This window comes from Kogia breviceps, chromosome 3, assembly GCF_026419965.1.
Source record: "Kogia breviceps isolate mKogBre1 chromosome 3, mKogBre1 haplotype 1, whole genome shotgun sequence".
In the NCBI taxonomy this organism is placed as follows: domain Eukaryota; kingdom Metazoa; phylum Chordata; class Mammalia; order Artiodactyla; family Physeteridae; genus Kogia; species Kogia breviceps.
This window is the reverse complement of record NC_081312.1, coordinates 34,565,063-35,718,495: the sequence shown is the minus strand read 5'-3', so window position 1 is coordinate 35,718,495 and position 1,153,433 is coordinate 34,565,063. Positions and strand designations below refer to the sequence as shown.

The following is a 1,153,433-nucleotide window of genomic DNA, read 5'->3' as shown; positions in this document are numbered from 1 at the left end:
GATGGCAACTCTATTTTTCCAGTGGCCCCACCCAAAATCCTTGAATTCATTATCGACTCCAGTGTTTTTTTTATACTCTCCACATATAATATTTCTGGAAATCCTATATTTCGAAGTATATCTGGAATCTGACCACTCCTTACTACCTCCACTGCTACCACAGTTCTGAACTGACATCCCCTCTCTCCTTAAAGACTGTAACAATGCCTTAACAGCCCTCCTTGCTTCCACCTTGCTTCCAATCTATTTTCAACATAATAGAGTAATCCTTTTTTTTTTAAGAAAGAAAATAAGAGTGGTCCTTTTTTAAAAGGGAGAAACTGGTTTAATATTTGAAATTCCACCAGTGTAATTCATTGGTTTAACAGAATAATGAGAAAAACCACATAACCTTTTCAATAAATGCCAAAAAATCATTTTATAAAATTCAAAACCAATTCTTGATTAAAAAAAAATTCCCACTAAACCAGGGGTAGAAAGGAGTGTTCTTAAAATATCTACAAGACAAAGAGTATCTTCAAAAACAAACAAACAAACAAAACCCTGCAACTTTATACTCAGTGGTGATACATTGAAATATTTCTCCCCCAGGGCCAGGAATAAGATAAGGATGTCCATCAACACTATTTCTTTTCAACATAGTACTGAAGATCCTAGCCAGTGCAGTGAGGCAAGAATAAGAAACACAAGGCTTAAAGACTGGAAAGGAATAAGTAAAACTCTCCTATTCACAGATCACACAATAGTATATATTGAAATTCTTAAAGAATATTCAAATTATTAGAATTAATAAGTGAACTGAACAAGGTCACTACATATAAAATGAACATATCAAAAAAATTAACTGTGTTTCTATATACTGGCAAAAAAACAGTTGGAAAGCTAAATGAAAAATACCATTTACAATGGCATCCAAAATAATCAAATACCTAACAAAAATCTAACAAAAGATGTGTAAAACCTCTATACTAAAACCTACAAAATATTGAGAGAAATTAAAGAAGATCCAAATAAGGGGATAAATATTACATGTGTATTAAATGGAAGATTCAATATTAAGATGCCAATTTTTGCCAAATCGATCTATAGGTTCGGTTCATTCCCAATCAAAATCACAGCAAGATCATTTAAATTGACAAGGTGATTCTAAAATTTATGAAAATGCAAAGAACATAGAGTAACCAATACAATGTTGAAGAAGAGTAACCAAGTTGGAAGACTGCACACTATCAGATTTCAAGACTTATAAAGCTATAGCAGTCATGGCAGTGTGGTATGGGTGTAATGTAGATAAATAAATCAATGGAAAGAATAGAGAGATCAACACATGTGTGATCACTTGATTTACAAAAGCCACTGTAATTCAGCGGAGAAAGAACTGTCTTTCCAAAAAATTGATGGTGAAGTAACCGGAAAGCCTATGAAAAAAATTAACCTTGACTTCTATCCCACACTATACACATATAATAATTCAAGGTAGATTATATGCGTAAATGTAAAACCTAGACCATAAGCATAAAAGAAAAAACATAATAAATTATATTTTACTAAAATTAAGAATGTCTGTTGGTCAAATCACATAATTAAGAAAGTTAATTGGCAAGCTACAGACTGGAAGGAGATATTGACAATACAAATATCTGACAAAGATCTTATATCCAAAATATATAAAGAACTTCTACAAAATAATGAGAAAATAAACAAACCATTTTTTTAAATGAGCAAAATGCTCAAACAGGCACCTTACAAAAAATGAACTCAAATGGCCAATAAGCATATGAAAAGGGGCTCAGTAATATTATTCACTGGGAAAGTGCATATTCCCATACCCACCAGAATGGTTAAAATTTTAAAACTGACAATACAAGTTTTGCTGAAGATGTGGAGAAATTGGAACTCTCATACGTTACAGGAAGGAGTGAAATCAGGTCAACCATACTGGAGATATCTATTAATGTTAAATATACCTGCCTATTCCATGCCTTAGTGATTACATTCCTGGATGAAATACTCCTGGGTATATATCCAAGAGAAATTAGTGTGTTATGCCCACTCAAAACATGCACAAGAATGTTCACAGTAGCCAAAAATTGGAAACAACTCAAATGTCAACAGGAGAATTGAGTGCTTCCCTGGTGGTGCAGTGGTTAAGAATCTGCCTGCCAATGCAGGGGACGTGGGTTCAAGCCCTGGTCCGGGAAGATCCCACATGCTGCAGAGCAACTAAGCCCATGCACCACAACTACTGAGCCTGCACTCTAGAGCCCATGAGCCACAAGTATTGAGCCTGCATGCCACAACTACTGAAGTCCGCACACCTAGAGCCCATGCTCCACAACAAGACAAGCCCCTGCAATGAGGAGCCCACACACTGCAACAAAGACCCAACACAGCCAAAAATAAATAAATAAAAATTTAAAATTATATATAAAAAAACAGGAGAATTGATAAATTGTGGTGTATCCAAACAATGAAATACTTTACATTAATTAAGGAATTTTGCAAACAAAATGGTGAGCTAAAATAGCCAAACATGAAAGACTACATTTTGTGTGATTTCTCCTATAAAAAATTCAAGAACAGGCAAAATAAATCTGTGATGATAGAAGTCAGAATAGTGGTTACCATGGTTGGTGGTAGGGTTATGGATTAGAAATTGACAAGGGAATCTGGAGTGCTGGAAATAATTTATATATTCATCTGGATGGTGGACACAACGGTATATATATATATATATATATATATATATATATATATATATATACTCGTGAAGCTGTACTTTACTATAAATTATACCTCAAAAAGACATTATATAACTGAAATGTCTACTGGTTAAAGGATATTATATTATATCTGGAATTCAGAGAGAAGGAAAAGTGAATGGGGGTATAGATATAAAAGATTGACAACAAGTCAGTAATTGTAATTGTATTCTATCCGCTTTTGTTTGTTTAAAATTTCCATAATAAAAAGTTTAAAACAAACCAAAGATTAATTTAAAAATAAGTCAGATCATGTCATTCCTGGTCTTACATTCTTGCCTTGCTTTCCATCTTATTCAGAGTAAAATGCTAAGTCTATACAATGGCTACAAGGCTCCACATGTGGTGTTCTTATGGCCTGTTACTGCTCTCTGTGCTCACTCACACATTCCAGTGACACTGGCATTCCCTCTCCTTACAGTCTTTCCTTAGACTCTTCTCTCTTCCTAGAATGCTCTTCCACTTACCTACACCTCCTTCAATCTTTGCTGGAATGTCATCTTCTCAATTGAACCATACTGACCACCATATTTAAAGCTTAGTCCATTTCCCTGGTGTTCCAGATCCCCTTTACCCTGACATATTTCCCCCTTTTCCACCATGGAACTAATAACTTTCTAATGTACTACATAATTCATTTACTTATTATGTTTATTGCTTATTATCTGTGTTCCTCTTACTTCTGCCCTAAAATGCAAGCTCCTCAAAAACAAGTATCTTTGTTTTGTTTACCAAAGTATCCAAAGCAAATAAAACAGTACCAAATTCCCCAAAAAAGTTCCTGGAACATAATATGTGCTCAATAAATCAACAAATGAACAATAATGCAATAGAAAGACGATCCTGACTTGACCTCCCAAGCATCTTGACTATGGGAAGAGAATGTGCTGGTTATGCTACCATAACTGCTTCTGGTCCATATAAGAGTCATTTTTTTGTTGTTGTTAATATGGCATATGAAAATCTTGGATGGTATAACAAACATGTTAGGCAATGTGCCTGTTATTCTCACCTTCCTGTATATCTTAATGGAGAAGACCTTCAGAGACCTGAAAGGGGGAGATCTAGGAGCTTGTCTTAGTTCATGCTGCTATAACAAAATACCACAGGCTGGGTGGCTTATAAACAATTTATTTTTCATAGTTCTGGAGGCTGAAAATCCAAGATCGGGGTAGCAGCATGGCTGGTGAGGGCCCTCTTCTGGGTCGCAGCCTTCTTGTTGTGTCCTCACATGGTGGAAGAAGCCAGGGAGCTCTCTTGAGTCTCTTTTATGAGGGCACTAATCCCATTTATGAGGGCTCCACCCTCATGACCTAATCACCTCCCAAAGCCCCACCTCCTAATACCATCTCCTTGGGGGTAAGATTTCAACATATGGATTTGGGGGGACATATTCTGACCAGAAGAGAGACTGACCGATCTGGCTTCCTCAGTTACACTCAGTTTGATGGAGAGTAAACCCAGGACACAGGCCAGTGACAAATCTGACCAATCACCTTTCATTCTCAAGAATTTAGAACATGAAACACAGAAACCAGTCAGTGTGGTTCATGCTGTACCTGAATAGGTTGGGTCCTGCACAAGCAGGGAGTGAAGTACATGTAGCAGTCAGGCAAGAAGTGAAGGAGGAGGGCCTTGGCCTTTGAGGAACAAGAGGGTGACCTCTGTCCTGACTCTATTCCCACTTACAATCCCCGTCCCAAGATGGCCCAGCAGGACTCTTTCTTCTGGCCTTGGATGCCCTGTTGAATCCTTAAAATAAACGCTCTTTACTGAAGCTTCAGTGACTCTGTGTTCATTGAAAAGGCATCCTCATATTGGGGCACACAAGCCCTAATATGCCTGAACCTTGGGGAATTTCAACGGAGGCAGATCCAGTCAGCACATCAGTGCACATCAGTGCTTCACAGAACACTGGTCCAAACTGATCAGTACACACCCTTGGGCTGAATTCTCAGAAATATAGATTTACGTGGAAATAGTAGGAGATAGCGCCTGAGAATATGTGTTTTTAACATCTCCCTAGAATATTCTAATTTGCAAATCAGTTTGGGAAATCACTATAGGCTACTATTTCCAGATACAGACTCTTAACTAGTTCCTACTGTGTAAATGCAGCTCTTTCTATAATTTGGGACAGAATTTGCCTTGCAAATACAATAAGTCACATGTTATGATACATACCTATACCATCTCCCACCCCCACTTAAGTGATATACTAAAGGTGCAAAAACCAACCTCTGTAACCCTTAGCCTTCCCTGAGAAAGGAACTCTCTTTTCTGGCAGCATTACCTTGGTTTGTATATGCAAGTTCACGGAAATGAAAAAGAACAAAGCTCCTTACTTTGTAAGCAGGCAGCCCTGTTTCTGTTCCCTGGAGGTCACCGAGTCCTACAGCTGGGTCACACTGACTAGGGGTGGACAGGGTGGGACTCAGTAATTTTATGAGCTGTTGTAACAGTCCAAGTGATGCAGCGGAGATAAAAGTGCTAATCAAATTTCATGCTTCAAGGTATGAGCTGATTACTGCTGGGCTGAGGGTGGATTTATTTTTGGTGGTTCAGACAGGGACAGGGGGCCAGGTGCTCTCTATGCAGCTTCACACACTATTGACCACTTCCAAAAAGGAGGATCCATGAGTCAGCTCCCTGACACCCACTGGCTGGGCTTCTGTGGTTTCTCAGATAAGACAAAGAGGGATGCCATAAGAGAAGGTTCACAGGCAAAAGATTTGCAGAGAAAGAATGACAGGGGCTATGTGGAGTGTACGTGGAGAAGCCCTAGAGAACTTGTATGCCAGGTTCTGGTCCAGTCAAGAGAGGAAGGAGTATCCTGATAACCTCTGTTTCTTTCTCTTTGGTGTCTTAACTTGTGTAAGAATCAGTTTCACAATCTGTGAAATTGAGATAATAACAGTACCTGCTTCTTGAGGTGGTTGTGAAGATAAAAGTGGGCAAGATTGGATTATGGGCTAGGATTACAGGTAGTGCCCCCCAAACAACCTGGGAGACATCAGAGCACAGGCCTTGGCTGCAAGGCAGCAATTCTTATGCTTAATATCTTTGTATAGCTAAGGTCTCTGGCTCTGGATCAGAGGCATAGAGGTAGACCAAAAGTCTAAAATGTTTTTAAGGTAACTATAAAGCCAAAGAAACTGTAAACCTAGCAATTATTCAAACCCTAAGGCAATTCTCAGGTCCCAGAACTTGCACCAACAGGAAATGGGCTACCAACACTGACAGCAAAAACTTTGCTTTCCCAGTGCTCACCTGGAGTATGGCCACGGAGAACAACAAACTAGAAAGATCCTTCCAGAAGCAGACCTGGGCATTGCGTAGTAACCCAACCATGGGGATAAGAGTCATAAATCTATCCTACCTCCAGAACTTCTCCAGCCTTGGGGAGCCTCTCGGTTAGAATTCAGGTGAAACTAAGCTGTACCTCCAAGTGCACCAGGATGCTGGAGTTCAAGCCAGGCCCCCTGCAGGTAGGCTGGTCCCTCTTTCCTCTTTCTAACTCATCCTACTCATTCTTTAGATCTTAGATAAAAATCGGTCCACCTCTATCCAAATTCTCTAACCATTCCAAGCCACAGTACACTTTCCTTCCTCAGAATTCCTTGTAACTCTTTTTACTAATTATCAATATTGTACATGGCTATAATCTCTATCCTGATTAAAATCAACAAATATAAAGGAAATATAGTTCAGAGGAAAGAGCTCTGGCTTTGAGACAGGCCCTGGCACCACCACTTGTTAATTGAGTGAACTATGGAAAGTTCTGTACCTCCTCTAAGACAGGGTTCTCATCTGTTAAATGCAAATAATAAAAATTTTTAGGATAATTTTGAAAGGTAAAATAAAACATGTAAATCACCTGGCACACAGTAGGCATTTAATACATTGAAGTTATTAATACTTGCATCATTTAATTTTTCATACGCTCTGGTTTTATATATCTAACTAAAGTTTAAGCTATTTAAGAATAGAATTGAGCCTTGTATATTTTCACATTCTTCATAGGTTAATGCCCACAATTAGTGTCAAGAAATATTTGTAACTAAGGACTAAAGTAACATTTGGGGTAAGGCCATTTTTCTTCCCTTTGGTACTTCCAAAATACTAGCCGGAGGAGAGATCAAGCCTAAGTTTGTGTCCATGCAGTGTCCTTTTCCTAATAGTTCTGGAAGAAGATGATCAGTAAAAATGAGAAGAGAGTGGGCAAAAGATCCCAAAAAGGAACAAGGACAATATGTTCAATAATCAGAGACCAGTGGTAAGAAAGAGTTTATAACAGAATCAGGTCTTCTGACTCAGGCTCCATTTTTATGTGGTAGCTGTAGAGACAGGCATCAATTCTGGTCTGCTCCCCAGGTGAAGCAGGAACGTGGAGGCACTTGACTGAAGAGTATGTCCAAAGATCACCTCAGGCAGATACTGACATATGTTCTCTCTTAAAAACTAAATAAGAGAAAAAAAACCCTTCAAGGCATATAATCTGATTTATTTTCAGTCTTCTCCAAGAGCAGCCATGTTCTCTTTCTATATTTCTAAAAAAAGGCAGAGAAAAGTATTGAGCTTCCAAAACATAAACATAGAAGGAAGGGGCAACTGCTGTTGGGTGGTATCTAGAAATCCAGTCAACTCGGTCATTCCACATTTGCATCCCAGAAAAAAAATACAACTATCATCCATTCATCCATCAACTTCCAAGTGATCCTTGGGCCATTCCCCTCTTGCTCTCAGTGGTTTAATGATATTCCTTGAAAGACTTCTGTGTGTACCAGGGGAAAACATGCCTTCCCAGGCCAAGCCCTGCTCTCCTATGTCTGGGGTGGTCTCCCAGATTTACCACTAGAGTGCCTCACATTTCCCTACCTCGACTTCCTCTTCTGCCATCGGGCATTGCATCACCATCAGCCTTAGAAAAGCCTCATAACTCAGGATGACAATATTGAGACCATTAAGCCTACATACATCAGCAAAACTGCCTCACTGATGTCTCCATTCCAGGTTATAAAGATATGTCACAGGGCACAAAGGCCCCTCAAGCCCTGGATTTGACGGGTTGTACTCAGAAGGCCACTTCTAAGACCAAAGTCATTTTTCACTCAAGAACTCTGTCAATGGGGGCCTCAAAATACTGAACAGTAATGCTGATGGTGATAGCCATGGGGTACCACCCAGGCATAGCCCATAGCTCAGATGTCAAAACTGGTGATCAGATATAGTTTGGCATACTTCAAAACACATACTCATTCATACATGTACACTGAAACATGAATATCAATTTTTCCTTACTCATGACTGGGGAAAATGCACAGTCTACAGTATAAGAATTCACTCTCTTGGCTTATGGATAAACTGATAAGAGGGTATAAAGTCAAGATCCCCAAATCAAGTCTAATAATCCTCCAAATGCCCATATAACAAGAAAAATGTCTGGAGCCTGTGGGGAAGACTTTTTTCCTGGAGCCCATAAAATTTGATCTCTATTTAAACTACCAAATTTTAATGGCTCTTGGCCTACAGGCTGCCTTCTGTGCCCCCTCAGCTTCCTCTCGTCAGCCCCGCATCCCAACTTCCACCTCCAGCCAGCTTAGCAAAAGCTGATGGATGACAGCGTCAAAAACACATCGATGATTTGGCTTCCCTGGTGGCGCAGTGGTTGGGAGTCCGCCTGCCGATGCAGGGGACGCGGGTTCGTGCCCCGGTTTGGGAAGATCCCACGTGCCGCGGAGCGGCTGGGCGTGTGAGCCATGGCCGCTGAGCTTGCGCATCCGGAGCCTGTGCTCCGCAGTGGGAGAGGCCACAACAGTGAGAGGCCCGCGTACCGCAAAAAAAAAAAACACAGCGATGATTTAAAAGCAAGTGACAAAGTCGATAGTATACACATCAAAACCTGCAAATGTACATGACATTTGCCTAGAAATCTGTCCATTTTCAGTGTCACTGTATCCAAAGGCTACACGAGGATACAATTTCATCTCTTGTCCCTCTTTAGGGCCTGATGATGACATCTTAATTGTGAAATGTTGTGTAGCCTGTACAAACAAAACTTCAAGCTTATAGTTTAATATACACTGGCATTTATTTTGAATTAGGGCTCTTCTTCACTTTCATATCTTATCCCTACCAGTTTAAACTTCCATGGCAATGTCCTTCCAAATTATCATTGTCCAGTACAACTTTTGCAGTGATGGAAATGTTTTGTCCAATAAAGAAGCCATTTAAAATGGAGCTAGTGCAACGGAGGAACTAAATTTTATTTACTTTTAATGAATTTAAATTTAGCCACATGAGAGTAGTAACTATTATATTGGACAGCACAAATTCTAAATGCTCATGACATGGGACTATGTTCGCTTCCTCAGCATTTAGCAAGCCCTAGAATGATAACCCAGTCTAAATTGGTGACACATGGATGAAGAAGAGGAATTTAAATAGAACTCAGACATATCAAATACCAAAATGAATCTGGGACTGCCTCCCCAGATTCAGAGTTTTTACAAAGGAAATGATTAATTGAACTGGTTCTATGATTTTTGCACCCCCTCAGCAAGATGAAGCCTATAAAAAGGAATCAAAGTATGAAGAGGGGCGAGGGTGTGATGAACAGAGTCTTTGGAGAAATTCGCTCTGACTGCTACCTTGTGATCTGCCTGAAATCCTTTCAGTTTGGTAGGACAAAATATGATAAGGATTACCTATAGACACAGGAAAGAGCTGGACTAGAGCTGATTAAATCCTACTCAAGAAGACTGCCTGGGAGATAGTAAGGGAACTCCAATAGCAGGGGCCTGGGTTAGATGGACCCAGTGGTGTGCTGATAAATGTTTAAGATCCAACTCTCTAGGGAAAAAAAACAATAAGCTCTGATTTTTTTTTTTTTTTTTTTTTTTTTGTATTTTGTCAGTTTCCTAAGTGTAAATCCTCCCATCATGACCAATTTCCAACTACCAGTCTGAAGTTCCTGAATGTACAGTTGGGAATGGATGTGCACAATCAGCTTTCATGAGGCCGTGTAAGCCAGCTCCAGCACTCCCCTGCGTGGACCACAAGTGAGCCAGGGCCTACCAGGAAGCATCTTGCAGAGGGAATGGGCATCCGTGCAGTGCAAGACTTGCACGTGAGAGGTTCCCAGTGATGAGTGTGTCTGCAGAACCCAGGAGAAAGAATGAGTTTGATTACCTTCCAGGCAGAGAGCATAAGTCACTGAGTTGAGTCAGAGCTTTCCTTTCCCCTTATCTGTTCCCTCCTCTCTGCCCCTTCATCCCTTGTAGGATATAAAATAGCAGTTTGGGAATCTGTGAGAAGGTGAGTGGGAGAAAGGGCAGAAGCCAATCACAGTCCCTTCCTTAAAATCAGGCAGCTGCCAAGGAAAGATGAGGGGATGTCTTACCTCTGAATGAAGATGATGGAGGCACTGATTAATATCACAGACTGAATTTATTCTAGTTACTGAATTGAGAGGGTGTTGGGAGTCAAAATGACCATAGGACCATCTATTATCTGCCAGTTTTTTTCTTCTGGGAGCAGGGGGTGAATTCAGAGGGACAATGGGAGCCCAAACTTAATAATGATAAGTTTAAGCTTCTATTACATCTTAAGTTATACATGTACAGCATTAAAAAACAGAACAGGGGACTTCCCTGGTGGCACAGTGGTTAAGAATCTGTCTGCCAGTGCAGGGGACATGGGTTTGAACCCTGGTCCAGGAAGATCCCATATGCCATGGAGCAACTAAGCCTGTGCGCCACAACTACTGAGCCTGTGTGCCACAACTACTGAAGCCGGCACACCTAGAGCCTGTGCTCTGCAGCAAGAGAAGCCATCTCAATGAGAAGTCCATGCACAGCAACAAAGAGTAGCCCGGCTCTCTGCAACTAGAGAAAGCCTGCTTGCAGCAGCAAAGACCCAATGCAGCCAAAAATAAATAATTAATTAATGAAAAAAAATAGAACCAGGTCTGAGTGTCCCTTCTTCCCATATTTTCATCCTCACAGAATAAGAAATCAACACTACCAAGGATAATCTGAATTATGTTTTTTATTGAGAGACAAGGTCTACTATTTGGAGCAGGATAGCAGCAAACAGGCCACAGAGTCTAAAGTCCCTGACCTTAACAATGTGTGCATTTGGATGGCGGGGTAGAATTTAAATAAAACAACCAAGATGGGAATGTGCATGACTCCCTGATACATAGGACAGTTAACCCATGAAATCTTCAGCTAGTTATGCCTGATAGTTTTATTTTTCTTTTAAAAATAACTTTTAAAAAGTATTAGTGGAAAAGAAAATAGCAGTTATTTCATGAAGTATTCCAAAGCTCTCAAAATCAAAGGAGTGTTTGTTCTCTTTCAATCTCAGAGTAAGCACCCACCTCCCTACACTTCAGGGGGCAAAGGTGAATCAGGTGGTGACCTCATAGGTGGTGGTAGACAGTCACGGTGGACTGGTCATGGGAGCTGAAGTCCCTGGCCAGCTGCTGGGCTCCACTCTGGCTGCCACACCAGCAAACCACAGATTCTCAGACAACACAAAAGGACGAGCCTGTAGGTTGCAAAGGACCCTATAGTTAGGCTAGAGCTACAGGAGCTTGTTCTGTAGGGACCATTTTTCTATTTACGGCTTAAATTTAAAGCTGAATGATATCTGTTGGCCCTAAAGTGACTGTTTCATTGCTATCAAAATCCAGCCTGTTGACCAGGGGAGAGTTTCATAACTCTCATATCAAAGTCAACAACTGTCCAGCTGGTAAACCTCTTCCTAAAATTCAATGTCTTTGCATGAAGCTTTTCCTTCCAGATCTCCTATGGTGAAACAACTAAGGGAAAGAAGAATGTAGGCATTTCCTGCTATGACACAAGATAAACATAAATACATATCCATTCTTTTCATCTGGTCCCAGTTGCTTATTCTGGACATTCTTCTTTGTCTGCTGGCTAGGTACTTTTAGGGCACGGATGTTGTCTAAATTCCTGGAGAAGCCAAGAATCAAGCTGAGGGCTCAGGAAAAATAGTAAGACTCGCTAATGTTTGGTAACCACCCAAAGGTGTCAATCTGGAGAGAATGGCAGAGTTTGGTCTGAAAAGAACAGCCTTTCTCTCCCTACCTGAGGGGCAGAGATGACGGGCAATGTCACACAAAATGCTGCTGCTTCCTCTTCTACTCATGGCAAGTACTACCCCTAGACCCTCCATCTTCTCCTTCTAGCTTTCTGATTTTAAGCAGAAATTCAAATGATTCTTAACCCTTTCTGGGTCTTGGAATTGGGAACTGCCAAAAGTGCTGAGATCCCCAGAATAATATATATATGCCCATATTCAGATGTTTCCCAAATCCTGCATATAATTTTAAGGGAGGTTCACAGACAACACTCACCTCTACCCAGAGTCTGTGGACCCAGATTCTGGGGAATCAAGATTCAGAAGCCCTGTTTCAAGGCAGGTGCTCTGGTGCTAATGCCCTCTGAGAGGACTATCCTGGAAGATTACCCACCCTCCCCAACTCCTTCCCACATTCTCCAGCTGGCTAGGTTTCAGCACAAGATTGCTTGCCAGTTGAACTGGTACCATGGACCACTCAGTCGTTGTTTCCTGGTTATAGGGGAAACAGCCAAATTCCTTTAAGCAAAACATGTCTTAGTTATTGATTTTTTCCACTCAAAGTTTTGAGAATCCCTGATTAAATCATAAATTGCTGCATCAGTCATCTATCTGCTGCTTCAGTCTCTTGAATGAAACTTCAGTCTCTTTGGGGCACTTCAATTCGAATGCAGCAACATCTGGATCTACATACGTCAATCTTTCACTCATTTCAGCACTAACATTTATTGAGCATCTATTAAGTGCCAGGCACTATTCTGAGCATCAAGGATATAGCAATGAGCAAAACAGACCTCATCTTAATTTATTCTCTTCCAAAATAGCAATTCTAACTATTGTTGCTTTTTTAGAAATGATAGTAATTATTATAATAACTACATAAGTTACAGGCTCTGTTTTAAATATTTTATTTGCATTATCTTATTATTTCTCAGAAGACTTAGTGAGGTAGGTATTATTATCATCCCCACTTTACAAATGTAAAAACTGAACCAAAAAAAATCTACTTAAGTAATTTACCTAAGCTGCGGAGGAGCTAAGACCAAATGTAATATCAGGCAGTTTGACTAAACACCTTCCGATTCAATACCCCAGGATGTAGTTACAAAGCAAAGTTGGAAAATGCAGCACCACTGAAGTGTGGACAGATGTCCCACAAAAAATTAGTCTGGCAATGTGCACATACTTAGGTAGGCCCAGGGATTACCCATGGTTCCCAAGAGGCTCATAGTCAGCATGAATATAATCAGGAAGCACTGACAACTTTGTTAACCAGAGATGGTTTGGTGATCCTGGAAAAAAGTACGATGTGCATGGCTGGGAATGTATGGCTAAGGATTACTGGAGTTGAACTGGCAGTCAAAGGACAGATAAGTCAAAAGTTATTTAAATATATGTTTTAAAATTATATGTATTTAAAAAACCATGATGGATAGAAGAGGTGATTATAATCTTAAGGCAATAACTGGAGAAAGCACAGAGTAGGTATTAAAACGATGGACCAGTTGTAGGACCTTAACTATACTTACACCCCTACCCCCCTGGGCAGAAACCGTTCCGAGCAAACAACAAAGGCCTGGAAAACAGGACATGTCTGAGACATGCCCTAACCGCGAGCAAACAACTACGGCGGGGGGATAAGAATGATTAAGCCAAAGAGTTTAAAGGTCGCCCCAGCCAACCATAACTCATGTGACTCAACCCCCCACCACAAAAACACGAAAATGTAAAGTAGGCATCCGATAGCTAACCAATCAAGGAACTAGAGCCAAGACCCCCCCCCCCACTCCGGTAAATGTAAAGTAGGCATCCGACAGCCAACCAATCAAGGAACTAGAGCCAAGTCCCCACTCCGGTCCGGAACAAACAAACCAATGAGAAAAAAACCCTTGATATATCCACACTTTGCATAATGAAAAATGAAAGCTATAAAATGTATGTGATTCCGCTTGGGGGGGGGGGGGTTCCTCTTCGGCCTCCTGCGTGAGGACCAAGGAACCCCGGTGCACCGGCTCCTAATAAACCTCTTGCGTGTTGCAGCGACTCTCGACTCTTGGCGGTTCTTGGGCGAGCTGGGATCCCTCGGAGACCGTTCAGGTCTAACACAGTCTGAAGAAAATATTTTAAAATAGCAGTTTCCTATATCCATGGCTTCCAAAGATCCCAGTTAGTTCTAACAGACACTCAGATGAAATCTGGGGCTGGGATAACTGAAAGTGATAGCTCTTAGCAGGGGTGAGTCCATATTTTGCAGGCTCTGAAGGTTATACAATTTGGGTGTCCCTCCATAAAAAAATTTTGCTCATACCAAATTAGGTCCAGGGCTTTGGAAGGGGCCCTGAAGCTTCAGCTACATTAGCCTCACAGCAAATCCATCTCTGCCCAAGTGGATATCAGACCCAGAGGGGAGGTTGCTAAGAAACACACACCTCCTTAGCATTAGAATCACAGTGGCTGAGATAAGACTGAAAGCCCAATTTGGAAAACTTTGTGATCCAGAGAACAATTATTTGAAGGCACTCTGATAAGAAGATGTGAACAAATAGTGGGGGTGGTTTGAAAGGAGCCTTTTGGAAATCCAAACCACTGAAAGAGACATTTAATGTAAATTCAAATAAGATATCAATTTATCAATTTAAAAAATCATACTGTTTTAGTCAGCCCCCACCTAGCACACACAGCACCTATGTAGGATTTACAAAAAGACACCTATGTAGGCAGACAAGGTGAAAAGACAAATCCCCTCTGAGCAGGTAGAGCCTCTGTAGGTAAATTGTAGAGCAATCAGGTGGAGCTTTGGGGCAAGGTAAAAAGCATTTCTTTCTCTCTGTGTGGTCCCCCACTTGCAGGGTGTAAGGCTGGGCAAGGGAAATGCAGACTGGATTTCAGCCCCAACTCATCCTCTCATCTAGGCACCTTTGTGCAGTATTCAAACTGCACAGCCAAACATGGCGGTCCTGTATCTACAGGCATAGTGATTTTAATAGCACACCTAAAGGGACTTTAAAATGTTCAGTTCTCTGGCCCAGAAAATTCTGTTCTTGTAATCTATCTTAAGAAAATTATCAGTAAACGGACAAAGATTTTTGTAAAGTAAAGCACACAGAGGTAGTATTTATATAGTGAAAAACTGAAAACAACCAGTATGTCCAATAATAGAAAACTGTTTAATTAACTTGTGACTCAGCCTTACAATAGAATAGTAACCAACCACCATCCATTAAAAGACTTTTCAATGACAGGAGGAAGTGTTCATGACATGTTTCTAAATTAAAAAGCAAGAAAGGAAATTTTGCAGAATTTAAAAATGTGTATGTCTGTTAACAGACTAGAATATTTCCAAAACATTAAAAGTAGTTATGTATGGGTAGAGGGGTTAAAGGTGATTTATATTTTTTCTTCACACTTTTCCATATTAAAATTTTTTTGTTTTTACTTTGTAAATGTCATACTAATATCCTCACTGCAAATAAACTTTTTTTTTTTTGCGGTACGCGGGCCTCTCACTGCTGTGGCCTCTCCCGTTGCGGAGCACAGGCTCCAGATGCGCAGGCTCAGCGGCCATGGCTCACGGGCCCAGCCGCTCCACGGCATGTGGGATCTTCCCAGTCCGGGGCACGAACCCGCATCCCCTGCATCAGCAGGTGGACTCTCAACCACTGTGCCACCAGGGAAGCCCAAATAAACATTTTTAAATGATATCAAGACTGCAGGGCAGAGACAAAGTGGGAGCAGAGAGCAAACGTTCCCTTGACCTCACAGGCATATTGTTTGCACCTCATTGATTTCCACTTCTCATCGAGCCCCCAGCCTCTGTTTGCCTGGCTGCACTTTGCTTCATTGCTCTCTCTGACCTAAGTGATGGATGGTTATTAAAGGAACATGACATCTCCCTATGATTGTCACTACCTTTCAAAGCCCTAGGAGGTCTCTGTGTGCTTGAGCATTCTGACAAGACAGCTTCAGGTCACTAAAGACACTCACCCAGGAGCCACCATAGAAGGTGAAGGTAATGTGAGCCAGGCTGGAGCAGCTAATTGACTTAGCTACTTACTTCCAGATTTATAGGACACCACTGCTGAGTAAATTTACTGAGCTATTTCCACAAGACATTAACTTTACGTAATCCTTACTGAACATAAATTGAGAGCTGGGTTTGGGTTTTGTTTTGCTGTTTTTTCATTTTGGAATCAGTAATTAAAGATTATTCAGTTATGATAATGTGTTTCATTTAGGACTGGTCTTTGTAGCTGAAGCCTGATGAACACTAGGCAGCTTGGGTGATAATAAGGATTTTAGAAACTGTCCTGTAAAATTCCAACTGGAGGAGACGTGCTCTCTCATTTTTCTATGGCTAGTTGTTCCCCAAACTTCATTCCAGAACCATCTTTAATTTAGGGCAGATTTTCTCCCCAGGGTTAGAGATGGACAGAGTCAGGCAGCAGTGTTTGTCTTGAAGCCCAGTTATACCTATGGCCCCTGGGGAATCGCCCTTGGTACATTGTGGGTGTTAATGGAAAAGGGCTTCAGGTTTAATAATCATGGTTAAATGGTGGCATTAAATGGTCAGAGAGAATAGCCCAGGATCCCAGGCCCACAAATCCCCAAGGGATGAAGGAAGAGGGCCTGCTTGGGCCACCCTGGTAGGTAGGGCTACGCAGCCTGGACTGGCCTCTTCTCTCCGAAACTGCTCTTGCCTCAGGCTTCCCCAGCAAATATTCATTGACTGCTAGATGCTGATGCCCATAACACCCCTGGTGAGCATGTTATCAGCACTCCTTCTGGTGAGCACTTAGCGGCCACTGGAGCAGAAGGCAAATCCAGGTACAAACAACTGACAGCAAAATTACAGGAACCAGATCTCTCGGGGATCAGGGTTGCTGTATCACACAGCAGAGGGAACACAGGCTTCTAAATAAGGCTAGGTTTTAAGTCTTCCTATCTTGGGCAAGTTTGTTTTGATAAACCTCAGTTTTGTCATCTGTAAAGTGGGGATGATACTATGGAACTCCTGGAGAATAGTGTGAAGTCAGCAAGGTACCAGATGTAAGTGTGTAGCACAGTTACTGATACATAGTATCTGTTCCCTTCCACAGCTCCCAGGCAGTTCCCAGGCTCCTCCATTCATTCAGTCTTTGATACCAGCGGCTACACTTTAGAATCACCTGGGAAACTTGTAAAAAATACAGCTTCGGGGCTTCCCTGGTGGCGCAGTGGTTGAGAGTCCGCCTGCAGATGCAGGGGACGCAGGTTCGTGCCCCGGTCCGGGAGGATCCCGCGTGCCGCGGAGCGGCTGGGCCCGTGAGCCATGGCCGCTGAGCCTGAGCGACCGGAGCCTGTGCCCCGCAACAGGAGAGGCCACAGTAGTGAGAGGCCCGCGTACCACCAAAAAAAAAAAAAAATACAGCTTCTTCAGCCCTCTATTACTTATCTATTGCTGTGTAATATCATGCCCCAGCTCAGTGGCTTAAAAGACATACATTTATTATCTCACAGTTTTCTTGGGCCAGGAATCTAGAAACAGCTTAGCCAGATGGTTCTGATTTAGAGTTTCTCATGATGCTGCAATCAAGGGGTAAGCTGGGGCTGCAGTCACCTGAAGCTTGCCTTGGGTGGGAAGATATACCTCCAAGCTCACTCACATGGCTATCAGCCAGAGTTCCTCATCACGTGGGCCTTTCCATGAGGTTGCTGATGACATGACGTTTGGCCTTCCCCAAAGCAAGTGACCTGAGAGAGTCAAGCAATGCCACAACGCTTTTATGTCCTTATCTACAAGTCACATACTTTCACTTCCACCTTATTCTATTCATTAGAAGCAAGAAGTCCTGACCATACTCAATGGGAGGGAATTATAAAAGGGTGTGAATACCCAGGGGAAGGATCACTGGCGGCCACCCTGGAGGGTCGCCTCCACAGGCCCCATCCCAACTATTTCAATTTAACTGAATTGGAGCTCAAGCATTTTTTTCCTTAGCTTTCTAGGTAACTCCAATGGGCCACCAATGTCAAAGACCACACTCTATTCAGTTTCTCCTAAGTTGCCTTCTCTTCAGCCCAGTGTTGTCAATTTAATCCCTTCCCTCAGCATGTCTTTAACTGGCTCATCATCTCTTGGCTCCTAAGCAGTCAGTTCAGAAGCAGGGACAGCAGGTCGCAAGGGAGTAGGACCCTTCAGAGTGCAGGGATAGGAGTGACAGTGTGGGGGGCTGAAGGCCAGATATGCACCCAGCATCTGAACTCAAGATGATATAAACACTGGAAGGCCCTGGAGCTCCTGGGGCATGTGGTTAGGCAAAGGCCAGGCAAACTCAAGACAATGGCAATGCCGGAGGGGCTGCCCACGCGTGGCCAGCAGGCCCGGAAACAGTGACACGTGACCAACAGTAAGGAGTACTCAGTGCGGAGGCAGTCTGCTGGCTCAGCCCCAGCTGCCTACTGCTCTTTACCCTCGTGAGATGCATTGTAAAACACCTCCTTAAAGTGCTGCAGGTGATGCCAGCCAAAAACAGCCTGAAATGTGAATTCAGAGAAGGAGGACAGCCCCCCAGCTTCCTGGCAGAGGCAGTTCCCCTAACACAAGCTGCCCTTAAGCCTTCTTCCAGTAAGCAAGCTTTCCTGGCTCATTATAATGTTGGCATTGCCATCTACAAGATGAAAGTTGCCTACCACAAAAATAAACATGAAATGATTATGATATACACATTACTCGGGAGTGAGGTGTCTATCATCACAGATGGCTTATTCATCTTTGTATAATGAAAGCCAAACTGTAATTGTATGTAGTTCCACCCTGTTGTCTCTCTCTGCTCACTAAAGAGGTGTCTGGCTTTGTCTATCTGATCAATTGCTGCCTGTACTGGCCCTCTGGTTCTTTGGCCTTTTGTAGCACAGAATCTAGAGAAGAGGGAGGAATAGAAGGACCAGAGCAAGGGCTCAGAGAGGGCTAAGCAGGGGTGACTCTGAAGAGAGGTGGGGAACATTTATAGTATGTGAGAAAACTGGATGGAAGATAAAGGGTTGTAAAAAGAGGAATGTTTCATAGGACCACGAGTCCCTTTAAAATGTTCAAGAATGCAATTTTTTTAAAACTTAGATATTTGGAAATTTCTTTTTAGTTGATGGACTATGTTTCTTGATCATGATCATGTAATGAGACTGGATCACGGGGGCCCCCGCTTTACTGAGGTTACATCAGTATCCATATTGGTGTCCACATAGAGGCTTAAACCTTACAGAGAGTTCACGGCACTCCAAACAGGCACCATGAGTGAATTGGTCCTTAGACAGGAAGCCACATCATAAACATTTATGCCTTTGAATTGTATCCTGTCAACAGTGGGGAGCCAGTGAAGAATTTCAAACAAAGGAGTCACAGGATTCAATCTGGGAGCTGGGGTGATGGGAAGTTAGAACTGGAGGCCGGGAAACCACTTAGTCGGTGTTAGTCCTGGTGAGAGATGGTAAGGACTGTGCTAAGGCAGTAGCGGGTGGAATCAAAGAAAGGAACTAGGTATGAGGAACATTTAGGTGATAAAATCAATAGGACTTAGTGATTTACTAAATCTTTGATGGGATAGGGGCCAGAGGTACTCTGAAGAAGAGGGAGGAGTGGAGGCTGACTCTAGGGGTCCAGCTTTGGTGTCTGGGGTAGTAGGTCATGACCGACTTCATGGATATAAGGGATTCAGATGGGGAGAAAGTACTGAACTCTGGTTATAGGCAAGATCGATTCGAAAGCACACTTGATCACACGCAATGATGATGCATGGTCCTTATGATTCTCATTACCATCATATTTCAGCATTTACAACAGCTTTCTCCGAGCTTTATGAAGATGCAGTATTTGTCTAGCAATGTTTTTTCAACAATGACTAGGTTCTGCCATTCTAGACACTGTGAATACCCACATCACCCACAGCTCCCAGATTGAGTCCTGTGACTCCTTTGTTTGCAATTCTTCACTGGCTCCCCACTGTTGACAGGATAGAGTACAAAGGCATAAAATGTTTACAATGTGGTTTCCTGTCTAACCACCAGTTCACTCATGGTGCCTATCTGGAGTGCCGTAAACTCTCTGTACTTTTGCACCTCTGTGCCTTTCCTCAGGCTCTTCCCCTCACTGCACTGCCTTTCCAGCACCACTGCCAGCACCTCAGACCCCTACCTAGAAGGGAACCTACTGTGTGTGTACTGCACCAGTGCAATTTTCACCCATCCTAGATACAATTAATTCCCTCTTTATTTTCCCCACTGCACCCCCATAGATAATTCTACCCCTGTATTTATAACCATGCTGCACCTATTATTTTGAATCTGTCTAACCCCATGAGGTTGAAACCTTCTTAAGGGCAGGACCTTATCATGAGAGTATATAATAATTATAGTTTTATTGTTATGAACACTGTTCATGGCCATTTGTTGGACACCTAGTTTGTGGAAGAGCAGACGATCTTTCCAAAACCATGCTGCCTTTTTCCTTTTTGCCTTTTTTATTCCCTATGCCTAGCAGAGTCTGACATATAGCAGGAGCTCAATAAGCATTTTTAAACAAAAGCGTAGGTATCTGTTTGTTGAGAAACAGTAATAGGGAGTTTGAATTTAACTCTTGTTACTTCTCTTCTCTGGTAGACATGAGGCCTATAAATGCATATACTACTTCTGACCCCCAAAAGTGGGTTTTTAGGAATAAATAAAGCAAATGTAATAAAATCTTTTTGTATATATATATATATATATATATATATATATATATATATATATATATATATATGTTTGTTTTTATATGAAACTTTCTGGAACAATAACAGATGATTGGGGAATACTTTTAACTGTATTTCAATGAAAGGAAGGAAATACAAATGTGAAAATGAACTTTCAGTTAAGTGTAATCCATAGTATAAGACATACAACCTAGTAATTATGTTTTCATTTTTTGTGATTTGATCCCTGAGGTTTGGGGTATTATTGTTAAGTTTTTCCTGGTGCAATACCTTAATAATTGTTGAATTTGACTTATGGGTATATGAAGCTTTATTTTACTATTTTCTCTACTTTTGAGTGTATTTGAAAGTTATCATAAAGAGATGAGAACTTTTTAATGCATCATTGTGTAAGGATCTCTCCTTAGAGTAGACTCGACGGTAACTGCCTAGTGGTTCCCTGACACCTCTCCCAAGCCCTTCCTTTTTTCTAATGAGCAACCAGACCACTTTCAGTGAGGTCGCTCTGGTGAGTGCTAGATCAACTGTGACACTTTATGTATTTTATCTGGTGAAATCACTCTTCAGCATGTGCAATGAATTCATTCTTGGCTTGATCTGATTTGCCTGGGTGATGTATGCAGCAGTGACCCAGGCCTAAGCCGTCACCTGGAGAGGCAATCCTTCTTCAGGGCACAGCCCTGGGTAATATGAGATGTGGTCGGCGACAGGCATGATGATAGCAAGATTTATCTGCCAGATGGGGACATGGTTAGTGATCTTTTTAGCTATAGGACAGGCCCCAGACTCAGCAGCAAAGCCGCTCAAGGTCTGCAGCCTGAAACAAAGAAAATTTTCCTTAGTATCTGAAAACCCTCAGCCAGACCTCAGAGACCAAGAGAGTTGCAGCTTGAAGCCCAGCAAGGCATTAACCACTCCTGGGGGCAGACGCTGTAATGAGAGGAACAGATGTACACATAAATTTGATAAATCATCAAACTTTACAAATTCTGGAGGGGGAAAATTGGGTTCAGATTATTTTGCTGAGCTTTAGAGCAAAGGTAGAAAACCAACATGGAAAGAAAAGTTTTAGAATCAGTCAGATATAGTCTGATACCAGAAAAGCCACTACCAATTTGTGACCTTGGACACTAGTTTAGTAGCCCGAGTCTCCACTGTCTCAGGTTAAAGATGGTGATAACCTTTTAGAAATAATACATATAAAGAACCAGCACAATGCCTGGAACACAGTAAGTTCTCAATGAATGATAGGTGTACTGTTCTAGAAGATTTTGACAGAGTTTGCGTTGTTCCAAGAGGCACACCAGAGAGAATAAATGTTGGCTTTTTAGAGTAGACAGAACACGTGAGGAGGGCAGGGAAATCATCAATTATGTAAAGATAGGTGAAAAAGAGATCAGAGAAATTAACAGGTGCCAACAAGAAGAGAGGAAAATATGGACAGTTAAGTTTCACTTACGTAGATTTCAGTTTTTCAGGACTTGTTCCTGGTTTTACAAGACGTTAAATTATTAAAGCCAAAGTCTTTTGAACATTCAAAATCTCATGCATGTGTCTGAAAGTTTTTAGCACTGACATGTGTAAGCCCTACAGAGATGTACAAGTGCTGGGAACAGTATTTGCCTGAATGTTGACCTCAACACCCATTGTACATAAAAAGAAGCAGAACGGACAGTAGCTTAAGAGTTGCTAAACCAAGCCATTTTCCTAAGTTATACTTCTTCCATTTCCCACATCTCTGTAAAAACTTTACAGTTCATTAATTTTGTTGGATTTTGGGATCCCGAGTCTGTATTCTTGGTTAGTGCTGTCCCATATGCTCTGGCAGGGAAGACAAGCATAAACAGTTCCCAGCCACACATCAGTGCCAGCCCAGAGACTCTGGGCTCAGAGATGCAGCTTTAACTAGAATGTTTAACATCTGCCTGATTTATGACCTCCCTGATTTATTAGGAGAGCTGGTAAAAGCTGTTGGGGAGCATTTTGATGACACTTGTGCTCATTTTCATCAATAAATTGTAATGGTGTTGCAAAAGCAAATGTATCAGATAGTCAGAGTCTATTATGGTGTAAGGCCAGTAGCATCCTGGGAAAATCACAATATATATGGGATGCGAAAAGCTACCTTCAAGTATCACTTAGGGCATATTTTCAAATACACGGGAAGTTAGGAATATAGATATTAAGGTTCCCATAGCCACACTAATCGGGCCACAAGATTATCTAACCATCAGGTTGTGTATGGCAGCGAGTGGGGCGAATGACTGTCACAATTAGACCGTAAAGTCAATCAACCATCTGCAGTGTGGAATTGTCAGCGCTAATGATCTGATTACACTTTGTATTTGTGTATGACATTTTACATGGCTTATGCATTAGCTCCCAACTTGTTAAATAGCGTCATAGTCACATATCTCCTTTCCCTAGTTCCTCTCTGGTTCAGGAACCCTCATTGCTTTTTACCCCAAAGCTTCACACAGTTCTCCCTGGCACCAGTCAATCCCCCAATCAATCTCTCTTACAACTGAAAGCCAAATTAATCTTTCTAAAGTAGTTCTCTATTCACATCAACCACTGCTCAAAAACCACCAACAAACTTTTGCATCTCTTAAAACACAGTCACAACACATTTAATGCCTAATCTTCTGTATAGACCTGGTCTTCTGGGAGACCTTCCCCAGCCCCCTACTGTAGTCAATTTTTGTGTCTTTCACATTTGACATTAAACTCTCCAATAGCAGAGATGGTGCCTGCATATAATAGGTGCTCATTAAATATTTGCTGAATGACTAAATGAATGAACCTGCTCATATACAGTGGCTGGCAATATAAAGTATTAAAAATTCTTCTGGAAAGCAATTTTCAAATATCAATATTCATTAAAATATTCATAATCTTTGACCTTAAAATAATATTTCTGAGAATATATTCTAATGCAATCATTCAATGGGGAAATGATGTTTATAAAGTATTGGCTATAATAATGAAATGTTAGAATGAATTTAAAGCAATAATAAGAGAATGGCTAAGTAAATTAAGGTAAATCCACTCAAATAATGATAAAGTCAATAATTATAAAAACCTGTTAGTTACAGGGAACATTCTTGTGACCTATTTCTTTTTAAAAAGTATTGAAAATTAAAACTATATCTTGTTTTATCCACTTTGCTAGCAGGATGGGTAAAAAATACTTAAAAGTAAAAATGGTAGTATTTTAGAAAAATTTTCCTTTTATTTGGATTTCTGTTAGTATTATAGTGCAAGTGAAAAGATCACCTTTCTACCTAACAAATGAGCACTTCACTGGCTCCCTATCCTATGGAATAAAATCCAGATCCAGCCTAGCATTCCAGACACTGAACAATTACTTCTAAACCTGTATGTCTAGGCTTATTTCTTTTTCCATTATAGCTGTGAACAATAATATATATAGGAAGCACAGAAATCAAAACTGTGTGGCTCAATGATTTCCCCCAAAGTGAAGTCTATGTGACTGCCACCTAAACTAAGAGAAACTTCAGAATCCCCTCCCAGTCCCTTTCCCTTCCCTCCACAAAGGAAACCACCATCTTGACTTTTTGTAATAATTCCTTTTGTTTATTTATAGTTTTTTCACAAAAACATTATCCCTGAATATCACAGTTACAGTTTGCTTTGAGCTAACTTAGATGGAAACATATACAATCGTCCAAGGGTATACCATGAGGGATTGGTTCCAGGAGCCCCTGCAGATAACAAAACCCGTGGATGCTCAAGTCCCTTATAGAAAATGGTGGGGTACATATATTATTGAAAAAAATCTGCATATAAATCGACCTGCCTAGTTCAAACCCATATTGTTCAAGGGTCAACTGTATTGACTTTTTTTGACTCAACATTATATTGTTTCCATTCATCCATGTTGGTGTGTGTGTGTCTATATTTCATTCATTTTCTTGATTGTTTAGCATTCTATCACATGAATATACATTATTTATTTATCCATTCTACTGTTGATGGATAATAGGGTTCTTGCTGATTTGAGTTTATCATAAATAATGCTGCTCTGAACACTCTTGTACACATTTTCTTGGTGCTCAGGTGTATGTAATTCTGTTGGATATATAGCTAGGAGTGAAATTGCTGGATCATATGGTATGTGTACTTTTAACCTTAGTAGATAATGTCTAATTATTTTCTCAAGTGTTTGTGCTAATTGCCATTCCCACCAGCAATGTATGAGAATTCGGATTGCTCCATATCCTTGTCAAAACTTGGTATTATCAGTCTCAGGTTTTAGCCTGTTCTAGTGAATATGAGGCTTTATCTCATTGTGGTTTTAATTTGTACTTCTTATGACTTATTAAACTTTTATATGTTTATTGCTTATTTTAATATTCTCTTTTCTGAAGTACCTATTCATATCTCTTGCCCATTTTTCCATGGTGTTGTCTCTTATTTTCTTAATCGTTTATAGAAGTCATTTATATATTCTGGATGCACGGGGTTTTTTTGTTATATGTTGCAAATATCTTCTCTCACTGTATTGCCTGCCTTTTAGCTCTCTTAACGACCTCTCTTGATGAACAGTTTTTAATTTTAATGAAGTACAATTTGTTACTTTTCCTTTGATTACATTTTTACTGTCCTGTTTTAAAAGCCTTTTCCTATCCAGTGGTCCTATATTATCTTGTAGAAGTTTTATTTTTTGCTATTGACATTTAGATCTACAACCTATAGCCTAGAATTTATTTGGGGACTGGGTGTGTTGGGGCTGTTTCTTTTTTTCTTTTTTCCTTTTTTGCCCCATAATGCTCTTCTCCCCCCTTTCAGTTCCCTACATGGAGCCTTTTCTTTCATTCTGCACACTTGTGTTCACACCTTCCTCCCCAACTTTGCCTGCCTTTCCTATCGCCTGCTCTTTAGGCTCTATCCATCCATCAATATCTAGCTTATATGCAATCCCAACCCCAGTGCCCAGTCCCCAGAATTAATTTCTATGCTCACCTCCCCTCTCCACCATATACTCCAAAAGCATAGTTTCCAGTATGTCTCATTTATCATTTAACACACTTGTATGCTGAAGACATGTAAAAATTATTAATATTAATACATCTAATCAAACTTACTAAACAATAAGTTCCCTGTGGAAAGTATTGAAACTGAGCAGGACCCTGTGGAGCTCCTGACCATGGAAGCCTTTTTGTGTCCCCCATTTCTTGTTTTTGGGAACAGACTCCAGCCTCCATGACCTTCCCTGAGTTCCAAAGGGCAGATTCTAATAGTTGCTAATCAAGGAAGGGAGGGGATGCAGAAACAAGGGAGGAGCAGCCAAGAAACAACAGTGCAGACTTGGGACAGGGTTCTGGTTCTGCCTCAAGGGATACACATAACAATATCTTTAAGCTCTTTATAGAACTAAAATCCTCAACAAATGGAAGATGTCAGCATTCTTCATTCCAGAGAAGACCACTTGAGGCCAGATTAAAGGAACGAGAGAAGCTCATCAAGAAATTACCTGTGATTAGATTAAAGAAGTACAGGCCCTGCACACACCCTAATCTTATCAGCAACCCCACCCTTGAACTATTGCTATAAAACTCCTCACCAAGTCCTCCCAGGTTGGGACAAACAGTTTGTCCGGGACAGGAGCCCGCTGTGTCCCCCTTTGCCTGGCAAAGCAATAAAGCTATTCTTTTCTACTTCACCCAAAACTCTGTCTCTGAGATTCAATTCAGCACTGATGCACAGAGGCCGAGTTTCTGGCATCAGTGTCTGTTTCATTTTTGAATTATCTGTAAACAATAAAGACATGATATTTCCTACCAGCTAGGAACATGAAGTCTCAAAACAGATTGAAGTTGATCAGGGAAAATAAAGGAATGTGACATTTCATCAGAGTTGTGGGGTTAGAGCCACACTCCCTTATCTGTCTAATTTTATCCTTAAAACGTTTCAAGGGTCCACCAAAGACCGAAAGTTCCTCAAACACAAGATTCAGCATAGCCCAGGGGATGCCCAGAACAGGGTGGGGTTTATAAAAGGTGTTCAGATACCTGCTGACTGATAACCAATAAACTTCTAGAAAGGTATTTTTAAGACACAGAGAACTAGTTAGTTACTTAAGATAGCCAATCTGGATTGTTGAGGAGGAGAAGTATCATTCATTAATTTACATTTATTCAACAAGTATTCATTGAGCACCTACTGTGTTCTAGTCACAATTCTAGGTGTTGTATGTATGGCAGTAAATAAAACAGATAAAGTCCCACTCAGCATACAGCTGACAATCTCATAAAGAGAAACAGATAATAAACTAACCAAATACAGGCATCCATAAGTGCTATGAGGAAAACTGAGCAGGGAGAGGAAGGAGAGAGTGAGGGCAGAATGGGGTGGTGAGGCACAGATTGGGGAGCCAGATACTTAGGTGACATTGACTGGATGGCTGAAGTGAGAGAGCAGGTGTGGTGGGCAGAAATTTGGTCCCTGTTAGCTCCATTTCCTGGTGTCACTGTTATGAATACGTTACTATGTTGCACTACATGACAACGGGTACAAATTAAGGTTGCTAATCAGTTGACCTTAAAATAGGAATATTATCCAGGAATACGGACTCATCACATGAATCCTTCAAAGCAGAAAGCTGGAGCAGAAGGAAGTGTGAGGACTCGACATACACTGTTGCTGGCTTGGAGATGGAGGGGTCACATGAGGACTGTGGGCTGCCTCTAGGAACTAAGAGGCAAAGAAAAGGGAACCTCAGTCCCACAACCACAAGCAACTGAATTCTGCCATCAACCCAAATGAGCATGGAAGCAGATTCTTTCCCAGAGCCTCCTAATAAGATCCTGGCAGCTGACACCTTGATTTCAACTTTGGGAGACCCTGAATAGAGAACCCAGCCACACCACACCAGACTTCTGACCTATAGAACTGAGATAATGAGCAAAGGCTGTTCTAGGCTGCTAAATCTATAGTAATTTGTTACTGCTGCAGCAATAGAGAACTATTACAATGGGCCATCTTCTCTCTGGGAGAAGGGGGTCCAGCACAGAGAACAGGAATGTAACAGTCCTGAGCTGGAAGCACACTCAGAATATTCTAAGAACAGCAAGTTGGCCAGTGGGGTAGGAGCAGGGTGATGGAGATGGAGAGTGGTTGGAGATGAGGTCAAAGATGCAGTTAGAGGTCTACTGTGTTGGACCTTAAAATTCAACAGGAAGTTAATGGAGAGTTTTGAGCAGGAAAATGATGTAATAAGTTTTAAGCTTTAAAAGGATTATAAAAGGGTACCTCTTGCTGTCACACAGTAATTCACTACAAGGATGCAAGTGTAGATGCAGGAACAGTTAGGAATCTGCTGCAGTAGACAAGGAGAGAGATCATTAAGGCTGGGACCAGTTGGTAAAGGCAGGTGAGGAAAAGTTGAATATTGAATATATTTTGAAGATACAACCAACAGGATTTGCTGATGGAGTGGATGAGGAGTAAGAGAAGGTGAGATGCAGAGATTTGAGTAGGTGGTTAGATGCACAAGTTTGGAAACTTATACAAGGAACTGACGGCAGATAGATGCTATTTAAAGATGCAAGACTGGAGATTTCCTGGGGAGTGAATGTAATCAGAAACAAGGACTTCACTCTGCAGCATCTTATATCCCAACCTGGGACACATTTGGTTTCCAGATGTGGGGGCCAGAGCGTCAGTGTTTCCTGAATCCTTCTGTGCGGCCCTTGCCTCCGCCCTGCCCCAGTCTGCCCCAGTGTTGTCCATTTTCACCCTCAGGGGAGTCAAGCCCAGTTCAAAGGGATGGACGAGGAGCAGACACTGCACCATTTCCACCACTTCTCCCTCTTCCTTTTCGCATCTGGCTCCCAAGCCAAACCTCTCCTTTCTCTCCATTGAAATCAAGGTTGCCAACAACTGGGGAAGAAGTTGAGGTGCTCTGCGTGACAAAAATGTCCGTGCCCCAGAGCAGCCACAAATGGCTTAGTCCATCCTCTCCCAGCTATCCAAGGGTGGATTGGCTGCAGGTACCTGATAGGGGTGAGAAAATGAAAAGAAGAAAATGGGAAAAGACGATAGTTGGTGAAGAACATCTCACCACCCTCTTTAAGCTCTGTGAGGAGTCAGGGTCTCCCTGGGTCTGTTTGCTTAGAGCTAGTGAGCAAAGGAAAACAGCCCCCGACTGGGTTCTCTGAACCTTACAAGGGAGAAGATGCTGACACTGACTTCCTTTTAGTCTGTAAGCTCCTAAGGGCAAGGACCGTGTTTTGGCTTGACCTAAGCAGACAGAGGTGAACACTCCACTAAACCATATGCGACTTGAGGGCAAAGGATCTGTCTGATACTTTTCTTGTTATTTCCACGGGGTCGGAAGGGGTTCATATTAAAGGCTTATCATATGCCTAGTTGTCATTGGGAAGCAGCTGGGATATCAGGCCAAGAGCACAGGAGTGTGAAATGGAGGAGGTGGCTTCCAGTCCCAGCTCTGCTCTGTGACCATGAGCAAGTCCCTCCACCTCTCTGAGCCCCGTTTTCACATTTGTAAATAAGGACACCACCACTCCCCAGGGCTGTGTGAGGTCAGATGAAACAATGTGCATGAAATTTCTGGATACAGTAAACTTGAAGCACTGGACAAAGGAAAGGTATTTCTACTCTGCCTTTCCCTCTCTCCCACCACAGGGCACAAAAGGCATATTTTAGAAAACGTTGGAATTGGTGAGGCAGCACCTTGCAACCAGAGGGTTTAGGCCTACAATTTCAAGGCTGTTAGCACGATCACAAAGAGAAACACAGAAAGAGGAAGCTACATCCATGTACTCTTGAAGACAGACAGGAGGGCACTAAAGAGAAACCCAGGATCCCAGACAGAAAACTTATCCCCAAGTCTAGGTAACTCAGTTGCTTCTGCAGAGGCCCTGAGTCAGAATTAAGTGGGTAGCAAGTTAGGGCAACAAGAGGCTTTAAGGAGACACTGGCAGTTTTTACTTTTCCTGCAACCAGATATGTTAGAAATAAAGCCTCATCTGGGGTCTCCCTAAAGTTAATGAGACTGAGCTGACAGTTCATTGACTTGCTTTGCAGAATTTATCTTATGTGTCTCGAATCCACATGGCTCCTCTTCACTTTGGGACTCAACCAAGGGAAACTCCCCAAATCCCACTGGCTTATTTACACTTACCACATCGCCTCAGACACAGTGTGTGCTCAATCAACATATTATTCCATTCTGAGAGAAAAAAACACTATTTTAGAGATGACTTTAATCCACATGAGCATACACATGCATGTATGCAATACACATTTGTGTGTGTGTGTGTCTGAATGCTCAAGTTACAGTTATAAATTTCCTACAGGTACTGGGCTTCCTGTTCAGTCTGTCATCTAGATGAATTTTATAGGGGAAGGCTATCCCCAATTACAAATCAAAGATTTTCCCACTGGCCAAGAAGAGGAAGAGAAAGACCTTCGACCTCTGCTCTTTTCTAAGACAATGTCTCCGGGCAAGGGCCAGACCTCAGAGGGGACATCTTTCTGCATGCCACACTCAGGAAAAGAGGCCCTGGTCCTGGCCTTCCAGCCACAGTGAAGATTCTGATGCCCCAGCATGCTGTGAGAGGTGGAGAAGATGGGACTAAAGGGACCATGGAGATCTCAGAATTGGCTGATTATGTCCAGAGATGACCAGTGCCATCCTTGACACTCTACCCCACTTGGGACAGAGAGCTTCAAGAATTACAGGTTAAACTTCCTCCCAGCTCAGTTAAATGGGAACTCAGGATCAAAGTAGGTAAGTTAGAGATTATAAAAGTAAGATTTAAGCACTCTGAGTTTATGGATAAGATTCATATTTATTCCAATGGAAAAATGATTTATTACCAAATGAATACAGTTGCTTTGCTAAATTAAATCTTTTCAAAATTCAGTGTCCATGGAGAAAACTCAAAGTGGTTGGGGTATGGGGGTTTCTTGGTGGTGAAGACATTGAAAATCAAGTCTCTGCCATAATCCTCAAGCACATGGCACTTTCTCCTCACTGCCCTTCCCTGCCAGTTCCTGCACCCCCATGAAAGAACCAACCATGATGCTTTGCTCTTAGGCTTTAGAGGGCAATGCTGACTTGCTTTGCTTCAGGCCATCTTTTCACTGTCTCAGTTACTTCATCACTCCCCCCCTCGGAAAACTATCTCAAAAGAGCGTGTCCAACTAGTAAGGCAGTATAAATGGGTTGGCATGTTTAGCCAGGATCTTTGGGCTGCAAGAACAGAGACCCATTCAGATTAGTTCACATTATGGGAGTCTGTCATAAGGATATGCATGAAAACAATGAGTGCCATAAAGCCCAGAAACAGCTGCATACCAGCTGGAGGGAATACAGAAGCCTAGTTCAGTCATTTTCTTTCCTGAAGAATTTCATCAGTCTTCACTCAGAACTCCACCATTAACACTGATGCAGGTCCTCTCCATCTCTGTTTCTACTTCTCCATGAACCAAGTCAGGCTCTACTCTAGTGACTCTTAGCTACCTCCGAACTTGCATGCTCATGGTTATTACACGTTTATTATCCCGGACTCTTCTATAGCATGATATCTGTATCCTACCTTCTCTCAGTGTGCTATCCCATTTCTGTTCCTCCTACAAACTAATCAACCCCTTCTAATTCTAGTTCAAATTTCTAAGGAAGACACATGATGTCCTTGCTTAGAAGAGCTTTCATGCCATGTGACATCATAGGCTGCCATTTGCCAGCCTACGGATTTCCTAATCTATACATCAGATACTTGCTACCAGTCTAATCGGTTCAAGCTGTGGCAGTGAGGTTCCCCTATATAGAGAACTTAGTCACTACTTCCATAATTAGAAAGCAGTGCATGGGAATCCCTCCGCATGAGGCTGTGGTCATTGCAGACTTTTAGCCTATTTGGAACAATCAGGAAGTGAGAGATCATTTGTCAATTAGCTGAGCATACTTTTGCATATCTCTTGCATTGTGTTTAATAAATAATTTTTAATTTCCCCTATTTTACAAGGGCTAATCCTCTCCATTTTAAGAAAGAAGATAACCAAAGATATTTGATCCAATTTCCACTTTAAAATGGAAGATATCACTGAGCAGAAAAGTGGCCTTAGATGCTTGACAAGAGTCCCAGTTTAAGAAGACTCCTACAGTGAGTTTCTCAACGTCAGCAGGAGGGCACAGCAATCCTCCTGAGTGGGGAAATACCTTTTTCTCCATAACCAAAGGCTCGTGTTTCTAGGACAGTTCAGAAGGAAACCTGCCTAAGAAGGACCATCCTTGCCACTCATTTAGTTCCACTGTCTCCTCAGTCAGCAAACAGAGCACTGACCTGGGTCTGAAGCTGTCGCGTGCCATGTACAAGACCTGTGCCCCAAGCAAACATCCTCTGGCATCGGAATCTAAGGTGATGGCCCAGCAGAGAAAGTCAGTTTGGTCACCAGAGGCCTACACGGTGCCTCTGTGGCCTCCTGGGGTCTGGGGATGGGAGCTGATGACTCTAACCCTCTGTCCCCACCAAGTGCCACTTGAGTTGAGCACGGAGAGGTTGCTGCAATCAAACGGGCTGGCAGAATGAGTGCACTTGTGCTCAGTGGTGCATCTGGAAATTGGCCTTCTTTGGCTTTTAACAGGACATTTCTCCAGCAGTTCTATGATTACCAAAGACAATCAGGGCAGTTGGAAACCTGGAATATTTGTACCCTTTCCTCTGTTTGGGCCTCAAGCACCAAAAACATTAAGTCAGTGCTCTAGAGGGTCCCTCCCCTTTAGAGAAAATGTTTAGTAATTAAAAGACACTGTATTTCTGTACTCATTAATTTAAAAATATTCCCCAGTCAATATTCTTAGCAATTAACATGATTATTTACTGCTTAGTGATAAGCTGAAGCTATAACAACAGTCTTTCTTCTACCACCTTCTGTTTTCTATCAGGAATAAATAATAGCACTCAACTATTCACAATATCTATTGTAGCCAGTGTGATTTTAAATTATAGATATAAACATCTTTTTTTTTTGTTCCATCAATTTTCGGTAGTATTTCTTGACAACCACCTATCACTATAAGGTGAGGAATAGTAAGGACTACTCCTAACTTACTGTCCCTATCTGTCTTCTATTCTTATCCATATTTCTGTTGTATATTTTCTTTTACATAATTAATGATAATAACATTTAAATACTATTCCATAACCTTAATTATGTCTTCCAACCTTTGTTTATAGGTTGAGTCTAAAAACTAACAAGCCAGTAAATACCTTTTTTGTTATAATTACTATGCAAATATTATTCACCACAGAGGCAAATGGTATCATATAATTACTTTTCCTTCTCTACAGGTAAAATATCATAACCCCTGGGACATCTGAAGAAGAACATCATTAGTGTCAAGGTCAAATAGATTATCTGTCCTGACACTCAACCAATGCTCCAATCATCTCACAATATATTAAACTTTCTATGTGACCCATGACTTTGTTATAAAATGATTTGGTTTTCCCCAAGATTTCTAATTGGGTTTTTTCCACTCAGTTGTAGGAGGGCATGGAATCCCCATTTTACCAAGGGACACCTTCAAGGAACTTCCCTCCTGGTGGACCAATCATTCTCCAGGCCTGATGCACCACTTGCTATGCTGGGACTTTCCTTCACCACACTACTGGGTTAGAACCACTCTTTCCTTAATCATGGCTTTCTTTCCCCCTGTTTTTGCTAGAATAACTCTCTTATTTTGCCAAGTAAATATTCTGAATTCCTGTAATGTCTAAAAATGTATTTTACCCTCCCACTTGATTGACAGCTTGGCAGGATACAGAATTCTAGATCAAACTAAATCCAGTTCAAAGTAATTTTCCCTAAGAACTTTGTGGCACTGCTCCATGACTTCTATCATCCAGTGTTGCTGATGCCAGCTGATTTTTGTTACGATGCAGGCTACTTGATTTGCCAGTTTGTTTTACTCTGAAAGCTTTCAGGGTCTTCTCTTTATTCTGATCTTTCTAAGTATGATAAGATGACTCTTATCTGTGGATCTTTTAATTTTTTCATACTGCTCTACACTTGAAGAGCTGTCAAATTGAAGACTTGTACCTTTCATCAACTCTTGTAAATTTACTCACAATTTAAAAAATCAACCCTATATTATATAGTCTAAATTCTGGAACTACCATTAGTCATATGCTGAACCTGGATTGATCATTCTTTCATGTTCTTTTTTTCTCATGTTTTCTATCTATATTTTGCATTATAGCTAGGAAGATGTCTTTGACTTTACTATCAAAATTTGCTATTGATTTAAATTTTTTTAACAATTTTATTTTTTACAAAAGTTAATTCTTTGACTCTTTGTTTATTATATCATTCTGTTCTTGTCTTGAATACAATGTCTTCTCAATTTTCTGTGAGGACATATTCAGCTTTTTAAAGTTATCTTTTGTTTCCTGAAATAGCTTCTCCAGGATCAATTATATTTGTTTTGCTCCTTCTTTTACATACTGCTCTTCTTCCTCATATATTGTTCATTCGTATTCAAGAGAAATGGACAAGGCTGATTATTCCAGGTAGATACTTTACCTAGAAGATTCCCTTCTGCTACTTTATAGGACTGTATGATTATTTCCCTAACAGACCTCTGCCCTAAATTGTAAGACTGACTGTAACTTTTGCATATCTGGATGGGATATATTTAATGGCAAGCTTTGTTTTAGGGTGATCATTGAGAAACAAACTGCTCAAATTTCAGAAGAAAAAAATGCTTTATTCTGGGACAGCAATACTCACTAAGAGTCTCAGCTCTCTACAGATTGCTTGTTCTGTTTCTAGAGAACATTTTTCAGTTTGGGTTTGTTTTTCTTTTTGTTTTTGGCTTTACTTATTTGTTTTTTAGTCTTAGAGTAAATTCAAGCTACTAATTGTTTTACAAAGGGAGGCCAAGGAGAAGGGGAGTATGGGGCTGACTTCTGCAGCTCTTATCTTCAATCAATCCTTTTCTTTTCAGTTGCCTCTCACTACTACTCTCTACACCTATTGACTCAGAGTCCAAAACCTCTTAACGGTTTCACAGGTAAGATCAGCTTCCACCTCTCCTGAAAGCCCCACTTGCTCTGTGGCTTCCTCTGCTTTGCTCACTAATCAACACATTTTCATTTTCCCTCTTCTGAAAATTTCCTGAAATCACTTACTCACCAGTGATCTCTCTTTCTAAACTTTTTGCCATTACATGCTTATTCCGTTTTGTGTTTCTCTAAGTCCTGAAATTTCAACTGGGTTTCAGGTGGTAAAGGGAATCGATGAGTGAACAGGTTTTGAATCTTGAATTAGCAGCCCCCCAACACGTTTTGGGGTGTTTAGACAAGAGGAGAGCAGTATTTCCCCTCCCCCAGGGCCAGAGAGAGGATATCAATGGTGGTGGCCTGTGGAGGACAGTTGTGCCCAGCAGGATGGCTGCCTCATAAGAGTCACAAGCCACAAAGGCTATGTGGCAGCAGAGCAAAGAAGCTCAAGTAGAAGACCTTGAGAAACGATTGTGAGTCAATTGTATGAGTCAGTCATTTGTCTGCAGAGCTCTCAGAAGTAACTGGGGCCACTTTAAAGAGGGTAGAAAAGAGGGAGTTGATTTCTAAAAGTAGGCAAGCAAAAGCTCATTTCAACATACACTGGGATAAGAAAAGAAGTGTAATCTTATATCATATTCTTTTTGTCCTTTAAAAATATTCTTCCATAGAAGTGTTAGTCCAGTTCAAGTGAAGATCAACCTTTAAAACATAGAAGGCCACCTCCACGGATGAACTTTTGTTTGGTACAAGACATCTTGCCTGTTATGTAATGCCTAACTCAAGGTGAGGGAAGGAGGGTGTGGAGGAAACCCATACTTACTACGATTCTACTACATGTTAGGAATTTGAGATATCTTATTTTGATTCATCCTCACAAGAACTCCATGAGATTTATTCATTAATTCTACCAACCCACTAAATTTAATGAATATCCTATGTATACCTGGAACTGTGCTAGGCATGGGGAGAACAATGGTGTATGAAAACAAACACTCATTGTGTTTACAAACTAGTGTAGGAAAACAGACAAATGATCACATGAATGAGTGTAAAGTTAAAATTACAAGTTCTACAATGTGCTATATGATGCCATAAGAATGCAAAAATGAGGAAATCTGAGCTAGTATAAGGGGAGGGTGAAGGAAGGCAAGAAAATGACATTTGATCTGAGATCTAAAGAAATAATGAGAGTTAACCAGCTGAAAAGGAAGGGGAGGAGTATTCCAAGTAAAAGACATATCTGTGCAAAGGCCCTGGGTAGAGAAAGCACTATAGTTTTAAAATATTTATTTATTTATTTGGTTGCACCAGGTCTTAGTTGTGGCACACAGGATCTTCGTTGCCACGTGAGGGCTCTTAGTTGTGGTATGCAGGATCTAGTTCCCTGACCAGGGATTGAACCCAGGGCCCCTGCATTGGGAGTGTGCAGTCTTAACTACTGGGCCCCCAGGGAAGCCCCAGCACTACAGTTTTAAATATGTGAATTTGGCAACCACCATAGTATAATTATTTTAGGCAAGAATCATCAATGAATTCTAATATTTGAAGATGAAAGTTTGATAAGGAACAAGACTCTAGATAGTCTCAGAGTATTTCCCCACAAGATATTTTTTAATTATAAAGGGAAGTATCACAATGGCTAAACCTGACAGACATCACTTTAACTAAGTGATCAAAGTTAACATCATATCAACAGTAATGGGATAGTTGATATCATGTTCCTCCTGCTATGATGCACTAAGAAGAACACAAAATTGTTTCCATGATATTCCTGCCCAAAATGTATAACCTGTATCTAATCATGACAAAACATCAGACAACCCAAAATGAGAGATATTCCACAAAATAACTGGCAGGATTCTTCAACAATGTCAGTGTCATAAAAGACAAAGAAACACTGAGGGACTATTCGAGATTAGGGAGTTGAAAGAGACATGGAAGCTAAGTGGAATGTGTGGTCTTGGATCCTGAAGCAGAAAACATTTTTTTGTCTTTTGCTATATAAAAGACATTAATGGGATAATTAGTGAAATTTGAGAAAGGTTCATAAATTAGAAAACAGTACTACTTTCATATTAATTTCTTTATTTTGATGCTCTCAAAAAATTCAGAAAAATATAGTGAATGATACATGCAGTAAAATTTAACATTTGAGGAATATGAGTGAAGTGTAGACAAGAATTCTTTGTACTATTTTTGCAATCTTTGTATAAGTCTAAAATTATTTCAAGATAAAAGGTTAAAACAACAAAAATACGTGAAAGATGACTCCTATGAGTGGAAATCCATAAACAAAGGAAAGAGGGAGGCAGGACGAAGCTGAACTCGTAGAGAAAGCCCAAACCATGCTGTCCTTGAAAATCATGGTGAGATGTTGGTCTTTATCCTAAAGCAATGGGAAGCCACTGAAAGGCATGGACAGGAAATGACATAACCAGATAAGCATTTTGAAAAGCTCACTCTGGTTGCAGGACAGAAGAGAGACTGTAGAGGATCCAGAATAACTAGACAGGAAGCTGTCATGGAAAGTGCAGCAGAGTGGTTGGTGGCAGTCGGCCTGGATAGCAGTGGATGGATTTAAGAGCCACTCGGGTGTTAATATTTACAGTGCTTGGAATAGAGTGGAAAAATGGGAGAGGAGGGTGACGAGTGGGAATGGGAGGAATCACACTGGACTCCCAGGTTTCTGGTTTGCACAACTGGGTAGATAATGAGACCTTCTGTCAGATAAGGAAGACAGAAAGAAGACCAAGTTGGGGGGAATCAAGAGTTTGATTTTGGATGTGTTGTGTTTAAGTTCCATTTGAGACATCTAGCGAGAGCTGTCAAGTAGGCAGCTGCATCTGAACAGTGGTGGGGACGTGGCCTAGCTCATCCAGAGAGCAGGGCCTAGGAGAGAGCCTCAAAGAACTCTGGTCTGTCTGTGTATCTCTGTTTTTACCCTCATTTCATAGATGAAAACAGAAGGTAATAAGTGACAGAGCAGAAATTGAAATGGAGGTCCTCCTGACTTCAAACCTCTGCCTTTCCCAGTAAGGTCTCAAAAAAGTACACAATGCTTTTGGTCCTTTTCCAATTTTATGCAAAATCAGCCTGAAGGAATCAAAATGGATTAAGAAAGAAGTGACATGGTACAAGAGGTTTTTAGGTCTTCCTTTCTCTAGATGCCCAGTTAACAAGATTTTTAGGAAAACCAAAAAGCCACACTTTTCTTTTATAGGTTTCAAAATTTCCTTGCAGTTTATCTCCAGAAGCATATTGGAAAGACACTTATCTTTTTAATATAAACAAATCCTTTGGTAATGGTGTGGAGAGTCAGAAAAATCTGTCCCTGCTTTGGGTATAAATTTCCATGGTCAGGCTTTGCTGAGTTGGTTCTTCCCTGAACTTTAACATTCATCTCCTGTTAACATGTAAGAAATGAGAGAATTGGAGCTTGCAGTGACCATTTTAGCAGAGACTCCAACATAAAATTGCAGTAATACTGCTTCCCCCACTACCTCCTCATCTCAGGTTATGGCTGTATATGTGGAGTGAAGAATTTCATGTGTTATTTAGGGATTTCACCTGTTACCTAGAAATTTCATGTCTGTGATTCCATTAACCTTTTCTGAGTTAAGAGAAACAAACTCACAGTTATCCTTTGCACGTCTCATAAAGAAGCTTGTAATAACTCCTGGCTTATGAGGTTGGCTGCTGGCAAATCCCTAGGGCACTACAGTGGAATATGAGAGGCCAGCCACAGAACCCAGCTAACAGAAGTGCTGAGAGTGACGAGCTAAAAATGAGAGGTTCAAAGATGTGAGGCTCCGGGATAACTCAGAGGCCCACCTGTTTTCTTAGACAGTCTTTAACCTTTGTAAGAACATTCACACATTTATTTGATCTCCTACTGTGCTTTGCCAACACCAAATACCCCACATCCATATGCTAGTGTAGCTCTGACCCCAGCTCTAGGGTATCTTCCCTAAACTCACAGTTATCTTTTGAATAAGCAGTGTATTTTTCAGACAAGCAAATAAATACAGGAGCGTCCAGCCCTGTGCCCAAACTATGTTAATTTGAGTTAACATTCAGCTGTAGTCTTGAGCCCTTTGGCTATGGTGCTGACCATCCTTTGAGCAGGCTTAGACCAAAAGTCTCGAGCAGAAATAGCATCTCTTATTCTCATTGTAACACCAAGACACCTCTACTCAAAGAAGCATCCCCCAAGCACTATTACTAACCTTAGTCTGACCCAGGACAGAACCCTCATCAAATCTCTCAGGTTCAATGGGTTAACCTGGAGTGGTAGTGGGGCTGGTTATGTTGTACCCAAACTCCTCTTTATGACATCTGTCTTCTATTTCCTGTCCATGTCACAAAAACACAACTAAATGACAATCTGAAAACATGTCAGAACATAAGCACAATGAAAATAATAATAGCTAATATTTACTGAGTACTTACTGAGTGCCAGGCACCACGTTGAGCCCTTCACACACACTATTTTATTGGTTCTTCCCAACAACTCTATAAGGCAATTACTATTGTCCCCATCTTGCTGGTAAGGAAATAAGACTTGGCAAGACTAAGTAACAGCAGTCAGTGGTGCTTGGCCAAGGGGACAGAGTAAAACACAACTCTAAGTAAGCCACTAAATCTCAAGATGGAAACCCCCGAAACATAATTTCATCCAGTTTCAAGACAGTTTCATGACCAACAATCAGCCGGGAAAACATTGGACATAGTCTCATAAAATGAAATTTAGCTTGTAAGCCCACTTCACAGGGGTGTCAGCAATGTGATCCTATGCCAGAGCAAGCATTGTTTCATAAATGATTGCAAGTATTTATAACAAAACAAGTTACATCCTTGTAATAATTATTCTTTGTGCAAGAATTCTTATTGAGGACTTCCCTGGTGGCACAGTGGTTAAGAATCTGCCTGCCAATGCAGGGGACACGGGTTTGAGCCCTAGTCCGGGAAGATCCACATGCTGCAGAGCAACTAAGCCCGTGTGCTGCAACTACCGAGCCTGAGCTCTAGAGTCCATGAACCACAACTACTGAGCCCACGTGCCACAACTACTGAAGCCTGTGTGCCTAGAGCCCGTGCTCCACAACAAGAGAAGCCACTGCAACGAGAAGCCCATGCACCGCAACAGAGTAGCCCCTGCTCGCCGCAACTAGAGAAAGCCCGCGCACAGCAACGAAGACCGAATGCAGCCAAAAATAAATAAATAAATAATAAATAAATGTATTTTTTTAAAAAAGAATTCTCATTGAATTTTTTCAACGTTTTTGTGCACATTCACACAGAAAGTGAACAAAACCTAACTGTACAACTCTATGTATATGCATAAAGCAAACACACATCTCACAACCATCACTGATCAGGAAACTGAATATTATTAACACACAAATATCCCCCTTCCCCCCCAATATATCAAACAGTAAATTATTCTCCTAAGTTCTATCACCATAGATAGTTTTGCTTGTTTTTTAACTTCATATAAATGGAGTCATACATTAGACATTCTTTTGTGTCCAGCATCATTTTTCAACACTGTGAGATTCATTGTGCATGGTTGTAGTTCATTCATTTTCACTGACTCATGGCATTTCATTGTATGAATATACCATGATATATCTATACTTACCCAGTCTACTCTTGATAGACATTAAATTGTTTCTAATTTTTGATTATTATAAATAATGTTGTTGTGATGATTCTCATACATGTATTTTGGTACCCAAATTATGCATTTCTGTTGAATATATATCTAAGAACAGAAACAGTGGGTCACAGAATATGTACAGCTTCTATTTTAATGGATGGTGCCAAGTTGTTTTCCAAAATAGTTATACCAATTTGTACACCCACCAGCAGAATCTGCAGGATATGAACATTCTCATTGTTCCATATTCTTATAAATACTTGGTATTTTCAATCATTTTTATTCTAGCCATTCTGGAAGTTGTAGAATCTTGTTATGATTTTTATTTGTATTCTAATGAGGTTAGCATTGTTTTAAATGTAACTGAGAGTTGGTTTAATCAGGTAAGATACATAAACAAGAAATGAGAGTCATGAAAAAAGAAGTTTCTATACTCACAGCTCCCTAGAAACGGCAGGCATGGCATGGCATGCCACCTAGGGAGGCCACACAGGGAGGCACCAGGGTTGCTCAGGTGGCAGAGGGAACTGGGGAGAACATAAGCAAGAGCCTCTATGGTGGTTTTGTCAGTTGTTCCCAGGCCCTGGGATGGTTAGGGCACAGGTATGGTGACCTCGAATGTGAGACACTGATAATGGTGGCTGGGAGTGTGGACTCTGGATTGGTTTGTTTGTTTACTATTTCTAGGAATTAGCTAACCTTTAGAAGGGCAGATCCTCCAGAGTCAGCAAGGCCACAGATGTCAAAACACTAGAATACAGAAAATAAAAAGACATGGTTACTGCAAGTACTTTTTCATATGATTAATAAGCATTTGGAGATACTCTTTTGTAGCCATTCAAATCTTTTGCCCATTTTTCTACTGAATTGTCTGTCTTTCTCTTATTTTTTCTTGCTTTTTATTTTATTTTTAAATTTTTATTGGAGCATAGTTGATTTACAATACTGTATTGGTTGTCTTTCTCTTATTGATTTACAGGAATTCTTCCTATATTCTGGATGTGAGAACTTGGTCAGCTATGTGTATTACAAATATCTTTTCCTATTCTATTTCCTTTTCACTATCTTAGTGCTGTCTTGTGATGAATAGAAGTTCTTAATTTTTATGTAGTTCAATTTATCAATCTTTTTCTTCATGGTTAATACTTTTGCTTAAAAAATATTTGCCTACTCCAAGGTCATGAAGATATTATCCTCCATTATCTTCCAGAAGCCTTGTTGTTTTACTTTACCTATTGAAAACTACAATCCATCTGGAATTTATCTGTATGGTGTTGATATGGGGAAAAAAATTTTTTTTCCACATAAATATCCAATTTGACCAGTATCACTTATTGAAAAGCAATCCATTCCCCACTATTTTCAGTAACAATTTGTTATAAATTAGGTGAACATTTATGTGTGTGGGTTTTTTTTTAAGACTTACTATTAAGTTCAATTGGCCACTTGTTTAGAAGATTTTGCCAGCAACATACTATCTTAGTTACTGATAGTATAAGAACTCTAGCTTTGTTCTTCTTTTTCAGGAATGTCTTGACAATTTGGGGACCTTTGAATTTTTATATGAATTCTAGAAGAATTTGTCAACTTCCACAAAAAACAGTAACCACTGGGACGTCTCAAATCTATAGATCAGTGATGCCAAGTTGATATCATTACAATATTGAACCTTCCAATCTATGAACATTGTATGTCCTTCCATTTATTTAAGTCTTCTCTAATTTCTTTCAGTTTTGTTGTATAGTTTTCTTTGTACAGGTCTTACACATCTTTCATTATATTTATTCCTAGTTATATGATGTGTTTTAATGCCCGTGGCAGTCATTGAGCTATACTGCTTGGGTCTCCCTTTAAAAAAGAACTTGCTATTGAACTGCAAGAAGTTCTGATAGCTGACAGTCTCCAGCTGTTAGTACCTTTAGGATATGCTTCATCTTTAGATGTTAAGAACAGGTTATTCCTGAGAAATCCCCAGACAATGACTGAATACAGTAAGGATACTTGGCTCTGGCCATATCTGCCCAATATGGGACCCCTTTAACAGACAATTTTTGCTTCAGTGCTCTGCATTGTGCTGGTCAAGACTTTGTGAGATCAATATCATGGTCTGAGGCTATCCTTTCCCAATTGTGCTTCCTCCCTCTTTTATCTTTCATGGATGTGACCCCACAACAAACATCTTGCACTCCTCAGTCTGTCTCACTGTCTACTTCCCAGAGGATCCAACTGATAATGCTATTATTAAGGGCGCTTTAAAAAAAATAGTACATTGTAGGGCTTCCCTGGTGGCGCAGTGGTTGAGAGTCCGCCTGCTGATGCAGGGGACACGGGTTCATGCCCCGGTCCGGGAAGATCCCACGTGCTGCGGAGCGGCTGGGCCCGTGAGCCATGGCCGCTGAGCCTGCGCGTCCAGAGCCTGTGCTCTGCAACGGGAGATGCCACAACAGTGAGAGGCCCGCGTACTGCAAAAAAAAAAAAAAAAAAAAAAATAGTACATTGTTCCATATGTGGTACTTTTTATTTTAAATAGTTATTTATTTTGGCTGTGCCGTGTCTTAGTTGCAGCACGCGGGCTTCTTAGTTGCAGCATGCAGACTCTCAGTTGTGTACGCAGACTCTTAGCTGCAGCATGCCAACTCAGTTGCAGCATGCATGCCGGATCTAGTTCCCTGACCAGGGATCAAACCTGGGCCCCTTGTATTGGGAGTGCAGAGTCTTACCCACTGGACCACCAGGGAAATCCCAAGGGTATTGTTTATTAAACTTCAATTTCTACTTGTTTGTTACTGGTACATGAAAACACAATTGATTTTTACATGTGACTTTGTATCAGCAACATTACTAAATTCATTATTAATCATGATTCTGCTGCATTTTCTAGTACAAACTACAGAATCCTTATACCTTTAATTTTTTCTCCTGCTTTGTTGCACTAAGACCTATTATAGAATATCATAAATATCATAAGACAATGTTATTATTTTTTCTTTAAATAGTTCTTTGTATTTTTAAATAAAAATCATCTTCTATATTTACCTAAATACTAAGTATTCCAAATGTTCTTCATTTCTTTCTAAAGATCCAAGTTTCCACATGGTATAATTTACTTTCAATATGAAGAAATTCCTACAGCATTTGTAGTGCAAGTTTTCTAACAGTAAATTCTCTTAGTTTTCTTTTATCAGAAAATGTTCTTATTTCACCTTTGTTCCTTTATAAAAATGTTTTTTTTATAATTTATTTTTTATATTAATTAATTTATGGCTGCGTTGGGTCTCTGTTGCTGTGCACGGGCTTTCTCTAGTTGCTGCGAGCAGGGGCTACTCTTTGTTGCAGTGCGTGGGCTTCTCATTGTGGTGGCTTCTCTCGTGGAGCACAGGCTCTAGGCACAAGGGCTTCAGTAGTTGTGGCACATGGGATCAGTAGTTATGGCTCACGGGAATCTAGAGTTCAGGCTCTGTAGTTGTGGTGCTCCAACTTAGTTGCCCCATGGCATGTGGGATGGTCCCGGACCAGGGCTCGAGCCCATGTCCCCTGCATTGGCAGGTGGATTCTTAACCACTGTGCCACCAAGGAAGTCCCCTAAAAATGGTTTTATTGATATATAATCCATATACTACATAATTCACAGTTCATTAAAAGTGTATAACTTAATGGTTTTTAATATATTCGCAGAGTTGTGCAACCACTGTCACAATCAATTTTAGAACATTTTCACCACTCTCCCACAACAAACCTCAAAGGAGCAGTCACTCCTCCTCTCACCTCCACTATCTTCTTCCAGCTCTGGGAAACCACTAATCTACTTTCTTTCTCTATGTATTTGCTTATTTTGTAAAAATGGAATTACATAATATATGGTCTTTAGTGACTGATTTCTTTCACCAAGCACAATGTTTTCAAGGTTTATCCATGTTATAGCATGCAGCAGTATTTTATTTCGTTTTATGGCCAAATAATATTCCATTGTATGAATGTGCCATATCTTATTTATCCATTCACCAGATGATGGATATTCAACCGTTTTCACTTTGGGATATTATGAGGAACGCTGTTATAAACACTTGTGTACATGTTTTTGTGTGGACATAGGTTTTCATTTCTCTTGAGTATATACCTAGAAGAGGAATTTCTGGGTCTTCTGGTTATTCTATGTTTAACTTTTTGAGAAACTTCTAGACTGTTTTTCAAAGCATCTATTTACATCATTTTACATTCCTACCAACAATGTATGAGGCTTCCAAATTCTCCACAGTCTTGTCAACATTTGTTATTAGCTGTCTTTTTTTTAACCATAGCTATCTTAGTGGGTATATAGTGAACATCCTTTGCCCTTTTTTTTTTTTTTTTTTAATTGCGGTACACGGGCCTCTCACTGTTGTGGCCTCTTCCATTGCAAAGCACAGCCTCCGGACGCGCAGGCCCAGCGGCCATGGCTCATGGGTCTAGCCACTCCACAGCATGCAGGATCCTCCTGGACTGGGGCACGAACCCGTGTCCCCTGCATCGGCAGGCAGACTCTCAACCACTGTGCCACCAGGGAAGCCTCTTTGCCCATTTTTAATTGGTTATCTTTTTATTATTGGGTAGTATACCTTTGTTCTTATATTTTCACTGGGTATAAAATTCTTGTCAAAAGATTTGTTTGTTTGTTTGTTTGTTTGTTTAAGCACTTAAAGATATTATTCCAGAAATCACCATTAGGCAAAAACCACAGTAAAAATTTTCACAGACAAGATCCATAGACAGATACTAGTGAAAGACTGAAGTGAAACAGGATAGCTGCATGGTCTCAAAACACTTCTTACAAGACATTTTTAATTACAAAGGGAAAAATAATAACTTTCCAGTGAAGAAACGTGACGTTACTCAACTGATCAAAATTAACATCACCAGGAATGAGACATTTGCCATTATGAACTCCCTGATATGATGCACTGAGAAGAATACAACATCAATTCTGTGATATCCTTACCCAAAATACTAATTCTAATCACCAGAAAGTTTCAGACAACCCCAAACTAAGAGACATTTCACAAAATATCTGACAAATAACCTTCAAAAGTATTCAGGTAATAAAAGACAAGGAGAGACCAAAGAATTGTCACAGATGTTGGAGAGGAAACATACAAATAAATACAATGTGGGATTCTCAGTTGGATCCTGCAACAGAAAAAAAAAAAGGACATTAGTAGAAAAACTGGTGAAATTTTAGTAAGGTCTGTAATTTGGTTAATAGAATTGTACCAATGTTAATTTCTAGGCTTTGATAATTATCAATGCTTATGTACACTGATAACATTAGGGGAAGCTGGGTGAAAGGTGGACAGAAATTCTCTGTACTATTTTTGTGACTTTTCTGTATTTTCTAAAGTTACTTTAAAATAAAAAGCTTTTAAATAGATATTATTCCACTATCTTTTGGCCTCTAACATTTCTGATGAGAAGTGAACGATAATTCAAATCATTTTTCTTCTGATGTAATATGTCATTTTTCTCTGGCTGCTTTCAATATTTTCTCTTTAGCTTTGGTGTCAGAGATTTGCCTTTGATGCACATAGGCAAAGCTTTTTGGTGTCTATTTTGTGTGGTGTTCACTGAGATTCTTGAGTCTCTCAATTTATGTCTTTCAATAAATTTGGGAAATATTCAGCCATTCTATCTTTAAATACTTTTTATGCCAAAGTCTCTCTTCTCTCTTTGGGATTCTACTCATTTAGATGTTACCATTTTTGTTATTGTCCCTTAGTTGTCTGTGATTCTGTTTATATTTTTCAAACTTTTTTCTCTCTCTTCATATTGAATAACTTCTATTGATATATCCTCACATTCAATGACTCTTTTCTCTCTCATTTCCATATTTTCAGTGAAGCCCATTCAGTGAATTTTTAACTTCAGATACTGTATTTTTCAATTCTAGAATTTTGTAGTTAATTTTCTATAGTATTTCTCTGTTGAGATTCCTCTCTTTTAATTTATTACAAGCTTATTTTCCTTCACTGAGCATACTCATAATGTCTATCTTTAAATCTTGTGAGCTAATACCATGGGTTGATCCTAAATTTCTGAGTGTTGGTCTAAGTTTACTGTCTTTTCTCTTAAGACTGGGGCACATTTTCTTGGTTTTCATATGTCAAGTTGAATTGAATCATGGATCTTGTCAATGCTGTGTTGTAGAGACCAGATTTATTTACATCCCTCCAAAGAATGGTGATGCTTTGTTTTAGTGGTCAGTTAATTTGACTTGCTCAAATTGTAAACTCTGTCTCTTGCACAACAGATCAAATCTCACTTCTGATCTTCTGGCCTTCCTTGAGGTACTTGGAGTATGTCCCAGGCATGTATGGTTCAGGGGTCAGCCAGAAACTTGGGCAGAGTTTATACAGAGAATTTGGGGCTCTGACTCTCTCCTTTCCAGGATTATAATTTCACTTTCCAGTCACTGTAGTAATCTGTCCTCTGATTCTTTAGGACAGAAAGACAGGTCCTAAAGGTCTTTTACCAGAGTTTTTGTCACCTCAGATAGTACCAAACTTTGGCCTGCCCTCAGACTAAGTCATAAAAATGGGGACCTCCCCCTTATTGGTCCCTTCTTGCAGGTTTTATCTCCCCTCCAGACTTGCCCTCCTAAAAGATTGTTGTTATCTGTGGGATGGTGAGGTCCAGTTGGAGCCCATTTAGTCTTGCCCTTGGCTGCTGTTTCCTGATTTGCTTCTTTCTGGGCCAGTGCCACTTACTACTTTGCAAACACATCAAAGAGAAGCAACTCAGACTGTTAGGCTCATGTCTCTGCACTTCCCTTTGCAGTAGCACCTTCAAGTCCAAGCTTACTCGGTAGTCTTGAAGGACAATTATCATCTCCTAAGCACCATAGCACTGCTGAAAACTCTGCTCAGTTTCTTTCCTTCTTAGCAGGTGTCTTCTCTCTTACTTTCTGCCCCTCTTCCCAGGCCACTTATAAATTGGAAAATGTCTCATTTGGAAAACAGCACAGCTTGTCGGGCTTTCCTCAAAGAGTTTCCCTTCTCTCCAGGATTGTGGCCCTCCTGTCCTAGATGCTTTGAAGCTCTCCAATCCTTCTGAAACCAAGTTTTGTTTTGTTTTTAATCCATGTTTTCTGTGCCACAAGCTAGTTTGCCACCACTGGAAGTTGAACATTATCATCTAAGTTTTAAAAATTAATTTAGGAGATTCAATTAAGCATATAAAAACAAGAAGGCAATTTTGATTAAATATTTATGTAAGATGAAAATAAGTTATAAAAATCAGAGTTTTAAAGGTTTAATTCAAGTCAGTGAACTCCCTGCATCATAGTGGATAATAGAATTCACTTTCGAGTAGCCAGACCTGACCTCGAATACTACTCTGCTGTCTCTTAGGCAAATAACTTCGGGCAAATCACTTCAGTTTTCTCACCTGTAAAAGGGAGATGATAGTATCTACAACCTCAAGTTATTATGAGAGAACTAAATAAATTATTATTTGTAAAGGCCTAAGTATAAATATACCTAAGGTATAGGTAACACACACACATATATATATGCCTTCACCACAATCAGCTAAGGACTTGAGGCCTCTTCCTTCATATGGTAAATACATTGCGCATGGTAACCTAACCATTGTAACCATGTATCCCAAAATCAGAGTGGATTAACACAATAAATGCTATTTCTCCCTCATGTCACAGTCCAATGCAGGTTGGCAGGAAGTATGGGGGAGTCCTATGTTTCACACAGTCATTCAGGGATCCAGGCACTTTCCATCTTGAGGATCCATACTCCTCTGGCTCTGTGGCATTCTCTCTATTCATATGATAAATGCAGAAAGAGAGAGAAGGCTCGCACATGGGAGGGTTTCATCGACCAGACCTAGAAGTGGCATATGTCACATCTGCTCACATCTGACTAGTCAAACTCCAGTCACTTGGCCACATCTAATTACCAGAGAGTCTGAGAAAAGAGTTGCCAGGAAAAAAATAAAAATACTTGCTGAACAAGTAGCCAGCAACAAATATCATATTAAGTTGTAAAATATAATATGTAACAAAGCATATCGTATGATGATATTGATGACACAAAAATTGTATATCATCTATATTCTTAGCTAGATTTTGACATATTTTAGGACAAGGATTTTGTATCATTTTTTCTAGAACAGTATCTAACACTTACAGTAGTTGCCCAATAAATGTTTGAAGAATGGGTTGTACAATATTGAAGCTAAAAGAGTCCTTGGAGATGTTTTAATCTAAATCCTTCATTTTAAATGTGAAGAATCAGAAATCTAGAGATGCTAAGCCCTTTGCCCATGTTTACTGGCAAGGCTGGGACCCATTTATGTCATATTCCAAATCAAATGAGACAATCTTTTTTTTCTTTTTTGAGACACTCTTTTTAAACCAACTTATCACGCTTCCCAGACCAAATGAGATTCTCCTTTTAACCAACTTACCAGAACTCGCACATAACAAGAATTATTTGTTCCAAAGAAGTCTTCTTGAAGTTTCTATACTAGTCAGATACTACTGCTATTTTTAAAATTCATGGAGCTTCATTTTAGGAATTGTTTTCATAGCTGATGGCATTTTTCTTTAGAATTCCATTAATAGCGGCTGATAAATATTCATCCCCTTTATGGATTTGATTTTGAGAAACAGAAGTTGTTTGGAATCCGATTTGATAGATAAAGGTGAGTGGAGGTGACCTAGCTATGCAATACTGGTTTTGATTTTTTTAAAAAAAGGTGAGACTGTGTGTTCTATGATTTGCCAGCCTGTTTGGGGGACAATTCCAGAAAAGGGGATGTGTGGACATTTTGAGCAATGGCATCACTGTTGCAATAAGTTTGTGGAGTCCTAAAGTTACTGGTTTGAAGAAAAATAAGTAACAGTCATCTGAAATGTATACATTCTAGTTTAACCCACGTCAGAAATGCCAGTGTTGTCAAATGCCCATGTCAAGTTCTAATGCCTAAGATTCTAGTAAGAAACTTAGATGATTTTTAGGCCCATACTAGCTCCTTTTTCAAAGCAGCCACAGGATGAGATAAAGAACTGCTATTAGAAGAATGGGGGAAATGTTTCTGGATAAAATAGCAGAAAGTTGGTAACCCTATCCACCCTTTTCTTGGGAATACTTAGGAAAATACACGAACAAAAAAACTGCAAAATTTAGTTAGGAAACTTTGTACCCCAACTAACCCTTCAGTTCAGGAGCTGAGAGGATTCTAAAAGCAACCACAGACACCGAGAGAAGATGGCGGAAGAGTAAGATGCAGAGATCACCTTCCTCCCCACAGATACATCAGAAATATTTCTACACGTGAAACTGCTCCTATAGAACACCCACTGAACGCTGGCAGAAGACCTCAGACCTTCCAAAAGGCAAGAAACTCCCCCACGTACCTGGGTAGGGCAAAAGAAACAAGAATAAACAGAGACAAAAGAATAGGGACGGGATTTGCACCAGTGGGAGGGAGCTGTGAAGGAGGAAAGATTCCCACACACTAGAAGCCCCTTCGCGGGCGGAGACTGCGGGTGGCGGAGGTGGGGAGCTTCGAAGCCGCGGAGGAGAGCGCAGCAACAGGGTGCGGAGGGCAAAGCGGAGAGATTCCCGCACAGAGGATCGGTGCCGACCAGCACTCACCAGCCCAAGAGGCTTGTCTGCTCACCCGCAGGGGCAGGCGGGGGCTGGGAGCTGAGGCTCGGGCATGGGTTGGATCGAGGGAGAGGACTGGGGTTGGCTGCGTGAACACAGCCTGAAGTGGGCTAGTGCACCATGGCTAGCCGGGAGTCCGGGAAAAAGTCTGGAGCTGCCGAAGAGACAAGACACTTTTTCTTGCCTCTTTGTTTCCTGGTGCAAGAGGAGAGGGGATTAAGCGCACCGCGTAAAGGAGCTCCAGAAACGGGCACGAGCTGCGGCTATCAGCGCGCACCCCAGAGACGGGCATGAGACGCTAAGGCTGCTGCTGCCGCCACCAAGAAGCCTGTGTGTGAGCACAGGTCACTCTCCACACCTCCCCTCCCGGGAGCTGTGCAGCCCACCACTGCCAGGGTTCCGAGATCCAGGGACAGCTTTCCCCGGGAGAACGCACAGTGCGCCTCAGGCTGGTGCAACGTCATGCTGGCCTCTGCCGCCGCAGGCTCACCCTGCATCGGTACCCCTCCCTCCCCGCAGCCTGAGTGAGCCAGAGCCCCCGAATCAGCTGCTCCTTTAACCCCGTCCTTTCTGAGCGAAGAACAGACGCCCTCGGGCGACCTACGCGCAGAGGCGGGGCCAAGTCCAAAGCTGAACACCAGGAGCTGTGCGAACAAAGAGGAGAGGGGGAGGTCTCTCCCAGCAGCCTCAGAAGCAGCGGATTAAATCTCCACAATCAATCTGAAGTGCCCTGCATCTTTAGAATACCTGAATAGACAGCAAATATCCCAAGTTGAGGAGTGGGACTTTGGGAGCAAGATATATTATTATTTTCCCCTTTTTCTCTTTTTGTGAGTGTGTATGTGTGTGCTGCTGTGTGCAATTTTCTCTGTATAGCTTTGCTTTCACCATTTGTCCTAGCGTTCTGACCGTCCCGTTTTTGTTGTCTGTTTTACTTTTTAAAATTTTTCTTCTTAATAATTATTTTTTTATTTTAATTACTTTATTTTATGCTACTTTATTTTATCTTCTTTCTTCCTTCCTTCCTCCCTTCCTTCCTTCCTTTCTCCCTTTCTTCCTCCCTTCCTTCCGGCCTCCCTTCCTCCCTCCCTTCCTCCCTCCCTTCCTCCTTTCCTTCCTTCCTTTCTTTCGTCCTTCCTTTCTTTCTTGCCTTCCTATTTTTTCTCCCTTTTATTCTGAGCCGTGTGGATTAAAGACTCTTGGTGCTCCAGCCAGGCGTCAGGGCTGTGTCTCTGAGGTGGAAGAACCAACTTCAGGACACTGGTCCACAAGAGACCTCCCAGCTCCACGTAATATCAAACAGCGAAAATCTCCCAGAGATCTCCATCTCAACACCAAGACCCAGCTTCACTCAATGACCAGCAACGAACAGTGCTGGACACCCTATGCCCAACAACTAGCAAGACAGGAACACAGCCCCATCCATTAGCAGAGAGGCTGCCTAAAATCATAATAAGGCTACAGACACCTGAAAACACACCACCAGACATGGATCTGCCCACCAGAAAGACAAGATCCAGCCTTATACACCAGAACACAGGCACGAGTCCCCTCAACCAGGAAACCTACTCTACCCACTGAACCAACCTTAGCCACTGCGGACAGACACCAAAAACAATGGGAACTACGAACCTGCAGCCTGCAAAAAGGAGACCCCAAACACAGTAAGATAAGCAAAATGAGAAGACAGAAAAACACACAGCAGATGAAGGAGCAAGGTAAAAACCCACCAGACATAACAAATGAAGAGGAAATAGGCAGTCTACCTGAAAAAGAATTCAGAATAATGATACTAAAGATGATCCAAAATCTCGGAAATAGAATAGACAAAATGCAAGAAACATTTAACAAGGACCTAGAAGAACTAAAGAGGAAGCAAGCAATGATGAACAACACAATAAATGAAATTAAAAATACTCTAGATGGGATCAATAGCAGAATAACTGAGGCAGAAGAATGGATAAGTGAACTGGAAGATAAAAGAGTGGAAATAACTACTGCAGAGCAGAATAAAGAAAAAAGAATGAAAAGAACTGAGGACAGTCTCAGCAACCTCTGGGACAACGTTAAACACACCAACATTCGAATTATAGGGGTCCCAGAAGAAGAGAAAAAGAAAGGGACTGAGAAAATATTTGAAGAGATTATAGTTGAAAACTTCCCTAATATGGGAAAGGAAAAAGTTAATCAAGTCCAGGAAACACAGAGAGTCCCATACAGGATAAATCCAAGGAGGAACATGCCAAGACACATATTAATCAAACTATTGAAAATTAAATACAAAGAAAACATATTAAAAGCAGCAAGGGAAAAACAACAAATAACACACAACGGAATCCCCATAAGGTCAACAGCTGATCTTTCAGCAGAAACTCTACAAGCCAGAAGGGAGTGGCAGGACATATTTAAAGTGATGAAGGAGAAAAACCTACAACCAAGATTACTCTACCCAGCAAGGATCTCATTCAGATTTGATGGAGAAATTAAAACCTTTACAGACAAGCAAAAGCTGAGAGAGTTCAGCACAACCAAACCAACTCTACAACAAATGCTAAAGGAACTTCTCTAGGCAAGAAACACAAGAGAAGGAAAAGACCTACAAGAACAACCCGAAGCAATTAAGTAAATGGTAATAGGAACATACATATCGATAATTACCTTAAATGTAAATGGATTAAATGCTCCCACCAAAAGACACAGACTGGCTGAATGGATACAAAAACAAGACCCATATATATGCTGTCTACAAGAGACCCACTTCACACCTAGGGTCACAGACAGAGGGGATGGAAAAAGATATTCCATGCAAATGGAAATTAGAAGAAAGCTGGAGTAGAAATTCTCATATCAGACAAAATAGACTTTAAAATACATACTATTATAAGAGACAAAGAAGGACACTACATAATGACCAAGGGATCGATTCATGAAGAAGATATAACAATTGTAAATATTTATGCACCCAACATAGGAGCACCTCAATACATAAGGCAAATACTAACAGCCATAAAAGGGGAAATCAACAGTAACACAATCATAGTAGGGGACGTTAACACCCCACTTTCACCAATGGACAGATCATCCCAAATGAAAATAAATAAGGAAACACAAGTTTTAAATGATACATTAAACAAGATGGACTTAATTGATATTTATAGGACATTCCATCCAAAAACAACAAAATACACATTCTACTCAAGTGCTCATGGAACATTCTCCAGGATAGATCATATCTTGGGTCACAAATCTAGCCTTGGTAGACTTAAGAAAATTGAAATCATATCAACTATCTTTTCTGACCACAATGCTATGAGACTAGATAGCAATTACAGGAAAATATCTCTAAAAAATACAAACACATGGAGGCTAAACAATACACTACTTAATAACGAAGTGATCACTGAAGAAATCAAAGAGGAAATTTAAAAATGCTTAGAAATAAATGACAATGGAGACACAATGACCCAAAACCTATGGGATGCAGCAAAAGCTATTCTAAGAGGGAAGTTTATAGCAATACAATCCTACCTTAAGAAACAGGAAACATCTCGAATAAACAACCTAACCTTGCACCTAAAGCAATAAGAGAAAGAAGAACAAAAAAACCCCAAATTTAGCAGAAGGACAGAAATCATAAAGAGCAGATCAGAAATAAATGAAAAATAAATGAAGGAAACGATAGCAAAGATCAATAAAACTAAAAGCTGGTTCTTCGAGAAGATAAACAAAATTGATAAACCATTAGCTAGACTCATCAAGAAAAAAAGGGAGAAGACTAAAATCAGTAGAATTAAAAATGAAAAAGGAGAAGTAACAACGGACACTGCAGAAATACAAAAGATTATTAGAGATTACTACAAGCAACTAACTGTATGGCAATAAAATGGACAACCTGGAAGAAATGGACAAATTCTTAGAAATGCACAACCTGCTGAGACTGAATCAGGAATAAATAGAAAATATGAACAGACCAATCACAAGCAATGAAATTGAAACTGTGATTAAAAATCTTCCAACAAACAAAAGCCCAGGACCAGATGGCTTCACAGGTGAATTCTATCAAACATTTAGAGAAGAGCTAACACCTATCCTTCTCAAACTCTTCCAAAAGATAGCAGAGGGAGGAACACTCCCAAACTCATTCTATGAGGCCACCATCACCCTGATACCAAATCCAGACAAAGACGTCATAAAGAAAGAAAACTACAGGCCAATATCACTGATGAACATAGATGCAAAAATCCTCAACAAAATACTAGCAAACAGAATCCAACAGCACATTAAAAGGATCATGCACCATGATCAAGTGGGGTTTATTCCAGGAACGCAAGGATTCTTCATTATACGCAAATCAATCAGTGTGATACACCGTATCAACAAACTGAAGGAGAAAAACCATATGATCATCTCAATAGATGCAGAAAAAGCTTTTGACAAAATTCAACACCCATTCATGATAAAAACCCTGCAGAAACTAGGCACAGAGGGAACTTTCCTCAACATAATAAAGGCCATGTATGACAAACCCACAGCCAACATCATCCTCAATGGTGAAAAACTGAAGCCATTTCCACTAAGATCAGGAACAAGACAAGGTTGCCTGCTCTCACCACTCTTATTCAACCTAGTTTTGGAAGTTCTAGCCACAGCAATCAGAGAAGAAATAGAAATAAAAGGAATCCAAATTGGAAAAGAAGAAGTAAAGCTGTCACTGTTTGCAGATGACATGATACTATACATAGAGAATCCTAAGGATGCTACCAGAAAACTACTAGAGCTAATCAATGAATTTGGTAAAGTAGCAGGATACAAAATTAATGCACAGAAATCTCTGGCATTCTTATACACTAATGATGAAAAATCTGACAGTGAAATTAAGAAAACACTCCCATTTACAACTGCAACAAAAAGAATAAAATATCTAAGAATAAACCTATCTAAGGAGACAAAGACTTATATGCAGAAAACTATAAGACACTGATGAAAGAAATTAAAGATGATACAAATAGATGCAGAGATATACCATGTTCTTGGATTGAAGAATCAACATTGTGAAAATGACTCTACTACCCAAAGCAATCTACAGATTCAATGCAATCCCTATCAAACTACCACTGGCATTTTTTACAGAACTAGAACAAAACATTTCACAATTTGTATGGAAACACAAAAGATCCCGAATAGCCAAAGCAATCTTGAGAATGAAAAACGGAGCTGGAGGAATCAGGCTCCCTGTCTTCAGACTATACTACAAAGCTACAGTAATCAAGACACAAAAACAGAAATATAGATCAATGGAACAGGTTAGAAAGCCCAGAGATAAACCCACACACATATGGTCACCTTATATTTGATAAAGGAGGGAAGGATATACAGTGGAGAAAAGACAGCCTCTTCAATAAGTGGTTCTGGGAAAACTGGACAGCTACATGTAAAAGTATGAAATTAGAACACTCCCTAACACCATACACAAAAATAAACTCGAAATGGGTTAAAAACCTAAATGTAAGGCCAGACACTATCAAACTCTTAGAGGAAAACATAGGCAGAACACTCTACGACATAAATCACAGCAAGATCCTTTTTGACCCACCACCTAGAGAAATGGAAATAAAAACAAAAATAAACAAATGGGACCTAATGAAACTTAAAAGCTTTTGCACAGCAAAGTATACCATAAACAAGACCAAAGACAACCCTCAGAATGGGAGAAAATAGTTGCAAATGAAGCAACTGACAAAGGATTAATCTCCAAAATTTATAAGCAACTCATACAGCTCAATAATAAAAAAACAAACAACCCAATCCAAAAATGGGCAGAAGACCTAAATAGACATTTCTCCAAAGAAGATATACAGATTGCCAGCAAACACATGAAAGAATGCTCAACATCATTAATCATTAGAATAACGCAAATTAAAACTACAATGAGATATCATCTCACACCGGTCAGAATGGCCATCATCAAAAAATCTAGAAACAATAAATGCTGGAGAGGGTGTGGAGAAAAGGGAACACTCTTGCACTGCTGGTGGGAATGTAAATTGATACAGCCACTATGGAGAACAGTATGGAGGTTCCTTAAAAAACTACAAATAGAACTACCATATGACCCAGCAATCCCACTACTGGGCATATACCCTGAGAAAACCATAACTCAAAAAGAGTCATGTACCAAAATGTTCATTGCAGTTCTATTTACAATAGCCAGGACATGGATGCAACCTAAGTGTGCATCAACAGATGAATGGATAAAGAAGATGTGGCACACATATACAATGGAATATTACTCAGCCATAAAAAGAAATGAAACTGAGTTCTATGTAGTGAGGTGGATGGACCTGGAGTCTGTCATACAGAGTGAAGTAAGTCAGAAGGAGAAAAACAGATACCATATGCTAACACATATATATGGAATCTAAGAAAAAAAAATGTCATGAAGAAACTAGGGGTAGGATGGGAATAAAACACAGACCTACTAGAGCATGGACTTGAGGATATGGGGAGGGGGAAGGGTAAGCTGTGAGGAAGTGAAAGAGTAGCATGGACATATATACACTACCAAATGTAAAATAGATAGCTAGTGGGAAGCAGCCGCATGGCACAGGGAGATCAGCTCCGTGCTTTGTGACCACCTAGAGGGGTGGGATAGGGAGGGTGGGAGGGAGGGAGACCCAAGAGGGAAGAGATATGGGAACATATGTATATGTATAACTGATTCACTTTGTTGTAAAGGAGAAACTAACACACCATTGTAAAGCAATTATACTCCAATAAAGATGTTAAAAAATAAAAATATAAAAAATAAAATAAAATAAAAAGCAACCACATGCTCAGTGAGAGTATCCAGGAAGAAAACTTCTGTCCTCTCCATCAACAAGCCTCAGACGAGGAGAGATCTCTTCTTCTTGGATGATAAACAAATAAACAAGAAGCAGTGGGGACCCTTGATGAGAGTCTGCCACACAGAACAGAAAGAACACTGCTCTAGCAACAGGTGTCCAGGGTTCTGCCTTAATTACCCTAAATTAACCTGGGGAAGATGGAAGTCAGAGTTCAGAATCTTGCTTTTGTTTTGTACACCTTTATAGAAATGTAAACATCAGTCTCATTAACTTACACTCACACCTGGTCTGTTTTGAAATGCTCCATGGCATTTCCCTGACAGTTGCATTTAAAGACTTTTCAATTGCATAATTACACTCCTTTTGTAAATTACCATCTTGAGCAAAGATCCATGTGGAAAGGAAAGGACTGTTGGGCAAGTGTTTCCTGGGAAAGTGCTGTTGTACTGTAATAGGAATCTTTTTGGAAGTAAACATTTATTTTAGAAAATAGAAACATGTGAACATGTGGCCACAAAATAATTACCCAAGAATTCAACAAAGACCCCAGCCTAGAAAGCCTTTAGCTGGCCTACTCTGCCCTCACAGCTACACATAAGGAAAACAATTCATTCCACCGTTCCTAAGCCACCCTTTTCTCAGGCTGAGCTCTAATGCCTCTTGAATGTGGCATTTCCAAGAAAGTGGGAGATATGCAAATACACAGGTGGGTGAATTGTCCAACCTCAACAAGCCAGTCATCTGCCTCACCTCAACAGCTGAGCTTCTTAAATCTCTTTCCCTGGGGCTTTTAGATCACACTTAACTGAGGAAGTGCTGAACCCTGATGTGTACTCCTGAAAGGGCAGTTATTCACAGAAACCAACATCAGGGGGTTTCAAATTTCATCTCCACGCAATTGCCTCCAGATTAAATTGTCCTCAGTTAACAGTCAAAAGCTGCCTCTATCTGCCAGTCCTAAATGCTCCACCTGGGATGAGGGACCCAGCTGTGCTCTTTTCTGCCTCTCACATCTTCAAAAGTAATAAAGCCTCAGCAATTGGAATTTAGCTGTCAATTTTGCTGATGAGGCAGCAGGAAAATTAGAAACCATTTCCTAGCCTATAGCGGTGCTGGACCCAACAAATGCTAACCAGAGCAAAAAGTTGTGGCTGCACACTTAAGTCAGCAGCCAGGAAGGGCAAGGCTTGGAGAACCTTGACTGAGAAAGGGGCATTTAAAAATAGTTATCTTGCTTCCTAGAATTCCTATTTTAAAGGGGGCATCTCTGTTAATTGAAGGTTGTTTAAAATCTGATCTTCTCTGTTAAAAACAAAACAAACAACTTAGAAATGCATCAAGCAAATTCCCTAGAGAGCAACATAACCCAGAAAATGTAATAACTGCAAAGCCTAAGCAGCTGAGTTTTTATTTGTGCCTAGCTTCAGAAAGTCAAACCCCTAAGGGGCCTGAACCTAGGATTCATTTATTCTTTTTTTTTTTTTTTTTTTTTTTTTTTTTGCAGTACACGGGCCTCTCACTGTTGTGGCCTCTCCCATTGCGGAGCACAGGCTCCGGACGCGCAGGCTCAGTGGCCACGGCTCACGGGCCCAGCCGCTCCGCGGCATGTGGGATCTTCCCGGACCGGGGCACGAACCCGTGTCCACTGCATCGGCAGGTGGACTCTCAACCACTGCACCACCAGGGAAGCCCCATTTATTCTTAATAAGCTCAGTTCCAGGAGTGCTTTCAGCCTCCAGCTAATGACAACACCGCCAGCAGCTGGGGTAGCTGGATTGCAAAGAAGAGTGAGGATCTGAGATAAGAAATATAAGTGCTGATTCATGGCAGCATTTAATGTCCAGACCCCACGTCTTATGTTTCTAACAGTTCATTCAGTATGGATTCTCTAATCCCCCTAAAAGAGAGCACTTCTTGGTGCTAATCAAAATGGCACTGGAGACAGAGGCAGTAATAGGCACTCCCATGCAGCTTCCCCTTCACCAACCACAGATCCAGTGTTACAGCCACTCAAATGAGCTGGTCCTGGCCCACAGGATACACAGGGGGACTGCCCAATGTCACACTACAAAATGGCTGTCTCCTGGTCACGAGAGACAACAACCCAGATGATAAGTCATGAACTCATATTTTACTCTCTTCCCAGAGATGTGGTTTCCTCCCTGAGGAATCCAAGGCTACCACCCATGTGAAGTAAAGGATCTGGGTCAGCAACCTAGCTGCAAATCTGGTCAGCTTGGTCTTGTAATGCAGCCACCCTATCACAGGCCTTGCTCAAATCACCTTCCCTGGGCTCCCAGACTGAGTAATTCAGGTGGTCCTCCCTATTCTCTTGGTCAGCCCCATCTACAGCAAAAGTGAAGCATTTCCAAAATGATGTGAGCAGTGGAGATGATGATAAAGGAACAGAGTGAAGTTAATGGCCCAAGGGATTGGTTCTCTCTAGATGGCCCTGGGTTGCTTCCCTAACAGAACATGAAGAGGGGTTTTCTGGCTAAGGGTACATCAAAAGCAAACAAGGGGACACTCTTGGTAGAAATAGCAGGGTAGACACACTATGTGTAGGAGGCTTTTCTGATTTCTGGGTCCTGTCTGTCTCCAGTCTAGGCTAAGTATAGAGAGAGCCTTATGCTCTAGGAAGTACTGGGGTCTCACTTTCCACTAAACCCAGAATTCTGTAGCCTGACTCACAGAATCAAATCTCCAGTTTGGACCTCTCCTTGGTCTTGAATCTGCAGAACCATTGTCTACTCAACACCTCCACTTAAACATTTCAAATGATTATTGAATTCAACCCATCAAAAATGAAACTTATGATATTCTTTCCAAACCTGGTTCTCTTCCTATGAAATCTCCATGGACGTGCCGGTCACTTTAGCCAGAAACTAGGAGTTGTCTTTGACATATTACTCTCCCTCACCCCTGATATCCAATTGATCATGGGATCCTGTAGATGTTATCTCCCAAATGTCTTTCAAATATACCCTCCTCGCCATCTCTACAGACACTCTCTAGTCCGTGCAGTCGTTATCTGGATCCCAAGCTACTACCATTGACTCCTCTTTGGTCTTCCTATTTTCACTCTAGCTTCTCTGCTTTCAATTCTCCACAGAGTAGCTAGAGTGACCTCTCTGTAGTACAGATCTGATAGATCACTCCCATATTGATGCCCTTCAATTGCTTCCCATGGCTCTCAGGACAAAAGCCAAATCCTTGGCTTGGTTTATAAGGCGGTCCATAGACTGGCTCCTACCTACCTCTCCAGGTCCGCCTGCTCCTCTCCAGACACATAAACTTTCCTAGGCTCCTCACAGGCGCTGTGCTTAGCTCCCACCACAGGAATTTTACATACCCGTGTTCCCTCTCCCTGAAGTGCTCTCCTCTCTCTGCTTCACAGGCACTACTTCAGGGGCTCCTCTCTGACCTCCTGACCAGGCAAGTTGCCCTGTTACATGCTCTCATAAAGATCATGTGTCTCCCTTTCAGAGTCCTTACCACAGTTAGTTTCTGTTTGTTTGTATTATTATTTGATTAGTGTCTCTCTCTTCCAGTTTGCTCTAAGCTCCATGAAGTCCATTTTTGCTCATTAAAGTGTCTCCTGTACAATGATGCATAGTTGGCATTCAAAAATTTTTGAAGAAATTTATTGAATTAAGTGCTAGAGGCAATAAAACAATGTCTACAGAATCTTGAAGGAAAAATGTTATGATCCAAGAGATTGCTTTAAGTTTTAATTTTACTTGGAATGCTTCACACCCTCCTTGCTTAGAAAAATTAAAATCCTACAGTTGACATTAACAGTCTTTGACCACTACCCACCCCCAACACCACACACACATATACACACACACACAAACACACGCGAACAAGCACACACGGATGCATGCGCACACACTCAAAATACCTATTCCTTACATAAGAGATAACTACTGTTGAAAATGTGGTATGTAGTCTTTTAGAATTTTCTCTATACTTTTACATATATACACATGTACCCAGAAAAATACTTAATACTAGTTTATGAGAATGAGGGTAAGGTCCTCAAGAATTTTCAACTTGGATAGGATGTCTTTTACTTGGAAAGACAACAAAAAGACATTTCCAGATACACAAGCACTAAAAAAATATACCACCCATGTATCCTTTAAAAAAAACTTTTGAAAAATTATTTCATCCAAGGGAAGATAAAAAGTGTGATAACAAAGGATTCATCTCCACACAGTTTAGACTAAAGAGTTGAACTGTATGTTTTCAGATGAGGTCTATGGTCAGAGGATGGCTTTCTTTACCACATTTCTCATTATTTTTCCCTTTTTGTTTCCACACCTTCTAGTTTCAGAAAATTGGGTATTGAGCCATATCCCTTACTCCCCAGTGATTGCTAATTTTGTCTAATAACATCATAAAATAATAATAATGCTGTTTCAGTCCTTGCTAATAATGCTCAAACTCCATGTGGATAGGAGGCTGCCCCAGGAGAATTGCTAGAAAAATCTCTTTTCTCTTTTCTCCACAAAAGCTTAGCTATAGGAAGAACATATTGTTCATTTCATTACCAAGGAAATTGAGATAAGATTAGCTGCTTTAAAACTCATACAGCTTTTTTAAGTGGTAAAGAATAACAAGCCAGATGCTGTCTGTCATTACACTTTTTCTTTTATCATTTAGTATCTATGAAGGTATCTGTGTAATTAACACTTAAAACCAATATACAAGTGAATTATATTTTAAATACATACATATATATATATACCCCAAAATGTTAACAATAACTATATGTCAATTTAATTTTTCATTTAAACAAATACTATTATATGAGAAGAATGGAGCAATGGGTAAGACAGGAAAGAAAGGGTGGTAGAATTTTGGCTGCTTTATTTCCATTTTATACTTTATAATAATTTACAATTTCTATGAACTTGAACATTTCTCATACTTTTGGGTTCACTGCCATTAAGCTATTTGTAATATTCCTCTGTAATAGTCTTAAATTTGCCTGCATCAGTAGTTTTCTCCTCTGCTTCATTCTTGACGTTATTTCTTTGTGGCTTCTGACTTTTTTTCCCTTAAGTAATTCTGCCAGAGATTTGTCAGTTTCTTAATGCTTTAAAAAAAAAAAAACTTTTAGTTTTGATACCTTTACTGCAAGCTTTTTTCCCTTGGTCATTAATTTTTGTCTCGTTGATTATTTTCTTTCTTCTATGTTTTTGGAAGTTTATTCTATTCTTTTTAACTTCATAATTTGGATGCTAAGCTTATTTATTTTCAGTGTTCTTTTCTAATACAAGCATAATAATCTATAAATTTCCTTTTAAGTACCACATACATTCTAGACTATAAATTTCCATCTGAGTACCACTAACTACCACACGTCTTAATATGTAGTATTTATTTCTTTGTTGTTCAGTTCTAAGTGCAAAACAGTCCCGTAAGCAATACCTACAATCTGTATATTGTTAGCAGTTTACAACAAACACAATCTGTCACAGTCTATTCCTGACCTAAATTTTCCAATAATTCCCAAACAAGAAGCCATGCGGTACTAAATAGCACTAATAGTATTATATATAAGTACTAATCTGAGTATAAACTCTGTCTTTAAGATCTAAATACAAAGACTGGCCAAACAGGCTAAGACCACACACCCTGTGAAGTTGCCAATCTACTAATTTGGTAAATAACCTAATTACTTTCTCCCATTATGAATAAAAGTCTTTCCTACATATCCTTGGGGAGTTATTTTCCTGATTGTATCTCAGGTATACATCTGTACATCTGTTCATGTATTCAAGTCTTTAATAACAATTTGGCTAGTGCTCAATATAGTTACTGCTTTTTGCTTTAGCACATATTATTCAATACCCATTATTTCTGACATTTGGATTATTTAGAAATAAGTGTTACAGTATACAAACTTGAGTTTTCTTAAGTTATCTTTTTGGCATTTAATTTCCGAACTTTTTAGCTTTGCAGTCATTAAATATGATCTGAATAATACCCAACCATTAAATGTGCAAAGACTTGCTTGCTTAACTACCTAGAATCAATGTTTATAAATGTTCCATGAGAATTTAATACAAATATATATTTGCTGTTTGTTGGGTGAAGTGCTTTATGTGCCCATTAGAACAGGCTTGCTGTTTGTATTGTTCAAATCCTCTGTGTTTATATTGATTTCTTTTTTTATCTGCTTGATCAAATATTGAGAGGTGTACTAAAATCTCATACTTTGATTACAGCTCTGTCTATTTCTCCTTGGTGTTTTATCACCAATCTGTAATTAGGTGCATTGTAGATTAAAATTGTTGTATCATCCTCTTAAACTTTAACTAATACTTAGACCCTTCTTCATCTCTAGTAAAGCCCTTTTTCCTTAAAGCTTATTTTATCTGACAATAATAGGCATAGCTATGCCAATTTTCTTTTGGTGACTATCTGTCTGCCTACATTTTTTTCTCATGCCTTTACTATCGACCATTCTGTGTTCTTATGTTTTAGGTGTATTTCATGTAAACAGTTGTTGGGTGGATTTTTTTTTAAATTCAGTGCGACAAGTTTTGTCTTCTGAATAAAGAGTTCAATTTATGGAAGTTTATTGTATTAATATACTTTCTAATGTTGTCCCTCCTCCTATCATTCTTTCATGTCTATCTATGGAGGGGTTTCAAACTAAATTCCTATCTTCCTTCTGGGGCTCTGATTAAACATATATTGGAGCTTCTCTTTCTATTATCCATGTCCCTTAATTTTCTTATATTTGCCATCTTCATGTCTCCCTACAAGAAATTCTAAGAAATTTATTTAAATCTATCTTCCAACTTGCTGAATCTCTCCTCAAATGTATCAAATCTGCTATTTAATCAATCCATTAGTTTTTTCATTTTCATCATTATATTTTTTATTTCTAGAAATTCTGTTTGTTTCTTTTACAGATCTGAGAATATATTGCTCCTTCATGTACTTTCAATGACCTCTATTTAATTTCTTTAAACACTGAACATACTTTTTTAAAGCCAACAACGATGATCCTTGATTTCGACAACAGAAGTCACCTGTCCCTCCATTTAACTCTCATAGCACCTAATTCTTGGTTACATAAAATCATGGACCTTTGAAGCTGAAAGAAAGCCAAAGGTCAACGCATTCAAGTGGAAGCCTAGCTACAAGATCCCAGGGCGTGGCCCGCCAGCCTCTGCTCAAGAGCTACAGACATTCAATCCACCCTTGTAGCTCTGACTTTGGAAGAAGGCTGGTGCTGCAGAAAGTCGCCCAGTGCCACTAAAGCTTTAAAGGGTCTAATGCTTTTCTCTTCTCCTTACTCAAATCCTGGTTCTACCTTCACTCAATAAAATTCTAGAGTAGAGACTGCAAAATGGCAGCTTACTGGGCCATATCTGTGTTTTGTTTATCCTTTGTAGTGATTTTCCTCTACATAGTGTTTTTTTAATTTGTAAAATTAACTGCCAACATAAAAAAATTGAGACGTTTCATGTAAATTTCTGTATTTCTGATTCCTCTTTAAAACCTGAAGGATATGATTATGTTGAACCTGTAATTTCAGGAGACGATTATCACCTGGGGTGGAGTAGGGGCTGCCCCTAAGAAGGGCTGTGTGCCCTCCACAATTTTCACCCATCCCTATAGCTTCCCTGACCCAGGGTACTTCTGCTCGGCTATGTCACCTAATTGTTTCTTATGAACACTTGAGTTTGAAACGTTTGCCCTTGAGAGTCTGGCTAGTACATACCACATCTACTTGCACACTCAAATCCAAAACATAACTCAGGGAATAAATGTGAGAGGAGCATGTTTCTTCCTCCTTTGTTGCTAAAAAAATTTCCATTCAAAATGGAGAAAACCACAGAGACACTGTTGAAACCCTCAATTTCTAGGAACTGGGGGGAATATGTTGATGGAGCCATAAACAACAACCCAGGAATACCCACATCCTGCCCAGACAATCATCCTAGACCTTTGTCCTACCCTGTCCTGCCCCTCCTGAGGGAGCTCTGCACAACCACAGTGTTAAGCAGAAAACTAGGACAATGGGATTAGAGATGTAGGCTGGATGGGAATTGTATCAAAAATCTCATCCTCATGTTGTTTTCTATCTGGGTTACAATTAAACAAATATAATAAATTTTCTGCATTAGCCAGAAACACTTCCAGATTTAGCTTTCTGGAACAGACACTAACTGCATTAGAAAGATGGGAATGTAATTTGGAGAGGGAAAGAAAAAAAGATTTGAACTCAAAGGGAAAAAAATAAACTATTTACAAACTTAAAATGGGAGTTGGGAGAAACCAGTGACTTCACAAAGGCACCTAGAAGCTACCTCCAGTGGCAAAGTGCCTCTCACAGAATCCCAGTGCATTTCCTTGGAACCCCAGGGTTCTAGAAGAAACGTTTGTGAAATGCTGCACTATCAGTTAAAAAAGCAATGGCAGCAGTTGTGCTGAGTGAGGCCAAAGCATCTGACAAGAATTAGACACCCGAGCAAAGCAGCTGAGAGCAGTTGAGGAGAATAACCCTGCTGGATCAGACACATGCTTCCAATATTCCACTGCTACAAATGCCACCTACAGACCTGAATGCAAATACAGATGCCTTGACTTACTCAATGGAGCAAATAACTTCTCTGAGCCTTGGTTTCCTCATTTATAATAATATTACCTACCTGAGAGGGCAACTGTGAAGGTCAAATGAGGAAAGCGCTTAAATGTTCTATCTGGCCACCAGCTCTCCATAAATCTTGGCTAGTAATTATAATTATTATTGCTAGTGTTAGCAGGACCTGTAGCATGTTTGGATTAAAGAGAGTAACTTGTTGCTTATCTTGTGGTTTAAAGCCATATTTTCACTTAGTCTCTGCTTTAACAATCCACAATCATAATGTCAGGGTCTCTCTCTTTTTGTCCCCTGACCTTTCCCTAAACTGACCGACAATGTGGAAGTGTCTACTCTTGATGGTTCATGATTTTTGTTTCAGCCACGAGTTTGCTATCTGAGAGATGAGCTTCTGCTTTTAAATTCGGGGGTGGGGTGGGGAATAAAAGGTAGAAGATGAAGCCCCTATACTGTCTTATGTCTTTTGAAGTTTCTCTTCTGAAGTCATTTAAACTCTTTGGCTCTATCTCTCCAAGGACACATGAGAAACAATATGGGATATTCTAGTCTGGCTTAACAATAAAGAACTTTTTTGAGGCCAGCTACAAGCACTGCTACCCCTTAATGAGATGCTTACACTGCACTTTCAATGCCTGTCCTGTTAAACAAAACTTTTGAGCACCAGTCTTATAAAGCATATCCTTGCTCTTCAGTGGGGTTCTGCTGTTATAGTTCACTGAGAACAGAAACCCATAGGATATTATATAATCATGTTTGGGGATCTGGAAACGATCTGGGAGACTGAAAATTTAATAGTTTTTTAAAAAGTAAGGCCCAGAAAGATCATAGAAAACAAGATCAGATGTCTTATCAGAGGCAAAGCCAAGACTAGAACCAAATCTCCTTAGTTTGGGTTCAGGGCTCTTTCCATTACCCCCATTCAGATAGAGAATGGTCAGGATTTCCTATTTTCCCCAAACATGCATTTACTCCCAGTTTGCTCCCGGGCACCTCGGAGGCAACCCTTGGCCATCACTGTCCGCCCCAGCTCTGTGGCACTGAGAGCTGCCCAGTGACTTCCTGCAGCTCCTATTTTCCCATCGCTACACTGGTGCTGGCATTTTCCAAAAAGCCACAGTTCTCTAGCCCCACATTATTTGTCCAAATGGAAATTGAAATCTGTATTTTTGACTCCTAAAAGAAAGGTTAAAAGCCCTGAGGTTTATTTTCCCTGGTCTCTTCAGGGTGCTAATCATCAGACAGCCTTTGAACTGCAGTGTTTGGATCCCTGCAGGCCTCTGCCACCTGCTGTGGCTATAGATGTTTTGAAGTAAAGTGTGGGGCGCGGCAAAGCGTTGCCGCAAAGCAGGGTAGAAAAAGCTGAGTCATCCATCCTGTAGCCAGTGCGCATGCGTTGAGATATGCTAACAAGGTTTTAGAGCAGTAACCAGTCCGAAGGCGACGTGTAATTATGCCTTCGATATGAACCAATCAGAGACTTGCACAGTATCCCGAATCTTATATAGGCAGCTGCCGTTACGGCTGCGGCGTCTTCCTTCCATCTTTCCTCAACCAAGCTGTACTCCAATAAAGTGTGATACGAGAAGAATCTAGCGTGTGGCGACTGTTATTCTGCTGGTCAGACGCAGCTCGCCATAAGTGGTGCCGAAACCCGGGAATCGTTGCACCCCGCATGGAGGACCGATTCAGAACTCGACACACGGAGTGAACCGTCGGAGTGAACCGTCGGTGAGTAGTCCAGTCAGGTAAAATTTTCGCTTTCACTTTTGTTCCTTTTGTTGTCCTCGCGTTCTTCCTTTGTGTGTTGTCGGCGTGGCCGAGTGCGCACCCCTGGTCGGTAAACAGTTCGAGTGTTCTCCAGCTGCTTTCAGTAGGAAACGGCGGTATGGGGAATAGCTCATCTGCCGAAACTGCCATTGAGTTTCATGAACCCATTCAAGTCTTATTGAGAGATAGGGGACTTAAGCTGTCACAGAAAGCCATAAGCAAGTTATTACAAGATATTGATGGCGCTGCACCCTGGTTTGCAGTGTCTGGCAGCTTGACTGTTCCATCATGGGAAAAACTCGGCAGAGATCTAACTGAGCACAGTAAGCTGGGAGAGCTTTCTCGGTGCACCCTCCCGTTGTGGAGGTTGATACACTCGTGTCTCAAGGGGGGAGGATGTGAGGATATAATTCAAAGGGGACGCAAAGCTCTTAGTATGTGTCAAGATAGTGCGTCAGAAGGCGAAAATGTAGGGACTACTGTAAATAGGCCTAAAAATCCAAGAAGAAGAAAAGAAAAACAAGCAGAAAAACAAGGGCCGGCGCCAAAATTGTATCCGCTCTTAGATGAGTTTAAAGCTTTACATTTATCTCAGGAAGAATTGAATCCCAAAGAAGAGGCAGCTTTAGAAGAGGCAGCTGCAGAGTATGAACGGGGACAGTATGGGAGTTCCCCGTGTGCTCGTCCGCCATTATATGCCCCCGCTGCGGCACGAGCTTCCGAGCTTGTATCACTTGCCTTATTTACTATAAATTTTTTGAATGTGCATGATGATGATAAAACTGCTGCAGAGCGTCATGTGGCATTGACTCATAAAGAATATAGTACAGTGATGTGGAAAGATGTATTATCCAACCAATGGAAAGGCCCGGATCGCGTTATTGCTCGATCCAGGGGATCTCTTTGTGTTTCTCCACAGGATCAGGACCCGATTTGGGTGCCGTCAAGATTGACACGGAGCGTGGAAGAGAAACTCGAAAGGGATGCCGAGTGTCGCACGGATGATGCAACAATGGATGATCATGCACTCAATAAAAGCAGAGTGATCGGAAGATTCCTAGCGGGAAATTGGTCCCGAGAGGCGGAACGGATGATACTGAAACGGAAGATTCAAATATTGCGGCTTAATGCTACCAAACTGGAGCCAGTTACTTTCGGGGACTTTACCTCTTGGCTTTCCTCTGCCTTCTCCTTTTTCAAAGAGTGGGTGGGAGTAGCTACGTTTGCAGCCTGCTGCCTGTTTGGGATTGTGCTATGTCTCTGGTTGGTCTGTCGAATTCGTATCCGAGCGCGTCGAGATAAGGTTCTGCTCACTCAAGCGCTTTTGGCTATCAGTGAAGGTGATTCCCCTGCAGCCTAGCTCTCTGCCCTGAATAATCCCAGATGACTGCCCTTGCACGGAGAGGCCTTGCTGCCATTGCACCTCCATAGGGAGCTCTGGTTTTAGGTCTCGACAGCCCTTGCACCCTGCCGCCCTATGATGGCATTGCACGCAGGAGGGTGTCGTAGATGTGCCATCGACAGCCCTTGCACCCTGCCGCCCTATGATGGCATTGCACGCAGGAGGGTGTCATGGATGTGCCAGTGGAAAACTGCCGTTGAACCGTGAGCACACCATGGTGTGAGCATGTGTACCGGCAAAACTTCACTGTGCTATAGTAAATAAATAAGGGGGAGATGTGGGGCGCGGCAAAGCGTTGCCGCAAAGCAGGGTAGAAAAAGCTGAGTCATCCATCCTGTAGCCAGTGCGCATGCGTTGAGATATGCTAACAAGGTTTTAGAGCAGTAACCAGTCCGAAGGCGACGTGTAATTATGCCTTCGATATGAACCAATCAGAGACTTGCACAGTATCCCGAATCTTATATAGGCAGCTGCCGTTACGGCTGCGGCGTCTTCCTTCCATCTTTCCTCAACCAAGCTGTACTCCAATAAAGTGTGATACGAGAAGAATCTAGCGTGTGGCGACTGTTATTCTGCTGGTCAGACGCAGCTCGCCATAGTAAAGAAAGCTACCTGGTTTTGCATCTAAAAATCTGGAATTCCCAGAAATGGGGAGTCTGGTTCCTGAGGAGACTGTCCTGATCGCATTCTGGGAGGAAATGAAAAGGCTCTCTCACTGAGAGCAAGAGGAAGGACCAGAAAAGGGAGAGGGGCTAAAAAACAAAACAAAACAAAACAAAACTGAGAAATTGATACTAAGACAAGAAAAGGCACAGGAGAAAGGAGATGAGGAAAACAGCCATATAAAAACAGGAAGAAATGAGAAAGCTGAAAAGTAAAAGTGGGAGCTGGTGAGGCTCACATAGCAGAAAGAGCATCAAGGACAAAGATGACGGCTCTTCTATAGAAGAGACCACTGGTCTCTAACACAATGGGTCTGAGGTATAGCAGAATATGCCACCCCTAAATATGCCACTTCTACATAAGGATCATCTTGAGTGAATGCAGTTGAGAAGAAGCAGATAGAAGAAAAGCTCTCTGCCCTCCCCCATTTGTCTAAAAGCAAGACATGAATTTGTAAAGGCGCCCCCTCACCCCGTCCCAGCCAGGAGGGACAAAAGTTAATCACCAGAGACAATATGCACACAATCTACACACAATCACCAGAGGAATCTACACACAAACCATGCTAATACTAGCCCTTATCTTCCATTAGCTTCTCCACAGATTTGCCTTCCCACAATTTGCCACCCTACAAACTCAAAGTCCTTTTTCTTTGCCTTGTCACTTTACTAAAAACGTACTGTTCTTTTGTTAAGATACTATATAAGCCCAAGTTCTAACAACCCCTTTGAGTTTACTCATTGTCAATTGTTCACTTGTATTCAGTCAATTCAGATGCTAGTAAACTACTGTTTGTTTTCTTTTGTTAATCAGTGTTTTGTCAGTCTAATTTATAAGGCCCCAGTCAGTGACCCTAACATGGTGCTATAGACAATGTTTGTGTCCCCACAAAATTCATATGTTGAAATCTAGCCCCCATTGTGATGGTATTAGCAGGTGGGGCCTTGGGGAGGTGATTAGAACATAAGAATAGAGCACTCATGAATGGGGTTAATGCCCTGATAAAAGAGACCCTAGAAAGATTCCCCCACCTCTTCTACCAAGTGCGGACACAGCAAAAAGATGACCATCACCAGACACTGAATCTTCTGGTGCCCCAATCTTGGACTTCCCAGCTTCTAGAACTGTGAGAAATAAATTTCTGTGGTTTATAATCCACCCAGTCTATGGTATTCTGTTACAGCAGTCTGAATGAACTGAGACAGATGGATAGAGAGAAAAAGAATTTTTCTTCTCCTATAGGTCACACCAGCCAGGGATGGTGGTCCAGCCTTAAAGACAGAAAGGAGCTGCACATCTAGACATCCATGGTTTGACAATTCTTACTACTTCCCCAAGTGAGGTGGGAATGGACGCTGCAAGACGTGTGGTTAGATATCTAGATATTGAAATAATAACACCCAGTAAATCATAGTTAAAATCCCATCTAAATGTCAAATGTCATTTGGGACATTTTGGGGACATTAGGCTAATGCTACTGAAACCAGTTCCCAAGGAGGATCTGACTCTCTGTACCCCTGACCCACTCATAGTTGGCAGAGGCAGGATTATAGAATAGAAATTTGGATGTAGAAGGTTGCAGTGACACATGTCAATGGGATTGAGTTCTTATGTTCCCAAAGTGGAGGATAAAGTACTTCAGATGATAGGTAAGGCCCTCCAAAGCACTACCTACATGCCTCACACGTCTGAGCCTGTTTCCCTCTCGAAAAGAATAGAAAATCTAAGAGAAAAAGTGTAAAAGAATAACCCTCCTGGATCAAACACAACACTTCAAATATTCCATTGCTACGAATGCCACCTACATCACAAAAGCCTCTGTCAGACTTTCAAATTCAATGTTCACTCCTAAAGAAAATAAGAATGAAGGAAACAAATTCCTTCCATGTATCAGCTCAACTTCTTGGGCCTTTCTTTCTGAACAACTCTGCATGCCTGAGGAATTTTTTGAACTTGGAACTTTGGTTCATAATCCTCCCAGTAGCAGGCTGAGTTTTTATATTTAAGCTCAATGTTTTCTAGTCTTACTACTACATATGTAATTAGCTGCATATAACTAATTAAATGTCTTTAAAGTCTTAAGTAAAAGTTTATGTATAGCATTAAGTGAAGAAACTCTTTTTAGGATCCCCATTTGAAACTATGGATAAAGGATTAGGTATAGTACAGCAGATATAAACTGGCTGCCTCCAAACCACTGGGTACCCCTTTTCCCTTGTTTTCCTCAGCTATAGAATGCAAAAGCCAGAGCACTTACCTTCCCAGTCTCCCTTACAGCTAGGGGTAGCCACATGATCCCTCAGGAGGTGTTCCCAAAGGAGAAGGATTAGGGCTCTTCCCCCTTCTTTCTGCCTGGAATTCAGAAAGAGCTTCCTGGAGGCATAGAATCCATCTTGAAATCACATGGATGAAACTAAGAATGGAAAGCAGGAGATAGAAGGAGACTGGTGTATTGCCCTTAAAAAACACTGCACTAGCCTAGGGCTGCTTATCTCCAGGTTTCTTGGGACATGAGAAAAATAAAGGCCTTGCTGATTTAAGCCACTGTTGGGTAAAGAAAAATGTCTGAAAGACTTTAAAATGGACCACCTTTGTCTTCAAAGGAAAGTTAGGCATTGACTAATGCACTCTTCCAGGTTGTCTGATTCTGTGGGGTCTCTGGAATTTTCAATGTTGTTGAACTATTTTACAACTCTGTAAATTATATGGAACTGACAGCAAGGCAAATGATTCTTGTCCATAAACAGGCAAATGAATTTTGTCTGGCAGAGGTGCAACTGATCTCCCACAGTTTTGCTCTACTAAGCCAATTCAGTTTAGTATTCCTGATTGCTTATATATGTCTCTGTTCTCTGGATTACCCTTTGAATTGGTTGTAATATCTTACTGGTTCCCTCTTTAACTGATGAGTTAAATAAAATCATTGGCATGTGTTCATCCTATGTTTGTATGGATATCATAACTTTACCTTTTTAAAAATGATATATTCTTTAACTAGGGTCCTCTATTACTTGCAGTCTTACTAAAGTAATCTTAACTGACACATATACCTAGCATGACTACATATCCAAGTAAACTGGTACCCAGATGAGAGCTGAAGCCACCACCTCCAATACAGAAAAGCAGAGCAGGAAAAACAACTCATTCTAGCAGACTCTGATCAAACCAGTGTCATCCAGACTTACCACACATGGCCATCTTCCTAGTCAACATCCTCCACAGCAGAGAATGAGCAGAGACAGTCTAAAAAAGAGCTGACTTCGCTTACAAATTCCTGAGATATTTTGGCAGAAGAGGAAATTGGCTATAAGAAAGTCTGGAAGAGCCTGTGTGGGTTTTACTTCCCTTGTGAGTGCTGACAATTGAAGGTTTGATTTTGAGATGAGCATGTGCACACTAAGAGAAAGGAAGCATCACTCCTGCTCCATCCACTCTCTTTCTCTACCCACAGCAAGAGACTCTAAAAAAAGAAGAAACATTAATCAGGGTTCAATCTCTTTGGTCTCTGACATAGGGAAACAAGTTCAAGTGCCCTTCTCCTTCTCCTCTGTATTATTTGTCTGACCCTCTGTGGCCCCCTGAATGTGTCTTCTCTTTCCTTGATGGAAATCCCTTGAGGGCTGGAGCAAATCTCTGTGATGGATCTCATAAAGCATCCAGCACACTGGGGGCATTTTATTTGAATTAAAGAGCATACTGGTAATTGGAATAAGATATTAGCTTTTTTTTTTCTCCCAGGCATATCTCTGCAACAGTTCCAGGAGATGGGCTAAGTTCTATCCTAATAAACATGGGGACATTTTGCATGAGACTATTAGACCTTGTCATATTCAACCTAACCCCCACCCTCATCTGACCTCCAGGAGGCTCTGTGAAGAACTGTATTGCATTGTCTGTGTTTGAAGATGTACTCTCTTGTGTATTAACATGTTAAAGGTTAAAGCCAGCCCAAAAAGCACCTTCTAGAGACCTGGGTAAACAAGGGACCAGAGTTTGAAAGGGAATATCTTAACATTTGAAAGAGAATATTTTAACAGTAATGCTATTTAAGCCATACTTGATCAAAAGGATAACCAAAAACCTCCCCTGGGAGAAAGAATGCTTAAAAACTGTCCTTCCTTTAGAGATGTGGATTCTGAAGTAATCCTCTACTGGCTGGACCTGAAGTACTTTTTTTGGTTTTTTTTTGTTTGTTTATTTGTTTTTGTGGTACACAGGCCTCTCACTGTTGTGGCCTCTTCCATTGCAGAGCACAGGCTCCGGAAGCATAGGCTCAGGGGCCATGGCTCACGGGCCCAGCCGCTCCGCGGCATGTGGGATCTTCCCGGACCGGGGCACGAACCCGTGTCCCCTGCATCAGCACTCGGACTCTCAACCACTGCGCCACCAGGGAAGCCCCCTGAAGTACTTTTTTTGGAAAGTAAATTATGCTTTTAAGATGATAGTATCACTAATATGTATTAAATGGATAACTAATAAGAACCTGCTGTATAATAAAATAAATAAAATTAAATTTTAAAAAAAAGATGCTAGTATCTGCAAGTGATGGTAAATGGTCCAGGACAGGGCTGTAGAGTCAGATAGACGCAGGTTATTACATTAAATTAGATAACATGGGGAGGTTGACAGGATGCTTGGCACACAGCACCAATAAATGGTCATTATTGATAGAAGTCTATCTGGCTTATATGACCTTACCTTTGAGGGTTTGTGACCTGGAGTTAGCCAGTGAAGTTAATTAGATGAAAGACAACCTTTTAAAGAGAGGATAGTAAGACCAAAGGCACTGGAATCAGTTTGTGAGAAACAAAATGAGGGCACAGACTTTGTCCTATTTACCCTGTGTCTCCACACAGGGCCTGGCACATAGAAGGCATCAATAGATATTTGTTGAGTCCAGCAGGAGGTCCAGCTCCCTCCTCAGTACTTCTGAGCTTCAAGGGGAGGTGGGTGCTTCGGTTTTCAAGGTGGTTGTCGTGAGCTCCCTGTGAGCTCCACTCCAGGCACATCCGCTCCTCTCTCTTGAGTCTTGTTCACCTGATGTGGACGCATGAACCCTGGCTGCTTCCTCTTTCCATCCCCCTAACATCTCTAATACAAGGCTGGTATGTGAAGCTCACCTTTTCTCAACAGCACATGAGGATCACAGCACAGTTCAGAAAAACATGCCCCTTGGAAGTCGGATGAACATTACTGTTCCTTGAGCCTCTGACCATTTCTGCCACAGGAGACCCATTTTAAACCAGCTCTCTCCCTCGCTCTCCTTACAAGGGCTCACTGCCCCAGGGGCACAGAAGCCAATACTATGGCACCGGCTTTTGAGAAAAGAAGGAGCTTTATCTCCAGGTCTACTGGCAAGGAGACAGGAGACAGGACTCAAATCTGTCTCTCTGATCTGGGGTTCAGTCAAACATTTATGACTTAGAGGAGGAGGGCTGGTGTGCAGAAGAACTGGTGGGGCAGATTTCCACTGGAGGGCTTTGGAACGTGGTCATTTATGGTAAGATACGGTAAAGAGGTCTTCAGCAAAAGATCTTCCGGGACGTCGGCCCCTGTGCTTCTAAAAGGGTTTGGCTTTCAGGTTCCGGTCGTGTCCTGGTCCTTTGGTTCCGTGTGGCAGGTGGGGTGGGAAACTTTGGTTCCGGCTGTTACTTGAGGTCAAAATTTTCTCCTCTGTGCACGCTTCACCTGCCTGACTGTTCTGTCTCTAAAAAACAATTCAGTATCTTCTTAGAAACAGTATAGGGCCTGTTTGAACTGGTTCTACGGTTACATGCTGGTGAACCATCAGGTGCTTGGGGCTGGTTTCCCCATCTCCTCTCTCCTTGGAGAAACTGCCATTTTTCTCTCCTACACTGACAGACTGAGGACGGCAGAGCGGATGGAGGGCCTCAATAATTCTGCTTCGGCATAGCAGGCAAACCTCTTTTGTCAGAATCTCCCTGTTTCAAACTACACCAAAACCTTGTCTTTCAGAACCAAAAAGGACATTAACCTGTTTCTAAAAATAATCATCCTCACTTCTTCATCTCCCCTAATATACACCACTTACCCTTACACATCCCCCTCACCCAAGATCACTGGTAAACATTTCAACTCTTTTGCTTCCTTTTTTTTTCTCTTCTGGTTTTTACTTCCATATCTTTTAACATGATGCTTACACTGCTATTTCTTGCTTTATCAATTTTAGACATTATTAATTGACTTCTGTACCAGTCAGACACCATAAACCTATGCCAGATAATTTAATAGAGGGGAATTTAATATAGGATATTAGTTAGAAAGTGTTAGAATTGCTGAAAGAGCAAACAGAGATCAGTAACTCCAGCTCCTGCCTCCCCCAGGGCTGGAGGGACCAGGAGAAGGAGGGGTTCCAGGCTGCTTGACAGGAGGGGGAACTACTGGGGCCACCTGGCAGATTATGTTAATATTATTAACTGCTGAGTCAGTACTGTAATTACATTTTGTTTCTCATACATTTTTTTTTGTTTTTCCTGAAATAATTGCATTTTTTTGTGATATGCTTAGTTTATTGAATAACTAGTGCCAAGCGTTCCCAAACTGTGTGTGAAAACTCTCTCAATGCTCTCCTCCATTTGGTCCAACACACAGATGGAGTGATTCAGAACGTGCCACCCCAGGATCTGCTGCTTTGGTATATTGATTATTTTGAGCTGAAGGTACTTGAGAAATAACAGAGGCAGGAAAGGGTTCTCTCAGCTCCCCCTTTCTACGTCAAAGTAGGTCATAAAAGTTCCCATGAGGGCTTTCTTGGTGGCGCAGTGGTTGAGAGTCCGCCTGCCGATGCAGGGGACACGGGTTCGTGCCCCGGTCCGGGAAGATCCCACATGCCGCGGAGCGGCTGGGCCCGTGAGCCGTGGCCGCTGAGCGTGCGCGTCCGGAGCCTGTGCTCTGCAACGGGAGAGGCCACAGCAGTGAGAGGCCTGTGTACCGCAAAAAAAAAAAAAAAAAAAAAAAGTTCCCATGAGAAAGGTGCCCTTCCTATAGCAGGAAGAAAAGAACAATCTGACCACCAGAATGGACCCATGCAAACAAAACTAGTAAAATAATCCTTATCTTTCATTAGTTCCACCCCCTCACTCATATGCCCCAGTCACTGTCCCACAACAGACCGTCCCAAGCCCAAGTCCCTCTGTCTTGTCACATTCCCACAATTTATCCGTCTTTGTATAAAAAAGTTTATAAGGTTTATGGCTTATTGGCTTCTTTGGGTCTTCATTTTACTTTTGAAGACTACCATGGACACATAAAAATATTAAATAAATTTGTATGTTTTTCTCCTGTTAAACTGTTTTATGTCAGTTTCATTCTTAGGCCAGCCACAGAACCTAGAGGGCAGAAAGAAGTTTTCTCCCCCTACATAGATAAGCCATTGGTTCCCTGTACTTTCCCTGGAGACTCTCCTGCCACTGCTGCCCCCCGCCCAGCCCCCAGCCTCCCTGCTCCTGCCTAGGCTGGCTGCTGTGGAGTGGGAAGCAGGGGGCTGGAATATAGCTGTCATGCCAGTATGTCCCATAAGGGAGGCCTCCATAGCTTTCTCTTCCTTGGTTTACTCCCTTACTGTGCTGAAGCATAAGCTCCACAGAAGACAAAAAGTACAAGTTTTGTGTCATGGCTGTCCGAAAACACCTTATCCTATCCTTACACTGGATTGAATTCCAGACTGAAAGTTGTTTCTCTTGCAGTATCTTGAAGGCATCACTCTACCTTCTTGTAACCTTCACTGTTGCTTTTAAGAAATTCAATCCCATTCTGATTTCTGATCCTTTGTACATGACCTTCTTTTCTCTCTGGAGTCTCTTAAGATTTTCTCTTTATCCCTGGTGTTCTGAAAATTCACAGTAATGTCCTTGATCTAGGTCTTTTTATATTCCTTGTGTTGGCCAATGCAAGGATCTTTTCATCCAGACCAGGAATCAGTGAACTTTTTTTGTAAAATATGAGATGGCAAATATTTTAGGCTTTGTGAGCCATACAGTTTTTGTCACAACTTCTCAACTGTATCACTGTAGCAAAGCAGCTGTGGACAAATATGTAAATAAATGAGCATGGCTATGTTCTAGTAAAACTCTATTTACAAAAAGGTAACAGCATGAATTTGACCCACAGGCTGTTTGCCAGCCCCCGATCTAGACTCTAGATACTCATGACCCTCAGTTCAGAGAGATTTTCTTGTGTTATTTCTTTGATAAAATCCTTCCCTCCATCTTCTCTTTTCTCCCTTTCTAGACCTTCTATTAGTCAGATGTTGGCTTTCTTAGATTAATTCTCTAATATCCTTGTCTTTTCTTATTGTCTGTCTTTTTGTTTTACTTTATGGGAGATTTTTTCCCACTATTGAATATTTTTGTAATTCTATTTTTTAATTTCTTACATCTTTCTTGTTTTTGGATTCTTTTTTTAAACAGTAGCCCACTTTTGTTTTGCAGGTGAAATATTTTTGTCTTTCTATGAATATTATTGTGGAGGATTTATTTTTACATTTTGTTCTGCTCTGGGTGGTATCTCTGTTTCCTCTGAGCAACCCCTTCCCAACCTTTCCTCCATTTTTTTTTTGTTTCATTTTGTTTCTCCATCTTTTATACTGGATGTTTTCTTCAAACTTCTGCTGATCCTTAGCTGTTAACTCATATTTAAAAGTAAGGTGGAGAGGGCTTCCCTGGTGGCGCAGTGGTTGAGAGTCCACCTGCCGATGCAGGGGACACGGGTTCGTGCCCCAGTCTGGGAGGATTCCACATGCCGCGGAGCGGCTGGGCCCGTGAGCCATGGCCGCTGAGCCTGTGCGTCCGGAGCCTGTGCTCCGCAACGGGAGAGGCCACAGCAGAGAGGCCCACGTACCACAAAAAAAAAAAAAAAAAGTAAGGTAGAGAAAAGTGATGGCAGAATAAAAATTACTAAACAGTAATAACTACCAAAATGTACTTCCTATCAGCTCTTATCAGACCAACCCTCCTCCAGAAGACCACTGTAAACCCTGAACAAAATACAACAAACAATCACTTGAAGGCACTACCGAGTGACCAAAAGTAGCCAGATACTGGAGAAGAGTTGACATTAGGAAGCACTGGGTCATTTCTCATTCTGTACAGCTTCTAGCCTGAGAACAAGTCCCAGTCTGTACTACATGAAGGTCAAAATACTACGAGAAACCCACAGACTTGCTGGCTTGAGTAATCAAACTCCTGGGCAACAACAATGTGAGGGGCAATCCAAAAAGGAGAGAGTCAGAAAAAGGAAACCTCAAGTTCTGTTTGAAACTCCCACCCCATCTCTGGTTGCCTCCTGAACCACAGTGCATCAAGCAGACTTCAAGCAGCTCAGCTAAGGCTAAAGTCTGGAACAAAAATGTCAGCTGCTGCCCCCCACAGGGCAGTTTGCAGTTCAAGTTTAGACAAGTTAACTTCCTGGCAATTTTTTAAAAATAAATAATTAATTTAACATAAATAAAAATAGAAGTGATGAGACATTCTGAACTCCCAGGACAGGCTTACCAACTTGCAAGGTTTAAGGGGGGTCCTCAAACCTCAGGATCTCTAAATATTTCCTGTTCCGTTTCCCCAGAGAAGAAGCCACCTCTCCTGCAGGGGTTTAGGCCCTGGCTGCCAGCATCTGCAGGGCAGGGCAGGGCAGGGTAGCTGGAGGGAAGACATGTAATTGATCCCCATATTTTACCTGTGTGTTACCCCCACCATCTGTGGTTCATGATGTCCTCATAGCCCGAGCCTCTCCAGATTCAATTTCTAAAGAGGGAAGTTGGGAGTGTTAGAGGGGAGAAGTGTGGTTGTCCCCTCTCTGCAGGTGTCAGGAGGGACCTGGGGCTCTAACTGAACCCAGAGAGATTTTCAACCCATGGCCTGGTTCAGCCCATGTCCCAGGTCCCCTGCTGCACTTCTGGGGCCATCAGCCTTCTCCTCGGTGCCCTTCTCTGTGGGCACTGAGGCTGTAGCTTCCGCCTCTCTGGTAAATCAGTTGCCACTCTTTCATTTACTTTACATCCTCCGAGAATGTGTTGACATCTTTCCTAGTGTCCCTCATTTCCTCTATCCTGTGGCTTCATCACATTTTATTTTTCCTTTGGCAGTCACTTTAGTGAGGTTTCAGGAGGAGGAAGAGTTGATTGCATGGGTTAAACTGCCATGTTTAACTGGAAGGAACTATGATTTGGGAATACGCCCGACAGTTAGCAGCAAACGGTCACGGCATCCGGCAGCCCAGGAGAGGATGTGCCTGGAGTGCTGACAAGCTCGGCCAGCGGCTGCCCTGGAAAGGCAGGTACAGACAGAGAGATTTGAAGACCACCTTCGGAGGTTCATAGTTGTCCTTTATTTCTGTTTGAAGAGGGTAGTATCAGGGCCTGGGGTTTTCAGCTCGAAAGTGTCTGATTTGGAGGCAAAGCAAAAGGAAACATAACCCAGTTCCCTGGCAGGTTGTCAATGGCTAAAAACCAGGAGTGTCCTAATGTTCTAGTTAAACCTTCCCTCCTTTCCTGGAATCCATGTGATTTGTGCTAGGGCCTCTCTCAGGTGACAGCTGCCCCTCTGTTCTCCTAGCAGAGTTTCTGGCTGCTTCCAGGCTCCTTTTGAGGAAAGACAAAATAGTGTTTTTCACAGAACATGAAGGGCCACCTTGGGTCCAAGTTTCTTTCCCAATTAAACTGCTAGTGAGGAAAGCCAGGCCGCCTCCCTCTCATCTGTACCTTTGGCTGTTCTCACATATCCAGAATAGGAACCAAACCTGCCTCACAGGCACGTGAAGATGCGAAGATTCCCTAGGAAATGAGCCTGACATTCCCTGGGCAGAAACCCCAGACAGTGGTACTAGTGTTGGCTGGATTTTATAGCTGGGGGTGAACTGTCATGCTCACCGCTCACCCTTGGGGCCCCAACAGTGTCTGGCACGTGCAGTAAGAGCTCAATAAAAAATGTTGTGAATATAAAAATGAATGAGGCGAGGTTAAGGACCCAACCAAGTCCACACAGCTAGTACCTGAAGGAAGGGGAATTGGAAGCCAGGGCTGTCTGACTCCCACACTGAGGTTGGAACCCCAGAGCTCTGTGGACTGGAACAAGGTCTGGGAAGAAAAAGCACTTTACTTGAGCTACTGAAGACCTGCAGGCTCCACCCACATCTGACCCCATCCCAACTTGAGTCTGCCTGGCTGAGCCTCCTTTCTGCTTCCTTAGCTAGCCAATGGTGCAGAGTTTTTCTACAACTTGAGCAGATTGACTACAGCAAATCAATGTCTTGGATCAAGAGCTGCCACCTTCCATCTGCAGGAAGGCTGCCTTTCAGCAGTAAAAGAAATCAATCCTTCCTGTAGTTACTTTAGCCAGCCTTCAGGGACAATAGCTAAGGGCAGCATCCCCTGCCCAGACTCAGGTGCTTCACCCAGCAGGGCACAGCAAGGGCATCTGACCTCATGCCAGCTCTCTGCAGCACTTTCTGGAAGAAATAGTGAAACTGGAGGCTGCTGAAGGATGGACAACACCTCTAGTAATGAGCTGTGCCCACTCCAGCCTCTATGCCCACAGCTTGGGCAAGTCTTCCCATACTGACCAATAAACCACTCCACTGGTTCACACTTCCCCATCAGGGGTGTCTCTCATTCTGTCCTCACTCAGGAGCCAGAAAGAACCTTTCCTTCCTCAGTAACACCATCTCTGTTTTCCCTGACAACAAGCAGAAACCCAGCCAGTCCCAAACACCACAGCAGCCTTAGGAAGCTTCTGGAAGTGGGGAGAAAAGCATCAATCGACAGCATCCCTTTCAAAGGAAAGGGCTGGAAATCGGCTTCCCTTCAGCATCAAGAAAGATTTTCTTGTTTCTTTCCTTTTCTCCTGTTGACAGGCCATGGTCTATCTGCTCCAGGAAAAATATTTCTTTTTTGCTAATCCCTCATGGCACAGAGATTGTCCCTCTGACATTCCAGGAGCCTGGAAAGCCTGAACCTCATTTTGAAAAAGACCCTAATTCCCATGGAGCAAAGGGATCATGTGGTTCAGATATAAAATAGGATTTATAGGGGGAAAACATAAATAGCAAAGCAGCTGAGCACATGTAACCCCTGCGCCTCTAACCATCCCACAATTCAGGCCAAGTGTAGAGAATCTGCATGCTTTGTGGCAAGGTTCCCTTCAAAGGGGCCCATCCCTGGACCTCTGTGACCATTCTCATTTTATACGCACAACAGTTATTTAATACACACCTAGCAGGTACCAAATGGATGGGATCTGCACTAAATGGATGGGAGATCCTAGCATAATATCATTTAAATGTCACACAAATGTCTGCTACCTGTGTATTCCAAATTATCAAGCTTTCCTGGGTCACCCTTTTCTTCAATTTGAAAAGTAAAATGGATTGAACATCACTCCCTCATTCCATTAAACTCCAAGATTTCTATGTGTTTTTGAAAGGACTCATGTCCTCATGGTCATCTCTCCACCTGGTTTCCCCTCCCCACCAAAGTCTCAAATAATCTTTGAGAGTTTCCTCCAGAAGCTCCTCTCTAAGTTAGTGTTCCTTCACTGCTCCACTCCCTCAAGGTTTTTGGCAATAGTTTCCCATTAGAACAAACTCCAAAAGATTGTCCATATTTTTATTTAGGACAAAGTCTCCCCTCACTGAATACTACCGATATAAATAGGCCATTGGGAATCACTGGGATGTAGAGACTTTCATTACAGTGGTGTTTGCTATATGAGATTCCACCCATGTTTGAAATTTTCCACTGGCGTCAAATTGAATTCCTTTCTCTGACTTTCTAGAAAGTGAGATGCAATTGCCCCAAAACATCATAACAATGTTTAACGATATGGAGCTATCTAACTCCTCCCCCACAAAGAAACAACTTCCCTTAGAGTTCCAGGAAAATCTGATGAAGACAAATAGTCGTAAACAATATTAGGAAAACTCAGTGACCTCATATGCACATTAGCATCTCAGATGTAGACAATACAATGTCTCCAAGCCTATCTCAAAGTAGTAAATTTTGTCCCCAAATATATATACGTTAGGTTCTTCTCCATATTATATTTTTCACAATGCCCACTCAGTTCAATATTCCCTGACTTTCAAAACAACATTCCATAAAAAGCAGCAGTAGCTTTGTTATTAAAAAAAAAAAAAAAGATGGAAGGACAAGTCTTCAGACGCAGTTTGTGCCTTGATTCAAAAGTGCTTGTCTTCAGCCATAGTGTCTAATGCTATCTGAAGAGTTCTTGGTCTCTTATGAGAATCTGTTGCCCATAGGAAAGGTCCTCAGACACTCACAAGCATTCCCAGTGTGTTGCATATCAAGGCCATTGCTATATGCCCTCCCAACACACACACACACACACACACACACACACACACACCCTCCTCTCAAAAAAAAAATTGTCCAGCAAACACCAAGTTCACATAAATCCTAAGAATCATAATTCAGACAACCTACTATATCCTAGTCACAAAATGAGTCTATAAAATGCTCTAAGTGACCTGCAGGACAATACAGGAAGTCACTGGGGCAGGGAACTGCTTACCCCAAAAGCATTTATGCAAAGGAAATAAAAGGAAAGAGCGTCACAGGCCAAAGCACATGTGAAATGTCTACTCAATGCAAGACCTGCCCCTCAAGCTTGGTACTTTGTATAATTTACCTCAATTAAGTACGAGCATCTCACCTTTTAAGACTCTACAACCTATGTCACCTAACTTTGAGACCACCAACTATCCCTGGGTTCAGTCATCATCAAGAACCTGCTCAAAATAATCCAGCTCGTACTGGCTGATGACATGTGATCAACTGTCAGTGCACAAACTTGTGTGCAGGGGGAGCTTTCAAATCCATTTCAGTTGGGCAGCTGCTTATCAAGACTTTTCCCCAGAAGCCTATTTAGCCTAATGATTGTGAGTAGCAATGACTTCTGCTTAACTAGTATACTAATCAGTGCAAATTCCCCCTAAATACTAGAGACCCATTTGGCAGGTGCCAAGTGATGCTTAACCAGATGCTAAATAGGTGTGAAAGCCTCAGTTCTGGTCTTACCCAGCTTGTTGCCAAATACATAAAGATGAAATGGGGTTCTAAGTATGCCTGGATGGATGAATTGTTTAAAATGTCCCTCTAATTGCTGTAACAGCCCCTCCCTGCATTTCTTGCCTCAACGAGTCCTTGTGAAGGCAGAGACAGCACCAGGGACAGAATAGAGCAAAAGTAAAGTCGATAGCACTTGGAAGTGTCTGTGTCCCGATTTCCAGGTCCTCCTCTTTCCCAGCCCCCACTCAGCATTCCATTCCTGGTCAAATGTCCTAATTTCTGCCTTTGTACATAACAGAGGAGCTGACTTTCATGCACTAAACAAGGGCTACCATCCCAGCTTGTACACTGCCTTGTCATCCATTCTGATGGGAAGTAAGATTGTGCCCCAGGACCAAAGGAAGGACTGAAGGTAAACATTAAAGAGAGAGGACATTCCATATACAGTCAGGTGTATATGTGTAATTGACCCAAATAATACTCTCTTCATTATTTGGAAAAATAACTAACTTTTACTGAGGGTTAGCTGGAAAATGCCCAGGGGTTATAAAATTAAATCCTTCCTGACACCCAGGTCACGCCATGCTCAGCCAATCCATCCATGGCATTCACTGCTGGCTGTTGGTCCATGGGTGGGCATGTGTTCTAAGAGGGTCCAAATAGACGGAGGGAAAGTGCATGCATTCAACTCTTGGGGCAGAGGTTTTGCTCTCTCCTTCACTAGATGTGAGGGAGAAAACATGTTACCCCAATTGCTGCTGCTGACCCTCTTACAAATGCAAAGGGAGCCAGCCTGACTACAAAGCTGAAAATCAGAAGAGGACACAGACAACAGAACTGGAGGAAACATAACTTGGGCCCCAGTTGCATTCTGCCTGGAGCCCCCTTTACCTCTGGACTTCTCCCTATGTGAGCAAATACATTTCCACATTGTTTAAGTCCATTTGGGTTGACCTTTCTGTTATTTGCTGCTGAAAGCATCCTAATTAAAACTACAGCACTCTGGGGAAGGAATTGTAATATCCTATTTCTAGCTGAAGGATCAGAAATGCAGTGGAGTTAAATTACTTGGCTGGCGAACTGGCTGAGACCAGGTTCAGACCCAGGATTGCCTGGTGTCTGGGTTGTGCAAACTGTCTCCTGAGGAGTAAGAAGAGTCTGAGAATACCCTAAAAAGTGGCAGAACTTCATTCCCGTGATGACTGATTTTACGTGTCACCTTGACTGGGTCATGGAGTGCCAGATATTTGTATAAATTTCATGGTGTGTTTATGAAGATGTTTCCAGATGAGACCAGCATTTGAATTGGTGGACTCTGTAAAGCAGATTGCCCTCCCCAGTGTGGATGGACATCACCCAATCCACCCTGGGGACTAACTAGAACAAAAGGCAGAGGAATGGAGAACCCATCCCTTTCTGCCTGACATCCATCATCTCCTGCCCTTGAACTGGGATTTACACCATCAGCTCCTCTGGTTCACAGGCCTTCAGACTCAGGCTTTCCCGGGATATATTCCTAGAATATATGTATTCCATTGGTTCTGTTTCTCTGGAGGGCCCTGACTAATATAATCCCTTACAGTTACTTTTTTTTAATCAAGTAAGTGATTTGGAACCAAGTTTGGAAAATCAGGTGGGTGGTCAGACAGAGAAACGATATCTTGGCTAAAGTTAGGAGACCTTCCCTTGTGGCTGAAGGTGGTCCTGAAGGAAGAGTTCCCAACAGTTTTTAGCAATGACATCATTGTCAGACAAGACCAAAGTCTCCCAAGGTAAGTACTTTAAAGGATCCTATTTTTCAGATGCACATATTCTAGTACATTTAAGAAGTCACAGAGTCTTGATTATCGTCGTTCTATCCCGCATTTCAGTCCCAGACTAGAAACTGTGGACATGTCTCTGAGCCCTCCCTCAAACACAAAGTCCTGAACATTCTCATTCCTTCATTGTGTCTTTGGAATTCATCTTTTCCCTTCCATTCACCTCAACTTTCACAATAAATGCCTTTCTCATTTTTCTCCTCACACTGCAGTCACCACTTCACTGTTTGGCCTATTACAATAGTTACCTATTATAATACTTACAGACACTGTCTGCTCTGACATCCTCACCTCCCCAAACAACTTCCGTTGTTCCCCTTCTAAAACGACTCAGAAAACTGCAGTGTAGCATCATACAACAAAAAACGGGCTTTGTCAGGAGACCTGGGGCCAAATCTTTGTTCCGCTACTCATTAGCCGAGTGATTTTGTATAAGTTCCTTTGTCCTATTAGGCCTCAGTTTTCTCATCTTTAAAATGGAAGTAATAATAAGTACCTTACTGGACTGTTGTAAGAATTATAGTGGACAATAAATACTTAGCGATTTAAAGAGTGATTAAATGAGAAATCACATCAAGTATCTACTACAGGACCAGGTAAATATTAGACATGTAATATTGGCACCAGGGCTTCCCTGGTGGCGCAGTGGTTGAGAGTCTACCTGCCGATGCAGGGGACATGGGTTCGTGCCCCGGTCCGGGAAGATCCCACATGCCGCGGAGCGGCTGGGCCTATGAGCCATGGCTGCTGAGCCTGCGCGTCCAGAGCCTGTGCTCCGCAATGGGAGAGGCCACAACAGGGAGAGGCCCGCATACCGCAAAAAAAAAAAATTGGCACCAATCATCATTACTATTGTATTTACGATATTTAGTTATCATATAGTATATGGTGGCCGTCACCAATGATCTAACTCCTTGGTTTGGCAGTTAAGCTTTACCTGGATTCCTAGGCTTATGCTTCTGCTGCCCCCTCTTACATTAGCATTTCACTCCAATCATACTCTTCTGTTCATTGTCTTCTAAATAGGACTCATATATCCCCAGGTCTAAAGACTAGTTTCCTCTACTACCCCTGCCTGCAGCACTCTTCCCAAGCGCCTCCACTTATCTAAATTTTATCCTTCACTTAAGGTTTTTAAATCATCCTGTCTCCTAAGTCATCTCTGAGTGTACCAGACCATCTACTAAGCTTTTTCTCCATACCAGGCATCTTCCACTCAGCCTAAGTGGGTCTTCCCAAATTGAGTATAAACTGCTTGAAGGCCTACACCTCTTGGACTCCACAGTACTTAGCAAACTTCCCAGCACATAGTAGGAACTCAATAAGTCTTCAGCATTATCATTATTATATTACAATCTAGCTAGGCCACAACAAATTTTTTAAAAAATCATTATCTTACAATATCAAGGGTCTATTAAGCAAAAATCTTTTATCCCTGATTTTTGAGGTTCTGGGTATGAGTGTACATTTCTGAAGCTAAAAATACTATTCTACTGTAACTTCATTCAAATAGACCTTAAGAGAATTGATAGCCATACAAGCTGTTTTAGGCTTTACTGACTCCAACCTCACATGTCTAAAGGTAGATATAGAGACAGATAGATTTTTTTCCATGTAATCTGAGGCTTGGGTCATTCACAGGTGACAGCCCTGGAACCTTTGACTGCATCAGTGGTAGCAGAGCCAGCATCTCTGTTTATTGATGATAAATCAATATGGAGCAAAACTGCTGAGTTTCCACTCCAAGGGAAGGACCAAGGGACAAATGAGTTAATACAAATGAAAATACTTCACCAAGTATAAAACAGCAGTCTATGAATGAGTATTTCCATCATCATCACCATTATTCCCCCTGATGATAATTAAATCACAAGGATTATTTTAAGGACAGGGGATGGTCTTTACTTCTTGAAATCACTCCTATCACTCAAACTGGGTTTATTCAAAGATAGCTCAGACTCCAGCACCTCTCTCTTTATAGTGACCAAGTAGAAAAAACTTTGAAAAGTTTTGCTTATTAATAACACTCCCACAGAGAAAGAATATGAGAGCTTAGGTGTGAGTGAATAAATGTCTGTGTGTGTAATAAATGGCCCAGATTTCTCTAGAAATACCTGGGAAGGAACCCCATCTTCTGACAGCGTCATTAACAAGCTGTGTGCATTCATTGTCTCCATCCTAGATGCTCCCCACTGTGAGCTGGAATCTGTGATCTGGGGCCAGCTGCTCCGCCAAGCACAGATTTTAATGAGGGACTCTGCAATGGGAAGCAATAGCTGCCATTGCTTTTTACACTACTAGGGGCTGCTGACTGGCACCAAAGAGGCTTGCCAAGGTCTTGGGGCATGTGGAAGGAGCAGTAAGCTGTGTACAGATAGAATTTTTACATGTTGTTGACAGCCGGTGAGAGCACGCTATACAGACGCAGCTCCTGGCCACATGAAGATTGCAAAATTAAACTTACCTGGCTAGAAAATACAGAATTAAAACTTAATTTCATTCAGCTGAATGCCACACATTTTAGGCAGAAAAGAGTTTGTTTTTTCATGTAAACCTGTCCTCCCTCAAACCAAAATTCTTCTCAACAAATTAAGCGGAGCCAAGATTTGAAGTCAGAAGCTCTGGATTTAAATCCCAGCTCTGCACCTCACTTATTAGTTGTATGGTCCTGGACTTAAATTCTAGGGGTCTCAGTTTGTTCATCTATAAATGAGAATATTGGAAGTAAATTTTTAAAACTTTAATTCTCACAGAATGGCTGTGAGAATTCAATGAGATTATATTGTCCTAGATCAGATTTCCCAGAAGGAGAGCCTGAGATGAAAATTCGTGGGCAAGGGATTCAGTATGAAATGCTCCCAGGAGAAGCAGGTAAGGCAGTGGGAAAGCAGGACGGGAAGAGAAAGAAACTAAGCCAGGGTGCAATTTCAGGCAAAGCCTTATGGAGAGGTACTTCTGCTTGATCCCACAGAGCAACTTGGGAGCATAAATTATGCCTGAGTTTCTTTCAACCCAAGCAAGGGAGCTGGTCTTTCATACTCCACACCTGTCAGTCATTGGCTAAAGGCTGCCCCAGGGACCTGAACTCCAGGCCCTGACAACTCTGTGTGGAGACAGAGGACTCTAGTGGCTAGAAGCAGTCTTAAGAGAAGAAAAGTGGGAGCAAGCTGATGGGAGCAAAAGTGCACCAAACCCAGGAGAGAAGTGAAGAGTTAGGGTAAAAAGGTGTCAAGAGTAGACGGAGCCTGGCACACAGTAGGGGCTGGACCTGAATCTGCCAGTGGGCAAAAGGTGCATCACCTATTTTAGGTCACAAATGGAAAATTCTATGCAACTAAATATCGAGAAACCTGAAGGATTTTCTGAACTATTAACCCTGCCCCAAAGCTGCATGTTCAAAGCCCTGGAGAGATTCTTAAAGCAGCTTCTTGGGAAATGATCAATATTTTCTTCCTCATTGCTAGTCAGACTGTGAGTGAGAAATCAAGATGAGGTTGACGTTAAAATAATGAACAGGAAACAATTCAAGGGAAATGAACTCAGTTCTTCTTGAACATTTGGAGATTTCTGGCAAGAAGATGAAAAGGGGTCAGGAAATGGTTCCAGCCTTGTTAATAGACAAATCCCCAGAGTTGACTCCTGGGACAAATTTCACAAATCCTCAGTAAAGATGTCTCTAACCACACCTCTGAAGCTGAACCAGCTTTAACCAACACATACAAAGGGGTCATCAGGCAGCCCCCAGAGGACATCTCACTATACTGTCAGCAGCTTCGTGTGGGGCATTTAACCTTTAAGGCACAGGAGGAGCCAAGACTGCAAGACGAGAGAAGCTTAGACGTAACTTTTGATTTCATCAGCCTCTGAAATCAGGATGCCCCAATACCCCAGGATCTCTGCCCTCTATCTCTCATGAGACACTAAGTTAAAGGATTTAGTGGGTCAATGAAAATCTGTCTCCTACTGTGTGAACGAATGACTCTCCAAGCACATCAGTTTTCCTTCTTCCGGGTGGAGACGTGACGATGCCAAAAATACTCAGTCTTTCTGGAGAAGAATAAAGAAGAAACAGAGCTGAAGAAACAGAACCCTGAAGCTCCACTACAGCCACACATTTTCATTCCAATTAACAGGTGTTTATCTTGCCATTACTGTATGCTAGGCTCTGCTATGTGCAGAGGGAACGGTAAGCCATGCACCACATAGGTACCCCTCGGGGCAGCGGACTGACACTGGAGGCAAAGACAAGCATTTCAAGAAGGAGGGGCGGCCGTGAGGGCCAAGTCCCCAAGTGAAGGAGGAGAGGGGGGATGAAGAGAACCAGAGGGCTCTTGAGCAGGTGGAGAAGCCAAGAAGCCAGAACGGGTGCCTGGTGAAGCAGCAGCAAAGATTGCTTATGGCAAAATGATTTCTCGCTCAGCATTCTTACCTTGACCCTCTTACTCAGAATTCCTACCAGAGGATATCTGCCTTTGGGGCAGCGCCAGGGGAACGAGCTCCTGCCCGTCATTCCCTGCCCTTACTCCCTCTTTCCCAAGGCAGGAGGTAAGTCTTCCTAAGGGGCAAAAGCACAACCCAAGCCCCTAAAGGTTATCACAGAGAAGGTTATCACAATGAATGTTGATGAGGGATTTTATTTCTAAACAGATGAAAAGGAGAGACTGAAAAAGAGATAAACAAGGGCTATTGAAGAATCAAGGTCTGAAGGCAGTAGAAATGGTGACAACCATATGTCCACCTTTTCCTATTGTCCTGGCTTCATTATTAATAATGCCCCCTTTTACTCACAATGGTGTCCCAGTTTGGATAATAAATTATATGGTCATAATAAAGGAAATGTGATCAAGCATATAAGAGGGAGAGTAGCTAGTCTTGGTAGGAGAACATCTACCCCTCAGGTGAAAGAATAAGGGAAAGATGAAGATTTATGAGGGAGAAGTCAATTCAAGTGGCCAAAAGAGTAGATTATTATGCCAAGCCAAAAAGCTGGGTTAGGTTATTTCTAAGGCCTCTTCCAGCTCCTAAAACTCTATGTTCCTACGGTTTTTTTTCCCAATAATAAGGGAAGAAAGTAATGTTGCGAGCTTAAATGGGTTGGTAGCTTGGCAAAGAGTTACCAAGAGATAATTACCTTCTGATTCTATCCACCTAGTATCCCACCTGCAGGGCCTAACTCCCCACCTCCACCCTAAGAGAACCCTAACTGGAGGAGTTTTAATCTCCAAGAAACAACTTGGAACCTAATTAATTGTACAGAAAGTTGGGTGTAAATAGAATGAGAGGAAGTGGTTTTTAAAGAGTCTAGACAAACAGAGGTCAAACAACAAGAATTTGCTGTCACATTTTCAGCACTGCCTAGAGGATGATATGGCCTATTTATGGGCTTTTACTTAACTAACAACTTTTAAAATTATAACTTATGGATTTGCCTACAAAGAGAGAAGGCACAAACCAGCCAATTCAATATGTATACACACACACACACACAAATACACACTCACCCCTGCCCCACCCCTCAAATTTTATGTTCTCATTATAAATATCTGAGATTTTCCACTTATACATCAAGTTCACATGAGTTTGCTGAATGTGAGTCAGTTCCCTGAGTCTAACCTTCTCAGAAGAGACAGTCTCATATTTCTGAAACCACAAAGCTTAAAAGCTGACCCCGAGTTGGGCACGAGGCCCTGACTGAGATGCCAGCCCACTTCTCTTTTTGGTAACTCTGTCTATTCATTCTTCAGCATTAATATCCAGGAACTCTGAGCAGCTCTGGAGCCTCTGGGGTCCCCTTGCTGTGGGTAAGGACTGAGCAACACGAAGAGGATCTGTGGTAGGACTGGAGCTCTGATTCCTCCTCTCTATATCCTCCAAGCATCGCTGGACCCATCTTTCTGGAGCGCCCACCTGAGTAGTCTTATGTCTCCACCTAATTCCTTTCTCTCTGGGACCAGCTTCCCAGAGTGTGTAGACTGGCAGTTCTTGCCCTCCCTGATGTTTTCTGACTTCGAGGAGCCTCCTCAGGCAAATAGAAGTTTTCAATGAAACAGTGTGAATTTCTTTCTTAATTTCTTGTCTTTGCTAACCCCACCCGACTTAGCAAATGTTATTTCCTGCTATTCTCCAAGTCAGGCAAACATGGCCAATGCCATGTTCCCACTGTTACCCCAGTCCTTTCCCTGCAGTATTCTCTCCCTTCCTTCCAGGCCCAGCCTGAGCACCCCTGACTCCAGGCAGCCTTCTCCCTGAACTGGTTCCCTTTCTAACCTCCAAGAGTTCTCACTAATTACCGAACCAAACATCTAGCACTTGCCCACACCCCAGCAGCAAGAGAGAAGCTAGAATAAGGAGGGTGAGCTTGTCAGGGAAGCCTGGAACCCAGGCTTAAATAGGAGCTGTAGTAGGCTTGTACTAGTAGGAGCTGTGTCACTGGCTTAAGGTCACCCAGCCAGCCAATGGCCATTGTAGATTTGAAGGCAAGCTGAAAGGAATGCTTTATGAAGGAAAAGGACATTTTCAATAATACACTGGCACAGGATGCTGTTCGTGCAGAAAGCAGGCAGGAAATGCCTACTTGTTTAGCAGGCCTCTGAGTGGCTGCATCTTTCAAGCTTGATTAATACTTAATGTGATTGTCTTTAAAATCTGTCACTGTTTGGCAGTGATCAAGATGAGTGCCAGTGACAGAAGCACAAATATTTGTATTAGGGCTATGCTGTCTGCTAGGGTTATATGATTAATAAGTTTTGCCTGGTCACCCACAGAGATTTTGTTTTCTAATTTATCCAGCAGTAGTATTAACCAAAAATGCTGGAACCAGTGTGGAAAAAAAGGAGAGGAAGGGCAGGTTGTTAGTAGCTTTGGGGTTTTTCCTTTAATTATTGAAAGGGTAGCCCATTGTTTGAAGGGACTGGCTCACAAATCTAAAAGTCCTCAAAATCCTACTGGAACCAGAGCAGACAGTCTCGAAGCCTGTATTTCATCAAGGCGGACACAGTCTGAAGAGAGCAGAATATGCCAAAGAAATGCTTTAAAATTAAAAAGGGGGGAAGGTGGACAGGGAGAGAGACAGAGATTTTGCTGCAGGGAGAACAATAACAATTTTCTTAACTTTCAGAGAAAATGCACACAAAATACCAGATGCCGTTACTTCAACAATTCAAATAGAGCCACACTAAATATTTCCAAGCAAGAAAGAACATTCTGAAAGGAGATAGAAAAGAGGGGTGGCCAGGCTGCCGCTACCCCACGAACAGCTGTGAAGTGATTACAGAAGACTCTGCCTGCTCCAGGCAAATCCTTAAAGGTCCAACTCTGCCTTTAACTCTTCAGTGGTCACAAGGTGATCACATGGGGCACCATGTTCTAGTTTTTCTCATTTCAGGTGGCAAAAGGGCCTACAGGTATCTCTCCAGGGCTTCCTGGCTATGTGTTCAAGCCAGCTACTCAGAATTGCTATGTCCTGGGGGCTTTCAGTCACTCAAACCTAGGTTTGAATCCTAGCTCTATCACTTACTAAGTATGTGATCTTGGGCAAGTCACTTAACCTCTTTGAGCACCAGTTATCTCATCTGTAAAAATAAAGACAATACTTGGGTTATTTTGAGGATTAAATGACCTATAAAATGAAAAAACAGTAGCCATTATTCCAAGAGATTCATTCCTTCAAATCTCTCATTTCTACCTCCTTTGCTTCCTCTCTCTATCTTTCCCTCCCTCCTATCTTCTCATGCAGTATCAATTTCCAGCCATCCTACCAATACAAGCCCATCAGGTCTGCTAGCTTACCTGGATATTCGTTTCCATGACATCCACAATCATCTTTCAAGTACTACTCCAAAGACATTGATCCAAACAAAGGAAGACCACAGCCCCTACAGGATACAATACTAACAGAAAGTGTCTAGTTCAATCATCAATATATTATTATCATCATCATCATTAATTAGGTGTCTGCTTCATGCTAGTTTTATAAAAGATGTCCTATAAGATAAGGCCAATAAATTCCTAGCAAGGCCAGATTACTCTGTGCCAGAAGCCAAATACTGTACAGGGTGGTGAGGGTGCAGAAAAAAGAAATCAACAGAGAGGAGGGGTTTGGGCTCAGTGAGTAACTCTGAAAGCTGACAATTGCATGAAAAGAGGCTAAGCAGTAATAAGGGGATAACTCCACTGATTTTTTTCCCCCAGCTTCACTAAAATATAATTGACATATAACATTGTATAAATTTAAGGGGTCCAACATGATGATTTGATACATGTATATACTGTGAAATGATTACCACAGTAAGGTTAGTCAAGCTCATCACCCCATTTTCTGATTTTTGGATGTGGAGAGAACTAAGATCTACTCTCTTAAAAATTTTCAAGTATGCAATATAGTATTGTTAACCATTATCACCATGTTTCACCTTAGATCCCTAGGACATATCCACTTTATAACTGGAAGGTTGTACATTTTAACCATCTTCACTCATCCCTGACCCTCCTATAACCTATACATTTTTTTAGATTCCATATATAAGTGAGATCATACAGTATTTGTCTTTCTTTGTCTGACTTATTTTACTTTGCTTAATGCCCTCGAGTTTCATCTATGTTGTTAACAATGGCAGAATTTTCTTCTTTTTTATGGCTGAATAATATTTCATTGAAAAAATTATATACGCCACAGTTTCTTTATTCATTCTTCAATTGACGGACACTTAAGCTGTTTCCATGTCTTGACTATTGCAAATAATGCTGAAATCAACATGGGGGTGCAGGTATCGCTTCAAGATAACGATTTCATGTCCTTAGGATATATGCCCAGAAGTGGGATTGCCAGATCATTCTGCAGCCTTGAAAATAGCCCATGACAGACCCCCAAAGGAATCATACCCATAACCTAAATCTACATTCCAAAGAAAAATTTTGAGCGTGACACTTCAACATATATAAATGCAAATACAATTACACACACACGTAAATACATGTTTATACATGTAAGTGTGCTCATAATTGTATCTATTATAAAACATACTCAAACACAGTAATTTAAATGAAGGGATAAAGAACAGTTATATCCTTAAATAGCAATTCTAATGTTTCTTTTTTTCTCCATGGAATCATTTTGTGCAACTTCTTTTTTGAGATGGACGCACTCCACTTTGGAAATGGTTATTCTAGCCATCTGAGCCTTCAGCCTCTTCAGTAATGAAAGTCTGTTTTCAATCAGTTCTGCTAAATCAAGCAAATCCTAAATATAAGCATCTTCTATGAGACCCGCTAATAGTGCCGAAGGGTCAAAGACGAACAAATCAGACTCAGTCCTGGCCCTCAAGGTGCTCACAAGCTAGTGGGAGAGAGCCACAGGAAACAGACCTTGTCAGCAGAATATTGGAAGTTTACCCATGGGCCCCTAGCCCAGCCTAGGGAGGAAGAGTGAGCAATGCTTCCAGGAGCACGCCTGAACCTGGTGGGGGAGCATGAGTAGGGGTCAGGAGTTGAAGGATGGTGACCTGCTGGTTGACTGAAAAGTTGTGTTTCCATACAGCCTTCCAAAAACCACAACAGGGAAAAGGAGAGCGCCGGCTAATTGAATCAAAGAATAAATTGAGGATTAAAACCCAGAAAAGAATATAAGAAGGCAGATGTAACATGTCTTGACCTCTGAATAATTAATTTGGAATTATATTAAGTCTAAAAGCCAAAATCTTGGCATACCATTCCTAGCTTGTTAGCCAAATCCCTGAGAAACAGGAAGTAAAGGCATTTAAAACCTCTTGAACTCCATGACCCCATCTATAAAATGAGATGTCAACAAATCACTCACTAACCATAGAAAATACTTTAATCACTAAGCATAACAGAAATCTCTTGTAAATGTATTTTGAAGCTTCTAAATCTAATCTAAGACCTTGTCTAAGTATCAATTAGCAGAGCTCTACGATTCCAACGAGATAGGACTAATTTTCAAAGGGGAAAACTGAATCACGAGAGTAGCAATAGCCTATCTACACTGGCACTGCTGGAGCCCAGGCTTATTGTCAAGTTCTCTACCATCCATACTCTTACAGTCCCTGTGGTTTCTGCCTTGGGCCCTCTTCTCTACTCTACCCTCTTTCTGGTGCCCTCACCACTCCCATAAATGTGCTGAGAGCTCCCACATCTCTACCTGTAGCCTTGACCTCTTTTATGATCTCCCTGCCCCTTTATCCAACTGCCTTCTGACCACTGCTCTAGTGGATGTCCCAATTGAAACATCCAAACTGATATTATTTTCCCTCAACAAATCTGACCCTCTTCCTGGTTTCTTACTTGAGGAAATGGTAGCCCCATCTACTAGATTCCCCCAGCCAGAACTGAGGAGTTATTATTCACTCCTTCCATTTCTCACCCATCAATCACCCAGGACAATGGACTTCCTCTTCTAACTAGCTCTTAAATCTCAAATCTCCCACACATCTCCATACCTGTGGCCACTACTACTGTCCCATTGGCCTTTGCTGAAATAGGCTTCTTCCTTTCCAATCCCTTTTAAACTGTAAATTGTATCATGGTGTTCTCTTGCTTAAAACCCTTCAAGGTTTTCTATTGCCCTTAGTACAAAGTCCAAATGCCTTAACAGCACTTATATGGCCCTTTAGGACCTGGTCTCTCTACATGTCCAGAGTCATCTCTCACCTCTTCCTTCGTCAAACTCTATGTCCTAGCCATGTTGAATTCTTTCTACTCCATGAATGCACTGTACTCTCACTACTGGGCTTTCACAGACATAGTTCCTCTGCTTGGAATACTCCTCCCTCTTCACTTGGCTAATTCCTACTTACTTTTCAGATCATCTTCCTCTAGAACTCTTCCCTCATCCACTGAGCTAGCTTGTAGCCATGTAATGTATTCCCAATTGCATCTGTACTAGTCAAGAAAGTACAGGCTGTGTTATGGCAACAATAACCCCAATGCCTTAGTGACTTAATAACATTTTAATTTTTTTAATTTAATTTGGAAATAATTTCAAACTTACAAAAACTTGCAAACCTAAAAACAGTACAAGGAACATCCATACACCCTTTACCCAGATTTGCCTATTGTTAATATTTTACCCCCATTTGCTTTTGTATTTGAGGGTAAGTTATATAGATTATGGCCCTTTGCCCCTGAATTCTTCAGTGTGTATTTCTTAAGAATAGAGAGGTCTCTTACATAACCATAGCACAACTGGCATCTTCAAAGGTTGACAATACAATACTTTAAAAAATCTAATACAATACTTTAAAAAATCTAACCTAATATTTGCATTCCAATTTTGTCATCTGATCCAATTATGTCCTTTGAAGCACTTTTCCTCTTTCTATACATAACCCATTCTAGGGGCAGATATAGCATTTAGTTGTCCTCTTTAATCTGGAACATTGTCACTGTCTTTCTTTGCCTTTTATGACATCGACATTAAAAGTTTTTTTCTCATTCACATCATAGTCTGAAGCAGTCTGGGCTGCCCTCCTCCATTTGTAACTATGCTCGCTGGCATGTGTCTCCAAAGTCATCAAGTCTAGGTAAGAGTGAGTATGGAGAAAGTATGTCCTAGATGAAGGTGACGCATTGCTTCCACTCACATGCCTTTGGTCAAAATTAATCACAACCTTACCAAATGCAAGGGGCTGAGAAATGTAGAAAAGGAGACAGATGAGTGAGTCTAACAGCCTCTGCCATTCTTCCTACATTTCCTGTATCTTGAAATCTATAATTTTCTATTATAAATACTTATGAAACTAGTTGTCACACATGCAGATTTTTGATTGTGTCATAGCAGGGTTTCCTTTGTCACTGCCATCTCTCTAGCACCTACTGTAATGCCTAGAACATAGTCAAGGCTCATTAAATATTTGTTGAATGAATGAATGAGCAAGTTTGCTCAGTTTACGTATTATTTTAAGTATCATTCAACTTCAAGAACCCTAACAACATTAGAAGGCTCAGAATAGAGTCTACACATTTAGTTTGGTCAAAGAAGTTTCCCTAAATTCCCAAAGAGACAATCAGTTCTAGAAACAAGATGTAAACCATAATAATGAGCATAAGTAAAGCCAGGAAATAGTTAATAACCACCTAATTATGGTTTGAAAATTGTTTCTGGGATAGCCACAAATTCTAAGATGCCCACCGACTGCCGGGTAAAATACGTGAATTAAGAGGAAGCAAAGATTCCATTTAAGTCCTATAAATATCTCCAACCAGTCTCTCTGGGGCCTTTAACAATTTGTTAGAGAAGATTCTCTCTCTTCCTTAAAATCCTTGGTTGCAACTTAACGCTTATGTGGAGGTTACTGAGAATAATACATAAGACCTTAAAAACCTACAGCCCACAGCTGTAGAGACTCACCAATGTCAGGAAACTGGCAAAATAATGCCAACATCAGAACTGAGACTTCTGATTCCATTGTTCGTGATATCCTTCCCTTATACCTGGTAACCTGGTCAAGTTCCAGCTCTCTTGAGCTGTCACTGCCTCTGTTTAGCTGTTGCTATCTCAGCATCCAGATTCATTAATATGACCCCATAGTGCTCTATCTTCAGGCTTAAGCTTAGAAATCTCTCATGGTATTTGAGATTGGCTACTTCCACGTCTGTTTCTCACATTAAGCTCTGGGAGATGGGTCCCTGTTTTCTTCACTTGCATTTACCCTCAGTAGGCATGTTAATTGGCCAGAGTTGTTACAAATCTGATGGCATAAGCCCGAAGGGTTTTGCACTGTTCTGTGGTTTCCTAGTCAGAAACCTCAGCTTTGAACTACCCCTGAAATTGGAGCTGGAACATCTAAGCAGATGTGACTTGGCAGGCAAAGGCTAAGAAAATATATACATCATCCTAGCTCCTGTAATAGTGGCTTTCATCATATTTCTTCCCTTTAACACAGCGCAGTTAGCTCTTTTGTGAAGACTTTACCTTGAACATCTCTTACTAATTAAGCCCATTCCTTCCTGGCAGTCTCTGTACTGCAAATGGGATTCAGCACTGGCTGCTGTGTGATTTGCAGCCACAGGAGTTAGAAAGAGCAGGGCGCCCAGAGAGCACTCTGGAAGGAGTGGGAGAGGAGGAGGGGGGTGAGAGTAGAGATAAATTGTTTATTTGTTCCAAGTGAAGATTATATATCCCCTCCTGGACTTTCTCGCTAAGCACTGAATTGTTTTATTACCAAGTCCTGAAGAGAGCCAGAAAATGAGTATTAGACATGTGGAAAACATACGTTAAAGAAATAGTTCATCTGGCAAATAATTTGAAACAGTGCTTTTTTTTTCAAGTTTGCCTTTTCTTAATAACCAACATACATATGGTGAGCATTTTATGCCAGGCACTTGTTAAGTTCTTAATGTACACTAAGTCTAAATCTTTGTATCAACCTTATGAAGTAGATGCCATTATTATGCCCATTTTACAGATGGGAAAACTGAGGTACTGGGAGACTGAGTATAGTCAGGTCTTACAATGTTAAGGGGCAGAGCTAAAATTTGAACTTGGCAGTTTGATTTCAGAGTCAATTCACTTAACCACTACACCAGACTCTCACAGGAAAAAAGACAACTGTCACTAAATTTCCTTACTTAGTAAATGTTTTACTTTAAGCAAATTGGTTAACCTCAGTATCTGTCTCCTCACCTGGATGAGGCTAGTAGTATCCACCTGGCACGTTGGATAGAAGAATTAGTGGCAAAGTCTATAAAGTACCTATTACTGGAACCTACAGCATGGACTCCATAGTAGTTATTAATCTTTGTCATTCTTTATATATCAAGAGGGACTCCACAGCAACTTCTGTAAACAGAATCACCAAGTTGTAATCATTTAAACCCAAGACCAGAGGCACCAAATAAATATTAATATTTATAGCTTCAGCATTGAAAACCTAACCTCAAGTAGACAAACATCATGGATCCAAACACCTAGGAGAAATTGCCTAAAATCTTCACCTCTCTTGTCCTGTATTTCACCAGGTTCTGGTCGGTTCCCAGGGCCAGCCTCACCTGTTGGGGGGGGTGGGCAGGGGGGGCTCTTGGGCAGCCAGGTCAAGTCCAGGCCCTCTGGGCCCATTCAAGATGGGTTAGAGTGTTGGTCCAAAGTCTCCCCAGAGTATACCTCATTCCACACATACCACAGAGTTCAGCCTGGAATCCTCCCCTAGCATCCCAAGAGCTCTTCAGATTGGGTGTGGACTGGGTTAACCACCTTGAGAAGATCTAGATTTGAAAGAGCTCTGCTGGGAAGGAGAGAAGAAACAAAGCATCATTCCAAGGCCCTCAGAGTTTCCTGGCCCCAGGTTAAGCCTTGCACCAAGGAGGCTAGTCAAGCTCAAATGTGCATTTCAGCCTTCATGCAAACTTCTTTCAGGGAAGGAAAAAGCCATAAGACACACAGCTTCCATCCAGGGCCTGTGACCACAACATCCAAGGCTTTTAGCCTGAGGATGGAAGCCCAGAGGAAATGCAGGTAGAGGGAATAGAGATTAAACAAAGTGGACGCCCCTTGGAAGCCCAGCCACATGGAGGATATCCCTGAAGAAGAGCGAGGAGGGTCAGACAGGGTGTCTGTCCTGCCTGGGACCCGCTGAGGCAAAAGGAGGGCCTCAGAAGCTTCAGAGAGCCTCATTCTTTCAACGTGGGAAAGTCAATGCACGACACTGAAGCTGATGCTTTGAGGGTCAAATTGAAAGAGATATAATCCTGAAGTGTGGTTTTGTTCAGAATAGAATAAAAACTGTCACTAGAAAAAGAAAATTGCTCATGAAAGGGCATGAGCCTTTCCTGTCTACTCAGAAGAGTGAAAGAAAATGCATCTGCTCGGCTGCTGAACTTTGCTTGAAGAGCAAAGAAAAATCTATGAACCAGAAGAACTAGCGGTACCTCTGTGCAGGATAAGGATTCGTGGTCAAATTAAAACTTCATTTTGAAGAAATTGTTGTTAAAGTCCCTAGACATGAAATTATTATAATTAGGTAATAGCTCCTGAACTTAAATCCCTCAGCAAACTGAGAGTGGGGAAAAGGTAGCTACACTGGACCTCATTAAAACTAAATGAATAAATCCCCGCTTCTAGAAGAATGCCAACGAGAAAAAAATGCCATGAGCGTAAGCTCAGGAAGGGGCAGAGGCAAAACAATGGAGCAGAGGGAACTCTAAATTGGGTGCCAGGAAACCTGGGTTTGTGTCCTGCTGGCAGCTGCACGACTTTGGACAAACGGCTCAAGCCAGTGTTTCTTAAACTATAGCATAATTTTTCAGAATCCTCTGGAGGGCTGGTTAAAATGCTGGACCCCACCCCAGAGTTAACATGCAGATTGCTGGGCCCCATGCTCAGAGTTTCAGGTTCCCTGGGAGGAATGCAAATTTGCAAGTTTGCATTTCTAACAGGTTCCCAGGGGAGGCTGATGCTTCTGGTCCTAGGACCACACCTTTGGATCCGCTAGGCCTATTGATTTCCATGTCAATAAGATGACAATGGAAACCAGGGGATCTCTAAGTTCTCCTCCTGTTCTAAAATTCTATGAGACGATCAACCTGGGAAAGCAAGAACAGTAGCGAAAGATTTACCCTGCAATAGTAGGAACAGCTCTGCTTGCTGCCTGAACTTTCAGGGAGCTATCAAGAGGAATGTACTCTGATTCAGTTGATCTACTGAAGACCCAACAGCAGGACAGAACCCTGAGCAACACATCCTGTGTGGCAGCAGCAGTGCTGGCTCATCAGTCTTTCCCCTTATATTTATCAATATATATTTATATTAATTTATTAATAAATATGCATCTCATAACCAGAATGTGTATGTAAAAGTATGTAAAATTGACAGAGCTAAGGACTAATTGAGCAAGCTTGATAGAAATATGTATTTTTATTCATATTTATAATTAGTTGTGTTTATATGCATACGTGTATGTATAATTAAACCTATATACATTTCTCAGAAAAACTTATATAACTTTACATATAATACTCATATGCTAACTCTTCTATGATGTCTCCCCTGATCCCTCACAATCAGTTTCATGTAGTAAAAACTCTTGCTTTCAGATGAGAAACTTATCTAATATATATGTATATTTAACTACTCCTACGGTTAAAAAAAATGACTTAGAGTGAAGCTGTCCTAAGTTCGCATTTTGGCTCCACCGTCTGGTAGCTAAGAGATGTTGGGCAAGTTACTCAACCCCTCTGAACCTCAGTTTCCCTGCAGGGAAAATGGGGGCAAAAAATACTTACCTCACAGGGTCAATGTGAGAATTACATGAGATAATGTATAATAAAGCACCACATTTATAAAATAGTAGCTACTGTTACAAAACAATGTGTTACTCTTTTCATTAAAATGTTAACTAAATTACGTATGGAGGTTTAATACATATTAAATTAACATAATCAGTCTCTAACTTAAAAAATTAGGTCTCTGTTTCCAAGGTTACCTTTAAAAATAATGTGGGGCCTGTCAGATGGCTCCCAGGAGGGGAAATGTTGATAGATGTGGTAACCTAACAAGCAATGACCATGACCTAAGGGAAACAGTATCATTTTATGAATTTGCTAGTTGGTCTTTTCCTGTTAGATCTTTAGCCATGACTTAGAGACAATGATTCATGTTTGAAATGGTCTTTTTGGCCAATATCTCTGACCTTAACTACTTTGGAGTCTCTCACCACCACTTTCCACTGCCTATTTGCTATTTCCACACACAGCCTCTTCCATATTATCACCTGGACATAAGTGTCTGCCGTCATCCAGTCACATTAACAGATACCGCAGTCCTTTGGATTCACCTACTGTGAGCAAAATATGCATAAAGATCCAGGCTTTGCCTTGAGCTGAAGTTTTTGCCTAAGGTCTTCAATTTTACATTTGGTCTATAATTAATTATGTTTATTAAATCGTCAAGCATTTGGAGAACCGCTCATGGACAAAGCTCTGGGCTGAGCACTCAGGAGGGCTATGTTTGGGGAAAAACATAATCTTAGAGTCTAACAGAAGAAATAGTATCTAGATGCACGTAACTATCGCAGGTAGAGAGTAGAATGTAATGAGTATCACAAAGGATTGCTCCAAACTAAGACAGGCAGTTCAGAAGACAAAATCTCTCCTTACTAGGAGAGGTCTAGGAAGGCAGGACAATGAGTAGTTTTAAAGTTTTGTATTTCTCTAAAACATTATAAATTGAAAGAGGAAACTGCAGGATGAGGCAATGATATTTACAAAGATATTGACATATAAAGGTGGGATTTCTTTTGGCCACAAGTAACATAGGAAATGTAAAGGAATGGACAACAGTTAACATTGACTCACATTTGCTGAATGCCTGCCATGTGCTTTATGTACTTTCGTCCATTATTTTATCTGATCTTCATAACGACCTTATGGAGTAACTATTAACTGAAACCAACACACTTTCCTATCCCTAGAAACAATAATAGGAACAGGCAAAAACAGTTTAGCTACTTGTTCCTGAAATACTTACTCCTGGAAGATAAGACTGTGAAGCACATAAAATAGATCAGGTCAAGACTCTTGCCTCCTGGCACCCACCAATCCAAAGCTACTATCATAAACTGCCCAATCCCAACATCTCCTGCCTTTTAAGACCTGCCTTACAGTCATGCAGCCCAGGACCTAAAGCCCTATAAAAACCCTCTCTTGACTTCCCCCTTCTGAGATACTATATTCTTTGCCAAGTGATGATCTTTCCTTAACTGCAGTAAGTCTAATAAACTTATCTGTGCTTGAGCAACAGATTTTTTTAGTTGTCTTTTGAAGACAACTACTAATATTACCACTGATATTGAGGACATACTAATATTATATCCCCATTTTACAGATGAGGAAACTGAGGCACAGAAAGGTGAACTAACTTGTTCAGTGTTTCAACAGTCAGTGGCAGGGCTGGGACTGAAACCCAGATTTTCTGATCCTTAAGTCCAAGCTCTTAACCAGACAGTGGCAAGTTGGGGAGTCTGAATATTTTTGGTACTCAAAGGGATGTTCAAAGGCCCCTCCTCCCAAAGCCTTCTTGACTCCTGCCTTCTACAACAGGAGGAACTTCCTGAGGAACTCCCTCTACAACATCACTAGCAAGGAGCCAGGGGGGTTCTGTTTCAACATTTCTAGATACAGGTCCTTGCTGACTCAGAAGACAGCCCCTTGCATGATTCAACTGAACTAATCATTCTTTAGCTCTAGGCTTTTACAAAAGAAAAGAAGTCCACTTATTAGGAGCATGAACCCACTCCATATTCCTTCACCCCTGGCCCAAGAGTAGAAGATGATCCAGGGTCTTTCTCCTTGGAATGGTGTTGGCTTGTGGTGTCATGATTTTAAACCATCTAAACCACGGTTCAGCCTAGCAGGCCCCTTGATTTTCATCCTGGGATATCCAGGGAAACAGAGTTGGGCCTTCAGACATCCCTTGATGCTACCAACCACAGCACTTCCAGTTAGTTCCCAGGTCTCAGATGTTTATGCTGAATTTCCAGACTTCTGTTCATTAGAGCACAGCCAGCTTCTCAGTGATCCTTTTCCCCTAAGTTGTTACTTCAGAAGTAGGGAGCACCAGCTAAGGAGGCATGCAGGAGACAACTCACTGAGTTATAACTCAGTAATAACTGAGTTATTTCCTCCTGAAAGTCAGGCAGAGGATGTAGCATCTAACTTCTATTTGACTACTTCTTTTTTTTAATTTAATGAACAAGAACATCCTTCTGGCTGAGTCGTGCTCACTGGTACAAAGTTAACTTTGTGATCACTTCTGAGACAAAATATAATTAGAAATTCCTTGGCTTCTATCTTTTCCAAAGGGATATACATACACAGAAGAAAATGATCATACATAAGACGATGTCTCATTTGTCTTTTTTCATTCTAATCTCAAGTTTAGAAAATTACCCATAGAATTTCAAGAAGAATTTACTACTTCAAAGATACTAGCTTAGCTCTGAAATTCACATTAACCATAAACTTGAGCATCAAGCTTTCCACCAAAATCCTTACTTTTGGGCTTCCCTGGTGGCGCTGTGGTTGAGAGTCTGCATGCCAATGCAGGGGACACGGTTTCATGCCCTGGTCTGGGAAGATCCCACATGCCGTGAGGCGGTTGGGCCTGTGAGCCATGGCCGCTGAGCCTGCGCGTCCGGAGCCTGTGCTCCGCAACGGAAGAGGCCACAACAGTGAGAGGTCTGCGTACCGCACACACACACAAAAAATCATTAATTTTTTTAAAAGAGGGTGAGAGCAATGACAGTTTCCTGGAACACATCTCTCTCAGCTCCCTGAAATGAAATTCACCCAGGCTCAGTGAGTTGAGCTCAGTTTCGGAAACTACACTCTTATTATCTCCTCCCGAGTCTTATGCTTCACTTTCCTTAATAATTCTTAAATAGAATTGCTTTTCCTTTCTGAGAAATTGATATCTCCCTCCTCCATACACATATAGCAATTTATTCATATTTCTATCCTAGCACTTACTCCTGTCCTGGGCCATAGTTCATTATAAGCAGCTTAAATGCAGGGACCATTTTTTGTGCCCTTTCAGTACCTATCACTGTGTGGATAGGAGCCCCAACACTGTTTGTTGAGTCGCTGAGTGGAGCTAATGAAAAAGACATTTTGAAAGAGTAGTTCAGGATGATTAATCTGGCTGTGGCATGAGGGAGACTTGGGAAAGTATGCACAATATAAGTAAGAGCATCACTTAAAGAGTGATGATGATATCTTAGTATGAGATTAGAAGGGGCTGAACTAGGCGGGTGGCAACGAGAATGGAAGTAAAGGACCAATATGAGAGAAAACTGGGGAGAGAAAAGGCATGGTTGACAAGTGATTGAATCCATGGGGTGAATGAGCAGGTCCAGGATAACTATCTGATGACCAAAAATTCATGCTTCCCCAGAATATCAAGAAGTGACTGCCCCTCCAGGGACTACATTTCCCAATTCCTCTTGCACCTAGGTGGGGCTCCCCACCCCCCTTGCACCTAGGTGGGGCCACACAACTAGCTTTTGCCATTGAAATGTGAAAGGAAGTAATGAGTGTCTCTTCCAGATCAAAGTGGTTAAAAAGTGGGTGAGAGAGGGAGCTGGAGGGGGAGAGGGGGCTCCCTGGCTTGGGATGGCCCTGGCACCCTTGCACCTGCCCCTGGAGTGGCCACCCTCCCTCTCCTCTCCCCAACCCCCTCCATGGGTGTCCACCCTGGCCTGGTGCCACAGGTCTGTTCAGCCCTCTGGGCTCCCTCTCCAGCCACTGCCCCATGTCTCCAAGGAGCCAAGCTGGCTTCAGAAATGCCCTTACAGCAGCAGCCATGTGGCTGACAGGGTCTTGGTGCTCTGGCTGCATGTCAGACCTGTGCCTCTGAGGAGGGAGAGCCGAGTTCAGGACACTGGTCCACCAGTGATGTCCCGGCTTCTCGTAATATCAAACAGCAAAAGATCTCCCAGAGATCTCCATCTCAACGCTAAGATCCAGCTCCACTCAATGACCAGCAAGCTACAGTGCTGGACACCCTATGCCAAACAACTAACAAGACAGGAACAAAACCCCACCCATTAGCAGAGAGGCTTCCTAAAATCATAATAAGGTCACAGACACCCCAAAACACACCACCGGATGCGGTCCTGCCAACCAGAAAGACAAGATCCAGCCCAAACAACCGAAACACAGGCACCAGTCCCCTCCACCAGGAAGCCTACACAACCCACTGAACCAACCTCACCCATTGGGGGCAGACACCAAAAACAACAGGAACTACTAACCTGCAGCCTGCAAAAAAGGAGAACCCAAACACAGTAAGTTAAGTGAAATGAGAAGACAGAGAAATATACAGCAGATGAAGGAGCAAGGTAAAACCCCACCAGACCAAACAAATGAAGAGGAAATAGGCAGTCTACCTGAAAAAGAATTCAGAGTATTGATAGTAAAGATGATCCAAAATCTTGGAAATAGAATGGAGAAAATAAAAGAAACGTTTAACAAGGACCTCGAAGAACTAAACAGCAAACAAACAGTGATGAACAACACAATAAATGAAATTAAAAATTCTCTAGAAGGAATCAATAGGAGAATAACTGAGGCAGAAGAACGGATAAGTGACCTGGAAGATAAAATAGTGGAAATAACTACCACAGAGCAGAATAAATTTAAAAAGAATAAAAAGAATTCAGAGCAGTCTCAGAGACCTCTGGGACAACATTAAACACACCAACATTCCAATTATAGGGGTCCCAGAAGAAGAGAAAAAGAAAGGGACGCAGAAAATATCTGAAGAGATTATAGTTGAAAACTTCCCTAATATGGGAAAGGAAATAGCCAATCAAGTACAGGAAGCACAGAGAATCCCATACAGGATAAATCCAAGGAGAAACATGCCAAGACACATAATAATGAAACTATCAAAAATTAAATACAAAGAAAAAATATTAAAAGCAGCAAGGGAAAAACAACAAATAACATACAAGGGAATCCCCATAAGGTTAACAGTTGATCTTTCTGCAGAAACTCTGCAAGCCAGAAGGGAGTGGCAGGACATATTTAAAGTGATGAAAGGGAAAAACCTACAACAAAGATTAATCTATCCAGCAAGGATCTCATTCAGATTCGACAGAGAAATTAAAACCTTTACAGACAAGGAAAAGCTAAGAGAATTCAGCACCACCAAACCATCTTTATAACAAATGCTAAAGGAACTTCTCTAGGCAAGAAACACAAGAGAAGGAAAACCTACCATAACAAACCCAAAACAATTAAGAAAATGGTAGTAGGAACATACATATCAATAACTATCTTAAATATAAACAGATTAAATGCTCCAACCAAAAGACATAGGCTGGCTGAATGGATACAAAAACAAGAACCATATATATGCTGTCTAAGACAGACCCACTTCAGACCGAGGGATATATACAGACTGAAAGTGAGGGGATGGAAAAAGATATTCCATGAAAATGGAAATCAAAAGAAAGCTGGGGTAGCAATTCACATATCAGACAAAATAGACTTTAAAATAAAGACAATTACAAGAGACAAAGAAGGACACTGCATAATGATCAAGGGGGATCAATCCAAGAAGAAGATATAGCAATTGTAAATATTTATGCACCCAACATAGGAGCACCTCAATACATAAGGCAAATGTTAACAGCCATAAAAAGGGAAATCACCAGTAACATAATCAGAGTAGGGGACTTTAACACCCCACTTTCACCAATGGACAGATCATCCAAAATGAAAATAAATAAGGAAACACAAGCTTTAAATGATACATTAAACAAAATAGACTTAATTGATATTTATAGGACATTCCATCCAAAAACAACAGAATACACTTTCTTCTCAAGTGCTCATGGAACATTCTCCAGCATAGATATATCTTGGGTCACAAATCAAGCCTCGGTAAATTTAAGAAAATTGAAATCATATCAAGTATCTTTTCTGACTACAACACTATGAGACTAGATATCAATTAAAGGAAAAAATCTGTAAAAAATACAAATACATGGAGGCTAAACAATACCCTATTTAATAACAAAGAGCTCACCGAAGAAATCAAAGAGGAAATCAAAAAATACCTAGAAACAAACAACAATGAAAACATGATGACCCCAAACCTATGGATGCAGCAAAAGCAGTTCTAAGAGGGAAGTTTATAGCAATACAATCCTACCTCAAGAAACAAGAAAAATCTCAAATAAACAACCTAAACTTATACCTAAAGCAATTAGAGAAAGAAGAATAAAATAACTCCACAAGTTAGCAGAAGGAAAGAAATAAAAAAGATTAGATCAGAAATAAATGAAAAAGAAATGAAGGAAATGATAGCATAGATCAATAAAACTAAAAGCTGGTTCTTTGAGAAGATAAACAAAATTAATAAACCAATAGCTATACTCATCAAGAAAAAAAGGGAGAACACTCAAATCAATAGAATTAGAAATGAAAAAGAAGAATAATTGACTCTGCAGAAATACAAAGAATCATAAGGGATTACTACAAGCAACTATATGCCGATAAAATGGACAACCTGGATGAAATGGACAAATTCTTAGAAAAGCAGAACTTTCCAAGACTGAACCAGGAAGAAATAGAAAATATAAACAGAGCAATCACAAGCACTGAAGTTGAGACTGTGATTAAAAATCTTCCAACAAACAAAAGCCCAGGACCATATGGCTTCACAAGTGAATTCTATCAAACATTTAGAGAAGGGCTAGCACCTATCCTTCTCAAACTCTTCCAAAATATAGCAGAGGGAGGAACACTGCTAAACTCATTCTACAAGGCCACCATCACTCTGATACAAAAACCACAAAGATGTCACAAAGAAAGAAAACTACAGGCCAATATAACTGATGAACATAGATGCAAAAATCCTCAACAAAATACTAGCAAACAGAATCCAATAGCACATTAAAAGGATCATAAACCATGATCAAGTGGGGTTTACCCAGGAATGCAAGGATTCTTCAAGATATGCAAATCAATCAATGTGATACACCATATTAACAAGTTGAAGGAGAAAAACCGTATGATCATCTCAATAGATGCAGAAAAAGATTTCAACAAAATTCAACTCCAATTTATAATAAAAACCCTCCAGAAAGCAGGCATAGAGGGAACCTAGCTCAACATAATAAAGGCTATATATGACAAACCCACAGTCAATATATATCGCTGAGATAATGGTGAAAAACTGAAACTATTTCCTCTAAGATCAGGAACAAGACAAGGTTGTCCACTCACACCACTATTATTCAACATAGTTTTGGAAGTCCTAGCCATGGCAATCAGAGAAGAGAAAGAAATAAAAGGAATCCAAATCAGAAAAGAAGTAAAACTGTCACTGTTTGCAGATGACATGATACTATACATAGAGAATCCTAAAGATGCTACCAGAAAACTATAAGAGCTCATCAGTGAATTTGGTAAAGTAGCAGGATACAAAATTGATGCACAGAAATCTCTTGCATTCCTATACACTAATGATGAAAAATCTGGAATAGAAATTAAGGAAACACTCCCATTTACCACTGCAACCAAAAGAATAAAATACCTAGGAATAAACCTACCTAAGGAGACAAAAGACCTGTATGCAGAAAACTATAAGACACTGATGAAAGAAATTAAAGATGATACAAACAGATGGAGAGATATACCATGTTCTTAGATTGGAAGAATCAACATTGTGAAAATGACTCTACTACCCAAAGCAATCTACAAATTCAATGCAATCCCTATCGAACTACCATGGCATTTTTTACAGGACTAGAACAAAAAGTTTCATAATTTGTATGGAAACACAAAAGAACCCGAATAGCCAAAGCAATCTTGAGAAAGAAAAACGGAGCTGGAGGAATCAGGCTCCCTGACTTCAGACTATACTACAAAGCTACAGTAATCAAGACGTATGGTATTGGCACAAAAACAGAAATATAGTTTAATGGAACAGGATAGAAAGCCCAGAGATAAACCCACGCACCTATGGTTACCTTATTTTTGATAAAGGAGGGAAGGATATACAGTGGAGAAAAGACAGCCTCTTCAACAAATGGTGCTGGGAAAGCTGGACAGCTACATGTAAAAGAATGAAAGTAGAACACTCCTTAACACCATACACAAAAATAAACTCAAAGTGGATTAAAGACCTAAATGTAAGGCCAGACACTATCAAACTCTTAGAGGTAAACATAGGCAGAACACTCTATGACATAAATCACAGCAAGATCCTTTTTGACCCACCTCCTAGAGAAATGGAAATAAAAAGAAAAATAAACAAATGGGACTTAATTAAACTTAAAAGCTTTTGCACAGCAAAGGAAACCATAAACAAGATGAAAAGACAACCCTCAGAATGGGAGAAAATACTTGCAAATGAAGCAACTGACAAAGGATTAATCTCCAAAATTTACAAGCAGCTCTTACAGCTCAATATCAAAAAACAAGCAACCCAATCTAAAAATGGGCAGAAGACCCAGATAGACATTTCTCCAAAGAAGATATACAGATTACCAACAAACACATGAAAGGATGCTCAACATCATTAATCATTAGAGAAATGAAAATCAAAACTACAATGAGGTATCACCTCACACCAGTCAGAATGGTCATCATCAAAAAATCTACAAACTATAAATGCTGGAGAGGGTGTGGAGAAAAGGGAACCCTCTTGCACTGTTGATAAGAATGTGAATTGATACAGCCACTATGGAGAACAGTATGGAGGTTCCTTAAAAAACTACAAATAGAACTACCATACGACCCAGCAATCCCACTACTGGGCATATACCCTGAGAAAACCATAATTCAAAAAGAGTCATGTACCAAAATGTTCATTGCAGCTCTATTTACAATAGCCAGGACATGGAAGCAACCTAAGTGTCCATCAACAGATGAATGGATAAAGAAGATGTGGTACATATATACAATGGAATATTACTCAGCCATAAAAAGAAACAAAATTGAGTTATTTGTAGTGAGGTGGATGGACCTAGAGTCTGTCATACAGAGTGAAGTAAGTCAGAAAGAGAAAAACAAACACCGTATGCTTACACATATATATGGAATCTTAAAAAAAAAAAAAGGTTCTGAAGAACCTAGGGGCAGGACAGGATAAAGATGCAGATGTAGAGATTGGACTTGAGGACATGGGGAGGGGAAAGTGTAAGCTGGGACTAAGTGAGAGAGTGGTATGTACATATATACGCTACCAAATGTAAAATAGATAGCTAGTGGGAAGCAGCCGCATAGCACAGGGAGATCAACTCAGTGCTTTGTGACCACCAAAGGGGTGGGATAGGGAGGGTGGGAGTGAGACACAAAAGGGAGGAGATATGGGGATATATGTATATGTATAGCTGATTCACTTTGTTATAAATCAGAAACTAGCACACCATTGTAAAGCAATTATACTCCAATAAAGATGTTAAAGAAAATAAGTGGGTGAAAAATCCCCATGATTTTTTGTCTCATCTGTCACCCAGAAGGAGAGAGTTCCAAGGTCCTGGAGGAGATTGGAGACAATTTGGAAGACGCCTGTGTCCTTGAGTGACCACACGGAAGGCTGCCTACTAAATGAGAACATTGATATTGTACTTTACCTGAGTGAGATGTGAATTGCTATTGTGTTTAGTTTATCTGTTACAGCAGCTAGTGTTATCTTAATTAAAATAGAAAGGGGCAGGAAAAGCCATGGATGCTTTTGGGTCCCTCGTGGTGTCCAGTACTTTGGAGAATGGTGGCACTGTCATTTAATATAATGAGGGGTAACAAGAGGAGGACCATTAAAGAGGGGAATTTCAATACACAGCTGAATGATATAATGATGTGAGGAAGATGCCAGAAATTGGAAGTCAGAAGGCTCAGCCCAAGACCAAGTTGCTCTGCTTAAAAAGTATGTCCTTAAACAAATTCCTTAACTTTTCAGCCTCAATTTCCTCATCCAGAGTGTAATATATGAGGGCAAGTCTTATAAACAATAAATAGCTATTCCAATGTAAAACGGTATTATTTTAATCTAATCACCCCCTTTTAAAATGACAGGGGAACTTACAGATCATCTGACTAAGAAAAATGCTAAATCTCATATAGCAGTTACTATAAGTGGGCACTGTGTTAACTCATATCATCTTCATGACATAGAAATTATTATTATTATCATCACTAATTTATAGGTGAAAAAATTGCAACACAGATGGATTAAGTAATTTTCTCAAGGTCACACCACTAATAAGTGGAAAGTAGGGATCAAACCTAGGCAGTCTGCTTTCCAAAGCTGTGCTCTTTACCACCACGAAAAGATATCGTCTCTAGGTACAGCTTCTTCATTTTAGATGTGGAAACGTAGGTCATGTCACACAGGTGGTTATGCACTAAATATAGACTACAGTGACAGAGAAGGCAATTTTCTCCCCGGGAAAATTCTAGTTTCTCATAAAAGCCTGGTTCTGCAGAAAATCACTGAGCTGAGAATGCATAAATTACTAAAGAAACCTAACCAGATATTTGAGCAGAATTTATGTTGATAGGAGAAAAAGCACAATGAGCTTTACCCTTTGCTGTATCTTTCAAATATAAAACAAGAGGGATAAGCAGATGGATTTATTTAAATTTTTTCCAGCCAAACTTTTCCTGTGGTTCTAAGACATATCAAGGTCCTGAGGGAAGTGAACTCCAGTCCCTTGAACCCTTTCCAATCTGGAGCAGAAAAATGGCCCCAGGGTGACCAAGAGGCCAGATCAAGCTCAACTCTCCTTCTGAAAGCGTTTAGCCATGGTAAACCAAGTATTAGGAGCTGCTAGGAGAGCACACAACATGCCTCCTCCTTCTTTTTTTTTTTTTTTTTTTTTTTTTTGCGGTACGGCTCCACACGCGCAGGCTCAGTGGCCATGGCTCACCGGTCCAGCCGCTCCGCGGCATGTGGGATCTTCCCAGACCGGGGCATGAACCCATGTCCCCTGCATCAGCAGGTGGACTCTCAACCACTGCGCCACCAGGGAAGCCTTCTCCTCCTTCTTGATTTCCTGAGATGCTCATCCCTGAGGAACCTGAATGTCCAAACAGAGCCCCTGACAGGTGAGTGATGCCAACTGAAACTCTCTCTGGACAAAGCCACCTGTAAACAAGACTCTGTCCTCCAGATGCCATCTGAAGCCACCACATGAAAGAGTGGCTTCTCCTCATGTGAGACCCTTTACACTTGCTTACATTCAGGTCAGAGAAAATCTCATGTATCTGTAAGCCCCAGGGCCAACATGGTTCTCCCCTGGAACCAACAGGATCCACATGGCTTTCCCATTCCTACTGACCCTGTTTGTGGAATGTCATCATTCTCTTACGACACAGGTGGAACATCTTAGATGAATTTCCAGATGGCTAGTCTGCCCCTTTCTATTTCCCACACTGAGAGGGACGCAGGTCTACTGATTGCTACAGATCTGTGCAGACACTTTTGAGTATGTTTGTCATCTTTATATGGACTGTTTATCTCTGACCATTCGTTGGCCTTGATAAATTCAAGAAGACCCCAAAATCAAAACATATTGACAAAGATCTTTATTATGAAATGTGAAATGATAAGATAAAATCAAGAAGAAAAAAATCATTCAAAAAAGAGAAGAGAGTTAAGTAGGGACATTGGGAATCTATGATGAAGAGAAAGAGACCAATTACTGCACAGACTTTTTCCTCCTTTCCCAATGCCAGGGGTCTAGAGATACAGATAACACCTGCCCCTGCATCACAGGCTATTGCAGAAAGGAAGGGAGAACTGTTCTTTACTTTTGGACTATACCACTTACAAAGCCTCTCCTATATCTTACCTAATTGGTTCCCCCAACAACCCATTTTATAGGAAACTGGGGTCAAATTATTTAAGTGATTTGCTCTAAGTCACAGAGTTCTAAACAGAATGTGTCTACAGATTCCAACCCCAGGCTCTTTGTCCCACACCACACTCTCTCTTGCATCACCAAGTGAATCTGTGGGAAAAAAACACTGTTTCTGCCATCAGCTATATGATCAAGGATGAATTACAACTTTTTTAGGGCCTCAGTGTCTTCACTAGGAAAATGAGGTTACACTAGAAATGGATGATCTACAGTTCTGAAAGTGCATGAATCCAGACGTCTGTCCTCCATCAAGTTTAACAAAACAGTATTTTTTAAATTGCCAGTTATAATTAGTGGATCATGAAACTAATTTAGTGGGTAGCCACCATTACCTTTTTTTTTAAGTGACAGAACAGAAAAGGTTTGAACAGAATAAGGAAGGGTAAAATAGGAAAAAATGTCAGCATGCATCCCATGAAGTAAGGGTGAACACTGTTTCATAAAACTGGGTGTGTGCACTGAGTCATAATATAAAATTTACTTCTTACTATAAGACACAGTCAAAAATGATTGAAACTCAGGTTTAAATTATAGAGTCATATGACACATTACAGCAGAGTTTTACTGTATTCCAAAAATACGTATACACTTGCTTGGTGGGGGAGGGGTGTTGTTTTTCTGTTTGTTCTTTTTTTTTTTTTTTTTTTTTTTTTTGCGGTATGCGGGCCTCTCACTGCTGTGGCCTCGTCCCGTTGCGGAGCACAGGCTCCGGACGCGCAGGCCCAGCGGCCATGGCCCACGGGCCCAGCCGCTCCGCGGCATGTGGGATCCTCCCGGACCAGGGCACGAACCCGCGTCTCCCGCATCGGCAGGCGGACTCTCAACCACTGCGCCACCAGGGAAGCCCTGTTTGTTCATTTTTGTGATTCATTTGGCTCTGGTTTGACTTGCTCTTCCTTTTTTGTTATCTTTTCCTCCAGCCAGGAGTTCTCATCCCCCCCTTCACTTTCTCATTTGCTTTGGGGAGGTTTCTGGCTGCTGCCAGAAAGGGGAGTTCTGAACAAAGAGAAGACAATGAGGTGTTAAATGGCATTGCATGTTCTGCAAAGCTCATGACATCTGGTTTCTTGAAAGGGGGAAGTGCAAATGACAAAGAAAGTCTAGTTGGAAGGAGACTGAAGGCCCTAGAGATTCTGAACAATAGTGTTGTGGTCTAGGAGGGAGGGTGGCTATAATTAATATATCCTGTCTCTTCCATCTTCTCCTTGTAGGAGGGTGATTAACATAAATGTGTTCCAACTCTTCAAATAAGGGTCTCTCATAAGGGGCCTATGTTGAGGGAAGTGGGGATTGTTTCTGCCTTCCCAAGGCTGGCAGCCTAAGAGAAAATTGTTTAAATTCATATAGGGAATGGAAGTTCGGGGAGGAAATTGAGGGCTAGGTCTTCCAGTCTGTTGCTCAAAACCACTCTCTTCCCCCAAAAGATTGACCCCTCTAGTTCAAGTTTAAGCAGGTGAGGCAAGTAGTTCCATGGGACTGGCTATTTCCATGACCCTGGAGCCTCCCACAAGAGATTTCCAATTGTTACCCTTTCCTGGATCCTCTTGGGTACAAAACCTCTGACTTCCTGTGTGATTCAAAGTTTGAAATCCCGGTCAGTGGCTAGAAAATGGAGTCTGCTGTGCTATCAGAGTCTCAGTCATTCAACGACTGAGATGAAGGTAGGTAAAAACATTTGACTGAGACCTTTTATTCTAAATCTTCTGGCTGGAAACTCGAGATGTGGCATCCTAATTCTTCCTTTCAGCCTGGTCTCAGGACAGCTTGGCTTGGAATAATGTCCAGGAAATTATTAATAATGAGAAACTTTCATTCCCAGCAGGCCCGGTCTATTAATAGGGAGGTGAAATGTGTGATCTCATGGCTTCTGCATAAATACTCTCTTTTGGCCTCTCAATGGCAAAAATACCAGTGTTTCCTTCAAGGGGCTGCAGGTTGAGGTGAGACAGGGCAGTCCCCCGGTTCTAACTGGCTCCCTGAGCTGAGCTCTGTGCATAGAGTCACGGTGTCCACTTCAGATCTCCCTGGCAATGATGCTTTGTCAAGTGCTACTGTGTTAAGCAGCCCCTGTGGCTTTATAAAACAGTTGACCTGCTACTGACCTGTTCTGAGTCCTTGCAGCTCAGGAGCAGTCTCTCTGGCTAATCTATCATGGGCCCCATGATAGATTATAATGAAGATTACAAACACACTGTTAAACCTAATGTCTCCCAACTGCCCCATAGTACAAGGAGCAGTTTCCTGTTAGAGAAGCATGGGTGAGCCCCTCCAGGGACATTAGGTCAGTAGCAGTGACTCCAGAGCTGCTCAGTAACAACCCCCTCTCAACTTCTATCCCTCCAAGGAAAGCCAATGGTCCATCAGGGTCAGCCGCACATTTTTTCAGAACACAAACCTTTCCTGCATTTATTCCCACATCCAAAAGTGGCTGCAACAAATTTCCACAGGTAAAATCTTATCTTTAGCATTAAAAGTGAGTTACCAGGATTTATCCTTCTGTGCTTTCTACTGGGTGGGGATGTTTAGCACCATTCCTGTCCTGGCCATAGTCAAATAAGTTAAGGACTTGCAGATAAGAAAACCAAAGCACTAAAGAGGTACTTAGATTAGATAAAATCAACATTGATAATCAACTTCCTGTGTAAGACAAGACGTTCACCAAAGGAGATGGGTAACTGCAATAGCTGAACCTGGGTTTACTGAGAATTGAGTTTCCTGGCTATCAACACACAGGGAGTTTGATGAGTTTCCCAGCTTTCTTCATTCAAGAGGAAGGAACTGTGCCATCTCCTCAGAGGAAGTAAAGCATGTCCTTAAATTTTTCCCTAAGATAAATTTCTCCCATGAAGCTTCATATTAGAGACACTGCATGGACGATGCCCTCAACAACAGGAAGTGCAGTCACAGTTTCAATAGGGCACTTGTCATTTTTCTTGGTGAACCAGCAGGGTAACAAAACACAGCTCAGTGAAAGAAGTCTGCTGGAGGCCAAGCAGGATGGCCTGACCACATCTTTCCTATGGTCTGGCTTGATCAAAGAATGAAGAATAGAATACCTGAAAAAATGAATGGGCCTTTCAACAGTCCTCTATAAAGAGTACTTTCTTCGTGAAAAATACTAGAGTGGTCAATCATGGCCTGCCCCACTCTCCAAGTCTCCCTCCCCTAAGGAATCTACTCCATGGTAAAGCCACCATGACCCCACCTGCACTGGACACAGGTGGTTAGAGAAAGGCAGGCATTTCATCAGATGGCCAGATTCCTGAGGCCTGACTTGAAAGATGAACAGAGCTAAGCAGATTATTCCCCAGGAATTTGAATCCAAAGCCCCAGTTGGCATCAGTAATTGTTCTGAGATCAGAGGTGGGAAAAGCTGCGATGGCCAAGTACTGAGGCTGAGGAAGAGGGAAGAAGATGCCATATGATATTAAGAAAGACAGCTGGTAAAGAGTAAGAACAGAGCACATCTACACACAGAGACAGAAACAGGGCAAATCAGAGACCATGCAGCAATTAAGAGAGACTGTGATCATATACTCTCCCCCAAAGCTGCCTTGGATCCAAACCACCTCCCATTTCCAGACCTAGCTATGGTGATCCCTGAGGGAGCCCTGGATTCTTATAATAAACTCTCAATTTCTCCAGTAAGGTTGAGTAGGTCTTTATTCCTTGCAAATAAAGAGCCTGACCAAAATGCAGGCTTTTAATAAGAGTTGAAAACAGACAGTATTATGTCCCAGTCTCTACACTGCAAGCATCGTGTTGTTGAGTGAGAGCAGATCCAATGAATGAGAGATCAAAAGCAGATGGTATGACACACAACAACATGGATGGATCTCAAAGGCATTATGTTGAGTGAAAGAAGCCAGTCTTAAAAGGTTATATACTGTATGACTCCATTTATATGTCATTCTTGAAAAAACACATAATAGTGATGGAGAACAGATCAATGGTTCCCAGGGGCAGGTGTGGGAAGAGAGTGTGACTATAACGGGACAGCACAAAGGGATTTGGGGGGATGATGGTGCTAGTGGTGGTTATACAAATCTCTACTTGTCTTTAAAGACATAGAACAGTAAAAAGAAAAGAAGGAAGGGAGGGAGGGAAGGAGAGATGATCGCTCAAGTGAGAAGCGCTACTAAATGAGACCTTCAGAAAGACCAGAAGTTGGGCCAACTCTAGGCAAAATCATCTCAGCATATGCCCTTCTCATTGCTCTTAGCCTTATCTTTTCATGCCTCAACTCCTCCTTCTTTTCTTTCTGGCTGACATGGCCTTCATAACAAAATCAAACCAAGGAAATGAGCAATGAAGGTAGAATTTCAGGTATCAGCCAAGAGGTGAGAGAGATTTTGAGCTGGGATCAGGTCTTGCCATCTCTCCTAAAATCACACTGTAAGTCAGAAATAGTTCACATGATTAGCTCCAGGTATAGGCTCTCCTGGGAAATTGAGTATCTGGCTTTCATTTTTTTATGCGCAACTGCTGTCTTTTCCTGCCATTATCAAATTCATTTTTCCCTTCTTTTTTTATACCCAGCAGCATCTCTTTTTACCTATTCAGGAAGTCACGCTCTCAGCTTGCTAAAGAGATACTTCATGATATTTTTCCCTGAACACGGAACTCAGAGGAAAAGCTTGGACTTGTAGCTCTCAGTTGTCTTTCAATTTTCCTCTTTGCTGGAAGATACTGGTATATCCTGACCGACAGCAAAAGCTCGAGCACAGCAACTCTGTGTGAAATAAAAGGAAGCCTGTTTTAACGTATAAAATAGTAGCAATCACATCTGGGAGGATCTAAACTGTAACTTGAACAGGATCCTCAGATAAGTAGCAACAAAGGACTGTCACGATTTTTTAGAGAGGGGTGCAGAGAGGGTAACTCTGCAAGTCAGACAGGACTCAGAAACAACTGCAAAGGAGAGTGAGAAGACCACATACACCAGGGCTGGCCACCTACTGGTCACCTGCCATCTTACATGGTCATTATCTTCCCAGCCACTGAAATGCATAGAAGGAAATGAGCAGAAGAGCAGTGGCCCTGGAGCCACACCCAGGCAACACCACATCCTAGAACCATGATTTTTGGCAAGATCTTTGGGCAAGTTTCCTCAGCTTCCTCATCTATAAACAGAAAAGATAATAGTACCTACCTCATGGAGTTGTGAAGATTAAATGAAATATACATATAACATACTTTAACAGTGTCTGGTTCAGTGTGTTGCACCCCCTCCAACACACACACAAACATTCACCATCACCACCACCACCACCACCACCACTGCAAAGTTATTCAAGGGGATCTCGGTGGAGATTGTCCACTGTACAGAAGCTCTCAAAAATGCTAGTTCTCATGATGAACCTAACAATGAGCCACCCCTGCTCCTCACCAGGAGAGTCAAATGAAATGAATTAGGAGACATTCTCTGTGAGAAGATTTACACCAGTAAGACAGGAGCAGTAAATAAAAGCAACAGATTAGTGCAATATTACTAAATCCCATCATTTAGGTTCCCACCTGGCAGATTTAATAAATGAGATCTATCTCTTCTTGGTGGATACAGTAGCATAAGTACCATCTAAATCAGGTCTGCAGAGAATCAAGTGACCTGATGGATATCTATCTCTTAGTTCAATAGCAGTAATGCATGGAGGATTTGGAGGGATTTGTGCCAGGAATTAGAGAATGCAACATTTGTCTTGAATTAACTAATTTTTATAATCAATGTACTGTGAGTGATATGCTCCTGCGAAGGTAGATTTGTGACCTGCCTGAAGTACCAATTATGTTCCAATTTATACAGTAAATCTATTTGGTAATATGAGGGGTTGTGGCAATTTTAACACATCAGTAAAGATGGAAATCAATTTCTTTTCCTTAGTAAGTTTTGCAAATAAAAAGAAAATATAGGGTTTCCAGGTCCAAGCCAGACTTTTGCTTCAACTTTTTCTACTTCATGGCTGCTGACTGAGGACAGGGTTTGTCCCCCTAGAAATTCCACTCTGACACAAGACCAAGCTGGCACCCCTTGGGCGGCAAACCTCTTGAGTTTTGGGAAGAGTGGCATCTTCTTCGGGACAGGCGTGTTGCTGGGTTGATGGGCTGGAACTGAGCTTTAAATCTGTGTCAGATACTGTCACACACATTATCTCACCTGGCAAAGGAGGCTGGGCGGATACTAGCATTCTTACTTTACAATAAGAAAAATGAGGCTCAAATTCAACAAGAGATTTACTGAGGATCAAGATGAGGCTCAAATGCTACATCTTCAGACTGTAAACCCTGATATTTAATGGTTTAATATCTGTGTAAATATGCCCCTGTCTTCCGAGCAGATGAGAACATGAGGTCACTGAGACAAGTAGGAAGTTGCCAAGTGGAGGAAAGGGGAAGGAATCTCAGGTAGAGCAAACAACATGTGCAAAAGCAGGAGGTTTACAAGTGCATGTGAGATGGAGAAAGTCAGAAAGAGCATCAGTCCTACACTTACCAAAAAAAAACCCATTTTACAAAGAAAACAGTACATCCAAAACTTTTCTAGAAACCACCAAAGAGTTGAGGTGGCAGGATGACTAATTAACACAAAATCTGAGGAAAGACAGGCACCTGCAAGGAGAAGTGAACCGTGTGCTCTTGCTTACTTGGAATGGATGTTGTTAGGCATTGAAGAATTTAGCTAAAATTGTCAGCATATTGGTAAAGGACAAGTAGAATGTTTAGAACCCCTGGGGGATTTTCCTGAGGGGGAATCAATAGCCACTTGTAATTTCTTCTTCATGGATCTCACTGGGCACTCACAGAAAAGTCTGGCAAGAGTTCTGAGAAAGTGTCCCTTGTCCCACAGGCTTGTAGAAAGGAAACATCTGCTGCTGCAGGAAACACAAGAAACCCCACCCAGATCCTGTTGCACTATATCCCCAACAGAACAAAAGCTTTAAACTGTTGGAAGAAGAACAACACACACTATCACTCTTAGGGCACAGAAGATAACCTACTGCAGCCAAGGGAAGAAAACAAAAAAGAGCCCTCTACTCCTGGGGATGGGGCAGTAATACCTGCTAGACCAGAACTACCTCTTGGAGGGGGCAGAAGCACTGAGACCCAGGGACATAGCCCCTGTCTGACACCTTCTAATGAGAATGACAGAGAATGTCTTTCCACTGCCCAACACTTCCTATGACCAGGCTAACAAGCAGCAAGTAACAAATAATAATCGAGTGTTGCTGGGAGACTTACAAAAGTGTGGAGAGAAACTCTCCCTGAGGAAATCTCAACGAGAAGATGGAAACCTGAGGGTGGAGAAGACATTAAGAAAAACCCTCTGCAAGCCAGCCCCTACCCTCAACACAAGGTACCGCCGGAGGAATTTTAAGTCTGCAATGGGCTGTGGCTAATCATGGCAACAACAAACCCAAAGCTCGGGTCACCAAAAGCCTAGCAGAAGGAAAGGTGTACTCATTTCTATGTACAAAAACTATTTACAGTTTCTACTATGCTACATAAGATGTCTAGATTTTTTTAAATTATAAGGCATATTAAGAAGAATTGGGGCTTCCCTGGTGGCGCAGTGGTTGAGAGTCTGCCTGCCGATGCAGGGGACATGGGTTCGTGCCCTGGTCTGGGAAGATCCCACATGCCGCGGAGCGGCTGGGCCTGTGAGCCACGGCTGCTGAGCCTGTGCGTCCGGAGCCTGTGCTCCGCAATGGGAGAGGCCACAACAGTGAGAGGTCCACGTACCACACACAAAAAAAAAAAAAAAAAAAGAAGAAGAAAACAATACTATCAAGAGATAAAGCAAAAAAAAAACTAGTCATATCCTATCAAAACTGCTGAAAACAGAAGACAAATGTTTAAAAAATATTTAATAGAGCTTGGGAAAAGATACATTATATACATAGGAACAAAGATGAGAATTACAGAAGACTTCTTGTCAGAAACCAAGCAAGCTAGAAGACAATGGAGTAACAGGTTTAAAGTGCTAAAAGAAAAAACCAGTTCTATAACCAGCAAAAATAATTTTCAAAAATGAAGAAATACTTTCTCAAAAACAAACAAACAAAAAACAGAGAGAATCCATTACCGGCAGACCTGCACTATGAGAAATATTAAAGGAAAAATATCAGGCAAAAGCAATATGATACCAAGCAGAAAACTTGGTATCAAGTTTTCACACAAAGAAATGACAAGCCCTTAAAATGGAATAAATGAAAGTAAAAATAAAATTCTTTTTTTCTTATTTTTAATGGCTCCAAAAAATAGGTGATTGTTTAAATAAAAATAGTAGCAACGTATTATGTATTTATATCATATGTAAAAGTAAACTATATAACAACAATAGCACAAAGGATGAAAGGAAAAAATTGGCAATATACTGTTGTAAGGTCCTGACATTACACACAAGGAGGTATAATATTATTTGAAGATAGACTCTAATTAATTACAGATGTGTAAAGTTGTACATTGCAAACCGATTGGCAATCACTAAAAAATTTAAAAGAAAGGGTAAAAATAATAAGCAAATGGCGGTAATAAAATGGAATCATATGTTTAACTAATTCAACAAGGGAAAGAAAGAGAAAAATTTTTTTAAATAGATGGAAAAATAGAAAACAACTATCTAGATGGTCGATTTTAAACAACCGTATCAATAGCCATACTAATTATAAGTGGTCTAAACTCATCAATTAAAATGTAGAGATTGTTCAGTTGTATAAATAAAGCAAGACCAATGATAACACAAAAAATATTCGAACTGAAAGGAGAAATAGACCAATCCACAATTATAATTGAAGGCTTCAACACTCCTCCATCAGCAATGATAAAACAGAAAGACAGAAAATCAGTAAGGAACAGCACTATCCGCCAACTTAGGCTAATTGGCATTTACAGGATTCTTCACCCAACAAAAGCAGAAAACACGTTGCTTTCAAATGAACATAGACCAGTCAGTATGACAGACCATGTTCTGGACTAGGAAACAAACCTTAACAAATTTAAAGAAATAGAAGTCACACAAACTATGTTCTCTAACCAGAACAAAATTAAACTAAATTTTATAAAAGAGGGACAGACGGTTTAACTAGAAACTTTAGTTTCACCAGGTTGGGAAGGGAGCTAAATGGTCTTCTAGGACTATGCTAGTCTCAAAGCATGTGTTGCACATGCAGATAAAGACAGGCAAAAGCTTTATAATTTACTGTGAAATTAACACATAGTAGGAAAACTATTTTTGGTTATCACATTCCTCCTCATCTAGCAGGAAATGCCTATGATTTGCTTTGACTTGAGATGTATATAGAGTCAGCCTTTTGTAGCCACACATTCAATGAACTGTGGATCAAAAGTATTTTTAAAAAAATTTCAGAGTTCCAAAAAGCAAAACTTGAATTTGTTGCACGCTGGCGACTATTTACATAGCATTTACATTGTATTTACAACTATTTACATAGCATTTACATTGTATTAGGTATTATAAATAATTCAGAGATGACTTAAAGTATACAGGAGGATGTGTGTAGGTTATACGTAAATCTATGCCATTTTATGTTTGAGCATCTGAGGATTTCCGTATCCACGGGAGTCCTGATACCAATCCCCCACAGACACCAAGAGATAACTGGGCAGAGAAAGGCAGTGAAAAATAGATTGATATCTGGGGATCCAAATCCAGGGTCTCCTGCTGATCATGCCCTGCGTTTTCCTTTCGTTTGTCAGACCACACAGTGCGAGCAATACAGTATGATGATTCAGCCCTCAGGCCTTAAGGACCTAGAGAGAGCAAAGCTCAGTCTGTGCTCCCCTGCTCACCAGCTATGTGGTTATAGGTATATTATTTAACCTCTCTAAACTTCATTTGCTTGTCTGTCAAGTGGAGATAGCAACTTGATCTCAGATTGGTTTTGTGAGAAGTAAATGAAAATGATGTATGAAAGCACTTAGTACAGGGTGTATAGACCGTAGTAAGCGCTCAGTAGAGATAGTTATCACCATTACCATCCATAATTCTTATTCCTAGGGAAGAAATTCTCCTGGGAAGCTCTCCATAAGGCTAAAACACTTGTGCTGTTTAAAGACTATTTATTTAAATTTGGAACCTGGCAAGAGGCATAAAATTTATAGGTAGGAAGAAATTAAATCTGCTGTGGTTTCCCATCTCCTCTCTGGGAAGGTCAGGGAGAATAAAATGGAGCCAAAATATTGGGCTGCCCTTAAACAGACTCTCTCACAGGAAGACCCTGTCGCATCCCATACTCCCCCAAAGCTGTTTTCCCTACCTGATTGTTGGTGTTTGAATTCCTTTAATTGGAGGCAAACACTGTCATTCCACAACAGAAATATGACTTAAAATACATATAGTGCTGGGATGGGTGGTACAGTGTTTTATTATATGTTCCTATTAAGATTAAAAAGCAGATTTTATATAAATGGGGAGATGCTTTGTTTACATGAAAGGTGGGGAACTGGGAGGTCCTCACTAAAAGGCGAGACAGTACATCCTAAAGACCGCCTGAACCCAAAGAAAAAGGCAAACAAGTAAAACTAGAAGGACCCTGGAGGGCAAGCAGATCAGAGTTCTCCAAACACCAGCCCTCAGACCAGTTTGTTAGAATCTTCTAAAGAGACTGTTAAACATACAGACTCCTAGGCTCTACCCTGGACCTACTGAATCTGACCCACTTGGGGTGGGGTATAGGATTTTAACAAGCAGGAGGAGCCAGATGTGGGAATCCCATGTCAATACCAACTTTTCCCTTCATAGAGGATGAAAACTGAGCCCAGTATAATGAAGTAACTTTGTCCAGGGTCATTTCATAGCTGTCTTCAATACACTTGGCTCAGCTGTCATTGTGGGAGTGAGAAAGAAGTGTGAGCCAGCAACTCTAGTCACTTTCCCACCCACCCCTAATGGTTCACTTGAGCATTTAACACATGGACAGTGTCACCTTCCTGCGATTCCAGTCTTTCTGTGCTACCCAGGGCGACAGCTTTCTCAGGATGGCTGAGCTAAGCCCAAACTCCTCTGTAAGTTCAACTTCTCATTTGCAATTTTTCTCCAAACAGAAAAACTATCAGAGCTGGAAATGTCATATTTGGTCAGTAGCTGGCAGTCATGATTGGAGCAGCACAGAAGAGGAAGTAGCAAGAAGCCAAAAATGAATCCAAAGGGAGCAAACTGACCTCTAACCAACAAGAAAACACAAGCCAATCAACCAAGAAAATCAATGAGGTGAAAATGGTCTGCTCAGGAAAATCAATAGGGTGTAAATCGGCTGCACTCAGCCCTGTGGCCTTGCACCTGGCTCCAAGCCCAAAGTTGCAGTGCATCATTCCTGCTTGTCAAAGACAGCGCCTCACTCCCACCTCAATCTCCTCCCCCTAGAATCTTCCTATTTACCACATTTTCTCCCTGAAATACCCTAAATCTTGTTGACACATGAAAATGTGCTTTCTCCATCCTCTCATGGCCACCACTTTTGCCCAGAAACTCATTATTTTATATCTAGATTATTTCCAGAACCAGCTCCCTCTCTGCCTCCATGTTGCCCCTGGTGTACCTGGCATGCAAAACTCAGCATAATGTCTCCTTTGTCTCCATTACTCCCTTATATGAACCCTCTGCCAACAAGGAAGGTCTCTTCTTTATCCCCGACTGAAACTCAAAGTTTTTGTTCAAACCAGTCCTTAGGATGCCTATTCTCTTCTCTCTCTGAATATTCAGATCTTCCACCTACTTTGGGTTGAGCTAAAGTGTCCCCTTCTTTACCAGGCCTTCCTGGAATACCAGCAGCCCCCCAAAATCCCCTCCTTCTCTCAGCACCTGTGACACTTTTCAGCAGCATCCCTCATGTCTACATTAAGTACATGCCTACGTTCACTGTCACAATGCGGGCGGTTGGTGGATAAGGGTGTTATCTCTACAATATTCTAAACACCTGGAGGAAGGCAGTATAGAATGAAAAGTACACTGGGATGAGAATTGGGGGCTCTTGGCCCAGCCCTCCTTTGCCTGTAATTACTGTGGGTTCTTGGGCAAGTGATTGAATCTCTCAAGGCTTTTTTATAAAATGACATGGTTGTATGGGAGACCTCTAAGTTTCCTTCTCATTCAAACATTCTAGACTCTAAGACAAAAATTGTCTCTCCTTCATATCCCCCGTCACACTGACTAGCTCTTTCCCCTTAATTTTTTTTAAGCTCTTAAGATTCTCTTTCCTAACTTATTAAATAGGATTGATAATACCTTTTGCATAGAGTTTTTGAGAGGCCCAACTAAGATACTGCTTGTAAGATACTTAGCACAGTCACAGTCCTAGACCAAAGTAAGGGCTTTATAAATTTTTGTTATTATTATTAAAGAAATAGAGGAGCATATTAAATATCTGTCAAATAAATGAATAAAAACAACTATGTCTGAGCCAAAAAAATCCGAAGTAATTTAATTGCTATTTAAACAATAAGGTATGTTACCTTTTCTTTAAAAACAGAATGTATTTTCCTTTCCTTTCTCTGAGCTAGAAATTCCCATTTATAACTGCCCTTCTGTGTCCACATTGAAAGCAGAATATCAGAGCTATTTCTGGAGGCCTATGTGCTGGACACTGGGCACCAGAAAGGCTAGGGAAAGATGTGCCCATCCCAGATGGCACTCCTGAATGTCAAAGCAGCCGCACATCCCAAATAGGAAGACCAAACATTCCATTTAGAGAAGCCACAGTTGCTTTAATCTGAGACATGAAGATGGTGTTTCCTTGAGAATAAAACGAGAAGGCTGCAGTTCAGAGGCCCCTGGTCCCTGGCTGGCAAGGTGTTAACCGTCAGCGAACTCATGGAGTGAGTCGTTTTCCTTCTCAAAGCAGATCCACTTGATGATGCTTCTCTCAGTTAGAAGATAGAGAAATCTCACCGAGTAGATGCTCATTTACTCAGACAGTCAAGTCCAAAGCAGAGGAAGTATGTCCTGAGGCAGGTCCCCAGGGATGAGACCACACCCTGAGCCAACCAGCTGGGAGGAAGAGCCCCAGCTCAACAGATTGTGGAGTTTCAGGAGGAACCATGACAAGGCCAGCTGCCCCTGTGACTAAAAGACAAGACAGTCATTCCAGAAAATAGTATTCATGGAAATGGAGTTAGGCTGCCTGGAGTAGATTAGGAAACCAGAATACGTGGCACTCCAGAATTCAAACAACCCAGACGAGATTTAGGGAGAGTGGCAAGGTCCTCTTCAGAAATATAACAACTTAGTAAGTCCACAGAACAAAAAGCTTCATACAATAAAAAAATTTCTTTACTAGTGCTTACGATTCCAAACTTTTAAAGTATTGCTTCGAGTGCTAACAAAAATAAATAAATAAATAAATAACCAAACCCTTCCTATCCTTTGATGGAATTCCACTGGGGTTGAGAGGCAGGTATGAGTGTAAAATATACAGCATGATTAAAAAAGAAATAAATACTTTCAAAAATGTATTACTCAGTAACTAGGTTATAGATGAACAACTGGTCAAAACTAATTTGTAAAGGAACTGCTAGAGTCTCTCTATAATCTCACAAATGTTCCGTATGCCTCCCTCTTTCCATAGGACACACATCAATCCTGAAGTCTAATCCATTCTGGACCCTTTGTAGGTTGATGGTTGAAATGACAGCAACAATGCCTTCCTTCATTGACTCACGGTCACTGGAAAGTAGAGCAAACACAAGGTTCTTTGAAGTCTCTCAAACGGAAGTTGGATGGCATGATATCTGGGGATAAGGTTAACCACTGTTCAATTGCTTTTAGTTACCTTGTGTTTATATAGGGTATGTGTATGATATCAAACATATAAAGCACATAGGGGAACTTGACCAAAGTTACTTGGTGACAAGGAAAGAAATGGTGAAAGTGTGTACAGTGGGGACTTCCCCGGTGGCACAGTGGTTAAGACCCCATGTTCTCAATGCATGGAGTCCGGGTTCAATCCCTGGTTGGGGAACTAGATCCCACATGCATGCCGCAACTAAGAGTTTGCATGCCACAACTGAGGAGCCCACCGGCTGCAACTAAGACCCGGTGCAACCAAATAAATAAATAAATATTTTTTTTAAAATGAAATTAGAACATTCTAAAAAACAAAAAAAGTGTGTACAGAGTACCATGGTGAAATCTCAGGAGAACAAGTGGGAAAGAGAAGAATTGTTATGGGGACATCACAGAGCAGAGCAAGTATTAAAGGTAGGGCCCAAAGAATGGAAACATGTCATTGTTCTGCCTCTTACCAATTTTAGGACCTTGCATAAGTCTTTCATATTCTCTAAACCTCAGTTTCATCATTACAAAATGGAGAAAACAGTAACTGTCCTTTGTGAGATCAAAGTATTGCTTTTCTCATGCAGGATCTCAGAGAGCAAAGTATAAAGACAAATCAGTGATAGACCCAGAATTCTGATATTTAAAAGATTTCTTGATCTGTTTGGAGGATCTGTTGTTTGTGGTAGTAGTTTCTAGTCTCAAAGTGGCCTACATGTTACTGGACATGAAATAAAATGTCAGCCCCTGAATCCCTGAGTCAGGAAGGCCCCACAATACCATGAGAACTTGGGTCACGGAAGCTGGGACTGAACAAGTGGGTACACACGTCTTTTCACCTGTTCTGGCTATTAAGGTACAAGGGCAAGAATTCATTTTTATTTGCATACAGAAAGCCTCTTAGGGTGGCCTTGTCTCCTGAATACTGATCATATCCCCAAAGGAGGTAGATTAATAGGTTAGTTCTGTTTTTGTAACAGAGACACCCATGACTCTATTATGTTCTTGCACGATCTCTAAGGTCATGCACACATAAGTGTGAGTGTGTGTGCGTGTGTGTGCGTGTGCGTGTCAACCATGACAGACGTGCTCTGGGTGTAGAAGGCCACTGACTCTCTGAAGGAGAGAAAGCCAAAGTGATAAGCTTAACCCAGGTTCCTGTGGGAATTCTACTCTTGACCAATAGTGACCATCTCTGAATCTTCCTTGAAAGTGGTTTCAGCAAGCCTGGGAGCCCTGCCCTCCCCTCAGAGTCCAGCCCCTCTGTTGTGCCGAGGCTGCCAGCCAAGGGACAAATTAGTGTCAACGATGATGTCAACACTTGCCTGGTGAGTCCTGCATTCAGCACATCTTCCTAATGAAGCTCTGGACTATTTAATTAGTAGCTGCTCTGACCATTCTGTCCTTGTCACATCAGCCAAAGATTGGAACACAAGGGAGAAAATGTCCATTGAACCCATGCCATGGCATTTGCTCTTAAATTGAGATGAGTGTGGATGCATTCACCTTGCTAATGCATGGAAATAAGAGGTAATGCAGTTTCTCACCTTATCAGGTGGGAAGGTACAGAGACACAGCCATGCATAAAACAAAGGACGTTTGTTTTTCTCTCCATCCAAGCAGTTGTTTTGCTTACCACCTCTCCTTTTTGAGGCATACATGCACTGCCTTTTAGGGCATTGTCCTTACAGTCAGAGGGACCTGAGTTTTAATTCTGCTTTGGCTTTTATTAACTGCCTGACTTTGGGCTAGATTCTTAACTTCTCTGGACCCCAGTTTTCTCATCTGTTAAATGAGAATAATAATGCCTACCTCTGAGGTTGTTATGATTCAAACAAACAAATGAAGCACTAAGCATAAGTACTAAATATTTGAAAAAGAACTTTTCGTATTACTGTTATATCTCAATGTCCTGAGATCTGAAATAAGAGATTAATTCCACACTGTGGTGAGTATAGTACTGGCTTTATTCACCTCTCTTCTGTTTCCCACTGCACACCCTTTTTTTCCCAACCTAGTTTCTTCACCAATCCTTATACAACATAGGCTTCAGCCATCTCACCACCCCAATTGTCTTCCTCTATAAATTCCAGTTTGTAGGTAGTTTTCAAAAAGTGTGACTCCCAAGTTTAACCCCAAGCTCCCTTTCACTAAGTACTATGGGACTTTTATTTCCCTTGAACTAGACAACTTGCTGACTAATTCAGTCTCATATCCCATTAACTTTTCAGCAGCCATGCCATACAGGATGGGAAAGGGCCCTTCTATCCCAAGGGCCAAGAAAAGGTAATTTACTTGGAAGAAACCACCAAACTCCACCCATTTAAATTTTTATTAAACAGAGAGAAAATGAGACCTTGAGTGATACAGTTCATTTGTGATTATTAGAATCTTTGAAAAGGTAAGATGTTTACTACAAAATATAAAACAGTGATCTGCATCTTTACCACTTACATTTCAGGATGGAGATTTAGAAATTTTGAAAGGCAACCATCCATTAGAGTCTTGGGAGACAAACAGTATTAAGATGGAATCTGACAATCAAGGAAAATGAAGATAAACAATAAAATAGTTCCATAAATTTTAGAGGATGTGTCATTGTTTCAAGGCTTTCTATTTACTACTTTAAAAATCGAAGGAAGGAATAGGTCCCTGGTACCTTCTTGAGAGTCAGTATGCCACAGAGAATGCAAAAATACATGAAAATCCTTAGTATTTTTTTATGATGATCATTCCTTTAGAGCCAGTTTTATTTCTAATTGTTAGTAGTTGTTTCATTTAGAATTCTGTTTTATAACAATGATCCACGTCTGCCATATTATTGATGTTTTTTACACCTTTAAAATAGATTTGTAATCAATAATACTTGTTAACGTTTGTCATAAAAAATTTAATATAAATCTTATGCATTCAGTGGTCATTACTCTGTAATATGTAAAGACTTACCAGTACTCTGTTCTGCTAATTAATTTGAGGATTTAGACTGTAAGCTCCATGAGGGCAGGCAGTTAGTAGTTTTCTCATTTTTGTAACCATTTCTATTGTATGTCTGCATAGCATAGTACCATGATTTGATATATCAGAAATGGCGTGTTTTAATTGGGTTCTTTATAGTAATAAAGGCTAAGAAAAGGAAAAAAAATAGTTCCATAATTTTACTTGTTCCTCCCTTCCAGTTCAAAAGAAAACATACGTCTTTTCAACAGATAAAATTGCCTTTAAAAAGATTAAGAAAGTAATATGGGATTTCTTTCTTTTTCTTTTTTTTTTGGAGTATAATTGCTTTACAATGGTGTGTTAGCTTCTGCTTTACAACAAAGTAAATCAGTTATACATATACATATGTTCCCATATCTCTTCCCTCTTGCGTCTCCCTCCCTCTCACCCTCCCTATCCCACCCCTCTAAGTGGTCACAAACCACCTAGCTGATCTCCCTGTGCTATGTGGCTGCTTCCCACTAGCTATCCACCCTATGTTTGGTAGTGTATATATGTCCATGCCACTCTCTCACCTCGTCACAGCTTACCCTTCCCCCTCCCCATATCCTCATTAAACACTGCCCTTTTACCCTTGAAACCACCAGTCCACCTCCCTGAAGGGGCCCAACCAGATCATGTTGCCTGTCAGCAAAAACCCATGTCTTCTCCAGAGAATCCTCTGTGCTTTGCAGTGCTTGGCACAAGTCCAATAGTCAATAACTAAATGGACAAGTATTTGTTGAATTAATGAATGAACAGACAAATGAACAAATGAGTTAATGAATAACAATCTTCTCTGGGGGGAGTTTAGTTACCAAATAATCAGGGTTGAGTGTAGATAACAGAAAACTAGTCCAGATCATTCAAGCAGAGAGCTTTATATTGGGTAATAGGGGCTTACACAGACATTGGCAGAACTGGAAGAGCATCAATCAGTAAGAGAGCTGCCACTAGACCTACAGATTTCAAGGTCACCTCACCATGACAAGCCACAGATCAGGAAGCTGCTGCTTTGGCCCTGGCTACAACTACCCTTCACACCTACAAATCTGGTGACTACATAGGGATATATACCAAATATATAAATATATATTCTTTTTCTTATTCTTTTCCATTATGGTTTATTACAGGATATTGAATATAGTTCCCTGTGCTATACAGTAGGACCTTGTTGTTTATCCATTCTATATATAATAGTTTGCATCTGATAGTCGCAAACTCCCAATCCAACCCTCCCCTGCCCCTCCTCCCCCTTGGTAACCGTAAGTCTGTTCTCTATGAGACATGTAGTTTTTTTTTTTTTTTTTTTTTTTTTTTTTGTGTGTGTGTGTGGTACGCGGGCCTCTCACTGCTGTGGCCTCTCCCGTTGTGGAGCACAGGCTCCGGACGCGCAGGCTCAGCGGCCATGGCTCACGGACCCTGCCGCTCCGCGGCATGTGGGATCTTCCCAGACCGGGGCACGAACCCGTGTCCCCTGCATTGGCAGGCGGACTCTCAACCACTGTGCCACCAGGGAAGCCCACATGTAGTTTTTTATAGCTTCCTAACGTATCAAACTAGAAAGAGGATGGAGTGAAGTTTGAAGGAGCCAATCCCTGTCAGGAAGTTCTTTCAATTTAATGAGAAAGAAGATTTAGTCATGAGAGAGGACGAAACAAGAGAAGAAACAGGAAGGGCTAAGAGATACACCTAATGGCTCTATGGCCTTGATTTTCTAGTGTGCTCCAGTTCAACTATTCGGGTCTATCATCAGACCTCATGCATCTTTTGGGGTTTGTAAAACTTGATGACATCAGATACAGAAGAAAAAAATTCATCCCATTCCCCAAATATCATTTCTTCTATGACTCCATCCATATAGAAGACAGCCAGTATTCTAGAAAGAAATTACAGTAATTAAGACTAGGGTCTGTCCTGCCAAATGTTTCCTTGGAATCTCGAAAACCTTCCCATCTGTTGCATAGAGGAGGCAGGTTTTCCAAACCAACTTCTGAATGAATCACAAGCTGTGATGGTCATGACAATGGGCCTCACAAACTTCCATGTGCAGGAAGTGTAACTGCTCAAGGGCCCCAAGCTGCTGCTGGCTCTGACACCCATTGAAATTCATCACTGCTGTGGCACCAAGGCCACTCTTCCCAAAAGCTGCTCCCAGGCAATGACTAAGCACAGCAAGGAGTCTAAGGCAGGCTCTTTCCTGGGAGAAATGCGACTCCTTTAATGGGTGACTTTGGCTCAAGTACTCCCCCAGAGCCTTGCCAAACTTTCCTTAGAATTTTCCTTAGCCTGCTCAGCATCTAGGGTGCTCCCATGCAACATTTATTTCTTCTGTCCTTCACTCAAGGTCAGATTTGCTCTGATGGCTCTTCCAGTCTCTCTCAGCTCCCTCCCATTTTCCCAGGCATTTCCCTTAATAAAATCCTGTCTTGACATCTGCTTTCCGGAGGACCAGGACTATCACATGAGTCATGCTTGGGAGAAGCCTTACAGCTGATCTTTAATATCCCAAGCCCAAGTATGTCCATAGGATGGGGAGGGAGATATGGAGGAGGTGGGGATAAGAGATCATTATGAGACCATGCAGAGTAAGCCTCTTACATAGGCAATGGAACCATGGTTTACATATACCTATATCTAATGAGAGAACAGCTTTCAGTCATGGACAGGAGGAAGTCCGAGAACAAACAGTAAGAGCTAAGAGATATGCATGGCTACTCAATGACTGCGAGTTTCCAACATTGTTCCAATTCAAATATTCCGGTCTATCACTAGACTTCATGTACCTTTTTGAGCTTATAAAACAAGCTCATACCAGGTACAAAAGAACAAAATTTATCCCAATCCCTGAATATCATGTATACATATATACACATCTGTGTGTGTGTATGTGTGTGTGTGTGTGTGTGTGTGTGTGTGTGCGCGCGTTTATATAGAAGCAACTATTAAAAGGAGGACATTTTATATTGTTAATCCTTGTCAAGAAAGATAATCTCCATTCTTGATAGGTAAAATAATGAAAATGTTTTAAAGTTTTTTCTCCTGCTTGTATTCAGGCAAAATTTTCTTTCCTTTTAATGAGTTTTTATTGTTAGAAGTTCAGTACTTTTGCTTAAACTGTCATTAAATCCGAGTTTCCCTTGATTATTTTATTTCTGAGTATACTCCTTGTTAGCACAAGTTAAGTAGGAAGATAGATAGATAAGTATAGATAGGCAGATAGACAGACAGGTCTATCTCACTATTTTACAAATCTAGTCTGCAAACTCCATGTCAGTCCAGTGCACACTGTCACCTCAGTTCCTAGCACTATGCTGGGCATACAGTCAGCACTTAAAAAAAAATTAAGTCTCAACCTTGATCCTTACGAAAGCTGACTTGACTCAAAACAACTCACAGAAGATTCTCTTTGCATTTATCTTCTATTATTTGCTAACCCCCTAAACAAGAACACATCTAGAAGGAACTAAATTCGGAGCTGACTTTCATGGCCCAGATCATGTAAAGTAGAGAAAGGGATTGCCAGATGGAACTTCAGTGTTACCAACTAACTCTAAACACAGTCTGTCCAAATGCAGTGACTCAAACCTTTGTTCAGCCACTCATGGAGATCATTACAATGTGAAATGTTCAGGGATACCCAGCACCCTCTGAGCAGTCTAAGAGGGGCAGGAATTGCTTCTATACCACTGTTTCAGTTCTGTAAGATAAACCTGGAAGCAGAAACTGCTTCCTGCCCAACACAGAGTCAGATTCATTGAGCCAACATACCCAGGGTCTAACCAAGACAGTCCTATGACCTAATTATTAGCATCTTTATAGGGTAAATTGGATTATATAGGCCAGGAATGCCATTTTTTAGTGGCCTAGACCTTGAAAAAGGAGAACAAAGATTTTTGAATGACAAAGGTAAGACTATTGGTGTGATGAGTTTGTGTCTTTTGTTGTGATTTTTTTTCTTTATCCCTCCTACCATTTTTTCTACCACTCTGGATCCTGCCCTTACTCAACGAGGCACACTTATGAAGCAGGAAAATCCTGACCCTTAGAAATTCATTCAAAAATTATTTATTGAGCACATACTACATTCCAGGCCTGAAGTTAGGTTCTGTGGAGACCATGATGAGCCAAACTTACACACTTTCTACCATCATTAGAGCTTTAAGTTTGGGAGGGAGATCATCAGTAATAAAGTAATCCCACAAATCAATATCCAGTTATTCATTAAGAAATGTGCTATGAAGAGCAGGATGCTATGAATCGTCCCAGAGGAAGTAATAAATTGAACTAAGCTGTGAAACATGAGGAACAGTTAACTCAGAGAAGCCAGGTAGATAAGAACAGGTAGGGCAGGGAACATGGCTCCAGGCAGGCGGATCAGCCTGTGGAAAGCAGGAAGGTTTAAACACAGAGCATTTCAAGAACTGGAAGAAGGCCACGATGGCTGATCCCAAGCATGAGAGGGAGTGCAGTGAGATAAGACCACAGAAGAGGCCACAGCCAGATCAGCACGCCCTTGTATACATGCCAGAGCCCTCAGGATTTTCTCTCCTTTGGTTTCTCTTTATCCCCTCACCCCAGAGCCCAGTGTCCTCAGAGTTCCCCCAAGCTTGCAACTGACTGCACACTTTCCTCAAGCATTTCAAAATTCTCTTAGCCTCCTTCCTCCCCCATGAAAACACACAGGCTCGCATCCTGGGCTACAGCCCCCGTCCCTTTCTGCTATCAGCTCTCCCTCCTTGGCCTTGCTGCTTTTTCAGTGCCAAGTGTCTTGTGTGTGTTTTTTTTTTTCCCTCTTAGCTCAGATTTATTCTCAGATCCTCCCTTTGTTGATGTATAAATTCCAGGCTAGCACCTACTGTGTAATCCTTCCCAAGGATAGTGGACATTAAAAGGGAAAGCAGGGCCTCTCTGCTTTAACCCACAACAAGGAATCCCCAGACTCCAGGGAGTTTATCTTTCAGGGAGGAGAAACATTTGTGGGCACCACATTCCTGGTGCTCCTTAAATCTGCTGTGTAAGCAAGTGCCATTCTCCCCAAACTACACTTGTTTACATCCTAGTAAAAATATATGAGAGATTATCCCCAGCTGCATTTAATGAACCAGTGGTTCTTAACTGGGGGTGATTTTGGCCCCCAGGGAATTTATGACAATGTCTGAGGACATTGTTGTTTGTCACGCTGGAGTTGGGTGGTGATGCTACTGGCATCTAGTAAATAGACACCGGGAATGCTGCTAACATCTTAAACATCTCACAATGCACAAGACAGCCTGTACAACAAAGAATTATTTGGCCCCAAATATTAATGATCATGAGGTTGGAAAACCCTACAATAAACTCCTCCAACTTTGAAGTGACAGTTCAAGGTTTATATCCCTCATCCCTGATTAATATCAGTAATTTATCATAATTAATATCATTCCATGGCTAACCACCTCCACAATGCATTCACATAATTACTGCCTATATTTTTATGTATTTTTATTGATTACACTTTCACACTTTTTGTCTCTTTAACTTGGATATTTAAGGTATTCAAGGAGATGATGCTTCATATACACTTAGTAACCCAGTAAGACCTGGTTGAGCAGTTGACATCCAGTAGTCTTACCCTGTGTTGAGAGAGATGATTAGATTTCTGAGAGGTACTAGATCTCCCTTCTGCTTTGCATATTCTCTTTATACAGGACATGAGACTGATGCAGTGGACCCCAGGGCTGCCCTGTGCAGAGGGAGACAAAGATGTTTAATAGTCAGGACAGAATTGAGCATGCTGTATTGACAACAATCTCAACATCCTGGTTGCTTTAATACTTCAAGAGTTTATTGCTCACTCACACTGCATATCCAACACAGGCCAGCTGGGGGTTCTTCTTCCCTTCCCTGTCATTCAGGGGTCAAGGCTGATGGACACTCTGCTATCTCAAGATGGGGCTTCAAGGTTCCCTTCAGGAGGGAAAGAGATGCTAGAGAATCATACTTGAGCCCAGAATTGATACGAGTCACTTCTGCTCATGACTCAGAAATAGTCATATAGTCCTATCCAGACTAGAAATAACAGCAAGAGAACTAGGAAATGTAGGGGAACTAATAGAATATTATTAGCTGAGTATGAATCCCAGCTTTATCGCCTGTAAGCTGGGGTAAGTTATATAACTTCTCTAAGCCTCAGTTTCTTCACTTGTAAAGTGGCAATAATAATAAATATTTACTTCATAGAGTGGTTGTGAGGATTAAATGAGATGTTTTATATATAACCCACAGCATACAATATTGGCTCAATAAATGAAAATTGCTATTGTTATTACAGTGATGACAATAATGATAATATTGTTTTGGTTCTTCGGACCACAGGCATGTATAAGTTCAACAGATCATAATATAAAGCAGACCTAAGAGGAGGTTACACCCTGACTGGTTTTTTTCACTGGGATAACATGGTGATTTGTCAAATTTTCTTTTGTATTCCTAAGAATAAATAGATTTACTCTTTGTTCATTCATCCAAGGTCATTCTTGAATACCTACTATATTCCAAGCATAATGAAGATGGGGCCAATAGAAAAATGAATAAGACCTCAGTCCTGTCTTCAAGGGTTCACAGTCTGGAGGGGAGGCAGCTGAGGTCTATGGAAGCTCTGTGATAGCACCCCACAGACCAGGGAGGCAAGAGTCAGGTCACAAAAAGCAAATGGAAATTATCAGGGAAGGAGATGGACTGGACAAGGGAGAACAACCCAGCCAAGGAAAGAATATGGCAGAGGTACAGAGAAAGCTTGGTATATTCCATCATTTAGCAAGTCCAGAGCACTGAGGAGGGGAAGGGGCAGATGCTGAGGGCTCTTCTACACAAAGAAGAGTTCAAACAGGACAATGACATGATCAAGTTTGTTTTTGAAAGAATCTATTTAAGTGGTTACATTAGTCTGCTCAGGCTACCATAACAAAATACCACAGACTAGGTGGCTTAAATGACAGAAATTTATTTTCTCACAGTTCTGTGGGCTGGAACCCAAGATCAAGGTGGTGGCAGGTTTGCTTTCTCCTGAGGCCTCTCTCCTTGTCATGCAGATGGCCACTTACTTGCTGTGTCCTCATGTGGTATTTTCTCTGTGGTCTGTATATCCCCAGTGTCCTTACCTCTTCTTATGAGGACACAAGGTATATTAGATTAGAACCCCTCCCTTATGACCTTGTTTAACCTTAAATACCTCCTTAAAGGCCCTATCTCCAAATATAGGCACATTTGGGGGGGTGTTAGGGCTTCAACATATGTATCTGGGGGGGGGGTATAATTCAGTCCATAACAGTGGGCAAGCTTGGTTGCAGGCAAGCTAGAGAGGTGAAAGCAGCAGCAGCAGCTCAAGCAAAACACTGCATTGAGTTAATGGGAGTAAGGATGAAGAAAAAGGGAAGTATCTGAAGAATAAAAAGTTGGTAGGACTGATGAGACATGATACTCATACATTGTGGTATGACTTAGGCAACTGAGTAGGGACTAACCATACCAGGTATTGAGATGGAGGGTGTGAATATGTATTAAGGAAACCTAACTCAAAATTGGAATCGGGAAGCCATGAAGTGCAGGCTCTCATGCACATGCCCCTGCACAGCTTGCTTAGTGCAGTAGGAAGAAGGAAGCTTTCCTCTCTCAGCCGCAACAGTAAACTGCCATCTCCTGCAGGCAATGAGAAGCTGCCACCGCTTGGAACTCTCATTTTCCTCCAATGAACTTTTGTTAAAAACAACCCTGCCAACTTCCTCCTTTCCTCTGTGAAAGAATGCTCTCCTCGTTTGTTCTCCAGGCTTGCCTATGGTTCACATAGTTTGTACCAAATTGCAATTCCTCTGCTATTCCCAAATAAACTCATCTTTTTTTTGCTTAAATAAAATTGCTCTTCGCTCTGTTTAAGGTTGACAAGGGAACACAGCAGGTAGGGGACAGATGAAGAGTTCATGTTTTAACTGTTGGTTTTGAGCTTACTGGGGGACATACGAGTGGAGAAATTAAACATGTAGTAAGTATGTGGTCTGGCTCCAGAAAGAAATCTAGGCTGGAAATACAGATTTGGGAATTGTCAGCATAGATAGGGGCTGATTAAGGACATACGAGTGGATGAAATCACCCAAGGAAAGTAAGTAGAGTAAAAAGAAGAGATGGCCAATGGCCAAAAGCCAAACCTCAGAAAACAGAACAAAAGGGAAAAAAAAAAAACATTTAAAGAGTAGGTGGAATAAGATTTGCTTGTGAAGGTGCCTGAGAAGAAGAACCAGGAAGGTAATTGAGAAATCAAGAGCATTTGAGGTCATGAAAGCCAGGGGAGGAAAGGGTTTTGGGAAAGGCCTGGTCAGCAGGGTAAAAAATGCCACCAAAACATTAACAGTGTGGACCTTAAAATGGACTAAGCTCGAAGAGATCACAAACGACCCCCATCGGAAGAGTTCTAGCACAGAATGTGAGGCAGAAGCCACCCTGGGAGGGTTTGACCGAGGCGGGTGAGGAAGGCGGGATGTTCAGTAAACCAATCCTTTCAATTTGCTTGTGTGAAGGAAATGACAAGGAAAGAATGGAAACTAAAGGGAAACTTAAGAGCAAATGAAGGACTTGGTTTTGTTTAGGTAAAAGACTTAAGCACATTTATATGCTGAGGGGATGTGCCAGTAAACAAGTAGATTAAAGATATAACCAAGTGAAAGAAACGGATAGCATAAAACCTCAGGGAAGCAAGGGGATGCAATCCAGGGTCCAGGTGGAAGGAATGGCATCAGGCATAAGAATCTTTCGCGTGGACAGATTACGTCCCTGAAATCAGAACAGAGAATCAGCATGCCCAGGCTCTAACCTCTCCTCCCCACTGTCTGCTCAGACATCTCCCTCTGTCTCAGGAAAAACCCATTTTTCCAGGTTGCGCTATGGTTAGCTAGACATCTGGGACTTAGCACAGTCTCTAACACTACTTAGGTTTCATAAATATTTGCTGAATAAATGAATCTAGGAGAGGAACCTTAGCCTTTTCAGTGCCGACCTCGTACCTTCCCATGATCACCAAAGGGTGGACCATATAGTGGTCAGATGAAAAGAAAAGGTGGGTACACTTTCAAGGAAGGTCTCTTGGAAAGATTCATCATTCATTCCACAAACCTCTACTTCGTGTATGGCACTGCCTTCAGCCATAGAACAGATGGACCAAGGCAACAGATTCACAAGGACTCTTTCAAACTGGAGGGTTCCCTGCTCCCTGCAAATGACAAATTGGTGGCTTCTATACACACCCATCTGCCATGATTGGGAGCCCAGATACTCTCTCTGAATCCCCAGCATTGGGAAGTGAATCACTACCAATTTTTCTTTCTGTCAACAGGAGCTGAGGAAAAATTATGCCCCATTGACACAGGCAGTTCCAATTGCCTTCAGAATTTGGCCTGAAGCCCAATTATATTTCTCTAGCTTGTGCCACAGTACATGAACAGTACAATTTGTCTCACTTCTTTCTCTTGCTTTTTAGAATATTCAAAAAATTTTGGCTCAGTGAAACCAACCAAGCATGTTCTTTAAGAATAATTTTGAGCACGATCCATAAGCCAAGTTAATATGATACATATTCTGAGAGAAATTCGGTTGAAAGCATCTAGATATATTATTTTTAAATTATATGCACATGAGTAAAGTATATTGCACACAAATAATTTTAAAATGCTGTTGCTAAGTTGAATGTAAATCAAGGTTGTAAATATGTACTTGCACATACACAGGGTCCCAAATTCACCAATGAGCTGTTTTGTAAAAATTATTTCCTAAGCTGGTTGTTTGAAATTTAGACTATATGTTTACAGAAATAATGCTATGAATGGTAAACAGATTCCCTGAGTTATCTCCAAAAATCTTTTACCTATATAACGCAGATTCATTGGTGGGACTGATCTGGTTCGTGGGGAGCATGGACTCTGTGTTCAGAAGGGAAGAAAAAGAGGATAGGAGAGCATAGAATTGAACAAAAAAAAAAATCAGCTCCCAGCTAAAAACTGTTAGAGAGTGGTGGTCTGTGCACCCTCCCCTTCCCAAGACCACCATGTTGCCCTAATTCTCAGGTTCTGGAATCCTTTCTCCAAGCTCAGACCTCCACTTGATACCAAAGGCTTCATGCACCAACTGTGCTTATCCCTGCCCATGACCAAAAACCACGTTCCCTCAGAAGCACAAATCTTACCCTATGAACAGAGCAGCACTGCCCATGGGCTTGTCCTCAGGACACGTCCCAGTCTGGAACTGCCCGGTGAGACCCACACCAAGGGAGGGTTTGTTTGGCTCGTTCAATGAAGGCTTGTTCAGGGAATTCCCTGGCAGTCCAGTGGTTAGGACTCCACAGTTCTACTGCCAGGGGGCCTGGGTTCGATCCTGGTTGGGGAACTAAGATCCCTTAAGCCACCTGGTGCAGCCAAGAAAAAAAAAAAACAAAGCCTTGTTCAGTCTCGTTTCCTTTTCTTTCTTTTTTTTTTTTTTTCCCAAACTGTATAGTAGCTAACACTAAAAATCAGGAGTAGAGGGTAGATATTACTAATGCTCACCAACCTCCACGTTGACTTTTCTGAACATACTTCCCAGTACCTTAGTAGTAGGTGGGGCCACATGACTGCTTCTGACCAATAGCCTGTGAGCAGAAATGACGTGTGTCTTTGAGGCAAAGTCAGGGAAAAGTTCCTGTGTGTGTTCTCCACTCTTTCTGTTTCTCAGTATATTGCTTTCCCAGGGCTGCGGTGACAAACCGGGTGGCTTAAACAACAGAAATTATTCACAGTTCTGAAGACTAGAAGCTTAAGATCAAGGTGTTGGCAGGGCCATGCTCCCTCTGAAGGTGCAGGGAAGGATCTGTTCCAGGCCTCTCCCCTCCTTTCTGGTAGTTCCTCGGCTTGTGGCAGCATAACCGCAAATCTTCACATGGCATTCTCCCTGTGTGCATGTCCCAGTGTCCAAAATTTCCCCTTTTTAGAAAGATACCAGTCATACTGATATAGAGCCCACCTAATGACCTCATTTTAAAGTGATTACCTCTGTAAAGACCCTATCTCTAAATAAGGTCGCATTCTCAGGTACTGGGGATTAAGCCTCCAACATACCTTTCTGGGCAGATGCAATTCACCCCATAACACTTGGCCACTGGTTATATGGAAACCTAGTGTTGAGCCGGTACAGATGGCTTGATGGGTTGATGCATGGAGGGAAGATGCCTTGGAGGCTTGCCCAGACTCCCAGAGAATTTCACACGAAGGAGGAAAAATGTTTGTTAAACCACTAGGACTTGGGGGCTGTTTGTTATCACAGCATAGGCTAGCCTAACCAACTATTGATATAAGACTATCTCATATAAAAATCCAGATTTCTTCCTTGGAAGATCTAGCTTGCTGGGCTTGCATCTCATGCTGGCAGATGAAGACTAGCAATTTCCTTAGACTGAACTAAATACTGCTCCCCAGTCTCCAATTCACTACAATCCCCACTGCTCCCTATCATTGCCCCCAACCATTATATCCTTTACAATTTTCCATTACATGTCTGTTACTATTTTTCTTAATCTTACCCTGCTTTCTTTGTTTATATTACCTGCCTGGCCTCTTTAAGCTTATGAATCTGCCAGCTCTGCTTTAAACTGGCCCTATTATTCATAGCTGCCTCCTTACTTCCCTTTCTGAAAGTTTAAATTGTAATTTGTGTGTGTGTTCTCAATAGCTCCCTAGGTAGCTGCAGGCTATAATGGAGGAGTAGATTCCCTTCTAGCTCAGAGTTCATAATTATCTGTTTTTCTTGTTCTCTTTTAACGGAGAGGCATAAACATATTTCAAATATATGTTGAAAAACCATCATAATATCACAAAGAGAACTTTATACCTATTTTCAAAGCATTGTTATACTCATAACAATTCTAACAAGTTAGACGTAGAAGTACTATTATCATTTTTTTTTCAATGAAGAAACAAGAGTAATGAAATCAGGTGATATAACCACAGTCCCAGACCCAGAGATTGGTGAAAGCGGGATGAAGTCTGCAGCTCTTAGGACTCAAAGGCAGTGTTCTCTTAACTTCTGGGTCTCCATTTCCTCACAGAAAAATGAAGTTATTAGACAAGAAGTAGGAGTTTCCAATAACGTTTAGTTGTGTAAGTTTTATTCTGGTCAAAGCTCACTTAGAACAGCCGAAAGTATTAGACATAAGTGGCTCTGGCTGAAGTAGAGGTGAACTCCAGAGTCAGAAAAGTGACATTTTGATATTGGCAGATGTTTTGACCAAGGAACATTTTGACTCAGGAGAAAATACAACCAATTAAACTTTCAACTTAAAAAACGTTACCAATTTTCTATTTAAATTACCAAATGTAGGGGGTTGAATGGTGGCCCCCAAAAGGTATACCCACATCCTAATCCCCAGAACTTGTGAATATTACCTTATATGATAAAAGCTTGAATGTTACCTTATTTGGAAAAAGTGTCTTCACATATGAATTTAAGGACTGTGAGATGAGGAGATGATTCTGGATTATCTGTGTGGGCCCTAAATCCAATGGAAGTGTCTTTATAAGAGACAGAAGAGAAGACACAGGCACAGAGGAAAAGGCCATATGTGAAGACAGAGGCAGAGACTGGACTTAACGTAGCCACATGCCAAGGAACACCTGGATCCACCAGAAGCTGGAAGAGACAAGGAAAGATTCTCTCCTGGAGGCTTCAGAGGAAGCACAGCCCTGCCAACACCTTGATTTTGGAATTATTGCCTCCAGAATTGTGAGAGAATAAACTTCCATTGTTTTAAGCCATCAAGAGTGTGGCAATTTGTTACAGCAGCCCAGGAAACTAATACACCAGGCAATGTGAAACATCAGTAAGCCCACCCTATACCTTACCTTTACCACACTGCCAATACCATTCTAGGATGAAGAAGTAGGGGTGAGGTCAAGAAGAAAGATGTGGTGAAGGTGGATGAGGTTCAGAGACAGGGTGAGACCGAGGAATTCTTTAAGAATTTACTTATACCTTGGCTGGTCCATGTCTCAAATTCTTGCATTCAACCATCAGAGTTAAAGACACTGTGCTTACTGACATTTAGCCCCTTATTTTCAGCTCCAGATTGCACAGGAAATTGCCAATTATATTTCTAGCAGTCCTCTCAGGACTTGTGATAATATATGTTCTCATTTCATAATATTCCTATGTAACTCTGGTTTGGGGAGATAAGCCTGATGCTCCTAAGAACATATCCCAGTTAAATCAGACTTTTAAGAAATACCTTTAATATTTTTTTCTGAGTAAAAGTAATAAATGTGAATAAAAATTCAAACAATAGATAAGTGAGTAAAATAGAAAATGAAAATCACCACAACAGGGGTTGGGTTTGGGGTAGAGTAAGAATCAAGGCTAGCCAGGCACACTTTATTGATGATAAGGACCCGGGGTTTTATGATTTTACAGGATCATTTTGTGCAGCCATGCCACACCACAATATCTGTATCAAAATGATTGAGCCAAGATGAATTTTGCATCATGATGAGCATGTCAAAATGCCCTGCTTCACCCATAGAACTGTACACTGTCTGACCTTCCAATACCCAGAAAGTCCCTTAAGAGATTTCCAGAAACCCCTAAGAGATCTTTGGGCCACAGTTTGAAAAATGCTGGGTGAGACGTCCTTCAAGTGCCTCTCAGCTGTAACTTTCAATAAATGTGTGTAGATGTGAATGAGTTTAATAGACAGTGGTAAAATAACACAATATGGCAGAAAGCTATTGGAACGGATACCCATAAACCAGTTAATGCCTGTCAGCAATCAGAAAACTAGTAGCTTCTGCCTCTATTGATACTTGCGATTACAACTTAATGATGTTTTTACTTAACTGATGGCAGTTGTCTCCAGGAGAAGCTGTTAACACATTAGGTCTTTATTAAGACTGGCAAAGTAATAAATAATGTTTGTGACTTCTCTTTTGTTCACAAGGTTACTTGTTGCTTAAGAGTATTCTTGTGACGTATTAAGAGCTCCCAAGAAATTACATATGCAAACCATTGGACTAAAAACGGAAGTCTCAACAATCTACTAATTTACAAGTTGTTGATGGACCCAAGTTGTACCTGGCAGTAAGATACTAGCAGTAAGATACTAGATATTACCCAGGATTTTGCATTCATTCTGATTTTTTCATTTAATTTAACAGATACTTATTTAGCAAAACACTAAGTTAGGAACTCTGGGAGGTACAAAGGTATATAGCACCAACGCTCTCCAACATTGTTGAGGAGAAACATATACATGTGTTAAGTGAATTATTGAATGAGCTGTATTCAGAGGATGCAAAGAGAAAACTACTCCAGCTTGGTTGTAATATAAAATCTTTGGACTTCCCTGGTGGCGCAGTGGTTGGGAGTCCGCCTGCCAATGCAGGGGACACAGGTTCGAGCCCTGGTCTGGGAAGATCCCACATGCCGCGGAGCAACTAGGTCTGTGAGCCACAACTACTGAGCCCGCACACCTGGAGACTGTGCTCCACAACAAGAGAAGCCACCCCGATGAGAAGCTCACGTGCTGTGGCGGGCAGGGGGGTGGCCCTCACTTGCTGCAGCAGGAGAGAGCCCGTGCAGCAGCTGAGATCCCACGCAGCCAAAAATTAAATAATTAATTGATTTAAATAAATAAATAAATATATATATATATATATATATATATATATATAAAATCTTTTTTCCACATAGCTGAATATGGTTTGCTAAAATTTGCTTAGAAGTTTTTTTTTAAGTCTACGCCATTTGTCTACGTCACTGTTAATTGGTTACTTTGCTACTTGCTGCCAAATACACCCTAACTTACTTAGGTGTGGTACATTAGACACCACTCACCTTGGAGTGGGATTGGACCTAAGAGATCATTAATTTCTATCTCCCTATTCTACCAAAGAGGAGGATGGATCCCAGGGAGAAATGAAGGGATTGGTCCAAATCATGTAGCAGCAGCAAAGCCTGGACCAACCAGGGTTCAGGTCACTAAATTCCTTATTTCCTTGAGGCCTTTAGAAGATGGATTCAGTTGTGCTAATCCTGCCCTTTATAGTTTTTCCAGTTTGGACACAATACCTCAAATTCCATCACATGAATTAGACACACAGGCAGAAAAGAAAAAAAGATGATGAGGGTCATAGTGATAATGATGGTGGTGGTGATGAAGAAGGAGAAGAGGAGAATGAGAAGAAGTAGAAAATAGCTCTATTTAGTGAGAGTTTACTAGACCAGGTGCTTTACAAACACATCTATTATAACCTTGATAGCATCTCTCTGAGGTAGATACTAAAATTATTCTAACTTTACGAATAAGGACACAGTGTCGTTGAATGCTGAGGTTGCATAGTAAGTGGCTGCCAGTGAATGTGAAATCCCAGACTGGTCTGACTTCAAAGCCTGGATTCTAAACACATATAACACCACGAGCTATGCAATTTCTGAAAAACCCTGCCTCCACTACCAGTCTGAGAGGGACAAGACAGGGACACAGGACAGTCCTTGCTGGTGTCTGAGAAAGCCCTAAGAAAGACTCAGATTGTGCCAGCAGCCCCAAATGGTATTTCTGATGTTCTCACTCTCTGTGGTGCTTTCAGTTACCAAGACAATCATCTCCAACAGGAATTCCAATGAAGCTCAGAGCAAATTAATTAGTCTTGCTACAGACACAATAAAACTCTGCAAGCAGTTACCATAGTAGGTAACCCTGCATGTTTTACAAAGTATGGCGTTTTTACTTCATCTCATGTTGAATAATGAATAATTTCCCCTGCCCCCTGCTAAACAGTGAATGATGAGAAGCCCTTTGGTAATTCAGTGATGTTGAATTAAATCTATGGTAGAATTTCCACATTTTTTCCTAGGTTGCCATCCCCTTATTTTAGCTCCCTCTCCCTTTTCCTCTCTCTCTCCCTCACAAATTCCATCACAGACATTGAAAGGAGATGGTGTCACATTCCTGGCTACAGAGGGAGCATCTGTTGGCAACATCCAGCTGGAGTCAGGCTCCTGTGGGAAGCTGGATGTCACTGGGCACTCCAGGCAACCTAGATGTGGTAGTACTGCCCAGAGACCTCAGCACCCACTCTGAACCCACACAGCATGACCTCTGAGGAAGTCAATTCCAACATCCTCTGTTGCTCTCTAGCCCCTGCCCTGCTTTATTTGTCTTTAGAGAAGTTATATATTTATTTGATTTTACTTTTCTCCACTGGATATAAATATTATGACAGCAGGGACTTTGTTTTGTTCATTGCTCTGCTGTGGAGAAAGCACCTAAAGCAGTGCCTAACACATGGAAGGAATGCAGTAATATTTGCTGAATGAATGAAGGACTGCCAAAAACATTGGCCAGTAATGGCAGTTTTACTGAGGATTTCCTGGGGGAGGTGGAGGAGAAAATGAAATCACATTCCATGTAGCAAGACTTCACCCAGTCCCCCACTGGACGTCTTCCTCTGATGTAACTCCTCTCCTTTTCCCACCCAACCTCCACAAATGCACTTTAATTGGCCCAACAATCTAGGAAATATCAAAACAAAATATCAAAATATCAAAACAAAAGCCTAGAGTCTCTGCACATGTACCCTAGCCCAAAACCACCTTAGAAATCATTTCAACCAAAGACAAAACATCTCAAACATCAATAGGGAACTGACTAGATAAATTATGGTACACTCATAAAATGGAATATTATGCATCCATTACAAAGAATTTGGCCAATGACAGAAGATAGATAGATAGATAGATAGATAGATAGTTGTTGGGTGGACCAAAAAGTGCCTTTGGTTTTTTAAGTAAAAATAAAGACACATTTTTCATTTTCACCAAGAATTTTATTTTGAACAACGTATCCACCCTTTTGTTCCACTACCTTCTGCCATTTTTCAGGCAACTTCTTAATTCCATCTTCCCAAAAACTTTTTATCTTTTTGAGCAAAGAACTGTTCCAGGTGCCTTTTACAATCTTCCAGGGAATTGACATTTTTTCCATTAAGAGAAGACTGAAATAAATGGAAATCCAAAGGTGCAATGTCTGCTGAATATAGTGGATGAATCAGCACTTCCCAGCAAAGCTGCAACAGTTTTTGCCTGATCATCAAAGAAACATGGGATCTTGTGTCATCCTGATGGAAGATTATGTGTTTTCTGTTGACTAATTCCAGACGCCTTTCATCGAGTGCAGCTTTCAGTTGGTCTAACTGGGAGCAGTACTTGCTGGAATTAATCATTTGGTTTTCTGGAAGGAGCTCATAATAGAGGACTCCCTTCCAATCCCACCATATACACAACATCACCTTCTTTGGATGGAGACTGGCCTTTGGTGTGGTTGGTGGTAGTTGATTTCGCCTGCCCCACGATCTCTTCCATTCCACATTGTTGTATAGTATCCACTTTTCATTGCCAGTCACAATTTGTTTTAAAAACGAACATTTTCATTACGTTTCAGTAGAAAATCACATGCAGAAATATGGTCAAGAAGGTTTTTTTCGCTTAACTTATGTGGAACCCAAACATCAAAGTAATTCACATAACCAAGCTGGTGCAAATGATTTTCAGCACTTGATTTGGATATTTTGAGTATGTCAGGTATCTCCCCCGTAGTATAAGGTTGCTTGTTCTCAATTATTGTTTCGATTTGATCGCTATCAACTTCAACTGGTCTACCCCACCGTGGAACCACTGTCTACCCGTCACAAATCACTTTTGACACATTCGATCAGTCACAGCACCTTCTCCATACACTGCACAAATCTTTTTGTGCAATTCAGTTGCATTTTTACCTTTCTTGAAATAATAAAGCATAATATGCCGAAAATGTTGCTTTTTTTCCTTCCATCTTCAATATTAAAATGGCTATACAAAAATTCACCAATTTTGAATCCTCACCCTTCCATTCTCTGCCAAAGTGAAGCCTCAGAGCACATAATGGCACCCACTGGATCCCAAGGCCAAAGAAACTCAGTGAGCCGGCAATTAACTTAATGCATTTGCTCCATCCAGAAAAGCTATTTAAATGTAACTATGAGGTTGGTCTCCCCAGAACTTTTAGTTTCCTCAGCCATTCTTTTCATAGAAAATAATGCTTAAAATCAGAGTAACCTAGCTTTTGTGATAACAATATAATGTAATGAGTGTCTGGAAATGTTCTATTTATCTAAGAAATCTCCAGTCACATCAGCTTGGTTTTCTGGAATGTACATCTTACCAAACTATTGATTATCTGCTGGTTCTGTTGCCTGTATACACCACTTGCTAAAATGTCCTCTAAAGTTGTCAGGTCAACTGCTGAAGCAAGAGAGAGAGCAAGAGCAGGGATTTTCTGGTTTTGTGTCAACCCCCTGAGAGGAGTCCTGCTTGTCCCCTGGAAGGGTATTGTGAACTCTCCTGAGGGGTGAGGGTGTTGACTCTGCCAGAGAGACGCCATGGTGGCCGGCGACCACCTTCAGTGGCTGACCAAGCCACGATCCAGAGCCACTGAGGGACAGCAGGGAGTTAAGTCAGGATCCAAGAAACGTTCATTCCAGGCCATCCTCATCTCCCACAGATTCTGCCAGGCCCCTCACCTATGTCTATACCTACACCCACACCTAACATGTACGAAGATATCTATACTCTTTCTCTTGACTGAGTTGGACAAAACACTGAGGGAGACTGAGCAGAGACAAGGGAAAGAGAAGGCTGGTGAAATTCACTCTTGAAAGAAGTAGGGGAAGCCCTTCTTTTAAAGTGATTCTGCACTATTTGGCACTATCAAGGAAACCGTGGTGGAAAGAGCAGTTCCTGTCTGATTGCCAAGGAACAAACACGATTGGATTTTACACTTTCAAGCCAGCTGAAAAGAGAGGGGGCTGTGACAAAACTGAAGAGAAAGTCCTGTGCTATCAAATTCTGGATAAGTCAGGTGAGATTGTCAGCAAAATGTAGATGATTTAAATATGGCCAACAAGTGTAGGTTCATATCTTCATAACTTTCTATTTTGCATCTTCCTAGAATTAAAGACAAATTGCTAATGTAATCAGCAAATTCCTAGATCCCTGACAATTCTAGAGGATAAATGAACACTGGCATTTTAATTTTAGGAGCTGATTAACTAGTAAAAGAGGTTCCATTTAGAGCTGAATGATCCTGTATTTCTAGCCTCAGAGCTTCATTCCTCTAATTTAAGTTCTTGGCAATCACTTACAAATCGCTCAAGACAGAGCCCACTTTAAACACTTATCAGTCAATCACAGCTAAATGTGAATTAATATGTTTTATATCTCCCCTTAAGAATAGTTTTGTACAGGAGGAAGAGGGACAGAACATGGTTCTGCATGTTAGAGGGAGTTGGAAAGGAGGTGCCCCCATAGACTGGAGTAACTGGGAAGAAAAGATGGGAAGCATAGAATGGGCACCAAACACAAATTTCACTACTTTTCTTGGGGAACAGGGCTCTCGGGCTGCAGACTTTGTCTACCTCATGTGCCTCTGTATTCTGTCCAGTGGCAGAGAACATGGTGGTTTCCTGACATTTCCTGATTCATATCTATATCTTTAGATCTTTATGTATAGAGGAACCTTGTCCAAGGTTATCTTCCAGCTCCCCAAGCTGTAGCGATCCTTGGTCCATCCCCCTAATTAGCAGCAGAATAGCATCACCTCACTCTGAAGTTTCATTCTCTGGTGGAGGGTATCACCTACACCTAGCCACTCCCTCTCCTTCTTAACCACAGTAACATGACCTTGAACATCCTTATTATACAACAAACCTAGAACTGATAATGGTTTATGAATTCATCTGCATGGTCTATTATTGGCAACCTCTTGAAGAATCAACCCTAATGTTAAATGTGACTTCATTAAGAAAGGTTTTACACTAAAATCAAGCTGGCTCCTATAGCCAGAGACCTGACACTTAGGGAAAACTGAACCTCACATTATGAGTTAAATTGTGTCCCCCAAATTCATATGCTGAAGTCCTAATCCCTAGTACTTCAGAATGTGACCATATTTGGAAATAGAGTTTTTGCAAATGATGAAGTTAAAATGAAGTCATTAGGGTAGTCCCTAAGCCGATATAACTGTGTCCTTATAAAAAGGGGAAATTTGGACACAGGGATACACACATGAGCACAGAAAGAATGCCATGTGAACATGAAGGCAGAGGTCAGGATGATGTGTCTACAAGCCAAGAAACAACAAAAATTGCCAGCAAACCACCAGAAGCTAGGGAAGAGGTATGGAACAGTTTCTCTCAAAGCCCTCAGAAGAAAACAACCCTGCTGACACCTTAAGTTCAAACTTCTAACCTCCAGAACTGTGAGACAATCAATTAAGCCAAACTGTTCTTGGTATTTTGTTACAGCAGGCCAAGCGTATTAATACACTAAACTTCAAAGCTCTGGCTCAAGAGCCATTGGCTTAAACTCTAAAATCTAAAATTGTTCCTTTCTCTACTTTGCCCAACCATTCCAGGAATCAGTCTTCAGCTAAATAGCTCCAAACTGAGATGGGTCTTGATTTTCCAACTAGGGAAAGATAAATTTGGATTTCAGTCCTGGTTGACTCTTTGGGTGAACTTGAACAAGTTATTTCATCAATTTCCTGATTGCCAAATGAGGAGGTTGAATAAAATTCTGTTTGGCAAATAGATTGTATCTCTTGTGCCTATTCTAGCTGAGTTGTGGCAGCTACCTAGAGCACGATCTTGAGCACTCTATGAGGACCGTATTCCTACATCTCTGAGCCTGACCCTCTGGATTTGCTCATCTCATTACATGACTTCCAAATAACTTAATGAGTTATATCTATCCCTTTCATACACTGTTCCAATAGGCTCTAGGTGAGACTCTTCATATTCCCACAGAGTAAGTGTTTCAGCTTTGGGATCACGCTGCCTTGCCACTCATGTGCCTTGACTGAATAGAAAGAATACAATGATTGATCAACAATGTCTGCTGTGGACACAAGATGGGAAGTCTGCCCCAAATGACCTATGTACTTGCCGTCCCTGGACTGAATCGAAAAACTTTACAATTTCTTTCTCCACTGATCCAGAGCTTCTTATTATTGCCTTTATTGTCACTTTCAACCATTGCTGCTACTTTATGCTATTCTCTCCCAAACTATCTTCTCGTTCTTTTTTTTTTTTTTTCCTCTCACCTCTTCTCCAACTGTGATGGTTAATTTAATGTGTCATCTTTTTTTTAACATCTTTATTGGAGTATAATTGCTTTACAATGGTGTGCTAGTTTCTGATTTATAACAAAGTGGATCAGTTATACATATACATATGTTCCCATATCTCTTCCCTCTTGCGTCTTCCTCCCTCCCACCCTCCCTATCACACGCCTCTAGGTGGTCACAAAGCACCGAGCTGATCTCCCTGTGCTATGCGGCTGCTTCCCACTAGCTATCTATTTTACGTTTGGTAGTGTATATATGTCCATGCCACTCTCTCACTTTGACACAGCTTACCCTTCCCCCTCCCCATATCCTCAAGTCCATTCTCTAGTAGGTCTGTGTCTTTATTCCCTTCTTACCCCTAGGTTCTTCATGACATTTTTTTTTTTCTTAGATTCCATACACATGTGTTAGCATACGGTGTTTGTCTTTCTCTTTCTGACTTACTTCACTCTGTATAACAGACTCTAGGTCCATCCACCTCACTACAAATAACTCAATTTTGTTTCTTTTTATGGCTGAGTAATATTCCATTGTATATATGTGCCACATCTTCTTTATCCATTCATCTGATGATGGACACTTAGGTTGCTTCCATCTCCTGGCTATTGTAAATAGAGCTGCAATGAACATTTTGGTACATGACTTTTTGAGTTATGGTTTTCTCAGGGTATATGCCCAGTAGTGGGATTGCTGGGTCATATGGTATTTCTATTTGTAGTTTTTTAAGGAACCTCCATACTGTTCTCCATAGTGGCTGTACCAATGTATCATCTTGACTGGGCTACAGGATGTCTGGATAGCCCATTGTTTCTGGGTGTATCTGTGAGGGTGTTTCCAGAAGAGATAAGCATTTGAATAGGTAAACTGAGTAAAGTGGATTGCCCTCATCAGTGCAGGTGGGCATCATCCCACTGGGTCCCTGAACAGAACCAAAAGACAGAGGAGGAGTAAATTTGTGCTTTGGTTGAACTGGGACATCCATCTTCCCCTTCCCTTGGATGTTGGTGTTCATTGTTCTTGGGCCTTTGGATTCTACCCAGGGCTTACACCATTGGCTTCCTTGGTTCTCAGCTTTTTGGATTCAAACTGAATTACACCACAAGCTTTCTTGGTTCTCCAGCTTACAGATGGTCTCTTGGCCTCCATAATCATGTAAGCCAATTCCTATAATAAATAAATAAATCTATCTAATTTTCTATTAGAATACGTGTGTATATCCTATTGGTTTTGTTTCTCTGGAAAACCCTTCTACACCAGCCTTTTCCTACTCTCACTCTCCTATGCTTTATGGCTTTGGTACTGCCAGAATTGTCTATTATAGCTATCACCAGCCAATGAAAATACACTTTTCCTTCTGGGCTGGTAAAGTGGTCAATTACAGGACATTATCTATGATTTTTTTGGCTTAAGCTCTTGGCAATTTTCTTCAGAGTTTATAGTAGTCTTTTTTGTTAAGTATCCTAAGGGTTCGTGGTAGTCCTAGGTGGTTATGTGTGCTGGATGCTGATACACTGGGGCAGTGTTGTGATCCCACAAAGAGCCTTCCTAACACTCAGTAATTGAAAGGAGGTAAAGCCACGTTTACGATTTCTGAAATGGAGGTGATCACATTACAGCAATCAGAGTTCTATCTTTATCTAGAGCTTTCCATACATTATCCTGTTTGATCTTCACAATCTTGTGATGTAGGCAGGACAAGTATTCTGTTATTCTCACATTACATTTAGGGATCATAATCAGAAAGACTAAGTGACTCAGTTACGCAGAATTAAAAAGATTTCAGGTTGTGTCATCTTACCAATCACTCAGCAAATCATTTAATTTCATTCATTGAGATATTATCATATATGAGTAAACCCTCTTTAACAGCCATCAAGACCCAACAAATAAGTAGCGGTAGACAGTTTGACCAGGATTGCATTGATTAAAGACCACATTTAATAGAGCCTTAAACTGTGTCCAACTGTGTCCTGCTTTTCCCCAAAGCAGCAGGATGGCTTCTTTTTGAAGTACTCTCTCTTTTAGTGAACCAGTTTGGGGTAATTTCATGCCTGACTCATAGGCTCTGCTTGCCTCATCAGATGTGAATCAGATAAAGAAATAACTAAATTCACTTCTCCCATGGTTCCAAGTCAATACACTCAGAGTGAGGGCTTGTATTTTACTCCACACTTATCCCACAAGGGTAATAGGTTTTGGGGTCAATGTTTTCCTTGCTAAACAGTTGTCCTTTACACTATGGTCTAGAAACCATCAGTGTATCTGGTAATCAAACTCAGCATAAGTATACAAACACACTGCCACGTGCTTCCAAGGGAAGCAACCAATCTTTAATGTTTCCTAGGACTATAAGGAGACCATAATGAGGTTTATGCTGTACATAACTCTCATTTTTCTGAAATATTGGCAAATAGAAATAACAGGTTCTCATTTAGCCTAAATTTTCCTCTGGACCAATAACTAAAGAAAATTACCCTGAGAGCTCAAATAGTACCGGCTTGCTGTGAAAAAGCACACATCTCTAGGATGAGAAATAAGCATTTTCTTGCCTCCTGGCTCTGGGGAGACATCCAGTGTCAGAGGGAGTTCTGCAGGATAAGCAAGGCAAGCTCGCCTCAGGAGGTGCAGCTGTGCTCTGGCTGAGAACAAGAACTACAGGTTTGCTCCCCAAAGAGCTGGTGAGTATTAGGAGGAGGCCTGAATACCGCCATCCATTTCAGCTCTTGACAGGTTTTACCCAAGTTATTTGCCAAAAGGACAGAGCACAGGTTTCAAATAAGTCTTTCAAGCTAAGATAGCACAGAGCTCATGATCAGATTAGAGACTGAAAGCCACCAGGGTGATGGCTGCCGGGCAGGCTTCCCACAGCTCTGCATCACTCTTTCTGAGGCTGTCCGCCCCCTCTTCTTCCCAAGTACGGCCATCCATCAAGTGTCTCTGGTATATTTGTGAAGCTCAAATGCCCAGAAACTTTTTAGGTCTTATTTTGTCAGACTTTTCATCAGATAAACCATATTTGATCATACTCTACTTCTTTAAATTCTCTTTTTTCTCTGCATCTATGACATTATACTCTCATGGGTATTTTTCTACCCCTTTGACAACTTTTTCCCAGTATTTCACTCATACCTCCTCCTCCAACTAACTTTTAAATGCTGGAGTTCCTAAAAGCACATTTCCAGCCCCTATTCTTTTCTCTATCTAGACTTTCTCCTAGGTGATCTCATTCATTTTATCTTTCTAAGTGTTATCTGTATACTGGTGTGCCAAAAAAATTTCTCCATGGAGATTCTTCTTCCTGAGGTCTAGATTTGTTTATCCAACCACTTTTCCATTATCTCACCTGAGATGTCTCGAAAGCTCCTCAAATTTAACAAAAGCAAAACTGAAGTCTTCTTGACCCAAAAAAAAAGATCTGAGACTTCCCTCACAGATTTTGACCAAGAAGGACAGACAGCCACCTATTCCAGGAGAATCACTTCTGGTAATGGGGGACTAGATAAATCAGACCAACTCTTTCACTGAGAACAGCTACAAAAGCCAGGGAAAATAGTCCTATATATATTTGAGGGCCTCAGAGAACTATCAATAACACAGCAGTGAATAATCATGAGGCCAAGATCCAAAAAAATAAAGAAACCCAGAGAAATGAGCCTAGTTTTGGGGACTGCTTTTTCCCTGGGGAGATCTTCCAATTACATAGAGATGGCTGAGAGGCAGAGAAACTGAGCGAAGTATTCAACAAACTGATAAGGCAAGGGGACAAAAATGACAGTTTGGAGCCTGCCAAGGAAGGGAACCCTCTTAAAGTTCCCAAGCTTTGGGGCTTGATTTGGGACCCTGCATTATTCAGGAGTTCTCCAGAGAAACAGAACAAATAAGATAGAGAGAGAGAGCGAAAGAGAGAGAGAGATTTTAAGGAATTGGGACATGCAAGTATGGGGGCTGGCAAGTCTGAAATCTGCAGGACAGGCCAGCAGGCAGGAGATGCAGGGAAGAGTTGACGCTGCAGCGTGAGTCAGAAGGCACCCTGGAGGCAGAATTCCCTCTTCCTCAGGAAACCTCAGACTTTTCTCTTCAGGCCTTCAACTGACTGAACGAGGCCCACACACACTGTGGAAGATAATCTGCTATACTTAAAGTCTACTGATTTAAATTTAAATTTATCTAAAAAAATACCTTTACAGTGACAGCTAGACTGGTGTTTGACCAAATATCTAGGTGCAGAGACCTCTCCAGGTTGACATACAAAATCAACCATCACAGATCACAGACCACTGCTGATTTAAGAACCACACTTTTAGTAGAACTAGTCTAAGATCATTGCATTACAGTTGAGCATTGGACAATATGGGTTTGAACTGCAAGGGCCCACTAATATGCAGATTTTTTTCAGTAAATACGTACAACAATACTACACGATCACCAGTTGGTTGAATCCACAGATGTGGAACTACACATATGGAGGGCTGATTATAAGTTAAACTTGAATTGTTTGCTGCTAACCCCTGTGTTGTTCAAGGGTCAACTGTATTTGGTATTAGGAAAAAGTATTCATTATATTAGGCTTTGATAAGTCAAGGATATATAATATAATCTCTAGGATAAACAAAAGAATAGTAAAATAATGTTTAACTTGGGATAATAAAAAATAATCTAAATACAAAGGAGAGATAAAAAAGAATACAAAATAGGTGGAACAAATAAAAGGCAAATACTAAGATGCTAGATTTAGGCCCAAATATGTCAGTGGTTACTTTCAATGTAAATAAACTAAATATTTCAATTAAAAGAGGAAGATTATCAGGATGTATTTAAATATATATATATATGTATACACACATACACACACACACACACACACACACTGCTTAAGGACATACATTTAAATATAATATAGACAGGTCGAAAGCATGAGGATAAAAATGGTATACCATGAAAATACTAACCAAAAGAAACTACAATAGCTATACTGCTATTGGATAAATAAGACTTTAGAACAAGAAACATTATTAGAGCTAAAGAAGAACATTGCATAATAATAAAGAGGTCAATACACCAGGAAGATACAACAGTCCTACATTTGCTTGTTCCTTGGAACATAGCTTCAAAACATATAAAAAAATACAGAAAGAGAAGTCTGCAAATCCACAATTACTCTGGAAGAGTTTAACACAGCTATCTCATAGGTAGAGCAAGCAGTCAAAAAATTCATTAGGAACACCAAAGATCTAAACAATACAATCAAACTTTTCCTGGTGGACATATTTATAGAACAGTGTACCTAATGACTGCAGAATATACATTCTGTTCAAGGACACACAGAACATTTGCCAAAATTGCCATATTCAGAGCCATAAAGCAAGTCTCAATATATTTCAAAATCAAAATCATATCAGAATATGTTCTTTGGTTTCAGTGGAATTAAGCCAAATAAGTAGGAAATCCCTCAATTTGGAAATTAAGAAGTAAATTTCTAAATGCCTATGGGCCAAAGAAGAAATCACAAAGGAAATTACATAACAAATATTAACCCAAAGATTTTTTTTAAAATACATATTCAAATCACACTTACATGAAAATTTATAGCCCTACAGACATACAACAGAAAAGAAAGCCTGGGGCTTCCCTGGTGGCGCAGTGGTTGAGAATCCGCCTGCCGATGCAGGGGATATGGGTTCGTGCCCCGGTCCGGGAGAATCCCACATGCCGCGGAGCGGCTGGGCCCGTGAGCCATGGCCGCTGAGCCTGCGCGTCCGGAGCCTGTGCCCCGCAACGGGAGAGGCCACAGCAGTGAGAGGCCCGCGTACCACAAAAAAAAAAAAAAAAAAAAAAAGAAAAGAAAGCCTGAACATCAGTGCACTAAGTATCCATGTCAAAAAGCTAGAAAAAGGGCTTCCCTGGTGGCGCAGTGGTTGAGAATCCGCCTGCCGATGCAGGGGACACGGCTTCGTGCCCCGGTCCGGGAAGATCCCACATGCCGCAGAGCGGCTGGGCCCGTGAGCCATGGCCGCTGAGCCTGCGCGTCCGGAGCCTGCGCTCCGCAATGGGAGAGGCCACAACAGTGAGAGGCCCGCGTACCACAAAAAAAAAAAAAAAAGCTAGAAAAAGAGCAGAAAATTCAGCCCAAAGAAATGAGAAAGAAGAAAATGATAAAGATAGGAACATATGTTAATGAAAAAGAAAACAGAATAGTAGAGGAGATGATCCAAGAAAACAGTAGTTTTGATGAAAAAACTAATAAGGTAATACTACTTCAAAAAAAGGCACAAATAATTCATGTCAGGAATGAAAAGGGGATACCACTGCATATCCTACAAACAATGAAAGAATAATAATAAGATATTTTTTTAACTACATGCCAATACGTTTGAAAATTTAGATGAATTAGATGGTATATTCCATAAAACACACACACAACTTAGCAAAACTAAAAGTAATTTTAAAAGTAATTCACTGCTTAAAAACCTGCCCAGAGAAACCTATAGGCCTAGATGGCTTTGCTGTGAATTCTACAAAATATGTCAAGAAGAAACAATGCCAATTTTTCCACATATTCTTCCAGAAAAGAGAAAAGGAAAGATCACTCTTCAGTTCATTTTTAAAAAATTTTATTAGAGTATAGTTGCTTTACAAAACTGTGTTAGTTTATACTGTACAGCAAAGTAAATCAGCTATACATATACATATATCCCCCCTTTTTTGGATTTCCTTCTCATTTAGGTCACCACACAGCACTGAATAGAGTTCCCTGGGCTATGCAGTAGGTTCTTGTCAGTTATCTATTTCATACATAGTATCAATAGTGTATATATGTCAATCCATATCTCCCAATTCTTCCCACCCTCCCCTTTTCCCCTTGGTATCCACACGTTTGTTCTCTATATCTGTGTCGCTATTTCTACTTTGTAAATAAGATCGTCTATATCAAATTTTTTCATATTCCATGTATATGCATTAATATACAATATTTGATTTTCTCTTTCTGACTTACTTCACTCTATGACAGTCTCTAAGTCCATCCATGTCTCTACAAATGACGCAATTTCATTCCTTTTTATGGCTGAGTAATATTCCATTGTATATATGTACCACATCTTCTTTATCCATTCCTCTGTTGATGGACATTTAGGTTGCTTCCATGTCCTGGCTATTGTATATAATGCTGCAATGAACATTGGGGTGCATGTGTCTTTTTGAATTATGATTTTCTCTGGGTATATGCCTAGGAGTGGGTTTGCTGGGTCATATGGTAGTTCTATTTTTAGTTTTTAAGGCATCTCCATACTGTTCTCCATAGTGGCTGTATCAATTTACACTCTCACGAATAATGCATGAGGGTTCCCTTTTCTCTACACCCTCTCCAGCATTCATTGTTTGTAGATTTTTTTTATGATGGCCATTCTGACCCATGTGAGGTGATACCTCATTGTAGTTTTGATTTGCATTTCTCTAATGATTAGTGATGTTAGCATCTTTTCATGTGTTTGTTGGCCATCTGTATGTCTTCTTTGGAGAAATGTCTATTTAGGTCTTCTACCCATTTTGTGATTGGGTTGTTTGTTTTTTTGTTATTGAGCTGCATGAGCTGTTTGTATATTTTGGAGATTAATCCTTTGTCAGTTGCTTTGTTTGCAAACATTTTCTCCCATTCTGAGGGTTGTCTTTTCTTCTTGTTTATGGTTTCCTTTGCTTTGCAAAAGCTTTGAAGTTTCATTAGGTCCCATTTGTTTATTTTTGGTTTTATTCTCATTACTCTGGGAGGTGGGTGGAAAAAGATCTTGCTGCAATTTATGTCAGAGTGTTCTGCCTATGTTTTCCTCTAAGAGTCAAACTTTAGCCAGACTTACCCATAAATTTAGTTCATTTTTTTAAGGCCAGAATAATCTTGATACAACAACTGGCCAAGGCCATTTCAAGAAAGAAACATTAGAGTCCCAGCTCACTTATGACATTGATTTTTTTAAAAAATTCTAGACAAAGTCTAGCAAATCAAAATGGCAATGTGTGAAAAAGATTATATCAATACAGCACAACCAAGCTGGAAATGCAAGAACTGCAAGTTTGGTTTAACATTCAAAAATCATTCAATGCAATCTGCTCCATTAATAAAATAAAAGACATGAATCCTGTGACCATCTCAGTAGATGCAGAAAAAAGCAGTTCATAAAATTCAATACACATGATTTAAAAAAATAAACTGGTAGCAAACTAGAAAAAGAAATTAACATCCTTCATCTGATAAGGAGTATCTACAAAAACCTAAAATAACACTTAGGTCCTTCATCATCTGCTCCGGAGCCACTCTTCTTCGAATCTTCTCCATCTCAGTAAAATGACATCTCCATCCATCCAGTTGCTAAAGCCAAATATCTGAAAATTATTATTTAGGGTTCAGTCTCTCTGTCTCCTACCAGGCTCATACCCAATCCATTATCAGTCTATTGATTCTACTTCAAATATTTCCAGAGTTTTCCATCTCTTTCATTACCACTGTTTTCCATCTCTTTCATTACCACTCTGGGCTACTACCATCTCTCACCGGGATTACAACCATAGACTTACAACTGGTCTCCCTGTTTTTATTCTTGCCCCCTCCAAACCATTATCCAAATCCACATAGCAAACAGAGTGATATTCTTAAAGCACCAATCAGATTACATCACTGCCTGTTTAACAACTCCCTAAGGTTGTTGGGAAAAAAAAATCCAAAATCCTTACCAAGGTCTACATGCCTCCATGCCTCATCCTAGCATCACTGTCCCCCTCACCCACTGTGTCACGCTGGCCTCTTTCAGTTCTTTGCATTTGCCAAGCTAGTCTCCACTTCAGCATTGCTCCCCCTACTTTCAGTGTTTGCTTCCTCACTTCTCACTGGGCAACCTGACCACCCTATGGTTTCCTTTCTTAGAACCCTATACTTTCCCTTCAGAATTCTTATCATAATTCGCAAGTCTATATTATTCTTTTACTTCTTAAATTTCTATCTTCTTCACTATACTATAACCTTCACAAAGGCAAGAATCATGACTGTTTTGTTCTCTTCTGTTTCATCTCTAGCCTACTGCCTAGTGCATAATAAGCATTTGATGAATCATTGTTGAAAATGAACGAATGAATAAGTGAATGAATGAATTCTTCCTATATTCCAAGTATATTAAAAGTGTGTGTAGCTTTTTCAGGAAATTCCTTCCAGCATGCATAGTTTTGAGCCACCATTGTTAATAACTGACTGTAAGCAGTTTCAGGCATATAACCTTGAGCTTCCAGACAAACCTTGAAGCAAATGAACACTGTGTCTCACTTAGACCTCTGCAATTAATTCTAACTTCTAAAGAACCTTATCTACTGGCACTAGGGCTTGCTTTGCATGGATCTTACGGGAAGTTATTGCAAACAGGCATAAAAGCAACCAAAGGCAACATATCAAGAGTTAAAAGCTTTTATTCAGCTACAAATACAGTTTTCTAACTGAGCAGACTTCAAAACCTTCATTTTCATGGTAAGCAAATAATGTTCCTAAAATAAAATATGTGCAGCCAGTGATATTTATTTACAAATGCCCTATGACTACCTTCTAAGGAATGTTAAATGATGGTAAAACTTCAAAAGACATCAGTGCAACCAACACCATCTTTCTGTTAAAAATATTTTCATCTTTATGTGATAACCCCAGGAATACAATCTCTATAATCGCACAACTAATCACTAACTCCAGAGTGATGTAAAATTAATTTGGTTATGCCTTAGTACCTCATTTTTTTCTACCTGCAAAAGATGGCAGCTAATGTTATGTGAAAATAGAATCTATAGAGAACCCGTGTTCCTAACACACTTTTATGATGGGGTCAACTCTCTCAGTATCCCAGAAAGAGAGGAAATAAAATTTTCATTTTTCTTCATAGGTTGAAAGATATGGCCAGACTTTGTACCATGATTGGAACAAGTTCTTTCTAGGAAGAAGCCAAAATCAAAATCACCAGGTTGATCATATGTTCCAAAAAGGTAGTTAACTCAGTCTCATAGACAGGGGAAAAGGAAAGGCATCTACCATTTGTATCCTTACTCGAAGGAAACAAGAAGAGTCCAAATTATCAAGCTGCAGATTTAAGGTCACTTAAGGGCTCTAGAAGCCACAGCAACTGGTAAGGGTGACAAGGGCTTTATATTCTCATGGTGATGAGTTCAAACCCCAGCTCCTTCACATGCAAATTGTATGTCCCTAGGCAAGTTACCAAACCTTACTCAGCTTCAATTTCTTCATCTATAGGAAAAGGATAACAATGCTGTCTCATACAGAAAGTACATGGCACACAGTAGGAGTTCAAAAAATGGTAGTTGTTCAGTGGAATAGATACTGGCCTTTCTTTCTATTCCTCCTTTGTTAAAAATAAATGAAGGAAAGGAGAATGGGAACTAGCAAAGGTATTCTTAAATACTAACTTTCCTCCTGGGGATATTCAATACTTCCAGAAAACCTAAAACCCCTCAAAAAAGGAATGTGAATTAGATATAAAATACAGCTGGTCCCAGGACTTTGTTATCTCACATCCCCAAATTAACATTATCTAAGAAACCAAATGACGTCAAATCTGTATTACATTGAGAATAACTTTCAGAACCCCATGGGTAAGAGACAGAAAGGAAGGGAGGAGGAGGCTGAGATGGAAATTAAATGGAGGGGAAGGGAAGACATGAAAGAAAGAGAAGAAACAGAAAAACCAACCAGTTCCATTTGGATTAAAGTTCACTTATAATCAGAACAATAATGGGATTGTGTTCTCCTTTCTGCTGTGTTCCCTATGAAAGTCAAGACCGTAGCTGCTTTGTTCACTTCTGTATGCCCAGTAGCTAACACACCGCCTGGAACATAATAGGTATTTAATAAATAATTGTCGGATATACAAAAACATGAATGAATGAGTGCTGTGTATGTCTCCGGAGTCGTAAATATTCACCCTGCATCCAAGAACTTGAAAACACAAAGGATTGATTTTATGCACTGACTCTGGGTACTTGGAACTGGAATTCCAGATATGAGTGTCCCCAAGTTTGCACCATCTCTCTAGCCCTGCAAAATGGCCTTTTCAAATAAAGATCTGAAGGTCCTGTGGGGTGGCCTCAATTTCAGCTCTCACTCTGCCAGTGTTCTCAGTTGCCTTATAATACAGTGTCTGGTGCTAGATATTAAAATGCAGAAAGAACTTTTTAAAGACTCTGAGCTGTATACAAAAAAAAAAAAAATCAAAGATAGAGCTGAGCAGTTAGAAATCCATCAATACAGTGTCTTGCTCTCATTATTGAGAGATGCTTAATCTCATTATTCAGTTTTGGGAGAGAACAGGAGGCATGTAGTGAAATTCAATAGAGACATAATATATAGCTTCGAGTTAGCAACAGACAGTGTAATGTTGAAATTACCAATTTCAAAATAAGTTTAACGGTCAATAATTATAACTAATCAAAACACTGTAAAAATATTTTTTGGTATATTGCATATTAAAATTTCTTAATCTATTAAACACAGGTCAAATGCCCCATCAAATATAGAAAGGCTACAGAAATTTCACCTGGTTGATATAAACCACTTCATTTACATTTGGGGACTTTTTCTAGAAGAATTCTTATAAACCCACTACTACCAAAACACAGCTATGAGGATTAAGTTTAATTGTGTATGTAAAAGCATTTTGCAACATTATGTCTTTTTTTTTCTCAGAAAGATATGAGACATTTTTGTTTCTTTCTCAGCCAGTTTGCAGGTAACATGTAATGAAATCATCCTCCATTTTTACCTGCCTCCCTATTAGAGGCAAGATTTTTTTTCTTTCCTTCTTAAACTAATGAGATTGTGAAAAAAGCAATCTCATCCCATCAGAAGCCACCATATTTCAGAAATGAAGTGATTTATGGGCAGTAATTACATAACAAAACTTTTATACATCATTTGGGTATTATTCAGGGGAAAAGGTATAGTGTGTTGTTGCTGTTATTAAACGCCAAAGACCCATTGATCAAGAATATAAAGATCAACCACTTGTTTTGTTAAGTAATTAACTTAACTCTTCTGCATACCTCCCACTCAGGCTTAGAACAATCCTATTTCTCATTGGAATGAGAGTCCCAAGCAATGTAGTGAAAAGGGCTACTAAAAGGTGATGCCAATTAATTGCCAAAAGTAGTTATCATTTTGTAATCACATTATTATCTAATTTGCTGCCACTAGATCATTAAAGTACCAATTATGCATCTCTGCTCTAATGCATTAATTTAAAAAAGCAATCATGCATTTATTGCCTTTATAATTCCTGAGATAATTATACAACAGGCTGAAGGTATATTTCTTCTGTGATGCAGCAAACTTAGCAAGCACATGGAGACTCCAATGGTTAGGAAATTAGTATGCCAGAACTGATTATTAGAGCTAAAACCAAATATCCTCAGTTTCTTTATGCAAAGTGCCATAGGGACATTCTATAGAATAGAATTGTGAGGAAGTAATAGTTTGCCTCTGTAAAATAGTCCATTCCCTCTTTCTCCATTCTTTGCCAGGGGGGAGTCACACAGAAAGAAAACCTTGTTCAGGAATAAGAAAATGGTTTCCAGATTGGTTTACACATTATGAGCTCTTGAATGGACATGTGGTCCAGGAGAGGCTGTACTTCTCGGCTGTGCAATGAACCACTCTCATCTTGAGTAAGTCCCATCCTGCCTGAGAAGGGGTTAAAGCATCCCTACAGCATGGAGAAGGAAGCCAGGGCGGGGGGATGTGGGGGGTGGAGGGGCATGTGAAGTGGCAGTCTGGAGACATTTTCAAGTTTGGCTTCATTATTGTTCTTAAAATTCTGTGAATTCCCAGGTCGTAAGTCTCTTCCTTAACATAGATATAAAATCCATTCTGGAGATAAATAGAAATAAGCTATGGAGTCTCTATTTTGGATTATCTGTTCTATTTTTAATATAAATGGGTTTCAATCCAATTGAAGTGTCCTTTCACTTCAAAAAAAACGTTATGGCATTGCATGTTTTTTGTCTACTCTTCTCCCTATTTAACACATTTAAGACTGAAGTGGTCGTATTAAGTGCTCCCTGTAGCTACACATATGGCAGAAGGATTCCCCAGGATACTGCGGTGGCCATCCTCTTCTCTCAAAAAGGATTCTGTGCAAGCTGCTTCTCCAGCTGTCACAGTCCCACTGATACTCCTTTATTCATTCCCAACATTGTTCTAGGGCAGTGGTCAACAAACTACAGCCCAAAGACCAATCCAGCCCACCTCTTATTTTTGTAAATAAAGCTTTATAGGAATACAGCCAGGCCCACTGGTTTACATGTTGTCTCTACCTGCTTCACTCTACAACAGCAGAGGTGAGTAGTGGCAACAGAGACTGCATGGTCCACAAAGCCTAAAATATTTGCTATCTGGCCCTTTACAGAAAAAGTTTGCCAATCCCTATTCTAGTGGCATTTTTTTTCATCTTACTATTACAGACTCTCCTTCCCCTGAAATAAAGACCTTTATTCTTACATTGCTTAATGTTTTTCTTTTCTTCTCTCTGGACAATTCTTTCTAAATTACAGCATCTTCTTTAACTTCTGAAATTTAAATCTCTGTAACATTTCATCCACACACTCCCTGGCAGCTTTGAGAACACTTCCCCCAAGGATGCTCACAAAGGCGCTTGATAATGTCTGCTTTTCATCTGTAGCCTAATAAGGAATTGCTCTCTGAGTGGATCTAAAAATTTCATTCATTCCATCAAGAATAGACATTTGATGAAGGTCTTTGTTATGTGCCAGGCACTGATGCTAGATGCAAAGTTCCATAAGACACAGTCTCTCCCTACCTAGTAACTCAAAATCTGGCAGAGACCTCATACACATCAGGGTATTATTGTTCTTGCAACTGTTGTTTGTTTTAACACTTTCTTAGTTATGTGCCAAGAACTGTGTTGAGAGCTTAACATATATTAACTCATTTAATTCTCATAACAATCCTGTGAGGAAGATGCTATTATTATCTTCATTTTACAGACAAAAATATTTAGATATGAATAAGAGAACTTCATGTGAGTTAGAATTATAGCAAAGGTTTAGTAATTTGCCCAAGGTCACACATTTATTAAGTAGCAGAGCTGGGATTTGAACCCAAGCAGTTTGGCTCCAGAGTCCAAACTCCTAACTACTTCGTCAGTATTAACTTTTGTTTCCTCTGCCCTGGACCTGAGAGGAGACACCCCACATGGAACACCCCTGAATTCCCCATCACATAACATGAAGAGGATTTGAGTTATGCCTTTGTTGACCGAAACAAAAAAACAAAAAATGCACAACGTGAGAGCTGTGACTTTCAGTTTTATTTGAGGACCTTGCTGAGGACTATAGCCCAGAGACAGCCTCTCAGATAGCTCTGAGGACCTGCTCCAAAGGGTTAGGGGAGAAGCCAGGATGTATATGAATTTTTCTGGCTGGGAATTACATGTATTCAAGGATACATCCTGGTAAAAGATTAGTGTTAATCACAAAAAAACCCCAAATATTTCAAGTTCATGATTTTAGTGCTTATCTATATATGGGAAGATGCAAGAATCTGGGGTCATTGAAATTCTTCCTTAGATTTGCATTTTAACTAGCTAGGAGCTCATATACCCAAAACATGGAATGCTTCATCCTGTTTTTGTCCTGACTTCCTTTTAGGGTGTACTGAAGGTCAACTACAGTGGCTAATGACTTGATCCTTGCAGAACTGGGTGGCAGGCACTTTCTTTGTTCTACACCCTGCAGATTCACATCACTTGTCAGCATCATCCTGCTTCCCTTGAGCACTGACACCTTCAAACTCCCAGTGTAAGACCTGGCAATCTGAGGATATTCTGATTTCCCAGAAAATGGTTCTTTTATCAAACTAGAACCTCTCAAAAAAGAAAAAGCTGGTTTTAACTTCTCTGTAGTGGGAGGGGGAGAACTACTATCCATTAGCAAAACTGATGGTAGCTCCTTCTGATTTCTATGGGAGAAGCAAAATTCCTCTGCAGAGAGACAATTCTTTAGTTTAGGAAAAATACTCTGATGCATCTTAATGGGGTTTTTTTATTTGGGGCCTAGTTTTGGTTCATTTAAAAAATTTTTTGCTGTTACTGTAGGCACCTGAGTGTAAATGGACAGTAGTGTGTGAGACAATGAGAGTTGAACTGCTCTGTGTAGTAAGCTGAAGAAAATTTTGAGGGCACCCCAGAGAGAGAAGGGACTTGACTGAAAATGGAAGAGGTATGAAGGCAACCTGAAGATAGAAAGAGGCTCAAGAAGATGCCCAGGCATTGCGACCATCAGAAGAGAAAACTGGCTAGGGAGAAATCCCCCATAGAGAGATGGTCAATGGTCTTTAGGACAGTGATGCCTGATACCAAGTTTAAAGTTGTTTGCTGTGCTATGTGGTCCTGAGAGAGGTCAACAGCTCCAGAGGAGACAGGAGCAGTGACGGGGGAGGGGAGGATAGGAGCAAGACTTTATAAAAACAGCCTCCTAATAAAAGGCATAATCAAGATTGGAAAGGAAGAAGTAAATCTATCTCTATTCACAGACAACATGCTCTGGAACATAGAAAATCCTAAGGAATCCACAAAAAAACTATCAGAACTAATTTAAAAAATTCTACAAGGTTGTAAAATATAAGATCAATATATAAAAATCAATTGCATTTCTATGCACTAGCAATGAACAATCCAAAAATGAAATTAAGGAAACAGTTCCATTTACAATAACATCAAAAGAAATAAAATACTTGGGAATAAATTTAACAAAAAACTGCAAGACCTATATACACATTACATTGTATATAAACACATCATCACTGAAAAAAATTAAAGAAGACTTAAATGGAAAGACATCCTATGTGCATGGATGGGCAGACATTATTATTAAGATGACAATTTCTCCCAAATTGATCTACAGATTCAATGCAATCTCTATAGAAATTCCTGCCTTGTTCACAGAAATTGACAAGCTGATCCTAAAATTCACATAGAAATGACAGGGACCCACAATAGCCAAAACAATTTTAAAAAACAACGAAGTTGGAGGGAACTAGTAATTCCTGATTTCAAAACTTATTACAAAGCTTCAGTAATCAAGACAGTGTGCTACTGACATAAGGATAGACATATAGAGCAAGAGAACAGAGTTAAGAGACCAGAAATAATCTCATATGCCTATGGTCAATTGATTTTCAATAAGGGGAGAGAATTCAGTGGAGAAGAATAATCTTTTCAACAAATGGTACTAGGACATGCAACTGAATGAATTTGGATCCTATCTCACACTGTACACAAAAGTTAAATCAAAATGGTATAAAGACCTAAATTTAATAGCCAAAACTATAAAGCTCTTTGAAGAAAACATACGCATAAATATTCGTGATTTGGGGTAAGGCAATGGTTTTTTAGACATGACACCAAAAGAACAAGCAACAAAAGGAAAAATAGATAAACTGGATTTCATGAAAATTTAAAACTTTCATGTTTCAAATGATAGCATCAAGAAAGTGAAAGACAAGCCCACAGAATAGGAGAAAAATTTTGCAAATCAGGTATCTTACAAGGGACTTGTATAGAGAATAAAGAACTCATAACTCAGCAACAAAAATCCAACCCAATTGAAAAATGGTCAAATCATTTTGCTATTTCTCCAAAGAAGATATACAAATGACCAACACGCACATGAAAAGATGCCCAATATCATCAGTCATTAGGGGAATGAAAATCAAAACCATGATGATATAACTCTCATCTACTAGGATAGCTATAATCAAAAAGATGAACAAGTGCTAGGGAGGATGTAGACAAGTTGAAACTCTCATAGTGCTGGTGGGAATATAAAATTATGCAGCCCCTTTGGAAAACAGTATGACAGTTCCTCAAAAAGTTAAACACAAAGTACAATATGATCTTGGAATTTCACTCCTGGATAGATATCCGAGAGAACTGAAAACATACATCCACACAAAAATGTGTACACGAATGTTCACAGCATTATTGCTTTTGGCCAAAAATCAGAAACAACTCAAATGCCCATCAGCTAATGAGTGGATAAGCAAAATGTGGTATATCCAAACAATGGAATATTATTCATCAATGAGAAAGAATAAAACACTGATACATGTTACAATATGGATGAACCTTAAAAATATTAGAGAAGCCAGACACAAAAGGCCACATATTGTGTGATTCCATTTATATGAAATGTCCAGAATACGCAAACCCATAGAAACAGAAAGTAGAATGTGGTTGCCAGGAGCTGGGGGGGGGTGAATAATGAAGAGAGGCCTCTGATGGGTATGAAGTTTCTTTTTAGAATGATGAAAATGTTCTGGAATTAGACTGCAGTGATGGTTGCACAACTTTGAAATATACTGAAAAACCACTAAATGGTACAATTTGAAAAGCATGAATTATATATGAATTATACCTCGATTTAATAATAATTTTTAGAAGTCTCCTTTTCACCAAGTATAACCAAAAGAAGGCGAGCCTGCTGAAAAGGTAGGGAAACAGTTGGTAGGGGAGGAAATCACCTCATTCCTAGAGAAATCCCTAAAAAAAAGAGTATTTTTTTTTTTAACTCAAAAGAATTAAAGGTGGCTTCTAAGGCATTCACACTTGAAGTTGCACCAGATAGCAATTCCATCTAAGGTAGAAAGTGGTTTCAGACAGTTCTGATGTTAAAGAAAGGGAAAAGAGACTTCCAAAACGATGTGTTGTGGGCAGATGTTTTTGGCTTTTCAGAGTGACAGGAGTTCAAAGGAGGTGTGTGTGGGATTCTCTGGCTGCAGAAAAGCCTTTATCTCATAAGACTAGGAATGTTCTCAGAAAGAGCAGGCTGAGAGTGTACTTGGGGCCTGAGAGCCAGCCCCAGCTAGGAGTCACCCCAGCAAAGTGGGAGGGGGCCCAACCCTGGGCAGGCCCAAGGTCTGGGAAGAGGAGTTACCTGGACAAGGCTGGCCCTCCCACCCCCGCCCCACCGCCCTTCGTGGACCTGTGCTGGGACTTGCGGTCGGTTCACGATGCTGCCGACCACACGGGTACCTCGATGAGACTGTGGCAGAGCCCGTTTCTGTGACCTGTGACGTGGTTCGTCAGTAACTTGAGCAACTGGGGAAAATGAGCGTCCCTTCCAATTCAGTCCCTCAGTTCCCCAGTTTACAGTTCTCTTTTCACTAGAACTTATTTTCCAGAACGCTGTGTTAAGCATGTTTACAATTTAGGGAACACCAAGTTTAGCACAATGCATTTTCCCTGGTTTCTGTGTCAACACCAAGGCCAGGCAACCTGACCCATCCTCCGCTCGCCCTCCCGATAAAGTAAATAAAAACCCCACTGAGATGGTCTTTGCCCGTAAGGGAGGGACTGTGTACATGACGACTCCCTGGCAGAGAAAAGAATGAAAAGCCAGCAAGTAGTTAGATGTGTCTGAAAGCAGGCTTAAGAATAGCTCCCACATACTTTCTACCGGACAGAAATTCACTTTTTCTACAGGTATTGAACGAGGGCCATGGCTACTGGCTATCCTCACCTCTGTGTCAGTTGTTTTCATCTGATCAGCCACTGATTGAACAGTCTCTGGGTTTGGGGCTGGGAAGGCAGAAAGAGAAGAAAAACACCACACAGGAAGAAACGAGCACCTACTTCGGTCAAAATTTGCTACTAACCTTATGAGACCAGTTAGGGCTCCATGGGGCTTGAGACTTCATTCTTCCTGAAGGTAAGTGTGGACACTGAAGGAGGGAGGAGTTAAAGGGAGAGGGCAGCAGAAACCAAGGGCAGCGTGGTGAGGGCAGAAGATGCGGAACACCCTCAGAATACCTGGGAAACATCCACGGGAACCGCACTACTGCGCAGGCGCGCGCGCGCGCGCGCACACACTTTACTCCTACCCTCCGCCCAGGCTGGAGGCCTCTTTCTCACGCAAGAAAAAGTAACAGGTAGCTAGATCAAGGGCGCCACAGCAGAACACCTGCCTCTGAAAACTGAACCATAGAAAAAAGTTATCGCCTACTCCTGCCTCTTCACCAGGGAGTGGCAATTGACTCACCAGGGACAGCCAGCAGCATGGTCTCTTATCTGAAGCTCAGCCAGAGAATCAGCGAGGTCCCTGTCTCCAGCTTTCTCCTCCTCAGAGGACATCCCTCACTGGTAGGAAACTGTTGACCGAGACTTCCCGCCTTGGCCAGGCACTAGACTAGCCGCTTGCATGAGTTACCTCACAATAGGAGATCCCGATAAGGAACAAGGGACTGACAGCTGCCGCCAAAACCAACCAGAAGAATTCGGGAGGGGCCAAAAGGAAGGAGGAGACACCAGCCCCTGATATGTCCTGCCAACCTCCCAGAAACGCTCGCGCTGGAAACCATCTTGACTGAGAGTTGCGCGTGCCACCAAGAAGGGCCCTGGAGAGACCAAATATGGGCACGAGCAAGATGATGGACCAGAGACAACCCGGAAGGCTAACCCCACCACCATAAAACCCGAGACTGCGAACCAGGAGGCAGAGCAATTCTCCGGGGTTCCCTCACGCCTCTGCTCTCCCCTCCAGCGCCCTTTTACGATAAGGTCTTTTGCTCTGTCAGTACGTGTGTCTCCTTGGACCATTCATTTCTGAGTGTTAGACAAGAGCCCACTCTCAGGCCCTGGGAGGCCCCCCCCCCCACCCTGAAGCACCACCACTATAGGACAGAAGGAGAAGGGGTCTACTGCCTAGGTTCCAGCCCCTTATCTTTGGGCACTACAAAACCACCCCCTGTTAATGTTGCAGGCTTCTAGCTCCAGTTCTGAAATCGAATAGTCCCAAGTTCAAACCTCAGCTCTTCTTCTAACAAGCTAAATGACTTCGGGAAGTTACCTTCTCAAAAACATCTAAGGGGAGTTGTCAGGTAAGCATACGGATGCATGGGTTTGGACCTGAGGGCACTAGACCAAAGATATAAACTTGAAAGTCAGCTGTTGTTGGAGGCGACTGAAGCTAGAGCTTAGGTGAGATTGCCCAGAAAGAACACAGAATGATTAGAGAGCTCAGGAGTGTTGGGGAAAATCATCAAAACCTCAAAAATGGGCCACAGAGACTACTGAACTCTGGGCATTGTCCAGTGGACCCTCTGGGGATTATCTGATTCTGTAGAGCTGTGCACCTTTGATTTCTTCCTATTGGCCAGGCTATTTTACAACTTTCTAGGGATAGAGGTTAATTTGTAGAAAATTGATAGTAATGCAAATGATTGTTGTCCACAGCATGGTGAATAAATGTTGTCCCAATAGAGATACAATTGATTTTTACCCTGTAGAAAAGATGCCCCCAAGAATTAAATTTATTGTTCTATATTAACCATTTTGCATCTATTAGCAAATTCATTTCAGCATTCCTGAGTATATATGTCTGTTTTTCAAATTCTCCCTGAACCTGATTTTAATACCTTCCTGGTTTCTTCATTCATTAATGGGCTACATAAAATCTTTGATGTGTTCCTTTCCCATTTATGTGAGACTTGATTTTACCTTTTGGAAAATGCTTTAGCGGGACCAAGCCCTTGAGGAAGACCAGCAGATGGTGGAGGAGCATGATCTTACAAAGGAGGGAAGGAAAAAGCAGCCAGTGAAGCAGGGGAAAGAAGCAGGAGAGTCTGGGCACAAAAGCCAAGGTAAGACGAGCGTTTTGAAAACAGGGAGTGGGCAACTAAATCCAAAGAGTATTTAATTACTTTTCATCTGACTTGACCACAGAACTGCACGTAGCACACAGCCCTCCTGCTGTTCTGTGCCAACCATTCCTCCCACCAGATGTGAGGCAAACTTTTCTAAACCATTCAAAGCACTGGATGTCTTGTTACTCCCTTCTCCTGGGACCGGAGGCCTACTTGTCTGACATTTACATAACCAAGGGAAGCTACTCAAGCATCCTTGGTAGAACAAGGAACATTTACTTCAAGGTGGTTTTCTGTTCCCAACTTGAATCAGGTGGCACTATTTAAAAAAAAAAAAAAAAAAAAAGGAAAAGCCCCGATATGTAATCTGTCAGCGCACTGCTTTAAATAGAGCATATATTTAAGTGCTACTCTAACACCCTTAGAGGTTGTCCCATCACCTTAACATCATGGGAAGACAATCAGTTGGCAAATTTGATCATTCCTTCATTTCCAACTCACAGATGGGAAAACTGAAAAGAATTATGCAGCTCATGTATAAGTTACTCATCTCCTCAACCTTGCGCTTGCTTCTTATGTGAACTTGGGATCTCAGTAAGCCCAATTTCCCCGTTTTTTTTTCCATGCTCTGACCTTCCGATAGATTGCATATATCATAGCAACAATCTTCCCCTACCATTTTCCAACTCCTACAACCTGCAGAAAGCAGGAGCAGGTTGTGATAAAAATCACTGAAATCCAACCAATAGGTTTTTTTTTTTTTAAAGCAAACCCTTTCAGGTGTTCTCTAACCCTTAAAATCATAAGCCACAGGGAATGATTAAAGATGCTCTCATTTTTTTTCATCCCCATTGTCCAGGTTGAAGGGAAATCCCCCAGCCGCCAGCAGGCATCATGACTTTTCATGTGTTGAGCACCCAATACACAGATCAACCTCGTGAACTGGGTGCTCTACTGCATCACCTGCTATGATCTTTCCAGGTGCACCCACAAATGACACGTTAGCTAACAAGCCTGAAGTTTGTCTGCTCATCAGAAGGGCGCTTTAAGAAATTACCCATTTGTCTAGAACTGGAGGTGGCTGCAGTCACTGGCATTCCAGATGGTCCCACTTTTCAGCATTACAGATTCTAGGGGAGGAACCTGACAGTACAGTATACCTCCCTCTCCAGCATCCATCTTCTCGTCTGCTTCCTAAAGACAAAGATGCGCTGGTAGTTGTTTTCAAGCTTTAGTGTTCTTGGTATTATTACAGAATAACCACAGCCCAAATTCAGATGGCACTTGTGAGTACATGTTAGTAACACCTCTGGTATATTCCAACCGTTGCCATGCTTAAACTTAACAAAATGTTGGTTAATTCTACTGAGTAGCCACTAGATGGCAGGCTTCAACCTCCTAAATCCGAGGTTTAAGGATCTCCGATGCTTCCGGTCTTTGCTGCCTGCAGGGCTGGGGGACACTGAAATGACAAGCTGTGGGCAGAGGCATCTCCGCCTTTTATTAATATTCCCAGGCGCACCTTGAGCAGCTCTCACTTCACTTTAGGAAGCTGATCTGGCTGGGCATTCATTTGGTTTAAGAAGAAAAATTCCCTAATCACTTCTCAGGTGACACAATTTTATGCTTTAGCTCCTGCCTTTATAGAAAAACAAAAATGTCTACCCAAAAGATTCATGCTGGCCCCACGTAATATCAAACGTCAAAACTCTCCCAGAGATCTCCATCTCAACGCTAAGACCCAGCGCCACTCAACAACCAGCAAGCTACAGTGCTGGACTCTCCATGCCAAACAATTATCAAGACAGGAACAAAACCCCACCCATTAGCAGAGAGGCTGCCTAAAATCATAATAAGGTCACAGACACCCCAAAACACACCACCAGACACGGTCCTGCCCACCAGAAAGACAAGATCCAGCCGAATCCACCAGAACACAGGCACTAGTCCCCTCCACCAGGAAGCCTACACAACCCACTGAACCAACTTCACCCACTGGGGGCAGACACCAAAAACAACAGGAACTACGAACCTGCAGCCTGCGAAAAGGAGACCCCAAACACAGTAAGTTAAGCAAAATGAGAAGACAGAGAAACACACAACAGATGAAGGAGCAAGGTAAAAACCCCACCAGACCAAACAAATGAAGAGGAAATAGGCAGTCTACCTGAAAAAGAATTCAGAGTAATGATAGCAAAGATGATCCAAAATCTTGGAAATAAAATGGAGAAAATACAAGAAATGTTTAACAAGGACCTAGAAGAACTAAAGAGCAAACAAACAAAGATGAACAACACAATAAATGAAATTAAAAATTCTCTAGAAGGAATCAATAGCAGGATAACTGAGGCAGACCAGAAAAGTAACCTGGAAGATAAAATAGTGGAAGTAACTACCACAGAGCAGAATAAAGAAAAAAGAATGAAAAGAACTGAGGACAGTCTCAGAGACCTCTGGGACAACATTAAACGCACCAACATTCGAATTATAGGGGTCCCAGAAGAAGAGAAAAAGAAAGAGAATGAGAAAATATTCTTTTTTTTTTTTTTTTTTTTTTTTTTGCAGTACGCAGGCCTCTCACTGCTGTGGCCTCTTCCGTTGTGGAGCACAGGCTCCAGACACACAGGCCCAGCGGCCATGGCTCACGGGCCCAGCCGGTCCATGGCATGTGGCATCTTCCCAGACCGGGGCACAAACCCGTGTCCCCTGCATTGGCAGGCGGACTCTCAACCACTGTGCCACCAGGGAAGCCCAATATTTGAAGAGATTATAGTTGAAAACTTCCCTAATATGGGAAAGGAAATAGTAAATCAAGTCTAGGAAGTGCAGAGAGTCCCATTCACGATAAATCCAAGGAGAAACATGCCAAGACACATATTAATGAAACTATCAAAAATTAAATACAAAGAAAAAATATTAAAAGCAGCAACAGAAGATCAACAAATAACATAAAAGGGATGTGAAAAAAAATAAAAGATTCATGGCAAGGGGATTTGTATGTGTACAGAATAGTCACCTGTATGTTAACAGAGAAATGTTTTCCAGGGGTTCAAGGGAATATAGAATTTACCCACTGGCAAAATAAATGGAAATATATATTACTGCAACACACATATACAAACCAGAAAAAAATCATATTAACAATAGCTTGTAAATACTGTTTCAAGTTCCAACCATAATTATGAGTTTCACCATGAACCCTGCTTATTCTTTCTGACTTCTGATGACTCAGACGCCTACTCAAAAAGGAGAAAATAAAGGTGCAAGAACCTTTAGTTTAAAGTGTCCCGTCACATCTTCAAAAAGCAGAAAACAAAATCTCATCCAATTTGTTTGGAAAGAGAGAATTATGCACTTGTTCCCATATAGGATCTACCAGTTGGGGAGGGGGCTGATGAGGAGGGGAGGCAGGGTACAAATAAGGACAGGGATCTACACTGGGGACAGTGGTTCCACAGACAGAAATAATCTAGGTTCTCTTGGACAAAATGAGGTAATTTAGTTGCTGCTGGATCAAGGTTTCAGAGCAATAAGAATCAGGTAAGGCAACAGCAAGAGTTAATAGAGGACCGGTTAGACTCACAATAAAGATATAATTTCCTTAGGGCCTTCAAAATAACAATAACTTCCAGAAGGTAGTTAGCATGCAGATTTGGAGATTACTTCAGCTCATCCTGTTCATCAAGACACACACATGGGTCCACCCACAAGAGCCAGTAATTAGATTCCACCACTCCCTGTCCCAAGCCGTCTTGGACAGTGACCATTAACCCTCTGCCCCAGAGGCAGAAGAAGTGATCTGGGAATGCCGTGTGCACAGGCCAGGGTTCATCAGGACAGCAGCAATTACCTTCCCTCCAAGTGTGTGTCTGCCTCGGGGGGACCAGGGCACTTGGCACATTAAAGAGCATTTATAAACAGTAGGTTAGAAGAGCTCAGGGGAAGATGAACCATGTAATGAATGATGGTTATTAATGACCATTATTATCCTTGTCCTGACCCAAGAACCATTCCTCTGAGAATGTTTACTTAGTATGCAGGACTGAAGCTGAGTCAAACATGAGGAGCTCTGTTTTTAATTCTGCTATTAACTCACTAGTTTTACAAGGAAAGGAAATAGCGCCATGAAATGAAGTTCTCTTCTTAAAAATTAATATATATAAATGAAAATTTTAGAGCCCCTGTGTTCCACATGAAGAGAAACAGATCGATTCTCAGTGTAGCAAGTCACATAATGGAGAGCATAAGGGCAGATTTAACGTGAATAAGATATTGATTTCCCCTTGTTACTTGATTCAACTTTATTCCTTTTGGATTGCCAAAGGCCTGTGTGACAACACAGGCTGTGGTCTAGAGGGCAATTTGGAGCTGTATTCTCTGGTCCTTCATTTATTCATTAAAGTTTTGTGCTAACAACATCTGAGTGAAAGAGAGGTTCAGTTAAGCCAACAAGTATGCCCGAGCCTTTTCAGACTGAAGAAGAGTGAACAGGTTAATTATCAAGAAAAGGACAGGCAGGCCATTCTCGGGATGGTTTATGGTATTTTGGAGGGGTTTGGCTTATTTTTTTTACTTGTCAAAATTTCATAATTCATTAATACAGTACTGTTAATATTTCATATCATACAAAAAGACTCTGAGGAAAAAATGAACATCCTCTTTTCACATACCTGCTCCCCTCCCCCAATTCATATGTCTCCTCTGGGTAATGCTCCTAACCCTTAGATATGTGTCCATCCAGGATTTTCTATGCCTTTGTATCCATATTCATGTATATAGATTTGTTTTCACAAAAATGGAGCCATACCATAGTATTGTTCTAGAACATAATATGTCTTGGAGATCTTTCCATATCAGGATAAAGAGAGATCCCTCACACTTTTTAACAGCTGCACAGTATTCCACAATATGAATACTCTTTACTTATTTAATCCTTCTCCCACTGATGGGATTTCAGAATGTTTCCAGTTATTACTGCAATGATACCACAGAGATCACACATCTCAGCCTCACAGAAGGTCCCTTGACACATGGGTGGCCAGAGGAGAGGCAAAGTTGTGGTAGGATAGGCCTGGGACAGCAGAGGTATGTCCTGGGACCACCATTTCCTGTCCTGGTAGCCTATGGCCCCAGAGACAGGTTCAGGACAACATCTGAAAGTTTCCCCTGCCCCCGGCTGAGCCCATCCTGTCCCTACTTTTCTCAAGACAGGTGCAGATGAGGCTGAGAATGAGCTGGTGGCCCTAACTAAACCTCACAGTTAAGATGAGGGTGTTGAAGTTGAATAAACTGGTTGGATCCAGTGACCTGATACAGGGGTGCATGCAGAGTGGATACATCAGTAACAGACACGGAGCATTTACAGCCAATGTAACAAAGAAAAAAAGATACATGTCAGCAGAATCCAGAGGACAGATACCTCCGTGTAGGGCCGCAGCCTGGTAAGAAAGGAAGGAGGGAAGAGAAGAAGAGGAAAATAGGAATTGCTTGAGTATTTATTCAAAAGAGACTGAATTCACCTGAAGGCTCCCAAATTTGCTTTGAACTGGCAAAATCAAGTTTATCACCATCATTGAAAAAGATTTGAGTGTTGTATTGGTTTGCTAGGTCTGCCATAACAAAGCACAACAAACTGGGAAGCTTAAACAGCAGAAATATACTCTCTCACAATTCTCTTAATTCTGGAGGCAAGAAGTCCAGGATCAAGGTATCAACATGGTTGCTTCCTTCTGAATGCCAAGAGAGAAACTGTTCCATGCCTCTGCCCTAGCTTCTGCTGGTTTCCTGGGCAATCTTTAGCCTTCCTTAGCTTTAGAAGCACCACTTTGATCTCTGCCTTCTTTGGCATGTGGTGTTTTCCCTGAGTGCATGTCAGTGTCCAATTTTCCCCTTGAGGTAAGGACATGGATCATATTGGATTAGGACTCATCCTAATGACCTCATTTCAACTTGATTCCCTCTGTAAAGACCCTGTCTTCAAGTAAGGTCATATTCTGGGGTACTGGGGGATTAGAACTCCAACATATCTTTTTGGAAGGACAAAATTCAACCCACAACAAGTGTTAAGTTCAGTTAAAGAGAAAAAAAGTTCTAATTTTGCACACCTGAAAATTTGAATCTCTAAAACTATTTCACTTGCATTAAGAAACAGGAAAACTAATGGAAGTTTGTGTTCTTGAAAATGCTTGACCTGTAGCCTAGAAAACATCTCACGCTAGATTGTCTCTAAGTTTAGCAGAATTTGCAAATAGTCCCCTGAAAATCCACTGCCTCACCTCTACAGGGGTATGACCCTCAAGGTTCCCAAGGAAGCTCCTCAAGGAAGACCCCACTGGCCACCGAGTTCACCAGAGAATCAGCCCTAGGAGGCAGCACAATAAGTTACCATGTGCTGAGTCTTGCACTGAAGAGGTGCCAGAGGAGATACCTAAGACCAGCAAAGCGGGCTGCCCAGGGTGTCTATGCAGAACAGAGATGCCTAAGAGCAGGGAGCAGGATAGAAACCAGGAACCTCGTGTGAAGCATCCATTTGACATTCAGCCTTCCTAGGACTCTTCTCATGATTCACTTCCCTGTTCATCCTAGCAGGTGGGTTCCAGGCACCAGCTCCAAGGGGCAGTCCAGGTGCCCATGCCAACACTTTGAATGGTCAAGTAGAAAGTAGGCAGGCTCCATCCCAAACTCAGAGAGGAAGAAACTTGTCAGAAGCCAATTCACTCTCAACTAGTCAATGTCTGAAATGAAGGCAGCAATTCGGCAGCAGCAGTCATTTTGTGGAGCTTCTGAAGGACTGTAGTACCTGCCATTCTGTTTTGACAGTTTCTATGAGACCTCATCCAGTTAGGGAGTTGGTTATGGAGCTTTGTACAAGGCTGTCATTTCCTCGTATGTGTCAGAGGTTGACAGTTCTTGGAGGGAGCGTTGTCAGCACAACAAGTGATTGAACTGTTGGAGGCTGCTGCAGTACATTCCAGCCAAGAGTGGAGCTTAGACAGCCTCTGTGACAAAGGCAACAAAAAACACAGAGACAAACCACCAACAGTTGATGAGAGGCTCACACCTATCTGCTAGATGGGTTTTCTCCAAAAAGCACAAATTGTATATCATGTGCATGCTACACGCAGTGCTAGAAAAGCAGCCTCAAAGGATGACCAATGGAATGTGGTAAATAAACACCCAGCTCCCTCACTCCAACTGGGAGAACTCCAGGCATCTTTTGTACACTGATTGTAGAGTTCCCCAGGGGCATAAACTCTAGTTGCCCAAGTGGGCACTTGATAACACCCCTTTACTGGCTGCCTCCCTTCCCTGTCTCACTTTCCCCTTCCTCTACTGGTGTTTCCTGAAATCAATTTCCAGATAAACTCCAGGCACCCAAATCCTTGTCTCAGGGAAGACCCAACCTAGGACAATCACCTGCTGAATTGGATTGTTCCTATTTCACCAATATGTAAATCCAGGTCTTAACATGGATTTGCTGAGAAACCTACTCTGTGTTCAGTACTGTGTGGTCTGGGGAAACACAACCTAAGCTGAAGATAAGCTCCAGGACAGCCAGTGAGAACAGTGATTGAAGGTACAGAGAGAAGTAGGTTTCACTGAGAAAGAAAAAAAATGGATGTAGAGAAGCCATTTTCTCCTCCTAGTCCTGAACCAGATCTTAGGATAAGAATTTATGCCATCCCCCCCACCCATCTTCTCCATTCCCTTTAAGTCCCATCTTCTAATAGAGGGAGGTGTCCTAAGCATGTGAGTAGCTGTCATTGGCTCTCTTTTGGATCCAGCCTGCCATAGGCCTCAGGTAGTCTCCACACTCCAGACTTTTCCATGCCTTAAAAGTCTACATTTCACTCCTGTGGAATCTAGCCACCCTGCTTGTGATGGGGTCGTAAGTTCAATTCAGATGGGGAAGACTGTTCTCCTCGGATTGGAATAAGGCAGGTGCTTTGAGCCCTTTTGGACTCCTGTGCCTAGTTTTTGACTGGCCCAGAATCCAGGCAGCAGATGACGTGAATAGTTGGCTCCTTCAAACACCTACAGACACCAGATATGCTACTTTCATGATGGAACAGTAGGAGGAGAACACTTTCACTTACTGTGTTGGCAGAAGGAGTGTTTCACTGCTTCATTTTGTGGGCAGAAGATCAGATGGTCAACCCAGGAACAAATTAGCAGCACCAGGTGGCAGGAGTCACATAGCCCGGCCCCAGCTGCAAACATCTGGCTTCACTCTGACTCATTTCATGAAGATTGGTTCTCCTCACCTCCTCAAATCAGCTCCACTAGAAAGCAGGTCCACCTGATGGGTGGCACAGGAAAGAGAACTACCCATGTGTCCTTAGCCAAGCCACTTCATCTCAGGGCTGCAGGGAACTCCCTCTCTTCCCCTGCCTTCTTGCCCAGTTCCTAATTGCTAGGTCTCCATGAACAAATGTGTTTTCCTCTGCGAACCTCCCCATTGACCCTGTGCTGCAGCCAGACCCTGAAGTGTCTCACAGCAAAGCCATCTCCTGTGACACAAGTAATCCTAACCCCCTTCCAGCTTTAGGACTCTATGGTTCTGTGTGCCCAGAATCCCTCATACATAGAACTTCTTAACACTTCAATTCCCCCAGCCGGGGAGTCACTGCCCATCCTCCACCTGGCAGTTGTATAACTATAAATAACTCCCTGAAAATCCACTGCAGAGGCACAACCCTCAAGCCTCCAGGGAAGTCCCCACTGGGCACCAAGTTCACCAGAGAGGCCCTAGGCAGCAGCAAGATAAGTTACTACATGGTGAATCATGTACTGCAAAGGACCGAGAGCCCTGTGCTGTGTTACCCAGGCCTGGAACAGAGAGACAGAGGTAGAGGCAGGGGTAGGCCATGACCCCAGGTAGACTCTACTCCCTCTGGACTATCAGAAATTCATTTCTGTGAGAAAGATACAGGGAGGGAGGAATGTTCCATCACAGTGAGATCATGTGAAACAAATATTTCTAAGCCCCAGGTATTGGCCTACGTAACTCAAGTGGGGTTGACTTGTATTAACACCAAGGGAGCTGGACCAGGCATGGGGAGTTCAGTATCATGGAATTTGACCAGAAGTATGTTCTTCCCGCTCCTAGGTACTCTTATTCTCCATAGCCTGACATTCCAGGAAAGCCACCAAGCTTTCCACTGGGGCAGACCATGAGGGAGGGCCTAAACCAGAGCAGAAAGATCAGAATAACAGGAACAATTCTGAGCTAGGAGAAAGGAACCAACCAATTGTCCTTCCTCTGTGAAATACGCACAGTTGGAATTTAATACAGCAGATATTTTACCTCCAAGGTAAACATCTGAAGGGTCATTTATGCTCTCTAACCCAAATGCCCTTTGACAGTGTGGGCAGAAATGATGTCCCCTTAGCCTAAGGCCTTTGACTGCTTCTAACACACGTACTATCAGGTTGGACATTGAGGCCTATTGTGAGACTTAGAATATCAATCTCTGCCTCCATTGTAGTTATTCATGCTCATATCTTATCTTTAGCCCAGTGGTGAGGACCCTGAACTGGGAGTTAGAAACCCTGGGTTTGATCTTGGCTCAGCACTGAAAAGCTAGAGATCAAGGGGAAATCTTTGACCTGTTCTAAATTCCACTTCCCTACTTCAAGAAATAAATGGATAAACCAGGAAATCTCTAAGGTTTCTTCCATCTCCTAAAATATCTCTACTTTCATTCAATTTAAAGACACACAATGGTTTAATTGCTTGCATAGGCCATATTCAGTAACGGGGTAAGAGAGGCAGATGGTTGAGAATAATACCTTTTCAAGACACCAATAAAAAGTAATTTATATTTCAAGACTCCCGTTCTATCTTCTTGGAAAGGCTGAAAGAAATTTCTTCTTTTATCCGGTTGCCAGACAACCTTTCTATTGAGGATTTCATTTCCCTTGTTTCAAAAGAAATATAAATCCGGCTTTGGATACCTGGTTAGGGGGTGAAAGCTGACTTCAGGTGTCCCTCAGCAAGAACGTGAATTATGCTTGCCTACCAGGAGTTTGACTGAAATTGAAAGAATTAAGGAGAATGCTTTAAGGCAGCTGATGAAACTAAAATGGCTAGTAGATGCTGGAGGCTAGAAAAAGCTATGGAGAGGATTGATAATTAAATGGTGCATTGTATTTAGTGATCCTCTATGTTGCAAAAATATCTTCCCAAATTGTATTCATCCTCATATTAGCCTTTTGAGTAGGAAGGACAGAGTCTCTTTTTAACTGATGAACAAATTACACCCAAAAGGATAAATGACTTGCCTTAATTTTCATTTCTAAATAATGGCAGAGCCTCTCCAGTTTGGTACCTGATTTTTGGGTGAGCGTTTACGAAGACAAAGAAAGGTTATTTTCATCAATCAGCTTCCCTCAGACAAGCAGCCCAAGAAGGGCCAGGACAGAGAAAGATGAGAAGCACCCAGGAGGATTAGGCAATGTACCTCTAGGCCGGAAAATCCAGTGTTACTTTTTCAGGGGACAAGAAGAACCACATTTCCCTTGTCTCAAGTCCCTGCCCAGCCCCTGGGAGAATATTCCCTCCTAGGCAACCAGGGCACCTCCACTTGTCAGGACTCAGCACGATGTTTTAAGAGAAAAGAGAAAGAAGTTCATCTGTTGGCAAAGCCAAATTCAGCAGAGAAAATTGTTCCATTTCAGTTCCCCAGCACCACACTGCCAGTGTATAGAAAAAAGAACCACTTGTCGCACTGTAATATATTTGTTTATATGTCTATCTTCCTATTAGACTGTAATCCCATTGAAAGCCAAAGACTGATAAAGCATACAGGTAGGTTTAAACTGGCAGGGAGAAACCACTTTTGCTTCATCTGTAAGGTTACATGCCTGATTTATTTAGCCAAGAATGCCAGAAGCGGTGGGGCAGCCACCCAGAGCGGAAGAGGGTGAAGCTGTTTTTAGCAGCTTCCCTTGGTGCCCAAAGCACCTGAGGGCCTGGGGGTCATGATGCAGCCCAAGGCTAATCCTTTTATACCTGGGACTTGCATCACTATTCAAGAATGTATGCAAATAATTCATACCTTTGATAGGAAATATTTCCGGATACCATCATCCTTTTGTTTCTTGAGTCAAACCCAGCATCAGCAAGGCCATATCCAGAGGTAGAAATGGGGTGAGATGGGAGGGAATAAAATAAAGGCAAGTATCCAAGCTTTTCCTGGACAATATTCTTACTTCCAGGTGCCCCGCAGGCTGGAAAGTCCATTTCCCTGCCATTTCTTATTCTTCGTGTTCCCCAGTGTCTATATAGTGTCTGGTCCATGGTTTGTACTTCACATGCATTTTTGAATTGACTACTGTAGTTGTCTCTTAGCTGGATTTCCATCTAAGTACCTTTTTGCTCCCATCCTAACTCTACAAACATGCGCTTTGGAGACATTAAATGATTTGAATGATGATGCAGCTAGTTAGTAGTATCATCCAGATCTACAAGCATTAATTTCATCATTTTTTTCCTACTCTACCACACAGCTCCTCTCCTCCTAAAAACCCACAGTAGTTCCCTGTGGGTTCTAAAAACCTACAGGGGTACCCGTTGTTACTACATCAAATTTTGATGTTTCTGCTCTCAGGCTTCTCTCCCAAAGGCCACCCATCTCTCCATTTTTTCCAGGTTAAAAAAGACTCTCTTTGCTAGTCAAGCATACCTGCTGGTCATCTCCTCATTCTTGCATTCTTACAAGCCCTTAATCGGGCAATAAAATGTTCCCCTGCCTCTTTCTATGACTTCATGTCTCTTTTCCTTTTTTGGAAAGTTAGGTCAGACTGCATTCCTCCAGGAAGCCCATGCAAACTAGTACCACCTCCCTCTGCTCTAATCTGACCACTCCCCTGTCAGCATCAAGTACTTACATTCCCTTCATGGTTCATACTGGCTGACACATAGCACAGACTGAATAAATCTGTTGAGTGAATGAATAAATAGATGCTGTTGATTCTATTTCTTTTTTTTTTTTTTTTTTTTTGCGGTATGCGGGCCTCTCACTGCTGTGGCCTCTCCCGTTGCGGAGCACAGGCTCCGGACGCACAGGCCCGGCGGCCATAGCTCACGGGCTCAGTCGCTCCGCGGCATGTGGGATCCTCCCGGACCGGGGCACGAACCCGCGTCTCCTGCATCGGCAGGCGGACTCTCAACCACTGCGCCACCAGGGAAGCCCCCTGTTGATTCTATTTCTGAGCCATCTCTCAAATGTGTCCCTTCCCCCCTGTTCCCACTGTCACAGCCCCAGGTAAGCCTCTCATCATTGTTCCCGTGGACCATCCAAATAGTCTCCAAAGAGCTTCCCTTCCATCTTCCCTCTATCCAGACTCCACAAGCGCCACCTGAGTGAACTTTCTAAAAGAAATTTGATCATGTCTCCTAATTTCATGGTTCCCCAATGCCTTTGGGATAAAGTCAAAAGTTCTTAGCATGACTTTTAAAGCTCTTCACGATCAAGTCTCAAACAATTCTTCTGTCTCTATTACTTTTTGCTAACCCTTCAAGCACAGAGTGTATGTCTTTTTTTTATTATTATTTGGCTGCGTTGGGTCTTTGTTGCTACGTGCAGGCTTTTTTCTAGTTGCAGGGAGCGTCGTTGCAGTGCGTGGGCTTCTCATCGTGGTGGCTTCTCTTGTTGCAGAGCACAGACTTTAGGCATGTGGGCTTCAGTAGTTGTGGCACATCAGCTCAGTAGTTGTGGCTAGTGGGCTTAGTTGCTCCACGGCATGTGAGATCTTCCCGGATCAGGTCTTGAACCCGTGTCCCCTACATTGGCAGGCGGGTTCTTAACCACTGTGCCACCAGGGAAGTTTCAGGATGTATGTCTTGTCAATGCTACTCTGTTTGCCAGAGGCATCCTCCCTTCTTTTCTACCTGACAAACTTCCACTTATGTTTTGGGGTCTATCACACATCTTACTACCACAGCTTGGATGGCTGCCCCACCTAACCCCAGAGATAAACCTGCCCTCCTCTGAACTCCCAGTGATTTGGGGCACACTGAGTACAGTTCATTTTAATTGCTAGCTGGTCAGTCTTGCTCTTGCTTTGTGAGCCTCTTGAAAGCAGGACCAAATGTTCCTGTCTTTTATATCCACAGCCCCATTAGAGTACTTAGCTCCTAGGATGCTCTCAGTGAATAAGTGAACGAAGCAGTTTGTTCACACCATGTTAATTTTCATTCACTTGAAACCATACACTTTTAAAGCTGAAAAAGATATTAGAAAATATATTTTCTAAACTGTTCATTTTTCACATGAAGAAACTTCAGCCTACAGGGCTTTAAGAGACTTGCCCAAGGTCATAAAGAGGCAGCAAGGGGCATTGACCATGGTCACCTGACTCATAACACCTTCTACTTTATTGTACATATAAAGTTGTGAAGCCAAAAGCCAGAGTAAGCACCTCAAGCAAAAAAAATGAGTATCTTCTTTCTTTTGCATTTTTCTATACAGGGGACTATATACCCTCATTTGAATTCAACAAATCTGACTGAATTAATGACATTTACAGACCTGCATCTCTGCTTTGCAGTTGTGCAGTTGCCCCTTGATATCATTTTGAAGTGCATTTTAATGAGTCAACTCTGTTGACTTACATTTTTAAAAAATTCTTCAGATATATTGAAATTCTGCAAAACTCCTCTTTGGATGATGTATATTAAAGTATTTAAGTTAAAGTGTTGGTGAGGATGTGGAGAAGAGGGAACCCTTGTACACCGTTGCTGGGAATGTAAATTGGTACAGCCACTGTGGAAAACATACAGAGGTTACTCAAAATATTAAAAATATAACTACCATATGATTCAGCAATTCCACTTCTGGGTATTTATCTGAAAAAAAAATGAAAACACTAACTGGAAAATATATATGCACCTTCATGTTCATTACAACATTATTTTAAATAGCCAAGTTATGGAAACAACCTAACTGTCCATCAATAGATTATCAGATAAAGAAGATGTAGTATATATATATACAATGGAATATTACTCAGCCATAAAAAGAAGGAAAGCTTGCCATTTGCAACACCATGAATGGACCTTGAGAGCCTTATGCTAAGTGAACTAAGTCAGACAGAGAAAGACACCACATGATCTCACTTATAAGTGGAATCTAAAAACAAAACAAGCAAACAAGAAATCAAGCACATGGATACAGAGAAGAGATTGGTGGTTACCAGAGGTGGGGGCTTGGGGATGCAAAATGAGTGAAGGGGGTTAAAAAGTACAAACTTCCAGCTACAAAATCAATGTCATGGGGATGTAATGTACAGCATGGGGGCTATAGTAAATAATACTGTATTATATATTTGAAATTGCTAAGTAAATCGTAAAAGTTTTCATCACAAGAAAAAAGTGTTGTAACTATGTGTGGTGATGGATGTTAACTAGACTCATTGTAGTGATCCTTTCACAGTATATACAGATAATCAAATCATTAGGTTGTACAGCTGAAACTAATATAATGTTATATGTCAATTGTATCTAAATTTTTTTAAAAAGAAGAATGGTAAAGCAAGCAATATCTGAACCTGAATTTTCCCATAAATTTCCTTTGGCCCTTCTTTATACTTTACTGTTTACAGCTGAAAAACTATGTATTTACAGATAATTCCTTCAAATGTCCTGTTAATGCTTGAAAGGTATTTGCTTTCTACATAAACTGCACCTCTACAATACAGAAGTCAAGCTTAATTTTGATTCCATATTGCTTAGATTGCTTATTTTTAACTCCTTGTTTTATGTAAAATTAAATAGAAATTAAATGGCCAAAACACTGTCAAAAAAACAAAGTTTACTTTAGACAGTTATGGACCCTGACTTCTTCTAATACCCAAGATCAAATTACAAAGTTCCCAATTTATGCCATTAATGTAGACAAACACTAATGTCTAGCTATTCCATTCGGACTTCTTTTTTTTTCTAACTTATTTATTTTATTTTATTTATTTTTGGGCTGTGTTGGGTCTTCTTTGCAGCGCTCAGGCTTTCTCTAACTGCAGCAAGCAGGGGCTACTCCTTGCTGCGGTGCGCGGGCTTCTCATTGCAATGGCTTCTCTTGTTGTGGAGCACGGGCTCTAGGCACACAGGCTCAGTAGATGTGGCTCATGGGCTCTAGAGTGCAGGCTCAGTAGTTGTGGCGCAGGGGCTTAGCCACTCCACGGCGTGTGGGATCTTCCCAGACCAGGGCTCAATCCCGTGTCCCCTGCATTGGCAGGTAGACTCCCAACCACTGCACCTCCATTCAGACTTCTGCCTCACAGTATGATGCTGAGGATAATTTGCTCTTCTCAGATGGAAAAAGTCAAAGAAATATGATCTTAGTGATAATCATGGTAATAACAGACAAGTGGGGAAGCAGAGGAACTGACACTGTCAATCAGTGGGAAAATAGGGCACCCAGATTCTTCTATTTTTTCAATCTTCTACAAAACTCGAACATAGAGAGAAATGCTTCTTTACAGGAAAAAAAATTAAACGAATTCATACTTTACTCTTTTGAGCTATGCAAGGCAACGTGGCCTCAGGATTCATCACTACTTCCTGCTTGTTGACCCTGTCAGTCAAGAGTTTGCATTCTTCTCACAACAGAGGGCAAGTGTCTTAAAAGATTCTAAGAATTTTGTTCAAGTAAATACACAACAAAGATTTTTCAGTCATTTGCCATAGAAAGGGAACTGGCCACTTTAGAGAGATTTAATAGCCCTTAACATCACATCCTGCACTAATGTGTGCACAGCCTGTAAGCGGGGAGGTTATCTTTTACATTCCTGCTAATACACTCCATTTCCCCCCTTTGTCCTGCTTATAGTTGAGACAGGCTTCAGTAGTCACATCGCTGTCATTTGGTGCTATCTCAAAGTTAAATCATAATGAGCTTCAAGATTGTTGTTTGTTTCTCTCTTGTTTCTGCAGAAATGCAGGCTCCTTTTCCATATTGGAGGATCTGAACCTCCAGGTTTCTATGATTGCCTCTCACGCCTTCTTTCTCCTCTTATTCTCTCCTCTTCTTTGGCTCAGAAAGCAAACTCATTACCAAACCAAATATATAAGCCTCCCACACAGAATCTGGAGGAGAAAGTCATCCCGTTTAATTCAGAGGAGCTGTTTCAGAGGCCCTCCACCGTCCTCAGCTTCACCGGCCTGCAGGCCACGCCACGTGTCACCTGACTAAATACAGGACTGTCTCTTCAGATCCTGCTCTGTTGGCTGAACAAAGTCACTGACATGGAAAAGTAACTAATTTTCTACGAATACACTTACTCCCAAACAGTTTACAATCTCAAAATTAAAATGAGTACAATAATAATTACAACAATAATAACAACAAACACATAAGCACTTTGTGCCAGGCACTCATCAGAGCACTTCACATATATCATTTCAGCTAATCCTCACAACAACCCTATGAGGTAGATTCCCTCATTATCCTTATTTTATAGATAAGTGAAGTGAGGCTCAGAAAGTTTACTAACTTGCCCAAGATCACACAGCAGGGAATGGCAAATGCAGCCTAAATTTCATATACTCTGGTGCTAAGTTCATTCTCTTTACCACTATGCTGTGCTGTCTCAAATTAAAGGACAAATATATCCTTTTATAAAAGAGATAATAATAAAAATAGTAAGAACAAACATTTATTGAGGGCTTACTATATGCTAGATACATAACTTGTAACAACCTTCTGGTGTTATTATTATCCTCATTTTCCAAATGAAGAGACTGCTGGCCAGTTAAGTAGCTGGTCAAAAATCGCACAGCTAGTAATTGTCAGAATTAGAAAGTGAATTCATGCACCCTGACTCCTAAGTCATCTTGGTATATTTCTTCTCCATCTTACTTCCACAAACATGAGGAAAATGAGGCCCAAAGGGGTTTAGTATTTATATAACAATAACCTGATCTAATTATTTTCAAGGTAGTTTTTCAAAAACTCAGACCAAATTCCAGGTCTTCTGAGTCTCAATTATGTGCTTTTCTCATTGTAGCTGTCCTTCCTATGTTCCTTATCAGTGAATGCTGCCCCCTCCAGTCACCTAGGAGTCCATGTTAGACACCTGAAATCATTCCTAGTTCCTCTGTAATGCTCAGCAGCCTATAGCCAATTTGTCATTATGTTCCATTGAATCTACCACCAAACACTTCTCAGATCTAAACCTTTTGCCTTTGGGATAATGTCTGAACTCCTTAATGTAACTACTTAAGGTCCTTCACAATCTTATCTCAACTTTGTTTGCAAGTCTCTCATACCACAAGGGACCCCACCCCATACACATAAACACACACACACACACACACACACACACCGTACATTGCACAGTAGTCATGCTAAGCTACATGAAACCCATGTTTCTTTATACCCATGCTTTTGCAAACACTATTCTCTTTGTAGGCAATACTCTTTCCCAAACTCTCCATTTTGTAAACTCCTATACAATCCTTAAAGCCTTCTTTTGCTTACCCAGGCAGATCCAGTCTCTGCTTCCTTAAAACTCCCATGTCACTTTTGTAGTATTTATCACACTGTGTTAGCATTTCTTATCAGACTGTAAATTCTAGGAGGGCAAGAATTTTGTTTTAAATTCCTTTGCATCTCTATCACCTAACACAATGCCTGCATCATACTAAAGGTTTAATAGCTGAGAGTTCAGTTAAACTGAACTTCTCTTACACAACAGCTGCCTTTATTGGTCTAGCTCCTTGCTACTCAAAGTGGGATCTAAGAGTAAGGCCCTATGGGACTAGTATTTGAATCTCCCTTGCACTTAATTATAACTTGAAATACTCGGGAATGTATATTCCTTTCTTACCCAACTAGTATAACTGAGATTAATTTTTATTAATACCAGTCTTCTAAAATTTGTGGGAGTTCACAGATATGCAAAATTTTGCAATCAGATATTATTTCTTTAGGCTTGGCCAACAATGGAGATACTATATTAGGGTAACTTTCCCTTCTCAGTAAAAAACAAAACCACTCATGAAAAATCAGAGTTATATTGAGGAGAATAAATAAAAAATTAAAAGTACTCTTTCAACAATTACAATAGAAATACAAATACTCCAAGTTGAAAGTTTAAATTGGCCTTGGAATTCCAGCTAAATTAATACACACATAAAAATATACAGAGTATATTTCCTATTAGTTTTTAAGCACAGAAGAGGAACAGCAGGAGTTGATAGTGTTTCACAGTTAGAATTGCTAAGGACCTAAACATGTTTTTTTAATTAGTTTTTCTTCCCAATTCTGGTTGGCAGGACCATATGGCTACCCATTCATTTTAAAGATGAAGAGAATATAGCACAGAGAGTTAAATGATTTGCTGAAATTACCCAAACTACCACCTTCTGGTAGTAAAATAGTAGTAATCACTTATTAGGGCTTACTCTGTGACTGACAGAGTGCTAAGAATTTGTATAAATTATCTTAGTCCTCACATGAATACCATGAGGTAAGTGCTAGCCTACTTCCTCAATTGTAATATCCTTTTATTAAAAAACATTTTAACATATCTAAAATAGGTGAATTTTACAATCAATGCTGTGTCATAGTTTGACTGGCAGTCATTTTTCTTCATTAGTTGTATAAAAAGTAATGTTAGCATTCTAGATCTAAAAAAATACAGTATCAGCCCAATTTTTGCAGGTGAAGAAATGTGACCGTGGAAAAATAAAGTCAGCTTGTCCAAAGTCAAACAGCTAGTAAGTGGCAGAGTCAGGATTTGAACCCAGGAATTTGACTGTAAGCCCACATGCTCAACCACCTATGGTACCACCTTCGATAGTTAATTCACACTCACAGCATCTGAAGTTGCCGGTGTAGTGAAGAATGCTCTCCATTGGCTCTAGAAAACAGTTGTCTCTGGTTGCCAGGGTCATTGAGAAGAGTGATGACTGATGAATGAATGAAAAATTGAGTTTCCCTTAGCAGGTGGCCTTTGACTTCTTGGGGGGTTCCTGCAGTGATACAAAGCACCTATTAGTAGGAAATGACTGTGGGAAGTACATGTTCTTCCCAGAGGCTACAGTTGGGTTGCAACACCTTCCAGCAGGTGCCATGGGGTCACATCCCTCACTTCCATCCCTCAGCTCTGCATCTCCCTCTTGCAAAGGTAGTCAAGTATGGACCAAGCTCTGATTAGATCATCATCCTCTATGAACTCATTCTACTTCCTAACATAAAGCCTGACTCTTCTCTAAACTGTGAAAACCCTTCAAGACCATAGTTAAGTTTCCATTATTGGTTATGTTTTAGAAAACAAACTTGGCAAGACTTAAACTTGGCAATAATAAAATAGATATGTACTTTTCATTAAGGAGCATTAGAATGCAGTTGTCTGCAGGAATTGGAATGTGTCAGTTGCTCAGAGAGAGACACACAGTTGATATGGGAAGCAGTGTGACTAATTAGGTTTTCTTTTGTGAAGGAATTGGTTTGTATTGATTCATTTATGTCTGATGGAATTCAGCAGTCCTCCCCCTGCCCAGGGAAGCCTGCCTGGACTGGTAAGTGATAAGAAAACTGGCTCACTGGGGCTATGTCTACCTCACTGCTAAATCCGGTTTTCAGGGCCATGATGACCAGATCACCCTTGCTGGTGTCCATTCCCTGCTTAGACACAGGCCAATCCTATGAGCTATCCCTGCTGGCTGGATAGGGAAGGCCTAATACCAGGGCTGCCTTGAAAAGTCACTGGAGAATGCTCAGATTCTGAGCTGCAGAGAGTTTGTGCTTTCCTGATTCAATAAACTAAACCAAAAGGGACCCATCCTATATCTTATGTTAGGAAAAGCTCACTCCCTCTCTAGATGCAGACCACTACCGTCACTCCCATCACAGGTAGAAGAATCTCTCCAGTGACAGAACTCACCACTAGAGTTAATATATCAAAAAAATATGCAGACAAAGCATTCAGGGCAACTTTTAGCATCAATAGTGCTTTTCAAAGAGAATTAGGAGGGGTTGGTCTCCGATATGGTTTTGTAACTAATTAGCTGAATGTCCTTGATCACTTGACTGAACTTCTATGGGTCTTTTATTTGTAACATTTCATATTAAAGATGACACCAGTAAATTTATCATCTCTAGAGCCCATGCAGAGTCATTTCTCCCAAGAGACTAATGGTTTTGCACTGAGTTATCCACACTCTTTTGCCCAGAAACCATTGTGTTCAATACACACCAGTACTGATTCACTAAGAGCAGTCTGAAGTTCTGCAATCATGAACAGCATTTATTTCTGTAAAAACAGGCTCAGAGAGATTAGGTAAAGTCACTCATAAGTAGTGAGAGTGAGATGCTAAACCATGTCTGTCTCAATCCCAGAGTCACTCCTTTGTTACTACTCTACTGCCAGTAGGCTATGGACCCGGGAGAGAGTTCCTGAAACAGTGAATCTCCAGGAAAGGAGAATGGAAACCCCGCTTGGGCATGCCATGGAGTTTTTTTTGTTTTTTAAAATTTATTTATTTTTGGCTGCTTTGGGTCTTTGCTGCTGCGTGCGGGCTTTCTCTAGCTGCGGCAAGCAAGGGCTACCCTTCATTGTGGTGCACAGGCGTCTCATTGCAGTGGCTTCTCTTTGTTGCGGAGCACAGGCTCTAGGTGCACAGGCTTCACTAGTTGTGGCACGCAGGCTCAGTAGTTGTGGCACATGGGCTTAGTTGCTCCACGGCATGTGGGATCTTCCCGGACCAGGGCTTGAACCCGTGTCCCTGCATTGGCAGGTGGATTCTTAACCACTGCACCTCCAGGGAAGCCCTGCCATGGAGTTTACAGAGAAACTAGAAGACTTTTAGAGAAACTACCAGAGACAGAAAGCATAAACTTTTTAGTACTAAAACAGGTGGTAGAACAGAAGCAGCCTCCTGGGAATGGAAATGTCCAAAGAAGACCAAGCCAGGTCAAAGTAACCAGCATGGCAGAGCATAGGAAATGCTGCCAGATCAGGTTCAAGTGAGCACAGAGAGAACAGTTTCATCTCTACACTCTGTGAGCAATCTTAGGACCCAAGCAGAAAGGGCTTTGTCATCTGACTGAGCGCCACCCTGCCCTTGGCAGTTGTGATTTCAAATAAGTAAGGATCTGTATTGACTAAGGTTTTTTGGTTGCAAACAACAGGAACTGACTCTAGCTAATTTGAACAACAAATTTAAAAGAAACCTTGGGAAATACATGGGGCAATTCACAAAAATTAAAGGAAAGCTAAACCTTAGATTTTAGAGCAGTCCAAAATAAGGGCAGCTTAGACAATCTCAATAGCAGGACTATTGGACAGTCACTTCAGGTCACTCTTCCAAAAACAATCCATCCTTGGGTCAATCTGTTTAAGATTTAAATTCCTGAAGAGAGTATCTGATTGGGCTGGCTTTTCATGTGGGGTGTGTGTGTGTGTGTGTGTGTGTGTTAGATCTTAAAAAATTACAGTAATAATGTATTTAAAGTATTCATCAGCTTCTAGGTTATATAAACAATTTTAACGCAAACATTCCTTAGGGCATCTTTCCCATTGCTCCCAAGATATCATCTCTTTCTGTTGCTATAGGCATAGATGGCTTCACTTCATTCTGTCTTCTCTGGACCATGACAGAATTCCAGAATTTCTCACATTTGTTGTACTTGGAAAAGTGAAACACCCTTCCCTGTCATAATTATTTTCATCCAAACATCTGCAGAATCATCAGATTCTGACAAGCATACATGCACACACTAAGCAAGGACATGCTTCAGGCGGAAGTCTCATCAAGAGCTGCTTGCAGTGTGGGAAGGGTAGTTTTACCACCAGGAGGGAAGGAAGGGCAGGCAGAAACAGTGGACACCCACTGCAGGGTCCCAGACCAGCAGTTCTACAACAGAACAAAGAGGGAAGATTGTGTGCCTTTCCAGGAACTATACCTGGAAAGTTCCTGGGAACCAGAGGCTATGCCAAGCTGAAAGAAAATCCACGCATGCAAGTAAGTGTTGGGGAATAGAAGGAACTCAGGAATCAGATATTCAGAGCAGAACTGGTGGACAAAAAGCCTGGACAGTGTGACAAAATTTCACCCCAGCCACAATCATCTTAAGTATGTCTTGCTACAGTTGGGTCCATACAGAACCTGGGTTAGCCGAGAGAGAGAGAGAGAGAGAGAGAGAGAGAGAGAGAGAGAGAGAGCGAGCGAGCAAGAGGTGAGCTGTAATTAGTTCTGCCCCTGGAGAGCAGGTAGACTCGAGTCAAACAGGGCAGGAATTATCTCTGGGAGCCCCCAGTTGTGCCCCAATACACAGTAACAGACACAGATACACACACCAACACCACCACCACCCTGGGGTAAAACCAGGGAATAGATGCTATTGTCTTCAGTTTCTCCGTCATTCTTCAAGAACTTAGATTAGTGTCCTTGACTTTCAAACTCTTGTCCCCCATGTTTTTTTATATTTGCAAACTCATTTACAACATGTTATGCTTTTGCACTTTAAGACATTATCTTTTATTCCAACTATGGAATAAAATATTTTATTGCTAAAATGTAGTGGAAAGAGCATTTTATTTGGTGTCAGAGGACTTGGGTTGATGAATCTAGGCTGGACACTCATCGTCAGGCTGTTCTTCCCTTGGTTCTCCATCACTGCAGGATGAAGGGCAAGACAAGGAACTGTGTTCACTCATCTTTCTCTCTCCTTGGCCACTCCACTCCTCGAGGTCTAACCTTCATTCTAAGCTGCTCTACCTTGTAACTAAATCATGTCCAGCCCAAGTGAAGACAGTGTGGCATAGAGGAAAGGATCCAATTGCCCCAGTTCAAGCCCTAGCTCTACCACTGATGAACTGGAAAGCTTTAGACAAATTACCTCGCTGAGGCTCTGTTTCACAATCTGTAAAATCCTCTCTTTCAAGAAGTCCATGAAATAGTTTATAAAGAAAGAAATGCCCACCATAGCACCTGATGGCTATTATCATTACCTCTCACACAAAGCCTTCCCTGACCAACCCTTTCCACTGATCTCTCCTTTCCCATCATACCTTTGGATGAATTCTCTGTATCATTTAGATAGTCATCCAATGCTCTGGGCTGCTAAAATATTACCTTTCTTCTAACACCAACATCAAAAATTTCCCCAATGTATTGTTTTAAAAACCTATTTGACAATGATCTGGTATGTTCTTTTTCCAGGAAATATCCTTTTAATTAAACTCTCCCATCAGCATGAAGTCCTATGACTTAGCAGCATGAGTAAGATGTTTAAAAAAGACCATTTTGAGTAAGAGGTTTATAACTATATGCTAAAATACCTAAGTCTGCTCCTTTTCCTTTTTAATTTAACCCAGAAAGGCTCTTCATGTGCATATACTCAATTTCTGAACCTTGGGATAAGCATATATTTCCTGACTACCCAGAGTTAGCTGCTTCTCTTTTCCTGCTATTAATCCTAGTCACACCATCCACAGCCTGGCAGTCCTGCGTCCTAGTTGTGCACATCACCCTCTGTGTTTCAGTTGTGCTCAGCATTGGCATTTGTTAACCTAGGAAAAATGCAGAAGTGGGTGGAAATAAGAGCCAGGCTTTGCTCGAAACTTTGCCTACTCCTCCCCTTTTACACCTCCCCAGGCACCACAGCCCTCTAAGGAGTTATTGAATTTGAGTCTCTTTTCATCAATTTCATCAAAAGTCCAGCAACAGCTGCTGCATTTGAGAAAAAAGGCAACGAGTGAGGAAGTTTAGAGCTCTAATATCAATTCAGCAAGTTCAAGTCAGAGACACAATTTGGCTTTCATGGAAGAGATGAAAGGGCATGGTGGATGGCTTCCCTGGGTGGGAGGGAAATGAAGTCTGAAGGCTGTTTCTGCTGAGTGTGCTTATTGTCAGGTGTCTGGAAACAGATCCCTAAAAATTGAGCAAGATCAAAGGACTCATCAAAGAACAATTCATCAAAGCTGGAATTCCATGCAGTCTGTATTGGAAACCATGTCCTCTCTCCAGACCCAGGAGAATCTGCACAGGTGGAGACAGTCTTCACTCCTGCTTATTGGTGTAAATCAATGATACTCAAAATGCGGAAGGGAGAAAAAGATAAATACCAGGAAAACCAAGGTCTCTGAGAGCTTTATGGCCTTTTGAAATTCTTAAGAAAATCTCTACCTCCTTCTTTCCTTTCCTAGGAAGGCTCTCACTAGCACCAAAAATAGGTTAATAGTTCTTACTATTTGTAAAAGGTAACACACTGAATGCCAGCAATGATATCACACAGTGTACAGTTAGATCTGATCTCTATCCTGTGGGCTCACATTCCCACTGAGATATAAATGAGAGAAAGGAAACAAAGGTCCTCAGGAGCAAGTATGTGCATAGTATTTACACATGTTCTCTTGCTTTCTGCACCAAGCTGCAGGAGAGTGGTGAGCTCTGCATCCAAAACAGCCCCTTGTCTCTAGAAGGTACACCAAGAATTGGAAGAAGAGAAGTTGCACTTTGTTTTAGCTACTTTTGAATGCTGGATGAAAACTGAGGGGGTTTGCCATGGTCACAGATGGTAGACAGATAGGCAGAAAGGAAATGCCAGAGGCTACATCTATCTGTGATGAAGGACAAAGCCATGATTGGCAGACAAACTTCCCACCATATTTTCTTTTTTATTTATTTATTTATTTTTTTATTCAGCTGCTCCAGGTCTTAGTTGCGGCAAGTAGGATCTTCATTGCATCGTGCGGGATCTTTTAGTCTCAGCATGCGGGATCTAGTTCCGTGACCAGGGATCGAACCCGGGCCCCCTGCATTGGGAGGGCAGAGTCTTAACAGCTGGGCCACCAGGGGATTCCCCCCACCACATTTTCTTGAGAAGTAGAATGCATGCTATGAAGGATTGGGTTGGGTACAGATTCATAATAGACTTGATACTGCAATTAAAGTTCATGACCTTCTCCACATGATCTCTAAGCCCAAGACCAAGTGAAAAACAACAATGGATGAAATGTTTCTCCCTAAAAGATCTTGGTGAGACAATAGTTGATGATTCAAGGTTATGGATTAAAGGTTATGAGCCCAGTTGTATTTTCCTATAAGGACAGAAAAATAGGAGTCAGTTCTGGACATTGCCAAACACTGTGATGTCTTTGCCAGACAAATCTTGTCTTAACTTTAAAAGCATTTGAGAAATGGGATGCTCCTCTACAGTATATAGCTTCCTATAGTTTTCATAGAAGAAAATCAAATGTTGCAGAATTTGAAGGGAACAAAAATCATCCAGTCCAATTGTTTTCAAGTGAAAACTGAGTTCTGTCAAATGAGGTCTTTTCAAGAGGAAACTGGATCCACATTTCCTACAATATTTGGGGTATGGCTACAAGTAGACGTCTCTTCCTTATGGTCCCTGACCCTCTTCCAGGAAGTAACAGCTAAATGCAAAATTAGGATGAGGTCTTACTGGGAGGGCAGTCTCAACAGGAAGACTGTTCCAGGGAGTAGTTCTTCCGGGAAATAAATCCCCACACTTCAGTGACAACTGTGGGAAATGCTCTCAACAGACTTGCTACAGAGCAGCCACTGGGAGTGGGGTGGAGGATGTCACTGCCTGTCAGACACACAGCTTTTACTTATGTTTCTTAGGAAAATAGTACATGTCCTTTCTGTTTCCCACTGAGAGTGAATTACTCTTGCCTGCGCTCAAGCAGAGAGAGGCTGACGGGGCTGGGAGCACTCAGCTACAGCCTATTTAACTGAAGTTACCTTGAAAGTTGGTTAACAACAAGAAAAACTCTGTGCTCCCATCTATGTTTATGTCCAAGCTCAGATAAAGGAGAAAAAAGCTGGTGTAGAGGGACTTCTCTGGTGGTCCAGTGGTAAAGAATCCACCTTCCAATGCAAGGGACGTGGGTTCAATCCCTGGTCAGGGAAATAGGATCCTACATGCCACGGGGCAACTAAGCCCACACACCACAACTACTGAGCCCATGCACCTCAACAAGAGAGCCCACGTGCCCTGGAGCCCCACGCACCACAACTAGAGGGAGAAAATTCCACGCGCCACAATTAGAGAGAAACCTGCGCAGACCACGGCCAAAACGAAAAGATCCCTCATGCCTCAACAAAGATCCCGTGTGCCGCAACTTAGACCTGATGCAGCCAATAAATAAATTCCTTTCTTAAAAAAAGTTGGTGCACAAAAATGCCTTCATTTGACAAATTTAAATCTGTTACTGACTTGATATCTAAAAACTCTTAAAGTTGTTGATATAAAAGTTAAAATGCAACCTGAAAATGAATAAAGCTATATTCTCTGATAGTTCAAATGTCTTGCTCACTTGCTCACACACCCACAAAGTGACTTTCCTGGAGGTCAAACTGTACACAGCCTAGTTCGGCAAAGGAAACAGCAAACCTTTCCTCCCACTCTGTATCATTATCGTTGGTGTTTAGAATTTACATAGCACTGCACTTTTGGCTGTTCTTTATAAGCATTCCTATCAGCTGGCCCTGAGCAGTAACCTTCTTTTAGAGGTCAGGTCAGAGAATGCCAGTTTGCAAGAGAGTCACATGGAGGCCAAGTTTTGAGCAGAATCTCAAATCAAGAAACAATATTTGAGTACATATCTTTGAAACAAGCACTAAAAGTAAGGTAGATAACCGTCATACTCCCAAACTTGGTTGTTAATCATTTAGGTTGTTTCTTTTAGAAAAATTTTCAGGCCAAATCCATAGCAGTTTATTACTCAATTCCTAGTATCTTTATCTTTATTCACTGTTACAATCAGCTCTAGGCACTTCTAAGATGAATTTCTGTTATGAAATAACATTAATATAAAAAGCCTACGTACTTGGAATTATCCTTCCATCAGTCTCACAAAGCCTGGTTTTATTTGTTTTACTATTCAAAAGCCATATTTGTATCTTAATCGTCCAAATCAACTGACCTAATTATTGTTGACATATTTTAACCATTGTTCAATTAGTTTAGAGAAGTAAGAGTTGGTAACTGTATATGTCCCTGTCACAATTTTAAAAGACAAAGGAACAATTTCGACGTTCAATGATTTAGTATTAGCTTTTAACGGAAAGCAGAAACAGTAAAGAAAAAGAAAAGCAAACTCAGCATCACATGCCATGATTTGTCAACTGTAAAGCACAATACAAATGTTTGTTGTGTTGATTATGGTGAAGGGAATGATGATGAGGAGGAGGAGACAGTTGTCCTTTCCACAGAGAAGTACCAAGTGTCATTTCTGGTCCTTAGTTTCAATGACGTAGACAATCAGCCTTGACTAATCTCAAACTGGTTTTGAAAAGTTCTGGTGGTACAACGGGGCTGGTGGCCTGGTCTGGAAGTCTAAGCTTCTGATTGCAGACAAGTTGACCATATAACATAGATATTTTGCTGGAGTGACAGGATCTCAATCATTTATCTAGTCTTTGATCTTGGAACTTCCCAAATGGCAGAAAGACTCAGAATGTCATAAAATGTAGCTGGAAATAACCTGGGGCTAACTTGTTTTTTTTGGAAGCAAAGGACACTGAAAACAGCTGGCTCTTTTTCAGAATCAGAACATCCAATAACTTGCAGTGATTTTAGCCAGGTACAAAATGTGAACATTTTGAACTCAGATTGTAACCCATTAAAGCTTTCTTATCTGAAATTCTGCAGCAACCATGAAAACAAGCACTAACTTGTGTACTTAGGGCCTAAAGAAAATTAGACAATAAGCTGCAAATAGCTAACTCCGGTTTCTTTCTTTGTGCTATTCCCATGAATATCTGTACAGATAGCCTATAAACATCATGCAAAAAAGCACCACCATCCCATTCAAATGCCCTCTTTTCTGGTACAACACCCATTCCCATCATTACCTCCAAGTATTTATTTTCTTAACTTATGCTGCTGCTTCCCCACCTACACATCACCCCCACTCTACCCCCAATTCCTAATTATCTATCTCAGGTCATTGACCCTGAATAACTGGATAACTGTCTGATCATCCAGCCACTGCTGAGACATGGATAGTAAGGCTGTGTCATGTGGTGAAAGGGCCACAGACTCTGGAGTCAGACTGCCTGGGTCCAAATCTCAGCTTTGCCAGTTTCTCGCTACTTCACCTTGGGCAAGTTACTGAACCTCTCTGTGTCTCAGCTTCCTCCTCTGTAAATTGGGCATGAGAAAATTGCTGCCCCTGAAGGCTGGCATAAGGATTGAATGAGTGAATACATGTAAAGTGTGTGGAGTAGAACCTAGAATATAGTAAGCATTCTACAAGTCCAAGATATTTTTCATCATTAAGGGCAAATGTTGAACAACCTTGCTGATGTCCTACTTCTGAAAAATACGCTACCTCTCTCTGGACAGGCAGGCAGCTCTCTGAACAACTTTTGGCCCCTGACACTCCCTGGCCCTCCTTACATGCTACAGATGGGACCACAGCCACCAAGCTCTCTGGTGCAAGCACCCCCGGACTCTATTCATCCAGCTGTCACTCATATACCTCCTAGCCTATCCCTCTGGGCACCACTACTCACAAGTGTCTCTAGAATGGGTACAGATTCAAGTAAAATTTTGCTGGGCAATGAAGGAATAAGATTGCTAATATTAGTAAGAGACCTAAAGCAAGGTTTCTTGTCTGTCTCCGGTCTGAATACTCCAGAGGGTAAATACCTTAGAACTGCAACAGTCGTTGCCAAGAAGCACTTTCCTTTCAGCATCATTCATCATATGATCTGCGTAAACATTCTGCCCCTCTCCTCCTTGGCAGAAACATCCATTCAGTTCTTCTCTAGCCAAACACCTGTTGCTTACTTAGAGGCTGTATCTCAACTATCCCTATGAAGGCTTTTTACCCTCTCTGAAAAGCCCTAAATAGGCCCACTTCTCCCCAGCATTTCCTGCAGGTAGAAATTTAAAACCATGCAGGAGGAAGGAAAACCAGAGGACAGTGGAGAAATGAGCTGGGATGAGCTGGATTCTCATTTCACCTTACATTTCTGACCAGCCAGTTTCTGAGGGTGCTCATATCACATTTGCTACTTGTGCTGTTTCCTGAGAAGGAGCCAGAAGGAAGATAGTGACCAGGAATGGTAAACATGGCAGGTCCAGTTTGAAAACTGACTTTGGAATGCATTTTTTTTTTTCTAACAGCAAAGATTGGAGAGCAGATACCAACATGCAAAATGCTGGTCGTTTTCCACTTATAGAAAATTGAATAACAGGCTGTAAAGCAACCTATCCTATAATGAAGAATGTATTATGTTCTACCATGAGAAGGAAAGAGTAAATAAGTATTTTTGAAAATAAGATCTTAGGATCCTCCAGGATCCACAAGGCACTTCATTATAATTTTTTTTAATTTTGTGACTTTATGGCAATTATGTCTTTAAAAAATCATGTAAGCATTGCTATAGACTGAATGTCTGTATCCCCCAAAATTCATATGTTGAAATCTAATCACCAGTGTAAAGGTGTTTGTAGGTGGGACCTTGGGAGATGATTAAGCCATGAGTGTGGAGCCCTCACAAATGGGATTGGTGTCCTTATAAAAGAGGCCCCAGAGAGTGTCTCTGCCCCTTCTGCCATGTGAGGACATAGCACCAAGAAGCCAGCCCCTCACCAGACATCAAATTTATTGGTGCCTTTATCTTGGACTTCCCAGCTTCCAGAAGTGTCAGAAATAAATGTCTGTTGTTTTTAAACCATTTAGTCTATTTTTGTTATAGCGGCCCAAACAGACTAAGACAAACATATTCTGGATCTCAGGCTTCCAAAGTCTCAAAAGCCACCAAAGATTAAGAAATCCATAAAACAGTTCACTCTTGAACAGAAAATATGGAAAAAAAATGTATAAAACTCTAATCTAACAGATGCACATAAGAAAAATGGCAGCCAAAATAAAAGTATCTTTGAATTTGTTCTTTCAATCTTTCTATGAAAATTCTCAATTTTACTTCAGATAGTGTCACTTTTGCATGCTCTGTCCATAATTTTTATAGGAAAGACATTTTTCCTGACTCACAGTCAACTCAGGTGATTCTAATAACAGTTTCCAAGCCTTACCTCTTGTCTGATTGGGCTGAGCAGAAGCTGATAACCAGGTTCCAGGGGTAGTTCCACCTCTACTTTACCTTGTAAACTCTCTGAGATTCAGTTTCCCACTTGTGAAATGGAGATGATGATTTGAAACAGAAGCTCTTTGTGAACTCTAAGTAATGCTTGTATTCTAAGACAATGTATCATTCCAAGGGGTATGTATACTTTCTGAAAAGGTTACAAGGGCAAATACTCAACTAACTTTTTTACTTACCTTTGGTTTGATGTTTCCCCCTCCTTGATCCTCTAAATTAGTTTAGTGAAAGATGCATTCCTCCCTTCTTCTTGAATCCTTGTAAATAATGGAAGGTTTTTTACTGATTATTAGGGGAGGAGAGCAGCTATCCCCACACAAACATTTTACAGAACTGAAAAGGTAGGCCAACAGAAAAAGAGACTGCTAGGTTATAAACTGAATTAAGATACAGAACAAAAGGAAAGATAGTAATTTCTTTAATCACAACCTCCATAATAAATCTCTTCTCTTCAATTTATTAATTGGCTCAGTCATTTGTTCAACAAATATTGATGGTAATTATTACCACAGGCACTATTCTTGGCCCCAGATATCCAGCAGTGACAAAACCAAGGCCCTGGTCTCATCAAGTTCACATTCTAGTTTTGGGAGCTGGTGGAAATAGACAAGAAATAAACATGGGGGGGGCGCGTTGCTAAGTACTAGGAAGAAAAATCAAGCAGGCTTAGGGAGCAGAGTATGATGGAGGGAGGGGGTGTTATGCAGGGTGGTTATTATGCCTTTCTCATTAGGCAAGACTGCAGCTGAGGCTTAAAGAGAGCAAGGCAGCAAGTCACTCAAATATGTGGTGACAGCATATCCCAAAGAGAAGGAACAGTATGAAGTCCTGGAAGCTAGAGGGTGTTCTAGGCATGTTCTAGGAAGAGTCAAGAGGTCACTGTGCCTGGAGCAGTGAGAGCAAGGGGACAGGGATGACCCATGAGGTCAGGGAGATGGCAGAGGGGCAGGGTGTGTGCAGTCTGGAAACTCATGGTAAGGATTTTGCATTCTATTCAGAGCGATAAGAGAAGATTTATAGGTTTTAGTGCAGAGGAGTGACATGGTCTGATTTATATTTTAAAAAAATTCCTCTGTGGAATATATGCAGGGAGTGGGGGAGAGAGGAGCATAGGTAGAAGAACAATTGGGACGCTGCTGCAACAGTCCAGATGAGAGATGATGATGGCTGAGATTAGCATGGTAGCAGTGGAGGTGGTGGAAGTGAGAATCCTGATTTTATTGTGACGATTCCATCTCTGGGGGGTGCTAATGGACTAGGTATGCAGCAGGTGAGAAAGAGGGGTCAACTGGGAGAATGGTGATGCCATTGCTCAAGAGGGGGGAAGCCTACAGGAGGAATAAAAGCAGTGAGAGGAAAGAGAATCAACATTTGTTTTGGACATGGCAAGTTTGAGCTCCTGTTAGAAATCCAGATGGAGATGTTGAGGCTATAAAATATGCAAGGTTTTTCTCCCATCTGTAAAATATTCAGGAGAGCGATTTAGGCTGGAGATAGAAATTTAGGAGTCATCAGGGAAAAGACTGGATGGGCAAGGTTGCCAGATTTAGAAAATAAAAGCACAGGACTAAAAAATTATTGGTGGTCTATCTGAAATTCATATTTAACTGGGAATCCAGTATTTTATGTCATCCCTGTGGGTAAGGTTGGCTGAGATCACATAGGAAGTTAACGTGGACAGAGGAAAGAGAATCGGCCCAAGGAGTGAGCCCTGAGGCATTGCAATGTAAACGGATGAGAAAGGGGAGGGGGAGCCAGCGAAGAGTCTAGAAGGAAACCCAGTAAAGAAAGAGTTCTAAGAAGGAAGGAGTGATCAACTGTGTCAGTTGCAACTAATAGTACAGGGGGAGGAAAGTCTGACTGGAGTGGATTGAAGAAAAAAAATGGGAAAAGACAACAAGAACGTAGGCAATACTTTTTGAGTTTTATTATAATGGGGAATATATAAGTGGGCAGTAGCTGGAGTGTGATTTGTGGTCAAAGGAAGTGTTTTTATAAGATGAAATAGTGGCCAGCAGCCAGGACAGGGGACTGAATTGGCATCCTGACCCCAGAGTGGCCATGCACTTGACACAGAGAAGCTGGTACTCTCCTGTACACAAACTCAGAGCTTTGGCAGCCAGGTTGGAGTGGAAGAACCACAGTGGGTCCCAGACCAGGAGTGTCTAAAATGTGCACAGTGTAACAGCAAGTTTAACTTAATCCCCAGAAAGTACCACTGTCACTGGGGTGAGAAGTGCTTCTGCATATAAATCCCTAGCCCTGGGAGTTTAAGGTTTGGGTGGATGCTGTGTGGCTGAGTATCTAGGGTGCTACTACCTCTGACTGCTGGAAAATCAGAGAGATCTGAAACAATGGTTTGTCATCTTTTCAGCAATCAGAGATCTTGTTTCTGAATAGAAACAGGCATTATGGAACTGAAAATACATATATTTCTACCGCTCAGATGCTTAGGGCTTTGAAGAAGCAACACAAGATCTCAGGCATGTCCTTGCAGTATTCGGGTGCTGGAACAGAGGATGTGACCCAGATGAAGGGTGCAGCTGGGGAAGATTCGAGGTCCAATAGGAGACAGTCAGCTGGGGGGCTGGCAGCCATTTACAAGGCAGCCAGGTGTCTCCATGGCTCATGGGACCATAGATGAGAGGCACCAATGAGTCCAGTGACTTGGCTGACAGAGCAATCTGGCACCATACACCTTCCCTCTGTATCCTCACAGGTGATGAATCTTATCAGTGCTGAGCAATACAATTAAAGAATTCAGAGAAACAAATGTATTCACATTTAAGAATGTGCATATTATCTTTCTGGTACTTTCTTGGGAGTGGGAGAGTCGAAGCTCTACCACTTCTAAAATTATTCTAACATTATCTGTATCAAAGTTATATGATTTCCTAAGTTTACTAGAAGTTTATGGCCCATCATTGTTGATTTTATTTAATTCTTCCTCAGAAACCTGGTAATAATGCCTGTTTCTGCTTAATATTGGAGTCTACCCAGCTTTAAATATAACAATTAAGATTTGCTTTAGCATATTTTATAGATTGTCTACTTACTGTGTCACTAATTTTGAGCTTTGAAAAAGTGTTTTACACTTCACTCAGGGAGAGGAGCCAGCTTCATGTTTTGTACTTTTTCACATAATATTTTCTCTTGTTAAAATGACTATACAGAAATTTGTTTATCTACCTTACAGTTAACACCAATACTGAAATTTTTTAAAAGGTGAGCTACTGCAGCATGCATGGCGATGATCGAGTAAGGAGGAGGGTCATGCAGGAGAGAGAGTGTAAAATTGCAGAAATGTTGTCCTTGAGTAAGCAAGGTTGTGGGATGTGCAGAATCTAGCCTGCAAGTGGAAGGACTGCCCTATATAGGTGCAGGAATAGCTCACCCACTGCAGCAACAGCAAAAGCAGGTTTGTGGGTACAGATGCAGCTAGGTTATGTCTGGGTGCTGAGAGCATGTGGAATTTCTCTTCTGAGTGCTTGTATCCTCTCAGTGAAATAAGAAATTAGGTCATGAGATGAGAACAAGGAGTAGGGAGGGATGTTGGAGGCTGGAGGAGAGAAGGTATGAGATGATGTTCTAGCAGGGATGGAGGGAATTGACTAGGGAAATGCTGCAAGATTGGTTGGCTACACAATCCACTTGAGGCTGTGGTAATTAATTCAGAGTAGAGCAATGGAGAAATAATGGGGCAAGAGAACTGAAGATACATGCAAGGAAATTGGGGGGCGCAGTAAAGACTTGAGGGGAGATAATGATCAGTGCAAAGGGGATAGAGTCGAAGGATTGGAGGTGAGGCAGAAGAGCTATTGGAGTCCAACTACTGGAGGGAATGAGCCTGACAGATAGTAGATGGTGGTAGGATATCAAAACATTTGAAGTTGAGATTATGAAGGGAATGCATTTCCATCAACATTCTCATTGCCTGCCGTTATTTCTAAGGTTCAGTAAAAGTCAGTTTGATATTGCCTAAGAAGACTGCACAACTCCCAAGGAACGTGGTTCAGAAAAATCTCCCCTTCCCACCCCCCTTCTTACTGCTTCTTTCCATCCCCTTTCCTCCCTCCCTTCATCCACCCCCCTCATAAATCTGAAATGGAATAAAACTGCTCAAATTTGAATTTAACTGAAACAGACTAAAACCAACCCCTGATGAAAGAGCATCCTTCTGTTGCTCTGAAGATGTAGAGAAAACATAAAAAGAGCATGTTGTTGATAGAAGTTGAGAGGAAAAACACAAGGAATAGTTGTCTCTGGCATCTAAGCAAGCCTGACGCTGGGTGTTTTTAGATTTATATGACTGATAAATAATACAAGATTCCCTGTAGAGGACAAATCCAAGTGAAAAATAACCAGTTGAGAAGAGAGGTATGTGGTTAGTGATCTCAACAAGAAAGGATGAGCTATTCTGAAATCCAAGATATCAAATGATGATTTCTCATTTCTAAAATTATACCCTTGGCAATTATCCAGCTCTCTCTGTCTCTGTCTCTCTCTCTCTGTCTCTCTCTCTCTCTTCTCCCCCTAATGGATTTACATCTCTATCCAAGTAAACTGAGGTCCCATCTGTATTAGTAGGAATTAATCCTGGAATGTTATTTTATTTGGAAAATTCTTTGTCTGTTTTTTTAAACCTTTCTATTTTTCTTCTCATTCAAACATTTCAGCAAAATTCTTCTCCACATCTGGCATTTCCAACCAGTGGAGTAGTGGGGTCAGGGATTACTGTGCTTTTCCTTGGGAGTGATCTGATTTCAAAAGTGAAAAAAAAAATCCATCCACTTTTTTACACTAAGCATTTAACACTTGGGCATTCATATTTAGCAGAAGAAATGCAAATGGTTAATAAATATATAAAAGGATGTTCAGTATCACTGGAATGCATTTATTTAACTCCTATAGTGCATATTATGTCAGGCACTGCTCTAAGCAGTGTTTAGGCACCATTCTAAATCTTTACAAACATTAACATAATTAATCCTAATAATAATATTATTTTGCAGATCCTATGATTTTTCCCATTTTCAATGGGAACAATGAAACTGAGTCACAGAGAAGCTATGTAACTTGCCAGGGTCACACAGCTAGTAAGCAGCACAGCCAGCCAGGTGGGCTGTGGGTCCATGCTTTTACACACTATACTATGCAGTCTTGCCAAGGAAATGTAAATTCAAATAAGATACCATTTTCTATCCAACAGATTGGCAAAATTTTTTAAATATTGGTAACATCAAGTGCTAGTAAGGATGCAAGCAAATGAACACTCAAATACTGTTACACCCTGTCTAGAAGGCAATCTGGCAGTATTCACTAAAATTTGTAGTACACAAAACCCTCTAAGTAACATTCTACTTTGAGGACTGTGGCCTACAGAAATAAAAGCATAAGTCCATAAGGCTGTACATGAAATTGCACCAGTGTTTGTGGTGATGACAAAACTGGAAATAGTACAAATATCCATCACAGGAGCTATGGTTGAATAAATTATGTTACATCCATACTATGAAACATTATGCAGCTATTTTAAAAGACTTTGATCTATATCTATTGATCCAGAGAAAGTTTCAATAATGTGTACAGTACAATCCCACTTTGGGGGCTATTTTTCTGAGCATATTTGACAGTTACCTCAGGAAGTAGGATGGGCAGAGCAGATTATTAACTTTCTCCATGTATATTTCTGAATTGTTTGACTTTTTATATAAGCTTGTATTGCCTCTGCAATTTAAAAATCTAAGTTAAAATAATTATAAACATAAATGTAATAATCAGCATAGAAAATTTGTTTTAGATCTCCAGTTCCACATAGAAAATTATATAAATAATATAGCTTTTCAGATCAAATGTGAAAGACTCAGATTTATATTTATGGAGATCTCTTATGTACAGGCATTGTAATTTATAGCTCTCAGCATTTACAGAAGAAACATCAATTTTCTTTAAAGGGCATTTCTGGCAATAGAGAACAGAAGGGATAATTTGCTCATTCTTTGCTTAACAGTATAACTAGCTAGTGAAGGGTAATGTTTTAAAAATCAGTGTATAATCTACAATCTCCTTTTCTATTCCTTCAGTTTCACCCTCAAGTGGAGAGCAAATCCACATTTAGGAGGGAAATGGAGGGGCTGGTGGTGTTGAAAGGTTTAAAAATTCCTTTCTTCTTGATAAAGAGGATTAGACAGACATTTTGGGGGCTTCACTTCCTTCTTTCTATACTCTATTCTGTGTAGGGCTCAAAGAGGTAAAGTGGAAATCTGAAATAGTGGCTGGAAATGTTGGGGGCGCAGGGAAAACAGTAAGGAGATTGCCAGCGTCATTTGATTTCTGGTAGTGTTAACCATAGGCCCTTCCTGGGCTGGTGAAATTTAAAGTGCTGCTGCCATCTTCAGGAGTTCACCACTGTCATATTTGAGTAAGGTTATAAGTAAGTTGGATACAGCCTTATAACCTTCTCCAGGAGTTCTGAATTGCAGCTACAAAACAGACACCCCAGGTTACTGCTAAAATAAGGGTAGTTCCTCTAAAAGCTTAAGACAGTTACCTCGCAAGGCAGCTTTGGTGTATATGTTTAATGTCATGAAGTGGTAAATTTCTCCCTTTGAGAGGCAATACTAATTAAATTAAGACTTAGGGTCCCCAAAAAATCCTCAAATGTGACTGAGAAGTAAGCCAAGGCTTTAAAAAAATGGGAAAGGGGGGCTTCCCTGGTGGCGCAGTGGTTGAGAATCCGCCTGCCGATGCAGGGGATACGGGTTCGTGCCCCGGTCCGGGAAGATCCCACATGCCGCGGAGCAGCTGGGCCCGTGAGCCATGGCCGCTGAGCCTGCGCATCCGGAGCCTGTGCTCCGCAACGGAGAGGCCACAGCAGTGAGAGGCCCGCGTACCGCAAAAAAAAAAAAAAAAAAAAAAAAAAAAAAAAAAAAAAAAATGGGAAAGGGGTTAAGTTAGAGCAATTTGGATGCACCTAGTGGCTCTGAGGGCAATCTAGTCAATCTCCCAGAGGACCATGTGATCAATTTCCACAGCCAACATTAAGTTTAGAGAACATTTGATAAAAAATGAATCTGTGGCTTTCCACTTTTACCTCATTTCTTGAGTGGTTTGTTCATTAACTCAGCCTGTCTCTCTTCTCTGATTTCTTGAGTTATGGCTAATGTATATAAAATCCAAATTATTTAACAGTACTCTCAACAAAGTTCCACTTCTTTCCCAGAAATAATTTTACTTCACTGCATTGTGAAGAAAAATTAATTAAGCCCTAAAGCGAAAATAGGTCCATTACACTATCTTTCTTCATGACAGTTAGAGGTGTCCACAAACGGTACAGGAAGTCCGTGAGAACATGAATATCCCTGGTGGCTCTCAGGGGGGCAGTGGTCCAATCTTCAGGTCATGATATCACAATATTCTCTCCAAATACTCTTTTGAGACACTGAAGTTTTCATAGAGCTCACTTCACACTGTTTCTTTTTTGTTTATTCATCATTTTAAGCAATCTTAAGTTCTCATGGCAAGTTGGAATGTACCTTATAGAGTCCATTTTTGCTCTTGGTTTACATTATTAAAAGCAGTAAGAAAATCCCTTTCAATTCACCTTTAGAAAAATTTCACAACATTTTAGATATCCAAGTTCCCTTTCACCATAAATCTGGCAGTTAAAAAAATGTATACTGAAAGAAAGGATTATAATACATAGCTAGCGCCACACTGGGTATGTCATCAGCATGACACTTCTGAAACTTTGCTGTATTTGGAAGACTGTCTATGTCTTCTGAAATCTTGCCTTGGAGTTATTCATTTCCTTGGCAAATACTTTCTAAAGGCGTATTAATATGCTAGGTATTCTGCTAGGTACTTTTTATATGTTTTCTGTTCATTCTTCACAATGATTCTGTGAAGATCATACACTCCCCTTTAGCAGATGAGGAAACTGGGATACAGATAGTTTAAGCAGCTTGCCTCTGGTGACTTAGAGTGAGAACCCGAGTGTGCCTGACTCTTATGCCTACACTGCTTGCACAATAGAACTGCCAAAGCCGGCAACATTCTGAGCACTTTACTGCCTACTACAGTTACGAAACAAGTCATTCAATGAACAGCTGACTCTGCTTCATTCAAGGCATTGTGAATTTTATTAATATAGCAGTAAGAGAGGAAAAAATAAGTCAGACCTAAAATTAGACTATAAAACAAGCAAACGTGATAAAAATGGAAAGTATGACTCAAAGCATATTGAGCTACCTATGCTCACTACCACCGGGGGCATTGCTGACTTACAAGTGGAAGGAGAACTAAGTAAACAGATTACACACCAGAGAAATTCCATACCCTCAAGATAATTTTGAACCCATCCACAATGCCACATAGAAAGGAAATGTTTAGGTAAAAACCTAAGACATACTGAAATGCACCTCACCACAATTTGGCATCTGGGCCAAGGTATAGATTACAATTTTTATTTCTACTTTACTTCCTACCCCTATTACACCTGACCACTTGAAATGGGAAAACAAATGCTTCTTTGCAAAATTTACCCCATCTTGTTTTATGTATGATGCTGTTACTGTTTCTGGATCTCAGAGCCTATAGCCTAATTCAATGTTAGGGCAAATCTGGCCATGTTCAATTTCACTGCACTCACTGTTCTTTCTACAGAGCTCTAAATGGTCCAAGATGCAGAAGTTAAACAGTGAAGCCACCATCTCAGCCCAGTGCCCTAAGAAGCCTCTGGTGCCACTACACAGCTGCTTACAGCTTAATGAACCACTGCTTATTGTGCTGCTAAATGAGGTTGCAAAGAGCGAACCATTTCTAATGGCATCAGCCTTTCACTCGAGAAAAGGAGTTCTCATCACTTACCTGACTTCACCTGAAGGACAAAAATCCCCCCCCACCCCCCCTGCCCCGAAGACATTTGCATTTGGGGAACCTGGAAACTCTGTAAGGAGCAGATCTGACTCTACCTGCTAATCTGACTTTCTGTTCTAGCACCCATCAATAGTAATAATGCTAAATTGGAAGGAGTGGCATTGGGGTCCTTGGGCAGAAAGTCAGCACAAACGGCTGAATGTGAATTAGCCAGGATGGATGGGCCACACTTAATGCTGATAATGATGAAAACTTTATATTGCTCAAGTGCATCTTGAGGAGCGTAGACAAATGCTACCCTGATTCAGCCTAAAAGCAGTGAAATCACTAGTCCTGTAATGACATTACACATATAAAAATGAAAAGTTGAGGAAATCATTTGGATATCTGTCTAGAGATGTACTTCATGTTCAAGGAGACCCTCTACCCTAGAACTGTCAGGGCCATTTATCTGAGCCCCTTAATGGAAACTGCCTCAGACATTAGGAGTGTTCATTTATCCTATCACTGCAAACTCAATAGGTCTAGAATATCATCTGCAGTATCCCCAGCCTCCTCCTAAGCTCACTTGGTACCTCAACTATCCCAATGTCTCCAGCCTCAACAGCGGGCTCTCCCCCCACCCTCTGCCTTGGCCCCAACACTCAATGTCATCAAGTCTTCCTTAGGTCCATTTCAGCATCCTTCCATCTGCATTCCCCTTGTCCAGATTCTCATCATTGCAGTTCTGATTCTACACTGACTTGACCCTAAGGGTGGCAGAACATGCCACCCCAAAATAGGCTACTTTGGTAAATTATTTTGAACTGTAGGCATTTGAAAAACAGCAAATGCAGGGAGAGGTTTTCTCTGAACTCCTTTATCTGCCCAAAGTCAGATCCTCCAAAAGGATCTCACTTGTCATAAATCCCCTGCCCAGAAGTTTCATCAACCAGGCGAGATTAACTCTTATCACAGGAGAGAAGCCTAGAAGTCAACACCACACCCAGACACACTTTGTCACAAACTATCACACCTCCCCTCTGTTCTTCTAAAGTCCATTCATCTTTCCTAAAAACCATTTACTCTCCCCTTATGGGACCTATGTACCCCTCCTCTTCCTCTGTTAGGATGGTATTTAACCCTGAATTCTAAGCCACCTCGGAGAGTTACTCATTTTTCCCTGGGTATCTCCCACATATACATGAGGGCTACATGTTAATAAATTTCCATTTGTTTTCTCTTGTTAATCTGTCTTTCACTAAAGAGATCTCAGCTAAGAACTCAGAAGGGTAGAGGGAAAATTATTTTCCTCCCCTGCAATGCATAATCAGTCTCCTGGCCTAGCAGCATCCTTCACAGATTAAATTTCCTAATGTGCCACACTCCCCCATTCAAACCCCCTCTGTGGCTCCCAAGTCTTCAGTCAAGTTCTGACTCCTCAGCATGGTAGTCAAGGCCCCCATGAGCATCCCAACATAGGGCTTCAACTACTTCTCTAAGCTCTCATGGCCCCAGACAGACCAGCCTCTCTTCCCAGCCCCGTAACAGGCTCCATCCCATCATTTCCATCCCTTATTATTCAGGCCATTCTGCCTGCCTCTTCTCTCATAAAAATCCTACTTCTTTTCAAAGACTGAGCTTACAAGAGTCACCACCAGTAAGCCTCCCCAGTTCACCCATCTGTGTTCTTTTCTTCTCAACAAGACTTCTTTATTTATAACACTGTTTCCCAAAAGGATTTACAGCTAACTCCTGCAGAGATTGCTGACTACGCCACTCCACTCGCCACTCGTTTACCACTTTGCATTATAATAGTAGTGAACACATATAGTGCTTACTAATGCCTGGCTCTATATAGTGCTTTACATGTATTAACCTATTTAAAACTCACAACAAACCTAGGAGGCAGGTGCTATTATTTCTCCCTTTTACAGATCAGACACTGAACTCTCTCACATCCTGCCCAAGGTTGCCCAGCTAAACAACTACAGAGCCAGGATTTTGACCCAGGGAGTCAACCTCCAAAACTATGTTCTAATAGTTAATCTTTTATTATTCAGTAACTTTTTATCCCGGCTCCTACCTTTCCACATAGTAGTCACTATGTCTCATGCCTCATCTTACCCCTTCCCATAACTAGTACAGAGGTTTGCACATAATTAGTTCTTTACAGTTGCTGATCTTATCTGCCTTAGATTAGTCTTAAATTCTTCCCAGGAAAAAAAATAGGTGGATATAAGCAAATAAATTATGAAGTCTTTTACATGCCAGTCTCCCTGAAAATCTAGGACCAGACCTTATAAAGACTTTTATCATCTCCTTTGAATCATGAATGCGAATCACATAGTCTGAAAAATCTGACTTTCTAGAATGTATGAATTCTAGTAATAAGGCATGTAAAGTGAAACCATTCCCCACCTCCCCCATACACACACCAATTTCCAATATAATGTTAAAAAGTATTTTCACAGGGAAAACCATTCCCAAGAAAATAATTCTCAAACGCATTAAATAAAAAACTCATTGTTGAAGAAGGTTTGGGAAGGGTAGTCAATCTCTTGCAACATTATCCTAAAAGAAGTTTTTGCAGCATTTAGAATTTATTATTCGCAATATATAATCACCTATGAGGTCAAGAACCTTGTCTGATATCACATTTATATTGTCCAAGCACCTAGCATAGTGATAGACACATATTAGTTCTTTAAAAATTCTCTGAATTGATTTCTCCAACTTTGGGGTTTTCTTGCCACCACTGATTTATTTTCCTATCTTTCCCTGGAATATGTTAATTTCTCCCTAGCCTATGGATTCCCCTCCTCAACCTTTCCAGCTCCTGCAGCTTTGTTCTCTTTGCTCATCTTTTTCTGGGCCATTCCATTGCCTACTAGAGTTAGCCTGTAATATCATATTTGCCAGCAGGTGCTGCCATTTGCCATAGGATTTGCTAATTTTCAAAATTCCCTAAATCTGAGACTCGAGATTTTGTAAAATAGTACAGTGCCTAATTTATCAACTTGGCAGGTGTGAAATGCTATAAAATCAGTTACTTAAAATGAGTGAAACTTGCAATGTGCTGCACAGTTTTAATGAGCAGAGCTCCATTTCTCCATTAAGACAACAGGAGACCACATTGAGAAAACAAGCAGCAAGAGTGTAGGTTAAGAGAATGGCAGGAAAACCTGCTTCTTGCCCACAAGATCCCAGCGGGGACAATGTGTTCAACAATTGACTTTCTCCTTGACAACTAAAAAGGACTCATCTTAATGTCTTTCATATCTGTCCTTCCTCTCCATTTCCATACAAGGTCAGCTCTTTATTACCTCCTATAAAAATTACTCCAGGGCTTCCCTGGTGGCGCAGTGGTTGAGAGTCCGCCTGCTGATGCAAGGGACACTAAAGGGGACACGGGTTCGTGCCCTGGTTTGGGAAAAACCGCCGCGGAGCAGCTAGGCCCCTGAGCCATGGCCGCTGGGCCTGCGCGTCCGGAGCCTGTGCTCCGCAACGGGAGAGGCCACAACAGTGAGAGGCCCGTGTACCGCAAAAAAAAAAAAAAAAAAAAATTACTCCAGTAGCCTTATGTCTTTACTCCCTGCCCCAAGGTTCTTCCCACTCCAAACCATCCTGTGCATTGCTGGAATAATTTTCCTAAAATGATGCTTGCTTAAAAACCTCAGTGATGCCCACAATCAAGGCAGCCCTCTCCAATGTGACACTCCAGACCGTATAATCCAGTCTCAGGTTACCTGTTCAATCTTACTTTCTATTATTCCCAGATTCTCCACTTTGACAAGGCAGGGGATTTTATTCTTCGTCACAGATTAAGCTCATTCCCGTCTTAGTACTTTTGTGCCTGCTAATCCACACACCTGAAATGCCTTCCTTCTTCTCTTAACTCCTTAGTCAAAACTATGGCTATCAGGGCTTCCCTGGTGGCGCAGTGGTTGAGAATCCACCTGCTGATACAGGGGACACGGGTTTGTGCCCCGGTCGGGGAAGATCCCACATGACGCGGAGCGGCTGGGCCCGTGAGCCAGGGCCGCGGAGCCTGTGCTCCGCAGTGGGAGAGGCCACAACAGTGAGAGGCGCGCGTACCAAAAAAAAAGAAAAAAAAAACTATGGCTATCGTAATTTCCCAGGAGTAATTAAATGCATGGAATATTGCTGGTTAACATCATTTCTTCTCCCAGCATCCCTGGGAACATCTGAAATGTAAGACAAGTACTCTCTGACAAAACAATATTAATGAAATACAATACTGTGTAACACATACAGAGTATTGAGTGAGCAGACAACACACAGATAATTCCTGAGGGACCTCAGTCAGCACAAGCCCTTCTACTTGCCCATTTTTGCATTCCCAGGTGAAATATGATTTTGAAGGAGCCTCCCCCCCTTCTCAGGACTTACCTTCACTGCATGAGTGGAATCGTAGAGGTAACAGGAAGAACACTCTGCTCCATTTAAGCTCCATCTTTCCTCTCTGCTGGCCCAACCCACATTTTCTTACTCTCCGGACTTCCTGAAAGTCACAGGCCACACCATGTTGTTTCCTACCCCACTACCCTGGAATTAAGACACACAAATCATGACATCCACTGGAATCACCAGAAGGAGGGCCAGCTCCATAATGTTCCCCTTTTCAATATGTTCATAGGCTGACCACAGTCACTTCCCACTTCTCTAGTTAGTCCTCCAAGAGCCTCTCTACCCACCCAGTCAGCCTCCTCTATGGTACATCCTTGATTTATTGTTTTTGGATGAAATATAGTCTATTTGGAATCAGAAATCAAAAGGTTTAGATTCAAGTTCTAGCTCTGCTACTATCTAACTGATATATATGAACCTCTGTACCCTCAGAGGTAAAATGGAAATTATAACTTCCAAAAATTCATGAAATGAGCTCAAAGGGGATAATGTATATGAAGCACACTGAAAATTATAAAGCACCACACACAAGTACAATGTCAAGTATTTCTTCATTCACTTGGTAGCACTGACAAACATACAGTTCACCCCATGAAGAAGAGAAAATATGAACAAAGCTAAGGCCCTGGCAGGAAGGAGGAGCTCCCTAGTTATTTTTTTCTTAGGACCATCATGCTATAGAAACAAGAATTTGTCCACCAGTTCCAACTGAATGTCATCTGAGCACAAATTTCTTATGAGAATGGAAGTACGGCAAATACAAGTGAGGGTTCCTAAAGTATGACCCTCTGTCAGTATTATTAATGCACAATGTAAGTCTCAGCCTTAGCAGAAGACAAATTAGTGGCCACCTATGAGGTACAATATAAAAAATTCTGGATAAGGTCCAGTTTCTTAGGGATTCTCTCCCCATTCTCCCATACCCCTCAAATTTCATCATTAGAGTTTCATTTATTCAACTTTTGGAGGGTTTTTAGTCTTCAAAAGTCCTTTATTAAAATTAGAAGATCTGTGAGCCCTTAAATCTCTTCTATCTCACACCTGAGTAGAGTTTAGCTGAAGGAAAGGAAGAGCAAAGTCATACAGGAATAGAAATCAGGAGGGGGAGCGAAGAGTGGAGGGCCTTGGAGGGTCACGAGAGGGTCAAAGAGGAGACCAGGAGGACCAACGACAAAGTCCATACTCACCCTAGTTTTGCTTTAGCCAGACCTTGTTAATATATGTTGTTTGCGTGATTTTCATTCTTTTTGTATCTAGCAGCTTACAATTAGCCTTGATGGCTGATGAAGCCCCTACTCAAGAAAAAATGAAAAGAACATGTATTTTTTTTTAAGTTTTTTTTTTTTTTTTTTGCGGTACGCGGGCCTCTCACTGTTGTGGCCTCTCCCGTTGCGGAGCACAGGCTCCGGACGCGCAGGCTCAGCGGCCATGGCTCACGGGCCCAGCCGCTCTGGCGGCATGTGGGATCTTCCCGGACCAGGGCACGAACCCATGTCCCCTGCATCGGCAGGCGGACTCTCAACCACTGCGCCACAAGGGAAGCCCTTTTTTTTAAAGTTTTAAATGTATCTCTGGAGCTATCTTGGCACACACAGAGGCCAAAGAGGAGCAGGGGGGCTGTAAGCAAAAGGGGGACCTGCCTTGTGATTTGAGTCCAAAGCCAATGGGGCTTCCCACCAGCAGCCCTAGTTTGGCAGCGTGGCACTGGAGGCATGCCTCGTTGGAAACGTATTGGAGCCCTGCTTAGCTGTGTCTGCTCCTCCTAACATGCTTCCTTTTCTATCTACAGCATTTAGAAAGATGAGAGACAACGCTACAAAGAACAAAAAGGCTTTTGCAAACCGTCTCTGGCTTCACATTCAAAGCTGTTGGTCTCAGGGTTGGATTTAGCAACTTGGCATTCACTTCATAGGACCACCCCTATTGGCGGCCATCTGGAGTCTTTTGGAGAATTTTTAAAGAGACACTGCTTGGAGAGCATTTTGCAGTGGAGAAAGCACTAATGTACAATCCAGGAAACCTGGTCTGAGGCCACCATCAGTAGCTGAGTGGCCTTGGGCAGTCCACTGCACTTCCTTGAACCTCTGTTTCTCCAGCAGTTCAGTGACTTGTCAATTCCTTGCAAGATTTAATAGTCTGGGGCAGAGGTCCCCAAAGTATGGTCCCTGGAGGAGCAGCATCAGTACCACATAGGAACTTAGCAGAAATGCACATTCTCAGCCCCCATCAAGACCTCCTGAATCAAAAACTCTGGGAGGAGGGCCCAGCAATCTGTGTTTAAGAAACCCTCCAGGGAATTCTGACATCCAGTCAAATTGGAGAACCACTGCTGTTGCCAGTGTGCCTGGGCAACACTGATTTGCAGTTGGTTGAAAGTGTGCTGACTGCTGGCCATAGGAGGCATTCCCCAGCAAAAGATGGCTGACCAGGCATCTGGAGAGCTCCAAATCAGAGTGTCAGGGATCCTGCGTAAGACCCTTCTGGCACTTCCCCAGCCTCTCCCGTGGCCAAATTTCCAGAAAACGCCAAGACTGTCTACAGAACAGATATATCTTCTGGGCCATGTTCTCACAGCATATTTTTACAACATCAAAAGAAACAAGAGCAAAAGTGGTTTTAATGATGCTAACTTCTCTTCCAACTATTTTCGTCTCTAGTCCCCATAGATACATGTCATTTAGTGCTGGGCAGGGAAAACAACTTCCTTCATTTTAGCTTTTTGTTTTTCCCCCTACTTTTTCTGACAGCTCTTGGCTTCCTCTAAGTTATCAGGGACAACTTGCAAGTGTTGTGCTGGGTCCCACCAGGGAACTGTGGTTTCCTAGCAACAGCCAGGGCCTGCTGGGCCATTCTGTGAGTCACCAGCTCCGGGCAGCTCCTGATAAGCAGTGCGGCTTGCAGAGGAACCCTCTGTGGACCCCACACTGGAGCCTGCCTCATAGAGTGATGGGATCTATAGAGAACAGACCATCTCTAGGACCTAAAGAGAGACATAAATAGAGCGCTCTTTATTCTAAACTAAATGGATCCTGCTTCCTGATTATTCCATGATGTGTTGAAGAAGGAAAAGGGAGGAGGGAGGGAAGTAAGGGCAAAGGGAGAAAGAAAGGAAAGGAGGGAGGAAAGAAGAAATGTTTTCAACAAACATCCCCTGAACATCTGCAGTGTATACTTCAGCTACATACTGGAGATGCAAAATCAAATAAAGTGTAGTCCTTGACCTCAGGAAGCTTGTAGTCTAATAGGGAAAACAGTTCAGTAAACTCTGTTTGCATTCCATCCTAATAGATGTCATACTCCAATTTCCATGGCAGAGTATAACTGCAGAGCTTCATGAGCCACAATAAGGCCTCTTTTAATTCTGTAATATTTTTATTTCCCTATAAAATCGTCATTACCATTGAGATTTTTAAATGTCTGAGGATTAAGTCACATACAATATTGCTCTTACAATATATTTAATCTCTGTATCTGTGGTTATATAACCTTTCTTATTCTTAATGCTGTGTATTTGGGTCCTTTCTCACTTTTTTGTGATAAGGTTTTCCAAGAGTTCGTCTCTTTTATTGATCTTTTTGAAATAGGCTCTTGGTAAATTTATCAATTTCACATTTCTTTCAAATGTATTGATTTCTGTTTTTGTTTTTATTGATTCCTTTCTCTTGCTTTCCTAAAGTTATATTTGTTTTTTGTCTTCTTGAGTTGGAGCCATAATTGAATCCATATATCTTCATTTTTCTTGTGTATTAATAAAAGCACTTAAAGCTGTGACTATCTCTGATTTCAGGTTTGGCTGCTGCCATATGTCTTAATATGAGCTCTTGTTGAATGTCCTTATTTACTTTTGTCTGCTTGATCTAGCACAGGGATTAAAGTCCCCCTCTTTGATTATGGTTCTTGTGGATTTCTCATATTTCTAAGAGGCTTTGATATATATATATTTGATGTACACGATTTAGCCCTTAAAGTTTCAATGATTCCTTCATCTTTGTTATGGATTGCACCTATTAGCAATGGAAAAAGGAAGAAAGAAATAGAAAAATGCTTCTTCATCTCATTTAATGGCCCAGGCCTTGAATTCTACATCATCTGATATTAATATTGTCACCCTTGATTTACTTTTATTGTCCATACTATTCTCTACTTTAACATAGAGGTGTGTCTTGTATTTTGACCAAGTGTACTTGGTCCTGGATCTGTTTTCCCTCCAATATATTCCTTGTGCTTCTCTTACTTAGCTCTGCATCATAGTGGGGTCCCTACAGACTGTCAGCTGGCTTCCCACTGGGTTTGGCCAATAGAAGAAATCTGTGAGAGAAAAAAATAAGCAGGGGTATTCCTCTCCCCCTACCTCTTATGTGTTGTTTCTTCAATAGCTGCAGCTGCTCTGGCTCCAGCTCCTCCTGAATGAGCCTGTTCTGCCTTCTCCCTTGTCCTTCTAATAGTGAGTGAATAATAGTTTCCTGAGGTTGCTAATCTCTGGGCTGCCTCACTGTCCCCCGTTTAACTTCCATATTCTTCAATCCTCTGTGTAACTGACTTCCTACATTAAATTCCCTTTGTGGTAAATATTCAGAGTGGCTTTTGTTTTCCTGAGTAAACCTTGATATACCCACACTTTTTATTGTAATACAAAGATTTAACCTATTCATTTTTACAGCAAATACGGTGGGTTGACTTACTTAACATCAATCCCAAACCCCCTTTTCTTTGGCTTCTCTAGTACAAAAGCTGCAAAACCAGAAACTAAACGCTCTTTCAGCAAGCAAGGCCATGTGATACAATGAGACATATATAGAAGTCTATCAGGAATTTTTGGAAAAGTCTTGCTTTCCAAATAAAGATATCACCCTTTCTTCCCTAGGCCTTCTTCTTCCTGTCTGGACACTGGATTTGACAGCTAGAGCTTCAGCAGCCATTGTGAGACTATGAGGAAAAGACAACTAGAAACGCAGTGAACTGAGCCCTGAAACCCTTGAGCCACTCTTTAACCTACACCAGCAATCTCCAGACTTCCTGTTACATAAGGAAAAGAAAATGATTATTTGTTTAAACTACTAATAGTAGGATTTTCTGTTATCCTCAGCAGAATGCAATTTCTAATTCAATATTTCCCAAAAGGACATAATTGGCACTGGGGGCTGGTCAATTCTTTTTCTATAGGGGCAGTCCTACAAATTGCATCCCTGGCCCCAGGCATTAAATGTCAGTAACACCATTTAAGTATTATGCAAATCAAAATCTCCCCCCATATGGGGATATATGTATGCATATAGCTGATTCACTTTGTTATACAGCAGAAACTAACACAACACTGTAAAGCAATTATACTCCAATAAAGATGTTAAAAAAAAAAAATCTCCCCCCATACATTTCCAAATGCCTTTGAAAGGGATAGGGTTGTGCCCTTCCAAAAAAACAATGTGTATACACAGCAAACACAGGAAGTTTTGTGTTTTTTAATATCATATCAGAGTTACATGGACCCTTGACCTCTCTAAGAACTCATCAATCTCCTAAAAAATTTATTGTTGTAAGGACATAAGTTTAGATATTTATTACACTTTTGGGGGAATATGAAAGTTTTTAAAAATAAAGAAAAGTACAAGAATAATATAACAAACACCCTTGTAGCCACTGTTCAGAATTAACAAATGTTAACATTCTGTCACTTTGCTTCAGATTTTTTTGAATAAAAGAAGCAAAATATTATAAAGTTGAAGTCCTTTATTTCAAACCACAGTCTCAAACCTCTCCTACCCTTTTTCCCCAGGGGTAATCACTAGCATGAGTTTGATATGTTTCCACTTAGTTCTTGTTTCTTACTGTTAATTGCTGTCTTTGTAGGCAATTCGTAGTAAAGTGGGTATGGCTTTGAGTGCTTCTTAAATGTGCATGAGTCCTAGCATGGTATTCATACCATTCTGGAATTTGCTCTTTTTTCTTTTTAACTAACTTTATGTTTTTGATATTTAGTTAAAACACAAATGTAGTTCACTAATTTTAACTAGTGTATATTATTCAATTGTATGAATTAATCAAGTTCATTTATCTATTCCCCTTGTGATGGACATTTCGATTGTTTCCACTTCTTCACTATTACAAACAAGGACATCATTGGAGGAGTTCATGGGGAAGCACATTTACAAGAGTTTCTTTAAAGTGTATACTTAGAAATCAGGTAGCTGAGTACACCCATCTTCAGTTTTGCTTCATATTGCCAAATTCTCCAAAGTTAGTACTAATTTAAAGTCCACCAGAAGATTAAGAGAGTTTCTGTTTCCCCATATGGTCACCAACATGTGGTATTGTCAGACATATTAATCTTTGGCAATCACATGGATGGATAAGAATTAATATGTCTTTGTTAAACAAAATTTGCATTTTCCTAATTACTAGTTAGACTGAGTATCTTTTGTGGGGAGGAAGGGAGCATTCGGCTTTTATTTTCTTCAAATTGCTGTAAATTGAATTTTTCCTTAATCTTTCTATCAGTCTTTTTATTACTGTTTCATGGCAGCTTTAAATTCTAATTGATTATAGAGATTTGGCAGACTTTTTATTCATTCATTAAGCACTTGCAATATGCCAGGCACTATTCTAAGCCTGGGGATAAAATAGTAAGCAAATCAGACAAAACTTATATACTCACAGAGACTCTATTTCTCCCTCTTTCCTCCATACTCTCAGGTTTTTATCTGAATAATCTACCTTTTTAGATCATATTATTATCATTTTTCATATTTTTGCTATATTTTATAATGCTAACAGCAATCATTTATACACTAATACTAAATTTTATTGGTTTCATTTTTTGCAATAACTTCTGTGATGCTCTGGCTTCCTCCAGTTTGAATTATTTATTTTGATTTCTTTCTTGAATTGCTATAGGACTTCTTCAAGGAATTTTTCTCAGGAAAAGGAATATTTTATTAGTTCTTGAATGTGTGAGAATAGATTTCTCTATGCCCTCTCACCCAGACCAAATAAGAAATTCTTGGGCAATAATGTTTCCTTCAAAATTCTATGTATGTTTTTCCCTGTCGTCCAACAATTAGTATGGTGGGAAAGTAGTATGCTGATGCTCTTTTTTCCCTTTTCCAGATAATCTGTTTTGCTTTGTTGTTTTTCCCTGAGTGCAAGAAGGGACCTGCATTGGGCTCTACCTTAGTGTAGGAGTCTATACACTAAGTTTACCTGATTCCTAGTAGGTCCTTTCAGTCTGAAGACACAAATGTTTTATAAGTTTAGTTTTTTTCTATTATTTCTTTATTGTTACCATTTCTGTAGCTGCTCTCTCCTTTTGGTATTTTTTATTATACCTAAGTTGGATCTGTTGGATTTATTCCCTGTACATGTTTCCTTTATATATGCATTATGGTTAAGTTTGTATTTTTTCCTCTGCGATCTAGGAGAATTTCTCAACTTAATCATCTAATTCATCAATTCAATTTACTGCAGGATTCAATTTTCTCTATGCTGCCTTTATTGAGAATTTTAACGATTATATTGCTGATTTTATGGCAATATTTCCTAGCCTCAGATTGTTCCATTTTCATAAATACAGTGTCCTCTCTAATCTCGTATTGAAATATTAAAAGGAACTGGTGATTCACCTAAATTTTTTCTTCTTCTGATTTCTTGGAATAAGTTCATTTCAGAGGGGCTGTTTCCTTGGATTTCTCTGACTGGCCTCTCTTCTTCTACACATGTTTTCTTTTGTTTTGCCTTTAGATCTTTGTATATGATGTAAAACCTCTGAATGAAGCTCTCATTCTAGCATAATGCCTGGCACATAGTAAGTGCTCAACGAAAATTTGTTAACAAATGAATGTCTACATTTTTCCTGTTTGGGGATTTTAAAAGTGGCTTATCAGAAACTGTGCAGGTCTCTATTCAAACTGTTTCATTTCAGACAAAGAATAAGGAAAATTTCATATTTTCATGGCTTTATTTTTATAAGATTGGCAGTCTAGTTTGTACACAGAAGTTAGGAAAAAGCGTGTGCAAGAAAGTTTGCCGGCTTAGCCCACTGTACTTAGGGGATGCTTTTCTATGTTTGTTGTGGTCCCCCAAGCCAGCCCCTTCTCTGAATGGCACAGCTTTCCTTAGTACCAGACTGCTGTGATGATGCCTCCATTTTACTTGACATGGCAGTTCATGGAAAGGATGGAGTCAAGGTCCAACTTCCCATGGTAATTTGTAGGGTTCAGATGTGTCCCACATTTAGTTGAGCCCCTGCTGTCTGAGCCTGGAGTTTATCTGAGGCTCTGCTAAGGGAATGTACCCACTTATTGTTCAGGTGTCTTTTCTTCATATACATTGGAGTCAATACTCATCTAAATCCATTTTTTAAAGTCTTCAGTCAAGCTTGCATGAGTTTCCTAAGGCTGTCATAACAAATTGCCACAACCTGGATGACTTAAAATGGTAGAAATCTATTCTCTTACAGTTCTGGAGGCTGGAAGTCCAAAATTAAGATTTTGGCAAGGCCATGCTCCCTCACAAGGCTCTAGGGAAGAATCCTTCCTCACCCCTCTCTAGCTTCTGGTGGTTGCCAGCAGTCCTTGGCATTCCTTGGCTTACAACTGCACCACTCCAGTCTCTGCCTCACTTGTTACATGGCCTTCATTCCTGTGTATCTGTTCCAAATATCTCTCTTCTTATAAGTGCACCAATCATTGGATTAGAGCCCACCCTAATCCAGCATGACCCCATCTCAGTTTGATTACATCTATAAAGATCCTATTTTCAAATAAGGTCACATCACAGGAGCTGGCAGTTAAGACTTGAACATGTTATTTTGGGGGACACAACCCACAACAAAGCTTTTAAAAATAATTCATAAAGTAAGAATTTTTCATTATTAAATAGTAAGACCCTAAATCAAGTTTTATATGAACTGTGTCTTAAAGAAATGTCTCTAAAGTTTCCAGCCTCCAGTTGCATCATTTTCTGTTTTCCAGCTCTGCTGCAGATGTTTGCTAATATTTCTTGAGCCATTTCAAATGGAAATGGGGTGAAAAGAAGAAGAGTTAAATGTGTGGATTCAAATCACTATCTTAAGTGAAATAATGTTATTTCACCAACTTTATCAATATTCACTTAATGATAAATATTATATGGGATTAATAACGAGCACCAGGAGAGAAAAACAGTGCCATGGCTTTCAGCCATTAAAGAAATACAAATAAAATGATCGATGATGTCAAAAATCTCTGCCCTGAGATTTTACTGAACAACAGCTCAAGGCACACTGCTTCCCTCCACTGAAAAATAGTTTTCCCCCAGAGAACTTGCTTAGGTGCCTAACTTAGAAAATATCTAAGGGTGTTTCTCAACTAATGTCAGTAAAAATGGAAAGATAATGTGGAGAGACATTTTCTCATTCTTCCTGCTGAAGGGAGGAAGGAGGCCCCAAGCACAGGTTGAACTTGGGGAGCAGTGTAGAGGGGGCAGCTTGGATGAGGCAGGCAGCAGGAGGTGAGGAGAGACCAGGCACCTTCTCTGTTCCCACAACTGACCAGGCACTGTTCATGAACTAACTCCTTTAATCCTCATGTGAGCCTGCAAGACAAGTGGTATTAGTTCTGTTTTTACAGATGAGGGACCCAGGCTCAAAGGGATTAATTTCCCCATATGGTCATATAACAGTTAAGAGGCAGAAGCAGGGGGGAAGGGGTGGGTTGTTAAGACAGAAGTAAGTGCGGGGCTGAACAGTGAGGCAGGCACTTATCTTCTCTGAGCCTTAATCAACTCATCTGCAAAATGGGACTAACACCCACCTTGATGGGGATAAATGAGACAAAATATGTGATACCTGTTTCAGAAGAACGTTAGTTCTCTTCTCCCACTTTTCCTAACCTAGAAGGGGAAATATCCCCAAGGGGATCCCGACCTGCCTAGCTTTGTTGTATGAATAATACTTTTTCCTTTCATTCTCAAAGTACTTCCACTTGCATTATCCTAGTCAATTCTGGTTAGGAAAGTCTAACCCCCACTCCACTGCTCTGGCAGATGAAGAAACAGTCTCAGAAGCATTGAGAAATCACCCCAAGGTCATAAGCTCCAGCTGGAACTGGGCTCCAGATCACCTGACTTCTGGTTACAGCTACGCCTAATGGAGCAGTCCTGAAGCACTGCATTTGCTGAATTACAAAGTGCTGTAGCTGTACATCAAAGCCAAAAGCTATAACAAGCTGCTGTGACAGCAATTTGGGGTTGAGTTTCTATTGACCTGTTAGCTGTCCACCCTTACTGAGGCATCAGCTATCTCACCTATTCTGTGTACAGTGTGGGGCTTCAATAAAGAGCTAGGTGGGGACCATCCATCAGTGTCACCTGCTGTGTCTGGAGGCTCTCGAGGAGACAAGAGAGACAGGGGAGCAACACTGCCCACAGTCTGTGACCTGGAAAGCAGGCTCACGTAACATTTGAATTGCCACTCCATGGGGACTCAGCCACCTAAAGCCACTTCTTAGATAGAGCCTCATCTAGGAGATAGAAATGAAGACCCCTGTCCCCTTAACCCCACAAGTACAACAAAGAATAATCATAAATTATTATAAATAATGTGGAGTAAATCAATCATTATCTATCTATCATTATTTAACTTCCACTCTCAGATTTCTGCAACCACTTAATATCTCTCTCTCTCTCTCTCTCTCTCTCTCTCTCTCTCTCTCTCTCTCTCTCTCTCTCACACACACACACACACACACACACACACACACACACGAGTCTAAATCAGGTTCAAGTTTGCTGGTGTACACTTATCTTGACTTTCACAGAAAACAAGGCAAATGTTAAATCCTTCTTCCCGTTTGGATCCAAATAAATAATTTTGGGGAGACTTAATACTTAATACTCGCAGACAAGCTCCAGAGTAATGCTCAGTTAAAATGCTCCACAACCGGCCTCATTTCCATCACAGGATCTTAAGCTCCTGATCGTTAAACCTTCTGTGATAGGAATCCTTTGCTTACTATTCCCCTCATGTGCAGGCTGCATGATTAGCTGCTCAAACGTGAGCCATGCTTCATGCCAAGGTGATCTCAGGCTACTGCACACATTACACAGACTTTGCATATTGGGGGAATAAATCTCAACGACCCTAAAATCCTTCCCTCATAATAGTTTTCTTTCCTATAACTGCATCTCTCTAAGGACTGTCTGGAGCTTTACAGCAACAAATAAGTTAATATAGGAGAGGAAGCAGATGGGCTTGACTGCATTCTGGGATTTTTATAAAGCAAGCTCATTTTGGAAAGTGTAAGTAAGGTTTTGTCTACAAATTCCCCAAAGGCATGAATGAAGAATGGTAATTTGTGTCCCAAAATAATAAGAAAGGACAATAATTATGGTATCAACCCACAAGTGGCCTGAGAATTCAGTCAGTAGCACTGAGGTTCCAAATGTGAATTCCAGACAGTCACTAACTCACTTTATGATCTTACACATGTCAGTTAAAGCTCTACATTGAGCTGGAGTTTTCATTTGCAACACAGGTTTGATATTACAAGTGTCTATTCAAAGTGAACGTGCTACTTTTTACTAGCCACTAGAGATTTTTGTGCCTTTTCTTAAAGAAAAGTTTGAGGCTCAGTTTAATTTAAAAATAACAAATTGTCATCAACAGACCACTTCCATGACTCAGGACTATTGATCATAAAGGTGGTATGCTGAGGGTGAGGTGAGGGCTAGATAGGAAGGGAGAAATTCCAGAAATACCCAGACCACTCCTTCTTTTCTGAGAACTGCTCCATGGTGGGCCTCTGCATGACTGTGACCATTCTACTCCCACACACCACTGTCCATCCCCATCCTGAGCCATGTTGAACAGAGTAGGTATCTGACCTAAAGGGAACCCATCCTGAGACTGAAATGGAGTAACGGGATTCTATCTCCTAGAAATTTGGAATTAAAAGACAATGGGCCTCATCATACATTGCTGGTAGGAATGCAAAATGACGCACCCACTATGGAAAACAGTATGGCAGTTCCTCAAAAAGTTAACATGGAATTATCATATGACCTAGCCATTCTCCTCCTAGGTGGAGAATTGAAAATATGTTCCTGTAAAAACTTGTACACAAATGTTCATAGCAGCATTATTGATAATAGCAAAAAAGTGGAAACAACTCAAATGTCCATCAGCTGATGGATAGATAAACAAAATGTGGTATTTCTGTATACTAGAATATTATTTAGCCATAAAAAATAATGAAGTATTCTTACAATGCTACAACATGGATGAACCTTAAAAACATTCTGCTAAGTGAAAGAAGCCAGACACAAAAGTTATATGTTATATGATTTCATTTACATGAAATGTCCGGAATAGGCAAAGCCAAAGAGACAGAAAGTAAATTAGTGGTTGCCAGAGAATGGGGGAGAAGGGATAGTTGGGACTAGATGCTAAGAGATACAGGGTTTCATTTGGGGTGAAGGAAATATTCAGGAATTAGGTAGTGGTGACGGCTGGACAACATAATGAATATACTGAAGACCACAGAAGTGAACACTTTAAATGGTGAATCTTACATTATGTGAACTGTATCTCAATTTCTTAAAAATACTATCTTAAAAGTAAGCATTGAGATTAAGTCAGATAGGAATGGGCTGTGGACTGGAAACTTCCTATAACTCAGAGACTGAGGGTACCATTCATGGGCATCCATAATGAGCCAAATACAAGCTCAGCAGAGAAAGCTGGACTGCAAGGGAAACAGAAGGAGCAGACATTCCAACAGCAGCAGAAACAAGGTGACTGGCAGCCCATGGAGTGCAAAGCTCTCTGAGTCCTAGTGTGGATCCTTGTGAGACCCAGCTGAACATCCTGCCCTTGGGAGATACCCCTGTATCTATTTAATAGGTTCCCCACTTTTGCTCAAGCTTGTTTGAGAGGATTTCTGTTACTTGGAACCAAACAATCCCTGTCCAAGACCAGTACCAAGTAAATGACAATACAGTTAAAGCATTCATTCCCCTTCCCACCCCGCCGAGATGTTAAAAGCACTTTCCAGGTTTCTCAGACATCCATATGAAAATAGAAATACCATCAGGTACAAAATACCCAATTCTACTTGAAGAAAGGAAAGCTCACTTTTACTTGGTCAGCACACTTGCACACCACAGCTTCTGAGCCTGCGCTCTAGAGCCCGCGAGCCACAACCACTGAAGCCCGAGCGCCTAGAGCCCGTGCTCCGCAGCAAGAGAAGCCACAGCAATGAGAAGCCCGTTCACCGCAACGAGGAGTAGCCCCCGCTCGCCGCAACTAGAGAAAGCCCGCGTGCAGCAACAAAGACGCAACGCAACCAAAAATAAATAAAAATAAAATAAATAAATTTTTTTTAAAAAGGCTCGGAGACCCAAACACAACAGGAGCTTAGAGAAACATATGTCTAACCGAAGGGCCAGGGGGCATGAAAGACACAGCAAATACTGGTCTCACCTGACTCCTCAATCAGGGCTTGAAGGAAGCCCACCTTCAAGGTAGCTGCCAACTTCTCAGAGAACCCCTCTCAAGTTTTCTCCCTCCACCCTACCTACCCTGAGGGTATCTTTATTTCCCACTGAAGGGCTAAATGGTAAACATCAGGGAGGACACTCACTTAAGTATAGTAGAGAGGGTTGGGCCATTCCCATGTCCTTCTTTTTTTTGTTTTTTTAATCACCTATATAAGATCTTAGCTTTTCTTCCAAAGTATAAAGTAACGTGATATAGGAGACAGGCTTGTTGAACACCCTTCCTTATAGCATCCATGAAAATTAACTTTCATTGATTTGCTATTAAAATTCTACATCAATAACTACTTTGTATAATGATTTACTCAGTAAGGCTGATTTTGAGTCATGAGCTGGCAGGTGCATAGGTGCATTTATAGTAGAAAATTCAGTTCTTTTAAGGGTGCCAGAAGATGCCTAAACTCAGCATCACTATTCACCCCAAGGTTCCTGAAGTTTGGAATCTCAACATCTTCCAGAGATGCAGCTTACAGAAACTAGGCTTGCAAAATCAGGATGTTGCCTGTGAGGTCATTGGACCTTGGCCTAAATCTAATTTGAATAATTGCATTTCATTCCATCCTGAGTCAGTAGAGGCCCCTGATTAATAATCAGCATTTGCTACATGCCAGTGAAGGTTTGCTGCTATAAATAGACAGAGTTAACAATCTCATTAACTATAGGAACTGGCAAGATGAACACTTCATTCAGGGAGAAATATAGATGACAATATTTTTAAGGTCTGTGAGCACTGAGCTGTCCCTGACCCTAATCCATTAGCAGTTATTGCCAAAGATCACTCTGTTAACCCTCATTTTTAAAACCTCCTTCCAAAAGCTGTCACCTTTTCTTCCTGAGGGCAGGCATTTCAGTAATAAATATTCTGTAATGATACTATAGAACCTTGAGACGCGTAAGAATAAAACATGACTGGAGAAGCATATGTCACTGTCATTCTAACACTTCTAACTCTGATAGTTCACAACCCTTAGACTTGCTGTCCTCAGTGACCAAGGCCCAACCTCTGGTTGCCAGGCTGGGACAATTCTGCCACTGCCTTTTTCACATAAGTGCTTGGCTCTCATGGAGTTTCTTTGATGCTTTCTTCTACTCAGTTGCAATGAAATAAAATTCAGTATAGGGCAAGCCTCCTGGGCCAAGAGTGTGTTCTGTTAAGTGATTTATAATCTAAAGTTCACAATCCAACTTCCATCTGAGAGTATCTGAATTTGGTCTACTATATAATTTAAATGAACATTTTGCCAGCTGTAGGATTCCCATCCTTTTGTTTTTCCTCTGTTTATTTCTTTTGCAAAAATTTGTCTCCTTCCCTTGTCTTGCTCCCAAAAATAGGATGCCTGAGTCCTAGAGTACCAAGCCAGATAAGCTGTGGCCTCACCATTAATCTCTGGCCTTTATAGAATTTTCTAAAGACAGGATCTTGGTTTTTCACACATTAACTAAATGCATATATCACCCCAGTGGCTGTGAGCCCAGGGCCTGGGGTCCATCTTCACATTTGGCTGTAGACTGTATTTCTCTCCTCTCTTACTATCAAACCTCTCTACTGAGTGGTGCATTATCTGTTGCATTGGTCCTCTGCCTTCACTGCTGTGTCACATGCCACCAGTGGTGTCCTAATGACAAAACCTCATTTCCATGGCTCTGTGGAAGTATCTGCCACCACGGAGCACCTTTTGCATCCTTGTACTTCTCTCCTCCCTTGGTTCAACTAACATTCTTCTGATTTCCATTAACTCTGGTGATAGGGTTGCCAGATTTAGTAAACTGCAGGATACCTAGTTAACTTTGATTTCAGATAAATATGCATGGGATGTATTTATACTAAACTGTTATTTGTTAGTTAACTAAAACTTGAATTTAACTGTGTGTCCTGTATTTTACCTGGCAACTCTACTTGGTGATGATATTTCTCTGCCTTTTTCCATCCAGGTTTTAGTCTTTGTTCCTATCATTTCCTTTATGTTCACTTGCCCCTCTATGAATGTATCTATTCTACCAGGCTCAACCATCATATCCCTTCTAGATCACCTCTCTCCTTCCTCTGAACTCCTTACACATATCTGGCAATTTAATATGCTTCCCTGTCACATACATCTCTTCTGTTGTCTTAAACTATTATTTGAATCTTTCATGTGTTCATTATTTATTGCTTACCTGATTTTAGATCCCTAGAGGTCAGAATTCTTTGTATACCAAGGCCTGCAGCTTGGCTTCCACAGATGGGCTTGTCAACAAATGTATAAAATTCCCATCCTTTGGCTTCTATTCAAAAAATAACCCCTCACATTTTTATATTTACAATGCTGCCTGGAAATCCTACCACTATGTTTCCTCAGTCCTTTCATTCTCCCACCCTTCTGAGTGTTGCATCTCTTCATAATTCCAGCTCCTCTCCCTCCTCGCTCTTAGCTGATTGTCTTTCTTCCTGTATTGCTGGGATAATAGAGGCATTCAGAGAATACTTGCACAGGCTCTCACTTGTGTGACAAGCAACCTACCGGTGTCTGTACCCATATATTATGCCTTCCCCCCTGTGACAATGACTCTGCTCTGTGCTCCTTTCCAAAGCTAACCTTTCCCTTGTTCAGTGGATCTCACTTCCCCCACTGACTCAAGGACATCACTGCAGCAATTCTCCTTTCTTTCCCTTGTACGTTCAATGTTCTCCTTTCTAAGGGTTGTTACCATTAACTTGCATAAGTATTTCCCCTCTGAATAAGCAAACAGACAAACCAACCTCCCATTCCCTTGACAACAAATTACTCTCCAGCTACCACACTATATTTCTGCCCCTTATACAGCAAAATTCCTCTAAAGGGCCTCTATTTTCTGTCTCTACTTCCTCTCCTACTATTTTCTTCTGAATCCACTGCAAGCAGGATTTGGTCCCACCTACACCTAAACTGATTTTGTCAAGGTTGCCTATTAATCACTTCCAAGTTGTCATAATAGGTGGAAACAACTTAGTCTCACCTAACTCAGGTGGTCAGCATTATGTGAGTTGAGTTCATTGCTTTAGCAATTGTCCCTCTCTCTTCTGTGTGATAAGTTTCCAAACATTCTTGAAACAGCATCTTCCCTCAGCTTCTACATCACTCCCTTTCGGTTTTCCTCCTTCCTCACTGGCTGTTCCTTCTCAATCTCTTCTGCCTATTATTTCTCATATTCCTGACCCCTGTAAGGAGGAATGCCCCAGGACACAAGCTCTGAACATATTCTTTGTCTATATTCATCCTCTTATGTGATCTCATCCAACCTCATAGATTTAAATACTTTCTATATGCTAATAATTCCCAAGGTTTTGTCTCTAAGGAGGACCTTTTCCCTGAGCTTCAGACACATATATCCTTTTGTGTACACAACAACTCTACTTGAAAGTCTACAATGAATCTCAAGTTAAAATGTCCAAAATTAAATTGGTCTCCCCACTCTTACCCCAAACCTACTTCTCTCATAGAATTCACCATCTTAATAACTTTTAAATCCATTCTTCCACTCACACAAATCAAAACCTTGGAGTCATCCCTGACACATCATTTTCTTCCACATCCCACGTCCAATCAATCATAAAATCCTGTCATGTTTACCCTCAAAACGTATTCAGAATCTGACCACTCTCAGTACATCCACAATCTCTTGCCATTGATCTATGATGGTCACGTAATCCGGCCTCCCATAACATTCTGACCTCCAATCCACTCTTCTAACTGGATTCCTTGCTGTTTTTCTGAAGATCCCAAGAAAACTCCTTGGAATCGCATTTTTTTTTTTTTTTTTTTTTTGCCGTATGCGGGCCTCACTGTTGTGGCCTCTCCCGTTGCGGAGCACAGGCTCCGGACGCGCAGGCTCAGTGGCCACGGCTCACGGGCCCAGCCACTGCGCAGCATGTGGGATCTGCCCGGACCGGGGCACAAACCCGCGTCCCCTGCATCGGCAGGCGGACTCTCAACCGCTGCGCCACCAGGGAAGCCCTGGAATCGCTTTTTATTTGCTATTTCCTTGGCCTGAAATAGCCTTACCTAGATACCCATCACTTCCTTCACAGATCTGTTCCAAAGTCACCTTATCAGAGAGCCCTTCCTGACTACTTTATGTAAAATAACATCCTTCCTCCCCTCTCCCCAACCCCATAAGCCCTATCTCCACTATTCTGCTTAATTTTCTCTCTAATAATGTCATGTCAAGATAGGAGTCTGTTTACTGTCTATCTCCCCCACTACAGTGTAAGCTCTACCTGAACAGGGACTTGGTCTATTTTGTCACTGCTGTATGTTTAGCACCTAGACCCATGCCTAGCACTTAGTAAACATTCCACAAATAATTTTGTGTACATGAATGAATTTTGTATACTCTATACTTTAATATGAGACCTTAAAAATAGTTATTTTACCAGCAAAATGAATTTATTTGAGAATAGTAGAGAATTACAATTCAGGACAAGCAAACTATGGCAAACCATAGGCAAGTCTGGAGAACAGAGGAGAGGGGAAAGGAAAGGAAGAAACTGAGGAGGGCTGTGATGGTGTTTCATTGGCTGCAGGCGGTGGGCAGCTTGTAGTTGATGGGTGGGAAGGAAATCGTTCTTCCTGATGGCGTCTACAAGTTGTGGTGAGTGATACGTGTGTGAGAGCTCCCCCTTCAGGGCTTCCTGACTGCAATTTAAATGAGGTTTCCTTTATTCATTTTCACAAATATATTAACCTTCTCTTAGCTGAAATGTTTTAAAAGATTCACAGGTTTAAGTGTCAGATAACAAAGGCTCATCCATTCCTTTATTCATTCAACAGATACATATTGTGCATTTACTATGGACCAAGTGTTTTCCTAAACACAAGACAGTGGAGCATATGGAGTGGAGACCAAAGTCCTGTCCCTAAGATTTACCAGCTGCGTTGCCTTTGACAAGTAAACATCTTCTCTAAATTCTGCATTAATCAGCAACATTAGATCAAGAAAACTATCCACCTTGTAGGGTGATTGGGAAAAACAAAGAAGGTAATGTTTTTACCTGGATGTGCTTTGCAAACATTTTAGGGCCAGGTAAATCATTACTGATCCTCATCACAACTTTATGAAGCAAACTGGGCAGTACTTTTACAATAGTCCCATTTTTAAACTAATTTTTAAAAGCTCATAAAGGTTAAGTGCTTTTCCCCTAAATCAGAGCTAGTAAGTAGCAGAGTTAGAGCTACATCTCTGGTCTTCAGGCCTGTGTCCTAGCTCTATTTCCATGGAACTCTTCCTTCCATACAGTTCAAATTATGTTGTATGGATTAATGGAATTATTTATGAAGTCCTTCAAATGTCTTTGGCAAAAGATCTAGAGAAGTATCTGTATTATTTTCCTAGGGCTGTGTGTGGTTAGGCCATTCAAGATGGCTGTTCTCTTGCTCTCTGTACATCCCCTGCACAACCAGTCCCTGCTTTACTCACATGACTATCCAATCCTCTTAATTATAACCTTAATTAGCCCCTGGTAACTAATAAGCCCATATAACATCAATTCCCCCCTATAAAAGGTAACCTCGTTCTCCCTCGTTCCAGTAGCAAAGACAGTTGCTGTGTCCTTCTTGCCATCTTCTGCACACAGTGGGATGTCACTCCAGGACCTTGCTTCAGGTATGTAAGATTCCCCCAGTCCAATAAGTCACAGATGTCTCTGTCACTGACTCCTGGCTCTTTCTTCCATCTTGAGGCTGGGCAACTGCAAGGCTTGCAGGCCTGCAGGGTGCAGCCCAACAGGCTGCCATAAGTAAGTATCACAAATTAGGTGACTTAAAACAACAGAAACGTATTCTATCACAGTTCTGGAGGCTAGAAGTCTGAAATCAAGGTGTTAGCAGGGCCATGCTCCTTCTGAAGGCCCTAGGTAAGACTCTTTCCTTGCCTTCTGCTGGCTTCTGGGATTTGCCCACAATCCTTAGCATTCCTTGGCTTGTAGAAACATCATTTCAATCTCTGCCTTCATCATCATGTGGCGTTCTCCCTATGTGTCTGAATGTTTGTTTAAATTCCCTCTTCTTATAAGGACACAAGTCATTGGATTAGGGCCCACTCCATCCTACAATGACCTCTTCATAACCTGATTACATCTGCAAAGACCCTGTAACCAAATTAGGCCACTTTGGCAGGTACCAAGGGTTAAGACTTGAACATCTTTTGGGGGGACACAATTCAACCCACAACAGTATTTAAAGGACCTAGAAGCATCTTTCAAAGAGCATGCCAGGCAAGAAGTTAACATCGTTGGAAAGTATGCATGTCCAAAGACAGTCCAGGTATGCATGGCTCAGACACAAGACAGAGTTTCTCTTGCAACTGACAAAGACAAAACCTAAAGGCATGAAATTGTTACCCTGGTGGAGAAGGGTTTGGCAAAATGCCCTTGTTTCTCTGACAGGCAGATTGATTCCTAAAGTAATCTACCTTAATCAGCATTATATAATCCCACAAAAGGACGTGCCATGAAAGCAATGGTGCAAGCAGGGCAGAGCTCAGGGAGGAATCTTGCCCTACATTGTTATGCGGTGCCACTGCGCAGCTGGCACACCTTTCATCTTGCTCAGCCTCTAGCACCTCGACTGGCAACTAACCCAGTTTAGTCAGACCTTCCAATGTTAAGGGAGCTCTATATTTAGACAGTGTTCCCTGCCTGAGGATGAACTATACTGGCTGCAGTGTCACACCTTAACACAGCTCTGTGCCTGCCCTTTGTGTTTGTTGGGTGAACCAGCAGCCTTCCCTGACATGTGGACTTAAGGTATTTTTACAGCTAGAGAGACCCCCAGAAGCTCATCTAATTCAACTCTTCCTTTTAACAGCATCCACGTGCAGACTTTGAATTTGAATCAGAGTCCCAACAATTCCTAGCTGTGTGCCTTTGCCTCAGTTCCTTAACCTCTCTGTGCCTCACTTTTCTAATCTGTAAAATGCAGACAATAGTAGTAGTATTTACCAGAAAGGATTATCGGAAGAATAAATAGATCCATGTAGAGTACTTAAAGTAGTGCCTGGCACATAGTAAATAAAAAATGGTCAAAATGGTAATTTTGACCATTTTTTGACCATTACTATTTTCCTCATTTCCGATGAGCACAATCAGACCCGGAAATATGATGTGAGTTGCCCAGTTTAACCGGAAATCCAGCGCACAGTCAGACTTGGAATTGGTCTGCTGGGGCAATACTCTCTCATTTGGTCCACAGTTAGCACACTTAAAGTAGCTCCTTTGAGATGGATAAGAAAGGTAGGAGCCATGTCTCACCAGCTCTACTGTTCCGTCTTTAATTTGTTTCCTAGGTTACCTGATTGTGAAAGTCAGGAGATGGGCCTAAGGGGATGAGATAATAATAAAAACAGCAAGTTAGATTGGAGGGGAGTGAGATTAAAGGCAAGGGAACCACTTAGTGGCCATTACAGTAGGCCAGCTGGTAAAAATTAGATGGGCAGGGAAGAAAGAATGGGGAAATAGTTTATTAAAAAAAATCATAATAAACTAAGGTGGTTTATTACCAACAAAAGCACAAGGCAAGCAGTGAAAGTATAAGTGTCTTCCTGGATAAGACCGTGAAGGAGGACTCCAGGCAGGTAAAACTGGTTTGGTAAAAGTATGTGATCACTTCAGCTTGTTAGAAGTTAGATGTAAAGTTAACTGCTCAGGTACCCAGGTGGAATCTTCTCAGGTTTCAACAGCTATTTAAATCATATGAGGAATGAAAGAAGAGAAGCTGTAGGAGGATTTATTCCTTCCCTCTAAATCTAAACAATTGAGTATTGACAAGCCCGAGAAAACACCCTGACCTTCATAACATAAGACAATCTTGTGTGGCACTGAAAAGCAGGGTATCTTGAGTAAAGGTACAAATGAATTTTTCTCAGGAAAAGAAAAACTAATACTTTAAAAATATCTCTGAGCTCCAGGCATGTCAATTCATCTCATCAAATTCTTGGGCCCTGCATGAGACTGCAAATGATAAACAGGTTAAGGAAGTGTGTCCCCACTTTACAGAGAGGAAGAGGTGTTGATAGAACCTGGTAAATTATCGGATGTGGGGTTAAAGGGAAATGAGGCCTTGAGGATGACACCCAGATGGAGGGCACTTTCCTGAGTTTGGAATTAACAAAGCGCTTCCACATCCACTTTTCATTTCTCCAAAGTACCTTAAATGACAGGTAATCACAATAACAATCATTTGTTTTTCATACCTGCTTTCTTTAATCCTTAAAAGATCTCTACTAGGTAGACTTACCTTTATTTTACAGATGAAAGAATCAAGATGCAAAGAGGTCACAGAACTCTGGTTTTCTGATACCACTGTCCTGACTCTCAAGTCTGTCAGCGTGATGGCAATGAGTCTTGTAAGGAAGGAGAACCAAATATGGCAGTAACTGAGAAAGCAGCACTCGGAAGCTTTGGCTTTGAAATGCCACATCTAACTGTTAGGGCCAAGAGAACATTCTAGCTTTACACTCAGAAGGTGGGCCTCTGGAAAATCATGACACAAATTTACTCACTCATTTGTACATTCAGAGATACTTCTTGAGTGCCGGCTATTTGCCAGGCTGGTCCTGTTCTAAATGCTGAAGAATCAGTCAAGGACAATACAGACAAGGGCCCAGTGCTTTGTCTCCTAGATGGGGAAACAGATAATAAACAAGTAAACAAATAAAGATCTTCAGACAGTGCTGCAAAGAAAGTAAATCTGAGGCAACTGGTACGGGGGCTCTGAGAGGCTAATTAGCATCGTGAGGTGAGTGGGTCAGTGAACACATCCTCATCTACATAGCACCAGAAATTCTTGTGCAGGAAAGGAGTCAGCCTGGCTGAGATCTGGGTAAAGCACTTTTCAGGCAAAGAGAAGGACAGATACAAGGCCTGAGGCTCAGCCAAGTCAGAGCTAAGGGACAGTAGCAGATGAAGCTGGAGAGGTGGGCAGGGGCCAGTGTACGTAGGTTTGGGCATGCTCAGAAGTTTAGATTTTTTTTCCAAACTAAAAAGAAAACCAGTGGAGAATTTCAGGTGAAAGTGATGTTATCTGATTTGTTTTTAAAAGATTCCTCTAGTTGCCATATGGAGAATGGATTGTAGGGCAGCATGACTAACAGATGGGAGACGAGTTAGGGTATCCTATAGCCTAAAACGAGAGATGGTGTGGCTTGGATTAGGGTGAAAGCAGTGAAAATGGAAAGAAGTGGATGGATATGGTATATCCCTTTTTTTGAGCACAGAGTTAATGGACTAGATGTGGAGAGTAGAAGAAAGGGACTCAAGTAAGGATAATTCACAGAGCTAAGTCCTTGCTGTCTGCTGTGGTGAAAAAGAACACTGTTAAGCCTAGGCAATGGAGGCAATAAATCGATGCAACCAAGGCAGTATAGAGGATTAGGAAGGACTCAGGTTTTGGCTGCAAATCTAAACACAAGTTCTGGTTCCATCACAAATAACTTTGCACGAATTTTCCTTCATCCCTGAGCATAGCCTTCCCTCATGTATAAAATGGTAATGATAGTGCCTTTTCTCCTAGGATTATTGCTAGATAATTCATGGAAAATACTTAAAACAGTAGTGGCATATAGTAAGTGCTCACTAAATGCTAGATTACCATTCTTCTTCATTAAGAATTACTTATAGGGAAGCAAGGTGTCACCCTTTGTGCTTAGCTTCCAGATCTCTTGTTTCTTATCACATACCTAATCACATCATCCTCTTGGATCTGAAAGCAGCCTCTCTTTGAGTTGGGTCCACAAAAGAAAGGCAATTGATCACCTACTCTCTGGGTGTTCACCTTATGGCAACAAGTACAAGGTTTCTGGGTCTACCCCAGGCATCCTTGCTGGGGATACCTGGCAGGTAGGACATTTTCACAGGCCACTCCTGGCCAACTCTGCTCAAGCCAACTAGGATTTTCTTTACTATACTTGGCATACTCGGAAGCACTACTCAAGTGTTTATGCTATATGATACATAATAAAGCTTGGTTATTCATGAATGGGGTCATATTGTGATATAGTTGCACTAGTCATCTGCTAGATCAGCATCTTTGAAAAAATTTTAACCATGACCTCTAGTAAGAAATACATCATAACCCAGTAAACAGTGTGTAATGGAACAAACCGTCATGGAACAGCATTTATTCTTAATACACATGGTGCACTCTGAATATTTCCTGTTCCTGTTCCCACCACCACCTTTTGTTTCAACTTCTGGTCACAACCCATTAAACTGATTTCATAACCTATTAATGGGTCATGACTCACAGTTTGAAAAGCTATGCTGGAGGGCTGTAGCAAATTGTTCTATAGCTGAGTATATATTTATTTCGCTAAACCTCCTTTTTCAGAAAGTTTCTTGAGCCTCACCCTGTGTGGTTTGCTGTGATTTTCATGTATTTGAACTCTCTACATCTGTAAAAGGCATTGATTGCTTGTAATTTTTCAAAGGATGCTTCTAACTCTAGTATTAACCCATCTGTTAAGACCTATTTATTGCTTTTTAAAAGAAAAAAATTAAAAGCAAATTAGGAATTCCAGGCTTACACTAACAAGGATTTTTTTTTCCTTTTGTAAAAACCTTCCATCTGCCTGCCCTCTTTTGCACATAACTCAAATAGGAGCATGCATCTCATCAAATCAAATGTGGGCTCTGTCAAAAAGCTGCCAAAATATCATGCCAGTTGCTTTATTTTTTAAAGGAGAATTCAAATCAGATTTAACATAATGACTTGTTTGTTTTGTTGCTTTTCTTTCCATCCATTATAGAAACATGGACTTCAATTTACTATATGTAAGTATATGCAATAGTCTTCCAGAGGCAGTCCCAAGGTACACTAAGATAAATCGAGATTACACAGTTCTGCCAGGGCAAATATTAGTGGTGGAAAAACAAACCACTGTAGGAGCTGGGGTAGATCAAGAGCTCGGAGCTCTGAGCCCCATTAGACTAGGAATACCAGGGTGGGGCAAATTATCCCATCTGACTTGTTTTACTCTCTCCCACAGAGCCTGGCCCAGAGGAACTCAATGCCCTCCCACTCCATTCCCCTGGCAAGTCATTTAATCTTTGACTAGTTCTTTCTTGACCTAACCTTGAGATTTAAAATAATAGCTGTCTATCTATTCCCCCAAAGAGCTTCTAAGAATAACCAGGAATAAGAGTAGAGTATAAGTAGATTGAGGGACCAAGAAGTTACTGCCCAGTTATCAGATGAAAAAGCCTGAAACCTCTTGGAGAGATCTCCCTCTCTTCCTCCCCACGATGGGTGGTCTCAGGACTACTACCCTACTACCAACAAGGATGCCACACCTGGAGGGGAGGCTGGTGATATGCGATGGTTAAGAGCAATGACTCTGAAGTCAAGCAGATCCTTCCATTCAAATTCTGACCCTACCATTTAGATCTGTATGACCTTGAAAAATATCACATAATCTCTCTAAACGTGTTTCCTCCTTGTTGTGGGATTAAATGAGAATAAAGCATGTACAGCACTTAACATTCTAGAGAAAAAGAAGTCCACAAATAGCAGATGCTATTATTTTTGTTATTGTTACTGCTATGAAAGGAAGAAAATTAAGTATCTTGTAGGTAAAGAGCAATTGAAATGTAGAGAAATCTGTAAAAAAAAAAAAAAAAGAGAGAGAGAAAGCATGCTTCTGATGAATATGTTGATAAAGCCAAATGCTTAGATTTGAAAAGCAATGACATAATACAAAATAAGAGATTGATGAAGCTGAAAAAGTAAAGCTGGAAAATTATTTTAAATGGAGTATTTAGGAAGAATTACTTCCCTGAATCAGCCTAATTAATGTCTTGGTGGTTGGGCCTTATTTAATCGTGCATATATCTTGTTACCTAATCATAGGGGTTTATTAAAGCAGAAGCTTATTTTTCAATTTCCCTTCACATCATTTTCATCTCTTTTTGTCACATTCTCATACTGAAGAGCCCTTCACAAGAAAGCTAATTTTTGTTTACTCAAAATATGCCCTATCACATCTTATCCACTAATCCTTTATTATTCTGTGATGTTAAATCTCCTTCTGTGGTTCTCATCAATGTAACTCTTGAGTAGTACTTGGGTATCCCATGCATAAATCTGAAATAGAAGTAATTAAAGGGAAGTAGGGCAGGGGATCTTTAAGTTTGAAGACTCTGATAGAGTAAATATAACTATGACAACATTTCGGTTGGATTTTAGCAGCATTTCTTTACTTGTAGAATTTAGTATAACCTATTTATCTTCTCTTTCCATTTCATAAATAAGAATCTTCTCTCCTGTTTTCAGCTCAGTTCAGTGACTCTCCTAATGACATCTGACAGGGTTCTTTCCAATGTATCCTTCTAAAATACGTCTCCTAACTACCTAGGCAAGAATACATTTCCAGCCCAAGTCAATCCACTTCTAGGATACATGTATTTATGAAAAATGGAACACATTAAGTTGTATTTTCCTGTGATTTATTATTCCAGAAATTCTGTATCCTCATTCCTTATTGATCAGCATTTGGCCATGGCTTCCTAGACTCTGCATCAAGTAACTAATGATCAATAAACAAAATGTGCCAAGGAAACTGTAATTTAAAGAAATCTTTCAATTTAAGAATATTTGTCTGTAAAATAAGTATTACTTTATAATGTAGATAGATTTTTTTGTGTTTAGACTTCTGTAGAGCACTTTTCTTAAAGGGGAGCCTCAAGGCTACACCATAAAGGAAAAACAAGCCCATATTTAAATCCCAGTTAATGTCTCTTGTGTATAGTCTTGGGCAAGGTATTTAGCTTCTCAGAACCTCAGTTTCATATCTGTTCATGGCAATGATATTGTGTACCTTGACTGTTGTAAGGATTAAAACTGATGACTAACACAACATTGTAAAACATCTATACTTCAATTTTTAAAATGAGATAATGTTCCTGGCCAATATTAGCCATTTAATAAAGGCTAGCTATTTTCTATTAGAAACTCTGTTTATAATAATGAGACTGATAGAGCTGAAGAATAAGTCAAGCAGGAAAATTATTTTTAAGTGAAATATTCAGGAAGAACTACTTTCATCAATCAACCACATGTCTCTGTGGTGCCAAGTCATTCAGACTAAGCAACCATCCACTATGTATCCACTGGTGTGGCCCTTTGGGGGAAACTCTGAAAGCTTAGACTTCTGTCTCACTGGATAACTTTGCCGCCATGCTGATTTCCTTCTGTGTCATTTAGTAACCAACCTTCTTTGATTTACCCAAGTATTATCTGGGTCTGATTTGTTATTTGGAGCCTAGTTCTGACATTTGTTAATGTGATGGTTAAACAGAATTAAATGAGATAATGCAAAGCTGGAATCTTAAGTGCTCACTTAATATTATTATTTCCTAGCAGGTAAAAATAGTTGGATAAGATGACCCCTGAATTCTCCTGCTTTTTTAGTATTTCATGAGTTCAACCCGAAAGACACTAGCAAAACTCACTGAAAACTGCGTAGTCTTTTATCTACAATTACAAAACACAAAGTGCTCTTAAAACTGAAAGTTTTTCATAATTCATCTGTCGGCAAACTTGACCTGAATGGCTGGGAAGCTATTCATAGTCCTTACACATTTCACTGCAGAAATATTCATGCATTTGATTGCAGGGTACTTGACCCAGACCATGCTGGCTGTGTTATATAATATACACAGATTGTCATTCCTTTACAGTGGCCTGTAAACACTATAATCCAGGATCATATCTGGAAATCCTGAGAGTCACCCGTTCACCAGCTCTTTTCCTACAGAGCTCAGCACAGTACCTTGCCTAAGGCAACTTTCCCATTCAACTGATTAGATTCTTGCAAAGTATGTCCTGCCTTGCAATTGTCCCTGCAACCCAGGTTTTAGGCACTTGACTCAACAAAGTAAAGACGGGAAAGAGAAAGGAACCAAAATTAAATCAGTAAGTATGTCTAATTATTAGGAAAAAACATTTTTTTAAAAACTTGAAATTATTGGTAAAAAATGAAACAGGCATTACATGGAGCCTTCGCACAAACACCCTTCTAAGACACTAACACCACTATCACCAGACATTTCGCTAAGTTCTTTCCAAAGAACTTCTACATAATATTTTCCCCAGAGTGTATATAGTATTTATAGAAAACATAATTTTTACAAACAAAAAAACCTAGACCCAGCACAGTTTTCTAATTACCACCATTAACATCAACAGCAACAAAAATGTCTTTGTGTAGAAGAGTACAGGTTATTGGCAGACTGTGACATATGGTGATTTATTGTCTACAGCAAATTTCTGAGAAAACTGGGAGGAGCTGTTCATCCTCCTCCTATGCTCTTTCAGTAATGATTTCCTTCTACTCTTTTCCTGCTTGGAAAGAGAGCCATATCACTTTTGAGCCAGTAGCTAGTGTATAAAATACAAGGGAAGGTCATTACAAAAACTACTTTCAGATACCACATGTACACAAACTTCATATTTAAACATTATACTCTGCTAGGTAAGAAGCACAGAACAAGTTTGGAGAAACAATTTACTACTAATAGGCAGACTTTGTTTTTGTTGTTGTTTTCTTCAAGCTTATCTCTATATGTTCATTCTTTTATAACAGTTATGCCTTATTTATGCTTTTACAAAATCATCCTGTCACCATATGATCCAGCAATTCCACTCCTAGGTGTATAGCCAAAGGAATTGAAAGTAGGGACTCAAACAGGTATTTGTACACCAGTGTTCATTATAGCATTATTCACAATTAACAGATAAATGAATAAACAGTACATGGTATGTACATACAATGGAATATTATTTAGCCATAAAAAGGAATAAAGTTCTGATACATGCTACACCACAGATAAACCATGATGACATTATGCTAAGTGAAATAAGCCAGAAACAAAGGGATAAATATTGTATGATTTCACTTGTATAAAATATCTAGAGAAGGCAAATTCATAGAGACAGAAAGTAGACTGATAGTTACTAGGAGTTGCAGGGAGAGGGAATGAGGATTTATTGCTTAATGTTCAGACAGTTTCTGATTGGGGTGATAAAGTTTGGGAAATAAATAATTGTGATGGTGGCACACTACTGTGAATGTAATTAATGTCACTGAATTGCTCATTTTAAAATGGTAGATTTTGTATTACATATATTTTACCACAGAAATACCCCCCAAAAACTCATCTCTAAAGACTGAAAAAAGTGAATTAGGAAAAGGCAAACTATTTAAGTCTATGGCTAATGCATTAATAGACTATTAAACAAGTTTGGTGTGCTAAACCCGGAATTATACCTGATGATATATGAAATACACCTTTCTCTTGTGCCTTCGGCATATCTCCCCTTTCTATATACAGGTCTCTACTCAAAGCTTAAACATTTTGAAACATAGTCAGATTTCTTCTACATTCCTTATTAAAAATATGTACTTAGGCATTGTGGGTGAGGCTAGCTGTTTAAAATACCAGAGGACAGGCAGCTTTTCAACTCAAACTAAGTAACAAATTATGTACTTAAGAACAACAATCTTAAGAAATAGAAATCATCCCCAGAGCTCGAGGTTCCTCAGAGATGTAACATACCAAGAATAGACCTTGTCCAGGCATCATCCTCTAAAGCTTCATAACCCTGAATCTTGTTTCCACTTGTTCATTCATACAGTGAGTCTCTTCTAAATCACACCTGGGGGATTCTTTTTGCATATAGATATTCAATTTTTCTAAGACATTTGCTGTAAAGATTATATTTTCTAATTGAATTACTTTGGCACTTTTGTCAAGTATTGTGGCGAGCATTGCCCTCTGAGGAAGGCACCATTAAGACCCTCATAAGCCTCAGGGCCCGATTGTACTCTCCTTGGTATGCGTCCTGGACTTCATGGTATGAACGTAAAAAAGGAGATGGCCTTTGGCTAAATCGCTCCAGGGACCTGCTCAGTTACTGGGAGTCCCTGGTTGTTCCCTAAAGCTAGGAAAAGCAACCCTGGAGGGGAAATTGGTGCCTTTGAGGGAGAAGCCGAGAAGCCAATCAACCAGCTGATGCCGATAAGGTGTGACTAAGCAAATTCCCTGCTTTAGGGGTATATATATGGCTATGCTTTGTTATTAAACTTGCCTTGCAACCATCAGTTGCTTGTGCCCTTCTGATCCCATACCTTGGTGTTTTCAGTTCCCTACCCCCTCTCGTCGATTGTTGCTGCACTTTGAGGACCCGCCGCGGCTGGCGGCAAGTGGCGCCCGAGCAGGGGACTTGACAAGAGGGACATCTGAATCTCGGTAGGTGAATCCCCGGAGTGAAGAGTGAAAGTGTGGCCACATAGTAAAGTTGATAGTAACTCGGGGCAATAGTCAGAAGTAAAAAAATATGGGACAAAAAGTATCCAAGAAGCAACCTGAAATCACTGATCAAGAGAAGGAGTTGTCCACCAGTGCTTTCTAGGCTTTCACAGCTGGAAATTATGATGTCTGTCTGCAACATCTTGCCTGCCTACAAGATATAAACAAAGACGATTATAAAATAATTTTGAATACGGCAGTAGCTGAGTTTTTCAAAAGTAACCAGACAACAACAGATAGTTTAAGACAGACACTTAACCAGTTGAAGAATCAGGTGCACTCGGCTGTTGAAGAAATTGATGGATCAGATGATGTTGAAAACGGTATGTTGTATTACAATCAAGCAGTCATCCTGTATCATGTCCGACAGTATGCAGAAGCCATATACGTTGGTGAAAAACTTTATCAGTTCATAGAACCTTTTGAAGAAAAATTTGCCCAAGCAGTGTGTTTTTTGCTCGTAGACCTGTATATATTAACCTACCAAGCTGAGAAAGCTTTACATCTTCTTGCTGTTCTAGAAAAAAATGATTTCACAAGGCAACAATAACAAAAATGGAAAGAATGAGACTGGTAATTACAGCAACAAAGATGGGTCTAATCATAAAGCTGAAAGTGGAGCTCTAATAGAAGCTGCAAAGTCAAAGATACTATTTTTGTGTTGAAGTATATGTAGGAGGACGAGGGACTTTACTGGCCGGCCATAATTTAAAGGTAGTTAAAGCTGTTACAAGTTTGAAGTTTCCCTCCTTTTTTCCTTCTGATTTTCCCCAATCTGATTTTGCACCTTAAATTATAATAATGGTACCATTTTAATTTCTTCAGTTTCTGTTACTAATAATAGTTTGGTTTTTTTATAAGCATTGGGATTTTGGGAAGTTTGCATTGTCTTATTCTTATCAACCGGTTATTACTTGTGTTACACCCTCATATGCCTTGCTAATAGGAGATTTACAGATTGAGTTTACTTCTGGTTCCTTAGGATATAATATAACTTGTCAGAATTGTATTTTTAGTACTTGCATTCTGCCTATGAAAGGAACTTTTTCTGTTATGATGTTAAAACAACCTTCCTATGTAATGCTGCCTGTAAATATTTCTGAACCATGGTATCATAGTACTAGCATGCAAGCTTGGCTAGAATTATCTGAAGCTTTAAAAAGACCTAAACGATTCATTGGAATATTAATATGTAGCATATTAGCCTTAGCCGCTTTAACAGCCACAGCCGCTACCGCCGGTTTAGCATTAAGTAAAACTGTACAACAAGCACATTATGTTAATCAATTGTCTAAAAATACCAGTATTGCATTAGCATTACCAAGTCATATTGATACTCAACTAAAAACTGAGGTTGATGAGTTAAAAAATGCTCTCATAGGTTTAGGAGACCAAATTATGGCTTTAAAATTGAAAATGGGTTTGATTTGCCATGCTAAATATACTTGGATTTGTATGACTCAACACGCTTATAATGAAACTGACTGGGATTGGGACAAAGTAAAAATGCACTTTTTAAGTGTATGGACTGATGGACACATTAGTTTGGACATACAAAAACTTAATGCGGAAATACAAGCAATTCAAGAAGCTCATCTACAAGAAGATGGGCCCCAACAATTAATTCAAGGACTCTTGGATCAGCTTCAATTGTTAAACCCAATGCATTGGTTTCAAAACGGACTCACAGGATTGATTACCGTGGGGTCATGTGTATCGTTGATGTTAATTGCCTTACCTTGTTTATTACGCTTTATTGTTGGCCGTCTCGCTGCTCTTCGTCAGGAGGTATATGGGTTGAAATTGCATTATCAAGCTTTAAAAAAATAAAAGAGGGGGAAATGTGGCGAGCATTGCTCTCTGAGGAAGGCGCCATTAAGACCCTCATAAGCCTCAGGGCCCGATTGTACTCTCCTTGGTATGCATCCTGGACTTTATGGTATGAACGTAAAAAAGGAGATGGCCTTTGGCTAAATCGCTCCAGGGACCTGCTCAGTTACTGGGAGTCCCTGGTTGTTCCCTAAAGCTAGGAAAAGCAACCCTGGAGGGGAAATTGGTGCCTTTGAGGGAGAAGCCAATCAACCAGCTGATGCCGATAAGGTGTGACTAAGCAAATTCCCTGCTTTAGGGTTATATATATGGCTATGCTTTGTTATTAAACTTGCCTTGCAACCATCAGTTGCTTGTGCCCTTCTGATCCCATACCTTGGTGTTTTCAGTTCCCTACCCTCTCTCGTCGATTGTTGCTGCACTTTGAGGACCCGCCGCGGCTGGCGGCAAAGTATCAGTTGATCAAATATATTAAGATATATTTTAGACATTCTGTTCTGTTCTGTTGATCTATTTTTCTATCTTTATGACAAAATCACACTATTTTTTTTTATCATTTTAGCTTTACAGTAAGTATTAAAATCAGATACTGTAAGTCCTACAACTTTGTTCTTTATTTCCAAAATTGTTTGTCTATACTAGGCCTTTTGTGTTTCTATATAAATTTTAGAATCAGCATGTCAATTTCTACCAAAAAAACCAAACCTTGCTAGGATTTTTATATCCACAATATTGAGTCACTCAATTCATTAACATGGTATACTTCTCTGTTTATTTAGGTCTTTAATTTCTCATAATTAAGTAGTGTATATTTTTCAGTATACAGGTCTGGTACATGTTTTATTAAATTTATCCCTAAGTATTATATAGTTTTTGATGCTATTGTAAATGGTATTTTTTTAGTTTAAATTTTCGATTTTTCATTTTGAGTACTGTTTATTCTCATTTTTGCAGTAGTTATGCTCTATGAAGTCATCACAAACACTGAAGTAATGCATACTGAACCTTTGCTCCTAGGGAAAATACAGAATTAGGATGCTGTGCTTCTCTGTTCACAACATTTTCATCAACTGATCAGTAGATAATCTTGTTTTACGTCTATTTCTGTTTAAAGGCAACTTAATATATATTGTCTCATTAGTGTTGAACTCACAGCCAACAGCACTCACAGCCAACAGCACTATAACTCATACCTGAATTAAGCTTATCCAAACCAAGTAAGGCATATCACAGCTTTCTTGCACTTAGGAACACTATACAGCACTTTAACACTATTCTTGGTGTCATTTTAAACAGCAAACTCATCAACAAAAAGCAAAAAATATGAAAAATGTGACATTGGAACCCAAAAAAGGAAACTTGTTTATAATATGAGAGCTGAAACAAGAAAGCAAAACATCACTTTATTCAACTTCATCTGGGAATGTGAGTGTTGGGTGACTTGAATTTTTCACTGCTCTGTGCATGTCTAAAAATGATCACAAAAGCACAATTAAGTATTGATTTGGCGGTTACAAGTAAGTAAATTTTAGTGAGTAAGCAAATTTGAAAATACAGAATCCAAGAATAATGAGGATCAATTGTATTTATTTATTTTTAATTTTTATTGGGGTATAGTTGATTTACAATGTTGTGTTACTTTCTGCAGTACAGCAGAGTGAATCACTTATACATATACATATATCCATTCTTTTTTAGATTCTTTTCCCATATAGGTCACTACAGAGTATTGAGTAGATTTCCCTGTGCTATACAGTAGGTCCTTATTAGTTATCTATTTTATATACAGTAGTGTGTATATGTCAATCCCAATTTATCTCTCCCCCACTTCTCCCCCCCCTGGTAACCATAAGATTGTTTTCTATATCTGTGGCTCTATTTCCATTTTGTAAATAAGTTCATTTGTTTAGATTCCACATATAAGTGATATCGTATGGTATTTGTCATTCTCTGTCTGACTTACTTCACTCAGTATGACAATCTCTAGGTCCATCCATTTTGCTGCAAATGACATTATTTTGTTCTTCTTTCTGGCTGAGTAATATTTCATTGTATATATGTACCACATCTTCTTTATCCATTCCTCTGTTGATGGACATTTAGGTTGATTCCATGTCCTGGGTGTTGTAAATAGTGCTGCAATGAATATTGGGGTGCATGTATCTTTTCAAATTATGGTTTTCTCCAGGTATATGACCAGGAGTGGGATTGCTGGATCATATGGTAACTCTATTTTTAGTTTTTTAAGGAACCTCCATACTATTCTCCACAGTGGCTGTACCAATTTACATTCCCACCAACAGTGTAGAAAGGTTCCCTTTTCTCCACACCCTCTCCAGCATTTATTGTTTGTAGATTTTTTTGACAATGGCCATTCTGACTGGTGTGAGGTGATACCTCATTGTAGTTTTGATTTGTATCTCTCTAATAATTAGTGATGTTAAGCACCTTTTCATGTGCTTTTTGGCCATCTGTATGTTTTCTTTGTGTTTTTTGTTTGTTTATTTTTTGGCTGTGTTGGGTCTTCATTGCTGCATGCAGGCTTTCTCTAGTTGTGGCGAGCGGACACTACTCTTTGTTGCAGTGCATGAGTTTCTCATTGCGGTGGCTTCTCTTGTTGCAGAGCACAGGCTCTAGGTGCATGGGCTTTAGTAGTTGCAGCATGTGAGCTCAGTAGTTGCAGCACATGAGCCCTAGAGTGTGCAGGCTTCAGTAGTTGCGGTGCATGGGTTCAGTAGTTGTGGCTCGCAGGCTCTAGGGCACAGGCTCAGTAGTTGTGGTGCACGGGCTTAGTTGTTCCGCGGCATGTGGGATCTTCCTGGACCAGGGATTGAACTCACATCTCCTGCATTGGCAGGTGGATTCTTAACAACTATGCCAACAGGGAAGTCCTGTATGTCTTCTTTGGAGAAATGTCTATTTAGATCTTCCACCCACTTTTTGATTAGGTTGTTTGTTTTTTTGTTATTGAGCTGCATGAGCTTTTGTATATTTTGGAGATGAATCCCTTGTCAGTCGCTTCATTTGCAAATATCTTCTCTGATTCTGTGAGTTGTCTTTTCCGTTTTGTTTATGGTTTCCTTTCCCATGAAAAAGGAGGACAATTACAATTGGTTTTTCAAGTTGTATACACAATGGACATTTATCTTCAATCCTGTGACCTTATTAAACCTAATTTATAAGGTCTAGCAGTTTTTTGGAGATTCCTTAGGGTTTTCCACATTGATAATCATGTAGTCTGCAAAGTGTTATATCCTTACTGATATTCTGTCGTCTACTGCTATCAGTTCTGAGAGAGGAATATTGAAATCTCTGACTATAATTATCAATTTCTATTTCTCCTTTCATTTCTATACATTTTGGCATCATGTATTTTTATCTTATTATACATCAACATACTTAGGATTGTTATGCTCTCTTGATGAATCAACCATTTATCATTATCCATGATAATATTCCTTGTTCTGAAATTTACTTTATCTGATATTAATAATAATCACTTCAGCTTTCTTTAAATTAGTATTTGCATGACATGTTGTTATCCTTTTATTTTTAATTTACCTGTATCTTTAGAGTTTAGACACTTTTAGATAGCATATCGGGCTTCCCTGGTGGCGCAGTGGTTGAGAATCCGCCTGCCGATGCAGGAGACACAGGTTCGTGCCCTGGTCCGGGAAGATCCCACATGCCGCGGAGCAACTAAGCCCGTGAGCCATGGCCGCTAGGGCTGCGTGTCCGGAGCCTGTGCTCCGCAATGGGAGAGGCCACAACAGTGAGAGGCCCGCATACCGAAAAAAAAAAAAAAAAAAAAAAAAAAGATAGCATATCATTGGGACTTTATTTTTAATCCAATCTGATAACCTCTGCCTTTTAGTTGGATTGTTTAGAATAGCATTTACATTTAATACTATTAATGATTATTGATGTGGTTGGCTTTATATCTACCATCTTGCTATTTGTTTTCTATTTGTCCCATCTGTTCTTTGTTCCTTTTTTCTCTTTGTCTTCTTTTGGAATAATTGAATATACTTTATGATTCCATTTTATCTTCACTTTTGGCTTATTAGCTATACTTCTTTGTTTGACAGGTTGCTCTAGGTTTCTCAAGGAAAGATGAGACCACCACTCAATGCCTGAAATAAAAGGACAATATAAAGGGAGAGCTGTGTTGATCAGGCACAGTATCTCAATGCAAAGCAGATTACTAATTTTATATTTAGTTTGGGGAAGTGTGGCATTCAAGGACGGGTGGACTTTGAGAGGTGAAAGTCGAAGTGTGATTACTCAGGTGAAGTTATTGTTGATTGGTTGGCACTCAGTGTTATGTTTATGGAAGTGAGTTCATCCTGGATTAACCCATTTCAGTAGTGAGGGGCTGACACTGATTAGTTGGCTTGTGAAAGCATGTTTACTGAGGTGGGTTGTTGATTGATTAACAGGTTTAAAGCCAATTCTTTTTTTAAAATATTTTAATTTTATTGGAGTATAGTTGATTTACAATGTTGTATTAGTTTCAGGTGTACAGCAAAATGATTCAGTTATACCTATACATATATTCATTCTCTTTAGGTTCTTTTCTCATATAGGTTATCACAGAATATTGGGTAGAGTTCCCTGTGCTGTACAGTAGTCCCACTTGTCATCTATCTTATATATAGTAGTGTGTGTGTGTTCATCCCAAGCTCCTGATTTATCCCTCACCCCTGCATCTCCCTTTTGGTAACCATAAGTTTGTTTTTGATATCTATAAGTCTGCTTCTGTTTTGTAAATAAGTTCATTTGTATCTTTTGTTAAATTAGATTCCACATATGAGTGATATCATATGATAGTTGTCTTTCTCTGTCTGCCTTACTTCACTTAGTATAATATGATAATCTCTAGGTCCATCCATGTTGCTGCAAATGGCATTATTTCATTCTTTTTTATGGCTGAGTAATATTTCATTGTATATATGTACCACATCTTCTTTATCCATTCCTCTGTCAATGGCATTTAGGTTGCTTCAATGTCTTGGCTATTATAAATAGTGCTGCAGTGAACATTGAGGTGCATGTATCATTTTGAATTATGGTTTTTCTCTAGATATATGCCCAGGAGTGGGATTGCTGGGTCATATGGTAGTCCTATTTTAGTTTTAGTTTAGTTTAGGTTTTTTTTGTGTGTGTGTGGTACGCGGGCCTCTCACTGTTGGGGCCTCTCCCATTGCGAAGCACAGGCTCCGGACACACAGGCTCAGCGGCCATGGCTCACGGGCCTATCCGTTCCGTGGCATGTGGAATCTTCCTGGACCAGGGCACAAACCCGTGTCCCCTGTATCGGCAGGCGGACTCACAACCACTGCACCACCAAGGAAGCCCCTCTGCCCATTTTTTGATTGGATTATTTGTACTTTTCACAATGACTGAAGACTTTTTATAAGTTTGTAGGATCTTTTTTATTCTCAAATTTAAAACATATACTGTAATTTACCACACTCTATATAATACTTTCAAATAATATTATACCTCTTCAAGTATATTATAAGAATCTTACCACAATATACTTCCATATCTTCCCTTTCATCCATTATGCTAATGTGGTTCTGTATTTTATCTCTAAAAAATTATTAATCCCAAAATACATTGTTATTATTTTAAATAATCATCTCATAGAGTTTTTAATGAGAAAAAAGCTTTTCTGTATTTACTCATATATTTGCTGTTTCCAGTCTTTTTACTTTGTGTAGATCCAAATTTCCATTTTCCTTGTGTCTGAAGAAATTCCTTTTACATTTCTGGCAGTGTAGATTGCTGGTGATGAGTGTGTTCTGTTTTTGTTTTTACAAAAAATGGGGTTTTTTGCCTTTATTTTTTGAAAAATATATTTTGCTGGGTATAAAATCTTAGGTTAGATTACTTTCCTTTTGTACTATAAAGATATTCCATTGTTTTAGGACTTGCATGGTTTTTAACAAATCTGTTATCATTTCTCTCTCTTTGTTAATGACTTTTATCTCTAGTTGCTTTAAGATTTTGTCTTCATCACTGAATTTCAGCAATTTGATTATGATATGTCTTGTGGTTTTCTTCTGTTTCTACTACTTGAGGTACGTTGAACTTCTTAGATCTGTGGGATTTTGGGTTCATTAAATTTGGAAATTTTTTACTATTATTCAAATACTTTTCTGCCATCCCTTTTTGTTTTCTCCTTCTGGGGTTCCAATTACATGTACGTTAGAACATTTGATAGTGTCCCTGAAATTGCTGATTTCTTGTTACTGATTTTTTTTTTTTTTTTTTTTTTTTTTTTTGTGGTACGCGGGCCTCTCACTGCTGTGGTCTCTCCCGTTGCGGGGCACAGGCTCCGGACGCGCAGGCTCAGCGGCCATGGCTCACGGGCCCAGCCGCTCCGCGGCATGTGGGATCTTCCCGTACCGGGGCACGAACCCGTATCCCCTGCATCGGCAGGCGGATTCTCAACCACTGCGCCACCAGGGAAGCCCTTTGTTACTGATTTTTTTTCTCTGTATGCTTAATTTTGGTTTATACTGTGGTATCTTCAAATTCACTGATCTTTTTTGCTGCAGAGTTCTAATTATCAATACCATTCAATACTTTTTTTATTTCTGATATTGTATTTTTCATTTCTAGAAGTTCAACTGAGATGTAATTAATCTTTCTTTTCTCTCATCATTTTTATGCTTTCCCTACTCAAACATGTGGAAATGGGCGTTTTTAATGCCTTTGTCAGATAATTCCATCATCTCTATCATTTCTGGATATGCTTCTATTGATTTTTTCTCCTAATTATGGATACTATTTGCTGCTTCTTTGGATGTCTAGCAATTTTTTTCTTGGATGTAAGCCCTTTGTATTAGAAATTCTTACCACTCTGGCTAGTGAGAACACCAGCTATTCCAAGACCTATGAAATCTACCTACTCTCTTCCAGGGTTCTTTCCATGACCTCAGGTAATTTTCTCACATGCAGTAGATAATTACTCAGCCAAAGACTCAAGGAACTCCTTCTACAGATATGTAAAGATTTCTTTCTGTGAATTTCTCACCTTTCCCACATTTTTCCCTGAATATTCTGCCCACCTTGGTCTGCCTAAACTTCAAACTCTTTCTTCTCATCTCAGCAGGACTGCTACTCCCTGTTTAGATTCCCCTTCCTGTGCTGCAGTCTGGAAACTCTCTCCAGGTAATAATCTGTTATATTTGTAGGACTCACCTCATTTGTTTCCCTGGTTTCAGGGATCACTGCCCTGTGCCACCTGTTGTCCCATGTCTGAAACCCATTGATTCATTTTGTCCAGTTTTATAGTTGTTTAAAGAAGGTGAGTGAATATGGTCTTTGTTACTCAGTCATGGCCAAAAGTTTCCTGAGGGGTTCTTTTAAATGTGAGACATTTCGGACGTCTCACATTAAAAGTATTAACTGAAAATAATTGAACTGCTTTTTGAAGATAGGTATTTTGTTTTGTTGGTTTAATAAACAATTAGCTAGGACATAAGTTAAAGTTTAATCATGCATAACAGTTTAGTGCATGGACTCTGGAATCAGATTGTCTCAATCTTGGTGCTGCCATTTATAAGCTGAATGAGACTGATCCATGTTCTCATTCCCTTTCCCTCTGCTTCCCCACCTGTAAAATGAGAGTGATAAGGCTGCCTATTTTATAGGGTTGTGGTGAACCTTAAGTGAGCCATACGTGCATAAGATACTATGGCCATAATCTATTGCTGAGTAACACACTTGTATAACAGAATACTCTAAAACTTAGTGACTTAAAAGAATAACCTACTTAGCTCACAGTTTGATAGGTCACAATTTTTAAAAATATTTATTTTATTGAAGTATAACTGATTTACAATGTATTAGTCTCTGCTGTACAGCAAAGTGATTCAGATATATATCTATATATATATATTCTTTTCCATTATGGTTTATCACAGAGTATTGAATATAGTTCCCTGTGCTATACAGTAGGGCCTTGTTGTTTATCCATTCTATATATAATAGTTTACATCTGCTAATCCCAAACTCCCAATCCAGCCCTCCCCCACCCCCCTCCCCTTTGGCAATCACAAGTCTGTTCTCTGTCTGTGAGTCTGTTTCTCTTTTGTATATAAGTTCATTTGTATCATTTTTTTAAGATTCCACATATAAGTGATATCATACAGTATTTGTCTTTCTCTTTATGATTTCCTTCACTTATTATGATCAACTAAGTCCATCCATGTTGCTGCAAATGGCATTATTTCATTCTTTTTTATGGCTGAGTAGTATTCATATATATATACACATATATATGTGTATATATATACATATCTCATGTCTTCTTTATCCATTCACCTGTCAATGGACATTTAAGTTGTTTCCATGTCTTGGCTATCGTGAATAGAGCTGCTATGAACATAAGGGTACATGTATCTTTTTGAATTATAGTTTTTTGGGGTTTTTGGCTGCATTGGATCTTCATTGCTGTGTGCGGCCTTTCTCTAGTTATGGCAAGCAGGGGCTACTCTTCATTGCGGTGTGCGGGCTTCTCTTGTTGCAGAGCATGGGCTCTAGGCACACAGGCTTCGGTAGTTGTGGCTCACAGGCCCAGTAGTTGTGGCATACAGGCTGTAGAGCACAGGCTCAGTAGCTGTGGTGCACGGGCTTAGTTGTTCTGCAGCATGTGGGATTTTCCCGGACCAGGGCTCAAATCTGTGTCCCCTGCATTGGCAGGCAGATTCTTAATCACTGCACCACTAGGGAAGCCCTTGAATTATAGTTTTGTCTGGATATATGCCCAGGAATGGGATTGCTGGATCATATTGGCAACTCTAATTTTAGTTTTTTGAGGAAACTCCATGCTGTTTCCCATAGTGGCGGTACCAATTTACATTCCCACCAACAGTGTAGGAGGGTTTCCTTTTCTCCACACCCTCTCCACATTTGTTATTTGTAGACTTTTAAATTATGGCCATTATGATTGGTGTGAGGTTGTACCTTATTGCAGTTTTGACTTGCATTTCTCTAATAATTAGCAATGTTGAGCATCTTTTCATGTGCCTGTTGGCCATCTGTACAACTTCTTTGGATAAATGTCGCTTTAGGTCTTCTTCCCATTTTTCAATTGGGTTGTTTTGTTGTGGTTGTTGTTATTGAGTTGTATGAATTGTTTGTATATTTTGGAGAGTAAGCCCTTTATGGTCACATCATTTGCAAATATTTTCTCCCAGTCTGTAGGTTGTCTTTTTGCTTTGTTTATGGTTTCCTTTGCTGTACAAAAGCTTGTATGTTTGAATATGTCCCATTTGTTTATTTTTGCTTTTGTTTCTATTGGGTAGGTCAGTTTTGATTGCACTTCTGAACATTGCTGTCTCAATGTGGCTTACTCATTCATCTACAGTCAGTTGCCAATGAACTAGTTGACTCTGCTTCTGGGGTTCAGCTCCTTGTTGGCTCTGATGATGGGGGAAAATGCACCACATGTCCCTCATCCTCCCACATGGTAGCCTGAGCTTGTTTATATAACTGTTCAGGGTTCCAAGAGCAATATCAGTGCAAGCTCCATTGCTCAAGTACTTCTCAAGTCTCTGCTTCAGTCAAATTTTCTATTTTCCCATTTACCAGTATGAGTCATATGGTGTAGCCCAGAGTCGATGAAGGAAGGCATCATCAGAGGTGTGAATACAAAGAAGGGACAAATTTGTGGCCACTTTTACTATCTATGATAAACTCTTAGCAAAATTATAACTGTTTAATACGTTAGTTATTTTTTATTTTATTGTAATATATTACAAATACAACAAGCATGTAGTAGTTATTATTTACGAATGATAGACAGTAATAAGAATCAGGTAGCTGTGGTATCAATTGTTAACTTTATCTCATCAGTATATAGTTATAGCTAAAATAAATGTGTTTGTCTTGGCTCAACTGATCTTTTCACTCTGCTTCTGTGGAATCATTACAACTTCAGGGGACATCTTTTGCCTCCAATTCCATAATCACGTTCTGCTGTAAAATTCCTTCTCTCTGTACTCTTCAGTGGGAACAGTTGTGTAAATCACCCAGAATATTGACAAGAAAAGAGCAACTTCTGAGCTGAGTGCTTTTTGAAAAAATATCATTCCTGCTTACCCAGAAGTCATCTACATATGTTAATTCCTGGGAGTTGAAATCCACAGCACCTCTTTTGCTGTAGCAACAGTGGGAGAAAATTCTTTTTTTTTTTGCAGCATCACAGAGGGTTTACTGCTTAAGCATTTTATGCACACATATGTGGGTACTCCCGACAACAGAAATACTATGCATTTCTCCTGCACATTTAGGATTAAATAGCTCTCCTTCCCTGGTTGTGTTACTCTCCTGACGCAATTACTGTGTCACAATGTACTATTGCCTGAATCTTCCAGGATCAAGCACTTATCTGCAAATCATTGCTCAGTCATTCTCTGGTCCTACATTCCCAAACTTGATTCAATCATCAATAGTCTGTGCATATCCCACAGTTCTTCACTGAACCTCAGTAACCTACAAGTCACCTTTGTGGCAGGATGATTCACTGAGATATTAATTTTACCTTGTTCCTGTTGTAATAGGAGAATACAAAGAATGAAAGGGAAATTTTCCTCATCCTACCTCCCTTCCAAGAATAATCATGCCCCTGTGACCAGCCTCCCTTGCTTTGTGAGAATTATTTTAGTAGCTTCTTTGTGATTCAGAAGAGACCTTGAAAGCAACACCCCTCTCACACCCAGATCTCTGAGAAGAAGCTGATACTTGGAAAACAGGGATTAATGGCCTGACTTCTGGAGAAAGAGAAGGATTCCTTCAGAGTGGGAGGTTCTTGGAGGGGTGAGAGAGGTATTGTGTGTTTCAGGTGTAGATGGAAGACTTGGCCTTTACTCCCATGCAGTGGCCAGACCTCTGCTGTGGCAACACATGGATACCAGGTATCATGGTCTTTGGAGCCATGACCAAGTTTGGTACAAGGGAGTGTTCATATCAAAAGGACCAGATAGGCTTGGGCAATGAACATCTTAGCAGCAACTATGATAGAATAAAGACTGAGGGCCTTTCTCCAAGTTTCCTACATTGTGTAGGAAATCCTTGTAGGAGAATAGCCCTGTCCCACCCTCCTCTGCCCCATGTGCCTGCAATTAGATTTCCTGCTAGCCCTAACATAACCAAGCCAGTAAACAAAGCATGAATTACCTTTCTTACATCTTAGTCAAAGTGCAAATTTACAGTGAGATGCTCATGAAAATAAAATCTTCATCACAAGTTCCTAGGAGCTGGTGATCTAAGGTATTTTCCCTTGTACTTTTTGGTTTCAAGCTAGTCATCAGAAATCCCTGAGATATGATACAGGAGTTGGTAGGAGTCTAGTATGACAGTGCTAAAACCTCCTCTGGATCTGGTGCACGATAACTAGCTAACTGGCACCAATAGGCCTGTTAGCAGGTGTGAGAGAAAAAGGATTCAGATCCTACCATGCCTGCAGAAGAAATTACATAGAAATGTTGCTGTAGGACTTAACACTAGAAACTCTCCATCAGTTCTAGTTGTCTCTATCTACTACTAGTCCAAAGGCAATTTCCTTCCAAACTTTTAGCATTACAGATTCCCTCTTTCCCCTTGAACCTGAAAATCCAGCTGTGTTCTCTCACCTCTGACATCAGCATTATTGGCTTTGATACAGCCAACCATCTGGTTGATGAGGCATGAGGCAGAATGGAATCTAGCTCACTGTTCCCCGCTGTTTCCACATGAACACTACCAAATCAGCTGGCATCAACATGGATGGTGAGCTGTGATTCAGACTCACAAAGAATGAACGTGTTATATGACCTGGCCCATAATTTCCAGTGACCATCATTGACATTTTCAGGCTGAGAATGAGGTATCTCTTCTTGTGATATCATGGAACTTTTGGAGGATGCTTTTTTTTTTTGGGGGGGGGCTACGCAGGCCTGTCACTGTTGTGGCCTCTCCTGTTGCAGAGCACAGGCTCTGGACACGCAGGCTCAGTGGCCATGGCTCCGCGGCATGTGGGATCTTCCCGGACTGGGGCATGAACCTGTGTCCCCTGTATCGGCAGGCGGACTCTCAACCACTGCACCACCAGGGAAGCCCCCTGGAGGATGCTTTTGGTTAGGTGATCTCCCCAAGAAGTTTACCAGATGATGGGAAATCTTTAGTGCAGGTGATAGTATAGAGATCTAGAAAATTGAGAAAAAAGAGTTAAAATTTTTATCTATTTTATTGTTTAAGTATGAATTGTATCTGTTCATTTACTGTTTGAATTCATACTCTTTCTAAAGCTGCTCTTTATTTTTTCCTACTCCTTTTCAACACCTTATCTGTAAGTAGGAAAGTTCTAACCATCAGCGTTAACCATTTTCTTCACCTCCCACCCACAATAACTCACTCCCCCAGCTTTCCTGTCATTTATAACTTGGGGAATTATAAGGGAAAAGAGACAACAACAACTACAAGAAAGGGATAAGAGTAAGAAGAGACAGTATGATGGTGGAAACAGATTTTTTAATCAGGGAACCTGGATTTAGTTTTCATTCTGCTACTTACTAAATGATTGTATATCTTTGTGTAACATCATTTGAACTCTCTTCACCTCAAATTCCTAATCTGTAAATTAGGGAATAGTAAATGAGGTCAGGTGTGGTCTGTGCAAGCCCTTATTGATATTATTTATTAAAGGAAAATTGAGAAAAGGGTTTTGAACTTTATATTAGACCAAAAATAGAGGCAATAAAATGAAAGTTGCTGAAGAAAACTAGTTTCTCCTTCTCATTTTCCCCATGAGCACTGAAGTAGGGACAATACTTGTTTGGTTTAGTACTTTCATTATGGAGATGAATTCTCTGAATAGATTTTCCCCGGTAGGGTGAGACTTTCTCTCTCTCTTCAGGGAATAGAAATTTAGGATTTAGGAAACAACACCACGCCCTCTACTTATTTATCTGCCTGTGTCCCTGGGCTGTCCATTTGCCCTTCTCCAGCTCTCCTTTGAAACTGAAATATAAAAAGAAAAGGGCCATCCACATCCTTACTCAATGTGACTGTGCAAACCTATTTTGTTCTTACTTTGTATTCAAGACACACACGCTCCTTCTCCTGTAGTATTTGCTGATATACTTTGCACTCCAGCTGCTGCAATATTTAAATCAGTGATTCAGTACACAGACCACACGATGTGCCACTACACTCCAACAAGCAAGGTCTGTCTCTCCGTGGGGACAGAGGATCTAAGCATCTGTCATTCTCTTCCCGTCACTTATAATTAACCACACACCCCTTTACACACATAAATATTTATGTGCAAAAATAAAACTCCCTGGTGCTTTAAGCCAATCTCTCTTCTCCTCAGTGAGCTTTGAAAGTTGCCAAAATGAATGTTTTACTTAATTCAAGACTCTATAAGAAACTCTTTAGTGTGAAGAATTTATAACACATAATTATAGTCCCAGAAAATAATTTTAAAACTTTGGAGTTAGAAGTAGGATACATGCAAATTTCTAGAATGTGAGCTTAATGAGGGAGTGATATTTGTTGTCTGTCTCATTGACCCACCCCAAGTGTTTAGAACAGTCTCTTGTATAAAGTATGAGCTCAATGAATATTTTTTGAATGTTGAATGAATGAATGTACAGAAACCCCAAATATGAGGCATGATTCTGCTGTTTAGGATGAAGAATTTAAGACTAGAACATCTGGGCAAACATTGTGGAATCTGAAAATACTTTGATGTTAAGTGAGAGTAAGCCACAGTGAGAAATAATCACCCACTTATTTATTAATTGGCTCAACAAATCATTTAACTATTGTCAAGCATCATTACATTAAGTCCTGAAACTTTTATAAAAATAAATAATGGTCCTTACCCTCAAGGAACTCTTGGCTTGTGTGTGATTCTCAAAGGATGGTGCATGGAACTCCTACCTGTATTTGTTAAAAGTGCAGATTCCCAGGTCTCACCCCAAACCAACTGAATCAGAATCACTGAGGATGATCCTAGGAATCTGTATTTTCAACTTGCTAGCCAGGCACTTACTATTTGAGAAGCTGGTCTAGTGGAACTCCTGTTATTTTACTGTTACTCAGCAATTACCATTCAGGTAATATTTACATTGTCACAGCCAAACATCCCTTAGTGAATCAATAGAATGTAATAATGTTAAGGTAACATGACCATTTTAGATTAGTTGTTCAGTGTCCTATTGATTGGAGCCTACAAAATGGTCCTCTTTAAAGCCAATCTTTACTGGGACTGTAACTTGAGATGAGTTAAAAAGACAAACATGTAGCACATGTAGACTTTCAGAAACAGGCCTAAACCGAATTTCCTGAGTGTTCACTAAGTTCCTAAACTTCTGCAGATAGTGTTTGAAACTTGCCTCAGGCCTCACCAATTTCAAGTATTCCAGTGTCTCCATTAAACTGTCCTGCTCAGCACTAACTCCAGAACTGACTGACACCTGCACACCTTCTTGAAAAGACTAATTAGGTCCTCAGTGCCTAAGGTGTAATCAGAATCAACTACCATCTGTCTCAGGATGACACAGCCTTAACATTCTGAGTGTTTAGCTTTAATTATGTATTTGTGTAATTTAGTGTAATTTTTTATGACTACTGACATAGCACATCTTTAAACAACTTTGCTGGCCTCCTGTGGATTGTAAGATCCATTTCTCAGTTGTTCTTCCCCATTGGAATATCTTCTTGGACCTCACTCCAGCAGGTAGAGCCTTTCACATTTTTAATTGTCTATGTCTTGTTCACTTCTACTCTTGGATATCTCCACATTGTTCAACTCTGTGATTTCTTCTGGCTCATGAATCATGTCTTTTGTAGATCCTGGCATCTTTAATAACCATTCTCCCCATTTTGACATTCATGCCAATCTTTCTCCAATTCCTCAACAATTATTTTTGAAATGATTTGCAAAAGTTTAATATTTAATTATTTTCCTTGTTCTATGACTCAGAACTGTGATGTTTACCATTTCACTAAGTAGAGAGTACATACTAAGAGTTGATCACATACTAGTGTTGGTTATTATCTATATATTAGTATATTATAAACTTATCCTCTGTGGAAAAGGTATATTAAATTTAATGCCAGCCAGAAAAATGAAAATGGTTTGGGAATTGCAAACATCGGTCACTGAGCTAGATGCAAACACCTCCTCAACATTTTTTAAAAAACAGATTAATAATGATTTGAGATAGCACCATTTAATGTCTTAATGTTAAACTGTTCATATTTGCTGTTAATCAAAACAATTTTTTCAATTCAAAGTGATGGTACTTAATGTTCTGTTAATTATACAAGGAGCTAATCAATTTGTCCCTTAAATGGATGTTCAACTGATTAAGAGAAGCTAATCATCAGTTATGAAATCCATATGGCTCAGATGAGTCAGTGATAAAATGCTTCTGCTAACTTGGGGCCAGTAATTCTGTCTCCTTAAATTACCTCTTATTTCAGTTGGGAGAAGTTATTTTCTTTTCTTAAATATGTAAGTGTTATATTCTTACTTGTGGATTGGAAATTAAAGCCCAGTTTAGCCTATAGTTTAGGAATCAAACCAAGGACAATGCTATGGTAGTTCAATTTCATGTGTAATCCCTAAAGGACAATAACTAGGCACAGGAAATATAATTCAATACTAAGAATAGATTGCTATGAATGAAATAAGACTATTTATAAGTTTAACTCCCCTCAGTGCTATAAACAGGGGTTAGGTATGTTAATTGTTCAGTACTCTAAAAAGATCATTTTTCTGATAATACCATCCGTTCAACAAATTTTATTAAGCATCTATTAAATATCAGGTACTGTGCTAGACACCAAAAATGTAAGTAAGGGCATATAAGGCACAGTTCCTGATCTTAAAAGGCTAACAAAGAATCAAAAACAACCACCATGGTAGAGCTTAAAAGTCCTACTCACAAGAAAATATAAATTCTATCTATGTATAGTGACAAATGTTAACTGGATTATTGTGGTGATCATTTCACAATATATGCAAATATCAAATCGTTATGTTGAACACCTGAAACTAATATAATGTTATATGTCAATTATACCTCAATTAAAAATAATTTAAGCAACCAAAATGACAGATAATTAGATACATTTTTACCTATAAGAGTTACTCAAAAATAAACAAATAAAACAAAAAAGAAAGAGAAGCAGAGTCATATTGCAATGTTCTAAAGCTTATATATCAGAGATTAACAGGTGAATAAAAGCTACTCATGTCAGAAAAAAGCATAGTTCAATGACTCCAAATTCAATTGACTGGCAGGCAGAATGCCTGGCCTCTTATTCTAGCTTGTAGCTGTCACTACCATCCTATTTGACTTTGGGAATATTTAAATTCTCTCTGTATTTCAACTTTCTCATCTGTAAAAAAGAAAAAAAAAAAAAAAAAAGGCAGTGAATTTTCCACCGTACAGTAGAGGTCAATTTTAGATCACTTGGAGGAAAACCAGCACATCCTCAAGGGCTTCTGTACTCAGAATCCAAATGCAAAGTGCATTGGTCAATCAATCATTCAGTCAGTAAGTATGTATTGATTATCTACTGAGTGCTCTTCAAGAATGCCAGGCCCTGTGGGGAAAGAGGAAATAAAATGATTACTTTCTTAATTAGTTGCCAGCCTTGTTAGGAAGAAAACAATTAATATGCAACAATAATGAAGGAGATAAATGAATGAATATTTATTGGGTGACTATTATATGCCAGACACTGTTATGCTCTTTAGACTGCAAGGCGTTTTCACATGTTATATTAGTTAAGAGTGAGCAAGTGTATATAATCAAATACTAGACTGTGTAGTCTATTAAGATCTGTATAAAGTTGGAGGAGAGAGATACCAGTTATGCTACATTCAGAGATAGCTCCACTGAAGTTAGAGGATTTGAAGTAGGCTAAGATGTAAAACTCTTTGGAGCAAGTGAAGTTGGACAGAAAGCAACACATTCCAGAGTAAAGGGATCAAACCCCAAAGAGGCAAGGAGCAGAAGCTGATTGTGGTGGATTTATGGGCATATGCTTTTACTGAAACAGAGGTCATATAGACGGATGATGGGAAACTAGAAATGGACTTTGAATGCCTAATTTAAAATTTGCAGGAATGTCAATTTAGGAGAAAGTGTGTAGAAAGAAAGAAATATTTGAAATTGGGATAGGATGAATTTTTTAGAGTAGGGAACTCATGTGATAAAAGAGGTTTAAGGGAGATTGATCTGGTAATGTCATATTGACTAGATTTTAGGGTTCAGCAACTAGACCATCAGGAGATCAGCTTTTTCTGATCCCATATTTCTGATTTTTGCAACACCCAAATCACAGATTTTGTTCTTATCTTTTGCAGAATAACATATCACTGAGAGATTTTAGATCTGCTATTTGATTTACTGAACCTGCAGTAACAGATGGCTCATGCAATATAAAGTGTTAATCCTACTTTTTCAATTTGAGAATTGTCATGCAAAGATTTTCTCAAAAAGAGGACAGTTGTTTATTTGCCCAACTTATATTTCTTCACGGTCTTCCTATCTATCTTTGTTTTAGCTCAACCCTGAACCAAAAGTCAGCAAAATAATGCCATTAATTCTTTTCTTCCTTCAATATCCAGGCACAATGAGTGCCTGGCTGAGGTGAAATGGGACCATGACTCCTGTGGGGTCCTCAAAGCTTTTTGTGGAATGAGAAGTTGGAGGTCAAAGAATCAAAATGAAAGTTGCCACAGCAACTGCTCTCTCTGCACCGTGACTGGAGAGAGCTTGGAAAGAAGACGAAGGGAGGAACAGTGAACAGGAAGAAGAAAAGTGGAGATAAAGTGGGTGTTCTTTTCAAGTCCAGAAGAGGAGCCATGGGGCCAGTTCAAGACACAAGCTCAGTTCTGCAATTGCCTAGAGCATCTTAGGAAACTCCTGGGCAACACCCCCAGCAGAAGCATTCACCTTCTATCTTTCCTCCTCTGTTTCCCCTCTCTCTATGTATCCAATCCACAACCCCCTCCTTTGCCAGAAACCAGTGCTTTTTTATCCAGACCTACTATTCAAAGGGGAAAGAAGGAGAGTTCTTTGGCAGCACACAGGAGAGGCTGACATTTGATTTTTATGAAGAGTACATTTTTACAAGTTATGCTTCATGACTGTGTACCTATCTATCTATCTATACATCTATCTAAATATATTTTAACCTGATACCCTTTTGTAAGCAGGACCATAGGAATCTTGATTTTCAGGCCTATCTGGAATGCTCAAAAATATTCCTAACTGCCATATTTTGTCCCTTATTTTTCCTATCCCTTCCTCCCTGGCTCTTCTCTCCTCACTGTCTTCTCCTCTTCTCCATTCATGGCAGAAGACATACAAAGCAAAAGAAAATATGGGGACTTCCCTGAAGAAATACTGACTCTAATAGAGGAGACTGACTTTCTGGAAAATGTAGACTGTACAGGGTGACACCCAAACAGCACACTCTTGTTTCTTCATCGTTTTTGTCAATGGCCAAAGGACTTCCCTCTTTCATATATCAGTGGATCTGAAACTGGGTCACTTTAACCACAGCACTATTCGCCAAGGTTCATTGTGCTGCAGCTCTCATGCTCCTTTCTTGCCTCTCACAGAACTCCAGTGGGGATAAGGTATTCTCATCTCTACCAGAATAACTTTATCACTCAGGCATGCTCTCCTGGCCGTTGAACACAACACAGAAATGCTGAGATATCCCTCTGTGCTGGAGAGTTAGAAGAGAAGATCATCTAGTCTAGAGCCTGTATGGAACTTTCTGAACCCTTTTAATATTCAGTTTTTTTATTTCTGAAATCAGACATACTCCCATCATTTCTAGTTTTTTTGTTCTCTTCCCTCCCGCTCCCCACCCCCTCTCTTTTACACACACACACACACACACACACACACACACACACACACACACACACACACACTCTCTCTCTCTCTCTCTCTCTCTCTCACACACACACACACACACACACACTCACACACTTCTCATATTCTATTTTACAGCAAAGAACTCCTATCTAGTTCCCTGTATTTTCCTCCATTTCAAATGCATGTAAAAACATCAGCAATGATTCTAAAGCCATAAATTTTATGATTTGGAAATACTATATTCTAATTAGCTAACAGTGCATGGAGCATCTGTACACTGTTTCAGACCAAGTTCTGACTACTACACTTCCATAGTGTCGTAAGCCCACTCTGTGATCAATTTTGTAATAGGAAATGGGTAAGTTTTAATATTAGTCAAGTTCACCCACTCTGAACTGGTCTTCAGATTTCTTGTCAGTCCCTAGATTTCAATCACAGGTATTGCTGAAGTAATAATTCTCCATTGCTAATCAATAATAATTTTCCATTAGCTAATCAATGAGCTTCCCTGTAAGAGCTTTGACAGTTATCTGAGTATTAAAATAAAGGAATGGGATGGAGTAGAAAAACCAACATTGATTTTTTTTTTAGTCAGACATAGTATCAGACATGTACAAGTTTTCATCTTAACCTCATTGTGATGATTTGAAAACAGAATAATAAGACTCTGATAGCCAAGGATTCAATGGCTTCAAAATATACTGGGTCTATTTGTCCTACAAGTATAACAAAATATATATTTTCACACTTTTTCTTCTAATGCAGTAATCTGGTATCATACCTGTTATATTAAATAACATTCCATTTTAACCTATTTAAAATTCATTTTTAAAATTAAAAATACTTTTTGACTCTTCTTAGAATGTTTCAGACACATACTGCTACATTAGACACATTTCACACCCACATTAATCAAAGCTCAGAGAAATTATTACTAAAGATGTGAGATTGAACACTGTCTTTTGAGACATCTAGAGCAGACACTATACTGCACAGAAGACAATATCCAACTCAAACCTCCATCTACCCTCCTTCCACTTTTCAACAAATCTCTACTAAAAATTTTTATAACCCAAAGAAGCCATCACTCAAGAGAAATTGTTGAAATCTTTACAGCCAGATCTATTTTTTACTTTACTGGGTAAACAAACAAACAAAAGAATAATCAATGGCAGATGTGGTTATATTATAGAAATCCTGCTCTTAGACTTAGAAAAGTCTAAGAGAATGGAAGTTATTTTTCTCCAGAAAGCCATATTGCTCTCCATTAGCAGTGATATTGTCATTTACTTTTACAAAACACATTGACATCAAGGGTCAGCAATATTTTTCTTGAAAGTGCATTCATTCTTTATTCAAAAAATATTTGACATCTATTATGCACACAAATTCAACATACTGGGGTTACACCAAAGCAATCTTGAGAAAGAAGAACAGAGCTGGAGGTATCACACTCTGACTTCAGGCTATACTACAAAGCTACAGTAATCAAAACAATATGGTACTGGCACAAAAATAGACATATAAATCAATGGAACAGAAGAGAGAGCCCAGAAATAAACCTACACAACTATAGTCAATTAATCTACAACAGAGGAGGCAAGAATAAACAATGGGAAAAGACAGTCTCTTCAATAAGTGGTGCTGGGAAAACTGGATAGCTACATGTAAAAGAATGAACTCAGAACATTTTCTCACACCATAAACAAAAATAGACTCAGAATGGGTTAAAGACCTAAGTATAAGACATGTCATCACAAAACTCCTAGAAGAAAACACAGGCAGAACACTCTTTGACATAAACCATAGCAGTATTTTTTTGGATCTGTCTCAGCCTAATGCAAAGGAAATAAAAATAAACAAACGGAACCTAATTAAACTTAAATGCTTTTGCACAGCAAAGGAAAGCATCAACAAAATGAAAAAACAACCCGCTGAATGGGAGAAAATATTTGCAGATGTTATGACAGATAAGGGGTTAAAATCCAAAATATATAAACAGCTCATACAACTCAATATCAAAAAGCCAAACAACTTGATTATAAAATGGGCAGAAAAAAATAAATAAATGGGCAGAAGACCTGAACAGACTTTTTTCCAAAGAAGATATACAGATGGCCAAAAGGCACATGAAAAGATGCTCAACACTGTAAATCAAAACTACAATGAGATATCACCTCACACCTGTCAGAATGGCTATCACCAAAAAGACCGCAAATAACAAATATTGGCAAGGATGTGTCAAAAAGAGAACTCTTGTTGATGGGCATGTAAATTGGTGCAGCCACTATAGAAAACAGTATGGAGGTTCCTCAAAAAAATAAAAATAGAATTACCATATGATCCAGCAATTCCACTCCTGGATATATATCCAAAGAAAACAAAAACACTAATTTAAAAAGCTATATGCATACTAATGTTGTAAATAACAGCAGCATTATTTACAATATCAAAGATCTGTTAGCAACCTAAGCGTCCATCAACAGATGAATGGATAAAGAAGATGTGGTATATATATATATATATATATATATATACACACAATGGAATACTACTCAGTAATAAAAAGGGTGAAATTTTGCCATTTACAATAACATAAATGGACCTGGAGGGTATTATGCTTAGTGAAATAAGTGGGACAGAGAAAGACAAATACTGTATCTTGTCACTTATATGTGGAATCTAAAAAATAAAACAAATGAGTATAATAAAACAAAAGCAGACTCACAGATATAGAGAACAAACTAGTGGTTAGTGGTTACCAGTGGGGAGGGGAAAGAAGGGAGAGGCAAGATAAGGATAGGGGATTAAGAAGCACAAACTACTGTGTATAAAATAAATAAGCTACAAGGATATATAGTACAATCAGGGAAAAGAGCCAATATTTTATAATAACTTAAAATTGAGTATAATCTATAAAAATTTAGAATCACTATGTAGTACACTTGAAACTAATATAATATTGTAAATCAAATATACCTCAATAAAACTTTTTTTTAATTTAAGAAAAAGGAAAATTTGTTTAAAAAATAAAGGACTGGGGATACAAGATTCCTCTTTTTCTGTGACTTATATTCTAGAGCAGTGTTATATAATAGAACTTTCTGCAATGATGGAAATGTTCTATATCTCTGCTGTCCAATATGGTAGCCACTAGCTACATGTGGCTACTGAGAACTTGAAATGTGACTAACACAGTTTGAAAACTGTATTTTGTATTTTATTTAATTTTAATTAAATTTATATTTAAATAGCCATAAGTGGCCAGTGGCTATATATTAGTGTGGTTTAGTGCATGCATGAGTGTGGGTGGATGGTGTAGTGAGGGGGTAGAAACAGACTCCATAAATACTTAACCCAATAAGAAACATCAAATTATACTAAATGCAAAGCAGACAAAGTAGGGTGATGTGATAGAGAGTGTTTGGGAGGCTACTTTAGAATGGGTGGTTGAGGAAGGAATCTGACAGAGTGACATTTAAGCTGCCATCTGAATGACAAGAAGTATCCGTGAAAATATCAGAGGATGAACAGCACAAGGAGAGGGAACAGCTAGTGACAAGCCCTGAGGTGAGAACCAGTTTGGTGTTCCAACACCAGGACAGAAGGGAGATCAGTGTGCCTGCACTGGAGGGCAGAGAGTAAGGGGAGGGAAATAGAGTTGAAGCTAGTGAGTTATAAATAAACCTGTATTTGTTTCCTAAGGCTGCTGTAACAAAATACCACAAACTTGGTGGCTTAAACAGCATAAAAAAATTATATTCTTTCACAGTTCTGGAGGCCAAAAGCTGAAATTAGGACCTACATCCTCTAAAGGATATACGCTCTAGGGGAGAATATTTCCTTGCCTCTTCCCAGCTTCCACCAGCTCTCAGCAAGCACTGGTGCTCCTTGTCTTATAGCTGTATCACTCCAATCTCTGCCTTCGTCTTCATGTGGGCTTCTTCTCTATATCTCCTCTGTCTCTGTGTCCTCTCGTCTTCTTATAAGGACACCAGTCATTGGATTTAGGGCCCACCCTACTCCAGTATGACTTCATTTTAACTTAATTACACCTGCAAAGCCCTATTTCCAAGTAAGGTCACATTCTGAGGTTCCAAGTAGACATGAATTTTGGGGAGGACACTATTTAACCCCCTACAGCATCCATTTTGTAAGACTTTGAAAGCCAGATTAAGGAGTTTGACTTTTATCTTAAATGTGATAAGAAATCTATTGGGAAATTCAGAGTAAGGGAGTGACTAATATGATTTATGCTTTTAAAAAATCATTTTGACAATAGGGAGGAGAAGTAAGGTGGAAGAATGGAGACCAGTAAAGAAACCATTGTAGGAGCCCAGACATGAGAGGACAGTGGCTTGGATATGGCAGAGTTGGTGGAAATGGAAGAAGTAGGCATATTTGAAAGATGTTTTGGAGGTAAAGGGGATGGGATTAACTGATAAATTAGGTATGGGAATGAGGGAAAAAGAAAAATCAAGGAAAACTCCTAGATTGGGGGTTTGAGCAAACAGTAAGTGGTGCTGCCACTTTTAGGCCAAGGCAGAGTGTGACTGAAGCAGGTTCTGTTGGTGATGTTAAGTTTGAGATGCTTTTTAGATAGTCAAGTAGAGATACTGCTAGGTAATTTCACATGCAACTATAGAGTTCTGAGTAGTAAAATCTGTAGATGTAGATTTGGAGATTCAGATGAAGAAACTAAGGCACAGAGAAGCTAGGGAAGTTTTCCCAGGTCATGCAGCTAGTAAATAATGGCAGAGGTGGAGTTAGAACTTGAGAAGTCTGGCTCCAGAATCCATTCTTTAACCAATTTGCTGTACTACTCATTAGCACTTAAAAGGAACTGAGTTAACTGGAACATAATATATCCAATGAGAATATACCCAATAAGAATTCAGCAATGTACTGATCAAGTACAATCACACAAAAATCATTGTTTATTTACACCAACTATCAGAATTTAGTAATTAAACTATAGCAACAGTTGATACCATACCTTATAATTAACATAGATCAGTTTTTAAAATGGCATCCATGATTAGTGACAAATAGCAAAATACTTCAGTTTGGGGCTTCCCTGGTGGCGCAGTGGTTGAGAATCTGCCTGCCGATGCAGGAGACACGGGTTCATGCCCCGGTCTGGGAAGATCCCACATGCCGTGGAGCGGCTGGGCCCGTGAGCCACGGCCGCTGAGCCTGCACGTCCGGAGCCTGTGCTCTGCAACGGGAGAGGCCACAACAGTGAGAGGCCTGCGTACCACAAAAAAAAAGAAAAACAAAAAAACCCCACCACTTCAGTTTATAGTCACTGTATTTACTACCAAGAGAGAATGTGGCACTGGTAAAAAAATTCAAACTTTTGAAGAAGAGAAAAGTAGATTTTAGAAAGATGTAGTGTGTACTGTAGACTCTTTGGGGACTTTTGGGAGGCAAGCATGCACAGTGGTTAAAAGCACAGATGGCTCTGTGCCCTGCCATGTCCTCAATGTGGGACACTGGGAAAGTTTTTAACTTCTCTTGCTTCTATCCTTTACCTATCTCTTAGAGTTATGGTAGGAATAAAGTGAGATAATACACAGAAAATGTTTAGAACACTGCCTGGCACATAATAAATACTCAAAAAATGTTAACCATTTTCAGACTTCCTCAATCCGTCTGTCTTTCTGGCCTTAGTCTGAAATTATTGTCTAAATATGAGGTGGCAAATGTTAGACCCTCTTCAGAAGCTCCTCCCAGTATGAAAGGGTCCGCTCTACTGCCTGTATCTCTTCCTTATCTCTGCTCTTGGGAGCTAAATGTTTTCTTCAGGAAATCATTCAAAATCCCCATTGTCAACCATGAAATTACACTTCTAGAATTTGCCAAATTTATTCTAAAAAAGAATTAAGAACTTATGCTCAGATTTAGCTGCAATGTTGTCATTAATAGTGAAGAAATGAATTCAGAAAAAGTTAATAACAACAGAGGATTGTTTGGATAAATTGTGGAGCACAACACACACAATAGAATCTTAAGCAATTCTAAAAAGAATGTACAAAAATAATGAGTGACGGGGAGTGAAGTTCATAACATTTTTTTTCATTTTTAAAAAGCATGCTACAATGCAGCATATGCTCTGTGGTACTATTTTTTTAATGTATAAGTTAATATAAGCACAGAAGATGTCTCGAAGGTTTTCACCAAAATGTAGCACATCATCCACTCACCCTTCCCACTAACATTGCAATGGTCTGCTAGCTAGTCTAGAAAACCAGCCATTCTTGTGTAAACTCAGGCTAGTCCTTCTCTTGCAAAGCAGAGACTGGGAGAAGAAAGGGGACACACTGGTTACAACTGGAAGGTAGGAGCAGCAGTCTGTACCTTCTAATTCTTCCCTGTATACCTCTTCATGTTGAAGGATTTTCAGCTGGGGTTACTCGTGTCAATGTCCACAAGTAGCTAAAGGAGTGGTGGATGACAAGAGAAGCAAAAGTTACTGTATTTCCTGTGTAGGACTTTGCCCATGGTCACTGCTGTGGTTCTAGGGCCATTGTCCTACCCATGACCTAGGCCTTTCAAATGATTTTATGATTATTCAGGGATTTGAAATTGTTCAAATAGTGAATGATCAAAATTAATCTCCCTGCTTTGTATCACTAATGGCAATATTTTTTAAAACAAATTATAGATTCAATTTATTACTATATTCTTAGTTATGAAATACATGCAATCCTTTTTAACCATAATAATTGAGAGTGCTTGTTTTAACTTCAGAAATGGAAGGGACTTCTATGTGTTAAAGTAATCAATATTTAAGGTCATTAAATCTTTTTATAATACATTTAGATGGTCATTCCACAATCTCTGGTAAGAGATTTATGATTAGCCGTAAAAGTTCATAGTAAAATGTCAGCTTCACATATTTTAATGAAGGTGCTATAATATTTGTTCTAATTTTTGAGATCACTTTCAGTCCCTGGCATTTGTAAGCAAAGAAGAACACTTTTAATGAACGTTAAAGTACATTTTCTCCAAGCTTCAATGTTTCCATCACTTGGAACTATAGGTATAAATTAGCTGGTAATTTGTAAACTAAGATCAAACAAATGAAATTGGCAGTTTTTGACCTACCAAAAAATGACAATTTCATATGGTTCATCCTAATATAATTAAATGTATATAAATGATTTATAAAATAAAGCCCCTAAAAATATTTTTAAACAATTATTTTTACACAGATATATTTGTTACATACAACAGAGTTTATTTGTTTGTTTGTTTTTAATCTGAGATTTAACAAAGGTTTTATAATCGGTATGTTCTAAGGGAAACAGGGACAGGGAGACATAAAGTATAAATTATGTAACTTGCTCTAGGAAGTAAACAGGTTAAATGGGCAACCAGGGAAAGGGCCTCAGAGGTAAAATAATTTTTTATCCATTCAACAGATATTTGTTGAACTTATATATGTGGCAGGCACTATACCAAATGCTGAGAACACACCAGTGAACAATTCCCTCATGGAAACTGTGGTCCAAATTTTTTACTTAATTTTATGTAAATATTCTCACAAGTATATTTCTTGTTTCTAGGGAACATTTAGCTACTATTTATATGTTTTTCTCACACTAATAAAATATTTTTATTGTTTTATATATGACATCAAAAATATTATTTTTTGCAATGAGTTTATATTCTTACTCATGTACCACTGTCACCCCTGTTGCATTTTTTTAATTGTAAAATACATATAAAATTTACTGTTTTAACCATTCTGGCAATATGGTTATTGTTATCAAGTGTGTAAGGAAAGTGTTCAAACTATGTGCATTTAATACTATAGATCTATGTGCATTGGACATTGTGGATCTGTCTAATGAAGTACCAAAAGTTCAAAAAGTAGGAAACTAAATCAAGAAGAGAGTGTACCCTTTGGGAAACTGGCAATCAGAGCATGGTAGTGACTTGGCAGCAAGTTCTAGGTCAGTGTTTCCCAAACATGTTTGATTATAATGTGGTGATGAAAAATCAACAGCTCATAAAATATAATAAGCATCTGGATTATAGTAGACAGTAAAACAATGATCTCTGAGAAAATGTAACTGCTGTTAGACATAATCAAAATTTTATCCATAACACAAATGTGTGTAATACAGGCTGAAGATCATGGGAAAGTCGACATATGTTGCTGTTTAGATTAAGCTGGTAAAATGGTCAAATCTGACTCTGCATTAATTAACAAATTGAACACCAGTCAATTATGCTTCAGGTGACATATGCAACTTCCTTTGCTCTTAGGATTGCCCATCATATCTTGAAGACAGACTTTTGCATACTAAGAGCAACAGAAATATGCTTAGTATTTTTCTCACATATATTTTTGAAACATACTTTTGAAGAAAATATTGCTCCCACCAGGTTTTGGGGGTTGTTTTTGTTTTTGCTGAACCTATTAATATCTTAGGACAGTTTGGGAACACTCTTATCTGCCATGAGAAGCTATAAAGGATTAACGAAAAAGGCTTTGGTCATGTGTGGCACCTCACCATGTATTTCAAAAGGTTTTATGAACACTGAGAATACCTTCCAACTTACGTGGCTATAAGTGATCTCCCCTACTTATTTACCAGGTTGGGACATTATAGAAAGCTAAGATGATCAGTTAATTAATTAAAGTGTTCCTTCTTTAGATTTTAAACTACGAGAGACAAGGAGAGAATCAGCTCCTTATTTAAAGCATCTAGCATGTTACCTTTCAACGTCTGTGAAAAAGAGGCAGTATGGCCTAGTCAGACACACCTGAATTCAAATTCTAACTCAACCTCTTAATAGCTGAGTGACCATGGGCAAATTCATTAATCTCAGGATTTGCTAACCCTGTATTATACGATGGTGACAACTTGTTCCACTATTGCTGTGAAAAGTAAGTGAGATAAATATAATGTGTCCAGTACAAAACTTGGGCACACAATAGAGACGCAACAAATGTAAGGTCCTTTCCCTTACTTATATATTCATCATACCAGAGTCAATCCGAAAAAAAATTATAAAGTGAAGCCCCCTTGTGCTTTCCCTTTTAGTACCCAACGACATTTTCACTTGTGGTGGGTTGATTTGGGCTAAGGTATAATTCCTGGATGTTCAAATTCCCTCTTTTGTCATTACAGTTAATTGGTTGAAAAAGTTGGTGACCTTTAAGGTTTCTTTCAGTGCAGGAATTCTTTCAGCTCATCATTCCCCTCCTCTCCTCCCTACCAAATTTCTACTTAATCTGATAAATTAGGCATCAGCGAAAACCTACTGCATATTGTCCAAGGCTTCCAGAGGCAATTTTCTGGGCACAAGCAATTAGCTGACCTCGGCAAAATTGCACAGTAGGCAAAGCTTTCCTCCTCCCTCTCCTGTGGTACTCACCCCCATACCTGCAGGATTCCTCAGCTGCCTTCAGCCTGCCAGAGCACTCACACCCACCTACAATTCTGACTTCTACCGGTGCCTCAAGCTCTAAACTTTCCCCCTCCATCCCCCTTTATAATCTTCTATTCTCTCTTTGGAGTTCATCTAAGCTAGGTTATACAAGGTAATCTGATTTAAACTTTTCTGATTGACACCTGCATTTTAAAGAAGAATGTGTTCATGGACACATATACACTACCAAATGTAAAATAGATAGCTAGTGGCAAGCAGCAGCACAGCACAGGGAGATCAGCTTGGTGCTTTGTGACCACCTAGAGGGGTGGGATAGGGAGGGTGGGAGGGGGGCACAAGAGGGAGGGGATATGGGGATATATGTAAATAAAGCTGATTCACTTTGTTATAAAGCAGAAACTAACACACCACTGTAAAGCAATTATACTCCAATAAAGATGTTAAAAAATTTCTAAGATAAAAAAATAAAGAAGAATGCATTGGCATAAGTAGTGAAATGTTTATGGGAAATATTTCTGAACCTTTGAACCATTAAGATGCCCTTTGCACACTCTAGGCTACCAGATCTTGCTCTACAGTTTTGTCTCATCAAAAGAATAGAAGCCATTTCTTATATCCTTGCTTATGAAATATTTCCAATTATTATGATGTTATTTCTTTTGTGTTATGATTCCTACTCATCTGGTGTGAAACTCATAAGATTTAAGCTATATTAAGTAATTCAAGATAGAGTCACAGTGGCCAAAGCAAACTTCTGTATTAGTTGTTTTGAAACGTCTGGTATAGGACTGCAAGTGTCTCTCGGTCTGATAAATAAAGAGTGCTATTTTAGATAAGGAATTTGGTTGTTAATGTCCAAGGAAAGATATCACTAGAACAGAAGGAGGAAATGATAGAGACAAGATTCCCTGGGGCATAACAGTTACACCCTATTGGCAGACTCCTTAAAATGAGACCTCTGAGCCCAGTCACTCTTTGCTGGAGGACCTGACTCCATGCTGCTGAGAACTGATGCAGATGGAGGCTGCCAGAGGCTTCTCCTTGGAATGGGTCATTTTCTCTTTTCACTACTTTGACTAACCTGTGTTGTGTGCTAATTGTGTGCAATAGACCAGTGATTTATAAATTGAATATTAGCTACATTTCCTCCATCTCCAATCCCATGATTCTTACCTGGCCTTACCACTGGGCCCTATGTCAAAACACCAATCCCTGTGATAAATTAACCAATACCAGTAGAGTTCTTAGAAAACATGCAAGTCTCAGTGACTTCTTTTTCATATTGCCCTTCAATCTGTAATGCCTCACTATCCTTCCTCCATCTATATAAAATCAGGGGTCTCAAGTTGGTGGCCTAGAATTTCTCTAGGGCCCTGGATATGTTTTGTTTGGCTATTTCATTGGGCCTATGATAGGTAATGAAGCACATACTATTCTTACCCAGCAACGTAAACAGCTCAGCACCTATTGTGTTGTACCTAGTCTACTTCATATATTTATGTTAACTGCACAGGTACTTGAGTTTGTCAACCCCCTACTCATCCTTCAAGACCTCTCATCATAAAATCATCTTTTCCATGAAGATTTGAGAATCAGTCCTTTGCATATTTACAGCAAGTTAGTTGCTAGTTGCATTAAGTTAGACTGCCTAGTCTTATGCAGGGGCTCTGAGTAGAATAGTTGACTGCAAATGCAACCAAGTGGAGTAGGTGTCATGGTGATTTCAGAATGTGGCATCCAGGAAGCAAGAGGTATTTTGAGGCTGACTGAGCTTTTCTGTGCCCTTAAATTGCCCAGTGTAGGATGCTAACTCCTTTACATCTAGGAATGTCTAGTACAGCCACTAGTACCTTTTAGTGGCTCTGGAGGAAGTACTTACCCCTATATCCTATATACACCATGTCAGTATTTATACAAATTTCATTTGCATTATGGAACATCACTTTTCCCTCCCTCTTATGCATAAACTGAACTATTTGGACTACAGCCAGGACCCACTCCTTTGTTACCTTTCTGCTCCTCTAAGCAAAAGCAGCACATCCTGCCCTCAATTCCTTCCTTCCATTGTCATGACTCTCCCAAGAGGATAAACATAATAATAATGAAAGTAATCACCAATTTTTTTTTTAAAAGGCATAAATCTAGTGTCTTGGAGCTTTTCTATGGGCGTACCATATAAGAACCATTCTCCTGGTATTTTGGTAACTGAAGCTCCTTGGACTGGAGATTGAAAGGACATAATATTATTCTAAACCTTATTCTTTTGCAAACAACCTGATGGCAAAATTCCAACATAATAATACTGGACATTTACATAATGCCCTTTTCACAGGCATTCATAGTGCTTTGCAAAATTTGTATGTATTTTTTTAATATTAGATAAGAAAAGAGGGGAAGATGATTGATTTTCGATGGGGAAAGAGGGATAGGTAAAGCCTGGGGAAAAAAAAAAGTGTGAAACAGAAAGCTTAAGAGTGGATTCCTGACTCTGAACCTAATGTTTGTTCTCTCCAATATCTTTCTAATAGCAAAGGATTTTTTTCTTTTCTTGAGTCTGCTATTCAATAGCACCAAGTGAATATTGAAAAGCAAAAGAAGAACATTAAAGTGGCCCTTAGAATTGGACACAGACAAGAGACATGTTTAGAAGGCAAGGTACATTAAAACAGGTTCCAAATAAGCCTATTTTTATGAATTAAGAAACCAATAGCAAGTCAAAATTAGGAGAAAATATTAAATACCCACAAAACAAGCTATATCTTTGTGTACCCTAATGATGGAAGATATAGGAAATTGTTAGCTAGAAAAAGACCAGACTATCCTTAAGTAACTTAGAGATAAGCAATAATAAATTATAATCCATCTGATAAATTTCCCAAAACAAAAATACATCCAGCTTGGACTCACTGGGGATTTTTCAGAATACTAGATTTAGAAGAGAAAAAACAGTACCTGAAATAGAAAAGCGGGGCGGAGGGGGGAGGCAAGGAATATATAGAGTGATTAAATTCTGAGCCTGATTAAAAAAAAAAAACAGTAAAAAGAACTAGTGATGTCATAATAGCCCTAAGGATTTAAAAAGAGTTTCCTCAAATATATCTGGGGGATAAGAAACACTGGAGAGAAAATAGGCCCATTAATAAATTACAAATGAGAGGAAATGAGATTTTGAAACAGTTGGGCTACTGAACTGCTTTTAAATTTTTTTAATATAAATTTATTTATTTATTTTTGGCTGTGTTGGGTCTTCGTTGCTGCGCTCAGGCTTGCTCTAGTTGTGGTGAGCGGGAGCTACCCTTCGTTGCGGTGTGCGGGCTTCTCATTGCGGTGGCTTCTCTTTGTTGTGGAGCACTTGCCTTACCACTGAGTACACCCAAAATGTAACAGTAAATTTCATCAATCCATTTTCTACTTCCATAAGCAAAGCAAACTTCCTTTACAGATGAATATAGATGAATAAAACTAGAAAATATTTTGGTTCCAATGTACTGTATCCATATATATTTAAAGTATATACAAAAGAATAGTTTTTTGCTATTTGTTTACTGATTTATTTGTTTACAGATTTACTTCTGTAGAAAGGATCTGAGGTGATTTATTAAAATAATAAAAAAGGGGAAAAGTCATTTAAAAAATCAGGACCAAGAAAAATATTAATTACGTTAGAAGATCATAAGCAGGGGTTAGGACCCAAATGTCCAAAGTCACAAAATTATCTCTGAGATTCCTAGTAAACCAGAAGAAAAGAAAAACAAAACCAGTTTACTGACTTAACCCTAAGGAAAACTACATACCAATAGTTCTCTGAAGAGGCAACACTTTCTTTAGTACCCAATTCTGAGTGAAATTTGTGATGTGTGGTCACCTGTGGGCAGCAGTGGTGGCTGAGGAGAATAGGTGAGAGAATGATGTCTTAGATAATCTTTACAAATGCAGGAAGTCTTCATAAAATTTTCTCAAGGCCTCCCAAGTGAAAGGTGAAGGTGTGACACAAAATATGACTCAGAGGAGGCAGGCAGTTCTACAGATGGCCTAGAAAAAATCGATTCAAGCAAGCAGCTTTCTGCTGATACATTGTGATCTGAGAAGAAAACCTGAAGTGGTATTGCTCAAAGGCCAATCCACAGATGACATATCAAAATCACCAGAGAGTGCTTGTTAAAACTGTACTTTCTCCAGATCTACAGAGTAGGAATCTCTGAGGGATGAGCCTGGAAATCTGCAGCTTTTACAAGTTTCCCAGGGGATTCTTAAATACAATAGAGTCAAGAACCACTGCCCTGGAGCAGTGGTCTTTAGACTTACTATTTTTTGCTTGTCTATTCTAAAAGAATTTTGAAACACTAGGAAACTAGGTATCATTTCACATGTTTTTAGATTGACATCTAAACTTTTTTATTGTAAGTTTAAGTGGTTAAAAAAATACAATTTCTGATGTAATATTGATGTTTTCAAATAAATCTCTTATGTCACTTTAAAATGTATACAATTAATCTTAAAAACCCATATGCAATAAAATCTAAATACATGAACAAGCTCTTCTTTAGCAGTCAAAATTTTTACATTTTGGGGGCTTCCCGGGTGGCGCGCAGTGGTTAAGAATCCGCCTGCTAATGCAGGGGACATGGGTTGGAGCCCTGGTCTGGGAAGATCTCACATGCCGCAGTGCAACTAAGCCCATGCGCCACAACTACTGAAGCCCCTGTGACTAGAGCTCATGCTCCACAACAAGAGAAACCACCACAATAAGAAGCCTGCACACCGCAACAAAGGGTAGCCCCTGCTGGCCGCAACTAGAGAAAAGCCCACGTGCAGCAATGAAGACCCAAAAACAGCCAATAAATAAATAAATAATAAATTCTTTAAAAAAAACTATTTTTTTTACTTTTTCTCCTAGAACTCAAATTTCCATTCCATTTCCCCCACAGAATTTTATTCAAATGCAATGTATTTTATGCTTGAAGTCTTTTTTTATCACCCTATCATTCTTCTCTGCAAAATATGCATGTATATTGAAATTTTATTTTTTTTATTTCATGGGACCTTAAGTTTCTAAATGTTAAAATTTCTTCAGAATTGCATTAGCATTATAATTATTAGTAAGTAGTACACATTGACAAAAAATAGACGTTTTCATAATAATTTTTAATTATAATGAATTATTTTAGAAATGCTTCTATTAATTTGATGGGTAGACTATTTTCCCTCTTATTTAATTCTTGTATTAATAGGTGAATATTATTTATGGCTAGAATAAGACAGACTTCAGCACCAATTTTATTCATAGTTTTTGCTTTACATAAAGTACTCACTTAGAAAAATTGTTTACACAAAGTAAATAGAAGTGGAAGGTGTTTTGTTATAGCAGTGTCACTCAGATCTTTGAAATCCTTCTGAATTATAAGCCAAAACCCATATAGTAATTTATCATTAAAATTTATATTTAATAAATTTAAGCTGACAATTTGATTAGGTCATTCTTCAGTTTTGTTGAAAGCAAAGAATTGGAAACCACATGACCTGCAAAAGAATTTGTAATCCAATCATTAATAATCATTCACTCTCTTTAACCCCAACAACAACCTTGTGGTGAGTTTAATGCTCTAGAGGTTTTCACACACCCCCCAAAGCACACCACTGAAGTAAGATAAGTCACTGAAGTAAGATTTCAGGTGATTGAAAGGTATTCCATTTTAACAAGTGTAAAAGTGTGATTAGGAAAGGGGAGATAGGAAAAGCCACGGAGGGGCATTTTCAGGCAGATCCACTTCAGTAAAAGAGTACTTGTGGAAACTGAGGATCCAGAAAGATCCCCTGAAAACTACCCTTGTTTCCACATTTCTTAAAAAGTCTTTGTGAAAGTTCAAATACCTCAGTTTGAAGACCATTGTACTAAGTATCTGGACACATTGAGAGTATACTTTCAAAAAGTCCTCAACAATAACGGAGAATTTAAGAGTTCCAAAATTTAATCTCCATCTTCTTAACTACCTGGATTCACTCCAAATGTAGGTGCACTCTAGCCTAGGACAGCTATAGCACAGATTAAAGTAAAGCAGACCACAAAATGCTCATAACAGACAACACAGGGAGATGTGGGAGATCTTCAAGAGCCTACAACTTTTGCTATTATGATTTTGCCAGCACATCTCTCCTTATTTTAGTTAATGGAATTCTTAAAATCTCCTCCGGGGTTGAACTGGCTCTGGATCAGAAAGGACCAGAAGGTCCTCATGTTTCTTCATTGAGGAATTCTGTAATTTTATTGCTACAACCAAGGCTGAGTGTGAGGAGGATAGGAAAACTTTTTTTTTTTTTTTTTGCTTTAATATGAAAATAATTGCCTCTACTCTTGGAGACCTGGCTTAATTAAACTAATCTGATTTTCTACGGGTAAAACTAACAAAAATGCTATTGCTCTGAGTTCTCTAATTATAGAGCAATCACACTTTCTCTTAACAGATACTAAAATCAAATTCTATAACGTTGGATGAGGTCATTGTGAATAGTTTGTTATAAGGTCTATTTTGAGGTACCACATGAATTTCGGTGAATATTATGCAATGACAGGAAGAAACAGAAAGCTTGTTGCAGAAAAAAAAATATGAATTGCTACTAAAATTTATCTAAAGAGTGATGAGGTTCTACAAGTTATTTCACAAGAAGTATGTTTGCTAACCATAACCTCCTGTTCTTCCATCCCAAATTCCTTAAATTCAACCCCTTCTCGATTTCCCCTCTTAGCTACCCCCTTCTTCATTTTTTTCCCTGCATCGCCTGAATGAGATGATCAGCCTTTCGATGGATACTCTCACCAGTACTCTCAGTATCCTTACTTCCTTGAACTTCTGCACATCCATTCTGCCAAGTCGCAGCTCAGAATCAAACAACCATCTGCTCTCTCTACTACTGCTTCTAGTTTGCCAAGTACTGCTGGAGAAATTGCATGACTGCTGATTCATGCCATGGCAGATCAGCAATTCCCAAATTACCTTGACCCTTAGCACTACCTGGCAATCCTTTCATTCTTGCCTGGTTGGCTTCCTTTTCCACTGCTCAAGTGCTATTCCAAACCTCAAGTTATTACCCTTCCAAAGTTTCCTACCATGCTTCCTCAATCAACAGATGACCTAAACGTCTACTTCAGGAAAAATTAGTGTTCAACTTCTTTCCTTTCCACTTCTAATGTTCATCTATTCTTCACCCTCCATAAATTTGTCCCAGAGATAATGTAGTATGTCAGTTATTCCCCTTTCAAAACTGGGGTGTTTTTTGGGGGGGGTTAAGCTCTTAAAATCTGTGTACATTATTACAAGGCAAATATTCTTCTTGGAAGTCATATTCCAAGTTGAAGAAAGAGGCATCAGAATGTTAGGAAATTAAAGGTGCTGATTGGCTATAGAAAAGAGCGCATCAGAATAGCAAGTGTTCTACTTTCAATCATTCCCAACCAAGGACAGAAAGGAAGGTGAGTTGGGATTCTGCATGTGCATTTAAAGTTTTAAAATTCTAACATAATTCCACCAACCAAATGTCACAACAAGAAATTTAAAGAGGTCATGCTTCAGTGATCAATGCCATTTTTGTCCTCTATTTGCTACCACCTGCCATGTCTGCAGTCTAAAAAGCCACAACTAATAATTAGTCCACCTTGTTCCTTCTTTTAACTGTGTGGAGTTCGCTCACACTCTTTCAATCCAAACTTTTCATGGGAACTCCTAGGGCAACCAATGTGAATTACATTATGTTTCACCTGATATGGCTATTCTAATGTAATGTCATATTACGCTAGCTATCATATAAAAATTACAAGTGACACATATGCTTTAGAAAAAGCATTTGTAGAGACTGCCTAAAGAGAAGTTTTGCTGTAGAAGATACTTTATGTACCCTTAAAGTGCATATAATTTGGGGAGTTCTCTCTTTCCAAAAAAGAATACAAAATTATGAATACCAAATGAGGTCCAGGGCCCTTTGGAAGAGGTCTGTGAAAATGAAGGGCTCTGGGGCTTCCCTGGTGGCGCAGTCGTTGAGTCTGCCTGCCGATGCAGGGGACACGGCTTCATGCCCCGGTCTGGGAAGATCCCACATGCTGTGGAGCAGCTGGGCCCGTGAGCCATGGCCTCTGAGCCTGCGCATCCGGAGCCTGTGCTCCGCAACGGGAGAGGCCACAACAGTGAGAGGCCTGCGTACCGCAAAAAAAAAAAAAAAAGGCCGCTGAAGGGCTCTGAAGCTTAAGCTTCATTAGGATAATATAAATCAGCTTTTTTGTATTTGACCTGATATTTAGGACATTAAACAATACCTAAACCCAAAGCATCCAAAAATTCACTAAAATGTAAATACCTGACATGAGCCAAGAACTTCATATATTGTATTTCATTCTTACAAAACACCTTTTAATTTACCATTCTATATATATATATTTACCATTTTATAAAAGTGGAAACTGGGACTTAGAGAATATAGTAAGTTGCTCACAGCCCACTTCTCACAGCGAAGCTAAGATTCAAACGAAGATCCGATAAACTAAATCTTGTGTTATTTTCACTACAATACTCTGCCTTTAAGGTTTCCCAAAAGACGAAAGGTTTAAGTCATTTTGGAGAATGCCCCTAGAAAATCCGTGAAAAGGCTCAGTTAATACTTGAAATTAACATGACAATTCACAGTTGAGAACATCATTAAAAATATTGCTCCAAAACTGTGTGTAAAGAGCATAAAATGGAATCCCCTGGCGGTCCAGTGGTTAGGACTCCATGCTTTCAATGCATGGGCCCAAGTTTGATCCCTGGTCAGAGAACTAAGATCCCACAATCCACACAGCGTGGCCAAAAAAAAAAAAAAAAAAAAAAAGAGCATAAAGAAACAAATGTATAACTCTTATAGTTATCTTCTGATCACTAAGTAAATAGATGAAGATGAGAGATTTTAGGGTCTAGGAGAAACGTGATTCTAATAAGGAGAGGAAAATAGAGGCAAAATCAGAATCTGGAGGTAAGTCTAGAATTACAGCCTCTTAGGAAGGAACTTGGCTATGGAATGACATACTAACAGTATGATCTTTTACAAATTATATCTTCTTGTTTCATGTCTGATATAATTCTACCTTGCCATTGTGATATATCACATTTTAAAGATAGGAAAGTAGGGGCTTCCCTGTTGGCACAGTGGTTAAGAATCCACCTGCCAACGCAGGGGACACAGGTTCGAGCCCTGGTCTGGGAAGATACCACATGCTGTGGAGCAACTAAGCCCGTGGGCCACAAGTACTGAGCCTGTATGCCACAACTACTGAAGCCCGCATGCTACAGCCCGTGCTCCACAACAAGAGAAGTCACCGCAATGAGGAGACCATGCACTGCAACAAAGAGTAGCCCCCACTTGTCGCAACTGGAGAAAGCCCGCGAGCAGCAACAAAGACCCAACACAGCCAAAAATAAATAAATAAATATTTTTTTTAAAAAAAGATAGGAAACTAATGACAATTGGCTCATGTATTATATTACTCAATATTATACCCATACCTGTATTTGCCAGTTTGGCCTCTATTTTTTTAAATGTATCCTAGAGATATCCCCTCCTCCTCCTAAGTCTCCCAGAGGCAGATGCTTTGTCTTTATCTTTTCCTTACTCACAGAATCCAGTGCTGTGCCCTACAGATACCAGGCATTCCATGGAGGTCAATTGCCATGGAAGATGGTGTTGATGAGTTATTTTTGACAAGCCATCATTTTCTAACACAATAGGAATTCCATAATATAGATGTGTTATGATTCAACCCTATTCAGTCAAAGACTTCAGAATAAAACTTTTGGCATTGGTTAAAGCTAAGGCAAGAACCGCTCAGATGTAGTTAGTAGTATTTTCAGTCAACAAGCTGTCACTGATGTTGGAGTTACATAAAAGACCTGTTAAATCTGTGGTCTTAGCGCCATTGTGACCTCAACCTGTAGCTAAAAATCTGTCCAGTGCAACAGGAGTTTCAAGAACAGCAGCACAAAAATGATGACTTAACTGAATGGAACAAGAAGGCACATATTTTCCAGAAGATCTTTTGTATTCTTAGAGCAGAAGTTTTCCTTCAAGATGACAAGTGCTTCAAACTCTCCAGGATCTTACTTATCTTCCAAAACAAGGTGAGTCTTTGACGGAAGATGCCAAGTGGTAGCTATCCAGGAACGAAAAGAGGGTCTCTGTTATTAGCCCAGGATGAAGGCAAATATAGTGTCTCTTCCCACAGAAGTTCAAAAATAGATGACAACTACTTGAAGGAGTTGAGTGAGGATTTAAAAATAAGGAAGCAGGAACTGCTAGAGATGCTAAAACCTCTAGAAGATAAGAACAAGCTGTTATTCCAGAAGTTGACATCTAACTTGGAGGAAAGACAAAGAAGGTAAGTGTTCCCTTCTCAGGATTTCCTAGAAGGGGGAAAGGCAAGAGAACTTTAATCCATAGGATTTAGCAATGATTATTTATATTTTTTTAAAGGTTTAGACCTTCAGCTATAGTAAATTTAAAAGAATGTAACCACAAAATCAGGGTGGCAAGGAATCCTTCTTCTTTTAGTACAATTAAATATAACTCAGCTCATCTCACAGGGCTACAGTTATTACTTTTCTTCCCAAGAAACTGTTAAGAGACTTTACTATCCTCAATCCATCATGGTCACACAGATAGCTCCTCATTTATGTTTGTGAAATCACTTTAGAATCATGATGGAAGAACAGAGTCATCTATTGCCAAGCAGTGAAATGGTAATCATTTCTGAGCATCAAAGTCCTCTGGATTAGGGTCTGGCCTTACTAAATGTACTAGGCAGTTGAGGTCTTAACTCTTTGCTAGGGCACTCACTGTTCTTGGGATCCACCAACTCTCTTTCCTTTCTAGTTTCAGAGAATCTCACCTTAATGTGTCTACCTTCAGGGAGCTCAGACTTTTGGAGAGCAAATGCCAGGCAGAAAGTTGTAGTCAAGCACCAGCTGTTTACAACCAAGAAACTCAGCCCTCTCAGGGCAAGAGAACACAAAGCCTTGCTTCTTTGCTTATAATTAGAGAGGGAAAAGCACAAAGAACATAAGCATAAGTTAATTAATACCCTTAAAGAATATCCTCTCTTATAGTCATAGATTTTATATTAATTCAGATTTTGTCAGAAACTTCTTGATGGCTTGATTCTCTAGAGGCTACCATAAGGATATAAGTGGGTTCTCCAACTAACTCAAATGTTTTTATGTGGAGAAGCAAAGTAGGGGAGATGGACAGAGGTGGCGGTAGGGAATAATTCTGGGATTTATCCTTAAGACAAGAGGTTCTTCAACTTCCTTCTTCACAGAGGCAAAAAAACACCCCTTTCTACCCCAAAAGTCATATAACAAAACTTCCTTCTGAAGGGGCGGAGAGGAGTCTCACTAGCTGTTGGAGACATAAGTTTTGAGCCTTACAGAGCACAGAATTCATTATAGAGCACATACCTAAGGCAAACGTAGATTAGGAATGAAATTGTCCTTTGGAGACCTTCTATGTCCAAGACTTCCATAAATCTTGTGATTTCAGCCCCTATCTCCTTCTCATGGTAGAGTAGTTTCTGACTGGTCATGGAATATTAATATTTCTTTTTAGGAAGTATTATGTTTTGTGATATCTCTGTCTTCTTTCTAGTCTACAGATCATGAGGCAGATTATGGCAGGGAAGGGGAATGGTGAATCTTCAGTCATTGAGCTCATTAAGGAAGCAGAAGAGATGAAGCAGAATCTGGTAAGAGGTTGGTGGGCACTCCAGGGAATGGCCTTCTGAACAGGACTCTTAATTCCATTGCTGTCAGACAGAGTGCTCATCTCTAGCATTGGTGCTCCAACACTCATAGGTCCTTGATCTAGAAAAGTCCTGGGTGAACCAAAGGGAGTCAGGTGAAATGTTGGGAAGAATAAGAACTAGCTAGCAAAAATTCTATTGTTTTGACTTTTGAAAATCTTTTCATCTAAAGGTTAATGAATACAAGCATATTAACCCCTCACATTTCAGTAGACATAGAAAATAGCCAAAGTAAAAGAAAGGAAAGAGTTTGGTATGAGAGATTCTTTCAAGATTTTTAAAAATTAACAATATAGGACTTCCCTTGTGGCACAGTGGTTAAGAATCCGCCTGCCAGTGCAGAGGACACCGGGTTCAAGCCCTGGTCTGGGAAGATCCCACATGCCGCAAAGCAACTAAGCCAGTGCGCCACAGCTACTGAACCTGTGCTCTAGAGCCCCCGAGCCACAACTACTGAAGCCCGCGCGCCTAGAGCCTGTGCTCCACAACAAAGAGAAGCCACCATAATGCGAAGCCCGCGCACCACAATGAAGCGTAGCCCCTGCTCTCAGCAACTAGGGAAAGCTCTTGCGTAGCAACAAAGAATCAACACAGCCAAAAATAAGTAAATAAAAATATAAATACATTTATTTTAAAAAATTAACAACATAAAGGATCTTAAAAATTAGTGATCTAAGACCCAAAGAAACTGCCATATGATCAGAACATCTTAAGTGTTTCAAGTGTGAGGAACTCGCTACTATATTGATATACCACAATTAGCATAATTAAAGTTACTATTCCAAATTGTTATTATTTATTATCATCATCATCAATCTCATCTCTCATGTCCCTGGGTTTGGGGCTAGGCCCATTTATTGCCTTCCTCTGTGCTTTACTATGCCCCTGCCCCTTAGTACCCCTATTAGTAATTTCTTCCAACTTTAATGACTAGACAAACACGTATTTCTATTTTCTTGCTTTTTCCCCTCCAACAGGAAAGGAAAAACAAGATGCTCTGGAAAGAAATGGAGATGCTATGGAACAAGGTATGTGTGCCTCTAAGGATCTCTTGAAAGTATCTGTCTTACAAACCATAATGCAAAGAAGCTTCCCTTTTTTCTGGTCCACATCCTCATTTTTTCATGTCTGTTTCCACCCATGCCTCATTCCAATTCATTCTCTGATCTTATTTAAAACAATCAAGTAATGTCACTCTTCTTAGGAAAACCCTTTACAGCCATTCCAGGCATAGTCTGGCTCTTGCCTACCTTTCTAGTCTCCTCTTAGAAGTCCTCCCCTCCCACACTGGCCTCCACATGCCAAGACCTTCCTTTCTAAAGACTTTTGCTTTTGCTTTATCCCTGGGCTGTAATGCTATTTTCTTATAGTTGGCTCATTCTCATCCTTCAGGTCTCTGCTTAAATGTCACCTCCTCAGGGAAGCCCTCCTTATTCACTCCACCTGAAAAAGGACATCACCCCCCCAACACTTCCTATTATACAATTCTGTTCATGTCTTTCATAGCACTTTTTATAATATAAGCTCACTATTTTTTTATTTTATTGTGTTATTATTATTTTATTTGTTTCTTATCTCCCTGCCCTGTTCTGGAATACATGCTTCTCCAGTATCTTGATTGTTTTGTTCATCTTGGAATCCCTAGCATGTAGCACAATGCTTGGCACCTAGTAGACAATCTATAAATGTAAGTTGAATGAACTAATACCTGATTCTAATTCCCCTTTGACTTTGCAATAATCACAGCATTGTTTAATATAAAAATAGTATGGCCTTTTGCTGGGAAACCAAGCAGACGTAGAAATTCCTTTGTGGACTAAGCCTTTGGGATCCAAGTGCTTTTTCACAAATTATGAGACCTGAATAGAAGATTGTCTTGTGATATAAACAGGTGTGAGTGTGATCTCTGACTGCTTTTTCCATCTCACCTTTCCACAGATAATTAGGACACTATCAAGCTCTGCATCTTGTACTGAGATCTGCTCCTAGTTCTCAGTGGCAGCTACAAATCAATTCTATGAATTGTGAGAAGTTTTAGTTTCTGAGTTCTTGAGTCTTAGTGATAGGAAATATGCCAGCATCATTCCTCTATCAAAATCCAGTTTCTCCAGAGCTCCCAAAAGACTTTGTATAAGGGATGTCCATATACCTGAGCTTGTGATTGACTTTCCCTTCCCATACTTTTAGACAGTGAGAAATAGAGAGACAAGATCATATGCCTAGTGGTTAAGAAGACAGACTTCAGAGTCCAAGAGATGTGGTTCAAATTCCAGCTCTGTACTTTCCTACCTGAGTGACCCTAAACAAATGATTTAACCTCTCTAAGACTCAGTTTTCTTATCTATAAAATGGAAATAAAAATAGTCCTGTAAGGATTAAATGAGAACATTTGTAATGTAGTAGAGTAAATAAGTAATGTAGTAAGTAGCTTACAGTAGTGATTGACATATAATAAAGGTTCAGTTAATAGTTTTTATTATTATAAGTTTCACTCAACAGACCAGATGGAAGGGCTCATTCCATTCTGAACCTCCTTTGGTAGTACACTTTTCATATCAGGCCCTGAGAGTTTTCTGACTGGAAGGAACCAAAAGATTTGACACCTATTGGCTTTCCACTTCCCTCATGAAGTCCCAGTAATTTAAAGCTTTGCCAAAATGTCTCTCTACAGACATTCAGCACAGAAGAACTCAGTGATCAACAAAAAGCACTGCAGATAAAGAACAAAGCAGACTTACAGGACAGAAAGGCAAGTGGACTGCATGGTGCTTAGAATTTCAAAGTTGTTGATGCCACACAGATGGCAACAGCCCGTTGAGAATCAGGACTGATTAGGGTAGACAGATAGGAAGGATCTGGGCCTTAAGGGTATATTGGATTTACTGTCTGCTAAGACATTGCATTTCTTTCCTGGGACCTCCTTTTCCTTTAGCTCTCTTCTTTCTTCCCAGTCTCCCAAAACCCCCTCATCATCTAGGAAGACCAAGAATGAACTGGAGACATCGTGTGCAGAGAAAGTGAAGGAAATAAGGAAGGTAGTATGATCTTTCTGAAAGTAGTGGCTTTTAGAGCTGATAGATTAGAAATCTTTAATGTAGTAATAATCTGCCTAAGTGTGCTCCTGAACTGATACAAAATTTTATAGGAGATCTGGTTCCCTCGGGGTAATACATTTGAGTCAGAGTGACACGGCAAGTTTCTGGTAAATCATGATAGCTAGAGCAAAGTGGGAAAATCTGTACTAATAATGACAACTTCGAAATAGCTATGTGATGTCAAAACACTTGTTAATTTGGTTTTGAACATTTATTTAGAGATATTATGCTTGTATCTAATATTCCCGAAGCCAACTCATTGATAGAAAACGATCCTGTTCATTTAGCTTTTAGCTTTTTGAGAATGGGATGTACAGGCGATGCCAATTAAGAGGACCAGTTGAAACCAATATATCAGTGAATCTATGACACCATAATTTTGCTATAAAGTCTTTGCAGCATATTGAGAAAACTGATTTCTGATCTCAATTTACTTTGTCGCCAGAGGCTCTTTCTTCCACCAGGAAAAGCAACAGAGGAAAATGGAATGGGTCAGGTATCAGGAACAAGCTAACTTCATTCAGGTACTAAGTCTTCCAAGGCTGGACACAGGGTACAATTTCATTCATGCAATATAGAGGCTTTTAGTTTCCTAATGGTAAACCTGATCCTCTCATCTGGATTACCAATTGTCATGCTAAAAGAAATGTTTTGTGGGAAGATGACTGAAGAGACCTATCTCCAGCTTCACCTTGAGTATAGCACTTTTTCCCTATGATCTTGATTTTGCCCTATTTGAAATGGGGGAAAAATCACACATAATTTCTGCCCACTTTTAAAGACTGAGCATGATAGGGTCATTTTTAAACTTTGAGTAAAAAGGATTCAGGTAATAGTGGATTTAGAGAAGCCAATACTATATGAGTAGTTTTGAAAAATGTTCTCTTATAGAATAACTTTAATGGCGAAGTGATTGAGCTGAGAATTGAAGCCTTGAAGAACTACCAGAAGCCCAATGATCTGAAGTTATCACTGTACGTACGGCAGAATTTTGAGCCAAAGCAAGCATTTTTGAATCTTCCTGGGTTCTGAGGTAGGTAGAGTATCATAGGTACACAATTTGAGGTTTGTTTTGTTTTACATTGGAGATCCCATTACCTGTAAAGTGATAACACAATACCTGGCACACAGTAAGTTAGTTAGCAGTGTTATAATAAATGTTTTCACTATCATCATCATCATTATTACACTGAAACTCTTATATCAAGATAAGGATTCCTCTAGTGGAAATAAAATTTTCCTTTGTAAAGACTGAGTAATATATTGTGTGCTTAGCATATGTAGTTGATACATAGTTGACACCTGATAAAATATTAGTTTTCTCCTCACCTCATCCCCTTTCTTAGGAATTAGAGTAGTTCGATCTCATAAATCTTATTGGAATAGACTCTGCTATTTCAGAATAGAAGGTCAAAGAGACATCCGACAATGGTTGTGAGTTTCACCAATCCAGATATTCCTCTGGGAGTTTCACCATTTCCGGACCCCAAAGAATTTATGGCATCATTAGAGGAAATCATATAGCTTATCATCAACAAATAAAGGAATGGTTTCTGAGGGACAGGAAGAAAGGGCTCTTAAATTTTCATGGATCTATGAATCTGAACTCTGTAATTTTAAAAAGAGACATGCAGGGGCTTCCCTGGTGGCGCAGTGTTTGAGAGTCCGCCTGCCGATGCAGGGGACGCAGGTTCGTGCCCCGGTCCGGGAGGAACCCACATGCCGCGGAGCCGCTGGGCCCACGAGCCATGGCCGCTGGGCCTGTGCGTCCAGAGCCTGTGCTCCACAACGGGAGAGGCCACAACAGTGAGAGGCCCGTGTACGGCAAAAAAAAAAGAGGCATGCAATAAGAAATCATGGCTAAGGGATGCCTATGTTCTATCAGTATCAATATATATATCTCTAATTTCTTCTCAATCATATTCCATAAGGGTTTGAATAACTTATAAAATCACACACAGCATGAAGATCAAATAAACAGATGACTAAATCAAGGCAAAGGGAAAATAAGTTGAAGCCAGGTAAATACATAAAAATGTGTAATGAAAGTACCATACAGTTGGTACAGGTAGGCTTCAGTCTTGGTTATGAATTTCCCCAAAAAAGAAACATGAATTTATGGTGTCCACAAAATAAAAATAAACCAAGTTCTCAGAAGAAACACAGGTTTTACTGGTACTGAAATGAGAGAGAAATTTCTCTTCCAGGTCCTCACCAGGGGAACAGGACATTCTATGTGTGTCATAGTAGCTAATGTCCTCAAAAATATTTCTAAAATAAATTCAGAATCTAAATTTCCTTGGCTGTTTCTTACCTGTTCCTTGGCACAATATGATAAGAAATTATTGATGTGAACTTTTTTTAAAAGCGATGGATCAGCTCAAGATGATTTGGTCCAGGTCCATAGCACTCTGTTGGTCTGACGTGATCCATATTTAAAATTTAGAAAATCTGGATGATTGGAGGAACTACCTATCCTTCAGCCAGTGTTCCATTCATGTCTCTCTTTTAACTGTTGTTCTGATAAGAATTGGAAAGCAGAAAGCTTGAGGTTTTCTTCTCCAATAAGAACCTGGAATACAATCAGAAGCAGTATAAAGTCATTAAGATGCAAATTAAAAAGATAGAGGAGGGGAGGGTTATGAGGGCGAGAGATCCGCGTCTTATTTCATTTAAAATTAGCTGAAAGTCATCTCAAGGGATCCATAGAATAAGGAGCCAAAAATCTTTTCACTCTGGATTCAAATCAAGCCAAGAAAATAAATAGTGAAAGATTCCATTCAGCGTGATCGCCGCGGAAGATTTTTTTTCCTTTGCTTGCAGAACACTGAATCTCTGAACTCTGAACTAGAACAGCCCACAGATCAACATCCTCTTTTCTATTCTCTCCTCTAATGCTTCTGGAGTATTAAGCGATAGGACACTAAACTGTTCAGTTACCACAAGCGCATGTAGCCACAGGCATGTGTGACCCATTGCTTGTGTGTTATTGATTGCACATGCATTGAGCACTTATTGTAGACCAGTTTCATTTTCTAATACACACATACACAAAATCTCTGAGTTTGTTTGAGCCCAAGTGAGATATGAAATTTAAGTCTTAGATTTTGGTTTTATTGACCTATTTATAACCTAGTGTTTAATTATTGAAAAGAAAACAAAAGAAATATTAACTTTCTTCATAGAGGGATTTTTAAAGTAGTTATATTAAGATATTATTACCAACAGTAACATGTGTTGTAAATGAAAAACAAATGTAGTTTTCTATAATAGAAAGTAAACATAATAAATATACAGAGAACAAAATTTTAGTATTCTAACACAGTGCTGAACCCTAAGGCCTGTTTTAATCTTTATTAGGAAGTGAGATCAGCAAGATGTAAAGAGTTTTAAAGAAAATCAGCACCAAACTGAAACTCTTCTCCTTGATGCCATCAAGGTGTCAAGTTTGAAAGGATCAAAAAAGGAATGATTTTCTCACTGTGATTTATAGTATTTAATGCTGTGTTCCAGCACCTCCTAAATTTATTGCAGGTGCCTCGTAAAATCATCTCACCATCAAATTTTGGGAAATAGCAATTTACTGGGAAAAGCACTGGATTTAGAGTCAGATATATGAGTTGCAGGCCTTACTCTGAGGCTAGTTATTTAGATGACCTGGACCAAGTCATTTTGTTTCAGTGTTTTTCTTTATCTCAAGCAACCATAACATATTATAGAGCATGTTGAAAACATGTTTTGTGTAACCTTCACAATGACTCTACGGGGTAGGTATTATAGAACAAGAAACTAGTTCAGAGAAGCCAGGCTTCTGACTGCGTATCAAAAGCTCACCTCCTAAAAGATGCTATAAAGTGACAGTGTTCCAGTATGTGATTTCTGATGACTCTTCCACATCTAAAGGCTATCATTTGAATTCAAGCTTATCACTTGTTTAATGTATAATCCTCCCAATAAAGAATCATACCCCCAACATTAATTTGTTCAGTAACAAAAGAACTACTACTTCCAAAAGGGGTTGACAGATTTGTAATTCTGCATTTAGACCAGTAGGTGGCACCAATCACATCCAGGCCTTTAGTCCATAAACAGTGGTAATTCAGGAACCTGCAGGGAGCCATCAGTCTTCTATTGCCCTTAGGACAAAATGTGCTACATTTATGTATCAAATGAAAAAATTAAAAGATCTATTGGTGTTTGCTGCCATGCTTTGTGACACTGAGGTGTATCACTGGCAGCCTTGATTATCCCATATTAAATTCAGCATTCTGCTGCAAAATCCATACCTATTATTCCACTCCATGAACTACAGTGTCCTCCATTCCAAAAACAGCCACTGTCCTGCCCTCCACAATCTCTAATACTGTTTGTTTTTTTTCTACCACAGATAAATCAGGCGATCAGGACAGGGAATTTAAAAATCAGGCAATTGCACAAGGTGGGGACCTTTTGAAGTTTAAGTACTTAGTAGTGTTCCTGGATAATGTTCCTTTTCCTCTAGTTTCAAAAGAATTTAATTTCACAGATCTGTCTTAAAGGATTGAATGTAATTTTGGACACACCTTCCAGCAAATCAGGGTACAGGCCCTTCTGTTATAGGCATTTCCAAGTAGAGGGAGGGTTATCGCACTGCTCCTCGCCAAGAATTCCTCCTCCCACATCGATTGTCCTGTGTGCTTGTTGGCTGCCCTGCAGTGGTGTGATGTTTGGTTGGCAAAATATAATCCTGTGTTAATACTGACTTTGTAACACTTCAAGCAATCCCTACTTGCAAATTCCCTTGAGGCCCAGGTTGTATGTATCATTAGCCAGGTCAGTCTCATCGGTTTAACATACTTCATCATCACCTAGTCTTTGTTGTTGTTGTTGTTTTCTGGTACTGGGGCCTCTCACTGTTGTGGCCTCTCCCGTTGTGGAGCACAGGCTCCGGACGTGCAGGCTCAGCAGCCATGGCTCACGGGCCCAGCCACTCCGCGGCATGTGGGTTCCTCCCGGACCGGGGCACGAACCCGCATCCCCTGCATTGGCAGGCAGACTCTCAACCACTGTGCCACCAGGGAAGCCCCTCACCTAGTCTTATAGAAGAGAAAAATATTTTATATCCATGGTGAAGTCTTTCCAGAGATGGGTCACATTTGAAGGGATTTACTTCCAGACCAGTATAAAATTACAGTTTGACCGAGTGTAAGGCAGCCCTTCCCAGGCCTCTGTAGAGTCAAGAGAGCAGTTCTTGGCCTTCGGCAGTCACCTATCTTAGAGCGCACGGGCAGAAGCAATCTTTAAATTCAGCTGTTTCCCATCACACCTGCCAGTGTTTAAAGAAGAGGTTTATCTTCCATAATAATAGAACTGGTGATAAGACACTTGACTCTGACAGCCTTGCTTTTCTCTCCTCCCCTATCCCACCCCCAAACGCCCACCCCAACTCTTAGCATTTCCTTGAGCTCTTTTAAGAAGCTGAAGGTTGCACGTGAATATTTTGCTACACTTATAAATTCAGATGAAAGCCCAGTGCAGTGGGAAATGAATACTCTTGAGACCTTATTTATTCTATAACTCCCTCTGTTCTGAAAGCAAGTCATTCTCCCCAGCTTCAACCTTTACTTCACTTTAGTATTACTCCTCCTGATGGCTGAATATACTCCAGCAGGTGCTGCTGAAAGGAAAATAGTAGTGTTAAGCTAAAATTCTGAAAGGCAGGGGCAGAAACCCACAGCTGGCTCCAATCTGAGTCCTTGATAAATAGCATTGCCCTCAAATACAGGCTTTTTCAAGCTTTGCAGCAACTTGAACCTTTTGAATGTCAGCCTTCGGTTCATGGTATTAGTAGCTCATGAAGTTAACTTTTTAAAAAAAAAATTTATTTAAATTTATTTATTTTTAGTTGCATTGGATCTTCGTTGCTGCACACAGACTTTCTCCAGTTGCAGGGAGCGGGGGCTACTCTTCGTTGCGGTGCCCGGGCTTCTCATTGCAGTGGCTTCTCTCGTGGAGCACAGGCTCTAGGTGCGCGGGCTTCAGTAGTTGTGGCATGCGGGCTCAGTGGTTGTGGTGCATGGGCATAGTTGCTCCGCGGCATGTGAGATCTTGCCCGGACCAGGGATCGAACCCGTGTCCCCTGCACTGGCAGGCGGATTCTTAACCACTACGCCACCAGGGAAGTCCGAAGTTAATTTCTAAACTAGCTCATTCTTTCACTTCCTATAAAACTCCACAGAAGTCCAGGGGAAAACAAAAGTCTTCTTTCCGAAATATAAATTTTGAAGGTTGAAAAAAAAGTAAACTGTACCTGTATTGATATTATGATTATTTCAGTGAACGACAATATATTCTAAACTTTTTTGCATCACACAATCAGGAGAGCAGAAGGTTGTCTAGGATTAGGTTGTCATACTTAGTTAATAGAAAGAAGATCCCCAGTTAAGTTTGAATTGCAGATAAACAATAAATGTTGAGTTTAAATATGTCCCAACTATTGCATGGGACATACATATACTAAAAATCATTTGGTGTTTATTGAAATTCAAATTTAACTGGGTGTTCTATATTTTAGTCTGGCAACGCTCACCTAGGACTGACTCACCACAGAGCCTGTTCAGCACCCTACAATTCTCCCTCTTTCCCTTTTTATTCTCTCCCTTTCTCTCTCAGTCTGTGCCTGTTTTTCTCTCTGCCTCCTCTTTCTCATCCCCAACCCCACCTCCATCTTTTGTTTGTTCTCCCCTGTCCACAGTCAGCCATTTTTGTGGAATATGTGTCTGGGTTACCAGAGGGTGTGCAGATAGGTGCGTGATTTATCATCTCATTTCTTCATTTAAAAGTTGTATTTGGGGCTTCCCTGGTGGCGCAGTGGTTGAGAGTCCGCCTGCCGATGCAGGAGACTCGGGTTCGTGCCCTGGTCCGGGAAGATCCCACGTGCCGCGGAGCAACTAGGCCCGTGAGCCATGGCCGCTGGGCCTGTGCGTCCGGAGCCTGTGCTCCGCAACGGGAGAGGCCGCGGCAGTGAGAGGCCCGCATACCGCAAAAAAAAAAGTTGTATTTGAAGCACACTTTGTAGGCTCTCAAATAAAATTGTTTTTACTTGATGTAATCTTCAAACGATTTTTTTTTCCTGTGGGACATGAGCTCTCAATGAAAAAAAAAAGGTTTGCCACTTCAACTTTAAAAACATTGTTTGATGAAGTTATTTTCTAAAACAACAATTAGAAAATCTACATCAATACTAGTACCAGAGTCAGTCCTACAGTCATATGGTACTATGATGAATGCTAATAGCCTTGCAACTCAAAATAAAACTAGGATTTTTTTACTCAAAGAAAGCTCTCATTTTCCTAATTTTCCCCATCAGGTACCATGGACACTGCAACTATGAGCAGAGCAACTACTGGCAAAGTGAATCTAATGTGAAAATTACTTTGGTTTTCGAAATCATTTCAAAGGCTTGAATAGATAGTGGGTGTAGAATTTTGGAATGCATTTGTTAATATTTTTAGTATTCTAATTTAATATTTTTAGAGGATTTGCAAAATGAGTGCCAGGACACTTGGTGCTTTAGCTGTCATTTTTTTCTGTTTTTTCCTGTCTTAGAGAATTCTGGGCGCAAAGACCTACACGGAACAACAAGGAGCTAAAGGAAGTCAGTTTGATGAAGAAAGAGGGAAGCTCTTTTTTCTGAGGTCAAGGCCAGATGAAGCTCTGAAGGATTAGAAGGCTTTCACTCCCTTTGCTTTGGACAGATTTAAAGACTAGCCATTTGAGTTAATTAAAATCTCTCAAACCTTTGTTTTAAGTGCTATTTCCACTCTCTCTCCCCTCCACAATGGGTGGAAATGCTAGTTAGATGCTTGGCCTTAAGCATGTCAGGAATTTAGTCATTTAGGGATTGTAAACAGCCTCTGATTATTTTGATAGCTTTTGATTTTTGAAATGACTAGATTCAAACTACATTGTATGTTGTTAACAAGTCCATAAAAAGCTGCCCCTCTCCACCTCTGAAGTGTTTAATTCTGGGCAGATCCTCCACTAGCAAATGAGCAAAAGTAGTTACAAAATAAGGAAATAATACTCCATAGACTCCTCTTACTCTTTCACCCACCACACCCATCTGCCCTGTTGATACTGCCTCCTAGTTATCTATTCCTTGAATATCTTCTGCCTTCCCAGTGCCACTGTTTTAGTTCAGGCTCTCTTTCCTGCCTGGATTACCACAGCCTCTTTAACTAGTTTCCCTGATTCCAGCCCCTCTAATCCACCTTCCACAGCACCACTGAAACTATCTTTTCTAAAAGAGAAATGAGATCATGTCACGTTCCTACTGATTTCCCCTTTATACTTCAGTATAAAGTCCAAACTCCTTCACAAAACACATAAAGATCTGCCTCTTGCCTACATCCCCAGTCTCATCTTTCACTGTAACCCCCTTCCCTCATACGTCTACAGTGAGCTGCACAGAACTAGCTGCAGTTCTCCTGATGCACCATGAGTTCTGTTATATCCATGCCTTTGCACAAAGCTGTTCCTCTGCCTGAACGATTCTTCTCTTCTTGTCTCCTTGACCGTTGTCTATTTGACCTAAGGGCCAAGTTTGGTGCCCTTCTACTATCCCACTAATTCTCAATCCTAGTTGTGTATCAGAATATTCTTGGGAGCTTTTAAAAACACCAATTCACTAAGCCCCTCTCCAGATCACGTAAATTATGATCTCTGAGGGACTTCTCTGGTGGCGCAGTGGTTAAGAATCCGCCTGCCAATGCAGGGGACCCAGGTTCGATCCCTGGTCCAGGAAGATCCCACACGCCATGGAGCATCTAAGCCCGTGCACCACAACTACTGAGCCTGCACTCTAGGGCCTGCGAGCCATAACTAGTGAAGCCCGTGTGCTGCAACTACTGAAGCCCAGGCGCCTAGAGCCTGTGCTCTGCAACAAGAGAAGTCACCGCAATGAGAAGCCAGCCCGCGCACCGCAAGCGAAGAGTAGCCCCAGCTAGCCGCAACCAGAGAAAGCCCACTTGCAACAAGGAAGACCCAACGCAGCCAAACATAAATAAATTTTTTAAAAAAAATTATGATCTCAGAGAGGGCAAAGACATCTGTATTTTTTAAAAAGGTCCCCAGGAAATTCTTATGTGCAGCCAGGTTTCAGAATCATTGTTCAGGCTACCTTACATCTACCATAACACTTAGCGAACTATCTTGCAATTGTTTATTTACCCAGCTATTGATCTCCCTTACCAAATTGTGAGCTCTTTGAGGCCCAGGACTGTGTCTTCTTCATCTTTTCACTTTGATCACCTAACACAGTACCTGGGATTTGATAGAGCCTCAGGTATGGCATAAGGCCACAGAGAGTTAATTCCAAAGTCCCAGGTCTATTGACACCCTGTCTTGTGTCAGTATGATACCACTGGATCATACTGTAGTCCCTGAGATCTTCAGATCTTTTCTTTAATTAAGTTGTCATTAATTTCCTATCTCATGTCAATATGAGGAAAGTTGATGTGTTACAAAACACTTCATGACCTGTAGGAATCCCTTGTATGGTGTAATGAGTAAAGTAAGCCAACTAAGTAAAAATCTTCTCTCTCCCAAGGTCAATTTACATTTTTAAAGGTTGCTTTAAAGGCAGATTTTTTAAAATGTACTTTCAGACTGGAAAACTTTACATGAAATCATAGAATTTGGGCATTAGATGGGACTTTAACCAAGTATAAATCTCCATCACTTTACAGAAGAGGACACTGAAGTTCAGATATGTTGAAAGGGTGTCCAAAGTCCCATATGTTACTGTCCCACGGTAACAGTTAAGCTAATTACCAGAGCCTGGTATTATTACTGCCAATTCATATTCCAATTTAACTCATATCTTTCCTCTTTTGACCACAAAAATAACAGGCTCTGCAGTCCTGAGACAATTAGTTTCATGTTTTACCAACTGAGTTAGCTGAGTGTGTAGTACACATTCTGTTTCAAGAAAGCCACATCTGTTCTTATCTAGGCCCTCTGTGCTTTAGCAGTCCTGAAAGATTTTCCAAGTCAATTGGATTAGACAGAGCAATGAGAACAAAAATCAGGAATATAAAATCTGATTGTACCACTATCTGGAACACATCATTTAATCACAAGGCCTTTGATTCCTATTTTAAAAATTGGATTAAAAGAACACCATTCAAATGTTTTAAAATCATGTTTTTTGTGTGTTTGTTTTTACCCTTGAAATGGGTTTAGATGAGTATCTGACCTTTTTCCCCCCTTTTTTTTTGTTAACCAAAGCATGAAATAAACAATTCACTAGCTAGCAGAGATGTGTAACTTCTTAAAAAGTGAATCATTTGCCATCTCTAAACTACTGAAATTGTATGTTCATTATTATTAGGCTTATCACCTTTCCCTCAAATGTTCCAAATCTTTCAATTTCTTCAAAGCACAAAACTGAAATATTATAGCCTTTTTTTTTTTTTACTGTCTTTAAGACTTCACATTGGATTCCGACTTTCACCTATATGGCAGTGCAAAGTTATCAGTTAGATTGGCTGGCTATGCCTGGATGTCTGCATTTTGATAAGTCCAGAATATGGATCTCAGCTTTGTGGGTACAAATTTATTCGGTCAACTTACCCAACAGATCAGAGACTCACTCGAGATACCCAAACTCCCAAGAGAATCACTGATAAATCCAATATTATTTTAAATTACAGGGAGGGCTGTTTCTTCCAATATGGTTGGAATATGTCTATATTTAGGGCATTCCCATCTCAGAATCAAATTATTAGTAAAACTGAATTAGTAATCAGAAAATATGGCACTGAAACATTACAATTTTTTTTATACTCATAATATTCCAGTTATGTTTCTCTGAGAATAAAATCACTGATACTCTTGACTGTACTTGGGAGATACTTTTCAATTTTAAATTCAACTGAGGAAAACTCTATCCCATCAGCAAAACATTTAATAACCATAATCTTGGGTAGTACTATTTTTGTGGCTTATCTCATTTATTTTACCTTGACATTCAAGCTATTCAAAGAATATTTGCTAACATTTCACCCCCAAAAGTTGCTTTTTTGCAATGACTACAAAGTGATTTGTAATGTTTGTCACACTTCTTTCCTAAATGAAATAAGGCCAACAACAACAGTCTGCTATTTTCATCTTTAATCTAGAATTGCAGTCATCAAAGGGGACAAGGGACAGTATGCAACATTTTGCCTTACTCTTTTCGATCCAGGCAGAAAAATCCAGCTTTAAAATTGTTCGTGTGAACTCTGGCCACGTTAGCTGGTGTCTCCTTTTATAGGCAGAGGCTTCTGCAAGCTGTTACATGCCAAGGCAAATTTCTAACAGCCCCTCTGGTACCTTGGGAGTAGCCTGCACTGCTAACAATTCAAAGTCCCTATTGCCTTATATGTTCTGTATTTCATCATCAAATATTAGGAAATGGGAAGAAAACAAAGTTCTGTGTTGGAAAGGGATACACGCTCTGCACCCAATCAATCCCACAGCAGGCGATACACAGGCAGATAAATATGAAATGTAATTATTACATGGTAAAATTAGATTTTTCAGCACAACTGAAAAATCCATCATCTCTGCTTCCTTCACCAATTCATTTATGCTTTCTAACATTTCAAACTTCCACTGAAGGTTCATTTTAAGCTAAACTACTGTATAAACATTCCTATCGACCATACTTCCTCCAATTATTAGTCAACCTGGGAGAAAATGAGGTTACTTAGGTTAACAAAATAATTTTTTGTTGCTTTTATACAGACAAAACTATTTTTCTAGGGTAGTTGCGCTTTGATTATATGGAAACCAATTAATAATAATAATTTTTGATTTTTTTAAAAAGCTCACTTAAACTTAATCCATGTCAGTGGTTAAGTTTGGGACTATTTTTTCTTTTCTTTATTAAAAATATTTATTTATTTATTTATTTGGTTGGTTTCACCGGGTCTTAGTTGAGGCAGGCGGGCTTCTTAGTTGCGTCTCACGGGTTCCTTAGCTGTGGTACGTGGGCTCCTTAGTTGTGGCATGTGAACTCTTAGTTGCAGCATGCATGTAGGATCTAACTCCTGGACCAGGGATCGAAGCTGGCCCCCCTGCATTGGGAGCACGGAGTCTTAACCACTGTGCCACCAAGGAAGTCCCAAGGACTATTTTTTCTTTACTTGTTTATACTGAGTACTAAAAACGGAAGGCCTTGTAGACAGAGCCCTTTTAAGAAATTAAATAGTTTCTGGACACTTAATGTTACTTTTCCATTTAACAAGTCTCATTCTCCTTTCCCTTATCTAATAATTTCCTCATCTTCTAGCAAATACTGTCCTCCTCCTCTTTTGTCTACACTTTCTTTGAATTAAGGAGGGAGAAAAACCAGTGCTTTCTTTAGAAATAAAACTTTTTGGTTTCTGGTTTCCTTCTTTTATCAGGTAAGCAGCCATATAAATAAGTGGTGACCTTGTACATTTGTAAATTGTCAGGACACACAGGGAAGAGCTTCTCTATCTTCTGAATATTAACATGAAACAATGTGGGTGGTATCAAATGTATAAATTAAAGCCCTCAGAAAAGATTAAAATCTATAGTAATGGTAGAGAGAGACAGGAGATTTTGTGTGTGTGTGTGTTGGGGGGTGGGTGGGTGTTACGCATTTATTTTCCCAACTGGTATGCTAATTCAGATGCCTTAATGGAAGTATCCAGCTTTTCAACTTTTTATCACCAGAAACAATTTTAAGTCTCAGTTGACATTTCAGTTTAAACCCTTTCTGACTAACTACTAATCTATCAAGGCACTAGGCCTTACATATGGTACCCAGATGCATCCTCGCTTGATCTTTGTCTATTTGGTAGGGGTTCATCTGATCCTGATCCTCTGGGTGAGCACATGACTGAGGCCAACCAATTAGAAAATGTTATTGCCTTTGCCTTAATGCTTTGGGATGGAGACATGACCTAAACTTGTGGTTTCCAAGATTTTGGTCTCAGGACCCCTTTACACTCTTAAAAATTATTGAGGACTCCAAAGAGCTTTTGTTTAAGTAGGTTATACCCATTGGTATTTACTATATTAAAATTTTTAAAATATAAGAATATACAAACACACATTCCATTAGCTATCAGTGATGACATCACTACACATCACAAAGCCTCTGGAAAACTCTACTGTATCCAATGAGAAAATGAGAGGGGAAAGACACATAATGGCTTAGTATTAGTATGAAAATACTTTTGACTTTGTAGATCCTCTGAAAAGATCTTGGAGTCTCCCGGTGTCCCTAGATGGACTCAAAAACTACTCATCTAAATTATAGCTTACAGAAGCCAATACATGTCTGAACTTCCTAGCTGCATGAGCCAATGAATTCCTTTAGGCTTAAACTAGCGTCAGTCACTTGCAACCAAAACCAGCCTCATTAATCTGGATTTCCAGTTGGGGACCTCAGAGGAAGAGAGTAAGTGTGAGGAAAAATACAAAGGACTGTGGCACAAAATTATTCAAGCAGCAATCTGGGCAGCAGAATATAATATCAAAAGCCCAAGGAAGGAAAAGTTCAATTAATTTTAATAAACATGGCAGACATCGGAAAACATTGTCCTAGTTGTTCCCAAACTCCATGAGAAATTGATGTGGCTCAGCTCCACTTTGCTAAAAGATAGCAAGGGCATTAGAACTAAAACCAAAATGTCAATTTCATTAGTAGGACTGACTAAATTTATCTTATTAGACTTTGGAAATTTCTAGTTTAGAAAACTACTTCTTGGGGAAAAGCATTAGGCTATTTAGGTCAAAAATTTAAAATTTCCCCAGTATTCTCTACTCTATAGAGCTGTATTTTCTCTAAAAATGTGTCTAATTTCTAAATCTCAGCTTTTTATTTCTTTTTAAAAATTATTTATTTATTTTTGGTTGCGTTGGGTCTTCATTGCTGTGTGTGGGCTTTCTCTAGTTGCATTGAGCGGGGGCTGCTCTTTGTTGTGGTGTGCAAGCTTCTCATTGCGGTGGCTTCTCTTGTTGCGGAGCACGGGCTCTAGGCCTGTGGGCTTCAGTAGCTGTGGCCCGCAGGCTCTAGAGCGCAGGCTTAGTAGTCGTGGCGCACGGGCTTAGTTGCTCCGCGGCATGTGGGATGTTCCCAGACCAGGGATCGAACCCGTGTCCCCAGCATTGGCAGGTAGATTCTTAACCACTGGGCCACCAGGGAAGTCCCTAAATCTAGCTTTTAGAGAAACTTCTGAACATTCTTTTCTAATAGGCTGAGTTTGTAATTTATATGTTTACACAGTAATCTATTACCACCTGTACTGGGTTGAATAGTGTCCCCTCAAATTTCACATCCACATAGAACCTTGGAATTTGGAAATAGGGTCTTTGGAGATGTGATTAGTTAAGATGAGGTCATACTGGATTAATATGTGCCCTAAATCCAATGACTGGTATCCTTATAAGAAGGGCAAGTAAAAATGCACACAGGGAAGAAGCCCATGTGAAGACAAAGGCAAAGACTGAGTGATGCAACTGTAAGTCAAGGAACTCCAAGGATTGCAGGCAACCACTGGAAGATAGAAAGAGGCAAGGGAAGAATTCTTCTCTAGAGACTTTAGAGTGAGCATGGCTTTGCTGACACATTGATTTTATATTTCTGGCCTCTAGAACCATGAGAGAATAAATTTCTGTTGTTTTAAGTCACTGAGTTTGTGGTACTTAGTTACGGCAGCCCTAGGAACTAATACATTGCCTAATTCAGTCAGTCAAAAGTTCATCTTAACTCTATTACCCTTCCTTTGGGGAAAATACTATGTTAAAATCAACCAGAGCTTCACCTTACATCCATTTTTAAAAAGAATGTGCTAAATACACCTAACAAAATTTACCATTTTAATCATTTTAAAGTGTACAGTTCAGTGGCATTAAGTATATTCAAAATGTTGCTTGCACCCATTTGTAATCCACTCAGTTGTGGCTATTAGCCAATCGGGAAAGAGGCAAAAGTAGAATAAGCCTTAGTGGAAGAATAATGCATTACCAAATTTGTTCTTGCTTACATCTAGTGCTAATGAGGAGAGTCTAACCCCAGAAAAGCCAGTAAACTTTTGCCTTATTTATATTGAAAGTGTGATTAACCACAGGAAAACTAAAGTACTAGGAGGACTAAATGTAAATACACCAGTACCAGAAAAACTCAACTGTCCTTCGTTCAGTAATTCACTACTGATAAATTTTCATCTTTATAATGAAAGTCATTATGACAGCCAAGTGTTTACCCATCTTTTATGTTCTCAGTTAGTGTAAACTCAATTTTCATTATTAAAATCTCAGGAATGGAGATAATAAATCCCCGGGCACTTCTAATGCTTTATATACAAACTCTGAACTTTTCCACTTTCTACCCGCCCCGCCCCGCCCCACAAATATGTTCCTGAGACATTTATCAATCTTTGGAAATGCTACTCTCTTCCTACTTTCCAGAAAGTTTTCTTTGTTGTAACACTTGATTCCCAGATGAATTCTGAAGAAATGTCACATGGTAACAGGAGTTAAAAAGCATGTGGATACTGCAATATTCATCCAATAACCAGCAGTAAAACAAAAAGTCCCACTAGACATAAAGGTCACTAGGCTTTTCCTGTGTATATTTTGTTAGAGCTTCCTAAATTCAGCTGAGATGAATATACTTGAGGAAAATTGTTGAAAGACAAGCATCTATTATAATTGTCCAGTTTAATTCTATTAACATTACTTCTTTTCAGCAATTTTAGCAGGTTTAACAAACTAACCTCCATATACTTTAAAAGGTTTAATTCACCTTCACCCTTCCCAATTAAAATTTTTTAAATGAATTTATTATTTATTTATTTATTTTTGGCTGTATTGGGTTTTCGTTGCTGTGTGCGGGCTTTCTCTTCTTGCATTGAGTGGGGGCTACTCTTCGTTGCGGTGCGTGGGGTTCTCACTGCGGTGACTTCTCGTGGCGGAGCACAGGCTTCAGTGGTTGTCGCTTGCGGGCTCTAGAGTGCAGGCTCAGTAGTTGTGGCGCATGGGCTTAGTTGCTCTGTGGCATGTGGGATCTTCCCGGACCAGGGCTCGAACCCCTGTCCCCTGCACTGGCGGGCAGATTCTTAACCACTGAGCCACCAGGGAAGTCCCCCAATGTGAATTTCACCATTGCTGCTTTTATAGATAAAGTCCCTTGTTTTCTGTTATTTGTGAAACAAAAGTGCCAGTTTCTTTCCATGAATAATAACGGAACATTCTAAATTGAAAGGGTGCTTATCTACCAGCTTATATAAAGGATAAAGAAAAAGACCCTAATTCATTTAAGGTTACCAAACCTATAGTGGGCAGGATTAGAATTTATCTCTCTGAAAATTCAAGACATTTTGAAATCATTTCAAATTTGGGGGCGCTAGAGGGAATAAAGATAGAAAGGTAATGTAACCAACCATTTGCTCATCTTTAGTTTGAAATAAAGAAAACATACTTTCACATATATATCTCTCATTTGAAACTAGTTAAGAATCCATTGGCTCCCAGGCGCTATGGTGATAGATTATTATAGGAGGTGGGTTCATGATCTGGCTTCAATTTTAAATCCACTGTCAAAAATACTAGCAATACACATACTCAATAGAAATTTTACTAATTAATTTTCTCCCACCTCAATTCCACCCATCATCCCCTTTGTACTCCCATTATTTAAAATGAAATACATAACAATGTGAATCTTCAGTTGGAGTGTAAGTCCACGTTCTACTTGGCACAATAAAACTTATAACCATCAAACTGAGATTTTAATTGTATACAAATGTTGATGATTATACATTTTTTTGACATTTTGCTTTTCATTTTTATGCTTCCCGGTTTTACCAAAGCTGAGAAGAATAAAAAAAATGTGTGTATATAATGTTTTTTATTCAGAAGTTGAAAGGTCTAGAGAGAAGGGAACTAAGAAACCCATGTGAAATAGCCACAGGTGATTCATATCACACTTTATGAAAGACACATGAAGATAAGTGGCAACAATAGCTATTTTCATGGTAACCTCATATCCCACAAATACTGAAATGAAAATTGCCAACACCAGGCAATTTGCAGGTTCGTGATTGTGGCTCAGGGGGGAGGAACATTCTCTAATCTCATTCTCTAAGACTGGTGCTTTTCACCTAAAAGCAGAGCCTTTAGCGAAGAAGCCTGATGTCACAAAACCATGTGACATTGGGAGAAAGAGAAGCCAGCTATCTCTCCTCAAGATGCTCTGTCGCAGGCTCCTAAGCTTCGCTAGTGAGCATCCTCCTGAAGGTACAGTCTTGGAGTTGGGAAATCCTACGGTAGGGCGGCAAGCCGGAAGATAAGGAAGGATACGATACCTCCTCCTTCGCCAACCACGGGCTGTCACAGCAGCTGCGGTTCTGCCACCCACGCAGCTTTCTAAGGCACCTCCAGGGTCCCTGGCGCCTTTCCTCTTCCCCTCGGGAGAGCTGCTTTGCTGCCCCAAGAACCGGCCGGAATAGCTGACAAACGCCGGGCTCGGCAGGGGATTGCTTCTGTCTGGAGCTCAGCTGAGGCAGCGTTCATGTCTCGCGCGCACCCGCGTTCTCCCAACCAATCCCGCGCTACTCGCGCGCCCAGGAGCATTCGCCGGTCCTGCTCGGGCTGCGCCGGCTCCTTCCCGCTCCCGGCACTCGGCAACGGAGCTCTTACTCCTCCCCTCACTCGCCACGAGTTCCACGATTCGCGGTGTAGCTCCGCCCCTGTCCCCGAGTCCGCCCCCGCGACTTCCCGAGTTGGTGCTCTCCTTTCCCCTCAGTCTCCTGCCGTCCTGCGGGCCTGGGTCTCACGCTCCGCAGAGCTACAAGAGTCTCTCCCGCCTCGTTCCTACGCCTCCGCACGCTCTCCCTCAGCAGCCACCGCGTAACCCACCCGCAGCTCGCTGTCTCGGACCCGGACACGGGGTCGCGCGCCCTGACTCCGCCTACTTCCCCACGCGGACTCGCGCCCTCCCGGCCCGGCCTCTCACTCGCGCAGGCAGCCGAACGCTCGCTTCGCGCTTCCCGGGCGCTCTCGCGCTTTCCGAGGCTAGCGCGCTCCCGGCCCGCGCGCTCCGGGCTCTGGCTTTTCCCGGCTCCTGTCAGTGCGGTGACTGCGCTGGGAAACATGGCGACCGAGGGAATGATCCTCACTAACCACGACCATCAAATCCGGGTCGGAGTCCTCACAGGTAACCTGGGGAGGAGGTCCAGGACCGCCACGGCTGCTGTCCCCGGCTTGCCTCAGGCTTCTCGCCTGTGGTGACCCTTCTCTGGCCTCGGGAGGAGGGAAGGCTGAGGAAGGGGACTGGGGGGGGAGGGCGGACGTTTTACAACCGTTGAGAACTGCTGGAGGTTGCGGTGTTCCCGCGGGGTCCCCCGGGAGCTGGGGCCGACCCTGTGGGATGTCAGGTCCCAGTGCTTTCGCAGCCGAAGTCCTGGGCCCCTGGGGACAGAGGGGCCGGTGCGGCGGCCGCTGCGGGGCTCCTTGCTGCCAGTGCAGGCGGCGGGATCCCGGCTCCGCAGGCTGAAGCACGCCGCTCTCGGCTGGCCCGCGCGCTTCCTCCGCTACTGCTGGTCCCAGAGAGGGGGGAATCCCATTTCCACCCCCTCCCTCCTCTCCCTTCCCCCCACCCGGGCGGCCCCGCTCCGCTCTAGCCGTGCTTTCGCGGGGCACCGGTCGGAGCCAACACGGGTGTTCGTTAGGCGAAACTCTGCTCCGCCTCCGGCTGCTCCTCGCGAGCCGGGAATCCCCTCAGACACCCACGGGACACCCCTCGTCTCCCCCGGGAGGTGGGGGATCGGCTTGCACCCGGACCTCGGAAAGTGTTTGCGTTCCGCCTTCCCAAGCAAAGGGCCCTCTGCCCGCGTCTTCGTTTTCTTAGACGGACAGGCGGGGGATCCAGCTCTTTTTACTTGAGAGGGAAGGATTCCCCCACTCGGGCTCCTCTGTTCCTCTCCCTTCTGGGACTACCCCCCCCCCCCCCCGCCCGAATGGTCCCGAGGCTTGTGAGGAGCGCACTTTTCCCGGGTCGCGTTTCCCTTCCTCTCGGATGCCGTGTGTGCTCTGCATGTCTGATTCCGTTGCGCTGTATTTGGGTAACATCCCTCAATTCGGCGACAGGCAGTTGCTGCAGGGCATGACTTCCGAGATGAATAGCAAGCCGATTTGTAGGGGTTTCTGCTGTGGTTCTGTAGTTGGTAAGGTTTCTGTGTAATTGAGTGGCGAGGTGGGGGTTAAAGAACTATATTTGGAACCTTAAGGCTTAGTTCGGAGTGAAGGAAATCCAGGGCTTGCTGATTTCGGAAAAAGAAGCGAGGTAGACGGGAACCCTGGTGTTCTCCTCCCACCTCCCGCCCCCCCAGCGCGCGCGCGCGCACACACACACACACACACACACACACACACACGCACACACGCACTTTTAAATTTTTTTCCCTTGTCAATTCTGACAGGTTGAGACGGTGCTCGAGAAGGAACTAAATTGAATGAGACTTGCTTTTATTATTAGGTAGAAAAAAAGTCTCTCTTGTAAAGATAAAAAATGCAAAGCTTAATTTGGCTGCTTGGGTTTTATGAAAAAGATTTCCATGGTACCCCTTCCTGTCTTTTAAGTATCTGGGTCGCCTTTCTCTGATATTGTTTCCAGATGTTAATGGTGATTTATTGAATTTTCCTAATTGAAAGCCCCTGCGATCGAGAAACTAGTCTAAACCAGTTGCAGGGAAGGGACCCCCCCCCCCCCCCCATTAGAAGATGCACTGTTCTCTTCTTTTGGTGCTGAAGCTCTTGCCTTGTTTGAAGATTCAGTTGTAATTCTGAAGGCTTGGAGTTGACATTGCTGATTTTCAAAGAATCTAATTACGGGGTGTAAAAGTATATACCCTGTATCAACCCTTAACTTGCACTTTAAATTCTAGCCGTGCTTTGAAAATTATTAGAGTAGTGAGAATGAAGCTTAATAGAAACCAAAGTATGTCAACTGTCCACGGAAATGAAAGGTCATAGGTATTTTAAAGTTAAACCATAGAGATTAAAAAAATTTTTTTGTTTATTTAAGCTTTCTATAATTGTTTTATTTAGTGAATCATGTTACCTGGGTTAAGTGACATTGTAGATAGCTGTTGTACAGAATGCTTTGAAAGATGCAGCCCTTATCTGTGTCTCTGCAGTCCAATAGGGATGACATTGGTATGCAAACAGCTAAAGAAACAGTGTATGTCATCACTGTGCTAAAATTGTCTAAATAAATTACTTGTGTGATTGAGAGCTAAATGTAAACGGTATTCCATACTCAGATGGATTAGGAGCAAATGTGATTACCTGAAGGGATAATTTGGTACATTTACCAGGGCTAAGAAGAAACTGACATTTTAAAGGGGAGTTGAAAGTCAGTGGCAACCTTATAAATGAGTATGTTGCCGAGGGTCTCTTGAGCAGAATAAAAATGTAATGCAAAGGCCCTGGAATGCCCAGGTAGGATAGGTAGGTGGCACGAGCAGAATGTCAATGAGAGAAGATAACTTTGGCAGTGGAATTAAAGACAATCTAGGGAAACTATCTCATGAGAATGAGGTACAGTAGTTTAGGGGGAGAAGTCTAGGGTCAGGAATAAGGATATAGGTGAAGGAATGAAAAGGAAGTTGCACATTTGGGACAAGTGGTAACAGAGGACAATAGGATTTGGTGATAAAATGGATATTTGAAGTCAGAAATAACTCTGAGAGGTTTTTACTTAAAGTTAGTGATATAAGTATTGTCTTCTATGATAGAGCCTGGAAATGTGGAGTAGAATCAGAGGAAAGAGCACCAGTCCCCAGTCTGAATAGTGGATTTTACTACAAACAGCTTAATATTTATGGCCTTAACATTCCATGTGATTTTGTACACACAAAGAAAACCTACAGAAATAAGCCATGTTGCGCAATTTTGTCTTGTAGAACTTCCAAGTACTGCAGTTTTACTAGGTAAAATTATTCTTTACTGAACTTAAGTACTGTGATTTCATACTTAAGAAAATTGAATTGAGGCCACACTTAAAACCTTGATTTTGTGAGTTATAATTTGTGGCTTTCTTAAAGGTGGAGGGCTTGTTTTATAAAATATCCTCTCCATATTTCATAATAGTGATTTTAAGTATTTTATCTAACTCTGTTTTACAGAGGTTTTAGAGGAAAACTTAGAGGTTTTACATATTTTAGAGGAAATACACACATTTTACAACATGTTAGTATTTTGGTGAATTGTGTTGTCATTTCTAAAATCTTTGATTTCTTTGTGACATCTTTGATTATGTCTTGAAAGATAGTTTTTATACCACTTTGAAACTTTTTCATCTTCTAGGTGTTTTTGTAGTCTTTTTCTCAGCTGTGAATTTGGCAGATATGGTACGCAGTCTATTGAAACTTCGTATCAAATGAATTAACTGTTAGAATTTTGAAAGAATATGGTAGGAAAATATTTAGCAAAGGCATTTCTTTTTTGTATTACTATCTTGAATCATTCAGAACTTGGAAATCAGAGTATGATAGTTAATGTAACATGGATATTTTATATTATCTTTTTGTTCAGGAAAATGGGAACATTTACATAGGTTTTCATGGAAACATTTTACGTTGAAGATTATTGTCGATCTCTAAAAACAGTCTTTGTTAGTAACTATTTTATGTTGATTTGTTAGAAATGAAAGTTATATGGTCTTCAGTGATCTAAGCTCTAGTTTTTAATGCATCTGTATCTAATGTTCTTTACTTCTATTACTATTTTTAACAGACTAAAGACAATGTGATGATGAATACCATGAGGCAGATAAACAAATATCTGTTGCGTTGAAACTAGAAACAAGATGTGGGGCAGATGTAGGAATTTTTATTATTATTTTTTTACAACTTCAGTAGTAATTATACTTAGTCTTAACAAGTACACAGCAGGCTCACTATATCAAATGTGTCATTTTTCACCTATTTTTGTCTATTTCTAAAGAAGCTGTTTATCAAGGGAGCACACTACTTCTACCACTATAAGTTCCATGGAATCAGGAAAATAATGAATACATATATGTTTGTGATATAGAGTGGGATAGATTATGTTTCATTGGTTATTAAATATCATATTAGCTAGCCACTGCTAATGTTTGGTATACCAAAGCACTTAGCTAAAGATGATAATCCATTACCTAAATATTCACTAACAGTGGCATGGATGAGAAAAGGATACAAATTTTTAGGGAAGGGCATTTTAAAATCATGTTTTTGCTCTAGTAATATACATTTTATTGCACTAAATTGTAGGTTTGTAATCAGGAAGAGTTATTAGGCATATATAAAACTAGAAAATAAAGATTAGATAAAAGACTAATTGTAAACTAGAAACCAAAAATATTAGTTACATGTAGGGAGTATTTCAGTCATTTATAAATAAAGTCATTCAAAATATTAAAAAAACAAGTTCTAAGCTAAGGAGGTAATAATCATTTGACTCTGGAATTGTTCAGTCGTTTATTTTAGTTCATTCCTCATGCTTATCCTTGTGCATATGTGTGGCAATATTATTTTCTGAAAAGCCCATTTATGGATAAAGATATATAAATATATCTTTTGAGAATAGATGTTGTCATTAAGTAAGGCAAATCACTATTGCAAACAAAACCTATATCTTGTGAAATGGAATTGTGTGTACTGGCAAACATACCAATATTGATCTATATGACTGTTATTAAAAAGAAGCCTATTTTTCAAACTAGGTCGTTCTTTCATGAATTTTTGGTTGGAAGCAATGTATTAGTGATTAAAGTAAGAAATCATTACATTAACTTCTATTGAATACATTTAATACTATCACAACTGGCCAAAGACTTTATAAACTACTAGTATGTAAACATAGTTAAGCGTTTTAACTATATTCAAGATACATATGACTGTTTGACTTTAAGGTATGTCGTGGAGAATCAGCAGTATGTTATTGGGGAGGAAATGATGAATGAATCTGTTTTTCTCTTACTGGTGAGAGATTCCTGGTTAAGGTGAATAGGGTGCTTTTTAGATACAGTGAGTAAAATAGGTAAAGTCTATACTTTGCACCTGTAAATAGGATTGAAGAACTAAGCATATTTGGACTTTGAGATGTTAAAAAAAAAAGAAACAACCACAGGGGTTTCTTCCTTAATGTCTGGGCAGAGAAGATGAATACCAAGGAAGAAGAAAAGATTATTTAACCTGTTTAAAAGTAGTTGGATCTCTCAGTGCTTTGTGACCACCTAGAGGGGTGGGATAGGGAGGGTGGGAGGGAGATGCAAGAGGGAGGAGATATGGGGATATACGTATATGTATAGGTGATTCACTTTGTTATAAAGCAGAAACTAACAAACGATTGTAAAGCAATTATACTCCAATAAAGATGTTAAAAACAAAAAGTAATTGGATCTGTATTTAATATGAATAGCATGAAACCTTACTTAATTTTTGAGCGACCTCTCTGAAAAGCAAATGTCTAATGAGGTATTGTGATGTAGAAATTCCATCCAGGTTGTTTAATGAGTTCATAAGTGAGTTTGTACTTAATTGATTTAAACTAAGTAAGTAGAACTTCTTGAATATATTGTAATTAAAATAAACAATTCCAACAACTTTTACAATAGTTTTGCCAGTAAGTATACATTTTGAAAGAATGGAATTAAATTTACTATGCTTTAAAAAATGTCCTGATTTGACAAATAAAGGAGCAAGCAAATGTGGTGGAAGGAACTTTATGCAATTCGTGCCCTGCTTCTAAAGTTGGGATACATGACATTGTGTTCAGGGGATACTCTAAGGATTCTAAGCTATGGGAACAAACATAATAATTCTTGAAGAATCAATTTTACTTAGAGCGTATAATTTAAACCACTTTAATATTACAGTAAGCATGAGTAAATTAGGCATGAATGTAGAATTTTAAAGGAGCTTTTAGACAAAATCAAACTTCAAAGAAATTTCAAGTGAACCCATTGTGTAACTCCAGACCTCATTGTTCTTCTGTTATTGGTACTTTGGTGAGAAAAAATTAAGGAGCACAGGGCCACAGAAAGAGCTCTAGAAGACTCTATCTAATGCTAGTTTGGCCAGTAAAGTCCTGTAACTTTGAGCATTATTATTTAACTCTCTCTCAGCTTTTCTCACCACTCACATGAAGGAGGCTCATATGGCAATATAGGTTTATATCCTTTAGTATCTTGACCAGCCAGAAAGAGAAATATAGGATATCAGGCTTAGGGTTTTTTTTTTGGCTTTATAATGGGAATGATTATGGGGGAGGGGTAGATTATACATTAAAAATGCAAGAGGATAAGAAATTGAAGAAAGGATGAAAAATTTCAGCGATTAGGTCCAGTCAGTGTAAACCGAAGGGAAAATATTTAGATTTTTTTTCATTTAGAATTTTTTGTGATATTAATCACAAAATTAACAGTAGTTTCAGTTTTACACTTAATTTCAGACTCGGCTCACACTTCATTTCCTCAACAAAATCTTTCCTAGGAATTATTCTCTACAATGATGTCTTTCTTTCTTTTCTTTAGTGTTTATAAATGTTGCTACACCCTGTAATCATGTACATGTGGGAGGCTGCAGGATGTAGTTTAAAGAAAAAAAAGAAAAAAGACTTTAGAGTCAGACTTGTATTTCAGATCTCAGATCCTGAGATGCCCTTTATTTTGGAAAGTCATTTAACCTCTATGAATTTCAATTTCCTTCTCGAAAATAAAGATGGCAATGCTTACTTCACAGAGTTGTTAAGAACTGAGGGGATTTCCAGTGGTTAAGAATTCTCCTTCCAGTGCAGGGAACACAGGTTCGATCCCTGGTTGGGCAACTAAGATCCCACATACCTTGCAGCTCTAGAGCCAGCACACCACAGCTAGAGAGCCCACGTGCCGCAACTGAGACCTGATGCAGCCAAATAAATAAATAAATAAATATTAAAACAAAAACCAAAAAAACCAACAACAAAAAAAACGGGACTTCCCTGGTGGTGCAGTGGTTAAGACTCTGTACTCCCAAGGCAGAGGGCCCAGGTTCGATCCCTGATAGGGAACTAGATCTCACATGCATGCCACAGCTAAGAGTTCGCGTGCCACAGCTAAGGAGCTGGCGAGCCACAGCTAAGGAGCGCATGTGCCACAACTAAGGAGCTGGCGAGCTACAACTGAGGAGCTGGTGAGCTGCAACTAAGGAGCCCACCTGCCACAACTAAGGAGCCCACCTGTTGCAACTAGGACCCGGTGCAACCAAATAAATAAATTAATTAATTAAAAAAAACTGAGATAATGTATGTGAAAATGCCTACCATGTATGTCTAACTTGGATTATACAGTCGACTCTTGAACAGTGGGGTTGGGGGGGAGTAGGGGTGCCAGCCCCCCATCCCCCACCCCTACAGTCCAAAACCCGAGTTTAACTTTGTAATTGGTCCTCCATAGCTGTGATTTCCCCCTATCCAAGGTTCCTTATATGTTGATTCAACCAACCTTGGATTGTGTAGTACTATAGTACTTACTGAAAAAAATCCTGGGTGAAAGTGGACCCGTACAGTTCAAACTGCTCTGGTTCAAGGGTTAACTGTATACTCAGTAATCTTCATTTCCTCTTCATATGCTGTTTTGGCATAATTTGCTAATAGCTTCATGTATAAACATCTTCCTTAAAGTAGATTTTAAAGTTCTTGAAACAGGTGATGGTGTTCTTCACTTCTTCTGTGTCCTTTTGTCATAGCACCTATTAATGAAGTATTTGCATAGAAGATGTTTAATTAAAAAAAAATTGGATGGTGTGACACTTAGTAGTTTAGGAAGCAGCTACTGAGAAACATTTAGATAAACTAGAACTTCGCAATTATTACTAAAAAGACAGTTCAGGGTAGATGGAGTGGGGTTTAGTATTTTTCTATATATTTATTACTGGTAATAGGATGATATCAATGATGTCTTTGAGATATTTTATACTATCAAATTTAATATTTTATATATTTTCTTTATATTTCCCTTATGTATTTATGTATTTTCTTATCTATTTTCTAATTAATTTGTATATTATTCTTAGTTGATGGGCATAATCTTTATGAGGATTATTTTAGAGTAATTTTATAGTAATTTTTTAAACTGTCATCTTAAAAAATTAAAAATTGAAGTTAAAGGTAAAAGATTCTGAAAATGCTGAAGGTCATTTTGAAGGTTAATTCTGAAGGTCAAAATAGCATAAAATAGGAGTCAAAAGTTCTACATCTTCTACCACGTTCAAGACACTTAACCACATTAAACCTCAGTTTCCTTAGCGTTGAATGGAGGAAATTATGCTTACCTTACATAGTTAATGTGAGGGAGAAAGGAAATAATGTGTTCAATAATCAACACCTACTATGTGCCAGGCTCTGTGCTAAAGTAAGGGATACAATAGTGAATAAAACATACAGTCCTTATCCTCTTGGAGCTTATATTTTAGCACTAACATGAACACACTATTTAGTCAAGTTAGATGTTGACAAATCATGCTTCGTTTATGTTGCATTTCAAGGAATAAAGTGCTTCTATATTTTATTTTTGTTGTAGATAAGTATAAGCACCAAAACTGTTCTCACATCAAGCCATTTTTGACAAAAATTTTTAAACCATTACACATTTCCTGCTAAGATAGAAAATATTGAACATAATTAAATTATTTTATTCATTCAGGTTTAAGTAATTATAGCTAACATCTGTCGAGTTTATATATATACATACATATATATGGCATAAATATGTTCTATTTGTGCTTAGCACTTTGCCCATGTTATTTTATCCTTACAACCTTTATAAAGTAATATATTACTCCGTTTACACCGCCTGAGAAATGGGTTAGGTAGCTTGCTCAAGATTACACCAGTGGCCCTGCCAGATTCGAGAACAGGTCTGACTGTACTCTGAGCAATTACATTTCTATATTCTATTCTGAATATCTTTTATTGTGGAGTGTGGTAGTATAGTTCTCTATAGTGTTTTCTTTTCAGTTGTGAGTTTACACACTTTTTCCCTTCTCCACTTCTAGTTTCTAATCTACTGGAGATGCCTTTTTGTGGCAGTCAGTGGCATACTACAGGCCATAACTGACCAGTACACATGTTCATTAGGCCCATACTGTGTCTTTACAAAAAAGTATGTTTCTAACATTAAAAAATGACATTTTATATAAACCCGTGCTTCTAGCTTATTAAGATTCAGTAACACTTCAACCTCTTTCCCACAGGACAGTAGTTGGTTAGAGTGACTGTCCCCTTGAGATAGGGCATGTATTCTACAGTTTTCCACAATTCCCACTTAACCTATTTGTTATCTGCCTCACCTCATAGGTATTTGAGTTTGTGATATTTGCTCATACATATTCTTCTTTTTCCATCATGTCTTGGGCAACTTTTCATATTCATGAAAATGATAATACAGAGTTTATCAAGAGCTTACCAAGTGTGAAATAATTTTCTAGAGCCTGCCATAGAACTTATTAATTTATTTAATCCTCATAATAGTATCACTATTTTACATTTGAAGGAATTGTAGCAGAGAGAGATTAATTTGCTCAAATTACTGCAATAAAAAGCCAAGCTGATAAAAGGCCACACTGTGAGTTGAACCCATGTAGTCTGTTCCTAGAGTGTTAGCTCTTAACCACTACATTATACTCCTTGGCATTTAATAATTAATTCATATAGATACACATCTTTCTTTTTAATGGCTCTATTGTATTGCATCATAAGTTACGCTATATTTAGTCCGTCCTCAATTGATGTCCATAGAGGTTTCTTATTTTTCATGTGACAAATGTTGCAGATAATAACACTGTTCATTTATTATTGCAGATTTGTGAGTTTTTAAAAAAATGTAAGTTAAATTACTATAAATAGAATTTTGGGTTCAACAGTATCTGCGTTTAAAATTTTTGATAGAAATTACACCCTTTTTGGAAGACAAGTTTGTGCTAATTGTAATTAATATTCTCACTTTCATTTGGTATTATCTTTTTAATTTTTACGAGTTCTTTTGAGATACAACTCTTTCTTGAGTTATATACGTGGATTAGATTGCAGACGACAGATAACCAGCTCACAATTACCTTAAGTGAAAAGGGGAATTTATTAATTTACATAGAGTATAGAGGAGGAACTGACTTTGGATACTCAAGCAGTGTGTCCAGGGGATTACTGTAATGATGGACACTTATTCTCCGTTTTAGTGCTTTGATTTTTCAGTATGTTGCATGCTGACTTCATGTAGCCAGAATTGGGACAGGGAGGGTGCAGGTTAGGAGATTATAGTAATAGGCAATCAGGTTTTCCGTACCCAACTAGTGAATCCAGAGGAGAGATTTTCTTTTTCATGGCATTTGTATATAAAATTCCAGGTTGCTTCTTCACCTGGCTTGGCCCACAGGGTCAATCTTTGGGCCAATCATTGTGACTAGGAAAGTGAGGACTGTGATTGGCTAGGTCTGTATTTCATGTCTGTTTTGGGATTGGGACACTAAATAGGCAGGGTCACCAGAATCACACGCAGAAGAGGATAGGGAAGCCTTCAAAAGAAGAGGGGTTTCTGCCACTAGAAGGGCAGAATTTAGAGGTTTTCTTAAGTCTTTATGCCTTTTTGCTTACTTATTTTCCCCCCTAAGAGTATAGTTTATTTGCCCTATTTCCTTTCTCCTGCTTATTCCATGAAAGTGGTCCTCTCGCAGATAGTTCTAATTGGAACTGGAACAAGTTAATGTGTGAGAACTAGTGGGTTAAACTTTGGGCCCCCTAATATCAACAGTGGTTAATTTATCAGGAGCACTCACAATGACTGACTTCCACTTTTTCATACACTGCATAAGTGTGCTTATCTAAGGACATTTTAGAACAGTAGTATGCATGTAATAGAAAGATTTTACTAGTTTTTACAATAGTTCTTTTATGTTGCTTTATTTAAAGTTTTGATCAGCTATGAGTCTTTTTTTAACAAGTTAATTAATTAATTTTTATTTTTGGCTGCCCTGGGTCCTCGTTGCTGTGCATGGGTCCTCTCTAGTTGCGGCGAGCGGGGGCCACTCTTTGCTGCAGTGGGCTGGCTTCTCATTGCAGTGGCCTCTCTTGCTGCAGAGCACAGGCTCTAGGCGTGCAGGCTTTAGTAGTCCTAGTTCAGGGGCCCAGTAGTTGTGGCTCAGAGGCTCTAGAGCTCAGGGTCAGTAGTTGTGCACAGGCTTAGTTGCTCCGCGGGATGTGGGATTCTCCCAGACCAGGACTCGAACCCGTGTCCCCTGCATTGGCAGGCAGATTCCTAACCACTGCGCCACCAGGGAAGTCCCTTGCTATGAGTCTTTAGTCTTTTTTTCCCTACAAACGATCCCTCCCAGTATTTCCTAGGTTTTGTTCGTAAGTTTAGCACTTCTCAGGGAAATGTTACAATAGGTATGATGTTAAGAGATTTTTATGTGGTCAAATAAATTTGGAAAGTGGTATATTATATAGCTCTCCTTATGGAGATTAACAGTATACCAGAGCATATTAACATATTACAGATGTGAATAGTGTTACAGTTGTGGAGCCTGTTGACACTTGTTTAGTCTAGTGTTTCCAAAACTTTTTGAGAATGGAACAGTTATTCAAGACATACCAGAATTCTGTTCAACACTTCTTTGGGAAATAGTCGTCTTTCCCCTGCAAATGATATTTTGGAAGTCTATATAACACCTTTATATTCTTTTAGCTTTTCTTTTTTAAAAATTAATTAATTTTATTTTGGTCTGTGTTGGGTCTTCGTTTCTGTGCGAGGGCTTTCTTTAGTTGCGGCGAGCAGGGGCCCCTCTTCATCGCGGCGCGCGGTCCTCTCACTGTCGCGGCCTCTCTTCTTGCTGAGCACAAGCTCCAGACGCGCAGGCTCAGTAGTTGTGGCTCACGGGCCTAGTTGCTTTGCGACATGTGGAATCTTCCCAGACCAGGGCTCGAACCCGTGTCCCCTGCATTGACAGGCAGATTCTCAGCCACTGCGCCAGCAGGGAAGCCTCTTTTAGCTTTTTGCTGTAGAAATAGTGGTTTCCTACAGTAATCTCTACTATGAAAATTAATTCATTTTTTCTGGATTTGCCTTTAAAAAATATATATGTATACTTCAAAATGTAAATATATATATATATATTTCCCAGTTATCACCTCTGACTTTTTTTCTTTTTCTTTCCACATTAAAAGATTGACTGACTATATTATCTTATTCAGAAAATCTATGATAGCAAAGACCAGTCTTGATTCTGTTACTACTGTATGGGGAAAGAACCCTGGAATAAGTTCTATTTTGGATTTTTCCAGTGAGCATTTGGTATCATTATTTGTAAAATGTAAAGTTGAAGATATGCTTTCTAAAATCTCCTTCAGCTCTAAAATCTTAATAATCCCAATCTCAGGAACATACCTCATGTTTACCATTCTCTCATTGCTTGTATTCATGTTCTACAACGTGTTACTGACAGCAAAATTATTGATTGGAAATGTCTTCCTTGCTTCAAACAGGAAAAACTGCTAGAAGACACTAACATTCATACCAAGTGTAAATAGAAATAATAAATGTCTGTTAACTTCCATTGCAAAATTTGTGCAGTTTTATTTCATTCACTGTCAAATGCTGCAGAGAGTTCAAATTGCAAAATGTTTAAGATTTAGAATAAAAATTACACACATGTAAGTGTAATAACTGATTCACACAGTCAAGCTTAGAAGAATTATAGAGATTTAGAGGTTTCAAGGTATTACCTTTTTCTTTTTAAATTTAAACTGTAGTGATATACTAGAGACCCGGAAAGCAAAAATTAGTATTCTCCCCAAATACTATGATTATTTTGCTATTAAATATTTAAAATGAAGCTGTTGTAAAAAGAAGACATATACCTTCATGAACACTCTTATGTTTTAGGTTCACAGAGACATTCAGAATAGTAGGTAGGCTGTGGATTAGACCACCTGGGTTTATACCTGAGTTAAGTGTAGGTTTTAGAGTTACTTAACTTCTCTAAGCTTCAATTTTCTCATCCACGAAATGGGGAAAAATCCATTGCCTGCCTTAGAGGGTTGTTTTGATAAGTGAGATAATAAATGTAAATGTTGAGTGAGTGTGCCCACATAATAAATATTCATTAAGTGTTGTTATATATTGTAATAATTTGAATCTAATTACCTTTACAAAGATGATAACAGAAAGCAACCAATATAACTTTTAGATATCTGACCCAATCATGGTTTATTTCCATGCTGTTTTTCTCTTTTATTGTATCTTATTTTAGGAGCATTATTAAGGAACAATACTGTACTGGGGTTTTGCTTTATCTAAATTCTTATTTTCTAGCTTAATTCTGGTGTTAGAGTCAGAAGATGCTGTTTGTAGTGTAGTAACTAAGGACAAGAATTTGAGATTTTTGAGGCGTAGGTTTAAAGTAAAGTATATATGGGAAACTGCTTCTGATATTCTCTAGAGCTTGTTAAGATCTGTGGAGAAAACTGTCTCTACATACAGATATGTAGGTATTATAGTTATGGAATACTTTACTATAGTTAAGAAAGTGGAAAAGTTTTAAGTGTTAGACAAATGGTGCAGTAATACAGGGTGGTAAAGTGATAGCAAAATGAAACTGTTTACATTGATAATTTTTGATTTGTAGAAAAGAGTTTTAATTGACATGTGAGGAAAATAGTAAATCCCAGGGACAGTGAGCCAAGGCTTAGACCTTGTGTTTGGGTTGACTTGGGGCATAAGACAAATGAATATTGTATATAAAAGGAGAGAGATACTTCAGGTACCAAAAGAAAATCTATAGAATTTAAAGCGTTGCCAAAGATGATTTTGGGCAGGAAGGTTTGAGAATAATTGACTTAGGTCAGTATTGGACTTGGAATTTTCTGGTTTTCTTCTGCAGATGGGTCTATGAAGCATTATTAATTAAAAAAATTGTCATTTATGCATCATAATGAAACATTCATTACTTTCTGATTCTTAATGCAATTCAGAAGTGGGTCATATCTAATAACATGAGAAACTTGAAATAGAGACCCCCCCCACCCCCATAAGTAGGAACTTTTAAACAGCTAAATAGGTGTGGATCTGATTTTATTACTATTGTTTTCCTGGCCTGTCATTTCCTGTTGATTAATCTGTTAGTCTGACCATAGCCTGACTTATTAACAGACAATGCAACACAATTCAGTAACTGTCTCAGTCTACTTGGGTTGCTGTAACAAAGTACCATAGACTAGGTGGCTTATAAACAACGGAAATTTACTTCTTACAGTTTTGGAGTCTGGGAAGTTCAAGATCAAGTTACCAACAAATTCAATGTCCAGTGAGGGCCTACTTCCTGGTTCATAGACAGCCATTTTCTCTCTGTCTCCTCACATGGCAGAAAATGGGAGGGAACTCTCTGGGTCTCTTTTATAAGGGTACTGACCCTGTTCGTGAGGGCTGTGTCCTCATGACCTAATCACCTCCCAAAGGCCCCACATCCAAACACCATTACACTAGGGGAATAGGTTTCAGCATGTGAATTTGGTGGGACCTGACACAAATATTCAGCCTTTGGCAGGTATGTGCCATGTGATCTGCTTTGTGTTTTGTTAAGCTAATACTACTGAATGTTTATAGTGTCATCCTTTAGGTATGAGGAGTTGGTTGTAAAGTAGGTTTACAGGTTTAGTTATTTATATATTAAAGCACTTGCCCAGTCCTGCATGACAGGGTTTACTAAACTTTTTATGTAAAGGGCCAGATAGTAAATATTTTAGGCTTTGTGGGATGTATAATTTCTGTCACAGCCACTCAGCTCTGCCCTTATAGCATAAAAGCAGCCATAGACAATATGTAAATAAATGAGCATGACTGTTTTCCAACAAAACTTTATTCACAAAAACAGATGGTTGGCCAGAGTTGGCCCAAGGGCCATAGTTTCTCAATCCATGCTCAGAGACACAGTCTGTGTTAGGAAAGTATAATTTTAAGTTACCTGCATGTGAATTAAACTTTTATATTAAAATTTGCATTGTAAACCGCCACAAAACTTAGTGGCTTAAAACTACAATTTAATGTTTCTCACATTTCTATGAATTAACTCAGTCATTCTCCTTTATGTGGCATTGGTTGGGGTTCTGGTATTGCTGCAGACATTTGGAGGCTTGATTGGGACTGTTGTCCAGGGCCTTGGTTCTCCTGCATGTGGGTGCTCCACATGGCTGATTCATTAGCTTCATGGTGCGATGGCTGGGTTCCAAGAAGTATTCCAAGAGCAAGCATTGTGACAGGGAGGAAACAGATCTGCCAGGATGATTAAGGGGTAGGCCTGAAACTGGCATAGCCTCACTTCTGACATTATTCTGTTGGTCAAAATACTCAGAGGCTCACTCAGCCCAGAGTCATCGTGGGAAGAGACTAGGAATACTAGGAAGCACGATTAATTCAGGGTTATCAAAGTGGCAGTCTATCACAGGATTGTTTTGGTTGCAAGTGACCATTCAAATTGGGCTAGCCTTAGTAAAGGGGACATTTATTGTAAGAATAATGGGGTGTCTATCTCACGGAACCTAAATATGGGATGAGACCCTAGGAATATTGGACCCAAGGTTTGAAGGTCCTAAGGACTGTTTCTCATCTTGCTTCACTCTGTAAAGTAAGCTCTATTTTCTGTTACCACAGATCTGCCTTTTTCGCAGTGTGAAAAACATTACCATTGACTGCTCCTGTATTGTTTAGATCTTCCCATTTCAGCCATTCAGAAAAGGACTGACTTTATTTTCGCAGTTTTGTTTCTAAAATACTTGAGGAAGAACTTTGTCCTGGACCAGTCATTTGTGATAAGAGGATAGAGGTTATGTTGTACCATGTGGACAGGAGCAGGAGCAGTTAACAGAAAAGAGATGCTGAGTATTTAACTCCCAAGTAGTTTGCTTGCTTTCTCCCTAACCATCTATTTCCTGACATAAACTAATTTGGTAATTATTTTAATAAATAATTTTTTTCCCCATTTCAGGCCTAGTTTACTTTTTTTCTTCAGCTGTCTGCCTTTGGCTGTTTCATTGTTCTGCTGGAGAGTAGGCTAAAGTAAGGACTGGAATTAGTTCAGTATTTGAATATTCATTGTAATTTCTTCTTGCTTTGAGTAGGGTATAGCAGCATTTAGTATCTATTATTTCACTTTGCCACCATTAACATAGACTCAGATATGAAGGTGATCCTACTATGCTGTTATTCATTGACTCCTAAGGTTGATTTGGCTGATCTGGTTGGCTGAGTGAGTATATCCTTTCTCTGGAAAGGGTCCACTTGCATACAAGAATGCAGGAACTATAATACAGAATGAAATAAGAGCTGTAATAGATAACAAGCAACATACCGCGGGTGCACAGAGGAAGGAACAATTAATTTTGACTGAGTGGCTGTAGGAGGGATGGTATTTTAAAGGAAATGGTTTGAGCGGGCGTGGAAGAATGAATAACCCATCCTTAGAAAAACGAGGAAAGGTAATCTGGATGACAGGTTTCTTTCGCTGTTGAAGGGGTGGCACCAGAATGTCTTGGCTAAAGTAGAAGAGCTTAAATATAGGTATAGAGGATTCAGGATAAACAGCAGCATGTACTTCTTTTAACCGTTTTAGGTTAAAATTACAAGAGCTAATTTGGTTTCGCTACATTCAGGCCTTAGGTGACTATGTGGTAGTTTGAAATTTGAGAATTTGATTTTTTAAATAATCAAAGACTCAGATTTTGGATATAGAAAGAACTTTAAGGATTATCTGTACTAACCCACTCTAGGACATAAAGAAACTAAGATTGAGTTAAATGACTTATTTAAGTTTACACATCTAATGATAGAGTTGGAGCTAAATCCAGGCTACCTTACTCCTAGTCTTGGCTATTAAAAAAATTATATGGTGTATCCTTTGTAGTAAGATTTGTCCGAAATATCCCATTCAAATTATCTACTGTAGGAGTTTTAAAATTTGAGATATAACGTGTATACAGTAAAATGCACAAACGTTAATTATACAGTATGGTGAATTTTTCATATGTATAGATCCTTGTAAGTACCACCCATGAACATTTCCAGCACTCCAGAATTTTCCTTCATGCCTTTTACTAGTGAATATATAATTCCTCTGCCACCTCCAAGTAATCACTATTCTGATTTTTGTCATAAAGGATTAACTTTGCCTGTTCTTGAATTTTATATAAATTAATGACTTGTCACTCATTATTATGTCTGTGATATATCCACGTTGTTGTGTGTAGCAGTTATTCGTTCTTTTTATTAATATGTGGTATTCCACAGAACAAATTGAATCATTATTTTTCTGTTGGTGGACATTTGACTTGTTTCTAGTTTTTGACTATTTTTAATAAAGCTGTCATGGATATTCTCATATGGGTCTTTTGATAAATACATTGTCTCCATTCTAGGTGTAGAATTTCTGAGTTATTGTTTCCCCAAAAGGTTGTACTATTTTCTGTCCCCACCAACAATGGAGGAAAGTTTCAGTTGCTCTACATTCTTGTCAGAATTTGCTTTTGTCAGTCTTTTTAATTTTGACCATTCTGGTGAGCGTGTAGTGGCTTCTAATTTATATTTCCCAGATAAGTAATGATGTTGAGCACCTTTTAATGTATTAATTTAAAAAATATATATTTTTAATAGGACTGTCTTTGTCTCATGGATTTCTGGGAATTCTTTATAATTCTGAATATGGGAACTCTGTGTATATGTATGGCAAATATGTTCTCCAGGTCTGTGGCTAGGCTTTTCACTCTCTTAATAATAGTGTCTTTTTTTTTTTTTTTTTTTTTTTGCGGTACGCGGGCCTCTCACTGTTGTGGACTCTCCTGTTGCAGAGCACAGGCTCCGGATGCGCAGGCTCAGCGACCATGGCCCACGGGGCTAGCCGCTCTGCGGCATGGGGGATCTTCCTGGATAGGGCACGAACCTGTGTCCCCTGCATCGGCAGGCAGACTCTCAACCACTGTGCCACCAGGGAAGCCCAATAGTTTCTTTTAATAAATAAAAATTCTTAACAGTAATGAAGTTCAATTTATTAAATTTTCATTTTATGATTAGTGGATTTCTTGTGTCTTGTTTAAACAGTCTTTGCCTGTTATAGGAGCCTTAAAATATTATCCAAAATTTTCTTGAAGCTTTATTGCTTTCCCTTTCACTTAAGGTTCTGTGATACATTTCAAATTAATTTGTATATATAACGAAGTAGAGATCAGGAATTTCTTTTGAACATATGGATGGCCAGTTGATCTGGCATCATTTTTTGAAAAAACTGTCCTTTTCCCACTGGATTGTAGGATACCTTTGATATAAATCAGGAGGATTTGTTTCTACAGTGTTTCTGTTCCTCTGGTCTGTTTGTCTATCTTTGCACCAAGATTACCTTGTCTTAATTACTATAGCTTTATACTAAGTCTAGATATCTGGTAGTATAAGTTCTCCAAAGTTTTTCTTCTTCAACTCTTTGTTTTTTTTTGTGGGGGGAGGGCTGTACTCCATTATTTGTATTGTCATATGCATTTAGAATCAGATTACAGTTTAAAAAATCTGTTGGTATTATGACTGAGATGGCATCGAAGCTGTAGATCAGTTTGGAGAGAATTGGCATGTTACAATGTAGAGTCTTCCATTTATGACTATGGATTATCTCTCTATTTCCTTGGGTTTTTAAGTTCTCTCAGCAGTGTTTTATGATGTTCAATCTAGATGTCTTGCATAACTTTTGTTTAGTTTATGGCTAGGCATGTAATGTTTTAATGTTGTAAATGGTATTGTTTAGTTAAATTTCATTTTCCAGTTGTTTCATATTAATTCATAGAAATGCCATTAATTTTTGTATTTTGGTCTAATGAACAGCAACCTTGCTAAATTAGCTTTTAAAAATTGCTTTCTATTTTACTTATTTGAAAAATTGTTTTAATTTTTAATTTTTTAATTGAATTAAAGATTCTTTAAATTCTGTAGTGCTTTACAGTTTTCAAAAGTTTTACAAACATGATTTCATATAATCCCATAATAAATGCCTTTTCCCCCGACTCCTTTATTGCCCTTCCCCCCTTCTCTCCCCTTTGGTAACCACTAGTTTGTTCTCTATATCTGTGAGTCTGCTTCTTTTTTTGTTTTATTCACTAGTTTGTTGTGTTTTTTTAAAATTAATTTTTATTGGAGTATGGTTGCTTTACAATGTTATGTTAGTTTCTGCTGTACAGCAAAGTGAATCAGCTATATATATACATATATCTCCTCTTTTTTGGATTCCCTTCCTGTCTAGGTCACCACAGAGCACTGAGTAGAGTTGCCTGTGCTATGCAGTAGGTTCTCATTAGTTATCTGTTTACTACATAGTAGTGTATACATGTCAATCCCAATTTCCCAGTTTATCCCCACACCTTTGCACCTTGGTATCCATATGTTTGTTCTCTACTTTTCGATGTCTTTGTCTCTATTTCTGCTTTGCAGATAAGTTCATCTGTATCATTTTTCTAGATTCCACATATAAGTGATATTATATGATATTTATTTTTCTCTTTCTCACTTATTTCACTTTGTATGACAGTCTCTAGGTCCACCACATCTCTGCAAATGACACAGTTTTGTCCCTTTTTATGGCTGAGTAATATTCCATTGTATATATGTACCACATCTTCTTTATCCATTCCTCTGTTGATGGACTTCTAGGTTGCTTCCATGTCCTGGCTATTGTAAATAGCACTGCAGTGAACATTGGGGTGCATGTATCTTTTTGAATTATGGTTTTCTCTGGGTATATGCCCAGGAGTGGGATTGCTGGGTCATATGATAGTTCTATTTTTAGCTTTTTAAGGAACCTCCATACTGTTCTTTATAGTGGCTGTATCAATTTATATTCCCACTGAGTTTGTTGTGTTTTAGATTCCACATATAAGCGTTACCGAGTCCAAGCTCATACTGCTTGCCACATAACATGCCAATAATTCGTGAGACAAGTTGTTGGGGCAAGGAATAGAGACTTTATTTGGAAAGCCAGCAGACTGAGAAGATGGTGGACTAGTGTCCCAAAGAACCATCTTGCCTGAGTTAGAATTTAGGCTTCTTTTATAGTAAAAAAGGAGGGAGTGTGGTTGGTTGTGCAGATTTCTTGGTGCTGTAATCCTTTGTTCTTGCAGCTGTCTTCTAGGACTGGTCACAGTGTCCCTATAAACCTCCATCAAGACAAATGTTATTCTCTGTTCTACAACTTTTTAATCTCTATATGAATAGAAAAGTTTTAAAGGTCAGAGCCTTGAGAATGGTCTATCCTGTATATTTCAGGCTATAGGCAACATTCTTTTATTTATTAACAAAAGCAATGTAGCAAAAGCAATAGAACACAAAGGTTAAAGTAAAAGAGATCCAATATGGAGACAGATTTGTTCTTCCCTATTCCATAAGTGATATCATGTATTATTTGTCTTTCTCTGTCTGACTTATTTTACTTAGCATAATGCCCTCCAAGTCCATCCATGTTGCTGCAAATGGCAAATAAATTAGCTTATTTTAAATATTTAGTAGTTTGTAGATTCTTTTGTATTTCGTGTTTACAACCATATCATCTGAGGATAATGATGCTATTACTTACTCCTTTCTTTATACTTTTTTCTTTGTTTTTCCTTATTGCAATGATCAAGACTTTCAGAACAATGTTTAGTAGAAGTAGTGATAGTTTTATTCCTGAACTTAGGGGGAGAAAATGTTCACTATTTCAACATTAATTATTATGTTAGCTGTAGGTTTTTGTAGGTACCCTTTGTAAGATTAAAGAAGTTTCCCATCTATTCTTAGTTTACTAAATTATTAATAGCTAAGTTTTATTTAAATATATTTATATTTAATTTAAATATAAATTATTAATGGTTAAATTTTATGAAATGGTTTTTCTGCTCTTACTGAGATAAATCATATGATTTGTGCCCTTAATTCTGTAATATGGTGAATTACACTGATTTCAATGTTAAACTAACTTTGCACTCCTAGGATAAGTCCCACTTGGTCCCAATGTATTGTATCACTGGATTTAATTTATCGATATTTTGTATGGGATTTTTATGTCTATTCACTAACATGTAATTTTCCTTTCTTGTAAAAATTTTTGTCAGGTGTTGGTATCAACTTTTGCTGGCCTCATAAAAACTAGTCTCTGTCTCTTTTATTCCTTGAAGGAGTTTGTGTTAGATTGGTACATTTCATCTGTGCTAGAAAAGAATGTTCTGCAATTTGTTGATGTTAGTGTTATGTGTCAACAAGATCAAGTTGTTTAATCACGTTGATCAAATCTTTTAATGATTTTTAATGATTTTCTTTCTGTTTTTGCCAGTTAAGACAGAAGAATCTTAAAATTACCAACTATGACCATAGAATTTTCCTTTCAGTTCTTTCGAGTTTTACTTTATGTATTCTGGAGCTCTTGTTAGGTATATAAAAATTTAGGATTGTTATAATTTACAATTGAACCATTATGTCATTATAAAATGTCTTTCTCTATCTCTAGTAGTATTCCTTGTCTTGAAGTCTACTTTAGAACTTCTGTTAATATGATTGCTCTTTCTTTTCATCAGTATTTCTACAATTTATTTTTACCTTTTTATTTCAAGCCATCTGTATTCTTTTGTTTAAGGTATATCTTTTGGAAGTAGCATATTATTGGGTTATGTTTATTTGATCCAGTTTGACAATCTTTGTGGATTTTTTTTAAGTTCTTAATTTTATTTATTTATTATCTATTTTTGGCTACGTTGGGTCTTCGTTGCTATGAGCAGGCTTTCTCTAGTTGCAGTGAGCAGGGGCTACTCTTTGTTGCGGCATGTGGGCTTCTCACTGCAGTAGCTTGTCTTGTTGCGGAGCCGAGCTCTAGGTGCACAGGCTTCAGTAGTTGTGGCATGCAGGTTCAGTAGCTGTGGCTCATGGGCGCCAGAGTGCAGGCTCAGTAGTTGTAGCACACAGGCCTAGTTGCTCCGCATCATGTGGGATCTTCCTGGACCAGGGATCGAACCTGTGTCCCCTGCATTGGCAGGCGAATTCCTAACCACTGCGCCACCAGGAAAGTCTCAATCTTTGCGTTCTAATTGGAATGTTTATTTACATTTAATGTGATTACTAACATAGTTGGGTAGAATTCTATCATCTCACCAACTCTTTTCTATCTATCCCATCTGTTCCTTGTGTTTTTTTTTCTTTCTTCCCTTCCTGCATTTTTTGATTTGTCAACTTTTATAAATTTCATTTTTACTAATTAACTTTTCAGTTACACATTTGTCTATAATTATACTGTTTTAGTCATTCTAGAGATTTTCATAAACATCTTTGATTTATTGGTGTATCTTAAATTAATACTTTTTAAACAATATCTTTTTCTATTTATCCATATATATACTCTTTCTAGTGCTCTTCATTCATTTTTGCAGTTCTCTGCTATCATCTGGGATAATTTTCCTTTAGTTTGAGGTAATTCCTTTAATATTTCTTATGTTGCTGATCTCTTGGAGGGAGGTTTTCTTAGCTATTGTTTGTCTACAAACATCTTTATTTCACCTTTCTTTTTAAAGAAAAAGTTTTCTGTTACAGAATTCTAGGTTGGTGTCTTTTCTTTCTACAGTACAAATATGTCATTCCTTTTCTGGCTGCCATAATTTCCTTTGAAAAGTCAGCCATCTGTCTTATTGTTGCTCTTTTAAAGGTAATGTGCGTTTCTTCGCTGCTTTTAAGAATTTCCTTTTGCTTTTAGTTTCTAAAAGTTTGTGTGGTATCTAAGCATGATTTTATTTACATTTATCCTGTTTGGGGTTTGCTGGGTTGATGTTTTTTACTAATTTTGGAAAAACTTTGGCTTTTATATCTTTGTTACTTCTACTCTAATCTCTCTCCTCTCTCCTCAACCTTGTTAGATGTTTTGGCTGTATCCCATATGTTTCTTGTGCTTGTCCTCTTTACTCTTTTCTCTGTGTGGGTTAGTTGTGTATTTTCTATTGACTTGTTTTTTTTTTTTTTTTTTTTTTTAAATAAATAAATGATTTATTTTTGTCTGTGTTGGGTCTTCCTTGTTGCATGTGGGCTTTCTCTAGTTGCGGCGAGTGGGGGCTGCTCTTTGCTGCAGTGCACGGGTTTCTCATTGCGGTGGCTTCTCTTGTTGCGGAGCATGAGCTCCAGGCGTGCGGGCTTCAGTAGTTATGGCGCACGGGCTTAGTTGGTCCATGGCATGTGGGATCTTCCCTGACCAGGACTCGAACCTGTGTCCCCTGCCTTGGCAGGCGGATTCTTAACCACTGTGCCACCAGGGAAGCCCTGACTTGTTTTTTAAGCTTACTGTTCTCTCTTTATATATCCAGCCTGATACTGAAATTACTTCAAATAGCTTATTTTTTCAGTTCTAGGAATTAAAAAACAATAGAGTCCCATTTAAAATATAGTCTTTTTAAATAGATTCCCATTTTTGTTGACTATCTCTATCCTTTCATAAACTTTTTCTATTTTTTTCTTTCATGAAAATATTGATAATTGCTGTTTTAAAGTCTTTACTTATTACACTATCTGCATCATCTCTGACTCTGCTTCTATTTTCTAGTTTTTGTCTTGATTATAGGTCATATTTTCTTGTCTCTTTACATATGTTGTGATGGAAGGAAAAAATATACCATGAAAATATTGATGAAAAGAGTGGTTATATTAATAGAAATTCAAATTTTTTATTATATACTGAACACTGTATATTATAACTTAACTGTATGGAGGCTGAAGAGGGTATCTTCCTCCAGAGAGTATCTTTCTTCCCTTTTTCAACTGTTAGGCCAATTGGGTGAGGTGCTGACACCTCAATTTAATTAAGAATTGAGCTGGATTTAATCAGGGTCAGTCTGGAGTGCAGTTACAGTAATATTTTAGTAAGATTGAATCATCTCTTGTCAACCTTGCCCTACTAGATTTTTGATTGAGAGACTGTCAGGTTTCTTCTCCACAGTCCTGAAAGACTACAGGAGATTCATTTCTGTTCTTTGGAGGTCTTGAGATTGGCCCTTTGATCTCTTGCTTCACACTGCTTCAAATTCAGGCAATGTTGGAGACCTGTCATGTTTTGCTTGTGTGAGTCTCCCTTTTCTAGCAAGTTTTCTCCTACGTACCATGAGTCTAAGGGAAATCTCACTCTGCAATTCTTGCTCATTCCCTCAGCCTCCTGCATCACCGTAGAACTCAGAAAATGTCCTTTTAAGCCTTGTATTTGGAGCTTTCTAGTTTTCAGTCTATCACACAGTAAGCACCTGCTTACTGTTTTCACCAGTCCTCCTGCCTGGGTCAGTCTCAATTCTCAGTCTATTCCCGGAATCTTTAAATGCTCCTAGGAAAGAAACAGCAGGTGATTATCACCTCACCTAAAGAGGGCTCTTTCGGTGGAATTTCAGTTTATCTACTTCTTGATACTTCTTAAGTTCTCTGATGTCTTAAAAATATCACATTTCCTTCATTTTTTTCCCCTAGTTGTTGTTGAAGTATTATACACCTACTGTCCTTAAAGATTGAAGCAGTGAAATCTATTTTTTTCTGATAATAAAAGTAATACATGCAGAATTAACTTTTACTGAGTTATACTGCATGACAAATGACCCCCATATTTCACTAGCTTACAAAAACAAAGGTTTATTTTTTGCTCTTGCTACATGTTACCCGAAGGTTGGCAGTGGCTCTGCTCTTGCTCCATGTGTCTTCTAATTCTGAGATCCAGGCTGGAGAATGACTCCTATTTGGGCTACTCTTTTCTCACAACAGGGGAAAAAAGAAAGATTTGGCAGAAATACATTCTGGCTCTTAAATCTTCTGCTTGGATGTTTATATGTCATTGGCCAAAGCCAAAGTCAGTGGGGCAGAGATGTTTACTCCTATAAAAGTACTATGTTACATAGGAACAAGTAGAGGTAGAGGTTTCTTCTTCTTTTGAAGAAAGGTGGAATGAATAATTGCAAATTGTAATAAAACTTACTAGCCATGCTAACTGAATATAAATGCAGATATGTATAGTATTCATAGTAGAATTCTACCTTCTGCCCTCCAAGATTGTCAGTGGTGATACTTTGGTATATATTCAGGATTGAAGCCTTCTTATTGTCCTAACTTGATGGTTTCTTTAAAAATAATAGTCTTGACATAAATTATAAATAAGACCTTTGTCTTTTCAGCCATTTACTCATAATAACAGAAGAGACCTCTAACTGGCTACATTTAGTTCTTGCTTGCAGGTAGTTTCAGACTTACTGTCATATTCAGTTTACATTTCTAAATATAAAATATCTTTTTATTTAAAAATTTTTTTCTTGGGCTATAGTTGTTTTACAATGTTGTGTTAGTTTCTACTGTACAGTGAAGTGGACTTCCCTGTGCTGTACAGCGGGTTCTCATTGGTTATCTGTTTTATACATATTAGTGTATATATGTCAATCCCAACTTTAACACAAGTTTGGGTCTGATTCATGGCTTGTAGTGTTATCACTTTCTCATTCTCTGAGAGAAGATAAAATTCTGTATTGTGGGATTTTATAAAGGATATATTTAAGGGAGAGAGTGCTGGAAATAAGAAAAGTCAATAAAAAGTTCTTATGCAGAGCAATTATTTTACCTAATATGGTTCACAATGAAGTTTAAAGTGGGTTAACCAGACTTGCTGTTAGAATGAGAATAGCCATGAAGAGGGTTTATTTAGTCATTTATATTTGTAGATTTTGGCTTGGCTAAAAAGTTTGTTCAGTTTTTTTTTCCTGTAAGATGTTAACAGAAAAACCCAAACAAACTTCAGTATTTTTACATTCAGAGCGATTCTTAGCTATTCAGATTTTCATGAAGGGGGTCCATTGGTAGGGAAAAATGAAAGTAATTTTGTATAAATCGGGGGGAGGGCAAGACTCATTTGTGAGTTTGGACACTGAAGGGCTCTTAGCGTTGGAGGCATGGAAGAAGAGGGAGGTGAAGAGGCCTGGGAAAAAATTGTTTAACTTGTAATTTGCCTTAGGTCCAACTTGGCAGAGGGTGGCATGCCATTGAAAATCAAATTTACAAGACAGCATGGCGCCGTTGGTACCATGGAAAGAGTGACCTGAATGAAGCACATCTGAGTTCATATTCTGTTCCAGTTATGTAACTGAAAAGATGTGTGATTTGGGCAACTTAAGTCTTATTTATAAAATAGAAATAATTGATTTATTGCTTCTACCATCTTTTAATTTGTTCCTCTGTCCCTTGAGTCACTACTTCCTCTTTTATCCAACTTTAGTTTCATGGTCCTTCATTATCTGTAGCATGCATCCTCAACTCCCTGGCATATACCTTTAACTTTCTTGTCTCATTGTAATGTGGTCACACTCACTTGGAAAAACTATAACCCAGATTAAATCTAATATTCATTTAAATCCAGTCTGTATCTGTGGAGCTGTATGTGTCTAGAGGAAAATGCAAAATCATGCTGACTAGCTTTACTTTAAATTCATCACAAATGTCAAGTGAATCCTTAATAAACAGTACCATATTTTCCTAGATCATTTATTTTTCTATTCTCTTAAATGAATGATTTCATGTTTTCTGTCATGATACCTTCTAACAATATCTCATCCCCTGTCTTGTCCTCAGCTGATGATTTTGCTTCCTACCTCACTGAAAAAAAATGAAGCAATCAGAAAACTGACTGCATGAACTCCTTTTACCACATCTGCCTACTACCAACATCTCTAATCCCTATAGTCTGTATTCTCACTTATTACTTTCTACTGTTCTAAAGCCAGTTCCCTCCATTGTGTTTTAGATTCTATTTCCTCATGCCTAATTAAGGACATCAATTCTCCACTCTCACTATGGCATAAAGTTTTCTCAGTACTGTATCACTGCCATAAGAAGACAAAACCTACTGCTCTTTCTCTCTTTAAAACATCTTTTTTTTTTCCCCTACTTACTTACCAGGTAACACTTTATTTGCTTCCCATTTACAGCAGACTCTTTGAAAGAGTTGTCTGTGTTGTGTCCAATTCCCTTCGTCTTATTTCCTCTTAAATCCAGTACAATCAAGCTTTTGCCATTACCACTGCATTGAAACTACTTTTGACAATGTTACCGATGACCTTCATATTGTAAAATCTCAAGTTAATTTCTCCATACTCATCTCCCTTGATTTAGCAGCAGCATTTGACACAACTGACTATTCCTTTTTACATATACCTTCTTCACTTGGCTTCCAGGACATTATAGTTTTCAAAAATCTTTCTTCCTATGTCACTTGTTTTCCTCCTATTCTCAGTCTCTTAAATATTGGAGTATTTGTTTTGGGTTCTCTTCTATGTCTGTACTCACTCCCTTGATGACCATGGCTCTAAACACCAACTATACCCTGAAAATTCCTATATCCTATATCCTGAAAATTCCTAAATTTGTATTTACAGTTTATCCTTGAACAACATGGGTTTGAACTGTGTGGGTTAGTTGGATTTTTTTCAATAGTAAATACTGCAAGTACTTCACGATCCATGGTTGGTTAAATCTGTAGATTCAGAACCAAGGATACAGAGAAACCTTGGCTAAGGAGGGTAAGCTGTAAGTTATACTTGGATTTTCCACTGTGTGGAGAGTCAGGTGTCCCTAAGCCCTGTGTTGTTCAAGGGTCAACCATATATCCCCATTTAAGATCCCTCTCTTGAATTCCAGACTCATAGATGCTGTATACAGATCCTCTACTTGACACTGCTATTTGGATTTCTGATTAACATCTTATAATTAATATGTCTCAAAACAAATTACTCATTCCCTGCTTAAAACTTGCTCTTCCCACAATATTTTTTAGTTCAGTAAATGTTTACTACGTTTTTCCAGTTAGAGCTGCCCTTGATTCTTCTTTCTTACTCCCATAACCAATTTGTAATCAAAATCTTGCCAAGCCCTACTTTCAAAATATGAAAATATATTTAAAATATGTCAGTTTCTCACTACCTAAGCTGCTTTCACCCTGGTCCAAACCACTATTATCTCTCACCTGGATTACTGCAGTAACCTTGTAATTTGTCTCTCACTTGCCCTCTTACATGCCCTCTAACAGTCTTTTCTCAATGTAATAGCTGAGTGATCCCTTCAAAAAGAGATTTTCCCTTTAGAAAAACTCTAAAGTTTAGAACTCTCCAGTGGCTCCCAGGAACCACACAACCAACTTCTTTAAATGTCACCATCTCAAACCACTGTAATTAAAATTGCATCCTCATCTCTTTTTCACATACACTCCTCCCCTATATACCTCTAATCCCCCTTACCTGCTCTGTTTTTTTTCTGTAGCATTTTTTGCCATTTAACACATTTCTTAATTTACATATTGAATTCATTGTTTATTGTCTATCTCTTCTGTTAGAATAAGCTTCACCAGGGCAGAGATCTTCATTTATTAGTTCTGTTTACTGATATATTCTGAGTACTCCAAACAGTGCCTAGCACACAGTGCCCAGTAGATATTTGTTGAGTGAAGCAATTGCCTGCATCTCAAGATTGTGTAGATATTAAATGTGATAATGTGCTTGTATGAACCTCATACAATAACTGGCAAGTTGTACATGCTTATTAATTTTGTTCTCTTTCATCCTCTGTTTCTTAGTTACTGATGCTTTATGTAGGTTATCTGGAGGTATTAGGAGTGCTGTAGACTTCTAGATACCATATTTTATCCCATTCTCCCTGGTGTAGCCTTTGCACTTGAACCCAGCTTTTCCTAATTCTTCTTTTTGCTCGCTTCCTCTATCCAACAGAGGAGGAAAGGAGTTAGAATTAAAGGAGTAGAAAGAAAGAGGTCTCTAATCTTCTTGTGCATGGATAAAAAATTTATCAGACTTCTTTTAATGATCTCTGTCTCTTTCATTTTAGTAGGTCTCTTTTTTTCTTTCTCTCCGTATATTATTTTCTGGTTCATAGTTCCTGGCATGTAGTTGATGTTCAACAATTTTTGAATGACCGTATTTCCTCTGTTCAGTGGAATTGATCTTTCCAAGCACAGACGGTCTCCTATGGATCAAATGAAGGAGAAAATTCTGAGAACTAGGGGGTTAATTCAGAACAGTGAGGAAAAAGCTGATATAGTCCTATGCTACATGGGCCAGGGGGAGAAAATTTAGTTATTCAGTGAATCAGAGATAGACAGGTTTTGGCACGAACAAGGTGTTTGAAAAAAGTACAGCCCCTTAGATTTTATAAGTCATTTTTTGATGTTTTTTTCCTATAAAACATTTTGTTATCCCAGTGTTATAAATGGGGAAACAGAGGTTCAGAGTTGTGATATATCCTGTACAAGGTTAAATAGTAAGTATCGGAGTTGGTGCTCAAAATTAGGTCCTCTTGATAGCTAATTCCCTGCTCATTCTAGTAAGACAAGGAAGCAATAAGGAATAACACAAAAATAACATTCTGAGGCATTTATACTAACTTTATGTCCTGGCTCTGCAGGTTATGGGTCAGATCACATTCTTTCTATGAGCATGATAACCTTTTACAGAGTGATGGTTGTGAGATTTAAATGGGAGGGTGAATGTAAAAGTGCTATAAAAATGTTGTGTTTTTGGTGTTATTATTCTGTCACAGGGTGGCAGACCATGAATGTACTGAGATTATAGGAAATGGTAAGACTGAGTAGAGGCAAGTAAGAAGTAAGAATACAGTTGTATCAAGCTCCTAGGAAAATGTCACCAGAGGCGAATAAGAAAAAAAAATGGGGCTGGTGAACCTGAAGAAAATTAGTAAATATTAAAATGAATGAAAATAAATGAGAAGTTAAGGGAGAAAGAAGTAATTTCAGAATGAGCAAGGGAAAGAGATGATATAAGCTCCTAATTTAATGAGAAGAGAGAATGTGAATTTTCTCCAAAAGCAGAAATCTCAAACTGAAAGAGACCTACCTTAGAGTCTCTCATTTTATAGGTAAGGAAATGGAGGAGTCTCAGAGAAGTCAAGCAAATTGCTAAAATCTGTAACAAGTGGTGAAATTAGAATTTAAGCCCCAATCCAGGGCTTTTTGTATGTAACAGGAGAAATACTCTAATAATCATAATTAACACATATCATTATGATTAGTATGTATCAGGCTTTGTAATGAGCATTTTACATGTATTAACGAGGTTAAAAGTAATCATAAGCTAAAATAATAAGGCCTAACATTCCATTGTTTCATCTGAGGAAAACTGAGGCACAGAGAAATGAAGTGGTATATTTAAGTCACATAGTTTACTGGTGGAGCTAGAATTTCAACTTGGGTAGTTTGGGTTGTCCATTTTCTTAACCCCACTACATTATATTACAACTTTCTTTCATTGAGATAAGTGAAATAATGTTAAAGATAACATAATTAGCTCTTTGAATGAAATCAGTATTTTTAAAAATGATTAAGTGATAATCAGTTTTGAATGTGTTGGTATAACTGAAATTAAACAGAAGATGGCATTGAAATACCTGCTTTTCCATGAACCTGGTAAAGTTGCTCACCTGTCTTTTCTAAAACAAGTGTTATCAATTTGAATTAATACAAAAGAAATATCACTGAAATTTTATTTATACAAAATAATGCTAAAATGAGGTATTTCCAAGCATGCTAATATTAATGTCATCTAGTCTACATTGGTAGCATTTTTTGAAGTCCTTGAGTTATGTTAACATAGATTAAAAAAAAGCCGGGTTTTATTTTTAAATGACAGTTTAGGCCATTTAAAAACCCATTTAGGGTTTTTCATGGTGATTGTTTTAGTAGTAAGGATAGATGATATGCCATTTCCAGGGCCCTTCGTTTCTTCTAAAGAAATCCTCATCAAGTTTCAGCATCCAAGTTTCTTTGGTTGTTATTTGGTACCTAATTTACAGTTGTTCTTTGGGTCCTTTCAACTTCACTTTATGTTCCAGTGACTGTCGACTTTGGCTTCACTGTTAGGTAAGCTGCCTCTTTTCTCTTCTGTATCTTTTCAATTTATCACATGCTGTGATAAATTGCAAAAATGGCCACAATTTTTTGCATCTCCTCCCATTGTGAGGTAAGGCCTTTTGTCTCACCCCTTGAATCTGGGACTTGCTTTGACCAGTTGAATATGGCTATGGACTATTTGTGCAAATCTTGAACCTCGACTTCAAGAGGTCTTTTGCTGCTTTTTGGAACCTCTCTTCTCCTGCTGTGTATAAAAGCCTGGATTAGCTTTCAGCATGCTGAGATACACACATGACCCCTGTTGCCCCAGGTAACAGGCTACCTTTTGACGGAGATGTCAGTGAGGCCATCATCTATGTACCAGCTGACAATACCACTTGATATATGAAGAAGCCCAACAGAGATTTGCTGGTAACTTTTTTAACCCATAGCCTTTTGGGTAACTTTTCCTATAATTTTTACCTGAACTGCTCAGTTGATTCACAGAATTTTGAACTAATTAAGTGGTTAATTTTTAAGCTACTAAGTTTTAGAGTGGTTTGTTATACGTATAGCAAAAGGTAAGAGATACACATGCTTTCCTGTCTTGTCAAAACTCTCCCTTGATTCCATCCCCCATCTCTGACTGATTTTAATAAGGTTGTCTCTTTTTCTACCCACAGGTGAGTCACCAGCTTCCATGTCCTATCTGAGGGCCAGTGAGCAATATTTTCTAGTTCTTCTTCATGAAAGGATACCTTCTTTCTGACTTTTGGCTTTGTGCAAGAAGGCCAGGGCCAGCTATTCTTCAGCGGCCCTTCTTTTGGGAGTAAGCATTAAAATCGTAGTCTTTAAGATGCATACGTGGGATTTATACCTACATGGGCTGCTGAATGTGAGTCCTGTTTACTACTACGGGTTTGAGTTTCATTTTTGCTTCTAGAGCACCTAGAGATTTTCTTTTCATCCCTTCACATTCATCTACTTATCTTGATTTAAAGTCTCCACAGGCTTTGATCTGCTGATCAACCAATTCTTTAAAACTCCTTTATACTCTCTTTCAGTGAAACTACTCTTTTCCTGTTTTATCACCTATCTTTATGGCTACTTCTCATTCTTTAAGATGTTTTTCTTTCTTTGTATTAACTATCTGTGTTTATTGGAGCTCTATCCCTGGTTCTTAACCCATCTTAGTTTAGATATTACTTTTGGATAACCTTTTCTACACTTAATACCTTAACTACCACTTTTATGTTCTTGACTCCTGTCTAAGCTTATAAGCTAGAAAGTTGTTGACCTCCATATTCTTACATTACATTCCCTATTCTGTTTTCCACTTGATTTTCCTCTAGGCACCTCTACATGCCCAAAACAAAACTCTAACCTTTACGCTTGAAAACTTCTTTAACCGTAGCCCTCAGTATGGTTAAGGGAGACTGATAGCACTGTAATACAGAAAACTTGAAGTCATCCTAGATATTTCCCTTTCATTCTTCTCAATGTTTATTTACTCATTAATGCCTGCCTCAGTACCATGTCTGGAAATCTATTTATTTTCCTTATTTCTTTCCATATAACTACCACCACAGACAAGAGAAGAATATTTCCATCTTCTCAGAAAGTTCTCATATTTCATACCTCACACTTCCTATGCCACTCTCTTTCTCATTTTCCACCTGACCCACCCTGTTTCCTGGTTCTAATTTTCCAGTGTTAGACCTTACAACAATATACAGTTGTCCTTGGTATCTGAGGAGGGTTGGTTCCAGCACCATCCCCGTACCAAAATCTGCAATTGCTCAAGTTCTTTATATAAAATGGCATAGTGTTTGAGTGTATCCTATGCACATCTTCCCATGTACACTTTAAATCATCTCTAGATTATTTATAATAACCTAATACAGTATGAATGCTGTGTAAATAGTTGTAAATATAATGTAAATGCTATGTAAATAGTTACCAGCACATGGCAAATTCAAGTATTGATTTTTGGAACTTTCTGAAATTTTTCTTTAATATTTTTGATCTGCAAGTTGTTTGAATCCACAGATTCGAAACCCATGGACACAGAGGGCTGACTATAATTCCATTTTCTTGCCCCTTTTTTTGTGATTTTTCATCTTGTTTTACTTCTGTGTATGTTATGAACCCCACCTTATAGTGTTGCTATATTTTGCATTTTTTAACAGTTATTTGACTTTCAAGTGATATAAGAAGAAAGAAAACGTAGTCTTTATATTTACCCACTTATTTACCATTTCTGGTACTCTTTGTTCTTTCCTTTAGATCTAAGTAATCCACTTTGTATCCTTTCTTTTTTTTTCTTTTTGTTTTTAACATCTTTATTGGAGTATAATTGCTTTACAATGGTATGTAGTTTCTGCTTTACAACGAAGTGAATCAGTTATACATATACATATGTTCCCATATGTCTTCCCTCTTGCGTCTTCCTCCCTCCCACCGTCCCTATCCGACCCCTCTAGGTGGTCACAAAGCACCGAGCTGATCTCCCTGTGCCATGCGGCTGCTTCCCTCTAGCTATCTACCCTACATTTGGTAGAGTATATGTGTCCATTGCACTCTCTCACTTCGTCACAGCTTACCCTTCCCCCTCCTCATATCCTCAAGTCCATGCTCTAGTAGGTCTGTGTTTTATTCCCATCTACCACTAGTCTCTTCATGACATTTTTTTTTCTTAGATTCCATATATATGTATTAGTATACGGTATTTGTTTTTCTCCTTCTGACTTACTTCACTCTGTATGACAGACTCCAGGTCCATCCACCTCACTACAAATAACTCAGTTTCATTTCTTTTTATGGTTGAGTAATATTCCATTGTATATATGTGCCACATCTTCTTTATCCATTCATCTGTTGATGGACACTTAGGTTGCTTCCATGTCCTGGCTATCATAAATAGAGCTGCAATGAACATTTTGGTACATGACTCTTTTTTTTTTTTTTTGTGGTACGCGGGCCTCACTGTTATGGCTTCTCCCATTGCGAAGCACAGGCTCCGGACGCGCAGGCTCAGCGACCATGGCTCACGAGCCCAGCCGCTCCGCAGTATGTGGGATCTTCCCAAATCGGGGCACGAACCCGTGTCCCCTGCATCGGCAGGCGGATTCTCAACCACTGCGCCACCAGGGAAGCCCCATGACTCTTTTTGAATTATGGTTTTCTTAGGGTATATGCCCAGTAGTGGGATTGTGGGGTCGTATGGTAGTTCTATTTTTAGTTTTTTAAGGAACCTCCATACTGTTCTCCATAGTGGCTGTATCAATTTACATTCCCACCAGCAGTGCAAGAGTGTTCCCTTTTCTCCACACCCTCTCCAGCATTTATTGTTTCTAGAGTTTTTGATGATGGCCATTCTGACCGGTGTGAGATGATATCTCATTGTAGTTTTGATTTGCATTTCTCTAATGATTAATGATGTTGAGCATTCGTTCATGTGTTTGTTGGCAATGTGTATATCTTCTTTGGAGAAATGTCTGTTTAGGTCTTCTGCCCATTTTTGGATTGGGTTGTTTGTTTTTTTGTTATTGAGCTGCATGAGTTGCTTATAAATTTTGGAGATTAATCCTTTGTCATTTGCTTCCTTTGCAAATTTTCACCCATTCTGAGGGTTGTCTTTTGGTCTTGTTTATGGTATCTTTTGCTGTGCAAAAGCTTTAAAGTTTCATTAGGTCCCATTTGTTTTTATTTCCATTTCTCTAGGAGGTGGGTCAAAAAGGATCTTGCTGTGATTTATGTCATAGAGTGTTCTGCCTATGTTTTCCTCTAAGAGTTTGATAGTGTCTGGCCTTACATGCAGGTCTTTAATCCATTTTAAGTTTATGTTCCTGTATGGTGTTAGGGAGTGTTCTAATTTCATTCTTTTACATGTAGCTGTCCAGTTTTCCCAGCACCACTTATTGAAGAGGCTCTCTTTTCTCCATTGTATATTCTTGCCTCCTTTGTCAAAGATAAGTTGACCATATGTGTGTGGGTTTATCTCTGGGCTTTCTATCCTGTTCCATTGATCTATATTTCTGTTTTTGTGCCAGTACCATACTGTCTTGATTACTGTAGCTTTGTAGTATAGTCTGAAGTCAGGGAGCCCGATTCCTCCAGCTCCGTTTTTCATTCTCAAGATTGCTTTGGCTATTCGGGGTCATTTGTGTTTCCGTACAAATTGTGAAATTTTTTATTCTAGTTCTGTAAAAAATGCCAGTGGTGGTTTGATAGGGATTGCATTGAATCTGTAGATTGCTTTGGATAGTAGAGTCTTTTTCACAATGTTCAGTCTTCCAATCCAAGAACATGGTATATCCCTCCATCTATTTGTATCATCTTTAATTTCTTTCATCAGTGTCTTATAATTTTCTGCATACAGGTCTTTTGTCTCCTTAGGTAGGTTTATACCTAGATATTTTATTCTTTTTGTTGCAATGGTAAATGGGAGTGTTTTCTTAATTTCACTCTCAAATTTTTCCTCATTAGTGTATAAGAATGCCAGAGATTTCTGTGCATTAATTTTGTATCCTGCTACTTTACCAAATTCATTGATTAGCTCTAGTAGTTTTCTGGTAGCATCTTTAGGATTCTCTATGTATAGTATCATGTCATCTACAAACAGTGACAGCTTTACCTCTTCTTTTCCGATTTGGATTCCTTTTATTTCTTTTTCTTCTCTGATTGCTGTGGCTAGAACTTCCAAAACTATTTTGAATAAGAGTGGTGAGAGAGGGAAACCTTGTCTTGTTCCTGATCTTAGTGGAAATGGTTTCAGTTTTTCACCATTGAGGATGATGTTGGCTGTGGGTTTGTCATATATGGCCTTTATTATGTTGAGAAAAGTTCCCTCTATGCCTACTTTCTGCAGGGTTTTTATCATAAATGGGTGTTGAATTTTGTCAAAAGCTTTCTCTGCATCTATTGAGAAGATCATATGGTTTTTCTCCTTCAGTTTGTTGATATGGTGTATCACATTGATTGATTTGCATATATTGAAGAATCCTTGCATTCCTGGAATAAACCCCACTTGATCATGGTGTATGATCCTTTTAATGTGCTGTTGGATTCTGTTTGCTAGTATTTTGTTGAGGATTTTTGCATCTATGTTCATCAGTGTTATTGGCCTGTAGTTTTCTTTCTTTGTGACGTCTTTGTCTGGTTTTGGTATCAGGGTGATGGTGGCCTCATAGAATGAGTTTGGGAGTGTTCCTCCCTCTGCTATCTTTTGAGAGTTTGAGAAGGATAGGTATTAGCTCTTCTCTAAATGTTTGATAGAATTTGCCTGTGAAGCCATCTGGTCCTGGGCTTTTGTTTGTTGGAAGATTTTTAATCACAGTTTCAATTTCAGTGCTTGTGATTGGTCTGTTCATATTTTCTATTTCTTCCTGGTTCAGTCTTGGCAGTTTGTGCATTTCTAAGAATTTGTCCATTTCTTCCAGGTTGTCCATTTTATTGGCATACAGTTGCTTGTAGTAATCTCTAATAATCTTTTCTATTTCTGCAGTGTCAGTTGTTACATCTCCTTTTTCATTTCTAATTCTATTGATTTGAGTCTTCTCTCTTTTATTCTTGACGAGTCTGGCTAATGGTTTATCAATTTTATTTATCTTCTCAAAGAACCAGCTTTTAGTTTTATTAATCTTTGCTATTGTTTCCTTCATTTCTTTTTCATTTATTTCTGATCTGATCTTTATGATTTCTTTCCTTCTGCTAAATTTGGTTTTTTTTCATTCTTCTTTCTCTAATTGCTTTAGGTGCCAAGTTAGGTTGTGTATTCAAGGTGTTTCCTGTTTCTTAAGGTAGGATTGTATTACTATAAACTTCCCTTTTAGAACTGCTTTTGCTGCATCCCATAGGTTTTGGGTCGTTGTGTCTTCATTGTCATTTGTTTCTAAGTATTTTTTGATTTCCACTTTGATTTCTTCAGTGATCACTTCGTTATTAAGTAGTGTATTGTTTAGCCTCCATGTGTTTGTATTTTTTATAGATCTTTTCCTGTAATTGATATCTAGTCTCATAGTGTTGTGGTCGGAAAAGATGCTTGATACGATTTCAATTTTCTTAAATATACCAAGGCTAGATTTGTGACACAAGATATGATCTATCCTGGAGAATGTTCCATGAGCACTTGAGAAAAATGTGTATTCTGTTGTTTTTGAATGGAATGTCCTATAAATATCAATTAAGTCCATCTTGTTTAATGTATCATTTAAAACTTGTGTTTCCTTATTTATTTTCATTTTGGATGATCTGTCCATTGGTGAAAGTGGGGTGTTAAAGTCCCCTACTATTGTGTTACTGTTGATTTCCCCTTTTAAGGCTGTTAGTATTTGCCTTATGTATTGAGGTGCTCCTATGTTGGGTGCATAAATATTTATAGTTGTTGTATCTTCTTCATAGATCAATCCCTTGATCATTATGTAGTGTCCTTCTTTGTCTCTTATAATAGTTTTTAATTTAAAGTCTATTTTTTCTGATAGGAGAATTGCTACTCCAGCTTTCTTCTGATATCGATTTGCATGGAATATCTTTTTCCATCCACTCACTTTCAATCTGTATGTGTCCCTAGGTTTGAAGTGGGTCTCTTGTAGACAGCATATATATGGGTCTTATTTTTGTATCCATTAAGCCAGTCTGTGTCTTTTGGTGGGAGCATTTAATCCATTTACATTTAAGGTAATTATCGATATGTATGTTCCTATTACCATTTACTTAATTGTTTTGAGTTTGTTATTGTAGGTCTTTTCCTTCTCTTGTGTTTCTTGCCTAGAGAAGTTCCTTTAGCATTTGTTTTACAGCTGGTTTGGTGGTGCTGAAGTCTCTTAGGTTTTGCTTGTGTGTAAAGGTTTTAATTTCTCCATCAAATCTGAATGAGATCCTTGCTGGGTAGAGTAATCTTGGTTGTCGGTTTTTCTCCTTAGTCACTTTAAATATGTCCTGCCACTCCCTTTTGGCCTGCAGAGTTTCTGCTGAAAGATCAGTTGTTAACCATACGGGGATTCCCTTGTGTGTTATTTGTTGTTTTTCCCTTGCTGCTTTTGATATGTTTTCTTTGTATTTAATTTTTGATAGTTTGATTAATATGTGTCTTGGCATGTTTCTCCTTGGATTTATCCTGTATGGGACTCTCTGTGCTTCCTGGACTTAAATGACTATTTCCTTTCCCATATTAGGGAAGATTTCAACTATAATCTCTTCAAATATTTTCTCAGTCCCTTTCTTTTTCTCTTCTTCTTCTGGGACCCCTATAATTCGAATGTTGGTGTGTTTAACGTTGTCCCAGAGGTCTCTGAGACTGTCCTCAGTTCTTTTCATTCTTTTTTCTTTCTTGTGCTCTGCAGTAGTTAGTTCCACTATTTTATCATCCAGGTCACTTATCCATTCTTCTGCCTCAGTCATTCTGCTATTGATCCCATCTAGAGTATTTTTAATTTCATTTGTTGTTTTGCTCATCGTTGCTTGCATCCTCTTTAGTTTTTCTAGGTCCTTGTTAAATGTTTCTTGCATTTTGCCTAGTCTATTTCCAAGATTTTGGATCATCTTTCCTATCATTATTCTGAATTGTTTTTCAGGTAGACTTCCTATTTCCTCTTCATTTGTTAGGTCTGGTGGGTTTTTACCTTGCTCCTTCATCTGCTGTGTGTTTTTCCATCTTTTCATTTTGCTTACTGTGTTTCGGGTGTCCTTTTTTCAGGCTGCAGGTTCGTTGTTCCCGTTGTTTTTCGTGCCTGTCGCCAGTGGCTAAGGTTGGATCAGTGGGTTGAGTAGGTTTCCTGGTTGGGGGGACTGGTGCCTGTATTCTGGTGGTTGAGGCTGGATTTTGCCTTTCTGGTGGGCAGGTCCACATCTTGTGGTGTGTTTTGGGGTGTCAGTAGCCTTATTATGATTTTAGGCATCCTCTCTGCTAATGGATGGGGCTGTAGTCCTGGTTGCCAGTTGTTGGGCATAGGGTGTCCAGCACTGTAGGTTGCTGGTCGTTGAGTGAAGCTGGGTCTTGGTGTTGAGATGGAGATCTCTGGGAGATTTTCACCATTTGTTATTACATGGAGCTGGGAGGTCTCTTGTGGACCAGTGTCCTGAAGTTGGTTCTCCCATCTCAGAGACACAGCCCTGACGCCTGGCTGGAGCACGAAGAGCCTTTAATCCTCACGGCTCAGAATAAAAGGGAGAAAAATAGAATGGAAAGAAAGGAAGGAAGGAAGGAAGCAAGCAAAAAAGGAAGGATGGAAGGAATGGAGGGAGGAAGGAAGGGAGGAAAGAAGGAAGGGAGGAAGAAAGGAAGGAAGACAGGAAGAAAGAAAGGAAGAACCAAAGAAAGATAAAGTAATGTAGGATAAAATAACATTATTAACATAAATAGTTATTAATAAGAAAAATTTTAAAAAGAAAAAAACGTTCGGTCAGAACCCTACGACAAATCGTGAAAGCAGAGCTATACAGACAAAATGTCACACAGCAGCACACACATACACACTCACAAACGAGAAAAAGGGGAAAATAATAATATATCTTGCTCCCAAAGTCCACCTCCTCAACTTGGGATGATTTGCTGTCTATTCAGATATTCCAAAGATGCAGGGCACTTCAAGTTGATTGTGGAGCTTTAATCCGCTGCTTCTGAGGCTGCTGGGAGAGACCTCCCCTTCTCCTCTTTGTTGGCACAGCTCCTGGTGTTCAGCTTTGGACTTGGCCCCGCCTCTGCGCGTAGGTTGTCCGAGGGCGTCTGCTCTTCGCTCAGACAGGACAGGGTTAAAGGAGCAACTGATTCGGGGGCTCTGGCTCAGGCCGGGTGGAGGGAGGCGTACGGATGTGGGGTGAGCCCGCGGCGGCAGAGGCTGGTGCGACGCTGCACCAGCCCGAGGCGCGCTGCGTGTTCTCCTGGGGAAGCTGTCCCTGGATCCTGGGACCCCGGCAGTGGCAGGCTGCACAGGCTCCCAGGAGGGGAGATGTTGAGAGTGATCTGTGCTCACACACAGGCCTCTTGGTGGCGGCAGCAGCAGCCCTAGCGTCCCATGCCTATCTCTGGTGTACGCACCGACAGCCGCAGCTTGAGCTTGTCTCTGGAGCTGTTTTAAGCGGCGTGCTTAATCCCCTCTCCTCTCGCACTAGGAAGCAAAGAGGCAAGAAAAATCTCTTGTCTCTTGGGCAGCTCCGCGCCTGTTTCTGGAGCTCCTTTAAGCGGTGCGATTAAACCCCTCTCCTCGCGCACCAGGAAACAAAGAGGCAAGAATAAGTCTCTTGTCTCTTCAGCAGTTCTGGGCCCGTCTATGGAGCTTCTTTAAGCGGCATGCTTAATCTCCTCTCCTCACGCTGCAGGAAGCAAAGAGGGAAGAAAAAGTCTCTTGTCTCTTCAGCAGCTCCAGACTTCTCCCGGCTAGTCGTGGTGCACTAACCCCTTCAGGCTGTGTTCACGCAGCCAACCCCAGTCCTCTCCCTGTGATCTGCCGGAAGCCTGAGCTTCAGCTCCCAGCCCCCCGCCATTCCCGGCGGGTGAGCAGACAAGCCTCTGGGGCTGGTGAGTGCTGGTCTGCACTGATCCTCTGTGGGAATCTCTCCGCTTTTCCCTCCGCACCCCTGTTGCTGCGCTCTCCTCCACGGCTCCAAAGCTTCGCCCCCCTCCACCACCCGCAGTCTCTGCCTGCGAATGGGCTTCCTAGTGTGTGGAAAACTTTCTTCCTTCACAGCTCCCTCCCACTGGTGCAGGTTCCGTCCCTATTCTTTAGTCTCTGTTTTTTGTTTTTTCTTTTGCCCGACCCAGGTACGTGGAGGAGTTTCTTGCCTTTTGGGAGGTCTGAGGTCTTCTGCCAGTGTTCAGTGGGTGTTCTATAGGAGCAGTTCCATGTGTAGATGTATTTCTGATGTATTTGTGGGGAGAGAGGTGATCTCCGTGTCTTACTCTTCCACCATCTTCTCTCCACCCCTTGTATCCTTTCTTTTTGACCTGAAGGACATCCTTTACCATATCTTAAAGTGAACATCACATGGCAATATTCATTCTCTCAGCTTTTGCTTAGCTGGAAGTGTCTTTTTTTCACCCTCATGTCTGAAGGATATTTTTACTGAATATAAAATTTTAGGTTGCTACTTCCCCATACCCACATTACTTTTTTTTTTTTTTTTTTGCGGTACACGGGCCTCTCACTGTTGTGGCCTCTCCCGTTGCGGAGCACAGGCTCCGGACGTGCAGGCTCAGCGGCCATGGCTCATGGGCCCAGCCGCTCCGTGACATGTGGGATCTTCCTGGACTGGGGCACGAACCCGCGTCCCCTGCATCGGCAGGCGGACTTTCAACCACTGCGCCACCAGGGAAGCCCTCCCACAGTACTTTAAAGATGTCATTCTATTGTCTTCTGACCTCTGATGAGAAGTTGGTAGTCATTCTTATCCTTGTTTTTCTTATGCGTAATGTGTCTTCCCTCCCCACATTTTTCTTCCTTTTCTGGTTGTGCTCAAGATTTTCTTCTTTATCTTTGGTTTTTTATCAGTTTGACTATGATATGCCTAGATGTGGTTCTCTTTATATTTATCCTGGTTGGGATTGGCTAAACTTCTTGACATTGCTGTGTTTCATCATATTTGGGAAGTTTTCAGCCATTTATTTTTCAGATATTTCTTTTGCTACAGTCTCACTGTCTTCCCCAATGGGACCACAGTTATACATATTTTAGATCATTTGATAATGTCTGCAGGTCTCTGAAGCTTAATTCATTTTTCTTGATTTTTTTTTTCTCTCTGCAAGGTTCGGTAATTTCAATAATTGGTGTTCAACTTCACCTTCTTATACCATCTCCAGTAAACTTTAAATTTCAATTAGAGTACTTTTTTTTTTTTGGTGGTACACGGGCCTCTCACTGTTGTGGCCTCTCCCGTTGCGGAGCACAGGCTCCGGACACGCAGGCTCAGCGGCCATGGCTCACGGGCCCAGCCGCTCCACGGCACATGGGATTCTCCCGGACCGGGGCACGAACCCACGTCGCCTGCATCGGCAGGTGGACTCTTAACCACTGTGCCACCAGGGAAGCCCATCAATTAGAGTACTTTTAAGTTCTAGAATTTCCACTTAGTTCTTCTTTATGTTTTCTATTTAGTTAATTTCTCAGTTAATCTAAATTATTGGTTTTCATATGGATAGTTCCCTGGCTTCTTGATCTTTCTTTTGTTTAATTTCATCAAAAGCCCTTTTATTTAATTTCTTCTTGGTTATAAAATGGTACTAGATATAATTTAGTACAAATTTAAAATATTTGGCTAATTATCTAAAAGTTTACATTTTGGGATATTTTACTTGCCTGAACTTTCTGGGTTTTGTTGTTTAAAAACCACATGGATTTATAATTTATGCAAGGATTGGTGTGTGTAATCAAGGGCAGGGATGGGGACAGAAATGAGATTAAGTTTACGTTGGGTAGAATGGCCTGTGCAACAAATGGGGCTATGGCTTTAAAGATGTTTTAAATTAGGTGCAGTTCCCAGTAAATGATTGGATTTTACCTGAGTTTTGCTCTTATACTGTCAGTTGTACAGTTAGGGAATCATAGAGTTTTAGTACCTGAACAGACTTTAGAAGTGATCCTAATAACCTCATTTTCATTCTTTGAAAGTGGGTATGTAAGGCTTTCATTCACACTGAGTTGAACAGATATGTGAAAGATACTTCTAATGCAGATTGTTAAGCAAAAATACATAGTATAATACATACATGGTACAATATAAAGGTTTCAATAGTTTTCAGCCAATTTGTGGCAAATAATATTAATGTATAGATTTAAAATATTGGAACAAAGGTGGATTCAGAATTTGAAGGATAAACAAGTCACTAGTTTAAAAACAGAAAACAAAAACCAAAAGATGGTAGTAGCATAAGCACCTAATGTTTTTTTAATTACGTCACAAAACAAAATCTCTGTAGCAGATCATGAACATGTGGTAGGTTACATAGAATGGTATATTACACATATGGTACATTATGTCAAATATATTTATGCACATTTATTTATGTACACACATTTACCTAAGTTGTATTAAGTTCTGTAATATTGCCAAGTAATTTTCATCTTCTTTCCTATATTGATATGGGATTCATAGATGTTTATCAGTAGAGAATGAAGTGACTGTTTTGCAAATGTGTATATTGTTGATCAGTCTTATCTCCCTAACACCTATTACAGTGTCTGGCATATGGTAGATGCTTAATAACTATTTATTGCATGAATAAATGAATGCATACAAGTTTTAAAAGAATTCTTTTGAAAAAGTACATAGATGAATTTCATTTTTGTACTGACTGTACTACCAAATTCGTTATAAAGTTGAGGCATAAGCCTATACAAAATCCTCTGAAATAGAACGGTTATCCTCAAAATTTGGGGTTTGTCTTAGTATTTGGGATTTCTCCTTAGTCTGCTTCATGAACATTAACTTATTTGTTAATAGACAGGTAATTGCTAAAGCATTTTTATGTGATGTGTCCCTGAAATTATCATATGACCTCTTTTACCCTCAGTTTCAAATGGTTTCCATTCATTTTGGCATTTAATCACCTTCTATCTTGTATTATTTGTTATTTAAATGTTTTATGTATATTAATGTTATTTAACTAGGTTGCGTATTTCTTAAGTATGGAGACCCTCTTTTATACAATTACTTGCCCATAGTTACTTATGTAGTTGATGGCCAATACATGTTGAATGATTTAAAAGGAGGTTGCAGAGCAGAAATATGTTTGAGACTTTGGTGGCATTTAAGCCAGGACTCTAAAGAGATGTTGTTAAGTGCCTTTCTACCCATATCTTTGTAAGGGAAACAGCTTCTGTACTATTATAGCCCTTGCCAAAGTGGCATGGCGAGGCAGGTGTGCATTTTGTGTATCTTGATACCATTCTTTCCAGCCATAGCAATTTGGACTTAAGAGTGGGTACCTGTTTCAAGAGATGCTCAGTAAATAGACTGGCCTGTAATCTGTTTATCTTCTTGTGTCTAAAGATGATTTTATCTAATCTGATGGGAATTAAGAAAATGAATGATTTAGCAGGGCAGCTGAACTAATGAGATTTCATGAGGTTAAGTTAGTTTATATTAAGTTGAATCTTGTACTGGCTGAAGTCATAGGAAGCAGAAAAGAGAAAGGATAGAAAGTAAAGGAGCTTGTTAGTAGAGAGATCAGAGCAATAGCTATGCGAATACTTAGATATGACACATAAGCTGGCTTCACTTGAATCAGTATTTTAAATTATATACAATAAGGACTTAAGTTTTTGAAGTTTTATACTTAAAACAGGAATGACATTGCGATTTCAAATATGTATATGCCTATTCTGTGACTCATCTTTTGTAATCTTATTGAGAATTAGTGTTAGTCTTTGTTAGGGCTGATCTGTTTCACTTTTGCTCTTGTTCCATGTAGTCCTAAATCCAGGTCATTCTGAAGTCTCAACTTAAAGCCTATCGAGGTCTTTTTAACTTTATATGTGTGTGTGTGTGTGTGTGTGTGTGTGTGTGTGTGTGTATTTATTTATTATATATTTATTCATTCATTCAGGCTGTGCCGTGTTTTAGTTGTGGCATGCAGGATCTTAGTTGCAGCATGTGGACTTCTTAGTTGCGGCATGTGGTTAATGTGGCCTGCATGTGAGATCTAGTTCCCCGATCAGGGATTGAACCCCGGCCCCCTGCATTGGGAGAGTGGAATCTTACCCACTGGACCACCAGGGAAGTCCCAAGGTCTTTTTAACTTTAATTACAGTCTTACCAATATGTGTGACTGCTGAAACCTCTGCCATATTCTGCTGGCATTCTTGGAGTTTTGCTCTGTGCATGTAAAGTTTAGGAGTAAGCAGCAACTGGAGGGAATATCTTTACAGGTTTTTAGCCTCGTACTCTGCAATTCCTTTAAAGTCTCAGTCCCAGTAGTGGTTTAATAATAGTTTTATTTGTTTTCCCCCAGCCTTCTTTTCAGAAGCTAGGGTTGTGGTGGTGTGGGAGTAGTTTGAGGTATAAGTTCAAGCAGTGAGTTTAGCTGTGGTCTTTGCTAGAGCTAGAGAACTTTGGTTCCCATTACCCTACAGGAACTGACTGATTATCTGCCACTGCTTTCTTCTGTACAGAGGAGGAGCTCAATAGGTCTGTAGCTTTCACTCAGCTCACTTTACATTTTTATTTTATTTCCAGACCACAGGATGGGAGTGGGGTGAATATATAAACAGTAGGCCCTTGAACAAATGCGTTTGAACTGTGCGAGTCCACTTAATATGCAGTTTTTCCAATAGTAAATACTATAGTAGTACATTATCTGAAGTTGATTGGATCCGTGGATGTGGAATTGTGAATATGGAGGAACTGAGGATACAGAGGGCCAGCTATATGTTATACATGGTTTATCGATTGTGCGGAGGGTTGGAACCCCAACTCTACGTTGTTCAAGGGTCACCTCTATGTTTGTGTGTGTATTTATATACACACACACACACACACAAAGTATGTATATATAAATATAAAATATAAATATATAACTATATAAAAATGTTGAGTAAAATTGACTTTTTTGGTACACTTCTATGAATTTTAATACGTATATGAATTCACATAGCCATGACCACTGTCAGGATACAGAACAATCTCATCCTACCAGAAACCTCCCTTGTGCTATGTCATTTTGGTCACCTTCTCCCTGACTATAACTTCTGGCAACTACTGATCTGTTCTTTGTCACTGTAGTTTTATCTTTTCAAGAATGTTATTTCAATGGAATCGTACAGTATTTAACTTTTTCTAGACTAGTTTCTTTCAGTCTGCATAATGGCTTCTGTGATTCATCCAAGTTGTTGCATTTATTAGTTCATTTCTTTTTATTGTTGAGTTGTATTTCATTGTACAGATGTACCATGGTTTGTTTATCCATTCACCAGTTGAAGGACATCTGAGTTTTTTGTTTGTTTTTTGTTTTTAACAGATCAACTCTAAAAATTCACGTACAGGTTTTTGTGAACATACGTTTTCATTTCTCTCGGGTAAATACCTGCGAGTGGGATTGATGGGACCTATGGTAAATGTATATTTAACTTTTCAAAAACTGCCAAACTGTTTTCTGTGTGGCTGTACCATTTTTGTCCCCCCAGCAGTGTATGAGAGTTCCAGTTGCTCTGCATCCTCACTAGTATTGTTCGTGTCAGTATTTTTTATTTTAGTCATTCTTTTAGGAATGTACTGGTATCTCATTGTGATTTGCATTTCTCTATTGGCTAATGATGTTGAACATCTTTAAAAATGTGCTTATTTTCCATCCCTATATACTATTTGGTGAAATATCTGTTTAAGTTTTTTAAGTCTTTTGCCCATTTTTCAGTTGAGTTTTTTTTTTTTTTGTTAAGCCTTGCTAAATATCTTTTATTTTTCCCCCTTCCCAGTTTTGTTTTCTCTTTTCTGTCACTACCGTGTGTTTGGAGCTGATGCCACGAGTCTGTATAAACTCACTATACCTTTTTTTTTTTTTTGGCTGTGCTGCATGGCATGTGGGTCTTAGTTCCCCAACCAGGGATCGAACCCGCACCCCGTGCATTGGAAGCGCAGAGTCTTAATCACAGAACCGCCAGGGAAGTCCCACTCACTATACCAATTTGATAGAAAGTTTAAGACAGAATATTTTCTTTTTTTGTGTGTTATGCGGGCCTCTCACTGTTGTGGCCTCTCCCCTTGCGGAGCACAGGCTCCAGACGCGCAGGCTCAGTGGCCATGGCTCACGGGCCCAGCCGCTCCGCGGCATGTGGGATCTTCCCGGACCGGGGCACGAACCCGTGTCCCCTGCATCGGCAGGCGGATTCTCAACCAGTGCGCCACCAGGGAAGCCCGACAGAATATTTTCAGAGGCAGAATTTTTCATATGAAGGGATTGCAGAAAAACTATGGTAATGGAAATGGAAGGACATAATCGGGAATATCTAAATAATCCCACTAAATATTCTTTTGCAGATATATATCCTGATCTAAAAAATGGAATGAAACTAGTTTTTATTTGGATCAATATAAGATTTTGAGAGATTAGTGTAAGCCTAACTTTTGGTTCCAAAAATTTAAGTTTCTGCATTTAAAAAATAGTTTTAAAAGTCTGTTTATATAGTTTTATATTAAATATATTGAACTTTTAACATTGACTTTATTGAAGAATAACAGAAGTACTGTTGTACTGTTATGTCAGATTACATATATGTCATATTACATATGTCAGACTACATTGACATGTATTATTTCATTACCATTTTAAATTGGTGTTCCTTCATGGCAACTGTCATAGTATCTTTGGGTGCTAGAATATACAAAGGCTTCTACTTAAAGCATTTGTTACATGTCTTAATTTTAAAAACAAACTGATAAAGTCTAGTGAATACTAAGATATTAAAATGTTTTCCCAAGCTTTGTTGAGAATATAATGGCAAAATGATGTTTTAATGCAAAAACAACTTGTAATGACCACTTTAAAATAAAAGACAAGTCATCACTGATTTAAGTGAACAATGACTGAGATACTTGACACCTGTAAGTAGAATGACTGTTTAGGTAAATTTTGTCATCTTTAGGAATTTGTCTTTAGTTGTATTGGCAGAATTATGATGATTTCTAAGGGAAATATTCTAAGGGAAAGAAGATACATTTTTTACATTAAATTATAAGATGAAACATGCTACATAGTTTTTGAAGGCATAGTTTTGAAATTTTCAAAGCCTACATGTTTTCTCGCAAATATAATCAAAGTATTAAATTACAAGAGAAGTAAGGTCTCACTGTCAGATTATCTGTATGTTCCCTTCTGAATCCCCTGGATTCTGTGATTTAAGTGTGTTTAAACAAGGCTGTCATCAAAAATCATCTTGACTTTTAAAAGTGTATTCTACTTCAGAATTATGTGTGGAATAAATCCCTTAAAACTGAGTTATTTTCCAGTTATGTGAGTTACTAATGTATCTTATAGTTGTGGAATTCCAAATTATGATAATCCTCTTGTCCTTGATTCTCATTTTGGTTTGAGAATATTTCTTTGACCTGGCTGCATACTAGTTACTACCCACTGGAGACATTTAATAATAATCATTATTTTAGCAGTTTAGTAATTTATTTGAAAAATTACTAAAAGCTTTCACCTGAAAAAAATGACTCCCCCCCCACCCCCGCTAAATGAAATCTCTCATACTGATGTGGGATAGGTTTCCAGTTGAAGAATTATGGTAATCTTTACTACTGTGTGCTAGCAAGTTTCACTATATAAAACTGAAGGTTTATTGATTCCTGAGAAACTATAGCATCATGGTAACATGTACTCCCACTCAGAATTTATTTTAAGAAATGACATAAATACTGTGTTATAATTGATCTCTTGTACAAAAAGTACTGAAATACAGTGAGGAGAATACATGAAGAAGACAGCATACAGTCTTGAAGATGAGAAACAATTTTTCTGTGAAATTCTCAGAGTGATGAGAATTTGAATAATGAGGTGTGAGAGTGAAAAAAATAATCGGATTTTACTGTCTGTCTTAGATAAGGATACTCATCAGACCCATATTTTATTTTATTTTATTTTTTTATTTTTTTATTTTTTTATATTTTTTTGCGGTATGCGGGCCTCTCACTGCTGTGGCCTCTCCCGTTGCGGAGCACAGGCTCCGGAGGCGCAGGCCTAGCGGCCATGGCTCACGGGCTTTGTTGCTCCGCGGCATGTGGGATCTTCCCGGACCAGGGCACGAACCCGTGACCCCTGCATCGGCAGGCGGATTCTCTACCACTGCGCCACCAGGGAAGCCCTGACCCATATATTTTTTATATGGCTTCCTTTCAAAAAAATCTTTAATGTTTGCTCAGCCCTGAAATCTGATCCTTCATTTTAAGTCATTCTTTTAATTGCTTATATCATTTAGTATAGAATTCATTGTTATAAATGGAATTAATTATGTAATGCTATTCTCATTAACATAATCTTAAATTAATAGCTATTTCTATATTCTTTTTAATCCTCAGGTTTCTGGAGTCTAGGATAGATAGTATTGACTATAATTGCTGTTTTGATTTATGTCATAACAATTGCTTATGGGTTTCATTTTACTGATGAGGAAATTGGTGTCCCAGTGGTGAAGAAATGGTTTACCCAAGGTCACACAGATATTTAGCTGTCAGACTGTGGCTAGAATTCAGGTTATCTTATTTTTAGTCTAGTATTTTGCTTTATATATGTTTGTATGTGTATTATTTCTAAAAATAGGCTAAGTTAAAATATCTTAATTTATAAAACTGAAGTTACTTATAGAATATGTATTATATTTTCAGTTGCTGCTGTAACAAATTATCACACAGATGGCTTAAGCAATACAAATTTGTTAGCTTATAGTGTTATAGGTCAAAACATGGATCTCACTGGGTGTCAACAGGGCTGCATTCCATTCTGGAGGCTATAGGGGAAAATCTGATTCCTTGCCTTTTCTAGCTTCTAGAGGCTGCCTGCATTCCTTGGCTCATGGCCTCCTTCCATCCTTAAAGCCAACAATGATGGATTGTGTCCTTCTCATACTACCATCCATCCTGTTTTCTTTCTTTGAAAACAATTGAGAAGGGTACCCTCTTTTAAGGACTCAGGTGATTAGATTGGATCAACCTAGATAAACCAGGATAATCTCCCCATCTCACGGTCCATAATCTTCATTACATTTGCAGAATCCCTTTTGCTATGTAAAATAACATATTCCCAGATTCCAGGGATTAGGATGTTTACAGCTTTTAGGGGGGAGGCACATATAATTTTTTTCTTAAAGGATTTAATTGTAATCTATGAAGAGCTTCTTATTAAACAAAATGTAATGCTCTAGACCTCTCTAAGAATAACAAATTTTAATTATAAGACTTAATGAACTTAGTTTTTTGAATGCTAGAAACATAATTTTAAAGAATAATATAGGGTGTAACATCTAGGATGGCTAATTTTGAACACATTAAATAAAGATGTAATTTAAATCTCATACTAATATACAAGGTTTGGTACTTAGTGGGTTTATTATATACTTACCTAATTCTTTGTTGATGGTTTCACTTCTGTCCCAAAAGCAGGAATGAAGAATTCTTTCTTTATTATTTCTGAATACTAGGTTTCATTTAAATGACTTCACCCCTTTTCCTTTTAGCTCTCTAGAGTTTTCATCTGACCCTGTTAAATGCTCATTTGAAAGTTAGGTCAGACCTTAATATAGCATCAACTTCTTTCTAAATAAAGGAAATGTAAACAATCCTAAGTTAGTAGCTTACTTTACATCCCAGTTCTAATATTTTTAGAATATTACTTTACACCCAAGTTCTAGTTATATTCTTATTTTACATCCCAGTTCTAATATTTTTCTTTATGTCTTATGACCAAACCCTTTTTTAGTACTTTGGTTCCAGTATTATGTAACATGTCTGATTCATCACCACCTCTTTGGCCAACTCATCTTGGTAATTATGCTTGACTGCTTGCAATTTTTTCATTGGTCACTTGTATGTCTCTTTCTAATTGCAAATGCTAGTAATTTCTAGTCTGGCTTTTCTTGCCCACTGACAAATCCTTGGTACTGCTATTCAGAGTTTAAGGAGACCACAGCAAGTTTTTATTATATTAATGTTTTACATTACTGTCAGCGTAGGTACACAGTAAGTACTTGATGAATAAATTAAGTACATGTTCCATTTGAAGCATTCAGAGGGCATGAACATATATTCTTAACAATTTCCTGACGATTTCTCAAGTTGCTATTCATCTTTGTACCTCAGATTTCTTTTTCTTAAATTCTAGTTTGGCTCAAACTAGAAATAGATAGCTATCGCTGTATAAATGTGGTTCCTTATTAAAATACAGGGAGATTTAAACCTTTCATTGGACTCAAAGCATACCTGTCTTTAGCATTCACTTTAGTGGTTTCTAAAATTTTGGATTTCATGGACTAGTAAAATGTATTAATAAGTTTGGAGGATGGACAAAGAAGTGCCAACTTTTTATTTTTCGAAGAGCATAATAAAAATGCAACTGTTATCAGCTATCACCGTCATAAAGGAATGTTTGAACGTCTAAAAAAGGACGAAGTCACTGAATTAAAAAGTCCTCTAAATTTAATAAAGTTAGCTTTATAGAAAAACTCAATACATTGTCATTTACTTTTCTGAGTTTACTGAGAATGACTTAAACTTAAAAAAAAATTGGTCTTGGGTACCACTAATGTAGTCATTCCCTTTTATTTAAGTGGAGCTTCAGTCTCAGTGTATGTGGCTTTTTTAAATCTTAAAGCTAGGTACTGGTTGAAACAAAAGGCTAAGAGGAATTTAGAAGTACTTAGTAGTCTTTTTCTTAGGGTGACTTGCTTTGATTGCACATCTAACATTTTGATGTAGTAAATAACATTTTATCCTTTCTGCTTCCCCTACTGTCCATTTCCTACAAAAACATCACATTCTCCCACTATGTATTCATTACTCTGTAATCCTCTGTATTTTCCAGACTCTTGAGCCTTAATTTTGTTGCTGTGGCTATCTAATGCTTTTTTCATGGTCTGCTTAGTACTTTGTGATTTATTTGTATTTAATATATACATACATTCAGTATAGCACAGAAATGTTTAAAATGAAAAAATTTTCAACCTCAATCCCTTGTCCTTTTCTTTAAAGGTAGTCACTGTAAATTTCTAGTATAACTTTTTAAAAAACATTTTATACATATACCAGTAGCTGAATATATTTAAATATGTCTTCTAATATATACATCTATTAAAAGATACACAATGGGTTTACATTTATGGTACATTTTTAGCTTTATTCCTGGTTCTACTTTGGCCTCACCCTTGTTTTTCTGTTTTTAAGAGTTTATGTTTAATTTATGCTCTCATCACACATTTTTTAATACACTTATATTTAAATTCTTCTTTGTACAAGTAAGGATACAAACAAATAAATAGTACTTTGTTATATTTTTAGTATGCTACAATTAAATCTTGATTGATAATTATTAATTACTCCTTTACAAGTGCTAATGATTGTAAGCCAAGAATTTTTTTTTTTTTACCAGTTAAAAGTATTAGAAAGCATTATTCCTTGGCATGTATATCATTAATTTTTTTCCTCAAATTTTATAACAAAGTATGTGTAAGAAGTATAATTTGCTGTTTCTGGCTAATTTTTGTGTGGGATGAGTCATCTATAAAGTAGGGAGGAAGAGGAGAAGGGTAAGGGTAAGTGTGTATGTCAGATTTTGTTTAATTTGGAAAGGTATTAAATTATCACAAGGAGGGCTTCCCTGGTGGCACAGTGGTTGAGAGTCCGCCTGCCGATGCAGGGGACACAGGTTCGTGCCCCGGTCCGGGAAGATCCCACATGCCGCGGAGCGGCTGGACCCGTGAGCCATGGCCGCTGAGCCTGCGTGTCCGGAGGCTGTGCTCCACAACGGGAGAGGCCACAACAGTGAGAGGCCCGCGTACTGAGGAAAAAAAAAAAATTATCCCAAGGAGAGGGTATATTATATGCCAACAACCATGTCCATTCATAGAAATGAGATTTATCATAGTAGTCATGGTATAAAGCATTTGGTTCTTTTTATGTAAATGTATCATCCATTCTTTTTGCTGATGTTCTGTGGCTAAGTGTTATGTACTTTTTGGATTACATTTCTCTCTCCTACTGAGATATAACTAGTTTGAACAAATCACTGAACTGTGGGCTGAGACTCCTTCTCTTTGGTAACAATGGATATCTTTCAGAGCACAATGGTACTTTGAGCATCATAGGTCTGTTTTACCTGGACTTGACAGGTTTCCTAGACAATGAATTTGGTGTCTTGATGAAAGAAATCTGAAAAACTGGTGTAAGATGCATGACTTTTTTGGCATACTGTTTCTTATTGTGTTAGTTTAACTTATTGAAAGTCACTTCTCAGACAGAAGCAACTAATATGAGATTTAATGCTGGGTGTTTGACAATTCAAAATTAAGTAATATTAGCTAGGTGCAAAAAAAAATTTTCTCTATTTATAAACTGGATAATCCTGAACGATTACACAGTCCAACCCAAATAATCTTAAATGAATTGGTTGCATGGTGTAGTTTACAAATTTGAAAAACTTGCTCTTAGGCCTTGTCTGATGTACTTTATGTATAAATATAAATATACAAATTAAATATATTTGCTAAGGTTATCTAGCTTGAATACTGCTCGTCAGATTTCTTTTTCTTAAATTCTAGTTTGGCTCAAAATGTTGTAATTTTGATGATTATGACTATTGGTATGTTTAAAGGGACACACATAGGTTAACTTTACAACATTCAAAGTTAGGCAGGGAATTTCTGCTTTGTAGGGTATGGGAAGCTAATGTTAATTTATTGTCAGGGAAGAGAACTTAAATAATACTAGTTTTTTGGTTTTGAATCTAAACTTCTGGAAAAAATTTTTTTAATGAGCTAGCAAGTACAATTATTATATTCATCAGCTAAGAACTGAATAACTTTAGTTTCAGCCTTGACTCTGTCATTACTTAGTTGTATGACCTTGGGAAAATCCCTATGGGCTTTAGTTTCTTCACTTTTTATTTTATTAAAAAAACTTTTTATTGAAGTACAGTTGATTTACAGTATTGTGTAAGTTTCAGGTGTACAGCACAGCAATTCAGTTATATATATATAACTGAATATATATATATATATATTCTTTTTCAGATTCTTTTTCCTTATAGGTTATTACATAATATTGAGTAAAGTTCCCTGTGCTATAGAGTAGGTCCTTTGTTGGTTATCTATTTTATACATAGTAGTGTGTATTTGTTAATCACTGCCTCCTGATTTATTCCTCCTCCCACCCTCCTTTCCCCTTAGGTAACCATAAGTTTTTTTTTCTGTGTCTGTGAGTCTTTCTGATTTGGAAATAAGTTCATTTCTGTCTTTTTTTTTTTTTTCTTTTAGATTCCACATATAAACAATGTCATATGATACTCACTTTTTAAAGAGTGGAGTTGAACTCCTAGTTTCTCTCTGAAATCCCTATCACTTCTAAAATTTGGTGACATTTTAAGATTCTTCGCCCCCTCCCCCAGGCCAAGATAGTTTTGAATTACATTTAAATTTACCTTTTATTTTTTTCTATATATAAATATGGTTTTAGGACTTTGAAATTGAGAGGGTACAAGTTCTAAACCAGAGAGAATCTTCTTAATAATCCCTTTGCTGACCACAATGTATGACCTAAGGAACGTATTAGGGGTTCTAGGCTAGTGTGAGATAGGAATAATATTTTATGTGTATGTATGTATTTGTTATGTATGTATTTAAAGATATGTGTGTGGGCTTCCCTGGTGGCGCAGTGGTTGAGAGTCCGCCTGCCGATGCAGGGGACATGGGTTCGTGCCCTGGTCTGGGAAGATCCCACGTGCCGTGGTGCAGCTGGGCCCGTTAGCCATGGCCGCTGAGCCTGCGCGTCCGGAGCCTGTGCTCTGCAACGGGAGAGGCCACAACAGTGAGAGGCCCGCGTACCGCAAAAAAAAAAAAAAAAAGATGTGTGTATATATATATATATATATGTATGTATGCAGGTAAGTGTGTATAATTCACTCTCCTGCTATCAACTAATGTTATCGTTAAGTCCCAGTAGGCAGGCATTGCGTACCTGGATATAGGGATTAAGGCCTTTACAAGTGTTCCTTTCCCTCTTCTAGTTGTAAGGCTGGAACTAGCATGTATTCCTGCTCCTTCAAGAGTAGAGCCATCCCTTCCCCTTATGCTTCCCTCTCCTAGCTACAGTGAGTTTCCACCAGGCTATTATGGTTTTGATGTACTTCTCCCTATATATTAAGGATTTTGCTCCTTATGTTAGTGCAGGGTAGGTTCTTGTTTCGTCACAGAAAGAATTCAGAGATGAGACATGGAGGCCAAATAAACCAAGTGAGGATGTATTGAGCGACAGTACAACTCTCCAAAGGGAAAGCCGGCAGGCTCAGGTGAGCCCCAGAGTTCCTTTTAGCAAGATGGTTATATGGGATGTGAAAATGATTGGGTGGCATATTCATCCAGGAGGGAGGAGTTCTGGGGGTAATTCCCTGGTTTTCATCCCAGCTCCTCCTTCCTGAGGGGAGGGGAAGTTTTTGTCCTTATTTGGTCTTCTTGGATCTGTCATGGCGTCAGGTGCATGATGGGTACTGTTCTGGTTGCAATGCTAATTATGTGGAAATGAGAGAATAATGAGCAAAAGTTTACTTTCAGATTCTGGAGGTTCCTGCCTTTCTTTCTTTGCCTCTAGGACCCCTGTTATCACAAGATGTATGGTTTCCTGTCACATGACCTGTGACATGCTCACTGAGAACTAGCTTCTCTGCTCACATCTGGCTAACTGCCTTCTCTAACACTTAGGGGAGATAATCCTTATGAGTGTGGTTAAAGTTTCCCACCTAGGTTAATTAGCAATTTTGTTCCAAGTTGTATTTGGACTAAATTATTTTTTGACTTCTTAACTTGCTTTATTCTGTGGGCTAATGTTGAAACATATTTGTTCTAGAGACTGACAATTTTAGGGATACTGGAACTGCCTTTCTCTGGACTGGATGTACTTTGATTCTTTTGATCACAATGAGATTTAAATTTCAGTACACTAGGAAACAGAAACCTATGAAAAGGATTTCTCCCACCCTTTATTTCCTATCCAAAGGAATGTAAACAATACCTCTACTTTTCTGTACCTACCTGAAGGTGGGAATTGTCCAAAAAGTCCTTGTACTGAGAACTAGCTTTGTTTGCTTAAAAATTGTAGGTTGACCAACAGGAGAGTTTTGCCTCTAATCTGTGTCCAGGCATCTGTAGATACTAGCAAATGACTGCTCCAGCAAAAGGAAGTGTTCTGACCTTTCTCTATGGCAGAAATTGTGGGGTCCAGTGACAACTTCTCTTTGCTTTGTTTAGAAAACTAGGAGATGGATTTGTCCTATAATCTATATAGGGAGACAAACATATCAAACATGAAAAAGAGAAATAAGAGATCTTTAAACACAGAATTTGCAGAAGTTACTCATTTTATCTTAGGGAAAAAATGTAATCCATCTTGTAGGAAAGGGTGCAGGGACTTTTTATACCTTGCCTAGGAATGAGGGTTATTATTTGCTAGTCCCATTTGTTTCCACAGGGTCAAATTGTTACATGATGGTACCAGGAGTCTTAGACCTCAAGTATTACTTCTTAATATAAAACTAGAGAGCTAAAATATTTTAAAAATAGAGAATACTTTTATCTAAATTCTTGAGATATGAATAAGAGGACCTAACAATTTGTTTTCTTTTGTTCATTTGGTAAAATGAAAATTATTAGGAATGGGGAGATGTTTCTCTCAAATGTTTAGTTAAAATCATATAACTTCTGATTAACATAAGATTTTGTCCCAAACTATGAAGGCACTGAACACTGAGATGAGTTGTTAAACAATCTTATGACTAATATGTTAACAGTTTTACAGTTAAAACAAGAGTGTATTTTATGTTTCAAAGTATAAGGTAAAGTTTGCTTTACTATTGCAATACTGCCATATTCTTACCTATAATTCATTTGTGTTTAATTGTAGAGAATTAGGCTTTGTTCCTTTGAAATATATGACCATTGGAAATAAGAATCAAAGGATTTTTTGGTTTGTTTTTGGTTTTGTTTTTTTTACCCTTTTTTGGTAGTAGTAGTTTTTGATCTGTTCTAGTAGTTGCCAAAAGTTCACTCTAAATTTAAGTTAAATGCCACAAAGTAAGCATTTCCAGTGTAAGAAAAATAGCATATCCTCTGGTATGCTATTTTTAGTTCTGAGTGACAAAAGCAAAGCAAGGGCTTGAAACACACACTATAGTCATAAAATGTTAGGACTGAAAAGGGCTTTAGAAATTATCCACTCTAACTCCTTCCCTTTTAAAATTATCATCTTTGGTTAGATGAATAACTGTTTTGAACCTTGATTTACTTTTATATAATTTGGCAACAGACTTGTTGAGCCTTATGTGACTGTTATGATTAAAGATAAAAAGATGACAGTTGTAAAATGTTAATGATTATTATTGTTGTAACCAGTTATTACTACCCTAATTTTTAAAAATGAAGTAAAACAGTAGCAAAAGATATCACGCATAAAACTACAAAACACAAGTAACACTTGAACAGAAAATTTTGACTCCAAATCCTTGTTTTTGTGTGTGAACTAACAGATATTAACTTACATTTTTTATTCTTTTTTTTTTTTTTTTTCCTCAGTACGTGGGCCTCTCACTGTTGTGGCCTCTCGTTGCGGAGCACCGACTCCAGACGCGCAGGCTTAGCGGCCATGGCTCACGGGCCCAGCCGCTCCGTGGCATGTGGGATCTTCCTGGACCGGGGCACGAACCCGTGTCCCCTGCATCGGCAGGTGGATTCTCAACCACTGCGCCATCAGGGAAGCCCACATTTTTTATTCTTAATTTCATTTTAGTCATTTTACTATACATAAATAATCTGAGATTTAAAGTAAGGAAATACTGAAAACATGAAACTAAAATATAGTGCTAGATTTGAGAAATTCTTTCAAGACTTTCAGGAAGAAAACAATATAAGAGAAAAATGAAAGAAAAAGCAAAAAGAAAATTCATTTTTCTACTTTCTATTTATTTTAGGATTTTCTATTTTAAAATACCATCAGTTTATCAATCCTAAAGATTCTTCTTCATTAGGAGTGCTAATAATTTTAACACCTACTGAACTCATATCGTCTCATGTCATTTTTTAAAAAAAAGTCTTCCTTCATTCCCCTAACTTTAAATTTTATATTACTGGGAAGTTAGTTAATTCATCTTCTTGCCTTAAAGAACCTTAAAGTATTTTTGATATTTGAGTTATCTTTAGCCTACTTTTTAAAAGTCTTTGGAGAAAGAGGTTCCATTATTTCACTTGAAATCCATTCAGGTATTTAATAGCACTCATTGAAGAGATATTTCCATTTAATCAAATAGGTGGGCATAAAAGAGACATAAATCCTTGTATCTTGGGTATTTTCTTAATTCTACAACTGACTTTAGAAGATAGCTAGGCTGTTTTATGAGGGAATAAAAATAACTAAGGAATTGTATGGACTGTGTCTCTGACACATAGTAAGCAGATAGTATTTTTTTATTGTCTACTTTTTTCCCAGTCTAGGTTGTATGGGTTCCTAAACTATCCGTACTGTTAACTTAATGTAAACCTTTTGACCCCACTAAACTGAGCTCCTTGAAGGAAGGAATTTCTTCTTCATCTGTAAGATCTTTAATCAGGCACAGCCCTGGGAGGTAGTCAGCTTTTGTTTGTTGGTTTGTTTTCTGAACTGGAGATATTTTGAGTTTTAGAGGCTTAAGAGTGTTTATAGACTCCTGAATATTTTGTAGAATAAAGTAGAGGACATCACATTTTGGGGCAATGACAACATTGATAGTTAAGGAATGTGAGACTTAACAGAGACTTAGTTAGCCTCTCTGAAACTTTGTAGCATAGATGTGCCTATAGATGCGGACTTTGGAAAATAAATCCGATAGGTAAGAGAGTAATCAAAAGGTGTGGCAGGTTAGGTTGTCTTTAAAAGTGTTGTGGGCACTACATTTTTAAATGGAGCTAGCGTCAATCAGGCAGGGCATTTCAGGAAATTCAATATAGGTAACCATCATGAAGGGATGTAATTATTACCTTGGAGCCAAATTTTGCCATTTAGCAGAGTCCTGGGATATGAATTTAGACCCCCAGATAAAGAACTGGTAAGAAAACAGAAGCAGGCACTAAAGCAGAATCCAACCCTGGAATCTTGTGCATACTAAGTTAGAGAAAGCCGAGACTCCAGAGCAACATTAGTGGTATCTTATCTTTAGATTTGTTTAGCAGTCTAGGGGACTTGGGATGGTGGTGCAGCTTTGGCAGCAGTGGCTCTATGTCATTACTTGGTCTGGAAGTGTGACTAATGCTAAGCCCTAATGGATAAATAGGTAAGGCTATTTAATACTGAATTGCTTTCATCTGGAATCTTGCAGGGGGCCTGTTTTGTCCAGATATAGAGCAAGACAATGAGAGAGGGTGGGATGCAGAGCTGATCAATCTAGGAGGATTGCCTTGATTCCTGTTTAAATCCCTAGGGATTTGTTTGGATCTTGACAATACACTGTAGGTTTGCAGAAAATATTTGTTGAATGACTGACTAAATGTAAATGGTCACTTTGATGCCCTAGGGCTATTCATACAACCTAGTTTAAGTTATGTGGATCATTTCCTTTATGTGATTATGGGAATAATAAACTCATCACCTCAGAACTTGAATATAAAATCTCCGAGTTAAATTACTGATCTGGGTAATAGGTTTTTTTTTTTTTTTTTTTTTTTTTTTAAACATCCTTATTGGAGTATAACTGTTTTACAATAGTGTGTTAGTTTTTCCTTTACAACAAAGTGAATCAGTTATACATATACATATGTTCCCATATCTCTTCCCTCTTGCATCACAGTAATAGGTTTTATTGGTATCACTTTTGTTGCTTTTGTTCATTGATGTATACCCTACTCAGTAAATAATTATTGAATACATTTTGTTGCTGTATACTATGTTTAGTGATTAATTTTATTTCATGTTTTTTTTCAGGAGGTGTTCTTTGAGAGTCACTGTGGGCTCTATAAAGTGTAAGATGTACTCTGCCAATAAGGAGCTTAAGTGACAGTAGCTAACTCAGAGGAAGTTAGGTAACTGCAAGTCAGTAAATGCAGTGAGTGATGTTTGAGAAGGAAATATTTGTAACTGTACATTCAAAACCTGATAATGGCAGCCTAGTTAGTATTTTGAAAACATTATTCTCTAATAAAGGCACTGTTAAAAGAAATAGAAAGTACTGTTATTTCACATTTTAATTAGAGGAAAGAGAACCAATTTATTTTTCAGTAGAGGTGTTATTAGATCACTCATTAATATTTCCAAAAGAAAATTTATAGAATTCTAGCTAAGCTGCAGTAGGAAGGAAGTAAATGTTTTGTAAATAATCATTCACTGTATTTAAGATTTGATTGGTTCAATGCATTAATTAATACAGATGTTCAGGATACTGTTTTATATTTTTGGGTGAAAGCACGTTAGTGTTGGTTAAGTTTGTGTGCCCGTTTTTTTGTATTAGATCCATTTTAATTTAATGAGAACAGTGCCATCTACTGAGTCACCAACATGATTTAACATCTATTATTTACAAGGAAAAAAAAGAGGGAAATATACTTCTATTCAGTTATTTTTCTTTCTTTTTTTATTTTTAAATCTAATTGTTCAGTGTCAAAAGAAGTTTTAATGAAACAATATGACTAAACAGGTGCTTTGATGCTAAAAAATTCCTTGGTTGGAAATAGCAATTGAATTTGAGCTTTAAATACATTCTTTTTCTATTACATTAAACAGATTGAATACTATCAAAAGCCTCTTGAACTACTTGTAGAATATATCACTTTATCCATCATCATCCCCATGCTTTCTTACTTTTATACTCCATATTCCACAAGCATATTTTCCTGCTTCTTAAGTTAAAATTTTTTAAATAATGGATTGAATTCTTATCTTTTCAATTCAGTGGAGTAATTAAGTGAATTGTGAAAATTATCCCAATATCCCATCATTATATAAATTCATAGCATGTTTATAAACATATGGTTACATTTGGCCTTGAAAAGATATTCCAGGAAATCTCTATTTCCAAGAATAAAAAAGCATCTTGAAGAAAATATGTTGTGCTGTATATTGTAGCTAAATTCAAATCATTCTAAGCACATAAAGTAGTATGTAATATATATGTTTTTGACTTGTCAATCTTAATTTATTGGTACTGAATTATGGCTGGGTTTAAACCTGTTGATAGTTACCCATGACTGATGAAAAAGTTACTCTTCCTCAAGAACTAAGCAAACCTATTTTCCCCTGCATGGATAAATCTATTGGTATGCTAAGGAATTGGTTGTACACAACTGAAAGGGAAAACTGTCACTGTCATTGTGAAATTGAATTAAAATGTGATAGATCTTACTTTTCTCTGTTCTGTATTCTCTTCTCATTTCTGTTAACAGACCCTCTTCCTCCCCCAATGCACACCATTGTGCTTTTGTTGAGATTACCAAACATAATATTCTACCCTTTTTTATTGAGGTGGGGACTTAATCCAGATGTAGTCAATTATAATTCCCCATCCCACTGGCTATGGCAATATATCCAGGGGCAGATAGGAGTTCTAACCTACCAAAGGTCATGCTCACCCTTCCATCTTCCACATCATGTAGATAGATAACCTATGTTTAGCTGGAGAGAATGAGATCCACTTACAGAGTGAAGAGGCAGAGATAATCCTGACTGTGTGGTCAACTTGAAGGTTCTAGTTCCTCTTGTCCCTGTAGTGGCCCTATATCTGGCCAGTTTTTGATACACTGAGATGTCTAGATATCCTATAATAACCATACCCTACCATACCCTACCTCTCTTTTTAAAACTTAAGTTATATCATTTATAATCAGAATAAATCTTTATTTATCATACTTAATGTTGCCAGTTTTTTTTTTTTTTTTTTTGCGGTACGCGGGCCTCTCACGGTTGTGGCCTCTCCCGTTGCGGAGCATGGGCCTAGCCGCTCTGTGGCATGTGTGATCTTCCTGGACCGGGGCATGAACCCGTGTCCCCTGCATCGGCAGGCGGACTCTCAACCACTGCGCCACCAGGGAAGCCCACCAGTTCATTTTTTAAGCACATTTGCTGAGAAAGCTGACTCTGCTTTAGTCCTCAAATTTAAATCTTTTCCTAGGGGCCAGAAAAGGCCTCCATTTTATCATTAAGTCAAGGGTTTAGAAACAAAATTTTCGGCTCAAGGGATACTTGTGTTTTATATTTTTATTATCACTCTTCTTTCAGTCTTGGAACATGTATAATACTTCTAATTAGTTCAGGAATGAGGGTGGGGATTTGGGAGGAAACCAGTGAAGTCAACAAATGTTTGAGATTCCAGGCATGGGACAATTCTTGTAATGATAAAAGACGTTTAGAAAATTCTCACTAAGGAAGGTTCTGAACACAGCCACCTTCCTTGAGAGTATCCTCTGCCTCTCTACCCTTTAACCTGGGACAGTCTTAGCAATGTGGGTGGAATTCTGGGTATCTTTGCCAGCCTAAGATTTCTCCTTCTACTTCTTGTGGAGTAATTTTGGGCAAGTTATCTTCCTAAATGTGTATAGCTCTTCCCTGCTTCCTCCCTACCAATCCCTTGTCCTTCTGACCCTAAATAAAATGTCAGAAGGATTCCTTTGCCTTAAGCCATTCATTTGACATCTGCCTGCACAGCTGTTAGATTGAGAACTAAGAAATTTTAGAGTCCCTAAAAACACTTCTGATTAGGCTAGTCACTTACTGTCTCTATACTTAACATTCACATCTTTAAATGAGTAAGTTAAACTAGTAGGTGATCTCATTAGTCATTAGTCTTTCCGGCTCTGAGAAATCAACAATTCTAAATAAGTTGCTTGTTTTAATGACTTATCTTTTTGGTTCACTTAAACATATCATTAAGTGCCTACTGTGTACCAGTTACTGGACTAGGTGCTCTGGGGAATTAAATATAATTTCATTTCCTGTCAATAGAATTTTAAGCTATTTAGGGGGTTAACCAGAGAGAAATATCAATTAAGAAACAACACGGTGTGGTGTAGTGTTTCTCAGTGTGTCACATTCAGATACTTGGGATGATGATAGAGATATTCGGGACAGAGCATTAAATAACATCAAATTGCGTAAAAACCTTTTCCGTTTTTCTCTTTCAATCCTTTTCCTTGTATTTATAAACATAAGCCCTTAGCACCTCTTGAACACGTTCTCCCTTTTTAACAAAGAGGAGCTCAGGCTCAGAATATTCTGTGGGCAACATTCTCTAGTAGAATTTAATGATATTCTACTGTTATCTTTACTGTTATATATATATATTTAATTTTTATTGGAGTATAGTTGATTTACAATGTTGTGTTAGTTTCTGCTGTATAGCAAAGTGAATCAGTTATACATATACGTGTACATATACTCACTCATTTTTACATTCTTTTATAAGTTGGGAGATTGGGGTTGACATATATACTGTTATCTTTTGTTTATGGCAAGTCATACATTTTTCTCATTTGTGGTAGTGATATAAAGGTTTTGTTTGGAAGTTTTTGTTTTAAAAAGTGAGTTGATTAAAAATGGCTAACATTGGAAATTTGGTATACTGTTTTAAGAACTGCCAAAATTAATGTCTTCCTTCTCTTGCCTGGATTGTTTTAATTTCTTTTAAATCACAACAAAGTAGAAATTTTAGGAGAGATGGTTCAAAGGTACTCATTCTTTCTTTATTCCTTATCAAATGTAATGTCTTAATATTTATGTGCTCTACTTTCAGTCATCTGTCTGAAAGTGGGACTCTTCACTTGATCAAGGGTGTTGGTTCCAGATATGATATTGTTCCTTCAGTGATTAAGGGCAGAGGAGTACAGAAGGATTGTGCATAACCTTTATTAGGATAGATATTTTGGGTCCTATGGTGAAATTTAGGCATAAGTTTATCCCTAGTGAAATCTCATCAGACTTCTCCTCAGGCAAAATTCCTTTCATTTTTTTCTTTTGCTTTACTTGGTAATCAGATGGATAAGTCTCTCTCTAAAATATCTTAGAGGCTGGTCAAAACAGCAGGGAGTAGAATTTCTTAATTTCAGAAGGAGAATTTGCATGTGTTATTCATTTTCCCGTAGTGTAGATGTGACTGATATAATTTCGACCTTGATTGGCAAATCTTGCCATAATTTAATAATACGATAGGTTACTTGAAGAAGGACCGATTGTAACATGACACATTTGAAGGATTTGAGGTTCCCTATATAGATTTAATTTCCTAGTAATTACATATAAATAATTGAAGATTGAGAAGCACTGGTGTAGTGGAAAGTGCACGGAATAAGTGTTAGGATAAGTTGGATTTTCTTTGGCTCTACTACTAGCTATAGTGACCTTGTTCAGGACCCTTAAGTTCTCTGTGTTGTTATTTTATTTAATTAATTTATTTAATAAATTTATTTATTTATTTGTTTTTGGCTGTGTTGGGTCTTCGTTGCTGCCCGCCTGTTTTCTTTAGTTGTGTCAAGTGGGGGCTACTCTTTGTTGTGGTGCGCGGGCTTCTCATTGTGGTGGCCTCTCCTGTTGCAGAGCACGGGCTCTAGGCATGTGGACTTCAGTAGTTGTGGCACATGGGCTCAGTAGTTGTGGCTCTCAGGCTCTAGAGTGCAGGCTTAGTAGTTGTGGCACACGGGCTTAGTTGCTCCGTGCCATGTGGGATCTTCCCAGACCAGGACTTGAACCCGTGTCCCCTGCATTGGCAGGCAGATTCTTAACCACTGCACCACCAGGGAAGCCTCTCTGTATTTTTAGATGGGTTATAAATTTTGTAAAGTCCTTTCCAGCTCTAAAGTTTTGTAATAACCTAGTATACACGCTACTTTAAGTTCCTTGCTACTCTAAGTGTAGTCTGTGGTCTAGTAACAATGTCATCTGGGAGTTAATTAGGAGCACAGAGTCTCAGGCCTCAATCCTAGACCTACTGAATCAGAATCTGCATTTTAACAAGATTCCTGGGTGGTTACATGGAAATGAAAGTTTGAGAAGCACTGCTATAAACTACTTATGTATTTTAGTTGTTACTTGAATGTTCAGTTGCTCATCTGAACATAGGTGAAAGTGTATTAGAAGGCATAGGAATTGATTTGAGAAAAGGGAAATGTGGAGATTCATGTAGATAAAGCATAACTGAAGAACAATTAAACTTGATAATACTATTTCAAATTGTGAATTATTTAAATGGTTAGAATTCATTTTAGAGAAAAAAAGGGAATTAAAAAACAGTTCATCTCTTTAATACAGAAGAGAAAGATGATAGCCAGTGTTTATTAAGAATATACTAGTTTCAGGAATTCCCTGGTGGTTCAGTGGTAAGGACTCCGTATTCTCACTGCTGAGGGCCTGGGTTCAATTCCTGGTTGGGGAATTAAGATCCCAGAAGCTGTGTGGCACGACCAGGTGGGGAAAGAAAAGGAATATACTAGTTTTAATTACATGATTGTATTATTCTGTTGGTAGCACCGTGGGATTGACATGAGGGTATTTTAACTTTTCCTGTTACTTCCACCAAAAATTCCCACCCCCACCAAATCTTCCAAATAAATTTAGATTACATATAGAAAGTATGCTTGCTGTGAAAATCTAAGTCTTTTAGCTTTATGCTCTTCCAGATTCTATCCTGGAGTCCCTCTTACATAGATATCACTGGCATCATTATACACATTTTCAAGATAAGACAGGTTGCAGAGAGGTTTAGTAAATTGACTAAGGTCTCTCAGCTAATAAATGACTGAGCCATGATTCATATCTTAGGCTGACTGAGTTTAGTTTTTCTACCATTATGCCTTATTATTTCTCTCTTGAAAAAAATTCAGATTTATTACAAAATATCTGAAGGCTGAACATTTACTTTATAAAAGAATTATGCTTCCTTTAAAAAACATCAGAAGGCTTTCACAATCCTTGGTAAAATATAAATGCCTTGCAACTTTTTAATTTCTTTATAACTTTTAGAGATACATGTAATGGAATAAGTGAAAAATGCTGGTATTATCAGTCAGTTCAGTAAGGGAAGCAGAACCATCATGAGTTATGGAATCAAGGATGTATTACAGATATATAAAACCTTGTATAATTGTGGGAGAAACTGTCAACTAAGAATCCTACAAGGGAAATTGGACGTGCAGAGGAAAGTCACTAACCACCTATTCTGAGACATTGATGTTGATGTATTAATTGGAGCTTGCAAGGGAATATGGGAAGCCAGGCATTTCTAACTATTAGAGTGGGATCACAAAGAATAGCTACTGGATAAGTCTGTGGAAGGCTGTTGCCTGTGCTTCTGTCTTTCATCACATCTAACCATGACGATCTTCCGAAACTAATGGTTGCTGCTTCACCTCCGCCTTCCAGGTCTCATGGACATTTCTATGGATTAGCCCAGAACTAATCAGAGAAGAGGATTCTGGGGAACATAGTTTTGGCTTATCCAAGTGGACGTTATTAAATCACCACAATGTGTCTTATGACCTAAGACTGAAAAAAGATGCTAAGCAATTGGTTGATGTTGTTATATACTATTAGCAGAGAATATGTTGACAAACTCCTTTCATGAATAATTCAGTGTGAGATTTTGGGTGAAATAGCAGTACTTTGGGGACTTTAGATTCTACTCATATCTTAGGTTTATGGCCTAGTTGCTTAATTGTAGTCAGGTTCTCTTCTATAAAAAGAAAGAGCCAGCTTCATTTGATAAATATTAGTAAAATGAATAAATGGAAATCTCTCAACTTCCCCCTAATGTTTTATTCTAAAAATGTTCTAACATACAGCAAAGGTGAAAGAATTTTACATTGACTATTTGTATAGCACCATCTAGATTCTGTTACTAATATTTTATTTTTCTTGTTTCATCATGTGTATCTAGCCATCTGTCTATCCCACATTCCGTCTGTTAGTCCATTTTATTTTTGGTGCATTCAAAGTAAATTGCAGGGCTTCCCTGGTGGTGCAGTGGTTAAGAATCTGCCTGCCAGTGCAGGGGGCATGGGTTCAAGCCCTGGTCTGGGAAGATCCCACATGCTGTGGAGCAACTAAGGCTGTGTTCCACAACTACTGAGCCTGCGCTCTAGAGCCCACGTGCCACAAGTACTGAAAGCTGCGTGCCTAGAGCCCGTGCTCCACAACAAGAGAAAACCACCACAATGAGAAGCCTACACACTGCAATGAAGAATGGCCCCCACTTGCCACAACTAGAGAAAGCCTGCGCACAGCAACGAAGACCCAATGCAGCCAAAAAAAAAAAACAAAGTAAATTGCAAACATCAGTATGGTTCTTCCTAAATACTTCAGCATGCATGTTATTAACTAGATTCAGCATTAATTTACAGGTTTCTTTTTTCTTTTTATGTAAAATTTACATACAGTGAAATAAACAAATCTCAAGTTTGTTTTCCCTAAGTTTTGACATGCGTATATCTGTGTAATCAAAATCCATATTGCTGTAGACTGTGTCCCACCCAAAATTTATAAATTGAAACCTAATCCCTAATGTGATGGTATTTCAAGGTGGGGCCTTTGGAAAGTGGTTAGGTCATAAGGGTGGAACCCTCATGAATGGGATTAGTGCCCTTATAAAAGATTCCAGAGAGCGCCCTTATCTCTTCCACCATGTGAGGACACAGCGAGAAAATGGCAGTCTGTGAACTAAGAAACAGGTCTTCGCCAGACACTGAATCTGCCAGTGCCTTAATCGTGGATTTGTCAACTGTGAGAAACATTTATCTGCCCACAGGACAGAATATATGTTTTACTCTAAAACCATCATAGTTTTAGGCCTATTTATCTCAAGTTAATTTTTGTGTATGATGTGAGGTAGACGAAACCTCTATACACTTGGATCAGTGAATAGAAATCACTATGGGTTATATTTTATCCAAACACACTAGATTTTATTTTTCCCCAAATATGATAAAACAGATGCTGTGGATGTTATTTGTTTAATGTGTTTCTGGGTTAAAAAAAAAATTGAGAGTGGAAATGATCAGAAATCATATAACAGAGTCTTTCTAGCTGTCTCTGAGTTGACATTAGAAAATCAAGACCACGCCGGGAACAGAAATCTACATGTGGTAAATAATTTTGCTAGAGAAAGGGGCTGACTGTGGTGGATGACCTAATGTAATTCTGGTATAAAAATACCATAAATGAACTTTATTATGATTTAATGTCAGAGGTGAAATGCCTGCTTTTAAAGTTAAAGTGACCAATTATAATGTATGTATTGAGACATACTTTCTTACATACTTTTTTCAACAGGCAAAGAAAGCATATATGGACTTCCAAAAACTACGAATATTATCTGCTATTGTAATACCTACTAGGTGATTCAGTTTGTTTACCTATGGTGGTAAGTTTCATAGCCAGCAAGCAGTGTCACTGTAGGACTACATAAAGAAGTTGCTCTATTATTGAAAAATTTATGTCAAGTTGTATAAGTTTCTTAATCTGGCTCTGATGTGCATTTTATCTTTCTTATACCAGGCACAAAAATATTAATTTTAGATCACAGTGTTATTTATGAGTGACAGGAAAGAAATATAAATGTAAATGAATGAAAAATAGCACTAAAACTACTCATTTAAGTATAATATTTTTCCAGTGTTTGGGTCATAGAAGTTATCAAATTTTTATGATTGTGGAATCTTTTATATGTGTAAAAATTAAAGTTTATAGTAAAAAATCTTGGGCACATAGTAAATGCAACCATCATATTAGCAAAATTGTCATTTTTCAAATGTTCTCGTAGAACACTGAGATGATTTCTGTGGGGTTTTTTTTCTGTTAGTTGATAATGATCATATCAATTTTCTTCTATTGATATGGCACATTATGTTGATTCTTTTCATTTTTTTTTTCAGTATTGAACAGTCTTGCGTACCTAGAATATACCCCATTTGGTCTTGGTGTGTAATTCTTTTTATATACTGTTATTCAATTTGTTAACATTTTACTGAAGAGTTTTTGCATCTAAGTTCATGAGAGGGATTGCTGTGTAATTTTTCTTTGTTATCTTTTTGTCTGTTTCTGGGTTCAGGGTAATATTAGCTTCATAAAATGAGCTGGGAAGTGTTCCCTTCTCTTCTCTGTGTGAGAAGGGATTTTGTAGAAATAGTCTTTAAATATGTGGTAGAATCCTCCAGTGAAAACATCTGGGCCTGGAAATTTGTTTTCTTTTTTTTTTTTTAAACTTTTAAAGTTATGAATTCAGTTTCTTTAATAAGAAGCTAATCAGATATGTAGACCTAATCAGATATTCAGGACTGTTTCATCATGGTTGTATTTAATAGTTTGTGGTTTTGGAGGAATTGGTTCATTTCTTATAGTTTGCTGGATTTGTGAGTGTGAAGTTATCTGTAGTATTCCTTTATTACCTTTTAATGGCTATGTGATCTTTACTACTGTTCTGCTTTATTACTGATTTTAATGATTTGTATCTTCCCTATTTCTTTCTTTGTCAGTTTTGCTACAAGTTTTAAAATTTCATTAACCTTTTCAAAGAACCAGCTCTTTGTTTCATCGATTTCCTTTGTTTTCCAGATTTTAATTTTATTAATTTTTGGTTTTATAATTTTCTTCCTTTTGCTTGCTGTGGGTACATTTTTTTTTTCTTTTTTTAGTTTCTTGAAGTAGTTGGAGCTTAGATTACTGATATGAGGTCTATCCTTTTATCTGATATAAACATTTTAGTGTTATGAATTTTCCTCTTCGTACTGCTCTAGCTGCACCCATAACTTGATAAGTTGTATTTTCATTTTTATTTAGTTCTATGTAATTTTAAATTCTTTTGAGAGTTCTTTCAGCCCTAGGTTATTTAGGAGTATGTTCTTTAACTTCCAAGAGTTTGGAGATTTTCTTGTCGTCATTACATTATTGATTTCTAGTTTGATTCAGTTATAGTCAGAAAGCATGCTCTGTATGATATCAATCAGTTTAGTTTGTGAGGTGTATAATCTAGGATATTGTCTGTCTTGGTGATTGTTCCAGGGAACTCAAAAAGGTGTTTATTCTGTTGTTACTAGATGGAGTGGTATATAAATGTCATTTAGATTCTATTGCTTTGTCGTGTAGTACAGCTCAGTTCCTTCATATTTTTGCTGATTTTTCTGACTAGTAGTTCTTTCATATGCTGCAAGTGAGATGTTGAGGTCCCCAACTAAAATTCTCCCGCTGTGGAGCACAGGCTTCGGACGCGCAGGCTCAACGGCCATGGCTCACGGGCCTAGCCGCTCCGCGGCATGTGGGATCTCCCCAGACTGGGGCACGAACCCGTGTCCCCTGCATCGGCAGGCAGACCTCCAACCACTGTGCCACCAGGGAAGCCCTCAGTTTTTGTTTTATGTATTGGGAAGCTCTGTCATTTGATTCATACATATTTAGGATTACTGTGTCTTTTGGGTGGGTTGATCCCATTATCATAAGGTAAGATTCTGCTTTGTCCCTAGTAATCTTTATTGCTCTGAAGTTTATCTGATAATAATGTATCCATCTTTGCTTTTTTAAAATTAATGTTTGTGTGACATCTTTTACATCCTTGTCTTTTAATCTACTTATGTTTGAAGTGAGTTTCTTGTAGGCAGTGTATAGTTTAGTTGTGTTTTTAAAATTCATTTTGCCAACTTCTGCCTTTGTGTGTGTGTGTGTGTGTGTGTGTGTGTGTGTGTGTTTGAACTGTTTACATTTAAAGTCTTTACATGTGAGGGCTCAAGTCTGCCATTTTATTATTTGTTTTCTGTTTGATCCCTTGTTTCTCATTGTTCTATTTCTGTTTTCTTGGCTCCCATATGGATTACTTGAACACATTTTAGAATTTTACTTTGATTATAATGTATATAGTTATCCATATAATTCCTCCAAAACCAAAACTACTATACCCTTTGTATAGTTTTCTTAGTGGTTGTTATAGGTAGTATAATAAACATACATAATTTATCATAGTCTATTGGTAGGTGTAACCATTTTACCATTTCAAGTAAAGTGTAGAAAACTTTATTTCATTTAGACCACTTTGCCGTTACATTTGAAATATAATTGTTATAACTATTTCCTTTACTTGTATTGAGCACATCAGATTGTGTTATAATTTTTGCTTTTGCCATCAAGTATGACTTTATAAATTCATGAGCAGAAGCATAGTCTGTTATATTTATTACTGTCATTACCTATTCCACTGGTCTTCTTTCCTTTCTGAACTTCCAAGACTTCTTTTCTGCTTAGAGAACTTACTTCAATCATTCTTTAGGTATGTGTGCTAATGACAAGTTTGTCTGAGACTGTGTTTGTTTCCCACTCATTTCTTTTCTTTTCTTTCTTTTTTTTTTTTTTTGGTGGTACGCGGGCCTCTCACTGTTGTGGCCTCTCCCGTTGCGGAGCACAGGGTCTAGACACGCAGGCTCAGCGGCCATGGCTCACGGGCCTAGCCGCTCCGTGTCATGTGGGATCTGCCCGGACTGGGACACGAACCCATGTCCCCTGCGTCGGCAGGCAGATTCTCAACCACTGTGCCACCAGGGAAGCTCCCCGACTCATTTCTGAAGGATATTTTTGCTGAATACAGAATTTGTGGTTGATGCTTCTTTTCATTCAGCATTTGAAAAATGTTATGCCACTTCCTTTAGGCTTCCATGATATCAGGTTAGAAATCCACTGTCATTGGAATTGGTGCTCCTCTATACATTGTTTCTTTCTGATTTATTTCTTTCTTTTCCTTAAAAAATTGGTTTCTTTGTTTTTGTTTTGTTTTGTTTTCCCAGCACCACTAATTGAAGAGGCTGTCTTTTCTCCACTGTATATTCTTCTTTGTCACAGATTAAGTAACTATACGTGCATGGATTTATCTCTGGGCTTTCTATCCTGTACTCTTGATCTATATTTCTTTTTTTGTGCCAACAATACTGTCTTTTTTTTTTTTTTTTTTTTTTTTTTTTTGCGGTATGCGGGCCTCTCACTGTTGTGGCCTCTCCCGTTGCGGAGCACAGGCTCCGGACGCGCAGGCCTAGCGGCCATGGCTCACGGGCTTAGTTGCTCCGTGGCATGTGGGATCTTCCCGGACCAGGGCATGAACCCGTGTCTCCTGCATCGGCAGGCGGATTCTCAACCACTGCGCCACCAGGGAAGCCCCTGTCTTTTTTTTTTTAATGCAACAGGTTCTTATTAGTTATCTATTTTATGCATATTGGTGTATATATGTCAATCCCAATCTCCCACTTCATTCCCCCTGCCCCCCCCCCCCCCCCGCCGCTTTCCCCCCTTGGTGTCCATACGTTTGTTCTCTACATCTGTGTCTCATTTTTGCCTTGCAAACCGGTTCATCTGTACCATTTTTCTGTATTCCACATATATGCGTTAATATATGATATTTGTTTTTCTCTTTCTGACTTACTTCACTCTGTATGACACTCTCTAGGTCCATCCATGACCCAATTTCGTTCCTTTATATGGCTGAGTAATATATCATTGTATATATGTACCACATCTTTATCCATTCGTCTTTCAATGAGCATTTGGTTTGCTTCCATGACCTGCCTATTAAATAGTGCTGCACTGAACATTGGGGTGCATGTGTCTTTTTGAATTATGGTTTTCTTTGGGTGTATTCCCAGTAGTGGGATTGCTGGGTCATATGTTAATTATATTTTTAGTTTTTTAAGGAACTTCCATACTGTTCTCCATAGTGGCTGTATCAATTTACATTCCCACCAACCGTGCAGGAGGATTCCCTTTTCTCCACACCCTCTCCAGCATTTGTTGGTTGTAGATTTTCTGATGGTGCCCATTCTAACTGGTATGAGGTGATATCTCATTGTCATTTTGATTTGCATTTCTCTAATAATTAGAGATGTTGAGCAGCTTTTCATGTGCCTCTTGGCCATCTGTATGTGTTCTTTGGAGAAATGTCTATTTAGGTCTTCTGCCCATTTTTTTTTTTTTTTTTTTGGTACGCGGACCTCTCACTGCTGTGGCCTCTCCCGTGGCGGAGCACAGGCTCCGGACGCGCAGGCTCAGCGGCCATGGCTCACGGGCCCAGCTGCTCCGCGGCATGTGGGATCTTCCCAGACCGGGGCATGAACCCGCGTCCCTTGCATCGGCAGGCAGACTCTCAATCACTGCGCCACCAGGGAAGCCCAATTCTGCCCATTTTTTGATTGGGTTGTTTGTTTTTTTAATACTGAGCTGCATGAGATGTTTATATATTTTGGAGATTAATCCTTTGTCCATTGTTGTGTTTGCAAATATTTTCTCCCATTGTGAGGGTTGTCTTTTTGTCTGTAATTTCCTCTGCCGTGCAGAAGCTTTTAAGTTTCATTAGGTCCCATTTGTTTATTTTTGTTTTTATTTCCATGATTCTAGAAGGTGGGTCATAAAAGATCTTGCTGTGATTTATGGCACAGAGTGTTCTTCCTATGTTTTCCTTTAAGAGTTTTATGGTGTCTTGTCTTACATTTAGGTCTTTAATCCATTTTGAGTTTATTTTTGTGTATGGTCTTAGGGAGTGTTCTAATTTCATTCTTTTACATGTAGCTGTCCAGTTTTCCCAACACCACTTATTGTAGAGACTATCTTTTCTCCATTGTATATCCTTGCCTCCTCTGTCATAGATTAGTTGACCATAGGTGTGTGGGTTTATCTCTGGGCTTTCTGTGCTGTTCCATTGATCTGTATTTCTGTTTTTGTGCCAATACCATATTGTCTTGATTACTGTAGCTTTGTAGTATAGTCTGAAGTTAGGGAGTCTGATTCCTCCAGCCCCCCTTTTTTCCCCTCAAGATTGCTTTGGCTATTCAGGGTCTTTTGTGTTTCCATACAAATTTTAAGATTTTTTGTTACTGTTGATTTCCTCTTTTATAGCTGTTAGCATATGCCTTATATATTGAGTTGCTGCTATGTTGGGTCCGTATATATTTATAATTGTTATTTCTTTGTCTTGGATTGATCCCTTGATCATTACATAGTGTCCTTCCTTGTCTCTTTTAACATTTTTTATTTTAAAGTCTATTTTATCTGATATGAATATTGCTACTCCAGCTTTGTTTTGATTTGCATTTTCATAGAATATCTTTTTCCATCCCCTCACTTTCAGTCTGTATGTGTCCTTAGGTCTAAATGGGGCTGCTGTAGACAGCATATAGGTGGGTCTTGTTTTTGTATCCATTCAACGAACCTGTGTCTTTTGGTTGGAGCATTTAATCCATTCACGTTTAAGGTAATTATTGATGTGTATGTTTCTATTACCATTTTCTTAATTGTTTTGGGTTTGTTTTTGTAGGTCCTTTTCTTCTCTTGTGTTTCCCACTCAGAGAAGTTCCTTTAGCATTGTTGTACACCTTGTTTGGTGGTGTTGAATTCTCTTAGCTTTTGCTTCTCTGTAAAGCTTTTGATTTCTCTGTCGAATCTGAATGAAATTCTTGCTGGGTTGAGTAATCTTGGTTTTAGGTTCTTCTGTTTCATCACTTTAAATATATCATGCCACTCCCTTCTGGCTTGTAGAGTTTCTGGTGAGAAATCAGCTGTTAACCTTATGGGAGTTCCCTTGTATGTTATTTGTTGTTTTTTCCTTACTACTTTTAATAATTTTTCTTTGTTTTTAATTTTAGTCATTTTGATTACTGTGTGTCTTGTCGTTTTTCTCCTTGGGTTTATCCTGCCTGGGACTTCCTTTGCTTCCTGGACTTGGGTGGCTTGTTCCTTTCCCATGTTAGGGAAGTTTGCAAGTATAATCTCTTCAGATATTTTCTTGGGTCCTTTCTCTCTTCTCCTTCTGGGACTTCTATAATGTGAATGTTGGTGTGTTTAATGTCCCAGAGGTCTGTTAGACTGTTTTAATTTCTTTCCATTTTTTTTCTTTATTCTGTTCCATGGCAGTGAATTCTACCGTTCTGTCTTCCAGGTCACGTATCCCTTCTTCTCCCTCAGTTATTCTGCTATTGATTCCTTCTAGTGTATTTTTCATTTCATTTATTGTATTGTTCATCTCTGTTTGTTTGTTCCTTCATTCTTCTAGGTCTTTGTTAAACATTTCTTGCATCTTCTGAATCTTTGCCTCCATTCTTTTTCTGAGGTCATGGATCATCCTCACTATCATTATTCTGAATTCTTTTAATGGAAGGTTGCCTATCTCCACTTCGTTTGTTTTTCTGGGGTTTTATCTTGTCCCTTCATCTAGTACATAGCCCTCTGTCTTCATTTTGTCTGTTGTTCTGTGCATATGGTTTTCATTCCACAGGCAGCAGGATTGTAGTTCTTTTTGCTTCTGCTCTCTGCCCTTTGCTTGATGAGGCTATCTAAGAGGCTTGTTGAATTATATTTGACTTGTAACATTTCAGGTATATAGGAAACTGATTCAGTTATACATATATATGTATAACAGTATATATATATATATATATATATATATATATGTATGTATATATATTTTATTTTTTTCCCTTATAGTTTACTACAAGATACTGAATATAGTTCCTTGTGCTATACAGTAGGTCCTTGTTTATCTATTTTCAATATAGTAGTGTTTATATGTTAATCCCAAACTCCTAATTTCCCCCCTCTCCCCCTGCCATCCCCTTTGGTATCCCCTTCAGTTTTCTTTCCATGACTGTGAGTCTATTTCTGTTTTGTTAAAAAGTTCATTTGTATCATCTTTTTAAGATTCCACATATGAGTGATGTCATATGATTTTATGTGTTTGTCTCACTTCGCTTAGTATGATAATCTCTAGATCCATCCATGTTGCTGCAAATGGCATTATTTAACCCTTTTTTGTGGCTGAGTAATATTCCATTGTATATATACACTACATCTTCTTTATCTACTCATCTCTTGATGAACATTTAGGTGCTTCCATGTCTCAGTTATTGTAAATAGTGCTGCTATGAACATTGTCATGCACATTTCTTTTTGAATTACAGTGTTCATCTTTTCAAGATATGTGCCTAGGAGTGGGATTCCTAGATCATACGGCAGCTCTATTTTTAGTTTTTTGAGGAACCTTCATACTGTTCTCCATAGTGGCTGCATCAGTTTGCATTTCTTTTTTTTCTTTTTTTGGTGGTATGTGGGCGTTTCACTGTTGTGGCCTCTCCTGTTGTGGAGCACAGGCTCCGGACGCTCAGGCTCAGAGGCCATGGCTCACGGGCCTAGCCACCCCGCAGCATGTGGGATCTTCCCAGACCGGGGCATGAACCCGTGCCCCTGCATCAGCAGGTGGACTGTCAACCACTGCACCACCAGGGAAGCCCTACATTTCCACCAACAGTGTAGAGGGTTCCCCACATCCTCTCCAATATTTATTATTTGTCTTTCTGATTTAAAGTTTTTTTTTTCCTTTGGCTTTTATTTCTAGAAGTTTAACTATGATATGGCTTGGAATGGATTTTGGAGGGTTATCCTGATGTGGCTTGACATGGAATCTTTTGGGGGTTTTTGCCTATAGGCTTATGTCTTTTGCCAAATGGGAAATTTTCTCTCAGTATTTCTGTAAATTCTTCTCAGCCTGTTCCTCTTTCTTTTTTGCCCCAGTGATATGAATTTAGGTCTTTTGATATTATCCCACAGGTTCCTCAGTTTCTGTGTATGTATTTTTTTAAGTCTATTTTTGCTGTTTTGGTAGAATTTTAAAGAGTATTTGTAATTGTTTTTCAAGCAATTTTTTTAAAGTTTTTTTTTTTTTTTTTTTGATGTGGGCCATTTAAAAAGTCTTTATTGAATTTGTTACAATACTGCTTCTGTTTTATGTTTTAGTTTTTTTGGCCATGAGGCATGTGAGATCTTAGCTCCCCAACCAGGGATTAAAGGTGAAGTCTTAACCACTGGACTGCCAGGGAAGTCCCTTGAAGCATGTTTATGATGGCTAGTTAAAAATCCTTGTCAGATAATTCCAGCATCTGATTCTTGATGGTGTTTGTTGATTTTTATTCTCATTTAAGTTTTGATTTTCCTTGATCTTGGTATGAGTATTTTTAGTTGTGTCCTACAAATGTTGGATGTTGTTATTGATTCTATTTTAATCTTCTAATTTGGTAAGCATACACACTGTGTCACTTTAATGCATAGTCTCAACCTACTTTTGGGAGCTGTGGTTCCAATGACAGTTTAATGCTCAGAGCTTTTATAATGCTATTCTGGTCTCCTTCTATGCATCCTGTTTGGTCCCTAATGGTGCCATCCTCAATTGTGGAATGAATGTCCCTGGTCTGGATCTGCTAGGTCAGAGGTAGATGTCAGGCCTTTGGACACGGAAAACTGTTTCCCTGGTTGCCTGCTGCTGACAGTACTCCCACTCCATTCCAGTTTGTGCTTATGTTGGAACCAAAGGTGTTTCTCAACCTACCTGGGCTGCTTTTTACCCCTGAGTGTTGGGTCGGGTAACATCAAGCCTGGGGTGCCTTTTTTAGGTGATAGATTGAGCAATGCTGAGCTGCTGTGTTATTCTTCAAGTTCTGGGGTCCCTAGCCAGTTGCCTTCTTTTTTCCATCTTTCAGATTTCTCCTATGGCTGTCTAGTATACTATTTCCAGGTTTTTTAGTTGTTCTTAGCATGGTTAAGCATGGAGAGATGAGTCATGACGTTGTGCCTCAAACTGAAATCCTAATGCTTTTTTTAAATAATAATTTTTAAAGGTAGTAGTACTCTAAATGAGGATTTGAGAGGTTTTTTTTGTGATGGATATATGTTTAGCAGTATTGGCCAGTAGATTTATTTATTCTACTTTCTTAAATTTGCTTGGATTTTTTTCAGAAATAGAAAGTACTAAATTATTTTTTAATAGTAAGAAAACACAATAATCAAAAGCAAACCTAATTTTCATGTAGCACCATTTTAAACCATATTATATTAGAGAGTGCCATTAAAGCAAATTATTCTGAAACCAGATAAATATTTAGATGTTAATTCATTTCTACATTTTATGTTCTGTATCCCTTCAGCCATCTATGTATTTCTGTTGCAACTTATTATTATGGAACTGAAGTGTGTATGATACAGAATTAGCAAAAAAACTGCAAAGTGGACCTAATAAAAGATATTGGTAATGTTATAATTAAAGAACAAAACCTTTTATTAACACATTCACTGAGTGAGATACTGTTTGTTTCTGGGAAGCAACAAAAATTTTTTTGAATAACTAGGATTAGGATAAAAGTAATTTGATGACATGGTAACAAGCTGTCTTTTTAGTATGTTTGTTGATTTTGTGGTTAGTGAGTTCTCTCTTCTTTGAATAAGTACAATTGAGTGGTATTCAGTATATTGACAAACTTGTACAACTACTACCACTCTCTACTTCCAGAACATTTTCATCACCCCATAAGGAAATCTTGTACTTATTAGCCGTCACTCCCCATTTCCCCCTCACCTCACTTCCCGGAAACCACTAATCTACTTTCCATATAAATTTGACTATTCTGGACATTGCATATAAATGGAGTCATATAGTATGTGCTTTTTTTTGTCTGGCCTTTTTCCGTTAGCATATGCTTTTAGGGTTTATCTACATTGTAGCATATATCAGTACTTCATTTAAGTGCCAAATAACATCCCATTTTATGAATATACTGCGTTTTGCTTATCCATGGATCAATTGATGGACATTTGGGTTGCTTCCACTCTGAGTATTATGAATTATGCTGGTATGAGCATTGATACACAAGTTTTTCTATGGACATGTTTTCATTTCTCATGAGTAAATACCTAGTAGTGGAATTGCTATATCATACTGTAACTTTATGTTTAATTTTTTAAGGAGCTGCCAAACATTCTGAAGTGGCTGCATCATTTGACATTCCCACCAGTAAATGTTCGAGGGTTCCAGTTTCTCTACATTCTTGTCAAGACTTGCTGTATCGGTCTTTTTTACTTTATTTATCCTCTGATATTGTCATTTTGATTTGTATTTGCCTGAGGACTAACAGTGTTGAGCATCTTGTCATGTACTTATTGGCCATTTCAGTATCTTTTTTTGAGAACTATATTCAGGTTCTCTGCCTACATTTTAAAAACAGACTTTATTTTTTTAGAGCAGTTTTAGATTCGCAGCAAAATTGAGGAGAAGGTACAGAGATTTCTCGTATTACTCCTGCCCCTGCATATATATAGCCTTCCCCACTATCAAAGTCCCACACCAAAGCAGTACATTTGTTACAGTTGATGAATCTACATTTACACATCATTATCACCCAAAGTCTTAGTTTACATTAGGGTTTACACTTGGTGTCATATTTAGTATGGGTTTTGACAAATGTATAACAACATGTATATAATACGTGTCATGTATTATATACATGACAAATGTATATAATAACATTATATAATACTACAGAGTAGTTTCACTATTCTAAAAATCCTCTCTCTACACTCTGCCTACTTGTTCCTCTCTCCCATAGTCTCTGGCAACCATTGATCCTTTTACTGTCAGTACAGTTTTGCCTTTTCCAGAATGTCATATAGTGGAGTCATATGGTATTTAGCCATTTCAGATTGTTTCCTTTCACTTAGTAATATGCATTTAAATTTCCTCCATGTTTTTTCATGGCTTGGTGGCTCATTTATTTTTAGCACTAAGTAATATTCAGTTGTCTGGATGTTCCACAGTTTGTCCATTCACTTATTGAAGGACATCTTGGTTGCATCCCAGTTTTGGCAATTATGAATAAGGTGCTATAATCATTCGTGTGCAGGTTTTTGTGTAGGCATACGTTTTCAGCTTGTTTGGGTAAATACCAAGGAGTGCAGTTACTGGATTGTATGGTAAGAGTATGTTTAATTTTGTAGGAAACTGCCAAACTGCCTTCCAAAGTGGCTGTACCATTTTCCATTCCCACAAGTAATGAATGAAACTTCCTTGTGGTCTGCATACTTGCCAGCATTTGGTAGGGTCACTGTTTTAGATTTTGGCCATTCTAATAGGTGTGTAGTGGTGTCTCTGTCATTTCATTTTGCATCTCCCTAATGACATATGATGTTGAGCATCTTTTCACATGCTTATTTGCCACTTGTGTATTTTCTTTGGTTAGGTGTCCATTAAGGTCTTTAGCCCATATTTTAGTTGGATCGTTTGTTTTCTTATTTTTGAGTTTTAAGAGTTCTTCTCCTATGTATCTTCTAGGAGTTTTATATTTATAGTTTTATGTTATATATTTAGATCTATGATGTATTTTTAGTTAATCCTCTGCCCATTTAAAAATTGCTTTGTTGTTGTTATTGTTGCTGAATTGTAAGAGTTCATATCCCTTCTCATATATATGATTTGTAAAATTTTTCTTTCATTCTGTAGGTTGTCTTTTCATTTTCTTGTGATATCCTTTGAAGCATAGCATGTTAAAGTTTTGATGATGTCCAATTTGTCTATTTTTTTCTTTTATAGCTTGTGCTTGTAGTGTCCTATTTAAGTAACTGTTGCCTGATACAAGTTCATGAAGATTTACTCCTGTGTTTCCTTTTAACAGTTTTAAAGCTTTATCTCTTATAGTTTGGTCTATGATCCCTTTAGAGTTAATTTTTGAATATAATTTGAGGTAGGGGTCCAACTTCATTATTTTGCACGGGGATATCCAGTTGTAATAGCACCTTTTTTTTTAGATGTTGGGGTAGGAGTTTATTAATTTATTTATTTGTTTTTGCTGTGTTGGGTCTTCGTTTCTGTGCGAGGGCTTTCTCTAGTTGTGGCAAGCAGGGGCCACTCTTCATCGCGATGCGTGGGCCTCTCACTATCGTGGCCTCTCTTGTTGTGGAGCACAGGCTTCAGACGCGTAGGCTCCGTAGTTGTGGCTCATGGGCCTAGTTGCTCCACGGCATGTGGGATCCTCCCAGACCAGGGCTCAAACCCGTGTCCCCTGCGTTAGCAGGCAGATTCTCAACCACTGCGCCACCAGGGAAGCCCAACACCATTGTTGAAGACAGTATTCTTTCCCCATTGAATGGTTTGGCACTATTGTCAAAAACCACTTGACCATAGATGTATAGTTTTATTTCTGAACTTTGAATTCTGTTCCATTGATCCTTATGTTTATCCTTACGCCAATAACTTATGATTTTGATTCCTGTAGCTTTGCAGTAAGTTTTGAAATCAGAAAGTGTGAATCCTCCAGCTTTGTTCATCTGTTTCAAGATTGTTTTGACTATTCAGAGTTCCTTGCAATTTCTAGGAATTTTAGGATAAATTTTTACATTTTTCAGAAAAGACCATTATGATTTTGATAGGGATTGTGCGGAATCTGTAGACACTTGGGTTATATTACTGTCTTAACGGTAGTGAGTCAGTTCGTGATTGTGCAGTGGCTTTCCACATAGTTACATCTTATTTAATTTCTTTAAAAAATGTTTTGTAGTTTTCAATTCCCAAGTTTTGTACTTAAAAAAAGACCAAAACCCTAAGTTTTGATTAGGGTTTTTTTTCTTTTTGATGCTATTGTTAATAGAATTGTCTACTAAATTTCACTTTTGGATTATTTATTGCTAGTGTATAGAAATACTGTATATTTTGGTATATTGATCTTGTATCCTGCAATCTTGCTGAATTTATTAGTTCTAATAATTTTATTGTGAATTCCTTTGTGTTTTTTGTGTATGTGATCAGGTTTCCACAAATATAGATAGTATTTTAGTTCTTCCTTTTCAACTGGGATGCCTTTTATTTCTTTTTCTTGCCTAGTTGCTCTCGCTAAAACTTCTAGGACAGTGTTCAGTATAAGCAATGAAAGTAGGCTTTGTTTTTCTTGTTCCTGATTTTACAGGGAAAGCTTTAACTCTTTTACCATTGAGAATGATATTAACTGTGTTTCTCGTAAATGCTGTTTTTATGTTGTGTAAGTTCCTTGCTATACCTGGTTTGTTGAGTGTGTTTGTCATGAAAGGATGTTGGATTTTGTCAGATGCTTTCTGTGCATCAATTGTGATGATCATGTTGTTTTTTTCCCTTATTACAGTGGCCTATTATAGATCTGATTTTGGCTACATTTCTTTATCCTTTTCAGTTTCAGTTTTCTGTGGTATTTCATTCTTTCATTAAAAAATCTTTTTTGAACATTTGTTAGCTGGCACTGTCCTAGACATGTACTCATTCATTTTTGACCAGTTTAAAAATTCTTTTATGTATACTGCTGTTTTATTCTGTATTTGTTTAGGTTTGCCTTGATATTAAACAAGTTTTTTAAATAAATTTATTCATTTAATTTTATTTATTTTTGGCTGCATTGGGTCTTCGTTGCTGCATGCGGGCTTTTCTCTAGTTGCGGCGAGTGGAAGCCACTGTTCACTGTGGTGCGCAGGCTTATTGCTGTGGCTTCTCTTGTTGCGGAGCATGGGCTCCAGGTGCATGGGCTTCAGTAGTTGTGGCACATGGGCTCAGTAGTTATGGCGCACGGCCCCAGTTGCTCCGCAACACGTGTGATCCTTCCAGACCAGGGCTCGAACCCATGTCCCCTGCACTGGCAGGCAGATTCCCAACCACTGTGCCACCACAGACGCCCACAAGTTTTTTGATCATCACTTTTATTCACTTCTTATACCTTTCTTTTAAGGATATATTTCCTCTTCTTTGACATGCTTTATTGAGAAATTCTTTTTTGAAAGCTTGACAAGCTCATTTATTATATATCTGAAAATGTCTTTGTTTTGGCCTTGCTCTTGGGGAAAGATTTTTCCCCTCTCACCAAGGTATACCATTACCAATTTAGGTTGGTACTTATTTTCTCTTAACATTTTGAAGTTATTATTACATTTATCTTCGAGCTTCATTTGAGCTATTAAGTCTTTCATCAATCTAATTGTCATTCCTTTGTTAGTGATCTGTCCTTTTACTTGGGCTGTTTTAAAGATCTCTTTTTTTTTGTATTACAGTTTCTGTATAATATATCTGGATTATATTATATATAGTATGGATTTATATTTGTCATCATTTGTTCTTCCTGTATCTGCAGGTTCAAGTCCTTGATCTGTTGTGGAAAACTGTTAGTCATATTCTTTTTAAGTGTTTTTGCTTTTTTATTCTTTGTAGTCTCTCCTTATTGTGCTAAGTACTGTGGTAAGTAATTTGCTTGTATTGTCTCATTGAATCCTAACAACTGCCCTTTTTTACATATAAGAATACTGAGACTCTGCCAAAGATATTAATTAACTTGCTCATGGTTATATGTCTAGTGAACCCAACAGTCTTACTTTGGATGAATGTTCTTAGCCAAAGGATACAGTGCTCCTTCTTCCCAATTTCCACCCCTAAAAGCCAAAAGCAAAATAAAGAAATGGAAAGAAACTCAGTATTCATTTTATCCAGCCCTGTGGTTTATGTGATCTTTAGCTAAACACTCTAATAGTTTGGGAGGGAAGGCCATTAGTATAGTTTTGTATATGTTGAGCTTAAAAGAAGCTTTTGAGGCATGAATCTTTGATAGTTGCCTTACTTTCAGGTATAACATTTCCTCAGCTCATTTTGTGCATTTTCTTTCCTTACTTGAAGAAACTATTTTTAGTGGAAAGTAGTTTTAAGGAGTTCAATCTACTAGGGGTGTTCACTGCTTTTCTGTAATAGTTATTTTTAAGCCTTTCATTGGATGGAAGTTTTTAAACTTTTTCTTCCTTACTCTGAGTTCACTTAATTTCTCTGCTGTATATATGCCTTTGTATTTTATTATTTTCATTATAGGCAGAGTCTTCTCTTCATTTTTTTTATCTAAGTAGTTTTTTGGAGGAAGGTATATATGAAATTATATACTTCCTGTTTCTTAATTTTACATCTTATTTACTAATTCTCGTGATTTGTTATAGATTTCTGTTGATTATTTTTGCATTTTTATGATGTAATAAATTATACCATAAATATAGATTGCTCTAAATAGAGATTGCTTTATGTGTTTTATTCCTTTTTTCTTTGCCTCTGATGTTTTCTCTTCTCTAATTGTATTGTTTAACACTACCAATAAATATTAAATAATAGAGGTGATAATGGACATCCTTGTTCCTTATTTGAGGGAAAAAAGTGTCTAGCACTTTCGGTTAAATAAGATGCTATATCTTTAGACACACATGCACACACACACACACATTCAGGTTAAGAAAATATCTCTTAATTTCTATTTTAAACCTTTTTTTTTTGTACATGAATTGTGTTGAATTTTGTTACTTGAGTTTTCAGCAGTTATAAGGATGAACATTTAAAATTTCTGCCTATTTTTGTTAATATGATAGATTTTATGAATGGATTTTTGAATATTGAAGTACACTTGAATCTATGGAGTATACCCCACTTTTTATGATTTTTTTTTAGTGTTTTGGATTTTTTTTCTTAATATCTTAAGACTTTTACATTGTTTTTCATATGTGTGATTGTAATATTCTTTCTGTAGTTTTTGTCAAGTTTTGGCATCAATGTCATACTTGTTTTATAAAAATAATTTGGAATTTTTTTCTGTGTGGTGCTTACTTTGATTTTATTCAGGCAGTAATTCAACAGAGGTTTGAGTACCTACTATGTGCTAAATAACAATAAAGTATTAATGGTAATTAATAGATACTGAGTTCTCACTATGTATTTGTCAGTATTCTAAGATTCTCATTAACTTGCGGTAGTTTTGTACTTTTATAAAGATGCCACATAAGCTGACTTAGTAGATACTGAACCATTGCTCCTGGAGGAATTACAGAGATAGGTTCCTGAAAGTCTCTGGTCACAACATTTTGGTCAACTGATCAATACATGACCTCCGTTTATGTGTGTTTCTGTTTAAAGACACCTTATTTAATATGTAATTGATTCATTCATGTTGAATTCATGTCCAACAGTATTATGACTCATGCCTGAATGAAGCTTATCTAACATACATATTTTTCTCCTTAAAGCATTTCACAACCTTCTTGCACTTTGGAACACTAAACAGCACTTCAGCACTATGCAAGGGGGCCATTCTGAATAATGAATCACCAACAGAAAGCACAAAAATATGGCACTAAATAGTCCGTGTAAAGGATACTTGTTTACAGTATGTGAACTGAAACAAGAGTATCACCTTGTTCGACCTCAGCTGAGGTCATGTGAGTCGACTCAAGTTTTTCTCAATTCTGCATATTTCTGCAAAATCGTAGAAGTACAGCAAGTATTGATGTTGGGCTTACAAATAAATTTTAGTGAGTAGGCGAATTCACAAATACTGAGTCTATGAATAATGAGGAGTGACTGTGCTTCTATGCATTTATGTATTCATTCATTTATTCATCACAGCAGTCCTGTGAGGTAGATTGCACTATGGTAGATGATGTACTCTGCAACAAAGAGGTTAAATGGCTTTCTTAGTGTTACACAATCAGTGAGTGGTGAACTTAGGACACTACTAAAACAATAGGACTGATACCATGACATAGTACCTGCCTTTAGGGGCCCTTTCTGTCTAAAAGGGTTAATAAGGTGTTTTGCTAAAATAACTAAATTCAAAGTAATTTTTGTTAAGTAGCCGAAGGGTAATACCACCAAAATATAATAAGTATTCAGAGGAAAGATTATTTCAGAGATCTTGGAAGGGTTTTATGTAGCTGATAGTATCTAAACTAAGCCTTGAAAAATCAGTAAAATTGCACTAAATGGGCTTGTGAGGATGGAAGAGATTACTTAAATTCAGAATGTGCTCATTTGTTACATAATGGCTGGTTCTAGTATTGCTGGAATAGGGAAGTGATAGTGGAGGGTCAGGCTCTTAATTTTCAGGATTCATGTTATCACTGTGACCCTTTATCAGTTACTATCTCTTTTTCTTCTGTTCTTGTAATGTCAGAAAATATGACAGTAATGCCCTTAATTGGAAGAGGAACATGGCAGTGTTTTAACATAAATGCATAAGTTTCTTACTAATGGAATATGGAGAAATATTAACTAGACGGAGAAACATTGGCTGAAACCAATCGGCATTTCCAAGTAGGACTGCAAAGAGTGAGTGTTTTGTGGCAGAGTAAAACAAACAAAAAAAATTCAAGTAATTATTAAAAATTGCTAAAGTACAGAGGTTTTTTTCTCCCTCATATATTACTTTTTTAATACCAGACTCATTGTCTTCTTCAGCTACATCTTATTAGACCATACCTTTTAAATTCATCATAAAATCCAGAAAATTAAGAGGAGAATTTTTTAGGATCTCTTTTAAACCAAATGTTTTAGTAGGCAAAATTGTGATTACCTTATTAGAACTGGGTTCTTATAATTCAGTTGATTCATAGTAGGTGGTATATGTAGAAGTCTACTGGAGTATGAACTAGTTGAGGCAAGAATTGTGGCTTTTCATCTTCTACATTCCTAATGCCTAGCAGAGTTTTTATCACATAGAAAGCCCACAGGAAATGTTAATGATTAAATGAATACTTCCAAGCCCTTTGTGACTAATATAATTAGAAGTGGCACATATAATTAGAAATGTGAATGTTATTATCGTTTGTGTGTGTTAAGGAATTCAATTTTACTTGTTACTTAAATCTTCATAAAATCTTAAGTTAGTGAAGGAACTTTAGAAGTTACTCCAATTCCATCTTAATGCCTATAGTAATAAGCACTTAATGCTGATAAAACTATTTAATTTAGTTAACTAATAGGTAAAATTTAAGGTCAGAAAGACAAATTGCTACCAAGATAAAGAAAATAGAACATTTTAATATGACTTGCAAGCTTCTTGGGCTCACATATTTTAGGGAGGATAGATGGAAGGTGAAGTTTAAGGATCACAAAGACTTCAATCTAAGGCCAATAAAATTGAACATTTTGAAATAAGAGTTATAGACTACTTAGTGTTTGTTCTTGGTCAAATTTTTTTTGTCCCCCAAGAAATTGTTTTTTAATCCAGTGTTCAGTTTGTTTCTGTTACAGCAGGCTCGTGAGGCTGAAATGGGGATCACTGAGCAGGTATTTCACCAAAGAAAATTGAAAAAATTGTTTGGAAAACATGGGATCCTGTTGTGAATCTCATAGGCTATGAAATCCTTGTAGGAAATTTATGTCGGTAAAAACTAAAACAATAGGATTTCTAAAAATTCTAACTTTTAGTTTATAAAATAATAAAATTTGAGAAATGCAAGATAAAGAAGAAAATTAAAAATTCCTGTAACCCCTCTATCCAGAAATAGTCATAACATTTTGATGTTTTTCCTTCCAGTTTCATTTTCTCTGTGTATTTTGCAAACTTTGAATCAAACTCTAAGAACTGTTTTTGTTCCTTGTTTTTTTCAGCTTTATGAACATTTCCCATGCTATTAAAAATTCAGCACAGAATCATTTAAATGGTTATATAACTTTCTATTGAATACCAGTGTCATAATATAATCTTCAACAGTTGGACATTAATTATATCCAATTTTCAGTAGTATGAACAGTGCTATGCTGAGCATTATGCATAATTTTTATACACTATTACTATTTTTTAGGATGAATGGAATGGGATTTTAAATCATGTATTATGTCTTGCAGCTATGCTTCTATTTTATCTTAAATATTTTCCAATTATATCTTTAAATATCTATCTTGGTAGTATGTAGTCAACAAATATTTGATATAAATTAGGTCACTTTTGTCTAAGGTAAAGTATTCTTTATTTACATTTTTCTGTTTTTACCCATCAGTTGTAGATGTATGAAGGAATCTTATATTTTCTTAAATCTGAAACTTTTAAATGTAAAGAAGGAAGCTTGTATTTCTTCACATCTAACAAGTTGATTACACATCTTATCATTAATGTTAATATTCCCTGAGAAGAATATTCCACTGTCCTTTATGTACAGTACATTGTCCACTGTGATAAAATATGCCTCTGTGATATCCTCTGAATGCATTAGTTGTCAAAAACTTAAGGTATGAACACTTTGTTTCAATATTAGCCAATATGTGAGACTAAGCACTTTAATCGGATTATCTCATTTAATTCTCACAATATTACATGAAGCTAAGGTAGTATTTCATCCTATTTTATAGATGAATTCTGATTTTTAGAGATTTTGCCAGAGTTTATGCAAAGTATAAATGGCAGAATCACTATTAGAACGTAGGAACTCTGGCTCTAGCATCTATATTTGCAAACATATACAACAGGAATGTATGTCACTTAATACTGTATTCTTCCTTCTACTCTCATTTCTGAAGTTTATGGTTAATCTTGTGGATTATCTCCGTTAGTGCAAGTTTAAAAATTTACTGAATATAATATCTATGCATATATTTGTGTGTGTGTATTTAGGTGTAAATATACACCCACAAGCACAACTTAAAGTTTTAATATTAAGAATATTAAAACAGTTACTTTGTAGACACTAGGTTATAGGATAATATCCATTAAATGAAGTCTTGTTTCTGGCTATAATTGGAGTATAATTAAAATATAATTTTAAATGTCTTTTAAAAAATATTTCAGAAAAACAGATTTTACTGTTTGCTTCAGAAAATTATTCCAATTATGTAACTACATCTGTACTCAAAAGTGCTTATGTCTAATTTAAAGCTATTTGTTAATTGTAAGCTAATATTTTTTGTTGTCATTAGGATGGACAATAGTTATTTGTCCTCATAAACCCCTTCAAATAATAAAAACAGATTTAATGGTTATGAATTTAACCTTGAACAGAAATTTTCCAGATAGGGAACTAATAGAGTTCAGAGATATGCAGGGTGATTTTTTACAAGTAATTTGGTTATGTTTCATTTTTTTGTTCCCTTAGAAGTTACATGAGGGCAGTGCTTATTTCTGTTGACTAAGGTTTATTCACTTGAATGTAAAGTATTATTTTTATGGCTAAAGCCATTGGTGGTGGTGAAGGGGGCTGTGATAAAGAACTTTATTGGATAAGATGCCTTTATCACCAGTATAAATTATTTTTGTTTTAACACCATTTCTGTAGAGGCAACAAAGCATAGAAAGTATACTCATTGCTGTTTGGAGTACTTTGTTGCCAATCTGGAATCCCTGTTTGTACTTTTATAGTAGTTCCATAACAAGGCAATTTTTAAAAACAGCATACTAAACTGAAATTCCAACATTAATTGGATTGATACTGCTTGTTGTAAATTAACACTTCCAGTTGTAAATCTTGAGGAAATTGGCATCAGACTTCAACATAGTCTATCTTCATTTGGTTAGTGTTCTCAGTATTATATTGTGCTAAGGAGAAGAATCTCAGTCCTTAAACCTCTTTAAAGTTGTATAACTTGATATTTGTTCTTTTGAAAATCTTAGCCATCAATTACCAATTCAAATGCCTGTGTCCTTGGTTCCCTGTTCTCCCAGTCATTGCCCTGTTAGAGCATTATTGTCTCTCATAGGGACATAGTAATGCATCCATACTATTCTTCATATTACTGCTAGATTAAAGTTTCCAAAGTTTAGCTCTAATCATGTTGTTTCCAAACTTGAATCTGTGAAATGATTTCCTGTTGCTCAATGTGTTTTCTGTGGTCCAACATTTTAGGCTGTTTTGATGATTTCATCTTTTATCTACTTTTTCAGGTGTCTCTCATTATTGTTTTCTCTTGACCTTATACTTAAGCCAAACTGTTCCCTAAATAGCCCAACACTAGTAGTACGTTTATGATTTTGTTTACACTGTTTTCAGTGTCCACTTCATGGACTTACCTGCCTTTGCCTGTCCAAAAAGATATACCAAATATGCCCAGTTCTAATGACTTTTCCATGAAGGCCTTCAAATCAAGTAATAACTTTAACTGTTTCACTTTTATAAATCGCATTTTCTCTCCTGTAATTTCTCTACATACTTGTTCCTTCTCCTATTATTTTTTAAACTTTTCATTTTGGAAAATTTAGGGAATATACAAAAAACGGTATGATATATATACCCCTATGTGTACTCATCACTCAGATAGAGCAGTTAGCATTATGACATTCTTGTTTCATTTATATGTTCCTCCACTTTCCACCTTCCCCTCGGTTATTGTTAATTATTTGAGATAATTTGTATATATTAAAATTCACAAATGTTAGCTGTATAATGTTGACAATTATGTGCATACATGAAACTCTTCCCCTTTCATAATACAGAATGTTTCCCTCTTTCCAGGAAGTTTTGCCTGCCACTTTTCAGTCAATCCTCCCACACTGAAGCAAGCACTTTAATTTTTTCACCATATATTTGTTGTACCTTTCTTATTCTTTCCACGTAAGTGGAATTATACTCTTTGTGTAAGGTTTCTTTTGTTCAGCATACATTTTTTGATATTTATTCCTTGTTATTCCATTTTATTGCTGAGTACTATTCTTTTATATGACTATCCCACGATTTATTTATCTGTTTGGTTAATGGACATTTGGGTTAGGTTCCGTTTTGGGCTGATGTGAGTACAGCTGCTCTGGATACTTGCATATGTCTTTTTGTGGATATAGTTGATTCTCATTATTTGTGGTAGTTACGTTTTATAAAGTCACTGTGAACATTGAACTAGCTAATACTAAACCATTTCTTCTAGGGGAAGTACAGGGTTAGGTTCCTGTGAACTTCTGATCACAACATTTTTGTCAACTGATCAATATATAACCTTCTTTTATGTATGTTTCTGTTTAAAGACATGTTATTTAACATATTTTGTTGATTCATTAACACTGAATTCTACAGTAGAAACTAACACAACATTGTAAAACAACTATACCCCAATAAAAACAAACAAAAAAACACTGAACTCATGTCCAGCAGCACTATAACTCATGCCTGAATGAAGCTCTTATAATACTTGTACTTGCTCCTTAAGGCACATCATAGCCTTCTTGCACTTAGGAATACTAGAGAACACTTCAGCACTATGACAGGGGGACATTCTGAACTGCAACATCACCAACAAAAAGCAAAATAACTTGAAAAATATGGCACTAAAGAGACCACAGAAAGGACGCTCGTTTATACTATGAGCGTTAAAACAAGGCAGAGTGTTGCCTTGTTCCACTTGAGCTGACATTGTTTGTGTCAGGCAATTCACATTTTTCTCCATTCTGCACATGTCCACAAATTGTTATGAGAGTGCTGTAAATGTTGCTTATTGGGTTACAAATGAGTTTTACTGAGTAGGTGAATTCATAAATATGGATTCTTTGAAAAATGAAAATCGACTGTATATGTTTTCATTGGTCTTGGGTAGATATTTATAACTAGGATTACTGGGTCAAGTAGTGTCTTCAACTTTATAAGATACTGCCAAACAGTTTTCCAAAGTAATTGTACCATTTAAAATTTCCACCAACAATGCGTAAGAGTTCAATTGTTTCATATACTCACTAATTTTGGTATTATCAGTCCTTAATTTTAACCACTGTTGTGTTCATTTGGTTCTTACTTGCTGTAGTTATTTTTTTCATATTTTATCTTTCCTTCCTCTCCCAGCTGGAAACTTTTTGATGGCAGTATATAATTCACCTTTGTATTAACCAAACTAGTATTTTTCAGAGGTACTATATAGCCTTGTTGTTAAGTGCAAAAACTTTGGATCCAGATTGCCTAGATTCAAAGCTTACCTCTTCCACTTACAAGTTTTGAGACCGTGGGCAATAAAAATAGTATAGTATTAAATGAACTTTTCATAGTTAATTAATTGGCTCTCCCAACAAATAATTAATTTTGGAAATCAAGCTTCTTTGAGGTTAAGTAACTTGTCCCAGAGCCAATGAGTGGGAAGTTCTAGAACAAGATTTTAAACCCAGGCTTAACTGACTCCAAAGCCTATTCTCTTAATCACTATACCGCATATTGCTGTCACCTGATTCCCACTTTGAAACCTACTATATATCATTAAATTACTGTTTACTATCCTCAATTAAGATGTAAGTGAATGAAAGTACATCTTTATTTTTATTATTTATTTATTTATTTATTTATTTATTTATTTATTTATTTATTTATTTATTTATTTATTGCGGTATGTGGGCCTCTCACTGTTCTGGCCTCTCCCATTGTGGAGCACAGGCTCCAGATGCGCAGGCTCAGTGGCAATGGCTCACGGGCCCAGCCGCTCCGCGGCATGTGGGATCTTCCTGGACGGGGGCATGAACCCATGTCCCCTGCATCAGCAGGCGGATTCTCAACCACTGTGCCACCAGGGAAGCCCAAAGGTACATCTTTAAATGTTGAGTGTTCCAATCCATGAATTTGATGTATCCCTTCATTTACTTAGATATTTTAATTTTTTTGAGTTAAATTGCATAATTTTCAGTGTGGACATTTTGCATACCTTTCGTTATATGGTACCTAGTTATGTGACATTTTTGATGCCTTCGTAAGTGGTGTCATTTAAAAAATCTTTATCTTTGTTATAATTAATTTTTTATATTGACCCTACATCCTTCAACCTTGCTAAATGTGCTTAGTAATTCTAATAGTTTATCTGTACATCCTTTGCATTTTTTTGCCATATTGTACTGTTTAGCACCACCAGTTCATTTTTGAATAGAAGTGATAATAATGAATATTTTTGTCTCATTCCCAGTTTGAAAGGGAAAGTTTTTAACATTTCATCATTAAGTGTAATGTTTTGCTTTTTGCAGATATCTTTTGTAGATATCAGACAATGATATAAATAGTTGTAGATATCAGACAACTATTCATAGTTGGCTCAGAGTTATTAACATGAATGGATGTTGAATTTTATTTAAACATTTTTTTTCAAGTACGAGATGGTCATATGTTTTTCTCCCTTAAAAGAGAAATATTGGTATAGTAAGTAACATTGATTTTTAAAAAAATACTAAACCAACCTTGCATTCTAGTAAACTTGGCTGAGGTGTATTTTGTAGTTACTGGGTTTAATATGCTAATATTTAGGATTTTTATAATACGATTATGAGAAAGTGTCTTATTTTTTGTCTGATTTTGATATCAGGGTTATATTGGAAGGGCTCACTTCTTTTCTGGAAGAGTTTTTTTTTTTTTTTTTTTTTTTTTTTTTTTTTGTGGTACGCGGGCCTCTCACTGTTGTGGCCTCTCCCATTGCAGAGCGCAGGCTCCGGACGTGCAGGCCCAGCGGCCATGGCTCACAGGCCCAGCCGCTCCGCGGCATGTGGGATCTTCCCGGACCGGGGCACGAACCCGTGTCCCCTGCATCGGCAGGCGGACTCTCAACCACTGCACCACCAGGGAAGCCCTGGAAGAGTTTTTATTATACTAATGCTATTTCTTTCTTTCTGAACTTTATTACTCTTGTTTGTCTTTTTCTGTGTTATTAGAGTGTCTAGGATCTTCAGTACAATATTGAATAGAAGTGGTCAGAGTGAATATCCTTGCTTTGTTGCCAATTATTAGAGGGAAAGCCTTTAGTACTTTAATATTATGAGCATTTTAAGTATATGGTTTATTTATTGGATTTTATTAGATGCCCTATACTAGATTGAAGAAGCTTACTTTTATCCTTAGTTTAATGAGAGTTTCTTTTTTCAGTCATGAATTTGTGTTGAATTTTTTCAAATGCTTTTTTGGTCAGTATCTGTTGAGGTTATATATTCATTGATCTGTGTAGAGGTTTTAAAATGTTAATCCGGGGCTTCCCTGGTGGCGCAGTGGTTGAGAGTCTGCCTGCCAATGCAGGGGACATGGGTTCGAGCCCTGGTCTGGGAAGATCCCACATGCCGTGGAGCAACTGGGCCCGCGAGCCACACTTACTGAGCCTGCGCGCCTGGAGCCTGTGCTCCGCAACAAGAGAGGCCAGAATAGTGAGAGGCCCGTGCACCGCGATGAAGAGTGGACCCCACTTGCAACAACTAGAGAAAGCCCTCGCACAGAAACGAAGACCCAACACAGCCATAAATAAGTAAATAAAATGAATTAAAAAAAAAAATAAAATGTTAATCCAATTTTGTGTTTGTGGTATAAACCCAGTTGGTCATGATGTATCATCCTTTTTATATATTTCTGGATTTCGTTTTCTATTTTTAAAAAGGATGTTTGCATCTATACTCATTATGGGTACTGGTCTATGTCTGGTTTTTGTTTTCTTGTGATGTACTTGATCATTTTGTTGTCAGGATTATGCTGACCTTACAAAATAAATTGGGAAGTTAAATATTTAATAGAATTTACCAATAAAATCATCAGTGGCTGGAATCTGGGTTTGCAGGTTTTGTATATGGTTTTTTTATATGGGATGGGGTAGGTGGAAATTTCTTAATTAGGGAGAGTACCATTCCAATTTTCTATTTCTTCTTGTGTCAGTTTTGGTAAGATGTAATTTTTCATGGAATTGATCCATTTAATCTAGGTTTTCAAGTATATTAGCAAACAATAGTTCATAATATCCCCTTAATATACTTTTAATGTCTGTATAATTTTCATGATGTATGTCAAATCTTTTAAATTTTTTAAAATAAATGTATGTATGTATTTATGGCTGTATTGGGTCTACATTGCTGTGTGTGGGCTTTCTCTAGTTGTGGTGAGTGGGACTTACTCTTTGTTGCAGTGTGTGGGCTTCTCATTGTGGTGGCTTCTCTTGTTGTGGACCATGGGCTCTAGGCACACAGGCTTCAGTATTTGTGGCACATGGGCTCAGTAGTTGTGCCTTGCAGGCTCTAGAGCGCAGGCTCAGTAGTGGTGGCAGAGGGCTTAGGTGCTCCGCGGCATGTGGGATCTTCCTGGACTGGGGCCTGCACCCATGTCCCCTGCATTGGCAGGTGGATTCTTAACACTGCACCACCAGGGAAGTCCCAAATCTTGTAATCTTAATATTGATTATGTGTGTGTTGTTTTTCTCAGTCTTGGCACAGGTGGGTTTTATTTAATTAATTAATTAATTAAATTAATTAATTTATTAATTTTATTAATGCTTTCAAAGACCCAATTGTTGATATGATTTTTCTCTATTGTTTGTCTATTTTCTATTTCAGTGGTTTCTGTTCTTTTTTTATTTCCTTTCTTCTATTTACTTTGGGATTAGTTTGCTCTTCCTCACTCCACCCCCTAGCTTCTTAAGGTAGAAACTTAGATCTTCGATTTTAAACTTTCTTCTTTTATAACATAGTCCTTTAAAACTATAAATTTTCCTATAAAGTGTTTTAGATATCTCCAGATATTTTTGATATGTTTATCATTTGTTTGAAATATTTTCTGTTTTCTCTTGTGATTTCTTCTATGGCATTATTATTTAGAAATACATTCTTAAATTTCCCATTATTTGGGGAATTTTCTAGTTACATTATTATCATTGATTTTTAAAAATATAATGCTCTTGAGGTCAGAGAACATACTTTGTATAATTGCAGTCCTTTGAAATTTATTGAGACTATCCTTCATTGGTTAAATGGTTGAACAAACTTTGGTACTTTCAAAGAATGGAATAGTACTCAGCAATAAAAAGGAATGAACCATTGAAACATGAAACAACCTGGATGGTCCTCAGGGACTTTAGGCTTAGTAAAGAAAGTCAATGTCAAGAGGTTATAACCTATATGATTCTAGTTATATAACATTCTCCAGAAAAAATACCAATTGAGATGAAGAAGAAACTAGTGGTTGCCACAGGAGCAGGGACAAGCATTGTGTGGGATGTAGGTTTTAATACAAAGAGATAATATGAGAAGTTATTTTGTAGTTTATGGTACTGTTCTGTATCTTGATTGTGGTAGTAATTAAACAAGTCCATAAATGGTACAAAACTGCATGTAACTATATACACTAATGAATACATGTAAAAAAATGTTGAAAATAAGGTTTGTAGACTAGGTAGCAGTAACGTACAAATGTTAATTTTTCTAGCTTTGATGTTGTACTATATAACATATCACCATTGGGGGAAACTAGGTGAAGGGAACACATGACTCTAGTATTTTTGCAACTTCCTGTGAGTCTGTGATTATTTCAGAATAAATAGTTACATTATGGTAACATTCAATTTATCAGTTTGTTCTCTAATGGATTGTGTTTCGGTATTCTAAGAAATCTTTTGCTAAATCAGAGTCACAAATATTTTCTTCTAGGTTTATTTGTAGAATTTATACAATTTTAAGCTTTAGGTCTGTGATCTATTATGAAATGATTTTTATACATGATGTGAGGTTTGGATTGAAATTTTTTCTTTTTCTGTATGCTTGTCCAATTTTCCCAGCATCATTTGATGAAAAGACTGACATTTCTCTACTAAATTTCCATTTTCACCTTTGTCTAGAAACAAATTTCCACCTATGTCAGGGTCTGTTTCTGGACTTTTTTCTCTTCCTTTGATCTATTTATCTGTTTTTACACCAATACCATGCTAGTTTGACAGCTGCATCTTTATGATAGTTCTTGAAATCATATAATGTTAGCCTCCAGACTTGTTCTTTTTCCAAATTTTTTTGTGGCTATTCTAGATCTTTTGCATTTCCATATGAATTTCAAAAGCAGTTTATCGAATTCTACAACAAAATCTGCTTGGATTTTTGACTGGAATCTACATAGGTCACTTTTGAAACAATTGGCATGTTAACAATATTAAGTCTTTTACCCACAAACAAGGTATGTGTCTTATTTATTTATCAGTATTATTTTTTTTTTTTTTTTTTTTTTTTTGCAGTATGCGGGCCTCTCACTGTCGTGGCCTCTCCCGTTGTGGAGCACAGGCTCCGCGGCCATGGCTCACGGGCTTAGTTGCTCCGCGGCCTGTGGGATCTTCCCGGACCAGGGCACGAACCCGTGTCTCCTGCATCGGCAGGCGGATTCTCAACCACTGCGCCACCAGGGAAGCCCTATTTATCAGTATTATTATCATTATTCTTTTTTTTTGCGGTACGCGGGCCTCTCACTGCTGTGGCCTCTCCCGTTGCGGAGCACAGGCTCCGGACGCGCAGGCTCAGCGGTCATGGCTCACGGGCCCAGCCGCTCTGCGGCATGTGGGATCTTCCCGGACCGGGACACGAACCCGCGCGTCCCCTGCATTGGCAGGCGGACTCTCAACCACTGCGCCACCAGGGAAGCCCAAAAAGGAGGCAATTCTTTTTTTTTTTTTTTCTTGCGGTATGCGGGCCTCTCACTGTTGTGGCCTCTCCCGTCGTAGAGCACAGGCTCCAGACACGCAGGCTCAGCTGCCATGACTCACGGGCCCAGCCGCTCTGCAGCATGTGGGATTTTCCTGGACCAGGGCACGAACCCGTGTTCCCTGCATCGGCAGGCGGATTCTCAACCACTGCGCCACCAGGGAAGCCCAAGGAAGGCTATTTATTTAGATCTTTAAGTTTTCTCGGTAATGTTTTGTAGTTTCAGCGTGTAAGTCTTTCACATTTATTGTGAGGTTTATTCCTAAGCATTTCCATATTTTGGATGTTTTTGTAATTGGTACTTTAAAAAATGTCCCTTTGTTCATTGATAGTATATAGAAACACAATTTTTTTTGTACATTGACGTTATATTCTGTAACCTTGGTAAACTTATTAGTTCTAGTAGCTTTTGTGTAGCTTTGATGAGAAATTCGGATGCTGATAGAGATGTGGCTTTAGGGAGGGAGGACAAATTCCCCCATTGTCTAGGTTAAGAAATGTGAGAAGATTCCCTGGGACCTGATAACCAATGCTTTATGTAAGTGTTGAGCATGAGGTCTGGGTAGGGAGGGAATTCCCCCATTGTCCTACCGATTGATGATGTTTAGAGGTTAAACAGTGAGTTCCAGGATTCAAACAAACTGCCCAAATGGTACTTTGGTTGTTCACTCTCTTCTGTGTGGGAGGAAAAGGAGGGTTATCCTGAGAATGTGGTAGCAAGCCCTGTGGCCCTAGTCAGAGGCAATATTGCTTGGCTGCTGAATCAACAGGTCCCCCAAAGTGAAATAAATTGTGTCAGCATTGAGGATATAGACCTTTGGGTGAAGAAACAATATTAGAAGTTGGTTTGGTTGAACGATGAGACTGGCTGCTCAAAACTGAAAGTAAATGCAAAGCCATGTTTATTGTTTTGTGCCACTTTCTCAGTCTGCATCCTCTTATCCCACCTTCCCTGTGTACCTTGACCTCAGATGCTTCAAAGGAAAAACTAAGTGCTCTTGGGAACTCTGAAGGAGAAGAGGGACTCAAGTTTTTATGGCTCTGTTGAATACAGGTGCTGAATTCACTATCCTTCCTGGTCCCATGTGAGGAGGAAAAGATGGCCACAGGTGTTGCCCAAAGTGCCAAAGACTGAAGGGAAGAGCTGCAGTGATATGTAGGTCCCCTGAGCTGGGGTGCTTTCCATATATTGGAAGTTACATGAGGGAGGAAACAACCCCAGGGCTTGAACCCAACTGTGGAGAGAGACGCTAAAGGAGAGAAAAAGCCTACCTACAGCTCTTGGTGTCCCTGGCATCCTTTTTTTCTCTTGCTACCTGCTCTTCCCTGCAGTTACACCTGGGAGTGTCGTAATCATTTGTGGCTATTACTGTAGCCCCTGATGTGTGCTTATTAGACATCTTGGTTATATTTTGGTAGGGCAAAAAGTACCAGAATTCAACTGGTAGATTTGAACAAAGTTTGCAGCTGGGAAATAATATTAAATTGATCTTCTGGGTAAAGCCCTTAGACTGATTACATATACAGAGTTTACCTTAAATCTTTGGGCCTGGTTCACTGATGATTCAGCTAAGTGGAAAGCTGATGGTGTCCACTGGGTGGCAGCCACTCTCTAGCTCCAAGAACAACTCTGAAAGACCACTTGTGGTAAGGGCTGATTATGATTAGCACAATAGGCTAAATTGAAAGTTGTTTTCTTTGCCTTAGACCAGGAGTTGGCAAACTTCAGCCCATGTGCCAAATCTGGCTGCAGCCTGTGTTTGTGCTGCTTTGAGCCTGGGAATGTTTTTTACATTTTTTAAAGCAGTGGGAATAAAATGAATACACACCAGAGATTGTATGCGGCTTATAAAACCTAAAATATTTACTATTCACCCTTTACGGAAATAAAAAATTAGCCAACCCCTGCTTTAGACAGTACTCCAAAGGATCAAGTATGTTATATTTTTCCTGAGTGGTGGGCTATTGACAGTGGCCTCACTTGGGTAGGATTACAGAATAGCAGATTAAAGGCACATCCTCAATGAGACCACAGCTGTGGAAACAAATCACAGCTGCCGTTTGGAAGGTCTTGGTCACTCATATTGATGCTTAGAGTAAGGGCCTGTTTTTTCATGAGAGTGACCAGACGCAAATTGCTGATCAAGCCTACACTGCCCAGGTCACCACCATGGCCACCTGGATCCATCATTGTGCTAGGTGTGGCTAATGTATCCACCACCGTAGACTGGGCCAAAGATACAGTACTATATGCTTATGATGTACAAGCCATCACTGCCTGCCAAACTTGTCACCCCTGGCAGAAGTTGGCCTGTTTTTCTCATGGTGAAGGACCTTTGACTCCATCTTGGGTCTACTGGTGGTCCTTCACATAACTTTTTCAGGAATGGTTTTGTCGTCTAGTCAGATCAACTGACTGGCTATACCGTTGTGACCCTTGAAACGAATGTGTCATGTTTTTGGTCTTCTGAACTATTTACATTCTGACATTTTTTTTTTTTTTTTTCTTTCGTGGTACGCGGGCCTCTTACCTCTGTGGCCTCTCCCTTTGCGGAGCACAGGCTCTGGATGCGCAGGCCCAGCGGCCATGGCTCACGGCCCAACCACTCCACGGCATGCGGGATCTTCCCGGACCGGGGCACGAACCCGTATCCCCTGCATCGGCAGGCGGACTCACAACCACTGCGCCACTAGGGAAGCCCACTGTTGTTCTTTTTGTCACAAAGGCCAAACTCGGTGGGGCAGTAGTCAAATTGTTTGATGGAAGTTCTGTATTTCGTACCATCCACAGGCATCTGGTCGTCTGGTATTGTTGAGTACTGAGTTGCCCTTCTCCAACATTAGATTAAAGACATTTTTGACTGACTCTCTTTCACCACTTCCTGGTGCACGTACCTTGGTAAGGCAATTTGACACTAAATGTGGCCATCCTCAGAAAGTGATCATCTCTTGACTGTTTCCTTGCTAATAATGATCAGGGCTAAAAGGGCAGAAGATAATATAGACCTATTTTGAAAATTCAAGATTTTGCCTTAACTATTCCTGAGCATCATGCTTCTTTCTTTCCTGTAATAGTTACTAGGCTATAATGGTTGGTATATCCTCAAGGTGTCAGCTTAGCCAAGATGGGGAGAGTTGGATGGCAGGTACAGACTTTGTGGCTGGGGTTCTAGAGATTCTAACCATCATGCTAGCTCACACTTGTCTTTAAATATTTGTTAAAATGTTTCTGGTTTCTTCTTGTCCCCATTTATGGTGACTTCCTCCTGTTACAGCTGTTCTATCAAGGATGAAAGTAGCTCTTCTTCCATTTTCTGGATTTTATTTCATTTAGGTTTCTTTGGTAGAAGAAACCTCCCACCTCTATGATTTTGTTTTTAAATAATGATTTTTTGGTTTATTCAACGTGTTCTTATATTTGGGGTGAGAATGATGTTCTCTTGTGACTGTAACTTATGCAGAAGAAGAATTCTCTAGGGAATAGCTTTTAAATGATGTAAAGCATAGAAAGCACTTTGTGACACAAATAGGAAACACTCAATAAATGTTAGTTTTTATTTGTGTCATTGCTATTGTTGTTACTTATGCTATCCTTCTCTCAATGGAATAGATTATGCAGTCAAATTTCTTTTATTATGATTCCCTCTGTGATCCAAACATTGTAGCTAGGCAGAATCAGGTAAATAAATATGGAACAATAAATATTTTAAATCAGAGAAAATGAATATCATTTAAAAAAGAATATTTTTTCTTGTGTTTTTATCTTCAGAATCAAGGAACTGCATTGCTATTAAGTATTAAATGGAAATTTTTATCATGAAGATTCAAAAGCAAAACACATTTTGATACTTAAAAATGCATTGTAGCTATTGCTGGTAATGTGTGGCAACTTTTTAATATAGTACCAGGTAACATGATAGGGTAGAAATCAGAGAGCACATTACCAAGTTGTTTGATACTACAAGAGGAAAGTCAGAGGCAGAAAAAACATGACTTTCTATAGAATGCCAGCATATTAAAGTTAATTTCCTAATATATCTAATATTATCTTTAGCAATAATATCTAATCATATCTAATATCAGATATCAATAATATCTAATATCAGATATTAGATATATTTAGCAATATATCTAATCAGAACTTTGATAATTATGTGATATTCGCATGGGTTCTTTCCTGAGTTATATGATAGTTTATGCCAACCTATTTTGTTATTCATGTGGCTATCAAACATTATACATAAAACCTTTTGGAACCCAAATTCATTAATCCCCTGTGAAAAACTAGGCTTCATATGACATCTCAAGGGATTGTAGTTTATCTAAAATCAATGTTTGTCACTTGGAGATTTTATATGTAAAAGTAAGCAGTGCTCATCATATTTGTGTTTAGAAGGGTAACTCTGAGTCTATTGAAGGTTAAGTTATGGCCTCTTAGAAGAAAAGATTAAATGTAGGGATTTAATGAGGGATTAGGGATGATACAGACTGGGGTAAGGTATTGATTTTAAAGAAGAGGAAATGCTTAGGTGGAATGGATCATATTATTTTGTTTATTCCTGAGCTGATGTGTGTGTGTGAGATAATCTTTTTTGGCACAAGAAGTGGTTTTGGAAGGCATCTACAATAGTTTTTTTTCTAGGTCACATTAAAAATTAATATAAAATTGTATGACTTACTTTAAATATTTTTTACCCTTTGGAATTTTAAAAGTGTACCGCTACCTTATTAAAGTGTAAAATGTCAAAGGTGCTGCTAGAACTTGCTTATGGGGCAAAAATTATTCAGAGACTAAGTTTGACTTTGAACATCATTTTGGATTTAATATAGGCTTTCAAGTAAGTATTTGATGATGTAGAAGCTAAGTTTCAAAACTTTTTGAGCGCAGTGGAGTAGCTGGCAGCAAATTAGCATTCTTACCTAGAAAAACAGGATAAAATATAGACATTACATTACATTACATTACTATAATATGAACAGCTGAGTTCATGTTGGGGGCATATTTTAAGTCTTAGTTACATCTGTGATAAGTCTCAATCTACCTGTTCTGTCCTAATCATACTGGCAATTACATTAAATATAAATAGACTAAAATTCCAATTGAAACACTAAACTTGTCAGACTGTATAAAAGAAAACAAACCCCAATTACATGCTACATTCAAGAACCGCATAGCACAGGGAGATCAGCTCAGTCCTTTGTGACCACCTAAAGGGGTGGGATAGGGAGGGTGGGAAGGAGGAGATGCAAGAGGGAAGAGATATGGGAACATGTGTATATGTATAACTGATTCACTTTGTTATAAAGCAGAAACTAACACACCCTTGTAAAGCAATTATACTCCAATAAAGATGTTAAAAAAAAATAGAACCACATCTTAAATATAAAGACCAGGGAAGGCTGAAGTAAAAGGATAGATAAAGATCTGCCATGCAGACTCTTAAAGGAAATCTGGTGTGGCTACACTAATGTCAAAGTAAACTTTAAAATCAAGACTAGATATAAAAAACATGATTATAATGATAAAAGGGTCAGTGTTTTAGGAAGTTATCACAATCCTAAATCTACATGGGCATGATAAGATAGTTTTAAAATATATAATGCAAAAATTGGTAGAAACAAAAGGAGAACTGGACAAATCCTCAGTCATAGTGGGAGAATTTATGATAGCTCTATCAATAGCTGATAGAAGTAGATGATTAAAAAATAAAGAGAAGAGTAATCAGTGACCTAGTTAATAACTCTATAACATGTCTCTGGAAAATGATAGAATACACATTCTTTTGAAGTTCATATGAAATGTTAACTAAAATTGACCACATAGGTCATATAGATTAATAGCTGTAAAGATTAGTGCAATTCTTATTAAAATGTCACATAGATTTTTTTTGTTTGTTTTTAAAAATTGATGATCTAGCCTAAAATTTCTTTGGAAATTCAAAGGGCCAAGTATAGCCAAGGGAATCTTAAGGAATAACAAAGTAATTGGAAGACTTGAGGATACCAGATATTGATTTTCTTTAACACTAGAGTTATTAAGACAGTGATATTGGTGCAAGGGTAAACTAATGGAACAGAATAGAGTGTTCATTATAGTCGAGAGAATAATGGCCTCCAAAGATGTCCAGCCCTAATCCTTGTAACCTGTAATATGTCACATTATATAGCATAAGGAACTTTGCAAATACAATTAGGGATATTTAGATAGAGAGATGATCCTGGGTTATCTGGGTGTGCCCAGTTTAATCACATGAGCCCCTAAAAGCAGAAAACTTTCTCTGGCTGGAAGCAGCAGATAAATGCAGCAGAGGTGGGAGTTGGAGAGATTTCAAGTATTGGGAGGATTCTATGCTCTATTATTGTTGGCTCTGATATTCAGGTGCCCATGTACAAGGGCTGGAAGGAGGCCTCTAGTTGCTAAGAGCAGTCCCCAGCTGACAGCCAGCAAGGAAACAGAGACATGAGTCCTGAAACCAAAGGACTTGGATTCTGTGAACTTGAATGAGTTTGGAAGTGGATTCTTCCCAGAGCCTCCTAATAAAAGCCAAGCTGACAGACACCTTGATTTTGGTTTTGTGAAACCTGAAGCAGAAAAACCAGCCAAGCCAACCCAGACTTCTGACTTACAGAACTGTGAGATGGTAAATTTGTGTTGGTTTAAGCTACTAAGATTAAGTTAGTTGTGTTAATTTGTTGCAGTAGCAACAGAAAACTATTAAATCCAGGAAAGGATTTATACATATACTATCATCTGATTTACAACAAAGATAACATTGCAGTACTGTACAGAAGAGAATTTTTCCCCCATTGGGTATCCTTATGGAAAAGATGACCATTGACCCCCCACTTCACATCATACATAAAAATTCATTTCAGATATATCATAGGTCCAACTGAGAAAGATAAAAAAATAATGCTTTTAAATGAAAACATGGGAAAATATCTTTATGATGTTGGGTTAGGCAAGGATTTCTTAAACAGTAAACAGGAAAATTTGATAAACTGGATCCACATTACAACTTAAGGAAAGACTGTAAAATTGGATCACATTAAGAACTTTAGGAAAGATACTATAAAATACAAAATGCTGGGGCTTCCCTGGTGGCGCAGTGGTTGAGAATCCGCCTGCCGATGCAGGAGACACGGGTTCGTGCCCTGGTCCGGGAAGATCCCACATGCCGCGGAGCAACTAAGCCCGTGAGCCATGGCCGCTGAGCCTGTGCGTCCGGAGCCTGTGCTCCGCAACGGGAGAGGCCACAACAGTGAGAGGCCCGCATACCGCAAAAAGAAAAAAAATAAAAAATAAAAATACAAAATGCAAGCCATAGCATGAAAGAAGTTATTTGCAATACATATATACAACAAAAGATTCATTTCTAACAACCCAATTTAAAAAATGATCAGAAGACTTGTAAGATACTTTACAAACAGTATGTGATCAATATGAACATGAAAAGGTGCTCAACACTGATAATCATTAGAGAAATGCAAATTAAAATCACCACAAAATATATATCTCTAGGGCTTCTCTGGTGGCTCAGTGGTTGAGAGTCCGCCTGCCGATACAGGGGACACGGGTTCGTGCCCTGGTCTGGGAAGATTCCACATGCTGCGGAGCAGTGGCCGCTGAGCCTGCGCGTCTGGAGCCTGTGCTCTGCAACAGGAGAGGCCACAACAGTGAGAGGCCCGTGTACCACAAAAAAAACAAATAAATAAAAATAAAAATATATATCTCTATACTTTCACCACAGTGGCTGGATAAAAAGATGACATTTCTGAGTGTTAAGAAGTTATACAATTATCATACACAAACTGGTACTACCACTTTGGGAAGCTGAACAGTGTTAACTAAACCTGAACATACATATTTTCTATGATCCAGGACTTTCACTCATAGGTATATATATCTGACAGGAATATTTGCTTATGTTCACCAAAAGACATGTGCAAAATGTTTATAGCAGTGCTACTTGTAATAGCCTAGATTGAAAACAACCCAGACGTCTGCCTATGGTAGAACAGATAAATAAATCATTGCATTTTCAATGCCGTGGAATACTATTCAATGAGAATGAACAGTGCACAATTAAATTTAAAAACATAGATGAATCTCATAAGCATAATGTTTACCAAAAGGCACTAGATAGAAGAAGACTGCCTATAGTGTGATTTCATTTATATAAAGTTCAGAAACAGGAAAAACTAACGTATAGTTTCAGAAGTCAGATAGTAATTCCTACTGTTATGGGTGGAGTAGTGACTGGAAGTTTTGTTTTTTAAAAAAGTAAAGATTTACACCCTGCTTCCAACAACATCTATGGTTATATTAATATATATATATATATATATATATATATATATATATATATATATATATATATATATATATATATATATATTTTGTGTGTGTGTGTGTGTGTGTGTGGTACGCGGGCCTCTCTCCCGTTGCGGAGCACAGGCTCTGAACTCACAGGCTCAGCGGCCACGGCTCACGGGCCCAGCCGCTCCGCGGCATGTGGGATCTTCCCGGACTGGGGTACGAACCTGTGTCCCCTGCATCGGCAGGTGGACTCTCAATCACTGCGCCACCAGGGAAACCCTATATGGTTTTATTATTCTCTACTATGGTTATATGAGAGGAATTGGCCTTTTAATTCTTTTATTTCCTTTTCTATATGATAAGTGATTCTGTTTCACTTTCATCAGTTTAATGGTACTGATTATTTACACCTTTACTTGAGTCTTGTACCTGTGCCAGGCAGGTAGATAGGAAGGTATATGCATAGTCAAAGGTAACCAACTGAGATTTATTTGTAAGTGATGGCTTAATTCTAGTGAGGTTTTAAATTACTACTTGTAATTAACCAGTTTTTTGGCCTTCATTGGAGTTTACCTTTAGAGCTGCCTGACTTTGTTGAAATTTGGATTTCTCTATTACTTCGATTTATGATTAGTTTTGTAAAATTTCCAGTAAGCCTTGGGTTAAATTGTGAGTTTGGGAAGAAGTAATTACAAGTATACAGTAAGGTTCTCAAAAAATCTGTGTACTTCAGATACCATCTTTCTTAAATTTGTCTATATAAATTACAGTGTAATCTAGTGGTTCAGTATACTTTTTTAGATATTCATGATGCTTTCTAAGGTGAATTTTGTTCTCTGCCCACATTAATATCTTTTCTGATTGCCTTGTTAATTAGATAAACCTTTAACTGTGAAATGTGCCATCAAAAATGTTTCAGTTTTGCTTTTATCCTTTTAAGGGAATTTATCACAAAACCAAAGCAGAGATAATAGTAATGATTATAATAGAAATAATAGCAGTAACATTTATAATGTGTCTGGCAGTATTCTAATCACTTCATCTGTATTGACTTATTTACTGCTTGCAACAACTCTGAGAGAGGTGCTATTATTGTTAGCCTCATTTGAAACGTCAAAAAGTCAAGGAACAGAGAGGTTAACTTGCTGAAGGTCACACACTGATTAAATGGATGCTAAGATCAAATCCAGGTCATCTAGCTTTGGAGTCTGTGTTCTTAAACCACGACGCAAGTAAAAGAAGGATAAGGAGATTTTAAAATTCAGTTGCTAAGTAAACAAGTCTGAGGTTTTTACAAAGTTTTCAAAGTTTTGAAGAGGTTAATGATTATATTTAAATAGAAGTGATTAATTCTTACATAAAAATTTATAATTGCATATTTAAAATACTAATTTAAAATTTGCAGTAAGGAATGCAAATGTTTACTTATTTCATGTTTAGAAGTTTTGCTGTGTTTTTCTTTTCTTTGTTGAAAGAAGAAAGTAATTCACGGTCTATCCTATGGAAGAGTGGCAGATTGTTCTATGGCTCCATGTGATGAAGTTGATATGGAATTCTTAAATTGCTCCTTGGAAATTCCTGAATATTTAGGAACTTCATAAGAGTATTCTGGAAGCAAGCATTAAATGGAGAACATGGTACTTAAAAATCTATGAAGCAAATGAAAAATAGAAAAGAATTAGTATGAATGATAAGAATGACACTAATCTGAAAGATATTTATCTGGCTCCATTTATCCAGGTTTTTCTGATTTACTTATCATACATTCCAATCCTCAGTCTCTTTCCAGGTTGGTACATCTTTATTTTTAAAATTTCAAAGCTGTTTAAACTGATTTGGATGCAGCATTTATTTATATAACTTTATTTTATAGTTTTACAATTATCTCATATGATATTCAGGCTACCCCTGTGAGATCAGATAAGGACATATAATTGTCCCTATTGTATAGATGAGGAGCATAATGCTTACAAAAGTTAAAATATATATACAAAGACACCTTACAAATAATGCAACATAACTGTGTTTTGAAACACAGTGGGTTTTTTCTACTGTTATTGGTTACTTTCAATACGATTTTTAAAAATTTACATATGATTAAAATCACACTATTAAGAGTTATAATTTACTTGCAAAAGATGAAAAGCAACTCAACGAAAATCAGATGATTGGATTAAAAATGGGCAAAAAACTTAAATGGACATTTCTCTAAAGAAGATGTACACATGACCAACAAGCATATGAAAAGATGTTCAACATCACTAATCATTAGGATAATGCAAAATAAAACCACAGTGACATATCACCTCACACCGGTTAAGATGGCTACTATAAAAAAATCTAGAAAATAACAAGTATTGGTGAGGGTTTGGAGAAACTGGTACCCCTCTGCACTGCTGGTGTGAAAGTAAAATGGTGCAGCTGCTATGGAAAACAATATGGCAGTTCCTAAAAAAGTTAAAAATAGAATGATCATATGATACAGCAGTTCCACTTCTGAATATATATGCGAAAGAACTGGAAGTAAGATCTTGAAGAAATATTTGTACACCTGTGTTCAAAGCAGCATTATTCACATTGGCCAAAAGGTGGAAGCAACCCAAACGTCCATTGGCAGTTGAATGGATAAACAAACTGTAGTATATACGTAGAATGGAATATTGTTCAGCCTTATAAAGGAAGGATATTCTAACTCAAGCTACAACATGGGTGACCTTGAGATATTAGGCTAAGTGAAACAAGCCAGTCACAAAAGGAAAATACTGTATGATTCCACTTACATGAGATTCCTAGAGTAGTTAAAGGCATAGAAACAGAAAGTAGAACTATGTTTGCCAGAGGCTAAGGGTAGGAGAAAATGAAGAATTGTTGCTTAATGGGTACAGAGGTTCAGTTTTGCAAAATGAAAAGTCCCTGAGATTGGTTGCACAGCAGTGTGAATATATACTTTAAAATGGTTAAGATGTGAATTTTATGTTGTGTATTTTACTATAATTAAAATTTTAAAAGTGAACTGCATAAAGTTTAAAAAAATGTAAATCAGATTATGCCAACCCTCCAAAGCCTCCCAGTATACTTTAAATACAATTTAAAATTTTAAGAAAAAGATTGAAAACTGTACAAGAAACATGTATGTGTTTCTTACAGTTAGGTATGCTCCTTCCCTTGTATTAAAGATCTTTTAATTTTTACAAGAAACCAAATATCAGCAGTTCTTTACTTTTGGATGTGTAACAACTCAAAATATTTTATGAAGTATTTATGTGTATTAAATGGAAAATAAAGGAAGATTTTAAAATATATATTCAAATATCATCTTAAACAAGTTACTGCCTTGATTTGAAGATCAACTTGCAATGGCAATCAACTTGCAAATCCAAGGGAATTTGCTATTACCTGTATGTTTTCAGTTTTAGCACAATGGAGTTATTCATAATGTGATATCAGAAGGTTAAGAATCACGTGGTAGTATGTATGTAAATCAGCTGATTTTGCAGCCAAATAACTCGAATGTTATTGGTGTTCTGGGGATAAGTTTTATGATTGCAAATAGTTGGAAATGATTGTGAATGATGTGGAGAGAAGGATTTCCAACTATGGACACTTGGAGACTTTGCTGCAGTGGGTTTAACTCTGCATACTGACTACAAAATGAATGAGGGAAACAGAGCTCCAATGAAGACGATCTGGGATTTGCATGATTCAAAGTCCTTTACCTTAAAGGAATCCTTACTGATGGTTATTGCCATGTTAGAAGAGATATTTTTAATAAAAGACACATTCAGAAATATATAAAATAAATAACATTTACTGTTGAAATATTCAATAATGTCAGTCAAGGAACCTTGAATTTAATTATAAACCCATTGTACATTTATCAGTCCTGTTGATCTCTTTGCATTAGTAATGTTAACCATACATCTTATTTATATGATATCTCACAGGTCTCAGTGTTCTTTAACATATTACCCATTTGCTCTTTTCAGCAATTCTGAACATTGAGTAGTACAGATATTCTTATTCCCGTTGTGTATACAGGTGAAGAGTCTGAAGGATATATACTTACGCTCATATAGCTAGTAACTGATAGAACCAGACTTGAGGTCGCTGTTCAGACTTCACTCTTACTGTTCTTTCTATTGTACCGTTGATTTTAAAACCTGACTATACCCCCAAATCTTAACTCACAATTGGTGAGACAGAAGGAGGTTCTGGTACTTAAAAAAACAAAAACCAAAAATTCCCTGGATGTTTTTGATGCACGTTATGGTTTGAGAAGCATTGTCCTTTACTATGGTTAATTAAATTGATTGCAGCAAACATTACTCCTAAATTTTTTTCATGATACAATGTACAATTTGTTGGGCATCTTCCCAGGAGATCTGGTGACTACTCATTGTATTCCATAGCTAGTTATCTGATATTTGTCTTCTAGAAGGGAAGGAGGTAGAATTGCTGCTGAGCCTCCAGTTCCTTATAAAGAAAACTCCTGATTGCTTAATAGGTCTTACAAATCAGAATATTTTTGTCTTCAACAGAAGTCTCAGGATGATTTCTAATTCCTTGTGAACTGAGAGTAGACAGGACTTTTCATTTATTTATTACAAATTATCTAATAACTTGCACAAGGTAGAAGCAGATACACACAGAGATGCACACAGGCACAGACACACACACACACACACACACACACACACGAATAGTAATTGTTAAATGCATCCAGTACACTTCACTGCAATCGAGTACTAGATTTGACTCTAAGTATCCTGGAAACCAAGACAAAATAGGAAGAAAAAAAGTATGTCCTATGGATATCATTATCTGAAAAGAGGAATCACATCAGTTTTCCAGGAGAGTCAAACTTCTGTCTTAAAAAAAAGTTTGAGTAACATTCAACATAAGCAATTTATAAAGCATAATGGATATTCAATTATGGACTCATAAAAGATATGTTTTTCTATCACTTTTACTATTATGCTTTTGTAAGGAGGTGAGCATCAGAGGTTTTTCTTAAAAGGAAGAAGGTTTAACTATTTTAAATTACATGCAGACATATTTGGTTGTTCTAAAAAGAGATAATTTTTGGTAGCTTCTTTCACTTTTCTAACAGGATTTTTCACACAGCAGTAGTTTTTAATTTTGATGAAATACAGTTTATATATATATTTCTTTTTATGGATGGTACTTTTTGTTTAAAATATAAGAATTCTTGCATAGCTCATAAGACTTTCTCCTCTCTTTTTCTAAGAATTTAATATAATTTTACATTTCACATCTAACTCTATGATCTAGTTTGAGTTAATTTTTCTTTAAGGTGTGACACAGGTGGAGGTTAAACTTTTTTGCCTCTGGATGTTCACTTTTTCCAGCACCATTTGTTGACAAGATTGCCTTTCCTTCATTGAATTGCTTTTGTACTTTTGTCAAAAATGAGTTGGGCATATTTGTGTGGGTCTGTTCTGGGTTCTGTATTCTGATTTATTGATAGGTGTGTTCATCCTTCTGCTAATACCACACATTCATGATTACTGTATCTATATGTCTTGAAATCTAGAAGAGTGGTTCCTCACTCTTAGTTCTTTTTCAGAATTGTTTTAACTATTCTAGTTCCTTTGTCTTTCTATATGAATTTTAGAGTGATATTGTCTAGGTATACAAAAAATTCACTGAGATTTTGATAGGAAGCGTGCTAAACTGGATATCAATTTGGGGAGAATATGTATCGTTACTGTGTACTGTGTTGAGTCTTCCAATCCATGAACATCATATGTCTCTCTTATTCTTTGATTTCCTTCACCAGCATTTTATAATTTTCAGTATACAAGTGCTGTACAAGATTTGTTAGATGTACTTAGGAGTATTTCATTTTCTTTTGAACAGTTGTAAATGGTATATTTTAACTTTAAGATAATGTTTTCATGACTAGTACATAGAAATACAATTGATTTTTATATGTTGATCAAGGAGTTTTTGGTAGATTTTGTGTGTTGACGACGATGTTATATGTAATGAGGGGTAGCTTACTTCTGTCTTTCTAATCTGTATGCCTTTTGTTTCCTTTTATTGCCTGTTGCATTGGTTAAATCTTCCATTACTTCATTCAGTAAGAGTGATGAGAGAAGACATCTTCATTTTGCTCCTGACCTTTAGGGGAAAGCATTCAATCTTTTTACCATTGAGAATGGTTTTAGCTGAAGATTTTTATAAATGCTGTTTATCAAGTTGATGAATTTCTCTTTTATTCCTTTTTTTATTATTATGGAGGGATGCTGAATGTTGTGAAATGCTTTTTCTGCCTCAGTTGAATGATCATGTGATTGTACTTCTTTAAACTTTTACTGTGTTGGATTACATTGTTTTTCAAATTTTGAAACAGACTTGCATCCCTAGAATAAACCCCATTTGGTCTTGGTGTGTAATTCTTTTTATATATTGCTGAATTCTGTTTGCTGACTTTTGGCTAAGGATCTTTGGAGTCTATATTCACATGGGAAATATTTGTGGGATTTTGTTTTTGTTTTTTGGTACTGTCTTTGGTTTCTGCATCAGGGTAATAGTAGATTCATAAAATCAATTTGGAAGTTTTCCCTACACTTGTTTTCTGAAAGAGATGGTATAGAATTGGTATTAATTGTTCTGTAGATATTTGGTAGGATTTTCCACTGAAGTCATCTCAGCCTGGAGATTTCCTTTTTGGGGAGTTTAAAATTGCAAATTCAATTTCATTAATAGTTGTAGGATTATTCAAATTATTTATATCATATTGGGTGAATTGTGGTAATCTGTGTTTTTTGAGAAATTGGTCTGTTTTCTTTATGTTGCTAAATTTAACTCCTTTATAGTTGTTTGTAATATTCCTTTATTATTATTTTGATTTCTATGGAGTCTGTAGTCATATACCTCCTGTTTTATTCCTGATATTGGTAATTTGTGTCTTCTATTTTTTTTTTTCTTTGTCAGTCTTGTTAGAGGTTTGTCGACTTAATTGATCTTTTCTCAGACCCAGCTCTTTAGGGTATGTGTGCTGGTGACAAATTTTCTTAGTTTTACTTCATTTGAAAAAATGTCCTAATTTCTTCTCCACCTCTGAAGGATATTTTCACTATATATAGTATGTAGGTTCACAGTTCTTTTATTTGAGAACTTCCTTCTTTCCTGATTTCTGATCTCCTGTCATTTGAATTGTTTTTCTGCTATTGGTAAGGTGTAGTTTCTCTCTCACTGTTTTCAAATTTTTTTCTTTGTCTTTAGTTTTCAGAAATTTGGCCATGATTTGTCTTGGTACAGATTTCATTACCTTTCTCCTTTTTGAGGTTTGGCTCAGCTTCTTGCATTTGTATGTTTGTGTCTTTTGCCAAATTTGGGAAGTTTTCAAGGCATTATTTCTTCAAATACTTCTTCAGCCCTGCACTTTTTCTCCTCTCCTTCAAGACTCAAATGATAGGAAACTTAGGTCTTTTGTTATGGTCCCATAGGTCCTTGAGGCTTTGTTTATTTTTAATTTTGGGGGGTCTATTTTTCTGTGATTAAACGTCTTTATCATTTCTGTATTGGTACCTATCAGTTGTCTTTTTTCATTCAGTTTGAGGTCTTCCTGGTTCTTTTTATGACAATTGACTTTTTATCTTTTTTTAAATTGAAGTATAGTTGATTTACTATGTTGTGTTAGTTTCTGGTTTATAGCAGAGTGATTCAGTTATATATATTTATATTCTTTTTCATATTCTTTTCCATTATGATTTATTACAGGGTATTGACTATAGTTCCCTGTCAATACAGTAGAATCTTGTTGTTTATATATTTTATTTATAGTAGTTTGTATCTGCTAATCCCAAACTCCTAATTTATCCCTCACCAACCCCCTTTGGTAACCATAAGTTTGTTTTCTATGTGAGTCTGTTTCTGTTTTGTAAGTAAGTTCATTGTATAATATTTTAGATTCTGCATATAAGTGATATCATACGGTATTTGTCTTTCTCTGCCTGATTCACCTCACTTAGTATGATAATCCCTAGGTCCATCCATGTTGCTGCAAATGGCATTATTTCATTCTTTTTTTATGACTGAGTAGTATTCCATTGTATATATGACATCTTCATTATCCATTCATCTGTCAATGGACATTTAGGTTGCTTCCATGTCTTGGCTATTGTAAATAGTGCAGCTATGAATATTTGGGTGCCTGTATCTTTTCAGATTAGAGTTTTATCTGGATATATGTTCACGAGTGGGATTCCTGGATCATATGGCAACTCTGTTTTTAGTTTTTTTAAGGAACCTTCATACTGTTCTCCATAGTAGCTGCACCAATTTGCATTCTCACCAGCAGCGTAGGAGGGTTCCCTTTTTTTTACACCATCTCCAGCATTTGTTATATGTAGACTTTTTAATGATGGCCATTCTGACCAGTGTGAGGTGTAGTTTTGTTGGAATCTCTCTAATAATTAGCAGTGTTGAGCATCTTTTCATGTGCTTGTTGGCCATCTGTATGTCTTTTTTGGAGAAATGGCTGTTTAGGTCTTCTGCCCATTTTTTGATTGGGTTGTTTGTTTTTTAGATATTGAATTGCATGAGCTGTTTGTATGTTTTGAAAATTAAGCCCTTGTTGGTCGCATTGTTTGCAAATATTTTCTCCCATTTCATAGGTTGTCTTTTCATTTTGTTTATGGTTTCCTTTGCTGTGCAAAAATTTATAAGTTTGATTAGGTCCTATTTGTTTTTTTTTGCTTTTATTTCTGTTGCCTTGGGAGACTGACCTAAGAAAACATTGGTACAATTTATGTCAGAGAATGTTTTGCCTATGTTCTCTTCTAGGAGTTTTATGGTGTCATATTTTATATTTAAGTCTTTAAGCTATTTTGAGCTTATTTTTGTGTATAGTGTGAGGGAGTGTTCTAACTTCATTGATCTACATGAGGATGTCCAGCTTTTCCAGCATCAATTGCTGAAGAGACTGTCTTTTCTCCATTGTATATTCTTGCCTCCTTTGTCAAAGATTAATTGACCATAGGTGTAAAGGGTTTTTTGCGGTCTCTCTATTCTGTTCCATTGATCCATAATGACAGTTGATATTTTTGTTGAAACCTGGGCATTTTGGGTATTACATTATGAACTGGGATCTTATTTAAATCTTCTGTTTTTGCTGGCTCACTCACACATTGCTCAGGCAGGTAAAAGGAGGTAGTCATTTCCTCTTTACTGCCAGGCTGGGGTAGAAGTCAAGTTCTCCATTTGGCCTCCTTTGATACTTGAGTTAGGCTCTCCATGGCACTGCTGGGTGAGCATGGTACTTCTGGCCCCCCACTGAGTCTTCAGTGATCTCTCATTGTCTAGGGTTGGTTGGTGAACATATATGAGGATGGATGAATATATTTAGAAGTTTTCCCAGTAACTTGAGTTTTGATATGGGCTTTAGCCAGAGATATAAAAAATAGAGGAGAGCATAAATCGGTTCTGTAATTTATGCTCTTCCGTGCATAGTCATGGAAATATGCTATACTAGTACATGTGCTAGGGATTAACATCAACTAGCTCTGTATAGTGCATGGTAATCTGCCTGTGTTCCAATAAACCAGAGATCAGTAAACTTTTTCCATAAGGGGTAGATAGTAAATATTCTAGGTTTTGTGGGCCAAGAGGCAAAATTGAAGATATTATGTATATACTACTATCACAAGAAAGAAAACATATTTTTACAATTTTTTAAATTTATGAAATCTGAATATAATTATAATAATTAAGTGCTGTATTTGTCATACACATTTACCGATTTAAAGAATGGAATTGGGTGGGGAATGATTAGAGTTTACAGTTAGTATTTCTTGTTATCAAAATAAGTGGGAAGCTGCTGCATAGCACAGGGAGATCACCTCTGTGCTTTGTGACCACCCAGAGGGGTGGAATAGGGAGGGTGGGAGGGAGGGTGACGCAAGAGGGAAGAGATATGGGAACATATGTATATGTATAACTGATTCACTTTGTTGTAAAGGAGAAACTAACACACTATTGTAAAACAGTTATACTCCAATAAAGTTGTTAAAAAAATAAATTGTAAATGTTCATTTTTTAATACTGATTTGTATGGAGTGTTTATTTTTGCATATGTCTTTCCACTCATTGAAAAGATAGTTATTGGTGAACACTGATACCAGTCCATGAACAGATAATTTTAATGGAACACATTAATTATTTGGAATGTGGTTTTAGAATTCTATTAAGTTTTCTTGCCTTTTAGCATGTACATTACATTGCAGAATAATCACATCCAATTGAAGATAAGGTGGAAGCTCCTTAGTTGCATAGTTATTAAGTGGATTTTAAAATATGAAAAAATTTCTTTCCACTTGGATCAGATCCAAAAAATGCTGCTCAAACTGTAGTTTGAACTCAGGAAACATATCTGTTGCAAATTTATTGGGAAAGTAGATTTCGCTTATTGTTTTAACTTTTCTCAGGGTGGGAATGTGTTACCTTTTGACATCAAAGTGCACAACAGCTTGAAATTACTTAAAATTACTTAAGCTTCAAACAACATTGGTAGTCGTGAAATGGTTATCATAGTATAGGTTTTACATATTAGTATTATTTTGGCTTGTAATTTTAGGTTGGATATATTAAGAAAATTACTAAATTTCCATCATGACAGTTTTTATCTTTCAGTTTGCTCAGTAATAATTCTTTACTTAGTTTGCATCGTTTTTAGGAGAATTCAGGGAACTTTTCTCCTAGGAGGTAGAAAATGATAGGACTTAAACATGGAAAAAAATATAAAGTGGCATATGAGGATATGTAATTGGTAATAGTCAAATGTATCTTAAAATGAATCTACTTAAAATGGGAACAAAATTTGGTGTAAGAAATGGATTAGAATCCTTATATTCATATGGACTTGCAAGGGTTGCTGAGTAAACAAAAATATCTTGAAAAAGTTGGGGGACTCACAGTTCCCAATTTAAAAGCTTCTTACAAAGCTACAGTAATAGAAAGTGTGATATTAGCATAAGGGTAGACATATAGATAAATGGTATAGAATTGAGTCTAGAAATCAGCTCATGTGTCTATGAGTATTTGATTTTTCAGAAGAGTGCCAAGGCCATTCAGTGGAGAATGAACAGCCTCTTTAGTAAATGATGCTGGAACAACTAGATACCCATACGTAAAAGAATGAAGCTAGACTCTTACTTTCACACCATGTACAAACATTAAGTCAAAATGAATAAAAGACCTAAATATAAGAGTTAAAATTATGAAATTCTTACAAGAAAACATAGGGGAAGTTCTTAATGACCTTGGATTTGGCAATGGTTTCTTAAATATGATACCAAAAGCACAAACTACCAAAGAAAAAATAGACAAATGGAACTTCCTCAAAATTAAAAACTGTTGTGCATTAAAAGACATTATCTAGAGAGCATAAAGACAACCTACAGAATGGGAAAAGATATTTGTAAATCATATGTCTGGGTCTAGTATATAGAATATACTATATATAGAATATATAAAGATGTCTTACAACTCAACAACCTAATTAAAAAGTGTGCAAATAACTTAAATAGACATTTCTCCAAAGAAAATATACAAATGGCCAACAAGCATATTAAAGAATGCTCAACGTCATTTATCATTAGGGAAATATAATCAAAACCACAATGAGATAATACTTCACACCCTACTGTTAAGACTAAATTTAAAAAGACAGTAAATAACGTCTGTGGATGTGGGGAAATGGAAGCCTTGTACATTATTGGTGGAATGTAAAATAGTGCAGCTGCTTTGGAAAACAATTTGGCAAAAAGTTAAACATGGAATTTCCATATGATCCAGCAATTCCATTTCTGGGTATATACCTTAAAGAGTTGAAAACAGGTACTCAAACAAATATTTGTACGTGCATGCTCACTTAGCCTGTTCACAATAAATGAAAGCTGGAATCAGCTCAAACGGCCAACAAAGGGTGAATGGATGAACAAAAGTGGTACGTACATACAATGGAATATTATTCAACCATAAAGAGGAATGATTTTTCTCTGTACATGGATGAACCTTGAAAACATTATGCTCAGTGAAAGAATCCAGACACAAAAAGTCATATATTGTATGCTTCCATTTATATGAAATATCCAGAATTATTAAATCCATAGAGACCAAAAACAGACTGGTGGTTGCCAGGGATTGGGGGAAGGAAAGGGAGGATTGGGGACTTGCTGCTTAACGGGTACCAGGTCTTCTCTTGGGATGATGAAAATGTTTTGGAAATAGACGTGGAGGTGCACAACATTGTGAATGAACTAAATGTCACAGAATTGTGCACTTTAAAATGGTTAATTTTGTGTTATGTGATTTTCATCTGAATAACAAAAAATATAGAGATTTATCTTAAAAAAATGAAACCAAGAATTATGGAGTTAGTCTATTTTTTCTTATATCAGGTATTAATTGAACTATCTGACATATTTTCAAAATAAAAGGAATTAAGTGCTCTTTTTTTGGTATGTTTTAAAATTACAGCATAATGACATTTTCCACTAAACCTTTAACTTTCACACTGTGGTCATAGAAAGGGACATTTTTTGAAAAATATGTATGTTCCTAAGAACCAGCTCTTAATTTTGTGATATTAATCATTGGAACAAAGAGCATAATAATTCCTTTTGTTGGCATATACTGTGGGGGGAAAGAACAACAGAAAAATATGATGACCAAACTGATTGATTTTGGTGTGGTTTACACATGAAAAAAGTATGTTCACTAGCTTCTTAAAATCTACCATGTTCTTATTTATAATTCAAAAACAAGATTTGTTACATTGGTGAAATATATTTTAAACTAAAAATAATATATTAGGCAGGTAAAATTTAAGAATATTTGTTAAGAAACTATTGAATTTCTTTAGATTTCTTGCTCTGTTTTAAACTTAAACTTTGGATGGGATATGAACATTAGAAAGTACCTCCTTTAGCAAAATGCATTTTCACTAGCTGACTAATAAGCCTTTATAGGAGCAAAGGTTTATTCTATTTTAATTAAGCCTCCAAAACTTTCAGGCTCTTGAAGTTTTTAACTAAGCTCTCATATTTGCCAAATTGGGCAAGAAACTTTATGAGAACAAATTTTATGATATATTATAATTTCAATATTAGTTCAACACAACTGGAAACCAACTTTTCTTATAGTGTAGCAACATTTTATTTTTTTGCTTTTGGCCCTAATTAGGAAATGGTGTAATGAGCATTTGTGTTAAAATTATGAAGAGCAGAAAGTTTGTCTCCAATCAACAGGTTGAGATCAGTGTCTGTTAAATATGGAGAGAAAATTATATATTGATCAAAATTACCTCATTGTGAAAAAAAAAGTGGGGGATACCTTTTTGGAGTTAATAATAAAACTGCAAACTTGATTTCAACTTCAGATGCTTTAAATGCATCATTACATACATTTTTCATTTATATTAGAGGCAGATTCAGATTTAGGGAGCTTATAACTTTGAGCTGTAAGAAAAGGGAATATAAAATCTGAACAAAATATTAGGTAATGGATCTTTGAAAGGAACAAGGCAAGTGTTATATTCTTGCTCCTTATGAAGATTGAAAATGGCTAAGAGATACATAATAAAACTGTTAAATTGAAATAGGAAATAATCACTTAATATGTATGCTAACAAATACAAAACTTTTATATGAGTAAAATTTTATTTCACCTCTAATTTTGGGAAGGATATTTTATCAAGGTATAGACTTAGATTCTAGATTTCCCACCAGCATTTTAACCATATTGTTCCATTGTCTTCTGTATTCCATAGTTTATGTTGGACGCTCAGCTGCAAGTTTTATTGTTTTTCCTTTGAAGGTGATGTGTCCTTTTTTTCCTCTTGCTGTTTTTAAGATTTTCTTCTTATCTTTGATTTTCAGCAGTTTGCTGAGGGTGGTTTTCTTTCACATTTTCCAGTACAGGGTTGGCTATATTCCCAGAGTCAATGAGTAATGTATTATATCAGTTTTGGAATATTCTCAGCTGTTTTTTCTGAAAATATTGCTTCTTCCCCATTCTCTCTCTTCTCAACTACAATTACATTAGCTGTTTGATTCCAACATGTCTCTTATGCTCTGTTCTTTTTTTTTTTTTTTTTCCCCTCTTTTTGCTTCAGTCTGGATGCTTTCTGCTGATATCTTCAAGTTCACTAATCCTGTGTTTTGCTGTGTTGAGTTGGCTAAAAACCCACCCACAGATTTCTTAATTTCAGATACTGTATTTCTCAGTTCTAAAATTACTATTAGATTCTTTTTCACAGATTTTAATTCTGTATTGAAATGTGAGAATTTTCATCTACTGTGAACATTTTTTCTATATCTTCTTTAACTTATGGTTTTCTTAAAGTCCTTGTCTTCTAATTCTGTATTATCTGTGGGTTGGCATATACATTATTTTTTCAACTGGTTATTGGTCACATTTTGTCCCCTTTCCTCCTTTCCTGTACTTTGTAATTATTATTGTATATCAAATACTATCATAGGATAAAATTGATGTAAATGTTATTTTCCTTCAATATTATATTAGAAAGAAATGATTAAGTGTTAACCGTCTCAACTCAGCCACAAATTGAGCTGGGTGGTTTGAGTGACAGCTTTAGATATTCTCAGTCTGCCTCTGGTTTTAAATGTCTTAAGGGCCAGACATATTGTGTTTCAGTTATTCCACTCTGCTGTGGCTTTGTACTAATGTACTGTGAAATTGTTGGAGATTTTACTCTACCATTTGGCTTCTGCCCCCTTTTACTCATCTCCCCTCTCAAGGTGGGATGCTTTTGATTGAGAGCAAATATCTCAAGGGGAGACCTATTGAAATTCTGCAGTGAAGGTGGTAGGCTCCATCTGTTGTAGTGTGACTTTAACTCCTAATCACTTCTGCACTGTAGAAAACATTATTTGCCCTGTGTCCCATTCTCTTCTTCCCCCAGAACTTCTTGTGCAGTCCTAGGCCTCAGCAAATCTCCCAGAAGAAAACTTTCTGTGTCTTGTGGATCCCATTGGATTCCAGTCTGTCATTGCCCGCCCAAGAGCTATCACAAACTATGCTGGTTTCTCTTTTCCCTGGTAGTGTCCCTCTGTCTGGTTCTTAAATCTAGATGGTAAATCCTCCCAGTAATGAAACAATCAGGAGGCTCAGCTTACCCAAGGAGAGATAGCACTTTTCTCCTATTTATCCTTTTTGTATCCAGAGTTCTCCATTGTCTTTAAAAATATGATTTTGGGGGATAGTTTATCTTTTTTTTTTTTCTAGTTGTTGTGGAAGCAGTGACTTGCTACTATGGACTGGGAAATTAGTCTTGTAAAAGTAAAATAAAATTTAGACCCATATGTTTATTCTTTTATATATTGTATTTATATAAAGTCTGTGTGCTTAGATTATTGATTTGTTATTGAATGTTAATATTTGCTGTTTAATCTACCAGGCCCAGAAATTGATCATTCTTGATGTTTAGAAAAACCCTATCCAGAGAACAAATTTTAATTTCAGAATTCCTTTTGGATAGTAATAATTTAAATGAAATGTAAACAAAAATTAATTTTCTTTTTCTTTCCCCTTTTCCTGTTTAGTGAGTGATAGTTGCTTCAGGAATCTTGCAGAAGATCGCAGTGGGATAAATCTCAAAGATCTTGTACAAGATCCTTCTTTGTAAGTATTTGGTTTTCAATATTAAGTGTAAATTAAAAGTTTATGATTTTTGTGACTTTCCAGAAGAGTTGTAGCAGAACTGATTTAAGGTTGAGTAATTTCTTGTTTTCTAACAATTTGTGTTACATATAGTGAAGCACATAGAACAGTTTCAACAGAAGTGAAGTTATGGAACACTTTCTGTTTAGAAATGGAAGAGATTTTAGAAGAGATAAAGTTGTGATTAATGATTGACTTTCAAAGAGTATCTACTAATGATTGATGATATCTTACCAATGTGGCAGTAGATAGTAGGCAGGGAAGATGATTAGTAGTTGTTTTGCTTGGGAAGGCAAGATTGAATTTGTTTACATCAATTTTAAACTTTTTTGAATAATTTATAATAATCATTTGTAAGTATAATTACATATGTAAAATGGTTATTTGTAATAATATACTTGACTGTATTGAATATATTTCTGATGTTTTACATTAGAACACTATGTATAGCACAAGATTTTTGAAGAGTTTTGTAGGTTTCAATTTTTAATGTTCTTGCTCGTGAGTCAATTCCATTCTTTATCAGTACATATTTCATATCAGAATATAATGTCACTTTCTATTTCTATTTCATGAATCATTTTTTTCAGTTTTATATTAACTGTAAATCATGCATACTGTCTTCTGTAGGAAAATATCCTTCCAGTAAGATCACCTTTTATTAAAAAAATATTCAATACTAGTTAAGCCCTGGGCAGCAGGGAAAGAAAATTGAGTGTTGGCAGATACTTTCTTTAATGATACTTAATGCATTCAGTAAAATATATTATAACAAAAAATTACTCTTCCACATCAGATGTAATCTATACTCATCAAAATTTTACTAGTAATTCATTTAAAATTGTGTGAGGAATAAAACACAGGAGTGTGTTGAACCTAAAGGTTATTGATTTCGTAATGATTTTCCAAGTCATTAAAAAAATATAGTTACAAGACAGAATGGTGAAAATGATTGAATATTGAAGTTATTGTAATGAACTCATTATTGTAATGAGTTTCGAAATGAATTTCCAATCCCAATTCTCTAAATTTTTTTTAATATCTCTTTTCCTCATTCAAAAAGAATGTCAGTATTCTTTCTCCATGATTTTTATTGAAATGAAGATTGATAAGTTGTCCTTTCAGTTCTATAAATATTTAATGAAGAATAGAATTGTTCTATGTGGATATAAATATTCCTAGTAAATGAATATTGAATAACATGTGCATGAGGATATGGGAAGAAACTTTACAATATCATTTAAAGATGTCACCCATTTGAATAGATAAAATAAATTATTGTATTATTTGTAAGGTATATTTTTGGTACAGTGGGATTATATATCTTTTTAATGCAGTCTTTTTGGAAAAGTGCTTATATGGACTTCAATAATATAAAAGCTGTGGAGAATATACTTGAAAAATGGATTATAATAATGAGTTGTAGTGTCTTGAAACACTTTGGTACTTCTTCCTAGAATGTAGAATAATATTCATAATGTCACCTATCACTAAAATAGGGATTTAATCTTAGAGAAAATTTCTAAGAGAAATTTATCTGAGATCACTACTACATTGAGTGGACAAAATAATTCTAAGTCTCTGTTTTAAAGTAGCCAGATATCTTAATTTAACATCATTCTCTTAACTTGGCATTAGTCTCTTGGCATTAGTCTTGAATGTAAGAATTCAGTGAGCAAGAATTTGTTTTTGCCTTTGACACTTGGATTTGGAAAGAACTTTTTTCTTTTCTTTTTTTTTTTGGCGGTGCGCGGGCCCCTCACCGTTGTGGCCTCTCCCGTCGCGGAGCACAGGCTCCGGACGCGCAGGCCCAGTGGCCATGGCTCACAGGCCCAGCCGCTCCACGGCATGTGGGATCCTTCTGGACCGGGGCACGAACCCGTGTGCCCTGCATCGGCAGGCGGACTCTCAACCACTGCGCCACCAGGGAAGCCCTGTATTTCATTTTTTAAAGATATATTTCTCACTTGCTGAAATTCTGTAGGGAAAGAAATGCCTGGTATGGAAAACTAATGTGTTTTTTTTCAGTTGTTATGATGGGACATATTTTACTCTGAGTTACTATTCTATAGCAATATTAACTTAGTACATACCTTAAGCCAGCTACCTCTTTTCTGGTACAGACTCCCAGACTCTTGATATAATTCTTTACTGTTCATCAGTTCATGTACACTACTTTTTGGTTCTATATAATTGTTTATGTTGTAACATTAAGTAGAAGATATTTCGGAAATAGCTTTTCTGCAAAAATCCCCTCAAAAAATAACTGGCATTTGATGAGTACTCTTGACGAGCATAAGGGTTGCTAAAATTGTATAATGTTATTTTAATAAATGTTCCAAATAAAAAATATTATTAGAATAAGATATGTGTGTTGAATGAATTTTCTATGTGCTAATATGCCTGGCAGATTTGTATTATGCTTCACCTACGTGAGCTCCTGATGCTGAAAGGAGTTGATGTATGAAGAAAAATTAAGTACTGTGTTTCAATCACTAATGCTGTTAGAAAGGAAGACAGAATACAGAGAGAAGGAAAAAGTAGGTTGAGAAGAACCCAGGCTAATCTGATCAATATTGACACTCAGAATGGTGTGTAGAGTGTCTTAATCAGATACATGAGCAGGTATGGAATATCTGTGGACAAAGTATAGTAATAAAACCGAGTTGTATGTGTGTATATGTATGAATGAATGAAGTTTGAGAGGTTTACTGCCTCAGAGGAGAGCAAAAGGACAGAACCGAAAGTGACTAATTTATACTCATATCTATGGCAAGCTAATGGAATAATGTGATAGATCCTCTGTAGTTTATCTAAACTGTGTATAGTACACAACCCAAGAGTTTTAGTAAAATCATTGTAGTAAAAGTAATTATTGGGCTTGAGTGAACTGAGTGAGCTATATTGTGTGAACATGATGAAGGAGGGATGCCATGGCAGGAGAAAATAAAGTTGTGAATCCCTAAGCAAGACTTTCTGATCTTGTTACTAACTTTTGATTTGTTGTAATAATGAGAGCAGAATCTGACTTGTGGCAAGGTTGTGGTGAGGGGAATACATGACAAAGTTTCTTCTCTGGGTAGTTACTCTAAGAATATTTGTTTCTGTCATAGTCTTGTAGGTGTTAACGTACAAGACCAAGTAGAGGAACTTGACTTTCACATTTTGCTAATAATGTACCTAAAGGTTTGTTTGAATTAGTAATTTGCATGCATGTTAAATTTTGAAATAAACAACAGTTTTAATTACTTATCTTCTATTTATGATTATAAACATTTTTCCTCTACCGTATGTATAATTTGTCAATTTGAGTTGTTTTATGAGACTTCTTGTATTAGTTGTGGTCTTCAGTGGCACATTGAAAAATGTTGTCAAATTTAACTTGATGTTATATTAGAAATGTATGTAATGTGATACATAATTTTCATACATACAAGAAACTATAAACATGGTATAATTAATTTTTATTCTCTAAGTGGAGGATTATGTGCTATTTAAATCATAAAAATTTTTACTTTTTCTTGTTATCTATGCTGGAGAGATGACTATTACATGAAAAGAGATACTGTATATAGCATACTTTAAGTTATATCAGTTGTGTTCTCTATAGTGATAGTTCTCAAAAATGCTTTCATATTTCTATTGTCTATTTGCTGAAGATGAACGATAAAACATATTACCATATTTATGCTTTAGATTTGTTAATTGCTTATTTGTAAACTATTTAACAGAGATAATTATTTGAACTCAGATTCATTTATAGAAATTATTAAAAGCTGTTTAAGAATCAAAAGAGGAAATGTAACATAAGAATGAAAAGGACTAACAGAAATTGAATACCTGTTTGTGCTGCTCATTGTGTTGATGCTGATTGTGTGTGTGGGGGGGGTATAGATGGATGTGTCTTGTTTGTTTAATTTGCGAAAGCTCTTAAAAATTTTGGTGCATCGTAAATATGTGATATGTAAATCAGAGGAAGAATTGTTTAATTCATAGAAGAATTGTCCATCTCTGAATACTAGAAATATAATTCATAATGTAGGATATTGGTAATTTTCTTTATAGGGCAAATAGGGAAGATTTATATTCCTTGAAAATTTTGCAAAACATGACAATTATGTCAGTCTTTGTTGTTTTTCTTTCTGTTACTCAGAATGTATTTTCAGTTGCTTCAGTAATGTTAAGATTTTGAAAAAGATTTTACCAAATTACGACCTCTTGTGATTTTTAAGAAAGGATGATTCAATAAAATAGAAGAAATCTTAATTATAAATTCTGGATAAATTGTGTTATGGATGAGGAAATCTTGTCAGTATTCTTGGTGTGTTTTTTTTAATTGTGGTAAGATAAGCATAACATAAAATTTACCGTTTTAACCAATTTTACCATTTATAAGTGTACAGTTCAGTAATGTTAAGTATATACACACTGTCACAGCCTATCCCTAGAGTTTTTCATCTTGGAGAACTGTAACTTTATACCGATTAAACAATAACTCCCTATTTTCCCCTCCCCCCCAGCCTCTGGCAACTACCATTCTTTCTGTTTCAGTAGTTTTGGAATACTCTAGGAATCTCATAAGTGGAATCATGCAATATTTGTTTTTCTGTGATTGATTTATTTCAGTTAGCACAATTGCTTCAGGGAGTTCCAGCATGTGTCAGAATTTCTTTCCTTTTTAAGGCTGAATAATGTTCCATTTTATATCTATCTATCTATATATATCTATATATATATATCTCACAGTTTGTTTACTTATTCATCCATTGATGGACACTGAGTTGTGTCTACCTTTTGGCTGTTGTGAATAATGCCGCTCTAAAAATGGGTGTGCAAATATCTCCTTGAGACCCTGGTTTCAATTCTTTTAGATATATACCCAGAAGTGGAATTGCTGTATCATATGGTAATTCTCTTTTTAAGTTTTTGAAGAACTTCCATAGTGTTTTCCATAGCGATTGCACCATTTTATATTCCTGCAAACAGTGTATAAGTGTTCCAATTTCTCCACTTCCTCACCAACACTCATTTTCTGTTGGTTTTTGTTTTTTAATATAGTAGCCATCCTAATGGGTGTGAGGTGATATGTTCTTGGTATTTTTAATTGAACTTCACCTCTTTTATCTTTAATAATTTTGATGCAGCTCATCTAGAGAGTAAAGAAAAATAAAAGGCACTCTCTCTGTTTGATTATTATGATACTTCAGTACCTTGTGAAGTAAACTGTGTTACTTAGTAAAATAGAAATTCTTTTCACTATGTTTACAAAGATTATAAAGTACAAATACATCCAGGGTAATTTCATAACAATATCATTTTAATCAATTAATCTTCCTTGTTATGTATTGTATTACTCATCTTGTATTAATACTGCTCTTTGTTATACCTAATCTGTAAAGGATTGCTTTTGGGTAAAAAAAAATGTTCTCTTTTAGTTAGAAGGTGCCTGATTGGAAATGCAGCATACTAATTAAATAATAACAAAAACCTGCTAGTTGAAATGTATTTTGATAGTATAGATCATTAGTGTTTGATAATGGCATTTAATGTTTAAGAACAAACATAAAATTGGACAAATAGTTGTATCTGATTGTAAATTTCTTAGACATGAAAATTTCATTTACCTTTATGTGCTTCTTTACAAATTTTACCACCTTTGGAGGAAGCTATTCTTTTCATGGTCCTGAAACACAGCCTCATCCCCCTGAGTATGTATACTTGTCTTCACATTACAATCTGATTGAATGATATTTTGGTCCCTTGGATCATGACATTAAATATGAAGGAAAAACAGGATTGCCATCTGGAAAGCAATCATATCTAAGTATAGCCTGTACTTATCTGCTGGTGTTAAGACAGGTTGCTGTGGTGAACTGAATTTCTTAAAAATGCCAGTCATCAGAAGATAAACTGGTTTTTGAAGTGGTTATTTTCCATAGAGCTGTACATTCTCCTACTGCAGGTAGATGATTTTAGTTAATGTTTTTTATGGCTTATTGATTAAATTTCAATTTTAATGTTTTTTTTAATGGCTTGTTTATTAAATTTCAATTTTAGAGTATCTTTGAGACCTTTAATATATTTTTAAAAATTTCTCTTTAGCTTTTTAAAAAAATTATTTTATTTTTGGCTGCATTGGGTCTTTGTTGCTCTTGTGGGCTTTCTCTAGTTGTGGCGAGCGAGAGCTACTCTTCATTGTGGTGCATGAGCTTCTCATTGCGGTGGCTTCTCTTGTGGTGGAGCACTGGCTCTAGGCGCACAGGCTGCAGTAGTTGTGGCACACAGACTTATTAGTTGTGGCGCACGGGCTTAGTTGTTCTGTAGCATGTGGGATCTTCCCGGACCAGGGTTTGAACCCATGTCCCCTGCATTGGCAGGTGGATGATTAACCACTGCGCCACCAGGGAAGTCCCAAGAGACCTTTAATTATTAAACAAAATATAAGAGTTTTTATATTGTTATCCTTTGTTTCTCTTAAGATAAATTTCATTTGATGTGGAAATGATTTTTCCAAGGACAGCATTTTAAACATTACTGATCATTCATTTTGCTCTGCTGCCAATAGTTCTGATAAATCCAAGACAGATACCAAGGCTGTCTTGTCTGTAGTAACATCTCTAACTGTAAGTTTTTATCATTTTTAATCAGGTTCCTTTTTTTTTTTTTTTTTTTTTTGCGGTATGCGGGCCTCTCACTGTTGTGGCCTCTCCCATTGCAGAGCACAGGCTCCGGACGCGCAGGCCTAGTGGCCATGGCTCACGGGCTTAGTTGCTCCGCGGCATGTGGGATCTTCCCGGACCAGGGCACGAACCCGTGTCTCCTGCATCGGCAGGCGGATTCTCAACCGCTGCGCCACCAGGGAAGCCCCAGGTTCCTTTTTGAATTATATGGTTATTAGACTGTAAAGTATATATTTGGACAGTACAGCTTAATCTAGGCTGGTGCTAAGGTATTATGGTACTGTGCTCTATGTCAGAACCGCAGATCCAAACACTTTGGATTATACTTTACTTTTAGAAGACTTTCTCTCATTTCCATCATTCCGTACATTCCTGCGAATGTGTGTTGCAGTTTTTATGGGTTCATTTTTAAAAAAATTTATTTAATCAAAACACTAGTAGATGTTCATCTTACATTCTTCAGCAGTTAGGTTTAATTGACATTGTTCTTGTAATTAAGGAACATATGATTGAAGATGGATAATATCTGAGTTGTCTGCCTGAGGCATATAGATGACCAATCCAGTATTCGAATTTTTTAATGAAATAAATAATGTATTGTTTTAATTAGTTGATTCTTTCATTTTCAGGGCACAGACACCTAAGTCAAACTAGCTTAAAAAGCTAGTTTGTGATTTGATTGGCATATGTAACTAAGGAGTACTTCTCAAGGAATCAAGAAAGAGTTTCAGAAACCAGATCAAGGGTGGGAGCCTCAAAGATGAGAATTAGAGAGTTTGTGCAACTGGGTTTGTTTCTCTCACGTTCTGTCATCATCTCTTTTGGTTTTTCTTGGCTTTATTCTCGCTTACAGCAGTCAGGCTTTCTCCATCAAACGGGCAAGATGGCTGATAACTTACTCTAATTCCCTTCCTTCTAGCTTCATAATCTCTCTTCACTTCATCTCTAAAACATAAAATCTCATGGAATAATTCTGATTTTGTTAATCTGGTCATGTGCCCAAACCTCAACCAATCACTGTGGCCAGGGGTGTAGGCTATCTTGACTTACCAGTCATGGGACAGATGCCTGTGATCAGAATGGTGAAATACCCTAATTAAATGAGAGAGAAGATAGTCCCAGAAAAAGAGTGACAAAACTAAGAGATGTCTATAGTGTATTCAGTCTCAGCTGTTAATTTCAGGACGAATGTATACATTGTCAAGAATTGTTATTATTTTAAAGCAGAACATTTTGCTTGCCTTTGCATATCATCTCAATTAGGTAGGTATTGGTAGTAATAGCTATAATAATTTTAAAGGACTGCATAGTTCAATTAATTGATAATAGTTTTTCCCTATTTCCTGATATTATTGACTGTTTATGTAGTACACACACACAAATGTGAAATGACTCATGAATTTATTACTTTAATTACAACTGGCTAGACAGCAGGTGGAATAATAGCAGATTATTTCTATCTTTCCATACTTTCTTCTTTCTTAAAAAGAGAAACTTTACCGCTATCCGTCAAAAAGGGAAAAGGAGTCAAAGTTTCTCATTCCCCTTTCCATTATAGTACCTTAACTGAGGAATATTATTATAGAGGCATATAAAAGTTTAATGGGAGCACTGACAAAGTATTTTAAAAAGAGGTGATCCTTGAAATGAAGCTTTTGTTAAGGAAATAAAAAGCAGGAAAGGAGGAAAGGAGGGAGGAAAGAAGGAATAACAGAGAGAGAGGGAGAGAATGATTGATTATGAGAATGAATAGAAACTCCAGGGGTATGTTACGCTTTTTAGAAGCTCAGTTTGGCTGAAGATGAATGAGAGTCTACGAGATTAAAACTAGTGATTAAAACAAAGTTTTGATATCCATGTATTTCATTTATCAAGAACACATTGATACATCTGACACTGATGGTCAGAGTGAAAAAATGAATGATTGCATTGTCTACTTATATTAGTTTTATATTGCAGTGTAACAGATTACCACAAACTTTCTTAAAACAACACATATCTGTTATCTCACAATCAGGATTTTGGGCACAGTTTAACTGGTTCCTTTGCTCAGGATCTCCCAAGATTGAAATCTAAGTGTTGGCTGGGGATTGCATTTTCATCTGAAGGCTTTACTAGGGAAGATTGCTCCAAACTAGTTCAGGTTGTTAGCAGAATTTGTATCCTTATGTTGTATGACTGTATATCCTGCTTTTTGCTGGGAGTTGGCTGGTTTCCATCTGCACCTTCCATCATCTTATGGTCTATTGCCCACTACAATGAAATTTCCTTTTCTGCATGGGAATCATACTCAGTTTAGTTCTGTCAATTTAGAGATGTAAAACCTAAAGCTCAGCCGAGTTATGATTTATCTAAGGTCCTAAAACTACATGGTGATGGGCCTCCTGACAGCCAGGCATTGTGTTCTTTCTACTCCTAGCCTTAGTTTTGACTTTCTTGGTTTTGTTCTCACATTTAAAAAATTTTTTTTCCAGTTTTATTGAGATATCATTGACATACAGCACTGTGTAAGTTTAAGATCTACAGCATAATGACTTCACATTTGGTTTTAGTTTGTATTGCTGAGTTTATTAAAAATATGATGGAATAACATCAGCACTGGCCACCTAGGAACTGACATTAAAATGTTTGAAAATATTTTTTTCTATATGGCTTGTAGGTATATGACTTTTGATCATTTAATTGTTCTCTCACCATGAACTTTTATATATATTTTTTCTCAATTTTTATTAGGAGGAGGAGGAACAGAATTTTTGTTTCCTTTGGTTATGGTTTATGTTGGTATCTGCAGAGACTAAACATGAGATTGAAAGTGAGATTTAACACCTGCAAAGGAAAAGCCTTAATGAAATAATGACAGTTGTGTCCTATATATGAACTCCTTTTGGATTTTTCAGTGGAAGATTGTTGGTTGTTGGTTGGGAAGACAAACAGGCAGGTAAAGAAGCTTGCTAATCAAAAGTCTGCCTAAGTATGCTTCCCTAATGAGTTTCCTAAGAAACACCTGCTTGTGACTCAGCCCACATTAGGAAGAAAATGACAAAAGAAAAGCTAGGAGAGACCCATTTATTTCTTTTCTAGATGTTTTAAGAGTTTAAAGTTTTAAAATACTATTCTTTGAGAGTAAGGAGAATTAAGTTACCTTTACCCAGTTACCTTTACCCAGCTGGGAAAATGTCCACAATATTAGACAATTGGGCAGCAGTTTAAAGGAGACTAGCCCTTGCTGCCCCTTCTTTCCACTCCTACCTGGTCACTGTGGTAAATGTTAACTACCCTAATCTTTTTTTTACCCTCCGAGAGAAATTAAATGAACTGTGGTAAATGTTAACTGCCCTAATCTTTTTTACCCTCCGAGAGAAATTAAATGAACGTTAAGTTAAGAAGGAAGCCTAAATTTTAAATTTAGGGTAATCCATTTAGGGAGGAAGGCTGGTTGAGCTGATTGAGCTTGGGTTTTTTCCTTCCTGGAGTCCCCTATGATCTCCCATGTGCTCCTCCCATATGTTGCCTAAACTTCTATCATAGCTTTTTACACTATATTATCATTGTTTGTGTATGTACTGTCTGTATTTCTCAATAGATTATAACTTCCTTAAGGGCAGAGACTGTTCATGTTTAATCTTATATCGCTACTACCTACCACAATAGATCCAACCAGACATATTCCTTAAATAGTTGAGTGAAGGAATGAAAGTGTGATTAAGTGACTAAATGAAAGAATGGGTAATGGAAAGAGTAAGAGAGTAACAGACTGAAAGTATAGTGAATATACATTGGCAAAACCTGCTTTTTCCCCATTCTTCAGGCAGTTCTAACATTCAGTCCTTTATTGGTGTTTAGTACAAAAGTCTACTCTCTCTGGTGACCTAATAACTGTATTTAAACTTTGATCAGCATTGATTCCTTCTGCAGCCTCAGTATCTTTCTAAGTGTGTATGAGATAAATGAGAGACCTAATTCCATGAGCAAAAGGATATGATGACCTCACTAATCTCCATGGTTTTGATTTATAGGCACTTGCTGTTTAGAATACTGAGAAGATATCGCCAACAAAGGATTCCATTTTTTCCTGATGAAATCGAGGAAGATCCCTGAAAGCATTTTCAAAATTGAATCTATTTTCTGAACAGTTCACTTTGAAAATAACTCTCATAGCATAATTTTGTAGAGGAAAAAAAATATTTTGAGTTATTCAGTCTTACTTTAACTTGTTTCTTAAAAGACAGTAATTTAAAAAGTAAGATTTTTCTTTTTGTTCTGTAAAGTTGTATCTTATCTTTCCCTCTTTTATAAATAACTAAGAGCATAGTCAGACTGGAAAAATATTTGAGTTGCACTTTGTGAGGTGAAGTGACATTTATATTCTGGTCAGAGTTTCACTTAGCCACCTGGCATTGAGTGCAAATTTTTATAGTTCACTTAAATTGGAAGCAAAGTGATATTAAGTCTTGACATTTTTTAGCAGAAAAAGACAAAATGTAAATAGGGTACTTTTAATACTTAGTTTAAAACATTTTTTTCTCCTCTATCATTAAGTCAAGAATTTAGAAGTGGTTAAAAAACAACTAGTGAATATTTATTGAGTATATTATACTATGTGTCATTTAACATGATAGGACCTGGAAAATAATGGTAAATAAAGTAGGCATGGTCCTTGCCATAATTTGGGGGACAGTTTTTAATAAAATGGACTTCAGGTTACTCTTTCTCTTTCCAGAATACCTTTATAAAGGACAGTGGTTTGGGAAGGTGTCAGATATTGCTAAAAGGATGTAATACAAAGGTCAGTTGTGTGTCCTAATACAGTATATTACATTCTCAAAAGGGTAGAATTAGATCATTTGTTATATATGTTATTTTTAACTTTTAAATTAAGTTATTTCATTGATTTATTCAGACCAGTGATTTAGTCAGGATAATTGGATTTGAGAAAGCCATCCAGAACAAGCTGTAGTTTGTCAGTGCCTCCCTTAAAGTGTAATGGAAAAACTGAACAGTGTTTTAGATTTGATCTGGCTATCACTGAAGATATTAAGACTTGCTGAAATTGTTTGTTGCACTTCTAATTCTTTGTGAATTTACTCTAACTTTCTTTTTTTGGAGGGAGTGGGGAGTAGGTAGGGAGCCTGAACAGAAGCATTATCCTCCTTTCCTAAGGATCTTTTTAATGTCTAGACAACTTTATTCTTTATTGAGATCTAAATCATATACCATACAGTTCATCCATTTAAAGTGTACACTTTAATGGGTTGTTTTAAAATTTTTATTTTATATTGGAGCATAGTTGATTAACAATGTTGTGTTAGTTTCAGGTGTACAGCAAAGCTATTCAGTTATACATTTACATGTATCTATTCTTTTTCAAATTCTTTCCCCATTTAGGTTATTACAGAATATTGAGCAGCATTCCCTGTGCTATGCAGTAGGTCCTTGTTGGTTATCTGTTCTGAATATAGCAGTGTGTACATGTCAATCCCAAGCTCCCAATCTGTCCCTCCCCTCCACCCTTCTCCCCTGGTAACCATAAGTTTGTCCTCTAAGTCTATGATTCTATTTCTGTTTTGTAAGTAAGTTCACTTGTATCTTTTTTTTTTTTTTTTTAGATTCTGCATATAAGCGATATCATATGATATTTGTCTGACTTACCTCACTTAGTATCTGGTAATCTCCAGGTCCATCCATGTTGTTGAAGTTGGCATTATTTCATTCTCTTTAATGGTTGAGTAATATTCCATTGTATATATGTAACACATCTTCCTTATCCATCCATCGATGGACATTTTGGTCACCTCCGTGTCTTGGCTATTGTAAACAGCGCTGCAGTGAACACAGAGGTGTATGTATCCTTTCGAACCACGTTTTTTTCTGGATATATGCCCAGGAGTGGGATTGCTAGATCATATGGTTGCTCTATTTTTGGTTTCTTAAGGAACCTCCATACTGTTCTCCATGGTGACTGTACCAATTTACATTCCCAGCAACAGTGCAAGAGGGTTCCCTTTTCTCTGCACCCTCTCTGGCATTTATTGTTTGTAGACTTTTTGATGATGACCGTTGTGACTGGTGTGAGGTGATATCTCATTGTAGTTTTGATTTGCATTTCTCTAATAATTAGCAGTGTTGAGCAACTTTTTATGTGCCTCTTGGCCATCTGTATGTCTTCTTTGGGGAAATGTCTATTTAGGTCTTCTGCCCATTTCTTGATTGGGTTACTTGGTTTTTTGATATTGAGCCACATGAACTGTTTGTAAATTTTGGAGATTAATCCCTTGTGTGTCACATCGTTTGCAAATATTTTCTCCCATTCTGTGGGTTGTCTTTACATTTTGTTTATGGTTTCCTTTGCTGTGCAAAAGCTTTTGAGTTTAATTAGGTCCCATTTGTTTATTTTTGTTTTTATTTCCATTACTCTAGGATATGGCTTGGAAAAGATATTGCTGCAGTTTATGTCAGAGAATGTTCTGCCTATGTTTTCCTCTAAGAGTTTTATAGTATCTGGTCTTACATTTAGGTCTTTAATCCATTTTGAGCTTATTTTTGTGTATGGTGTTAAAGAATGTTCTAATTTCATTTTTTACACATAGCTGTCCGGTTTTCCCAGCACCATTTATTGAAGAGATTGTCTTTCCTCCATTGTATATTCTTATCTCCTTTGTCGTAGATTAATTGACCATAGGTGCATGGGTTTATTTCTGGGCTTTCTATCCTGCTCCATTGATCTGTATTTCAGTTTTTGTGCCAGTTCCATGCTGTTTTGATTATTGTATCTTCGAAGTCAGGGAGCCTGATTCCTCCAGCTCTGTTTTTCTTTCTCAAGATTGCTTTGGCTATTCGGGGTCTTTTGTGTCTCCATACAAATTTTAAGATTTTTTGTTCTAGTTCTGTGAAAAATGCCATTGGTAATTTGATAGTGATTGCATTGAATGTGTAGATTGCCTTGGGTATTATACTCATTCTACAATATTGATTTTTCCAATCCAAGAACACAGTATATCTTTTCATCTCTTTGTGTCATCTTTAATTTCTTTCATCAGCGTTGTATAGTTTTTGGAGTACAGGTCTTTTGTCTCTTTAGGTAGGTTCATTCCTAGGTATGAATAAACCTAAAAATTATTCTTTTTGATGTGATTGTTTCTTTAATTTCTCTTTCTGATCTTTCGTTGTTAGTTTATAGAAATGCAACAGATTTCTGTGTATTAATTTTGTATCCTGCAACTGTACCAAATTCATTGATGAGCTCTACTGGTTTTCTGGTAGCATCTTCAAGATTTTCTATGAATAATATTGGGTTGGCCAAAAAGTTTGTTCAAGTTCTTCCTTAAGATGTTACAGAAAAACCCGAATGAACTTTTTGGCCAACCCAATATTAAGTCATTTGCAGTGATAGTTTTACTTCTTCTTTTCCAATTTGGATTTCTTTTATTTCTTTTTCTTATCTGATTGCTGTGGCTGAGACTTCCAAAACTGTATTGAATAAAAGTGGCAAGACTGGACATCCTTGTCTTGTTCCTGATCTTAGAGGAAGTGCTTTCAGCTTTTCACCATTGAGTACGATGTTAGCTGTAGGTTTGTCAAGTATGGCCTTTATTATGTTGAAGTATATTCCCTCTGTGCCCACTTCTGGAGAGTTTTTATCATAAATGGGTGTTGAATTTTGTCAGAAGCTTTTTCTGCATCTATTGAGATGATCATATGATTTTTATTCTTCAATTTGTTGATGTGGTGTGTCATACTGACTGATTTGTGGATATTGAAAAATCCTTGCATCCCTGGGATAAATGCCACTTGATCATGGTGTATGATCCTTTTACTGTATTGTTGGATTTGGATTGCTGGTATTTTGTTGAAGATTTTTGTGTCTCTGTTCATCAGTGATATTGCCTGTAATTTTCTTTTTTTGTAGTGGTATCAGGGTGATGGTGGCCTCATAGGATGAGTTTGGGAGTAGTCCTTCCTCAGCAGTTTTTTGGAATAGTTTCAGAAGGATAGGTGTTAACTCGTCTCAGAATGATAGAATTCACCTGTGAAGCCATCTGGTCCTGGACTTTTGTTTGTTGCAAGATTTTTACTCACAGTTTCAATCTCAGTCCTTGTGATTGGTCTGTTGATATTTTCTATTTCTTCTTGATTCACTCTTGGGAGATTGTACCTTTCTATGAGTTTGTTCCTTTCTTCCACGTTGTCCATTTTATTGGCATGTAGTTGTTATGATCCTTTGTATTTCTGTAGTGTCCGTTGGAACTTCTCCCTTCTCATTTCTAATTTTATTGATTTGAATCCTCTCCCTTTTTTTCTTGATGAGTGAGGCTAAAGGTTTATCAATTCAGTTTATCTTTTTGAAGAACCAGCTTTTAGTTTAATTGATCTTTTCTATTGTTTCCTTTGTTCCTATTTCATTTATTTCTGCTCTCATCTTTATAATGTCTTTCCTTCTATTAATACTACCTTTGGATTTTGTTTGCTCTTCTTTCTCTAGTTGCTTTAGGTGTAATTTTAGGTTGTTTATTTGAGATTTTTCTTGTTTCCTGAGGTAAGATTATATTGCTGTCAGCTGCAGAAGACCTTCCAATACTGGCAGGTAGGCCTGGCCCACAGGTCACTGCTTTTTTCCCCTGGGTCCTGGTGCGCACAGGACCTTGTATGCACCCTCCAAGAGTGGAGTTTCTGTTGCCCCGAGTCGTGTGGAATTCTTGCGATCAAACCCTGCTGACCTTCAAAGCCAGATTCTCTGGCGGCTACTCCCCCATTGCCAGACCTCCAGGCTGGAAAGCCTGACATGGGGCTCAGCACTTTCACTTGTGTAGGAGAACTTCTGTGGTATAATTATTTTCCAGTTTGTGGGTTACCCACATGGCGAGTATGGGATTTGATTTTATCACAGTTGCACTCCTTCTACCATCTCGTTGTGGCTTCTTTTTGACTTTGGATGTAGGGTATCATTTTTGGTAGGGTGCAGCATTTTTTTTTTTTTTTGGTCAATGTTTGTTCAGCAGTTAGTTGTAATTTTGGTGTTTTTGTAAGAGGAGGTGAGCTCACATCCTTCTACTCCTTCATCTTGCTGGCCAATTCCAGTTCTTAATGGTTTTTACTGTATTCACAGAGTTGTGCTCTCATCACCACCATCAATTTTTTAGAATATTTTCATTGCCCCAGAAACGACTCCCCAACCTCCCCCTCCTAGACAACTGTTAGTCTACTTGTTGCCTCTATATATTTGCCTGTTTGGGATAATTTGCATAAATAAGTAAATACGTTGTTTTTCTGACTGGCTTCTTTCACTGAGCATAGTATTTTCAAAGTCCATCCATGTTTCATATGTCAGTTCTTCATTATTTTTATTGCCAAATATTATTTCATTGTATCACATTTTGTTTATCCATTCATCAGTTAATGGACAGTGCGATTTTCCTACTCTTTGGAATTATGCATAATACTGCTATGAACATTAGTTTTAAAGGTTTTTGTATGGAAGTATGTTGTCTTTTCTCTTTAATATAGAGCAAGCGGTAGAATTTCTTGGTCATATGGTAACTTCATGTTTTAACATTTTAAGGAAGTGCCAGAATCACCCCCTTTCCCCCCAAATTTTTGTATTGTGGTAAAATACACACAATAAAGTTTGCCATCTTAACAGTTTTTAAGTGTATAATTTGATGGTATTAAGTATGTTTGTATTTTTGTGCACTTATCACCAACATCTATCTCCAGAACGTTTTCATCTTCCCCAAATGAAACTCTGTACCCATTAAACACTAACTCCACTTCTATGCTTCTCTGCAGTTCCTAGGAATTGCTCCTGGCAACAAGTATTCTACTTCTGTCTCTATGATTTTGACTACTCCAGAAACCTCATATAAGTAGAATCATACAGTATATGTTGTTTTGTAACTGGCTTATTTCACTTAACATAATGTTCATAATGTCTTCAGAGTTCATCCATGTTGCAGCATATCAAAATTTCCTTCCTTTTTAGGGCTGAATTATATTCCAGTGTATGCAAATAGCACATTTGGTTTATCAGTTAATTTGTCAAGATATACTTAGATTACTTCCACATTTAAGCTATAGTAGCCATCCAAATGGGTGTGAGGTAGTACCTCAATTTCCCTGATAATTAGTGATGTTGAACATCTTTCCATGTACTTATTAGCCATTTGTGTGTCTTCTTTGAGAAGCGTCTATTCAAGTCCTTTGCCCATTATTGAATTGGGTTATTTGTTTTTTTGTTATTGAGTTTTTGGAGTTCTCTGTATAATGTGGATATAATCCCTTATTAGGTATATTAATTGCTCACATTTTCTCCCATTCTGTGGGTTGCCTTTAACCTTTGTTGACATTGTTGTTTGATGAAGAACATTTCTTAATTTTAATGAAGTTCAGTTTGTCTTTTTTTTTCTTTTTTGTTGCCTGTGCCTTTGTTGTCTTATCCAAGAAATCACTGACAGATCCAACGTTATGAAGCTTTTGGCCTATTTTTTAAAAATATTTATTTATTTGGTGGTACCAGGTCTTAGTTGCAGCATGCAGGAGCTTCATTGCAGCGTGTGGGATCTTCGTTGCGGTGTTTGGGATCTTTAATTGTGGCATGTGGGATCTAGTTTCCCGACCAGGAATCAAACCTGGGCTCCCTACATTGGGAGTGCAGAGTCTTAACTACTGGACCACCAGGAAATTCCTTTGGTCTATGTTTGATTCTGAGAGTTTTGTAGTTTTAAGTCTTACATTGAGGTCTTAGATCCATATTAAATTAATTTTTATGTAAGAGATAAGAAGCTAACTCATTTTGTTGCATATGGACATCCAGTTTTCCAACAGAGTAACATTTTAATTTCTTTAATAATTTTTCACTATATTTTTGAAGTATTTTCTTAGTGGCTACTCTATGGCTTACAACAAATATCTTAACAGATTCTACTTATTTATAATAACTTAATTTGTGTGAGATATAGAAATATTAATTCTGTATAGCTGTATTTATTTTCCTCCCTTTTAAAAAATAATTATTATACATATTTTCTCAATAATATGTTACAATCCCAACACATAAATTGTTATAATTAGGTTATATAATTTTATATCTTTTCAGGAAACAAAGTATGTGTGTATAAATGTGTTCATTATGTTAATATTCTTATTTACTATTTTTTATTCTTTTCATTTGTTCTTGTGGTGTTATCATCTAGTATGTTTCCTAACCCAACACAGCTTTGTCCCTCAAGCTTCTTGTGCTATTTTGTCAATTATATTTTGTTTTTATGTGCTATAGGCCCAACAATATAATTAGGTCTTTCTCTATATACATACAAACATCATTTTATACAGTTGCTCTATAAATCAGTTAAGAAAAAAAGAAGTATACAATTATACTGTCTTTTATAATTACCTACACAATTACCTTCATTCATTATGTGTCTGTGTGTCTCTGTGTATGTTGTAATTACTCTGGGGTATTGCCTTTCAGTCTTGAAAGATTTTTAGTGTTTATTGTAAGGTAGTTCAGCAAACAATAAATTCTGCCTATTTTATTTATCTATGAATATCTTTATTTTGCCCTCATTTTTTTTTTTTTTTTTTTTTTTTTTTTTTTTTTTTTGCGGTATGTGGGCCTCTCACTGCTGTGGCCTCTCCCGTTGCAGAGCACAGGCTCCGGACGCGCAGGCCCAGCGGCCATGGCTCACGGGCTTAGTTGCTCCGCGGCATGTGGGATCTTCCCGGACCAGGGCACGAACCCGTGTCCCCTGCATCGGCAGGCGGATTCTCAACCACTGCGCCACCAGGGAAGCCCTTGCCCTCATTTTTGAAATATTACTTCCCTGGACTTAAATTTTTATTTGACCAATTTTTTTTTCTTTCAGTGGTCTAAATATTTATATCATTCATTCTACTGCATTCTAGTCTCTGTTTCTGATGAGAAGTCAAATGTTTATCTTATCGGAGTTCCATAATATGTGATAATTCCGTTTTCTTTTTTACTTTCATGATTTTGTTTCACATTTTTACTGTAGTGGGTTTATTTGTGGATGTCTTATCTTAATTGGAGTTGGTTGAGGCTCTCAGATGTGTAGACCAATGTTTTTCATCAAATTTTGGAAGTTTTCAGCCATTTTTCCTTGTAATATATTTCAGCTTCATTCACTTTATTTTCTCCTTCTGATACTCCCATTACACATACATTGATGTTTTTGGTGGTGTCCCAGACTTTTCTGAACCTCTGTTCATCTTTCTTTATTCTTTTTTCTCTGTTCTTTGGTTTACCTAATCTCCATTGCTTTATCTCCAATTTCATCAATTGTTTCTATTGCTAATTCATATTTAATGTTCCCCTAGTGAATTTCCATGTCTTTTTAAAAAAATTATTTATTTATGGCTGCGTTGGGTCTTTGTTGCTGCGCCTGGGCTTTCTCTAGTTGCAGCGAGTGGGGGCTACTCTTCGTTGCGGTGCACAGGCTTCTCATTGCGGTGCCTTCTCTTGTTGTGGAGCATGGGCTCTAGACGTTCAGGCTTCAATAGTTGTGGCTTGCGGGCTCTAGAGCACAGGCTCAGTAGTTGTGGCACATGGGCTTAGTTGCTTTGCGGCATGTGGGATCTTCCTGGACCAGGGCTCAAACCCGTGTCCTCTGCATTGGCAGGCAGATTCTTAACTACTGCACCACCAGGGAAGTCCTCCATGTCAGTTTTATACCTTTCATCTGCAGAATTTCCATTTGGTTCCTGTATGATAACTTTTTTGTTGTTATTTTGTATTTAATGAGAAGTTGTCATCACAACTTCCTTACCTTTTAATTTTTTCCCAGTTTTACTGAGATGTAATTGATATATAACATTGTATTAATTTAAGTTAACAACATAATGATTTGAAATATATAGATACAGATAGTCCCTGACTTAACAATGGATTGATTTAGACTTTTTCAACTTTACGATGGTGTGAAAGTGATATGCATTCAGTAGAAACCATACTTCAAATTTTGAAATTTGATCTTTTCCTGGGCTAGCACTGTACCAAATGATATCTCTTGTGATGCTGAGCAACAGCAGTGAGCCACACCTCCCAGTCATGCAATCATGAGAGTAAACAACTGACACTCTTACAGCCATTCTATACCCATACAACTGTTCTGTTTTTCACTTCCGGTACAGTGTTGAATAAATTACATGAGAAATCCATTACTTTATTATAAAATAGACTTTGTGTTATATGATTTTGCCCAGCTGTAGGCTAATGTAAGTATTCTGAGCACTTTTAAGGTAGGCTAGGCTAAGCTAAGAACTTCAGTAGGTTAGGTATATTAAATCATTTTCGATTTACAATATTTTCTACTTATGATTGGTTTATCAGGATGTAACCCCATTGGAAGTTGATGAAGATCTGTATTGCCAAATGATTACCACAATAAGTTTTAGTTAACATCTGTCATCTCACATAGCTGTAGTTTTTTTTTCTTTGTGATGAGAACTCTTTTGATCTACTCTCTTAGGCACTTTCAAATATGCAGTACAGTATAGTCAACTATGGATACTATGCTCTACATTATATCCCAAGAACTTATTTATCTTATCACTCTAAGTTTGTACCTTTTAACCACCTTCATCCATTTCACCCATCCCTCACCCCCTGCCTCTGGCAACCTTCAGCCTGTTCTCAGTGTCTATCAAGTTTTTTTTTTAAATTCCATATATAGGTGAGATCATACAGTATTTGTCTTTCTCTCTCTGGCTTATTTCACTTAGCATAGTGCCCTGAAGGTCCATTCATGTTTCACAAATGGCAAGATTTTATTATTTTTAATGGCTGAATAATATTCCATAGTGTGTGTATTTATGTGTGTATGTGTGTATATATATATATATATATATATATATATATATATATATATACACACATACACACATATATATGTATACACAGTTTTCCTTATCCATTCATTCATCCATCCATGGACACTTAGGTTGTTATCATGTCTTGGCTATTGTAAATATGCTTCAGTGAACATAGGGGTGCAGATATCTTTTCAAGAAGGATAGGTACTAATTTTTATTTTATTTTGTTTTTTAATTTTTATTGGAGTATAGTTGATTTACAATGTTGTGTTACTTTCTGCTGTACAGCAAAGTGAATCAGTTTCACCAGTGAAGCCATCTGGTCCTGGACTTTTATTTGTTGGGAGGTTTTAGATTACTGATTTAATCTCCTTACTAGTAACCAGTCTGTTCAGATTTTCTATTTCCTCATGATTCAGTTGTGGTAGGTTGCAACATGTGTTCTGTCTCTGTTGAAATTCTAACTTTGTTTATGCATTGTTCTCTTGATCTTGAAGAGTTTCTTTATTGCCATTATTTCAACTCTTTATCAGGTAAATCACTTATCTTCATTTCATCAGTCTGTTTCTAGAGTTTTACTTTATTCATTTGTTTGGAACATATTCTTCTGTTTTTTGTTTTGTTTTTGTTTTTTTTTCATTTTCCTTGACTCTGTGTAAGTTTTGATGCATTAGATAAAATAGTTCCCTCTTCCAGTTGGATGGAGTGGTCTTATTTAGGAGATGAACCTCATCAATCAGGCCAGCCTGAGCTTTTAGTTTTCTCCCAGACCTTTATGATTGTCCAAGCTGCCATCTTTATTTTTAGTGGCTTCTAGTAGTTGAGGGTGTGCTGACACAATTCAGTGATGATATGGTTATTTTCTTGTTCATCTGATGTGTAGGATTTGCTTAGTTTCTGGATTTCTTTCAGAGGGAGTTGCTCTGTGTGTAGCTGTAAATTTGGTGTGTCCATGAGGTATTAAGATCAGGAGGCTCCTATGTTGCCATCTTGGGCAACTGCATTGGGATTTAGTACACTAAGGACTGGGTCTTGATAAACTAAATATCCCTTAAGGGTTTCTGGAGTTCAGTCCAAGATGATAACATAGGAGCGTCCTGAATTCATCTCTTCCCACAGACACTGAATCTACAATTAAAAATGGAACAATTTTCTTTGAAAGAAATCCTGAAAAATTCTTTGTAAGTGAAATGGAAAACTATTACATAGTACTCTGTTTTTCTTTACAGGAGGAGATAAGAGAGTGAGGTCTAGTTGGATGTAAATGTAAACTTTCAAAGGGAAAGACAATTAGCTGCTGTAAATTCAACTAATATTTTTTATTTTTTGCCACAGATACTAGACTTTCCAGATAGAGTTAGAAGTAAAATAATTTTACAATTAAAATTCAGTGAAGGAAGTGTATTTGTAATTTAGATTTAGGGGGAAAATCTGACAGTAATATATGTAGGCTTGCTGGATCTTGTTTTGATTTTATTTCTCCGTTATAAGTTGATTTATATATATTTTTGTACTTAGTAAATTGTTGCTTTTGTACAACTCTTCTGGAGTCTTTCTGGTTTTTTACTTCTTTTCCTAAATTTGCATTTCTGCTACTGTTCTTGCATTTAATCATTTATACTAGAATAGAATAAGTGTTCACTTAAAAGATTTTTATTGTTTCTCAAATATTTTTATTTCAGTTTTTTTTGTAGTATGTAATGTGTGCTTATGAAGCTACTGGTGGGTATGCACACACACAAGGCTTCTGCCCTGCCAACATACATGCACATGTGTACACACACACACACACACACACAGAAATCTGATTGTATGGATACATACACAAATACGCCTGTATATTTATGGTTACATATGTAGATATATGTATATTTGCACAATATACATTTCAGAAAAATACACATATACTTATAAAAATGTATAGTGTTTTGCATGTTTTTTTAATTAACATTATATTTCAAAGATGTTTCAATTTCAGCATAAAAAGACATGTCTTTTTAATAGCTGCGTTGCATTTTGTTCTATGGATGTGCCATAATCCACTTAAGTAGTCCTCTGTTGATGGTCATTTGAATATTTGCTACTCAAATATTGATGTAATAAAAATGCTTGTGCTGATGCCATATTTTTTTATATGTGTTAGTGTTGAACTATAGGAGGCATTTCTAAAAGTAATTTGTAACTTAGAGGGATATGTACTCAAAGTACATTTTGAAGTGTTAATAATAATGTCATAATTGAGTTCTTTCCAAGAATTCCAGTTTTTTCTGCAGTTCATCTTAGAAGGGTGATAATGTTGATTCTTGGAATACAACATTTCACTCAGTCTTAAGCCAATTTTGTTCAGTTTAATACGATTATAGCAGTGAAGTTTGGACTCTCTCTGTCTGATTGGTTAGTGAACTGGGGTCAAATAAGTGTCAGGCAGTTAACCTGTAGGCTAAATGTATAATTTATCATTCCTAATAATGTCATGTTTGAGAGAGAATAAGGCCATTAAAACAAATTATATATGTTTTGAAATATTGACCAAAAATTTGGATTTTTATATTCGTAGATCCATAAAACCAGTCTACTGAAAAATGATTTTCAAAAATAAAGCCATGTCTTAAAAAATAACAATTAGACATGTACTTTAATATGACAGTTCAAAATTTTATTTATAGTGATGATCATCACATAATAAAATGTGACAAAAGCAGAATAATATTTTGTACATATTTACATGCTTTAAGCAGTTTTTTAGCCATATCAATCTGTAATATGGTATCACTGATATTTTATTTAAAAGTATAATCTTCTTTGTTTAAATTTTTAAAATAAATTGCCTGTAATCTTCCTCAGAAAGTTTTGAAATGTTTATTTTAGCCCAAGTACTTTTACAGGTGGTGTTTTTTGTTGCTCCATTCAGAATTCCTTCCTTTGATGCATATTTTTAGAGGATTAAACTCCTTAAAATAACTAGTGTCTGATTCTTTGTAATGTTTCACAATAGTAAGATGCTGCAAAATTGTAGGCTTTCTCCGTTTTATTCTCTCTGTACAAAATAATTTCATTTGAAAATGAGAGCTCCATCAAAAAGACTCTTCTCACGAGTCAAGATATTACAAAGCACAACTATAAAATTTCAAAATGAAATCTTTTATCCCGTGTGGGCTTTTATTCTTTCAGTTATCTAATCCTCCTTTGCCTTTTTTTTTTTTTTTTTTTTTCTCGGTATGCGGGCCTCTCACTGTTGTGACCTCTCTCGGCAGGCAGACTCTCAACCACTGTGCCACCAGGGAAGCCCCCTCCTTTGCCTTTTAAAGGATGAATTTCAACTTCTTCTGTTCATAAGCTTTGTTTTTAGTAATTACAATTCACTAAAAAGTTTTCAAAAGCTGTACTTTTGGTGCTCCATTAACTGATTTTGAAAAACATGCCCACAAATTTAAATGATTTATTTATAGTAGTGCTCAGTACTCATATGGCACTTAGTTGATTTACAAAATAATTCTTAAAATAGGCCTTGTTGTCAGTGTAATGCCTTCTGCCTGTAGTTCTGAAGAATTGAGCCACATTCAGATGCAGCTGTCAAACTTTTCTTGGGCATTAATTTACAAGATAAATTCTCTTTATTTTATTTTATGATTATTATTTTTGGCTGCGTTGGGTCTTCGTTGCTGTGCATGGGCTTTCTCTAGTTGAGGCGAGTGGGGGCTACTCATTGTGGTGGCCTCTCTTGTTGCGGAGCACAGGCTTTAGGCGCACGGGCTTCAGGAGTTGTGGTGCATGGGCTCAGTAGTTGTGGCTCATGGGCTCTAGAGCGCAGGCTCAGTAGTTGTGGTGCACAGGCTTAGTTGCACCACAGCATGTGGGATCTTCCCGGACCAGGGCTTGAACCTGTGTCCCCTGCATTGGCAGGCAGATTCATAACCACGATGCCACCAGCGAAGCCCTAATTACCTTTAAAAGAAACACATATTTTACATGTTTAATAATGTCAATTTGTAACAAAACATGACAATAAAATAAGAAGAGATGTAAATCTATAGCTGTAATTTAATGTGTCAAGAAGGAAAACCTTTTCCTTTACTCTCTTTATTTAATACTGTGAATTAAACTAACAGATTAGCAAGACAAAAGACATTTTATTACATATATATGTACCAGTTCACAAAAAATATGTGACTCAAGTAGGTGTTAGTATTTGGGGTTTATATACTGTCTTAAAGGGGGAAAGGGGGGGGAAAAAGAGCACTTATGTGAAAAAATTACTTTTTAGAAGGGGAGGAGAAAGGTCAGTGATGAGAAAACAAATGACTTTTTTGAAAGATCTACAGGCCCTTGGAAGAATGGATGGGAGATATGATAGTTTTGTGACAATTTCTGTTTGGGTTGTGTTGCCTACTTCTCCTCCAAGATTAGATTTGCTTGGGGGGTGGGTTGGGATGGGGAGGGTGGGGTGGAGGAGTAGGGGGAGTGTTATGACAATTGAGTTCTTTTTGAATATTTTTGGGAGGCTCTACATTTAGACAGAGAAGTGATTTCAGAAACTCAAATGCCTTCAGCTCAAAATAATTTTTATGTTACTGTGGCCTATTTAGGACCCCTTCAACTGAGTCTGAGAGTTAGCCAGATTTTCTTGAATTTGCCTGTTCTTCATTATTCAGAATAAAGTCAGAATGTTATTTTATATTTTTAAATGTTAAATAAATAAGTCTAAATAGGTAGTTTTCATACGGATCTGTTCTTACTGGTCACCTGTTTTTCTTCTAGTCGAATTTAGTAGGAAAGTTACTATCACCAATACTTTATATTGAGAAAGGCTTCCTAATGATTAATAGAATGTTAAGCTTATAAATTAGTGAAAGTTGAATATGTGAAGAACTCTTAATATCTCTTACACATAGGAAATCAAAGCATAAGGTAATTTATAAAATGGCTTCAAACATATTTTTAAAAACCAGAATGTAGTATTATAATGTATCATGAGATCATCACTTTAAAATACTTATTTCTGAGAAAGCTAATTTGTCTAGGAGGATAATATATAATATCTCGTAATGGTAAAGTTCTTGTTATGGCCTTATGGTGTGATAGTCTTCCTACAAATATAGATTAGTAGAAGATTAGCAGGCTTTGTGTTTTTTCTTCTTTTCCCGACCTGTGGCTTGCTGGATCTTAGTTCCCCAACCAGGGATCAGACCTGGGCCCCAGCATTGAAAGTGCCAAGTCCTAGCCACTGGGCCGCCAGGGAATTCTCTAGCAGGCTTTTCTAATTAACCATTATTTTAAAAATGAAAGAAAACAATACTATAAAACAGGATTAGAAATCCGTACCAGATTGAAAGCATTCTGAGGGGAGGAAACTTATGTATCCCATTCAACGTATTTCTTCATTGCTTAAGAGTCCCTCACACCTAGTAAGAAATTTTCTTAATAAAGTAAGAATACCTAATGTTAAGTTTTAGCCTTCCCACTTATAAGATATGTATCAAAAAGAAGTATAGGGGGTTTGGATAAAATGGCGGAAGAGTAAGACGCAGAAATCACCTTCCTCCCCACAGATAGAGAAATACATCTACACATGGAACTGCTCCTATAGAACACCCACTGCTAGCTGGCAGAAGACGTCAGACCTCCCAAAAGGCAAGAAACTCCCCACGTACCTGGATAGGGCAAAAGAAAAACGAAAAACCAGAGACCAAAGAATAGGGACAGGACCTGCACCAGTAGGAGGGAGCTGTGAAGGAGGAAAGGTTTCCACACACTAGAAGCCCCTTCACAGGCAGAGACTGCGGGTGGCAGGGGGGGGAAGCTTCAGAGCCACGGAGGAGAGTGCAACAACAGGGGTGCGGAGGGCAAAGCAGAGAGATTCCCACACAGAGGATCAGTGCCAATCAGCACTCACCAGCCCAAGAGGCTTGTCTGCTCACCCGCTGGGACGGGTTGGGGTGGGGAGCTGAGGCTCAGACTTCGGTCAGATGCCCAGAGAGGACTGGGGTTGGTGGCGTGAACACAGCCTGGAGGGGTTAGTACACCACGGCTAGCCAGGAGGGAGTCCGGGAGAAGTCTGGAGCTGACGAAGAGACAGGAGACTTTTTCTTGCCTCTTTGTTTCCTGGTGCACAAGGAGAGGGGATTAAGAGCATTGCTTAAAGGAGCTCCAGAGACGGGCACGAGCCGCAGCTATCAGCGCGGACCCCAGAGACGGGCATGAGACGCTAAGGCTGCTGCTGCGGCCACCAAGAAGCCTGTGTGCGAGCACAGGTCACTATCCATGCCGCCTCTACCGGAAGCCTGTGCAGCCCACCACTGCCAGGGTCCCATGACCTAGGGACAACTTCCTCGGGAGAACGCACGGCGCGCCTCAGGCTGGTGCAACGTCACACTAGCCTTTGCCACCACAGACTTGCCCTGCATCCGTACCCCTCCCTCCCCTCAGCCTGAGTGAGCCAGAGCCCCCGAATCAGCGGCTTCTTTAACCCCGTCCTGTCTGAGCGAAGAACAGATGCCCTCAGGCGACCTACACGCAGAGGTGGGTCCAAATCCAAAGCTGAACCCCGGGAGCTGTGTGAACAAAGAAGAGAAAGGGAAATCTCTCCCAGCAGCCTCAGGAGCAGAGGATTAAACCTCAACAGTAAACTTGATGTACCCTGCATCAGTGGAATACCTGAATAGACAATAATCCCAAATTGAGGAGGTGGACTTTGAGAGCAAGATATATTATTTTTTTCCCCTTTTCCTCTTTTTGTGAGTGTGTACATATATGCTTCTGTGGGAGATTTTGTCTGTATAGCTTTGCTTTCACCATTTGTCCTCCGGTTCTGACCGTCCAGTTTCTTTTTCTTTTTTTCTTTAATAATTTTTTATTTTAATAACTTTATCTTTATTTTATTTTTGCCTCTTTCTTTCTGTCTTTCTATTTTTTCTCCCTTTTACTCTGAGCTGTGTGGAGGACAGGCTCTTGGTGCTCCAGCCAGGCGTCAGGGCTGTGCCACTGAGGTGGGAGAGCCAGGTTCAAGACACTGGTCCACGAGAGATCTCCCAGCTCCACGTAATATCAAACAGTGAAAATCTCCCAGAGATCTCCATCTCAACACCAAGACCCAGCTTCACTCACCAACCAGAAAGCTACAGTGCTGGACACCCTATGCCAAACAACTAACAAGACAGGAACACAGCCCCATTCATTAGCAGAGAGGCTGCCTAAAATCATAATAAGGCTACAGACACCCCAAAACACACCACCAGATGTGGACCTGCCCACCAGAAAGACAAGATCCAGCCTCATCCACCAGAACACAGGCACTTAGTCCCCTCCACAAGGAAACCTACACAACCCACTGAACCAACCTTAGCCACTGGGGACAGACACCAAAAACAACGGTAACTACAAACCTGCAGCCTGCAAAAAGGAGACCCAAAACACAGTAAGATAAGCAAAGTGAAAAGACAGAAAAACACACAGCTGATGAAGGAGCAAGGTAAAAACCAACCAGACCTAACAAATGAAGAGGAAATAGGCAGTCTACCTGAAAAGGAATTCAGAATAATGATAGTAAAGATGATCCAAAATATTGGAAATAGAATAAACAAAATGCAAGAAACATTTAACAAGGACCTAGAAGAACTAAAGAGGAAACAAGCAATGATGAACAACACAATAAATGAAATTAAAAATACTCTAGAAGGGATCAAAAGAAGAATAACTGAGGCAGAAGAACGGATAAATGACCTGGGAGATAAAATAGTGGAAATAACTACTGCAGAGCAGAATAAAGAAAAAAGAAGGAAAAGAAGTGAGGATAATCTCAGAGACCTCTGGCACAACATTAAATGTACCAACATTCGAAGTATAGGGGTAGCGGAAGAAGAGAAAAAGAAAGGGACTGGGAAAATATTTGAAGAGATTATAGTTGAAAACTTCCCTAATATGGGAAAGGAAATAGTTAATCAAGTCCAGGAAGCACAGAGGGTCCCATACAGGATAAATCCAAGGAGGAACATGCCAAGACATATTAATCAAACTATCAAAAATTAAATACAAAGAAAACATTAAAAGCAAGGGAAAAACAACAGATAACACACAAGGGAATCCCCATAAGGTTAACAGCTGATCTTTCAACAGAAACTCTGCAAGCCAGAAGGGAGTGGCAGGACATATTTAAAGTCAGAAGGGAGTGGCAGGACATATTTAAAGTCATGAAGGAGAAAAACCTACAACCAAGATTACTCTACCCAGCAAGGATCTCATTCAGATTTGATGGAGAAATTAAAACCTTTACACACAAGCAAAAGCTGAGAGAGTTCAGCACCACCAAACCAGCTTTACAACAAATGTTACAGGAACTTCTCTAGGAAGGAAACACAAGGAGAAGTTCTACAATAACAAAGCCAAAACAATTAAGTAAATGGGAATAGGAACATACATATTGATGATTACCTTAAATGTAAATGGATTAAATGCTCCCATCAAAAGACACAGACTGCCTGAATGGATACAAAAACAAGAACCATATATATTCTGTCTAAAAGAGACCCACTTCAGACCTAGGGGCACATACTGACTGCAAGTGAGGGGATGGAAAAAGATATTCCATGCAAATAGAAATCAGAAGAAAGCTAGAGTAGCAATTCTCATATCAGACAAAATAGACTTTAAAATACTATTACAAGAGACAAAGAAGGGCACTACATAATGATCAAGGGATCGATCCAAGAAGAAGATATAACACTTGTAAATATTTATGCACCCAACATAGGAGCACCTAAATACATAAGGCAAATACTAACAGCCTTAAAAGGAGAAATCGACAGTAACAATCATAGTAGGGGACTTTAACACCCCACTTTCACCAATGGACAGATCATCCAAAATGAAAATAAATAAGGAAACACAAGTTTTAAATGATACATTAAACAAGGTGGACTTAATATTTATAGGACATTCCATCCAAAAACAACAGAATACACATTTTTCTCAAGTGCTCATGGAACATTCTCCAGGATAGATCATATCATGGGTCACAAATCTAGCGTTGGTATATTTTAAAAAATTGAAATTCTATCAAGTATCTTTTCTGACCACAACACTATGAGACTAGATAACAATTACAGGAAAAGATCTGTAAAAAATACAAACACATGGAGGTTAAACAATACACTACTTAATAACGAAGTGATCACTGAAGAAATCAAAGAGGAAATCAGAAAATATCTAGAAACAAATGACAGTGGAGACATGATGACCCAAAACCTATGGGATGCAGCAAAAGCAGTTCTAAGAGGGAAGTTTATGGCAATACAATCCTACCTTAAAAAATAGGAAACATCTCAAATAAATAACTTAACCTTGCAACTAAAGCAATTAGAGAAAGAAGAACAAAAAAATCCCAAATTTAGCAGAAGGAAAGAAATCATAAAGATTAAATCAGAAATAAATGAAAAAGAAATGAAGGAAACGATAGCAAAGATCAATAAATCTAAAAGCTGGTTCTCTGAGAAGATAAACAAAATTGATAAACCATTAGCCAGACTCATCAAGAAAAAAAAGGAAGAAGACTGAAATCAATAGAATTTGAAATGAAAAAGGAGAGGTAACAACTGACACTGCAGAAATACAAAAGATCATGAGAGATTACTACAAGCAACTCTATGGCAATAAAATGGACAACCTGGAAGAAATGGACAAATTCTTAGAAATGCACAACCTGCCAAGACTGAACCAGGAAGAAATAGAAAATATGAACAGACCAATCACAAGCAATGAAATTGAAGCTGTGATTAAAAATCTTCCAACAGACAAAAGCCGAGGACCAGATAGCTTCACAGGAGAATTCTATCAAACAATTAGAGAAGCGCTAACACCTTTCCTTCTCAAACTCTTCCAAAAGATAGCAGAGGGAGGAACACTCCCAAACTCATTCTATGAGGCCACCATCACCCTGATACCAAAACCAGACAAAGATGTCACAAAGAAAGAACACTACAGGCCAATATCACTGATGAACATAGATGTAAGAAATCCTCAACAAAATACTAGCAAACAGAATCCAACAGAACATTAAAAGAATCATTCACCATGATCAAGTGGGGTTTATTCCAGGAATGCAAGGATTCTTCAATATACACCAATCAATCAACATGATACACCATGTCAACAAATTGAAGGAGAAATATCATATGATCATCTCAATAGATGCAGAGAAAGCTTTTGAGAAAATTCAACACCTATTTATGATAAAAACCCTGCAGAAAGTAGGTATACAGGGAACTTTCCTCAACATCATAAAGGCCATATATGACAAACCCACAGCCAGCATCGTTCTCAATGGTGAAAAACTGAAACCATTTCCACTAAGATCAGGAACAAGACAGGGTTGCCCACTATCACCACTCTTATTCAAAATAGTTTTGGAAGTTCCAGCCGCAGCAATCAGAGAAGAAAAAGAAATAAAATGGGGCTTCCTTGGTGGTGCAGTGTTTGAGAGTCCACCTGCCGATGCAGGGGACATGGGTTCATGCCCCGGTCTGAGAAGATCCCACATGCTGCGGAGCGGCTGTGCCCGTTAGCCATGGCTGCTGAGCCTATGCGTCGAGCCTGCACTCCGCAACGGGAGAGGCCCCGACAGTGAGAGGCCCGCGTATTGCAAAAAAAAAAAAAAAAGAAAGAAATAAAATGAATCCAAATTGGAAAAGAAGTAAAAGAAGTAAAGCTGTAACTGTTTGCAGATGACATGATACTATACATAGAGAATTCTAAAGATGCTACCAGAAAACTCCTAGAGCTAATCAATGAATCTGGTGAAGTAACCAGATACAAAATTAATACACAGAAATCTCTGGTATTCTTATACACTAATGATGAAAAATCTGAAAGTGAAGTTAAGAAAACACTCCCATTTACCATTGCAGCAAAAAGAATAAAATATCTAGGAATAAACCTACCTAAGGAGACAAAAGACCTGTATGCAGAAAATTATAAGACACTGATGAAAGAAATTAAAGATGATACAAATAGATGGAGAGATATACCATATTCTTGGATTGGAAGAATCAACTTTGTGAAAATGACTCTACTACCCAAAGCAATCTACAAATTCAGTATCATCCCTATCAAACTACCACTGGCATTTTTCACAGAACTAGAACCAAAAATTTCACAATTTGTATGGAAACACAAAAGACCCCGAATAGCCAAAGCAATCTTGAGAACGAAAAATGGAGCTGGAGGAATCAGGCTCCCTGACTTCAGACTATACTACAAGGCTACAGTAATCAAGAGAGTATGGTACTGGCACAAAACCAGAAATGTAGATCAATGGAACAGGATAGAAAGCCCAGAGATAAACCCACACACATATGGTCACCTTATCTTTGAGAAAGGAAGCAAGAATATACAGTGGAGAAAAGACAACCTCTTCAATAAGTGGTGCTGGGAAAACTGGACAGGTACATGTAAAAGTATGAAATTAGAACACTCCCTAACACCATACAGAAAAATAAACTCAAAATGGGTTAAAGACTTAAATGTAAGGCCAGACACTATCAAACTCTTAGAGGAAAACATAGGCAGAACACTCTATGACATAAATCACAGCAAGATCCTTTTTGACCCATCTCCTAGAGAAATGGAAATAAAAACAAAAATAAACAAATGGGATCTAATGAAACTTAAAAGCTTTTTAACAGCAAAGGAAACCTTAAAGAAGACTGAAAGACAACCCTCAGAATGGGAGAAAATATTTGCAAATAAAGCAACTGACAAAGTATTAATCTCCAAAATTTACAAGCAGCTCATGCAGCTCAATAACAAAAAAACAACCCAATCCAAAAATGGGCAGAAAGCCTAAATAGACATTTCTCCAAAGAAGATATACAGGTTGCCAACAAACACATGAAAGAATGCTCAAAGTCATTAATCATTAGAGAAATGCAAATCAAAACTACAATGAGGTATCACCTCACACCAGTCAGAATGGCCATCATCAAAAAATCTACAAACAATAAATGCTGGAGAGGGTGTGGAGAAAAGGAAACCCTCTTGCACTGTTGGTGGGAATGTAAATTGATTCAGCCACTGTGGAGAACAGTATGGGTTCCTTAAAAAACTACAAATAGAACTACCATACGACCCAGCAATCCCACTACTGGGCATATACCCTGAGAAAACCATAATTCTAAAAGAGTCATGTACCAAAATGTTCATTGCAGCTCTATTTACAATAGCCAGGAGATGGAAGCAACCTAAGTGTCCATCAACAGATGAATGGATGAAGAAGGTGTGGCACATATATACAATGGAATATTACTCAGCCATAAAAAGAAATGAAATTGAGTTATTTGTAGTGAGGTGGATAGACCTAGAGTTTGTCATACAGTGTGAAGTAAGTCAGAAAGAGAAAAACAAATACCGTATGCTAACACATATATATGGAATGTAAGAAAAAAAGAAATGTCATGAACAACCTTGGGGTCAGATGGGAATAAAGACACAGAGCTACCTATAGCATGGACTTGAGGATATGGGGAAGGGGAAGCTGTGTCAAAGTGAGAGAGTGGCATGGATATATATACACTAGCAAACGTAAAATAGATAGCTAGTGGGAAGCAGCTGCATAGCACAGGGAGATCAGCTAGGTGGTTTGTGACCACTTAGAGTGTTGAGATAGGGAGAGTGGGAGCGAGGGAGACGCAAGAGGGAAGAGATATGGGAACATATGTATATGTATAGCTGATTCACTTTGTTATAAAGCAGAAACTAACACACCATTGTAAAGCAATTATACTCCAATAAAGATGTTTAAAAAAAAAAAGTATAGAGTATTCCCAAGGGAGAGTCTGTCTCCTTTTGGCCAAAGGCTTCATTAAGGAAAAGGAAAGAGTGTTTGAATTATCAGTATTCAGAAATAAGGTAGATTGTAGGAGCACAGTTGTGGCTATTTAAAAAAAAAAAGAAATTGGGAAATAATGTGCAGAACATTAAGTACATAAAAGAAAGTAATGGGAAACTATTGAAGGAAGGGAGTTTAATGGCAAAGGAAGGAAAACTTCTGTGCATGAAAGGCATGCTGGGAAATGTCATTAAAACAATAATTAATTGACAGTAGTATGCATGAAATGGGTTGGATCCCGAAAAGCATGGAGATTATTAATGCAATTGTACATACTTGACTATTCCCATAAATCACTGTAAGTTCTAAGTTATTCATATTTCAAAAGTTAATAACTTTATATATTAAGTTGTGGAAATACTAGAATTACTTCTGTGATACAAATATGTGATACATAGATTCCAGTCATCAGTCATACAATAATTTGCTCCTGTATGTTTATCAATCCCAGAATATATGTTCAGGGTTTGGAATCTGATAAGTCTCTTTTCCAAAACACTTTACATATTATATGAGCTGTGTTAAAGTGGATCTAATCTTAGTCTGTGCATCATCACGTTTTAGAAGCTGCTAGTTAGCCGTGTCGTGATATGTCTTTTTCACATATACATGAATATAAAAATAGCACTATATGTATAAATTTTCTTTTTAAGGTGCTTTATATATATTATTTCTCCCTATATTTTATACTCCCTATATTTTATTCTCTCCTTTTATTGTATACTGCTTTATCTTTTCTGTAGCACGCTTAATCAGATCTGCTTCCTTACCCTCAGGTAAAACATTTGTTAAGTAGTATTTATGGTGGAGTAGTATCTGGGAAAATAATTGACATGCGAGATAATATAGCACAAAAGTTAAGAGCTCAGATCCTATCTTGACAACCTGGATTGAAATAGTATGTTTTCCACTTAACAAGGCTTCTTAACCACTGGGCCTCAGTTTCCATATCCGTAAAACTGGGATAATAATCTTACCTGCCACGTAAGATTATTGTGAGCCTTAAATGAGGTAATATAAGTAAAAGCTCTTAGAACAGATTCTGCTAAGTGGAAAGCACTCAGTAGATGCTGTCATTATTTTTATAATTTGAGTTATTTAGATAATCTGAGAAAGCACTCTATGTATTTAACTAGAATAGTTCTCAAACTTTATTGGGCAAATTTTATTGTACAAAGGTTATGAATTTATTAAATTATATATTCCTGGGTCACAGCTGAGAGATTCTGATTGTAGAATAGGGGTAAATTCCAGAAACTTGTCTCTTTTTAAGAAGCATCGCAGGTAAACCCGTTATTGAATGTATTTTCAGAAATTTTCCTTGAGTTTCAGAAAATGTAACAGTTGAACTATTATAAAAATTGATGTATTGGATATTACTAGTTTCCATATAAATCATACAACTTTGGAAAGAATTTTGGCATTTCTATCAAAAGCTAGAAAAATGTTTTATGATTTGATTCAGTAAATCCACTTTTGATTATTTTTCCTAAGGAAATAATCCAAAATGTTACATTAGTTCATCCTTTATTTTAAAATTTTGATATCAGATATGACAACGTCTAAATATAGATTGTTATCTGAATTATTGCTTACCTGTTTAGCAGATCATTGTATAACCATTAGATTTATAATTGTAAGTACTACAGTATCATAGGAAAATATATAGAAAATTAGAAAGCATAATTTATATGCACACAGTATTCACAGTTGTGTGAAAATGTAACTTGGCAAGTGTTACAATGAAAGGAATATGTTTGAATTTAAAATAGTTGGCCTAGGATTAATTTAAAAGGGGGGTATATATACGTATGAACCCATGGTAAGCTGTTTGGACAATGCATGGATTAAATTCAATGAATTATGCTTTTAGACTCAGTGTTCTTTGTATCATATAGTCTCTCCCAAGATAAAACAAAAATAAAACTTCACAAGTTTTATTGTAAACACTTTCCTATAAATTCAGAGGCATTGGGTCCTCTCTAGGCTATTTTCTGAGTAGAGCCCTGATGTCAGGGATCCTTCTGACTCTCAAGGATAGAGAAAATGTATTAATTATCAGCACAATTCTAGAATGTTACACTAAGGGTTAATAATTGCTACTTGCTGGCTTATGAAAAGAGAGCTGACAGGCATTAAGGATTTGACATTACACACACACACAAATACCATAAACCCACACAGAGCCAGTTAGTATAAATTTGGTACTCCCGCCCCTTGCTGGTATCTTTTAGTAGATGAGTAATCAGCTAGTTAAATGACAGCTTTGATGGCAAATGGTAAAGCAGAAAATAGGGTATGGCATGATACAAGAAAGTTTCTGTTTTCTATCATATAGGTTGTTTTTATTTATTCTTGTGGGACAGTTCGAGTCTTAAGATTTTTCTGGATTATAATTCTAAGAGAAAGTTAATCTACTAAATTGTGTTTTTATCAATTAGGAAACTACAGAAAATGCAACTCAACTTGACTTAAACAACAAAAGGAATATATTGGTTTATAAAATTTAACAAGTTTATCGGTAGTTAGGGTTCAAGTATAGTTTAATCAGAGCTCCAGCTGTGTTTTTTGGTTTTGCTTGATCAGTTGGTTGATTGGCTTATGTATCAATATTTATCTGTTATACTTCTCTCAACTCTGCCCTCTCGCAGGCTAAGTAGACAGCAATTCTAGGTTATTGATACCGAGAGAAAGCTTCTATGTCTCTGAATTCCCAGTGGAAGATCATAGACTCACTTTGATTGTATTGGCTGGCTTAAGTAGTATACCTGAAGTGTTCACTTTGGCATGGGGTTAGAATGTGCTGATTGGTTTAACTTAGTTCATGCTTCAGCATTGAAGCTGGAAGTCCAAGATCAGGGTACCACTATGTGAGGACAGCAAGAAGGTGGCCAGGCAAGCCAGGAAGAGAGCTCTCACCAGAAGCTAACTATGCTGGTACCCTGGTCTTGGACTTCCAGTTTCCAGGACTGTGAAAAAATCAATTTCAGATGTTTAAGCCACCTAATCTGTTAGTTTGTTATGGCAGCATGAGCTGACTAACATACCTGGCAAGCTTAAATGTTATACAACTGTCAAGTTTAAGGAGTATGTAGTTACTGTCTTATATCTTGATTTAGTTGAGTCTTTATTTAGTTCTAATCTTTTCCCCTCATATTCCTTGCCTTTACTGGAAAATAATGTGCTTCATAGTGTGGCAGTAGATCCTTGAAAATAATGTTTTTAAGTGCAGAAAAGACAGATAGTTTTAATTGTCCCATTTCTACATTCTTCTGTAAATATAGAATATTGAATCCAGTTTTTATATATAGACTAAAATTTTGCTTCAGGTTTTTTTAAAAGAAAATATTTCCATTTTTAATGTTCAGCTTAGAATTACAAGATGGTCATGCAATTCATACATGGTACTGAATAGGTCAATAAAGTCCTTCTGACAACTTACCATTGAAATTGCTACTATATCTTGACATTTATAATATACCAAGATGAAATCTGGTCTTTAGCATCGTGATCGCTATTATTGTCATCAGCTCTAAATCAGTTTCTTCTGGGTTCTTGGATCAAAAGAGATGAAATAAAAACTGATACTGTTTCAACTGAAGGACATACAAATAACAGCTACTGCCAAAGATTTCTGAAATTAGAAAACATAAAATATCAAATAGTGCCACAAAGTAAACATTCCTTTGGAAGACAAATCAAATATGTCTTATCTGTTCTCTGTTAAATTAATACAAATACACTGTTCTTAATCATGTGCTCTGGTACTTTCTTTTTAGCTTTATTCCAGAAAAATATGGAATCATTAGCATTCCAGGCTCTCAGGATGGTGTGTCAGTAGAAGCATAACAGCAGAAATGGAGGCATTTTGAAATTCATAAAATGCAGAATTTAATTAAATTCACAAATTCTAATTAGAAGATGGTGGTGTTATAAAGATGAGTTCTGATGAAGAGCTAGTAAATTTTTTCTATCAGTGATGAGCAAATCAGTCTCAGTAATGAGTCCTTCTTTATATTTTTCTTTATTTAATTGCAGTTGCTAGGTAATCTTCTTCCAGAGATATTATGGAATCTCTTAATTATTATTGGCTGGAGAATGGATAGTCAGAGTGCTGGTTGATGATATGATGGCTTTATGTTATTACCAGTTTGCATTTATATAGTATATTTACTCTTAGGAGGTCAGATATTTCATAAAAGTTAATATCAGAAAATCCCTGTGAACACAAGAGAAATAAATATAGCTAAGAGAAAATCCCTACTTGCTTGCAACTACTAGAAGTAATTTATCCACCTGTTAAAAAATTATGACTGAATATCTGGTTTGTGTGTAGTAAGTTACAATCTGATCTCCAAAGCAAATTGAATAAATTATATTATCTAAAGAGTATATAATATAACTTGTGGTGGTAGAAATCTGAAATTGGGAGAGAGGAAATTCACTGGAAAGGGTCATGTGGAAACATTCTGGGGTGATGGAAATATTCTTTATCTTGTTTGAGTGGCAGTTTCTCAAGTAGATATAATTGTCAAAATTCATTGAACATAACACCTATGATCTTTGCATTTTCTTGTAAACTTCTGAGAATTTGAGTAGGTGTATAATATGATTAAATTTGCATTTAAGATCAATTTAGCAAAGGTGAAAAAGATGGAATATATGGAAAAAAAGGTGATGTCTTTTGTGGGTGCTAATGGGTTGTCAGAAAAAAAAAGTGACAATTACTGTTTTTTTCTTTTGTATGAAACAGATTCTGGTAGAAAATGTGTATATACACTGTAATTCTGGTCTGATTTCTCACCAATTGTATAAAGCATTGAAAACCTCTTCAGCTTTCTACCAGGAATTTCATTTGTCGAAGCCCTCCAGCTAGTGGTCCCTAGGATTATCGTATATTATATCCATTCCTTGTTAAGTTAATAAAAAAAAACTTATTATAATGTTGATAAACATGTCAACATAATATTGATTGCTGCAGCAAGGGAGGATGTATAACAGGAACTGGAGTGCCATGGTAAGAGGGATTTATCATAGGATTTAGGCTTGTGCCTAAATATGGTTCCCTTGTATTATCTCCTTAGCCCAAAAAGTCTGTGGACTCCACCTGGGTTTCTACTCCTGTGCCAGGAAACTGGAAATTCTCTCAAGGCTTTAAAATGGTCATAAATCGTAAGGCTCATCTGTTTGTTTCCCATCTCTCTCAGATCACTGTCCTTCATGCTTGAGTTCCAGCATTTGAATATTGTGGTTTTATATATTTTACCTGATTTTTTTATGCAGTAGGGATAATCCAGTGTCTCTTATTCCATCTTAGTCAGAAGTAGAAGTTTTGGTATTGTTTTTTTAAAAAAGTATTGGAGGAAGAGGATGTGTGGGTAGACAACAAAGTTTAGTATGCCAGTGCTTATTTGGAAGACATGAAAGGCCACAAAACTTAAATGACAGTAGAAAAGTAATATTAAAACAGCCATAAGTAGTTTTTTAAAATTAATTTCAGGAATTGTTTTTGATCTGTGGAAAGAGATGCATTTTAGCTAAGTTGTACTAAATAATAAGCACATATCAATTAATTGCAAGCACCTTGAAAGGAGTATTTACTGATTTAATTTTGCACATGTTGCATATTTTGTGTTTATATTGAATGCTCCGTAAATAAATGTTGAATAAGTATTTCCAGGATCAGAGATCTAGCATTCATAATATTTATCCTGTCCCTGAGCTTAATGAAGATCCATTTCTAGGTAAGATGAGAACTAATGCTTGTTTATATAAATCCAATCAAATATATGATTTTACATTACAAATTTTAATTTTCACTCAATTTGTAATGTCTGTTCCTTATTCTAGTCTCTCTTCATCTACTGATTAATCAACTTTATGTCTCTAAATATTCACCCATTTATTCATTAACTAAAAATTTTGAGCACTTACTCTAGTGATTAAAGATTAATATGATTCTTGGTCTTCCAGAGCTTATAGGCTAGTGGAGAAGGCATGTATTAGTCAAATAATCACTCTACTTTCTATTTAAGTGCAGACTGAAATAACTGTATCAGAATTAAGGAAAACCTTTTGTTAAGACTGAGAGAATCTATTAATTCTCATATGTAGAAGAGAAGGTATTTTGGATGGTATTACCAAAGGTAATTTAGCATCATCCTTATAAAGAACAAAGAATATGTTTTAAAAAACATAAAAGCATGTATTAAATAATTTTCAAGTAAATAGTTACAATTTTGAGTTGTTTTGATGGTAGGTTATTGAATACCAGTTATATATTTAATCCTCTCTGGTTATTGTACAAATTTTTCTCCATCATTCTACTTAATTTCAGTAAATGGAACAAACATCTACCAGTTACTCAATCCCCAAACCTAGGAAACATTTTTGGTTTTTGGTTCCTTTTCTTCAATTCCACTGCCACCACCACCACCACCACTACCACTCACTCTAGTCCATTATCAAATCCTATCTGTCCTACCTCCAAAATAATGTCAAATCTATTTATTTCATCTCTTCTACCACCATCCTGGTTCAAGTGAATGTTATCTCTAACTTTATTGCGCTACTTCTAAATATCTGTTTCCATTCCTGGTATCTTCTAATCCATTTTCCGTACAGCAGCCAGAGAAATCTCTTGTAAATCAGATCATCACCAGTTTTCTTCTTAAAATCTTTTAATGGATTTCTGTCAACATTCAGAATAAAATCCAATCTATTAAAGATTCACTACTATTCCCTCTGTGATCTGGTTCCTGACCTGTTCTGCAATCTTACCTCATTACCATTTTCTCTCTCTCTTCACACAAAATATGCTGACTTCTTTTTTATTGGAAGAACATCCTTTTTATTCTAAGCCCTTTTCTATCTTGGTGCCCTTCATTTAAGTAGCTGTCCATTGTTCTTTACATGGCTGCCTCATGGATTTTAACTGATGTCATCTTCTCATATAGACTTTATCAAACTTGTCTAAAGTGGTCTCTCACCATAACTTTACATCATTGACCTGACGTTATCCTATTAATGTATTTGTTTTCTTATTTAATTTTTATCTCCCTAAATTCCATGAGAACTGAAATTTCATTCTGCTTATATTGGTTTTAGCTAGAAGAATTTTGCACTTAGTTGCTCAATCAATACATTTTTTGCATGGGTATTTCCCCAATCTTCTAAGTCTGAATTATAATGCAGGATCATAACCACAGAAAGAAGTAGCACAGCATTATTGATAATTGATGATTTCTGAAAATTATAATCCATGTCAATAGTTTTAAGGTAGTGAGCATTTTGGATTATAGCTGAAAAGATCTTTAATTTTCAGTAAAGAAAAAGGTAAGAATTGATATACATTCACAAGTGTAAAGTTATTTGCTATTCAGTTCAACAAATATTTTAATTGAATATTTAGTGTGTTCACTATTGTGTTAGGCAAGCTGTCTAGCCTGCTTAAAGGACAGTAAATGTTCTCAACCTGCATTCTAAATGTGGCAGGTAATTTGTATAGAATTTGGGTGAAACTCATTATTATCAAAATTCAGGAACATCAACTAGTTTTGGTTGTTACTTACTATGAGAAGCCATAAAATAGACCCACATTTTTCAAGGTCTGCACCAGGATACCTCAGGTTGCTGCCCTAGCAAACTCTTAGGGACACTGATGGAACAGTTAAAAATTTTAAGGGAAACTCAGCAACATTTGTCAGATACCACACAAAGTACTGGCTGAAGGAAGTTCATAATTTCAGTGTTAGATTGCACTTTTGATGATGTCATGTTTTTGTGATGATACATGCAGTTACTGTGATAAAAAGCAGATACTGCAGGAAAATCAATCTGAAACAGCAAGTGAGGGCAGCGGTATCCAGTATGATTCCAAAGTTTTAGAATATGTGCAGGGCTCAACAAGTGTATGCATCCCACAATCCCATAATTGTGGTTATTTAATAATGAAGTTAAAATGTTGTTTTTCTTTTAATTTTTATCTTTTTTGTTTTTAAATATAGTTACTAAGTTGTTACAACATAAAAATATATTAAGTTGTTTGGACCTAACTATTTAATAAACAGAATTGTAGTAGTTCTTTTGACTTGGGAATGCCATGAAAAAATTATTAAGACCATAAGGTCACCTTGAACTGAGAAAGTGTAGGAACCTCTCATATAGCCATATTTGGATTTTTTTCCCCCAAATATGATTTTAGTCATTTTTGATGACATTTGTCTAGAGATCTTGTCTTTGGCAGCCACTCTAGAGGACATTTCTGTTTATAATAGCTAGTGTCTAGAGTAATATGGAAGCATAGAGAATGAGACATAATATTTTCTGGGTCCTTATTACTTATAGGCATCTTTTTTAAAAATAGATTTATTTATTTATTTTTGGCTGCATTAGGTCTTTGTTGTGGTGTGCGGGCTTCTCATTGCGGTGGCTTCTCTTGTGGAGCATGGGCTCTAGGCCCATAGGCTTCAATAGTTGTGGCACTCAGGCTCAGTAGTTGTGGCATGCAGGCTCAGTAGTTGTGGCACACGGCTTCGTTGCTCTGCAGCCTGTGGAATCTTCCCAGACCAGGGCTCGAACCTGTGTCCTCTGCATTGGCAGGCAGATTCTTAACCACTGCACCACCAGGGAAGCATTTAAAAATCTTGATTAATACAGTATTCCTGAGATGTGAATAATATTCCCATTTTATAGGCAAGGAAACAAAGGTCAAATAAATTAAATATTTTGCTCAAGTTTACACAGCTAAATGGGTGAAACTAGTATTTAAATCTAGTTCCAAAGCCTGTTATATTTCCATGATAAAAAACAAATAATTTTCATGTTTATGGGAACCCTGTAATGAAGGCTTCTTGAGGTGATACTTCAGTTACTGTTTTCAATTTAGGGAAGTTATTTGGGTGGGGGAACAAGGGAACAAAGATCTACTATCTTAGGATTGGAAGTAAACACACAATACTAGATTTATATGTTAGTTCTTAGTCCCTATTGTACATGCTAGCGTTTTGCTTCATTTGCTGGATTATTAAATTGTTACTGTATTTGGTAGCTTTATTTCCACAGTAGACAGTCACTGAAGATTGTTTTTATTTACACATAGTTAAGTCTTGTCATCTACGATTTAATAGTCCATAAGAGTCAAGTATTATAGTGTTACCTTTTCATTGTTGATATTATGGTTTGAATGTATTCTTACCTTTGTGCTCCTAGAGCATAAAGACATCTCTGAAGCACATGAAAGACCTTTTATTATTTATTCTCTATTATCTCCTTCTGGAATTTCTATAGTAGTTTGAATTATAGTATTTCTATTTATCTCTTAACCTTTTTTTCTTTTGCTGCATTCTGTGTCATTTTTGAGACATGCCTTCCAGTTTATGAATTCTCTTTTCAACTGTATCTGATCTCTTGCAGTCTCCTTAGTTTTTTCCCCACTCCTAAAGTACTATTATACATTTCATTCATGGATATCCTTGTTGGTTATTTTCAGATCTGCCTAGTCAGTTTTCTTACATTTAGTACTTTCTCTAGGTGTATTAAGTATATTAATGTTCTTTATCTAATAATTCTGATACTTATAGTATTTTCAGATCAGATTCTGTAGCTTGTTGTTTCTACATATACTTCTTATTGTAATTTTTTGTTTGCTTTTAATTTGGTGACTTTTGAATATGTGGAGTTTGTTTCTTTATGAGAAATGTGATTCTTCCATGCACATGGGGATAGTACCAATGTGGAACCACTTAAAATTTTGGGGGGTGATATGAATTCAGGCCATAAACATGCATAAGTTTGGCTATTAATTATCATGGGACTCTTTTTTTCCTTTTTATTCTATCCAGATCCAAGGCAGAAAGGCATGTATCTCTGGAAACTCACTGTTTGGGTTTTTATTTGTCTTTTTGTAGTTTATGATTTGGAGATTCTTGACTGTATGTGGGTTTTATTTGATATGGCTTCCAATCCAAATTGAACTCTAAGTTCTTGGTCCTCAAAAATGGGGCCCTTTGCATGGCCTTGAGGATATGGGGAGGGGGAAGGGTAAACTATGATGAAGTGAGAGAGTGGCATGGACATACATACACTACCAAATGTAAAATAGATAGCTAGTGGGAAGCAGCCGCATGGCACAGGGAGATCAGCTAGGTGGTTTGTGACCACCTAGACAGGTGGGATAGGGAGGGTGGGAGGGAGGGAGATGCAAGAGGGCAGAGATATGGGAACATATGTATATGTATAACTGATTCACTTTGTTGTAAAGCAGAAACTAACACACCATTGTAAAGCAATTATACTCCAAAAAAGATGTTAAAAAAAAATGGGGCTCTTTAATACCTTCACTCTAGGCCACACATCAGCAGATGCCACCAGGGTCCAGCAAATATTGGCCCTGGAACTCTTTACCTATCTGGATTTCTGCCTCCTTTTTTTCTTATGGTCCTTTATAAATTCTTTAGGTTCCAACCAGCCTAGCCATGTATTTAATAGGCTTTTTAAAAAATATGTTTTATTCAACATTTTTAGATGGTGGTAGGCCAGGAGGGGAGTTAACTGAGTGTCTTGGTTTACCATAGTACAAGAAGACAACCCATTTGATTTTCTGGAACCCTGACAGTAATCTGTGCTCACTGGAGTCAGATGCAAGTTACAAACATTAGAACCCTTCTGTATGGATTTGCTGTTACTTTACCCAGAGGTAGAATTAGAACTCTTTGACTGTCCTGGCCATAGACAACTAACTCCTACCTCCAAGGAACTTTTAAAATGGTGAAATTTCCCTAAAAATATATCTCACACTTATAAGACTATAGCATATTTTGAAAAGATATACTGGGGTGGTAGTGGTGATAGGAAACCAGTTGTTAGGTATTCTATATTCATTCTTGAATATTACACCAAAACAGTAATATAAAATTCAAGTTATAAATTGAAGCGCCGTTAATTCAAAACTATCTTTTCTGTTTTATATTAAAGTGTTAAGCTAAAACAGATTTTCTTCCTACCCCAAAATAGTTACATAAGAACAGTCTGTTGTCACAGAAATCATCCTATTATAAAGTCATTCTATTATAAAGGGTATAGTCTTTATTTAAAATGTTAAGCTACAAATATTTATCCTTTTGAGCCATCTGTTCTCCTAAATACCCATAAGTATTTTAGACTAAAATCTGAAAAATGGAAATACTTGAAAACCTTTTCATTGTTGACTTGATTTTTTTATAGCATGTGTCTTGCTTTGAGTAGAAATAGATTGATGCAGTGAGCTTACTTGCAAAACATTACCCTTATTTAAAAATTTTTTTAAAATCCTCTTATAAAAAGGACCCTCGATATCTGAAATTATTTTATTAAAAATACAATTTGTAATCTAAATCAATTAAAATAGAAACTCTATTCAATATATTTATTCCCACAATAAATATATTTAACTCTTTTTTGGTTTATTCTTGATATTTTGTATATATATTTAACTCTTTAAGTTTAAAATTCTATTAGATGTGGGGCTTCCCTGGTGGTGCAGTGGTTGAGAATCTGCCTGCCAATGCAGGGGACACGGGTTCGAGCCCTGGTCTGGGAAGATCCCACATGCTGTGGAGCTACTGGGCCTGTGAGCCACAACTACTGAGCTTGCGGGTCTGGAGCCTGTGCTCTGCAACAGGAGAGGCCGCGATAGTGAGAGGCCTGCGCACCACAATGAAGAGTGGCCCCTGCTCGCCACAACTAGAGAAAGCCCTCGCACAGAAATGAAGACCCAACACAATCATAAATAAATAAATAAAAATTAAAAAAAAATTCTATTAGGTGAATTTATGTTTAAAATCATTACCTTAATTAACTAAGAAAGTTTCTGTTAGGAATGTGTGGAGAAAAGTTTGCTCCTCACACCCTCCTAATGAAATCATTTTAATATTGCCTTTATAACTCCAGAAAATTAATAATGTCTCTAATTAGCCATTTTTATGAATACGTGTTTTGTTGAATATTTATTTCATATTTCCTTTTCGGATGTCATTTCTCTAAACATTTGGAGAGATTAGTCACGCTTGTACTACCTCTGCTCACCCATCACTCACACACGTGCACGCGCGTGTGTGTGCACACACGCGCACACACACACACACACATTCCCAGAAGACTGAAAAATGGAAAAAAAGATGCATTAGAGCTGGACAAAATAGGGATTTAAGAAAAGTCCCTGAGAAGTAGTAACCGTGATCTTAGAATGAATTTTCAATTCAAATTCGTATCATCACCTGGACTGTACAAAAAAACGTAAATGTGTGAATTTATTTTAAAGCAGTTCGTGACTGGTAGTGCTTCTTAGCACCTCACAGAAACAAATGTAAATTCCCTGGTGAATATATTTTATCCTAAAATTCATTCAAAGAAATACCACAGATTATTTCCTATGAATATGAAAAGCCACAAGGAAATCATGTACCATGAATGAGAATTACCAGAAACACTAGACAAGTTGTGTAGTTTGATTTGGAGGCATTTGCATTTGTGGATTCTATTCTATTTGGATGGGATTGTTTATGCCCCCAAAGCAAGAAATTTATTAATTTTTTACTGTTTAATATCCTTCCCCTATTAGGATTCATTTGTGGAAGCAATGGTCCAGTATCCAGCAGCCATGATAGGGGCCTGAGGTTGGAGAAGTATGTTCTAGAGTCTAAGCCATGCTCTTTGTTCCACTAAAATATAAGTTATTTTTCCTGCTCTTTTTGTAGTTGATTTTGTTTCCACTTGTCTTCTAAGCCTGATTTTCTGGCCTTAATTTGGTTTTTCAAGCTTCTATTTCTTGTTTATGCCCTTTTTTGCTGAATAAAGATGGGGTTAGTTTTTTGGTTGTTTGCAACCAATTATTTTGATAATTGCCTTCACATTAGAAGGACCCTGTGCATTTTCTCAACTGTTCCCTCCTTGTGAACACACACCAGGAAAGCTTGCCTCTCTTGAACATGAGCATGTCACCGCCATGTAGAGAGTTTGTTTGTTTTTGAATGGCTCCAATTTATACTTTGGGTTGATTTTTAATCTCTTTTTCCCCTCAAAGTCCTAGTGAGCCCCACTCTCAATTTAAACACTGATAGTATTCTATTTTCTATCCAAACACTTAAAAAGGCAAAATTCATTGCTTTTCAAGGTAACATATGCCATTTCTTTTTCTTTTTTTAAAACATGGCTCCAGTGTGTTCAGTATCCTCTCTTTTATTGAGTCCAAATTTATCTCATTGCTGGTTCTAAATCCCTTCACTAGGCATCCAGAAAAGCTTACTCAACCTTCCATATAAAAGCTCTTTAATTACTTGAAAATAGCTAACAAGGTCAAGGCTCATTTTTTTCTTTTTTTTTCTTTTTTTTTTTTTTTTTTTTTTTTTTTTACCTTGTCAAAAGGGAAAAACTTTAGAAATTAATGTTTGGCAAGTCAGTATAGGGATAAGTCATCATTAGTGAAGAATAAACATTAGCCATATTGTTATTTTAAACAAAACAGTTTTATTTTTGCCTTCAGAATTCTGCCTGTTATTTACTGCTTCTCATCCTTTCTCCTAAAAGTTCCCAAGCTTTCAGCCATCTCAGTTAAAGCATAACTTACAGTTTTAACTAGCACAACTATATGTAATTGGTTGATGATACTGGATCCAATTGTGTATGTTCTGTAGCCTTCTGTCTACAGCTTGATTATAAAATTGCTTTGAGTAAAGTAAGAGACTAATGAAAGCCTACTCTGAGTTACTGTAGTACACAAAGTTTATTACCTCTACTTTCCTTTTTATATCCTTTCTCTCCTGTCTTCATTGTCTTCATGATATCTCCCTCTTCCTTTTATTAAATCTTTTCTCAGGAAAAGATCTGATCACTTAGTTTATTGAAGATTTAAGTGGCTGGTGGTCAGAAACAAGTTCTTCCTCTGGACTCTGCAGTTTAAACAAGGAATGAAGTCATATACTGTTTTTGGTGGGGAGTGGTAGGGTGTGTGTGTGTGTGTGTGTGTGTGTGTGTGTGTGTGTGTGATATCTTCATAGCAGCCGTTAAATCACACTATGTATGCAACTATCTACTTGTAAATCCAGTGCTTAGAATAAACAATGAATTATCTAATACATTTTGCAATTTTTTTTACACCATGAACGAATGTAGTGGGTACTCAGTTCTTATATATTGGACAATTGACTAAAATTTCAGAATACTAAAAAGTTAGGAATTGTAGTTGACAAAATATTTTAAGATGCTATTATATATAAGTTAACAAAAGCACTGGCTGTCCAGATTGGACTCTGTTGATTGATTTTGCCTAGAAAGGCAGTCACATATTTGAGCAGTAGTTTAGTTGCCATTTCTGGTTGGAGATTTAATATAGCAATGAATAATTTATCTTAGAAAGCTTCTTTATGAGGATTATGATCTCAAGTAGTATTTGACATGTGGATAAGGTCTTTTATGGTATAGGAGCTTCATCTCTAGTGTAGATGCCCATAAAGCCTCAAGTCAAATTGCTTCTATTTACACTTCAGGTAAAAGGCTCATTAGGGCAAAAGAGAGTGAAGACACCAAGCTTTCAAGTGTAAAAAATTCTACATCTCAATAGAAGTTATAAATACTACATTAAGTTTATTTGTTTGTTTATTTATTATTTTCACCTTTTTGTTGTTGTTATGCCTCAACTCTTTATTTTTTCAACTTTTTATTTTGAAAACTTTTAGCTTTCAGAAGAGTTGAGAAAATAGTGTGATGAACACCTGTACACTGCACACCTAGATTCATGAATGTTAGTATTTTCTAATACGTGCTTTATCTATACATATATATGGCTCACTTTTTTTTCCTCCACTCTGTGAAAATATGTGCAGATGTCATGGCATTTCACCCCTGAATACTTCTCCCTAAAAATAAAGGTATTGTTCACAAAACCCTTATCATATGCTAGAAATTTAGCACTGATATAATAATATCACCTATTTTACAGTCTAGTCTAGATTTCTCCAATTTTCCCAAAATATTATTTATATATTTTTAAATTCAGTATTCCATCAAGAATCATGAACAGCTTTGTACTTTATTTTTAATTAATTAATTTATTTTTTAATATTTATTTTTTGGCTGCGTTGGGTCTTCGTTGCTGCACATGGGCTTTCTCTAGTTATGGCAAGCGGGGGCTACTCTTCGTTGTGGTGCGTGGGCTTCTCATTGCAGTGGTCTCTTGCTGCAGAGCACAGGCTCTAGGCTCACGGTTTTCAGTAGTTGCAGCACACAGGCTCAGTAGTTGCAGTGTGCGGGCCCTAGGGCACGTGGGCTTCAGTAGTTTTCGCTTGCTGGCTCTAGAGTGCAGGCTCAGTAGTTGTGGTACACAGGCTTAGTTGCTCCGCGGTATGTAGGATTTTCCCGGACTAGGGATCGAAGCCATGTCCCCTGCATTGGCAGGCAGATTCTTAACCACTGTGCCACAGGGGAAGTCCCATTAATAGCATTTGTTAGAGATATCTCTTCATTTTATTATATAAGTTGTCAGAAATTTGATGCAGAATAATTCCATATTTTAGCAACTATGGAAAGTATCTTTTCAGTCATGAAAAAAATATATATATCTAGATAATTTAGAAATATTCCACTGTAACTTTTATGATATAGTTGAATTTATTACTTAAAGTGACTTATATTCCTTGAAAACAGTTTACTTATGGATGTATGTGTTTGTGATGCCCTAATTAAAATTCTTTTATCTCTTATAAAAAATTTATTTTTAAAACAATAATATAGTAAAACTGACTTTCTTTTCTAATCACCACCACAATCAGGATACAGAATGGTTCCATTATGCTCCCCAAATCCTTTGTATTATCACTTCATAGTCACACCATTGACATCCTCATTCTACCTCTGATGACAAACACTGATCTGTTTTCCATTACTATAGTTTTATTTTTCTAGAATGTCAAATAAACTGAATCAGATGGTATGTACCCTTTTGTGACTGGCTTCTTTCAGTGCATTTTCTTTGACATTCATCCAAGTTGTGTGTATCAATAATTTATTCCTTTTTACTGAACAACTGTGGATATACCACAGTTATTTATCCATTCCCCCATTGAAGGACATCTTGATTGTTTCCAGCTTTTGCCTATCACAAATGAATTTGCTGTGAACATTTATATATAGTTTTTTATGTGAACGTAGGTTTTCATTTCTCTGGGATAAATACTCAGAAGTACAATTCTTTGGTCTTATGGTAAATGTGTATTTAACTTTATAAAAAACTGCCAAACTGCCTTCCAACATTTGCATCATCTTGACACTGGAGTTAGTTGATTGTCTTTTTCCATGTGAGTTTGTATCCTGTATTATAAGACCCTGAGTCTTAGATCCTATGAATAATGATATTTTTGTGGACGTCTGTGGGCTGTGATTCTAATATCAGCTCTGTTTTACAAGACTGTGCCATGCTATTTGGGTTTGTCCTTCAGTGCACCCTTAGTGGTCACTCAGGACCTGCCTGTGGGCTCTACTCATTACTGAAGGTCTTTAAATCTTTGGTATGCTAATTAGGATCTCAGATTCATCCATAAATGGGCAGGTCAAGAGTGAGTCCGTCAGTTCACAACAGCTTTATGGGGTTGCTTTCCTGGTCTCCCTTCTCAGTTGTTGCCTGGGTATTCCCTGCTTCCTTGCGGTCTGCTTTTTGTTCCTCAGGGAAGAAACTGCTCTCTTCAGCAGTTGCACTACATCCAGGGCTATGTGGTGGGAAGACAGTGACGTACAGAAAAAACCTACAGGGTTTGGTCCTGCCCTTTTGGTTGTCACTGCTTCTCTGAGAGTTAGCTTCAGCTTCCTCATAGTGTTGGCTCCTGTAATCTCTCATTTCCAGCCCCACTTATCACAGTCGCTGTGGGACTGCCCAGGCAGTTGTGGTATGGAGAAAAGGAGAAGGAAAAAAAGAAAAGAACCTAGGGATTTCTCCAACACTTTATCAGTGCTTTAAGAGTTTAGAGCCGCGGTCCCCAACCTTTTTGGCACCAGGGACCAGTTTTGTGGAAGACAGTTGTTCCATGGACCGGGGGTGTGGGAGGTGGTTTTGGGATGATTCAAGTGCATTACATTTATTGTGCACTTTACTTCTATTATTATTACATTGTGATATATAATGAAATAATTATACAACTCACCATAATGCAGAATCCGTGGGAACCTTGAGCTTGTTTTCACTTGCCACTCACTGATAGGGTTTTGATATGAGTCTGCAAGCAATTGATTTATTATGGTCTCTGTACAGTCAAACTTCTCTGCTAATGATAATCTGTATTTGCAGCCGCTCCCCAGTGCTAGCATCACCGCCTCAGCTGCACCTCAGATCATCAGGCATTAGATTCTCATAAGGAGCGTGCAACCTAGATCCCTTGCATGTGCAGTTCACAGTAGGCTTCGTGATTCTGAGAAACTAATGCTGCTGCTGATCTGACAGGAGGCAGAGCTCAGGTGGTAATGCGAGTGTTGGGTACCAGCTGTAAATGCATATGGAGCTTCGCTTGTGCTCCCGCCGCTCACCTCCTGCTGTGCAGCCCAGTTCCTAACAGGTCCTACCAGTCCGTGGCCCAGGGGTTGGGGACCCATGGTTTAGAGAATTTCTCCTGTATCTCACCTGCATGACACAGTACTCACTTCTGGGTTCCTGGCTTCATTGAGTTCAAGCAAGAGATAAGAGGGGAAGAAATGTTAAATTTACCACTGTTTCAGTGGTATTTTGAATTTTGATGTTCTTCCCTGATCTGTCTGTTAGCATTTTCTTTACACAGTTTTCAAACATTCTATCCAGGTTTTATAGTTGAATTAGTGGGAGCCAAAAGGAGACTGGTCTTTATTCCATCTCACTGGAACCAGAATCACTAATTGAATTTTTAAAGCATATGGAGGATGGTAAGTGACCATCTACTTTAGTAGATAATTTACAAACTGTGGGAGAAGCAAATTTAAAACAAACATCAGGCTCTTTTTGATGTCATTGTTATTTGTACCTTTGACATGAGATAAAATTTGTGGATGGTGTAACTAGAATATCATAAGAAGAAATTGATCCTAAGTGAAATATTAATTCATTAATTTATTCATTCAATAACAACTTAATAAATAGCAACTCTATGCCTGGGACTGGAATATGATAATGAAGAAGATAGGTAGAGTTTATTTTCTGTAAGGGGGTAACAGATATGAGACAGGCATTTATAGTACACTGTAAAAACACTGTTCAGAAGTGTGAAGAGAATACTTACATTGTTTTTTTCTTATGGTATTTTAAAATTTATTTTTTAAGATACAACTTTTAAGGGTTTGGGGCCATGTTAAAGTTAAATGTACATTAATGCCTTTATATATGAAATAGCTGAAGATTTTTAAAAATTCATTTAAAATAATTCTATAAATTAAATAAACAATTGGCCCAGCAGGTAAAAGGAAGATATTTCATATTTTTGTAATGAAACCATAATATTTTTTTCTCTCAAAACTTTAAATGCCACATTATTTACTTAGGTAGTGAACTATAATTTCAACATTAAATAAACAATTTCCAAGAGTTAACTGCCAGACTGGAAAACAGAAGTCATAGTCTTTTAAAATTGTCTTCTACCAGTGTATAAATACCTTATATCATTGTGTACTTTATACTTTTTTTCCCCTAGGTAATTTTATATCCAGTCTCTAAGAGATCAAATTAGTCATCAGGCATTTTCTTTAATCAGTATGTTGATGTAGAATTGATAGACCAGATATTAAACTTGAACTAAAATATCATTAGCTATAGATTTTAAGATTGTCTTGGACCTGTCAAACGTAATATGTTGATGACTTTTAAAATTCTAAAATATTAAAAAATTAAGTGAAATTATGAGTTTGGAATTTGGTGACTTTGACTAAGATCATTCATCATGCCCTTCCATAGTTACCTCCTTTTCCCAGGGCCATTTTCCCCAGTATCATTTCTTTACTATACTTTACTCAGAATGCACTTCCCAATATTTCTGACTTAAGGTATTTCTCTATACTAGGACACATATTTCATGTAACAAGATATGAATATTCTTACTGCCATTTTGTAAAGGAAATTTCTGAGAAATTTAGACAACTTGATGAGTTACTAAGAGATCTCAGCTCTTTCATTCTTGCAATAAGCATACATACATAAAGCTCCTCCTGTAGTTGGACATATTTCTAAGCTTTGGAGAAATGAAGAAATAGTTCCTGATTTTAAAGACCTTATATGGTAAGGTAGAAAGCCATGATAATAAAATAGGTGGAATAAAATAAATGCCAAAAATAAGGAATACAAGATATAATACATGCACATTTAATAACTTCCCCTTAACCATTTAACTTATTTTCTTAATTACTTCTGTGAAACACCCTGACAGATGTTCATAATATACTAAACCTTTGCCATTAGAGTAACAGACTGTTCTCTAGCATAGCTGCATACTTGTTCCCAGCAATTGGCATTTATGCTTCCAAGAATCAGTTGTATTTATCTCAAACTAGTTTATCCTGATAGAACTTTTTATTATAATTACTGAATTAAACAATAAAAACTGTTGAAATAAGAAAGCGAAAAATTCATTTGTGTTAAAACTATTTTTAGAAAGATTGTAAAGTTGGGTTACTTAGAAATTTGTTTTAAAATTAGATAATATATGAGATAAAATCATACAAATCTATTCTAATGATAGTTCCATAAGAAATTTTAGATAATTAATTATTGAGAGAAACCTGATGCAAAACTCCAATCAGAAGACCCGTACTCAGAGAAAAACCGTAGCTAATTCACATCAGAAGATTGGTGAGTAGATGTTCATTTATTTGTTTTAAGGTAAAATGAAATGTGTAAGGAATTGTTTTTATGATTCCTTACCTTAACTAATTTTATTGATTAGTCAACCACACTCATGTTGAAATAGACAGTTTTCATAGTCAATGAAACAGATAATCAGTTCTGCTTTTTCTAATGACTTTTCTTTATCAGAAAAGATTTTGAATATTAAACAACTGTGAGGCTTTTTGTTACATTACAGTTTTTTTTTTTCCTTTTTTCCCCTTAGTTTATGTCTCCTGAGTCCATATGCCTTTCTATTTAGTTGAATACTAGAATCGTTGGAGCCGAAGTTTGCTGAGCACTAGTAATCATTAATGTACAATCCAATTACTTTGTTCATTCTTTTTTTATAGACAGGTTAAAAAATGTGCCTGGTATTATCTCCCAAATTTAATGTCTATTTTACATTTCACCTAACTAGGTAACAAAAGGTACAAAAGCATTGTGTTGAAGTAGAATACTGGAATAGGAGCCAAGAGATGTGACTTCTATGCCTGGTGCAACGTTAACTGGGATGACCTCGGACTAGGCACTTATTTTTGTTTTTTATCTTAAAATGGAGAGTTAAACTAAATTACTTCTGAGCTATTTTTCCTTCATAAAACCCAAACAGAATAACCCAAACAAATGCAGTCATCCTTTTGTAGGTTATGACTTCTTTCAGAAGGCATTCCTTTTCTGGGGTTCTGATTTTTGACTCTGCAAGTGTCACTACTCTGATACTAAAATCAAACTTATAATAGCTCTGTTTTCTGAATCTGGAAATATAGAAAGAGCACAATGTAGTAGCCATGGTCTTATAGGTTAAAAAGAAGGAAAATGTATTAATTTGGGGGGAGTGAGGAGGATGGCCTCAGTGCCTTTTTTTTTTTTTAAGCAGAGGTAAAGTTGATTTATAATAATGTTAACCTGTACTTTTCCTTTTTTCCCCCCTTTTTTTGTAGTAGGAACAAAATAAGTTAAAGCTTGATAGAGCTCAGTAAAATTATAAATGTTGGCCTTCTTGTATTTTATCCATGTAGAAAATCTGATGATTAAATCCTCAACTAAATGAGTTTGAGACTGGACTGAACATGCTCTAAGACGTCATGATTTTGACCCTTTTGATTTATTTTCCCATGTTACTGTTACTCCTAATTGTGGTAGATAGCTTTGGCTTAGATTCCAGCAAGCCAGGCAAGCTGGAACAATTGTCCTGAAAATAAAATTTTTGTTTGTTTTGCTGGGATAGCATTTGGCTGATTTTCTAATTTTATTAGATTTGGCTCAGAATTAATTATATGTTACTTTGATATCAATGTAAGATTTGTATTTATAATATTCTTTTTTTTCTAGAAGTTGTAAAATTTAAAAATAGCAGAAGAGCAGTAAATGATATTGAAAAATTTGTGGCACTCACATTTTGGACATGATCTTCTGAAGGCTCCTAAAAGAAGCATTGTTCTATAGTATATTGGTTTTATAATACCTATCCTTGTTTTCTTAAAAAAAATTTTTTTTCTATATTTATTTTTTATTGAAGCATAATAGTTGATTTACAGTGTTGTGCCAATCTCTACTGTACAGCACAGTGACTCAGTTATACAGATATATTTACATCCTTGTTTTATTTTTATCTTGTTTTCTTTTCATACTTGAAACAAACTGTTTAGAGGAGAGATTAGGGTACCTTCCTCCTATTGCAAGCTTGTAGGTGTTTATGAATCACATATTTAGAACCAGAGGTCCACAGCAGTGTTTTTCTAACTCTGATCTTGGACCACTTACATCGGAATCACCTAGAGTGCTTGCTTAAAATGCTTATTTCTGGACCTCATCCAAAACCTGTTAAATCAGAATCTTTAGGGATGGATTTCAGGAATCTGGATTTTAACAAGCTCTCATGTGGTTCACATGCCCACTTAATGTAGAGTAATGGTCTCTGAAGTGGGTGGCATATACTCCAGAGTACAGTTTTTTGAGACCGTTGTGACAAAGACTAAATCCTGTGCACCAAAATCTACTCTCTCTTTCTTCCTTCCTAACCTTCTACTGCAGTTAGGCATGGCCTTGTGCTGACTGCCAGCCAACAAGAATATGAGCTTACATTATTTGCTACTTCCCCGGCCTGGCCCTTTTAAACTTCTATGCATATTCTTCTATTTTTTTTTTTCCTTCCTCTTGCTAACCAAGATTGAGATGACCATTATTAAAATCTTAGAAGCAAAATGTTGAAAATAGTAGAGCCTTGTCACTGAATCTTGGGGGAGACATTATATCATCTAAGCCTACCTGCCCTATCTAATATGGTAATATTTTGGATTGAGGTGAAAATGTTAAAACTTACATTTATATATTTTGTTTTGTTTTGTTTTTTATTGAAGTGTAATTGAGTCAGGATTGGAAAGGTACTAATATAAATACAGTGTACTTTTAGTCTCTAAAACAAGGAAAAGGAAAACAGTAGTTTAAAAGGGAGACTTCTAAAATGGTACCAAAAAACATATTTCAGTTGGTGAATGACCAAAAGAAGTACAGGGTAATACATGTCAAAGTTTGCCTCAGGTCCTGACCTTCAAGAGTTTCTCCCTAACCAACTTATTACAATTATGATTAATTAATATTTATGCAAATACCTGCTTAATGTCTCCTTCCTTTTATTATAAATTATATGAGTGCAAAGATTGTCTAACTTAGTCTTTTCTTTATCCCCATTCCCATTACATTGTCTGATACATAGTAGTATTTGCTCGAAAAAGTATTTGTTAAAAATATTCATGAATTTGAATGTTTAACTTACAAATTTACTTTAAAAGTACTTATGAAGAACTTACAGATTTAGTATGAACGTTCATTGCATGTTTACATGTCAGTATTTAACAGCTAAGAATTATTTAGTGCTTACTTAGAGGTTATAAATGCCTTAACACTTACTATTTGTTGTCAGTAATCCTGTGAGGTAGATGATGGCACAGTTTCTGTTTTACAAGCAAGCAATGTGCAGTTTAGATAGAGCAAATAATTTGCTGCAAGGACACGTAGATTTATAAGTGACAGATTCTGGACTCAAACCATTTGTTTTTAGTATCTTTTGGATTTTTTTTTTTTTTTTTTTTTTGCGGTACGCGGGCCTCTCACTGTTGTGGCCTCTCCCGTTGCGGGGCACAGGCTCCGGATGCGCAGGCTCAGCGGCCATGGCTCACGGGCCTAGCCGGTCCGTGGCATGCGGGAATCTTCCCGGAATGGGACACGAACCCGTGTCCCCTGCATCGGCAGACAGACTCTCAACCACTGTGCCACCAGGGAAGCCCCTCTTTTGGATTCTTACATTAATTTTGTATCATATACCCAGTTGTTCATTAACTAAGGGATGGTTGCAAAATTAAGGTCTATATAATTATCATTACAAATAAATGAGTACTTTGGATTATTTTATATATGCTGAAAATAATAGTCATCTTTGATAATGAGCATGAAATTTCATAAATTTAGGTTGTGTTCGTTTAAATCTGAATTACATAAAAGAAAACAGAGCAGGCTTATTTCTAAGTTAATTCTGCAAAGCAGAGATACAAATCCATGGCAATTAATGAAGGAGGAGCACATAGTGGACCTTAGTTATTTTCTTGCTTGTTCTACAAATACTGGAGTTCAGCTCATTAAATTTTCTGTTATTTCTTTAAAACCAATTGCAGTAAGCAATAATACAAGGAGTGAAAGGAGATGAAAACTGAGTAAATCAAGATATTTTGTTGAGAGTGTGTTTGCATGAGATTGGGGTGGGGAATCTGGAAAAAGCCATGATGATATGAAAAAAAACTTACTGGTATATTTTATTTGGACTGGTAGAATCTCTAAGAATTAAAGAACTAAGAACTAGAGAACTGGAGGTATTCATTATATAGGATCATCTTTTTTGAAAGAATATGTCAATCTTAATGACTAAAAAAGTATGCAGAAATGTATATCCATGTATAAAAGAGGGAATATCTGTATATATCTCTATCTATGCAGTTGCTTTTATATGCATAGTTAGTGATGCTGAACATCATTAGTGATGATGAGTGATGTTTCATATACCTGGTGGCCATGAGTATGTCTTCTTCTTAGGCAAGTCCTTTGCCTATTTTTTAATTGGCTTATCATTATCATCATCATTATTATTTTGCTATTGTGTTCGAGATTCTTAAATATTTTGAATATTAACCTCTTATCAGTTAGATGGTTTGCAGATATTTTCTTTCCTTCTGTAGAATACCTTTTCACTCTGTAGATTGTTTCCTTTGCTGTGTAGTCTTTTTAGGAATGTAGTCCTTACCACTTGTCTATATTTTGGATTTGTTGCCTGTGCTTCTGGTGTCAAATCCAAGAGGTAGTGGCCAAGACAAACATCAAGAAGCTTTCCCCCTATGTTTTCTCCTTGGAGTTTTGCAGTTTCAGATTTTACATTTAAGTTTAATTGATTTTGAGGGTTTCTTTTTTGTATATGGTATAAGACAGGGGTCCACTTTCATTCTTTTGCATGTGGATATCTAGTTTTTCCAACATCATTTGTTGAAGAATCTATCCTTTGCCATTTAATATTCTTAGCATTCTTGTCAAGAATAGTTGAATGTATATATGTTGATTTATTTATGGAGTGTCTGTTCTGTTCCTTTGGTCTATATGTCTGTTTTTATGGCAGTGTCATACTGTTTTAATACTTTAGCCCTGTATTATACTTTGAAATCAGGAAGTGTGATACTGGCAGCTTTATACTTCTTTCCTGAGATTGCTTTGGTTATTTGTGGTCTTTGTGGTTTTATATGAATTTTGGGATTGTTTTTCTATTCCTGTAAAATATGCCATTTGGATTTTGATATGAATTGCATTCAATCTGTACCTTGCTTTGGGTAGTATGGACATTTTAACAATATTAAGATTTCTTTCAGCAAGGTTTTGTAGTTTTTACTGTACAAGTTAGTTGCCTTTTTGTAAGTTTATTTCTAAATATTTTATTCTTTTTGGTACTATTGTAAATGGAATTGTTTTCTTAATTTCCTTTTCAGGTAGTTCATCGTTAATATGTAGAAATGCAACTGATTTTTGTTTGTTGATTTTGTTTCCTGCAACTTGGTTCAACTCATTAATTAGTTCTACCAGGTGTGTGTGTGTATTATTTAGAGTTTTTCATATATAAGTTTATGTCATGTATTTACAAACATACACAGTGTCATACTTCCTTTCCAATTTGGATTCCTTTTACTTCTTTTTCTTGCCTAATTGCTCTGCTTAGGACTTCCACTACTATGTTGAATAGGAGTGGTGAGATTAGACGTCCTGTCTTGTTCCTGATCTTAGAGAAAAAGCTTTCAGTTTTTCACTGTTGAGTATGATGTTAGCTGTGGACTTTTCATGTATGCCCTTTATTATGTTGCGATGTATTCCTTCTAAACCTAATTTGTTGAGTGTTTTTATCACGAAAAAGTTTTAAATTTTGTCAAATACTTTTTCTGCATCTATTGAGATGAACGTGATTTTTATCTTTTATTCTGTTAAATGTGGTGTATAACATTAATTGATTTGGGTATGTTGAACTATCCTTGCATCCCAGGTATAAATCACTAAATCATGACATATGATCCTTTTATTGTGCTGGTGAATTCAGTTTGCTAGAATTTTGTTGAAGATTTTTGCATTTCTATTTTTAGAATATCATTTTTTTTCCTATTTCTGTTGGCTAAATATCAATTTATTTTTTCTATTTCTGTTGGCTTCCACTATCCTTGTACAGTCCCTTATCACATATGATTTAGAATATTTCACTATCCTTCTGACTTCTCTGTCTTTAATCTTTCACTAGTTAGATCATTTTACATGCTATTCTTATAAAAGGTTTTTCCATCTTAGTCAAAAGTCCAAAAGCTCCCAGTGCTTTCATAAGTTAGTCCCTCCTTATTTACATATATTTATTTTCCACTAAATTTTGCACAGTTCCAAGGTTTTGCTGCCTTCTGTTTTCCACATGTACAATTCTACAGTTTCTACCTCTGGTCTTTTGTTCATTTTCGTTTTCCCTCTTTCAGGGTTATCTCCTACTTTGTCCAGTCATATGTGGTAGAGAAATAAATATGTTAAAATATTTGTAACACTCTGTACCCTTTGTATCTCCCAACTCCATTTCTGGATAATAGTTAGAAAGGCAAGAGAGAGAAGCCACTGAATTGCTTCACATAGTAAAGAGATGACTGGAGAAGGAGGAATTGAAAGGGGAAAGGAACATTAAAGTAAGAGGTAAGTTTTGATAAGTTTTAGAGAGAGGAGAGGGATTGCAGTTAAATGAGATATGACTCTCTTCCCTTAGAGATTGACAAAAAGACCTTTAAAGAAATTTTGCTGTGTGCAGGTAGTATGCAGTGTAATTCCTTCATTCACATATTTTACATTTAAAATAGTTTTTTCTCATATTTTCTCATATATGTGACTTTTTTCTCATGTATGAGAAAATATGAGAAAAATACAGAAAATACATTAATATAAAGTAAAATATATTAAAATTTTATATATTATGTAGCATGCAAATAATTTATATAATATCTGAATATATGAGCCACACATATATAACATATGTGCCCATTATATATATGTAATTTACATAATTACATATGTTTTGCTTCTCTATCAAGATTATAAAGTTTGTGGAACCACAAACCATCTCTTTGTATCCCACAGATAACCCTGATTATTGCTAAAGTGAGTTTCCGTTGCTTACTCTTTTAATCTTTGTATTAAAGAGTATATCTTTCCATCTGTTTGTGTCATCTTCAGTTTCTTTCATCAGTTTCTTAGAATTTTCTGAGTACAGATCTTTCACCTCTTTAGGCAGCATTATTCCTAGGCATTTTATTCTTTCTGATGCGATTTTAAATGGGATGGTTTCCTTAATTTCTGTTTGTTGTTAGTTTATAGAAATACAACAGATTTCTGTTTGTTAATTTTATGTCCTGCAACTTCATCAAATTCATTGATGAGCTCTAGTGGTTTTTTAGTGATGTCTTTAAGATTTTCTATGTAGAGTATCATGCCATTTGCAAACAGTGATGGTTTTACTTCTTCCTTTCCAGTTTGGATTTATTTCTTTTTCTTGTCTGATTGCTGTGGCTAGGACTTCAGTACTATGTTGAATAAAAGTGGTGAGAGTGGTCATCCTAGTCTTGTTCCTGATCTTAGAAGAAATGCTTTCAGCTTTTCACCATTGAGTATGATGTTTTACACCATTGAGTACATGGCCTTTATTATTTTGAGGTATGTCCCCTCTATGCTCACTTTCTGGAGAGTTTTTATTATAAATGGATGTTGAATTTTGTTGAAAGCTTTTTTGTGCATCTGTTGAGCTGATCATCTGATTTTTTTCCCCTTCAATTTGTTAATACCATGTATCACATTGATTGATTCATGGGTATTGAACCATCCTTGCATCTCTCAGATAAATCCCGCTTAATCATGGTGTGTCATCCTTCTTATGTTTTGTTGGAGTTGGTTTGCCTATATTTTGTTGAGGAGTTTTGCATCTCTGTGCTTCAGTGATAATGGTCTGTAATTTTCCTTTTTGTGTGGTATCTTTTTCTGGTTTCGGTATCAGGGTGATAATAGCCTCATAGAAAGCCAGTGGGGATTACTTTTCAAAGTCCCAAAAGGCTGGTGTTAATAGAGATTTCACTCTTAAAGGGCACACGCAAATGAGTTTGGAAGCATTCCTTCTTATGCAGTTTTTTAGAATAGTTTGAGAAGGATAAGTATTAACTCTTCTCTAAATGTTTGGTAGAATTTACCTGTGAAACCATCTGGTCCTGGACTTTTGTTTGTTGGGAGTTTTAAAATTACTGATTCAATTTCATTATTGGTAAGTGCACTGATCAAATTTTCTGTTTCTCCCTGGTTCAGTCTTGGGAGATTGTACATTTCTAGGAATTTGTCCATTTCTTCTAGGTTGTCCATTTTATTGTCATACATTATACTTGTTCATAGTCTCTTACGATCCTTTGTATTTCTGTGCTGTTGGTTGCAACTTCTTTTTCATTTCTGATTTTATTGATTTGGGCCCTCTCTTTTTTTTTCTTGATGAGTTTGGCTAATGGTTTATCAATTTTGTTTCTCTTTTCAAAGTTCTAGCTCTTAGGTTTGTTGACCTTTTCTACTGTTTTTTAGTTTCTGTTTCATTTGTTCTGCTCTCATCTTTATGGTTTCTTTCCTCCCACTAACTTTGGGTTTTGTTTGTTCTCATTTTTCTAGTTCCTTTAAGTGTAAGTTTAGGTTCTTTATTTGAGACTTTTCTTGTTTCCAGAGGTAAGCTTTGTATTGCTATAAACTTCTCTCTTAGAAATACTTTTGCTGCATCATATGGATTTTGGGTCTCTGTGTTTTCATTTTCATTTGTCTTCAGATATTTCTTGATTTCCTCTTTGATTTCTTCAGGGGTCCATTGGTTGTTTAGTAGCACATTTTTTAGCCTCACATATGTGAGTGTTTTGCAAGGTTTATTTTTTGTAGTTAATTTCTAGTCTTGTTACACTGTTGTCGAAAAAGATGCTTGATAGGATTTAAATTTTCTTAAGTTTACCGAGGCTTGTTTTGTGGCCTAGCTTGTGATCTATTGTGGAGAACGTTCCCATGTGCACTTGAAAAGAATGTATATTCTCTTGCTTTTGGGTGGAATGTTCTCTCTCTCTCTCTAAATATATATGTATATGTGTGTGTGTATGTGTATATAAAGTCCATTTGGTCTAATGTGTCATTTAAGGCCAGTGTTTCTTTATTGATTTACTGTCTGGGTGGTCTCTCCATTGATCTAACTGGGATGTCAAAGCCCCCTACTGTTACTGTGTTACTTTCAGTTTTTCTCTTTATGTTTGTTAATACTTGCTTTATATATTTAGGTGCTCCTATGTTGGGTGTGTGTGGTATTTACAATTGTTAGATCTTCTTTTTGGATTGATCCCTTGATCGTTATGTAATGTCTGTTCCAGGGCAGAGTCTGGCCTGCTGGTGTGTGGGCTGCATCTATAGGCTGCAAGGCTACGGTTTTCTTGTGGCTGGTATCTACCCCCTAATGGGTGAGGCTGGTACCAAGGCTAGAGCAGGCTTGCAGGAGGACGGGGCTGGAGCCCAGGGGATTCTGGGGCTGGTGCCTGCCCACTGGTAGATGGAACTGGGTCCTGGAGTCTCTGGCTGGAGGGCCTGTCGATCTTGGTTCTAGTGCCTGTACACTTGTTTGTGGGGACAGGTTCTGGGCTCTCTGGTGGGCAGGGCTGTGTCCAGGGGAAGCTGAAGGCTGAGTGGGTCTTAAGGCAGCCTGTCTGCTGGTGGGTGTGGCTGTATCCCTGTCCATTTAATTACTTAGCCTGAAGTATCTTTAGCACTGGTGCCTACAGCTTATTGAGCTAGAGCAGGGCTGGATCCTGCTAGAGGGAGGATTCCAAAATGGTGCTTGCCAGCACCAGTGTCCACATGGTAGAATGAGCTCTCAGTAATGGTTGCTGCCAATGTCTAAGTCCCCAGGATAGGCTGCAGTTGCCTCCTCCTTCTCTGGGAGACTCTTCATGATCAGCAGGTAGGTCTGACCCAGGCTCCTTCCAAATTAGTGCTTCTGCCCTGGATCCCAGAGCTTTTGAGACTTTGAGTGTGCCCTTTAAGAGTGAAGTCTTTATCTACCCCAGCCTTTTGGGACTTTCAAAAGTAATCCCCACTGGCTTTCAATGCCAAGTGCTCTGGGGGGCCCACTATGGTGCAGGTCACCTGGGGTGGGGAGCCCAACATGCAGCTTGGACCCCTCATTCCATTGGGAGAACCTCTGCAATTGTACTTGTTCTTCTGTTTGTAGGTCACCCACTCAGTGGTATGGGAATTGACTATATCATGACTCTGCCTCTCCTATCTGTCTCCCTGTGATTCCTTCTTTAAGTCTTTGTTGTCAGTCTTTTCCAGTAGGTTCTTGTCTTTTAAATTAATGGCTGTTGATTTTAGTTTTAATTTTGGTGTGCCTGTTAGAGGAGGTGAGCTCAGGGTCTTTCTACTCTGCCATCTTTGCCAATATCCCAGAAAATTACTTTAAAACTAAGCTATTAGAAATGAATTATATATGAGTATTTGAAGTAGAAATTTATTACAATTCTTTTCTTCAGCTGAATTTTAGTTTTAACAGAAGGAAAATGTGAAACTATGTAAATCTGATCTAATAGGAGATAAATTTTGAATTTTAATTTTTAACCTAATATAAGGAAATAAAAAGATTTCTAATAACAAATGTAGTTTAGAGGAGAAAATTTATATTACTAGAGTGCTCTCGGTTGACAACGTCCACTTTTTCCTTTCCAATAAAAATAGCTGGACATGGTAGAGCTGCTGCAGGTTTATTTTTGCAGTTGTAGCAGGTGGTTACCATTATTCATCATTAAAACAGCAAAAGAATAGACTATACATTAGAAAGTAAATTTATTCAATGATTTATTCACATGTTTTTATTTCATGAAGAATAGTGAAAATATGAGACTTGATTAATTGGGGGAAATCCACTGCCATTATAAAAGTCTGTCTGTTATCTTGCATAAATGTTTTGGTCAGATACTTAAACACCATGCTTTTTTTTTTTTGCGATACGCGGGCCTCTCACTGTTGTGGCCTCTCCCGTTGCGGAGCACAGGCTCCAGATGCGCAGGCTCAGCGGCCATGGCTCACGGGCCCAGCCGCTCCGCGGCATGTGGGATCTTCCCGGACCGGGGCAGGAACCCGCGTCCCCTGCATCAGCAGGCGGATTCTCAACCACTGCGCCACCAGGGAAGCCCCCACCATGCTTTTTAAATAGTGTTTTTGAAAGAATCTTCATAACTTCAGAGATTTCTTATGGTTTTTACTATAGAAATTTATTTTTCATTTTCTACATTAAATATTCACTTTTTTACTCAGTGTGATTTTCCCTTTTATTGCCTATTTCTTTGCCTTTACCACCTTGGAGTAGTTTAGCTTGGTGTCAGTTTTTTAGCTTTTGATTAGTTAGTTGTATCAGTCAAGATTCAACCAAGAAAAGAGGAATCACCCTGGCTTTTTCAAGCAGGAAGTGATTTACTAGAATTAGCAATTTATAGAACTTGTTGAAAGGCTGGGATGAAAGTCAAGCAAGACCTTTGTTAGATCTTAGTTTTACCGCTAACATTTAGGACGTCAGGAAGTTGAAGCAACTTCAGGAATTGTGTAGGGATGATTATGGCTGCCTCCAGTTCCAAGTGTGTAATTTGTAGAAAAACACCTAGAAGGAAATGTTACTGAGTTAGCAAAAAATTTGACACTATAGTAAAATATAGAAGGAGGATATGTTTAATTTTTGAGAGGAAAGTTAGCTCTATAAATTCTGTTAATGGCCTAGGATGGCTTTTTTTTTTTAATGCATCATGTTCCATGTGGCTATTTCTTACCTTTTTCTCACTGAGCCTATATATTGTGACTCTGTTGGTAGTCACCAACTTCTTGCTGCCTCATGTCGCTGAATCCCAATCATATTGTGCAATTTTTTTAAACCATGAAGTATTGAAGGTAAATCAAATATGCCACATTTAGAGGATGGGATTATTGAATGTACATGAAAAGGAAAAATTTTTTTCCCAGGAAACATATTCAAGTATTAGTAAAAGAAAAAATAAAGGAGAATATCATCAGGTTCTTATATTATATTCATAATTACCATTTCTTGGTCAGCTTTAAGTTTTCCACTGGAGTATGAGAAGAATAGATGATGGTTTCATAGATCGTGAAAAGTGCAAGTACTCAAAATTTCAAAAAATCACTAATTTGGAAGGTTGTGTCAGCTGTCTGAGTCAATTACAGTATGAGTCAGTGATACATAAACCTTTTCATAGAAATCCTAGAAGTCCCCTTTTAGCTACTTACTGTCTTTGTCATTTAACCTCATATAAGACTGTGTAGGAGAAAAGATTTATCTCATTCTATTGCTGCATCCCTGACGATTCTAAGTGTTCAAGTGCTATAATTATAAATGCTTGAACAATGTTTATTTGCATGACTGTGACCAGCAATTTAATTAATCATGACAATGAGTGAAGAGAGAACAAGAAGAAAAGGGCTGCACCTTTTTTTGAGTCAGATTGTGAACATAAGCCAACATTAGAAAATCATTAGAACTCCAAAGTGAATTTGACCACAAAAGGCAAGAGAATTATGTTATTTGAGAATTTAAAAACCTAATAAATTTTCTTTTAATTATCTAGAGATCAAGTAGTTTGGTCTTTTTCTGGGAAGTCAACACCCATTTATTTACCCATTGAAAAAAATCTCAACTAAACAAAAGCATTTTCTTCTTCAAAATCACAAATATGTCTTTATCCTAAAGAAGCCAAAATTGATCTAAAAGGGAATTTCAGAATTTTATTTCCACTCTGAAGTACTTTTTGTTTTTTGTATAGCAAGTAATTATGAAAATCATTAATACTCACTGAAATAGAAGTAAATAAGAATAGTAACAAAGACATTACTCTTCCTACCCTTATTTGTTTTAGATATTTTAAGTTGGTCTCAGGAATAAGTATTTTTCTTCATATTTTAATGTCAAGTATGTATTTCTTATATTAAATTTTACTTTCACAACCAGAAAGATGTGTTGATGGAAAATGCTCCTATGGATGAAAGGTGAAATTTGTGCTTACCAACTTCAAAAAGTTGGTTTTAGGACACCAAATTAGATAATGCATGTGAAAGTATTTCTTAACCTATAAATGTCATACAGATGCTAATAGTGTTTTAAATAATCATTTAAAATTGACAAGAATATTATGTTTCTCTTTGTTTCAAGTCCTAAATCAGGAGTCACAAATTCAGGTGCTTATAGGAATGTATTAGAGTGGCTCTGTGCAATGGGACTTTCTGTGAAGATGAAAATATTCTACCTGTACTGTCCAGTACTGTAGCCACTAATTATATGTGACTGTTGAGCACTTGATATGAATGAGTATAGCTGAGAAACCAAAATATTTTATTTTAATAAATTTAAATAACCACATGTAGCTAATTGCTACTGTATTTGAACAGCACAGAGTTAGAGTAACACTAGATTCTATACAAATAAACCCAAAATTTCACAGATTTAATTTAAGTTTTATTTCTTTTTCATGTAATAGTCCAATGTGAATATTTCTCTGTGTCTGGAGCTGGTCTCACTTCTTCATCTTGTGGCTTCATCATCCCTTAAGACCTTGGAGACTGTTGCTTCCTGATGGTAAAGGAGAGAAAAGTCCACTTTTTAAAAACTCCAGCCTAGAAGTCAAAAAGGTCGCTCTGCTCACATTCAGTTATGAGAACTTGTCATGTGGTCACATCTGGATCCAAGGAACTGGAAAATGTACTTCCTGACTAGGCAGCCACTGTGCAGCAATATATCTGACACTGGTGGGAGGAGCACAAATTTTTGATGTTCAGTTCTGCCACAAAAGACTAGGCAAGTAATATACAAAAGTGAATGGGCCAGATGTCAATGCATATGCATTCACTGTGTGACAGGAGGTAGAGCTGTGGCATGCCCTGTACATAGACAAGTTGCTATTCATTATCAGCTTGTGTCGTTCTGTCCTCAGGTGGGACCCATGCTGCCGGATCTTTTAGTTTTAGGGTTTTGTGGTTTTTAATGAAAATCTGAAACCCCTGTTTTTATGTGAAATAGCCCTAGTTTTGAAAGAATTATGAATAAAACTGCTGTAAACATTCAAGTGTAAGTTTTTCTATAAACAAGTTATTATGTTTAATTTTTAAGAAATTGTCAAATTGTTTTCCTAAGTTGCTCTACCACCGTACGTTCCCACCAATATATGAGGGTTCTAGCTGCTCTGCATCTAAACTTGCTATTGTCAGTATCTTTTATTTTAGCCATTCTGAGAGGTATTACAGTGGTATTTCATAGTGGTTTTTATTTCACTATCATATTGGCAATGATGTTGAACATTTTTTCCTGTGCTTATTTGCTATCTGTGTATCAACTTTGGTCAAGTGTTTATTCAGATCTTTTACCTATTTTTAATTGAGTTGTTTGCTTTCTTCCTGTTGAATTTTGAGAATTCTTTATATATTCTTTGTAAAGCTATATACAAGCCCTTTGTTGGATTTGTGAGTTGCCAGTATGTTTTCCCAATCTGTAGTTTGTCTTTTCATAAATGTCTTTCACAGAGCAAAAGTCCTCAATTTTGACTGACTCTTTGCCTAACTCCAGGTCACAAGATTTTTTTTCCTGTATTTTTTTACAAAATTTTATAATTTTACATTTAGTTAATTTCTGTATAAGGTGTGAAGTTTAAATCAAGATTTTTTATTTGCATATGGATGTCCAATTGTACTAACACTATATGTGGAAAAGGAAATGCAATTGTATAGGCTGCCAGGAGGAAAAAATATTTCTTAACTTCTGTATTCTCACTAGGAAACTTCCTATAAGGCTTTATCATTCCCATTGTGTAGCAAGTTCATTTGCTATATAATGTGTTGACATTCTTCAAAAATTGCCTAATTTTAATCTAGAGCATGTATGTTTACTATTGCTTATCATAGTGAATTCGAACTACACTATTCCTTTCCCATATCATTAGATTATGAGTGTAAGCCTATAACCAATGCCTAGAGTTTATCTTCTAGCAAACATGTATAAAAGGCAATCAAAAAGAATTTAGAAGCAAATGTTTTAATACATTAAATGTGTAAACTCTATAGTTATTTTGGACATTATATCCACAATTATTCTAGCACAGGTGTGCTTTATAATCTTCCCCAAATCATTCAAAAATCAATAAACCAACAAATATTCATTGAGCATTTGCTTTCTAGGAATTGTATTAGGTTCTGCATAAAATAAAAATATAATGTTTTAATGTCCTCAGAAATTGTACACTCAAGTTGACATATAGTAAAATCTAGATCTGCAAACTCAAATGTCTTCAGTTTCCAGAGAAGTATAAACATTCCAAGTTCCTGTATAAGACAATAGGGAGAGTTAGGAACTTTGTTAACCTGTAGAGTTTATTCATGATTAAAGGCATTCACATAAACAAACAGACATACAAATGTCCAAAGAAATCACCTTCGAAGATTGAATCCATCCTAGGCTATAAGTTTGCAACCCAACCTCTGACTTTGGGGATCAACTTTTAGGTGTCTGGGAGAACTTTGAATTTGAAAGCAGTGCCTTTAAAAACAGTTATGTGTTATGTCTACACACATACAGCTTTCTTTGGTTAAAAAGCAGATTCTTCCAATTTCTCATTAGCTTTCTATATAGATAGTGTGTGTGTGCACACGCGCACCTTCTTGTGTATTTCCTGTGGTGAACATAGTCCTTTTATTCTCTTACATTTTCTAATTGGTCATTATTGGTATTTTGAGTTTTTCTTGTTAACCTTCCAACGCTTACTTATTCTACTAAACCTTTTAATATGAATTTAATTACAGCTGAAGATAGTATGCTTTCCTGACTTATTTTAGTGAGATGGTTTCTGACTTCTCACCATTTAGTATGAGTAAATGTTACTTTTGATTTCTTGTATATCCCCTTAGGAAATTTCTTTCTATTCCTAGTTTACTTGAAGCTTTAGATTTTGCTTATTTAAATCAGGAGTGTATATAGAATTTTATCAAGTACTTTTCCAGTATCTGTTGAGATGGTTTTATGTTTTTAAATTTACATTGAACCCTACTCTAGACGTAAACCTTACTTCAACATGTTATTTGATAATTATTTAATACACTACTAGAGTCTATTTAGGATTTTTACATCTACATTTTAAAAAGACAACCTGGTTTTAATACTGAGTTGATGCTAGCTTTAGAGAATATGTTGGGCAGCTTTCCATCATTTTTAATGCTTTGGAATTGTTTATATAGCATGGGAATTATCTATTAATTCACTGTTTTATAAGACTCACATGTGAAAACCATTTTGCTTCTGATTATGATGCCTTTTTAGAATTGGATTTTCCCTTTTTTTTTTAATCTCTTCATTGTTGCTGGCGTTTTAAAAAACTTATAAACGTCCTCCTGTATCGATTTTTAGAATTCATATTCTCCTGGGAAATCTTTTATTTCCTTTATATTTTTCAAATTATGTGACCATAATATTGCATATAGAATTATTGGAGAACTTTATATTTTGTCTTTTCCTTTTAATATTATCTCTTCAAAGTCAGTGCTCTTCCCACTATACTATAGTATTTCCATATCATCTGTTTTGTATAAATCTATAATAAGAAAATATATGTAATTGAAGGTCATTTCTGTATTCAGAAATATATACAACAGAGTGTCAAAACAGAGAAAATAAACTATAGCTAAGCAAAATTAAATTTTATACAAAAGCCTGGAGTTAGAGTTTTAGGTTCTAATCATTGTAAATTAAAAATAAGACAACTTTTTACTCATTTTAAGATCATCTTAGTCCATATTTATTATAATTATTAAAATGATCAGATACTGTTTCAGCTTTTCTTAATTGACAGTAATAATCAATTTCTATAGCATTTAGACTTTATAAGGTGTATGTATATATATTAATTAATCTGCTTCTGGCAACAAAGATGTGAGGTAGGCAGGTTGCTCACAATTTTTCTTATTTTACCAATAATAAAATCTGGGAGATTAACCAGTTTACCTAAAGTCTTGTAACTTATTGTTAGTAAATGGAGCTGTTATTAAGCTAGGGTTTTTTAATTATCTGTCTGGTGTTGTGCAGACTATCTGAACTATGTGTTTCTAACTTTCATTAAACTCTTAAGTGCAGAATGTTTACTCTTTAAAAAAAAAACAAAAACAAAAACAAAACAAAAACCAAGTCCTGACTGTTCTTCCTTAATTTGTTATTCCCTGCTTCTTTCTACAGGCATCCCTCACTTTACTGTGTTTCTGAGATATTGCGTTTTTTTATAGATTAAAGGATTTTGGCTTCACTGTATTGTCAGACGATGGTATTTTTTTTTTAAGCAATAAAGCATTTTTAAATTAAGATATATACATTGTTTTTGTGGACATAATGCTAATGTACCCCTTAATAGACTACAGTATAGTATAAACATAAATTTTATATGCACTGGGAAACCATAAATTTGTGTGAAACCATAAATTTATTGCGATATTCACTTTATTGCCATGGTCTGGTACTGAACCCACAATATTTCTGAGGTATGCCTGTAGTCTATTCTTTCTTCTAAATCAGACCGTCATTATCACATACATGAATTATTACAGTTATCTCTTTTCTGATGTTTCTGGAAGCACTCTTCCTCATGCTCCAGTACTGTTTCCAGACTAATCTTCCATGATGGCTTAATTTGTCAACTTGACAGGCTTACGGAATGCCCAAATAGCTGGTAAAACATTATTTCTGGTTGTATCTGTAAGAGTATTTCTGGAAGAGATTAGCATTTGACTCAGTAGACTGGGTGAAGAGTCACCCCTCACCAATGTGGGCAGGCATCATCCAATCTACCGAATACCTGAATGGAACAATAAGGCCAAAGAAGGGTGAATTCTCTCTCTGTTGAGCTGGGATAGCCATCTTCTCTTGCCATTGGACATCAGAGCTCCTGGTTCTTGGGCCTTGGGGCTCTGGGACTTTCACCAGTGGCCCCTGAGTTCTCAGGCCTTCAGACTCTGTCTGAATGATACCACCTGCTTTCGTGGTTTTCAGGCTTGCAGATGACTGATCGTTGGACTTCTTGGCCTCTGTAACCATGTGAGGCCATTCTTATAACAAATCTCTATCTCTATATCTATATCCATATCCTGTTGGTTTCTCTGGGGAACCCTGACTAATACACTTCCTAAATCTGCTTTCATATGTTATTTCTCTCATCAAAGAAATGTCAGTTGCTCCTCATTGCCTTCATAATAATGGCTGTTAGCCTAACACTTAAGACCTCATTGGTCCTGCCCCCTGTGTCTTTCCAATCCTATAGACTACTTCATTTGAACATCCAACTTTTGCTCTAGGTGATCTGTATAGCTTTCTACCTTAATTCATACTGTGCTTCTCACATGAAGTACTTTTCTTCTTTATCTCTACCTATCTAAATTCAAATGACTGTAGGCCGTAAATAATTTTTTTTTTTCTGTGTCAGGTCTTGAGTAGCCATTCTAGTATACCCTGATTTTTTTCTGTATTCTACTGTTTGATAGTTATCATTGTCTGTATCATTCATTTTAATTATATGTTGTTGTACTTAATTATATCACATTCCCCTAACTATTTTGGCAGTTCCTGATAGACAAGGATGATAAGTTAAACTACTTCATGTTCTAAACTTTTTTTTTATTCTCTTCAGTACACAGTATGATGCTTTGTGTATTATAGGTGCTCATTAAATTTTTTGATTTAAATAAATGAAACTACGTATTTATTGTTACTGTTAAATTAGTATGTTGGAAAGACAGCCTGGGACATAACTAATAGACCTTCATCTGTATCAGAATCCATGATAAATATATTGTAGTACTGTAGATACTTATAAGAAAATGTTTTCTCATTTTCTGTTTGGTTTCTCTATTCCTCTAATGTAGGGTTTCTCAATCTCAGCACTATTGACATTTTGGGCTGGATAATTGTTGTGTGAGGCTCTCCTGTTCATGGTATGATGTTAAACAGCATCTCTGGTCTCTCCCTACTAGATGTCAGTAGTACCATCTAAGCTGTAACTAATGAAAATGTATCCAGACATTGCCAAAAGTCCCTAGGGAGCAAAATCGCTGCCAGTTGACAGCCACTCTGGTGGTTTTTTTTTTTTTTTCAACAGAGCATAAAAATGTAGATAAACCAATTAAAATTATAATCTTATTGAAAGTACCTTTGGGTTTTTTTTAAGCATTTTATTGAATTTCCATGCTATTACAAATACATGTTGCTGAACTATAAAGAATGCTATAGGGATATGCTGCTTCAGTGCTATTCAAATTTATAACTTCAGTAGCTTATAATGTCTAAGGTAAATTGTCAGAATGTTAAATTAGCTTTGGCAGGAAGCCTGGATGAACTACTTAGCAGGGAGCAGGGAAAACCTAGGAATAGAGAGAAATCAAAAAAAGAGAATTAACAGGTTCCATCCTTAATTGTTCATCTTTCTCAGTGCAAAATGTCTCCATATTATTTGTTCAAGTTATATATAAAGTGCCTTATGTTTGCATACAAGAGTGCTAAATACTGAATGGAATATCTTTTTTTAAAAAGGTAGGACTGTTCCTGCTAAATGTAATGCATTGTGAAAATGTTGCACACACACACCAGAAACAATAACAAAAATAAGACAGTATATGTGATTACAGGACAAGTGAATTGAGATAACCAGTGAATATTAAAAGTCTATAGAGAACGGAGATCATCTTATCTTGGAATGGTCTTTTTCCAAGGAGTTTTCTCTTGGAGCATTGCTTTTACTCTGTTCTTTCTCTAAAAATCAGACTATCTTTGTACTGTTATTCTCCTCATTCAAATTTTTACCAGAGTTTAGAGCTCATTTCATGGACCTGAAGTTGGATATTCTCCAGCCACACATTCCTCTAACTACAAGTTTCCAGTCAATAATATGGGTTAATACAGTACTGTGAGTTCTATTAACCTCTCTGCAATTAACTTGCAAGTGAAAATAAACTTTTTTACTGCTAAAAGTCATGATTAGTAGACCTTTCTTCCTGGTAGTCCTATTGTTTATTTTATAGTGTTAGAGTTTGAGAAGGAATAACAGATATGTTTGAGGTGAGGAGAACAGAAAAGTTTGAAAGATAATTGCTGGTTAATGCTAAAAATAAAAACAGTGAAACAATCAGCTACAGCTCAGCTTAGCTGAATCTTCCACTCTCACTCCTGGCAAACATTTGAAGAGCAATCAGATTTTTCTATCATACAATGTCTTTAGTTTATGTTGTTTTTCCTTTTTTTTAACTTAATTCTTATTTTTCATTGAAGTAATGGATTCACATGTTTAAAAAAAAATCAAACAATGCTAAAGTAGCTCATGACAACAATAAAAACCAACTGTCTGCTTTTTTCCTGCTGCTTCCAAAAGCAACTTCTTTCTTGTAGTTGTTTCTTCTGATGTTTGCATACATATTTCATACTGTGCCCTTTGCTGTACCTGCTGTATTTTATTTTTTTATTTTGTTTTTTATAAATTTATTTATTTTTGGCTGTGTTGGGTCTTTGTTGCTGTGCATGGGCTTTCTCTAGTTGCGGCGAGCAGGGGCTACTCTTCGTTGTGGTGTGCGGGCTTCTCATTGTGGTGGCTTCTCTTGTTGCAGAGCACAGGCTCTAGGTGCGTGGGCTTCAGTAGTTGTGGCGCGTGGGCTCAGTAGTTGTGGCTCACAGGCTTAGATGCTCCATGGCCTGTGGGATCTTCCCAGACCAGGGCTCGAACCTGTGTCCTCTGCATTGGCAGGCAGATTCTTAAACACTGCGCCACCAGGGAAGCCCTTCTACTGTATTTTAGACATTATATGTTGACTTCTGTATAAGTTTTCTGTAGCTACCATAACATTATTATAAATGGCTTAAAACAACAAGTAGTTGTTATCTTACAATTCTATAGTTTAGAAATCCTATACAGGATCTCACAGGCTGAGATCAAGATGTGGGCAGGACTACATTCATTTCTGGAGGCTAAAGGGGAGAATTCATTTTCTTGCTTTTTCCAGCTTTTGGTGGCCACCTTCTTTCCAGGGCTCATCACCCCCTCCAACTTCGAAGCAAGCAATATCAGGAAGCCTAGTATTCACACTGCCATCTCTCTTCCACTTTTAAGGTACCCTTGTAATTTTATCCTGGGAACCACCAAGATAATCCAGAATAAATTCTCTGTTTTAAAGTCAGCTGATTAGCTTCATTCCATCTGCAAGTTTAATTCCACAAACCACGTAGCTAACGTATTCACAGGGGCGTTATTCTACCTACTATACTTTCCCATTATGATAGATAAGAATATTATTAGCTCTCTTAACTTTCCCTCACTTCTACCTACTGTCCCTTTATAGTTAATATCACATTTTTAAAATTGAATCCATATTCAGTGTTTTGTTTAGGGCTTGTAAGTATTCGTGGCTGAACCAAGTGGTATACTTCATTTATGCACAACTTTTTGTTTTTCATATAATGCATAATTATCTCATTTCTTCCTTGTTAAAAATTTTTTTTCAAACTCTAGCTACATTTTCTCACTTCCTCCTACAGCTCTGTGAAATCTCTCACAGTACTCTTTACCACTTCTTCAAACTCATTAAATAATCTGATTTCTGCTTGTTACCTGGATACCTCTCTCCTGTTTCTTCACCATCAGAATAAGTAGTTGTTTACCTGTACTGAGGACCTAAGAGTCTTTCTATATAAGCGATCTGCTAGCTTATAATTCTCCACCTTCTCCAGTACTTTATACCTACAATTCCTAAGTATTCGAGGAGTTCTAAGATGAATCACCTTGTCATTGGTATTTCCTTCTGCAGGTGCTTAGGTAGTGCCTAGGGTGACCACATAATTGATCTTTATCTGAACATGGGATACTATAGGAGTAGGAAAGACAGATAAAAGAAAGTCAAAGACGAAGGAAAGGAGGCAGTAGATATAAATTCAGATTACTTTTAGCCTAGACCAAGAGATATAGAAATACACAATCTCACTAATTTAAATAAAATGTTGATTAAATTGGCATTTAAAAGAGAAATTTGAATTATAAGTTTTTGCTTTTTTTTTTTTTTTTTTAAAGAAGATGTTGGGGATAGGAGTTTATTAATTAATTTATTTATTTTTGCTGTGTTGGGTCTCCGTTTCTGTGCGAGGGCTTTCTCTAGTTGTGGCAAGTGGGGGCCACTCTTCATCGCGGTGCGCGGGCTTCTCACTGTCGCGGCCTCTCTCGTTGCAGAGCACAGGCTCCAGATGCGCAGGCTCAGTAGTTGTGGCTCACGGGCCGAGTTGCTCCGCGGCATGTGGGATCTTCCCAGACCAGGGCTCGAACCCATGTCCCCTGCATTAGCAGGCAGATTCTCAACCACTGCGCCACCAGGGAAGCCCAGTTTTTGCTTATTTTTAGAATAGCTTTATTACTTTAAATATATACAAATTCTAGGGTAATTAATATCAGACCTTAAAGTTAGTACTTTCTCAGAGCTTAACTAGCACCATCCAATCTTGTGCATGCTGACACATCATCCTGGTTTTTATGTTTTCTTCACAGCACTTACTGGATTGAAATTTTCTTATTTCTTTCTTTGTTTATTGCCTGTATCTCCTGATAGAATGTAGGATCCATAAGTATAAGTACCAAATCTTTTGTTCATTGCCTTCTCTCTAGCATGTGGAGTAATGCCTAGCATATAATAAGTACTCAATAAATATTTATTGAATGGATGAACAAAAGTGTTTGACATGTTATTTTAGCAAATAGACTAACAGAATTTTAGTAGCGTATCAAAAGAATCTTTGTAAATAAGGCTTTAGAGACTCACAAATGTTTCTATCTTAGATAATTTACATACTACTGTCCAATCTCATTTAATTATGGATTACACTCTTTGCATATCAGCAAGAGGTTAAGTTATGTTAGCCCTGGGCAAATTATCATATAATCTGTGAGTTCTTCATGTTTACTGTAAACTATATTATGTGAAATACATGCAATGGAATTTCACTAATGTTTATTAAAAATGAGAGTACAGGGCTTCCCTGGTGGCGCAGTCGTTGAGAGTCCGCTTGCCAATGCAGGGGATACGGGTTCGTGCCCCGGTCCGGGAAGATCCCACATGCCTCAGAGCGGCTAGGCCCGTGAGCCATGGCCGCTGAGCCTGCGCGTCCGGAGCCTGTGCTCCGCAACAGGAGAGGCCACAGCAGTGAGAGGCCAGCATACCGCCAAAAAAAAAAAAAAAAAGACTACAAAACAAATTAAAACTGCAAATAAAGGAAATGGCATAGTTATTAATAAAGGCTTGTATCCAATTACTAATTACTAATTGTTTATGTCAAATTGTGAAAGATATTAAAAGATTTCTAACGTCTTCCTAAATTTCTTTCTCTTAATTTATGAAGCATAATAATACAAACTTAATTGTGTTCCAGTGGTTAATCTATATGAGAGTTGTTTGAAATTAAGAATTTATGACAGTTAATATTTTTAATGATAATTAAGTTTTCTATTGTTTAAATAAACTAAGGTCTGAAGAACGTTCTCAGTCTTTAGAATAACATTTATATATGAAAACTTAATTCGAAGAAACATATTTTCTGATGCAGAGAAGTATGACTTTGGTAAAAAAAAAGTCTGGACATTGGAATGAGATAGATCTAGGTAAATGACACTTTTCTTCTTGCTTCCTGTCTATCCTTAAGCAAATTAACCTTTCTGAACCACAGAGACTACTGAGACAGTATATGTAAAAATGCCTAACATAATGCCCATTATAAATACTCAGTAAATTTTAGTTCTCTTTTCTTGCTGGATGAAGTGGGAACAGAAACTCTTCTCATTTACCAAAATAGTGGAGAAGAATGATGAGGTTAAAAAATACCCATTTAACCCCAGTGAGGTTGGCTATATTCACCTGTATTAAAAGAGGGGAGTTTCTAACAAAGGCATTTAGGAATCAAAGTTTGACCATATTTTAAAAAGATAGCTCATTTATTTTTAAATAATTTTGGTCTAGTCTGTCTCATTTATCTTTATTCCATCATCTTCAGGCATGTCCCTGCACCAAGGCTGATTTGAGTTTAAAAAACTGAGAAAGTTATAAGTCAGCTAACCTGGGTACCTCAATCCGTAGCTACTAAGGAATCTTTGGGAATGATTTGATTTCATTTGTTCAGGCAGAATTCCAATGACTTCTCTGATGCAACAGAAACATCTCTAGAAAATAGTTTCCTAGACCAATGGCCCTCAAAATGTGGTAGGCACTCATTTGGAGGTCCCTGAGGTCAAAGCTATTTTTATAATAAGATGTATTTGCCTTTTTCACTGTTGGGGTCCTTAATATGTTTTAAGAGTACAGGGAGTTCTTAGACCAAAAGTTGGAAAACCACCTACTGTGACATTTTGAAAAGTTTTAAAGAAACAATATGTGAAAGTGTGGTTTCTAGAGGAGCTAAAATTTATCTAGGATTGTGTGGAAAAAATTATTTTGGTCTCTAAGCCATAAATTATATGATAATACAATTCAGAATGTCCTCTATCCTCCATTATGGCTATCAGGTGGAGGTGTTTATTGGTGGTTAGATATACAGAGTGGCTATAAAATCTGGAAACATAGATAATATTATTTTATCACACAATGTGTTATATAACCCTTTATTAGATATTCAACTAATGTTCTAGACTTAGTAGCCACTCACAAGAATTAAGGGTTGGAGATACAGATTTGACTTAGGCCGGCATGGGAGTGAGTGAGAGAACATCTAAAGAGAGTATACAGGGCAAAAAAAAAAAGAAGGGACATAAGGAAACATCATTTAAGTGATGACTACAGGAAGAGTATCAAGCAGAGGAGCCCAAACATGATGTGATGGAATTCAAGGATAGAAAGGGGTGTAGGGGTGGTTAATATGTAGGTAAAGAATTTGATGTTTGTGTGTAAAAGTGAATAATAGAAAACAACATAAAGGAACACCAGTAGGTAAGTGGGTAGGTAGTATATTCAGAAATTTAATACTATACGTTGGGGAAAATGAATGAGCAGAGCTCCACATATTAACATGGATGAATTTCAAAGACACAGTATGGAGAGAGAAAAAAGCAAATTGCTAAATGATACTTACATTGTAATACCATTTAAATAAATAAAACAAAACTAATTACTGTTTAAAGCTCTAGGAGGTAAAACTATGAAGAAAAGATTTAAACTACAATTAGGGTAGTGGGTGCTTCTTTGGGTTAGGGGAGTGAGTATGATTATGTGATAGAAAGGTTTAAACAGGGACCTATAACTGTATTAGTAATGCTGTATGTCATAATTTAAGTAGTGAATACAGGATGTTAGTCATATTATTTGTAATACTTTGGGTATTTCTCAAAATTTTTAAAATTAAAAATTTTCTGAGACCAGGAAGTTGTTCATAAGAATAAAAAAAAATCTGTAATTTACTTTTAACATATTTAAAAGAAGATGAAGCCTTGGCCTCATTTTTTTCTACAAGTATAAATCAATGAAATCTTTGATAATAGTGATCTAATAAAATGGCTGAATAAGGAGGAGCATTTTAAAATTAAAAACAGAATAGTGCACAGTATTCTTGTTATTTTAAAAACTGAAAGGTGGTAGAGAATATTTAATACAGTTTTTCAATTTCAGCATACCTTTGAGACTATAGAGTTGATTCTGTTGGTTTAAAAAGTACTTTGCTTTTAATTTGATGCCAGAAGTTTAAGTTCATTGTAACATTTGATATTAATTAATGTGAATAAAGGACAAAAGTAAACTAAACCAAAAATAAAAATAAGGGCTCTGGGAAAAGATAAAGGGTTGGTTTAAAGAATTGAGAATAAACCAATAAAATTCTTAAAAATGTAGAAAAAATAATATATTTTAGAGAGATTTCAACTTTTCAAATAAAATATTAGTATTATAAAAGCTTCAAGAGAAATGGGCTGCCAGAAAAGTAAAACATTCTACATAATTCTCTCAATAATATGTAGCAAAACTAATTTTGTTATCAACACCCTGAGTTTTTCTTAAGTTGCAATATTCATTAAAAACAAATATAATTTATGGAAATATAATTTAAAAGTAAATGATTGCTGACTATGTGAGAACTAGTAATGCTTATGGAGGTGAATTGTGTGTGGGGAGTGAGAAGTGGAGGATAAAAGAAAAGGTGTTGGGCTTCCCTGGTGGCGCAGTGGTTGAGAATCCGCCTGCCGATGCAGGGGACGCGGGTTCATGCCCCGGTCCGGGAAGATCCCACATGCCGCGGAGCGGTTGGGCCCGTGAGCCATGGCCGCTGAGCCTGCACGTCCGGAGCCTGTGCTCCGCAATGGGAGAGGCCACAACAGTGAGAGACCCGCGTACCACAAAAAAAAAAAAAAAAAAAAAAAAAGTGTTAAGAAAGAGAACAACACTGAAGGAGGGGGGAGTTCAGTGAGGTGAGGAATATAGGAAATTGTGGAAAAACCACAGTTTTTAAGAAATTGCCATTGGTTTGAATGATATAATGATAGAGTTGTAATATGTGGCTTCAGAGGCAGGTAGGACCCAGACTGTAAAGAGCAAAGGAATTATAAATTTGTTTCTTTGTTGTGGTAATATATACTAAACATAAAATTTACTGTTTGAGTCATTTTTTTTTTTTTTTTTTTTGCGGTATGCGGGCCTCTCACTGCTGTGGCCTCTCCCGTTGCGGAGCACAGGCTCCGGACGCGCAGGCCTAGCGGCCATGGCTCACGGGCTTAGTTGCTCCGCGGCATGTGGGATCTTCCCAGACCAGGGCACGAACCCGTGACCCCTGCATCGGCAGGCGGATTCTCAACCACTGCGCCACCAGGGAAGCCCTTGAGTCATTTTTAAATGTAAAATTCAGTGACATTAAGTACATTCCAAACGTTGTGGAGCCATTGCCACGACCTATTTCCAGATATTTTTCATCATCCAAAACTGAAACTCTGTATGCATTAACGATAATTGTGCATTTCCCTCTGACCCCAGCTGTTGGTAACCCCTAATCTACTTTCTGTCTCTGTGAATTTAGCTACTCTAGGAACCTGATTTAAGTGATATGATACAAATTTGTACTTCTGTACTGTTTTCACTCAGCTTATTTTCAAGGCTTGTCCACGTGTAACCTGCATTAGAACTTCGTTCCTTTTTATAACTGAATAATAATCCATTGTATGCGTATACCACAATTTGTTATTAATTTATGTGTTGATGGACACCTGAATTATTTCTGCGTTTTGGCTATTGTGAATAATGCTGCTAGGAACATTCATGTACCTGTTTGAGCTCCTGTTTAAAATTATTTTGGGTATATACATAGTTCTATTATTAACCTTTTTCGAGAAACTGCCAAAATGTTTTCCAAAGTGGCTGCACCATTTTATGTTGCCACTGGCAATGCATGAGGGTTCCCCTTTTTCATATCCTCCCCAACAGTTGTAATTTTGATTTTCTTTTTATAGTAGCTATCCTAATGCATGTGAATAGGTATTTCATTGTGGTTTTTGTTACATTTCAGTAATGACTACTGATGCTGAGCATCTTTTTATGTGCTTATTGGCCATGCGTATATCTTCTTTGAAAAAGTATCAATTCAAGTTCTTTGCCCATTTTGAATTGGGGTTTTGTTGTCATTTATATATTCTGGATATTAATCTCCTTTCAGATATAAGATTGCAAATGTCTCATTCTGTGGGTTATATTTTTGCTCTCTTTATGGTATTCTCTAATGAACAAAAGTTTATAATTTTGATGAGGTCCAGTTTATCTGGTTTTTTGTTTGTTTCTCATGCTTTTGTTCTCATATTTATTAAAACATTGCTAAATCCATGATCATGAAGATTTTCCTCTATGTTTTCTTCTAGGAATTTTATCATTTTAGCTCTCAAATTCAGATCATTAATCCATTTTAGTTAATTTTTGTGTATGGTGTAAGATAAGCATCTGGGTTCATTCTTTGCATGTGAATATCCAGTTTTCCCAGCACTATTTGGTTTTGTTTTGTTTTGTTTTAACATCTTTATTGGAGTATAATTGCTTTACAAAGTTGTGTTAGTTTCAGCTGTGTAACAAAGTGAATCAGCTATATGTATATGTATATGTATATACCCATATCCCCTCCTCTTGTGTCTCCCTCCCACCCTCCCTATCCCACCCCTCTAGGTGGTCACAAAGCACTGAGCTGATCTCCCTGCCCAGCACTATTTGTTGAAGAGACCATTCTTTCCCATTCAGTCCTCATTAAAAATAAATCAGCCATATGTGAGTGTTTATTTCTGGTCTCTCAATTTTATTAGAGTTTTCTCTATGTCTGTCTTCATACCAGTACCACACTATTTTATTACCATAGCTCTGTATAAATTATGGAATTGTGAAGTATGAGTCCTCCAATTTTCTTCTTCCTTTTCAAGACTGTTTTGTCTATTAGGGTCCCCTTGGGATTTGATGTGAATTTTAGGATGGGTTTTTCTATTTCTGAAAAAAAACTTGATTGGGATTTTGATAACAATTCCATTGAATCTGTAGATGTCTTTGGGTAGCATTGTTATCTTAACAATAAGTCTTCCAGAGCATAAACAGGGGATGGTTTCCATTTATTTAGGTCTTTAAATATTTGAGCATGTTTTGTAGTTTTCGGTATACAAGTCTTTCACCTCCTTGGTTATATTTATTCCTAAGTATTTTAGTCTTCTTGATACTATTATAAATAAAATTCTTTCTTAATTTCCTTTTTAGATTGTCCTTTGGTAATGTTTAGAAATACAACTGGTTTTTACATGTTAATTTTGTATGCTGCATCTTCTTTTTTAATTTTTTTTCTGTACGCGGGCCTCACTGTTGCGGCCTCTCCTGCTGCAGAGCACAGGCTCCAGACGCGCAGGCCCAGCTGCCATGGCCCATGGGCCCAGCCGCTCTGTGGCATGTGGGATCCTCCTGGACTGGGGCACGAACCCATGTCCCCTGCATTGGCAGGCAGACTCTCAACCACTGTGCCACCAGGGAAGCCCCGTGTATCCTGCATCTTTGAGATACGTTTCCTCTCTCTCAACTTTGATGAGAGTTTTATCATGAATGGATGTTGAATTCTATCAGATGCTTTTTCTGAGTCTATTGAGATGGTCTTGTGATTTTTATCCTTCCTTTTGTTAATGTGATATAACACATTGATTTGTGGATGTATATTGAACTATCCTTGCATCCCTGAGATAAATCCCACTTCAGTATGGTGTATGATTCTTTTTATGTATTGTTGGATTCAGTTTGCTAGTATTTTTTTGAGGATTTTTACATCTATATTCATCAAAGATATTGGCCTGTAATTTTCTTCTTCTTCTTCTTTTTCTTTTTTTTTTTGGAGTGGCTTTGTATGGGTATTAGGTTTATGGCGGCCTCACAGAACAAATTTGAGAGTGTTGCCACCTCTTCATTTTCTGGGAAGAGTTTGAGAAGCATAGGTATTTGCTCTTCTTTATATGTTTGGTAGAATTCCCCTGTGAAGCTGTCTGGTCCTGGACTTTTGTTTATTTATTTATTTAATTACAAATTCAATTTCACTACTAATGATCAGTCTGTTCAGATTGTGTATTTCTTCCTGATTCAGTCTGAAGGTTGTAATTTCTAGAAATTTGTCCATTTCTTCTAGTTGTACAATTTTGGGGGCATATAACAGTTCATAGTATTCTCATGATTTTTTTGTATCTCTGTGATATTGTTTATTATGTCTCCTCTTTTTTGGGGGGGGTTCTTTCTTTTTCTCAATGTGCCTGGCTAAAGGTTTATCAATTTTTTTTATCTTTTCAAAACCCATCTCTTGGTTTTATTGATCTTTTCTGTGTTTATGGTCTCTATTTTATTTATTTCTTCTCTGATCTTATTATTTCATCTTCCTGCTGACTTTCTGCTGTTTCTTCTTTTTCTAACTCATTTAGATGGAAGGTTAGGATGTTTATTTGAGATTTTTCTTGTTTCTCAAGTTAGGCCTGTATCACTATAACCTTTCCTCTTACAACTACTACTGCTGTGTCCGATAGATATTTGAAAGTTGTGTTTCCATATTTTCTGATTTCCTCTTTGATATTTTCTGATTTCACCCCAAAATATAAAACAGTATCCTGAACATCTGTATTAATTAATGCATTGAACCAATTAAATCTTAAATACAGTGAATGATTATTTACAAAACATTTACTTCCTTCCTACTGCAGCTTAACTAGAATTCTATAAATTTTCTTTTGGAAATATTAATGAGTGATCTAATAACACCTCTACTGAAAAATAAATTGGTTCTCTTTCCTCTAATTAAAATGTGAAATAACAGTACTTTCTATTTCTTTTAACAGTGCCTTTATTAGAGAATAATGTTTTCAAAATACTAACTAGGCTGCCATTATCAGGTTTTGAATTTTAAAGGTGAGCCAAATACTCAGGAAGAAAACACAGGAGAGATTATAATTCCATTATCTCTTTACAGAAAGATATCTGTTTATTAAACAGTATTTCAGAGTAAATATTCTTTTCATACTACTTTTGATAATGTGCCAGACTTTTGTGTGACAGTAGCTTCTATACATCATCTTTTCACACTAATAACTAAAAAATTAAGGAATGGCAGAGAAATAAATTATCTACCAATAATTGCTAAGTGGGCTCTTGAGTTCCATGTTTGAAGTGATATCTTGTAAATATTTATGGTTTGGGTTGATCTTTCATGTTTGTAAATCTTTATGTGAAAACACACTTCAAAGTTGCAGATAAAAAAAAAAGATACAGATAAGGCTGTATATTATCACAAGGTGGATGATTTTTAAAGGACCTCTTTAGCTAAATTAGGAATCTATTTACTTACTTTCAAAGTTTTGAATCCATTATTATTGAGATGTATATTTCTCACTACTTTCATTCTTTCAGGATGATCTCACAAACTGTTAAAATAAGTATAATAATGCCCTGAGTGAGCAGTATAGTATGTTGGTTAAGAACAGTCTCAGTGGTCAGGCAGCTTGGCTACTTCTTAGCTATTTGACGCTGAACAATTTACTTAATCTTTCTGTACAATGATTTCCTCAACTATAAAATAATACACTATAGGATTGTTTTTAAGACTTATTGAATAAGACAGTGAATGGCACATAGTAAATGCTCCTTAAGTGATAGCTGATATTGTTAATATTGCCAGGCACAATTGTAGGCACTGGAGAGAAATGAATAATATATTCATTCCTGTTCTAAAACCCTAGGAAGTAGTAGAGACAAATAACTAAGGAGATAATTAAAATTCGGTGAGATAAGAGCAATTGTAGTATTATAATATGTATTTTGACTCTACTATTCAGGTAGAAACTGTAAAGTTAAGTGTTCTTATATTACATTTCCTGGAGATGATTCTAAAACGTAGGATCTTGAAAATGACTGAACTTGCGCTCTAATAAGAAAGCAATATAATTTAATAACCTATGTGCATAGAATTATCTTTTACAATGAAATATATATCTAGGCAGTTAATATCAGTTGATATGCAGTAGTTCTTCACATCAGTCTTTCTCCTTCAAGAAATGATGATAGAGACTCCAGTTCTGGCAATGACAGAGTTACGTGAATTGAGTAGCCCTTTGACTGAAGATAACTATGAAAGCTGGATAGAGTACTGGGTTGGCCAAAAAGTTTGTTTGGGTGTTTTGTAACATCTTATGGAAAAACCTGAACGAACTTCTTGGCCAACCCAGTATATAAAACGTGTTTGGTGGAGTTGGAGAGCTATCAGTTTAAGCAGAACTTGAGAGATTATGATCCTTGAAAGAATAGAAGCATAGGAGGTGAACCCCACATTGACCCTGGCTTTTTCCCTCAGGACAGTTTTCAGTTACTAGTATAGAAAACTAGAGCCCAAGTGAAAATGAGTCTTAACTCATTAGACAACTTTTTACCAGCTTTTAAAATCTTTACGTACAGGTTGAAATTCCAGGAAATTCATTAGAAAACAATCTAGAAGGCTCTAAAGGTTAGCAGAGATATCAGCAGCTGTATAACTGAGGGAGAGGTTGAAATTAAGCCTTGCCAAGATGGAAGGGCCTTGGTAAACAACACGAACTTAGTTGAGACCACAGAGGATCACACTTTAGGAGTGAAGGCAAAATACTAAAATACATCAGCCCTGGACTTCCCTGGTGGCTCAGTGGCTAAGAATACATCTGCTAATGCAGGGGACACAGGTTTGAGCCCTGGTCTGGGAAGATCCCACATGCTGTGGAGCAGCTAAGCCCATGCACCACAACTACTGAGCCTGCGCTCTAGAGCCCACGAGCCACAACTTCTGGGCCTGTGTGCCACAACTACTGAAGCCCATGCGAGAAGCCCATGCACCGCAACAAAGAGTAGTCCCCACTCGCTGCATCTAGAGAAAGCCTGTGCACAGCAACGAAGACCCAATGCAGCCAAAAATAAATTAATTAATTTAAAAAAATACATCAGCCCTAATAATGACTAAAACCACTGGTACTCCGTCTGCCTGCAAGAAGAAAACTGTAACCCTTTTGTAAGAGGATAACATCATTCAGAGACTACAGTATTTCTCAAACTTAATGTCAGTCATCTCATTAGGAATTAAGGCATGCAAATAAGCACTATCAAGTGATTGAAAGTCAAGAGGGAAAAACAGACCCTCAGGTGATTCAGATGTTGGAATTATCAGATAGATATTTAAAAATAATTGCAAGTAAAACGTTTACAAAAGTAAGGAGGAAGACGGAGATTTTACCTGAGATCTAAAATCTGTTTGTTTGTTTTTTAAGAGTCAAATGGAAAGTGTAGAAGCGAAACATGCCTTAAATGAAATGAAGAGTTCATTAGATAGGTTTAGTGCATGATTAGGCACAGAGAAGTAGTGAATAAATGAGCAGGAAGAGACTTGAGTCAAAAATAGCCATATTGACACACACACGCACACACACACACAAAAGATAAAGCCAAAAATGATGATCCTAAGACACATATGGCATATGGTAAAAATGTCTAGCATTTAGAAAGAGAATGATATAAGAGCAATATTTGAAAAAATACTGATTGAGAATTTTGTAAAATTGAAGATGTCAATCCACAAATGCAAGAAGCAAGATAAGTGTTTTATATATATATATACACACACAGCTAAGCATATTGTAGTCAAGCTGCTGAAAAACAAAAACAGAAAAAACTCATTATCTTTGTTTTCTGCTTATTCAGTCTTTCAGAATAGTCAATGCCTTTAGCAACCATAGTTTTCCCGTTTGTAACTCCCATTGGAGTTACAATGTTTTCTGACATTTTCGGGAAATTCAGCATTCCTGTTGATGGCTTCTGACACAGTTAGTGTCTCAGCATCCTTCTTCCTAAACCTCTCCTTCTCCAACTTCATTATTGTCTTTAAAAGAGTCACAGCATATGACTAGGAAGCTTTTAACTTCCATGGTATATCAAACCATATTTTCAAAAGAAAAGTAAACAATTTTTTAAGATGTCTTGGCATGTTCAGTAGGCATTCTACTCAATACTAACTTTATTGGAGTTAGTATAATGCAAGAGACCTGCTGGTCTTAGGTTAACTAAGTTTCTCATAATGTATTGGCCAAACAGACTAAGGTTGTCATATTTTTAAACACACTTTACTGGTACAGCATGGCCTCTAAAGTCGAACCAGCTGCTTCATTCTTGGCTCAATTAAAGAAACAGTAGTCAGTTCTGATTCCGAAAGAAAAACTATGTCTGTTTGAGTTATAATATTGCAGAAGATTGTGTGTAAATTTTCACAGTTGAGTCTTTCTAAGGTATTTTCAAGGACAGTTTTAACCCTTTTTTTTGCCGTACATGTTGATTTAAAGTAATATAGGAATAACAGTATTTATTTCTTTCTAACTTAAAAAGTTTTTCAATCTTTTTCTTTTTTAATTTTTATTTTATATTACAGTATAGTTGATTAGCAATGTGTTAATTGCAGGTATACAGCAAAGTGATATATCTATTCTTTTTCAAGTTCTTTTCCCATTGAGGTTATTATAGAATATTGAGCAGAGTCCCCTGTGCTTTGCATTAGGTCCTTTTTGGTTATCTATTTAAAATATAGCAGTGTATATATATCATTCCCAAAAGGATTCATGTAATTTAAATGTCTTCCTTCATGATACCAACTTTTAGGACTCTTTCCTGACCATTACATCTTATTTGGATCTCCCTCCAATTTTGTTTTTCCCATGAAACAGGTTTTTCCCATCAACTTGTCATGATTTCCAGTTCCTTGATTCTTTACAATTCCTTCAGTTTTTATGGTTGGCTTGATTATCAGCTAAACCCCAGGATCAACCACTTCAAAAGTACATTTACTGCCACAAGCAGGCCCTCCTTCCCTGGAATTTTTGTCATTTTCCTATTTGTAGTCTCTAGCCTCGGTTCTTTTTCCATCTCAGTATCTCCATTTTTAATTTGGGCTGTGAAGGAGTACTGGAGAGGTTATCATCCCATAGACTTGTTCCATGGCTGACTTGCTTTTTTCACCACAGAAAGAAAATAAAAGAGAAGAGTGAAAATACACAGATATTCTGCAATCGAGCACACATAAATATTATTAGTATCACCTGTCATTTTAGTAAGACAGAAGGCTAATTTGCCTGACAAAAGTAAGAGAGATAGGCATGGTTTAAAATCTTCGGCAAAAATGGAAATTTAGAATACTTGCTATCATATGCACAGGTAATGTATGAGCTGGCCATACATAATCAGAAGAGCTGTTAAGCATTAGTCATGTCTGAGCTGCAGTTAAATAGCATACATTTATAATAAATTCTTTCACTTTCTTTTGTGTCTCCCAGGAGTATATAGCAATGTTTGTACAAAGTAGGTGCTGAAAGGATTATTAAATAAAAGTAATTGTCAGTAGTGTTTCTGGGAATTACTAAAGAAGAGAATACTGCATATATCAGGGAAAATATCTAACACTCATACTGATGTATTACAAGTTTATAATAAAGGTTTTAAAACAGTAAAAATAAATAAGGATAAACAATGATTAAAATTGTTTATTAATTTAAGATATGGATCTATTTCAAAACTTTGGAGATAATTTAGAAGAGACCTACAGGAATATTCAAAGATTTAGAAAGTCAGATTTATGATAAGCTGAGAATATTTAAGTTACTAAAGAGAAAGCTGAGAAATGATTTAACCATCTAGTACACATAACTGATATATATCTATATGAGTTCATGTATAATGAGTTCATATATATATATTAGACTCATATATATATATATATGAGTCTGAACATTTGTTTGATATATATACCAAAGACAGGACAAAAGAAAGTCAGTATGAATTGCAAAATGAGGGATTTTTAGTATATATCCTAAAGGGGAAAAGTGTATACAATATGAGACTCTGGAATAGATTACTATAGAAGGTAATGTAATTTCTTTTCTAAATTATTAAAAATTAAAATAGATTTTATAAATTTATTTCATACCTACTTTACTGAATATTAAAATAGATTTTTTCTGGTTATGTTATACCTATTAATTATAAGTACTAGGCCAAGTTCTGTAATAGACATACTGTTCCTGACTTTTCAGAGTTCTGTAGCAGAGAGTTTTATAAGCAGTAAGTTTTAAAAAGGGACATTTTATACTGATAAAAGTGTCAATACATCATGAAGAAGTAACAATTATAAACAAACATACACATGTACCTCACAACAGAGTTGGAAATATATGAAGCAAAAACTGACAGAATTGAAGGGACAAATAGACAATTCAACAGTAATAGTTGGAGACTTCAGTACCCCACTTTTAGTAATAGACATAACTGTGTAGAAGAACAATGCATTATAGTCTACGTTTATAAGCACAGCAATAGAAATAGATATACAGTATAGATAGACTGGAGTTCATGAGTTCATGATTAACTACTCAAGGGGGAAGGAGTAGTGGGAGAGTAATATCCAAAGTAATTTCCCAGAAAAATTGACATCAGTTAGGTTTTTGGTTTTTTAAATATAAATTTATTTATTTATTTTTGGCTGTGTTGGGTCTTCGTTTCTGTGCGAGGGCTTTCGCTAGTTGCGGCGAGTGGGGACCACTCTTCTTCGCGGTGTGTGGGCCTCTCACTATCATGGCTTCTCTTGTTGCGGAGCAAAGGCTCCAGACATGCAGGCTAGTGGTTGTGGCTCACGGGCCCAGTTGCTCTGCGGCATGTGGGGTCTTCCCTCGAACCCATGTCCCCTGCATTGGCAGGCAGATTCTCAACCACTGCGCCACCAGGGAAGCCCCTTCAGTTACGTTTTAAATGAACGTATAGCTGTCTGCCACCAGGAGGAGAGCTCTTCAATTAGAGAAGAACTCTGTAGGCAATGTATACAAAGATATGTACATGTGAAAAACTTTGGCTCTTTGGGCATCTATATGTAGTTTTGAATTGTTGAGACTTTAGTATGTGCATTGTGGTGGACTGGAGAAGCAATAATACTGGGAAATGAGACTGAAGAGGTGTTATTCTGTCTCAAAACAGTGAAGAATATAGGTAATGCACAGTATTTATTAACAGTACTTTTAAAAAATTGCTAAGCATCTTTGAAATATAAAGAAATTGAGTTAGAAGGGAATCAAATTTTAATTCTTGCTCTTCTTTCACTTCTTGAATTTGCTAGTTATGATCTTGTATCTGGTATATTTAAAAAAATAATTTAAAGTTTTTGATCCTGTTTAGGATTTTCTTTAATTATATATTAACTTTAACATTGAAACCTATAAGGCCTGCCAGTTGCTCTGTAGAGATTTTGAACAAAAATCTATTTCAGTCCTGCTGTACAGTATGTTATTTGCAGTTATCACAGCTTTCTACTTTTAGTAGTAACTAAGATGTGCATATTTGTTAATTCTGCATTAGTCATACAATGTTCTGTGAAACACTGATATTCTAAAAATATAAATGATTCAAGTGGGAGGAATAAAAGGATTTGCAGGCCTCTCAGTTCCTTTACCACCTTTCATCCAGTGATATGCTTCACCCAATGATATCCTTCACCCTTCCTAAACCACTGGCTCCAATGGTCGTACCCTAGGCTTTTTTTTATTACCAATAACTATAACCCCTCTGTAATTTTTATTTCAATCATCCCTCTCACCAGTCGCCACTGCTTTCTCTAACTCCTCTAGTAACTCAACTGCAATTGGTCTCTCTTGGACCTCCAATTCACTGCCCTTCGATTAGCTCTTTACCCTTTTCATTTCCCTTCTTACCTAATTTACATTCTGTGGTCAATCTTTATAATTACTCCTATAAACACATCTTTAATTTTCAAGTCTTATTCATGTTTCACTGTGCTTGCTTGGCTGAATAATGCTCACTCAAAAATAACATACTAATCCCTGGGACTCTTTTACCTTATCATGAAAACAGGTATCTGCAGATATGATTAAGTTAATGATCTTGAGGTGGGGAGATTATTTTGGATTATCAGGGTGAGCCCTCAATCCAATCACAAGTGTCCTTATAAGAGAGAGGTAGATGAAGATTTCATATAGACAAAAGAAGACACAAACACAGAGGCGAAGGCCATGTGAATTGGAGGCTGAGATTGGAGTCATGTGGCCAAAAACCGAGGAATGCGGCAGCTACCAGAAGCTGGAAGAGGCAGATTCTCCCCTAGAGTCATTGGAGAGAGTGTGGCCCTATTGACACCTTGACTTCAGTGGTAATCTTGTATCAGTGATTCTGATTTCAGACTTTTGGCCTCGTAAACTGTGAGAGAATAAGTTTTTGGTTGTTTGAGCTACCACGTTTGTGGTGATTTGTTACAGTAGCCACAAGAAACTAATACACTTGGCTAATTCATAAAGCTGATGAAATCCTAACTTTCCATCTATTTGGGGCCTGCTTTCTTCCAGCTAAATAAAATGGAGAAAAACATGTAACCATACTGACTCATCTGTCTTTAGATTCATGAACACTAACTTCATATGGGTCTGTTTATTTAAGCCTATTTCTCTAGTACAGGAGTTGGCAAAACTTTTTTGTAAAAGAAAGTAAGATTTTTAAGACTATGGACCATATGGTCTCTGTCATAGCTATTCCACTGTGCTGTTATAGCACAAAAGTAGACGTAGACATAATACATAAACAAATGAATGTTGGCTATTTTCCAGTAAAACTATTTTTTTTAAAAAGCAGCAGGCCTGATTTTGCCAAGCCCTGCCCTAATACATTCTCTCTCTCATAATATTAGATGGCGGTTGTACCTTCCTCTAAATCTTTAGTTCTCCAGCACCTCCTCCACAGTCCTTTCTATTAGCTTATGATCTTGTTTCTTATGTTAGGGAGTAAAGAAAAACAGTCTAATACAACTTTCCTATGTTTTCATCATATCGATCTACCTTCCTTCATCTGAATCCAGACAGTCTGCTTTCTTGTGCATTACCTGTGAAAATACATATACATGAAAAACCATGTAGGCTTCTACGAAAGTTCAAGCCATTCATTTGTGTACTAAATCTAATCCCTTTTCATCTGTCCAAATATGTAGCTCTCGCAATTTACAAGTCTCCTGAATCTCTACTTTTCTCTTTCTACTTGATTTTTCTCATTAGCATACAGTTATGCTGGTATTTTACCATCCTTTAAAAAGATATCTTTTGATTCCCCTTCTTTTTTCAGTTATTGACCCATTTATCTTTTTTCCTCTTTAATAAGTCTTTCCTTTATTGTGTAGAAAATTTCTGTACTCTCTATGTACAGCTCCTCTCCTCCCATTCTTTTTCTCTCCTTTTAAAAATTATGTAAAGATTCAAACATGTGTAAAAGAGACAGTGTAATAAATCCTAATTTACCCATTACAGACCTTCAACATTTAATAATTTATGGCCACACTTGTTTCATTTCTACCCCTAGTCTCCCCATACACCACTGGATTATGTTCAAGGAAATTCCTGTCATCGTATAACTTTATCCACAAATATTTCAGTATGTATCTCTCAAAGGTGAAAACACTTCAGTGTTTAAACATAACCAAAATACCATTATCATACCTAAAAAGTTAACATTATGATCTTGATATTCTCAGATACTCAGTATATGTTCAAATTTTCCAGATTTGTCTTATAATTCTGCTTTATGTTTACTGTTGATTTGTTAGAATCAGTATCCAAACAAAATTGTTTTGACTTGATATGTTTAAGTATTTTTAAATCTAAAAGTTTGCTCTTTCCACCTTTTTTTTTCCATTCAAATTATTTTCTGAAAACACCCCATTTTCCAAACACCATTTGTTGAAGAGACTATCCTGTACTTATTGTGTATTCTTGACACCTTTGTCAAAGATCAGTTGACAGTATATAAGTGTATTTATTTCTGGGCTCTCTATTCTTTTTCATAGGCTTATGTCTCTATCTCTGCAGTACCATACTATTTTAATTATTTTTGCTTTGTAATATATTTTGAAATCAGGAAATGTGATGCCTAGAGTTTTGTTATTTCTCAAAATTGCTTTGGATATTTGAGGTGTTTTATGGTTACATGTTAATTTTAGGCTTGTTTTTTCTATTTCCTTAAAAAATGCTCTTAGGATTTTGATAGGGATTGCATTGAATCTGTAGGTTGCTTTGTGTAGTATAGACATTTTAACAGTATTATGTCTTCCACTCTATCAACCCAGATGCCTTTCCATTTTTCTTTTAAAGTATATTTTAGCAGTGTTTTGTAGTTTTTGGTATACAAGTCTTTTGCTTTCTTAATTAAATTCATTTCTAAGTATTTTATTCTTTTTGATACTATTGTAAATGGGACCATTTTTTAAATTTACTTTTTGGTTAGTTTGTTGTTAGTGTATAGAATGTAACTGATTTTTGTGTGTGTGTGTGTATATTGATTTGGTATCCTGCAACTTTACTGAATTACTTTTTTAGCTTATAACAGTTTTTTTGTGTCTTGAGAGTTTTCTATATATAGGATCATGTAATCTGCGAAGAGATACAGTGTTAGTTCTTCCTTTCCAATTTGGATGCATTTTATTTCTTTCCTTGCCTAGTTGCCCTGGCTATGGCAATTATAGTATTATAGAATTGCAGCACTATATTAAATAGAAGTGATGAGTGGGCATCCTTGTCGTATTCCTAAGCGTAGAGGAAAAGCTTTCAGTTTTCCTCTATTGAGTTTGATTTTTTTTCGCTGTGGATTTTTCACATATGGCCTTTACTATGTTGAGGTACATTTCTTGTACACCCAATTTGTTGAGGGTTTTTAACATAAATTTGTGTTGAATTTTAAGTGCCTTTTCTTTATCTATTGAGATGATTGTATGATTTTTATCCCTCATTTTGTAAACATGGTTTATCACATTAATTTACTTAGTTATGTTGAGGAATTTCTGTATCTCAGGGATACATGTCACTTGGTTATAGTGTATTACCTTTCAGTGTGCTGTTGAATGTGGTTTGCTAGTATTTTGTTGAGGATTTTCATGTGTGTGTTCCTCAGGGTTGCTGGCTTAATATTTTCTTATCTTATAGTGTCTTTCTCTTGCATTGATGTCAGTGTAGTGCTGGCATCATAAAATGCATTTGGAAGTGTTTCCTATACTTCAGTTTTTTGAAGAGTTTAAGAAGGATTAATGTTACTTTTTTAATGTTTTGTAAAATTTACCAGTGAAGTCATCTGGCCTGGGCTTTTCTTTCTGGGGAGATTTTTCATTACTGATTCAGTCAACTTACTAGTTAAAGGTCTGTTCAGGTTATGTATGTATTCATGATTCAGTTTTGGTAGATTGTATGTTTGTAGGAATTCATCCATTTCTTCTATATTACACAATTTGTTGGAATATAATAGTGTCATGATTCTTTTTTTGTGGTACACGGGCCTCTCATTGTCGTGGCCTCTCCCGTTGTGGAGCACAGGCTCTGGAAGCACAGGCTCAGCGGCCATGGCTCACGGGCTCAGCCGCTCCGCGGCATGTGGGATCCTCCTGGACCGGGGCACGAACCCATGTCCCCTGCATCGGCAGGAGGACTCGCAACCACTGCGCCACCAGGGAAGCCCTGTCATGATTCTTTTTATTTCTGTGGTATCAGTTGTAATGTTTCCTTTTTCATTTCTGATTTTATTTGAATTCTCTTTCTTTTGTAGTCTAGCTAAGAGTTTGTCAATTATTTGTTTCTTCAAAAAACCAACTTAGTTTCCTTGATTTTTAAAATGGTTTTCTATTATCTATTTTGTTTATTTCTGCTTTAATATTTGCTGTTTCTTTCCTTTGACTAACTTTGTTGCTCTTCTAATTCCTTGAGGTATAAAGTTAGATTGTTTATTTGGGATTTTTCTTCTTATTTTAAAATGTAGTATTTGTTACTAGAAAACTCCCTTTTCACACTGCTTTTTGTGTATTCCATAAGTTTGGGTGTGCTTTCTATTTCTTTTCATTTGCCTCAAGTTATTTTCTAATTTGCCTTTTGATCTATTCTTTGGCCCAGTGGCTGTTCAAGAGTATGTTGTTTCTCCACATATTTGTGAATTTTCCAGTTTTCCTTATATTATTGATTTCTGGTTTCATTCCATTGTGATCAGAAAAGATACTTGCTATAATTTCAGTATTCTTAAATTTGTTGAGACTTGTTTTGTGACCTAATATGTGATCTATCCTGGAGAATGTTCTGTGTGCACTTGAGAAGAATGTATAGTCTGCTGCTATTGGATACAGTGTTCTGTATATGTGTGTTAGGTCCATTTGAACTGTAGTGTTTTTCAAGTCTACTGTTTCCTTGCTGATTTTCTGTCTGGATGTTCTGTCGATTATGTAAAGTGGGGTATTGAAATCTCCTACTATTGTTGTATTGTAGTCTATTTCTCCCTTCAAATCTATCAATATTTGCTTTATTTATTTAGGTGCTCTGTTGCTGAGTGCATATATATTTATAATTGTTATATCTTCCTGTTGACTTGACCCTTTAACATTATATAATAGCCTTCTTTCTCTCTTGTGACAGTTTTTTTTTGAACTCTATATTGTCTGATATAAGTACATCCACCACTGCTCTCTTTTGGTTACCACTTGCATAGAGTATCTTCTTGCATGTGTGTACTTATTTCTAAAGTGAATCTCTTGTGGACAGCATATAGTTCAATCTTTGTTCTTTTCTTTCTTTTTTAAAATTTTATGCATTGAGTCACTGTATGTCATTTGATTTGGGAGTTTAATCCATTTACATTTAATACAACTATTGATAGCTAAGGACTTAACTATAGCCATTTTGTTCATTTAGTTTCTTGTTCCATTCTTCCTCTCTTGCTTTCTTCCTTTGTGATTTGATGGTCTTTTGTTAATGGTATGCTTTGAGTCCTTTCATGTATATCATGTGTTCTTGCTTTGTGGTTACCGTGAGATTTTCATTAATATCTTATATTTATCACAGTCTATTTTAAGCTGATAACAATTTAATTTCAATAGCACACAAAACTCAACACTTCACTTTTCTCTCCACCATACTCCTGTGATGTTGATATCATAATTTGTATCCTTTTTATCGTGTATCCATCTCTAATTTTAAAAAATTTAATCTTACTATTGTCTCAGCTTTAATACTAAAATTAGAAGTGATTTACACACCACTATTGAGTTATTATGGTATTCTGTATTTGTCTATATATTTATCTTTCCCAGTAAGTTTTATACTTTAATATGCTTTCATGTTACTATTTAGTTTCATTTTGTTTCAACTTGAAAAACTCCCTTTAACATCTCTTGTAATGCAGGTCTAGTAGTGATGGGCTCCTAAGCTTTTGTTTCTCTGGGAATCTTTATATCTCTTTCATTTTTCAAGGATAATTTTGTCAGGTTTAGTATTGTTTGCTGACAGTTTTTTTCTTTCAGCACTATATTGTAGAACTTCCCAGCACCTTTATTATTTATTATGCTAATGAGAACTATGGAGAATATATCCAAAAAAGACATGTAACATGTTGGTGTCCTAAGTTTATTTGTATATTTCACTTTAGAATGAGGAGGGAGTGTATTTATTAACACCTCAAAGAACACTATTTTGGGAGTGCTACATGAATTTCATTATTCATTCAATACAGATTTGCTTAATACCTGTATGACATTATCCTAGACACTGTATGGAATTCAAAAATGAATAAAATCTCGATCCTACTCTCAAGGAGCTTACATTTATTCAGTTTTTTCTAGATATGATTTAATAGCTGGCCACATTAAGAAAATTAATGTCATGCCCTTTGTAATCAAAGGACTTTTTTTCTTTCCTCCATCTTCTCTTTACATGTACACTGCACATGCTAAAGACTGATAACATAGACATAGTTGAGTACCATAAATATGAGACTTAAGAAAATGAATCACTGTCCTGTTAAGATCCACTTTCCCAACTGTTGCTTTTTTTTTAAACTCTATTAAATAGCACATTTAGAAATTGTACCTGTATTTCAAAATGACATAAAAGTGTATTTCTTTAAAATCTAGGAAATCTCAAAAGTGGTTTGCTTTTGTAAAGTTGTATTTCCAAGGACTGTTCATTTATAGACTTCTGTCTGAAGAAACCATTTTTGAAAGATTGATGCATACATTAGTATTTTGTATTATGTGTGACCAATTATGATTGGACCTAGACATTAATAATTTACTTGCTAGAGAAGGGTGGTTTTTCAAATTTTTTGAGGTCTTTTGCAGCACCCACTGATTTTCTAGCATTCAATAAACCTTCAATACATTGAAAGTATTTTTAGAAAGAAATGATTGTTGAATGAATCAATAAAACAATTCAGTAACAGAAATATAATCGAATAAAGAGACTCCCAGTTTCTTGATTTGATAATTTTAGTATTCATTTTCTTAATATTGTATATTTTACAATAAATCAGTAATAAACCATATTACCAGGAGATAAAATTTCTTGAAACAGTTTTATTTTTTTCTCCAAGATTTTTTTGATGTGGGCCATTTTTAAAGTCTTTATTGAATTTGTTACAATGTTGCTTCTGTTCTTTATGTTTCGGTTTTTTGGCAATGAGGCATGTGGGATCTTAGCTCCCCAAACAGGGGTTTGAACCTGCACCCCCTGCATCAGAAGGCAAAGTCTTAACAAGTGGACCACAAGGGATGTCCCTTGAAGCAGTTTTAAATATGAATTTTAATTAGTGCTGGAAGAGGGACTTTATTTGCCACAACAGGGCCTTAAGCATAGAAAGCTCTAAAAATAACCACTGAAAGAATTTATTGAATATGTGTGTATTAAGCTGGACTAGTAGTCTCACTTTTATATTTAATAGAAGAACCTTTCTGTTGGGATTCAAAAGTTCAGCATGATTTAGACAACGTGCTCTTGCTGGAAAAAAAATAAGATTAATGTTACTTAATGTTAAATTGACATCTGATAACTTCTACAAATGGCAAGAACCAAGACAAGTGCAGAGATATTTTTTGAACTCTGTCTAAGCAAGACTAATTCATTGAAGTTTAATGTATGAATCCATAATTTGGCTTCTTATGAAAATCTCTAAAGATATTCTGCTTGCTTGTTCAGTCAAATTGAAAGCGTTGAGGAATGTAACACTCCTCAAACTAAGGTGTGTAAAAATTATTTTATAAATGAAGTAAGTGTGCGTAATGTGCATACCACAAATATATAATATTAAAATAGAGAAAATGCTTTTTATTGAAATATAATTGATTAACAAAATATTAGTTTCATGTGTACAGCATAGTGGTTCACTGTTTTTATAGATTACACGCCATTTAAAGTTATTAGAAATTAATGGCTATATTTTCCTCTACTATAAAATATAGCCTTGCTGCTTATTTATTTTATACATAGTAGTTTGTATCTATTAATCCCATACCCTTATATTATCCTCTCTTTCTAAATTTTTTTATAGCCATTTGTTTTTTACTGTGTTCCACACATCTATTATTCCCTTCTCTGTTCTTTTTTTGAATTTTATTTTATTTTTTCATACAGCAGGTTCTTATTAGTTACCTGTTTTATACATATTACTGTATATATGTCAAACCTAATCTCCCAATTCATCCCACCACCACCACACCCTCCCTTCCCCCCTTGGTGTCCATACGTTTGTTCTCTACATCTGTGTCTCTATTTCTGCCTTGCAAACTGGATCATCTGTACCATTTTTCTAGATTCCACATATATTCATTAATATACAATATTTGTTTTTCTCTTTCCGACGTACTTCACTCTGTATGACAGTCTCTAAGTTCATCCACATCTCTGCAAATGACCCAGCTTCATTCCTGTTTATGGCTGAGTGATATTCTGTTGTATGTATGTATTATGTGTTCTTTATCCATTTGTCTGTCTGTGGGCATTTAGGTTCCTTCCATGACCTGGCTATTGTAAATAGTGCTGCAATGAACAATGGGGTGCATGTGTCTTTGAATTATGGTTTTCTCTGGGTATATGCCCAATAGTGGGATTGCTCGGTCATATGGTAATTCTATTTTTACATTTTTAACGAGCCTCCAGACTGTTCTCCATAGTGGCTGTATCAATTTACATTCCCAGCAACAGTGCAAGAGGGTTCCCTTTTCTCCACACCATCGCCAGCATTTATTCTTAGTAGATTTTCTGATGATGCCCATTCTAACCGGTGTGAGGTAATACCTCACTGTAGTTTTGATTTGCATTTCTCTGATAATTAGTGAGGTTGAGCAGCTTTTCATGTGCCTGTTGGCCATCTGTATGTGTTTGGAGAAATGTCTTTTTAGATCTTCTGCCCTTTTTTTGATAGGGTTGTTTGTTTTTTTAATATTGAGCTGGATGAGCTGTTTATATATTTTGGAGATTAATCCTTTTTCCATTGATTTGTTTGTAAATATTTTCTCCCATTGTGAGGGTTGTCTTTTCATCTTGTTTACAGTCTCCTTTGCTGTGCAAAAGCTTTTAAGTTTCATTAGGTCCCATTTGTTTGTTTTTATTTTCATGACTGTAGGAGGTGGGTCAAAAAAGATCTTGCTGTGATGTACGTCAAAGAGTGTTCTTCCTATTTTTTCCTCTAAGAGTTTTATAGTGTCTGGTCTTACATTTAGGTCTTTAAGCCATTTTGAGTTTATTTTTGTGTATGGTGTTAGTGAGTGTCCTAATTTCATTCTTTTACATGTAGCTCTCCAGTTTTCCCAGCACCATTTAGTGAAGAAACTTGTCTTTTCTCTATTGTATATCCTTGCCTCCTTTGTCATAGACTAGTTGACCATAGGTGCGTGGTTTTATCTCTGGGCTTTCTATCCTGTTCCATTGATCTATATTTCTGTTTATGGGCCAGTACCATACTGTTTTGATTACTGTAGCTCTGTAGTATAGTCTGAAATCAGGGAGTATGATTCCTCCAGCTCTGTTTTTTTCCCCTCAAGATTGCTTTGGCTATTCGGGGTCTTTTGTGTCTCCATACAAATTTTAAGATTTTTTCCTCTAGTTTTGTAAAAAATGCCATTGGTAATTTGATAGGGATTGCATTGAATCTGTAGATTGCTTTGGGTGGTATAGTCATTTTCACAATATTGATTCTTCCAATCCAAGAGCATGGTATATCCCTCCATCTGTTGATGTCATCTTTGTTTTCTTTTATCAGTGTCTTATAATTTTCTGAGTACAGGTCTTTTACCTCCTTAGGTAGGTTTATTCCTAGGTATTTTATTCTTTTTATTGCAGTGATAAATGGGATTGTTTCCTTAATTTCTCTTTCTGATTTTTTGTTGTTAGTGATTTCTATGCATTAATTTTGTATCCTGCAACTTGACCAAATTCATTGATTAGCTCTAGTAGTTTTCTGGTGGCATCTTTAGGATTCTCTATGTATAGTATCATGTCATCTGCAAACAGTGACAGTTTTACTTCTTCTCTTCCAATTTGTATTCCTTTAATTTGTTTTTCATCTCTGATTGCCATGACTAGGACTTCCAAAACTATGTTGAATAATAGTGGCAAGAGTGGACATCCTTGTCTTGTTCCTGATCTTAGAGGAAATGCTTTCAGTTTTTCACTATTGACAGTGATGTTTGCTGTGGGTTTGTCATATATGGCCTTAATTATATTGAGGTAGGTTCCCTCTCTGCCCACTTTTTGGAAAGTTTTTATCATAAATGGGTGTTGAATTTTGTCAAAACACTTTTCTACATCTATTGAGATGATCATATGGTTTTTATTTTTCAATTTGTTAGTTTGGTGTATCACATTGTTTGATTTGTATATATTGAAGAACCTTTGCATCCCTGGTATAAATCCCCACTTGATCATGTTGTGTGATCCTTTTAATCAGTTATTGGATTCTGTTTGCTAGTATTTTGTTGAGGATATTTGCATCTATATTCATCAGTGATATTGGTCTGTAATTTTCTTTTTTTGTACTATCTTTGTCTGGTTTTGGTATCAGTGTGATGGTGGCCTCATAGAATGAGTTAGGGAGTGTTCCCTCTGCAGTTTTTTGGAAGAGTATGAGAAGGATGAGTGCTAGCTCTTCTCTAAATGCTTGATAGAATTCACCTGTGAAGCCAGCTGGTCCTGGACTTTTGTTTGTTGGAAGGTTTTTAATCACAGTTTCAATCTCAGTACTTGTGATTGGTCTGTTCCTATTTTCTGTTTCTTCTTGGTTCAGTCATGGAAGTTTATACCTTTCCAAGAATTTGTCCATTTGTTCCAGGTTGTCCATTTTATTGGCATAGAGTTGCTTATAGTGGTCTCTTATGATGCTTTGTATTTCTGTGGCATCTGTTGTAACTTCTTTTTCTTTTATAATTCTATTGATTTGAGTCCTCTCCCTCTTTTTCTTGATGAGTTTGGCTAAAGGTTTATCAGTTTTATCTTCTCAGAGAACCAGCTTTTAGTTTTGTTGATCTTTGCTATTGTCTTCTTTGTTTCTATTTCATTTACTTCTGCTCTGATCTTTATGATTTCATTCCTTTTACTCTCTTTGGGTTTTGTTTGTTTTTCTTTCTCTAGTTCCTTTAGGTGTAAGGTTAGATTGTTTATTTGATATTTTTCTTGTTTCTTGAGGTAGGGTTGTATTGCTATAAACTTCCCTTTTAGAAATGCTTTTGCTGTATCCGATAGGTTTTGGATCATCGTGTTTTTGTTTTCATTTGACTCTAGGTATTTTTTGTTTTCCTCTTTGATTTCTTCAGTGATCTCTGGTTATTTAGTATTGTATTGTTTAGCCTCCATGTGTTTGTGTGTTTTACGTTTTTTTTCCCCTGTAATTGATTTCTAATCTCATAGTGTTGTGGTCAGAAAAGATGCTTGATATGATTTCAGTTTTCTTAAATTTACCAAGGCTTGATTTGTGACCCAAGATGTGATCTGTCCTAGAGAATGTTCCGTGTGCAGTTGAGAAGAAAGTGTAATCTGCTGTTTACGGATGGAATGTCCTATAAGTCACAATGAAATCTGTCTAGTCTACTGTGTCATTTAAAGCTTGTGTTTCCTTATTTTTTGTCTGGATGATTTGTCCTTTGTTGTAAGTGAGGTGTTAAGTCTCCCCCACTATTATTGTGTTACTGTTGATTTCCTCTTTTATAGCTGTTACCGTTTGCCTTATGTATTGAGGTGCTCCTGTGTTTGGTGCATATTTATTTATAATTGTTATATCTTCTTCTTGGATTGATTCCTTGATCATTATGTAGTGTCCTTCCTTGTCTCTTGTAACATTCTTAATTTTAAAGTCTATTTTATCTGATATGAGTATTGCTACTCCAGCCTTCTTTTGATTTCCATTTGCATGGAATACCTTTTTCCATTCCCTCACTTTCAGTGTGTACCTGTCCCTAGGTCTGAAGTGGATTTCTTGTAGACAGCATATAGATGGGTCTTATTTTTTTATCCATTCAGTGAGCCTTTGTCTTTTGGTTGGAGCATTTAATGCATTCACATTTAAGGTAATTATCCATATGTATGTTCCTATTACCATTTTCTTAATTGTTTTAGGTTTGTTTTTGTAGGTCCTTTTCTTCTGTTGTGTTTCCCAGTTAGAGAAGTTTCTTTAGCATTTGTTGTAGAGCTGCTTTGGTGGTTCTGAATTTTCTTAGCTTTTGCTTGTCTGTAAAGCTTTTGATTTTTCTGTCAAATCTGAATGAGATCCTTGCCAGGTAGAATAATCTTGTTTGTAGGTTCTTCCCTTTCATCACTTTAAATATATCGTGTCACCCTCTTCTGGCTTGTAGAGTTTCTGCCGAGAAATCATCTGTTAACCTTATGGGAGTTCCCTTGTATGTTATTTTTCGTTTTTCCCATGTTGCTTTTAATAATTTTCTTTGTCTTTAATTTTATTCAGTTTGAATATTATGTGTCTCGGCATTTTTCTCCTTGGGTTTATCCTGCCTGGGACTCTCTGCACTTCTTGGACATGGGTGGCTATTTCCTTTCCCATGTGAGGGAAGTTTTTGACTATAATCATCTTCAGATATTTTCTCAGGTCCTTTCTCCCTCTCTTCTTCTGGGACTCCTATAATGCGAATGTTGGTGTGTTTAATATTGTCCCAGAGGTCTCTTAGGCTGGCTTCATTTCTTTTCATTCTTTTTTCTTTCTTCTATTCTGTGGCAGTGAATTCCACCATTCTGTCTTCCAGGTCACTTATCCATTTTTCTGCCTCAGTTATTCTGCTACTGATTCCTTCTGGTGTATTTTTCATTTCAGTTATTGTATTGTTCATCTCTGTTTGTTTGTTCTTTAATTCTTCTAGGTCTTTGTTAAACATTTCTTGCATCTTCTCGATCTTTACCTCCATTCTTTTTCCAATGTCCTGGATCATCTTCACTATTATTCTGAATTCTTTTTCTGGAAGGTTACCTATCTCCACTTCATTTAATTGTTTTCCTGGAGTTTTATCTTGTTCCTCATCTGGTACATTGCTCTCTGCCTTTTCATTTTGTTTGTCTTTCTGTGAATGTGGTTTTCATTCCACAGGCTGCAGGAGTGTAGTTCTTCTTGCTTCTGCTTCTTACCCTCTGGTAATTGAGGCTATCTTATCCTTCTCTCTTTCCCTCTCCCCATTGGTAACTACTAGTTTGTTCTCTTTGTTTATGAGTCTATTTCTGTTCTGTTATACACATTCATTTCAGCTACATTTTAGTTTCCACATTATGGATAATATAGAGAATTTGTCTTTCTCTTTCTGACTTATTTCACTAAGTAGTAGAACACTGTCTAGGTTTATCCTCATTGTTGCAAATGGCAGAATTTCTTTTTTATGCCTGAGTAATATTCCATTGTATATATAGTTACCACATATTCTTCATCCATTCATCTGTTGATAGGCACTTAGTTTGCTTCCATATCTTGGCTATTGTAAATAATGCTGATATGTATATTGTGGTGCATATATCTTTTAAAATTAATGTTTTTAGTTTCTTTATATATAGACCCAGAAGTGGAATTGCTGAATCATATGATTATTCTATTTTTGGTTTTGTTCTATATTGTTTTACATAATGGCTATACCTATTTACATTCCCACAAACTGTGCAAAAGTTTCCTTTTCTTCACATCTTTGCCAACTTTTGTTACTTGTATACTTTTTTTTCCTTTTTTTGCGGTACACAGGCCTCTCACTGCTGTGGCTTCTCCTGTTGTGGAGCACAGGCTCCGGACGCACAGGCTCAGCGTCCATGTCTCACGGGCCCAGCTGCTCCACGGCATGTGGGATCTTCCTGGACCGGGGCACGAACCTGTGTCCCCTGCATCGGCTGGTGGACTCTCAATCATTGTGTGCCAACAGGGAAGCCCGTTACTTGTATACTTTTTTTTTTTTTTTTTTTTTTTTTGCGGTACGCGGGCCTCTCACTGCTGTGGCCCTTCCACATTGCGGAGCACAGTCTCCGGACGTGCAGGCTCAGCAGCCATGGCCCACAGGCCCAGCCACCCCATGGCATATGGGATCCTCCCGGACCAGGGCACGAACCCACGTCCCCTGCATCAGCAGGTGGGCTCCCAACCCCTGCGCCACCAGGGAAGCCCTGATGTTAACCAATCTGACAGATGTGAATTGCTATCTCATTGTGGTTTTGATTTGCATTTTTGTAATAATTAGTGATCTTGAGTATCTTTTCATGTGTTTGTTAGCTATCTTTTCTTCTTTAGAAAAAAGGCAATTTGTATATTCTGTTTATTTTTTATAGTGGATTTTTTAAAATTTAGAGTTGTGTGATGTGTTTATGTATATTAACTCCTTATTGTGCATGCCATTTTGTTTTGTCTCCCATTCAGTATATTGTCTTTTCATTTTGTTGATGGTTTCCTGTACTATGGAAAAGATTTTAAGTTAATTAAAATGAACTTAATTTTAATTAAGGTCTTATTTGTTTATTTTTGCTTTTCTTTTCCCTTAGGAGACATATCTAAAAAAAATATTGCTATGATTTAGGTCAAAGAGTGTTCTGCCTGTATTCTCCTCTAGGAGTTGTATGATTTTAGGTATTACATTTAGGTCTTTACTCCATTTGGAGTTTATTTTTCTAGATATTGTTAGGAAATGTTCTAGTCTCATTCTTTTACATGTAGCTATTTAGTTTTTCCAGCACCACTTATTGAATTATCTTTTCTCCATTGTATATTCTTGCCCCCTTTGTTACAGATTAATTGACCATAAGTTTGTGGGTTTATTTCTGGGCTCTCTATTCTGTTCAGTTGATATGTCTCTTTTTGTGCCAGTACCATGCTGTTTTGGTTACTGTAACTTTTTAATATAGTGTGAAGTCAGGGAGCATGATACCTCCAGCTTTGTTCTTTTTTCTCAAGATTGCTCTGGCAGTTCTGGGCCTTTTGCTTTTCAATATAAATTTTAGAATGATTTGTTCTAGTTCTGTGAAAAATGTCATGGGTATCTGGATAGGGATTGCATTAAATCAATCTATTGCCGTGAGTAGTATGGACATTTTAACAGTATTCTTCCAATCCATGAACATGGGATATCTTTCCATATTTTTGGTATCATTTTTAGTTTCCTTCATCAGTGGCTTATAGTGTTTAAAATATAGGTCTTTCACCTCCTTGGTTAAGTTTATTCATGTGTGTCTTATTCTTCTTGATGTAATATTAAAGGGAATTTTTTTTTTTTGCTTTCTCCTTGTGATAGTTCATTATTAGTGTATAGAAGAGCAACAGATTTCTGTATGTTAATCTTATATTGTACAGCTTTACTGAATTCATTTGTTCTAAGAGCTTTTTGGTGGAGAATTGAGGGTTTTCTATATAAAATATTACGTTATCTGCAAATAGTGAGTTTTACCTCTTCCCTTCGAATTTGGATGCCATTTAATTCTTTATCTGGTAAATTGTTTATTTCTGTTTCATTATTTTTTCAGAGGTTTTCTGTTCTTTCAATTGAAGCAAATCCCTATTTTTTTTTTCATTTTTTTGTCACTATGAATTTAGGTAAAACAGTTACCTATTGCGGTCTTGAAAGAATGTCCCTATATGGAAGTGTCCCTATACAGTCTCTGTGTGCCTGGTGCCTTTGGTGAGAGAGCTGGATTTGACATGAACAGAAGTGACATCTTTCCTCAGGGTGTTGTGGCAGCTATCACCTTGGTAGTGGATAGGGCTGGAGATGAAGGGATAGGGCCAGAGCTAATTGTAAGGCAGTGCTTCCCCTCTACTGATTGTACCTCTCTGCCCTATTGGGGTGGGGTTGGATCCCAAGTTTAAGGAGCAGAAGCCCTGAATATTGATTACAAGCTGACTTTGTTTCCTTAAAATATGTGCTCTCTCCTTTTTCAGTACCTGGCATCCTTGCCTCAGGAGAGCAGTGCGGCACCAACAGTGGCCATGCAGGCTCTGGGCTCATGATGGGGCATGGACTTCTGCAGGTTGGCCACAGAGTTTTATGCTACCTCTGATTTGCTGCCTGCGATGACAACCCCCACTGCATCTGTGTCTCCATTTCCCCCTGCAGCCACACACTTCTCCGCAGTCTCCACTAACCCCGTAATGTTGTAGGGCTATGCCGCAGGGCAGGCAGAGCCCACCTGGCCTCTTGATGCATATCAGGATGCAGGCAGTGAAGTCTGGCCAGTGTCAGAGATCAGGGTTGCTTCTGATAAGCTTTCTCGGTAAGCACCAGCATTGGCCACCATGCTGTGTTCAGACACTGCCCAGGTCTGAGTCACCTCTGCCTCCCACAGATGAGCCTTCCCAGTTGTGGCAACTGTCACTTCATTGTGGAGCTCTGAGGTGAAGTAAGCATGGCTGGAGCATTAGCTCAGCTCAGGCAGGGGTGCATGTTGGGGCTGTTTTGGGAAACTGGGTAGCCTCTCATGCAGTCCTAATTCTCCTTCTCTGTTCTGCCATGGGAGCAAGCCAGTGCTGGTTCATTCCTCACAAATGAAGTCCATGCTGCCGACAGCCCTCCTGTTAGCCACAGCAGAGCTCAACCAGCCAAGGGGGCTTATCTTTCCTGTGTCAGACTCCAGTACTAGGGCACCTAATATGTGGCTGGAATCACTCTCCAGGGAAATTCTCCACCCCCGTAATCTCCCTTTTCCTCTGAGTCCCCTCCCAGGGGCACAATTCCTGACCTGATCACTTCCCTTGCTGCCTGATTCCCTGTGGATCTGTCTTACAACCTTAGTTGTACAGGAGTCTTTATGCCAATTTTCAGTTACTTTTTAGTGAGAATTATTCCTCATGTAGATGTATTTTTTTTAAATTAGAGTATAGTTGATTTATATGTTACTTTCTTCTGCACAGAGAAGTCAATCAGTTATACATATACATATATCCTTTCTTTTTTAGATTCCTTTCCCATATAGGTCATTAAAGAGTATTGAGTAGAGTTCCCTGTGCTATACAGTAGGTCCATATTAGTTATCTATTTTATATATAGTAGTATGTATAAGTCAATCCCAATCTCCCAATTTATCCCTCCCCTCCTTTTCCCTCTGGTAACCATAAGATTGTTTTCTACATCTGTGACTCTACTTCTGTTTTGTTAATAAGTTCATTTTTACCTTTTGTTTAGATTCCACATACAAGCGATATCATATTTGTCTTTCTCTGTGTGACCTCACTCAGTATGACAGTCTCTTGGTCCACCCATGTTGCTGCAAATGGCATTATTTTGTTCTTTTTTATGGCTGAGTAATACTCCATTGTATATATGTACCACATCTTCTTTATCCATTCCTCTGTTGATGGACATTTAGGTTGCTTCAATGTCCTGGCTGTTGTAAATAGTGCTGCAGTGAAAAATGGGGTGTACGTATCTTTTCGAATTATGGTTTTCTCTGGGAATATGCCTAGGAGGAGGATTCCTGGATCATAGGGTAGTTCTGTTTTTAGTTTATTAAGGAATCTCCATACTATTCTCCATAGCGGCTGTACTAATTTACATTTCCACCAACAGTGTAAAAGGGTAAAGGGTAAATTAAGGACACAATCCCACTTACCACCACATCAAAAAGAATAAAATACCTAGGAATAAACCTATCTAAGGAAGCAAAAGACTTGTAGTTGGATAACTATAAGATACTGGTGAAAGAAATCAAAGGTGACACAAACAGATGGAGAGAGATACCATGTTCTTGGATTGGAAGAATTAACAGTATCAAAATGAGTGTAGTATCCAAAGCAATCTACATATTCAGTGTAATCCCTATCAAGTTACCAATGGTATTTTTCCCAGAACTAGAACAAAAAGTTTTACAATTTATATGGAAACCCGAAAGACCCCAAATAGCCAAAGCAATCTTGAGAAAGCACAACGGAGTGTAAGGAATCAGGCTCCCTGACTTCAGCCTATACTACAAAGCTACAGTAATCAAAACTGTATGGTACTGGCACAAAAACAGGAATACAGGTGAATGAAACACAATAGAAAGTCCAGAGATAAACCCACACACCTGTGGTCACCTAATTTATGACAAAGGAGGCAAGAATATACAATGGAGAAAAAACTGTCTCTTTAGTAAGTGGGGCTGGGAAAACTGAATAGCTACACGTAAAAGAAAGAAATTCGAACACTCCCTAACACCACACACAAAAATAAACTCAAAATGGATTAAAGACCTAAATGTAAGGCTGGATACTATAAAACTCTTAGAAGAAAACATAGGCAGAACACTCTCTGACATAAAGCAAGATCTTTCTGACCTGCCTTCTAGAGTAATGTAGATGTATTTTTGGTGTGTTCGTGCATTCTCCCACTCAGCCATCTTGATCCGAAAGTCTGGATATACTGCTCTTAAAAAAGATTTTAAGATGTTGGTGAAAATTCACACGTCTGGCTCCTCTAACCTCTCATTAATTTACCAAATGTGTGCTGCTTTATCAAGCTTTAAGTACTCACTATTTGCTAAGTGTAGAAAGTAATTTAAAATATAATCTGTACCTTCATAATCTAGTGGAGAAGATCTCTAAACAGATAATTATAATAGTAGGATAAAAGCTATAATGCAGGTGTGAGTAAGGCAGTATTCACAGTAGAGGAGGTGCTTATTTCTGCTTCCAGAGTTTGTGTAAGTGTTCTCAAAGTGGTATTTGATTCCTGAAGGTTGATATGGAGTTTTGGGGGTGTAGAAGAGCATTCAAGATACAGGTAATAGAGAGGCACAAAGCATTTATGAAACTAGTGACAATTGGGTATGGCTAGAATGAAGAGGTACTGTGAAAGTGTTACAGGAAATGAAAAAAGAAATGGACTGAGGAGTCGTTTATAAAGGGAATTCTCATCACTTCCTAAGGTATTATCCATTAATTAATAAGGATGTGACATGAGAAGAATTACATTTTAGAAAGATATGGCTTGTTACAACTGTGGCGAGGATACTACTAAAACTGTGGTTAGAAATGGTAAAATCTGGGCTTCCCTGGTGGCCCAGTGGTTGAGAGTACGCCTGCTGATGCAGGGGCCATGGGTTCGTGCCCCGGTCCGGGAGGATCCCGCATGCCGCGGCCATGGCCGCTGGGCCTGCGCGTCCGGAGCCTGTGCTCTGCAATGGAAGGGGCCACGGCAGTGAGAGGGCCACTTACCGCAAAAAAAAAAAAAAAAAAAAAAAAGATATGGTAAAATCTTAAAGTACTGAAGTGGAAATGGAAGAATGGCTATATTCCAGATAAATTAAGGCCAATAAAAATTTGACTCTTATTACTTGTTGTAGGGAGTGAGAAAGGTAAAGGCATTTGAAAGATTTCCACACTTATGACATGGAGTACTGGATCAATTAACATTTACTATAACAAAAACTGTGGAGAAGAAGCAGATTAGAGTTGGAGAGAAAATTAAAATATTTCTGAGCAACTTTGAATTACCTTTAAATATTTCTATTCCTAATGAATCTGGACCAATAATTTTTTTCTGGAACTGTTTCAGTAATGGCAATAATCACTATCTACAGATTCCTTTATTTTTATTACATAGATTAATTCATTCAGAAAAGTCATATAATTAGAAGCCAGTTAAAGGAAATTACAATAAGGAAATAAATGTATTATCACATTTAATTCTAACAGTAAGTTAACAGACACAAGCACAGTCATGTTTCAAAAGGGAATTGCTGATAATACACAAAGGAAGACCTGGAACATTTTATAGGATAAGCCAAATGTTAGGCCACAAAAAAAATGTCTCAGTAAATTTAAAAGGATTGAAATCATTCAAAGTATTTTCTCTGGCCACATTGGAAAGAAGCTAGCAAACAACAATGGAGGGAAACTAGAAAATTCACAATATATGGAAATTAAATAGTTCACTCTTAGCTAGTGGTTCAAAAAGAAATCACAAGGTTAATTAGAAAATACCTTGAGACAAAGGTAAACAAAAACACAGCATATCAAAACTTATGGGATGCAGTGGAAGCAATCTTCAGAGGGAAATATATAGCTATGAATGTCCACATCAAAAAGAAAGAAACATCCTCGATAAATACACTACATTATACCCTGAAGGACTAGAGAAGAAGAGAAAACTAACTCCCAAACTAGCAAACTTAGCTATGACAACAACATAAAAGTAGGAGGATAGCTCTGTATAGGAGCAGGCATTTTGTATGCTGATTTAAGTAAGTTGTTATCAATCGACTAGGTTGCTATAAATTTAGAATATTAAATGTATTCCCCATGGTAACCACCAAAAAAATACCTAAAAGATGTAAAACAGGAAATGACAAGGGAATTAAAATGATTCACTACAAAAAAAAGAAACAAAAATCACCTTAAATACATAAGACAGTTAATGTAAGGAAGGGAGGGAGGCAGGGAAAAAAGAAAAGATCAAGGAAGAAAATAATAAGGATTAAGGTGGAGCTAAATAGAGAATAGAAAAACAGTACAGAGTCAACAACAGCAAAAATTTCTTCTCTGAAAAAATTAACAAAATTGACAAACCATTAGCTAGATTGATTAAGAAAAAGAGAAAACACAAAAACAAATCAGAAATAAAGATGTGAATATTACTACTGACCTTACAGAAATAAAAATGATTATAAAAAATCCTGTAAACAGTTGTATGCCAACAAATTTGGTAACCTAGATGAAATAGACAAATTCTAAGAAGCATGTGAATTACCTAAACTGACATAAAGTCTCAACAGATCTGTAACAAGTAAACAGATTTTCAACAATTAAAAACCTCCCACCAAACAGAAGATTGTAAAACAACTATACTCCAAAAAAAAATTAATTACAAAAAAAAAAAAAAAAAAAGAATCTCCCACCAAAGAAAAGTCTAGGACCAGATTACTTCACTGGTAAATTATTCCAAACACTTAAAGAATTAACATTATGCTTTTCAAACTCTTCCGTAAAATAGAAGAGGAGAAAATACTTTCTAACTCATTCAATGAGGCCAGAATTACCTTGCTACCAAAGCCAAATAAAGACATCAGAAGAAAGAGTAATAACCCTTATGAATATAGATGCAAAATAGGAAAGTATTAAGACACTGAATACAACCACATATTAAAAGAATTATACACAGCGACCAAGTGAGATTACCCCAGGTGTTCAAGGGTAGTTCAATAAAAGAAAATTAATCACTGCAATAATACCACATTAATAGAAAGACTGAAAGGCAGAAAACCACACGATCATCTCATTTGACACAGAGAAAGCATTTAACAAAAATCCAGCATTCTTTCATGGTAAAAACACTGAGAAAACTAGGAACAGATGGGAACTTCCTTAACTTGATAAAAGGCATTTGTGAAAACCCCACAACTAATGCCATGTTCAATTGTGAAAAATGGAAAGCTTTTTTTTTTAATATCTGGAAGACAAAGATACCTGCTTTCACCACTGATATTGAACATTGCACTGGAAGTTCTAGCCAGAGTATTTAGACAAGGACAAGAAGTAAAAGGCATCCAGCCTGTTAAGTGAGAAGTAAATCTATCTCTATTCACAGATAATATGATCTGGTATATAGATAATCCACAAGAAATTTACTAGAGTCAATAAACAAGTTCAGGGACTTCCCTGGTGGTGCAGTGGTTAAGAATCCGCCTACCAATGCAGGGGACATGGGTTCGGTCCCTGGTCTGGGAAGATCCCACATGCCGTGCAGCAACTAAGGCCATTCACCACAACTACTGAGCCTGTGCTCTAGAGCCCTCAAGCCACCGCTACTGAGCCTACATGCCACAACTACTTTAGCCCGCGCGTCTAGAGCCCATGCTCTTCAACAAGAGAAGCCCACACATCGCAACGAAGAGTAGCCCCTGCTCGCTGCAGCTAGAAAAAGCCCGCATGCGGCGGCGAAGACTGAACACAGCCAAAAATAAATAAAATAAATAAATGAGAAAAAAAATAAACAAGTTCAGCAAAGTTACAGGGTACAAGATCAACACACAAAAACCACTTGTTTCTATACACTGTCAATAAACAATCTGAAAAGCTACGCCATTTAAAATAGCATCTGAAAATAAATGCCTAGGAATACATTTAACCAATGTGGTAAAAGACTTCTGTGCTGAGAACCACAAAAAGATAGACCTATAGACCAATTGAATAAAATTAAGGATCCAGAAATAAGCCCGTATCTATGGAAAATTCATTTTAGACAAGGGTGCTAAGTCAAAGCTTTGACAACAGCTTTGGGAAAGAAAAAGCTTGTCAACAAATGTTGCTAAATGATTGGATTTCCACATGGAAAAGAATTAACTTGAACCCATATCTCACACCATATTCAAACATGAACTCAAAACAGATCAGTGTTCTAAATAGAAGAACTAAAACTATAAAACACTTTGAAGAAAACATAAGGATAAATCTTCAAGACCTTGGATTTGGCAATGGCTTCTTATGCATGACACCAGTAAGGTGAGCATCAAAAGAAAAAAATACATAAATTGTGTGGCGCCAAAATTAAATTTTGTGCATTAAGCTATTACCAAGAGTGTTAAAAGACAGCCTACAGAATGAGAGAAAATATTTGGAAATAATATCTTAGGTAAGAGTTTAATATCCAGAATATATGAAAAACTCCTACAACTAAACAGCAAAACGACAACCCAATTTAAAAATTGCCAGAGCACTTGAATAGATATTTCTTTAGAGAAGATATACAAATGGCAAATAAGAACATGAAAAGATGCTCTGTAGCAGTGGTCCCCAACCTTTTTGTCACCTGGGAACGGTTTTATGTAAAACAATTTTTCCACTGACGGGGCAGGGCGGGATGGTTCAGGTGGTAATTCGAAGGACAGGGAGCGTCAGATGAAGCTTTAGTCACTGGCCCATCGCTTGCCCACCATTTCCTGGGTTGGGGACCCATGCTTTATATCACTGTTTATTAGGGAAATGCGAGTTTCAAAACTATGAGCTACCAGTTTACACCCATTAGGGTAGCCATTAAAAAAAATAGAATAACAAGTATTGATGAAGATGTGGATAAATTGGAACCGTCATGCATTCTTGGTGGTAGTGTAAAATCGTACAGCCACCGTGGAAAACTGTTTGGCAGTCCTTCAAATGCTAAACATGGAATTACCATATGATTGAGTAATTCCATCTCCTAGGTATGTAGCCAAAAGAACTGAAAAGAGAGATTCAGATATTGTATGCTAATGTTTATTGCAACATTATTTACAGTAGCCAAAAAATTGAAACAATCTAAGTGTCCATTAACAGATGAATGGGTAAACAAATGTGGTATATACATACAATGGGATATTATTCAGTCATAGAACTGGAATGAAGTTCTGATACATGCTACCATGTGGATAAAGCTTGAAAACTATGCTGAGTGAAATTTGCCAGACACAAAAGGACAGATATTGTATGATTCCTCTATGTGAGTTTCCTAGAGTAGTCAAATTCGTAAAGACAATGTTGTTTAGGAGTTACCAGGGCCTGGGGGAAGGGGAAAATTAGGAGTTATTCCTTAATGATTACAGAGTTTCTGTTTAAGTTATGGATAAGTTTTGGAAATAGATAGTAATGATGGTTGCACATCATTATAAATGTAATTGTCAGTTGTACACTTAAAAATGGTTAAAATGTTAACTATATTTATTACAATAAAATAAAAAGGAAAACAAAACTAGTTGACCATAAATGTGATGTTTGTTTCCAGACTTTGCTTTATGTCTATCCTTACACCTGCTCCACATTGTCTTGATTGTTGTATATCTGCAGTGACTTGCAATTGGAAAGTGTAACTCCTCCAACTTTCTTCTTTTCAAGATTTTTTGACTATTATGTGTCCCTTGAATTTCCATATGAATTTTAGAATTTGCTTATCAGTTTCTGGAAGTGAGTTCTTAAGCCCAGTCTGCCACTCCTAGTTGTGGGACCTTTGAAAAATTGCTTATCTCATTTTTTTCATAATTCTTATTATAGGTTATGAGAGTTAAATGAGAACAAAACATATAAAACCTGACAATTAAATGCTTAGCGTATAGTAAATACTCAGTATACTACTAGTGGTAGTATTACTATTATAACTACTAGTGTTACTGCCAATGTAATACCACTTTTTATATATTGATTAGAGTAAAAGAGCACTCTACCTCTAGAATGATTCCTTTAGTGAGGAAAGCAGTGTGTTGTAAGGGAAAGAACATGAAATTTGGAATCAGTCTTCCTGAGTGCAATACTATAGAATACTGATGGTATGTTAAATTGATAGGTATTCTAAACCTAGCTGTGTTTCATGATGCCATGAAAATAGAAATGTCTGCTATTGTTCTTGATACATCTTAGTTGTGACAGAATCTATCAGTAAAAGTGACAGTTTGAGAATCATTAAAATCATCGATAAGAGAAGTTTAATTATGGTTAAAAATCTAACTTAGGTTTCCTCTTTCAGTAGTCATTCACTGTCTACCTTTTTAAACTACTATATGGAAAACCTGAGTACAAAATGGTTGTTTTTCCTTCATGGTTATTGGGGTGGGTAATGGGCAATTATTGGTGGCACTCTGATGCTAATGGCAGAAATAGTCCATATTTTTAATACCACTGTTGCCGGTTTTGAGAATATTTTTTTCTCCTAATTTCAGGTTGGGTGGGACTATATCAGCATACAAGATAGTACCAGATGAAATAGAAGAAATCAAGGTATAGTATGGCGTTTTTCACCTCTACAAAGAATTAGTGTCTCGGCGGGAAGGTGGGCAAATAATTGTTTTTTCTTTATACTATTGAATCTTTGGCTGTGTTAGGGCATCATTTAATTCCCAGTTATCCTATTTGAGTTAAAATATACATATCAGATAATCATCATCAGATTTCATCTACCATCATCAATACATGTTAGGAAAAGGGTTAAGAAAGCAACCTTTTATTGTAAAATTCATTGAAAATTTACTTAACAAAGCACTTTATAAGTATTAGTATGCATAATGGATTTTTTAAAATCTTGTTTTAATTTCTTTTCCCTATAATCTTTCACCAATTATAAATAATATTAGTCTTCTAGTATATACTTCCTGGTTCCTTTGATAACACAGTAGGTCAATTTCAATTTAAAATTTACAGTACAATAAATGAAAAATTGACCTTACTCTTTGAATATTACATCATTGTTACATTTTTCTGTCTCTAACATTTTACTAAATCCTGTGGACTATTAGTCTTTTAGCATAACACGTGGCCCTTTTCTAAAAGCAGTTTACAGTCTAAAGAGAACTGAACTTAGTCTTTTCCATGAATAAAATTTAACAATTGGATAACAATAGTCAAGGGTAAACAAAACGAGTTGAGACTGTTAACAGTGACATGTAAAGATCTCAACAAATTGTTAAGTTTGATTTGATCAAACTTTTCTAAATCAAGTTCAATAAATTCAAATCTTAGTAAATAGTTCCTAAACTTGGTTACATTATTTTAAAATAAGTTAAATTCATGTTTATGTTCTATACTGTTACTTTCAGTATCTCCGGTGTTCTGTGTGGACAACACCAGTAATTAATACCATGATTGTATTCTTAGCGGCAAATCGGGGAAAAAAGTCAGGATTGTCAAGAGACTCTTTCCAACTTGACATAAATTCATAAAGTAGTTTGGCTGAGAGGAGCCTTATGTCTAATCCATATCTCTCATTTTTCAGAAGATAAAATGGGAATTAATAAAGGTGAGCTTGTTGAAATTAATTTTTTGTGATGCTTAAAGGTGCTCTGTCTTATATTACAGTTGCAATATGTGTTAAGTGATAAAGGTAAACAAAGTATTCTATGAAATACATAGGAAAGAAGGACACTTGGTCATTCAAAAAAGATGATCAGCAAAATCTTTCCAAGACGTATACTAAGCAAATTGGAATTCTGTACAGAACCAGAGGCACTTGTGAACACATAAATAGGAGATAATATGATACCAGATAGATCACACGTGTAAAATAAAGATTGTTGAGATGTAGGACTGTCATTGGGCCTTTATGCCATGTTAAGAAATTTGGATTTTAAACTGAAAACTATGGGTTGCCATTATGTGATATTAAGAAAGAAAGTGGCTTAATCAGGTTGGTGATTTTATTAGGGTTTTCTCTGATGAGTGAGAAAAATTATTTCAGTGGAGAAGAAGAGGTTCCATCTATAAGGAAGGAGACCAGATTGCAGGAATATAGGCAACAATTGAAACTTGAACTAAAGCAGTGGCAGTGAGGCTGAAGAAAAAAAACTCAGATTCAAGAAATATTATTTAAGAAAATAGAAGCAACAAAACTTGGTGATTTATTGGATGTTTAAGGGAAGATGGAAAGGTTGACCTAGGTTTCTGCCTTGGGAATCTGAGTAGATTGTGTTGCTGTTAACCTAAATAGGAGATACAAAACAAGGATAAGTTTGAGAGGAAATAGGGTAAGTTTTGGACTTACTGAATTTGAGCTTCCTCTTAGATAACCATATTTCCACTAAGCCATTGGGTAAATCAGCTTGTAACTCAGAAGAAAGATAATTCTGTCATTCAGTTGATACTGAGATTTGTCATTATGCACAAGTTAGCTGAGGCCATGCTAGTTAATGGAATTGCCTAAAAGAGCTATATTAGATAATAAACTTTTGCCTTGGGGAAGGCCCATCCTAGAAACAGAGGATAAATATAATCTTTTATTAGTTTAATTAATTAGCAGAAATGTTTTCTAGTTTTTAGTAGTGACTTTTCTCTAAAGGAGTAGTGTTTTTCATTGTGTTTTCTTTTTAATTCTAGAATTTTAAGTTACTCCTCAAGAGATTCCTTGAAAAAAAACATGATTCATGGATGACATGTAATAGTGATTTTTTTCCATCAATTACTGTTACTGTATCTAAAACAGCTTTAGAGAGTTTGAGGCCTGAGGCATAAAAAAATGTGAAATTTATTCTTTCTTTCAAAAGTGTTGGAAGAAAAGCAGTCATAAAATATTTCAACATTTTTTGGCACCATTAGTATTTTCAGCTGGTATCTTTTTGTTTTGATTGGACGAAATTTGAACCATCTGGTTGTAATGTTTATTTTATTTGGCTAGTATATGAGTAATTTTAAATTATCTAAATAGTACAATTGAGTCTCAATTTGAAATATACTCTGTAGTATACCATGTATAAATAAATATGCATATGTATATTTACTATTAAAAAGATATGATTGGTTGGTGAAGCATAATTCAATTTTTGTCATATGTGGTAATCTTTCACAATGTTTCTAGCACCAGAAATCATTATTTAGTTCATACATAGTTTGAATTAAGCGTACATTTATTATTTACCATAAATCACCTCATATTGAATGGCTGCTTGGTCAAAGCCGTAATGGATAAAGAGCAAATACATTTCTAGCCCAATCACAACCATCTCTTCCACCCAATACTGTGAATTTTTAGCATTATCAGTTCCTTGCTTTTATTTAGTTTTACTATATATGTATACATCCTTAAATATTACAATTTATTTTTGTTTCTCTTTGAACTTTGTTTGAATTGAGTCACATTGTATTCAATCTATTATGCCTTGCTTTTTTTCAATACTGTGAGATTCATCAGGTTGTTGTCTATAGCTAAGGTTTTGGGGGGGGTTGTTTTCGGGTTTTTTTTTGTTTTATTTTTTGCTGTAAAATAGTGCATTGTGCCACAAATTATTGAGACATCCTTCTGTTGAAGGATATTCAACTTATTTCCATTTGGAGCTATTATGAAAAATGATGCTATAAAATTCTTATAAAAATATCCTGTGTAAGAGTTTCTCTGAAGTATACACTGAGGAATGGGATTCCTGAGTTTTAGTCATGTATATTTTCTGGATGAAATCAAACTTTTCCAAGGTAGTTAAGCCAATTTATACTGCCACTTGGCTGAATTTATTTAAAATAGAGATATTTAAGTATTAACTCTTTAATCTATTTGTAATTTATATTGGTATAAATTTGTTTTTATTTACAAATGAGATGAGTAAACTTTCATAGTATTTTCCAAATGTATCTATTTCCCCAGCCCAGTTTATTGAAAAACCCATCTTTTTCCCCTATGGTTTGAACTGTCTCATGTACCATGTATTAAATTTTCATAGGCCTAGACACACACATACACATACACAAATCTGTCTTTTCCTGAACTGTTGTTTCATTGATCTATTCATCTGTTCCTTTGCTAGCACCATACTATTATGATTATAGTGCTTTTCTTTGTATAGTAGGAAAGGTCGTATGTTGTTTTTCTTTTTTATTCTGTTGGCTCATGTATTAATTGCTCCAGATATTACACTGAGTTTGTCAAGTTCAAAAGTGTTCCTACTGGGCTTCCCTGGTGGCGCAGTGGTTGGGAGTCTGCCTGCTGATGCAGGGGATACGGGTTCGTGCCCCGGTCCGGGAGGATCCCGCGTGCCGCAGAGGCTGGGCCCGTGAGCCATGGCCGCTGAGCCTGCGCGTTCAGAGCCTGTGCTCCGCAACGGGAGAGGCCACAGCAGTGAGGGGCCCGCGTACTGAAAAAAAAAAAAAAAAAAAAGTGTTCCTACTGAGGAGACTTTTGGTTCTAGCCAAGGTGGAGTAGCCCTGTTCTTCCAAAATCTTTTCTCTCACGATTAAAAATCCCTGGACTTTTGTTTGTTTATATTAAAAAATAAACAAGCATAGAAAGACTCTGAAAGGTAGGAAGAACAAATCAGACTGCCTTAGGACTTCAGGACTTGAGGAATGACATGGCAGTGAGTTACCTGGGTTTCTTTTTGTCTTCCATTTTACCCAGCCTCCAACCTGGAGCCACCAACAGGCAGAGAAGAAAAGCACCTAGAAAAGCCTGTTCCCTCTTGCCAAAGGACCCAAGACAAGGGTGGACTAACAGAACAGAAAGCCTTTTTGGCATACCCTCCCTACTCTAGCCAAATGCCAATGGGAAAACTACTTAACTTCCCCAGAGTTTCAGCAGAGCCAAGAAGGGCGCTTATCTTCCACCTCACCCCCTGCCACCTGACAGAAGCAGGTGGCAGATCTCTGAATCCCCCCTGCCAGTGGTGTTGGTGGGGTGATCAGGGAGCTATTCTTCCATCTCTCACATAGCAGAGTAGACAGTTCTCTGATTTCCCTGCCAGAATATGGTAGTGGGGACCAAGTGGGGAGTTGATCTTCTATCACCAGCCCAGTGGAAACAGGGTATGCTCTGATTCCTCCTGCAGGGTAGTGTCAGTAGGGTCCAGTGATGAGCCGAGACTCCCCCAGCCCAGCAGAAGTTAGACAAAGAGACAGTGCAAGATAGGACTAGTCACCACTCTACTTCACCTTCCCTTTACTGTGTTAATGAGGCCTTTAAGGGAGATGACACTCCACCCTCATATACATCAACATCAGTGGAGATGTTACTGCACTCTCGGTATGAGTCAACCTTCTACTTCCCCTCTCAGTGTTAACAGGGTCCAGCAGGGAGCTGAATATCTCATACTAACAACAATGTGGAGCAAGGTGATGCACCACTTTCACCAGAAAGGTTTCAGCAAGGTTAAGAGAAGAGATAAACTTCTACCCTATTGTCTTCAATGAGGCAGTGGGAATCAGTGTTTCACTTCTGCCAGAGTGGTGTCAGTGGGACCCAGCAAGAAGCTGAACATATGGCCCTTATACTACAAGTCAACAAGAGGACATCTTAAAAAGATTAAATAGGATTCAGAGTCTCATAATATCCAGAACGTCCTGGGAACAGTCAAATATCACTCATCATACCAAGATCAATGAAAATCACAACTTGAATGAGAAGAAAACAGTGAACAGACACCAATATGAAGAGGAATCACATGTTGGAATTATCTGACAAGGATTTTAAAGCAAAAATCATAAAAATGCTTCAACAAGCTATTACTAATTCTCTTGAAACAAATGAAGAAAATAGAAATCACAAAAAGGAACCAAATGGAAATTACAGAACTGAAAAGTACCATCTCCAATATAAAACACTGAAGGTGGGTGTGGGGGGTGGTGGCAGGGTGGGCAGTGACTCTAGAAGGAAGTGGCACAACATTTTTCAAGTGCTGAAAGAAAGAACTACCAGACACAAAGTCTACATCCAGTCAGATTATCCTTCAGGAATGAATGGGAAGCAGATACACAAACAAAAGAAAAATAAAAGAATTTGTCACTAGAAAACCTACCCTGAAAGAATGGGTAAATAAATTCTCTAAAGAGAAAGGAAATGATAAGAAAAAAGGCTTGAAAATTCAGAAAGGAGGAACAACAGCAGAATGAGTAAATAGATTAGCTGATCTTTTTTTATGATTTTCTTAAATCACATTTGAAGGTTGAAGCAAAAATTATAACACCATATGATGTGGTGCACAATGTATGTAAAGTAAATAATGAACATAATCATATTAAAAATGTGGGAGGGTAAAGGTGCCTAAGTGGAAGTAGAGTTTCGGTATTTCACTTGAAATGATAGAATGCCAATACCGGTAGACTGTTTTAAGTTACATCTGTATATTGAAACACCAAGCAACCACTAAAGTATTCAAAATTGTGTACTTAAAAACACTGTAAGTTAAGATGAAATCCTAAAAAGTGCTCAAGTAATCCACAATAAGGCATGGAAAGAGAAATAGATGATACAAACAAAAGATAAATAATAAAATGGCAGATTTAAATCTTGAGATATTAATAATTACCTTAAATAAATAATCTGAATATACCAATTAAAAGACAGAAATTGATGTAGTGGATGTTTAGAAATGATCCAACATATGCCGTTCTCAAGAAACTCATTTGAAAAACAATGACCTAGGTAGGTTGAAAGTAAAAGGATAGAAAAAGGTATACCATGAAAACACTAATTTTTAGGGAAGAGGAAAGCTCTCAAGTCACTAATTTATGTTTCTTTCTCAAGAAACTAGAAAAATAAGATCCAGATATAGTCAGAGCAAGAAGACAGAAGATACTTAAGAATTGGAATCAGTGAAATTGGGAACATTAAAATGACAGGGGAAAATCGAATAAAAAGCTGGTTCTTTTAAAACTCAGTAAAATTAGTAAACCTCTTACTAGACTAACAAAAGTAAAGAAGACACAATCACTTATATTAGGATTGGACAAAGACTATCACTGCAGATCTTCTAGTCATTAAAAGGATAATTAGAAAAGGCTGTGAAAAACTTTATACTCATAAATTGGACAACTTAGAAGAAATGGACCACTTCCTCAACATCCACATACTACCCAAACTAACCACAATGACATAGGCAATCTGTATAGTTGTATAACCATTAAAGAAATTAAATTTGTAATGAGAAAACTCCTATTAAAGCTCCAGTCCCAGATGGTTTCATGGGAGAATTCTATCACACATTAAAGAAGAATTAATATCTATTTTACTCAGCTTTACTGAGTCATTTCCCACCTTGTTTTATGAGGCTAGTATTACATTGATACCAAAATCAGAAAAAGACAGTACAAAAATGAAAACTTTAGACCAAGATCTCTTACGAACTTAAAATCCTCTACTAAATATTACCAAATCAAATTCAACAATATATAAAAAATTGTACACTACTACTAAGTGGGATTTGTTTGAGGTAAAAACTTGTTCAACATTGGCAAAACAATCAATGTAATCTATCATATCTACAAGCTAAAAAAGAAAAATTATATGGTCATATCAATTGATGTGGAAAAGGTGTTTGACAAAATCTAAAACCCGTTCTTGAAAAAGTTCTTAACAAAATAGGAATGGGGGGAACCTCCTCAACTTGATATAGAACATCTACAAAAAATTAGAGCTAACAATATACTTAATGGTGAAAGAATGAGTGCCTTCCTCCTAAGATCAGGAAAAAAAACAAGGTTGTCTGCTCTCACTACTTTCCTCCAACCGAGAACTAGAAGTTCTCAGTAGCACAGTAAGGCAAGAAAACGTATTAAAAGGCACAAAGATTGGAAAATAAGAAATAAAACTCCCTATTTGCAGATCACATGATTGTCTCTGTAGAAAAAGTATCTAGAGAAAAACTGCAGCTAATAAGTCAGTTCAATTAATCTGGGGGATATAAGATCAACATCAAAAAGGTCAATTTGATTTTTATATAATTACAACAGTAGGAAGCTGAAATTTAAAACAATACCATTTACAATTACTTCAAATAAAATTAAATAGGTCACACTTAAGAATACACATATCTGTATGCTTAAAACTACAAAATGTTGAAGAAATAAAAGGACATTTAAAGAAATGGACAGACATACTATGTTCATGGATGGAAAGATTAAACATAGTAAGGGTGTCATTGTTCTCCAAATTGACATATAGGTTTATGCACTTTCTATTAAAAAACCCAACAAGTTTTTTTAAGACATACAATTACATAAATTTATTTTAAAATTATATGGAAAGGCATAGGTTCTAGAATAGCTAAAACAATTTTGAAAAAGAATAAAGGGAAGGACTAGCTCTACCCAATGATAAGGTTTACTGTTAGCTACAGTAATCAAGGTAGTGTAGTATTGGCAGATAGATAGATATATCAGTGAAACAAAATGTGTAACCAATAAGTAGACTCACACAAATATGTCCATTTGATGTTTAATAAAGCTACAAAAGTACTTCAGTGGGTAACCTTTTCAACAAATGATGCTGAAACAGTTGGACATCTATAAGCAAAAAAATTAACCTCACCCATTTGAAACCTCTTATATAAAAATGAACTCAAAATGGATTATAGATTTAAATATAAAACAAAACCTGTTAAGAGAATAAAAGGAAAAGTGTTCAAGACCTATGGTTAGGTAGAGAGTTTATGTCCTATATTTTGTTTCCTACTATAAATGGAATGCTTTCTCTCTTTATTTTTATTTTAACCCCTCCTCATCTTTCTTTTTTGACTGAAGTATAGTTGATTTACAATGTTGTGCCAATCTCTGCTGTACAGCGAAGTGATTCAGTTTTATTCATATAAACATTCTTTTTTAAATATCGTTTTCTATTATGGTTTATCCCAGGAGATTGGATATAGTCCCCTGTGCTATACAGTAGGACTGTGTTGTTTATCCATTCTAAATGTAATAATAGTTTGCATCTACCAACCCCGAATTCCCAGTCCATCCCTCTCCCTCCACCTCTCCCCCTTGGCAGCCACAAGTCTTATCTCTATGTCTGTCTGTTTCTGTTTTGTAGAATAGGTTCATTTGTGCCGTATTTTAGATTCCATGTATAAGTGATATCATATGGTATTTGTCTTTCTTTTTCTGACTATACTTAGTATGGTAATCTCTAGTTGCATCCATGTTGCTTCAAATGACATTATTTTGTTCTTTTTTATGGCTGAGTAGTATTCCATTGTATATATATACCACATCTTCTTTATCCATTCATCTGTTGATGGACATTTAGGTTGTTTCCACATCTTGGCTATTGTGAATAGTGCTGCTATGAACATAGGGGGGTGCATGTATCTTTTTGGATTCTAGTTTTGTCCAGATATATGCCCAGGAGTAGGATTGTTGGATCATAAGGTAATTCTATTTTTAGTTTTCTGAGGAACCTCCATACTGTTTTCCATAGTGGCTGCATCAATTTACATTCCCACCAACAGTGTAGGAGTAACCCCTCCTCATCTTGATGGAAATTTCACTCTGGGTAGATGTGGCCTCGAGTATGGGGCTCCCTCCCCCCTCAGCTCCCAATTAAGGGTTATGGTATCTCTCCAAGATGGGCAGGCCTTCATCATTTCTCATGCCTCCAACTCTGAATTGCAGAGGTTAGATTCCTGATAAATGCAGTCGAAAGTCAGGGGCTCCCTTCCTTTACCCAGCCCCCATTCATAGGAGGGTAGCTCTAGTCCTGATGCAGCACACTGAGAATACTGGAGGCCATACCATCCTCACTCTAGCTTGCTCATAGGGCAGAACATCCACATTAGGAGAGGCAGCCCAAGCAGACCAAAGGCTACCACCCCTATACAGCACTTGGAACAGTGGCTTAAAGATTTTATCCAGGGTAGTCCATAAGAATATATTACTCTTAAGCTATTCCCAAAGGAAAGGCCTTATTTGAAACAATGTGTGGAAGATCAAGCCTAAGGTCACTCTCAAAAACAATGGATATTTTGGTGGTAAACAATTCAGAGTAGGCTGATCATCTCTCTAAAAGAGCAAGAAGCTAAATTAGTTAGTTTATCAGACTGAACCTGGGAGAGAGTCAGCTAAAAAGAATACTCCCTGGATCAGAACAAACCTCAAAGATGAACTGAAAATCTACCCTGTCTGAATTTAATTGATCAGACTGTGGAGCAATGTATGTCCCTAGGCATTGTTTATCACAGTAGTATCATTAGTGGAGCATAACAGCTGAATGTGCCAGCAAAGAGGCAAATAGCTTAACAGATCAAGGAAAGAAAAGAGACAGTTGAAGAAACCCCTACTAAAACCACTGTCTTCCCAGGGTGACTTTGTGTATGCCTTGGTTGTACCATCTGAGAAACAATATCAGAAGTTTCATACAGGTTGGAAATAGTCTTTTTCAAGTAGCCTAGCTGATTTCAGTAAACAAATAAACAACAAAGCTCTGAAGAGGGGGAAGGGTGTCAGTATCCCAGGTTGCTACAGTGTATTATATAACATGTCCAATTTTCAACAAGTATTTTAAGACATGCAAAGAATAGGAGAGTGTGACCTATACACAAGAAACAAAGCAGACAACAGAAACTGCCTGTGAGAGTTTCTAGATATTGAATTTAACAGATTTCAAAGCAGTCTATTTAAATATGTTTTTTAAAAAAGAAACAAATCTTCTAGGAAGCCATACTGAAAGAAGTAAAGAAGCCATGATGACAGTGTCTCATCAAATAGAGACTATCAATAGAAATATAAATTATTTTTTAAAAGAACCAAATGAAAATTCTGGAGTTGCAAGTATAATAAATGGAATGGAAGATTGGCTAGTGGGGCTCACTCAACAACTGTTCTGAGTTGACAGCAGACTTAAAGTTAGGCAAATGATCAGAACCTCAGAGAAAGGTGGAACACCATTAAGCACACCAACATATGGTAATGGGAGTACAAGAAGATAAAAGAACACCAAAAATATGTTAAAAAATAATCGCTGAAAATTTGCCAAATTTAATTATAAACATTAATCTACACATCCAAGAAGCTCTACCAATTCCAGATAAGATAAACTGAAATGGATCCATACCCACCCACCTGGTCTTAGTAAGTTCAGGCTGCTATAGCAAAGGGCTCATAAACAACAAAAGTTATTTTTCACAGTTCTGGAGACTAGAAGTCCGTGGTAATGGTGTCAGTATGGTCAGGTTCTTATGAGGACCTTCTCTGGGTTGCAGACAGCTTTCTTCCCATTCCTCACATAAGAAAGAGAGCTAGCTAGCTCCCTGGCCTTTTGTTATAAGGGCATTAATTCCATTCATAATGACTTCACCTTCATGACCTAATTACCTCCTAAAGACCCCACACCTACCAAATACCATCACATTGTGATTACAGTTTCAACATAGGAATTTTGGTGGGACACAGACTTTCGTTTCATACTACACATCATAGTAAAAGTGCCAAAAGACAAAGATAAAAAGTTTTAGAGCAGTAAGAAAAATGATTCACCAAAAAGAAGTGAACCTGATAAAATTAACATCCGACTTAACATCAATAAAAATGGAGGCCAGTAGTATGACACACTCAAAGTACTGAAAGAAAAAAACCTGTCAACAAACCAAGGATCTTATATCCAGGAAAACTATCTTCCAAAATTGAAGATGAAATACACTCCCAGGTAAATAAAAACTGAGAGAATTGATTGCTAACAGATTCAACTTGCAATAAATACTGACGAAAATTCTTCAGGCCAAAAGCTAGTGGCCACATAAAGTAAATGCACACACAGAAAGAGCACTGGTAAAGGTAATTATGTAGTTATAAAAGACAGTATAGATGCATGTTTTTTGTCCTTTCCTCTCATTACTAATTTGAAAAGCAATTGTATAAGACAATACATATACAACTTTTGCTGAGCCAATAATATATAGAAATGTAATATATTTGAAAATAAGAAAACAAAGAAGGTAGGTGGGAGAGCAAAGCTGCATTAGAGTAAGTATATAACACCAGATGATATCTTGAATCCACAGGAACAAATAGGAGAACCAGAAATAGTAAATAAGAAAGTTAATATAAAAAACTCTATAAATATATACTTGCCCTCTTACTTTTCTTGGCTTCTTCAATAAACATAAATTATATAAAATCTTAATTATAGCAAGTTATTGTTGGATTTTATGTGTGTGTATTTGTATGTACAAAGACATATATATATATATGTAACATGGATAACAATAGCACAGAAAGGAAAGATGAGAGACTAGAACTATGTAGGAGTAATGGTTCTATATCTCATGAAATTAAGTTAATAAACTCTAAATCTAAAGTAGATTTTGATAAGATACATATAGTAAACCCTAGAGCAATCATTAAGAAAATAGCTCCAAAACATATATAGTATTTAGTGTTTCTCGTTCTGGGATCTAATTTTATTTATATATATATATATCCTTTTGAGAATGTCTCACATATTTGTTTTGTCCTGTTTGTTTGTTCATTCTTTTTTTTTTTTTTTGCGGTACACGGGCCTCTCACTGCTGTGGCCTCTCCCATTGCGGAGCACAGGCTCCAGACGCGCAGGCTCTGGACACACAGACTCAGCGGCCGTGGCTCATGGGCCCAGCCGCTCCGGGCATGTGGGATCTTCCCGGACCAGGGCACGAACCCGTGTTCCCTGCATCGGCAGGCGGACTCTCAACCACTGCGCCACCAGGGAAGCCCATGTTCATTCTTTTTACTTTCTCTACATCAGTTTGTACTTTTTTGTTGATTTGTCTTTCAATCTGTGTTCTGCTGCATTTTTCCTTTTGACCTGTGTTTACATTCTTCAATCCTAATAAACCTACTCATTTAGATCTAAATTTCAGATATTGTAAGTTTATGCCCTAGTATGTCCATTTAATTTTTTATAGATTCCGTTTCCTGGTGAAATTTTCCATCATTTTTTCTTTTTTTCTTTCTTTTTTTTTTTTTTTTTTTGTGGTACGCAGGCCTCTCACTGTTGTGGCCTCTCCCATTGCGGAGCGCGCAGGCTCAGCGGCCGTGGCTCACGGGCCCAGCCGCTCTGCGGCATGTGGGATCCTCCCGGACCAGGGCACGAACCTGTGTCCCCTGCATGGGCAGGCAGATTCGCAACCACTGCGCCATGAGGGAAGCCCCAATTTTTCTATTTTATTTATCTCTCTTCTGTTTTCTTGAATATATTAATCATAGTTTACTTTAAAATTCTTGTCTGCAAACTCCCCATGCATCTCTTGTGGGGTTTTTCATCTGTTTTTCCTTTTTAATATTGTACCCTATTTTCTTACGTGCTAAGTAAGTTATAAATATGTTTCCTGTGTAAAACAATCATATTGGTTATAGATGATTTATCATCCATCATACTGTCTCCCTTTCTACTGATAGGCAGAATATATGAGAAAGTGATCACTCCAATTCAGTCAAGAATTTTGCTGGGTTAGAGCTGAGTTGAGAATATAGTGGGTTTTCATCCCTTACTTCCTGTTACAATAGGAGATTTAGCTTTGATAGTCTTAGGTTCCAGCCTAGCTCTCTTGCCTCCAGCCTAACCAATATAAGCCTCAAAAACTGGCAAATATTTTGAAGTGGAAACTTTCATTGTTCTTTGGTCAGCCTTCCCTAGCAGATCTTTCTTTCTTAAGCACCATGAAGAATGCAAAGGATTTCACTCTGCTTTTCATAAGCTTTTTGTCTAGCTTTGCAGGCTTGTGTACAACACTGAAATCCACAATTGTTCCAAGGGTAAAAACAGCCATGTGTTTAAGTCTATTCAAGTTTCCAGTTTCTAAATGTCTAAAAGCTTTCTGGTTTCTTTTCCTCCCAGCAGAGGTTCTCTGCCTGGAAAAGCTGATGGTCAGCTCTGTGACCAAAATCAGCAAATATCCCAAGTGTAGATGGGTGCGTGCGCTGGGTAAGAAAAGCTACAGATTATCAGTTTAACTTAGAAAAGTTTCCCCATTTCTAAAATTTTATTTTGTCTAATTTATTGGTTCTGTAGCTTTTCAGTGTCTTTTAAAAAGTAGGATTTTTGTAATTATTTGATTGTCTACTCATTATGGTATATAAGTATTGGCCTGCTATGATCTACTGCACTCTGCCCAAAAGCAGAACTCTGGCATTATATTTTTAACTGATTATTGCTAGGAAACACTGTTACTATATCTAGTAGTTTTTCAGTTGATTGATTTAAATAAACTTTAGTAAAGTGAAATCACAAAGTCACATCCTTTTGCCAGGATTGTGTTTTGTTTGTTTAATGTTCAACGTATCAGGCACTGTGGTAATTGCTTTAAAACTACTAACTCATTTTAATCCTCATAACAAACATATGAGGTGGGTACTATTATTGTTCCTATTCATAAGTGAGGAAAATGAGGCAAAGATCGTTAAGTGATTTGTCCAGGGTCACACAGCAAGTAGTGGTGGTGCCAGATTCAAGCCCAGATTCTGGATTCTTTTATGGTAATGAGAATTAGTAGTAGCATAGATAAAAAATGTCGTTCACCCAATCTTTCTATGTGAATACAGCAGACCCACTGAGGAAATGTTTACTTCAATATTTGTTACTTTTTTTTTTTTTTTTTTTTTTTTTTTTTGTGGTATGCGGGCCTCTCACTGTCGTGGCCTCTCCCGTTGCGGAGCACAGGCTCTGGACACACAGGCTCAGCGGCCATGGCTCACGGGCCCAGCCGCTCTGCGGCATGTGGGATCTTCCCGGACCGGGGCACGAACCCGTGACCCCTGCATTGGCAGGCGGATTCTCAACCTCTGCGCCACCAAGGAAGCCCAATATTTGTTACTTTTTGGTACCCCTTCTCTTAATTGGGTTGCTGTTCTTAAATTTCTTAAATATCTCATTTGCCCTTTTATTTATTCAGTAATAATTTATTTAGCATTTATTTGTTTCTTCTATACTTAAACTCACTTGGTTATCCCATCTAGTCTCATAGCTTTTGTTTCGGTTCTGTTTCCTAAAATAAACTTTTTACTGAAGTATAGTATTCTATATGAGTTGTTCATAAAAGGCACAAATCATAAGTGCAAAGCTTGTTAAATTATCACAAAGAGAACACATCTGAGTAACCACCACAGCTGAGGAAATACAGTATCACCAGCATCCCAGAAATCTCCCTATGCCCCCTTCCAATCACTACATCTTCCCTCTTCCCCAAAGGTAATTACTATCTGATTTCTGTCACCATGAATTATCTTTACCTGTATCAAACTTTATAGCAATGGATAATTGCTGTGCTTTTTGTTTTAGTAAATGTACAATTTAGTTATCCATTCTTTTGACGAACGATATTTGGGTTGTTTCCAGTTAGGGGCTGTTATGAATAATGCTGCAATAAACAGTCTTGAACACGTCTTTTGGTGCACATATATACACATAATCTCATTAGATATCCACCTAATAGACAAGGTAGATGTGACCTAGAGATACCAGATCATAGGGTATATAAATGTATAATTTTACTAGATTCTGCAGTTTTCCCAAGTACATGTATGAATTTATATTCTCTTTAGCATTTTAGGAGAACTCCACTTAACTTCACATTCTCACTAACATTTTGTATTGTCAGTCTTTTTTCATTTAATTATTTCAGAGAATTGTGACCAAAAATGTTTCCAATATATGTATTTCTCTAATAACTAATGATATTCAGCATATTTTCATATATTTATTGGCCATTTGGATATCCTCTTATGTGAAATGACTGTTCGTGTGTTTTGTGTTTTAAAATTAGGTTAACTGTCTTTCTTATTTATAGTAGGCATTCCCTATATGTTCTGGATGAGTCCTTTGTTTGATATATGTATTACACATTTATTCTCGCAGTCTGATGCTTCCCTTTTTACTCTCTTAATAGTGTCTCTGACAAATGGAAATTCCAAATTTTAATGTAAGTCAGCTTGTCATCCTTTTCAGTTATAATTAGTGAAGAAATATTTTTGATTAAATGAATGATCCTGAAGATTTCAATGTCTTGTGCAAGAGACAGTCTTATTCATTATAAAATGTAATTTTTATGTTAAATATGTATACTAAAACTTTTAGAGCACAGAGGGGGCAGTGACTAATTCTGGCTTAGAGGGTAAAGGAATTCTTCATGAAGAATATGATGAGAAGAGCTTCTAAAGCAAAAAAAAAGTGAGCAAAGACACGATATCTGAATAAACAGTGGGTTTTTAAAATAAATTTATTTATTTTGGCTGCGTTGGGTCTTCGTTGCTACACGCGGGCTTTCTCTAGTTGTGGCGAGTGAGGGCTACTCTTCGTTGTGGTGTGCAGGCTTCTCATCGCGGCGTTCTTCTTTGTGGAGCACGGGCTCTAGGCGCGCGGGCTTCAGTAGTTGTGGCTCGCGAGCTATAGAGTGCAGACTTAGTAGTTGTGGTGCACGGGCTTAGTTGCTCCACAGTATGTGGAATCTTCCCAGACCAGGGATTGAACTGATATCCCCTGCATTGGCAGGGGGATTCTTAACCAATGTGCCACCAGGGAAGCCCTAAACAGTGTTTTTGAGAAATGCAAGTTTGTCTAAAGTCAAGGGATTATTAAGAATAACTTTAGGAGATGACAATGGAATGTTGTTGGAGTCATATTGTAAGTGATTTTTATGTCTTAGGGAGGGAAACTTTTGAAGATTTTGAAACAAAGACATTTTCAGGTATATTTCAGAGGATTGGCTATCCTTAGCAAATGAATTGGAAGGAGGTATAGAGGCAGAACACTTAGGATGCTCTATACCAATCTAGATGAATGATGATAAAGGCAAGGCTCATGTCTTTCCAACAGTAGTGGAAAATATGGGAGGTACATCACAGTGGTTAATAAAACAGACTCTGTATCTTAATTGGATTGTGACCGTGCGTGTATCTTAACCATTCTGTGTTTTCCTAAAAATATGGATAAAACAAACCAACCTTTGTTGGATTACAAAACCTGCTGTTGTTATTTTGAGGATTAAATGTTTATAAAGTACTTAACACGGTGCCTGGTACATAGTGAGCACACAGTAAATGGCCCCTATGTGATATGATCCAAGTAGACTTCAGAAGTGAGGAGTAGAAAAGACTGATTCAGGTTTTTAGCTTAGACAATGTCATGGAAGATAGTGCCAATCTCTGAGCTCAGGAATTAAAAGGAAAAAATCATATTTGGGAGGACTAATGAATGTTGGGGGTCTTTAAGGCATACAGGTAAGAATCTAAAACTGGGAATTTATTCACTTCCCAACCCAATTAATTTAGTGTTTTTGTCTGGTTTGTTCACTGTTGATGATATTCATCTCTCTTCTTTTCTGATACTATTCACTTAATTGAGAGCACCTTTTCCTATGTTATATTCTCCTCAGGATAAGGGCATCCCAGAGGAATGATGGGAAAAATGCATATATTTAAAATATTAGAAATATCAAATTGCTGTAGGTTTTCTATCATATTTCTGATCATTTAGTCCCTTAAGGGGGGAAAAAACCCACACCAGTCTTAGCCTTACCATTGTGCAATGTGGAGTAGGTAATTTTCCTCTCAACATCAGAACAATCTGATCTGGTAAAATGAGTAGTTCTTGGCTCTCTTTGAAAAGGTAGTTGAAGCCTACCTCTCTTCTATTTTTTTGCTGCCTATAGATAGATCAGTGTTTTATTGTTCCTCTTACTAATTATTATATAATATCTTTACACAGAGGTCTTGGCAAAAATTCCATCCAAATACTATATTTAACCTTACTGAAATGAATTTCCTCTGCTCTTCTTTACTAATAAGTATATAAATTATATTGTAACATCTTAAAAATATTTTTACCACTGATATTCTTATTGAAAACTAAACCATAGTGATGGTTATTACTATTAAAGTTATTGAAAATCAGACCTTTTATATTCCACATATGGCTAAATATCAGTGAATAAAATTGTTTTGAGATAACTTTTGTTAAGGAGATTTTTAAATATAATTAAATTAATTAAATAATAGGTGTTATGTATGCCCAATTATTTACCTAGCTATATTCAGCCTGGAATAAAATGTTCAAAGGAGAACCACATCATATACAAAACTTTGTCGGAGGCATATCATTGATGTTTGAAAGAAGGTGATGTAATTAAAAAAAATTCTTTTATGTCCTACTCATTATAAAATTTGAATATGAAGATGGATTCTCACACAAAATCTTGGTATATGCATAAGTTAGTAATAAATAATGTGGTTTAGTCCATGGAAACAACCTAAATGTGCATCGGCAGATGAATGGATAAAGAAGATGTGGCACATATATACAATGGAATATTACTCAGCCATAAAAAGGAACGAAATTGAGTTATTTGTAGTGAGGGGGATGGACCTAGAGTCTGTCATACAGAGTAAAGTAAGTCAGAAAGAGAAAAACAAATACTGTGTGCTAACACATATATATGGAGCCTAGAAAAATGGTACTGATGAACCTAGTGGTAGGGCAGGAATAAAGATGCAGACATTGAGAACAGACTTGAGGACATGGGGGGAAGGGGAGGCTGGGGTGTAGTGTGAGAGTAGCACTGACATATATACACTACTAAATGTGTAAAATAGATAGCTAGTAGGAAGCGGCTGCATAGCACAGGGTGATCAGCTCCATGCTTTGTGACCTCCTAGAGGGCTGGAATAGGGAGGGTGAGAGAGAGGCTCAAGAGGGAGGGGATATGGGGATATGTGTATGCATATAGCTGATTCACTTTGTTGTACATCAGAAACTAACACAACGTTGTAAAGCAATTATTCTCCAATAGAGATGTATTAAAATTAAAATGAAAAAAAATAAATCTCTTCTGCATTTAGGTTGCAAATTAAACCAAAATTTCAAATACTTTAAAAAATGTGCTTTGACTAAGTATCTTTGCTTTCTTAATAGTTTTATAATGTGTGTGTATGTGCATCCATGCACATAAAAACAGGCATTTATTTTTTTAAGTCCCTATTGTGTACCCAGAATTATAGTAGATGTTTTCATGTCCTTGCTTACCTTACTCCTCTTAACAGTGATCCAGCTTTCAAAGAATTTCACTAACTTGCCTATGGACACAAAGCTAGCAAATTGACTAGAACTGAAACAGGCACCCAGGTCTGTCTTGCCTCCAAGCCTGTTCCCTTTCTATTACCTTTTCTTCTACCCCAGTGGCTCACAGTTAGAAAACTTATAAAGGGTAAATAATGTTGTTTATAGATGTGAAAAACTAAAAGCAGCAAAAATATTTATCCATAGGGTTTTTAAATTAAAATATATAGACTATTTTATGTAGATTTAAAAATCATTTTAGTGAACTTACTAATGATATATTGTCAAACTGAAAAATCAAGTTAATAGCACAGGTATATGTGTTCATGTATGGAAATTAGTATAGAAGGATGATTAGCAAGTTTTAAATGGGTTATCTCTGGTAAAATGTTGGTGATTTTCAATTCTTTATACTTCTTTATTTTGATTGAATTATATTTGTCTTTTTTCAGTAAGCATGTATTTTTAGAATCATGAAAATCACTAAGACTGTTCTCATTTGGTGCCCCAAAATTAAAAGTGGTACAAAAAATAGGAACAGGTTAAAATACAAAACATTTATTTTATTCACCAACGGTCATTTCTAGAACCTAGTTTGTAATCGTATAACAGGTGATACGTGTAATCAAACTTCTCTCACATAGCCATTTCTTTGTTTTTTCATATTGCCTATTCTACAGCAGTGAGTAGAATGACTTTAAATGCCAGACCCATAGAGGTGGCACTAAATTTTATTGATAAATAAAATAATAAGTATTTAAACTGCTTTGAGAGGAAGCTCTATTCCAGTATAGTGTAGTAGTTCCTATTAGAGGCCCTCTATTAGAAGCCCCTATTGTTTTCACAAATAGCAATTATAAAGTCTGGACCAAAAATACCCCATAACTACCTGAAAGCACTGGAGAGTGACCAAGAGCAAGTAGATTTTGACATTTGGAAGAATGCACTAGTTGAGTATCCAATTTTTATAACACTTAACCCCAGAATAGGCCCCAGTTTGGCCTACCTAGCAGCTGAAATCTGCAGGCTTACTGGCTGGTAAAACAGAGTTTGGGCAACCACAGCTGCTTTAAAGTGAGGGGGGTACTGCATCACACCGGTCAGAATGGCCATCCTTAAAAATCTACAAATAACAAATGCTGGAGAGGGTGTGGAGAAAAGGGAACCCAGCTACACTGTTGGTCGGAATGTAAATTGGTGTAGCCACTTATTGAAAACAGCATGGCGGATCCTCAAAAAACTAAAAATAGAGTTGTCATATGATCCAGTAATCCCACTCCTGAGCATATATCCAGACAAAACTATACTTCAAAGAGATACATGCACCCTTATGTTCATAGCAGCACTATTCACAAACCAAGACATGGAAACAGCCTAAATGTCCATTGACAGATGAATGGATAAAAAAGATAATGTACATATACACAATGGAATACTACTCAACCATAAAAAGAATGAAATAATGCTATTTGCAGCATTACATGGATGGACCTAGAGATTATCATACTAAGTGATGTCAGTCAGAAAGAGAAAGACAAATACCATATGACATCAATTATATGTGGAATCTAAAATACGACACAAATGAACTTATTTACAAAACAGAAACAGACTCACCGATACAGAAAACAAACTTATGATTACTAAAAGTGAAAGAGGGTGGGGGGGGATAAATTCAGAGTTTGGGATTAGCAGATACAAACTACTATATATAAAATAAACCACAAGGTCCTACTGTATAGCACAGGGAACTATATTCAATATCCTATAATAAACCATAATGGAAAAGAATATGAAAAGAAAAGTGAGTGGGGAAATCCTGGAAAGGATAGAGCCAAAGAGAGGCGCCTCAAATTCTGTAAAAAAACTCCCTAGATCTCTGGCTGACATCTGAACCATGAGTAAACTACTGTCAGCACAGCTAAGACTAAAGGAATTGAATTAAATTTTGGATTGCCGTCCACTGCAGAACAGACAGTTTTCAGTTAGGTCTACTCAGGTCATCTGCTTAGTGAAATAGAAAGAAATCCATGTTTTTCAGAATAATATAACAAAACCCAGTATCTTTTCAACATATCATTCACCATGTGCAGGATGCAATCCAAAATTATTTAACATACAAAGAAATAAAAAAAATGTGACCCATTTTCAAGAGAGAGACAATCAACTGATATTAACCCCAAGATGACCCAGCTATTGGAATTAACAGACAAAGATTGTTAAAGCAGCTACTATATCTAAGCTCAGTGATTAAAGAAAACATGCTTGTAATTAATGAAGAGACATGAAATCTTAGCCCTAAAGTAGAGACTATTAAAAACACCAAATGAAAATTTTAGAACTGAAAAATACCATAGCTAAAAAGTGTTTTGAGAGTATCTTTTTATCTTTAAATCAGGGTCTCACATGAGCTAATTTAAGAATGATGGCAATAAGATCATGTAACAAATGCATAGAGTTATTAAATAAAACTTTACAGCATATTGGATTCACTTTCAAACCAACAGAATTCATGCCTAGTTATTTGTGTTTGGAAAGTTTTGGTATTGTTTGTTAGTGGAACTATACTGTGGAAATGTAGAATAAAAGGAAAACTGGAAAATATTCACAGTTCTTACTCTGAAAAATCATCTTTGAGTATGAGACAGAGATCATGCTAAAGGTAACACACTGTTTTACCTTGGCAAATTTCTTATGTAATATAGCATATCTATTTAGAATTAATAGTGGATAGTAGAACAGCTAGTTTTAGAGCTTCAAGCTCCCACCCCTCCACAGAAACACTATAAAACAAGCAGAAACTTGTTGGAGAGGATCAAGACGGTGGAGTAGGAGGATGTGGAGCTCAACTCCACCCACAGACACATCAAAAGTACACCTACATGTGGAAGCATTCTCACAGAAAACTAGCAGAAGATCTCTTATACAATGAAAGCTTCAAGAAAGATAGCCATGTAAATGGGTAGGATGGGGGAAAAAAAGGGATTAGGATGGGATCATCACCACTGGGAGGGATCTGTGATGGAGGGAAGGCCCACATGGGCAGCCCCTTGCCCTGGGGAGCCCTATTACCTGCTGGGAGGACTGCCGGGATACATAGAGGGGCTGATGGGGCCAGGACTCTGCTTGCAAGGAGTGTGCTCATGCTGGCTTGATAGCAATCAGGATAGAGAGAGATCTACGCTGACAGCTGCCATCTTGCTGCACTTCCTAGCTCAAAACCTGCACCGGCCAGGGTTACTAGTATGCACAGAGGCTAGGTACTGAATATCAGAGGGAAGGGCCCTGGGACAGGACTCAGCCTGGCTGCATGGAGACAGCCTGGAGGCCTTGGGGGCATAGTCCAGACCAAACCTCAGAGCCTGTTGTCAGTGTGTGCACAGGGTCAGGCTACAGGTCCTGAATCAGAGCCACGGTTAACACTCAGGTGTGGGTTAAGCAACCACACAGTTTGTTGGTGCACACACCAGGTGGCACCACAGAAATTCACGTCTCAGGTTGACAGCCCCTGGGAAGGAGTACACAAGTGGTTAATTTTCCAGCAGGATCATACCAGTTCTGCCAATCCTACACCAGTGCTTGGAGCCGGATCTGGGGTGACAGGTCCTGGGAGAGGCCTGCCACAGAAGCAACCCAGGTCCCAGGCCGCAGCACAACCAACTCAGTTCCTGCAGTGACAGTGCCCTGGCCCCCAGCACCAGCCTAGCACCAGGTCTGGGATGAACACAACAGAGAAAGGGATGCAACCTTGGGCTGCTTCTAGGCAAAACCACAGATGCCCGCATGGGCAGCAGATAGATTTGCCGTGACCACATGGGCCTCACTTGCTTCAGCACTCAACCTCTTTTGGGACAAATCATGCACTTAAAGGCAGTGGAGCCTTATAAAACCCAGCCCTCAGGAGTTCTACTCCAACTGGGAAGCAGACCTTGCCCTCTACAGGGCTGTGAGCAAAGAGGAGGCCCCACCTAACATCCAGTGCAGGCTCTGAAAACCATAACACCAATCACACCCCCTATCAAGGGGATAATGGCCAGCACACTCTGAGGAAAAATGTGGATGGCATCCATACCAAAAACACCCCTTGCATCAAAAATATTGGACTCACACAGTCTACCCAGGGACGCTCCCACATAAAAACACCCCTTCAAGATCACAGTAGATAACTGTTTTTCCTAAATTCAGAGACAGAGAAAGTTAAGTAAAATGAAAAAGCAGAGGAATTAATCCCAATTAAAACAAGAGAAATCCCCTGAAAGAACAAATAATGAAATGTCTCACCAGTCTACTAGACCCTGAGTTCAAAAAGGGGGTAATAAAAATACTAAAGAAATTAAGAAAGATTATCAATAGAAATGCAGGTTACTATAACAAGGAACTAGAAACTATAAAGAGGAACCAATCAAAAGTAGAAAACTCAATTGCCAAAATAAAAACCAATCTAGAAGCACTGAATAACAAATAACACAGAAGAACAAATAAGTGATCTGGAAGATAGAATAATGGAAATCACCCAATCAGAAGAGCAGATAGAAACATGAAAAAAAAATTAAACAACATGTGAGATCTATGGGATAATATAAAGTGTGCCACCCTACCCATAATAGGGGTTCCATAAGGTGAAGGGGGGATTAAAAATGTATTTGAAGAAATTATGGCTGAAAACTTCCCAAAGCTAAGGAAGGAAACAGATGTCCAGGTACAGGAAGCACAGAGGATACCAAACAAGATGAATCCAGACAAACCCACACCAAGACATATCATTATTAAAATGGGAAAAGCTAAAGAGAGGATTCTAAAGGCAGCAAGAGAAAAACAGAGTCAATTACAAGGGAACTCCCATAAGGCTATCAGTTGATTTTTCTGCAGAAACTTTGCAGGGCAGAAGGGAATGACATGATATATTCAAACTCCTGAAAGGGAAAAGCCTGCAACCTAAGATAATCTACCCAACAAGATTATCATTCACCATAGAAGGAGAGGTAAAGAATTTCTCAGACAAGATCATTCTTTAACACCATTCTCAAAAATAAGCTCAAAATGGATTAAAGACCTAAATGTGAGACCAGACACTGTAAAACTCCTAGAGGAAAGCATAGGCAAAACACTCTCTGACATAAATCACAGGAATATCTTTTTCAATCCATCTCCCATAATAACAGAAATAAAAACAAAAGGAAACAAGTGGGACCTAATTAAACTCAAAAGGTTTTGCACAGCAAAGGAAACCATAAACAAAATGAAAAGACAAACCACAGATTAAGAGAGAATATTTGCAAATGATGTGACGAATAAGGGATTGGTTTCCAAAGTTTACAAATGGCTCATAAGACTTAATATCATCAAAACAAACAACCCAATCAAAAAATGGGCAGAAGACATAGACATTTCTCCAAAGACATACAGATGGCCAAGAGGCACATGAAAAGATGTTCAGCATCACTAATTAATAGAGAAATGCAAATCAAAATTATAATGAGATATCACCTCACACCAGTCAAAATGGCTATCATCAAAAAGTCTATAAACAATAAATGCTGGAGAAGGTGTGGAGAGAAGGGAACCCTCCTACACTGTTGCTGGGAATGTAAATTGGTACAGCCACTATGGAGAACAGTATGGAGGTTCCTTTAAAAACTAAAAATAGAGGTACCATATGACCTTGTAATCCTACTCTTGGGCATTTATCCAGAGAAAAACATGATCTGAAAGGATACATGCACCCCATTGTTCATTGCAGCACTATTCACAATAGCCAGGACATGGAAGCAGCCTAAATGTCCATCGACAGAGGAATGGATAAAGATGTGGTGCATATATACAATGGAATATTACTCAGCCATTAAAAAGAATGAAATAATGCCATTTGCAGCAACATGGATGGACCTAGAGATTGTCATACTGAGTGAAGTAAGTCATACAGAGAAAGAGAAATATCCTATGATACCCCTTATATAAGGAATCTTAAAAGAAATGATACAAATGAACCTATTTACAGAACAGAAACAGACTCACACACTTTGAGAAGGAGCTTATGGTTACGGGGTGGTGGGCGGGAAGGATGAGGGGAAGGGATAGTTAGGGAACTTGGGATCGACATGTACACACTGCTATATTTAAAATGGATAACCAACAAGGACTTACTGTGTAGCACAGGGAACTCTGCTTAATGTTATGTGGCAGTCTGGGTGGGAGGGGAGTTTGGGGGGAGAATGGATACCTGTATATATATTGCTGAGTCCCTTTGCTGTGCACCTGAAACTATCACAACATTGTTAATCGGCTATACTCCAATATAAAATAAAAAGTTAAAAAGAAAAAAGAATTTCTCAGACAAGCAAAAACTAAAAGAAGACAGCAATAGTAAATGTACCCTAAAAGAAATACTGAAAGGTCTTCTCTATTTAGAGAAGAAGCACAAATCTCTAGGAAAAGGAGAATCACAATAGGAAAGGCAAATTTATAAAAAGAATTGATGATCACTTAAATAAGCTAGTACAGAGCAACAACAACAAAAAACCTAATCAAAAAATGAACAGAAGAGCTAAATAGATCTTTCTCCAAAGAAGACATACACATGGCCAAGAGACACATGAAAAGATGCTTAGCATTGCTTATTAGAGAAATGCAAGTGAAAACCATGAGATACCACTTCACACTAGTCAGAATGGCTATCATCACATAATATATGCAGGAGAGGGTGTGGAGACAAGGGAACCCTCATACACTGTTGGTAGGAAAGTAAATTGGTGCAGCCACTATGGAAAAAAGTATGAAGTTTCCTTAAAAACTAAAAGTAGAGTTGCCATATATAATCCACCAATTCCACTCCTGGGCATATATCCAGAAAAGTTGAAAACTCTTAATTCAAAAATCTGTATGCACTCCAATGTTTATAGCAGCACTATTTGCAATAGTCAAGACATGGAAACCGCCCAAGTGTGTCCATCAACAGACAATTGGTTTAAGATGATGTGATATATATATATATATATATATGATAGAATATTAATTAGCCATAAAAACGAATGAAATATTGCCATTTGCAGCAAAATAGATGGACCTACAGAATATCATACTCAGACAAGTAAGACAGAGATAAACAAATATTACATAATTTCACTTATATGTGAAATTTTTAAAATAATACAAATGAATAAATCTAGAAAACAGGAACATATTCACAGACATAGAAAACAAACTTATGGTTACCAAAGGGGAAAGGGAGGGGGAAGAGGGATAAATTAGGAGTATGGTATTAATAGATACAAACTACTAAACATAAAATAGGTAAGCAACAAATATTTACTGCACAGGGAACTGTATTCAATATCTTGTAATAAAGTATAATGGAAAATAATCTGAAAAAAGTGTATATAACTGAGTCACTTTGCTATATACCTGAAGCTAACAGAATATTGTAAATCATCTATACTTCAATTAAAATAATAGAATTATCCCTCTTAAAAAAAAAACACAACAGGGCATTCTCTGGCGGTCCAGTGGTTAAGATTTCACCTTCCAATTCAGGGAATGCAGGTTCGATGCCTAGTTGGGGAGCAAAGATCCCACATGCCTCACTGCCAAAAAAACAAAACATAAAACAAAAGCAATATTGTAACAAATTCAATAAAGACTTTAAAAATGGTCCACATCAAAAAAAAAATCTTAAAAAAAAACAAACAAGCAAAAGAAACAAGCAGCAACTGTTAGCATCAACTTTTTCAGAACTCTGTTTTGGAAAATAGTCAAAGGTTTATAGCAGCCAAGCAAACACTGAATCAATAATTTTGATTTGTTTGGGGTGATGAAAAAGTTTTGAAAAGAGATAGTCATGATAGTTGCACTGCATTGTAAATGAAATTAACACCACTGTGCCACTGAATTGTGCACTTAAAAATGGTTAAGATGGCAGGGTTTATTATATAAATATTTCATCACAATAAAAATTTTTTTGAAAAAGAATTATGTGTTGGTAATTTGCTACAACATGTATGAGTCTTAAAAACACTATGGTAAGTAAAAGAAGCCAGTCACAAAAGACCACATGTTGTATGACTCCAATTGTGTGAATGTCTAGCATAGGCAAATCCGTAGAGACAGAAAGTAAATTTGTGGTCACTTGGGCCCTCCCAGTCTGAGAATTAGTGACTGCTAATGTTTGCCAGGTTTCTTTTTGGAGCATTGGTAAATTCTAAAATTATATTATGGTAATGGTTGCACAACCTTGTGAATTTATTAACAACCAGTGAACTGTATACTTTAAATATATAGCTTTATGATATGTGAACTGTATCTCAGTAAAGCTCTTTTTAAAAAAAAGATTATGCACTCATACAAATAAAATTTCTTAAGTAAGCCTAATCCATGGGATGGGCTAAATAGTGAGAAAATGTAAACGGTAAAAGAATTGGTAAGTAATAATAGATCTTAAATATAATGGACCCTAAATATAGACCTTAAGTGTGTATAATTAGTTTTACCATTCCTGGTCTTAGTGTATTTGAAGCAGATCAGGATGAACTGGGATTAGGAAATAAGAAGATAGCCAAGAAACACTAAATTGTGTAATCTGGATGCATATTCACCTTTAGACTTTTTACTAAGTGATATATCATTACTACCTGAATGTGTGTGAATATTGTGTGACCTGCTAGAGCTGTTATATTTAATTTTTTGGAGGTTATGGATACCTTGACCCTTGTCTCTCCAGAAGATCCTCATAGGTATATACTTTGGGGTGTGATTTTACAAGAAATGTAAATCATGGACCATGGTAAGAACATAGAGCCTTATTACTCTAACGAAATAGCCTGTGTTGGATAGAATAATTAGGAGTTCTTGAGCGAGAAAGTTGATATAAAGAATTAGTCACAGAGAGAGAAAGAATGTAAGACAAGAAAAGAGCCCTCTGAAACCATGGTAAAAATGGGTAAAGAGCTGGGAATCTATAGAGACCAGAGTTTTATTACTACCATCTACCAGTACTAATTAAACAAATCTCTTTCTATAGAAGAACAAAATACATTGGTAAAGCATATGAATATGGGATAATGAATGGAACGAGTACCAGTAGTGATAACAAAAATAAAACCATATTCTAATAAACATCTTTGTTTGCCTTCTTAGCATCCCAGCTGTTCGTTCTAATGTTATTTTACATTACCTCATTGAAGTGTGGAAAGTATACTCTTCAGGAAAAAAAAATTTTAAAAATAGAACAAATATGTTTGTTCTGTAAACAAACAATAGAACAATCATTTTTGTTCTATAAAGATTTTAATTAATCATTAAAAAGATTAGCTTCCCTGAAGCAAGAGTTTATATTGACTGTTTTCCATTGAGATTTGAGAATCTTAAGGCTAAAGGTCAAAGAAGATGATGCCATCATCCCCTTTTCTCTTAGATCTTGTTATATCTTTAATATGTAAACAAATCCAAACATATATTGTTATTCCAAATGTTCAACCTTGGAAGCAGCATTTTTCTATATTTCTATTGGCTACATTGATTCTGTAATCTAGAATCGTACTAAACTTTGATTGTTATCAGGCTAGTCATATAAATATCTCTTAAATTTAGTGTGATATCTCTATAAAATGTGATAAATATTCTTGCAATTATCTCATGGGATGAGAGATTTGTCCTTACCTTGCTGAGTTCTTTAGCAATGGGCCACAATATACCACCCAAGACTTAGAAGTCTAAATGTATCTATAGTAGTGAAAAGGAATGATGGTACAAGTAACACACACACACAAATTGAGCAAAATGTAAATACTGTAGCAGTGTGTTCTACATATGAATGTTGTTTCTCAGTTGTTTTTAACAACTTTGGGAACCTAGTATACTAATGTGATAAATAGTTGTCTCTCCTGTTTCCAAAGCCCTGTTAGTTCTGATTGAAATATATTGAATACCTAATGTTGAAATGCTGTCAAACTATTGGCCGTATGTCTGTTTTGTCTTGTTTTGTATTTTACTCTATTGAGGTATAGTTGCTTCATCATGTTGTGCTAGTTTCTGCTATACAGAGAAGTGAATCAGCCATATGTATACACATATCCCCTCCCTTCTGGATTTCCCTCCCATCTATGTCACCAAAGAGCACTGAGTAGAGTTCTTTGCACTATACAGCAGGCTCTCAATAGTTACTCTGTTCCATACATAGCAGTGTATACACGTCAATCCCAATCTCCCAGTTCATCTCACTCCACCCCTCCCCCCCATTTTCCCCTCTTGGTGTCCATATGTTTGTTCTCTACGTCTGTGTGTCTATTTCTGTTTTGAAAATAAGTTCACCTGTACCATTTTTCTGGATTCAACATATATGTGTTATATACGATATTTGTTTTTCTCTTTGACTTACTTCACTCTGTATGACAGTCTCTCTAGGTCCATCTGCGTCTCTACAAATGACCCAATTTTATTCCTTTTAATAGCTGAGTAATATTCCATTGTGTATATGTACCACATCTTCTTTATCCATTCATCTGTCGATGGACATTTAAGTTGCTTCCATGTCCTTGCTATTGTAAATAGTGCTGCAGTGAACACTGGGCTTCATGTGTCTTTTTGAATTATGGTTTTCTCAGGTATATGCCCAGTAGTGGGATGGCTGGGTCATATGGTAGTCCTATTTTTAGTTTTTTAAGGAGCCTCCATACTGTTCTCCATAGTGGCTGTATCAGTTTACATTCCCACCAACAGTGCAAGAGCATTCCCTTTTCTCCACACCCTCTCCAGCATTTGTTGTTTGTAGATTTTCTGATGATGCCCGTTCTAACTGGTGTGAGGTGATACCTCACTGTAGTTTTGATTTGCATTTCTCTAATAATTAGTGATGTTGAGTTTCTTTTTATGTGCCTCTTGGCCATCTGTGTGTCTTCCTTAGAGAAATGTCTATTTGGGTCTCCCGCCCATTTTTTGATTGGGTTATTTGTTTTTTTGATATTAAGGTCAATGAGCTATTTGTATATTTGAGAGATTATTCCCTTGTCAGTTGCTTTGTTTGCAAATATTGTCTCCCATTCTGAAGGTCGTCTTTTTATCTTGTTTATGGTGGTTTCCTCTGCTGTGCAAAAGCTTTTTCGGAGGTCAGATCCCAGGGAGAGGACTGGGGTTGGCTGTGTGAACACAGCCTGAATAGGGCTAATGCACCACAGCTAGACGGGAGGGAGTCCGGGAAAAAGTCTGGAACTGCCTGAGAGGCAAGAGACCATTGTTTCAGAGTGCGCGAGGAGAGGGGATTCAGAATTCAGAGCACTGCCTAAATGAGCTTCAGAGACAGGCGAGAGCCCCGGCTATCAGCTCAGACACCAGAGACGGGCATGAAACGCTAAGGCTGCTGCTGCCACCACTAAGAAGCCTGTGTGCAAGCACAGGTCACTATCCACACCTCCCTTCCTGGGAGCCTGTGTGGCCCGCCACTGCCAGGGTCCCGTGATGCAGGGACAACTTCCCCGGGAGAACACACGGTCTGCCTCAGGTTGTCGCAATGTCATGCCAGCCTCTGCTGCCACAGGCTCACCCCACATTCCATACCCCTCCGACCTGAGTGAGCCAGAGCCCCCTAATCAGCTGCTACTTTAACCCCATCCTGTCTGAGCGAATAACAGATGCGCTCAGGCGACCTACATGCAGAGGCAGGGCTAAATCCAAAACAACCCCAAGGCCTGCGCGAACAAATTAGAGAAAGGGAAATTTCTCTCAGCAGCCTCAGGAGCAGCAGATTAAATCTCTACAATCAAATTGATGTACCTGGCATCTTTGGAATACCTGAATAGACGAGGAATCATCCCAAAATTGACGTGGTGGACTTTGGGAGCAACTGTAGTCTTGGGGTTTGCTTTTTGTGTCTAACATGTTTCTGGTTTTATGTTTATCTTACTTTAGTATTTAGAGTTTCTTATCATCGGTAGATTTCTTTATTGCTTAGGTTGCTCTCTCTTTTTTTTAATATATAGATATATATGTTTTTCCTTCTCTTTTTGTGAGTGTGTATATGTATGCCTCTTTGTGTGATTTTGTCGGTATAGCTTTGCTTTTACCATTTGTCCTAGGGTCTATCTGTCCGTTTTTTTTTTTTTAATCTGTCCATTTTTGTTTGTTTGTTTACTATAGTTTTCAGTGCTTGTTATCATTGGTGGATTTGCTTTTTGGTTTGGTTCCTCTCTACTTTCTTTCATTCTTTTCTTTTTCATTTTTTAATAACTTAAAAATTTTTTTAATTTTTAAATTAAAATTTTATTTTTATTTAATAAATTTTTTAATTTTAATAACTTTATTTTATTTTCATTTATTTTTTCTTTCCTTTTTTTCTCCCTTTTCTTCTGAGCTGTGTGGCTGACAGGGTCTTGGCGCTCTGGCCGGGTGTCAGGCCTGTGCCTCTAAGGTAGGAGATCCAAGTTCAGGACATTGGTCCACCAGAGACCTCCCAGCTCCACATAATATCAAATGGTGAAAGTTCTCCCAGAGATCTCCATCTCAATGCTAAGACCCGGCTCCACTTAACCACCAGCAAGCTACAGTGCTTGACACCATATGCCAAATAACTAGCAAGACAGGAACACAACCCCACCCATTAGCAGAGAGGCTGCCTAAACTCATATTAAGGTCACAGGAACCCCAAAACACACCACTGGACATGGCCCTGCCCACAAGGAAGACAAGATCCAGCCTCATCCACCAGAACACAGGCACTAGTCCCCTCCACTAGGAGGTCTACACAACACACTGAACCAACCTTAGCTACTGGGAGCAGACACCAAAAACAATGGGAACTATGAACATGCAACCTGGGAAAAGGACACCCCAAACACAGTAAGTTAAGCAAAATGAGAAGACAGAGAAACACACAACAGATGAAGGAGCAAGGTAAAAACCCACCAGACCAAACAAATGAAGAGGAAATAGGCAGTCCACCTGAAATAGAATTCAGAGTAATAATAGAAAAGATGATCCAAACTCTTGGAAATAGAATGGACAAAATACAAGAAACATTTAACAAGGACCTAGAAGAACTAAAGAGCAAACAAACCATGATGACCAACACAATATATGAAATTTTAAATTCTCTAGAAGGAATCAGTAGCAAAATAACTGAGGCAGAAGAACAGATAAGTGACCTGGAAGATAAAATAATGGAAATAACTACTGCAGAGCAGAATAAAGAAAAAAGAGGGAAAAGAAGTGAGGATAGTCTCAGAGACCTCTGACACAACATTAAATGTACCAACATTGGAATTATAGGGGTCCCAAAAGAAGAAGAGAAAAAGAAAGGGTCTGAGAAAATATTTGAAGAGATTATAGTTGAAAACTTCCATAATATGGGAAAGGAAATAATCAAGTCCAGGAAGCACAGAGAGTCCCATACAGGATAAATCCAAGGAGAAACATGCCAAAACACATATTAATCAAACTATCAAAAATTAAATAAAAAGAAAAAATATTAAAAGCAGCAAGGGAAAAAAAGCAAGTACCATACAAGGGAATTCCCATAAGGTTAACAGTTGATCTTTCTGCAGAAACTCTGCAAGCCAGAAGGGAGTGGCAGGGCATATTTAAAGTGATGAAAGGGAAAAACCTACAACCAAGATTACTCTACCCAGCAAGGACCTCATTCAGCTTCAATGGAGAAATTAAAACCTTTACAGATAAGGAAAAGCTAAGAGAGTTCAGCACCACCAAGCCAGCTTTATAACAAATGGTAAAGGAACTTCTCTAGGCAGGAAACACAAAAGAAGGAAAAAACCTACAATAACAAACCCAAAACAATTAAGAAAATGGTAATAAGAACATACATATTGATAACTACTAAATGTAAACGGATTAAATGCTCCAACCAAAAGATGTAGGCTGGCTGAATGGATACAAAAACAAGAGGCGTATATATGCTGTCTACAAGACACCCACTTCAGAACAAGGGACATATATGGACTGAAAGTGAGGGGATGGAAAAAGATATTCCATGAAAATGGAAATCAAAAGAAAGCTGGGGTAGCAATTCTCATATCAGACAAAATAGACTTTAAAATAAAGACGATTACAAGAGACAAAGAAGGACACTACCTAATGATCAAGGGATCAATCCAAGAAGAAAATATAACAATTGTAAATATGTATGCACCCAACATAGGAGCACCACAATAGATAAGGCAAATGTTAACAGCCATAAAAAGGGAAACGGACAGTAACACAATCATAGTAGGGGACTTTAACACCCCACTTTCACCAATGGACAGATCATCCAAAATGAAAATAAATAAGGAAACACAAGCATTAAATGATACATTAAACACAGTGGACTTAATTGATATTTTTAGGACATTCCATTCAAAAACAACAGAATACAGTTTCTTCTCAAGTGCTCATGGAACATTCTCCAGGATAGATAATATCTTGGGACACAAATCAAGCCTTGGTAAATTTAAGAAAATTGAAATCGTATCAAGTATCTTTTCCAACCACAACACTATGAGACTAGATATCAATTACAGGAAAAAACGTGTAAAAAATATAAACCATGGAGATTAAACAATACAATACTAAATAACCAAGAGATCACTGAAGAAATCAAAGAGAAAATCAAAAAATACCTAGAAACAAATTACAATGAAACACCACAACCCAAAACCTATGGGATGCAGCAAAGCAGTTTTAAGAGCGAAGTTTGTAGCAATACACATCTACCTCAGGAAACAAGAAACATCTTAAATAAACAATCTAACCTTACATCTAAAGCAACTAGAGAAAGAAGAACCAAAAAACCCCAAAGTTAGCAGAAGAAAAGAGATCATAAAGATCAGATCAGAAATGAATGAGAAAGAAATGAAGGAAATGATAGCAAAGATCAATAAAACTAAAAGCTTGGTTCTTTGAGAAGATAAACAAAAATGATAAACCATTAGCCAGGACTCATCAAGAAAAAAAGGGAGAAGACTCACATCAACAGAATTAGAAATGAAAAAGGAGAAGTAACAACTGACACTGCAGAAATACAAAGGATCATGAGAGATTATTATAAGCAACTATATGCCAATTAAATGGACAACCTTGAAGAAATGGACAAATTCTTAGAAAAGCACAACCTACCAAGACTGAACCATGAAGAAATAGAAAATATAAACAGACCAATCACAAGCACTGAAATTGAAACTGTGATTAAAAATCTTCCAACAAACAGAAACCCAGGACCAGGTGGCTTCACAGGCGAATTCTATCAAGCGTTTAGAGAAGAGCTGATACCTTTCCTTCTCAAACTCTTCCAAAATATAACAGAGGGAGGAACAATCCCAAACTCATTCTACGAGGCCACCATCACCCTGATACCAAAACCAGGCAAAGATGCCACAAAAAAAGAAAACTACAGGCCAATATCACTGATGAACACAGATGCAAAAATCCTCAACAAAATACTAACACAATCCAACAGCACATTAAAATGATCATACACCATGATCAAGTGAGGTTTATCCCAGGAATGCAAGGATTCTTCAATATATGCAAATCAATCAATGTGGTACACTGTATTAACAAATTGAAGGAGAAAAACCATATGATCATCTCAATAGATGCAGATAAAGCTTTCGACAAAATTCAACACCATTTTATGATAAAAATCCCTCCAGAAAGTAGGCATAGAGGGAACTTACCTCAACATAATAAAGGCCACATGTGGCAAACCCACAGCCAACATCATTCTCAATGGTGAAAACCATTTCCTCTAAGATCAGAAACAAGAGATTTTCCACTTTCACCACTCTTATTCAACATAGTTTTGGAAGTTTTAGCCACAGCAATCAGAGAAGAAAAAGAAATAAAAAATCCAAATCAGAAAAGTAGAATTAAAACTGTCACTGTTTGTAGATGACATAATACTATACATAGAGAATCCTAAATATGCTACCAGAAAACTACTAGAGCTAATCATTGAATTTGGTAAAGTAGCAGGATACAAAATTAATGCACAGAAATCTCTTGCATTCCTGTACACTAAGGATGAAAAATCTGAATGAGAAATTAAGGAAACACTCCCATTTATCTTTGTAACAAAAAGAATAAAATACCAGGAATAAATCTACCTCAGGAGACAAAAGACCTGTATGCAGAAAACTATAAGACACTGATGAAAGAAATTAAAGATGATACACACTGATGGAGAGATATACCATGTTCTTGGATTGGAAGAATCAACACTGTGAAAATGACTATTCTATCCAAAGCAATCTACAGATTCAATGCAATCCCTATCAATCTACCAATGGCATTTTTCACAGACTAGAACAAAAAATTTCACAGTTTGTGTGGAAACACAAAAGACCGCAAATAGCCAAAGCAATGTTGAGAAAGAAAAACGAAGCTAGAAGAATCAGGCTCCCTGACTTCAGACTATACTACAAAGCTACAGTAATCAAGGCAGTATGGTACTGGCACAAAAACAGAAATATAGATCAATGGATCAGGATAGAAAGACCAAAGATTAACCCACGCACATATGGTCACCTTCTTTTTGATAAAGGAGGCAAAGAATATACAGTGGAGAAGACAGCCTCTTCAGTAAATGGTGCTGGGAAAACTGGACAGCTACATGTAAAAGAATGAAATTAGAACACTCCCTAACACCTTACACTAAACTAAACTCAAAATAGATTAAAGACCTAAATGTAAGGCCAGACACTATCAAACTCTTAGCAGAAAATGGGCAGAACACTCTTTGACATAAATCACAGCAAGATCCTTTTTGATCCACCTCCTAGAGAAATGGAAATAAAAACAAAAATAAACAAATAGGACCTAATGAAACTTAAAAGCTTTTGCACAGCAAAGGAAACCATAAATAAGACGAAAAGACAACCCCCAGAATGGGAGAAAATATTTGTAAATGAAGCAACTGACAAAGCAGCAATCTCCAATATTTACAAGCAGCTCATGCAGCACAATATCAAAAAAACAAACAACCCCATCAAAAAATGGGCAGAAGGCTAAATAGGCATTTCCCCAGAGAAGTTATACAGATTGCCAACAAACATGAAAGGATGCTCAACATCTCTAATCATTAGAGAGAAGCAAATCAAAACTACAAGGAGGTATCACCTCATACCGGTCAGAATGGCCATCATCAAAAAATCTACAATCAGCAAATTCTGGAGAGGATGTGGAGAAAAGGGAACCCTCTTGCACTGTTGGTGGGAATGTAAATTGATACAGCCACTGTGGAGAACATTGTGGAGGTTCCTTAAAAAACTAAAAGTAGAACTACTGTATGACCCAGGAATCCCACTACTGGGCATATACCCTGAGAAAATCATAAATCAAAAAGTGTCATGTACCACAATGTTCATTGCAGCTCTATTTTAAATAGCCAGGACACGGAAGCAACCTAAGTCTCCTTCTACAGATGAATGGATAAAGAAGATGTGGCACATACATGCAACGGAATAGTACTCAGCCATAAAAAGAAACGATATTGAGTTATTTGTAGTGAGGTGGATGGACTTAGAGTATGTTATACAGAGTGAAGTCAGTCAGAAGGAGAAAATCATATACCGTATGCTAACAGATATATATGGAATCTTAATAAAAAGTATATATATATATCTGGTTCTGAAAATCCTGAGGCAGGATAGGAATAAAGATGCAGACATAGAGAATGGACTTGAGGACACGGGGATGGGGAAGGGTAAGTTGGGACGACGTGAGAGAGTGTCATGGACATATATACACTACCAAATATAAAATAGATAACTAGTGGGAAGCAGCCGCATAGCACAGTGCAATCAGCTTGGTGCTTCGTGACCACCTAGAGGAGTGGCATAGGGAAGATGGAAGGGAAACGCAAGAGGGAGGAGATATGGGGATATATGTATGTGTATAGCTGACTCACTTTTTTATAAAGCAGAAACTTACACACCATTGTAAAGCAATTATGCTCCAATAAAGTTGTTTTTTAAAAAAAGCTTAACTTTCATTAGGTGTCATTTTTGTTTTTATTTTCATTACTCTAGGAGGTGGGTCAAAAAAATCTTGCTGTGATTTATGTCAAAGAGTGTTCTTCCTATCTTTTCCTCCAACAGTTTTATAGTGTCCAGTCTTACATCTAGGTCTTTTATCCATTTTGAGTTTATTTTTGTTCACAGTGTTAGGGAAAGCAAACTAATCTTAGAATCCTAAGGGAAATTTTGGAGGGAGGCTTTATTATTAGTTTGTTTTCCATATTTCAACCATTCTCTTTTCCTAGGTAGCAAATACTTGAGTGATTGGAGAAAGCTTGAAATTGCATTTCTTATATTAGGTAGATTCGTAAGGTTTCCTATTGGAATCATCTTGAGATAATATGTTTGACTTCCTAGTATTTATTTCAGTGTCCTTTCAGAGTTCCAGTCAATCTTAGCAAAAGCTTTATGTCGGTAGCATCATCACAATTTATTCACATAACCTATTATATAAGATCACTGAAGAGTACAGATATGCACAAGATATGGCTCTTAAGCTTAGTGAAGACTTTAGGGAAAATAGGATAAAAAGGTCAAAAGACATATCTCTTAAATTCACTTAGGTCTATAAATCATTTGATTATTCTCTTTTGTAGTTTATCTTCCTTTTAAAAAACGTCATTTCGATTTTTGACCTATCGTAATTCATGCTAAGAAGATTACCATGAACCCTGAACTCTACTGATATCTTCTAAGGTAATTAACTTTTGCAGATATTCCATACTTAGACAATGTAACTCTGACAGAAATAATGTTGAAAAGTAACAAAAGTAATTATTTATTCAGCCCTTGCTATGTCTGAAGTATTCTGCCAAGTGCTTAACTTCCATCTGTGATATTCCATCTTTAGGAGCAAGTCCTTGGTATTCTGTGAAACAATTCAAGTTACTAATTCCTCATCTTAACAGTGTTCCCACACTATTGTGATAATTGAAGAATGTGGACCCGGGTTACCTTCATTCAAAACAATACACTGGAGATACCCAAGCACAAATTAATTATACTTAAATAATTAGGCATGTGATATAGTTGTATCTACTCATTTCTATTTCTTTCAGCAGTGAGAGGATTAATATACTGTTATCTAGTTAAGGTTGAGAAAATCATATTGATAGAAGACATTTAGTAGCACAAGAAAAGGATTATCATAAGTAATATTTATCTGCTGTCCACAACCATTTGACACAATCAGTGCAAGGTCTTACATTATGTTAATTAAGATCAACAATGGTTAGAACTCTAATCACTCACATTCTTTAAAATAAAGATATAAGTAGTACATACAGTATTGGAAAACTATAGTGTTTGTTGTCTAAATGTATAGAAGTAAACTGAAATTGGTCCAGGGGTTAAGAATCCGACAACTTGAATAAAAGAACAGCCCTCACTTTCTTGTAAGGGAGAAGGTACAAATAGCCTGAAATAGCACCTGGGTTGACATTTTTTGTGGGTGTAAGAGATTAACGAATGATAATTTGAAATGCAACAAAATCTTAGTTTGGGGATATTCTCTAATGAGAGATGTCCTAAGGATTATGTAAACACACATGCATATATATATATTTTTTAAATTAATTTATTTATTTTTGGCTGCATTGGGTCTTTGTTGTTGCACGCAGGCTTTCTCTAGTTGCGGCGAGCGGGGGCTACTCTTCAGTGCAGCGTGTGGGCCTCTCATTGTCGTGGCTACTCTTTGTTGCTGAGTATGTGTTCTAGGTGCTAGGCACGCGGGCTTCAGTAGTTGTGGTGCACAGGCTTAGTTGCTCCATGGCATGTGGGATCCTCCCGGACCAGGTCTTGAACCCATGTCCCATGCCTGCATTGGCAGGCGGATTCTTAACCACTGTGCCACCAGGGAAGTCCAACACACATATATATTTTTAAAAATAGGTGTTTTGAATGCATATAATGTTCATATACATGCAAATGGAAAATATTAATGTATGAAAAATTATGGATGAATACTCCTTGGATAAAGCCACCTGCTTCCTTTTTATCTCTACAACCCCCCCAAATATCTCAGGAACCCTTATACTTCTCATTTTAATCACTTGCTATGCTCTTTAGTCTAATAGATGATACCTATTGTTTGCATTTACTTTTTTAAGAGCTTAGTGAAAGCTTCAGCTATGTTAACAAATATCTAGAAAATGTGTTGTTTTCTCCAATGAAGAAATGTTATTTTTTTAAAGTTTTAAGGAAATATATTTTAGAATATTAATTTTAAAGTGGCTTGGAGTAGATTGACAAAGCCAAAAAGGATCAGAGAAAGAGATTTTAAGCCCAGATTACATGAATACAGATAAGGTGATACTAATGGACAAGGAATGGGAGGATCTGCTTAATAAATGAGAAGTTAAAATAATTCAGGAGACAACTTGGAAAAAATGATGTGAAAGAAGATCTTAAGAAAATTTTCCTAAAATATAAAAACATGCTTAAGATACTTGTATATTTAAAATTGTTCACATTAAGTTATTTTGTTAGTGGAAATGATACTGTGTTATTTATAAAAACTAGTAACTGCAGAGTTTTTAAAAATCTAGGAAACAAAATTCTAACCGATTTAAAAATTTTCCATTTGAAGAATTTTAGTCGATTTTGAACCTATTTGTTAATATTTTCAAAGTAACATCTTCCAGTTATTTTGTAGAACAACTAATTGATATTATAAAAGATGGAGGGCTTCCCTGGTGGCGCAGTGGTTGAGTCCGCCTGCCGGTGCGGGCGACGCGGGTTCATGCCCTGGTCCAGGAGGATCCCACATACCACCTAGCGGCTGGGCCCGTGAGCCATGGCCACTGAGCCTGCACGTCTGGAGCCTGTGCTCTGCAACAGGAGAGGCCACAACAGTGAGAGGCCCGCATACTGCAAAAAAAAAAAATATATATATATATATGTATATGTATATATATATATGTGTATATATATATATAAAATAAAAGATGGAAATTTATTAACCTCATTTCAAAAAAGCAGTTGCATGTTTGGTGGATGAGATTGAAAAATAAATGTTGTGTAATGATTTAGTAAATATAGGTAAAGTACTTCCATTTCAGTCTACTTATTTTTTAAAACTGTTTTTTACTTTTAAATTACCATATCACAAAATATCAAACCAAGATTTTCTAAAATAACACGTATTAATCACATTGCTCTCACAAAAATATTGTTGAGCACTTTTTGTGCATTATTTAGTAAAACAAAATGAAAAACTATTTAAAATATTATGTCATCTTTATCTCATCTTTTTAAGATATCTATTTAAGTGTGATATACTACATGTTTTTCCAGTGGTTTATGAAAATAACATTCAGAAATTGTTTACTGATAGAGATTCATGATCAACCTTTTGGAGATCAGTCTCAGAGATGAGAGATGTAAACGTAAATTTCTTTAAACTGTGCAAAGTGCTTTCCAGAGGAAAACACAGGGAACAAATTGCCTGGAGGCATTAGAGGAGACTTTACTGAGATGACCCTAAGACCGTGTCTCATTATGTACAGATAGGAATTTTTTAGGTGGTTATTTCACAACTCTTTAGTAGACCAAAGAAAAATGTAACATTTCTCAAATGATTTTATTTTGGTGAGGTCTGCTTAATTCAATGATTTATATTTCTGTCAATAAATGTAGAGAAAAGAAGAAAATGTATTATTTTAGATTTAGATCTAGATGAGTATGCAACTTCGGGCGGACGTAGGGAAAGATGGCTTGTCTAAACTTACTTCCTCGTATCTCTTACTGTCCCATTTTTCTCTTTATTGGGTTTTTTACTCTTGGGCAAGAGAAAAGTATTGCTAAAAACCTCTGTAGTGATAGTTTTCATCCTAGTTATGGTAAGGAAAATGTTATATATTCATAAATATGTAATATCTGTAAACAACTTTTCTTAACATGGGCATCCCTCTTTCGTAGCACTAACCATGATATATTGATGTACTATACTATATTAATTTGTTCATACCTCTGAGCTCTTTGATATCAAGGACATTTGTCATGTTTTTTTTTTTTCCCCATTCCTACATTTTGCTGCACATACTAGGCATTGGTATGTTTCTTAAACTAAATGATTAAATGATATCACTTTCATGAGACTTTATGCCAGTTTATTTAAATGTAACTCACATCAAATTCACTTTCAAAAGCTATTTGGAAATTTATTATAAAGGTTGTATAAACTTATGACTATAAGATATAAGTTGGAAATAGCCAGAGAAAGAGAAGGATGCAAAAATGCTAATTATGAAAGTAGTTATCTGTACTGTATTTGTTGCATTAAAAACCACCACAAAACTTAGTGACTTAAAGCAATGACTTAGTATTTCTGACAAATCTGTAGATTTGCTGGTCTCAGGTAGGTGTATCATCTGGTCTTTACCTGGAATCACTCATGTGGCTGAAATAATTCGTTAGCTTAACTATGGCTAGAGAATCTAACATGGCCTCAGTCAGATGTCTAGGGCCTTGCTGCTATCTGTTTTACTAGGCCTTTCTCTCCACATCATCTCTCACCATTCTATGATTTAGCCTGGGCTTCCTATCATAGTAATAGAAGTATACCAAAATAGTGAAGGCAGAAACTGTGAGGCCTTTTGAGACATAGGCTTCAGAACTCACTCACCATGACTTCTGGCCCATTCTGTTGGCCAAAGTCGTAAGTCCAGTCCAGATGCAAAGGTTGTAGAAATACATTCCACCTCTTGATAGGAGGACTTATAAAGAATATGTGGCCATATTTAATCTTCCACAATAATATATGAATTGTTGTTAAGTATAAAATTTGTTTCTCAGCTGGCTCATAATGAGGGGAAAATGAGACATTAAAGTACTAGCTACCAGAATGAAGAATTAATACCAGAAGAATCTATTTTTTTTCTTCCAGTTTTATTGAGGTACAATTGACATGCACCACTATATAAGTTTAAGGTGTACAGCATAATGACTTGACTTACATACATCATGAAATGATTACCACAATAAGTTTAGTGAATAGAAAGAAATAGAAACAAATTTTTTTCCTTGTGATAAAAACTCTTATGACCTACTCTCGTAACAGCTTTCATATATAATGTATGGCAGTGTTAGTTATAGTTATCACATTGTACATTATATCCCTAGTACTTATTTATCTTATAACTAGAAGTTTGTACCTTTTGACCACCTTTATCCAGTTCCCCCTCCCACCACCCCCTGCCTCTGATAACCACAAATCTGATCTCCCTTTCTTTAAGTTTGTTTATTTTTGAAGTATAATTGACTTACTAACACTATGTTAGTTCCTGATACAGAACAGAAAATTAAATTTTTAAAATCCCTTTAGTTTTTAATAATACATGGGAATTATAAAGAATTCCAAAAATACAAAAAATTTAAAATAAAAAGAGAGTAAAAAATAAAATGCACTTCAAATCTAATTACCCAGAAGTAATTATTATTAAGATTAATTGTAAAACATTCTAACATCTTTCTATGTCTATATTACAGGTAGAAGGATGGATGAATGAATGTTTAATTGAGTAAAAGATGCAGCTATATGAAATTAGGATAATTCTCTAAAGTTAATACAGAATAGCATTTTATTTCATTTAAACAGAGGAAAAAGAAAATGAATGAAAATAGCATATTATAAGAGATATTATTTGCTAAACAGAGATCTCTCTAAAGTTAAAAAAATCAGGAAAATCATTAATAGGTTACAGTCGTAGTTTTAACTTTTTAAACCTTAGGGTTGGTTGAAAGATAAGGAAACTAGCACTGTTACATTTCCTTCTAACTACCCTCTCTCCTTGCCTTCAAATTTCTGTTTATTGTATGGTTATCAAAAAAAAAAAAGAAAGAAAAGGAAACCTGCTTGAACAATATCCAGTCTTCAGTCTGAGCTTATTTCATAAACCATTGCAGAGACGTAGGAAGAAAGATGAAGTCAGCCCAGAGTATATCAGATCTTGACAGACTTGCACAAAGGAAAATAGAGGAAGCGAGGGAACAGAGACAACATGTTGTCTTTTTTGGAATGCTCTGTTTTTCTCTGTGAGATTTTATTAAATGTCCAGTACTAGAGTTTTTCTACCTAGATAAGGGTTTAACTCACTGTTTATGTGGGGATATCATTAGGTTTCAGATTAGTTCCCCAATTCAGTGTGCATTTGTTCCTGGAACCTTCAACTTCATCACAGAGATTCAACCCCTTGTTTCATTTGTTTCTCACAGCAGCTGCTTTCAAGATGAAAAGATAGTTTCTTTCAGTTTACATCTCTCTAGATTTGAAGGTATTAGTGAGAATTTTTTGATTCTGATAATTCACCATTATGACTTCTTTGGGAGCCAGGACAGCATTATGAGCCTCAACCCTGCTGCAGTATGCTTCTCAAAGACCATTTATTTCTGTCGTTGACCACCCAACTTTTGAGATATATGACATAAAGCTGTATATTTTTTCCCATTTGATCATTGCTGGTGGAAGTTTTTTCCTCTAGTTTTTACTCTTTTTTTTGTTGTTGTTGTTCATTTCTGTTAGATATAGAGAGGCAGAAATTCTTTGTTACAACTTGATTCTACTGTGCAAACCTGTAAGCTCAAGGCAGTAAATTTTTAAAGAAATAACCTTTTTTTTTTTTTCCCGGTACGTGGGCCTCTCCCGTTGTGGAGCACAGGCTCCAGACGCACAGGCGCAGCGGCCATGGCTCACGGGCCCAGCCACTCCGCGGCATGTGGGATCTTCCCGGACTAGGGCAGGAACCCCTGTCCCCTGCATTGGCAGGTGGACTCTCAACCACTGCGCCACCAGGGAAGCCCAGAAATACCTTTTATGTAAGCAAAAATAACCATTAAAATAGACGTCTTCAGCCTCAGTTTTGCAACAGATGCAGAGGTATTTTTCATAATGATGGTTCATGTAGAAATCCTCAATGACATACTACGTGGTAACAGCCAAATATTAAGGTATATCTCAAAATGAAAGGTATCTTATAGGTGCAGAAACATATATGATGAGATAAATTGCTTTCAGGTGATCTAACGTGATAGAAAAGTAAGACTCACAATATCCTCAATGGTACCTGGTTAGAAAGTATGGCTTATTCCAGTTTAATGTGCATATATAGCACCTTGAGGAGTCTTTCTGAAAATGCAGATCCTGAATCAGTAAGTTTTGTATGGGACCTGAGATTCTATATTTCTAACAAGCTCCCTGGTAAAACAAATATTGCTGGTCTTCAGATCATACTTTTAGTAGCAAGGTTCTTGACTAGACTCACAGTGCCTATACTTGACTAAATCCTTGAGGCCAGGGCCTTATTTGTCTTTGGATCCCTGTTATCTAATGAAGTGCCTGAATAAAAGGCACTTTCTTGTTAAATAAACGAATTGATGTGTTAAATAAGCATATGACCACTAGGTGTCTGGAATACTCGTATTTTATATTAACGGTTGAGAAAGAATCCTTATGTTTTGGAGACCAGCTGAATGAATGATAAGATTGCTATTTTCTCTTAAAAGTCCAAAATCCTAAGATTTTTGCTCAGTTGAAAAACTGTTGTACATCACACAACTACTTTGGGACAACAAAGTGTTACTTTTCAAATACTTGAACATATCCTTAACTGAGCTCAAGATATCAAATTTTATGTAAATGAAAGAAAATCTATAGAGTGTGTGTTATCAGTTATCCATCCTGGGAATAGAAAAACTTCAGTAATATTCCTATGGTGCAACTAATCTTAAGCTATGACATCTTTGTGGGCCCACCCAGTTGGGTTAGCTGTGAAGTTCACCTTCAGATAACTGAACTTATTGTCTCTTTAAGCTAGTAGTTCTCAATTGGTTGGCAGCATTTTAAAATTACCTGGGAAGCTTTTTAGAATCCCAGTTTCCAAGCTGTACCCCAGAAATGAGACCCAAGCATCAGTATTTTTATAAACTCCACAGATAATTCCAGTTTATAACCAAAGTTGAGAACCATTACTGGACTATGAGCTCTTTAAAACCAGGGTCAGTCTTTCACTTATTTTTTAACTCTTAACACCTAAGACATGGTTTAGGTACTCAGTAAATGTTTATTTAATCAATGGATGAAATATGTTATAAGAATTATTGCCTGTTGCCAAACCATAGCATTCTTCAGTCTAAAGGGACTATTTTGACTTTTTTTTTTTTTTTTTTTTTTTTTTTTGTGCTGTACGTGGGCCTCTCACTGCTGTGGCCTCTCCCGCTGCAGAGCACAGGCTCCAAACGCGCAGGCCCAGCGGCCATGGCTCACGGGCCCAGCCGCTCCGCAGCATGTGGGATCCTCCCGGACCAGGCCACGAACCCGCGTCCCCTGCATCGGCAGGCGGACTCTCAACCACTGTGCCACCAGGGAAGCCCTATTTTGACTATTTTTATTGGCATCTTGAAATTTGAAAAGTTTGAATTGCCCTCTTGGTATTGACAATACTGAAAATTAGTATTTGATATAGTTTTTTTTTTTTTTTAGTGCTTGATCTGTTTTGTTGATGCAAGTTGGATTTCACATCACTTTTTATCAAGATCTGATATAAATGGAGGTGTGGTCAAAGACTAGAATGCTGTGTCATAGACACTTCAGTAATGTGGAATGTTACAAAGAAATCTAAAGTTTCTAAGGTCTATTAGTGGGAAGACAAGGTCAGTTCATCTCATTGCTGAGTTATGGAGTCAACTATGTTTTTTTTTAATAGACCAGAAATAATAACTACTTAGAATGATGGGTATTTTTGCTTTTCTAATTTTTAAATAAATAGAAGAGCAAAACAATGGAAATTTTAAGTTTGATTTGTGAAACCACCACATAATCACCTTTATTATAATAACCATTGATTCTGTTTGTTTTTGTTTTTGAACATCTTTATTAGAGTATAATTGCTTTACATTGTTGTGTTAGTTGCTGCTGTATAGCAAAGTGAATCAGCTATACGTATACATATATCCCCATATCCCCTCCCTCTTGCGTCTCCCTCCCACTCTCCCTATCCTACCCCTCTAGGTGGTCACATAGCACCGAGCTGATTTCCCTGTGCTATGCGGCTGCTTCTCACTAGCTATCTATTTTACATTTGGTAGTGTATATATGTCCATGCCACTCTCTCACTTCGTCCTAGCTTACCCTTCCCCTTCCCCATGTCCTCAAGTCCATTCTCTATGTCTGTGTCTTTATTCCTGCCTCTAGGTTCTTCAGAATCTTTTGTGTTTTTTTAGATTCCATATACATGCATTAGCATATGGTGTATGTTTTTCTCTTTCTGACTTACTTCACTCTGTATGACAGACTCTGGGTCCATCCACCTCACTACAAATAATTCAATTTCGTTCCATTTTATGGCTGAGTAATATTCCATTGTATATATGTGCCACATCTTCTTTATCCATTCATCTGTCGATGGACACTTAGGTTGCTTCCGTGTCCTGGCTATTGTAAATAGTGCTGCAGTGAACATTGTGGTACATGACTGTTTTTGAATTATGGTTTTCTCAGGGTATATGCCTAGGAGTGGGATTGCTGGGTAATATGGTACCTCTGTTTTTAGTTTTTTTAAGGAACCTCCATACTGTTCTCCATAGTGGCTGTATCAGTTTACATTCCCATCAACAGTGCAAGAGGGTTCCCTTTTCTCCACACCCTCTCCAGCATTTATTGTTTGTAGATTAACCAGTGATTTTTGTGTGTGTATGAACTTTCCTCAGAACAAAATTATAACTATATCAGTGGTGGGAGTTCTTCAGTTAGGCTCTAGTAGTCTACATTTTGTCTTTTTAAAAATAGTTTGTTGCCATTAATTAATCACAGCAGGGGAAAAAATCTCCTTCATTTGGAGTTTTGTGCTCTCCGTTCCTGTGATACCAGGATGAAATAAAAATGAGTGAGGATAGGGAAAAAAACCATTTAAAAATCCTGAATTGTCCTTCTGAATAATTATCATGCATTTTGTGTCACTGATGAATTAGAGAACTGAGGACATTGTATTTTACATATAGATATCAGCTTGCTACTGGTATTTCACATCTGATTATCAGTATGTAAATGATATAATTGTATTATTAAGTTTTGGACCTGAATTGTATAAAGGTAATGAAACAGTAAAATACCAAAGCAAATATTTAATTATAATTTAAATGAGCACTTAATAGTTCTTTTTAATAAATAGCCAAAATGTAGGATGGATGAATAGAACTAGCAATAGAGTAAGCAGAGATCCTTGTCCCACTTCTTTACAAACTAGCTGGGTAACTTTGAGTGAATTATTTAACCACATTGTACTTCAGTTGTCTTATCTGTAAAATGAATAGGCAAATCTACTAAGGTCTCTACCAACTCCAGAATTTTATGGTATGTCATTCTAATCTCAACTAAGTGTCATAATATTGGTGTGGAAAAAAAGAAACTTTAAGTAATCATTTATTCCTACACGTTTCCTTTAAGGCAACTATGTAAAATAAAATCCTGAAAAATGTAAAACTTTCCTAAACCACTTGAAACTTAGGGGAAAAAAAATATTGACTCATTCATAGGCAAAATGTAGAGGAACATCTGTTGAGGGTCCAACAACTCTAAGTTTAAATTCTAGCTTTTTCCCCTTCTAGTTTGTGAGCCCATGAGCAAGTATATTTCTTGATCTCTCTGGGTCCATTAATGAAAAAAAACAGTGAGTCTGTTTCCTTAAATATAAAATTGAAGTATGAGTACTTACCTGACAGGATTGCTATACTCATTAAATAATGAGATCATAAAATTAGAAACAGTGCTCAATTTTTTTTAACCTAAATATATTTTGAGTGGCTGACAAGATGTCAGACATGCCATTTAAATACATAATGAACATTAATTATAAACTATGCTATTTCCTGTGTTATATTTACTTTCAAGCATCTGATGGTTGCATCTTCATTTTCTATAATGAATAAAATAAATACCCAAAATTGCAGTGTCTTTTGATTAACAGTGGAAACTGTTCCATGAATTGTGCTTCACATTTTTCTTAATGAGTGTTGAAAAGAATCTGTTTCTTCACTGTTTATGCAGTATTTCAGTATGTGAATGTTTTGAGTAGGCAGGCAAGTCATTCTGCATGTGAAAATATTATTGTTTTCTTTCAGGAAACCCTGATAGATTGGTGTGATGAAAAGGAACTTAATTTGATACTAACAACTGGAGGAACAGGGTTTGCGCCACGAGATGTCACTCCAGAGGTGAGATAGCATATGCTTTTCTGATATTCAAGGAGTAGACTATTCATGTTATTTTTAATACTTTTTATTATTTTTTTATGATTTATGTAATTTTGCTAGACAGAACCAGAGACCTGTGGTTGTAAGAATGTGAACATTTTGCTGTGGGAGAATCATTATATTAAAAAAAAAAAAACCTTTCGTGACTTCTTTTCTTTGGACTTAAACTAGAAATTATCTAAAGTGAGGAAGATTGAACTGGTCCAGAAGGTAATCCTGCATTTGCTCAGTGGTCTGTGGTATCGGCTGAATTTCAGGATTATTGCCAAAGGAGGTAATAGCAGAACTCTGATTCAGCATGGCATCTGGTCTGATGTGCTTTGTTAATATAATTCAAAATGTTTCTGATTTGTCTTTTCTTGAGATACTCTTGTCATTGGTCACAAGTAGGATGACTGCAATAGCATATTTATACCAATTTTATAGTATTTGATGAGAAAGTTATATATTCCATAATTTTTAATGTGAATTTAAATGCAGAATTTAATAAGCCAAAAGGCAGAATTAATCTCTAGGCTTCATGCCACAAGAATCACCTTCAACCTTGCACAGGAAAAAAAATTAGGGAAAGAATGAAGAATAGACAGTGCTCAGTGATACAAGGGAGAAAGTCCTTCTTTCTTTTTAAAGAAGCCATAAGCTTCATGTGTCACTTCAGAGTCATATGCAAACTTATATTAATACTTGTGACATTGTTTCCTTTACCTCCCAGAAAAGTGTTTCTTGGCTGAATTTCAACTTACTGTTAACTGGTTTTTTATTTCCATATCTGTATACCATTGTGTCTCCTATCTTATTCATAGCAAGATACTTTTGCTCTGTACGTATTAAATAATTCTTGTCCTTACTCTAATATAGCAGTTTTCAAACTTTAGCTTGTACCACAGTTAGAGGTAAAACAGATTGCTACCCACAGTGTTTCTGATTCAGTCAATCTGCAGTGGGTCCCAAGAATTTGTGTTTCTAGTAAGGCCCCAGGTAATACACATGTTGCTGGCCCATAGACCGTGCTTCCAAACTTTGGGAACCATTGGCTCTAGTATGTGAAAATGCACATTGTTTTAACAAGTTTTAAAATATTTTCTATTCTTCTATGTAAAAATCATGGTACAGAAATTTTTGGAATATTTTATTAGTAAGCTTATAAATAAAGTCATTTTGTTAAGCAATTAGAATAGAATTCTGGGAGATTGTTAGCTTCAACTGCTTAAAAAAGAAGTCATTCTTACATAGCTTCTGGGTCCTAAGGGGAAATGGTCCTTTGGCCAATTTTTATATTTCTTTTAAACTGTGAGACTAACTTAAAAAGTACAATTGGAGGGAAACCATCTCATGGAAAGGTGTGTTTATGTTTTGTTTTGTTTGTAAGAACATCTCCCACATATGTGAAGACATTGATTTTTGGAGTTTGAGTGTTGGGTTAAGTTTTTGAAGTAAATGACCTTGGTTTTATATATCCTTGTTGTTTGTGTACCAGTTTGATATTTTCATAATATTACTTTTATATCAGAAAAGTAGAATAGAATTCATTCATAACCAGTTAACAAAATTACTTTTAATTGTGGGAAAATAATTTGCATCACAAAATTAAATATTTTGTATTCCTTGGAGTTTCAAGTTAATACCAAAACACTATGTTGCAAATCCAAACTTTTAAATTCTGGCTCTGCTACTTACAACACGGTGAGTGTAGACTAGTTATTAAATCATTCTGTGCCTTAATTTCCTATAAAATGAGGGAAATGAAAGTGCTTATCTACCAGGGTGGCTGTGAGGTTTCAATGAGAACTATTCCTGGCATTTTAGTAAGCAGTATGTAAGGGTTAACTTATAAGGGTTAATGTTTTTTTATTAGTTATTACATAACTACCAAAGTGGAAAAATTTGTAGTATTTTTTATATATAACTATCAAATGGGCAAAAATAGTCATATACTAGATTTAAAGTATATCCATGAAATCGTCACAATCTTGTTAAATTTTTAAAATTTTAACATAGTAAGCTTCATATTTTATCTTTTCCATCTCCATATAACTCAGAGGTCTTGAAATTCTACCATTCTAGTATCTGTTTATCACCCAACCTTTTTTTTGCTACTGTTAGTTAACAGGAGTCTTTCCATGACTTTGTATATTTCATTATATCAGAAAATTGAGAAGTCCTTTATTCTTCAATGCAGTTCTTTAGTTACCAGAAAACCTTCGAAGTGCTCTTATATTTGTATTTGCCTATAGCAACTACCTGGCTAAAATTGTATTAGGGTAAACACATATAATTATGTCTTCTCTAATATCTATTTTTGAAAGCAAGTAACTTACCTGATTGTGAATATCTTGATCTTTAAAAGATTTACTTTATTTCAAATTATATATATATATATATATATATACACACACACACACACACACACACACACACACACACACACACATAAGGTATGATTATCTATAGCAAAAGTCCATTGGGCTGTTAAGCCTTTGAAAAATAAACATAAAAGCAATATAAGACCACCCAAAAATAATTCTCCTAATTTCTTCTAACCTTTAAATAGTTGCAATTCTTATAATATCTAAAACTTAACACTGGTATGTCAGCTATGAATCCAGAGATATAATTTTGGACCTGTAATAATATAGTTATTTGTCTTAGATAATTGTGCCTAAAAAGAGAAACCTATTTGTAGAGCATATGTACCTATACACAGCTTAAGGTTGCAAATATTTTTAAATAGAGTCAGAAGTTATTGGCAGAAAACACAAATATTAGTGATAAAGGTAAAATAATATAAAATTTCTCCCTTAAGGTGCTAATATTTTATAGTCAGTAATTGTCAGTAATAAGTTTGATCTACAAACACAACGGACAATGTTTGTGAGTGGTGTGGGTTGTTTAAAAAAAGGAAGGGGGAAAATGATAAATTGAATGAGTGAAATAAAGCAATCTAAAGTTATTGTCACTGTGTTTGAACCTTAGAGAAAATGAAAAGTTTAATAGCTTTAGAGTTCTTCCAGGTCTATTAACAGAAAAATGGAAATAACAAGTTTAGTAAAATGTATCTTATTTACATATTTTATACAAATAAGGCAATCAGAATTGATTTTCCTAAATTACGAATTTGTTTCTACTTTTAAGCCCTGTATCTTAGAATGAGGTTTATCTGATAGTCACGTACCTGCTGGTCTGTTCCCTGCCTTTCAACATGAGATACTATCAAAGCTTACATACAGTAGCATAATAATCCATACTCTGCAACTTTTGAAAAGCTTTATTTTTAATAATAGATTACATTTTCTCAGATCTGATAAAGGTTGGATAATCCATGGACATTGGTGAAATGCTAGTAATAAAATTCTATAGAATGTAATTCATTGCTATACCAAGTATATTATCTCTTCATGTCCCATTGTCACTTAAAAGCAATTATATCCAAAATAGGTATTATTATGTAAAGAGTCTTTTATTATTCTTAAAAGGTAAAAGTATAATTAAGGACGTATAAGTGAGGTAAAGTGAAAGCCCTTTAGACATAAAGTCTAGAAGAGAATAAAAGATGAAGAAACATTTATTTTAAAAGAACATCTTTGCAATTACAAAGAAATGTTTGATAATATATTATGGTAAATTAGAAAATACTGAACTAATTAATATTTGTAAGGTAAAAATAATTTTCAGCACTTTTAGACTACTAAGCTACACCAGAATAAAAGGTTGTATAGTAATGTATTATTTTGATTATGAATTAAAGAGTTAAATAAAAGCCTAGCATGCATCTTAGGTCTCATTTATTTATTCATTTATCAAGCTTTTTATTTTATTTTTATTTATTTATTTATTTATTTTTTAAGCTTTTTATTTTTAATCCTTGATATGTATCTGATGCCGTGCTGGGTGCTGGAGTTAAAAAATGAATAAGACATGGTCCCTGTCCTCAAGAAACTCAATCTATTGCAGGGGTCAGCAAACTACGGCCTATAGGCCAAATTCAACCTGTTGTATTTTTTGTATGGCTTGTGAACTAAGAATGGATTTTTCATTTTTAAATGGCTGATAGAAGTCAAAAGGAAAATAATACTTTGTGACATGAGAGCTATTTGAAATTTAAATTTCAGTGTCCATAAATGAAGTTTTATTGGAACATAACCACACTCATTCATTGACCTATTGCCTATGGCTACAACAGCAGAACTGAATAATTGAATGAAAACCGTATAGGCCTGCAAAGCCTAAAATATTTACTGTCTGATCCTTTGCAGAAAAAGTTTGCCAACCTCTGGTCTGTTAGATGAACATAAGTCATCTTTACTCACATTTTTAACTGACTTTTAACCTTACTTTTACCTTTTGTTCTTTAGTAATTTGAAATGATGTTGGGTTTTATTTCTTAAATTTTTACTTTTAGAAGGAGCAAAGAAAGAACACTTTTCTTCCATAATAAAGTGTATTGCCCCATTGTCTCAGTAGACAATATAGAATAATAAAGACAAAAGATCCCTCATTATAAATAATATATAAAATTTTGACCCTTCAAAATTGATCAAATTATTGGATTTGTTATACATTAAGTAAAGTCTCACTCCGAAAAAATTTTCAAGCTATTGTTCATAGTAGTATCTCCTAAAAAGTGTCCTGATAAAATTTGTCATTATGAAATAAACTAAAGGAGGAATCGCAAAAATTTCAGGTAACTATAAATTTGATATAAAGGATGTTCATTTAAAAGGGTTTTTATGGTTCATTTTGGAAGTGAAGAGGCATCTGACAAAATGACTAATGCTGAAAGAGGTAAAATCTGGTACAAAGGATGGATTTCTAGGAAAAGATTATGAATTCCAGATCACATATTTTGTTTATAGCCTAAAATATTTACATTTCTTTGGAACAGATTACTACCTAAGCCTTTCTACAAATATTTTCCACTTGGGTTATTAGGAACTTTTTTACAGAAATATCAAATCAAAGAAAAACTATTTATTTTATAAAATTTATTTCATAATCAGTATATTGAAATTTATATATTTCATAACTTCAGGTGTGAATGTACTGTAAGTCAACTATAATTTTATGTGGTCATTAACCATTTTTCTTACATTATAATGCTTCAAAAACGAGAATACTGTGTAAGTAAAAGGAAGGAGACATAATTGAGCTGAGTTACTGACTATATGTTAATGATTCTTAATTTGTGACTCTTGTGAAAATCAGTGAGAATTTACATTTAACAGCACCATCTAAAAGTTAACATTGGACATTTTAAAAACCAGAAGAACTCTCCTGCATTATAGCAGAAGCATAGCAGAACACCATGTTTAATAATTTCTGTTTTTGAAAGAAAATTTGATCACTACTCTAGGTCATTTAAATTGTATAGTTGCTTTCAAGTACATATCAATATTTTCTAGAAAACATTGTTAATTTCCCTAGCAAAATATCATATACTGGTATTGTAGAACTCTATGAATATTTATTTTGTAATTCTAACATTGTTATGACTAAAGTAAAATACCTATTATACATGATAAAGGTAAAATAACCATATTGAAATAAAATTTTGAGTATTTTAAAATTGTTCTGTATAAATAGGACAACTAAACAGTGTGAAATTGGTAAGAAAGCAGAATACTAGAAACTCTTGTACTGGAAATATTTAAAACTAGATTCAATAAAATATACTATCCCTTTATGGTCAAGTAAGGTTATATTTTATGCCATTTGAAGGAGCTCTTGTAATTTTTATGAAATAGTCCTGGACATGAAAAATAAGTTTTCATCTTTTTACCTTTGTCTAAATATGTTGGGATGCAATATGTCTATATCCTGATACTAACACTGTAGAGTCAGACAGACCTAAATTTGGATCTAAAATTCTACCACTAACTATGAAATTAAAGCAAATTAATCTGTTCAAACTTCAGTTTTCTCGTCTACTCAATTAGCTAATGCCTACCTCTCAAGGTTGTTTTTTCTGATAATTGAGATAAAGTCAATAATAATAATTAACAAATATATATAGCACTTACTATGTGTCAGGAGCTATTTCAAGCATATGTTTTTTTGTGTTTTTTTTTATATTAACACTTTAAAATTTATTTTGTGAGAAAAATATTGAAATATCAACTTCACAAAAGAGAACAGTACACTGAATCCTCCTTATCTACTACCCAGATTCAAAATTTGGATTTTGCTTCAGCTAAAACGTTTTTTTCTCCTTCTTTTTTTTTTTAACATCTTTATTGGAGTATAATTGCTTTACAATGGTGTGTTAGTTTCTGCTTTACACCAAAGTTAATCAGTTATACATATACATATGTTCCCATATCTCTTCCCTCTTGCGTCTCCCTCCCTCCCACCCTCCCTATCCCACCCCTCTAGGTGGTAACAAACCATCTAGCTGATCTCCCTGTGCCATGCAGCTGCTTCCCACTAGCTATTCTGTTTGGTAGTGTATATATGTCCATGCCACTCTCTCACTTCGTCCCAGCTTACCCTTCCCCCCCACCGTATCCTCAAGTCCATGCTCTAGTAGGTTTGTGTTTTATGTTAATTCATTTAGCCTTCAAAACAACCATATGAGGCAGGTACTATTGTTGTATCTATTTTAAAGGTGGAGAAACTGAGACAGATCAATTAATTGATTTGCCCAAGGTTATCCAAGTTAAGAAGTGACTATAATGCATGTAAAAGCATTCTAGTATAAAACCTGGCATGTTTGTAGATGCTCAGTAAATGTCCTTTTTTCCTTTACCTTTTTCTTTCTCATTTAATTAATAATATTACCTATTACCTCTAATTAGATATGACAGCCCCAAATGTTTCTGCTGCTAACCATTGTACTCTGATACCTATTGTTAGCTATTAGCATACCTGGTGGATATGTCTAAAAAATAAGAATGTTAGTCAGTATTTTCCCACTACTACTTCAGGGCCTGGGCAAAGGAACAAGAATAAGAATTTCTATAGTCTATATTATATGTGGATTATTAGTGCAGTTGCATTAAGTACCTCCTGATATCCTGTCTGAACCTATTTACTTTGATCCTCTGTAGTTTAAAATTTTTGGAATATGGCTTGAAATGTCCCAAATATGTGACATTCAGGATAGCTTTTTAGTAATAGTCCCTTTTATCTGGAGTTTATATTTATTTTGCATTATCCATTGTAAAGTAGTATATGCCTCAGAGCATGGGCACATTTATGACCTACCAGTTTGCTAAAAACAACATTTATAGTCTTTGTTCAATTTAACAAGTATTTATCAAGCACCTTAGGCTTTATTGAGTGAATGCTAAAGTACATGTACTCCTAAAATTGTCACCTGACCAATCAAAACAATACAAACTTAGTATCAAAAATGTTCAGACAATTCAGGTCAAAAAAATTCTTTAAAGGGAAAGATTAATATAAAGCTGAGCTATCAGTGAAATTTTTATACAAGTAGAATATAAGCTAAATTGAAGGAGAGAAATGGGATTTAGATTAGGAGAGAAGACATTACTGATGGGAGTAAGAAAGAAAGGGAAATGTATGATCAAGCTACAGAGAAAGATAAAATTAAGAAAATCTTCCTGGCTAGAGCAGAAGATTCACTTTACATAGAAGGATGGATAAACTAGAACTATGTTATTTTAATCTCTTTCTTAGAACAGCTAGAGTAGTACGATCTGTGGAGATGAAAAACAGCAACTGTCATTATTCAGAGATTCCTCTGAAGCCAAAATTCTTAAGATGACTATCAACCAATACACACAGTAAAACCATGCCATCAATCCTTTGTAAAAGTAAACCCTTTTGAGAATTGGCACTTATTCAAATGTACATTCCCCAGTAAGACTAACATCATTCTTTTTGAAGATTGGTTTTTTTGCCCTGGTTTTTGTTTTGTTTTGTTTTTGAAGTTCTGATGTAATATGCAAACCTAGTGACTATCCATACCATTATTTATATATAAAATTTAAACTGCTGTGAAGCACCAGGTTCCAATTTTGTTGATTTGTTGTTTGGAAACCTTTTCAGTCAATACTTATCTTACCATCAAAACAAGGGATATTTTTTATCATAGATTTTTGTCAGTGCTGTACCTCGAGTTGGCTTAATGTTTTGTATAAAATTACTAGGTAATAATAGAGAAATCACCGTTTGATGAGAATTCAAAATCCGTCGTGTTCAAAGTCCTAGCATGACCTTTTCATCATTCCCAGCCTTTGTGTGAACATCTCAGTCACAGCTTCTTTCATCTGAGAGTTCATTGCTTGTGTAATTCTAATTATTTGAAAGTCCAACCCTGCCACTTTATCCAAGACATTTACCCTGTTTTATTTATGCATTAAAGGGAAAAGCTCCTTAGTATTACTATCCCAGTTGAAAAGTAACAGGTATAACATTAGAACAGTTAGATAATTAGAGCAATATGTGACATTGCATTTAAAAATCATGTTGAAAGCCTCCTGTTCCACATAGCAATACTACAGAGGGAAGTGTACATTGTTCCTTGAGGTGGGGATTTTGGAATTTTAAGCATAAGGCAAAAAGAAAAATTTCATATATGAAGAACCCATAAATAAAACGCTGTCTTCATTTTCTCTTAAGTACGTTTCTTTATTGCATGCCTACTCTGCATCAGAACAAGTTTTCAACTTTTGGGGAGTCCTAATGGGGAAGAGAGATCAGTCATATCAGTTGACATACAAGTGAGTACAAATATACTTATTATTGTAAATTCTATGTCTAATTAGAGCTCTTACTAGAAAAGTAGTGTTGCCCATATAACCATTTGTGGTGCAGCATAACATAGTGCTTAAGAGCACAGACTACTTGGATTCGAATCCTAGATTCACCTCTTAATAGCATGTGACCTTACACAACTTACTTTACTCAGTTTTCTTATGTGTAAAATGGAGAGAATAAGAGTACCTACCTCAGAGGGTAGTTATATTATGTGAGTTAATGTAAATAAAAGCAATATTTATTTGCTACATAAATATTTCCTATTATTACCTACAATCTAAATAGAAAGAACTTTAGCTTAAAAAGTAAGTAGATAATGGTTGAGTAAATATTGAAAGAATTTTTCTCTGGTGCAAAAATCAAGCAGGTTAGGTTACAGAAAAGGAAAAAGAAACAGAGATGACATGCTAAATGTTTATTTTTACCTTGAATTTATCATAGTAATAAAATCTTGAAATCAGTGTTCCAAATCACCCTTACAACCTACTCTCATAAAATGAACAGAGACTGGCGTACTAGAATAGTTTTGCAAAATGTATGCTAATATATTGACAACAAAGCATCATTAAATATTTTGCAAATATAAAATGCTAAAAGCATGTTTATTTAGAGATATAGTTTCAGGAGTGAAGATTTCAGAATATTCTTTTCTTCATTATTGTCTGAAACCAAGAATGTGAATTCATCTTCCTTTTATTAGAGCTCCATCTATAAAATGGACTTAATATCTCTTTTCACATAAAATGTAATATGATAACAAATGGATTTATATCTATCAAGTCCTGAGCTTCTTAGAATAATATTACTGAATTAGAGCAGAATATTTGTAACTTTATGTTATTGCTAGGCATAAAAGGAAACTGATAGACGGTAAGAAAATGGACTCAGATAACAATAAACTGGAATTATTCTAATAGTTTTACTATATTATTTCCTCATATTGGAACTTGGGAAAAGCATGGCTGCTATTAAAGAATGGCAGACAAATATCCAACAGAGGGAGTAACCATTTCAGATAATCATAATAACAGACACAACTGAGAATTTACAGGAAGGATCCACGTTCCTTCAAAAGATGCTGAGAAGAAAGAAGTAAAGCTGTTGGAAGTATGGAGTTTGAAAATGAACTGTTACCAGTTGCACAGAGAGAGAGAAAGACATCAAATATCAAAGGCAGCAATGCAGAAGCAGCAATTGATTGTGCTGAAAGGACCAATTGATAAGAGGCAATATATTATAATCCTCTATGAAGACTGAAGATAGCATTATATTGATGGATGTCATTGAATAATTTAAGTGTTTTCCCCTCACCTTCTTCACTCCTTCCCATAAGTTTGATTGCAGCATATGATATATGGCCCTTGCATGTAATAATCCTCAGCATGGAATTTTATGTGAGGAGAAGATAGGTCAGTTTTGATTAGGAGGTGATTTTAAATAGAGTTCTGCAAATTTTAAAAATACTTTTCTACAAAATGTAGGCATTGGAAGCAATGACAAAATTAGTTTTGAATATTGTATAAATATGGGATTTCCCTGGTGGTCCAGTGGTTGACTCTGTGCTTCCCGTGCAGGGGGGCATGGGTTTGATCCCTGGTTGGGGAACTAAGATCCCACATGCCATGTGGCATGGCAGTAAATAAATAAGTAAGTAAGTAAAGTAAAATGTGGTCTTATTATAATGTTTCTCATGCTTGCAATGATCCGAGACTATATTTTATATAGGAGACCTGCATTATAACCCCATTGATAAGGTTCAAAAGAGATTCACGTCATGCCAATTTCCCACTATTGTTAAACACGGTATTTAGAGGTTTGGGGTAGTTATGTGATACTTTGATATGAGTTCTATTTGTGGGTCCTATTTACTTCCCTTTCTCATTTACTCCCTTTTGGGCATTTTTCAAGACTTGCCTGTACTGTATCCTGTCCCTTAAGATGGGACTGCTTTGTGGGGTGGATAGATGAATGAATATCACCATCAGTATTAAATATTTAGAGGAATGAGAGGTCTGCTTTTATATAATATTGAAAGCCTATCCTAATATAAATGCATCTTCTGTATCTTGTGTAACAGTAGCAACAGTATTAATAATAATGCTCTAGTTTATCTTTGTTCAAACTTTAGTTATTATTGTTTGCCTTTTAAATATAAAATACCTTAAAAGAGGGATCAGCAAACTTACTCTTTAGAGGTAGTAAATATTTAGACATAATAAATATTTCAGGCTTTGTGGGATTATAGTCTCTGTTATAACCACTCAGCTCTGCCAGCCCTGTAGCACAAAATCTGCCATATGATGATATAAATGAGTGGGCCATGCTGTGCCCCAATAAAACTTTATTTGTGGACACTAAAATTGGCTTTCTCATAATTTTCATGTCATGAAGTATTACTCTTCTTTTGAGTTTTTTTTCAATCCTTTAAAAATGAGAAGATTACCGTTAGATTGCAGGCCATGCAAAAAAACAGACAGCAAGCAAGATTTGTCCCATTGTCTGTGGTTTGCCACTCCCTACGTTAGGACATTCCTAACCTATAGTGTATTAGCATCTGCTCTGTTAATCAAAAACTCATAGTGTGTAAGCTTTTCAGAAAAATGCTCTGAGAATTTAAGACAGAAAGAAGTTGCCCTACGAAAATTAACACTTCATAGACTCAAATATGCCCTGAGTGCCTACTGTGTATATACCAGGCACTGTTTAAGATATTGGGGATACAGCAATGAACAAAGAAGTCCAAAGATTCTGCCTTTATGGAATTTACATTTTAGTGGTGTGTCACAAATATAAGTAAATTAGTAAAATACGTAGTATTAGAGATGGTGATAAGTACTATGGATAAAAATAAACCAGGGAAGGTGGATAGGTAGTACAGGCAGGAAAGAGGGTTGCAATTTTAAATAAGGCTATCAAGCAAGGCTTCATTGATAAGGTGACATTTGAGCAAAGACCTAAAGGAGGAGAAGGAGCAAGCCATGGATCATGTAGAACCTGTGTGTCACCCTGAGTATAATGGAGAGTTTTGAGCAGAGGTGTAATATGATCTGACTTATATTTAAACAGGGAAAGCATTTAGAAGGCTATTGAAATAATCCAGGGGAAAAATGATAGTGACTCAGACCAATTATAGAGATAGAGATAGTGAGACATACATTATTCTTATATATTGAAGGTAGAGGTAACAGATGGAGTAAGAGAAAGAGAAGAGTCGAGTATAAGATCCAGGACTTTGACTTGGGCAATTGGAAGAATGGAGTTGCCATTCAGTGAAATGGAGAAGACTGGGGGAAGAAGAGGTTTGAGGAGGAAGATCGGGAGTTTTACTTTGGTCATGGAAATTTGAATTGCCTTTAGATATCCAAATGGAGGTGTTAAGTTGGCAGTTAGGTATATGCATCTGGAGTTCAAAGGAGAAGTCTGGGCTAGAGATACTATTTTTTTAGAGTCATCAGTATCTTAATGGAATTAAAATCCATGACAACTGATGAGATCATCAGGGTATTTACTAGTATTACTATTTATTTATTGTATTACTACCCCTGCTTCATTTCTCATCCACTTTCAAAGAGGTAGGTAGTTTCTAGTAACCTGTCCCCTCTGCTCACTCACGAAGGGTGGAAGGGATCCCACTGAACAGGAACCTGGCCTACACAGGAAGTACTATTAGTTGGCTATCCTGAAATTTTGCCATGGTGTAAACATGGGAGTGAATTTTCCCAAGTACCTCCTTGCTGGAAACTGTTTGCACTGGAGGTAAGTGTGAAAGGGGAGGTTGTGGGGAATGATGGGGTGAGGGCTTCCTAAACCTTTCCCAAACCTCAGGAATGGCCTGAGTCTGAGGAAGGGAAAAGGTTCAGGCTGGTTCTTGTTTCCCTGAACCAGTTTGCACAGCCCTAAATTTGACCTGCTTTCCTCAAACTGGGAGTCAGAAATCCCTTTTCTCTTCTGTTTTTCTGCTGCAGAAATTCCCAACATTCCCATTTTGTGGGCTCCAGAAAGGGGTAAGCGAAGACTTCAATCCCAGCCAGTCATTTCCCGATTAATAATTTTTAGTGTTTTGGTTTCTTTTATCATCATAAAAAAATGCTTGGACCCATTTTTCCCATCTGTTTAATTTCCTTGTGGATTGTTATGTATCTATGTTCTAGGGTCATTCTGTATCCCTGGGCAGTAGAGTTCAGATCCATATGCTATCTCCATTTGTGTGCTATTTCTCTTGTGGATTCTCATATGCAGTTTATTGATGACTGTTTCCTAGATGGAAGAAACCCCATTCAGGAGACTGCTTCACTCTTAATCTCATCTTTTCCTGAATGTTGTTTTGTTCTCCTGCTGATAGCTTTTCACTACCCTACCCAACTGTTTCTGATGATCTGTCATCGCTTCTCTGCTGTTCTGTCTTCCTGTTTGACTGCCTTTGATTTTTGTCTCTCCTTTTTCCCCCCATTACGTATCTGCTGAATGATTTGCGTTCTTCACTCACTGGTGCTTTGTCCATCAGCAAATGGCCTGGTACTACATATTCATCTGCTATTTTAGCATTTTAGACTGCCCAGGATTGTCTATCGGCTCTCTTGCCATTCTCCTATACTGTGGCCTTCCCAGTGCCATGCTATCTGTCTGCCTGATCTTTCCCTACCCAGTCTATACCAGTAATATTATAAGTAGGTTCAGATTGTTTAGCACTTTTGTTACCTATCTCTACTTGCCTTGTGCCACTAAGTTGGACTGCTGACTGAATTTGCTTGACTACTGTTCTTCTCTACCTATTTGCTGCACATGGCTGCCCCATTAGTTGACATGAGACATCGCATTCATCGCCTGTGTACTCAGTCTTGCAACTTGCAACTTGCTGATTGGTCCATATTGCCTCCTTTACGCTTCTCTGCGTCTGATAAATCACTCCTCTGTTGTCTTGTAACCCTGATCAGATTTTATTTTCAAGAAGTGTTGCCTACATATTGTCCAAACATATCTTAGCAATAGGAAAATACTTCACTATTTAAGTCCAGTCCAATTTACTCCTAAACTGACTTTTAAATTCACTACCACCATCTTTCTGCTTTTTTATACAGCTCCATGTTCTTCCTCCTATTTAGGAATAGATTTTTTTTCTAAATCATTTATCATCTTTGCTTCAGTTGCCTTTTCATATCATATATTGTGTACTTTTGTTCCTTGTGTATGGGATCTTCCAATAATTTTCCATATACTAAATTTGTTTCCTAATTTATTTTCCCTGATTTTTCCAGGGCTTCATGAGGATAAATTACTCCTATTAATTTTATCCTTTTTAGTTAAGACCAGAAGAATATTTTGAAACTTTAAAGTATCATCTCTAAAAATAATAAATTTAGTTGTCTTATAGCTCTTTGTAGTTAAGATTAAAGTAACTTTCCACTCTGCTCCATTTTTTCCTTTGAGAATATCATTTCTCTGCTACTCCATAATTTATGTAATACCATTTAGAGATCCTTTTGATGTATTTATCTTTCCCTCCCACATTTTAGACTGTGTTTTCTTTTGTGTGGGTAAACTTTTAAATTTGACATTTTCCTTTATTTACTAAGTATTTGGCAACTAGACTAAAAAGTTTTAAGTATCTGGACTATAAAACTTACTGTCTTATTCACTTGTATTTAAACGAAAGACAAGATCAAACAAAAAGAAGAATCTTGGTGAAATTTTCACACAATTTCAAGAGTCTGAAGAGATTTAAAGTGGGGTGTGTATGCATGCATGAAAGTGTCTGTATGTAGACTTGAAGAGTGCTATGTGTGTATGTATTCACAACATCATTGTGCTTGAAGTGTGGAAAATGCTGAGTATCCATATTAAATTTTATTTTATTTTTACTAAAAATGAGAGGGAAAAGGAGAAGGGAAAAGCTAAAAAGATACTGATAAACAGGGAATACAGGAAAAGATATGGATAGGTTTTGCTTCTGCTTCTCCTTTTCCTTTAGTAATAGAGATAAAATTGATATGAACCAAAAGACTGCTCTAGGAACGTCAAGAAAATTACTTCTGTAGGTTTTTTTAAAATTGTGATAAAATACACATAACATAAAATTTACTATTTTAATCATTTTTAAGTGTACAATTCAGTGGCATTAAGTACAGTACATTCACTATTTTGTATAGCCATCACCACTATCTGTTTCCGTAACTTTTTCACAATCCCAAATAGAAACTCTGTACATTCTGTACATTAAACAATAACTCCCCATTCCTCCCTCCCCTAGCCCCTGGTAACCTCTATTTTACTTTCTGTCTCTGAATTTGCCTATTCTAGGTACCTCATATAAGTGGGATCATACAATTTTTGTCTTTCTATGTCTGACTTAACATAATATTTTCAAGGTTCGTTCATGTTGTAGCATATATCACAATTTCATCCCTCATTGTGTGTATATACAATAGTTTCTTTATCCATTCATCTGTTGATGGGTACTTGATTGTTTCCATCTTTTGGCTCAAATGAATGGTGCTATGAGCATTAGTATGCAAGTACCTGTTTTTCTTTCCATTCTTTCGGGTATTTACCTAGAAGTGAATTCTGTAGCTTTTAATACTTTTGTCTAAGAAGAAATTAAATTAGTAGCAAAGACATCAGGGAAACTACATAATTAACATGAAAGACGGATAAGTCCAAGTTACTGTATCAGGAGTCGAAGAAATTATAAACTTTTAGAAAGGCCACAGAAGGCCAAGTGAGATTTAGAAGACACTATATCCTAAGAATCAAAGGGAGAATAAAGTTGAAATAACACAGATATTGGATGTTTGAAGGACAGCAAAAGTGATTCTGGAGAAGCCTGAATTTAAAAAATCCTCGAAGTGGAATAATGCAGACTTTAAAAGGCAAGGTTTGAAAGGCAAGGTTTAAATGAAGTTAACAGAACTGAGATGAGGCAGCCAGGTTATATTTATAGGAACCAGTAATGGGAACAGGAGTTCATTTAAATTCAGTGGTCTTCAATTCTGGATACCCAGCTTTCTACCTGAATTGAACTCTGCACCATAATGTCCTAGACCTTACAGGAGTTACAAAGATTGGAAAGAATTATTCCTTGTCTTCAAGGGGTTTGAAACTAGAGTAGTTAAATATGCAATAGTAATGCATTTAGGAAAGAAGATTTTCAATCCTTTAGGTGATAATGTTTTCACAACTCAACAATTTTTTGGTGATTTTACATACTCTATCCAGCCTTTCTGAGCCAAGGTTCCTCATCTGAAGTATCAAACACAGAAAATGATTTGAGTGACTATCTTCTCAGTTCTCCCAAGGGTGGTGTATAAACTAGTACTATTCTATATGCATAGGAGAGAAGTTAATTCAATACATCCAATAATTCTCTGAGAATCTATTCAAAAAGGTTTACTCTGTTCCATATACTCTGTTAGGTGTCTGTAACACAAAGATAAGGCCTTGTTCTCAAGGAACTTACATTCCAAAAGAGGGAAAGAGACATTTAGCAAAAAAATACATTTCTAATATCATCCACAAAATTTTGTTATTTTCTTCTAATTCTTCAGGGAAAATGTTCAAAGTCAGAGTGATTGTATATGAGGGAATTGTTTCACCTCTTCAAAGTATCATTGATTCAGGAAAAAGAATGTCTTCTATGTTAATACCTTGTCACAGCTGAAGGATTCTGGTAATAGTTTAAATACCAATAAGAATCTCTTTAATTTTAAAACCTAGGGCATTCAGTGACAGATTACTGATTTCATTGGTAGCTGTTAATAAACAACATTACCTAAAACCAAGTTTATTGGTTTTATAGTGGAAGAATAGAGAATGGTTAGAGATAAATAGATAATTAATGTTCAGGAGGTTGTTCTTGTATGTAATTGCAAGCACAATGAGGGATTTTACCCCCTGAGGTACAACTATATACTAATACTGAAAATGTTTGGTAATTTAATTTATTCTCACTGTCAACTAAAGCTCACTTGAATTCCTGGTTACATTTATTGGTTTTTATTATGATCTTGATTAATTCATCATTTGAACTAGGAGTTTATTTGTCCTCCCTATCTTGACGTGTGCCTTCAAATTTGAGAGCAATTAACTTCATTCCTATTGGTCAGTACTTCACAGTGATTCCTTTAAAGTAATCTCTTTAAAGTACTGCACTTAAGATAAGTTTTAGTAACGTATTTTTCCTCCCATCCCCTGATGTCCTACTAAAGTTATTTATTTTGACAACACAGCTGGGAAGATCAAAGTTCTCATGTCAGGAGAAAAGCACTAAAATAGAAACTACATCCAGCTTTAATTTTTTCTTTTTTTAACAATGGTGAATAATTTAAAAAGATTTTTCTTCACTTGTATTCATTCTGAAAAACATATTTAATGAAAATAAATGATTTAGGTATTTTAAAGTATAAGACCTGGGATAAAGGAAAATGTCAGTAACATCATTTTATTCAACTTGTTTTATTTGTAATAAATATACTTTTTCTTTTCTCATGACATCTGAAATTCTGTTTTTATTTTGAGGGAAGCTCAGCTGGAAATAGAGTTTTGTAATGTATTTTTTTGTAAAGGTTAACCTGAAAAGGCAGTATTTCTGTCATACCTTTATTAGTCTTCAAGTCCTTTTTATATTTAATAAGAAGATCCTCTAAATTTCTTTGCAATCAGGAGATTTTTTGTAGGCAGCTACTCCTAACAAACAAGTTGTCATGTAATTTTTCATTTTCTTTTGTTTTCCTTTCTCTCCTGAAGAACAGTAGATCATATTCAATACCTCGCAAAGGAAGATGTAGCTTCCTTATATGAGCATTTTGTGTAGGAAGTTTCACTCCTTCAGTTCTGAATATAGGCAATGACAGTAGCAGGCACTAATAACCAGTCTCTGAAACCCCAATCTCTTTTTCTCCCCTTTATCTCCTATATCAAATATTTCAGTGTTGCTAGCAAAAACTAACACATTACATGTGTGGCACAAGAGATCCAGTGAAGTGAGAGAGACCATTGAGGGAAAAGTCAATTGCCTTGGATAAAGAAACTGTTCAATACAAACTTCTTCATGTATATTTACCAGTATTTGATTCCATGAACATCAAAATCAATACCTGAAAAGTTCACTAGTTAGATATTTGGATGTTTATAAAATACAAACCACTCTAAACTTTTTGTATTTATCTCTGCATGCTTTTAGATTTCTTGTAATATTTAGTACTTATGAAGAAATAGAGATTATTTTCTATTCATATCAGCAGCATTAAAAACATCTTAGATGTTCAGGAATCAATTTTTATTTGGTTTGTTCATAACCATATCACAGTAGTAGATGTGTACTTACTGTGCAATCATAGGTAATCTCATTATAGAAATCTTGAGCAAATATTCTGAAAGAAAATATCTCTTATAAGTTAAATTCTTTTCTCATCCTCCAACTGGCTGCCCTCTGGTCAAAATTAAGATTAATCTTGAGAGAAGGATAAAAGGCAAAAGCCTTTTTAGATGTCCTGTTTCTCATGATGGTTAGTAACTAAACATAAAACTTAAGGCCATCTGCAGAAAGCTCCTACTTTATTAAACAGAAAATCTGTCTTCAAATTTCCGTAATTCCTGGTTTGTTAGAATTAGAATATTAGGACCCCAGCGTTTTGCGTATTATAGGTGTTTAATAAGAGCATAAAAATGGTGACCTTTTTATTAAGACACAGTCTTAAAGGTGAGATTTTAACTGAAAAACATATGGTCATTTAGGATAAGGAAAAGACAGATGTTTTTATGACTTACAAAAGGCATAATAAAATGCCTTTTATTAATAGCTTTAAATTTTTTTCTGAATGTAGATTTCTAAATATATTTTGATTTTAATGTTTTTGCCAAAAAATAATTTGGGAAATACAGAAACGCAAAATGAAGTAAATGCAAACCACCAATAATCTCAACATATAGTTATTAGCTAGGACTAATTGATTAATTTGCTCAGTAGCAAACCCATCATATATTAAGGTTTATATCTTGGGTTTCTTAATAACATCATCCCAAGTAATACCATAGCTATGAAAATTTATTGTGCACATACTGTGTGCCAGGCATTGTGATAAACATTTATGTAATGTCTTATTTAATCCTCACAACAAACCTACACAAGAGGTACCACTTTACAAACAGGAAAATTAAATAGAGAAAAATCAAATCATTAATAAGTTAACCCAGATCACAGAGTAGAAGATAATAGAATTTAAACAAGGTAGTCTTGATTCTAGAGCCCTTATTCTTAATCACTCTCCTTTTCATATAAAGTAAGCTTTTCTCTGTTTTATAAGTGTTCTTATAAAAGAACAAAAACGGGGGGGAGGGATGTGTCAGTCACTACAGAGTATAAACAAGCTATGAGTAATTTAATTTCCCTGTCATTAATCATTTAGGTCCTTTATTATTTCCTATCATAAACACTCTTTATATAAATTGTCATATACTTCTCTGATTACCACTTTAGAAATATTTCCTTAAAATAGAATAACAATCAAGATTGCTAAGTCTGCCAAATTGCCCTCCAGAATACTTACAAATTTATATATTCATACTATCAGTTTATGAAAGTACACATCCATTATCATTTTTAATCTTACTAATTTGATAGGTGAAAATTGTATGCCTTTATTGACATATTGCAGACTAATAATGAGATTAAACATTTTTCTTGTATTTTTCCAGTTTTGTTTCTTTTATTAACTGCCTGTGTTCTATATTCAGTTTTGGCTCAGCAGCCTGTTCTTAAAGACTGATTCTAATTGCTTGTCAGGAAATAATTTTGGCAGAGTCAGATTTATACTTTAACTATATCAGTTTGACACATAAATATAAACCAATTCATTTTCTCTTTTCTCGAACTCCATTAACATAATAATACTCAATTATTTCACTACTCACCATCTTGCGACAGAGGTCAAGTTCAGAACACATCCTGAATCAAAAACATGCAGTTTAGAAAGTGCAAACACATTATTTTCTAACAAGCTAGTTATGCCCTTGGTCAAGTTTTCTTCTCATAGCTGATGCACAGTACTTTATTTTCTAACTATTTTTTTCTTATGGAATATTCACGCTAAATGTTTTATGGATAGAATATTATGAACCTTACTATTTTAGAATTAATGGTCCATTCATAGATACAAACCTTGCAAAATAATTTATAGTTAGTACATTGAATACATATAGCTACTAGTAACAGTCATTTTTTAAAACACCAAAATATGCAGTCCTATTTACACAATTATTTTGCTTGGCAAACTCACTTTTCTGCATAGAATTCCAAAGGAAACAATATTCTAGCATGCAATGAATATGAATTACATTTGATTATCTAGACATTTAAAGCATTTTATAAACTTTTCCTGACAGAGCTTAACTTCCCATCTAGTATTCAAAACAGCCTATGTTTTTTAGTCGCCCCTAAGAAGCAAACCATGTAATGCCCAAAGTTTTTTGGTAAGTGAATTGTTTAACACTTGGCTTGGCCTGGCTTGGGAATTCCCTGGTGTCCACCGCTTTCACTGCAGTAGCCCAGGTTCAATCCCTGGTGGGGAACTAAGATACCACAAGCCACATGGAAAAACATGTGGCTTGTATTTTTTGACAGAAACATTTTTTTATGTAAGTGATTGTCAAGCAGGGCATTTTGGTCCCCAGGGTACATTTAATGCTTTGTGACATTTTTGGTTGTCCCAACTGGAGGGATGCTACTGACATTGGGTGATTAGAGGCCAGGAATGCTGCTAAATATCTTCCAATGAACTGGATAGTTCCCACAACAAAGAATTCTCTGGCCCAAAGTGTTAAATGTGCATAAATTGAGAAACCCTCATTTACATAATATTAGTGATTACTCACTGCCAGGCACTGTGCTGGGGCATGGGGATACATGGATAGAAAGTTATGATCTTAGTACTCAGGGAAGTTCATTAGAGAAATTTATTATCTTAGTACTCAGGAAAGAATTGGATAAATAAAATGTAAGATGATCATCAATATAATATTGGTATATATGTAAGATAAAGTTTATCTGAGGGACATCGGGAAATTTTCAAAAAAGTGATACTAGAACTGTTATTCTTATTTTACCTTTTACTTAAATTTACATAAAGTGTACAAATAGTGTAGTTACAATTTAATGGATTTTCAGAAAAAGAACATACCCATGTAATCAGCATCCAGATCAAGAAACCAGAATATTTTTTTTGTTTCTTAATCTCTTTTTTAATTGAAATATAGTTGATTTACAATGTGTAAGAAACCAGAAAATTATCAGTGTCCCAGAAGACCCTCTTGTGCCCCGTTTTTGTCACAGCCCAACCCGTGAGAATAACTACAGTTCTGACTTTTAGCATCATAGATTTTTTGGGTTTGTACTGACCATTATATAATTGAAAGTATATAGCAGTATGTAATCTTTTGTGTCTGGATTCTTTTACTCAACATTATATTTGTAAAATTGATTTATACTGTTGCATGTAGTTGTTGATTCTCATTACCATTGTATCAATATGCCATTATATAAATATACCATTGTATAAAGAATTGTTTAATTCTATAATAAAGGCACAATGGCTGAAATCATAAGTCTGCCAATAGGTCAGTCTGCCTGCAGAATGGGTTTTGAGGAGGCAGTGGCAAGAAAGAGCCTGGAGAGGGATAGAGTCAAATGGTGAAGGCTCTCTGTGTCCTAAAAAAAAAAAAAAGGCATTTGGATTCTTTCTAGTAGGAAATGAAGATATATATTTATTAAAGATGTTAAACAGCAATGAATTTAATGAGATTTGCATTTTAGAGAGACTGCTTTGGCAGCAGAATAGAGAATGGGTTGAATGGGAGTGAACTTAGCTACAACACCAATTAAGATGTTATTGGAATATTCAAACAAAAGATGCTGAGAACCTAAATGCAGATGTGGGTAGAAAGGGTAGATTACTCTCAAGATAGAATTTATAACACTTTTTGATGAACGAGGTATGGAGATTGCAGAGAGTAGTTTCCTGAGCCACCTTTCAAAAGCCATTGTGTTTTCCTGACATACAAAATGTGTGCAATGAAGAAAAATAATAGAATTAAATGTTAGTAATTAAAACTGAATTCAAAATAACATTCAAATGTATCTATAGTGTTCCAACTTGTAGAAAAACAGATGTCATTAGTTGAAAATGAATAAATTGATGGAATCTTTATGGAGAATATGTAGGAAAATTGTTAACAGTTTAGATGAAGGTTAATGGCATTGGCACTTTATTTGTTTTAATTTTAATCTAAAACTTATGTCTTCCTTTGTGTTGTTTCAGAATTTTGCTATTTTTATTTTTTTTTTACTAAATGTGTACATTTAGTCATGAATAAGGTGGTTTGCAGTTCAGGAAGAAAAAATAAGAGATAAGTGTGTGTGTGTTTGTGTGTGTGTGTGTGTGTGTGTGTACTAAAAGTCCAAGTTGAGAAAGGAAAGGAAGAAAGGGGTTAAAATATTGCATCTCTATGAATAAGAAGGAAATTGTCTGAAGTGGAATTAATAGAGTTCCCAGTTATCTCTAGGTAGGAAGATTACTATGTTTTAATTTTGTTTGTGTATGCATCCCTAAAGAGAATAAAGGCAATGAGTCAGAAAGTTCCCCATAGTCACCCCTACCTAATAACATCACTTCAAAGATGCATTGATTGCTGAGATAGTAAAGTCAGTTGTCTCTTTGTGACCTAGAGAATGAGTGCTATTAGCTTTTGATAACAGAGCACACTGCTTATTAATGTTGTTGTGTTTTTGTTTTTGTTTTTTGCTGTACGAGGGCCTCTCACTGTTGTGGCCTCTGCCGTTGCGGAGCACAGGCTGCGGACGCGCAGGCTCAGCGGCCATGGCTCACAGGCCCAGCTGCTCCGCGGCATGTGGGATCTTCCCGGACCGGGGCACGAACCCGTGTCCCCTACATAGGCAGGTGGACTCTCAACCACTGCGCCACCAGGGAAGCCCTATTAATGTTTTTAAAATGAAGAACTCTAACATGAATTTTTTTTTAAGCTGTAAGCCCTTTATTTATGGATGTGATTATTCACCTAGAAAACCCAAAAGAATCAGTTGAAAAGGTATTAGAAGCAAGAAGAGTTCAGGATGGCAGCTGAATATGAGTATTTTATTTTATAAACATCTATATGCTAATATTACTTAAATTAGAAACAACCCACTAGAAAAAAATTTGGAAAGATTTCATTTGCAATAGCAGAAAAAAGGAAATTTCATAATACCTAAGAATAAACTTAAGCCATTTGACAGACAGACCTGAAAAAAGAAAACTTTATTAAAGGACGTAAAATATAGCTTGAATGATTAGGAAATCATGCGATATTCTTAGATGCAAATATTTTTGTGAAAATATTTTTTGTGTAACTTATCAGTTTACCTTAACTTGATTAATACCTGTGATATAATTCCCCCTGGAATTTTGGAGGAGAAATTAATTCTAAACAAAGTTGATTCTAAATTTCATTTTAAAATAGTAAAGGTATGAAAATAACTAGTGATTTTTTTCAAGTAAAACAATAAAATATAAGGCACAGCAATGACAGGAAAATAAACTCAGAAAGAAATACAACCGAATGATATTTCATTAACATACCTATGTATAAAATTGGAATTTAGTATTATATATGTATATATGATACATCAAGACATTGGAGGAAAGAAGGGTCGGTCATTCAATAAAAGGTGTTGAGAAAATTGGCTATCCATTTTGGTGGAGAAGATTGATCATGCAACACAGAATTAAACTACAGACAGATTAAATATTTAAACATTAAAAACTACAAACTTATGGGCTTCCCTGGTGGCGCAGTGGTTGAGAATTCGCCTGCCGATGCAGGGGACGCGGGTTCGTGCCCCGGTCCGGGAAGATCCCACATGCCGTGGAGCGGTTGTGCTCCGCAATGGGAGAGGCCACAACAGTGAGAGGCCCACGTACCACAAAAAAAAAAAAAAAAAACTACAAACTTATGATTTAAAAATTAAGATGTTATTTTTCTCATCTCTAGGTAAAAGAAACCTTTCTAGGTGAGACATGAAACCCAGAAAATATAATAAAAATAATGATAGAACCCCTTGTATAAGCATTTAAAACCTCTTAATGGAAATGTCAACTAAGTAACAAATTTTAATAAGCAACAAAAATTGTAACAAATGTCAACTTAAAAGTAATATTTGCAATGGATTTAACTGCCAAAGGTTTAATATTTCAGTGTATTAAGTTTTCTAAATATTAAATAGGAATAACATGGCAACCAGTAGAATAGCAGGCAAAGGATATATACAGGCCATTTGCAAGGGGAAAGAAGCATGTTGCTTTTAAATATGTACACATAACTGGTAAGAAATGTAAATTTTTAAAATATTCTGTTTCTTTGTACACATCAGTTAAATCACTATTTAAAACTGAGATTGCCTGGAATTGGCAGGGTTTAGATGAAAAGAGCATTGTTGTTTGGCATATAAATTGTTAGCATCTTCTTGTAGGGCAGTGTGCAGTGCATCAAAAACCTCAATGTAATGATGATATAAAAGACATTCATTTTATAGAAGAATAAAGCAGTTTACAAATAGTATATGGCCTGGAATAATTGTTGATTTGGAACTTTGAAAAACCTTCCCTCTGTAGAAAAACTTGACCTAGTAAAAGGACATACCCTATGAGGCATACCCTGTTAAAGGACATATACTGTCAGTCTTTACATTCACTCTTTCCCCCCAGATACCATGAGACCAAGGAGCAGAGAGCAAGAGCCAGAAATGTAGGAAGCCAGGACTTGGGAGAGGGAGAAGGAGATGCTCTGAGGACAGATGACCATTGCAGCACTGCTTGTAAGACACTTAACCTTAGACAGGCAGCAATGTGTAAAGCTCAGCCTGGGATCCCTGAGACTATGAGACACTTGTGGGAGGCTGAAGTGGAACTGGTCAGTCGTGTCCTCTGATTAAAGGTAGAAGCAGAAATAAATTTTCTCTGCAGGAAGTTTTCCCCACTTTAGGTCAGCCATACTCCAACAGATTAAAATCAAGTAATGAATGTACTACCAAAACTCACCAAGCACAAGTAAGGCAGCAAAACCATTAATCAATAGGTGGACTGAAAAGATGACGCTAGAACTGTCAAATACAAAATACAGGACAGAGAAGAATTAGGTGAGCATTATCATTTATTATCCATATTTGGAAAATTTTGTTTAGGACGAATACTAAACCACAAAGGATGCAGACACAACAGAAGTATATCAAACTGTCCCTGACAATCCAGGGTTAAGTGGTGTATGATGAAATATCCAGAAGAACAAAGACATATTGGGTTGGCCAAAAGGTTAGTTCATTTTTTTCCATAAGATGGCTCTAGTAGTGCTTAGTTGTCTTTAAATTCATTCGAAACAATTTTGTTAGATTGTATTGTGACAGCTGTCATATCAGCGTGCATCAAAAAAAATCAAAATTGGTGAATTTTTATGTAGCCATTTTAATATTGAAGATGGAAGAAAAACATTTTCGGCATATTATGTTTTATTATTTCAAGAAAGGTAAAAATGCAGCTGAAACGCAAAAAAAAGATCTGTGCGGTGTATGGAGAAGATGCTGTGACTGATTGAAGGTTGTCAGAAGTGGTTTGCAGTTTGCTGCTAGAGATTTCTCGCTGGCTGATGCTCCATGGTCGGGTAGACCAGTTGAAGTTGATAGCAATCAAATCGAGACATTAATTGAAAACAATCATTATATCCCACTTGGGAGATAGCCAACATACTCAAAATATCCAGATCAAGCGCTGAAAATCATTTGCACCAGCTTGGTTGTGTTAATCGCTTTGATGTTTGGGTTCAACATAAGTTAAGGGAAAAAAAACCTTCTTGACCGTATTTCCACATGCAATTCTCTGCTTAAATGTAACAAAAATATTCTGTTTCTAACACAAATTGTGATGGGCGATGAAAGGTGAATACTGCACAATAATGTGGAACAGAAGAGATCATGGGGCAAGTGAACTGAACCACTACCAGCCACACCAAAGACCAGTCTTCATCCAAAGAAGGTGATGTTGTGTGTATGGTGGGATTGGAAGGGAGTCCTCTCTTATGAGCTCCTTCCAGAAAACCAAATGATTAATTCCAACAAGTACTGCTCCCAATTAGACCAACTCAAAGTAGCACTCGATGAAAATCTTCCAGAATTAGTCAACAGAAAACACATAATCTTCCATCAGGATAACACAAGACCACACGTTCTTTGATGACCAGGCAAAAACTGTTACAGCTTGGCTGGGAAATTCTGATTCATCTGCCATATTCACCAGACATTGCACCTTCGGATTTCCATTTATTTCGGTCTTTACAAAATTCTCTTAATGAAAAAAATTTCAATTCCCTGGAACTGTAAGAGGCGCCTGGAAAAGTTCTTTGCTCAAAAAAGATAAAATGTTTGAGGAATATGGAATTATGAAGTTGCCTGAAAAATGGCAGAAGGTAGTGGAACAAAACAGTGAATACATTGTTCAGTAAAGTTCTTGGTGAAAATGAAAATGTGTCTTGTTAGTTTTACTTTAAAACTGAAGGAACTTTTTGGCCAACCCAATACTTAAAAGGTGAAAACATAACAAGAGACCATCATTTATGAATGAGCAAATGGGGAGAAAATGGGACTCTTAGCAATAAGAAAACATAAGTTAAAAACTTTAAATATAAGAACAGATAAAACAGCAGATTGGACCAGTAGAAGAGAGAATTAGCATACTGAATTATGTACCTGAGGAAATTACCTCATATGGAAACAATTACATAGAGAGATGATGTAATGGAAAAAAGAGAGACATAGGTTATGGAGAATGAAATGAGAAGGTCCAAGATACATTATAGCAAAGCCCCAAAAGAAGAGAATGGAGGAAAGGCAATGATTAAAGAGATGATGGCTGTAAATTTTACAGAACTGATGGAAAAACATGAATCCACTGATCCTGAAGGAATAGTGTATCTCAAGAAGCATAACTAAAATAAATTGATGCCTAAACACATAAAAGTAAAACTTTAGAACCAAAATAACAGAGAAAATTTTAAAAGTAGTCAGAGACAAAGGACAGATCACTTATATAGGAATGACAGCAGGCTTTTAAACAACATTGGAATAAAATAGATAATAGAATAATATCTTAAAAGTATTAAAGACGTTATATTGGAAATTATTTTGTACAGGGTTTCATTTTTTGACATACATGTGTGATGTGTTTATTTTGAGGTTCACAGTATAATACAAAAACTTGTTCTAAAATTTTGGATAGAGAGCAGTTAGACCATATTCATTAGGTCAGGACAACAATATTATCATAGGATACCATGTACCTATTACATTTGTGGTTTATATTAAAAGTTACAAAATGTTTTCCTGAATGAAGATATCTTAGATGCTTCAAACTTAGTAATCATGTTTGACTTTCTTTACTAATATTAAAATGAAACAGTTATATTTCAAAACTGAATTAAATATCTAAATATTGTATTATCTTCTCTTCCTAATATAATATTTAATACTTTCTATTTTTCTACTGCTACCTGCCTTCTCACTTTGATGTTTTGAGGACCAATTTTTAAAAATCTTCCATCATGTTATCACTTATGTGGGGAATGTAAAAAATACAGCACACTAGTGAATATAACAAAAAAGCAGCAGACTCAGAGATATAGTGAGCAAACACGTGGTTACCAATGTGGAGGGGGGAGGAGGAAGGGGCAAAGTAGGGGTAGGGGACTAAGAGGTACAAACTATTATGTATAAAATAAGCTACAAGGACATATTGTACAATACAGGGAATATAACCAACTTTTTATAGTAACTATAAATGGAGTATAACTTTTAAAAATTGTGAATTGCTGTATTATACACCTGTAACTTATATAATATTGTATGTCAACTGTACTTTAATAAAACAGGAAGGGAAGGAGGGAGGAAAGAAGGAAGGAAGAAATGAAGGAAGGGAGGGATGCAGGGAGAGAGGGAGGAAAAAAGAAAGGAAGAAAAGAAGGAAAGAAATACGAGACTCCCAGTTAAATCTGAATTTCAGATAAATGGGTATGTTTTTAGCATACATATGCCCATTCAATATTTAGGGAATACTTAATCTAAAAATTATTCACTATTTATATGAAATTCAAATTTAAATGGATATCCTGTGTTTTATTTGACATCCCTAAAAAATAAATGAAACTCTTCCATCATGTAATAAAAACAGTATATTTAAAATATTAAAAATAATATATTAAAAGCTATGCTTCTCCCACATTGTAATTTTGCTTCTCACTTATAATAATTTTACGGTTTTATTTAATTGGTAAACTTTGAAAAATCTTGAGAGCAATCCATAGAATGATCTTAATATGCCAGCATTGAAAACTCACTGATTTTTGAGACTCATGTCAAAGTTATCCATAGTTAACCAAAAGCAGTTTCCCTTTATCTGTAAAGATTTATGGCCAGAATATATCATATTAGATTGAAAAGAATATAGTGTCTCATATTTCTATGAAGTAGCATCTAAGTAATTTTGAGGTTACTTTTCAGTTATGATAATGATTGTGTCATATCATATCATTTGTCCCTTGCTTTATTTTTTTTGTATTTTTTATTGAAGTATAGTTGATTTACAATGTTTCGGGTGTACAGCAAAGTGATTCAGTTATACTTACAGATATATATATATATATTCTTTTTCAAATTCCTTTCCTTTATAGGTTATTACAAGATACTGAATATAGCTCCCTGTGCCATACAATAGGTCCTTGTTGTTTACTTATTTTATATATAGTAGTGTGTATTTGTTAATCCCAGATTCCTAATTTATTCCTCCCCCTTTCTCCTTTGGTAACCATAAGTTTGTTTTCTATCAATATGTCTGTAAGTCTATTTCTGTTTTGTAAATAAGTTCATTTGTATCATTTTTTTTAGATTCCAGCATATGTGATATCATGTGATATTTGTCTTTATCTGATTTACTTTACTTAGTATGATAATCTCTAGCTCTATCCATGTTTCATTCTTTTTTATGGCAGATTAATATTTCATTATGCACACACACACATACCACATCTTTATCCATTCCTCTGTAGATAGACACTTAGGTTGCTTCCGTGTCTTGGCTATTGTAAATACTGTTGTCATGAACATTGGGGTGCATGTATCTCTTCAAATTAGAGTTTTTGCCTTTTCCGGGTATATGCCCAGGAGTGTGTCCCTTGCTTTTTTTTTTTTTTTTCTTTTTTGGTACGCGGACTTCTTACTGTTGTGACCTCTCCCGTTGCGGAGCACAGGCTCCGGACGCGCAGGCTCAGCGGCCATGGCTCACGGGCCTAGCCGCTCCGCGGCATGTGGGATCCTCCCGGACCGGGGCATGAACCCGTGTCCCCTGCATCGGCAGGCGGACTCTCAACCACTGTGCCACCAGGGAAGCCCTCCCTTGCTTTAAATAGTCTTTACTGCTTTAAATAGTCTTTAATGTTTTGGATTTCTATTAATTACTATTTATTTAGCTTCCTAACCTACCTCTACCAATGACACAAGAGCAACTCAGACCTAGTCTCCACTTTAATAAATAATTTTAAGAGTAAATCTACATTTGCCCTGATTGATTTAGGCCACATTTATTTTGAGATACTGGACATTAATACTGTAATTTCATTCTTTTTTAAGTTTAAACAACTACTGTTTCTCTTTGATGTTTAAACAACTTCCTTCCAAGTTTAAACAACTACTGTTTCTCTTTGATGTTTTCTTGTCATTGCTCCTGGAGATCAGAGACAGGTCAGAAAGATTAAGGAGAATATTCCTTAAGTGGACCCATCATGTTGTAACATAAAAAGCTTTTAAAAAATAGAGAATTTGCAGAAGTGGTGGTATCTGAAAATTATTCACAGAAAATTCTAAAAAGTCTGATAACTTCTGGGAAACGTGTGTTCAAAAAAGAAGAAGAAGGAAAAAACAAAGACTCTTCTGGGAAACCAGGACACGACAGAATCTAATGTTGCCACTCTCCACATCCCCACCTATTTTTTTGTTTTCTTTCCTTTCTCTAGAGACAAACTTGGTTAGGTATAGACGTCTGCCCTTCCTATTACAGTATTGATTGAGCAAAATGTCAACTTCCATCTGCCCCAGTTAATGTTCCTACTTTGGGCACCTTCTACTCTTGGATACTTAATTTTTATTATGTGAAGAGAAGATCTGAGTTAACTGTTCATAATTACCTATCTGGTTACCAAATCTTTCAGGTTTGTTTTATAAACCTGAATTTTTTATATCTTTTGTTTGTTGATTCTTGTGAATTTGGTTTGGGCCTACCATATGCTGAGCTACACTTAGGGGTACAATTTCTAAACCATATTACTGGGCTAAAATGAACATCAAGGTAGCATTGAAAGAGGCAGTGTTGTAAATGAGCAGCCTCAGGAGTGTGTGTGTGTATATTTTTGTGTATGTTGTTTGCGTGTTAGTAGAAATGGTCATTTCTACTCATTCTGACTAGGTGATGGGATTTGTTTAGTGGTGGTAGATAGAACCAGTTTCTTCCTCCCCATTCCCACTAGCTACCCTAATAAAGTCAACTATTCAGTTACTTATAGCCCTAACCTAAAGAACTCAACTCCAATTCTAAGACATGTACTTGTGTGTACACACACATATACATTATCCTCAGTTTTATGAAGTGTAATTGTTTTGTTCCAGGATGGACTCTATTTTGACTTCTAAATCTCAGACTTGAAGGCAACATAGGCTTTATTTGGATAGTGAACTACCTTATTCTAAGCATCATAGTCTGGATGTTCTGAAAAGAGTTTGTGATCTTCAGAGCTTAAATTATCCTGTTTCTAAGATATCAGCTCTAAGTTCCTTACCAAAAAAATATATGTGTGTGTATACACAAGGGTATACACACACACACACACACACACACACACACACACACAAATATGTAAGTTATGTTTCCATGGAAGAATCTCATAGTTATAGAATAAAATATTTCTTTCATTTTTCAAATTCGAGTGTATATAAGAGCTGATATTTAACTTTTTAAGAAATTTTTTGATCTCTTTTGCATTCCTACAGTTTTATGTTTTTCATTGGCAAAGGATAGCTGCAACTCTTTAGAATAGTTTTTAAAAATTGAGCCTCTCATTATTTTTAAGTCCTTGCTAAGAGATTTTTCTTCCATTATAATAAAGGTAAAGATTTTCTTTCATCTGACATATCAATTTTATTTAATAAATAATGTGTTCTTCCTTTTATATGTCTTCCAGGTTGTAACTCACTGAGTTATGTTTCATTCTTTTTTTTGAGAGACTCTTGCAAAGTAGATTTTTCTACTGTATAGTATAATATTGTTGATTTTAAGTGATTATGATAAGACCCCTCTGTTTAGCATGAACAGCAGAGCATTAACTTGAGTCAAACGTTGCCTCTTTGCATTCCCCTATTTTACAACATCCTGGATCTAAGTCCATTCTGACTTGTTGTCAGGCTGATGTTGTTTTCACAGCCTTAATTTGTAATTTATGGTTTGTTATGGAAATTTTTAAAATTATATAAACTTATTTGGCTTACCAATTTGAACAATTTATTTACCACAAGTAGTTATGGATACTTGCTTATATTTTTTCATCTTTGCTTAAGTATGTAATTACATAGTTGTTTTCTATTGGACTTAGGTGAAAGCATAAATGCAGGAGGTGCTGTTAGTTCTTTTTCTTCAAAATATATTTATAATCTTCTCATTTTCTTTTCCCAGTTTACTTTGGAGGTTTTATGGTAATGTCCAAGGCTATATTCCTGGTCATTGGTATCTCCAAAACTGCTGTTTCTTGATAAATCTTCATTAAGTTTTCAAGATTATTGCTAGCATATTGCATTCTTCAGACATCTGGTAATTCACACACATTCTAAAGTAAACGTGCCCGTAACTTCTATTCTGTACTGCTTCTGGTAGAACTATTCAGTTTTCACAACTGCTTTGACTGTAGTCCATTACAGCAACTTGTATGACATAAGTGACTTTAGACTTTAGTTTTAGTACAGATCATAGTATTCAACATATGTTAAGCACTTGCTACGTGTTAGGAATGATACTGAGCAATTTTATGTTCAGTCGCATTTAAGCAAAGTACAAAGATCCTTCCTATGTCTGAATAGGGTGTAATACCTTGTAAACTGAAAACATATAATAGATTTAATGAATTAATTTTGGAATTGGAGTCTACAGGCCTAAGTTTTATTGATTTACTATGTGGCTGTGCATTATTCATAGAATTTATTAGTGTGGCTATTTCTTCACTTACAAAAAGATAATAAAATATGTCTCCTCTGTATTATGTAATATAGGAATATGTTGTGTTTAAACAGAGAATATCTATAGATGTTTTGTAAGAAAGGCACCATAAAGAAAACATTCTGATGTGAATATTTCTCCTATTATTAAATTATGTTGCTAAATAATAGTATTCATGTTTAGCTCTCCAGTGCAATAAGAGGAATAAAAGCTTTTTCACAGCATTATAAATTTATGTTGTATATGTTATCATACTAGCATTATAAATATTATGACATCCTTTTACTTAACTAAAATTGCTTTATAGTGTTAACAATTTAGTTTTATAAGATGGATAACAAATATTATTACCCCCTTTTTACAAATGGAAAACTGAGAGATAAATTTCTGGAGGCATAAGAACAAAAGCTTATATTTATTTAATGTGTGAATAATGAAGGACTACTAGGTTATAGATGATGAATAAAAAGCCTGATCATGAAGTGAGAGGTTAGTAGCTTTAAAATCCATCTTTAGATGAGCAAAACCGTAAGAGAACAAGTTATTTAATTCAAACTACAGCATGTCATAGCCTCCAAATACTTAATGTGTATGGATTTTTCTCTCATCTTTACTATTGGAACTTATACTAAGTTAAGCTTATTGCAAGACAACAGCAATATTGGATTTCTTTGCTTTTAGGAAGTACCTGTACTCATTTCCGTCTTTCCCAGTTGGCCTGCAATTTTAAAACTGAGGGTGGTATGAGAAGACAAAATGCAACACCTTATAATAATATTTAAAATAAGAATGAGCTGTTTTTGCTTTTTCTCTTTTCTTAGCAGTTCTTCCACTCACTCTGTTTCCTTTACCTCACCTATTTCTTCCTCTCGCTTTTTCACATGTGTCTGTTTTGGTGAGAATCTAGTTTTGTTGCAAGAGAACTTCAGATGTGATAATTATGTGTTTCTAATGTGGATACTTTAGAGGCCACCAGTGAGAATTATTTGTATCTTAAGGCAAAAGAGCAAAGTTTTAGATTTTCTAAAATCAATTGGCAATGAGTCATTTGCAAATAGTATTTATAATTCTAAAGTAGGAGCTTATTTCCTTTATTCTCAATTAAGATGTTTAAGAATGGCTTAAATTACGTTGTTATATGAACATTAAAAACTTACACTGCTTTAAGTAAACCAAGTAATTATGTGTGACCATCAATAGAGTGGAAATACAATGTATAGATTTTTTTAGGTAGCTCTTATGTTTCTACTTACATTGTACACCACTAACCACATTAAAAAAACAAAATTCCAAAGTAGCTGGAATAAAGAAGCTGGGTTATACATTCACCAGTTAACTGACCAGACAACAGCCTTTCAGTACAATTTCAAATTGGATCATCTTTCTACTTCATCTTTCTTCAGATTTGAGAAACAGTATATTTTTCCATATATATATATATATCAACTTTTGAAGAACATGAATGAATAACATGTTCTTCTCTATAGATTAAAGGACATGTAACCAACAACCTACAATAAAGGAGAACTTTATTATTTTTCACATAGTGCCAAAAATGAATAAAAGTATAATGCATATACAAAAATGCTAATAATCCATAGAAATACCACTGTTTTCTCACCTTTTCCTGGAATGAGATATAAAGTAGTACAATTTATAAGTAGATTATAAAGATAAGTGCTATTCCTGTGAAAATCTCTTATAAAAAAATAATTCACTCATTTGAGTTCCCTGATTTTTTGTTTGATAATCTGACTATCAATATTTAGATACATGAGGAAAATAATATTAAAAAGTACTCACTGGGTAAAGAAATTATAAAACTTTGGAGTACTCACTGCTATACATATACTCAACTTGGTTATTTAATAAGGGTTGAGATGAACAAACAGTAGATTCTTCACTCAGCATCTCATGCTCACTGCAGAGTACATGTTCGTTGAATGGAATGGACAATGAAATTGCCTGGAGTACTTAAATTTTTATTTTTTTGTTTCTTTCTCTATAATTATATTGTCTCCTTTGATCTTTCATTATAACCAGATCTTACTTAAATATTGTACCACTTTAACTGAAATACAAAGTGGAGTATCTCCATTTTGAAAAGCTTTCTGCTTCTTCCAAGAGTGGAAAAAGATGTAAATATTTAAGAAGGCTAAAACTCCAAGGAAGAGAAATACATTACCAATGCATTCATATCTCTCAAGTAAAACTGGAATAACTATTTTCATTACTTAGTTGCAGCTTCTTCTTTGTAGCAGTAGTCTTTAACCACTTAGTCACACTGTTATGATACAATGACATGATTAGTTGAAAGGTGTTTGTAATTAGTAATATAAAATTAACAAAATCTGTATATGAATGTTTTTAATTAATTGGAATAAATTAAAGACTGCCCTTACAATACTGCGACTCTTACTTTCACTCTGCTCTGCTTCTTAAATGAGGAGAGAAAAGAGTAAATTTGTAGCTGGTGTTCCTTGAACATCCCTATGAGTTAGTCATCTATGTAAATTTTATTCATCATGTATAGTACTGAGAAAAAAAATATGTTAAAGATAGCTTCTCTGTACCATAGGATACTTATAGGGACAAGATCTGAATTGTTTGTTTATTATAACCTTTTATTAAAGTGTAAAATAAAATTTATTTGTTTGAGTCAAGAAAATATACTTGGCTGACGTTAATGGATAGAGTCTGGAAAGTTTGATTGGCTGGCATTAAACTGCCTATTTTTACCTAATTTATCTCTTCACTAGGTCTATATTTTGCTCCGATGAAGGATCCTCACATTTATTTCAATCTATTTTACAAAGTTCAATATAAGGTGATTATGAATATGAGAACAAATTGTGTACATTATCATTAATCTACCTCGTTCCTTCTATCTGCAGTCTGTTTTTGAAAGTGTAGTCCTCTGACCAGCATCACAAGCATAACCTGGAAATTTGTTAGATATGCAAAATTTGAGACCCTAGCCAGACATTCTGGATCAAAATCTCTGGGTATGGCCCAGCAATCAGCATTTAACAAGGTTTCTAGGAGATCCGGATGCACACTAAAGTTTGAGAACCACTGCTCTAATCATATCCCACCTTGATAGCTTAACAAGGTTATTAGTACCCATTAGATAGTGTTTCAAAGATAGTCTTTGTTATTTAAGATTATTTAATCAGCAGAGGGCACTGTAGTAGTTGTTCGGAGGAAATTGTATTAAATCTACATGGTCAAGTAACAAGCATGTAAATATGAATGCATAAATTATACCTGTTAATAAAATTATGTCTACTAAAAATAAGTAAATGCACTATATAGTAAGTGATTTTTCCACCACCATGCATACAAGAAATTTCTGCACATTTACTTTTAACTGTTGTGTGTCCTATGCATACTTAACATCATTGACTTTTAGCAATAACGTTTTTTAAGGTAATTTTTCCTATGTAGGTTAAAGATGGACCTGAACTTCACTAACAAGTTCCCTGGGCTATAGAATCATTGTTTATGACACCCTGTTTTGCAACTTGAGTAGTCTTTGAAGCATCTTTCTGACTTCCTTGTTATCTTCAAAGTGTCAAGGGTAAAAGAAAAAATCACAATAAGTGATTTTGCATAGGAGATTGCAACCTTCAAAGTTTAGAAAGTATTTAGAAGTTAAAAATAAAATGTCTTATTTAAAGAGTATAGCTAAATCCGGTTAAACCTCATTATTTTGGAATCTACTAGTCCAAAAAAGGTTATATCTGAAGTAAGAATATAAATTTCTACTATTGCTCAAGGAAAAAAGAATTTGGTAATCAAATTAATAATTTATTTTTTTTAAAGTGGGAAACGGAATGAAACTAATTAAGAAAAAAGGATTTCAAACTTTTAATGGCATCTTTTTTTTGTCATTGATTATGAATGGTCCATTGATAATGATTGCTTGTTATCTACTTGTTAACAAGTACTGATAACCTTCATTTATCTGTGCTTGTCATCCTAATGTATATGATTGAAGGAATAAAGCTGCATTTGTTAAAACCACTCTTCTGTTTGGATTTTCTAGTAAGTTAGACAGATGGTTTTTTCTCAACTAACTTTTATTCTCTTGCTCTTTGCCTTCTAGTTGAACCTCTCCATTTACAGTTTACAGATGTTTTCACCCAGCTCTTGCCCTCCTGTCCATCTTCCAATTTCCATCTCATTTGTCTGTTTCTTCCCTTTAGATACCATTATTTCAGTATTTTTCTTCCTGCCCCCAACTTGTCAATGTTCGTACATTTAGGTTCTTGCTCTCTGTTCTCTTTCCCCTCATCTTTGGTTCTCAACCACTGTTTCTAGGTTTGGTTTCTGGATTTTTGTATTATTTCTCTTCTTTAACTGGTATAATCAAAACTGCAAGGATGTAACAATTGGAAAGCAGAGGCATAGAGAAAATTGATATGTATTGACTACTACTCTATGCTAGGTGATTTACTTACATCATTTAATTCTCATAAAATGTAGGTATGCTTTATTATTAGCTCCATTTTATTCATAAATACACTGAAGCTCAGAGAGATTAAATATTTTGTTCTAATTCACAGAGCAACTAAGTGATAAAGCTGGGTTTCAAGCCTATATTGGTTCATTTATTCACTCCTTTATTCAACAAATATTTATTGAGTACACGTTCTGTACGTTAGACACTATGGTAGGTGCTTCAACAGATCCAGTCCTTACTCTCCAGACCTTAATTGTATGGTGGTATTGTCTGGCTTCACAGATGGTGATCTTTTTGCTACACCAAACAGAAGAGAAAATAAAAAGTAAATAGAATGGTTCTTATGTTTTATGGAAAAGATATATTTGATATAGATGTAAGAAAGACTATATTTGTGCATTATTTAGGAATATATAGCAAAAGGGTTGCTTTGTGTCTAGTCTTAGAGAGGGTCTCCCTCCTCACTCACCCCTGTCAACACCAATGCCTTTTAGTGGCATCACCACAATATATATTTTCCTCTTATGTTCTATGCTGTACAAGATTTATGTCTATAGGCCAACATTGTCTAGAAAGTCTTGAGAAAGAATTAATTGTCCTCCCTAAATTATGTTTGGAAAAAGATGAAGACCCAGTGTAAGAATATATACATTCATTCATCCATCTATTATTCCTATATTTACTAATACCCTAAAAAGTATTTAAGATGGTTTAGCCAAATACATAAAACATAACAGAACTTTTAATAAGATAAATATGGAAAAATAGGGCAAGAAAAAATAAGATGAAATTGGGTTGTATTCAGTAAGCCTACTAAAAAAATATTCATAAATTTGTCTCTCTTCTCAAGGGTAACTTGATTCACAGTCATCATAATTTTAAAAACAAACTGGTATCACGGAAGTGTACCCCATTCCTAGTTGTAATACTTAAGAGGAAATTTCTCCTACAGGTCCTCCTAAAGAGGACCTCAGTACAGTGTGGTGAGCAATGGTCTCAAATACTTGCTAAAATAAATATTAGTTTCACTGAGCCATTTAATTGTATCCACTTGCATACCATAAAAGCAAAGTCCAGTAAAACAATTCTTTTAAAAGTGGATGAGCCTTTTCAGGTAGACCACTGTGGTCTGGCCAAATCCAATGGTATATTTTAGAGGATCTCAAAAAATGAATGAAGTACGTTTCTTTTAGGTAATTCTCATATGTAATTTGTCAATTGAGTTTTTCATGTACTAGATAACAGTGAGTTTACACACTCTTACAAGTTTTACTCACTACTGCAACATCATTGCATAGAATACCACCTAGTACATAGTAGGTGCTTAATAAGTATTTGTTGTATGGATGGATAAATGCTGTGCTTTGTAGTATGTAAGTGAAAGGCTTCCTCTGTCACTTCTCTGTTGATATTTTCTTCCTTTATTCTTAAATAACGTGTGCTTCTATACTTTGGAGTATATCATCTTTATGTGGACCCCCAAATTCATTAAATGTCAGGCATTGCTTAGGTGACTTTTTCAAACAGATAATGAAATCAATATTAACCCTATACAAAGAGCTGTTTTAAGATTGTTCTCAGTAACATCCCTTTGATTTTTAGGGCTCTAAGATTTTAAGGTCCCTAAGAAGAAGTTGTAAACTTCAGTGAAGCAATTTTAACATGGAAATAGTGTTTCTTCTCAGGAGACCTCAAAATCATATCAGATTTATTAAATTTGGAAAACATGGGATAGATTATATATAACACTACCTCAACAATTTTCAGCTGTATAATATTTTAATGAAAGTAGTTAACTCCCAAACTTAGAAATTTAAGAATGTCCTTTTCTCCTTCCTGCTGGCCCTTTATAAAGCAGGTTTTATTGAAAAGCATTATGGTAGTGTTAATTTTCCTTTAAAATTTCTGACATTGTTAAATATTGCATTATGCTGGGATTCAGTGAACCAGTAGATTACATCAATTCCAGTAATCCTTTATTCTGTATAATTATAAGGGATTAACTAATTTATATGCATCTTAAAAGTTTATTTATAACATCAACTGTCATGTAACACATACTTGATGCATTTTAACTGCTTTGCCCAGATTTCTTACTCTATGAAAGTCTACTGAGCTATATTATAACAATCTGAGGCTTCATTTTAAAATTTAGGTTATTAGGCTAGATGAGACATTTACCAACCTAAATTTTGCCTAGAGCAGTGATTTTACTTAGGACAATCACTCGACTTCTAATGGAATATTGAACTATCAATCTTTCACTATATTTTTCCATAACTTACTTTTTATTTTGTTTGCCTTTCTTCTTATTTACTGTAATACTTTATTTTGCAAGCTTTATTCCTGTGTTGCTCCCAGTTATTGTAACCTGCTACATATGTAGAAAGAGGATTAGATACGGATTAAATCATGTGTTTCACTCCCAACTTTAGCCTAAAACATATCTTTACCATCACATTATGATAAATATATGCCTATTTTCATTGACCTTTAGAAAATGAAATTTTCTTGCCTCCTTCAGTACCCTATTTGAGGTTTAACCACACTTGTCTTAAGAATGCCCTATCTTAAAACTTCTATTATATAGTTAAAGCCTATCACTTCATTAATTCTTTTTTAAAAACAATCAGATAGTTCATTTATATTGAAGATATGGAAATGGTAAATCTAGAGTTTTTCTTCTACCCAATTTATGGGGAAAGTTGACTTGATGATTTCTTGAGTTCCATTTATTATATCATATAATCATAGAGCTAGGAGAGATACAAGGTGATCTCAAGTTTTTACGGACTAATTATTTCAAGAGTAATAGACAAAGAAAACTATCTAGATTTCTTATTCTGTGAAAATCTATTGAGCTGTTATAGCAATCTGAGGCTTAATTTTAAAATATAGTTTATTAGGCAAGATGAGATTTCTATTAAATACTTCTGAATAGTAAAGGATAAGAAAGGTCTGCTAATGTAAAAGCTCCCTTGATGTTCTGGTCCTCAGCTTTTATTCAGTGGACCCAAAGAATTGAGTCTTGATGCCTTAAAAAAAATATTTGGAGAACTACTAAGTATGGTTTATAGATAGCATGATTTATAATTAAGTTAATTTTACTACTCTGCCTTCCTTAGTTTTGGTTAATTTCACTCAGTCTGCTATTTAATCTTTAATTACAGGCCACAAAAGAAGTAATAGAACGGGAAGCACCAGGGATGGCCCTGGCAATGCTGATGGGATCACTTAATGTTACACCTCTGGGAATGCTCTCTAGGTAAGAAAGTCACCAACATGTTGCAAAGAAAATTAATTCCATACCACTAATCACTACAATAGACTGATAAAAGTAAGAAACTCCAGTCATACCACTTAATTTTGCCCCCTTTATTTCCCAAAGTTATGAGTCTCAGTATCCTGTCTAGTTAAATATTGGCCACAGTTTCTTTCCTGTCTAGTTAAATATTGGCCACAGTTTCTTTCAAGTTCTTTTTTTGTTTGTTTGGTTTTGCATATTGTGTTGAAACTTTTAGAAAATATTCTATTACTGCTAAAAGTTATCAATTATAACCCCAAGAAGAGACCAGTTTATGAAGATGTAAAATGTTCTTTTTTTGTGTGATTATAATCATCAATTAATTTCCCTTAGTTGTCATTAAATACTAATTTAGTAAAACTAAGCAGTAGAGTCTTTTTAAATAAGTTTTTACAAGTTAGGAGCTTTATTTCAATTTGTAAATAGGCATATTGATGTGTGGTCATGAAAAGAAGCTCAATCAATAATATATTACTAGTATATTAAATTAGTATATTTAAAACTATGCCTTTGTTGACCTAGATGGTGACATCCATCCTCAATTTGACGGTTTAGTTATTTATTTATTATTATTTTAGCAATTCTTAGATTAAAATCCCCTTTAATGAGAACAACATACATCACTTACGTTAAAGACAGAAATATCAACTTAGTGAGAATCTGTTGATTTAATGACCATTGATTAATACAGTTGATTTCAGAGCAATCTAGAAAATACACAGCAACTTTAAATTGCAGGGTTTCACAATCATTATTTATAGCCATTTATTGATCCTGTGTGCAATATGAATATAAAAGTAAATGTATCTATTGAATGCATAGAATATGAGTTATAATGCTCTTTCTGTTACTTAGACTAAGTTTGTATCCCATAAATGTCAGCCACTTGAAGCACAGCTATAGGGAAATGTGAATGGGTCATTAGTTAACTGTATTTTCTTTCCTGTTACAAATACTATATTATAACATTTCATTTTAATAAGAGCAAAAAAAGAACTAAAGTAGCTTGATAGAGATTTTGAATTTAAAGGTCCATGCTGGTCTTTAATGAACTCACATTGATTCTTTTATGCTGTTCTTTTTTTAACCTTACTTATATTACCTGACCGTAGGAGATTAAAGGTCACATTTGGTCCCTTTTCTCTATGGAATTAAGTAGTAGTCTTTGAACATAAAAGAACTCTTTCTTGGCATTCAAGGAATATAGTCAAGAAAGAATTAAACGTTATCTCTTGTTAATTATTTTATAATAAAAATCTAATTCAACAGACATAGTAATACTCTATTTGCCAGGCCTTGTATTAACCATTAGGGATATAAGTATGGAAAGAAAAGTAAGAAATGGTCCTTACCTTCAGGATCCCCAGTTTATCTGGAGAACTTGTTCCTTACAACTGCTAAGGTAACTCTTTAAATTGAATATAGCTTTCCTGATCTAGTATAGAAATAGCACTTTTGCCTTATTGAAAGATTTTTCTGGGTTAATTTCTCCTCTACCTTCTGAATCTGCATAATTACTGAGCAGTGGACTGCTGAGTGAATGGGCAATAAGTTAGCAGCAGCTGATTTTAAATATTTTGGAATAAGTCCATCATCTTTAGGCTGAAGGCTTTGAAAACTAAAGCATACACAGCATAGTATACACAACCAGATTCTATATACACATGGTATACACAGCCAGATTCTTCTGGCTTTTCTTTATGTTCATTACCTATTGAACTGAGAGTTTATTTACAAGTTTGAAACAAAGATAGTAGTTGGCATGAGCTATGGAAAAGGGAATTGTGGACTATTTCCTTTAATGTTTATTTTTTGGTGCTTTTCAAATCGTTTTTAAAAAATTTTTAAACAGCCGTGATTAGATTGATGCTTCCTTTGTTTAGCATTTTTACCTTGTATGTACTTGGAGCTTTGTATATGCTTATATTATAACACGTGCTATATTGCAATTATTTACTTTCTTGTCTGTTTTACCTAATTTGTGTAAAATCCAAATTTGTATTAAGAACAGCAGCTTTATCTTATTCATTTTATATCCTCAGCCTCAAAACAATTTCTGACACATAGTAGGTACTCAAAGAAATGTTTCTTGTTATGTTTACTATTGATAACTCAGTGTTTCATCCTAGCTGTAATAGAATTTTTTTTCAAGGTTAAGTAATGCATCAAGTTGGTACCTTGCCTTCCTATTTTTACTTCTAGAGAGCAGCATTAAATAAAAATAATTTTTTAAATTACTAAATCTGTTTAAATAGTTTTCATCTGCTTGGTTAACTTAATATCTTCCAGTTTTCCAGGTTTTTTTTGTACAAGTAAGTTGGAAGATTGCATCAAGTAAAGGTTAAGAGCGTCATCTCTGAACTCAGACTGCTTGGGTTCTATTCTTGCTCTGTTACTAGCTACCGAACATCTTTTTTTTCTCATCTCTATAATGAGGATGTTAGTAGTACCAGCCTTGCATTAAGTAAACTAGTCCATTTAAGTGCTCAGAACAGTTGATTCATAGTAAGTTTAAGTGTTGATCACTGTTGTGTTGTTATTTGTTCAGAGTTCTAGTTCTTAGAGCAAGTCTGCTGGCAGAACCTTTTAATGCTTTCCTTCATCTGGAAATGTCTTTATCTTACCTTTATTCCTGAAGGATATTTTCACTAGATACAGAATTATGGATTGACAATTCTTTCCTTTCAGCATTTAAAAAAATGTTATTCTATTCTCTTCTGGCTCCATGGTTCCTGTGGAGAAATCCAGTCTTTTGAATTGATATTCCCTTATATGTATGATTTTTTTCTCTGGGTGCTTTGAAGATATTTTTTCTTTATTTTTCATTTCAATAATTTGATTATTATGTATCTGCGTGTGGTTTTCTTTGAGTTTATCCTTTTGGGTTAAAAGAGCTTCTTGAATCTGTAAACTTATGTCTTTAACCAAATTTGGGAAATCTTTAGCTATTTTTCAGATTTTTCTTTTTCTGCACCAATCTCTCATTTTCTTCTGGTACTTTTGTGATATGAATTATACATCTTTTGATAACATATCACAGGTTTCTGATGTTCACTTTTTTTATTCATTTTTACTCTGTTCTTCAGATTGTTTTTAGTAATCTATTTTCAAGTTTACTGACATTTTTCCTCTTTCATCTTCATTTTGCCTTTGAGCCTATCTAGTGAATTTTTAAAAATATTTGTTTACTTATTTATTTATTTGACTTCGTTGGGTCTTAGTTGCAGCATGCCGTATCTTCACTGAGGCATACAGGATCTTTCATTGCTACACCTGGGCTCTTCATTGTGGCACACGGGCTTGTCTCTAGTTGTGGCGTGTGGGTTTTCTCTTCTCTAGTTGTGGCATGGGCTCCAGAGCACGTGGGCTCTGTAGTTTGCAGCACACCAGCTCTCTCATTGAGGCACACAAGCTCAGTAGTTGTGGCACAAGGGTTTAGTTGCCCCGCAGCGTGTGGGTTCTTAATTCCCCGACCAGGGATCAAACCCGCGTCCCCTGCATTGGAAGACGGATTCTTTACTACTGGACCACCAGGGAAGTCCCTCCAGTGCATTTTAAAATTACAGATACAGTATTTTTTCAGTTCTAAAATTTCTATTCAGCTGGTTTTTTATGGTTCTATTTCTTTGCTAAGAATTTTTATCTTTGTATTTATTTCAAAAGGAGAATGCTTATAATAGCTGCTTAATATTATTTTTCTAACAACTCCAGCATCTGAATCACCTTGGAGTTAACATCTGTTGATTTTCTTTTTCTGTGAGAAGTGCTCAAATTTTCCTGATCCTTTTCTATGTTGAGTAATTTTGGATTGTACCCTGGACATTTTGAGTATTATCTTTTAAGACGCTGGACTCTGTTAAAATCCTCTGGAGAGAGTTAGTTAGTTAGTTCGTTCGTTCGTTCGTTCGTTCATTTGTTTCAGGAATCAAGCTGATTGGATTCAGATTGAAAATTCTGTCTCACCTTATGTGGATGGTAATTTAGCCTTTGCTGTACTGTCTGGGTCTGCCCAGCACATGAACCATTCAGGAGTTGTCCTGAGATGTGGGCAGTGGAGAATATTTTATTTATATTTTTAAAAGCCTTTCTTATAATTCTTTGAGTCTGTTACATGTGCTTAGCTCAGGAGTGAGCCTGGAACTTGTGTCAGTTCATTTGCAGAATTAAGGAATCTGCCTTCTCCAGCTCTCTCCTCTCCAAGAATTTCCCTACACTTTGCAGTTCCCAGTTAATACTCTATAAGAAATAACTTCTAACTAAAGGAACTGGGAATAGATGATATTTCTTGTAGAGTATTAGTCCCCCGTGCTATTATGCAATTCCACACAATTGGACCACCTTCAGGGCAAAGGCAAAAGAAAAGGAAAAAACAAAAACAAAAAAACAGAGCTTCCTCTCACCCAAGCTTTTACACTTTAGCCAGAGAGATAGGTCTTCTCACTGGTTTCTAGTGCTTGCACCATCACGATCGCAGTAGTACAACTTTGTAACTGGAATTAGCCCCCTTAAGGGTTATTGACTCAAGTTCTGACTCCAGTCCCCAGTTTGCCTGCTATTGTTTATGTTCAGAGTTCTCAGGTAGTCACTCTTTGATTTTCTGTCCACAATTAGTAGGAGACAGAGCCATAGTTAAGGTTCTACTATGTTGGTCAATGCCAACAGAAAAAGAGTTCTATTTTTAAAATCAGATCCCTGAGTTTATATCCTAGCATTTACTATCCATGTGACCTTGAGACATTTACTCAGCTAGGTTTAGCACTTCCAGTCCCAGTAGCTAATTGAACTGCCCACAAAAATTCAACATATAAGCTCCCCGAATCTGTAATTTATGCCCCACTCACTTTTTTTAATATAAATTTTATTTATTTATTTATTTATTTTTGGCTGTGTTGGGTCTTTGTTTCTGTGTGAGGGCTTTCTCCAGTTGCAGTAAGCGGGGGCCACTCTTCATTGCACTGCGCAGGCCTCTCACTGCCATGGCCTCCAGACGCACAGGCTCAGTAGTTGTGGTTCACGGGCTTAGTTGCTCTGCGGCATGTGCCCCACTCACTTTTTAAAAAGATCAAATACTTTTTGTTCTAAGCATCATTGACAATAATAGAGCAAACACTGTGGTTACACATTGAGACATAATTTATCCTGGTTTTATTCTCAGTTCAGTCATTAACTTGATTTGTGATCTCTACTTATTTTTTCGTGCCTTCACATAGCTCATGGAAACGTTATGATGTCCTATATAGATTAACTCACTAAGAAAAACTATCATATGAATATCTAAATTCATAAAAAGAAAAAGTGATAAGGAGTTTTTAATTTTATAAAGAGATTTACCATCGTAATACTCCGTAACGTATATTTCAATTGTGTTTTAAATATTCAGCTTATTTTTTTGTTACATAGAATTTTCCATATTATCTATCTTATGAAATAGAAGATGAAGTCTCTAGTTCGTTTGTTTTTTTTTTTTTTTTTTTTTGCGGTACGCGGGCCTCTCACCGCTGCGGCCTCTCCCGTTGCGGGGCACAGGCTCCGGACGCGCAGGCTCAGCGGCCATGGCTCACGGGCCCAGCCGCTCCGCGGCATGTGGGATCCTCCTGGACCGGGACACGAACCCGTATCCCCTGCATCGGCAGGCGGACCCTCAACCACTGCGCCACCAGGGAAGCCCTCTAGTTCGTTTTTAATATATGAAGTAGGACTAATCTTTTTTTCTTACAGTTTGCCCACTATCTACCATTATTACCAATTTGATCTCAGCTTCATCTAGTCAGTAACTGAACATAAACACTCAAACACATGCACTGCTATTGGGGAGGAGTAAACTTTTTCCATTCAGTGCCAAAAATGGTTTCATGCTAATATTGTTTAAAAGTTTTTTAAGGAAAAACATACTGGATTTAAATTTTTATATCAGTGAATTAAATTATCCCTAGTATTATTTAATACATGTTAAAACAACATGGATCATTTAAAATAATAATTAACAATAACAATATTGCCATCTTGAAGTGCTTCTATTTTTTAACCTAAAACCAAATATACTTAGCTTATAAAAGGCTGTAGAAGGGAGCTGGGCAGAAGATGATGGAGAGGAAATACCAGTAATCCACTTCTTGACCTAGACAACAGTTGGACTAACAGAATCTGGTATAACAATTTTGGATATCTAGAGTGTATTTGAAGGCTTTCAGCTTCCACGGGTAAGTTTAGTTGGTAAACTATGGTTAATTTTAGTCAATTTCAGCCCAAAATAATTGTAACTATACACTCCCAATCCCTCAACCCCATGGCAGGCCGCCACACTAACATGCTTGTTGGAGTCAGAGTGGGCAGTTAGGACCTTGTCGTTCAAATATCAGGAATCTAGGTTCTATTTGTGGATTACTGCTTTGATTATAGGAGTATGGACAAAGGCAGGTGGCTGTTGTTGTAACCCCCACCAACTGAAGTGACTTCAAGGGGAATTAAAGGGACAGTGCCTTTTTTTCCCTTATATTTTTCTCTTTTCCCCTTTTTGAGAGCCAGACATTTAAGGACTAGTACACTCAAGAGCAGCCACATACATAAGGGAATTTTAAAAGGCATTGCACATGCCCAAAGAGGAATGCAGGCTCAGAAAAGACCTGAGTTGGCCTTAGATTTACACCTCAGACTGATCCCAACACAGAGACACTCTACAACAATCAAAAATATAGCAAACCCTGCAGGGAGGGGGAGAATGTGATTTCCAGAATTACCACATTACAAGATTCAGATACCCAGTTTTCAACAATAACAACAAAAACAACACAACACAAGATATAGAAAGAAACAGAGAAGTGTGGCCCATTAAAAGAAAAAAAAATTGACAGAAAAGACTGACTAGGATGACCAGATGGTAAACTTACTAGACAGAGATTTTTAAAACAATTGTCTTAAAGATGCTCAAATCACTAAAGAAGTGAACAAAATCAGGAAAATGATAGAGTAAAATGTCGTAAACATCAGTAACAAGATAAAAAAATAAAAAGGCAAAAAGAAATTCTGGAGTTGAAATACAACTGAAATAAAAATGTCACTAAAGGGATTCAGAAGCAGTTTCTGTAAAAGGAATCAGTGAACTTCAAGATAGGGCCATTGAAATTATCAAGTCTGAGGAGCAGAAAGAAAAAAAATTGAATAAAAGTGAACAGAGCCTAAGGGACCTGTGGGACACCATTAAGTTCTGGTCTAACACCATTAGACCATGCTTTGTGAAAATCCCAGAAGGCAAAGAAAGAGAGAAAGGGTCAGAGGATTATTTGAAGAAATAATGGCTGAAAACTCCCCAAATTTCATGGAAGATATAAATCTGCAAATCCAAGATACAAAACAAACTCCAAATAGGATAAGCTGAAAGAAGCTCATATAATAATCAATCTGTCAGAAGCCAAAATCAGAGAATATTGAAAATAGCAAGAGCAAAGACACTTGTCATATACAAGAGATCCTCAAAAGATTATAAGCTGATTTCTCATCAGAAACATTGGAGGCCAGAAACAGGTGTGGAAGTGAAACATTCAAAGTAATGAAAGGAGAATACTGTCAACCAAGAATTCTATAACTGGCAAAACTGTCCCTCAAAAATGAAGGAGAGGGCTTCCCTGGTGGCACAGCAGTTAAGAATCCACCTGCCAATGCAGGGGACACGAGTTCAAGCCGTGGTCTGGGAAGATCCCACATGCTCATGAGCAACTGGGTCTGTGCGCCACAACTACTGAACCTGCACTCTATAGCCCACTAGCCACAACTACTGAGCCTGCATGCCACAACTACTGAAGCCCGCAAACCTAGAGCCTGTGCTGTGCAACAAGTTCAACATATTTAAATAAATGTAATATACCACATTAATAAATGAAAGATTAAAATCATAAAAAAAGAAAAAAGAAAAGAATAACATGTAAGTTGGGTTGATATGATTACAGTTAAATATTCTAAAAGCCCTGTGGTTTTTCTAGGTTATTAAAGATGCTGATTAATTTTTTAAAGTTAATGTACATACTAAAATTGTTAGGGTAATCACTAAAAGAATGGATATAACTTTCAAAAACAAAGGGAAGAAATGAAATGAGGAAAGCAATCAAAATAAGACACTTAAAGGAGGGAGAAAATAAACACAAACAAAAAGGCAAGACAAGTAGAAAGCATATACAATGTTTTTTTTTTCACTAAAGCATTTAAAATACAGGCAGACCATCAAAACATCTCCCCAGATAATAATTTCTCTGTAGAACACCACTTGGTTTTTTATATTCAGATTTTATAAATGTGTACCTCTTAGTATATCTTTGGCTGATATTTACATATAAAAATATTTACATCCACAAAATTCAGTACATTTTTTAAAATTTGGTTATTAATTAAAACTTTTAAAAGATAATTGTAGATTGACATGTAAATGTAGGAAACAGTACATAGAAATCCCATGTACCCTTTATCAAGTTTCTCCTAGTGGTAACACCTTGTAAAACTAGCACAAAATTATAATCAGGATATTGACATTGATATACTCAAGATACAGAACGATTTTATCCCCACAAATATCCCTCCTGTTGCCTTTTATTTCCACAGCCAACTATCTCCCACTCAGCCTTCTTTTTCTAACCTTTGGCAACCACTAATCTGTTTTCCATTTCTGTATTTTGCCATTTCAAGAATTTATATATTTAGAATCATACAGTATGTAACTTTTGGGGTTGGCTTTTTACACTCAGCATAATTCCCTAGAGATTCAACCCAATTGTTACATGGATCAATACTTTGTTCTTTTTTATTGCTGAATAGTGTTCCCTGGAATGGTTGTACCAGTTTGTTCCACCATTGAAAGACATCTGGGTCTTTACCAATTTAGGGCTGTTATGAACAAAGTTGCTATGAACGTTTATGTACAGGTTTTTATGAACATGTATAGAATTATTCCTCATTATCAGCATCCCCCTCCAGAGTGGTACCTTTGTTAACAATTGATGAAGCCTACACTGATGTATCATAGTCACCAAAAGTCTACAATTTACATTAAGGTTTACCTTTTTGTTGTTGTTGTTTGTTTGTTTTGGTGGTATGTGGGTCTCTCACTGTTGTGGCCTCTCCCGTTGCGGAGCACAGGCTCCAGACGCACAGGCTCAGTGGCCATGGCTCACAGGCCCAGCCTCCCCGCGGCATGTGGGATCTTCCTGGACTGGGGCACAAACCTGTGTCCCCTGCATCGGCAGGCAGATTCTCAACCACTGCGCCACCAGGGAAGCCCAAGGTTTACTCTTGTGGTGCACATTCTGTGCATTAGGGCAAATGTATAATGACATGTAGCCATCTTTATGGTATAATACAGAGTATTTTCACTGTCTTAGAAATCCTTTATGCTCTGCCTATTCATCCCTCCCTCCTTGTCAACCCCTGGCAACCACTGATCTTTTTTACTATGTCCATAGTTTTGCCTTTTCTGAAATGTCATATAGTTCCAAGTATGTAGTGTTTAGCCTTTCCAAATTGACTTTTTTTTCACTTAGTAGTACGAATTTAAAGTTCCTCCATGTCTTTTCATGGCTTGATAGCTCTTTTCTTTTTAGCACTGAAAATATTCCATTGCCTTGATGTACCACCATTTAATTTATCCATTCACCTACTGAAGGACACCTTGGTTCCTTCCAAGTTTTAGCAGTTATAAATAAAGTTGTTATAAACATCTGCATGCAGGTTTTTGTGTGGACATAAGTTTTCAACTCCTTTAGATAAATATTAAGGAGCAAAATTACTAAATTGTATAAGAATATGTTTAATTTTCTAAGGAGTTGTCAAACTGTCTTCCAAAGTGACTGTACCATTTTGCATTCCTACCAGCAACAAATGAAAGTTCCTGTTGCATTACATTCTTGCCAGCATTTGGTGTTGCAGTGTTTTGAGTTTTGGCTGTCTAATAGGTGTGTAGTGGTATCTCATTATTGTTTTAATTTTCATGTCCCAGATAACGTGATGTTGAGCTTCCCTTCATGTGCTTACTTGCCATCTATATATCTTCTTTGGTGAGGTGTCTGTTAAGGTCTTTGGCCCATTTTTTAATTGGGTTGTTTTCTCATTGTTGAGTTTTAAGAACTATTTGTTTATTTTGATTAATATTCCCCTAACGGATGTGTTTCTTCTAGTATTTTTTTCCCAGTCTATGGCTTGTCTTCTTATTTTGTGAACATTGACTTTCATAGAGTAGAAGTTTTTAGTTTTAATGAGGTCCAGCTTATAAATTATTTCTTCTATGGATTATGCCCTTGGTGTTACATCTAAAAAGTCATTGCACGCACTCCTATGTCATCTTGTAGGAGTTTTATAGTTTTTGTGTTTAACATTTTATGCTGTGACCCATATTGAGTTAATTTTTACAAAGAGGTAAAGTTTCTGTCTAGATTCATTTTTTGTGTGTGGATGGACGTCCAGTTGTTCTAGTACCATATGTTGATTAAAAGCTTAATTTTTTGCTCCATTGTGTCACCTTTGCTCCGTCATCAAAAATCAGTTGACTAGGGCTTCCCTGCTGGCACAGTGGTTGAGAGTCCACCTGCCGATGCAGGGGACACGGGTTCGTGCCCCGATCTGGGAAGATCCCACATGCCGCGGAGTGGTTGGGCCCGTGAGCCATGGCCGCTGAGCCTGCGTGTCTGGAGCCTGTGCTCCGCAATGGGAGAGGCCACAGCAGTGAGAGGCCCGTGTACCACACACACAAAAAAATCAGTTGACTATATTTGTGTTGGTCCCCTTCTGAGCTCTCTATTCTGTTCCATTCATCTGTTTATCTGTTCTTTTGTCAGTACCACAGTCTTGATTACTGTGGCTTTATAATAAGTCTCCAAGTCGGTTAGTATCAGTTCTCCAACTTTGTTCTTCTTCAGGATTGTGTTGGCTGCTTGGGATCTTTTGTCTCTCCGTATAAACTTTATTTTTTAATTAATTACTTAATTTATGTATTTTACTGCATTGGGTCTTCATTGCTGCACGCAGGCTTTCTCTAGTTGCAGCAAGCAGGGGCTACTCTTTGTTGCAGTGCGTGGGCTTTTCATTGTGGTGGCTTCTCTTGTTGTGGAGAACGGGCTCTAGGCATGTGGGCTCCAGTAGTTGTGGCTTGCAGGCTCTAGAGCACAGGCTCAGTATTTGTGGCACACAGGCTTAGTTGCTCCATGGCATGTGGGATCTTCCCAGACCAGGGCTTGAACCTATGTCCCCTACATTGGCAGGCAGATTCTTAACCACTGTGCCACCAGGGAAGTCCCCTTCATATAAACTTTAGAATCAGTTTGTTGATATCCATAGAATGACTTGCTTGAATTTTGATTTGGGTTGTATGAAGTCTGTAGATCAAGTCAGGAAGAACTGAGATCCTGACAATATTCAGTTTACCTGTCCATGAACATGGAATATCTGTCCATTTATATAGTTCTTCTTTGATTTATTTATTTATTTCATTCAGGGTTTTTTAGTTTTCCTCATGTAGAACTTGTACATATTTTGTTAGGTATATCCCTAAGTATTTCATTATGGGGAGCGCTAATGTAAATGGTATTATGTTTTTAATTTCAAGTTTCTGTTGTTTGTTGCTGGCATTCAGGAAAGCAATTGGCTTTTGTATATTTACTTTGTATCCTGCAGCCTTGCTATAATCACTTATTAGTTCCAGGAGTGTTATTTAATCTGCAAGAATTTGGGGATTTTTCAGTTATCTTCTTGTTATTGAAGAAGTTTAATTTCTAGTTTAATTCCATTGTGGTCTGAAAGTAGACATTGTATAATTTCTATTCTTTTAAATTTGTTAAGAAGTATATTTTATGGCCCAGGTTGTGGTCTATCATGGTGAATGTTCCATGTGAGCTTGAGAAGAATGTGTTTTCTGCTGTTGTTGGGTGAAGTTTCTGTAGGTGTCAATTATACCCAGTTGATTGATGGTGTTGTTGAGTTCAACTGTGTCCTTACTGATTTTTCCTGAGTTATATCTGTCCATTTCTGACATAAGGGTGATGAGTCTTCAACTGTATTAGTGGACTCATATATTTCTCTTTGCAGTTTTGAGGTTTTACCTCACATAGTTTGACACTTTTGTTAGGGGCATACGCATTAAAGATCATTATATCTTTTTGGAGAATTGATCCCCTTATCATTATGTAATGTCCTTCTTTATTCCTGATAACTTTCCTGACTTCGAAATCTGCTTTGTCTGAAATTAATATAGCTACTCCTGCTTTTTTGTTTAATGTTAGCATGGTATATTTTTATACATCTATTTACTTTTAATCTATATGATTTTTATATTTAAAATGGATTTCTTGTACACAGCATATAATTGGGTCATGTTTTTAATCCACTCTGACAATTTCTGTCTTAATTCGTGCATTTAGACCATTGGTACTCAAAGTGATTATAATTGGAGTAATGTCTACCATATTTGTTACTGTTTTCTATTTCTTGCCTTTTTTTTCCTGTTTTTATCTTCCACTCTTTTTTTCTGCCACTTGTGGTTGTAATTGAGGCTTTTATGTGATTCTATTTTTTTCTCTTTTCTTAGCGTATAGATTAAACTTCTTTTTTTACTTTTTTTTAGTGGTTGCCTTAGAGTTTGCAATATACATTTACAGCTAATCCAAGTCCACTTTCAAGTAACATCGTACTACTTCACAGGTACTGTGAACACCTTATAATAATGAAGTTATCCTTATAATAATAAAATTATCCTAATTCCTTTGCATCTTTTATATCATTGCTGTCATTCATTTCACTTATATATAAGTATACATAAACATATATATACATAAATATACATAATTAAATACATTGTTACTACAATTTTGAACAAACTTTTACATGTTAGGTCAATTAAGAATGAGAAAAATCAAAGTTTTTATTTTACCTTAACTTATTCCTTCTTTGATGCTCTTCCTTACTTTACATAGATCTGAGTTTCTGATCCCTTCTTTCTAAAGAACTTTCTTTTTAATTTTTTTTTAATTGAAGTATAGTTGATTTACAGTGTTGTGCCAATCTCTGCTGTACAGCAAATTGACTCAGTTCTACAGATATGGACATTTCTAAGGAACTTCTCTTGACATTTCTTGCACGGCAGATCTGTTGGCAGCAGATACCCCCAATTTTTGTTTGTCCTGCACTTTTGAAGCATAATTTCACCGGGTATAGTATCTAAGTTGGTTTTTCTTTTCTCTCAACACTTTAAATATTTCACTCCACTTTCTTCTTGTTTGCATGGTTTCTAAGGAGAAATCAGATGTAATCCTTTCCTTTGTTTCTCTTTAGGTAAGAGTTTTTCCCCTTTGGCTTCTTGCAAGATCTTTTTTTAAATCACTGATTTTCTGTAGTTTGAAATGATACTCCTATGTGTAGTTTTCTTGGCACTTATTCTACTTGATGTTCTCTGACCTTCCTGTATCTGTAATTTGGTGTCTGACATTAATTTGGGGGAAATTCTCAGTCATTATTGCTACAAATATTTCTTCTGTTCCTTTCTTTCTTCTCCTGCTAGTATTCCCATTATGCATATATTACACCTTTTGTATCAACAGTTGTTCCACAGTCATTGCATATTCTGTTTTGTTTTTTTCAGTTGTTTTTCTCTTTGTTTTTCAGTTTTCAGGGTTTCTATTGATATATCCTCTAGCTCAGAGAGTCTTTCCTCAGCTGTGTCTAGTCTGCTAAGGAGACCATCAAAGGCATTCTTTATTTCTTTTACATTGTCTTTTATGTCTAGCATTTCTTTTTGGTTCTTTCTCAGGATTTCCATCTCTCTGCTTACATTGCCCATTTGGTCTTGCATGCTGTCTACTTTAACCATTGGGCCCTCAGATAGTCGTGCTAAGTTCCTGGTATTATAGTTTAAGCACCCCTGCCATGTCTGGTTCTGATGTTTGCTCATCTTCAAATTGTGGTTTTTACCTTTTAGTATACCTTGTAATTTTTTTCTTAATAGCTAGACATAATGCACTGGGTAAAAGGAATTGCTGTAACAGTGCTTTATTAACTTGGTCATGAGGTTGGAGGGGGGAGCATATTTTGCTCTATAAGGTTCTTAAGGTGGGAGTTTATATTATTGATTGGAGACTTTACCTCTTTTTAAATGTATTTTTATAAACTGTTTTAGGTGAATCTCACAGATTTTGATACGTTGTCCTTTCATTTACACCCACTTCAATATATTTTTTTCATTTCTTTTGAGACTTCTTTCATCCATTGGTTATTCAAAAGTTTATAAACTTGGTTTAGGTCTGAAGTGTTTGGGAATTTTTCTGTTAACTTTCTATTATTGATTTCTAATTTTATCCTGTTGTGGTTAGAAAATACACTCTGTATGATTTCATTTCTTTTAAACTTGTTGAGGTTTATTTTTATGGTCCAGGATATGATCTCTTTTTGTGAATATTCCATGGGCTTTGGAGAAGACTGTAGATTATTTTGTCAGGTGAAATGTTCTATAATATCAGTTAGATCCTGTTGACTGATGGTGTTTTTTAGTTATTCTATATCCTTGTTGATCTTCAGTCTAGTTATTCTATCATCATAACTGAAGAAGAATTTACATCAAAAATAAAGAAGGAGCTCCTAGATATTTACCCAATTGATTTGAAAATTTATATTCATGAAAAAATCTGCATGTGAATGTTTATAAGAACTTTATTCACAATTGCCAAAAGCTGGAATCAACCAAGATATACTTTAATAGATAAATGGATAAGCAAACTGTGGTACATCCATACAATGAAATATTATTCAGTGTTTAAAAAGAAATGAGCTATCAAGCCACACACACACACACACACACAAAAAAAAAAAAAAAAAAAAAAAAAACCATGGAGGATCCTTAAGTGCATATTGCTGAGTAAAAGAAGCCAGACAGAAAAGGATGAATGCTGTATGATTCCAATTTTATGACATTTTGAAAAAAGTAATATTATAGAGACAGTAAAATGATCAGTGACAGTGACTGCCAGGGGTCTATGGGGAGTGGGGGATAGATACATGGATGAGTCACAGAAGATTTTTAGGGCTGTGACACTATGCTGTATGATACTGTAGTGGTGAAATATGGAAACATGACATTATGCATCTGTCAAAACTCACAGAACTTTATATCACAAAGAATGCTTACTATATGCAAAATTTTTAAAAAACATTATTTAGACATAAAATAATGCAGACTCTGACAAGAGAATCTAAATGTCTTACAAATACAGGAAACAGTGTCACTAAAGGGGATAGAGGGAAAAGACACTGATCTAAATAACTTTGGATATGAGTGGTGTTTATAAAACTGAAGGTGAAGGGAACTATACATAAGCATTTTTGTTGATAATGTTGTAGTCCATGTTGGTGTGCATTAACAATTCTGATATTACTATATTTGTACAGATCTTCCTCTGTTTGACATGGGGTTGTATCCTAAAAAACCCATTCTATTATAAGTCAAAAATGCATTTAATACCTCTAACCTACCAAACAGCATAGCTTAGCCTAGCCTATCTTAAATGTGCTCAGAACATTTATATTAGCCTACAGTTGGGAAAAATTATCTAACACAAAGCTTGTTTTATAATAAAGTGTTGACTATCTCAAGTAATTTATTGACTACTATACTGAAAGTGAAAAACAGAATGGTTATATGGGTAAAGAATGGTTGTAAGTATATCATTTTTTACTCTCATGATTGCATGACTGACTGGGAGCTGCACCTCACTGTTGCTGCCCAGCATTAGGAGAGAATATCATACCGCATATTACTAGCCCCGGAAAAGATCAAAATTCAAAATTTGAAGTATGGTTTCTACTGAATGTATATCACTGTCATGTAATGTAAATGGGTGATGAGTGGTGAGAACCATATTTCTCACTGATACAGTAGGAAATCACATAGTTACAAGCAAGAGGAAGAGGCTAGAATGATCCATGTGGTATAATGGATCAGAGTTGGAGAAATCAGTGTGGATTCATGTTAGGTTTAATATAGATACAAATGAGATATATAGAAATATTTGTAGATATGTATATATATGCAGATTAGCATGCACACATATATTCCTTTGCTCTATCAACAGAGAGGACCTAAAAGGAACAACACCCCAGTAAAAACAACCATACCTAATGCTCAGTTCTTGGTTTTGAATACCATTTTCCAATAAACAGAATTTCGCCTCAGAGAAATGACTGATTCTAGGACAGGAGCAAGAAATACACAAAATGACCCTGGGGTATCTTTTAGTGCTTGAAAGTAAGGAAATGCTCAAAAAAAAAAAAAAAAAAAAAAACCATATTATGGATGAATGTCACAGGAACATAGGAGCCAACTGACAAAGCTTCTAATGGCCAAAGATAGAACAGTTTGAGCAACAAAATAAAGTAGTATTTGATTATAACCTAAAGTATAAAATAAATATTCAAGAGTCCTTACTGATATCAATAAATAATTGAATAAATTAATAGTGAGGGAGAAGAGACAGATCTCTCTTACAGATGATCTCCAAATAATTTATGTAGATATTCCACCCTCAAGGAGGGGACACATAACTCCCCACTCCTTGGCATGGGCTGCACACAATAACTTCCTTCCAAAGTGTACAGTATGGAAAGGAGAGGAGAAGAGTAACTTCACTGTGGAGAAATCTCCCAACTACCTCAGCTAGGTAATCAAGATTAATAACATGCATAAATCATGTTGATTGCATGGACCTTTGCCATGATGTGATGAAAATAACACCTTACTTCTATGGTCTTCCACCCTAAATCCCATTATGAGAAGAATATCAGGCAAACTCAGTAATGGGGCACTCTACAGAATACCTGACCAGTACTCAAAAACTGTCAAGAGAGCATTAGTGGTATAGTGGTGAGCACAGCTGCCTTCTAAAACTGTCAAAAGCATTATAGCCAAAGGAAGTGTGAGAAATTGTCACAGCCAAGAGGAGACATGAAAACTAAATGTAATATGATAATCTGGATGGGAACCTGGAACAGAAGAAGGACATTAGGAAATATGAATAATGTGTAGGGGAAGCTGGGTGCAGGGTATATATGGACTCTCTATACTATTTTAATTTTTCTGTAAATCTAAAACTCTTCTAAAAAATGAACTTTATTTTTTTTAAATAAGTTTAGTTCATTTTATAAGCATATTCTATACAACTTTCAAGGAACAGATCCAGTCTTACAGAAACTGTTCCTGAGAATAGTAGAAATGTAAATGTTTCCTAATTCATGTTATGAAAGTAGGTTAATCCTGTTATCAAATCTGGAAAAGGATAGTAGAAAAAGGAAAACTATAGGCTAATGTCATGGTGGACGTAGATTAAAAAAAAAAAACTTCAAAAGTAAAATATTAATACAACAAATCCAGCAATGTATAAAAAATGATACATCAAGACCAAGATAGATTTATTTCAAGAATACAAAGATAGTTCAACATTAGATAACTGATTAACATGAGTCACCTATTAACCGAGTAAACAAGAAAAACCATGTGGTCTTCTCAATGGGTTCATAAAAAGCATTTATTAAATTCAACACCCACTTATGAATAACAGCTCTTAGCAATCTGGGATTCGAACAGAGAACTCCCTTAATCTAATCAAGCAAATATAGTTAATAATTAGATGTTAGACTAATAGTCTTCTCTTTAAAGTTAGGAATAAGACAGAGTTCTACTATAACTACTTTTATTCAGTATTGTGCAAAGTAAAAGAAATTGTATAAGCATTGAAAAGGCCAAAACATAGCTTCATGATTATCTTCATAGAAATTTATAAGAAATCACTAGTCTTTTAGAACCAGTGGAAGAGTTTATCAAGTTTGTTAGATTAAAAATGAAGATAGATACACCAGTTGTTATCCTATAAACCCAAAATGTTTTTTTCAAAATGGAGTCATTTGTAAGGTTTATTTCATGTTTATTTCTTGTTTATTTCATAATATGGAGATTATAACAGCACAGTTTTCTGAACTTACCTTGTTTCATAAAAATTGAATTAAGTGCATAAATAAATGATCATGACATTGTATTAGATGGTATACAAAAAAGTCCATACCTGCCCTCCAGAAGTTTACAATTCTTAGGCACCCTGCACAAACAGATGGAGATACATAACTTACAGAAGAAAAATAATAAGCTAAAACATAAATAAACAATAATATACTTATATAGAGTCCCAGTACCTTTCTAAGGGTGGGAAATAAGGATAAATATAGTAGACAGGGAATTTAAAGACAATCAGTAGGATATCCTTGTCCAAACTGGTTAAGGTGAAATATGAAATTCTTTTTCTTAACTCTATGGACACCTCTTAGGGCAGGTGGTATTTTCAGAGCTGTTTACAGGATGAGATCAATGAATGGTGGTTAGAATGAAAGGATCTTCCAGTATGACATTGCTTTGAAAAAACTCTTAGAAAATTTAAGTTAAAGTAATTTTACTCCAAGCTTTTATTATGAAAAATAACAAACATATACCAAATTCAAAGAATTTTGCAGTGAATACCTTTATGTATTCTAACTAAATTCTACAGTTAACCTTTACTATAGTTGCTTTATCACTTATCTATCATCTGTTCCTACCGATGTTTAAAAAAATCCACTCTGGGTGTTTATCTGAAGAATGTGAAATTGCAGTATGAAAAGATACATGCATCCTTATGTTCACTGAAGCAATTATTTATAATAGCCAAGATATGGAAACAACCTAAATGCTCATCAATGAATGAATGGATAAGGAAAATGTTTTATTTGTATATATATGTATGAATACAACACAGCCGTAAAAAAGAAGGAAATCATGCCATTTGGGACAACATGGATGGACCTTGATGGTATTATGCTAAGTGAAATAAGTCAGATGGAGAAAGACAAATACCATATGATTTTACTTAGAATCTAAAATATGACACAAATGAACTTATGTGTGAAATAGAAACAGACTCATGGACATAGAGAACAGACTTGTGGTTGCCAAGAGGTAGGGGGTTGGGGAAGGGATCAATTGGGAGTTGGGGATTAGCAGATGCAAACTATAATATAGAGAATGGATAAACAACAAGGTCCTACTGTATAGCATAGGGAACTATATTCAATATGTTGTGATAAACCACAGTGGAAAAGAATATGAAAAAGAATACGTGTGTGTGTGTGTGTGTGTGTGTGTGTGTGTGTGTATATATAACTGAATCACTTTGCTGTACAGGAGAAATTAACAACATTGTAAATCAACTATACTTCAATTAAAAAAAAGAGGGGAGGGCTCCATTTCCCATGAATGGGGGTGGTCAAATAAATAAAACAAAAACAAACTCATAGATAAAGACAACAGATTGGTGGTTACCAGAGGGGAAGGGGACTTGAGGGTGGGCAAAATGGGTGAAGGGTGTCAATTATATGTTGATGGATGAGAACTAGATTTATGGTGGTAATCATTTTGAAGTTTACACAAATATTAAATTATAATGTTGCATACCTGAAATTTATATAATGTTATATACCATTTTACCTCAATTTTTTTTAAAGTAAATCTTTTAAAATAAAACAGCTAAAAAGTAAATAAATAAAACATGCTAAACTAAAAAAAGGACAAAAAGAAAAACCTATGTCAGTATCAAGCATTGTCAGGATAGACAGCAGTACTCCTGCTGATAGGAGTATAAGTTGGTACAGACACTATGGAATATGATTTGTTTTTATGTAGTAATGCTGTACATATATCTGCTTATTACTATGACGTATAAACTCCATATCTGGTGATATTCCCTAGAACAGTAGCTTTCACTTTTTTGATCATGAGCCATACTAAAAAATATACTTCACATTGTAATCCAGTACCCTATGCTAAACTGAACAATATATTTCTATAAACCTATGTGCAAAAGTATTCTTTTAAGTAAACTATGACTGACATATACTCCAACATGGATGAACCTCGAAAACAAAAGAAGCCAATCTCAAAAGGCCACATGTTATATGATTCCATTTATGTGAAATGTCCAGAATATACAGATCTATTGCTCAGGACTGAGGGTTGGGAGAAAATGTGGACTGCTGATAGGTATGAGATTTTGGGGTGGGGGGATAATATAATATTCTAAAATTGTGGTCATGGTTGCACAACTCTGAAATACACTAAAAATAATTTTTTTCACTTTAACAGGTGAGTTGTATAGTATGTGAATTACATCTCCATAAAGGTGTTACAAAAATAAGTAAGGGAATTATTTTTAAATTCAGGAAAATAGTTATCTGAGGAAAAATGGGACTTGAGATCAGGATAAGGCACACGGAGTCTTTGAAGATATAAGTCTGTTTCTTAACCTAGATTGTAGGTACATAGGTAGGTTTTTTTCATTATTGTCTACATTTTATACATATATTACAAACTGTATGTATTTAATACTTAATAAAAATTTCTTTTTAGGGGAAACAAAATTGTATTTTTCATATTATTTTATATCCATGCCTATTGTGATCAAGTTAACACGGAATATCAAAATTCTGGTATTAATCTAGACTAGGACTTAGTTTTCATCCAAGTATGTCCCATTTTAAAACATTATTCTTTATGTAATTTACAAATATATATATATTTTAGGATTAAAAGGTTACTGTCTCATTATAGTCTCTGTAAGTCACGAAAACTTAAGACTGTAAGTCATTTAAAAACTATAGCTTGTCTATTTTTCTTCATCAACATTGCAACCATCCTAACTCATCTCTCATATTCCAACATTCTAACTCGTTTCTTTGCACCTCTTCAATCAGTTTTCCACATTGCAGCCCAGCGACATCTTTTGAAAACACAAATATTAGTATGTTATTTCTCTGCTTAAAACTTCAGTGATATCTCATTTTTCTATGAATAAAGACTGAATTCTTTAAGATTACTTTCCAGGACCTATGTAAGTTGTCTCTGCTGTCTATTTAGCAGCATCTCCCACTGTCTTAATTTGGTCTGCTATAACAAAGAACCAGAGACTGGGTGGCTTATAAACAACAGAAATTTGTTTCTTACAGTTCTGGAGGCTAGAAGTCTGAGAATAGGGGGCCCAGCATGGTCAGATTCTGATGAGAACCCTCTTCCAGGTTGTACACTACTGAGGATACAGAAAAGAACTCACATAGTGACAGGTGGGGTGCTCTATAGCTCACTTTGGAGTCTCTTCTTTAAGAGCACTAAATCACATTCATGAGGGCTCTACCCTCATGACCTAATTACCTCCCCAAGCCCCCATCTCCTAATACCATCATATTGAGGGTTAGGATTTCAATATATGAATTTGGGAAGGATACAAACATTCACTCCATTCCACCCACCCACCCTCATTATTGTTACTACACACATCAGGTTCTGTCTCTAGCTTCCGAGTCCTTTGTTAATGCCATTTCCCCTGCCTAGAATGTTCTTCCCACTCTAACTGATAACACCTGTTCTTCAGGTAGCAGCTTAGCTTTTCCTTCCTTCTAGAAGCCTTCCCTAACCATCCCTTGCCCTCCCCCAACTAAGACTAAAAGTGCCCTTCCTGTTGTTCCTATAGCTATTAATATGCCTATAACTTAGTTAATATCTTAATACTTACTGATATTTTCCTATAAATCTGTAAACTCCCCTAGGGCAACAGTGTTTGCTTATTGCCCATGGTAAGTACTCAGTCAATATTTACTGAATGAATGAATTAATTCATTCTGATAACCATACTTTATATATTTTAGAAGGTATTTTTAAATAAGAAATTTATGTTAAATTATCCCACAATTAATCAGCAAATAGGTTCAGGGTCTTTTGTACTTGTTTTTTGGTTTTTTTCCCTTGATAGCTCTCCATTAGATGAGTTTATATGGAAATTAATGACAGTTCAGTTTGTCATTTAAATTTGTGCACTAGCCAAGTTCACCTGATTTTTAAATATTTTCTTTATTTTTTAAAAAACTACTGTTACATTACCATTTCATATTGAATGTTTCTGGCTGTTTATGCATCTTCTCATTTGATATCTTTAAAGAAGACAAAAACTAGAACATTCTTTCAAAGGAAATAAAAATCCAATGATTCTATTTTTAATTTCCTTTTTAATTTCTGAGATTTATTTTGTAAGTATAAATTCAGGCAAATATATCTCAAACTTTCATTGAGTAAAATGTTGATATTCTAACTATAGTGCTTACAGAAATAATTTATTTTCTGTATCAAATATAGAAATATCTAAACGTGAGAGCTAAAAGGCAAGTAATATCTGTCAAAGTTGGCAGTAATTTATATTTACATATAAAAAACTAGAAGGTAATATACTATTGTATACATACCTCAAAGAGGTGTTTTGTGTGTAGTGTAAAAATGCCAGTAAAACACATGACATATAACAAGCACTAGTTAAATGTTAGATGTTAAGTTTTTCACAAGTCTTCTCAATCTCATTGCCATATCATTAATAGCAAAAGAAAAAAATCAGGTGTTGCCCCCTTTCTCCCTGCAAAAAAAGAAAAGTGAAAAAACATACAAAAGGAAGTAGGATTTCTCTAGAAAAAACAAGGTACTGTATGAGATACTGAAACAGATACATCACAGAACATATACCAAGAATCATTCAACTTGTATTTAGTGTTTCTATTATCAGACTTTCTTTTCTTTATATCTTGTATTATCCCCTTTCTGTTTATTTTAGACTGTTATTCCTCAAGTAGTGCTTGATTATATTGAACAGAATCCATAATGGTCCCTGATACCTTAGGAATACGTTCTAGCTCTTTATAGTGAATTTATGACTTCCAGTGTCTAATCACAATATACTTTCTAAGAGAAAAAGGTCAGGTACTTATTAAGTATCCATTAAGTACTATACATTATGTATCCACTCTACTATACATTATATGTCAAGGATTATATTAATGCCTACAACAACTCAGATTTTGAAAACTACATTAAAGAGACTCAGTAACTAACGCAAGTTTACACTGATAATAAATAGTAGTACCAAAATTCAAGCATAGTTTTTCACAGTAGTTCTCAAGCTTTGCCATGGAGCAAAATCAACTAGAGAGCTTAGTAAGATACTAAGTGCTAGATCTCACCCCATAGTTTTTGATTCAGTAGGTCAGTCACAGTGAGGAAAGAAGCAGGGCACTGTGGAACGTTTTACCTTTCTAACAATTTACCAAATGATGCATATGTTGCTGATGCAGAGACCACACATTGCGAACTATTAATCTTTCAGACTGCAGCATCTTCCCACTGGTACTTCTTATCTCACATTACTCCTCTGAGTACAGTGTGCTCTCACTAGATGAAGGACTTAATATACCCAAAAAGTACTTGGTGCTTTTTTTGTGTCTCTGTGCTTTTATCTTGTTTTTCCCCTCCACTTAAAACTATCCTCTTTTTCTTGCCTTTCCCCCACTTTCCTACCTGTCGAAATATTTTCCTTTATAAAATCACTCAAGAGCTATCTCTTGCATAAAGACTTCGTACCCTCCCATAGAAATGTATTGCTTTTATTTTGAACTCATTGTATTTTAGGATAATTTGTGTCATCACCTACTATCTTGTAGTTGTTTATATGCTTTTGTGATCTGTATTAATATTTGTAAACTCCTTAAGGAATTGAGTTGCATTTATCCCATAATACTTACTGTAGGTCGTTTAATAAGTTTTGGAATATGCTAAGAATATGGTGCTTATGTTTTTGAAAATTATTAAGTAAAATAGTGTTTGTTAAAATACTTCATTAACCAAAAAGGTTTATATAAATGAAAAGTACTTTCTTCTTAAAATAACTCTGGACGTTCTAGAAATGAAAAACCACATCTCAAAATTAATTTTTAAACATTCAGAGAGAACAGGGAACTAACAAAGAATTTTTGTTAAGTCTGATCTCATATTTTTGGCAAAATAAAAGGCCAAAGAGATTGAGGGGGAAAAAACAGATATAATTTCTCATGGCTATATACTAAGGCTTTTAATTATATCACACATACACACGTAACACACATACAGAAATAGTGGTCTAGGTATTATAATTATTATGTACATACAGTACTTATAGAAGTTTATACCCATAGCTTTATTAACACTGCTATTTGGGTATCAACCTAGAGCAGATGAAGTATTATTAGAGACCTAACAGGCCTGGGCTTGATGACCAAAAAGTTGGAATTAAAAGTATTGACTGAATTTTAATTTGTTACTACCCTTGTGGTGGAGGGAGTTAATAAAACTTGGAACATTCTTGGAAACATCCTTGGAAAATAGTTATATTCTTGGAAAATGTATTCCACGTTTTGTAATACTTGATAAATTAAAAATGTAGATAGACCCAACATCATTCTAAGTAAGGATAAATTTATGGCCACTATACTTAGAAAAAGAAATGACATAAGCACAGTTAGAATGAACTTGCTTCATAAAATCACAAAGATCCCAGAGGCATGTATCAATCTGTACCTAAAAGACCAAACCTCAAAAAAAGACCTTAATGAAACAGAGATGAATGGTTTACCTGAAAAGAAGTTCAAAATAATGATCATAAACGTGCTTACCAATGTCAGGAGAACCATGCATGTACAAAGTAAGAATTTCAACAAAGAATATAAGAAAGTGCCAAACAAGTCACAAACCTGAAGAATACAATAACTGAACTGAAAATTCCAGTACAGAGGTTCAACAGCACTAGATAATGCAGAAGCAGGTATTGAGGAACTTGAAGACAGGGCAATGGAACTCATCCAGAAAGAGGAACAGAAAGAAAAAGAGTGAAGAGAGCTTACAGGACTTACAGGACAACATCAAGCAGAATAATATTAACATTTCTAAGAATCCCAGAGAGAAAAGAGGTAGGGACAGAAACCTCTTTAAAGGAATAATTAATGGTTGAAAATGTCCCTAACCTGGGAAACAGATATCCAGATCCAGAAAGCCCAGAGAATTTCAGTAAACATGAATCCAAAGAGACCCACCCACACAAAGACATATTACAATTACATTGTCAAAAATTATAAAGACAAGGAGGGGATCTTAAAAACAAGAAAGAAAAACAACTTTTTATATATAAGGAAACTTCCATAATACCTTCAGTAGATTCTTTAGCAGAAACTTAGCAAGCCAGAAGGGAGTGACATGTTGTATTTAAAGTGGTGAAGTGAAAAAATTGTCTATCAAGAATACTTTACCCAAGAAAGTTGTCCTTCAGGGTTAAAGGAAAGGTGAAGAATTTCCAGTCACACAAAAGCTAAAAGAGTTCAGCACCACTAGATTGGCCTTACAAGAAAAGTTAAAGGGACTTCTTTAAGCTGAAATGAAAGAGTGCTAACAGGAAAGCATATGAAAATGTAAACCTCACTGGTAAATGTAAATACATAGTTCAATTTAGAATAATCTGGGGCTTCCCTGGTGGCGCAGTGGTTGAGAGTCTGCCTGCCGATGCAGGGGACACGGGTTCATGCCCTGGTCCAGGAGGATCCCACATGCCGCAGAGCGGCTGGGCCCATGAGCCATGGCTGCTGAGCCTGCGCGTCCAGAGCCTGTGCTCCGCAACGGGAGAGGCCACAGCAGTGAGAGGCCCGTGTACCACAAAAAAAATAAAATAAAATAAAATTTTTTTAAAAAAGACAATTTAGAATAAGCTACTCTTGTAATGGTGGTGGATTGACCACTTATCTAGTGTGAAGGGTTAAAGTAGTAAAAGTAACTATAACTACAATAATTTGTTTAGTGAATACTCAAAAAGATACAGATTGCAACATCAAAAGCATTAAACATAGTGGGAAGAGTAAAAATATAGAGCTTTAGAATGTGTTTGAACTTAAGCTGTTATCAGCTTAAAATAGACAAATATCAGAGTTGTTATCAGCTTAAAATAGACATAAATCAGAGTTGTTATCAGCTTAAAATAGACTTATAAATAAAAGATGTTTTACATAAGCTTAATGGTAACCACATAGCAAAAACCTATGGTAGATACACAAAAGATAAACAAAAAGGACTCTAAGCATACTACTACCAAAAAAGTCATCAAATCACAAAGGAAGGGAGCAAGAGAAGAAGAAAGTACCAAAGGAATTATGAAACAGCAAGAAAATAGTTAACAAAATGGCAATAAGTCCATACTTATCAATAATTACTTTAAATGTAAATGAATAAATTTTCCAATCAAAATATACAGTAGCTGAATGAATTTTTTTTAAAAAAGCACCCCACTATATGTTGCCTGACTAACTTCTCACATAAAGATACATACACATTGAAAGTAAAAGGATGGAAAAAGATATTCCATGCAAATAAAAAACAAAAGAAAGCTGGGAGAGCTTTAATTGTATGAGACAAAATAAACTTAAGCAAAAGACTGTATAAGAGACAAAGAAGATCACTGTATAATAATAAAGAGATCAATCCAACCAAAGGATATAATGTTTGTAAATATTTACGCACCCAACATAGGAGCACCTATGAATCTAAAGTATATAAAGCAAGTATTAACATACCTTAAGGGGGAAATAGACAGCAAATACAATAATTGGAGATTTCAATACTCTGCTTTCATCAATGGATAGATCATCCAGACAGAAAATCAGTAAGGAAACATTGGACTTAAATGACACTTTAGATCAGATGGAAAGCAACAGAATACTCATTCTTCTCAAATGCACATAGAACATTCTCCAGAATAGATCACATGTTAAGCCACAATACAAATCTTGAAATTTAAGATTAAAATCTATCAGTCATCTTTTCTGACTACAATAGTATGAAACTAGAAATCAATTACAAGAAGAAAATTGGAAAATCCACAAATATGTGGAGATTCAACAGCATGCTACTAAACAACCAGTGGGTCAAAGGAGAAATCAAAAGAGAAATCAAAAAATATCTTGAGACACATGAAAATGGAAATACAACATACCAAAACTTATAAGATGCAGCAAAAGCAGTTCTAAGAGGGAAGTTCAGAGCAATCAATCCCTACATTAAGAAAGAAAAAAGAGCTTAAAGAAACAATAATGTTACACTCCAAAGAATTTTTAAAAAATAAAACAGAACTAAGCCTGTAGTGGAAGGAAGGAAATAACAAAAGACCAGGATTTAAAAAAATAAATAAAAATGAAATAGGGACTTTCCTGGTGGCACAGTGGTTGAGAATCTGCCTGCCAGTGCAGGGGACACAGGTTTGATCCCTGGTCCAGTAGTATCGCACACCCTATGGAGCAAGTAAGCCCATGTGCCACAACTACTGAGCCTGTACCCTAGAGCCCGCGAGCCACAAGTGCTGAGCCCACTCACCACAACTACGGAGTCCATGTGCCTAGGGCCCATGCTCTGCAACAAGAGAAGCCACTGCAATGAGAAGCCCGCACACCTCAACGAAGAGTAGCCCCCTCTCACCACAACTACAGAAAGGCCGTGCACAGTAACGAAGACCCAATACAGCCAAAAATAAATAAATAAATGTATTATTTTTTCTTAAATGACATAGAGACTGAAAAGACAACAGAAATGATCAATGAAATGAAGACCTGGTTCTTTGAAAAGATAAGCAAGATAAGCCTTTAGCTAGACTCATCAAGAAAAAAGAGGACTTAAATAAATAAAATTAGAAATGAAAGAGGAGACATTACAACTGATACTACAAAAATACAAAGAATCTACTGTGTACAAAGAGACTGCTATGTACAATTACACACCAACAAACTGGACAGCCTAGAAGATATGGAAAAATTCCCAACATCCACAAATCAGTGAGTATGGTAGAACACAGTAACAAAATGACGGATAAAAATCATATGATCATCTCCATAGACACAGAAAAAAATTTGAGAAAATTGAACATCCATTCGTGATGAGAATTCTTAGCAAAGTGGGTATAGAGGGAACATACCTCAATGTAATAAAGGCCATATGTGACAAGCCCACAACTAACATACTCAATGGTGAAAAACTGAAAACTTTTCCTCTAAGATCAGGAACAAGACATGGACAGCCACTCTTGCCACTTTTATCCAAGATAGTAATGGAAGTCCTAGCCAGAGCAATTAGAGAAGGAAAAGAAATAAGTTACCAAAATCAGAAAGGAAGAAGTAAAATGTCTCTCTTTGCAGGTGACATGATATTATATATAGTATACTCTATGGACTTTACCAAAAAAAAAAAAAAAAAAGTTAAAACTAATAAAAAAATTTAGTAAAGTTTCAGAGTACAAAATCAATATATAAAACTCAGTTACATTTCTATGCACTAATAACAAATTATCAGGAAGAGAAATTAAGAAAACAATCCCATTTACAATTGCATCAAAAAGAATAAAATACCTAGAAATAAATTTAACTAAGAAATTGAAAGACCTGTATACTGAAAACTATAAAACATTGATGAAAGAAATTCAAGAATTCATAGAGAAATGTATATATCATTCAAACATAAAGTCAAAAAGGAAACATAGTCCTTAAGTGAAACAGTGGACTTAAGATATTTATACACATCATTTCATCCAAATGCAGCAGACTACATATTCTTCTTAAATTGCACATGGAACATTTTCAAAAATATACCATATGTTGGAACACAAAAGAAGTCACAATGAATTTAAATATTGAAATCATATCAGGCATCTTTTCCACCGCCATGGCCTGATCAACTATCAATACAAGAAGAAAGCTGGAAAAATCACAAATATGTGGAGACTAAACAACATGCTACTGAACAACTATTGGGTCAATGAAGAAATCAAAAGGAGAAATCAAAAAATACCTGAACAGGGCTTCCCTGGTGGAGCAGTGGTTGAGAGCCCGCCTGCCGATGCATGGGACACGGGTTCGTGCCCTGGTCTGGGAAGATCCCACGTGCTGCGGAGCGGCTGGGCCCGTGAGCCATGGCCGCTGAGCCTGCGCGTCCGGAGCCTGTGCTCCGCAACGGGAGAGGCCACAGCAGTGAGAGGCCCACGTACCGCAAAAAAAAAAAAAAAAAACCTGAACACAAATAAAATGAAAATACAACATATCAAAATCTATGGGATGTAGCAAAAGCAGTACTTAGAGGAATGTTTATAGCAATAAGGCCTACCTTAAGAAACAAGAAATATCTCAAATAAACAGTCTAACATTACACCTAAAGGAACTAGGGGGGGAAAAGAACAAAGTCTAAAATCAATATAAGGAAGAAAATAAAAATCAGAGCAGAAATAAATGAAATAGAGACTAAAAAAGGCAATGGAAAAAAAGTCAATGAAACTGGTTCTTTAAAGAGATAAAGAAAATTGACAAACCTTTAGCTAGACACACTAAGAAAAAAGAGAAGGTGTAGATACATAAAATCAGAAACAAGGAAACATTACAGCCACTATCACAGAAATACAAAGGATTATCAAAGAATACTGTGAACAGCTCTGCATCAAAAAATTGGACAACCTAGAAGAACTGGATCAATTCTTAGAATCACACATTCTTCCAAGACTGAATCCACGTGAAATAGAAAATCTGAATAGATCAATCACTAGTAGGGAGATGGAAACAGTAATCAAAAACCTCCTAAGAAACACATCCAGGACCAGACAACTTAATTGCTGAATTCTACCAAACATTTAAAGACAATACCAATTCTTCTCAAATGCTTCCAAAAACTAGAAGAGAAGGGAACACTTCATAACTCTTTTTATGAGGCCAACATTACCCTAATACCAAAACCAGACAAGAACAACATACAAAAAAGATAATTACAGGCCAGTATGTCTGACAAACATAGATGTAAACATTCTCAACAAAACATTAGCAAACTGAATATAGAAATACACTAAAAGGGGCTTCCCTGGTGGCGCAGTGGTTGAGAATCCGCCTGCCGATGCAGGAGACACGGGTTCGTGCCCTGGTCCGGGAAGATCCCACATGCCGCGGAGCAACTAAGCCCGTGAGCCATGGCCGCTGGGCCTGCGTGTCCGGAGCCTGTGCTCCGCAACGGGAGAGGCCACAACAGTGAGAGGCCCGCATACCGCAAAAAAAAAAAAAAAAAAAAAAAAAAGAAATACACTAAAAGGATCATACACCATGATCAAGTGGGCTTTATTCCAGGGATGTAAGGATGGTTCAGTATCCACAAATCAATCAACATGATACAACACATTAACAAAAATGAAGGACAAAAATCATGATTATATCAATAGATGCCCAAGAAACAGCATATGACAAGAGTCAACACCCATTTATGATTTTAAAAGAAAAAACTCAATAAAATGAAGGAGCATACATCAACATAATAAAAGCCCTATGTGACAAACCCACAGCTAACATCATACTGAATGGTGAAAAACTGAAAATTTTTTCTCTTAAGATTTGGAACAAGAGAAGGATACCCACTCTTGCCACCTTGCCACTCTTACTCAACATAGTACTGAAGTCCTAGCTAGAACAATTAGGTAAGAAAAAGAAATCCAGATTGGAAAGGAAGAAGTAAAACTGTCACTATTTGTGGGTAACATGATTTTATATATAGAAAACCCTAAAGATTCCACAGAAAAACTATTAAAAATAATAAATGAATGCAGTAAAGTTGTAGGATACAAAATCAGCATACAGAAATCTGTTGCATTTCTGTACACTAAGAATGAACTAGCATAAAGAGAAATTAAGGAAACATTTCCTTTTACAATCACAACAGAAAGAATAAAATACTTAGTAGTAAATTAATCCAAAGAAGTGAAAACTATAAGACATTGTTGAAAGAAATTGAATAAGACACAAAGAAATGGAAAGATAGTCCATGCTCATGTTAAAAAAATTAACATTGTTAAAATATCCACATTACCTGAAGCAACCTATGGATTCAGTGAAATCCCCATCAAAATACCAATGACATTTTTGATAGAAATAGCACAAAAAATCCTACAATTTGTATAGAACTGCAGAAGACTTGGATAGCCAAAGCAATCTTGAGGAAAAATGATCAAAGCAGAGGTATTACACTCCCTGATTTCAAATTATACTACAAAACTATAATAATCAAAACCACATGGTATTGGCAGAAAAACAGACATAAATCAATGGAACACAATTGAGAGCCCAGAAATAAACCCATACATTTATGGACAATTAATTTACAACAAAGGAGCAAAGAACATACAATGGAGAAAGGACAGTTTCTTCAATACATTGTGTTGGGAAAACTGGATAGCACATGCAGAAGAATGAAACTAGACCCTATCTTACACCATACATAAAAATTAACTCAAAATGGATTAAAGACTTGAATGTAAAACCAGAAACCATAGAACTCCTAGAAGGAAACATAGGCAGTATACTTTTCACATCAGTCTTAGTAGTCTCTTTCTGGATATGTATCCTCAGGCAAAGGAAACAAAAGCAAAATTAAACAAATGGGACTACATCAAACTAAAACATTCTACACAGCAAAAGAAACCATCAACAAAATGAAAAGAAACCCTACCAAATGGCAGAAGATATTTGCAAATCATGTATCCATAAGTGGTTAATATTCAATATTTATAAACAACAATTTTTTTTTTTTTTTTTTTTTTGTGGTATGCGGGCCTCTCACTGTTGTGGCCTCTCCCGTTGCGGGGCACAGGCTCCGGATGCGCAGGCTCAGCGGCCATGGCTCACGGGCCCAGCCGCTCCGCGGCATGTGGGATCTTCCCGGACCGGGGCACGAACCCGTATCCCCTGCATCGGCAGGCGGACTCTCAACCACTGCGCCACCAGGGAAGCCCGAAACAACAATTTTTTTAAATTAAAAAATGGGCAAAGGATCTGTATTTTTCAGACATATTTTCAAAGAAGACACAGATGGCCAACAGGCACATCAGAAGATGTTCAACATCACTAATTCAGGAAATGGAACTCAAAACCACAATGAGATATCCCCTCACACCCATTAGAATGGCTGTTATTGAAAACAATGACAAGTGTTGGAGAGGAGATGCAGAAAAGGGAACCCTCATACACTGTTCATGGCAGTGTAAGTTAGTGCAGCCACTGTGGAAGACAGTATGGAGGTTCCTAAATACATTAAAAATAGAACTGTCATATGATCCAGCAATTCGACCTTTGGATATTTATCCAAAGCAAACAGAATCCCTATCTCAAAAAGATATCTACACCTCCATCTTTACTGCAGCATTATTTACAATAGCCAGGACATGGAAACAAACTAAGTATCCATTGATGGATAAATGGATAAAGGAAATGAGGTATATATATATATATATGCTATAGAACGTTATTCAGTCATAAAAATAAGAAAATCTTGCTACTTGTGACAACATGAATGGACTTTGAGTCCATTGTGCTAAGTGAAATAGGTCAGAGAAAGACAAATACTATATGATCTCACTTAATTATGCAATCTAAAAATAATCAACTCATAGATACAGAGAACAGATTGGTGGTTGCCAGAGGCAGGGGTTGGTGAGTGGGTAAAATGCATGAAGGTGGTTGAAAGGCACAAATTTCCACATATAAATCCTGGGGATGTAATATACAGCATGTTGATTATAGTTAATAATATTGTATTGTATAGTTGAAAGTTTCTAAGAGTTCTCATCACAAGAAAAAAATTGTACTATGTGTGGTGATGGATATTAACTTATTGTGATAATCATTTCACAAAATATACACATATCAAATCATTATGTTGTATACCTAAAACTAATACAATGTTATTTGTCAACTATATCTCAATTAAAAAGAAAAGCGTATGGAAAGTTTTAACTAGCTATAAACACTGTGAATAGGACAAGAAAAAATAAAATAAAAGACAATTTTAGGTTATTTCAAAGAGTTAAAGTAATTAAAGAAGAAAATCAGAAGTTTTAGGAAAAGATTCTTATGTGACTTACAATCTAAGTTGTGAAATTTTAGAAATAGACTAATCTAATCTAGTCCTTTTGTTTTCAAATGATGGAAATGATATCATTACCAGGTCAAAGTAACACAGCCAATTATTGGAAGAGCATGATTTGAACTCTCATGAAGTCTAGGCCTTCAACTCTTTATTCCAGTTTTCCATGCTTTTCCACTGTTTATGTTTCTTATCTGACCACTTGGTTTAAAAGTGGCCTGAAAATTTGAAATGATCTCTGAAAGACCTTTCTACTTTAAATTGACACTGTTTATCAGTGAATCAGTTAACAGCTGAGCTCTCTAAGTTGTCCCCACTGCTATTAATTTATGAGAGACCTGTCTTACTTTAAAACTTATAGACTTCTTGAGAAGCAAGAGTTTAAACATCTCACTCAACTCATGAATGCCTTATGTGTTAGACTTTTGAACATAGATATTACTATACTAGTCATTTTTAATATGCTATCTCATTGAATTCTTGGAACTGTAAGAGATATGAAAAAGTTGAAGTTAGAGGAAGAAGATAATTTGGCCAGTATTTCTTTAAAGTCGCTAATTTATTCTGATTTCATGTTCAGCTCATTTTTCAAATCCCCTGCACTAACCATTATTATGAAAACCTCAGCCAGAGTGAGTGCCCAATTTATATAACAATTGGTGAACCTTTAGCTGTAACAACTTTATTCCTAAAACAGTTGTTCACATATAAAGTACAATGATTGATCTTTGTTGTTGAATGTATTTAAACCAACTATCATTCTAATTTAGTATTCATCAGGTTTCTCTTTCCTTCCAGGCCTGTATGCGGAATTAGAGGGAAAACTCTCATAATTAACTTGCCAGGTAGCAAGAAAGGATCTCAGGTAAGCTATCTTGAGATTTATGTGGTTTAGTGTAAGAAATTTTGGCCACTGTGAGAGCCAAACAAAAAGTTGGAGCACTCCATGAGACTACCCTCACTTCTGACACCAATTGCAGTTCAATGCCTTCCCAAAACCACCCTCAGTTTCAGTAATTCACAAGATGGATTCAGAGAACTCACTGAAAGGTGGTATACTCATGGTTATGGTTTATTACAGGGAAAGGATACAGATTAAAATCAACCAAGGGAAGGAGTGCATAAGACAGAATAAAGGAGAGGTACCAAATGGAGAGCTTCTAATATCTTCTTCCTGTGGAATCATGAACACATTGCTCTCCAGGCATCAGTGTGTAACAATACAGGGATTATTGCTTATCAGGGAAGCTCTAAGCTCTTAGCATCTGGAGTTTTTATTGAGGCACATCATATACTGCCCATATACCTGTAGTCTCCAGCACTTTCCAAAGGCAAAATTGATACCACATTTCCCAAAGCCCCCATCATAAATCACACTGTTAGACTGTCTGGTGGCCAGAGTTTCCAGACAAACAAAAACACTCCTCCTTTCATTTCCCAGTAACTGAGGGCAAAGACCAGACTCTCTTTGGGTAAGGTTAATTCTTTATTACACAAGCTACCCCCTGGCCTCTGGCCGAGGCTTTCTTACAACAAAACAATCATATTTGTATGGCTGGCCATCTATATTTAGTATAGCATGTATATTATAGACACAACATCAGTAGCAGTGTGAATATGCCTAAGATTTGGAGGAGCCAGAGTGTGATAGGAATAGATTTAGAGAAACAGGTAATTCATCCTCTAAAGCCATTATACAAATTTTCATATTTTTGTACTCATTTACTAATTTTCCATCTTGATCTACTGTTATTTGTACCCTATGTGATACATTCTAACAGAGCTATTTACCATAGAAATTAGCTCTCTTGCTCAGGCCAATCATTTCCCATTGGTATTGCTTATTGAGGAGGCTTTAATTCAAATTCCCAGTATATATGACCATCAATATCAGCATTATAATCTTATTAACAATGCCTGTATTATAACATATCATAGTATATTAGTAAATATAACCTGAAAAATAAGAGTCGAAAGATACTGTCACATTACTGGAGTCCTACACAGACATTAACAGTTATCCTAGTTGTCATCATATCATATGATCAGAACATGTCCCAGAGCGATGTTCCTCAGGTTTACAGACTTGTCAGGTTCCAAAAGCAGGAGTAGTCTCAGCAACATATGGCTTTTCCCTTTCTGGCATCTGCTACAGCTGAGCCAAGAAACAATATCATCTTTGTTCTAAGCTTCTTTTGAGACACCAAGGTAATACTGGACTTCCCTTGTTGCATAATGCATTTACTCATTCCTTTACCTTCAACTGCCATTCCTCCTTCTCTCCATTTGTACTCAGACATTTCCTTTGAACATCTTTGAGTGAGACCGTTGGTTTGGCCACTGGGCTGGCCCAGATTGCCATCAGTAATACTAGTTTAGCAAGTACTTCCCACTCTCAGTCCATTTCATTCATATAAGATAAGGTTAAGGTTACATAGGTGCCGAGCTAGTAGGCAGTCTGAAACACCAGGCAATATTACTGCATTTACTGTCAAGCCCAATTTGGCCAGATGGAGTAAGACATAGTCTACACCATCAGGCCCTTAGGAATTCTGACATAAAGATTTTAAAGTATAGTTACAGTTTGGACTTGAGAATCATCCCTGCTTCTGGCACCCACAGTTGCAGCCCTAGTCGACTCTAGGACCATTGCATCAGGAAGAAAAGAAGAAAGTTGAGGTGACCTGGGGAAAAATGAAAAAGGTTAATCGTAAAGAGAAAAGTATAGTTGTACAAACATCCTTTTCTATCCCCTCTTCCCAGAAAAGTAAAGGAATCTGTCTAGAAGGAACTCTCACTTAGCTTCCCTATTGTTGAGTGTGATCACACACTAATGAAGGCTTCATGACTTTATCTCCTCACATTTTAGACAACAACTGTTTCAATTGCCCATTTCAATTTTCTATCATATTATTGCTCTGAGGATGAAAGTGTTCCTTGGTCTGAAGAAGTGTGCCTCCATGGTCATTGATACAATATCTTCTGTTCTGGTCCTTTTATAGTACATTGAACATTTGCATCTACTCTGGGATAAGCAAAGTTCATACCAGAGTAAGTGTCTATACCTGTTAGGACCCATTTGTAGCCTCCAGGGACTAAAGCATCAGTCTAACGTGACAGCTATGTGTAGGACTTTCCCCTGTAGAATTTGCTGCATAGCCCTCTGCCTCTCTGTCTCTCTTTTTAGCAGACAGAACAGTTCTTATTGGCATTTTGTGTCTCAGAGTGTAAGAGGAATATATCTAGATTCAGCCCATCTCTGCATTGCTACAGACCTCCAGTGTCCACTCATTTCATGGACCCAGATGGCCATGTCAAGCAAGTATACCAGGATATCTGCTTGCGAGTACCAATCAACTTCCAGTTCTGGAAGGGAGTTCTTCTTGTGGGCATTAACATAATCTACTTTAATATACCCCTAACGTTCCCAGAGTGATTTCCCCAGGGCCATGTCCCATACAGGTATTCCTTTAATAGACCAGCTTTCCATTGCCCATCTGCCTGACCATATGGCCAGGCCATTTGGACACTTCCTGTGACTCAGTAAAAACCCAAACATAGGGACAAACATGTAGTTCAGCCCATCGAGCTGATTTGTTTTTACCTTCTTCAATCAGAGTGGCGGCCTTCCAAACAGGATGCTGTCCCTTCACCTTGGAATTGCCATCCATAAACCAAGCAGCTCTTTGTTGATCAATAGAAAGCTGTTTATAGGGCACCGCCCAAGTGGCCCAAGTGGCCATAGGATCCAGCAGCTCCTCAGGTGGTTCCGAAGTCAGCCCTAGGTGAAAAGAGGCTGCCTGCTCGTGAGTACCTCCTTGCATTCTCCTGGTAGCATGATTCTATATGCAACACTTCCATTTTATTATGGAACTCTCCTGGGCATTGCCGTCCCCTTTAGAGCTTTTCTCTGAAATTACCCAAGACCTTTTGGATATTTCAGGTTTTAGGATTATTTTGTGTCCTTTAGTCAAAAGGGCAGTCTCAGTTAAAGTCAAATAGCAAGTAGTAATTGTCTCTCAAATGGAAATTTTCTGGTCCAAAATCCCAGCAGTTGTTGTTGGGTGGCACTCACAAGTTTTTGCTATAAGCCCAGTCTGCACTCCACACAGGGCTTTTGTACAGCAAATTAATGAACTGTGTGGGCCCATTTAGCATGTCCAATTATATTGGTGGAAGAGTGGATTTACATGCCTGCTGTTTTACAATATGAGGTAGGGGGCAAATTCTCCAGTCAGACACAACATACATGCCCATAATACATTCAGGTAAAGGAGATTCACCACTTCACATAAAGTTCACTTTCCAAACATTCTGATTCTTATCCAAACATTCACCTTAATCCCATCAACTATTGCATTCCTATATCTTCCCATTCTAGCTGTACCCCCACCCCCATTAGGATTTCAACAGGTTATAGAATCACAGTACATGAAGCTCCCGTGTCAAGGAGTCCCAGAAAAGTCTCTTCTCTGTCTCCTGATGATTTTAGCCATTTGTGTGCATATGGCCTTGGAGTTCTAAGGCCTGGGTTGGGTCAAGGGATCCAGACCCTTTTGTCAGACCTTATATTGATTAGATTATGGGTCCATCACTTAAGGTGATTCAAGGTAAGGTTTCTTTGCTTCCTAACTTTTTTAATTCCTCCAAACCAGGGTAAATAGAGATTTGTTTAGGACCCCTTAATGTTAGGAGACCAGCAGTGTCTCCAGTCTGTCTATTCAGCCCACAGCAGTACTTCTTTAAGACCTCAGTTTTGTCCCCATCAATGCTCACTTTTTTCATACATTTCTTAATAACCATTTAAATATTTCCACCCTGCTAGGACAAGTCCCTTGAATCTCTTGTTTCTTTTTCCCCATTTTCTTATGAATCAGTCCAACTTTAGTTACTGTTTATTGCTTCAACGTAAATTTTTCCTTGGGAAGCAGCTCTGAGGCTAGCAGCTATATGTTAGACCATTCAGAATCCAAACTTGGCCCAGCCTCAGGATCTACCCCAACATTCTCCATTACTTTTGTTTTAACGAGTACAGATACCATTAACCAAGAAATTGTGTGTTTACTTTGTTTTTTATCATTTTGCATTTCTTGTGCTTTGACATAACTCCTTAGGAGTTAGATCTTTCATTTTAAAACTTCATTGCTAATTTTGTCTCCAGTAACTAATTACAGTACGGCTGCAGTTCCATACTGTGGGTGACCCTGTGTTCATCTAGGCTCTACAGATTCGTTATCCCCCACCCTCTTTTCCTTCCTCTTCCCAGATCACAAGTTTCAGTGAGTCAGGGTCTTTTTATCAAATCCCACTTCTTAACACCAACTGTAAGGAGTTTTGACCAACTGCAGAAGTTAGCCAGCTACAAAGTTGGAGCACTCCATAAGACTGCCCTCATTTCTGACACCAATTGCAATTGAGGGGATTTCTAAAATCACCCTCACTTTTAATAATTCACTAGAAGGGCTCACAGAACTCACTGAAAGCTGTTATACTTATGGGTATGTTGTATTACAGGAAAAGACACAGGTTGAAATCAGCCAAGGAAAGAAGCACATATGGCAGAGTCTAAGAGAGGTACCAAACAGGGAACTTCTGGTCATCCTCTTCCATGGAATCATGGAAGCATCACCTCCTCTTAGCCACAATGTAAGACAGTATACACAGAGTATTGCTAACTACGTACATTCTCCTTTGCCTTTGGTGTTCAGAGTTTTTATTAGGACTTGATCACATATTGCCCACATGGTTGACCTTTAGTCAGCCATTCCCAGTTCTTTCCAGAGGCAAAACTGATACTGTGTTTCCCAAAGCCCTCATAGTAAACCACATTGTTAGACTGTTCAGTGGCCAAAGCCCCCAGGCATACAGAAACACTCTTATCAGGCATGACATAAAAAGGAACTAGAGATCATCTCCCAAAAGCTAAGAGTAAAGGCCAGACCTCTCTTTGATTAAAGTTAAATTCTTCACTATACAATTTTTTCCAGTAGGTTAAAAGATTAGATACCTTCCAGGTAGTCCATAAATTGTAAGATATTTCTTTACATATTAGATTTTAAGGTAAGTTACTTTAAATGTAAAAGAGAAAGACCTCTGCTCAAACATATTTCCCCAAACATATCTGGCCTTATGTTCTGATTTTAAAATTCTCACCTGTTTTCTTTTGGTGATACAATATAGGTAATAATGGATATATTTTGAGCATTAGCTGCCTGTTCTCCTTGCTTGACACCCTGCAGTATATGCTTTACTTTCCTTCACTGCCCCCTAAAAAAAAGAAACTGAGAGACTATATTGACTTCTATGCTGTACAAACTTATACCTATTTTTACATATTGTACAACGTTGTCCAGCTATACTTTATGATTGTAGTCAGAACTTTAGCTCTCTGAATAAAATAGTTCAGTACTCAATTGGTTTGTTAGTTCTAGTATCCTTCTCTAACCAGAAAGGTAAAAATTCTTACCTGCTCTCTCATAATGTATCTTTAAACCCCAAAGTTGTATAGAAATTTTACTTTAAAAAAAAATGTACTGTGTGCTTATATAGTGTAGTTCTTCAGCTTATGGAGAATACTGTAATATATACCATTCTTACTTCATATTTTGCATTGCAAAGACAATACATTAAATATGATTCATTCTTAAGACAGATAGAGAGAAAATCACAAATAAATCCAAAATTTGTGATCCAAAATCACAAACACATTTGATTGCTGCCATTTTGTATACCTATAAAAATGCTTTATCTTCATTTTTTTTTCTTCCTCTTGCATACAGGAATGCTTTCAGTTCATACTGCCAGCCCTACCTCATGCCATTGACCTTTTACGTGATGCCATTGTAAAAGTAAAAGAAGTGCATGATGAACTTGAAGATTTACCTTCCCCACCACCACCTCTTTCCCCTCCTCCCACAACTAGCCCCCATAAACAGACAGAAGACAAAGGGGTTCAATGTGAAGAAGAGGAAGAAGAGAAGAAAGACAGTGGTGTTGCTTCAACAGAAGATAGTTCTTCATCACATATAACTGCAGCAGCCATTGCGGCCAAGGTAAGCCTGCTGAGAGAGACCCAGAGATCTAAAGGACCCACAGGTAAATGTATTGATTTCATCTCTCTTTCCATCCCATTCTTCCATAAGTTAAATACCACTTCAGGGCATCCTTTAAAAATGAACAGGGATATTCATGACACTCCACAGCTATATTCCCTGCATTATTTAGTTTTTGAAAGCATTGAAGTTTTGTTCTGAGTTCTGAGGCATTAAAAATTCTGCTGTTATCTATTGAAGTAATAGCTCTAATGATAAACAATGTGACATTTAAGAACTCTTTGAAGATGTCATTTCTGTGATCATAGTAAATATACAATGTTCATGTATTCAGAACATCAGATATTCACAAATTCTTAGAGGAGCACCAAACTGAAGGTAAGATACCTAAGGTGGTTCAAGAAATTAGCTGAGGAAGATTAATAAATATTTTTTTTAAAGACAAGGCTTTTCAGCAGTTAAGTAGCACTTATTTAACTATTGGACACAAATTACCCCAGTCATAAAGAGAAGAAATGGATGTAAGATATTTGTGTTTTTAATTTAATAAAGTAATAAATATTATTAAAACAGCATCAAAGTATTACAAGTTCTCTTTGAACAATTCTGGGAGTAAATATAGTACCATGAAGTACTTCAGTAAATTTAGTTATCATCTTAAAGTCACAGAACATGATTTACATTATTATCCATATCTAGTATAACCCACATTGTACACTTTAAAATCTTCAGACAGTAGCATATCACTTCTGGGAGTAATGATAGTTCATTGAGAGTATAAAGATTAATCTAATCACTATCTGAAGTAATTTTTAAAGTTTTATGGCTCATCCAGATACTTTGGCTATGAGCATAACATGAGAGGATTTTTTGACAATGTATATATTGGAAAGGATCATAGAGATCCTTTGGAAGTGTCCATTCAGACAACAAGTAGGTGGTTCTTTCACTGAAGATGGGATTATTCTGACTCCAAATCCATTCAGTGATCCATTAAGTCCTTACTTAAGGCTAGTAAGTATTTAAGTCGTGCGTGAGGTTTGTTTTGTTTTTATGGAAATGATTGATGAAATACATTATTAAATCATCATATGTTCTCTTTCTTTTACTCTTAATTAAAAGAGTTAAAAGTACCATCAGTTTCAATCTTAAAAAAAACTTGTACCATTGAAATCTAAGCTAATTTTGTCATTCTTCATTTGAAATTTTTGACATTCCATTGTTCCATTTGTTTTCACCTTTTTTCCTTTCCAGTCATTTTGCTTGTATAGTTTCATGTTTTCCTGTCACTATATTCATAGTTGTTATGTGTTGTGCATTAGAAGCATCCATTCTACACCAGTCCTGCTGTTATCATGGCACACGGTGAGCAGCCCATCCCTGGTCTCATCAGTTATTCCCATGATGCAACAGGCAGTGCAGAGGAACCGGTAAGACAAGAGGCTTTTGCATTAATGATTTTGCAAGCATACAGCCTACCTCCTATCCTTGGAGGTAGGCTATAGCATATGACGGAAGATGTGTTTTATTCTGAAAGACCTTCACTAGTGCTTTTTTTGTGAAAGTGTAAGTGCCACTGAGTATCTTCCATCAAGGAATTTAATAGAGTTTCTCCTGTACCTAAAGTACTCTAACATCATTAAGATTTTGTAGTATGTGGCAATGAACTTTCATCACATGACTTTCAAGAAATTCATTGCTCAGAAGCTATCTTTTTCTTTAGTAATTTCATCACATACCTTAAAATAAATTGCCTAGCTTAATTAAGATAATCCCTTAAGAGGATCACATTAAGTTTTAATATCCAAACAGATTGGTCAAGATAATATTTAATTTGTATTAATCTTGCTTTTTTTCTTATGATTTTGCATCTTTTTTTCTTTTCTTTCACTATGTTCTCATTACAACCATTTAGAAAGTTGAGTCTTTGTACAAATTCTGATATTACTGATCTTCATATAGAAACTTTTAAGGGTCTGTATCACTTCTTTCAGTCATTGGCTGAATGATACTTTATAAAAAGTGTCAGACTAGGAAAGATTAAACTGATAAGTATAGCTGAATAAGCAGTGACAATTTAGACCATGGCTACAAAAGAAGCCTCAGTCCCTGATATGAATATAAAATGAGAAGGAAAAATAAGAAAAAAATAAGCATTAAGTGTAATTTTGTTTTTAATCCTTAGGAAGAAAATACACCCAGGATTTCAGGGGGATGCGGGGAGGAAAACTAGTGTCAGTCGACCCTTGGGAGCTAAACTACCAAATGATGACTTTAATGCTTATATTCAACAAGCCATGCCTGGTTGGAAACAAACTTAGCTAAGTCAAAGGCCAAGTAGAAAATGTAAATATTGATTAATAAAATTATTAATGAATTCCAATTGACAACTGAATTCTCCAGCTATAGCTTTGCTATAAATTATAAACATTCCAAAATGTGTACCAAACTGTCTTTTGTATTCTCATATTATAAAGCAACCACAGCAACTACAATAATTATCCTGGTTTTCAAACTAAAATATTTGGAAGTGTTGTATTCATAACCAAGCTTTTAAGTTATATTCTGAGTTTCATATTATTATACAGAAAATGATTTGAATAACTCTTCAAAAGTTAGCTCCTAGTGATCTGAATCCTGGCTATTGCCAAACTGATCAACTTGCTTTTTCAGGAAACAAAGAGGCTTGAGAAGTGTTTCTCATAATGGATATTTGTTAGTTGCCTCTCCAGCAGCCATTTCCCATCCCTCTTTCTGACACTACACTGCATTTCCCAGTCATATAGTTTGGGTGAGATTGACTAATCCTCCACGGTAGGTGGCTTAGTATAATCAGCATATCTATTTCACATAACCATAGTTTTTAGTTCAAGGAACACATAATTCAGGCCAATAGGAGCAAGTGGGTCTCATCCATTCGATTTTATTTGAATGACTAGGAACATAGACTCTCTGTTTCCTATTGAATATGATTGAGGAAATATACAACTCGAAGAATTTCTCTCTTGGAACCATGAAAGTAATGCCTGCCAATAATGGAGCCAACTGTAGAGAAGCATTCCTAAGAAATGGGAGAGAAAGAGAAGTACTCGGTCCTGTCACATTTTTCGACCACTTACTCCAGCCCCTGTTGAACTATACCTGCCTCTTGACTTTTCAGTTACCTGAGCCAATACGTTACTTTGAAGAAGCTAATTAGAGATAGAGATGGGTAAACTGTTGTCTGCAACCAAAAAGCATCTTAACTAATAATACTCAGTATGTAGTGTCTCATCAAAGAGCTGAAAAGTCTTCCTTATAATAACTGAAACATAGCAAATAGGAATCCCTGAAGTTTCATATTTGAGTGAGAAACCTGATTCAAGAGAACAGAGAGTAGGGGCGTATGACACACGGGAGGAAAAAAGGAAAAATAAATCTTGCCCCTCTGTGATTACTAAATAAGTGTAAAGGTCTTTTCAAGGAGACTGGATCCAAAGCTGAAGAAATTACAACTATACTTTGCATAATGCTTGTATTATTCTTGCAAAACTCCAAGCATAATGAGAGGCAAGGAGGAATTTAAGACAAAACTAGCCATGGAGATACATAATAAGAAATCTTGTCTTACTGACAGAAATTAAATCTTCTGGAGAAGTCCCACATAATAATGATGGTCCCCAAGCTCCACTGGGTGCAAGCAAATCTGCTGCTTGCCCTGGGAAGAAAAAGAGTTGCTGATTTCCTTTTGGGAAAGGATATGAAGAAAACAACTATGTTAGATTGATATGGCCAGTCGGGAAAAGTCTATCTTCCTAGGGCATTTATTTGGAATTTAAGAGAGAAAATGCTAAAAGTTAGCAACCTGCCACTCTTATAGATTTGCCTGAAGATAAATGATACCGTTACAAAAGACCAGAAACACAAAGTTTTGGTCAGAAAATTGAAGAATATACATATATATATATATATATGGTTTTATTGTTTCTTCCTATCCACGATGATTTTAGTATATTAAATAATATTGTCAGTCACTCTTCTAAACATTTTACATATACCAACACTTTACATACATTGTCATTTTACTTATGAGAAAATTGAAACACAAAATGGTTAAGGACATAAAACCAGCTAGAGACTAAACTGGTATTCAAGTCCAGGCAGTCTGGTTCCAGAATCATCACTCTTGACCTCTCTGCTATAGCAACTCTCAGTGCAAGAGAGAAAGAAAAAGAATGATGTTATGGGAGATGACTAGCTAGTTACAAATTCTTCTAAAGAATGAGAATTAGGATTTTTGGACCTTGGTTTGGAATACTTGAATGATAAAATGCGTTGCACAACCTAAGAACTGTGAACAGTAGGCTGTATTTACTCTGGAAGTTTGCTGGTCCAAGCAACAAAGCTTTAAGCTATAAGCACAGTTGGAGTCAGAAATATATTTAGATAAATCCATGAAATCAAATACTTCAGAGAACACAGTATGATATGTGTTAAAGGATAATATTTTTAAAGGTTGAATCGTAACATTCATAGAAATATATAATAAATGTGTCAATTATTCTATTTAATTAATTAATGAGAGAACAGTAAGCTGTTAAACCAGTTCAAAGAAAAAAAATCAAAGGACACATACATATATCAACAGTCACAAAGACTGGGATGAATTTATAAATAGATACAAAATTGGTCAGTATACACAGTGCAATAATCACTTGTTCCTTCTCAAGACAAAATTTATTTGCATTTCTGTAGACAATAATTTGCATTAGCATTAGTTTTCTATAACTTGCAGAGTTGTAAAATAGTGAAAGTAAAAAGTGCAGATAACCCAGAAGAGTATACAAATCAGGACATTTAATAATCTTTCTTGCCCATTTTCTTGACAGCTCTCTACACCCCCAATCGTAATAATTTCATAACGATTTTTGTTGCAAAATATGGCAGATCTCATTAGTTTGGGCTTGATTATTTATTTAGCTGCAGCAAGGTATTAATTAATCAGGTAGCTTCTCCGAGTTTGCTTTGCAAATACTGAGGCTGCAAAATTAAATTCTGTCTGGAAGTTTTCATAGGGAATCTCAGATTTTACTTTTAAAAGTTTCTGTTTTTGCCATTCCAAGTTTAGGAAACCAAGCCCCAGACAATCTTTTCACCCTATTTCACCTGCAGGTACCTGTTACTGGGTGAATTCCTCTCTTCTCCAGGTCACCAAAAGTTCATTACCATATATAAGTGACCTTCCTTACCACATGCAAGGCTGAGACCTTCTACTTCAGGTACCAGGTTATTTTTCCTGGGAGGGCTTTGTAGGTATTAGCTTCATGAGTACAGCCAGTCTTTGTTCTTCAGAAGTGGTAGACATATCTGGTTAAATGGGCACCATTCTCAAACATGACACAGGTAAGTCCTTGGTTCCACCATCAGTTTGTCCAGTTATATCCTGTTAAAAAGGTAGGCTTTCTTAATAAATCTATGGAAATCACTATATTGTCAAGAAAAGTTAGCAGACCTAGTAAGAGTTTCTGAATTTTGAGGGACTCAGTGAGAATCAAATATTTTTAGTTTTAAGAAATCAGGATGTACGAAATTGTGTGCGTTATATGTGGATTGAGAAGAAAGAAGTTTCTTCACATACCCTGAAAATAGAACATTTAAAACATCAATAATATTCCAAACAAATAGCCAGGAAAAAATTCTTCTGTTTACTCAGTCCTATGTAATCAATTCTCATTCTACTAGATCTTAGCAGTTTGCTCTCATGAAGCTTTCAGCTTCTAGACTAATGAGAGTTTTGGAAATACTAACCCAGTCCACTATTATAGTCTAAAAGTTATCTAAGCAATATCACTTCAGCAGTCTGTACCCAAGAGTATATTCTTTGAAGTGTCAGTAGTTGGAAGTATCTGGTACAGTTCTTTCTATGAGGCTTGTGAAACTGTCCTTCTTGTTAAATGCACAAGCTCTGGTCTGTAGCTTACAGCATAACTTTTAGGTAAGCATAAAAATCCATCTGTAGGTGACAGGAACTTAATAGCTGTAGTTATTAGCTGTAACCAGTAATATCAGAATGGCAGGGAGAGGGGCTTCCCTGGTGGCGCAGTGGTTGAGAATCCGCCTGCCGATGCAGGGGACACGGGTTCGTGCCCCGATCCGGGAAGATCCCACATGCTGTGGAGTGGCTGGGCCCGTGAGCCATGGCCGCTGAGCCTGCGCGTCCGGAGCCTGTGCTCCACAATGGGAGAGGCCACAACAGTGGGAGGCCCGCGTACCGAAAAAAAAAAAAAAAAAAAAAAAAAAGAATGGCAGGGAGAGGGGCTTCCCTGGTGGCGCAGTGGTTGAGAATCCGCCTGCCGATGCAGGGGACACGGGTTCGTGCCCCGATCCGGGAAGATCCCACATGCTGTGGAGCGGCTGGGCCCGTGAGCCATGGCCGCTGAGCCTGTGCGTCCGGAGCCTGTGCTCCACAATGGGAGAGGCCACAACAGTGGGAGGCCCGCGTACCGAAAAAAAAAAAAAAAAAAAAAAAAAAAAGAATGGCAGGGAGTAAAATTCTCTATTAAGGGATGGAATATAACTATTTCACGAGTTTTTAAGCAGTATTTCCCCTTAAAGTAAAAACATTAGGGACTGGGGGTAATTGACAATTCTCCAGGAACTTTACACAAAGCACACAATTAATGAAATGGTTATATTAATAACATTTTGCTTATATAAACTTAATCTAGAGAAGACTGGGCTTCTCTTTTGATATGATGACTTCCCATGAAATTTATAGTTGTAACTCATCAAACAAATCTAATTATATCTTTCATCACTGTTATCTATGCTGAAAGAACAAATTTCTTTGATTTCTAGGAGCATACCAGGAAATCTCAAAGATAGTTTTCAGTGAAAGATACCCTGAAATTTTTAAATAATTTCATTTGATTTAGAGTTGTCAGAGGAAATTTGGACACTTGATTTAAGATAGGATCATGGATGCTTGAGAAATAATTTTTTGGTTGCCTTTTTTTATTAAAATGACAATAAAACATTTTTAAAAGCACAAAAGGTAACACAGTTGTTAAGAAGTAACTCTTTCATAACTGAGGAACTTTTTGTTCTGTTTCCCCTTAAATACTCAAGCATATAATAAAGTTAACATATAACAGAGAAAATTATTCTGGTAAGACACAGGAGCTCTGCTATCTAGGCAGATTACATAGATAGTGGGTAAAAGCACTAATCAGTAAGCCAAGGAGAGAAGCCCATCAAAATTAAGTGAACCTTGTTTTAAGTGAATGTGCCAGGCTCAGGCATTATAAATCAAAGGAAATAATCTTCACTTTCCAAGTTTTATCTTTCATTATGTTCTTTCAAATATTCTGGAACAAGCTGATACCTTGCTTTAGGATTACAGTTCTTTCTCAAATGACCCACAAGATGAAAACTATCTTCATAATAATATAATGATATAGTTTATTTAACGTGCAACATGTTAATCATTGCTTTTTTCAAATGAATTAATAACTTCGTAAAATTTTTGTTTTGATTTCTAATTCAGTAACTATTGATAGTTATAACCCACGTGTACAAAAGCTCTAGGAGTTCTAAATAAATTTTAAATGTATAAAGGGGTCCAGAGACCAAAATGTTCGAGGACTGCTGCTTTAGGGCAATTTTTTTTTCCCCTTAAAAAAATAAAAGCACATGCTCAGTTGTATATCTCTATCACTGTTGCTTCTACTATAGTCTCAGCGACTCATATTAAGTATAACTTTTACTGAAAGTCATTTCTATTTCACAGAGAAAACTTAGGGTAGATAATTAAGAACTATCTGACATACGCATATATTAGCAGACAGCAAAGCTCATAAACATGCATAATATAATTTTCTACAGCAACATGCAATCCTTTGACTACTTGTTAAAGTAGCAAAAAGGAACATGTTCCTAAATATGACACAAATTTCTAGCATCTATATAGCAAATAAAAATAAGCAAAAGTATATAAACTTAAAATTGTGATTAGTAATCAATGCAACAAAAGAAAAAATAGATAAATTGGACTCCATCAACTTAAAAACTTTTGTGCATCAAAGGATACTGTCAAGAGAGAAGAAGACAACTGACAGAATGAAAGAAAATATTTGCAAATCACATGAGAAATGATTAATATCTAGAATATAAAAAGAACTCCTGCAACTGAGAAAAAGAAAAGGGAACCCAATTGAAACATGGGTGAAGGATTTGAATAGACGTTTCTCCAAGGAAGGTATACAAATAGCAATGTGCACACAAAAAGATACTCAACATCACCAGTCATTAGAGAACTGCAAAGCAAAACCACAATGAGATACCACTTTATATCCATTCGGGTGTTTTATCAAAAAAAAAAAAAAAAAAACCAGAAAATTAGTGTTGGCAAAGGAAGTGGAGAAATTGGAACCCTTGGGCATTGCTGGAGGGAGTATAAAATGGTGCCACCACAGTGAAAAACACTTTTGTGGTTCTTCTAAAACTTAGCCATGTGATCCAGCAATTCTACTTCTACTTATATACCCAAAAGAATTGAAAACAAGCACTAAGTACACCAATGTTTATAGCAGCTATATTCACAATGGCCAAAAGTTAGGAACAGCCCAAAGATACATGGATAAACAAAATGTGTTATACACATATAACTGAATATTATTAAGCCGAAAGAAGAAATGAAGTTCAGATACATGCTACAACATGAATGAACCTTGAAAACATTATGCTGAATTTAATAAGCCAGAAATAAAAGGACAAATATTGTATGAGTTCACTTACATGAGGTACTCAGAATAGTCAGATTCATAGAGGCAGAAAATAGGATAGATGAAAGTGGAGACTGGGAAGTTACTGTTTAAAGGGTATGGAATTTCTCTTTGGGATGATGAAAAAGTTCTGGCAATGGATAGTGGTGATGTTTGCATTACATTGTGAATTTGCTTAATGCCATTTCATTGTACACTTAAAACTGGTTAAAGTAGTAAATTTTATGTTATGTATATTTCACCACAGTAAAAAAAATTTACTTATGATTAGTACTTGATGTTTTCTATTTTATCTTATTTAAAAATTATCTAGGCTTCTAATGATTATCCGTTAATTTAATGTAATGCACGCCAAAGTTTGTTACCTAAAGATCTTGGAAATTATGTTCAAGCTGACATGCATTATGTAGGAATAATGTAACCTTTTTCAGTCAATAAACCTGTATATGTTAAGGGAAAGCAACCCAAGAAAAACAAAATGTGTACTTGTATTATATTTAACATTAAAAATTATTTAAGACAATTTTTAAACCAAAATTAGTAAGCTAGTCTTGTTTGCCAAAGATTTACCCTAACTTGGATTCTTAAAATATTTATGAGTTGGTTTCTAGTAGAAGATTCTTTTTTAAATATAGCATATTTGAAATATTAGAAATTCAGTTTATTTTGGGAAATATTAGGAATAATTAACTTATTTAGGCATTTATCTCTGTAAGCCAGTCAGAACAGATCTCCTTTAACTTCAGAGACAATATAGCTTTATACTTCCCAGAGATTGGGAAACATTTCACAATGATAAAGGGTAAAGGTCTTTCTGAATTACAGATAAACACAGAGAGGGCTTATAATTTCAATTCTGCAGCTTCAGCCACAGGTCCAGAGTAAATACAGAAACACAAAAACTCATCCCCAATACTCCCCCACACAAAAAAAATCAAAGACCTGTTCTCCTTCCCAGAGGACACCAATTTCTTAATTGTTTTGAGCTCAAAATGGAGAAATAGACAAATAAAACTACAAGTAGGACTACAAATAAGATTCTCTGTCATCTTTCACCCAACAAAGAGTGGACATCTATAATACATTTACAGAGATCACCAAATGATCAGACCATAAAAGCAAAGTCTCAAGCATTGCTGCCACCAGGAAGCAATAATTTCCCGGCAGTGCACAAACTAGAAACAAAGGCAAAACACAAATCAAAAAACAATGGGGGACTTCCCTGGTGGCGCAGTGGTTGAGAGTCTGCCTGCCAATGCAAGGGACATGGGTTCGTGCCCTCATCCGGGCAGATCCCACATGCCGCAGAGCGGCTGGGCCCGTGGGCCATGTCCGCTGAGCCTGCACGTCCAGAGCCTGTGCTCCGCAATGGGAGAGGCCACAACAGTGAGAGGCCCACGTACCGCCAAAACAAAAACAAACAAAAAAAAACGGGTTGGGGCTTCCCTCGTGGTGCAGTGGTTAAGAATCTGCCTGCCAGGCTTCCCTGGTGGTGCAGTGGTTAGGAATCCACCTGCCAATACAGGGGACACAGGTTCAACCCCTGGTCCAGGAAGATTCCACATGCCGCAGAGCAAGTAAGCCCACGCACCACAACTACTGAGCCTGCGCTCTAGAGCCTGAGAGCCACAACTACTGACCCACGTGTCATGACTACTTAATCCCGCACACCTAGAGCCCACTCTCTGCAACAAGAGAAGCCACCACAATGAGAAGCCCATGCACTGCAACAAAGAGTAGCCCGCCTTGCCACAACTACAGAAAGCCTGCGTGCAGCAACGAAGACCCAACGCAGCCAAAAATAAATAAATAATAATAATAATGTTAATAAAATTAAAGAGATTTTTTTTTTTTAAATGAATCCAGTTGCCAATGCAGGGGACACGGCTTCAATCCCTGTTCCAGGAAGATCCCACATGCCACGTAGCAACTAAGCCCGTGTGCCACAACTACTGAGCCTGTGCTCAAGAGCCCCAAGCCACCACTACTGAGCCCGCGTGCCACAACTACTGAAGCCCATGCACCTACAGCTGGCGCTCTGCAACAAGAGAAGCCACCACAATGAGAAGCCCGCACACTGCAACAAAGAGTAGCCCCTGCTCACCGCAACTAGAGAAAGCCCACACACAGCTACCAAGACCCAACACAGCCCAAAATAAATAAATAAATATTTATTTATTTATTAAACAGAAAACCAAAACAATGGGGTTTTGTTTTGGTTTTGTTTTTTGTTTGTTTGTTTTTTAGTTTTTTTAAACCTAAAGAAACAGTCATCTAAGTAAAGTTCTGTTGGTATTTGGGATTCACCTCCAATTGCCAGGAAAATATAGTTGTGGGCTTAAGTGCTTAAAGCTGCACTCCTTACTATACTACAAAGCTACAGTAATCAAGACAGTATGATACTGCACAAAAACAAAAATATAAATCAATGGAACAGGTTAGAAAGCCCAGAGATAAACCCACACACATATGGTCACCTTATTTTTGATAAAGGAGGCAAGAATATACAATGGAGAAAAGACAGCCTCTTCAATAAGTGGTGCTGGGAAAACTGGACAGTTACATGTAGAAGAATAAAATTAGAACACTCCCTAACACCATACACAAAAATAATCTCAAAATGGATTAAAGACCTAAAAGTAAAGCCAGACACTATCAAACTGTTAGAGGAAAACATAGGCAGAACACTCTTTGACATAAATCACAGCAAGATCCTTTTGGACCCACCTCCTAGAGAAATGGAAATAAAAACAAACAAATGGGACATAATGAAACTTAAAATCTTTTGCACAGTGAAGGAAACCATAAACAAAACAAAAAGACAACCCTCAGAATGGGAGAAAATATTTGCAAATGAAGCAACTGACAAAGGATTAATCTCCAAAATTTAGAAGTAGCTCATGGAGCTTAATATCAAAAAAACAGACAACCCAATCCAAAAATGGACAGAAGACCTAAATAGACATTTCTCCAAAGAAGTTATACAGATTACCGACAAACACATGAAAGAATGCTGAACATCACTAATCATTAGAGAAATGCAAATCAAAACTACAATGAGGTATCACCTCACACCAGTCAGAATGGCCATCATCAAAAAATCTACAAACAATAAATGCTGGAGAGGGTGTGGAGAAAAGGGAACCCTCTTGCACTGTTGGTGGGAATGTAAATTGATACAGTCACTATGGAGAACAGTATGGAGGTTCCTTAAAAAACTACAAGTAGAATTACCATACAACCCAGCAATCCCACTACTGGGCCTTTACCCGAGAAAACCATAATTCAAAAAGAGGGCTTCCCTGGTGGCGCAGTGGTTGAGAGTCCACCTGCCGATGCAGGGGACACGGGTTTGTGCCCCGGTCCGGGAAGATCCCACATGCCATGGAGCGGCTAGGCCCGTGAGCCATTGCCACTGAGCCTGCGCATCTGGAGCCTGTGCTCCACAATGGGAGTGGCCACAACAGTGAGAGGCCCTTGTACCGCAAAAAAAAAAAAAAGTCATGTACCACAATGTTCATTGCAGCTCTATTTACAATAGCCAGGACATGGAAGCAACCTAAGTGTCCATCAACAGATGAATGGATAAAGAAGATGTGGCACATATATACAGTGGAATATTACTCAGCCATAAAAATAAATTATTTGTATTGAGGTGGATGAACCTAGAGTCTGTCATATAGAGTGAAGTAAGTCAGAAAGAGAAAAACAAATACTGTATGCTAACACGTATATATGGAATTTAAAAAGAAAAAAATGATTATGAGTAACGTAGGGGCAAGACGGGAATAAAGATGCAGACCTACTGGAGAATGGACTTGAGGACATGGGGAGGGGGAAGGGTAAGCTGGGACAAAGTGAGAGAGTGTCATGGACATATATACACTACGAAATGTAAAATCCATAGCTAGTGGGAAGCAGCTGCATAGCACAGGGAGATCAGCTCCGTGCTTTGTGACCACCTGGAAGGGTGGGAGAGGAAGGATGAGAGGGAGACACAAGAGGGAAGAGATATGGGGATATATGTATATGTATAGCTGATTTACTTTTTTATAAAGCAGAAACTAACACACTATTGTAAAGCAATTATACTCCAATAAAGATGTTAAAAAAAAAGTGCACTCTTCTGGCAATGCTGTTTACCAGTTCTATTAGGTGAATCCATTGGGCATCTCAGTGGATGATCTCTAAAACTGTTAAAGAATTCTTTTTTAAGTTAAAATCATGTCTTTGTTACAAATACCAAATGAATACGTATCAAAGATCTTATTTCATTCGTTAATTAATGAGAGAACCAGAAAGATGTTACAACTGGTTAACAGGAGAATTCAAAGAACACAAATATGTAGGCATAGAGAGTGCTGAAATGAATTTACAAATAAATGCAACACTTGGTGATTACCTGCAAGGCAGTCCATTGTACTTCCATGGTACAAAAGGATCATTTGGACAAACACTATTTACATTACTCTCAATTTTTTACAACTTAGATTTGTAAAATAGCTAAAAGACTAAACAGTGTAGATAATTCAAAATGGTCCACTACACAAGACACCTGATAATAATTTTGTCCATTTCAAAGTCTTTCACAATTTTTCCTGACATGAAAGGAATACAATAATGCATGGATGTTTACAGAATAAAATAAAATTTCTGTTCAAGATGTCCATGTGCTTAATGTGCTTTTTTATTCTTGTTTATTTGTTCCTACTCATATGGATGCCACGTAGCAGGATTTTTTAGAAGGTTATGTTATCTTTAATAATAAATGTTTGACTTTCTCAAAATTTTAATTGAAAAAACCGAGAAGTTTTTATATCACTATTATAGTTGTTAATGTAGGGATTGAGTTATTAGGATGCCAGTTGTTTTTTCCTAGCATTAACCTTTTAGTACTGTGGACTGATTTTGTATGCATGTGTAGTAAGACTGTAGTAATCACTATTTGGGCCAATAAGTATACATTCTTATATGTTTTTCACAAAGATTGCTATTATTATCAATAAAATAAGTAGGAAGCTGTATTAAACTACGTAGACCTTTTTCAAATCTGGGAGATAGTATGCATTGTGCTTTAACAACATGAGCTTTCGCATCAGATAGTTTCTGTTCTGCTAGATTCTACATGATCTGGTTCTAGGCCCTTCCCTTACCATCTCTCTCCCTCTCCCTGTTGCTCACTAAGTTTACATCCAGCTTTTTCTTGGCTCTGAGCACATGCTGTTCCCACTACCTAAAAGCTCTTAACCCCACTCTTTACCTGGCTAACTTCTGTTTATTTTTTCTATTCCAGTTTCAGTGTCTCTTTATCACAGAAAGACTTCACTAATCTTCTCCTCCAATCTAAATTTTTCTCATAGCTATTCTCTCTCATAACACCTTGTTCTTTTCCTTTATAGCACTTACCACAATTTACAATTATATACTTATTCATGTGTTTGATTTCTATATACGTAGACTATAACGTCCATGAGACAAGGGTCACATCTGTTAGTTTATGATTTATCCAACATCCGACACAGTTTGGCACATAGTATACACTGTATGAATATTTGTTAAATATGTTTTATGAAAAAATACAATGCATCATCCAACTAAGTTCACAAGACAGATACAAAAAACCAAAATATATTTAGCAATCCCCATTATTATGTACAAGGAATTTTCCATGAGATAGACAAATAATCAGCATATTCTCTCCCTATAGTAAGCAAACGTATTAAGCAGCTATAGTAATAATGATAGTATTGATAGATAGCTTTAAATGCTAATTATGTAGCAGACACTATTCTAAGTGTTTTAGACACATACACCATCAGAAATTGATATTGGAATGCAGGTATCAGCAAGGTTATACCTTTTTATTTTCCTGGAAGACAAACTTATATGGAATAATATAATAAAGAACTCCGATTACTACCATTGAGAACAACAAAAATCCCAAATGATTTTAGTAAGTATAAACAGTTGTTGTTAAGAAACAAACTCATATGAATATTTAAATTTTTATGTTTATTTTAAAAGATCTGTTATAGTCAAGCCTCATAAGTTCTCTGTCTAGGCAAAATCATAAAGTGTGGCTTTTCTTTATAAATATAAATCATAAATTCTTATGGATTTTTAATACCATTGACTTTAATCTAAATCCAGGCCTTCATATTTATTCTTGTTTAATTTCATTTTGCTGCATTTAACTGATCAGTCTACCCCAAGGAGACCTTTTTTAAATCTATATCATACATTTGGTATTTTACCTGTCTTTTCTAGTGCTGTCACCTTCAAATATGTTAATCAGGTCATTCAAGTCACTGATGGAACATTTTTTTAGGATAGGCTATTTCACATACTACCAGAAACTCTACTGGTTAAGTGCTTAACTAGCCAATATATGTTTCTCTTCTAGCCCATCAAAACGCACTTTGTCTATGTTGTTCCAAGAACTTTTTAAATTCTCATCAAATATATGACTTGTCAGATACCTTAGTGAACTCAGGATACTCTGGTTTGATACTTTTGTTCTTTAGTAAAATTTTTATAACACTTAATTATAACACTTTAATTGGTGTTGTGATCAGTATTAGAAGCTCTGGGAAGACACCTGCTTTTTTTTTTTTTTTCTGAAAGAACCCATTTAGGCATTCATATGTAATCTATTTTTATTATTAGTTCAGATCCTATATTGCACAATTGGATGTACAGTAGGATTTTTAAGAGATTGCAACCTACCTTAAAGGTCTCTAAATGGAGACGTTACCAGGAAAGGGATCATATGATAGAGCTAACCATCAGGCTGACAAAGACTGCAAAAGCCTTACAATGGGGACTGGCAAATTGTTGCCGTGGAAGCCATACTCCTTCATACATGGCTGTTTTGGGAGACTCACTTCAATTATTATAAATTTGCTCACTAGCTACCCAAAATTAAATCCAAATAACAGATCTTCTGTTGTATTAGTCTTGCAACTTTTCTGTAAGCTTAAATATTTTTTCAAAACAAACCAAAAAAAAAGTGGTAAAAATAGTGATTCAAAGAGGAAATGTATGCCCACTAAAGAATTTCTCTAGCATCAAAATACAAAGTTGTATGTTTATTGGTATTCTTACTGGTGTTTCAAAAGACAGAGTTTATAAAGGGAAATGATACTTTGACTATGTATTCTAATTTTGATAATATAATTCTCCATTTCTTCTTTTAGAAGTGTTTGCCCAATCAGTCTAAGTAGCTTTCGGACAGAATAACTACATAACTAGAAAGAATCAGCACAGTTCCTAAGAAAATATGTATTCCAATTACAATTTCCCTTACAAGGAAAATTCTGTTGTTTAATAATTCACAGTTGAAATTACAGTGCATATTCTCAGAGGGTTTGAGATCAATTAAAATAAATTGTCTTCCCTATCTTCTCAGTTGCATAAGATAATAGGAATACAGATTAGTGCTCTAAAAGTAGGAATGCTATTTCTTTTGGAAGTTATTTGGCATTTCTCCTTCTTATTTGTGCTAACTTACCCACTACAAATTCTGCTTGCTCTAGAACCTCACTACTTAGCAAGCCTTTCATTCATCTCTTATTGACTCCTTTATATACATTAATGAATTGAAGTTTTCAGACTTTTACCTTTTTTCATCTCCTCATTTCCCCTATTCTCTCCTCTTGCTTGTTATATTAAAATAAAGATCACCAAGGCTAAACAACTATCCTTTTTGCTTAAACTATTTTTCTGAGTTAATACTTTGTTCCATTCTTTCTATCTCAAAGAGAGCTTGTAAGTCTCAAAGTTGGTGGCTGCTTCTGCTTCTTTATTATCAAAGAATAAATTATTGTCAACTGTGTACAAGACATTATGCTCATTTTTTTTTACTTCTCTCAGGCTCTTGAGTACATTGATCACTTCTTAATTTTTGAAACAATCCCTCCCATAGTTTTCATCACTAAAAATTTTTTATTGTACAATAATACATGAGTACATTCTTTTTATTAAAAAATAAACATGGATAAGGTTAACATCCACTTGAACCTCCCTCTCATCTCATTCTCATTTGCTTTCACACACCCCCCAGAAGTAAATACTTTTCAATAAATTAGAGGGGTATCCTTTAAAACTATTATCCTTTTCTGTACAAGTGTAGTAAATAAAATCCTAACAGTTTGTATGTGGTGTGTGTGTGTGTGTGTGTGTGTGTATGTGTATTTAATTAAGAGAGGGAGAGAGAAACTTGACAAGCTGCTTCTAAAATTTATACAAAATGGAAATGCAAAGGGCCAAAAATAACCAAGATACTCTTGAATAAGAAAAAGAACAGAGTGAGAAGATCTGCTCTATAAATACCAAGACTTAAAATGGTATAAAGTGCATTATTGATACAAGAATTAACACTTAGATCAATAGAACAGAATAGAAGCCTAAAAAATGCCAACACATGGACACTTGGTATATGACAGAGTTTGTACTACAGATTAGTGAAGTTCTTTTTTTCAATAAATGATGCTGGGACAACAGGCAGTCCTTATGAAAAAATGAAATTGATTCTCATATTCCATGCAGTATCCAAAAAAAAGTTCGAAGTTTTTAGATACCTAAATATGACAGACAAAACTATAAAGCTTTCACAGATTTATATAGGACAAAATTTTCATTGTGCTGGATTAGGGAAAGATTTCTTTTTAAATATATAATTGAAGTAAAAGTCACATAAAATTCAACGTTTAGGTGTACAATTCGGTGGCTTTTAGTACATTTACAATATTGTGCAAGCATCACCTCTAATTCCAGAATATTTCATCACCCCTCAAAAAATACCACACCCAGTAAGTAGTCACTCCCCATACCCCCACCTCCCATCCCCTATCAACCACTAATTTGCTTACTGGTTATGTATTTGCCTACTCTGGACATTAAATATGAGTGGAATCATACAATATGTGGCTTTTTTTGTCTAGCTTCTTTCACTTCACATCATGTTTTCAGGGTTCATCTATGTTGTAGCAGGCATCAGTACTCAATTTTATGGCTGTAAAATGTTCCATTGTATAGATGTAAAGCCTTTTGTTTAGCCACTGATCAGCTGATAGACATTTAGGTTGTTTCCACTTTTAGATTATTAAAATAATGCTGCTATCAACATCTGTGTACAAGCGTTTGTTTGAACACCAGTTTTTTATTCTCTTGGATATACACCTAGGATAGAACCGTTGAGTCATATGATAATTCTGTGTTTAACTTTGTGAGGAACCGCCAAATTGTTTTCCACAGAGCTGCACCATTTTACATACCTAACAGAAATGTATGAGGTTTCCAGTTTCTCTACATACTCAATAACATTTGTTGTTTTCCTTTTTTAAAAAAATTACAGCTATTGAGTGAGTGTGAAGTATCTCATTGTGGTTTTGATTTGCATTTCCCTTAATGACTGATGATAATGAACATCTTTTCATGTTGTTTGTTGACCATTTGTATATCTTCAGAGAAATGTCTATTCAAGTCTTTTGCCTCATTTCTTAAAATGAGGTTTTTTGTTGTTTTTTCTTTTTTAAATGGGTCATCTTTTGTTGTTCTGTTGTAAGTATTCTTTATATATTCTGGATACTTAACCGTTATCAGATATATGATTTGCAAATATTTTCTCCCATTCTATTGGTTGTCTTTTCAACCTTGATAATCCTGTGATGTACAAAGGTTTTTAAATTTGATGAAGTCCAGTTTGTCTAAATTTTCTTTTGTTCCTTATGCTTTTGGTATCATATCTAAGAATCAATTACCAAATCCAAGGTAAAGAATATTTATTCCTCTGTTTTCTTCTGAGAATTTTATAATTTTTAGCTTTTACATTTAGGTCGTTGATCCATTTTGAGATAATTTTTGTATATCATGTGAGGAAAGGGTAGAACTTCATTTTTTAAATGTGGATATCCAGTTGTTCTGGCACAATTTGTTGAAAAGATTATTCTTTCCTATTGTCTTGGCACCTTTGTCAAAAATTACTTAACCATAAAAGTATAAGAGGGTTTCTTTCTGGACTTTCAATTCTATTCCATTGACCTATATGTCTGTCCTTATGGCAGTATTACACTGTTTTGATTACTGCACCTTTGAAGTAAGTTTTGAAATTGGAAAGTGTAAGTTTTCCAACTCTGTTTTTCAAGATTGTTTTGGCTATGTGGAGTCCACTGAGATTCCATATGAATTTTAGGATGGGCTTTTCTATTTCTGCAAAAAAATCTATTAGAATTTTTTTTCCAGTTTTCATGATTTTTTTAATTTATTTTTTTATTGGGGTATAGTTGCTTTACAATGTTGTGTTAGTTTGTTGGAATTTGATAGAGATTGTATTGAATCTGTAATTCCCTCTGGGTAGTATTGCTACCTTAATATATGTCTTTCCATTTATTTATGTCTTCTTTTTTTTAAATAAATTTATTTTATTTTTGGCTGTGGTTGGTCTTCATTACTGTGTGTGGGCTTTCTCTAGTTGTGAGCGGGGGCTACTCTTCATTGTGGTGCATGGGCTTCTCATTGCAGTGGCTTCTCTTGTTGCGGAGCACGAGCTCTAGGCAAGCGGGCTTCAGTAGTTGTGGCACGTAGGCTCAGTAGTTGTGGCTTGAAGGATCTAGAGCACAGGCTCAGTAGTTTTGGCACATGGGCTTAGTTGCTCTGTGGCATGTGGGATCTTCCCGGACCAGGGCTTGAACCTGTCTCCCCTGCATTGACAGGCTGATTCTTAACCACTGCACCACCAGAGAAGCCCTATTTATGTCTTTTTATGTTTGGTAATATTCAATGTATAAAGTCTTGTACCTCCTTGGTTAAATTTATTTCTTAATATTTTATTGTTTTTGATTCTGTTGTAAATGGAAATGCTTTCTTAATTTTCTTTTTTAAAATTTTCAGTGTTAGTGTATACAAATACAACTGATTTTGGTGTGTTCCTCATATGTCCTGCAATTCTGCTGAATTTATTAGTTCAAATATTTCTTTCTGTGGATAAAAAAATAGTGTCATCTGTGAATAGAAATTGTTTTACTTCTTCCCTTTCATTTCGGATGCCTTTTATTTCTTTTTCCTGCCTAATTTCCCTAGCTAGAACTTCTAGTACATTGTTAAAAAGAAGTGGTGAGTGCAGACATCCTTGATCCTGATCTTAAAGTAAGCTTTCAGTCTTTCATTAAGTAGAATGTTAGCTGTGGGGTTTTCATAGATGCCCTTTATCAGGTTGGGAAAGTTGTCTTCTATTCCTAGTTTTCTGAGTGTTTTTGTCTTCTATTCCTAGTTTTCTGAGTGTTTTTGTCATGAAAAGTTGTTCTATTTTGTCAAATGCTTTTTCTACATCATTTGGATTCTGGGATCATGTGGATTTTTTCTTCATTCTATTAATGCATTGTATTACACATTGATTATTATGTTGAACCACCCTTACATTCATGGTATAAATCCCACTTGGTCATAGTATATAATCCTTTTAATATGCTATTGGATTAAGTTTTATAGTACTTTATTTAGGATGTTTGCCAAACATCTATATTCATAAAGGGTATTGGTTTGTAATTTTCTTTTCCTGTGTCATCTTAATTTGTCTTTGGTATCAGGGTGATACTGGCCCCATAAAATAAGTTTAGGAAGCCTTCCCTTCCATTTTCTGGAAGAGTCTGTGAAGAATTTATTATTTAGAATTATTTAATTCTTCTTTAAACATTTGACAGAATTATTTGATGAAGCCATCTGGTTCTGAGCTTTTCCTTGTTGGAAGCTTTTTTCTGATTACTGATTCAGTCTTTTTACTTGTTATTTGTCTATCCCAGATTTTCTATTTCTTCTTGAATCAGTTTTGATAGTTTTTGTGTTTCTAAGAACTTGTCTGTTTCCTCTAGGTTACCTAATTTGTTGGCATATAATTGTTCATGGCATTCCCCTTACAATCTTTTTTATTTCTGTGAGATCAATAATAATGTTCCCACTTCATTAGTGATTTTAGTAATTTGAGTTTTATCTTTTTTTCTCTTGGTCAGTCTAGCTAAAAGTTGGCCAATGCTGTTGATATTTTCAAAGAACCAGTTTGGGTTTTGTTGATCCTTTCAGTGTTTCTCTATTCTCTATATCATTTATCTACACTGGAATCTTTATTACTCCTTCCTCCCCATTTTTGGGAGGTTAGTTTGCTTTTCTTATACATTTTCTTCTGAGCATTCCTGTTACTATATCCCATAAGTTTTGGTATGTTGTGTTTTTCATTTTCATTCATATCAAAGTATTTTATAATTTCTATTGTGATTTTTTTCCTTGACTCATTGGTTGTTTAAGAATGTGTCTAATTTCCACATATTTGTAAATTTCTCAGTTTATTTCTATATTGATTTCTACTTTTTTTCCATTATGGTCGGAGAAGAAACATTGTATGACTTCAGTATTTTAGTGAGACTTATTTTGTGGCCTGACATTTGGTCTATCCTGTAGAATGTTCCATGTTCACTTGAGAAAAATGTGTATTCTGATGTTATCAGGTAGATTGTTTTCTGTATGGTTACTAGGTCTAATTGGTTTATACTCTTGTTCAAATCTTCTGTTTTACTTGTTGATCTTCTGACTAGCTATTCTAGCCATTATTGAAAGTGTTGAGAGCATTGAAGTCTGCCGATTTTATTGTTAAAAAATATTTTTCTCTCTTTAATACTGTTGGGTTTTGTTTTATATATTTTGGGGCTCTGGGTAAGTGTTTATAACTGTTTTGTTTTCTGATGCATTGACCCTTTTGTCATTATCTGAGGTCTTTGTCTCTTTGAACAGTTTTTGCCATACAGTCCATTTCATCTAATATTATTATAGCTATTCCAGCTCTCTTTCAATTACTGTTTGCATGGAATATTTTTTTCAACTTTTTCACTTTCAACCAATATGTGTCTTTGGATCTAAAGTATACACTTGGATCATGGGTTTTGTTTTTTTTTTTTTTTTGAAAGGGATTTAATCTATTCTGCCAGTCTTTGCCTTTTAATTGAGTAGTTTAGTCCACTTACATTTAATGTAATTACAGATAAGGTAAGATTTCTTCCAGTTCACTGTTTGTTTTCAGTGTCTTTTGTTGTTGTTCTTGTTCCTCATTTCCTCCATTACTTCCTTCTTTTTTGATTAATAGATATTTTCTAGTATACCATTTTGTTTTTCCTCTCATTTCTTTTACCAAATATTTTTTAGTTATTTTCTTAGAGATTGCTGTGAAGGTTATAGTTAACATTTTAATTTATCACAATCTAGTCTTAATTAATACCAGGTTAGTTTAAATATTATGCAAAAACTTTTCACTATCTCCCTCACTTATATTGTTATTTTAACAAATTATATATGTATACATTGTGTGCCCATCAATACAGATTTATAATTATTCTTTTATGCAGTTTTCTTTTTAAATTATATAGGAAAAGTACAAATTCATGACCCAAAATATACATTAATAGTAACTTTTATATTTACCTATGTGGAGTACCAGTGTTGTTTATTTCTTTACATGATGAATTCCAAATTACTGTCTAGTGTCCTTTCATTTCAGCCTAAAGGACTCCCTTTAGCATTTCTTGTCAGGCAGCTCTTCTAGCATTGAACTCTCTCAGTTTTCATTTATCTGAGAATGTATTGATTTCTCCTTCATTCTTGAAGTGTAGTTTTACCAGACAGAAAAATTTTGGTTGACAGATTATTTTTCTTTCAGCATTTGGAGTATGTCTTCCCACTGCCAACCAACCCTTTTGCTTTCTGTTGAAAAATCAGCTACAATTCTTATTGAGGATCCCTTGATTTGCTTTTTTCTTGCTGCTTTCAGGATTCTCTCCTTTCACTTTCAATAGTTTGATTATATATCTAGGTGTAGATCTCTGAGTTTATCCATCTTGGGGTTGTTGAGTTTCTTGGATGTGTAGATTCATGTATTTCATCTAATTTGAAAGTTTTCAGGCATTGTTTCTTCAAATATTTTTTCTGCCTCTTTCTCTCTTCATGGGATTCCCATTATGCATATCTTGGTACATTTATTGTTGTCCCACAGGTTTCTTAAACCCTGTTCATTTTTCTTTATTCTTTATTTATTTCTGCTCCTCAGTTCATTGATTCTTTCTTCTGCTTGCTCAAAACTTGTACTGAATGCTTGTAGTGAATTTTTTATTTTAGTTATACTTTTCAATTTTAGAATTTCTATTTTTTTCTTTTTATGATTTCTACCTCTTTATTGATATTCCCTATTGGTGGTACATCATTATCATGCTTTCTTTAGTGCTTTTCCATGGTTGCCTTTAGCTTTTTGAATATATTTTAATTAGTTAATTTAAAAACTTTTTCTAGTCAGCCCAGTGTCAGGACTTTCTCAAGAACAGTTTCTATTTCTTCTTTTTATTTTTTTACTATACATGGGTCATACTTTCTTGTTTCTTTGCATACCATATAATTTTTTTGTTGAAAACTGGGCCCTTTGAATATTACTAGTAGCAACTCTGGAAATCAAATTCTCTCCCCTCGCCAGGGTATGTTATTGCTGCTTGTTATAATTGTTGTTGTTTGTTTGTTCATTAACTTTTCTGAACTACTTTTTTTTAAACATTTTTATTGGAGTATAATTGCTTTACAATGGTGTGTCATTTTCTGCTTTATAACAAAGTAAATCAGTTATACATATACATATGTCCCCATATCTCTTCCCTTTTGCATCTGCCTCCCTCCCACCCTTCCTATGCCACCCCTCTAGGTGGTCACAAAGCACCGAGCGGAACTCCCTGTGCTGTGCGGCTGCTTCCCACTAGCTATCTGTTTTACATTTGGTAGTGTATATATGTCCATGCCACTCTCTCACTTTGTCCCAGCTTACCCTACCCGCTCCCCGTATCCTCAAGTCCATTCTCTAGTAGGTCTGCATCTTTATTCCCATCTTGCCCCTAGGTTCTTCTGACCATTTTCTTGTTTTTTTTTTATTCCATATATATGTGTTAGCATACAGTATTTGTTTTTCTCTTTCTGACTGACTTCACTCTGTATGACAGGCTCTAGGTCCATCCACCTCACTACAAATATCTGAACTACTTTTGTCAAGTCTGTTCTTCTTTGTTGTGTGTGGCCACTGAAGTCTCTGTTCCATTAGCTTCGTGGTCAGCTAGTGATTTGACATAATTTCCTTAAATGCCTGGAAAATATATATATACAGTAAAAGAAAATCTCCCATTCTTTGCAGAGGAGCTCTTTTTATATATTGGAGCATGCCTTCAACACTCAACCAGGCAGTTTACTACTCTGCCTAATCTTCACTTCCTAGTTGTGCAAAATCTTTAGTTCAGCAAGAGGTGAAAGATTAGGTGAAGTCTTCTAATGATGTGCATTGCCTTAGGCATAATCATGACCTCCTGGAACTCAGGAATATCTGGGAGCTTTTCAAAGCTCTTATGCCTGAAAGCATCTCATTACATGGCTTTCCTCCCAGGTTCTTAAGTTAATCTGTTATTCATTCCACCTGTTATCCACTGCCCAGACAGCAGTGGCTAATATATTTGACTTTAAATATTTGGATTGGGCTTCCCTGTTGGCGCAATGGTTGAGAATCCGCCTGCCGATGCAGGGGATGCGGGTTCGTGCCCTGGTCCGGGAAGATCCCACATGCCGCAGAGCAGCTGGGCCTGTGAGCCATGGCCGCTGAGCCTGTGATCCACAACAGGAGAGGCCACAACAGTGAGAGGCCCGCATACCACACACACAAACACACATGCACACACACAGAAATTGACTTGAATAAAGTAATTTTTTAAATTAATTAATTAATTAATTGGATAACCTCCCCTCCAGTTAGTTGCCTGAGCCATGGGAGTGTTCCAAGATAGGGAAAATAAAAGAAAGCCCTTTGAGGGTATCCTTCAGGGAGCTACCAGACATACTGAAACAACCACAACCCTTGAGAATAAGGTTTGTTTCCCTTCAGTACTCAGAACCTTTACCAGACATGTGGGCTTGTCTTCAAGGCAATCACTGAGCTATGTAGTAGGGGATCAACTGGGGGGTTTTGTGGGTTTTTTTGATTAAGCACTCACCTGGCTGCTGTAAACTTGATTAGTTTCTAGATTTCTGATAAAGTTGATTCTGACAGATTTTGTTAGTTTATTCACTTCTTTAGTAGAGGAGTGGACTATTGACATTACCTACTCTACCTTTCTACTGATGTCACTCAGAAAGGATTCCTTTTAAGACACAAAAACCACTAACTATAAAGGAAAATATTGATAGAGCTAACTAAATTAAAATTAAAATATTCTGTTCATCACAATACATGATAAGGTAAGAAGGCAAGCTACATAGTAGGAATAGATATTTACACCATATAAAACTGATAAAGGACTTGTTATCCAGAATAGATACAGAAATGTAACAATTCAATTTAAAAAAAAAACTTAATAAGGGGAAAATAGGGCAAATTGAATAGGGACTTTACAAAAGAGAACATCTAAATAGCTGATAAACATATGAAAAGGTATTTACTCTTATTAACAAGGACGGGAAAAGAAATTAAAACCACATTAAGGGTACTTCCCTGGCGGCCCAGTGGTTAACACTTCACCTTCCAATGCAGGGGATGTGGGTTCGATCCCTGGCTGGGGGAGCTAAGATCCCACATGCCTCACAGCCAAAAAAAATCAAAACAAAACAGAAGCAATCTTGTAAAAAATTCAATAAAGACTTTTAAAAAACACACACATTAAGATATTTTTAGTATCCCATTTGAAAAAGAATTAATAATACTGCCAGTACTAGGTAGAGCTAAGTTGTGGAGTAAGAGGAATTGTCACCATTTTCTTTTGATAGACATATAAATTGGCTTAACCAATTTGGGAATTTGTAAAAGAAAGTATTCACACCCTACAACCAGCAATTCTGTTTCTGAGTATATATATCCTAGAATTAATGCATGTGGGAATTATGGTACATGAACAAGAATTGTTCATAATATCTCCAAAGAGGAAACATTACAAACACTATACAACAGAGTTGTCCATATTCACTGCATCCTTTTCCTTACCTCCAGCTTTTTTCTTTACCACTTAAATTGAGGTATCTATCTTCACCAAATAATAGCTTTCTTTTAGGTTACTAATGACTACCTCTATCTTGTTCTTTAATGTCTGTTTCTTTCTCCTTTTTCTGTCTTGCTGTATTCTTTCCATATGGTCTTTGTCTTTCAGATCTCATCTATTTCTGTAGCTTCCACAATCATATCTCTGCAAATAATTTCTAAGTCTCTGTAGCATAACTTTCTTTTTTGAGATGGGTGAAATTTTATATCCACACTATGTTACATAATGAAATTGGAAATTTATGGTTGCCAGTATTAACTGGATTCTCAATGATGGTTGATATTTCCTTTACCAATGCCTTAGTTATCCTCCATGCTTCAGTCATCAGTGCATTTTTCCAGATTTTTATGACTCCCCTAGAGTTATCTTTCCCACTTTTACTTCCCCTTTTCCTCATCAGATAGATCTTCATTCCTAGCACCAAAGAAGAGAATATTAGTGAATGTCTCTTTTATTCCCACCAATTACCCTGGTTTGTCATCCCCACTTGCTTCCTCAACTCATTTCTATTCTTTTTACTTTACTTGTATCTTCTTTAATTGCTAGATCTAATGGCATTTTTTCAACTCTCATCTTACTCCTGTTCTCCCCAATAGTTGATATTTTGTAACATCTCCTGAAAGTTTCTTCTCTTTCCTTATGTTCGCTCTGTCTTAATATTCCTCTTTTGTCTCTAACAGTTTCTTAAAGATAGGAAGACCAAATAATTTATCTTCCAAACTGAAACACTTCTGAAAGTGAGAAGATGTGTTATTTAATAATTAAGTCAAGATAATAGATATAAACGCAGATTATTCAAGGAAAACAATGTTGTATCATCATACCATTTACAGTTTTTTTTTTTCCTAATTCCTTTTCTTCTGTTAACCCCTTAATATGGATATCACCTAGAATTTTCAACTGTCATCTTTTGTTCTTTTATGTGCCCTCCTTGGGTGATCTGAAATATTTGCATGACTGAAACTACCACCTTCAGTGATAATTCCCAAAGTATATATCCAATTCTAACTTTTTCCTGAGCTCCAGACTCATATTTCCAATGGTTCATTCTGTATTTCCAGACTAGTAACCCAAAAGTATGTACCTCACAATTTAAAGTTACCTTCTCCCTCAAATATCCTACTCTTTTGTTTATTGGGGGTGTGAAGATAGTGTGTGTGTATGTGTTTGTGTGTGTAAGTCTGGAAATACATATCACACATGTATACTACTTTGTGCAGATGCTTCATTAGGTACTGGATGTACAATAGTAGCAAAAACACAGTTCCATCATCATGACAATGCATTCTGGTGTGGGAGATAGACATTGATCAAACTAGCATACATATAAATGTAGTATAAGTATGGGTAATTTCTGTGAAAGAAACGTGGTATTATGTGAAATATAATAGGGGCATTTGACCTTTTTCTTTCCAATACATGGCCTTTTATATTAGACATAAGTGGCAACATATAGCTCTTCTAAATTAGACTACTTCCATTTCTTTAAAATATTTATTGCAATTCACTATTCAAATATACTAGCAAATGGAGCTATTTTTCTTCTCAGAATTCCCATTGCTTTTCATTCCTAGTTATGGGGTTATTGTTTATAAATCACATAAATTGTTAAGCCCTGAAATGGTGGCAGTACCTTTGGTATTGAGTATGTAGTTATGGAAACTAAATAAAAGAGCATTTATGAAAGTAATATGTCCTTTTTGAGAAAGAGATGGTGTGTAAGATACAGAGTACCTTTCTAGTCACAAAATCTGGCTGCTGTTTTCTTCTTTTCAGATAGTAAGTAATATTTGTTGATTGAATGATAATTGCTTGAAAGTAGTCAAGTTCTCATTTTGAGATTAGAAGATCTACACTCACTAGGACTAGCCCAGAACATGAACTAAATTATGCATAGCCCTGAATAATAAATTTTATAATCAATGTAAATATTAATAATTTTTAAATAATCCACATTATTTGTCCTTACATTTATATGTTTTTACAGTAGTAATATTCAGTTACATCAGTCTTTACCCTATTGATAGGTATAATAACTAGCAATCGCCAATATTTATTAAGTATTAACTATTTGTAAGTGTTCTATAATTTATATACATTATCTTATTTAACCCCCAGCAATAATCTGGTGAGGTAAATGCTATAATTATCTACATTTTTTAGATAAAGGAAATGGCAAATTAAAAAAATATATCCATCAGTATCCCAGCAAAGTCACAGCATACTTAAATGGATAATTGAAGAGTATAATAAAGGACTATGATATTTACAAAAGCTTGGGCAGATTTTAGGGAAAGCAACAAAACATGATGCAGCACCCTGGGACTAGTAATAGTAGGAATCATTAATACCCCTAGTCCTAATGGGGCAAGGGTGGGAGCTGCTATTGGAATCCAGAAAAGAGCCGAAAGCAAGGGTCATCTGATGGGGGCTGTGATCTTAGCCAACCTACCGTGACCTGGTAGAGAAGGAGCCAGGGGAATAAATGTCAGACCTTACTCTCCTAAAACTCTTCAGTTTCCTGACAGTGGCTCCTATTAGCTGAGCCCAGCTAGAAACCAGAGAGCACAAAATAGCTTATTGATTCTATCTGTACAGGTTAGCTTCAAGCAGAGAGAGTGAAGAAGGGTGGAGAATGAATCTGAAAGGGAAATGGAAAATATCTAGGAATTAAATAACTATTAAGTGGCAGAGCCAGTATATGAATGCCAAACACTTTACTTCTCACTGCAGTTCTATACTGCCTCATAAAAAAATTGATGAAATATTATTTGGCCAAGGAAAATATTTTAAATATGAAGGTTTCTACGCTATCCCAAATTGTTGGATGCATTCATACCTAACAGTACGTGAAACAAAATATCTGAGAGCTCAGTAGCAAAGAATGCCCCCCCCAAATGTTTGATGTGGGTATTGATTTTACATGTTGTTGGTGTTTTCAGCATGTTAAATCATACTTGTTCCTCTTGTCCAGATTCCAGACTCCATCATTTCTCGTGGCGTTCAGGTGCTTCCACGAGACACAGCTTCCCTCAGCACTACTCCTTCAGAATCTCCTCGTGCTCAGGCTACATCTCGCCTTTCTACAGCTTCCTGCCCAACACCAAAAGTAAGTACAGTTCCTTGGCACCTTAAACCTGCTCTGCTATGTGAATCTGGGAAAACTAACCAACCAATATTTCCCTCCGCTTGTCAAGATTGGATTGCATGCAAGATAATATGATGAAAAATTAATGGGCTATAACATAGTTACCACCTAATGTTTCACAGATTGTCGTATTAGGCCAACAATAGAGCAATAGAAATTTCATTCAAAATGCCTGCTACCTCACAGCTATAGGTATTACTTTTTGTAGCACCTGTTTCTTTGTTGTAGACTTATTATTTTTTAGCATACTTATTAGTATAGATGTGAAGTTATTTATTTATGCAGAGGATGAATGTGTTTCTGGCCAATAAACAGTAAGATTGACAAAATAAAATAATATCACCAAAGGGATTTTTTTTTTAACTTGTCCAGGTGGGGGTAGCTCCCTGCTCTAGTATCATTCCAAATTTTTTCAAACATATTCAACTTGGAATGTTGCTGCCTAATATTTGGAAACAAATCTAAATTGATTAGAAAGAAAGTTTTAATGCCAACCTTTGGGGGAGGGAGGAAGTGTCTTAGTATTTATTTTTTATAATTTTTCCCAAGTACTCAATCATGTAAGGGGGTGGGGGGAGGATTAGACATTTATTTGCTACCTGACATCTTCATGTATGTGAAAAATTGAGTAGCAAACCTAATTATGACTGTGATGCTTTTTCCTGGAATATCTCTTTCCTGGCAAAGTTAGTCATTTGTGCTTTCAAGTTTTCTATGGGATGGATCCACTATTGGCATCAAAAGCTTAACAGTAACATTCCTTCTTATTTAATAGGATATGATGTTAAATATCAGGCTATACAGTAAATTTATTTCAGGGCTCTCTAGGTAATTTTTCAAACTGTGGCTTTTTTACTGTCATAAGATTTAAGGACTTATATAGCTATCTTCCTCACTTCCAGCTTTTCTATGAGTTTTATGAATATTATTGAATTTAACTAGAAGTAATCTCAAGCAATTCTTGATATGTGTAGTGCAGTTGTTTTTACATTCCATGGTACAACCTTTTCAGCAAAGTCTTCAGAGTGTTAACTGTTGTATATCATTGTTTTTAGACTTGTGTCAAAAATAGCTGATATTAATTTTATAGTTTAAAAAACTTGAGGTCCTAAATCTTCAATAAAGAAAAACTATAAAAACATTCTAGATATAAAATGTATGTTATACATTTATACTTGGGGTGCCAGTCAGCTACATCTTCAACTGAATGAAAACATGGAGTTCAAGACATAAATTGGGTAGAAGAATCTCATCCATATCTTATAAATTTTTAAAACAAAATAATTTATTTGACTTCATTAAATTCCAACAGTGTAAGTTGTACTCATTTATAAAGTCTAGGAGATAATTAAAGCTAAATGTTAAGTCCAGTATAAAAGTTTACTCATTCACCAAATATTAAGACCTTAATAATGGGAATACAGAATTATCTAAGACAGTATTTTTTTTCTTAGTGATATACTGTGTACATAAATATTTTAAGCTAAGTTTATTTATACATAGTAGTTCTTGAGCCTTTTTAAAACTCTGCAATTACGTCTTAATTACAAAGAGAATATTAAATACATTTTTAAAAATCACGCCAAATTTCTACATTAAGTTAATTTGCTTATTGCAAAATTTTAGGAAAGGAAGTGGCTTGTCTTGATATTTTTTCCATAGTTAAAACTTAGCTGTTCACATTGACAGTAAATTCAAATAAAATAGAATATTTGAATATCTTTTTTTCAGGAATTTTTTTCTGTAAATTTGTCTAGGAATAAGATTCTGTTTCTTTTAAATAATTTTTACCAACACCAGAATGTAATCTCAAAGATAAAATTATTGCTTTGTTGTAATTTTAAAATTAAACTTTTACGGTTGAATCAGAATAGTAATATAATAGAAAAATTAGTTTGAATACTTATTTTTTAAAAAGAAGTAAAGATAATCAAATTAATCCTCCTATGACAAGTCTCAAATTATAAGACTGCTTAATTGAATGGAAACTAGATGCTTTTATATGTACTTTTATATCAGTGGCAGATATAATCTCTGCCCTCATGGAGTTTACAGTTTAGTCAATGGTATATTGAAATAAATAGGTATTTTTTAAATAAATGTATTTAAAATAACTGTTTAAATTATAATAAATATACTTTTACAGTAAATTAATAATGATACATTGAAATTCATGGTAAGAAGAAGTAAAAAACTGTAGTGATAGAAAATAAAAGGAGAGAAACCTCACTTAGATGGGATGATCAGAGAAGGCCTCTCTAAGGAGTAACATTTCACCAGGGACATGAAAGATGAATAAAACAAAACAAAAGCTTTTTTGCCAGATGGAGGTTTTGAGAATTATATTCAGCAGAAATGACCACCTTACAGGCAGTATTCACCAATCAAGAACTCTCAGACTAAAACTTCATTAGTCTATAAATAACCTAATTCAGTGACTTCAAAATCCAACTTCAGATATCAGGTTTTTATTTTAAATAATGACTTTATTTTTTGCCTTTGCCTGCTGAGTCAAATTTCAAGGCTGTAGGTTTTAGCACATAAATCTGTTCTAGATGAATTCTTTATTTTAATTTTATAGCATAAAAATTTAGGGCAGAGAAGAAATCAAAAAGAAAGTCAGGTTTCTAATTTGAGATATGGGTAAATGATGTTATTAACTATACTAAGGAATAAAAGAGAAAAAGCAAAGGAGAGTTGTTAATACATTTTGGTTTTGAATGTTTTCAATCTAAGATATGTATAAGACATCCCAGGAATGATATCTAGCACAAAATTAGAACACAAGTTGAGTTTGACATTGTATTGTTACTGCATCTTGGATGGGATATTTCTAATTTAGTACATATTACTGTTAGCCAAACCCCATAGAAATCCCCCTTCCATGTTTCAGATTAGGCATGCAATCTGTCATGTGTAGAAATATATGTGCGAATATGTTTTCTTTACATCGGAAATACAATACAGTCTTAAAAGATCAGCACTAGAAAGAGCACTTGACTTGATAATAGAAGACCTGGATTCAAATGCTTCTCTACTTAATTAGTACACTGCATTAAGCAATTTGCTCAACTTCTCTGAGCTTTTTGTCTATGATGAAACTGGTAATCCTTGCCTCCCCAACAGGGTTATTCATCTATTAAATAAGTCTTTGCCTGGTTCTGGGAAAGCAATGGTGAACAAATAACATTGTTCTTGGCTTTACAAACAGATAAAACAGGCAACTATAAATTATAATAAAGTATAATAAGTGCTATGATTATCAGCAGGAGTACAGAATACTCTGGGGATAACCATCAGAAACACTTACCCTAGTCTTTGTGAAAACACAGAAGGGTTAAATAACCAAATTAGAATTAAAAACTAACAGTTCCGGGGCTTCCCTGGTGGCGCAGTGGTTGAGAATCCGCCTGCCGATGCAGGAGACACGGGTTCGTGCCCTGGTCCGGGAAGATCCCACATGCCGCGGAGCAACTAAGCCCGTGAGCCATGGCCGCTGAGCCTGTGCGTCCGGAGCCTGTGCTCCGCAACGGGAGAGGCCACAACAGTGAGAGGCCCGCATACCGCAAAAAAAAAAAAAAAAAACTAACAGTTCCAACCTTTCCCTCTTTAGCTTTTTATCATGGGGCAGCATTTAAGGTGAAAACTTTCTGTCCATTTGTATGTATGCATCTGTTCCTGTTAGGTCAACAACTATAATATTAAACATTATTTTGAATTCACATTTTTTATGCTCACTGCAATATAATATCCTAGATTGTGCCTTGATCCTTTAAGATTTTCCAGCTATAGTAAGAACACGAACTGTAAAACACACGAAGTTTCGATTTCCTTTTCAGTACACTCATCACAATCTAATAAGGACAACAAGGTGTTATCTTTTCTAAACAGTTCTTCATAGAATGGCATTGTCTCCAGCAAAAAAAATTTTTTTTTTTTGCTGAAATGACATAATATATTTCTGTATATGGGGAAAGTCGTTTCTCTTTCATATCAGATATTTTCTTTTAATGGAATCTGACTGAAATGACAAGTGATTTTCACTTCTCTTGCTTGAGAACACAGTGAAGTATATTTTAAGAACAAACTTGGGATTTTAGTCTTTCATTGCCCTAAGTAAAGTAGTGCCTAAGCCAAAAAGTCAAATAGCATGTAGATTCTATGAATGGGCAATATCTAGAGGATTCAAGTTCTAAAATGGTGATAGTCTCCCAAAAATGGTTTGCTAAAAGAATAATTCTGTGACAAACTGCATTTTAAAGTGAGCATGATCCACAACTTAAATGAGTTCTGATTTTCAATTATGAAAGGCAGTAGCACCTCTATTAGAATCAAGAGGCTTGTTGTAGAGAATAATGACCAGAACAAAAAAGAAAAAAAATTCCAAACTTCCAATCAATTCACCATTCCCTATAGATGTTATTAAAATAGAGAATTTTTTACAAAGACCAATTCAATTTTCCTTTTATTCCCTAAGCATCTGAAGTTTGACTAAAATAAATAAATAAATAAATGTAATCTCTTGTCACATATTCCCTTGTACCTCAAAGGTTAGAATAGAATTTTGTGCCCAGACTAACCAGCAAGTTCTTTTTTTTTCTCTTAAGAAGAAAATATAAATTCTCCCTGTCTAATTAAACTAAAGTTTATAAAATAATTAAAATGTATATATTGAAATATCTTTATTTAGCATTTGTTCATTTAATAATTAGTAATAATGTCTAATCTTATATTCACCAAAATGCAGAATTATGACTTCTCTCTAGGCTTCTGTTATTGTCCTTTGAGCAAAAGAATTTATATTACTCTGGTTAAAGAATATTTTCTTAACTCCAAGTTTTTAATGTGTATGTCTGAAAGGCAGTGTGATTTCCTTTACATATAAAAATGGCATTATTTGATCCAGTATAAGGGTAATATTTTCTCTGAGATTTTTTCCTAGTGATGTTAGTTTTTACAAACTATTCCATATTATCACCACTTTCCTTTGTGAACATCAGAGTGATTGTGTAATATAATATGGCTAGTTCATTGGTTCCCAGGTCTCTGGAGAATGTCATGAAATTTCTAAAATTCTAGCCTAGATCAAGGCAATAACTGAGGCCTGCAAATGATTTTCCACTATTTTTGAGAGCCTAAATAAAATCAGTAAGACTACACTAAACATCAAGTTTCTTTGCTTTTGTCTGAAGTCATGTCAACAATGGTATATCAACAACTGTTCAGCAGTTAATGACATTGTAGAAATGTATGGGTTCTACATGTTGAGTCAACAAACACCAAAAAGGTTGGGAAACACTGAATTAGTAACATTAATTAATTTAATAAAATACATTCTCTGGACATAAAAATATAAGTTGTTTTTTTGTTTGTTTGTTTTTTGTGGTACGCGGGCCTCTCACTGCTGTGGCCTCACCCGTCGTGGAGCACAGGCTCCGGACGCACAGGCTCAGCGGCCATGGCTCACGGGCCCAGCCGCTCCGCGGCATGTGGGATCCTCCCGGATCAGGTCACAAACCTGTGTCCCCTGCATCAGCAGGCTGACTCCCAACCACTGTGCCACCAGGGAAGCCCAAAAATATAAGTTTTTTTGTGTTCAAAGTTAACTGTCCCATGGGGGCGTTGGTTATTGATCAATAATATTCTCAACGTTATTGGTCAGATCCAGCAGTTCTCAAGCTTATTGGTCTCAGGACCCCTTTACATACTTAAAAATTATTAAAGACCTCAAATAGCTTGTTTATGTGAGTTATAGCTGGTGATATTTACTGCACTGAAAATTAAAACTTAGAAATTTTTTTAATGTTTATTTATTTGCTTCAAAATGAGAATAATAAGGGCTTTCTATGTTAATATAAATAATATTGCTATGGGAAAAATAATATTTTCCAAAATTTTAAAAACCTAAAAAGGATTGGCATTGTTTTACATTTTTTCATATTCATTTTGATGTCTGGTTTAATAGAAGGCAGCTAGATTCTCACATCTACTTCTGTACTCAATCTGTTGTGATATGTTATTTTAGTTGAAGAATATGAGGAAACAAATCCAACCTCACAGTTCTGTAGTTAGAAAAGAAAGGACTATCTTAATAACACTTTCTTATAATTGTGGATATTCTTTGACACTACGTCAAAATTTTTCAGTTGGTAGTCTATTAAAAGTTAGTTGAAGCATAGAATCTAAAACCCTGTCAAGGGCAATTTCATACTCCTATGTATTAAAATCCATTAGACAGACTAGTGTATGTAAAATAAACAAGGATCTACTCTATAGCACAGGGAACTGTGTTCAATATCTTATAATAACCTATAATGGAAAAGAATCTGAGAAAGAATAGATAGATAGATTAGATAGATAGATAGATAGATAGATAGATAGATAGATAGATAGATAACTGAATCACTTTGCTATACACCTGAAACTAATACAACATTGTAAATCAACTATACTTCAATAAAAAGTTGTTTGTTCTGGGGGAAAAAAATCCATTGGTCTGTCCCGAACGTTTAATGGATCTTATATACAGGTATGATTTTGTAACATATTTTTTGATCACATGGAAAATACAAGTTCTTCCAAGTGTTGACTATATCCAAAATCATTTTAATTAATATAACTACCAAGCCACCAAGCTCATTAAAAACGCCTTGGAAGCATTGGAAGCTCTCAAGCTCATGGTGATATACATTTTCCACAGTTCTAACGTTTGCTTAAAACGTAGAGTTTCTTCTTTGGCAAAAAAAAAAAAAAAAAAAAAAACCAACAAATCCTGTCTGTTTTCCATGAATTGACAGTCTCATTTCATTCATTTTCAAGAAAATGTCTACCAGACATCTAAGTCTGAATAGTCATAGTTTGTCAGACATTGTTTCAAGTAAAAATGGTGTTCTGTGCATAACCTGGCTAGTTCAGCTTGCAACTCAAACTATTGCCTAAGTACTTTAACCTGAGACAACTGTCATTCTTTTGTTATGCAACAGAAGTGTTTTATTTCATACTTTGCATTTTGTCACACTCAAGGGACAAGTTTTAATTAAATTGAGTTAGTATTTACTGTTTCATTGAGGAAAGCGTTAAACTTTTAGTACATAGTGGTGAATAATACAATAACTATTCACACTAGTTGGATCCACTGCCTTGATTTTTTACTATAGTACCAACCCACCATTGCTTTTATACTATCGGTGCAAATGTCAACATAGTGTAAGAGACAAATAATGTCTTAGTATTATTATTAAAATAATTTGGTCTTGTGGACCCCTGAAAGGATCTCAGGGACCCTCACAAGTCTGTGGACCACACTTAAAGAACTGCTAATATCATCAAATGAGCAGAGTGGTTTATGTTTCTTGGAAACATCCTGGGTCAAAATTACGTATGTTCTCTTTTTCATTTAGACCATGTTACAGTGGTATTCTCATTCCAGAGATCTTATTCTTTAGGGAGATGACCACCGGTACCCTGCTTAATATAAATGATTCATCCTTGACACTTTGATCCAGATTCATTCTAGGACAGGGAACAGAGTTTCTCCTCCCTGATTCAAAATAATAGAAGACTTCACAAAGTCTTTTAAAGATACAACCAGAAAATGTAATTCCCAGCTAACTTTACTCATTTCCAATGTGATACTACTTCTATATTTGTAAAGTAACTGTTTCCCTAGGGTCTCCTTTCTACTTATAGGTGCACAGAGAGCCCTCTTTTAAGTCATAACATAGTTGATGGAAGATAATTTTATTAGGGATATCTTTGGGGATGACTTCTTTCTTTATAACTAGTTTGGAACATTTAAAATTGGTGAGATTTTAAATAAAAATACAATTTTCAGCTATTCTAAAAAACTCAGATTGACGTTACTGGGCCAGCACAACATATATCAGTACTCAGCTGGCATTCTTTATACCCTCCAGCCTACTTTACTTATTTGCATTAAATGCCAGGCTCCTATAGACTTTTGAGTAACTGATTTCCACTCTCATTCATTATTGTCTAGTTTCTCCTCATTTATAACAGCATATTTATTTTGCTATTTATTCCAGTTTGATAGCAAACAGATTTTTGAGACTTCAAAAAAAGGATTGTTTTCATATCGTTTCTAGCAGGAAAGACACTATCCAGTATGGTAAATTAGTTGTTGACATTTTGAAGAAAACTAAAATCAAATAGTAATAATATATCTTAGCTATGAATTTTGAGTTTACAAATTATTTTAAATGGTTGTTCTTTGGCATTCTGCTAAATATACAGGATTTTACACTGATTTCTGTTTTTCATTCATCTGATTAAGTGTCCCCTCTACCTTTATGTACAATGAAAATTGAAAATGGAATTCCCCCCATCCTTTTCTTATTATTTAATGCTCAGAGAATTATATTTATCATTGAAACTAAGAATTACTGTGAAGTGTACAATCACCACTTTGAAATCTGAGTTGCAAATGAAAATTTATTAGCTAGCCTGAGAAGATATAGCTAACCAGAAATTATTAGCTATAGAGTTAACAGTTTTATAGTTTAGACAGTCTATAAGTGGCATGGTCTTTTTTTTTAATTAAAAAAAAGTAATATACGTGCTCATTTTAGAAAATTAATATAAGCAAAAAAAAAAGTTCCTGTAAAACTGCCTTTAATAAATAACAACTGTTAAAACTTTGCTTATATCATTCTGGGTTTTTTTCTTATGCATTCAAATATTTTATATAAATGGATCATTATGGCAAGGCAGTGATTAAGAGCTCTGGTTCCAGAGTCTCCAGGCTTGGCAATGAATCTCAGCTTTATCACTTACTAGATGTGTGGCTTTCAGAATGTTACTTCACCTCTATAACCTTAATCATCTGTAAAATGAAAAATAATAATACTATTTGCCTCATAGGGTTGTTTTAAAGTTTAAATTTTAAAATGCATATACATCACTTACCACAGTATTTGAAATATAAGAAACGATCACTAAATGTTAGCTGTTGTTATGAAACTATATTTTAACCTATCTCATTCATTTAGTAACATTCTTTCTATGTCATGTACATCTTTACATGTTTTTAAGTTATCTTCTACAACATTAATATCAATTGTTGTTCAGTATTCAAATTTCTTGGTATAGCATAGTTTTTTTCACCAGTCCCTATTTTGCATATTTTAGTTGTTACCTGTTTCCTAGTTTTAAATATAATGCTGTGATAGTCTTCTGGAAGTGAAGTGTTTTAGAATCTTCTCTTAATTAAACTTAGCAACTTGTATTAATTCTACTTTTGTTGAAAGTGTATGCCAAACTTTTAGGCCCATGGTTCCCATAATTCATATGGATATCAGGAAGAGATCATTTTTGCATCTTCATGAATTCAATTTAATGATATTCTGGAAGGAGCAGTCTTTAGCATTTGCCTTTGACAGATTTACTGACAGATATTTAAAAAATTATGGATCCTAAATTGTTTGAAAAGTCAACAGTATTGAGTATGTAAAAGTATTGCACTATCAGGCACCAAATATTGAGTATCAGCCCTAGTATGCCACTTTTTACCTTTGGTAGAACTAGTAAACCTCAGTTTCTGTATCTGTAACATCATGATACTAAATTAAGTAGCCTCTAAAGTCCCTTCTAGACCTATAATTCTGTTCCTTTGCAATAAGTTTCTACACTGACTGAATAAATATTATTCTCTTTAGCCCTTCTCTCTGATATTGTTAATATCCAATTAATGTAAAATAATTTACATTTATTTATTTCAGCTTTTGCATTTCATGCTACTACATAAAGTTAAAGATTATGAAGTGAAAACGTGTTAACTTCTTTTAAGATCTTTCTCATTTAGGTCAAGCTTTGTCTCTGTTAAGTGGAATATTGATTTCTCTTGGTATTCACTAGCATTTTGTTTAAGATATAGGATGACAGGGAAGTGAGAACTGCAGAAATATAAGGAATAGTGAAATTAAGAATACTATCTTTCAGTTAATTTAATATCTTTGATTCCTATAAACGTCTTTTTAAAGGTTTGGGGTACGTTTTGTGTAAAAGCAGCTCAACAAAAATAATCTGTGCCATCATTATTTCAGCAGCAGAATTGATTAGATAGATACAGCCATGATTCAAATCTATATAGTTAACTGGCCATGTCTCATTCATGACTTTAATAGACAGCATATACCAAACTAAATTATTTCCTAGCTCTTTATATTTTTAAATGATACATATTCTAAAATTGGCCATGTATTTTCTTGCCCAAAACTTCAGGATTATCTGCTCTCACTTTTCATTCCTACTTTCATTAAAGACAAAACACACATTAATTCAGAAATTCATTCAATGAATATTTTTAGTGCATATTATGTCAAGTACTGTGCTAGGTTTGGGGAATATAACAATGCATAGACTTACCAACCATGACCTCAAGGATCTTATAGTGGAGCAGATGTGAAAAAGAAAAAAAAAAAAAAAATTACAACAAATCTATCAAAGCTTTGATAGCCTAAAAGCTATTAGCTCTTCTAATCTTATAGGGGGAAAAAAAAGGAAATAAAATGAGTAAAGGGCAGGAATAGCCATTTCATAAAAAGAATTAAATTCAGCAAATAAATATGTGGGAAAAAAATGTACCCTCACAGAAATCTGTTAAAAATTTTGTAGTCAAATTGATAACTATTTTTAAATTATAATCATCCATACTATAATGAGCAGTGACATGAATATTCCTAGTCACACTAGTAGGAATATAAATTTGTATAACCTTGCAAGCAAATTAAATATATAAAAAAATTTTTATGTTTTAACCAATCATATTATTTCCTGAAATTTTTCAATGGAAGTTATCAAAGAGGACATGAAAGACTTATGTACAAGATTATTTATCACAGCATTATTCATATTCATGAAAAATTAGAACCAACCTTAATGTCTATGGTTAAATAACTTGTATAATAATATGTATATATATGAGTTATTTATATAACCTAAAAAAATCATATATTTAAGAATATTTAATGACATAGGAAAATGCTCAAAATAAAATATGTAGTTTAAAAAAGTAGTAAACAAAATTGCATAGGGATTAAATTACAGGTTATTTTATAATCTATATTATTTTTAAAACCAGAAAAATATGTTTTTGTTGGTTTGTTTTGTTATGTAGACAGGATCTGGTAATGACGAGTATGGATGTCTTTTGCCTGCTTTTCAGATTTATGGCAAATCTTCCTAAAGCCAACTATTTGTTTGTGTTTGTAACTCTGTTTATGCCAGAGCATTTTTATATGCAGGCTAAGCCATTCTAAATCTTGCTGGATAGAAAATTATATTTCAATGGAAGTTTGAAAATAAACTTTTTCTATCTCCTACACAAATAATAAATAATTCTTAAAAACATACTGTTTAAAACTTATCTCTTTCAAAATGCCTAATAACTTTTTTATACCATACCTGTGATGGGCTTCATTATTTCTTTTTAGACAGATACGAAACTTGGGGAAAAAGAGCATGGATTGAATTATTCTCTGGCTAGTGGACAGGAAATAACTTGCTTAAAAGTCTAATTTTGTATAGATTGTATTATTTTGGAATCAAAGCTATTATAGAAAAGTAGGGATCAAAATTATAAATGTACAATAAAATATAAATAAATATTTGAAACGTTAATAAACCATTAGAAATCGGAGCCTTTAAAATAAAGGATTTCCTAAGTATAAAAATTTTTCGTAAGTGGGTGGGGCAGTTGGTAGAGCTGTGACTTGCTACCAAGATTCTAATTTTTGACTTAATTCTTCATTATTCTTTGCAATATTTCCTTGAACTTCTCTATCCTTTTATTGGTTTGCCTTTCTCCAGAAATGCATTAGAGTATTTATTTTTCCCCAACACTTATAGAATTATTGCTTCTCTTACTTTCATTTCTTTCTTTCCTCTTTTTTACTTTGCCTTAATAAATCACAAATGAAACAGAATTGTTTTACAATGAAGCACCAGTTTTACTGAAAGGGCTGAAATATAGTGAATTGAAATATTAACCAGATCCCCAAAAGAATTTCTTTATTTACAAGAGTTTGTTTAAATTTTGAGTTCTCAAGTAAAACTTTTTTTAAAACCTCCTTCGCCAGTCAGAACTACCAGAAGCAATCTATAGCTGTACCAATATGTACTGAGTGATACTGGTTGGAAGAGAAACAATTTCTAAAAAAAAAAAAAAACAGTTTTCTTTCCTGTCATTGATACCCCTACTTTAAAAAAGAAACTGGCATAATAAAATAGGATTAAAAATATCTGTCTCTCAGGGTAGTTCTGAATGTAAGTTAGATAATTCTAAAAATAAAACAATTCAATCCCTAGGACAAACAGAAATTTTTTTAAATCTATACAATCTTAATCTAAATCAATACAAAATATATCAGGGAAGAAAAAGGGGAAATCTACATTAGTCATTCTATAATGAGTGCCCAAATTTAATGAAGAGACCTGAGAGCCAGAGAATTTAATATAACCTATGCTTTTTTTATTGATATGTCTCCAAAAAGCTAATGGACCTCTCTAAGACCTGCATTCTCTCATCAATAAAACAAACACACAAAATATATAACCTTTTCTCACAGTTCTTCACCAAACATCTTGCAGCTAAAGAGATGTGTTAATGCATACATCCAGTGATATGGGTGCCTACCTTAAGTGGCTTCTACAACCCCAAAATTCCTTGAAGTTTCATATTTTATTTCAAAAATCAATATAAAGTTGGATTTCTACTCCAAAATCTTGTTTTTGCCTTTAAAAAATATTGCACTTACACTACTTATTATTGGCAAGAGAGATGAGGGTGAGATGGGGTAATTTTCTACTTTGTTAATAATGGAAATAATTTTACAGTGAGCTCAGTTTTGGAGAACTGAGCTAAATCAAAGGGAATCAACAATCCGTATTGTGTTAGCATCCAGGCAATTTCTTTGGTTGCATGATATATCTAAAATTCAAGCTCTTATTAAAAAAAGGTGAATACAAATAGCAGTCATTTCACTACTTTAGTGATCACATCCTGGTAATTAATTCCTGAGGATAGATTACCCAGTAATTAATTCCTGAAGAAATATTCCCAGAATGTTGCAATACAGGTGATATAGTGCAGTCTTTTCAGACAATTTTTAATGGATACCTTGTTAAATATATTCAGGCTGAGAGGTTGAATAGAAGATTGAAATGATTTTGATCTTCTGATTTATGTCTTAACAATCTCAGTAAAAATATTTATAAAAGGATTTCTTCAGGGTACAAAAATCATTAGTGATAATATTTTTTGTTTTGCAGGTAACATTTTAGTTTTCATATATCATTATTATAAACTAATAATCTCAACCAACCTGTAATCCCTATAATTCTTTACATCCAATTCTCAAACTTCATTTATATTGCAGTGATCTTATATGTAGTATAAACATTTGCAGTTTAGCCTCTCTTAGTTACTGATACAGAATGTTTATAGCCTCATAGAAAAATATGTATAAAATTAGCTAACAATGTTAGGCTTTTATAATTATCATGAAGAGTAAAGTTCATTTTATCCAAATGCTAATCTTTTGTGATTTCTTTTAAATTCTAATCAAAGAAAAATAGTAATTAGGTATCTGGATTAACTGTGAATTTCTTTTATTTATACTACTCCATCATAATTGATGATTAAGGGTTGACTAGCATAAATGAGAGCATTATGTCTTAAAATCTATCGATTTGACTTTTCTCTACAACTCAAATTTTAGTATATGTGACAAATCTTTTTCATATTCTTTCTGAAGGTTTTCAATATTAGGGATAATTACCTGTATCAGGAGCCACAAAAAAATCACACGACACTTGATTTACAACCACTTGTGGCTTTGATAACCACATTGGTTTTCTAAAGTCTTCCTGTTAGGATAGTTAAGGATTCACAAAATCAGATTTAAATACAGAAAATTGGTGTCAAGCATTGACAGATGAGCTGTCTGCTCCTAAAAATCTTTGTGGAAATTGGTATATAGTCTGTTTTTCATGTTCAGAGTTCAATGGTGATTGTCTTTTCTCTTCTTATATTTCATTCTTTAAGCTTCTGCACTTGCACTTGCATTTGGAATTGAAATGATTTAGGAAAAATTTCATCCATACATTAATGTGGTAACATAAAATTTCTTCCATAAATGAGATAAACAGACACACAGGGACATGTATACATATATATCCTATTATAAGCATCAGGTTTTTTCCAACCCATTTATTTCCAGGCCTGTTAAGGGAATACAGCTTTAAAGTAGAAACCAGGAACAGTGGGTGTTGGTCTCAGGTCTGTCATTAATGTCCTGTGTAACCTTGAAGAATCCATTCTACTTAATATCCACTGTTTCTAAATTTAAGAACTCTGTTCAACCAAGAAGGGTAAGAATCAGTGATTATCTTTATGGTACAATATTTAATTAATGTTGAAGAATTAGTAAAAACTATTGATATCAAGTAAAACCAAAAGTTGACACAATTCTTATGGATCAAGATGCTTTTTTTCAAAGTGAAAATCCAATTTTCTCAGTATTATTCCTAAGCAATCTACTTATGCTATCAGAGATGTCCTAAAAGGGATAAGACAATCTATAGCCTGTCTCCAGAAACTATAATTTTGTAGCACGGTCAGATTTCTTATTTTTCCTGAGGACTTTAACACTGGGAATTTGGCATCACATTGATACTTCATCAGTTGTCTCCTAATACAAGCAAGAGAATCACAACTAACTTGAGCTATGCTAGTCTGAATGGAGACTGTCATTCTGCACATGTAGGAATTCATAATGTAAAAGCACTTGGTCTGAAGCTTCCTTCCAATCTCCCCCCTACTCTTTTTTTAGTTTGACTTCCTCTTTAACCAAAATATTATTGTTACAGCTCTATTAAGTTTATACCTAATCTAATAAAACACTTTGGGTTTAGAATCTTCCTTTTCTCATTTACACAGTGAGGTGAAACAAATTTTTTAAATAGCAGTTTTACTTTTCTTTTTTTCCTGTCTTACCCAAAAGGAAAAAATAACTGAAATAACTGAAAACTTTGAGGGAGTAAATGTATCTAACCTTGGTCTGGCATTAAAATTTTCTGGTTGGGCAGCACAATTGTTTAATTGGGAATCTCAGTGACAGCTGAACAACCTCAATGCTTGGGTTAACAAGCAGAGGAGCTTCGTTCTGTCACCTGTCAAGAATGATGCTTGTCAGGACTGATCTTTCCACTTAAGGAACACTCGTGTTTCTAGTCATAGCACTGATGTTTTCTGATATTACAATGGAATAGACACTAAAGGAGACAAAGTTTTCTGCGCAGGTATATTTGTAATTCTTTGTTTTTCGTAAGCCAAATACAAATGTAACACTACTCCAGATACTGCTTCATGAGAAGTCCCCAAGATAACCAAAAGTAAGTGCCCATTTCCTCATCTTAGGAATAGTGTCATAACAAAGACTGAATTCTAGTGACCAATCTATCTGCAGAGCATGTCATATAGCCTCTGTGTTAGTTAACTCCTTGGCTTGGCCTCCTAATATATATCTCAAAGAGTCAATTGATGTTTTTGCATGTATTATTTACTAATGTTTAGAAAAATTTTTAAGTTCACTTTTTCTTTATTCTGTCTTTTTTACCCATCTTCCCTCATTGTAGCAAATTAGACGGCCGGATGAAAGCAAAGGAGTTGCTAGTAGAGTTGGATCCCTCAAAGTAAATATGTTTCTAACATTTTTTGGCAAGATTTCGTCTATAGCCTACACTTCTTCCTTTTTGGAGGGTGGTGGGAGGAAGGGGGCTTTTTCCATTTTTCACCATCCCATTTTGTTTTATTTTAATATTTTTATTGGCTGTTGGGTCATATTTTTTTTGTTTGTTTCAGCTACACATAGAGCAACCAGCTGAAGGCAAGCTGCCAAATAACTAGCTTTTAGTGGCACCACAAACAAGAGAAAGGGCAACTGCCTCATTACGGGTGCCTGTAATTTGGGGTTCTAGAGTAAACCGTTCCTCTGATTGATGTCACTGACTATGTGTTAAGTTCCTGTTACACAGAGAACTAATATTTATTTTGAGAATGTTATATCCCCTTTTTACTTTTTTTGTTAAATGTTATTTTAGTGTCATTACCATTTGCAGTTCATTCCAGAAAATAATTATTATGAGTTAGTAACATATATATATATACATATATATAAAATCTTAAGAATTAGAGAGAAAAGGAATGTCATATGATGCTAGCTAGTATAGTGAGCTCACATATAGCTAATAGTAAGCACTCTTAATCCCCTTTGTTTTATTTGTTAAAAGTTAAAAATTTATATAACAATCAACAGAAACTGATATATATATATATAAATGTTTGCCCATTTGTGTATGTGACCTACTAATACACCACTTAAAGATTACTGATCTAATGGTCCCATTTGGTAGTTGTTAACTATCCATTTGGTCAATTTATCTTGGGCACTCAATACTCTAACATTTAATCACAATGAAAGGTAAATAAATTATCACCCTTAAGAGACATAGACATAGCCAATTAATCACTTTTAATGCTGCCACCATAAATGCAAGTTAGAAAATTTGCTGAATTTTAAAAATATGCAGAGAAATCTCCCTCAATATTAACCACTTCTTCTATCTCAGTCCCATTTGTCCTTACAGCAATAGTAACTGCTAAATTAATCAAATGACATAATTCACTGTACTGGGATATCCCAAAATTCAGTAACTACTTTGAGGCTAATATTAAGTCATTTTAAAATTTTACACACCTCCAATTTATTTCCATTTAACAATTTATGAAGCACTAATTTCTGCACTCTCCTTGCCTCTTCTGCCTTCTTAATTTTACTTTTTTGTTTTTGTTTATTTATCTGTGTGTGCACACACATGAGTGCACATGGATAAGGGTGTGTCTGTATGTTTGTGTCCTTTATTCCAAACAAGCCATCTTCTCTGTTCTCTAACACTGCTATATACTGGGTAGCATTTTGTTGTTGTTGTTATTTCACTAAGAATAATCAGAGGGGATGGGAAGTGTTGATTATATACCTATTTCAGAAGCGAGGCAAGCTAAAATCATTTAGTCAGAAAAATATGACTTTATGTGTCTTGATGATATATCAGTAGCATTCCTCACTGTCTACCTGTGAGGTATCATATTTTAATTTTTTAAGGGAATATAAATCCATTATTGTTGAGACTGGATTATGACTCAGATTCAAGTGAAAAGGTGCAGTTTGACATAACTTTTTGGAAATGACTAATAGTGAAATAAAGATAAAATGGCATCCATACTGCAGCACCATCTGTTATAAACTGGATTGTGTGTGCAAGTACACGTGTGTTTATCTCGAAGTTCAGCTTTTGGATGTGTAGAACTTCAAGTTGTAATTGTATGTTTATTGTTTTTAAGTGTATATAACAATATGATTATGTGTATACACATAAATATGTATAAGAACAAAATATACATTTTAGGATTTAATCAGTTTATTTGAATATGGATGCAGCCTTAAATCAAAAAGTGTGTTTGGGAAAGAAAGGCAAATTTCATAATTTTTAAATGTCTTTATTCCATATTTCTACAAAATAGAAAAATTTAAAGTGAATCTCTAGGGGTTTATAAGGATAGTTAAGGTATTTATTTTCTCTAACACTTTGGGGAGAAAAGAGGCTTTAATTAAATAAAATATTCTCTTCCTAGTCACAGTTTATTGAGCATGTATTCTTGCGCTATACAAAGATCTTTGATGTTTTGAAATGTTTGCCAAAGGCAGTGAGAAATGTATAACGCTATGATCTTATTTTTAAAAGGAAAAAGGAAAACTGAAAAGAGACCAAGTTGCTTTTTCAATTCATTTTCTGATGTTTACATGTAGCTCCATCGAAAGCTGGAGGAGCTCAGAGATCACCTAGAAGGCAATGTGAAAGGATACTCTCTCAGAGTAAATGTACGATTTCACCCGGTGATTTTTTTTTTTTTTCCTAAACTTCTGCTGACTGGTAATTCCAAATCTGATTGGTTTGTCCTCTCATCTCCATCTTTTTTACTTTCTGTCTCTTTTCTCCCTATCTCTTTCTTTCTTTTCTAACTGCAGCTTCATGCTCACATTTATGAAAGAAAGATTAAACTGGCATAGAAGACCTTTAAGCCACACTAACATTGCATTTGATTTAATAGCATTCTGGCTCCAATGCAAATTAAAACTTTTTTTTTTCCAAAATCTGTGTTTCTTATACAATTGTATAATTTTCTGATGATCTTTTCATGAGACTTCATTTGGAGCTTTTCCATTAACTGTGTCTTCTGTCCCTCGTTGAATGTGTCAGCAGGATTATAAATTATGGGCCAGATCCAAGTGATAGAGCCTTGATGTTTCAGATTCAGTTGTCAAGGAAAATATTCCGTGTTAGAGTCTCATTATAGGTAATCTGGCAAGTAGATACATCTATTCTGAGTTGATAGACTTCTCTTATCTCAGACTCTTTGGGAATAACTATAAGATATCATTTTTTGTCTAAAAATAAGAAAATTAGGCAGTAAGAATCTTCACTATGAACACTATTATGTAACATCTTACAAATACTTGAGATAATGGCTAATATACCCAGGACAACACTGAAGGAGAACAATACCTTATAGCCACTCAATACTATACATACGTCATATAGGCATACTAACAATAGTATTTTTTGTGACTGATAGTTCAGACTCAGAATGCTTGGTCCTTCTGAATATATCTTTTCAAGATAAATGGAATTAAAATCTCTAAAATGGTGCATGGTATAAATATGGTAGAAGAAAAGCTAAAATATTACAGTAAATAATTTCTGGCTCTATTTAACTAACCTTGACCTCCTATTTCTGAGCCTTTAAAAATAAGTTCCTATGAAACTTAGCCCTGATTTATTTCTCCCAAGATTATTGTCATACATTTAATTTATTGCTATAATAATTTTTTTATGAAGGATAGAATAAAAAATAATAGTGCTATGATAATTCTCTGGTTTCTCAGCTTTGTTTTTAATTATATACTATGTGTATTTTGTATATCTCTTCATTAAATTTCTGTTTACTAAAGTTCAAAGTTTTTTATTAATATCAGTCATTAAATTCTGATAGCTAAACAGAAAAGTAAATTAATACATGTCTCATTTTTCTACTTCTTTCTTTTGAGCCAGTCCTTCTTTTCAGGCATATTCTTAGAGAATTTGAAAAATTACCCACAATCATCCCCAGAATCTATCCCACTGTTTTAAAAAAAAATAAAAAAGATTAGTATGAATTTTATGATTAAATCAGTCTAGATATATCTGGATATCATTCTAGAAACTCCTAAAAAGATTCTGATAATGTATGTTTTTAGTGCCATACTCTTCCCTAACCAGTCATAAAAAATGATATTATTTTTCTTTCAGTGAAACCAAGACTAGAAAGTTGAGACTTGCTAAGGTCTATATGGTAGGGAGTTTGTGTTAGATTAGGGTTAAATTGAAATCTCTGTGCTTTGGAAATTGGTTTTCTCATGCCACTCTTCAATTTCTTTTTTTCAATACCTGTACTGCATGGTGGAGTACATAATAACTAGTCTCAGTGTCTTCATCTTTTGTTTCATTTCACTGGGTCACACTTTGTTCTGATTACCTTCTAAAAAGATTGAATATAAGGTGTATCCTTCTAAGATTCCTGTTAACTAGAAAAGTATGGAAAAACAAAAAATATATTGTCAAAAGGCAAATAATAGCATTTTCTCTACAGAGTGCAGCTAGGAAAAGACACAAATCAAAATCTTAGTTGAATGTTCAGTGTCTCTCCTTCCCTTTAATTCTTATTGCCCCAGAATGCCTTGAAATATGCCTTGTATATTAAAAATTGTTGCTTAGAAGCAGAATAAAGTTATTCTAAGTACCATATGCTATAAAGACAGATTTATTTCTAAAATGAGATAAATTGGCATACAGTGACCATTCCATTTTGTGAAAATTTATTGTAGGTGTCTACACAGAAGAGCAAGTATATGAATGCCTTTTAATTCATTGAACATTGCTAACTATTTCAATAAGATGAAAGGTTCAGAACCATGTTGCCACTTAAATATCTTATTTAATAGTTGAAGAAGGTGAGACGTCATTCAGAAGTTTGGGATAAGGATTTAATTAAATTATTCATGTTTCAAATGGTATCATCTATATGATGTATTATTTTTTAGAGGAAAGAACCCTGCATTTTTATTTATTACTTATAATCAATGATATAAAGTAGACTTGTATTAAGAGGTAATTTTTAGAACAGTATTAAATTTTATTTATTTCTCATGTGAAAACATACTTTTTAATTTTACATGGACTCTTCTATAGCAAAAAGTAGGATGCATTCGATTCTTGAATTCTAAGTTAAGAATGTATCATCTTTTTCTGTACTTTATACAAAACTGAAGTATTCTGAACCCTAAATGAGTTTTTAGTAATTTTAATAATAATAAAATTATTAACTTGTATCTAAACAGAGTTTGCCTAATTTAACTACTGCAAAAATTAGCTACAAATCCTTAGATTGATAATGTGTTGAGAATAATGACTGAAGAATAAAGCCACATAAAGGAAAAAAATAATTTTCCATGTAATCTAATGCATGAATCTAGTAGGAAGTATATAAATCAGACAGAGAAAGACTGTATGATATCGCTTATATGTGGAATCTAAAAAGTACAACAAACTAGTGAGTACAACAAAAAAGAAGCCAACTAGGTTACAAGTGGGGAAAGGGAAGGGGAGGGGCAACCTAGGGGTCAGGGATTAAAAGGTACAAACTATTACATATAAAGCTACAAGAATATATTGTACAACACAGGGAATATAGTCAATAGTTTATAATAACTGTAAATGGAGTGTAACCTTTAAAATTATGGCTCACTGTACTGTATACCTATATTTACATAGTATTGTACATCAACTATACTTCAATAAAAAAAGGAATTAGGGCTTCCCTGGTGGCGCAGTGGTTGAGAGTCCGCCTGCCGATGCAGGGGACGCGGGTTCGTGCCCCGGTCCGGGAGGATCCCACATGCCGCGGAGCGGCTGGGCCCGTGAGCCGCGGCCGCTGAGCCTGCGCGTCCTGCGCCTGTGCTCCGCAACGGGAGAGGCCACAGCAGTGAGAGGCCCGCGTACCACAAAAAAAAAAAAAAAAAAAAAAAGGAATTAATAATTAAAAAGTAATGCAGACAGATGATAACTGGAAAACACAAGATAATGCAAATGAATTCCTTTAAGAAATACACATCAAGGTAAATTTATAAAATTGAAGTTAATTCATTAAAGAGCAATAGGGCACTGGGAAACTTGAATGTTAAAACATTCAGAAAAAAGTAGATAAGTACTCATGAAATAAAGACAAAACGAAAAGAAAGGAGAGGAATAAAAATATCTCAAAGCCACAAATTTTATATTTTCACTCAGTCTATGTAATATGATGATACATTTCTATTCAGCTACAAATATATACAGGTAGGTTTGGGGTAATCAGATATGTTAATTTTTTAAGGCTTTAACAAACAGTAAAAGGGAAGGTGACTTATGAAGACAGATTATTGGCACATAAGTGAACTAAGAAGAAAGGTGATGAAGTAGAAGGAATATGATAATTATAAGTACCTGCTAAGCTAACACAAAAAAAGGGATGGTATTATCTGAAGTGGAAAAAGTTAAGGGAGGAGTTATCATTTGACTATATTTTTATTAAGTTTAAGAAAAATGTTTGAATCAAGCCAGAAAGTAATATCTTTTGAAGTGTAGTTTTTAAATGTTTAATAATTTCCTGAGTGCCAAAATAAGACTAGTATGAAATAGGATAATACAAATAATGAAGTATATGGTTGTGATTTTATGTCTTTCAAGATCAGTGTCCTCATTCCAGCTTTAGTTCTAAACTAACTCATCTTATATTGTTGATGAATTGTCTTTGGGTTTTTTGCACTTTTTTATTCATTAAATTAATGCTATAACTCAGGGGTCAGCAAACTACAGCCCTTGGGCTAAATCCTGTTTCTCTTTTGTGAGCCCTTGAGCTAGGAATGATTTTTGCAGTTTTAAATGATGTGGGGGAAATCAAAAGAATATCATTTTGTGACATGTGGAAAAATTATATGAAATTCAAATTTCAGTGTCCCAAAAATAAAGTTTTATTGAAACACAACCACACTCTTTCATTTGCATATAATCTGTGGTTGCTTTTGCAGTACAACAGCAGTCGAATAGTTATAGCAAAGACCATATGGCACATAAAGCCTGAAATATTTACTATCTGACTGTTTACAGAAAAAGTTTGCTGACACTTGCTAAAACTGTTTAGTGTGTCAAGGCGACATTGACAAAGAAATTATTATAATAGAGATTGTGTGAAATTATCATCATTTTACAAACTGAGAAAAGGAGAGCTGCTTATTTTTTCTGAGGATGGTTTCAGATCATTCTGCATGGAAGCATGCGCTTAAAAGAGTTGATCCCCTGAAATTTTCTACATTTATGTTTTTATTCTTCCTTTTTACAGTTTATTTTGTGCTCTTCATATGCCAAGCACACATACATGCACACATGGTAAACTTACTATGGAATTACATTAAACCCTTCAAATATAGAACTATCATATGGATAAAGAATCGATTATAAATTCCTCTTCTTTGGGAAGACCCTTACAGAGATTTAAACATAAATTCCATTCTTGCTCTTTAAACAAATTTGAAATGTGTTTTTAGAGTATTTTTGCTGTACACATTGTATTTTTCTGTTTATTACTTCCTTGCATCTTAATAAAGATATTTCCCCTGAAAACCACGATCAACTTTTGATTTCTGCTAAATTTCCTACTTGACCTCACCTAAAATCATACCTTCTATAGGAAATTTCGTACCACTAAGAAAAACACCCTGAAGTGATCAAGTAATACATCATATCTTAATATAGCACTTAAATATCTGAAAGTGTCTACATTGAATCAGCCTACTTTGATTGAAGTGAGGAAGAACTACTGGAACATTAGTCCTTGGATGAATAATCTTTTGGTAGCTTTTAAATGAGTAAACATCAATTTGTTTATGTACTCTACTTTCTTTAAGCAAATTTCAGTGTTTTTTGGTTCTTGTATGTAGAACATTGTTTGAGCCTCCTGAGTCTTCCTTGTTTGACATTTTGGCATTTACTCATATTAATAATATGTGTTTATTTACTATTTAATTTATAACATGTAACATCCTGAGTATCTTGGTAGATAATGTTTTGTAATATGACCAGATTACAATAATGGTGAAGATGACAGTAAATAAGTTTTAAGAATATCTCTTTGGAAAACAGGCTAATTTTGCTATCTTTCACTTTATAGAATTTGCTTAACATGTGAAGTTAATTAGTGCAATTCTGAAGTTTCAGTTCTACTGAAAAATAACAAAAATCTTTCTTCTGCTTTGAACCATCTATTATAAAATCGCCTGCAGTAGCCTAAGACATCATTTGGAGTGGAAGTGACACATCTGTGAGGTGTTTAATGCTTATGGTGGAATTGCCTTCTCAGAATTGACATTAAGACAATAGGGTACTAGTAAAAGATCTCCTTGGCAAGTAAATTTCCCTAGTAATTAAAAATGGAGAAGTGAGGGGGAAAAAAAGACAAGACTCAAACTATTTTGAAAGATAAAATTTTTCAGTTTTATGGGTATAGTTATAGGAACAGAACAAACATGCAGAGGAAGGCTTTCTTAGAACTTGTATCCTGCTAAAGAAAATCAGATATGTATGTGGTTGAAAGAAAGATTTAATTTCTTAATATGTATAGAATTGATCATATTTTAGAAACTACCTCATAGTAACTCACTAAGAGGCAGTGATACATTTTATCACAAATCTTTGTGATGGTAAATGTAAAACCTTCTGAATATTATTTCACACAATTCAGTTTTTGAGGATAGAAATAAAAGATTTTGTATGTTCACTTATTCAGTAAGTCATTATTGAGTGCCTACTATATTCCGCTCTGCTGGATGCTGGAAATACACTTAAAGAACAGATCAGATAATAAGGACATTTCTGATTTCTCCACTGTGCCATCTTCTTCTTTACCTTATTTCCCTACCCTAATTTTGTATTTTGGAACTTCCTGAAGAATTTGTAACTAGAAAATGCATACTTGAATATTTAGCTCACATGGCATTCTGACAACATAATGAAAGAAGAGGCCACAAAATTGACTGTGGCAGTGTGACAACCTAGAAAGTAAGAACAGGCCAGAAAATTATCAAGTGAAAGTCATGAAGATTAAACATGGTTTTAAGTATAAAATAGTTATCACAAAAAAATCAATGAAACATTTTGATAAAAGACAGGTCTGGAGAAGAGTTTTGTGGTTAAGTTTTTTTAATATCTTTTTGGTTTTGCTACTGGCTTATTTGTTTATTTAGATTCAGTAATACTGAATGGATTCAGTAATGAGAATGGAATAGTAGGAACAGGAAATTAGAATCAGAATACTGATCTGGCTTTGGTGCCCTCTTTAAAGAGTAATATGAAAATGTACAATAGAGTCATTCTATAAATAATCTCACATGTAGTTTGCTAGTGTTAAGACAGTGAGATCAGTGTGGTACCATAGGAAAAAGTGACCAGTGTTCCACTTTCCTGTTTACCTTAAATGAGCATATTCTGAGCAAGATCATACCAGATTCTGATCTGGGGAGCCATCTCCATCATGGATTTTTTTTTTTTAAGCCAGGTATTTTTTTATCACCCAGTTCTCCTCAAATAGTATGAACCTTGAGATTTCAAACTCAAGTGTCTCTTTATAAGGCTGTTTTATTATCTGGCAAATGTGTTGGTGATGGAGCCTTCTAAACTTCTGAGACCCTTACTGTGCTATCATTTCCTCTTTAACAGTGTTTTCTTTTCCCCACTGCAAAACCAGGCTCAGCTTCCCTAGTGCTCATCTACCTATAGTGTATCTGAGGTATACTTTGCACGTGTTTTCTTACATGGTCAACATGCTCAGCCTCACCATTTTTCTTATTTTATTTTCCTTTTGCCTTAATTTATTTTGCCTTGCACTTTGCACTTGGCTGAAAGAGATGAAGGTACCAAAGGGGAAAAGTTAGCTGTTTTATGGGGAAATTTCTATATTTTCATACAGCACTTTTTTCTGAGTAACTTTTTTTGGCAGTCACTGTATCACATTGAAATGGTTAAAGCCCAAACAGCCAACTTAATTGTTGCCACCACCTTAATTCCATAAAGATTCCTTTGAACTGGGTAATTTGTTGTTCAACTCATGTTGGCTAACGACAAAGATTCCAGTTTGCAGAGCTGTATAGGTCTGTCTCTGGTAGATGAAGATTTACATTAAATTAGTAACAATCCTGTCCCATTAACCATAGACAGAGGAAAGTCTCAAATTGATTATTAAATGAAAATTTAATATGATTCCCCTATTTTTACGTAAAATAGAAGATTCACTCCCTTTTAAAGACCTGATTAGGTTGCTCAGGAAAATAGTGTCCTTGATACTTGTATAAGGTTCTTAAAATCTAGAAAAGCTTACCACTCATGAGATTCATGTTCTTTTAACAGGATAGTTTACATCAACTTTGTTATTTGCCTTTTCAGGAGTTTAATTTCTTATTCTTACTGTGTTAAACCATAGCATAAGTGGGTTTTCTGGTTGTGTAAACCAGAGTCCTTGAAATATCACTAACAGGCTCTGAATATCCTTTAAGTCTACTATTCAAAGCAGGGGCACTGTTGAATAGCTAAGAGAAAAGAGGGTATGTACCTCAAAATATGACTAGTAAATAACAGGACTTTAATAGCCTGTGAATTTTAAGATCTTAATTTTTTTACTTTACAGACATATTTCTACACATATTTACTTTGTGCAGGCTACTTTAGCTACTATGTGCAGGCCAGTATTGTCAGCTTAATTCTGATCACAGAAATATTATCTCTGAATTTCATGCAAAAAAAACAGAAAGATGGCACTGTCTAAAATACCAGGTAAATGTATGTAGAACCACAGGCAGAATATCATCTTTTGACTTTAAAACTTTATAAAAAGCCTTGAAAGGAATAGCATTGCTAAACCTGTAGCTTCACAAAGTTGAACTTATTGAGTCAATAGAATTAAAGCCATCGTCTTTAATTTTTTCCTTTGCAAGTTGCAGCTGTTACAAATTTTTTTTTCCTCTTAAAACTGATTTTGTGGAGAATTGATTTCTTCTTGAAATGTGTGTTTGTAGGGAGAAACGAAGTAATGAAAGGCAAATGAACTAACTTGTGATATTAGCAAAGACTTTTGAAAGAGAAGATTGGTATCATCTCATCACAGCATTTTCCACAGGTCTTTTCTTAATACCCCAGGATTATGATTCCCAGTGTAAAAAATATATAACCCATTTCTTTCTGCCACTTCATCCAGGCAATTCTCCATTTCCCATGAGAGTGTTTAAGAAGTTTACCATTGGCATCATCTCCAATCACAGCCTACAGCATCCATCAGGGTATTACTTTCTCTGTGACAGCATGTTTGCAGGAGGGCTCTTAGGTTGGAATGTGGAACTGGTTTCTGGGGAGTCAGGATTGTGTATGCTGTGACCTTTTCTCCATAGCACTCAGCTCTTAAATGAACTCTGGCTTCACCTGGGTTTGTTTCTTTCATTGTGACACGTGAGCTTTATTTACTTTTCATGAAGTGTGTTTCTCCTTTTGTCATCTGTGGTAGGGTTTCTATATTTTATACTCAGTGCCACATTTCTGTGGACTCCATAGGTGGTGTTTATGTTTAATTTATGAAGCTGTAATGACCAATACAGTGAAGAACTCCTTAGGGAATCTAACGTTCATGATGTCCTCTTTACAGAAGTAACCTTGCATAATTGTTTCATTTTAAATTGGTAAATGATTGTTTCACAAAATTTAGACTATAAGCGTTAACAGTTAGAATTTCAAGGAATGTTCTCATGTTTCTATTTTTCATATGGAAGCCTCTTGTTGTTATTTATTTTATAGCATCACTATGGAAGTAGACAAACCTTCCATGTTTGGCTTCTCTTCTTTCCCTCACATTTACATCATCTTCATTTATCTCCACTGCTGAAGAAATAAATTCTCCAATCCCTGATGTAGCACATTGATTTTACCAGTTTCATGTCACTATCTTCTGTGATGTTCATGAGACCAAAATAGTAAGGCTTGTTCAAAAATTAATCTATCCATGAGATTTACAAAAACAAGATCATTTCTAACCTTACGTGGCTCAGCAAATGTTACTCCATGTAGTTGACAGCCCCTTTGTAAAAAATACAATTCTCTTACTATGTGACAAGCTCTATGTTTGACATCTTATTTATCTTATCTCAGTCTTCACTACAGCTCTGTTTGGAGAAGATATTATTGTCATCCTCATTTTGCAGATGAGGAAACTGAAGCCTAAAGAGGTTAGATACACCTTGCCCAAAGTCGTAAAATATGCCAAGTGAGTAGCAGAAAATTGTTTTGTCTTAAAAACCATGCTTTTCACTTTTCAGGAGTTATTAAAAGTCATCAGCTCTCTTGATGGCATGCGGTAGTCTTGTATTTTCACAGTATGTATTTACCTGGTTCAGGTTGATTATATAGTTTTGGATTTTGTCTTATGAAAGGATACAGGTATTTCTATAAGATATGAAACTTTAATTCAAGGAAATATTAGAAAGACATTCCTTTGTGTAATTTATTATTCTTATTTTTTTCATATTTAGTCATTTAATAAATATTTATTGATCACCTACTATGCCTTACTTAAATATAATCTTCTAGCTATTGATCTTTGGAATTGGCTTCACATTTAGAATGTGTAAAATATTATGAATGTAATGAGATCAATGGCTCAGGTTGTACACTATTCATCCCTTCAAACCAAGTTAAAAAAAAAGCTGGGGGTTGGGGGAACAGGGGAACTCACCTTCCATATCTCTAACTAATCTTCAACTTTGTTCCAACAATGTTCATTTTTTAAAATCCTTTGAAAAAAATGCTTCAGAATTCCTTTAGCTTAAACCAAATCCAGAAATAGTACTATCTCTTGGTAGAAATAGTGTTCTTTCTGACTTATTTGAAAAGCTGGAGTATATACTAGATATGTCTTTTATGATTTGTAACAGTATCTAAACCAAAAAAAAAAATTAATAAACATTGAACCTTTTGAAATCTTGTTTTTAATGTCTTAGATTTCCCAGTAGCAAGATTGATTTAGATAATTTGAGATTTTGAAGCTAAATTCATTTTTCCTGTTCAGTGGACAGAGACTGATACTTAATTATATTTTTACTTAATGCTTAAGAACTTTTAGGGTACTTCCCTGCAAGTCCACACTTCCACTGCAGGGGGCACCAGTTCGATCCCTGGTTGGGGAACTAAGATCCCAAACAGTGCTGCCAAAAAAAAAAAAAAACTTTTAGCTACCTAAAGAAAAGGAGGCATTTTTAAGTTGTAACGTGCAAAACAGTTGCCATTTGAACTCCTAACCCACTATTAGCACACCAATTCTAATCTAAACAAACCTTAATTGACTGACAATTTTGAGCTTATACAAATGGAAGTTTTAGTTGAATTGCAGATAGGAGATTCAAGGAAGGAAGGAAAGGAATAAAACTTGACTTTAAGCACTGTAGCATTTCCTCTTTCAAAAGCAAAAATGGGGCCAATTTTTAGAACCCGCAGGGCCACAAAATGTTTAAGCTGGAGGAAACTGTAATAAAATATTCATAAAATGAATATTCTATACTGCGAGATAATCACATAAGATTTTCTACTTTACAAAATCTCACTTAGAAAATCTTTATTGATTTCTTATTTCAACATAGTTGTCTGGGATGTTCCACGTTCCTTTCACTCTTATCTGAGTTATTTTCATGCTGTTTCTATATAATAGTTGGAAATTTGGAGATAGTGTAAAGAGATCTGTTAGAAATATATCTTTAGAAAGCACTGCAACTACTCTACCAAAGTTTCTTAACTCGTACCTCTTTTTGGAATCTTTAAAAATGAATTGGGGGCTTCCCTGGTGGCGCAGTGGTTGAGAATCCGCCTGACGATACGGGTTCGTGCCCCGGTCCGGGAAGATCCCACATGCCGCGGAGCGGCTGGGCCCGTGAGCCATGGCCGCTGAGCCTGCGCATCCGGAGCCTGTGCCCCGCAACGGGAGAGGCCACAACAGTGAGAGGCCCGCATACCACAAAAAAAAAAAAAAAATGAATTGGAACATATAAATTGTTTGGGTCAAAATAAGACAATTAAGTATGTATTTCTCTCTGACATCAAAATAAGTGACCAGCCATAAAAATAGTGGGAAAGCACATGACTTTCTCTTTGACAGGGATATTTGATACATATAATCAAAACATTCCTGAAAAAGAATTGAAAAGAATTGGTTGATAATTTTTGACAAAAGACAATGGGTACTTCTTTCTACTTGGCCATACATTCTTAAATTTCCATTATAAAAAAGATTTTTGAAACACATTATTGTAGTTGACACTAATGAATTTCTGCTTATCCTCATATATTGCCTCATATACTCAGGTCATTTGAAATACAAAAGAGGGTCATCAATGGAAATAAGAAATGAGAATTCTAAAGTTTAAATGAGGAAATATTAATGCTGTTAATATGAGCAGGTGAGTTCCCCTGCTCACCATCCCCACCCCCCAGCTTTTCTTAACTTGGCTTGAAGGGATGAACAATAGTGTTCATTGAGCACAATAGTGTTCATCAATGAGCCATTGATCTCATTACATTCATATTTTACACATTCCAAATGTGAATCCAATTCCAAAGATCAAGAAATAGCTAGATCAAGAAATATTAAAGCATAGATAACAAGTTTAGGAAGTTTTTGAGGTAAGTGTCTTAAAACTAAAATATATACTATGTATATCTCTCTTTGAGAGAGAGAGAAGATAGAGATATATTGTCTTGGTTCGAACGTAGGTTGGAAAAGAGTTTCCAGACACAAGGCAGAATGTAAATAAAGTAGAATTTATTAGAGGGAAGGGTTGCTGCCAGAACAGTGGGGCTGACTTCCTAGTAGTCTGGGAGAGTCGAGCCCGAACATGCGCTATTGATCAGGTTTTATAGCCAGCAAACAGAAGAATGGTCCGAGGTGAAAATTTCATTTACTGATTGTTCGAGGCACATACACTTTCCTTCTATAGGGTGGCAGTGGGACAGGCCAGACTCCTTTCCTTATCTGGGACAGGTCCCGTTGCCCAGGTGGGCACTGCCCAGGTGGGCTCGGGAATTTCATTAACCATCGCAACATGGTGGGGAGGGTGATTAAGAGTCCAGTAGGGGGCGTAATGCTGAAACGTTTTCAGGCAGGGTCGTCCTTTGTCCTTGAAGCATCATTGTCCTTGGAGCACCACATATATCTAAGTAGATAGATAGGCAGATTGGTAAAAATCTCTTCTCCTTATGTGGAAATCCAGCTTTATACAAATAGATTAGCTTATTGTCGTGATGTTATCATTTTTCCTATGCCATAGAGAATTTACAAATACAGTAGATTAATTAGAGATATCAATAGTTAGAGCCCAAATAAATGTTGGCTTGTTAGAATATACACTAAAGTGACATAGCTCACTTGCATTCATATTTATATTTCCAGCTGTTGTTTGAATGTCTTTTTATGATTTCAAACTTAGTATATCCAACTTCTATCTAAATCCCTTCTATCATGTTCTTAAAGTTTCTTAGATCATGTTCTTAAAGTTTCCCATCATAGAAATCTAGTTATTTTTTACTCTTCCTTATTTTTCATCTTTGACAGTGTGCCATTAAATTTTGTCATTTTTGTTATTTCTTCCTTTGAATTATTCTTACTTCTAATACATACAATGAACTTTGTAGCCAGATCTACTTTCAAATTCTGGCTTTAGTAAGACAAGTAATGAACTTGGTGTGTCATATAGAAGTCACTCAAAAAATATTTGGGAATGATGAGTAACTGTTTAAACAAATAAATCAATCAACTTTTCAAAGGTTTATAAAAGTTTCAGCATCTGAGTGTCAGTAAGAATTGATAATTTATGTAAAATCTAGTAGAGTACCTGGGACATAGTAAGGATTAAATAAACAAATTTCTATTTCATCTCTAACTTGGATGTTTAAGCCCTAATCACCTCAAACTTAGATTACAATAGTAACTAAATAATTGGATTCCCTTTGTATAGTCCTTCTTCCTTCTAATGGCAGACTAATCTTCCTAAGCACTACTTTAATTCCTTTTAGTTCCCTGATCGAAAAAGCTGTAACAGCCTACCTCTGAGTTGTTGTATCAAGAGTAAATCCCTCTCTGCCTCTCTTTCAAAGTCCTTCATTCTTTGGCCAGCCACTGTTTATCTAGTAGTTTTCTCTAGTGACCAACTCCTCCCAGTTTGCCTAGGACTTCCCTCATTTTAGCACTGAAGTACCATGTCCTGGGACTGTCCCAGTTTTAAAACTGAAAGTTCTGCATCCCAGGAACCCCCTTAGTCCCTGGCAAACAAGGACCATTGACCACTTACTCCCTATCATGTGCCTACCACTCTAGTCAGGGTGAACCTTCTTGTCACATTATGTTCCTTCCTTCTTGTTGGCCGTTATGTGTGCTAGCCTGTCTCCCTGAAATGCCCTCCTCCACTTCATAGCTCCAGTCCATACTCCTCCAGAAAGCCTCCTCTACCAACTCCTATTCATCCTAATTATCCTATCAGGGGAATTTCAATTGTGCTTCTAAACCATAATACCCTATATTACTTTTCCTTTTGCCTATTTGACTGTTTTTATGCTATTCCTTACATGTTGATGATCAACTTGATTCATTCCCAGATTCTCTTGATTTCATTTCTCACTATATATCTACACTGTCCAAAACAATAACCAGCAGCTCCATATGATTTTTAATTTTATATTCTTTAAAATTTACTTTCTCAATTGCAACAGCCACATTTGAAGTGCTCAGTAGTCACATGTGGCTATTGGCTACCATATTTAAAAGTATAGACATAAAACATTTTCATTATCACAAAAAGTTCTATTGGACAATGATGCTCTGTATACCTCTGGGTTATCTCATAATCAACCATTGTTATTATTATGACCAGCACCATCCATCATCATTATTATTCTGCTTACGGTATAGCGCTTACTTTGGTCAGGGATCATTCTAGGAGCTTCACATATATTAACATTACATCACTATATAGTAACTACCTTGGCATCAACTCCTATTTACAGCCCACATCTCTCTCCAGAGTTATAAGCACCTTGTACATAACTCAACCCCCAAATCTGTACCTTCATCCACTATTTCAATATATGACACTACCCAATCATGCAGACTAGAAACCTGGGAGTTATATCCCTTCTAACCAATCAGACCTGAGTCTTAAAGATTCTGCTTCTTTTGTATCTCTAGAATCGATGCCCTTCTCTGCAGAACCTCTTTCAATTATTTAGTTGGATTTTTCATCTGGATTACTAGATTAATATCCAGACTAGTTCCTCTACCCTCATCATTTATTCCATAAATATCTCTAATCCATCTTCACATGCTTACCGGAATGAACTTTTTAAAATGTTAATGTAATCATTGTCATTTCACTATTTAAAGTCTTTTCAGTGGCTCTCCACAACCCTTAGGAATTGGTCCCTATCTACATCATCAACTACTCTTCTTACCACTCCCTATCATGGTTAAAACTAGCTTCAGCCATGGTTTTTGCCATTTCCCAGTTGCCAGGATCCCTCACATCTGTGAATTACACTAGCCTTTTCCTCTGACTTTCCCATCTTTTCTTCACCCAAATTATAATTGTCCCTTAAAACTGTGCTCATATATCCCAGCTCCAGGAAACCTTTCCTGATAACCTCCCCCCATCCCCCACCCCCATCTGAGTTAGGAGTATCTCTTACATATTACCATAGCAGTTTGTACTAAATTCTATTATACTACTTATCATGGTGTATTGTAATTGTATGTTTTACTTGTCTTTCTGTAATGTATTGTGAACTTCTGGAGACCAGAGGCTGCTTTCTTTTTAACCTGTAATTCACAGGACAGATTAATGTGGGGCAAACAGCAGATAGCAAGTGTACATTGAATGAATGACATTAATTATGCCTTAATTGCTATATCTATAATAATATTCACTTTGTTATTAGACTATGAAACTTGGTTGGGTAAAGACATTGATTTAGCTTCTTTACCCCATCTAGCACACAGTAACTATTTAATAAACACACATTACCCAAATCATGAGTTACAACCCAGTCTCAAATATCCCATTATATATGTATCAAATGTCCCTAAGATTTGTATGCATTTTTCTAATTCCCTGAAGCATATATTAATCTAGATCAATGCTTCTAAAACATTTTAATTCTACACTGCCTGACTGTTCTTACAGTCTACTCTGATATTCAATTTTTAAATAAATAACAAGGGTAGCTGGCCCAATTTTTCTTCATTGTGGGCTCAAACAGTATCAAACAGTCATCCCAGTCTCTACAACTTTAATTCCTTGTTGACCTTGGATGTAACGGGAGACGGGAGGGAAGAGTCTCAAACAGTAGAATTGACTTTCTTGCCCTATTATTATTATTATTAGTGTGTGTGTGTGTGTGTGTGTGTGTGTGTGTGTGTGTGTGTGTGTGGTACGTGGGCCTCTCACTGTTGTGGCCTCTCCCGTTGCGGAGCACAGGCTCCGGACGTGCAGGCTCAGCGGCCATGGCTCAGGGGCCTAGCCACTCCGCAGCATGTGGGATCTTCCCGGATCGGGGCATGAACCCATGTCCCCTGCATCGGCAGGTGGATTCTCAACCATTGCACCACCAGGGAAGCCCCCTTGCCCTGTTATTGAAACTTGAAGTTTATGTAGAGCAATGCAGCTTTGTTCTCTGTGACCCCAATCAGTCTCCTTGACATCCTGTTTGAAAAACACTGGGAACTAAAAGTCTATGAAAAATCACACTCTCGTAAATTCAGATGAGAATTCATATGGGAATCAGAATTGGTACACAAGCAAAGAAATAATAATAGAAAGCTGAGGTTTATTGTTAAGTCAGTAAGTATTTCTTAGTTAGCTTTCAACAAAATTGTGGTCAGAATCTAATGTTATTGATTTTTTTTTTTTTGCTGTACACGGGCCTCTCACTATTGTGGCCTCTCCCATTGCGGAGCACAGGCTCCGGATGGGCAGGCTCAGAGGCCGTGGCTCACGGGCCCAGACGCTTTGCAGCATGTGGGATCTTCCCGGACCGGGGCACGAACCCGTGTCCCCTGCATCGGCAGGCGGACTCTCAACCACTGCGCCACCAGAGAAGCCCTTAATGTTATTGATTGATAAATAAGTTGTATGTAGGCCTTTGATTAAAGCTTCTTCATCTATTACCAAGACACAAAGGGAGTACTGACAGGCAATTTAAGTCAAAAGAAGGCTCAAAATATAAATTTCCAGTGCCTTTTGTACTCTGTAACCAATAGTGAGGGAAATTGACATCAAAGTGATTTTTACTTCCCCCTGGGCTCATGCCCATCATTCTTTTCCTTCATGTGCCCTTATGCACCACAGGCCAGCACTGTGTCTCCATTTTTCTTTTTCTTTCTTAACCCAATTGTCACTTCTGTATCGGAGGTAATACCAATGCATGCTTGCACAGCTTCCTGTAAATTACAGAGGTTTAATGAATTCTGAGCAGTTGATGACCATACCCTGATGTGGTTCATAGCCATAGATTTACAGACAGGTTTGGTTTACCACCAATCCTGTTCTAATTCTTAAAGATTCAAATAAATATCTTCTTGACTACTAGCAATGTAAATTTTATTTTACTTGTTTACAAAAATATGCATTTGGATACAATGGAATATATAGCCTGGACTTCAGCAAATAGAATTATCAGTTTTCTCTAGTCGCCTTATTTTTCCCCTTTGAAAAGCACTTCCTTTCTTAGCCAGAGTTCCTCATCTAAACCACAGTACAAGAAGTGACTTGTGTGGCTATTTTCTAAAGCTCCTGTGAAGATGGTGCCATTCTAGATTCATAAAAGAGAAGTTAATTCATTATATACAATGGATGTATAATGCATCAGGGCTTAATTCTCTCCCAGAATTGAAAAAGATATAGTAATTCTTTGCTTTTTAAGTAGTTCGGTTCTTCTTGAAGCCATTTGTTATTTAAAGCCGTACTTACTATTTCTTCTTTGGGAATTCTCCCTATTGCCTTATTCTTTGGATACTAAAATCTCTAAATAGCTTCATGCTTACCTTGTGAATTTAAGAGTTGAGAGTATGAGGCCGTGTTTTTTTGTTTGTTTGTTTGTTTGTTTTGTGCTAGGCGGGCCTCTCGCTGTTGTGGCCTCTCCCGTTGCGGAGCACAGGCTCCGGACGCGCAGGCTCAGCGGCCATGGCTCACGGGCCCAGCTGCTCCGCAGCATGTGGGATCTTCCCGGACCGGGGCACGAACCCGTGTCCCCTGCATCGGCAGGCGGATTCTCAACCACTGCGCCACCAGGGAAGCCCCGTGTTTTTATTTGAGAGTTTTTTTAAATAAGCTTTTTAATTTTCTGAAAGAATCAAGAACTTTAACAATCCTCTTAACATATTCCAAAGATGTTCATGCTTTGGTGGTAATTAATGTTTTATTGGTTGTCTCACAGTGCTTAAAAATCTGAGATTGGGCTAGATTTCAATCCCAGCCCTAGATTTGAAACCCAGCCCTGCCTCTTACTAGCTTTGTAATATTAAGCACTTGATTGTAAACTTGATTAAGTTAACTTGTCTGCACTTCATATTTCTATAAAATGGAAATGATAACACTTTAAGGATTGAATTGCTTAAGACTGCTTGGTGCAGTGCCTGATATGAATAAGTACTCAATAAATAATAATAATTATTATTATCAATACTGGTTATCATACTAAAGGCATAAAGGTAAAGTTATTTTTAGTTTGAACTGTCAGACATTATATGCTACATTTGTCACATAGTAGAATGTGTTTTGCATATGGTTGTTAGCCACAATCTGACTAAAATATCAAGTATTATTAGCTTCACTGTCAACTTGACACAAGTTAATGTCAGCACTTGTGCTATTCCTGCCTTGCTTCTTTTTCCTAATCATTGTCAAGTGTGTATTGAAGATGATATATGTGAACATATATCTATGAGATATATATTTTTTCCTTCAGTGAGTTGACTGTCTTCTCCAGTTTTTATCTTATCTATTTCTTCAAAATCACTTTCCTATTTAGTGGCTGGATTATTTATGCACACACACCCCACCTCACTGAAGATTATGGCTAAAAAAATAGCACTTTTTATTATTATTTTAGGGTAGGAAAAAGTTTTCCTTGACGCTCTTAGGGTCCCTGGTTGGGTCTGAAAATTAAACTGACAAAGATTAACAGGAGGAAGCATACAAATTTATTTAATATGTTTTACATGACACGGGAGTCTTCATAAGGAAATGAAGACCCAAAGAAATAGTTAAATCTGAGTGTTGTTATGCTAGGTTTGATGAAGAGGGGACAGTCACAGAGAAATATGATGGGGCATAAAGTATGAGCTTAGGGTAATAAACTAGAAGAAACTTAGTAAGGCCTGTTCATTCTTATTCTTCTTGGTGCCCTTTTGTCTTGGAGAAAACGATGCTGCTTTCCTCAGGGTATAAGGAGGACACCTCTTGTTTGAGGGTGTTATGACTTTTTTCAGGGGAGAAGGGCAGAGGAAGGACAAGAGACCTTCTTGCTTTCGTCATCTTCTCATACTTCTTCAGTTTTATTCAGTATGCAAGATGCCATGTTTGGGGGTAACGTCCTGAACCCCATCATTTTATTGTCCTTAAATTCCATTATATGCTATACTCTACAGACAGTCACCAACTTATAAGTGGGGCAAAGCAGTTTCCAATGAAAACAACTTTGTAACTGGTAACCAGATTCCTAGGCTAGTTCTCAAAAGTTTATATAACCCTAATGTGAAATGGTGCTATGGTTTAACTGAATTGAGGGTCAAATAGACATATATGGATTAATGTAGGAATCTATGTACTATTTGTAACATTATTTCTTGGGAAAATGCTTTTTAACCTCTAACAGAATCCAGCTTACTCCAAAGTATTTTTACCCTGGCAAATTCTGAATGGCAACAGGATTTTACATTCTGTTTTCTTCTTCCAACAGCTCAGATAGGACATCTTTAGAATACTCATTGCAGTGGAAGGTAAAGGGGGAGGGAAACTGACAGTTTGGGGTAAGGACTTCTCCACAGCACCATCAATCGGTGTTTATTGAATGAATTTATAAACTGAATGTTTATATGAAGGGGTTATACCTATATAGTTAAGTTTCAATGAGCTTTCTATAGTATGGTATTATTATTTTCTAATTCCTCTTTCTAGTGAAAGATTTTTCTGACTTATTAAATGCCTTCTGTGTCCTTAGTATCTTGTAAACAAGATATAGGTCAGCCAGCTGAGCAAAGTAAAACAAACATATGACTGTGAATTAAAAGAGGTGATTTGTACTGTGTGGTCTGTTCATGAGAAAACTAATATGTCATGAATGTAGCAAACAGGATTTTTAATCCTGTTAAAATATTAATGGTATAATTTTAAAGGAATTGGATTTTGATTATCCTGTATGCATTTTGCTTTCTACATGAAAGTTCAGTCAGGGTGCCAAATGCAGATAAAAAACATACTTAGAGCTTGAAAGTCTATAATGGATCTTGATGCCCTGAATTAATGTAAAAATTGGATTTGATATGATAGTTATTTTTACTTGATTGTTTATGCTTCCAGGATTCTTGCAGGCCCTACCAGTAGGTCACAATTAGACATCTAGTATCTGTTGAACATCTACACTGCAGAGTAGATATTACCATATTAAGTGTATAGAGAACATAGCAAAAATTAAATATGGGGCCTCACTTAAGGATTTTACAAATTGGAATATTTTCTTTTTTAAAATCATATTCTATGTATTTAGGCTGTGGTGTTTGAAAATATTACTAGAAAAAAAATGACTTTGGCTTGAAAATTAAAGCTCTTCAGTGTTAGCATCAAAAAAATCCATAGGAAAATTATCATTTTGAGGTCCTGTGTTCACAAAATAGTCATGGGGGAATTACTCAAAAATTTACCAAGTTATTGGTAAGTCCCAAAAAGGAGCTTGCATAGGGTAGATTTTCCTAGAATAGATTTGAGTTCTTGGGATCTTATTTTATAACTTTAAAAATGCCATAATATTTCTTTAGGCCACACAGAGATGGTGTCAGTTATTCTAAATTGGTGGTAGGTCTTATTTAATTTATTTGTCAAGTACGCACCTCTTTGGAAAAGAGAAATAAAAGCAAAGCATGATATTACACGTTATTTCCATTACTTATGGAGGAAAACGCAAATTTTCACCCCTTAAATAAATGCTCTCCTGTGCTCTGCTAAGCTATCTGATGCATTGGAGTGGTATAGGAAGACAGAGGACTCCAGTAAACATTATAAGTCAGGATGAATAGCATATGCAAAGGAGATATAGTTTATGAAAAGGAATTTGATATGTTTTTTTAAGTCTACTCAGTTGAATTTAAGGGCATGTTTTGAATCCTATGGAATCTGTTGTGATCATACTGATAGTCTTTCGCATGTATTTTAGGCACTTACCTGTGTTATCTAGTAACATCCTATTTTACAATTGCAGCTATCATTTTCCAAAGTAGATTAATCTATAATATTCAGTCTTGTTAATCCTATGTGTACTATGTCTATTATTCAAGAGTTTTTTAATGGTATTCTTTTGTCTTTTCACAGCATCTCTCATTAAGATAGAGTTTTCATTTTATTCTCATTTTTAACAAGAATTACATAATTTGGAATTATAAAGAACGGTTGAGGGTTTTTCCATAAGGCACCCTATCATCATCATTAGGCTAAGCTAGAAACAAAAATGGATAATATATGGTAATACTCTTTCCATTAGCTTTTAAAAGTTCAGCTTGTGTAATTACATGTATATAATGTCAGAGTATTTCATAGGTATGCACATTTTATCATATTCACTTACTTCTCTTCAGCTTAAGTATTTCAGGAACCCAGATTCATGTTTGGTTTTTCAGTGAGGTATTTTTTTTATCCATGAATAAGTATCAATGCATTAGATGATAAATTTTAATCACATACAGCTTTTTAAATATATGTGCTTATTAACATTTATGAATCTACCTTTTAAAGTGCTTTTGACTTAGTTTCCATGTGACTTCTGTTATGAAACATAGTAATGTTATTATATAAAATAACATTATTTTTAATATAACACAGCTCGATGTGTATTATGAATAGGAAAACTAGAATGGCATATATCCCTTGGAATTGAGTGGGGAGAAAAAGTAGGTATGTTGGTACTCAAATGTTTTGCATTATAAGAAATTTTTTAAAAAAGAAAAAGAGAAGTGGGGGGCAAGGGGAAGGGAAGAAAGGGAGAGATGGAAAAAGGAAACAAGCCCAAGCCCGAGTTTTTCATTCCCTTTTCTGCCTCAGTATTTTAAAAATTGGTCACTTATTCTAACTTTCCCATGTTAAATAGGTGCAGAGCATAAGGAACAACTTATAGAACAAGGTGAATTCAGAAAGACCTTAAAGGTATTTTTAGATTCATGTTCTATGAAACCCTGAATGGAATTCAGATTCATATGGACTTTTATAGCCATAGTTTTCAATTATATTAGCAATTTTCCTTGTTCTATTTCTGAGTCTGCCTTAGGATAAGAAAAGAAGGGTCTATTTTTGAAATTTTGTCCTTGCCATTCTGCAGTCAATATTGCCTACAGTCATAAAAATCGGGCTTGCTGCTTTTTTTTTTCCCTCTGGCAACTTGCTACTATCCTAGCACACAGCAATTAAATCCAATTTTGTTTGGGCTGCCATGCCTAACTGTTCTTGTTGAGAAGCATGGCATGAACTAATGCATGGCTCTTTGAAAACGCTGCTGTGTATATCTGCACTGGAAGAAAACTTCTATAGCAATCTAGCACTTTGAATTTAGTATTAAAGCTGCAGTAATTAATGATGAGCTCCTGTACAGTGCTTGACAGAGAAGGGAATTCCCCAGGAATAAAAGTGGAAACTGAAGGAAAAAATGATCTTCTGCAGTCAGATGCTGCTAAATTAGTCATTGGTACTTCTCATCTGAGGAGGTAGTCATCCTTTCAGAGCATGCACATGAGTGAGAGAGTAGGAAAGAGAAAAAAGGATGCCATTGAGACCTGAAAGAGGTTGTATAGGGAAATGTTGAGTCAATTCTTAATCTCAAATATTTGGCTCAAGAGTCTGAAGTAGTTTGGGTGAAAATGAGACTGGCTTTAATTATCTTGCCACCAGATTTCACAGCCTAATCATCCAACATTAAATATACTGAATATGACTTAACTCCTTCATACCATGACAGTTTCAAGCTGTTTTTATAAACAACCTTATAATTGCCTTCAGTATTTTAATTAGGAGCATTGGTTTAATGATCAAGTGATCAGCACCCTTGATTAGTTCCGTTAAGCATTTGTCTTGTTTCATGTATGCATTTTTTCTTTACTAGAAAATAAACTAGACACTATTTTTCCAAGTGAAAGAAACCTTCCTTTTTTCCTTTCATATTACAGTTTGATCTTGAAAAGATGGGAAACAAGTGAATGGTCCTGAAATTGGGCATTTAATCTTTATATTCCTAAACAATTTTTCTGGGCATGAATTATTAAGTTTTACCTAATTTATATCAGGATGTTCCCAAATAAATGTAAGTATAGAAATTGAACCATGCAACTGTCAGTTACTCCAACCTTATATGTAGGTTAATGAAGTTTGAACAAAGAATGTATGACCAGAAGTTTAGAATCATCTAAATCGCCTCCTTTAGCTCATTTCCCTTTATACATAACAAGTTTATCTGTAATCTCCCCAGTTCATCTGTTTTAGAGCCATGTAGCACAGTTCAGGAGTTCAAAGGACAAGTCAAAATAATATTGGGTTATTTGTTCAACCTTAACTGCCACCATACAGCAAGGATCTCTGTAACCATTCTCACTGTTACAGGTCAGTGATAGTAGCATTTCTAAAGTGTTCATTTAGGTACCACTCTTTCAGTCCACCTATATCACTATCCTTTCACTTGCAGTTATCTGTCTTTCAGCATAACTGACCTCTGTTTCAAAGCTTTGGTCTGAAATATTCTCCAGCTAGAGTTACCTACTTGGGCTTTGCTTTACCGAGTCATTTATCCTGGTATGTAGTCATACTATGTCATTGCTTTAAGTTGTGTTTGAAATCACTTTGGTTTCCTTTTAAATATCCCATCCACAAAGGGAAATTTTGCTACTGCTCTTAAGATTAGTCATGATGTGTTTCAAAATACCTATTTTTTTCCTCACACACACACTTTTTTAAATTTTATAAGCTATGCCTTTTGACTTTAAAAGACAGTTTCAGAGCAGGGATGATATTGGTGTTATTAAGGTCTGCCGTGTGATTTGAAGGTTGACGTAAGAAGTGTGAAGAGGAGAATAATCTATACGAATCCTCATTCCGTTATTTATTGCCTCATTTACATTCATCCACCTTCCTAACGCAGTTCCCTACACTTCACTCTTTTCTGTGCTTCTTTCCCCTTTCCTTGTATGCGTGTTTTATAATAGAAATTACCTGCCTTTATCTAGCTGTTTCTTGTTTTCCTTTCCATTTTCAGTGAAAACGCATCTCAGCCACTGAGAATTAGAGTATGAACCTTAGTGATTGTTGTTAAAATGAATATGTGTATCTCATTTTGCTATAAAGGAACAAAATGGGATGAACATACCTGCTCTAGTGTTTAAATATGGTGACCAACCATATACTGTGCCTGAATTCTAGGCAAACTAGTTCACAGCGGTATAGTAGAGGTAATCTGGATGAAACTAGCATAAAATGAATTAGATATAACATCTGTACAGGTAAAATTTCTAAGTCTAAAATATAGTGATCCTGTGAAAAGACTAAAGTATATATGTGCCTTTTTCAGCTTGTGTGAGTGAAAACATAATGCTAATGAGTCCAGGTTTACAATTTATAAAACCAGTTAGCTTCACAGCTGTTCTATGATTATAGACTGTAAACTAATCCTAAGTATCTTGTTGCAGATATGTATGCAGAGGAAGGACTGAGGAAGTATGTGTTGATGGTTCAAAATAAACCTATCAGCAATTGACTGAGACTGACTTGAACAAATATTATAATGGTCAATCTATATTATACTAAAAGGTTTGAATTTTAGAATTTTTTTAAAAATCAAATGTCTATCATTTTCTATGACAGTTTCTATTTTCCTTTCATTTTCAGTGACTTTTGTCTTGTTTTTCACATGTTCAGTAAAGAATATAGATAAGCAAAGAGGGAGGAAAAATCACCTGTGAACTCTCCCATGTTAATTGCTATTAACATTTAACAGAAAGAAATAATATGGATGGTGAACTGAAGAAAAGAGAGGAGAAAGTAAGGAATTCTACAGAGACTGTAGAGTAAATAAGCAATAAAGAAGCATGTATACAAGGAAGAATTATTATTTAAGAATTCCCTATGTGGAAAAATTTTAAGAACAGCTAGTATATAAGAGATTTAAGAGTTGGAAAGCTCTGATGGATGCATTTCTGTGGAGTTTGAGTTGATTGTGATTGTATTCTTCATGTAACAACTGAGCAATGCAAGGCACAGCAAAGCTACCTGAAGCAACCCTGAGAAGGGTTGAGGGAGTAAACTGGCTAATGGTGAAACTATCAAGGACAGTGGTTACAATTTAACAGCATTCTCAGTCCAGTGTATACTTAGTAAAGAGAAAAAAATTATGAAAAATATTTGTGTTGAAATCATTGGCATTGGATATTCTTAGAATAAAGAGGGCAAAAGGGTATCCAGATGATCCCAAATTCTAAATGTAAGAAATCTAAGCCAAAGGATTTGAGTATGGACAGCGTCATGTCAATGTCCTTTGGTAAATCAGTCCCCTCTTTTTTTTTTTTTTTTTTTTACAGTTCTCATTTTTTAATGAAATATATAGTAAAGAATATAGCTGACAAACACCCATACACTGACTACCTCGATTTAATAAATATTAGGGTTTTCTTTCCCTTAGGAATTTTTCATGACTGAATCTTGACAAGATAAGGTTTATATTCAAACTGAGTTTTCACTGAACTTGGATGAAAAAGAAAACTACAAAAATGTGTGTGTATTAAGACTTGGAAGTTATATTTTTCAAGTATTTCATATAATCTTATAAGGCAGAGTTATACACTAGGGGAAAAAGTATCTAAAACTAAACTAAACTAAAAAAAAACTAAACAAAACTAGAACTCAATTAATAGACATAAATTCTATTAATAGGTACTCCCAGGTCAAAAAGTTATAAGGTAAAATTGTGAAAGACTTTGAAATAAATGAAAATGATTATTGGCTGTCTTATCTAGGGCATCCTTCTGAGTCATCTCCTCCTTTTACCATCTGAGCTATTGTACAAGATTAAATTATAGTATATGAATAGTAATGTAAATGATCCTAATCCATAGAAATGCACATTGTGAACAGTTGGAAATGCAATTGATTTTTGCTCAGTTAATCTGAAAATTCATTTCAACATTCCTGATGGTCCATATATGTGTGTGTGTTTTTTTTTGTGTGTGTGTGATACGCGGGCCTCTCACTGTTGTGGCCTCTCCCGTTGCGGAGCACAGGCTCCGGACGCGCAGGCTCAGCGGCCATGGCTCACGGACCCAGCCGCTCGGCGGCATGTGGGATCTTCCCGGACCGGGGCACGAACCCGTGTCCCCTGCATCGGCAGGCGGATTCTCAACCACTGCGCCACCAGGGAAGCCCAATGTGTGTTTTTTTGATTCTCTTTTGAACCAATTAAAACATCTTCCTGGTTCTCTCATTAATTAACACTTTAGACAAAATCTTTAACACATGTTCATTTTATATTTGTATGAGAGTCATGAGTTTATCTTTTTTAAAAAAATAATAACTTTTAACAGTTATGCCTTCTCTGTAAGCCAAAAGTTCTGTTTTAATGACCGTGGATTTTTCTGCCTTTCCTTTGATTAAGCCTAGACATCCAAAACTTGAGAATTCAGAGAAAATGGAAAGGATATGTATAACATAAACAGGAGTCTAACAATAATATCAAACTATATCTGTTAACTGTTTACTTGGTTAGGTCATGAGAGACTTGATTAACAATATAATATACACCACACATGGCTGCAATATAAGGCTTCAGAAAACTTAGCTCATATCTCCAGGCCTCACGGGAACTGCCTAAACATTTTCTAAATCATTGCTACTTATTAATATGTTTTAGAAATGTCTTTGCCTTCATACATCTTCCATGTGCCTTACGAATGCTAATTAAGCATTTAGAGAAATAAAAGTCACAACTTTTTAAACCAATGCTGTGATTAAAAAGAAACAAGAGGCCCAAAATGGAGTCACTTGAGCTAAACCCTACATCAGCAAACCACGACTTAATACTTAACCTAATTGCACTTTCAGCCTCTCCCAGGAATGTAACCTTTAACTAGTCAATCTAGGGTTTCCTGGCCAGCACTGGTAAGGCAATCCACCTGATAGACACCTGCCTTCCCCCACCCCACTCCACCACCCTCAAGGAAGTTAGCCTAGCCTAAAATATTCCTTTCTTTTGTTTATGACTTCCTTGTCTTACTGCCTTTCTGCCTTCAAAAACCTTCCATTTTGTACAGCTTCTCAGATACTAGGTGGGATGATGCTTGATTCATGGAATGTTGAATAAAGTCAAGTAGATCCTCAAATTTTCTCACTTGAATTTTGTTTTTTTACAACAGCCTTTGATTTAGAAAGGAGAACAATGCAGCCATACTCTTACATGGTATATTACACTCAGTAGAAATAGTAGGTTTTTTGTTTTGTTTTAATGAGTAAGTGATATGACATGACATTTAAGAATATGTAGGGGAGGCAAATAATTTTTTATGTACCTTTCTGAGTTCTTTGCTGAGACACCTGTGATAAAAGATTAACGAGAGGAAAACAAAAGTTTGTTAACATGTATACCTCATGTTTACTTGGGAGCTACCAGGAAAAGATGAGTAACTCTCTAAGATAGCCTAAACTACCAGTTTAAATATCATCCTCAACTAAAGACAAATGAAAGATGGGGGCATTAAGGCCAGTTACAGAGAGGTTACCAGGAAAAGCACAGCAAACAAGAATAAGGTTTGTTATATAGATTAAATTGGTGGCTTCTCCATTGACAAGATTTATCTTGTGATTTAAGAGTCATCGTTCTTCCAATTCCAGAGCACTGAGACCCCAGTATAAGTGGAAATTTATTTCATAAATGCAAATTTCCCTTACAAAAGGGTAACCTCTGCTCTGTTTTCAGAACCTTTTTATGTCTACTCTTCCTCAGAATAATCTTTATGCCAAAGAGCCACATTTTGGGGTGGCATTTCTGCTACCACTGAAGGAAAACCAAGGAGAATATTAAATCTAGTTAAAAACTCAGCATTTCAAAACTCATATTTAATGAAAACGAAGGTGATTTTCTTCTAAGAATGTCAGAAAATGATAATAATTACAAGTGCTCTATAATTCAGGTTTTTATATTATTGACTGTATCTATTATGCTTTATTTCATAAGATTTATTAGTTTTTTTAAAACTTTCTATTCAAATACTTATCTAAACTTATCTTACTTGATCTTATTTATGAGAGCTGTCAAAATAATGAAAGAAATTAGACAACATTCTTTATTACAGATCTAGAGTATCATCCAAACAGAAGAATGGTAATAGTATTGATAACAACAGCAAACATAGTATTAGTTAATACTCACACACTGTTCACTCTGGGCTAGATATTCATCTAAGCAAACACTTTATATATATTATCTCATTTTCTTCACAACAACCCTATGAGGTAGTTATTGGTATTATTCTCATTTTATACATAAGAAAGCAAATACACAGAGAGATTATGACTTATCCAGTTTCAACAATTAATAATGATAAGAGTCAAGATTGAAATCCAGTTTGGCTCCAGAGTGCTACTCCCCAAACTGTCTTCCATTATATCAGTTTTTCTTCACTCCTGCATTCACATACCTATTCTAAATGGTTTTCATTGCTAAGAGAAATAGTCAGGAGCAAAAACTCAATGAAATTTCAAGGTCTAATTAGGAATGCAGTGATTGCCATTGGTAGGTTAGAGAGATAAGGTCATCTACTAGTGTACAGAGAAATGGATTTAGAAGTCAAGAGGGCTGAGTTCCATTACTACTTTACTGTGTGATCTAAAGCCAGTAACAATCCTTGCTCATCTCTAAAATGAATATAAATTTCTCTTTAAAATAATCAGTTATTCATCTGAAGATTGAGAAATTGTCATCAATAATTGAAAATCCCTACTAGTCAAAAAATATTTAGGGTTGTTATACATATATAATTTATATATATATAATATATAATTAGGTAGTTATATTTTCCTCATGTTTATCATGATCAACATTAAAATTCTCAGAACAAAAATCAACTCACAAATATTGTTGATACCAAGGGAAGACCAACTTAGGACTTACAAATTTTTTGGAAGTCATTGAGATTGACTCAATTTAGAATTAAAACTTTAAATAGGAAATACATTAAGAATATTCACCATTGATGCTCAAATTATATTCCCTTGAGTCATGGTGTGATCAGTTCTACTCTTAGATATGTTCTACATATTATAGTATTCTCTTTGAGAATAAGGAACTCACCATGTTACCTATAAAGCAGCATAAATAGGCTTTTCATTTTTAATGGTAATTATTCACTTCACCAGCTGTGTAACCTGCCATAGTTCAGCTTCTTTTAGAAGAGGTTAATAATGAAAAAAGAGAAATTCTTCACATTTACCTAGGACTTAGGAAAGCTAAGTGGAATTTAATACAGTGGTAATTCAAATGGCGGTGGGAAAACATTTAAGAATGGTCCTCTGGAAAAGATTTGTAAAATTATGTTGCTTATAAATATTGTCTGTGTGCCTGCAAAGATTTATGTTATACTTAGATAACAGCATTGTTGCTCTCTACCTGCGATCAAGGTATGACTGAGTTCAAAGAATATTAATTAATGATACACATTTATCCACACACGTGTGCGTGTGTGTGTGTGTGTGTGTGTGTGTGTGTGTAAGTTCACCTTTGGTTAGAGAGTTTGAAATGTGATGACTGTTAAATGATTATTCCATTTAATTAATTATCTAAACCAATGGGAAAAGAACAAGTAAAGCAGAATTTTTTTTAAAGTCTGAGGTCTTTATAACTTTTTAAAAGCCATGTATCTTTTTTGTTTCTGAGATGGTCTGTCTATTAAATGGGCAGTTGCTTAATTCAGTGACCAATATATAATTTTCTCAAGAAGAGAAGGGCTTCTTTTGTATGTGGTTTGATAAAGGGCAGCAGATGGAGGTGTTAAAGATTTCTTACAGCAACAAAATCCTAGAGATAAAAGGAAGCTTAAAAGTTATCTAGTTCAGAGTTTTTTTAACCTTTTTGCTTCCATAGACCCATTTGGGAATCTGGCAAAGCCTACAGACTCTTTTTCAGAAAAATATTTTAAATATATATAAAATAAAATACATAGGATTACAAAAAAACTAAATTGAAATCATTAGCAAAATATCTATTACAAATTATGATATAATACTGCCTTTTTAAAAACACATCAAATAACAAAATTTAGCAGCAAGTCATTAGACTACTGTAATTTGAAATCCTGGTGAACATACACAATATTTTTAAATATCCATAATCATTTGAAGCAATAGATTCTGCTAATTTACTATAATTTGTTACCTAAGCTCATAATGAAAGAAAATAGTAAAATTTAATTAGGTTGGTGAATATAAAAATGATAATTGTTTTCTCCATCACAGTAAATGGACCCCTCACTTTTATCCACAGGTTCTCTCAAGGGGTCCATCAACCTCAGTTGAAACCCCCAAAAACATCCTCATTTTGCAGATAAAGAAACTAAGTCCCATGGAAGTGAGATAACTTGACTAAAATCATACAACACAGAATTAGATTAACCCTTGCAGTGGTAACCTCACACCTTAACTCAGCCTTTTTTGAAGCTTTAGTCTAGAAATTGGCAATTATAGTCTTCTATTTGTCCCTGATTTATGGCATGATCTGGAGCAAATTCTTTATTCTCATTGTGCCTCAAATTCTACATATATAAAATGTAGGTGACTTAAAATGTACATAAGGATAATAATAATTACTTAGATTTGTATTGCTCTTTTTCATTTACAATAGTTTTTACTTTTACATATATTATCCTACTTAATTTTCCTCATTTTATGGATAAGGAAATTAAATCTCCAAGATGTTGAATGTCATGTCTAAGGTTCTAAAGATCAGAAAAGGAAAAACCAGTATCAGAAACCATACCACTGGACCCAAAGAACGTTCCTTTATCATGCTGCCTTTCATGTTATAAATAAAACTGAGTTCAGTCACATATATATTGTGATATCATAAACACAAATTAAACACAAATAAATGGTCATCGGGCTCAGATGAGCCAAATACTTATATCCTAATTTATCCAGATAAAGTGATGAATGAATAGAACTATGGAACAGAGCTTTTCTAGACCAAGTCTCCATTTTTGCAATAAGAAGCGAGAAGAGAAAGAAATAGAATTTAAGAGTCTAAGCTTGTAGAGTTGTTGGCTTAATGTTGTTTAAATCAATCTTTTCTTTCCTTCTCTTTCAAGGTAAGCTAAAGAGGCAAGTAATCTGAGTAAATGCCAATGAGGTCCTTTTTCTCTGTTCTCTTAAGTTTTACTTGTATGAGTTAATGGTATTCAGTGAAGTTTGTTCTTTCAGAGACAGATTACTCTTAAATAAGTTTAATAAGGTAGAGAAATTAAAGTCAAAAGGCCATGATACATCAATTATCTGTCATCTCTGTTATTCAAGTGACCTGTCCTATGAGATACAGGACATTCTGTTCTCTCAGAGAATAAGAAATCTTCTTAACCTGACCTAAAACCTATGGTATAGAATAACCTTTATTGGACTCCAAACGTCACTACTTGATTAACCTTAAGCAGTATTAATAGTAATTTGTTTTCCAAATTCTTATAATCATTCTATAGGGTATTCAGATATTTCTTTGCTATAATCCACATGCTTTTCATATTGTATCTCTTAATATTAGCCGGTCCAAATAAATAAAAAACATTTTAAGATAGTACAGGAATAGCTGTGATCGTACTTATACTATAAACAATAAATTGAATCTGCTGAGATTGAAAAAAACTATAATTACTACAAAAATACGCACATTCAGATTTGGCAAATGTTTATACAAAGCACTATATTTGACTTAGTTAGAAATATAAAGAAAATTAAAGTCATGGTCCTCTCCCTCCAAAAATAAACAGTATATTTGGGAACCTACATCAATAATTGAAATGTGAGTAACTATGAGAACTCTTAAAGTAGAAGTTCAGTTAAGAGGCTTTAAGAATTTAGGTATACCTAAAACTAGATTGTGGTGATGGTTGTACAGCCATATAAATCTATTAAAAGCTATCAAATGTGTACTTAAAGTATGTGAATTTTGTAGTAAGTAAATTGTTTCTCAGTAAGGCTGTTAAAAGAGTTCAGGGAAAGAAGACATTATTTCTGGTTGAGGAACTTGGGGAATATTTTTTGCCCCCAATACAATTTAAGCTGTATCTTAAAGGACAAGTAGTATTTGGATCAGAAAGTATGCAACAGAGTATTCTAGAAAGAGGAAATAGCTTGTCTAAGGTCTAAAAGCTCAGGAGTACAAGAAATATGCTAGAGGAGCTAGTTCAGACTTTGCTCCATGCCTTAGATTATATGGCTTTCATTCCTACCAGTACATATGACCATATGGCTATGACATTTCCATAAAGTTTTGGTCAATCCCTATTGAGAAAAACATATAACTGGACATGGATTTTTTTTTTCTTTCCATCAAAAATAAGAATTTGCCTCCATTTTGAGCTGATAAGAAAGTTATAATGAGGAGGGTGTATAATTCAGAATGTTTCACAGCTGTCAGTGGCTCCACTGATCATAACAACCACTGACATTTGTTTCCATCTTTATAGCTTAAAATCACTGATACATATATTATTTCCTTTGAGCCTGTAACAGTCTTTATTTTACCGATGAAGAAAGTAAGATTAAAGGAGGGTCCAGAGCTTAAAATAATAAAGACATGCTAAAGTAAAGGTCAAGATATTCTGGCCTTCTAAGAATAGGATGAGGAAGAGAAAATGGTAATATAAGTAAATGATCTTTAAACAATTAAAAATCTGCTAACTAAATTGCATGCCACACATGAATCAAAACCCATCTCATACAAAAAATAAAACAGATAAAGTTAACTACTGTCATCAATAATAGGAAACCAAAGTTGACATTTTTTCTAATAAGCTGATATAACCCTCTTATTGACTGGAACAGCCCATGTTAAAATAAGATTTATTGACAGTAAAGAAAAGTACATAGGGAGCTTACTAACAGTTTCTAAATAGGTAGTCATTTTTGTTATTTGCTTTTTAAAATTTAAACAGATTAAAATTTAAACCAAACCACTGACATAGAGTTTCTCAGATTATATAAGTAAGCATATATACAGAAGCTTAATTTTTAATTTAAAATGTAACTGCCAGCCAGTAAAATCATGCTAAAAATAGAGAGGGCTTTCTTAATGTCCATCAAAGAAGATGACTTCTTTTGTTCTTGACTTTGACCCCATCTAACCAACTGCTCAGAAATTTTAAATATGAGCCATATTGTATAGATTTATTCCAAGCATTTACAAGGAAAAAGAATACAAATTAACCTGGTGAGCAGCAAAATAGAGGCAGTTTTTATGAAACCTGAGTTGTGTTAACCTGCAATCAAATGTAATCTCCATTTTAATATTTATACATCTTTATATTGTTATGAACCTATTCTTGACATGGGTTTTATTTTGTTTCTCTCCTCCCCCACTTCTGTGAAATGCAGAAGGGAAAAGATGTTTGTTATTCACATATTTGTACCCCACTAACTGGTGTTACACATCTGGCTTCCACTGGAGAGCCCCTGACATCGCAGGGAACGGTGATCAAAATTCCACACACTAGCTTCAAGCTGGGGGCTCGTAGCTATTGCAGCATTGAAGGGGGTCTTTTCCTGGCTTCTTTAAAATAAGCATGGTGATGGGATGGTTTAAGGGAAGAACACCTCTCAAATCACATAACCACTGCTGTGCTTCCGTGTGTCCTGCTTTCTTCATAACAGCTTGGCACTACATTCTTTCTCTGTATCTTAGTGGGCTTTTGTGTGTACAAGTGGGATGGGGGTTGGGTGTGGGGGGCTGTCAGTGGATGATTACACATTATGCATGCATCTTTCAATGTTAGAGTGATGTGCCTTCCCTTATGTGTCACAGATTATGGTCACAGATTAAATCTTCTGTGTTCCTGAGAGATTGGGCTGTCTCTCTCTTATTGGTGTGAGATTCATGTGTTTTGATGTTTACACCCTCAAATGTTCTTCATGTTGCATTAAACATAAGTTGAAATGTTTTCCCATAAGAGTTAGCTTTTCATGTTGGGCTGAAAAAGTCTTCATTTCTGTGTAGCAATTCATGTTATTATAACCTATGGCTTTCAATTGTACCTCCCATAATGAAGAGCTGACTTTAAACACTGTGCTATTCTTGTTAAGACCTAAACGTAAGGTAAGTCACTTCTCTAACTGTATCTAAAGATTGTGGTTGTTTATTAAGTTTTCTCAGCTTTGTTTAAAGCATTTTCACATTTTTTCCTTACCATTTATTACGTGCTCTCCCTCCTTTTGTTTTCTGTTTCATTGCTTAAGATGTCTTAATGGACAATGTGATCTTCAGCAAAAATTATATTATAGATGTAAACACAAGTTGAAATGAATTAAATGAATTATTTGATGTCTGAAAGCAGTCTTGATTAGTAAATGAATACTTACATTTTCAGTAAGTCTCTTGTGTTTTTTATTTCCTCCATTGACTTTAATATACTATTTCTACACATTATTTTAGTTTTGATTTCAGTTGAAAGAGGAATTAATTGTCAATACTATAAATGTTATCTTAGTAAAATAACATAATCCAGTAGAATAAAGTAACAAATCATCCAACACCATACTTTCCATTTTTAATCCCTGACAAATTGGGTAAGATAAAGAAAAACAACAGCAAATCCTAAAACTTGAAACAGACCTGTGTTACCTTCTTTATAGTCAATATTATGAGAACAATAGTTGTTTCTCAACTTTATTCTTTCAAGTAAATCCCATTACACTGTGAGCTAGGCAAAATCTTCATATTGGGATTTTATTAAATTAAGTCAATATTATAATGATGACTAGTTTCATGGTACAGAAAATAGGGGCATCCACTGCATGCATAAGTATTAAAATATTTTAAATTAATTTCCTCAATTTTTTAATGTATACTCAAAATCACTAAAGTAAAGATGTTCATTTAATCATTAATTTTTAAAAGTGATTTCCCTCAAATCTGGGTCAAATAGCTAATGTAATGTAAATGAGAAGACATTGGTTATACTGATGTTGGCAATTTTTGAACCTAGATTCACAGATTCAGAATATTGAATTTTTCTTATCCAAATTTCTCTTCCAAAACTGTTTGAAATATATCGTTCTAAGCTGATGTGCCACAAAGCAAGACTTGGGTTTCTTTATTAAATTCATGCTATGAGGGACTTCCCTGGTGGCACAGTGGTTAAGAATCCGCCTGCCAATCCAGGGGATGTGGGTTCGAGCCCTGGTCTAGCAAGATTCCACATGCCGTGGAGCGGCTAAGCCCATGTGCCACGACTACTGAATCTGTGCTCTAGAGCCCGTGAGCCACAACTACTGATCCCATGTGCCAGAACTACTGAAGCCCGCGTGCCTAGAGCCTGTGCTCTGCAACAAGCGAAGCCACTGCAATGAGAAGCCCGCATACCACAACGAAGAATAGCCCCTGCTTGTTGCAACTAGAGAAAAACCCTCACACAGCAACAAAGACCCAATGCAGCCAAAAATAAATTTTAAAGTAAACTTAAAAAACAAAAAACAAAAAAACCTACTTAAAAAAAAAATTCATGCTATGAATGAATTTTTTATTAATTTTTTAGGCCACCTAAGAAAGGGAGAGAGTGGGGTTTTTTTATTATGGTTTTGATTTGGTTTGCTTTTTTTGGTAAAGCCAGCTAGTATTTCACCTCCATTTCCATTTAGACATTATATAAGTGTTGAAACATTTGATGAGACAATTTGAACTACTCATCTGAACTGCTCTGTTCATTGTAAATCTCTTGTTTCTATCCATACACTAGCTCCACTCTAGATTGGAAGGGCTTAAAGATGAACTCTGGAGGAATAGAGGCTACGACTTAAGAGTAACTATTACTGATCAAAGGAGCTGCTTTCCATTCGCAAACGTTGCTTTGCGCTATGGGTTTGGCTCCTTCTGTTTCTACATCTTGTTGAAGACTTTCTTGACTTCCATTTGACTTCTTTGAATTCTGTTTTTGTCCTTCAACATTTTCCCCTTTCTTTTCCTCTCTCTCCAGATTTTTCTCTCACTCTTCTAGCTATCTTGTGTTCTTTGAATCGTTTTTAAAATGTAGTTTATCTCTTCATTAAGCTTGTCTATAATTTGTCTATTAGTGTTTGTTTCTTTTCTCCTTTAAGGCTGTAGTGATATAGTTAACACTTATTTTCATTCCATGGTATGCCAACTTGCTTGTTTATTTTGCAGCAAGTTCATTAGTCATTCTTACCCTCTTGGTATGAATTTTCAATAAGAAATAGCAGAACATTCTGCATTTACATGTTGTCCCCTTCTATAAGGCCATACTTTCTTTTCTGTCTACTAGATTTACCCTCCCCAAACCTCTCTCTCTTCTTTTTCTTTTCCTTGCTCTCGTGTCTTCCTTCCTGTATTTTCTTTAAGTAGTCATTAATTTCTTTCCCATTTGGTCCAGCATTGTTCTCCAATAAAACTTTGAGTAAAGAATATAAAGAATATTATCTTATAGATTAGCTTCTTCATTCTAGTGTATTTAAAACTAATTAAACAATCTGGGCCAAAAGAGAATAACTTTAACATCTGGAATTATTTTTCCCCTCTTTTTTTTTTTTTTTTTTTTTTTTTTTTTGGTGTGTGTGTGTGTGTGTGTTTCTTGTGTGTATGTTTGTGATTTTTTTTATTATTGTTGTTGTTTCTTTAAACATTAACAATTGTTTTTTTCAGGGAAGGACAACCATAACCCACCCTAAGTTGCAACATTACTTTCATAATTTGTTTCATTTACAATAGTAGACTGTGTTAAGCGATAGAAATTAATTTGCTGTGTATACCATTTGGGGCAAGCTGCTGCGGAGTGGGAAGAAGAGGTGTGGAGTTTCAATACAGTTGCCTCTGAAATCAACAAGTGTCAATGCCATGCAGCATGGCCCTTGAATTCATCAGTTTTGCAACATGTAAAAGAATGTTCCACTTTGACCTGAAATATTTGAATCAGCATGAGTTTCTGATTGATAACTATATACACACTTAAGAACTGGCAAATAAATGACTTCAATTTCATTGATTTCCAATCGAAACATCTTTCATAACTAATATAATTATAATCAATTATTATAATCAGTAAATAACAAAGGTTATTAGACTCACATGTAAATATTGTATATGAAGATTTCTCTTTTCACCTCATTAACATATGTAACTAAAAATGACTACCAAGGAACATTTGTTACAACCATATCACTTGAATTGCATTATTATTTTAGTCAAGAGATATGCACAGTGTCTTTAATATTAAGTGTCTGAATTCACAACTGAATATGTGGTAACTTGAATTTTTTCCCATATACTAATTTCCAATACACATCAATTTTAAAATGCCATTAGTTTTACTCTTGTCCCATTTACAATATTGTGCCCTCAATTTTTTTTCTAGAAATCAGTCCTTTCTTTAAGAAAAGGAAAAATTAAAAATATATGGAATAAATGTAACATATTTTTATTAACATGTTTTTATATGTGAGATACATAAAGCCTTTGCTCCTAGACCTCAGGAGTTTGCCCATTAAATATGCATACATATCTGGCTATCTCTGTTATGAGCCCTGAATTACTGAGTTTATGCTCTCTCTGCAGGTCCAGTCCAGGTGCAGCAGCAAGGAGAACATTCTCAGAGCCAGTGAGTATATCATTATTTCAGATGGACTACTGGATTAGAACTTGTGGTTCAACAAGAAGGAAAGCTAAAAATGACATTTTGGTGAAAGAATGAAGAAGAGCAATGGGGAAAGTTTATGTCAAGAATATGACTTTTAGAGCTTTTGCCTTCTAAAAAGAACAGTATCAATATATTAATGAATGTTTCCCTTATCACAGTTGTTTTTGCAAGTTCTGACATCAGAACTTTGACAGCACTATCGGTTAGGTTAGTAATGAGCTCCTCTGTGACTCTAAGATGAGAACCCTCTTTCATTGCCCCACTGCCAAAAAGTTATTTGAAAACAGACTAACTGAAAATAATGTAATATAAATCCACTAAATGAATCTAAAAAAGAAAAAAAGGACTCCTAAGCAGGTACATCATAATCATTTTGTGAATATGAATTCCTAAAAGATGTTATCTTCACAGGCATCATGTTTCAGAACATAGTGCCCTAAACCAAGGATGAAGAAACCTTAATTTTATTTTTCTGTTTTATCACCAATAACATTTGCATGGAAGTCATTTGACTTTGTGTATTATTCATTTTCCTATCTTGTAAAAAGGAAATATAAATAGCTTTTCCTTACCTGTATCCTTGAAATGATGTGACATCAAAGGTTGTGCCTTGAAAGCTTTGGAATTCTACGAGAAAAGTGCTGTATAAATGCTAATTTTGTAGATATTGTTCTCTGTCACTTAATATTAATGAATGGTATCACCCTATCTTCTTCCTGATCATTATCAAGAGAAGAAGTGCAGGAGGACCATACTGAAATGGGTCCTTACTTATACTACTGGGAGTTATAGTAAATGGAATGATTTCTATTTCCAGTAGAATGTCTATTATTTAACAATTTTTAAAGTACCTGGAGAACTTCAAATAGGTAAAATTTTGTTTCATTTTATTTTCTTTAATGTAAGATTTTCCCATTTCTGTGTTGTATATCTGCTACCTTAGCTTGAAAACCTTGAGTTATTAGGCAAGCACACTGCAGTTGTTTGTCTAGGACCTTCATATTAGAGTTATATAAAAATAAATGCAAACAGGCATGTTTAACTTGTATACTTTTGTGAGTTTTCATAACATCTGACAGACATGTGAATCTGAGGGAGGTGCTTCAATAATAGGAGATGTAAAGTCCTATAATCCCTTCTTAAGACCTAAGGTTGAGAAAACTAGGAGTCAAGGAAGTGATAATTGAATATTTACTAAAATAAAACAATAGAAATAAATGAAATTTTTAAATGACATTTTTGATGATTACTGTATGATTTCCATTTATTGTTGATCCTGAGATGATGATGGATCACTGATAGTGATTGTGGTGATTAGGAACAAAAAAATTTCTTACTGAGAACAGACTTCTTTGAAACCTTTTTCACCTCTATCATGGATCTTTGTGCTGTTAGAACTGCTTTCATTTCACTTATGCTCTTACTGGCTTGTTGGTTGTTAATCACTTTGGATGGATCTTATGATGGTCCAGGTTTTTCTGTTCACCTTTTCTTAGGATAAAATAATCATGTAGATGGTCCATATAGCCATTTAGATCCATGTAGAGAGCCCATCTGACATTGTAGCCTCTTAGTTCTGTGAGTTCTATAAGTTTAAGGTCGTTCCTTTCAATACTGCTTTAGTAACTCATACTCATGCCCATAGCCACACCCAGGACTTTTTCATGAGCTGTTCTACCTCTGAACTTCTTAATCTCATTGCTTATTTAGTCTACTTCTATCTTTTATTTTTTTTCTTCCTTTGCCATGTAGTACTATATTGCAGTCATATAGACCCTATTAGCAGTTCCCCCATTCTCTCAGTGCTATATCCTGCCTCTATTCCTTGGGACCCTTTCCCTCACAGCATAAAATATCCATTCCCCTTATTTTCCTAGAAAACTCTTACTTATCCTTCCATACTCAGTTCAAGGGTGATCTCCTCTGTGATGGCTTCTCTGAGTTCCCCCAAGGCAACGTGACTAATCCTTCTTGTATAACCCCTACAGTTTCTTCTATTTTAATCATTTTTTTCATTTACTTACTGAATTAACTATCCTCAAGGAAAACATTTCCAAAATGTAGCTAATAAAAAGAAAACTGTGATCAACTTCTTTTTTAGCACATATAAAAATGTATCAAAGCAAAAATCAGCAGATACTAGAGAAAGGAAAAAAGTTAGAACTTAAGAGAGTTTGTTCAGAATTGTCCAAGGAAGAGTTAACTTTGGTAACTTTGTCCAAGCAAGAGGTAACTTTCCTTTAGCACCTCAAAACGAATTGGCCAAAAAGTTCCTTCGGTTTTTAAGTAAAAATAAGAGACACATTTTTCATTTTCACCAAGAACTTTATTGAACAATGTATTCACCGTTTTGTTCCACTACCTTCTGCCATTTTTCAGGCAACTTCATAATTCTGTCTTCCCAAAACTTTTTATCTTTTTGAGCAAAGAACTGTTCCAGGTGCCTTTTACAGTCTTCTAGGGAATTGAAATTTTTTTCATTAAGAGAATTTTGTAAAGACCGAAATAAATGGAAATCTGAAGGTGTAATGTCTGGTGAATACGGCAGATGAATCAGAAATTTCCAGCCAAGCTGTAACAGTTTTTGCCTGGTCATCAAAGAAACATGTGGTCTTGTTACCTTGATGGAAGATTATGCGTTTTCTGTTGACTAATTCTGGACGCTTTTCGTCAAGTGCTGCTTTCGGTGGGTCTAATTGGAAGCAGTAATTGTTGGAATTAATCATTTGGTTTTCTGGAAGGAGCTCATAATAGAGGATTCCCTTCCAATTTCACCATATACACAACATCACCTTCTTTGGATGAAGACTGGCCTTTGGTGTGGTTGATGGTGGTTCATTTTGCTTGCCCCGTGATCTCTTCTGTTACACATTATTGTACAATATCCACTTTCCATAGCCCGTCACAATTTGTTTTAAAAAACAGTCCATTTTCATTATGTTTAAGTAGAGAATCGCATGCGGAAATACAATCAAGAAGGTTTTTTTCACTGAACTTATGTGGAACCCAAACATCAAAGTGATTAACATAACCAAGCTTGTGCAAATGATTTTCAGCACTTGATTTGGATATTTTGAGTATGTTGCTATCTCCCATGTGGAGTATAACGATGATTGTTCTCAGTGAATGTCTCGATTTGATCGCTATCAACTTCAACTGGCCTACAGTGAGAAATCTCCAGCACAAAACTTCGCAAACCACTTTTGACACGTTCAACCAGTCACAGCACCTTCTCCATACACTGCACAAATCTCTTTTGGGGTTTCAGTTGCGTTTTTACCTTTCTTGAAATAATAAAGCGTAATATGCAGAAAATGTTGCTTTTTTTCTTCCCTCTTCAATATTAAAATGGCTACACAAAAATTCACCAATTTTGATACGGTTTTTTTAAATGCATGCTGATATTGTAGCTGTCACAGTACAATCTAACAAAATTGTTTCGAATGAAGTTAAAGACAAGTAAGCACTACTAGAGCCATCTTACAGAAAAAAACCAAATGAACTTTTTGACCAATATTAAAACAACCTGTTGATAAAAAGCTGAGTTTATTCTTACCCTGGTAAGGGAGAGTGCCACTTCAACAAAGTCTTAGTCTCAGAGTCTCAGAAAGGGAACAGCAAAGTCAGGATATTTATGAGGTTTTGAAATTTGATTTAAAGCAGTTCTTTTAATGTGGGCTTGATTAGAATTAAATAAGGATCGTGATATAATCATTTAGAAATCACGGACATGGCAAGGCAAGGATTTCTGAGTCTTGGTGTATAAACCGTTTGTTGGTACTTTCTATTTAAGAAGCTTCTGGAATGAGCAATAAAGTTATTTACAGCTTTTATCTTCCAAGGAAGAATCTTCTGGAATAGTAAAGTTATGCTGATAAAGGCAATGGAATAGTAATGTTATGCTAATGGAGACAGTAAGCTGTGCACTTACAGATGGTTTCAGGTATCAGAATCCCCCTTGTGATCAGCCTAAGCTGAAAGACCATTAACATCTAAGGATGTGATCAATCAATCAATCTAGAACTTCACCCTTACTTAAGGAATCACAGTAGTACATCAACTATCTAGGAAAGTTTTTTCAACCATCATAAGTGTCAGTTTGCCTGTGTTTGTTGTTGTTGGATGGTCATTTATTGAACTATTGAATGAGACAGCATCTATATAGCAACATTTAGGACTGTGGAGGTCTCACATCTGAACCCTGCTACACAAATGTGAGGATTAAGATCAGAGTTTGTAGGGCTTCCCTGGTGGCGCAGTGATTGAGAGTCTGCCTGCCGAAGCACGGGACACGGGTTCGTGCCCCGGTCTGGGAAGATCCCACATGCCGTGGAGTGGCTGGGCCCGTGAGCCATGGCCGCTGAGCCTGTGCGTCCGGAGCCTGTGCTCCGCAACGGGAGAGGCCACAACGGTGATAGACCCACGTACCGCAAAAATAAATAAATAAATAAATAAAACGATCAGAGTTTGTAGTCCATTTTTCAGGCAGGAGCCAGAAGTGTCCAAAATTAAGCCAAGAACAACTATATGTCAACAAACTAGACAACCTAGAAGAAATGGAAAAACTCTTAGAAACATACAATCTATCAAGACTGAATCAGGAAGAAATAGAAGATCTGAAGAGACCAAATACTAGTAAGGAGATTGAATCAATAATCAAAAATCTCCCAACCAAAAAAAAAGCCAAGAACAGATGGCATCACTGGTTAATTTTACCAAATATTTAAAGAAGAATTAACACTGATCTTTCTCAAACTCTTCCCAAAAATTGAAGAGGAGGAAACACTCCCAAACTCATAAGACCAGCAATACCCTGATATCAAAGCCAGAAAAAGATACCACAAGAAAAGAAAACTATAGGCCAATATCCCTAATGAATATAGATACAAAAATTCTCAATAAAATACTAGCAAACTGAATTTAGCAGTACATTAAAAAGATCATTCACTGTGATCAAGTAAGATTTACCCCTGTGATACAAGGACAGCTCAGTATATGCAAATAAATAAATGGGATGCATCACATTAATAGAGTGAAAGAAAAAAATCATATGATCATCTCAGTAGACACAGAAAAAGCATTTGACAAAACTGAACATTTGTTCATGATAAAAAAAAAAACTCTTAACAAATTTATAGGTATAGAAGGAACGTACCTCAGCATAATAAAGGCCATATATGATAAGCTCACAGCTAACATCATACTCAATGGTGAAAAGTCAAAAGCTTTTCCTCTAAGATCAGGTATAAGACAAGGGTGCTCACTTTCATCATCCTTACTTAACGTATTACTAGAAGTCCTAGACAGAGCAATCAGTCAAGAAAAAAATAAAAAGCATCAGAATTGGAAAAGAAGAAACAAAGTAGTCTCTATTTGCAGATGACATGATTATATATAGAGAAAATCCCAAAGACTCCACCAAAAAAACAGAACTGATCAATTAATTCAGTAAAGTTGCGGAATACAAAATTGACACAGAAAAATTCAGTAGCTTATCTGAACTAACAATTATCTGAAAAAGAAATAAAGAAAATGATCCCATTTATAGTAGCTTCAAAAAGAATAAAATACTTAAGAATAAATTTAACCAAGGAGGTGAAAGATCTCTACACTGGAAACTATAAGACATTGATGAAAGAAGTCAAAGAAGACACACATAAATGGACAAGTATCCTTTGTTTATAGATTGGAAAAATTAATATTGTTAAAAATGTTCATACTACCCAGAGCCATCTATAGATAGTAGACTATTCCTGTCAAGATTCCAATGGCAGGCTTCCCTGGTGGTGTAGTGGTTGAGAATCCACCTGCCAATGCAGGGGACACAGGTTCAAACCCTGGTCCAGGAAGATTCCACATGCTATGGATCATCTAAATAACTAAGCCCGTACTCCGTAACTACTGAGCCTGCATTCTAGATCCTGTGAGCCACAACTACTGAGCAGCATGCTGCAACTACTGAAGCCCATGTGCCTAGAGTCCATGCTCCACAACAAGAGAAGCCACCTCAATGAGAAGCCTGCACACTGCAGCAAAGAGTAGCCCCTGCTCACCACAACTAGAGAAAGCCCGCGTGAGGCAACAAAGACTCAGTGTAGCCAAAAGTAAAATAAATAAATAAATGTATGTTAAAAAACACATTCCAATGGCATTTTTCGCAGAAGTGGAAAACAAAAATCCTAAAATTTGTATAGAATCATGAAAGACCCAGAATAGCTAAAGCAATCCTGAGAAAGGAGAACAAAATGGGAGCCATCACACTTCCTGATTTTAAGCTATATTATAAAACTGTAATAATCAAATATTATGGTTCTGGCATAAAAACAGACACATAGACCAATGAAACAGAATCAAGAGCCCAGAAATAAATCCATGCATATACAGCCAACAGATACTTGACAAGGGAGCAAAGGATACTCAATGGAGAAAAGACTGTTCCATAAATTGGGTATTCACATTTAAGAGAAGGAAACTAGGGACTTCTCTGGTGGCACAGTGTTTAAGACTCCGAGCTCCCAACGCAGAGTGTCCAGGTTTGATGCCTGGTCAGGGAACTAGATCCCACATGCGTGCTGCAACTAAGAGTTCGTGTGCCACAACTAAGGAGGCTGCCTGCTGTAACTAAGGAGTCCATGTGCCACAACTAAGGAACCAGTAAGCTGCAACCAAGGAGACCTCAAGCTACAACTAAGGAGCCCACCTGCCACAACTAAGGAATCAATGAGCTGCGACTAAGGAGACTGCCTGCCACAACTGAGACCCAGTGCAACCAAATAAACATTTAAAATAAAATAAAAGAAGGAAAGTAGACACCTGTCTTACACCACTCACAAAAATTAACTGGAAATGACTTAAAAGACTTAAATGTAAGACCAGAAACCATAAAACTCCTAAAAGAAAACACAGGAAAAAAACTCCTTTACATCAGTTGTCCCCAACCCCCAGGCCATAGCCTGGTGCCTATCTGCAGCCTGTTAGGAACTGGGATGCACAGCAGGAGATGAGCAGCCAATGGGTAAGCGAAGCTTCTTTTGCCACTCCCCATCACTTCCCATCACTCACATTACCACCTGAACCATGCTTCCCATCACTTGCATTATCACCTGAACCATCCTCCCCTGCCACCCCGGTCCATGGAAATATTGTCTTCCACAAAACCAGTCCCTGGTACCAGAAAGGTTGGGGACTGCTGCTTTACATGGATTTTGTCGATGATATTTTGGATATTACACTTACAGGACAGGCAACAAAATAAAAAGTAAGCAAGTGGGACTACATCAAACTAAAAAGCATCTGCATAGCAAAAGAAACTATTAACAAAATGAAAAGACAACCTATAGAATGGGAAAAAAAATATTTGCAAACTGAGTACCTGAAAAGGGAAGGGGTTAATATTAAAAGTATATAAAAAGCACATACAACTCAATAGCAAAAATAAATAAATTAAAAATCCAGTATAAAAAGACCTGAATAGATATTTTTCCAAAGTAGATATACAAATGACCAACAGGTACATGAAAAAGACACTCAACATCACTAATCATAAAGGAAATGCAAATCAAAATCATAATGAGATATTGCCTCATGCCTGTCAAAATGGCTTTCACCTAAAAGACAAGGGATAACAAATGCTGGCAAGGATGGGAAGAAAAGGGAACCCTCATTCACTGTTGGTTGGACTGTAATTTAATGCAGGCAACAGGGAAAACAGTATGGAGATTTCTGAAAAAATTAAAAATAGAACTTCCATACTACTCAGCAATGCTACTTCTGGGAATATATCCAAGGAAACAAAAACACTATGTTGAAAAGATATCTACATCCCTTATTCATAGCAGCATTATTTACAATAGCCGAGACATGGGAAGAACTTATGTCCACCAATGGATGAATGGATAAAGTAGTTGTGTCATGTATACACACACACATAGACACACACACACACACAATGGAATATTATTCAGCCTTAAAAAGGAAAGAATTCTTGCTATTTGCAACAACAAGGATGGACCTTGAGGGCATTATGTTAAGTGAAATAAATCAAAGAAAGATAAATCCAGTATGATCTCACTTATCATAACAATCAAAACAAACTCCTGGAAAAGGAGATCAGATTTTTGGTTACCAGAGGCAGGGAGTGTGTTAGGAGAACTGGATGAAGGTGGTCAAAAGGTACAAACTCCCAGGTATAAGGCACATAAGTACTGAGGATATAATGTACAACATGGTGACTGTAGTTAACATTATTGTATGGTATATTTGAGAGTTGTTAGAGTATAGGTCCTTAGAGTTCTCATCACACACAAAAAAATTTCTTTTGTATCTATATGAGGTGATGGATTTTAGATAAACTTATTCTATTAACCATTTCACAATATATGAAAATCAAGTTATGCTGTACACCTTAAACTTACACAATGCTGCATGTCAGTTATATCTCAGTAAAACTGGGGAGAAAAACAAAAACAAAATTAAGCCAATCTGAGGAGTCTTTAGAAGAAGATATAGGATTATTAGCCAAACTACCCAATTTTCTGACTTCTTTGTTTGCTTACTGGATCTTTTTAGTAATATAAATGATCCCAGAGAAGTATACAGGTATGTAAGAACAACATTCTTATCTAAAAGCAGCACATGTTTTTCCTTGAAAGGCCAATATTATATCTAAAGCATCTGAGCCACTGCCACTGTAATTTCATGAAACTTTCAAGTGAGAAGTTCTTTTTTTTTTTTTTTTTTTGCGTTACGTGGGCCTCTCACTGCTGTGGCCTCTCCCGTTGCGGAGCACATGCTCTGGAGGCGCAGGCTCAGCGGCCATGGCCATGGCCCACGGGCCCAGCCGCTCCACGGCACGTGGGATCTTCCCAGACTGGGGCACAAACCCATGTCCTGCATTGGCAGGCGGACTCTCAACCACTGCGCCACTAGGGAAGCCCAAGTGAGGAGTTCTTTAGTCTTGGTGGCATTATCTAACTCACCTACTAGTCTCTGAATCAGAGCATGTAGCACACTCCCTACTTTCTGGGCCTCTTGTAAAGCTTGAAGTAAAGAGGCTTGAGAAAGGAAGAAAGAAATCCAGAATTTCTCTGGAGTGATCATGATTTTTATTCTTAAATCAAGGTCCACTTTTCCTACTTTTTAAAAAATTAAATTATCTAACAATCTTTTTTTTCTTCAAAAAGAAACTGATGGCTTTAAAATGGATCTTGGATGACGTTGGGGACTCTACTGAAGGCAGGCATCAGTTTACAAAGATAGTAAGATCCTATCCAGTCTGTAGGCTTTTGTACCACAAATCCAATACCAGTAATTGGGGAACACCCAATGACCTATTTGGGACCAAAATACCCATAAGTGCTTATCAAATATGTTATAACATTTGGAGCTACTCATCAAAAATAATTCTGCACCATACAATAAAATTTAAAGTGTTGAGTCCATTTAGAGGATCTGAAAAAAAAGAAAAATAGTATCTTAACTTGTAAGGTGTATAAAAGTAGGACAGCCTCCAAATAATACATTGTTGTTTCTTAGTTCCCTTACAAGTTCTATTTCTTTTAAAGTTTGGTTCCCACCCCAAAAAATTAGAGAATTATTTTGGTGGAGTCAAGAACCTTGTCTTCTAGGTATGACCTAAGAAAGGGTTTTAGATTTCCATTTCTTTGGCCTGTTATATAGTTTGTCATTGGAAAAGTCATCTAATACTTGAGTATAGTTCCCCAGGAAACCAACAGATTCATTACGAGGAAGTGGAACCAAAGGAATCTGGTGGCTACCAAAAATAATAATAATAATGTAGTGCAAAACCAGTTTGGTTGTATGCTTTAGCTAGTTCACAAGTAAATAACAGTCAAGTATTAGATACATACCAATGAATGATTAAGGATGCAAAGGAAGTGCAATATTAAGAATAGGGCAATATAGATAACAGTTAAAGAAACATTTAAACCAGGGGAAGAAAATAACAATGAAAATAAAGAACAATAGAATGCAGATAAAACTGTGGCAGTCCACCTTCTTATTCTTTGGATCTTGGGTAGAAGCTCCCTACACTCATGTGGTCAAAGGTCTTGGATGGAGGATGTCTCTTTCAGAGAATTGTCTGTTTCTAGAGGATTTCTAAAAACTCCTCAGTTTAAAAATCTACAAATTCAGGAATGGATTATGCCTCTTTGGGAGACATGAATCCAAAGATCAAACCTTTAGAGTTGTATAGCTGTGCTGATTACTAACAGTACTTGATAAGGTCCAATGGGGTTCCAGAGCTGTCTTTCTCAGATGTCTCTTCCAAAAGACCACTTCTCTGGGTTTTAGGTGATACAAGGTTATTTAAAAGGGTGTTGATGAAAGGCTGCTTGTACCTGTTTATAAGACTTGGTATATGACATGAATAATTCCTTGCCATATTTAGCCATGTCTGCTTGCAATAGTGTGGAATTTAAGGAGATATTCCTAGATGTATGTGGGAGAGTTGATGAACCACAGAAAGATTTGATCTCATTGACATTAAAGACAATGCCTTAGGTCATGGAAGTTCAGGAGTCTCTATGTTTGTTCTCTCTACCTTTCCTGAAGATTGGGGGTGAAATTAGTAAGTGGCATATCTTTCCAAAACTCTTTAGTAATAGGCCCAGGAAAATGGGTGCCTCCATCAGTAGAGAGAAAGGTCAGAATTCCCTGGATTGGGAACGTGAAATCAAGAAAATTTTCCTACGATTAGATTTATAGCTCTCTATCAAGGGAAGGCTTCAAACCATCCTAAGAACAAGTAAACAATCACCATGAACATATTCAAAACCCAGAGAGTAGTTTTATGAAACCCATTTGGAGGTGTTTAAACCTCAGGAGGGGATCCTGAGTTTTGGACTCTTATGCATGTCCCACCTTTATATTCTTACCAGGATTATAGTGGTGACAGATGAGATAGAGTAAAGCTTTCCCATCAGTATTAATTATGTGCAGTGGCAAATTTCTTCTTTTACTTGTGGGTAATTTCATGTAAAATTTTTATAAGATTCTATTTGAAGTCCTTCAGTTCTGCTAAATAGCTAATAGTGCAATTTACACCCAGCTTTCTCCTGGTACCTCTTTTCTGACTGGAGCTGATTGCTAGCATTTTATAATAGGGGCTTTGAACTCAATTCACTTTTGAAGCAAAGACTTGGTCCCTTGGGGTATTATAAGGGCTATAATTTTAGTGAAGGCTGTCTGTCGGGCATGATGATTAGTCAAGACATTTCCTCTAGCTTCCATATTATCTCCTTTTGTCTGAGCTCCTATTTTTATAATAGCCACTTCCTCAGGAAGCATTCGAGCACTTAAAATTTCTATAAATTGCTAACCTTTTTTTTTTTTTTAATTTATTTGGCTGCGCTGGGTCTTAGTTGCCACATGCGGGATCTTCGTTGCCACACGCGGGATCTTCATTGCAACGTGTGGGATCTTTAGCTATGGCATGCAGGATCTAGTTCCCCGACTAGGGAACGAACCTGGGCCCTCAGCATTGGGAGGGAGCATAGAGTCTTAACCGTTGGACCACCAGGGAAGTCCCTAAATTGCTAACCATTCTTAATTGAGATTCCTTCTGAGGTCAAGAACCCTTCCTTGTTTCCAAAGCATTTCAAAATCATGGAATAACCCAAAAGCAAATCTACTGTCAATGCATATATTAACCCTAATATCTGTAGCTAACTAAAACTTCTGGTGTGCTCACAGAGTTCTGCCATCTGGGAAGATTTGCCTCTGGCAAAGGATCATATCCTAGGGAGGAAATTTTATAAAAATTATGTAGGAAGTTAGTAAAGAGCTAATTTTAACTCACAAAAGTCCTGTTCATGTTTGGTGCCTAGGGAAGAGGTTCACTTTCAAAGGACTTGGTTAAGTCTTTTATTGGCATGGCAATTGCAGAAAAGTTGGGAACGCATTGCCCACGACAGTCAGTGAGACTCAAGAATCCTTTTTATTATCTCTTAGTTAAAGTCCATATTCTGTCAGGAGTAAGAGATTTACTTCCTTGAGAGAAATCATGTTCTAGGTAATGAACTTTACTTAGACAAAGTTGTAACTTCTCTTTGGAAACTTTATCCTCTTTGTGAGTTAAAAAGGTAAGTGGATAGATGGAATCAATCTTAGAGCTCACTCCATCTTTAGAACACAACATTACCCACATGTTGAATTAGAGTAGAATCACAGGGAAATATAAAGTCTTAAGGTCCTGGTTGAGGACTTGTAAAAAGTAGGAGAGTGTTTCAGTAAATCTTTGCAACATAACAGTCAAAGTATATTTTGTATTTTCTCAGGCGAAGGCAAACAAATATTGACTATTTTGACCTAAAGAGTCATTAAAGAAAGCAGAACGTAAATCTCCACAGTCAAATATGCAGCCTCAGGAGGCACTGAAGATAAAATACCTTTGGGGATTGGTACTACATGGAAGTGGGAAATGACTATTCTATTATGGACCTGTTGTGCTGAACAAATCCCTATCCCCACCCATGTAGCATTTTGACTGAGGGATAGAAGTGTTACAAAAACTAGTACAACATATGTTGCGTCTTTTCTCTATTTACTTTCACCTGTTAGTTTTAGTGCTTCTTTAGCTTCTGGTTCAAGAGAGCATTTTACACTTTGGGGTATAGGTTTTGATGACTTGATTTGGGTACTAATAGGTTCAGCCCCTGTAATCCTTCCTATATTCGTTGAATTTTTGCTCACAGAATGAAAAAGTCTGGCATCTCCTTCAGATCTTCAATTTAGGGTTGATTTAAACACAAAGATACTAGTAAATCAATTTCCAAATTAGCTGTAATCTCTTTGCAAATAAGGGAGTCCTCAGAGATTTCAAGAAAGAAACCATCAAGAAAATATTTAACAATTCCGTTATAGTACACCCTGCCTAGCAAGTTAGCAGGTATGATATCACAGAAGGAAGAATGTTATTTTGTTAAATGTCCAAGGGTAACAGTTATGAATGACATGGAACCAACAAAAGGACTATTAGAGATACCCACTGAGTATTTTTTTTTACCCCATGGGGGAGATTGTATAACAGTGCTCAAGTTCAAGATTGATAGTGTTTGCCTCTATATCAATTAAAAAAAAATTTTTTTTTGGCAGGGTTCTCCTTTAATATTCAGCGAAATTTCTCCCTGGGAATTTAAGGGTAAAACAAAAAATACCCCTCATTAATTTATTTTTTTTTTCCCCTTTAGCTTCTTAGCTAACACAAGATAGTTCTTTTTCCAATATCCTTTTTTATATAGTATCTGTAAGTATCTTTATCAAGAGATTCCCTCTTTTGGGATTTACTGACCCTGGTAGAAACATCTACTTGTTTTATCTCTAATGCTATCAATTTATTCTGAGTTTTATTTTGTTTTTGTTCTAAAACTCAAAATATTCAGCAAGGTGCTTGAGTTTTGGCAGTGGCATTATTTCCCATACTAGTTTTTGCTTGCCTACTAAATCCCCTATTTGGCTTAAGACTGTTTACAAAAATCTAGAAGAGAGTTAGGAGTCAAATCTTCTTTAACATCTGCTCCTGAGTGCTGTCTAAAACTGTTAAAAGAGCCTATCCCTGAGGTCTCCAATGTTATCCTTTCCTTGCTTGTAAGACTAAGTCAGAGCCCAGTCTACTTTCTCAGGAAGAACTTCGGGAATAGCCTCCAAAAGACTATGACCAACTTCTATAGCTTTTGTAAACGCCTCTGGTTTCCTATGCAGTTTAGGTTCTAAGTTACCCTCAGGTTCTTCGATTCTGCTTTCTCATGGAATTTTTTGTGTCTCAAGCTTCCACAAACATAAGAACTAATTGTTATAGAACTGGAAGCCCTGGATATGTTCTTAAAATTATTCCAAATTTCTCTGCAAATTTCACTCTGCCCTTTCTAGGCTTTGGAAAGTCATTGATGACTCTCAGCTCAGAGGAAGAACAGAGCTTAAAATCAACCATAAGGGGATTTTTTTCTGTTCTGAAGGAAGTTAAACTTTAAGAGGTAACTGAGCTTTGGAAGTTTCTGGCCAGCCACAAGGAAAGGGGAGTGGAGCAGAGGGAGAGATGGGTGGAGGGAAATAGAGGAGTATAGGATGGGGAGAGAGAAATAGTAAGATAAAATCCACTAGGTTCAAGGTATGATTCTGGAGGATCTAAACAAACATTATTTTAAGTTTTTCACGTTTTTGTTTTGCCTTGGCCAAGGAATTTCTTTAAGCAATTTTGGAATCTGAATTTCTTTTGGGTATTTCCTCACACCAATCAAAAATATCCAGCCCATTAGATGCTTGGAATTTTGTTCCTTTTTTGTCCTACAGCACCTCTCAAACAACTTTGTTTATAACAGAAGTTCCCCAAAGTGACCACTATAATTCTAAATTATCCTTGGTGAAATTAAAGATAAATACATACATTTGGGGTATAACATAAATGCATGTAAAAAGTAGGATTCTGGCCTGGATAGAGGCATAGATTTAGGTTTAGACTAACACAAATGAGAACCTGTGAATAGTCCATCGAAGATGTTGCTTGGACACCTCATACATCAGACTCCCCAACCTAATGAGTGCACTGTCCAACTACAAACTGACGTATTTGTAGTTCCAGAGCATCAAAAGGTTTGAAGGGGAGCTCTTTTCCACAGCCAGACTCTCACTAACAAAATAAGAACAAGGAAAGTTCTCAGAGGTTGATGGGTAACCCAGGGCAAAGCTTAATGAAAGGACACCACTTTGAGAAGAAACCTGAACCTCTCAATTCCCAGAGCCAGTTTGCAAAATAGACTTATTGGGGCTTACGCCCATATTTTTCCATATGAATTTTCCCCTTATAGAGGTATAACAGAAAATGATAAGGATAGACAGAGACAGTAATGCTGTTAGTAAGAAGATGGGTTCCTTATTCCTACAAGACAAAATAAATTTAGCAGTTGGGGAGCTCAAAGAAAATAAATGAGTTCAGTCTAATGTGAGACTTACTTATCTCACTGTGGTGATTAGAGACACTCCCATTCCCCAAAGCAGGAGGGTCAAGGGGTCTCAGAGGAGCTTGCTGTTGTTAAATCAAGGATCTTGGGCTTTGGCGGGAAGGGGTCAGTCTTGACTGGGTCTCCTTATGGCCTCTAAGACTGTTGAATGTTGACTCCCCACAAATAAGAAGTTAGTGTAGCCAGGGAGAATACCACCTTAACAGAGTATTAGTAGCATCTCATTGTGGGCTCAACATTGAGATATTTATGATATTTTGAAGCTAGGTTTAAGTTGAGTTTTTCATTGTGACAGTTTGATTAGAATTGGGTAAAGATCATGATGTAACAGTTTAAGATGGGTGGATACAGCAAGACAAGGATTTTGTGTGTATGGTGTGTGGCTTTGTTTGGTTTTACTTTAATTTTGGCCTTTCTACTCTACAGAATAGATTTGCATGTAAGCAAAATTAATTAAAACCTAAGCAAAGCTCAAGTTGAACAAAAGGGCCAATGCTAACTCCAGGAAATCCTGCAGGGATCCCCCAAAATAAAGACAACATGTTAAAGTTGTGACTTGAACGTATGGATTTTTTTGGTGTATTTAGTCATTTAGCTACAGTCTTCACGTGTCAGTCAACATGAGTACCCAGGACACAGGTAAGGCTTATGTTAATAACAACCTAACCAAACTATATAGAGATAAGGAGTTACATTTTTCAGAGAAATGAGTCATTCCAAATCTGAAATGACTAAAATAGTTCATTTCACTTCATTCATACTCAAATTCCACTGGACTCAGAGGTGAAGTGTCATCTTCAATTCCAAGAATGAAATCTTTAGGTAATGTTAGATGCTATCTAAACTAACTGTCATATGAGTACATGATCCATAATTTCTCTAGTTGGTAGGTTTCCCTGGTTTCTAGAACATCAAATGAATTACCATGGCTTCCAAAGTCCACATAAAACCAATCATCAGTGTCTTTCCTTTTAATTTTTTTAATTGAGGTGAAATTCACATAATGTAAAATTATTAATCATTTAAAGTCAATAATTCGGTGGTATTTAGTAAATTTATAATGTCATGCAACCACCACCTCTATCTAGTTCCAAAACGTTTTCATCACCCCAAAGGGAAACCCCATACCCTTTAAGCAGTTACTCTCCATTCCCCAGCCCCTGACAACCACCAATCTGCTCTCTGCATCTAAGGATTTGCCTATTCTGAATGTTTCATATAAATGGAATCATACAATTTCAGATGAATGTAAAATGTGACGATTTTTATCTAGCTTCTTTTACTTAGCTTAATGTTTTCAATGTTCATCCATGTTGTAGCATGTGTTAGTATTTCATTCCTTGTTATGGCTTCATAATATTCCACTGTGTATTTATACCACATTTTGTTTATGCATTGGTAGGTTTATGAACATTTGTGTTTCCACCTTTTGGCTATTGTGAATAGTGCTGATTTGAACATGCCTGTACCTATATTTGTTTGAGTACCTATTTTCAGTTCTTTGGGGTATATACCTAGGAGGCAGAATTGCTGGGTCATATATTAATTCTATGTTTAACTTTCTGAGGAGTTGCCAAACTATTTTTCACAGTGGCTGAACCATTGTACACTCTCAACAGCAGTGTACAAGAATTCCAGTTTCTCCACATCCTTGCCAAAACTTGTTACTTTGTTTTTCATTTTTTGGTTTTTATTTTTTGTTGTTGTTTTTTTTCATTATAACCATTCTAGTAGGAGTGAAGTGGTATCTCATTTTGGTTTTGATTTGCATTTCCCTAATGAGAAATGATGTGGAGCATCTTTTCATGTACTTCTTGGCCATTTTTGTATCTTCTTTGGAGAACTATCTATTGAAGTCTTTTGTCCAGTTTTTATTCAGGTGGCTTGTCTTTTGTTGTTGACTGTAGGAATTCTTTATATATTCTGGGTACTAGACCTTATCAGATATACCATTTGCAAATATTTTCTCCCACTGTCTAGGTTATCTCTTCACTTTCTTGATAATGTTCTTTGATGCACAAAAGTTTTTAATTTTGATGAAGTTTTATATATATATTTTTTCTTTTGTTGTGTGTGCTTTTGATATCCTATCTAAGATTTCATTGCCAAATCCAAAGTGATGAAACTTTACTCCTATGTTTTCTTCTAAGACTTGTATGGTTTTAGCTCATATATTTAGGTCATTGATCCATTCTGAGTTAATTTTTGTATATAGTGTGTGGTAGTGATCCAGTCATTCTTTTGCATATGGATATCCAGTTGTCCCAGTACCATTTGTTAAAGGGACTGTTCTTTCCCCTATTGAATGGTCTTGGCATCCTGGTCAAAAATCAATTTACTATAGGTGAATTGGTTTATTTCTGAACTGTCTATTCCATTAATCTATATGTCTATCATTATGCCAATATTACATTGTTTTGATTATTGTAGATTTGTAGTAAGTTTTAAAATTGGGCAGTGAGAATCTTCCAGCCTTGTTCTTATTTTTCAATATTGTTTTGTCTCTTTGGGGCCCCTTGCCATTCCATATGAATTTCAGGATTGACTTTTCCATTTCTGGGGAAAAGAAAAAGGCCTTTGGGACTTTGATGGGTATTACAGTGAATCCATAGATTGCTTTGGGTACTATTACCATCTTAACAATATTAAATCTTTCAATCTGTCTTCCTTTGGATCTTAATGTGAGGCTCACTTTTACATCTCAGGCATTTGTACATTTCACAGTGAACTAGGTAGGCCATGACATGTAAGTATCTGATGGAGATTCCATTCCCAATCACAAAATAATCTGTATATTTCATCTCTGGAGGAACTTTTATCACACAAATATCTCTTTCATTTTCTTGCCTCAAAGTGAAACCAGCATATCAATGCCAAATTTGGGGTTAATATGATCTGCTGTGCCAGACTCCTGGCACCCCTCCCCACTTTTCCTCCCACCTGCTTTTCCAGGCAGGGCTTAGGGCCAGGCAGCCCAGGCCAATTGCTAGTTCTGCAGTAGGCCACCTCATGGCCAGCAGTGGAGACCAAGGCCATGTGCCCAGAGCATGCCTCACTCCCTGGAAAGAGGTTGTATACCACAGCAGTGCCCAGGGCCCCCACCCCCACCCCACCCCCAGCATACAAGGATTTGTGGATGAGAGCTTAAAAGAGTCTTGGTGTTTAAACTGTCTTTGATACTGTCTATTTAAGAGCTAATGGGTCGGGACTTACCTGGTAGTGCAGTGGTTAAGAATCCGTCTGACAATGCAGGGGACACAGGTTCGAGCCCTGTTCCAGGAAGATCCCACATGCAGCGGAGCAGCTAAGCCCACACGCCACAACTACTGAGCCTGTGCTCTAGAGCCTGCAAGCCACAACTACTGAGCCCACATGCCACAACTACTGAAGCCCTTGTGCCTAGAGCCCGTGCCCTGCAACAAGAGAAGCCACTGCAATGGGAAGCCCAGGCACGGCAACAAAGAGTAGCCCCCCCTCACCACAACTAGTGAGAACCCGCATGCAGCAATGAAGACCCAACACAGCCATACATACATACATACATACAAGAAGAAACACACACACACACACAAGAAAAAAAACAGCCAATGGGTTTTCAGGAAATTCCTAGATTGAGTAATAAAGTTATTCTTCCTGGGCAAGAAGTTTCTGGATTAATAAAGTTATGATTATGAAAACAATGGTATAGTAAGGTCAGGTTACAATTCTCATTCTAACATAGTAGTCAACATTATTTATCTAGGCAGAAATATCCCTAGAGTGCAAAATAATTTATCTGCACCTAACTTGGTGAAAAGGCATTCTTCTTCATTTAAATGTGTGTAAAATTCTATGCTAATTTCTGGAGAGTATTTGAACAAACTGTAAAAGAAGTAAAATAGAGGCTTCAGGATTTGGGTTATACAACGACAGAACTGACTTTCTTCTTCTTTTTTTTTTTTTTAACATCTTTATTGGAGTATAATTGCTTTACAATGGTGTGTTAGTTTCTGCTTTACAACAAAGTGAATCAGTTATACATATACATATGTTCCCATATCTCTTCCCTCTTGCGTCTCCCTCCCTCCCACCCTCCCTATCCCACCCCTCTAGGTGGTCACAAAGCACTCAGCTGATCTCCCTGTGCTGTGCGGCTGCTTCCCACTAGCTATCTATTTTACATTTGGTAGTATATATAAATCCATGCCACTCTCTCACTTCATCCCAGCTTACCCTTCCCCCTCCCCGTGTCCTCAAGTCCATTCTCTATGTTTGCATCTTTATTCCTGTCCTGCCCCTAGGTTCTTCATAACCATTTTTTTTTTAGATTCCATATATATGTGTTAGCATACAGTATTTATTTTTCTCTTACTGACTTACTTCACTCTGTATGACAGTCTCTAGATCCATCCACCTCATTACAAATAACTCAGTTTCATTTCTTTTTATGGCTGAGCAATATTCCATTGTATATATGTGCCACATCTTTTTTGTTTAACATTTTTTTGGAGTATAATTGCTTGACAATTGTTTGTTAGTTTCTGCTTTATAACAAAGTGAATCATTTACACATATACATATATCCCCATATCTCTTCCCTCTTGTGTCTCCCTCCCTCCCACCCTCCCTATCGTACCCTTCTAGCTGGTCACAAAGCACCGAGCTGATCTTCCTGCGCTATGTGACTGCTTCCCACTAGCTATCTAGTTTACATTCGGTAGTGTATATATGTCCATATATACACTACCACTCTCTTACTTTGTCCCAGCTTACCCTTCCCCCTCGCCATATTCTCAAGTCCATTCTCTAGTAGGTCTGCATCTTTATTCCTGTCTTGCCCCTAGATTCTTCATGACCACTTTTTTTTTTAGATTCCATATATATGTGTTAGCATACAGTATTTGTTTTTCTCTATCTGACTACTTCACTCTGTGTGAGAGACTCTATGTCCATCCACCTCACTACAAATAACTGTTTTGTTGCTTTTTATGGCAGAGTAATATTCCTTTGTATATATGTGCCACATCTTCATCAATTGATCTGTCAATGGACACTAAGGTTGCTTCCATGTCCTGGCTATTGTAAATAGCTGCAGTGAACATGGTGGTACCTGACTCTTTTTGAATTATGGTTTTCTCAGGGTATATGCCCAGTAGTGGGATTGCTAGGTCATATGGTAGTTCTGTTTTTAGTTTTTTAAGGAACTGCCATACTGTTCTCCATAGTGGCTGTATCAGTTTACATTCCCAGAAACAGTGCAAGAAGGTTCCCTTTTCTCCACACCCTCTCCAGCATTTATTGTTCATAGATTTTTTGATGATGGCCATTCTGACTGGTGTGAGGTGATATTTCATTGTAGTTTTGACTTGCATTTCTCTAATGATTAGTGATGTTCAGCATACTTTCATGTGTTTGTTGGCAATCTGTATATGTTCTTTGGGGAAATGTCTGTTGAGGTCTTCTGCCCATTTTTGGATTGGGTTGTTTGTTTTTTTTATATTGAGCTGCATGAGCTGCTTGTAAATTTTGGAGATTAATCCTTTGTCAGTTGCTTCATTTGCAAATATTTTCTCTCATTCTGAGGGTTGTCTTTTTGTCTTGTTTATGGTTTCTTTTGCTGTGCAAAAGCTTTTAAGCTTCATTAGGTCCCATTTGTTTATTTCTGGTTTTATTTCCATTTCACTAGGACGTGGGTCAAAAAGGATCTTGCTGTGATTTATGTCATAGAGTGTTCTGCCTATGTTTTCCTCTAAGTTTGATAGTATCTGGCCTTACATTTAGGTCTTTAATCCATTTTGAGTTTATTTTTGTGTATGACGTTAGGGAGTGTTCTAATCTCATACTTTTACACTTAGCTGTCCAGTTTTCCCAGCACCACTTACTAAAGAGGCTGTCTTTTCTCCATTGTACATTCCTGCCTCCTTTATCAAAAATAGGTGACCATATGTGCGTGGGGGTTTTTTTGTGTTTTTTTTTTTTTTGAGGTACGCGGGCCTCTCACTGTTGTGGCCTCTCCCCTTGTAGAGCACAGGCTCCAGATGCACAGGCTCAGTGGCCATGGCTCACAGGCCCAGCTGCTCCGCGGTATGTGGGATCTTCCCAGACCGGGGCATGAACCCGCGTCCCCTGCATCGGCAGGTGGATTCTCAACCACTGCGCCACCAGGGAAGCCCTGTGCGTGGGTTTATCTCTGGGTTTTCTATCCTGTTCCATTGATCTGTATTTCTGTTTTTGTGCCAGTACCATACTGTCTTGATTACTGTGGCTTTGTAGTATAGTCTGAAGTCAGGGAGCCTGATTCCTCCAGCTCTGTTTTTCTTTCTCGAGATTGCTTTGGCTATTTGGGGTCTTTCATGTTTCCATACAAATTGTGAAATTTTTTGTTCTAGTCTGTGAAAAATTCCATTGGTAGTTTGATAGGGATTGCACTGAATCTGTAGATTGCATTGGGTAGTACAGTCATTTTCACAGTGTTGCTTCTTTCAATCCAAGAACATGGTATATCTCTCCATCGTCTGTATCATCTTTAATTTCTCTCATCAGTGTCTTATAGTTTTTTAGGCACAGGTCTTTAGTCTCTTTTGGTAGGTTTATTCCTAGGTATTTTTTTTCTTTTTGTTGCAATGGTAAATGTGAGTGTTTCCTTAATTTCTCTTTCAGACTTTTCATCATTAGTGTATAGGAATGCAAGAGATTTCTGTGCATTAATTTTTTATCCTGCTACTCTACCAAGTTCATTGATTAGCTCTGGTAGTTTTCTGGTAGCATCTTTAGGATTCTCTGTACTATCATGTCATCTTCAAACAGTGACAGCTGTACTTCTTCTTTTCTGATTTGGAATCCTTTTATTTCTTTTTCTTCTCTGATTACTGTGGCTAAAACTTCAAAGCTCTGTTGAATAATATTGTTGAGAGGGGACAACCTTGTCTTATTCCTGGTCATAGAGGAAATGGTTTCAGTTTTTCACCATTGAGAACGATGTTGGCTGTTGGTTTGTCATACATGGCCTTTATTATGTTGAGGTAAGTTCCCTCTATACCTACTTTCTGGAGGGTTTTTATCATAAATGGGTGTTGAATTTTCCTGAAAGATTTTTCTGCATCTATTGAGTTGATCATATGGTTTTTCTCCTTCAATTTGTTAATATGGTGTATCAGATTGATTTATTTGTGTATATTGAATAATCCTTGCATTCCTGGCATAAATCCCACTTGATCATACTGTGTGATCCTGTTAATGTGCTGTTGGATTCTGTTTGCTAGTATTTTGTTGAGGATTTTTGCATCTATATTCATCAGTGATACTGGCCAGTAGTTTTCTTTTTTTGTGACATCTTTGCCTCATTTTGGTACCAGGGTGATGGTGGCCTCATAGAATGAGTTTGGGAGTGTTCCTCCCTCTGCTATGTTTTGGAAGAGTTTGAGAAGGATAGGTGTTAACTCTTCTCTAAATGTGTGATACAATTCGCCTGTGAGTCCTGGACTTTTGTTTGTTGGAAGACTTTTAATCACAGTCTCAATTTCAGTGCTTGTGATTGGTCTGTTTATATTTTCTGTTTCTTCCTGGTTCAGTCTCAGAAGGTTGTGCTTTTGTAAGAATTTGTCCATCTCTTCTAGATTGTCCATTTTATTGACATATAGTTGCTTGTAGTAATCTCTCATGATCCTTTATATATCTGCAGTGTCAGCTACTACTTCTCTGTTTTCATTTCTAATTCTATTGATTTGAGTCTTCTTCCTTTTTTTCCTTGATGAGTCTGGCTAACGGTTTATCAATTTTGTTTATCTTCTCAAAGAACCAGCTTTTAATTTTATTGATCTTTGTTATCATTTCCTTCATTTCTTTTTCATTTATTTATGGTTTGAACTTTATGATTTCTTTCCTTCTGCTAACTTTGGGATTTTTTTATTCTTTTTTCTCCAGTTGTTTTTGTTGTAAGGTTAGGTTGTTTATTTGAGAGGTTTGTTGTTTCTTGAGGTAGGATTGTGTTGCTGTAAACTTCCCTCTTAGGGCTTCCCTGGTGGCACAGTGGTTGAGAGTCCGCCTGCCGATGCAGGGGTCATGGGTTCGTGCCCTGGTCCGGGAAGATCCCACATGCCGCGGAGCGGCTGGGCCCGTGAGCCATGGCCGCTGAGCCTGCGCGTCCGGGGCCTGTGCTCCGCAACGGAAGAGGCCACAACTGTGAGGCCTGCGTACCGAAAAAAAAAAAAAAAGAAAGAAAAAAAAAGAAAACTAGTAAACTTCCCTCTTAGAACTGCTTTTGCTACATCCCATAGGTTTTGGGTCATCGTGTTTTCATTGTCATTTGTTTCTAAGTATTTTTTGATTCCCTGTTTGATTTTTTCAGTGATCTTTTGGTTGTTAAGTAGTGTACTGTTTAGCCTCCATGTGTTTGTATTTTTTACAGATTTTCTTCCTGTAATTGATATCTAGTCTCATAGCATGTGGTCAAAAAGATACTTGATACGATTTCAATTTTCTTAAATTTACCAAGCCTTAATTTGTGACCCAAGATATGATCTATCCTGGAGAATGTTCCATGAGCACTTGAGAAGAAAGTGTATTCTGTTGGTTTGGGATGGACTGTCCTATAAGTATCAGTTAAGTCCATCTGTTTAATGTATCATTTAAAGCTTGTGTTTCCTTATTTATTTTCATTTTGGATGATCTTTCCAGTGGTGAAAGTGGGGTGTTAAAGTCCCCTACTATGATTGTGTTATTGCCGATTTCCTCTTTTATGGCTGTTAGTAATTTGCCTTATGTATTGAGGTGCTCCTATGTTGGGTCCATAAATTTTTACAGTTGTTATATCTTCTTCTTGGATTGATCCCTTGATCATTATGTAGTGTCCTTCTTTGTCTCTTTTAACAGTCTTTATTTTGAAGTCTATTAACTCTGATATGTGAATTGTTACTCCAGCTTTCTTTTGATTTCCCTTTGCATGGAATATCTTTTCCATACCCTCACTTTCAGTCTGTATGTGTCCCTCGGTCTGAAGTGGGTCTCTTGTAGACAGCATATATACACCTCTTATTTTTGTATCCATTCAGCCAGTGTGTGTCTTTTGGTGGGAGCATTTAATCCATTTACATTTAGCATAATTATCGATAATGTATGTTCATCTTACCATTTTCTTAATTGTTTGGGGTTTGTTACTGTAGGTCTTTTCCTTCTCTTGTGTTTCCTGCCTAGAGAAGTTCCTTTAGCATTTGTTGTAAAGCTGGTTTGGTGGTGCTGAATTCTCTCAGCTTTTGCATGTCTGTAAAGGTTTTAATTTCTCTATCGAATCTGAATGAGATCCTTCCTGGTAGAGTCATCTTGGGTGTAGGTTTTTCCCTTTCATTACTTTAAATATGTCCTGCCACTCCCTTCTGGCTTGCAGTGTTTCTGCTGAAAAATCAGTTGTTAACCTTATGAGGATTCCCTTGTATGTTATTTGTTGTTTTTCCCTTGCTGCTTTTAATATTTTTTCTTTGTATTTAATTTTCCATAGTTTGATTAATATGTGTCTTGGCGTGTTTCTCCTTGGATTTATCTTGTGTGGGACTTTCTGTGCTTCCCGGACTTGATTAACTATTTCCTTTTCATATTAGGGAAGTTTTCAACTATAATCTCTTCAAATATTTTCCCAGTCCCTTTCTTTTTCTCTTCTTCTTCTGGGACCCCTATAATTCAAATGTTGGTGTGTTTAATATTGTCCCAGAGGTCTCTAAGACTGTCCTCAATTCTTTTCATTCTTTTTTCTTTATTCTGCACTGCAGTAGTTATTTCCACTATTTTATCTTCCAGGTCACTTATCCATTCTTCTGCCTCAGTTATTCTGCTATTGATTCCTTCTAGAGATTTTTAAATTTCAATTATTTCAATTATTTCAATTATTTGTTCATCGTTTGTTTGTTCTTTAGTTCTTCTAGGTCCTTGTATTTTCTCCATTCGATTTCCAGGATTTTGGATCATCTTTGCTATCATTACTCTGAATTTTTTTTCAGGTAGATTGCCTATTTCCTCTTCGTTTGTTTCATCTGGTGGGTTTTTACCTTGCTTCTTCATCTGCTGTGTTTCTCTGTCTTTCATTTTGCTTAACTTACTGTGTTTGGGGTCTCCTTTTTGCAGGCAGCAGGTTCATAGTTCCCATTGTTTTTGGTATCTGCCCCAGTAGCTAAGGTTGGTTCAGTGTGTTGTGTAGGCTTCCTGGTGGAGGGGACTAGTGCTTGTGTTCTGGTGGATGAGGCTGGATCTTGTCTTTCTGGTGGGTAGGACTGCATCCGGTGGTGTGTTTTGGGGTGTCTGTTACCTTACTATGATGTTAGGCAGCCTCTCTGCTAATGGGTGGGGTTGTGTTCCTGTCTTGCTAGTTGTTTAGCATAGGGTGTCCAGCACTGTAGCTTGCTTGTTGTTGAGTGGAGGTGGGTCTTAGCACTGAGATGGAGATCTCTGGGAGAGCTTTCGTCTTTTGATATTGCATGGAGCTGGGAGGTCTCTGGTGGTTCAATGTCCTGAACTCAACTCTCCCACCTCAGAGGCACAGGCCTGACACCTGTCTGGAGCCCTAAGACTGTGTCAGCCACATGGCTCAGAAGAAAAGGGAGAAAGAAAGGAAGGAAGGAAGGGAAGGAAGGAAGGAAAAGAAGGAAGGAAGGAAGGAAGGAAATAAAAGAATATTTTTACATTATTTTAAAAAATTAAGTAATTAAAAAAAAGAAGAAAGAAAGAAAGAGGAGAGCAACCGAACCAAAAAACAAATCCACCAATGATAACAAGCACTAAAATTATATTTTAAAAAATAAAATAACAGACAGACAGAACCCTAGGACAAATGGTAAAAGCAAAACTATACAGTCAAAATCACACAAGGAAACATACACACTCACAAAAAGAGAAAAAGGAAAAAAATATACATATCTATATATTAAAAAAAGAGAACAATCAAATCAATAAACAAATCTACCAATGATAATAAACTCTAAATACTAAACTAAGATAAAAATAAAACCAGAAACCAGTCAGTCACATTCAGCAAACCCCAAGTCTTCAGTTGCTCCCAAAGTCTACCACCTCAATTTTGGGATGATTCTTTGTCTACTCATGTTTTCCACAGATGCAGGGTACATCTCCTTGACTATGGAGATTTACTCCACTGCTCCTAAGGGCACTGGGAGAGATTTTCCTTTCTTTTCTTTGTTCGCACTGCTCCTGGGGTTCAGCTTTGGATTGGCCCCGCCTCTTCATGTAGGTCGCCTGAGGGCATCTGTTCCTGGCCAGGCAGGATTGGGTTGAAGGAGCAGCTGATTAGGGGGCTCTGGCTTGCTCAGGCTGGAGGGAGGGAGGGGTACGGAATGCAAGGCGAGCCTGCAACGGCAGAGGCCAGTGTGACGTTGCACCAGACTGAGGTGCACCATGTGTTCTCTGGGGAAGTTGTCCATGGATCACGGGATCCTGGATGTGGTGGCACGCTTCACAGGCTCTCGGGACAGGGAGGTGTGGATAGTGACCTGTGTTTGCACATAGGCTTCTTGGTGGCTGCAGCAGCAGCCCTAGCATCTCATGCCCATTTTTGGTGTCTGTGCTGATAGCCACGGCTTGCTCCCATCTCTGGAGCTCGTTTAGGCGGTGCTCTGAATCCCCTCCCCTCACGCACCCCAAAACAATGGTCTCTTGCCTCTTAGGCAGGTCCAGACTTTTTCCCGGATTCCCTCCCGGCTAGCTGTGGCACAGTAGCCCCCTTCAGGCTGTGTTCACGCAGCCAACCCCAGTCCCCTCCCTGGTATCTGATCTCTGAAGCCAGAGCCTCAGCTCCCAGTCCCCACCCACCCTGGCGGGTGAGCAGACAAGCCTCTCAGGCTTGTGAGTGCTGGTTGGCACCGATCCTCCGTGCAGGAATCTCTCCGCTTTGCCCTCTGCACCCCTGTTGCTGTGCTCTCCTCCATGGCTCCAAAGCTTCCCCATCCCACCCCCGCCTACCTCCCATCTCCGCCAGTGAAGGAGCTTCCTAGTGTGTGGGAACTTTTCCTCCTTCACAGCTCCCTCCCAGTGGTGCAGGTCCTGTCCCTATTCTTTTGTCTCTGTTTTTTTTTTCTTTCTTTTGCCCTACCCAGGTACGTGGAGAGTTTCTTGCCTTTGGGAAGTCTGAAGTCTTCTGCCAGCATTCAGTAGGTGTTCTGTAGGAGTTGTTCCACATGTAGATGTATTTCTGATGTATTTGTGGAGAGGAAGGTGATCTTCATGTCGTACTCCTCCACCATCTTGAAGGTCTCCCCTGACTTTCTTCTTTAAATGAATTAAGACATTTTATTTCTTCATTAGCAAGATACTGGAATAATGATTCAGTCGAGTCACTACTGAAGTAAAGGATTTCCCATGGCTCTATTTTTAAACTGACTCAGCATTGTCCTTCTTTTCAAGCAACTCTTTTCTTCCAAATTGTTTTGCCAGTTCTCAAGGACTAACACATTCATCCCAGGTTTCAAGTAGCTTTTAATTTCAAAGTAATTTTATCTTACAGGCACATTTACTTGAAGACATTACTGTTTTATTGGAGACACTCATTATATGATAAAACAGGGTTCAGTGGGATGCAGTTGAGATAAATGTCACTCATTAAAATTCTTACCATAACTATTAAATGAAAAATTTGAGATATGCTAGTTTATCTGCAGCTCCTAACTTTCTGTGAGGGTTTGCTTTTTATACTTCATGCATAAAAGTTTGCTAGTCTTATTCTAATCAACTGAATTTTATGATTTGGGGGGCTTTCTCTCAGTGACCTTAATACTTCAAGCAAGTAAATCTAACTTCAGGAGTTAGATTTACTTCTGTTTTATTTTATAATTAATTAGTTTCTATCTATAACCTTACTTATATCTCCTTCTGTTCACATAATTTTAATACCCATACATAAATGTGATACTACATTTACGTATGGATATTACATACATAATACTCACACATAATGGATCATCTTTTTAATGATGCCATCATCATCTTAATGATAGTGATCTTAAATATTTGTCTGAAACCTGTCCATCATCCCATTACCATCAGGTTTGATAAACATTTCCTGTAATTATAGATCTAGTCCATTAAAACCCCTTAGTATTTAAAGTAGTATAAGTCCCAAATGTTAATTCTAATTTAAGAAAGTAATGAAACACTTTCAATAAGCAAGATTTATGATTTAACAAGCCTGAACCCTCTAAATTGATGTGCTGCTCAAATTCAGGCACATACATAAGCAGAGCAAGTGGGTGCCTTTTTTATATATTTTGAGATACAATGAAAAATTTGTGGATCTCAAACACCTGTCCTCACTGGCTCATTTTATACAGGAAAACACACTCTAGTATTCAACTACCTGAATCTTGGTTTCTCTACTTACTAGCAAGTGCTCAGTATCTCTTGCCTTCATTTTTTCCTCTGTAAAATGATAATAAGAGTATCTACCTTAAAGGTTATTGTGAGGATTGAACTGTGAAATGTTTGGTAGACAGTAGTCACTCAATAAATGTTAGCTGCTACTATTGTTATTATTACTACTAGTACTGCTGATATTACTGTTATTATTTTAATAATTGTTCTTTAGAGTGAAGGCATTGTCTCAAAAAAAAAAAAAACAACACTACTACTTCAATGATAATCTGTTAACTGAATGGGGTAACAAATCAAGCCTTTAGAATCCATTAATTTCATGTAAATTTATCAGATAATCTGGCTGTGACCTCTAAGTGTTGCGTTTTTAAGACAATGGGTGCATACAGTACTATTATTAGGGTATAAGAAAAAGGGAAAGCCCTAAAGGAAGGTAGGTCAAGGTTGGGCACCTCTTCTAATCACCCCCTCCTTGAAACAATTATCTTCCTTGGTATTGTCCTCTCCTTTTATTTACTTATTTTTAACATGTTTATTGGAGTATAAGTGCTTTACGATGGTGTGTTAGTTTCTGCTTTATAACAAAGTGAATCAGCTATACATATACGTATATACCCATTATCTCCTCCCTCTTGCATCTCCCTCCTACCCTCCCTATCCCACCCCTCTCGGTGGTCACAAAGCACCAAGCTGATCTCCCTCTGCTATGTGGCTCTGTCCTCTCCTTTTAAAATATCTGTTTCCTTTTTTTCCAGCTTCTCTGAAGGCTCCTACTTTTAACCCAGTCATTAAATACAGTGTTATTCAGAGTTCCCTCTTAGACCTTGCATTCACACTCTGTATTCTGCATGTGCAAGGTCATCTACTCACAGAGCTTCAGTAAACCTATATATTTCCCTAAACTTCAGACTTATTTCCAATTATCTGTTGTAGATCTCTTCTTGGATATTCCACAGTTATCTCATACTCAGCATGACAAAACTGAATTTATAATCCTAACCTGTTCTTCCTCACATCTCAAGGAATGACATCACTATCTACCTAGTTGTACAAACCAAAAATCTTTGCAGTGTTTATCTTTTGTTCCTCGTCCTGCAACCATTATTATCTTTCTAAAATGCAAATCTAAACCTGTCATACTCTTTTAATGACTTTCATTCTTTAATAGTTTCTTCTTGTTCTTAAAGTCCCAAATCCTTGAAATTGCTTATAGTCTAGCTTCTGCTTACCTCTAGTTTTACCTTTACCACTCCCACCTTGAATTCAGTGCTCCAGCCATATGACACTTTCAATTTGCAAAAAGTTCCCTCTTTTCCAAAATGTTGTTGTCCCTTCTCTTTCCCTGGATAACTTCTACTTATTTTATATTTCCTCAAGGGGCACCTCTCAAATCTGAGCAAAGTGCCCCTCCTATGTTTTTCTCTTGTGCCCTATAGTCCCTTACGTTATCTATCTTGTTCACTGGTACTATTCCCAGGATCTAGCACAATTACTGTTTCTCAATAAGTGGGTTGAATGGGTAAGTGAGTAAATAAATTAGAGGAAGACCTTGGGCAAGCAGAGCAGGCAATGGACAGCAGAACATCCAGAGTAAGAATTCAGAATGGGTCCAGAGAAGGAAAACAATAGACATTAGCAGAAATGCTAACCTCTTTGTTACCAATGCTATTTTTCTTAACTGCTCCTTCTCCTTAAATTATTTTGTGTTTTTATTCTGGCCCTTATTCCTTCACTTATTCTCACTACTATCACCCAGATTTAGGACCTATTACTGCCTCTTACCAGGAGTGTATCATTACTTTTTGGTTTTAGTCTTATGCCATTCAATCTATTCTTTATGGATAAATCTTCTAGTTAATTTTCTTGCACCTTGCCATAAAAAACATGAAGTTTTCTTTTTTCTTCATATTCCTCAGAAAAGAGAATTATGAAATAGTTCTTGAAGAAATATGCTCATTTCTTATAGCTCTTATTTTTAGAAAAAATTTCCTAGTTCTCTCCTTCTACAAACTAATTCCTTACTCCCTTAATTGACACTTACTGGATCAAACAACAACTGCTTAGCATCACTTGTTCAATTTTTCTTTACATAACTAAAGATTATTAGCAATTAACTTCCCTAAGTATTTACTGAGGTACTATTTATAAGCACTGCCCATCTCAGCTTTCTCATCTAATCTCCTAAATAAATCAACTATTTCTTTCATATATCCTCATATAGTTTATTTACCAAGTTTTCAAATGTTTTTTTATTTGTAAAACCTAATAATTCCATAAGGAGTATTTACCTTCAATTTAAATTTGATCTCACTTGTCTTGTTTTCCTAGCTTATCACATTTTTATTTTATAAGAAAAATTGTGACTCATTTATTACTTTTAGTCCATCTTTTTAGCCTCTTCATTGTCAGTATTGTATCTGGTATAGCTAAAAACTTTAAGTTAATAGATTGCAGAATAGGAAGTCCTACGCTTCTTTCCCCTACAGACACCAACTTAACAATATATGGACCAAAATATCTTATGAGAACTTCAGAAACCACTTAAGAAGTTGCAGTACCCAGGTGTGGGCAAAGCCAAGAACAAGCCAAGAACAGCTGCATTAAAATGGGTAAGAAGAGTCTTTTCACTTTACCTGTGATCTCTCCTCCCCCAAGCCAACACTGCTCACCATGATCAGCGGAGAACACCTGGCTTGTAGTCTCTCACTGGAGGGACAAGGAGAGAAAAGAATAGAATATGCACCCAACATTCCAACTTTTCACAAGGCTGTCCAAGGAACTGGTTTCTGTCTCGCTTGATGCAATGCTAATGGAATCAACATCGTTTGGGTACATGGGGGCCACTGAAAGCAAGAGAGAGCAGAAGCAGCTTGCACTGACACCACAGAGCCTGAAATGGTGCAGAGGCCAGCATGGCTCAGTGTAATGGGGAGAAAGCACCCAACACACAGTTTCTCCATTGGGCAGAAGGGAGAAGAGTAGAGCATGTGTCCGGCTTTTTTTTTTTTTTTTTTTGGTGGGTGGGGAGGTTTCTGTCTACCTGACTCAGGACATTTGAGCCAGGGTACTTCCGATGCCTAAGAATAAAAGAGTAGCTTGGTTTGCCAGTGCAGCACCAGAGAACCTGCAACACTGCAGGCAGACACCAGAAGGAATAAGAGACTATGGATTTCTGAAAAGAAACTGGCAAACCTCCGATTAGAAAGTTACATACCCAGCCAAGAGAAGTCACATCACCCAAAAAAAGGTTTCAGAGGCCTCCAGAATCTCTAGCCAGGCTGACTGGTGAAAGTCTTCACCTGTACAAAGCCAGTCCATAAAGACTGGGAGATGTGGCTAGTTTTTCAAATGCATAAAGCTCAGCCAAGGGCTTCCCCAGTGGCGCAGTGGTTGAGAGTCTGCCTGCCGATGCAGGGGACACGGGTTCGTGCCCCAGTCCAGGAAGATCCCACATGCCACGGAGCAGCTGGGCCCGTGAGCCATGGCCGCTGAACCTGTGCACCCAGAGCCTGTGCTCCGCAACAGGAGACGCCACAACAGTGAGAGGACCGCGTACTGCAAAAAGCAAAAAACAAAAAACCTCAGCCAAAAAAAAAAAATTCACAAGGCATGTGAAGAAACAGGGAAACATGACCCAATCAAATGAACAAACTAAATCTCCAGAAACCAACCTCAAACGCACAGAGATCTATAAATTTCCTGACAAGGAATTCAAGGTAATTTTCTTGACACTAATTGATCTGCAGGAGAACACAAATAGAAAGCTGTGCAAAATCAGGAAAACAATTCATGAAGAAAATGAAAGTATCAACAAAGACATAGAAATTAAATAAAGAACCAAATAGAAATTCTGGAACTGAAGGATACAATAACTAGATTGAAACATTCACTAGAGGCATTCAATAGCAGACTTAATCAGGCAGAAGAAAGAAGTTGAAAGATCATTTGAAATTATCAAGTCAGAAGAGCAAAAAGGAAAAAATGAAGACAAGTGAAGAAAGCCTAAGGGATTTATAGGACTACGTCAAGCAGATTAATATATGTATCATGAGAGTCTCAGAAGGAGAGAAGAGAGAGAAAGGGACGTAGAGCTTATTTGACAAAATAATGGCTGTAAACTTCCCAAAGCTGAGGAAAGAAATGGAATTTGAAATTAAAGAAGCTCAAAATATTCCAGCTAAGAATAAGAAAGTTTGAAAATTCACAGATTTGTGAAAGTTAAACTCTTGAGCAACCAATGAGTCAAAGAAGAAATCACAAGGAAATCAGAAAATATCTTGAGACTAATCAAAATGAAAACAAAACACCAAAACTTATGGGATGCAGGAAAAGCAGTAAAAACAGGAAAGTTTACAGCAGTAAAACCTACATTAAAGAAGAAGAAAAATCTCAAGTCAGTAACCTAACTGGACAAATTAAGAGACTATAAAAAAAGAACAAACTAAACCCTTGCATATATGGTCAAATGATTTTTGACAAAGGTGCCAAAACTGCACAATGGGAAAAGGACAATCTCTTCAACAAATGATGTTGGGAAAACTTGTTGCAAAAGAATGAAGATTGACCCTTATCTTATACCATATACAAAAATTAACACAAAATGTCTCAAAGACCTGAAGGTAAGACCTGAAACTATAAAACTAGAAGAAAACATAAGGGTAAAGCCTCAAGACTGGAATGGGTAATGATTTCCTGGATATAACACAAAAGCACTGGCAACAAAAGCAAAAATAGACAAATGGCACTACATCAAACTTTAAAACTTCTACACAGCAAAGGACACAATCAGTAGAATGAAAAGGCAACCTATAGTATGGAACAAAATATTTGCACACCATATATCAGATAAGGAGTTAATTTCCAGAATACAGAAAGAATTCCTGCAACTCAGTAACAACAACAATAAAAATTGTTAAAAAATGGGCAAAGGACTTGAAGAGACATTTCTCCAAAGAAGATATACAAGCATATGAAAAGATGCTCAACATCACTAATTATAAGGAAAATGCAAATCAAAACCACACCTATTAGGATGACCACTATCAAAACAACAGAAATTACAAGTGTTGGTGAGGATGTGGAGAAATCAGAACCCTTGTGTACTGCTGGTGGGATTGTAAAATGTTGCAGCTACTATGGAAAACTGTAAAGAGGTTCCTCAAAAAGTTAACATTAAAACTACCATATGATTTAGCAGTCACACTTCCAAATAAATAATCAAAAAGAATTAAAACAAGATCTTGGGGCTTCCCTGGTGGTGCAGTGGTTATGAATCCACCTGCTAATGCAGGGGACATGGGTTCAAGCCCTGGTCCAGGAAGAGCCCACATACCATGGAGCAACGAAGCCAATGCACCACAACTACTGAGCCTGCACTCTAGAGCCAGTGAGCCACAACTATTGAGCCCTCATGCCACAACTACTGAAGTCCGCACACCGCAACAAAGAGTAGCCCCTGCTCACCGCAACTAGAGAGAACCCACATGCAGCAATGAAGACCCAGTGCAGCCCAAAATAAATAAATAAATAAATTTGTTTTAAAAACAAGATCTCAAAGAGATATTTGCACATCCGTGTTCATTGCAGCATTATTCACAATAGACAGGATGTGGAAGCAAGCTAAAATGTTCATCAACAGAGGAATGCATATATACATACAATGGAATATTATTTAGCCTTTAAAGACAAGGAAATCTGTCATATGCTACCACACGAATGAACCTTGAGTCATTATGCTAAATGAAATAAGCCAGTCACAAAAAGGCAAATACTGCATGATTAGACTTATCTGAGATATCTAAAGTAATCAACTCATATAAACAAAGTAGAGTGGTGGTTGCCAGGGGCTGGAGGAAGGAGGAAATATGGGGCATCATTGTTCCATAAGTACAGAGTTCCAGTCACACAAGATGAAAAGATTCTAGAGATCTGTTGTGCACACGATGTGCATACAGCTAACAAGACTATACTGTACACTTATAAATTGTTAAGAGTGTAAAAAAAAAAACAAATGTATATTATTGGATTTACTAGGTGTATATTATTGATGCTTAAATATAGGCCTACCTTCTCTCCCAAACTCCAGACACTCCTTGCTGTTGCATACTGGAATCACCCCTTGATGTCTTGCTGGCATCTCACATTTCCCTCATCAGTAACCAAATTTAGTACCCTTCCATCCAAATTGTTTCTATATTGCTCTCTTAGTTAATGATACTCTCACCCACCCTAATAACCAAACTTGAAATTTCACCATAATATTCACCTTCTCCTTCCCAAAGCACAATCACTCATAGAACCCTTTGTTATGGCTCTTCTAAATATCCTTTATCCAATTTCTGTTGTATTCTTACCTTCATTGTCTTTTAGCTTTAGAACTGAAGTAGCATACTAACTGCTCTGCCTGTCTGTAGTCTCTTTTCCTTACAGTCTACCATCAGTCAAGAATTACACTTTTATGTATCACTTCACTATAAAAAGTCTTGAACAGTTCTCCATTTTCCACAGTACTATAAGCGTCTTCAAAATTTGTCCTAACCCATGACCAGTTTATGTCTTATATTTCATCCTCTCCATCCAACCTCTAACCTCATTATGCAATTTCTCATTCTCTAAAATGAGAATTCTCTCTCTCTCTTTTTTTGTTGATTCTGTTTCAAATGTTCCTTCCTTTTTCTTATGGTTTAAAGCTCAAAGCAATTGTTACCACCTCTATGAAGTTTTGCAGGTTGTTCCATCAGAATTAGTTATTCCCTCTTCTGTGTTATCATACATAGTGTTTTGCTTTTACATTAAAACATAAGTATTTACAGGTTTGTTTGTTTGTTTTTTACTTAAAACACAGCTTGATTTGTGTGTTCTGTGAGATTATGGAAATTGGAATCCCATCTAATTTACCTTAACATCACTCCCTAATGTTTAATAAACAGCCTTATACAGAGAGAGTATTCAATTTATATTTAGTAAATGAAGTTGAACCAAAGAAAGTTCCCCTAGTGTAAGATAGGAGGAAGCACACCAGACAAAATCTGGAGATTTGGTCTTTTCATCTGGGCCTACTATCTATTAGGACATTTGACTTTGAGCTAATCTTTTAACCTCTTTGTGGTAGAATTTGTTTGCTACAAGAAATCTTTATGGGCATCACACCCATGCTTAAAAACTTTAAAATATTGGCTTACATAATAAAGTTATGTAAATGGTTTTCCATCAGCTTACATGATAAAGTTCAAACTCCAAAGCCTAGCATTCAGAGGCCTCCACAGTCTGGTTTTAGTTACTATTCTGGTCTCAGCTCCCACTAACAGGAGGCCAAGGGGAAGAAATACCTTAGTTCTGTACTCTTCTCCTGCTCACCACTCTCCTGACAATACTTCCCATTGGCTGAACTCAAGCAGAAGCTACAGGGACAGGGAGACCATTGGTCCTATTCATAAACACTAGCTCCTTGAAGGCACAGAGCAGGGTAGAGAAGAGTGACAATGATGAGAAGGAATGGATGGAGCGGCTTTATTCAAACTGTTCTCCCTACCTGAATTTAAGGCTATTTATCTCAGTTGATGGCTCTATAAAAAATAATATTAACACAAGTATTTAACATTATGGAGAGGTTACCATGGTCCAGGCAGTTTGACATACAGATAGAGGAGGAGGTATGGTTTGAGGGGGAGGAAGAAGGGAATGAGGGAAAAAAGAGGCTGAAGAAGTTACCAGATCAGGACCTCCAATTGGCCATATAATTTTTGCAGACAGACATCCTAATTGCCATCCTAATGGGTTTGGACCTTATTGTAAAGACCAATAAAGGAACTTAAACATGGAAATGATAAGATCAAGTTTGAGCTTTTGAAATAATGTCTACTACTATGTGGAGAATGAATTGAGTCAGGGTGAGATCAGAAGCAGGAATTTGATGAGAGCTTGAATGAAAGCTGAAGCAATAGTAATAGAAAAATAAAGCAGGATTTTTGAAATATTAAAGAATCACAATTGACAGGGTTAGAAACTGGATATGGAAGTTAAGGAAGTCAAGAATGACCCCCAATTTCTAACTTGAGCAACATAAGAATTAGAATACCATATATTGATATAACCCATACCTTATCTTCATAGTCTTAAAAAATAAGCAAGTCTTTGCTAGTTGGACTGCAAGAAGAAGGACAGTTGATACAGATGTGTGACAAAATCATGCTGTGTACTAGAAATTATTGTTTGCTATAGCTGAAAGAAGGGTATGTGTAAGAGCAAAGAGAGATGAAGTTGAAGAGAAAGAACAGATCATGAAAGGCCTAACACATTACTCTAGGCAGCCTGAACTTTATCCTTAGAACACTAGGAAGCTTTTAATAGTTAAAAGTACAATTAAATCAGATGCTGTTGAAAAATTTCCCTAGAACCCTAGAATTTGGACCATGAGTGTGGAAGATACTGACTAGGTTTGACTAAGAAAATAATAATTTCAAATTAACAAGCATTTATTAAATATTTTTGATTATTGTAGAATCAGTCAAGAATCTGAACAATAAAAGTAGGGAAAAAAATCACTCTCATCCTACTACTTAAACATAACAACTACTAACACATATAATTATTTTCTTCCAGTATATACCTTGGATTGTACTTTATTTGTACAGTTACAATCACACTATGATTCATACTTTTTTTTTAAATGTACAGCATTTATATCAGCAGAATTAGTAGTGAATTAACCCTACTTTTTAGGCCTATGGAAAGACCTAGATCATATCAAGTGCCCAATAAATATAGAGTGAACTACATAGTTTTTATCTACATATTGTGCAAAATACTTTAAAAACTAGATTTGTTTTCACCAATGACACTAACTCAGTCTTCACATTTGCTTCATTCTCTGTGATCACCTGTTCTAAGATTTCCTTTCTCAGCCATACAAATTAACATCTACTACTTGCCTAAATACCGTGATATATATGTATGTCTGAAACTGTATCTTGACAGCCTCTTTGGGGAGTAAGAGAATTTTCAGTCAGCTTTTTTGACTACTGAAGGTTGAAAGGGGGGTCCTAGCATCCTAACAAAGGCAGCTAGAGTTCAGAGGCCCAAAGTGCACCAAACCAGAAACCAGCAGGACAGAAATGAACCAAGGAAATATAAACTAAGCTCTGAGGTTTATATTCCTGAACCAGGATAACGGCAATGCAAAAGGTAATTACCAATAGTGTAAGCAAAGATAAAGATCTGAAGAAAGATGGGGGCAGATTGTGTTTGAAAGCTGGTCTTCTGCCATAATGGCTATAACCAGTACCCACAATTCTTTTTTTTTTTTTTTTTTTTTTTGGTATGCGGGCCTCTCACTGTTGTGGCCTCTCCCGTTGCGGAGCACAGGCCCCGGACGCACAGGCCCAGCGGCCACGGCCCACGGGCCCAGCCGCTCCACGGCACGTGGGATCTTCCCGGACCGGGGCACGAACCCGCGTCCCCTGCATCGGCAGGCGGACTCTCAACCACTGCACCACCAGGGAAGCCCCCACAATTCTTAATGTATATAAAGCACTAGTGCTGCTAGTAAGGGCAAGAACCCAGGGATCCCGATTTGAGACCTTCCTCAAGAGCCCTCATCCTTAAGAATACCTCGTTGTGAAATCCAGCCCTATAAAGACAGTCATGAAAAACTACTGTTGATCATCTGAAGCTACCTCAACTCAAAAGGCTTTGCTTCCTTTGTTAGGAATATTGGCACTTGATTCCTACACTTAATGTTTTTTAAGATAATTTTATCCTTTTTTAGTGTTACTTTAGCCGTTCTCTTTAATCATTATATCTTCTAATACCATTTTTTTCACTTCATCTCTTTACACTGTTCTGTCAGTTCTTTTACCTATTTACTTTTAGTTTTGTATATTTAACTTACCTGATATGACAAATTTAAAGTAAAAGCCAAAGGAAGACAGCTGCCAAGACAGTTAGTTCATGCCTGACCATGGGAAATGAATTACTTTTTCCTCCTTTTGGACTTATAATTTTTCTGTAGATAAACTTCTTGATCTCAAAAAGAACCTATAAGGATTTATTTACAGTGTTGCTTACAGTGTTATCATTTAGTCTTCAAGCTAAGTAGTACATGCATTGAACAAAGCTAATTTTCCATTTCCGTGATTATTTGACCTTAGCTAAAAGTGATAATTATATTTTTTACTCTCCTTTTTCTTTTCCCTACCACAGTAACTCACTACTTTTTAACAAAAAGGTAGAGAAAAGAGAGGAATGCCTAGTTTTCACTTCATTGTTAACAAATGTTTGTAGTTGTCTTTAAAAGGGGGGCAGTTCTAATAAAAAGAACATTGAAATTAATGACCAGTGTAGAGTTTGAAATTGTATTTCAAACTCTAGAATACCATATATATTCTATATATATATAGAAAATATATATATATAGAATAGAATATGTATATATCTCTACAGCCCATCTTCTTTGGCAATCTATGTATTCTAGACTGATTAAAATCAAGCATTTAGAAATTCATTCATCAAAAATTTTCTCTGTGACCGCTGTGTGCACAGTATTGTTGAGCCTTGACTTAAAACATGTTTTCCTTTCTCAAAGAGCTGTTAATCTAGTTAAGAAAACAGACATGTATATAAAAAAGTATAATTACTGTAAGATATGTAGTAAATACCATATGCAATGAGAATCCTATAACTAAGTATTTTCTAGTGCCTCAGTGCAGAAAAAAATAGAATGGTCATGCATTGCTTCATAAAGAAGGGACTGTTGTAAAAAGCTTCTTTAATTTTTTTTATTTTGAAATGATTTCAAGCTTCAGAAAAGCTACAAGAATAGTACAAACAGTTCCTGTATATCTTTCACCCAAATTCCCCCAAGTGTTAGCATTTTGCCACATTTGCTTTATCATTTCTCTCTACATATTAATATACGTATTTTCCTGAACTGCTTGTGAGTAATTTGCAGACCTGATGCCTTTTACCCCGTAATACTTCAAATGTATATTTCCTTTTTTTAAAAAACAAAAAAAGGAAGAAAATAAAGGAAAAAATATATTCTTACCTAACCACAGTACAATTATCAAAATCAGGAAATGAACCTTGCCATAATGCTATTATGTAATCTTATTCAAATTACATTTTGCCAATTTTTCTAATAATGTTCTTTATAGCCAAAGGGAAAAAACATTCTCTTCTTCTGATCTGGGATCCAATCCAGAATCATAACTTTTAGATATTATGTGTCTTTAGGCTCTTTTATCTGGAACAATTCTTCAATTTTTCTTTGTCTTTCATGACCTTGATATTTTCAAAGAGTATAGGAGAGTTATTTTGTAGGCTATCCCTCAAATTTAGACTTTTCTGATGTTTCCTGATGATTTGGTTCAAGTTATGCATTTTTGACAGTAATACCTCATATGTGATTTTGTGTCCTTCTTAGTGCATTATATTAGGAATTTCATGATGTCATTTTGTCCCAATACTAGTGGTATTAACTTTGATCATTTGGTTAAAGTGGTGTCTGTCAGATTACTCCACTGTAAAATTACTATTGTGGTTAATAAGAATCTTGTGGGGATATATGTTGAGACTATTTAAATATGTTGTTTTTCTTGAGGTTTTTTCAGCTCCTAGTTTTAGTATCCATTGATGATTTTTGCATGAACCAATTATTACTATCATAGTTGCCAAGTGGTGACTTTCTAATTCCTTCTTTTCATTTATCAGTTGACATTCTGCTATAATGAAGAGTTTTATTTAATCATTACTTTGTTAGTGTATGCTCATGGATTTTAATTTTTATTTTATTAAATTGATTGTATTATCTGTTAGTATCCTAATAACACATTCGCCTCAGTCATAGTTTTTAGGTTTTGTCAGATATATTATTCATTATCTTGAAAAAACAAGTAGAAAGACATTGAATAATCAAGTATAAAAAGGCTATTAAATTGAAAACAAGGGCTTCCCTGGTGGCGCAGTGGTTGAGGGTCCGCCTGCCAATGCAGGGGATATGGGTTCGTGCCCCAGTCCAGGAGGATAACACATGCCACGGAGCGGTGGGGCCTGCGGGCCATGGCCGCTGAGCCTGCGCATCTGTAGCCTGTGCTCTGCAACGGGAGAGGCCACAACAGTGAGAGACCCGCGTACTGCAAAAAAAAAAAAAAAAAAAATTGAAAACAATATAAGAAATTATTTTCAGATATACAAAGTGTCTTGTAGACCCGAGCCTACAAATGCTACTATTGCCAATGTTTCCCTAGAGCTTTGGACCTGATTTCTCTTAATTTGAGGTTTATATGAAAGACTAAATGCTTTGTATATCTGAACCACACATTCTTTGAATTACCAAAGGCCCTAGCTATTTAACCTGAATAAATTACTATCACCTTTGCTTTTTAAGCTTCCTAGGAAAGTTACTCATTGTCTTCGATGGTTTGTGTTCAGAAAGATCCAGGAAGTAGAAATATAAGAAATTCAAGCTGCAAATAAAATGAGAAATAGAGGCAGTAATATTAGTAGGGCAGACCAGGTCTCTCCCGTGAGATTTTCTGTATATAAGGAATGAATAATGATTTACACTTTAAGTAGTTTGGAGAACTCTTTTACTGATTGTTTTGAAAAATAAAGTTTTCTCTTGAGGTTTTGAATTCAATCAAGAAGAACCTGCATGAACGTCTTGTTTCTATTATACTCTGTCACCTGAAAGCATCATTTCTTCATTTACTTCCTTTTTTTTTTGATCCTCTCAATCTTATTTACTTTTTTTTAACACCTTTATTAGAGTATAATTGCTTTACAATGGTGTGTTAGTTTCTGCTTTTTAACAAAGTGAATCAGTTATACATATACACATTTTCCCATATCTCTTCCCTCTTGCGTCTCCCTCCGTCCCACCCTCCCTATCCCACCCCTCTAGGTGGTCACAAAGCACCGAGCTGATCTCCCTGTGCTATGCGGCTGTTTCCCACTAGCTATCTATTCTACGTTTGGGAGTGTATATATGTGCATGCCACTCTCACTTTGTCACAGCCTACTCTTCCCCCTCCCCACATCCTCAAATCCATTCTCCAGTAGGTCTGCGTCTCCATTACCATCTTACCCCTAGGTTCTTCATGACCTTTTTTTTTCTTAGATTCCATATATATGTGTTAGCATACGATATTTGTTTTTCTCTTTCTGACTTATTTCACTCTGTATGACAGACTCTAGGTCCATCCACCTCACTACAAATAACTCTGTTTCGTTTATTTTTATGACTGAGTAATATTCCATTGTATATATGTGCCACATCTTCTTTATCCATTCATCCAATGATGAACACTTAGGTTGCTTCCATGTCCTGGCTATTGTAAATAGAGCTGCAATGAACATTTTGCTACATGACTCTTTTTGAATCATGGTTTTCTCAGGGTATATGCCCAGTAGTGGGATTGCTGGGTCGTATGATAGTTCTATTTGTAGTTTTTTAAGGAACCTCCATACTGTTCTCCATGGTGGCTATACCAATTCACATTCCCACCAGCAGTGCAAGAAGGTTCCCTTTTCTCCACACCCTCTCCAGCATTTATTGTTTCTAGATTTTTTTTTTTTTTTTTTTTTGCGGTATGCGGGCCTCTCACTGTTGTGGCCTCTCCCGTTGCGGGGCACAGGCTCCGGACGCACAGGCCTAGCGGCCATGGCTCACGGGCCTAGTTGCTCCGCGGCATGTGGGATCTTCCCGGACCAGGGCACGAACCCGTGTCTCCTGCATCGGCAGGCGGATTCTCAACCACTGCGCCACCAGGGAAGCCCTGTTTCTAGATTTTTTGATGATGGCCATTCTGGCCGGTGTGAGATGATATCTCATTATAGTTTTGACTTGCATTTCTCTAATGATTAATGATGTTGAGCATTCTTTCATGTGTTTGTTGGCAATCTGTATATCTTTGGAGGAATGTCTATTTAGGTGTTCTGCCCATTTTTGGATTTAGTTTTTTTTGTGTGTGTTATTGAGCTGCATGAGTTGCTTATAAATTTTGGAGATTAATCCTTTGTCAGTTGCTTCATTTGCAACTATTTTCTCCCATTCTGAGGGTTGTCTTTTGGTCTTGTTTATGGTATCCTTTGCTGTGCAAAAGCTTTGAAGTTTCATTAGGTCCCGTTTGTTTATTTTTGTTTTTACTTCCATTTCTCTAGGAGGTGGGTCAAAAAGGATCTTGCTGTGATTTATGTCAGAATGTTCTGCCTATGTTTTCCTCTAAGAGTTTGATAGGTTCTGGCCTTACATTTAGGTCTTTAATCCATTTTGAGCTTATTTTTGTGTATGGTGTTAGGGAGTGTTCTAATCTCATACTTTTACATGTACCTGTCCAGTTTTCCCAGCACCACATATTGAAGAGGCTGTCTTTTCTCCACTATATATTCTTGCCTCCTTTATCAAAGATAAGCTGACCTATGTGCGTGGGTTTATCTCTGGGCTTTCTATTCTGTTGCATTGATCTATATTTCTGTTTTTGTGCCATTACCATAGTGTCCTGATTACTGTAGCTTTGTAGTATAGTCTGAAGTCAGGGAGCCTGATTCCTCCAGTTCCATTTTTCGTTCTTAAGATTCCTTTGGCTATTCAGGGTCTTTTGTGTTTCCATATAAATTGTGAATTTTTTTGTTCTGGTTCTATGAAAACTGCCAGTGGTAGTTTGATAAGGATTGCATTGAATCTGTAGATTGCTTTGGGTAGTAGAGTCATTTTTCACAATGTTGATTCTTCCAATCCAAGAACATGGTATATCTCTCCATCTATTTGTATCATCTTTAATTCTTTCATCAGTGTCTTATAGTTTTCTGCATACAGCTCTTTTGTCTTCTTAGGTAGGTTTATTCTTAGATATTTTATTCTTTTTGTAGCAGTGGTAAATGGGAGTGTTTTCTTAATTTCACTTTCAGGTTTTTCATCATTAGTGTACAAGAATGCCAGAGATTTCTGTGCATTAATTTAGTATCCTGCTACTTTACCAAATTCATTGATTAGCTGTAGTAGTTTTCTGATAGCATCTTTAGGATTCTCTATGTATACTATCATGTCATCTGCAAACAGTGACAGCTTTACTTCTTCTTTTCCAATTTGGATTCCTTTTATTTCTTTTTCTTCTCTGATTGCTGTGGCTAAAGCTTCCAAAACTATGTTGAATAAGAGTGGTGAGAATGGGCAACCTTGTCTTGTTCCTGATCTTAGTGGAAATGGTTTCAGTTTTTCACCATTGAGGACGATGTTGGCTGTGGGTTTGTCATATATGGCCTTTATTATGTTGAGGAAAGTTCCCTCTATGACTACTTTCTGCACTGTTTTTATCATAAATGGGTGTTGAATTCTGTCGAAAGCTTTCCCTGCATTATTGAGATGATCATATGGTTTTTCTCCTTCAGTTTGTTGATATGGTGTATCACATTGATTGATTTGCATATATTGAAGAATCCTTGCATTACTGGGATAGACCCCACTTCATCATGATGTATGATCCTATTAATGTGCTGTTGGATTCTGCTTACTAGTATTTTGTTGAGGATTTTTGCACCTATGTTCATCAGTGATATTGGCCTGTAGTTTTCTTTCTTTGTGACGTCTTTGTCTGGTTTTGGTATCAGGGTGATGGTGGCCTCATAGAATGAGTTTGGGAGTGTTCCTCCCTCTGCTATATTTTGGAAGAGTTTGAGAAGGATAGGTATTAGCTCTTCTCTAAATGTTTGATAGAATTTGCCTGTGAAGCCATCTGGTCCTGGGCTTTTGTCTGTTGGAGGATTTTTAATCACAGTTTCAATTTCAGTGCTTGTGATTGGTCTGTTCTTATTTTCTATTTCTTCCTGATTCAGTCTTGGCAGGTTGTGCATTTCTAAGAATTTGTCCATTTCTTCCAGGTTTTCCATTTTATTAGCATACAGTTGCTTGTAGTAATCTCTCATGATCTTTTGTATTTCTGCAGTGTCAGTTGTTATTTCTCCTTCTTCATTTCTAATTATAGATTTGAGTCTTTTCTCCCTTTTTTTCTTGATGAGTCTGGCTAATGGTTTATCAATTTTGTTTATCTACTCAAAGAACCAGCTTTTAGTTTTATTGATCTTTGCTATGTTTCCTTCACTTCTTTTTCATTTATTTCTGATCTGATCTTTATGATTTCTTTCCTTCTGCTAACTTTGGGGGTTCTTTGTTCTTCTTTCTCTTATTGCTTTAGGTGCAAGGTTAGGTTGTTTATTCGAGATGTTTCCTGTTTCTTAAGGTAGGTTTGTATTGCTATAAACTTCCCTCTTAGAACTGCTTTTGCTGCATCCCATACATTTTGGGTCGTCGTGTCTCCATTGTCATTTGTTTATAGGTATTTTTTTATTTCCTCTTTGATTTCCTCAGTGATCACTTCGTTATTAAGTAGTGTATTGTGTAGCCTCCATGTGTTTGTATTTTCTACAGATCTTTTCCTGTAATGGATATCTAGTCTCATAGCATTCTGGTCAGAAAAGATACTTGATACGATTTCAATTTTCTTAAATTTGCCAAGGCTAGATTTGTGACCCAAGATATGATCGATCCTGGAGAATGTTCCATGAGCACTTGAGAAAAATGTGTATTCTGTTGTTTTTGGATGGAATGTCCCATAAATATCAATTAATTCCATCTTGTTTAATGTATCATTTAAAGCTTGTGTTTCCTTGTTTATTTTCATTTTGGATGATCTGTCCATTGGTGAAAGTGGGGTGTTAAAGTCCCCTACTATGATTGTGTTACTGTCGATTTCCCCTTTTATGGCTGTTAGTATTTGCCTTATGTATTGAGGTGCTCCTATGTTGGGTGCATAAATATTTACAATTGTTATATCTTCTTCTTGGATTGACCCCTTGATCATTATGTAGTGGCCTTCTTTTTCTCTTGTAATAGTCTTTATTTTAAAGTCTATTTTGTCTGATATGAGAATTTCTACTCCAGCTTTCTTCTGATTTCGATTTGCATGGAATATCTTTTTCCATCCCCTCACTTTCAGTCTGTATATGTCCCTAGGTTTGACGTGGGTCTCTTTTAGACAGCATATATATGCGTCTTGTTTTTGTATCGATTCAGCCAGTCTGTGTCTTTTGGTGGGAGCATTTATTCCATTTACATTTAAGGTAATTATCGATATGTATGTTCCTATTCCCATTTTCTTAATTGTTTTGGGTTTATTATTGTAGGTCTTTTCCTTCTCTTGTGTTTCTTGCCTAGATAAGTTCCTTTAGCATTTGTTGTAAAGCTGGTTTGGTGGTGCTGAATTCTCTCAGCTTCTGCGTGTCTGTAAAGGTTTTAATTTCTCCATCAAATCTGAATGAGATCCTTGCTGGGTAGAGTAATCTTGGTTGTAGGTTTTTCTCCTTCATCACTTTAAATATGTCCAGCCACTCCCCTCTGGCTTGCAGAGTTTCTGCTGAAAGATCAGCTGTTAACCTTATGGGGATTCCCTTGTGTGTTATTTGTTGTTTTTCCCTTGCTGCTTTTAATGTTTTCTTTGTATTTAATTTTTGACAGTTTGATTATTATGTGTCTTGGCGTGTTTCTCTTTGGGTTTATCCTGTATGGGACTCTCTGTGCTTCCTGGACTTGATTAACTATTTCCTTTCCCATATTAGGGAAGTTTTCAACTATAATCTCTTCAAATATTTTCTCAGTCCCTTTCTTTTCCTCTTCTTCTGGGACCCCTATAATTCGAATGTTGGTGCATTTAATGTTGTCCCAGAGGTCTCTGAAACTGTCCTCAGTTCTTTTTTTTTATTCTGCTCTGCAGTAGTTATTTCCACTATTTTATCTTCCAGGGCACTTATCCGTTCTTCTGCCTCAGTTATTCTGCTATTGATCCCATCTAGAGTATTTTTCATTTCATTTATTGTGTTGTTCATCATTGCTTGTTTCCTCTTTAGTTCTTCTCGGTCCTTGTTAAATGTTTCTTGCATTTTGTCTATTCTATTTCCAAGATTTTGGATCATCTTTACTGTCATTATTCTGAATTCTTTTTCAGATAGATTACCTATTTCCTCTTCATTTGTTAGGTCAGGTGGGTTTTTATCTTGCTACTTCATCTGCTGTGTGTTTTTCTGTCTTCTCATTTTGCTTATCTTACTGTGTTTGGGATCTCCTTTTTGCAGGCTGCAGGTTCGTAGTTCCCGTTGGTTTTGGTGTCTCTCCCCAGTGGCTAAAGTTGGTTCAGTGGCTTGTGTAGGCTTCCTGGTGGAGGTGACTAGTACCTATGTTCTGGTGGATGAGACTGGATCTTGTCTTTCTGGTGGGAAGGTCCACGTCTGGTGGTGTGTTCTGGGGTGTCTGTGGTCTTATGTTTTTAGGCAGCCTCTCTGCTAGGGTGGGGTTGTGTTCCTGTCTTGGTAGTTGTTGGGCATAGGGTGTCCAGCACTGTAGCTTGCTGGTCATTGAGTGAAGCTGGGTGTTGGTGTTGAGATGGAGATCTCTGGGAGATTTTCTCCGTTTGATATTACATGGAGCTGGGAGGTCTCTTGTGGACCAGTGTCCTGAAGTTGGCTCTCCCACCTCAGAGGCACAGCACTGACTCCTGGCTGCATCATCAAGAGCCTTTCATCCACGTGGCTCAGAATAAAAGGGAGGAAAAGTAGAAAGAAAGGAAGGAAGGGAGGGAGGGAGGGAGGGAGGACAAAATCAAATAAAATAAAGTAAGATAAAATAAAATAAAGTTATTAAAATAAAAAATAATTATTAAGAAAAAAAATTTTAAGTAAAAAAAAAAAACAAATGGACGGACAGAACCCTAGGACAAATGGTGAAAGCAAAGCTATACAGACGAAATCTCACACAGAAGCATACACATACACACGCACAGAAAGAGGAAAAGGGGAAATAATAATATATCTTGCTCTCAAAGTCTACCTCCTCAATTTGGGATGATTCATTGTCTATTCAGGTTTTCCACCAATGCAGAGTACATCAAGTTGATTGTGGAGATTTAATCCGCTGCTCCTGAGGCTGCTGGGAGAAATTTCCCTCTCTCTTCTTTGTTCGCACAGCTCCCGGGGTTCAGCTTTGGATTTGGCCCCGCCTCTGCGTATAGGTCACCAGAGGGCGTCTGTTCTTTGCTCAGACACAGCGGGGTTAAAGGAGCAGCTGATTCGGGGACTCTGGCTCACTCAGGCTTGGGGGAGGGAGGGGTACGGATTCAGGGTGATCCTGGGGTGGCAGAGGCCAACATGATGTTGCACCAGCCTGAGGCATGACGTGTGTTCTCCCAGGGAAGTTGTCCCTGGATCACGGGACCCTGGCAGTGGCGGGCTGCACAGGCTCCCAGGAGGGGAGGTGTGGATAGTGACCTGTGCTCGCACACAGCCTTCTTCATTGTAGCAGCAGCGGCCTTAGCGTCTCATGCCAGTCTCTGGGGTCCACGCTGATAGCCATGGCTCACGCCTGTCTCTGGAGCTCCTTTAAGCAGCGCTCTTAATCCCCTCTCCTCGCGCCCCAGGAAACTAAGAGGCAAGAAAAAGTCTCTTGCCTCTTCGGCAGGTCCAGACTTCTTTCCAGTCTCCCTCCTGGCTAGCCGTGGTGCACTAACCCCTTCAGGCTGTGTTCGTGCTGCCAGTCCTCTCCCTGCGATCCAAATGAAGCCCGAGCCTCAGCTCCCTGACCCACCTGTTCCAGCAGGTGAGCAGACAAGCCTCTCGGGCTGGTGAGTGCTGGTCGGCACCGATCCTCTGTGAAGGAATCTCTCCGCTTTGCCCTCCACTCCCCTGTTGCTGTGCTCTCCTGTGGCTCCGAAGCTTCCCTCCTCCGCCACCTGCAGTCTCCACCCGGGAAGGGGCTTCTAGTGTGTGGGAACCTTTCCTCCTTCACAGCTCCCTCCCACTGGTGCAGGTCCCGTCCCTATTCTTTTGTCTCTGTTTATTCTTTTTTCTTTTGCCCTTTCCAGGTACGTGGGGAGTTTCTTGCCTTTTGGGAGGTCTGAGGTCTTCTGCCAGCGTTCAGTGAGTGTTCTGTAGGAGTTGTTCCACGTGTAGATGTATTTCTGATGTATCTGTGGGGAGGAAGGTGATCTCCACGTCTTACTCTTCCGCCATCTTCCCAGCTCTCCATTTATTTCTGATTTAAAAAATGGATTTTTAAGCCAAGATGATACATTGTATATTAAGAATTGGCAGGTTAAAAGGGATGCATTTGAAGTGGGAAAAAGTCATTCCATTGGTATGAACAGCTTCATTTAACATGGCCATGCCATAAGAAAAAGGTTACTGCTATATAATAAAGATCCCTGGTTTACTCAGTAGAAAGGAATCCATTTGTACTTTTTAGTCCCTTTGAAGGCCTTGTACATCATAGACATTGCCATTAGTATTTAAATATGTCTTTGATGATGGCAATCCTGAGCGAACATTATATATAGTCTTTTTAGTGATTGTAAATGCTACACGGAAGATAGGAAATCTCAATAATATTTTGACTACTTTACCTGCAAAGATTCTGAACTCACATATAATCAATGACATGTCTGGACCTAAACATGAGAAAATATAAAATAGACAAGTTATGTTTTACTAATGGAAAGCTAGGCTTATTAGAGAAACCTCTAGATCATCAATCTATGGCTAATTTAGAATTGCTTTAATCCTGAAAATCTACTTCAGAAAATTAAACCCATCATATAAGAATGCTGTCAATTTAGATGTTATAATAATTCAGCCTGTTACTCTTTGCTTAGATGGGACATCTATGAGTAAGGAAGATGTCTAGACTTCCACTCCCCATCACCACCCCTCCTTCCATATAAGGATCCCATATCCTAAAGTACTGTGTAGTTTATTTTTCTCAAAGTAGCCAGTCTACCTACAAATTATCATTACCATACATCACCATCTAAACTGTTATAAGTTTAGATTTGCTCAGCTCAAGATGGTGGAGTAGGAGGACATGGAGCTCACCTCACCCCACGAACACATCAAAAAATTATCTAGAGCATCCCCTCATATCTAGGGCACCTGCTCACTGCTGGTCGGGGACTCTGATACCCAAGGAGATGGGAGGAACCCCAAAGTGAACTGGCAGCTTGTGGTATCTTGGTTCACGAGTCTGTGGTCAGGCAGAAGCTCCTGCAGTGGGAGCTCTGAGTCCGAACCACTGGACTAACAGAGAACCTCAGACCTCCGGGAATATTCATCGGAGTGAGGTCTCATGGAGTTCCTCATCTCAGCACCAAGACCCAGCTTTACCCAATAGCCTAGAAACTCCAGTGTTGGAAGACTCAGGCCAAACAACCAGAAAGACAGGAACACAATCCCACTCATTAAAAAAAATGAGATGGCAAAAAAATATGTCACAGATGAAGGAGCAATGTAAAAACCATGAAGACAAATAAATGAAGAGGAAATAGGCAATCTACCTGAAAAATAATTCAGATTAATGATAGTAAAGATGGTCCAGAATCTTGGAAGTAGAATGGAGGCCCAGATTGAGAAAATACAAGAAATGTTTAACAAAGATCTACAAGAACTGAAGAACAAACAAACAGAGATGAACAACGCAATAACTGAAATGAAAAATGCACTAGAAGGAATCAATAACAATAAGGCAGAAGAACGAATAAGTGAGCTGGAAGACAAAATAGTGGAAATAACTGCCAAGGAGCAGAATAAAGAAAAAAGAATGAAAAGAATTGAAGACAATCTCAGAGACCTCTGGGACAGCTCTAAACACACCAACATTCAAATTATAGGGGTCCCAGAAGAAGAAGAGAAAAAGAAAGAGTCTGAGAAAATATTTGAAGAGATTATAGTGGAAAACTTCCTAACATGGGAAAGGAAGTAGTCTCCCAAGTCCAGGAAGCACAGAGAGTCCCATACAGGATAAACTCTAGAAAAAAACACACCAAGACACATATTAATCAAACTAACAAATTAAATTCAAAGAAAAATTATTAAAAGCAACACGGGAAGAACAAAAAATAACATACAAAGGAATCCCCATAAAGTTATAAGCTGATTTTACAGCAGAAACTCTGCAGGCCATAAGGGAGTGGCAGGATATGCTTAAAGTGATCCAAGAGAAAAACCTACAACCAAGATGACTCTACACAGCAAGGATCTCATTCAGATTCAATGGAGAAGTCAAAAGCTTTTCAGACAAGGAAAAGCTAAGAGAATTCAGCACCACCAAACCAGCTTTACAACAAATTCTAAAGAAACTTCTCTAAGCAGGAAACACAAGAGAAGAAAAAGACCCACAAAAACAAACCCAAAGCAATTAAGAAAATGGTAATAGGAACGTACATATCGATAATTACCTTAAATGTAAATGGATTAAATGCTCCCACCAAAAGACACAGACTGGTTGAATGGATACAACAACAAGACCAGTATATATGCTGTCTACAAGAGACCCACTTCAAACCTAGGGACACATACAGACTGAAAGTGAGGGGATGGAAAAATATATTCCATATATATATTAGGAACATACATATCGATAATAACCTTGAATGTAAATAGATTAAGTGCGCCAACTAAAAGACACAGACTGGCTGAATGCAAAAACAAGACCCATATATGTGCTGTCTACAGGAGACCCACTTGAGACCTGCAGACACATACAGACTGAAAGTGAGGGGTGGAAAAAGTATTCCATGCAAATGGAAATCAAAAAAAAACTAGGGGCTTCCCTGGTGGCACAGTGGTTGAGAGTCTGCCTGCCGATGCAGGGGACACGGGGTCGTGCCCTGGTCCAGAAAGATCCTATATGCCATGGAGCAGCTGGGCCCATGAGCCTTGGCCACTGAGCCTGCATGTCTGGAGCCTGTGCTCCGCAATGGGAGAGGCCACAACAGTGAGAGGCCCACGTATCACAAAAAAAAAAAAAAAAAAAAAAAAAGCTGGAGTAGCAATACTCGTATTAGATAAAATAGACTTTAAAATAAAGACTGTTACAAGAGCTAAGGAAGGACACTACATAATGATCAAAGGATCAATCCAAGAAGAAGATACAGCAATTATAAATGTTTATACACCCAACATAGGAGCACCTCAATACATAAGGCAAATGCTAACAACCATGAAAGGAGAAATTGATAGTAACACAATTATAGTAGGGAACTTTAACACCCCACTTACACCAATGGATGGATCATCCAAACAGAAAATAAATGAAACACAAGCTTTAAATGACAGAATAGACCAAATAGATCTAATTGATATTTATAGAACATTCCACCCAAATGTGGCAGAATACACTTTCTTCTCAAGTGCACATAGAACATTCTCCAGGATAGATCACATCTTGGGTCACAAATCAAGCCTCAGAAAGTTTAAGAAAATTGAAATCGTATCAAGCATCTTTTCTGACCACAGTGCTATGAGGTTGGAAATCAATTACAGGAAAACAACTGTAAAAAACACAAATACATGGAGGCTAAACAGTGCACTACTAAATAACCAAGAGATCTCTGAAGAAATCAAAGAAGAAATTGAAAAATACATAGAAACAAATGACAATGGAAACACACACCCCCAAAACCTATGGGACACAGCAAAAGCAGTTCTAAGACAGAAGTTTATAGCAATACAGTCTCACCTCAAGAAACAAGAAAAATCTCAAATAGACAATCTAACCCTACACTTAAAACAACTAGAGAAAAAAGAACAAAGAAAACCCAAAGTCAGTAGAAGGAAAGAAATCATAAAGATCAGAGCAGAAATAAATGAAATAGAAACGAAGAAAACAACAGCAATGTCAATAAAACTAAAAGCTGGTCCTTTGAGAAGATAAACAAAATTGATAAACCCTTAGCCAGATTCATCAAGAAAAAAGGGAGAGAAACTAGCACACCATTGTAAAGCAGTTGTACTCCAATAAAGATGTTTTTAAAAAAAGAAAATGAAATGGAGAGGATGCAAATCAACAAATTTAGAAATGAAAAAGCAACAATCACAATGGACACTGCAGAAATACAGAGGATTATAAGAAACTACTACAAACAACTATATGCCAACAAAATGGACAACCATGAAAAAATGGACAAATTCTTGGAAAGGTACAATTTTCCAAGGTTGAACCAGGAAGAATTAGAAAATATAAACAGACCTATCACAAGCACTGAAATTGAAACCATAATTTAAAATCTTCCAACAAACAAAAGTCCAGGACCAGATGGCTTCACAGGCAAATTCTATCAAACGTTTAGAGAAGAACTAACACCAATCCTTCTCAAACTCTTCCCAAAAATTGCAGAGAGAGAAACACTCCCAAATTCATTCTATGAAGCCACCATCACCCTGATACCAAAACCAGAAAAAGATATCACAAAAAAAGAAAATTATAGAACAATATCACTGATGAACATAGATGCAAAAATCGTGAACAAAATACTAGCAAACAGAATCTAACAGCACATTATAAGAATCATACATCATGATCAAGTGGGCTTTATCCCAGGAATGCAAGGATTCTTCAATATACACAAATCAATCAATGTGATACACCACATTAACAAATTAAGGAATAAAAACCATAATGATCATCTCAATAGATGCAGAAAAAGCTTTTGACAAAATTCAACACTCATTTATAATAAAAGCACTCCAGAAAATGGGCGTAGAGGACACCTACCTGAACATAATAAAAGTCATGTATGACAAACCCACAGCAAGCAACATACTCAATTGTGAAAAACTGAAGGCATTTCCATTAAGATCAGCAACAAGACAAGGATGTCCACTCTCACCACTCTTATTCAACATAGTTTTGGAAGTCATAGCCACAGCAATCAGAGAAGAAAAAGCAGTAAAAGGAATACAAATTGGAGAAAAAGAAGTAAAATTGTCACCATTTGCCGATGATAGACATTCCAGAAGATGCCACCAGAAAACTTCTAGAACTAATGAGTGAACAGGATACAAAATTAATGCACAGAAATCTCTGGCATTCCTATACACTGACAACAAAAAATCAGAAAGAAATTAAGGAAACTCTCCCATTTACCATTACAACAAAAAGAATAAAATACCTACGAATAAACCTGCCTAAGGAGGAGAAAGACTTGTACTCAAAACTATAAACACTGATGAAAGAAATCAAAGATGACATAAACAGATGGAGAAATATACCATGTTCTTGGATTGGAAGAATCAATACTATGAAAATGACTATACTACCCAAAGTAATCTACAGGTTCAGTGCAATCCCTATCAAACTACCAATGGCATTCTTCCCAGTTTTAGAACAAAAAATTTTACAATTCGTATGGAAACACAAAAGACCCCGAATAGCCAAAGGAATCTTGAGAAAGAAAAATGGAGTTGGAGAAATCAGGCTCCCTGACTTCAAACTATACTACAAAGCTACAGTAATCAGTACACTATGGTACTGGCACAAAAACAGAAATATAGATCAATGGTACAGAATAGAATGCTCAGAGATAAACCCATGCACATATGGGCACCTAATTTACAACAAAGGAGACAAGAACATACAGTGGAGAAAAGACAGCCTCCTCAATAAGTAGTGCTGGGAAAACTGGACAACTACATGTAAAAGAATGAAATTAGAACACTATCTAACACCATACACAAAAATAAACACCAAATGGATTAAAGACTTAAATGTAAGACCAGACACTATAAAACTCTTAGTGGAAAACATAGGAAAAACACTCTTCAACATAAACCATGGCAGGATCTCTTTTGACCCACCTCCTAGAGTAACAGAAATAAACACAAAAATAAACAAATGGGACTTAATTAAACGTAAAAGCTTTTGCATAGCAAAGGAAACCATAAACAAGACGAAAAGACAACCCTCAGAATGGGAGAAAATATTTGAAAATGAAACAACAGACAAAGGACTAATCTCCAAAATATTCAAACAGCTCATGGAGCTCAATATCAAAACAACAAACAATCCAGTTAAAAAATGGGCAGAAGAACTAAATAGACTTTTCATCAAGGAAGACATACAGGTGGTGAAGAGACACATAAAAAGATACTCGACATCAGTAATTATTAGAGAAATGCAGATCAAAACTACAATAAGGTATCACCTCATGCCAGTCAGAATGGCCATTATCAAAAAATCTGGGAACAATAAATGCTGGAAAGGGTGTTGTGAAAAGGGAACCCCCCTGCACTGTTGGTGGGAATGTAAATTGATACAACCACTATGGAAAACAGTATGGAGGTTCCTTAAAAAACTAAAATTAGAACTGCCATATGACCCAGCAATCCCACTACTGGGCATATACCCTGAGAAAACCATAATTCAAAAAGAGACATGTACCACAATGTTCACTGCAGCACTATTTACAATAGCCAGGACATGGAACCAATCTAAATTTCCATTGACAGATGAATGGATAAAGAAGAGGTGGTGCATATATACAATGGAATATTACTCAGCCATAAAAGGAAACGAAATTGAGTTGTTTGTAGTGAGGTGGATGGACCTATGGTCTGTCATATGGAGTTTAGCAAGTCAGAAAGAGGAACACAAATACCGTATGTTAACACATATATATGGAATCTAAAAAAGAAAAAAAAAATGGTACCGAGAAACCTAGTTGCAGCGCAGCAATAGAGGTAGACATAGAAAATGGACTTGAGGACATGGGGTGGGAGGGCGAAGCTGAGACGAAGTGAGAGTAGCATCAACATATATACACTACCAAATGTAAAATAGTTGGCTGGTGGGGAGCAGTAGCATAGCACAGGGAGATTGGCTCGATGCTTTGCGATGACCTAGAGGGGTGGGATAGGGAGAATGGGAGGGAGGCTTAAGAGGGAGGGGATATGGGGCCATGTGTACGCATATGGCTGATTCGCTTTGTTGTACAGTAGAAACTAACAGTATTGTGAAGCAGTTATACTTCAATAAAGATATATTTTTAAAAACTATTATACGTTTAAGTAAATATTTCTTTGAACACAGTAATCTTCTCAGTAGGACACATATTTTCATATGTTTGTTAGTTTTGTTTTGTTTTATATTGGGTTGACCAAAAGGTTAGTTTGGTTTTTTCCATAAAATCGTTCTAGTAGGGCTTAGTTGTCTTTAACTTCATTTGAAACAATTTTGTTAGATTGTCTTGTGACAGCTGTCATTATCAGCGTGCATTTAAAAAAAGACTTATCAAAATTAGTGAATTTTTGTGTAGCCATTTTAATATTGAAGATGGAAGAAAACAACATTTTTGGCATATTAGTCTTTTTTATTTCAAGAAAGGTAAAAACGCAACTGAAACCCAAAAAAAGATTTGTGCAGTGTACAGAGAAGGTGCTGTGACTGATGAAACATGTCAAAATGGTTTGAGAAGTTTTGCGCTGGAGATTTCTCGCTGGACAATGCTCTACGGTTGGGTAGACCACTGGAACTTGAGAGCGATCAAATCGAGACTTTCACTGAGAACAATCAACATTATACCATGTGTGAGATAACCGACATACTCAAAATATCCAAATCAAGCACTGAGAATCATTTGCACAAGCTTGGTTATGTTAATCACTTTGATGTTTGGGTTCCACGTAAATTAAGCAAATAAAACCTTCTTGACCATATTTCCTCACGGAATTCTCTACTTAAACGCAGCAAAAACATTTCATTTTTAAAACAAATTGTGACGGGCTATGAAAAGTGGATACTGTTCAAAAATGTGTAATGGAAGAGATGGTGGGGCAAGCTAAATGAACCACCACCAACCACACCAAAGGCCGGTCTTCATCCAAAGGAGATGTGTATATGGTAGGAGTCCTCTATTATGAGCTTTTCCTGGAAAACCTAATGATTAATTCCAACAAGTACTGCTCCCAGTTAGACCCACTGAAAGCAGCACTCGACGAAAAGCGTCCAGAATTAGTCAACAGAAAATGCATAACCTTCCATAAGGATAACACAAGACCACATGTTTCTTTGATGACCAGGAAAAAACTGTTACAGCTTGGCTGGGAAGTTCTGATTCATCTGCCATAATCACCAGACATTGCACCTTCAGATTTCCATTTATTTCAGTCTTCACAAAATTCTCTTAATGAAAAATATTTGAGTTCTCTGGAAGACTGTAAAAGGCACCTGGAACAGTTCTTTGCACAAAAAGATAAAAAGTTTTGGGACAAAGGAATTATGAAGTTGCCTGAATAATGGCAGAAGGTTGTGGAACAAAACAGTGAATATGTAGTTCAATAAAGTTCTTGGTGAAAATGAAAAGTATGGCTTTTAGTTTTACTTAAAAACCAAAGGAACTTTTTGGCCAACCCAGTAGTTTACCTAAATTGAATGGGGCTAGTACCATCACTGATTATCTCTGTGACTGTTGGTATTCATTTGTAAGGTAGTCATCAGAATATGTTTGTGGCCGGGAAATAGCTTTTGCTTTATAGGAAAAACTGTATCCAAATTTTGGAAATTTTCTCTGTCCAAAACCCCAACTTCCTTTTGTTACAACCCTCTTTCTTTTTAAAAATTATTCTTTCCTTCCTTTCCTACTTCTTTGTAAATGGATTTTATGGACCACTCAATGAAAACTGGCTGCTAGGCTATAACCCATCTGGCCTTCATAGACAAAAGTGCATACTTTTTTTCCCCAATTTTTTTCTCTTCTATCAGATTTCTATGCTGAGCTCAGAATCAAGAAGAGGACTGGGGTGTGGGGGAGAACATTTCATGGTGCTTTTTCCTGTCTGACTCAGTTCTTCAGTGGCCCAGGACTGTTAGAAGTGCTTTGGGGTTGTAACTTGCAAAATAGGAGAAGTCAGAGACAACTATTCTTAAATTTTGTGAAGCTTTCATTTTAAAGCTTCTTGTCAGTCACTGGTGTCAACATCAAAAAATAGTTGAAATTTTTTTTTTATGGAAACAAAAGAAGGAAACATAACTATTTGCTTACCAGATTTATTTTGGAAATGTATGCCTTCTAAAAATGGGCCTCACCCTGCCAGCCCATGGGATGCCTACATAAGAGCCCCTGAACTATACATGTGAGTGCTGTGTATCCTCAGCCTGTGCCTCCAGCTGCCAGTGGCTCTGTGTGTGTGTCCCTGGTGCTGTCCCTCAAGCATGGCTTATCCACTTTTGATCTGAACCTGAGAGTACTGCATCACCTAGATCAATGGTTTTCAAACTTATTTTAGCTACAGGCTTTTGTTAAATGGAATCTTATATGGTCACATAGTCATCCTACATGTGGTGAGGGATACAACAGAACTAGGTATGTTAATGTTATATAATAATTCTATTTATGTAAAAAGAGCAGCTATTAATTGTTAGAGAAATGCAAATCAAAACTACAATGAGGTATTACCTCACACCAGTCAGAATGGCCATCATTAAAAAGCCTACAAATAGGGCTTCCCTGGTGGCGCAGTGGTTGAGAATCCGCCTGCCGATGCAGGAGACACGGGTTCGTGCCCTGGTCCGGGAAGATCCCACATGCCGCGGAGCAACTAGGCCCGTGAGCCATGGCCGCTGAGCCTGCGCGTCCGGAGCCTGTGCTCCGCAACGGGAGAGGCCACAACAGTGAGAGGCCCGCATACCGCAAAAAAAAAAAAAAAAAAAAAAAAGCCTACAAATAATAAATGCTGGAGAGGGTGTGGAGAAAAAGCAACCCAGCTACACTATTGGTAGGAATGTAAATTGGTGCAGCCACTGTGGAGAACAGTATGGAAGTTCCTTAAAAAACTAAAAATAAGAGTTACTATATGATCCTGCAATCCCACTTCTGGGCGTATATCCAGAGAAAACTCTAATTCAAAAAGATACATGTGGGGCTTCCCTGGTGACGCAGTGGTTGAGAGTCCACCTGCCAATACAGGGGACACAGGTTCATGCCCCAGTCCGGGAAGATCCCACGTGCCGCAGAGCGGCTAGGCCTGTGAGCCATGGCCGCTGAGCCTGCGCGTCTGGAGCCTGTGCTCCGCAACGGGAGAGGCCACAACAGTGAGAGGCCCGCTTACCGCCAAAAAAAAAAAAAAAAGATACATGTGCTCCAGTGTTCATTGCAGCACTGTTTACAGTAGCAAAGACATGGAAGCAACCTAAATGTTCATCGACAGCTGAACGGATAAAGATGTTATATATATATATATATATATATATGTGTGTGTGTGTGTGTGTGTGTGTGTGTGTATACACACACACATATACACACAATGGAATACTATTCAGCCATAAAAAAGAATGAAATAATGCCATTTGCAGCAACATGGAGGGACCAAGAGATGATTATACTAAGTGAAGTAAGCCAGACAAAAACAAATATCATATGTTATGACTTATTTGTGGAATCTAAAAATATTATACAAATAAACTTATTTACAGAACAGAAATAGACTCACAGACATAGAAAACAAACTTATAGTTAGCAAAAGGGGTAGTCAGGGGGGAATAAATTGGGAGTTTGGGGTTAACATATACACAGTACTGAATATAAAATAGGTAAACAACAAGGACCTACTGTATATCACAGGGAACTATACTCAGTATCTCATAATAACCTATAATGGAAAAGAATATGAAATAGAATATATATATATTCTTAGCTGTACACTTGAAACTAATACAACATTGTAAATTATACTTCAATTTTTAAAAAGAGCAGCTATTATCTATATCATTTTATTCTTCTGTGTAGAAGGTAACAATACTGTTTTTCTCATATTTACACAACTAAGTTAGCCCTTCTTTATTGGTGAAGTAGCTGACTGTTTCTGCTATGTGACCGTGGGTGGGTCTTGAGTGGGAAGAAGCCACTTGGCACATAGAAGGTGCTCAGTGAACACTTGTTGAGAACACACACATACACATACACACACACACACACACACACACACACACATCTGCTAATGTGCCAGAGAATTAAAATACTCCTCCTTTGAGTCATTTCTTTCACTTAATTTTTTTTATATCCAGAAAGCCCCTGTGATAGCATGCAAATAGTTTAGTGAGGGACCAATATTAACCCATTAGCATCAAAGTTTGGATTATTTATCTAGCAATCTGGATTATTTATCTGTCACTTTGTGACAGAGAGTTTATAAATATGAAAGGACCTAGAGAAGCAAAGGGCAGAACAGGAGGTGCCACTTTGAATCTTCCTTCCCAACCTTTAGCTTTGTTTGAAGGATTTGCTATTCATTCATACCTCAAGTATTTATTCAGTACCTACTATAAGTATAAGGAAAGCATTGCTCTAAAAGTAGCAAAGGATACACAGATTAATAAGATATAGGTTCTGCCTTCAAGGAGTTTATGATAGACTAGCATAGGTAAGGCAAATATTTAAATGTCTATAACATTAGATAGAAAGTGGTAGGTGCCATAAGAAAGATATAAACAAGGTACAAAATTATTTTAAAGACAGGAAAGATTTTTCCAGGCTGGTGGAAATTGATATGCAATTTCCAGTTTTAAAAAAAATCAATATAGTTAGAGAACCATCCAGTGGTTTACTGTCCTCCTGCCCTTATTTTTTTATTCACTTACATGTCTTTCCTTTCTGCTGAGCTGAAACATTCTTCATGGCAGGGTGTATCTTATTCTGTGTATACCAAGTGTGTAACTGTGCCTGGCTCATAAAATGCACTCAATAAATATTTGTTGAATGGATGTGTGTATCACTGATAATCAAACTTGCTTTCTAATAAAGTGCAATTTTCTCCTCAGAAACCAAACATTTTAAAAGCACAGCTTTTATAAGATTGCACACAATTTTCACCATAAAGAAAGTAAAGAATATCTTAGAAAAGATCAGATCTGAGATATATAAACCGGAATAAAAGGGTTTATAGAAACACCTATCTATCATTCTCTTCAGTTGCACTGGTTGTGACAATATGTATTTATTGATATTTAATGACATGGCAGGGACTATAGTGAAAGTGAGTTATGAATAAATTTACATTTCAATTATAGGTAAATGATAAATCATACATAATCCTTCTTTAAGTGTTCACCTTAAAGTAGAAAAAATTTTCATATTTAGCACTAAATAATCTCAAAGGTCCTTCAAGCTTTGAAAATTTTGTAATTTTGTGATTATGCATGGGTGATAAGTAAGTATAAGCATATTGTATGTCTTTTTCTTTGACTACTATGACAATGTCATTTGTCTTAGAATGAAAACTCTTTGGGACAGTTCCTGTAAGTCAGTTGAGTGAATATGTCTGAAGCAGCTGCTGGGGTTTGGGTAGGAAGACTAAATTTAATAAATTGCAGTGACCAAGAACTTACAGACTACAGAGGGATATATACAGTCATTATAAAGTGGATTAAAGAAATAGGAGCTTATTTGTCTCACATATCAAAAGTCTGGAGGCAGGCAGTCCAGGGCTTGTACAGCAGCTCGGTATTGTCATCAGAGACTCTGCCTCTTTTTATTCTAATGTTTCCAATACTTATGTGTGGGTTTCTATCCTCATGGTTGAAAAGTGGCTACGGCACCTCCCAGTATCTAGCCATGCTCTCCTCTTAAAGCTTTATCTCTTTATCTTTTTATTTATAGCAGGAAGCCTGCCCCAGGGACTTCTTCCTACATCTCACTGGCCAGAACTATATCATATGGCCAGTCTTAGCTGAAAGGTGGCTACGGAAGAAGGGAATCGTGGATATCAGTTACAATAGCCAAGCAACAGTGTTTGCAGTTACTCCTTTTATGTTTACCCTTTGGACCAAGTTGTTTATGCATGGGCCAAGTTGTTTATTGTGCTCTAAGAAGTTTCTTTTTGTTATTAAATGATTCATTTATTAAGTCAACAACTATTTATTTTTTATTGCCTAATATGTGCCAGATACTGTTCTAGGTATTGGGGATGGCAACAGTGAATAAAAAAGACAAAGTTGGGGCTTCCCTGGTGGTGCAGTGGTTGAGAATCCGCCTGCTGATGCAGGGGACACGGGTTCGTGCCCCGGTCCGGGAAGATCCCACATGCCGCGGAGCGGCTGGGCCCGTAAGCCATGGCCACTGAGCCTGTGCGTCCAGAGCCTATGCTCCGCAACAGGAGAGGCCACAACAGTGAGAGCCCCGCGTACCACAAAAAAAAAAAAAAAAAAAAAGACAAAGTTGCTGCTGTCATGGAGCTTACATTCTACTAAGAAGGTTATAAACAAATAAGTATAAGTATATATTATAGGCATATAGATATCAACATATATGTGTATATATATATTTTTTTTCCATGAAGAAAAGTAAAGTAGGGTAAGGAGAATAGAGAGTGATGGTAGGTAATATTCTATATAGGATGTTTAACAAAGGCCTCTGATTAGGTGATACTTTAGCAAAGACCTGAAAGAAATGAGGGATGAATAGAACCATAGTATCTGGGGAAGAATGGTCCAGGTAGAGGAAATGGCAAGTATGAAGACCCTAAAGAGAGATGTATTTGGCATTCTCAGGCAAGGAACCAGTTTGGCTAGAGCACATTGCATAAGGGTGAAATGATAGGAGAAGAGAACAGTGTAGGCTATAATATGTTGTGCTTTGAGGGCCATAGCAAAGATTTTACTCTGAGTGAAATGAAAAGTCATGGAGAGTTGTGAGCAGAGATTATTAGCACAATTCAATTTACAGTTTAAAAGGAGCATTGTAACTACTGTGTGGAGAATAAACTAATGGGACAAGGACAGAAGGAAGGAGACAAGTTAGGACACTTCAATTTCCCAGGAAATAAATGATGGTTCCAATTATTGTAATAATTGTAGAGATGGTGAGAAATGATCAGATTCTAGAGACATTTTAATGGTAGTTTAGATATGGTTCTGACAAAAATAGAAGAATCAAAGGTGTCACCAAGGTTTTGGATTAATAACTGAGTAGAGTTTCTATTTACTGAGATGGAAATTGCAAGAGAATAAGACATCGTGCAGGTAGGTTAGGAGGGTGGGGATTCAAGAGTTTGATTTTGAACATGTTAAGTTTGAATTGCCTGTTGCACATTCAAGTGCATATTTGATGATTTATAAGCTTCTAGATATACGCTGTTATCCACCAGCTATTTGGATGACATGTCTAGAGGTGAAGGTAGAAGTTGGGGTTGGAGATATAAAATTAGGGGGTTTAGTGTATGGGTGGTATTAATGCCAGAAGACTAGATAAGGTCACATAGGGAGTGAGTAAATAATAATATTTTTCTATGTTTTTAGAAGAAAGAAAATTTCCTGTGAAATTCTGAATAAATTCAAGTTTGGATATTTCATTTCACTAACTAGCTCATTAAGTGTTCAAACTTCAGTATAGTTGTTAAGGACATGGACTCTAAAGCCTGGCTACCTAGGTTTGAATCCTGGCTCTTCAGTTTCTAGCTTTGCGATTTAGGCCAAGATATGTAAACCTCTTTTTCCTCATCTGTAATAAAGGATAATAATGATGGCTCCCTTTAGGTTGTTGTGAAGATTTATTAGAATAGTGCCATGACACATAGTTAAGCACTCAAAAAGGATTAGCCAATATCATCATTAAATTTCACCAACTTTTGATACATGATGTAACATTACTAACTTGATTTAGTGTTCCACCAAAGCAGGCTATATTTTGGAAGCAGGAAAAAGTTTCTCACCTTGTAATCTTCATTTCCAGACAAATGAAATTGAGAATTGTTGATATTTATAAGCCTTTCCCACTTTTTAATCAGTGTTTCAGCATCATATTCTTAGTTAATTATCTTCCTGTTTAGGTCACAGTGCTGTCGATATCACCAAGGTGGCTAGAAGACACCGCATGTCTCCTTTTCCTCTAACATCTATGGACAAAGCCTTTATCACAGTCCTGGAGATGACTCCGGTGCTTGGGACAGAAATCATCAACTACCGAGGTACTGTTATATTTGCCCATTGCCTTTTATTTTCATTTTTTTCCAAATAAGATTCATCTAACACTAATACACAGTTTTCCTGAAAGAGAAATGTTATTAATCATTACTGCTATTATTATCATCTTCCTTTTTGCTTCTTATTTCTACTCAACTCTAAGATCAATCTTAATGGTATACAGAGTAAAATACCCATAAAGCTTCCTTTACATAAAGAAAAAAAGGAAAAAGTCAACAGTCTCCTGTTCATCAAAATACCAGTACTCTAAAGAAAGGGCTGTCAGCACTGAGTGAGAAAAACAGTTGACTGTGAGTCTGCCTTATGTCCTTTCTGACAGAAATGGAAGATAACTAATATGTCTCGTAATTATTTCCATTTGTGGAAATCATGTTTTTAAATGTAAAATGTAAATACTACATTAATTTATCTATGGATCACTGAGCAACCAGTCTGATTTCAGTTTTTCTGCTTCATGTATCTTCTCATTTTCTGCTCTTAGTTTAGTAGTACATTGAGACCAGCTTGTGGAAAGAAAATGGAAGGGTAGTTTTCCCCAGTGTTTTCAGTTATTAATCAACTACTTCCCTTTCTAAAAATTCAGTTCAGGTGCAGTCTGAATAAAATGTAGTTTCTTAATTGTTTTTGTTATACAGATAAAAACAATACAAAAGGATTGCTTTTACAAATAAAGGACTTTATTCACAGATCATAAAATATTCAAATTTCAAAGAACATTAGAGAGCATCTATACAGACACCATAATTTTTCTACAAGAAAACTCAAACTCAGATAGAACAGCAGAAAAGGAATAGGATTAAGGCTCAAGACTTAACATTCTTGGGAATTCCCTTGCAGTCCAGTGGTTAGGGCTTGGGGCTTTCATGGCAGTGGCCAGGCTTCAATCCCTGTTCTAGGAGCTAATATCCTGCGAGCTGCGTGGCACGGCCAAAAAAGAAAAAAAAAAAAAAAGACTTAACATTCTTATTTTTACTACATAATAGTGCTCTTCTTCCAATGTTAAAATGTAAAAGAGAATAGTAGATAAAGTAACAAATTATGTTAAAATTAAAAGGCCTAAAACTAGTGAAATATTAAATGCCAAATTCTAGCTCTTTGATCCCTGACCCGACTTAGACAAAAATTATTTTTACATAACTTACACCTATCCTACATCTTTGACTTACATTCTTTTAGATATGTATATCATTAGGTTTAAACCTTTTGTTTTTATTTTATTCCTCATTAAAGGAAATAAAGATAAGAAAACTGACTAGAGTGGGGAGTTAGGGATTAACTACATAATTTCATAAATCAATTTTAGTGAAATAGGTTTCTTTCTATTATTAAGTACAGATATTTAGATATTTTTATGTCAAGCAACACTAAGACATCTTCAGAAAATATGAATGTAAAATTAAGTTGAAAAAATTTACATGTTATAAAAATAAGTTAACCATCCCTGGCCTCTTGTAATATCAGGGTAGTTTCTCTTAACATCAGTCCTTAGAAAAATCTCACTGTGATGCCAAGTCACATTTAGACAGAAATTCCAGTCCTTTTAAGGAAAAAACAGAACTGGAAATGGCCATTTCTATTTCTCCTCTAGAAAAAAAAAATACTGTCAGGTGGATTCTCTTTTCCTTTCATGTGCTTGTTTCCCCTTCATTTGTTCATCAAATCAGTTGTCACTCATAAGTAAGCAAATTCTTCATGGATGGTTAACTTCTTGTCAAGTGTTTCCATGCATGAGGATGAAAAATAATAGTTAGGTTTGCATTCAACCTTTGAGTTGGATCAAACTCGATTTGTAATGCAAAAGAGCATTATAATTAAACCTCCTAGGCACTTTAATTAGTTGTTTAGAAAACAACACCATATATAGAAACATAATTCAATTTGTTCAACAATTATCTATTAAAAATCTAAATTCCAGGTACTATGTTAAGTCCAGATAATGCAAAGATGAATAAAATAAAACCCCACCCCATGCATCTCACTGCGCAGTACAGGAGAGGGACAGATAAACAATGTGATACATTTTCTCCTTTATTGGCTGTTTTGTAAGCTTGCCTTCCTTTGTCAATTCCTTGAACATGAACTTTCTTTAGTGTTTGTCTCTGACCCTTTTCAGATCTTACACATTCACTCAGATAACCTCATACATGCCAATTTTTTCAAGTACCAACTATTATGTGATTTCTAAATCTGTATCTTTGCCCAGACCTTGTCTGAGCTCCAAACTCTTACAACAGATGTATACCTGCTGCTAGTAAATTTAACATGACCAATATTAAACTTATTTTCTTTACTTCTACAATACTCATTTCCTCTACGTCCTCTTGAATCTGTCCCTTGTTTGCCATCCCCACTGCTATGATTTTAATTTAGGTCTTTATTATTAACTTCCTGGATTATTGTAAAGGCTTCCCTCCCCCAATTAGCATCTTTACATCCATTTTCCAATTTCATACCAAAGTAAACTGTTCAAAATTTGATATTAACATTCCTGCATACAACTCTTCAATAGTATTCCTCATAACCTCCAGATAAAATTCAAACTCCTTGATATGTCATATAAGGCCCTTTATAATTGGCCACTATGTATTCTTTTTTTCTGACTTTATTGAGGCATAATTAATAAATTAAAATTGTGTATATTTAGGGTATACAGTATGATGATTTAATATACATATACATTGTGAAATAAGTACCATAATCAAGCTAATTAATATATCTATCACTTTATAGTTACTCTGTGTATGTGTGTGTATGATGAGAATACTTAAGATTTACTCTTTTAGCAAATTTCAAGTATACAATACAGCATTATTTTTTTTTCAATACAGCATTATTAACTACAGTCACCATGCTGCACTTTAGATACCCAGAATTTATTCATCTTATAAATGAAAGTTTGTACCCCTTGACCAACATCTCCCCATTTTGCCAGTACATGTTTTTTAAGATTAAGCTTAAGAAGGTCTCCTCCATGAAGACATTTCTGGTGTCCACTTCTCCCTTTCCCTAGCTGGGTTAAGTATCCTTCCTCCATGTCCCAATAGCACTATGTTCATTTGTTTTATAATAGAAATGACTGACATATTTGATCACTCTCTCTTATAAATGCCCTAATAAACAACATGGGTATGAAAAGCTGAGTGATCTAAATGTGAATCACTATAAATTGAATTTTGAGTCAAATATGGCCTGTAATTCTCTTACTCAAGATAAGCGATTTCTCCCCAGAAATAAGATTAGAAACTCATTCTCACTATACTTTAAATGTTATCTTTTCCAAAGATGTTTGCATTTTAATGGGCAAACCTTCATAGTTCATTTTGATTTCAACTAGATGCACCTCTAACTATTGAATTTCATAGGGGTGAGGAGGACTGAAAGGCCTTCACAGTTCTCTGAAATCCCAAATATTTTGCCTCTGCAAATACTCTGACACCTACAATTACAAAAGCCTGTAGAGGAAAGCCCATGTTTCCGAAGAGAGATCCAGAACCACTGAATCTATGAGGCAGTTTGCTACTGTAGGGTCTCTAAAATTACTTTTTATATGTCTGTGAAGGTTCAACAATAATCCCAGGAAACTAAGAACAAATCATGTATACAGAAGTGCTGGTAGTGATGCTCTCAAGGTCATACATATAGGGTAACTCTGTGAAGGAATGTTACAATATAATATATTAAATACTTATAATATTACAATAAGAAAATAACTTGGAGATCAGGTACTCTCTCTTACTTTAAAGACAAAGGAATTTAGGACCAAAGAGGTATAATAATGTTCTTAGAGTCAGACAAATTGTTATGATTAAAAGCAACTATAACCTAGGATTCTTGACTCCTAGTCTACTGTTCATTCCATCATAGCAGAGTGCGTCTCAAATCAGTATGAAAATTATTCTTCTAAAGTAAGTGCCTAGATGTGTAAAATGTATTGTTTGTTTGTTTTAATCTATTTTGACTACAGGTGAATTTTCTGTTGTCTCTGGTCTGCCCTTTAGCATATCTACTATTTTCAGCTCCTATCTGCAAGCAAGGCCGTTAAGGAGCAAGTGCTCCACTGATTATAAATACCTTACTTTGGTTTCTTGGGAGAGGAATACCAATAGAAGATAATATTTGCAAGACTACCATTTATGATTCATCTTTGCTTATAAAATGTGTAACATGAACACATTACAAATTCACACTTGGTACAGTACTAGCTACTGAAAGGCAGATTAAAATATTCTAGAATTCCCTGTAATCCCCAATATCGTTCATTTAACAATGGAAAAACTATAATCTTTGAATAGAAAGGATTCTGCTTTCATAAGAGCATTATTTTATAAGTGCTAGGCTTTTTTTTAAGATTTCATGACCAAAGACTTTAGCATCACTGACCTCAGTTCTTTGTATTCCCACAAAAGACTTAAGCAATTCTAGACAAGGAAGCTTTAAGTTTACTTAACTCAGTTTAAAGCAGTGAAGTATCCTTTTTAGAATATTGACCACATCAGAGGTAGTTCTCCCTGTCTCAGACCCAAAGCAAGATATATTTATAATATATTTTAAAAGAAAAAAATATATATGAAAATATATAACGATATGCATAGAAGGAGGTATGAAATAGGAAGATTAGTCTACCTGGTTGTGACATAGGAATAATTTGGCCAGCATTATATGTCTAATTCCTCTGTGAGTTAATTTTACTCAATTGTCTAACTATAAAAATACCTCCCCCACACAAGGGGGCTTTATGAGTGCCTAAACAGTCATAATATCTGGTTGAGAAGTTACTGCTGCCTGGCTCCTTTTCTAAAACCATGTGCCCAAAGTTTATTCAGCACTAATACTTGGGCTCCACCTATGGGCAAAGAGAAGAGATGGTTTAACATCTATCTAAGTATTTATATGTATGCAAGAGAGACTGCCCCATGTGATAAAGTAATTTACAGCACTGCTATATACTATTTAAGTTCCAAAGTCAATCATTGAATGAAATGTAATGACTGCTTGGAAGAGCTATACATTGCCTAATCCGTGAATCCTACTGAGATATATGGATATAGTTGCTGCCGTAGCAGAGAGGTGTACCTGACGTTTATTCCTTCAGTTCTCAAGTACTTGCTGCCAGTTGGGAGCCCTTACCATTTTCTAATCAATTGTGTGTTTCTCTTCAAATCCTTTCCCTTGCTTTAGGCTTTTAGAAAAAAACTTAAAGTAATGCATGTTTTTCTCTTTGAAGAGACATAAGTGCTGCTGGTAGGTTAACTTGATACCAACTCCAAAAGCAGAACTAATCCAGTCGGGATCTAATTTACCTTAAAGATAGAAATCCCTATATTTAGCGTGAGTACAAAATAAAAATCTGGCCAATTTTCTATTACTAGATTTATATTGATAACCTTAAGCATGAAGCTGTTCTTTCTTTGCAAATGAAATGTTTTATTTTTCTTTCCAAGATATTTTAAAGATCTATAAAGACCAGATGGTATATGTGTGCTTCAAATATGACTTTTCTTGACTCTTCTATATATAGCTATATGTTAAAATGAGAGAAATATTCTTTTTTTAAAAATCTCTTATTCTTTCCCTTTAAAAAATAAGTTTTACCGAAATACAATTCATATACAGTATAATTCACCCACATAAATTATACAGTTCAGAAGTTTTTAGTATTCACAGATATGTACAGCCATCACCACAGTCAGTTTTAGAACATATTCACCTCAAAAAGAATCCCCATCCCCTTTAGATATCATCCTCCTCCTATACCCACAGCCCACCATTCAGCCTTAAGCAACCATTAGCCTACTTTTTATCTGTATGGATTTACCTATTATGGACATTTCACATAAAGGGATCATATAATATGTGGTCTTTTATTACGGGCTTTTTCTACCTAGAATAACATTTTCAAAGTTCATCCATGTTGTAACATGTATCAGTACCTCATTCCTCTTTTAAATATTACCATAGTAAAAAAGACATATAATATAAAATTTATCATCTTAGCCATTATAGTTCAGTGGCATTAAGTACATTCACATTGTTGTGAAACATATCTCCAAAATTTTTTCATACTGGATACCTGAAACTCTTTACCCATTAAACAACAACTCCCTTTTTCCTCCTCATCCCAGCCCCTGGTAACCACGACTCTACTTATTATTTCTAATAATTTGACTACTTAGATATGTTATATAAGTGCAATCATGCAGTATTTGTCTTTTTGTGGCTAGCTTATTTCACTTAGTATAATGTCCTCAAGGTCTGTTCATGTTGTGCCATGTGACAGTATTTAGATATATACACCACATTTGTTAATCCATTCATCTGTTGATGGACATTTGGGATGCTTCCAACTCTTGACTATTATGAATAGCTGTACTATATGAACATGGGTGTACAAATATCTCTTCAAGATCCTGCTTTCAATTCTTTGTGATATATACTCAGAAGTGAGATTGATGGATCATATGGTAGGTCTGTTTTTAATTTTCTGAGGAAACTTCTTCTGTTTTCCATGCTGGTTGCACTATTCTACAATCCTACCAATATTACATAAGGATTCCACTTTTTCTACATTCTCATCAACACTTTTTATTTTCTGATTTTTTGATAGTAGCCAATTTATGGGTGTGGGGTGATATCTCATTGTGATTTTGATTTGCATTTTCCTGATAATTAGCGATGTTGAGCATCTTTTCATATGTTTATTAGCTATTCATACATCTTTGGAGAAATGTCTATTCAAGTCCTTTCCTATTTAAAAAATTTTTTTAAATTTTAGTTAATTTGTAATGTTCTGTTAGTTTCAAGTACACAGCAAAGTGATTCAGATAAATATATGTTTGTGTGTGTGTGTATATATATATATTCAGATATGTGTGTGTATATTCTTTTATAGATTCTTTTCCATTATAGGTTATTAAAAGATATTGAGTATAGTTCCCTTTGCTATATAGTAGGTCCTTGTTGTTTACCTGTTTTATGTGTAGGAGTGTGTATACATTAATCCCAAACTCCTAATTTATCTCTCCCCCGACCTGCTATCCCCTTTGGTAACCATAAATTTGTTTTCTATGTGAGTCTATTGTGGTTTTGTAAATAAGTTTATTTGTATCATTTTTTTAGAGTCCACATATAAGTGATATCATATGATATTTGTCTTTCTCTGAATGACTTACTTCAGTTAATGTGATAATCTCTAGGTCCATCCATGTTACTGCAAATGCCAGCATTTCATTCTTTTTTAAGGCTGAGTAATATTCCATTGTGTATATACACCACTTCTTTATCCGCTCATCTGTTGATGGACGTTTAGGTTGCTTCCATGTCTTGGCTATTATAAATAGTGCTTCTATGAATATTGGGGTGCATGTATCTTTTCAAATAAGAGTTTTCTCTGGCTATATGCCTGGGAATGGGATTGCAGGATCATATGGTAACTCTTATTTTTAGTTTTTTAAAGAACCTGCATACTCTTCTCCACAGTGGCTGCACCAATTTACATTCCAACCAACAGTGTAATTGGGTTCCTTTTTCTCCACACCCTCTCCAGCATTTATTATTTGTAGACTTTTTAATGGTGGCCATTCTGACTGGTGATGATACTTCATTGTAGTTTTGATTTGTATTTCTCTAAAAATTAGTGATATTGAGAATCTTTTCATGTGCCTGTTGGCCATCTGTATGTCTTTTGTGAAGCAATGTCTGTTTAGGTCTTCTTCCCATTCTTTGATCGAGTTGTTCAGTTTGGTTTTTTTTTATATTAAGCTGTATGAGCTGTTTGTATATTTTAGAAATTAATCCCTTGTCAGTAGCATCATTTGCAAATATTTTCTCCCAGTCCATGGCTTGTCTTTTTGTTTTGTTTATGTTTTCCTTTGCTGTGCAAAAGCTTTTAAGTTTAATTAGCTCCCATTTGTTTATTTTTCTTTTTATTTCCATTACTCTAGAAGACGGATCCAAAAAAATATTGTTGTGATTTGTGTCAAACAGTGTTCTGCCTGTGTTTTCCTCTAGGAGTTTTATAGTATCTGATCTTACATTTAGGTCTTTAATCCATTTTGAGTTTATTTTTGTATACGATGTTAGAGAATGTTCTAATTTCATTCTGTTACAAGTGGTTTCCCAGCACCACTTATTAAAGAGACCATCTTTTCTCCATTGTATATTCTTTCCTCCTTTGTGGTAGATTAATAGACCATAAGTGTGTGGGTTTATTTCTGGGCTTTCTATCCTGTTCCATTTATCTATAAGTCTATTTTTTGTGCCAGTACCATACTGCTTTGATTACTGTAGCTTTGTGGTATAGTCTGAAGTCAAGGATCTTGATTCCTTCAGCTCTGTTCTCCTTTCTGAAGGGCTTTTGGCTATTTGGGGTCTTTTGTGTTTCCATATAAATTTTTCAATTTTTTGTTCTAGCTATGTGAAAAATGCCATTGGTAATTTGATAGGGATTGCATTGAATCCATAGATTGCCTTGGGTAGTATGATAATTTTTTTTTTTTTTAACATCTTTATTGGAGTATAATTGTTTTACAATAGTGTGTTAGTTTTCCCTCTACAACAAACTAAATCAGTTATACATACACACATGCTCCCACATCTCCTCCCTCTTGCATCACCCTCTCTCCCACCCTCCCTATCCCACCCCCCCAGGCAGTCACACAGCACAGAGGTGATCTCCCTGTGCTATGCAGCAGCTTCCCACCAGCTATCTAATTTACATTTGATAGTGTATATATGTCCCTGCCACTCCCCCACTTCGTCGCAGCCCACCCCTCCCCCTCCCCATATCCTCAAGTCCATGCTCGAGTCGTATGATAATTTTAACAATATTGATTCTTCCAATCCAAGAGTACGATATATCTTTCCATCTGTTTGTGTCATCTTCACTTTCTTTCATCAGCGTCTTATAGTTTTCAGAGTACAGTCTCTTGCCTCCTTAGGTAGGTTATTCCTTGGTATTTTATTCTTTTTGATGTGATGGTTTCCTTAATTTCTCTTTCTGATCTTTCATTGTTAAGTGTATAGACATGCAACAGATTTCTGTATATTAATTTTATATCCAGCAACTATACTGAATTCGTTGATGAGCTCTAGTAGTTTTCAGGTAGCATCTTTAGGATTTTCTATGTGTAGCATCATGTCATCTGCAAACAATGACAGTTTTACTTCTTTCCCAGTTTGGATTCCTTTTATCTCTTTTTTTCTCTCTGATTGCTGTGGCTAGGACTTCCAAAACTATGTTGAATAAAAGTGGCCAGAGTGGTCATCCTTGTCTTGTTCCTGATCTTAGAGGAAATGCTTTCAGCTTTTCACCATTGAGTGTGATGTTAGCTGTCGGTTTCTCATAGATGGCCTTTATTATGTTGAGGTATGTTCCCTCTGTGCCCACTTCTGGAGAGTTTTTTATCATAAATGGATGGTGAATTTTATCAAAAGCTTTTTTCTGCATCTGTTGAGATAATCATATGGTTTTTATTCTTCACTTTGTTAATGTGGTGTATCACATTGATTGATTTGCAGATATTGAAAAATCCTTGCATCCCTGGGATAAATCCCACTTGATCATGGTGTATGATCCTTTTAATGTATTGTTGGAGTCAGTTTGCTAGTATTTTCTTGAGGATTTCTGCATCTATGTGCATCAGTGATATTGGCCTGTAATTTTCTTTTTTTGTGATATCTTTATGTGGTTTTGGTATCAAGGTGATGGTGGCCTCATAGAATGAGTTCAGAAGTCTTCCTTCCTCTGCAATTTTTTGGAATAGCTTCAGAAGGATGGGTGTTAACTCTTCTTTGATCATCTTTACGATGATTACCATGAACACTTTCTGGGTAGATTGACTATCTCCACATCTCTTAGTTCTTCTTCTGGGGTTTTATCTTGTTCCTTTGTCTGAAACATCTTCCCTGTTGCTTCATGCTATTTGTATTTTTATGTATGTGGTAGATTGGTTACATTTCTTGACCTTTGAGAAGTGGCCCTCTGTAGGAGATGTCCTGTGTGTCCCAGCAGTGCACTCCCTTCTTGTCAGCCAAGGGCCAGGGGCCAGCTGGTCAGTATCTGGCCTTTGTTCATGGACTCGATCTGCAGGCTGCAGGACTGTAGTTTTCTTGCCTCCGGTGTCTGTCCCCTGGTAGATGAGGATGGTCTAGAGGCTTGTGCAGTCTTCCTGGCAGGAAGAGTTGGTGCCTGCCCCCTGGTGGGTGGAGCTGGGTCTTGGTCTTCTGGGGTGCAGAGCCATGCTTAGGGACGTGTCTAGAGGTGGCTGTGGGCTCAGGAAGTCTTTAGGCAGCCTGTCTGCTGATGGGTGCAGCTGTGTCCCTATCCAGTTTGTTGTTTGGCCTGAGGCATCCCAGCACTGGAGCCTACATGCTGTTGGTGGGCCAGGTCTTGGTTGCAAAATGTCAGCCACCAGGAGAGCTCACACAGATGAATCCTCCCCGATAGTCCTTCACCAGTGTCTCTGTCCCCAGGGTGGGCTATAGCCACCACTTGCCTCCCCAGGATACATTCCAAGACCAGCAGGTACGTCTGGCTCAGGCTCCTATCAAATTACTGCTTTTGCCTTTAGTCCTGGTGTGTGTGAGATTTTGTGTGTGCCCTTTAAGAGTGAAGTCTCTCTAACACAACGAAACAATTATACTCCAGTAAAGGTGTATTTTTTAAAAAAAAGAGTGAAGTCTCTATTTCTCCCAATCCTGTGGAGCTCCTGCAATCAAGCCCCACTGGCCTTCAAAGCCAAGTGCTCTGGGGGCTCCTATTCCTGGTGCCTTTCCCATTTTTAATCAGGTTATTAGATCTGTTTGTTTTTGAGTTGTAGGATTTCTTTATGTATTCAGGAGAGATTAACCCCTTATCAGATATATGATTTGCAGATATTTCTCCCATTTTGAAGTTTGCCTTTTCACTCTGTTGATAGTATCCTTTGATGCACAAGGGTTTTTAAGTTTGATGTTGTCCCCTGTGTCTATTTTTGCTTTAGATGCCTGTGCTTTTGTTGTCATAGTCAGGAAATCATTGCCAAATCCAAAGTCATGAAGCCTTTCCTCAATGTTTTCTTCTAAGAGTTTTATAGTTGTTGGTTTTACATTTAGGTCTTTAATCTTTTTTGAGTTAAGTTTTGTATATGGTGGAAGATAAAAGAGTCCAGCTTCATTCTTTCAAATGTGGCTATCCAGTTTTCCCAACATTATTTTTTGAAAAGGTTATCTTTTCCCCACTGAGTGGTCTTGATATCCTTGTCAAAGGTCATTTGACCATATACGTGAGTGTTTATTTCTGGGCTCTATTCTATTCTGTTTGTATTAGACAGAGTTCTCCAGAGAAACAGAACCAACAGAATATATATAGGAAGAGATTTATTATGAGAAATTGACTCACATGATTATGGAGGCTGAGAAGTACCATGATTTGCCATCTGCAAGCTGGCGACCCAGGAAAGCTGGTGGTGTTATAATTCCAGTCCAAGTCCAAAAGGCTGCAAACCAAGGGAGTTGATATAAAGCCCATCCAAGGGCAAGAGAAGACCAACGTCCCAGGTCAAACAGGCAGGCAGAAAGCAAAAGGGACGATTTTTTTCCTCCACCTTTTTGTTCTATTCAGATGCCCAGTGGATAGAATGATGCTACCCACAATAGGGAGGGTGATATACTTTATTGATTCCACCAATTCAAATACTAATCTCATCTGGAAAAACTCTCACAGACACACCCAGAAATAATGTTTAATCTAGGTATCTCATGGCCAGTGAAGATGACACATAAAATTAACTATCAAACCATTGGTCTATTTGTCTGTCTTTATGCTAGTGCCACTCTGTTTTTCTTACTATAGCTTTGTAATATGTTATAAAATCAGGAAGTGTGAGTCTTACAACTTTGCTTTCTTTATAATCATTTTGGCTGCTCAGGGTCTCTTGAGATTCCATATGAATTTTAGGATGAATTTTTCTGTTTCTGCAAAAAATGCCATTTGCATTTTTATTGAGATTACGTTGAATCCATAGGTGGCTTTGGATGGCATGGGCACTAAGAATATTATGTCTTTCAATCCATGAACAAAGGATGTCTTTCCATTTATTTGTATCTTCTTTATAATTTCTTTCAGCAATGTTTTATAGTTCCCATTAATACCTCACTCCTTTTTATGGCCAAGTAATATTTCATTTTATGTATATACCATGTTTTATTTATCCATTCATCAATTGATGGACTGTTGGATTGTTTCCATCTTTTGACTATTACTGAATAATGCTGCATTAGTATTTGTGTACAGGTTTTTGCATGGACATATGTTTTCATTTCTCTTGGATTTGTCCTTGCCTTTTAAGAAGAACTGAATTTAAATAATAGCAGAGACTCCTCTGGAAGTCTAGGCTGCTAAAAGTCATTTTAAATATAACCTGTATTTGTTGCTTTGATTAGCCATAAATGAAAAATACAGTTCTCTTTCTTCAGAAACTTAAGAAACCAAACACATACTTTTCTCACACTCACCACCTTGAGAACTCTTACACACAATTTTGCAAATACTTGCTGATATATTACTAACTGAATATACAAGAGTAGTATTCAGAGGGGCAATAATCAAGGAGAACCTACTGTCTTAAATGGGGTCTTGAAATAGGTGATAGACCTTTATTGATAACAAAAAGGAAGATTATAGCCTTCCTTCCAAGTCATGACTGTAAGCATGGAGGTGAGCATCCATTACACACACACACACAAAAAATGACTTGCTTAGAGGAGTCTAAGTGGAAAATAATGAGAGTAGAAGTTAGCAAGATGTCCTTCTCCATTTTATGTATTCTCTGGATGAAGTTGGTTGTATTTGATTGATATGACCTTTTTCTCTATTTACCTGACATATTCCCTCCTTAGTTCTAATCATTAATGTACTCAATCATTGACTCAGTCATTCAACAAACATTTACTGGGTGCCTTTTAAGTATCAAGCACTGTGCTTGGTACTTGGGATACAATGATGGGTTAGATATGCTGTAAAACAAGGAATTCACAACCTGATGGAGAAGTCAAGATAGTTTCACAAACAGCTGTAATGTAATGTGGAAAGTGTACCATAACAGATGGATACAAGTGTTTTAAGAATATGAAGACTAAGTACAATCCCTCCAAACCATTCTGTATCTTGTCACTAGGCAAGTTCATAAAAAGTTCCATTATCTCTGAAGAGACTTAAACACTGCTGGGAGGTTAACTTGAAGTCATTACTCTGCTTAAAAATCCTACATTGGATTCCCATTTTCATAAGATTAAGGTTAAACTCCCTCGATCCTGCTTCTATTGTCTAAAATGCCCCCTCCTTTCTCCTACTTGGTTCTTACTTCAAACTGTAAAACTCAGCATAGATACCTCATCTAGGAAGATTTTCTTGATGTTCCACAAATTGATGGTTAGGTGTTTTTTTCTGTATGCTTCCAATATTGCCCTGATCATATATCTGTCACTGCCCATATCATACTATCTTGTAATCATATTTTTATTTTTCCATATCCCCCTCTCTCACATGCACTGTTACATGTGAATTCCTTGAGGAAATCAGCCAGGTCTTACTAGTATTTTTGTCCCCAGTGTCTAGCATATAGTAGGTTCCCAGTGTTTGATGAATGGATAAATAAATTGGTCAATGAACAAACTCTTCCTGTTTAGAGACAGAAGACCAAAGACATGACATCTGAGCTGAAACTTAAAGGTTGCCTAAGATTCACTAGGGGGAGAAAAGAAGAAGGAAAAAAAGTGTTCCTGTCCAAGGCAACATTATTTGCAATGGCATAAAATAAGAAAAAGCCCAGCATGTTTAAGATGTGGCAAATCATTCTTTGTATCAGAAACTGGACACTTGTCAGAAATAAAGCTCAATCTCAGTATAAACATTTTTCAGATTACTCTAGGCAAGTCTTATGCTACCACTACAGAATTCTTAAAATAGGATCTGTATATTATTTTGTAGCCTAATGAAGCTTGGGTGGATTGTAGCATTTAAATAACTCACTTAAAGGATGTAAAGAAAAGGGAACCTCCTCATACACTGTTGGTGGGAATGTAAATTGGTACAGCCTCTGTGGAAAATAGGATGGAAGTTTCTCAAAAAACTAAAAACAGAACTACCATATGCCCCAGCAATTTCACTCCTGGGTATATATCCAAAAAAGCAAAAACACTAATTCGAAAAGATACATGCACCCCAGTGTTCATGGCAGCATTATACATGATTGCCACGATATGGAAGCAGCCTAACTGTCCATCAGGGGATGAACAGATAAAGAAGATGTTACACACACACACACACACACACACACACACACACACACACACACACACACACACTGGACCACTACTTAGCCATAAAAAAGAATGAAATTTTGCCATTTGCAGCAACATGAATAGACTTGGAGGGCATTATGCTAAGTGAAGTAAGTTAGAGAAAGACAAATACTGTATGATATCACTTATATGCAGAATCTAAGAAATACAACAAATTAGTGAATATAATAAAAAAGCAGACTCACAGATGTAGAGAACAAGCTAGAGGTTACCAGGGTGGGGAGGAAAGAAGGAAGGGGCAAGTTAGGGGTAGGGAAGTAAGAGGTACAAATTATTAGGTATAAAATAAGCTACAATCATATATTATACAACATGGAGAATATAGCCAATATTTTGTAATAACTATAAAGAGAGTATAACCTGTAAAAATTGCAAACCACTATATTGTACACCTGTAACTTATAGAACATTTAAAGCAACTATACTTCAATAAATAATTAAATAAACTCATTTATTCTTGTCATATGTACATCTTCTCATTCCAGAGTTATTATTTGAGCCTCCTCAGATTTGAGGGCTATTTCTTAGTGTTTATGTGTATGGTAGCATGGGGGTAGGGGGTCAATTATTATTGGAAACTTACAGAACAGAGTTTTTACTTTAGTTTCCAGAATCTAATTTTGTCAAATTATGATTGAGTAGACTCTATACCTTAGGAACCCTCCAGAGTGGAATTGCACAGTAAGATATATGCGTAACTCAGGCATTAAAGGGAGAAATCAAGTCAGCTGATACTCTTTTCTCTAAATTGGCTGTCAATGAGAATTCAGTTAACTTATGTTAAGCCACTACGATATCTACAACTGTCAGTATCAACAGCCTTTCAAACTTAGCATACTAAGTGTTCAGCCTCTTTCTTTCTGGAATACAGGAATAAAAAGAGCCATGATGAGCATGTATCAGTTCTCTTGGGCTACTGGCAAGGACTTAGGAAGGAAAAATAACATGTGCTAGCTGTTGATGCCATCAGTTCTTTGTAGTTTTTTGTGGTGGTGGTAGCACATACATAAAATAAGATTTACCATCTTAATTGTGTTTAACTGTACAGTTCAGTGACATTAAATACATTTACATTATTCTGCAGCTATCATTACCATCCATCTCCAAAACTTTTTCATCTCCCCACACTGAAACTCCATACTCATTAAAAAATAACTTCCTATTCCTCCCTCTCCCCAGCCCATGGCAACCACCATTCTACTTTTTGATACTATGATTTTGATTTTGAATATTCTGATTACCTCATATAAGTGGAATCATACAATATTTGTCCTTTTGTGACTGGCTTATTTCACTTATTTTCACTTATTTTATAATGTCTTCAAGTTTCATCCATATTATGGCATATGTCAGAATTTCCTTCCTTTTTAAGGCTGAATAATATTCTTATATGTATATACTACATTTTGTTTATCCATTCATCTGTCATTAGACACTTGGGTTACTTCCACTTTTTGACTACTGTATTGTGAAAAATGCTGCTATAAAAATAGTGCACAGGGCTTCCCTGGGGCGCAGTGGTTGAGAGTCCGCTTGCCAATGCAAGGGACACGGGTTCGTGCCCCGGTCCGGGAGGATCCCACATGCCGCGGAGCGGCTGCGCCCGTGAGCCATGGCCGCTGAGCCTGCGCGTCCGGAGCCTGGGCTCCGCAACGGGAGAGCCCACAGCAGTGAGAGGCCCCCGTACCAAAAGAAAAAAAAAAAAATAGTGCACAAATATCTGTTCAAGTCTCTGCTGTTAATTCTTTTGAATATATACCTAGAAGTGGAATTGCTGGATTATATGGTAATTCTATGTTTAATTTTTTGAGGAATCACCTTGTAGCTTTTTTAAATGTCAGGGGAACAAAGGAAGAGCAGGACTTGGAGAGTATGTAGCTATTGCCATTGTAGTAATGATTGACGCTCTAAGATCTAAATTTCAATCCTACCTTAGCCACCTGTGAAATATATGACCTTGGATAAGTTACTTACCCTGTTTAAATTTTTTCTCTTTTTTCATCTGTAAAATGAATATAATAATGCTTTACTAGATTTTTTAAGGATTAAATGAGATTATATATGTATATGATATTACTTAGTAATTTATAAAATGCTATATAAACATTTACTAGATTAACTGGACCAGCTGCCAGAAAAACTCAGCCCTGGTACTATATTTGATTATTAACCACTGTTACTGAGCTATTCCAAATCCCAGAAAATTATTCTCTTAGGATCTGAACTGGCACAGCACTTATATTTTCATTCACCACACCAGACCAGAATAGTTTCAGATAAGGAGCTACCCCAGGTAGTTTATTGTACCCTGGGCAGATGCCGTGGGGCTCACTACCAGAGACTACCTTATAGCTTCAGATTCATTTGGGAGTTAATGTTGTATATATGAATACAAACCAGACCCTCTGGTGCTACCACTTCCCTGGTCTTACAAAGTATGGTCCATAGCTACAGAATAGCTTCAATCTCCTGGGAGTACCTACAGCTAGAATCTGCTAAGAAGTTCTCCCTTACAATTCAGGTGTCACTTTCTTTAAAAAGAAAGAGTCAATATCACTATCACTGTGGATCAGAGTACAAAATTTAAAATCTGTCTGTCCTTACTTCTTTGTCCTGGAATCTGGAAACCAGAAGCTCTAGGTGGCTAAGAAGGACAAAGCTAAAAACAAAAAAGAAACAAACAAAAAAAGACTCATCCAGCTCTGGAAACAATGGAATTTTCTACATCTATACAAACATCTTATGTAAATCAAGTTCTATATTACTTATAGTCTTTGGAGAGAAGCTTGATTTTTTTTCCTCCTCCTATTCTTCCTTCTCTATCACCTATTAATTATTCTGTTACTTCTTTAAAATAATAACAATAGTAATAATAATAAGGACAGATTCTGACTAGAGGATTTAAGGAATTGGTCATGACTCTTGAAACTTTTATTCTTTTTGGCACTAAATCAAACTCCTGAGCTGTAACCAAATGTGATTGTCATCCAGAGTGGATGAATAGTGGTTTGAATAGTCACTTCACACAATAGGTCACTGGTGCTCTTATAGTCACTAATTTTTTTAGGTTAATAAAGCCAAAATTTTCGCTAAAGTTAAATAGAATGATAAGGAAGCTCCTTTCTTTTCTTTACTTTTCTCTCCTAAAGGATAAAAAGCTCTAAAAATTACATGTGCTCATTGTAGAAAACTTGGAAATTTTCAGAAAATTATAGCAAAGGATATAAAATCATACATAATTCTAACATACTGCAGTAAACAAATACTTTATATTTTCATGTATGCCTTTCCCATCTTTTCCTATTGCTCTATATACATATATCTTAACATAGGATTATACATTACATGTACAGTTCTGCATGTTTTTAAAATGTATGTCATAAGAATTTTCCTGGGTCAGTGAATATTTTTCATAAATATTACTTTAGCCTGTATAATATTTTATCATAAGGATACATCATTGTTTAAATTTCTGTATTGTTAAGCTTTTGATTTCTTTCCATTTCTCACTAATGTAAGCAACTCTGAAATAAACATGTACAGAAAGATTTATCCATTTTCTTAAGATAGATTTCTAGAAGTGAAATTACTGGGTCAATGACTATGACTGTTTAAGAATTTACTTTTTAAAGAAAATCATCTTTGGATTGTTAAAGGATTAATGACACAGCAACTTGAACACATCTTTGATGACTGTGTAGCTACTCATATTCAGATAATCTCTGCAAGCATTGCTATTAATTGACTGAATCTTAATCTTTCATGTCAGACACTAGGATGCATCTCTTCCTTCTGTCGCCTATTCCTTGGGATAGAAATCAGGAGATCTGACTGAGCCCTTATACAAGCCTTGTCAGACAAGTACATATGTCCATCTTGTTTAGGACTACCTGTTTAACCCACTGCACTTAACATCCATATTTTCCTTCTTTTCTCTTACAGATGGAATGGGGCGAGTCCTTGCTCAAGATGTATATGCAAAAGACAACCTACCCCCGTTCCCGGCATCAGTAAAAGATGGCTATGCTGTCCGAGGTAAATATTTTGGTTTTCTTGAGTATCAACATACTCACATTGTAATTTTTTTACTTTTTCAGATTTTTGGCTCAGCCCAGGTACCTAATGACTATTACATCTATTTCCCCCTTGTCTGTCAAAATAATTTTATTCACAGATAACAGTGTTAACCTACACCTATATATTTTCCAGCACAATCTTGATTAAAACTTTTCAGTGACAGTACTACAGTTACTTGAAAATTCTTACTTACAAATAAATATGTAGAGGTTGATAAAGACACTGTATCATGATTTATTCTTTCGGCCTCTACACATACCAGATGGCAGACAGTCTTGGTCTGGAAGTCCAAATGTTTTCTAGTTGAAAACATCTATATGGTCCAAGAAAGAAGAGCAAACTCCCAACACAGGGATAAAGTGGGGAAGTTTTTTCTCCTGCTTTAAACTCAAACATCAACAAGGGCTTCATAGAAAGCAAGCATGAGGGAAACCTCTAATTCCCTAGATGATTCCATATTTCAAGGCTCTGAAGCCCCAGATGGTACCAGCAGCTCATGCCTTTAGAGTTGCCTGGGATTGCATAAAGCTCAAAAGCAAATACTAAATAGCATTTGCCTGCCTAAAGTCCAATCTACGAAAGAACCCAAAATGAAAATGCAACTGAATTGCTTAGAAACTATTATTGGTTATTAACTCAAGGCTGGTATCATTGAAGAAATGTCTAAAAACATTTCCCAGTTTATCAGAACTGTTAAGACGGCCAATTCCTTTTTAATGGTCATTTATGTAGTCCCTTACTTGATTTTTTGGTTTTGGATATTTTTTTACTCTAGCTACTAAAATAATTTCCTCTTTCTTGTAATTAAATATATTCATTGACCTCCTCCGTGTTCTATTGCCATCTCTTAGCAGTATCTTTCTCTGTTGGAGACAGTAGAACAAATGGTTAAGATTATGGACTTTGAGTGATAACAAAGTAAGAGTGATCTGGGTTCTAGCACCAGTTCCATCTATGTAACTTTGAGCAAATCACTTAAATTTTTTTAGCCTTGGTTTTCTCATCTATAAAATGGTGATAATTATAACAGTATTTATCCCAACAGTTTATTGTGAGAATTAAGTGAGACTGTAGAAGGCCTTAAAGTATATGGCAAACACACACACACAAAAAAGCACTCAATAGTTTTTTTTAATGTTTAATAATAGTACCTATTATATTATTATTACTTTTTTGTTATTATCACATTTTCTTAAACCATCTCTGAAAAAAGGATAACATTTATCTAAACTGTTATTCTAATAAAATGGTGGAGAGATTAATTCCTACTAATGTATGCTTTCTCAGGAAACTGTCTTAAATGCACCTCATTCAGCTCTATCTCACAAATTAGAGTATTTTTGAAAATATAAATAACAAATCCCCAATGCCTCCTATGTTTTGTCTTCCAAATTCATTTCTTCTATAGTGTTTATTATAATGAATATTATCCAGAAAGAAAATTATTTTAGTCTTCTGATAGCCTCACTGGCTCTTGTTTCTTATTACCTCTAAAATGTAAATTCTGTTTGAACTTATAATTGGTAGCCATATTGGATTGCTATGAAATGATGAATTCTTACTTCCAGAGTAGAACAAACAACTACAGCAGATGAAACACCAAAAGGACAAGAAAGTCTATTTTTTATATTCTTGGTAATGTATAAAATAAGAGAAAGTGAGAAAATAAGTTATATTAGGCAGAATTATTCTGAAACAGAAAATTGTTCTGTGATTTTTAGATGAGGTAGCAGCAGCTCAATAAAAAGAAACTATTGCTTTTGGCTTTTCTAGTTAGCCCAGTGAACCAGGAAAGATCCTTTCTGCAACTGTAGAATCTGTCAAAGAAATTTATATATAAAGTTATCATTTAGTATATCATATTTATTCTTTTGTCTTAGAGTGGTGCTGATTTTAGTTATTTCACACACATACGCAAACAAACACACACACACACACACACAAACATTTAAAATGACATCTCACGGTATAAAATGTTCAACAGATAATCCACCATGCAGCTAATTCACATTATTTCTTTCCTGTGAAACATTGCTAGTTCTCTAAGATATGGAATGTATAACAAAGACATAACACATAACAGATAACCATCATGGATATGGTTAAATTTCAAAGTAGGAATGACTGGTTAATTATGATCAACATCATAATTAAGGCAGCAGAAGTCATCAGTGAACAAAAAGGCATGGTCTTAGTCTTTTCTGTGTTATAATACCAACCCCAGGCAGTGTTTTGGTAAAGAATATCCTTGAGGCTCTTGTTGTGGCTCTCTACCTCTCTACTTTGTATACCTTCTTCTCTCCACCCCTTCTTCCTTTACTCCCCTTTACTCCCGTTCCTTTCTCCCCACTCCCTTTATTCTCCTTTTTTTTCTTCTCCTCTGCCTTTGCCTTAGGCCTTCCAGTAATAACCAGTGGCACCTGTGAGCATTGCTAACCCTCTAGGTGTAAAGAGGTTGCTAACTTGCTCTGGATCACTAAGCATTAGCCAGTATCCTTCAGAAACATGTGGGATAAAACTCCAAACCAGTTGGAGGATCACTTGCTTTAAGGTATGTGGGTTGAAAAGTCAAGACAGTAACAAATAGCTAAAGAAATAAGAAATAGGAACAGCTTTTAAAAAATAAGAAAGAATAGAGTATAAAGAAGACAGGAATCAAGTGATGATGATGTAAACTAATAAACCTAAAACTACATTCAAGAAGGAATGAATTTGAATGATGAAAGCAGAGAAAAGAAAATGAAAGTAGCATTTACCAGTTAGAAGCAATACAGTAGTTTTATTCATATTTTTGAGGAGTTATTTCTCCCTTCACACTGATTAAGCCAACCATCTTTTTTGTGTGTGTGTGGTACGCGGGCCTGTCACTGTTGTGGCCTCTCCCGTTGCGGAGCACAGGCTCCGGACGCGCAGGCTCAGCGGCCATGGCTCATGGGCCCAGCCACTCCATGGCATGTGGGATCTTCCCGGACCGGGGCACGAACCCGTGTCCCCTGCATCGGCAGGCGGACTCTCAACCACTGCGCCACCAAGGAAGCCCCCAACCATCTTCTTGATGCATTCACACGCTCCTATAGAGATGTGGGTGTCCATTGTCTCACAATTGCTTCTTAGATGTTAATAAAGGTAAAAATATCTCAGAATACCAAATTCACTGTCTTGAAAATGTTCAATTTGAAAGGCTTATCACTTCAGAATTAGTTTTGGGATTATTTAAGAAAAGGGAAAATTATAAACAAGCCGGTAATTATTTTGAGAACCATGTGCAACAAACATTTCTGGAAAATTATATTAAGAGAAATCCTTGCCATTTAGGTTAAGTAAATATTAAAGCTTTTTCTTTTAGACTTTCTGATTAAATACATGCTTATGGAAAATACAGAAAATCAAAAAGAACATTTTAACCCATTATCTCACTGTCTAGCTACTATTAACATTTTGTTGTACTTCCTTCCAGTGTGTTAAAATGCATACTAAAATTTGGTATAACCTTTTTGATTTTGAGCTAGTTCTTATTCTGTCACAAAAGTCATGTTTTAGAGTTTCTGTTTTGTCCATTTAAATCCTGTCTGGCCATAGCTGGTTTTCCAACTCAATTTGACAGCCAGTGGCCTTCCACTGTAGGACACTTTGGATGAAAAAGAAAGCCTTATGATATAGGAGTATTACTCATGTGAGCAGAGAGATAGTTTGGAATAATTAAGTTAATCCCCAAAAGCTTAAAATAATGTATTTAAGGAAATAATATATCTTTTCCCAGTACTAACAATATATGGGCATTTTTCTCCTGGAAGATGATGGTAAAGAATATAAAATGCCTTCTCATCCATCTGTTCTATTCCTTGCTCCCTGCTTTCCAGGAAGCAGATTTAAAATTCCAAACAACTCACCTGATTTAATCCCTCAGTATAACTGCAGCAAATATTAATCCTGTTGTGCTAGTCTTGTCACTTACCCTTGCCACCACTCCAAACTCGTTCTACAATGTTAATTTTAGTATACACATAAATATCAATACTATTACCCTGTTGCTTATCATCCAGTCTTAGACAGTTTGGTTCCATAATTAGAGATAAACAAAATCTTAGTCCTTCTACCTTATTCCTCTGTTGAAGAATAGAGGTGCCTAGAACCTCTGAAAGTTATGCCATCTATGGCCTCTGTTTATTTTCAGTCCTGATGAGGCTTTTGTTGTTGAAGATAAGTGAATAGCTATAAAGGATTTCAAGAGATTGAAAGAGAGCTCCCACATGGCTGGAAAATGAAAATGAGGGATAATTCTAGGGCAAATGGCTTGAGGATGATCATTTTCTATACATTGCCACAATGAATAGTTATTTAATGGTATCAATTTTATATCAAATGATATAATCAGAAATCTTCAAATAAAGACTAAAAGTGTTTTCTGGACATTAAAAAGGTGGAAGTGGGAGCAGTTTCAGGGTCTAGCATTAAGCATTATACAGTGCATTTGCTGTTAGGATTTGGTTTATATTGCTTTTACCTCTTCCTTCAAATTAAATTCTACAGTTACAAAACAGAAAAGAAAACTTATGAACAGAAATGTCAGAATTAGTGGGAGGAAAGAGTCTAAGCCTTTACAGAAATCCTTGGAATCCATCCATCTTTTCTAATGGCGTACTGTGGCTTACTTAATTTCTTTCCAAGCTTTAGCTTCATCTGCCACTGTACCTCCACTTCTTCCCCCTCCCACCCAAGCTGGTAGAATTCATCTTGAAAATGGCAACTTTTCTTTTACCTGTCTCTTTAATAGATATTTTAAAATAAATATCGGTAAGTTAGGTAGATTGATTGTTACTTTTCTGTCTTTATAATAAATAGTTAGCCTCGGTGTTGATGTAAAATCAGGACTTCTGTGGTAGTTCACTAATTTTTTATTTCTTAAGTTTTCTCTTAGTCTGAATTTGTCTGTATTCCCTTCAGTCTTACACTGCTCTGCTCCTCAGAAAGGGTAGTCCATGAACCAGCTGCATAAGCATCAGCTTGTTAGAAATATAGAACCTCAGGGCCTGTTCCAGACCTACTGAATCAGAATCTGTATTTTAACAAGATCTCCAGGTGATTTCTATGCCCATTAAGGGTTGAGAAGCACTGTTATAAGGGAAATGGTAAAAATGACTCCTCGGTTGGTACCAAGGACTTTCTATAATGTTGGCTGACTGAGCCTTCCTTAGCTAGCAATATAGAGGCATGTTTCCCAGGTGGAAATTTTCAGGGCAAAGTGGAGAACATAGTTAAAGTGAGACATATTCTCTCCCCAGTCAGTGTGCCTTCCTTGGCAACAAAGCATCTTGCTTCTTAGAATCACTTAAAGGCTCTTTCAGTTGTTGGCCTCCCTGACACTCTATACCAACCTTGCCCCAGATTATCTCTAGCCACTCATTATATAATGACATTTGTTTGGAGCATTTGTGCAGAACACTGATATGAGCATTTTGAGTGTATGTATATTTGCATGTGTGGGGAACAGGAGACAAGAGGAAGACTGAAGAGCAGAGGGTTTCAAAAAAGAAATAAAGGAAGTGATCTCTACCTACCACACATTTATAAAATTATTTAAGAAAATTTACAAAGCACAATACTCATTGTATTGTACTCATGTACAAGATAGTTTACAAACTTCCCACCTAAGTATTATGGAAGTGCCAAATTCATTTCTTTATTTTATCAAATATTTACTGAGCATCAGTGATGAGCTAGGCACTATGCTAGACATAATCTAAGTTATATAGAATTAAACAGAGCAGTCTTTCTGAACATTCTAAAGATGGTGAATGTTGACTCGTGTTTTGAAGAAAACAATATACATGAACCAGCAGAAAATGGAAGGCATTCAAAATACAGCATTTTGCAGTGGAAAATATTATTTATTTTTCATTCATGCATGCATCTTTCTATAAAGATTCTTAGAAGCCACACTCATTCATTTCTTGAACTTTCGAATACTTCATATATTGAACATTTATTGAATACCTATTATTCAGCAGGTACTAGGAATTTCCCTGAGACAAATAAGCAAATATTACAAATACATTAGGAAGCCATCATTAGAGTTATTTCAGGAATACACTGCGGAAACAAAAGAAGAAGTAGGTGACTCTTGAGGGAAAGGAAGTCAGATATGACTTCCTAGAGAAGGTGACACTTGAGCTGAGTCTTAAAAGCTAAGAAGTCTTTAACCAGAAGGCAGGGAGAAGAAAAGGACACTCCAAGCAGTGAGAGTAGCATATGTTATGGAGCTGAAATATGAGTCATCTTGGTATTCTCAGGTACACCTGAGAGTAGCTAGACTATAGGATAGTGGGAGGATATGAACCAGAGACTTTACACATACTGTTTTCTTTAGGTGAATATCTATAGATGAAGCATTTTCATTTCCTCTCTGTCTGTCTCTCTGTCTCTCTGTCTCTCTCTCTGTCTCTCTCTCTCTCTCTCTCTCTCCCTCTCCCTCTCTCCCTCTCCTTTTCCCTCTCCCTCCTCTCCCCCATCCCCACATATTTTTGCCTACTTAGCTCTTCCTCATCCTTCATATTCAAATCATAAATGCTTTTATCAAGATGGCTTTCCCTGACCCTCCAGTGTAGTTCAGGTACTTTCAGTGTATACTCTCATAAAACTGTGTTCCTTTCCTTTAGAATGGTTTTCTTAATTTGTATTTATATACAAATTTATATGTTTGTTAATGTGACTATTTGATTAATATCTATCTCCCTCACTACATCGGTGGCTTTAAGAGTTTTGTTTTCACCACACCCATAGAAAGACACACATTAATACATTAGACATCAGAAACCAATGATATATACATACATATATAACATATACAATGCATATAAATATATATGCATGCATATATATAAACAAAAATAAGTTTCTTGACACAATTTTCACCTTCACCATGTGTGACAAGATATATTTTCTGTTCTTTTTCTTTACAAGATGATTTTACAGCCCACCTCTATTTGTGATCTAGAGTTTGAAAAACATTGCAACAGACTGACACTGCATTAGAATAGAAACAATATCTAGTTTTACTCTCTATTCTGTCCCAGCATCTAATATAACACTAAGGGCACAGAAGACACTCAGTAGAAATTTAGTAAATGAATGAAAGGAATAAAAAGCCTTAAAAGGTATTAAAGTATGGTTATGCCCATTTTTATCAACAAGTAAACTGAAGGTTAGAGAAAGTTTTAGTAATTTGCTCTAAGTTCTGAGGCTAATAATAGGCAAAACCAGGATTCAGATTCAACTTTTACTCTAAAACCATGCTAATTTTCCCTTGAGCAAGAAGTAAAAATAGAAAACATCTAGGTTGCTTATGGGAGGTGGAAAGCTGGTAGTATCTCTAGCAGAGAAATAATCAAAAGTATGTTTATTCAGTTTTGAGATGCAGTTAGTGCAGAACTCTGAAAGATAATTGACTTTAATTTTCTACAGTAAGAAAATTATGATTAACTTTAAAACACTGCAAAAATAAGTGTGGGGATAGATTAAACAAAATTGGTAAAATGTTGATAATTGTTGAAGCAGTGATTTCTATGTGTTTTAAATTGTTTCGTTAAAAAAAAGAGAGAGAGAGAGAAAAGAAAAAAGAACCCATGAAAGCAGCATAAGAATACCATTGCAGGAAAACTACAGTATTCTCTTTCTTATAAGTGAACACTGAAAATACAATAGCATTCCAAAAAACACCAGAAAGCCAAGAGTTTATTAACTGAGACAATGTCTAAAAAGCACAAGATACAACATCTAGTAAGTAGAAGACACCCAATGTTAATTTTTGTTCCTCTTCACATCAGGTTAACCAAAGCCAACTGTGCAAAAAAGTGACTTATTATAAACGGTATTGTATATATAAAGCTTTAGAAAAAATACTACTTTGTAGTCACATAAAGAAACAATAAATTTTTTTAATAAATGTAATCAGGCTACATGCATTCTCTTATACCTGGCTTTCTTTTTATTTATTTATTTATTTATTTATTTATTTATTTTTGGCTGCTTTGGGTCTTTGTTGCTGTGCGTGGGCTTTTCTCTAGTTGCAACGAGCAGGGGCTACTCTTCCTTGCGGTGAACAGACTCCTCATTGCAGTGGCTTCTCTTGTTGCGGAGCACAGGCTGTAGGCGCGCAGGCTTCAGTAGTTGTGGCTCGCGGGCTTCAGTAGTTGTGGTTCGTGGGCTTCAGTAGTTGTGGCTCACGGGCTCTAGAGCACAGACTCAGTAGTTATGGTGCACCGGGCTTAGCCGCTGCACGGCATGTGGGCTCTTCCTGGACCAGGGCTCGAACCCGCATCCCCTACATTGGCAGGAGGATTCTTAACCATTGCACCACCAGGGAAGTCCAAGAAACAATAAATTTTATATCTCCTCTCTAAAAGAGGGAAAATACTTTTTATTATTTATCAACATTACTGTAAATATGATTAAAATATTCATATAACTAGTGTTATCTTTGCTATGTGTGTGCCCCCAAACCCTTGCTGTATGCCAATTACAAGGAGAAAATGGTCATGATCATGAAACTCATTAGGTATGCATTGCCTTGCCAATAGTATTGGCCTGAAATCCACGTTGTATATGAAGAAAACCTTTTGAATACATTTATCTCCAGGAATATTTTTTCATCCAGCCATTACTATGCTGTATATAGAAAAAAATTGGATGAGAAGTTTTTTCCATCTCAAGTCTGAAAGTGTTCTTCCAATTTAAAAATAAACAGTCAATGGGAATTGTGATGCAGCACTGCCTGTGTATTTTGATTTAGAAACAGCACTTTGATCCATCATAAGAAAAAAAATACTGTATTGGAAATTCAGGGACTGGGGTTTTAGTCCTAGGCCTACCACTAACCAGAACTTGTTAAAGGTACTGAACCTTTACTACCTGAGTTTCTTCATTCTGTAACTCATTTCCTTTAAGTGTCAAATAAAGAAAAGAATATATGTTCTTCCTACTTCACTTGCTACTTCATATATATGTCTCCATGAGTGTGTACACACATATAACACATACATAACCATTTATTTAGGACGATAGGCTAAAAGAACTTCCTATTAAAAAGTGCAAGAGTGGAAATTATGGAACAATATGAAAACTATCTCCAGAGACACCAAGAAAAGGCACAATCTGGACCACTTCTATTGGTTCTTGTGAGTTGTGGATACCAAAGATCACACTAGTAATAACAAAGCCCTTTTCTAAACTAGGAGATCAGAAAAGTATTCCACTTTCCTGAAGCCTTGTCTGATCATTTGAGTCAAGTTTTAGAATTCCAACACTAGGTTCTTATTCTTTGCTATAGGTCCATTCTAATGATTGTTCTTGGTTTTGTTCATCTCACAGCTGCTGATGGCCCAGGAGATCGTTTCATCATTGGGGAATCCCAAGCTGGTGAACAGGTGAGATTCATAAGCCTGAAAGGCCCTAAGGATTTTAGTTTCATGGACTTTGGGCTTCTAATTCTAGACTTCTGCCATTGTTGTAATGGAAATCTTAGAGAAGGATTAGACGAGTTATCAAAGAGATGAAAGGATGGTTCCCATGAGAGAGAACCAAATGAATTATTTCTTAACTGAAAGAATCTGCATCTATTAATACACAGCATGGTGTTACTGGTATGTCTCAGATGACATGCCCCACAAGCATTTTCCAGCCCTGTGATTGGATGAATCTTTCTTCTGGTATAACCATTAATGTTTGAATAGAGCTACAATTTCTAAGTGGTCTTTGCAGAGTTTTCCCCGACTCGTGTTACATACAGGGAAATTTAGAAGAAGCAGATTATTTAGTCTTTCTAGCTAATCATTTTGATTAATTTTTCTCACCAGGGAGCTAACCAGAGAACAGGTATTTCTTAATAGAAATGAAGCACTAATGGGCCATGGTGGAAGTACAATAGAAGTCCTCTTAATTAATGCTTTGGTAACCAGTAATTGGTCATTTAATTAGAATTAAGTTATAAGTGGGAAATTATCTTTTACTTTTAAAATAAATATAAATGTAACTTAAATAAATAAACATTTATTTGTCAGTAATGTGATGGAGAGCCAAGGCTTTTCTTTTAATAAGTATCTGCTATTTGAACTTCTCTTATACCCAAAAGGCATTATATGTGGTTTCTTTTTTTTTTTTTTTAAACATCTTTGTTGGAGTATAACTGTTTTACAATAGTGTGTTAGTTTTTCCTTTACAACAAAGTGAATCAGTTATACATATACATATGTTCCCATATCTCTTCCCTCTTGCATCACCCTCTCTCCCACCCTCCCTATCCCACCCCTCTAGGTGGTCACAAAGCACAGAGGTGATCTCCCTGTGCTATGTGGCAGCTTCCCACTAGCTATCTAATTTACATTTGGTAGTGTATATATGTCCCTGCCACTCTCCCACTTCATCACAGCCCACCCTTCCCCCTCCCCATATCCTCAAGTCCATGCTCTAGTAAGTCTGTGTTTTATTCCTGTCCTACCACTAATCTCTTCATGACATTTTTTTCCCTTAGAGTCCATATATATGTGTTAGCATACGGTATTTGTTTTTCTCCTTCTGACTTACTTCACTCTGTATGACAGACTCCAGGTCCATCCACCTCATTATAAATAACTCAGTTTCATTTCTTTTTATGGCTGAGTAATATTCCATTGTATATATGTGCCACATCTTCTTTATCCATTCATCTGTTGATGGACACTTAGGTTGCTTCCATGTCCTGGCTATTGTAAATAGAGCTGCAATGAACATTTTGGTACATGAGTCTTTTTGAATTATGGTTTTCTCAGGGTATATGCCCAGTAGTGGGATTGCTGGGTCGTATGGTAGTTCTATTTGTAGTTTTTTAAGGAACCTCCATACTGTTCTCCATAGTGGCTGTATCAACTTACATTCCCACCAGCAGTGCAAGAGGGTTCCCTTTTCTCCACACCCTCTCCAGCATTTATTGTTTCTAGATTTTTTGATGATGGCCAATCTGACCAGTGTGAGATGATATCTCATTGTAGTTTTGATTTGCATTTCTCTAATGATTAATGATGTTGAGCATTCTTTCATGTGTTTGTTAGCAATCTGTATATCTTCTTTGGAGAAATGTCTATTTAGTTCTTCTGCCCATTTTTGGATTGGGTTGTTTGTTTTTTTGTTATTGAGCTGCATGAGTTGCTTATAAATTTTGGATATTAATCCTTTGTCAGTTGCTTCATTTGCAAATATTTTCTCCCATTCTGAGGGTTGTCTTTTGGTCTTGTTTATAGTATCTTTTGCTGTGCAAAAGCTTTTAAGTTTTATTAGGTCCCATTTGTTTATTTTTGTTTTGATTTCCATTTCTCTAGGAGATGGGTCAAAAAGGATCTTGCTGTGATTTATGTCGTAGAGTGTTCTGCCTATGTTTTCCTCTGAGAGTTTGATAGTGTCTGGCCTTACATTTAGGTCTTTAACACATTTTGAGTTTATTTTTGTGTGTGGTGTTAGGGATTGTTCTAATTTCATACTTTTACATGTAGCTGTCCAGTTTTCCCAGCACCACATATTGAAGAGGCTGTCTTTTCTCCACTGTATATCCTTCCCTCCTTTATCAAAGATAAGGTGACCATATGTGTGTGGGTTTATCTCTGGGCTTTCTATCCTGTTCCATTGATCTATATTTCTGTTTTTGTGCCACTACCATACTGTCTTGATTACTGTAGCCTTGTAGTAGAGTCTGAAGTCAGGGAGCCTAATTCCTCCAGCTCCATTTTTCGTTCTCAAGATTGCTTTGGCTATTCAGGGTCTTTTGTGTTTCCATACAAATTGTGAAATGTTTTGTTCTAGTTCTGTAAAAAATGCCAGTGGTAATTTGATAGGGATAGCATTGAATTTGTAGATTGCTTTGGGTAGTAGAGTCATTTTCACAACGTTGATTCTTCCAATCCAAGAACATGGTATATTTCTCCACCTATTTGTATCATCTTTAATTTCTTTCATCAGTGTTTTATAGTTTTCTGCATACAAGTCTTTTGTCTCCTTAGGTAGGTTTATTCCTAGATATTTTATTCTTTTTGTTGCAATGGTAAATGGGAGTGTTTCCTTAATTTCACTCTCAGATTTTTCATCATTAGTGTATAAGAATGCCAGAGATTTCTGTGCATTAATTTTGTATCCTGCAACTTTACCAAATTCATTGATTAGCTCTAGTAGTTTTCTGGTAGCATCCTTGGGATTCTCTATGTATAGTATCATGTCATCTGCAAACAGTGACAGCTTTACTTCTTCTTTTCCTATTTGGATTCCTTTTATTTCTTTTTCTTCTCTGATTGCTGTGGCTAGAACTTCCAAAACTATGTTGAATAAGAGTGGTGAGAGTGGGCAACCTTGTCTTGTTCCTGATCTTAGTGGAAATGGTTTCAGGTTTTCACCATTGAGAACGATGCTAGCTGTGGGTTTGTCATATATGGCCTTTATTATGTTGAGGAAAGTTCCCTGTATGCCTACTTTCTGCAGGGTTTTTATCATAAATGAGTGTTGAATTTTGTCAAAAGCTTTCTCTGCATCTATTGAGATGATCATATGGTTTTTCTCTTTCAGTTTGTTGATATGGTGTATCATGTTGATTGATTTGCATATATTGAAGAATCCTTGCATTCCTGGAATAAACCCCACTTGATCATGGTGTATGATCCTTTTAATGTGCTGTTGGATTCTGTTTGCTAATATTTTGTTGAGGATTTTTGCACCTATGTTCATCAGTGATATTGGCCTGTAGTTTTCTTTCTTTGTGACGTCTTTGTCTGGTTTTGGTATCAGGGTGATGGTGGCCTCATAGAATGAGTTTGGGAGTGTTCCTCCCTCTGCTATCTTTTGGAAGAGTTTGAGAAGGATAGGTGTTAGCTCTTCTCTAAATGTTTGATAGAATTCGCCTGTGAAGCCATCTGGTCCTGGGCTTTTGTTTGTTGGAAGATTTTAAATCACAGTTTCAATTTCAGTGCTTGTGATTGGTCTGTTCATATTTTCTATTTCTTCCTGGTTCAGTCTCGGCAGGTTGTGCATTTCTAAGAATTTGTCCATTTCTTCCAGGTTGTCCATTGCCATACAGTTGCTTGTAGTAATCTCTAATAATCTTTTGTATTTCTACAGTGTCAGTTGTTACATCTCCTTTTTCATTTCTAATTCTATTGATTTGAGTCTTCTCCCTTTTATTCTTGATGAGTCTTGCTAATGGTTTATCAATTTTATTTATCTTCTCAAAGAACCAGCTTTTAGTTTTATTGATCTTTGCTATTGTTTCCTTCACTTCTTTTTCATTTATTTCTGATCTGATCTTTATGATTTCTTTCCTTCTGCTAACTTTGGGGGTTTTTTGTTCTTCTTTCTCTTATTGCTTTAAGTGTAAAGTTAGGTTGTTTATTCGAGATGTTTCCTGTTTCTTAAGGTATGATTGTATTGCTATAAACTTCCCTCTTAGAACTGCTTTTGCTGTATCCCATAGGTTTTGGGTCGTCGTGTCTCCATTGTCATTTGTTTCTGGGTATTTTTTGATTTCCTCTTTGATTTCTTCAGTGATCACTTCGTTATTAAGTAGTGTATTGTTAAGCCTCCATGTGTTTGTATTTTTTACAGATCTTTTCCTGTAATTGATATCTAGTCTCATAGCATTGTGGTCGGAAAAGATACTTGATACGATTTCAATTTTCTTAAATTTGCCAAGGCTAGATTTGTGACCCAATATATGATTGATCCTGGAGAATGTTCCATGAGCACTTGAGAAAAATGTGTATTCTGTTGTTCTTGGATGGAATGTCCTATAAATATCAATTAAGTCCATCTTGTGTAATGTATCATTTAAAGCTTGTGTTTCCTTATTTATTTTCATTTTGGATGATCTGTCCATTGGTGACAGTGGGGTGTTAAAGTCCCCTACTATAATTGTGTTACTGTCGATTTCCCCTTTTAAGGCTGTTAGTATTTGCCTTATGTATTGAGGTGCTCCTATGTTGGGTGCATAAATATTTACAATTGTTATATTTTCTTCATGGATTGATCCCGTGATCATTATGTAGTGTCCTTCTTTGTCTCTTGTAATAGACTTTATTTTAAAGTCTATTTTGTCTGATATGAGAATTGCTACTCCAGCTTTCTTCTGATTTCCATTTGCATGGAATACCTTTTTCCATACCCTTACTTTCAGTCTGTATGTGTCCCTAGGTTTGAAGTGGGTCTCTTGTAGACAGCATATATATGGGTCTTGTTTTTGTATCCATTCAGCCAATCTGTGTCTTTTGGTGGGAGCATTTAATCCATTTACATTTAAGGTAATTATCGATATGTATGTTCCTATTACCATTTACTTAATTGTTTTGGGTTGTTCTTGTAGGTCTTTTCCTTCTCTTGTGTTTCTTGCCTAGAGAAGTTCCTTTAGCATTTGTTGTAGAGCTGGTTTGGTGGTGCTGAACTCTCTCAGCTTTTGCTTGTCTGTAAAGGTTTTAATTTCTCCATCAAATCTGAATGAGATCCTTGCTGGGTAGAGTAATCTTGGTTGTAGGTTTTTTTCCTTCATCACTTTAAATATGTCCAGCCACTCCCTTCTGGCTTGTAGAGTTTCTGCTGAAAGATCAGATGTTAACCTTATGGGGATTCCCTTGTGTGTTATTTGTTGTTTTTCCCTTGCTGCTTTTAATATGTTTTCTTTGTATTTAATTTTTGACAGTTTATTATGTGTCTTGGTGTGTTTCTCTTTGGGTTTATCCTGTATGGGACTCTCTGTGCTTCCTGGACGTGATTGACTATTTCCTTTCCTATATTAGGGAAGTTTTCAACTATAATCTCTTCAAATATTTTCTCAGTCCCTTTCTTTTTCTCTTCTTCTTCTGGGACCCCTATAATTCGAATGTTGGTGTGTTTAATGTTGTCCCAGAGGTCTCTGAGACTGTCCTCAGTTCTTTTCATTCTTTTTTCTTTCTTCTGCTCTGCATTAGTTATTTCCACTATTTTATCTTCCAGGTCACTTATCCGTCCTTCTGCCTCAGTTATTCTGCTATTGATCCCATCTAGAGTATTTTTCATTTCATTTATTGTGTTGCTCATCGTTGCTTGTTTCCTCTTTATTTCTTCTGGGTCCTTGTTAACTGTTTCTTGCAATTTGTCTATTCTCTTTCCAAGATTTTGAATCATCTTTACTATCATTATTCTGAATTCTTTTTCAGGTAGACTGCCTATTTCCTCTTCATTTGTTAGGTCAGGTGTCTTTTCATCTTGCTCCTTCATCTGTTGTGTGTTTTTCTGTCTTCTCATTTCGCTTATCTTACTGTGTTTGGGGTCTCCTTTTTGCACACTGCAGGTTTGTAGTTCCCGTTGTTTTTGGTGGCTGTCCCCAGTGGCTAAGGTTGGTTCAGTGGGTTGAGTAGGTTCCCTGGTTGGGGGTCTAGTGCCTCTGTTCTGGTGGATGAGGCTGGATCTTGTCTTTCTGGTGGGCAGGTCCATGTCTGGTGGTGTGTTTGGGGATGTTGGTAGCCTTATTATGATTTTAGGCAGCCTCTCTGCTAATGGATGGCGCTGTAGACCTGTCTTGCTCTTTGTTGGGAATAGGGTGTCCAGCACTGTTCGTTGCTGGTCCTTGAGTGAAGCTGGGTCTTGGTGTTGAGATGGAGATCTCTGGGAGATTTTCGCTGTCTGATATTACGTGGAGCTGGGAGGTCTCTTGTGGACTAGTGTCTTGAGGTTGGTTCTCCCACCTCAGAGACACAGGCCTGGTGCCTGGCTGGGGCGCCAAGAGCCTTTAATCCACACAGCTCAAAATAAAAGGGAGAAAAAATAGAAAGGAAAGAAAAGGGAGGAAGGAAGGAAGGAGGGAGGGAGGGAAGGAAGGAAGAAAGGAAGGAAGAAATGAAGGAAGGACGAAAGCAAGAAAGGAAGGAAGGAAGGTGGAAAGGAGGAAAGGGAGGAAGGAAGAGAGGAAGGGAGGAAGGAAGGGAGGAAAGAAGGGGGAAGGAAGGAAGAAGGGAGGGAAGGAGGGAAGAAAGGAAGGAAGAAAGGAAGAAAGAAAGGGAGAAGACAAAGTAGAATAAAGTATAGTTATTAAAATAAAAAAATAATTATTAAGAAGAAAAATTTATATTAAAAAAAAAAACAGAAAAATGGGTCGGTCTAACCCTAGGACAAATGGTGAAAGCAAAGCTATACAGACAAAATCTCACACAGCAGCACACACATACACACTCACAAAAAGAAAAAAAGGGGAAAATAATAGTATATCTTGCTCCCAAAGTCCACCTCCTCAACTTGGGATGATTAGTTGTCTATTCAGTTTTTCCACAGATGCAGGGCACTTCAAGTTGATTGTGGAGCTTTGATCCGCCGCTTCTGAGGCTGCTGGGAGAGACCTCCCCCTCTCCTCTCTGTTCGCACAGCTCCTGGGGTTCAGCTTTGGACTTGGTCCCGCCTCTGCGTGTAGGTCGTCTGAGGGCCTCTGCCCTTTGCTCAGACAGGACGGGGTTAAAGGAGCAGCTGATTGGGGGGCTCCGGCTCACTCAGGCTGGGGGGAGGGAGTGGCACGGGGGCGGGGCGAGTCCACGGTGGCAGAGGCCGGTGTGACGCTGCACAGGCCCAAGACGCGCCGTGCGTTCTCCCGGGGAAGCTGTCCCTGGATCCCGGGACCCCGGCAGTGGCAGGCTGCACGAGCTTCCGGGAGGGGCGGTGTGGAGAGTGACCTGTGCTCACACACAGGCCTCTTTGTGGCGGCAGCAGCAACCTTAGCGTCCCACACCCGTCTCTACTGTCCGTGCTGACAGCCGCGGCTCGCGCCCGTTTCTGGAGCTCCTTTACGCGGTGCTCTTAATCCCCTCTCCTCGCGCCCGAAGAAGCAAAGAGGCAAAAAAAAGTCTCTTATCTCTTCGGCAGCTCCGCGCCCGTTTCTGGGGCTCCTTTAAGCGGCGCGCTTAATCCCCTCTCCTCGCGCCCAGGAATCAAAGAGAGAAGAAAAGGTCACTTGCCTCTTCGGCAGCTTCAGACTTCTCCCGAACTCCCTCCCGGCCAGCCGTGGCGCACTAACCTATATGTGATTTCAAGTTTTAGTTTCTTTAAAGTGGAAAAAAATTTAAGGCCTTTGCAAAGTATCTAAGTATAGAATCCTTCTAGATTTTTATTATATTTTTATAATTTTTTTTACAGTTGCTTCACCCATACCTAATTTGACATCAGTTCTTTTTAGCAGCCTTTTTTAATGAGTTTTTCCAAAGGTTTAACTTAATTTTTATAGGAAAAAAATAACTCCTTTTACACTCATATATCATTGGTTTATGTAATATTTATTTAAATAACAATTCAGTAGCAGCTATTGGCACAAACTGGTACAAACAAGTTTGGGAGCAAACTCAGTTGAATCTTAGGTGTACAAGAGAAGAGTCTAACAGTTTCAAACACAGTGTGCTGTACGCATCACTATGTTCAATAGGAAAGAGAGAGTATATGTTAATCCAGTGAGTTTTGAAAGTTGGTTAAAAGAGCACCTTCCTTATTGACTAGAGCCAAAGGGAAAACCAACGCACTTTTCTCTTCTGCTACCACCAAACACTCATAAGGATTATATAAAAATAAAGGAGGAAATAAATAAATAGGGCAGTTTGAGCAAAAGCTATATCCCACGCCTTAGCATGTACTCCCATATGTACTAAGAATAGAGAGGGGTTGAGGAAGTATATAGGAGAAGGATGGTGCCAATGGTGGTAACCCTAGCTGCCTCACCTCTACATCCAAGCATTGAGGAGTACTGTGTACAGGTCTCTGAAGCTAAGCCTGTCACTGTAGTAATTAGATCTGTGTCCATGCTGTGCACAGGCTGGTTTTGCTCTTCATGACTGTTTTCCTGACAAAAAGAACAACTAGACCTAGGTCCCTTTTTTATAAATAACTTGCATTATGACCTCATAACTTACTTGACCTCTTGGTATGTGTATCCATCAGCAATGGACATACAAAGCATCCATTTTTTTTTAACAAAGCCCCAAAATATCAAGGAGTACTTCTCTGATCTTCAACTGAGTCTATCCAACATTTATCAAACATACCTACTGTTGGTACCAAGAAGCACTGTGCTAGGTTCTAGGAATATAAAATAGATTAATTCATGATTACTACTCTTAGCAGTTTACATCTAGTGGAGGAGACAGAGTATAAACAACTAAATATAATAAAATATATTAAGTGTTAAACTAATGCTATCAGTCATGTGCTATGGAGCACAATAGAGAGGTTGAGCATTTTGTCCTAGAAGGGCTAGGCAGATGACATTGGAGCTGGGCCTAAGAGAGTTTTACAAAAACAGAAACAGAGGGCTTCCCTGGTGGCGCAGTGGTTGAGAGTCCGCCTGCCGATGCAGGGGACACAGGTTCGTGCCCTGGTCCGGGAAGATCCCACATGCCGTGGAGCAGCTGGGCCCGTGAGCCATGGCCGCTGAGCCTGCGCGTCTGGAGCCTGTGCTCCACAACGGGAGAGGCCACAACAGTGAGAGGCCCGCTAGAGCAAAAAAAAAAACAGAAACAGAAATGAAAAAAGGAACATTCCAAGCAGAAAGAACAGTGTAAGTCAAGACCCAGTAGTGTTTGAAAAATTGCATGGTATTAGGAAATTGCAAATAGTTTGTGGTAGTTACAGCCTAGAATACTTAGGCATAGGTAGCAGATTGTTAAGAGCCTTATGGACCCTTAAACTTTATTTACTAGTTAAGACTTCCAACTGATAACAAGGAGCACAAGAAAAGTTGTGAAATTTAAAAATTGCCAACTTCTTGTAAGTTCTCATAAAAGTTTGATGGGAAAAAAGATCAAAACTATATAAGAAAACAGGGTTTTTCCTCAAGTTACCTGTGATGTACTTTATCTATAACTGATGTATCATACACATACACTCTTTTTTTTTTTTTTTTTTTTTTGCGTTACATGGGCCTCTCACTGTTGTGGCCTCTCCCATTGCGGAGCACAGGCTCTGGACACGCAGGCTCAGCGGCCATGGCTCACGGGCCTAGCGGCTCCGCGGCATGTGGGATCTTCCCGGACCGGGGCACGAACCCATGTCCCCTGCATCAGCAGGCCGACTCTCAACCACTGCACCACCAGGGAAGCCCCACATACACTCTTTACAGCAATCTCAGGGATCTTGCAAGAGCCAAATTGCTCACTTATTGAAAGTAAATACACTTGAACACTAGGGGACTATTGCATACACTGAGACAGTTATTTACTACCAAAATACTTGATTTAAAATCACTTATAGTTTGGTCCTGTTGGTTAGCATTGGACACTTTCAATTTCAGTTGTGTAATTATGAAGTGCTACCATTGGACAAAGTTCAAAAAATCCAACTCAATATCTCTATCAAGGAAAAATCAAGATTTTTATAGTTTTTACTTTATAAAGTATATAAGGTACCTATATCAATAAAAATTAAAGAAGAGTTGGTAGTCTTAACAATCTAAAGGAAGTACTTTATTTATTGCTAGAGTTTTTCCAGTTGATTCAATTCAATTGCAGTTTATATGTCTACTCTAAGTAGATATATAAATGTCTTTATATATCCAGTAATATCTTTTACATTAGATTTAATATAAGTGAGCTGGGGGGAATCCTTCACCTACCACTTAGAATTACTGGTTTTGGAGAGGAGCCAAATTTTTTATTTAGCAGCCACACAGAAATACTTCTTTAAAGTTGATTTAAGCCAAGAAGTAGAGAAAATTACAGGTATAGCCACAGTAAAACTTAAAGTAAATTTACATAATATGGTACATTGAATCAGACTAAATTGAGGGAGGGCTCCATGCTAACACACTTCAGCTTAAGAAGCAACTACCCTGAAACTCACTTTGGGAATCACTTTCTGTCTTAGCCAAAAAGGCACTTTCAGGGGAAAAAAAGGACTTCTTTAGACCTACATTAAATATTTTTATTGCACAGGCTCAGAAGATAGTTTTGACATCAGCACCTCTACTAAAAAACACATGTATCAAAACATTAATGCTTTTCATCAAAAATCACTGCACTGCAAAATGGTCATGTTTAGTGAATTAAGAGATGCACCAGATAATAAGTAGTATCTGGGGTTGAAAAAAAAGTTAATGCATTGAGGACTTCCCCAGTAGCACAGTGCTTAAGAATCCATCTGCCAATGCAGGGGCCACAGGTTCGAGCCCTGGTCCAGGGAGATCCCACATGTCGCAGAGCAGCTAAGCCCGCGCCCCACAACTACTGAGCCTGCACTCTAGAGTCTGTTAGCCACAACTACTGAGCCCGCGTGCTGCAACTACTGAAGCCTACGTGCCTAGAGCCCGTGCTCCACAACTAGAGAAGCCACTTCAATGAGAAGCCTGTGCACCGCAACAAAGACGCAATGCAACCAAAAATAAAATTTTTTTTAAAAAAATTAATGCATTGATCCCTGAGCTTTTTTTTAAAAATTCTATGCATTATCTTGGTAGAAAATTACATTAGAATGTAACAATTCCAAATAAGCCTGAAATGTTTTTTATTCAAATAACATAATAAGGGGATATAAAGTATGTAGTTCAATGCCAGATTTGATCCCAAGAACCTTTCTCCAGTGACTTTCTCCAGTGATTTTTTTCCAGTGGGAAAAAATCAGTGAGAATACTGGAGTTGTAAGCCAAGAAGGATTACATGCTTCATGTAGTTGTTGTGGTAATGAGATCATGCATACTTATTCATTCATTCTGGAAATATTTATTGACTACCAACTTTGTGCCAGACTTTCCAGGCTTTGGGATGATAGAGCAATAAATATGTCTGGAAAGAGGGTGATTAAAGATTAATGAAATGACTCTCCCCAAAATATAGACAGGATTAAGGGAAACTAACAAAGGAATGTGAAGCACTCAGGTACTAGCAACAGTGAAATTTCATTACCACCTCTAGGTCTGAAGGGGCAAAGGGAGAGAGTAGTACCTAGACCTGGGAGATTGATAGCTATGGGAGAGGTCCACCTAATAGGAGCTGTGGCATCAGTAGTAGAAATGACATACCCATCACCAAACTGCAGCCCAGCTGGGAAAGGGCAAGGGGAATAAAAATTGTACTTCTCTCTCTCTCCTATCCTCTGATCTCTTGTTGGCCCCTCCCATTGGCTGAACCTAACCAGAAGCCAGAGTGATGGGAACCTGGTGGAAACAGTCCATAGAGGTTGGCCTTCTGGGCCACAGCACAGGAAAATGACGATGTGATCTAGAGAGGCTAACAGAAAATGAAAATTTCTGTCTTTATAAGTCTTATATTCTGGAATATAACAATGCACCTAACACTGAACCTAGCATACAGATTGAGTACTCAATAAATATTAGCTATTGGTGGTATTGTTTACAGCAATAACATTATGGAAATAAGCTTTTTAAGGCTTTTCTAACAAATAAATTTCCGGTTTTACTTTGATTGTACATCTAGTGGAAGGGTATTTTTCCTTAATGATTCCCTAATTTTTTTTTAATGTGGTTAAAAAATGTATAACATAGGGCTTCCTTGGTGGCGCAGTGGTTGAGAGTCCGCCTGCCGATGCAGGGGACACAGGTTCGTGTCCCGGTCCGGGAAGATCCCACATGCCGCGGAGCGGCTGGGCCCGTGAGCCATGGCCACTGAGCCTGTGTGTCCGGAGCCTGTGCTCCGCAACGGGAGAGGCCACAACAGTGAGAGGCCCACGTAATGGGAAAAAAAAAAATGTATAACATAAAAAGTACCATCTTAACCATTTTTAAGTGTACAGTTCAGTAGTGTTAAGAATATTCATGTGTTGTAACCTAATATTTTAAATACCTAAGAAGCAGATGTCTTTGGAAAGATATCATTTTTATTGGGGAATTAATGTTATCTCAGAATTTTCTTTTTGGGGAAATTAAAAGCATTCCTTTTCCCAAATCTGACCTAAATCATGGTCCATGACAAGTGACTCTTCTGAGGCCAGATCAAACCTATTAGATGGAGCTGACAGAAATATGATTTTTCCTGTGCTGGAAGGAAGTGTGCAGGGTAGGTCCTGTAGTCAGTTTCCCATACCATTCATATGAGAGCTCAGACAGTAAAAATCTTGGATATAATATTTAACCCAAATCATTACAGACACTGGAATCATTTTTAAATGATTTGTTTATATTTGTTAGACTTTTATTATTAGTTGCAAGATGAACTAATATATTTTATAAAGATTTTCAAGAGTAATAATTAAAATAATTTTTCTGGCCTTGCCTTTATTTAACTAAAACGTTGGTTAATAAAATACTACATTTCTCAAACATCAGAACTTCAGTAAATGATCAACATGATGGTTTTTCATAATTGTCATTCATAAAATCATATTGCATGGTACTTTTTTAAAGACTGTCAAATCACTTTACATATATTAAGAAAATTCACATTGAGTGAGAGACAGTAGTGGCAAATATAAGTGGTAGTTCTTCAAAAGGAAAACAGGGCACCAAGAAAGACATCTAATTAAGTCATTACTTAAGTCAAATGAAAGCCTCTTTGGTGTAAGTATATCTGTTTGTGGCTTTTATTACATTTTCCCAAAATGAATAAGACTGTAAGATTTTCCTTTTATGGTTTGTTTCAAAAACTGTCACATCTCCTGCAGACTTTTCCTTTGCAGCAGTAAAGTAAATCGACTCTTTCTTTCATGTTTGTATTTCCAGCCTACTCAGACAGTAATGCCAGGACAAGTCATGCGGGTTACAACAGGTGCTCCAATCCCCTGTGGTGCTGATGCAGTAGTACAAGTGGAAGATACTGAACTGATCAGGGAATCTGATGATGTATGTCATTACCAGGTCTTATGACTCCATTCCTATGGCAGTATTATAAGTCATGCCTATTTTCTGCAATGTTTATGAGATTAGCCCAATTTTTTTGGTTATGTTAGAACCTTACATTGTAGTGTATAGTAAATAAGGAACTGCCTTAGGCTTGAAACCCTTTTGTTATAGGAGATGTTTTTATGATCATTACTGTGATTACAGCAGAATATGAGCCACAATTGAGCCAAGAAATTTCATATGCAAGCAAGGAAAGAAACTGCCTCAAGATAGAAGAGCAGAGATATTAACAGTTGACTTACCATCTAGCTGAGAAACTTGTTCATCAAGACTAGCTTCTGGGCTTCCCTGGTGGCACAGTGGTTGAGAGTCCGCCTGCCGATGCAGGGGGCACGGGTTCGTGTCCCGGTCCGGGAGGATCCCATATGCTGCGGAGCGGCTAGGCCCGTGAGCCATGGCCGCTGAGCCTGCGCGTCCGGAGCCTGTGCTCCACAACTGGAGAGGCCACAATAGTGAGAGGCTCGCGTACCGCAAAAAAAAAAAAAAAGACTAGCTTCTGATAAAATGTGAAGGAGATTTTAATAGAGAAGAATTTAACAAAGAACCCTTGGGCAAGTTCTTGAATATTACACTAAGCCAAGCATTTAAACCAAATGACCCTTTCAGCTCTGGTTTTCTATAATTCAGGAAAATCTGTGCTGCCAAATTACAGTCTGGAAGCATTAAATTTATGTCAGTTCCCCCTCTTTTGCCTAAAATAAAGGACTCTGTTCTAAGTAGCCCTTTATCTCACTGAAACTAGTGGCAATTATTGAAACCAGAGAATCAGTCACTAATAAAAGAATAATTTCAACTGAGGTTTTAATGACTGTCTATCTTGTTTTGAAAAGAAGTTTAAGATATCTTGTATTTTTAAAGTTAGAATTAATAACAAATATATATTCTCCTCGGCTGGGTATATGGTAAAATTTGGCCATGCTGAGACACACCCTCTCTTCTTGATTTGGGGATTTTCTCTTTAATCACCTTCCCACAAGTAAGGCTTATAAAATTCAACTCTTGGCACACAGATCACATTGCCCTGCTGTTAAAACTGTCCAACAGATTTATTGGCATCAGTGAAGCCAGCAGAGCATTGAAATCCAGAGCACATGCCTCCACAGACTCTGCCAGATGACAAGACACAGTTCCAGTGTCACAATGTTATTCACAGTCCATAAATGTAAAAATGATGATCACCATTAATTTATAGACATCTACTACCAGATAAACTATAAGTCCTTCACTGAAATTTCTGCAGGTATTTCAGAAATACCTGCAGGTATATATGCAAGGAACCTTGGCATAGTATTGAACCCGTGATTTAGAAGAGACAGGTTATCTCTATGCACATTCACTGTATCTATTAGGGTAGCCATCTTTTTTTTTTTTTCCTTAAGAATGCTGCTTACAAAGTAAGAGTCAGTATTTGAACTGGTACATTTTTTAAAAGCATGAGAATCAGTGAAAATGTTTGTTTGTTTATTTATTCATTCATTTCTTGGCATCAAACCTGATTTTTCAGGAACCTGTGGTAGAAATTCATCATGTTCAAAGGGTTTAGCAAAGGCTTTTCTGTTCCTCTATATTTTTATATATTCTGGGCCTATCTGATGATGAAAGCATCTAAGTAGCTAAATTCTATTGATCAAAATTCAGTGAGATTGTTCTGTTTCAAATTACATGATTTGCTCTTATTATAGGGCACTGAGGAGCTTGAAGTACGAATTCTGGTGCAGGCTCGGCCAGGCCAAGATATCAGGTAAGTTCATAACATATAGAATGTATAGCCAACTTTTGTTTCTGCCATGATCATGAACTCAGGAGAGCATGGCTATTATAAATTCACAGCTCAGTCAGTTAACCATTAGCTTTCAGGGCTTTTAACAAGTAGCAAAATTAATTTTCTGAATTCTGTATCCCATGTCTGCCCTCCCTACTTTTTTGTAAAGTTGGTAAAGGCAAATGAAATATTCAAAAGCAACATGAGAAGCAGGCAAAGTCATGAGCCTACATAATTCACAGTTAATCCTCCTCCTAGATAATCCAGAATTACCCATCCCTACCCCTTGGTAATCCAGAATTTGATATTAACACAGATACTTTCAGAGTTGAGTATTTATATAATTAGCTGAAAGCCCCTCCTCTATTGACTGCCAATAATAATGGAATAATGTACTACTGCTTATATACAAAGATGAGACTACTGCCTTACCATAAGTAGTGTATATATGTCAAATGATTTTTCTTACAATTGAATATGTTTGCCCATATTCTATTACTGCTAATTTGTTCAACATTTTGTAACAAAGCTACACTTCTCCAGTTCCTGTGGCGGCAGGTCAATGTGAATGGACCTCTACAGCCACAGAACTGGACAACCTAAGTGGTCTAAATGGAACTTATCTCCATGACTGTAACCTCATTAGCATTATTCTCCTCACCACAAAGCTAACAAGCTATGGACATGCATTAGATATTTTCATATAAATGCTTGCCTTACATCAAAGAAAGATTGCAATTGGTGTTTTAGACTGTAATGTGATACAAAACAATTTATAAAATAATTTTCAAACATGAAGTAACATACTCCTGTTTAACAGCAATAGGTACAAATCTATTTCTGTCTTCTGTTATGTGATTTAATTTTTTTAATTAAAGAAGCATAGAGTTTAGAATCTCTTTGTTTTAGTATTCTGGTCCTGCCTCATCTCTTGACATTTTCCCCCTTGAGTGTCCTCCTTCTTTAACACTAAAGTTTCCTCTGAGTTGAGAAAATATTGTTCTTAGTCATACTGTTTATGGTTCTGCTTTGACTTTCAGACCCATTGGCCATGACATTAAAAGAGGGGAATGTGTTTTGGCCAAAGGAACCCACATGGGCCCCTCAGAGATTGGTCTTCTGGCAACTGTGGGTGTCACAGAGGTTGAAGTTAATAAGTTTCCAGTGGTTGCAGTCATGTCAACAGGGAATGAGGTAAGGAAAAAAAGGGGGTGGGGGGTGTGACAGCAGTGGAAAGGTGGTGGGTAGTGGGACTTTCAGATGAAAGCATTTCTGACATTGTGTTCTGTGTTATAAATAGAACATTAAGGATGATAGATCTTACCACATTTCTATAACAAGGAGATAATAAATTGGCCTCAGGATAGTTCAAGTACAGAAAATGAAAAGGAAGAACTAGAAATTACATATTAAGAAATGTTCCCTTCCATTTACTAAAATGAAATATTACAACCAATGGCCTTCCACACACTCAGTACCTATAAACAAAGAATGTTGACTGCTAGCTGTAGATATTCAACTATGCAAACCCAGTACTTAGTCTGTTGGGACAATCAATTGTGCACACCCTGCTGCTGAGATGATGGGCCACCTCTGTGTGGGAAATAATTCAACAAACTGGGACACCATGGCTAGCCCCTTTTCTTACTAAACATTCCGTGTGATCTTTAATCACCAGGAAGGATTTGAAAATCAGGGGGTTTTTTTCTCTAAAGATAGCATCTCTAGTAGCATGCTATTCAGAATGTGTCAGAATGTCATTTCAGCCCTGATTTAGGAAGTGGAATTTAGTCTTTTTATGAGAACTCTTGAAAAACTTCCTGTTCCCTGTTTGCTTAGGTTATACAAAACTTCAGTTGGAAGCTGTAAGGTCAAACTGGGAATATTGAAAAGTGAATCTGCTGGAAATTCAAAGTCTAAAAGCAGAATCAAACTACTGAGATTTTTTAAAGTAATTCCTTTAGATCTTATACTATTTTTAAACAGATTTACAGGATTTGGGGTTTTTTTTTTCTCTTTTAACCTCTAACTTTGTTCTGAAAATAAGCCATTTGCTACCATTATTTTTAATTTCCTAGAGTCTTGGAGATGGACGTTTTCAAGGGTCTATTACCCTTATAGTTCTTTTGGAAAGGGCAAAAGAAAAGAATGTTTTGTTTTGCTAATGGAGAGGTAAATCAGAATTCTAGATTTGCTTACTTCCCAGTATAGGTGTACTAGTCATTCCCGAAAACTACTGACTGACCCAAAATAAACATTCTTTTTAATTGATCTACAAAGTGATGATTTGAATATCCCTGACACTATGTTTAGCATCAGAAAGAAATTTCTGTTAAACTGGTTGACTTAATGATCTATTCTTATTTGAGATTTATTTATATGCTTTGTGCATCTAAGTGACTTCATGGGGTTTAGGAAAGCTAAGTAGAATGAGCAAACTAATAGACAACTAGTTATTAGGCAACTTTGTTTAAGCTACATTTATTATGTTCTTCCTAATGACTTTGTAGGTTTGGATTAATTTTCTCAGTTATCCCCCAGAGTACATTGGTAGTATTTTTTAAGCTATCTTTTATACCCTTTATTAAAACTATTTACTAGTAGTAGGGAAAAGTGATGGGGTGAAAATAGAGATGGTACAGGGCTTCCCTGGTGGCGCAGTGGTTGGGAGTCCGCCTGCCGATGCAGGGTATGTGGGTTCGTGCCCCGGTCCGGGAAGATCCCACATGCCGCGGAATGGCTGGGCTCAAGTAAATAAAATAACTGCCCCCCCAAAAAAAAGAATAGAGATGATACATACATGGTAGAATCTAAAGAAGATTTTGTAGTTCTAGTTCCCTGCCCACATAGATTTGATTGTCCTTAGAGAAGCTTTGACAGATTCCCCTACATTCTCTGGCCTGCTGTACTTAACATGGTTTTCCAAGGGAATTATGCTTCCAAGTTCCATGATCTCTGGTTCTATGTAGTTTGACATTCCTCCCTACTCCCATCCAAAGTTAGCTATTATTATGACTCTATCACCATATAGTTTAGTTCAACAAATGTTTGTTGAATACCTCTATGCCAGACACTATACTGGAAACTAGAGATAAAAGTGATAAATAATGCATAGTATCTCTCCTGAGGCTTGAGATCCTCAGATAGCCAGAAAATAATAAGGAAAAAAAAGTATTCATTTATTTCAGAGAGGCCAAAAGAAATTACATTTGTCTATGAATGTGACAAGTCTATAATTTATTCAGTCACAGCACAAGCTCCCCTTAAGTATTAGTTCTGATTTCCCCTGATATGTATGGCTTCACATATGCCACCTCTTGAATCCAGTGTGGTATATTGGTAAGCAGAACAGTAGCCTTAGCCAACCCAAAGAATGCCACACAAGATGTCTATGGATACTGTATTTAAAGCCTGCTCTGTATTTTGTGACTACATGATCTTATTCAGGATGAAGGAATTCTCTTAGAATTGGGAAGGTAGAGTTGTAAACAATAGCTAACACAGACCAGCTGTTGTAGACATTTGTTGATTTCGACAAACTATGCAGGTTAAAATTTAGGTAATACCATTCAATAATTACTTAATTGTGGTTGTACATTTCCAACCTCATGCATTTGTTCAATATATATTAATTAAGCATCTGTTACACGCTGGAATGCTCACCAGAGGTTCTCTTAACTAAACATCAGGCTTAACAAGATATGAATATACTGTACCTTGAACCAGTTTACTTAGAAAGATATTGAACAGGAAGCTCAGCATCCAGCAGGGGAGCATCATGCTTTCTTCAGTGGGACCAGTCATCTTAGCAGTTCACACAGCCATCTAATAGCTGTTCTCTTTGTTCTTCAAGTGACATTTAGGTGCAAGGGAACAAAAATTCCACTAGGAGAGTATGTGAGCCAGCAACTTAGAAGCACCATGTCCTACATAGGAATCAGTATTTCTTATTACAATCTTAGGCAACTTCCAGAGTCCCTGCAAGGGATATGCCCAGCTTCAAGTGTCACCACATTCGTGGAAGCCCAAAGCTTGGCTTTCCACTAGAGATTTATAGTTCATTTGTAATTTCTTCCATTCCATATGCAAGTTACTAATCAGAGACCATTTTACCATAAGAAGTGTTGTCTACTAACAAGCTGACATTTTTCTTTATCAGACTTCCAGAGGAACTGAGCTAGAAAGTTAACCCAAGTTCAAATCTGTCCTTAGAGATGGAGAAAGGGTTTTATTAAGGCTTTACTCTCACATAAAAGAATGCACTGTCTGCAGAAAATTCAAAAACAGTAATAAAACTAACTACAAGTCATTCTGTTCTTTATTATCACCATGCACTGACAATCCTAAACAATGTCAGTGATAAAATACTCCTTTCCACTGAGGCAGTCTTCTCTCACAACCCCTCCCCTTTCAGTATGCTACCATGCTGATGTCAGGCAGTATTCTGACTACTGGAGATACAGCAGCAAGCAGGACAGACCAAGCCCGTGCTCTTACAGAATTTATATTCTGATGGGGGCGGGGCGGCAGGTAGTCAATAAACAAACATATAGTGGTAAATGATATGAATTTTTTAAAAGCCAAGTAAGATAATAAAGAATGCTAGCAGGGCTTCCCTGGTGGCGCAGTGGTTGGGAGTCCACCTACCAACACAGGGGACGCGGGTTCGTGCCCAGTCCCGAAGGATCCTACATGCTGCCGTGGAGCGGCTGGGCCCGTGAGCCATGGACGCTGAGCCTGCGCGTCCGGAGCCTGTGCTCCGCAACGGGAGAGGCCACAGCAGTGAGAGGCCTGCGTACCCCCCCCCCAAAAAAAAGAATGCTAGCAGAAGAGGTATGTGCCAGGTATTATCTATTGAAACTTACTACACATCAGCCCTTTTGTTCTCTCCCCTATACAATAAAGCTGGAAGCCTGAAAACCGTTTCCCAGACTCTCTAGCTGTGGTCCAGTTAGGTTTTGCCATTGAGATGCATTAACATGGTATTAGAAGGTGGAAAGAAGGTAGCAGGAGTATATCTCCTCAACTCAGTAACATCACTTTCCTCCAACAGTCTTGGGGACGATGGTGACTGCAGTTACTGATCTTTAGTAATACACGTCTCTTCTTTTGTTTCTCCAACTCTGCCAACACATTTGTAACCAATCCCATGCGTTAAATCCTCTCTTCTCCTACCCCCTCCATTTGAAATACCTAGAGTTTTGGTTTTCTCGTCCTGGACCTGACTGGTAGACAGAGTCCTCTGTTTTACAAAGGCTAATCAGGCTAGACTGATGAGGGGAAATTAGAGTGGAAATCTGAAGACATTGAGGGTATATGCCACGTGAGCAGAACTGTGTTTCAAGCAGAGGGGACAACAAACACTAAAGCCCTGGAGCACATGCTTATCAAGTTTGAGGAACAGCAAGGAGGCCAATGTGGCTGAAGTATAGAGGGAAATGAGAAAAGTAAAAGGAGATGAGGTTGGAGAGGTAACAGAAACAAGATCATTTTATTCTAAATGGACAGTTTTGAGGAAGCGAAACATAGCATGGAACATAAAATGTCTTAAATTTTTAAATGATCACTCTGGCTTCTATATGTATGGCTCGGCATGTGGGAGAGAAAAAGTGAAAAGCTGGGAGGCCAGTTAAAAGGATATGCAGTGGTTACTGTCTGTACCTCTTTGAAGCTTGTATTGTTTGTTCACTACTGTATTACCAATGCTGATAAAATTGCCTGACACACACACACACACACACACACACAAATAAAATTAAAATTAAAAATTAAAATAAATTTTAAAATTTAAAAAAGAAAAGAATATGCAATACTCCAGCAAGAGATTTGGACCAGAATGGTAGTGGAGATGGTGAGGAGTAACCAGATCCAGGATACATTTTGAAGGTAAAATCAACAAACAGGATTTGCCAGTGAATTCAAAGTAGAAGATAAGAGAAAGTTAAAAGTCAAGATGAACTCCATTCCACAAAATATATTGTTTCCCTTGAAACTGTCGATGGTGACTTACAGGTCTTTAAACTGGACATCAGTCAGCCAGCTGCCATTAGCTTCAGGAAGTCAAGATTGTATGCTTGTTATCTAGTTACCCAAAGTACTAGCAATAAATATTCCTTCTATAGATGGTGAGTTTTCTTCTAGTTTCAGTCACCTTCTGCCATATTCCATAACTCATTCATTCATTTCTAGTCATTCTCATTCTTCCTACCCCCTCCTTCCCTGTCTCTCCCTCTCTCCCTTGCTCTCTCTCTCTGTCTCTCTCTCACGCACACACACATACCCAGAACTAAGTGTATTTATCTCCACTATGCCTCTCCTTATTTTATTCTGTCTTTTGTAAATCTCTTGGCCACTCTCAATAACAGATGTCTGTACAAACAAGTTTAAACTTTAGATATATAAAGTCTGTCTAAAATTTCCATATACTGTTCTTTGGGAGCTGCCACAAGCAGCTGTTATTATAAAAGTAGAATCTTTAAAATCTTTGTCCCCACTAATAAGAGAAGGAATAAGGGGCTTCCCTGGTGGCGCAGTGGTTGAGAATCCGCCTGCCGATGCAGGGGACACGGGTTCGTGCCCCAGTCCGGGAAGATCCCACATACCGCGGAGCGGCTGGGCCCGTGAGCCATGGCCACTGAGCCTGTGCATCCGGAGCCTGTGCTCCGCAACGGGAGAGGCCACAACAGTGAGAGGCCCGCGTACCGCAAAAAAAAAAAAAAAAAAAAGAGAAGGAATAAGAAGTTGAGTGTCTACTATGACCAGTACTGCTATGTGCTTTATGATTAAAGCAACACTATGAGGTTAATATAATTATCCTTATTTTTACATAAGAGAAAATTGAAGCGCATAAACAAAGCAACTTACCCAACATTATATATGTTGTGTAAGTGATGAAGCCTGGTTTCACACCTAAATTTTTTGGCTGTAATGACTTTTTCCACTATTCCACAATGCTTCCCACTTCCTTAAATTTCATTTCCCCAGCTTTTTATTGGCAATCTCTGAAACCTATCAGGTTAGATAATCCATTACTTTCTTCTAGCCACACTATATTTCTTGTCCAGATTAAGGACTATGACTCACCACTTTAAAGTTGCCCTCACTAACACTTCAGATAGCTTCACTCCTTTAATCTATTCCTTTGCCTTCTGTGGTGATACCAAAAGTGAAAGACTCCATTCTCCACTTTCTCCATTTTTGCTCCCAAGCAGAAAAACATTACTGAAAAAGTTCATAGAACTATGATTACCTGAACAACTACAAATTACTGCCATTTAATGGCAACCTGACACTTAAAGTTGTTCAGTAATTCTGATGTAACTGTCTTGTTGATTTTCTAGTACATTCTTCCAGTTCCAGTATGATTGTTCCTTCTTACACTCTATACCCTCTTTAAACCTCAGTAGCAACCCTACTTTGTACACTTGGCAGATGACCTAACCACCTTTATGGGAAAAAAGTGAAGGTAAAAAATAAATATATTTGTCAAACTGAACTAAATGAGATCTCCCTCTTCTTCCCGTCTCATTACCTCGAAAATTTCCCCATTCCTTTAGCTATCCTCCTTTCTTCCAATCTAAAAGGAAAAGGTACTTCTTTCTAAGAACAATTCCTCTACTTCTACCTTTAGACCCACTTTTTCTCACCTTCCTCAGAACTTTGATTTCTAAATTACTTCCTATGTCTTCTATGTTCTCTGGTTATTTTCTTTCTAGTGGCTCATCCTCCTTCCACAACCAGACAGACAAAGATTACTGCTATCAGAAGAGAACCTATATTTAAACACCTTCTTGTCTCCTTGAGCTACTGCATATTCACCTCCTATCCACTACCAGCTTTGTTGAGAGGTCTGCACATGCTGCCTTTCCTTCCTCACTCTGCACTTTCTTCTCAAACTCCTGAATCTCATTATTGCCCTCCATTAGTACAGAAACTGCTTTCCTGAGTATACTATTCACCTCCTAACCTCTAAAACCTGCTCTGATATTTATCTTCCTTATGCTGTCTGTATCATTTGACATCAGTGGCATTCCTCACCCACCACCTTGAAACTGTCTCTTTCCTGGTGTTCCATGATTGTTCTCTCTTGATGCCCTGCCAACTACTACTTTTATTCCTCAGCATCCCTTATCTTGATCCCATTCCCTAATTGGAATATTCCCCTAGGATGCTGTTCTCTGCTGTGTCTTCCACTCTCTCTAAATTCTCCCTTAGAGTTTTCCTCTCATGTCAAATATATGCAGGTAACTTCCCGTATCTGTAGCCCTAAACTTAACCTCTTTTGTAAATTCAAGCCTTCATTTACAACTTCCTCTGGATATTTCCACCTGATGTTCCACCATTACCTAATTTCACTTACCATCTTTCCCTTCCTGCCATGAAGAGTGGAATGCTTCCTTCCTGACTTGCCTCTTTTTTAAAGACATCACTATTCCCTGAAACTGTTATTGCCAAGGTCATCAGTGACATTTAATTTTTTTTTCATTTTTAATTACAGTAGAAAACACATAACAAAAAATTTATCATCTTAACTATTTTAAGTGTATACTTCAGTAGTTTTAAGTACATTCACATTGTTTTGCAACCAATCTCCAGAACAGTTTTTATCTTGCAAAACTGAAATTCTATACTCATTAAACACAGCTCCCCATTTCCTCCCTCCCACAGCCCATGGCAACCACCATTCTACTTTCTATCTATATGAATTTGGTTACTCTCTGTCCCTCATATGAGTGTCATCATTATAGAATTTGTCTTTTTGTGTCTGCCTTATTTCACTTAGCAAAATATCCTCAAGTTTCAACCATGTTGTAGCATGTATCAGAATTTTCTTCCTTTATAAGGTTTGTAAAGGAGGTGAATCTTGAGCCTTCAGTATAGTTTTTAACAATGTAAAAAATGACCATGGATTGGCAGACCGGGAGACAGTGCTGAGTATAGTTGAGGAGGAGAAAGTCATAAGATTAGTGTTTGAGAAAGATCATTTTCAGTAGATGTGTGCTCCTGAGCAACAGAAATGTCAAAACTCCCCATACAAAGACCACCAGAGCCCTGGGTAGGACTCATTAGAATTTGTAATCTAGGCAGGTTGCTGGATCTGGACAGTCAGTAGCCTTATCTTTGGAACATATGAATCTATGTGGAGTTACTATTAAATCACTTTGTTCATGGTCTTAGAACATGTGATTCTGAATGAGCTGGTGTTAAAAAACAATTTCAGCTAAGACAGTTTGTGCTCTGTATTATGGTTTGGCATAATTTATCTATTAAAAGTCATAGTACACTTTTGCAAGTTCTGATTTCAATTTCATTTCTCAGTGCCCCCACTTCTGGTCACTTTCAGCCTATATTAGCTCATTATCTTTGAGATGTGATCAATCCAGATTGGTACCACTTTTTGATGGGCTATGATTGTGTATTAGGTTTTCTGAGGTAGTTTTTTTGATCTCTACATGCACCATGCCTTTGTGTACTCTTTATTTCATGATAATTTGTTGAACCATATAGCTTACAGCAAATGTGCAGCAACATTTAAGACTCTAGAGTTTATATATTCAGCCACTGCTATACAGACAAACATTAGGACAAATATATTACCAAAGTTTGCAAGGTACTTCAAACCCATGATTCTAGACTTCCAAACCTGTACATGAAAATATATCAAATATTTTAGCATTGTTCCCTTTACAAGAAGAAAGGAGCAAATCTTTGTATTATGTAGTAGCCATCCAATAAACTCAAAAATTGCTTAAAAGGTATAAAAGCTAATAGATTTATTCCAAATTTGGGAAAGGCAAAGCCAAGAAGAGTTGTCAGAAGAAACAAGATATTAATATGTCATAAATAAAGACAATAAATATTTACAGACAATATTTTTTTTTTTCTTTTTTTTTTTTTTTTTTTTTTTGTGGTATGCGGGCCTCTCACTGCTGTGGCCCCTCCCGCTGCGGAGCACAGGCTCCGGACGCACAGGCCCAGCGGCCATGGCCCACGGGCCCAGCCGCTCCGCGGCATGTGGGATCCTCCCGGACCAGGGCATGAACCCGTGACCCCTGCATCGGCAGGCGGACTCTCAACCACTGCGCCACCAGGGAAGCCCTACAGACAATATTTTTAATCAATAATAAGTAACCATTATTTTTAGAAGCTTTTGATTTAAATGATTTAAGAATGTGCCATAAACCAGAGAGTTAACAGAATATTTTGGTTATAAAAAGGGACCTTTGTTATCTGGACACAAAATAACTTAGCCATTTTTAACAAAAAGAAAACCCAAATTCTAGTAACAATTTACAATAAAAGGTCCATAGGCCTTTTTTCCTTATGAATGAGCCCACGTCATGTAGCCAACTTTGTCAATGTTTTTAATACATATTATTCTTCCTGTATATTCATTATTTGTAGTTATTACTGCCAAGCAATAAGTCATTTCCCTTCAGACCTTCTATACTTTACTGAATAATACTCCTAAATTTATTTTTTTACTGTCTTCCGTTATATTTTGGCACAATCAGTTATTTTTACTTTAAGAAAAATATAGTTCTGTTTTTTCCCAATAAATAAAACATAACCATTACCTTGCACAAGCATTCCTCTATCTTCATATATCCTTTCTACCCTGTTAATAATGGTTACTTTAACCTGTTAATGATGTACTTAATAAAAACACTGGTATATATTTTTTTAACATCTTTATTGGAGTATAATTGCTTTACATTGATGTGTTAGTTTCTGCTTTATAACAAAGTGAATCAGCTATACATATACATATATCCCCATATCTCCTCCCTCTTACGTCTCCCTCCCACCCTCCCTATCCCACCCCTCTAGGTGGACACAAAACACGGAGCTGATCTCCCTGTGCTATGCGGCTGCTTCCCACTAGCTATCTATTTTATGTTTGGTAGTGTATATATGTCCATGCCACTCCCTCACTTCTTCCTAGCTTACCCCTCCCCCTCCCCATGTCCTCAAGTCCATTCTCTACATCAAGCACTGGTATATTAAACATTATAGTGTCCACATATCCAAGATTATCAGTCAATCAAATTAATATTAGTTTAAGATCTTAGAGTTAACTAAGGATCTGGCAATTAAAATTTAATTTCTTATAAAGTCATGATTTAATAGAAGCATTATAGGAATTCATCTTGTAAGGGAGGAAAAATATTTTTTCCTCTACCTTTCTAATTTCTCAAGCTCTGAATTTTATTACTTCTGTAACAAAAGACAGATTAATAAGAGAAAAGCACAGCATTAATTTAATGTGACTTTTATGTAACACGAGAGGCTTCATTTTAAAAAAATGAAAACCTGAAGAATCAGTTAAACCTGAGCATTTTTTTTTATTAGTTTTGATGAAGAATGGAAAGTCGTGGAGAAATATGAAAGGACAGAAGTCATGAGGAAAGTGTAGTAAACTGGGGGAAACTTAGCAAGGCCTGTTCCTTCAGATTCCTCTCTCTGTCCCTTCACCTTCAGAGATAAGGATGCTCCTTTCCTCTGGGCATAGGGAGGGCACCTCTAACAAGGGTTTTTTGATGTGCTTCAGGGGAAACTCAGAAAGTCCTTCCTGCATGTACTATTTCTCAAATTCCTTCAGCTTAAAATATTCACTAGGCCAAATGCCATATTTAGGGGTAGTGTGCCTTGAACCTCATCAGTCTCTTTTCATAGAGACATTCCATATCATCATCCCCATATTTAGATCAACACAATTTAGAAGGTTCAAATTAGGATTTTTTAAATAAGAAAATAGGGAATTCCCTGGCAATCCAGTGGTTAGGACTCCACACTTCCACTTCCAGGGTCCCAGGTTTGATCCCTGGTCAGGGAACTAGGATCCCACAAGTCGTGTGGCATGGCCAAAAAAAAAACCTGTTAAGATTTTTTATATATATGTATGTATAACTGATTTACTTTGCTGTACAGCAGAAACTAACACAAGCTTGTAAATCAACTATACTCCAATAAAAATTAATTTAAAAAATTTTTTTTTAAATAAGAGTTTTTAAGAATAGACAAAAAAAAAAAAAAAAAGCAGAGACCCAAGTCTTACATAACTAGAATATTATACTAGTATAACTTTCTTACATGGTGGTAAAGTTAGGAAAAAAACACAGGACAGTTTTTAAACTAAAATTATTAAATCAGTCTAACATGTCCAGAATCATGATAATAGAAATAGAATATGAATTTTTTCTAATACAATTTGTAAACCTCTGTATTTATAAACCAAATTCTTAAAGACTCCTTAGATTATGTTTAAAAGCTCTGTATGTTCCTTTTTCTTTCTTACATCCAAGCAACCAAGGCAATTAATTTAACTCTCAATTAAAACTTTTTTTTTCAGAGTTTAATTAAAAGCCACTTAGAATAAGACCTTTCTCCATTAGAGTTTATAATCTGACTTTTCTCACCTTTTTTTGTGTTAGGTCTGTTTGTCTGGACTATCTGGGTATTTCTAAGGTGTGGCCATAATTAATTAATGTCCATAATTAATTAATGGAATTAATTAATTAATTACATTTTCCAAAAGAAAGAGAAAGTAAGGATATATAAGGAAGCTGTTTAAAATGGATATGGTAATAGTTACTGAACTATAAAATTCTAGGGGCTTCCCTGGTGGCGCAGTGGTTGAGAGTCTGCCTGCCAATGCAGGGGGCACGGGTTCGTGCCCCAGTCCGGGAGGATCCCACATGCCACAGAGCAGCTGGGCCCATGAGCCATGGCCGCTAAGCCTGCTCATCCAGAACCTGTGCTCCGCAACAGGAGAGGTCACAACAGTGAGAGGCCCGTGTACCGCAAAAAAAAAAAAAAAAAAATTCTAATACCTTCCCTTTGCAAAGAGGAGAAAAGTCTTAGATGCAGACAAACCCATTTCAATACATTATAAAGAGAGAAAATAAGTTATTACAACCAGTCTTAGGCCCTTTGACAATTCCATCAAGACCATCAAGATAGGATTAAATAGGATTATTCCATCAAGGTAGGATTAAATCTCTGAAGAACAGAAACAAAGAAGGAGGTCTCTTAAAATAAACTAAGTGATTTCTCTTTTAGACAAATAAGACAGAGAATTTCCTCAATCCAGGGTTTAACAAACTTTTAAATATTTTGTATTTTTATTGAAATTTCATTTTGAAGCAGTGCATAACAATAAAAGTGATAATCATTGAATATTGCAAATTGTATTTGCCCTTTGTTCTAAAAGTGCTTTCTAGTGAATAATTGTCATGTCAAAAGTATTCTAAAATGACCACTGCAATTCCAAATTTTCCTTGATGAAACTATGCTTTCTAGAAAAATAAATGCAAGAAAGATAAAACAGAAGCCAACTTATGCCAGGAGAAGTACAAGTTTATTATTAGATGAATCCATGAATTCATTAGCTAAAAGCCAGTCAACAGGGAAAATATCACTTATACATGTCTAAAGTCCTTAAAACTAAGGTTGAAAACGGAGCTGGAGGAATCAGACTCCCTGACTGCAGACTATACTAGAAAGCTACAGTAATCAAGACAATATGGTACTGGCACAAAAACAGAAACATATATCAATAGAACAAGATAGAAAACCCAGAGATAAACCCACGCACCTATGGTCAACTAATCTATGACAAAGGAGGCAAGGATATACAATGGAGAAAAGACAGTCTCTTCAATAAGTGGTGCTGGGAAAACTGGACAGCTACAGGTAAAAGAATGAAATTAGAACACTCCCTAACACCATACACAAAGATAAACTCAAAATGGATTAGAGACCTAAATGAAGACCAGACACTATAAAACTCTTAGAGGAAAACATAGGCAGAACACTCTTACATAAATCACAGCAAGATCTTTTTTGATCCACGTCCTAGAGTAATGGAAATAAAAACAAAAATAAACAAATGGGACCCAATGAAACTTAAAATCTTTTGCACAGCAAAGGAAACCATAAACAAGATGAAAAGACAACCCTTAGAATGGGAGAAAATATTTGCAAACGAATCAACAGACAAAGGATTAATCTCCAAAATATGTAAACAACTCATGCAGCTCAATATTAAAAAAACAAAAAACCCAATCCAAAAATGGGCAGAAGGCCTAAATAGACATTTCTCCCAAGAAGACATAAAGATGGCCAAGAAGCACATGAAAAGCTGCTCAACATCACTAATTATTAGAGAAATGTAAATCCAAACTACAATGAGGTATCACCTCACACCAGTTAGAATGGGCATCATCAGAAGATCTACTAACAACAAATGCTGGAGAGGGTGTGGAGAAAAGGGAACCCTCTTGCACTGTTGATGGGAATGTAAACTGATACAGCCACTATGGAGAACAATATGGAGGTTCCTTAAAAAACTAAAAATAGAATTACCATATGATCCAGCAATCCCACTACTGGGCATGTACCCAGAGAAAACCATAATTCAAAAAGACACATGCACCCCAATGTTCATTGCAGCACTATTTACAATAGCCAGGTCATGGAAGCAACCTAAATGCCCATCAACAGGCGAATGGATAAAGATGTGGTACTTATATACAATGGAATATTACTCAGCCATAAAAAGGAACGAAATTGGGTCATTTGTTGAGACGTGGATGGATCTAGAGACTGTCATACAGAGTGAAGTAAGTTAGAAAGAGAAAAACAAATATCGTATATTAACGCATGTGTGTGGAACCTGGAAGAATGGTACAGATGAACCAGTTTGCAGGGCAGAAGTTGAGACACAGATGTAGAGAACAAACGTATGGACACCAAGGGGGGAAAGCGGCAGGGGGTGGGGGTAAGGGTGGGATGAATTGGGTGATTGGGATTGACATATATACACTGATGTGTATAAAATTGATGGCTAATAAGAACCTGCTGTATAAAAAAAAAAAAGTAAAAAAAAAAAACTAAGGTTGAACCCTTGAGAGTTAACGCTAAAAGGCATCAGGCCAGAATGGGGAGGTAGATCTCTCTGAAAGCCAGTTTCTCATACATAAACAAAGAAAAGTTCTTACAGACACACAACAATGTAGCCAATTGACAAACAAAATGGTTAGTAGCAAATCAACACTTTAGCAAACCAACAGTAAGGAAAACAAAAATCCTTACCAATTCAGTCAGATAACCAAAAAGTCCTGGGAACCTTACTCTTAGAGCAGAAAAATTTTCCATCTACCCTTCTAGGTTCTTTGGCTGATCTAATAATTAAACTGACATAAGGCAGATTAACAGGAGAAAAATTTAATTTTGTACATATAGGAATCCCATAAAAATATGAGACCCAAAGGCAGTCAGGCAATTGAGGCTTGTATGTCAGTCAATCTGAGCTAAGGAATGGGCTAGGGCCTGGGGCTTCAAAAGGGAGAAGGGCAGTTCAGGAAGATGAGAAGAGCAGATGTTTAGGAATCAGATGTTTGCCCTGCCATGCAGGTAAGTCTGTGAGATAAAAAGTTATCTCTGGGGGCTTCCCTGGTGGCTCAGTGGTTGAGAATCTGCCTGCCGATGCAGGGGACACGGCGGTCCAGGAAGACTGGGCCTGTGAGCCATGGCCACTGAGCCTGTGCATCCAGAGCCTGTGCTCCGCAACGGGAAAAAAAAAAAAGTTATCTCTGGTAATGGCTCTCTTTCTGGGCCAGGCCCCCTGTCTAATTTCTTTTAGGCAGTGAAGGGAGTAGTAAATGTTTTTACTGAGTCTGCTGGGTCTTGATTGTCTTCAGCTCAAAGTAGTGCGTGTGCCAAATGGACACATTTGGAGGTGGCATATTCTGCTCCCCTTCAAAAACAAAATAAATTTCAGCTAACTTTGGGAGCTCAACAAAAATATATCAGAGTTTAATGTAAGTGCTGGACTTACCATCATAAAGACTCCCCTGAGCAAAGAGGCTCAAAAGACCTCAGTGAAGTGTAATGTAACCAATATGAGAATAGTGGTGGCATGAGGTCTTGCCTAAGTGTTGGTAGGGACCTTCATGACCATCATTGTCCTAATACAAAGGCCACCGGGGAAACCTGTTGATCATACAAAGCTGGATATATTAAAGTTTCTGAGCAAGGAAGAGCATCACCTTGAGAGTCTCAGTAGTGTCTCAAGAGGAGGAAGTTACAGAAGGATACTTACAGGATTTTGAGGACTGGGATTGGTCATGAGGTGGTTTTAAGGTAGTTGGTAAGTACGATCTAGGCAGAGACTGATAACATTTTGTGAAATAGGTGAGTTGCTGAAACAATTTCATTTTATCTGTGGAGCACGAGTCCATATGGAGTTACCATGGTCTCTAATTGTCTATAATCTTATAGGAACATACAGGTCTGAACAAGCTTATGTTATAACAATTTGACTTAAGATAGTTTGTTACTTATCATAGTCTGGTACAGATTACCTGTTATGCAAGTAATCGTACAGTTTTGCAAGTAGATGTATCTATTTTATTTCTCAGAAGGAAAGAGTCTGTCGGCAAGATAGCCAATTATAAGGCTTTTGCAGAAATTCAGATATATTGAATGCCTGAAATTGGGGGATGGGGAGGGTTGATAAGAGAGTGAATGAAAATGTAGTGTCAAGGAGGAGATGGATTCCTGTGTATAAAGGAGCAAAACATTAAAAAAAAAAAAAGGAGATGGAGTAAGGATTAAGTATTGAAACCTTTGGGAAGATAGTGGACTACAAAGGGAAAAAAATCAAAGGCTAAATGTTTGAAAGCTGGAAATACAGTGGCACCACTGACAATAACAGAAAAGGAAATTGAAATTTAGTATGTGGTAGATAAGAAAGTAACAAGGTATGAAGATAATGGGTTATGTTTTTGTTTTTTTGTTTGTTTTGGGTTATGTTTTATTTTACTTTATATTGTATATTTTTCTTTTATATTTTAACTAGAATAAGTTTCAGGCATCATTCCAGAGATGACTAGAAGTATAAGAAGCTGGAAAATAAGATTACATTTTTAAAGAGGAATATTGTGAATTTATTCTAGTATATGCAACCTTATAATCTTCCATTTGATTCTGTATGTTTTCTTTGAAAATACTTAAAATGCACTGGAAATCCCATACCCTCACTTAACTAGCTATTATTTCATTATGTGAATTTTACAGACAAACGACTGGTTCTCTAGTGCTTGCCAATTGTTCTATTATTTCTGGAACTGTGTGCAGCAAAATAACAGAGAGGAACATGAATGGCAAAGAAACCACCCTAATAACGGGGAAATCTTATTACTCAGTTGGTGGTCAGTACCCTTTGTGAAAAAAATATTAATAACGGCTCAGTTTTCTTTCTGCAGCAACTTGTCTGATTAATGGAGTTTAAAAGCTGCAAGCCTTGGCCTTATAAAATTATAAGTTCAATAACTGTGTGTTTAATAAATCAGAAAATTAATCTGTATTAGTACTACAATAGCCATTTTCCAAGCTCTGCCAGTGACTAAGGATGGAAGTGGGTTGCAGTGTCACATGGGATCTGATTAAGTTAGATTAGTGCAGTATTTGAAGGGGAGTCTCCCAGGTGACAGTGAATAAGATGATCAAAGTTTTTCTGCAGGTATTTGAAGGGGACAGTTGTTTGCAAAGCTACTACTTTTCCAACATAAAGCCAAAGGTCCAGCCACATGGTATCACTAATGAGTCAGAAGGAAGACTAAAGGGGCTTGAGGTCATTGTTTGGCAGAACTGAGATACAAAACCCTGGGTATTGACCATATTAACAGCCTAAGCATCTGAAATGTGCAGGCTTGCCTTCAACCTCCTAAGATAATATTCCAGATTTTCTCACTTCAAAGATGTACTCTTTTTTTCATTTTGTAATTTTCTGAAATCAAAGTACATCTTAAAATTGTGTAAATTAAATTTGCATGTTGTGTGTGTCTGTGTGTGTTAGGTACCTCCTACTCTTAAGTATTTTATAATCTAATAAATGTAAATCTGTGTTCACATTATAAACTGATTCCATACTAGCATCTAGGAGTAACAATATGAGAACAATTGGGGGGAATTAGGTGCTCTTTCAATATCATGTATCATAAAGAAAGGACAGAGAATTGTTGTATATTTATCTATGTTAACTGAGTGTTCATTATCTCAGTCCTAACAACTGCCTTTCGAGGTAGTTTTATTACTATATATTATAAATGAGAAAATTATGGCATAATGTGTTTGGGCAACTTGAATTTGAACCTTATCTGAATAAGGTAGACTCTTGCTACTACACTACACTGCTTCATTGGAACATCCTAACATAAAATAAGCTTATAATTTTCTTCATTGACATATAATAGTAGATATTAAATCTCTAAAGGGTGATTCAATTCAAAGTCATGGAATCATGGGTGTGTGCAGTTAAGTATTACTTGTTTAAGTTTGCTAATAGAGACAAGATATCTGGCTCCCTCTCCTTCACATAAGTTTAACTTCTTCGGTACTACTGATCCCACTTCACAAAAGAGATCAAAAAGCTTGAAAGAAAAGATAAATGATCATTCTCTTCAGACTTGAGAATATCATGTCACACGGTCTCTTCCTCAAATATTCTCAGTGAAGGACAGATTAGAAAATAATAGTGGGAGGAAAAAAGAAAGTTTTTTTTTTAATTTGACCCAGTAAACAACCAACCAGTAGAAAGGCAGCTATCTCCAGAGCACTATTCTGTCAAATTGTAGCCAAAGCTGGTGTGATATTTGGCCTGCTGTTTAGTCACCACTTAAATTTCTGCATGTTTTTTAATTCTGGAGGAATGTTTTCTCATCCTCCTATGCTTTCAATATTTATCAAAGATCCTTTGAGTATATATCTTCTATGGACCAGATACTGTTATAGGTGCTAGATGTGCTAAACTCTGTTTACTAGATCTATTTTTTTCCCATTAACAATAGGCAATATTATCCTAGGAAAGTAATTTGTAGTGGTTTTTTTTTTTTTTGGCTTTGTAGCTGCTAAATCCTGAAGATGACCTCTTACCAGGAAAGATTCGAGACAGCAATCGTTCAACCCTCTTAGCAACAATTCAGGAGCATGGTTACCCCACAATCAACTTGGGAATTGTGGGAGACAAGTAAGTATTGGATTTTATTTTGAAGTTGTTATTGTACAAATATGAATTTTAGGAGTACTAACTAGGTGGGATTGTTGCTAAAGAGAAAGAAATTTAATACCATAATTTTCACTTATTTCATTCTTCAGAAGTCAAAGAATTATGGCGATGTCTATGTCCTTTAGCGATAGACATTTTTCTGGAATGCCTTTTACAATAGGAGAAATATGTTGCTCTGCTTTGGGTGTTATTCCTATTCATACTTTTACTTATGTCAGGAAAGATAGGGAAGACATGGGTAAGAAGAGCAAGAGGGAAATGTCAAAATTAGTACTAACTGATTCTTAGAAGTTTAAGTACAATTATTTTCTAGGACTTTTATATTGATTTTTGTATTCTTGTATAACCTGAGTTTCTCCAGGCTTCACCCACTTGTAAATACAAAGGGAGGCACATTGACTATAATTGCCCATCTCTGAGAGCATATTACCCCATTTACTAAATTAACTCAGCCCTCTGCTAAATTCCCCAAGTATTTCTGTAAATTTCCAACTGCATCTCCAGCTCCAGCTGCACATGCAATCAAAAACAAGTCTGCTCTTTCTGAGCATCCCACTTCCATGCAACAGTGCTGTTCAGCCATCTTTCACCAGGCACTATTTCCAGTTCACCAGAGGTGTGCCTGCTCTTAGTAACACTCAAACAACAGCCTGCTGGAGACAAAGCTAGGAGACAAATCTGAGTGATGGATGCCCTGATGTATCTGTCACCCAAAATTGCCCCTTTCTGTCTTATCACCACCTTGTCACTGAGCAAAGCTCATTATGCCTGGATCGTCCTTCCCTTAAGATGAGTGCTTTCCCAGGGCTCAAATATGCTCTTGAAGAGGCTCTGCCCTACCATTTCACAAGGTATGCTGGGACTACTATAAACCCCAGTTTAGGCTCAAACTGGACACAATGTAGTCCAAACCTGGAACACAGAGTCTTGCTAGTAACCTGAAAGGCAGTAGTTTTTATGTTAATCTCACCTTTTAAACTTATCTTCTTTCCTCCTGATTTTTTTTCTTTCCCTGTGGACACTGGAGTAGAGTCTGTTACACATATTTTCAAACATCATTTTTTTTTTTAAATTCACCATTTGTATTTACCTGAAACTTTAGTTCTAGAGAAGTCCATAGGTAAGTAACCAGTCAACTTAGAACCCATGCTGGTGAAGCCAGTGCTGCAGGTTACCTAGTATCACCCTGACCCAGGCTCCGTAGCCCTGGGAAGGGATAGAAAGAACCCAGTGAAAAAAAGCGGGGAGGGTTGAATTTGGACCTGACTAGTAACCCATCCTTTCATATATATAAACTTCCAAGCATCTAAAAATTACCCTGATGCAGATATACCTTTAAAGAAGGCAAAAATTAATTTCTGAGAGGAGGTAGGATGAACCCAAGAGTTCCAATAGCACAGAACAGGCCTGAAACTCTAGGGAACAAATGCACCAGATTTAGAATTTTTTTCCCAGCCACCGCTGACTCTGGCCCTGCCTCCAAGTGCATTAATGAGCTCTAAGAACTATTATAAGGTAAAAGGTGCTTTTGGTTTGTGTGTATCATTTTTACCTTATGCTGTCTTGACTATAATTCTGTTCATTCTCTCCTCCTAATGTTGTACTTTTGTATTAAAAAAAAAAAGCTAACTTGATATATACTATATATGCTGCCATTACCTTACTACAAAGGCCAAAACACCACTGAAAGGTTCCTATGTTGATATGCTAATATTTGATTTTCTAGGACCAGCTGTTGATTTGTTGTAGACATTTCCTAATAATTAATGTTACTATTACATGTAACTTCAAAATGTCCCTTGAAAACAGCAAATAAAGAACAACAAAACTTATAAGCAAGATATAGGCAATTTTGAGAATATGCACATCTTTAGTATATTCTTTTCTTGGATTTAATACCTTACACAAAACTGAGAACAATTTTTTAAAAATACAATTCATGCAATTCTAAACTTTCTCAGTCTTAGAGTGCTGTATTGAAGAGGCCCAGAGTAAATGGTTTAAAATGCAGAGGTGGAATGTGGGAGGAAAGAATTTATAACTGTTCAGATGGAAATCAGTGCTGGGAATTTAGCAAAGGAAACAAGGTACATTTAATCTGCAGCCTGTTGATATTCTGTGAAGGTTGTCTTCCTCTTCATTCTTCTCTGTCCTATATAGCCGTTTGCTAATGAAAGGAAATGTTGTTATACAGAAGCCTCTATGTGAAGCTCTCCAGGGAAACAAGCAGGGTCATGGGACAAACTACCCTATGTTTAAAGCAGGGAGAGAAATATCTCAAGAATGTCAGCAAGCAGAACCCTTACTCAGCTATGCCAGATAAGAGTAGGGAGTAAGAGTGCTATTCTTCTTATTTTTAAAAGGTTTCAGTCTGGGTTTAAATTCTGTATGATTCTACTTCTTAGCTCTTATTCTTATCACCTACCATGACTTTAACAATAAATGTTAAAATTGAAGGGTAAGACTCTATAACTTATTTGGATTGACCTGGATGAATTTTGCCTTTGTTTCTTGTACATTTCATTTAAAAAGAGGGTACAGTGGAGGTTATGGGAGGGGTACTTCAAATACGTGAACATTAACTATATTTTTAAAACATTCATTTTTAAGTATTATGTGAATATTAAAACACATTCCTTAGACATATTTTCTCTCATTGTATGGAACACAATACTATTGTGGTTCCTAGTGTTTTTCTTTAAAAAGACAAATTTTTTTATAATGTAAAAAAAATTTTATTGAGGTATAATTTACAATGTTATATTAGTTTCAGGTGTACAACATAGTGATTCAGAGTTTTTATAGATTTTACACCATTTAAAGTTATAAAATATCAGCTGTATTCTTGTGCTATACAATACGTCCTTGTAGATTATTTATTTTATACATAGTAATTTGTACCTCTTAATCCTCTACTCCTTAATCCCTCTTCTCTTCCCTCTCCCCACCAGTAAACACTAGTTTGTTTTCTATATATGTGAATCTGTTTCTGTTTTGTTATACTCACTAGTTTGTTTTATTTTTTAGATTCCACGTATAAGTGATACCATACAGTATTTGTCTTTCTCTGTCTGACTTATTTCACTAAGCATGATACACTCCAGGTCAATTCATGTTGTTGCAAATGGCAAAAGTTTTTTCTTTTTCATGGCTGAGTAGTATTCCATTGTATATGCCACATCTTCTTTATTCATTCATCTGTTGATGGACATTTAGGTTACTTCCATATCTTGGCTATTATAAATAATACTGCTATGAACACTGGGGTACGTGTATACCCAGGAATGGAGTAGCTGGGTCATATGGTAGTTCAATTTTTAGTTTTTTAAGAAGCCTCCGTACTGTTTTCCACAGTGGCTGTACCAATTCACATTACCACCAACAGCATAAGAGGGTTCCCTTTTCTCCACATTCTCACCAGCATTTGTTACTTGTGGTCTTTTTGATAAAAGCCATTGTTACAAGTGTGAAGTGATATCTCATTGTGGTTTTGATTTGCATTTATCAATGATTAGCAATGTTGAGCATCTTTTCATGTGCCTATTGGCCTTGTGTATGAAAAAGACAAGCTTTTAAACACAGATGTTCATTGAACTTGCCCAGCAATATACAAGTTAGTGGCAGGGGTGGAAATGGAATCTAAGTTTCTTGAAATTAACAATCCACAGTTCTCATTTTGAAGACAAGATAATATCATTATGAAGATATTTCATTTTAGCTAGAACAGGAAGGATAAATAGGATTTGTGTATTTAGAAAAAGAGAGTATGTTAACCAAGTAGGAAACAAGATGAACAAAAATAGAGAAGTAGAAAGAATAGTTTACTCAGGTCAGGCCAGACTGTTTAGAGTAAGAGGTTCAGGTAGAAGGATAATATGTATAAATTTGGTAGAAATTTGAAGCCAGATTTTGAAAGGCTTTGTAATCCAGGCAGCACTACCCAATTTGGTTAAGTTTGCAGCTTTTTTTTTAAGCAGAATTAACATAGTAAACCATATTTTGGAAAGATAATTTGCCCAAGTTATATCACATGAGCTAAAGTTGGAGACCTACTAGAAATAAGAACAGCTATACAGTTTGTTTATTCATTGTTCAGTTAGTCAGGAAGTATTAATTGTGTACCTATTTGAATCACCTGGAGATCTTATTAAAAATGCTGATTGTGATTCAGCAAATCTGGAGTGGGCCAAGATTTTGCATTTCTAACAAGTTCCCAAGAATACCAAGCCACTGGCTCATGGATCACAGGAAGTAGCAAGGGTGTGGTAAACTTAATCATGATTCTACTATGAATTTTAAGCCAAAGGCTCTTGAAGATTCAAAACTGAAATAGATATACATCTTGTCCTTAAAATTACATGTACTGTAAATGCACTATAAATTACAGCCTAGTAATAAAGATGTTTTAGAAAGTTCCAGAGCTTTTGCTCAAATTTGGAAGTAGAATTTTTAAAAAAGAGATTAGATCAAAAGACATTTTGAAGGCTATTACATAAAACAGAAGGGTGTCAGTGTTGATTCATCTTCATCTGGATTGCAAAACCTCCTCGAAATGGAATGTGTCTGTAAACACGAATAAAATTCCTGCGTAAACCAGCTATTAGGTCTCTCTACCACAATTTTACATCCCTCTCCAGCAATACACCATTTCAACTTCTTCATTCTCCATTTGTAGTTTATTCTTTCTTGTTTTGGCAGCTTCTCTTCCTATGCTCATTCCCAAATGTAAGTATCACCATGGCTCACCCTTGACCTTTTTTCCTTCTAATTCTGTATGCTAATGACTCCCAGATCTTACCTCTGTCTTGAGCTCCATGCCTAGATGATCCACCTGCTTACTAGATATATTTTCTTTAAGTTCAATAGGCAGAGCAAATTCAACATGTAAAATTAAATTCATTATCCCTCCTTTCCTTTCTCACTGCGCCTCCCACTACTATCTTACTCCATTTCTTTGAGTTCTTCTAGCTCAGTGACTGCGCCCACCAGCCGCCCAGTCACCTGAGCCAGAAGAAACCTGAATGGAAAGCTTCTGTCTCTCACTCAGCCCTGTATTTAAATCCCATACAGTTTCCCTCATCAGTACTTCTTCTGTATGTTCCTATCTCTTCATTTCTACCATCCTGGCTTAGTTTGGGGCTCCGTTTACTTTTTGTCTAGACACGTGAGGCTATCCTCTTAACTGATCTCCCTGCCTCAAGCCTTGTTCTCCTCTAACTCACCCTCTATTCTGCTACAAATATGATCTTTCTAAGGTGCCAATTATATACTTGTGGCAGAATTGGGGTTTTATTATATGTGGGTAAGTATACTCTAATAATCCAACAAACTTTTATGAAGGGTTATGCTATATCAGATGTTGTCTCAGTCTTTGGTACTACAGAAATGAATAAGATAGTTATTAGTAAGAACTACAAAGTTGTTTTCAATTCTATTTCACTCCTGTCTTTCCTCCCCACCCAACCCACATCCATTTTCTCCAGCCTCCTCACTCCAAACATGCAAGTCTTTTCCTGGAAAGAGATACTAATCTTTACTTACTACCTACTATATATATAGTACTATACTACATTCTTTCACTTACTTATCTTATTTAGGCCTCATGAAACAACCGATCCAGATAAGTGTCTTTTATCCCCATTTTGTAGATAATAATACTGAAGCTCAAAAAAATTAAATAAGCTGTTCAGAGTCATACAACTAGTAAAAGACAGAATGAGGAGTCCAACCTAGGCCTGTCTAACTCCGGGGTCTTTCTCCTTTTGCTGTACCATGCTGCCCTCTTAACTGGGCTTAGCACCCACAATTTATTAATATTAAGGTTAATAAACTAAATATTCTATATCCATTTTAATAGATAAAACCCCTAAGTAAATAGTAACTGTCAATATTTCAAAAACCAGAGAGGAAAATTTAGTTTAAATTTTGAATTAAATATTGACTGTGTGTATGAATGAATTATAAGGACTTGAGTTGCAAAATTCTAGATCTTTAGGTTATATAGAAGTGGGGGGAAAAGGCAGGAGGATTTATTACAGTAGCTCAAGTTTACTTTCTGGACCCCTAAATAAAGCTTCTTATTCACTGTAGAATAGACACCTCTCCCTTCCATAAAGAGAAAAGCCCTTCCTTTTATAATTTCTTCTTTTATCTTTCCTTCCACAACTACTAGAGCCACTTTTGCAGCATTTATTACCTTTGGGTAATTTGTTATAACAAGTTCATAGTATCTTCCAGGGGGTGGGAAGGAGTGAAGAGAGGAGAATGGGAAAGAGGAGAAGAGAGTGTGCATGCAATGTAAATAATGGTGATTTGGTATTCAGACCTACATTAATTCAATTTACAAATGACTGAGATTCACAAATGGCTACCCTATTCTAACCTTTCCCCTACTCACCATCTAAGCTCCTCTGTGAGTACTTTTAAGAGAAGGGAAGGGAGAGAAAGCTTTTTGAGAAGTGAAAGGGGAAAAGCCATGAACAGCAAGAAACTTTAGAGGAACAGTTAATCTCCTTATTCCCTGGCTCTCAAGATCCAGTCTGTTTAGGAGAGGTGTTTTATTAAGCCCAAATATCCTCCACATTGGCTAAATGTGTTTGTTCTGTTCACTTTGCTATACTTCTTGATAATCTAATATTTAGAGGTGCATTTGTGTTTAAACGTATTCTACATGAGAGTGAGTTGTTTGCATATTAATATTTAATAGTTCAAATCAGACATCCAACATCTGGGTAAATCTGCTGTTCTAAATAAACAGGAACTAATCACTGAGAACTTAGAGTTCTTTGGCTCATAGGGCAAACCCTGAACAGGACCACATCAGAACCTTAGCATAGCAAGATACTGTAGGCATGGCAAGAAATACATTTGACAGCAGGAAAGGACTCTAGAAAGGTAGATAGGAAGGTGACTTAAACAAATGCTTTCCATTTCAACATTCTTTCTTCAGTCTTCCATCTTGTTTCCAAAATTCAGGTTAATACTAAAGCATAATTCAGCAACATATTAGTAACATTATGAGCTAAATGAAGATTTGTTTGTTTGTTTTTAACTACCCTGGAGTCTTGCCCACCATCTATAGTATTATTTTTAAAGGAATGTGTTCCAGGTTCCAAACAGCCAATTTCTCATATAGACTCTGGGAACATAATCTGTAAGTTAGGAACTACCTGTGTGAAAAAAGACTCTCCTGAAGCAGTCCGCTTACTACTGACTGTATACTGTCTTTCAGTGCTGTTTAAGGAGTTGTATTGGGTTGGCAAAAAAGTGCCTTCGGTTTTTAAGTAAAAATAAAAGACACATTTTTCATTTTCACCAAGAACTTTATCAAGCAACATATTCACCCTTTTGTTCCACTACCTTTGCCATTTTTCAGGCAACTTCGTAATTCCATCTTCCAAAAACTTATCCTTTTGAGCAAAGAACTGTTCCAGGCACCTTTTACAGTCTTCCAGGGAATTGAAATTTTTTCCATTAAGAGAATTTTGTAAAGACCTAAATAAATGGAAATCCAAAGGTGCAATGTCTGGTGAATACGGCTGATGAATCAGAACTTCCCAGCCAAGCTCTAACAGTTTTTACCTGGTCATCAAAGAAGCATGTGATCTTGAGTTATTCTGATGGAAGATTATGCATTTTCTGTTGACTAATTCCAGATGCTTTTCGTTGAGTGCTGCTTCCAGTTGGTCTAACTGGGAGCAGTATTTGTTGGAATTAATCATTTGGTTTTCCAGAAGGAGCTCATAATAGAGGACTCCCTTCCAGTCCCACCATATATAAAGCATCACCTTCTTTGGATGAAGACCGGCTTCTGGTGTGGTTGGTGGTGGTTCATTTCGCTTGCCCCATGATCTCTTCCATTCCATATTGTCGTACAGTGTCCACTTTTCATCGCCTGTCACAATTTGTTTTAAAAACAGACCGTTTTCATTACGTTTAAATAGAGAATCGCATGCAGAAGTACAGTCAAGAAGATTTTCTTCACTTAATTTATATGGAACCCAAACATCAAATGGATTAACATAACTAAGCTGTTGCAAATGATTTTCAGCGCTTGATTTGGATATTTTGAGTATGTCAGCTGTCTCTCATGTGGTATGACATTGATTGTTCTCAATTCATGTCTCCATTCTCGATTTGATCACTATCAATTTCAACTGATCTACCCAACCATGGAGCATCGTCCAGCGAGAAATCTCCAGCACAAAACTTCGCAAACCACTTTTGACATGTTGGATCAGTCACAGCACTGCACAAATCTTTTTTTGCATTTCAGTTGCGTTTTTACCTTTCTTGAAATAATAAAGCATAATATGCCAAAAATGTTGCTTTTTCTCTTCCATCTTCAATATTTAAAAGGCTACACAAAAATTCACAGATTTTGATAAGTCTTTTTTTTAATGTACGCTGATATGATAGCTGTCACATACAATCAAACAAAATTGTTTAGAATGAGGGTAAAGGCAACTAAGTGCTACTAGAGCCATCTTACAGAAAAAAACGATTGAACCTTTTGGCCAACCCAATAATTAGTAGTCGGAAGTTGAAACATTTTAAAATGGGTGTAACATGATCACCTTCTCTTCCTGGTCCAGTTCTATTATGAACTTCTTAGGCCATTGTTCTAGATATTCTAGGTATACTTTTTCTTCTTTTTTATTTATTTTCTCATTTATTTACTATTTTATTTTTTTATTAAAGCATAGTTGATTTACAATATTATACAAGTTTCAGGTGTACAACATAGTGATTCAAAATTTTTATAGATTATACTCCATAGATAGTTATTATAAAATGTTGGCTATATTCCCTGTGCTGTACAATACATACTTGTAGCTTGTCTATTTTGTACATAGTAGTTTGTACCTCTTAATCCTCTACCCCTATCTTGTCCCTTCTCCTTTCCCTCTCCACACTGGTAAACACTAGTTTGTTCTCTGTATCTGTGAGTCTGTTTCTGTTTTGTTATATCACTAGTTTGTTGTATTTTTTAGATTCCACATATAAGCGATAACATTCAGTATTTGTCTCTCTCTGTCTGACTTATATTATTAAGCATAATACCCTCCAGGTGCAGCCATATTGTTGCAAATGGCAAACTTCCATTCTTCTTTATGGCTGAGTAGTATTCCATAGTCTATATACACCACATCTTCTTTATCCATTCACCTGTTGATGGACATTTAGGTTGCTTCCAAACTTGGCTGTTGTAAAGAATGCTGCTATGAACATTGGAGTACATGTATCTTTTCAAATTACTGTTTTCATTTTCTTTGGATATATACCCAGGAGTGGAATGCTGGGTCATATGGTAGTTCTATTTTTTTTTTTTTTAGTCATCTCTGTACTGTTTTCCACAGTGGGTGCACCAATTTACATTCCCACCAACAGTATACAAGGGTTCCCTTTTCTCCACATCCATGTCAACATTTGTTACCTGTGGTCTTTTTGATGATAGCCATTGTGACAAGTGTTAAATGATATCTCATTGTGGTTTCAATTTGCATTTCTCTGATGATTAGCGATGTTGAGCATCTTTTCTTCTGCCTCTTGGCCATCTTATGTCTTCATTGGAAAAATGTCTATTCAGTTCTTATGCCCATCTTTTAATCAAGGTGTTTGGGTTTTTTTTAATATTGAGTTGTATGAACTGTTTATATATTTTGGATATTGATCCCTTATTGGTCATATCATTTGCAAATATTTTTTTCTCATTCAGTAGGTTCTTTTTTCATTTTGCCAATGGTTTCCTTTGCTGTGCAAAAACTTTTGAGTTTAATTAGGTCCCATTTATTTACTTTTGCTTTTGTTTCCTTTGCCTTAGGAGACAGCTTCAAAAAAGTATTGCTACAATTTATGTCAAAGAGTGTTCTGGGTTTTCTTCTAGAAGTTTTATGGTTTCTGGTCTAACATTTAGGTCTTTAATCCATTTTTAGTTTATTTTTGTATATAGTATGAGAAAATGTTCTACTTTCATTCTTTTACATATGGCTATCCAGGTTTCCTAGCACCACATATTGAAGAGACTGTCTTTTCTCCACTGTATATTCTTGCCTTTTGTCATAGATTAATTGACTACCACAGGGGCATGGGTTTATTTCTGGGCTTTCTATTATGTTCTATTAATCTATATTTCTGTTTTTGTGCCAGTACCATACTGTTTTGATTACTGTAACTTTGTAGTATAGGCTGAAGTCAGGGAGTCTGATTCCCCCAGCTCTGTTTTTCTTTCTCAAGAGTGCTTTGGCTATTCAAGGTCTTTTGTGTTTCCATACAAATTAAAAAAATTTTTGTTCAAGTTCTTTGAAAAATGCCATTGGTATTTTTTAAGGATTGCATTGAGTCTGTAGATTGCCTTGTGTTGTGTGGTTGTTTTAATTCTTCCAATCCATGAACATGGTGTATCTTTCCATCTGTTTGTGTGGTCTTCAGTTTCTTTCATCAGTGTCTTATAGTTTTCTAAGTACAGATCTTTTACCTCCTTATGTGGGTTTATTCCTGGGTATTTTATTCCTTTTGTTGTGATTATAAATGGGGTTGTTTCCTTAATTTATTTTTCTAATCTTTTGTTGCTAGTGTATAGAAATGCAACGGATTTCTGTATATTAATTTTGTATCCTGCAACTTTACTGAATTCAGTGATGAGCTCTAGTAGTTTTCTGGTGGCATCTTTAGGATTTTCTAATGTATAGTATTATGTCATCTGCAATAGTGACAGTTTTACTTCTTCGCTTCCAATTTGGATTCCTTTTATTATTTTTCTTGTCTGATTTCTATGGCTACAACTTCCAATACTATGGTGAAGAAAAGTGGTGAGAGTGCACATCTTTGTCTTGTCCCTGATCTTAGAAGAAATGCTTTCAGCTTTTCACCATTGAATATAATGTTAGCTGTGGGCTTATCATATATGGCCTTATTATGTTGAGGTATGTAACCTCTATACCCACTTTATTGAGAGTTTTTATTATACATAAATGTTGAATTTTGTGAAAAGCTTTTTCTGCATCTGTTGAGATGATCATATAGTTTTTATTCTTCAATTTGTTAATGTGGTGTATCACACTGATTGATTTGCAGATATCAAGCCAGCCTTGCATTCCTGGGATAAATCTCACTTGATCATGGTGTGTGATCCTTTTCATGTATTGTTGGATTTGGTTTGCTAATATTTTGTCCAGGATTTTTGCATCTACATTCATCAGTGATATTGGCCTGTAATTTTTTTGTGTGTGTGATATCTTTGTCTGTATTGGTATCAGGGTGATGCTGACCTCATAGAATGAGTTTAGAAGCATTCTTCCTCTGCAATTTTTTGGAATAGTTTGAGGAGGATAGGTGTTCATTCTTCTCTAAATGTTTGGTAGAATTCACCTATGAAGCCATCCTGTCCTGGACTTTTGTTTGTTGGAAGTTATTTGCTTACTAATTCAGTTTCATTACTGGCAATTGGTCTGTTCATGTTTTCTAATTCTTCCTGGTTCAGTGTTGGGAGATTGTACATTTCTAGGAATTTGTCCATTTCTTGCAGGTTGTCCATTTTATTGGTACATAGTAGTTTTTGTAATCTCTTATGATCCTTTGTATTTCTGTGGTATCGGTCATAACTTTGTCTTTTTCATTTCTGATTTTATTGATTTGGGTCCTTTCTCTTTTTTCCTGATGAGTTGGCTAAAGTTTTACCCAATTTGCTTATCTTTTCAAAGAACTAGCTCTTAGTTTCATTGATCTTTCCTATTGATTTTTCAGTCTCTATATCTTTTATTTCTGCTCTGATGTTTATGATTTCTTTCCTTCAACTAACTTAGGTTTTTGTTTGTTCTTTTTCTACTTCCTTCAGGTGTAAGGTTAGGTTGTTTATCTTAGATTTTTCTTGTTTCCCAGGGTAAGCTTGTATTGCTATAAACTTCCCTCTTAGAATTGCTTTTACTGAGTCCTATAGATTTTGGATCATTGTGTTTTCGCTTTCATTTGTCTCCAGTTGTTTTTATATCTTTCGTTTTTTCAGTGATCCATTGGTTGTTCAATAGCATATTGTTTAGCCTCCATGTGTTTGTGGTTTTTGCAGTTTTATTTTTTCTTGTATTTGATTTCTAGTCTCATAGCATTATGGTCAGAAAAGATGTTTGATATTATTTCAATTTTCTTAAGTTTACTGAAGCTTGTTTTGTGGCCTAGCATGTCATCTGTCCTGGAGAAGGTCCCATGTGCACTTGAAAAGAATCTGTATTCTTCTACTTTTGGATGGAATGTTCTATATATATACATTAACTCCATTTGATCTAATGTATCATTTAGGTCCAACGTTTTCTTATTGATTTTCTATCTGGATGATATTTCCATTAATGTGAGTGGTTTGTTAATGTCCCCTACTATTACTGTGTTACTGTAAATTTCTTCCTTTAAGTTTCTTAATATTTGCTGTATGTATTTTGGTGCTCCTATGTTGGGTGCATATATATTTACAATTGCTATATCTTCCTGTATTGATCCCTTGATCATTATGTAACATCCTTCTTTTTCTCTTGTACAATCTTCATTTCAACATCTATTTTGTCTGGTATAAGTATTGCTACCCCAGCTTTTCTTTTGATTTCCATTTGCATGGAGTACCTTTTTTTCATCCCCTCATGTTCAGTCTGTGTGTGTCTTTAGATCTGAAACAAGTCTCTTGTAGGCAGCATATATACAAGTCTTGGTTTTGTATTCATTAAGCCACTCCATGTCTTGATTGGAGCATTTGGTCCATTTACACTTAAAGTCATTGTGGATAGGTATGTATTTATTGCCATTTTGTTACTTGCTTGGGGGTTGTTTTTGTAGTTCTTTTTTGTTCCATTCTTATTTTGTTTTCTTCCCTTGTGGTGTGATGGCTATCTTTATTGTTATGTTTGGATTCCTTTCCTTTTTCTGTCTGTGTATCTATTATAGATTTTTGGTTTGTGGTTACCATAAGGTTTATATATATAGCAATTTACGTATATATATGTATATGTGATTAATTTAAGTTACTGATCTCCTAAGTTCAAAAACATTTTAACAACCCTGCATTTTTACTCTCCTTCCCTCAAAATTACTTTTTTTTTTAAAGAAGATGTTGGGTGTAGGAGTTTATTAATTAATTTATTTATTTTTGCTGTGTTGTGTCTTCATTTCTGTGCAAGGGCTTTCTCTAGTTGTGGCAAGTGGGGGCCACTCTTCATCGCGGTGCGTGGGCCTCTCACTATCGCGGCCTCTCTTGTTGCAGAGCACAGGCTCCAGACGTGCAGGCTCAGTAGTTGTGGCTCACGGGCCTAATTGCTCCACAGCATGTGGGATCCTCCCAGACCAGAGCTCGAACCTGTGTCCCCTGCATTAGCAGGCAGATTCTCAACCACTGCTCCACCAGGGAAGCCCCAAAATTACTATTTTTAAGATCATATTTTATGTCTGTTTGTTTTGTGAATCCCTTAACTGTTTATCATGGATATAAATGATTTTGCTACTTTCGTCTTTTAACCTCCTTACTTGCTTTGTATGTGGTTGACTTTTACTGTATATTTGCCTTTACAATGATCTTTTTCCTTTCATAATTTTCATGTTTCTAATTGTGGCCTTTTCTTTTTCACTTAGAGAATTCCCTTTAACATTCATTGTGAAGTTGGTTTGGTGGTGCTGAACTCTTTATGTTTTCCTTGTCTGTGAAACTTTTGATCTCTTCATCAAATTTGAATGAGAGTCCTGCCAGGTAGAGTATTCTTTTGTAGGTTTTCCCCTTTCATCACTTTAAATATATTTTGCCACTCCCTCTGGCCTGCAGAGTTTCTGCTGAAAAGTCAGCTGATAGCCTTAGGGGAGTGTCTGTGTATGTTATTCATTGCTTTTCCCTTGCTGCTTTTAATATTCTCTCTTTATCTTTAATTTTGCCATTTTAATTACTAGTGTGTCTTGGTGTGGTCCTCTTTGGGTTGATCCTGTTTGGGACTCTCCATGCTTCCTGGGCCTGGCTGTCTGTGTCCTTTCCCAGGTTAGGGAAGTTTTCAGCTGTTATGTCTTCAAATATGTTCTTTGCCACTTTCTCTCTCCTCTTCTCCTCTGGGACCCCTATAATGAAAATGTTAATACATTTGATGTCCTCCCAGAGGTCTCTTAAATTGTCCTCATTTCTTAAATTCTTTTTTCTTTTTTTTCTTCAGGTTTAGTGATTTCCACTAGTCTATCTTCCAGCTCACTGTGATCTGTTCCTCTGTATCACCTAGTCTACTGTTGATTCCTTCTAGTGTATTTTTCATTTCAGTTATCATGTTCTTCATGTCTGTTTGGTTCTTCTTTATATTTTCTAAGTCATTGTCTAAAAATTCTAACTTCTCACTCTGTTCATCCATTCTTCTCCCTAGTTCTTTGATTATCTTTACAATCATTTCCTTGAACCCTTTCTGGGGTGCATTGCCTATCTCCATGTCACTGAGTTCTCCTTCTAGAGTTTTATCTTGTTCCTTCATTTGGAACATGTTCCTCTTATCACCTCATTTTGCCTAACTTGCTGTGTTTTATTTCTTTGTATCTGGTAGGTTGGTTACATTTTCTGATCTTGGAGAAGTAGCCTTTTGTAGAAGACTTCCTATGTATCCCAGCAGTGCACCCTACTCTGTTCACCAGAGCTATGTGCTATAGGGGTGTCCCCTATGTGGGCTGTGTAGGTCCTTCTGTTTGAGCAGGCTGACCACTCTGGGCAATCTGGTAGGTGTGACTGGCCCCCAGTTTTGTTAGTTAGCAGGCCCTGCCTTGTACAGAGCTGCCAGCTACTGGTTGGTGGGGCTGGGTCACGAGACACCTAGCTGCAGAATCCCAGGGTGCCCAGGGCTATTGCTGGCTCACTGATGGGTGAAGTCGGAGTCCAGGACATCCTGGGGCTGGTACCCACCTACCAGTGGGTGAAGCCAAGTCTTGGAGCTAGTGCTGGCCCATTGGCAGGGTTTGGCTGCAGGGCCCAGTGGTCCCAGAGCTGGTGTCAGACCACTGATCAGTGGGGACATTTCCTGACACAGCTGGCTATGGAGTCCAGGGTGTCCCAAAGCTTGTGCTGGCTTGCTGTTGGGCAGTGTAGGGGCCTAGCCAGTCCCAGGGCAGGTGGTGGCCTCCTGGTGGGTTGTCTGGGTCCTGCCACAGTGGGCTGTGGAGCTGCAGCTTGTCCCAGGCCTAGCATTCTCGTCCAAGGTGCCTGCTACTGGGTGAGACTGCTCCCAAGGCTAAAACAGGCACATTTGTAGGTGGGATCAGGGCCCACGTGAATCTGGGGCTGGTGCCTGCCCACTACTAGGTGGAACTGGGTCCCAGTATCTCTGGCTGCAGAGTCTTGGGGGTCTCAGGTCTAGTGCCTATGCAGTGGTGTGTGGGGACAGGTCCTGTGCCCTCAGTTGGGCAGGGCTGTGTCCAGGGGTGGCTGTGGGCTCAGGGGATCTTAAGGCAGCCTGTATGCCGGTGAGTGGAGCTGTTTCCTGGCTCAATTAGTTGCTTGACCCGAGGCATCGCAGTACCAGTGCCTATAAGATTGATGGGCATAGGTGGGGCTGGGGATTGAAACTAATAAGCTAGAGGGAGGATTCCAAAATGGCATTTGCCAGCACCAGTGTCCACGTAGCAGAACAAGCTCTCAAAAATGGCTGTCGCCAATGTCTGTTTCCCCAGGGTGATCTCCAGTTGTCTCCTGCCTCTCCAGGAGACTCTCCAAGATCAGCAGGTAGGTCTGACCCAGGCTCCTTTCAAATTACTGCTTCTTCCCTGGGTCCCAGAGCATGTGAGATTTTGTGTGTGCCCTTTAAGAGTTTAATCTCTATTTCCCACAATCCTCTGGGACGCCTGAAAGCAAGCCCCGCTGATCAACAGATCCAAACGTTTTGGGGGCTCATCTTCCTGGTACAGGACCCCCAGGCTAGGGAGCTTGATGTGGGGCTCAGACCCCTTGCTTCTTAGAGAGCACCTCTGCAATTTTAGTTATTCTCCCATTTGTATGTCACCCACCTGGGGGTTTGGGTCTTGACTATACTGTGACTTCACCCCTCCTACCCATCTTGTTGTGCTTCCTTCTTTGTCTTTAGTTATATTATCTTTTCTGATAGGTTCTGGTCTTTTTCATTGATAGTTGTTCTGTAAATAATTCTAAAATTTTTGTGCCTATGAGAGGAGGTGAGTCCTGGATCCTTCTACTGTGCCATCTTGGGAAACCTCCCACCCACGCCCCCCCACCCAGGTATACATTTTTAATGTAACTTTTTTTTTTTTTTTTTTTTTTGACCTAGCCTCATGGCACGTGGGATCTTATTTTCCTGACCAGGGATCAAACCCGCACCCCCTGCAGTGGAAGCGCGGAGTCTTAACCACTGGACTGCAAGGGAAGTCCCTAATGTGACTTTTTAATCTTAGAACAAATAAACATTCATTGAAGAAAATTTAGAAAACATAGATTTTTTAAAGCAAAGGAAATTAACACATAATCCTGTTACCCAACATTACTCTTCTTCTATTCTTTAATTCTATGCATGTATACAGTTTATGTGTATGTGAATGTGCATTAAAAAACAAAGAAATTATACTTATTTTCGCCTTCCATTTTCCTTCCCTCCATTTTTATACTCAGTATACCATAAACATCTGTCCATATCATTACATAGTACTCCGCTATGTCATTTTAATGCCTACATATTATTCTCTAGTAAAAAGTATAATTTGACTGATTTATACAATCCCTTGTTGTCAGACATTAGATTGTTCCTAATCTTTCTCAATTGTGAGTAATTGATGAAGACCTTTATAACTAAATATTGGCATATACCCACAATTACTTGAGAGTGTTTTTTAATTTTTTATTTTATTCACTTTACGACTATTTGTTGAGTGTCTGCCATATGCAAAGCTATATTGATACCAGGGGTAAAATGATAAATAAAACAACTGCTATCCTCAACTACTTGCTGGTGGGCATGTGAAACAAGTTGTTCATGGCTTTATCCTTAGCATTTAGAACATTGCCAGCACATGGTAGCTACTCAATAAATGCCAGGAAGTAACAGGAAGGGAAAGAGGGGGACACTGAACATGGTCTGAATATGAAATTAGTCAAACCTAGTGATTTCAAACTGGCGCAAATTAGTTTGTGTTTACAGGGGTAAACTATAATACTTCTAAGCTACATCCTATTTCTACTTTGAATATGGAACAGTAGATGTCCTAGTTTTCTTTTCCCCGTGGCTGGTTCAATAACCTGTTAGCTTCCTTTTGTTCTCCTAGGCAGCATGAGCTACTGTTTCCCTACTGTGGAGGAAGTCTAAGACAAATGAGGATGTTTGCATACATACATAAGTACAGAGTATTATATGTGCCATGACAATTGTGGCCAGACTTGGTTGAGATATTGGTCATTTAGCACATATGTGCTTCTCTGTTTTTACATTTTTTCTCTTTTCCCTCGGTGTCCTGATGTGGCCTAAACAGGGTGGGAAAAGGCTTTGTTCATATTGAGCCAGTGTTGTTTTCTTTCCCAACATGTAAGCTCCATGAAATCCAGGACAAGGTATGTCTTGGTAACCCTATGTCTATAGCACTTAGTAGGAGTACCTCTTCTAAAGTAGACAACTCTGCTATCTTTTCCTATACCATCCTCCTTTTCCATGGAACCTAGAAACTTCCAACTGTGCAAATGTCCAGAAAAATCTTACAGGGTCCCTTCAAAGTGAGTACAAAAACCTTAGCCATAGGAGCAGACCAGAAAATATGGCACTGACAACAAAATTATATTGGTAACTGAGGTACATCAGAAAAAAATGCATGATATAAAGCTTTGCACCTAGGATGATTCATTTTATATTTCTGAAGAATGTGGGGCAGGACGGGGGAACAGAATTCCAAATGAATTTAGGAAGCTTCTAACTTTAAAAGTTGGGGAGCTGCTCCCACTGGCTTAGATGATCTTACGTATTAACATCTTTTTTTTTCCCAAAAAATAATTTTTATTGTCACTCTCATTCACTTCACACACATTTAATTCTCCTAAGCCATCTTTCACAAAAGGTAAAATGTTTTTCCAGAGTAACATATATGCATTCTGGCACCCGGAAATTTAAGTACAAAATGACTCATTATATTGTGAGGAGCAGGATGGTGATGATTTTAAAGAATCTGTCCAGTTCATGAATATAAACCAATTAACATATCAAGTTCAATGCTTAAAACTACATCTCTCAGAGGTGTTGTCATGTGCAGTAGCAAAGAGAACAGAGTGAGGGACTCAGTTCTCAGTGGGTACATCTCTTCATGCTCAAAAAAGTACTAGATGATCACAGCAGGTATTAAAAGAAAAAAAAAACCCTACTATAATAAAACATGTCATGCATTTCTATCAGGCCAAAAGAAGTAGAGTAACAGAGTAAAAACTGGGTAGATTTGGGGGATTTAACCATTCAATAGATATTAACATCCAAACATTACACATTAACTTCTTAAATATACCAAGCAGTAATTATTATTCAAATACACAAAATCCACTCGGGGAAATTTTTTTAAATAAAGTTCAGCATTGATTAAATTTATATCATTCCTAAAACTGAGTTTTAACTATTGAGCTGTTTATATTTCTACATAGTTTTGAAACAGCTTGGTAAGGTAGCTAACAAACTGCTGACTTGGACTTTCTAGGCTTTCAAGGCCTGAAAGGCTGGGAAATTCCCTTAATTAAGAAAAGAATTCCCCCTTCTGGAAAATTGCCATCACAGAAGCCTGCCCCACTCAAATCATGCTGGGATTGCTTAGTTCTGTCATAAATTGATGTTTGGGATTTAAATTGCCTGCTCCTGCTGCTGCCAATTTGTGAAGCTGCCTCTTGGCAGTGAAGCATGAAACAGAAGGGGAACAGACACAGAGATAGCAAATTGGATTCTTATAAAACTGTCACATTTAGCAGGAATTATCAAGATAGACTTAACAAAACCCAGTGCCTTACATCCTCCAATTTGTGAACCAAACATATCCTAGCTTCCTAGTGCTTACTTTATAAAACTAGAAATTTCATATTATCAGACAGAATTTAGATCTGAATTTAAATGGTTCTTGTCCTCTTTATAAACTGCCAGCTTCCCTTATAGAATAGTTCTAATTTTTAAGTCAACATAATAGATTTATTTTCTGATCATTTATCAACAGAGGTGTCTCATTTTCTATTGGTTAACCAAAAATTTTTTTTTTACCATAACAAACATGTTTATTGACAAGAGATTCTTCCCATTCTTAATGACAGACTTTTTAGTGGCTACTATATTTGCCTTTTTTAATCCTTAAGAGCTGCTATTACAGTTGATGTTACTGTTTCTTCCAAGAATTACCTCTAGGTATTACTGTAATTTTCAAAATGTTTTTCTCACATGACCTGACTCCCATAAAGGGTAATATGTCCAGAAAGCCTTTCCTAATTATCCCAAACCAATTCTGATCATTCTATTCCTCTCAACATTTATAACATTTCTTTTTATATGTATTTTCACTTTAATTAATATATTTTAAGTTCGATCAGTGTTAATTTATTTGCTCATCTTATTCAGTTTTCTAAATTTTGTCACATGTTTTCTGCACTGGTTTGTACATTTAAAGGCGGTGACCATACTTTGTTCTGTTTTATATGACTCCATAGTACCTGGAAACCCAGTGGGACTGAAGGAGGACTAAATGATGACTATAAGTAGTATATAGTTTGATCCTATATGTGAAGTAGACACCCAGAAAATATTTATAGTTCAGGAATTTGTCCTTGACCTCTGAAGAAATTAGTATATGATTAGTTTATCCTTAACTATTTTTTTTGTTATCTTGGTATGATCAACTGCCATTATTGTTTTAATCTCCAAATCCTAGAATTTTTTTCTCACTCTCCGCTGTCATCTTCACTCATCCTAAAATGATACAGCTCACAGTTGGTGTAACAGATGAAACAGGAAACTAATTAGCAGCTGTTGTCCATCTGTGTGTTTATATTAAATATGTTAAAATAAAACTGCATTTGCATTCTGAATACTCTGTCTGAAGTCCATAAAATCTAATCTTGGGTAAAGGATCTGTCTTTGTTTTGACTTCTATAGTAGACTATGTGATAAAGCAAAAAAAAATTTATCCCAGAATCAGGATTACAGTAACTTAAGGCAGATACAATTTTTTTCCACTTTTATTGAGATATAATTGACATCCACCACTATATAAGTTTAAGGTGTACAGTATAATCATTTGACTTATAGTAGTTCTATATTTAGTTTTTTAAGGACCCTCCATACTGTTCTCCATAGGAGTGTACCAATTTACATTCCCATCAACAATGTAGGAGGGTTCCCTTTTCTCCACATCCTCTCCAGCATTTATTGTTTATAGATTTTTTGATGATGGCTTTCTGACCAGTGTGAGGTGATACCTCATTGTAGTTTTGATTTACATTTCTCTAATATTTAGTGATGTTGAGCATCTTTTCATGTGCCTCTTGGCCATCTGTATGTCTTCTTTGGAGAAATGTCTATTTAGGTCTTCTGCACTGGGCATATATCCAGAGAAAATCATAATTTGAAAAGATACATGCACCACCATGTTCATTGAAGCACTATTTACAATAGCCAAGACATGGAAGCAACCTAAATGTCCATGGAGAGGAGTAGATAAAGAAGATGTGGTACATATATACAATGGAATATTACTCAGCCATAAAAAATAATGCCATTTGCAGCAACATGGATGGACCTAGAGATTGTCATACTGAGTGAAATAAGTCAGACAGAGAAAGAAAAATATCATATATGATATCACTTTTATATGGAATCTAAAAGAAATGGTACACATGAACTTATTTACAAAACAGAAATAGAGTCATAGATACAGAAAACAAACTTATGGTTACAAGGTGGGAAACATGGGGGAGTAATAAATTGGGAGATTGGGATTGACATATACACACTACTATATATAAAGTAGATAACTAATACAGACCTACTGTATAGCACAGGGAACTCTACTCAGTACTCTCTAATGACCTATATGGGAAAAGAATCTAAGAAAGAGTGGATATATGTATATGTATAACTGATTCACTTTACTGTACACCTGAAACTAACACAACATTGTAAATCAACTATACTCCAATAAAAATTTTTTAAAAATCATCTGACCACATCATGAAATGATTACCACAATAAATTTAGTGAACATCCATCATCTCATATAGATATAAAAGAAAAGGAAAAAACATTTTTTCCTTGTGATGAGAACTCTTAGGATTTACTCTCTTAACAACTTTCATGTATAACACACAGCAGTGTTAGTTATATCAATCATGTTGTACATTACATCCCTAGTACTTATTTATCCTGTAACTGGAAGTTGGTACCTTTCTACCACTTTCATCCAGTTCCCCCTCCCCTCACCACCTGCCTCTGGTAATCACAAGTCCAATCTCTTTTTCTATGGGTTGGTTTGTTTGTTAAGTGTAATTGACCTACAACACTATGTTAGTTCCTGGTATACAACATAGTGACTCAATATTTCTATACATTACAAAATGATCGCCATAATAAAATTAGTTACGATCTGTTACCATACAAGGATATATTATTATTGACTGTATTCCCACACTGTACATTTTATCCCTTTGACTCATTTATTTTATAAGTTTGTACCTCTTAATTGCCCTTGCCTATTACAGTCATCCCCCCATCCCCTCCCCTCTAGCAGCCACTTGTTTGTTCTCTGTATCTACGATTCTGTTTCTGTTTTGTTTTCATTTGTTTGTGTTTTTTTAATAGTTTAAAATATTTAGATAATGCTATTACATATATGAATAAATATCAACCAAGCAGAGAAATAAGTATAAAAAAAATATAACCAGTTATTGACTTTTTTTTTTTAGGGCTTGCTTTAGTAAATCAAGTATTGATCTCTCCCATTTGGGACTTTGCTCTATTCCACTCTGCACTCCTCAGTGAAATGGATTCATTGGTCTTGGCTTATTCTTAGCAAATCGTAATCCACATAACAAAATATAAGCTGTTCATCTCAGCCAATTTTGTCTTTTCTTTATGAGAAGAGGCTCACAGAAGTCTTCCATGGAGACCCAAAGAAACCATCTCATAAAAGTACGATTTGAAATCATCCACCTGAAACATGTCTTCTCTCCACATTATTTTAATAAGCATTATAAACCTCTCCCCACCTTTTCTCCGATATTTTCTTCTGACCCAGAATTAGGTGCTTTTCATGGACTCTAAGAAACTTTTCTGTCACACCCTAGGTGTTGTTTTATTTCTTTTTGTTTCTTTTTCTTCCTTTTTTTTTTTTCTGGCTTTTTGCTTTTGCTTTGTTTTTGGTCAATAAAAGTCATTAAAAGGCTGGAATGTGTTTGGAGGCATGGCAAAGCCAGCAGTTAGCTACTCTCTCATTATTATTCATTAGCAAAAGCAGCTGCAGCCTCACCACACCCAGAGGGAAACTTAAGAGTCACCGCAGCCATAAGAAATGCAGTGGCTCACTCAAATATAGTGTTACTCAGTAACTACAAACATTTACATGCGTTTAACAAGTTTGATCTGGAAAGAAAAAAATTATCTAAGTCATGAGATATTGAAAATCTTGCAAGAGACAAGATTATTTTTACTGGGAAGTAAGAAAAAACTGAAAAGCCCTATTTAGCAAAACCTTAAGATATTCCCCATCAGAGGCAAGATGTTTGGTTCTCTCCAGTCAAAGCAGAAGCCTCAATATCCATGAGAAACAGCCATCAGTGGAAGGAAGGCATACCTCCCCACGGTCCTTTAGGTGGGAAACAAAAGCCCAAAATCTCTTAAATTCTACGATTAGCATTAGTACTGTCTAGATGTGAGAATTTGTCAGATTTACCATTGAGGGTATGAAAAGACCGCAGCCAACACTTCTACAATCACAAATGTTATGGTTTTCAAGGGAACTTTGTGCCAGTGTCTCTACATGTTCCCGTGAAGAAACAGTTTAGTGCGTTTACCAAGGAAGACTAAGTTAGGAAAATGTTTATGACTCATCTTTTTGAAATGCTAAATTAAATTTAAATAGCTAAGTTTACTAAAGTTATAGGGACTATGTTTTAAGTCACAATTTTACTACCCTACTGAAAAATGATGCTAATTATTCTTAAATCCTATTTCTATTTTTTATCAGTTGCATGCAGTGCAGCCTCATTGGGTTATAATATGTAGGATCTATACTACTTAGCCAGCTACAGACATATCCAAAAATCACAAACCTTCTCAGTTTTCCCAAATAAATGAAATTAACTTTAAAAGTCTAACATTTAATAAGAGTTGAGGTGGGAAAAGGAGAAGAATGGAAACCTCTTTCTCTTCATTTTGGCAGATTTTTCTAAATGTAAGAATTATTTCCTCCTGACAAGTCAGTTGAGTGGCTTAAATAATGTGCTTTCTAGGCCATCAGGTAACATGGCAAGTAGTTTTTGTTTTGGGGACTTTGCTCTCTTCCACTCTCCACTCCTCAGTGAAATGGATTCATTGGTCTTGGCTTATTCTTAGCAAATAGTAATCCACATAACAAAGCATAAGCATCCTACCTAGTAAATTCTCAGAGACAACAGTGAGAACTTCTTCTTTAAAACAAGTGTTAAAATAGATCCTGACCTTTTAAATGATTAAAGTTATAGTCCAATGAATGTAAACTTAACAGAGACAATGAAATCTCCAAGAGTGAGATTATTACTACACTCTGTTATTAACGTGGTCAAAAGGCAATTTTCCTTAAATTCCCACCTCTTCTTCCATCTCCACACCTAGAAAAACATCCATAGAAAGAATGATAGGTTGGTTAGTAGTAAAATCTACACGCTAAATGTTAGGTGAAAGTCTTTAAGAAACAAAGGCACGACAGGAGAGTTTGCAGCAAAACAAAACATGGCCATTGGTATCATCCTTTTAGACTACATGATAATAAATACATGAATAATAAATCAACTTTCTAAATCATTTGAATTCAGGCTGTATGCATCAGAAAGGCTAATATAGTTATTGTTCCCTGTAAAAGTACTCACTGCTTTTGATGCATTTTATTAAATTTTAGAAATTATAAAGTTTTTAAACTTAAGGTTTCTATAAATTTAAATTTCATTCCTGATATAAAGTGAGTTCGCTTCTTTCAGTGATAGCCATACAGCCCAGAAAAATTAAGCTGGAATTTGCAGCAAATATGTTTTCTTAATTTCATGACTAATCAAGTATTTATGAAATCAAATCAAGTTTTTATCAAACAGACACTATACTTGTATATGTGCATGAAATATACAGTACACGTTATTAAATCCTTATTTCATTTATGAAATGTCTTCACTTTTTTCCTATTACTGAGTTAAATGCTTTCCTGCCAAGCCTGTTTGTATCAAAATCTACAAAGGTAATTCGTTTCATGCACTCCTCAGCTTCACCTATAGAAAGAATTGGGGCTCGTCATAATGCCAAACAAGAGATTTTCAATAAAATATCAAACATGAGACAATGCAGTATGAGCAAGAGACGTAAAGTTTCTTCTCATGAAGAAACATGAAGACAGAAATGCAGACATAGACCTTGGGGGCTATGACTTGCCTCTCCTCTAACTAGCAGCACCATCATTCCTAGAGTTCAGTGTGATTAGTAGAAGTTTCACACAGACCTGATTTTTCACTGCACAGCTTGTCAGAGATGTAGTGTGCCTCCTGGGCCATAAGTGAGAATACTTCATCTTCGTACTCTTCCATTATAGTTTCACACGCAAATTTCAAATGTCTGTAAGCATCAGAATAAAAATAGAATTTTTTAAATTCTTTGTATATTTTGTCTCCTTTCCTTGGAGCAAGTCTCTTGAAAGTCTTCTTCTTAGTCACAGGGTCTTCTTCGAGCTTGTAGTCATTCATTCACTCACACACTTTATCCAAGAGGTCTGTGAGGAATGCCTCCGACTGGGCTAAGGGAATCGAATCACCCCTCTCGCAGGTGCTGTTGCACTGTCTTTGGAACAGCTGGTTCCCGTCTCCGTGCGCCCCACTCGCTCCAGAATCCAGCGAGGATTCAGAGGACCCTTTGGCCACCACCTCCGCCCCATGCCTCTGTTTCTGTTTTGATATGTATGTTCATTTGTCTTGTTTTTTAGATTCCATGTGTAAGTGAATCATAGAGTATTTGTCTTTCTCTGACTTATTTCACTTAGCATAATATCCTCTAAGTCTATCCATGTTGTCACAAATGGCAAGATTCCATTCATTTTTATGGCTGAGTAGTATTCCACATACAGTATATACACACACCATCTCTTCTTTATCCATTCATCTATCAATGGACACTTAATTGCTTATGTATCTTCACTATTGTGAATAATGCTACAGTGAACATAGCAGCGCATGTATCTTTTCAAATTAGTGGTTTTGTTTTCTTTGAAAAACTACCCAGAAGTGGAATTGCTGGATCATATGGTAGTTCTATTTTTAATTTTTTAAGAACCTCCATAGTGGCCACACCAATTTACATCCCACCAACACTGCACAAGGGTCCCCTTTTCTCCATATCATTTCCAACACTTGTTATTTGTTGTCTTTTTAATAATAGCCATTCTGATAGGTATGAGTTGATATCTCGTTATGGTTTTGATTTGCAATTCTATGATGATTAGTTATGCTGAGCATCTTGTCATGTGCCTGCTGGCCATCTAAATATCTTATTTGGGAAAATATCTATTCAGGTCTTCTGCCCATCTTTTTTTTCAATTAATTTTTATTGGAGTATAGCTGCTTTATAATGTTGTGTTCATTTCTACTGTACAGCAAAATGAATTAGTTATACATATACATATATCCCCTCTTGTTTTGGATTTCCTTCCCATTTAGGTCACCACAGTGCATTGAGTTCCCTGTGCTATACAGTATATTGTCATTAAGTTACCTATTTTATACATGGTATCAATACTGTATATATGTGAATCCCAGTCTCCCAATTCTGCCCATTTTTAAATCAGGTTGTTTGATTTTTGATATTGAGTTGTATGAGCCATTTATATATGCTGTATATTAACCCCTTATTGGTTATATCATTTGCAAATATTTTCTCCCATTCAATAGTCTGCCTTTTCATTGTGTTGATAGTTTCCTTCTCTGTGCAAAAGCTTTTAAATTAACAAATGTAGTCCCATTTGTTAATTTTTGCTTTTGTTTACTTTACCTGGGGAATCATATCCAAAAAAATATTGCTACAACCAGTGTAAAACAGCATACCACCCATGTTTTCTTCTAGGAGTTTTATGGCTTCTGGTCTTACACTTAGGTCTTTAATCCATCTTTAGTTTATTTTTGTATATGGTGTAAGAAATTAGGCAAGTTTGAGTCTTCTGCAAGTAACTGTCGAGTTTTCCCGACAACATTCATTGAAGAGACTGTCTTTTCTCCATTGTATATTCTTGCCTCCTTCGTCGTAGATTAATTGACCATAAGTCTGGGTTTATTTCTGGGCTCTCTATCCTGTTTCATTGATCTATGGGTCTGTTTTTGTGCCAGTGCCATACTGTTTTGATTGTTGTAGCTTTGTAGTGTAATTTAAAATCAGGGCACTTGATACCTCCAACTTTGTTCTTCTTCTCAAGATTGTTTTGGCTATTCACAGTCTTTTGTGTTTCCATACAAATTTTTTAATTATTTATTCTAGTTCTGTGAAAAAATGCCATTGGTATTTTGATAGGGATTACATGAAATCTGTAGATTGCCTTGGGTAGTATGGTAATTTTAACAATATTAATTCTTCCAATTCATGGACACAGTCAGTGTATCTTTCTATTTGTGTCATCTTTAATTTCTTTCATCGGTGTTTTATAGTTTTCCAAGTACAGGTCTTTTACCTCTTTAGGTAGTTTTATACCTAGATATTTTTTTCTTTTTGACACAATTGTAAATGAGATTATTTTCCTGATTTCTCTTTCTGATAGTTTGTTGTTAGTGTATAGAAACACAACAGATTTATGTATATTAATTTTGTATCCTGCAACTTTACTGAATTCATTTATTAGTTCTAACAGTTTTTTTGCTGGTTTCTTTAGGATTTTCTATATATAGTATCATGACTGTCATGACTATCTATATATGTAGTCATCTGCAAACAGTGACAGTTTTACTTTTTCCTTTCCAATTTGGATCCCTTTTATTTCTTTCTCTTGTCTGATTGCTGCGGCCAGGACTTTCAATGCTATGTTGAATAAAAGTGGGCATCCTTGTCCTGTTCCTGATCTTAGAGGAAATGCTTTCAGCTTTTCACCATTGAGTATGATGTTGGCTGTAGGTTTGTCATATCTGATCTTTATTATGTTGAGGTATGTAGCCTCTGTAACCACTTTATTGAGAGTTTTTATTATACATGGATGTTGAATTTTGTCAGAAGCTTTTTCTACATCTATTGAAATGATCATATGATTTTTATTCTTCAGTTTGTTAATGTGGTATATCACATTAATTGATTTGTGGACATTGGACCATCATTGCCTCCCTGGAATAAATCCTACTTGATCATGATATATGACCCTTTTAACATATTATTGAATTCTGTTTGCTAATATTTCATTGAGGATTTCTGCATCTATGTTCATCAGTGATTTTTGGCCTATAGTTTTCTTTTTTGTGTTATATCTTTGTTTTGATATCAGATGTTGCTGACCTCGTATATGAGTTCAGAAGCATTCCTTCCATCTCAGTTTTTTTGGAATAATGTGAGAAGTATAGGCATTAATGGTTCTTTAAAAGTTTGGTAAAATTCACCTGTGAAGTCATCTGTTAATGGACTTTTGTTTGGTGGGAGTTTTTTTAATTACTGAATCAATTTCATTACTGGTAATTGGTCTGTTCATATTTTCTAATTCTTCCTGAGTCAGTCTTAGGAGATTGTACGCTTGTAGGAATTTATCCATTTCTCCAAGGTTGTCCATTTTATTGGCATATAACTGTTTGTAATAATCATTTATGAACTATTGTATTTCTATGGTATCAGTTGTAACTTCTTTTTCATTTATGATTTTATTTATTTGTGTCCTCTCTCTTTTTTTCCTGATGAATCTGGCTAAAGGTTTACCAATTTTGTTTATCTTTTCAAGGAACCATTTGTTAGTTTCATTTATCTTTTCTATTGCTTTTTTAGTCTCGATTTCATTTATTTCTCCTCTGATCTTTATATTTCTTTCCTTCTGTTAACATTGGGTTTTGTTTGCTCTTTTTCTAGTTTCCCTTTAGATGTAGGTTAGGTTGTTTATTTTAGATTTTTCTTGTTTCCTGAGATAGGCTTATATCACTATAAACTACCCTCTTTGAAATGCTTTTACTCTGTCCCATAGTTTTTGGTTGTTGTACTTCCATTTTCATTTGTGTTTAGGTACTTTTTTACTTCCTCTTTAGTTTCTTCAGTGATTCATTGGTTGTTTAGTAGCATATTATTTAGCCTCCACGTTTAGGGGTTTTTTTGCAGTTTTTTTCCTTATAGTTAATTTCTAATCTCATAGTGTTGTGGTCAGAAAAGATGTTTGATATGATTTCAGTGTTCTTAAATTTAATGAGTCTTGTTCTGTGACCTAGTATGTGTTCTATCCTAGAGAATGTTCCACATGCATTTGAAAAGTATGTGTATTCTGCTGCTTTGGATGAAATGGTCTGTATGTATCAACTAAGTTCATCAGGTCTAGTGTGTCATTTAAGGTCAATGTTTCTTTATTAATTTTCTGTCTGGGTGATCTGTCCATTGATGTGAGTGGGGTGTTGAAGTCCCCTACTGTTATTGTGTTACTATCAATTTCTTTCTTTATGTTTGTTAATATTTGTTTTATGTATTTAGGTTCTCATATGTTGGGTGCATATATATTTTACATTGTTATATCTTCTTGTTGGATTGATCTCTTTATCATTATGTAATGTCCTTCTTTGTCTCTTGTAACATTCTCCATTTTAAAGTCCATTTTTTCTTGCATTCGCATTGCTACTCCAACTTTCTTTTATTTTCTATTTGCAAGGAGTATCTTTTTCCATCCCCTCTCTTTTGGTTTATGTGTGTCTTTAGATATGAAGTCAGTCTCTTGAAGGCAGCATATATATGGGTTTTGTTTTTTTTTTAATTTATTCAACCACTCTCTATCTTTTGATTGGGGCATTTAATCCATGTACGTTTAAACTTTTTTTGGTTTTTTGTGAGGTTTTTTTTTTGTGTGTGTGTGTGGTATGCGGGCCTCTCACTGTTGTGGCCTCTCCCGTTGTGGAGCACAGGCTCCAGACGCACAGGCTTAGCGGCCATGGCTCACAGGCCTAGCTGCTCCGTGGCATGTGGGATCTTCCTGGACCGGGGCACGATCCCGTGTCCCCTGCATCCGCAGGCGGACTCTCAACCACTGCGCCACCAGGGAAGCCCTAAAGTTATTATTGATAGGTGTGTACTGATTGCCACTTTGTTACTTGTTTTTGTAGGTCTTTTTTGTTCCTCTCTTCCTCTTTTGCTCTCTTCCCTTGTGATTTCATAACTATCTTTATTGTTATGTTTGGATTCCTTTCTCTTTTTGTATATGTATCTTTTATAGATTTGTGGTTTGTGCTTACCATGAGGTTTACATACACATATACATGATTATTTTAAGTTGATGCTTTCTTAAGTTCAAATGCATTCTAACAACCCTGCATTATTACTTTCCCCTACATGTTTAATATTTTTGACATCATATTTTATATCTTTTTGTTTGTATACCCTTAACTACTTACTGTGAATATAGATGATTTTACTACTTTTTTCATTTAAGCTTCCTACTAGCTTTATGAGTGGTTGGTTTACTATGTTTACTGTATATTTGCCTTTACCAATGAGATTTTCTGCTAGTCTTCAGGTCATTCTCATCGATAGTTTCTCTGTAAATAGTTGTGATTTTGGTGTGCCCATGGGAGGAGGTGAGCTCAGGGTCTTCCTACTCTGCCATCTTGGCCCTATTCCAGATAGAAATTTTAAAAAGCAGAGTCTGAACTGAAAGTGGACCCCCAATACCCACTGAAATCTGAGAAGATATAATAGTCAAAATATATCATACCCTCTAGACATATTCCTCCTTCACAGAAACTGATTAGTATGTAAAGTCTTGAGAAAGCCACATTCATTTTCTGATAGATTTATTTTGAGACATACTTCTCCTTTCTCTTTTATCTACCTTTCTATTAACTTTAAGCTTTTTTGACATCTAATTAAGTTACAACTCTAGGAAGAGTTGTTATTATTATTGGTGACCATCTTCCAAGATGAAGGTGAATGTCATAGCTTGAGGGAGGAAAAATGCTTCTATTTTTTTCACTCAAGTCAAATAGTCAGATGTTCCTGATGTGCAAAAAGTGAGAGGGAGACAAGTGTGATCTACAAGCTGAGTATTATATTGCAATGCCTGCATCAGTTTCTCCATCTCTGGTTCAGTCTATACATGAAGAGAAAATAGTCATTGTGTTAATTATATAAATTTTGGTATTTCCATAGAATACAATATCTTGTAATTGAAAGGAATTTCTGATGTTAGCTTCTCCAATATTTTACTCAGTGGAGGTATTAGAGAAAATTTCAAACAGCTGGCCATCAGGTTTTTGTTTGATGCTTTTAGTGAGAGAGATATTATTTGCCTTCATGAGGAGAACATTTATTGTTGGATGGCTGTTATGGCAAGGATGTTTTTCTATTACACTGAGCCAAAGTCTTTATCCCTGTTTCTCTTATCCATTAGTTCTAATTCTGCCTGGAACAACACCAAATAAATTGACTCCCTCTTCTACGTGACAGCCTCTCAAAGAAAGTACTATTTATGATTATGTAAATGTTAGTAGCGTCTTCTCTTCCACCCACAGATAATATTATTTGCCCATAATATCATTATAGTTGTAAATATTGTACATTATTTATTCCCAAAGCTACTGTGGAGAGATTAATTTGAGGCCGGTGTTCATTTGTTTATTGAGTGCCTACAATGTGCAGGGATTTGGTAGGTCAATCAAGAAGCCTAGATAAAATGAGAACATGACTTGTGAGACAGTCATATATTATTGTATACGTTTTATAAATTTGCCTTTTATCACAATTAGTTTCCTCTCTTTATCCTTTTTAGTTCTTTTGACTTTAAATTCCACTTTGACATTAAAATGCCATTCCTGCTTTTTTGAATATTTACATTAGCCTGGTGTCTTTTGGGCATACCTTTTATTTTTATTCTTTCATCTCTTTTAAGTGTATCCCTTATAAATAACATCCAAATGGGAATTGAGCTTTAAAAAACTCAATATTGCATTTGCCTTAGGTTACTGTAACCCTGACCCTAGCTTGATGTTCATTTTGCTTTACCATGAAGTTTGCTATATATTATTCTCTTGATATTTTTTCCTTACATCTTACTTTATTTTTACTACTAATAGAACTTCGTTATTTCTTCTTTGTCCTTTTCCCTATTATTGGTTTGATCCAGGTGCTGTTTGTTCCCTTTCACTCATTATTTTGGAGGGTGTGCTGTACGCTACCATCCCCTCATGCTTTCCTTCTAATTTCTGATACTAATAATCAAATATTCATTTCTCCACTATTATATTTTTAAAAGGTGCTCACTATATCCCTCCTACAAGGCCTTCCCATTTCCTCCATGCACATACTATGCCAATGAGACTTTGAGAACACTTTTACTTTTCCCATCTCCTCCCACTCCCTCATCTTTTAGGCATTGCTGAGATCATGCTTTTAAATCTAGACTATTACTAAGTTTTCTCTTGCGTATGTCTCTACAACTTCTGGAAAATCCATGTTTAGTACATATATTATAATCCCCCAGTTTATTTGATTGTTATTCATTTAGATTTCATTATATAGTTTATAAATGTGTGTGTATTTTACTAGTGTTTTCTCTACTCTTCATCTTCCCCTATCTTGAGATCTCTGACTGGTTAATTTTTTTCATTTAGAGTCATTTTTCCAGAACATTACTTGTTGATTTATTATCTAAATTTTTACATTTTCACAAATATTATTCTTCTGTCCTGACAGGTGAGTGGTGTCTGACTGGATATAGGATTTGGGGGGTGCAAGCCTTTTTTCTCAGAGTACGTTGATGTTAATCTACTGTTTTATAGTTTTTGGTATTGTAGGTAAGAAGTCCAAAACCAGTATTCTTTTTTTCTTTGTTAGTAAATTTAATCTTTCTATCTGACAGCTTGTAAGATATTCTCTTTATCCTTGAAATTATAAAATTTAACCAGGACATTTTTAGGTTTATAATTTTTTGTCCGCCTTACCTGGAACTTAGTAAATATTTTCAATCTCCAAGCCCAAGTCATTCCAAATAAATGAAATTTTCCTCTATTTTCCCCTTCTATCAGTTCCTTTTTTCCCGTATGGAATTCCTATTAATAATATGTCAGTGTCTTTCTGTGTCCTCCAAATTTCTTATCATCTCCTGCATGACTTGTGTCATTTTATATTTTTGTACATCTCTTTGAGACATTTCTACCATTTGGTTTTCCACGCCACTGAGTTTCAACAGGGACTATATTCACCTTCATCTACTAAATTTTGAAAATTACATTTTTTGTTCCAGAACATCCTTTTAAGGTTGTAAATGAATCTCCATTAGTGCTTTAATTGTGTGTTGGTTTTGTTGTTGTTAAAATTATCTATTTCCCCCAACATGTTGATTTCACTAAGAGCCATCCTAACTATCGTTCTTACTCTTCCACCCTCCAGTTGCTTGCAGCTTAAATTGCTGGTATTTTCCTTTACCTACTGAGAGTTGTATTCACCCTCAGCCCTCAAGAAGCTGCTAGGGTGCCATAGACCTGATGGGAATGTAGTTGTAGTGGAAAAGAGGATCAAAGTGGTAAAAGGCATGGAAGTCACAACCCCTGAATTGGCAAAGCAGCAATAGGCAAGCTGCCAGTCTTCTATTGAAGCCTCTGTGCTTCCTGGACATTTAGTTATGAAGGTTTGGGCTTTCCCAGCTGTTAGGGTTAGGGCAGTCTTAGTATTTTTTAAGTAGACTTCTGGATCAACTTAAAAATAATACCTTTGTGCTTAAACTGCATCCCAATCAGCTTCTAGTGCTTTAAATCAATGAATGTTAGACATGGAAAGGACCTAGTCAAAATGTTCTCATTTTACAAATAAGGATAATGAGACCCCAAGAAATGATGTTCATTTTTCAAAGTCATCTCAGCGGTAGAGACAAAACTGGATTCTAGGCCCTGACACACTCAGGCTTCAGTTGACAATTCTGTTTTCTGTCACCGAGTACTTAAATTTCTAGCATTTAGCACTAAATCAATGCTCTTATAGAATGTTTTCATGTAATATTGGTACTCTCAGAGAACCATGGGTAGGTACTTATTTCAAGTGAAAATGGATAGAAAGTGTTAGTAAATCAAGATTAATGCTAGTATTAGATTTATCTTTAAAGAAGTGGTTAGTCACCTTTCAAATCTAATTAGAACTGCAGTTTTTAATGAAGAAAGAATTAAATGATATCACAATATCCCTTTAAGATCTGCTGCTCTTTGAGAAAAGGGAAGCTACTGGTATATACCTAGAAAACTTACTAATTTGCTTAATTGAACATCCCTTCCAGTGGCAATGGTGAGAAGATATTTCAAATGTAAAAAATACAAGTTATTGGTTTTTGATCATCACTATTTGGCATACACAAATAATATTTATATGCTTAGATAAAAATGATAAATAGCTTTTATCTGGCGATGTATATAACAAAGTGTCTTTCACAGTGTGTATAATACTGTAGTTTAAAAGAATAGTAGAGTGAACGTAGGTGACCTTGAACCTGTCACTACCTCTGTGAATTTCATTGACCTCTCTTGCCCTGCCTACATCATAGAGTTGTAAAATTAACACATAAGTGTGACAGTGTATTGTTCTTTTAAAACAAGAGAATTATTGTCATTAATTTTATTTCTTAAATATCAACTGATCTTATATATAGGAAGTAATGTTATATATAAGACATATAAGGTCATATTATGTTTTCGTTTTACTCTCCTCTCTTTGCGAAAATTAATATGCTATGCTCTCTATTTAACAAAACTGAGAAAATCATGAATTATTTTTATCCTACTATAATATCCATGATTATAATCCTTGCTACCTATTTTTTATCATTATTCAGAGTAATCTCTTAGTCTTAGAAAGCAAACTCAATTTTTAGTTCTTAAAAATAAAAAGGTTGGGGCTTCCCTGGTGGCGCAGTGGTTGAGAGAACGCCTGCCAATGCAGGGGACACGGGTTTGTGTCCCGGTCCGGGAAGATCCCACATGCCACGGAGTGGCTGGGCCCGTGAGCCATGGCCACTGAGCCTGCGCGTCCGGAGCCTGTGCTCCGCAACGGGAGAGGCCACAACAGTGAGAGGCCCGCGTACCATAAAAAAATAATAATAATAATAAATAAATAAAAATAAAGGTTGGGGAGACGGAATATGAAATAAATATGGGAAAATATTAGCATTTGTCAAATCTGAGAGATGGATACGTGGGTGTTATACTATTATGTGAGAAATATTTCATCATTTAAAATATGAATCACAAAAAAGAGACCAAATTTATGACTTGTAAGCAAGCCCTAAGTTATGTTTAATCAAAATCTTAATTTAGTTTTCATCTGAATATAGGATTCAGAACTATGTTTGCTTCATTCCACAGAACTAACATGTTCACAGATGCACTTTTCTTGTCATCCCAGACAGATCTCCTCCTGCTGCCTTAGCATCCTCTGTTTTATGCTTTTGCATAACGGTCAATTCTCATGAGAGTTTTCCTTGTATGACATATCATATGCCTGAAAAAACTAGACAGTCACTCTGCTTAGGCACTCGACAAGGAAACAGAGGTTCTAGTCCTAGCTCTGCCACTTACTGCTCCGCCTAGCCTTTAATATGCTACTTTGCCTCTCTGAATATCACTTTCCTTTTCTGTAAAATAGGCAATCATACTGTTCAATCTACCTCAGAGATTTATTGTGAAATAATAATGGAGTTATATCATGCAGTATAAGTGAAGTTACAAATCCTCTGACAGTTGCCATACATTGGTCCCTGTCCCTGTAAGCTATGATCTCTTACTAGATCCCACACACCAGAAGTATGCAACTGAAAGTAGAGTTAAAGAGATGTGCAGAGGGAGATAGAGAAGGACAAGCCCCAAAGAGTGCTCCCAGCTCTGCTACTGAACAAAATGACCCCCAAAGACCTTTCCAGTTTTAAGATTTAGTGATTTTGTGAATCCATCAGCCACAGAGAAGAAAGCAGCATTGAGTGTATTCTTTGAAACATAATAAATTACAGTAAGGACTTGCTTGGTATAAAATTCCTTTTAGTTTATTTCTGCAAGTTAGAAAATATCATGGGAAGAGTTGATGACTCTGCAGTTTTACAAAATAGGAAAAAAGTCTTTCCCAGATAATATGAAAACAAGGAATAAGGGGGAAAGAAAAATCACTGAAAAGTATGTTTATTTGCAGCCATCAGCTAGCCTGTCCCAGGAACTTTACCCACCTACAAAGATGTCGATGTGTATGTCACTGCTGCTTTGTTTCCAATGACTTTGCCATAATCCTGTAGAGTTGACAAGCTATAAATTAAATATTGTAAGATTGGTAGAATTAGCTAATGTCTCTTATACTAACGCAAAATTATATGTTGTGTTGATAATAGTCATTGTCCCTTCACCTGAATCACATTCCACATCACCCTGTGTTTGTGATGTTTTTCCCATTTACTCTATAGGCCAACCATTTGGCTCAGCTTAATGATCCAGCAGGGCAAGGGGACCAGAGTGCTGGGCATGCAGTGATCAGGAATCCATCAAATACATATCTTATAGTATTTCAGTATAAAAGAGTAATTTGTTATCTTTTTCCCTAAAGCTAAATGAAAAAGATTGATGAAAAATCTGTTCAAAATACATAGTTCAAAAATACACCTATTTTTTAATATAATTCTTTCAAGATGTTTGCCCAACCAAATTAGCTTCAAAATTCATGTCAGGGATTTTTTTTTAAGGTTTTTTTTTTTTTTAATGTTTTACACATAGATCCTACCTTCATTGAATACCTGGATATCTTTTTGGCTGCATAAGCAATTAACTGGATGATTTCAAAGGATCTCTGTGTTGTAGATTGAACCTCATGTGAGCCATTTTTCAAACTTTTACTGTTGTCTCCTTGGGAGCTTGCTCACCAAAGCCAACCAGCCTCTGTTACACTCATGGACAGGCCAGTGCTTGAGGAGCAGGAGAATTTTATCTAGAGTCAGTAAGAGAACCTAATAGTAAATGGAACTATTCGGGCTGGAACCAGGCCTAGCTTATTTATTAAGCCCTTTGGGCTTTTCACATACAGTTCTATGAATGTATTTGAGGTCCAATCGATGATTTTCTTCTGTGTTAGTCATAGATATTCTCCTAAATAAAAACAGTCAAATATGCTAAAGTTGAACTCTGCCAGGTTGTTAGGTTTGTATGATAACTTTTGTCAGTACCACAGTAATAACAACAACCAACCTTTCTTGAAAACTCAGTTTGTACCAGGTACTAGCCCACAAACTTACATATATTATGTTACTTAACCCAGATAACAACCCTATACTATCCCTACTTTATAGATGGAAAACTAAGGCAAAGAAAGGTTAAGCAACTTGTCCAACGTTCTACATCTAGCAGGTAGTAGCACCAGGATTTAAACTCAGGCAGTCTGACTCCAGAGTTCACACTCTTAATCTCTGTAATGTGCCACCTCCCAACTTTGTCTCCTCTTGGGTAGATCTCAAGTTCCTCTCCTTACCTCTGTCACTCCTGGATAAAATTTATGCTAGTTACAAATCTTCTCCTCCTCCTTTTCCTCTTCTTCCTCCTCCTCCTTCATCTCCTCTCCCTCCTCCTCATCCTCCCATGAAATAGCACATCAAGGGAAAAGGATATGAACAAACTTCACTACCACAAGAGATTTGGGGGAACATATGCTATCCCATTGAGACATCATTTGATTTCAAGTTAACAAAAACCTGCTGAGTCTAGTTTAAGCAAAGGGAGGGATTTATGAGAAGATTTATGGGAAGAGTTGTCTCCTGGAGCACAAGACCAAGAATAGGCCTCAAGAAGGACTAAAAGCAAGAACTAGAGCATCAGAAGCCAGGATTGTTCCCTTTTTAAATGTACATGTTAGATGTCTATGGGGGAGAAAGGGAAATACCTCCCTTCTCCACAGGGTAAAAAGTTCTTAGAAAACAAGGGTTTAGGCTGAACAAATATTCCTCAAAAGGCACCTTTTCTTTACTCCATCATTTGAAGGTAAATGCAAGTGCAGTGCACATTGCCCAGTAGCTTTGTATGCATTTAAAATTGTGACTAAACAGTCCCTTTCAGCTATTCCCTGATTTCCTGTCCCTCCAGAAACCCTGATGCTTGGCATTTTGTTTTTTTCTCACTTGATCAATCTCAAGTTAGGCCTTTGAAACCCTTCTAACATCCATACGATAAGACTGTTGATTTCACTCCATCCTTCCTCCCAGGCCTTCCATCTGTACAATCAGAGGGCCTGGTACACTTGTCTTTTCAGTTGACTGTCAGGAATCTCACTAATTTCAATCCCTAACATTCACCCTGTCCCTTTATCCTCTCAAAATATCTCATACTGTCTCTGCCTTCCTTGTTCTTTTTTTCTCTACCTTTTCCCAATAAACACCTACTGGCTCTTTATATTTTTAGGGACACCCCCCACCCTTTTCCCATTAGATGAAGTTCAAATTCTTGACCTTGAGGGCCCTCCAAAATTGTGCCCTACACTACCTATCCCAGCCGTTCCAAGTCAGATCCCTCACTCAAGCAGTTCATTTTCCCCATTCATCTAGAACACCACAGGCTTCATCACAGTCTGATCCTCTTGCTTACAAGGCCCTTTCCCATTCCTTCCCACCTGTAAAAATTCAGCCCATTTCTCAAGGTCTAACTAAATTAAGTCATATTCCCTCTAAAGAGTCCTAAGTCTCCAACACCTAGGGTGATCAGCTGTCCTGGTGTGCCTGAAATTTCCTAGGAAATGTAACTTTCAGCACTACATCTGGGATATTCGTAGGCAAACTGGGATGGTTAGGCAGCCTATCCACACCTCACTGTCTCCCCTCATTATACTGCCTTGTTGAGTAAAAAGCCTGTGAAAGTACCAGTAACTACTATTTCCACACCTATCAGTTTCTTTCTCCACAATGAGTTATGCCAGAGACCTTTTTGATTCCACTTCATACAGACTTTTCTGCTGTACTCATGTTAATGCCTACTCGTTGAATAAGTGGTCTAGTTTTTAGTTGGCACTATATTTAAAATCTTTTCCTTGTGTGTTAATTTATTTGTCTTTATTTTTTTTCCAGCCCAGATGACTTACTCAATGCCTTGAATGAGGGTATCAGTCGTGCTGATGTCATCATCACATCAGGGGGTGTGTCCATGGGGGAAAAGGTATGAAAAAAATGAGGTTCATGAAGTATGCAGTTGATTAACAGTGGTGTGGTAGTCATCTGGTATCCATAACCAGACTCCCACAAAGCTGAAAATCCACAGGGCTTCAGAAATTTCTGGGCACTCTAAAAGGTATGCAGTGCAGATAAGTCAGAGAGCTTACCATCTCAAATTAAACCCAGGAGTGAAGGTGTTAAAATGTAGGTAGGTGTTCTCTTCATAGCAGACAGATTGCTGGGTCAGTCTTCCCTCAAAGTCTCCTAGAGGTCTTGAGCCCTGGGTAGAGCAGATTGCAGCAGACCTCTCCCAAGATCACAAAGGCTAGGGGCTGAGGTCTGCATTGTAGCAAAGCTATAAGAAATAATTTGCAACATGTCTGTTTTCATTACCGTCAAACTGCCTGAAGTGCTCTGAGCATCACGAGGGCAAACCCTGAAGTTAAGAGTACTTAAATTTTAAATTTCTTATTTCCAGGGAGTGTTTCATATAAAACTTATCTTGGTTGCTAATGAACTTAATTATGGGACAGTACCTATTTGGCAGACTGGAAGTTTGCTTTTCTAGCACTTCTGAAGAGGCAAAAAGCTTATAGCTTACATAGGCTTGGCAATTGTGGCTCAGTTATGGTAAGAACAGAACACTTCTCGACCTTAACCTTCTTTATTAGTGCTAACAAAGATGTCATTTATCCCAGGGATTTGCTTACAGGTCAACAGCCAATATAGTAAAGCATATTGGTTTTCTTTTTTTTACTCTCTGTGTGGTAAGATACTTACACTAAACCTTTAACTTACTAGGAAGGAGATTTTTAGGAACTGGGCATCCCAGAGTATTCCATAGGAGGTAATAATTGTCCTTCCTAACTCCTTGAGGGGGAATCATATGAAAGAAGAACCAGGAAGAAAGAGAGAAAGCATCAATGCAGCAAACTCCTGCCAGCCTGCAAATTCTAGTCCCCCAAAGAATTCCAGTGTACTTCAGTAGCAGAAAGAAAGAAAAGTGTAGGAGAGAGAACATCTGCTTCAGCCCAAGGGCAGAGCCTGAAAACCAGTCACTGAAAAGACAGGGAAGTAAGTCAAGGAAAGATCCAGAAGCATTATGTAGCATGCATGAATTTTAAGTGCAGAAACTGAGGTACACAAGAAATTTATTTATGTGATTCAACTTAAATTCTACTGTGAATACCTATGCTACAGAACTGGCAGGAAATTTTATTTAAGCCACTGTTGGACTAATTGCCTCCAAAACTTATGCCAAAGAACTGGGAGGGGCTTAAGAGGCAACAGAGCGTCAAGGAGACACATCTGGTCACCAGTCTTCGCTGGATACATCTAGAGTGTCCATGTCCATGTCAAAGGTCTCAGGTCTTTGTTCTTTTAGGCCATGCTAATAGCACTGGGATTATGGGGAGGCTGGGAGTCTTAGGGCAGAGGAAAGGGTCCCCTGCTGTTTGTGGGACCCACAGACCTCTATCCTCTTCTCAGCCAAGGAGAAATGACTCTTCCATAGTTGCTTCCCTCAAAATCTCTCCCCACCCCCACCTCCTCCTGTTTCACATAGCCTTTGCAAAGAGTTTTCATTTTTATAAAACACCAAAAGTTTCAGGTAAACAGTATCTGCTTTTTGCCCTAAAAACTAAAGAATTGTGTGCATTACTATAAATTTTCCACCACCTACAGAATTGTAAAATAGCTCAAAGACAATGAAAGGTATAGTTAATCGATAAGGATACGCTAGACTGGACATCCAATAATTGTTTCTTCCTATTTCAAAGTCTCTTAATTTTTCCTAACAGTGTCTCTCCCACCCCATATGATCAAAATAATCACAAAGATCATTACTGATCACAGAAAAGGACTGGTCTCATAGGTTTGCCCTGATTATTTAGCAACAAAAGTATTAATTAACCATATAGGTCTCCTTGAGTTTGTTTTACACATCTAGATCCATATAGCAATAGAATATTAAAACTAATCAACAATATTCCAAACAAATAAATAATTTGTTAAAATATTTTTTATTTCCCTTAACATTTCATTTAGTCCCATGTTTTTCTTGTTCTGCTAGATCTTGGGTTAGCAGTCTGCTTTCTTGAAACCATCTGTTTTCATTCTAAAGAGTCCTGGGATTCCTGACTCAGTCCACTGTTACTGTACAAAATTTATCTAAGCTATATCACCTCAGCAGCCTGTACCCTAGAGACTATTCTTTGAAGCATCAATAGTTCAAAATACCTATGATTGTCCTTTTCCCTAGTGCTCTGAGTCTGTCTTTGTTGCAGACACAGACTATTTACTGTAGCTTATATAGCAGAGCCTTCAGGCCAGGATCAAAGTAAAACAGAGGCTTTCCTTAGCTAGTAGATATTTAATTGCTGTGCTTAATTTATTACTGTAACCAATAATATCAGAAGATAAGTAAGATTCTCTATTGGTATACAGTAGGTAGCTATTTCATAAAAGTTTTGGTCAGTGTTTCCCCTGAGGGTGAAAATATATGATGAACAGCAAGGGCATTGCCAAATCTCCAGACACTTCCCATAAAGCATACAATTTCGTAAATATTATATTAATGACATTTTACTTGCATAAACCTAACCTAGAGTACAGTGAGCCCTTCTTCTCAGATGTAACAGTAACTCCCTTCCTATGAAACTCCTGTAACGGTAACATATCAAACAAACCTAACTATTTCTAATTTCTCTTTTTATAAGATGAAAGAACAAATCTTCGTGACTTTCTAGAGGCCCTCTAGGAAATTTCAAACATAGTCTTAGGCGTAGAAGATATTCTGAAAAAAAATTTTTTTCCTAAATTTAGATCTGATCTTTAGAAGGCAAAATCAAAAGAGTTGTCAAAAAAAAAAAAAATATTGGGGCTTCCCTGGTGGCGCAGTGGTTGAGAGCCCGCCTGCCGATGCAGGGGACACAGGTTCGTGCCCCGATCCGGGAAGATCTCACATGCCGCGGAGCGGCTGGGCCCGTAAGCCATGGCCACTGAGCCTGTGCGTCCGGAGCCTGTGCTCCGCAACGGGAGAGGCCACAACAGTGAGAGGCCCGCATAACACAAAAGAAAAAAAAAAAAAAATTGGGCACCTGATTAAGATAGGATCATCGCTACCTAAGAAACATACTTGGTTACCTAATTTTTCAAAGCAACAATAAAATATTGGAAAACAAGCATAGAAGGTAACATGATCATAAATAATATTAGCTCATTTCATAAATTAGGAACCTTTATTCTATACTTTTTTATTTCCTTAAATAATCAAAGACAAAATAAACAAAAAGGCATATTATACAAAAAGAATAACCTTACATATCATAGGGAAAGCATTAATCAGTAAAGCAAAGAAGTAAGCTCATCAAAACTGAGTGAACTTACTAAAATTTTAATATATTTCTCAGCTTCATTTCAAACACAGGTAATATAAACCAAGGCAAATCAAAGTCATTTTCAGAGTTTTGTCCTTTATTGTGCTTTTTTTATATTTTGGAACAAACTGACACTTTACTTTAGAACTAAGAGTGGTCTCCAGACCAAAGAGGGTCCTGGAGACTCTTTAAGTGGGTCTGCAAGGTTAAATCTATCCTCATAATAAAACTAAGACTTTATTTGACTTTTTAATTTTCCTTCTCTCATGACTGTATAGTGAGTTTTTCCAGTGGCTCTATGATCTATGATATCTCATCAGACTGAATACAGAAGAAAATAAGAGAATCCACCTGACTTCTATTAAGCTGAACATTAAAGAGATTTTTTAATTATAAAACAATGTATAAACAATAAGTTACTTATGTTAACATGAAATAGCTTCATCACTGCTGTTTACAAGTGAACCAACAAATAAATATTCTTAACTTCTTAGTTTAAATTTCTAATACAGTAAATATCGATAGACATAACCCACATAACAAAAGCTCTAGGGATCCTTAATGGATTTTAATTTAAGAGCATGTAAAGGGTCCTGAGACCAAGTATTTTGAGTATCGGACATTTTTTTTCCTGAAAAATGAAAGAACATGCATAGTTTTACTTGTCTGTCATTATTACTTCTAACATAATTGCAACCACCCATATTTATTATAATGTTTAAGAAAATCACTAATTTCTATTTCACAGCAAAAATTAGTGGGCATCGATCATTGACAAATCATACGTAAGCATTTTAGCAGACTAGAAAAGTTCATAAACACACAGAATACAACTTTGTACAGCCATACACATCCCCTTTGTACCTTCTTAATGTAGCAAAAATGAAAACATACTCATTAACACGACCCAAAGATATATCCTCTCTATGGCATATTAAAATAAGAAGCAAAGTATAATGTATTAACTAAAAGTCATGCTTAGTAAGCAGTGATCAAGTATCCTATTGTACTTAGAAATCAAGGTATCTCATGATTATTCATTAATTAACCAATTTAATAACTGTTCAAGATTTTAAATTACTTCAAAATCTTGAAAATGATTTTCAAGCTGACATTCTACAAACATAATTACTATTGAAATTAAAAGTTTGTCAGAATAATGATTCTATTTCATTGAACCAAATTTTAGATTTTTCACAATCTTAAGTATTATATGAGAATAGCATTAGACTCTGATGAAGTAACCTATATAATTTTAGGAAAAAACAAACCCAAGCGAAATAAAAGTATTTGCCTACTTAACACTGATACATAAGAGAAAGAACATGGCTGGGTTTGCTTATTAATCAAAATAATTAAGCCAGTCTCATTTGCCAGAGATTTACCTTAACTATGTGAACTTGATTCTTAAAATGATAAGAAGAATATTTTTTTGGTGCAGCATATTTAAAATAGTATAAGATAAATTTTCTTATTATCTGTGAACTTTAGGAATATTCTATTTATGTAAGTACTTATCTCTCTAAATCAATCAGAATAGAGTACCTTTAATTTAAGGGACATTAGAAGTGTTTTGGTATGTTCGTTTTTTTCTCCCAGTTGGCAAAGCAAACTTTATTGTAGGCCTAAGATCAGGGCTCTTCTCTTCATGTCCTGCTAAACCAGAGACTTGGGGATGAGAGGCTCCTGTGTTTCCCTTGCAACACCTCCATCACATTCAAATTCAGATGGAGAGAGCCAGGGTAGAGGACACCCTGAATCTGCAGCATACTCCGAAGAAGGCCCACTCTGCATGGTGGTCTCACAGGCATATACTTTATGAATACCCTCCAGAAATAGGAAAACATTTCACACTCACAAAACAAGATAAATGCCTTCCTGGATCACAGACACATAGACACACAACCACATAAAGAATATACAGCTTTATTTTTAGAATATACAGGGACTTCCCTGGTGGTCCAGTGGTTAAGAATCCGCCTTCCAATGCAGGGGATGTGGGTTTGATCCCTGGTCGGGGAACTAAGATCCCATATGCCACAGGGCAACTAAGCCTGTGCGCCGCAACTAGAGAGCTCATGTGCCACAACAAGAGAGCCCACATGCTGCAACTACTGAGCCCGCACTCTCTAGAGCCTGCATGCCACAACTAGAGAGAAGCCCACGCACCTCAATGAAGAGCCCACTCACCGCAACAAAAATCCTGAGCACCACAACTAAGACCCGATGCAGCCAAATAAATAAATTTTTGTTTTTCAAAATACAGCTTCAGCTCTACAACTTCAGCCACAGATTAAGAGTAAACACAGAAACAAACAAAAAAAATTAGTCTGCAAATAAAGAGCTATTTTCCTTCCTAGAGGTCACAAAATTCTTAATTGGTTTAGGCTCAAAATGACAGTAAGACAAATAAACAAGAAAGACTAACAAACGAGATTCTGTATCTTCTCTTACCTAACAGAGAATAGATTTCAATCACCCATTTTTAGGAATCACCAAATGGTCAGACCATAAAACTGAATTCTCAATCATTGATGCTACAAAGGGGAATGAATACCTTATTAGCCGTGCATAGAACCAAAATTAATAGAGGAGGCAAAAATAGAGAAACCCAAAGTTAGCAGATTTCAGGTTTTATTACTACTTGGCATACACTCCAGAAAACAAAGAAAGATGTATGCAGGTTTAAGCCACCCGTAAAATGCACTTTTCTGGCAACTGAGTTTACTTGGTTTTGTCAGATAAATCAATACAGCATCTCAGTGGAGCCTTCAGAATTGTTAAGGTATAGTTTTTTAAAGATAAAATCATGAATCTCATTTTTTTTATTTTATAAAATGAACACGTGTCAGTGATTTTATTTAACTCATTAATTAATGAGGGAACCAGTAAGATGTTGCAACTGGTTCTAAGAATTCAAAGAACAGAGACACCTATAGGTAATCAGAAATGCTGAAATCAGTCTGCTAATGGATGCAGAACTGTTCTATAGCCACAGGAGAATAATCAATTACACTGCCACTGACAGAATTAATTTGCATTTCTTTGGATATGAATCATGTTCACCGTCAGTATTCTACAGCTTAATTTTTATAAAATAGCACAAAGACAATGAAAGGCACAAATAACCCAGAAGATTGTTTGGACATCCAATAATCTTTTTTGCCCATTTCAAAGTCTTTCATAATTTATCTGACACTGTTTGTTCTTACTTGAGTTGAGGGAAAGACCTGTCTTCTTCATTTGTGCTTCTTCTTCCTATCTGGATCTAGCTTTCAGAACATCAGACAGAGATCCTTCCTGCTTCTATAGGTAGACAAAAATTTAAGAACAGTGATGAGTCTCAGCTTTTATTGCTATGTCTGGCACAAGCTTTCCATCACAAGAAACATGGAGCATTTCTTCATGTTCAGAAAGAATGAAAAGGGGCATTTTTACAACAGAAATGATTTTTTTCAAGAAAAATAAAATACTTTCATTCATTTAACAAGTATGTAGTGAGCATATATGCTTTCCAAATTCTGTATCATTACCCATAAGGCCCTGCATGTATGGCCTCTGCCTGTCTCTCCAACCTCCCGTTATGCCTCTTTCCTATTCATTCACTACCTTCCATTGCCTTTTCAGTTCTAGACACACTCTTGACTGCTCTTCAAGGTTTTGTATATACTTTCCTCTGCCTGGAATTCTCATCCCTCCACACTTCTCATGGCTGAGTCCTTCTCATCCTCACCACCTCTTTTAAAATGGCCTTTCCTTATTCTCTACCTCACACCGTTATTCTCTATCCCTGAACCTGCTTTTTTCCTTCATAGCATGTACCACACTTTTTAGTTATTTTATTTGTTGTTTTACTTATTTTAGGCTGTCTCCTCCTCCAGTAAACTATAACAGGACATCCTTGTGCCAGGGACCATATGTATCTTGTTCACTATTAAATCTCTAGCACAAATAGAATTCCTCATACATAGTAGGCACTCAAACATATTTGTTGAACTAGCAAATGAATGAATAAAAGTCATGTGCTAATCACCATGGACTCATTATATATATACAGAGGGTTTCTGATCTCACAAACTTTATAGTACAATAAAGGATACATATCTGTTATCAGGCAACTGCAGTATTACTTAAGTGTATGATGTCAGGAGGACATAGTATTATAAGAACACATAAGAAAGGCCTGGAAATTTCAGCTTCTACTATGATGGAGTGGCTTATTTGGACCAACTCTCCCACCAAGGACAACTATAAAAGCTATGGTGGCACAGTGGTTAATAATCTGACTGATCTGCCTGCCAATGCAGGGGACACGGGTTCGTGCCCCAGTCCGGGAAGATCACACATGCTGCGGAGCGGCTGGGCCCGTGAGCCATGGCCGCTGAGCCTGCGCGTCCGGAGCCTGTGCTCCGCAATGGGAGAGGCCACAGCAATGAGAGGCCTGCGTACCACAAAAAAAAAAAAAAAGCCCACCGCAACAGAGTAGCCCCCACTCGCTGCAACTAGAGAAAGCCTGTGCACAGCAACAAGGACCCAACACAGCCAAAAGTAAATAAATAAATTTATTAAAAATAAGTAGATAAAAGCTATGTAAATTTTTTAAAGAATAAGAAAAAGAAGGTGTCCAAAGAGAACAACCAAGACAGATGGGATTCAAGGCACCAAGATCTCAGAGAAAAGTGAACCACAGAGAAGTTGAACTGGAATTCTTCACCATATATTTCCTAAAGGCATTTACTAATTCCTAAGCCAGGAGGGACAGGGGATGATGTAATGGTCAAGAGGCCAAGAATCTAAGCATAACAGAATACCTAAAAGTCTAAGAAAATAAGCAGAATTTTCAACAGTCTTAAGAGATCAAGACCTGCCATAGAGGAGGGACCCTGGCAGATATCTCAGGCTTTCAGTTTAAACCCTTGAAGTGCTGTGATCTAAGAATAAGGACAAACTGGAAAAAAAACAGTCTTCACAAAGACTGCAATTGAGCCTCAAATTATCTCAGTCTCTGATTATATCAAGGTAATCTTAGTTAAGCTGCCAGAAGAAATTAAATTCTTTCTGGAGGAATATATCATCATTCAAAACCTCTGAATTTTTTCATATATAATGTTTGGACTTTACCAGAAATACCAGAAATAGCACAAAATAACTGAAAATTTAGAAGGGAAAACAAGATAGTACAACCCTAAAAATGGTCCTGACATTTATATTGTCTCATATGGACTTTTAAAAACTGTAATTAATGTGTTTAAGAAAAAGAAATGACAAAGTAAAGAATTTCACTAGAAAATTAGAATCTATTTATAAAAACCAAACGAAAATTTGGAAAAAATATGGAAAAGAGCATGAAAGACATACGGCATTTGGTGAAGGGTGTAATATATGTGTAATTGGAGTCCCAAAAGGATAGGAGAGAGTGAACAAAAGCAATATTTAAGAGATACTGGGCTTCCCTGGTGGCGCAGTGGTTGAGAATCTGCCTGCCAATGCAGGGGATATGGGTTCGTGCCCCAGTCCAGGAAGATCCCACATGCCACGGAGCAGCTAGGCCCATGAGCCATGGTCACTGAGCCTGCGCATCCGGAGCCTGTGCTCTGCAATGGGAGGGGCCACAACAGTGAGAGGCCCACGTAGCACAAAAAAAAAAAAAAGAGAGATACTGGCAGAGAGTTTTCCAAAACTAATAAAAGACATAAAGCCAGATATTCAAGCAGTTCTGCTAATCTCAAGCAGGATAAATACAAAAAAAACATACCTAGGTAGTCATAGCAAAACTACTGAAAACCAAGGACAAAGAGAAAAATCTTACCAGAAGGACACATTACCTTCAAAGGACCAAAAATAGAACTAAGAGAAATGATTTAAACAGAAATTATGGAACTCAGAAAACAATGGAGGGACTTCCCTGGTGGTCCATTGGTAAAGAATCTGCCTTCCAATGCAGGTGACACAGGTTCAATCTCTGGTCAGGGAACTGAGATCCCACGTGCCGCAGGTTAACTAAGCCCACGCACCACAACTACTGAGCTTGCACGCCTCAACAAGAGAGCCCACGTGCTGCAAACTACATACCCCATGCGCCCTGGAGCCCGCCTACCACAACTAGAGAGAGAAAACCTGCGCACCACAACTAGAGAGAAGCCCACATGCCACAATGAAGACCTGACGCAGCCAAAATAAAATAAAATATTAAAAAAATAAAAACAAAATCAATGTGTTCAAAACAGAACTTCTAAAAAAAAACAGAGAAAGAGAACAATGGAATGGCATTTGTAAAATGCTGAAAGAAAGTAAAAGCTAGTGTGGAACTGAACTAGATAAAAACTGAACAGACCTATCCTAAAGGGAGTTTTTCAGGCGGAAAGATTATGGAAGCATGAAAATGCAGAAAGGACTAAAGAGCAAAGGAAAGGGTTAATATGTGGGTAAATGTAAATGAATTGTTGATTATATGAAATAATATCTTGAGGTTTAAATGTATGTAAATATTATATATTGAATATATAGAGTATATATTGTTTGTATAGTATATGTAGAATGTATACTTATAATAGTTATATATATACACACACATATTTATAATATATATATAATATATGATACATGATAGCACAAAAAGAAAAGAGGAATGGATGGAGTTAACATGTTTTAAAGTTCTTACATTGGAAAGTGATAAAAATACCAAATTATGATAGATTGTAGTAAGTTAAGAATGCATGTTGTAATCTCTAAAATAACCACTAAAATAATAAGAGAATGTGTAACTAACAAATAGAAGAGAAAAAATTAAATAACAAAAAAATTTTGGTGAATTGAAAGAAGACATGAAAGAAGAAAAAGAAATAAAAACAAAAGTGACAAATAGGTAATGAATAGGAGGGCGATAGTTTTAAACCCCAAATATAGCAATAATTATATTAAATGTAAATGGACTGAGTCCTCCAATTAAAAATTGTCATTCTGGATTTTAAAAAACAACAAACTGTATGATGCTTATAAGAGACCCACCTTAAATATAAGAACACAGCTCATTGAAAGTAAAAGATGAGAAAAATGTTACAAGGAAAGATAGCTGGTATGACTCTCTTGATATCAGAGAAAATTAAGATTAAAAGGATTACTAGATATTAGGTGGAGGGACATTTCCTATTCATATATGTACATGGATCAGTTCATCAAGTAAATTCTAAATTATTACATCTAATAATATAACCTAAAAATAAACATAAATCAATAATCAATCTATTATCCAGCCCTGGGAATTCAGGGGAGGCTGAGAAGATGACTGAGATTGAGAATCATCTCACAGGGCTTCCCTGGTGGCGCAGTGGTTGAGAGTCCGCCTGCCGATGCAGGGGACACGGGTTCGTGCCCCGGTCCGGGAGGATCCCACATGCCGCGGAGCAGCTGGGCCCGTGAGCCATGGCCGCTGAGCCTGCGCGTCCGGAGCCTGTGCTCCGCAACGGGAGACGCCACAGCAGTGAGAGGCCCGCATACTGCAAAAAAAAAAAAAAAAAGCAGGAGAATCATCTCACAGATTGAGAGAGAGGAGGGTAGAAAGAAAGAGTATTCTAAACGGAAGGAAGGAAGAACATTTTCAAAGATTTGAGGCAAGAAAGTGTAAAAACTAACAGCAATATAATCCTGCTGGAATGTAGAGAAAGATTAAGGAAGAGGAATGGGGCTGGTGGGAAAAAGACTGCCTGATAAGAGCAATGATTGGCAAAAGGGACTAGAAAATACAAGAATCTTAGCTGTGATATTTAAGAGCTGAGACTTGTTTCTGGAAACCAGGAAGTTATTGAAGTATTATATATTGATATGATCAGATTTGTTTCCAGAAGGCCTCTCTCACTACTGTGGCGGGAATAAATTGGAGGAGGGCAGGAGTGTTGGCAGAGAGACCTATTTCAGTAATTCCGGTGAGATGATGTTTGCTGAGGCTGTGGAGATAGAAGGAAACAGCTTTTAAAAATAAAGTGTCCCATAACTTCTGAAATATTTAAAATTTTAGTAGGTTACTAGACTCTCGGATTAGTGAGCAGGAAACTCAGTAATAGACCAAGAGTTTGTATTACTTAAGAGAAACTTTTTAAACTGCAATTTTTTTCTTTATGTTTACAAAACCAACTACAAGGTAGTATTGCCTTTCCTTTCCAAAGATCATGTTTTGTCAGATGGCTCTGGGTTGATCATAACCTTAGGTTGGTTGTGTTGGTAATAGCAGAATATAAAGTTGGAGCAATTAAACACCCTTGACTTTCTGTTTTAGAGCTCCCTCCCTACATTTTTAGTTGACTTATTTAGATTTGGTCGTCTGTGGGCAAATGTCCAAGTGTCTCCTCAAGGAACGTGCATCATTTTAAGTTATTAGAATAGTGTGTGATGCATCCATGTGGCTTCCCTGCCCAGGCACAGCTACTTAAGTCATATTTATTAACATCCTTTCTCAGACATAAAATTCTGTCTTATAAGAGAGACAACAACCTATCAAGTAATGATTTATATGTTAATGTGGTTACTTGGTTTACTGTCTAACTACTTCTATTAGAATGTAGCTTTTATGAGGGAAGGGACATTGTTTCTTTTGCTCACGGTTGAATCTCCCTGTACATAGATTGATACTCAGCATATACCAGGTGCTCAGTAAATATTTACTGAGTGAATAAATGAATGAGGAATGAAGGAATATTTGTCTTAAATCAACTTCACTAAAATAAGGTGTTTCTTTTCATTTCAATCTTATAGATTTATTTTTTTCATTTAAAGTTTGAAAGTCTGATATTAGAATGTTCGAAAGTAAAGTGATTATTTTTCATATTTGCAGGACTATCTCAAGCAGGTGCTGGACATTGATCTTCATGCCCAGATCCATTTTGGCAGGGTTTTTATGAAACCAGGGTATGAAAATAATCTTATCATCTAATATATGGGGTTGGTTTGGCTTGCTTTGACTAACAAAGTTTTTAAATGCTTTCTTTTTACATTTTCTATTATGGATTATTTATTCTAATAAAAGAAATATTATAGTATTAGAGTTCTTTGAACAAGTGTATATGCTATCTGAAATGGGAATTCATCTTCTTTATAAATCACTGGGTCTGGTTTAAACAAAGCAAAGCAACTTTCCAAACTTTTTCTCCCTTTAATTCCCATGTCTAGTTCCTTCCTTCTCTTTTTCTACTTCTTTCACTCACTTAAAAAACATTTTCAGTATGAAAATTCTCAAACGTACACAAAAGCAGGGAGTACAATGAAACCCCCGTATACCCATCACCCAACTTCAGTAACTATCAACATTTTTCTGTAATTGTTTTATCAATCTCCTTCTTCACCTTTTTGGGGGGACAGAGGGCTGGATTGTTTTAAAGCAAGTTCTAGACATGTCATTTTAGTATACATCTCAAATATTAATAACAACAGCAGTATTATCTTACATAATCACAATGGTATTATCTCAGCTAACAGAATAAATAAGAATACCTCAGTATCATCTAATACCCTGATCGTATTTGAAAATTCTCCGAAATGTCAAGGAAAAGTATGCTTTCTTACATATGTTTTGTTTGAATTAGGATTCAAGTCAGGTCTACTCACTGTATTTGGTTAAGTTTCTATTAAACAGGAACATTTACCAACCACCGCCCCCCTTTTTTGTCATGCCACTGACTGGTTGAAGCAACTGAATCTTTTGTCCTAGTTTTGTCCTAGTGAATGGATTTGGCTGATTGCTTCCTTGAGGTGGCATTTAATTTGTTCCTTTCTCTCTCCAGTATATTCTGCACATCGGAAGTTAGATCTATAGGTTTGATTAGATTCAGATTCAATTTTTTTTTGTAAGAATACTTCATGAGTAGTATTTCATACTGCTTCTTACTACCTCCCAAGAGGAAAGAAAAGTAACCACATACCTAGATCTTGCATATCTCCTGAAAACTAATAGCTCCCTCAGGAAGGGCTAATGGAGGTTCTGTAATCCATTGTAAATCCTCAAAGAATTCAAGCATTGGTGTTGATAAAATATGTGTGGCCATGTCTTTAAACAACAGCCTGCCTGTTCAGACCCCTGCTTCTCTATAAACCTGTGATATGTAAACATTATAAAAGCACTGTTGAGGGCTTCCCTGGTGGCGCAGTGGTTGGGAGTCCGCCTGCCGATGCAGGGGACGCGGGTTCCTGCCCCGGTCCGGGAAGATCCCACATGCCGCAGAGCGGCTGGGCCCGTGAGCCATGGCCGCTGAGCCTGCGCGTCCGGAGCCTGTGCTCCGCAACGGGAGAGGCCACGACAGTGAGAGGCCCACGTACCACAAAAAAAAAAAAAAAAAAAAGCACTGTTGAAAGCCCTCAGTGTGTGGGTGAGCATTCCAGCACACCTCCATGCTGTCAGGGACAACAGTAATGATGCTTTAGTTCAGGGTCATACTCTGATGGGTGCTCGTATGAAACCTGAGAGAAAGTAGAGCCAGCCCTCCTAACCTCCCTGATTTATTGGATACCTTGTGTCAGTTCTAAGGCAGAGATCAGGCTTTACATTTAAGTATGAAGTTAAGATTGTCCCTAAAGCCTTCTCCACAATGTAATAGAATTTAGAATTCTTGGCATTGTATTTCTGTAGTTGCTCTGATATGCTGCCACTGACAAGGCCCTTTTACTATTGAAGGTGTTGGATTGGGATCATTCCTATTAAGAATATCTTGTCTTAACCAAATATTATTATGCTATGAGTACGCAGGCTTTTTTTTTTACTCTGTCCCCATGGGCAGTACTAATTTGATTAGAATACAGAGGACATCCCAAAAGCATGTCAATGTACTTCTCACTAATCTCAAAAATTGAATTGATTATTCCTTTGCAGTGAGAAAGAAGCTGACATTACTTACCCTCACCTCTAGAGGAGAAATATTTGTATAATATCTATTATTTAAATTAATCTCAGCACCCATGATGTATAATTTTGGTACTCATTTTATTTTTAGTCTATTATTTACCACTTAACTTCAGCTGTAGGAGTTCATCAGTTCATACTGTTTATTCTCCTCCCTTAAAGTCATAATATTCTGTGACTTCGGTTACTGTATAAAAGCTGTTACATTCTGATCTCAAGAGGAAAAATGAACAATAGGTGTTGAGTTTCAAGGAAATGGCTTTCCAGATCCTAAACAAAAACTTCAGTCTAGCAATAAAACACTCATGATAGCAGTGCACATAACAAAATGTTTTATTGTAATGGAATCTTTTTAAAATGAGTACCTTCAGAGAAATCACAGTAGCTGTCTGCAAGGTTCAAAAGATGATTTAAATTGGCTTTAAATACAGTAGAAGAAAGGTGTTATGCATTCCCTCCTCAATCTTATTATGTGTGTTAGTTTGCTATTAAAAAAATGGTTTAGAACTTTAAATGGGCTTCCTTTAATTGGCCAGAATGTTATACTTGTCTGAAGATAAGAAGAATTTAAAGGTAATTGCTACTTAATAGTAGAATAAGAAGAAATATACTTAACAGTAGAAGAAGAAGAAATATAAAAAGCTCAAGAACAATTTAGCTTTGCTCTTGCCACATACAGTGCATTCAGAATGCAATTAACCTCTTTCCTTTTAGACACGGAGATACTCAAAAAGCATTTGGAATATTATCAACTGGATCTACCAATCACAGTTTTATGGGTCATCTGCAGTGAGCATAGCTGTTGTCAAAAATGTATCTTGGAAATTATTTTCATCACACAGTAACAGTCATTGCCAAATAACCTATCTATAAATGGATATGACAGTCTAATTTCAGTTTTCTAAAACACAGCAAAGAATCAGGAAGTAAGCAAAAACAGCCTCAGAGTAGCCAAAAATAGATGTTATGAGGTCCATGTAGTAACACTTCACAGTGTACCCTATGAGAGCCTTATCTAATTATGAGCCATAAAGTTAGAAAAACCTTGGTTCAAATCTTAGTATCTGAGTGATTTTGGCCAAATTGCTTAACCTGAGTCTCATTTTCCTCATCTGTAAAATGGGATGACAATTGTCACCTCATGGGATTATTGTAAGAATTAAATGAAATAATGGATATAATGATTAGCTGTTGCTTTTAAAATAGTAACTTCTATTATTACTATTATTATTATCATTCCAACAATATAACTATTACTATTACCCTCTGGTTCCCAAACCTAAGGCCAGCTTTAAGGGTCAAGATGATGGCGGTCTAGCATTAAGGGGACCTACAGAAAAAAAAGCTAGGGGAGGGCTTCCCTGGTGGAGCAGTGGTTGAGAGTCCGCCCGCCAATGCAGGGGATGCGGGTTCGTGCCCCGGTCCGGGAGGATCCCACATGCCGCGGAGGGGCTGGGCCCGTGAGCCATGGCCACTGAGCCTGCGCGTCCGGAGCCTGTGCTCCGCAAAGAGAGAGGCCACAACAGTGAGAGGCCCGCGTACCGCAAAACTGCAGTATTTAACTTACTCCTCAGATTGCTTAGCAGTCACTAACAAACAACCTCTACTTTTCCTCTAGCCTGCCAACGACATTTGCAACTTTGGATATTGATGGTGTAAGAAAAATAATCTTTGCACTACCAGGTAAGAATAATTGAAATAGTTTATTTTGCTTTTTCTGGAAAAATGACCAAAATCTTTTTGTTTCCCAGGTGACCAGTCCCCTATCAGAGCACATGATTTGGAATCTGAAACACCTGGGTTCAAATCCCAGCTTTTCATACTGTATGACCTTGGGCAAATCACATAACCTCTCTGAAGCTGTTTCTTCATCTATAAAATGGGGCTAATTAGGGTTGGTGTGAAAGTGAAATTAGTATCTTTCAAAGCACATTTCAGACCCTAAGATGATAATCAGGAGTTAACTGTCACTACATCTTTCTAGGGCACCTGCTTTTCCTTACAGGAAATTGGTCAAAGTTAGCAGTATAATTACCTCTCACAACTAGAGTATTATGCTCAAGGGGCCAAAGGGCCTTGAATCGCCCATGGAAATACTAGAACAAAAAAATACAAAGCTGGGCTTCCCTGGTGGCGCAGTGGTTGAGAGCCCTCCTGCCGATGCAGGGGACACGGGTTCGTGCCCCGGTCCGGGAAGATCCCACATGTCGCGGAGTAGCTGGGCCCGTGAGCCATGGCCGCTGGGCCTGCGCGTCCGGAGCCTGTGCTCCGCAAAGGGAGAGGCCACAGCAGTGAGAGGCCCGCATACCACAAAAGAAAAATACAAAGCTGCCTTTGGTTCTCACCAGATTTGGACTGGTTGGGGAAAGCAGCAACACAGAAGGAGTGGCTGCAAATACTGATGCTTCTCAGCCAAATCCCAGGCATCATCAGTCTGACCACATCATTATCCCCACCCTCTCCCACGTGAGCAGAAACTCACATGTTCAGATTATAGAAAAAGCAAAGTGGTTCAGTTTACAATTTTGGGACTTTGGCTGTGCATTTAAAGCCAGCTTTTAAAGCCATTACTAATCTTGATAAATTCTAAAGCAGTTTAGAAGTTTTGTGTATCTACTTATTTTTTTCAATTTTAAAAATTATCCTCTGATCTGTAGCAGTGTCCCATTCTCTATTTTTTGGCATAGATTCCTTTAGAAAATAACCTACTTATTCTTTTCAGATGTACAAGTCTGGTGGCTTTGGGATATTTACCTGCTTTTTTATATTAAATAAAGCTCAAAATAGAGATAGAAAGAAAAGAAGGCAGGCAGAAAATTGTAGAACTTTAAAAACATGTTTAAAGCCCCTATCTGTAAGCATAAAAGAGAGTTGTTTCTCTCATATAGGAAATTTTAAAAGCAAGGTCATGTAAATAAAGTTTTAGTCCTCAAACTGTTTCTGTGGTACAAAACTCCTTAGGGCCTTTAATACATCCCTAGATACTCTGAAAACCATTATATAGAGAAATGAGATCATCTTCCTAGCTTCATTTTGACTAGAAGAGACTGTTTTTGTTGTCTACAGAAGATATGACTTGACCTACAAGGTATGTTATAGTGGGAACCTATTTTGCCATTACTAAGTGTTGTTGATCTGCCAAAGAAGTTATAATTAAATAGCCTATTTTCAAATTGCTACTTTGAGATTTTCACTGCGCAGCCTGAAAGTACCAAAAGAGGGCAGCAACAATTCACATGTTCAGATTGTAGAACCAGCAAAGTGGTTCTTTTTATAAGGATTTGAAAACTCAGAATTGGATTTTTGGTTTCTTAAGGTCCTTGCAATTAAAGCCATTACTAATCTTGATAAGTTCTAATGCAGTTGAAAAGTTATGTTATCTACTTGTTCTTTTTTAACTTTTTTAAATTACTATAGTAATGTGTTCACTGTAAAAACATTAGAAAACACAGATAAGCATTAAGAAATGTTATCCATAATCTCCCTCCCCCTGAAACAACCACTCTTTGCAATTTTCTTGGTGTTGATTTTTCCAGTCCCTTTTCTTATATAGAGCAATTCATTTTTTATAGAGTAATTTTATAAAACAGTAGCATTACAAGAATACTGTAATCATTGTTGAACAATAGCTTTCTTATTTCTTTTTCTTTTTTTTTTTCCTTTTTTTGCTTTTCCAGAAAAATTTCCATCTGTTTGTATTTTGAGGCAAGAGGAAAGCAATTGATTCTCACTAAGAGTCTGGTGTTCTGTGGGACAACTCACTTTTTCTATTAAAATAATCAATGTCACTCATCACAACTTTTTTTAACAACTTAAAAAAATCTATTCTTAACTGCTTTTGGGTAGAAGAAAGTTAAAGGTATGGTTTTAGCTAGTAATAGGCTAAACTGACCATTACTTTTATTTTGATGATGAAATTATCAGCACAAAGCCAGGCCAAGGTAACCTAAAATATAATAAGCATTGCCCACCCCGCCTCTATATATACATACTCACATACCACTGTATAAAAGTATTAGTAAAATTTGAATTTTAGAACCAAAAGGAATATTAAGAATCATATAATCCAAACCTTTCATTTTGTGGATGAGTAACGTTAGACCCAGAAAGGTTTGGAACTCTTGCCTGGGTCGCATGGCTTGGTTAGTTAACAATACCACACAAGAAGCTAAATCTGTTATTCTCAGCTCAGTCATTTTTTCATAGCCCACCTTACCTCTTTGAAGTGCATGACGCACCCAGATTTCTTCCTGGAGAGGTACAGTTGAATTCCTCAAATTTTTCTTATAACTGCAAAAAAACTTGGTATTTATATTAATCTGCTCAAGCTGCCATAACAGAATCACAGACTGGGTGGCTTAAACAACAGAAATTTATTTTCTCACAGTTCTGAAGACTGAAAGTCTAAGATCAGGTGCCAGCAAGGTTGGTTTCTGTTACGATCTTTCTTCCTTGCTTGGAGATGGCCACCTTCTCCCAGTGTCTTCACATGGCCTTTCTTCTGTGTATACACACTCCTCGTGTTCCTTCCTCTTTTTATAAGGACACCAGTCCTATTGGATTAGGGCCTCACCCTTACAACCTCATTTAATTTTGGTTACCTCTTTAGAGGTCCTTTCTCCAAGTACAGTCACATTGAGGATTAAGACTTCAACATATGATTTGAGGGGAACATAATTCAGTTCCTAAGAGTATTTGCCTTCAAGCCCTTCACATCTTAAATCATTTAGTTTTATTTTTTAGTTTAAAGAAATTTTTGGTTAGAGGGGATTATGGATAAATTTCTTTATTCCTATCCTACTTGCTAATTTATTTTTGCACTGAGCATGTACTACTATGGTAATTTTAGAACATTTTAAAAATAGCAAGTGCAAACTCATTACTAAAGGCTTTCAATGTACGGCTCACAGGAAAGCAGATATAAATGGTGTCAAACAGCTTCTGTGCATCAGAAGTCTCTGAGTTTCACTTCTAGATCCAAATATTTACACCCTCTGTGGTATTTGGTTGACTACAGCTCTATTCTGGCATCCTTTTGGATTCAAGGTGATTCAGAAGAGGAATGCTAGTGGTTAGTCATTTCACTCTCTATGATACCTGAAGGTATAGATAGTCATAATTATTTGACAAATTTTTATGTGTGTACTATAAATAACTGCTTGGTTGACTTTCAGGGAATCCTGTGTCAGCCGTGGTCACCTGCAATCTCTTTGTTGTGCCTGCACTGAGAAAGATGCAAGGCATCTTGGATCCTCGGCCAACCATCATCAAAGCCAGGGTAATGTTTTCTAATGACCGGAAACCAAAATTGAAGCCTAATAACAAATTCGGATATGATTTTTTAACTGTCCAAAACAAACATCTAGAATTTTATATTAGTTTTGAGGAAAAATGTGGTTATAGTCCCCTCTTCATGATAGAAAACAGAGGGAAAGGAATCCCTTTTATTCCCTTCCCACATTATTCCATGATTCCTAAAGTGAATAATTTTCTCCAGCTAGAAGTCCATTTAGGAGTGGATATGTAATGACAAAATGGTCAGTAGAATACTAAACTAATACTAAACCTATATGGAAGGAGGGACAAGAATTCCCTTTCCCCTATGTAAACTTAGAGAGAACAGCAATTTAGCTGATCACTTTTTCTGTGACCCAGCTGATAAATTTTAAACAGTTCAGAAAAAGACAATTAAAGGACAAGAAAGAGACTCTAGTGAAGCAGAAGAAAAGGGAGACCATATTGTTTGGAAAAAGGACCACTAAGGCTGAGGAATTATACCTGCAGTAAAAGTCACTCAGAAATTAGAGTCCCCTTCTCCACCAACACTAACTTCAGTTTGCTTTACTACTACTAGTCAACTAATTATGTAACACAGTTTCTATGTAATAACTAATGAACAATTTTCCTGGCAATTTAAACTATAATACTAAATCAGTACTTTTCTTTCTTTTAAGCTTTACTAAGGTATAATTGGTATACACAAATTGCACATATTTAATGTAGACATTTTGATGAATTTGGACATATGCAAACACCTGTGATACCGTCATCACAATCAAGGTACTAAACATATCCATCACCTCCAAACATTTCTTTGTGTTCTTTGATTTGTTTGTTTATTTCATGCTAAGAACATTTAATGTGAGAACTATCCTCTTAAAGTATTTTAAAGTACACAGTACCACATTGGTAACTATAGGTAATACGTTGTACAGCAGATTCTTTAAAACCTATTCACCTTGCATAACAGAAACTTTATATCCATTGAGCAACAATTTCCCTTCCCTCCTCCCCTCAGCCCCTGGCAACCACCATGCTATTCTCTGCCTCTGTGAGTGACTATTTTAGATACTTCCTATAAGTGGAATCATGCAGTATTTTTGTAACTGGCTTTTTCACTTAGCATCGTGTCCTCTAGGTTTATTCATGTTGCCTCATGGAAAACAGTACGGAGGTTACTCAGAAATTAAAAAGTAGAACTACCATATGATCCTGCAATCTCACTTCTGGTTATATGTCCAAAAGAATTGAAATCAGGATCTCAAACAGATATTTGCACCCCAGTGTTCATTATAGCATAATTCACTGTACAAAGATAAGGAAACAACCCAAATTTCCAACAACAGATGAATGGATAGGGAAAATGAAGTGTATGTGTACAATGGAGCATTATTCAGCTTTAAAAAAGATCAGTCATTGAACATCAAAAGGTATAATTGGATGCCTGTTATATGAGAATATAATGGCCTATGGATTGATTAAAAAACATTGAAAATGATAGAACTGTCTATGATTTATAAGAAATATAAACCAGTTTTATTATTATTTGGAGATGAAAAATATTACTAGGTTATAGAAACTTTGGAAAAGTTAACTTAAAACTGATCTGCACTAACAGGTGTAAGAATTTTTAAAGTTACTTGATACATTTTAGATGATTTATAAGGCAGATGAGCTCGAGTGCCTCTCTGTTGGACTAATGAAATCAGTGCCTCATAACTTCTCTAGTACTTTTAAAGGTTAGTGTAAAGCTCCTTTAACCACTCTTTGGAAGATTTGACCAGACTTGAGCAGAGTCCAGGCCCTCAGTACCAACCAGGGCCTGGAGCATGTCACCTGGGACCTCCACTCTAATAGAATCCCCTTTGGTCATCTGTTTTCTCACAAATCCTCTTCTCCAATCTGTGCAGCTTAGTCCAGCCTCTTCCCCGAGTCTCCTGGAGCTTTCACCTTCCCCTCATTACCACCATCAAACCTTCCCAAGACTTTCAGGTCTTTGGCAATCGTCTAAAAGTCTTCTCTCCCTCACCTCTTATCATCAGTTGCTTTATTTCCATAATTCTAAATAACTTTATTTCTGCTTCAGCAACTCAATACGTACATCCTCTTCAATAGCATGAAGTGCTCCATCTCAATCACCAACTCTGGTAAACAGTTTAGGAACAATGGCAAGTTATCTACTAGTAGATATAAAAGAATTTAAACACTCCTATAACCCGTGCCCTTTTCCCTCTCCATAAGTCCCTTCTGGCTTTACCCCTTTCCTCATCCAACCTAAATCCTGTGGTGTATCACTTCAGTGTTTTTCTAACACCCTCAAATTTTTTTTGCCTCTTCTTCCATGCACTGTACTCACTCTAAGAATCCACAAACTTAGATCAATCTTCCCTTTTTTGTCCTTCGCTTTTATTCCCAGGGCACTAGTACAACTAGAGAAGAGAGTACAGCTGTTCAAGTTATCACTTCCAATTTACAAACCTCAGCAGGGGCCAAAATTCCCCTTGATGACCCTTTTATATCCTGTGGATGAGCTTTTTCTGTTCCTTACTGCAGTCTTCCAAATCTTCACCATTCTCCTAAAGCACCCTCCACCATCCACATCCCCTGTGTTTTGTAGCCAAATAAGCTGGTTTGAATGATGGCTCCAATGTTTAATGGTTTCTCTTCTAATCCTGCTTCCTTTTAAATCCCTTTTCTAACTCTAATCATGTCAGCATCTCCAATTAAAATTCTTCAATGCTTCCTATGACCACAGGGTTAAATCCAAACTGCTCAAGTGAGCACAGGAGGCCCTCCATCCCAAGGCCTGTTTTCCCCTCCAGCTTCATCTGCTTCCCATCCTGCACTCGACCACACCAAGCTTTTTACTGCCTCCAGAACGGACGTGCGATCTCCTTCCTAGGAGGTTCTCTCCTAACCACCCCCATCTCTTTTCTCAGCTTGGAAAATTCCTTAGTCATAATACTGTCATCATGCCCTCTGTGAAGCCTTTCTCAGTGTCCCTAAGAAGGGTTGACTGTTTACCTTTGTGCCCTATTACACTGTGTTTGCAATTAATTATTTACTGTATTAGATAATTCTTTGAGGTAACTTCTCTAAAAGATGGACAGGACAGGGCTTCCCTGGTGGTGCAGTGGTTGAGGGTCTGCCTGCCGATGTGGGGGACATGGGTTCACGCCCCGGTCCGGGAAGATCCCACGTGCCATGGAGCGGCTGGGCCCGTGAGCCATGGCCGCTGAGCCTGCGCGTCCGGAGCCTGTGCTCTGCAACAGGAGGGGCCACAACAGTGAGAGGCCCGCGTACCGCAACGGGAGAGGCCCATGTACCGCAAAAAAAAAAAAAAAAAAAGATGGACAGGACAAAGAGGAAGGAAAAAAATATCCTCCCCCTTTTTTTAAGTAACAATTTTTTTTTTCCAAAGTAGCTATACCATTTTACATTCCCACCGTAGTGAATAAGAGTCCCTGTTCTTCCACATTCTCAGTAGGATTTGGTGTGGCCAGTGTTTTGGATTTTTGGCCTTTCTAGTAAGTATCTAGTGATATCTCATTGTTGTTTTAATTTGCAATTCCCTAATGACTTATGATGTTGAACATTTTTTCATATGCTTACTTCTTATATCTTCTTTGGTAAGGTGCTCAATTCTTTTGCCCAGTTTTTAATTGGGTTGTTCATCTTCTTCTTATTGAGTTTTAAGAATTGTTTGTGTATTTGGGATAACAGACCTTTATCAGGTGTGTTTTTTACAATTATTTTCTCCCAGTCTGTGGCTTATCATCTCATTTCATTGACCTTTCTTTTTTGTTTGTTTTCTTATTCTCTCTCTTAGACATTTACATGTAGAGCATACCATATAATACTATACCAAATAATACAATTTTATCTCTTGAGTGACTACTGTGTGCCAGCAAAATATTCAAAGGAAACAGAGGACTCCTAGTCCACAGCTCACTGCCCAATTTTGAAAGAGTAGAAGAAATCAGCAGAAGTGAAACATCCACCATTTGTAATGTTTTTCCACCAAAATATTGATATATGTGTATGTTTACTCATGGTACATCATTCTTATAAGCACTGAAGCTTATAGTAAATAGGTGCTTTCTTAAGCTAACTGATGTAATACACCAGAACTATAACGTCAGTGTAACTAAATATATTGGTGAATAAAGTATTCTGCATTTCAGTAAAATACCATAAAAATCTAATTAGCTTCATCTCTTGCTACAAAAGGAACAGCTGTTTGTGAGGCTGTGAAAAAATTTCATTCACTTTAATTTATGCAATTGATTCTTGTTTCTTAAACTAACAAATATCTTCCTTTAAAACAAACAACCCCATTTTGTAGATGAACAAACAGGTATGGGAAAGCAAAATAAGTTGCCAATACAGCACATCGGTTAGCAGTACAGTTCTACTGGGAGTAGAACCTAGGTGCCAGTATCTTCCCAGTACAGTATTTGCTCCACTGTACTTCCATGAGCCAGTCAGTGTCATTGCTGGAGAAAAACCTTAAACACTTAGCAAATGACACAGCCACATGAATAGCTCTTGTGGTTTAGTACTGGAGAACACACACACACGCACACACTCAGGTTGAAAGACAGAGATTTTTGTCCTCAGGTAAGCACAGAATAATTTAGGAACAATGGCAAGTTACCCCTCAGTAGATATGAAATAGAGTATAAACATAAGTAATATCATGTGAAAGAGTAGAGTGTGATTTAATCAAGGAGAAACACCCTAGAATTGAATTTTATTTTGGATTCCAGAGAAAAAGCATAATTAGAATGTTTTAACATTCTAATTAGATTATTAGAGTATTTTAAAACAAAGTAACCAGAATGGATTAGAGATAAACTCACTTCAATCAAAATTTCCAGGTCAAGTTTTAACTGTATCATTTAATCTAAGCAATATCTGTTTTAGTTGAATAATGGATTTCTAGACCATTTTAAGATAGAGTAACTTAAACGATTATTATGCTAATGGAAAATGTTAATTCTCATGCATTGGAATGAGTCTTGTTTTCACTAACATTGAACTAATCTTTGATGGGCTATAGATCATAATTATGTATTGTATAAACTTGTTCAAGTCATACCTTTTAGGCACCTGCTACCAACACATTATCACCTTGATCAGATTTCAGGATGAATTTAATGACATAGATTAAAAAAAAAACAGTGGCTCCAGGTTGAATGTTGATTGGTCATTCTGTATAATGTGTATGAACAGAAATTGGCTATGTTACAAAGATATGAAAGATGCCATTCCATAGCAAAGACCCATTCAGAGGAATTCTTTTAGTGCCAGTGATGTGACCAAACCAAAGTGGTATAACTTTTATGAGACTACTTTTATTTGCTATAATGAGATTGTTTATCAGTATTGAGACACTACAGGGAATAATCAAGAGAAAAGAAAGTAACTATCCCTTTTGATTAATCTCTAAAATATACAAATACCTCATGCAACTCAATATCAAAAACACAAACAACTCAATCAAAAAATAGACAGAGGAGCTAAATAGACATTTCTCCGATGAAGACATACAGATGGCCAGGGGGCACATGAAAAGATGCTCAATATCACTCATTATTAGAGAAGCGCAAATCAAAACTACAATGAGATAGTCAGAATGGCCATCATCAAAAAATCTACCAACAATAACTGCTGGAGAGGGTGTGGAGAGAAGGGAACCCTCCTACACTGTTGGTGGGAATGTAAACTGGCACAGCTAGTATGGAGAACTGTATGGAGATTCCCTAAAAAACTGAAAATAGAGCTACCATATGATCCAGCAATCCCACTCCTGGGCATATATCCAGAGAAAACCATAATTTGAAAAGATACATGCACCACAATGTTCATTTCAGCACTATTTACAATAGCCAGGACATGGAAGCAACATAAATGTCCATCAACAGAGGAATGGATAAAGAAGATGTGGTACATATATACAATGGAATATTACTCAGCCATAAAAAAGAATGAAATCATGCCATTTGCAGCAACAGGGATGGACCTAGAGATCGTCATAATGAGTGAAGTAAGTCAGACAAAGACAAATATCATAGGATATCACTTATATGTGGAATCTTTAAAAAGGGTACAAATGAACTTATCTACAAAACAGAAATAGAGTTACAGATGTAGAAAACAAACTTAGGGTTACCTGGGGGTAAGGGGGGAGGTGGGGAAGGATAAATTGGAAGATTGGGATTGACCTATACACACTATTGTAAAATAGATAACTAATAAAGACCTACTCTATAGCACAGGAAACTCTACTCAGTACTCTGTAATGGCCTATATGGGAAAAGAATCTAAAAAAGAGTGGATATATGTATATGTATACCTGATTCACTTTACTGTACACCTAAAACCAATACAACATTGTCAATCAACTATATTCCAATAAAAAATTTTTAAAAAGAAAGTATCCCTTTCATATTAAAGATAAGTGTATGAATGAGTAGCTGAATTAGCACCTCAGTAAATCTTTACTGGATGGATGGATAGATGGATGGACAGTTGGATGACTCAGATCAATGGATGTTGAGCTTGTATGTTTGTGTAGGTCTACCTCCTTTATTTTCAATGTTAAAACATCTGCTTTGATTTCTTAATTCATAGGTCAGAGGTAAAATTAGAATTCAAAAATAGACTTTATATTTTTCATCTGCCCTTTTTCCTACTGCAGATACCAACTTCTTAGCCTTCTTTTCTTTTTTCACCAGAGCAACACAACCTCTAGACTTCCTGTATTAAAAATATATAAGGTTGCAGTGGTGGAGACAGCAGAATGCCGAGATATTTCCATGTCCATTGAACTCTTTGCACAACTGCCACCTCCCTGTAGTTTTAAGAGATGATCAGGTGATCAAGTTTGTTTTCTTTTCCTCATTTTTCTGTAGTTATCATGTGATGTAAAACTGGATCCTCGCCCAGAATACCATCGGTGTATACTGACTTGGCATCACCAAGAACCACTACCTTGGGCACAGAGTACAGGTTAGTCATTCACACCTGCAGGTATCTCTATACACCCATCCTGTTAAAACACAAATTTATGTATAACCTCCTTCCTTGAGTATACCTAATTTTGTAATTATTGTACATTTTCCCTTTTGAAAGATTAGATATTATATTCCTAAAACAGTGTAGCATAACAAGACAAGAGTAAAAAAAAAAAATAAAGATTTTGTCATTCCATGGAGCCATATTTTCTAGATAAACATTTGAAATACAAATCTAAAATTACAGAAGGTTTTTATCTGTTCAACCAGTAAGTTCTGAGCATAACTTTGTAGGAAAAGGAGGGGACTGTGGCTATGCCACCCATCAATGTGAGATTAAAGCCCAATTAGAGTGTGATTCTCTGTAGCCTTTACTATACACTAGATATTGGTAAGATTTAAGGACTGAGAAATCAACGTTGATGATTCAGAGTTCTGAAGTTACCTGCTGTAGACTTAAAACTTTTATCCCCAACTTCTCTGGTCATATTTTACCTGACTTTTGATGGGATTCCAGAAAAAATTAAACAAAGGTCCTATCAAGTGCAAACATCAGCTAGCACAGTGAGTAGGTCTCTGATGGGTTTTGCCATCAGACTTGCATTCAAATTGGCCACCAACTAATTAGCAGGACCCTAGGCAAGTTATCTAACCTCTTTTGAGTCGTTGAGAATTAAATAAGGTAGTTGAGTAAAAGGTCTACCACCTTGTCTGGTACTTAGTAAATACTAAAGAAATGGTAGCCACTGCTGTTATTATCATTATTATTTTAATAGGGTTTAAAAGCCTCTCTTTTCAGACACTGCGGGGGCGTCACATTTTAGCCTGAATTGAGAAATTCTATGGCATTTTCCACAATGCTGTAAAATTTTGGTTTTGTTCTTTTAAGCAATAATTTGTAATGTTTATTTTTAAAGTTCAGTGAGAAGGTAGTAGGATACAGTAGCAAGGTCACCCGAATAAGGTACTGGGAAGTCTGATCATCTCTCTTCGTCTTGAAGACCTGTGTTTCTGTTCATCAGTTTTTATTTTGAAAAGAACTGCAAGGGCTGCGCATGCATACACCGTGACGCTGATGCTGCTGTAATGAGAGTATTTCCTCCTAGGTAATCAGATGAGCAGCCGTCTGATGAGCATGCGCAGCGCCAACGGATTATTGATGCTTCCTCCAAAGACAGAGCAGTACGTGGAGCTCCACAAGGGTGAGGTGGTGGACGTCATGGTCATCGGACGGCTATGATGGTCACCAGCAGGAGAAAGCTTTGATGCATGTCTACATACCATTGACTGTATCCTGTAATATGCAACGGCACAGCTAGTTTTTCTGATTTGGATGAAAGTTGATCTGTATGGTCAACATCTTGAACTCTATTTCAAAAGAATTTAAATACCTTTTAAAAAAAAAACACCTAAAAATAAATCTTAACAGACAACTCTATTCTGATTATATCAAAGCAAATTTTTCCTTTCTTGCAAATTGCTTTGTGTGTTCAATGCTAGGTCTGATAGCGATAGCTTTTAGTAGACAGCAGTAGGTGCCTGCAGAACTTGTGTTTTTCTCATCTTTAAAATACAGCTACTTATGCTCTTAAATCAAGGCTGTCTGCTTATTTATACTAGCTTAGGCAACACTTGGATTTCCCTTCTTAGTATGCTTCATAACCGCTTTACAGAGAGCTTTTGCTTGTTCTTTATCATGTATCTCGTGTTTATGTGCACAGTGCCAAACAAAGAGTGACTGGGTGGTGGCCCTGCCCTGCCTCAAGGAGAACCATCCCCACAGAGCGTTCGGGGGTGGGGGGGCCTCGCATCCCAGTAGCCTCATGGCACAGTACTCTTGGGCAGTAACTGGATACCTTTTATTTGAACAAACAAACTGAGGGGAAAAAATGCTTCCTTAAGTGCTGACAGCCTTTTTAACCAATACATTTAAAATTGTACAGAACAAAAAATAAAATCAAAGACTGATCTTGTACAGATATTAGTGTTACCAGCATTCATGTGGAAATCAAGAGCAAAGAAAAAACAATGTTAAACAACTCTGTACCATAACATTTTCTGTAATGATACTGAAACTTAATGAATAAAAAAAATCCTCAATCATTATTTAAAATCCAGTGTGTGTTGGCCTTGTTAATAAAAAAAGAGAAGATTTTTATGCCATTCTGATGGGGTTCTGCCTGGATAAAAGGAATAGTTAAGATGGCTTAGCAAGGTTAAGTGGTATAAAGGAGATTTTTAAAAATATAGAGTAATCTATATTTTACTGTAGCATTGTGCAAATACAGATGAGAAAGTAGGAGAGAACCTGTAGTTGGTCTGGTCTTTCCAGTCATAGCTGGAGAATAGCAAGCAAATTTAGAGGAAAGATAGTCGATAATTTAGAAAAAACCTACATTTTTAGTTCAGATGTCATAAAAACAAATTTCAAACATCTATAGTTCCTTGGAATGGAGGGGGAAAATAAGTAATGAACCATAAAATTGCAGATGAGTACCTGGACATTTTTTTTATCATGTATGGAAGTGAAAAATAGGAAAAATCTGTACTGACTATAGAAATACAGTTGACATATATGCTATCCACAATGACTTCTTTAATAAAAACTCAGGGGCACTTTCCAAACGGTGGTAATGGGGGACATTAAATATGCTATAGAGTATACTTAGTAAAGCAAACAACAAAAATTAGCCTACTAGTAGACAAGGTGCCAAATGATGGTAATGAAAAAAGCCAATTTGTAAACAATAATATTTGATACTTATACTTGGTATTTCCAAAGTTGAAAATAAAATGTTCTATATTTTAAATTTAGTTTATATTTTCAATTAAAGAAGATAAGGTTAATTAATAGAGGTCAAATGAAAGCTCATGCAAAGAGTTCTTTACCTACATTCATCCAAGAAATATTTATTAAGCATATACTGTGTGCTTGAGTACAAGGTACATCATGCTATACTAATTACAAGAATGAATAGGGATAATTGCTAACATTACAGTCCATCAAGGAAGATTAAAAAAACATGTGCAAGTAAGCATAATATTTGATATGTTTGCTATTTGATAATAACATGGTAGAATGTGTAAAATGTGATAAATGCTGTAATTCAGATTTAAAGAGTTGGAGGAGTTCAAATGAGAACCTTCTACACTGTAAGATTTCAAGGGGTAAGAAATTTTAGTGGGTTTTGAAGTCAAGGTAGAATTTTAAAGGTGATAATGCAGGAAGAAGGGTATTCCAGAAACAGAATGTATAATCAATAATTATTTTTATTTTTATTATAGAATTTAAGATCCACAAGGGCAATGATTTTTGTTTCTTTTGTTTACTGATATTATCCCCAAATCCTTAGCGTTCCTGGCATATGTGCATATGGATAGGCAAAAGTAAATATTTGTTCCATGAAAGATTATACAGAGCTTACCAGGCACTTTTCTAAGCACTTTTCATATGTTTAATTTTCACAACAACCCTGTAAGTGTTATTATTCCTATTATAGATGAGGAAACTGAGGCACAGAGAGGTTAAGAAACTTGTCCAGAGTGACACAGCTAATAAAAGGAGGAGCCGGTATTCAAACTTAACAATCTGGCTTCAGAGTCCATATTCCCAAACACTAAGCCATAGAAACAGAAAATTGATATATTTGTAAGACCAAAAATGTACATGTTTGAGGCCCAAACTATGAACTTCTTGAATACCAGGGTAAGGAGTCTAGATTTATTCTAGAGACAATGAAACCATTAGAGATTCTTGATCAGGGAAGTATTAGGATCATATTTTAGAAAAAAAAAATGCTCTGGCAGCATTGAATAGGTTAGACTGGATTGAGGAAAAACTGAAGAGAGACACCAATCAAGAAGTGATCATTATTGTGCAGGTGAGGGGTGATAACAGCTTTAACCATAATGTTAGAGGGATAATGGTGATAGGAAGGTCATGACATCTGAGTGTGCCTCTGGACATAAAAAATGGAAAGAATTTTATGACTGATTACAAGTGTTGGAGAGGAAGTTAGATGAATAAGAGGTGATTCGAAGTCTTTAGTCTTGGCTGACTGAGAACATGTTCAACAAGTAACAAAAAAAGAAAGTCAGAAACATGGATTTTGTGGAGGAGCTGGTAAGTTTGGACATGTGTTTGAGATGTCAGAGGGGCCCTAAGGTAGCCATGTCCTGTTGGCATTTGAAAGTATAGGTTAGGAGTTCACAGAGTTCACAGAAGAGATACTGGCTGAATATAACCTTGGGAATCCTTCACATGAAGGTAGTATTTGAAATGTAAGGGTAGATAGGAAAGATTATTAAGGAAGAACTTGCCAAGAAAAGAGGACAGAGCCTTGGGGAGCACCTTATTTTGGAGTGTTGGAGGAAAAAACCATGGATGTAATGAAAGGAAGAGCAGTTTGTAGAAGAGGAAAAACAGGGTACTGCAGTGTCCCAGAACGAGGGAGGAGAGTTTCAAGAAGGAAAGGTAATCAACTGTCAAAAATAAATGTCAAGAAGAATGAGGGCTCAAAAGAATGTATTGATCAGGCAATCATTTGTGAGCTGCAAGACTGCAATTTCAATAATGGGTTGAAGGCAAAAGCCAGATAGCAAAATAGAAACCATGACTATGAAATATTTGGAACTTAGGCATGAGGAAAGAAAGATAGACACAGGATGGTAGCTTGAACCAATAACAAGATGAAGAAAAGCTTTTCGTTTGAAAAACAATAGTAGTGGGCATATTAAAAATTTGAGAGTAAGGTTCCAGATGGGGAAAGAAGAGGAAGGAAGGGCTGGATTAAAGGACACTGATGGCCCAGTTAGGCTGGAGAAAAAAAGGAACATTTTTCTTTCTGAATTAGAAAAGGGAAAAAAAATATGAACACATTTGAGGTAGATTCAAGGGAAATTTAATTTAAAACTTAAGGGTCAATAAAATGGTTCTACTTGGCACAGTGAAAGCCAATGTCATATAATCTATTTGCATTATTTGACCAAAATTATTTTAAAATTATGCATGTATGATGTATTACAATTCTTTGTCTTAGTAGTTAATATTTAAATAAAAGATTATAAGGTGTTTTTAGATTCTTGCTTATAGCTGTGTGGAAGTTAAGCAGTTCCATTTTTTTCATGTTTGTTTTTTTCTTATGATTATATAAGCAGTACATACTTATCCACCAAGTCTACAGCAAGACTGCCACCCCCACTAAATTGACAGACTCCCTGCCCAGACACCCAGCCCCTTCTCTAGGTCACAAAGAAGTGCTTGACCCTCTTCTGTCAAGGACCCACCTTTCTGCCCAAGCTCTATACTCTGCTCTATCTAACCTATACTGTCACCTCTCCCTGCTTACATGCTTTCCCATCAGCTTTATACATCCTTAAAATTCTCCTATGTCCTAAAAACAAAAATGAAAACCTCCCTTAGCCCCCTGCCTACACATAGCAATTACCCAGTCTTGTTCCCTTCAGAGCTTGACTTTCAGAAAGAATTGCATATATTTATTTATGTAGTTACCATTTCTGGTGTTCTTCATTCTTTGGTGTGGATCCACATTTCCATCTGGTATCATTTTTCTGTTGTCTGAAGGAGTTCCTTTAAAATTGTTGTTTGGGTCTGCTGGTGATATATTCTTTCAGCTTTTGCATGTCTGAAAAAGTATTTGTTTTACTTTTGTTTTTGAGAGAGATTTTTGCTGGGTATAGAACTCTAGGTTTATAGTGTTTTCCTTTCATTACTTTAAAGATGCCTCTCTTCTTGCTTGCATTGTTTCCAGTGTGAAATCTGCTGTCATCCTTATCTTTGTTCCTCTGTACATAGCATATATTTTTTCTCTGGCTGCTCTTAAGACTTTTTTCTTTGTCATTGTTTTTGATCAGTTTGATTATGATGTGTCTTGGTGCAGTTTATTGAGCTTGAGGTTTATTGAGCTTCTTGGATCTATGGATTTATAATTTTCATCAAGTTTGTAAAGTTTTCAGTTACTTCTTTAAATACTTTTTCTGTTCACCCCACTCTCTTCTCTCTTTCAGATACTCCAATTATCTGCACATGAGGGCACTTGAAATTGTCCCACAGCTCACAGATGCTCTTAATTTGGGGGGGACTCTTTTTCTCATTGTGTGTTTCATTTTGGATGGGCTCTATTGCTATGCTTTCACTACTCTTTTCTTCTGCAATGTCTAATCTACCATTAATCCTATCGAGTGCAGTTCTCATCTTAGACATTGTAGTTTTTATTTTATCTAAGTATAGTTGATTTACAATATTGCATTAGTTTCCGGTGTACAGCATAGTGAATCATGTGTGGGGTTTTGCAGATTTTATTTCATTATAGGTTATTACAAGATATTGAATATAATTCCCTGTGCTATGGTAAATCCTTGTAAGCAGTTCCTTTTTAACCTGATTTTTTGGTTCTGTGCTTTGGTTGTTTCAAATCATGTAACACACAATGAAAAAAAGAATATAAGCAGATTACATTTACCAAGTAAATGCTATTAAGTGATGTTGCATGTTACAGCAAGTGGATTCTTTGGATGGCTTTTATTTTTAAAATTATTTGCTAACCAAAAAAACTTTGTGGATCTAACCCATAACCAACTCTTGATCTTCATGAAACCCTAATAGGTAAGTCATTATCATTCCTAATTATAGAAAGTAGAGATTTATGTACATACAGAATTCAAAGCAAATAAATTATGTATCTTATTATCCCAATGATGACGGATGGATCTATGTTAAATAATACATTGTATTCTAACAGGCTTATAAGAAGTGTTGAGCTCAACTGTCTCTAACAGAGTTACATCATCATAGAGTTCATTTATAACTTGGCCTAGAACCAAGAGGTTAAAAAGTTGCTCAATTCTGGCCATTTTCTATGGTCAGGTAGCAATATGTCTCCTGTAGTCTTTTGTAATAATTCAATAATTTATTTAACACGCATATATTAAGTTCCTACAGTATGCAAGGCTCCATGCTAGGCTCTGAGGATACAGTGATGAATGAGACAAAGACTCATATCCAAGAGGAGACAGATTATGAGAAAGCAAAAAACAAAATTTTTTTTGAAATACAGATTATGAAAAGTCTATGAAGAAAATCCTATTTTTTTTTTTTTTTTTTTTTAGTTCTTGAAATTTTTTTTTTATTTTTCCCGGGGTTCATAATTGCCTCAGCTTTGCTTCCTTAATTAGAAAACATTTTGCAGACCACTAATTCGTCTCCAGACTCTCTGAAATCTAAAAATCTCTTGACTCTATATTCAAATACATCAGGTAATCTGAGACATTCCACCCTAACTCTAACCTCTAGGCATTTCTTGTTGACCTCATGCTGTTCTCCCCTCCTCTTCTCTCTTTCATATAGTTACATTTTAGCAACTTTATGGCTACTCTTTAATAAAATGCCCTCTTCCCCCATCGACAACAGAATTTTCCTCTCAGCTTCCCACTTTAAGACACCATTACCATTCCAGGTACCCTCACTTTTACGCCATCAAGGCTGATAACACGTGCATTCAACTTTGTAACTGTAAGTATTCTCTTAAAAAGATGAAAACCATAAACAGCATTTACAGTATTATGATTATTTAAATGTTATTCAATAAGTCGCCAAGCTTTGTGCTAGGACTGGATTTCCTTCTCTTTGGCTCCAAGATTTTGAACTGCATGTTACTCATAGGGACACCGAAATACAGTCCACTTTCTTACACTCCCGCTGTTCAAAATCCTGCAGCATTTTACATTGTTTGGTATTTGAAGGATGTGTTTCCTGTACAATTTTTTTCACTGAAAGCTTCTGATCGTCATTGTTTTTTCTTGTGGGATGAAGAAATATATGCCCTCCACAGCATATCCTTAAGACCTCCAGCTTCTCACTCATTCAGCGTCCTGCTTATATTCCAGTCTCATACTCCCGAAATTTACTTATTAAATTAATATGGACCATGAGCTTGTTGTACATTTTTGTCCTGAAATTTTAGTAGCTTTCCCTTTTTGTAGTACAACCTGTTCGTCCCGTTTTTGTTTTAAGGATGCACAGCTTCTTAAATATTGCCGTGGGTCTTAACTGAAGTTCTTTCTCTTCTCCCGGAATCGCGTATTTCCTCTTCCTAATCTCGGCAAGGTCTCGGTGACAGTACAGGACCTCGGCTGAGAGCGGAGAGCACAACCGCGGAGGGAGCCCAGGCACTCTCGCGAGACAGCGGGACTCCTCGCCCTCAGCTCTGCGGCGTCGCTGGGCCTCCTGGGAGTCGGCCATAATGCAGGCCCGGGATGCCGGTGGCTTCCTCAGGGCTCTAAAAGTGTACCTGCAAGCGGATGTTGAGGACCACGGAGCCCGCGATGTAGAAGTACGGGAAGTTCATGCGCAGCTGCCAGGCCAGCTCGAAGAAGGCGAGGAGGGTGCGAGAGGGCCCCTTGCAGAAGACCCCGTGCGAGCCGGGGGCCGCGGCCAGGCTCGAGGCCTTGAGAGCCAAGGATGATGGAGCCGCCGCGGTGGCCATGGACGCGGTGTCGCCGCTCGCCAGGTGCGGTGCCTGGAGTGCAGGGTGACCGTAGACCCCGCGGACCCCTCGACTGACGGCGGTGACCGGGAGGGGCCGGGGGCTAAGCGGCAGCTGGGCTCACACTCGCGCCTCACGTAGCCGCGGCTGCTTCCCTAACCAGAAAATCCTATTATAGTTAGAGAGTAACTGGATGGAGGCCTAAATCATATTCAGTTGTGTAAAATCCAGCCATTAAGAAAGGCAGAAATTACACTAAGAGACTTTAGAGTTACAATAAGTTAAATCTGTGTTGGAGATCTGGAAAAGCACAAAAGAAACATGGAGATGTCAGAGATAATAACTATAGGAAGCAGATACCACAACTAAGGCTGGGAGATGGGAGGAAGAGGTTAGAATTATCAGAATCTGGAAGCTCAGAGGTCAGACCTCTTGGAGCTAGGACTCAACCCACCAAGGAAAGGGCACTGCCCAGACGCTAATTCTGAGAGTGACGGGGAAAAAAAGGCTAGAACAAGTTGCCATTACCAGGGTGACAAAGAGAGAATCAGGAAGCAATCAGGAATGAACACAAGTCCCTTCTTCACTCCCTCTGCTTTCCGAGTTCCCTGTAGTCTAATGCAGCCTATTGTTGAACCTAAGAGGAAGCCAGCTGGCAAAATAAATAAATAAATAAATGTCGTTAGCTGAGTTCCAGCCCCAGCACCACAATGTAGAACGCAGTGGTGGATTTAGAGCTGAGAGACAATCACTTGTCCGGGGATTGAGGAAAGGGTTCTCTAAACAGGTGACATTTGAAGTCAGATCAGAAGAATGAAAATAAGCCCCACATGTTAAGAACTGAGAGAAGAGCATTTCAGACAGAGGAAAGGGCTTAAAGAATACAACACCAGAAAGGAGACAGAAGCATGATAAGGGAGAGGGGAGGGTTCTGAGATACAGCTGGAGAGAACAGAAGCCAGGATGCAGCCAGATCACGCTCACACATGTATAGGCTCTTGGGTGTATACTACACACACACACACACACACATACACACACACACACACACACACACATCCCTATGATATATGTCAAATAGCCTAAGAGCATGGGGAGCCACTGAACGTTTAAGAAAAAAGCCTCTTACTAAACACCTATTGAATACAAGGCACCATGCTAGACAAGGGCTCCTGCAAACAAGGAACTCATCCTTCCTGCGTCGTACACCTGTTCCTCTGCCTGTGTTTTGTTTCTTGGTTAATGGCACCACCATTTACCCAGTTTCCCAAACCAGAAACCTCTGAGTCACTCTTTCTTCTCACTTCCCACATCCAGTTAGTCACCAAGTTCTGTCAACTCTACTAATAGTTCCTAAATTAACCCTCTCTTTTCTAGTCCCACTGCTACCATCTTAATCTGTATGCCTCCAGAACTGCCCTCCCTGAGTCTGTCCTTCACACTGCTACCAAAGTGATCAATCCAGAGCATAAATCTCCCTGTGCTAAAACTTCTCATCAGAAAACTGCTGCAACAAATTAAGTCCAAGCCCCCAGTTAAGGTCTTTAAAGTCCTCTGTGATCTAGCCCCTCCCTCGTCCACCTTCACTTTCCCCCCTCACTTAACACCAGACCATTTGTAGTTACCCCTTCAAAGCATGTCATTTTATGCCTCAGTGCCTTTGCTCAGGCTGGATAATCTTCCAAGATTAACCTTGGACATTAACTCCTCCAGGAACCCTTCCCTAAATCCCCAAACTGGACTTAGTGCCTCTGATCTGTACTTCCACTTATCTCTGCATCCCACTGAAATTATCTGCTTACATCACCCCTCCTCCACTTGATGGCAGAGACTGTTCACCTCTGTATCCCCAGGAAATAGTAGGTACTCATTACTAAACTGACCAACAGAATTGACCTTGCATAGCACTCACCAGGGAGCCAGAGACAGAACCTGGCATGAAAACTTCATATCATGCTTAGGACATGAAGTAGAGAGGACCCCATGCAGCCATGAGCAAGTTGGCACATGTCATGAGGAACAAGGACAGAAGGTTAATTGGTCATGGACCTCACTTCAACAAAGTGCCTCAGACTCAGAACTATGACATCATCTCCACGTAGTTATAAGTATGGTTTAATACTCTGTGCACGTTAAAAAGCATTACTATTTTAAAGGTAAATATTTAAAATATACCATGATTTTTATTTCCCTCTTTTGCTATTTCTTCACTTTTTAGGATACCAGTAGCCTCGAAAACAAATAGAAGTGAGAAACGAAGAGTTTCATCAAGACATCAGAATTAGTAACACCAACATGGAAGAGATGAATCAGATTTATGCAGAAATGTTCCCTGGCCCTGAGTCAGAAAGCACAGAAAATGGCAAGTGATCACGCAACAAATACGCTGAATAAAGAAATAGCCAGTGGTACTCATACAACTAGAGGAAGAATTTGTCCATCTGAAAGAGGGCATTCAGGATAAAAGACAGGAAAGGGAGTGTCTGAGGCAAAAATAAAAGGAAACACTTCGATCCTGCACACATGTACATGCTGCCCTTGCCTGCAGGCTGAGCCAGTTATACGTGGAGAGTTATCACCAGAGCTTGACGCCAGTAAACACTCCATTTATGCATCCAGCACTCAGCACTGCTTCTGGGAAAACTGCCTGATACACATCCTATGGGAGTGGATGCTGTAGTCTCCCTGACCCCAACACGTGGTCCCACATGGAAGTTACCGTTCTTAAGGAAATAGGAACGCTATCATCCACTCAAAAACTCAGATGATATTTATTCTGAGAGACTGAATATCCTCTGGGCCCTGTCCAAAGCAAGTGTTTGAGTCCAGAATATGGTGACCCAAGTGAAGTTAATTCACTAAGGTCATGCCCCCCAGGCCTAAGTGGTGAGTTAGCATCCCCTGGTGCCCTTCCATCCTCAAGAGCAGGGGAGGGCGTGGCTAGACAGGTGGGCATCTGCAGCACTGGACCACAAAACAAAGGTGAAGAAGGACAATCTGACAGGGAAGCCACGGAGAAAAGCAAAGACGACCTAATCATGTATCTTCAAGAGAGAGGAGAACTTCAGAGAGAGAATACCATGCGTTTCTTTACATTCATTCATTCACCCAACAATTACTGAATGCCTACTACAGCACGTGTCAGAATATACTAGAAGCTGGAGGTATGAAGATAAAGAGGTCTCTGCCCTCTAAGAATCCTACCTTCTTTTGAAGTTTTTCTTCATAGAAGCACAAAGCAGCTTAAATATGTTTAAGTTTCTGAAAATTGGGATGTAGGTAGATTGAATGATAAATTATCACTTGAATGATAAATGATAGTGTTTTCAACTTTCTCAGTATGATATCTTTTCCATGGTGATCCTATGACTAAATTGGCTTTTCTCTCCAGGGAAGCCTCTGAAAACTTCACGCGGCAACCAGAACTACTGCTCCTGAGCTGTGCAGCTCCACAGGAATGCTGGCAACACCTAACCCCAGGGTTAGGGGCTGACCTTCAGGGCCGCTTCTTCCCACCATTCTTCTCTTACTTCAGAGACTATGTCAGCACATTATGATGCAGGAGCCTTAGAACAATGCCCAGGGCAGTCTGGCCTCCTGTGCTTCTTTTACTAAGTGGTTAGTTGCCTGCGCAGTAGACTGAAAACACCTGACAAAGAAACGTGAAAAGAGTTGGAAACGTGCTATTTGGAGACTGTTCTCCTAGTAGACATCCAGGAGATCTCCAGAGATCTGTTTCATCCTGACCTCTATGTAAGTGACTGTCTGCCTACTGCAACTTTGGTGTGAATCTGAGAGAGAAGGAAAGGATAGTTCAATGAATTCTCATAATTCGAGGACAAAATGTTTATGCTTTTTCCACCTTCCCCTTTTCCTTAAAGTTTCATTTCCTTCTAGTTTCAACCAGAACAAGCAAAAAATCTCAAGAGACTTAACACCTGGTTACTGAATATCTTTTACGTAAAAATAGTTTCACTGAGAGTTTCTTTGAAGACAAGTTTTCTAATGATTTTTAAATTTTGATTTTTCAAACTTTCTCCCATAAGTGACAGAATTGAATGAATTTATGGAAATACGGTCATTTTAAATTATTCAAATGAGAGAGAAGATCTAGAACACAGGGCTTTTCTGTTCAAAGCTAAAAGGTTAGCTGGGGCCCCATTGTCAGAAGAGAGGGAGGCCATAACAGTTAGATCTTCTCTAAGGTTCAACCAGAATTGCAACCTAGGACTGTGATGGAGCAATACTAAAAATATGTTTACTACTGTGTTAAGAATCTTAGAAAAAAACTAAATAAATGCTATGCTTCAAAGTGCTACAAAGAACTAACCTCCAAGCTCCAAGTATCACAGAGACCAGTTCTAATGAGTGACAGGTAAACCCCATCATTCAAGAGCTTTCACGTCATTATGGAAATAACACAACAAAAGAAAAAGACAAGAGAAACTATGTGGTAGGTATATGGGTGTTCACTATAGAATTTTTTCAGCTTTGTTATAGCTTTGGAAATGTTTTGTCATAAAATATCAGTGTGGGGAAAGACTACATAGAAGTGGTATTATTTTCAGGGCATTTATAGACACCCTCTCTGATTTCAGTGGTCAGAAAAGCCAATGAAAACACTTGCACACTAGCTCCCAGACTTTCACTCTCTCCCCTTCCCAATTTCCATTAAAACTCAAGCTGCTGAGGAGGACCTTCAAGATGGTGGAGGAGTGACATGTGGAGATCACCTTCCTCCCCACAAACACATCAGAAATACATCTACATGTGGAACAACTCCTACAGAACACATAATGAATGCTGGCAGAAGACCTCAGACTTCCCAAAAGCCATGTGGCTGACAGGGTCTTGGTGCTCTGGCCCAGTGTCAGGCCTGTGCCTCTGAGGTGGGAGAACCAAGTTCAGGACATTGAACCACCAGAGACCTCCCAGCTCCACATAATATCAAATGGCAAAAGCTCTCCCAGAGATCTCCATCTCAATGCTAAGACCCAGCTCCACTCAATGACCAGCAAGCTACAGTGCTGGACACCCTATGCCAATCAACTAGTAAGACAGGAACACAACCCCACCCATTAGCAGAGAGGCTGCCTAAAATCATGATAAGGTCAAAGACACCCCAAAACACACCACTGGGTGCGGTCCTACCCACCAGAAAGACAAGATCCAGCCTCATCCAAAAAAACACAGGCACTAGTCCCCTCCACCCGGAAGCCTACACAACCCACTGAACCAACCTTAGCTACTGGGGGCAGACACCAGAAACAGCGGGAACTACAAACCTGCAGCATGAGAGAAGGAGACCCCAAACACAGTAAGTTAAGCAAAATGAGAAGACAGAGAAACACACAGCACATAAAGGAGAAAGGTAAAAACCCACCAGAACAAAAAAATGAAGAGGAAATAGGCAGTCTACCTGAAAAAGAATTCAGAGTAATGATAGTAAAGATGATCCAAAATCTTGGAAATAGAATGGAGAAAATACAAGAAACATTTAACAAGGACCTAGAAGAACTAAAGAGCAAACAAACAATGATGAACAACACAATAAATGAAATTTAAAATTCTCTAGATGGAATCAATAGCAGAATAACTGAGGCAGAAGAACGGATAAGTGACCTGGAAGATAAAATAGTGGAAATAACTATGGCAGAGCAGAATAAAGAAAAAAGAATGAAAAAAATTGAGGACAGTCTTAGAGACTTCTGGGACAACATTAAATACACCAACATTCAAATTATAGGGGTCCCATAAGAAGAAGAGAAAAGGAAAGGGACTGAGAAAATATTTGAAGAGATTATAGTTGAAAACTTCCCTAATATGGGAAAGGAAATAGTTCACCAATTCCAGGAAGCACAGAGAGTCCCATACAGGATAAATCCAAGGAGGAACACACCAAGACACATAATAATCAAACTATCAAAAATTAACTACAAAGAAAAAATATTAAAAGCAGCAAGGAAAAAACAACAAATAACATACAAGGGAATCCCCATAAGGTTAACAGCTGATCTTTCAGCAGAAACTCTGCAAGCCAAAAGGGAGTGGCACGACATACTTAAAGTGATGAAAGAGAGAAACATACAACCAAGATTACTCTACGCAGCAAGGATCTCATTCAGACTTGATGGAGAAATTAAAACCTTTACAGACAAGCAAAAGCTAAGAGAATTCAGCACCACCAAATGAGCTTTACAACAAATGCTAAAGGAATTTCTCTAGGCAGGAAACACAAGAGAAGGAAAAGACCTACAATAGCAAACCCAAAACAATTAAGAAAATGGTAATAGGAACATACATATCCATAATTACCTTAAATGTAAATAGATTAAATGCTCCAACCAAAAGACTTAGACTGGCAGAATGGATACAAAAACAAGACCCATATATATGCTGTCTACAAGAGACCCACTTCAGACCTAGGGACACATACAGACTGAAAGTGAGGGGGGGAATGATATTTCATGCAAATGGAAATCAAAAGGAAGCTGGAGTAGCAATTCTCATATCAGACAAAATAGACTTTAAAATAAAGACTATTGCAAGAGAAAAAGAAGGCCACTACATAATGATCAAGAGATCAATCCAAGAAGAATATATAACAATTGTAAATATTTATGCACCCAACATAGGAACACCTCAATACATAAGGCAAATGCTAACAGTCATAAAAGGGGAAATCGACAGTAACACAATCATAGTAGGGGACTTTAACACCCCACTTTCACCAATGGACAGATCATCCAAAATGAAAATAAGTAAGGAAACACAAGCTTTAAGTGACACATTAAACAAGATGGACTTAATTGATATTTATAGGACATTCCATCCAAAAACAACAGAATACACTTTCTTCTCAAGTGCTCATGGAACATTCTCCAGGATAGATCATATCTTGGGTCACAAATCAAGCCTTGGTAAACTTAAGAAAATTGAAATCGTATCAAATATCTTTTCTGACCACAACGCTATGAGACTAGATATCAGTTACAGAAAAAAATCTGTAAAAAATCAAACACATGGAGGCTAAACAATACACTACTTAATAACCAAGTGATCACTGAAGAAATCAAAGAGGAAATCAAAAAATACCCAGAAACAAATGACAATGAAAACACGATGACCCAAAACCTATGGGAGGCAGCAAAAGCAGTTCTAAGAGGGAAGTTTATAGCAAGACAAACCTACCTGAAGAAATCAGAAACATCTCAAATAAACAACCTAACCTTACACCTAAAGCAATTAGAGAAAGAAGAACAAAAAAACCCCAAACTTAGCAGAAGGAAAGAAATCATAAAGATCAGATCAGAAATAAATGAAAAAGAAATGAAGGAAACAATAGCAAAGATCAATAAAACTAAAAGCTTGGTTCTTTGAGAAGATAAACAAAATTGATAAACCATTAGCCAAACTCATCAAGAAGAAAAGGGAGAAGACTCAAATCATTAGAATTAGAAATGAAAAAGGAGATGTAACAACTGACACTGCAGAAATACAAAGGATCATGAGAGATCACTACAAGCAACTATATGCCAATAAAATCAACAACCTGGAAGAAATGGACAAATTCTTAGAAAAGTACAACCTTCTGAGACTGAACCAGGAAGAAATAGAAAATATAAACAGACCAATCACAAGCACTGAAATTGAGACTGTGATTAAAAATCTTCCAACAAACAAAAGCCCAGGAACAGTTGGCTTCATAGGTGAATTCTATCAAACATTTAGAGAAGAGCTAACAACTATCTGTCTCAAACTCTTCCAAAATATAGCAGAGGAAGGAACACTACCAAACTCATTCTACGAGGCCACCATCACCCTGATACCAAAACCAGACAAAGGTGTTACAAAGGAAGAAAACTACAGGCCAATATCACTGATGAACATAGATGCAACAATCCTCAACAAAATACTAGCAAACAGAATCCAACAGCACATTAAAAGGATCATACACCATGATCAAGTGGGGTTTATCCCAGGGATGCAAGGATTCTTCAATATACACAAATCAATCATATTAACAAATTGAAGGAGAAAAACCATATGCTCATCTCAATAGATGCAGAAAAAGCTTTCAACAAAATTTAACACCAATTTATGATAAAAACTCTCCAGAAAGTAGGCTTAGAGGGAACTTACCTCAAAATAATAAAGGCCATATATGACAAATCCACAGCCAACATCATTCTCAATGGTGAAAAACTGAAATCATTTCCTCTAAGATCAGGAACAAGACAAGGTTGTCCACTCTCATCACTATTATTCAACATAGTTTTGGAAGTTTTAGGCACAGCAATAAGAGAAGAAAAGGAAATAAAAGGAACCCAAAACGGAAAAGAAGAAGTAAAGCTGTCACTATTTGCAGATGACATGATACTATACCTAGAGAATCCTAAAGATGCTACTGGAAAACTACTAGCGCTAATCAATGAATTTGGTAAAGTAGTAGGATACAGATTTAATGTACAGAAATCGCTTGCATTCCTATACACTAATGATGAAAAATCTGAAAGAGAAATTAAGGAAACACTCCCATTTACCATTGCAACAAAAAGAATAAAATACCTAGGAATAAACCTACCTAAGGAGACAAAAGACCTCTATGCAGAATGAAAGAAATTAAAGATGATACAAACAGGGCTTCCCTGGTGGCGCAGTGGTTGAGAGTCTGCCTGCCGATGCAGGGGACATGGGTTCGTGTCCCAGTTTGGGAAGATCCCACCTGCCACAGAGCGGCTGGACCCGTGAGCCATGGCTGCTGAGTCTGCGCGTCCGGAGCCTGTGCTCCGCAACGGAAGAGGCCACAGCAGTGAGAGGCCCACATACCGCAAAAAAAAAAAAAAAAAAAGAGAGTGGTCCTAGTAAATAGTTAACAGCTGACCCTGCTTTTGGACCACTGACAAAATGTGTGGTGCTGTGCATGTGCACAGCCACACAGTTGGTTTCACAGGACGATTCCTATTCCATAAGAGCAGTGCTATCTTGATTAATTAACCAGGATAACTGAAGAGGTTAGGGGTGGAGGCTTTGTTATACAGAGAGATAATCTCACATCACCGTTACAACAAAACTAGTTAAAATTCAGCACACATTTACCATCCATACACATAATCCAAAAGTATCAAAGTATTTCCAGAACAAATATTTAGCAACAAACAATAAAAAGCATCAAACCAGAGAAGTTAAAAGATATGGTTACATTCTTTGTTCCTTAGCTGACCCCTACCTTCGTTCTAGGGTTCAAAGGGGACAAGAGGGGACAGGCCTGTTCTTGGCTACCAGTCCCCTGGAGCTCTTCCTTCTCCTCATTCTCTCCTCCCTCTCTGTGGCCTTGGATCCACAGCTACACCTGCTCCCCTGGGAGATCATCCTCTTTCTGGAGGAACTGTTCTCAGATCCAGGGATTCTGGAAGCCACATAAATGATTGCGCTGGGAAAGGGCCACAGGGCACATACAGAGTAGCATGTGTTTGTGAACAGCATCCTCCAATATGTGGATGTTGTCACTTTGTTAAGTGATTTTTTTTCCCCAAAAATGTGTACTCTATCATCCACATGTGGATGAGCAAGAGTTGACTACTGTGTTTTATCAAATCTGAGATCCATCAATTATAAGATACATCATTATACTATGGACCACTGAGAGAGAAAAAAATGCAGCTAATTATATAACTCAATGCTTTCTTACTACTTGGGATTCTTCCACACAATATTTATCTGTCACTCTCTGTGCCCTCATCCTCTGTGCATTTCCTAGAGGAGTGCTCCACTCTGGTCTCTTGGACCTTCTTCCAATACTCTGATGTGCATTCTGCAAGTTTTATACAGAAACTTTCTTAATCTTACCAGAAGGTGTCAACAAAAGATTTTCAGGTACCCATTGGGACCACATTTTGGTTTTTTTTTTTCTGCTTTTTTTTTTTTTTTTTTGTGGTACGCGGGCCTCTCACTGTTGTGGCCTCTCTCGTTGTGGAGCACAGGCTCCGGACGCGCAGGCCCAGTGGCCATGGCTCACGGGCCCAGCCGCTCCGCGGCACGTGGGATCTTCCCGGACCGGGGCACGAACCCGTATCCCCTGCATCGGCAGGCGGATTCTCAACCACTGCGCCACCAGGGAAGCCCGGGACCACATTTTAAATGGCAATTAAATGCAACCCATGCAGTACAACCAATGTACATAATTTAATATGAACACCCATGACTAAGTCCATGCAGGTACAGCCAAATAATAACCACCATGCAATCGTCCCCACCAGTGGCGAGTGATCACAAGGTACGCTCCATTTCAGTTTTTAAGCTGAGGAAATTCCTTCATTCCTTAGAATGAAGGAAACCTGGGAAATATGAAACTAACAGTGATCAAGAAGGAACCCAGCCCAGCAAACACTGAGGAGATTATACTTTTGGACACAGGGTCAGGTGTGGTAGACCAGCACAAGCAGCTACAGGTGCTCACTGTGCAATAGCCATGCTATTCAGTGTTTTTTATACATTGGTGCATCCAGTGGTCCAACACTGAGTTGAGTCGGGTGTTTGTTTTTTTTTTAATTTCCTTTTTAAATTTATTTATTTATTTATTTATGGTTGCGTTGTGTCTTCATTGCTGCACGGGCTTTCTCTAGTTGGCAGCGAGTGGGGGCTACTTTTCATTGAGGTGCGCAGGCCTCTCATTGCGGTGGCTTCTCTTGTTGCAGAGCAAGGGCTCTAGGCGCGCGGGCTTAGTTGCTCCGCGGCATGTGGGTTCTTCCCGGACCAGGGATCGTACCCGTGTCCCCTGCATTGGCAGATGGATTCTTAACCACTGTGCCACCAGGGAAGTCCTGAGTTGGGTGGTTTTATCCTCATTTTATAAATGAGGAAATTGAGCTTAGGGATGTGAAGTAACATGCCAACGTCACCAAGTAGCAGGTGACAGAGCCCAAATATGAACCTGGATATGTCTGACTCCAGATTCTTTATATACCCACCACACCAGTTTCCATACTGGCCTTACAGTACTTGAGTTCTGTGAGCAATTATAGTTGTAGTTCACCTGGTCCCAGGTATTCCTGAAATGGTTATTTCAGAATTTTATGGAGAGGAAAAAGGATTGTCTATAGTGTCTGCAACCGCAATACGGTGTGAGAACTACATACTAGTGACAAAATAGTATGAGCATATGTAAGTGTATACATATACACAACTACCAGTTGGGATGGTAGAGAGTTGAATAGAGTGCTCTGGCTCTTTATAGGAAGACAATAACTCAGGCTTCTTACGACCCTCCATTGCACAATGGTTTTTTGAGTGTATATTACTAGCTTTGTCACATTATCAAATATCCTCATGACTATAGGAGCCCAGGATTTCACTTATTTGGCAGTTTCAGGTCAACTATGGGCTACGGACTCATGACTGTCTGATTCCACTCACCAAAAACCGTGATTGGCACCATTGCCAACAGTTCAGCTCAAAAATAGACAGCAACCTTCTGACCACTAGTGTAATTAGAGGAACTCTTTTTTTTCCTTTTTTAATTTCAGCATGGAAAAAAGGCTTTCTTTCTTTATTCATTTTATTTTATTTATTTATTTTTTGGCCTCTCAGCGCAGCATGAGGAACCCTAGTTCCCTGACCAGAGATCGAGCCCATGCCCCCTGCAGCAGTAGTGCAGAGTCATAACCACTGGACTGCCAGGGAAATCCCTAGAGGAACTCCTTTTAAGGCATGGTCCTCATGTAGTAAATGAAAGTAAGGATTAGTATTGAAATTTTCTTCCTTTGTACATTTTATTTTCCATTTCTTGTCTCCTTCAGAGAAGACTTCATCATGAAAAGGAGGAAGCCCAAAATGAAGTGAGTTAAAAACTGTCTCCGAGAGGATTGTGGCTTGGCCCTAAGTTGAGGTAAGAGGTGATGGTGCATATGGGAGTGGGGAGACCACGTAGAGCTACACTGTCACATGCGCCCTCACTCTTGGTCTCTCTCTCCCCTTCCTTTCCATTTACTCCACTTTCCAGGCTTTTTCTTCTTTCCTCTTCTGGGAATGATGCTGTACCAAAGACATTGCTTACAGGGATCAGCTTTTCTAGATCTCAAGCAGGTACACGTGAACTGATAGTAGAGAGTCTGGGCTGATAGGGACAAAAGTGTAAGCAATCACAGCTGTTCTGGGAAGTGAAGGGTGAATAGTTGCTGTGATATTGCTGGTAACCTTGAACCAAAAGGCTGCTGACCTTTGCTTTCCTTCCTCCATCATACCTTGCTCTCATCTAAAAATGCACCTTTCTTGGGATTTCTTGTCAGATTCTAGGAGATCCCCATATATTTAGGCCCCAAAGAATCCAGTTGATGTTTTCAGCACTTGCTGTGTCCTCTGATTCTCTAAGGCAGCTTCATTGTTTCTCAACCACTCAGCGATGATAAAATAAATGCCTTGTCCTGCTGGATGTCATGGAGGAGAGAAAACCTAGATGGCAATAGGCCATTATGTACCTTTTTCCTACCATCCTATCACTGTGAGGATTCTCTCATTGCTATTGCAAAGCTCTCTCCTTGGAATCCTGAAGTGGCTAAATACAGCCTTTTGCACTGATGGCCAAACACTCAGAACTCATCCATCTCCCCATCTCCATCCTCTCGTCTATACCAGCAGGTCTCCAGCCTTTTTGGCACCAGGGACCGGTTTCATGGAAGACAATTTTTCCATGGACTGGGGGTGGGGAACGTTTTCAAGATGATTCAAGCATATTACATTTATTGTGCACTTTATTTCTATTATTCTTACATTATAATATATAATGAAATAATTATACAACTCACCGCTGCCACTGATCTGAGAGGAGGTGGAGCTCAGGCAGTAATGCGAGTAATGGGGAACGTCTGCAAATACAGATGAAACTTCGTTTACTCACCAGCCACTCACCTCCTGCTGCGCAGCCTGGTTCCTAACAGGCCACAGACTGGTACCAGTCCATGGCCCGGGAGTTGGCGACCCCTGGTCTATACCTTCTTTTCCTTCCTCTTTCCTTGTATTATTATTCCCATTAAAATTTTTAAACGGTCACAAACAGAAATATTGCAAGTACAATACAAAGACTTTTTTTTTTCCTGAAGCTTTCGAGAGTAATTTGCCAAGTTGTTGCCCTATTATCCCCAAATACAATCAAGGGCATTCTCCTACACAGCCAAAGTGCAACCATCAAAACCAGGACAAGAGCATTGCCTATTACCACCACCTAATCCCGAGACGCCACTCAGCATTTGCCAGCTGTCCCAGTAATGGCCTGCATGGCCAAAGGATCCAGTTCAGAACCACTGTCATGTCTCTTTAGGCCCCTTCAGTCTGGAACAGCTCTATACTCTTTCTTTGACTTTCATTAGTTTGACATTTTTTAAGATCACAGGACAGTTATTTTGTAGAATGTCCCTCAATTTGGATCTGTCTGATGTTTCCTAATAATTGGATTTAGGCCATGCATCTTTGGGAGGAATATCACAGAATGATTTGTGCATCTCGTTGCATCCTGTAAGGTGGTACCTCATTTTTATTTTTCCCATTACTGATAGTGTTCACTCATCACTTCATTGAAACGGTGTCTGCCTGGCTTCTTCACTGTAAAGTTACTTTTTCCCCTTGACACTGATAAATATGTTGGTGAGAGGTACTTTGAACTAAATAATCTTCTGTTCCTTATCAAAATTTTAATTTACATAGAGTCTCATGGTCTCCTATTTTATTAGATCAATTCCCCTGCATGGACCAATTACCCATCTCTGCCACCATCCTCTCTCCCTCTCAGACCCCCTCCTCAGGCTGCTCGGCCCTGATTTCTTACACTGGGCTGCACCCCTTCTCCTGGTAATAGATGCCCTCTTGCCTCCCTTGTTTCCTGAGCTGTGGCTCCTCCCTCCCCCCGTTACAGAGTCCTGCCTCCCTTTGTCCCAGCTAACGGATTTAGGACTAAATTATTCAGGAAGGGAAGAGAATAGGAAGAAGGGGAAGGTACCTTCTGTTGTCTCTGGTTCACCCTCCTTTTCCTTTTTCCCATATGTCCTGACCTATCCTGACCCCTCGCACCCTTGCTGATTCTCACACACATCTTTCCAAGCACTCAGGGCAGGACTGAACTTTAGGCCATGGCATAAGCTCCTCTAGTCAGACTATGAGGTTCTGATTCCTGGTGTGGGGGATTATAAGCTGTGTGACCTTGGGTAAGTTACTTTCCCTCTCCAATCCTCATGGTGTATAAAATGAGCATCTTAAAAATGCTACTTCATAGTGCTTTTAGAATCAAATGAGACAGTGCATGTAAAGCGATTATTGCCTGCCACAAAGCAAGAACTAAATACATTTTGTTGATTATTATTTTCCATCCTCTCTGTTTCAGCTGATTGTTGTTGTTTTATCTTTCTCTTTTTTTTCCTGAATGATCTCTTTTGTCTCATTCTTTTTACATTTTGGCTCCTCTGGACTATTTCACTTTCTCTTGAGTCATTTCACTTTCCCTATGCTCATGTGTAAGATGCGCTGAAGGGGGGCATTGCATTGTCACCATCAGAAGGTCTGATGAGAATTCCCAGAGTCACATGCTCATGGGATAGCAGGCAGCGGTGGTCTCTGTGTCCCAGGCCCTGGCTGGGACAGAGATGGGGCATGTTCACTGCTACCCTCTAGCTTGGCTAGGGGAAGGAAAAAAAGGATCTCTGAGAAAGGACTGAGGTGGAAATAAGCATTCAGGACTCACTGCTTGCCAATTAAGGTTGCTTCCTCTAACTGGCATGGAGTTTGTGAAGAAGGAAGAGTGATCTTTTGAAGGTTTGAACAGAATCACATTCTAGGACCTTTTCCTTTCTTAGAATTCTGTGCATTCTGGTAGATGAAAGGTGAAATCCAATGATGTAGCGCCATTGGTGTCTACTGAAGCAGTTTCTGGAGAGAGAGCCAGAGCGAGAGCAGGAGATGTACAGCTGTCAGTGACTAGATAGATACCCACTGTTCACTAAGCCTCGGTCATGGGTGATTGGTCAGGAAGAGATGGTCTCAGGTTAGTATGGTATAACCTACTTACAGAAAAGGACTTTAGGCCTGTGCATGCTGGGAAGGATAGAGGTACCATTAATTAGGAAGATGGGAAATAATGGTTTGGGGAGGGGGGATGTATGCTGAGAGGCCTCCCCTAACCACCCTAACTAATTTCTGTTGCCAGCCCCACACCCCAGACACTTTTTATCACATGGATCTGATCCAGAATCTTTGTAGCCCTTATCATCCAACATCTTCTTGCTTACTCACTGTTTCCCCAGAGACTGTAACCTGCATGAGGGCAGGCATCTTCTTGGTCTTATTCACATGGATCTCCAGTGCCCATCACAGTCCCTGGAATGTCATAGATGTTGATAAAATTTGTTGAATTAGTGGATAAGTGTGGCAACTTAATTATCATATTAGATTTTCTCTGTCTCTGTTCATTGTATTTCCATTTCTTCAAGTTTCTGAGGTTTATACATAAGCACAATGAAGAAGAATAACAGGAAGTCTACTACGAGGATCGACGAGCAAGATGACATCTGTGTCCCAGACTCCAAGGATCCAGGAGAGCTTCAAAATATGTTGGATGAAGGAGAGTATGCCCCTTTTATATCTCCTCCCATATTAGAGAGCAACTTTATCCAGGTAAATAATAATTGAGCCCTGAATTAAGTTCCAATAACTTTGGTAATTAATTTTCTCAAAGACAACAGAAAAGGTTGGAAAAATTGTTTTAACGTGGAAGGGAACAGTTTGGGGACTTCAAACAACCTAAAATAATTATAATGTAAAAGGAAAATTCATTTCAAATTTTCCCAACAAATTCTTACCTAGAAATTCTGTCCCAGGTCTACTGAAATTTTCATTCTGTCATCATCTCCCCAAAACTACACAAAGAGATTATAGTCATTTGTAGAATATTCTGCCAGAGGAAAGCACTCAGATAACCCCTTAACTTAAGAGACATTTTAAAGGATAATATCTATGACACAACTAGGGATTAAAATGCATTTTGGTTCTTAGTTCTGAAGGTAAAATATAATTGTCAAATTGTGTCAGGGAGAAAAGTTTCCTTCTCCTAAATATGTACTTACATTATGAATGAAACTACACTTCAATGCATTTGAGAGCAGTTCTAACTTTCCTCTAAACATTCAACATTAAATTATTCAGACAGGGGCTTCCCTGGTGGTCCAGTGGTTAAGACTCTGCGCTTCTGCTGCAGCAGGGTGCAGGTTCGATCACTGGTTGGGGAAGTTCCGCACACTGTGAGGTATGGCCAAAGGGGGGGGGGGGAATTCAGACAAAGAAACAGGGAAATGAGTTAAATGGTGTGGGCCATACCCTTAAACTTCATGGAAATGTCACAACCAAGTCTAATGTGAAACACGCCCATTTAAGCAGCTCCTCGGCTGATTCTACAAAGGAGTGACAGGAACAACAACATACACACATTCTCTGCACTGATGGGAGACCTCCTCACTTCCTGACACCATAGGAGGGAGGTGATGCCTCGAAGAACACTAATGTTTAAGTCATTCCCCAGAATGCATGTGATGCCGTGATTTGATGTTCTTTACCTTCTGTGTGCTTCTTTCCTACGAATAATCTTTTTATTTTTCACACTTCTGCACCTTTTTCAAATAACCATTTTCAAGTTCTAATGAACACTGGAAGAGGCAGTCAGCATTCTATAAATCAGACATGGCCCCATGTCTGGATACGTTATTCCCTTTAACACACACAACCTCTTGTGGTCGGTATGTCTTTGGCAGCAAGTTACCAAGGTTCCTGACTCAACTGTGAGCGAAAAAGAACAACAATGATCTCAAGTAGAGTGAAAGAACCACAGGACATCAACTCACTAATGGGAGTCATCAGGGACCCGGGTTGTCTCTTTTTGTTCTGTCACCCTCAAATTCACTCCCTTTGGGATATCACACACAAACAGGACATGACAGCTGCCAGCAACGGAAGGGATGTGTCTCATCTTTGAACTGTCTGTGAGGGCTGAGAACCCTTTCCCAGAGCCTCCAGGAGGCCCCCAGTAGTGTCTCATTGTCCAGGGCCTGCTGAGAGCAATCACTGGCCAGGGGATGGAATGGATCACCATGACCAGTTTAGGTGGATCAGGATTTAGCTCCTCAGCTGGGGCAGCATCCCTGAGGGGTAGATACTGGACAAAACCAGAATTCCATTAATCCGGAAGAATAGGAGCATGGCTTTGGGTAGGTAATCAATAGTGTAGGCTACAATCTCTTTCTAAATATATTTGCTTTTAAGTCATTTTTTTTTTGAAGCAGTTAATGTACAGCTGAGAAACCAAGTGTTTCCCCTCTCTGGCTTCCTTCACATCCCTGTTTACCCACTTTCCAGTCTCGTCCTCTTCCAACTGGCAGAGATTCTCAGCCAGTCTATGTCCCACATTGTTCAGGTCTCAGCTAGAGGTCCCTTCCTCAGGGGAGGATTTTCTGACCCTATGGTGAGGGTGTGCTGGAGCTGGCCGATTGGTAAGTGTTCAGGAAGTTTACAAGTCAGTTGTTAAACACAGCCATCATTAAGAATTAAATTGTATAAACTTATAAATAAAACTATTCAAAACAAAGGCAACAAGTGATTTCCCTGGTGGTCCAGTGGGTGAGACTCTGCACTCCCAATGCAGGGGGCCTGTGTTTGATCCCTGGTCAGGGAACTAGATCCCACATGCGTGCCGCAACTAAGAGTCTGCATGCTGGAACTAAGAAGTCCACATGCTGCGACTAAGAGCCCGCGTGCCGCAACTAAGACCCGGTGCAGCAGAAATAAATAAATAAGTGACTGTTTTTTAAAAGTACCTCCCCCCCAAAAAAGGCAACAAATACTCAAAACTCATCATTCCTATTATATTACTACATTTTACTATTATCTTGAGGTTATGGATACAAGAGTTTGACTTCTGGGAGAATCAATTGGTTGTATGGATTTAACATAAAGAGTATGATATATCATTGTCTGTAAATTGTGTGCTACTCATCTTTTATACCAGTGAAATTGATAATAAACATATGAGTATCTTCCAAGAGACAGTGGTTACACACTTATCAGCACACCACTGCCTTCTTCCTCCCAAGTCAAGTTTTCTGTGATGTGCTCCACAGCACAGCACCCTGTGCTGAGTATACTCAGTAACACTTATAACAACACTTAGTGACATACTTGTTTAATGTTCGCCTTCCCCAGTGGACCCCACAGGTCAGAGACTGTGTCTGTCTGTTCTCTGTGATATCTGTAAGAATTCACATGAACAAAGGCATCTCATTTCTTCTTTATTCCTACACTGCTTGGGTAAACGAGGTTGTCAGGGCCACACACTTTAACAGAAAACTCCTCTTCCTGTTCTCTGCCTCAGGTCAACAGGAGAGGTGAATCCATTTACCTTCATAACCGAGCCAACTGGGTGACTGTAGGCATCTGCTTTTCCAGTCCCACCCTCAAGACCCCCAACGTGATGCTGTTGGCACATCTGACACCGGCCGCCCAGAAAGATTCAGAACCCCCTTTTAAAAGTCTTCTGACATCTCCTTCTCCAGAGAATCTGGTGCTCACCAGGTGAGTTACAAAGGGAAGAGGTTAAAGACATCTCAGAAAACATGCTTTACCCCTGAGGAGCTGAGAATAGAAACACAGATGACAAATGGTCCAAGGGAGCATCTCATTTGTGCTCCCTGCTGCAGATGAGAGAGTCACATCCTTAAAGTCCAGGGAGATAGTTTGACAACCTGGAGGTCAAACAGGCCATTCACTTTTCAAAAATTAAACCTAAGTAACAGGAACTAAAGGCTCATAATAAAATGCCTCTCTAGAACATTCCCCCCACCCTATCCCAACTTCCATCAGAATTAGCTCTGGTCTTGTCTCAAGCCACCAACTTGCTGTAGGACCCACAGCAAATCACTAACTTCTCTCAGTCTCAACCTTGCAGGATTAACTAAATGGGATAACTTCTCCTAAATAAATAATAAATATTTGATATTTTGTTCATTAGAGTCTTAGTATGATTCAGGCAAAATGGCCCTCAGGATCCTGATTACATGTACTAAAAATCAAAGTTTTGACCCTCAAAAGCTAAGAACCAGACCAGGGAACATATGGCCAAAAGAAGGTCCTGCCCCATCCCATGCCTGCCCCTCCCCAGGCCTGTCAGAGAGACACGCCTGTTGTCCTGAGTCTCATGCCACAAACTGCTATAAAAGGAAAGTCCTGGGCTTCCCTGGTGGCGCAGTGGTTGAGAATCCGCCTGCCGATGCAGGAGACACGGGTTCGTGCCCTGGTCCGGGAAGATCCCACATGCCGCGGAGCAACTAAGCCCGTGAGCCATGGCCGCTAGGCCTGCGCATCCGGAGCCTGTGCTCCGCAACGGGAGAGGCCACAACAGTGAGAGGCCCGCATACCGCAAAAAAAAAAAAAAGAAGAAAGTCCTCATGATAGTTTCCAATCAGGCTTCCAGATGATATTTGCATTTGTCTGCAGGTTTCTCCCTCTGCAGTTTGTGACTCTTTCTGTGCATGATGCTGAGAATATGCGCATCAAAGTAAAGCTGGTGAGTGGCCAAGCCTACTACCTACAGCTCTGTGCCCCTGCATGCAAACAAGACACCCTATTCTGTCAGTGGGTGAAACTCATCTCCCTCTTGAATGAGGAGAAAGCCAAGGCTTCCAAAGTGTCGGAAGACTCCAGCCTCTCAGAAATAACAAACAGCAACAGCACAGACATCACAGGGTCAGTGGACATCATGGATATTGCAGCCTTCACAGCTGTACAGACCCCATACCTGTACACATGTTCAGATCCCATCAATGACATAGAAAGCACTGATTTCTCAGAATTCACGGACATCACTGCTGTCACTGATGTCACGGATATTCCAGAAAATGAGGTCACCGAGGCCCCAGATATAAGAATTGTCACAGAAGTCACAGAAGTCACGGACATCTGCAATGTCACAGTGGGCTCAGGGGTCACAGTGGTGTTTGAAAATGATGACATACTCAGGGCCAAGCGGGAGGAAAAGGTATGTGACATGGAAGACTTTCATTCTCTAATAATCACTCTCTTTCACCTTCTTTGGTAAGCTACCTGACATCAATTATCAAAATGCTATGGAACTTACTCTGAGTAACCTAATATTAATAATGAGTTCTGATACCTGAACCCTGGTGTGAAAGAGTTGTAAGATGTTCCCTGAAACAGGCAGTGAACATCCATACCATACAACTTAACCCTGTATCAGAAAGCTATGGTGGGATAGAAGGAACTTTGGTATCAGAGTCAGAAGCCCTGGGTTGGAATTTTGCCCTGCTGCATATTAGTTTCGCCAAGTCACTGAACCTGCATGAGTCTGTTTCCTCATCTCTCAAATGAGGATATTAATATCATGCAAGGGTTATATTAAGGTTTAAATGTACACAAAAGTATGAAGTATACTGAAGGATGGGGTGAAATTTCAATACGAAGTGAAGGTGGAAATAAGAAAATAAAATACCCAAGTGAGCATCTTTAGAAAGGGCCAGAAAGTGGAAAAACACAGAGACACATCTGCGAATAAATCAGTTTGGCTGGAGCATAATATATGTGGATAATATTAGGATATAGGATGGAAAGTTGCTTGCAAACCTTGAATGCCAAAATAAGAAGTATAGACTCAGTCCCTGGGCAAACCTTAGCCACAAAATCTCTGTGTAAGGGAGTGAAGGAGCTGTGCTTTTAAAAGATTAGTCTGATGGAAGGATGGATTGCAGGTAAAGAGATCAGTGTGTAGACTGCTGCTGAGAAACCTTTGTGGGGCCCACAACAGAAAAATGGCAGAGGGCAAAGATGGACATTTCCAGAAGAAGAAAACACTAGCTAATGAATTTAGTGGAAAAGTTTTACCTCACTAGTAATCAAATAAATGCAAACTTGAAAAAAATTTCACCTATAAAACTATTAATTAAAAGAATAAAAATAGTCAGTGTTAGTAAAGGTGGGGTCACCTTGGAATTTGTAAAGATGCATGGTATGGTGAGAATTGGAACAAACTTTCTTGAAATCATTATGAGTCAAGAACCTAGAAATGTTGACACCCTTTGACTCAGTGATTCCATTTTAAAGAATCTTTCTTAAGGAGTTAATCATCAGTAGGAATAAGGATTTAGCTATAAAGATGTTAATCATACCACATCTATACCATGTTTTAAAAAAGGAAATAATGAAAATACAGAGGTAAACTAAACATCCACCACAGACAAATGGCTAAATGAATTTAAATCCACAAAGGTCAGGTGCCATGTTTATCTCATTCAGGAGCAACCACAGTGACTGGCAAGATCATAGTCACTCAGGAAATATTTGTTAAACGAATGACTACTCTGTAGCTGTTAAAATTGTTGGAGAATTTTTCTTTACTTTGAAAAATGTTTATTATGTAAACCTGAGTGAAAAACGAAGTAAAGTATATGATCCTTATTACATAAAAAAATGCATGTAAACACACAGACAATAGGAGGGGGAAAAGTCATATTGTTAATAGTAGTTTATTTCTAGATTGCAAGTTTATAAGCAATTGATGTTTTCTTCTTTATATATTTCTGAATTTTCTGTTTCCTACAATAAAAATAATTTTTAATTAGAAAAATTCAAGTAGCTTTACACAGTGTTTAATAACACGGGGAAATTTTTATAATAAATCACTAAGTGAAAAATGTGGGATATGACCACAAAGCAGACACATTCAAAATAAATAAATGGACAGAAAGATCGGAATGAAATGTGTCATGGTAGTTATTTCTGGCCTGTGGCATCAAGCAAGCAATAATTTTCTTCCTCTAACTTTATATCTCTTAGGATTTTCTAAATATTCTATGATAAATATACATTACTTTCATTGTCAGAAAAAAATGTTTTCACTTTAAAGAAGATTATTGCATTATTTTCAAGGAACAGCCGTAGAGGTGATGGACTACATAATGACAAAGGGAGGAAGAAGGTGCAGATGTGAAGGACATCAGAGAGGCAGAGTCTTTTTTTAAAGATTTATTATTTATTTATTTTAATTTTTGGCTGCATAGGGTCTTAGTTGCGGTATGCGGGATCTTTCGTTGCCAAGCATGGGCTTCTCTCTGGTTGTGGTGCACAGGCTTCAGAGCTCATGGGCTCCATAGTTTGCGGCACGCGGCCTCTCTTGTTGAGGTGCGCAGGTTTAGTTGCCCCGTGGCATGTGGGATCTCAGTTCCCTGACCAGGGATCGAACCCGCGTCCCCTGCATTGGAAGGCAGATTCTTTACCACTGGACCACCAGGGAAGTCCCAGAGAGACAGAGTCCTTAAGACCAGCTGACCTATTGCTCGGAGGCCTGAGAGAGATTCCAAGGAAGGCGGGGAGTGACAGAAGTGGTGTATTAACGGAAACCAGGACATTAGAACGGGAGATATTTTAGGGTACGAAGACCTAAAAGACTTAGGTCTTTTGAAAAACAAACTCTTTAGTATTACTAGGAACCTCCAACTCCTGTCACCTATTAGATGCTCTTAAATCAAGAGCAACATTGGATTGGGGAGCAGGTGTCAAGGCATTTCTAGAAAACCTTCCTTTCCTGCCAATTCAGGGAGAGGAAGTCCTGCAATTGAGTCCTAATTTTCTTGTGTGAGGTGACATTGGTGTACCTGACCACATGAGTTTTAGCACGTGCTGTGTCAGGTCCCCATGCTGCCCTCCTCCAGCGCCCACCTGGGCTCTTCTCAATGGCTGTGCAATACCAAGCCTCACTCCCCTCATCATTGTGCCTGTGCACTTGAGGTCACTTAGTAAATATAGATGAAATGATTACTGCTCCTTAAGTAATCTGCTTCTGTATGATGCTCTTCTGCTCCCTGATTTGCTGCTCCTTGTTATTTTCAAAGGAAAAACTGGAAAATATTCTGAAGGCTCGTTGTCTACGAGATACAAAAGTTAAGAATGAGTTTAGAGAATCCTCAAAACATGTCACCATCTCAAACCTAATGCTGACTTTTGAAGGTGAAAGATGTTTTCAAACTACCTTGACTCCAGAAGAAGGTGAGACAAATAAATCCAAAGAGATGAATGACAGACCCTCTGAAATAAGGACAACAGACTCTAAAAGCACGGCTCTCAAGGCTGAAGAATCCAGGTATGTGAGGCAGGGAAATGCCAACTGATGCTAAGATGTGAAGTATGTAAATAAGTGCATGCTTTCAAGTCCCTGCAACTAGGGCATTGTTCGCTGAAGATTCTCAGACATACATACAATGTAATTGAATGATAACATAATCAACTCAATTATCCACATTTGGTTCAACTTTGTCTAATTTTAATTTTCACACCAACTTCTCACACCATTCAGTTGGCATTCTGGGCTGTCTGCCTGGTGTCAGTGGTGTATGCTGAAGGAAACAACAGAATTACGATGTCCACATTTTGGAGTTAGAAGCTAGAGTAATTACGGGTATTTTTATCTTTACACTTCTCTGTATTTTCTTCTCTACATATCCCTTACCCTTTTCTACATTTCCAATGAATAACTTAATAATCTGAAAAACTATTTTTATAATTGTGATACCCAATTGCAAGATGAATGTGAGAGACACTGTGGTATTATAAAGATAAAAATTAATATGATCATTCTGGAATAACAGCTAATAAGAAACCAGAGAAAAATATAGAGATCTAAATGCTTTATTAGCAAGAATGAAAATGAGGAATGTCATGAATTATGTCTAAGTTCTTTTTAAATATAAAAAGGAACAGGGGAAAACAGGGAAACAAACTTTTTAAAAGTTTGATTCATTTATTCAATAATATTTACTGAGCACCTTCTATGTGCTAGAGACTGGAAATACAGCAGTGAAAACAAGTCATAGAGTGTTTCATTCTAGTGGAGGTTATAGATAATGATCAAATAGAGTATATTATGCCAGCTGGAATGTGCTGCGAGAAGACAACAAGTAACAGAAGGATTTGAGGAGGGAGTAGGGATATTTTATATAAGTGGTCAGGAACTGCTTCTCTGAGGAATGGCAGAGATCTGAAGGAAGGGTGGAGCTCTGAGGGAATAGAGTTCCAAGCTGACTGACTGCTTAACAATTATAAATGGGACATGTTAGGTGGTCAGTAAATGATCATTATTGTCACGATTACTTCATTTCCAACAGCGTGGATAAAAGAAAGTTGGCTATTCTGTCAAAACAAAAACAAAAACAGAAAACAAAATATCTTAATTGACTGAGGGTTAAGTGTTCAAAACTGGCTTTCTTCTTAACCTTCTTTCCCAGCTAAGAAGGGGTCCAGGGAAGGAAAGGAATATGGATGATCCTTAGAGGATTCCTAAGCCTTGAAGTCAGAGTAACTTTTGCTTTTGTTCCTGAGCAGCCACATTTCTCGCAATTCCAGGGCCTCTAGATCCAAGTGCCAATACATTCAACGTGTTGGTGGATCTTGGTTATAATTTCAATACTTTTGGTTGTATGCTTAAGCAAAGCATCATGTCCTATCTAGGGTTTCTATACCAGTGGTTCTTAATGTGTGGCTGGTAAGCAGCATCACCTGGAAGCCAGTTAATTATGTAAATTCTCAGGCCCACCACACCCTGCTGAATCATATACTCTGGGATGGTCTCAGAATTTTGTGTTGTAATAGGCCTCCCAGTGGTTCAAATGTACAAACAGGTTTGAGAACTGTTTCCTTATGAGAAGCCAGTCCTAGGTACAAAGTAAGGCTGAGCAAGGCTTGTGAGGGCTTCTCCTGAGGCCCCAGAGCCAAAATGAAGATTCCCCTTCATAGCCATAGGAAGAACAATCAGCTCAAACTCAAGGGAGGCTTCTTCAGAAATTTTTCCTATATGACCAAGAGCTTTGAAGCTTGGATTAAAAAATATATTAAAAATCAATCCATGTAGATAACTAATGAGAACCTGTTGTATAGCACAGGGAGCTCTACTCAATGCTCTGTGGTGGACCTAAATGGGAAGGAAATCCAAAAAAGAGGGGATATATGTATACATATAGCTGATTCACTTTGCTGTACAGCAGAAACTAACACAACATTGTAAATAAACTATACCCCAATAAAAAAAAAATCAAATCATGTCTTTTTCTTTTCTGATTGCAATAGCTAGGACTTCCAAAACTATGTTGAATAAAAGTGGTGAGAGTGGACATCCTTGTCTTATTCCTGATCTTAGAGGAAATGCTTTCAGTTTTTCACCATTGACATGATATTAGCTGTGGGTTTGTCATACATGGCCTTTATTATGTTGAGGTAGGTTCCTTCTATGCCCACTTTCTGGAGAGTTTCTATCATAAATGGGTGTTGAATTTTGTCAAAAGCTTTTTCTGCATCTATTGAGATGATCATATGGCTTATATTCTTCAATTCTTTGATGTGGTGTATCACACTGATTGATCTGCAAATATTGAAAAATCCTTGCACCCCTGGGATAAATCCCACTTGATCATGGTGTATGACCCTTTTTGTTTGGTTTTTTTTTTTTTTTTTTTTTTTTTGTGGTACGCAGGCCTCTCACTGTTGTGGCCTCTCCCGTTGCGGAGTACAGGCTCTGGACGCGCAGGCCCAGCGGCCATGGCTCACGGGCCCAGCCGCTCCGTAGCATGTGGGATCTTCCCGGACCGGGGCACGAACCCGTGTCCCCTGCATCGGCAGGCGGATTCTCAACCACTGCGCCACCAGGGAAGCCCTGATCCTTTTAATGTATTGCTGGATTTGGTTAGCTGGTATTTTGTTGAGGATATTTTCATCTAAGTTCATCAGTGATATTGGCCTGTAATTTTCTTTTTTTGTGGTATCTTTGTCTGGTTTTGGTATCAGGGTGATGGTGGCCACATAGACTGAGTTTGCAGGTGTTCCTTCCTCTGCAATTTTTTGGAATAGCTTCAGAGGATAGGTGTTAACTCTTCTCTAAATGTTTGATAGAATTCAGCTGTGAAGCCATCTGGTCCTGGACTTTTGCTTGTTGGGAGTTTTTAAATCACAGATTCAATTTCAATACTTGTGTTTGGTCTGTTCATATTTTCTATTTCTTCCTGGTTCAGTCTTGGGAGATTGTACCTCTCTAAGAATCTGTCCATTTCTTCTAGGTAGTCCATTTTGGGGGCATATAGTTGCTTGTAGTAGTCTCTTATGATCCTTTGTATTTCTGTGGTGTCATCTGTAACTTCTTCTTTTTCATTTCTAATTTTATTGATTTGAGCCCTCTCCCTTTTTTTCTGGATGAGCCTGGCTAAAGGTTTATCAATTTTGTTTATCTTTTCAAAGAACCAGCTTTTAGTTCATTGATCTTTTCTATTGTTTTCTTCATCTCTATTTCATTTGTTTCTGCTCTGATCTTTGATTTCTTTCCTTCTACTAACTTTGGATTTTGTTTGTTCTTGCTCTAGTTGCTTTAGATGTAAAGTTAGGTTGTTTATTTGAGATTTTTCTTGTTTCCTGAAGTAAGATTGTATTTTTTTTTTTTTTTTTACTTTCACTGGTTTGTTTATTTTTTATCCAACTTCTCATGCTAGAATATAGGTTTCTTTTCTTTTTTTTTTTTTTAACATCTTTATTTGAGTATAACTGTTTTACAATAGTGTGTTAGTTTCTCTTTTACAACAAAGTGAATCAGTTATACATATACATGTGTTCCCATAACTCTTCCCTCTTGTAAGATTGTATTGATATAAACTTCTCTCTTGGAACTGCATTTGCTGCATCCAATAGGTTTTGGATCGTCGTATTTTCATTTTCATTTGTTTTTAGGTTTTTTTTTTTTTAATTTCTTCAGTGATCCATTGGTTATTTAGTAGCATATTGTTTAGCCTCCATGTATTTGTGGGGTTTTGCAGTTTTTTTCTTGTAGTTGATTTCTTAACCTCATAGCATTGTAGTAGGAAAAGATGCTTGATATGATTTCAATTTTCTTAAGTTCACTGAGGCTTGTTTTGTGGCCCATCATGTGATCTATCCTGGAGAATGTTCCATATGCACTTAGAAAGAATGTGTATTCTGCTGCTTTCAGATGGAATGCTTTTATTTATTTATTTATTTTCCGGATGGAAGAGACTTTCCTGCTTCAGATTGAGGGTGGAGAAGTAGCTGAAACAGAGAAATTTCCCTCAGAACACTGATCTATTATTTCTTGATGTAACCACTGAGTTCTTTCAGTGGAACTAAATAATGCCCAGGAGGACTACTGGAAGTCTGATGTGTTAGAGGAGAAAGAAGGAAGGGAGATTGAAAAAGTAATTAATCATCTGTCGCAAGTAGTGAGAGAAAAACAAAGAATGTAAGAGGCAAAGGTATAGAAGCAGGTGCCACTCAATAGAAAATATATATTTTGCTGTGTATGAGCAAGACTTTCATAGAAAAGCATAAGATTTCTAAAAAACAAATGAGATAAAAATGAATCCATCCAATCTAGCAATTTGTCCTAAATAATAATTAATCAGGTCTGATCATTCTGACACCTTCCTTCTGCTTTATTTCATTCGTCTCAAATTCTGTCCTACCCTTGTCTAAGGCTTCAGAAACACACGATTCAAAATCTAACAAGGTTAACTGTTTAAATCATTTCAACTTCTTTCCTTGCCCTTTTGCAAATAATAGACGCCCTGAAGCACTGGATTAAATTTTAATGCCTTTAAAAAAAATAATTAGTAAACTTTTTTTAAGTACAGTTTTAGATTTATGGAATAATTGAGCAGATAGTACATATGGCCCCATATACCCACCCCACTGCCACCTCCTCACCCTCCTCTCATCCTCAGTTTCCCCTATTATTAACACCTGCATTAGTGTGGTACATTTGTTACAATTAATGAACAATATTGATACATTATTATTAACTATAGTCCCTAGTTTAAGGTTCATTCTCTGTGTTGCACAGTTTTGTGGGTTTTGACACATGCATACTGACACATATCCACATAAAGAACAGTCTCTCTACCCTAACAATCCTCTGAGCATTAGATAAGCTCTTAGCAGTTTTCTTAAATATTAAAAATTGTAGAGAGAACTTAAGTTTTTAGGTTGAAAAATGATCTGCAGGTGCAAAATTTTGTTAGTCTCACTCTTATGATCACTATTAGAAATGATGAGAAAATGAATGCCTATATAAATAGCAGAAATCTTAGAATTTTAAAGATTGAAAAGGATCTTGGTTAGCAAATCCCAAACTCTTCCAGGCCCTGCCCTTCAGTCTCTCAGCTTCCTGTGTGATCTATCTGCTGACCCTACTGTAGAGAAAGAAAGAAATAGATAAAAACAAAGCAAAAAACAAATTTTGGTTCTAACTAATCCTCTTAAGTCCAATTTAATCAAGCATAAATTATATTTTATTGCCTATTTACATCAGGAACTTAATTACTAGCTAGAGCTTAATTTGAGAATGTTCATTATAAATGAAAGATGTGATAAGATCAAAGAACAGAATGGGATTCACTGATGCTTAATCCTGGGACAACTGCAGGATTAAGTCAGGACACTGTGAGAGTGATAAATAAATTCTAGAATTTATTCATTTTTCTTCTCCAAGACCATGGATTTCAGTGACACTTTCTAATTGTATACTTTGGAACAATGGGAAAAAAAAATTAAACAATGACGTCGTTGAATATTTTGCCCTCAGATTCATTGGTCTTTAAAATGTAAATTGAGCAACTTAAATCTAGATGAGTGAAAGACGCTGGAGACTTGTATAATGTCATTTTAGGTGCTTTAGAAGTGAAGGATTTACTTTACAAAGCATTTATATTCCTTCTCATACCTTGGCAATAGTGCTACTGTGACTCTTCCCTTTGTTTTAAAGAGGATAATAGCAGGCTTTATTTTAATTTGCACCTATTTTTTTTTAAGTACACTTTCTTGATATTTCTCAGTCTCATGAAAACTTTTATCATTAAACTCAACCTTATTTAAATCACCAGACCTACTTGGTAAATGAGTAGTTGTTTGCAAACTTCTCAGAAAATTACTAATTTAACCTTAAGATCCATTGTAGAGCCTGAACTGCATGGATTTGCCAGACCTCTTAAATGGATCAGAATTATGTCTTTGCACATTTATCTGGGAAGATATTATCTAAGGATAATTATTCTTCCCAAACCCTTTTACTCAAACAGCAATACTTCCAAAAGAGTCACTGAAATGTAGCCAAGGAACAAAAATTTGGTGAAAATTAACTGACAAGTTTATATTTTAGCATGTCAATGAGGTTATGAAAATAAGTATTTTTTGATATTAATTTTAAAAATCAGGCATGCAGAAAACAAACTTCTTTATCCAAAGACATCTCTGAAAGTGAAATAGCCTGAAAAGTTGACAGCTAGTCTCCTATTTTATCCACTGAACCATAAGAAGTGTATTGACTTGGACAAATACTTGGGTATGTTATTCACCTACAAGATTCCCAACATGGCCATAGAGATTGTGATGAAGAGCTAGCAGAGTAGGCACTGTAACCCCAGTCACCCATCCATTCCAGAATGTACCCCACGTGTCTATGAGAGCCTATATTCCCAACACAGCTGACTCTGTTTACGGAAGCCCCAGAGCAGCAGCAGTTAGCTTCTTTGAGTCTCAACCTCAAATGAATTTTCAGGGGCTCGAGAGGTAGCAGGATAGGGATGGTCACAGCCTCACTGAGTGACAGGTGATAGTTACAATAAAAATAGGTTATATGTAATTACATACAACTCACTTTTATAGCTTTTACATGTTGGATAGCTTACATGTTACAAAAATTTAGGTAATTTTACTCTAAGATGTATTATAATGAATAATACCCTTGGCTTGCTAAATATGTTTCATTACTACCTACAAAGTACTTAGAGAATGATTATCTCATACCTAGTAATTCTTTTCTAAGTATTTGTGGTTATACTGGCAAAACTTTGAAATGTGCTATTTATTTTTACAGGAGGAGGAGAACTGATTCAGACACTTCAGGTATGAAACAAATTCCACTACATTTCTTTGTGATCCCTGGTATCAAGCAGTCACCTCTGGGTCCTAGAACAGAGTAGTTAAGAACAAAGGAATCCAGCTAGATGTTTTGATGCATTCCCTTTCCTGCCTTTGCTCCATTGTGAGAGTCCTATCCTGCAGAAACTGCCTCAAAGACTATTCATGCTATCTTTCAAGTCGTAGGCATCACTTTGCTTTTTTCTGTGCTGATAGAGTTCCCTAGTTCCCTGAATGTCTAACTCACTGGGCGTGAACCACTCCCAAGGTAGCTCTGCGGGCAGAGCCTGAACATGATACGGCCTTATTCCTGCTGATTTGGAAGGGAATTGATCCACAACTCAATTTCTTGGTAAATCTAAAAACACCTAGCCCCTCTTTTCTTCCTGCTTATGTCTTTGGGTTCTGCTTCGCTGTCAGGTGATACCATTTAATGTTTTTTTCTGGCAGTTTTTTCCTTACATATTTCCATGTCTCGGGATCTTTAACTTGTAACAAGTGTTTGAAGTAGAGGCTGTCGTGTAAGCACCGGTGGAGATTTCTCCCCTTACTTGCTGCTGACCCACTTCTAAGTTACTGTCTAACTTCTGGGGGGTAGAATAGGCCTCAGCTCCAGTCATGCACATAAAAGAACATCATGGAAGGAACACAGAAGCACACTTCACTGCATGTAAATGGAGAGGAAAAGAATACCAAAAACACTCGAAGACATTTTTAGTCATTTTTGCAAGAGTCCTACCAAAAAAAAAAAACAAAAAAAAGCAAATGATTGGTGGGGAGGGCTCAATGGGTAAAGGTGATCAGTGTATGGTGACAGAAGGAAAATAAATTTTTGGTGGGGAGCACATTGTAAGATATACAAAAGTAGAAATCTAAAGTTGTACACATGAAATTCATATAATGTTATAAATAAATATTAGCTCAATAAAATTTTTAAAAAGCAACTGATTATAGGAAAGCTATTTATACAAGCAGGATTTGTCTTTGGGCCTTCCCACTGGAGTTTAGTGTCCTAAATACCAAGTGAACTTCACTGTAATGTGGTTTTACCTATATTCCAATCTACAGTATTAAACCTGAAAACAATGTAGGAAAATGCTATCATAGTTTATAAGAAAAATACAAAATTTTCTTCTCAATATATAGAATTTTCATCAATTTCTATCCCAAATTTTATTTCAAAAAGAAATCAAATCTGTAAAAATTCCAGAGATATCCTACACAGGCAAACATTTTCCCCTTATTTTCTAAAGACAAGGATAAATCTAGCAACAGCCTTACCACTAATACATAATTAGTACAGGAGCATATAATTAGTACATTCTTTGTACATTCTGAAGCACTCCTTATTTTAGCCATGGAAATTTGAAATTAATGTAGGACATTGATACTTTTGTTTTCATCTTATATGTGACTGATTCTTTTACCTGTCTTCTGGCACAAACTCAATTTTGTTCAACTGAACAAGCGTTCATTGCCTATCTATTATATATGAGGCACTGTGACAGGCTCTGGGAGAGATTAAAAATAAATAATGGGACCTATTACCTGGCCTCAAGACATGTGCACAAATAACAGAAATAGGAATGTTATAGGCCCTATATTAGAAAAGTGGAGAACTTAGTTTTAGCTCAAGAGAGAATATCATGAAAGATTCTATGAAGGAGGCAGTCTTTGAGTTAGGAAAGGGGAAACAAGAATATCCTGGATATAAGGAACAGTGTGGGCAAAATCAAAGGGATGAGACAGTGCTGGGCATGTTTAATTTAGGAGTAGTGAGAGAGGCAGCTGGAAAGCAACACAGGAGCCAGGTCATGGGGGTTTTAATCCACACTAAGGAGTTTGGAAAGTACTACTTGGTAGGTAAGGAGGAGTCACAGAAAGCCAAGGAAATGACAAAATTAGCATTACATTTTAGGATGAATAAATACTCTGACTGCAGTCTCTAAGAGAAGCTGGAAGAGGCTAGAGGCAGAATGTCATAATAATAATCTCGGTGAAGGGTACCAAAGTCTTGGCCAGGCAAGAAGCAATGAGATGAGAACAAGGACATGAACACACAGTCAACAAGCTTTAATGACTAACTACCTGTGTGGACATGAGAAAAAAAGGACTGAGGAGGACAGAGTTTGGGAGGCAACATGACTAGGAGGTAGTGAGTCCACGAAGCAAGCTGGGAAAAGGAAGAAAATCTGGAAGGAAAAGGTGAAGAAATCAGCTATGAAACACTGAACTTAGAATCAAAAGCCCTAGGTTTGAGTTCTAACTGCACTTCCTCTGTTTCATGAATGCATCATTTAATCTCTCGGGGCCTCTGTTTCCTCAGCTATCAAAAGTGTGTGCATATGGGTGGGGGAATGAGGAGGGCATGACTGGCTGTCTCAAGGCCCTTTCTGCTGCTATGATTTTCTTAGCTCATATTTGTGGTTCTGGTGGCCCATCTATGTAAATTTACCAGGCAGCTTGAAATGGGGCTCTGGAAATCAGGAGCTGAGGAAAGATACAGCAAACGTGCAGCAAAATTCCACTCTTGAGCTTGTTAAATCATGAAGAAGGTACAATATACACATTTGGCATGCAGTTTTCACAAAGTATTAATTATTTTCCCTGTTTGTTTTCTTTCATGTACTTTCTCATTCTTCCCACTTTTCTTTCCTATATCCTCTCACTTTTCCTACTTAGGATTGTACAGTTTTTCAATTTTCCCTCTGATTAGCATTTCTTTCCCCCTTATCACACTCCTCTGAATCACTTCTTTTTTCCCCTTTCACACTCAACACTCTTCACCCCAAGAAAAGCAAAGATTAGTAGAATTTTAATCCCATGTCCCATTGAATTTAGACTGCATGTAGGCAGAAAGTGAGTTTGTAAATGTGATTTCTATTCTAGGCAGGAGCCAGGATAATAACTGCTCCCACGGCAGTAAAACAAATCACTGTTTTTATTAACCCCATCAGATTTACATTCACACAACTCCTGGGCAGGGCTAGTTGGGGACCATGGTCTACAATTCATCTCTCCAACCTCTCAGCAGTTTGAAAGAATGACACTTTTTCTCCTTTTTGAGTAAGGTTTTGGGTAAAGTAGCACTGCAAATGTACTGTTTTTATGAAAAGCCTACAAGGCCAGGCCCAGGCTAAACCCATCTTCTCTGGATCTGGGTCCATCTTTCTCCTTTATTGACTTTCAATTTCTTACCTTTCTAAGCTTTATTCTCCTTAACTTTGCTGATTTCTTTACAGTGAGCCCAAAAAATAGGCTTATCTATGATCCCGTGGTATTTCTCCAAGATGGAAAGAAATGAGACAAAGGACAGAGATTCAAGAAATAAGAGAGAGGGAAATCATTTAAGAAATACTGGGAGTGTCCTCCCCTCCCCCACCCATCTTTCTTTTCCACTTTCCTCTTAACTACCGCAAATCAAACCCTTGGAATCCTAAGCAGCCAGGTTCATTCTTTGTTTATGAAACAAGGGCTAAAAAGAGAAAGAGTGGGGGAAACTGTGAAATTTAACAGTGGGCTCCATCGAAAAGAATAAAGACATTTTTGATGAGGAGGTTGGAACATCATTTGAATTTAAGATTCAAATTTAAGTTCTCTCTCCTTCTGTGACTTTTTTCTCTCCTGTTTTTGGCTTTTTTCTTTCCTCCTCACTTCCTCTCTCTCTCTCTAGTGATCTCTCTTCCACTTTGCCCCACTATTTTCTGGCTCTCTCCTCTCCTGTCAAATCCTCTTCTAATTTCCTCAATCATGTGCCTCATCTGTCCTCCTTTTCTCAGGGGAATGCATGTGAGGAAAGGAAAGTAAAACAAGAAAAGGTCAATGGAAAAAACAAGTAAGACAACCTAAAGGTAATTTTTACAATTATAAGTCTATAGATATAAATGACAGACATGACTTTTTCACAAAAAGCTATCAATAAACTGAATCTTTTAACATTGAATCTTATTACTTCTATTGTAGTAACAATAGAGGTGGAATGGAATATTGAGATATTGTTGTGGTTTCTGCTCTAGAATCCACCAGGGGTCAAAATGTAACATCAGCACAGGGCAAGAAGGCGCACCAGGTGAGGCACTGGCAGGGAATTACTTGCTACTGCTTTTACAGTGCTTCCTTTCATTCTCGTTGCTACCTTCCTCTTTGCTCCCTTATCATACTCTTTCCCAGCCTGCTTTCTCAGATTAGCCAACACAGCCAAAGCCTCTTACTCATACCAAAATTATACAAATATTCAGAGTCCCTGCAGGGCTGCCATGTACAATTGTGCAGATTGTACACTGCACAGAGTTGGGGGTCCCATTCACATTGTAGTCTCTGTGCAATGAATAACTTGCACAGCTGTATGTGGTAGCATACAGTATTCTAAATTTCTTTGAGAAACTAGCTTTACAGTGAGTTACTTATGAATGAAACTTCTCTCGGTTGCCTCTCCCGATATAGCTAATGCTGTGTGTGTGTGTGTGTGTGTGTGTGTGTTTGTGTGTGTGAGAGAGAGAGACTGTGCATGTGTGTGTGTGTGCATATGCACACACATGCGTTTAAGGCTGAATTCACACAATTGAAGGGAAGTTTGGTGAAACGGGGGTGGCTTCAGCAGGAAGCACATGCCCATCTTATCAGGGCTCTGATGATGGAATTGAGGTGCCTGCCCTCTTTTCTGCCTTTCCGTCACTGCCACCAAAGTCAGTTTAGCATTTGAGCACTGAGTTTATTAACAGGGCCCCACCCGGATGCACACCATGGGCCAGAGATAATGAACCAGAGAAAACAATGTGGCCAAAAAATAACAAATGTTCACACACCATAATCCCTGGGCCTTCACATACTCTCCTTAGTCTGTGCTGTTCTTTTGTCACTTCTTTTCTTAATGGTGTATTAAGAGCATACACTATTAAGTATGCTCTTAACAGTGTTCTATGGTGGTGGACAGTGAAGGGATGGCACTCAGGGTGATATGTTGATTCCTACACCCACCTAGGGAGAGTCCCAAGCCCAGCTATTTCTCAATATATTATAGCATTTAGAGAGAGAAGTTCCTTTAAAAAACTAACCCAATATTCTACAGTGATTTCATCCTTTGATATATTCTATAACATGAAATTTCAAATATTGTGGTCTCATTAAGAGAGATCTGCAAATGCAAAGAAGGGCAAAAATGATGATATACATAACATATTTAAATCTTGACTTCAGAAATTAAATAAGTGGCTCCCAAATATTTAAATTGTGAATCGCTAATATATGGGAAAAGGTAGATGATTTTTTTATATGGTGAAAAAAGTTTGCTACTAATAAAGACTTCGTATTATTACAACTGAAATAATGTAAAAGTTACTTGGCCCCTTATTTACAATGAGCGTAAATTATGTGTATGTAAATCTCACGTATATGACTTATTTCAGGACTCAGTTTAGCACAGATCAAGAATTTGCAAATAATTCAATGACAATATCTATAAGTCTTAAAGAATAAAGGCCCATAATTTTAATCTTGACTTTTTGATTTATTAGATTATTACATGGTAGAAATAACTTTTAAAAACAAAAATTTTAAGAAATTAAGAAGTTCCTTTAATATTGCATCAACTTCTAGATTTAAAAAATGAGATCTTACCTGTCCAAAGGATATTTATTGTTATATTAAGAAGAAATGCTATATTGTATTATAAATGTAATTTTACTTATTTCAATCACTTATTTTACTCATGTTTAGTTATTTTAAGTTTTATACTTAACAGTAATAACTTTAAAAGATTCTGTATTTCAGACTTTTGAATTAATTGAACTGACTCCATCTTTTTTTCTTTGCCAGATAAATACAAACTACTAAACTAAAAAACAAGCACAGCTCAGGAAATAACAATCGAAGGAAGGGAAAACAAAGCAGTGTCTTCCATGTGGCAGAAATAAAGCCTACTACTAACCATTAAGCATTTAATCCATGTCAATCTAATTTCTTAAATTTTAATTATTGTAATTGTGGATACTGATTTTAAAGTAAGTAGAGAACTATACAAACTATAAGATTTTTAATTCATAAACTCACTTTTATCTGTAGAGCTTCTTTTCTTTGGGGGTTGTTGGATAAATATGTTATTCTCTTTGGTTTTACTTTTTCTCATTTGGACATTAGCCCACCACTGTGTTGTTTCTAACATTGGGCACTCTGGGGTCCTTGAAGGTGGGACCATGTTCTTTCCATCTTTGTGTTCCAGTGAGCAGCTGGCCTAAGAGGCGATACTTAGGGAATCAATGAATGCCATTTTCTAACAGTTTTATTTAAACTCTCTACTCTTTTAAAAATAAAAAAGAAAGTACAGACAGTCTCCATCCAAAGGATCATTTGGATTTTTAAAAGCTACCACTTACTCATTTTCAAAAAGCTGCCAGTCATTCTACAATGTGCTTTGCATGCATTCTCAACCTTCACTTTGATCTGAGGGGTATGATTACTTTCCTGTTTTAGAGACAGATGGTGATAGTGAAGCTTAGAGAGATTAAGTTACCTGTTCAAAATCATACAGCTAAAAAATATATATTTTTTTCAAATTTCACACAAATAGTACGGTTATTTCTACAATGACCTGAGTTGCAATAACGAATATGTCTCACCTCCATCTTCCTTTTCCTGTCCCACAGACAGCTGTCTAGAACTACGTGGTCCAATATGGTAGCAACTCGTATGTATGGCTCTATTGAGCACTTGAAATGTGACTAGTGCAACTGAGAAAGTGAATTTTAAATATCTTTTAATTTTAATTAAATTTAAATGTAAGAAAACTGAAGCAGTGTAGAATTTTTCTTCATTAAACATAAATATTGTTTCGGTAAGGCTACATTTTTTCACTTCAACTGTTGAAAATTTAGCATCTGTACTGTGATAAAGTGTAACGTACACATCAAATTTTTAAGTCTTAGTATGAAAAAAAGAATGTAAAATATCTCAATAATTATTATATTGATTGTGTTTAAATTATAATATTTTAGCTGTATTGGGTTAAAAATTTATAAATTAATGTCATCTGTTCCTTTTTACTACTAAATAGCATGTCACAAAATTATGTATGTGGCTCACATTAGATTTCTATTAATGTTGCTGTAGAGGAAAATCCTCTACTCATCCCCCTTGGCCCACAGCCTGGGGGATTCTTCCTTCTTTTTTCCTTGCTGTTCCAAAGATGCAAGGGATTTCTTTCCCACTTCTACAATCAGAAATAAAATAGGGGGCAACCAAGATAAGATTACTATTGGGGTCATTTTTAAGTTATGAATATATATAAACTAACAGTTTCTAATTTGGAGATGGCTGTCTCATTACAGGAAATGCTTCCTTGAGAGTGATTATCTGGAGCAAATTGATTCTGCAGGGAAGTCACAACTAAGACTGAGTACTACTACCTAGTAACAGAGTCCTTCAAAAGGCAGTACCAGACCACACCAACTGTAGGTGACTATGTGGAACAACTAGATCTTTCATACACCGTGGCCCCTGTACAACCACTTTGGAAAACAGGAAATGTCTTACAAAGTTAAGCTATTCTTTTTTTAAAAAATTTATTTATTTTTGGCTTAGTTGGGTCTCAGTTGCAGTGCGTGGGCTCTTCGTCACAGCGCACAGGTTTCTCTTTAGTTGCAGCACACGTGCTTAGTTGCCCCGCGGCATGTGAAATCTTAGTTCCCCAACCAGGGATCGAACCCGCGTCCCCCGCATTGGAAGGCAGATTCTTAACCACTGGACCACCAGGGAAGTCCCAAGACATTCGTATCATATGACCAAACAATCCTACTCCAGGTATTTACTCAAGAAAAATAAAAACATGTTCACAACAAGACATATGTTCAAAACAAGACTTATACACAAACTCCCATAGGAGTTTTATTCATAATAACCAAAATCTGAAAACAACCCAAATACCCACCAACAGAGAAACAGTTCAACAAACTGTGGTATTGTGTATTCATACAGTGATATTAAATAACAACAAAAAGAGAGTCAACAACAACAACAATGAAGTCAGATACAAAAAGAATACCTACTATATGATTCCATTTATATGAACATTGAGAAGGTAAAACCAATTTATAAAGACAAATTAGATCAGTGGTTGCATGGGATCAGGGTGGGCTGGAAGGTATTGACTGCAAGGTGGTAAAGGATACTTTAAGGATACTTTAAAGGAAAGTTCTATATCTTGACTGGGGTGGTAGTACACTGGTGTATGCATTTATCTAACTTAACACTTTAAAGTGGGTGCATTTTATTGAATATAAATTATACCTCAATAAAACAATTTTTTTAAGGCAGTACCATATTTTTATAGAAAAAAAGAAACTCAAGGAAGTTCAGCCTGAAGTTGCAAATTAGGTTTAAACATACACACACACACAAACTTGCTTGCTCTTAATAATGTACTGAATTTTTTTCTTAAAAATAGGTTTTTGGGCAAAGAAAATTCATAAATATTCCATAATTGGGTTGTTTCAACTTTCTGCAATATTCATTATTCTTTGTTATATAACATGTAAGACAGGTTTATAACATTTACCTAAGCTTTTAGAATTTCGTACCAGTACTCCTTTATATTATTTTCCATATCATCCTGCTGTAAAAATAGTTCATGGGATAGCACATTGATTCCTTAGTACAGCACTGTCCAGTAGAATTTCTGTGATTATGAAAAGCTCAATATCTGTGCTATCCAATATGATCAGCATAGCCTTAGAACACAATTCTTAAGACAATGCCTATTATAAGGAAAAATATGTTCATGATTCATTCTACTTTAAAACAAAAATATTTTAGACTATACTTTGGAAATCTTTCAATAAAATGAGGGTGATATTCCTTGTGGATGGATAAATAAGTGTTACCTATAAATACTGGATATTAATCTTGAGCATAACTGGCTCTCAACTGTCAATGGTCTGTTAATGTCAATATTTAAGGAAAATTCAGCTAAAGACCAATAAGCTAATTATTAATACATGGCCGATGCAAGTGAGTGCAGTGTTACCTTTCTAGGAAGCAGATGATCTCCATGATTTAGACATAAAGTCAGTCCTTGAATGTATAATATTTGTTAGAAGAGCCTTTAGATATAAACAAGCTGAGACATCAGAAGTGCACATTTGTCCTCTGTCACTGCTACTGCTACAAGACTCCAAGCCACAGAGACAGCTCTTACCCTCCCTGCTACTGGCACCACTGCATGAGACCAGGACAAAGTAGGGGTGTCCCAGATTTTCTGGCTAGAGAACTAGCATGAGTACTACAGGAAGCAATCAATTCCCACAGTAATAAGTTTTAACTTGGAACACATTTTCTGATGCATTGGTGAAGTTCTGTGGGAGCAATATTATGGATCAAATAAGGTGTTTCGGTTTGGGAACTGATATAAAAACCTCACCATCATAACTTGTCTGTTATTTGAGAGATCCTTGTATCTTTAAATATATCAAGCAGATCTAGATTTTGCAGGGCAGAAAGTCTCTGTGGCTCACTGAACATGTAAATAAATCCTTCTTACTAGGGGAAAAGCAGCATGACTTCTGAAAGGGAGACTCATGCCACAGGAATCTATCAAAGTTGACTAGAGCTAAGTCTGTGTGAAAACAAGGGCAACTTTATAGAATTTTAGAGTATGAATTTATTTGAACTGTTCACACCTTTTGACAAAGTGCCATATCAAAAGTGTTTTGCTATGTGTGGAAAGCAACCCTGCTGTGGGAGTATGACATTTCCTATGCTCATAAGAAAGGAAATAAGGATCTTCTGCAAGAACTGGAGTAGGTCGTGGGTGGGTTTGGGAGAGAGGCAGGTAATACACCTATTGTTAGAGGGAATGTGGACATAGACAATAGACTGTAATAATGCTTTGAACATTATTTGATTTTATCTACCTGATCCTCATGGTCATAGCTCAGAGGAGAGTAAAAAGCTCAAAGCTCACAGAAAAAATATTCCTCAGTCCTAAATATGTTCACATGTAATTTATTGATGCCTAAAGTACTTATAAAATGTTAGATTACCTGGTGGTTTTAAAAATATGTCCACAGATGCTTGGTACTCCTCCCTTCAAGGGTTGGAATCTGTTGCCTTTACCTTGGGTGTGGGCTGGATTTAGAGGCTTGCTTCAGGAGTATAAAGTAGCAGTGATGGAGTGTGGTTTTGGAGGCTAGGTCATAAAAAGGCCCTGCAGTTTCCATCTTGGTTGTTTCTCCCTTGGATTGCTTATTCTGGGAGAAGTCAGCTGTCATATCTTAAGGAAAGGTCCACATGGCAAGAAACTAAGGCCCCTAGCTAACAGCTATGTGAAGAAAATTCCTGGAAGCACTTCCTCCAGTCCTAGTCATGCCTTCAGATGACTGCAGGCCCAGCTGACATCTTAACTGTAACCTTAGGAGAGACCTTGAGCTAGAGCCACCCAGCTGAACTAAGCTCCCAGCTGAACTAAGCTCCTGGTCTCCTAACCCTCAGAAACAGATTATATTTGCAGTAATTTTGCATCACAAAATCTCAGTCTTAATTCTACTATTAGAAGAGCTTGTCTTTCTGGGTATATTTTCTACAAAAACTTCTAGATGTTTTGTGAAATATGTTAACATGTTTTGGACACCCTTTGAAAGAGTTCAATTTTCTCATTAAAGCTAATAATTCAAATGTAAGAGAAAAAATAACATAGCATAAAGCAAAGGTAACTATTAATCTTCTAATGCTTTACAAGGGGTCAGCTCTTTTCACTGCTAATCATAATTGTGCTAAAAGATAGTTTTCAAGGAATAATTGTTAAACTGTGATTTTGAATAATGTCTTTGACTTCTAGGTTATCAGATGAGAAGAAACAGGAAACTCTCAGAGTTTCTACATACTTTCAAGAGCCTTTAAACATGTAGTTTATGTAATAGATGTTTACAAATTATATATTTTTTTAAGTTAGGAAAAAAAACCCCAATAGTTAGTTCATACATTTAACCATGATCCTAGGTATATTCATTTCCTATTCTAGACTTCAAAGAAAAAAAAGTCAGTGCATGTTTATTCTTGTTGCCAAACTGTTCTCAGCTCTTCTGTGCCCTGAACCGAGATTACAAGGCTTGGGGTACTCCTGTTTGCTACTCTACCTGCTAGCATTTGATTCAAGTGTTATCCAGGTGCTATGAGGCCTGAAAGCTTTCAGTCTAAGTACTTGGTTAGTCAGGCCCTGGCACCAGCTTCAACTATTTACTTTTACTTGATTTAAAACAGTTTATATTCTCAAATATGGTTTGAAAAGTTCTTCTAAAAAATACTCTGGAAAAAGGGGAAAAAAGATACCTTTTTTTTTCTCAGTGGCCCTAAAGTGTCCACTGTGGTACTCCAGATCTCTCATTCAACCCAACACATTTTTTAAAACTTAGTTGAGGGCAAATGCATATTCTGTTTCTCCTGGAGTCTATCACATGTCAAAATTAGGACTTGTCCATGAGAAAGAAGTTTGTAAAGTCCCAGATATATGTTTCCACTGAGTTTTTGCAAATTCCTGGTTAGAACTATCTCCTCTATGTGATCCGTAATTTCCATCAGAAACTCCCTTCCTCAGGTTAAGACTTCCCCTACCCTGTCTCATGTCAGGGGTATGTACGCTCTGAACTGACACGTCCATTAAAGGGTCACACACATAATAAGCCCTTATAATCTGTCGGATGTTAGAAACAAGATATCTAAGCTTGTCAGAGACTTGTGTAAGTTCAGAAATAAAAGTTAAGTGCAACAAATTAGTTATATCTATTACTACTTTTGAAGGAGATTTTTGCTTTCTAATTCTCAACTTTATCAGATAGATGAGGATTTATTATAGCAAATGGAATAACCCATGAAGCACAGGAAGGAGGTGGTGAAGGACAAATAGTTTTCTCTTCCTTTTTAAATTTGTTATACTGTCTCCCTCCCTCAACACGGAGTACTACCTAAGAGCAAAAACAATCATCTTTAGGCAGAAATTATTTCTAAGGCTAATCATAGGTCAAACATTTGACAAAGTTGAAGTTTTTCTTTGACCCTTTCATCATCATCCTTATTTCACATACTCAGGTCTAGTTCATTCATTCATTCATCAAATATTTATTGAGTACTAGTTAGAACTATCTCCTAACTGTGTTAGGAACTATTTTAGATACTGAGGAATCTAAAAATAAGTAGTGGTGAGTAAAATAGACAAAGTCCTTGCCATTACATTCTAGTTTGGGGAGACAGATAACAAATATGCAATATGTCACATGGTGAATAAATACAATGAAAAATAAAGTTGGGGAGAAGGGATAAGGAGTGCTGGGAGATGGGGCATGAAAGATGTTCTAGATTTTATCTAGAATAAGACACGTCTCACTGATAAGACAACGTTTGAAATGAGACCTAAAGGAAGTGAGGGAGAGTAAGCATATGGAGATTGGATGTTTCAGGCATAAGAAATAGCATATGCAAAGGTTCTGAGGCAGAAGCTGTTGGAATATGTGAGGAGCAGCAAAGATGCCAGTGTGGCTGGTATGAAACGAGAAGGAAAAGTGTAGGAAGAGTTGAGGTCAAGGAGATCATGCCAGGCTATAGGCGACTAAGCAGAGCAGTGACTCGGTCTCACTTTTATTTTAGCAGGTTCACTGTGGCTGTAGTATCGAGAAGAGAAAATACGGGTGGGAAGAGCATATCACAGTAATCTAGGCAAAAGATGATGATGTCTTGGAGTAGGATGGTAGCAGTGGGGTTGGTGACAAGTGGTTGGAGTCTGGGGACTTCCCTGGTGGCGCAGTGGTTAAGAATTTGTCTGTCAACGCAGGGGACATGTGTTCGAGCCCTGGTCCGGGAAGATCCCACATGCCTCGGAGCAACAAAGTCCATGTGCTACACTACTGAGCCTGCACTCTAGAGCCTGCGAGCCACAACTACTGAGCCCATGTGCCACAACTACGGAAGCCCATGGATGCTCTGCAACAAGAGAAGCCACCACAATGAGAAGCCCATGCACCTCAATGAAGAGTAGCCCCTGCTCACTGCAATTAGAGAAAACCCGTGCACAGTAACAAAGCAGAGACTAATAAGTCCTTTTGTTCACTAAAAAATAAAGAAAGCCTAATTACTATTTCAGGAAAGCCATTTTGGAGTCAATTCTCTCTCTCTCTCTCTCTCTTTTAAAATAAATTTATTTATCTTTGGCTGTGTTGGGTCTTTGTTGCTGTGCACGGGCTTTCTCTAGTTGTGAGCGGTGGGGCTACTCTTCATTGTGGCGTGCAGCCTTCTCATGGCGGTGGCTTTTCTTGTTGCAGAGCACGGGCTCTAGGCACGTGGGCTTCAGTAGTTGTGGCACACAGGCTCAGCAGTTGTGGTTCACAGGCTCTAGAGCGCAGGCTCGGTAGTTGTGGTGCACGGGCTTAGTTGCTCCGCAGCATGTGGGATCTTCCCAAACCAGGGCTTGAACACATGTCCCCTGCACTGGCAGGTGGATTCTTAACCCCTGTGCGCCACCAGGGAAGTCCCTCAATTCTCTTTCATATACTTCTCTTTAATGACCACTCTCTATGTCTCGTGAGTTGACATACACAGTAGGTTCCACCACATTAAGGAAAGTTTTATGCTAAAGCTATACAATGTAGAAAAAGAAAAAAAATTCACAACAAACACAATCTTAAAAATCCCAAATTTCTAAAATTATTTTATTTTTAATGGAAATCTAAAAAGCAACTGCTAGTAATTTGTGAAGGTTTTCTTTTGTATGACAGATAATAGAACAGTGGACATTTCGTTAGATACAACCCAGCACTCATTATGATACTTGCTAATACTTGAACTATGTCATTTAAAACCATAAAAATGACCTCTAATTATTCTAATTTTCCTCACATAAGAATCAGGAAAGGGAAATTCTTTTATAACCTTTAAAATACTAAAGTACTATACCAGCACTACAGTTACTGTATTTTAAGTTTCAGAAGACATGTACATGTGTATATATGTAAGTATGGAATATATGTATTTTCCCCTCAGAGGAAACTTTCTGAAAGAGAGATTTAGCAACCTAAATTCGTAGGGAATCAGTGTGAAAAAACTGTATGAGAACTGAATTAGGTCCTGTGGTTCTTGGACTAAAATAAAATACAGTTTCCACTAAAAATTACTCTGTGAAAAATGTCCTCAAGTTCAACACCCTAAATAAACCAAAATAGTTTTACCTGTGTACGAAGACTTAAAAGACATATTTTGCCCGAGTTGATCACTTGCCGTACAGAATCTATGCTGGTTCCATACAAATTTTTCTCAAATTCACCATGCTCAATGAACTTCCCAGCTGCTACGTCTGCCTCAAATGCCTGCCGTGAAACAAAGTGGTAATCTCTACCGGCTACTTCATGGTCTTGCCAACTCTGAGTTGTATCTAGGCAAACAAAATCAGATAAAAATAATGGACGTGGATCAGAGTAAGGATGAGGGATAATGCTGTTAGTCAGAAAAAAATGTTCATTTTGTAATACAAATTTTTAAAAAATGAATTAAGGAAATGTTAGACCCCCATGTGTTTAATTTAATATTGACTGGTTTTATTTCTAGATTGAGAAATGAACAAAACTATGTTTTTAGTGTCTTAATAACCATTACATTTAATATGTTTTATGCTTACACTCCAAATTACTTCATCTTGCATTTCATTTAAAATACTATCACTCTGAGGACTTCCCTGGTGGCGCAGCGGTTAAGAATCCGCCTGTCAATGCAGGGGACATGTATTCGAGCCCTGGTCCGGGAAGATCCCACAGGCCTTGGAGCAACAAAGCCCATGTGCTACACTACTGAGCCTGCACTCTAGAGCCTGCGAGCCACAACTACTGAGCCCACGTGCCACAACTACTGAAGCCCATGGGCCTAGAGCCCATGCTCTGCAACAAGAGAAGCCACCACAATGAGAAGCCCGTGCACCGCAATGAAGAGTAGACCCCGCTCACTGCAATTAGAGAAAGCCCATGCGCAGCAACGAAGCCCAACACAGCCAAAATAAATAAATTAATTGGAAAAAAAAGTGGTTAGAGTCTGGAAACATTTGGAAGGTAGAAATAAAAGGATTTCCTGATGGATCAGAAGTTCAGTGGTAAAGAAAGCCTGAACAACTGGAATAGTGGTGTTACCATACACTGAAATGAAGAAAACTAGATGAAAATGAAAGTTTGACGTGTTAAATTTGTAATGCTCATTAGAAATTCAAATGGAGATGTTGAGCCAACAGTTGAATAGGTGATTCTGGAGTTTAAGGCAGAAGTTCAGGCTGGAGATAAATTTAGAGTTTATAATATAAAGATGGAATTTAAAGCCACTGAGAGAGATAAACTTAGAGTTTATAGTGTAAAGATGGAATTTAAAGCCACTGAGACTAGATAAAATCATGTAGGAAATGAGTGATAAAGAACATGATGATAAGAATAAGGACAAGTAGTTTTTTTTCCTTGTAGATCTCTCTTAGTGTCTCTAAGAGTCCTGTGTTAGACAGGGTGCTTCAGAGAAACAGAACCAGGAGGGTGTGTGTGTGTGTGTGTGTGTGTGTGTGTGTGTGAGAGAGAGAGAGAGAGAGAGAGAGAGAGAGAGAGAGAGAGAGAGATTTATTTTAAACCTTGGCTCATGAGCCTGGGGGTCTGGTGAGTCCAGAGATGCAGGGTGGGTGGGCAGGTGGGCAGGCTGGAGACTAAGGGAAGGGCTGATGTTACAGGCAGAGTCCAAAGACAGTCTGGACAACAGCATGGCTGGGCTGGACTTTCTTCACTCTGAGATTTAGGAAAATCTGGCGAAGTAGAGATGACAGAGTAGAAGGACGTATGCTTACTCCCTCTTGTGAGAGCACCAGAATCACAAATAACTGCTGAACGATCATTGACAGGAAGACACTGGAACTCACCAAAAAAAGATACCCCACATCCAAAGACAAAGGAGAAGCCACAAGACAGTAGGAGGGGCGCAATCACAATAAAATCAAATCCCATAACTGCTGGGTGGGTGACTCACAAACTGGAGAACACTTATACCACAGAAGTCCACCCACGGGAGTGAAGGTTCTGAGCCCCACTTCAGGCTTCCCAACCTGGGGGTCCGGCAATGGCATGAGGAATTCCTAGAGAATCAGACTTTGAGGGCTAGTGTGATTTGACTGCAGGACTTCCACAGGACTGGGGGAAACAGAGACTCCACTCTTCAAGGGCACACACAAAGTAGTGTGCGCATGAGGATCCAGGGGAAGGTGCAGTGACCCCATGACAAACTGAACCAGACCTACCTGCTAGTGTTGGAGGGTCTCCTGCAGAGGGGGGGAGGGACTGTGGCCTATCGCGGGGTCAAGGACACTGGCAGCAGAAGTTCTGGGAAGTACTCCTTGGCGTGAGCCCTCCCAGAGTCCGCCATTAGCCTGACCAAAGAGCAAGGTAGGCTCCAGTGCTGGGTCACATCAGGCCAAATAACTAACAGGGAGGGAACGAGCCCCACCCATCAGCAGACAAGTGGATTAAAGTTTTACTGAGCTCTGCCCACCAGAGCAACACCCAGCTCTACCCACCACCAGTCCCTCCCATCAGGAAGCTTGCACAATCCTCTTAGATGGCCTGATCCACCAGAGGGCAGACAGCAGAAGCAAGAAGAACTACAATCCTGCAGCCTGTGGAACAAAAACCACATTTACAGAAAGACAGACAAAATGAAAAGGCAGAGGACTATGTACCAGATGAAGGAACAAGATAAAACCCCAGAAAAACAACTAAATGAAGTGGACATAGGAAACCTTCCAAAAGAGAATTCAGAATAATGATAGTGAAGATGATCCAGGACCTCAGAAAAAGAACGGAGGTAAAGAAAGAGAAGATGCAAGAAATGTTTAACAAAGACATAGAAGAATTAAAGAACAAACAAACAGAGATGAACAATACAATAACTGAAGTGAAAAATACACTAGAAGGAATCAATAACAGAATAACTGAGGCATAGGAACGGATAAGTGAACTGGAAGACAGAATGGTGGAATTCACTGCCACAGAACAGAATAAAGAAAAAGGAATGAAAAGAAAGAAGACAGCCTAAGAGACCTCTGGGACAACATTAAACGCAACAACATTCGCATTATAGGGGTCCCAGAAGGAGAAGAGAGAGAGAAAAGACCTGAGAAAATATTGGAAGAGGTTATAGTCAAAAACGTCCCTAGCACAGGAAAGGAAATAGCCATCCAAGTCCAGGAAGCACAGAGAGTCCCAGGCAGGATAAATCCAAGGAGGAACACGCCAAAACACATAGTAATTAAACTGACAAAAATTAAAGACAAAGAAAAATTATTGAAAGCAGCAAGGGAAAAACAACAAATAACATACAAGGGAACTCCCATAAGGTTAACAGCTGATTTCTCACCAGAAACTCTACAAGCCAGAAGGGAGTGGCATGATATATTTAAAGTGATGAAAGGGAAGAACCTACAACCAAGATTACTCTACCCGGCAAGGATCTCATTCAGAATCGATGGAGAAATCAAAAGTTTTACAGACAAGCAAAAGCTAAGAGAATTCAGCACTACCAAACCAGCTCTACCACAAATGCTAAAGGAACTTCTCTAAGGAGGAAACATAAGAGAAGAAAAAGACCCACAAAAATAAACCCATAACAATTAAGAAAATGGTAATAGGAACATACATATCCATAATTACCTTAAATGTGAATGGATTAAATGCTCCAACCAAAAGACACAGGCTCCCTGAATGGATACAAAAACAAGAGCCATGTATATGCTGTCTACAAGAGACCCACTTCAGACCTACAGACACATAGAGACTGAAAGTGAGGGGATGGAAAATGATATCATGCAAATGGAAATCAAAGGAAAGAGGAGTAGCAATACTCATATTGATAAAATAGACTTTAAAATAAAGAATGTTACAAGAGACAAGGAAGGACACTACATAATGATCAACAGATCAATCCAAGAAGAAGATATAACAATTATAAATATAAATGCACCCAACATAGGAGCACCTCAATACATAAGGCAACTACGAACAGCTATAAAAGAGGAAATCGACAGTAACACAATATTAGTGGGGGACTTTAACACTTCACTTACACCAATGGACAGATCATCCAGACAGAAAACTAATAAAGAAACACAAGCTTTAAATGACTCAATAGGCCAGATAGAGTTCATGGATATTTATAGTATATTGCATCCGAAAACAGCAGATTAAACTTTCTTCTCAAGTGCACACAGAATATTCTCCAGGATAGATCAAATCAAGCCTCGGTAACTTTAAGATAAATGAAATCACATCAAGCATCTTTTCTGACTACAGCGCTATGAGATTAGAAATCAATTACAGGGAAAAAAAAACCGTAAAAAACACAAAAACATGGAGGCTAAACAATATGTTACTAAATAACCAAGAGATCACTGAAGAAATCAAAGAGGATATCAAAAAATACCTAGAGACAAATGACAACAAAAATATGATGATCCAAAAACTATGGGATGCAGGAAAAGCAGTACTAAGAGGGAAGTTTATAGCAATACAATCCTACCTCAAGAAACAAGAAAAATCTAAAATAACAATCTAAACTTACACCTACAGGAACTAGAGAAAGAACAAACAAAATCCTAACTTAGTAGAAGGAAATCATAAAGATCAGAGCAGAAATAAACGAAATAGAAACAAATAAAACAATAGCAAAGATCAATAAAACTAAAAGCTGGTTCTTTGAGAAGATAAACAAAACTGATAAATCTTTGGCCAGACTCATCAAGAAAAAGAGGGAGAGCACTCAAATCAATAAAATTAGAAATGAAAAAGGAGAAGTTACAACACACACCACAGTAATACAAAGCATCATAAGAGACTACTACAAGCAACTCTAGGCCAATAAAATGGACAACCTGGAAGAAATGGACAAATTCTTAGAAAGGTATAACCTTCCAAGACTGAACCAAGAAGAAATAGAAAATATGAACAGACCAATTACAAATAATGAAATTGAAACTGTGATTAAAAATCTTCTAACAAACAAAAGTCCAGGACCAGATGGCTTCACGGGTGAATTTTATCAAACATTTAGAGAAGAGCTAACACCCATCCTTTTCAAACTCTTCCAAAATATAGCAGAGGAAGGAATACTTCCAAACTCATTCTACGAGGCCACCATCACCCTGATACCAAAACCAAATAAAGATACTACAAAAAAAGAAAATTACAGACCAGTATCACTGATGAATATAGATGCAAAAATCCTCAATAAAATACTAGCAAACAGAATCCAACAGCACATTAAAAGGATCATACACCACGATCAAATGGGATTTATCCCAGGGATGCAAGGATTCTTCAATATATGCAAATCAATCAATGTGATACACCATATCAAAGAATTGAAGAATAATAACCATATGATCATTTCAATAGATGCAGAAAAAGCTTTTGACAAAATTCAAAATTTATGATAGAAACTCTCCAAAAAGTGGGCACGGGGGGAACCTACCCCAACATTATAAAGGCCATATATGACAAACCCACAACAAACATCATTCTCAATGGTGAAAAACTGAAAGCATTTCCTCTAAGATCAGGAACAAGACAAGGATGTCCACTCTCGCCACTATTATTCAACATAGTTTTGGAAGTCTAGCCACAGCAATCAGAGAAGAAAAAGAAATAAAAGGAATACAAATTGGAAAAGAAGAAGTAAAACTGTCACTCTTTGCAGATGACGTGATACTATACATAGCAAATCCTAAAGATGCCACCTGAAAACTACTAGAGCTAATCAATGCATCTGGTAAAGTTGCAGTATACATAATTAATGCGCAGGAATCTCTTGCATTCCTATACACTAATGATGAAAAATCTGAAAGAGAAATTAAGGAAACACTCCCATTTACCACTGCAACAAAAAGAATAAAATATCTAGGAATAAACCTACCTAGGGAGGGCTTCCCTGGTGGCGCAGTGGTTGAGAATCCGCCTGCCGATGCAGGGGACACGGGTTCGTGCCCCGGTCCGGGAAGGTCCCACATGCCGCGGAACGGCTGGGCCCGGGAGCCATGGCCGCTGAGCCTGCGCGTCCGGAGCCTGTGCTTCGCAACGGGAGAGGCCACAACAGTGAGAGGCCCACATATCACACACAAAAAAAATAAAAATAAAAATTAAAAAAAAAAAAAAAAAAAAAAAAAAAAAAAAAAAAACCTACCTAGGGAGACAAAAGACCTGTATGCAGAAAACTATAAGACACTGATGAAAGAAATCAATGATGACACAAACTGATGGAGAGATATACCATGTTCTTGGATTGGAAGAATCAATACTGTGAAAATGACTATACTACCCAAAGCAATCTACAGATTCAATGCAATCCCTATCAAATAACCAGTGGCATTTTTTATAAAATTAGAACAAAAAAATCTTAAAATTTGTACAGATACACAAAAGACCCCGAATAGCCAAAGCAGTCTTGAGGGAAAAAAACGGAGCTGGAGGAATCAGACTCCCTGACTTCAGACTATACTACAAAGCTACAGTAATCAAGACAATATGGTACTGGTGCAAAAACAGAAACATAGGTCAATGGAACAGGATAGAAAGCCCAGAGATAAACTCATGCACCTACGGTCAACGAATCTATGACAACAGAGGCAACGATATACAATGGAGAAAAGACAGTCTCTTCAATAAGTGGTGCTGGGAAAACTGGACAGCTACAGGTAAAAGAATGAAATTAGAACACTCCTTAACACCATACACAAAAATAAACTCAAAATGGATTAGAGGCCTAAATGTAAGACCTGACACTATAAAACTCTTAGAGGAAAACATAGGCAGAACACTCTTGGACATAAATCACAGCAAGATCTTTTTTGATCCATCTCCTAGAGTAATGGAAATAAAAACAAAAATAAACAAATGGGACCTAATGAAACTTAAAAGTTTTTGCACAGCAAAGGATACCATAAACAAGACGAAAAGACAACCCTCAGAATGGGAGAAAATATTTGCAAACGAATCAACAGACAAAGGATTAATCTCTAAAATATATAAACAGCTCATGCAGCTCAATATTAAAAAAACAAACAACCCAATCCAAAAATGGGCAGAAGACCTAAACAGACATTTCTCCAAAGAAGACATACAGATGGCCAAGAAGCACATGAAAAGCTGCTCAACATCACTAATTACTAGAGAAATGCAAATCAAAACTACAATGAGGTATCACCTCACACCAGTTAGAATGGGCATCATCAGAAAATCTACTAACAACAAATGCTGGAGAGGGTGTGGAGAAAAGCGAACCCTCCTGTACCGTTGGTGGGAATGTAAATTGATACAGCCACTCTGGAGAACAGTATGGAGGGTCCTTAAAAAACTAAAAATAGAATTACCATATGACCCAGCAATCCCACTAGTGGGCATATACCCAGAGAAAACCATAATTCAAAAAGACACATGCACATCAGTGTTCATTGCAGCACTATTTACAATAGCCAGGTCATGGAAACAACCTAAATGCGCATCGACAGACGAATGGATAGAGAAGATGTGGTACATAGACAGAATGGAATATTACTCAGCCATAAAAATGAACAAAATTGGGTCATTTATAGAGACGTGGATGGATCTAGAGACTGTTATAAAGAATGCAGTCAGTCAGGAAGAGAAAAACAAATATCCTATATTAACGCATATATGTGGAACCTAGAAAAATGGTACAGATGAACCAGTTTGCAAGGCAGAAATAGAGACAGAGATATAGAGAACAAATGTACGGACACAAAGGGAGGAATGTGGCGGGGATACTGGTGGTTGTGGGACGAATTGGGAGATTGGTATGACATATATACACTAATATGTATAAAATAGATAACTAATAAGAACTTGTATAAAAAATAAATTAATTAAATTAAGAAAAAATTTAACAAAACTAAGCCAAATGATTAAACATATCATTATAATAAATGATTTTGGTTACTGAATAAAAAAAAGAATAAGGACAAGTAGTTAATGCATACAGTGTCAGGCACTGTTCTAAGCACTTTACATATACATTTCATTTAGTCCCTATAACCACTGGAGGTAGCTAATTTTATTATCCTCAATTTATAGATGAGGAAATTGAGTCTTAGAGAAATTAAGTAACTTTCTTCTGATTAAACAGCGAGTAAATGTTAGGGCTGTTTGCTCAAACCCGGGCAGAGAGAGAAGTAAAATATTGCATGTGAGAGCCCTGGGACACTCCAACTTTTAGCATTCAGGGGGATATAAAAAAGAACCAGTGGAGACTGAACAGGAGGATCCAGTGGGTAGGACAAGAAGCTAGAGTGGTACTTCAGGAGCCCAGAGGACAAAACGGAGAAAATGCTCAGCGGTGTCAAACGCTGCTGGCAGGTCAAGGAAGATGAGAACTGAGCATTGACCTTTGCATTTAGGAAAGTTGCTCTTGAGAAAGGCTGTTTTGACTTAGTGTTGGAGTTAAATCTCAATCAGAGTGAGTGCAAGAGAGGTTAGAAGAGGCATTAGAGATCAGCTCTTTGGAGTTCAGCACAGGTACTACTCCAGACTCAGTCACAGACAGGTATTCACATATAGATATGAATCAAAGTGACAGGTGAGCTTAACACACTAACAAAATAGAGATTTGATTGGGAGCTTGGTGAGGAAAAGATGTGGGTCACTTTATAGCCCTTTTCAAGGAGAATAAATTTGACTTCCTTTCTCTTGGCTCAGTCTTGGACTTCCCTTCATTAGAAAAATTTCCAAGCTCCAAATTTTCCTACTACCTCTCTCCATAATAAAAATTCTCCTGGGTCATGTTTTATTTATCTATACACCTTCAGCCTAGTAAAGGACCAGCTAAGAAGGGTACAAATAAAATGTGAGAAATGACTAATATCCTATATATTGAATATCCTACCCTGAAGTTATTGTAGACTACTTACTGTTCCCATATAAACCCATGTTTGTCTCTGTGGACTGTACTCAGTCATTCAAACTGATTAAAAATTTTATATCTAAACTTTTTTTTTTTTTTTTTTGCAGTATGCGGGCCTCTCACCGCTGTGGCCTCTCCCGTTGCGGAGCACAGGTTCCGGACGCACAGGCTCAGCGGCCATGGCTCACGGGCCCAGCTGCTCAGCGGCACGTGGGATCTTCCCGGACCAAGGCACGAACCCATGTCCCCTGCATCGGCAGGCGGACTCTCAACCACTGCGCCACCAGGGAAGCCCAGGGACATAACATTTTTAGCTAGGTTTATGAAAGGTTAAGAAGTATTATAAAATATCAACATAATAATAACTAAACCCAATTAAATTAGAAAAGTTCATGGTTTGTTGGTTTGCTTTCTGGGTTTTTTTGCATTGATAAAAATTTTAGATATTTGTTTAATAATTAATGTACCTACTAATTTGTTGTTTCATAACTTCTCATATCTGAGTCAGTGAGTATTCTTTTAATTTACATTATTTCTGATCATCTGCTTCATACAATTATAAGGTGATTAGGCTATTAATTCAGTTACGAAAACTCAGATTTCACTAGTACACAGAGGTGATAAGACCAAAGGGATATAATAGCCTTAGTTAAGAATTTCACTTATAACAGTTAATGAATCTTGAAAACTGAGATTTCAGACCTGTTGAAAATATCTGAAATGCAATATTAATATATTTCCCAAAAGCCTTTACAGCATAACATTTTATTACATCAACATGTAATAGAAGCTGTTGTCAGATGATGGACTGAACAGATGCTAAGATGAGGAAGGAGGAAGGGTATTTACTATGGTTACTCTGCACTGTTCACTTGATTTTACAGTTTGGCTTTCATTATTCATCCAAAATACTTAGTTATAAATTTGCCAGGGTGATTCAGTGGGTAAAGTGCCTTCTGACAGGGGGGTTTAAACCACAGATTGCCTATTTCATTCTATTTTGGGATGAATACTATATTTTCTTAACTCCCTATGCTATCCATGTTAGATTACATAAGCAGCGGCAGAAAAAGTAGTTAACTTGTTAATTTACACATGAGAAAATTTAGGCCCAGGAGACTTGTCACGCACCCAAATCACAGAACTAGTTAATTTCAAAGCTAAAACTCAAATCCAATCACCTTGCCTCCAGTTTCTATACCTTCCATTCTTCCAGCTATCTTTCATTTTTTGCACATGAGACCAGTAATTTGAGTGATTTTGGGATTCCGGGAATGGCTCTATTTACCAGAGAATAAATTTTTTTATTTGCCTTAGGTTCTACCCTTTTTTAAGATGAAAATACCTTTAGAAAGTAAAAATAGGGCTTCCCTGGTGGCGCAGTGGTTGAGAATCCGCCTGCCGATGCAGGGGACGTGGGTTCGTGCCCCGGTCCGGGAAGATCCCACATGCCGCGGAGCGGCTGGGCCCGTGAGCCATGGCCGCTGAGCCTGCGCGTCCGGAGCCTGTGCTCCGAAACGGGAAGAGGCCACAACAGTGAGAGGCCCGTGTACCACAAAAAAAAAAAAAAAGAAAGAAAGTAAAAATAATAATTAACATTTGTATAGTATTTCACAAAGGAATTTCCACATATTTTGAGGTCAGTAGCTGCTATCTCACAGAGAGTTGTCAGCATTTTATTAGGATGGGGTTCTGTGACAGAGGAGCCCAAGCAGCTGGGGAAGCAAGACTAGGTAGCTAGAGGGTTCATTTGGGTGGGGTCTTTTGCAAAACTGCTTGAGGCCAAGCAATTGGAAGGGATGGGTAGAGACTACTTTCTAAGGAGGCCGTTTTCTTTGAACAGTTATATCAGTGGTTCTCAAATGGAAGTGAGTTTGTCCCCCAGAAGATCTTTGACAACGTTTAGAGGCATTTTTGATGGTCACAAATGGGGGTAGTGGTGCTGTTAACTAGTGGGTAAGAGAGCAGGGGTGCTGCTACACATCCTAAATTGCACAGGACAGCCCCCAGAGAAAGAATTATTTGGTCCAAATGCCAATAGCGCTGAGGTTGAGAAACCCCGAGCTAAAGGGGAAAAAAATTCATTGAGGAACCAAAGGAAATTTCTTGAATCATTACTTATTTTATGCATTTAAGAACTTAGAAAATGAACTAGGTCTCTCTTCACACACACACAAACCTTTTTTTTTTTTCTTTCCTTTTTGGATATGGCTGTTTCTAGGGAATCCTGAAGACTGTCCTTGCGTTGGATGTGGGTTGAGCCAGGGACTTGAGTTTTGTGAAACAGCTGTGGCCCTTGGCACGTTCCTGACTGGTTTTCAGAACTCGGTCCTAAGTACTAGCTTTGTGGCGTCTTCCGTGGTAGCAGAGAATTCTTTTGTGGGACACTACACACATCCAGGTGTTCAGGTATGTCGTGGTTCTTTTTTACACAAATGTTATATTCTGTGATGTGTTTCACAGGACACGAGGAGTCGCCTCAAGAGCAATCAGATTTTCTTCAGGAGCTGACAGACATTCAGGGAGAGAAGAAAGGTCTGTAAGAGCGTTAACCCGCCCATTGCGTCTTAAGGAAACTTCACGTCCTCTCATAACCTGGCCCAAGGGCTCACGCCGAAAGCTGTTCCCCAGCGACTGAGCACGAAGAACTTCGCTTTTTCCACTGGAGGCGCGCGAGTGCTTGCGCGGTCCGGACCCCGGAGCTGAGGAGCGGACCAATGAGCGGGTCCTTTCTCCGGGCCGGCTCGGGATTGGGCGAACCGCGCCAGCCTCTCTGCCTAACCTCGCCGGGAGCGCGTGCGCGGTCTCGCGCGGTCTCGAGGAGTCGCTGGGGGCGGCGGCGGCGACGGCGGCGACTGGCGGTGGGGCGGGGGCGGGGACTAAGGATTGTGAGGAGGGGAATCGCGAGTTTCTGGATTCTTTATCCGGTATTTTAAGTGCCGCGGGGGAACTGTCTTTTCTGCAGTGTTTGGGAGAGGCCGGGACGGGAGAAGCGGCGGCCGCTGTGGCGCGGAGGTAAGAGGCGGACCGGCAGCGGCTCGGTGTGGAGGTCTTAATCAACAGGTCCTAGCGAGCGGCCGGGGGAGGGGAGGCCGGGCTCACCCCCTCCCCCACGCGCCGGGCCCGGGCGGGACCCCGGGCTGCTGTAGGCTGCCGGCGCCGAGCCGGCAGCGGAGGGCGTGCGCCCAACCTTTGTCCCTCAGAGGAACGCTGTCTGGCGGTGCCCGCTCCCTCTGGCTTGGCGAACGACTCACCTCGGCGGGGGCTCTTGCCCGGCCGGCCCGAGGTGCAGGGAGGCGCCTTCTCTCTGCGCCCGCGCTCCGGAGTTCGCGACTCTCCTGACTCCCTCCAGGCAGGGTCCGGGAGATCGGCGGGGCGAAGAACGCTTTGCTTTAGTAGACGGAATGTAGTCGGCGTTTCTCTGCCCAACTCAACTGCTGGTATTCGGCTACTCGCTGCATTCTTTAAACAAATAAACAACTTCCTTCCTCGTAACCATTTTCAAGAAGAGCCTTATCTTCTTCATGGTTTCTGATAATTTATTCTAAGTTTGCAAGGTGAACTTTGAAGCCTGTAAATTGTTGTAAGCTGCTTTTAATGAGAGGCTTTAAACAATCTTTGGTGCAAATTATGTAACTTCCTAATGATAATAACTCACCTCTGTTTAGTTGATTGACATACGGTAAGGTGTTCGGAATTTAGGTTTCGGTCGAAAGGTTTTTCTTGGCATTTGGCGCTGAAATTAAAATCTGATAGTCAGAAGGTGTGTGTTTTGTCTCCATACTCGTTTAGGATTGTGAGAATTTAGATTTGGAAAGCCTGTAGCACAAGAATTTTGAAATTTTGATTTTAATGACAAGGTGAAAGGAGTTAATATTTCTGTTTTTTTAAGTGTATATGTTAATGGTAGTATTCTAATTATGCCTTTGGATTATACCGGAAGTTAATAACGTAATAAATTTGCAATAGGAACAAATGGCATGTTGGTTATTGGTGTCTTTGAAGTATTAGTACTGGGATAATGAAATTGTTAAATAGGCCTTTTGGATTATGAACTACTGATTTTTTGCTAGATTCCTTTGGATTTGGCATATTAAAAGGTTTTTTTTTTTTTTTTTTTATGGCTGCGTTGGGTCTTCGTTGCTGAGAACAGGCTTTCTCTAGTTGCAGGGAGCGGGTGCTACTCTTTGTTGCGGTGTGCGGGCTTCTCATTGCGGTGGCTTCTCATGTTGCGGAACACGGTCTCTAGGCGTGCAGGCTTAAGTAGTTGTGGATTGCGGGCTCAGTAGTTGTGGCACGCGGGCTCTAGAGCGCAGGCTCAGTAGTTGTGGCGCGCGGGCTTAGTTACTTAGTTTCTCTGCGCATGTGGGATCTTCCCGGACCAGGGCTGGAACCAATGTCCCTGCATTGGCAGGCGGATTCTTAACCGCTGTGCCAGTAGGGAAGTCCCCATAAGTTTAAAAAGGCTTTTTATACTATTGTAGCAGGTGAAAGCTATTAAATTACAATGTAGGAACTCTGTAGGTGAAACAGGCAAAAAATATGGAAAGCAATTTGTCATTTTATCTTTGTTAAAACAAAATCAAGTAAGTCTTACCATGTACTTCAATGACTTTTGGCCAGACTGATCCGAACTTGACAAGATGGACTCAATTAATATTAACTTGTTTAGAATGTTAAAATGCGAAAGGATATGAGGGTTACCCAAGTCAGTAGGGTGAGTTTAGTAGTTTGTATGGTCTTTCTAAACTATTATTATATGATTGAAAAGCTCATCACAGACATGCCAAGAAATTTGGTCCATTTTTTTTGTATCAGTGTTCTTGTTAAGTTGGAAATGATCTTAGTCTTTGTATAGTCTAACCTCTTCGTTTTCCAGGGAAAGGAAAGTGAGGTTTATAGACAGACTAGTTAGTGGCAGAGTTGGAACTAAGTGCTAACATGCTTGCCTTCAGATTCCAAGTACAGTGTTCTTTTTACTATATACTATTGTTATATAAGCAAACCAATAAGCTAACCTTCTTTGATTTTTTTTTTCCATCGTGCATTTTCTTTCCTTTTTTTTTTTTTTTTTTTTTTGTGGTACGCGGGCCTCTCACTGTTGTGCCTCTCCCGTTGCGGAGCACAGGCTCCGGACGCGCAGGCTTAGCGGCCATGGTGCACGGGCCCAGCCGCTCCGTAGCACGTGGGATCTTCCCGGACCAGGGCACGAACCCGTGTCCCCTGAATCGGCAGGAGGATTCTCAACCACTGCGCCACCAGGGAAGCCCTAAAGTTGTAACAATTTACGTACCTGCCAACAGTATATGAGTCATCCTTGTCCAAACTTGGAATTGTCAGATTGGCATTGTCAGATTTTTAAATTTGTGCCAATCTGATGGGTGACAAATGATATAATTATTTTCCTTCTTTCACAGAGGTTTTAACTTTATTTTAAATTTACGTGAAGTTAAATTAACTCTTTTTGTTGTACAGTTGTCTTGACAAATGCATAGAGCTGTACAACTACCAAAATCAAGATACACAACAATTCCAGCACCTGAAATTCCCTTGAGCTGCTCTTTTGTAGTCAGCTCTTCCCCCACCCTTAACCCCTGGCATCTGATGTTGTCTTCACCTGTAGTTTGTCTTTTCTAGAATATCAGGTAATGGAATCATACAGTGTTTAGCCTTTTGAGTCTGGCTTCTTTCATTTTTTTTTTTTTTTTTTTTTTTTTTTTTTTTTTCCGGTACGTGGGCCTCTCACCGTTGTGGCCTCTCCCATTGCGGAGCACAGGCTCCGGACGCGCAGGCTCAGGGGCCATGGCTCACGGGCCCAGCCGCTCCGCAGCACGTGGGATCCTCCCAGACCGGGGCACGAACCCGTGTCCCCTGCATCGGCAGGCGGACTCTCAACCACTGCACCACCAGGGAAGCCCTGGCTTCTTTCATTTAACTTAATACATCTGAGTGTGCGTCCTTGTTGTTGAGTGTATCAGCAGTTCCTTCTGTTGTACTGCTGAATGTAGTATTCCATTGTATGGATGTATCACAATTCATTTATCCATCCACCAGTTGAAAGACATTTGAGTTTTTTGTTTGTTTGTTTGGACTATGAATAAAGCTGCTATAAATCTTTGCCAACAGGTTTTTACGTGAACATAAGTCTTCATTTCTCTTGGATAAGCACCTCCAAGTGAAATTTCTGGGAAGTGTATGTCTATTAAAAAAAAAAAAAGAAACAAAAAACTGTGGTGGGCCGAATAATGGCCCACAAAGATGTTCTCATCCCTAGAACCTGTGAATAAATTAGGTTACATGGCAAAGGTGAATGAACGTTGCAGATGGAATTAATCAACTGACTTTAAAATAGGGAGTTTATCCTGTGATTATACAGGTGCTGTGCTGGTGTATCCTGAAGGTCCTTAAAGGGGAAAGAGAAGATAGAGTCAGAAAGATGTAACAATGAAAGCAGGGACAGAAAAATGCAGAGTTCTTGGTTTTGAGTTTGGAGAATTTGGGGCATAAGCTAAGGAATGTGGTGGTCTCTGAAAGCAGGAAAAGGCCAGGAAATGGATTAACCTTTAGAACTCCCAGAAAGGACTGTAACTCTGCCAGCAACTTGATTTTAGCCCAGAGACCTGTGTCAGATATTTAACCTACAGAACCTGAGAATAATAAATTTACGTTGTTTTAAGCCACTAAATTTGTGGTAATTTGTTAAAGCAGCATAGGAAACTATACACTGTAAAACTGGTTTTCCAAAGAGGCTGAATTGTAGTCCCACTGGCAATGTATGAGTGTTCCAGTTACTTTACATCCTCATCAACACCTGGTATGATCAACCTTTTTAATTTTAGTCACTCTAATAGGTATATAGCAGTATTTCATTGGGGTTTTTATTTGCATTTTTCTCATGAATAATGCTGATGATCATCTCTTCTGTGCTTATTTGCCATCTGTATATCTTCTTTGGTGAAGTGTCCAAATTCCAAATCGTTTCCCATTTTTAAATTGAATTTTTGTCTTTTTTTTTTTTTGGCTGCGTTGGGTCTTCGTTGCTGTGCACAGGCTTTCTCTAGTTGCGGTGAGCAGGGGCTATTCTTGGTTACGGTGTGTGGGCTTCTCATTGCGGTGGCTTCTCTTATTGAGTGAGGCGCATGGGCTCTAGGCATGCGGGCTCCGTATTTGTGGCTCGTGGACTCTAGAGCGTAGGCTCAGTAGTTGTGGCCCACAAGCTTAGTTGCTCCGCGGCATGTGGGATCTTCCTGGACCAGGGCTCAAACCCGTGTCCCCTGCATTGGCAGGCAGATTCTTAACCACTGTGCCACCAGGGAAGTCCTGAGTTAATTTTTGTATAAAGAAAGGTTTAGGTTGAGTTTCAGTTATTCAGTTGTTGTTCCATGACCATTTGTTGAAAAGACTATTCTTCTCCATTGAATTGCCTTTGTCTCTTGGTCAAAAACCATTTGACTACATTTGTGTGGGGCTATTTCTAGACTCCTGTGCTCGATTGATCTATTTTTTTTGCCAATATCATAGTGTCTTGATTAATATAGCTTTAAAATTAAGGCTTGAAATCAGGTAATGTGAGTTCTCCAATTTGTTTTTCCTTCAAAACTGTTTTAGCTCTTTTGCTTAAATTTTAGAATCAGCTTGTTGATATATCAAAAAAAATTCTGCTAGGATTTTTTTTTTTTTTTTTTTTTTTTTTTTTGTGGTACACGGGCCTCTCACTGTTGTGGCCTCTTCCCGATGCGGAGCACAGGCTCCGGACGCGCAGGCCTAGTGGCCGTGGCTCACGGGCACAGCCGCTTCGCGGCATGTGGGATCTTCCCGGACCGGGGCAAGAACCCGCGTCCCCTGCATCGGCAGGCGGACTCCCAACCACTGCGCCACCAGGGAAGCCCTCTGCTAGGATTTTGATTGAGACTGTATTACATCTATAGATTAATTTGATAATTGACATCTTAACAAGATAGAGTTTTCCAATCTATGAACATGGTATTTCCATTTGTTTGTCTTTGATTTCTTTCATGAATGTTTTGTAGTTTCAACATGTAGATCCTGCAAATGTTAGGTGTATACCTAAGCATTTCAGTTTTTCACTCCTATTGTAAATGATCATTTTTAAAAACTTGGGTTTCCAATTGATCATTACTAGTATGTAGAAATACAATTGATTTTTGTATGTTGACTTTGTATCCTGTGTTTTTACTAAATTCATTTATAACTTTTAGGAGCTTTTTCCTGTAGATTTCTTGAGATTTGTCTAAGGAGATAGTCATGTCATCTATGAATAGAGAAATGTTTCTTTCTAATATGTATGTCTTTTCTTTTTCTTGACTTTTTGCAGTCTAGGAGTTCCAGTGAGATATTGAAAGGGAACATCCTTGCCTTGTTCACAATCTTAAAGCATTCAATCTTTCACCTTTAAAATATAATGTTAGATGTAGGTCATTTTGTTTGTAGGTCATTTGATTCTCTAAATCAGATTAAGGATGTTTCCTTCTGTTCTGAGGTTGCGGGTTTTTTTTTTTTTAAATCATGAATGGATGTTGATTTTTTATTTTTTATTATTTATTTATTTATTTATTTATTTATTGTGGTACGCCGGCCTCTCAGTGTTGTGGCCTCTCCTGTTTCGGAGCGCAGGCTCCGGATGCGCAGGCTCAGCGGCCATGGCTCACGGGCCCAGCCGCTCCATGGCATGCGGGATCTTCCCGGACCGGGGCACAAACCCGTGCCCCCTGCATCGGCAGGCAGACTCTCAACCACTGCGCCACCAGGGAAGCCCCTGGATGTTGAATTTTGTCAGATGCTTTTCTGCATTTATTGAGTTGACCATTTGAATTTTTTTCTTTAATCTGTTAATATGGTGAATTACACTGATTAATTTTTAATGTTGATGCAGCCTTGCGTGTTTCTGGGAATAACTCCAGCGTTGTTGCAAACTAAATCATTTTGGATTATTTTTCTTTGACATTAACATTTTTCTTAAAAATAAACAAGGAAACTGAACATAAGATTTTGTGAACCAAAGTGTTTATAAAGTCAGATAAATCAAGGTATTCATTAACAGTTGTGTAAATTTTACATGTTGGTAGGACTTAAGTTTTCTTGATCTATCTATACCGGAGTTTACAGACTGTACTACTGGAGGACTCTTCTTTAAAATTACTAAATGGAGAAAGAAAATATTATTTGTGACACTGTAATCAAGCATTCCTCATGCTGGCTTAATTTAGGCAAGTTGTTTAAATGTATTTGGATAGTAAGTATATTTTGAATGAAGATAAAATGATTTAATTAGGAGATTTTTTTACTTGGAATGAAAACAACCACAGGAAAAAAATAGGCTCCTTCCTCAACACCGGAAGATCAATTATAGACCCTTGAGTGATCACATAAATGTTTGGCTTGGTCCAAGTATAATGAATTAAGTGAATGTATTTAAAAGTGTGAAGTGAAATATAAAATAAAGTACTTATAAGAAAAAGCCAGGCTCTGTTTTGCTGTTCTGAAGATATTCTTTCATGAAAAATGTGGGTACATAGGAAAAAGATGCATGGTTATTAAATATACTTTAATATGTTGAATTGTGAAGTTTTTCCTCCATCAGTTCAGACTACAGAAGACAGTTTAATTATTAAGAATAAGGGGGCTTCCCTGGTGGCGCAGCGGTTGAGAGTCCGCCTGCCGATGCAGGGGACGCGGGTTTGTGCCCCGGTCCGGGAAGATCTCACATGCCGCAGAGCGGCTAGGCCTGTGAGCCATGGCCACTGAGCCTGCGCGTCCGGAGCCTGTGCTCCGCAACGGGAGAGGCCACAACAGTGAGAGGCCCGTGTACCGCAAAAAAAAACAAACAAAAAAAAGGGAATAAGGTTTCATGGGGAGTTCCCTGGTTGTCCAGTGGTTGGGACTCTGCTTCCACTGCAGGGGGCACGGGTTCAATCCCTGGTTGGGGAACTGAGATCCCTTATGCTATGCAGTGCAGCTAAAAAAAAAAAAAAAAAAAAAAGAATAAGATTTCAGTAACTTCATAATCAAGCTGTTTAATTTTATCATTTTTATAAATTTGGGCTTATCATATGATTTAACCACTATAAAAATTCAAGCAATTTCTCATATAATTTTAAAGTTCCTTCTTAAGTTATTAGTTGTCTCAAAGACCCTATACATCGAAGTTCTGAGGCCTCAGGTTCTTGGCAGTATTGATCCTTTAAGGCAGGGGTTGACAAATTTCTTTAAAGGGCAAGATAGTGAATATTTTAAGCTTTGCAGATCATATAATTTCTGTTGCAGGTCCTCGACTCTGCTGTTACAGTGCAAAGATGGCCAAACAAATGTGACTGTGTTCCAGTAAAACTTTATTAAAAACAGGGTATGCCTGATTTGGCCTGTGGGCTTAGTTTGCCTACTTTCGTTTTGGGCAAAAAGTTAGCAGGAGAAATGAAAATAATTATAGTAATGTAGCAGAAAGACCCTTAGGGTCAGCTGAGTTGGGAGGTTTTTCCATGCTCTAATTCCCAGCCAAGCCCTCACTTTGCTTATCTTTAACATGTGGCCACCTTGGAAGATGATTTAAAAGGTTAAAAATAGGGTATGGAAGGCACTGAGCAAAATATTCTGACACATAGTAGATACTCCGTAAATATTTGCTCCCACCACCCCACCATTTTATATTATTTTACAGTGTGTAGTATATCTAATTAGTTATTCCAAATACTAGAAATTATAGTTTATATTTATACCTAAATTGTCTTTTGAATTATGCTTTTTGGCCATATAAGTTATAACTTTGGTTTCACAATAGTATCAGAAACTTCACATGAAAAAAATTGAGAATTTGTGTTGAAATATAATTTCATGTTTTGAAGATTTTACATTGTCACAAAAAATGTTTGATAATGTCACTTAAAATGCATTACTTTGATTTGACCTAAGAAGTAGGTTTGCTGTATTTTGTGTGCTTCAGAAGTGCCTTTAACACTGCATTCATTTAAGTTAATTGGCTGCCTTCTGTGAGTGAACTAAACTAGGTGCTCTGCTAGGATTTGGTTGTGCTTAAAAAGTACCCATATTTAGATACTCATTTTTGTGTAATGTTTGGGACATAAGGGAAGCGTCAGAAAGTTGTTTTTCTTTCTTTCTGAATTTCTGTCAAGATAAAGCTGGATTCGAGATTTTTAACTCCCCTCCAAAAAAAAATTTTGTGCTCCTTCACACATCAGAGGCAGAGATGCCACATAGGTGGATGTTGAAATAATTTTGCGCCAGTGGTTGGTGGCAGGACAAGGGTTGGATCTCACATACCAGATTCATAATCTTTTTAGTACTCTTAATTGCACCATTGCCTGGTTTGTTAACTCTGTTATCACCTGCATCTGGACTCCCAGAAATCTAGTTTTCTTGTCCCATGTTCTCCATTTTCTCCCTAAAGCTTAAACAAAATCTGTTGCAAAGTCTTATCAAATTTTACTAAGAAAACTTTATATTATTATTTAAATAAATACAGCTTAGAATATAATTGTATTATACTTAACATGAAAGAAAAGTATGCTGTTTTTAAACAGATTTTAAAAATTCTGCTTTACATTGGTTATATTATCTGTATGATATTTATGTATAACGAGTTGGTTTTCCTTTGTTCTACAAATAATCATCATTCACTTTTGCACACTTTTGTCTGCCTCAGATTTCCTAACTAGTTTATTCAGAAAATTATAGGTAACTACTGAATACTTACAATGTGAAGACTTTGGGCAGGATATAGAGAAGTATTAGATATAGTCACTGCCCTCAAAGGTCTGGCTTTGAAATAAGTATGGACAGTCCCTTAGAGATTAGGTTGGATTAAGAGAATTTAATAGTTGTTTGAAACGGGCAGAGTCACAGAATTGCTCAAATAATATGCAAATAAATTTTAGGATTGTACTTATAATGTTACAGAAGTATAAGTTTATTTAAAAAATATATCACAGTTTATTTAACTGTATTACTGTTGGTGAGTTGTTTCTAGCTTTTGGTTATTATGAGTAATGTTACCATGAATGTCCTTGCACGTTTAGTCTATCAAGGTTAATGTGTACGTGTGTTTCTCTAGGGCTGTGCTCTCTAGTATGGTAGCCATTAGCCACATATGACTATTTATTTATCTTTGAACTTGATTTATTTTTTTATACAGCAGGTTCTTATTAGTTATCTATTTTCTACATATTAGTGTATATATGTCAATCCCAATCATGACTATTTAAATTTAAATTAACTAAAATTAAAAATTCAGCTCTTCAGTTACACGAGCCACATTTCAAGTGCTTCATAACCATATATGGCCAGTGGCTATGTTATTATTGCACAATGCAGATATAGAATATTTCCATTATTGCAGAAAGTTCTATTGGACATCACTGTTCAAAGTATATAATTAGGAATGAAATTGCTGGATTATAGCATAGGGGAATGGTCAACTTACTAGATAATGCCATACTCTTAGCATAAACTATTGAGTTTCTTCAAATTGCCTCACATTGAAAACTGTAAATTCTACTTTATAAACACTGGACATGTAAACTTAACTGTCTATTAATCTTTTGTGAATCTTATGGTCGTTTGGCCTTGTCCCCCAAAACACACACACTGTTGTGCATATCAGGGAATTCATGGAAATTACATCATGAACCCCAGAGTTAAACCTCTGACCCAAGTGATTTGTCTGAGAACTATACAAATAAGCTGCAGGTGGTTTTCAAAGTAATGATTCACTTAAGAGTAATCAGGAGATACCTAAGAGTTTATGAAAGGAAATTTGATGGTTCTTTGTAGGCATCTTAAAGGGATAGTGTTCCTTTTATGTCTTATCCTTTTATACTTTACACCTTACCCTTTTATACTTAAATTTTATAGTGAGAATAGTAGTGCATTTGGCTAAATTACAGTACTTTTTGCTTTCCCCTAACTCCTACCCAGAACTGTACCCCTTGCCCCATATCTTAATGTGTCATGCAGTATGCTATATCCTTTGTATATAGTTGTTTTTAAAATAAATTTATTTTATTTATTTATTTTTGTCTGCATTGGGTCTTCATTGCTGCATGCGGGCTTTCTCTAGTTGTGGCGAGTAGGAGCTACTCTTTGAGGTGTGTGGGCTTTTCATGGCAGTGGCTTCTCTTGTTGTGAAGCAAGGGCTATAGGTGCGCGGGCTTCAGTTGTTGTGGTGCACGGGCTTAGTTGCTCCGCGGCATGTGGGATCTTCCTGGACCAGGGCTCGAATCCATGTCCCCTGCATTGGCAGGTGGATTCTTAACCACTGTACCACTGGGGAAGCCCTGTATATAGTTTTAAACATTAACAACTTTGTGACTGAACAGAGGCTCAGAGAGATTATTTTATCCAGAGTCCTGTTGTAACTGATAGCAGGTATTTGAATTCAGTTTGACTCCAAAGCCCTTGGATTTTTCTACTTTGTATTTTAGCCTGCCTTAAGACTTACCCTGTTTAACACTGTCTTTTTGGTAAGATTAAAATCTTTTTTTAGGAAAACCATCTTTAATTTAGTGTTTAAATTGTACTTGAATTAAAGTGAAGAACTTTGAACCTGTAAATTGTAAGCTCCTTAAGGGTAGGGGCTATGTCTTTTTATTTTAGTATCTCACTGCTTAATATGGCACAAGGTAGGTGCATGTTATCAATTTGCACTTTTTAACCATTTACTTGTTAAACCTTATCCTTACTTGTGAGTTTCATCCCAGAGACAGTTTTTTTTTTTTTTTGTGGTACGCAGGCCTCTCACTGTTGTGGCCTCTTCTGTTGCGGAGCACAGGCTCCGGACGTGCAGGCTCAGCGGCCATGGATCACAGGCCCAGCCGCTCTGTGGCATGTGGCATCTTCCCAGACCGGGGCACAAACCCATGTCCCCTGCATCGGCAGGCGGACTCTCAATCACTGTGCCACCAGGGAAGCCCCATGCTAGCTTTAAAAAGGGAAATTTATGCTGTGCTTTTTAAGCATGATAAGGGAGGACAGTTTTTTTTCCTGTGTCTGTTTCTTAATTGCCTTTAGCTCAAAATAATCTTTATGCTAAAATGTCACATTTTGGGGTGGAATATTCTGATCCCCTTCAGAGTCTTTATTTTGAAGATTAATTGAGATGATGTATCAAGAATGATTAGCGAGAGGGCAGACAGCAGAAGCAAGAAGAGCTACAATCCTGCAGCCTGTGGAACAAAAACCACATTCACAGAAAGATAGACAAGATGAAAAGCAGAGGGCTATGTACCAGATGAAGGAACAAGATGAAACCCCAGAAAAACAACTAAATGAAGTGGAGATAGGCAACCTTTCAGAAAAAGAATTCAGGATAATGTTAGTGGAGGTGATCCAGGACCTTGGAAAAAGAATGGAGGCAAAGATCGAGAAGATGCAAGAAATGTTTAGCAAAGACTAGAGGAATTAAAGAACAGACAAACAGAGATGAACAATACAGTAACTGAAGTGAAAAATACACTAGAAGGAATCAATAGCAGAATAACTGAGGCAGAAGAACGGATAAGAGACCTGGAAGACAGAGTGGTGGAATTCACTGCCACAGAACAGAATAAAGAAAAAAATGAAAAGAAATGAAGACAGCCTAAGAGACCTCTGGGACAACATTAAACCTAACAACATTCGCATTATAGGGGTCCCAGAAGGAGAAGAGAGAGAGAAAGGACTAAAGAAAATATGTGAAGAGATTATAGTCAAAAACTTCCGTAACATGGGAAAGGAAATAGCCACCCAAGTCCAGGAAGCGCAGAGAGTACAGGGAGGATAAACGCAAGGAGAAACATGCTGAGACGCATAGTAATCAAATTGACAAAAATTAAAGACAAAGAAAAATTATTGACAGCAACAAGGGCAAAATGAAAAATAACATACAAGGGAACTCCCATAAGGTTAACAGCTGATTTCTCACCAGAAACTCTACAAGCCAGAAGGGAGTGGCATGATATATTTAAAGTGATGAAAGGGAAGAACCTACAACCAAGATTACTCTACCCGGCAAGGATTTCATTCAGATTTGACGGAGAAATCAAAAGTTTTACAGACAAGCAAAAGCTAAAAGAATTCAGCAACACCAAACCAGCTCTACAACAAATGCTAAAGGAACTTCTCTAAGGAGGAAACACAAGAGAAGAAAAAGACCCACAAAAACAAACCCATAACAATTAAGAAAATGGTAATAGGAACATACATATCCATAATTACCTTAAACGTGAATGGATTAAATGCTCCAACCAAAAGACACAGGCTTGCTGAATGGATACAAAAACAAGACCCATCTATATGCTGTCTACTAGAGACCCACTTCAGACCTAGGGACACATACAGACTGAAAGTCAGAGGATGGAAAAAGATATTCCATACAAATGGAAATCAAAAGAAAGCTGGAGTAGCAATACTCATATCAGATAAAATAGACTTTAAAATAAAGAATGTTACAGGAGACAAGGAAGGACACTACATAATGATCAAGGGATCCATCCAAGAAGAAGATATAACAATTATAAATATATGTGCACCCAACATAGGAGCACCTCAATACATAAGGCAACTTGCTAACAGCTATAAAAGAGGAAATCAACAGTAACACAATAATAGTGGGGGAGTTTAACATCTCACTTACACCAATGGACAGATCATTGAAACAAAATTAATAAGGAAACACAAGCTTTAAATGACACTATAGACCAGATAGATTTCATTGGTATTAATAGGACATTCCATCCAAAACAGCAGATTACACTTTCTTCTCAAGTGGAACATTTTCCAGGGTAGATTTTATCTTGGGTCACAAATCAAGCCTCAGTAAATTTAAGAAAATTGAAATTGTATCAAGTATCTTTTCCAACCACACTATGAGACTAGATATCAATTACAGGAAAAAAATCTGTAAAGAAAATACAAACACATGGAGGCTAAACAATACGTTACTAAATAACCAAGAGAACACTGAAGAAATCAAAGAGGAAATAAAATAATACCTAGAGACAAATGACAACGAAAACACAATGATACAAAACCTATGGAATGCAGCAAAAACAGTTCTAAGAGGGAAGTTTATAGCAATACAAACCTACCTCAAGTTAACAAGAAAAATGTCAAATAAACAATCTAAACTTACACCTAAAGGAACTAGGGAAAGAAGAACAAAACCCAAAGTTAGTAGAAGGAAAGAAATCATAAAGATCAGAGCAGAAGTAAATGAAATAGAAACAAATAAATCAATAGCAAACATCAGTAAAACTAAAAGCTGGTTCTTTGAGAATATAAACAAAATTGATAAGTATTTAGCCAGACTCATCAAGAAAAAGAGGAAGGGCTTCCCTGGTAGCGCAGTGGTTGAGAGTCTGCCTGCTGATGCAGGGGACACGGGTTCGTGCCCCGGTCCAGGAAGATCCCACATGCCACGGAGCGGCTGGGCCCGTGAGCCATGGCCACTGAGCCTGTGCGTCCGGAGGCTGTGCTCTGCAACGGGAGAGGCCACAACAGTGAGAGGCCCGTGTACCGCAAAAAAAAAAAAAAAAATTTAAAGAAAAAGAGGGAGAGGACTCAAATCAGTAAAATTAGAAATGAAAAAGGAGAAGTTACAACAGACAGCACAGTAATACAAAGCATCCTAAGAGACTACTACAAGCAACTCTAGGCCAATAAAATGGACAATCTGGAAAAAACGGACAACTTCTTAGAAAGGTGTAAACTTCCAAGACTGAACCAGGAAGATATAGAAAATATGAACAGACCAATCACAAGTAATGATATTGAAATTGTGATTACAAATCTTCCAACAAACAAAAGTCCAGGACCAGATGGCTTCACAGGTGAATTCTATCAAACATTTAGAGAAGAGCTAACAGCCATCCTTCTCAAACTGTTCCAAAAAATTGCAGAGGAAGGAACACTCCCAAACTCATTCTATGAGGCCACCATCACCCTGATACCAAAACCAGACAAAGATACTACAAAAAAACAAAGTTACAGACCAATATAACTGATGAAAACAGATGCAAAAATCCTTAACAAAATACTAGCAAACAGAATCCAACAACACATTAGAAGGATCATACACCACGATCAAGTAGGATTTATCCCAGGGATGCAAGGATTCTTCAATATACACAAATCAGTCAATGTGATACACCATATTAACAAATTGAAGAAAAAAAACTATATGATCATCTCAATGGATGCAGAAAAAGGTTTTGACAAAATTCAACACCCATTTATGATACAAACTCTCCAAAAAGTTGGCATAGAGGGATCCTACCTCAACATAATAAAGGCCATATACGACAAACCCACAGCAGACATCATTCTCAATGGTGAAAAACTGAAAGCATTTCCTCTAAGATCAGGAACAAGACAAGGATGTCTACTCTCGCCACTGTTAATTGAACGTAGTTTTGGAAGTCCCAGCCACAGCAATCAGAGAAGAAAAAGAAATAAAAGGAATACAAATTGGAAAAGAAGAAGTAAAACTGTCACTGTTTTCAGATGACATGATACTATAGATAGAGAATCCTAAAGATGCCACCAGAAAACTACTAGAGGTAATCAATGAATTTTGTAAAGTTGCAGGATACTAAGTTAATGCTCAGAAATCTCTTGTATGATGAAAAATCTGAAAGAGAAATTAAGGAAACACTCCCATTTACCACTACAACAGAAAGAGTAAAATACCTAGGAATAAACCTAACTAGGAAGACGAAAGACCTGTATGCAGAAAAGTATAAGACACTGATGAAAGAAATTAAAGGTGATACAAACAGATGGAGAGATAAATCATGTTCTTGGATTGGAAGAGTGAATTTTGTGAAAATGACTACACTACCGAGAGCAATCTACAGATTCAGTGCAATCCTTATCAAATTACCAGTGGCATTTTTTTTTACAGAACTAGAGCAAAAATTCTTAAAATTCATTTGAAGACTCAAAAGACACTGAATAGCCAAAGCAGTCTTGAGGGAAGAAAATGGAGTTGGAGGAATCAGGCTCCCGGACTTCAGACTATACTACAAAGCTACAGTAATCAAGACAGTATGGTACTGGCACAAAAACAGAAATATAGGTCAATGGAACAGGATGGAAAGCCCAGAGACAAACCCATGTACCTATGGTCAACTAATCTATGATAAAGGAGGCAAGAATGTTCAGTGGAGAAAAGACGGTCTCTTCAATAAGTGGTGCTGGGAAAACTGGACAGCTACAGGTAAAAGAATGAAATTAGAACACTCTCTAACACCATATACAAAAATAAAATGGATTAGAAATCTTAATGTAAGACTGGACCCTATAAAACTCTTAGAGGAAAACATAGGAAGAACACTGTGACATAAATCACAGCAAGATCTTTTTTGATCCAGTTTCTAGAGTGATGACAAAAATAAACAAATGGGACCTAATGAAACTTGAAAGCTTTTGCACAGCAAAGGATACCATAAAGAAAAATGAAAAGACAACCCTCAGAATAGGAGAAAATATTTGCAAACGAATCAACAGACAAAGGATTAATCTCCAAAATATATAAACAACTCATGCAGCTCAATATTAAAAAAACAACCCAATCCAAAAATGGGCAGAAAACCTAAATAGACATTTCTCCAAAGAAGACATACAGATGGCCAAGAAGCACATGAAAAGCTGCTCAACATCACTAATTACTAGAGAAATGCAAATCAAAACTACAATGAGGTATCACCTCACACCAGTTAGAATGGGCATCATCAGAAAATCTACTAACAACAAATGCTACAGAGGGTGGGAAGAAAAGGGAACCCTATTGCATTGTTGATGGGAATGTAAATTGATACAGCCAATCTGGAGAACAGTATGGTGGTTCCTTAAAAAACTAAAAATAGAATTACCATATGACCCAGCAATCCCACTAGTGGGCATATACCCAGAGAAAACCATAATTCAAAAAGACACATGCACACCAGTGTTCATTGCAGCACTATTTACAATAGCCAGGTCATGGAAGCAACCTAAATGCCCATCAACAGACGAATGGATAAAGAAGATGTGGTACATGTATAGAGTGGAATATTACTCAGCCATAAAAATGAACAAAATTGGGTCATTTATAGAGATGTGGATGGATATAGGGACTGTCATACAGAGTGAAGTAAGTCAGAAAGAGAAAAACAGATATCGTATATTAACGCATATATATGGAATCTAGAAAACTGGTACGGATGAACTGGTTTGCAGGGCAGAAATAGAGACAGAGATGTAGAGAACAAACATATGGACACCAAGGGGGGAAAGTGGTGTGGGATCATGGTGCTGCTGTGATGAATTGGGAGGTTAGAATTGACATATATACAGTAATATGTATAAGATGGGTAGCTAATAAGAACCTGCTGTATAAAAAAGAAATAAAATAAAAATTAAGAAAAAAAAGAATGATTTTCATACTACTTGGTGTATATTAAGCACTTCATAAATGCTTATCCGTAGATAAGAGATAGGAAGAATGCAAAACTGGTTTATGATGTTTACATGGAATAGCAATGAACTGCATTATTTTTTTTTGGATTATGTTTTAATAAATTTATTTTGAATAGATTGTATGATTATCAATAATTTGATTAAGCAGTTTTATAGGAATTGTGTGAATTGGTTGTCATAGACTGAGTCAGTGATTAATACTTATAATTGTGTGTTGAGGTAGAGCTTTTTTCATCTCTAAAATAATAGTGAAAATCAATGGGGGAAAACAACTTGTTGCTTTATTTATAAACAGCTTATGTATGTAGTGAGATCAAGTTCTACTCAGCTTTTTCAGTTTCTCTTATTGACTCAAGCATTACTCTAGGGTAATTTTTACTAGGTCATTTTTACTACACATGTTTAAAATAGACTTAAAAAGTAACAGTTTGTAGAGTTTGAGTTTCATTAGGGAGATTTAAAATTTTATGTTTAGAAAGCATTTGTTTAATTTTACTCATGTCAGTGTGTTTGCATTAGTGTTTTGTTTACTTTTTTTTCCTTTTGTGTAATGGAAGTCTTTCATATTTGTCTTGGGTCTTATATTCTTTCCCATTTATACAAGTTTTCTTAGAATGCTCTTCCTCTACAGGTAATTCCTATAGCATTTTCTGCAGTTGTAGTATATCACTTACCAAATACCATTACAGTTCTATAGGGGTTTTGTTTGTTTGCTTGTATACTTACCTGTTTTCCATACTAGAATTTAAGTTCCTTAAGGATAAAGACTCTGCCTTAGCAGTCTTTTTCTTGCCAATGACTATCCCATGTTTTTGTACCAAATGGGTACTTACATTGTTGCACGAATGTGTAGTTTAGTAACACTTCATAACTATAGTATTTCTGTACAGTAATTTTTAAGATTGACCTTTTGTTCTTATTTCTTGTTGCATAGTATCCCCTTTATGTTTTCCTGCCTTCTAAGACTGTCTGGTCAAAATCAGATCATTACTCATACCCAGACATCAGTCAACAATTCTATAGTACTAAAAGTTCAGTGGATTCTAAACTTGGTGACATTTTTATCCTCATCAATCTTCTTCATTCTCAAATTCTCCTTTCCTGTTTTGATGATACAACTCTACTTCTCGTTCTGAAAATATTCTCTATTGATTATTAATTTTGCTTAATGTTCTTGTTCTAATAACTGAAATGGTTATTCCTTCAATGACAAGGCAAATTAATTTTTTTTTTTAATGGCCAGTTGTTGAATTGTATACCAGTAAGCCACCTAGGTAGAGGTAATTGTCTACTAATTTGCTGACGTTTGGAGTATATTTTTTTGTTCTCTAGTAAGCTCTACATCACTTGAGGTCAAAATTTAGTATCTCTTACAATGTATTTTTAGAGACCTGCAACTTGTGACACATGTGTTTCAGGGAAAGTAACTGACTAAAGGATTGACACCTAAGATTAAAGGGGAAGGAGAACATCTATATAAAATGGGCATAGAAATAGGCATCTAGAAGGAAAAACAATAGCCATGTGAGTTTGGTAATTAGGATTCTTTGAGTTTGTGATTATGCATTATTAATATGATGAAAGATGAACTTGACTTACTATATTGTAAAATATTAGTGGTCCCTTTTGGAATTTTTCTTAAAACGAATGTTCTTATTCCATTGGTAAACTGGTTTCCTCTCATTTTTAAATGAAAGATGTAATATATGCAATTTTGTGTGGCAGAGGAAATCTTGACTTCCAAAGAGTCATGATCCTAAGGATTGTTTAAGTGCTTTATTTAGAAATTCTTATTTATTGTTGCATTGTTTATAAAATTGTTTAGGGCCTTGGGGATAATATTTTGATTCCTTTTCTTTGCCTGATGGTTCTAGAACTCTTGAAAGGGCTTTGTTGCTTCTGCTAATTTTTATGTACTTTAAGAAGGTAGTTGTAATTTTAAAAGTTTCTATGTTTTTTTTCTTTCAAAAAAGTATTATCTGTGTGTTTTTTCTCCCAAATTATGAAAGTAACACTTTTTTTGGTCAATATTTTGTAAGATATCCAAATTGTACAGAAGACAGACCTGAGAGGTCTGTTATCCTTACTTTTCAGAGATAGTAAGTGAAAATAGTATTGCATATATTCTTCCAGATTTTTTGTTAATAACTTTATAAATGTATTTTTATATGCATTTATAAAAATACGATGATATATAAACACCATTTGGAAACCTAATTTATTCACTTGCCTTTGTTCCATGTTAGTTGATATAGGGCTTCATGCTCTAGTAACCACATTAAAAAATTTTGAAAGAAATGGATGACATTCCTTTTCTTTTCTTTTCTTTTCTTTTCTTTTTTTTTTTTTTAGCTGCGCCACGTGGCTTGCAGGATCTCAGTTTCCTGACCAGGGATTGAGCCCAGGCCATAGCAGTGGAAGCCTGAAAACCTAACCATTAGACCACCAGGGGACTCCCTTAATAGTATATTCTACTTAACACAATGTCTAAAAAAATTATCATCTCTACATGTATTAAATACAAAAAATAATGAGATGTTTTACATTCATTTTTTTTCCCCCACACTGAGTCTTCAAAATCTGGTGTGTATTTTATACTGATGGCACATCTCAATTAGAATGATAAACTTTCATTGGAAATACTTGGTCTGTATTTAGAGTTTTTAAAATTTACAGTTGAAAAAGTAGAGTAACATACCCCAATTTTTCCAAACATACTTTATAGGATAAATTTCTAGAAAAGGAATTGATAGTGAAGGTTTATTTAAAATTTTTGGTATATAGTTGCAAAATTGTCCTGTATAACATTGTACTGGTTTATGTAAGAGTCAATAGTACATAATGTCTCTTTTCCTATATTGTTTCCAACACTGGACATGATTGGTCACTCACACAGACACACAAAAACCATACACCAAAGTGAACATTTTTACATATTTATGCTACTTTTTTTTTCTTCCTACTTTAATTGGAAGAAAAGGGCTATTCTCACTATAAATGTTTCCTTGCAGAGAACAACAAAAAGGCAGAGCCAGAAGTCATGAGCAGCTGTGAGGAATTAAGGTAGGGGGCAAGGATGCAAAAGAATAACTCAAAGAGGATGTGATCTGCTCTAGTACCAAGTAAATCATGGTCTTAACAAATTTACCTCATGTACCCTTTCTGAGGAAGCTGTTGAAGGTCTCTCAAAAAGAAGGGAGTAGATAAAGAGGAAAGAGGTGAGGAGAATTTATCAGGGTAAGGATGAACAAATGAAGATGACTTAGAGAATAAATTCAGACTGGAGCGTGTTTTTGTCAGATTCCATGCAGAAAACAGATGGCAAAATCAGCCTGAGTAATGGAAGACAGTTTAATCAATGGACCATTTACAAAGGTGTGGGTTGGGTTAAGGGAGCTAACAAGGATGGTGAAGCACCCAGGGTTAGCAATAGCAGGCAGCCAGCTAATCCTGGGCCTAAAAGGGCAAAGGTGGAAGTAGTTATTGGCATTTACAAGAGCTACTGCTGTAGGAGAGGGGCCACTGGATGAAAACTGTGGCCTTAGAAGAACATACCACCTACCAAACTACAGGAGGAAGTGAGGGGGATGAAGAACCCAACCACTCTCTCCTCCTTTCCAATGGGTACTCCCCCCCTGGCTGAACCCATGGGAAGCCAGAGGACAAGAGAACATGGGTAATACAGTCTGTAGAGGTCAGCCTTTTTGGATGTGGAGCTGATGGAGAAGGATGGTGAGTGGATCTGGGCAGAAAGAAAACAGCCAGTTTAGAACTGGAGAATGGAGGGCTCCAGAAAGGATGTCACTAAAAAAAAAGAAAGCAAACAATAGGGTACCGGATTTGCTTGAGTAGGTACACTAAAAAGTAAATTGAATCATCTACCAGAGAGTATGGGGATATATTAGTGACTTAACTAAAAAGTGAAATATAACTTATGGGGAGAGGGAAATGTATAAATAAATGCTACAGCAGAGGCATAGATTAAGTACCCTAGAAGGGTAGGGTTGGTTGTGGATGGGAACAGGCAGAATTAAGGAAGATTTCATAAGACATTTAATGGAAGAGGAAAAATTTAACAGATAAAGAATTGAACAAAAAGGACTTTTTCCCCAGGTATGAGAAAGAATAAGTCAAAGTTGCGGAGGAAAGAAATTGCAGGGCTTGTACTGGAAATGGCAAGTACAGCTGACCTTTGAACAACTTGGGGCTTAGGGGCAACCCCTCTGCCCAGTCAAAGATCTGACTATAATTTATAGCCTGCCCTCCGTATCTGTGGATTCAACCAACCTCAGATCGTGTTATACTGTAGCATTTACTGCTGAAAAAAATCTGCATATAAGTGGATCTGTGCAATTCAAAGCCGTGTTGTTCAAGGGTCACCTTTAGTTTGATATGGAAGATAGAGGAGGGAGAAATAAAGTGGGAAAAGTATTCTGGACTAAGTCAAGGAGAGCCATATTCCAGGCTAAGAAATTTGAAATGTGTTCTACAGAGTAGTTGTTAAGTGCTGGAGTCAAACAGACTTCAGTTTGATGCCCAGCTATGCCATTTAGCTTTTGACAATGGACAAGTTGCTTATCTTTGCTAAATTACAAAATTGAGCAAGGAGATGGTTGTGAGGGTTAAATGAGATATTTCATAGGAGGTGCTTAGCTCAGTGAATGAATGGCACCTAGTAAATCCTTGGTAAACAGTAGCTTAAGATAAGGGAAAGGCAACAGGAACTTCTGAAAAGGGATACTGTCATGATTGTACGTGTGCTTCAGGAAAGTTAATCTGGCAGTACTCTGTAAAATGTAAAGTGATTGTCAGTTAGAGACACTGAGTTGGGGTGACTATCAAGAAGTTCATAGAAAAACCCATGAAAGAAATAATGTGTATATGATTTAAGGTAGTAGTATGAGAAGAGAGAAGCTGAAGGAGGTATATGTGAGATATTATGGAAGGAGAATTGATGGGAGTTGGTATAATTAGTTATTAACATATTTAGGGGTATTAAGGTTATAATTTTCAGTACTTAAATTTGACCTCAAGGGGATAGCTAATTTATCTAACAGGATCTGGCCTATTGTATTTTTATGGTATTCATTTTTCAAGCTATACATTAATATTTTATTATCAAAACAGTTGTCAAGACAGGACATTTGGCTCACTATGGCAGGACATACTGAAATTGGAACAATCCAGAGTAGAGAATAACATTTTAAAAATGTTATGGAGAAGTTGGGATGTTGGTAGCTTAGTTTCACTTTTCAAATAGGTTGGAAAATTCACTTGCATTTTCTACTATTTCTCCACTTGACTACTTCTACTGCTTGACTGAGTATTTAGAAACTGAGCAATAGATGTTATGCTGCCGCAATCTGGCACTATAGTAACTTTGTAGTCTCTTAACACATGTAACAGTGAAATTAATTACCAGATTAAACTTCATTTTATGAAGCACTCAGTTGAGGAGAAAAGATGAATTTTCTATAATCATATAGTAAAGGTAAAAGAATGATGTAATCATGTGATTTTTGAAAGGAAGCCTGTAGTGAGTATGGTATTGTCTTACAGAAATATAGCTAACTTAGCACTATGGATCCACATAAAGTTTTACTCATCTGGATTTTAGTTCCTATTCTAGTACTTCTAGCTCTGACTTAACTTGCAGTGCTTGCATATCTTCTGGAAAATGGGGATATCTGACCTGCTTACCTTTCAGGGCACCTGTGGAGATCAAATGAGATAATGTGCTTGGATTACTGTGGAAACTGAAAAGCTTTACAAATGCAAGATGTGAATATGAAATCACTTATAAACTTTCATTTCTGCCTTTGGTTCCCTGTCTGGCAGTTAACAGCCTGACAGAATTCCAGCTTTAAATGCAATACTTCTAAAATGGAATTTATCGTCTTTCTAATCCTCCCCCTCCTCTTTCTCTCACTTCCAGGGAGGGAAACTTTATTCTCTGAATTTTCATATTTTAAGGTCCCATAATTTCTGCCAGGTTCAATTGTCATGCTCAGTATTTTAGAATTGTATTTGGTTCCTGGTCTCCAAAGCCTGTCAAATCATCCTTTGTTATCAACATTGTTTGAAATTATCCCTTTTCCTTTCTTCTCCTATTTCCTTTATCCTCCCAAGTATTAAAACATTGTCTCTATTGGCTTCTCTACTTACATTTCCCCTAATCAACTCTGGTTACAGTGTAGAGAAGATTTAACTTTCAAAAAACCTTTTTTTGATTGTTTTAAAACTCAGAAACCCATAGTCTCCCATTGCTTGCAGGGGAAAATTCAAACAATTTAGCTTGCATTTAGAGTCAGTTCTGGCTTTATCTTCTATCTCTTACACTGGCTCTGTTCCTTATCAGAGACTGTTCTTGTTCTCCAACTAGGCCATATATATTGTTGATTGGTAGCAATATTACTGAAAAGCCATATTGCAAGTAATTTTATCCAAGTTTAAAAATCCGTTTCTAGTCAGTTTGAAAATGTTGTAAATTACCTTTAGTCTTCGTGCCTTTTTCAGAAGCTTTACTTAACCTTTTGGATGCATTTAATCTTTCATTACCAAGTTGTTGAAGGTGATAATGGGGCAGTTCAAGTAACCAACCATTTGATATCTTTGATACTGTTTGGCTTTTAACCAATTCCTACTATGAGTGTGTGGTCTTGAATATCTCCAAAGACCACCATATCTTCAATTCTGTGTTTGATATAAGCAAATGGAGAATTTTCCCACTGAATTGAAAAAAAAAAACCCAATACTTTTCACTGCAGAATATTCCATAATATATAGGGAGCTTATTATCATCTGGTTAACAAAATGATATCTTGTTCCTCCAACAGTTTTTAAAAAAAATTTATTTATTTTATTTATATTTATTTTTGGCTGCGTTGGGTCTTCGTTGCTGCGCATGGGCTCTCTCTAGTTGCGGGGAGTGGGAGCTACTCTTCGTTGCGGTGCATGGGCTTCTCATTGCTGTGGCTTCTCTTGTTGCAGAGCACGGGCTCTAGATGCGTGGGCTGCAGTAGTTGTGGCGCACTGGCTTAGTTGCTCCGCAGCATGTGGGTTCTTCCCAGACCAGGGATCGAAGCCCCCTGCATTGGCAGGTGGATTCTTAGCCACTGCGCCACCAGGGAAGTCCTCTCCAAAAGTTCTTAATATTGCAAGGTACTACTATAACAGGGTACTATCCAGATTTGTAAAGGAACATGGTGAATGATTGTTCATTATGTAGTCCCATCGATCCCTGGGAATAATTATGGCCAAAGCTAAGTTTTAGGCATAAAAAAGCAAGAGGAGGCTATTAGGTATCTGGATCTGCAAGTGTGTTTTTCATAGAAGTTCATTGGTTAGAAGAAAGACTCTCTATGGACAAAGTGAAGGAAGGTTCAAAACGCTAAACTGAAAATAATCAATAGAAGTTTTCTTTCTTTCCTTTCGTATTGGATAAGACTAGATAAAAGTAATGGCAGGAGTGAAGAGCTTCTATTCTGAAGTCATACAGACTTGGTATGAGTATTGGCTCTGTCATTTAGATTTATGACCTTGGGAAGCAACTTAAACCTCTTCATACTAGTTTTCCACATCTGTAAACTTGAGGATAGCTTTGAGGAGTTGGAAGGATTGAATGTGAATAATATATGTGAAATTTTTGGCACCCTGCCTGGCAAGAAGTGCTACTACTTTTACTTCTATTAATACTAACCACTGTCACCATCACTGCTACTCAAAACCATTTAAATAATCGTTCTACTTTTGTCCTCTGTAAAATACCACATAAGGATGTTGTAAGTATTATATGATACAAAGGACTTGAAACCATATACATAAAAGTGCATGTTAACAGCTGTTGAATATTTATGTTGAAATGCTCTTTGGGCAAAATACTTTTTTTTTTTTTTTTTTGCGGTATGCGGGCCTCTCACTGTTGTGGCCTCTCCCGTTGCGGAGCACAGGCTCCGGACGCACAGGCTCCGCGGCCATGGCTCACGGGCCTAGCCGCTCCGCGGCATGCGGGATCCTCCCGGACCAGGGCACGAACCCGTGTCTCCTGCATCCGCAGGCGGATTCTCAACCACTGCGCCACCAGGGAAGCCCTGGGCAAAATACTTTTCTTCTTTAAATCTGTCTTCCCTTTTGTCATTGGGGATAACAGTAGTACTTAAACTTGTAGAACTGTTTGAGGATTAACTATATAAACTTTGGTAGCCCAATGTTCAGGACACAGAATCAGTAAATAATACTAGCTTGACCATTAAATGTTTTGTCTAAACACTTTTTTAGTCTTGTTTGGGCCGCTCTTAATGTAAATATCATTTTATATGTATGTTTAGTCTCTGGCCAGATGGTAATCATTTGATGCCGGTGTGGGGTGGGGGGGAATGTATCATATGCTGGAATATGTTATTGAAATTGTATTTGCTTTCCCACTCAGGTTCTGGTATGCAATACAGGGCAATTTATTTGGCAATAGTTTTTATTCCATTTACTTTGTTGCTATTCTCTTGGCGAGCGTTACCTTGTTGAATTTCTAGATTTATTGATCTCTGCCACTTTGTCAAGTGACTTAAATTTTTCTGGACCTTACTTTATGATTTGAAAAGTAAGAATAATTCATGAGATTAAAGGTTTTATTGTTTAAACATTTAAGTTAGCAGAACTTTTATTCCTTGAACCTTAAAAAGAATGACAAAAATGAGCTTCTGCTCTTTCCATCCACTGCCAAGATGACTCTTGAAATAAATCCTTTCCTGAACATTTTGAAAAACACTAGATGTTATTTAAGCATCTCTCAGCCGCAGTTTATTTGGAAACCAACAGTACTGTACTTGAAAAAGAGTTGAAACACAATCAGTGAAAATAATCTAACAATCAGTGAAAATTATCTTACAGTCAGTGAAAATAATCTAAGTGGTTATTAGCAAGGGAGCTTGACTGTTTAAAGTTTTGTCTTGGAAGTGTGTGAAGCTTATTGAAAATTATTGAATGAGTGAATGCCTCAATTTTGGGTTAGTGATTGCTTGGTTTAACTCAGGGTCTCTCAACTTTGGCATTACTGACATATTTTGGACTGGATAATTCTTTGGGGGTGGGGACGCTATCCTGTGCATGTTTAGCAACATTTCTGGCCTCTGCTAAGTAGATGCCAGTAGCACCCCTCAACCTAGTCCTGACAATAAAAAATGTCTAGATATTGTCAGAATTCTCCTGGTGGGGACAGGTGGAAGGCAAAATCACCCTTGATGGAGAGCCACTGTAATCCAAAAACGTTTTAAGGGCTTCCCTGGTGGCGCAGTGGTTGAGAGTCCGCCTGCCGATGCAGGCGACACGGGTTCGTGCCCCAGTCCGGGAGAGGGGCTGGGCTCCGCAACGGGAGAGCCCACAACAGGGAGAGGCCCGCGTACCGAAAAAAAAAAAAACAAACACGTTTTAAGAAGAGTCAAGGTGATATTTATAAATAAGTGTTTGATAAACTTTGGTAAATGAATATTTTAGGATATAGATGTTTAACAAATGATAAATGCAGCATTATTTTTCCAGCTATTTTTTCCACAAATGATAAATGCAGCATTATTTTTCCAGCTATTTTTTCCATGTTGTCTTATTTTTATTTTTGTCTCAAGGCAATCATATGGCCTAAAATTACAGGGTGAGAATAGGAACTTGAAAATTAAATCTTTCTGTTGCAGATATGTTTTTTTTTTTTTTTGTAGTACGCGGGCCTCTCACTTTGTGGCCTCTCCCGCTGCGGAGCGCAGGCTCCGGACGCGCAGGCTCAGCGGCCATGGCTCACAGGCCCAGCCACTCCGCGGCACGTGGTATCTTCCCGGACCGGGGCGCGAACCTGTGTCCCCTGCATCGGCAGGCGGACTCCCAACCACTGCGCCACCAGGGAAGCCCCCAGATATGTTTTATATACAGCTTTTGCCGGTTATGTTCAAAGCTGCTAAGTCTCTGAAAGTTTTCATCTGAGAAAGATGTGTCTAAGCTATTGACATTGCCTTATTGATATCCAGTTACATTGAGCAGGAATCATACCATTCTTTTTTTTTTGTCTGTGAGAGATGACTTATGTGGCTTTAAGTTATATGTTACCCCTACTTCCCTTTGAAATATTTATTCATTTGATTTCTACTTTGCGGATTTTTTTCAAATGAAGAAATTTTGCTTCCATTCTATACAAATTTATCTGACATAGTACCTTCTAAATATATCAATAGTTTTAAAGCTATGAGGATAGCAGTGGCTTCTTTGGAATGCAATTATCTGGATGATAAATAAAGGTACGTTTATCTGAAACCTAAACCATAAACTAAGAATTTTAGAACTGCCATTATTATAGGACTTGTTAGAATGCTCCATTAAAAAATAAACCCAGGACATTTGCATTTGGTCTTTTTCTTAAGTTAAGGGGCTTGGTTTGTCAGTTGTATAAATCTGTTTTGCAGCTTAAAAAAATTTACATTGTTACCTATTGAATTCAGTTTACTTCAAATATATTATTTTTTATTTAAAAAATATACTGTTTAGTTCTCCGTAAGGAATAATTGAAAAAACTAGTTTTTCAATTAAATCTTTGGTGAGTTTATATATTTTTGCTTAAATTGTTGTCACTAGTAATTTCTGAGCTAGTACTTTTCATGCTAGCCCCAATACAGTTGACGCTTGAACAACATGGGTTTGAACTGTGCAGGTCCACATACAGGTGGATTTTTTACAGTAGTAAATACTATAGTGTTACAGGATTCATGGTTGGTTGAATCCATGAATGCAGAACTGCGGATATGGAGGAATCACCTATACGGAGAACTGCCTGTAGGTTATACATTTTCCGCTGCACAGAGGGGTGGCGTCCCTATACCCGTGTCGTTCAAGGGTCAACTCTATTTGAGTTTTGACTTGTATTTACTTAGTTTTAGATATAGCTGAATTTCTTCTCTGTGAAGATGATGTGTGGGGCATTCGTTGTTGGAAACTAAAATTTTTGCATTAAGTTAAACATTTATTGAGTAAATAGGTTTTTTTAAAATGTGATGTCAGTATATGACTTGGTCTTCTTTTAAAATTGGTTTTGTTGAGATATAATTTACATGTAATAAGATGTAATTTTAAATGTGTAATTTAAAATCAGCACAATAGGTGTAACTTACATTAAAATTCAATAATTTTAAGTGTTCAGTTTGATGAATTTTGAAAACAACTTTATCGAGGTATAATTTACATTCCATAAAATTCACGTTTTACAGGTACAGTTTGAGTTTCATTAAATTTATATCGTGTAGATATCACTGAAATCTAGTTTCATTACACTTCCATCCCGTAAAAAAATTCCCTTGTCTCCTTTTGTAGCTAGTTTCTGCTCCCATCCCCAGCTCCAGGAAACCACCAAACTGCTTTCTCTAACATCACTAATTTTGCCTTTCCTAGAAATTTCATTACAAATGGAAATCATACAGTATGTACTACTGTGTCTGGCATTATGTTTTTGAGGCCACCCATGTTGTTGCATATATCAGTAGTTCATTCTTTTTTATTACTGAATAGTATTCTGTTTTTTTTAATTTATCCATTCACCAGCTGAAGGACATTTGGATAGTGTCCGATTTTAAGCTATCATTATTAATAATGCTTCTATGAATATTCCATATAAACCTTTGTGGTTTTTTTTACAAATAAAAATATGTATTTCTCATATGGAATCAGTGGGTTATATCATAAGTGTATGTTTAACTTTTTAAGAAACTGTCAAACTGACTACCATTTCATGTTCTCACCTGTATTAGGGTTTCAGTTTCTCCACATCCTCTCCAAAGCTTAGTATTGTCAGTCTTTTAAATTTTAGCCATTTTACTGTGTTTGTAATGGTATTTCATTGTTTTTTAACAGCTTTGTACATACCGTGTACAATTCATCCATTTCAAGTGTACAATTCAGTAACTTTTAGTATATTCAGAACTCTGCGACCATTACCACAATCAATTTTAGAGTCTTTTCATCACCCCTCAAAAGAAACGTGTACCCCACTTAGCCATAATCACCCCACCCCACCCCATCAACTCTAGGCAATCACTAATTTACTTTCTGTCTCTCAAGATTTGCCTACTCTGGATATTTCATAACTGGAATTATACAGTATGTGGTCCTTTATGACTGGCTTCTTTCAGTTCTGTTTTTAAAGTTCATCAATGTTGTAGCATGTATCAGTACTTTCTTTTTATTGCCCAATAATATTTCATTTTGGACATACAACATTTTATTTATCAGTTGATGGACATTTGGATTTTATTTTCCCACTTTTTGTATTAATAATGCTGCTGTAAACATTTTTGTAGAAGGTTTTTGTTTGGACATATATTTCATTTCTCTTGGTTGTATACCTAGGAGTGGAATTGCTCTGTGTTTAGCCTTTTGAGGAATTGCCAGACTATTTTACAGTGTGGCTGCACCATTTGACATTCCCAACAGAAGTGTATGAGAGTTTCAGTTTCTCCATATGCTTATCAGCACTTGTCTTTTTGATTTTAGCCATCCTAGTGGGTGTTGTGGTGTCTCATGGTTTTGATTTGCTTTTCTCTGATGGCTAATAATGTTAAATGTCTTTTTATGCACCTATTTAATAAAGCCATTTGTATATTTTCTTTGGAGAACTGTCTATTCAGGTCCTCTTCCCACTTTAAAATCAGACTATTTGTCTTTTTATTATAGAGTTGTAAGCATTTGTTACATATTCTACACACAAGTCCCCCATCAGATAAATGATTTGCAAACATTTTCTCCCATTGTGTGCATTGCCTCTTCACTTTCTTGATGGTGTCCTTTGAAGCACAAGGTTTTAAGTTTTGATCGTGTCTAATTTATCTATTTTCCTTTTGTTGCTTGTGGTTTTGATGTCCTGTCTTAAGAAACCATTCCGTAATCAAAGGTCATGAAGATTTATGCCTATGTTTTCTTCTAAGAGTTTTATAGAATTCTTACATGTGTGTTTTTGATTCATTTTGAGTTAATTTTTGTATATGTTGAGAGGTAAGAGTGCCACCTAATTCTTTTGCATGTGGATGTCTGGATATCTAGTTGTCCTGGAACCATTTAAGAGACTGTTTTTTTCCCATTTAATTGTCTTGTCACCCTTGTTGATAACCAATTGCCTGTAAATGTTAAGAGTTTATTTCTGGTCTCTTAATTCTATTCCATAGATTTCTGTCTATCCTTATGTGGGTATCTCATTGTGGTTTTAATTAGCATTTTCCCCTAATGATTAATGGTGTTGAATATCTTTCCAAATGTTTATTTTTTGCCATTTGTATATCTTTGGTGGTCATATTTCTTGCCTCTTTTAAACAATTGTATTATTTGACTTACTGAGTTGTAAGAGTATTTATAGTGAATATAAGTATTTTGCAAATATTTCTCCCTTTATATAGCTTGCCTTTTCATTTTCTTAACAGTATCTTTTAGTGGAACAGTATCTTTTAGTGGAATAGCCACCCCAGAATATTCTGGCGTGGCTATTCTGCCACTTTTTCAGTGGATCCTAAAAACCTTGTGTTATCAACAGATCTTTGCAACTGATTGGATAATAAGGCTTGAGGAAGATCTTGGAGATAGTGCTATAATTAACAATAGTAGGGAAGAAGTTGAGGTCAGTTTGGGATATATTGAAATTGAGATTCTGGTGACATCCTTGTAAAAATGTACTTTCTGTTCCCTCAATCTGGAACCCTTTATTTCTGGATCTTCCCACAACTGACTTTTTTTTTTTTTTTTTTATCATTCAAGTCTCAGCTTAGTTATCATCTCCTAAAATAGACCTTCCCTGACCATCTTATCTAATGTCTCCCCTTCCAAACATCACTGTCTATTGTATAACCCTGTATTACTTTCTTTATAATTCTTTCTCTGAATTCATCTTATTGTGTATTTGCTTTTTATTATCTTTTACCCTATCAAAATGTAATCTCCCATTAGGACAGGATCCTCTATCTTGGTCTTCAATGTAGCATCAGCATTCCCCCCTCTGAATTAACTGTGGTTCTTGTCTGTCATATTCTTTTTGAATCTTTTTGGATCCTAAACTTCTCATTTTCTTGGCTTTATGAAACTATTTATAAGGTTTAAAATGGATCCATAAGTTGTAGTTAAAACAAAGAAAAAAAACCAAGAACTGCATTTTTGTTTGAGCCTAACGTAGAGATTAAAAAAGAGTCATTAAAAATAATCTACAAAATGGTGTTGTGCTTTTTTAAAAAGCTTTTAAACCAGTTATGTTTACCTCTTTCTTATCATTGACTTCAGGTAATTTATATTGATTTTAATTGATGTTCATTAGAGATGGGTGTGTGTATGTTTTTATTGCTTTATACTGAGAAATCCTAGTCATCTGAAAACAGAATTGGATATCATATTGAATTAACTTTTCTCTCCCATTCCCTCCCTCTAAAAGACACTACAGACTTTTACACTTGATTAATTGTTTCTTTTCTGTTTTACAGAGTAAGAAAGTTAGTCTGAGTTCTGTGAAAAATCAGAGAAGAACTAAGGATAGTAAACAAGGACTTTCCAATTTGCATAATGTAAGTTCTTTTCACTATTCTTGGCCTGAATTTTGTGTTAGCTGACAAAGCTGTTTCTATGGAAACAAATAGTGCAACTTCTTAGAATGTCAGAGGAATGCTGATCACTTAAAATGAGACTTCCCAGCTGCTGGTCAAAGTGCATTACTCCTGGGAGAAGGGGAGGAAGGATGAATTGAAAAAAAAATCTAGAGTTCTAAATGCTAATGTAGACCGACTGTGTTTATGCATATGAAGTATATGTTTTACATATCCCTTTGCCTAAAAGTTAGGATGCTGATTATGTAGAAACTGGTCTTCCTGCTAACTGTTCATGTTTCCCAGCTCTCACACAAATGGTTTTGTTTCTTGGTGTGGAGTTTTCAGTGGGCCTATATCCCTCAGGCTATTTCAGGCCCCCCAGTCTCAATCATTTGTACTTATTGAAGCTTATTTAGCTTCTTTTAACCCCCTTCTTCTATATTCAATTCACATAAGCAGAGCCCTTTCTCTCCGACTAGTTCAAAGTTAGCATTGAAATAGCTTTGGCCTGTGAGCCTGAAAATTCATTTTCTTCTTTTGTGGAATGTGTAAAGAGTTTTGCTTTGTTTTTAAAATTTTTCTTTTTTTTTTCCCATGGGGGTGTGGGTATAAGCTGGGACTTTGATTAGGGTTTGAAATGTGGGCCTTTGAGGCATTTTAAAAACAATTTATTTATAATTAGAGGATTGAGATGAGAGGAATACTCTTAGGGCCAGCAGCTTGTAACTACATTATCTGCATAAGTCAGTCTTTTATTTACATATAAGGAAGTAATTCACTAGTTCAGTCATTTACCAGCCTCCAAATTGTCAAACAAAGGACTGTAGGGGTTTTTTCTTTTTTTTTTTTCCAAGAGTGACAGAATAATTCTTTTGGACTGGTTCTCTTTCATTGTTTATTGTTATGTGATGACTACATAAATGAGCTAGAATATTCATGGCTTGCCTGTTTAAAAATTATAATGATCTTTAACTCTAAAACTGTGGGGCACAGCATAATGTTTCTTTGATTCTGGAAGAATCTGTCATGGACCTCATGAATTAACTTGTGAGCATTATGAAGTCTTTCGGAGTGTTAGTATGGTGAGATCATTATTTAACTGGGGTGATCTGGAAAAATTTCTTGAAGGAGTAGTGATTTGTGGTAGATCTTGAAAGCAGAAGATGAAAGGAAAAGCAGTTCTTATTTCTTAGTTCGTAAGACATTTGGGAAGGAAGAGAAAGATATGGGATAGGCAGGCACAAATGAGGAAGCTAACTTAGAAGGCTTGTACAGGAAAGTAGTAAAAGATACAGTTAGAAAGTTTGGATTTACCTTGTGAGTTTGGACTCTATTCTCTAGGCAATATGAAAGCCATGAGATGTTCTGAACACAGGAGTAATTTGCTCATATGGTTAATTAGGCGTTTATCCCTTAACTAGTTATCACAGCTATAGAGATCAATAAGACAGATCCTTGCTGATTAGATCATTTACCTATATGACGTACAATCACCTTGAAATTGTGTCTAAAACTAAACCCGTAATGCCCTTTAATTTATCTCCCTTTCTATCTAATTCTTCTCTTGAATTCTCCATCTTAGTTAATGACATTGCTGTCCATCTAGTGACCCAAAGATAGTGGCCATGAAGTCACACTGCCTGGGTTCATATTCTGAAGCCTCCAGTTTGCTTGCTCTTATACTAGGCAGTGTCACAGATCCAGAGATGGGTTGACATGGTTCCTGACTTCCAAGCGTTTCTTGTCTGGTGGGGCAGACAGACAGAGATACAAATAGCTGTAGTCGAGTTTGATCAGAGATGTGATAGGGATTGTGGGATTTCAGAGGAGGCACATATCCAGTTTGGGAAATTACGGAAATCCAGAGGAGGATGTATTTGAGCTGAGACTTTTAAAAGGAAAATAGGCAAGGATTAGATCCTAGGCAGTCTGGTTCTGGAGCCTGTACTCTTAAACATTGTGCAGTCTTGGGTAACTGGGTAGATATAGTGGCATTGATTAGAATTGAGAATGGAGGAAAAGGATCAAGGAGAATAGAGGGGATTAAAGGGAAATATGAGTTTAATTATGGACACGACACATTAATTTCTAGATCTCTGTGAGACATTTTGGTAGATGGGCAGGGATCCTGTCTCTGTAGCCCTAGTACCTAGCCAGGGGTAAGTGCTCAACTAAATTTATGTTCAGATCACCCCTTTTTTCTAAATCTTTGATGGCTTTCTTACTGCCTTGAGATTAAGGACTTATATTTAAGACCTTTCATAAGTTGGACCCAGTCAAATTTTCTAGCCAGTATTCTCTTACACAAACTGACTGCTATAGTTCAACTAGCCTTGTTTGTAGTTTTCCCATACCTTTTATTTTTCTGTCTTTAGTTCATATGGCCTCTTTCTTTTTCCTTCATCCTGTCTTCAAGGCCTACTTCAGTCCCCATTCCTCATTTATAAAACAGGCATATTTGGACCTACTTTTAGAGTTTTAGTGAGGATTAAATGAATGTATACTGTGTGAAGTGCTTACAGTAGTGTCTGACATAGAATTATGTGCTCAGTAAATGTTGTAGTTGTTGTTACTACTACTACTACTACTTCTACTGTTACTACTTCCTTCTCTTCTTTTTGCCCTGCTATATGAAATATAGACACCAAGTTTTAGGAATTCTGTAACCTACATGCTTCTTTTTCTTTTTTTTTTTTTTTGCGGTACGCTGGCATCTCACTGTTGTGGCCTCTCCTACTGCGGAGCACAGGCTCCAGACGTGCAGGCCCAGCGGCCATGGCTCACGGGCCCAGCCGCTCCATGGCATGTGGGATCCTCCCGGACCAGGGCACAAACCCGCGTCCCCTGCATCGGCAGGCAGACCCCCAACCACTGCGCCACCAGGGAAGCCCCTACATGCTTCTTTAATATAACTTTTCTTCATTCTCACTATCTTAAATTAGTTCAGGACCCCATTTCTTTCTTTCTTTCTTTCTTTCTTTTTTTTTTTTTTGGCTGCATTGGATCTTCGTTGCTGTGTGTTGGTTTTTTCTAGTTGTGGCGAGCGGGGGCTACTCTTCCTTGTGGTGCACGGGCTTCTCACTGCGGTGGCTTCTCCTGCGGTGGACCACAGGCTGTAGGCACATGGGCTTCAGTAGTTGTGGCACGTGGGCTCTAGAGTGCAGGCTCAGTAGTGTGGTGCATGTGCTTAGTTGCTCCACGGCCTGTGGGATCTTCCCAGACCAGGGCTCGAACCCGTGTCCCCTGCGTTGGCAGGCGGATTCTCAACCACTGCGCCACCAGGGAAGCCCAGGACCCCATTTCTTACAGTTGCCCTCAAACTGGTCTCATTGCCACCCTTCAGTCTATCCTCTAGTCTTCTACCAGAGTGATATTTCTCTAAAAGTAAGTGTGATCGTGTTAGTCCCTGCTTTAAATCCTATGATGATTCTTACTTCTTTCAGGATAAAGGTCAAAGTTTTCATCTGTTACTCTTCTCCATCTGGCCCCCTGCTTGCCTTTCTAGTTTTATCATTATTCATGTATGACATGCTCCCATTGTCCCATCCAGCCATTTTGCATTCCATTCTACTTTATGCAAGTGCCATATTCTCACGCTCTTCCTTCCTTTTGGTCTTGTGTTTCCCTCTGCCTGGAACAGACTGTTCTATCTGGCTAATTTTTAGTTGTTTTTTGAAATGCTGCTGGAGGAAATGTGTCCTTATGTTTTGAGGGTTTGCGATGACTATCACAGACTAAATTTTAGAGCCCATCATCTGAATTTATAACATTTCTAAGTTCAGTTGAACGAATACTTAATGGACATTTCCTATATGACATGTATTGTGTTAAGTACAGGGAAGGTATAAAAATAAGACATGAATGACCCGTTTTTAACAAATTTAGAATCTAATGAGGAGAAATCAACTGGGAAGAATAATCATTCATTTTCTTTGCTGTCTCTCCCAGTGGACTATGAACACTCTAAGGGAGATGACCAAAATGGATATTTACGTGAATTAATATCAGGTTGCAGAAATTTTTCTGAGGGTAAAAGACTAGATCCAGATAGACAAGCATGATTATATTCCAAGCATGAAAACTCTGACTGAGATCACCTGACCTAGTTTCTCTTGCATGATTGTAATTTCCACCTCCATGATTTAGTACAGTGAATATGGACACAATCTTATAATTTTTAAGCTAAGTTTTAATTTCAGATCATAATTTTTGTAGACTAGCATATATATGAATAAAAAATACTCATGATTAAATTTGATTTTTAATATCCCATAAATGTTGTAAGTAGAGAGTGTTGAGAGTTTTAATTTTCTGGAAGTACATATACTCCTAAATTTTTAAAATTAAAATTAAACATAGCACTACAGTAACTCCTACATAAATTTCTGCTTACTTGTAATGAAAATATTAAATAAGATAAATTTGCATTTGCCTATAATCAATATTATAAAACAAGAATTATCTAACATAATTTTTTTACAATTAAATTTATTTATTTGTTTTCTTTTTTTTTTTTTTTTTTTAACATCTTTATTGGAGTATAATTGTTTTACAATAGTGTGTTAGTTTTCCCTCTACAACAAACTAAATCAGTTATACATACACACATGCTCCCACATCTCCTCCCTCTTGCATCACCCTCTCTCCCACCCTCCCTATCCCACCCCCCCAGGTGGTCACACAGCACAGAGGTGATCTCCCTGTGCTATGCAGCAGCTTCCCACCAGCTATCTAATTTACATTTGATAGTGTATATATGTCCCTGCCATTCCCCCACTTCGTCACAGCCCACCCCTCCCCCTCCCCATATCCTCAAGTCCATGCTCGAGTGAGTCTGTGTTTTATTCCCGTCCTACCACTAACCTCTTCATGACATTTTTTTCCCTTAGAGTCCATATATATGTGTTAGCATACGGTATTTGTTTTTCTCCTTCTGACTTACTTCACTCTGTATGACAGACTCCAGGTCCATCCACCTCATTATAAATAACTCAGTTTCATTTCTTTTTATGGCTGAGTAATATTCCATTGTATATATGTGCCACATCTTCTTTATCCATTCATCTGTTGATGGACACTTAGGTTGCTTCCATGTCCTGGCTATTGTAAATAGAGCTGCAATGAACATTTTGGTACATGAGTCTTTCTGAATTATAGTTTTCTCAGGGTATATTCCCAGTAGTGGGATTGCTGGGTCGTATGGTAGTTCTATTTGTAGTTTTTTAAGGAACCTCCATACTGTTCTCCATAGCGGCTGTATCAATTTACATTCCCACCAGCAGTGCAAGAGGGTCTGCGTTGGGTCTTCGTTGCTGTGCACGGGCTTTCTCTGGTTGCAGCGAGCGGGGGCTACTCTTTGTTGCAGTGCACGGGCTTCTCACTGCATGGCTTCTCTTATTGTGGAGCCTGGGCTCTAGGCTCGTGAGCTTCAGTAGTTGCAGCACGCAGGCTCAGTAGTTGTGGCTTGTGGGCTCTAGAGCACAGACTCAGCTGTGGCACACTGGCTTAGTTGCTCCGCAGGCATGTGGGATCTTCCCAGACCAGGGCTTGAACCTGTGTCCCCTGCGTTGGCAGGCGGATTCTTAACCACTGTGCCACCAGAGAAGTCCCTATCTAATATAATTCTAATAGCTCTCGTTTTAATGAAAAAGAAGGCAATTTAATGATAAATAAGGTATTTCTATGTAGATCGCATAATTGTAAAAAAACAGAGAGCTATAATTTGGATGGAAGACAGAAAAATCTACCAAAATTCTTGTGAAAATGTAATTCTAGTGTCTCATGTAGCTTGCATCTATTTTCCTGATTATTGGTCTAGTGGTTTTCCTGGTAGTCTAGGTGGGTTTGTGTTAAGCAGTCTGTGAAAAGATGTTTGCTTGAGAGAAGATTGGCTGGCATTAGGAATATTGTCTGAAAACTCAGCTTTTGCTTAGTTGGCATGTTCTCTAACCAACCTATTAACTGGAGTGCTACTCAACTCAAGGAGGTAGTAGGTTTATTATTGTAAATATTTTTAAAGTCTTGAGCAAAAGAAGACTAATTAGATTTAATGTGTGGGTTTGCACATACATAAACAATCTGCCTATTTATGCCCAAGAAATGGCTTGATGAAAAGCCATTGTCATCCTGTAAAATATTTTTCTTGTCTAAAATATGTTGAAGGTTTTTTAAAATAGGAGAATCAAATTAATACTAAGAATTAATATAAGTATAAATAGTTTTTAGTTCTAAAACTTTATCTCATTTAAAACTCAGAACAGGGGACTTCCCTGGTGGTCTGGTCGTTAAGACTTCGCCTTCCAATGCAGGGTGTGCGGGTTCAATTCCTGGTTGGGGAGCTACCCACATGCCTCGTGGCCAAAAAACCAAAACATAAAACAAGCAATATTGTAACAAATTCAATAAAAGACTTTAAAAACGGTCCACATCAAAAAAATCTTAAAAGAAAAAAAAACAACTCAGAACAATTCTATGAATAAATTTTCCAAAGGAATCTAAGGTTCAGAGAGAGAAACTAGTCTTAAATCATAAAGCTAGAGGAAGTAGCAGAGCCAGAATTAAAATTCAGTCTTCTGGTCTCCAAGTCCAGTATGTTCTTGTTTGCTGTATAGTATGACTTTAAAACATTTTTGAGTGATAACAGATACTACCGTTTTCTCTAAATGAATCCTCGTAAGGAATTAACCCTAATTCTTTTTTTACTGCCACCAGTTATAAAGACTGATAACTGACATAGTCTTTTTCTCACTTAGGTAGTTTTATCCTGAAGATGCCTTAGCTGCTAATTAAAATTTCTTTTTCATTGGGTATCTTCTTCATCTCATAAACTCCTAAAAGTGAATTGTCTCCCCCAGTGCTGCCTTTATGTCGAGTCAACAACATGGCTTGCTGTATGCTAGGTTCTTTAGCAGTTAACTAGGAAGGGATTTCAATCTCATGTATATTAATTGAGCATAAAGGATTGTGTTGAGACAACTGTAAAGATGATTAAAATACCTTTACACCTTAAATATCTCATTCTCTACTAAACTAGTACCCAGAACCTTATTTTCTTGCTGTGCTAAACTTTCTAATACATCATTTTTCTTAGCTGTAAAATTAAACAGTATACTTGAGAGGGTACTTTTTTTTTCTTGAAACACCTTGTTTTCCTCAGATCTATAAAATGAAAGGAAAATATTTATATAGCAAGATAATATTATATACTTATGAGATATTTTCTATATTGTGTAGAGATAAGAGATTGGAAGTAGACTATGTAAAAAAAAAAAATCTACTTTTATATTGTAATTCTTATACTTTTTTCCCCCATCTTTCCCCTTAGATTTCCTTCATGGATACATTTTCATAGCATTATTATGTGATGTGAGAAGTTTTTTTTTTTTTTTTTTTTTTGAAGTAACATGGATTTTATACTACAGAATCAAGAGATTGGCTTTATAGGAAAAATTGAATTATAAAAAGTGGTACGGGTTTTTATAGATAACCATGACAACATCCCATATGAATGGGCATGTTACTGAGGAATCAGACAACGAAGTAAAAAATGTTGATCTTGCATCACCAGAGGAACATCAGAAGCACCGAGAGATGGCTGTTGACTGCCCTGGAGATTTGGGCACCAGGATGATGCCAGTACGTCGAAGTGCACAGTTGGAACGTATTCGGCAACAACAGGAGGACATGAGGCGTAGGCGAGAGGAAGAAGGGAAAAAACAGGAACTTGACCTTAATTCTTCCATGAGACTTAAGAAACTAGCGCAAATTCCTCCAAAAACTGGAATAGATAACCCTATATTTGATACAGAGGAAGGAATTATCTTAGAAAGTCCTCATTATGCTGTGAAAATATTAGGTAAGTAAAAACAGTAGAATAATAGAAAATGTTTTGCTTTTTTCTCTTGCCTTAACATAAGTGTGTGTAGGAAAGAGGAGGGATATAAGAGAATGTAAGTAATAGCAATTTGAATTCAGACCAAGATCAGTTCCTTTCTTGGAAAGGCCATATGACCATTGTTTACTGTTAGCCATGTAGAGCTAAAGCACATATCCTGAATGTTCAGTCACTACAACATAATTTTTATATCTAATCTTTGAATTAAAAATTTCTGTATGAGGCCTAACTTTTAAAGCCTTGAAATTCACATTTTGTTTCAAACTCACTTTTATATCAAAATTACTGAAAAGTAGTTTTCAGATTTTGAATTTCTGATTTCCTTAAGGTTTGTAAAATAGTAATAAAATTAATATATGTAGCTTAACATTGATTTGATTTTCTTTAATTAATGGCTGTTAATGAGAAGAACTGGTGCTATTCCTATGGCGTAATACACATAAAACATGGCTTAAAAGTCCCTATACTAACTATTCCCAAATTTCATTTTGTGAAGAGAACAAAAAAACTAGTGCCATGAGATATAATAGATATAAATAAAAAAGAATTCTGTGATCAAATAAATTTTGAGAACACTAGGTTAAATAAGTTAAACAGCTTCTTATTACAGTACTTCTTGTAGCCTTTAGAATCTAATAGGCATTATGAATCTATAAGAGAAATTGATGTCAAATGTGTGTTTCCAAACTTAAAATATTTCATAATTGAACTTACTGCCCTCTCTTCCCTACACACACACAGGAGAGATTCCTGAACTACTGTCAGTGGTATACATTAACTTGTGTTCCCTTAAAACCAGGCTAACTAAAAGGAAGTATTTTATTTCTTAGTGGTTTATTATTTATAAATGTGAAAAGAGAGACACTTCACTTTTCTATGGAAGGAGAGGGTTTTCATTGTTGTTGTTTTGCCATTTATTTAAGTGTCTATTGAATCCTGTACTAGATGCTGTAGCAAACAGCTTTCTGTTTAGTACCCACAGAAGTCCTGTTAACAGGTCTCTGTAATATCCATTACAGAAAAAGAAATTGAACCTCAGTTAAATCACTTGTGTAAGACTCCATGCTAAGTGGTAGGGCCAAGTTTGAATTTGCCTAATCTGGATATGCAGTTGATGTACTGCAAAGAACAGAGGGTTTGAGTGGATACTGATATCCAGCCTTCTCTTCACTCACTAGACCAGAGCTTTGGCTACCAAGAGTGGAACACCTTTTTCTGATTTACTCAAAGGTATCATATGTACTCTCTCTCTGTATATAGTATACCATATATATTAAATCTATGTATATAAAGGTACCATATATATATATATGGTACACCATATATATATATATGGTATATATACCATACATACTAAATCTAGTCTAGAACAGTTTCTACTTTATCACAACATCTGCTTCTTTGCTATACATTTACTAAGGATCCACATTTCTTGACAGAAAGCAGTGTGCACACTTCTCCATGGCTTAAGAAGTCGTGTGTTCAGTCATAGTGAAGTCTGCTAAATGTGAAAGGCATTATAGTGAAAACAGAAAGATTACATATTTTTAAAAATACATTTATGTGAAAGAATTTTATGCTCTTTTTTCCTAAGAGTTTTGTTAGAGTAAAATTATTTCATTCCCAACTGCCTTTTATTGGCCTTCATCTCCTACCACTCCATTATTTTTTATTAAAATATTCTGTAAATATTCTCTGTGACTTGGAGAAAGCTTACATTGTAACATATCCAACCCGATCCTGGTTTGAGTCTTCTGGGTTTCTGTTTAAATTTCTTTAAGATTAATGTATTTGTCCATTTGCTTTAATTATATCAGGCATAAAAGTCCATCTAATAGACAATATTCGTGTAATCTCCATGAGGAAACAAATACAGCTTAAGCCAGATTCACTTAGGGAATATTTATTTATTTATTTATTTATTTATTTATTTATTTATTTATTTATTTATTTATTTTGTGTTATGCGGGCCTCTCACTGTCGTGACCTCTCCCATTGCGGAGCACAGGCTCTGGACGCGCAGGCTCAGCGGCCATGGCTCACGGGCCTAGCCACTCTGCGGCATGTGGGATCTTCCCGGACCGGGGCACGAACCTGTGTCCCCTGCATCGGCAGGCGGACTCTCAACCACTGCACCACCAGGGAAGCCCTTTATTTATTTTTTCACCTAACCACAGAAAATTGAAGACCATTTCTCTGAAATTTTTTGCTTTTTCCTATTTTTGTATGCTGCTTGGTTAATTTTTCTACAACTATAGATTAAGGCACAGATATATTTTCTTCCAACTTGCAATCCAGTGTGGTTGTAAAAATTATCTTTGTGCAATCTTTGAACATAAGGCTGTTTAACATATTTTATTTTAAAGTAATTTGAAATGTAGTACCAGGTATCTGTAAGTCATTTCTTGGTTAGGAGAATATTTCATATTTTGAGAAATAAGTGATAGATTTATTTTTAATACACTCAACACAAATGTGTTAAGTGTAGGAAACATGAAAAGTTATCATAAGTTATAAGGTTGTTATTGTCAGTCAAATCTTCAGTTTTTGGATATACTCAGTTTTAAGTTTTCATTTTAAAATGAAGTATATTAGCTTTGTATCAGACATTTTTTTTCCTGTTTATAATTTGCTAACACATCAGACTACAACAGTACTCCCTTAAAGTTGTGAGTCTTCTTGCCAGTGTTTTGATTAATACACACATGCCAGGAGACAACTTCTCAGCCTTTTTCACAGCCAGAAACAGCAACCTTGTTTTAAATGAGGGAAGGATGGGGCAACTGATTTATTTCTTTGAGAGGGAGCCTTCAGTTTCCAATTGATACATCATCATTTATCTGTGAGTAGAGGAAATTCTCCTTAAAGAATTGAAAATGTGATTGGAAAGGTTAGATACTTTAATTATCTGGGTGGTGGTTTTTAATGAACGTATTTGTAAATTTGGCACTGTATAATAATAAAAATGCAGGGATGGAATTAATAGAAGATATTCAGAAAGGATAAACTGAATTTTCTTGTTTAAAAGCAGTTAGAATCTTATTGAAAATTAGGAAATAGTGATGTGGAAATTTCAAATGAATAATTAATATTAGTAGTATAAATTATAAGAATTTTGATATATTAGGGAGGCTTTCCTTAAAATTGGCACGAGTTATTCAAACTTGCTTTGCTACAAATACAATGTCATTGTCTTGTTCTCTTTCATAAGTAAAGCAGGCTACCTTGGAAGACAAATTCTGAGAAAAGAGCAGAATGCAGGTTGGATGAGGTAGAGTAGGATCATCTTCAGATGTCTTTAGATTATAGATTTCACTGTTTGATTTTTATAGTCAAAGATAAGTAATTTTGGGCCAGGATTGTGGACAAGTAAATATAGTAGACAGAATATTTAAAGGGAAAAAATTAGGAAACATTGCTATCTATCATGGATGTCACTGTATGATTATCACACTTTTGAAGAGACCTTAGGGAAGGCACACACACCCACCCATCACACAGCCATGGTGTGCTATCTGTTTTGTGGCTAATAAGGAGATTCTTGAAATTTGTGATTAGGGGCTTTCTGATTTACACCAGATGCTACTGGTGTTAAGAAAAAATAAAAAAGACACACCAAGGGGAAGAAAACTAGGATGAATAAAATATTTTTGTAATATTAATAATACCTAATGTTTCAGTCTTTATTAGTATCTACATATTTTTTGCCAGGTGTCTCTGAATATTCAGACTTTTAAGTCAAGAGTATTCTTGTGTTTGATGTTATAAAATAAAATATTTCTTCCACATTTGTTTCTGATGTTATTTGACTTTTGTTTGACCGTGGGAAATGCTGGAATTTTGCTGGATTGTGATAAAATTTTTTTAAGATTGGCTTTTAAAATAAAGTTTATTTAAAGGCAACAAACAAAATTCCAGTGCCAATAAACCTTGAGTTCATATGTTTCTGAGAAGTTAATTATTCTTGCTATTAAATTTTTGCTCAACTGCTATAGATATTTCCAAACTTTATTAGCCATTCTTTGAGAATTTTTTTTTCTGGAAGTGAAATGATTAGACCTATTGGTATTATGTTTAATGTTTAAAATGTTAGGACATTTGACAATTTTTTGATTTGTTCAGATTGCTAAAATTAGAACTAACCTAAAATAAAGATTAAAAAATTCATTAGAATATGTGTATAGTCATGTAATGTTTGGTTATTAAATATGCATAATGCTACTGAAAAATAATTAACTGCTATACCATTTAGTCTTTGACACAATGTGTCAAAACTTCATTCCACCTATTAAGTATTAATAGGTTTTAACTTTTTCTCCTTACGAAGACTTGCATCATTATATGTTCAGAAATGCATAATGTCATTACATATTGGTACAGGGATGCCTGGAGTCAAATGTAGAATTTAAATACTTTTTACCTTCACTTGCTATTGACCTTTGACAAGTTACTTAAGTTTCCTGAGCCTCAGTTTCTGTATTTTCTTGAAGACCAAGTGAAAACACATATATAAACATGTTGCACATTTTAAGTTTGACTAAAATTTAACTTTTGTAAGGACCAGAAGCTACCAGAGATCATCTAACCTTTTAGTCCATGAAATTAGTTTGTGGATCTTAACCAGTAATTTTTAATTTCATTTTTAAAAATAACAGCTTTACTATGCCATAAAATTCACTCTTTTAAAGTGTACAATTCATGAGTTTTTAGTACATTCACAAGATTGTGCAGCCATCACCATTATGTAGAGTGTTTCCATTACCTCAGAAAGAAACTCTGGACCCATAAGCATTCACTCTCTATTCTCTCCTCTCCCTAAATCCTGACCACCCTAATCTACTTTCTGTGTATTTGTTTATTTGGAACATTTCATCTAACTGAATCATACAGTATGTGGCTTTTTGTGACTGGTTTCTTTTCACATAGCATAATGTCTTCAGGGTTCATCTGTGTTGTAGTATGAACCATTACTTCATTCCTTTTTTATGGCTGAATAATATTCCACTGTATGGAAATACCATGTTTTGTTTATCCATTCATCTGTTGGTGGAATGTTTAGGTAGTTTCTACCTTTTAGCTATTGTGAATAGTGCTGTTACAAATATTCACATATAATTTTTTGTTTAAACATCTGTTTTCAATTCTTTGGAGTATATAACTAGGAGTGGAATTGCTGGATCAAATGGTAATTGTGTTTTAACTTATTGAGGAACTGCCATATTTTCCCCAGTACCTGCACTATTTTACCTTTTCATCAGCAGCATGAGAGGGTTCCAGTTTCGCTACATTCTTGCTTCTATTTGTTATTATATCAATATGTCTTTTTAATTTTAGCCATCCTATCAACCAGTAATTTTTTTAGGAACTAGAAAAAAATAGAAGATATTAAGGTATATTATATTGCATGTAAGTATTTATAAATTTTTTTTTCAAATAGGGATGTATATACTGGGTTGAGAAATTTAAAAATACACATTTTTAATGGATCACTAACGAAAGTTTGAGAAATAATATCCAAGTCAAACCCACTCATTTTATAGAAAGGCCCAGAGACTTGAGATGGATTTTCCAGTGATACATATTGCAGCTAATAAAGTGATCCAAGTCATAACTAGGACCCAGGTATTCTGCCTTCAAATTTGGGTTTTTTTCTTGCTCACCAAACTCATTTCAGTTTTGTCCAGAGAAAAATCATGAAGCTTTTGTACTTGATTGAATTAGTAGTCATTTCAATGATATTTTTCCATTGTCTTATATTTAGGGCTAAGGTTTTTGCTCTGCCATCTGTCTCAACTATCTTTGCTTGTATGCTTGTCTAGAGTTTCTTTTTAATTTGTAACCCAATTTTTTAATGATTAATTTACTGTTCAGGGTGTTTCATGAGCTTCTCGTTATTTTTAATAAATGCACTTTAACCTAGTCCACTGAAAACCAAAGCTCAGAGATCTGAATTTTATGTCCTTAAATTTAAAAAGGAAAAAAGAAAAAGGAAAGACAACCCATCCCTACTTAAGCAAAGATTTCCTAAATGAACGTTCGAATTTCAATTCAGTGGATAGATGTACTGGAAACTGGTATAATCTCCTCATACTCAATACTATTAAGTTCCTCATCTGAATAGTCAATTTGACTGTACAGTTTAGGGGAAAAGAAGAAATCTTTAAAAGTTTTCAGGACAAAGTCATGAAGGTTGAAATATAGAAATTTCTGAGGATAGGTTAAAAGCATTGGTATTATTTAAACAATGAAATGGAAGAATATTAATGCTAGAATAGATATGTAGAAACTGTTTTCATGTGGGGTAAATGATAGCAGTAAGTGAAAATAACAAAGCTGATCCAAGGTAGATGGTTATCTCCATTGCTTTGAAAGATCTCCAGAAAGGAGATTCCTTAGCTTCCTTGAGTAATTTTATTGTTTACCCTTACTGCCAAACAATTCTCCAGAGTCTTGGGTGTTTGAAGATAGAATTTTCAGATAGAGCAACTCTTGGTGATTGCTTTCTGTTGCCCATTTTAGAGTCTTCATTCTTTTGTATTTTAGGCAGCCAGGAGAGGGCCAAGGGGAGAGGAGAGTATTCCGGGGGTGGATTTGTGGGCTTATGTGTGTGTGTGTATTTATCTGATTAATTGTATCCCAAAGCCAAATGTAAGTGATTTTTCTTGCTTTTAGGTAATATGTCTTCTCTTTTAACATAAATAATCAAGATTTAACTGTTGTATGAAATGTTAGAGGAGATGGGAAACTTAAAACAATGTCTACTGAACATCAAATAAGAGGAAATAGATCGAACTGCAGGACAAGGCATTTGAACTAGATATAAAGAATTTGCTTCTATGGAAGTTGCTACAGACTAGAGTTTATCACGAAGGCCAGATTTGCCATGCCTGCCTTTGCCTTCCCCTCAGCACAGTGTCTGTCCGCATTTCTGTCTTCCCTCCATCCTGCCTTGTTCTGGGTACTGCTCTTCCTCAGTACCCCCTTCTTTGTTCACTCCCCACTCTACACCTGTGTCATTCTTTCTCGGTGGCCCTGTGTTCTTTATTTATCTCTCTACTTCTCTGTCCATGTGGTTATTTTTCCTTGTGCCTGTCGTGTCTCTGTGTATGGGAATGCGGAAGGGAGCCTCTGATCTCTGTATATGGGGAATCTCTGTTCTCTCTATAGTCTGTCCTCTCTTTGTTGTCTATCTTCATCATTATTATAGAAGAGGGTACTTTTTTTTTTTTTTCGTGGTACGCGGACCTCTCACTGTTGTGGCCTCTCCGGTTGCAGAGCACAGGCTCCGGACGCACAGGCTCAGCGGCCATGGCTCACGGGCCCAGCCGCTCCACGGCATGTGGGATCTTCCCGGACTAGGGCACAAACCCGTATCCCCTGCATAGGCAGGCGGATTCTCAACCACTGCACCACCAGGGAAGCCCAAGAGGGTACATATTTGACAGGATGGATTTAGCTGCATCTTACTAGATTTTTCATATTTCCTCTGGAATTGCACAGAATTTCGAAGAACTTAGGTGGTTTTTGTTTAAGTAGCACGTAATCTAATTACTACATCATACAATGGAACATTTCTTATGTGTAGAAAATTTGCTGTTTTGCATAATATGTATTTGTAAAATGCTTTTAAAGATATACCATATAGAAACAAAGTTTTTTAAACCTACAACAAAATACCTTTTGAAATTAAGAATTTTTATATGAAACTAAAATGAACATGTGTCAGAATGAGAATCCCAGAGTTAATATTGCCAACAATTATTTTTCATTATGACATACTTAATATCAAAGAAAAGACCTTTTGTCAGAATTTTCCAATAAAATTTATCATAATCAATATTTTAAGACTAATGTGATAGATATTTTTGGCTTTCTATGTGACCTTAAAACTTTATTGGGCAGGGCTTCCCTGGTGGCGCAGTGGTTGATAATACGCCTGCCAATGCAGGGAACACGGGTTCGTGCCCCGGTCCGGGAAGATCCCACATGCCGCGGAGCAGCTGGGCCCGTGAGCCATGGCCGCTGAGCCTGCGCGTCTGGAGCCTGTGCTCTGCAACGGGAGAGGCCACAACAGTGAGAGGCCCGCGTACCACAAAAAAAAAACAAAAAAAAAACTTTATTGGGCAGAGGCAGCATCATTTTAAATTTCCATTAAATTGATAAACCCTCTGATGAAATTCATGTCTTTATAAATAAATTTATATCATTTAGTGTTTCATATTTTCTTTTACATATTTATTTGTTTCAGCTACATATAGTTGAATACATATGTTCTTGTCAGGCTATATATTTATATTTAATGAAGTCTTAAAAACTCTGAGTGTCTGGTAACTTAATCTGTTCTCTTTGTTCATTAAACATTTGTCATGGAAACATATTTGAACCTGAAGCATGAGAGTACTTGGGGAGCTTTCCTGCCTAAGAATGCTATCTGGAAAATTTCCCAGCTAAATTGGCCATGAAAGCAGATTGGGATTTATCTGAAAACTGCCCATTTAAATAATAAGTTATCAATTTTGCCGAACTACTTAGTTAGCCAGGCTAGTGCTACACTATCAAAGATGTTTTTACAGTATTTCTCAAAAAGATACATAGCCTCTACATTCACAAGAACTGCAGTTTTGGTTTCTTTTGCTGAACTTTCACAGTGTACTGCCTAGCATACTATTGTGATGTTAGAGTTGAAATAAAATACTCTGAGAAAATATTTGAAGCATAAGACACTTGGTTAAAATAGCAGAAATAAAATGCAACAGTATTATAAAAGTAGCATTTGGAGGGTGTATTATATGTGTGAACATGTACAAACACAGTTAACTAGAGGAAATTCTTCCTACAGGTACATGGTAAAATAGAATGTGTAAGCTCCTCTAAATACTAATCAGTGTACATTGCATGCTGCTATATTGGGCAGAAAGACACTTCAGGACAGCTTTTCTAAAGCAGATAAATGACATGTCACAATCAAGCCCTAAAATCTAAAAAAAAAAAAAAAAATTATATATTTTTAAGCCCTTGGTATGGCAGAAAAAGCTCTGCCTTAGAAGTTCAAAAAGATTCTTCACCCAGGTGCCATTTTTCTGTATGACTTCATTTTCTCCATCTGTAGAGATTTGCTCTGAACTATATATGTCTCAGGTTTTGGTGGGTTTTTTTAAATTGGGAAAAGTTTCTCAGATTTTATGAGGATTAAATAAAATAGTATATATGTATATATGCCTGTAATACAGATATTGTTCTATGTCTTTCTATTCAATATTGGCAGTGACCAGTGTGTAATTCAGGCCAAATACATATCTGTAGTTTTTCAACTATAAATAACGGGTTGGTGGTATTTCATTGTGAAAGCTGAGCTTAAGTGCAAATGATCTCAATTTAGTCTGGCAACTTTGATTAATGCAATAAGTCTGGAGACAACTCCTAAAAAAAGATAATTTCAGTGAAAACAGTTTTTACTAATTAAACAACAGAAACGTGAATAGGACTTCATAGAGGTTAGTGAATTTGTAAAGGATGATAAATAACAAGTTTAAATTGGTCTTGATGCTAACCTACAAAATTTGAACCTTAAGCCCAGTTAAAGTTGTTATTTCTGGCACTTGGCATGGTCCTTAAGTTCTCTGATAGCCTTTACTTAAGTAGATAGGTACTAAGTCAACAGCCTCTTTGGGACTCAGTTGTATTGTTCTGCTTTCAGCCTTCCTATTCCTGTAGATCTTATCTTGGTCCCTGATCTCCTGAGAGAAAGACATTTCCAGTTTGACCCTGAGATTTTTTTTTCTTTTCTGGATTTTAAACTGTCCCGGATGGTCTTTATGTCTTTAGAATTCCTCAGTATGAACACAATATGAACAAATTGACCAGATTTACTCTTTCTCTGGAACCTGTATTCCTTACCTAACTTCCTATCAACACGAGAAGCCTACTGATTTCTTAGATTTTTTTTTCTTTTTTTGGCTGCGTTGGGTCTTCATTGCTGCACATGGTCGTTTTCTAGTTGCGGTGAGCGAGGCCTACTCTTCCTTGTGGTGCGCGGGCTTCTCATTGGGTGGCTTCTCTTGACGCGGAGCACGAGCTCTAGGTGCGCAGGCTTCAGTAGTTGTGGCACACGGGCTCAGTAGTTGTGGCTCGCGGGCTCTAGAGCGCAGGCTCAGTAGTTGTGGCACAGGGTCTTAGTTGCTCCGCAGCATGTGGGATCTTCCCGGACCAGGGCTCAAACCCGTGCCCCCAGCATTGGCAGGTGGATTCTTAACCACTGCGCCACCTGGGAAGCCCCTCTTAGAGCTGTAAAGCAATCATCCCTTTTGGATTAACCACAAAATTTCCTGTTGCCTGTCTGTGCTGCATCTCAGCTGTTAACTGATCTCCTGAAATAAAGCCATTGATCTCCAGTTTTATCTCTCATTAAGCCATCCCTAGTTTAGATTACCCTACCTTACTTTTCCTGTTTCCTTGCTGGCTTATGACTACAGTATTTTATTTGTGCGTAAAATATTCTAAAAATGAAAATTATATGCTGTGTTTACTACGGAAGTAAGAGAGGGCAACAAAAGGAAATACTGAATAGTTGCAAAGGAGGAACTAGAATAACTATAAAGCAGACACAAAAATTCAATATAGAATCAAGGTTATTTAGTATAGAAGAAAATAGGTGTGAGTGCTTTAGTTATTCCCAAGTATATCATGTCTTAAAATATTACAATAACTGCTGTTAATAAAGCCTGTAAGTCATTGGTTCTTAACCAGAAGGGTACATAGTCAACTTGACAATATATATATATAAAATTAAAGAAGACACAGGAGATTCTGATTCTGTTTGAGTTAGAACTCAGGACATAAATATCTTTGTAAATTTCCTTAGTGATTCTCATAAATATCCTTGATTAAAAACCATTGTTCTGATATAGCAAGAAAATTTATTTAGTACATTCTGCTTAAGACTGCAGGGATATTTATATAATCTCCATAATTCTAGTCATTAAGGAAAAAAAATCTAGTAGAAAAATGGTCAAAAGATAAGGAGAAAATTGATGAAAGAAGAAATATAAATGACTGTTAACCTTGTGAAAATGCATTAAACGTCACTACTAGACAAAGAAATACATGTTTTCCTAACCAGATCACCAAAAGTGAAAAATTTGGCCTGTTTGTAGAAATAGGCACTCAAGTTCTTTGGTGGTAGGAGTATGAGTTAGTACAAATCTGTAGGGCAGTTTGGCAATATGTATCAAAGTTTTAGATGTTTTTATTATTTGATAAGTAATTTTATCCTAAGAATTTATTCTAAAGACATTGGAAGATATCAGATTACAAAACAACATTTACAATGTGACCTCTCTGGTTAAGATATCTCAGCATTTTTTTACAAGTCTGAAAGGCTATATATATGTAGTATAACAAAATAATACCAGTAGTTACAGCTGAGAGGTATGACTACAGATTAAAAGAATTTTTATTTAATGTCAGTATTTTAGTGTCTGTGGGTGGCTTTGGTACACAGAGATTATGTAGAAGTTCCTTTGTCTCTAAAATTTTAAATCCCCCTGGGCTTGAAGAGACATAATAGGGACTTTGTTACCTTCTGGGCTGTCCAAAGTTGCTTATTGATTTCATTCAGCAGTGAGATCCTGAAGCTCCTGATTTTCTCATTGCCCTGACAACCAGGCTGAGCCCCTTTAAACAATTACTGAAATTTTAAACAGAAGTCTTATTATCCTCTCAGAAAGTCTATAGTCTCCTTAAGATTGTAGTCAATTACTTTAACTACTTTGTTGGTTTTGTAATTCTTTTTCCTTTTAAGATATTTAAATGTTTTCCTGTTTTGCTCTAAAGATACTTTAAGGCTATTGAATTCTTTATACTCAGGGAATTCTTTATACTCTTAGGTTAATTCTGTGGTAACTTCTTGGAATTTGATGAAATCTGACACTCCATATTCTTCCCCCACCCCAGCTTTATTTAAGTATAGTTGGCAAAAAAAATTGTATATATCTAAAAGTGTACAATGTGGTATTGTGAAATATTTGCCACAATTAAGTTGATTAACACATCCATCACCTTACATAGTTACCTTTTGTGTGTGTGATGAGAATGCTTAAGATGTACTCTCAGCAAATTTCAAGTATACAATACAATATTATTGACTGTAGTCACCATTGCTGTCCATTAGATCCTCAGAACTTATTCACCTTAAAACTAACAGTTTGTACTCTTTTAAATTTCCCCCATCTATATTCTGTCTACTATTGTAGATAACATTAACTTATGGTTAAATTCTGGCTATTTCTCAAGTTTTATTTAGTTCTGGATCACAACTTCTTAGGTCGTTCAAATGACAGTTTTGACTTTCAAATTTTTTTCCATTTTTTTGGTACATTTAAAATTACTAAAGAGCATATATAATTTTTATAAGGAGAACTAAAGCTGTTTAGATTTGCGGGGGGTAAGATGGGGAACTTCAGAATCAACAGAAGAGCTATTCTAACCTATAAAATATTTAACAAGTGTTAACTAGTAGGATACAAGATAAATAGGAATCAGTAACTTTTCTGCAGGCCCTGTGTGAAGAAAACTAACAGCCTTAAACCAAGAGGTTTTTTGCTTTTTTTTTTAATGCGACTGTATAAGACACAGATACTATCTGCTGAAAGTTTTTCCCAGAATCATTTACAGTTTTAATTTTAGTCAGCATCTCAGTAGGTTTTTCTTTCTGGATGAATAAGAAATAGAGAGTGAGGAGGTATCTTAAAAATGATTCTGTAGCTCATTTGAAGTCAAGACATTTTTGAAAAAGTAATGAGCAAATATTTGTCATATCAATATGAGCAAAGACTATAATACTATTATAAGAAGATTGTGGTTCTGATAGACCAGTGGATTAGAAACAGACCCTGATATAGGTAAGAATTTGGTGGTATCATAAATCAGTGGAAAAGGAAGAATTATTCAATAAATGGTATTAGAATAATTGGTTAACCATTTGGAAGAAAAGAAATGAAGTTAAAATTTTCCCTCAAATCTATAACAAAATTCCAGATAGATTGAAGTTAACTACAAAATAGAAGCCATTAGAAAATTTAAATGTAGGTAAACATTTAATGACCTAGGGGAAGGAGTTTATAAGCATAGACAGTGAAAGAAATCACACAGGGAAAGGTGGATCATTCTTAACACATAACAGCTGAAAACTTCTACAATGAAGGTACCACAAATGCAATTAACAGACAGATGGAAAAATTAGAAAACTGTTTCCAGCAAATGTGACAAAGTATATACATATACATACTTCTCTTGGGGGTCAGAGAAGAGATAAACTGTGGTTCTTAACCATTTTGGGATAACCCTCTTCCAGAAAAATGTACGTGCTGCACGTGCACACTAATGGGAACGTGCATACGTACACATGCCCCAAATTTTCAGTAAAATTTTAGGAGACTCACATTTTCATAGGAGTTCTGTGAACCACAAAAGAAGTGCCTGAGTAAATTTCAACCTCCCTGTTAAAGAAATGGAAGGTTTTAAAAAATGCTAATTTTGAATATTGGTAAAAATATTGGTAATGGGATATAAATTATTAAAACCTCCCTAGAAAACTCTTTGGCTTTTAAAATATCAGAATCTTATTTAAAAATTCTGTTTCTTGGAATTATTTTAAGAAACATCAGAATCTCAGACACTTTTACTGTACATAGCAGTGATCATTATGTACAGAAATGCTCATTACTTATACTAGCAAAAAATTGGAAGCACCCTGAATGCCCAACTTAGTGTAATGGTTATTATAAGTTTCAGTTTAGACATATAATAGAACATCATGGAGCCATTATAAGTTTTTTAAAGACTTTGGTGATGTGGGAAAACAATTAAAATGTCCTGTTAAATGAAAAAAGAAAATGCTGTATGATTTTTTTTTTAAGTTGTTTCTAAGTGATGGGACTATTGGTGGTTTTAAATTTTTTATTCATTTATGTATTCTATCCCTCATTTATTTTTATAGTGATATGTATTAGTTCCATAATTAAAACTCTTGAAAAAAATGTTATTCTGTTGTATAATTTTTAAAGTCTTACTTAAAAATCAGTAAAATGACAATGATTTGACACTAAAAAATATTTGCAAGTTTTGTTTTTCTTGAAAACTTTGTTATTGGTTCAAGAAATTTTATCTTAAAATACATGTGGAATTAAGACAGAAAATTAATTTTTGGATACCTTTTCCTTCTCCTACTAGAAGTGGAAGACCTGTTTTCTTCACTTAAACATATCCAACATACTTTGGTAGATTCTCAGAGCCAGGAGGATATTTCACTGCTTTTACAACTTGTACAAAATAAAGATTTCCAGAATGCATTTAAGATACACAACGCTGTCACAGTACACATGAACAAGGCCAGTCCTCCATTTCCTCTTATCTCCAATGCTCAAGATCTTGCACAAGAGGTATGTATTCTGAATATCTCATTGACATATACAAAGTAATTGTTAGTGATAGTAAGGCAGTGTTCTTGGAAAATACTGGTGTGAATATAAGGTTTGTTAGAAGTAATTACTGCTGATCACATGTTAATAATTTATTGTGTTAGGAAAAATTTGCTTATGTGTATTTTATCCTGAAAAAAATATATGCTTAGTTCACAGGGCTGTGTTTCATGAAGAGAATAGCATTAAGTTTGTGTATACAACTACATATTTGCATAGTAAGAGAAATATTTGTCTAAATTACTAAAAGGGAAAAATTTTAATGCTTGTGGTGTAATTTTATTTTAAGCATTATACATTATAAACTGAGACAAATGAATACTGATGAGATTAAATTATATTCGATAATCAGGTATCATAAATATGTAACTTGTAAGATTTGTTACTTGTAGATATTTTGAAGTTTTTCCTCTACAGATACTGTATAGAAGGTCCAAAATAATTAAATTTTAATGTACAGTGAGAGTTTCTCATGTTAACATGCTGATATTTAAGTTCTAGTGTCTGCTGCTTGTTGATGTTTAGTGTTTAATGTGTTTTGCAAGCATATTTTATTTTGTTATTTCAAAAAGTATTTATTTGGCTGCGCCAGGTCTTAGTTGCAGCACGCGGCATCTTTAGTTGTGGTGTGTGGGCTCTTTAGTTGCGGCATGCAGGATCTAGTTCCCTGACTGGGGATCGAACCTAGGCCCCCTTCATTGGGAGCACAGTCTTAACCACTGGACCCCCAGAGAAGTCCCTCTGCAAACATATTTTAAATTGAAGGTTTTAAAAGAATGTAAGTAAGCCATCTCCTATTTTGGGGGGGTGGACGTTCTGTCATTATTACAGGATTTTAAGTTATTTTGGTATTATAAAAATGAATAATTCTGGAAACCCATCAGGTAAATCTATTTCACTGAACCCAGACACAAAACAGAAAATGGGCTGAGGGAAGGGAAGAACTTCCAGAGCTACAGACATATAAAATAGGTTAGGAGGCACTTTTTGAATTAGCACAGAATGTATTTTCTTCATTTAGATGCTTACAGTGAGCGAAGGTCCTATGTGCAAGAGTGGCAGAGAGAAGTCTCATGTTGCTCAGGATAGGAGTGTGACCTAGGGACCTGTTCCTAGAGGGGAAATTTCCCATCTGCTAGTTAAAAGGCCTAATTGAGACCTATGCTTTATGCTTATTTTTTATTATTGAAATTAAATATGCAGAATTTTTCATTAATAAATTATCCCTGTAGTTTTACTTACTGTTTATCTTTTTTTTTTTTTTTCTTGGTACGCGGGCCTCTCACTGTTGTGGCCTCACCCATTGCAGGGCACAGGCTCTGGACGCGCAGGCTCAGCAGCCAAGGCTCACAGGCCCAGCCGCTCCGTGGCACGTGGGATCTTCCTGGACCGGGGCACAAACCCGTGTCCCCTGCATTGGCAGGCAGACTCTCAACCACTGCACCACCAGGGAAGCTACTTACAGTTTGAATGGGTTTCCTGAAAATTCCTTATAGAGATTGAAATAGCTGACAGTACTTTGATCTTATTTATTCACAAATATAGTGTAACTTTTATTGTGTAGGGTTGGGAGGAATACATAATAGATAATTGTAATCCTTCTCTTCCCATTTAGGAGGAAGGGTTGTCCAGCTAGGTACTGGGGCTTTGTTTTGTTAAGAACAGTAGGTAGAAAAGAGAATGATATAAGCAAGAGAGATTTAAATTGCTCCATTGGAAGAAAGTGACACAACAGAAAGGGTGGAAAGAAAGGAAAAAAAGGGAGGGCAACGTAGCTTTAAAGGGTTTTAGGAGTTGAGAGGCAAAGAACTAGAAGTGGCTTAAAGAGTAATGCTTTGAGAGAGAAAGAAATGGTTAAAAAGGACTTTAAAAACTCAATTTTGAATATTAAATTTAGCACAGTTAACATGTACATGGTTCACAATTGTAAAAGTATTGATTCCATATCAAGGAGATTTTCTCAAAGTTTACTTTCACAGCCTTCAGTAATACTTGAGAATTGTATTGCTTTGGTGGTGGTGGGATAGTAGGTGATAAGTGACATTGGGCTGAGACTGGTCTTAAAATGAGTACAAAATGACTAGCCTCATTGGGGCAACAACATACGGTTGTGCTACAAAGTGAATGACTTCCCCTGGAGTTGTGCGTGCACAACTGTGTGGCAGACCTGACTTGACAGTGCATAACACATGAGAAAAGGATGTACTTGGAACTCATCAAAGAAGAGTGTTAAATCTGATAACAAAATTCTGAAGGTTAAATGGACTCATTGCTTTTATTTTACAGCTGGAAAAGCTTAACAATCACCTTATTCAACCCTTCTTTTTATATTTCTGAATATTGAGGCCAGGTGAGGTTTTGTGACTGGGATGAGACTGACTAGGCTACTCATATGCCAATTGCCTAATTTTTTGCTTTTTAGCATTCATAATTCCAGCTTTTTTCATATACAGTATTTAAAGGAAGAAATTACCTCATGTTTCAGTTAGTATATCATTTTTAAATGGAAATTTAATCCAAGTAAGTAAAAAAAAAAAAACTCAAGGAATTTGATGAAAGAATGTCTTAACACATTAGGAGGTGTTCTTTGTTTTTATAGCTTAAAATATCAGTATGGGCTTCCCTGGTGGTGCAGTGGTTGAGAGTCTACCTTCCAATGCAGGAGACACGGGTTTGTGCCCCGGTCCGGGAAGATCCCACATGCCACGGAGTGGCTGGGCCCATGAGCCATGGCCACTGAGCCTGCACGTCCGGAGCCTGTGCTCCGCAGTGGGAGAGGCCACAGCAGTGAGAGGCCCGCGTACCACAAAAAAATAAATAAATAAATAAATAAAAATATCAGTTAAACATTAAATATCATATAATAGATAATACATCTTCTGAAAACTTCAGATACTGAGATCCAGATTATATCTTTGACAATCCAGGATACTCATTAATAAATGTAAGGCAAGTTTTTTGATCATTAAAGCGCTTTTATCAAGAAAAGGTTGATTCAGTTTGTTGTAAAGGAAAAACTAACACACTATTGTAAAACAATTATACTCCAATAAAGATGTTTAAAAAAAAAAAAACAAACAAACAAAATCTAGGGGCTAGTTGATAGGTATTATTCTGCCTACCATAAGTAGTAATTATTTTTTTATCAATAATTGAAATTTTATGATTTCTCTTTTACTAAGTGCAATGTTTCAAAAATATATAAGAATCCTGAGAGTATTCTGAGAGAACTGAACTTTAAAAAAAAAGAAAAGAAAAGAAAAGCTTGAGAACCTTGGTTTCGTTAAATGAACTTTTGCTTATCCAGTAAAAATGCAAGCCAACAGACTAGAAAATGGTATTTCATTATTTGATTTTGAGATATTGAAGTATATACATATATAAGTATATATATAACAAAAACTTGCATCCAAAAGAACTGTCACAAATTAACAAGAAAGAGACTACTCAGTTTCTTTTTAATGGGCAAAGGACTTGAACAGACACTTCACAAAAAGAGGAAACCCCAACAGCCAGTAAGTATGAAAAGTTCAGCATCATTAGCTAATAGAGAAATGCAAATTAAAACAAAATGAGAGACTACTGCATAGACACCAAAATGACTAAAAAAGTTTTTAAAACACTGGCAGTGTTAAATCTTAATGAACTTATGGAAGAACTGAAACTCTGGTAATGTTACTGGTGGAGTATAAATTGGTACTGCCACTTTGGAAAATGTTTGGAAATGTCTGCTAAAGCTAAAGTACCTATATCTGTGACCCAACATTTTTATGTCTGGGTATGTACCTGAGAGAAATGAAAACATATCCACACAAAGGCTTAAGCATAAACGTTCATAGCAGCCAGATAATCATTAGAAGCTGGAAAGAACCCAGGTGCCCATCAACCAGTGAAAATTGAGTTAGACTCTCACTGTGGAAGAAAAATGAGTTAACAATCACAATCTAATGAGAAGTACTATGATGGCAGTATGAAAAAGGTACCAAGAGCATAATGAGATGTGCCTACTTCAGTAGGGGTGGGGGAGAGGCAGACATGACAGAGGAGGAGATTTGGGAGGAAGGAAGAAACAGAAAATGTAATATGCTAAGTCTTGAAGGACAGTTGGAAATTTACCTGAAAGCCCAAGAAAGAGGAAAAGCCTTTCCAGTGGCAAAGGGTTCAAAGATAGTAGTGACTGAGAAAGCCTGGCATATTTATTGAACAATGAGTAAGGAGTAGGATATGATTTTCAAGATAGAGTCCAGATCCTGAAGACCAGATAAGCCATATTAATAAGTTTAAATTTTCTTATGATGGATCCACATTGGTAAACATTTTAAAATAATTAAATTACATGAATAGATGAAAGGAGAAAAACCATATGATCAACTTGATGCAGAAAAGACATCTGAAAAGAATTTAATACCTTTTCCTTGATAATGAGAATTCTTAGAAAACCAGGTACATTTTGTTAACTTGATAAAGAACAATATCAGAAACTAATAGGGTGCATCTTACCTAATGATGAAACACCCAACATGTTGCTTTTTTTTTTTTTTTTTTTAAATTTTTGGCTGCATTGGGTCTTTGTTGCTGCGTGGGCTTTCTCTAGTGGCGGTGAGCAGGGGCTGCTCTTCATTGCGGTGCATGGGCTTCTCATTGCGGTGGCTTCTCTTGTGGAGCACAGGCTCTAGGCGTGCGGGCTTCAGTAGTTGTGGCACGCGGGCTCAGTAGTGGCTCACGGGATCTAGAGTGCAGGCTCAGTAGTTGTGGTGCACGGGCTTAGTTGCTCCACGGCATGTGGGATCTTTCCAGACCAGGGCTCGAACACATGTCCCCTGCATTGGCAGGCAGATTTTTAACCACTGTGCCACCAGGGAAGTCCCGAACATGTTGCTTTTTAAGCCTGGAATAATAAAAGGAATCTACAGACTCTCACCACTAGTATTCAGCATTTTTCTGGAGGTACTAGCTAGTGCAGTAAAACAAGAAAAAGTCATGAAATATAATGTTGTAGGGGAACAGGGAAAATGTGAATAGGTTTAATTAGTTACTTTGAAAAACTAGGGCTTCCCTGGTGGCGCGGTGGTTGGGAGTCCGCCTGCTGATGCGGGGGACGCGGGTTCGTGCCCCGGTTCGGGAAGATCCCACATGCCGCGGAGCGGCTGGGCCCGTGAGCCATGGCCACAGAGCCTGCGCGTCTGGAGCCTGTGCTCCGCAAGGGGAGAGGCCACAGCAGTGAGAGGCCTGCGTACCGCAAAAAAAAAAAGAAAAACTAAAACCTTGATTCATTTGGTAGTCAACATGAGGCCTATTAAAATATAGATAAAATGTGTATACACACAGATATCCTATTTGAAAGTGCAGGTAAAGAGATATTGAGAGAAATAATAAATTATTAACAAGGCTATCTCTGGGTGGTGGATATATAGGTAATTTTCTTGTTTAGATGTTGATGTGTTTCTCAAATTTAATACACAAAAGCCACTAAAGGAGAGTTTAAAGCAAGAAATTTATAAGTGATTGCAGAGCTACCAAAGGATTTTAAATAAGAGTTTGATATAAACAGGCTTCCACTTTAAAGTATTATTCTGATAACATTGTGGGAGATGTGTGAGATCAAGAATGGAGTCTGGGGCTTCCCTGGTGGCGCAGTGGTTGAGAGTCCGCCTGCCGATGCAGGGGACACGGGTTCGTGCCCCGGTCCGGGAGGATCCCACATGCCGCGGAGCGGCTGGGCCCGTGAGCCATGGCCACTGAGCCTGCACGTCCGGAGCCTGTGCTCTGCAACGGGAGAGGCCACAGCAGTGGGAGGCCTGCGTACCACAAAAAAAAAAAAAAAAAAAAAAAAAAAAAAAAAAAGAATGGAGTCTGGCTTAGAGTATGGAGGCTAGTGTAATTGTCCAGATATAAGATTTTGAATAGCCATTGAACATGAAGTGAAGAAATACTTAAGTAGAAAATTAGGGCTTCCCTGGTGGTGCAGTGGTTAAGAATCCGCCTACAAATGCAGGAGACACGGGTTTGAGTCCTGGTCTGGGAAGATCGCACATGCCGTGGAGCAGCTAAGCCCATGCGCTACAACTACTGAGCCTGCACTCTAGAGCCTTTGAGCCACAACTACCGAAGCCCGCGCACCACAACGAAGAGTAGTCCCCACTCACCGCAGCTAGAAAAAGCCCATGTGCAGCAATGAAGACCCAGTACAGCCAAAAAGAAATAAAATAAAAGAAATAAATTTAAAAAAAGAAAATTAATAGAACAGCTTGTCCCCATGTGGAGAATAAAGGTAAAGGAGGCATCAAGGGTGACTTCCTTCCTGCTCTTTTTTGTACTGAATTCATCAAACATTGAGTGCTGTTTGCCAGGCATTCTGCCAATAGCCAGATACAAAGCTGAATAAGATACAGTTCCATCTTCAACGAGCTCAATCTATTGGGGATACAGTCACATCAACAATTTTAAGTCAAATGTACTTAGACTTATAAGATGAGTGCATGTTATCTAGGCAAGTTGACTAAGGCAGTTTAGGTAGATGGGACAGCTAGCATAATCACAGTCATCCTGGGGAGACAGCATAGTGTATGTAGGGAACAACAAGCAATTTATGGCTGGACCAGAAAAAGTTAAGGCATGAGGAATGCCAGGAAACAGAGCTGGAAAAGAGGCAGGAATCATATGTGCTAAGGATAATCTTATAAGGAGCTTGGACTCAATCCTTTAAGTGACAGAGAGCCAGCAAGAGCTAGAATGGTTATATTTGTATTTTAAAGTTTAAAAGGATATTTAAGGACATAGAAAAATAACGTATTTTAATAACTAGTATCAGGGGGATTTCCCTGGTGGCACAGTGGTTGGGAACCTGCCTGCCAATGCAGGGGACATGGGTTCGAGCCCTGGTCGGGGATCCACATGCCGCAGAGCAGCTGAGCCCGTGTGCCACAACTACTGAGCCTGCGCTCTGGAGCCCGTGTGCCACAACTGCTGGAGCCCATGCGCCTGGAGCCTGTGCTCTGCAACAAGAGAAGCCACTGCAGTGAGAACCCTGCTCACTGCAACCTGCTCACTGAAATGAAAAGTAGCCCCCACTCATTGCAACTAGAGAAAGCCCGCACTCAGCAATGAAGACCCAACACAGCAAAAAATAAACAAATAAATTAATTAATTTTAAAAAATAATTAGTATCAAATTGAAATAGTTATATTGTTATAAAACAGTATGACTAGCATGATCTTATTCTGGTAAAAGTAAGAAGTAAAGGATATACACAAAAATTTTCTCATAGTTGTGAGGTTATGGGTGTATTGTTTTTGATAACCAACTTTATTGAGATATAATTTACATACACTTAAAATTGGTATGCTTCATTATATAGTTCAATATTTTTGGCCCACGTATACACCTGTGTAATCTACCACCACAATCAAGTTATAGAAACATCCGTGAATCCATAAAGCTCCCTTAATTTCCTTTGCAGACAGTAACCACTTCCCACTCCCCAGGCCCTAGGCAGCCAGTGATCTGTTTTCTGTTTTTACAGATTTGCCTTTTCTGGAAATTTCATATAAATGGAATAAAATAATATGTAGTCTTTTATACCTGATTTGTTCAGTATAATGTTTTTCAGATTCATCAGTGTGTTGCATGTATCAGTAGTTTGAACTTCTTGTTGAGTAGTATTCCATCATATGCGTATCCTACAATTTGTTTAACCACTCTCCTATTGGTGGATATTTAGGTTATTTCCATTTTATTATTCTAGCAGATGTATAACAGTATCTTGTTTTAGTTTGCATTTCCATATGTTGAACATTTTTTCATAAGCTGTTTCCCTATCTTCTTTTGGAAAATATTTTGATCTTTTTCCCTTTAAAAAAATCATATTGTAAATTTTATTGAGTTGTAAGAGTTCTTAATGTATTCTAGTTACAAGTCCTCCTGTCAGGTGTATATCTCTTGGTGAATGTTTTGGTAAAAACAAGTATAAGAATATAGGAGGGGGCTTCCCTGGTGGCGCAGTGGTTGAGAATCCGCCTGCCGATGCAGGAGACACGGGTTCGTGCCCTGGTCCGGGAAGATCCCACATACCGCGGAGCGGCTGGGCCCGTGAGCCATGGCCGCTGGGCCTGCGCGTCCGGAGCCTGTGCTCCGCAGCGGGAGAGGCCACAGCAGTGAGAGGCCCGCATACCGCAAAAAAAAAAAAAAGAATATAGGAGGATATATACCAAATGATTCTCCCTAGGTTTGGGGATTATGGTGAGTTTTATTTCCTTCTTTGGATTATCTGTTTTCTGATTTTTCACATATAACATATACCATTTCTGTAATTAAAAAATAGCTTAAAATGCTCTGAAGGAAAATAGAGAAGGTATATTAGCTAGAGAAGAGTACAAGATCAGGAGAGAACTTTTTTTTTTTTTTTAAGATAAGAGATTAGAGATTATAGCCTAATGGAAAGGAGCCAGTATGATGTAAGAATAGCCTTTTAATTCCTTAGGCCTTTGTAGAAGTAGCTCATGTTGTATGTTGACACTAAAATAGGCAACAACTGGATTAATAGGGGAAGGAAATAAACACTTAACAGGAGTTGAAATTTCTTTAGAAGGGACTATCTCAGAGGTGCTAGGAACTGATTTAAAAGTAAAAATAGGAGGGAATTCCCCTGCAGTCCAGTGGTTAGGACTTGGCACTTTCACTGCCATAGCCCCAGGTTCAATCCCTGGTTGGGGAACTAAGATCCTACAAGCTGTGCAGTGCAGCCAAAATAAATAACTAAATAAAAAGGTAAAGATAGGAAAAAAGTGTCTATACACAAAATTATTGAGTTGACTTTGTACATTTTGTTCACCCTTGGTGCATTTCTAATCCAAAATTTTCTTTCTCCCTCAGGATTACTTTCTTAGGGACTATAAATTTAATTTTAAATTAACTGGGATTTGATATATTTAAAAATCAGCATTTAATTATTCACAGTTTTGGATTACTGCACTTGACCATTAGTAAGACTTTAATCGAATTCTTACAAAAGATAATAATTGCTATGCCCCACTGTTTATACATATAGAACTCTAAATTTAGAAACATGTTTTTCTAGGTACCAAAACAAGAGGACAGGCTAATTTTGATGCTGTCATTGCTATGATCTACTTGTGGTCAAATTAGTTAATCCCAAAATTATCATCTCTTAGGTTTCATAAGGGAATTACTTTAAAAGTTATTTAAAATAACCATAAGAGATATTAGAGAATTACTAGATTCCTGTTCTAATCATGAGTTACTTTTTAAAAAATTAATTAATTAATTTAATTTTGGCTGCGTTGGGTCTTTGCTGCTGTGCACAGGCTTTCTCTAGATGCAGCAAGAGGGAGCTACTCTTTGTTGCGGTGCGCGGGCTTCTCACTGAGGTGGCTTCTCTTGTTGTGGAGCACGGGCTTTAGGCGTGTGAGTTTCATTAGTTTTGGCACCAGGCTCAGCAGTTGTGGCTCGCGGACTCTAGAGCGCAGGCTCAGTAGTTGTGGTGCACAGGCTTAGTTGCTTCGCGGCATGTGGGATCTTCCCAGACCAGGGATTGAACCTGTGTCCCCCACACCGGCAGTCAGATTCTTAACTACTGTGCCACCAGGGAAGTCCCAATCATGAGTTAGTTTTATTAAAAAATTATACTATATATTAATTTACTTCTGTCTGTTTTCATTGATGATAATTTTGGCTTTGTTAATCTGCATTGCTGCAAAGTGCTCTTTTTGGTACTCAAGTTAGGAAGTACAGAAAGGAAGAAAATCAGAGGTATTAATAATGAAAACATATATAGTATAATCTTTGAGGAAAACTAGTCCACAGAGCAAATTTGTACCTTTAAATATTTATGGTAGAAAAAAAGATGGAAAATAATTCGACTGAACGTACAGCTCAAGTGATTAGAAATTGAAAAGGGAAATAAACTAAAGCAGAAAAAAGGAATTAAATTACTTAAATGGAAAGAACAATAGATTTAACATCAAAAGCTGTTTTTTTGACAAGTACAAGAAAACAGAAACCTTTGACAACTTAGATGAAGAAAAAATACTAATAACATTAGGAAAGAAAAAAGAAGCACAGATGCAAACACAGGAGAGTAAACAATTATAACTGCAGCTTTATGTCACTAAATGTGAATGTGCTGTCAAGTGGGTGGTTTTTGTAAGAAAATGTAAATTGCCAAAAGTGACTTAAGAAAAGATAACCAAAAAAAGTAGTAACAATAGATAAAATTGAAAGTTGGAAATCCACCCCTAAAATAAACTACCAGGCCCAGATAATTTTACAAGCTCTGTCAAAACATTAAGCAACATATGAGTCTTACGTTAAATAAACTGTTTTCATGTATAAATGTTGACGATTTCCCAACTCATTGTGCTAGAATAGTATAAACACTAAAAGCAGTAGTTCTGTAAGCCAGTGTATATGACTATGCTCACCAAGTCTCTAATCCAGTTTATGAACATTAATATAGAAATCTTAAAATGTGAGTAACTCACATCTAGAAATATATTAAGGTAATAATTTACTATGTGCTAGGTAGTGTGCTAAGCAGTTTATGTGGATTGTCTCAATCTTTTAAGAACCTTACATTGTAGGTGCCAATCTACAGGTGAGGAAACAAAGACTAAAAACAATTCTTCATAATCAAGTGGAGTTTATCCTAGGAGTGCAAGAATTGCTTGACTTGGGGAAATTTTTTAATGTGATTCACTGTAGTATGGTGGTTGTTTCATTGCTCTCATATAAATTTATCTGTAACTCTTTAAAATGTCATCTCTGATTTTAAATGTAGTTACATAAACATATGATTAAAACACTATAAAATAGCAACATAACTGTTAGAACAGTTCTTCCCTTATATAATCATTATTAGTCTCTTTTATATAGTATGTTTGCACAAATTTTCAAGAAGGAAATACCTCATTCATAGGCATAAATAAAAATGCTGTTGTCAATCAGGTAACAAGATTGAAAACTCTGTAAGAAAAAAATACTTTTATAAAGTTATAATTCTTTTTAGTGCTTTTCTTTCTTACAAGTAGTTTTTACAATTTTTTTTGAATTTTTATTTTATTTATTTTTTTTAAGCAGCAGGTTCTTATTATTTATCCATTTTATATATATTAGTGTATATATGTCAGTCCCGATCTCCCAATTCATCACACACCCCCCACCACCACTTTCTCCCCTTGGTGTCCATATGTTTGTTCTCTAAATCTGTGTCTCAATTTCTGCCCGGTGAACCGGTTCACCTGTACCATTTTTCTAGGTTCCGCATATATGCGTTAATATACGATATTTATTTTTCTCTTTCTGACTTACTTCACCCTGTATGACAGTCTCTAGATCCATCCACGTCTCTAAAAATGACCAAATTCCATTCCTTTTTATGGCTGAGTAATATTCAATTCTGTCTATGTACCACATCTTCTTTATCCATTCGTCTGTCGATGCGCATTTAGGTTGCTTCCATGATCTGGCTATTGTAAATAGTGCTGCAATGAACATTGGGGTGCATGTGTCTTTTTGAATTATGGTTTTCTCAGGGTATATGCCCAGTAGTGGGATTGCTGGGTCATATGGTAGTTCTATTTTTAGTTTTTTAAGAAGCCTCCATACTGTTCTCCAGAGTGACTGTATCAATTTGCATTCCCACCAACGGTACAGGAGGGTTCGCTTTTCTCCACACCCTCTCCAGCATTTGTTGTTAGTAGATTTTCTGATGATGCCCATTCTAACTGGTGTGAGGTGATACCTCATTGTAGTTTTGATTTGCATTTCTCTAGTAATTAGTGATGTTGAGCAGCTTTTCATGTGCTTCTTGGCCATCTGTATGTCTTCTTTGGAGAAATGTCTGTTTAGGTCTTCTGCCCATTTTTGGATTGGGTTGTTTGTTTTTTTAATATTGAGCTGCATTAGCTGTTTATATATTTTGGAGATTAATCCTTTGTTGATTCGTTTGCAAATATTTTCTCCCATTCTGAGGGTTGTCTTTTTGTCTTGTTTATGGTTTCTTTTGCTGTGCAAAAGCTTTTAAGTTTCATTGGGTCCCATTTGTTTATTTTTGTTTTTATTTCCATTACTCTAGGACATGGATCAAAAAAAATCTTGCTGTGATTTATGTCAAAGAGTGTTCTGCCTATGTTTTCCTCTAAGAGTTTTATAGTGTCAGGTCTTACATTTAGGTCTCTAATCCACTTTGAGTTTATTTTTGTGTATGGTGTTAAGGAGTGTTCTAATTTCATTCTTTTACCTGTAGCTGTCCAGTTTTCCCAGCACCACTTATTGAAGAGACTGTCTTTTCTCCATTGTATATCCTTGCCTCCTTTGTCATAGATTAGTTGACCATAGGTGCGTGAGTTTATCTCTGGGCTTTCTATCCTGTTCCATTGATCTGTATTGCTCTTTTTGTGCCAGTACCATATTGTCTTGATTACTGTAGCTTTGTAGTATGGTCTGAGGTCAGGGAGTCTGATTCCTCCAGCTCCATTTTTTTCCCTTAAACAACTTTGGCTATTTGGGGTCTTTTGTGTCTCCATACAAATTTTAGGATTTTTTGTTCTAGTTCTGTAAAAAATGCCATTGGTAATTTGATAGGGATTGCATTGAATCTATAAATTGCTTTGGGTAGTATAGTCATTTTCACAATATTGATTCTTCCAAGAATATGGCATATCTCTCCATCTGTTTGTATCATTTTAAATTTCTTTCGTCAGTGTCTTATAGTTTTCTGCATACAGGTCTTTTGTCTCCCTAGGTAGGTTTATTCCTAGATATTTTATTCTTTTTGTTGCAGTGGTAAATGGGAGTGTTTCCTGAATTTCTCTTTCAGATTTTTCATCATTAGTGTATAGGAATGCAAGAGATTTCTGTGCATTAATTTTGTATCCTGCAACTTTACCAAATTCATTGATTAGAAGTTTTCTGGTGGCATCTTTAGGATTCTCTATGTATAGTATTGGGTCATCTGCAACAATGACAGTTTTACTTCTTCTTTTCCAATTTGTATTCCTTTTATTTCTTTTTCTTCTCTGATTGCCATGGCTGGGACTTCCAAAACTATGTTGAATAATAGTGGTGAGAGTGGACATCCTTGTCTTGTTCCTCATCTTAGAGGAAATGCTTTCAGTTTTTCACCATTGACAGTGACGTTTGCTGTGGGTTTGTTGTATATGGCCCTTATTATGTTGAAGTAGGTTCCCTCTATGGACACTTTCTGGAGAGTTTGTATCATAAATGGGTGTTGAATTTTGTCAAACGCTTTTTCTGCATCTATTGAGATGACCATATAGATTTTCTTCTTCAATTTGTTAATATGGTGTATCACATTGACTGATTTGTGTATATTGAAGAATCCTTGCATCCCTGGGATAAATCCCACTTGATCGTGGTGTATGATCCTTTTAATGTGTTGTTGGATTCTGTTTGCTAGTATTTTGTTGAGGATTTTTCCATCTGTATTCATCAGTGATATAGGTCTGTGATTTTCTTTTTTTGTAGTATCTTTGTCTGGTTTTGGTATCAGGGTGATGGTGGCCTCATATGTTCCTTCCTCTGCATTTTTTGGAAGAGTTTGAGAAGGATGAGTGTTAGCTCTTCTCTAAATGTTTGATAGAATTCATCTATGAAGCCATCTGGTCCTGGACTTTTGTTTGTTGGAAGATTTGTAATCACAGTTTTAATTTCATTACTTGTGATTGGTCTGTTCATATTTTCTATATCTTCCTGGTTCAGTCTTGGAAGGTCATACCTTTCTAAGAATTTGTCCATTTTTTCCAGGTTGTCCATTTTATTGGCTTAGAGTTGCTTGTAGTAGTCTCTTAAGATGCTTTGTATTTCTGCGGTGTCTGTTGTAACTTCTCCATTTTCATTTCTAATTTTATTGATTTGAGTCCTCTCCCTCTTTTTCTTGATGAATCTGGCTAATGGTTTATCAATTTTGTTTATCTCAGAGAACCAGCTTTTAGTTTTATTATTTTTTGCTATTGTGTTCTTTGTTTCTATTTCATTTATTTCTGCTCTGATCTTTATGATTTCTTTCCTTCTACTAACTTTGGGTTTTGTTTGTTCTTTCTCTAGTTCCTGTAGGTGTAAGGTTAGATTGTTTATTTTAGATTTTTCTTTTTCTTGAGGTAGGATTGTATTGCTATAAACTTCCCTCCTAGAACTGCTTTTGCTGCATCCCATAGGTTTTGGATCATCATGTTTTTGTTGTCATTTGTCTCTAGGTATTTTTCATTTCCTCTTTGATTTCTTCACTGATCTCTTGGTTATTTACTAACGTATTGTTTAGCCTCCATGTGTTTGTGTTTTTTTATGGGTTTTTCCCTGTAATTGATTTCTAATCTCATAGCATTGTGGTCAGAAAAGATGCTTAATATGATTTCAGTTTTCTTAAATTTACTGAGGCTTGATTTGTGACCCAAGATGTGATCTGTCCTGGAGAGTGTTCTGTGTGCACTTGAGAAGAAAGTGTAATCTGCTGTTTTTGGATGGAATGTCCTACAAATGTCAATGAAATCTCTCTGGTCTATTGTGTCATTTAAAGCTTGTGTTTCCTTATTAATTTTCTGTTTCAATGATCTATCCATTGGTGTAAGTGAGGTGTTAACGTCTCTCACTATTATTGTGTTACTGTCGATTTCCTCTTTTATAGCTGTTAGCAGTTGCCTTATGTATTGAGGTGCTCCTATGTTGGGTGCATATAGATTTATAATTGTTATATCTTCTTCTTGGATTGATCCGTTGATTATTATGTAGTGTCCTTTCTTGTCTCTTGTAACATTCTGTATTTTAAAGTCTATTTTATCTGATATGAGTATTGCTACTCTAGATTTCTTTTGATTACCATTTCCATGGAATATCTTTTTCCATCCCCTCACTTTCAGTCTGAATGTGTCCCTAGGTCTGAAGTGGGTCTCTTGTAGACAGCATATATAAGAGTCTTTTTTTGTATCCGTTAACCGAGGCTGTGTCTTTTGGTTGGAGCATTTAATCCCTTCACGTTTAAGGTAATTATCGATATGTGTGTTCCTATCACCATTTTCTTAATTGTTTGGGGTTTGTTTTTGTAGGTCCTTGTCTTTTCTTGTGTTTCCCACTTAGAGAAGTTCCTTTAGCATTTGTTGTAGAGCTGGTTTGGTGGTGCTGAATTCTCTTAGCTTTTGCTTGTCTGTAAAGCTTTTGATTTCTCTGTTGAATCTGAATGAGATCCTTGCTGGGTAGAGTAATCTTCGTTGTAGGTTCTTCCCTTTTATCACTTTAAATATATCATGCCACTCCCTTCTGGCTTGTAGAGTTTCTGGTGAGAAATCAGCTGTTAACCTTATGGGAGTTCCCTTGTATGTTACTTGTCATTTTTCCCTTGTTGCTTTCAGTAATTTTTCTTTGTCTTTAATTTTTGTCAATTTGATTACTCTGTATCTGGGCATGTTTCTCCTTGGGTTTATCCTGCCTGGGACTCTCTGCGCTTCCGGACAGTGGCTGTTTCCTTTCCTATGTTAGGGAAGTGTTCGACTATAATCTCTTCCAATATTTTTTCGGGTCCTTTCTCTCTCTTCTCCTTGTGGGACCCCTATAATGAGAATGTTGTTGCATTTAACGTTGTCCCAGAGGTCTCTTAGGCTGTCTTCATTTCTTTTCATTCTTTTTTCTTTATTCTGTTCTGTGGCAGTGAATTCCTCCATTCTGTCTTCCAGGTCATTTGTCTGTTCTTCTGCCTCTGTTATTCTGCTATTGATTCCTTCTAGCTTATTTTTCATTTCACTTATTGTATTGTTCATCTCTGTTTGTTCTTTAATTCTTCTAGGTCTTTGTTAAACATTTCTTGCATCTTCTCGATCTTTGCCTCCATTCTTTTTCTGAGGTCCTGGATCATAGTCACTGTCTTTATTCTGAATTCTTTTTCCAGAAGTTTGCCTAACTCCACTTCATTTAGTTGTTTTTCTGGGGTTTTATCTTGTTCCTTCATCCGGTACATAGTCCTCTGCCTTTTCATTTTGTCTTTCTGTGAATGTGGTTTTTGTTCCACAGGCTGCAGGATTGTAGTTCTTGCTTCTGCTGTCTGCCCTTTGCTGGATGAGGCTATCTAAGAAGAGGCTTGTGCAAGTTTCCTGATGGGAGGGACTGGTGGTGGGTAGAGCTGGGTGTTGCTGTGGTCTGCAGAGCTCAGTAAACTTTTAATCCGCTTGTCTGCTGATGGGTGGGGCTGCGTTCCCTCCCCGTTGGTTGTTTGGCCTGAGGAGACACAGCACTGGAGCCTACCAGGCTCTTTGATGTGGCTAATGACAGACTCTGGGATGGCTCACGCCTAGGAGTACTTCCTGGAACTTCTGCTGCCAGTGTCCTTGTCCTCACAGTGAGCCACAGCCACCCCCTGCCTCTGCAGGAGACCCTCCAACGCTAGCAGGTAGGTCTGGTTCAGTCTCTTATGGGGTCACTGCTTCTTCCCCTGGGTCCCAGTGGGCACACTACTTTGTGTGTGCCCTCGAAGAGTGGAGTCTCTGTTTCCCCCAGTCCTGTGGAAGTCCTGCAGTCAAATCCCGTTAGCCTTCAAAGTCTGATTCTCTAGGAATTCCTCCTCCCTTTGACATACCCCCATGTTGGGAAGCCTGACATGGGGCTCAAAACCTTTATTCTCGTGGGTGGACTTGTGTGGTATAAGTGTTCTCCAGTTTGTGAGTCACCTACCCAGCAGGAAGGGATTTGATTTTGTTGTGATTGCGCTCCTCCTGCCATCTCATTGTGGCTTCTCCTTTGTCTTTGGATGTGGGGTATCTTTTTTGGTGAGTTCCAATGTCTTCCTGTCAATAATTGTTCAGCAGTTAGTTGTGATTCTGGTGCTCTCGGAAGAGGGAGTGAGCGCACGTCCTTCTACTCCGCCATCTTGAACCCGTTTTCCAGTTTTTACAATTTTAAATCGTACCTTTTTAAAAAAAAAAAACTTTATAAATGCTGGTGATATTTTCTATAACCTAAGAAGAATATTCTTTGTTTCTTAGGTACAAACTGTTTTGAAGGCAGTCCACCAGAAGGAAGGACAAGAATTAACTGCTTTGCTGAATGCTCCACATATTCAGGTAGAAAATGGAGAGAGCATCATATATGTGGTTTTTCCAGCATCCAAAATCACTTTGAATCAGAGTCTCTTGGGCTAAAAGAGACCTCAAATATTAATGTAGCCAGTTTTGATTGCTTACGGCTCCCACTGCAGAATAATTATTGTTGGATTCTATATTTTTGTACTTAAAGTTAACCACATTATTTTTGAAACAACTTCTTATTCTTTACAAATTCCTCCCTTTTTTGGTCATATTTTTTCATAAATTTTAATTATCTATGATGTTGGACCCTTGAGGTAATTTTGTTTTTTATGAAGTTTAATAAGCATTTTAGACTTTCATAACTCATCCCAGAGTATTCCCTATTATACCTAACAAATCTTTAGTTATTATTAGCTATAAAAGATACAGGGTTGCATCTGTACTTCAGCTGGAAAGTTTGGAAAGAGATATGAATATATAATTAATTACAGCCCTTCTTTTAAAGGTTTAAAAATCAGGGTGCTATGTACATGATTAGGTTAAAGTCTCTCTATAGAAATAAATGATGCTGTTATTTTAAATGCTATGGGTTTCTTTGAAACAGGCACTTTTACTGGCCCATGATAAGGTTGCTGAGCGGGAAATGCAGCTAGAGCCCATTACAGATGAGAGAGTTTATGAAAGCATTGGCCAGTATGGAGGAGAAACTGTAAAAATAGTTCGTATAGAAAAGGCTCGAGATATTCCATTGGTAAGTGTCCCACATCTCTGATATAAGATCCTTTCAACACAGGGGTCTTCTGTATGGCAGATAGTTGAAGACCCTTTACATTTCTGATAGTTTTTCTCTTTGGAGGCTAATTTTTTGGAATTCTTTTATGTTCTTCCTTATACTCCTTATTCATCTGAGAAATAATTTGTTCATCTTTTCTCACCCATAATTTGATAAAAATAATAGTTTGTGAAGTAATTGTTGAACAAAGAAGAGACAAGTAATCTGCTTCATTAGTCTGCCAGCGTTTTAAAAAAACAATGGAAAGTCTGATCTTTTCATTCAATGTAATTACTTACATACTTCACATATACTTAGAAGTATGCATTGTTTAATGTTAATATTTTATAGTTTTTATATGTAGAACGTTTTTCTGTTAGTCTGCTATCATTGACTTAATTTTCTTTATTTTCAGAGAAATATTTTTGAATCCTGAGTTCTCAAATTGTCTTGCACAGTGTGGTACATGAAATAGGGACTGTATTTTACTAAAGGGCATTTTATGTAACTAGGTTTTTCCCCACCAGAAAAAAAGAAATTGGGAACATTATGACAAAATTTTAAAATAAAAGTTCAGGAAAAAAGTGTTACAAACTATCTACTTTCAAGCTTTATTCTGTATTTCATATTTCCAGTTTTTGAGTGTATATATTGCAGTTGTACTTCCAATTTGTATAATAAATATTAATGTTTAATACATTTTAATGTGAATTGGATGCAGCTATAATATTTAACATTTTGATAATTAACCAGATTAGTATTCATCTCTTAATGATATTTTGAATTTAAAAATACTTTCAGTTACAAGTCATGTTTACTAATTATAACTAAATATAGTATAACCATTTGAATAGCATCCAGCATATAGAGAACAAATTTGATTACAGGCTTTCACATTGTTTTTAAGCAAGTGCATTTTTTTGCGGTACACGGGCCTCTCACTGTTGCGGCCTCTCCCATTGCGGAGCACAGGCTCCGGACGCGCAGGCTCAGCGGCCATGGCTCACGGGCACAGCCACTCCGTGGCATGTGGGATCCTCCCGGACCGGGACACGAGTCTGTGTCTCCTGCATTGGCAGGCGGACTCTCAACCACTGCGCCACCAGGGAAGCCCGAGCAAGTGCATTTTTATGCTGTTGTATGCTTCAAAAGTCTGATTTTAGAATTTTAATGAATGGAATGCTTCTGAAGCAAAAAAATGTGGTGGAAATGATCAGCTTTCAAACCTAATTGCCATGATTACTCTAGCTGTGTAAATAAATTTTTTCTCAAGATACCTGAAGGCTAGAATTGTTGAATAGAAAAATAAAAATTAAAAAATGAGGAAATGTTGAACAAAAATATTGCATTTTAATTTAAATATTGGCTATTGAATTATTTTAAGGGTGCTACAGTTCGTAATGAAATGGATTCTGTCATCATTAGTCGGATAGTAAAAGGAGGTGCTGCAGAAAAAAGTGGTCTGTTACATGAAGGGGATGAAGTTCTGGAGATCAATGGCATTGAAATTCGGGGGAAAGATGTCAATGAGGTTTTTGACTTGTTGGTAAGTTGCCCCAGGTAGAAGAATAATTGATAGACTCTCAAAAGCATCCTTTGTTATTGGACTTCAGAGTAAAATATTTTAAAAGCATTTTAAAATAACTGTTAAGATCTCTGTACAATTTCTAGCATAATTTTCCCATGGTATAATTGTTTCCACAATATTTATTAGTAGAATTTTATTCTTGTGGGGGTGGAGGTGCTACTGATTTTTTTTTTCTTTATTACTAACAGGTATATTTTATTCGCCTCTGAAATCACTAATAATAACTCATTCAAAAATATATGTATTAAATGCCTACTGTGTGTTAGCTGCTAGGGAAACAGTAACAAAACAAAGTTGACACCCTCATGATTTTTATGTTCATTTTGGTTTTTTTATTACCTACAATTGATTGTTGTTTCCTTAACAATATTAGATAATAACAGTATAGATCTACATTCTTCAATATAATAACCATTAGCTACATGTGCTAGTTATTTCTATTTAAATTAAGTAAAATTTAAAATTCGGTTCCTCATTCTTACTAGCTGCATTTCAGATGCTCAAGAAGCAGTATGTTACTAATGGCTATCATATGAAGGTGTAGATATAGGAATATGGCATTCTGCCATTCCAGTTCACTGATCAGAATTCCGTCATCGTAGAAAGTTCTGTTAGACAGTGGTGGTATAATCAGGAGGCCATTTAGAGCCAACTTTTGAGGGCAATTTATGATCACTTCATATATACCCATCAATCAGATTTATATTATTTACTCAATATCAGTTGTTACATTAGAATCTCTCCTATCTGCTGACGTCTACTGAAGAATCTAGAAAACATCCTCACATACTTATTGTCACCCAGTCCCATTAATTGCTTTGATAGCACAAAGTACCAGTGGTCATTGTTCTTAGCCCTTGTTTTACTGGCTGCTGTCTCTAGATTGAGTACTGCTCTCTGCTATCTCAGGACCAGAGGTGTGGTTACTGTCTAGGCTGGAGGTAGCTGAGCAAGGCGGGCAGTGGTGTAGAGTTGTCCCTTCGTATCCATGGGGGATTGGTTCCAGGACCCCCATGGATACCAAAATCCATGGATGCTCAAGTCCCTTACATAAAATGGCATAGTTTTTGCATATAAGCTACATACATCCTCCAGTATACTTTAAATAATCTCTAGATTATTTATAATACCTAATACAATGTAAATGCTAAGTAAATAGCTGTTTGCAGGTGGCAAAATCAAGTTTTGCGTTTTGGAACTTTGTGGAATTTTTTTCCATCCGTGGTTGGTTGAATTCACAGATATGAAACCCATGAATATGGAGGGCCGACTGTACTGGAAAATAATAGAGAACCTAGCAGTAAGACTCTATACAGTTATAAAATACAATGAATGACAGAGACAAAGCATCTGGGAAGTAAGAATATTTGTGTACTTGCATTGCTTTTCTAATCCTCGTAAAATTACTATTTCAAATTCTACTGTATTAAAATCGATGTATGTCAGAGTAGATAACCCAGAAGTGCTGCAGTATCTTCCAGTGCCTCACTGTGGAAACTTCCTAAACTTAAACTTAATGGAAGACAAAAACCCAAGACTTATGGGCTAAGTGGCTTTTCCCAGTGGACGAGAGGATCAAAATTGCAGAATGTCATATTCCTGGGTAGCTCTATAATGGAGTCCATGAAAGGCATAATTTGTGCTTTGTGATAAAATGGGATTCATCTTTTCCAATTTTTTTTTAAGTCTCCTTGGGGTTCCAGAATAGTCCAGTTTAGGGACTGTTGATCATAAGATCATGTAATGATTTTCATAAATACAGCTTTTTAAAATAATGTACTTTTTCTGTTACAGTCTGATATGCATGGTACTTTGACATTTGTTCTGATTCCCAGTCAACAGATCAAGCCTCCTCCTGCTAAGGAAACAGTAGTAAGTGATTTTTTTAATGTTCATTATTTATTTTCTGATGGCTACTGTTTACTTTTTTCTTAATTAACAAACCTTATTTTTTAAGAGTATTTTTAGGGGACTTCCCTGGTGGCACAGTGGTTAAGAATCTGCCTGCCAATGCAGGGGACAAGGATTCAATCCCTGGTCTGGGAAGATCCCACATGCCATGGAGCAACTAAACCCATGCACCACAACTACTGAGTCTGAACTCTAGAGCCCGTGAGCCACAACTACTGAGCCTGCACACCACAACTACTGAAGCCCACATGCTCTAGGGCCTGTGTGCTGTAACTGCTGAGCCCGTGTGCTGCAACTACTGAAGCCCACACGCCTAGAGCCTGTGCTTCTCAGGAAGAGAAGCCACTGCAATGGGAAGCCCGTGCACTACAATGAAGAGTAGCCCCCACTTGCCACAACTAGAGAAAGGCTGCGTGCAGCAACAAAGACCCAATGCAGCCGGAAAAAAAAAAAAATTTTTTTTTTTAAAAAGAGTAGGGCTTCCCTGGTGGCGCAGTGGTTGAGAGTCCGCCTGCCGATGCAGGGGGACACGGGTTCGTGCCCTGGTCCGGGAAGATCCCACATGCCGCGGAGCAGCTGGGCCCGTGAGCCATGGCCGCTGAGACTGCCTGTCCGGAAAAAAAAAGAGTAGTTTTAGGTTCACAGCAAAATTGAACAGAAAGTACAGAGTTCCCACATAATTCCCACTCTCACACAGGCACAACCTCCCCTGCTATCAACATTCTACACCAGAGTGGTGTATCTGTTAAATTGGTCAATTGATGGTTTCATTATTACCCAAAGTTCATAGTTTACTTTAGGATTTAATTTCGGTGTTGTACATCCTATGAGTTTTGACAAATGTATAATTACATATATCTACCATCATAACATAGAGAATAGTTTCACTGCCCTAAAAATCCTCTATGCTCTGCTTATTCATCACTTCCTCCCCCCAACCCATGGCGACCACACTGTCTTGACTGCTATGGTTTACCTTTTCCAGAATGTCATATAATTGGAATCTTACAGTATGTAGTCTTTTCAAATTGGCTTTTTTTCACTAGTGGTAAGCATTTAAGTCCTCCATGTCTTTTCATAGCTTGATAGCTCCTTTCTTCTTAGCACTGAATAATATTCCATTGTCTGGATATATAGCCGTTTACCCACACACCTACTGAAGGACATTTTGGTTGCCTCCAACTTGTGGTAGCTATGAACAAACACCCCTGTGGAGGTTTTTGTGTGGATATAAGTTTTCAGCTCATTAATACCAAGGAATTGAAAACCTCAAACAAAAACATGCACAGCGATGTTTATCATTTGAGCATCAGAAATGTCACTCTAAATATTTCTTGCAAGTAAAAACAGGTAAATTCAGTACATTTTATTTAAATAAATATGACAGATTAATATTTCAAAGTTAGTGAACTCTGAAAAGTAAAAAAATAGAAAATACTTCTTTTTCAGAATTTTTATGACTTATGAAATTCAACTTTGTGTTTTTCTGTCATTATAGGTGGGTTTATTTAACTTAAATATGCTTAGTGTAGTGGGAAAAAGTGCTTTTTACAAAGTATGCACAACTCTTAATTTAGAATGTATATTGCTCTTTATGTTAAATACTCTAGCTATAGTAAAAAACAGACTTCATTACCATATGATCCAGCAATTCCACTCCTAGGTATAGATCCTAAGAGAACTGAAGACATACCTCTTTTCAAAAACGTGTACATGAATGTTCAAAGCAGCATTTTTCATAGTAGCCAGAAGGTAGAAACAACTCAGATGTTTGCCAGCTGATGAATGGAAAACAAAATATGGTATATCCATAGAATGGGATATTATTTGGCAGTTAAAAGGAATAAAGTACTGATATGCTACAACATGGATGAACCTTGAAAAAGTTATGCTAAGTGAAAGAAGCCATTCACAAAAGGCCATGTATTGGGTTCATTTATATAAAATGTCCAGAATGGGTAAGTCCATAGAGACAGAAAGTAAATTAGTAGTTACTTAGGTGAAAGGGTGGGGATTTAGGAGGGAATAAGAGTGATTCCCAATCAGTAGGGCGTTGATAAAAATGTTCTAAAATATTTTGAGGTTGCACGACTCTAAATTTAATAAAAACCACCCAATTGTACACATGGGTGACTCGTATAGCATATGAATTATATCTCAATAAAGCTGTTAAAAAGTCGTAGACTTCAGTGTGCTGGATTAACATGGTAACCTGATGTATTGCATCTGTTACTATTCTTAATTTTTGTACAAGCATAACAATTTGAAAGGGAACACAGTTTCATTTTTTTCTTAATATTTCATCATAGTTATGCTTTATATTTTGGCTATCGTTCCATCTTTTCCCTTTATTGGAACATATTGAAGTCAATGTTGCATTTGCAACCTTCCTTCTGTTTAAAGTTCTTTGTAGGAAGAGAAATGAGGAAATAGTTTGTCTTTGAATTTCAACAGCCTTATTCTCAGTGCACTGTTCTTTTCCACATATCTCTCCCATGAACAAGCCCTGAACTTCAAAAGTAGCTATACAGTGTGAGGAGACACAACAGAAGAAGATTGGAATATTTGCTTACTTATATGACTTTAACGAGAAAGGGAGAGAAAGGAAAAGAAAAGATGCTAGGCTTATCCCTTTTAGAATACAGCATTTGATGGGTAGAGGTGTTTTCAAACTAGAAATGGTGTGCAATATTTTTTTCCCTTCATTTCCTCCTTTCATTGAGAAGAACTCTCAGTTGCAATATCTCTTGTAAAGTTTTTATCAAACTTAAACAGGTTTGAAATGAACTACTATTATTAATGCTCGCATGGAAGATTTCCGCAAGGAAAACAGTGATAGTATATCATAATTTTATTTGGCATATGCAGAATAATTTTATATGGGATTAGTGATTTTAAGAAATAACCATTTAAAAAAATTGAAGTATACTTGATTTACAATGTTATATTAGTTTCTGGTGTACAGCAAAGTGATTCAGATATCTATTCTTTTTCATATTGTTTTTCATTATGGTTTATTACAGGATATTGATTATCGTTCCCTGTGTTATTCAGTAGGACTTTGTTGTTTAACTATTTTATATATAGTAGTTTGTATCTGCTAATCCCAAACTCCTAATTTATCCCTCCCCCACCCCCTTTCTGTTTTGGTAACCATAAGTTTGTTTTCTACCTCTGTGGGTCTGTTTCTGTTTTGTAAATAAGTTCATTAGTATCATATTTTAGATTTCACATATAAGTGACACCATATGGCACTTGTCTTTCTCTTTCTGACTTCACTTAATATGATAATCTCTAGGTCCATCCATGTTGCTGCAAATGACATTATTTCATTCTTTTTTATGACAGTAGTAGTATTCCATTGTATATGTACCACATCTTCTTTATCCATTCATCTGTTGATGGACGTTTAGGTTGCTTCCATGTCTTGGCTATTGTAAATAGTGCTGCTCTGAACACTGGGGTACATATATCTTTTTTCATATTAGAGTTTAATTAGAACCAATTTATTAAGCATAATTATGGTACAGGTCAGGATCTAGTAAGAGCAACAAAAGATTATCATTCTGATGTATGTTTTGTGATGTTAGAAAGAAACATGCGTTTAAGATAACAAAATAGGTGTTATCTGAAACTCCATCATAATCACTTGCTGAATTATAACATTACAAATGGCAAGACTAAGCTGTGTCAGGAGAAGTACTCCCTTATTTGGTAAGTTTCTTTTGTATCACACATAGAAGCCAGGGTCTGCTCCATTGGTTGCAGTGGACAAAAGTCTTGACATCTTTGTAGTTTAGCTTCCTAGGTTACTGGCACATTTGTCCGAGGAAACATATACATCATTTAAACTGCAGTTACCTTCTCCCCACATTGACTAAAAGAAAAGTTGGAGTTCCCAGAGAAGTGTGTAAAACTTTAGATTATTTCACAATATAATTGAAATAATATTGAAGGGAGAAAATAGAATATTTGAGCCGAAGGCACTTTTTTCGTCCAGTCTAATGCCCAAATATAAACAGGAGTAAATTGAAACGTAGGGGATCACACTAGTTATTAGTGATGGAATATGCACTAGAAAATGCAGAGATTATTGATTGTCCAATAAGTGTTAGCTATTATTATGATTACTTTGTGCCAGGCACAATACTAATTGTTTTACATGTGTTATCTCATTTAATCCTTATAGTATCCCTTTTAAGTATAGCTATCTTTATTACTCCCATTTAACAAGCATTGCAACTAGAATTACAAAGGTCAAGTTAATTGCCCAAGCCCACTATTGGTGAGTGACTGAGCCAGGACTAGAACCCATGCCTATTCCAGAACTTTTGCTCTTAACTGCTGTGTAATATAACAGGTACTGTCTCACAAAGCTACTAAATGTTAGAAGGTTTCTGTATTACTATTTATTATCAGTCCAAAGAAAATAATTACAATACCATGATAGAAAATTATAACTGGATGAATTAACCTGTTAGTAGCTATATGATATGATAGTGAGTCTGAATTATGAGTACAATAAAAGCATATTATGAGACTTCAGTATTTGAAATTGAGGTAGGATCTCTTCTGTCTGTAAGAGACTTGGTAACTCTAATAATGCTGGGAGCATGACTGAAGTCTCTTGATTTGGGGGTTCTGGGCTGGGAGTATGGGAGAAAGATGTAGTTTTAGGGGAATTTAAAGACTTAGGAGGATACTGAAATCACAGTTCAGGGATGCAAACCATAGAATTAGCCACTAGGCCAGTGGTATTAATAATTGAAATATTATGGGCCCCAAATAACTTTTTTCCTCACAGTGAATATCTACTTGATCCCTTTTGTGTACTAGGGCACTATGCTAATAAGTGCTAGCTTTATAATAATGAACATGACATTAATTATAGTTTTCAGTAAGTGATAAGATAGAAATCAATAGAATATGAACACTGAGGATAAAAGGAGGTGGCATTGATTATATAAGGTTGGCAGGAAAGGCCTCCTGGAGGAGGCAACATGAAGCTGAGACCTGTAGAATGCGATGAAGCCAGGCCTGTTAATTACCAGAAGAGCTTTCAGGTATGATTTCTAAAGAACTTTGTGTTTGGAAAGCGTGTAGGAATGGAGCAAAGTAGGGGAGTAGAAAGGTGAGGAGGGAATTCTAAGAGATGAGGCTTGAGAGGTAGATAGGGCCAGGTCAAGTAAGTCTTCTTGGCCATGGCAGGGAGTTTGCATTTCAAATACAGTAACATGGTCTGATTTGTATTTAAAAACAAAACACATCTGGCTGCTGGGTGGAAATTGGATTAGTAGAGCCAATAATGGAAGCAAGGAGATTTAGGAAACTTGCTGGAGCCATTATAAAGTATGATGTTGACTTTTAAATTTCGATGATAGCAGTGGCAGTGGAGAATATGAATCAGGCTATGTTCTGAAGTAGAAATGACAGGACCTTGTAATGAATGTGGAGAGTAAAGGATAGGGAAGAACCAAGGATGCTCGAACAACTGGGTGGATAGTGGTGGTGCTTACTAACAGGAAATGTGGAGGAAAAACTGGTTTGGGGAGAAAAATCCAAAGGTTTTTTATAGATTTGAGATACCTGAGAGGCATTCAGGTAGAGATATCGAATGTATAGAATAGAATATATCATTTTGGAATTCTAAGGAGAGATCTGGGCCATAGTTGTATTTATTGTGGGGAAATCAGGTCAGGGGAACAGTCTGTTTATATGTACTTTATGTGTTTGCAAAAAATTCTACAGATTTTAAAAAATGATAGATTAAGGATTGTTCGTAGCCTATGAAGATAACTGGGTTGAAAGGAAAGGTTGAGAACCACTGCCATCCAGTATACTTACTTTTCTCTTAGAGGTATAAAATGTATAATATAATTTTCATCTTAATTTTTTCTCATTTGGAAGAAGATCTGGAATTTTATAATACAATAAAATTTTTATAAATATTTTATCAGAAGATGAAAAAATACTGAAAATTTCAGTGTACAGTGTATTAGATGGACATCCCCTTTCAGGTTAGGGCAGTTGCTCTATTAAGTTTGCTGTTACCCTAAGGTTCATATTTTTGTCTGCCTACTACTACTAACCATTAACTGGATGCCCCACAGATATCCCAAATTTCTCCTGGTAAAAATGGAAGAGAACAAATAATAAAGATATTCCTTCTTGAATGGGCATCGGAGAGGAGGAATCTCAGGATGAGGAGAAGGCATTTGAAAACTGTTGCTTGACACTGCAAACGCTTTTCTTGATGCTGCCCTTTTATAATCTGCCTTATGGTAAAGTTTAGGCCAAAGACAAAAGAAGACACACTTTCACTATTTTCTCTTCCATAAGTAATTTTAAAAGTTAGAGATAAATCTAGTATAATAAGAAATACAGAAATAAAAATTACAAGGAAAAATTATTTTTGAGCATTGAATCCCTTAGGAAAGATGTAAATAAATTAATGAATTATTATTCCTTTACTGTGTTCCCATCATTAGGATTTCAAATGTGAATAGCTTATATGTGCTTAAAAAAGGGGGGCAAGGAGAAAAATGTTGGACTGGAAGATAATGTGTCTAAACAACCCTGTAGTTTAAAATTTAAAGATGATTTTGTTTGGATTAGAAATCAAACATTTTTTTGGTCAGATACATTGTACTGATACTACAGCATTGTTAAACCCTAGAGCTTTCCTATAGGGGTCGGCATCTCTCCTTCATTTAAAAAGGACTCTGTTTTCTTTTGTATGGGAAAGGAAATAAATTAGCCACTAACAGAGCTGAAGAGAAAAGATTGCTGGAGATAACTTCTAGAGCAGATAAGAATTGCAGTGGAATATAGGCATACTTCAGATATATTGCAGGTTTGGTTCCAGACCACTGCAATAAAGTGAATCACACTGTGTCTGCAAAATGCAGTAAAGTGAAACACAATAAAACAAGGTATGCCTATATATAAATAGAAGTCACATAGTACATGTCAAGTCAATACTCAGACTTTTACTCAGTCAAATGGTTAATTTCCCTGATATGAAATAAACTTTGCTCTCAATTTTACTCCTCTTCCCAGCCTGCACAAAGAGGGGCCTCATTCCAAACCAACTAAATCTGAATAGTCAAGAGGTAAGACCTAAGCAGAGTAGGGAGAAGAGCATCTCTGGGTGATTTTGTTTGGCCTCTGGCAAAGCTCATAGACTTAGATACAGCGTCCTCACTGGTCTATTTAGTTTCCCTCAGGGTAGTAGTTCCCTGAGATTTTAGGGTACATCTTAAACAGCATGTATGTAACAGTTATCCAAGGAACCTAATTAAAATACAGAGTCTGAAAGCTTGAGACGTGGCATAAGAAGTCAGTATTTTAATAAACATCCTAGCAGGTGTTCTGAGCAAAAGTTTGCAAACAACATGCTGGGTATTGATGTCAGAAAGTGATTTGATAAAATCATCAATCAGCCTGACAAGTAGTCTGATTTCATGCAAATGATCTCTCCACCACCATAAATGATGGTGAAATGAAAAGCCTGAAAATGATCTCTCCACCACCATAAATGTTGCCTATAATTTCATGTTCAGATTGCCAAGATTGTTTGACTAAAAAGCAACAATTTAAACAGATGTAGAAGCATTATTGATTAACAGGGATGGTACTCAAGCAGAGGTTTTTTTTTTTTTTTTAATCATCCTATAGATTAGAGACTTCTCATGCCAGGATTACAAAATTGTATGTATAGTTTTTTTACCCAGTCTCTCAACTGTTTTGACTCACTACTACCCTGTATAACTCTCTAAAATTCATTTTTGGTTTTAACTGACAAAGTTTTCAAGATTTTATTAAAAAGTCTATTTTTCATATCAAGAATAAGGCTGTTTAGGGCACACTCCAGCTGGAATGCAGCAGAACACTGTTAAATTGAGTGAGGTATCTTAAACATTATTTAATCCAAAAGTGTGTACTATGTGATTCCATTTATATGAAGTAAAATACAGGGAAACTAATCTATACTAGAAATCAGGGTGATGTTTACCCTTGGGGGACAAAACTAATCTATGCTAGAAATCAGGATAATGTTTATCCTTGGAGGACATAGCATGGCTAGTGACTGAAAGGAATGTGAGGCAGGGCTTCTGAGGTGCTGGTGATATTCTGGTTCTTGATTTGGGTGCTGGTTACACAGGTTTGTTTTGTTTATGAAAATTAATTGAGCTATATATTTAGGATTTTGTGTACTGTTTGAACTTATGTAGTACATCAATGAAAAGCTACCCCCCAAAAAAGCAGACTCGCATTTAAGTTCTGTATTTTTAACTGAATCACTTGATTTACTTCAGTGTTGCTGTTTGTATATTGAGACTTAGATTTCCTCATTTCCTATCTATAGCAGTAAAATATTTTTCTGAAATTAAAAAATACAGTATTCCTTATCTAAAGACACCTTCAAACAAAATTTCTGAAAGAGGCTGTTGCTTTCATGAGGATTCTTGGTTATTATAATGGAGGGATATGTATTATATATATATATCACTTAAAAGTATTTTATCAAATTTCATATAGTCTCATTGATTGAGAATAGTCAATTTTTTAAGTGTTTCAGGAGCTGAAAAAAGATAGTGTTTTCTCATAAAATAGTTTTTGAAGCAGACCAGTATTATCTTTATGATTGGTGGCCTCAATAATGGTTAGGGTAAAAGGCTTAAGGAAAGTCAAACAACAATTGGATAGAAAAGAACTCAGAATTGTAAAATTCTTAGGCTGTCAATCAAGTGCCTGGCTCACTGAGCCCAAACCTGAAATATAACCTATGTGGGGCAGAAAAACTCATTGAAAATAGGTGTAAGATTTTGTTAGATGAAAATGGGCTTCTTACAGATTTTGGAAATGCCACATACCATTTGACCAGCTTGGATAAAAAGTACAGATAGAGGAGATAAAGAGAATATTAATTCCTTTATACCTCCTAAGAAGTAAGAATACTTTATCTTATAGAAGTATATTGAAGAAAATAGCATCGGAAATAACTTAGCTTTCAATAAGGTTCATGTGAATTCTTACCTTTAGTGCTAAGAGCATTAACAGTTTTTAGATATGCAGAAACACAGTTAACAAAAATTTTAACTTGTACCACTAGTAATAAAGCCTATGTATAGAACACGATAGGAATGATTATACACTTGATTTAGATAATTTTATCAGTTTAGGGCGTCATTATTTATGAACCTAAACATATCCCTTTAGAAGAAACTCTGAAAGAGATTAAGGCACAGTCGCACTGACAGTGTGGTCAAGAAGGGATGATGGCACCAGGGAAACTGACACTCACCTGCTTAGATGACAGATGTGGTGAAGTTTACAGTCTACCTTTCCTGGTAGTAGTGGTTTAGAAATTACATACCTTACTGCAGAGTCATTGTTTTCACAGGTCAGGAATGGAAGGGGAGGGAGTCTCTATTACATTCCTTCTGCTTCAGTCAAACCTTTGAGGCCCCTTAGCACCTCAGCTTGTTAGCAGCTAGCAGTGCAGTGTTTTGCATACTCTTGTACATGTTTGCAATCAACAGGACTGTGTTAACTGAAGAAAACAGATGAGTCTGGGAAAATTCTGCTCCCAAAATACAGTTACTAAACTAACCTCCCTTCTTTCAATTCATAATATCTTTGCACTAATGAAAAATGTAACATTTTAATTATATTTATGCTGAATATTTTGTGTTGCCATTTCATTATTGTTGTTTTTACTTTTACCCTTTTTATCTTTTAGATCCATGTAAAGGCTCATTTTGACTATGACCCCTCAGATGACCCTTATGTTCCATGTCGAGAGTTAGGTCTGTCTTTTCAAAAAGGGGATATACTTCATGTAATCAGTCAAGAAGATCCAAATTGGTGGCAGGCCTACAGGGAAGGGGATGAAGATAATCAGCCTCTAGCTGGGCTTGTTCCAGGTAAGAGACAGTATAGTAGAAAGTACAAAGTTTAAAAAAACATTTAAAATACAAATCCTCAAAGAGAAAAACTCACTTTTTCATGCCTTTTAAAAAATGATGTAAATACTTTTTCACGTCGTTGACTTATGTTGTATCTGTAACATAAGTATCTTGAATATAAATTAACCAATTTGTTGGGCTTTAGAATGGAATTACGATATAATCTTGTCAGCCAATCCCATGTTGTGCTACATTCACTGTAGGTACCTTGAGACTACCCTGTTTTCAAGGCAACAAAACTTGTATTGAACAACAAAAGCATCAAGGCAACAAAACTTATAGTGTAATAGGAGATTATCATCAACTGGGGCATCAAACTTGATATCTAAATAGGAATTTGTTAAGATGCATCACTTTATAAGGAATCAGGAGAGTAAGACTACTGAATTTATCTCTCCTAAGATATCTTAGGGTGGAAATAGGATGCCCCCAACTTTTCATTGAAGAAAACTCTCTAATTTAGACTATACTAAAATAAAACTTTAGCTCACATTGGACATTAAGATTATTAAGGGAACATATTTCTTCTAAAGAGTGAAGATGATGCTTAATGGAATGAAGTGTATAGATGTAACTTTTCCTACAGATTGTTCCTGCAGTTCCCAGGATGTGGGTATGGTGGAATGAGGGAAACAGAACAAGGAAAGTATAATAAGATATTAGTGAAGGCAAAGGAATACTTACAGAATGATGAAATGGGAATAAAGTGATAATTCATTGGCTTATTCACTCAAAAAATACTGTTATATCAGCACTGTATAAGGTACTGAGATAAGCTTCTCTTCCATATTTGACTTTAAAGCATATCCGTTAATACTTTAATTATACATTAATGTAAAACAATATGTATTTTTTTTCTTTTTTGTGTGCCGTACTTTATAATACTTACATGGCATTGTCTGTTACAGTACTTTGTACTGTATATTCTCAGTTTGTAAACTTCTAGGCCAGTGACTACATCTTACTTATTCTTTTAAATTTAGGCAGTATCTGCTAAATTAATAAATAGGTGGTTTTTAAAAACAGTTCTGCCAGAACTGGTGCTTCTGAATTAGACCTTCTAAGCCTCTTTTTTAAAAAAGAAAAACTCTTCCAAGCCTTGTTTTTTGCCTATAACATTTTTTAGGGATTAAACCTTAAGATTTTAAGCATAACAGATTTGGCTATAGAATTTGGCGTACAATGAATGTGACTACAAGTAATACATTATGTGTATAATAAAGTCACAGCCACAAATCATCTGCTTAAAACCCCAAAGCTGGAGATTCTGTGTATACTGGCTCCATATATCAAGGAAGGAGGAATGGGCTTCTTATAGTACGTTCAGAGGATGATACTATACCCTTGATTCTTCACAGTAACAGTTACAGGAACATTCCTCTAGAGTCCTGGGGTACTGGGCAGCCATTATGGTTCGTAATGCTTGTGCCAGATACCAATTTGATATCTTCCACCATGTCAGCTTTAGCCCATAAATACTTAGAACTAATATCTATTGACTGATTGATTACATTGAGTTTCTGAAAGTATATAGATAAATCAAGGAAATTTTAATGATACCATTTGTAAGTCTTTTTATAGGACAAATAAATGGACCCACGTTAGTTTGAGTTTGACAGTTTTCTGTCAGAAGGATTTCTAAGAGGTTATAATGTCCATCTCCCACTACGTCTACTTCTATTTCAAAAACAGTCTACATATGTGTGTACTATAAAAATGTGCCATAGCAGTACATTACTGTAATGTTTTTAAACATTTTAATATGTAAATTATTTAAATTATTTTGTTCTTTTTTTTCTAAATCTGTTGAAGTCAAATACTTTTTAAAAAAATTTAATGCTCTTAAAAATTTCCCTATAGTCATAGCTACTTGTTTTATCTAGAAACACAATATGTACAGCTTCTGGAGATAACGTGATTTCTTTTAATGCTTTATATGTATATCAAACTCAATACTGTTTTTGCTTGTGCTCTTATAAAATGCACTAAGTTCAACAGATTATCCCAACATAGATGGAATTTGCTTATTGATTTTTAAGAATCTCTGGCCTGAAATGGAAAGAATTAAATATAAAAATTAAATATAAAAGTAGAACTCTAATTCAGAATTTTCTAACTAAAACCACTTTTATCCTTCAGAAAAAAAATACATTTGATTCTAAGGTAGATGTCTGAAAAGAACATGAAAATCAGAAACCTTGAAAGCCTCCTGTATTAAAATCTTAATCCTGAGAGGAAAAACATAATAGGTTTTTCATTTATTTGTATCATGGGTAGCTTAAGGTAGAAATGAAAAATCTTTAAAGCATATACATACATACAAAGAAAAAAAGGGATTGAAAATGATAAATGCTAGGGAATATGTTGAATGGTGTCTTGGAATAAAAAACTGGTGACTGTTTACATATTATTTAGGAAAGTTAACTCCTAGAATTAATTTGCTTGATTTGCAGTAATAAAATGGTCAGAACCATTGTAACATCCAGCATAGTGCTTTCCACATAGTAGATGCTAAATGAAAACTTTGTAAAAATTGAACTATTAAATTTTCTAGCACTGGATTGTTATTTATCTTCTTTAATAGATGATATATAGTCCAGTAATACATGTTCTAGCATTGATTGAGAGCAAGGTTGAGACTTAATACTTTAACTGTTTGGAGCTTATAATCATAGTTGACATACTCTTATGTGGTGGCAGGAGGATTTAGAAGGGAATATAAATGAAGAGTTACTTCTGGTGTTGTCCCTTGATTAAAAAAAAATACTTCTATCCTTTTGACTTAACTATTTTACTCTTTTTCCTTTCTGCTTATTAGGGAAAAGCTTTCAGCAGCAAAGGGAAGCCATGAAGCAAACCATAGAAGAAGATAAGGAGCCAGAAAAATCAGGTTGGACACTTATATTTGACATTGAGGTTTTTTGGGTGGTTTAGATTTATGTATCATAACTGTCAAGAAAGATGTATTCATGGAAAGAGTGATGTGAGAAGCAAAACTGATTACCTTAGGACTGTAAAGGAAGGAGAGGATTTAAGTATTAAAGATTATCTGTGATATGAGATTAATGGAAAATTATAACTCCTTCTCTGCAAAATAGTTCTATGAACAGTGTAACTCGTGTCTATAAATTTAAATTTAAAACTATTTGAGTTCCTCTATTTGAAATACGCAGCTTTATTCAAGGAAACAAATACCACATTTATACTTATGTTTTTGATTCTCAACAGGAAAACTATGGTGTGCAAAGAAGAATAAAAAGAAGAGGAAAAAGGTTTTATATAATGCCAATAAAAATGATGGTAAATTCCACTCTCAAATATAGTTGTATTTATATCCTAAAGAGGTCCATATCTAACACTTGAAAGAAATTAAATTGATATTTTGAGGGAATTTTGTTTCTGGTCCTGGCCTCTTAAAGTAACATGTGTGCTTAATAAAGCCATTTAGCAGAAATTATTTTCTTTTGGAATCCTATGAGGAGTGCAGTTTTAAATTCTGAGAAAAACTGGTATAAAAACTGTAGTACAATTTAGCATGTACAGTGTTATATTGATAGTTTCCTCATAAATTTTTTCCTACTTAAACTCTTTATTTGCAAAATTAATACATGTTTCTAACAAATTCTAACAATATAGCTATATTTTAAGTAAAGAAATGAACATTTTGTCTACAGTAACTCATGTCACCAAGGCAACCCATTCCATAGAGCCTGCTGACTGAGTCAGGCACACAGGAGAGTTTTTTGTTGTATTTTAATTTATTGTTAACGTTAACAAATTTTTAAGTTGTAGCTTCTCTTAAAATCAAAAGCTGTAATAACACTGGGCTCATATTCCCACATGACACTGGTCTGCTGGACCTGAATGATGGCTTTTGCCTTTATACTGGGGACCTACTTAGTTCAGCAGTCTGTACCACATCCAATTTTTTATAAACCCAGCTTGATTTAGTGCTTTCATTACCTTCTTGGTTGGTCCTTATGGGCTTTAGAATTTGCTACCCCTTCTTTAATTCACATTAGAAACAAGCCAAATAATAAAGCAAAGGAAGTCTTTAACTTCTTACACAATTCATAAGGCTTATTTTTATTCTCTCAATACCTTGAAAATTTCTTAAATGGCATAAATTAAACTAGTGAAAATAAAATGTTATAGATTATTGGAAAATTTGGTACAAAACTAAACCTGAGATTCCATCTACTGTAATAAATTTTTTCCCCAAAATAAACATCCTTAATGCTAATTGATAGATTATGTAGCTAAGAAGATTTATTGGAATTTTAATCTTTTCCTCTATACTTGGGTAAGTGATTAATATGTTTATCTTTTGAAATACACTAAAATTAACTGGTTCAGCTCTAATAGCTGTTATATTGTAATATATCTGCATCTGTGAGTCAAAATACTTCCACAGTCTGTACATGTTAGAAGAAGGAACTTAGATTTTTCAGAGGGAAAAGCATTTTGAGAAGAGAAGAAATTACATTTCTGTTCATAGTGCTGTTATCATAATTAACATTTTTATTAATAACTATCATTTATAATAACTTCTATTCCAGGGGCAGTAACCTTCATCCATTTAGTTCTCAAAATAAATTCCTTGAGATTACAGATTAATGAATTCAAGTTCAGATATGAAAGTGGACTGCTTAAATTCTTACAGCTAATACATGGTTGAGTTGGAGTTTAAACAACTAGAGTTTGAGTTCCTGCTCTGTGCTTAGCACTGACAAGATTAAGATGGTCCCCTGCCCCCATGGAACTTAGAGCTGACGGTCTGACTACACATCTGATGCTCTTACCCAGTTAGGTGAAGTAATATGATTGAGAAGATAGCAGGTGGCTAGTTGTCTGCCTTTGTTCTTACCACTTGACAGCTCTGATTTCATCTGGATTATGGACTTTAGGAATGTTACCCCACCTGTTATAATTTATACCTCTTCTTGAATCATGACATCTCAGGTTAGTATTAGTATTCCAGAATAAAGTAAACATAAGTGTAGAAAGTTGGATAGCATAGATATGCTGTGTTTTCAAGTTATATGATCACAGAAAAGTATTCCAGCTTTCTCTGATAACACTAGTTGCAGCACTATTTGTAAATGTTTGTCTATGCTAGGTATTGTTTTTAGCATATACATTGTCTTCTCCTTAAACCAACCCTCTAATTAAAGTATTAGTATCCCCATTTTATAAAAATGACAGATATTATTCTCATTAGTTTATCCCTTGGTGCCCCACCCTCTGTCAAAGTATTGGCTGCAAACTAGCTATTTTATATGAATCAGTATAGTTATATTGTATTAAACATTCAAACACAGTATGAAATGAGAAGCAATAAACATTTCTAGAAGGATTAATATATTATTTGATTTATTTTCATAATCCTGGCAAGGATATAATGACATGGGAAAACACTCATGATATAATGCTACCTGGTTATTACTATCTTGATCCCAAAAGTTAAGCATTTTTAGTGATGATAACTTGTGCTTTTTTTCAATTTTTTGGAAGATCTATGAGTATATATTTATTACATGGCAATAATTCTGTCTGAAGGGCTTAACTTTTTCTTTTTCAAAGATTATGACAATGAAGAGATCTTAACTTATGAGGAAATGTCACTTTATCATCAGCCAGCAAATAGGAAAAGACCTATCATTTTGATTGGTCCACAGAACTGTGGCCAGAATGAATTGCGTCAGAGACTCATGAACAAAGAGAAAGACCGCTTTGCATCTGCAGTTCCTCGTAAGTTTGGATGCATTCCCATTTTCCTGTGCTTTTCAGCTTACCACCTTAGAACCTAACTGTGTAGGGAAGTTTTTCACCCATTTCATCAAAAGAGTGTTGTTCAAGAAAGAGGAACTTTGTTTTAACCAAATCTTTTGAGAATTTGCTATTAAAGATAATCATTCTTGATAAATATACATTTTTCCTAAGAGTATGGTACTAATTACTTTCTAAATGAATTTCAATTTGGGCCTTTTACAATGCCCTGCTCAGTATGGAGTCAGCTCTTGGTTTTATTAACTGATGCAGAAGATAGAAATTTAGACCTAATTTCTGACAGTTCTGTTTAAAGATTGTATAGTACCTAATCTTATGGAAAAACTGAGTGATAGTATTTTATTTTACTTTTAAAATGTATTTATTTATATTTATTTTTGGCTGCTTTGGGTCTTCGTTGCTGCGCATGGGCTTTCTCTAGTTGCAGCAAGTAGGGGCTACTCTTTGTTGCAGTGCGTGGGCTTCTCATTGCGGTGGCTTCTCTTGTTTCAGAGCACAGGCTCTAGGCACATGGGCTTCAGTAGATGTGGCACGCGGGCTCAGTAGTTGTGGCTTGCGGGCTCTAGAGTGCAGGCTCAGTAGGTTGTGGCTCATGGGTTTAGTTGCTCCACAGCATGTGGGATCTTCCCAGACCAGGACTCAAATCCGTGTCCCCTGCATTGGCAAGCAGATTCTTAACCACTGTGCCACCAGGGAAGTCCCCAGAGTGATAGTATTTTAAATGAAATGCAAGATGAAGTAATTTGGAGTGTAAGCATAAAACATATTAAAGCTAACAGTTATTAAGATACTGAAAACACAGTTTTGTTCATTTCTCAATCTAGAAATAAAACCAGTCAATGTTAAATTAAACACATGGGGGTCTAACATTTCCTTAATTAATTATTTTTTAATTTGTATTACAAAATAAACATTTTTTTCTGACTAACAGAATTATCCCTCATCCTTACTCTGATCCACGTCCATTATTTTACCTGATTTTGTTTGCCTAGATACAACTCGGAGTCGGCGAGACCATGAAGTAGCCGGTAGAGATTACCACTTTGTTTCACGGCAGGCATTTGAGGCAGACGTAGCAGCTGGGAAGTTCATTGAGCATGGTGAATTTGAGAAAAATTTGTATGGAACCAGCATAGATTCTGTACGGCAAGTGATCAACTCGGGCAAAATATGTCTTTTAAGTCTTCGTACACAGGTAAAACTATTTTGGTTTATTTAGGGTGTTGAACTTGAGGACATTTTTCACAGAGTAATTTTTAGTGGAAACTGTATTTTATTTTAGTCCAAGAACCACAGGACCTAATTAAGTTCTCATACAGTTTTTTCACACTGATTCCCTACGAATTTAGGTTGCTAAATCTCTTTCAGAAAGTTTCCTCTGAGGGGAAAATACATATATTCCATACTTACATATATACACATGTACATGTCTTCTGAAACTTAAAATACAGTAACTGTAGTGCTGGTATAGTACTTTAGTATTTTAAAGGTTATAAAAGAATTTCCCTTTCCTGATTCTTATGTGAGGAAAATTAGAATAATTAGAGGTCATTTTTATGGTTTTAAATGACATAGTTCAAGTATTAGCAAGTATCATAATGAGTGCTGGGTTGTATCTAACGAAATGTCCACTGTTCTATTATCTGTCATACAAAAGAAAACCTTCACAAATTACTAGCAGTTGCTTTTTAGATTTCCATTAAAAATAAAATAATTTTAGAAATTTGGGATTTTTAAGATTGTGTTTGTTGTGAATTTTTTTTCTTTTTCTACATTGTATAGCTTTAGCATAAAACTTTCCTTAATGTGGTGGAACCTACTGTGTATGTCAACTCACGAGACATAGGCAGCGGTCATTAAAGAACTATATATGAAAGAGAATTGAGGGACTTCCCTGGTGGCGCACAGGGGTTAAGAATCCACCTGCCAGTGCAGGGGACATGTGTTCAAGCCCTGGTTTGCGAAGATCCCACATGCTGCGGAGCAACTAAGCCCGTGCACCACAACTACTGAGCCTGCGCTCTAGAGCCTGTGAACCACAACTGCTGAGCCTGTGTGCCACAACTACTGAAGCCCACGTGCCTAGAGCCCGTGCTCTGCAACAAGAAAAGCCACCGCCATGAGAAGCCCGCAGGCCACAACGAAGAGTAGCCCCCCTCCGCTCACCACAACTAGAGAAAGCCCGTGCACAGCAACAAAGACCCAACACAGCCAAAGATAAATAAATTTATTTTTAAAAAGAGAGAGAGAGAGAGAGAGAGAGAGAATTGACTCCAAAATGGCTTTCCTGAAATAGTAATTAGGTTTTCTTTATTTTTTAGTGAACAAAAGAGCTTAGTCTCTGCTGTTTTAATTATAAATATCAGACTTAAGAGAAGGATTGATGTTTTTACTAAATTCCTTCAGAATTCTTTATATTATTTTGACGGATTTACCAAAGAACTTAGAGTAGTTAAGCATATTGTCTTAATTACTGTTTTTAAGATAGAAAAGGGCATGTCCCTATAATCCCCATTTTTGTAGAGTGCTTCAATTTAGGGACACACATTCACGCAAAGGCAAGATGAAAACCACAGTCTGTTAGTTCAGACAGTATGCTTTTTCTTCTTGGATGTGCTTTTCCAGAATTTTCTTTTGAATGTGTATGTGAAGTCTCTGATTCTTTTTGCATTTAGACCCTGGCACATGGTAAGGTGACTGCTCATTTGTAATTCCTTCAAAATGGATCTTAAATATGGTTATTTTAATCTGTGTGTGATCTTATTAACAGAGTATTTTATCATCACATAGTTGTAATTCTTCATTAATTTTATTTCATTACATAAAAAGAGTAAGCCAATATTCTGTGTGTGTTGTAGGTACACAATATATTCTTATATTGAATGGTTAAGATCTGTCTTTTCTTTACAGTCATTGAAGACTCTCCGAAACTCAGACTTGAAACCATATATTATCTTCATTGCACCCCCTTCACAAGAAAGACTTAGGGCATTATTGGCCAAAGAGGGCAAGAATCCAAAGGTAAAGTTATTATACTGTCATACTATTCCATTGAAAGTAACATGAAACAGTCATGGCTTAATATGTCACAGTGCTTAAAAACTACATCAGCTTAGGCTTTCAAATGGATTATTCTTTCTGCCATATCACTTTCCCCAAAACTGCCACAGTTGCCTCTGGTTGGACTTCAGCAGCTCTCTAAAGCAGGGGTCTTCTCTTGTTGTTCCGCATACATTCCCTATTATCACTTCAAATGTATGGTAGTAATACATGCATTTTTATGTATTACTACCATATATACATACATTAATACATACATCTTTGGCATTTCTTAAAACTTCCTTAAACTTCTTCACACAGACCTATGTTATTTCTAACAAGGATTAGGTAATACCCTCCCCCCACACCAAATATTCTCAGCAGATTCTTAGGGATTACCCACTTTTATCTGCAGATATTCCACATATGCAAGGAGCCAAACTTGAATCCTCTTGCTTTTCTCTTCTTTTTTCTCATTGAAGTTTTATGTTCTGTTTGTCTTCTGCCTTTGATCTTTTCGTATGATATGAAATGGAAAAATGTTTTTAGTTATTATTTTTTTGCCAGAATATAGTCAAATTTTATTTTATATGTTATAAGGTACAAATATATGATGCCAGAGATTGTACTTTAAATTTAGCATTGAAAAAATATAATTTGGAAATAGAAATAATTATTCAAAGTTCCATAATGTATTACTCCTCAGATTTGAAATTCAAAATCTGGCATTCCTTTCCTATGCTCCAAGATATCAATCAGCATGAGGTTGTGAATCTTGTGTTGCAACATGCAGCAGAGAATTCATCTTTGAATCCTTTAACTTTGAGCAACACTTAGTTTTCTTTAGTTTCATAGCAGAAAATAGCTGCTCACAAACATAAGTACTTCCAAACCTGGACAGAATCTTTGCATAATGGTTTTTATATTTAGGGTAACCACTCCCAAGATATCTGTAGAATTCTGGGATTCCAACATCATCATATTTGGCTTTCAGTATAGTGTTGACCCGCAATTCGGTAACTTCCATTTGTAGCTCTTTATTCACATTATTAATACTAATTGAGAAAGGGGAACTGAACAATATTAGTTTATTCTCATAAAGTTGGAAAAGTCAGAGAACCTTTTTTGGAATTGAGTCTTTGACTCTTTAATTTGGGGAATGTAGTTCAGGCTGTCACTTTCATTTTCAAAAACTAATTTCAGGGCTTCCCTGGTGGCACAGTGGTTGAGAGTCCGCCTGCTGATGCAGGGGACGCGGGTTCGTGCCCCGGTCCGGGAGGATCCCACGTGCCGCTGAGCGGCTGGGCCCGTGAGCCGTGGCCGCTGAGCCTGGGCGTCCGGAGCCTGTGCTCCGCAATGGGAGAGGTCACAACAGTGAGAGGCCCGCAAAAAAAAAAAAAAAAAAAAAAAAAAACTAATTTCATCGTAGGAAAGTGGGCCAGATTGTTCCTTCCCAAATGAGTCTCCCAAAGACACAATTTCAGTAGGAATGAGCCAACTGAATCATACATTTGCGTCACCACTTGTGAACACCTTTGCAGAGAAATATCCAACATGTTTAGATATGTTATAATAATGTCAACCAAAAAGATTAAGTCTCTGACCCAATCTTTGCCTGTAAGCTGAGGCACAGATTTTCCTCTAGAAGACATGAAAAAGTCAATTTCCTCCAGCTGTTCAAAAAGCTGCCTTAGGACCACACCACAATTCAGCCACTTAAGTTCCATAGAGCAGAACGTGTTTCCATATTGTGCGTCTAACTAATTAAACAAAGCACTGATTTCTGTGGTCCGAGCCATGGGAGTGTATCCAGGTTATGGTATGAACTATGTCCATGACATGATCCATTTTTAGACATTTAGCACAAAGTGACTCCTGGAGAATGAGACCATGCAGAGACTTAAGTTCCTTGTCTTGGCAAAGCCCTGACACTTTGGATTTCAGTTTTGTAACTAGTTCTTTAACACTAACCATCACAGAGTCACCATCTGTGCTAATACTTACCAACTTTGACCAGTCCACGTTAAAGTTTTTAAGACTTTTCTCATCACGTAAAACTATTTCCTGATGTTGTGCCTGTTATGGGAACCACGTCCAGAGGTTCTTTCGTCACATCAAAAGTTTCATTGACACCATGAATAAATACAGCTACGTGGGGGGCGTTATTTCCATCCACACCTTCCTGAGCTACAATGGAAAAAAGCCACAAATGATTCAGCTTTTTCTTGCAACTTGTCCTGCAAGCTCTCAGTCGTATTGTTAACATGCTGGGCAACATTACCAGTTAATCTTATGCTGGCAAATGCTTGTCTCTGTTCAGGGCACATGATTTCTGCTGCGCTCAACAGACAGTTTTTGATAAACTCGCCATCTGCAAGAGGTTTTGCTGACCACACAATTTTCTCCCTTAATACATAACTACATTTCATGGCAGCATCACTTATTTTATTCACGTTCAAAAGCAAATCATGTTGAAATTTCAGTCTTTTTTTCAGTTCGTTGAATTTTCTATCACACATCTTTTCTGTAAATCCATCGTGGTTCCTATGATGGTTGCTTTCATAATGGTGTTTAAGGTTACATTCTCTCGACAGAGACAGACTTTGCATATTAAACATGTAGGAACATTTTTTACCTTCACAAAGAAATAAGCTCTCTCACATTTTTCTTGAAATGCACGGCTTTCTTGTTCTTTCGTTTTCCCATTCTCCAAGTGCTCTTTTTTCCATCTCTTTCATCTTGGCCTTGGCTTTATTCTCTGACAAGGTCCAGAACTACAGCAAGCCCACCGATCTCTGTTCCTTGCTTCTCTTCCAAGGCTCGCTGTGCATCAGCCTGTGACTTGAAGTCAATATAGGCGATCCTTTCACTCATCCTATCCTTGCTCACCAATCTGATTTGAAAAGCATCCTAAAACACTTCTATTAATTCATGCTGAGTGACTTTGTCAGGCAGGTTCTTGATCAAAAGCGTTTTGGCATTTCGATCTTTCTTTGTTTCCTTTCCCTTTGGTTTCTTCAATTTAATTTCATATCCAAGGACCTTTGTTTCACTAAGTTCCAGGGCTTTTTCCTGGTCATCAGCAGATTTAAAATTCACTAGCCAAATCTCCTTCTAATTTCTGTTTCTTGGTTTCAGTGGAAGCCTTCGGTTTGGTCATTTCCTTCTTCTGTTTATCAGGTGCTTTCTTCCTAGGCTCTTCAACCTCCTCAGAGTTCTCATGTCTCTTCTCATGGTCCTTGAGCTTGGCATTCCTCCTGTCTTTTGACAAATTGGCCCCTGTGGCTCCCTTCCTGTGTGGTGATATTAATTTCTCAGCAAACATGGGAGCCAGAAACTTTTTTTTTCGATTTTATTTCCTGGAGCAGTAGCAACCTTCCTACCATTCTTAGGGACGACAGCCTCATCTCTACTGCCATTGTCATTATCTTCTGACATCTCATCTTCCCCATCTTCTGTCTCCTTTAGGGAAAGACTCATTTTCTTCAGTTCACCTTGATTTGTTTTCCTCTCCAGACTGAGAACTCATTGTAAATGGGACCAGCTTCCATCTCTACCCCCATCAAAATTAACAACATAAATAAGGAGTCTAAAGCCAGAAACTTTAACCATCACTTCCCAAATTAACCCACACAGTGTCATCCCTGATGAGTTCTCCTCCCTTTAAGGCTATCGCTGGTGTAGGGCCCTGCCCACTCAGAGCCCTGCAGGCCACCACACGCAGCCAACCAGGACTGGATGCCCAAGAGAAGCCTGCAGCAGCCTGCAGGCACCGACAGGCCAGGAAGGCCCTCTCGGCGGCCGCCCAGGACTCCAGGCCCCAGGCAGCTAATTATTTTAGATGCTGGATGTGGTTGAGGTAGTCCATATTATACCAAACAGTACTAAAAATTAAATGATAATATATTGATATATTAATCAGAAAGCATTGCCATTTCATTTAAATGTATGAAATGAAAACCGTCAAGTGACATACTATATCAAAGTAACAAATACTCTTCCTTGTTTTTTGCCGATTTCCTAAAAATTTCTATTTTACAAAGGAATCACTTAGATCTCATTTCATTTGCTATGCCTTTAAATCTCCTTAAAAGCCATAAAAACACATAATAATACTCCTCCCTAAAATCTCCTCAAAAGTCTTTGATTCTTGACTGTTCACCACACCAACCAGCCCTCTTTCTTCCTCACCAAGGTATCTTTTTCTACTCTGGGTCTACTTACTTTTGTTATTCAGTCTATATGTGAAGGTGGTATTTTTCAGTGTCTTCCGACATCAGGGACTTTCCCATCCTTTGTGTTGAGCATAATTCTGGTTGCTTTGTTTAGGCTAAGTAGGCCAGCTGGTTAAAGTAGTGTTTCACTCCTTTTTCATTTTTGCAACACAAGTGCAAGTTCATAAATAAGTGGGGTCAGAGTATCTGCTGTCCTAAGCACTTGAGATGATACAAAAGAAATCTGAGACATAAAGCGGGGAAGGTGGTGGTGGTGGGATGAACTGGGAGATTGGGATTGACATATAGGCACTAATATATATGAAATAGATAACTAATAAGAACCTGCTGTATTAAAAAATAAAATTCAAAAAGAAAAGAAATACATGGTCGCTGGCTGTTCTTGAAGAGGATCACATATAATAAGGAAAACTAGATCAAAAGTCTACGAAACTTGGTGCCCAGTTAACTACTTTGGTAGACCAGAAATACTGTAGTGGTTCTAGGAGAGGGATGCACATAAAGGACCAAAATGGACTCCATTTTACTTGTTCAACCTAATTTTCTATTTTCTGACATGCACACTTATCTTTTGTTAGGTTATTCTTCTCCAGCAAGAATGTGATACCATGCCAAGGGCCACATGCCATTCCAAAACATGTTAAGCAACTTTCTTTTTGTTGGTGGTCTCTGCCAGTGCTCTCATGGAATTTTTTTACCTATTTTATTTTTGATATTTTAATATTTAATTGTAATATATAATATTTTAAATATTTTTACCTACTTTATTTTTAATTCAGATTGAGTGAGTTCTAGAAAGAATACCTATTAACAGTTGACCCTTGAACAATGTGGGATTTGGGCACCAAAACCTCCACACAGTTGAAAATCTGTGTGTAACTTATAGTTGACCCTCCAGATCTGCAGTTCCACATCCTCAGATTCAACTAACTGCAGATAGTGTAGTACTGTAGTATTTACTATTGAAGAAAATCTGTGTACAGGTGGACTGTGCATTTCAAACCTGTGTTGTTCAAGGGTCAACTATATACATGTTTTTAAAGCAGGAACTTAATCAGTTACCACAATGTTTTAGCAGAATACAATGTGCTTGATTTTCTAATTATAGTTTTCTAATTTAAAAAAATTAACTTTATTGAGTTTACATGCATGCATTTAAATTGTATAATTTATTGAGTTTTGGCAAAATGTATACCTGTGAAACCACCATGCCAATCAACATTTAGAACATTTTCTTCACTCCAGAAAAGTTCTCTCATGCCCCTTTAAAGTTAATACCCCTCCACTCTTTCCTAGGTAACCACTTACCTACTTTCTGTCACTATAGATTTGTCTGTTCTGGAAGTTCATATAAATGGAAACCATTTATAAGTTTAAGTTTATAACCATTTATAAGTAAGTTTATGTTTGTATCTAGCTTTTTTAAAAAAATAAATTTATTTATTATTTATTTTTGGCTGTGTTGGGTCTTCATTGCTGCACGTGGGCTTTCTCTAGTTGCAGTGAGTGGGGGCCACTCTTCATTGAGGTGTGTGGGCTTCTCATTGCAGTGGCTTCTCTTGTTGCGGAGCACGGGCTCTAGGCACGAGGGCTTCAGCAGCTGTGGCACATGGGCTCAGTAGCTGTGGCTCGCTTGCTGTAGAGCGCAGGCTCAGCAGTTGTGGTGCACGGGCTTAGTTGCTCTGTGGCATGTGGGATCTTCCTGGACCAGGGCTCGAACCCGTGTCCCCTGCATTGGCAGGTGGGTTCTTAACCACTGTGCCACCAAGGAAGTCCTGTATCTAGCTTTTGATAAACATAATGTTTTTAAGATTCATCTATGTTGCATCTAACAGTAGTTCATATCTTATTGCTGAGTTGTGTACCATGATCTAAATATATCACAATTTGTCCATTCACCAGTTAAAAACCATTAGGGTTGTTTGCAATTTTGAGCTAGTGACTAAAGCAGCTCTAAACATTCATAGTTTTTTGGTGGACATATGTTTTCATTTTTCTTGAATTGCTGGATCAAATGATAAGTGTATGTTTTAAGTGTATAAAAAGTACAAAACTATTTTATAAAGTTTTCCTTTTTACACTCTCACTTTGGTTCCATTTGCTCTACATCCTTACCAACTTTTGCTGCTGTAGTTTTGTAACACCTTTTTAGTCATTCTAATAGGTATGAAGTGTTACCATTGTGGTTTTCATTTGCACTTTCCTAATGATAATGACTAATGATAGCATCTTTTCATGTAGTCATTTGGACAAATTCTTTTGTGAAATGTCTCAAGTTTTATTTTTTTTTAATTGAGTTGCTTTCTTGTTGAGTTGTAAAAATTCTTTATATATTCTGGATATAAATATTTTTTCAAAATCTTTGTAATTTAAAAACATATTTTTTGAAGATCAGAATTGTTTTTAATGAAGTACCTCTGTCCCTTGGTATCCATGGGAGATTGGTTCCAGGACTTGCTGCGATACCAAAATGGAGGATGCTTAGGTCTCATACTTGGCCTTCCATATCCACAGTTTCATGTCTTCAGATTCAACCAACCATGGATCATGTAGAACTGTATTTATTGAAAAACATCTCTGTATACACAATTCAAACCTGTGTTGTTTAAGGGTCAACTGCATAATTTTTTTCATTTTTCTTATGGTTAATGATTTTTTTGTATTGTCTAAAAAAATTTGCCTACTCCAAGATTATAAAGATTTATTCTGTATTTTCTTCTAAAAGCTTTCTTGTATTAGCTTTCCCTTTAAGGTCTATAATCTATCTCAAATTAATCTTTATTTTAGTGTGAGGTAAGGGTTTGGTTTTTTTTAATCACACATGGCTATCCAATTGCTTTAGTATCATTTCTTGAAAAAGGCTATCCTTTTTTTCCCATTGAATTACATTGGCATCTTTGTCAAAAATGACTTGACCAAATACATAGTGGGGAGGGATTATTTCTGGACTCTATTCTGTATTTATGCTAAATCACATTGTCTTGATTATTGTAGCTTTATCTTTTCTCGAAAAATGGTAATTAAAAGAAATGAAGTACTGATAACGTGGTACAACATGGGTGATCCTTGAAAACATAAGTAAAAGAACCCAGTCACAAATGACCATATTTTGTACGATTCCATTATTTGGAATGTCCAGAATAAGCAAATCTATAGAGACCTGAAGTAGATTAGTGGTTTCCTAGGGCTGGGGGTTGGGAGAAAATGGGGAGAGGCTGCTAATGACTATGGGGTTTTGGAGGTGGGGGGCGAGGGGGAATGGAGGGTGATGAAAATGTTTTGAAATTGATTGTGGTGTTGATTGCACAACTCCTCTGTGACTATACTAAAAACTATTGAATTGTACGTTTTAAGTGAGTAAATTATATGAATCCCCCATTGAATTGCTTCCAGTTCACCATTAAATGGGTGAATTGTAAATGAATTATATCTCAAGAAACCTGTTATCTGGACAAAATAAATCCCAGTGGGCTTTTCTCTGGAAATTGAAGATTATTTTAAAATTTGTATGGAAATTTTAAAGAATAACCAAAACACTTTAGAAAAAGAAATAAGTTGGGAGACTTTTTTCTATGTTAATTTTCTTTATTGTTTGACTATTTTCCATTTAATTGACATTTTTATTCTTTCCTTATACTTACTTTGGCTTTAATTTGCACTTGCTCTAGTTTCTGAAGAAAATTTAGATGATTTTTAAACCTTTCTTCTTTTCTAATATAAAGTTATAAATTTCCTTCTAAGTAGTTCTTTAGTTGCATCCTACAAATTAAGGTTATGTTTTTCATTACCATTTTGTTAGAAATATTTTCTAGTTTCCTGTGTCATTTTCTTTAACCCATGGGTTACTTAGAAGTATCTAATAATATCCATTTATTGGAGATTTATAAAATATTTTATTGATTTACAATTCCATTGTGGTAAGAGAACATACTCTGTAAGATGTCAGTCTTTCAAATCTTGTTGAGTCTTATTTTATGGCCCAGTATCTGTTATATCTTGGTGCATGTTCCTGCACACCAGTAAGAATGTATATTTTGCAGCTGTTGGGTAAAGGGTGGTGTATCTGATTGCCTTTTATGTTTTATCTCCTTTGGTATTTAATAGTGTTTTATCATACAACAGAAGTGTTGAGTAAAAACAAATTCTCAGTTTTAACTCTGTGAGATAGTGCTAACTAGGAGAGTGATGGTGTTCCTCACCAAATGCAAAATTTAAATAATAAGTTATTTCATTGTACTGTGAATCTATTCTGCTGTAATGGGGGCTTGAGAGTGGTAAACTAATAGTATGAACTGTTATGGTCAATTTTGCCTATAGATAATTTTTTCAGGCCAAAGATATTTGAGCAAAAACATTTTGTTTCAATTTCGTCATGAATTGTAATTTGAAAAATTAAAACATAAACTACCAAGAAATAAGTCATTTTGGCAAAAGATGAATACTTAAATTTGATAAAGAAATACTAGGTGGATTAGATATTCATGTGAATCTATGTAAGGTGTGGGGCTTAACATTTATATTTCAAATCTAGTAACACAAGGTTTAGATTCTGCCTTGAGTTCTAGAATGTTCTTTCAATAATCTTGAGCTTTGAGTAGATATAAGTTTTAACCAGAATGTCACAATATGTTCAGTTACAGTGGTGTAGTAGAGTCCCTGCTGGGAAACAAAGGATTCTGTGTACCAGAGCCAGATGTACAACATTCCAGAATGAAAATTAGAGGGCCACACAAGAAACTGATTCAGGACAAGCCAGAGCTGTCATTTTTATTTTTCCTTGACTTATGTTTGTTTTTATCTTTAATATCCCATAACAAAAGACAATGATATAAAATCAACAATACTTAACACTATGATATATGATCTTATGTTACATGATAAGGAAATAAGAGAGGGAAGAAAACAAAGATATTTTAATAAAAATGTATTCTGAAGTAAATAATGAAGAAATACTTATGACAACTACAGTCCTTATTTCTTTAACTGGTCACATGGTCATAGGTGGTATTTGTAACTACTTTCTTCTAATATTTTTTTAAACATCTTTATTGCAGTATAATTGCTTTACAATGCTGTGTTAGTTTCTGCTATATAACAGAGTGAATCAGTTATACATATACATATATCCCCATATCTCCTCCCTCTTGCATCTCTCTCCCTCTCACCCTCCCTATCCCACCCCTCTAGGTGGTCACAAACCACCAAGCTGATCTCCCTGTGCTATGCGGCTGTAGTGAGGTGGATGGACCTAGAGTCTGTCATACAGAGTGAAGTAAGTCAGAAAGAGAAAAACAAATACCATATGCTAACACATATATATGGAGTCTAAGAAAAAAAAAAGGTCATGAAGAACCTAGGGGTAAGATGGGAATAAAGACACAGACCTACTAGAGAATGGACTTGAGGACATGGGGAGGGGGAAGGGTAAGCTGTGACAAAGTGAGAGAGTGGCATGGACATATATACACTATCATATTTTTAATATGTTTTCCTTCTGTTAAAAAAGTTCAACCAGTTGAACGATACAAATTGTTTGGTATTGTGGGTCCAATATAGTATTGATGTGTGGCCTTTATGTCTGAGACATATGGACATTTAATTAGTTCTCTTCATTGACAGGGATGATTTGGGGGCAGTTTCACTTTCTTGGACACATGTGCCTGATTATCAGAAGGTTCTCGATAAGTTTTGCATATAACCTTGCCATCTGCTTATCTGTGAAACAGCTGTTTCCTTTATGCATTATTTGAAAGTAGCCTGCTCTATATGGCTTCCCAAACTCTTCTTAGGATACTTGTTTTTGCATCTTGAAAACCTCCTTTGTGTATTGAAAACAGAGAAGCAATTTTAAAAGCTATTTCCCCCCCAAAATATATTAGATTATTAAAATCTTGGATTTCCCAGCAGTGTTTTCATAGAAAAAGATACCCATTCTGTTGATCCTTTTCTCATGATGTTTACTCTTTTTAACTCTGCAACAGACATAGAGGGCAGGGGTTCTTTATAAGAGCCAAGAGCAGGTGGCACTTAAGGTCCTGCCAGAAAGGTTCACTCTGTTACAGAAGATGGTATTTTTAGGAAGAGGTTATGGTGCCCTAAAATGTTTGAAAACGAACGTCTGTAGGGAATTCAAAGTGACAGTCTGTGCTCTTGAAGCCCCTAGTCTTGTGGATAAGACAGAAATATATAAAAACCTAAATAGCAGTATAAACAGGTTATACTGAGTTGCAAATGGTTCACAGTGTGAGTGCTGAAGATGCCAGAGCAAAGGAAACCCCTATGGCCATGACAGGGTTGTGTTGAACACTGGAGGCTGAGTTTTTTGAGAGACAGAAGGAAAGCAGCGTTAAGGCCATTTCTTGTTCCTCAGCCATCTCTGACTCGTATATTTTGGTAAGGAATGGATTACCTCATAATTTTTATCTTCTCTTTGCAGCCTGAAGAGTTGAGAGAAATCATTGAGAAGACTAGAGAGATGGAGCAGAACAATGGCCACTACTTTGACACAGCAATTGTGAACTCGGATCTTGATAAAGCCTATCAGGAATTGCTTAGGTTGATTAACAAACTTGATACTGAACCTCAGTGGGTGCCATCCACTTGGCTGAGGTGAAGGAAACATCCATTCTGTGGCATGATTGGACTTGATCTGGCAAACTGCCAATAGGAAGATAGCCCTGATACTTGAGCAAGTCTCTGAGAAGGTGGCAGGCAGTATAAATTGTAGACCTGTTCTTAGATCTTCAACTAGTGAGAAGAAAATCCCCTTAGGCAATTCATTAACAGCATTCTTTATTCTCTGTACATGGCTTTAGAAGTTCTTGCCTCATTTGGGGATTTTAAATGGAAGTTTTCAACAGAGCAGTTCCATTTTATCCACATAAAAACCTTTTAATTCTGTTTTCACCTAACCAAATCTTTTCTGCCTAGTCATATTTCCATGAAAAACCTTTGTGTATATACACAAAGGTCCATGTCTCACATAGTAATAAATATTGATGTTATTTAACAGTTAAGTGACTTCATGGGATTTGTGGGTGAAGGGAAACTGTGCTTCTGTGCACTGGGCAAGACAACAGTATTTGGTTAGTCACCAGGACTACTTTTAAAAAAATGGTGCCACTTTGGTCTGGAGCTACTCTGTTAGGCTTGAATTCATTTGTATGTCTTTTAATTCATAAAAACATTCCGTTAGAAGCACCAATTTTTTAGCTCAAACTTGTGGATCAGACTTCACTGCACACGTGAAAGGTTTATGCAAAGGTCACACCTGTTTTAGACTCATCTAAAACATATACAACATATGCTCATCTTTTTAAAGGTATAATGATTTTCTGAATTTTTTTCTTTAATCGTTGCAACTGACTGGGTAACTTTTACTTCCTCTTCCTCATCTGCATAGTACAATAGAATGTATAAGTCACATTTTTATGAATGGCAGATATTCATATAAACTGTTGACTGTTAAGTTTCTTTCTCATGATGCAAAGTTTTTTACATGCATAAAAGGACATAGCACATTTGACAGTTTTTTCATTTTTATATATGAGCACAGTATAATTTGATGGCTGTGCTACATATGTAGGTAATAAACTGGAATTCTGTGATCAATATAGTTGCTGTACTGTATACTAATATTTAATAGTTTGGACAAATGGTCATTGATTACACTTGTTCAGCATTGAAATAAAATTATATGAGGGAAATGATATGACAATTGACTTTGAGATCAGAAGGAAAAGATGACCTGAAAGTCATTTGAACATTTTAGGAAAAGAACATTGCAGGGGAAAAGTTAAGCATATAGAAATAGGTTTTTATCCTGATAAGGTCTGCCTCTTATGAGCAGAATGCAACAAGCTAAATTATAAAACATTTAAGCTAATGAAACTTTCATACTGTCTATAGCTTGTAGCTTTAAAATTCAACTTCTGTAATTGGCATGGAAAGTTAATTTGTAGTTTTCAAGGTTTAAGGGATGGTGTGATGTGTGACAAACAACCTCAAATGTGAATGTCTTGATTTTATTTATATGGTGACTTTAGCTACAATTCCTGTTCCCAAAGCTAAACACTGGAATAATACTGAATTGTCACTTAATTTAACATAAGCAACTGTTTTTAATGAGTAGTTTGTCTGTGTCATGTACATACTTGAGTTTTTCTCCTTTGCATAATATTATTTGAACAAATTGTAGACAGTTTATATGCTGCCTTTTTCTGTTGAAATTCACATGGCCTCAAAGTTGGCTGTGGAATATATCTTGTGTGGAAATACTTTCAAGATAATGTTCCTTAGGAAGAAAGTAACATTCCTAGGTTGAGGGAAGGAATGCCATACATACTATCTCTTCAGGTCTGAAACACTCCAGTTTATGGCAGGAAAATGCAAAGGTCACAGTGATTTTCAGCACTGAAAACAAGGCACTGTAAGTACTTAATCTTTTCAGTTTTCCAATTTACTTTCTCTTTAGGAATGAAAGGTAGTCTGTGGTAGACAGTGGAGTTTTGTGAGCTGCTTATCATAACTGACAACTATTTTCAACCCTAAGATCTAAAATGTTTGCAGTTTGAGTCAAGTTAGAATGAGATTTCAGGTGGTGTCAGTAAGTGGCTGCTGTGCTAGTTCCTGAGTTAACCTGTAGACCACAGGGCCAACACTAGGGCCATGTGCTATGCAGACTCAGGCATGGCTTTAACAAGCAAGTCCAAGTCCCCTACCGAGGCACATGCTATGCCATAGTATACTTCTTAAAAATCTAAGCTGATGAGGTATTTTGGGGATCAGTTAAGTCCTATATAATTTTCTCCTTCCTCATCAGCAGTGGTAGAGGGATAGAAATGTTTATATCCCAACTTTCCTCAATCCTGGTGATATGGATGTGCTGATATTCAATATAGTCCCTACAAAGTAAAAACTGAGTTGTTGCTGACTTCCTTGAAAGAAAATGGAAAAAAGCCTTGCTCTCCACCTACTTGTGCTCTACACCGCTCTGGCCAATTCCATTTCCTGTCCCTCTGTGGTTCTGATTGGAGACCCCAGTGTGGGGGGAGGTCTTAACCACTTATAGGAATGATACCAATCGCTAATGAAATGTACATTAGTTCAAGTAAGGAAATAATCTTCCTTTACTAAATTTCCTTAAGTCAGAACAAACAGAAAGGAGAATAGTGTTTAGATTAATCCAGATTTGCTTTCTATGAAAATCTAATGTCTGGATTTTTTTTTTCCCTTTTCTCATGGCCTAAGGAATAATTTGAATGTAATTCTGTGAATGTGTGTGGAAAATTTAAACCAGGGATTTAGCCTTAATAAAGGTAACCTTTCTGACATCTATTGTTAATCCTCCTTTGTACTCTTATCCTGCCTGTATCTGCACTCTGTTGTTTTGAGATGTAAACACTGCACATTGTTGTAAAAATAAAAAGTAAAATTATATGTCAAATTTTAAAAGTCACTGAATACTTTCTCTTGCTGTGTTTATATCCTCTGCCATTCAAGGTTTCAACACATCCAAAATGACCCACCCTTGTTTTCAAGTTTTGCCAGAATCAAGTCCATTGGAACCTCTGGGTGAAACACAAATATGTTTTTATTTATTCTTCACAGTTGGGGAGTGCCCCCTACTGGCACAAATGTAGGTTCTGTTTCCTTAATTGTTTGTTTAAACTGTATTAAAGATAGACAACTTAAAGCTGTGAACTCTGGAACTAGTTTTCTGGGGAAGAAGGTATGTAATACTCAGGCGAATTCCACATGCAACCACCGATTTGAGAACACTGAGGATAGGATGAGTTGTTGACAAATATATAACATTTTCATTCTCCATTCTTCATCCCTCCCCTTTTTCTATAGTACCTACTCTGTATCTCCCAAAGGAGGCCAATCATGTACCAGAAAGTGTATGTTACACATACACACACCTGCTACCCCAGTCCAGCTTTCTATTCCTATTCCTGATCTACTCCCTTCCCATACAGCTCAGATCACCCCCACCCTACACAACAAATTTTCTGTCCACTCTTGCCTTTCTTTTTAACAATATGCTAAACTGTAAAATCTTCTGCACTTTTTTGTAGAGGGTAGCCAAAGCCAGTAAGTACCAGAGGTTTATAGTGCCACAGGAAAAAATCTACGGTACTTCTCTGGCTTAGTTCCTTAAGGTGAACATAAATTTATCTACATGAAAACCCACGAAACCTGGCTCTCTGCATCTACTTTCCAGCTAATTTTTGCCTCCTACAGAGACGTACATACATACCACTTAAGAACCAAGGCTCTGAAATCAAGATACATTTGGCCTGCCTTCCACCTGCAAAATAGAGATGATGATGGTATTTATAACTCACTCACTAGAGTGTTGCTGGGAGGATTAAATATTAAGCAGTTCATTGTTACCTGTTTATTTGCAAGACTTGTGAACTCAGTTGTTGGTTTTCCAATCACTACTGAATTTACATTGAATCTGAGATTTTCTCGTGAGCAGCAACAGGATTTCCTAACAACCAGCTCCTCCAGGACAGGCCTTATGTCTTTACCTTTGCCCAAAGCTTTTAACATAGGGGAGGTAAAAAGGATAGACGTTAAGGATGTAAAAATTCTGAAGGCAGACTGCCTGGATTTAAATCTGGGATTCACCACTTCACGCTCCTTGTGCCTCAAAATTTTCTTCTGTGAAATGTAGGATTAAAACAATACGTACCTCTTAATGGTTGTTGTGATGAGATAATATAGATGATAAAACACAAATGTCTAATACCACTAAGCTATTTTATAGTAGGCCTTTGTTAAATGTACGCAAAATTACTTGAAAATTACCTACTTTAAAATTAGCCTAGGCTGTGATATCAGTTGATTTAAACACAATACGGTTAAGGCTAGTGTCACAATTTCACTAATTAAAAACTGTTCCATGGCCAATCATGTCAAACAATGCCTATAACTGAGTGCAGGAAAGCCTGAGTAATGGATGGCTCACACCAGATCAAACTACTAAAAACCTCAGTCACCTGATATGGCCATTCAAATGCCTCAAGTTGTTACTGATTATAAAATAGTACAGTTACCTGATTACTCTCAAATGGGAATTAGTATTTTTTCTTAGAAAAAATTGGCAGTAATAATAAGCCCTCTTAACTCATTGGCAGTCATATTAGTATCCCAAAATTCAACACTCACTCACTCACTCACCTCAGTAAGTTTATTAGTAAAACACTGAAATATGAAGCGGGGGGAAAGGGAAGCTACCCACTTCATACATGTCTGCAGAGAAAGCTCTTTTTGGATGCCAATCCCACATGGTGATCTGAGCATAAGAACACAACTTAGCAGTAAATTCATTAAAAAAGGAACAACTCATTTTAAAATCTTGTTACTGTTTATTACCATAGTCACATTTGAATTGGCAGAACTGTTCCCATGACAGACAAGACAGACCTGTCATTCAAGGAAGAATAAGTGAAGGGTTTCATAAAGCTTGAGGAGAGAAGTCCCACAGTTAACTAACACAAGGATGGCTGCAGCAATCTCAGACAATGGTGTGCAAGTAGGTAGGAACAAAGGGTGTTCCAGCAGTAGCTGTCCTACGTGTGTTGGCCTGAGACCACTGCTGTTTCCTAAGGGGAATTTCTTAATATGTTGGTAAGCAGATCACTTGCAACAGACATGTAAGGGGAGTAGGGTGACACTTCGCAGAATAAATTCTATAAGTTTCTGGGAAGGTTCTACAAATCTCATCGGTGATAAATGGTTGCTGAATTATGATTCTGCAAAGGTAATCCCATATACGGACATCAGGGAATTTTACAACTGGTGAAATTCTTAGGCCAAAAATTAAATAGCCACACATACCAAACCTACAAACCGTGAATTAAAATGATGCCACGTTAGGTCTTCTGAAAGAATCAGAGCAGGAAATATTATTCAAAGAGAAGATCCTCATCCTTCTCTTCAGCCAGAAGATTAGCAGGTTCCATCACCTCTCCAGCTGCCCTCCGTTGTTCCAAGTCCTTCTCAGACTTTTCCTTGAGAATCTTTTTCTTCTCCTGTATTTTCTTTAACCTATAAAATGAAAGAGGGAATTTTCTGAATCCTGTTTTGGTACTAAGTAGAATTGATTTCTTCTAGTTTTGTAACAAGGATAATAAACACCTACAAAGTAGAACAAAATTCTACCTTTATTAATTTCAATTTCAGTAACATATTTATAACCCATTAAAAAAAAAGATTTGAGGTAGAATACACACACATTTTAAGCTAATAACTGATTTCAAAAGCTCCTGTCTCAGGGTGAATAAACTTTGATATCCATTCCCTGATAATGGAACAGGTTTTCAGCATTCAGACATTAAAATTTTGGATCATTCAATCTGGATTACCACAACCCTGCACATCAACTGAAGGACAAACTAAATTTTTCTAATTACGATTATAAATCATACTCAGATGCTACTCAAGGTCCAAGACAGCTATGTTGTTCCTGAAAACGCCTGCCTTCACCTATCTCCCACTTCTCTGAAACTGACACAATGACCCCTGCACACCACCTATTTAGTATTTATTGTCCCTACTAGCTCTAAATGTTCAGAGCTAATTCCTGTACAGGTATCATTTCTCTCCAATTACTCTGACTCTCTAATGGTATGATTTATATTATTATGTAATGCCCCCAAGTACTTTATACTTTCTCCTGGAACATTTTCAACATACATATTTGTTGACTGACTAATTCCAGTTTGTTTTTATGTGGGAGACACCCCACCTAAATCATTGTTTCATTTTAAAGAATTATCGAGGCTATTTATAGTTTCTCTGAAGGGCCTAAGTTTTCAGAGACGCCATATTTTAGGTGTGTGCAAAACTTGGCACAGATCTGTCTCCACAGCCTTTGGCAATATTATTTCTTGTTTCTTATCAGAATAAAATACAAGTTTTACTAATTCTTTTTTTTTTGCCCATGCCACACTGCATGTGGGATCTTAGTTCCCCGACCAGGGATCAAACCCATGCCCCCTGCAATGGAAGCGTGGAGTCTTAACCACTGGACAGCCAGGGAAGTCCCAAGCTGTGCTAATTCTAAAGAACATAAGCCAACATGTCTCAGCAAATTGAGCTTTTGGAATATGGAAAAACAAAAAATGGTCAATAACTGCAAATTCCAACAAACCTATAGAACTCTTCTCTCTCTCTCTCATCCAGCTCTGTGATGATATAAGCAAGGGTACGTTCAATCCGGGGAATGATGACTAGGGTTTAAAAAATACATATATAGTGAGAACTTCAAACCTTTTTTCAAATTGCCAGTGCTCATCTGTATAACAGTAACTTATTTTTTCTAACTGTAAAATAAATGTACATTTAATGTAAAAAACCAAAAACACAAAGAAATAAAATGAAGTATAATCCAACCACTCTATAGTTAACTAATAAATATTCTGGAATATGCCCTCATACTGTCTTTTCTAAGGACAGGTAACACTGGACCGTGATATATACAACACTGAATATACTGAATTTATATGAATATGTAACATTGAACCACAGATGTTATTTTAAATACAGCAGCAATCCACTGTTAAAAACTGGAGCACTGAGCAGAGAGAATACAGTAAGTTGAATTTTGTGTCAATCATAAGGTTCTACTTTACACAGAATTTGCCTATTCTGCTTCTAGAATGTGAACTCGTGAACTGGAATTGTTACCTTATCCATTTTGTTTTGCTTGCAATTCCATGCAAGAGGCTGGCACAAGCAAGCAGTCAGGAAATGTGTTTTGAGTTTTTAAAAAATGAGATAACTTCTTCTTTAACACTAATAGAGCCCAAGCAAAATAATTTCCTTGCTGCTCAAATTTTGCTCCTTTCTTACTTTAAAATTGATTGAATAAGTGTTTCTTTAACGAAAACTGAGTTTCTTAAGCAAAAAGTACTGTGGCAACTTTCAGCAGTCATAGTTTTAAAATAATGAAATGAGAGATGGAAAATAAATGCATCCAATGGGAAAATTTATTTTTAGAAATCAAGGAGAATAGCAAGAGAACAGGACATATGGCCTAAGAAAGAGAGATTTAAAGTTTAATACTTCATGTGTTCAAAAACATTTATCACTCAGTCATTGGAAAGAACTTACAAAAACATTAGGGCTCTTGAGAAATAGTTTCACCTTTTATTCATGAATAATCAGAAATGAGGAAAACATTCCGTACTTTTTAACTCACCACTCTCCTCTAACTACCCCCTAAATCATATACACACTTCTATCAAAGGATTTACTAACAGTTATCTGTATTACTGACTCACTGCCCTTCCCACTGTGGGCCGGGGCAACATCTTATTCACCAGGCGATCAGTGCCTGATTCCTACTAGGTCCGTGACAAATGTGGAGGTGCGGACAAGAGGATGGACAAAGAGCCTCACAGCAGCTTACACTCACCATGTTCAATGGCATTTACACGCCTGTTGGTTATCTTAATAGCTTCATCCAACGTAACAAAGGAAGTCTAAAATAAGAGGATAAATTAATAATATAAGCACAAAGTTCCTAATCATGCCCTGTCCACCACTTGCCTTCACTCAGCACTTGTAGAAAACATTTGGAAACCAAGACTACTTCTTTTCAACATACTTAAAGAACAGAAAATTCTTAGGAGATTTCCATAGAGCTAACATGATTTCCATTCTATTAGAATTTGTTTACTTCAGATTCACCTGAAGTTATAAAAATGGCAAGAGAAGAGAATCATACACTAATGACCTAGATATATATTAACTGGCCATAAAGGGGGGGAAAAACGGCTTTCATGCATAAACCATATTATATTTGCATTTAAATCTATATTGACTATTGCTGTTCTCACCTAGCCAAAAGTGAAACTATACCATTGCACAAACATTTTGTTAGTAGTAAAAAGTAGGGACAATGGTGCAGAAGCCACCATTTCAGAAACTTACCTGCAGCGAAGCTAGTTCCACCAGTAGTTCCACTGCTTTGGCATAATTCCTCTTCAGTTTAGCCAACTGTTCGCCACCTCTGGCTAAACCAGTCAGTTCATAACCTGAAAGAACCAGTCAGACAACATTTGTATTTAGGGTGTAATCTTCCCCATAACTTCCCAAAAGAAGATAAGTCAGAATAATACCAAACATGGAAAAACAAATTCACTAACCCAAACACTAAGTGCCCATTTCACTCCCCCAAAACTGTAGGACATATTGATGAATAGTTTTGCACAAGGATACTATTCTAAATCTAACTATAGGAGAAGTTAGCTTGCTGGATTAACCAATGCACCCCTTCCCTTTGTAGATCATACTGCCTGATGCCCCGGTACAGTTGACACTCTCTGTTAACAGGTGACTCTCTAGAATATTCTACTTCTTTATTCAAGCAGTACTAAATATTTGATGTGAACCAATTTAATATGAGGGCCAAAGAAAGAATATTGTTGTTTCTATGAAAGTTGATTACTTTGGAAAGACTCAACAAAGATGCATTACTACCTGAAACATGCTGTCAAATTAGGAAAAGGTGAGACAATCATAAAAAAATTGGGCAAGCTGGCTATAAAAGTCTAGGAAGATTCAGCATTCAGATTGTATCACAGTGTCTAAGATCTTACTCTACTTTAAAAAGACCCAAACTGGAAATTATGAACAATGCATTATAGGTGTGGTTTATGCAGAAAGACGACATGGAAGTCTAATCAGTGGATTCATACTCAAAGAAAGGCCATGGCCTTATATTTTTAAAATTGCAAATGACTCCATAAATTTCTAGGTTGAAATAAAATATTTTAAGCAATGTACAATGTTTTGTGACTCTCTGCAATAACACTTTTTTGATTAACTGATAAACTATTGTCCCAAATGTATCTGATAAGAAGGCTTCTGGACTTCCCTGGAGGTCCAGTGGTTAAGACGCCACACTCCCAATGCAGGGGGCACGGGTCTGATCCCTGGTCGGGGAACTAAGATCCCACATGCTGCCCGGCGAGGCCAAAAAAAAAAAGAAGGTTTCCAACACTGGAACAACTGAACTCTAAGCAGGTCTATTTATCATCAATTTCCAGAATACGGTTCAATTAAAGAGGAACTGGAAGAACCCAGAGACACACACATAAAAAGTTTCACACTTACTGTCAGTTCCTTCATGGTAATGTTCAAATACTGGCAAAGTAACACCTGTTAAACACAGAAACATACATGGATTCACAAACATGTCCTTGAAGTACTGTTTCTTAACCACTGTTTCCTGTGTTTCTTTTTCAGCAAATACTCAAAAGTCAAGAGATTGCCTGGAACTGTAACTGGTTTCAATGAATGAATTTAGGAACCTTCCTTCTTAAGTGTTCATTCCTATTCAAAAGTCAAATTATCCTTAGTAAGGGATCTGGCTGTTACAATGTTGTTTTTTTTTCTTCCATCTTTGAGGTATACATAATATACAAATAATTGCATATATTTAATATATACATTTTGATGAGTATAGAAATATGCATACACCCATGATACCATCATCACAATTAAGGTAATAAACATATCCATCACCTCCAAAAGATTTGTGTCCCTTTTCCTGTGTGTATGTGTTAACACTCAACATGAGATCTACTTTCTTAAGTTTTTAAGTGCACAACACCCTATTAACTGTAACTATACGACTGTACAGCAGGTCTCTAAAATGTATTTATCTTGTATAACTGTAACTTCACATCCACTGAACAATAGCTTTCCCTACCCCCATCCCCTGGCAACCACCAGTAAACAAGTTTTAATATGTAAAGCCAATCACCTTTGTCTAAGGAGAAAAGATTAATTGGGCCATCAAGATCTTGCTGTATAAACGGGTTAATTTTAAAATGTTACCTTTTCTCCACCAAGAGTTCCAAAGGGTTGAAAAGTTACCTGCTACATTATCTTTCTTTGCTCTAATCTTCACTTGGGCTTTATTTACATTTTGGATTACTGTGGTGCTGCAGAAAAAGAAAAGGCCTTGATTTAGTTGAGGGTTTAGAGTGAGAAACAAACCAACAGGGACCCATCAGGTGACTTCAACAAAAGTAAGATGTCACGATTATGCTTTGATGATTGTCTTCTTTCAGAAAAGAACAATCACTGCTACCAGAGGAGGGCCTCAGAGAGCAAAGTATGAACAATATTCAAACATTAGCCATAAGAATACAAATAATTATTTTAATGTACATGGACTGCTTAAGTTTTCAATCAGACATGTGGTGCATGGATGTGACTTTAGGGATTTTCATTCCACTAATGTAATTTGGAGAAAACGTTCCTTCCTTCTGGGTTTGCTGTTCAAACCTCTAGGTGTGTCTAAGCAGGAGTTCAATTCCTTTACCTTGGAATCTATCTAATTTCCATCTGGCTTTGTCTGACTCCTGACCTGTTACTATCACAAAATAAAGTGTCTTCCCCATAACCACCCTAAAACACTTTCACATACCACATACACACTATTTATTCCCGCCCTCTCATGGAAAAGTCAATGCAAATTGTTATCCTACCAACACTGGCAAAAATTAAAAGTCTACTACTTCAAAAGGTCTTATGCCCCTCAAGCCGTAAGACTGTCCACAGGTAATGTTCCCAGATAACACAAACTAAGAATGGAGGCATTGTGTTATTGGTGAAGAAGACTAAAATCAAAAACCCTGAAAACTTCCACTTCTGCCCCTGAGTAGTCATTTGACTTTAGGAAGGCACTAAACTTAAACTGAGAACAACAATGCTTGCCTGGTCCACCTCACAGGCTTATTTGGAGAATCAAATGACATAACTAAACATAACATATGTAAAGCAATAACTAAGCCATTTTGTACACTTTGTAAAGCACATATTGACATATGCCATAAAGTCCATGCCCTTTAAACAACCAATTCCATTCTCAAAAATTTTCCTAAGGAAATAATTCAACAGAAATTTTAAAATATATACATAAAGATGTTCATGGCACCTTTTCTAATAATCAAAAAATCTGAAAATCAACCCAAAGGCCCACCATTACAGGAAAACGTTAATACATTATCATACATCTAAAGATTATGCAGCTATGTGAAAACAGGGAAAAATGTTTATGATACAATACTAAATGAAAATGGACTGTAAAATATTAAGTATTCTGTGCCTGCAACGATGTAACAGATAACACATGGGTGGTAATAAACACAAAAGTGTTAAGGTGATGGGGTTAAAAGTGTTCTTATTATTACTATATCATTTGTCTTTAATGCTTATGTATTTTTTTAAATTAAAAGAGGCTTTTAAATGAAATTATGAACATGATAGCACTTTGTTTTTCAAAACACCCCACTTAAATGTTCTTACCTGAAGTCCCCTGCTGTGAACTTGGCCTCAGCAAGTGAAAAGGCAGCTTCTCTCATCACTTCACCCATCAACATTTTAGTCTGGAAAAGCAAAAACCAACAGCCAATAAAACCAAGTTTTTTACAGGGAAAAATCATATCATAATCATGTTCCTTTAACAACCATCAGTATTTTACACCAGGTGTACATGTAAATATTGATTTGGTAACAATAAAATAAATATATCCAATTTTGCTTGAACAGTTTTGGTTATGGTTACTAACAATGTTGCAAAACCATGAGTTTTATAATTAAAATATTGGAATAAAGGCACTAAGAAATAGAAAACTGAATCTTTACTGAAGAGCCTACCTTATTCCTAAATGAGTCCTTGCTGATTTGCTCAAATTAATCTTTTAAATTCACTATACTGCTCTCAAAATCCTAATGGCACAGTGATTCTAAAATCTGGAATATTTAATGTTTGAGAACACCCAGTAATTTTTTTGAAAGAGAAGAAAAACTGGGACAGGTGGGTAGAAAGTTACCAGACAGGCCAGAGGACAGTTATAATAAATACTGGGAAAAGAGCATTTTGGGCATTATAAACAGCTAATGCAAAGGTCCTAGACGAGGATGTTAGAAAAAAAGCTCCAAATGAGATCAGAGGGGCAGGCAGGGGCCAGAGTAGATCAAGTGGGGTTTGGGGGCAGGAGTAAAGAGTTTGAATCTTATTAAATGTGCTTTCTGAAACTTGTTACATTTATAATAGCATTTTTACTTTTGAAAGAAAAAAGTTTGATTAAAATGCCAATGGCCGTGCTGGATTTTCCATAGATACTTCTAAAATAAATACAATTCTAAGCAAACTTCATTCTACCTCTATTATCTTCTTAAGGATCTGTCGAAATCGAAGAGTTAAGGCGTCAGATTTTTTCTTTAGGAGGTTTCGACCCGTCTGTGCTCCTTTTAACCGAGCCCTCATGATGGTCTGTGCCCTATGTAAATAAAGTTAAAGACATTTAAAATAAAAATATTTCCCCAATATGGTGTTAAAATTATGCTAATTCTTTGATGTCATGAGAGCAAGAATATATACCATTTGTAACTGACAGGCTTAACTGGTTTCTCAATACTGTAGATTTCCACCCTCAGTGTTCCATAAATCAGTCTTTTTTATTTAAAACAAAAATAATCCTTTAATAAATATTTAATAATTTGATAAATAAGTTAATAAATAACATTAATAATTTAACAATTAATTGTTATATTACTTAATAATTGGTTAATAATTTAATAAATTTTATTATGATTTAATAAATATTTATTAGAACTATTTTATGATGCCAGCATAGTTTAAATACTTACTTGATTTGTGAGTTAAAACAGTATATGTTTCCATTAGGGATGCACTAAAAATTAAAAAAAAAAATCTGTCCAATGATATATATCAAAATTTGAAATGCATTTACCTTCAGGACCAACATTTCTACTTAAAGGGATTTATCCCCCTGATTTACTCCCACATGTACACAAAAACATGTACAAGGTCAAGGATGACTAGTCCAGCTTTATTTGTAATAGCAAAAGGGTGGGAACAAGTTAAATGTTCCACAAATCATGGTTCATCATACAACAGAATGATATGAAGCCATTTAAAAAAAAGAGGAAGGTAAATCTGCATGTGCTCCTCATACTACATTGTCTCAGTTATGCACAGTAAGGGATGAATGTGCTTATACAGATAAAGAGAATAGTTCCAGAGAGGTTCACAGAAAGCGGTAACAGTTTCCTTTGGAAAATGAGGTTGAGTGAAAAAAATGGATTTACTTTTTATTACTATATTCTGTTTTACCTTCTGTATTTCATACCACAATCATTTATCACTTTTTCCATTAAAAGTGTGGCACTGAAGTGTTTTGATATCATCAATTAAGACTCTACTACCAATCACTTTACTAATTTGTAAATGACTCCAGGTTACAAATGACACATATAAGTAAACACTTCTAAGAAGTGACAAGCCACTGAAATCTCCTTACCTCCCTATTTCAATCTTTTCCCATCAGAAACCTCAAAACCAAAGTCAAGAAAGCAACAGCAGAAATTGACATTTCCATTCTTGCTACCATATGCCAGATAAAATTTAATAATGAGAAAAAAAGTGGATAATAAGATTCAATAATCAATTGTATAACATACTTAAAGTGATATGTTTAAGGGGACATAATTTCATATGACTGGTGTAATTACCAACTGCAAAATAGTTTTTGCTAAACTTCTGACTAAATTTTTAGATTATACTGAATCTTCTACCATAGGCCAAAGGTTACTAAAACAATTCTATAGCTGGAAGGAGCTTTAGACATTATCTCCCCCACCACCTCCGTACGTGGGCCTCTCTCTGTTGTGGCCTCTCCCGTTGCGGAGCGCAGGCTCGGGACGCGCAGGCTCAGCGGCCATGGCTCACAGGCCCAGCCGCTCCGCGGCATGTGGGATCTTCCCGGACCGGGACACGAACCCGTGTTCCCTGCATCAGCAGGCGGATTCTCAACCACTGCGCCACCAGGGAAGCCCAGACATTATCTTGAAAGACAGGAAAACGAAGCTCAGAAAAGTGAAACGACTTTCCCACAGTCACTCAGTGAAGAAAACGCAGAGCAATACCTGAAACAGATTTCTGACTCCAGGGATTTAACCAAGGTTCAAACCTAGGTCCACTGTACCCCGACCATGTGCCATACTGCTTCACCTATAGATTAAGGGGATACAATTCAGGTGAACAGTTCTGTCTTTGAAAAACTAGCTATCAGTGGCTGAATTTGCACTGACTAGCCTCATTGCTAACCAAGTGAAGCTGGTTCAGCTTCCAGCCTGAGCAACAGCTATGCACCCCAATGTGTACATTTAACATACTGTGTTGTTGACACTAACCACCAGACTTTGGGCTCAAAGAGTTGAACCAAATTTAAGTCAAATCCTAGTCCTGCAAATGGCAGCAAGTTTAGAGTAAAAAGGTGAACTGGTTCATAAAAATGAATTCACCACGCTAATTTTAATTTCCTCCTATATTTAATTTCTTTTCTCATGAAATAGACAAATTTTAATTCTTGAGACTCAAAGAGTGACCTGCCCAAGGGCTTATAGCCATTATGTAGGAGAACCTGGATGTGACTGACTTGTGTTGACTCCAAATCCTTCATGCCTCTTTTGCTTCCATTCTAAACTTGTTTTGCTCTCTCTGGTGCCTTAGTGGGTGACAGCCCCATTTCACAGGATAACACTGTAAGGTAGTAGTGTCTGAAACAGAAGTCACTAGTGTATTTTCTAGCCTCGCTCCTTAAACACTTGTTCTTTTACAAGTTACAGAGCTGCTTGGCCCTACAAAAAGTTTGACCTTCAGCTAGGATGATGACTTTGCTTCCAGCTGAATCAAAAGCATCTGACTACATGACAAAGTACCTGCTAAGCCTTGCAGAAAATATTTAGAGAAGCAGTTACTTCCTACAGCTGATTTTCCTCTCAATCGGCAAGCTGAGTACTCTCAAATAGCCATTTTCACCTTCACAAACCTATCATTCTTGTCTAAGCCCAAAGACTGTATTTGCACCTAGTCTCAAAAACAAAACAAAACAAAATGTTAACATTCTGACGACTATCAAAGATAAACACAGCCAGACATTAGTTAAAGCTGTGAAAACATATTATTCAGTAACCACTGACAGCAGGGGAAAGAGCTGAGCTCCTTTCTGATTGTGCACAGGTGATTAGGCATTTTAAAATGAGTGAGGAGAGTGACAGTGAACGCCAGTCAGAAAAATTCCAAAAGGTTGGGCATTGGAAATGCCATCAGGCCAGCTGTGTCTGCTAGCAGGCAATTAAGGAAGGGAGGTCAGGGGCATAGTCTCAGGTGTTGCATAGAACAAAGAGTAAATTCTGGCTGGATGAGTTTTCTCAAGCAGGCATTTTACTAGGGGCTGGAGTCATTCTAGGAACATAGCCTTGGGCTACTAGAAGCCATGCTAGAGTCTGGTGTCTCTCAGGGCAGAGGTTTGGATGGAGTCAGAGTCTTTAAGTGCTGGCATTTCTACAGTCCTCACTACCCCAGGGTAGTCTTGATCCTTATCTATTTCACAGGCACTGCCTTTCTCCACAACTGACTTACTTCCCACCTAGGACAAACAACTATTAGAAAGTCAACAGGCGAAGGTAGAAACCAAACAAACAAAAACCCCTTCATTTCATTAAAAGCTGTAGCCACCCAGGTAGGTACAGAAATCTAGGTTTGGGGTTTAAATATAACTCTTATTTTAAGCATCCTCAGATTCTCTGGGAAAAAGTCAGAATAAAGAAAAACAACAGAACACCCCCAAAGAGATAGGACCACAATCAAAATTTCTAAGTGTCAAAGTCAAAACTGATTTTCTGCTCCTCAGTGAAAAAAAGAGGAAAAGAAAGAGGGGCAGGCGGAGGGAGAGAGGGCAAATAAGAACAATCTTTACCTTCCACACGTTGTTAGGCATATTTGAGAAAACTTAAAATGTTTCTCCTGACAAAGAATTCATACCCAAAGAGAAAGGAGGCCACAACTGAACAGATTCCACGGCATGGGTTCATTCGAGTAACATTTTTTGTGGACCTTCTGTGGATTAATAATCAAGACACTTCTCATCCTGGCGAGAGCTCACAGTTCAGTGGTAAATATACACAAACAAATATGCACTTTACAGTGTGATAGGTGATATTAACAGAAGTCTGAATGAGATGCAATGGTGACAGAACAAAAGGAGTGCCTCGGAAATTCAGGTATAGCTTCCCACCGCTGTGACATTTCAGGGGATCTTGGAAAATGAGTAGGGGTATCCATGATCGAACCTGACGCCCACTTTAGGGCGATTCGATTCAACCCCCAAATTGGCTTAGAAGCCTGTTCCCACCGCAGTAGACTTCCCTTCTCAAAGCATTTATCAAACTTCGTCCGCTTGTCTATCCCTCCACTAAACTGTGAGCTCTGTTAGGGCAAGAGTAGCGACGATTCATAGTTATATAAATCCTGTGTCCGGATCAATAAGGGAATATGGAATGAATGGCTCGATTAATGACTAAAGTCAGCGGATCTCTACAAAAGCCAGCAGGCCGGGCGCCTGTTCTCACGGGCTGAACTTGCTCTGTCCAGTCTGGTTCACTCAGAGGAATGTGTAAGGGGCCCCTCAGGGAGCCTCGACCTGGACTCACGAGAAGAGACTGGAGAGAGCTCAGGGTTGGCCCAGGAAACAAGGAGCCCCGCTGCTGGTCCAGGGTATGGAGGGACAGCGGCTCGGGAAGGTCTTCCTGAACACCTGTTCGTTCCATTCTTTTACTTACATTCTCGAGGGAAAGATTTCAATTCGGTCTTTGCCCGACATTCTGACGATGACTGTTCGGCCCGGGTCCCTGGCCAGGCAATCTTGCTGTAACAAGCCCAGCCACTGAGTCTTGCTTCACCTGAGTCAGCTGGTTGTGTCACGTGACCCCCTGGCGTTGCTAACAGGCAGCCAGGATACGCCTTCTTCGCTTCCGCTTTCTGTCGGTAGGGATGGGGGTAGGGGGTGCCGGGAAGGCGACAGGAAGAAGGCGATGCCCGGATGTTGAGGCGCGCACACCCCGGAACCGCCCCCCGTTTCCGGTTCGTCTTCTAGCCCCCACCCCCCCATCCCCCGGGCTCCAGCTCCCAGGCGGCTGCGCAGGGCAAGGCGAAAGAACAGGGAAGAGTACACTCCTTCTCTTCCTCCACTTTTCATCTTTGGTCACAGCGCCACCTCGTGGTTGACTAAAGCTTTCAGAGAGGATTTATTTTTTCAGGGACGAGGAATCAGAGTCCTCCCTCTTACCTGCTCCTTGAAGGTTACTTAGCGAAAGCTAAAGACAGCGAGAAGACGTACTTTTCAGGTCCTCCTAAGGTCCACAGTCTTCTTTGTTCTCGGAGGACCTGGACTCTATGGTCAGTGACGAAGAGGGGCCGCCATCCTGTTGGCGCTTGCGTGCTGCGAGGTGGTTCCGCATGCGCAGTGGGGTCGAGCGAAGCGCACGCTGAGAGTCGGCGGCTGCTCCGGGTGGATCAAGTCTGGTCTTTCCGATTGAAGAGTGTGGCGCCAGACACCAGTGCGGGATTCACACACATACCTCAGGTGACTAGTCGCCCCGATCGGTTTCTCCAGGAATTCACTTTGGTTGTGTCCAGTGACATGGGTGGTCGATAGAGGGTAGGCCCCGGGCTAACGCCCCCTCCTTCTCCCGTTTCTGCGCGGGAAGTGTCTGCACACAGCTGCCACCGCCCGCCGGCTCCGTGTCGGTCTCCCCGTGTAGCAGAGGTGTCATGGTGCGAATGGAGGCCTTTCGTGAAGAGAGGCGGGCCGAGTGACTGAACAGCCCTTTCAGTGTGCTTCAAGTGGGGACGCCGTGAGGTGGGGCGGCCTTGGGAGAATGCCGTGACGCCCCCGCCCCGGGACGCGGAACACTTTGCCCTCTCCGGACCTGAAAGTTCCATCCTTTTTTTTTTTTTTTTCTTCCGCCCCAGCAAATACTCTCAGTTGTAACCAGACCGGGCACTTCAAGGAACCCGTTGATTGGGCCACGATATTGACAAGAGTTGGGTTAAAAAAAAAGATCCAAGTTTGTTCATCTGATAAGTGATATTAAAAAAAAAAATCGAAGCTCCTATCGCCCTGTGTTGCTGGAGTGGTGCGTTTCTGGAGAATGAGTCGCTCCTTAAGATGGAACTAAAAGATCCTACTGAAGAGTTCATTACTCTTCGTATCGGTTTGCCGTGTTTCAGCACTGATGAGAATAGATTTGTAGAAATACGCGCTGTGATCTTACGGTTAAGCAGAATTAAAACACATAAGATACGGGAATTTTAGGTCCCTTTTGTCAGCGCCCCAAACTTAGGCTACTTTAACGTTCATTAACAAGAAACATGTTTCTTGGGGAAAAGGTGTAGCAAAGAAGTCTTGTCTGTTCTACCGATTTAAGCTGTTATCCAAGGGGAAAAAACCTTGTAACTGTCTTTCAACAGTTTGGAATTACTTACATAGAGCTTTACTGCCTCTTCTCAGTTCATTGGATGCCAAAGGACAGTTAGCGATTCTCAGAACATCTCAAAAAGATGCACAGTAATGTTTTTATAGATGGGTACTTCCTATTTCAATGACAGTGAACTAGTTTAAAAGCTTTATTTGTGTAGCACTTCTGTAGTAAAAACGAGCATTCAGAACATAACTAAGTGTTAGAGCCGAATTAGAATGATCACGGGAGTTGCCTCTATCATATCATACTTTACTTCGGAAAAGAATGTGGACTTCTGTATCCATTATGGTGACTTGACCATGCAGTGGTTTAAGAAGTCCTGCCTACCGTTTGACCAGGCAAAATTACTGACATTGCAGGGTATTTGAAATTATCTTGGAGTTCAGTTACGTATTTTGAAAGATGGGTGTTCTTTACTGGAGAACACATACTGTATTGTAGTACTCTAACATATTGAGGCTTTGTGGGTTGAACTCTGGAGTCAATGTCAGATGACCTGGATTTAGGTCCTGTTGTACTTAGTAAGCTTTTGTCTTTGAGGAAGTCATTTAATACTTTATTTTAATAATAAAATAATTGTTTAATGAATTAAGTTACAAAATGGAAATGATACCTCCTTTGCCTTTTAATAGCTTATATTTGTATAGCACATTACACTTTCCAAATTTTATCACATGTATATTATTTCATTTGATACCCTCCGCAAACCGGTGAAGTAATGGCATACACTAGATACTACAGTTAATGGGAATGCATTTCCCAAGCAGCCACGGCTAGTAAGTAGGAGAACGAAGTCTGGAACCCATGTCTAGAACTATTCCCAAAGTCAGCCTATGCTACTTGCCTGACTTGAGGACCCTATTGAGGGTGAAATAAAATAAGTCGAAGTGCTTTGAAAATTATGTAAAAGGGCTGATAGATACTTGGTGTGTGACTCCTATTTTCCTGACTGGTTTTTTTCAAAATTAGTGTTATTAGCATATCTCCATAAATAAGGAGACAGGTTCAAAATCTGTCAACCATTATGCAGGTTTTTTTGCAAAGTAGATGTTTTTTGTACTCCACTACTTTCTTTTACTGTGAATGACATAACCATGAGCAGTATTCCTTTATTTACACGGTCTATTGCAAAGAGACTTGTACCTCCTGAAGCATTAACATCCATATCTCCCTTCAGGATTCTTTTACACGATTGCCTATGTTCTTTTACAATCGAATTAAGTCTTGCTTCTCCAAAATTATTGGCTTTACTATTTGAAGAAACTTGGTGAGTAAAATTGGTTAGCACCTGTTAAATCTCTTAAAACTGTTTCATACATTTCCATAACGTTTATTTTTATATCCAGTTTGAAACTTTTTCAGCTCTCAAATTTTAGTACTTTACATGCAGATATTTGACAACAGTTGTCCAAGAAAAAATAAAAGCCCTGTTTAAAAGTGAAACAACCAGCTCAGCTGTTTCTTGGTGGGTAATTGAATGTCTGCTTCCCTTTATTTGCTAAATCCCTGTTTTGTCAAGCTTCAAAGAGAAATATATCTCTGCCATTATTATTAATATGCAGCTTTATTTTTTGTTATACAGCATAGGTTAATACTAAAAGTTTGCACTAATTTATAGTTTATGTTCCAGCACTGAATATGTACATTGATAGTGCTTTTTGTTTAAGATGTTTTACTGATTGTCATGTATTTATCAGTGATATTGAGAGAAAATATAGCCTGATGAATAAGACACAAATTGTGGATTCAGACTTCATACGTTCAAATTTTGACTGTCACTTGTTAGCAGTATATGACAAAAAACAAGATGCTTAACCCATGCTTCATGTTTTTCATCTATAAAATGGGGTAGACTAGGAGGAAAGTGATACCTCAGGGAGATAGGCAGTGGCCAGATAATATAGGACCCTGTAGGTAGTGGAAAAATGTATAAATCAGTGGGTAAGCCACTAGGAAGAAACATGTGGGTGCAGGTAGCAGTTCTCAAACTGCTCTGAAGCAGAACTCTGGTGTTCTATGAGCTGGATGTAGGTGTTCCATCTTTAAGGTAAGTAATGACAGTCTTATTTCCCAATTAATAAGGAAAATAAATAAGTAGGTGAAGTTTCACAAATTTTTCATATGACCTTAGGTCTTATTATTGCCTGTCATCTGAGCTTTGACAATAGTAAATTAGTTAAGGTTAGCAGAAAAACATGAAAATTATCAACTATGATTAATTTGAGAGCTTCCTTTTAAAAATGTATTTCTACATATCGTATGATTTTAGGCCTGTGGGTCATAAAAGGAGTGGTGTTGAAAGTAGGTTGGGTGGATCAAAGGGTATAGTTTTAAATATATTTAATAAGTGGAGGTTAAGAGAAACTTGAACTTTATAGTAGTGGGAATCTATAAAGCTGTTCTCGAGCTTGGGTATAACTATTCAACAAAAGAGAAGAATATTTGGGAGTAATGGAAGAAGTGGAAGCTAAAAATTATGGTAGTTGTGAATTAAATTCAAGTTTAAGTGGAAAAAAATTCAGAGAGAAGGATACATTTTAGTTAAATTTAGTGTCTTTTGTGATTAATAAATTTTTTGTTTTTGTCTTGACATGTGATACTATAATTTTGGCTATAATAAATAACAGAGTATATCATTTGATATATGGTTAGGGTTAGGATTTAATTTGTTGGAAGAGCCTTCCCTTTATATAGTAGGCGGTAGCATATCCAGTCTTAGCTGACTTGGAAGAAGAGTAGCTTTAGTGTTTCTGACAGGTTTATAATAGTAGTGATTCTTCCTATCATTTGTTGTTGTTGTTGTTGTTTTTTGCTGTACGCGGGCCTCTCACTGTTGTGGCCTCTCCCGTTGCGGAGCACAGGCTCCGGACGCGCAGGCTCAGCGGCCATGGCTCACGGGCCCAGCCGCTCCGTGGCATGTGGGATCTTCCCGGACCGGGGCACGAACGTGTATTCCCTGCATCAGCAGGCGGACTCTGAACCGCCACCAGGGAAGCCCTGTTATTTCTTAAAGTATTAAAATAATATTTGACTGTTAAGGTTTAATCTTTCAGTGTCAGGACTTTGTAAATGGTCATTATTTTTTATGATTCCTCTGAAACTGATGGTAAAGAATCACGCAAGCCTTAAAAAATGTGGAGCAAAAAAAAATTAAATCTTGGTTCCTGAACATTCCTCTGTTTTCTGGTACCATTTAAGAAGTTTAAAGAGGGGAGAAAACCGATAACTTCTTCCAGCGGCAAGATGTGGAAAATTGACATTTTAAAATTTTGACCTTAACTGAACACTTACTTGATTCTTTTGTTCAGATTGCAGAATGCCGGGTCTAAGTTGTAGATTTTATCAGCACAAATTTCCTGAGGTGGAAGACGTAGTGATGGTGAATGTAAGGTCCATTGCTGAAATGGGAGCTTATGTCAGCTTGCTGGAATACAACAACATCGAAGGCATGATTCTTCTGAGTGAGTTGTCCAGAAGGCGTATCCGTTCTATAAACAAACTCATCCGAATTGGCAGGAATGAATGTGTGGTTGTTATCAGAGTGGACAAAGAAAAAGGTAAATGAGAAAAAGATTTAAAATAATTTAAACTTTAAAAATTTATATTTATTTATTAAATATAAATTTATATTTAATATATAAATATTCATATATTAAATAATTTATATCTGGAATTTTTTGATTTAAAATGATTTATTTTAAAATATATTTTTTGTAAATTGCCGGCTGCAGTAAAAAAAAAAAGAAAAGAAAGAATAAAAAAACACCTCCTTTTGTCCTTAAACTCTTTTACATACAAAATTGTTAGAGAAGGATGCCAGTTAACCATCTAAACAAGACCTTTTAAGTTGTGTGTTGTTTTTTTTTTTTGGTGGTTGTTTCTTTTTAATTAATTAATTTTATTTATTTAGGCTGAGGTGAGTCTTTGTTGCTGTGTGCGGGCTTTCTCTAGTTGCGGCGAGCGGGGCTACTCTTTGTTGCGGTGCATGGGTTTCTCATTGCGTTGGCTTTTCTTGTTGCAAAGCATGGGCTCTAGGCACGCGGGCTTCAGTAGTTGTGCTTCGTGGACTCTAGAGAGCAGGCTCAGTAGTCGTGGTGCACAGGCTTAGTTGCTCTGCGTCATGTGGGATCTTCCCAGATCACGGTTCTAACCTGTGTCCCCTGCATTGGCAGGCAGATTCTTAACCACCACGCCACCAGGGAAGCCCAGTAGTGGTTTAATTAGTACATCCCAGGACTAGTTTTTGTGAGCCAAGTAACTTGAATTTTATTCCCAGAGGTTATCATGATCTTGATAATTAACTCATTGCCAAACTCACCAACCTCAGAGAGACAAATAAGCAAACCAGAGTACTAGTTCATTCATATTTGTCAGGTGCCTTTTTATTGATTTAGAGTTAGATTAGTAATCAGGTTATTGAATAAGTGATGGAAATTGGGCAAAGCTAAATGGATTTTAGGAATATTTTTTGTCTTTAAAAAAGCAATATACTGCAGACACACACTCAAAACCCAATATTGTATGTCTCTGGTAATCAGAATGTTTGTGACCCCCAGATCCTATGGGATCTTTCTGGCAGAGATGAATAGGTATTCATTTATTTACTCTTTGGGTGCCCCTTTTTTGGACCCCATGTAAATCTTCACCTTTGTGAACACATTTTTTTCTAAATATATTGTATAACACCATTGAGTAGGTTTTGTCTTCAACTGGCTTAATATAGTTAAGATAATTGGTTTCAGTCATCTTACTATAGTTTGTTAGGTTTTAGTTTCAGGGAAGTGGTTACCGTCATGCTTAAAAGACCAGTCAGTCACCCTGACTGAGCTTGGCTTTCTGAATCTCCTCAGCCATCTAGTTAATTGATACTTCTGCAAATGAATAATTTTATACATAACTGACTTCTTTTCTGATTATAATCTTAGACAATAAACTTTCAAGGCAGCTTATATTACCCCTTAGGTGGTGCTACCACTTAGCACATTGATTATTCTAAATGCTTTGATATGACTTACTTGTAGCACCCTCCCCAGCTTCCATTTATTAAAGTGCTTGAAGACTGAGATTATTCCTTAAACTTGTGTTTTGTTGTTGCTCCAGTAGGACCTCGAATGGTGTCTTATCTTATATTGCTTTCCTATTATATGAAATATATACACAAAAAGGAATCAAATACATTTTCAACTGCCATCAGAAAAAGTGAAAGGGTAAACTTGTATAAGTACTGTAGTTACATGTAAAAATTTATTTTCATAATAGCATTGTTTTTACAATGTTAATTAAAAACAAGAAACAGCAATCTAAATTGTGGTTATATAAATCATGACACAACCAAGCAAGGCAATTTTATACAGAATGCGATCTGAATATTCTGATATGAAAAGATCTCCAGGGTAAGATAAAAAAAAGCAAAGTGCAGAAGATCTATAGAGGGGATCCATTTCTGTTACTAGAAGATTAAGTCCTATTGGATAAACCATTCATCATAACTGCTGTAAACCCTAAACAAGTATTTGAATGGGTGGTAAAAATTATTCAAGTAGAGTGGGAACAACCAAAAGCAGGCTGAAACTGAAGGCAAGTTGACACTTGGGAGAAAGGAACTGCACTGGATAAATTTTACAGCTTTTTGACTGAGTGCATGTTACAGACAACTTCCAAGCAGGGCATCAAAAATTCTAGGGGAAAACCTACAGTCTTAATGGCTTGAGAGCCAGAGATGAGAGTTCTGGACAACCACAACAGTTGGAAAGTGGTGATAGGGATTAGAAAAAGGAGAGACACAGAGGGAGAGCCCCCAAGTTTATATATAAATTCTGCTGAAATCTCTGGCCAGCCTGTGAAACTAGTAATACACAGGGTAGACTGTTGCCCAATAGGGTAAAAATCTAAACAAATTTTGTTTGCTTTCCATCTGGGGAGACAGAGCTTAGAGTTTTGAATTCAGACAAGCTAACTGCTAAAACAAAAATTCAGTATCCTTGGGAATTCCCTGGCAGCCCAGTGGTTGGGACATCTCGCTTTCACTGCTGAGGGCATGGGTTCAATCCCTGGTCAGGAAACGCAAGCCGTGTGGAGCAGCCAGAAAAAAAAAAGAAAAAATTCAGTGTCCTTAAGAGGAACCTAAAGGAATTCACAGTGTGCCACATATCTTTCCTAATGTCAAGGATACAACTCAAATTGCTAAATAGTTGAAGAAACAGGAAAATATGACCCATACAAAAAAGGTAATCAGTGGAGACTGACCTAGAGATCACCCTAATGTTGGAATTAGCAGATAAGCATTTTAAAGTAAATGTTATAACTGCTCAAAGATATTAGGAAAATATGGTAATAGTCAATGAACAAAATGAAATCTCAGTGGAGAAATTAGAAACTCTCATAAAGAACTAAATATAAATTCTAGAAATGAAAAATATATCTAAAAATTCACTGGATGGGCTAACAGCAAATAAAAGGTGACAGAAGGCTCCTTGAAATTTGAAGGTAGTTCATTTAAAAAGAACCAATCTGAAGAACTGAGGAAAAAAACACAACAACCTGTCAACTATCAAAAGCTCTATTCCAAAAGAAGGGGAGAAAAAGAAAGAACAGAAAATATATTTGAAGAAACCATGGCCAAAAGTTTCCCATATTTGCTGAGGAAAAAAAATGTTTATATATTAGAGAAGCTCAGCAAACCTGAAGCAGGATAAATACTAAGACCACATTTAGGCATACCAAACTATTGAAAAACAGAAAATCTTCAATGTAGCCAGAGGAAAATGATGTTATTTATAGGGGAACAGTAATACAAATTACTGTGACATTCTTATTGGAAATAATGAATGTCAGAGCATTGAATGATATCTGTAAAACACTGAAAGAACACTGTCAAACCAGAATTCTGTATTTGAAGAAAATATTCAACAACAAAAATCAAATGAAAACATTTTCAGGTAAATAGAAACTAGGGGGATTTATTACCAGATAAGACCTACATTATAAGAGATGATAAAGGAAGTTGTTCAGGCTGAAGCGCTGTGATGGCTGAAATGGAAAATATGTGGGTAAACGTAAAAAACCATTTTCTCCCTCTTTATTCTTCTTCTTTCTTTAAATGGGGGTGTAGTTGATTTACAATATCGTGTTAGTTTCCAGCGTACAGCAAAGTGAATCAGTTATATACATATATCCACTCTTTTTAGATTCTTTTCCCATGTAGGCCATTACAGAGTATTGAGTAGAGTTCCCTGTGCTATACAGTAGGTCCTTATTAGTGATCCATTTTATATATAGTAGTGTGTATATGTCAATCCCAATCTTCCAATTTATCCCTCCCCCCATCATCCCCTGGTAAACATAAGTTTGTTTTTACATCTGTAACTCTGTTTCTGTTTTGTAGATAAGTTAATTTGTACACTTTTTGTAGATTCCACATATAAGCGATGTCATATTTGTCTTTCTCTGTCTGACGTCACTCAGTATGACAATCTCTCCATCCATCCACGTTGCTGCAAATGGCGTTAACTTTGTTCTTTTTTATAGTCCATTGTATGTATGTACCACATCTTCTTTATCCATTCCTCTGTTGATGGACATTTAGGTTGCTTCCATGTCCTGGCTATTGTAAATAGTGCTGCAGTGAGCATTGGGGAGCTCCCTCTTAATTCTTTAAAATACATTTAACTACTTGTCTCATTGTGTACCCATGGGACTTTTATTTATGGAGGTGACTGGTGACATGGAGAGTCCAATGCCATTGAAAGAACATTTTTATTATTAAAGTTTCCCAAGAGATGGGGACCCAGCATGCCATGCAAAGCCACATGAAGAAGCACAGGGGTTTTTTGTGTGTGTGTACCCAAAGCTGTTTTATTTTATTTAACATCTTTATTGGAGTATAACTGTTTTACAATGGTGTGTTAGTTTCTGCTTTACAACAGAGTGAATCAGTTATACATATACATATGTTCCCATATCTCTTCACTCTTGCGTCACCCTCCCTCCTACCCTCCCTATCCCACCCCTCTAGGTGGTCACAAAACACAGAGCTGATCTCCCTGGGAAGCATGGTTTTGATCAGGAGGTAGAAGGAGCAAGGGGAAAGCCTAGGCCAGAATTTTATTGAGGTTTCCATGACAAAGGCAAGGCAGGTCGCGTAAACAGTTTAGGGTTGGCTCATTTGAATAGTTTGGGCAGGGCTTGGTGCATTGGGGCTGTCCCTAGTTGTCTGGTACCTGGCTCTATGCTGGTTTAGGGCATGGGATAATATTGGCCTGCTGTGTGGAACTTTGATGAGATGATTGGGGGTATGGGCTCTAGATTGGTTGATTTGCATGTAAAAGGCTGCTTCCATTGAGGCCTTTGCCAACTCTAAGAATTGGCTAGTGCCAGGCAGGGAAGTCTCTTCCCCAGTCAGCCAGGCCACAAATGTCAGAGCATCAAGAATACAGAAAATATAGTTAATGCAGTTGACCCTGTGATGAATGGATGCCAAATAGACAAATACAGTGTCTTTTGGCTTTAGCTCTCATTTGGATAATTGAAAATTATTCCCTCCACTAAGGTAATAGAATATGCAGTTACAAGATGATAAAAATTCATTTCTGAAAATAAAAATCTCTTATCTTGTACTTTTTATGCAGTATTTTGTTGATACGTTTTAATGGGGAATAAGTGTAGGTATGCCAGCCCAACAGTCTGGTGGTGAATATTGTTACAGTGATTCTTTGGCACCTGGACAGAGATAATTTTTTCAAATTTTTCTCATATAGGATATATTGATTTGTCAAAAAGAAGAGTTTCTCCAGAGGAAGCAATCAAATGTGAAGATAAATTTACTAAATCCAAAACTGTAAGTTGATTTTTTAATCAAATTAGTTCACCATTTGATGTGTTTAATAATCTGCATGGTGTGTTCCTGGCAGAAACAAAACCTACATTTTCTGCAACAATATTTTCATTTCTCATTCTGTGTTACATAGAAAAACAATTTGAAGACTTTATTTCAAAAGAGTATGACTTCAGTGTTCTTGTCTCATGATGTTACTACCTTAAAGCATTGCTTAATGTGTAATATTCTCAAATCAGTACTGGACCATTAGTGTTTTTAAGCTATTTTAGGTGAAATTAACTATGGGTGATTTCAGCTGATTGGGCTTGTCGCAGCATGTAGTTTTTGACTTTCAACTCTTCTGGGATAAGGATCACAGAGACAACCAGCTATTGTTTGTTAAGAATGAGCAAAGGTTTGTAAAATGTCTTTGAATCCAGGAAAGCAAGGCAGGGCCTGTTACTTAGTGTGGTTCTCTACCCCACCCCTCACCCGCCTTGCTTTTTTTTCCTTATTAGTTTTGCTGTAATTTCCTCAGTAAGCACTAATAAAGCAAGGACAGTCATTTCTTCATTCTCATCTTTCTGTATTTTTCTGTTCTCTGGTCCTATTTAGATTTTCCTTTATTCCCTAGATCCTCAGTGCTTATCGGCAGTTTCCATTGGTTCTGTTTTCTCTACCCTTCTCTTGTGTCTTTTGTTCCTCTGCCATGTGTGTTTCTGTCCTCAAGATAAAATGCCAAGAAAACAGTGTTTACATGAAGAAAAGATTTTAAAAATCTTGCTTAACCCCAGTAAAAGAGAGTATAAATCTAAAAGCCATCAGACCATTACCCAAATCTTTCAAGTCCCACCAAGTCTAGATTTGAGAAGCACTACTCTAGGAAACTTCCATTTTGTTTTGTTCCCCTAGGATATTGTAAAATGAGCATAATAGATATTATTAGGATAATAAGACGATAGAATGTTCGTATTTTTCCTCACTCAGATTTTGTGTGTAATTAACATGAAGGCCTCTTTATACTCTTTCTCTTCTTTAAGCCCTTTTATGTTTAGGAGATTAGGAAAAGAGTTTGGCAGCATTGGGTAGGAGGTGGGTAGGATTGAAGGATAACTGTTAAATGATAACAGAGCAGAAGAAGTAATAAAATCTCCATCCAGGTTCCATGCTCTCATGGAGTAGTAATAATATCTTACATTTTGATCTGTGTAAGAACTCACTACAGTAAAAAGGAAAGATACTAGTATCTCCCTTTTCCAGATGAGGAAATATATTCAGAGAGGTTTGTTTGTCCCAGAATTGACTTGATCTGGGTGGTAGGTTGTAAATGCTATACTAGTTGTACTTGTTATACCCACTTGAGTCATTATTATGGAAAAGCGAATATTTCTCTATGGAGAAAGAATTTGTGTGGTGATCTTTTGTTGTTAAGGAATTAGTGTTGTCAAATTAACCAAACGTTTGTTTTTATATGCTATCTACTAAAATGTAAAAATATCTGTTTTTGTTTTTTAATATAGATCTCTTACCTTTGAATTGTTGAGCTCTTCATTTTGTTTCTAGGTTTACAGCATTCTTCGTCATGTTGCTGAGGTCTTAGAATATACAAAGGATGAGCAGCTAGAAAGCCTGTTCCAGAGGACTGCTTGGGTCTTCGATGACAAGTACAAGAGACCCGGATACGGTGCCTATGATGCATTTAAGCACGCAGTCTCGTAAGAACACCTTCTTAGCTCTGCCTCTCCATTGATACTACGGCTGCTGGGTCTAGCACACAAGTTGAGAGCCTGACTTTTTTTTTTTTTTTTTTTTTTTTTGCGGTACGCGGGCCTCTCACTGTTGTGGCCTCTCCCGTTGCGGAGCACAGGCTCCGGAAGCACAGCCTCAGCGGCCACGGCTCGCGGGCCCAGCCGCTCCGCGGCATGTGGGATCTTCCCAGACCGGGGCACGAACCCGTGTCCCCTGCATCGGCAGGCGGACTCTTAATCACTGCGCCACCAGGGAAGCCCAAGAGCCTGACATTTAATAGCACAACATTCATGTATTAAGTCCTTGCCAAATTTAGATTAAAATATTTTAGTATAATAGGCCCATGATATGGGCCAATCCTATAAAGCCGAGCCTATATGATTTGGTGTACCATAGTTATGTAGTTTTGTAAACCATATGGTTTCATCTCACACTACTGTCTTACATACTTTCCTCTCCTAGTTCTGTTATTGTCCTAGGTGACTTCAGGGCCAACATAGATGTTTTGTTTAAAACTTGTTTTCTTTACCTCAGTTCCTTAGACCTTCAGCCCATGCCACATTAGCTAGTCTTCCATATGGCCTCACCCTGGGTCTTACTGTCACCAGGATTTGCTGTGTCTCCGAAACCTGTAATTCACACATTCTGTTCTTTCACCACAGCTTCCTGTCCTTCCAGCTCCCACAGTTAGTCCTACTCTGTGTCATTTTAATTCTTATTATTATCAGTCTCTGAATCCAAACCTTTTTTTTTTCTCCCTTTTTCACCCTTTCCTGCCTTCTCTTTCTTATTCAGCATAGACACACCATGGTCCATCATTTCAACAACTTTCTTGCCAGTGTCATGAGTTTTGCCCTGTTTTTCCTTCTGTTACATCCAGCCTTGGAGCGATGTTCCTGCCTTCTCTGCACTTGTAGACTGCTGGGTGCTGCTAGGAAAAACCACAGTCTTGCAGGTTGGTGCCACTGCATATTCATGGTCTCCAACCTCAGCTGGGCCTTAACTGCTGCCCCACATTCTCTTTGCTCCTGGTCACTTCTTCCTCTCATTCTTAGATTGGCTATTTTAGAACTTCTCTACACTCTTCCTCAGATACCCACTCTGTCCCTCTCCTCTCACTCTCACTTGGTGCGCTCACTACCTAAAAAAGAAAATAGGAGCCATTGCACAGGATCACCTCTACTTCCTTCCACTTTCTCAGCCAACTCATCTCCATCCCACCTGTCACTGCCTCCTGTGCTCCTGTCATACTGGAATTCGGATCCTTCCTGCTCTCAAAGTAATCTTACCACCTGTGCCCAGCTATTCCTAAGGGATGTCTTTCCATGTACTATTTCCTCTCTTGGGTCTTCAGCCTTTTTCTTTATTGGTTTTGCTCCATCAGCATAAAAACATGCTCACATTTCTCCCATTTATACTAAAAATGAACTTTTCAGCCTCCCCTCTACTTTCTCCTGTTGCAAGCACTGTGTCCTCTCTTTTTAACAGCCAGATTTCTTAAGTTCTCTGTACTTACTGCTCTACTTCTGCACCTCCCAGTCCTTCCTAGATGTTAATACCTCACAAGCAGGCTCACCACTGCATTGTTACTTTCCCAGCCCTTGTGCTGCCAAGGGTTATTGGTCTCCTCAGCCCTCAGAATGGCCAAGTGGGGCTTAGAACTGTTAGAACCTCCATCAGGCCTACTCATCAGAGGCTCCAAATACCTTCTAGTTTACCCCCTCCCCTCATGTGACTTTTTTATTTAATATCACCTTGTGGGAAAGGTGAGAATAATAATAACAGCTAACATTTATATAATTCTCACAACAACCTATGGTATAAGTGTTATTATTATTCCTATCTTATAGATGAGGAAATTGAGACAAGATTAAATTGTCCAAGTTCACACAGCAACCAAACGGTAGAGCCTCAAACACAGGCATTGTAGTTACGCTACAGAGCTTATGCTATTAACCATCAAGCACTGCTTTATTTTTCTGTCCTCCCTGACTTCAATCCTGGACTCCTCAGTCAGTACATGTCTTACCTTGGTTTGCTGTCATTAGCAGCCCCACTTACCTCTCTAGCTTCTGCCTCCACCCCTTCTCCGTTACCACTCTGCATTCTTAACAAATAACAGGTTACATTCTTAACAAATTAACATTCATCTTAACGAATTAACATTCACTTATCACCGTTCACATTCTTTTCTTGCTTCATCAGACATGTTGCAACTGTCCAGATTTAACTCATGATAATTCTGTGCCACATGTGCTTAATTTTTTTTTCTCTTAATTAAATAATTAAATAGAGTTTTTGAGATTGTTGGAAACAATATTTTATTCCTCCCAAGCCATTCCGGTCACTTATCAGTGGTAACCACTATTCTGAAATTACTATGTATCATTATCATTTATATACATATACATGTGTGGATAGGTTATGAAAAGTATAGAATCTTTTTTATGTTTAAATATTTAATTTGTTTAAACAAAAAAAATAAATTTATTTTATCATTGTAACAAGCTTTTCTGTACTTTACATTTTTACTCGTAATGCTATTATTGACCAGAATTTCTCCAAATTGATAGATGTATGCCTACTTCATATTAATTTCTATATAGTATTTTGTGGTGAGAATATGCTTTATTTGTTCCTCTATAAAGAGATTTTTACATAATCTCCTCCACCCTTTTATCCCCCTACTTTTCAAAACTGCTATGATGAATGTCCATGTACATGTCTCTCTGTACAACGTTTGAGAATTTCTAAGATACCTAGGAATAGAATTGTTGGGTCATAGGATTGATATATGCACCTTTAAATTTACTTAGTTTTGCCAAAGTACTCTCCAAATTGGTTCTACAATTTATATTCCCTCTTCATTAACATTTGGTATATATCTCAGATTTTTTTTTTTTTTTTTTTTTTTTTTGCCAAACTGATTGATGTACAGTAGTGTCTTTTTTTTTTTTTTTTTTTTTTTTCCGGCTGTGTTGGGGCTTCATTTCTGTGCGTGGACTTTCTTCTAGTTGCAGCGAGCGGGGGCCACTGTTCATCGCGGTGCGCAGGCCGCTCACTGTCGCAGCCTCTCTTGTTGCGGAGCACAAGCTCCAGACGCACAGGCTCAGTAGTTGTGGCTCACGGGCCTAGTTGCTCCACGGCATGTGGGATCTTCCCAGACCAGGGCTCGAACCCGTGTCCCCTGCGTTGGCAGGCAGATTCTCAACCACTGCGCCACCAGGGAAGCCCTAGTGTCTTGTTTTGATTTGCAGTTTGCTGGTAGTTGGTAAAGTTAACAGCATTTCATATGTTTATTGACCATTTGTATTTCTTCTGTGAAACATCTGTTTGTCTCATTTCCTCATTTTCTGTTGGTTTGTCTTTCAGTTATGTCATAACTTTCTTAAAACTTTAAGTTCTACCTTAGCTCGTTAAAATTCTACCATTCTTCTAGTCGTCATTTCATTTTTTCCATTTGTTAATTCGTTCAGCAAACATGCCAGTGACTAAGACAGTGGTCCCTGTTTGTGGCTCTTACTAGGGTCAGATGAAATGCCACTTCACCCATGAAGCCCTTCCTGACCCCACTAATATCTTCCTCTCCTCACCCCCAGGGATGCACTTCTGTTTTTTTGTTTTTTTTAATTTTGCCATGTTTTTGTTCTTTTTAAGCTCCTTGAAGCAGGGACTGCTAATTACATGGAAATGCTTAATTATAGTGGGATGTGAGACGTATAGGCATAACTCATTTTATTGCACTTCGCATATACTGTGTTTTTTTTTTTTTTTACAAATTGAAGGTTTGTGGCAACGCTTCATCAAGCAGGTCTGTTGGCGCCAGCTCTCCAACGGCATTTGCTCACTTCATGTCTCTGTGTCACACTTTGGTAGTTCTTGCAATATTTCAAAATTTTTCATTATTTTGTTACCGTGATCTGTGATCTTTGATGTTACTATTACAAAAAGATTACATCTCCCTGAAGACTCAGATGATGGTTATCATTTTTTTAGCAATGAAGTATTTTTAAATTAAGTTATATACATTGTTTAGACATAATGTTATTGGACACTTAATAGACTACAGTATAGTGTAAACATAACTTGTGTATGCACTGAGAAACCAAACGCGTGACTCACTTTATTGCTATACATGCTTTATTGTGGCAGTCTGGAACTGAACCTGCAGTATCTTCGAAGTATGTCTGTATAGGAGACATTTTAAATTGCTTGCTTTACCTAGATCTCTAAAATTTTTCTTTTAATAATAATCAATTGGGTGTTTTCTATTTGTCATACAGGCCTAACTAAGCGCTTTACTTGCATTATCTCATTTAATACTACAATCCAGTGAGATATAGTTTTCATTTGCATTTTACATATTTGGAAATTGAGGTCTAGAAAGGCCCCAAAACACATAGTGATTAAATTGTGAAGCTAGGATTTGAACTCTAATTCTGACACTGAAGGCTGTGCTCTTAAACCTTATTCTGTGGTATTATGTTTGGTGTACTAATTATCAGTAAAGTAACCTTGACATTTTGTTTTGTGTATGTGTGTTTTTTTTTTTTAATTATCAGAGACCCATCTATTTTGGATGGCTTAGATTTGAATGAAGATGAACGGGAAGTACTCATTAACAATATTAATAGGCGTTTGACTCCACAGGCTGTCAAAATTCGAGCAGGTAAATGATTTTTTAAATGATGTTTAAAATATTTTGCATGTACCAAAAAAGCTGTTACATAATGAGCCTCACCAAAGAATATGTTGCTACATCAACATCTACCTTTTTCTAAACATTTTTCATAACAAGAAAAGTTAAAGAAATTAAGTTATCTTTGCTTTTACTGAATTATAAAATACATATATATTGACACAAGTAAATGAGTTCAGCTAACCTTAAGTTAGCCCGCTTTCTGGGACATGGGGGGCAGCGATTATTTTGTTTTAGTGCATGCTTTAAAATTCCAACAGTCCAGTAATATCCTCCCAGGCCTCTGGATTAACCACTGTTATGTTAGTTTGCAGTATATTCTTTCAGCAGAGATTTTTCCTATACACATGTGGTGTATAGGAATGTATGCTGTTTATATTCAGATGTAAATTTTTATGTTTTTATAAGGATGGGGTCATACTATGCAAAATTTTCTTCAACTAGCTTTTTCCACTTGGTGTATCATGGCTGCCCTTCCATGTAGAACACAGGGATCTTTCTCATTTTGAATAGCTAAGTAATATTCCATAGAATGATAAACCTTGATATAAGCCAGTCTCCTCTTGATGAGTGTTTAGGTTGTGCCAGTCTTTTTACAGCAGTTGACCCTTGAGTGACGTGGGGGAGTTAGGGTCACCCACCCTCTGCACAGTCAAAAATCCACATATAACTTAGCCCTCCATATCTGTGGTTTCAAGTTCAAGATTCAACTACCATGGTTTGTGTAGTGTTGTAGTGTTTACTGTTGAAAAATTCTACTTGTAAGCAGACCATGCAGTTCAAGTCTGTATTGTTCAAGGGTCTACTGTATTACAAAAAACACTGCAAATTAATACCCTTATACACATACACTTACCCATTTATACAAGTGTTCAGTAAGGCAGATTCTTAAAAGTAGAATTGCTGGGTCGGAGGGTATGCAGTTTTTAAACGGTTCTAAATAATTTGTGGTTATTATTTCATTCAGTCTTCATCACAGTCCTCCTTATCTCTATTTTACAAATAAGGAACTGAAGCACAGAGGGGTTGAAATCATGACTTTTAACTCAGACATAGCCAAAATTCAAGGTGTTTGTTAAATTTCTCTGTTTTTTTAATAGTTTCATCATTCAGGGGCTTGATGTGAATGAGAAAATATAATTTCAGTGCATATTCAGACTTTTTTTTTTTTTTTTTTGCGGTACGCAGGCCTCTCACTGCTGTGGCCTCTCCCGTTGCGGAGCGCAGGCTCCGGACACGCAGGCTCAGCGGCCATGGCTCACGGGCCCAGCCGCTCTGTGGCATGTAGGATCTTCCCGGACCGGGGCACGAACCCGTGTTCCCTGCATCGGCAGGCGGACTCTCAACCACTGTGCCACCAGGGAAGCCCCAGATATTTTTAATTATGAAAATTAATGGCTGGGATTGATTTCTAATTGAAAGGATGCTGAAAGCTTTCATACGTATTTGAATACTAGTGCATTTGTCACGTCTTTGATTTCTTTTAAACCTCTAAAAAAAAATTGCATTTTTTTGGTATAAGCTTTTGAATTTTTATAATTTTAGATATTGAAGTGGCTTGTTATGGTTATGAAGGTATTGATGCTGTAAAAGAAGCCCTGAGAGCAGGTTTGAATTGTTCTACAGAAACCATGCCCATCAAGGTGAGTAGTCATTTTTTCCCTCCCTGATAAACCAAAATCACCTAAACCAAATCAAACCAGATTTTTTTTAATGATCATGTTTCACAACAAATGTTATGAAAAGTGGTTCTTGATATGGTATTTCTAGGAGATGTTTACAATTATGTGTAGGCTTTTTGTTGTAGCTACTGCTACTGTCACAGTGGATAGAGATTCCTGTTGGTATTTAGTGCCAAGGGGCCAGCTATGCCAAACCTCCTTTACAGTAAAGAGTCACTGTGCCCATAATGCTCATAGAATCTTGAAAAGAACAACTTATTCTCTCATATTCACACACAGCTTTCAAGAGGTTTGCCTTGAATCTTTCATTAGCAATAAAATTAACTGGATGGTTGTTATTCAGAATCTCATAGAAGAATTTCTTCTATCAGTTTAGTTTGGAACCAAACAGCATTTTTTTTTTTTTTTTTGTGGTACGCGGGCTTCTCACTGTTGTGGCCTCTCCCGCTGAGGAGCACAGGCTCCGGACACGCAGGCTCGGCGGCCATGGCTCACGAGCCCAGCCACCCCGCGGTACACAGGATCCTCCTGGATCCTCCTGGACCCGTGTCCCCCGCGTCGGCAGGCGGACCCTCAACCACTGCGCCACCAGGGAAGCCCCAGACAGGAATTTTAGAGACAAATTATCCATTGTGCCAATGATAGCTATAGTTAGTTTAGCCACCAAAGACCCAGAAATCATAATCCTTCATATCTGGCATTACAGTAGCCTGTTTATACTACTGGATTAGATCATAGTATCAGTTAGCTTCGGCTACTTTAACAAACTACTCCAAATTGCTGTGCTGCCGAACTGGGAGTAAGTTTTGGGGTGATTTGTTGTTAAAGCAGCAGATAAGCAAAACTATTCTCAAACATCCTCATTGTTGTGTGTTGTATAGGTACATTCATAATTGAATTTTGTCTTCCTTAGATTAATCTAATAGCTCCTCCTCGGTATGTAATGACTACAACCACCCTGGAGAGAACAGAAGGCCTCTCTGTCCTCAACCAAGCTATGGCTGTTATAAAAGAAAAGATTGAGGAAAAGAGGGGCGTCTTCAATGTTCAAATGGAGGTGAGGTCAATACTGGGGGTTTTTGCCTTGTTCTTAAAGTTCTTAAGAAATTTAAATGATCTAAGTGATTTGCATTCTAAAATATCTAATCGGAGACATTTTAAAACATGAGATACGTTTAAGATTACAACTCCCCTAAGCATAAAATAATCATTGACTCAGAGAGTTCCTAAAAGGGTTTTTATAAGTAAATAAGAACTATCATGGGATGGTTATTTAGGACTGCAGTCACTGATCCCCAAAAAGGAAACAAACAGACAATGAAAATAAGTGATTGGTTATTGCCAGAATTTAATGTAGAATGCTTAAAATTTGATTTCAGAATTAAAAACAAGAATAGTCTCATACTTTCCTCATCTCAACAAGAACAAAAACTAATTTTCATATATAATTTTCAAAACAATTTCTTCTGTGGAAAGGAATAGTAAGTAATTTATTTTGAAGCCAGAAGATGCATTTTTAAAGGATATCTTTTTGTGTATTTGAAAGATACAGCCACCGCAATTATTTTCATATATTTTCCATTCTAGCTTGTTAGAAATTACAGAAAATGTATTAGGTTTTTTGGGTTTTTTTTGCGGTACGCGGGCCTCTCGCTGTTGTGGTCTCTCCCGTTGCGGAGCACAGGCTCCGGACGCGCAGGCTCAGCGGCCATGGCTCACGGGCCCAGCCGTTCCGTGGCATGCGGGATCCTCCCAGACCAGGGCACGAGCCCGTGTCCCCTGCATCGGCAGGCGGACTCCCAACCACTGCGCCACCAGGGAAGCCCTGTATTAGGTTTTAATATATGTTTTCTTTTCCTGTATTGTCTTAACTGTCATAAATTTCTTTCTTATTTATTTCATGGAATTTATACTTATATATACTTATTTATTTATATTTCAGCACTCAAAAGTGAACAGATAGGGCAGAGTTGTTAGCAAAGTGTTTTTTTAAGAGTTAAAATACCAGGCAGTAATAGTATTGAAGTTGAATTTGTGTACTGTTTATCTACTTCACTTTGAAATTGTGCCTCTGCTTCCACAGCCCAAAGTGGTCACAGATACAGATGAGACTGAACTTGCAAGGCAGCTGGAGAGGCTTGAGAGAGAAAATGCCGAAGTGGATGGAGATGATGATGCAGAAGAAATGGAAGCCAAAGCTGAAGATTAACTTTGTGGGCAACAGAGTCCAGTTTAAGGAACACAAAGCAGCCTTCCTGGCTGTTAACCCTAGACTTGAAAGTTTTCCAGTATTGAAAACTTCAAAGCTGAATATTTTTTATTTCGAAGTATTTAAATGTTCCGACAGACCAAACCGTGAAATGCCCTCCTAAATGTCAGCTGTTTTCGCACAGTAGCTCTGACACCTTGAGCATTTTTTAAGGGAGTGGCCTGATTTCACTAGAGACAAATCTTTAAGAACAGTCATAAAATGGGGCGTGTGATTTCCATTTCTGATGTCTCCAGATTGGCACCCCTTTGTAGTTCAGTGTCTCCATGAGATTTACCAGGGGCACCCCAAAGCAAATAGTCCTCCAACCTTTCTATATAAAATGTATCAAGCAAACATTAAATAAATTTCTGGGATATTTAACCATAGGTTTCTTCCTTATTGTCACCAGTTAAAAGCATTATGATTACTAAGACCCTAATTCTGTTATCTTCATTTTATTTGAAATGTAGTAATATAAAGGCAGGTGACCTAAAGGATCAATATAGCAGATCCTTTCAAAGGGAGGGTTTAGAGAACATAATTTTAATTAGTGAAAGTTTACTCCTAGGGGGAAAAAGCCTTAAAATGTAACTAAAGAATTACATTGGTTGTGTGCCTTTTACCTATTTGAGACTGATGACAACGTGGTATGAGGGAGAATTTATCACACTGGTCCTTGTTGGTATGCTAAGCTGCTTGCCTTGAGTTTGTAATTCAGGGTGGTAAAGGTTTTGGGGGTGTAATTTTTGTTTTTTAAGAAAAAGATGCTGCTTTTTAAATTAAGTTATTTGAGTCTCATTGCCCAACTTTTTTTTTTTTTTTCCAGTAAAATATTTGCTAGGTGCCACCTAGAAGCTTCAGTTCTCTTCATAACAGAGTAGGGATCTGTTTGAACACAATTACAATGGTTTTTCTATGTT

The 1,153,433-nt window shown here is 37.4% G+C and overlaps 8 protein-coding genes, 1 long non-coding RNA gene and 1 pseudogene across 24 annotated transcripts; 5 read left to right on the top strand and 5 right to left on the bottom strand.

Annotated features, from left to right (window-relative positions):
* Nucleotides 1–263,030: 263,030 nt before the first annotated feature.
* LOC136793784 (uncharacterized) lies at nt 263,031–308,488 on the bottom strand. The gene is made up of 4 exons (XR_010839518.1): nt 307,834–308,488; nt 292,782–293,039; nt 271,146–271,367; nt 263,031–263,855 (listed from the first exon to the last, which is right to left on the bottom strand). It is a non-coding gene; the product is annotated as an uncharacterized lncRNA (long non-coding RNA).
* CCDC196 (coiled-coil domain containing 196) lies at nt 285,647–298,174 on the top strand. The gene is given in 10 exon segments (XM_059057124.1): nt 285,647–285,696; nt 285,801–285,953; nt 287,219–287,315; nt 288,350–288,400; nt 290,044–290,121; nt 290,324–290,407; nt 290,932–290,991; nt 291,359–291,500; nt 297,816–297,859; nt 298,055–298,174. Coding segments are annotated over 10 exon segments (879 nt in total).
* GPHN (gephyrin) lies at nt 307,666–947,822 on the top strand. 13 transcript variants are annotated; one of them, XM_059059562.2, is made up of 26 exons: nt 308,110–308,684; nt 428,994–429,072; nt 543,478–543,535; nt 591,128–591,220; nt 603,946–603,984; nt 630,955–631,049; nt 664,741–664,807; nt 670,722–670,994; nt 672,317–672,424; nt 699,821–699,955; nt 715,649–715,705; nt 717,880–717,951; nt 755,330–755,372; nt 818,363–818,500; nt 836,799–836,891; nt 846,300–846,355; nt 859,609–859,728; nt 861,471–861,529; nt 862,591–862,744; nt 880,462–880,583; nt 919,065–919,152; nt 931,353–931,426; nt 935,029–935,093; nt 938,585–938,688; nt 945,608–945,704; nt 946,816–947,822. In XM_059059562.2, exons 1-26 carry the CDS (start codon nt 308,621–308,623, stop codon nt 946,947–946,949), a joined length of 2,487 nt encoding a protein of 828 aa, XP_058915545.1. In that variant the 5' UTR covers nt 308,110–308,620; the 3' UTR covers nt 946,950–947,822. The 13 variants fall into 13 exon arrangements, with proteins under 13 accessions (XP_058915555.1, XP_058915557.1, XP_066884414.1 ...); XM_059059565.2 differs by lacking the exon at nt 672,317–672,424 and having other exon boundaries at nt 308,112–308,684; XM_059059564.2 differs by lacking the exon at nt 717,880–717,951 and having other exon boundaries at nt 308,112–308,684.
* Nucleotides 771,141–773,425, bottom strand: LOC131753806 (mitochondrial assembly of ribosomal large subunit protein 1 pseudogene; annotated as a pseudogene).
* LOC131753809 (protein canopy homolog 1) lies at nt 905,266–905,598 on the bottom strand. The gene has a single exon (XM_059059581.1). It carries the CDS (start codon nt 905,542–905,544, stop codon nt 905,266–905,268), a length of 279 nt encoding a protein of 92 aa, XP_058915564.1. The 5' UTR covers nt 905,545–905,598.
* Nucleotides 947,823–953,687: 5,865 nt separating the features above from the next.
* On the bottom strand, nt 953,688–954,363 carry LOC131753808 (small integral membrane protein 10-like protein 1). The gene has a single exon (XM_059059580.2). The coding sequence runs from the start codon at nt 954,211–954,213 to the stop codon at nt 954,007–954,009; it is 207 nt and encodes a 68-aa protein (XP_058915563.1). The 5' UTR covers nt 954,214–954,363; the 3' UTR covers nt 953,688–954,006.
* Nucleotides 954,364–969,231: 14,868 nt separating this feature from the next.
* Nucleotides 969,232–991,137, top strand: GARIN2 (golgi associated RAB2 interactor family member 2). The gene is made up of 8 exons (XM_067030659.1): nt 969,232–969,241; nt 969,695–969,870; nt 972,614–972,813; nt 973,735–974,275; nt 977,142–977,389; nt 984,170–984,198; nt 987,887–988,064; nt 990,028–991,137. Exons 1-7 carry the CDS (start codon nt 969,232–969,234, stop codon nt 988,018–988,020), a joined length of 1,338 nt encoding a protein of 445 aa, XP_066886760.1. The 3' UTR covers nt 988,021–988,064; nt 990,028–991,137.
* An 18,802-nt stretch (nt 991,138–1,009,939) lies between these two features.
* PALS1 (protein associated with LIN7 1, MAGUK p55 family member) lies at nt 1,009,940–1,117,397 on the top strand. Of its 3 annotated transcripts, none has more exons than XM_059058399.2 (15): nt 1,009,940–1,010,178; nt 1,041,114–1,041,194; nt 1,048,540–1,049,070; nt 1,063,339–1,063,547; nt 1,080,590–1,080,667; nt 1,081,236–1,081,382; nt 1,082,788–1,082,949; nt 1,084,786–1,084,863; nt 1,094,648–1,094,831; nt 1,097,692–1,097,763; nt 1,098,102–1,098,173; nt 1,100,457–1,100,624; nt 1,101,656–1,101,858; nt 1,103,574–1,103,684; nt 1,114,374–1,117,397. In XM_059058399.2, exons 3-15 carry the CDS (start codon nt 1,048,704–1,048,706, stop codon nt 1,114,548–1,114,550), a joined length of 2,028 nt encoding a protein of 675 aa, XP_058914382.1. In that variant the 5' UTR covers nt 1,009,940–1,010,178; nt 1,041,114–1,041,194; nt 1,048,540–1,048,703; the 3' UTR covers nt 1,114,551–1,117,397. The 3 variants fall into 3 exon arrangements, with proteins under 3 accessions (XP_058914382.1, XP_058914383.1, XP_066884411.1); XM_059058400.2 differs by having other exon boundaries at nt 1,009,969–1,010,178; nt 1,048,783–1,049,070; XM_067028310.1 differs by lacking the exon at nt 1,041,114–1,041,194 and having other exon boundaries at nt 1,009,974–1,010,178.
* Nucleotides 1,117,398–1,119,295: 1,898 nt separating this feature from the next.
* Nucleotides 1,119,296–1,131,928, bottom strand: ATP6V1D (ATPase H+ transporting V1 subunit D). 2 transcript variants are annotated; one of them, XM_067028311.1, is made up of 10 exons: nt 1,131,617–1,131,886; nt 1,127,621–1,127,664; nt 1,127,133–1,127,250; nt 1,126,274–1,126,353; nt 1,124,837–1,124,904; nt 1,124,072–1,124,116; nt 1,122,887–1,122,990; nt 1,122,369–1,122,435; nt 1,121,103–1,121,181; nt 1,119,296–1,119,997 (listed from the first exon to the last, which is right to left on the bottom strand). In XM_067028311.1, the coding sequence occupies exons 3-10, from the start codon at nt 1,127,235–1,127,237 to the stop codon at nt 1,119,856–1,119,858; spliced, it is 690 nt and encodes a 229-aa protein (XP_066884412.1). In that variant the 5' UTR covers nt 1,127,238–1,127,250; nt 1,127,621–1,127,664; nt 1,131,617–1,131,886; the 3' UTR covers nt 1,119,296–1,119,855. The 2 variants fall into 2 exon arrangements, with proteins under 2 accessions (XP_066884412.1, XP_058914392.1); XM_059058409.2 differs by lacking the exon at nt 1,127,621–1,127,664 and having other exon boundaries at nt 1,131,617–1,131,928.
* A 40-nt stretch (nt 1,131,929–1,131,968) lies between these two features.
* Nucleotides 1,131,969–1,152,894, top strand: EIF2S1 (eukaryotic translation initiation factor 2 subunit alpha). The gene is made up of 8 exons (XM_059058408.2): nt 1,131,969–1,132,419; nt 1,136,626–1,136,874; nt 1,142,074–1,142,153; nt 1,143,696–1,143,847; nt 1,148,444–1,148,550; nt 1,150,126–1,150,223; nt 1,151,176–1,151,319; nt 1,152,346–1,152,894. Exons 2-8 carry the CDS (start codon nt 1,136,634–1,136,636, stop codon nt 1,152,469–1,152,471), a joined length of 948 nt encoding a protein of 315 aa, XP_058914391.1. The 5' UTR covers nt 1,131,969–1,132,419; nt 1,136,626–1,136,633; the 3' UTR covers nt 1,152,472–1,152,894.
* Nucleotides 1,152,895–1,153,433: the final 539 nt, after the last annotated feature.

Excerpts from the sequence above, each read along its gene's own strand:
- GPHN (XM_059059562.2), top strand. The coding sequence starts at position 308,621 with ATGGCGACCGAGGGAATGATCCTCACTAACCACGACCATCAAATCCGG. Across the intron at positions 543,536-591,127 it reads ATGAAATAGAAGAAATCAAG|GAAACCCTGATAGATTGGTG; the intron begins GTATAGTATGGC and ends GTTTTCTTTCAG. Across the intron at positions 591,221-603,945 it reads CACGAGATGTCACTCCAGAG|AAATTCCCAACATTCCCATT; the intron begins GTGAGATAGCAT and ends TTTCTGCTGCAG.
- LOC131753809 (XM_059059581.1), bottom strand. The coding sequence starts at position 905,544 with ATGAATGACTACAAGCTCGAAGAAGACCCTGTGACTAAGAAGAAGACT.
- LOC131753808 (XM_059059580.2), bottom strand. The coding sequence starts at position 954,213 with ATGGCCACCGCGGCGGCTCCATCATCCTTGGCTCTCAAGGCCTCGAGC.
- GARIN2 (XM_067030659.1), top strand. Across the intron at positions 974,276-977,141 it reads GGGCCAAGCGGGAGGAAAAG|GAAAAACTGGAAAATATTCT; the intron begins GTATGTGACATG and ends TTATTTTCAAAG. Across the intron at positions 984,199-987,886 it reads AACTGATTCAGACACTTCAG|TGATCTCTCTTCCACTTTGC; the intron begins GTATGAAACAAA and ends CTCTCTCTCTAG.
- PALS1 (XM_059058399.2), top strand. The coding sequence starts at position 1,048,704 with ATGACAACATCCCATATGAATGGGCATGTTACTGAGGAATCAGACAAC. Across the intron at positions 1,082,950-1,084,785 it reads ATGAGGTTTTTGACTTGTTG|TCTGATATGCATGGTACTTT; the intron begins GTAAGTTGCCCC and ends TTTCTGTTACAG. Across the intron at positions 1,101,859-1,103,573 it reads TTTTAAGTCTTCGTACACAG|TCATTGAAGACTCTCCGAAA; the intron begins GTAAAACTATTT and ends TTTTCTTTACAG.
- ATP6V1D (XM_059058409.2), bottom strand. The coding sequence starts at position 1,131,657 with ATGTCGGGCAAAGACCGAATTGAAATCTTTCCCTCGAGAAT. Across the intron at positions 1,124,117-1,124,836 it reads AAAGAAAGATAATGTAGCAG|GTGTTACTTTGCCAGTATTT; the intron begins GTAACTTTTCAA and ends TGTGTTTAACAG. Across the intron at positions 1,122,991-1,124,071 it reads TTACCATGAAGGAACTGACA|GTTATGAACTGACTGGTTTA; the intron begins GTAAGTGTGAAA and ends TGGTTCTTTCAG.
- EIF2S1 (XM_059058408.2), top strand. The coding sequence starts at position 1,136,634 with ATGCCGGGTCTAAGTTGTAGATTTTATCAGCACAAATTTCCTGAGGTG. Across the intron at positions 1,136,875-1,142,073 it reads CAGAGTGGACAAAGAAAAAG|GATATATTGATTTGTCAAAA; the intron begins GTAAATGAGAAA and ends TTTCTCATATAG. Across the intron at positions 1,142,154-1,143,695 it reads AATTTACTAAATCCAAAACT|GTTTACAGCATTCTTCGTCA; the intron begins GTAAGTTGATTT and ends TTTTGTTTCTAG.